A 1074818-nucleotide genomic window follows, 5' to 3' on the forward strand; every position below is an offset into this window, starting at 1 on the left:
CCACCACTGAGAATGCACAGTGTCAGCACTTTTGCATGCTAGAGTTCACAAGAAGGATGTCTCTTAGAGATGCATTTCAGGTAAAATGGAGTACTGGAATCTAGTATGTATGCTGTCTGCTGATACATCTCCTGTCCCTAGTTTTGAAAAAGATCAGGAATGACTGAGCCCAACCCATCTTACCTACTTCGCACTAGGCTATGGTACCTGGATCTTCGAGGCTTGAGCATCTGTCCTCTGATCAGGCTTCCACTTTGGGAAGATATTCTGCCACAGAAGCAGGAAAGGGTAATGCACCCAAGCCTGCACAACCTACACCTCCATGTGTTGTGATTGAATTGTGACCATTGACTGCTTTTGACCTTCTCCTGAAATACTTGATGTCATTCTAGCGGACATGCTTCCTTATACAAAAACTGTTTATGCCAGACTTTAGGATAATTGTGTAGCCTTGTGTAATTCCCATTATACAGACCCATTACAGGCGAAGTTGATAGATTGTTGTTTTTTGTGCAGTTGTTAGGCCAGTAATTGCATTTTCTTAAAGATCTGGTCCATATGTTTTCACCCAGACCTTTTTTGATACCACAGTGGGACCTTAATTTGGTTCTCACTTTTCTTATGTGTATCCCTTTTGAGCTGATGCACAGCTGTCCTTTGCATCTTCTGACTCAAAAAAACAGTCTTTCTCATTACATTGTTTTTAGATAACCATGTGAGAGAGTTACCAGTTTGATCCATTCATCAGCCTTACACTCCCCATTCTCCAAAATTGACTTTTCACTTTCTTTAAAAACATCCCAATTTAAAGATCAGTATAATCTCACATCTGATCAGTTATTAAGCTCTATGTCTAATTACATGAACAGTCAAGAAATAAACTGACATCAGCGCGCAGTGGTGGCGCATATATGTGGCTCAGGTGTTACTTTGTGGGGGAAACCAAGTTGATGCACAGCTGGAAGACATCACCTACTGGAATGCAGGAGGTATGCTGAGAAAAATCTGAGGATCCAGTCTTGAACCTGGGGGTATTCACAAGGAAAGAAATCTGTGCTTAAATACAGTATCCACCAGAAAAGGTGTTACCAAAGGTCAATAACTCGTTCACCAATGCCAGACTAGGTTTGGAAAATAAAACACAATATGGACTTTGAGAACAATCACTATTAACTCCTTAGTCTTAAAATCACATAGAGGATATGGGGACTGTTCCAGGAAGTGGTTCTCATTTTGGAGACGGTGGAAACCTATTTACTTTCACTTTTATAGAGAGTGATTGCCTTTATATTAGTTTTTGTATAGTGTTAACAACAAAGTGTAATATTTGAATTCAAGTTTTTAAGTTCATCTTGTATTCTGCAACATTCTAAATATATATGTATTGCAGGGATTCTGTTTGGAAACCAGGCAACCTGCACCCCAAAAATGGGTGGTTAGAGGACTCATCAACAGGTTCATGTCCACAGGAACCTGCTTTTGCAGAGCCAGGAAAATATCCAGTGCTCATTCGAAGGGGCACCATAGGCAATGAAATGTGGGTTTAACACAGGTAAATCAGATAGGTCAGATTGTCAATGACCAGTCAAGGTTCAGTTCTTGGAGCAGTAAGATTCTAAAGAATCGTTGCATGCCCTTGCGGCATAGATGGACCGGTGGAAGTTCGAGAAGGCTTTCAGATGGAACGTTCATTGCAGAGGAGTAAAAATAAAATCAAAATGCCACAATTGAGGAATAACACCAATAGTATGGCCCCAAAGACACTGGAAAAAAGGGAACAAATAAAAGCCAGTATTACTCCAAAGATTTTCTTGAAGGAACTGACTAGGCCAGAAACAATACCTTTAAAAAAGTGAGCAAGGCCGTCAGTATTAGACGCATTCGAAATGCAATGAAATACTTTGTCGAAATGCAATAGGAGATTGGTGTTTAACAAGGACTGTATTTCACTGGATGCCCTTGCAACTTGCAATTCCAAATTTCCCGAGAAGAAGTTAGTACTACATCTTTTGGAAACAATAGTGCTATGAGTCTGCTTAGCTTGTTAAAGTCTGCTTTCAGAGGTGGAATGGAAGGCCACAACGAACTATCAAAACCGCTGTGAGTGGGAGAGAGGCACACGTGGTTGCAGCAAGTCACTATTTGGGAAACCAATAATATCTCTGGGATTCCAGCGTTCATTCCACAACAATTCTGATCACTTAACGTTTAATAGCTTCTGTTTGAAAGAACTTGAATAAGGGGGAAAATTGAGGGAGCTGTATTCCTTTTAGAAAACAGGCCAAATTAGCTATCGCCAGGTTATATGCGCAATCAATGGTAACGTGTTTACAAATAAGTGAATGTTTGAAAGAATAGCATTCTTTTCAGTAATGAAGACCTCCTTGGCAGCATGCTTACAATGATGGGAGTGACCATAACTCATAAATGAAGCTGTCTCCTAGGGTTTCATATCTACCAACAGGGACATCTACCAATCTGTAAATTGAAAAGTTGAAATTGACAAAGATATTACGGCATGTATTAACAAGACAGCAAAAGGTCTTTCTGCTATTGTGAATGGAAGCTGTTCTAATTTCTCGAGATGTAACACAGTGTATGTGGCATCTTTCTTGGCCATGAGTTATAGTTTACGCGTCCGCTTGATAGGCATGAATAGCTGACTAGATTAAGGGATGCAATCATTTTTAAGGGTTTGAAGTGTCCAGATAAACAGCATGATAGATCTTAGATGACTTTGTCCATGGTACAACGTAGACAAGTCACTTTGCACAATATCAATTGCAGATTACACAATGGTATTCAAATTATAAATGCGAGAAGACAAAGTATTAATACTATTATCAGCAACAGCAAGCACTTTATCCAAATTAACTTGATCAATTTGTCTTAAGTTTCCATTTGTGACAATTTCCAAATTTCATTATATGTGGCATAAATAAATCCTTTAGTACGCAGAGAAATAGTATCCAACAAGAAATCAGAGAGGTTCATAGCCTCTGATAGAAGAGAAAGATGTTGTTTTACTGCAGGCAGTGTGGAATGTTACGACCATTGTTGACAGTTTCTCCACCGAAAAGGTGGTGAAAATACCTGAAATGCTGAGATTTGGAGTAACGGGGGTCAAGTCTGCTTGCCTTAACCCCTGTGTGGAATTCTAAATACGAGCATTGCACTCGGATGTATGACATTACAACGCATGCTTTTACATCGCATGCTTTTACAACGCGAGTTTTACAACGCATACCATTACAACGCATAGTGCTTTGGGGCGCTGGAAGTGAATAGTTTAATTTACTATTCCAACTCCAGTCCCCGTGGATAGTAGGGAAGGTGTTGGACAGTAAATTAAACCTATTCCCTATCCTAGAGCACCCCGCAGCGCGATGCGTTGTAATGGTTTGCGTTGTAAAAGTTGCGTCGTAAAGGCACTGCGTGGTAAAAGTTGCGTTGTAAAGGTTGTTTCCCATTGCACTCATTTGTGTCTACTGGCCACAATAATAAACCGTGAGGACCTGAAAGTGTGTATATGTATACATATGTATAACATGAGCCTGTGGCAACCTAACTATGAGGTCCGCCACTTTAACCCAAAGCATTTTATGCTTGATTTGGTTTCCTTTAGAATCTTTAAATCCATTCTTATGCAAATAATGTAAATTATTATTAAAGGACTGTACTCAAAAATCAGAATTACACATAGTAAGTGTGGAGAATTCAGGATCCGTCTGTTTGAGTGCAAGAATGGAAGCTTTTAGTTCAGGCAACTGTGCAGTGCGACCACTAAGGACTGGGTGCAAGTTTTTTGTGGTTGGTATTTGCCGTACAACATTACACCAACAAGGGTGGCGCAGGCCACCAAAAGTTGCTGTTTAGAGCCTAAAGCAGGTTGGGTTCAACCATCAGTGTAAACAACATATTTATATTGTTCAAGAGGCACAACAAAGGTGGGCATGGGATAAACATGCTCATATTGTAGAAATTCTTGTGTTTGTAAAGATGGGTAAAAGACTAAATCCACATCAACAGTGGTTAAGGTTGTTGCCCACTGTATCCATCTAGGATGGAGCTTTAGCATTACGAATGCAAGCTTTTGTAACAGTCTCTAAGGTTGGCATGGCAGTAAGGTTAATGGCGTGTTTCCCTTGTGCAAGTGGCAACTCTTTAAGAATAGCCACCTGCACAATAGTCCGTATTTTTTCAGTGGTAGCAAAATACATTTCTGCTCAGGAATCTAAATGCAATTTCTATGCAATTGGCACTGTCTAACCTTTGTAAAAGTTATATAGGTGAATCCAATTGCAGCCAGTAAAACACAGATGACTAGGTAACTGGTATATATGTTATGTTTGTTATGTTATGTTACCCAATTTTTAAAGTGCGACATATACCCGGAGGTGTCATGGTGCTGATTCCATGAGCAACGATGAGCAGAGCAAAAGAACCTACTGATTGAAAAGCCATGGTTTCAAGTGTTTCCTAAATTGAAGCAAGGAAGAGACTGACTCTATGCTGAATGGCAGTAGGTTCCAGGATATGGCTGCTCCGATCGTAAAGCTGCTGCCACCCCATTTAGATTTTTTTAATGTTATACAATTTATTCTGAATGTACATGATGATCTTAGGTTTCTAGTTGGGGTGTACCAGCGAAGGACTTTCTTCAGGAAGCTGGGTCCAGAGTCGTGGATGGCTTTATTGGTCAGAGAGAGGGCCTTGAACTTGATTCTGTTTTTGACCTTCAGCCAGTGAAGGTCTTTGAGTGCGGCGGAGACTGAATGGTGCCTGGGCCCTTCTAGCAAAAGTCTGGCTGCAGAGTTCTGAAGAACTTGCAATTTGTTCAGATATTGGGCCTTTGTAATAGTCTATCTTAGATAGCACTAATGTGGAGATCACTGACTTCCAAACGGACATAGACATAAAGATTAGTATTTTTTTAAGTATTCTCAAGGCGTTGTAGGAAAAGGAGACCACTGTGTTAATTTGATTACCTAAAAGTAGGCGATTATCAATGATGACCCCCAGACTTTTGGCTTTTCTGGTAGGGACAGAAAGGGGTCCCATATCTGCAGACCAGCAAGGAGCAGACCAGAAATTGAGGTTATTGCAGAGTATGATCACCTCAGTCTTCTCGGCATTAAGCTTTGGCAGTGCTTGTTCATCCAGCCATTGATATGTTTCATGCAATTATGAATGTGGAGACTGGTGCTGTATTTATCATTAGAGGCCGATAGCACAATTTGCGTGTCATTCGCATACGAAGTGAGAGAAAATCTGAAGGATTGAACTAAAGGAGACAGATCTGCAACATAAAAAGTGAAGAGCCCTGCGGAACACCAAAGAGCTGGCGGAAAGAGTTTGAAGAGAAGGCATCAATATTGATAACATTTTCCCAGTCTGACAGGAAGGAGGAAACTAGTTTCAAGGTGAGATTTTTAATGCCTTTTGCTTCCAAACAGTGGATCAGAGTGGAATGATCTACCGTATTGAATGCCTCAGACAGGTCCATCAAAATGAGAGCAGCTGATCCCCCCACATTCAGGATTAACTTTAGTTCATCAGTAGCCTTGATCAGGGCAGTCTCTGTGCTGTATTCTGATCTAAATCCAAATTGGGTGGGGTCTATTTACACATGTATGTAAGTGAAATGTTGCAAGTAAGTCAAATTGTAAAGATCTGAGTGTGTCTGTGTGTTCTGATGTCCAACATGAAGTGGAGAATCAGGGTGTAATAATACATAGAGATTTTTTATGGGTTGCACATAATCAGGAATGTAAGTTCTGCCAACATTGAGGAATCCTAATAAGGATTGCAGTTTCTTTAAAGTATTTGGAGGTTGAAATTGTGCACACTTCTTTAAAAAGTTTGAGCAAGGCTGTTGTCTTCATATGCAAGTTCATGTTCTAAGAAAAGGACACTTACAAATGTAATATGAAACTTCTTAAAGTTGAATTTATAGCCATATTCAGTGAATACAAAAATTATGTGATCCACTCTGGCCAAGTGTAGTTTTAACTCCTCGTCCGACAGGTAGATATCATCTACATGTGACAATTCGTCAGGGTCAATATCTTTGAGACAATGCGGGAAGCAAACATCCCTGGAGTGTTCTCATATCCCATTGCGAGTCGTGCAAAGCAACGCTGAAAGCCAATGGCCGAGAAGCCTGTTCAATCTCTGACTCTGGGTGCTAAATTTTGACTGAAAAAAACATTGGAAATATCCAAGGTTGTTGTTTTTTTTTTTTTTAAACAAACTTTATTCATCAAGTTGCACAAAACGTGCATGACTCTGCACACCAGAGTCTACTGCAGTATCACATCACATAGTTATATGGCAGCAATTTACCTTTTTAAAAAAAAACAAGACAAGCAATATAATTGAGAAAAACAACCCCCGCACCCCAACTGTTCCCCCCTCACCTCCCAGGTTGCGCAACCACCACCGAGACCCACTCACCCGGGCACACACACGCCCCAACCACCTCCCCCCCCCTGAGCCAGGCCCATCCGCCCCATCCCCTCCCTCAGTCCACCGAGATATCACCTGGTTCGGTCGGCGGCTCCAGCCACAGGCCCCTATAGTCAGCCCACCGCTTCCAAATTTTGTAGTGCTTACGCGGGCACCCCTGCGCCACAAAGATCACCCGCTCCAGGCCCATGTTGAAGTCCAAACCATTTTTCCAGGAAGCCACAGAGGGCACCCGTGCATCCTTCCACATCTGGGCAATATCACGTTTTGCCAATGTGCGGCCCAACTGAAGCAGGTGCCATTTATAAATTTTGCCCCCGATCCCTTCCATTACATGTACTAGAGCAAGCTGAGGCATACGTGGAAGCGACCACCCCAGGACTTCAGAGAGGCAGGCCAAAAACCCTCTCCAGAACTGGTCTAAGGACAAGCATTGCCAGACGGTGTGTAAAAAGGTGCCTTCTGCCCCGCCACACCAGAGGCATTCCGCGGAAGTGATCAGCCCCGCCCGCCACAACCGCTCCAGAGTAAAATAGACCCGGTGAAGATATTTAAATTGGATGAGGTGGAGACGAACTGCTATAGCTGCCCCTCGTGGTGCGGCTAGGGCTTCCCTCCAGTCTTCTTCCTCCAGAGCCCCCACATCCCCATCCCAAGCCTCCCGTAGTTTCCCCAGGTGGGTCGCGCTGTGAGTGACCAAGGTCTGGTAAATTCTTGATATCTTTTTGGTTTCCAGATCACCCCATGAAAACTTTCACTTCCAATGGACTAAACTCGGGAATAGAGTCAAGGCCCTTCTTGAGCCCCGACTTGAGGGAGCCATCGTGCACAACATCCCCGAGGGTGGATACGCCAATGGCGTCCCAACCCCGGAAGCCCTACAGAGCCGCCAAAGCAGGCAGGCCCTCATTATGCCACAGGGGGTCTCCTCCGTGAGAGTGTTGCACCACAACATACGCCTCAGGGCTTGTCGCCAAATTTGGAATACTATATTTGTCGCCAGCGGCAATGCGCCATGCAGCCCAGCGGAATAGAGGATTGTATGGAGAGTGGAGTGCCCCATCATGTGTCGCTCTATACCATAGGCTGGGTCCCCTCTGTCCCCATACTACCACTCATTGAGGACCAACAGGTGTGAGGCTTGATAATAGGAAAGGATATCCGAGGTCGCTAGTCCTCCACAGTATGTAGAGAGAAAGCACGTCCGCAATGCAACATGTATCGCTCGGCCCCAGAGGAACTGCCCCAGGGTCGAGTTGACCAGCCGGAACTATCTGGACGCGATCGGGTACGGGTGATTCTGCAGTTGTTATAGCAGGCGGGGGAGTGCAACCATTTTGAATATGGCAGATCGGCCATAGATCGTCAGTGGCATACGGGACCACATTTTGAGATCTGCCTGAACGCGCTCCCAGACTGGCACCACATTCTGCTCCCATGACACCGCCGGTACATCGGAGAGGAAAACGCCCAGATATTTGAGGCCTCCCACCACCACCTGCAGCGTGGACGCCCATGCACCCACCTCATCTCGCACCCCCAGTACCCTCAAGTGGTTTTTATTTGATTCAGTTCTCTTGCGAGAACAACAAGTACATAAACAATAAAATTTAAAATTTTTGTTAATAAAATTATCACGTTAATATAGTTTTAAAAAAGACATTAAAAAGTTATACATATTAATGCAAACGAATTCATTGGGTGGACTTTTGAAGAGGGAAATCAACATTTGGACCGAATTTATATTACATTTTGTTTTGATCGGAGTGATATATCTGTTTCTGGCTGCTACCACGATCTCATTTGGGCATGCAAATAGAACATGTTCAAGATCTTGCACCCCACCTTTACATAAGTCACATTGATTAGTTCCTCCTTGCTTTGATGCCCACTTAAAGGTGTGTGATTTCAGAGGTAGTATTCCTAGCCGTACTTGAATAATATTTCGCCTTACTCCATGGTTTACATTAAAAAAGATATATGGTTGCATTTTTTTAAAAACGAATGTGGCCGCGTACTGTTTGTACATTGAGAGCCTGGAGCAGTGTTGGATGTCAAGTTCCATGCTTAGCCTTGGTGTTAAGTGCTTCAGGGCAAGTTTCAGCTGGGCTGGTGTCCAAGATTTTAACACTTCTAAGGAAACTGAAGTTAGTTTTAAAGCGTTGCTTAGGTTTTTACTAAATATATACTTTGGAGAGTCTTGCTCCAGTGACTATATTTTTAACAGGGCTCTAAGGGTTCCTGGATCGGCATGAAGCAAATTGTATGCCCATCTTATTATGTTTGTAATCCCTCTGGCGTAGGAACTGGTTAGCGATAGTTCTAACCTAAGAGCTTGGACCGGAACTGCTTGCGGCATCCTGGATAACTTCCGCAGGATTTTTCCTTCTTTAATGTCTATTTGAATCCATTCTATTCTTGGGATATATTCTATTGCATATGATAAAACTGCTGGGATTTTTTAATTATATACCTGGAGCAAAGAGGAGAATTGTCTTCGGGCAGTGGATGAATAGAGTCTTTGAAGGGCCCCTGCGTGGACATCTGCACTTCAACCCACTTTTTGCAGATGAGGCTGTTTGTGCAAAGAGCGAGTAAATGTTCTCCCAAGGTATATGTATTCTTTAACAATTTCCAGTGGTTTTTCTCCTAATAACCAATTATATTTATAGTGAGACTTCTTTCTTGTAAATGGTAGAATTTTAGTTTTAGTGATATTTGGAATTAAATAATTTTCGTCTGTATATCTAGTAAGTGCCGAGAGTTTTCGTTGGAGGCCGAATGGAGTCAAGTCCAGGATTACTACGTCATCGGCATACATCATACAGTGAATTTTAGTGAAAGCGATCTTCGGCGGGAGGTTATTGACCTGATTAGGAATTTCCGGTAGATCACTCAAATATAAGGAAAACAATAAGGGAGCTAAAAGGCACCCTTGGCGCAGCCCGTTTGGAGTTGATATTGGGGAGGTTAGGCCCTTCTCCCTCCCTAGTTGGACTTGACACCAGGTCCCTGAGTATAATGATGTTAATAAATGGAGACGATTTTGTGGTATTCCCATTTTCTGGAGTTTGCTCCAAAGTTTGACTCGGTCGACCCTGTCGAAGGCAGTGGTAAAATCTACAAATACTGCATATACTACCTGCGATCTTTTGATCACATATTTTTCTAGTATGGTTTGGAGTACTGCTATATTGTCTGTAACTGAGTGTTTGGCTCTAAATCCTGCTTGGTAAAGTGGAATGGAGCCGGTTGAGAATGCCCATTCTTTTAGGTGATCTAGAACAGAGGCTGCAAAAATCTTACTGGTTGAATCAAGGAGAGCAATCTGTCGGTAGTTGCCGGGAAGCATTCTGGAGCCTTTTTTATGAATTGGGATCACCCCCAGTACCCACAGCGTAGATTTACAAGGGTTCATGTAGAGCCCGGACGCCTCCCCAAAGATCCGCATGATCTCCAGAATCCGCAGCCCCGACTTATTCAAGGCCGTTAAAAAGAAGAGGATGTCGTCCGCATAGAGGGCGATCCTATCCGAGAGACCAGCAGCTCACTCAAATCCCTTCAGTTGTGCATCAATGCGCACCCAGGCCCAGAGCGGCTCCATAGCCAGGGCAAATAAAGAGGGCAACAGGGGGCACACCTGCCTGGTGCCACGATGAATGGAGAAACCAGATGATACAGCACTGCTACGTGGACCGACGCTGTCAAGTCAGTGTATAGCAGCCTCACATATGACAAAAACCGGGGGCCAAGATCAAGCCAACGAAGAAGGGCGAACAAAGAAATTCAGCTCAGAGAGTTGAACGCTCTGTCCATGTCTGCCAGTAGGAGCGCCGCTTGCACCCCTGTCTGGCGGACTGCTGCCAGGGCCACGTGGGCCCACCGTATGTTGTGCCGCGTCGCCCTCTGGGGCATGAACCTGGCCTGGTCTGGGTGGACCAAATCGGAGATATATGGCAGACGGCGGTTAGCTAGGGCCTTGACCAGAACCTTTGCCTCCACATTAAGGAGAGAAATGGGGCGGTAGGAGGCATGTTGCCCCGGAGGCCGGTCCAGCTTATGAAATACCACAACTGCCGCATGGCGCCAATCTGGGGGGAGACGGACAGTCTCCCTAGCCTCCTCCACCGCTGCCCGATCGGCGGGAAACCAGCTAGGGCCTGGGGCCTTCCCTGCATTGAGTTCTCCCAGGGCCTTGGCCAACTCTTCCTCCGATAGGGGGAGCTCAAGCCACTGGCGCGTATCGTCGGACACCGCTTTAGGCGGGTGATCCGTGATTAACTTGTCGACTGTCTCTTCGGGGAGACACTCCCGCGAAGCATACAGATCAGCGTAGTAGGTGGCGAACCTCTCCGCTATGGCCCTGGGGTCTGTTAACAGCGCTCCATTCTCATGAAGCACCCCTGGAAGGGCCTGTGGATGGAAAACGCCCTGGCAGAGCCGATGTAGCATTTTGCTTGACATATCCAAGGTTGTTTTGCATTTTTTATGGACAATATTTTTAATCAGTGCCGTACTGTGAGATTTTGTATGGCAAAAGTACATGTATTACTATATAAATTGTCTAATACTATGCGATATGAATGATCTGGTTTCAAGACAGAATAAAAGGAATTCTTTATCTAAGAGCTAGAGTGTTTAGTTACTCCCTGATACTCCAATTGAGAGAGTATTTCTCTAACATGTGCTTTAGCATCCTGTTTAATGGTGTATTGTGGCTACACTTGCGGGCAGGACCATATGGGTATTACATGATAAGGAGAGTCCTTATCCCAGCCAACATGATTGCAGTATGAAGCTGGGGCTTGTGGAAGAGCCCATTCTGCTGCAAAAGCTTGTTTGACTGCTTCATTGACAAGAGCAGAAAATAAAGGAAATCCTCACCTTGTGGTGATGTTTGGACAAAAGGTGTGGGCCAATCGACCTCCACAAAAAGGATTTAGTAAGACAAAGGTAAATTCTCTCTGATGTTTCAACTGTAACGAAGTTATCAGTTTCTCTCGCTGCCAAAAAACTCCTGGAGACTCCAGCATATTATAGTGACTTCTGCTGTGCTGTCCAGGAGAGTCACTAGCAAACTCTGGTTCTGGAGGCGGGTTCTCAGTGTTTGCGGTATAGTTTGTGGTTATAGCTGCAACTTTCTTTTCTCTGAAATGTGGGTTTTAAATGAGGCGATTGTTCACCCTTCTTTATCTTCCGGTAAAATGAGCATTGTGAGTCTCTTTTTGGCTTCAAGTACTCTTCTTATCTGTGCTCAGTTCGTCTTCCTTTCTCGTACTGCTTGTCATATCAGTCCTGCAATGAACAAGGAGAACATTTATCAGAAATCTGATAACTGTCTGGAGCATTGAATTTAGTGTGATCACAAATATTGTGAAACAAGAAACAATTCCCAACAGGTGTCAATAGAAGTCAGTTAAACAATGTATGCAGTCAGCATTACAAGAAACAGGAAAATCAAGGAGTCTCAAGGAAGTTTTGTAGAAGCTTATTATTCAGCAATTGTAAAGGGTCTTTCACATGGATAATACAGTTAAACAGCACTGTGTCGAGCAAATCATGTGACAACCAGAGGGCACTTGGTGGGTGGTGATATATACAATAAGTGAAAGTGCAAGTGCTAAAGTGAACAGCGTGAACGACGCATAGTGATAAAGTATATATACAGTGATGGCTCCACAAGTTCAAGTTGCAATTATTTTAGAGCAAAGTTCGATAAATATTTTTTGGAGCACAAAACGTAAAATGCGCCAACAAATATTGCTGCGGTGTCGATGGCGTTTCGATCCCCGTGAGTCGGGATCGTCATCAGGACAAGGTTGTCGATGAGGGCAGTGCTGTAAGGAGAAAGGGCGAGTATGCAAGGGACATGGACATGAACCACGAGGTGAGCAGGGGTGGAGTGGGTGATGGATAGGCAACCAGTCGGTGATGGAATGGAGTGGGGAATGGAGGGGTAAGATGCAAGCAGTGACTGGGGTAGGAGAGGGACTATAGCGCGTGGGTGGTCACTGAATAGGGTAAAGCAGAGGGTTCCATTGAGTATTTACCACGTGAGCTATGGTGTAAGATCGATCACATTGGGAGAGGAGTGAGGGAGGGGGGAGTGAAGCGGATGCGGATGGAATCAAACAAGGTAAGTGGTGCTGCACCTACCAGGACACGCACACAGCGGTTGCGTGAGCAGGCTATATTCCGGGCTGGGTCAACGGAAGAGCAGGCTGTCAGGAGGAGAGGAAGTGTTACAACAGAGACCGGCTAATTAATTAATTTGAACAATAGCCGGTGAACAGTTGAAATGAAGGATTTTACCTGATCGTGTATTCAAATGATCAGCATGGGGGGCGCCTGTGGGAAAGAAAGGAAAACCAGTCTTAATGGGCGGGTCGGGGATAAGAATGTCGTAAGCGCACAGCGATGTGCGAGTATAGGAGATCGACATACCTGCTGAAGTAAGGGCTGGAGAGGGCGATGAGTGCTCTCTTTGGTCGGCAATCTCGCATTGAATGCTGGAGCTGCGAGTGGCCCGCAGCCTCGAAACAGTAGATGAGGATACGAGCAGCAGCGCGGAAGGATAGGGGCGTGGACAATTTACTGTGGGCGTGGCCGGGGGAAGGGGCGGTGTAGGGAAGCGTGTCACCGGGTTACCGTGGCAGCAGGAATCAACAGGAAATGTCGGGGTGGAAGAAGACAGAGGACGTCTGGAATGCGATTGTGGACTGAATAATAGACATAGAAAACTGAGAAATGCAGTTGCAGTATATACGTGTAGAATATAAATGAATAGCAGGCAAACCCTGTGTAGATGGGTCGGAGCAAACAACGCATTCACGTATAAAGCCAGTAAAGGATGGTATACATTTATGTCTGGGAAGTGGTGAATCAGTTAAGTAATTAACACGGTGTCATAATCCGGTGGGCACCTTGTAGGGCTGGAATACAGAGTGATGGTGTCCAGGAGCGTCTATGGTATTAAACCAGTGGGTTAGTGTACAAAAATGATATATAAGGGACACGGGGGAAGGGAGAAGGAAGAGGGAAGAGAGTAAAGGAAGGGAAAAGGGGCGAAGGAAAGGGTGGGTGGGGGGGTTTTGGGGGTTGGGGTTGGAGAGGGGAGGGGACGGTGGGGGGGGAAAGAAAGGAAGGGGAGGGAAGAATGGGGTGGGTAAGGGGTACACTTTACCGAAAGTTTAATAACAGATAACAATTAAACGTATAGTGTAAGCCTATACCATGGGTTGGTATAAATATTGTAGCACTTTTCAGAGGGCTCCGGGGATGGAGAATCTCTGCAAGGTTTACCTTTCTGTATTTGTTTAGATTTATCTTATGACTTTTTTAACAAACCCATGGTTCGGCTTGGCTTCCTTGTCAGTGCTAGGTTTGCCGAGAGGAGATTTACTGGTTTTCACATTATTGCATCCTAAGGATGTATACATGTCAGCAATAATTATTGGTAGCTCATGTTCACAGTCTGCTTGTGCGATCGCTGCGAACCTCAGGCATATATCCTGAGATGCTGCTTTGCCTTTAATGTTAGACAAAATCATTGCGGACACTACCGGAACATTTCCCATTAGTTTCATCCCCAAATCCAGGGCAGCAGCTCTCCTGAGTACGTTCTGTGTTTGTTTTAACACCTGCGGCAAGACTGACATGGATGGAGTGCAATGACTGATGGTATATGCAGCAGCAAAGACTGTGTCCCATGTGTTACAGTCACCTATTGTAGGAACCATTCTGTGAGGTAAGCACATAGTCAATATCCTGTTCTTGTCTTGTGGTCCCATAAGAGGAAACACAGCTTCAATTTGGTCGATTGTGTGGGCAAAAACAAAATGACCACAAAGTGCACAAAACATATTGAGTCAAGCGTCTATATAGTCTACGTAGACCAGTATATAATTGTTGTAGCTGCAAAGCATTAAGATTTGCAAAGTCAGGGTCTGGTGTATAGCCAGCTAATGCCGGCCATGTAGCCCCTTAATTACTAATTGACCTGTGAGTACTAGTGCAAGCACATGTGGGAGGGTGCAACAGAACCAATTAGTATGTTCCCAATTAGATAGAGGTATTTCTATGACCACATATGCTCTGTACTGTGCTGGTGGTGCAGCAATTGTGTATTCAGGATATGTGTTTGAGCATCCACAGCTGGAAAATTGACCCAAGAATGAAAGACTTGAAAGCGGTAGCCATCGTGGGCTTCAACCACACAAAACAAAATCACCACCTGCATTAGTGAGTCCATGGTATATTGCATGTGCATGGACACCACATCTGCAATTCACTGCAAAGAGAATAGATTGTTGCATAGCCATAAGTAAAACAGAAATGGAAACAAAGTGCAAACACAAAAATGGGTTAATCTTTTACATTGTCAAGCTTGAAAAACCACAGAATTTGGTACTTCCTAAATTATGTGGTGGATTAATCCCTGACACCACAGATGTCTCAGGCAGTAGGATTAAGGGATGTTATGGACACACACAAGCACTACTCAGGAGACCTGTGCAATAAGTTCCAGACTAAAACGTTGGTGGCACCATGTTGCAGGGGTTCTGTTTGGAAACAGAACTATGCCTGTGACCACAGGATGTCAGAATGTAGGAACTGAGGCCCACATGCATCAAAGGAAAAACCGGTCGCAAACAGGTATATTCTCAGAATCTGCCCGTTTGCGACCAGTATTTTTGCATTTGAAATACATCATCCCAAATGCAAAAATCGCAATTTAAGAAATCGCAAAATTTCGATTACTTAAATTGCGATTACATTTAAGGAATCTCAAATTGAGATTCCTTAAATGCAATGCATCAAAGTGAAAAAATTAATGATTTCGCCAATAGGGGGAGCAAATTACCATGAGGTTGAACTTCATGGTAATTTGCTAAAACTTTGAAAAATGCACTAAAGTGTATTTTTCAAAGTTCCATTTTACACACACACTTGCCCTTGGGGCATGTGTGTGTGCAAGATGTACTCATATGCAGATTTCAGGGGAGCAACAGGGTGTCCTATTGACACCCTGGCACCCTTGAAATTGCATTCTGTATTTGCGATTCTCTAATTGAGAATCGCAAATTGAGAAGGCCTTCCCATTCATTCCTATGGGCCTCTAGACCCCTAGGAATGAATGGGGATGTATTCCTTACTTGCGAGTCGCAATTTGCGAATCGCAATTAAGGAATGTTTAGAAATCGCCATTTTCTTAGCGATTTCTACATGCGTAGGCTTTTGCGATTCCTTATTTGTGATTCATTAATAATCGCAATTAAGGAATCGCAGAATCCTACCTTGATGCATGTGCCCCTGAGTTACCATACATCAGTACCTTTGAACCCAAATCAGACTAGCTCATAGTGCCTTACCTGCCCTCCTAACCTTCCCATAAAAACAGGTAAATTGACACCCCAAAACAGAACACTCTCGTTCACAGGGGAACTGTGGAAATAGATCATCAACTTTCATTCTCCCACTCATGAATGTCCATAATAAACAACAGAAAGACACAAGGAAAGTTTACAATATTTTTTTAACTATTGTGCTCTATTATGAAGCAAGAGTGCTGCGTTTAGTAAACATATGCAACTGAGCAGAGTAATCAGCATTACGAGTAAACTGTAAACAATTAAATGGACTACCATTGTGAATGATATATCTGCCTAAGTCTATCCTCACTAGGGGAGCACAGTGATGTATCAGAGATCTCTGTGATTAGAACTGCACCCCATACCTGGCATTTGTAGTTAGGTGGTCTGCATCTCAGGCTGAGCAAAGCTAGCCCATCCGTACCGGGATCTTTCCCCTCTGCCAGAATCCTCCTCTCTGTTTTCAAAAGGCAAGTCTCTGTGTATATGATAAGAGGCGCCACAAATGAAAACAGCAGGTGTTCCTCTGTGTTGTGTCTAAATGCCAAGCTATGTTGCTAACCAATCACAGTAAAAGACAGGGCACGGTGTTGTTCGACCTTGTACGAAAAGTTCAGACTGAGTCTCAGAAAAGAGAACTAAATAATAAAAACATGTGCAGTGTACTTCTAAAATAATATTGTGGCACAAAAACAAATGTGAGGTGTGTAACGTGTACAAAGCAAAATGGCCTACAACATGCAGTTAGGCTAAAATAAGGGGAAACTAAGTGGGCCCTAACGGGAACCCAGGACAACCTCATGGGCTTCAATGAAAATAATCATTAAAAAAATCACATTGGTTGCATATTATGAACCACATTTTAGATGACTTGGAGGCTTTGTTCTCTTTAAAAATGGCTTTGTTGGTCTATTCAATCTCTATCATAATAAGAGCAATTTAAACCCCATATTCTGCTCCCGAGACAGCTCAGCTGCTGCAAGGAAAAAGGTGTGTTGGGTTCAGATTTTTAATCACTTATGAGAAATTATTAAAGCTTGTAAAGTGAGAGATATATAGAGGGGGGAGCATCCATAGCGGAATGTATAAAAAGAGTCAAATTCAGGACAGGGCCTTATTCAATCTAGACCTTTATGATGTAAGTAGCAAGTTAGTGAAGCAACTGTCATGCCAAGCTAAAACTCACAAGACTTGGGGAGGGATTTCCGGAATAGAAGACAAAGAAACTGGGCGGAAAATCACAGGCCAGCAGAGAATTAAGGGAAGGATGAGAATTTTGAATATTTTATGAGAACCTTTATAAAAAAAGAAACTAGTGTTCAGGGAGAAATGCAAATAGGTGAAGACTGTACTGGTATATCTGTCAACCAGTTTAAAAGATTATTAGTCCCAGATTGCTCACCGTGTAATTCCTGAAAATAATTGAAGGAAATTCACCCCCAAGATTCAGCGAGTGTCGGTATGTGGTAAGAAAAATGTCATAGCCTGTGATGATCCATAGACCGCTGGCAGTTGAGATAATATTTATATACTAATTCCTACTGGGTTTCATTCTGAACTAAGGGGCCCATTACAATGTTGGGCAGATTGCCTCCGCCAGGCTGGCGGTAGCCACCGCCTGCCTGGCGGAGGCAATCTGCCCAACACTGTTTCCCTAATTCCCCCCCGCCATATTAGTATGGCGGGGGACCGCGGCGGACGGAAAGACCGTATGCCGCTTTTCTGCCCCGGTCGCCTTGCGACCGTGGCAGAAAGGGCATAATATGGTGGCGGTGTCCCATGGACACCGCCAGCCATATTATGATGCGTGCAAATAGGTGCCTTTCCGCGGCGGCGATGCCGCCACGGAAAGGCAGGCGGTTTTGCTTTGGGGGGCCCCTGCGGGCCCCACTGGTGAAGGCCGAGGTGGGGGTGCACAGGGGGGTACCTATGGTACCCCCGTTCATTTGCATGTACAAAGCGGCAGGCACCGCGCGGTGCCTGCCGCTTTGTATATGCAAATGCGTAAATGCATTTTTAGCATTGTGGCGGGCAGTACAGAGTGCACCGCCCGCCACAATGCTAAAAATGAAGGATGTGCCCGCCACAGTGGCGGACACTTCCTAATTCCCCCAACGGGACACCCTCCCTTATGGCGGGCGGTCCAGAATACCGATAGGGTGGCGGGTGGACAAAGTCCGCCCATCATCCTAATGAGGCCCTAAGTATGGGAGAGAGACTAATATTAATGAAGCAACTATTATGCCTTGCCATCATTTTATTGTCATGATATTGTTGCATCATTTCTAGCTTATAAATGTAATAAATAATATGTACAGCATTAACATAATTTGCTAAGATTGTTTGCATAGGAGCACAAAGCCATTTTCTTGTGTCTACCCTTTAATAACCGTGGATTGAGACTCGGGAACATTTTGGATACAGGTAGGCTTCCTACTACTTCCCAATGCTAATTGTCATGTCCGTGGAAGATCCACTGGCAGGGTTACAAAAAATGTGATAGTTCAACCGCAATGGGTCTTTCACTTCAACCTCGATATGAGTCACCATGTAAAATCTTGTTTATATGCCGTCCGTTAGATACAAAACTTTGAGGAACAGGCTCTTTTGAACTAATTAGTTCAAACCTTTTTCCTCAGATAGTTAACGATTAATCGCATTTTTAATGAGTTTTTAAAATAATGTTTGTGAATGACTATAATGGTGTTTCTCCTTTATACTGACTCAGGTATATCTTTGGACAATAATATTTTTTATGAAATTTTACAGTCTATAACTGCATTGTATGTAATTATTTTAACTTTAAAAAGTGTTATTTTAATATTGTTTACTTACGTATAGTAGTAAGCAAAGGTGGTCATTTACATAATTATTGCAAATGTAATTTTTATATGTATTGTTTGTTTATTTTTTTTGTCCTACTAATTTTTTGTTAATTTAAATATTTTTAATGTGTTATGATTTTGTAAGTTTTAAATCATATCTTCTATTTTTTTAATGGTAAATGAATTTTAATTATTTACATTTTTCAATGAGTAGTTGGGTTTGAAAGGGAATAGGGTTTGATGGGATTTAAAATACAATTTAGTAAATAACATAATTTGTTAAATATGTTAAACTCAATCCCACACACATTTAGGAACGTTTTTAATTTTGAGTTCTGTAGATAACTAATGTACTTCTACACTCTGAATCATTAGGGAAATGTTTCATTTTGGGGAGCTCAGATTTACTCTCCTTATTCAACTATTCTTATTCACTTGTGAAAAGTGTTTATTTTCGGGGCATGCAGACTAACTATTTTTTTTTTTTTAAATAAACTACCATTGGTAAAAGTGTTTGCCTTTGGGTAATTTCAAATAGTTTAATCCCAACCCAACTACCTTTGGAGAACATATTTAATTGTAGGGAGGGCAGATTTAATATTATAACTTAAAACACAGAATGATTATGGAATGTGTTTGATTTTGGGGAGTTCAGCTGTACTATTATACCTACAATCCAACTACTACCGGGAAAGTGTTTTATTTAGGGGAGTGCATATTTAATATTCTTTCACATATCAATAGCAGCATAGCATAACCAGCTGCCCTCCATAAATCTCATCTCAACCACTTTTTACAAACTATAATTCAACCTGTTACTAACTCACGCAGTTCATTTCACATCATTACCGTCCTGAGAGCCCTTAAGTGGCTTACTGACGAGGCAAAAATTAACTATAAAGTGGTGTGCTTGGCTCACAAATATCTACACACAAATCAGACAACTATCTGAAGGACAAGCTTTTACCATAATAGGGTCTTAGAAGCAAATCCTGATTTCTCCCAGAAATCCAGATAACCCAAAAAACTAACTTTTGAATGAGACCTTCTCCTGTCAGCTTCTAAACTTTGGAACAATCTTCATGAATATAATATACGTAACCATAACCTGCCATATGCAACAAAAGAAATAAAGACTCATCCAGTCAGATTCCACCTTGAAGTCTAACATGTTTGTTAATTTAAATGTACTGTCTCAATTTTGTAAAGTTGATCTCATCCTTGTAATACATAAAGCATTCCATTGGATGTGACTGTAAATACACTTTAAAATACAATCAAGACAATAATAAATGCATTAATATTCCAACGTGTAATCCTAGGTATGAATAAGGATGTTTTCCTTATCACTTTTGTTTTCGTTTTATGTTGTTGTATGCATACAGGTGATTATTGGGGACAATAGTAGTGAGTTATTACCACTAGCCATATAACAAGTGTTTTTAATGAAAGTCACAAGAGCCAGGTCAGGTCAGTGTCTGGTCTCTGGCACCCATCAGTCACCACTCGGAACCGCCCTTCATCATCTGGGGCTCCGAGGACCAACACAGCACCTGATCTTGTCTTGAGCAAGAAAGGGCTGACCTTCCTGCTGGTCAGGGCGTGGTCACTTTCAGTTGGAAAGATATGTATTAGTGATGTGACTGACGGGGTGAAAAAATGTGCAGTGCAAGAAACAAAGGATAAGGAAAAAGTGAATAAAATTGGTTTAGGAAGCAAAGAAATTTTTAATTGGATATAGCTCCCAATGCCAATATTAAAAAATAGCCAAGACAGGGGAAAATTTATGAACTGTCTAGTGGTGGAACGTGGTCGACATGTTTCAGCAAATAATGGCCATGTGGCCTTGCTTTCTTCAGGACCTTAGAATGACGCTACTGCAAACAACAACAAAAAACCCAAAAGTGTGAAGAGGTTTTTTTTTAAAAGAAATTATCGGAACAACTTAGATACTGTTATATGTGTCACCTGGACCTTCTAGGTGTACATGTTCCGTATCTTCTCACAAATTCAGTATCGCTCTTTCCGTCGGTACTCCAACGCGGCATCTGTGCCGTCTGGGGAGACAGATGCCGCGTTGGAGTACCGACGGAAAGAGCGGTGCTTCACCTATGTCCTGAGCCGCAGCCAGGTGGGGTGAGGTCTCTACTTCTTACAAATCAGTGTACTACTGAATTTGTGAGAAGATACGGAACATGTACACCTAGAAGGTCCAGGTGACACATATAACAGTATCTAAGTTGTTCCGATAATTTCTTTTAAAAAAACACCTCTTCACACTTTTGGGTTTTTTGTTGTTGTTTGCAGTAGCGTCATTCTAAGGTCCTGAAGAAAGCAAGGCCACATGGCCATTATTTGCTGAAACATGTCGACCACGTTCCACCACTAGACAGTTCATAAATGTTCCCCTGTCTTGGCTATTTTTTAATATTGGCATTGGGAGCTATATCCAATTAAAAATGTCTTTGCTTCCTAAACCAATTTTATTCACTTTTTCCTTATCCTTTGTTTCTTGCACTGCACATTTTTTCACCCCGTCAGTCACATCACTAATACATATCTTTCCAACTGAAAGTGACCACGCCCTGACCAGCAGGAAGGTCAGCCCTTTCCTGCTCAAGACAAGATCAGGTGCTGTGTTGGTCCTCGGAGCCCCAGATGATGAAGGGCGGTTCCGAGTGGTGACTGATGGGTGCCAGAGACCAGACACTGACCTGACCTGGCTCTTGTGACTTTCATTAAAAACACTTGTTATATGGCTAGTGGTAATAACTCACTACTATTGTCCCCAATAATCACCTGTATGAATTCTGACCCTCTGATACCCTTTTTGTGATGAGTATTTGATTGGGCATGTACTCAGAGTTGGTCATTAAATTAGCCCTAGGGTCCCCCATAATTATATGTGTTATAAGTTGTATGCATACAGCCTTTAAGAAGGACCCTTGAGCTACAAAACATGTGCTGGCTGTCATAGGACTTAGAAGAGTACATCCGCAATCAAAATGATTTTAAACAAATGCATGTTTATGTACCACAGTGCTTTATTTTCTAATATAAAAATTATCTGATCTAAACCTTTTTGGGACCAGTTCTGCAAAAAACTGTCTTGTTGTAACACATATTCTCTATTCTAACTCGAATGTATTCATAGGTAATGATGTTTAAAAAAAAGCTTTATTATTTCACATCTACGTGTATCCATGGGGGGTCTGGCAATCGGGGATTGAGTTTGTGCTGGGTGACTTGCTTATGTTTATCTAGATATGCCTTTCATTCTTTAAATTACCCTAATTTTAACGTGCTTTTAGAGTTAGGAAAGAAAATGTATAACTCCCCCACCCCCGGATCTCCCTAATTGGACTACCCAGACAATTCACTCTTGGCCACTTCACACACAATGATGTGACAACTGTACATCTAACTTTCTATCCACAGCTATGGATCTTTCATGTGCCTGGCTTAAATGAAGAGTCAGAAAACTCGGACCTCTGACTCACCGTCCAATGGGAACTGCAACAACAACTCCCATAGACTGCCAGACTAGAATGCTAATAGACAAATGAAATCAACTCTTCACTGTCAAATAAACAGATGTTTAAATTGTAAATGAGTGATGTCGCAGATCACTCAAAGATGGTTTGTTGAGACAGATACCAGAATACTTGAGAAAACCACAAAGTGCTTTCCTTTTGTCTGTGAATGCACCAATTTAACATGGGTTTTCCATTCGGTGGCCGGACCCTGTAGAGAATACTGTCATGGGAGTTTTAAATTGCACTCTGTGCTAAGAAAATGTATCAGGAGAATTCTTTGAACAGCAGCGACTTTGGTTTTCTCCCTGCTAAAGGTACCCTGATTATTTGCACTTTGAGGGTGCTTTGCTGCGGGTCTAGTAGTGATAAATGGCTTGCTGGTGTTACACAGAAGAGCAGGGAAGCTCCACAAACGTTTTTAGATTTTGGAATTGTCAGAGGATAATCTGATGAACTAGATTTCATTACGCAGTTCGAATGGTGGGTCTAAGGAAAACAAAAAGTTTTAGGCCCATTTAGTGTTTTGGGATGGGATAAACGTGACGGGGATGTATTACAAGTGCATTATAGTCTATGTCACTTGTAATAGAGCTCTTCTGCCAAACTTTAACTAAAGCCCTGAGGTCCAGATTTACTGATATTTGGTGCAAGGTAGTGCAGCAACTTTGGTTGTTGCTCTGCTTTCCGTCAAAATGAGAGAGAAAAAAATGTGTCATATCAATTAAGACATTGTGCATTTCTCCTCTCCCCCCCGCGATAGTGCACTTTTGGCTTCCATGCGCCAATGCATACACCCTTGTACAATAGTGCAAGGTGTGTGCATTCTTTAGAGCATAGGTTTTGTACTGGAAGGACACTCTTCAAGTTCAAAATCCATCCTTTAATATTGTTCGCACTTAGTATGTGTGCTGTTCAATGCAGCACACATGCAAAAGTGGAAAATTAAGGAGAAATGACAACATTTCTCCTCCTTATGCCTGTCTCAAGGCGTTAGGTGTAAGTTTTGGGGCAAATCACTGTCTATGAATAGTAGTAGATAGGGATATGCATCAAAAGCCATGGGTGGTTGCATGGACATGCCCAAGCACAACCTTTGGAATGCCCCCACCTTGGCACCTAGTACATACCACAACTTTGCGGTACTTTGGGATACTTTCTAACTCAAATCCTGGTTTGCTTGGGATAATAAATCCCATCCCAAAATTCTGTGCTGGTTTGTGTCACAAAAGTGACACAAACCTGGAGGAAAGCGCTAGTAAATCTGGGCCTTAGCGTCTAGAAAAATGGCCTTTCAAAAGGTCGCAGCTGCGACCCCTGGCTTACCCCCTGCTACCCCTGGCCCTGCCTTTGCAACCACTGGCTTTGGAGTAGGAAGGGGCACCGCGCCACAAGGAAATAAAACTTCCAACTCTTTGAAAATTCAAGTTATGAGTACCTGGGTAGCTGCTTGACAGGGTCATCACCGTTTGTATTAAAAGGGGCAGTGTGGTTGCACCAGCTTCTTAAGCAATTTAAGCATTACAGGCAGCCAGGGAGGATCACATTAGACAGGAATCAAATTCACATTAGTGTTGAAAAAGCAAACACCATTAAAGTTGGGCTGTGTCCTTAATTATAGAGGTTAAGGAGTTGCACAAAGTATGAATATTTATTCCTATTTGCATCAGTGACACTTTTTTCCTCTACTCTTGTGCATTATTCAAATCAAGGTCTTTTTTAAGCTCGAGCATTCAAGACCTATTGTAACTTCTTTTGTGGGGTTAAAGCCAACGTACTGCTGGCCGTTTGTTTGTTTCAGTGTCGTTTAAAAATCCTCTCTTTGTCCCTCCTGTTTGTCTTTCTGTTCCTCCCACACAGCAGGGACTAAGTACTGTATTATTACACTTTAGTTGCTTACTTGTAGTTTGGGGGCTTTTTTTCTCCTTTCCTGCTCTTGTTAGTGTGTGCCTGTGTTAAACTTGGCGCCCGTAACTTCTCGCATTTTAATGGAGCTTTCATCTCTCTCATGTGGCTGCATGCCTGTGCCACTGCCCTTGTTTATCCCGCTCGTGCCTTTCTTTGACCAATGCACGCTTTTTGTTAGGCGTCCCTGTCATATTAATGTTTTTTCTTAAGCGCTGCAATGTTGTGCTTTAATTTTAAATATAATTATTTTTTTTAAATATGCCACACGGCGCGGCATAAATCCACTTTCAGTTTCAAAATGCTGTATTTTTTCTCAAAAAGTGGCAAAATGCTGCGTTTTAACTTTAGATGGCTGCCAAAGGTTTGTTTACTTTAGATGATCCTTCATCCTAACCTCTCTCCAAAAGCTTGTTGCTCTTGGAGTGGCTCTTGTTCGAGGGTCTTGTTGACTGCATGCGGGAAACAATAATGAAGTCAGTTTGCATTGGGCCCTGTGGCTGGATTTCCAGATTAATGAAACAATGGGCATTCACTTATTACATTAGTCATTGTTTTCTAGTGAACTGTATATTTTCTATTAAATTGAGCTATTTGTCGAAAATATATCGGTTATGTGTCTAGTGAATGCCTGAAAACTCCTTGCCCATCATCGGCCCTCTTGGGCTAATTATTTATTTCCTGTTTTGCTTGCGGTCAATAGACGCGTCCTTTACAGCACTCAAACACTACTTCACTCAACCGCTTTGGTAAATAACACTGTGCTTAACCTTTTATTGTGGTAATAAGTCAGAGACAATGTGGTATTACTGCTAGGTCAGAAAACGCACCTGCGTTTTCCAAATGCTCTGTTTATATACCCTGTTAAATAGTTCAAATAACGAGCACAGGTCTACTGACTGAAGACAGTTTTGACCGCATATATTGGATGCTGGCAAAATAAATTGGGTGGGTATGGTAGTTTAGCGTTAAGAAATCTTTTATATGCGTTTAAAAAGAAAGGGTATTTTTTAATGAAATATTGTCACTTGCGATATATCCTGCTATTCCTTGTATGTCAGTGGTTTGTACTGTAAAATGGTGGTTTAGTGTACATCTGCTAAATAGCTTCGCCCCCATACATTACATTCTTCACCCTCGGTTCCCTCTCAGTTAGGCCTCCATTTTCTCTTTAGCTCCCAAAATAATCGGCAAGTTCGTCCTGTCCCTATACGTAGGGCCCCTGGAATTATGAGATTTTGTGACATGTTCTGCTTTAATTGTGTACTTGCCGTGTAGTTTTAAATATTATTGTATTTCACTGCGCTGTTGTACCCATTCGATGCAGGTACTATTTCTTCTATCCCTCCTGTTCCCCCTGCCCTTTTGCCAACGCATGCCTATGTGTTTGCATTGCTAAATGCTTCTTATGGTTTTACTAAGTAGAAGTTTAGTAGCGCAAACTATTTTCATAGTCTTAGCCAGTGTATTTTCTCTTTTGTAATTTCATTAGAATATGATCTGACAGTAAAGGACAGCTACCTAATTATCAAAGCCATTATTCACCCCTCCACCATCAGCAAACCTGAACCATTTCATTTAGGGTTTTCGTTTTATAAATTGTAGCATAAACTGTACCAGGAAATGCTTTATTGTATTACATTCATGCCGGTTTTGAGGGATTGTAAAAGGCTATGATTTGCAGCATTCTTTCCTGATTTTATTTCAGAAGCACCTTACTGTATCTATGGTTGCTTCTATTTAGTACCAACATTTTAATAGGTATGTAAAACACACAAACTAGTTCCTCTGAACAATAACACAGAAGGTTTTGTTTTCCGTGTTTTTATTACAATTATAGTCTATAACAAAATCCGACTGTAATCAACTTCTGCAAATGGGGTCATATCAGTAAAATATGCTACAGATACCTTCCTATATGATGTATGTCAGGGCATGAAGTGCATGCCATAATAATTACATAGCGAAATTTCCAGGCCCGGATACACTCCTCTCTCACTTTCTCTCCTTCTAGTAAACAATTCTCCATATATTGATCCCTCTAACTCTGCCATGTCCCTCTTCTTCTCCCAATTTTCACTCATCTCTTTTCCCTACTTTCATCTTCCAGCAGTAGTATCCATTCACAGGAAATGACCCCCCCCCAAGCCCACATTGCAAGTTGCTTTCAAATGAAGCCAAAAAATCCACAAAATAAAAATGTGCCATGTTTTTGTTTAAATTATGGGTTCCCGTGTTTAAAAAAAGATAAATGGTCCATTTCTACATTTATTTTAGTAATAATAAATAGAAAAATATCTTTATAGTGTGCCTCGTAGTCTGCTTGTAATAATTTACACAAAACAATATCAGTAATTTGGCTATTCTTATGAAACAGCTACCAGGGTACAGATTCAAGTGGCACACTTCCTGTTATGTAATTTTCTGTGCTGCTGCCTTGATTAAAGGCATTACTATAAATAAGGAAATACCCTAGTTATCAACCCCAATACAAAATTACAAGGTTTGTGGAAACGCCAAGGGCCTGGCGTGTTTCTCTACGAGATTTTAGCAGCTGGACACAACCGTATTCTACAGGAAAAATGGTAGAGGTAGAGGTAAAGAAGTAAAGAAGTAATTACTGCTAAAATGTCTTGTTTGCGTAATAATTTGCCTCTACAAAGGTCCTTGCATGCAGTCTTATCGCCAAAATTTACCTCACACTGAGTCTCTGCCTGCTCATCTTAAACACCTCTAGAAAACCCCATGCAGCCAGGGGTTTCATGACTTCTCTGCAAAGCCGAACTTCTATAGTGCATTCAGACAGTACCCAATATGCTGGTCTGACAGATCAATGTGTGGGCCAACACATCAATCCCCCTCTCTTCCACAAACCTGTCATCTCTTCTTCACACATCACTGCCCCTCTCATCTCTCCCTCACACTCACACTACCCCTTTCATCTTGCTGTCCCATTACCCCCTCTCATCCCTACCTCACAATCCCTGTCTCCTCTCTATACTGCCTGCTCACAAATGCTACCTTGCTGTACCTTCTCACTCTGTGCACTGCTCCCCCCACTCGTCCCTCTGTCTTTCTCCCTCATACTCATGTGGAGAGGTGTGGTGCAGCGGCCAGATCATATGACTTCGGAGTACAGGGCTCATGGTTCGATCCCTGGCTCCGGCGGCAGATCAGCTCAGCACCATGTGACTCTGGGCAATAGCTCACTTAATTTCCACGATGGCCCCCAGCGCCTTGAGACCCATAAGAGTGAGTAGTTCGCTCTTTACAAATACTGGATTACTCTCACCTCTGTCTGACGCGCTCTGTCTCTGCCTCTCTCATATAATTTACTTAACGTCTTCAAGTACATTTTCTTTCACATGCATTTTCAAGGTTTGTGTCCCTCAAACCCATGGTATCCTCCTCTTGTTAGGGTGTCTTCTGTGTACATAGGTGCTCTCTCTTTATGCGCCTGTACCCTGCTCTCCCATGCTTTCTCTTTCTCCCACACGTTCTGCTCCTCTGTCTTGAGTTCATGCACCACTTTCTAATCAAACTATCCCTCTCTAGCTCCCTTTCGAACTATTCTGTGCGGGTGTCCCCCTATCTATTCACCATACCACATAATTCTATTACACAGATAGACTTCCTCCTCACACAATTCCCCAATGAACAATTCCAATGCAACAAACAAAATTCCACACCACATACATCCACTACACTCCAAATCAAAACGCATAGGTAAAAAGCATTGTCATTTACAATGCAATGGTTCTAACTCTCACAAATGCGATACCTATTGCATTGCAAATGCTTGTTTTACCAGCTACCTGAAAAACACTGCTACAATGTTTCCACATATGAGAAAAAAACACAACAGATGAATGGATAGATACTTTTGTTAGTAGTCAGCCAGTAAAAGACGTTTTTTAAATTTACAAGGTCTGAAAACGAAAATAAATTTTCTCCCATAATTCACAAAACAATCTACTTGAGAACTGCTATACTAAAGAAACATGCAAGAGAGTTCATTTGGCAGCATCCACCTTCCAGGATTCACACTTCCCTTTCTATCTCCAATACTGCTTGAGATTAAGTTGGCTTCTTGTGTGAGATGACTGACAACTAAACCAACTGAAGATTGGTAAAACAATGTAAATCTGTTTGCAGTTTGGCACCACTCATGTGCCATCCATTAACTGACTGAATTGTGATCATTATTACTAAAGTTCTGTAGGTATCAATGCACTTCTAGATAGAGCACACACAGGTGTCTTTCAACTGTCCTGATCAAGGGTTATGTGGGTGGAAAGTTTTACTGGGAGTTGGGATCCATGTTTTTAGTGGTATTTGTATATTTCCAAATATATTAATAGGTTTACATCCATGTCCTTATTGTTAGTTTCAGTGGTTTCAACAGACCAAATGTCACATGGCTTCGCTTCCAGTGGTGTAATCAGGATTAAGGTGAGGTGATTTCACTTCCTGTGATGCCACATGGGGGTCATGTGGCCTATGATGTCACTTCTGCTACCCCTAGTATTCTTGCGAATTGGCGTCCATGTGGCTGTTGTGCCACATTCGTACTGTCGATCTACACCAAAATGGTAATCCGTAGCACACGTCAACAGAGAGATTAAGTCACAAAGCCAGTTGTGGTATGCAAACAGTTTGTATTCTAAAGACCTGGTGGATCCCAAGGGCTGCCCACAACCAGCAGCGGCCCGTGGAGGAAGTTACGGTGGGCCAGGAAGCCGGGGCGGGGGAGGGGCAGGGTGGCGGATTCTGAAAACCGGGATATGGAAAATTGGAGGTAAGTAAACAATTTAATAAATAAAACGAATTTTGTAGCGCGCCCAGCATCACAAAATGCGATGCAGTGCGTGCTACGAAATTCATTTTATTAATTAAATTCGTTACTTACCTCCAATTATCCATATTCCGATTTTTAGCATCACCCACCCTGCCACTCCCCCGCCCGCCTTCCTGCCCCACCGTAACTCCCTCCACGGGCCGCGGCTGCCCACCCACACCCATGCTTATGTCATTGGACTGTAGACGGTCATGAGCAACATACAGAAAGCAAATCATTGAGAAGGTGCACTGCAATGACAGCTCTCAGGGGGTCTAATTTGCTAGGGTAGATCATGAATGGTGAATGCCTTTGCTGAACTGTGAAAAAACCCTCTGACCACTCCCATATCAGTCCAGAGCGGGCTTTAGCGCTGGTGGCGCCCGGTGCAACATTATTTTTGGTGCCACACACACCATGACCGCCTCCTCGGATTCTCTCACTACCACCGGGTAAAAGTACCCCTCATCTATCCAATCATAAATTCTTGCTAAACACATCTCTTCTCCCTGGTTCAATGCCCCCTCCACTGGTCAGCGCCCAGTGCGCCCGCACCGGTTGCACTGCACTAAAGCTGGCCCTGTTCATAACTGTTACACATTATCCATTAAAACTTTGCTTATCGTTGCCTAGGAAATGAAAAAAGAAAGTACAACACATTTATAGAATATTAGTATGTTCACAGGTACATTGCTGGGGGACAGAGTGACCTGATATCCGACATTTTTCTTGGCTCGCTTCTTGAGTGTAACGCATTGCTCTGTCGCACCCATTTATTTTTGTTCACTGTGTCCTGAATCATTCCAGCTTTCTTCATTTTTCGACACTGTAGAGTTCTGTTTTAATTTGCCTAAAATAACGTTCTCTCGGAAATCTATTTCCTCTCCAGTGTCGTCCTGACGTCACATGTGCCTCAGTTGAAAATGCGTCTTTGGCAGCGAGTAGACTGTGTATCTTTCATATCAGGAGAGCAGGTGCTGAGCTGCGTAGGATGCTTTTCTTCATATAATAATTTTTATAGGAAGAAGTCGTCTCTGGGCAATTGAAAAGAGAGCGCGTGCCTCATTAACCCTAAAGCAGAGGCTGAGTAAGGAAAAGGAACATCTGATTATCTGGGCCCACCTGTACTGGCACAGTTACCACTCCAGCTCCTGACACAGCACGCCCCGCACCTGCTGAGGAGTATGATTAAAGCAGCTGACCTACATGAATGTATAAATACAGTGCAAGTACAGCGGGAAACTGTCAAAGAAGAGAAATGTGACAGCTGGAACTAACTATACAAGACGAAAGAGCAACATTTGCACTTGATAAAAGCATGGAATGTAAAAACTAATCAATGAACGTCGGGATATTGATGAACATCACTGGTGACACCATTGGCCTAGATTTTCTAAGGGAGTCCAATGTTCACTAACATCACATATTCATTATCCGTGCCGACAAACTCTTGAGGCAGGATGAATCCAACTTTTCGTTTAAATAAGTAAAGAGATGCTCCAATGACAAGAACTATCACATGGGTCTTCCTGCTAGTCTCACTCAACAAAATTTCGGGTGGGGTGAGGGCGTTGGCCAGGGGCATAACCTCCATTTTAGCTTTGGCTTCCAGGACGGTCATGAACAGCATTTAGTTATGCCAAGCCTAATGTAGCTTCTATGCACTGTGATGGGAGAAGTGAAATTGCTGGGTTTGCGACTGGTTGAGCTGCTAGGAGATGTCTTTTTTTTCTAATGTTCCATCCAAGTGAGTAACACACAAGGGGGCAGATTTATGATGGGAATGCGCCACGTTTGCGTCACGCAACTGCGGCGTAAATGTAGCGCATCCCTACGACCCATTTACAACGTGACGCATCTAGGCAGATGCGTCACATTGTAAAGCCCTGCGCCACTTGTGGGCGTTCTGTCGCAGGGTGGGCGTTCCGGGGCAGGTGCGCCTCGCAAAAGTGGCTGAGTGAAATCTATAAGATTTCACTCAGTCACTTTCAGGCCAATGCTGCGTCAAAACCCTGCGCCTGCTTGAAGCAGGCGTAGGTCTTGACGCAGCATTGTATAGATGGGGCACCCCGATCCTTGCTGGAGCTGCGTCGCGCTTGCGCCGCAACTCCAGCAATGCGCCACTTTTACGGCACAGATGCGTCACGCATCTGTGCCGTTTTTGCCTCATGGTGCGCCGCATTGTAAATGCGGCGCACCATGGGTGGCGGAGCAGCGGCGCAAAATAACTGGCGCATCCCTGGGGATGCGCCAGTTATCATAAATCTGCCCCAAGGTGCCCATGTCATGATTAACGCCTTCAGCTAGCACGGGCAGATTAGCCTCAGAATGTCGAATTCTGGGACTTGTATTTCTAAATTACAATCATAAACATAAACTTAAAGATCCCAGTATGTTAAGTGGTGGCCCTTTCCTGCCTCGAATATATTATGTCTCTCTTATTATTGCAAATCCTCTTCTTCAAACAAAACCTCCTGAAAGGAGCTAAATGCGTCTTTTCAAGATCATGTTGGGCCACTCCAGTCCACATGGGTATAAAGAGCACCTAATCACAAAATTCTTATGTTTCACCTGTCATGTGTCGCCGTTGGCTCAGCCCAATACAAAGCTCCTGCCTCACCCCAAAGGGAAACGACAACTGCAACATCATCAAAGCCACGTTAGAGTTTGCTGCTGTCGGTGATGACACTAAGGGACATATTTAAGAGACTGTCACAGAGTTTAGAACAGAAAGTCACCTTCCTGCACTGAGCTGCACTGCGTGACAGGAAATGGCAGGAATGTGTTATATTTAAGAGAATTGTTTTTATGCAGGAAGTTTTCCCTTCCTGCACAAAACAATTCTGCTTACTATGCAGACAGCCTTGCCCCATGGTGCAAAGGTGTCTGCGTTGGCGCTAGTCAGCCAACTGTATGTCAGCTCAAGAAAAGGACAGGAAAGAGCTGTATATTGTAAAATATGGCACATTCCTGCCTTTTCCCTTCGATGCTGCGAAGCAAGGTGGCTGACTGAATTGCGCTGTGTGAAAGCATGATGAGTATGCCCCCCAATGACTACCATCATAGCTGACACACTCCAATGCAACAGCCATGGTAGATACCGATCTTGCAACTTCCAAATATATATGTCACACACCCATCCATCATCTGCAACCTATACAGAATGGCACAACAGTTATGGCCTCTATAAATAGCCCTGAAAATATCAGGATATGTGTGTAGTTTCTTACTACTTGGTAAAGTCTCCCCACCAATTCTCAAACACATTTGATGGCCTTTTCAGAGCTTTCCTGCTAAATGAAAGGCATCCTTTGGCATCTAACACAGCTATGGCGAGGACACGCTGCATTGTACCTTGGGGCCAGATGTAGGTGGCTAAATACCGAGGGGTAACGCAGAAATTCGGCGAATTTCTGCGTTACAGACCGGTATTTAGCTGAGAGCAATGTAGGTGAGTTTAAACCTACTAGCAAAATAAGGAATCGCTAAATTTGAGATTCCTTATTTTGCTCTTGCAGTTAAGGAATCGCTAATTGCGATTCCTTAAATGCAATGTAGGTAGCGCAAAAGAAAGTGCATTTTAGGCTTAAAGAATCGCTAATTACCACCAACTTCAAGTTGGTGGTAATTAGCGATTTCCTGTAAAAAAGCACTTTTTTGCTTTTTTTAAAGTGCCTTGTGGCACACATTCATGCCCTCAGGGCATGTATGTGCACCACATGTGCACACATGCATATTTCAGGGGTGCAACAGGGTGTCCTTTTGACACCCTGGCACCCTTGAAATATCTCCCGCTATTTGCGATTCTTTAATACCGAATCGCAAATAGTGAATATCTTCCCATTCATTCCTATGGGCTTTCTAGCCCATAGGAATGAATGGGAGGTATTCCTTATTAACGAAACCCATTTTGCGATTCGTTATTAAGGAATTTTAGGGAATCGCTAATATTTTGGCGATTCGTACCTACATTTAATTTAGCGAGTCCTCAATAGCGATTCGGTAAAAATCGTAATTAAGGACTAGCTAAATTGATTTTACCTATATCTGGCCCTTGGTTTCCCCTGGCATTGGCCTCCTTTCAGACCGTGGCAGAACATTAGTGCAACACTCTCATAGAAACTGAACCTCTGGTAAAAAACTACGTCCTTGATCAAATGCCATTTATACATGGCAGAAACCGGTCCCCGGAAGCTTGTTTCCTTCCCAGTATAAGAATTGGCTTGGTAGTTTGGTTTGCCCTGTTCCCATCATGCACTGGGACAGGAACAGACTAATTTGCATATAGCCAAGTTCTGAGCTGGGATGGTGCAGTGAGCTAAAAAACGGTGATGGATCAAGCCCTGATCTTTGGACTGGGTAAGAGTGGTCTGCTTAATTCAGGCACTCTGTTCATCACCACCCCCTTTTCTGAATCATTTATACATGTCAACACCTATGCAGCATATGCTACTTATCAATGTGATCAGGCCTTACACGTGAATGTAAATACATTTAAAAACATAGCCAGTGGGTGTCAGAAATCAAATTATGGACAAACAGTACTAGCTACATGCTGTTGACATGCTAATCACCTTAATCACACTCTATAAAGCTACTAAACAAAAGAAATACTATCAGGGAGTAGGAAGAGCAGTGGCTAGAGACTGCATGAATCACATAGTCATGCTTGTGTTAGGTCTGTGCCAGACTAGTGGAATTGTTTTTACGTTTCCTCTACAAAATAGTATTACATTATTATAAAGCTAAATAAGCAAGAAAGAAATCGGATTATCTTTTATCAAAACAAAGTTGTTGATTGCCAAGTCGTTTTGGTGTTGGTTCTTTTTCAACCTTTCACTACAGGGGTATTTGTGCACCTTTGTGCAAGAGGTTTTTTCAAAATATCGGTGTTAGTTTCTTTCAACTGGTGTTCCTCTTTGGTCTGTTATTTCATTCGTACAAGCTATGTTTCTTTTAGGTACATTCAGGGATATATATGTTGGAGTGCAAACTCCGCATCATTATCTCATTGGAACCTGAAGGTATAATCAGAAGTGTGGAGATACTTTTTTTTTTTTTTAACCAAATTTGCTCAATATTTTGTTCAATTTCTCCAATGATCAAACATAAAATTACACAAATGCTACCTGAAGAAATGTTGCTGTGAATGTCTGGAGTTTAGTAATGCCAAATATGTGTGAGTTTTTCTTCGGGTATGTAATCAAATATATATTACCACAGATAAATAGATTGTGTCAGATTACTGTTTATTGTGCATTGTTCATTTGATGACAAATAGCACATTTAGGACTAAATAGAAAGTATTACAACTGTACATTTCCTAATTCTGTAAGATGTAAGAAATATGTTGCTGCAAACGGCCACCCTTGACATGACTACCTGGCCGGTACAACACACTCACATTTTTAGATGTATTTCCCCAAATTGGCAATTTCTTTCTTTGTGTCACCCTTGTGCAGAAAGAGATCCCTGTCAAGGCTTGACCATCACATGTGTTGTTTTGAATCTCCTGAGTGTGGTGGTACCAATGTTTATGGGTTTTACAGGTTTGTAGGTGAGTGCAACTGATTGTCTGTGGGCAGAGGAAGAGATGAAAACTCTGAACCTAGAGGGTGGGAGCATTTTGCGAGCTCCCGCCTGCTCGAACTGGAGTGTTTGCTTTGTCTTGGAAGGGGCTGTCACAGCTTGAGCCAATCAAAACCCGGTGCATATCAGGAGACCACCCTGCGGGATAGCCTGGACCATTATTGACTCCAGGAGGTCCTCCCCCAATATTTTAGATCAAGTCCCGGGTTGGTGGTGGTAGCAGAGCCTCAAGAGAGCCCATAGAGGGCCTGGGGAGGTGATGGTCTCCAGGGCCCCCTCTTTTTTTAATAACTGCCCTCAGGACTAGGCCAACCCTGGGGCTTCATGAAAAACAAGCGGGGGAGCCCACGCTTGTTTTTTTTTATTTTGCAGCAGATTCGCTGATTCCTATGGCAACCTTTTTTCATTTTAAAGTGCTTTTTGGTCCTGTCATTGTCACAGGGGGCAACCCAGCACCACAGCAAGTGGGACAGGGTAATAATTTTTTTGTGGGACTCCAAAGTCCAAAGATGGCGGCCAACACTTCCTGGTTGGAGTGTTGGCAGCCAATCAGATTTGAGCATGAGAACTGTCAGATCCTCAGAGGATCTGTGTCAATCTATATATACATACTTGTTGCTTTTTCTTATAAATATCTCAAAACCTACTAGATCGATTTACACCAAATAAGAAAAAGGGTTCTTTCTGACCCAAGTGTTAACTTTTTGCCAGTTTGGTGTAATTCCGTTCAGCAGTTCGGGCTGTAGTTGTGTCTAAAAATCACTATGGAAATTAACTTTGGAACTACATTTTTTTTACCCCGCCCTTTTTGTCAGGCCCCACTTGATTGATCGCCACAAGACTTTCCATGCACAACAAGAATCATCGGCCACATTTTTATAGAACATTTTGGGAACATTCGTCAACCCGCACCAAAGATATGGGCAAGTCGAAAATCGCTTTTCCTATGGAAGCATGGTTCTAACTATAACTACCTACTGGCAACCGATATAATAAATATATATACATAAATATATGTATATGTCACCTGCTGGTGGTCACTAGTAGGTAGTTATAGTTATGATGTACTTTCCATTGGAAGAGAGTTTTTGCATTTGCCAATAGTTTTGGCATCGTTTGGTGAATCCTAGCAAAATTTTCTAAATTAGTTTGCCACTCATTTGCCACTCATTTCAGCTGCTGTCTTGAAAGTTTTGGGGTGATCCATCAAGTGAGGAAAAGGGGGGTCCCAAAACACATTTTCCCTATTTTAATTTTGATAGGAACTTTAGATGTGGCTACAGCCCTAACTGCTGAACAGAATTACACCAAATTTGGCAGGAGTTTTACCAAGTTACAGCAAACGCTTTGCTTCCAGCAAGTGAGTGCAGAGAAATGCTCTCGCTTACTTGATGTGGAGCAGAAAATGCTTTCATACACAGGGAGCTGCATGTTTATCAGCTCCCTGTGTCTGAAAGCAATGCTGACTCCCGCAGGAGCCCAGGAGCAGGCAGGGACCACAGGAGCATTCAGGCTTTCCCCGCAGTTCCAGTGGAGATTGGGTGCCATGGGGGCACCCAGATGATATGGCTAGGACCAGGGGGATGGGTCCCCGGGGCCAAAATCAGACCATGGAGGGTAGCTGCCCCCTGGGGGATGGGGTCAACGGGCTGATTACAGCCCGGCGTGGGGGGCCATGTGGCCCTGTTCCCTGATAAAAAATATTAAATATAACAGGCCAGGCCCAAGGGATGGGGTAACCAGGACCAAAATCGGCCTGGGGTGTAGGGCTGCGCGGCCCACTCACCTAATTATTATTTGTTTTAATAAAATGGCAGCCCCCAGGAGAAGTACTTAACTTGAGCCGGTGCTTTCCGGTGCTCAGCACCGGCACTTTATTGGTTTCCGTTGCTCAGCACCAGCACCTAATTGTCAAAACCATACTTAGAACAGTCTATCACATGGTGGCGCTACTCATCGAATTTAGAGATAAGCAGAACAACGGCTGTTTATGAATACAATATACATTAAAATATTGATAATAACTGCCTTCCCAGCCATTCCTTTAGCTTTAGGGACCTGGAATAATCTGAACTGTCGCATTTACATGCAAGAGAGATGGTTAGTAGTTGTTTTGGCAGTGATGACAAGGGCGATGGGTGGTGCAAGCTGCAGTGGCCTCCTGGTCAGAGCCCTGGCACTTAATATTTTACAAATTAAGCACTGCGCAGGAGGCCCCACCCCCTTCCTCAACCACTCTGCAAAGGGGCCCCTTGGCGCACTACAGGTTGGGGATGAAGCCCCCTCTTAAACTGAAGGTCCTTTTGGGGGCAAAAGCCCTTCCTGTTACCTTTAGTAAGTCCCACACAGTGGGATTACTGAGAGCTTGTGGGAGGCTCTACCCCCTTTCACAACCACTCTGCAAACTCACCACCTGGCTACTGGTTAGTGGCTGAAAAAAACAATTCATAGGTTACAGGAATGTTATAATTAGGAAATAAAATTATAAATACCAGAAATTTACTGAAAAAACAAAGCTTACAGGGACGTTATAGTTAGGCTCAGATTTCGCTGGTACAAAACCATTGAAATTCAGCAGTTATAGGTACTTGAGCTAACTATATCTTACGCCCCCGTAATTCACTGCTTATGACCTCACATATTACATCACTCATGACATAATCAGTGACATCACTCATGACATCACTCATGACATCTCAAAAGTCTATACCCCTGCTCTTGTGCTTGGTTCGCTTGAAGTTGACCCAGATACTTGCTTCAGAGGCAGTGACGCATCCGATGATAGCATGAGCAGAAATTAACGGAACGTCCCTGTGGCTGGAGCAAAACTCAGGGTATTGCATCGCAACTGCCACAGCACCTACAGTATCTGACACACTGAACCGCACTTCACCGACGCAGCAACTTGGTGAGATCGAAGCATCCCCTCAACTGCGCAGAGAAATCCGGCATATCGCTTTGGACCAACCTCTCTAGACTTCAATGCTTCATCTATAGAACTGACACATCGCCATCACTGCATTGATAAAATCAATGCATCATCTACAGCAGGATCGACATCGATGCATCACTCGACGGCGCCCCTGCATCTCGCTTTTGCGACCAGGGTAAGGTAGTTTGCTCACAAGGCCTCTGTAGCCAGCCTGAACTCCATTGCAGTGGCCCAAACTATTGACTTTGCCCCGATCAGCGTGACCATATAAGCCCCATTGGTGTTATTGCTTCTAAGAGCTAGAACTCTTTTTATGCTTTAAAAATTCAAATCTCAACTTCTGTTTGGATTTTTGTTGTCTATTTTTCTAAACCAGTGTGGAGTATTTTTGTGGTGTTTTCATTGAGTCAATGTTTGTGGGTGTTTCACAAATACTTCACACATCACCTCTTTAGATAAGCCTAACTTCTCTGAGCCAAGCTACCAGAGGGTGAGCACAGGTTATATTTTAGTGTGTATCTGACTGACCCTAACTAGAGTGGTGGTTCCTACTTGGACAGGGTGCATACCTCTGCCATCTAGAGGTCCCTTTAATAACATTCTCAGAGTAACTATTTGAGTGGTCTCTGGAGCACTCATTTCCTTGGTTAGAGAAGTAGTTTGGAACTGGAACAAAGCAAGCTAGTTTGGGTCCCACCTTTAATGTCATTGTCCAGTCAGTGGATCCACTGTTTAAAGACTTGGGACAGGTTTGCAGGGTTACTTTTCAGCCTTTGTTTTCTAGGGTGATGACGCATACAGGAGATTGTGATGATGCAAAAAATGGACACATTGAAGTTTAAATTCTCTGAACCCGGCAGTCAACAGCCTTCTTGTAGTAGCAATTAAGTACAGGCAATATCACAGGTTCTGTCTAGAAACCCCTTCATCCTTAACAACAGAATCTGATGATTCCCTGCCACATCCACCAAAAGGCAATATTCAGGAAGGACTAATCCTTAAACCTCTTCTAAAAATTCCTCATAGACTTTGTAAGAGCAGCCTGGGTTCCATCCTCCCTCGTTTCAGTGGGTGACCACCCTTTAACTTCAGAAAGCTTAAGGGCAATACACCTAGACTGTCTGGGGAAGCTGTACCCACCCTCCATCTTGTTTCATGCTAAGCTAGGTGCCATCCAAAATGGATCCCATTATTCCTAGTTTCTGATTCTCACAACACACGGAGTCTTGCTACGATACATGTGTCACATATCCACCAGGTATCCAGGCACTCAATGCACACATGGTATATCAGAGCAAGTGGCTGGTGTTATGTCTAAGCAGATCTTTACATGAGTGGAGCCAGTAGGTTGCACTCCCCAGTGAAGCAGGAAAAACGTCTGCTCAGGACTATTAATTCACAAAACTCAGTATAATGCCACCCCAGTGCATGCTTGATGCACCCTTCCACAGAACAGATTATGGACTGGGCTTCACCATGGGCAGACATACTAGATTAGTGTGTTTTCTGGGCCAGTAAAAAGTCACAATGCCAGTTTCACATGAAGTTGGGTCACTGAGGGAAGGAGTATGCAGTGGTATGCCATTGATGGACCAAGGTTCTGCACGTAAAGCGCCTTGCTTGGACTCAACCCTCTCGCAATAAACTGTAATACACTAATAAACATGTTTTGTCTTATTAACAATTCAAAACACGACATTTCTAGTAAGTTGGGGAAGCTTGAATATGTGCTTTTACTAACTGTAACTCGATTAACCTAAAATGGCAACCGCAACGCTGGAACTTTTCTGCGCATGCGTCTGTCACACTCATGTGACTTGACGTACTTACTGCTTTGGTGGGAAAACTCTGCTTCTGCGCACTAGAACTAAAGATGGCTGCTCTATGTTCTCATGCCCTAATGCTTGCATTGCTGCTTTTACTAAGTTGTTCATTCTGCATAATCCCTAATGCTGTGGTTAAAATAAAGTAATGGGAATAGAGTAGAAATAAGTGGTATACAGTGCATTCATTTATAAAAGTTACTAAAAACTGTTTCTCTTTGTCTTTGCTATTAGCTCGTGTTCTGACCAATCGAGTATAATGATGTTCCATCTTGGGTCCTGAAACTGGGCATGCATCAAATTCACCCGAGTCTACAAGCCATGGCATTGAATTCCTGCCAATTCCTGACTTTCTAAAAGATGTTCCTGGGAACTCGACCTCCTGAACCTCCAAGAGGAAGTCAAATTATACTTTGTATTTACTATTGGAACATTCATTGCTGGCTGGAATAAAAGTGCATGGGAAAATAAAATATTGGGTGGGAACATTGATCTGAATATTGAAGAGCATGACCTCATAACTTGTATGGTGTAATGACCTCTCCTCGTCTTTTGACCAATCAAATTGAGGGAATTCACACATTTGCAACATTGGGGGGTGGTACACTGCCCTGGAAAATGGTATATCTAAGGTAGGTTTAGCTAGTTAGATTGTCCGACTTCTCAGAATAGCTGACCTGTCACTGACCCAACGCACTCAATAGGTGATCGAGAGCAGAGGTACTGGCGAAGCACTCTGTCAGAAGATTCGATAACCCAATCAGGGTTCTGTGGGAGAGGAGTTTGATAACCCAATCGGGGTCCGACTGTTAGCTGCAGAGAGGGCTGTGACGCTGGCATTGCTCTTTAGCTGTGGCTCCCGGTCCTGACCTGCGGTGGTTCTGTCCTGATCCAATTTGGTTTGTACTTATCCTGATTCTGGTCTGCACTTGTTCTATCCTGTTGGCACCTGCACTATCGGGGGTCCTGTCCTTTATCCCAGCCCGTGGCCAGGGTTGGTCTTCACACCTTCTAGGTAAATATAAATGTTGTAAGGGTATGTCATTGTGCTGTTTCCCTTTTCTTACCTTTCCTATGTTTCAATGCTTAAAGAACGTTTCATAATATTTTCACAACATTTTGCTTTGATTCTTATTTGATCAAGCTCTGATTAATTTAGTATGGACATTGCCATTTAAAGAAATTATTTAGATAAAGCATTTAAATCTTTCCCGAGTCTGTGGTTATTTTCTGAGTACAAATGATTATCTACCATCTATTTTCTTGCTAACTCCCTTGATCCCTTAGGACTCTAGGTACCGGTGACAAGGATTGGTAAGTCAAGGTATAGGTCCTAAAGTAAATACTACTGGTTTAAAGCATAGGTTTACCTGTTCAAAGTGTGTATGTTTTATGGGCCCAGGTGAGTATGGTAAAATCCTGAGCAGGTGAACCCGCGTTCTATCAGTATTTTTGGAAGCAGTTAGATAGTTAGGGTTTAGTTAAGATAGGTAGTTAGTCTTGTATTGATTATTTTTGAAACTGTATGTTCTTTTATCACTACCCAGTCACCTGGATTCAGGTCATGTGCTGGAGTTCATTGTCTGGCGACAGCGTCTTCCCCAACCTGGTGAGAGAACAACTGTAGTTAAAATAAAGTAATGGGAATAGAGTAGAGATAAGTGGTATACAGTGCTTTCATTTATAAAAGTTACTAAAACTGTTTCTCTTTGACTTTGCTATTAGCTCATGTTCTGACCAATCGAGTATAATGATGTTCCATCTTGGGTCCTGAAACTGGGCATGCGTCGAATTCACCCGAGTCTACAAGCCATGGCATTGAATTCCTGCCAATTCCTGACTTTCTAAAAGATGTTCCTGGGAACTCGACCTCCTGAACCTCCAAGAGGATGTCAAATTATACTTTATATTTACTATTGGAAGATTCATTGCTGGGTGGAATAAAAGTGCATGGGAAAATAAAATATTGGGTGGGAACATTGATCTGAATATTGAAGAGCATGACCTCATAACTGGTATGGTGTAATGACCTCTCCTCGTCTTTTGACCAATCAAATTGAGGGAATTCACACATTTGCAACATTGGGGGGTGGTACACTGCCCTGGAAAATGGTATATCTAAGGTAAGCTTAGCGAGTTAGATTGTCCGACTTGTCCGGATAGCTGACCTGTCACTGACCCAACGCACTCAATAGGCGATCGAGAGCAGAGGTGCTGGCGGAGCACTCTGTCAGAAGATTCGATAACCCAACCGGGGTTCTGTGGGAGAAGAGTTTGATAACCTAATCGGGGTAGAACTGTTAGCCGCAGAGAGGGGTGTGACGCTGGCATTGCACTTTAGTTGTGGGTGCCAGTCCAGACCTGCGGTGGTCCTGTCCTGATCCAATTTGGTCCGTATTTTTCCTGATTCTGGTCTGCACCTGTTCTATCCTGTTGGCACCTGCACTATCGGGGGTCCTGTCCTTTATCCCAGCCCGTGGCCAGGGTTGGTCTTCACACCATTCTAGGTAAATGTAAAAGTTGTAAGGGTATGTCATTGTGCTGTTTCCCTTTTCTTACCTTTCCTATGTTTCAATGCTTAAAGAACGTTTCATAATATTTTCACATCATCTTGCTTTGATTTTATTCTTATTTGATCAAGCTCTGATTAATTTAGTATGGACATTGACATTTAAAGGAATTATTTAGATAAAGCCTTTAAATCTTTCCCGAGTCTGTGGTTATTTTATGAGTGCAAATGAATATTTACTACCTATTTTCTTGCTAACTCCCTTGATCCCTTAGGCCTCTAGATACCGGTGACAAGGATTGGTAATTCAAGGCATAGGTCCTAAAGTAAATACTACTGGTTTAAAGCGTAGGTTTACCTGTTCAAAGTGTGTATGTTTTATGGGCCCAGGTGAGTATGGTAAAAACCTGAGCAGGTGAACCCGCACTCTATCACCATGCAGGGAGCATTCACATCCCATCACAGGGCCAGTATGGAAACATATCACAATTACTTAACATCAACAAATGTTTTTCTTGTAACTTATGTAATTTTGTAACTTTGTGGAGCCTCATGTAAAGCGCTATTATACCTCCGGGTCTAGCCACCGCTATATAAATCTCAAATAAATAAAATTAAAATAAATAAAGTCAGCACAGCGTGAGGTTTCCATTGCTGGATATCAGCCCTCCTTCGTCCTGGTTGGCTCGATGGGATAAAGTGCTGAACATGAATTTTGTCCGATTTTCAGCAAAGTTTCCCCAAACTATGTTAGCTCTATTTAGTCCCACTACCCAGAATTCTGAGAACTCAAATGATGAAAGCCGTACTCCAAATGTGGGAGTGGAAATATTTCATGGGACAGATACATTTCAAAGCATTAGTGTGTGAAAACCTCATTCATTCACATTATACTGGCTTCACCCAGCATTGGCGTGTGACTGTCTGGTACAAAAGATCCACCCACACACGAGAGATATTGCTTTTATCCTTAGATTTCTATGAATGCTGGGAGGTGGAACTTTTGCTGTTCATCACAAATTACAGAGCTGTCCAACACTTAAATATAAGGAAATACTTATTAGTACCAAAGGTTGCCATTTGTGGGGCATTCTGGGGATGAATAAGCACTGACCACATTACACAGGACTCCATAGTGTGTTGTTTCTAAAATGGCAGGGGTTAGTAGTTTATATAAGGCTTTATACAACACCGGGCTCAGATACTGCACCTACCCGCATTTCAAAACTGGCTTAATTCCAATCTTCTTTCCTGTGTTTTTCATGGTGGTGTTCTTAGACCTTTCCTGTCCTGTGTGATCGACCCAAACTTGTGGGGTACCATTGTATCCAAATAAAGTATTACAATGAAAGAAAATATAGCATTTGCTTTTATTGTGAAATAATTCTTCTATTTTTGACTTCCTGAAGTGTGTCCCCAAAATATGTTTTTACAAATAACTTCCACAGAATAACTTGTCATTATGCATAGACCAGAATTCGAAGTAGTTCAAATGAAGCACTCCCCCCTAAATTCAGATTCTTGGGGACATTTAAAAAATCCACAGTTTGCCATTTGGACAAACTCTGAACTATACACATGTTTGACACACAATTCTGTGCTGCAGCAATGAGCCAGATGCCATTTGGATTTTACTTTAGCTGAACAAACAACCTAAACAGGTCTGGCACTTTGCTTTGGCACGTGTGTGCCTTTCAGACCAGAGCTGTGTGGATTTTTAAGATATATAAAAATTAAACACAATCTGGCTTCTTGCTGGAATACCGAGTTATGTGCCTGTACCCTAGAAATTAGCCATATGCTGTTTAGATTTTTTCCTATCCTAAGAAAATATCCAATACGATTCTGACAGCTTTGTGAGACACAGACATGCACATCCTATGAAGTTAAGCTGCATCAATATAAAAGCTCATCAATAACTAGGGGAAGTGATAGTGAGAGACCTAACACAAACCTGTAGACTAATAAATGTCTATGGTGCTGTAGAAGAACGGTAATGTGGAGTCTAAAATTGTATGCCCTACCTTGTCTGCCACTAAGATCCATACATTTATGAGCATTTGGTACTTTAAAAAAATCAAAAAATCTCTGCAATAATATTTATGTAAACATCAGGTGAGATACACCAAACTATAACATCTGGAAAAACAGCAACAATATGGAAAAACAAATGTAAAAAGCAAATAAATATTGTGCTGTCGGATACAAAAAATTAATTAGGGGGGGAATGAACTACTTGTCCTGTGGTCCCAGGGTCTATGGTAACGTGCACGGGGTCATAATAGTAAAAGACCCTCATATGCAAACACAAGCGTCAGGCGGTATATCTTGGTTCTCTGCCATTCAGTGCTGCAACAGCATTATTATTGGGTCTTTTCCTTTGTATGTTATGCTGACCTACACATGGAGGAAGACCAACTGGAATGACAGTAGTGGCCAGGCATAAAAAGAGGGTGTGTTAGTGCTCAAGTGGGTGTGGTATCAAATTCCTTATATCCAGTCTCAAGTGTTTTTATTCTTTATTGATTTCTACCAGTTTCTTTTAATAGACTGAAATATGTACTGTGGTTTTCAGTTTTGCTTCACTCATTTGTATCTTGATTGTGAGGGCTTCTGCTAACTGTGTAGCTGTCTTAATTATCAGTACTAGGTGTTCCCTGTTGCATTTCCATGATATGGATGGCCAGTCTTTCCTAAACAGAAGATCCTTCAGAAAAATGCGTGGAGCATTCTGGACCCATAGGCCTTTGGGGGCCGAATTCGCACCTAGGTATTCCTTCATGATTATACCATGTATTGCTGTCCTCACAGCGATGTTACTATATGATGTGATCACTGTGAAACCTCTCTTCTCCTTTCAGATACAGATACAATTTATCTATCTCCTAACACATTAAGGTGGTGAGTACACCATTCTTTCACTTAAGAGTCAATATATACTTCTATCACCTGGTCCTGACAAAAGCCTCTAGAGATGCCAGGAGGTTGAAACATGTTGACCGCTCTCACTAGTGCGAAAGGCTAGTAACTAGGCCTTAAAACGCACTTCTTTATTTTTAACTTCTTATACCAGTGTTCTACAGAATAAAAACATTTGAGACTGTATATAAGGAATTTTATACCACACCCCCTTGAGCACTAACACGCCCTCTTTTTATTCCTGGCCACTACTGTCATTCCAGTTGGTCTTCCTCCATGTGCAGGTCAGCATAACATTCAAAGGAAAAGACCCAATGATAATGCTGTTGCGGGACTGAATGGCGGAGAACCAAGATATACCGCCTGACGCTTGTGTTCACATATGAGAGTCTTTTACTATTATGACCCCGTGCACGTTACCATAGACCCTGATTTTTTGCTCCAGCCTAAGGAAGCTGAATGAACTACAACCTCTTCTTCCCCCCCCCCCAATGATTTTTTGAGCTGTCGGATACAGTCATCCATGGTCTGCTCGCGATGAAGAAACAATCACAGTGACTAGGCAAAGATGAAAAATACATTCCATGCCAACAACAGTAAGATAAACAGAAATCATACAGCATGAGCGGCGAAAGCAAGTATCAGAATAGTTTGGTTTGTATTTTACCTCGGTGATTGTGCTGTCACCAGGTTCTGAAATGGAATACTTGGGTGGCGGTGGTATTCGAGGCTGAGTAGTATAAACTTGCGATTCCCAGTGTTGTGTGATGTCAGAGCAAATCACCATTGTGGAAATATAAATACATTGTGGCATATTCACAAGCTAATATCGCCACTTTAGCGACACTTTTTTGCCGATAAAGCTGCAATAATATTATCGCAGTATTCACAAGCTGTCAAAAACAGGCATTAGAGATACTTTTCTCGCATTAACAACCGATTTCAACATCGCATAACATGTTAGCGATATTTATCACTAATGATATGCAATGTAGGCGTTCCTTTGCTAAAAGGCACACTAACACCACATCGCCCTATTCACAACAATGGTCCTGACCGGCGATGCAATAAAAAAACTGTTGCTAAGGCACGTTAGCTGCAAGAACTTAAGACCAGAAAAAAGAAAGTCTTAACATGGGTATAAATCAGCTGTATATAAGGGAAACTATCCCAGAGCCTCATTTGAACACCCACTGATGCCATGGAGGTACTAATCATGCAGGTTGAAGTACCAAGTAAGCCACAACAACCACCGCCACTGCCTCTTCCCCCGGACCGCCGACTCAGTGCACAATAAGACAGCGTGTCAATCGCAGACGCATCAGCCTCACAGATCTAACGCCAGAGGATGTCATTGCCCACTACAGGCTCAAAAGGACAGCCATCCTCTGATCCTGATACTGATAGCCCACAGGCTGACTGCACCAACACAGCGTATAACCAACATCCCTCCGCAAGCAAAGCTGCTGGCTGTGCTGCAGCTGTTGACCTCTGGTACATTCCAACCAACAACTGCCAGAGTCCGAGGAGTCTCACAGCCATCCCTATCAAAGTTCCTCACAACTGTATTGTATGGCATTAACAGCCTGCTACCACAACACCTTCACTTTCCCAATACTGCGCAGGAACAGTTGGAGATCAAGAAAGGGTTCTACGCCATAGCTGGCTTCCCGCATGTGTTGGGGGCAATTGACTGCACACATGTTCTACTTGTGCCTCCAGCTGACACTGCACACATATACTGCAACAGAAAGCACCCACATTCCAGCAATGTGCAGGAATCTGGTGGATCACCGGGGCCTGTTCACCAATGTTGTAGCCAAGTTCTTACAGTGTGCATGATTCCTACATATTCTGCCAGTCCATAATCAATCAGTGCTTTGAGGATCGTATATATGGAAATGCACTTCTCATTGGTAAGAACTAACAGAACACACACCTCAATTACACAATCATAATACACATAACTGTGAGAATGCACGTATTCAAAACTAACACACAACATGCCAATTTCTATGCCCACCTAACAGACACTGCAACACAAGTCACAGAGTAAACTGAGGATACCAATGTAGATAACCCATCACCAAAAGCATAGCCCCTCTGCCACACATCAGCAAATGTGGGGTGAGGTGGCAACCAAGTATTTGCAATGTAGGTAATCACCCTTCAAAGAAATAATGTGCACATGGCCGAGTGTGGCAGTGGAGTGATAAATAGTCTAGATTGTGCAGAGCACAGACATGTCCAAGTAGGAATATATTGTGTTTTCGTTGTCTAGCCTGATGACAAAGACAGCGTTGTTGACTGTCCTACCTGACTGGGGTGTGAACCATGAGACTGTTGAAGCATCTGCGTAGACCTGTTTGTACATGAAGAGGGAGGAGTCAAGTACAATGCCTATGTATCTAGAGTTGTTGTAGGTGTGGGTAGCAAAGACGGTGGCCCACCAGGTTTTTCCACATACCGATGTTGTGGCCCGGAGGATGAGGACTAATGTCCCCTCTTTGTAGAGCACCCACCATCTGTTGACCATCCATGTAGCAACTTGCAGCAATAATCCCTGGAACACCAGTCTTGTGTGTGGGGGTGCCTTGATGAGGGAGAGCATGAGCAAGTTTTCCCTGTAGGTGGTGATGTCCAATGTTCACCTTCCTGTAGCTGAAGTTCTACTCCATTCGGCTGCACATGCATCTGTCAACTTTGATGTTGTATGTTAACGATGTGGCATTCATAGCACGCTGTATGTTGGTGTCGCATATTGGGGCAAGTGTTTAAGTGCATTAGTTTATACATACTACAAAAAACTTGACTGCGCTGTTGGTGTTGCCTGCAGCGGTGTGGCTGTTGCTGTTATTGGTGGTGGAAAGTAACTGATCCTTGTTGACTCAGCTCTTGTAAGTCTATATCGCACCTTGTTGTGTTTCGATTTAGATTCCGTATGAATTTCCAGATTCATGCCCTTATATAGGCATAGAAATCCAGCCCTTATTTAGGCATTGCTCATGCTAACCAAATACAGGCATGGCTACTTAAATCCTTTCATCTATGTCACAACAAGTTCTTGGAAAACCAGACTCTTAGGCCGTTAGGACTTTGCCTTGCTTGTATATTGATTTCTCCAAGAACTCATTTATTATGCATGAACATCTATTCCTTAGTTGTTCATTCATGACATTCTTATGCCCGACTTTTACGTCAATGCTGGCATTCCTAAACACCTTCAAGGTATAAATATGCCTTCACTTGCTATGGCAAGGCACAGTGTGGTTCGACTACCTACTTGCACTTGGCTCACCACAGCAAGTCACGAAGGAAGCCAAGTCCCCAACTGATGCACTGACCAGACGCTGTCATCCTCCTTGCCGAGAATCCAGCTCCATTGTTTCTGACTCCCCTTGCGGGGTGTTAAAGATCGAGTCCAGGGAAAGAGATGCCAACATCTCATATTCTAAGGTATGGAGCTAATTAGATCCTAGAGAAACTTTTGGCAACTCTTGGCATAACTAAACCAAACTAAGACAGCACCTACTTCTTCCCTAGTACTAGACTTAGTTTAGATACACTGGGGTAGGATTATTTTAGAAGCACCAGATGAGTATTTTAGCCTGTGTTATTTATGTATGTATTTTAACGAATATATTTCATAGCTACAAGACATGCTATTACAGTATTATTTTATCTTACTGCTAACGCTGTACGTATTATACTTCGCATTCTGTCTTACGATTGTAGCAGTTCATATCTCTTGCATGAGAAAAAAGACTGTTCAATAAACCCTTTTTATTGAAACGCCCACCTCTCTATTTCTATGCAACTCTGAAGAAACGAAGCATTCACAATTGACTGAGTGAAGCGGTTATCTATTGTTTCCACGACTCTGAAGATATTGTTCCGACTCTAAAGGAAACAAAGTTGTCATGTTTATGCGGTTGTCAGAAACTAATCCCTTCTTGTTCTTTTGAGAAGTTTTTAGTGATCTCTGTGTTAACTGGCACAAACACAATGAAGTTTAATGTACTCAATAGAGACATACTGACCTCTTTCCTATGTCAAATCTATAGTGTATATTATTCCAATGCGCAGAGCCTATCAGGGATATATGTAGTGTAGTTACTAAATGACGCCCAACGGTTTGGTAAGGCAATAGTTTAACGCAAGATACTGAAGTGACTCAGTCGTGCTTTTCTCAGAGACCCCCTACTCATAAAACTCCATTAGACCTCTGGAGTGGGTAAGGATAATATCTGCCATAGCTGAGTAGGACAAAAATCCTATGTATTAGCTTTTTGGTTTGTTCAACATTGAAGGATACAGTGTTCCAAAATATTGTGCACCTTATCTTTGTTCCCTTGAATCTTGCTCTGCAACTTTCATTAAACATTGGCCGACGAAGCCAATAACACCGAAACCGGTGGAGCTACAGGCGACAACGCCATACCAGATTTTAATCATACAGGTTTTAATTAAACCAATGATCATTCCTCCAAATTTAAGGAGAGCCATCACTTTTAAACTTTTAAAAAATGGCCTAACACCAAGAGATGGTAGAGCAGTTTTTGTGATAGAGGCACATGAATATCACCAGATAGAGTTATTCTATTTATGGATAGTATTCCTAGAATCAAATCCAGTAACACACGTGTTTCACTTATATAAAGAAGATGAACCACCTGAGGAATATATTCCTTTTGAGGATATCGAAATTCCACTTACATACCAGGAGCATGAGCTCTGGTTTAAAGGCACCCTAAAACATTTAAATCACATTACCAGGTTCGGTCCACTGGGTAGACCAGGAGCAACATGGACGATTTTAGCCGGCTATACACCACATCCTGACATTTAAGACATGTCAGAAGTAGAATTACTCGCTCAACTCAAAGAGTTAATCAGAATTTACAGACAATTGGTTCAATATGTCATGCGGACTCTCACAGTCCTACCACCATTAGTTATTCCACAACAAACCTCTCACCAGGGGAATACACTAAAATCCACACCACAGGTTTTACACGCAATCATGAGTAAACTACCCCCAAACGTGAACACATTCTGTTCCAGATAGCTCAAAAATTACTCAAATCGAAGCCTTTATGAGAAACATAGAATTCTAACAATCTGTTTACCAATTGGGAAAACACCACATCTGGAAGACTATACCACTTGGGGCACAGTCTTTGCTGCTATCGACACTAAAACACATGGTGTTCCATCTATGGCGGTAATACCTGTGGCCTCATTTATGAGGCCTTGCGTCAGTTTTGCGCCGCCGGTGCATCACTTTTTGTGACGCACCAGCGGCGTAAAAAATGTGCCTTGTTGCGCCATATTTAAAAAGTGACGCATCTAGGTAGATGCGTCACTTTTTAAACCCCTGCGCCACATTATACCTGCGTCAGGTATAATGTATGCAGAGGGGGCGTTCCCCCGCAAAAAGCCTCGTAATAGTGACGTAGTGAAATCTATGAGATTTCACTGCGTCACTTTTAGGATACTGTTGCGTCAAAATCTAGCGCCTGCCTCACAGCAGGCGTAAGACTGACGCAAGCCCTTTCACGTGGGGCTTTCCCCATGTGAAAGGACGCATTGCTGGAGTTGCGTCACTTTTGTGACACACTCCAGGAATGCGTCACTTTTGCGCTTACAGATACGTCAGAAATACTGACGTATCTGTAACTCCTTGCGACATGATGCGCCATACATTAAATATGACGCATCATTGGTGTCGCAAGGAGTGCGCAGTGAAAAGTGACGCATCGCTGTTTTCACGCAGCGATGCGTCACTTTTCATAAATAAGGCCCCTGATGTCCTGAAACAGATTCAAAACGAATACGGGCAGAGCCTGCTCTGAATTTAGGTATGAAGTTACTGAAAAATTTCGACCAGGTCTCAACAATAATATTATCTAATATTAAAGGAGAAGCAGCATCAGTGGCAATCCACCAGAAATTAAGGGAATTTGATGTAACAGAACAACCACATGAACTAGCCAGAATAATTGAAAAATCCTATGAAGAATTAGGATGAAACAGTTTGGGTGGAAAACCAGTTAAACCACAACTGTCTGAAAGTCCTGAAAAGGTCTTTACTAAAAACACTCCTACCTCTTCTAAAAAGAAGTGGGAAAATAGCAAACATTCAAAAGAGAAAAATTCTCAATCCCGAGGTAGGTCTCCTCAAAAGGAGCCCTCTGAAAGGAGGTACAACCTCAGGAATAGGGATAATTTGAAAAAACCTGACAGGTATCAAGAATCCTGATACACGTTCCTATCGTACCTTTCAGATATTGTCACAGACATCCGAAAGAAGAGGACGCTCAGATCAAAAAGAAGAACGCATGAAGTCCAAAGATGATCAACACATTCAGAAAAGCAAAAGGAAACCTCAATTCACCAAAAAGAAGGTAGCAGGTCTAAAAATCAGACATGCTGAGGATCTTGACGCAACTGAAGAACAGAGAATGTGCTCAGACAATGTTGGACAGTGCAGCAGAAGTAACAATAGCTCGCCAGAACCTGAAGGGACTTCTGGAGACAGTGGACTTGAATGAAGACATTGAAGTTGAAACTGCAGGCACCAGGGTTAGTTCTCCAGATAGGTTATATGTAATAACACTCCGGATGGAGGAAGACATACCAAGAAAAGTGAAGGCACTCTTTTGGGAGCGACTTTCAAAGGGTTATGACATACTTCTAGCAGAACAGGACTGGCCACCAGAATTTGTCAGGGAGTGCCTACATGGTGAAAACATCATTATGCCAGCCTTCTCTAACCATATTCCAGTAAAATATACTTAAGACAGGAAATAGACAGTCACCCAAGCCCCAGCATTATACAAGAATAATGTAGGATGGGATGAGGACTCACCTCACCACAAAATCCAGTCAGAAAATCAACCAACTGCTCAAAGGCAGTACACATTTAAGAAGCTAAAAACAGGCCAGGGAGATCTTAGATCAACTTGAATACCAAGGGGTGATTGAAACTTGCACCTCATCAATAAACAATCCTTTGTTTCCTGTTTCCAAACCAGACAGAACATATCGTCTAGTTTTGGATTACAGACACTTAAACACATGTTGTAAAACATTTGCAGTGCAAAAAGCACACAGTACAGCATTAATAAATAACATTGTGTGTAAGAAATATGAAACCACATTAGATATTTCAAATGGTTTCTTTGTCAAAACATTGCACCAGAAAGTAGGTATTTGACCGCTTTCTCAATAATGGGGACACAGCGTCAATTCTGTTGTTCACATGCATGTGGATTACAGAGTGCACTGATAGGAGAGGAGACATGTAAGAGGTGTTGCAGATTAGTATCATCAGATATGGAATGCATGTATATCCTTGCGTTAGATGACAGTGCAAGTGTGCATGATCATGCACAAGTAGGCAGTGGTTTGCAGTCCGTGCGTGCTCAGACACAAGTCTACACTGTGATTTGTTAGGTATGCTGCATAACAGCTTTACAGAAGTAACAGTGCAGATCTTTGCCCCAAGCAGATCAATGGTACATTCCCCAAACACCTAGCTAAGAAGACCCTCTGAATCTCATTGCCATGTTTGGCCACTGCAATGGTGTTGTCAAGCTGTCTCCTTGTGGTCATTCCATGTCCGACTCTGGATCAGGTGTACAAGCTCATCTGTCCCAATTTTTTACATTACTCCACATGCATTTATCAGGCATGTTTTAGCTCTGCGATCATTGCAGTGCCATAATATTTTCACATTTCATGCCCCTTGAACACTATCTGTGAGAAAAAATTAAACATAACAACACTATAACCATCATGACTCCAGAGTGCCGTCCCTATGGTCATTGAATTGTAACCGTTTGTGTTTCAAGTGCTAAAGTATTTTGATGTAACACAGTGTGATATTAGCGGATCAAAGACATGCATGAGTGACAATTTGGAGTACAGGATGTTTCACACTTTCAAACATAATTGCGTCACGTCTTGTGAATTAGTGGCGGAGAGAGGAACAGCACCTCATGTTCAAGTCAGTGTTCAGCCACCCAACGTGTTTCCATGTCTGCTGCATAAAGCAGCACACATTTAAGTCCCAAATTGGCATTTTTGGTTTGTACATGTGCAGGAAGGGACACCTGCCTGTGCATAAACATACATCCCTGCTTGCAGACTCCCTTGCACTCTGGTGCAAGGGTGCCTGCATTGTCGCTAAGTTGTGAAATTTAGCACTATCACAAGGGGAAACACAAGGCTATGAATATGGTGCAGTCTTGCGTATACATAGTGGCCGAGAGAGGCATTAAGCCAAGAAGCCTAACGCCTCTATCTGCCACTTCCTAGTTAATATTCCCCTGTCAGTCTAAATTGGTTGTGACAGTACATGTCCCATGCCATGCATTGTTATGTCAGTCTCCCCAGCATGTAGTCAGTGATCCAGGATTCCACTTTTAGTTGTCATGCCAACTCTCTGAATTCATATAGTTACTTTAGAGTGTAGGCACCCATGTTGAAGTGATCTTGTAACATATATTTGAATGGAGAACATTGACATAGTATTAATGACTCACAATTTCACGTTGTTCATATTTTACAGACAACATGACGCCAGCGGAGTTACACTCTTTCCAGTTGAGGAAGGAGCGGTACAAACACATCAAGAAAGTCAGCAAAGGGTACCGCAACACGGCGCGTAGGTACCAGGAGGAATGTGCGGCTGGTACATGGAAAGCGTTATCCGGGGCCATAGCACGTGGCCAACCCAGTGGCACATAGCCCAACCCAGGCCGCTCTGGTGGCAGTGGTGGAGCCCTACCTGTACCGTCTGTGTCCCATCCCCCTACTACTACCACCACACAAGGGACAATTCCACATGCACCAGCGGATCAGGTGATGCCATTTACTCTCCAGGAAAAAAAACTGATCATGGACAATAACGTGATGCTGGCAGAGTTGAGGAGGGAAATGGCAGAGCAGACAAGGCAACTCTCGGACATTAAAAAACACCTGGGAAGATCATAGAGTCTAGCCACGTTGTGCCCCATCCCCCTCTTCTCCCTTCCCCCAAAGTTGTATCTCATAGTTTACTTAGTGTTAGGTAGGTATTGTAAGTGATAGGTAGTGTAGTTTTAGGTCAAGTATAGTTAGTGTTAGATTTTAAGCACATTTTAGATTTTATCATAGTATAGTATTTGGGTATAAGTTTCCATTTCCTTTAGGTGGGGTGTTGATGTTTTTCTACAAAATAAAAATAAAAATCATATACAAAAAAATATATCTTTGTGTAGCTTAAATGTGTAGTTAGTTTATTTATAGCTTAGATGTCTCAAGAGAGGGAGAGGGGTTCATGTATTTGATCTGCCTTGAATGTTTAGGATTAGTTAGGGTAGGTAGTTTATGTAATTTTTCTCGTTAATCTAGTTAGTTTATTTCATCTTAGTAGTAGGTATGATTATATATAGCTTAGTAGAGATGATTTTGTAAATGTTATAATAAATGTTCACTATTTTGCAATTCTGCTTGCACTTATGTCATTGGTGAAAAGGTTGAGTGTTACTTTTGGGATTTTATGCATGTAATCTCATCCCTGGACTCTCCGTTGGATGTGTAAGTGTGGTCATGACATGTTACTTAGCAGGATGGTTTGTGACAGGATACCTTAGATGTGAGCACAATAAACATGCATGGATAAAAGTGGGACAAGTAGGATTTACGGTCTAGTCTAAGGGCAGACGTTTGTGAAGTTCTACATCTTAAGTGTGACTCACAGAGTTGGTCAGCACATTGTTGCCCTTTTACAACACAAGGTAGGGATGTGGCATTGAGAGTAGAATGTAATAGCTACTGTTATCCATCATGGAGATGGATTTATGCACAGGGTACCTCAGAGTGCATCATTGCCCGGCAATCTCACTTGCTCCTTGCACAGAGTCCATCTACATTGCACAGACCTTGGCACACTTGCTGCGTAGTGCAAGTGTTTCTTTTTAGTTAGATGTTCCTGTGCATGGAGGCTGATCCTCAGGGACATGCCAGTATGAGTATTTCCGTGGCTCAATTGTAAATTGCATATGGCAGTACAGTGGCCATGATTCACGTAAGTTATCTGATAGTAATAAATGAGTTTGCGTTTTCAAGTAAACACAACTGGTATCGAGGAGTAATGCAGTTAGATGTACTAATTTAACTTCTCATATATGCCTTTGAGGAATCATAAAAATGATTGTACGTGCACACACTTCTGCTGCACACAGGTGGGGAAATGTTGCTTTGCTCCCTGTAGTGCCAGTGTTATGGCCACTACTTCCAGCTGTTACATTTTGGCATTGGCTCATAGTGATGCCACCCTTGAAAGTTTTGCGCTGCTTCTGACTGTATGCTCAGTGCAGTACAACACACATCCATTGTCACACTACCTTATCGATTCACAGTGGTCACAACAAGTGAGTGTTCAAAAGTCATTAAGCCTTGTACATCCACAGGAAGGGGCTAACAGACACCTTACATTTTGGTGTCCCTAAAGCTAACTCTACTTCACAGAGGCAGATATTGTGGGTCAATTAGTGGTAGATAGACAATTGCCCTTAGGTATCTTCATCAATGTGTATATGGTGTGCATCATCTTGAGATGTGACATGCAATGTGCACCATCACAACAGGCTTCGGCCACCCTGTAGAGTGTGAGCAGGTATGCCAATAGATATTCTATTTGCAATAGTAACGGCGGACACTACTTGTGTCCTGCAACAGACTTTGGAATTATTTACACACATTCCTATTTCCTTCATGGATGTTGGCCTAAGTTGGGAACTTGATATATTGTTGTATTGGAGCAATGAGGACACAGCTAGTTCACACATACCCGTTCATCTCACTGCCCATCTGGATCACAGTGAAAACTGTACTTTTATGTTATTTCCCTGGGTGCACTTTCATTTGGATTTGCTGCTCCTACATTTTGACAGACTGCTGTACTGGATTGGTCATGGAAAACAGACAACTGTGTGACTTCATAATATTTATTGAAATTTCCGTTGACAGGGTTGGAGACTGGACCAGTACTTGGCCATGCAATCCCCACATTACATTGATGCCCAGTGGAGGGCCAGACAGAGTCCTGTAGGGTTGAAAAGTCCAAAGTATGAGGAAGAGTTCAGTAAGCAGGCTAATTGCTGTGTCATTAGTACCCAGAAAATATTATGGCAGTCCATGTTGAGGTCCAAGGTGAGTGTGACAGAGTGTATCGGGGACAGTGGAAGGTGATATTAGGGGGCATGGTGCTGAGCCCAGAACCAAGTTGAAACTGGCCATTTGGCATGGATGATTGATACCGCCTCCTTCTTTGCAGAAAAGCAGAATCAGCCACATCTTCACCCTTTGATGTGTTATGTGCCTCACATGTGGGTGGTGGTATAAAATAGCTGCAGCACTGTGAGGCACTAAGATAACAGGGGGTGAAGATGTAGATGTAGAAGCAGCAGCATCAGCATTCATCTGCGCAAGACCTTGCTGCAGCAACGCAGTGATCATGATCTGCAGGGCAATAAAAATGCCAGCTACATCTCGCTGGTGTGCAGCCGAGGCAGCCATTTGTTCCACCTGCATCCGCTCAATGTTCTCCATTATCCAACGCATGCAGCCTAACTCCTGGCTGCCTTTGCTGGAGCCACTCTGACTAGGCAGGTGTTCCTGTCTCTGAGTCAGGACTCCAGCGATGTTACTCATGGAGTGTTGGAGAGCATTGAGCAGACTGTGGGTGTCTGTGATGTTTTTGAGGTGGTCCTGGATGGGAATCAGACACCCATTCACGGAATCAAGTTTGGGCACAAGGCTGTCAATCCCAACCCCACCTGATGAGCCATCTCCGGCTGGACCTCTAACACACAGCGTTGGAATGCGAGGTGTGGGTTGGGGAGGTCCTGGGACACAGACGTGGTGGTAGGTGCTTGTTGCTGTGTAGTTTGTGCAGGGGGTGTGGTTTGCATGATGCAGCTGGGTCGCCCTGCTCCTGGAGATGGGGTGCTGATGGAGTTTAGCAGCTGTTGGAGGGTGTCCGTGGTGATGGTGGCAAATTCCTCCTCTTCATCAATTAAAAGTGGGACAGGCTGCTGTTCCGGAGGAGCTGTATCTCCCTCTGCAATCTAAAGGGGAGATGCATTTTAACTGTGTGTTTCATGTGTGATCATGCATTGGATGTGTTTACAAGCAGACTGCATGACAATGTACATTGTGACTGTTTGGGAGGAGATGCCTATTTTTTGCAGGTTATACACTTTGTCTACTACATCACAGATTAGAGCTTGTACTTGTACATTGTCATTGAACAATTTACAGCTATGACAAATGTGATTGGCAACTTTACACACACAAGCAGCACCAATTGTGCCCATTGTCAGTTAAGGAAGTGATGCTATTTGTCCCACATTGTAGTCAATGTTGATGGGCTCCGATTTAGATGTGTGTGCACTACATTGTGGGATACTTTTTAATACCCCTTATCCCTTACAGGCAGGGAGCCTTGATGCAGCGGTAATTTCTTCAGGTAATTTCTCAATGCAAAAACCTCATGCGACCTCTATTTACCGCTGAAAAGGTGTTGGGCCCTTGACACCATGTATTACCTTCAGGAGACTTTAAATAAACATGAACAGTAAAAATGCAACTATTATTTAAGCCATTGAAGAGAGTTGTTGAGTATTTTAAAGGGTTTTATTTTCTAAACAAAAGTTAAGTTTGTCTCTGACCCTTTATTCATTAGTAAAATATCAATCAGGTTACAGAATTTTGAAAACAGGATAAATAGCATGAATATAGAACATATTACAGTCTGCATATAAGCATCACATGTAGAAAAGAAAATGTGGCGCAAAATGTCAGTCAAAACTCTTTAAGAGTTTCTAAGAAAAATAGTCTTGCAAGGCTAATCAATAATTAAATAGTTTGCAAAAATCTCCCATTAAGAGAAATAAATGCATAAGATAAATAAATCTTTTCAGACTTAGTTAATTAGTCAAAGCATAAACTTAGAATTTTAGCATCTAAATCTAAAAAGCCTTTCTATCTGTTGCTGCCCTCTGCATCTCTGCCACTCTGATGGTAGCTGCTCCTTGAAAGCACCCCCTCCTTCACCAGACCTAAAAGGAATGTGGCCTGGTGCCAAAAATATGACGTGCAAGGACTCTCTGAAAAAGCTATGAGCAAGGGAACCCCTCTCTTATCAGAAGCAATCTCCAGTACCTAACCCATATGAACGAGGCAGAGCCTAAGCCAAAAGCCAAATGTGCCTGAAAGCACAAATGAGCTAAAAGCCAACCACGCCTCCAAAGAGGTCATTATTTATACTCTATTTCTTGGCAGATTACACAAAAATGTTTCCTGTTCAGGAAAGCTTGTACCTGATTGGTCAGCCAATGATGGCATGATCTCTCACTATCCTAACTCATTCTAAATTCTAGAGCATACCAGTTTTAACAAAAGAAGCGCAAATGATTAATACATTTTATATGTTTAACAACATTTACTAGGAAAAATGTTTCTGTCGGATTTTCCTTCCTGTCATATCGTAGGCTGGACGGATATTTTAACTAACACTGGCACAATCACAAGAATGGACGGTTCAAAGTGGCCTTGACTCCTTCTGTTCTTGAGGCAAGGTGGTGTAATCTGCGCATGCTCTCTTCTCTTTAATGCAAGTCATAGCCTTGATGGATTCACGGCAGCCATGTTATTTTAGGCCCAAAAACAAAACAAACAGAAGAGAGTATTAATTTCATGTAAATCAGCCAGAATGTTTCCCAACTCCATACTAATACACTTGGATTATTTTTAGGTAGCCGAACTATTATTTTAAAGCAGCTTTTATTATTGGTTATGTACAACATGCAAAAAATGTGCAATGTACAACATAGCACTTTTATGCTTTAGTGTAAATTTTAAAGGCACACACAGTTAATAAATACATGCTTTAATGTTCTAGATAGCTTTTCATGCAAAAAAGCGTTTAGCCCCATGTGTAGTGTTGTGTACATTATTAATTCAAACTCATTATAAAAGAGGTGTTATAAACTGATTTTTTTATTTTATTTAAATATGCAACAAACCAAAGTCCTTTAAGATAGGGACAGGCGGTGTACATTATAAGGAAAAAGGCTGGGAAAAGAGAACACATTGTAAGGTTATTCTTCACAACTAAAAAGGCCACTTTTCTCTACACTTGCAAAAACACATGTTAATTCAGCACAAGCATTTCAGACTAACTAGGCCTCACTTTCATATTTTTCATGTGCCATGTTTTTAACTTGCACCAACATGTGCGTGTCAATTTAAATGCTGTCAGTCTGAAGCACAAAAATAAACAATGTCTGGCTCCAGATGGAATCTGCTCCATCAGCATTGACTTCTGTGCATTTACTATGCTGAGATCTAGCAACTTGGGGTATATATGTGTCTTTGACAGAGTTGGGACACTTGTGCATTTATTGCCAGCAGATGTCTTGTTTACATCAGGGGTTGTATGTACACGAGGATGTGTCAGTGTATAACCTGCTCCTTTAAGGATGTGGTCCACAGTCAGCCACCTCAGTGACGTGGCCTGCACTACGTTGAGACGTTTGGGGGCGGGCATGCTATACATCATGCACTGTCACTTGCCTTATAAGTGTGGCTCACAGACCTGCATATTTGTTGGGTAGTGCACATGTGCTAGTAGCGACATTAGTTATGGGTGAGGAGGGCCCCCTTTATGCGCATTAGTTACTAAGGCCTATTTGCTGTTTAAATGTGTACTGCATTATGCTGTCCACATGTGCATCCAGGTCGCATTGGCTATTGTGATTTGTCTTGCATGCATTGCTTACTGCACTCCTGTTGGCTTACCCATTGTGAGTATGGTGCTGCATGAGTTTCTATTGTTGCTGGATGGGTAGATAGTGTCAACACACATTACCCTCAACGGTAACACCACATGCAGTGTGTAAGTGGACCTGTATTTGTCAATGTGCATTTCCTATTACATATTTGTGGTGCTCAGACATTGTAACCACCAGCCTACCAACAGTTGCAAAGGACAGGGTGGTGTGTGTTTGTGTATGTGCCACGCAGCTGTTCACATGGATGATACATGCTGTCCTGGCTCAGATTATTCAATGCATGGCTTTACATGTGGGTGATAACAACCATGACTGCATATTTGTTCACTGACACCGTTGACTTAACAAGCAGATCGGTTTACATGCACATAATGTGGTGATGTGCAACTCCCCCTAGGACTGATGTTGAATGGTGTTTTCTGTATGGCATATGTGTACACTTTAGAGTGTAGTTGTGCAAATCGACCTATGAGGTGAGTGTGCCATTTGGCTAGTTGTCATTATTAGTTGCAACTTTGCTATACCTGCCTGTTGTCATACTTTTTCATACTGCCTGTGCATGGTTGTCCATGCACAGTGGTGTTGTAGGCATTGGCTCCCTGTTCATTGTATTACATCATGTGTTGTGTGTAGTCTGCTGTTTGTGTGCAGTGTGAGATATGCACCTTTGAGACAGTAGGCTGCTTGATCATTTTATCATGACATTGCATTTGTATCTGGTATGCAGACAGAATAGATGGTTTCTCACGTGGTGTACACACAGTGACGGTTCACAGGAGGAGTGCTGCGAGGTGTGGTGCAGCAGTGCAGGTAGGGAGAGTGGCAGGATGGGGTGTAGTGGATTTGGACTTACGAGGGATGGAGTTATGTTAGTGAATAAATGATTTTAACTATTTACCTTGGACTTGCTGCATCGCCGAGTTGGCATTGCAGCAAGCGCAAGGTGATTAGTAAGATATATTTATTGACTTACCTAACTCAAGCCCGTCATGTGTCCAACTCGAGTACCCCTATCTGGACTCTCTCCCACTCCGCACCACCGCCCCACACCACTGCCCGCACGAATGGCCCCCAGCACTCCCACTGCGAGACGTCACTGTGTACACAGGACTGCATCTCATGGACAAGCAGGCAGACACATGTACTAGAGATGTGGCTGGATGTCTACATGGCCCCCTTGCCTCATCAGCACACATATACATATCGTCAGTACAGGGCCACATCTCTCTAAACATGAGGATGCAGTGTGTGTGTGATTGATCATGTGCATGAGTGGGCATGCCACCACCAATGTCTGCAGACATGCAGCATTGTGCATGTGTGTCTGGTTTGTGTGCAAGATTGTGTATGTGCAGTGCATGGTGTTGAGGTGAAATGTCCATTTTAACAGCCTGCTGCATCTCCAATAAATGTGTGCCTTTGCTCCTTCGTGTAGGCCTAATTGTGTGGTGTAAAATGATACTTGGACTATATTTGTTTGACTTTTCAGAGCACATTTCTAGGCCTGTGAGCCCACCAATATGTGTCTTGCAATTTATTGTTTGAATAGGGAGCTATGTGTCTATGCTATCTTGGCCAAGGTGATCTGTGACAAGATCTGCATTCATTGTGGGTTTGCACTGCAATACGTTTAATTGTGCATGGGTGCCATTGGGCCCATATCCCCCTCCTCCAGTCCCTGGTTGGTACTCACCCTGTTGCTGTTGTAACTGGTCCTGTTCAGCAGAGTCCTGTCCTGGAACTCCAACCACCCTCTCCTCGCTGATAACAGCGGACACCTGTTCCTCCAACGGACCCAGCCCCTCATGTGGTGCTGGACTCCCACCACGAGTCTGCATTGCTGCTTTCAGGTTAGCTGCAAGTTTCAACTTGGTTTTACGCTTGACATCATGCCAGCGCTTCTTGCAATCATCCACTGTCCTCCTCACCCCTCCGACGGCATTCACCTTGGACACAATGGACTGCCATATAGAATTTTTGCTGCCCATGACACAGTGGAGGTGACAAAAAGTTGTTGTTGGTGTTCGCTAAACTCCGCAATCAGGACCTGGTTTTGCTGCTGACTAAACCACGTCTTCCTCTTCCTCTTCTCTTTGGCCTTCCCCTGGGTCTCTGGCTGGTCCTCTTGGGTGTTTGTGGGGTTGTTGGTGGCCTGTGCGTGGTCCAACTTCCTCCTAGGCTTCTCTCGGGACTTGCTGCTTTTCTTTGGGGGGGTTGGGCTGCTTAGCGGGTGTTTTAAAGTGATTTTTCCTGTCTACCTTGGAAAATACAAGCCTAGCGCTTATTAGCGATCCGCCCATCGCCACTTTTTTAACGTTAGTGTCAGATTATTTATCCCAGTAATGCTAATCTTATCGCTTGACTTTTGATCCAGTACAGGAAACTATCACCTGCTAGTGTTGTGAATACCCTGCTAATAAGGCGATAATTTCTGGTTTTACATAGCGATAAAAAGTCACGCTAACCGAGCTCAGCGATAATTATCGGAGTTTGTTGTGAACACTCCCCATTGTGCGCTTCTTTTCCCAGACTGTGGCTGAATGGTGAGGCCTCGCAAGGCTATGACAGATGCGGGCTTAACTGTATATCCTAGTCTGCGAGAAATCTGACTTAAAACTTGTACCCAATATTCCGAGACTGCCTTCCATGACCAAAATATATGCTCCTAATCTCCTAATCCATCGCATCTAGGGCATTGATTGTTGGTAGTTCAAAGCATTTTAGTAAGCTTATTTGGAGTGCAATAAAGCATTCAACCATTAACAAACACCACTCTGTGGATAATTAGTAAAAATCCACAGTCATAGTATCTTAGCCAAATATCCCTTTCAATCTCGATCCCTGCACATCACTGCCATTTCATGCCCATATCCTCAGTAGTTTGAGGATTATCCTGGCGAAATTCTGTATGCCAATACCTTGAAGATTCTGTCACTTTATTGGCCCTACACAATTTCTTGACGAACCCAGACGCTTGATATATTTCTGATAAACAAAGGCTATTAAGAACAGAAAAATGTGCCTATGAGAAAAGCTAAAAGAAGCGCTGCACTGTGGATTACTTGAACATATCTCTGCCTCAGATTTAATTCTATTCATAAAAAAAATCCCTGACTTTATAATATCAACATTTTTTCATCTCTTAATGGCAGCGGACATACAACATTCCAGGGGGCGTCTCAGTGTGTGTAACCGGTATTTCATATATTCAGTACAATTCTCGTCTATTGGCCCAAATGGTCAGACAGGGATTTATATCTCCCTTTTTCATTTTTTTATGTTCCTTTATAGCCATCACCAAACTTGCTATGCCATAATTACGTAACATATATAAGATAGTTACATTCTAAGAACCTGTAGTGCAATGAATACTAAATAATAGGACAGAAAACATGGAACGGCTAGCCCTTTATCAGATTTCAACTATTGTAAAATCTTTACGTTATATCTAAGACATTTATTACTCCGTATAAGTGAAGTGAGGCAACTCTCCAGTTTATTAAATAAGCCAGCCTCTAGCCGTTTTGAAAATCGTGGTAAACGATGCCAAATCTCGAAGTTTTTCTGGAGCTTTGCAAGAAACGATCCTGCCATGGAGTGATTTGCTGAATTTGGCCAGAACTTTGCTTTACAAGAGTAACGCAGAGTCACCGACTTCTGCCATTTCCGCGGGCGGAATGCAACATTCCGTACTACCCTAGAAATAATTTGAGGGGCAGAATGGGCATTTTAATTAAAGATATCTACCAGAAAATAGTTATTTTGTATAGTAATGGGACAAAGTTCAACAAAGGCACTACACCCGACGAGACCTCGCACCACATGACTTCCCCCTCACTACCCCCAGAGAGAACAGGACCACCCTAGTGCCCACTAATGGCAATTATCCCTGTCCATCAACTGCTGGCACAGCACACGACATCCCCCTCACCACCCCCATAGACAACAGTAACCCCCCCATGACCATCGTGGGCTCTCACCCCTATCAGTCACCTAGAGGCTCTCATCCTCACCCACAACCTGCCCTCCACTCTCTTCTCCTCGCGTCGAACCACCTGAACACCTGTTCGCCCGAACACACAGGATATACAGCAACCACCCCCTACTAGACCACCACCACCCTACACTCACGGCCTCACCCAGACCCCACGCAGACAACACAGCTACCAATTTACTGAACACCCCGAGTCTCTCCCCCCACAAGCCCAACAAACTTGCACAAGTCCAATCCCGCTCCAACAACGAACTAGTGGTTGATCAACGCATTTCCTCGTTTGGAACACAGAAAACGACCATAATCACTGAAATCCTAGCCAACCTTGCAGTGCCCCAGCAACAGCATCACACCCACTGTTTCATCGCTCAGACGCAACAATATCCATCCACTACCCCTCCCAAGATATGGGTAGCTAACCCCCTCTCCAATCTATCACCGAGACCGAAAAGAACCAGAGACGCTATGTCTGAGAACGACGCGGCGGATCTTGCCTCATCATACGACAATCTTAACGCCTTCACCGACCAATCCAAAATACAGGTGATCACCAGACTAGGCCCCCCAACTCACCGAGACCACCAACCACCTGCACAACCATCCCCACGGCCCTCCTTACGAAGAAACCCAAAACTGAGACGACCCCCACAAACTGCATGCTCATAAACTGCAGATCAGCCACCAAACACGCCACAGAACTAGCAGAATCCATCCTCACTCATGACATTGACATGGCATTCATCACCGAAACCTGGCTTAACCACTCCTCCCTTCTTCTCCTGGACACCCTCGTCCCCCCAGGCTTTACAATCACCAACAAACACAGAAAAGACCATAGAGGTGGAGGCTTAGCGATCATCCACAGAGACAATATGTCTGTGACGGAATCTGTATCATCCAACTACAAAACTTTTGAGTGCTTAACCGTCAAAATCATCACCTGCAACAAAAAAACATAAACCTGCCACCTTATCTACCACCCCCCAGGCAACCCCACCGCTTTCACTGAACACCTATCTGACCCTATTGCCCACTGCTCCATACGAGATGCGAACAACCTTATTCAGGACGACCTCAACCTACACTGGAATGAAAAAAATATTCTGCTTATCCAAAATCTGACCGAGTTACTATGCAATAGGAACCTCATGCAAACCTGTATAGAAACAACTCACAACAAAGGAGCGACCCTAGATGCCATCATAGCCAATCAAGACACAGTGAGGATAAACCACACCCTGCCGATAGATTGGTCCGACCACCGGCTAATCCTTTTCCAACTCACTCAGCCAGCCACCATTCAACTCCCCACCCAAAAACAACCCAAATGGACCAGAAATCTCTCTCGGATCAACATGACTGACTTGGAAGAAAAAGTCACCTCTTTACTCACTCCCTCCTCGGCTGAGCTTTCCACTATAGAACTCACTGACCACTCCAACACTTCCATGTCAACTACTCTCGATCAGATAGCCCCTCTGAAACTAAAAAAAACCCAGTAACATTCCATCCAGATCCTGGTTCAACACGAACATCAATAACGAAAGGAGACAACTTGTAGCCACAGAAAAACTCTGGAGAAACAACCGCTCCGCTAGCCTTCTCGAACAACTCGAAGCAGCTCGGAGAAATTACAAAAAACACATCCACAATGAAAAAATCAACTTCTTCTGCTCCGCCTTGGACAATGCAAAAAGCAGGCTTACAAACTATTTAAAATCATCAAGCTACACACCACTCGGCCCACAACAACTTTCACCCAGGCCTTCTCGGAACTCGGAGAAAACGTCTGCGCCATCTTCTTCGAAAAAAAAAAGTGAACACTTGCTAGACACCAGCAACGATCCCGCCAGCTAAAGCCTGCCCCCAGCTACTACAGTTAATACATGCCTTCACAGCACAACGACATGAAAAGCCTTCGCTCCCATCACGGAAGCCGAGATCATCAAGCTAATCTCAACCTCCAAACCTGCTTCTCACCTCTTAGACCCTATACCAACTCAACTGGCCAAAAATCTCAAACTCTCCATAGCTCCTTTCTGGTGCAGAAACATCAACAGCTCCCTGCAATCCGGCAGTATACCTGATTGCCTCAAAGTTGGCCAAGTCACGACACTACTAAAAAAAACAGGTTTTGACCACATAGACTTGAACAACTTCAGACCCGTCTCCAATCTCTCCCTCCTATCCTAAATCCTGGAGAAATGTGTCCTCTCACAGTTGACTCAACACATGGACAACATCAACCTTCTTGACCCCGACCAATCGGGGTTCAGAAAAGGTTTCAGCACTGAGACGGCGATGCTCAACATCACAGACAACATTCACCAATCACTAGACTCTGGGCAATGCTTCCATCTCATTTTCTTCAACCTATCAGCAGCCTTTGACACAGTAGATCAGCAACTTCTCATCAAGGCCATACAAGAAAGGGTTGGTGCCGATGAAAAGGTCCTCCGATGGTTCACCTCTTTTCTCCAGAATCGCTCGCAAAAGATAAAAATCTAAAACTTTACCTCTGACCTCCACCCTGTCAGCAGAGGTGTACCCCAAGGCTCAGTGCTCTCATCACAACTGTTCAACTTATACATGGAACCGCTCAACACCATTCTTAAAAAGGCGAAGATCCCCTTCCACCTATAGGCTGATGACACCCAGATCTATCTAGAAACCTCCTCCCTAACGACATCCTCAGACTCAACAACACTCTAAAAGAAATTCAAAGCTGGCTATCCCAAAATCACCTCAAACTCAATCAAGAAAAAACTGAAATCCTCCTCTTCTCCAACAAAGAAGAGAACCCGCAAATTGCAGAGTGGCTTAAGGCTTTGGACGCTCTAACCGGTAATCTCACCCTGGCCAAATCCGTAAAATCCCTAGGAATCACTCTAGACCCCAAACTGGAAATGACCAACCACATCAAAAACTCTACAAAGACTGTTTTCCTCAACCTAAAGCTTCTATATAAAATCAAACCATTCATCCCTGCTAAAGACCTCAAACAAGCCACACAATCGCTGGTACTATCCAGGCTCGATTATGGCAACGCAACCCTAACGGGCGCCACAAAATCCAACTTGGCTCCCCTCAAAACAACCCTCAATGCAGCAGCCAGAATAGTCACTGGAATTAGGAAATATGACCACATTTCACCAGCTCTAAGAGAACTTAAATGGCTCCCAGTTGAACAGAGAGCCAATTTCAGAACAGCATGCCTCACACACAAAGCCTTCCACACTGGAAAAACTGGACTATCTAGCCACCAAACTTAAGAGGGCAGGGCAGGGCAGCCAAGAATCCTCAGGAGCTCAAACTCCCTCCTTCTCATCCCCTTGAGAACACGCAAACAAAAAACAGCTGCAAGAACATTTGCCAGAACCGCACCCAAAATTTGGAACTCCATCCCAGCAAACATCAGAACTATCCCTTCCTTCACAAAATTCAAAAAACACCTCAAAACCCTCCTGCTGAACCGCACCCTCCCAAATGGATAGCCACGCTATCCCTGATGCCGGTGTTCTCTGACTATACACTGCTCACATCCACCTCAACCCACCTGAATGACTAACTATGCACAATATTCACGCTGCCTCACAATCTTCGGTCTACCTCAATTCAGCATTCAACAATGCTACCTCAGAACTCTACCACTACCTCCAGAAGACTCAGCACTATTGGACTGTCGAACTTCTTTGGTCTACCGAAATTTAGCATTCAACAAGGCTACCTCTGGACTCTACCACTACCTCTAGAAGCCTCAGCACTCTTGGACTACCAAACTGTTTTGCTGAAGACTGTTCTAATATGTTTAAATTATCTTAAAACAATGTTGTAAAGTTCTCCGATACCCACAGGTCAGGTCACGCTATATAAAACTCCATAAATAAATAATAAAATAAATAAATAAATAAACTGTTAAAAACTAAATTAGAATAAAATACCCCCTGAATACCTTTTAGGATGTTCATTTATAGTTATCCCTCATTTCAGGGGTTAAAACATCTGGATTAGAATTTAATAAGAGTGATTCAGTTTTAGTTTAATTGATTTTATATCCCCCAGCTTAGTGTATCTCTTAATCACTTCAAGGGTTATCTCAATTTTGTCTCTATCGGGAAACAAGTGGGCGGATTTTGCGGATTCGCAATCCGCGAATTTGCGGATTTGCGTATTCGCGGATTGCGAAAATACGCGAAATCCGCGAATTCTCGCGGATTAGCGGATTTTTGGGGGGTGTGTGTGTTCGCACGGGTTTCTGCAAGTTCGCGAGGGTTTTGTACTATTTCGCAAATTGCGAACTTACTTGTCGGGTCGCCAGTTTAGCGAACTTGTTGTTTCTACGTGCCCAGCCTGTTTGCTAAGCTTTCTTCATCACTGCCACCCTCTGTCACCACTGGCACTCTCTTTGGTCACCCATGCCACCCTCTGGCTCACCCATGTCACCCTCTGTGTCATCACATCACCCTCTAGTTCACCAGTGTACATTATTGGGGCAAAGCAAAGCACTGCCATCCTCTGTCAACACTGGCACTCTGGTTCACCCATGCCACCCTCTGGCTGGCACACCCATGCCACCCTCAGTGTCATCACAACACCCTCTGATTGACCACTGAGTGAACAAACACCTGCTAAGTGCTTTAAGTTTTGCAAACAACAACACCTGCCCTGCCCCAACTGACATTAATGAAGGCTGGCACCTGCTTGTCTGCTCCCTTTCCTTTTTGTAGCAAATGCAATGTAAATAATTTTTTTTAACAGGATGCAATGGCATACTTGTAACTATTCTGTGACTGTCAGAGCAGGGTCACACAATAGTTGCAAGTAGGCAACCGGATTCTGGAGGGCCCCTTCAGGAAGCACTACAGGTAAATGGTTACAAATGATGAGCTCGAACTTTTGCACCTGCTCGTTCGTTTTGCTTTTGCAAAACTCGTTTTTCGGTAATTTCGCCCTATTCGCGGGGCGCGTCGTAGTGCGAACTGGCCCGTGGAGGCCGCGAACTCGTGCGAGTTACCTCAAGGTTGAGTATGGGCGCCGCCATTTTGTTTGCGTGACGTATTTCCGTTTCCGCCCGCTAAGTGTAATCTCGCGCGACTCGCGCCTTGCGAATACAAGTTCGCACGAGTTCGCGAGAGAAATCGCGTGCGAACTTACTTACGCGCACGTGATCGGGCCGCCATCTTGTTTTTCATTCATTCCTATGTGTCTGGGTATGGTGTTTCTATCCTCTCTATATCTCTGCCATCCTTTGCTTGTTTTAATATTTTTTTGATCTATTTAACTTATTTTCTATCCCTGTATTTTTCTAGATCTATATTTTTGTGTTTTAAGATACTTTTGTTTACTTTTGAACTACTTTTTTAAACTTTCACTTTCCTTCTTCCCTACTCTTATTCTTTTTCATTTTGTCTCTTCTTTACTGCTCACACCTGCCCAGAACATGGTAAAGACAGCTGTGAAGCTGCCCAAGACGGGCACCGCAGCCCGTGCCCGGCTCCCGTGTGGTCGATTGAGGGCGGAAATGGTGGTGCCCCGGGAGATTTTCAGCCCTGAGGAGGTGGGCGCACTTGTTTTTTACGTGCAGCGCCGTCTCCCCAGGACCATCGCGGCAGGCGGCAGGATTGCTGCTGGTTACACCAACAGCCAGGAGCGACGGAAGCGGTGGGGGCAGGTGTGCCGGGCCCTTTTTAAGATCACGGGGGTCCAGCGCACCTACAATCAGGTCACCCACCGCTGGACCGACATCCTTGACCGAGAGCGTGACCTGCTAGACGTGCTGGGAGTGGAGGTCCCCGGTCTTGGTGAGTAGTAGTAGCAATTTTTTCATTAATATTTCAAAATCTTCTGTGCATTTCAGGTGCACTGTTCTCCTTCTCTGTGCCGGTGCCACTGCTTATTTGTTATCTATTTTGTGTTCATTTAATTGGGCTGAGTATGAGTGTATTTTACAGAACTGCGTAATGCTAGACACAAAGGGGCAGATTTACAAGCCCCTTGTTCCACGTTTACACTGCCTTACCTGACGCACAGCGACGTAAACGTGGCGCTTCCCTGCGAGTCATGTACAACGTGATGCATCTAAGGAGATGCGCCACGTGAATGCCTGGGCCTGCGCCTCAATGGGTGCGTTCCCACGCAGGGGGGGAGTGGGGGGTGGGGGGTGCCGGTCAGGCAGATGTGTGCCTCGCAAAAGTGCCTGCGTGAAATCTACAAGATTTAACGCAGGCACTTCCGCGACGCTGCTATGTCAATTCTTTATGCCTGCTTGCTTGAAGCAGGCGTAAGGACTGATGCGGTATGTAGAGTATTGGGCAGCCCTGAGCACTGCTATAGTTGCATTGCGCCCGCGACGCGACTCTAGAGATGCGCCCCTATTTCGTCACGAGATGCGTCACGCATCTGCCTACCCTTGCGCCAGGGTTTGCCGCATTGTAATAGCGGCGCATCTGCCGTGACGCAAGGTTAGTTTTGCGTTACGTATTTGTTCTGGTGCACATCTGGAGGTGTCCAGCTCAGAACTCGTAAGTATGCCCGTAAGTGTCAGATTAGCAATTACCTGCGCATCCCTGCAAAGTGTGTGGCACGGCAGCACCACCCATGGTGCACCGTATTTACAATGCGGCACACCATGGTCCCAAAACGTCACCGAAGCGTTACGCATCGGTGCCGTAAAGGCGGCTCTTTGATGGAGTTGCGTTGCAACGATGGCGCAGCTCCAGCAATGCTGCGTCAAGCCGTAAGTCTGCTTCATGCAGGCGCAGGGTTTCAGTGACGCATCATTGTCCTAAATGACTGATTGAAATTTTATATATTCCCCATAGCCACTTTTAGCATGCGTTCCTGCGCAGGAACGCCCTCCCTTGCGATGGAATGCTCCCTAATGGCGCAGGGTTTTAGAATGGGATGCATCTCCCATATGCGTCACGTTGTTAATATACGCCACACCATGGCGCCTCTCTTGTGGCGCTGCGTCACAAAATTGACGCAAGAATGGAGCAAAAGAGCTGCAAGGGGCTTGTAAATCTGCCCCTAGAGTAGAGGCTCAGGTGCAGTCCTTCCTTTGTAGCCCTCTTTTTGGATGAAATAGTAGGTTCTTGTTCTTTCTAAATGTTTGATTTGGTTGACAAGGACATCGGCAAGCAGCAATCATCAATGTTTTCTGTTATTTCTTTCATGTTGTACGTCAGGTCCGCCCAGGGGCAAGCGGACCGAAAAATCTGATGCAGCAGTGGCTCCAAAGGAGGAGGATGCAGGCCAGGGCGGCGAGTGCTCCTTTGCTGGCCCCAGTAAGTTTTCATTTAAATATAGAGGACCTATTGTTGTCCAAGCATTCCTAATTTAATTGTTTCGAAATAGGGTTTAGATAGGAGCAAAATCAATAATCCAACTGTTGCAGGGACAATTCTCCACAAACCGAACTATGGACAGCAAAGACCAGAGTAATAATATTTCAGAGTGGCGTGTTTGGCACACTGTATAAATAAACCTGGTAGTGTCAGCAGCACAGACTCCTCCTTGCAAAAATTGCAAAACTTTTCGCTCAGTCACTCTAGTCTGGACTCTCTGGAGGACTAAAAACCACAGAGTCAATTCAAGTTTAAAAGCTTTATTAAAAGTTTAAGTAAACACATATATGAAAATAAAGTTAGTTGGAAATGGAAAAGTGCTTGGTGCTGAGTTGATGAGTACTGGATTGGTACACATTTCTTGTGGTCGAGCCGAGCTTTCACCTGGTTTGAAGTTGATGTTCCTCTTGTCCTTAGAAGTCCAGTTTCTGTCTGTTCAGAGAAAAATAGTGTGTGTTAAAATTAAGCAAGCATTCAACAATTGTGACAAAAAAAATGAAGCAAGACAACAGCTTTCCCTGGAAGGAGGGACATTTTTACTTTAGACTAGAGTAGACAGTCAATTAATTTTTCTGTTGTTTTCACATTTTTTCATTCATAGACCAAATACTAGTGGAGTGGTGTAATCTAACATTCTTAAATCTACTTTGTAGGTGGAACATCTGGTGGCGGGGCCAGCTCAGATGTGGTGGTCATCAGTGACTCGGAGTCCGAGGGTCAATCTGGGGAGGAGGCGGCGCTAGAGGAGTCGGATCAAGAGCAAGAAGTACAGACTGTGAGGAAGGAGACGGTGGCGGTGGCGAGTACAGGTAAGCTGGATCATGGAGGTACTATCTGACTCTTAGATAGGATATGATGTGTATTCAGTGGTGGCCCAGTGACAAATTACAATATGGTAATTACAGCAGGCTGGGACCGACAGACAGATGGAGGCAGAGACAGAGAGAGAGGAAGACAGAAGGAGAGAGAGAGAGGGAGGGAGCCAGAGGGAGGGTGAGGGAGGGAGACAGAGAGAGAGAGACAGCGAGGTAGAGGGAGACAAAGGGAGACAGAAAGAGTGAGACAGAGAGAGAGAGAGAGAGAGAGAGAGAGAGAGAGAGGGAGGGAAACAGACATATCGCCTGGGCCTGGTGCAGATGATACGGTTGCTGGTGTGGTTAACGGCTCAGAGGAAAAATCACTCACTTCTGCCAGATCTCTTTCATATGAAAGAGCACCAAACCAAGGATACAAGTGAGTTGTGGGAAGGGAAATGGTGATTCAAGCGCCCCTCCCTGCGGACGCCCATGATACTGGCCTGAATAGTTTTGTACTGCCCTGGCTAGTTGCTAGTTGTACTGTGACACAACTTCCTGCTGAATCATTTTGTGTTAATCATATTCTTAAAGAGCATTGGTTACAGATTATGTCTTTCTTTCTTCATGTAGTTGGCAATACTAAAACCTCCAAACCAACGAGGAGTATGCTGGCTGTACTGGCCCGGCAACGGAGGCTGGAAGCAACTGTTGCTGAATATCGGCGACTGGTGGAACTAGAGGGGGACGACACGCACTCCAGTGCATCAAACCTAACAACATCTACATCCTCCTCTGTTACCCCACGTTCTACCGGTAAGCACAGTGCTCCAGCAAACCGGAGCCGTGCCGGAAGACGCCACCGCCGAGCAGCAAAAGCTGCACCTCGCAGCACTGTTAAAGGTCGCTTGCGCCGTGCACTCCGCAGAGTGTCCGACCTAGAGGCGGAGGTCCAGAAATGGACCAAATATCAGAATGTGGTGGAGGGCCTCCGCCTAGATCAAGCCATCCTCCAAGAAAAATATGATGCCCTGGCCCTAAAGCATGATGCCCTGGAGGCCAAACTTAACAGCTTGCATCCATAGAGTGTCCCTTGCCCCTGTTTTTGAGACTTTTGGGGGGTGGGAATTGGGAGTTGGGTTTTTTGGGGACTTTTGAGGACTATTTATTTGTTGGGGTTAGGGAGGGTCTTGCGGGAGATTATTTTGTTAGGGATATAAATATACTTTTTCAAACTTTATCTGAGCATATCTGTTTTTTTACTACTTTTGAGCTGGGTGGGTGGTGGTTTTGCAGTAATTTCATTTAACTGAACACTGTCATCGTGTTGGTTCACGTGCAATAGGCCAAATGTTTTCCTAAGTAAATGCCTGTCACAGAGTTTGTTAATTCAAGAGCCCTAGGACTTTGCTGCTAGTACCACTGTCACTCTCTCGCCTCTCCAAATACTCCATTATACTACCTCCCATCCAAACGCTTATCTTACCTGTAATTTGTGTTTGAGGGCTGGCTCCACCTGGAATTCACAGAGTCCTAACGCGTTCTGCAGCAGGGCCACAACTGGAGTTTCCCGGCGTGGATTTTCTGCAAATCAAAAGCAATCAACATTAGAAATGTGGTAGCGGTGCTGACACAACCCTAAAACCTAGAAGCCCCAGAGACAGCACCCCTGAGACAGGCAAGCGAGCAATATAACGCCTACACGTTCACGTGCAATAGGCCAAATGTTTTCCTAAGTAAATGCCTGTCACAGAGTTTGTTAATTCATGAGCCCTAGGACTTTGCTGCTAGTACCACTGTCACTCTCTCGCCTCTCCAAATACTCCATTATACTACCTCCCATCCAAACGCTTATCTTACCTGTAATTTGTGTTTGAGGGCTGGCTCCACCTGGAATTCACAGAGTCCTAACGCGTTCTGCAGCAGGGCCACAACTGGAGTTTCCCGGCGTGGATTTTCTGCAAATCAAAAGCAATCAACATTAGAAATGTGGTAGCGGTGCTGACACAACCCTAAAACCTAGAAGCCCCAGAGACAGCACCCCTGAGACAGGCAAGCAAGCAATATAACGCCTACACGTTCACGTGCAATAGGCCAAATGTTTTCCTAAGTAAATGCCTGTCACAGAGTTTGTTAATTCATGAGCCCTAGGACTTTGCTGCTAGTACCACTGTCACTCTCTCGCCTCTCCAAATACTCCATTATACTACCTCCCATCCAAACGCTTATCTTACCTGTAATTTGTGTTTGAGGGCTGGCTCCACCTGGAATTCACAGAGTCCTAACGCGTTCTGCAGCAGGGCCACAACTGGAGTTTCCCGGCGTGGATTTTCTGCAAATCAAAAGCAATCAACATTAGAAATGTGGTAGCGGTGCTGACACAACCCTAAAACCTAGAAGCCCCAGAGACAGCACCCCTGAGACAGGCAAGCGAGCAATATAACGCCTACACGTTCACGTGCAATAGGCCAAATGTTTTCCTAAGTAAATGCCTGTCACAGAGTTTGTTAATTCAAGAGCCCTAGGACTTTGCTGCTAGTACCACTGTCACTCTCTCGCCTCTCCAAATACTCCATTATACTACCTCCCATCCAAACGCTTATCTTACCTGTAATTTGTGTTTGAGGGCTGGCTCCACCTGGAATTCACAGAGTCCTAACGCGTTCTGCAGCAGGGCCACAACTGGAGTTTCCCGGCGTGGATTTTCTGCAAATCAAAAGCAATCAACATTAGAAATGTGGTAGCGGTGCTGACACAACCCTAAAACCTAGAAGCCCCAGAGACAGCACCCCTGAGACAGGCAAGCGAGCAATATAACGCCTACACGTTCACGTGCAATAGGCCAAATGTTTTCCTAAGTAAATGCCTGTCACAGAGTTTGTTAATTCATGAGCCCTAGGACTTTGCTGCTAGTACCACTGTCACTCTCTCGCCTCTCCAAATACTCCATTATACTACCTCCCATCCAAACGCTTATCTTACCTGTAATTTGTGTTTGAGGGCTGGCTCCACCTGGAATTCACAGTGGGGGACTCGTCAACGTTAAGTAAGTTTCTTCATTGTGCAGAATCCAGGCATCAGCATTATGGGTAATGGATAGGGTGAGTCTGGAGGAGGAGGACTCAGGATAGACGACCAGGACTGAGTTCGTGTCAACTAACTGTTGTGAACCTGAGGAATGCTGCGGCATCAAAATCAAGACAGTTCTGTTGATGGGCTTGTTGTTTTATTGGTTGATTTGATTACAGTTTTGTTGGGAATGTGATGAAGCACTTGCTAAAGAAAGACAGACACACAGGAATAAAAGTGAATAAGGAGGACTATTTACAATTAATGAATGAATGATTGAGTCATTTTCAGAACTCGCTGTCAGGGAAGCAGAACTCGTCCTCATACTCTGCTAAATCATCAGTCGGGGTTACTTCTGGTAACTGAGGAGAACTTTCCTCGGGTAGGGCGGTGTCCTCTTCTTCCTGCGTGCATTCTCGTACTCTGTAATCTGGTGGTATGAAGTGCTGGTTCATCTTTATCAAGGTGAGCCGCTCCACATTTGCGGGCAAGAGGCGGGACCTTTTGGAAGTCACAATGCCACCAGCAGAACTAAAAACACGTTCTGAAGACACGCTTGCGAGTGGGCAAGACAAGTAATTGATAGCCAGGTTGGTGAGCTCTCGCCATATTTTTCTTTTCCCATGCCAATACGCCAATGGGTCCTCTGTAATATTGACCTCTGTTGAGTCATCCAGATAGGCCTGCACCATTGAAAGAATGTCCTCCCGGATTCCTGTACTTTGCACTTCTGTGTCCTTTCTAGGACCAGGAAACCCTAGCTGAGTTAGCCAACTCGCTTCAGACATATCGCATGCGCCTGGTGCAGATGATACGGTTGCTGGTGTGCTTAACGGCTCAGAGGGAAAGTCACTCACTTCTGCCACAGGCACAGATGGTGAAGTGCTTTTTTGGGACGCCTGATCGCCTGCTGATTCACTAGTAGTACTGTCTTCTCCTACAGTTTCCTTCCGCTCTATTTCAAAACGAATGGCTGACTGAGCTAGCCAACCTTTGTACTCTGTAACATCCGATGTTTCAAAAGGAATTATTACTTTGCCAAACAATGGCTTTTTGTAACGTGGATCCAGAATAGTAGCACAAATGTAGTGCTGTTGTTTCTTGATATTTACAAGCCGTTCATTGCTAACTAGGCGTTGTAATAATCTCTGCGCCAACTCATGTGCTTCGTTCTTTCCAACGTCCTTTAATTGTGAAGACACCACCTTGACTTGGTGCTCGAGCTTCAGCAACAGTGGGATAGCTTTGCTCAAAGAACAGTCCTCCCTGCTCACGTCACGCGTGAAGACCTCAAAAGGCCGAAGCATGTCTGTCAGGCTTTTAACTAGCTGCCATTGCTCCACCGCTAGCATCATTCCTGTCGTATCACCACCCAGGTTGTAGAAATACTCATTGACTACTGGAAACAGCTCATGCAGACGCTCAAGCATGTAGAAGGTTGAGTTCCAACGTGTTGCCACCTCCTGGATAAGTGCTTTCACTGGCATTCTACGTTCATTTTGCTTGCGCCTCAGCTCCTTCCGGGCCTTAAAAGAATGGTTGAAATGTGTGCATATTCTTCTGCAGATGGTCAGTGTTTTGTCGACTGCAAGTTCTTTTTTCAAAAAATTTTGCACAACAAGGTTGATACAGTGCGCCAAACACGGCACTCTGAAATAGAAACCGTCCTCCATGGCCTTAACTACATTCCTGCCATTATCTGTAGAAACATAACCAACCTTGCAATGTCTTGGGCGCAGCCATTTCAAGACCTTTTTGTTAAAGTCAGCCAAAATGTTGACTGCAGTATGACTTTTCTCCATGCCAAACATGGCTAATGTTGCATGTTTACGAGCACCCTTAAAAATCTCGACCAAGTCACCACCTGCATTTATCTGTTTAATAACCCCTGAAAAAGAGACCCAGTGTGCAGTGATGCACATGTAATCAAGGGCTTGGCAACTGGTCCACATGTCTGTTGTCAGGTGTATAGTGTGAACAGCACTCTTCTGCAAAGCTGCCCCCACCAACTCAAGCACCTCTTTGTGTAGTGCTGGAACAGCAACCCTGGCAAAATAGTACCGGCTAGGAACCTTCCATTTAGGGGCCAATGTTGCCACGAGTTCAAGGAAACCCACACCTTCGACAAACGAAAAAGGGAGAAGGTCCACCGCTAGCATTTTTGCGAGCTTAGTGTTATAGAGGCGTACAGTTGGGTGGTTGCGTTGAAATTGCGCATCTGAGGAGAACATGGCTGAAATGGTGCGCTGGACACATTTACGGGATGATGCTGATGCCTTCTTGGACCCACTTCTGATCAGTGTTGACATTTTCCGCATTGGTGTGTCTCCCAGACTCTCAGTGTGCCTGCTATGTGTTACGGAGGGTGTGGTGCTGCAAGGGGTACTGGGTGCAACCGGACACATGTCTGACGCTTCTTCTACCTCCCCATCATCTTCAGATGAAACACCTACTATGGGTATATTTTGGCCACTTGCCCTTTGGGATCGCTTTCCCTTGACGTTTGCTAGGTGCGGAAACCATTCGACAGCGTGCTTTCTTTCAAGATGACCTATCTGGCCTCCGGTTCCATAGTTGGTACCAGTCTTACCACGGCTAACGCTAGTCTTACAAATGCAACAAACGGCTATGTTATCATATTTTTCATGGACACTAAAAAAGTTCCAAACTGGGGACTGGAAACTTCTGGTTTTGCCGCACGAGGTGATACTGCTGCCAATGCCAGATGAAGCAGTGGTGGATGAGCCTTGCAGACATCTACTGGGTTGTGCAATTATTGCAGCAACCTTACTTGAGGGAGTCGAGCTGGATGGAGTCCCCCTCTGGGGAGAAAATATGGGAGCTGTAGGTTTTGTTGAACTTGTGGTACTACTTGACTGCGTTGGTGGTGCTACCAGTGGCACGTCGCCAGGGTCACGCTCAGCATGACGTCGGGATAGGGTGTAAATGTCTGTCTGCTGCATGGCCGGTGTGGCTGGACTGACATGTGTGATGACTAGGTCATTGCTGTCATCCTCTTCAACAACATCAGAATGCACCACTTCATCAAGTCCGACGTTCGGATCCATAAGTATGAGCTTTCCGGGGCCCTTCCTTTTACCATGTGATACCTTTCGCAGCTCATGGTGTGCCTCCCTCTCAGACGTCAGAGATGGTTGCCAATCTAGATCCACATCATCATCTGATGGAGCGGGGCTTGAAGAGGAACTTCTACACACCCTCCTTGATCTTTTCCTTGCTGGGGAGCTGGGAGAAAATGAATCATCAGGAGGAGTGGCTTCGTCTTCCTGACATGATACCCCGGCTCCAAAGTCAATTTCCTCCTGTGCCCCTACTTCTGGAAGAACAACCATTGTGGGCACTTGCACCGCTCCATGGCCATCTTCACTGACCTCTACTTGCAAGTCTCCATGGACCTCTCCTTCTCGGCCTTCTCCTTCTCGGCCTTCTCCTTCTCGGCCTTCTCCTTCTCGGCCTTCTCCTTCTCGGACAGCTCCTTCTCGGACAGCTCCTTCTCGGACAGCTCCTTCTCGGACAGCTCCTTCTCGGACAGCTCCTTCTCGGACAGCTCCTTCTTGGACAGCTCCTTGCGCATGTACTTCTGCTTGTACTAGTAGCCCATGCAGTTGTTGTTGCGGCTTTGGTTGTTGAATAGTACTTGTGAGATGAGTTAAAACCTGTGTTGATGGCGTGCTGCTACTTTCTTGCGATGATCCAACATCACTGGTCGTTGGTGATTCAACAACTAAACAGGCTACCTGTGCAGCACTCATGGTGGGCCTTTGTTTTTTTTGTTGTTGTTGCCCAAAAAATGTCTTGGTTGAGCAACCAGTCGCCTTGGTAAGTGGTGCCACTTGCTTCTTCTTCTCCTTAGTAGAGACATCTTTCTTGGAAGAGGACCTACGGGCACCTCTTTTTGGAGCCATCTTCTTCAGATGTCGGAACAACAGGCCGCAGCAGCACTTCTTCCTGGCACTGATGCTCAACGATGATGCGTAGTTTTGTGCACCTAAACGCAAACGAAGACAGAGGAACATCAGTAAATATAAATGTTGCATATGTAGCGCTTGAATAAACAGTTAGCAAGTAGGCATTTATGAATACACACGTGCACACCACACAATATGGAATTTTCAAAATTAGGATTTGCTAAATTTTTGGGAAACAGGAATTTAACATTGATCCAAGAGAGCACACACACAGAGGGTTGTGCTTTCATGTACCCCTGACTCCGCCTGGGCACAATGGGTGAAAGCAAGGCACAATGGGTGCAGGCCTATGTCTCAAAGCTCACTGCCTGCCTTCAAAATGGCCGCTTGACCCCCCCATCCACATGGCCAGGACCATGCCTCAAAATGGCCACCACCAACATAGCCAACACCCAACCCCTACTCCAAAAAGTGAAAACACACAACACAAATCAAATCACCACAATCCAATGCCATCCATCCATTTTCAGAAGGCTTATGCTGCCTGCTGGTGGTTTTCCGGTGCAAAATTGCAGTTTTTACAATTTCGCGAGTGCGAGATTGTTGCTTCACGGCGCGAACGTGGCAAAAACCCGCAAAATCCGCGAACAGACCGATTCTGGGCCCCCCTGGGCATAATGGATGACATCAGAGCACAGTGGGTGCAGGCCTATGGCACAAAGCACACAACTTACAAATGGCCCCTAGACCCCCACCCACACGGGACCAGACAATAAAATGGCCCCCACCCCCATAGCAAGCCCCCAACACCACCCCAAAAAGTCCTAAAACACACAAAAATCAGCACAATCCAATGTCATCCATGCCCTGGCCAGAATCATGTTAACAAAAATAATTTCAACAAAACAGTTGTATCATCCATGCACCCATAAATAAGCCTGGTGGTTTTCAATTCATGTGCAGCAGAATTGTAATTTTTACAATTTCGCGAGTGCGAGATTGTTGCTGCGCGGGACACGAGCAGTGCGAACACAAGCAAAAACATCCTCAGCTCGCGAACTTGCAGATTTTCCCCCCAAAAAAGTCGAAAAAAAAACAACACACACAAAAATCACCACAAACAAACAACATCAACTTACTTCTTTGTGAAATCAAAATTCGAATCCAAAAGTAATCCAAAAGGCCTCAAATCCAAATATCCAGCAGCAACCACAAAAAGTAATCCTTCCCAGTCAAGAATGATCGAAAAGTGGCCAGGAAATGGAGGAGCTTGCTGGACAGGAACAGGAAGTTGGAGACTGGGGCACTTCCTTCACCCCACCCCTATGGGAGGAGCTTGCTGGACAGGAACAGGAAGTTGGAGACTGGGCCACTTCCTTTACTAAGTAATTTTTGTACTTTCGCTAGTGCGAGATTGTTCCTGCCCGCGCCGCGGACCGCGAGCAGCGCGAGCAGTGCGAACACAAACAAAAAATCCGCTTCGCGCGGATTTGCGTATTCTCGCCGCATCCGCGAGAGTTCGCGGATTGCGGATTCCCCGAAAATACGAAAAATCCGCGAGCGTAACGGATTTTACGCCCATGCTTAATAGAGGGGCATCAGCCGCCTATAATTTTATTTTAGTGGCACTTGCCAGAAGGAGGATGTATTCCACTATGAGGGTGAATGCATTGGTCTTAGGGCTCTATAAATAGTTCAAACAAAATGGGTGACAGTGGACACCTTGGTGAGTACCTCTACTAGGAAATATAGTACCTGCACACTGATTATTTATCATAACCTGAGCCGATGTGTTTTCATAAAGTCTGACAATGTACCTTGCAAGCAGCGCTGGAAAATTGAATTTTCTCAATATCACCATCAATATTTTTAAGCTCTAACAACATCAAGGCAGCATAGGATGTTATCTGTCATGACAAGACGGATAAACTCAGCCAGATAATACGAGTTAGTCCTCAGCCATTATCCCTTGGTAAAATCATTTTGATCAGGATGGATCAAATTGTTCATAACGGCGTTGAAGTAATTAGTTAAAATTTTTGAAAAAATCTAATAGTCCATAAAAAGCGTTATAGTACAAGGAAGGTTCAGATTGATCTTTCGTTTTTTTAAAAACTTTATTAATACTCCTTTTTTAAAAGAGAGTGGGATGGGTTCCCCAAGTAAAATGGGATGTAACAGTTTAGAGAGTAAAAACACATAAAATTCTGCCACAAAACTATCTTCCCCGTGGGATTTGGAACCTGGCAATTTCACTCCAGACTAAAGCATAAAAAGCAAAACCCCAATTTCATAAACATCATTCAAAACTTTTTATTAGTCACATATGACAAATCCCCTGTAGCGCAGTCAATTCTAGGGCACATGCATGCTCTGGTACAACTTAGACTCGGGTCAACTACAAGGGTACATATGAAAAGAATGAGCATATGATGCCAAGGGACTCTACAACTTAGGGAAAAAGAGTGCAATAAAAAAATGTAAGTGTCTCACATAAGCAAACACCACGAACCCATTGGCTAATGCTTGCCAACTAACTCATTCCATCATCACTGGCACTTTTCAATTACAGCAGGAGGAACCCAAATAATGTGTATGTCTCTAATTGTACTGGGTGTATGTGATGAACTAACGAAATCTCACCTCTTGCATCAATCTCCTGCAGCCATTTGTCTGAGGGTCCTCGAACTATGAGACTTGGTACCTTCCTCTCACTGCAAAAATATGAAAAATGAGTCCATGTAGCATCCCTCACATTCTTCTCTGTTCTTCTTGTCTTGATTTATAGACACTTTGGTATCCCAAACCACCGAAATCCTCAACTGAAAGAAGTTTCAGGTAAGTGTATCTAATATTTATATTTGTTTATTCATGTGGGGTTAGTTCTTGGTGTTTATCTACCGCTGCTGTCTGGAAAGTGGGGTTTAGTAGGAAAGGAGTAAAGGTGGAGAAATAAATTGAATTACCAGATTAGATAAAACCTGTCCAACTAGAAAAGAAACTATAGCATATTTTGTTGTTCACCTGAGGGTTCTGATAGAAAAAGAAAGTTAAACACAGTTTATGATTATCTTTTAGTAATTCAATAGAAGCGGTGTGTCAATTAAACTAAGTTCGAGGCTGCGCCCGCCTGTTAACATAAAGTACTCTACTTGACTTTCTTCTTTTTTGTATTCTCTTTAATTCCCTTACACTCCAGACCCTCTTTTTTCTATTTAGTATTTGTCCACACACCTGCCTAAGCCACACTCCTCCTGGACTGTGACAGGTGGATCTGTCCTGTCGGCGGAGACTCGTAGATTCTGGACCTCCCAGGCTTATTTCGAGAGATTCCTTGTGTCATTCTCGTCTTGGTCAGCCATCTGACAGATAGGCGGTTCTCCCGTAGTCTGGTCCCTTTCGTGACTATTTTCGGTTTCAAACCTCCCATATGCTGCAAGTTCCACGTCTCAATTTCCACTCGCTCTCCTCTTTGGCATTCCGAAGCTCTGCTACTTGTTATGTTACTCCATGCATGCTTTGTGGCGACCATGTCTCTTGTGTCTCTGACTCACTTCCTGTTTGTCTCCAGTCATCTTCCCCATGCTGCAAGATAAGAGGGGGGTACACATTGTCAGACTATAATTCGGGGTAGGAATCGCTCAAGTCAACGTTTTGTATCTCGTGACATGTGGTTATGATGAACCTCCTTTTTCGGAAATAAATCTTTTAAGGCTTCCTTTTTATCCTGCCACTCATGTAAGTCATGATCTGATTACAGTACCTGAATCTTGTTATGAGCTTCATCTGCAACTTTTTGTAGATTATTTTGTTCATCCTTATCTTTCTTTCTTCGAAGAACAGCAGCTGATATCATAAAATCTCAGGTTATGACTTCAAATGCCTCCAGTACTATTAATATTGCCCGATCCACCTTATTATTGTTGATAAGTAAAAAATGTGTAATCTCCATTGATAGTGACTGAATGTGCTTAGGTCCAACAATGTCCTATCCATAATCATCGTTTAGCTATTCTGGAAAGGAGTAATGAGAACTTTTAAAAAAAACCTGAGTGATCTGAAAAAATACCCTGCAAGATATTTAGAAGCAATTTTAGAGATTGTTAAATGAGTTAAAATGTAATGTATACTTGAAGCTGATCTACATTTCCTTGAAAAACACGAATACTCTCTAATAGTTGGATTTAATTTACTCCATATATCTTGTACATCTACCTGAACACACAGGTAATTAAAAATCTGTTCTGTATATTTCTAACGTTGTGCACAATTTGGATTTGAGGAATCCAGGCTTGGAGAGGAAAGAATATTGCAATCCACCCCAAAAACTGGTATCTCTTGGAGATTACATAACTCCTTTGCAGTGACTGAAGCAGTTTAATGTGGTCTTGAATAGGACCGTAAAAGGAGACAATATTTTATTACACATTATGATACACCAATGGGACTATAACCCAAAGCCCCCTTCGTCCATCACCGGTGGCGGGCAGCTGACCAAGGCTTTCTTAAAAATGTTCACGGCAGTAACTCTATGTATGCTCTTGCTAATGAAATAATCACTGTTTAACTCAAGATTAGTCCAATCTGTTTCCCTCTTTACCATGGATAAAATGTGTCTCTTTCAAAAGAATAATTGAAGGATCATATTGTAGCAAGCTCCAAAGAGAAGCATCCCTTTTGCGTCTAATATTCAAGTCATTTACAATATGGCTTACCATTACTAATTCCACATCACCTCTTTTTTTTTCTGTTTTTCTGAGTGTTTCAAAGATCCCCAACTCTACCTTCCTCTGCTTGAATTTGCTGTATCTAGTGGCTGTACCCAAGCAAACTTTCCACAATGCAGTAACTTCCCCAAACCCCCAACATGCCCCTTCAGCAACCCCCAACCAACACCCACCATCATCATTCTTTTCCTCCTTCTCCACAGCCCGTGCTCCTAACCCCCAGTAGTTAACAGCAGTCAATACTGTGTTCATGTGGTTTTCCTGCACCAATGGTGGCCTGAAGCTGCAATGTCCCACAGGTAGGACTTCCCCCATCTGGGACACTAATTTCTGAGCATCAGCTGGGTTAGCAAGAATATAGACCCCCTACACAAAATGTTCAGCATGGCTGGATATAACAGTTGTGCCTGTGCACTGTTGACTTTAATAAAACTCTTGGACAAATGCTTCAGTTCCCATCGTTTTCTGGAAGATTCATTTGCTCAATCTGGAAAGATTTTGAAGGGGAAATCATTCCCACCTTTACATATTTCAAACCAATAGCTTTTTTGAGGGTCTCCTCTTAATTTCCAAAATATTGAAAAAAGACAAAACAGTCTGTGGCTTTGCACCATCTTTAGGAGAAGTCAAAGGAACCCTATGTGCCCTGGCAATTGAGAGATCGGAGTGCAAAAATGACAAAACATGTTTAGACAAGAGTTTAGTGACTTCTTCAAGTAAGTCCATGTTTTGACCAAAGTTTTCTGGAACCCTTACTAGCCTTAAATTTACTCATCTGGATCTATTTTCTAAGTCCTCTAAAGTGCCTTTTAGTTACTGCATGTCCTTAAGAAGTCGAGATGTAGTTTCAGAGTGTGATTGCTGCACATCCTCCAAATTTGGAATCTTTTGCTCAGCTTCCCTGCATCTAATGCTAAGATTTTGCAAGCCTATTTTTTCACCATTTCCTTGTTTGCCATTTTAATTTCTTGGATCTCCAGCAGCAGCTGCTTGAGCAGGGCATCAAGTGGGACATTGGGTTCCTCTGATGCTCACTCGGGTACCTCTTTCTCTGCTTCTAATTCAATGGTGTTGCCATTTGGCATTTCAGAAGACGTGTTCCTAATAAGTTTATGGGTTCTTTGTTTATCTGTCATCGATGGCATCACATTTTCAGAAACGGGCTCTGCTCTATATTCACTCTCAGCATTGCTAAGTTATGGCAGATGCTTGCCAAAGTGCAGTTTGTTTATTGGTGAATGCCACTACATTGACCTTCTCAAGGGAGCAAACAGATTGGGTTCTCTTGCTTTGCATATCTCAGGGCGAATGACTGACAAAAATTGGATACTGTGGCAAGCCTGTTCAACTTCTGTTTAAGAGGACACCAGATGCGGCTGAGTTCATATGTGTGCCAGAGCAGACTTGAGCCTTCAATAAATTGTTGATGACAATAACCTCACATAAAAGCTCCAAAGCTTACCCAGTATGCTAAGGAGCAGATCTTTCAGTTGCCAGATGTTCAGAAGGCTCAGTTTGATCTTTCACTTTATCAATCGCCCTTTCAAAGGGCCCCTAATCCCCCGTGATGGTGATGGAGGTATGTCACAAGGCTGCTGTGACTTAGCCATTCCTGATGATGTGCGATGTTCCGCAGTCTTTTCTGTCTGCATCTGTGTCTTCTGAGATGTAATAAGCACAGTAGAAGAGTTAGTTCACTCCACCCCTTTGATGTACTCTCTTCACTGCAGTTCCCTGAATCCATTTTTGTCCTTGCTAAGCGAAGTCTTGGCTCCCTCCCGGGTTGTTCTGGTATGTGAACCTGTAAAGATTTTCAAACCATGCAATCCTTTAACTTTTCTTCCAGAATACAGCCTTCTATTTCTATTTCTGAGTCCAAGAAAAGTCCATCCAAACTCTAGAGAGGGCTGTAGGTCTGTAATTCAACAATAACCTAAATAGCTGTGCTTCAAATAAATACTTTAAGAATCCTTTATGAGTTACTCTGAGGAGACTGCTTAAATTGTGAGAGACCCACCCTTCATACTATTCACAGCAGCGCTTAGTTATTATCTTTAATTCAACACAATGATAATGCGCTGTACCATAGTTTCAAGACCACAATCAATAAAGTGAGTCACTCTTTCCTTTGTGAAGCCCGAGAAGATAAAGCAAGGAGAAAAGGTCCCAATGCCCACGCCTCTTGTCCATGTTCACAGTAGCACAATAGAATACCACAGCAGCAGTGAAGCTGCTGAAAGGTTTCTTGGAGCCCTGCTCCACCCCATATCGCCAAAGTGCATTCTTCTCATCTCGTGCACCACTCTCACCTTTCACCCTGTTTCACCTTGCTTTCCTGCACATCTCAGAGAACCTAGGCAACTCCGATCTAAGCTGCCAATGTATCAGTCCCGTCATTCTCCCAGCTCTACTGGCACTGCTTCCATTAATTATTAGCTGCTTGCAGGGGTAGCTTATCCTTTAGTGTCTCTCCTCGGTTAGTTTCAGGCTGCCAAGACAGGTTCAGGCAGTGCACCTGCCATAAAGCTCCTGCATCATGCCCAGATTAATTCTTGACCTCTGCTGCATGGGAAGATTCTGCAGGAGTTCAGTTAAACTTCCATGATATAACTATTGAACTTTATCAGGTTAGTAAAATCAGGTCACTAAATCTGAAGCTCAGACACATCTTTTCCATCTAGACATAATGCCACATAGATAAACTTCAGAGTGTAGCAGGCCTGTCCTTCCAATATGTTGTCAAGATCTAACCACCACCACATTGCTTCCCTTATAGACTAAACCTGAGTAGTTTGCACTGATCAAGCGATGAGGGATAGACACATTTTCATAAACATAGGCCCATTTACATTACCCAAATAATCCCTTTACGCTGGGGTTCAGTTTGATTTTCCTTTTGCTCAAGAATTCTTTCACTTACAGTAAAATAACGAACAGCGCTACTTGACTCTTAATCAAGTTTAAGGAGGTCTTGGTACTCCTCTGGGGATACTAACCAAAGTTTCAGAAGAAGACTTTCCTTTCAGAAAGAGGTCTTGGAACTCCTTTGGGGTATAAGGCCAAAATTTCAGAAGCGGACCTTTCACTATTTCATGCAATCTTCTTTCGATGGAATAGTCCCTGAAATAACATCAACAGCTTTTCACTGTTTGATATTACAACAACAGACAAAGTACTTCTGCAGTGTGATACCTTTTCCACACTTTTCCTCTGACACATAGGCTAAAATAACATCAGCCCGGGATCTTAGGTAACTCCGTACCATACTTCCAGACAACATAAAAGCAAAAGAAACTCAGGGGCCAATTAGGATTGCGGTGAATCCGCATCCTCCGGGCCGGCGGAAGCCACCGCCGGTATGGAGGATGCGGATTCACTGCCTTGGTTAGGGAAAACACCAACCGCCACATTACGATGGCATTGCGATCAGCGGCGGACGGCAAGTCCGTCCACCGCTGATCCGCGGTGGGTGTACGCAAATATGGTGGCGGTGTCTGCAAGACACCGCCAGCCATATTACGATGCAGGCGGAAACATGCTTTTCCACGGTGGCTTTTCCGCCATGGAAAAGCATGTGGTCTTTTGTTTGTGGGGGCCCGTTGTGAGCCCCCAGTGTGTTGGGGGCTGGGGGGTGCACATGGGGGGTACCTATGGTACTCCCCTGCATTTGCATGCACAATGCGGCAGGCACCGCGCGGTGCCTGCCGCTTTCTGCATGCACATGCACAGCATGCATATTTGGCTTTGTGGAGGGTGCTGCTTAAAGCAGCACCCACCGCAATGTCAAATATACGGGATGTGACCGCCAGGGTGGCGGTCACATCCTAATTCCGACAGAGGTACCGCCACTGCCCCTGCGGATGGTCCCACCACCTCGGGGGTGGCAGACGGACGCAGGTCCGTCCGCCATCCTAATAGGCCTCTCACTTTTCATGTTAATAATCAATAAATCAATAATCAATCATTATTGGCAAACTAATTAATAATAACCATCCTCTGCTACCAAAACTGATCCAGCGATCAGGGATCGATAATATTTCATAAATTTAGACCCATTTAAACTACCCAAATAATCCCTTCATGCTGGGGTTGAGTGTGATGTAAGTTTATACCCAACTTAACAAAGTACATTATAGAACCTACATGTCTCCTTTCCTTATGTATATAACTATGGCGATTAATTCTATTAGGTGAGAAGTTGATGGCAACAATTATGTACCTATCAAGAACTATTAAATAATAACACTCAGTATATAATTTTATGAATGTTTATCGTAAATAATGTAAAACAAAATGCTCATCAAGTACAGTTATACGAATGCAAATCATAGATTATCAATGGAGAGAAAACATTAGCAATGTATAGGAACAAACTCATAGCAAATAAACAGTGCATTGAAAGAGTGAATAGGCGAAGAGAGAAAAGTTTCAGAGACAAAACTACATTTGCAAATGATTATGCAAATTCAATAGGTTATCTGTACTAACCCCTATAAGAATCAGGAAAATCTACCCTTTGGACTAAGGGCAGTAGGCTACTCGAGAAGAGTCAAGCAGCAAAGATTAATTCAGGAATCAGGAAACAGGTAGGCCTCTATCTGGTAACAGCAAACCTACGACAGCGACGATCTCCCGCTAGCTAACACCAGCTGCCCTGATGAACCACACTCACAGGGGCACCTCAATTATACCCTAAAACTCAAATGACAACCCACATTTGTTTCAATATGGTACTAAACTCTGTCTCTCATTGGCTAATAATGGGGGGTTTCTGTCACATCACTCTCATCGTGATCACTTTATTCACTGTGTTATTGTCTTAGACTTTCAGCATTACGACAGATCCTTCTCAGGAAACAATTCTGAATAAAATCATAGTACATTTTTCTTTCAGTTACCTTCATGTTTCAAGTTTCTACCCTTCTATTGTTTGCTTCTGCCATTTCGTGAAGGAAGCTGCACGCTTCTACTTGTTTATCAGTATTTCTCTTCCGTAATTTGGAATTTGGAATTTAAAAATTTGGAATTTAAAAACATTTATAGAGCGCTCATATACTAAAGCAGTTTCTTGGCGCTGGGAGCTACAGTGGTAAAAACAAGCAAACGGGGGGCGCAGCTAACCAGTAAATGCTTGCTGGAACAAGAGGGTTTTTAAGGCCCTACGGTATTCCATATAGGATGGTAGGAGTCTTATTGAAAGGGGAAGGGCGTTCCAAAAAGTGGGGGCCAGAACTGAGAATTTCTGACCACCGACTCTTTTCTTCTTAAAGCGGGGTACTACTAGCAGGCCCAAAGAAGAGGAACGAAGGGCTCTCGGCGGGCAATAGTTTGTAACGGCGGAGTTGATAAATGCCGGAGCTGTGCCCGCTCGGGCTTGAAATGTAAGACATCCTAATTTAAACAGTGCCCGTTGCTTAATAGGGAGCCAGTGAAGGTTTTTTAAAAGGGGGGTGGAGTGGTGTGACTTAGCCAGGCCATAAACCAGGCGGGCTGCCTGGTTCTGGACCAGCTGAAGACGGTGAAGGGCATATGCGGGGACACCATTGAAGACGATGTTCCCGTAATCAATTTTTGACAGTACCATGGCCATAACGATCAGTTTGAGTGCTGAAACAGAAAAAAAACGGGAAATTTTCCTAATAGTCCGTAGGGAAAAAAAACAAGAAGAAACAACTGAACTAATATGTGAATGTAAGGTGAGTTGGTGATTAAGAGTAATGCCCAGCGTTTTAACTGAAGGGGAAGGAATGGGAGGGGTGCCTAAGGATGGGGGCCAAAAAAGAGGTGACCATGGATTTGCGACCCCGCCCGTCAGAACCAGCTCCGTTTTGTCCGGATTTAATTTGAGATGGTTTGTATTCATCCAATCACGGATGAATAGCATCACGGACTGGAAGCTGGTTTGACCTGGCGAGGTCGGGGATAAATCAAAAATGAGTTGGAGGTCGTCGGCGTAATTGTACACCGCGACCTCCATATGCTGTAAAGCAAAAATAAGGGGAAAAATATATAAATTAAAGAGTAAAGGGGAAAGGGAAGAGCCCTGAGGGACCCCGCACGTGATTTCACGAGAAGGGGCAGCAAATTCTGCCAGATGGACAGCCTGGGAGCGACCAGACAGGAAGGACTCCAGCCAAACCAAAGGAGGGCCCTCGATGCCCGCCGACCTGACACGGCGTAAGAGGATGGAGTGGTCCACCGTGTCAAAGGCGGCGGACAGGTCTAATAAAACGAGGGCCTGAGGTACGTTGGAGTCCAATCCCTCCCTGAGTCGGTCCAGAACTGAAATGACCACCTTTTCTGTGGAGTGGCGGGGGCGAAAACCCGCTTGGCAGGGAGCAAGATAATTGCTATCCTCAATAAAGGAGCTTAGGACCTGCGTGAGATGGGACTCGGCAATCTTCCCAAGGAAAGGGAGGAGGGAAATTGGACGGTAATTAGCCGGGACGCCAGGGTCCGCCCCAGGTTTCTTCAATATCGGAATGATTGTAGCAGCCTTAAAAGAAGGCGGGACAGCGCCCTGTTCAAATGATTTATTTAGCAGGGTAAGGGCAGGGGAGGGGCAGTCTAGAAAGATCTGGCTTAATATGTAAGCTGGGCAAACATCAGCGGGGGAACCAGATTTCACCCGTCTGAGAAGAGGGGGAAGTGAATCCAAAGTCAGGGGGGGAATATGAGCCAGGGACTGGCTATTGATAGGAATAAAACCCTCACAAAAGGAAGGTGAGGGGGGGGGAATGTTTGCCTTAATGATGGCCACTTTTTCTATAAAAAACTCGTTGAGAGAGTTACATAAAATCCGTGAGGGGGGGGACTTTAGTCTGAGTCCTGTCGGAGGCCGCAAGTTCATGGACCATCGCAAAAATCTCTCGAGGCTGATTCTCTGCCGCCAAGATGCGTCCAGTGTAATAGTCTTTTTTTGCGACTATAATGTCTAGTTTGTATTCAGACAGGACTAAAACATAGCGCTGCCTGGCTAGTGGGCAGTAGGCACGACGCCAGGCGCGTTCGGCTTGTCGCACTATAAGTTTCTTGGCTTTTAGAGCTGGGCCAAACCACTTGTTAGCATTGTGAACACGGTTAATAGTTACCCGTTTGAGGGGGGCTATGTGATCACAAGTTGTAACAAGCCAATCATCTAGTGTGGTAGCATGAGAGTGTAAAGTCAGACCCTCAAAGGTCGGAAGGGAAACGCGGAGTGAGCTGCACAAGGTGGAGATGTCAACTCGACACCAGTTCCGGGTCCAAATGTTTTTAGGTTGGCGTGAAGGGGCTGGGCCGTAGCCTTGGCAGACACACAGCACATCACAAAGGTTGTTTTCATGCCTTTGCATTCTCTCTTTTCATTCAAGGCCCATTTTAATTCATTTAATTTCTTTCAGCAAATATTAACCCCAAACTGGTATGCAGGAAGATAGGCCCATGCTTGCTTTTTCTACAGAAAACAAACATAAACATGTATTATTTTCCTGAAATGTATTTTCCCTGCACACCATTCCAGCATTGCACTATCCCATGCACAACCCAATTATTCGTAACAAAATATTATTAACGTGCACTTAAGCAGCATTAGTTTTTAATTTTCTCAAAGCCAAAAGAAATTGCAGCCTAGTTTTCATGCATTAGTACACACATTAGTTTTACACAATGCAAAAAAGCATTTCCCCTTATTTTAGCATTTATTAATACAAATATTTACAGCACACTGTTTTTGTAGATTACTGAGGGTACAATTCGAGCAGGTTTTATTTAGACAAAACCCTGCTCCATCAATCACCCTTTTGATGGCGTCTTTGAGCCATCATACAAAATACCTAACAAATTACAATTTGCCACTTTTTTAAAATACTGTACTCCTTTCTCGTTTTATCATTCTTTCATCTAAGTCTTTCATGATCTCATAGTAATTTCCTCTCTTATCTTCTAATTCTATCTCTTCTCTCTTCCTTTTTCTATCTCTATGTTTTAGATATGTCTCTTTCATACTACATTTGCAACATTTATAAACCACAATGGTCATTAATATTACTATAACTACTGAAGTAATAGGTATTAATATTTTCCCTAATATGCTATTCCCAGAAGTCGAAAAACAGTTGCCCACTAAGGAAAAACTCTTACCAAGTTTCTCCCATACACCATCCACTTTCAGTTGAGTCAAATCTTCTTGAAGTTCAGTAATATTTTTAATATACCCCTCAAGATTTTTACTTTTGTCAGGGATATAAGTGCAGCATTGTTGTATTTTCAACATGCTACAAACTCAACCCTCTTTTTCCAATAATATATCAATGGCAAGTCGATTTTTCAAAACCATTGATCTAATTGAAACCATTTCAGTATCAATCATCAAGAACCCACCAGCAGTATCTGTTGATAAACGATCAACCACTGTGGATAATTTTCTAATTTTATGTGAATTCAGAATAACTCTAACTGAAGGTTTCAGTGCTCCAAAAATATCCCCTATTATCTCAGAATAACTCGCTCCTTATTACATGTTAGTCCTTGTTTTATTTCGTTAATTTTATTATTCTTTTCTACATGATAGACTTTTGGAAACAGTATGCCTAAATACCAACATCCATACCAACCTGCTGATAACCTATAATAGGCATTTTTACAACACACATGATAAGTTCCCAGAAAAACAGAATCAGTTCTTCCTTTCAATCCCCAATTTCCTTTTACCCAGAAAGTATGCTCACATTCACTAGATGAAGTAACTATTAAGTTTATTCTTATTCTCTAAACACACAAAACTTTCCTCTATGTTGAAAATCTAGAGTCATGGCAGCTTAAGTCTCATCCTTTTTATAATAACCCTCTCTGTATGCCCATGGAGGTACATGAGACTTTTGCTCAGCAGCTTTGTTTTTGAAATCTCGTCTTCTATCTTTGACCATATTCATAAATTCAATTTCCTCATGTTGTAATTTACATGTTAGATTATTTCAATGAGCATCTACTGTATCTATTGGTCTGTTACTAGTGAAACAATCTCTCATATATGCTGCATAAACAGGTCCATAAACGATTGTTTAATCTCTCCTGATAGGTATTTCTGAAAATATTAAATCAAAATTAGAGAAGTTATACTCCAAACATTCCCTCTCATAGAATAGACTAGTTAAGACACTACAAGACACACCATAAGTTAAAGGTAGGTGATGATATGTCACCCCCACTGAAACAGATGATGGTAATTACGTACACACATAACAATCTCTTGCATTCATTGTGTTAACATATTCATACAACAATTTAGTAAAAACATTTAACAAAAAATCATTAATAGATTTATCATGATGATAAACACTATCATCCTCTATCTTTTCCATTTTAGTGTTTAAATGTTCTTTAGTAACAGAATCCACTCTCTCACTTTCAACACTATTAGTATTATTTTTGTGATTAATCACCATTAGAACAGGCACAATAATAATCAGTGTTAACCACACCAATGTTGGTAATAGAACACTACATAAGCAAGCATAAATACATTTATGTTTAAAACTATAATTTTGATATTCAGTCTCTCTTACCTTTGCCATTTTAGACACTATATAAAAAATTTAAAATCTAAGAAAAACCTAAATATTCTAAAAACTTGAAAAAAACGTTTCCAAAAAGCATCTAGAGTTGTTTATCCCTACACTTTAGGCCTTCATCACCTTCTTTTTCTTTTTTTTTCCTTTTTTATATCTTCTTCTTCAAATCTTTGGAAGTTTCAAAATAATCGTCACTGAATTTGTCACACCTTATTTTTCACAGTTCTTTTTAAGGTGGTATCAGTTTGATTTGATCACTCTGATCTGTACCAGCTTCTTCTTCGTTTTGACTTGCATTTTCAATTTCTTCCAACACCACATATGTCCATTCTGGAGCTGTGTATTTCTTATTTGGAATTCTTATTCTTCTTGTTCTCCGTACTAAATCTTCTTCTGAGTGACTTTGTTCAGTTTGACTTGATATTTCATTTATTTGCTCTGGCTTTCTTCTTTTCTACAGTGTATTTCAGGCTTTTCACTCCTTTTGGTCGCTCATCACCTTTTCCTGCTTTCTTAACTTGAACTGCTTCTTCACCTTCGTTGTCTTTTTTTTTTTTTATGAATTTTTTTTGCAAACAAATCAGATTATTTCATTGTACAGTGTAGCTTACAGAATGTTACATCATATCATTTATCAGTTCGTTTCCCGTTGGATCCATTGTTGGATCGGTTCCCAAATTTTCTTCCCTAGCTGTTTCTTTTTCCGTCCTTTTGTTGCATAAATAGCAAGTTCGAGATTAAATTTGGCTAGTAACCGAGCCCTCCACATGAAAAAAGAAGGTGGTTCAGGAGTAATCCATTCCTGGGTGATACATGCACGAAATTCAGACATCATAATAAAAATCAGAGACCGTTGTTCTTTCTCTAAGGAGTCTGATGATAGTCCAAATAAGATCAACTCTGGGGTGAGAATTATTGTTCTCCCTAATGTTATCTGAATGAATTTCTGAATTTCAGATAATATAACGATTAACTTAGTACAGGAAAAAAACATGTGTATTACATCTGCTCCAATCAGAGTGCAACGGTTACAACAAATACCAACAGTAGCCCCCCATTTCATGACTTTAGCTGGTGTATAGTAGAGGTCAAACATAACCATATAATGTTGGGTACGTGATCGCCCAGAAAATAAAATGGAATTAGCTAGGTCAATTGATTCATTGAGCAGGGCGTCATTTACTCCTAATTTCGCAGACCATTTCTGTTGAGTCACAGATAAATCATCTGGAAGATACGTCATAAGAACATTGTAGAAATAGCCTATTTTCCTTTTAGAGTAGAGACTATCTATCAATACCATCTTTTGGAGGCCTTGTCGGTCATTAGAAGATAATGAATTTAAAAAACTATAAAGTTGTAAATATTTAAAATAATCGCTGCTTGTGATTTTAAATTTAGATTGAATTTCAGAGAAGGAAATTATGCGATTATCTAACCATAGATCACCCAGATAGTTTATACCATTATTCTTCCATCTGTTCATCACAGAATCTCTAAATATAGAAGGGAAACAGTGTGGGGAATTTAGAGGAGTATAGCACCACAGTTTCGGAATCCCAACCAGTTTCCTAATAATTTTCCATGCTTTATATGCAGCAGTTATTATCTTGAATTTAGTTTTTTTGTAGTAACTCGGTTCTATTATTTTTAAAAAATATCCTCGAGCTTCAATGCCTAATGCGAATTCATATATTGATGGAGTATGTGCGGGTGAAATCGGGGCTTTACTACCTACAATTAAAGGGGATATAAATTGTAATACAGCTGCTAGAAAATAGAATAAGAAATGTGGAATCGCCCATCCTCCTCTAGAATTTGATAAAATCATTTTTTTATAAGCTCTCCGATTAGCCTTGTATCCCCATAAGAATCTCCCTGACATTTTTTCCAGTTGTTTGAAAAAGTCTAACTGAAATTCGAGTGGCACAGATCTAAATAAGTATAAGAACTTTGGTAGAATTAAAATTTTTAAGACATTATTCCTCCCGTGTAATTATAAATGTAGGTGATCGATTCGCTCAAGAGTGGAGTTAGCTTTTTTCAGGATTGGAATATAGTTAAGTTTGGGAATGTTTGAGATTGGGGTAGTTCATTTGATTCCCAGATAGGTGCTACAGAAACTACCTTAATTCGGGAGGGGGGATTTTGGCCAACAAAAAGTATTTGTGTTTTGGATAAGTTTAATTTGTATCCTGAAAATGACCCAAAGGTCGCTGCCAATTCTTCAATTTTATAGAGTGCTTTTCAATTTCTTTGGTTACCACTACCATGTCGTCTGCATATGCCAGGGCCCTATAACTTACGCCTGCAACCTCTACTGGGATTATATCCTCTTCCTGATTTAATTGATTGAGAAAAATATCAATGTATATAGCAAAGAGAAGTGGAGAGGATGGGCACCCTTGACGCGTTCCTCGCTGGATTGGGAATAAGGCAGATTTATTAGCCCACACTTTAACAGAAGATGTCGGATTTTGATAAAGAGCCTTCAGAGCAGTTATTATACCTGACCCGAATCCCTTCAAGTAAAGTAAATCCCAAATATAAGGCCAGGCCACCCTATCGAATGCCTTTTCGGCATCCAACAGGGTGATCCCGATTGATGTATTAGTGCCTTCTGCCCAATCCATCAAGGCAATAATTCTCCGAATACGGTCAGATGTATCTCTATTTGGAATAAACCCATGTTGCCATCGGGACACAATTGTAGATATCATTTTTGATAATCGAGAGGCTAATATTTTTTAATATACCTTACTATCGTTATTTATTAATGATATTGGTCTATATGATGCAGGGTTTAAAGGATCCTTATCCTTTTTAAGGAATGTCATGATTACAGATTGGCCCCAAGAGGATGGTGGTACCCCTCTCTTTTTTTTTATTTTATTGAAACACGACAAAAACAGATCAAATAATTCATATTGACATATACATATATCACAAGATACACTTAGTAATATATAAGGGCATTTGACAGAAATCAGAAAACTGAATAATATGCCATTAAGCAAAGGAACACATGACTATACACTTAAAATAGCATTTTCTCTTTTATCTTTTCCACCCTTCAAGCCTCGTAGAACTGGTGGTACCCCTCTCTGTGCCTCGAGAAAAGCGGTCAACAGATCTTTTTTTTATAATGTTCCTAAATATTTAATAAAATTCCAACGGGATGCCATCAGGTCCCATAGCCTTCCCTGATGGTAATGACAATAAAGCATTTTCAATTTCCTCCCATGTAATTTCTGATTCTAGAAGTAGCTTTTGAGGTCCAGAGAGAACTGGTAAAAGATTAGATCTACCAAAATTCATAAAACGATCTGAGGAATAAGATACATTATTATATTGATACAGTTTAAGATAAAACTAGCGAAAAACTTCCAAAATTGACTCAGATTTATTATGTATCTGCCCTTTTTCGTCCTGTATTGAGTTTATGGTGTTAAAAACCTCTTTCTGTTTAGTTCTCTTGGCAAGAATTTTTCCTGAGTTTTCACCCATTTCATAAATCTTGGAGCGAAAAGTTGCCATCTGTTCTGCTAGTTTGCACGCAAATGTTTCATACAACTGCGCTTTTTAAATAGCTAGATTGGTTTCGATATCAGTTGTTGCCTGTGTTAAAACAATTGCTATTGCTAATTTCTTCTCCCAATCCAGAACCTTTTTTATAACTTAGATCTATTTTTTGCCGAATGATTTTTTGTTTCTTGATGACATAAGATAATGATTCTCCGCGTATCCCTGCATTAAATGCGTCCCAGACATTCTGAATGGAGGCCGTTCCTCTATTAATTTCGAAAAATTCCTTTATTCATTTTGCCATTAACTCTAAATATTCAGAATCGACTATTAATTTACGATCGAATGTCCAGGTTCTAAATTGGGTTATAAGAGTCGTATCAGTTTTAACTTCGATCATTATTGGGTTATGATCCGAAATTATACGTGGGTAAATCTCAAATCTGGTGTCATCAAGTAATGCCATTTTAATAAAACAGTAATCCAAGCGCACACATTTTCTATGTGGAGAGGAGAAGAATGTAAACCCTGGTGCCAAAGGATCTTTTTCATAAGCTACATCAGATAGACCATAGTCCATTATCATGGAGCGGAGTGCTTTATACGATTTTTTTTTGCCTCCTTGATAAAGTACATTATCACGTATATTCATATTAGGTTCTATATGAAGATTTAAGTCTCCGCATAGTATTAGAGAGGGTGACCAATCGGCTAGTTCTAGGTTTAAAAGATGCAGAATACCTGGATCATCTACATTTGGAGCATATACTGAGCAGATAGTCCATAATTTGTTGTTAATTCTAATCTCAGTAATTACCCATCTGCCATATTGGTCCACCTTACTCCGAATAAGATTTCCTAAGCCTCGCTTTATTAAAATTGCCACTCCTTTTGTAGTTGTCCCTTGACGTGTGCATGCCAATAAATTCATCCCCAAATCTTTATACAGCTGTCTATTGTTCCACGTGATATGTGATTCTTGAATACAAAGAATATCAATCTTCATAGTCTGAATAATTTTTGCAGCAATCCCCCTTTTTTTTAAATTATTTAACCCACAAATATTCCAGGTACATATTCGTAATTTCTCCATCTAATCAATTATTATCTGCATATATATATATGTCTTTTCAGTGCATTTATCATTATACACAAGCTCCATCTTAAGGTCATATAAATCTCTAAATTAACCCAGTGATTGCTATGCATCATATTATACTGCATACAAAAAAAATAGAAAAAAGACAATCAAAATAGTCATGCTAGTACATTTTCTGAATTTGTTTGCACCCCCCATCCAAGCCCACCCCACCCCAAGCTCAACCCAAGCCAGCCCACCCTTCCCCCCTCGACCCCTCCCAAACAGGGCAAAGGGACTTTGGCTGGGTAGGGACGGCTTTTTTGCCTGGGGCAAGATGGCGGACGCGCTGGCGTCCGAGTGAGCAGCGCTGAGACCGGGGCTCGCGTCCGGCTCTATTCTACTCTATAGAAGCCATAACTTATATACCGAACCGCTGAATCGTGCTAACTCAAACGGAAGGAGCTGAGGAGCTGAGAAGGGAACATTTCTTTTTTTTGTTTTGTTTAAAACTTACGGAGAGAGACTGGAGCGTGAATGCTATGCGGCTAGATCTCTGGAAAAGCTATCAGCGTTTGCTTCGCTCTGTGTGGCTACAGCCGACCCTGCCCTTACCTCCATTGAACGCACCTGATGTGAATCGGCAGACTCTGTAATTGGATTGCCGAATGCAACAGGAGCAGCGGGAGCACTCTGAGCAGTCGGAGCGGCAAATTCGAAATTAGCTAGAACAGCAGGACCTGCTACAGCCGGACCCACGTCTCTTACACCATCTACATCGACGAAAGGAGGATTGCTTGGTTACAATGGCTCCAAAAAATCCGACTACTGGTGCGGCATCCAAACCACAAAAATCACAAAAACCGAAGACAAGGGCTGCTACCGCTGCTGCACAAGAATCAGGCCAGATAAAGGGGGTGTCGGCTGAAAATGTGAGTACCATGAAAACGGTGAATTCTGCGAACTCTGTGAATACTCATATAGAAGACGCAGTAAATATCTCTCCTACCCCCTCTGTTTCTCTTGTCACAGTTTCTACTATATCTAACGCTCCAGTTCATGAAAGTGCAATCATGCTAAATTCTGGGGGATGTAGGCTTGGTGCTATTCCTAAGATTCCGGGGATGTTCACTAAAAAAACTCCCGTACCTGACAAAATACCTCCAGCAGCCTCAGAAAATGTGAATAATCAAAGTGCAATGCAGGATAAAAACCTACACATGGTTACATGCCTTAACAATGGGTCAACTACTGTGTTAATAGATCCAAGTGTCGAAATAAACCTTGTTTCTGATAGAATATCTAGAGTTTTAGAACCTTCAATCTCGCTGGCTTCAGTGGAGGATACAGAATCTATTGACTCTGCTGGCAACTTTTATTCAATGACAGACCTGTCTCAAGCCCTTGACTCTGATGGTGTAGACGGTGACAGAGACTTGGACGGTTCTGAAAAGTCTCTTTCTGACCCCGGGCAAGACTATGTTAGTAATGCGGAGTATTCAGAGGCCGAAGAATCCCCAATTAGACCAGAATGGGGGATGAGGAAAATTCAAATATCACTATTCAAGGCGGTAACGGGTGCCCCTCTCCTTCCATATCAGCATTACCTGGAACGTCAAAAGCTGTCTCAGAGGCGTCAGAGACACCTGTAATAACTTTAGATGTCCTATATCAGGTTATGCTCCACCACAGCGAAGAAACAAAAGCAGAAAATCTTCGTACACAGGGCGCAGTACGAAAACTGCAAAACAATCTAAGAAAAGTTGTGCAGGCTTCTAATGAAACTATCGCCAGAGTAACAGAGACAGAAAGTAGGATCTCAGTAATTGAAGATTCTATGGTTCAGCAAAATATCCAATTATTGGCAATGGAAGGACTAAAGGAAGAGGTTAATTGGAAGCCCGTGGATTTGGAGAATAGGTCACGCCGGAACAATCCCTGAATTGTAGGCGTTCCGTAAGGAAACGAGGGGTCAAATATCAGACAATTTGTGACGGAATTATTTACAGAGGCCTTTCCAGAACTAAGCCACTGGAGATGGGAAACAGAAGTACAGAGGGCCCACAGATTTCCATTCCATAAAAATGTAAGACAAGATTTAACTCTTAAACCCTGTGCGATTTTGATTTCCTTAAATAATTTCTTGGCTAGGGAGGCCCTTTATGATCTAGCAAGGCCCAATAGGAAGCGCAAGGGAAAAGGCTTGGAATTTTTTGTGCGCCCAGATTACTGCCACGCCACTGTTCAGTGGCGTTGGCAGCTTCGCCAGTTCATACCTTTATTCCAAGCCAAGGGCGCTCAAGCCTTCCTTTTGAATCCTGCTAAGCTTAAAATAATTCACAAAGAGCGCACCTATTTTGTAACTACTGAGGGAGCAACCAAAGAGTTATTAGCCTCGTTTTGATTGATTACTTTCTAGGTGATTTTTGTAGCGGCTCGAAAGTGTTTAATCGTTCTATGGTTTCTATCTTTAAGAGCAAGGATGTCCTAGTATTATTAGAAAAATTCTTTCTGTTTCTTCTCCGAACTCTTTTTTTATATATATATATATACCAGTACTCTTATCTAATTGATGGGCATTAACATCTTCTTTAACTATGTACTGGAATTAGACAGATAACAAGCAATTGTGGAATAGAGCTATGTGACGTAAGCCACTCAGCGCTTATCATGTCATCACCATCGTTGTCAAGTTCGCAAGTTCTCTTATTTAGTTATTTTCTTGTTGTACTTGCTCTTGATTCTCTTCAGTCACTTTCACCTTGTCCCTCTCAACAGCAGTCTTTTGATGCCCTGTAGTTGGTGCCCACTTTGTTCGACTTGTGCTTGGTTCTTCCTCATCTTCAGCTCTTTCAGAATCTGTAACACTAGATTCTTTAGCTTCATGTCATTTAGCTTCTGTTTCTTTTCTTTTCTTTACCAGTTTTGCTCTTCTCCTTGTCTTTCAAGTGGACTTGGGACTCCTTTTGTATGACTTGCATGTATCCAGTTCGGCAAGTCACCACACTTCACTCCTGTCGTTGTTACCAAAATAATCTGGTATGGTCCATGCCATCTGGGTTCTAAACACGATTTCCTCACATGTTTTTTCACCAGAACCCACTCTCTTGGACACAAATCATGTGCCTGTTCTGGCTGTGTTGTGGTTGCAATTTCTCCAACCTGATGAGACAGAGAATGCCCCAGATCAGCCAATCCTTTGCAATAATCAAGCAGTAGGTCATCAGTAATATTCATCAGTTTGTTTGCTGGTACAATTGCTTGTCTCATTGCTCTCCCCATCAAAACTTCATGAGGACTCAATCCAGTCTTTTAATCAGGAATTCTTCGAAGACTCATCAATACCAGGGGTAAAGCGTCTGGCCATTTCAGTGTTGTAAATGCACACACATTAGATAGTCTGGACTTAATAGTACCGTTCATTTGCTCGACCACACCTGATGCCTCTGGTTGATAGGCACAAAGCAGCTTTTGCTCAATTTGTAATGCTGCACAAATCATCTGAATTATTTCATTATTAAAATGAGTTCCTCTATCTGTTTCCAAAGAGACTGGAAATCCGAATCGAGGAATTATCTGTCTTAAAAGAAATTTAGCAACAGTCAGACGGTCAATTTTTCTTGTTGGATAAGCCTCTACCCAACGAGAAAACAAAGAGACAACCACCAAAACATATTTTAGTCCATTACAAGGGGGAAGTTCTATAAAGTCTAACTCTGACCTGGTTAATGGTCCTCCTGCTTTTCCAATTCGAACCCAACTAACAACTGTCTTTCTACCAGGATTTTGCTGCTGGTACACTATACACCTCTGACATAGACTCTCTGCAATAACTCTGAATTTTGGATTAAACCATGACTGCTTGAAGAGTCTGATCATGGCATCTCTTCCAACACGTGCAATTCCATGGTACATCCTTGTCATTTGAGAGAGTAAACAATCTGGCATTACTGGTATTCCATCTACATACACCCATACTTCATCTTCTGCTCTTTTTATACAACCTGATTTTATCCCCCATAAAATTCTTCCTCATTTGCTTCCTCCTGCAGCTATTTAATCTCTTTCCATGTTTCCATACAAGAAAACATCAAGTGGCAATTTGTATCTTTCCTTTCCAACCCTCTGTTGATTGAAATTGAATTTTGTGCACAGAAACAAGCCACTTGGTCCGCATATCTGTTTACATTTGTCACATAGTCATTTCCTGACTTGTGTGTGGAAACTTTTTACCACAGCAATCTTTTTGTCAATTGTAATGCATTCAATAAATGCTTCACATTCTTACTGTTCCGGATTGGAGATCCTGAAGAAGTCAGAAATCCTTGTTGCAGCCACATCTGACCAAAATCATGTACCACCCCAAAACCATATTGACTATCAGTGAATGTGGTTACTCTCAGATTTTTGCCAAATGTACATTTCCTTGTCAGAGCTATTAGCTCAGAAAATTGAGCAGAATTTATCCCCATCAGATATGATGCTTCAAGAACCATAGCCACTTTACATACTGCATAAGCAGCACTCAATACACCTTTCTCATCTCTCAGACAAGATCCATCCACAAACATTACATTATCTGATTCTTTTAGAGGTGTATCTTTTATGTCAGGTCTGGATTTTGTGCATATTTCTGTCACACCCAAACAATCATGATCTGCTTCATCTTTTACTTCTTCACAATTTTAACTTGGCAACAAAGTTGCTGGATTCAATGTTGTACATCTTGTCACTGTCACATTTTCAGCACCCAAAATCACTCTCTCATATCTAGTCAGCCGACTGTACGTCATATGCTGAGTCCAAGTTCTTATTAACAGGATCTCAACAGATTGTGGCACAAATACTTTTACTGAATGTCCCATAACAATTGCTTCACTCTGCTCAAGACTCACACAAGTAGTGGCCATTGCTTTTAAATAGCCTGGTAACGCTGCGGTCACTGAATACTAAGTAGCGGAAAAATATGCCACTGGACGACGTGCCATTCCATGTTTTTGGGTTAGAACTGAAAGTGCAAACCCATCTCTCTCACAACAGAACAATGCAAAATCTTTTGTGTAATCTGGCATTCCCAATGCAGGTGCTCGGAAAAGACAGTCTCGCAATTCAATAAAAGCTTTCATGCACTCTTCATCCATTTCAATCGGATCAACCACTTCGTTATGAGTAAACCTCTATAAAGGTTTTGCAATAGATGAAAGCCCACTGATCCATTGTCTACAGTATCCAACCATTCCCAAAAACATTCAAACTTCTTTTTGAGTCTTAGGAGGACCCATTTGCAAAATCACATTAATTTGGTCTTGCATTACTTTTCTAACTCCTTTCTCAATTTTGTGTCAAATATTGAACCTCTTTTTGACAACATTTTAATTTTGCTGGTGACACTTTATGCCCACCTTCTGCCAAATGATTTAGTAAGGCAATTGTATATGTCACTTAGGCATCTTGTGTTTTTGGTGCCACTAGGAGGTCATCAATGTACTCCACTAACACTGAATTCTCTGGCATGATCAATGACTCCAAACATTTTTTTCAAAATCTGATTAAAAATGGAAGGACTCTCTGTCCGAACCGGAATGCAAATCAATATTGACTATCCGGATGCAAAGGTATTGAGATAAATTCTTGAGACTGATCAAATACTGTGTATCATTCTGCATCACAGGGTATTTGATAAAGAATCACTGCTGGGTTTGGTACTATTAGACAGCAAGGTACTACTAACGTATTAATTTCACGTAAATCTTGCACTATTCTATATTTTCCGCTTGGTTTCTTAATCCCCATAATAGGTGAGTTACAAGGACTACTTAGTATTTCTTTTAAAATACCTTGCTCAATCATTTGATCAATGTAATCACTCCTGCTGTGATCTCAGGACTCATCCTGTACTGTGGTGTGTTTGGATATGTAGCACCTGGTTTAACTATAACCTTTATAGGATCCCCACCTTTCATAGGAACAATGTATTTTCCTGTAAAATCTCACACATCAGATCTTACTGCATTTCTTAACTCTGCAGGTAAATCTTCTTCTGTAAGCAATGAATACATATCATTCACTTCTGTCCCTTGCTTCACTAACATCATTTTAAAAGCAACAACCTCGTCTGATGTTTGAAAAGCAATACAATCTGGCATACAATAGATGGTGCACTTCATTTTGCACAGCAAGTCCCAACCTACAAGGTTCACTGGACTTGTATCACATACCACAAATGGATGCATGTCTCTGAATTTTCCAATATGAACTTCTATTGGTCTTGTTATTGGAGTCTTAATATATTTATTTGAGACACCCACAACTTGGATAGTTTCTCCTGAGAGGGGTAGGCTTGGAATTTCCGCTGCTCTTACAGTAGAACATGTTGCACCAGTTTCCACAAGTCATGTAATATCATTAACTTCCACTTTCTCATCAAAAAAGGACCCGATTGATCTATCTCTAGACATGCACCAAGCACGCACTCTTCCTCCCCTCTCCAGCACCATCATCGAGATGAGTCTGAGTCACTCTTCGACCATTGCACATTTTGATTCTTACCAACTTGTTCACTCACATGAAATACAGTATTCTCACTGTATCTCTGTTCTTAAGCATTCACATTATTTGGCATAGGAGCTTGAGGCACCTGTACTTGTTGTGTCTGTGGTGTAACTACATGCTGCTGTTGTTGCTGTTGTTGATTCACAACCACCTCATTCTGCATCTGCGGATTGAAATTTAGATTCATTCCAATATTTTCAGTAAAGATCTACACTCATTCCTCCAAACATTCCGCATGCATGACAAGGATATTTCTTTTTCAACTCTTCTCTATTAACTTTACCTCTACCTCTACTTCCATTTGGTATTTGACCATTCTGATTTTGTCCTTTCATCTGAAAATCAGTTCGAGAACCATTGTTTCCATCTTTATGCTCTGCCACTTTCACCTGTGCCCACATTATTTTCTTTTTCAACTTTTTATGCCTTGCCATCACTACAATATTTAGCATATCTCAGAATCTCATTGACTGTTTTACTCTGCCAACAAATCAAATGTTCCTGAATCATGTTACTAATATCAGGTTTCAATCCAAAAACAAACCTATATGCAAAATGTCCCGTATCTTTGTCACCTATACTTTCAAACCCACTGTACTGTTTAAACAGCTGTAACAACCGTTCATAATAGGCATGTACTGACTCTTTAGGCCCCTGTGTAGTCCTATCAATTTTAACCCAATCTGTTTCTTTTGAAGAAATCTTACTTTTCAAGTAAGTAATTACTTGATTATATTTTTCTATCACTTCTTCTGAAGGTGCTCCTGTTTTCACATCTCTGGGATATTCTTCTTTTGGCCAATCACCAGTAATTTTACTCTCAGTACGCAATTTCAAACAAACCATATAAATCTTGCAACAAAACTTTTGAAACCTTTACATACCTCTCTACCTGTTTGTACCACTTGACAGGTTTCTCCATCAACCTAGGAAAATCATTCATAAAGGATACTATATCCTGCCTTGTCCAAGAAACGTGAACATATCCACCACCTAGAACTTCTCTCATTAGACATACCATTTTAGCCTGTCCTGTTTCCCTTAATGGAAATAAAGACGCATTTTTACGTGCAAGTATTTCTTCCTTCTTTTTCGCCCATCTACCTTTCCACCGATCTAAATCACCCCATTTCTTCAAGATATTCATTAATCCTTTTATTTGTAAACGTTTGCCAGACTTATTCAAACTCTCTAAATCTTTGTTAGTAAAATCCAGTCTATAAGTTTTTTACAAAACTAGACTTCTCAATGTCAACTCCATATTCTTGTGCAGCTTCTACCAGCTTCTCATGTAGATTTTTTGCTTTCCATGTAATATTCTTACACAAAAACAACAACTCTTCGTCTCGGTACTTACTCAACCTCTCTGGTCTGATTGGACCACATTTCTTCCAGATCCACTCTCAGTCTACCTACATCTATACTTGATTGAAACTTATTATTTTACATTCCTCTAATCCAGTCATCTAACTCCTCTGGCGAAGGACCCACTGAACTCCCCGACACCGGAGTTTTTCCTCTAACATTCTGCACTATTTTTCTAGGATCCATCTGTACACTTCTCTTGGGTATTTTAGTCACATTTTCACTAACTGGAAGATCAATCAATGAAGCTCCACTTACATTATTAACATTATTCACTGAAATTGTCAATGCATGTACTCTCGATATATTCCGACTCTCACCATACAATGGAACCATAGAACTAATTGTTACTGGTACCGATAATACTTCTGCATTCAGACTCATCTGACTAATTCTCAGGGTTAATTCTTCTCTTGCCTTATTCAACATATCAATGTCACTCTCCTGCAACTCTTGAGTACCTGATGAAACTTGTGAAGCTACCGGAACTTGTGGAACTTGTGAAACTACAGGAATTTGTGGTGATTGTGGAACCTGAGGAAATTGTATTTGAATTAGTGGTGCATTTGGAATTGTTTCCCCTGAACTTTCCTGATATGGTAGAGGTCTTTTCAGTAATATTTCATCCATTAACTCATCATCAACCTCATTCAGGTCTATTTTTAATTCTGAAGACTCTGTGTTATTCTTTTTCCCTTTACATTTGCTTCCTGTCTGATCTTCAGCAACTATTACTGGATATAATCCATCTGCATTCACATCTCTCCTCCATATTTTCTTTTGTTCCTCTCATCTAGCCTCAGATTACCTCAATATTATATTTCTGTATTTTCTCCCATTCCTATCCCTCTATTGTTTGTATACCTCATGTTCCCATTCCTCAAGTGCTTCATACTGCACAGGTCTTGGCTTCGGTTTTAATGAATACATTCTTCCTCTCAAGTTCTCCAAAATCCTTATGTTAAATGTACCATGCTCTGAGGAAGCTAAAACTCCATCATCTTCCGTATAATTTGTCCAATTCTCAAACCATGTACACGTGTGATACCCATGCTCCAACATCATGAAGGAAGCAGGCGTTCTTGGAGGAGGTATAGGAAGTCCCTCTCTAGTAACTATCGGCTTGTCTTTTTAAAAAAAATCTTTTATTCTTTTTTATCATCTTCACTTTACAACACTTTTACACTAAAATATCTCAGCAAACAAAACAAAATCCTTCCATAATTCTACTTATTCTATTTGCGAGTGCTCATCCAAAACCAGTGCGACTCACACCAACCCACCAATCAGGGCTCCCTACGTATCTGCTATTCTAACCAATACCAGCACAGCTCACAGTAATCAACCAATCACGACTCACTACGCACCCACTGTCTGACCAATGCCAGCGTGGCTTTTTGTGCTATCAGTATTACTCCTGCTACTGACCCTCCCTTTACAAAATAATACAGCAATGTATTTCTAGCTTTTTCTCAATTAAATTCTTGTTAGAAACAACATAAAACAATCCCTCTTTGTCTGCTCCACTAGTAAAAGAGAAAGATTTTCCTTTTGCTCAAGAATTCTTTCACTTCCAGTAAAATAACGATCAGCGCTACTGAACTCTCAATCAAGTTAAAGGACATCTTGGTACTCCTCTTGGGATACTAACCAAAGTTTCGGAAGAGGACTTTTCTTTCAGAAAGAGGTCTTGGTACTCCGTTGAGGATGTAAGGCCAAAGTTTCGGAAGCGGACCTTTCACTATTTCATGCAATCTTCGTTGGACCGAATAGTCCCTAAAATAACATCAACAGCCTTTCCCTGTTCGAGATTACGACAACAGACAAAGTACTTCTGCAATGTGATACCTTTTCCACACTACTCCTCTGCCACATAGGCTAAAATAACATCATCCTGAGATCTTAGGTAACTCCGTACCCGTACTTCCAGACAACATAAAACAAAAGACACTAACTTTTCATGTTAATAATCAATAAATCAATAATCAATCATTATTGCCAATTAATCAATAATAACCATCCTCTGCTACCAAAACCGATCCAGCAATCAGTGATTGATAATTTTTCATAAACATAGGCCTATTTACGCTACCTAAAAAATCCCTTCACTCTGGGGTTCAGTGTGAAGTAAGTTTATACCCGATTTACCAAAGTACATTGTAGAACCTATATTTCTCCATTCCTCATGTATATAACTATGTTGATGAATTCTATTAGTTGAGAAGTTGTTGACAATAATGATGTACCTATGAATAACTACTAAATAAAAACAGACTCAGTATATAATTTTATGAATGTTTATCGTAAATAATGTGAAATTAAATGCTCATCAAGTACAGTCATACAAAGGCAAACCATAGATTATCATGGAAAGGAAACATTAGCAATGTATAGGAACAAACTATTAACAAATAAACAGTGCATTGAAGGAGTGGATAAGCGGAAAGAAAAACGTTTCGGAGACAAAAATACATTTGCTAATAGTTATGCAAATTCAGGAGATTATCTATACTAACCCATATAAGAATCAGGGAAATCTACCCTTTGGCCTAAGGGCAGTGGGCCACCGGAGAAGAGTTGAGCGGCAAAGATTAAGTCAGGAATCAGGAAACAGGTAGGCCTCTATTTGGTACCAGCAAACCTACGAGATCGACGATATCCCACTAGCTAACACCAGCCGATCTCACAAACCACATCCACAGGGGCACCTCAATTATACCCTAAATCTCAAATGTCCAATCCACATTTGTTTTAATATGGTACTAAACTCTGACGCTCTTTGGCTAGTAATGGGGGTGTTCTGTCACACCACTCTCATTGTGATCACTTTATTCACTGTTTTATTGTCTTAGACTTTCAGCATTACGACAGATCCTTCGGAGGAAGCAATTCTTTTTATTTTTTTTATTTTTTATAGCCACAAACAGAGATAAAATTGAAACAAGTTACATGGACAGAAAATTTCTTAGACAGTATATCATTATACCAATAATGATCATAAACAACAAAAATAGAAAAAGAAAAAGCAAAGGGGAAAGAGAAAGAAAGAGAGAGAAAAAAAAGAGAAGACCAAAGAGAACAGAGCCAGAGAGCATGTAGAAGTATGCATGGAAAACAGGGACATAGCCACATTGCCATTTACAAAAAATTAAAGATTATACTCTCAATCCCATTGAATGCAAGACCATGTCCTTTCAAATTTACGCCAAGACAGAGGGCCTCTAGCTTTAGCTAATGCCATCTCCATTTTGTAGATATCTCTTAATAGACCCCATGATTCATTAAAACTTGGACTCTTGCTCTGGATCCAAGAGCGAGCTATACAAAGGCGAGCACAAGCTGATACGATAGAAACAAAGGATTTAGTAAGACAGCCTAAGTCTGAGAAAATTCCCAGGGCCAGCTCTTTCTCAGTGACCACTTTATCGTACCCAGCCCAGACTGCGAGAGCAAAGGTGATACCAGCCCAATATTCCTTCAGTTTATGACACGAAAAGAACATATGGCATAGATCCATGGCAAATTACTGACATTTTGGACAGTATAATTATGTGTTGTTTGAGCTAATAGCCCATTTAGATATTCGCTCCAGAGTATAATAGAGCATAAAAGTTAGTCTGATTTGCTGGAGCTTCAGATTGACTGAGGTTACTGCCGAGTCTATTGCTACCAGAGATTCATTCATCTCTTCCTTAGTGGTATTACAGTTAGAAATCCGACTTAATTTAGCCGCTATCAGTGTTCCATCGCCACTAACCCCCCCTATTAGTTTCTGGTAAGTTTTGCCGATGACGTCTCATCTGGCTGCCCCAAAAAATGTAAAAAAAGATCCAGATAGCTCTAGCTCTAACGGACCTTGGCCGTGAATAACATATTCCCTGATTTGTAAGTATTTGAAAAATAATTTTAGTGGCAGGCTGAATTCCTCTTTCAGAGACTGAAAGGATCGAAAACCCTGTCCGTCATAGAGATGACCCAGCCGAGCCACGCCCTTACATTGCCATTCTTTTCCAACATGATCGTGAAAAATAATCGGCAGTAGAGGATTCCCCATAATACAGTATAAAAGTGCAAATCAGTAAATTTGTATGCCTTGGAGATTTTGCGCCATATACTAGCTATGTCCCTTACTATCTTGAATTGCACCCTCTTAAAATAGTTTGGATCGGATTTTTATATAGCAAGTACCCAGAGTCAGATCCACAAGCTAACTGGTATGAAAGCCAGGTGGGACCAACTTCAAGTCCTTTGACTAAACTTTGTATTTGCCCAGTGAATGCAGCCCAAAAGTATAACTTAAAATCTGGGAGTTTAAAACCACCCTGCTTAAATGATAATTTTATGTATCGTAAAGCTCTCCTGGCACGCCGATATCCCCAAATAAAACTACCTCCAGCGCTATCCAAGTACCTAGAAAAAGTTTGGGGCACCTTCAGTGAAATGGTACGAAGAAAATACCAAAATTTCGGGAGGACATTCATTTTGACAACCTTACAGCTCCCATATATACTTGGTGGGAGCCGGTGCCAACACCATAAGTTAACAACTACTTTCCACAACAAAGGTTCGTAGTTCAATGAGATAATGTGAGATAATGAGATAATATCCCTGACTTGACTAATACGAGTGACTTCCAAGTATACTGCATTTTTTGTGAGGCCTAAAGCCGTTGGGAGATGATCAGGTTGGAAATTCTGTAATGTCTGGGTTTTGGTCAGGTTAAGTTTATAGCCGGAAAAAGAGCCAAATCGCTGTGCCACGATGGTTATAGCAGCCAGAGCATTTATCGGCTGACTTGAGAATACCGCAATATCGTGCGCAGATGTGGTTAGTTTGAGTTCTATCCCATTTAAAGTAACCAGGATTATGCCTGCACTAAAGAATAGGTGTTTGATGAATGGCTCAATATAGATAGCAAACAAAAACGGGGATAGCGAACAGCCCTGCCGCGTATCCCTGTGTATTGTAAGACAGACGGATGACTGACCATTAAGTTTAATACTGCTGTTGGGCTCCTGTAAAATGTTTGTACAGACGAGATAAACCTTTGACCGAGGCCCATGGCAGTCATTGTTGTCCACAAAGCTCCCCAGCTTACTCGGTCTAAGGCCTTCTCTGCTTCTACCATCAGCATCCCCAGCGGCTGACCTAACTGCCCGAGATGTCAAATGCTGCAATTGCAGTATTAATATGCTCCGCCGTGTCTCTTCCTGGGACAAAGCTGTGTTGTTGGTCAGAGACCAGAAGATGAATAATGGGGGCCAATTATGTGGCAAGAATTTTAGAAAAAAGTTTTGCATTGGCATTTATCAGTGCAATTGGCCGGTAAGAACTCATTTCATCTATAGGCTTCCCCTTTTTGGGAAAGACAACAATATTCATGCCGTTCCAAGAGAGGGGAACTTCACTGCCTTCCATAATTGAATTACAAAGCTCTAGGTATAATGGGGCTCTTATGCTTTTGAAGAATTTATAATATTCCAGCAGGATCTTATCCTCCCCGGCTGCCTTGCCAGCGGGCAGAGCTGCGATTGCTTACTCAATCTCCCCAAACCTGACGTCTTTTTGCAGAAGCTCAGAATATAAAGAGTCCAAAACCGGCATTGTACACTCCTGTATATAAGCTGAGGCAGCTTGCCAATCAAAGTGACTAGAATCACCATATAGGTCAGCATAAAATAACCGAAATTGTTCTAAAATATCAGTAGATCTTGTATAGATCAAACTGTCTACCCCTTTTATTGATTTGACACATGATTTGGCCCTGCGATGAGTGATTTGATTAGCCAACAAACAACCCACTTTTTTGCCATATTCTTACTGATTTGCTCGAAACTTATGATAACTGTGTGCAACTTTGTCCCTTAACCTTCTCATAATCTTGGCTCTAGCCTCAATAACCTGCTGGGAAATCAATTGTTCAGCGGCACCATTGGAAATGATAGCTGTTGCATGTAAGCGCTCAAGATCTAAACAACGCTTTTGTTCTTGCTCCAGATGGGAAAAATTCTGTCTATTTTGTTTAATGACATATTGCAGCATAGCGTCTCTTGCGCATGCTTTCAGACAGTCCCATACTATTGCAATAGTAGCCGTGCCCCTGTTATTATCTATATACCCCTCAAGTTTAGTTTTTTAAAAATCAAGATATTCCAAGTATTGAGGAGAGGCCTAGGAAAAGTAAATTTCCTAGCAGGTTCCTGGAAATTAAGCTGGAGCTGCATTGTTAGCATGAACGGAGTGTGATCAGATGTGATTTTGGGGCATATCGTAACAAACGCATTCTCTAAACTAGCCCTACCAGAAAATATCATGTCTATCCTTGAATAATGTTTAGGCGGTGCGGAATAGAAAGTAAAACCTGGTACATTTGGAAATAGCCTTCTCCACGAATCCTCCAACTGTAGCAAATAAAGGAGTTCTAAGACTGCGGTCCTGGTTCTGCACATTCTAAAGCGTGCAGTAACATTAGTAGTATCGATCTTTGTATCCAAAATACAATTGATATCTCCCATCACGATCTTTTCACCAGACCACTCGAGGAGCTCGGAGGTTAACTGAAGAATGACGTCCGAGCAATCAATATTCGGACCATATACCATGCATATTGTAAACGTACGCCCAGATATTAACATCTGTGAGATAGCCCATCTCCCCTTATAGTAGGCTATTGATCGGAGGACAACAGCCCCACATCTCTAACATTTCAATAAAGCCATCCCCCGAATAGAAGTAGTTGTGATGTGCACACAATAACATCAAACCTCAGCTGTTTTAACAAAACTCTATCCTTGTATGCAATATGCGTTTCCGCCAGTCCCAATATGTGGGGCTTCAATATGCGTAACTCTTCTGCTACTAACCATCCATTACTAGCTTGATTGAGCCTGGCTACGTTCCAACACAAACATTTAATTTCTGACATTGAATAAAAAATGTAATCCTGGTCCCGTCATCCTCTCCCCAGATACGTGCCCTCCCCTCCAATGCTCTGCCCATGTGAAGTCCAATAAACTGTGGCTTTTTAAATCCCCTCTCCCAACCCCCCCTTCCCTTCCTCTACCCCCTTCCCCTCCCCCACCCCAGTACCTATGAAAATGAATCACCCCCTTCTTTGCTGTCCCATGTTGACAGCATGCTGAAGACAACCTCTCAATCCCCCCTCCACCACCCCCCTGACCACATCGACCCAAGCAACCCAGCCCGCCCCGGCCCACCAATATTGTTTCTTGTCTTGTGTCTGCTAAGACAGCAACCATTTTCGGAGTTACTTGACATCATGAGTCTTAGGTATTATATCAAGGAAGAAAGAGCGAGAAAGAGAGAGAAAAAAAAGAATTTGAGAAAAAAAACAGGAGAGAAAAAAATCCTCTCTCATCTCAGAATCAATCCTTGTCACTTGCTTGCCATCTTGAGAGAGCTTGTTTTGTGTCCTGCTCTTTAAAGAAAAAGTATTATTGTTGTTTGTTTTTTAAAATCTTAAGACGGGCAGGTTCTTTTAGGAACACTTGTGAACATATATTTTTGAAAGGATCCATTAACTGACGGAGCTTCCATCGTTTGTCCATGGTTACCTTGTAAAGATCGGACTGCACAAAAATGGACATTGCGTCCACCCTAACTGGAGATGATGGACGCGCCTCGAAGTATATAGCTTGGCATAGCAAAAAGTTGCCTAGACAGACAAGAATAGGTCTAGCAAAGTTAGGTTTAGCGCGATTTCCTTGGGTAATTGATAATGGTAATCGATGTGCTTGTTGCACTTGCGTGTCCATATCCCAGTCCCCAAGATCCGGGAAGGCCTCCTGTAGAAGTTTGACTATAAAAGTCTGTGGATCACTGCCTTCCCTCCCTTCTGGAATGCCAAAGATCCGTAGATTCTGACGCCTCTGTCTATTTTCGAGGTCCTCGATCTTGGACTGCATTAACAACATTTTGAGAGTCCTGAATCTTTATCTGATTGACTGTTTACGAATTAGATTCCTCCACTGCAGCTACTCGCTGCTGTAGGTCTGTCACTTCAGAGGATAGCAGGCTAACTTTTAATGTTGTCTCTGCCAAAGCTTGCTTAATCTCCCTGCTGTCGTCTTTTGCCTGTTTAAAGTGTGCCTGAGTCTCTGCTCTCTGAGCATGCAAAACTTGCATAATGCTAAACAATGATGGTTCCCCTCCTGTCTGCTCCAAACGGTTAACTGTGGGAACTATAGGACCTGGTCCAGGCACGGCTGACGGTGTTAGAGGCACTACAGAGTTTATTGTTGGGGAGAAGACTGGGGGCACACCACTCTCATCGTGTTCACTTTATTCACTGTTTTATGGTCTTAGACTTTCAGCATTACGACAGATCCTTCTCAGGAAACAATTCTGAATACAATCATAGTAGATTTCTCTTTCAGTTCCCTTCATGTGTCAACTCTCTACACTTCTATTGTTTGCTTCTGGCATCTCATGAAGGAAGTTGCACGCTTCCACTTGTTTATCAGTATTTCTTTTCTGTAGCCTTGGCAGACACACAGCACATCACGAAGGTCGTTTTCATGCCTTTGCGTTCTCTCCTTTTATTCAAAGCCCATTTTAATTCATTTAATTTCTTTAAGCAAATATTAACCCCAAACTGGCATGCAGTAAAGTAGGCCCATGCTTGCTTTTTCTACAGAAAACAAACACAAACATGGATTCTTTTTATGAAATATAATTTCATTGCACACCATTCCAGCTTTGCAATATCCCATGCACAACCCATGCTATTCCTAGCAAAATATTATTAATGTGCACAAAAGCAGCATTAGTTTTTATTTTTCTCAAAGCCAAAACAAATTGCGGCCTAATTTTCATGCATTAGTACACACATTAGTTTTGCACAATGCGCAACAGCATTTCCCCTTATTTTAGCATTTATTTATAAAAATCTTCACAGCACACTGTTAATGTAAATTACTGAGGGTTAAATTCAAGCAGGTGTTATTTACGCAAAACCCTGCTCCATCAATGTGCCAATCTGGATCAGCATTGATACGGGCAACTGGAGGTCAAGTGTGTGGAGTTGAGATAATTAAGCATGATCAAATGTAGGCTGGCATCGTGAGAAAGTAATTTCATCAGTTTAATAGCCCTTTGTAAGTCCTCATCAGTGAGTTCACAACCCACGAGAGTCGTTCATTTTATACAAATATTACCCATATAGTGTCCTCACATATTCAACATTGTGTGGTGTAGTTGTTTTATGGCATTCGTGTTCCCACCCAAATCCAGGACCACTTGAAATACTTAGAGCCAAATTTCCTGATATTGACTCATATTAGCAATGCTTGACATTCTGCTGTATTGCATTGCACAAATGTTAAAAACTCATGCAGAGCCTGATTTACTAAGGGCTGATGATGTCATCAGCCATGCTCACACAAAAAAGGTCTTGTTAGTGTGTCACTAAGGGCCTAATTTTGAGTCTGGTAGTCTGAGGAGCGCTAGAGGTGGCGTAGCAGTGGCAGATCCAGTCCCCGACTCGGACCACCCAGGATCACAGGTTCTGCCAGGAAACTGCCATTCCCTGACATAGGAGTGGCGGTCAGAGGCCGCAATATGTTTGGTGTGACAGCCACAGTCCCGCCAAGCCTCTCAGCCAGGCTTTTCATGGCGGTTCCACTGCCATGAAATCCCTGGCGGAGAAACAAAGTTGCCCCAAACATATGTGGATGCACAAAGGGGGGCTTAGCATGTGCCCCCCTGTGTTGCTTGCTCATAGGTTCCTGCATGGCATGGACTTTTGAGTCCATGCTGTGCAGGAACCTTGCAGTGCAGTCCCATTCTAGTGGCAACGCCACCTTTATAAGTGGCACCACCATGGCAACACCCACCTGCCAGACTACTGAAAAATCTTACTCTGGCAGGCAGATGGCGTGAGCTTTGGTGTAGCTGTGGCATGGCGGTTTGTCCTAAGTGTCGTGCTGCAGTGCCAGGGCGAGCCTGCGATGTCTAACATGAGATTTGCACTTGAGGGACAATCTCCAGTGCAAATTTCTAAGCAATGACAACCAGCAAAAGCTAATATGTGTAAAATATGTAGCTTCACTGAAATTACACTCTGTGTCGGGAAAACCATGAGGGGCCTCATTTATGAGGCCGTGCGTCACTTTTACGCCGCGGGTGCGTCACTTTTTGTGACGCACCAGCAGCGTAAATAATGTGCCTTGTTGCACCATATATACAAAGTGACGCATCTAGGTAGATGTGTCACTTTGTAAACCCCTGTGCCACGTTATACCTGCGCCAAGTATAATGTATGCAAGGGGGCGTATTGACGCAAGGAAGGGTCGTAGAAGTGACGCAGTGAAATCTATGAGATTTCACGGCGTCACTTTTAGGACGCCGTTGCGTCAAAATCTTGCGCCTGCCTCACAGCAGGCGTAAGACTGACGCAGGCCCTTTCACATGGGGCTTGCCTCATGTGAAAGGGCGCATTGCTGGAGTTGCGTCACTTTTGTGACACACTCCAGCAATGCGTCAGTATTGCGCTTACAGATACGTCAGAAATACTGACGTATTTGTAACTCCTTGCGACATGATGCGCCATACATTAAATATGACGCATCATTGGTGTCGCAAGGAGTGCGCAGTGAAAAGTGACGCATCGCTGTTTTCACGGAGCGATGCGTCACTTTTCATAAATGAGGCCCGAGATATTTTGGTTGCCCATTGTTTGCACATGGCTTCATTTGAAATTTGGATTTGATGCAAAGCCTAGTCACTGCTTACTCTGTCAATCTAGTTTGCTTCAAATCCTAGCTAATTGTCACTCCGTTACATCCCTTTTCCATAGATTATTAGGAGGTTCTCTCTAAGCGATAGAAAGAGGTTTAAGGCGCTGTGCTTAAATCAACTTTTGCTGCTGAAACACTATAGCACCAGACAGTTAATATATGCTTTGGTTTGTGCCACTCTGCATTTGGAAGCATCTCTCAAGGTTGTGCATGCACCCGTTAAAAAGAATACTGATTAATTTATCAGCGTGAACATCAGGTTCTACAAATCAACACCCTGACGTCAACTGTGTTGTTTGTGTGAAAGGACAAGCATTGCCTGCTTACTGATGAATAATTCGTCATATTTTATAGCTTTGGGTCACAATTTTCATGTTCCCAGAGTAACTGATGTAAATATTGCCCATTGCTTTTTGCATAGTTATCTTTATCAGCTTCAATTATACGTTACTTTACAACTTAAGAGTTTGCTAAGTAGATCTGTCTTGCTACACAATGTTGCTGGCACATAATAAACAGTACAATTTATATTGTTCTGTAGGCCAGATCTTCATTTTCTAATATGGCTGTGAATAATACAGTTTATTTCATTTTAACTTGCTACTCCAAGCCACGTATCCCCAGCGTATAACACTTCTTATTAACTTTGCATGTCTGTAAATGTGCCCTGTCTAAGATTTTAAAAGTGATTACACATACCACGTTTCTCAGTTTGAACACAGTGTTAATATGAACCAGAGATTTGGTGACTTAGCTAAACATTACATTGATTTTTCCCTGGAAGTTTCCATAACTGAAATACATTTTGCAAGTTCAGACCTGTTTTAGATTTGATTCTAATTTGCCATAGGATGAGCTGTCAAGCCTTAATAGCAGCAGGCTGTACAATTCTTATTATTTTAATGTCAAAAGTAAGAAATCTTTGCATCTCGAGAGGCCTTTAAGAGCAAACATGAAGCAGATTAGCGCCCACCTTGTAAATTACTCCTAGTCGGATGCATAATTTCTCTAAGTACGCGAGGGACGTTTATAAAGAGACGAGAACAGTAACCATTACAATTTGTACGTGACGTCATGCAGTGTGCTCAAGTTCGCAGCAGCCCCTGCTCTGTTCAAAGTGTGCTTTTCCAAACCTTGAAACACAACGCTGCCGATGGTCTTCATCATCCTTGTCATCTTTCAACTAGGTTTTATTTTGATGGAAACCAATGGTTTAAGAAAAAACGAGCCTTTTTGCATCTGGTTCATTATACGGCTCTGTGCTCAAGGACATGCGGCGGCGTCCATTAAACCTGCAGCATTACTTGTCTTCAGTTGCACAGAGGCAGAGTACTTTAATCAGAGCCCAATACTGAAAATTCTGGGGGAATTCTATTGATACAGAGTTTTTTACCCAGTAAGAACAGGAAGGTAGGACGCAGAAGCAAACCAAGGATGATGGGAGCTGGGCCAGCTCTAGGGTGGTGCGAACGGTGCAGCTGCACCTGGCATTGACCTCGGGGCGCCTTGTTTACAAATAGCAGGGGTTTAAAAAGCACCTGCTGCAGAGTTGCTTGTGTACAGTAGTCTTGAGGCAACAGCAACAAATATCAAGCAAATTCTGGTAATTAATGTTCCTGCTGGAGAGAGATTGAAGTTGTGTCTGGTGGCAGCTTTGACTCATTTAAAGTAGTGCGTAGGATTAACATGCCTGCTGCAAAGAAAGTGTACCATGCAAATCACCAAACTATATTTTCTGTGGCTCTCGCAGTAGGTTACTGGTTTTGCCACAAGCATCCTTTTTAGCTCGAAGCCTACCTGACAACACAGCCATTGGATTTGTGGTTTGTAACTCACATTTGCTTGCTTTCTATTTGCTGGCTCTATTTTTTAGGCTGTCCATCAAGAGGGCGTACCCTCACTTGCCCAAACCATACTTACTGTATTCGTCTACCAGTGCTTGATTTCTGTAAACAGGCCTTTAAATCTTGTTCTTATCTTGTTACATTTGCTGTCCATTCAAATTCCAAGGTCAAATGTTAGGCTCTGTCTTCCAGGGAGCATGGTGTTTACTTTTTTTTTCTGACTTCAAAGTGAGAGGATAAATGTGACAATCATGCTGGCTGTGGGGATGTGCTTGAGGAAGGCTGTACAATTTTTTTCCTAGCACACAACATTTAAGTGTCTGTAAATGAACGGTGCAGATATTTCAGAATTAGAAAAGCCCAAATGAAACACATTTTTGGGTAATTCTAAAGTGTAGTGGAAACAAATATTTTAAAACTGCACTCAACTCTGTACCACTGTACTCTACAGCACTTTTCTCAAAACCAATGCACTCAACACCACTGCACTCTATTACAACTACTCTGCACCACTGCACTCCACGTCACTATACTCTGCAACAGTTTATGGCACTGCACTACACACCACTGCACTCTATGCCATTGTACTCTAAGTCACACTATTCTACTCTGCACCATAGTACGCTACACCACTGCTCTCTATGTAACTCTACTCTGCCCAAATCTACTCTGTGCTACTGCACCACTCTACTTTTCACCACTGCATCACTCTACTCTATGCCAGTGCACTCTGTGTCAACACACTCTATGCCACCATACTCTACCTCACTCTAATTTACAGTGCACTGTACTCTATAACATTCCACTCTACGCAACTTCACTTTATGCCTCTCTGCTCAATACCAATGCACTGTACCCCACTCTAATGCTCACCACTGTACTCTTCACTACTGCACTCTACAGCACTCCAGTCTAGGCCACTCTACTCTACTCCAGTGTACGCCACTCTTCTCTACAACACTGCACTGTATGCCACTGCCCTCTATGCCAGTGGACTCTGTGCCACTACTGTATTCCACTGCACTCTAACTAGCACCATTCCAATCTACCATGCACCACTGCACTCAATGCCACTTCACTCTACTCTATGACATTGCACTCTATACCACTGCACTCTATGCCACTCTACTCCACTCTGTCCTGCTACACTCTATTCAGGACTTCTCTACGTCACTGAGATCTATGACAGTACTCTATGACACGGCACTGTATCCTGCACCCCTTCACTCTACCATGTATAACTCCACTCTACACCACTTCACTCTACTATGAAACAATCTACTGTACACCACTGCACTCTACGCCACTACACTGTAAGCCACTGCAATCTACCCTGCACCATCCTTTTCTATGCCACTCTACGTCAAAGCACTCTACGCTAATCTACTCGGCACCAATGTACTTTATGCCACTTCACTCTAGGCCACTCTACTCCACTCTATGATTCTCCACTCTGCAACACTCTACTCCATTAAGCTCTACTCCACTCTATGCCACTCCACTCTACAATATGCTACTCCACCTTACAATGATCTATGTAACTCCCTCTATGCCACTACATAATATTCCACTCCACTCCACTCCACTACTCCACTCTATGCCACTTCACTCCACTCTATGCCACTCCACTCTGCTCTACGCCACATGACTCTAAAACGTTCTACTCCACTCTTTGCCATTCAACTCTCCTACACTACTCCACTCTATGACAATCTACTCCGCTCTATGACTCTTTACTCTACAACACTCTGCTCCACTCAACGAAACACCCTCTACTCAACTGGGCTCTACACCACTCCACAACACTCTATGACACTCCGGTCTATGACACTCTACTCAACTCGGACACTTTACTCCACTCTACGTCCTTCCACTCTATAACACTCAACTCCCTCCACAACACTTTAAACCTCTCCATGACACTCTGGTTCACTCCACGCTACTCAACTCTACTGTACACCACTCCATAACACTCCACTCTACTGCACTTTATGACAATTCACTACACACCACTCTCCTTTACTTAACTAACGTTTAGCCATGCACAACAGCAGCCACACTGGTGTAAAATGTGGCTAAAATGTATTGGCAAAGCTAATAACTCTTGCATACACGAAACCTATTGGCTTTGTGTGGTATATTGCCATTGTGTCCTCGTGCTGCACCCAGCACGAGGGCACATTTCTTACGTATTTATTTAATAGGGTTCTATGTTCTTGTGGCTCCGTTCGATTCCAGTACTCTCGACAACGAAAGTCAGTTGCCTGGAGTCCTGGAGTTGAGCGGCAGCCTTCACCTGTGGGTGTCAACTTTTACCTACAATAAAGAAGATTACTTACAATAATACTTTCTCCGTGAAGTCTTCATCATCTTACTACATTTGGCGAGAGCGGGTCCAGAACCTCCTCAAGACACCCACCTGAAAAATCCTCGGCAAATCCTCATTCTCTGCCGGCTCAACAAACGACAGACAGCCTACTTCCACTTCAGCCTTGGGAGTCGCAAGATACCTGTGAGGTTGTCAGCTGTCCCATTTCTACCGGGTATATTGAATATTTTATAATCGACATCCTCAACGGATCAAGATCGTTCCCAGAATTCCAGGCAGACATCGTCATCCAGGCCGTGAGTACCCCAGCCTGCGCAGCTTAGAACTCTACACGCACGCCATTCCAGCAGCCTGCACAGCCTAGAGCGTTAAACGCACGTCATCAGAGACATAAGTTCAGTGAAACTCACACAGACGTCCACGGTGATTATGATTTCATCACGCATACGTCGGGCGGCCATTTTTTAGGTTGCCTAGTTACACAATTTTACACGGAGACAGCTTTCTTTCAGGTATTTTTCTTCTCGCTTCTTGGAGTAGTTTATATCGACGCTAGAAACACCAATTTTTCTGATTTCTTCAACCATTTCTTCAAGCATAAATCTACAAAGGTATGATTTTATCGGTGACAGGCACACCATTGCCTGTACTTCCTTTTAATAATTAACAATTTATTCAACACATACATGTGATTTCTTCAAAATGTTCATACAGTCTAACATGTTATTGTTGTTACTTTAATCATTTATTTAACAATAGTCTAACATGTTATTGTTGTTACTTTAATCATTTATTTAACAATCATTTTTCAATTTTTCACAAACTGAAGAATCAACTTGATTTCTAATGGCTTCTTCACAACAGTTTGCGCAACCTCCACCTTTTCTTCAGCTTCCTGGCAAACCAGCTATACCATGGCATCAATGGGTTAGAGCCTTTGCTAATCATATTGTTGCAATTGATGCCGTAAAATTTACCCCTGAAAGAAAAGTTGCTATATTATATGGCTGTTTAGGAGTTGCTGCGCAAAATGTTTTTGAAAATCTTCCAAGATCTCCTATTCCCACTGGTGATGCAGGTGATCATTGGGATGAATATAAAGAAGCTTTGTCTCGCCTTGCAAGGCATTATGGTGAAGAACCAAATGAGATGCTTGAAAGACATGATTTCTTTAAAAGGAAACAGCGTGAAGATGAATCCATTGAGGAATATATTGCGCAATTGAGAATTTTGGCTTCAACATGTGAGTTTGAGTCAAATCCTGACATATATATCCGGGATCAATTTGTTTTTTCTTGCTATTCAAAGAAAATTCAGCAATGCTTATTGAGTTGTAAAAAACCAACACTTCAAGAAACCATTGACATTGCAAAGAGCATTGAGAGATCTGTAACAACATCTAACGCCCTTCAGAAGGATCAACCTTGCATTCCTTTTCAATCTGCTTCTCATGATAATTCCAATTCTATTAATGTTGTTAATGTTAACAGATCTTTTAAGCAAATGCCCAGGAGACCTAACCCCTTTTGTTACAGGTGCGGTTCAAAGTCTCATCTTGGTCACAGTCCCACTTGTCCTGCACTTGGCAAAAGATGTGTTTTATGCAAAAAAATAGGACATTTTCAGGGTCTATGTCGATCTGTTAAAAAACCTTTCAGACCTTCTGTTAACAACATCGAATGTCCTGAAATTGATGATTGCATAGATGAATTCCAAGACATGGTTGTTTCTATTCAGTGTAATTATATCCACGCACCAAAATTAGTTAAAGGTCCATTCTGCATTGCACTTTTTGGTAATATAGAAATTCTAGTAATGGCAGATTCTGGATCTCCAATAACTATTTTATCTGACGTGGTGTTTCATGAAAAATGGAACAGCTCCATTTCTTTAATTAAATCTGATGTCACTCCTAAGGCGTTCGGTGAATTTGACATTGACATGCTTGGGTATTTCAACTACAGATTAGAATGCTTGGGGAGATCAATTATTACTAAGATTTATGTCGCTATCAAAGGTCGCAATATAGTTGGGTGGCAAGATCTCGCCAAGATGGGTCTTTATTTGGTGCCTGGAACCCGATAAGAGCTGGTGATCCTCCTGAGGATTATTCTCCTGCTCCATCTTTTGTTTCTGAATGTCTCGTTGTCAATGATCACGAGTCTGATATTAAACAAATTTTAGATAAATTTCCAAAGGTATTTTCTAATCAACCAGGTACTGTAAAAAGTTTTCAACATGAAATCAAATTGAAAGCATGTGCTCAACCCATAGATCATAAAGTTCGTCCAGTCCCTATTAGCACGAGGGAACTTAAATCTGTTCTCACTTCACTTAAAAATGATGGCATCATTGCATCATCAGACTCATCTGAATGGGTTTCGCCCATCGTTATCGTACGAAAAAAAAATGGCGAGGTCAGGTTATGTGCCGATTTACGCACATTAAACAAAAATATTTTAGTTGACTGCCATCCCCTTCCCAACATTCAAGATCTTCTTGCAAATTTGGGTGGTGCAAAATATTTTTCTTTAATTGATTTACGTTCGGCATACCATCAAGTTCCTCTCACCAAAGCCTCCCAAGATCTTACCACATTTATTACCCCATTTGGAGTCTTAAAATACTTAAAACTTCCTTTTGGCCTGGCTTCTGCAGCCAGTGTCTTTCAAAAGATAATGGATCATCTTTTTCAGTCCATGTCTGGTGTGCAGGCCTATCAGGATGACATTTTGGTTTTTTCTCCTGATTGGGAATCTCATTTATCACATCTGACTTCTGTTTTGAGTAAGCTCAACGACTCGGGTATGACAGTCAGAGCTGATAAATGTGAATTTGGTTCTCAATCTTTAGAATACTTAGGTCATACTTTGACTTCTGAAAGCATAAAACCCAAGTCCTCTCTTATTGAGGCTATTTCTCATGCCTCTCCTCCAAAAGACAAAGATGCCCTTCGCTCTTTTCTTGGTTTGGCGGAGTATTATGCCCGTTTTGTGAAAGGCTATGCCCTAATTGTAGAACCACTTCGTTCCCTGTTACGCAAAGGTTCAAAATTTGAATGGTCAGATGAGGTTGAAACATCTTTTGTTCAAATTAAAAACATGATTGTTGAAGCACCTGCTTTACAACCTTTTCAAGATTCTGCAAGATGCTTTTTAATGGTTGATGCTAGTCTGACTGGCTTAGGTGCTGTGTTAGGACAGTGGGTTTCAGGGCGAGAACACACGATTGCTTTTTCTTCCAGGAAACTTAAAGATTCAGAAACACACTATAGCACTATTGAGCGAGAGTCCTTGGCTTGTGTATGGGCCATTGAAAAATTCAAAAACTATATATGGGGACGTGAATTTGATTTATTCACTGACCATAAGCCTCTCACTCAGCTTCTTAATGGAGATGGTCTGGGGAAAGCCTCGTCAAGACTTGTAAGGCTTTTGTCAAAGTTACATGAGTTTTACTTTAATATTAAACACATATCTGGAGGTAAAATTTTTCGAGCTGACTGTTTATCTCGCATGGCACTTAATGATTCATCTGATTTTGAGGAAATTGGTGATGTAGAGTGTGTAGTCGCCACTCTTGATGCTACAAAGTTGTGTCCCTGTATTTCAGAAGAGTCTTGGTCTAAAGCATATGATAACGATAACGTAAAACTAGTAGCACAATATATTTCTAAAGGTTGGCCAGAGAATAGGAAACTGTCTAATGAATTAAAAGCGTTTGCCATGATCTCTTCTGAGCTATCATTGGTAAACAATTTGATAATGAGACATGATGTTTTTGTTCCTCCTTCAGATATCAGGCTTGATATCATTAAATTCGCACATCAAGGTCATCTAGGTATTACAAAAACGTCTCAACTTATCAAATCTCATTACTGGTGGCCTTCCATTGAGTCTCAAGTAAAGTTTTTTATAGATACTTGCAATGAATGTTTACTTTCGGATAAGAAATGGAAACTCATGAATACTCCTCTTCATCCTGTTCCTTTTCCAGATAAACCATGGGAAAAGGTCAGTATAGATTTTTCTGGTCCATTTCGAGTACTTTCTCATGAAATGAAGTATGTCATTTTGTTGATTGACTATCACTCAAAGTGGGTGTATCACATGTTTTGTGACTCACCAACTTCTGCCAATGCTATAAAATTTTTGAAAAATGTGTTTATGATTGAAGGTTGCCCATCTGTTGTAGTTACAGATAATGGTTCTCATTTTATCTCTGAGAAATTTACTTCATTTTTGATTGAACATGATGTCGTAACATGATGTCGTTCCTTTTAAAGTTGCTCTTTACTCACCCACTTCCAATGGTTTGGTAGAGCGTGCTAATAGACTTGTCAAAGGCGCTGTTCAGACAGCTATTTCTTCTCATCGTGACGTTAAAGATTTTCTTGAGGATACGTTTTGGTCATATAATATCTCTCCTCATAGTACCACTGGAGTGTCTCCTTTTTCTTTGTTAAGGAATAGGAATTTTCATACCAAGTTGTGTCCCAAGTGGTTTTCCCAAAAGAATGTCAAAGTTAATTTTAATGGCAGAGTATCAGAAAGTAATAAATGTCACGACATTGATTTGTCAAATAGAATTTTGCAAAAACAGAATGTCATGAGAAAGAAACATGATTTAGGAAAATTTTTCAGTTCAGTTGATTTAAAAATTGGTGATTGGGTTCTTATTAGAAACCCAAAGAGAGTTTCAAAAGGTCTTTCCAAGTTCTCCACTCCTGTTCAAGTTACATCTGTCAGTAAAGCATCCGCTTTACTTGGCAGTAGAGGGTGGTGGAACAAGAGAGCGTTAGTTCACTTGACTAATTCTCAAGCACGCTCTTTGCTAAATTTGTCGAAAGAACAATTTGATCAATGTGAATGGTCTTTTTGGTTAGATGTACCTATTTCTGACAATTCCTCTACATTGTGTTATTTTTCCTATCAGACAGATCCTCAGACAGTTTCTTCTTCACCTTCCATTTCTTCTGAAGTTGGTGAGGAAGTTCTTCATCAAACTACTGGATCATCTGTTCGATGTAGAAAGTTACCTGTCAGATTTAATGATTATGTTTTGGGTTGAAATGTAATTAATTTTCTTGTTGTTTGTTTCCAATTTTATTTTGAATGTCTTATTTCTAAAATATTGTGAAGAGGGAGAAGTTGTGGTATATTGCCATTGTGTCCTCGTGCTGCACCCAGCACGAGGGCACATTTCTTACGTATTTATTTAATAGGGTTCTATGTTCTTGTGGCTCCGTTCGATTCCAGTACTCTCGATAACGAAAGTCAGTTGCCTGGAGTCCTGGAGTTGAGCGGCAGCCTTCACCTGTGGGTGTCTACTTTTACCTACAATAAAGAAGATTACTTACAATAATACTTTCTCCGTGAAGTCTTCATCATCTTACTACACTTTGCCAATGCAGCGCCTGAGTTGCAAGCCTAATACAGCACAGTTAATTATGAGCTATCATCAAAGAGCTACTGCCAAACTGCATGGTTTAGAATAAAAGGTTATGTGTTTCCGCAGTTTTTATTAACCAACTGTTGCTAAAAAAGGGCATCTTTTGGGTAGAAATACATTCTTATTAGTATAGCCAATCACAGTGGAACATTTTAAATCCTGAGTTTGTGCTTCTCTAGACCACACACTCTTAAAATATACTGTCTACTGGCACGGATGAAGTGATTCCTACACCTTGTAACCTTAATTGTTTCACTTAACATGTCCTATACACTGATTTACACACGTGATTTATTGGTTCTGAATAATGTGTGTGTGATGCAAAGTGCTCTGACACCCTACACTGGTATGAGCAGCACTATAAATGAAATGCATGTTAAAGAGGGGCTATGGCTAGATAAGGGGCACTGCTGTGGCAGTGAAGGATTTTGTGGAGAATTAGATTTTTGGTGGGGCAACAACAAAGATTGTTGCACTGGGTGTGACCAGCACTAAAGCTCGCCCTGGGTGGGAATAACTGCATGGGCTTGCCAGTAAAAGGGGTGCTATGGGTGATAAACTGTCTGTTGCATTGCCTTAAAACTTAATACTAATAGGATCCAGACTGGTAATCAGTGCTGGGATATGTGGAAGGAGTAGATTACCTGGCAGACATCTTTCCCTTATCCTTACCCTTAGCTAAACCCTACTTCAACACCATACACAAACTCTGCCACTACTCCAAATCCTAAACCCAACACTGAGCCTTTTGATTACACCCTCTCCCTTTCCTGTTCCCTTACTTTTCTAGTTATAATTTCCTTTTTCATAGAACACTGTGGCCCAGTGGTCCGGAGGGCCACCCACAACATTCCGCAGCAATGTGTAGCCTAGAGGCTAAAGTAAATGCTAGACCAGCTGAGGAAGGGCATTCGCTCAGGGCGCTGTCACAAATGGTTGTTGTGTCATGGTTTAAAGACTGGACTGGAACGACCAGCAACAAAATGGGTATAAATGGGACAGGTTGGAAATAAACAACGTGTTTGGATAACAAGATGTTAATAAAGCTGAGGCCTTTTGCACTATCACCGATATGCGTAATATGTGAGCATGAGCGAAGTGGGTCGAATGGGTGGGGCTGGGGGCTCCAGCGTCTCACCCACTTGTGAGGGGTTATGGCAATGTAATTAAAATATATGAATTATCATTACAATGTGTGTGGGAACCCTTGTTTCTCCCGTATCAAATTACAACAATGCTCTTAATGGTGACTTATTTGGAAAATATTATAAAATACATCGGAATATGTCATGTTAAAATGTGTATTTTCAATTATTTTGAGAATATCGTTATAAGTGGGAGTGTCTATGCAAGTGCTAGTGAAAACAGAACAAACATACCCGTCTATGGATCCTCCATGGATTTTTGCATCCTCACTGCACATGACACGCTCTCCTTCCTGCTGATGATCTGAACTTACATATAAGCAGATAACAATCCTAGAGCTCCTATGTACAAAGCCCTTTTGTGGTTACAAATAATGCTATTCGCGCAATCAGAGTGTTTGTGGCTGCAAACAGGTTTTTTACTGTGCAAAAGCCTTTTTGCGAGTCAAAACATTCTTTGCAACACATAAAACAACTTTGCAGTACTTTCACAATCATAAATAAAATGGTGCGTATAAACAATGCCCCCCCTCCTGTTTGAGATCTGGAATGGGACGTATTAGTGGTTTGGGACTGCAACAGCAATTGCAAACCAAAATCATTGATAAGATACCACATGGCTTAGCCCTGGCGACGCCCGGTGCTAAAGCTCTCTTTTGGCGCTCCACATGACCTCCTTCTTTACAGATTCGCTCACTTCCATCCTCTAACAGTGCCCCTCATTTCTCCAAAGCCCCGTTCTTACATGCATTCCATTGGTTTTATAATTATGCTCATACAGTGTAAGCTGTCATTGCATTTTAAATCACATGTGTGAAAATCAGTCTATAGGAAATGGTACATAAGACAATGAAGATCACAATCAGTCAATCAATCAGTATATTTGTAGCGCGCTACTTGTCACCTGTAAGGGTATTCCGCTACAAGCATGGTCCAGTTTAACCGACTAGCCAGGGCTTTAGGGACTTTTGGAACTCTGGAAGAATAGCTCATTCCATGTAGTCTCTGCTAGGTAGGAGACGGAGCGACCTCCACATTCCCTACTTCGGATGCACGGGTGACGGTTTAAGAAAGGGACACGAAGTTGAGGTGTCTGGTGGGCTAATGGAAGTTCAGGCAGTGGCTCAAGTAGGCAGGTCCACAGTTTTATAGGGCCTTGTATGCATGGGTCAGGAGCTTGAACTGGCATCTTTTCTGTAGTTAGAGCCAGTGGAGATGCCTGAGGTAGGGTGATGTATGTTCATCTAGTTAGATCCAGGACTAGTCTGGCTGTGGTGTTCTGTATGGTCTGCAGTCGTCAGAGGAGGTGAGCTGTGATCCCTATGTAGAGAGTTCTGCCATAGTCCAGCTGGCTGGAGATGAGGGCCTGGGTGATGGGGCATCTTGAGCTTTGGGGTAGGCATTTTAATATCTTATGAAGCATGCAGAGGATGAAGAAGCAGAGGGAGGAGACAGAGTTTACCTGAGTTGTCATGATTAGCTTGTTTTCCAGAATGATGCCTAGGTTACTAGAGTGGTCAGTGGGGGCAGGAGTAGGTCCGAATTCTAAGGGCCACCAGTAAACATCCCAGGGGGAGCTTTTGTTTCCAAAAATAAGTACCTCTGTTTTCTCCTTGTTGAGCTGCAGTCAGGTGCCCTTCATCCAGTTGGTGATGTCTGTTTTGCAGTTGTAGAAATTGGTCTTGCTGTTGGTAGTGTCTTTGGAGAGGGAGAAGATGAGCTGTGTGTCACCAGCATAGGATACAATATTAAGTCAGTGGCTTTTGGAGGTGTTAGCCAGAGGTGTCATTTAAGTTTTGAAGAGGGTTTAGCTGAGCGAGGATCCTTGGGGTACTCAACAGATGATTTCCTTGGATTGGGAGATGAACAGGGGAAGGTGGACTTGTTGAGTTCTTCTGGTGAGGGAAGATGTGATCCATCTGAGAGGAGCTCCTTGGCTGCCTATGTGGTGCAGCCTTGTGATGAGCATGGGGTCGGAGACCATATCAAAGGCAGCCGAGAAGTCTAGAAGGATCAGAGCCCCAGTCTCTCCTTTGTTGAGTAAGCCTCGATGTCATCAGTAGCCACGGTGAGGGCTGCCCCGGTGCTCTGATTGCTGCGGAATCCGGATTGAGAGGAGTCGATTAGAAGGTTCCATTCCAGATATGATGAGAGTTGTTGGTGGATGGCATTTTCTAGTACTTTGGCCGGAAACAGGAGCAGAGAGATTGGCTGATAGTTAATACACTGAGTACTCTCCACAAGGGCTGACCACAGGTGCAGCACATCAATCCCTATCTATGAAATTTAAGAGTCCTGTGCCTATTATTCCGGAACTCGTCGCAGTTGGGTTCCTCTGAAATCCAGAGATGACCAATTTTTTGAAGGTCGAGGCTCGATCGGGCGTACTAGCCTATTATCCAGAAGGAGAGTTTACAGATCATAAAGGCTGGATCTGATATAATTGGACCCTTATTGTGGGGTCTCCTTTTCGTATTATTGTCAGTTGACTTGTTGCTACACTAGAAAAACGTTGGATATTTCCACTTGCTACATATAGCCCTGATGAAGTTCATTCATAGGAACGAAATGCGTTGGTTGATGCCCATGTCTTACTATAATGAGAAATAAAAGAAACTTGATGGACTCATGTATAAGGCTTTGACTCCATTCAAAAGATTGGCTGATAGTTGTTGAGTTTGCTGGGGTCTGCCAATGGTTTCTTTAGTAGGGCATTGACGTCTGCATGTTTCCAGCTCTCTGGGAGGGAGGCCATGGCAATTGAGGTATTGAACAAGGTGGTGAGTGCCTGGCTGGTTCTGGCTTTGCCCAGGTTGAAGATGTGGTGGGGGCATGGGTCAGTTGGGGCCCTTGAGTGGACCGAGTTCATCATGGAGGCGGTGTGCAGTGGGGCATGCTGGCTCCATTCAGTCAGTCGGATGTCTGTTAGGGTAGTGTGGTCGTTGTGTTGCTTGAAGAAGTTGGTGGCCTAGGACTGTGTTTGAAGATTCTGTGGATGTTGGCGATCTGGTCAGGGAAGAAGTTTGCAAGGTTGTCGGAGAGTTCTGTGTGGGGAAAATGTTATTTGTTGCAGCTGAGGGGTTAGATAATTTTCTGACAATGTTGAATAGTTCTTTACAGTTATTGAAGCTTGATTCGATGCACAATGCTAAGGCCTTTTCTTTGATGCTCTCAAATGTCTGTGGTAGAGGCTGAGGGCTGTCTTGAAGGTGGTCTTGTCAGTCATGTCCTTGCTGGTGCACCATCTCCTTTCCAGTTGTTTCCATCATTGCTTAGCAGTTCTGAGGAATTCAGTGTACAAGCTATCCTGCTTGGTGGACCTTCTGTGGGTGTCATTCCTGAAGGTAGCGAAGCTGCTGGTGCAGTTAGTGATCCAATTGTTGAAGTTTCTGACATTCTGGTCTAGGTGTCGGAGGAGATGGGATGGGGGGTGTTGAGGGCATTGATCCATGTGTCCTTTGGGCCTTTGCTCCAGTTGCGGTTGGGGGCATTTGGCAGTCTGGGGTCAGAGATCCGTGAGCTGATCATGTTGAAATGAACAGTGAAGTGGTCGGTCCAGGTGAGTTCGGTGGTGTGGCTGTACCTAATGAGTCCAATGTTGTTCATGCTGTTGAAGAGATTGGTAGTGTGGAAGTCATTGTGGTTGTCGAGATGGAAGTTGAGGTCACTGAGAAAAATGTAGTTGTTGGAGTCTATGGCAAGGGGGGCGATGAAGTGAGCGATGAAGTTGCAGAAGGCTGGATGTGGTCCTGGAGGAAGGTAGGCGAGGGTGCCCCTGATGGTGGTTTTGCTGTGTGGTTGGAGGTGGAAGTTGAGGTGTCCCATGGCTGCGGTGATGCTGTAATTTGTGGTGGTGCATTGGATGGATTCCTTGTGTATGATGGCAATCCCTCCACCAAGCTTTCTGATGTGGTCGCGGTGGGTGATCTTGTTTACCTTCAGGCATTGCAGTGGCCAAGTCTGGCGGTGTAGGAATCACGCCATTCATACTAATAGATAGTATATTTTAAGAGTGCTTAGTCGGGAGAAGCACAAACTCAGAGTTTAAAAATGTAACACAGTGTTTGAGGTTTACTTTATTACTAAAAATATATTTCTACCAAACTAAACTTTTTTAGCAACATTAGGATAATGAAAAACTGGGGGGAAAACATAATGTTCTCACTTATTCCATTTAGTTTGCATGCAGCTCTTTGATGACAGTTCATATGTAACTGTGCTATATTAGGATTGCAACTTATGAACTGCAAGTAACAAAATGATCTCAGCGACAAAAGCAGTAACCCATTGATCAATCCACATAAAATACTGTTCTGTGATCAGTAGGGTGCACATTCTTTTCAGCAGGCATATTAACTCTCTGTGCTATTTTATGATGAGTGAAAAGAGCCACTAGACCAGGGGCATCACCTGCACTAGGGCGAAGTGTCGCCCCACTGCTTTCTCTTAGTGCGAGAAGCAGAAACATAAAATGGTAATAACTTACAGTTATTACCATTTTATGTTTGGTTGCGGGCAGGTGGGCAGGGCTGCTCTGCGAGCAGGGCAGGGGAGGAGTAGTGTGCCCACTCCTGAGTGCGCAAAGACTGTTTGGTCTGGCTTCTGGGGATGCCCAAACCATTCATGAGCACTCTGCCCTTCTCCATGCAGGCTGCAATGCAGCCTGCATGGAGAACATGTCATCCCCATAAGCTACTGGCTTGGTGGCATCCCAACCGGATGTACGTTGTTACAACGCATGCTTTTACCGGGCATGCTTTTACAACGCAGGTTTTTCAACGCAAGTCGTTACAACGACTTGCATTGGGGGGTGCTGGATAGTGAATAGTTTAATTTACTATTCCAACTCCAGTCCCCGTGGATAGTAGGGAAGGTGTTGGATAGTAAATTAAACTATTACCTATCCTAGAGCGCCCCCCAGCGCAATTCGTTGTAATGACTTGCGTTGAAAAACCTGCGGTGTAAAGGCACTGTGTGGTAAAAGTTGCGTCGTAAAGGATGTTTGCCGTCCCAACCTTGTGATTGGCTATGGGGAGGGAGCCTGGCTGCCTACTTCCTGTTCTTGCCGGAGGCAGGAGAGCAGGAGCAGAGAAAACACGGGATCCGGCCGGCGGAAAGGTAAGTTTAATATTTTTATTCTTATTATTAAACTAAGCCCACGCGCGACCTCCCCACCCGCGAGCCATGCTGGCAGCGACTGCTCTGAACAAAACTCCAATCTCTCTCCAGCCGAAGCATTAATCACCAGAGTTATCTTGACATTCTTTTTGCGGCCTGAAAACGTTTGGGTACACAAGGAACTCTGCTGCAGGTGCTTTTATACCCTTGCATTATTTCTAAACACAGAGGAGTACAATTAGCTGGAGATAACGAAAGTAAGAAATGCTTTTAAATGTATGTTGTCTGTCCTTGCCGGTGAGAGTGTGTTTCTGTGAGAGAGAGTGTCTGAATGAGTGAGTGTAAATGCGTAAGCAGTTGTGTGTGAGTCAAAGTGAAGGAACAATGGCGTGTGATTTCACTTCTGCTACGCCTGGCTTTTTGGTGAATTGAGGCCCATGTGTTAGTTCCTGCTGAGTCCAAGACCCCCAGATACACCACTAAAAGATTTCGATCTGTATCAACATCCTTAAAATGAGATCAACTTTTAGGAACGTTTTTTCACTGATCTGTGAGTGAAAAAAATCGTTTTCGAATTGTTTTCAACTTTCCCTGTCCGTCACTGTGCAAAAATCGCCTTTAAACCTTGGAAAATGAGTGCAAGTCGTTAACTGGTAAAATAGAACCATTCAATGTGACTTTACAACCTAATGTTTCTGAAGGCTCGACACTCTTTTCAGATTTATATTTTTTCGCTCAACAAAAATATTCGAACAAGCAGACCTCACATTAACAAAGATGTAAAAAAAACAGGGTGATGAAAAGCACGTCAGGTCTGTCACTCAAGCTCAATTTTTCTTTAAAGGGGTTTTCTCAATGTTTTAGCTATAAGGTTTCCTTCAGAACTTTCGGCATATCTTTGAAGGAAAAACGATTTATCAGCCATGTCTGATTCAGCAACAAGGACCATGTGTCATTCTTTTACAGCAATCAATGTAAAGGGAGTGAAGTGGCAAACATAATCATGTGTACACTCCATACTGAACTGGGCTGAAGGATTCAAATGATTATAAAAATCACAAGCATTTTCAGAATCTCACGAGGATGTAATTCCATTTGAAAACGGATAAATGAGAAATGTACGAGCAGCTACCGCCCTCTGGTGGCTAACGGGAAAAATAGTCATCTGGAAAATCGTATTTTCACCGATAAATCAAATACCTGTCAATTTTACTTAGTTGATTAAACTGTAAATCTGGACGCACTATTTGTTATTCCCCTCGAGCTACTGTCATAGTTGAAATTGAATAAAAATAAAATTTCAAAAAATGTATTATGATGTGAGTGAGGCAGCGGTTTGAATAGACAGTAGCTGTCTTGGTATATCGTGATCGTGTAACTTCACAACTGGATCTGAGCATGCCTGCTCACATAGGCATAGAAGTTTAGGTAAGTTAGTGGGAATTGAGAGAGAATACTTTTAAAGTAAAGTCCGTATGGTCTTCGGAGTAGGCCATGAACATTGTAGAAGTGGGCAGGAGGAGTTTGGGGGTGGGATTATCTAGGATTTGGCGAGAGGGCTCAAAATATACCACTGACAACTTCTTAGTATGGGAAAGGTCGCTTTATTGAAGCAGGTGCACATCACAAAACATTACCGAACTGCCTTACAAAGCTAAACCTCACTATGCATTAAATATCAAATGTCTTCTCCTACCCCCACACCGAAATGTACCCAACACTTCCTCTTGATGTTTACCATATTTACTGCACAACACTTTACAACATGAGCTTGCCTAACCAACTTTGTTTCCTCCAACTCAAAAAACTTCAATTTCCTGCGTCTGAAGGATAAATAACTCACAAACTTTATTGCCTTTTCTATAGAAATAACAATACTTGAACCACATATAATAATGGCAGATAATGGTTATGCGATACAGATAGGGGATAGACAGTTGTAGTAGATGCCAACCACATGGCATGAGATATGTTGTACATATATAAGAAAACAACGTTTACTTAGCTAAAAGAGATTCCTGTGGGGCATATAACCATCGTATCAAAGGAGGTCGTCTATAAGGAAAACTATGATAAGTTACAGCATTGATTTCACTTGAGTAAGTACTCGCTGGGGCCTGACCTCAACTAATAGGGAAGGCGGAAGTTTGGGTTGTTTAGATCTGTTTCTGAATAACAGAAAATGCATTTGCCAGTCACACACGTGTTATAATAGAACCTATAAGTGATTGAATAAGGCATAATAAATGATACCTACTATATTTTTGTCTTGAGTTAATGAAGGCAATGAAAGATTACATCGTTGCCCCGAGTAGGTGGGGGCAATTAAGAGAGAAAAAGGACTGAAGGATATGTGTATTAAATAATTAAAAAAAATATATTGTGGTCACCCATCCCGGTTATATGTTGGCACTGGTGGCTTTTTTGTGTGTATTTGTTTATTTTTTTGTCTTTTATGTAAATCTATCAGATCCAACCAATGTCTTAAAAATGTATGTCACATGGGCATAGACACTTATCTGGGGTCGTTTTTGTATATATCTTTTCAGGAAGAACCAGGTTGTAGAGAACACTGTGTGTTAATCTGGCGGGTCCTGAGGAAGGTGGCTTCTACTGTTATCTACTGCCACGGAAACGCGTCGACCATGTCTTTATAATATCCTACACTTTGTAGTAACCTGGCTTTGGGCCTGTAGACTAGAATCAACAAAACACGACAACTTGCACAGATACTTTGTGGTGTGAATGTGTGTGAAGTATGCATGTATGGTTTGATTGTTAGTTGTTTTCTCATGTTGTCAAACTATGTACATAAGCAATGTCTTTTTGCAGTTTTTAAGAATAATAATGTATGAAAAAAAATTTACCAAAGGAAAAAATAATTCAAATGACAAATAAAAAGAGAATAAAAATAAGCAACAGTTAAATTGTGTTTTGTTATGCTCATGATTAAAAGTAAGAGGTTAGAACCCATAACTAAATAGAGAGGTCATGAGGGAGTGTATGATTTGAGTAGTTGTTACATGTTATTTTCTTCCCCTCTTCTCCCTGTCCTGTGACATAGTACTTTAGAGGGGTCCCATCACTTGTATAGACTGCACAATACTTTACAACATGAGCTTGCCCAACCAACTTTGTTTCCTCCAACTCAAAAACCTTCAATTTCCTGCGTCTGCAGGATAAATAACTCACAAACTTTATTGCCTTTTCTATAGACATAACAATACTTGAACCACATATAATAATGGCATAGAATGGTTATGCAATACAGATAGGGGATAGACAGTTGTAGTAGATGCCAACCACATGGCATGAGATATGTTGTACATATATAAGAAAACAAAATATCAATAAAAGGAAAAGTAGAACAAGTCCCCAACTTCCCCTCCCTCCAGTTAAAAGTCGATGGTCATGGAATAAGTACATTTAAAATCAATGGGGATATGTGTGAATCCATGTGTACTCTCACAAGTATATGCCAAGAGTTGGCTATTCCGCACCATAGTCCCTCATAAAGGGCTGTCTGAAATAGAGAAATAAAGAATAGCCTGAAGGTGAGACTGGGGCACTATTTTCATACATGTTTTGTGTGCCAGTTACAGACCAGGGAGTCCTTGGCAGTGTAGCTATCCGAACAGCAAACTGCCTTCGGGTGGTGACTAGAGTCTCAGACGGTCTTCACCTTTCTCAGGCTTTGCAAGTCTGCTCCTGGAATGTTTCAATTAGTGTGTCCCAATCTAATGATATGGGTTTCTTACGTAAACCGCTATATTATCCCAACCTTAATGCTTCACTTTCTGCCAGGCTTCATTGCATAACTACTTCCCTCCATGTATCTACTCTAGGAGCCTTTGGGGATTTCCAGCGTTTCGCAAGCAATATTTTGGCCAATAGCAGAGAGAAGCCCACAAAGCGCTGAGTCAATTTAGAAATTTTGGGCAAAGGCCATAACCCCAATATGCCGTGCTCTAGTGTGTTCCAATGGTGTAGGCCAGTAAGGTCTATTAGTACTGCTGAGATCCCACCCAAGTACTCAATCAGGGATGGGCAAGTCCAGAGCATATGTATCAATTCAACGTTCGGTGCACAACGGCGTGGGCATGTCGAGGGTGCTACAGGGAACATTGTGTGAATTTTGTGTGGGGTTAAATATGTCCTGTGAAATGTAAAAAATGAAATACATTTGAATCTGGTATTACATGAGATTTTCATAGGGTATTCTAGTTGCCAGGACCACTGTCTATCTGTGAGCTCCCTAGTCAGGTCAGTTTCCCATTTAGCTGTCAGGGTAGAGCGTTGCATCACCAGGTGTTCCGGTAGACCCCGGTAAAGCCATTTTATTAAGTGTCTCCCATGCCCCGTTCTATGTAGTGCTTGAAGAAGTTCATATGTAAGGGGTTCTGATTTATCTGACACCCAATGTTTGCATACATATCGGAGAACATTAGCATGAATCAGAAACCAAGATTCAGGCAGTGCATGAGCTCGAACAAAGACTGCATGGAACATGAAGGTTCCATCTACAAACAGTGAACTGATAGTCGTCACTCCAATCTGTTCCCATGGAGTCAGCCTACTAATGTGCCTGAGGTGATGGGTAAGCTGCAGAGTGGGATAGTCGACATGAATTCCATTTTACAGAAGGCTAAGGCTTTGTGTATTATAAGTGAATCCACGTGCAGTGCAGAGGCATCAGGATATATCAGTCTATATAACCTTCCTTGATGAAGGGGGGGTTGGTTGTGTACCCTATTTCAAACAGGTTGTGCCCTGCCATCCAGTAGGATAACCACTGTAGTTGTCATGCTATACAATAGGCTTTGAAGTGAGGAGCCCACATACTGGACTTCGGTAACAGCTATTTGGGTAGCTGACTGTGCGGCGCTCCTTCCCCATATGAGGTGAATCGACATGGTGTTCACAAGATTAAATGCCAATGCCAGCAGCACCATTGGTAGATTCACAAAGTGGTACGGCAAACGTGTAACATCACCATTTTCGCCAGTGCCTGCCAACCCTATATCGATAGAGGGAGTGTGACCCAAAATGGCACTTGAGATCTCAGTATGCTAATCGTGTGTAAGAGGTTACCCTCCAATAGGTCTTGCATTTCGCGGTATACCTGAGACACAAGGTAGTGATAGATACTAGGATACGTTTGTAGTTGTATATCCCCGAATCGAAGTGTAGGCTCAGCATATGTATTAAAAAAGGAGTAAACACAAAACTTATTTGCATTAATTTGCAGCCCTGACAATTTACCAAACTGAAAGAGCAATTGGGCCAACTCTACTGTGTTATCCCAGAGATCTTTGAGGTACAGAAGCATGTTGTCGGTGTATAGAGACATGGAGGGCACAACATGATCTATTGGGATCCCGCTGTGATCTGCCACTTGATGTATTCGCTGTGTGATTGGCTTTACCACCTGTACGAAAAGGAACGGGGAAAGGGGGCAACCCTGACAAGTACTGCAAGATACCAGGTATGATTCAGAGATTTGAAGACCAGTTCTAGCTCCGGCGATAGGGGATGAATAGAGTAGTTTCCCCTACCAAATATAGGCAGGGGGGATGCAGAATCCAGGAAAGGCCTCAAGCATGCAATCCCATCCTGCAGTATGGAAAGCTTGTCGGACATCTAGGAATAGGCAGCAAGCATATAGGTGATGGTTTCGTGCTGCATCTAGTATTCAATACAGATGTCTTATATTTAGGGATGTGTTGTATTGATGAACAAAAGCAAATTGATCTGTGTGTATCAATCGTGAGAGGAGCAGAAGTAGTCTGCAGGCCAGGATATTACTGATAATTATATATTCGGTATTCAGTAACGACAGTGGCCTATACAAGTCTAATTAAGTAGACAGCTTACCGGGTTTTAAGAAGGACATCACAAGTGCTTCCCTGGTAGAGGGGTGTAGTGCATCCACAGCAAGGGACATATTACATAGTGTTTCCAGGTGTGGCACCAGTTTTGCGGTGTAGGTGGAATAAAATTCTATCAGGAGTCTGTCAGAGCCTGGCATTATATTGTGAGCCAATTACTTGATGGTGCCCCGAATCTCATTATTCATGATGGGAGCCACAAGCCCCTCTCTCTCAGGTACAGGCACCCCAGACAGAGCTGCCTAGTGTAGTAAGTCTGAGAGCAACACAGAGTATGGGGATGGTGGAGTTGTGTATAAATCAGCGTAGTAGTCGTAGAAGGCTGTGTTAATCTCTAATTGCATTACCACCGATCCCCATGTGGGCGTGGTGTTTGATTAGATGGGATAATTAAATGAGCTAGGAGGGTTCATGAACTGTCAGCCTCCGAGTGCGCTCTTTGAGCATAGGCTCTCTGGTCAATCAGTCGCAGATGTTCTAGCAGCTCAGCATGTGTGATTCTGGCTTCCTGCAACTCATCAGCTTTTTCATCATTCTCAATTGCCTCCACTTCTAGGGGGCCCGGTCTATCCTCTAAGCATGTGAGTTCCCTAATGATCTCGTCTAACACCCACCACTGTGCCAATCGAGGCGCCTCGCACTACCACCTTAAAAGCTTCCCACTCCACCAACAGCGAGGATGCAGTACCAGTGTTGTTGGAGAAATATCTATCAAAGGTTGTGGCCAAAGTTTCCAAAAACACAACAGCATCCAGTAGTTGTGGCAGCAGGCACCAGGTTGGTATCGGAGCAGGAATCTGACCCCATGAAAGCATGTTCTCAAGAGGGTTGTGAACTGACATCATCTTGCGGAGACACGCAGCATGTATGATGGAGGGGTGAAGGTGTTGTGGACAGAGGAATCCGTCAAGGCGAGAGTGAAGGGCATCATGGCAAAAGTTAAAGCAGTATTCACGAAAACTTATGTTGCAGTTATGCCATACGTAAGACAAACCCCATCAATCCACCTAGTGCAGCAACTCCTTAGCCTGATGCACTGAATCTGCACCAGGGAGAGGAGGTTTGACCAATCCAGGTTAGTGTCTAATGCCGCATTGAAGTCCCCACCCAGTAGCCAGGGATAATGAGACCAGTCCGCTAATGCGGTTGACAGATGGACAAGGAAGTCGTCCTGGTCCATAATAGGAGCATATATACAACCTTGTACTAACATTTCACTGTCTAGTGCGCCCCTGAGCAAGACCTTGAGAGTCAACTTAGGATTTAAGCACTCCAAACGGGAACCCCGCCCGCAGCCAGACTGCCACACCCCTAGAGAGAGCAGAGTATGTGGTTTGGAATAGTTGTCCTCTCCACTTTTTATGCAGTTTTGAGCTTTTGAGGACGCCAATTGGATTCCTCTCAACATGGATTTCGTGCGGCCCTTAGCACGGAGATGGCTCTTACGGTCGTGGTAAATAATATTAGATCTGAGGTGGACAATGGCCAGACCACTTTGTTGGTCTTGCTGGATTTAACAGCAGCCTTTGATACCCTGTCCCCCTCTATTCTGGTGGACAGACTGAGGGGGATATGGGTCGAAGGTAGTGCCCTGAGTCTCCTGTCCTCTTTTTTGCATCAGAGACAGCAAAAAGTGAAACTCGGCGACTTTATGTCCCCAACCCAGGCGGTGCAATGGGGAGTCCCACAGGTCTCGGCGCTTAGCCCGGTTCTGTTCAATGTATATGTGACCCCCCTTGCCAAAATAATAAGGGCATTTGGATATCAGGTGTTATCCTACGCTGATGATACACAGATCATTGTCTCGACAACTCAGTCGGGGCAAGACTGTGCTGCAAAATTCAAGACCTGTATGGAATCAGTATCATCATGGATGATAAGGAACTTTCTCAAGCTCAACGGTGAGAAGACCGAGGTCCTGGTATTTGGTGGGAATCAAGATCTGTGGAGTGAGGAATGGTGGCCTACCTCCTTGGGTGAATGCCCCCGCCCAGCCAAATCCGCTAAGAATTTAGGCGTAATTATAGACCCCACTCTGTCATTTGACCTACAGGTCAATAAAACGGTTGGCACCTGCTGCACCATCATTCGGACCCTAAAGAAAATAGCCCCTTTCCTATCTCCTGAGGCGCGTAAACAATCTACGGTCGCCCTGGTACTGTCCAGGATCGACTATTGCAACGCTCTTTACCGTGGTATAAATAAGAAAGCGACCCAAAAACTACAGGTAACTCAGAATGCAGCCGCCAGGCTAGTTATAAATTTGCCTAGGCGATCGTCAGCGACGGCGGCCAGAAGAGAACTGCACTGGTTGCCTATTCAGGCGAGAATATCATTTAAGATTCTTTGTTTCGCCCACAATGTGTTCTTTGGATCAGGCCCAGAATGGGTTAAATCCCTATTGACATCCTATACTCCCAGCAGATGCCTTCGATCTGCCTCGAAAAATCTACTTACAGTTCCGAGGGTCAACAAGGCAAGATGGGGCGGTAGAGCATTTTCCTTGTTGGCTCCTAAACTATGGAATTCGCTCCCGCCGGAAATTGCTAGACAACCCTCTCTGACAATTTTTCGCAAACTTATAAAAACATGGCTGTTCTCCTTAGCTTATTAATTTTGATACTCTCAGCGTTTCCACTCTTTCTTTGATATTCTGCCTCAGGTTGTGTCTCTGTCGTCTCCATCTGATAGCACCTTGATGCCCTTTGGGGCTAAGTTCCTTTGCGCGATATAAATAATCACTCAATCAATCAATCAACCAATTGGGTTCTACAGTAGGAATACTATCTGTGCGCTGTGTCTGTGCAACTGAGCTTGTATTCTATGCCTCTTGTGTTCTAACCCCATATCTCTAACATTGCAGGAAATATTTTTATAATCTTTGGCCACAGTTAACATAAGTGATTTGAAAAGTCAATGGTACAGACACTTCCCAATAGCACTTCGGTCCCATCTGTGCAAAATGATTAGATCGTTACATCAAACAATAAGAACATTTCCACAATACTAGGTACAGTTGTTTTTTGTCATTTGACCAAACCTAAAAGAAAACAAGAAAAATGTGAACTATGAAATACCATGTGTATTAGCCATAGGGGCCTATAGCATTCTCCCAGTAAGGGGGTCTAGGTGTACGCAAAGAGTATCACAGGTCAACCGGACCCAGGGCCTCAGTAGATGAGGCATCAAGGCCCTAAACTGCAGCAAAAGGAAGAGTAGAAAGATGGGAAACATACATTGCATATAAATTGTCCACAATACAGAAAGAAAAGTCCTGCGCGGTGTGAGCACCGACTGGCTGAGTCATCGCCCCAGGTACTGCCGGAGTTCATCATAGAGGTATAACCCTATCAATAAGAGTTTCACGAGTGAGCATGTGTGTGCTGAAAGTTCTCAATGTGTTCACCCCAAGAGGTCATTGCTTGCTTGAGTCATGATCGATGGAAACAGGGCCATGCTGCCAGTCGAGTCTGAGTCAGATACATTCATCTGTGAGAAGCTGATGCTTCTGGGCGGCCAGGCGACCTTCCGTGCCAATGCTAAACGGATCACAGCTATTTGACCCCACCAGGGCCTGTTGTGGGGAGGAAGTTCTCCCGCGCTGTCCTGAGTGGTGAGTCCATGACATCCCCGATGAGGTGCACGTTGGGATCATGGAGGAGCTGAGCCTCCGGGGTCGTGCCTAGCGGAGTCTGGGAAATGTTGTTCAAACCATTCCCAAGCACTTTCTGAATTTCCAAAAAAATGGGAATGTTGGTTGTGGATTATTTTAAATTTGGTTGAGAATAAAAGAGCATAAATGAGGCCGGCAGGACCTAGGTATCTTTTTATATCCTGGAAAGATGCACACTTACGCTGCACAGCAATTGTGTAGTCCAGAAATAGGGAGATCCTCAAGTCATTGATGAGAATAGGTGCTTCTTCGCGAGTCGCTTGTAGTAACACATCCTGGTCCCTAAAGTTGAGGATCTTGGCTATGATGTCATGCAGATGTGCTGGAAATGAACTACAAGGAGGGGACTTGGTGTGACCTTTCGACGGTGAACATGTCAGAGAGATCAGTAGGGGATACATCCCTCTGGAGCCAGTCCTCGATGTATTGGGTTGCTCAGGGGCCCTCCATTCCGTCAGGGATCCCCACAATCCGTACATTGTTTAATCGGGAACTTCCTTAGGCATCTTCAGCTCATTCTTGGAGATGTTTTGCCAGTTGGCATAGTTAGATAATCTGTGCATTATGGTCCTTGTTGCTCAGGGATAGACTGGCCTGCATTGACTCATTAGTTTTAAGCCTGTCTTCCAAATTACGGGCGTCATCCTTTAGTAGGCTGATATCTGAGGTAATTATGCCCAATTGCTGTGCAATAGCTGCTCGGGATTCATGAATTTCCTAAAGAAGAACATCCAATTTATCCACAAAAAGTACTGCTGACAGGTTACTATCTCTCAGGGAGTGGGTTTACGAGCATTCAGAGGGAGAGGAGCAGGAGCGAATGCAGGCCAAAGGAACACCATTCTTGGTTTTTGTCTGTCCCATTAGTTCTGCTCGGGTGACAGCTGGGCCAGGCGGTAAAATGGATGACTCTAGTTGGACGTCCGTAGCACTATGATCTATGCAGTGTACAGTTTATGAGCCTGGGCAACAAGATGGTTGGAGCTCAATGTCACTCGCAGTTACCCTTATGGACAGACAGATATTGGCGATGGGCGAAGGCAAAGTGAGGGTGAACTCATGAGGATCGGCAGAGAATACAGCTCTGGGTGAATCAGTAGGACCGCCACTGTCTTCACATCAGGTAGGTCAAAGAGAGGGGATGGTGCATATGAATTAGAAAGGTTCCGCCGCAGAGGACTTGGGCGATATTGCTAGTTTCAACAGGTCAGGTGCTGTCTAGAAAGGGGTCCCCCAGTACACTATACACTTTACAGGTAACGCAGTATGAGGATCACCAACCACACAGCTCAGTGCCACTCCAATTATTGCTGTTCATATCTCTGTGCAGCAGTCTGTTTTAACTCTCCAGTCAGTAGTCATTAGGAGCCTCACCTTACACACTCAGGCAGTAAGTTGGCTTGTTCTCTCATTAATGGCCCGGCGGGGCGCACTTGGGGATACAGGAGGCCTACCCACCCCAACACACAGAGATTATGGGAAATTGGTGGGCTCACTCTCCTCGCCCCACCTCAGGTGTCTACAAAATATTGTGCCTGTTTGAAGAGGGTACCTATCTTTATTGCAGTCCCATGCAGGGGAGGCAAAGGCGTCAGTCAGCCACTCTGGTACAGGGCAGCTAGAGTCTATAAAACTTTCCTCCACCCGAGGTGCTCCAGGGGCTCGCAAACACAGCCTCAAGGTCGCTCCTCACCTGAAGTCGAATGGCAGTTATACAGCTGGGCAGTAAGTAGGCCGCACTGCAGAGGGGACCAGCAACCACACCAGGCCCTCCCGCAGCAGAAGGAATGTACAGCAGGTGGTTGCCCTTGCTGTGCTCACCCACATTGGTTATGCGGCTTCGATGACGAATTTAGCTGTCTGCCCATTGAAACTCACTGGAAAATTTGGGGCCACGACTGATCAACGAGGCAGCACCACCAGTCCCGTCTCCAACAGCTGCCCCAGAGTAACCTCCTGAGTCAGGGTGACATGCTGCAGCCACCGGCCAGCCTACGACAAGCCCTCCAATGCAGGGGGAATGAGGGCAATAGGCGTGCACCATTAGGACACTCCTCGGGCACCCCACTTAGTCCCTCCATCAGTCTGTGCGTTCAGGATCAAGGCCACTCTACCTCTCCGACAGTGCGGAAATCAAGGCAGCTGCGAGGGAAGTAGGTCACAGAGCGTTGATCACACCAGGAGCACCTCTGGCCGTAGAAATGTTCAGCAGATGGCCATATGTGCTGAGCCCAGTCATGTTGGGTATGCGGCCCCGGTAGTGTGCCCTAGCCGGCAGCAGGGGCGATGTGTAGTGGATGTCACCCTGCTCACTCACCCGCCGCCACCTTCCAGCTCACTCAGGCAACTGCCACCTATGCCGCTCCCCCTTACATTCGCCATGTTGTCAGCTCAGCGAGATACTAGAATTTTTTGGTGCTCTGGCCGTCCCACAGCTGCCAAACTCACGCCATCCCAGGACAGGTTGGAATTGTGATGCTACAGATATTTGAGGATTAAAGGAGGATATTGGGGCCTGGGTCTGGGAGTATAGAGCTTATGTAACATCTTGGTCTGCCAACCATACCCCCCAACTCTCCCATTTGTAATCTCTTGTCATCTACCCCTACCCCCAATACACTAAAAACTTCTTGAAATATCAAAAAGTTCCTTTTCAAACCCCCAACAGTACTTGCCCCAAGTGACAAGATATGAAAACAACACAATCCCTGTACATCTGTCTCGGCAATGTAGTCTCCACCTCACCAGGAACTCCCTTAAGTACTACTCCCTCCCCCCCGACCCCCTACCCCAATTCTTCAAGCTCTAATTCGAATAACTGTTTGGCAGGGGAAAAAAATCCTCCCTTTGCCTAGCTGCTAAAAGCCACTGTGTACACCTTAAAAGGGTAGCTGGCAGCCCAAACCAAAACCCCTATATATCAAACACCCCGCCCCCTTCAGCCCAAAGGTAGCCCATGGCAGTTTGTGTCCTTTTTGGACCGAACCACTCGCTCAAATTCCCCCATGGGCATAACTTGTCATACGCCCTCCAAGATCCTATTAAAATACATTTTTCACAGGGTCGCTCTAAGGTACATTTGGAATTTAGTAGCAAGTGGTGCAAACAACATCAGTAATATGTACGAAACTAGTTAGAATAAAAAAAAATAGGTCACAGACTGTGAACCACCCACATTATTGTGGAATTTTTCAGAGAGAAATGTTTTCTTTTTACCACATTTACTGGCTCACATTGGTCACATCTAGCAAGGGTCCAGATAGCACATTATGGAGGATTGAAGGTGAGGATTTTCCATGATATTTATGGATAATTGGATTACATGCACCTCTAAGAAAATCAGGCAAGTAACAATGCTCAAAAACTGGTAGTGGTTAAAAGTTATTTTATGGGGCTTGTGGAGATTTTTGCCTTACGAAATACATGAGGAGTGTACTGACATGGGTACCGTTTTTAGGTCGAGCCTAGCATTGCACATGTGCTGCTCACTCTGCGAGGCATGCTGTAGTTGGGTTAGTTGTTGAAGTGGTGTGGAAGCCTCGCCCACTCTCCGCCCACACTTTTCATTGGCTGGAGGCATTGTCTTTGGTAAATGCTAGCTTCTGATTCAATATGAGGCTTCTTAGCCCCTCCTTGTTACCGCCCTGGCTCCTTTTGTGACCGCCCTTCAGGACTGGATCTTTTACTTGCAGCGTTACACGGTTGGCGTTGAGTAGTCGGTGAGCACTACTTTCTTTCAGGCGCCCACTGCCCAGCAGCGGCGCTGCTTCCCCATCGGGGATGTATGACGTTACAACGCATACTTTTACAACGCCTACCTTTACATCGCAAGTTTTACAACGCATACCTTTACAACGCATAGTGTTTTTAGGCGCTGGATAGTGAATAGTTTAATTTACTATTCCAACTCCAGTCCCCGTGGATAGTAGGGAAGGTGTTGGATAGTACATTAAACCTATTCCCTATCCTAGAGCACCCCCCAGCGCTATGCGTTGTAATAGTTTGCATTGTAAAAGTTGCGTCGTAATGGTAGTGCGTGGTAAAAGTTGCGTTGTAAAGGATGTTCCCCCTTCGGTGGTCGTCTGCGGTGCATGTCGCTCGCTGGGCAGAGGTGCGCTCGCCGTTAGTGTCTGTTCTTGAGGCCTCCACCATGGTCGGTGCCCGGGTTGCGCAAACCTTAAATACGAAGGGGGTGAGGTGAACGCGCCATGCTTTCCCGCCAGCCCCTGCACCTGGGAGGACTCGCCTGCGACCCCCACAGAAGCCAGGAGGGAGCAGCTCACCAGTGGTCCCCATGTGGGCCCCTCTGCATCAGCAAGGAAGTGTGGCTGGCTGGAGAGGACTTGTTGTTGTACGGTTTACTTGGCAAACATTTTCAGGAATCGACTCATAATTGGGCTAGAAAAGCTAAGCAAGACCCTTGTCTCGCCCTAATAATGTATTGGCTCGCCCATCTCTATGTAAATGTCGGTCATCGGCAATCTGAAATTTGACCTTGCCAATGCTTGTCTTGTCTAATTAGAACGTTAGTTGAAGAGCGCATTGATTTGAGCCACACCCCACCGTCCTCCTTGCGCGACCCATGAAAAGCGTGAGGGGACTCTGCCTAGTCGCTGCGCCATTCACACCCTCCGCATTTACAACCACACGCGCATTTGACCCCTGGTGCACATTTTCCTCCCATTCTCAGTTTTTTGGGAGTTGTACTGTCTAGAATCTGAGCTGTGTTTAGCCACGAGAAATGGAGGGAGCGGGGCTGCTGGATGGAAATAATGGGGGGTTTGGTGGCTGCTGCCTCCAGTGTAGCCGCACCTCACACCTGTCTATATATTCTGAATATGAGCACGAGCACTCGTCCACGGAGGTCAGTACCAACTCTCACCCTCTGCGGCTTCGTAGTGGAGCTGCTACTGTGGAACTGAAGCCTATAGTGCTAAGCTGATGACTGGAGTCTCACAGCTGCTCGAGGCCTGGAGAACAGGACTAGTATCTGCATGCATTTAAGGTGATTTGGGGGTCTCAAGTTGGCACAGGTAGGTACTTGTGACAAATAGGGACCCTAGCCTCTAGTCAGGGTAAGGGGGTACACTCCTAAAATAACCCCTGCTCACCCCCTTGGTAGCTTGGCACGAGCAGACAGGATTATCTCAGATATTTTTATTTTTTTATTTTTTTTTGAACAACAGTGGTCCCATGCACAATTAATATAAAAAATAATGAATATAGACACAATGGAAACTATATTTAGTTATGACTTGTCCAGCTGGACAGAGGTCCCAGTATTTTACTTCAAAATGGAATCACACAAGATACCTTCAACAATTCTTCGAAGTAGGGCACAAGCCTGTACCCTAACGTATACAAAATGGCATGGTTAAGAATGAGTCAACAGACAGAGCAAGGTTTTTAGGCAGAAGCTACAGATTTCTGTGGGTGAAACAGTAACAGAAATTCAATTCACACCATTACGCGCTTATCTCATAAAGTATACATTCACAGTATATGGTGCTTAGAACAGTCGACGGCGTTTCGATCCCATTAGAAAATCAGAGGGATCATCATCAGGACAAAATAATGCCTAAACAGTGAAAGCCACAATAGCCAATGCGGCCCGAACACGGATATAGGCCAGGTAGGATTATGAGGGGAAGTCGGGTGACACGGCAACCTGTAATTAGGAAGTATCACGGGCATAAACCGGCAAAAGCTCGGTCCCGTGTAGAATATTGCGGTAATTGGTGCAAGGATCGGACCGTCTGCCCGTAATACGGGAGACTGGGAGTAGCGCGCCGGTGAATTGCTCGGTCGCGTTTTAGGGGGAAGTCAGCCGTGTCAGTGGGCTGGAGTATCTTCCCTGGCGTTCGCTCACAAGAACACTAAGATTACGTAACTTTTTCGAGAATGTATTACCACCACAAACAGTAAAACAGCAAGATCCATTATTGGGATTAAAAACGACGAGTAACTATCAAGCTCCAGTGAGCCACAAAACGTTAGATCTGTTCGAACAACTGGTACGACAAGATATATCTCAAATCAACTACAAAACGACCTCACATAAAAATATCACATAGAAGGACAGAGATAAATTCAAAGCTATAGCCAACAACAAGACTATCAAGTGCACTAAAGCAGATAAAGGAGGAGCATCAGTAGTCATGAACACCACAATGTACAACAGGAAACTCAGAGAACACATTTCAGATAGTACCACATATATGAAACTACCTGGGAATCCCACACAACAATTTGCTACCATTCTTAAAGACATTGTAGAAAAAGCACTGTCTCAAGGCATCATTAATCAGAAAACAAAAACTTTTCTACTAAAACAGAATCCAAGGAGTCTGTGCCAAAAATCCATAAACATCCAACGGATCCACCTATTAGACCCATTGTATCCACACAAGGCAGTATCCATGAACCAGTCGGACAATTCTTAGACAGACATTTACAACCTGTCGTTCAAGCACTGAGAAGTTATATCAAGGACACTACTGACTTCCTACGTAAACTCGAGACAATCAATATCAGTCCTAATGAAAACTTATGGTTATGCACCGCAGATGTCAAATCTCTCTACACATCCATTCCCCATCAAGAGGGCATTGAAGCTATGGAACAAGCCATTCTTAAATTAAATGTGGAAGAACCCATGCAACTATTCCTAATGGAATTAGTAATCTTTACCCTATATCAAAGCTATTTCAAGCATGAGAATGAATGGTACCTTCAGCTCGTAGGTACTTCTATGGGCAACTGTGCAGCCCCAGTTTATGCAAACCTGTTTATGGGTGAATATGAACAAAAAAACATCCTGATGAATCCAGATTGGTCGACCAATATAAAAATGTATGCCCGATACATAGATGACCTCTTCATTGTATGGACCAACACCAAAGAAAGTTTGGAACAAACACTTAATACCTTAAACACAGTGGACCAATGTATTCAATTCACGTGGATAATCGATCCTCAGTCGGTTACTTTTCTAGATGTCTCTGTCAAATTTCATGACAACCAAATTTCCACGGACATTTACCGAAAATCCACTGACCGGAATAATGTGCTACATTATTCCAGTTTTCGCCAAGGGTCATTAAAACGACACCTCCCCAAATCTCAAATGGTAAGAGTGAAACATATGACTTCGGATCCCATGCAAGCAAAGCTACGCATTAATGAAATAGGTGACAGATTTAAAGAAAGAGGATACCCTGAGCAAATTATAGAAACAGCCAAAGCACAAACTAATGACCTCAACCGCAAGTATTTGCTACAGTCTACCACAAAACAACAAAGTGGAAGGACAGTTATTGTGTCCAAGTTTTCCAATGTCAGCACAGACTACAAAAGGTTATATTGAAGCATTGGCCCATGCTTTAATGGAATCTTTAACCATCAACCGATATTTGCCTACACTAGGGGCAAAAACCTTGGGGAAATCCTCAAACAAGAAAAACAAACTGAAATCACTTTTAAAGGAACGAGACCTTGTGCAAATTGTAATAATTGCAACAACATAACACCTGGAAATAAAGTCATGCATCCCATGAAAGGTCAACAAATTGCAGTAAAAGTAAGAGCTCCTTATGACACCACGAATGTTGTGTATCTATTAAAATGCCCTTGTGGCAAAGCATACATAGGAAAGACTGAACGCAAATTAAAAGTACGCCTCAATGAACACAAGTCTAACAAAAGAACAACAAATTTAAAATCATCAGTAGCAGCACACTTCTTAGAGATGAATCATAACATCTCTCAACTTAAATTTATGGTGCTAGAAACTGTACAGAAGACTGAAGGAAGAGACAACAGCAAATATTTGCTTTGTCGTGAAAACCAATGGATTTACAGACTGAACACCATGAAACCTCATGGATTAAATGATCGAATTGAATTTTCTTGTTACTTATAAATTTTGAGCCCAATTTGGGTATTTATGTTCTGTATAATTGACCTGATGATGTTCAGCCCATTTTTTTACATTTTACTGTTCTTTAAGCTCGGTGATCACACCTTTCGAACCTACACTATTCACTTATTTATATATTTTTTCTTCACCATAACTCCACATCTTTTTAATTTCACCGTTATCTTTGTCCTTAGTTTTTGCATTTACTCAGTCTGTTTTTTATGTTTTCGCACGACCGATATTTAGTAGTCCGTTCTTTACCTCCACGTACCATAGTCCCATCACGTGACTAACACGTTGCACGTAAAACCACCCAATAGCCACATAGATATGCCGACCACCAGGAAGCTCCGGTAACTCCGAGCCATAAAACAGAAAACCCGCATTTTCAACTTTTTTCACTTCTCTACTCGTGAGTACTATACTCTAGTAACTTTTGTGTTACATTACGTAGCACACCTATTGTTCGCAACAGCATTGATTTACCCCGGGTTTTTTCCGCATTTAGACATTCCGACCTTCTGACGCGGCGCATTTGCCGAATCAGTAAGTTTTCCTGACCGGAACTTGACATTTTCTTTTATTTCACATTTTTCACTACATGCTTTTTTGCACTTCGTGCATGTTTATACTGCTCTCCACATTTTCACGTCTAGATCACCATTGCAGATATCCTTTTTTACTATGTAGATCGTATGAGCTAATAGACTAAATGAGCTATATTGTTTTCAATTGTAGATATGCTCCCAGACGAAGGGCCATTGCCCGAAATGCATTGGAGCCCATATCAATCGGATGTGTAACAAACATAGATATTGATGAATATATAATGATTATCCAGAATGTGAAGAAATAAAACGAATTCGACCACTTCAATTGAGCATAAGAAACTTTTTTACAACTTATTGAACATTACCTTTAGAGTGCCCTTTGGGATGCAACCAATTTTCAATTCTATGCAATTCTAATGCTTTCTCCTTGATGCAACACGCTTCCTGGTGATGCGGCAGCGTCTGTTGCGACGTCGATCCTCTTCTCCGGCGATGCGAGATGCTTTACACAATGCAAGCCGCGACATGCCCTGCGACACACTTCCCAGTGATTTGGGGGCGTCTGCTGCAACGTCGATCCTCCCTTCTGGCAATGTGAGTTGCTTCCACAACGATGCAAGACACGACAGGCCCTGCGACACTCTTCCTGGTGATGCGTCGGTGTCTGCGGCGACATCGATCCTCTTCTCCGGCGATGAGCCGCGATAGGCCCTGCGACGCGCTTCTTGGAGATGCGGTGGTGTCTGATGTGACGTCGATCCTCTTCTCCTGCAACACGCTTCCCGGTGATGTGGCGGCGTCTGCTGTGACGTCGATCCTCTTCTCCGGTGATACGAGGTGCTTTGTGTTGTGAAGCGGCAGCGGCAGTTCAGCGACACGCTTCTTGTTCTTGAGTCGCCCTCCCGTTTCCTTGCGACACGCAAATACTCAAAAAGTCCATCACAACTGCAGGCACTTCAGGAAAACTCTTGGGGAACTTGTGGGGGAAGTCTGTTGTCCCTGAGACTTCAGCAGGAGGCAAGCTCTGTTCCAAGCCCTTGGCGATACTTACAAGTTGAAATAAAGTACACAAAGTTCCTTCTCCCTCCTTTGGCAGTCAGGCAACCACTGCAGGCCAATCCCCCAAGCAGCAGTTCAGTTCAGCTTAGGGATAGTCTCTCCTCAGTCTCTCTGGTGCCACTCCTCAGAAAAGGTTTCTTCTTGTTGTCAATAGTGATCTAAATTCTTGGGATCAGGGTCCCAATACTTATACCCCAAAATCCTTTGTCCTCTGAGGGCAGAGGGGCCTTTGTCTTGTCCAAACCAGTTCTGGAGCACTCTGTTGGCATGACTCCTTCCTTCCTTTCACAGTGCAAGGCAGAACCATCAGACGCCCCACAGGAGGTGGAGCCAGCATTGTGTAGGGAAGGCACAGCCCTGGAGCACTCTGTTGACATGACTCCTTCTCTCCTTTCACAGTGCAGGGCAGAGACATCAGACACACCACAGGAGGTTGAGCCAGCACGGTGGAGGGAAGGCACAGCCCCATTCAGGTCCCAGGTGCAACTCCTCCCCCCCATCTACACATGCAGATCTCTCTATTCACCACTGGGCTGACTCACCCTGTCTCCTGGAATCCCCCAGACCTTTCACTCACACTCCAGACAAGGAATACACAACCCAGCAGAGGCAGGGTTGGATAGCTAGACAAGAAAAAAATACCCACTTTCTAAAAGTGGTATTTTCAAATACAGAATGTTAAAGCCAACTTCACTAAAAGTTTTTTAGCATTCTGAGTTCAGGCATAATAAACGGATGTATGACATTACAACGCATGCTTTTACATCGCATGCCTTTACAACACAATTATTACAACGCAGTACATTACAACGCATAGTGCTTTGGGGTGCTGGATAGTGAATAGTTTAATTTACTATTCCAACTCCAGTCCCCGTGGATAGTAGGGAAGGTTAGTAAATTAACCTATTCCCTATCCTATAGCACCCCCCAGAGCAATGCGTTTTAATAGTTTGCGTTGTAAAGGCTCTGCAATGTAAAAGTTGCGTTGTAAAGGTTGTTTACCATACTAAACTTGACTTTCTACCATGTTCCCTGGGTCAGTTAATATTATAAGATGTAATAATCTAACTGCCCATTCTGGCCTATAGAGAACAGGTGGCCTTGCAATAGTGAAAAACAAAAATGGCTGTAATTCAATATTAGGACATGCCACACACACCAGGGCATGTATGACCTTATACTTACAATGAACCCTGCCCTTGGGCCTACCATAGGGGTGTCTGATATGAAGAAAAGGCAAGGTTTAGGGACTGGCAAGTGGGTGCACTTACCCAGTCAGCATGGCAGTACCAAACTGCACAGAGGCTCTGCAATGGCTGACCTGAGACACACTTTTACAGGCTGCTTCTGTGGGTGGCACAAACAGTGCTGCAAGCTCACTAGCAGCATTTGGTTTACAAGCCCTGAGCACACTCAGTGCACTGTACTAGGGTCTTACAAGTACACCAAATCAGCCAATCATGGAATCACTAACCCATACATCAATTTACAATAGGGAGAGCATTTGCACTTTAGCACTGATCAGCAGTGGTAAAGTCCCCATAGTCATAAAACCAACAAAAACAGGTCAGAAAAATACAGGAGGAAGACAAAAAGTTCAGGGATGACCCTGCAGAAAGGGCCAAGTCCAACAGGCTCCTATCAGAGCAATGCTTAATAACCAGAGCTGTTGACTTTGGAACTGGGGAACCAGGTTCAAGTCTCGGTGTCGGACCAACGTCCTGTGATTCTGGGCAAATCACTAAATCTCCACATGCCCACCAAAAATAAATGTGCCCTCGTTTCATGTAAATGGAGCTCTTGCGAAGCACTCCAATAACTTCGGGTCGAGTTTGCGCTATATAAAACTGAAAAAAAACTGAGTTTTATCTCCCTTAGTGACACTAAAGGGTAGTATAGTTCTTGTTTAGTTATTTGCTTCCCTCCTCAACTCTCTTCATACTTGGAATTTTTAACTGTTTACTAGCAATTTATTTATTTTGCTCAGATAAGGAATTTATTGACCTTCAAGCGCCTTAATCAATTGCTGATACAGACTTTGTAAATGCTCTTCTGGGTTTTTATATTGCTTGTGTTAGTGCCCTCCACCCAACCTCGCATTTTCCAGAGAAGCACGGTTCTTTGAAACTACTAGTTTACTTGGTCGTTCATAGGAGCCCGATTCTCAAAAAGGACTATATCGGCATACTTTGGTTTACCTCCTGGCTTGGGTGCAGAGCTACAATTTTTGCCCTGCCCAGAACTTTCCTAGGTTATGCAGAACCTGTTGCAATCGCAGTTTTCCAGGCTAAATTCTGGAAACGTTTTACGGTTTAATTTTGGGTACCGAAGCACACGTGTGTATTTTCACATGAGGAATGAAGTGCATAAGAAATTATTTTTGGATTAGAGATTCTCCCCCCCCTTGAGTAATCCCATCACTTACATTCCTAATTAGTTCAGGAGTTCACCTTCCCCTTAGTGCCCTGGAACAACAAGCATTTGCAATGCAATAGGTCTCACATTTCAGAAACTTTGATCTATTGCTATTGTAAAGAACAATGCCTTTTATTTTTGCAAGTTTTTTAAACACATAACAAAAAGGCATTGACATTTACAATGCCAATAGCTAAAATCTCGCAATTGCGAGAATTATTATTATTTTTTTATTTTATTTATTTATTGTGTTTTCCAAGAGGACAAAAGTATGCAATCAGTAAAACAATTCAAAATAAAGGGAAGAACCCCCCCTCCCGCCAATCTAACTTTTGCTGACATCACTGAATTAACAAGTGCATTACTTCCTTCACCCCCGTTTATACACAGCCATTTAGCCAACAACCCAAAATTGGGCAGGCGGCGCTCAGTGGCACACTGCAAAAAAGTACATTAATAGAGGATATTTCGTATAGTACATAATAGCAAAACAAGAACGGATCCCAATGATCCTGCCAGGTCTCCCACCAGGTAGATATCATGTCCCTATGTGTCAGCAGTAGTGCGGGCTTCTGCTTTATTAGCCAGGTAAGTCTGATATAGTCCCCAAAAATATTTAGGTCTGCTAGTGGGAGGTTGGAGCTCGCTATAGTTCTCCTACTGCATACAGCAGTAAAGCATATTGTGTGCCCAAAGCTTTGGGGTGGGCAAAGGGCCTCTCATCCAGCAGCAAGCAACCAGCCTTCAGGCTATGAGCAGGCCCACATCAACCAATCTCCTTATCGCCCTCGGGAGTCGTTTGGAGTATCCCAGTAGGGCTACTAGAGGGTCAGGCGTAACGGCTACCTCCGTCAATTGACTAATATCTGTGAATATTCTTTCCCAGAAGTCTTAGACACCGGGGCACTGCCAGGCGAGGTGGAAAAAGTCTGCATCAGGGGAATGACACCTCTCGCAGGTCGCAGATTCTCTCAGGCCATATCGATATAATCTAGCTGGAGTGTAATATACACGATTGAGGAATTTAAAGTTGACCAGCCTGTGCCGACCATTGAGGGAAATTTTCCTAGTGTTGGAGCAGCCGTATCGCCACATGTCATCATCAATTGCTATAATTGCGAGAATTATTGCATTGTAAATGATTGTTAAATTTACTAGGGCAGTAACACTGGTCAAGCAGATTAGGGTATATAAGACACTGTATTTTACAAGAGGTTTGAAAGTTGCCACTCAAGGAATTTTGGGAGACTGGTCAATGCCTTGTAGTATTTAACAAGCACTTTTTGGTATGGGAGATTTCCAGATTCTCTAAAAACCTGTTGGGGAATGCAGTGACAAATGATGCATTTTAAGCCCTGTGGGACAGAAATACCACGATAGTACTATAATCAGGGAGGCTCATTTTATGCAGTCTCTTATCCTACTGTTTATTTTACAGCCATTGAAAATATCGACAATTGCCATAATCCTTCTCACCTAGGCAGGACGTGTATACATAAAAAACATACAACATCACCCTGTAAATAGGGCAGTCTCCTAAGTACCTTTCTCTTTTCTTGCTGCTGAGATGAGCTTTTTTGACTTGGGGATGTGTTGCATGTACTGAGGCTTGGCGTTTTATGGGAAGAGAGCATGCATTTCATTTCGTGGGACATGATACTGTGTAGCTAGTTTCACTTAGTTTGTGGAGTTGGAGTTGTGCTCGTGTTTCTTTTTTCAGTTTAAGAAAGTTTTTATTTTGGTTAAGAAAGAGTACAGCGTAATATAACAGTATACAAAAAATCTGAACCAATGTGAAAAGACAAGGAGAAGGAGATGAAAAGGAGAGTTGGTTCGGATAACGTGAGAAAAGGAAGAGAGGGGAAGAAGAAAGTAGGAGGAGAAAAGAAAAGAGAAAGAAAGAGAGAGAAAGAAAAGAAGGAACGGTTAGGAAGGGGGGGGGAGATAAGAAGTTAGAGAAAGGAAGCCAAATAAGATCGGATTTAATTTTTAAGGAGACAGAGGAAGAGGAAGCAATTGCAATTCTATGCTCATCACATATGAAATTCCACCATGTATGAACAGACAGTTTAGTATTATCCTTCCAACAAGACAAAATTACTTTAAAAGCAGTTGCAATGAGAAGATCAAATAGTTTAGCATTATATGAATGTAAGTCTAAAATATCAGATTGGGAGCCTAAAAAACATGTATCAAAGAGAATGGGACAGAGAAATGAAAAATACGCATGCAAAAATCCCAAACTGAGTTCCAAAAAGCAAGAACATAGGAGCAATCAAACAGTAGGTGTTTAAGCGTGCCGGGGTGAGAGGAGCAGGACCAACAGAGGGGGGAGGACAAGAGGGAGAATTTTGTTATGCTAACAGGGGTGATAAGAGCTCTATGGTATATAAAAAAAGTGACTGAGTAAGGCGAGCTGAAATCGATGTCTTAAACAATTTGCACCATAAGTGATCCCAAACATCAATGGATAGTGAGATAGAAAGATCAGTTTCCCAGGCAGTTTCAGTAACAGTTTTAGGTCTAAGCGCAATATTAGCTAACAAAAGCTTATAGACTAGAGCAGCTTTGGGGATTTGTTGGGAAAACAAAGGGTATAAAGGAGTGGAAGGAGTAAGGGAAGGGAGGGAATCAAAAGTAGGAAGGGTAGACAAATGAGATATAATAGCGGAAGTGATAATGTCATATTCTTTGCTAAAATGAACAGGTAGGTCAAACATGGTTTGCATTACAGGAAAGGAAATAATGGATGAATCAGAAAAAAATTGGTATACAAATACAATGCCCTTTTCTTTCCAATACTTGAAATAAAAAGATTTACCCTTATACTTAAGATACTTGTTGTACCACACACTTGATGAGAGAAAACATTGCAAGGGGGATAAATCTTTCGAGAATACAGTGTGCAGCAGAGTATGTGAATATTTCAGTACAGGGTGGTTAGTCAGAAATGAACAATTTGACATAAAAAGAGATTGTTGGAAAGTAAAATCTTTTAACAAGGACCGTTCAATGGCGATCCATTTGGGCAGGGGGGTATCATTGAAATTAAAAGCCAAGGAAAAAGATTGCTTTATTAGGAAGGCAGAGTGGTATGATTTAAAATCAGGAAAGCGAACTCCACCTTCAGATTTAGGGCATATAAGCTTATGTAAGGCAATACGGGGTCTGTTATTATTCCACAAAAATTTGGAGCAAATGGAGTTCAGCCGGTTAAAATATAAATTAGGGATCTTCAGGGGGAGCATTGAAACAGTGTACAAAATATGAGGGGAAATCATCATTTTAATGGTATCCAATCGACCCTACCAGGAGAGGAAAAGGGGGGACCAGGATTGAAGGAGGGATTGAATTTTTTGAGTAAGGGAGGCAAAGGTCAATTTAAGGGTTTCACCCAACAATGAGGAAAACCAAATACCCAAGTATTTGATCTTGGAAGGACACCAAGCAAAATCAGTTGAAGCAAACATATATTGGTAACAAGTTGAATTTAAGGGTAAAACCTCAGTTTTGGAGAGATTAAGCTTATAACCAGAGACAGAGGAGTACAAGCGGACTTCTTCCAAAAAGGGAGGGAGGGAAGAGACAGGATTGGCCATGTAAACCAGGATGTCATCAGCGTAGGCCGAAATTTTCGTATCAATCGATGACAATTGAAACCCATTAATTAGGGGGTTTGAACGGATTCTAATCAGGAAGGGTTCAAGGCAGAGAATAAATAATAAAGGGGAAAGAGGGCATCCTTGTCTCGTTCCTCTAGATAAGGGGAAAAATGTAGAAAATTGATTATTGACAAAAACGCTGGCACGAGGAGCTGAGTACAGGAGTTTAACTAAAGAGATAAAAGAGGGGCCAAAACCAAACCATTGTAATGATTTAAACATAAAATTCCAATTAATGCAATCGAAAGCCTTCTCAGCATCCAAGGAGAGAGCGGCTAGGGGGGCCTTAAAGTGTTTACTGTGTGAAATAACATTGGCAAAAACACGGGCATTATCAGCAGCAAGTCTACCCTTCACAAAACCGACTTGATCCGTGCTGATTAAAAGAGGGATAAGGGATTCGAGACGGGCAGCTAGAATTTTGGCAAAGATCTTACAATCATAATTAATCAGGGAAATGGGTCGAAAGTTTTTACATAGAGAATGATCTTTGTCAGGCTTGGGGATTATGATTATCAGGGCGTGCAAAAAGGAGCCAGAAGCCTTAGCGTTCACAATAAAAGAGTTGAAAAGTTGTAAAAGGTGGGGAATAAAAATAGAGTGCAAGGCGGAGTAAAATTCAATAGGGAGACCATCTGGGCCAGGGGCTTTCGATTTTTTTAGAGAAATAATTGCCTTGAGGATTTCCTGAGGTGTAATATCAGTTTCTAATTGGTGGAACTCGGTAGGGAGAGATGGGGGAGGGGGGAGATCTTTAAAAAAATGGGAGAGGTCGTCGTCATCAGGATGAGTGTCATCAGTATAGAGGAGTTTGTAGTAGTTATGAAAGACTTCTGCAATATCCTCATCTGAAGTAACTAGTGTTGGATGCGTCATTGAGAATGGGTCCAATTGATTTTCGTTCAGACCTAATTTTGAGGTAATTTGCCAACATTTTGCCAGCTTTATTTTGACCTCCATGAAATTTGGATTTAATCTTCAACAGGGTGTTACAGGCTTCAACTGTGGAAATTTGATTGAGTTCAGATTTGGCTTTAATAAGTTGGAGGAGAGCGTCAGGATTTTTGGAAGAAAAGTAAGAGTGTTCCAGTGTCTTGATATTGGCGAGTTGGGCAGTGTATTTAGAGCGATTGAGTTTCTTCTTTTTAGATACATAGGAAATTGTGAAGCCACGTAGGGCAGTTTTAAAGGCATCCCAATTGTTCGAAATCGATGTGTCATGAGGTAAGTTAAGGGAGAAGAATTCGGAGATAAAATCCTTGACTTCAGACATAAAAACAGAGTCTGAGAGGAGGAAAGTGTTAAATTTCCATCGGCTAAAACATGAGGAAGTTTGGGCAAGGTCAAAAGTGGCATAAACAGGGGCATGATCCGAAAGAAAAATAGAACCAATTTCGGACTTCTGAATCGCAGGAAGAAGGGACTTGCTGACTAGAATATAGTCGATTCTGGACCGGGTGTGGTGAACATTCGAGTAGAAGGTATACTCCAGGGAATCCGGATTGCATGTTTTCCAAACATCGAAAAGGGGACGGGAGGCAATGGCTGACTGAAAGCCTTTGTGCGTCTTATCAGGTTGGAATTTGCTGGATGATAACCTGTCTGAAAAGGGATCTAACCATTGGTTGAGGTCACCAGCTATGACAATGTTGGGGCAGTCGATGGAAGAGATAAGGACTTTGATGGCAGACCAAAATTTGGGGTCAGGACGAACAGGGCCATATATATTCAAGAGCACCATAGTTTTGTTTTGTATGATAACCGTAGACATAACCCAGCGACCCACATCATCAGCTTGAGAAGAAAGAATTTGAACATTCAAACCTTTACGAAACAATATAGCAATACCACCCTTTTTATCAACAGCAGGAGAAAATACAACTTGACCCACCCAGGCCCTCTTAAGTTTCAACGATTCAACATCTGTACAATGAGTCTCTTGAAGAAAAACAATCTGAGAGTTCAACTTGGATAAATGGGACAGTACCTTTTGACGTTTAACAGGGTTGCCGAGACCACGAACATTCCAGGTTACAAAATTACACATGACGGAAGGCAGGAGAAGGGGGTAACAACTGTGTCCAACACACTGCAGGGAAACAACTACGAGGAAAGACAATGCAAACAAATACATTACAAATGAAAACCGAGTACAATATACAAACAAAAGCAGGGAAGATCAGGTAAACAGAGAGAAACAGTGAACAGGTGAACATACTGAGCATAAAAAGAAGAAAAGAGGAGCAAGGAAAAAAACGATGAGCAACAATAAGCAAGCATGAGGGGCAAACAAGAAAGAGGAGGAAAAACAGAGGAATATGGGAAGAACACGCATGGCCTGTGAAATGAAGGACAAGAAAAGAAAGATAGAGAAAAAGAGAGGAAACAAACAGATCAGGGCAAAGAAGCCAGATCTGAGAGAAAAGAGAATACCAAGACATTAGGAGTATGGAAACGCCGGCAAAGGCGCCAACCCCACAGAGCGAGGGAAACGCGGAAAAAGCTGAATTAGGAGAAAAAAGAAAAGACTTAGGAAAGAATTACATAAGAGAGACCAGGACAAGGCCACAACAGTCGTCAAGACATAAGTTAGGTAAATGCAGGGAGTAAAGAAGAATCATTTTCAGTCATTGGTGTCCATAGAGGAAGCAGAGACACTTTGAAGATATGCTCGAAGTTTCAGAGGATCATCAAATGTACGGGAACGACCGTTGTGAGTTATTTTGCAGAGACATGGGTGCAGAATTCCATATTGAATGTTCAAGTCCCTCATATGAGGGCGAAGATTCAGGAACTCCTTACGACGTGCATTCGTAGCGTTTGATAAATCTTGGGCAATAAAGATGTTATGAACCGACCAAGTGAGGCGACGTTGTAGTCTTGCAGCTTTAAGAACAGTCATCAATTCAGTGAACTCAAGAAATAGCAGGATAATGCCCCTAGGTTTGGTCGGGTTCGAGGTGAGACGACCCAGACGGTGAGCACGTTGGATGTTTAGAGGATTGGATTCTGGTTGGAGTTCCAAAAGATCATAAAGGAATTTGCGAATGAAGGACACCATGTCAGCCCCCTCAAGGGACTCCGGAATGCCATAAATACGTAGGTTATTCCTCCTGTTGCGATTTTCAAGGTCCTCTGTGTGTAGCAATAAAACACACGGGAGGTACTAACAGTCTGAATTCAATGAATCTACTGGAACCTAATAGTGTCCCACATTCATACTGAGACCACAAAGTTGATCCAGAAAAGTAACATTGTTATACCAGAGACAGTGAGAAGGAGAAGATACAGAGTCTGAAGAACTAGAAAAAGTACCCATCAGCCCACTCAAAAGTGGAATCTCGTCATCTGGGTTGTTTTGAGTTAGAAAATGGTGTCCTGTAGGTTACTCCTCAGGGAGAGTCTGAGGTTACCTAATTTAGGACCCAATGGTCAAGCATTCAACCAACAGATGACAGTGTGTGAGCGGAAGGGGCAAAGGTTGCAGTGCTCAAAAGAAGAAAAAGAAGGAAAATGATCCTCGTGATTTAAAAATACCTACTTTGATGTCATAAGAACAAACTTTATTGGGTCTGACCATCAATGTGGTATCATTAAAAGCAGTATAATGATAGCATGCAAGGAATTGCTATCCACCATGAGTGTTATTTGGTCAACATGTTTCAGCCTTTAACGGCTTTCGTCAGGACCTATGATGTATTACTGCAACACTTACTTAATGTGATGTGATACGTGATCTACACCCACTCTTCAATTTCTAAAAGAAAATTGGTGTATCTTCTCCTGTATATACAATGTGGGAAACAAAAACAAGACAGGATTAAAAGTATACACATCTGTCACATGTATCTCCCGTCTCTATGTAAATTACATATTTGATTAAATGATTGTCACTCACCCTAGTTGAAGGGAGAAGAAGCCTCACCTCACCTGGCAACTGCTCAGGGTAAAAGGAGGCCACGCACTAGAAATAAGCGCATAAATCTGAAGTTAACTCCAGAATCAGACTTTTAACAGTCACAAATAATAACATTTCATTAGTGATACAGTGAAGGCAATATGGCAGGCCTAGATTCTGAATACATAAGGATGAAAAAGCGTCTAACTGGAATCCTTAATCTGGCTCAACTGAGCTGCCTCGCATAGTAATTAAAGTAGCGGAGCAACCAGATGTCAGGAACCATGGACGCCTTCTCCTGAGCTGAAAAGTAATTGCTTCCCAGTCTGAGATCTAGTAGTTACAGCACTCAGCTATCTGAACAATCTCATGATATGATCCCAAGTTCCGATCACTCACCTCTCCGTCGTTGCCTCGGGTGAGAAACTGAGCCGAGGGGGAGGTGGTGACGCAGAGTCTTGCATGGGGTTTTGTCCGTGAAAAGCGGACCTTAGAGGGAACTGTCGAAAGGAATGCTATGATTGGCTCGCTGTGTGTAAATGGTTTAGGCCAATGGCAAGACTCTGCGTCACCACCTCCCCCTCGGCTCAGTTTCTCACCCGAGGCAACGACGGAGAGGTGAGTGATCGGAACTTGGGATCATATCATGAGATTGTTCAGATAGCTGAGTGCTGTAACTACTAGATCTCAGACTGGGAAGCAATTACTTTTCAGCTCAGGAGAAGGCGTCCATGGTTCCTGACATCTGGTTGCTCCGCTACTTTATTTACTATGCGAGGCAGCTCAGTTGAGCCAGATTAAGGATTCCAGTTAGACGCTTTTTCATCCTTATGTATTCAGAATCTAGGCCTGCCATATTGCCTTCACTGTATCACTAATGAAATGTTATTATTTGTGACTGTTAAAAGTCTGATTCTGGAGTTAACTTCAGTTTTATGCGCTTATTTCTAGTGCGTGGCCTCCTTTTACCCTGAGCAGTTGCCAGGTGAGGTGAGGCTTCTTCTCACTTCAACTAGGGTGAGTGACAATCATTTAATCAAATATGTAATTTACATAGAGACGGGAGATACATGTGACAGATGTGTATACTTTTAATCCTGTCTTGTTTTTGTTTCCCACATTGTATATACAGGAGAAGATACACCAATTTTCTTTTAGAAATTGAAGAGTGGGTGTAGATCACGTATCACATCACATTAAGTAAGTGTTGCAGTAATACATCATAGGTCCTGACGAAAGCCGTTAAAGGCTGAAACATGTTGACCAAATAACACTCATGGTGGATAGCAATTCCTTGCATGCTATCATTATACTGCTTTTAATGATACCACATTGATGGTCAGACCCAATAAAGTTTGTTCTTATGACATCAAAGTAGGTATTTTTAAATCACGAGGATCATTTTCCTTCTTTTTCTTCTTTTGAGCACTGCAACCTTTGCCCCTTCCGCTCACACACTGTCATCTGTTGGTTGAATGCTTGACCATTGGGTCCTAAATTAGGTAACCTCAGACTCTCCCTGAGGAGGAACCTACAGGACACCATTTTCTAACTCAAAACAACCCAGATGACGAGATTCCACTTTTGAGTGGGCTGATGGGTACTTTTTCTAGTTCTTCAGACTCTGTATCTTCTCCTTCTCACTGTCTCTGGTATAACAATGTTACTTTTCTGGATCAACTTTGTGGTCTCAGTATGAATGTGGGACACTATTAGGTTCCAGTAGATTCATTGAATTCAGACTGTTAGTACCTCCCGTGTGTTTTATTTTCAAGTTGGGGGACTAGGTACTATTTGGTCTATAAAAACAGTTTCCCCTCGGACCCTCCACCACTCCTTTTGTCTTTTTGTCCCTCTGTGTGTAGCTTCAACTGCTGAATTTCCTTTTCAAAAAGGGGAATTTTGGTAGACAAATCCTGGATGTCGCTGATGCGTTGCTCTAGGTCCAAAACCTTGCCCTCCATGACAACCCACCTATCTTCTATCTGCTTGAGCTTCTCATTGGTTGCAGACATAAATAGTTGTAGACCACGAACCTCTTCTAGGATGGAGTCCAATACAGGGTTCGAGGAGGAACGAATTGGAGACGGAGGGTCATTCTTGGGGCGTTTTGGTTTGGTACCAGTGACGGAGGGTTTCGCGTGGCCCACGTCCAGAGACATTGTGCCAACAGAGGGGCACACAAGGAGTAACGCAGGGATGTAAGCCAAACCACAGGAGCCAAAAAGCAAAGACCCTATATGTAGAGCTAGGAGGTGCAATAGAAGGAAGAGGTTACATATGAGGTAAAAAGGAGCAGTGGAGAAGCAATACCTCAAACCCACAGGGCAGGCGTCGAAATGGAGTGAAAATCAGATCAATACGCAGGCAAAAAACCATCCAGTAATGGGGCAACAGAGAAACAGCAAAGCGTCCATAATATATGAGACCCAGGGGGGTCAATTGATATTCCACAGAGGGTTGTAGGCAGGTGAGAGAAAGATGTTGAGCATTGCGCAGGAAAACACCACAAAATGGCCGCCGTTATGATGTAACAATGTAGTCACAAGCTAGAAGGGGAGTTGTGGCGCAAAAAGTCATGAGGGTAGAGCAGAGTAGCATGCTGTGTTCACCCTAGAACATACCTTGTAAAAATGTGCCCACACAATGAAGCAGGAGGAGTACGGGCTGCTGAGGAGGCAGAGACGTGAGGAAAACGGGACCCGAGCTCGGCGGCACAAAATGGCGGCCGCCCGCGTCCCGCAACAGCTGAAGAGGAGAAAGCAGCAAAAATAACAAAAGCGGCAATTAAAAGAGCCGCCGCATCTCGCAACACACGGGGACCATGTTCCGCCGTGCGGGGATGCGTGTAGCAGGTCTCCGGGTCCGGGGAGAGTATCAGGAAAACTTCACGGAGTCCCGCGTCGCCTCGGAGCTCAAGGAGGCAGCGCCATCACCAAACCTAGTCTTGAAACCATACATTCTGTGTGTAACAAATTGTGTTAAAAATAAAACAAGTTTTCCGAGCCAAAGCACTTCAAAATTAAAATGACGATGTACCGGAGTTCATCTCCTAGGTTTGGTCTGACTGTATTTCAAACAAAGCTTGTTTCAATATTTGTTATTCTATTCCAGTGTGATTATATGTTTTAAATGTTTGTTTTTCTTTATTAAATTGAGAAAGAATTGTGGTAATAACCAATATTGGCTGAAGGAGTCCTTCCTTCTAAAGATATATGAAGCCATATGCATTTATATTGCTATAATTGATTTACACTGATATTGTGAAGGTTCAATTCCCTGACTGGAATAATATGAAGGTAATAATGACAGCATGGCTAATGTCAGTAAAGCAGAAGAAGCGATTTCTAAGAAAAATCTCTGCAAATGTCTTGATACATCAGTGTAAAAATCCTTGAAGAATGTTGTGTCATCCTCTTTAGGAATGTGGTCATAGCTATAGGGAATTCAGTGGGCACACGATAATAAGCTCATGGGCACCCTCAGGGGTTAAAAGATTAATTAAAATAAGCAGGTGGTAGTGCTTCATTACATGCTTGAGCATAGAAATTTTGATGGCAGTTCAAATCCGCCGAAGGGTATTGATTAAATACTTTTTGGTATGATTTGGATTCAATTTTGGTTGGCGATCAACATAAAATACATTGTACTGTTTCTGAAGTATGTTTGGAAGATATGCTGGCTATTATGATCAGGAAAGGTAAAGAGTTTTATTGCAAGATTAAAAAATAAGAGGTACAGAGTCAATGGCATGATGGCTCTTAAATGGAGAGTTCTAGAAAATATGTAAAAATCAGAAAATATTCTAGGTCCCAATGGGCAGAAAAATCATGAAAGAATTTTACAGCATTCTTAGTTGAATGGGAAAGACTTGTGGCTCACCCTCAAAATTGATTTATTTTATACACATTTCTTGTATATGAAATCAAAATGTCTGCAGATTCACTGTGGCGTGAGCAAATGTATAAATCAGAGCAAATGACAAATAAACGTTACATTACCTTAACAACTAAGAACTAACTGACTACATGTATTAGTACCATCCGGAGTTGTTCGAACAAAACAAGATAGATTAACAATAACTTGTGTGAATGAATAGGTCTCAGTGAACAAGCTGAGACCTTGCAACATCTTGCAAGTTACAGCTGAGCTGGGGAAGGTTCATTATGAGCAGAGCAAAAATAACTGGAAATAATTTAACATGTATTTGTAAAGTGCACGTTCACCCAGAAGGGTATCTTGGCGCTGAATAACAGATGTTTATTGTTTCCCAATTCAATGGTACTCATTTTATCGTCCTCAGAAGGATGAAAGGCTAAGTGGACTCACCGGGATTTTAACCTGCGACCATGTGCTCAAACACAGGCCACTACAGTGGACAGACTAGTACACTAAGCCACCAGACCCAGTACATTTCAACTTGACTGTGTGCTGTGAAGATTGTAGAGAGAGGATCTGCGCAACAAGGGAGGAAATACAAGATGAGTGACAGAGATGACTTCCATCTTAGTCAAGATGGCGATTTCCACTAGATTATGGCCTAGTCAACATACATGATAAAAACTCACCTTTACACATTATAGAAAACTCATTTTAAGAGCAATCACACCGCATCAGTCCGTATATCTGAAATCAAGCGTGAAATAACATTTTTGCTTATTGTTAATAATGAACAAAAATATAAACCCATGAATACCTCTCACACTACATACCTGAAGGGTATCACAAAAAGCACTTGGCCAACCTTTGTCTGTGTCCAGCTTCGCAGACTTGGAAAACCTCTAATTCGTTTTTCAAACTCGACTCTAGTAAATAAATAAAAAATTATGTTTTGAGGAAAAACTTCCTTTTGGTCACCAAGTAACTGTGATGGTCAAAAATACCAAAATTTGCATTATGTTGATGAGAAAGATAATCACACTGCTCCTCTTTCTGCATTGCATTGAATTTATCAAGACCTTTGTATTATCAAGGCCTGATTGCTGTAACACAGCCTACCCGACGGACCCCAATGAAAGAGAGCGTGAATCTCTCAAGACTGGAACACCATTCAAAGAGCCTCTGCTTCACCCTACAGAAATGATCTCAAATCACATGACCTCTAGAGGCTCCCAGTGGGTAAGAAAATAAAATTCTAACTAGTCTACGCCATTTTCAAAGAAAGCGCGTGCCACAACCTCAAATACGTATAAGCATTTTTTCCTAATCTACACAACCAATTGCAACTTGAGACCTAGCAATGTTAGGTCATATCACCTAAAGGCAGATTAGTCTGGGCACTGAGCAATCAATTCGGATTTTCTCTGTACCCTGAATTTAGAAAATAAATCACAGATTTTATGGGAATAAAATTAAGAAAGCTTATTTATGGAAGTTTTTCAATTTGATCTAAAAACCTCAAAAACCTACAAAAACAATAAAGCCCATTTGAGTACAGTTTGACCTCAACCAAGATTGAGTCATTTCTGCATGAGTTCCATCCCATGGCGACTCTGGAATGCTCCATCACTGAGATAGGCGCTTGGTCTGTCTTATCTGCCACAGCACAATCATCAGTGCTACAAAGAAGCTACTTAATACAAGCCAATACTTCACATAACGTGCGTTTATTAAGCACACACTTTTGGTGCTGAATAACTGTTATCTGTTGTTACCCAACTCATACTCATTTTATTGCCTTTGGAAGGATCATAGGCTGAGGTGTTCTGGCAAGATTTGAAACTGTGACCACTAGGTCAAACAAAAATCTTGGCGGGGAATCCAATAGTTCACTGAGCCACTAGACCATTTGATTAGACAAAAGAATTAAAGAAACACCCTAACAAATCAATAAATAGATAAATAAATGACCTCCTAACAAAGTCCTCATAGAACAAAGAAAGGAGGTGAGTGAGTGATAGAGTGAGTGTCTCGCGTGTTTGCGCGCAAAGAAAGTGGCTGAGTGAGTGAGTGATAGAGTGAGTGTCTTGTATGTTGATGCGGGAAGAAAGTGGCTGAGTGTGCGCGTGTATTCACGATATTATTTTTTACCAAAATCCGTGGTATCGGTAACAAGTACATTAACTACCTGAAATAACGTTATTAATGTTAACCAATATATAAACAAGCTGTTAGAAAAGCAAGGGCACATTTTTGTAAACCAACTCCATTGCTGAATTCCTTTTTTGAAAGAAAAAAACCCCGCTTACAGCAGCTTAAGATGGAATCGACAGTAGTTTAAAGTAAACTATTCCCACTACAGCTGGACAGATCTGAAGTGTTTATTGGCTGAGGAGATTAGAGTTTAAGGGGAAAGAATATTGGATGAAGCAACCCTAATGGTACATAGGGATTAATATGGTTTAAAATCAAATAAATCGCTGCCAAGTAAAACAGGGCCCTAATTATTTTAAATAGTTTTTATTCCCATTATTAGTCAGCATTTAACCCTATAAATCTGAGGCAGCGGAGAGATGTAAAACCAGGGGACCTTTTGAAAATAAACGCAACGAAGGAGAATGAAATTAAATCAGCCTGAGCCAGGCTGGTAACCCTAGACATGTCAAAAACGTCCAAAATGTGGCACCGATGGTAATTTTCTTAGCAACTTAATTCACAAGCAATATATTACGTCAATTATTTGTATAACCTCGGTGGCTGAAGCTTGACCTCGGTCTGTGACTCCAAATGCCTCAACGTTGGCAGATTGTCACACTTATTTTAATTTGCTTCAGCCCCAGAAACAATCTGAGAGGGATGCTGCCAGGGGCCCAGTGAAGCCAGGAACAGAACACGAGGACAGCGAGCGCCGAAACGCTGGGCTCGGTTTCATTTTTCTTTTTTCACGTTTTCGTTATGTTCCTTTTTTACAGTTAATGGCACATATCGAAGAATTCACACCCAGCGTTTGATATCTCAGTTTTACTGTAAATGATAAAAAGACAAGGAAGGCTTCAACAAATAAAAAGTCTGCCTAATCACCAATCATAGTAAAAAAAAAGATAATGTTCTTCTTCCAATCATTGCTGCCTAATTAATTGCATTCATTACAGGTACAACATTTTTTGGAACTGTAAGTTCAGTTGTTAGCTAAATAATTTTACACAATCATCTTACTTTGACCCCGAACTCCGAACCGGCCTCCAAGACGATACATTACTCTGACTTACATACTGTTCTAACGTCTACGCGACTTTCGGGCTCAGTCCTCTTGGGTCGGACACTGTTGTAACAAGCATTGGCAAAGCTAATGGATATCGTCTCTGACGCCGGGATTCAGCATGGTCAGCAACTGGCTGCCGCCCCCCCCCCCCAACTGACCACACCAACCCCCGGACACAGGAACATGAAACATGGTTATCTTTGGAAGGCGGGGGGTCGCAAGACCCCCCGGCCGTATTTATTAAGATATAAAAATCATACATTTTTAATTGCATGGTAAACAATTTATACAAAAATCAGCAGGACATTAGATACAATATTGTCAACAAGTTTGAAGGACTAACTTTAACAGAAACTCTAATACAGATTGTTTCCTAACCGAATCTAATCCTCATCTAGATTTTTGTATACTACATTTCTGGCCATATGGCAAGGTCGCTAACCGGTGTCAGGTCCTACTAGCTGCCCCTTACCTAGAGATGTGCGCATGCGCAGCCGGGCCCGGTAATTACCCGGTCCACGCCATGAACTCCATTTACCCACTAAAGGAGGGCCCTTAATCTGCGCCATCCGGTGACGTCATAAGTATGCGCGCGCGGGGTGGCTACCAGCCTAAGGAAAGCGTGACTACTCCAACCCGCGCCCCTTTGAAGCACCAGTTACCTTGCCCCTGAAGTTCTAGGAGGGGCCAATGGCCCCTCCCCCTGGGCGGGAACCTCCATGGGATGATGCCCGCCCCCTCAGACCTTAAAAATAGCTGCTCACCGGTCATGACCTTACCGCATGCCCCATACCTAATAAATACGACGACCTATGGGAAAAATTCTAATGGACAACTACTCTTAGCTAAATCACATCACGCATCAACGTATAGCTACAAAGGGAAAAAAGTCCTAAACACAATCAGAACAACAAAACATATTTCAGCACATTTCACTAAAGGGGAAAATTCCTAAAGAAAGCATCATCAGCAAAATATACAAACCACATAAAGTTCGCTTACACATGGAAAATTGATAACAATAACCTAGCAAATTACACCTACCAAACTAGTACAGCATCAACCATTTAGTTCCAGGGATGGTGGGAGGGAAAACAAGAAGCCCCGAGCGCGGGGCACGACACGCTGTGGGGGAGCATCCAGGGAACAAGAGGGTCTTCTGGGCGCTCCCTGCTTCTTTATCCATAAGGGGCCCGGTGGGGGTGGCTACGCCCCCCACCCAGCCCCTCCTGCGGCCCGCCCCCCTGACCCGGAAGTCCTACAATGACATCCGGGCCAGGGAGGGCGCCAACCAATCGGTGGTGAGGTGCGCCCGGAAGGGCACGACCCACCACCGAGAGGCACGGAGGGGGAGGCGGTCGCCGCGCCGCCATGCGGGCGGGGGGGCCAAGAGCCCCCCCTTTTCACATGGTCAGCGACTGGCTGCCGCCCCCCCCCCAACTGACCACACCAACCCCCGGACACAGGAACATGAAACATGGTTATCTTTGGAAGGCGGGGGGTCGCAAGACCCCCCGGCCGTATTTAATAAGATATAAAAATCATACATTTTTAATTGCATTGTAAACAATTTATACAAAAATCCGCAGGACATTAGATACAATATTGTCAACAAGTTTGAGAGACTAACTTTAACAGAAACTCTAATACAGATTGTTTCCTAACCGAATCTAACATCCTCATCTAGATTTTTGTATACTACATTTCTGGCCATATGGCAAGGTCGCTAACCGGTGTCAGGTCCTACTAGCTGCGCCTTACCTAGAGATGTGCGCATGCGCAGCTGGGCCCGGTAATTACCCGGTCCACACCGTGAACTCCATTTACCCACTAAAGGAGGGCCCTTACTCTGCGCCATCCGGTGACGTCATAAGTATGCGCGCGCGGGGTGGCTACCAGCCTAAGGAAAGCGTGACTACTCCAACCCGCGCCCCTTTGAAGCACCAGTTACCTTGCCCCTGAAGTTCTAGGAGGGGCCAATGGCCCCTCCCTCTGGGCGGGAACCTCCATGGGATGATGCCCACCCCCTCAGACCTTAAAAATAGCTGCTCACCGGCCATGACCTTACCGCCACAGGCCAGCATTGTTAACCGACGATCTGGCCTCCCCCATTCTAGACCTAACCTGGAGGGTGCTCACCTAGCGAATCCCTCCAACCAGGCCCAGACATTATTAGACCACAGGACGTTCCCTGCCTCCGTCAAGTGTACCCCATCCCCCAGGTAGAATTTCTCGCCCCAGATACACTCATGTGGAATTGTCTGCAACCGGGGGGCTCGAAATAGTTTGTCCAACTGTGTGTTGATCCTCTTTACTGAGTTATTCAACGCCCTGACCGAGTCCCCCCCTCGCCACTGCCACCGAGGGATAAGTTGTGACCAAACTACTGTGCAACCCGGGCAAGTCCTGGCCACCCACCCCGCAGTGGAGATGATCTCATCAATGAGGATGCGCCTCCCCAGTTTGGCCAGATCATTCTCCCCTAGGTGAAGTATCACCACTGACGGGGAGGCGGGCTGCTGAGCTAGGAGTCCCTGGAAGAAGTTCCTAAACTGGCTGAGGCACAGACCCCCTCTCCCGAAGAATGAGATATCAAACCCCTTCAGCGCCGCCCTTCTCTTACGGTCTCCTGAAAGAAAAACACGTTCAGCCCGCCTCACATAAGAGTGGCCCACAATCCAAGTCACCATTGTCCTGCGTCCTTCGTGCTGCTTGTGCTGTGACGGTGTAGATCGTTGACGCCCGGTGGTGAGTTCCTCCCCTGCGTCACAGGTTTGAGAAACTGCAAGAACCAGAAACATACCAAGCGTGAGAATCATCCTGTCACAACATGTCAATTCGTACATATCGTTTATAACACTCAGATGACCATCTCCCAATTCTCTTCACATTCTCAGCCGAGAGACCCCCTAGCGCTGCTTCAGTTGCAGCCCCTATCCTAAAGGAATGAGTGCCAAATTCCTTGGGATCTAAACCTGCCTGTCTGACCGTCAGCTCCAGGACCCGCCTAAACTGGTACCTAGTCAATGGTGTCCCATCGGCATGACACAACAGTGCACCCCCCGCCGTGCCCTCCCGCTGCAGGTGGAAAACCTCCACATGAGAAACCGGGCAGCAAGGGTTGCCCCGGGCCCGGTGGAGCACTATGGTGTGACCCCGAGATTCCTGAATTGTCACCCACATAGTATCCTCTCTGATCCTAACACTAGTCCACTGTAGGCCGCCCAACTTATCCCCTTTTGACCCTGCCACCAATTCACCAATTCTCAGAGCCCCATAGATAGCAAGAGAAAATGCAGCTTTGAACAGAAGTATCTCCCATTCTGAGCTACAGACCTCGTGCAATGCCGGCAATAAGGCTGCCAGCCGCGCCAATCCTATGGGCCTTCTCGTATCCGCAGAGTGGCCCTGTAACCGGCGCCATCCCCTCATAGCCTTGTGCACCATAAAGGTATTGGTGGGGTCTCGCATGCCCTTAGCCTGCGCAAAGAACGAGACCGCCGCCCTATGTCTGCTTGCGGCTGCCACTGAATGCCCTTCCCTGTGCATCCATTCTAAATAGGCCGCAAAGCTGTCCTCCTGTGCCCACCTAACCTCCCATTCCTGCCTCAAGAAAGCGCAGTAAGACAAAAACGCCCCTTCGTAAGCTGTCTTGGTCCTGGGGGCTAAGCTAGCAACCACGAGGTCCTGTAATCTGGGGCACCAATCTGCCAGAGTACTGCCGGGAAGTGCGCTGGCGAGGTGTCTGCTGCAGGAAGATGTTCCCTGAAGACCTGCAATTTAAAGCGAGAAAGGGAGTCAGCTGCATTGTTGAGGATGCCTGGGACATGCTTGGCTCTGAAAAGTACATTCCATTTCAAGCACTGCAACACAATCTCTTTTATCAGGCGCAATATGAACGGACAGTGTGCCCCCTGTTGGTTTATACATTCCACCACTGTCATGTTATCCGACCAGAACACCACTGATTGGTTACATAGATGTTCTGGCCAGACCTTCAATGCCACCCACACTGGGAAAAGTTCCAGGAAGCCGATGTTGGCGGTCAAACCCCATGCTCTCCATTCTTCCGGCCACCGTTGGGCAACCCACTTGGTCCCTAGGATGGCGCCAAAGCCCACACTACCAGAAGCGTCTGTCCATAAACCCAACTCTGCTGATGTAGCGGGAGGACCTGACCACACTACGCTGCCATTAAAATCCTCCAGAAATGCCATCCATATATGAATATCCTGGCGAACCTCAGACGACAGCCTAGTGCGGTGATGCTTCTCCCGTAGTCCTTTCATAGCCTGGGCAATAGAGCGTGAGAATGGGCGCGCCATTGGGATGACCCGCAGTGCAAAGTTCAGTTGCCCCACCACTTCCTGCAGCTGCTGCAAGGAAACCTTGCCTTTACACAGGCATCGACGCAGAGCTGCCCTAAACCTAGACACTTTGTCCGTGGGCAACCTGAAGCATCCCTGTACTGAGTCAATTTCGATACCAAGGAATTCCAGGCAAGTAGCCGGGCCGACCGTCTTCCCCGGCGCCAGCGGAACCCCAAAAGCCCGCATGAGCACGCAAAATTCCTGCAATGCCCAAGCACACTCCTGAGAGTCCGCCGCGCCTAAGAACAGGAAATCATCCAAGTAATGCATGACCTGTTGGTGGCCCGTCGCCTGTCTCATGACCCATTCTAGAAATGAGCTAAATGTCTCAAAGTAGGCACATGGTATGGAACAGCCCATGGGCATGCATTTGTCCATGTAAAACTTGCCCTCGAAAGTGAAACCTAAAAGGTGGTGATCCATCGGGTGCACTGGGAGGAGACAGAAAGCGGATTCTATGTCAGATTTTGCCATCAACGCCCCTGGTCCCAGAGCACGCAATAAGTTAACAGCCTGGTCAAATGAGGCATACTTTACACTACAAATCCCTTCATCAATCGCATTGTTCAAGGATGCTCCTCTTGGCGCGGATAGGTTGTGGATCAGTCTAAATTCGCCTTTCTCTTTCTTGGGTACTACTCCAAGCGGTGAACACACGAAATTAGGGACAGGCACCTCCTGGAAGTGGCCAGCTATCCTGCCTAGGGACAATTCCTTGGTAATCTTAGCGGACACCACAGTTGGATTCTGTTTTACTGACAATTGGTTCCTGCAATTTGCGCTACCTGTGTAACCCACAGCCGGGATCCTAAAACCTTGTGAAAAACCTTCCTGAAGTAGGGTGGTCGCTGTGTGGTCAGGGTATCTATTCAACCATGGGATCAATGCTAACACGTCTATTGGTGTGGGGAGACCCGGCTCGCCTGAATTACTCTGGCTTCCCCCTTCCCCTATGACCGTGGTTGCCTTGTTTGGACCTGCAAGTTGTCTCGGGATGGGATGGGTGTCCACAGACTGCACATGCATGCCTAAATCTACAGGTGCCCTGGGCCCTTGTGCAGGAGCGCTTATTAAAGTCCCAGCATACCCCTTTTCTCTCTGACCCCCCCCCCTATTCTTCCCCGGGACCTCATTCCCCTGGGTTGACCAAAAGGGCTGTTGAGGCCTGGCGGAGAACACCCTGACTGCACTGGTGGCCTAAGATGGGGCTGTGTCACCTGAGAACTGCTTGTGCCAGGACATAGAATCCACCTTGTCCCACGCCAGTGATGCGTCAAATTCCTTGGCCTTCCTGAAATTAACATCATACTCCTTCCACGCATCCCCAGTGTATTGATCGCTCCACCCCACAATCCTGCTCTGGTAGCAAGCCAGTGCTGCCTGTACATTTGGGGGGCGTTCTGCCGTGATAGCGGAAAGGACGGAAAAGGCCCTGATCCAATTCTTCAAAGTCTCCTCTACCCTGAACCTGGAGCACTGTGCCCTCCATTCACTTGGATGCATCCATTCCTTCAGTACCTTGGCCTGCTCCATTTCCCTATTGTCTAGCAACAAAGAAAAAATGTATACATATTTTCCCGCCCAAATGAACTCTTTCACTGCCTGGGACACATGTTGCCCCAAGTTTTCACTCCTGGATGGCACTAAGCCGTCCCCCAAGAGAGGCAGTGACACTTCCTTACCATTTACGGGCACCGGGGCCGGTAGAACACTATCACCATTCGGCTGGGCGGGACTGGAACCTGTAAGGGAAGAAGATGAGGGCACCGCAGTACTGTCCGCCGCCGTTGCAGCCTTAATCTTCTCTACCAACTTTTCCACTTCTGCCACATGATCAGATGAGGCAAGACACACACCCCCCTTTTGCAGCCACGGCAGCAAGGCCGCTATCCGAGATACCAGTTCTGGAGGGACTGAGTCTAGATTACCTGCTGGGACTGCAGGCGCCACTGGGGGCATAACCGGTGGCACAGGTGTAGGAGGCAAGGGGGTGGCCGGTGGCGGCAGGCCCATGACTGTGATCGGTACCACGGGTGAGGGGGCAGGCCCTGCAGGAGGGAGGGCCGGCGTAATGGCAGGAGCCAGTGCCGCGGGAGCTGGAACTACAGGCATAGGTGTAAGAGGGGCCGGGACCGCAGGTACAGGTGTAATAGGTACCGGAACTACCGGCTCAGGCGCGGGGGCAGTGTACCTGGGCTTCTTGGCCTTAAACCTCTTAGGCGGGGTAGCAAAATCCCCCCTTGGCAAGGGGGCCGACCTCTGGCGAACAGGCCTACCAGATGGGCCAGGGGAATCAGCAAACCTCTCATTGATGCGGGCCTCTAATTCATCAACTTTCCCCAACCGTTTGTTAATGTCGCTCATTTCACGCATCATGGCCTGCATCATAACCTCCATCCTGGACCCTCCTTTACCACCCCTTGGCCCTGGCATGTTCAAAAACCACTGCCTACACTCCTAGTGTCACAGTTGAGAGTACGTGTGCTTTGTACCTTCACCAGATGGAGGATGTCCAGGGGGGTGTAAGCACCATGCAACGGCAACCACAACGCCACCGGCTTATCCGCTTTTGTCAGGGGTGAGTAAACCTAGCGTAGACCCACCCGGCGGCTACCAGAAGCAATGAAATGCTAGCCCCCCCGCTCTCCTCTTACCGACCAATCCAGTGTACTCCCAGCCGGTATTGTGTCCGCAACCGCGTCCTACGTCCACCTCCTTGAGTTGACCAATCGAAATGCAGCAATGTTGTCTAAATTGCCTGTAATAGAAAATGTATCAATACCTGGGAGTATGAGGCAGGAGCAGTTGTTAAACAATTATGGAAAGAGGGTTGCAGTACTTGGAAGCTTGAACCCTCTTGTCAATCACCCCCAAGGCTGCCTTCAGCTGTATATCTTAACTAACTAAATATAGTTGAAGCCTTAGTTGAAACAACCCCTGCCTTCTATTTAAAAAAGACACAAAATTGAACAATCACTGCTCTGGGTCTCCCATCCAGGGGCTACCCTTGTCGACCCTGCTTCGCCTCCCCTTGCACGCTATGGACTGTAAAAGAATTTCTGCCCGTATTCTACTGCCTGCGGGAGGCGCTGGAAGCGCAGGAAACAAAGTTAATCGACACACACCAAGCTGCACTATCGGATTGTGGGAAACGATGCAAACATCAACAATATGTTGGCAGTACAATCCTAACTTTCAGCTCCCACACTCGTTCTCTGGAGCCGGAATACGGCTACAAGGCTTCCGGCCCCACCCCCGACCCGACAAATACCTCAAACCTCCGGAAAACTGCGTAATTTACGAAATCGTCGACCACTCCTCTGTGCGCACAGATTCTTGATCCCTAGACACGCCGACACTGCTCCTTGCGGCGCCGGACGACCTCTGCTCCCTCCGGTGCGTTTCTCAATCCGTCGGCCTGCAGAACAAAAAGGAAAGCGCACAGACCCTGCTCCTCGATCCGTGGGACGACCCCCGCTGTGTTCCTTCGAATATCCGATGGCCTGGGGAGTAAAGAAAACAAAAGGTCACTAAAACAAGAAGCCCCGAGCGCGGGGCATGACACGCTGTGGGGGAGCGTCCAGGGAAAAAGAGGGTCTTCTGGGCGCTTCCTGCTTCTTTATCCATAAGGGGCCCGGTGGGTGTAGCTACGCCCCCACCCAGCCCCTCCTGCGGCCCGCCCCCCTGACCCGGAAGTCCTACAATGACATCCGGGCCAGGGAGGGCGCCAACCAATCGGTGGTGAGGTGCGCCCTGAAGGGCATGCCCCACCACCGAGAGGCACGGAGGGGGAGGCGGTCGCCGCGTCGCCATGCGGGCGGGGGGGCCAAGAGCCCCCCCTTTTCATTCTCTTTGCATTGCAAATGTTTTTTTTTCACCCAGATGACTACTGCGGAGGCCAGCTAGCAAGAGTTGTTCATATTAGGAGAAGCATTTTAGGATGGCCGCGGTCGCTGTGCAAGCAGGTTGGAATACATTAGTCAGGGTTGTTAGTCCAAGAAAGGGTTTGAGAGAAGGGGGGGGGGGAGGGCGTGTGTGTGTTTTGTCTAAAGTACTGTTATGGAACAGGTACTCATAAAGACCGTTGATATAACTAGAACGGGGTGAGAAAGGGGGGGGTTACAGTGTAAGATAAACAGTCCCTCGTCCCTGCAAACTGCAATGCCAGTTGTGGAAAGATACAATGAATCCAATTAAAACTCAGTGACACCTAAATGCTCCTTGAGTGGGACAACCACTAACAAATATGAAAGTGTTTAGATCTGGGAACTGAGATAGAAAGGGATCCCATTGTATCATGAAGCAGAACCCAAACCCATTTAAAACATATATTGGATTAGAAAGGTCAAACGTTCTGTTGAAAACAGATAAGGCTTAAAAAGTCAGTCTTTTTTTCACACTAATCCATGTTCATGTGAAATCAATTTGTCAGGTGAATTTGTCAGTGCACATTTCAATTGGATTGATTTTAGCAGAAATTTACATTACATTAAGCATTATTTATTCTTGCCAGGGTTGATTCATGAAATATGTTTTGCTCAATGTTAAGCTTGAAATTGAGGATTATTATAATATTAAATGCCTGTAAATAAATAATATCGGGGTATATTAGCAAGAACCTCGTTAAAATTATTGCGGTTTTAGCGGCAGGAAACTGCCGCTAAAACGGCGATAATGGGCTTACTAATATGCGTTATAGAATTTCAATAGAAGCCCAGGTTAGATGTCCTGCACATCTAACCTGGGCTTCTATTGGAATTCTATAACGCATATTAGCAAGTCCATTATCGCCGTTTTAGCAGCAGTTTCCTGCCGCTAAAACGGCGATAATTTTAACGAGGTTCTTGCTAATTTGCCCCATAAAAATTTAGCTGAAAATAAGTGCTAAGCGTACGTCATAAACACATGCATCACACATTGAGTAATATTTCTGAAATATCCAAAGGACACAAGGTATTCCTCTTTCAGTTTGAGAAGCATCTAAGAACACAGCATGCATACAGCACCTAAAACATAAAAAAAATACACAAATTGTAGGAATAAATCTATCAACATAATAACAAAGAAGTTTCACAAAAAGAGAAACCTTGAAGTTCATAAAAATAAAACTACCAAACTTCTTAAGCCTCTCATCCAAGGGCATATTTATAAATGCGTTGCATCACCCTAGCGCCACGCAAGGGAGGCGCAAGGGTGACGCAACACTAAATAAAGATGTATCAAGCCATGAAAGGCCACACAGTGACTTGATAAATTTAAAGTAACGCAATGCAGCGCAAATTGATGCAATGCGCATCTCTGCCCAGTGAGGTAGTCCATGATTGGAGTGTGGGTTTTCCCACACATCCACCCATGGATTTTGGCGCATTCCCAGATTGCATCAAAATGCTATGCCGGTGAGAAGTAGAGAGGATAAATATCTATATTTCTCCTTATTTTCTCCTATTTCTATGCTTTCTGCAGCTCACATAGAGAAAGGAAATGCCTTGGAGGATTGTTTTTATGCAGGAAGGTGCCCCTTCCTGCACAAAAATAATCCTGCTTACAACGCAGGCACCATTGTGCACGGGTGCCTGTATTGACGCTAGGCAGCCAAGAGTGACCTGTGCATGGAAAGGACAGGAATGTGCCGTATGATGATGAATATGGCGTATTCCTATCCTTTCTCTTTCATGCAGCACAGCCGCAGCAAAGTAGCGTGCTGCAATGCACTGCATGTAAATTTGATAAATGTGCCAACAGTGCTTAATTTAGGACACTGGTTTCGGGGCTCTGCACTGGCACTTAATTGTCAACAACGGCACTTATGACAGTCTGCCAATATGTTGGCAGTGTTTGTCTAATTTACAGACGAGCACAACAACAGTTGTTTATTAATTCAACATATATTATAAGTTTAGAAATGACTAATACCTGCTACCAAAGCCATTTCTTTAGCTTTGGTGGCCTGGAATAGTCTGAAATGTCACATTTGTAGACCTTGGTAATAAGTTTCGTTAGCAGCATTGAAAGGGGCAAGTGGTGATGCAAGCTACAGTGGGCTCCTGATGAGGGCCCTGGCACTTGTTTGTTTTACATATTAAGCACTGCTCTCATCATCTCCCCGTTGTTAATTGCCATAGTCTTCAATGTTTAAAGTTGAGCTCATCAGCACACATTTAGCTCAGAATTGCTCTATTAACACCTTCGACGCGGCGCATATTTCCACTGTGCACTTAACTGCAAACGAAAACCTATGCGTTCATGACGAGCTCAGCTCGTCATGAGCGTAGGAGAGGTGTACCACATGACGAGCGTCGAAGGTGTTAATATACATGACCTCATCATTAATATACATGACCTCATATTTAATATACATGACCTTATCATCAAAAATGATTGCATATGCTTCAAACATGTATCTTTTGCAATGTTTAACAAATGAATTCTACCTAAGTTGAAAATGAATTATAGAAACAGAAAAAATAAAAAGCTATTAGCTTTGGCAAAGTTTTGTAGCATTGCTGTACTACAGTGTGGATGCTTTGCAGTGTGGCTAAAACTAATTTAAGAAAGCGATATAATGCAGTCAGGGCTAAAAACAAATGAGATGTCATCAGTGATGTCACTGACCATGTCATGAGTGATGTAATATGTGACGTCATCAGCAGTGCATTGCGGGGGCGCGAGTTATAGTTAGCTCTACTAACTATAACTGACGAATTTCTTGGTGTTGTATGAGTGAAATGTCCAACTAACTATAACGTCCCTGAAACCTATGGTTTTTTCAGTGAATTTCTAAGGTTTTTTAAATGCTAATTTCTAACTATAACATCCCTGATACCTGTGGTTTTTTCAGTGAATTTATATGGTTTTTAAATGCTAATTTCTAACTATAATGTCCCTGAAACCTATGTTTTTTTTGTGAATTTCAAAGGCTTTTTAAATGCTAATTTCTAATTATAATGTTCATTAAACCTATGGCTTTTTCAGTGATTTTAAATTATCATCCAATTCTCAACCTGGTGAAAACTGCCGATATCGCCAGTTTTCCAGCAATACCTTCTGCAAAAAAATCGCCACAATGAGAGCGACAACTAAAGCTAATGATATGCAGAGTAGGCGTTCCCATGCAAAAATAACATCAAAAACACCACTTCCCATTATTTTCAATGACCAGCCAAATCTGCGATACGATCCAAAAACAGATGAAAACAGAAGTTAGTAGTAAGAATTTAACATCTGACTTTTACTGGTGTAACGCAGGACGGCTATCTACAGTATGAAAGGGAGTCCAGCCAGGAGCCACATCTGAAGACCCACACATGTCATAGAGCTACTGATCATGCAGCTCCAACACCCAAGAAGGCCACAACACCCACCGCCACCACCCCCAGAACCTCACCCCAGGACCACCCCCCCTACTACCACTGAGGCAGCGCAGAACAGGACAGCGGACCTTCACAAAACGGCATGGCCCCTCAGCCACACAATAGCTGAATGTTGGGAGATGTGGCAACCAAGTATGTGTGAACGATGCAAGAAACCCATCAATAACAATACACACAATGCCATGTGTAGCAGTGATGTGCTGGACAGACCTCACTATACAGAGCACAGACCTCTCCAGGTGTACATATACTGCTGGCACTTGTAGTGTGTGGACAGTGAACGCAACCATGTTACCCCAGGCAGTGGGGAAGATCTCGGTCATGTAGCTGTGTCATCCCACCCTGTAAGCAGAAGTGGAAGCGGAGTGGGCCAGTCCAACGTATGCCACACCAGCGTAGGAGTGTGAATAAATAAGCCAGGGCTCTAGGAGTGGTTCATGTCTGGGAAGGCCAATGCGTCTGCCAGAGGTGCGGCCCTCACCCTGCCATGAGGCCACTGCCATGACGCCGGCCTCTTCGACACAGCCCCCCTGCAAACCCAGGGGCACAGCACCACAGAGTTATGTCTGTACAGACTACAGCCTTTGGACACCAGAGCTCACAATTCAGATCGAGTCGCGATTACAGATGACGCAGTCCAGTAGGCAACGGACATTACTCCCAGTGCGGCCCACCCGGAACACGCATCATCGCAGGGTGCGCACACGCTGAGTGCTTCAGGTGCCAAACCTACATAATATCCTTTTAGTATTCTTGCTTCAAGAACTTGTTTTATTTCAGTTATTGCTTTAGTACAATGACCAAATTCATCTTCTAAGTCCAAAGGAACAGTAAATGGCAGTCTACACTGCTGACAGCAGAGCTCACTGTTTTAATTCAGTTTTGATTTATTAATTACAGAGTGAACTTTACTCTATGTCCTCGGATTTTGTCAAGAGGAAGTGACAAAAAGCATCCCTCAATGTCTGCATTAACTACTGCCTTCGATCTACGCAGGGTTCACAATTCAGATCGAGTCGCGATTGCAGATGACATAGTCCAGTAGGCAACAGACATTGCTCCCAGTGCGGCCCGCCCGGACCACGCATCATCGCACGCTGCGCACGCACTGAGTGCTTCAGGTGCCATTAACTCAGTGCACCACAAGTCATCACCACGTAGCCTAATTAAGGCTGAATTCATTAGACAAAAGACATTTCTACCAGTGTGGCCTGCCCTGACCACGCATCATCGCTGGCTGCGCACACGCTGAGTGCTTCAGGTGCCACTAACTCAGGGCACCACAAGTCACCGGCATGTGGCCTTATTGAGGCAGAATGTATTAGGCAAAAGTACACCCAATTCAGGCTATTGTTCGTATGGAGCCTAAAACAGGTAAGCTGCATCCATCAGATTTACAAAGAGGCTTAAAAGGAAGAGTTGTGAATTTACCTTTAGATTTAAAAAAACATCTTGAAACTATTGCTGTAGAGAAAAAGGAAACTGAACCTGTAGTTATTCTCATTAATGGTGTTCCTAGGAAGAGTCGAAAAATATGGCAAGAATTAACAGATCTAAGGGGTTTCAAGTGTTTCCACTTGGTCTCTGCGCACTGTTGCCAAAATCAAAATTAAATCATAATCTAGAAACAAATTTTGATACTATAATTTGTTGCTGTTTCAATAATCTGTATTTGCACAACAAGATATTCATATCATCAAAACTTTACATTTTGGTTTGTTTACATCACAAAACAATTATTTTTGAGCATGAACTACATATATGTCACATTGAAAGCATTTGTTAGCGGAACCACCTAATGCATTTCAGGCCCCATCGGCCCTTCTTCAGGGGCTTAATCTGTAAAAAATGAATGAAACATGCTCGCATATTCATAGAACTCATGTCTCAGTGAAGCAGTCAATTATAATGTACATGAAGCATGATTTAATACATCAGATGTACTCTTTTAATTATGCCCAAAACATAACACAGAAGCATTAAAAAGAATTCTGTATATGGTTAGTGAAAGTGATGGGAAAATAAAAAATAATAAAAAGAACCGAAAATATACCAATGACTTGGAATCACCTAATAAGACTCAATTCTATGATAAGCTCAGTGCTCAAGGGTGCGCCTAGCATTAACTCGAAAAGTGGTGTTTCAAGTGCATATAAAAAGCTAGCTTACTGTAGAATCTCTCCAATGACATATGCAATTCGGTGGTAAAATCTGTAAATAAGACATAAGTAATTCATACTCCACCAATCGCGATTTGGACAAAGTCTTTGTCGCTTTTGCTATCAAAGATCTCTACTATACTTAGATAAACCGCCCCTAGATTCAGGACTCTGCCTGTAGCAATGATCAATGTAACGATCTCTCCCGACCACGACCAGTTCTGAAAATTGTGAAAGAATACTCTTAAGAACTGACATAGAACTTTACAAAACTTTAGGACGGTCAATCAAAGTTTTACTAACCGTTCAAATCAGATGAAACCGAAGCGGTGCTCAACACTCATCAAACCTTTTCTCCCGACTCAGTTCCTTAAACGTGACGCATGCAAATATATATCTCGTCCTGTCGCTATCGGTTGCCAAACATCACAAACATTTTTTTTCCATTATTAAACAGCACCCCCAAACAGGGGAAACAATTAAGGTAAAGCATAATGCTAACTGTAACTCTTCAAATCTGATTTATGGTATGAAATGTCTCATTGGATTAGGCGTCTGAAAACTCAAGATCCCAACGATAAAATAGATATAAGTTGTTTCTTATAGACAGCCTAGATGGAAGGAAGGACAGGTTATTCCCTAACTATACATTTGATTATTACATAGAAATTACTTAGGATTATGACTGTTTCCTGTTTCTATGTTCTCACCACTTATGCTCAGAAATGTAATATAGAGATTTGTAGGTCTTGTAATTATTATGTTTTTACTAATCATTTCTTTTCTATTTTTCTCTTTCCTTTTGAATTTCCACATTAACATCACTTTAACATCAAGGCTCTATGCAAATAGGAGCTTTGTTAGCTAGTTATATTTCGCAGTCATCGCGTAATGGCTCAGATATGCATTTTGACAGGATCAAAAAGAGGCGTACTGCTGTTGACCTTTTCATCGTTTTATCTGGGTAAATCCTTTGATCAGCATAGGAGATGTAGCCAGTTAGAAATGACGGCGATCGTTGATTTCATAGTGTTTGGCAACTGATATTGTCAGGACGAGACATATATGCATGAGCCGCTTTTAAGGAACTGAGTCTGGAGAAAAGGTCTGACGAGAGTTGAGCATCGCTTCGGTTTAATCTGATTTGAACGGTTAGTAAAACTTTGATAGACCGTCCTAATGTTTTGTAAATTCCTACGTCGGTTCTTAAGAGTATTCTTTCAAATTTTCAGAACTGGTCGTGGTCGGGAGAAATCGTTACATTGATCATTGCTACTGGCAGAGTCCTGAATCTAGTGGCGGTTTATCTAAGGTTTGTAGAGATCTTTGATAGTAAAAGCAACACAGACATTGTCAAAATCGCGATTTGTGGAGTATGGATTACTTGTGTCTTATTTACAGATTTTGCCACCGAATTGCATATATCATTGGAGAGATTCTACAGTAAGCTAGCTTTTTATATGCACTTGAAATACCAGTTTTTGAGTTAATTCTAGGCGCACCCTTGAGCACTGGGCTTATCATAGCACTGACTCTTATTAGGTGAATCCTAGTCATTGATATCTTTTTGGATCTTTTTATTATTTTTTTATTTTCCCATCACTTTCACTAACCATATACAGAATTCTTTTTAACGCTTCTGTGTTATGTTTTGGGCATAATTAATAGAGTACAACTGATGTATTACATCATGTTTCATGTATATTATAATTGACTGCTTCACTCAGACATGAGTTCTATGAATATGAGAGCATGTTTCATTCATTTTTTACAGAATATGCCCCTGAAGAAGGGCCGATGGGGCCTGAAATACATTGGGCGGTTCTGCTAACAAATGATTTCAATGTGACATATATGTAATTTATGATGAAAAAGAATTGTTTTGTGATGTAAACAAACCAAAATGTAAAGTTTTGATGATATGAATATCTTGTTGTGAAAATACAGATTATTGAAACAGCGACAAATTGTAGTATCAAAATTTGTTTCTAGATTTTGATTTATTTTTGATTTTGGCAACAGTGCGCAGAGACCAGCTGGAAACACTTGACACCCCTTAGATTAAGCTACAGGCACACAGGGACTGTGTGCATGCCTCGGCAGCTAGCCTGGTAGTTAAGAAGTTGATTCGGATTAATACAAAAGGAAAAAGGAGTGCTCCTTTCCAATCAATTTTCATGAAGAATTAGCAGATGTCAGCAAAGTGCAAAAGGCTACGTTATATCTCACAAAAAACAATGTTTACTAGAAAAAAGTGTATGTGGAAGAAGAAGAATTCAATTGAGTTGATGATAGCGAAATTTCAAGTGGCCAAATTGAAAAAGTGGACATCTTCAAAAGTGAAGAAATTTATGATCATTATAGTGTACATCCTTTACATTCAAAGGAAGTGATTGGAAATACTATTGAATTATTCCAAATGAAGAGAGCAAAGGGAACTCCCACGAGTGTTTGGGAGACGATGTTTGAAAGCTCGTTGTTTTCCACAGCTCCTCCCCACTGGAAAAGGTGGACGATATGACAAACGACCAGTACAAATCCCAGCATCAGAATATCCTACAACAATATTGTACTAAGAAAATTGAATATTTTGACAATGTATTCCATATATATTTCCATCTTTTGTTCCATATACCTACACTGTGGTCAGCAGGGCTCACAATTCAAATTCAGTCTTGATTCTTTTATTGCAGAGTCGCTGCCTGCGCACAAGCTGAGTGCTCAGATGCCACTAACTCTGTGCAGCTCATATGAACGCCACGTGAATATTGCCCCTTGCTGACCGCTGCCTCCGGCCTACACTGTGGTCTGCAGGGCTGGCAATTCAGATAGAGTCGCATTTGCAGATGATGCAGACCAGTAGACAACAGACATTGCTACCAGTGCAGCCCGCACAGACCACGCATCATCACTGGCTGTGAACACGCTGAGTGCTTCAGGCGCCACTAAGTCTCTGCAGCTCGAATCAACGCCACATGACTGTGGGCCTTTCCTGACCGCTGCCACCGGCCTACACTTTGGTCAGACAGCCTCACAATTCAAATTCAGTCTTGATTAATTAATTTCAGAGTCCAGTAGGCAACAAACTATAACGTCCCTGAAACCTCCAAATTTCGACAATATAGTCCATACATATTTCATCTTTTGTTCCATACACATACACTGCGGTCAGCAGAGCTCACAATTTGAATTCAGTCTTGATGTATTGATTGCAGAGAGAATTGTACTATATGTCCTCGGATTTTGTCAAGAGGAAGTGACAAAAAGCATTCCTCGATGTCTGTGCTGACTACTGCCTTCGATCTACACTGCGAACAGCAGGGCTCACAATTCAGATCGAGTTGCGACTGCATATGACGCAGTCCAGAAGGCAACAGACATCGCTACTACTGCGACCCTCCCAGACCACGCATCATCACTGGCTGTGCACAAACTGTATGCTTCTGATTCTCCTACCTCAGTGCACCACAACTCATGCACCCTTTATGACCGTAACTTTTGAGTATGATTTCAGATCTGCTGCTGCTACCTCAGTGCACTGTAGTGTAGTTCCTATATTCCCAATAGGCTCTGCGCATTGGAATAACATAAACGATAGTTTAGACGTAGGACTTAGGTCGACTAGGTCTCTATTAAATATGTTAGACTTAATTATCAATGCCAGCTAGCTCAGAGGTAACTAGAAACTTTCTCGAGTACACAAGAAGGGATTAGTTTCCGACAACCGCATAAACATGACAACTTTGCTCCCTCCAGAATAAGGAGTATTCCTCCAGAGTAGCGGAAACAATAGATAGCTATTTTACTCAGTCAATCGTGCATGCTTAGTTTCACCAGAAGTGCAGAGAAACAGAGAGACAGGCGTTTTCAATAAAAGAGGTTATTTATTGAACAGTCTTCTTTCTCATGCAAGAGAAGTGAATTGCTACAATTGCAATACTTGTCGTAAAGTAAAGTGCGTACAGTAAAAAGAGTATTACAAAGTAATACTGTAAAAGCATGGTATGGTTTCTAAGCCATACGGTGTTTAAAATGGGTACAATACATACAATGATAAAATAAGTACTAAACGTACTCAACTGGTGCTTCTAAGATACGCCTACCTCGGTGTACCTAACCTAAGCCTAGTACATGGGAAGAAGTAAGTGAGATTAAGCATGGGCGGATTTTGCGAATTGGCAATCCGCGAAATTGCGTATTTACGGATTCGCAATCCGCAAAATCCGCGAACTCTCGCGAATTTGCGGATTTTTTATTTTTTTTGTGTTCGCAAGGATTTCTGCCAGTTCGCGAGGATTTTGTACCAGTTCGCAAACGCGAACTTACTTTTCGGGTAGCAACGGTCGCGAACATGTTGTTTCTACATCTGGTTCATCACAGCACCCTCTGTTTCACCACTGCCACCCTCTGTTTCACCACTGCCACCCTCTGGCTCACCCATGCCACCCTCTGGCTCACCCATGCCACCCTCTAGTTCATCACTGTAGATTATGGGTGGAAAAGCACACCTGCCCTGCCTCAACTGACATAAATGAATTAGGGGCTGATTAATGTGTTTCTGAATTTGAACTTCCTGGCTGGAACCTGCTTCCTTATCTGTAATTGCTTTTTCTGAGCCTGCTGTGAGGGTCAGAGCAGGGTCATAGAATAGTTGCAAGTAGGCAACTGAACTCTGAAGGGGCCCCTCAGGAAGCACTACAGGGAATGGTTACTAATGATAAGATTGAACTTTTGCACCTGCTGAGTACTTTCAGTTTTGCAAAAATCCAAATATCCAGCAGCATCCACAAAAATTAATCCTTCCAGGCACTACAGGGAATGGTTACTAATGATAAGATTGAACTTTTGCACCTGCTGAGTGCTTCCAGGTCAAGATCCAAATCAAAGTGACCAGCACATGAAGAAAGCACTGAGAGGAGCCTGCTGGGCAGGAACAGGAAGTTGGAGACTGTGGGGCGCTTCCTTCCTCCCCCCCCCCCAAAATGGACTCCTTGCAAAAAAAAAGTGCAGGCAAATGTCAACCTGAGGAGTTATTCTGATAAAAATCATAATTTTCAAGGTTTATGCTGCCTGTTGGTGGATTTCTTGTGCGAAATTGCAAATTTTGCAATCTCGCAATAGCGAGATTGTCGCTGCCCGCCGCATCTACGTTTTCGCAAGTGTTTACTCCCGCGAAATTGTATAGTATTCTAGTTGGCAAGTGCGACCAAGCAAATAAATCCGCTTCGCACGGATTTACGAATTTTCGGTAAGTTCGCGAGATTTCGCGGATTGCGAATTTACCGAAAATCCGCAAAATCCGCGAGCGGAACGGATTTTACGCCCATGCTTAAGTGAGATATAGTTTGAGTTAAGGTAGTTTCTGCCAAGAATCTAATCAAGAATTCTCTAATGGGCCTAATCAGCTCCGTACCTTGGTTATAGAATGAAGGAGGTCTTGTATCTCTCTCTCAGGACTCGATATCCCAGCAACCCGCAAGGGTGACAGGGAAACACTGGAGCTGGAAAGACGGCGTCTCTCTCAGTGCGTCAATGGGAGGGTCGGCTTCCTTCGGCACTTGCTACAGCAGGGCATCAGGCAAGTAGATAGTCGATCTGCTCCAAACCACTGTGTCTTTTACTAGGGCAGATGCTGGTATATTTATACCTGGAAGGTGCCGAGTTAGACGTAAGGTTGGACATACGACGTCACTAAGAACTCGCAGTTCTTTCAGGACTCCAGGAGTTCTAGGACAAATCAATACAGAAGCAGGGGGAATTTCCGGGCTGCTGGAGGCTTGATTTGTTTAAGAACACGTTGTGCTTTCTAGGAGTCTATGGGAGTAGCCTTGCCATATTTGTACTGCATTGGCTATGACTTAACATGGGTATGATTCATAGGCCTATATAAGGATATTATTTGATATAGCCACATAAGGGCATAAATCGGGAATATTTAATTAGAGTCCTATATTCGTCTACAACACCCACTCCACGTATAATGTCCATCATTACTAATTACTAAGCAATTATAAACATATCTAAGCATATGTTTTCCATCCCACCCCAAAATACATAAAAAATGCTTTTGAAATGGTAAATGCACGTAAATGAGTATTATACTGTTCATTTTTCAAGCAGAGGTATCATTCAAATAATGCATATAATGTACATTGGAATGTTGACTGAATGAATCACGAAATTTACATTTATGAAATGGCTCTTAATACAGAAGAGAAGGTCGAGACCATTTCATCACATATTTATACAAGACTGTACATGTGCTAGAGGCTAAGTCATAATAAAAATCTTGTTCTTTAAGATAGTTCTACTTTAAACAGAGTATCATGTGCCAAAAAGGTAAATATTTTGGGAACGGGAAAAAATAATTTCACTTTCAGGGCAAAAATAGTTCCAAAAGTCGTTTTAGAAGTTCTGTTTATCAAAACTGAAGGTCGAATTCAGAGTTCAGGTAACACTGTGTGCTCGTGTTTTCAAAAATTATTCTCGTTGTTAGGGGAGAACATTAACTCAGAAAGGCTGGCAAAGAATTTGGCTACAACACTAGGTGAAAGTTGAACCATGTCCGAAAAAGTAGAAATAGTGCATATGTGAGATGCATTGCCGTCATCGGTGTCTAGATCAGCAATGGTCACGGAAGATTGTACCTGTGTGCCGCTTTCATCTCGTACCTCACCGCCACCTAGTCGTAATGGTGAGGTCTCAACGAATGCCTTCATCAGAATGGGTAGCCGCTGGGGACAACACATTGCATGGGCCATTACCGAACCAAGCAAAGCATCGACATCCATAGGTACTGCTGATGGGAGTGTGAGAAAGACGTCTAACACGCATTCTTCTCCACAGAGCAGGCATCGTAGAACAGGTAGGATGCAACCTTGCCAGATTGGTCTGAATGAAAGAAACCATGTGGTATTCAGATCTCTTAGCCGAGCCAAGCCAAGCCAAGGACTTTAGTAATCCGGTCTCGGTATCTTATTGCCAGGAACGTTTCTTCCATTGTAGCATGAGTTTTGTCTGTGACTGGACTTGCCATATCGGAGCAGAAGGAACAAAAATATGATTCCTGCTACGAGTCCCAAGATGAGAGCCAGCCCGCCGAACACAGAGTGCACGAAATTCGGAAAGATGCCCAGGACTGCTTCAAAGGGTGCTAACAGTCCCGACAAAATTGTCTTAAATACATGTGTGATGCCACTGGTATCAGACATGTTTAAGATTTGACTTAACATTTCTACGAAATGCACGGGGCAATTTGTTGATAATAATGTATGTATCTCTGCTGCTGTCCTTGCGACTTGCAGATCATACGTTTCTCTAGACGAGTTTAAAGGCACAGTTGTTTGTAAAAGAATAGATTTCATTCTGCTTAAAGTAACAATTCGAATAGAAGAGATATTCAGAGAAGGCCATATTGTTGCCTCCTTGTCTGGTTTGCTGTTTGGATACAATACTTGCATACTACAAGTAACCTTGGATGTAACACTGACAAGATAGGCCCTTCCTGGCATCAGGCCACAACAGCTGCGGTCACTTAACATAACGTAACTGCCGTTGGAAAGTTGTCTGAAAAAATGCTCTATTTGTGTTGCAGGGGTGCCCTGCAGATGGCATAAAAGGTTATTTGACGAACCTTCGCAGGCTCCATTCAAGTTAATACCTTTACACAGAAGTGTACCGCTCAGTGAATTTTTACAGTTGTTACTACTAAGAGATACCTCTTTTTTTCCCCCACTCCATCATTTATGCGTGTAAGGTAAAATCCAGGTTGACTTGATGTACCCTTTACACAACCTTTCATACAGGCCTGCTGGTATGTGCTTTTGGCAATATTGAAACTGAAAAGTCGTTTTCGGAATTGTAATGGTGACATGTATTATCCATTCAATGACAGGTCTTTCGGAGATTGTCAATGGTAATCTCTCGATTTTTTCAATGCTTAGCACCGTATAGTCTGCCCCTCTTTGTGCCAGAGAGATTTGTTTATCTGTAAGGTTAAAGACAAAAAACAATGACGTTGTGTTGATTCGATGCGATGGCACGTAGCCTGAACGGAGATTTTGTAACGTCCAGCCTAACTGTACAATAGAACGTAATTCGGACTGTTCATGTTGTAACATTAGCATATCCTGTTCTAATATATCAATAGCAGATGATACATTGCTGTTCAGTGAATTAATTCTCGAGGACAGAGTCGTTAACCCATTGTCCACTACAGAAAGTGATTTTTCCAAATTAATACGATCAATTTCTCGTATTTTTTCAGCGGTTTCAATTTGCGTTTCTTTCCAAGCTTTGTTGTAAGCAGCATATATACCGGCGAATATGAAACGTTTTTGACGCTGTTTGTGAGGTCCCAATAAGAAATCTCGCAAGTCAGCACCTTCTTTAAGTAAGGTCAAGTGTTGCTTAATTTCAGGTAGTGAGGATTTCTGTAGCCATTCGAGGCATAGTTTTCCTACACTGTATGTTGTTATAATCCCTGGATGTTGTCTCTGGGAATATCTTGGGTCTGGCCTGTTCTGTTTTAACCCCTGTGTTTTATTCAGGAATCTATCTTGACAGTTATTAGTGTCTGTGGGCCAGATCAACCATTTTCTCCAATCAGGATTAGTTTTGTTTTGGTGTAAAATATGGGATACGTCTATCTCCATATCTGTAGTGCTATTACTATCAGGTATGGGCTTTGGTATAGACGGTTTGTTTAAGTCCTTTATCCTGGCAAAGCCAAGACAGGTTGTTTGTTGAATGGTGTCATTCAGGAACACTATTTGTTCTGGGATCATGCAGGCTCTAAATAATGATTCTATACCTTGTACCTGCCAGTCTTTTGTACCCCAGACAGTTTTTGTCTCAATGTTGGGTTTCCAAAATTCAAAACCAAATATAGACAATTGTTCATACAATTTTGCAGAATAAATCAGTTTAGTATTTGTCAACATGTTTTTCATTCCTGTCTTATTCATAATTTTAAAATAAAACGTTTCTGGATCAGTGTTATTAAACCCTGGGAAGTATTGGAATTTCTCATAAAATGTTTTCGAGCTGACATTTGGCGGTGTTGGACAATGTTCCCATTGATTATAAGTGAAAACATTTCTAGGATTAGCAGATTTATGCAAATAGTGGTGTCCATAATGATTAAAGCAATACATTTCTTCATAATCTGATGAACCTTCTAAATAATCATGTTCTGTAAATTTTGCTGACATTTTCAAGTCTGACATCATATTATTAATACTTTCAAAGTCCCAATCATCAGAGAAAGTGCTAGGTGATACAAAGTCACTTAAAGAAACCTTGAACTGATGTGGATATTTCAAGAGTTCAACCGGGCCATAGATGTCATATTCAGTAGCGTCCCATGCTACACCACCAGGTATAGGAATGGCTGTGATGTTTACTGATGATAGTTCTCTTTTTTCAATGTGAGAAGATCGTTGAGGCTTTAGAACCAAGTTGAAGTTCTGACTTGCTGTGTCCATTGTATTGTATTTTCCATCAATCATTCTTCCCAAGCTTAAAACCAAAATGAGCCAGAGTAGGAGGTAAAGTACACCTAACACAATCCACAATTCAATTCATGGTGAAATCAGATATGTTTCTCCAAGTTGATGAAAGAGCTCAGTTATTTTGTCTTTGAAAGTTTTATTTGCTGGCTTTTCTTCATGTTCACTTGGATCCTCAGAAAAGTCATCGAAATTGATGAAGTAGCCAGATGCAATTCTGTCAATTGCTGAATTGCTTCAGGATTCTCATTAATCTTTGCAATTGCTTCATCTTTTGTTGTATTAGTATAGTAAGAGGCTACATCATTGTAGACAGGTGTTTAACGGTGAGCTGTTGCAATTTGGGTTTCAAGAGGCACAAGTTCCATGGCTTTGTTGCATAGTCCTTCTTTATTGACTGTAGGTTTATCAAATGTGATTAGTCTTTCAGTTTGAACCTCTTGAATTGTAGAAAGGTTTGGTCTTCTGCTACGTCTTGGGAGTCCACTGGGCCTACTACTTATTATTGTCCACATGATTGTGGTTATACCAGGTCGATTGATACAACTCTGTTCTCCTTTTTACCAGCAAGGGGCGGTAGTACTACTGATCTTGTTCCGCTGATTGCCAAGACAGGTACTGCTTTTCTGTAAGAAGGCCCAAATTCCTTCTTCACCGCGATCTTTTCTCTGACCAGATCCCCAATCTTTGGAATCCAGACAGGTCTTGCTGGGACAGGTGGTTTTTCTTCAGTGGTCGTTGGCTCTACCTTTGTGTTACTTAGACTTCTTCTTGTTTCATTTAAGTCCTGTAAAACAGCCAAACGATCTTTGATATCAAAGGTTTTTTGTTCCACCACTGAAGTCTGACTATCAAGATCTTGGATGATCATTCTAGTACCAAACAAAAGTTCATATGGAGTGATTCCACCCAGAGAATTTCTTGGCAGATTATTAAGACTGCGTTGGACACTTGTTAGATGTTTAACCCACCCATCACCTGAATCTAATACCCTCGTTGTTATAGATTGCTTTATGTCACGTTTTTTTCTCTCCACTACCGCATTTCCCTCGGGATGGAATGGACTAGAGTACCGCAATGCAATGCCCAGGCTGGCCATGGCCTCCTTGTAAACTCGAGAGCTATACGCAGGACCCTGGTCAGAATGTAGCATGCCAATTGCTTATGTGCCGATGAAGACTCGCAAATCTTTTATAACAGTTCTGGCGTGAGCCGAGCGCTGGGGCCACATCCAAATAAATCTCGTCTTAATATTTATGGGATCGCTTCTTTCCTTTGGGAAGTCTGCGTGTAGATAGCCTAATGCTGTCTAATAAAGGTGTCTGGCCTGGTATCTGGTCCGGTTCACAAATGCGATCTCTGTTGCAGTCCTGACAATCCATTGCAAAGTTATAAATTTGCACGCTCATCCCCGGCCACCAGTATTGTGATTGTAATTCTATTACCGATTTCAAGATCTCTTGGTGCCTCAGACCCATTCCCATGTGTGCTTCTTGAATCAAGTAAGCCCTTGGGTTCGTGTTTGGAATTACTCTGTCCCCCACTCCAGGGATTTGAGCAAAAGGAACGGAGTTCGCATCAATTATGTATATATTGTTGAGTGGATAGTTTAGAGGTAATGCCGTATATTCGCCTATTAATGAGGCTTTTACTGCCAGCATGGTTTCTCCATCTATTTGTTTTTTAGAACGCTTTTTTGTAGCTACGGAAGCCGGTTGACCCGCTGCCGTTGTGGCTCTGTTAGCCAATGAATTCCCTGCAACGCGAACGCCATCACGTTGAAGACTCTGCGTATGTATCACGTGAGTCTTTTGTAGTTCTTTCTGTAAAAGAACTACCTGTTCCCATAGTTTTTTATGCTTTATTGTGACACCTCTCTCATCTTTGTAACCATTTCTAATCCAGGTCTGCATCAAATTATTGTAAGAATGGACGCAGAAATACGAATCGCACACTATTAGTGTGGGTAATTCGCGATCAAGCGTCATTTTTAAAGCTCGCAGTTCAGCTCACTGAGCTGTGCAGTTTCTGAGTGATTCAGTTTTAGTGACCATTGGTCTAAATTTACCTAAGCGCCAGCGACCTTTAACAATCGCGCATGCTGCATTGTAAACTTGTTTATCCACAACGTAGTGTTGTGCAAATCTGTCTGTGTATATAACACAGGTGTACTGTTCAAGAGGCAGAATTTCGATTGACAGAGGACATTCTTGTTCGTATTCTAGATATTCTAGTTTTTTCATTTTGTGGTCAAATGCGTGTATTACGTCTGTTGCAGTAAGAGAATGAACCCTTTATATCCATTTTGGGTCTAATGCCATAGCATTTGGAATGCTTGGTCTTGTTACTGCTTCAAGGGCTGAGACTGTTGTTAAAACAGATATGCTCTTGCCTTGGGCTCTTTGTTTTGCTGCAGCAGTTTGGACCGCAGTCAGAATTTTTTCAGTAGAACTGAATTTCATTTCAGCTTGTTTGTACAAGTGTGATTTATAAGCTATTGGTACCGTTTCTCCCTCATTAGAGGTCAGGTATGTAAATCCGCATCTTCCTGGGATGACTCGGATAACAAGGTTGCGTTCGTTTGCGCGTGTTTGAAGTTTTGTACTGCAAATGTTTTGCAACAAGTGTTTAGGTGTCTGTAATCCAAAACTAGACGATATGAATCATCTGGTTTGTAGACAGGAAACAAAGGATTGTTCATTTGAGAGGTGCATGTTCAATCACCCCCTGGTATTCAAGTTGATCTAAGATCTCCCTGACTTGTTTTTTAGCTTCTTGCTTAACAGGATACTGCCTCTGTGCAGTAGGTTGATTTTTTAACTGAATTTTATGATGAGGAGAATCCTCATCCCATCCTACATGACTTTTATATAATGCAGGAGCTTGGGCCACTGCCCATTTTCTAGCATATGTGTATCTTTTATGAATTGGAATGTGATTTGAGAAGGCAGGCATAATCATTTCTTCACCATGTGGGCACTCCCTGACAAACTCTGGGGGCCAGTCTTTCTCTGCTAGAAGGATATCATAGCCTTTAGATAGATTCTCCTAAAAGAGACCTCTTATTTTCCTAGTTCTGTCCCCTTCTATACGTAGTGTTATTTCATATAATTTATGGGGTACACTAACTCTGGTGTCTGCAGTTTCCACTTGAATGTATTCATATGTGTCCACTGTCTCCAGAAGATTCATCAGGATCTTGCGAGCTATGGTCACTTCTGCTGCGCTGTCTAGCATTGTCTGGGCCCATTCTCCGTTTTTGAGTTGTGTCCTCAGAATCCTCTGCATGTTTTATTTTAATACTAGCTACCTTCTTTTTGGAAAATTGTATTTTTTTACTTTGATGAGCAGGTTCCTTGTCTCTGGACTTGACGCGCTCTTCTTTATGTTCTGACCGTCCTCTTGTTTCCGATTTCTGTGAGGAAGTCTGAAAAGATCGAGAGAGACGTGTATCATTATCTTGATATCTGTCAGGTTTTCTCAAATTATCCCTATTTCTAAGGTTGTACCTTTTTTCAGAGGGCTCCCTTTGTGGAGACATGTCCCCCCGTCCTGGAGATCTATTTCTCCGTTGGGGAGACCTTCCTCTGGACTGAAACTGTTTTTCTCTGGGAGTGGTTTGTTTATTACCCTCCCACTTCTTTTTTTGAGTAATTAGTTTATTTTTAATAAAGCTTTTTACAGGATTTTCAGTTTGTTGTGGTTTTAGTGGTTTCCCACCCAAACCATCTCTACCTAATTATTCATAGCACTTTTCAATTATTCTGGCAAGTTCAAAAGATTGCTCTGTTACTTCTTTTTCTTTTACTTTCTGGCGGATCGCCACAGATGCTGCTTCTCCTTTTATGTTGGCTAATAATATAGCCGAGACTTGCTTAAAGTCTTTCAGTAATTTCATACCTAGATTTAAAGCAGGCTCTGGACCGTATTCATTTTGAATCTGTCTTAGTACGTCTGGTATACCCGCCATAGACGGGACACCATGTGTTTTGTGTATATTGAAGCAAAGACTGTTCCCAAAGTGTCACAGTCCTCCACATGTGGTGCGATCCCCATTGGTAGACAAATTGTCAGAATACTGTGTTTCTCATTAGGTTTAGTATCAGGAAATACTGCCTCTATTTGAGTAATTTTTTAGCTAACCAGAACAGAATTTGTTCCCGTTTTGCTGGTAATTTGCCAAAGACTGATTGTATAGTCTGTGGTGTAATTTTATTTGTGTTCCCCTGCTGAGGGGTGTGCTGTGGAATTTTTATTGCTGGTTGGACTGTTAAAGTCCGCATGACATACTGGACCAATTGTCTGTGTATTTTAATTCATTGTTTTAGCTGAACTAAAAGTTCTCCGTTTGACATTTCTTCAATGTCAGGATGCGGTGTATAGCTGGCTAGAACCGGCCACGTGGCTCCTGGTCTACCTAGTGGACCGAGCCTTGTGATGTGATTTTGATGTTTTAGGGCGCCATTAAACCAGAGCTGATGCTCTTGGTAGGTTAGTGGAATTTCAACGTCCTCGAAAGGAACGTATTCCTCTGGAGGTTCCTCTGCGTTGTAGTAGTGGAAATCGCGTGTCACAGCATTTGCTGCTGGAAAATGTATCCATGAATAGAATACCTCTGTCTGTCGATCTTCATGTGCCTCTACCACAATTATGACTGTACCACCTCTTGATGATACTCCATTATTTATAAGTTTGTAAGTTACACTCTTTCTTACATGACCGGGTCATTCTGTTGGAGTGTTGTGTCTTCTAACAACAGTTGAGCTGCCAAAGCCACTCTTTCGTCTTCAATTTCTGGCATTTTTGCTGACAGAAAGTTTGCAGATCAAGTTTCAAGGAAACAAAGATTAGGTGCACAATATTTCGGAACACTGTATCCTTTAACTTTGACTAAACCAAAAACTAATTCATGGGATTCTCATCCTATTTAGCTGTGGCGGATATTAACCTTTTACCCACTCCAGACGTCTATTGGAGTTTTTACGGGAAAAGGGGTCTGTGTGAAAAGCACGACTGAGTTACTTTAGTATCTAGCGTTAAATTATCGCCTTACCAAACGTTGGGCGCCATGTAGTGTAGTTCCTATATTCCCAATAGGCTCTGCGCATTGGAATAACATAAACGATAGTTTAGACGTAGGACTTAGGTCGACTAGGTCTCTATTGAATATGTTAGACTTAATTATGAATGCCAGCTAGCTCAGAGGTCACTAGAAACTTTCTCGAGTACACAAGAAGGGGTTAGTTTCTGACAACTGCATAAACATGACAACTTTGCTCCCTCCAGAATAAGGAGTATACCTCCAGAGTCGCGGAAACAATAGATAGCTATTTTACTCAGTCAATCGTGCATGCTTAGTTTCACCAGAAGTGCAGAGAAACAGAGAGACGGGCGTTTTCCATAAAAGAGGTTATTTATTGAACAGTCTTCTTTCTCATGCAAGAGAAGTGAATTGCTACAATTGCAATACTTGTCGTAAAGTAAAGTGCGTACAGTAAAAAGAGTATTACAAAGTAATACTGTAAAAGCATGGTATGGTTTCTAAGCCATACGGTGTTTAAAATGGGTACAATACATTCAATGATAAAAATAAGTACTAAACGTACTCAACTGGTGCTTCTAAGATACGCCTACCCCGGTGTACCTAACCTAAGCCTAGTACATGGGAAGGAGTAAGTGAGATATAGTTTGAGTTAAGGTAGTTTCTGCCAAGAATCTAATCAAGAATTCTCTAAGGGTCTAATCAGCTCTGTACCTCTGTACCGTGGTTATAAACTGGAGGAGGTCTTGTATCTCTCTCTCAGGACTCGATATCCCAGCAACCCGCAAGGTTGACAGGGAAACACTGGAGCTGGATTTCTCGGCAGGAGAAAAGACAGTGTCTCTCTCAGTACGTCAATGGGAGGGTCGGCTTCCTTCAGCACTTGCTACAGCAGGGCGTCGGGCAAGTAGATAGTCGATCTGCTCCAAACCACCGTGTCTTTTGCTAGGGCAGATCCTGGTATATTTATACCTGGAAGGTGCCGAGTTTGACGTAAGGTTGGACATAAGACGTCACTAAGAACTCGCAGTTCTTTCAGGACTCCAGGAGTTCTAGGACAAATCAATACAGAAGCAGGGGGAATTTCTGGGCTGCTGGAGGCTTGGTTTGTTTAAAAACACGTTGTGCTTTCTAGGACTCTATGGTAGTAGCCTTGCCGTATTTGGACTGCATTGGCTATGACTTAATATTGGTATGATTCGTATGCCTATATAAGGATATTATTTGATATAACCACATAAGGGCATACATCGAGAATATTTAATTAGAGTCCTAGATTCGTCTACAACAGCACCACAAGTCATGGACCCTTTACAATAGAATATTTTCCGTATTATTTTACATCTGGTGCCCCTACCTTAGTGCAGCACAAGTCATAGACGCTTTATGATTGAATCTCTGTGGGTGAGCCCATAATTACTGCTGTACTTGTTGCTAGCACTAACCATTCCCTGAGGGCTGTCTTAAACTCACCCCACACGCATCCAGCACAGACGTCACTAGACATGTGACCCTGGTAATAAAAAGGGGCCAAGCGCACATATCCGTACCCAGTTCCACTGTCTATCTAAATGTGTCTGTGTGTTCATTATGTATACATGATCCTGCCCCTGGACCCTACCACATTACATTGTGCTGTGGACAGCGCAAGCAACCATGTTACCTCTACCAGTGTGGAAAACTTTGATTATGTAACTTTGTCTGGGTCATTGTATAAGTACATAGGTAGAGCCTGGATCATTAGAGTACTGCAAGAAGAGTGTATTGGTAATTTATAACTACTTGGGGATTGGCGAGTCATTGGATAAGTACATATGTTGGCGGAGCCTAACCCCCGAGCACCAGCTTGGCTTTGATTGGCTGCCCTCCATGTGCCAAAAACTGAAATTTGGGCTTTGCATGGCCCTGTATTGCTACAGCTGCAACACTCCACTAAATGTGCAATAAACATTCATATTCACACAGATTTGTCATGTTCGCGATCTTTCATGTGTGGAAGTATGGATGAATGTAGGGTCAGTGATTCCCCCTACCTTGCATGTTGGCCATGTTGTGGGACTTGGGTCACAGGGTGACACATTGGCAATTGCGCAACACGTGGTGGCATCACTACAACAGAGACACCTGTATCAGTTGTTTCCTCATACAGCCCAGGACGTAACCATGCCCATAGCTCCAGAGTCTTTGTCCACAGCCTCACGCAGGACTGGCATAAGCCAGGCCAGCCCACTCAGCTTACACTTACATGGAGGAACGACAATTCTACATGTCCCAGGTCTTCCCTGTAGTGATCTGCTGATCACAGGTCTAGTTGTCAGCATGCCACAGCCACTCCCTCACAGCTGATTTACACCCACACCACACCCATGCAGCAGAGGCGTCACAGAACATATGACCCTGCCAATAAAAAAGGGCCGGGCGCATGTGCTGGAGGCTATTTCCATTCTCTCCCATGACATGAAGTACACAGAGTTGGCGGCAGCCACGGCACTTTGTCCGCCACAGACCTCCCACCATGTGGCGATGACTTGAGTTCCACTGAGTTAGTGCCACCAGACCTGAGCGGGTGTGCAACCTGCGATGATGTGTGGCCTCGATACACCATCCTGGCAATCAAGACCTGATTTCAATTGTGAGCTCGGCTGGACCGCGTGTACGCCAAAGGCAACTGGCTGTACAGACCTGACTCCTAGGCTTGGTGCAGCAGGATGCGCTGGGGACCTGTGCTGCGGAATCCTGCGACGGCTGAGGGGCACGTGGTGGGCCCTCTTGGACACACGCCGGTGGCAGAAGTGTAGGAAGGGCTGGGCCTTGTTGCGCACATTGTTAAGTTAGCATAGGCTTATTAGAAGTTTAAATGCCATTTTACAATTTTGCCGCTTTTGTACACGACACTGCATATAACTGATGTTGTAAGTTAGGCTGCGTGAAATGCTTCACATGAGAATGGCTTGTTTTCAGCATCCCTAGACTTATATCGTGACTCTAGTCTGCACACTGAGTTCTAAAGGCTCCATGGTCATCATAACAAGGTAGCTGTTGTTTGGGCTGATCGGCTTACGTTTTAGACATAACATAAATGCAGCTGCAGCCAACGTGATTCTGGCGCCTTTAATATCACACTGTAAGCATGATTTCAAACACTTGGAAGAATCCGTTTTTCCAGAGAGCTTTTGCAGATCCTAATGTGATCCATTCCTGCTGATTCTAGAGGTATGGGGTCCCCCGTACAAGCCTAAGAGACCTTCTATATTTGATATAACATCGTTCCTAGCTAGGGAGGGTGATTCACTAAGCGCTATAGGACCCATTTTCACCAACATTGTAATATGATTTCTACCTTTGTGTTTTATGGAATTGTAACAAAGCTGATCATATTATTTCTAATCATATGTCTGCTTATGTTAGCAAAGATACTGCATCTTAGAGCACATCGATAAAATAAATATTTTAACCTTTCCCGTGTCTCTTTTTACTTACGGGACTGGTATGAGAGTATAACGAAAGAGTGTTCTTGCTACCCACCATTCCTGAGTATAACCTAAGTCACATGTTCTGGGTTGTCTAATCATTGGTTCCTTTGCTATAGGACGAAGAGCTAATGTGACACTGAGGCTAGCTGGTGAGGGTTTCTAGGCACTAAGGTGAGTTTTTTGGTACACCACAATTCACCGAGGTCCTGGGTCTCTGTGCACAGTTCTGTCTAGGAGCAGAATCCCTGTGACATGGCGCACCTAACGTTGTGGTCTTATTTTGAGACTCTCTAGTAGTGCTTATATCAGTCCACGACCTCCACACCTTTGTTTTCTGGTTAACAGTGGTGACCGATAAACCTACCTATAGTTAAATAGGTCTTTTCAAGCTTCATATTTCAAACGGTTTCTATTGGATTACTACCCAGTTGTGCTACATTACTTTGTGTTGTACTAATTTCTTTCTGTGTCGTTATGGCTGTCGTTGACATCCCGCAACATAGTAGGGTGGCAGATCTCAATCATTTGCAGGCTTATAACGTCTCCCTGGAAGGCATGGCAGTCGTTTTTGTTGTGAGTGCTGATGCGGCTTACCCATTTGAGCTTTTCTACTCATGGGTTATGACTCCTGCGGTCAATGCTGATACCAATTTGTTTCATACATACACTCACACAGCCGTGCCTATGGAATACACGCCTTATAAGACACAGGAGATTCCTAGTTTTGCTTGGCAGCACCGCATTTGGTTTGATGGCGCCCTCCCCCACTCCTTAACGGCGGTGAGATTAGGTCCTTTGTCCACTCCAGGTGCTTCTTTGCCTGTTTTGGCTGGATTTATACCGCACCCCCGAGCTGGAGTAGCTCCCGTTGGTGAAGTGAGGATCTCATGCAACATGCAGGGTGGGGCCCCTGGTGTTGCAGCGCATCCAGTTGGGCCGAACGGGTTGAAACTTAGTCCCGTTATGGTGAATGAGGTTATGGGCAAGTGTCCTCAGGATAAGGATGAAATGCCTTTTTGGCTTGCCGAGAAATTTGGCCAACAGGAGGCAATAATTCCTAATACAACTCCAGTGTAGAAAGACAGGATCCTTACAATTAGTTCGCGAAAAGACTTAGGGGCCGATTAGGATGGCGGACGGACTTGCGTCCGTCCGCCACCCTTGAGGAGGAGGGAACGTCCGCAGGGGCTGCGGCGTTCCCTCCGTGCTAATTAGGATGTGACCGCCAGGGTGGCGGTCACATCCTCTATATTTAACATTGCGGCGGGTGCAGCTTCAATCTGCACCCGCCGCAATGTTAAAAAAGCATGTTTTACATTTACATGCACAAAGCGGCCGGCACCACACGGTGCCTGCTGCTTTGTGCACGCAAATGCAGGGGGGTACCATAGGTACCCCCCATGTGCACCCCCCACCCCCCATTCACCCAGGGGGCCCGCAACGGGCCCCCAAAGTAAATGTCCGTATGCTTTTCCATGGCGGAAAAGCCGCCGTGGAAAAGCATGTATTCACGAACATCCTAATATGGCGGACGGTGTCTCATAGACACCGCCTGCCATGTTATAGCTTTTCCGCCACGGTCGGAAGCCGACCGCGGCGGAAAAGCGGCGGACGGAATTCCAGACCCACCAGCCATCCTAATTTGGCGGTGGGTCTTTGGAGGCTCCGCAGCGGTTTTTCCGCATCCTCCAGGCCGGCGGACACTTCCGCCGGCCCGGAGGATGCGGAAAAACCGCCATCCTAATCGGCCCCAAAGTACCTGAAGTAACTGACTGTGCCACTTGGGGAATGATTTTTGCGGCAGTCTATACGAGGTGCTTCGGCACACCATCAATGTCTGTCCTACCGTCCGTCATTAAACGTGTTCAAGATGAGACTCGTTGGAGTGTTTGACGTAGTTTCCGATCTCATCCTTGCGAATTTTAAGGGAGATCCGGTAAGCTTCCAGGTGTCTAATGCTTTGCGCGATGTCCCTGATGCAGAGAAACCCCGCCAGTTGCCAAAAATTCTTACGGCGGCATATAAGACCATTGACTGTAATAGTTTGGGTGTTAAGCCTTTTGCCACACAAAAGCAAAAGCAAACTCAGGCGGCGAAGTCTGACAAAGATGATCGCCCCTCTGTTCCAAAACAGAATTGGAATAAGAATAAGAAACTGGGGAAAAAGCAATAGAAACAGGGGTCCCGTCCTGCCTCACCAATACCTGTGTCTACTGAGCGCACTTATGAATTGCGCGACCTCACTACGATTAAGTCACCTGATCGTTTTCAGGTTCTTGATCAACGTTCTCCTCACTCTTTGCAGGACTCATCGGTCTCACCCACCGGTGGAGGAGACGGTGGCAGAGGAAGGGGTGCGAAGCAAGAGCAGCCCCGCAAGGCAGACGTTAAAGGCAAGCAGGACGACTCTCCACGACAGAGGCCCCAGTTTCAGAAGAAGAAAGTTGTTGCTTTCACAGCGAGATATGCCAGGGATAGTGAGAATGCAGCTTCATAATCTGACATGGGCACTGACGCTGTTGGACAGCGCAGCGGAGATTACCATAGTGCAAGAAAGGTGACAGCGACTGACACATTTGTTGTAGTTGAGACTGCTGACACTAGAGTGGCACCCCATGAGAGACTTTTTGAAATTGGCCTTTTAATTGAAGGTGACACACCGCGTACTATAAAAGATGTGTTTTGGGAGAATCTAACTACAATCTATGATATTTTGTTGGCGGAGGTCGACGGGCCCCACCTTTTGTTTTAACAGCTCCGCGAGGGGAGGAGGTAATCCGCCCTAGTTTCGTGCACACAGTGCAGAAGGAGCAGGCTCTGCATTTTGCAGACGATTGGGCTAAGGCACTTGCGCCAGCTTTGTACTGTACTCACTGTGGTTGGGACAAATTTTCCCCCAGACATGAGATACCCTTACGGTCTATGCCACAGCCTCAACCCTAATAGCCCATGCGACGTGAAGCGAATGCTCCCGTGGTGGAAATCCTTGAACAATTGGAATATCAGGGAGTGATTGAAACATGTGTGTCTCCGATGAATAACCCTCTTTTTACTGTGACCAAGTCTAATGGCTCTTACCGTTTGGTAGTGTATTACCGGCACTTAAACTCCCATTGTCGTATGTGGTGGTACAAAACACTCACAGTTCTGCTCTTGTGGATAGTCTCATGCGTAGAAGGTTTAAAACCACACTTGACACATCCAATGGTTTCTTTGCCCACAATCTGTCCTCTATTAGAAGTCAATGGACAGCTTTTACCAGTGGTGGCAAACAAGGCCAATTCCGACGTTTGGCTATGGGCTATAAAAACAGTCCAGGCGTCTTTGCCACTTGCATAGTCTCTCTTTTGGTGGGACTCGACGCAGATGCATGTTCGTATGTGGATGACATTTATCTCACTGACGACTAATTATGGCCGCATATGTGTCGTGTTGACTGCATAATTTGCCGTTTTGCGGATTTTGGCTATAAATTTAACTTTGCGAAAAGCCACATTGCAGAGTACACAGTGTTGTTCCAGGGCTACGAGCTCAACAATGAAGGTCAAGGTTTGGCACCTCACTTCCTGGAGAAATGCGCACAGCTGCGCGCTCCCTCAACACTGAAAAATCTACAGACTTTACTAGGCTTTTTGAATTTCAGGCGTACTTACATTCCTGATTATGCCCAGCGTATCAAGCCTCTTTACGCTTTGGTACAACCTACTTTCTCCAAATCTGGCTGGCTGGCCGCACATTTAGCCATTTTACAATCTTTGCAGGCTGATCTACTTGAATCTTAATTCTTGTTGACTCGTGATAACCACACCAACCTGGTGATAGGAATCAGACCTGGGGCGGTGGGTTACACATACCTGAATTTTAATGAGGGTGACACGGTCCCTATCGCTTACAAATCACACTTGTACACTTCGGCTGAGCTGCAGTTTTCCACTGTGGAAAAAGTTTTGGCAGCAGTGCAAATGGCGATTCTTAAGGAACGTGCGTTGTCGCAAGGAAAACGCACTTTGGTTGTTACTCCGTATCCTGCCTTGGAGGCAGTGACGAAAGCCAGTGTACCTAATTCAAAGGCTTTGCACCCGTGGTGGATTCAATGGGCCACGTCCTTGACATCTTCGGATGTCACGTTAATTTTTGATTCCTCTCTGCAGACTCAGGAGTTTTTGCAGTATGAATTTGTTCATCCTGCTCCACTGACCATGCGGCCACTAGAGGATTTCCATTGTATCATTTACACTGACGGTTCTGCGCAACCGGCTATGTGTTCAAGACACGCCTATTCTTCAGCCTGCGCAATAGTGGTTGGTACTATGGTGAATAGTGAATTCAAGTCTGATGTCATGCATACACAGACATTAGGGGACTGTACCACCCAATTGGCAGGGCTTCGTGCTCTGATGCTTGCATTAGAGTACGCAGCTCCTAGTGTGACTACTCTTGTCGTAAGTGAATCTTACTACTGTGTCAATCATACAATGAAAATTTATTCTTTTAGACTCAAAATGACTATTGTGACTTCAAAGGTCACGCAATAAAACATAAAATGATCTGGGTTCGAGTGGCTGAACTTAAAGAACGGCTCCCACTTGTCTTTGTAATTCATACTCTTGGTCACCAGCGTGTCGAAGTTCACGCTGTTGGCAACAGTCTTGCAGATGAAGCGGCCAAGACAGCAGTTGCAACATATTCAGTAGCAGCAGTTACACGTTCCAAAAGTAAGATTGATGATGACATCTTGGCAGCTGTTGCCGCAACAGAGAAGGGAGGTAATTACTCAAATGGTTTACCTTCTAAATACTCTTATCATTTAAGTCCTGATAAAGTTCCTTATGTGAGAATTAACGACGTTGGTCACAGGTTGATTCCCAACGCGGACCGCAGGCAGTCTTTGATTACAGCGGCTCACAAGGGCATGGCCTCTTTGCATGCCGGTGTGTCGGCCACTGTATCTCTCCTACAACAGCGTTACTGGTGGCAGGATTGTACAAACAGAAGCGTGATTATGTCCTTCATTGTGACATTTGCCAGCAGATTAAACCTTCTACTGCTGCACGCCCGCCCCAGACACAGTTGTACATATCTAACAAACCACTTGGGTGTGTTTACTTAGATCACTGCGGCCCTTTCTCCTCCGATACTGCGTATAAGTACATCTTAGTTTCAGTTGATTCTTGCACGTGCTTTGTGTGGGTGTGGCCCCAAAGGAGGTGGGATTCCAGAACTGTCGTAAGGGATTTGAGTGTCTTTGTGCGAATTTTTGCATGTGGTACCTTCCATTCGTACCAGGGGCTGGCGTTTGCCTCTAAGGCATACAAGGATGCCATGCATTCATTGGGGATCTAAGTCAAATTTTTGTCTCCATATCAGGCTGATGGCAATAGTTGTGGAGCAGATGAACCATGACTTAAAGCAATCCTTGACAGCTAGGGTATTAGGTACAGGCCGAAACTGGCTAGCCCACCTCAATAGTGTTCAGCGTGCACTTAATAATCTCCCCAGAAGGTCTCTGGGTGGGCGGACCCCTTCCGAAATGCTCTTTGGTATCAAAATGTTTGTTCCAGACCTTGAGGGTCTAGACCAGGCGGCGTCTGCCGCTCCCTTTAACGTAGATGAACATTGTGGTGTTTTCCAGAATATGAAAAGACCCGAGACAGTCTTGCAAAGAAACATTTGCTCTCCACATGTGATGCTGTGTTGCAGATTCCGGTAGTTGGCTGGCTACCCCAAGTTGGTGAACTGGTCTGAGAAAAGGTCGCAAACAAGAAGGAGTTTGGCCCCTCATATTGTGCTCCAGTTCCTGTGCTTGGCGTGCAGGGTACACGAAGAGTCATTTTACCTCCACTTCCTGGTCGAAAGGAAAACAGGTACATCTCCATTAACAATGTCAAACTGCACAGAGTGGCTGATTCTTCTTAGCATGACACCTGCGGTCTCTTGTCCAGCTATGCTGCGAAACTCTGTTTTGGTTCCGACACCGGGTGCCGGACCTGATGTTGCCATCGAGATGAATGCAGTTACGAATCCTTTATTGAATCCACCGGCTGGTGATCTTCTTGACGATACTGAGTACACTTATCCCACAGACTTATATATGCCCAATTTAGAGACCTGTGTGGCTAATCAATCACGTTTTTCATTTGACACTGACTCTACCACATCAAAGTCTTCTTCAAAAGTCTGGATTTTTGCTGTTTGGTTTAAAAAAAAAAAATCATTCCCCATGGACTTACATTTGGCTGATGCTTTTTTCAGTTTTTTTATTCATGTCCATAGGATTTGTGGTGTATATTTTCTGGCTCGTGAATGGACACTATGTTAAAGAAAGTACTACAATTAGACTAATTGATGTAACTTTGGCACCCCACTCCTCATCACACAGAATGAAGAGGGACCAGACTTTCGTGAATATCACTGCTTGGCCTGTCTTAGATGGGATTGTATGGGATGCGGCTAAATTTGAAATCCACGGGCCCACAGAGGTTATTAATGTCCCTGATGTACTTCGTGTTTCAATGGGGGATGTGGTTAAACAAAATATTCGCTCTGATGATTGGGTTGTCCAAGCCATGGAGGCTCTGTTTTCTGATTTGAAATATTATGCTGGCTTTTTCATGCGGAAGAATTGTATTTAGACTCTGCGAATTATGGTGATTTGTTCTGTTATCAACACTATGGCAATCACTTTCTGCACAAAACAAACACGTTTAGAAATGTGGTTAATTATACACAGTGGGAACATTGTCCAGCTCATGTTGAAGGCAACTCTTTTGAAAAAGTTTTAATATTTTACCGATTTTAATCAATCCAATCCTGATGCATTTTATTTTAGGATGACCGAGAAGTCCTCTTCCAAGGTTAGACTTACCCACACTAAATTATTGCATTCAAAGTACTTTAAAGACCAATTGGCAATAGGAGGCTATGAACTGTGGAAAGATACCATTGATCTTAAATCGGTTTGGGGCTCTAAGCATTGGCAAGTGCAAGGCACTGAGGCTTTGCATCATGCATGTCTCACCCCGAACCATATGTTGTTTCTTAACTCGACTATTTCACAAACCACCTGCTTTGGATTGGCTACATCTAAAAAATTAATAATAATAATAATATCTTTATTTCGATATAAAATAACATCCTTAAAAGAAGCACCAACAGTAATACACATTGTAAAGGCTAAAACTAACATCAAATAATCAACTTTAAGTAGGTACAGGATTTCCACATTGCATTGTGCGGCTCCCTGTTAAACAGACCGCGTGGCATTAACTAGCTTTAAAAGATAAGGAGGTTGTACCAGTGATTTACAGTATTGGACTTGTAAGCCAACCCACCATTGATGAATAATTACAAATATTAAAAAAAGAGTTCAGATAAAAATAGCAACAACAGTTCGATAACAGCAAGTCATAAAAATACAGAAATAAAAAAAGAACTTTTTTATCAGCTTAAAAATGATACAATTTAATTTAGGCTGTTGCCGATGCGAGGAAAACATGCGTGAAGTTGCGATATGCAAGGCGTATATAGGATGTGAGGCCGATATTTAAAGCTGTGTGTTCTGGGTTTAAGGCCGCGATGATTGCCTGTCTACAGGACCGAATTCCCAACCTGTTCCACTCTGCTTTCAATTTGCGTCTGCGCTGTGACATGAGTGCTGGGCAGAGACAGACCACGTGCTCTAGAGTTTCAGCCGTCCTGCTGCACCCTCTGCACCATAATACGTCTGACGTACGATGCCAGCCTGTCAGATCTTTTAAAAATTGCCAGTCACCGAGTCTAATGACCATAAAACTGAGTTTTAGATCAAGGAGTAGGTGCACGACAGGTAGGTCGCGGGAGCTAAACGCCCGAGTTCATAATAGCCCATGCGTGTCTACGTTTGGCAAGGTGTTTTTTTATCCATAATGAGGGAACTACATCTAAAAAATTAAGTGCACCCTCCTTTCCTGATTTTGGAGGTTACCCCAATTGGAACAATCACACCAGTAGGTCCCTTAATGACTTACCGACTCTGCTACTAAACTCATCCTTTAACATTTCCAGTTTGGATCCCCAAGGTTGGCTGTTATGGCAAAGAAGTGCAGATTCATGCCAGTATAATTTTCTGGGTTTGACCCCTGGCTATGCACAGGTTAGAGTTGATCCCGGTTTTCAGAGTGACCATTCTGTCACTACCTATTCAGTAGGCAAGCTATGTCAGAACTGGCTCAAACACTCAAATTTAGCGTCAGTTAAGCGGCATCTGTCCAAATTGTCTGATGATTTGAATGACTTTGTAAATGGTCCTGCGGCGGTCAGATCCAAAAGATGGATTTATGCTGAATACAATGAATTTTGGAAGTTGTCCCAAATTGAAGCTGCTTCTAGGTTAAGGGCTATTGATCAAGATAATTTAGAGAAAGTGCTTGCAGTTGTAGATAATAGCATTAACACCCTTTCTTTCCGAATGTACACTTAAGATAATATCATTTCTTCTGTTGTTGATGATCAAAATCAATTGCGTTCTATTATGCAGTTTGGATGGACTTTACAAACGTTAAAGGCTGGGAAGGGGCCTTGGGACTATATGAACACGTTTTCACTGTTTTTACCATTTAATCTGACTGTTAAACAACAATTCATGTCAATGAAAGATGCTACATTTCACTTTTGCATAATGAAAAGTTAGAACCCTTACCATTTTCTGTAGCCGAGACAAATTCTGCAGTTTGGCTTATTCGTGGGTTAATAACAATCCCTTTCCCAATGTTTAAATTTGAAGCATGCATGAAACACTATGCCTAGGCAGATATGAACCATTGGGTAGCGCATAACTCCATGAGGTTTGGTCTCTTCCTTTCACCTATAGGTATCTGAGGGAGGGAAAATAAGTTTATTTAAAACGTGAAGATTGTACATCCACACCAGATCACTCATTGGTCTGTAGGAATATACAATTGCACGGTTCTTGAAACCGGGAAGCACCAAATTTAGTGTGCATTTTCAAAGGTACACCACCTCCGGCAATTACACTGACTTTCACGGTGTTAGCAAACGGTAGTTATTTATTATTAAATAATGAAAATTGCTGTGGTATGCGGGTGGGAGTCCCGTACATAATGACTGTTTCCCAATGTGTTGTCTGTTGTAAAAATGTACTGTTTCCTCCACCGCATGGGAAGCTCGATGTATCTGTTACAGTCAAAGTGTGTAATCCCAGTATTGTATAGAATGCGTAGGTAATGTATAGAATGCCTGATGATTTAGAGGCAAACTAATAAATATAAGTTTTTTGTGAAAACGTTACATACTTTTCCTAGGCATTCTATACAATTCCTAGGCATTATACAGAATGACCAGTACCATTTACGCAAAGTGTTAAAAGGGTACACGATGAGAAGCCTTTATTAATTAATACGCATTTGAAACTGAAAGAACAAAACTAAGAAATAAAGCACAGGATATTCTTAGCGGAAAACAATGAAAGCAGAACTGAGATTGAAGTACTTGTTACACTAAGAAAGGCCGGAGTAACACGTGGAATCGTACTCACTTTTATTCTTCACACATACATTTCACGACTTAATGAAGAATGCGAACAGAATATTGTTACCGGTAAAACACAAAGCAGAACTGGCATGACCTACAGAATGCGAACAGAATATTCTTACCGGTAAAACACAAAACAGAACTGGCATGACCTACTTGTTGCAGCACAAAAACACCTTCTATTTTGGCACTTTGATCTTGTATTATATACTTTGCCGGCAGACAATCCGGCAAAGTATACAATGTCTAGGCAATGTATAAAATATCAATCATTTCATACTTTGACATTCGATTTTCAGGCATTCTATACATTACCTAGCCATTCTATAGAATTCCGGATTTCACACATTGCCGGGCGGGAATAAAATGGTGGGATTAGGCGTATTATATACTTTGCCGGCAGACAATCCGCCAAAGTATACAATGCCTAGGCAATGTATAAAATATCAATCATTTCATACTTTGACGTTCGATTTTCAGGCATTTTCAGGCATTCTATACATTACCTAGGTATTCTATAGAATGTGGGATACAAAGGGTCAGCCGCGACTGCTCCAACTTCGTAACTGGATGCTTGAATACTATGGATCGCTACCTCTGGCTACTCTCAGTGTGGCATATGGTTTATCTTTCCGGTTTTCGTAATTTACATGCGTGCATCCACTTTTCCATTGCCTGGATTGCAATTTTGAATGGGCTCTGGGTTTGTGTCTCTGCAATACAGTGTCTCCTAACCCGGATTATGATCTACTAATGAGCCCCTTAGTTGCTCATGAATTAGACTGTTCTAGAGTCGGGATTATGGCCTGGGCAGCGGCTCAAGGGCTCCTGGGCAATTGGAACATATGGACAGCATCCCATGAATTTCTGGCACGCAGTTATCTTGAAGAACACTGAGTTGTCCTCTGATGGTGCTAGAGCCTCCAGCTGTTGAAGAACATGTGTGTTCTTTTCCAGTGTTAAATTGGATGGCTGAAATGTTTACTGACGATAACAACGACTTCCTGTTGGAGGCAGTTGCAACGTACTGTGCCTGTACGCTGTTGGATTAAAGTTAAGATGTTATGCTTCATAGACACGTAATGGACTGAGGAATGTTCTTCCCTTCAATTTTTTTCATTCTACATGTTGCATATGTTTTGACACTATACACCAATGTTGAATTTTGCAATTTTTATGATTTACTAATTCGGATATTACTCCCAATTATTCAGCATGGCAACATTTTGAACTTGGTTCAGTCTCATTCGAACTTGAACTCTGTAGTAGTAAGGGCTGGGTCTTGTTGCACACATTGTTAAGTTAGCATAGGCTTATTAGAAGTTTAAACGCCATTTTACCATTTTGCCGCTTTTGCACACGACACTGCATATAACTGTTGTTGTAAGTTCGGCTGCGTGAAATGCTTCACATGAGAATGGCTTGTTTTCAGCATCCCTAGGCTTACACCGTGACTCTAGTCTGCATACTGAGTTCTAAAGCCTCCAAGGTCATCATGAGAAGGTAGCTGTTGTTCGGGCTGATCGGCTCACATTTCTGGACATAAAATAAATGCAGCTGCAGCCAACACGATTCTGGCGCCCTAATATCACACCGTAAGCATGATTTCAAACACTTGGAAGACTCCCGTTTTTCTAGAGAGACAGAGAGCTTTTGCAAATCCTGATGTGATCCTTTCCTGCTGATTCTAGAGGATGGGGTCCCCGTACAAGCCTAAGAGACATTTTATATTTGATATAACATCGTTCCTAGCTAGGGAGGGTGATTCACTAGGTGCTATAGGACCAATTTTCACATCATTGTGATATGATTTCTCCCTTTTTGTTTTATGGTATTGTGACAATGCTGATCATATTATTTCTAATCATATGTCTGCTTATGTTAGCAAAAATACTGCATCTTAGAGCATGTCCCATGTCTCTTTTTACTCCTGGTGTGGACTGGTATGAGAGTATAACGAAAGAGTGTTCTTGCTTCCGACCATTCCTGAGTATAACCTATGTCGCATGTTCTGGGTTGTCTAATCATTGGTTCCTCTGCTATAGGACGAAGAGCTAATGTGACACTGATGCTAGCTGGTTAAGGGTTCTAGGCATTAAGGTGAGTTTTTTGGTACACCACAATTCACTGAGGTCCTGGTTCTCTATGCACAGTTCTGTGTAGGAGCAGAATCCCTGCGACAGAAGGTGAGCAGAGAGTCTTGTTTGAGCAGTGGCAGGCAGTCATCTCTGGGTGGTGGGAGTGGATGGTATGCAGCAGCCATGGTGAGCAGGAGCGGGCAGACACCTCTGGGTGGTGGGAGTGGATGAGGTGCAGCAGCCTTGGGTGCGCAGAGGCGGTCAGACACCTCTGGGTGGTGTAAGTGGATGGGGTGCAGCAGCCTGGGTACGCAGGGGTGGGACAGCTATTTAGGCGTGTGCAGTGTATGTACTCTGCCATTCCAGATTCTATACTATGTTTCAGATGAGTGAGCTTGAGGGCTGCACTATGTCCTGGCACATGGTTGGATACACACTGGTGGCGGAAAGGTGAGCTGTGTCGGTTTTGACCACAGTGTCGGCACTCGCTCTCACTCTCCATCTCTTCCTTTCTCTCTCTCACACTCTTTCTATCTCTCTTCCTCTCTCACTCTTTCTCTCTCTCTTCCTCTCTCTCACACTGTTTCTCTCTTTCTCTCTCTCTCTTCCTCTCTCTCATTCTCTCTCGCTTCCTCTTTTTCTCACTCTTTCTTTCTTTATCTCTGTCTTCCTCTCTCTCTCTCACTCTTTCTTTCTCTCTCTCACTCTTTCTCTCTCTCTCCTTTAATGGGCGCATGATGCACAATCTTATCTTGCTTCTTGTCTTGCAGGCTGTGATTCATAGATTGTCGACCCCCCCTGACACGGGCCTCCCGCCACGTGGCGATGACTTGAGTTCCACTGAGTTAGAGCCACCAGAGCTGAGCGGGTGTGCAGCCTGCGATGATGCGTGGCCTCGACACACCATCCTGGCAATCAAGACCTGATTTGAATTGTGAGCTCAGCTGGACCGCGTGTACCCCACAGCTGAAGAGCTTACTTCGGTACATGGTGGGTCCTTTTGAACAGACGCCGTTGGAGGAATTTGAGCAGAGAGGCTTGCTTGCACAGCACTGACAGTCACCTCTGGGCAGTGGGAGTGCAATGTGTGCAGCAGCCTGGGTGCGCAGGAGCGGGCAGACACCTCTGGGCGGTGGGAGTGGATGGGGTGCAGCAGCCCGGGTACACAGCGGCGGGCAGACACCTCTGAGCAGTGGGAGTGGATGGGGTGCAGCAGCCTGGGTTCTCAGGGGCAGGACAGCGATTTAAGCATGTGCAGTTGTATGTACGGTGCCATTCTTGATTCTATACTATGTTTCAGATGAGTGAGCTTGAGTTCTGCACTAGGTCCTGGCACGTGGTTGGAGACACACTGGTGGTGGAAAGGTGAGCTGTGAGGGTTTTGTCCACAGTGTCGGCACTCACTCTCCCTCTCCATATCTTCCTTTATCTCTCTCACACTCTTTCTCTCTCTCTTCCTCTCACTCTTATGTTGCTATTTGTCTTGCAGGCTGTGATTCGCATATTGTCAAGGGATGACACACCATGGCTGTACCTACTTTTATTTTGTTCTTTTGTTTAAATAAAATGTTTTATATGTAAATCCATATATGACTGTGATTCTCATTTGTCCAACCTCACATGCATCTTTTTTATTATAATTGTGCAACATCAGCCGATTTGTTACGTTACAGATTTCGGAAGGTTGCTGTCACATTTGTTTGTCGGGGGTCAGGGGAAATGGTGGACAAGGGGCTGGTGGCCGGGGGTGGCAGGGCACTATTGGGTGTCCGAGCTGCATGATCGCTGACTCCATTACATCTGTTCTCATTCAGGTGTTGTTGTGGACTGGGCTCCTTTTCATGTTGAAGGTTTTAGTCCGACTTTACACCAGGTCAGAGCAGGTGTAAACTTCCTGGTGCTAACGCACCTTATCACCTGTTTTGTATTCTCTTTGCAGATCTTGCTGGTGGTTGAGAAAGTTGCTAAGTAGTGTGTTTGCTGCTTTTTGCACGGGAACACCTACTCTGCATCTCATTAGCGATATTTGCTGAGGTCATCTGTGACAATGCTTTTTGAGGCTGCTATCACAGGTAAACTGGTGATATGGGCTGTTTGAACCAGCTTGTGAATGGTGTGTTAAAGATATCACCATTTTGGCTGCGATAGAGTGCTGTTAACTCGGCGACGTGTCCTTGAGAATATGCCCCTCTGTATTTTAAAGACCTGAGAAGTACTTGAGTGCCACATCGAGAGCCGCGCACCTAGCGTGTTCACACTAGGGGGCCGCGCTGAGAGCGGCTCACCCTTTGTATTCACACCAGGGGGCCGCAATGAGAGACGCGCACCCTTCGTGTTTACACCAGGGGGGCGCTCTAGGATCGCGACTCCAAACTTTTTTGAAAAATAAAAAGTGTTCACTTTCATTAATTTACATTCGCCTAGGGGACCCCATCCCTCGAGGCATGCCCACATCTAAATTTTTTTTGTTCAAAGGGGAGAGGGGCTGTGTTTCCCCCCTCGCAGGCCACTTCTGGCCCTGGGGACACCATCCCCCGGGGCATGGCCTCTCTGTTGGGGACTGTGGGGGGAGCCCCAATGCCCCCACGGTCCCGCCTGCTCCTCACCTCCTGCGGGAGCTGGCATTCCTTTTGGGCAACGAGAGCTGCTAACATGCAGATTCCTCTGCCCAAAAGCAATTCTCCTTTCCTTTATTGAAGCAAGAAGAGGTTTTCCTCCTCTCGCTTCAAGGAAGCAAATCAGGGTCTGCTATCACAAGGTGGAAGCAATGCTCCCGCTCTGTTATAGCAAACTGCAATGCCCCCCTCCCTCTATTTTCAAAGCCCCGGGATTGTGGTCTCTGGGGCTGCGGGAGGGCCATGTGCCCTCCCGCAACTAATTTACATAGCCCAGAGGAGGTGGTGGTATGATTGTACAATTGTCCCCGGGACCTGGCCCATGTGGGGAGCCCCTGCTTAATTTTTTTTTTACATTTTTGTCCGGGTTTGCGCACCCAGCGCGCATTTGGACGTCTTAAAAAAAAAATGAGCGAAGTCCTCGTGGGACCCCCTGAGCAGGCCTAGGGGGTCAGGGTGTTTCGACCCTGCCCCCTTTTCTTCATTTTTCACTTTATTTTACTGTTTTCTTGTGACTCGGTTCTACCAAGTGACAAGATGGCTGCCAAGACTTCCTGGTTTGGACTGTTGGCAGCCAATTAGAATGAAGCTTGTGGCCGTGGCAGCCAATTAGAATGAATCACGTGGTTGGGAGGTTTTGCGAACCCACTGCGCCCCTAGATATTGATATTTTTATGTTGGGCTTTTCTCAGCAACTACTGAACGGATTTGCACAATTTTACAAAAGGTTGCTTTCTGAACTAAGAATGACCTTTTTGCCAATGTTGGTGTAATTCCGTTCAGCAGTTCTGGCTGTTGCCTTGGCTAAAGTTTCCTGTGGTAATTAACATGTAGAAAACACATTTTGGGACCCCCCTTTTTTCTCAGCCCCTGCTTGACGAATCACCCCCAAACTTTCAGGATAGAAGCTAACCTGGATAGACCTTTTTTTGGGAGAATGTTGTGAAGATTCGTCAAATGACACTAAAGGTATTAGCAAATCAAAAATTGATTTTCCTCTCCGAAGTTGCTCCTTCTGGAGATTATGGCCTATTGAGGGGTTGTTGTATAGTGTTGTAGGATCCGAGTCAATTTTTCCGATTCATGCTCTTATATAGATACAATTCACACTGCCCTAATAAAGGCATAGAAATCATTCCCTTATTTAGACATAGCCCATGCAGACCAAATACAGGCATGGCTACTTCCACGTGTATCAAAACCTCACAACGATTTCTTCAAAATCGGCTTAAGCAGTCAGGGACCTTCCCTTGCTTGAATATTGATTTGTCCAAGAACTCATGTACTTTACAAAGAACTACTATTCCCTTGGGGTTCTTTCATGAGGTTATTATGCCCAACTTTACATCAAACTAGACACCTTCAAGGTATAAATATGCCTTCACTTGCTCTAGCAAGACACTGTGGTTCGGTGCAGTTACACTATCTACTTGCCCGACGCAGCTCACTACAGCAAGTGCCGAAGGAGGTCGACCCTCCAGCTGACGCAATGATCGAGAGGCTGCATTTCTCTTGGCGAGAATCCAGCTCCAGTGTTTCCAAGCTCCCCTTGCGGGGTGTTGGGAAATCGAGTCCCGAGACAGAGATACCAGACCTCCTTCATTCTAAACTAAGGTTTGGAGCTGATTAGAACCTAGAGAAACCTTGGATAGATTCTTGGCAAAGAAAACTAAACCTATGCTATACCACACTTACTCCTTCCCGTGTACTAGGCTAAGGTTAGGTACATTGGGGTAGGCGTATTTTAGAAGCACTAGTTGAGTACTTTTAGCCCTTGTTATTTATGTATGTATTTATATATGGTTTAGAAACCATACAATGCTCTTACAGTATTATTTTATAATATTGTTCTTGCTGTACGCATTATACTTTGCAGTCTGCATTACGATTGTAGCAGTTCACTTTACTTGCATGAGAAAGAAGGCTGTTCAATAAAACTTTTTATTGAAAACGCCCGTCTCTCTATTTCTCTGCACCTCTGTAGAAACTAAGCATGCAACAGTGACTGAGTGAAATACTTATCTATTGTTTCCGCGACTCTAGAGATATTTTTCTTATTCTTGGGAAACAAAGTTGTCATTTTTTTGCGGTTGTCAGAAACTAATCCCTTCTTGTGAATTCGAGAAAGTTTCTAGTGACCTCTGAGCTAGCTGGCATTCACTAATAAGTTTAATATATTCGATAGAGACCTAGTCGACCTCAGTCCTACGTCTAATCTATAGGATATATTATTCCAATGCGCAGAGCCTATTGGGAATATAGGAACTACACTACAGGGTGGCGCGATGCTGGCGGAGAAAACTGGTAATCAAATTATTACAGGAACGGAATTCCAATTGCGCTCTCAGGTCGCTCACACAACCACTGCAACTCCAAAGTTTGGTAACAAAAAGGGGGTGTATTTCTTCATAAACCCGATGGCCCCCCTGATGCACCCCCAAAAAAGGTAAGAGTGCACATGAGGCGCACACACATACCCTAAGGGCATGTGAGTGTGCCACATGGTACTTAGAAAATGACATTTTGTGCATTTGTCTAAGGATTCACAAATTACCACCAACTTGAAGTTGGTGGTAATTTGTGATTCTTTAAAGCGAAGTCACATTCTGAGAATGCTTTTTGCATTGCATTTAGGGAATCGCAAATTGCGATTCCCTAAATGCATTCACAAAATAGGTAATCCCAAAAGACATTTTACCATTTGCAAATGGGCCGATTCTGGAATCTGGACGTTTGCGACCAGTAAAACCCTTGATACATCTGGCCCCTAGTATTTTATGTATGAATGACATCTTATTCTCAAGGATGTACAGTTCACCTCGGGAAGAAGATCCTGGCACTTGCTCATCAGATACATTTTAGCTGAGCGTAACAAGAGTCTGTCACATAATAGAGTACCATTGACTTTTATTGAGAAGAAGCATACTGGTTCTAAAGTTCTATGTTTTTCAGCTCTATGTTCCAACTGACAGTTTTCTAGCGAGAGCCTTGGTCAGTTAAAATGACAATTGTCTTTGCTGTTTTCCTGTGCTGCCTGCTATTTTGCATTAAATGCGAGTTGGACTTTGGGCTTCCGTATTTTTGTGTTTTAATTTTAACAGTCCTGTGCATCTTTGTTATTAGGTGTGGGTTTACAATGTAATGTTCTTTCCATTTTTGACCAGTGGTATGGAGATGGCTAAATATGGCAATCCAGTGGAAACATTCAATACCAATAAGTGTACAAGGCATTATCAAGCGCTATTTGTGGGTGGATGCTCTGGTAATGTTTGTAGGTATTGTAAAACTGACCTCTGTTTCTTATTGGCTTTGATTTTTAACAGATGGCCATCTCATCAAAACATGTAAAGCTAAGAGGCATGATGAAGTATCCTGGCTGAAATTGACAACGCTCAGAAGACATAATCAACTCCCGAAATGCATCCAACTTTTTTTTACTGCAACCGATGGTTGCGTGTTACTTGCCGTAATAAAAAAATCTTGAACAATTGTTCTGCTCAGCAGGGCTTAACCCTGCACCCATAGTTTTCAATATCTTAATTCCAATATGAATCTCTCATTTAAATTCCAGAGTATCTACCCTCTTCATCTAGGTTTGCCTTTCGCTAAGCATGTAATAATGCTGAGAATATTACACTATTGACTTTTACATCTGTGTAGGCTCATCATGTGCTGTTTGCGAAAAGCTTTGCTGAAAGCAATACAAATTGATTCAGCACATTATCTAAAGCATTTGCAAAATCGAAAAGAAACGCTTGAGTGCCGGTGTTCCCAGCATTGAAAACATCTTTAAAAAGACCGACATAGCCTTGTTGTTTAATCCTCATTGAGTAAAATGCTTTTATATACATTCCCAGCAGTAGCCAATAATTTACCTGACAGGAATATCTTTTTTTAGGGGCCGCCTACTGACTGCTTTAGTGGTCTGGTCAGAGCTAGTCCCATCGCACAACCACACATACACAGAGACACATACAGAAACACATACAGAAGGGTCTGTTTAGCCATCCCCTTTCAGCTATTGGCTACTGTGGTTCAGCTGGCTTCAGTCAATAGCTAATGGGGCTGTCAGCTTTGGACAGGCGCCATGGTATTTCATAAATGTGATCATTCTAAAAGTAGTGTGTAATCAAATGCCTCTGTTTGCATTATCACCCCCAAAGATTTGGACTGATGCTGCTGTTTTGTCGCATGTGAGAGTGCACTGAGGCCTGCTAAGCAAACCTCAGTGTCTATGCTTTGACCCCTAAAAGTGTATGTTTGATTGGCTTATAAACAATTGACATAGGTTGTCTTACTTATAAGTCCCTAGATTTTGGTACCAGAGTTACCTAGGGCCTGTAAATTAAAGTGTGCCTCATTAACTACAGCACTATTCTAATACATGTTGTATTAATAAAAGTACAATTAATATCATACAAATCCATTACTTTAAAAGGTGATCATTAAAACAGTAAAAAAACATGACGTAATAATTAAAATGTGCCCCCAGTCAAACCTGCATAACATGCATAATCATACATCAGACCTATATCGTAGTCAATTACAGCTATTTTCAGAAAGGCACCCAGACAAATTGTTTCATCTACAAGATGAAAAAACAAATGTATTTTTCAAGCATCTGACTCCTCTTTTCTTTGAATAGGGAACCAGAAAATGTTTAGATCACACAAGATAAAAATCCACAGAAGAACTACAGCACTTATTGTTCCACCCTGAGTGTGACAAAGAACATGTCTCCCAGCCTGCCACGGCAGACTGGTAGAGCAGTATTTTGCCAATTAAACTAATATTCCAAACCTCCTCTTTTAATATATATAAGCCAACCTTACAACCGGATATTGTTTCCTACGGCAGAGTGCTGTATATTAAAAAGTTAGACAAGCATTCTAATATGTCCTAACAACAAAAACACCAAATTGTTTTTGCAGTGTAAAGGCTAGTAGCCACATTTGCCAGTATGGGGTTACACGCTGACAACTGAGCTGTGCTGACTCGTGAATGGGACTGTTAAAGTTGGTGCTTTAAGGTATAAAAATACTCATGACATTAAAACCTACTTTATGCCCAAGTCAAATTTAATTTAACTTTTGTGTAAAAGCTACTTTTAGAAAGCTGTACTCAGTTGTCCAAGATTTCCAGTGGCCATTTGCAGATGCTAGCCACAAGATAGCCTTCTGCCCTCCAAGGGAAAAGTGTGACCGACACCCAGGAAAGGAAACAATAGAGGCCTGGCACTGGAAGAGGTGTCACCTCTCTGTGGGAGGAAGCTACAGCAGAGTGTGAGCCCAAAGATAAGCTTCAAACGGGAAAGCACATTTGAAGGGCAAATAGTCTGCACACAAGAAGGGCTGTTTTATAGGTTAAGCCCAGACCGCGATTGCGTTGTCTGGAAAATCTGTTGTATGTACTTTGTGGGCTCTGGAGTATTGACCCAGGAATTGTAAGTTTCTGCTTTTTACTTTCTGATTAGGGCCTTTATTTTTTTTATTTTTCCAGCAACTGCCTCTATTGGACTGTCTTAAGAGAAAACTACCAGCAGAAGTCAGAAAAATACCGTAATTGCTTTAACGTTCCCTAGATTCCAGGCCATAGAACCCTGGTCTATTTAGAAACTGAGAAAAATCTATTTGCTTCTTGTTTACTTTGCACATAACTTTGGCCCAGCCACCTAGGTGTCGTATTCTACTTTCTCACCCACACAAAAAGTCAATAACATATTTCAGATTGATGCTGTGCTTGCTGTTTGTTAAAAAAAATTCCACCACCAGTAGTGCAAATATCAACCACACGGTACAAAAGGGCCCAAATTCATTCAGCGATTTCTGCCACAGAATTAGAAGCATTTGATGTCTTAGGGTTGCATGTATATATTAGTAGGCATGTATTTAGTGCTAACGTAGCTACAGTACAACAGAGTGCTTTACAAAGGTGTTGTTAGAGGGTATGGCTTTAGAGGGAGCGGGAAGGATGGAAGATGGGCAAGGGGATTAGCAACTGGGGCTTATCATCTGGGGCAAAGGAGGTTTACATGTAGATGAAGTGTTGATTGAGGTCCTTCCTGAACAGTAGGAGTGAGGGAGCTTGGTGGCTAATAGTGGGCAGGGTGTTCCAGATCCTTGGAGCAAAGCCTTGGCATCTTGACGTCTCCTTCCTGCAGATGTATGTCTTGAGCTTTATGAGGTTGCAACAGTGGAGTGCTATTTGTCACATTGAAAATCCAATTTTTACTTGCCAGGCACGGTGGCGGTTTCGGTTTACCAGTTTCTACGTGATGGAACAGGCAATGGAAGTGATGTGGACTGATGAAGAGCCCTTTTCACGAAGGTTGATGTAATTTGAGACAGTCATAAGATCCAAGAAAGGACAGATGCACAGTCCTAATTTACACTGGTTCCTCTCCTTAGTAGGTTGTATGCATAACATGGGCACGTAGGAGTTACTGGGTATACCGCGATCAAATTCATAAACCACCTGTCTTAATCCAATACAAATGTTCAAGTCCGCCCCTAAATGCAGAAGGCACAAGTCAGATGATATCATAGCAGCCCACCCAGCTCTAAAAGCACTCTCACCTTTAACCCACTGGTAAAGAGTCGAAGTGAAAAAGAATGTTCAGTCTGGCCTTGAAATTATCATCACCTAGATGCTAGAACAGTTTTATGATGAAAATTAAATACTTTTGCATGGAGCCTGCGACCATTGGTTAGTCTTGTCCCGTGAACTGGGCCACTGTAACCAAGCTGCGCTCTATAGAAGAGGCCCAAATAGGCTTCCGCTGGTCAGACGTTGCTTGTTCCATTTCAGAATGAACCTGGCCTGTCAGTTCGAACCGGACTGTTCCTTTTCTTTGATTTTTAAAAACAAATATTTTTAAATACACATTTTCATAAATACAAAATACACCCTCTCAATTCCCCCACCCCACTCCCGATAGGTGGTAATATCAAGTGAATATATACCCATCTTATACAATAAACAAGATCCCATAAGTATATTAAATACAATTCGTTATAATTAATTCACAACATAGCAAAACCCTTCACGCCAAAGTGCCAGGTGCATTAGCAGCATCATACCTACTCTAAATCTACAGACCTAAGAGCCCCTTTCACCAATAAGCCTATCCACCCACTCAGTCAAGGGAGCTAAAATGCTCAATCGTTTCCTCTGCAAGCTACTACCCTTGCTTGAATATACAGCCTTCTCCAAGTTATGTACCAGCAATAAACGGGCCAGCTATTGTTGAAACGCCGGTGGATTAGGATTCAGCCAGGCTGAAGCAATGCACAAACTCAGGATTGCCATAGAAATGAGGATCAGGGCTTCACCGACTTCTCACCTCTTAATACTCCAAAGGTAATCAGTGCTGAAATTAAGGACACTTTCAATTTGAGTCGGTCAGAAAAGAATCTAGAAATTTCATTTATCAGAATCGAAAGCTCTCCACACAGGTCAAATATTTGTACAATATCTGCTCAATGTAATGAGCAACTAGGGCAACACCTTCCTTTGCCATCTCCCCAATCAGCTGTATGGAGTGTGATAGAGAAAAAACAGGTCTCGTAATAATGCGCTTGTAAATTTGCTGACATTAAAACACATGTGCAGATGAGAAAGATTTGCAGAATGTTGCGTCAGTTATCCCCAACTATTCTTGCCATTTACGGGAATACTTGACTATTTCATCTTTTATTGACATGTTGAGTAAGCTATAGATTGCTCTGATTGGGCATTTCCTTTGCCCAATCAGTCTATCTACTAAATCAACTCTTAGAAAGCCTGCTGGACCCCCTGCCTTTCATAGCACGAAATCTCTAACTTGGAGATATTTGAAGAAGTCCCTCTGACCAACATTAAACTTAGATTTAAGTTAATCAAATTATATTATTCCCATAGGGGAGAAAAGATACCCCACCCTGCATAACCTAATACAGCGCTAATCAAATTGAATACATATTGGCCCCTGAAAATCTCAGGTAAAATCTTATTATTCAAAAAGGGTATATAAAAATTGAATCTACCAATCCCAATCAGTCTATGGACAGGAGTCCAAACCTTAAAAGCCCCTTGAAGGGTCTTGAAGCACACTCTTTTGTAATAGCTTAATTCAGGTTGCCGCCATAAGCAACACAATGCCTATTAAGTACGAAAGGGGCTGGGACACAGTTCCAAATCCCTCCACTAGCTCCTTCTGCAGCAAGACAGCACTGTATAGCAACATAGTAGCTAATCATATAACTTGAGATTTGGTAAGGCCTAACCGCCTCTCTCCTGCAAAGTGGAAGGAATTCTGGGTCTAGAGTAGGCCCATATAAACTGTGAGAATGCATCGGCTAATTTATTAAGCCATTGATTTGAACATGCCAATGGAATAGCCGAGAAAAAATTGAGGATTTTAGGAAAAAAAATCATCTTCACAATATCGCATCGACTAACTAATAATAGATGAAGATTGTTTAACCTACATAGATCCTTTTTAGTCTCACCTATAAGGAGGTCGATATTTTCCTTTATTATATACATCTAAATTCGATGTCATACTGACTCCAAGATATACTTCATTTTTATCTACCCGGTTATCCTCCGGTGGTATCTTATCATTAATAACTATTTGTGTCTTGTCCCTATTTAGCGCATATCCTGTCAATCTCCAAAACGTTATAGCCTCTTCTGCAACCACTTTGAGTGCCACTAAGGGGTCAGGAGTCACAAGAGTGATAATGTTTTTGTGGTAATATCCGGGAATTCCGCAATAAAAACTGTCCCACCAAACCATAAAGCAGGCCCACAAACATTGCCAAAGCTAATAGGTCATACCTATGCAAGATGTATGGGCTTGTAAATGTTTTTAAGTCTGGCGTTAGCCAAGACCTTTTGGGTTTGCTAAAATATTTATAATATACTTGCATATGGGGCTTTCAGCTACCTATTTTAATTCATTTGTCAGTTGTTGTGCCAGTCACATTTTGTGTGTGCCTTCTACAACATATAGCATGGGGCAGTGAGTCAGCCTATGTAAGCCACTGGTTAACTTCACTTTGAGTGACTGTATTTGCATTTTACATCCATACACAGGCTAATTCCCTTCAGTGCCAGTCTATTTAGGTCAAGCCTAAGCAGAGTGCATGCGCTGTCTCTCAACATGCTGTATCTACGTCTGTGAGCTTTCACCACCCCCATTGCATGCCCATCACTTGCATTCGTTCTTTGGCCTGCCTATCAAAATTCCTTTGGTTTCTTCGGCAAATGCTTTACATTTGTCCCACCTTTTGACTGTCTTGATTCCACCAGGAGGCTGACCCTGTTACATGGATCAGTTCACTTCTCAGCATTTAGTTACTTTCGGCATATACTACTTTTTCTTTTGACTGCTCACAGAACTGCTCCCCCACCACCTCCCACCTGTCACTGCATTTCCTGTTTGTGTTGGCACTCATTGCAATTCAGTTATTTTCCCTGAGTGGCGTCGGCCGCCCACCAACCCCCGCTCGCTGTTCTATTTGGTATTTATATGTTTGCGGTGTAATTTAAATTTTTTCACATTTCCTTTAACTGTTTTAGCAACATATTCAAGGCCTTCCATTGTTGTTACACCCTTCAGAATCAACATTCAGTAACAGAATATTTTATCTGTAGCCTAATATCTGTTCTTACAGTTCTATCTGCTGTATAAAACAGAATTTGCACAAGGAGTGAAATGGAGGATCACTTTCCGTACTGCCTCCTTACAAACTCATTCACATATGCATTTCAGTGAGGAACTGCTATAGGAGAACTACTATCTCCATTACCTAAATCTATAATCCTAGGTGGTCAACATATATAAATATATTTGATGAGTTTGTCTCACCCATGAAATATTGCATGCTTAATCATTGGCCACCTCATACCACCCTGGTGAGATGGTACTAACAGGGCAGACTCAATCTTAGGTGTACTGAGGGAGTTCTTAAGATAGACTAATCTTCTGGATAAGACAGATCTTCAGTTAAACTAAAAATACATTTGGAGACCACAGGGTTATTGTTTATTGGTTGGTACCTTAGGTATGATTAAGAAACACTATGGTATATAGTAAGTGGTTGCTTAGGGTTACATGCCCACAGTATCCTTATAGTCTGCCAACACGTTTCTGCCATATTATAGCCATATACTGGTCCTGGGCATGTTCAGGGTTATAGAAGGATCCCTTTTTTTTGCTTTGCGTGAGTTAACACCATTCATCCAGAAATGTGACATCCTACCCTTACTGTACTTAAAAAATTCACCTGAGACATAGAAACAATATTATTGTTATATATACCATTAATCTCTATTGGTAGCATTATGACAAAAGTAAAATATTTGAATACCGGCAATGTGATGCCGGTATTCAAAGCGGTACAAAGAATTTATGTATATCAGTACCAGAGATCCAATTATCAATTCAGCTGGAGCACTCAGGGCAGGTGTCCATGTCTGTCACCATGCACGGCACTTTTCCATTTCAACATGAATATACAAATGTATATATCAAAGGCACACCACTCATATGATCTGGCATTGTAGCAAAGGTCTTTTTTCTACATGGTCAACCCCGATTTTTTTTAACTTTAACTCAACCCTGTATTTGGTGGCTCTAGGACTCTGTGCACTTACCACTGCTAAACCTTAGTAAAGTGCCTTTGTTCCTCTCAAACATGCTGTATTTTGGCACTCCCTGTTTACCCGATTTAACTTCCCTATAAGTCTATTGTAAAATGTGCAAGAAGTGTGCTATTACTTAGTATGTTAAATGGAATTTGTGGAATGCAGGATATGTTTACGTCACCCACATATGTGACCAAAATGTATTTCTGCCAAGTGCACTACTGTGATATGGCTATGCTGCAGTTGAAATGCACTGCAGTGACACATAGCTGGAGAAAATGAATTTGCCATGTAGGAAAAGCTTATTTTTAGATATTCACAAGTTCGCTGCTAAAGTGTGCCTAGTAACCTTACATGGCAGGGTCCTAATATATGAAAATAGGTCACCTGCATATTGGGGTTAGAATACCCTCACCGTGAAATAAAATCCAGAAGCAGTTTCACTGTGTAGGCATGGCCTTTCCAAATAGGCCTAGTAGGGAAAACAATCTTTATGTTCCACCTACACTTAGGAAAGGGCTATAAAAAGTCTTCAAAGTTATTACCTCCTTTGTTTTTAAAATCCGCTTTATGGAGAAATCACATTTTGTTTTATAACTTAGACAGAAAGCTAACTTGGAAAGTATAACTTTGACTGTCTGAGCCAAACTGACTGAAAACCAGTTATGCCACTCATCACATCCCCAGAGATGTAATACACATCCTCAACTGTGAGGTTTAACAACCTCTGTCCAGAAAACAATGGCTTGCCTGCGAGACCAAGAAAGGCCAATAGGCCAAATTAGCTGCATGTAGGGGGGCAGGCAAGCAACTGAAGACATGCCTGCCAGCTGGAATCCTGGTCCTGACATGTTGGAACAGATGATTCTGTGAAGTTTATCAGTAAGCCAAGGAGGAAATGCTGCAAAAAGAGTTTGGGGGATTGCGAGAAAAGAGTTAGGACTGGGTGACAGTTTTTCTCCAAACCCAGGCTACCACACAGGGAAAATCTTACACATTAAGTGCCACCTCTTCAGAACATTCCTGGAGCTGGATAGATTTCATATGTAAAAGAAGGCCATGTTGGATGAAGGATCATGACTTCAGACTCCTCCTGGAAGAATATGACTCGCACAAAGATTCGTTGACTCCCAAATCTTGCTGATATCAATCCGATGGTCATGTGGTTGGCCTCCTGTTTACCTTCTTTAGGGCGTAAAAAGCAGAAGCACTCTTAGCTCTAATAGGGCAAAAATAACTAGAGAGGATTAATACCTGTAGGAGACATGCGTGTCTAGAGACTGGATGCCATGAAGCCTGCTCTGAAGAGCTAGGGGCTGCAGGACTGATCAGAAGAAGGTTTTCCAGTAGTGTGAGACTACATGCGAAGGTGAAACTTATACCAACAATACAATTGGTATATCCAACCTCCACTCCACCAGAGTCGGCCAGAAATTGTGCCTTGGTCCTGGTTCAAATTAAACTGTTGTTTTTCCATAATGCTTGAGGTTTTCTTGGCACTTTTCACCTTAATACCTAAAACATTATTATCTCTGATTTCCCTTAACCTATTTGAGTCTTTTTTGCTCATTATTTCTATGTGTCTAAATTGGTTTGGGAATGTTATTCATCATCATTATCACAAAAAACTTTATTTCGGTTAACATAACCTCAAAAAGTACATCCATAAAACATAGCGATACATTTAAAATTGTGACAGATAAAAATTTCTAGAGAATGCACAGCAAATTGATTTATCATAGGAAAATACAGATTGCTGGGGATTAGCTCATAACAGTATATAGAACTCCATACTCAGGTAGTGCAAATATGCTAAGTAAATAAATAAATTACCTAAAAGCAAGTATTTTACAAAAATACTAAAAAAGAGGATGACTTATACTCTGATGTTCCTCAAACAAAAAACCCAGGAGTCGAAAATACCTGCGCTGGAATCTAGGGCCGATGGCACTAATACATATTTCTGGTATCAGTTGCTGAATAATTATCAAGGACCCCCTGGTTACAACGGATTTTGGATTCCTAGGTCAGGGAAAAACAACTAATCAATAAATAACAACCTAGGCAATCATAATAAAATAGTTCACAATCAATATAAAATATTTAAAAGGAAAAAAGAGCTACTGGTAAATTCAGATTCTGATATTTATTCGCACACGTATAAGGAAATTAAACACAATTTTATATATACATACAAATGAATAGCGAAGCAAAAGGACATAAAAAAGAAGAATTTATAAACATCATACATAAATCACAACTCATTATAATTTTTTTTAAATAAGACAATAAAAATGGCTTGTAGTTCTCGACGCGCGTTTCGGCGACCAGCGCCTTCTTCTGGAGAAGCCAAATATATTCCGGAAAAGCCAGATATGTTCTATAAATACAAAAACATTTTTGAACACAAAACAAATAATTATAAACCAATCATAAAAAAGGCAATATCAACATAATAAAAACACATTTTCAAATAAGTAGCTTCATTTAACCAATTAGACAAGGACATATTACTTCATTTTCCCGTATGTCTCCAAGTGTAACTCGAGTAATAAAATATAAGCATGGCAAAACAAAAGAACTTGACAATTTTATATAATACATGATAAATGCTAGAGTATCTGTTGTTTGATGACAAAAGGGTAGATGGTCACCTTTGTCTTTAAAGATAGGGGGGGGAGAAAAAAGCTATATTTCAGAAGTGTTTATATCTATCTATGAGATTTTACTTCAGGTTAATATAGAGCGACCTTATTTATATACTTACACTTCAGAGCAATATGTCTACGATAGAAGCCGGGATGCCTCAAATAACTTCCGTTGATCTGATAGAAGATATTTAAAAACGAAGCGTAACTAATTGGACGCTGAAAATATGGAGAAATAATCGATAATAGTAGGGTCAGAATTATTAATATTTATCTTAGTAAATACGTGCAATTTCAAGGATGAAAAGACTACGTACATATAATTACCATTGATGTCTATTTCGATTATCAGGATACAGAAGGTAGAAGAAGCACAGGTTCGCTCTGTATATTGAATCTGTGATTTATTATTGGGAGCCGGGTCTCGATAGATTAAAAAAGAGAAGGCCATAAATGAGCCAGAAAGCTGGATAAGTGAATTGTTGTCTTATTTTCCTCTAGTTAGGGTCATTCTATATAAATTTACGAATTGTACCTGATAGAGTGAATAAAACGAATCGCGTTTCTCGCCGTCAACATGGCAAGATGAAGAACCATGAATACGATGTGTTCATTTATAATTCCCTAAAGAGAAGATATAAGGAAAATCTGTAGGATACACTACTATCAAACCAACTGCGTCTTTTCAATTACGAAAAGTGTTCTAATTAGGTAGGTTTAGAAATGTACCTGTATGCGTATCAATCGAACTTTAAATGTGTAACCCCTCCTGATGTGGGAAGGTTCCTTTCTTTTAGTTTCCTGGGGGGGCTGCAAAGAAATGCGCAGCATTAGTTCGTATCGACTTAGAAAACAGTTAATCTGTGAATGCGTCTACAGAATTCAAACAGACTTCTAAGTGGGCTTGAACGGCACGTTACTCTTACCTTCTAGTATAATTTTCAATAACCCTCAAGGATCTGACGGCGAGAAACGAAATCCTGGCGGCTCCAAACGTCAAGTAATGGTGGTTCTGACGCTGGTAGAGGACGCGTTTATATAACGGTCTTGAATAAAATTATCTTTCTCAGCTGTGTGAACATTGTCGTCATTAAATATGCGACATAGTTCTCAAAGGGTAAACAAACAAAACAGAGAACAGACTATTCATCATGTTTAGATTATAGTTAAAATAACATACTACTAGACTACTATAAAGAGATCTTTATGTTATATAATGATCATAATTAGGTAGATCTTATTATTTAGACATTTATCGTGAATGACCGAGAATAGAAAGCGAAAAAAACAGACATCATAGATATCTGTTCTATGGAAAGATTCTAAGATGAATATAGAAAAAAGACTATATTATTGGTTCCATACCTAAAGTATTTATCTGCATGTGAAACCACCACTGGATTTAAACCTCAGAAGTACTTGAGGTGGTGTATACAATATATTGTCAAATAAAAGAGCTTCTCTTTTACCTAGGCATATATTGCGCCTTTTCAGGAAATTACATTAGAGAGACAGTATCGAAGTTATTTTTATGCTGATATACGAAAGGTACTCGCATCTATAAAATGCTGCAGCTAACAGATATCTCTATCTTTCAATGATTACAAATATTAAATGGGAGAAAACTTTAAATCCTCCTAGAAAAACAATATATGGAGTATTGCAGTTTATGGGTGCCTATATATATAATCATCATTATTGTTAACAAATGGCATTCTCCCACGGGATTTCACTGTTAAGACCTCTCCGAAAGGAATCAAAAACAAAAATCCAAAATACCTCTCTCTTTTTTCTTATCGTTGCGCCACCTTGAGAGTCAGGTATTTTGATTTTTTCAAGTATCCACCATTTGATCTCTTTTGAGCCATGGTTGTTTTCTAAAAAATGTTTGACCATGGGGGCAGTAATTTTCTTAGTCTTAATGGCGGAGCGATGCTCAGTTAGACGGGTTTGGATTGTTCTTGAATTTTCTCCTATATCGCTGAGGAGACATGGACACTGTATGAGATAAATCACATTCGAAGTTTTGCATTTCCACATCTCCTGTGCTTTAGTTGTGTGTCCATTATAGGCGAATTCCTCACCTGTGAGGATATTTCTACATGAGCAACAGGAGGAACATGGAAATGTTCCTTTAATTGGATTATTTGTTAGAATTGATCTCTGTACATGGTTCAATTCGGTTTTAGGAGTCTTAAAAAGCGAGTAAATCCTATTTTACAATATCTCACTCATGCTCCTACTAGGATAGGTCATATACAGGATAGGAGATGGCCCAATGCCTCTTCACTCACGCTTTCAGATATTTGCGGCGCGTGTGCCACATAGAATGTAAGAACCCTGTGACTGAGTAAACTATTGGTATGCAGGTATCATATTTCAATATCCTAAGAGCCTCAGTACAGCATCTCGTACCTAGGTTCTTGCATATCTGGACCAACCAACGTTTCCTTGCCTTTTGCTACGCGGTACAGGAAAATAATACATGCGGGATGGTCTCCTCTGTACATTCACACATAGGGCAATTTAGAGATTGCACATCCTCCCATTTGTAGGTGAAGCATCTTAGGGAGATAGTCCCGTATCTAAACTGAAGATATAGCTTCTTGGCCGCTGCCGGTTTGATTTCATCTAGGATTGGTTCAAAACTATATCTATCTTTAATTTCAAGGGAAACTGAAGGAAGTCGGCCAATCGGGTGCAGCTATGAAGTTGGGTTGTTTTATATTCATCGAAGTGTGCTTTCATTATTTTCCTGGAAAGGCTGGGACCAAAAGTATCTGGGAGGTCCCACAGCTCGACCAGTCCAAGCCGGACCAGCCACTATTTGATGTAGGCAAACCAAGGGAGTCTCATTGCCCCCCTTAAATGCATTATTTCCCTTACTTCCTCTCTATATGATGAAAGTTCTGAGGTAGCCCAGAGTCTTCGCCAGTAGAGCAGGGGTTTCAGAGCTATTACATCCGTAATTGCTGTGAGACCTAGATCTAAATGTAAGGGAATAAGTGGGGTGCTCTTTGGGAGTTTTACTAACTGTCTCAGGAAGGAGTTCTCTACCTGGATGAGATTCTCGTGATTTACATGCCCCCAGAGCTCCGCACCATATAGTGCCCCACCCCGTGCTTGCACTTTATAGATTTCAATGGACGGACTCAATAATTTCTGACTAGATTTGCAGAAGACCTTCATTATACCTCCTGAAGATTGAGATAATTTAAGAACTGATTTTTTAACTTGGGCCCCCCAATCCATTGTTTCTGATATTGTTACCCCTAGATAGTCAAAAGAAGTGGCCCTTTCTAGGGGTTTCCCTGCTAGTGTTGGGTTAGATCTTGTGCTTTTGGGACAGTTGAATGCCATACATTTGGTTTTCTGCATGTTTATTTCCAGACCCCTTTGTTTACAGAAAAATTCAAATTTATCAAGAACCCTCTGTATCCCCATAGGGGATTTAGACACCAGCAGGGTGTCGTCTGCAAACATCAATGCAGATATTGGGCAGGATGCAAGTTTAGGGGCAATGAGATCTTTTGCTGTTGCTAGATAATCTATTATGCCGTTAATGTAAAGACTGAACAGCATGGGGGCTAGCACGCAGCCTTGGCATACTCCACGCTTAATTGAGATTGGTGCGGTAAGGTTCCCATCCTTGCCATACCTGATTTGCGCAGTTTTCCTCGTGTAGTAGCTTAATAAAATGAATTGTTTGTGGAGGGGCCCCCATTTCATAGAGACTGACCAGAGTTTGTCCCTAGGGACCAAATCGAAGGCTGACCGGAGGCCGACAAATATTAAATAGAGGCTACCACCCTCCAAGGACACGGTCTTCCAGTGAAGCATCTGGAGCCTAAGGATTTGGTCGATAGTGGACATTTTTTCCCTAAACCCGGCCTGAAGGGGCGTGAGTATGGTCTGCTCCTCCATCCATGACTGGAGTCTAAAAAGCACTACATGGGCAAAAACCTTTTGTGAAATGTCGATCAGGCTAATTGGTCTATAATTATTTGGTAAGAGTGGTGAACCTTTTTTATAGATCAGAATTATTTCAGCTCCAGCCCAGCTCCGTGGTATCTTGATACCCTGCATTATTGCATTAAAAAGCACCTAAAAATATGGCACCCATACAGAGGGTACATTACGAAAAAGGTCCCCAGGGATTTTGTCTAATCCCGGAGCTTTCCCGGGTGCAATTTTAGCTAATGCTCCCTTGATTTCTTTTAAGGTTATAATTGCATTGTATTGGGAGTCATTGTCTGCATTAGTAACTGCCAGGGCAGCAAATGGTCATCAATGATAACGGGTTATCACCTTCTGGGCCATTAGCCACTATGTCTTCTACCTAGTAGAGGGATTGGAAGTGTTCCCTCCAAACTTCCTCTCCTAGATTAGGGTCTACCGACTTCTTTGTACCAGAGCTATCCAAATGTACTACTCTCCAGAATGACCTCATGTCCCTTGCTCCCAGAGCATATTTCAAATCCTCCCATCTTTTTAGTTTCCCACTTTTTCTTTGCTTCTGTAGTCGCCTTTTTATATGTCACCCTTGCTATTTGAATGTTATTAAGTTTTGATCTTTTCATTGAAATTGTACCGCAACCTGCTTACAGAAAAGACTTATGCTTGACTCGAGGGACCTCTCGTAATGTCCTAAAGAGTTGCTGCCTGCTACAGATAGGTCTTGTGTTGTCCTTCAGCGATTTATAGCAGTTAGTTAAGTTACTGTAGCCTGCTACCGCAAAGGCTTGTGCCGGACTGTAAACAATTCTGAAAACAAGAGCGGATTCTTTTAAGTACTCTATACAGAACCATTTCACTTCAAAGCAAAGAAATCCAGCCCTACCCCTTGGTGAAAAGAATAAACACTAGTTACCGTAATGAGCCACTGCCATTAGCTCTGCCTGTTTGGAAATAAGGTATTTTGATGCTTCCTGGTGACTGAAAGAATTATTTCTCTTTTGAAACTTATTGAATTAGGATTGGCTAGATGAGTTGTTCACTGCTGTCTGCTCAGTTGGCCCTGGCAAAAATGTATGGAGCAAACCTTCAGAAGAGAGGATTGTTCATCAATGGCAGTAAATCCATTCTCACATTTGTCTTAGCATTTTAGTAAACTGATACAGAAAAAGACAACATGGAACCTGCTTCAGAGATGACAGGTTCTGCTAATTTTAGATCTATCTTAAGCAACAGATAATTTTTCCATTGAATGGATTAGGCTAATTTTGCAATAAGCGGGAAGCAGATGAACTTTTACTTCAGATTGGTCAAAATATGCATATTAACTGGAAAGGAGGAGCTGCACGTTTCATCTGCTACAACAATAATTTTTGCTACAGGTACAGCCACATCCAGTTTATTGTCTTGGCATGCTGACCAGGTTCTGCTGATACTATACGTTTTGATAGCATTGAAGAGTAACAAGAATAGGTAATTGGATTGTTAAACTTTGCGGGAGAGAGGTAACAGCTCTTAAGTGCGCTTTTACTGAACTACAAAAGAGCTATCTAACTCCTATAAGCTACACTTGTGTGATGAATCTATAGCTACCCCTGGGTAGTTTGGATAAAAAAGCAACACCTTCCTCAGCGAAATGCATATGGTACATGAGCAACAACAAGCCAAAATAAAAATACAGTTATGAAAAAAGAGCTTTACATATTTTTTTTTTATTTGTTTTGAAGTTTTATAAAGCAGGAACTAGATTAAAAGGTATCAGAGCACTTTACATGAGCACCAGTTGCATTAAAGAAAGCACACATTAATTATTTGTTAGGCACGGGGAGATTAAATGATTTGGCCAGAATCACACGATGTTGAGCGGCCCTGCCGAGACTCGAACCCAGCCTCATAGAGGGCAACCATGACAACTTCCAAACCTCTGGCTCACTAATGACATTGTCATAAGAAATGGGGAGGGCATGAATGTTTCCAAGTTCATGTTTAACAATCACTTTCAATAAAATGCTTCTCAATGAGGTGATAGACTATCATATTTTAACATGTTTATTGCTTGATGCCTTTTAACATGAAGGTGTTCTTAAAGATAAGTGGTGCAGGACACGTTCTGGGTATTCTTTTCTGTTACTTCATTTAAACTGCAAACTATTGTGTATCTATTTGTTTAACAGTTAGTCACAGAAGGATGCTGTTCCTCAAACAGAAGGGAGATGAGGAAAGAGAAGCTTTCGGTTGTGAGGGGGCTGATCAACTGGATCAGGGAACCGATTGATCAGAAGCAATAGCCCTCACACATCCAGATGGGTGTCATGCTTCATCATTGGCCATTATGAAAATGAGGTAACTCATACACGGTCCTAGACCTTGGTACAAAGTGGTATGAAAAACAATGGTCCTAGACCTAATTCAAAAATAATCTAAGCACAGACTTTCAATCATCATTTAGGACATTTTTGAGCCTTAAAAATCTGGCTCACCATATTGCTACATTCATTCTTGTTTGTCTGCACAAACCAAGACGGTAGTTTGAATCAGGGTTTTATTCCCAATTTACTCAGGTTCAAAAGAAAGACAATAGTTTGTACATTTTCAAGGTAAAGGGAGACAGTTACTCCTGGAAACGTGCAAAAAGAGAATTGAGTGCTCTGGTGTAGGGGAGTGAAAGAAATTCAAGAGATAGTAGTAAGGATAAATAGTTCAAGAGCGGACTGATCATACATTTTCAGTCCATCACAACTCTGGCCACATAAGTTTACAAATATAATTCCAATTTCATTAGTTTACATCACACAATACAATTCTTGAGTAGCACGTAAGTAGTTGAGGGGAGCATGGTCCAGGTAGGGTGTAGATAAGCGTCGACGTTTTGACCCGACTTAGGGGCTACTGGGTAAGTAGGGGCCTCAGTCTGCGGGTCTTCTTCAGGACGGGTGCGGGGGGGGGGGAGTAACCTGCGCACCAGGGTAGTATCAGATCCAAACCTAGGGATGAAAGATGTAGGGTCACGGTTGTGCACAAAAAACAGTAAGTCAAGGAGTGTAGTTCCTTGCTTACATTAGAAGCTTACCCGTGTGTTAGTCAGGGTAAACGGACAATTTCAAGGTGTTCCAGGTATGTCCTTGTTGGACTACTAATCTAGGGGCTCCTTCAGAGCATGGGGAGCAGAATTATGTCCTCATCTGAAAAGAGAGGGCCTTGTATATTAAATTACAGTTGGCCTACCACTCCTTGCTGGTAGTGAGTGGATACGAGCGGTTTTAACAATTTAAGGGCCTCTGAGAAGAGGATGGGCCGTGTTACACTTACCCAAGGTTGGCGGGTAAGGTGCATCCTCTTTGGGTGAATTATTAATTGAGCTGCTGCTAAGGAATGATAGAAAAGGCGTGATTAGAGCCTTGTACAGTCCGCTATCAGGGCCGAGGAAGGAATAGGCGAGGCAGGCATACGTCTTACCTCATTCGGAGCAGTGATAGAATCACACCCGGCGTCTTGAATCCGCACGGGGAATGGCAGCTGAGTCGCGAGGACGTTAAATAACATACCATGAACGTAAGCATCACACCAGTATGAAGTGAACCGGGAGGAAGAAAGACTCTGAAAGAATGCACCGTTCATTTTGCGTGGCGTGTGCAACTTACGATCTCCATTGTGAGAATCAATAAACGGCCAATGCGAAACTGTCCATAGGGTTTACACAGGATGGGGAGTCTCAAAGTATTTGGACATGAGAGAGTGGCGTGATGACTATTTACAATAAAACGGACACATTTGGAATAATGAATCCGGCAGTTCACATAAACCCAATGTTATAAAAAACAATATTTACAGTAATTACAGCAATCCAGTTACAGTGATATTTACACTATATACAAGTGCATGAGTCAATAGTACTAGTACAGCAAGGTATTACTCCATGTGGTAAGTGCCACGTAGTGGCAGGTCTGGGCACTACAGTGTGCTAGCAAGGAGCCAATTCAAAGGGTTGTCAGTCGGTGGACAATAAAGCAACTTGTTTACATATCTCCTCATATTCGTTCAAGCCATGCAAGATAGTGTCAAACATTTGTATGAATCTGCATTCTCGGGTTAAAGTCACCACCCCTGGGATTAGGTTTCACTTTTTCAATGACCCACCATTCTAGGCTTTCAGGCTTGTGTTCAAAAGTTGTAAAATGTTCTACAAGGGGTGCCCCCTGAGTTTTACACTTAATGAGACTGCAATGCTGTAGAATATGGCATTTAACCTTCTGAATGTTTTGTCCTATATACATGAACCCACAGGGGCAGATGATGGCATAAATGACTCCCGATGTGTTGCAATTACTGTGTTACTGCAGTTCAAATGTTTGATTATTGTGTGTGAATTGTTTGGCGTACCTAACCATCGGGCACGCTTTGCATTGCCCACATTTCACATGGCTTTAACAGGGGAGATACCCCAGAGGGCTGTTTGGTTGATTTTTTTTTTTTTTTTAAATATATCCTTTATTAGTTTCACAGGATGAAAGAAAATATGAATTGCACATTATACAGCATCTCGCATCACGAGGATGTGTGCGATGGTCTCGGAGCTAATCACATAGTACACTGTTACATCACAGTTGGTACAATGGTAGGATTATATCACAATCATATCAGCCACATTAGCATTATGAAAAGGAAAAGTAAAAAAATAAGAAGGTGGGGGGGGTGGGGTTACTAAACTCGGAGGTGTGCGTTGTGTTGTGTGGTGCAGTGGATGCGTGTCGATTCAATTGGTGGCTCGGAGGTGATACCGTAGCCTGCCTGTGGTTACTCTACTACTTCGGGGAGGGTGGTGCATCATCAGCGGTGGGCGTATGTCGTGGGTGGGGCGGGGGGGTGGATCCCACCTTGCCGGTCGGGTGGGAGTGTCATCGGCGGGTCTAGCATTAGCCCTGTCTGATGCTTCGTGTCCATCTTCGTGGTCTCTTCTCCGGGAGGCATCGCTCGTGGGAGCTCCCGGTGTCTGACATTCTCTACGGAAGGAGTTTAGTATCTCGTCCCAGAGTGTCGCGATGGGGAACTGTCGCAGTCCTGCCGTCTCCTCATTGTGAAGGGAAATGCTTTCCGCCTTTGCCCAGTTGTCCAGGGAGGTGTGCCAGTGTTCCATCAGGGGCGGCTCTGCGCGTTTCCAGTGTTTGGTGATTAGTCTCTTGGCTGTAATGAGGCCAAGGTCCCAAAAACGGGAGGGGACTCTATTGTGTTTGGTCCTGTGGTAGAGGCCTAGTAGGCATGCCTCCCATGTGTGCGGTATTGGCATGGCCGTGGTCCGCTCGAGTAACGGCAACACTGACCGCCAGTATGTTTGGATCTGTGGACACTGCCACAGAACGTGTAGGAGGTCCGCTCCCTCCAGTGTGCATCTCGGGCAACCTGCCGCGGCTCCCGGGAAGTATTGGTTGATTTTATCCGGGGAGAGGTATGCCCTGTGTAATATGTAGAACTGGATCTGCTTGAAGCGTGCGTTGCGGGGGATGTTTTTGGGGCTCGCCTGTACCACCGCCCACTCCTTATCCGTCCAGGCTTTCCCTCTGTCAACTGCCCACTTAACTCGCAGTGGTTGCAAGGTATGTTGTGTGTGTGTTAATAGCGCTTGGGTCAACCAGTGCACCACATGCGTGCCATTTCCCATGACATGAAGGCATTGTAGCAGCTGGTGTGTGGGAGGTTCTTCAGTGATGTTTCCCCACCTTTGTGTGAATGCTTTTATTATGGAAGCGTGTTGTAAGAACTGTCCCGCCGGTAGTCCCGTGTCGGTGGCAAGCGTCGCGAAAGGTATCAGGGCGCCATCAGCGTATAAATCCGCCATGGTTTCTACTCCCGAGCGTGTCCAGTGCTCCATTGCTGCTTCTGTGACCACGGTCGTGGCCTTGGGGGTGCCCAGAAGCGGGAGTGCTGGGGCATACGGTTTAATAGCTTTGGTAAGCCGTAGACTCCGAGAATAGCATTTTGTAGCCACTGCTACAAGCAGTTGGGTTTGTTTCCTTGCTTTCGTCAGTGGGTGGAATAATGAGTGTATCTGTAGGGGGGATAGTGTATCCACATCTGTGGCTGTGTCCTCCTGGTTTCTGCCCGAGAGCCAAGCCACTACCCATTGTAGTTGTGCCACCAGGTAATAAAGTTATAGGTTTGGGAATATAAAAAACAAAAAAACAAAACAAAATTTGGTTGATGTTACACACTGGTGGTAGTAAAGACTTAACCAAATGGCTTCTCACATTCTTAGCTTTTTTAAACGCATGCTGGGGTGGAGATGTGTTACCTAGTTCGTCTGCTACTATATGCCAGTGTTAGTTAATAATCTTTTTGATGGTGTTGCTTTTAGTGGAAAAGGTGGTGACACACACTAAGCATTCTTCCAGATACATTGTTACTGAAGGTAAGTAACTTGTACATGTGATAGAGACTACTAGCTGCAGATTCCTTAACGTAGAAGAGATACCCTAGCCATACCCAGAGGGGAGGAGGGTCTGCGAGAGAACCTCACGGCTTGGAAGAACACAGGGCCTCAACCGGGGATGAGTCATGGGGACAGGGAGGACGGCCCAGCCCCCACCAAGCAGAGATAAGCATTAACAAGGAGAAGGGAATGCCAGGATACCACAAGCCTACCGGGAGCAAGGGCATCCGCCAGAAACCCCGGAGGGACCGACGGCACCAAGAGAGTACCAAAGGAAGAAGGAACTACCCTCAAAGTCCAAGAAGCAGAGGTGGAACCGGAGGCAGAGCCGGCTGCAGGAGAACACACGCACAGCGAAGGGTACAGCAGAACTGGCACCAGCCCTGAGGCAGCGCACAAGGCAGGAACGGTCCCACAGCCGAGAAGCGTAGATGTGAGAAGGAAGACCCAGTTGCTCAAAGCCCCAGCAGAGCACAGGACAGGAGCACACAAGCACTCACCGAGTTCTGGTCCACAGAGGTGGACCAAAACGAGCATACATGCGCAGCAGGCAACAGGTACATACTAAGAAGTAGTGTGCCTAGAACAAGCTGAGCGCAATACAAGACAGAGGCTAGAGAACCCTAGAACAAGCCCCAGAAAAGGGCTCTCCCAGTAGCACAACCTGACCCACGAAAAGAAGTGGGACCCGCCAGAAGATAAAGAGAAATATGGAGTACAAGCTAACGCCATCAACCAGAACGCAGGAGAACACCAGGAATATCCCAGCCCCCCCGGAACACAAGGCAGAGGACCAGTCCCGAAGCGCCGGATAACTAGGTGGAAACACCACGATACGACGCCGTAGGTGGCACAACAAGCCGGTCTGGCGCTCCAGAGGCTAAAGAGGGCCCAGTAGCAGACATCCTGCAGGGCAAGGACAAAATGCACGACAGGGAAGCGCTGTAGACGAAGGATAGAAACACCATCAAATACTGAGCAGGACAAGACCTAGAGTAGCGCAAGCTGCACTGAGACGGAAGAAAAAGAACCACACCAAAAGGTATACAGTGATGCCAAGAAAAGCGAGGAACTGAAAGGGTATCCACACCCACCCAGCTTAGTACAGAGCCATACAATAGCCAACAAGTACCTCACCTAGGGTATGACACGCCCCAACAAAACATGGGAACACCTCTTAGGGAAAAAACCCTGCAGAAGAGGACAAGAACATAAAGGACCTGTGGGTAGCACCACAGACGGCTTACCAATCAGCCCAAAAATACACGGATGTTCCAACCTGAGGACCTATATGGCTCCACTAACAGCCAAAAAACACACCCACCACAAAAATCAAAGGGCTGCACCAACGGCCAACAAGACAGATGGGCCAACTTAAGGACCCCAAGCCACACAGAACACACAAACGGACCAACGAAACACTAGGCACAAATAGAAGGTGGGATAAACGCCTTCCATAAGGCACCTAAAGACCGACAAGCCAAAGCTTACGGAGGGGGAGGAGGACAGAACCCCACAAGGAGTCGTTGAATGGCAGAGTCCGCGTGGGTGTTAAATAGAAGAATACCATCAAAAGGTAGGTCAACAAGACACTCCCTAACATTCTCCAGACAGATACCATCCTGCAACCAAGCATGGCGGCGGAGAGCCACAGAACTCGCCATACTGAGGCAGAGAGAATCAGAAACATCCAAGGCCGAACGGATAATAAATGCAGCTAACTCCCATCTATCTATCACATGGTGCCGAAGATCAGTGCAGACACCTCCATGTGGGGGCGAGACAGAAGGGACTCCGCGGAATCCCACAGGGCAGAGGTAGCCCTGGCCAACAAACAAAGAGTGTTGAGCGCGCGCAAAGCAGCATTAGTGGAGGTGAAGATGTTACGCCCCCAGGAGTACAACATCTGGCCCTCACGTAACAGAGGGAGCAATACCGGAGGCAAGGAAGGGAAAGCAGTCTGCAGGACAGCACCCTGGGCAGAAGGGTGGGAAGAAAGGCAGACTGGATCATTTTGAGCAGGGCGAAGGAGGAGCGGCTGTGGCACCGGATCTCGCGTAGCAGGATGCCCCCAGAACAGGGTTGTGAAGCGAAACTTCAAATGGAAGAAGCAGCTCCCCTCCACCAGAGTCCTGGTGGAGAACCTCCAAAAAATCGTTCGTAGGGATTGGAGTGACCGGGCGCCCATGCGCAAAATATCAGCAGCCGTAGAAATGGCCTGGACAAAAGCCACACCCACCTACGTAGGACATCGCTGGGGAGAGAGCAACTCTCTGTGGGCAAAGGCTGCAAACGTAGCCGCCTGTCCCCGTATACAGCTGGAGGAGGGAACGGCCAGCCCCTGTAGGATGGAAGACCCATGGACGAGTGAGGGGCCTGGGGAGTCTCCAGGGAAGGCGGAGAAATTTACGGGGGAACCAGCAAGGTGCAGAAGATAGATTCCGGGGTCTGCTGCCGCAGAGAGGGCGTAGAGCCTGCCCTGGAAGACGTTGGGGAAAAAGCAATGAAGCGGCGACCAGGCTCCAGTGAAGAGGAGACAAGGAGATGACAAACTTCCGGAGAGGAATAGACATCCAGAGACGAGTCGACGACTCGACGTCGGCACTGCGCTGTGGAGTCCTACATGGGCACCTGTGTGTCCTCGATCGGCACCAAGCGGCCCCCAGGGGCGCTGAGTCGACCTCCACCATCACGTACTTCACAGGAGAAAGGGGTGGGGTCAGAGCCTAAGCGGCTAATGAACGGCAACAAAAAAGGTGCCGGCTCGATCTCCGACGAGGCAGTCACCTGCGAAGAGGGCCGAGAGGGACTCAGGGAGGTGCCCCGTGTCCCGGGCTCCACTTAAGGCGCCACAAGGGCCGGGGAGGAAAGGCGCCGGTGCTGGAAAGGCGTTGGCTCAGTCTCTGGATTAGACAGCCGCCTGCCCAGAGGACCGAGAGGGACTCGGGGATGAACCGTGAGTCCCGGCGACCTCCTGCGACACCACAGGAACTCTGCGGGGCTTTGCGACAAGGCAGGGGCGCTGTGGGTTGAAGAGGGGAACCTAGTAGGGACGCACCTCGACAACACCACACCTCCAAGACCTGAAGCCGAACTCGTCGGCGCCGGGACCAAAGCTGCCGGCGAGTCCGCGGATGGCCCCGTGCATGGTGAGGGATCCGTTGACGTCTCAGGAAGAGGAGGGGTCCCAAAGAAGCCTGCAGAGCCGTAGCGTAGGCCTCCATTTAGGCCCTCGTCACCCCAGTGGCAGGAAATGGCGGCTAGAGTGACGACGGGTGAGGGCGCACATCCCGGAAGGAACCTACGCCCTCTGCAGAACGAAGACAAGGCCTCGGTGACAGACTGTAGGACTTACCGGAGGGCGAGCGACGCCCCTGAGGTCTCAGAGAGGGACAATGCCGCAGCCGGAATCGGCGGCTTCTGGACCCTTCCGATGTAGGAGACGGACGCGGGGACGAGACCGATCTGGACAAACGGGCCAAAAGCAATTTCATCTGGCGCTCCAGCCGGAACTTCGGCTTAAGATGGTGACAAGCGTCGCAGTCCGTGGAATCATGGTGCTCGCCCAAACGTCACACACAAATAGGGTGAGGGTCCGTCGCCAACATCTGTTGCATACAAGAAGTACACGTCTTGAAACCCGAAGGCTTTTGCACACTGTTCGCAACGCAAAGCGTTAAAAAAAGGCATGAAACAGGCCAGGGGAACAAAATCCGGATTCGCGTTGCACGCGGAAAAGAAGCAAACTGATGTCAGCAAGCTGGGGTGGGACATATGTGACGTCGCTGACGTCATGTACGAGGACAATGTCAGGGTGGAGTCACGTAGTGCCGTCCCCCGGCGCGCACAGATGCTGTGGCAAAAAAATTCCGGATCCAGTCTCACGCCTGGGGATAATTCTACGTTAAGGAATCTGCGCCTAGTAGTCTCTATCAGATACACATATTATGCCTTAATGTCAAACTAAAAACATACTGAGGGGGAAGTACCGACCACAGTAAATTGTGCAGAAATATGAACAAATGAACAGGGAAGTGACTGCATGTGGAACTATAACACTAAATCTCCACAGGAAACATGGAACTTGGTCCAATGCAGAAAATCTCCTGAGGCCTAACCTCCTTTGCCATCCTGGAAGTAATGAGGCTGAGGGAATGGGTTTATAAAGCATATCTAAATAGTTAGCAGGTGTGTTACATGCTGTTGGAGACAGTCAGCCACTAAACTGGCTCTAGAAATCAGTGACCGCTGTGTTCAGAGGGGCCGAGGGAAGCTCTGGGTGCCCTGTCATCATGGCTGGTCAGCGACTGCCATGTGGTAATGTGGACGATGGTTTAACTTGTTGACACTTTCAGCATAGGAGTATTTGTGTCCCATGAGTATGTCTCAGTGTAGTACAAATGCTTCCTGTTAATCAAATATGGAGCAGTGGGCGTATGTGCCTAAGGAGTTGGCTGATGCGCACCTGCGGGGCTATCTTCGCTAAACAGGATGAGTCTGTGCAAAGTAATAAACATAACGCACAGATGTTCATATTGGGTAGTTACTGTGTTGTGTTACCAAATTACAGCACTACCAAGTACTGAATTCCTTGTAAAAACACATAGTCATAAGGAAGTCTTATTGCATGTGAGCAAGGTAAAAAAGCACAGTAGGGGAGTTACACTGTTGTACATGTTTTGACGTTTGCTTAGTTTTGGTAGTGAAATAAAAGAGCATTGCCTCAATGTGTCAGCTTGTGATATTGTGTAATGTCATAACTGTTACAGTGAGACTATATTGGGTAAACAGTTCATGTATCTGACTGCATAGACATCTGGATGAGCACTTGAGAAGTGCCAGAATATAAAATGGTGCGTCAGGTGCACATCACCTGAAGCTGTAGGGTTGATATAGATACCTCTGTGGGCAGGTAAAAAGGAAGGGGGAGACGGTCGGTATTCCTACATAAATAGTAATAATAGTATCAGTTATAAAGCGGATCCGAGGAATCCACTTACCCAGATGCCTGGCTTGTTCCACAGGATGTTGTCATTTAAGCCAGTAATATGAGTGGCTAGATGAAAGATCCAGTATTGTTCCCATGAGAACAGAATCCATTTTTACAAAAATTGCATGTATCCAAGATGGTCCACTGAAAGTCCTCATGAGTATGGGTGTTGACAAGAAATGTGTGCTCATCTTTGTAGTAATTATTTTGCCCCGTATATTACTGCGCTTTTCTTCGCTGGTCTGGTTGTCATGCCAACGTATCATAGGGTGCAGGGGAAGGTGATCAGATATTTTCAGTTCTTGATGTTGCAATTGGTTTGACCCATCTGTGTCCACTAATGCAAAGCATCTTACCTGATTTATTTTGTCACTTTTGTAAGGTGGCATGGCATATAGGTAGTGTCCTGTGACTGGGGAGGTTCCAAAGGGGATGTTGTGCTATCCTTGGAACCACCCTTGGTCTTGTGTGTATCAGCATATCTCTGGGATTCAGATTGTGTCTAAACACAAAGCGTGGAAGTGGAATATCTAGGGAACCTCAATGCAAGATTGAGCAGTATTTCTGTATAATTTGTTTACATATGGTTGGAATTCGGAGGGAAAGTGGTGATACAAGTGATAATGTTGTCATTAGACCTGGTTTTGGGTACTAAGAGTGCTGTCCAGTGATTATTACTGGCCCACTTGCGTACCTGACTCACGGTCTGGGGGGGGGATAGTTCTGAGTTTTCAGGTTAGTGGTGAGTTCAGTGGGCAGTTGATGTTGCTTCAATTCCGTCTGAGTCGTAGAAATTGCCTGTAAGGGAAGATGTCCCATAGGGCTTTAGGATGGTGGCTGTTGTATAATAGTAGACTATTGCAGTCTTCTTAACTGTAGTAGTCTATAGCATGCCACTGTTGAAGGGAATGGAAGTTCTCTGTCTGAGACTGCTTTGGTGAACCAGAGGTAAGGGTTGATTGAGTTGATCCAGGTGTAGAATACAGGGCAAGTATTGATGTTACCCCACCACAGGATGATGATGTAGTCTATGTAGCGATGCCACAGTAAGATGTTGGTGGTATAGGGGTTGGGGTTGCCACAAATATGGTCCCTCTCAAAGTCAGCCTTACACTGACAGGCTAGCCTTGATGCAAAGGTACTTTCCATGAAAGTACCATGTATCTGGTGGTAAGTTGGTCCGCAAACAGAAATACATTTTCTTTGACTGCGATGGTCGCACACTCGGTGATAAAGCTCACAGGTGTAGATGAGGTCCGGGCTTCGGATAGAAGGCTGTTTTCCACAACCTCGATGGTGGGATCCCGAGGAATGTTGGTATATTGCGCCTTAACATCAAGTGTTACTCTCAAATGTTACTAGGAGGTTGATATCATTGATATGGTTGGATTCTTCTATGAGGTTCAGTATGTTTTTCGTCTTGAGAAAGGATAGAGTTTTCGTCACAAGCAGTTGAAGGAAATTATCACAAAATTTGGATAACCGTTCTAGGAGGGACCTAATGTTAGGAGAAGGACCAGCTTCCACGAGAGCGAAGATGAATCCCTCCACCTCCAGGACACAGAAGCAAGAATGCGATATATATATATAACACACTCCGGTCTACTGTCTCCTAAAAGTATGAGGGAATTTACCCAAGGAGTGTCCACCACTCTCCTCATACGAGGGGCAACGAATAATAGAAGGCGTCTCAGGGGATGGTCCAGGCTAGGAAACAAAACCAAGTTATAAACAGTAACAATCCTCACCGTACTCTGAGTATAAGGAAGAAAGCATTGACATGTGTGATTAACTCAATTATTTTACCCCAACTGTAGGTCGGGCGAGCTTCAACGATGAGTTCAGGAACATGGGACAGCAGGGAGCCCCAGAATGGTCTTGGATAAGTAGAACTCACAAAGGACTCACCACACCTCAGACGTAAATGAAAAGGAGGAAGGGCGTGAGGTGCACCGACCGGCTGAAAGGGGGGCAAACACAGCGGAGCAGTACAACCACACAAACAAACACAACTCAAAGTGTAAGAAGGGAGTGAGGTGCACCGACCGGCTGCAAGGGGGCAAGTACAGCAGAGCAGTACACGCTCAGGAGGGGAGACACCCGGCCCTATGGAGGAACAACGCTCACTCTCTCAGGAGTATCAAAAGAACGAAAAAAGAAAAGGATGAAATTCAGCCACCAGGAGGGAAGCAAAGGAAGGTAATGAGCTGCAGACGCCCGCAAAATGCGTGAGCTTTGGTAGGGGCGTCGCATTCAATAGCTCGCGGAGGAACGAAGAAATGCAGAGGACCGGCAGACATGCATACACACCAAAACGGGGCTGAATTCACACGGGACAAGGGGGCAGCAGCAGGGAAGGAGCGAAGGGAGCCTCTTAGAAACACCAGAGGGTCCACAAAACGCCGACCAACACACAAGCAGGAACCAGGAAGTGGAGAGGGGGCGTGGTCACGAGGAAGTAAGCCAAGCAAAGGCTTCATTCTGCCGCTCCTCCTTATTCACGTTAGGGAACGTCTACAAATGTTCTAGCTCTCACATCAAAGGGGTAGGGAAAAAGTATCAGATCATACAAATCACACAAGTCAAGGCTGCTAAATCCTAACACCTAATCCCGACACTATTGGTGTGCCAGGTTGGGGATTACCCCTTTATGTATTTTGGGTATCATTTAGTATGGTGTCTTAGGGAATGGGTTGATCAGGAACTCTGCCTAATTTTTCGTGACTCACCATTGGGTTTCGTCTGTCATGACCAGTGCCTGAATCTTGCTGGTGAGTTTCTAGGTGGGGTCTGTATTGATCGGGTTGTAATACCTGCTATCCACAAGTTGTCTTAGGCACTCATTGTTGTAGTCAGAGGTGGCCACAATCACGATCTTTGTCTGCTGGCTTTATAGTGATGGTTTATTCATTGCGTAATGACTTCAATATGGTCAATTCTTTGCTTGACATGTTGCAAAAAGGTGTCAGGAGGTTAGTCTCTTCTACCTCCTTGAGCACAGCTTGCTTGAAGGTAAGCATTTCATGGTGTACGGCGGTCATCCCTGCAGCATACTTCTGTGATTAACTGTCACACTTAAGCAGCGTGGTTGCTGTACCTGATAATTAGCTCCTTGTCCCGCCATTTTTGACAGCCTGTTTAACAGTATGAATGTCAATGCTCAGTTAAGTAAACAGCAGCCCGGTGCTGCTGTTCACCATGGAGCCACATGTAAAGATCAGGCAGGGTGCAAGCGGCTACCTGGGTGGTACAAAGAGGGCCTCTGCTATGGACACTAAGTTTATGCCAAAAACAGAACTTTGAGCAGAAAAACTGGCAAGACTTAGCCAATGAGGGTGCATTTATTTCAACCTACTTTGGCAATCTGTCTTGGGCCTCTAGACATGAACTTCTTTTACATCTTTTAGAAATCGTTCTATAAATTCAGTTTCTTGACTCCAAAATATTTCAAATCTTCATGAATAGTTACTTTTTTCTTTTTAAAACATTTTTATTAACATTTCGTTCCTTGTTACAATGACAGTATATTTCACATGGTGCACAGACATAAACAGGATATTGTACACAGATTACTTCTATCATATTGCATAGCAGAGACTCGTCAGCCCAAGCCAGTGATACCAAGCGAACCGTCAGGGTGTATCTAATAAGTTTCATATATTACAGTATATTTATTCACTATAATCTGACTCAGACTCATCCAATGGGGGAGTCTCACAGATATTTCCCGGGTAGGTATTCCAACTCCCCCAAACCTTTGTCCATTTTTTGGGACAACCTCGGTGAACATACACAGACTTTTCTGCCATCATCGCCATATCCCTATCTATGCACCATTGACTAAGAGGAGGGCTAAGTCTGGACTCCAAATGTTGTGCAATATTCTGTTTTGCCACTGTCATACCTAGAGTAACCCAGTCCTGGGCGATAGTGTTTAGAGCCCTAGGATCCCAAATGTTGAGGAGACAGCATCTCAGGTCTGGAAGAATTGTGACATTTGTGACCTGGGAGAGCGTACGCATCACCGCCCTCCAGTAGCGCACTTTCTCTGGGCAGAGCCACATAGTGGGGCAAAACGTACCTGTGTCTCCACAGTTTCTAAGACAAAGCAGCATATTAGCTCAGTGTGTTGTATGTAACGGTGTCCTGGTATAGTACGTGCGATGTAGGATTTTTAATTGCACTAATCTAAGCCTCAATGATATTGCAGCCTCTCTAGGGGACGCCAGCGCCTCCTGCCAGTCTGCCTCGTCTATGTCTCCCATTTCTAGTTCCCACTTGGCCTTCAATGCTGTCATTGGGTCTGAGGGATTATTTACTATTTTCCGATAGGTTTGAGAAATTGCCTTTTTTTGGAGATGGACCGTTAAAAACCTAACTTCCAGCGGGAGGATTCTTCAAGCCGCGTGTCTGGTGGACTGTAGTTCGTGCCTGACCTGCGCGTAGCGAAATAGTTCTCTCTGCGCTAATCCGTAGGTGGCCTGTAGGTGGGCAAATGTGACTACTGCCCCCTTCTTCCACAGATCTCCAACTTTGGATATCCCTATCAAGTCCCAATTATGAAACCCCTTGGTGTTGCGCAGCATACCTAATGTCTTTTTGTCCCATGAAGGCATAGCTTATGTGACTACTCCTTCTCAACCCAGTACTCTCTGTGCCTCAAACCAAACATGTATCGTGTGTGCCGTTGGGCCTGTGAGGTTGTGTCTTTTTCTTTTGTTGTATAGCGCCCCCATGATCCCTAATGGGGCTAGCAGGTGTCTATCCATTCGGTACGCTGGGTCCTCTTGGGGGATATGGAGCCATTGATTAATTGCAACCAACTGGGAAGTCCAATAGTATACTCTTATATTGGGGAGGGCAATACCACTGTCATACCAGCTTCTAGTGAGTTTTTGTATCGCTATACGGGGAGTTTTCCCGTCCAACAGCAATGTTGTCACGTCTGCATTTATCTCTGTGAAGTATGCCGAGGGGACAGGGAACAATGTATTCTGAAGTGCATAGAGAAATCTAGGAAGTGCCATCATTTTGAAGAGGGCAGCCCTACCCAGCAATGTCAATGGTAGCGTGCGCCAGGGCCCAACATCTCTTTTAAATCTGATCAGGGGCTGTGTCAAGTTTTGTGCAGTGAAATGTGTGTGATCATATGTTATGAATATCCCTAGGTACTTAAGGCCATTAATGGCTACCTTCAAAGTGCACACCCGTGGGAGCCGTGGCAGGGAACTGTGTAAAATATAGAGTAGTGACTGCTCCCAGTTGATGGTGTATCCCGATACGCGCCCATATGCCACACATATATCTAAGAGGCAGTTAATGGAGCGTGCTGGGGACTTTAAATATAGTAATACGTCGTCCGCATATAGCGATATACGGCTTCCCAGTCGAGTGCCCATCGTAAACCACATATCACTGGGTCCAGCCTAATCCATGCAGCCAAAGGCTCAAGCACTATTGCGAACAGAAGCGGCGACAATGGATAGCCCTGTCGTGTCCCCCTCCCCAGTGGGAATGTAGTTGATATATGGCCGTTCACCACTACCTGCACCATTGGCCGAGTTTATAATAATTGGATCCACACACAAAATTTGGGCCCGAATTCCAGATGTTTAAGGACTGCGAAAAGGAAGGGCCACTCGAATTAGTCGAATGCCATTCTTGAATCCAGCGACAATATCACTGCGTCCTCTGCTATGGTTAATCTACGCTCCATCACCCCATGTAACCTTTGCAGATTTAGAGCTGTATTAGGGTTGGGCAGGAATCCGGACTGATCCGGATGGATCACTGCGGACAAATGAGGTTGCAGTCTTGTAGCCAGCGTCTTAGCAAGTATTTTTGCTTCCACGTTAATCAGGGAGATCGGCCTGTAGGATGTACACTCCTGTGTTGGTTTGCCCGGTTTATGTATCGCCAGGTCTCTGGACTTTTTCTAAGCTATCTTCGTACATTGCCAATAAATGTGGTACAAGTTGGGGTGCTGCCAACTTGTAGAATTTGACCGGAATCCCTTTGGGAACTGCCGCCGTCCCTGTGTGCAATGCTCTAATTGCCTGTGTGAGTTCCTCCGGTGTGATATCTTCTTCTAGGGCTGCTACTGTGTCTGGAGCTAAAGTGGGCATGCGTATGTCGTGGAGAAATGCAAGATTGTCTTGCCTAGTTGTGGTAGCAATTGGTGTGTATAATGTCTTATAATGTGTCACCAGCGCTTCCATGATTTGCTGCGGTGCGGTCACTAGTCGTCTGTCATCTAATCTAATCTGTGTTACCCAGTTACTCGCTCTTTCCTTCTTTCCTAACCAGGCCAAGTAGCCGACCAGCTTTATCGCCTTGCTCGTAGACCGTATGTTGCGTTTTTGTGAGCGCACTAGCAGCCTCTTCCCTTGTGTAGACTTTATACTCCTGTTGTGCAAGGTGTAGTCTGTGTGTTGTCTCTTCAGTAGTGTCTGCCGCATGTGCAGCCTCCGCCAATGAGACTTCCAGTTCCAACTTATCTATATGGTATTGTCGTTCCCTCTTCTGTCCAAAAATTAAGGAGATTGCGTGCCCATGAAGTACTGTTTTATATGCCTCCCATAAAGTCGTTGGTCAGGGGACTGAGTATTGATTTTCTTCAAAATAGCACTTTGTAGCCTTAATGAGGTCTTTGCGTATTTTACGATTTTTGAGGTACCCTGGGCGAATTGGAAACAGTGTTTGGTTTTGAGGTGCGAAGGTTGCATATGCAATGAGTATCGGTGAGTGGTCTGATATACCCCTGGACAAATGCGCGATCTCTGTCATTCCTAGCATTCCTGTGGCTAAGGTAAAGATTTAGGGCCAGATGTAGGTAGCCAAATACCGGTCGGTAACGGCCGAATTCGGCCGTTACCGACCGGTATTTGGCTACCGAGATGTAGGGGCAGGTAAACTGGGCAAATCGGTAATTTTACCGATTCTGTAAATATACCGGTCGGTAAATTTACCGACCGGTATTTTTACAGAATCGGTAAAATTGATATGTAGGTGGGAGTCCCACAAGGCCTAAGAAATCGGTATTTTACCATCAAATTCAATTTGATGGTGAAATACCGATTCAGGTGTGCATGCACATGTGTGCATGCACACCTGTGCCATATGACAGGCAGACCTGCCCTTAGGGCAGGTATGCCTGCCATATGGCCCCCAAACCTTTTTTGGGGGTGCTAGAGGGTGTCAAAGTGACACCCCCTGCACCCTTGCCAAAAATCGGTATTTACCGATCGGTAAATACCGACCGGTAATGCCCCATTCATTCCTATGGGCTTCAAAGCCCATAGGAATGAATGGGGCATTACCGGTCGGTATTTACCGAATCGGTAAATACCGACTTTTAAAGAATCGGTAAATCCACATCTGGATTTACCCACATCTCGGTACTTCTATTTTACCGATTCATAAATACCGAATCGGTAAAATTCGGTATTTATGAGTCGGTAAAATAGAATTACCTACATCTGGCCCATAGGGCCATATGTATCAAAATCCTCATTTGCGATTCTCAAATAACGATTTTTTGCAAATCGCTATTTGAGAATCGCAAAATGCTATGTATGTAGGATTTGCAATACATTTTGCGAATCCTATATATTCCTTACTTGTGAATCTCAAATTGCGATTCACAATTAAGGAATACCTCCCCATTCATTCCTATGAGCCTAGAGGCCCATAGGAATGAATGGGAAGACATTCTCAATTTGCGATTAGCAATTAGAGAATCACAAATTGTGAATGCAATTTCAGGGGTGCAAGGGTGTCAAAAGGACCCCCTGTTGCACCCTTGAAATAAGTATGGGTGCACATGTGGCGCACATACATGCCCTAAGGGCATGTATGTGCTTCACATTGCACTTTGAAAAATGCAAAAAAAGTGAGTTTTTCAAAGAAATTGCAAATTAACACCAACTTGAAGTTGGTGGTAATTTGCGATTTCTTAAGGCTATATTGAACTTTTTTGGTGCTTCTTACATTTCATTTAAGGAATCGCAAAATTTGTGATTCCTTAAATGCAATCGCAAAATAAGGAATCACAAATTTTGCGATTCCTTATTTTGCACGCAGATTTGCCTCATACATACCACTAAGCAAAATTGCGATCGCAAACACAGAAGTTCTGCGAATTTCGGCATTTGCGATCGCAATTTAGCTTGATACATATGGCCCATAGTCTATTGTAGAGAGGCTATTGTGTACTCTAGAGTGGAATGTGTATTGCCGTCCTGTCGGGTATCTGGTCATTCAGACATCTAATAGGCCCAGCGCGTCTGCAAATTCTATTCATTTGTGGTTGGGTCAGCAAGGGTCTCTAGGGGGCTGCCGGTCTATGGATGCATTCATGGTGGTATTAAAGTCGCCCCCATAATCAGCTCTCCACCGGGGAGTGCGAGTAGGAATATTCCTAGCTCTGGAAATGTAGTCTGATGCAGCGCCGGCGGGATATATACTGATACAATGTTATATATTCTACCGACCCATTGGCATGTTATTGCAGCAAATTTTCCCTGATCATCCTTGTGAGTCCCGGTTACCATCAAAGGAAAATGTCTGTTTATTAGGATCCCTACCCCTCTGGATCAGGAGGTAAAATTGGAGTGGACTATAATTTGGAACCCGCATCTGTCCAGAGCCCTAAAAGTAGTGCCCTGCAGGTGAGATTCCTGGAGGAGTGCCACTGCAGGATTTTTACGTTTAAGGTAGTGTAATACTAAACCTCATTTTATTTTGTCCCCCAAGCCATTAACATTCCATGAAATCACTTTCAATGGTGGGCCGGGCCTTTGGGAGGTCTGTGTCTGGAGAGTGGTGTCACGGTCTTCTAGGTTCCTGCTTGTCATAATTATCATTAATGGTCAGTCTATCTTGGGATGTTTGGAACTTGTCTCCTGCGCTGTCACCTGTGTGGAACCTTGCTGAAGCACCTAACATAAAAATTACAATCATAACTAAGAAAAACTCAATTAACTGAACCCATCCCTCCACCCCCCTCCCTGCCTCCTTGCACAGCATAATCAGAACTACCCGCCTCCCCAACTCAGCAGAGTGCTTTAGTCCCATAACTGTGTACTTGTGTAAGGAGAAGAGTCACTCCGTGTCACCCGCACACTCCCAAATTGTGTACTCATAGTCTGTAGCGTACGATCTGCACCTTACATTCTCCCGATCTGAGCCATAGTATTCAGACAGAGCATCATATGGCCTCTACTGTGTTTGTCTTTCAGTCTATAGGGTTGTATATCACTCTGCCGACCAGGCTTCTTGTCTGCTGGTCATCATTCCCTTGACATGTCGGAAAGTTGTTCCTACGCGTGGCAATGTCACCCCTGGATGATCTCGTTGCTCATAGCACGTCATCGAAAATGGCATTCTGTGTTGCTTCGGACCCCTGCGCCGGTGTTCGCTCCTCTTGAGATTTCTGTCTCTTTGGGTTGGGCCATTTGAGAGAGTTGCTGCCTTTGTTTCACCCCTTGCCTGTTGCATCCTTTGGCTGGACGTCATCCTTCCAACCAATCTTGGGCCTCTTCTGGCGTCGTAAAGAACCAGATTTTTCTTCTGCTTTGACTCTTAGCTTTGCTGGGAAGAGCATTGCATACTTGAGTTCTCTGTTGCGTAGCTCTCATTTGACATCCAAAAAGTTTGGCCGCTGCTTAGTTACCGCCGTAGTATAATCCGGGTATAATATTATGTCACTGTTATCTATCCGTAAGGGGGGGTGCGACTCAGGCCGCCTGCAGAATCGCATCTCGGTCTCTGAACTTTAAAAACTGTTGCCAGAATGGGTCGTGGGGGAGCTCCTGGCTTGGGTCACCCGCCTGGTACTCGGTGGGCTCTTTCCACTGAAAAGAATTTCGAGAGTCCGAGAGGTTGTAGCTGTGTTTGGACCAGTTGTTCCATGTAGAGATCTAGAGCTGGCCCCCTGATGCTCTCCTGCACCCCCACCAAGCGAACATTGTGCGACGCAAGCATACTTCCTGGTCATTCAGTTTCTCTGCCATGTGCTTGGTCACTTGTTCTAGGTGACGTACTTCCCGTTGCAGCGTCGCAGTGTCTGCTGAGAGGGCCGCCATGGTGGTTTCAACCTCCGTCATTCTTGTGCTTATCTTTGATACATCCGCTCGGAGTAGCGTTATGTTGCAAGAAATGGTGCCTATGGAGGTTTGCATTTGCTGAAGGGTGGTCATCACATCTTGTAGGGTGATCTCTTTTTGTTTCTCTGACTGTTTGGCTGTTAGCAGAGCCCTGGGCCATGTCTGGCGCATCCTGTTGCTCCTTAGTAAAGGCGTATTTATCTATACGGTTGCTCTGTAACGATCTCGTTCCTCTTTCTGCCATGGTGCCTTAAGTCTCAGGAGGGTATACTCTTTCCAACTGAAGCGGGGGGGTCAGTGCCCATTATGGTCTACCAACGTTGAGTTAGGATTGGGGGTGGACTGTCAGCTGTTACCCTCTGATAGCTGGCACACTGTTGCTCCTGACAAGGTCAGGTGGTGCGCTGTTGTTGTCCACTTTTGTAAATCCTGGGCCGTCGTTTCCTCCTGTCTGCTAAGGACCAAGTTGCAATAATTTGAAGGGGTTGTAATGCCTAACAGGCAGGTCCGGTCATTTTGGCCTGTTTCAGTGAGCTGTTCCGGTGGCCCCACAGCCGATATTTCACCCAGTGAGTCATCTCTATAGTAATAGGGGTTTGGTGTTGCCACATATATCAGTGCTGGCCTTTGTGTAGGGCCGCCGCAGTCCTCCCACTGTTTCTGTCGCTTCGCTCTGAGGCGATCTAATGCTGCCAGGGCAATCCCTCTATGCCTTTATCCTTCGGCATCTTAATGGCCACCCCTCAGATCCAGCTATCATGTAGTGCGTCTACAGAGTGCTTAGATGACGCTATGGCCGACACTGGTGCCCTAGTGCAGTTTCTCTTAATCTGTGTGGGAAAATATGCATAGGTCGCCCACTGCAGTATCTGTCTCAATGAGCGGCCCCAGCACTCACCTCCTCATGGCCGCCGCCTTGTCCCACATCGACCGGATTCCTCCATGGCCCCTCACGCCCATATTGTTCCCCCTGTCCATTTGCTGCTTGCTCACGCTCCATCCAAGTGCCCCGCAGTGTCGGGCAATCCGGCCTCCACCGGGGGCGGCAATTCAGGGCACGCGAGGTCCCGGCTCAGCCTCAAGGTGCAGGCCTCGGCTCTGCCCCCAGGTCTTTGGCGGCTCCGGTTGCGTTCTTTTTTCCCCCAAACTGCAGCGGCTACTGCACAAGTCTCCACTGTGCCCCCGTCTTCACTTTTAACCAGTGCAGAAGCCGGACTTATGCCAGGATTACGGGGGAATGTCGGGTGTTCACGGATCTTTCTCAGGCTGCAGCCATCTTTGCCGGTTGCTAGACACACCCCTCCCCATGAATAGTTTCTTAGACATTAATCCACAGGTTCAAGCTGTAGGAGAGCTCCTCACAGCTCGGGTTCAGTTCCACAGCTAGATGTCCAATTCTAACTTGTTACTGAGATTTCTCTGCAGAGCACACTTTCATTTGTACACTGGCCTTCAAAACACATTCTTAAAACACCTATTGCCCAAAGGGGAAGTTTCAGAAGAGAAGGCCTGGGAAATGCATAATTGTACCTGATCTGCTTGGCTTGTTCCTGGCTGACCACATCTTTTTCTGTCCCACCACCTACTCTCTTCCAATCCATGTTCACAAGTAAAGAAGTTTCACATGCTGAAATGTTATCCGTTATGATAAGCGAAAACCTAATGTCAGTATCCCATGTGTAGCTTTCTAGTCCCAGATATTCACGATAACAATTCCGATCCCTCTTGCCTAGCATCTGTAAGGCGGTCTGTTGGGATATCTTCAAATCATCAATGGGAATGTCTTCTTTACTGCTGTTACTGTCAGCTCTCAACTGGAGTGCCTCAGACAGAGCATTTTGCAGAGTAAGAAGTAATGCTGATGGCCTTTAAAGTAGTCATGCTAATTTTACGAGGATTTCCCCTTCCTTATTGTGAATGCAACCAAAGTACTGTTCTGGGGATCTGTTGTAGGTATATGTTTTAAGGAAAAAAACAATCCCATAATACCTTTCACCACAGAAAGTGTCTTGTTGGATCTTTGCTTGTGCTCGTCTTTTCTCATCTCCAAACTCGACACTGAATTGAGCAAATTATTCCAGTTATGACTTAAGGAGAGTCACAAGTTCAATAAATCATTTGTTCCACCCCTTGTATGGCTTTGGGCTCACAAATTATACAGTGCTCTGCCGTCTTTTGCTCAGGTTTGCTCTACAGAAATTCCTACCTCGAGCCATTCCGACTCGACCACCATGCACTGTTGCTGTGGATGGTTCCCACCTGTTTCGCATAAATTTTCTTTTAACTTTCTTGTAATTTTTACAATGCTATCACCTTTAGCTTATTTACAACAAATATTGTTCAACACAAAAAAAGCTTCAACTTCAGCTTTATACTTGATTGCAACAGCAGCTTTTTTCAACCATTATAATAACATATAACACTTCATAGCATTTCACATTTGAACACAATATAGTTCACATCACTTTCGACGTTTTTCCTGCTGTCCGTTGTGAGCTCAATGCATTTCGGGCTGTGAACTGGCCCTTCATCAGGTGCCTCAAATCTAAGGAAATCTACAAGATATACATAAACTACATTTAGAAAAATTCTCCGATGTACAATGCTATTCATTAACACACTATGTGAAGCCATCATATCATTGTAAGAAAATACATTGCAATTCATTAGATTGGTGATATAGATCAATTCAATTTTATAACGCTTTTACCTCTCAAATAAACAAAAATGATTGTTGAAAGAAGAACCCATCACCACACCTTTGTGCGTAAAACCAAACCCAACCAACAACTCACTGGTCCAATGGTCCTTGATGAATCTTCCGTTCTAAAGGAACAGAGGTAACAGTCTTACTAACGATAAAAACAACCAGTCACTCCAAACACCGTTTCAGGACTGTAAGCATCTTACCTCCACTAGTACGATTAACCAGATGTTCAATGCTCAATTCGAACAGCACAACCCTACTTTCTAGTCCGTCTAAAAACAAACAATAAGCATCACTCATTTTGGTCTAAAGCCCTAACCATTGTCCATTTTCTAATCCCCGACCGCTGATCCACATACCTTCCAATTTTGCCGATTGCAACTCGTCTTCAACTATGACTCGTGACTGCCGTCTCACTGGATTTTACTCAAACTGACCAGCGCCCAACGCTCTATAACATGTCCTCTCCCCCGGGAACACGTCCAGCCTGATCATCGAAGTTGACGAATACTACCCCTCACATTACTGTGAGCGCCATCTTGGAGAAATATACAGCTTTGGCACTCGCATCCATGTACAAACGATATCTATCGATAACTGCTCAAACCATATAAAAAAATTCGAAAACATTTTGGGGACTCGCTGACACCCAGCTAACCATATAAAAAAATTCAAAAACATTTTTGGGACTCGCTGTCACCCAGCTAACCGAAATAATGTCAACCAACACCAAATGCATGATCAATGTTCACCAACCCACAACGCACCTATAACTTAGGGCGCCATCTTCAAAAACGATCCCCACCTAACTCAATCCTGCCGATATTCAAAACTCAGCTTCAAATATACCACCCGGTGCTGAACTGCAGTGTATGGATCAAAGAGTGAAAAACAAATAAAAATGAAAGGTATACGTGAATTAGTCCTAAATCTAATGTCAAAAACATGAATGATCTTATCAAACATCTAACAAGTGAACAGTTCCACTGAGACTTTGTTATATCACACCTGATAAGGTACAATTATAAAAAGCAGGCATAATCAATTTTTTCATTCAAACACTTAGGCTCCTAAGTTTCTAGTCTCTTTATCCAATATATCTCTCTTTGCAGCAAGGATCTGGTTAGATCAGTGCCTTCTTGTTATTTTACCTGTTCTAACACTGCAAACTGCATCACAGCTATGCTGTGTCTGGCCTCCATCCAATGTTTGGCTAAATTGCTCTTGACATTCTGGTTTCTAATCATACTTTTGTGTTCCGAGATTCGAATTTTCAATTTGCGCTCTGTCTTGCCAACATATAATTTACCGCACAGGCATTTTATATAATAAATCAGGTTCATTGAATTGCAATCCGAATCATGAAAAAGTTTAATTGCTTTGCCTGTGTGTGGATGATGTAAAATTTCTTCAACCTTCACATTATTACAATGTACGCAGTTTGCACATGTTTTCATTCCCTTAAACACATTCTGCTGTTTTTGTTTTGGCGAAGACATTAAAATTTCTTTTACATTTTTTGCTCGAGTAAAAGCAAACAATGGTTTTGATCGAAAAATACCCTGAAAATCTGGCTCATTCTCAAAAAGTTCCCAATGACGATTTATTATGGTTTTAATCTTTTGTGAACTCGTTGAAAAGTTTGACATAAAGATTTGTCTGTCTGTTTTCTTCCTGGGATTTTGTTTTAACAAATTGCCTCGATCAAATGCTGAATTGCGAGTTTTTGCTTTCTCAAGTAGGTCTTGTGGATACCCCTTTTCTACATATTTTTGTTGTTGAAATAGTGGTGCTCAAGATCTTTAGGCTCAGAACAAATTCTTTTCAGTCTCATGAACTGAGAAAACGGGAGGTTGTTTTTCAAATTTTGCAGATGAAAACTTTGAAACAATAAAGCGTTGTTTACATCTGTTTCTTTTCTGAACACTTCTGTGCGGATATTCATTCCTTGCATAGTTATCGCCACATCCAAAAATGAGATCTTAGAGTTGCTAATCGTATGAGTAAATTGAATGTGCTCATCATAGCTATTCAATTGCAACAACTTCTTCTCCAACTTGTTTCTGCTCTCTGTCCAGAGTATGAAAATATTGTCTATAAATCTACAGTATAAAGCTGTATTGTCTATCCACTCCAAATCACTGTAGATAAAATCAAATTCAAATTTAGCCATTATGTATTGGCGTATGCTGGAGCCCCAGCGAACCCCGTAGAAGTGCCCTTTTGTTGCAGAAAAAAAAGATTTTCTCATGCAAAGTAACTGTGATACAAGCAAAAATTGAAAATTTGCAAAATAAAAACATTCTCTGCTCTGATGGGAGGTTGATGCAATAAAGCCCATTCTACAGCCTCAATGCCAGCTTGATGTGGGATAGATGTGTACAGAGATTTGACGTCTACTGTACAAAGAATCATGTTGTCTTTTGGTCTTACTCCTGCGATTTTTAACAAGAAGTCTGTGGTATCCTTAACATACGAGGGCCATTGCTGGACAAATGGTCGGAGAAAATTGTCGATATAATGTCCCAAGGGCTCAAAAATGGTTCCACATCCGGTCACTATAGGTCTCATGGGGGGGGGGGGGTACTGTAAATTTTTGTGTATCTTTGGAAGCATATAGAGATGTGGTCTCCTCGGATATTCAACAGTCAAAAATTGCTTTGTGGAAGATGAAATGAAACCTCTTTCTTGGGCATAATCAAGGATGATTTGTAAAGTCACTGTCAATTCATTTGTTGGATCTTTTTCCAATGATAGGTACGTCATGTCATCGCCAACATGTTCGTTCACTTTGTTCCTGTAGAAGTTTTTCTCCATTACGACGATAGCTCCGCCCTTATCTGCTTTTTGTATGACTAGTTGATCATTGACCTGTAATGTGCGAAGTGTATGTCTGTCTTGATAGGAAATAATTTTATTTGTGGATTTCCGCATATTAATCTTTTTTAAATCCCTTAGCACCGATTTTTCAAACACATCTAAGACTTTATGAGAAACTGGAGCCTGAAATTTAGATATTGGTCAAAACTCTAAGAACTCCGTTTCCTCCTTCTCTGGTTGGCTTGGTAAAACGTTGTTGAAAAAGTGCTTCAGTCTCAGCACTCTCATAAACCTGAAGAATGCAACTTCACTCTCTAACTGATTGGTGTCATATGTTGGAACAAAACCTAATCCATTGTTCAACACTCTTATTTGTTTGGATGTGAGTTCCATTTTAGAAATGTTAATTACTAAGTTTGTCTCTGGCTCCTTGTACGTGCTTTTTCCATGACCTCTCCTGGTTTTCCTCCTAATTTCAAAGGTCCTGGTGGTTGACTTGAATACGTGACCTTGGATAAAAAATCTTTCGATCCAGAGGTTTTTGCTCCATCCTTGCCTGTTGTCTCTACAGGTGTTGGTTCTTCCGTCATCTGAATTTGAGCTGATGGTCTACTCATACTAATATCAGTATCTGATATGCTACTTTCTTCCGATGACGTGGTTGTTTTTTTCTTTGGATACACTCGTCGCCGTGCATACAATTCTGCCCAAGTGTAAACTTCAATTCCTTTATAATCCAGTGTATCCCTTTTATATTTCCGAAGCTTGCCTTCTTGAAGTTCTTTGGTGTATTTGTCTCAACGTGCATTGATGTCCTCAAGTGCTTTGTCCCAATCATCCTTATCCATTTGTTCTTCAAAATTATGTTTGATTTCATCTATCTCGTTGGAAAGTTCATGGATAACTTTCACCAACTCCTCCACCAACAATAAAATAAGGTCTAAGGAGCATTTATTTAAAATGGAGTACCACCTCTCCATGAAGTCCTTGTTGAGATGAAATCTGTATACCATTGGTTTAATGGAAAGTCTCAGACCACGTGGAATCCGTTTAGCTCTGTGGTACTGCACTAGCGTAGATGCATGTAATTTCTGACTCATTTCCCTCCTCGCAAGGAATTCTAGTTGTTTCAGTTGCTGGATAAGCCACAAAGTAAAGGCATCAAACGTACAAAGAAATACGGTTATCCAGCAACTGAAACAACAAGAATTCCTTGTGAGGAGGGAAATGAGTGATTTGATCTACATTGTGTTTAAATGTGAAATGCTATGACGTGTTATATGTTATTATAATGGTCGAAAAAAGCTGTTGCAATCAAGTATAAAGCTGAAGTTGAAGCTTTTTTTGCATTTAACAATATTTGTTGTAAATAAGCTAAAGGAGATAGCATTGTAAAAATTCCAAGAAAATTTATGAGAAACAGGTGGGAACCACCCACAGCAATAGTGCGTGGTGGTCGAGTCGGAATGGCTTGAGGTAGGAAGGTCTAATAAAAGGCACGGTTGAGGCAAACGTGCAAAATATACTTTAAGACAAGACCAATTACGATAAAAATCCACAATACTATACTTAAAAATCTGTAGTTATCAAAATAATTTTCAAACACAGTTCCTTGATATCGATAGCTCTGTCCGCGGCTATCACGGCGTTGTGAACAACAAATCCAACAGTTCTGACTGGTCGCGGGCCAGCTACGGTGTCGGGAAGACCCACAAACAGTACCTGTGAGAAATGCAGGGCGTTGAGGCCCTTGAAGTCACTCGTGTTGCAGGTCGGGCTCCTCTCTGATGAAATCAGGAGCACTGGCAGGCGTCGGGTCCTGCGGTGCAAAGTACAGAGATGCGGCGTCCCCAGGGCGCGGTGCGTGCAGCGGCTCAGTGACAGCTTCAGATGGCGTCGTTGGTGAGACAAGGGTCGCAGTGCGAGATTAAGGCATGCTTGTCACAGTGCAAGCAGCATCATCATCGTCGCTGAAGCACTGTCATCGGCTGACAAACTGGAGTCGATGGCACCAATGTCGGTAGGCCAAGGCTGCGGTACGGGATGAGGGTGTTGCGTTGGTTGACTTACGAGTAGTGCCCTGGAACGACAGTGCAACCAGCTGCATCAATTTTGGCATAGAGAGGCGGCGTCAGGGAGGCCAAGGTGTCCTCGTGAAGCAAGGGGGCGCGAAGTGTGGTGCCCACAGGTCGCAGTGCGAGCAGTGGCTCGGTGGCGGCATTGTCAGTGGGACCATGGTCGCTGTGTGGCATTGCGGCGGTGCCCTCTGCAGTGCCAAGGTGTGTTGTCATGAAGCGAGGCAGTGCGGAGTGCGGTGCCCACAGGTAGCGGTGCGAGCAGCAGCTCATGGCGACGTCAACAGGCGTCGTCGGTGAGACCAAGGTCACAGTGCGACATTGTGGCGGTGTTCTCTGCGGTGCCAAAGCTTCGGCATTAAGCAAGGCGGTGCCGAGTGCGGTGCCCACAGGTCGCTGTGCAAGCAGCAGCTCAGTGGCGGCATCAACAGACATCATCGGTGAGACCAAGGTTGCGGTGCGGCGTTGCGGTGGTGCCCTATGCAGTGCCTTCAGGACACGAAGTTGCTTTTCCTGTTTGCAGCACAAAACTCAGTGCAGGCAGAAGAGCTTGAAGTCTTTGTTGTTCCTGAGACTTTGTGAACAGGGGGCAAGCTCTACCTCAAGCCCTTGGAGAGACTCACAATTTAGGCTGCAGAAAGTCCAGTCCAGGCCTTTCAGTGCCTAAGACAGAAGCAGCCACTGCAGGTCAGCCCAGCAAAGCTCCCAGCAAAGCAGTCGTTCCTTTTCGCAGCTTATCCGGCTTGTCTTCTTGATCCAGCTGAGGTCTACAGTTCAGTGGTCTTGGACCCAGTATTTGTATCTAAAAATCCTGTGATCTTTCAGGCAGAGTGTGTCTGTGCCTGGCCAGAACCAGTTCTGCCTACTCTAGTGTGATTTCCTGGCAGAAGGTGGAGACGGCATTGTCAGAGGCAGACCAGGCCCATTGAGGTGCAAGGAAATCTCCTCCCCCTTCCCCCATCGCAGCCCAGGTCTATTCAGCCCTTTCACGACCTACCTAGACTATCTGGAGCCCCTCCGGCCCCCCAGCCTTCTGTCATCCAAAACCCAGACAGGCAATCCACATTCCAGCAGAGGTACACAGGAGGACTCAGCAAGAAAATACCCACTTTCTAAACGCAGAATGTAAAAAACACCTTCACTAAAAGATGCATCTTTAGATTCTGAGTTCAGGCATAAAGTAAGTAAAGTAAAGTAAAGTCCACATTTGTAAAGCGCACAATCACCCGTAAGGGTCTCTAGGCGCTGGGGGCCGTCGGGAAGATTAAGCGAGCTATTGCCCAGAGTCACATGGTGCTGGGCTAACCAGCCGCCGGAGCCGGGGATCGAACCGTGGTCCCCAGATTCCAGCGTCAGTCGCCCTGGCCGCGGCGCCACACCTGGCATACTAAATGTTATTTTCTTACCTAATTCCTTGGGCCAGTTATGTTTATAAGATGTTACAAACAAACCTCCCATTCTGTCCTATGGGGAACTGGTAGCTTTCTAATAGTGAAAAACGAAATTTGCTGTAATTCACTATTAGGACATGTCACACACACACCAGGGCATGTCCTACCTTTCACATACATTGCACCCTGCCCACATGGGTACCTTGGGCCTACCTGAAGGTTGCATGACATGTAAGAAAAGGGAAGGTTAGGGACTTGCAAGTGTGTGCACTGGCCATGTCGACATGGCAGTTACAAACTGCGCGCAGACTCTGCAATGGCAGATCTGAGTTACCGTTTTTAGGGCTACTCACAGGGGTGGCACAACCAGTGCTGCAGGCCCGAGTAGTATTTGATTAACCGGCCCTGGCACACACAGTGCACTTTACTAGGGGCTAACAGGTAAATCAAATGTCCAAACATGGAAACACTAATCAATACCACAATTTAACCCCTTCGATGCTGATGACAAAGCCAGCTCGTCATCAACATTACCTGCGGTGCGCGGATGACGAGCTGACTTTGTCATGATCAAGCCATTTTTGAAATTCCCGCGTACAGCGGGAAACCGCGGTATCGCGGTAGCGGTTAAACAGAGAGCTTATGCACTTTAGCACTGATTAGCAGTGGTTAAGTGCCCAGAGTCCTAAAACCAACACAAACAGGTCAGGAAAAAATAGGAGGTAAAAGCCAAAAGTTTAGGGATAACCCTGCAAAAAGAGCCATTTCCAACAGTCGTATACGTGATGCGTTCAGAGAAGCTCCAATGTCTATCCATCTTTGGTGGGTAAACCTGCTAGTCGCCAATAATTTGAGATACAGATCTTGGAAGTGAAGAGTGCTGTGGCGGGCCATTCCTGACAATGGATGTGTAATCATGCACATACTGCTTCTGAGTATGAGCAGACTTTAAATACAGTGTCATCCAAATGCTTGTTCCTTATCCTTAGGTAGCTAAAGGGCAGATGTATCAACATCGAGATTTGCGAATCTCAAATAGTGATTTTTTAGAAATCGCTATTTGAGATTTGCAAATTGGTATGTATGTAGAAAATCAATTTTTTTTAAGATTTCTTAAAATTCCTTAATTGCGATTAGCAAATTGCGAATCGCAATTAAGGAATAATTTCCCATTCATTTCTATGGGCCAGGAGGCTCATAGGAATGAATGTGAAGTTATTCTCAATTTGCGATTCGCAATTTGAGAATCGCAATTTGAGAATAATTTCAAGGGTGCAAGAGTGTCATAAGGACACCCTGATGCACCCCTGAAATTCACATGTGTGGGCATATGGCGCACATACATGCCCTAAGGGCATGTATGTGCGCCAAATGGCACCTTCACAAATGCAAAAAAGTGCATTTGTGAAAGAAATCGCAAATTACTACCAACTTCAAGTTGGTGGTAATTTGCGATTTCTTAATGAGAAATCGCACAACTTGGGTGCTTCATACATTGCATTTAAGGAATCGCAAAATTTGTGATTCCTTAAATGCAATCGCAAAATAAGGAATCGCAAATTTGCGATACCCTATTGTGCACTTAAATTTGCTAAATACATACCAGTTAGCGAAAATGAGTTCGCAAACGCCGAAATTCTGCGAATTTCAGCGTTTGCGAACCCATTTGAGCTTCATACATATGGCCCAAAGTGCCTTATGTTCGTACGATGCATTCAGTAAAAGTGGTCGTATTCTGCACATCATCTTTTACCAAATGCATTGTTTTTTAGAACCGGCATAAGTTAAAACATGTTGGTTCAAAAAATTCCAATTACCAGGGAGTCGCAATTTGACCTACCTCAATATGCATGAGATAGGCCGTAAATTGTGACATACTACGAATCGCCGCCATCACATGGATGGTGACATGCAGTCAGCAGATAGCTATGTCTGTGATTGCTTTTAAATAAAGCAGTTTTTTTAAGTGCATCCTGTTTTCCTCAAAGGAAACATTTAAAAAAAGAAAAATGAAAGTTTCTAAAACTTTTTTTTACGAGTAAGCAGTGGTCCAAAGGCTTACTCCTAAAACATGTTTTACAGCACTGACAAAAGGGAAGGAGTCTCTAAGCCACCCCATCTTGTTTGTGAGTGAGTTACCACCTCCTTTAAATTATCGGTTACAAATCAATGATTTTCACATGCAAAACCATTGGTACATACCATAAGGAATCGCAAACTGGAAAGGACGCCCTGAAAAAGCCCCTTTCAATTTGTGAATCGCTTTGTATTTGCAAAGCTATTTTGTGTGAATAAAAATTTGGATTTTGAACGTACCCAAAAGCTATTTTGCAGCTACAAAGGCTTTGATTTTGTGAATCAGAGCCTCTGTGATCGCTAAATAGCTTTGAACATCAGGCCCTTAATCGGTTCCAGGCTATGATGAAGTGCACGGTGTTTCATGGTTTGCTAATGACCAGTGGTGGCTGCTGCCAATTAAAACATGTAGGGCAGGAGGGGCAAGGGGGAGAGTAGAGGTTGGCAAATAAAAATTAAAAAAACACTCACCTACCGCTCCACTTCACTCTGCCTTGTTCCTCCTGCTCCTCGCGTCCCGGAAGCCGGAAGTGGATGGGCCTAAGGGCACAGGCTTTGCATCCAATCCAGATGCTGCTTTCTAGCATGAGAATAGTACCAGGATTGGTCTGAGCGGCCTCGTACACTGCTCAGACGGTGCCTAGAAGCCTGCAAGGTTTGTCCAATGAATCATGTTTATGTCTTACAGACTGGGCCGTTACTGACTTTCTATGCAAAGAGCTCTGCCGAACTATTCGGGTAAGAGGTCCCGCTTCCTTTAGTTTTGAAGATAAGAGAAAGCTGACCAAGTTTATACTCCCCCTCATTATCTTCGTTTTTTCTAAATAGGCAGGGAGATCTTTTAAACAAATTACCAATACCCTGGGACATCTCCTCAAATAAATCCTAAGGTAAGCCCTTCACTAATATATAGAAAAAACGGGAAAAACGACCCATATATATTAACTAGATTTCTAGTGTTAAACATAATGAATGTACTTATACTGGTCACCGTCTTGTTTTTGACAGGGAGATTCTTTTAACCCCTCTACATAGAGCTCTGCCGAATATTTCGGGTAAGATATTATATCTCCTTTGATACCTAAAAATTACTGGAGAATTTAAACCCATCATATGATCCTCATAATGGTCTCAATTTTCCCATTATATCCAATAGGCAGGGAGATCTTTTAAATTATTTATCGTATATCAACGATTCATGAAACCACTGAGGTAAGCGTATTATCTAGAATGGATAGCAATTTAAAAATAGACAAAGAAGGGGAGACAGGAACTAACCTTTTTTTTCTGCAATAAACAAATTATGCCAAACAATCTGATGAATAAACCTTAAACTGATGATAAAATGCCTCCTTTTAGATATTTACAGAATAAAGTGGGCACACGACGTAATTAATTGGTTGGAATAAATAAAATAACCGAATAGGATTATGATGTCTCTCTTCATTTTTGCATAAACAGAATTCGGAGAAATTCAAAACTGAATTAGATTTATCCAAGATTTACATCCGGTTGGCGGGATATACCACGACAAGATATATCAAATAAGGTAATCCAAAAATAGTTACCCACCGGCATCAATATACTTTAGGCAGTTGAGAATGAATAGGTTAATTAAGAGGACTACCATTTTTTCCGAAACCCTTTCTTTCTTTCTTTTTAAGAATTCAGAATACTCTGTTTACCTTGAACCTATTATTTGGACATCAATTATACGTCTGACGAGTTGTTTTGCAAACGTCCTACTTTACTTGTGAGTACCGTATACCTATACGATATCTATTCCAAATCTAGAAATATTAAGCTAGAAAAGATGCATATAATTAAAATATGTGTCCCTCAGTATCAAAATAATAAATTTTGCAAAGAAGCCTTTACACGACTATAATATCAAATTTTGGAAATTTACTCTTGGGCAATTATCACTCTGTTCCTTCAAAAAGATTCAAAATTAAGCAATAGACTCACATGAAGTATGATATCTTATCCAATTATTCACCCTCATAATGATTTTCTAGATAAGTGCAAGGAAATGAAAAGAAAAGGATATGTAGATAATCATGAACTAATGATGTGACAAACTGGCTACGATGTTAAGATATAGGATGTTATATGATTTTCTGTATCTTTAAGGATGTACAATTAATGCACTTTTTTACATGTATCTCTTTTTTAGAATTTGTGTGGCTACTCCAGAAGAAGGCGCTGGTTCGCCGAAACGCGCGTAGAGACCCTAATTTGCCACTTTTAGTCTTTTAATTTGTTCAATATATGTTTAGAATAATTGTTACAAATGTATGAATTCTCTAATTGACTTTATGTGATATATAATTTTATACATGTTCACTGTTTTCTTTTTAACCATGTTACATGTTGTGTCCTTATGGAACTTATAATAAAACATATATTTTCTTAATATTTTGTAGCCATTTGTCCATATGTCTATTACATTGTTTTAGTATAGTTGCCTAGGTTGTTTTTTGTCATAAACCTTTATTCCCTGGCCTTGGAACTATGGTATCCGCACCTTCAGGGGGTCCTTGTTAAATACACGCGAGGTTTGTCCAACTAGACTGTTCAATACAGCCGTGTTGGAGAAACATAATGCGCCTGTGTGTTTGGCCGGCATGAGGCAGCTGGCCAAACACACAAGTGCACAGTACTCCTCCTGCCCCTCCTTTCCGACGTGATTTACTCCGACAAAGATAAATAAAACGACAACAACAACGTGTTATTATCGTATTATTTATTCTGTGCTGGCAGTGGAGCGACCCTCCTCCGCCATTATGGAGGAGCCGCCCCTTCTGTCAACTGTTTATTCTTTGCAAACTTATAGAGGCAAATCACAGAAAACATCAAAGGTGCAGCACCTGCTGTGTTGTCCCGAACTGAGGAACTGACATTAGGTCCCATGGAACTACGCAGGCTTTACAGCTTGGAAAGTAGTATGTATACCGTATGGTCACCATATATGGTGTCTAATGATTTAGCAGATAGCCATTCAGTTTTTATGCTTTTACAGTTTTGTAAGCAAAAATCAAACCACAATATTTACACTTATTTTACAGTTTTTCAACCACTTTACTCTCAACCGGAACACACATATCTACATCGTGAGACACACACCATATTCATCTGCATTTTGAATCTCTAAATTTATGGGAACCTTCAAATAAATGTAAGACCTTTTTGTCGTAAAACTAACTTTATTGTTTAAAACGCAATACGTTTCGCAACAGAAAAGAATTTCTAAAACCGGTTTCTGAAATACACATTTTTTAAACGTGTGTGCTATTAATCCTTTAAAAATATGCCTTTTTAAGTGGTGCTATCAAACGATCGTACAAAATCCGCCCAAAGAAGGCAAGAAAAGGCCACTTCATTTATATTGGGATAGCTTGCATAATCATTGGTTCTCTGAAAGCATAGAAGGCATACCTTTTTAGGAAAGCTCAAACAGCAGAGGCAAGCTTTTGTAGATAAGCCCTTTCACTTTTCTTCCTGTCTGTATCTACAAGTGCGCAATTAGGGGGCATGTCCAAAAGCAGTCTGTAGTTCAACAAACAGAACATTCTGGCTTACTGTACTCCATGGTCTGAAAATCTAGTACTGTAATGGATTGTACTATGATTGCATTCATATAGCACTTACTACCCCCCTGAAGAGACGTTGAAGCGCGTGTACACGCTGACTGTTGAATGGCCACAAGTCCAGCTTCCCGTCGAGGTCACCCGTGTCTTACTTCAATATTTTATAAATAAATAATTAAATATTCAAGTTCTTTCAATCTTTCCAAATATACAGAAATATTATTAAGGCATTGCTTTTCTCCTTCCCTCCCGTTCCCATTAAAAAGATGAGTTCAAAGTGTCGATGCTTTTCAGCAGTTCCACCAAATGCCCGTTAGATGGCAGGATCTCCAAAGAAGTCCCAGCGCATACAACTATCTCAAACTCATCAGGTTCCTTTCAGGTTTTAACTTTGATAAATATCTGCAAAGAACAAGAAAAGAAAAGACGAATTAACTTTACCGTCACATAGACATGGGTATTCTTTTCACATTGATAAACACAAAATTCTTCTGTGGCTGACGTAATTCCATAGAAACCAAAAGCGTCCCATATTTTAAACTTATCGTGGCAATGTAGTACAATTGTAATTCAACATCAATTTAAATTCTTATTAATTATGGTAATTACATCTTAGGAATGTAAATTAACTCATAACAGTGATGGACGCGAAATATTAAAAAATGCATTACACAACACATCCACCGATTTTACACAGGAAACTAAAAGTGCACGCACGAACAACCTTAAAAGCCTACAAATACCACGAACAAAAACAGTTAACTGGGGCGATAGACGCTTCCTTGTGGCAGCTCCCAGATTATGGAATTCCCTGCCAGCTTCCATCAAAGACAGCCCATCCCTGATGCATTTCCGCAGAAAGATAAAGACCAGGCTGTTTGATCAAGAATAGTTACCGGCCTAACCTCGGGAATACATTCAAAGTTTCTAGCGCCGAGACGCCTACGGGCAATTGTACGCGCTGTATAAATCTCAAAAATAAATAAATAAATAAATAAATTAAAATAAAATGGCAGAGCAGTTGGGGCAAGTAAATTAACAGCACAATAAAAGCGTGCTTCAAAGTGTAAGAAAAAGAGAAATTCATTGCTAATCGATTGTAATGCTTATAAATAGGTTTCCATAACAAGATTACTTATGAAAATGATGTTTTATTATTCATTTACTGAAGAAACTAATGATTTTAATAATGTGGCTTAGCATTTCTATTGCTTCTCATTGAAATGCATCATGAGTAGAATATGGTGCAATTATGTGATAAAAATAGCTACAAAGCCGAAATTTACAAATACAATAGTAGAGACCATAATGATCATAGAAAACAAGAAATGATTTTAGCAAAATACTTTTAAGAAATATCTACATGCATGGATGTTGAAAAATTGTGGAAGTAGCCTATAGTTAACATTAATCAATTTTGTGTAATAATACGTTGGTGAAGGAGTATTATTTTTCTCTTATTATGAAATTATGATGCAATGCATTGTATTTGATTCTAATTGAGTGTAAACATTTAAAACTGCCCTTTGAACTTTTAAGTCCTTTGAAACGTCGTCTTTCATAAGCTGTATTCTTCCCTTAACCAAGTACAGTGGTCCTTTGGCATTTCTGCAAATGTTGCCTTATTTGTTCTTTACACGTATCGTCTTATGTTTAACCCCTTTGGTGCTGCGGCCATCCCACTTGATGGTGGGCGTGTGTGGAGGACGTCCAGGGGCCGTCCGAACCCAGCCCACTGATTAGAATGCCTGCACCTCTGCGGAATTTGCGCCGCGGTCAACGGGTTAAAGGACATTCTTTTACAGTTCACTGTGAAATAGACTAGTGGGAAAGTGAACTATAACCCGGATGATAGAGACTGTTAAATTGTATATTTTTACCCGTTGGCAAACCTGTGAGGCCCGAAAAGCCTGTTCTTTCTTATGATCACCATGGGAAAGTATGCAGGAATAACCAAAATGTATTTAGTCATTTCATACGTAAGCTAATCATGAAATGGACTGACTAGTGAAGTGATGCTACATCAATTAAACATCATAAAGACTATAAAAGAAGAAACCCCAAGGGAGGGTCATCACCATTATTTTACTTTCTGTGGAAGGCGTACTCTACACCATGCTTTTTCTTTTCTTTGCGAGCAGACGCTATATTTTCCCATGCGAGGGGACTGAACGCCTTTCCAGTGATTTTATAAACCATCATTTGATCCCTCATTTTGGACTGCATTTTACTGATACCGGTTCCTTAAGCAGTTTTTTCCCCTTTTTGCCCATGCTTATGTACTCACCCTGAGTGGACTTTAATGTAATTCCTTTTACCTCTCTTTTACTTTAGAACCTTTGGATGCTGTTAGAGAAACAACCCATCCTTCTGCCTTTAATGATGGTAGGAATCTGCAACCTTATATCTGATGACTTTTATGAACCATCCTCTTTGGATTGGAATCTGTGACTAAATGTGTAGTCTTGTACTATATGCTGTGATATTCTTGACTGAAATGTTCAAGAGACTGCTTATCTGTATTCATTTCATATCATTAATACAATAACCAAACTGATACTATTGTTGTGTCCTGATGTTCTTTCTTTTCATTGTTATTTTTCATTTCAATTTTAAATGCGTGGTAGGAAAAATCAGCAAAGTTTTGGGAGTATCAAGTTCGGCTTCTTTTATTCTGTGTTGCTGTAGCAGAGGACCTAGCGTGTATGAATCTGGTTAAACGCAACTTCTTTAAGAGGTTGGGTTTTCCCATTCCCACTTTATTTTTATAGCAGGGTGCTAGGAGTGGTGTATTTGTAACTGATCTCGAACTTGTGAGTTAGTCACCAATTAATGGTCCTCAGTTGGTTGCCAAAGTTGTACTTTGGACACCCTCATTCCCACCTCTCCAATCGGCAGAGAGAGATCCATCAGAGGGCCATTTCCCTCTGTGGTAAAGGTACTGATGTGATACGTCTAACTGTAGAGGACACAGTACAGTTAAAGGGATAAATGAGTAAGTAGCAGAAGTAAGAAATACAATTAAACCTATATTAATGCTTCTGCTGGATCAACAGTGATACACTCAAAAGTAGTAAGTAGTAATGTAATGTTATCATAACAAATCCTTTTGCATAAAAACATCTAAAAATGTAAACGCTCTATAGCACGGGTACTCATAGTACGGTCCGCGGGCCGCCACCGGCCCAGCAAGCCTTCCTTGGCAGCCTGCGGACCTTGCAGACACCGTACCTGTGTTTTAAAAACAATTTTATTAAGAGTTTCAGCAAACACCGCTGGTTGCAGCAGCGCGGACTCCGGGAGACTCTGCTCTATGGGGGCCGGGCGATTCCAGCGATAGAATGGAGATGCAGGGGCACTAAGAAGAGGTGAAATACAACAAAGCCTCATTAACATCTAAATGGTCTTCATGAAGACCTGTGAAGTACTCGGGTGCTGCTTTGTGTGTGGGAAGCTGTCTCAGCCTGGTCTGACACACACGCGGGGTGAGGTGACAGAGGGCGACAAAGGACAGCAGGGTGTGATAGCCGGGTGAGGTGAGGGAGGGCAGCAGGGAGTGAGATCTGGGTGAGATGGTCGAGGGTGACAGAGGGCAGCAGGGAGTGAGAGCCGGGTGAGGAGACAGAGGGCAGCAGGGAGTGAGCGCCTGGTGGGGTGACTGAAGGTGACAGAGGGCAGTAAGGAGTGAGATCCGTGTGAGGTGTGCGTTAAGACCCTGTGATGTGATGTTTCTGGCCAGCCTGTAGTCAGAGGGTTGAGCCAAGGCCAGGGAGCTCAGGCCTGGTCTCCACTCTCACAGCACAGTGCCCAAATGCTCGCCGCCAGGATGGCGCTATATATAATTGATGCATGCATACCTACACGGACGGGTGACTGGCGCCAAAGGGCGGCTTTGATCTGACAGCTCGGGGTGAGAGTCAGAATTAAAGCCAGCGACAGGTGTGACCCCAGGCCCAGTGGTGTGATACAAGCCCCGGGAAGCAGCAAATTCAGAGAGAAAACGAAACATTACATTACATTACACAGGGAGAGGGGGAAGTGGGGGGGCTGTCTCTGGGCTGGTGACGGGGACGTGTAGAGACAGTACGTGTGCACTGCCCAAGGCACTGAGACAGATAAAGACAGAAACAGACAGAGACAGATAGAGATAGAGACAAAGATAGACAGAGACAGGAACAGCCTGACAGATAGAGGCAGAGACAGAGACAGGGGCAGACAGAGCTAGATAGAGGCAGAGACAGGGACAGATTGACAGAGGCAGAGACAGATAGAGGTAGAGACAGATAGAGGTAGAGACAGACGGAGACAGACAGTGATAGAGACAGAGACAGAGAGAGAGACAGAGAGAGGGACTGAGAGACAGAGACAGAGATAGAGGCAGGGACAGATAGAGGAAGAGATAGATAGAGGCAGAGACAGACAGAGACAGGCAGAGACAGACAGAGATAGAGACAGAGACAGACAGAGATAGAGACAGACAGAGACAGGGACAGACAGAAACAGAGACAGCGACAGCGACAGGGGCAGGCAGATAGAGGCAGAGACATAGATAGAGAGAGGCAGAGAGACGGAGAGGGAGAGAGAGGGAGGGAGACAGAGGGTGAGAGAGGGAGGGAGACATAGAGAGAGGGAGACAGAAGGAGACAGAGAGGGGGGCAGAGGGAGGGAGACAGAGGGAAGCAGAGGGAGGGAGAGGAGACAGAGAGGGACACAGAGGGAGACAGAGAGAGAGGGAGGCAGAGGGAGGGAGTAAGGGGGAAAGAGAGGGAGGGAGAGAGAGACAAAGAGAGGGAGACAGACAGAGGGAAACAGAGGGAGACAGACAGAGGGAGACAGACAGAGGGAGACAGAGGGATGGAGACAGATAGAGGGAGACAGACAGAGAGGGAGACAGACAGAGGAGACAGACAGACACAGACAGAGAGGGAGACAGAGGGAGACAAAGAGAGAGGAAGACAGTTAGAAGAGACAGACAGAGGGAGACAGTGGGAGAGAGAGGGAAATCCATTTGCATAAAAACATCTAAAAATGTAAACGCTCTATTGCACGGGTACTCATAGTACCCGTGCTATAGTGCTAGTGCTAGTATAGTAATCAGTCACTGTGGAAGGCCCAAATACAACATTCAGGTCTTGCTTAACAGTTCTCATGTTTTTGATGAACATGAATCAGAACATTCTACATCAGCGCTGCCAGTTTGGACAGATAGAACTTTCCAAATTTTTAGCCATTATTACATAAGAGAGCAATATGATCTTCACCAACTAACCCCACTTAATTACCAGGGTTCCTGATCAAGTAAAAACCTCCCCTTCTTACCTTATCATTTCATGATGATGTAAAATTTGCAGATTCTGCTAATTGTTTAATACAACAGAATAGCACACAGAGTATAATCAACTTCTTTTTGAGCAGTGGGCTACCTGTGCTGTAAAACTGTTCTTAGTAAGAGCTAACTTATGTGCCTGCTTCATCTGCCTAACATTCTTCCAAGAAGATAAATCTGTAGATGTAAAACTAGAGTTTCGCATTACCAGACAGAAATCTGAAGCTGTCTTCAATGTCATTTTCTGCTTAACAGTACCACTTAATAATGGGTGACCATGTGTGGAATGCGATAGCCCCATTTGGTTATTGCAACAGCCCTATTTGGTTATTGCAACATATGCTATCAATTGCGGTCTAAGATCCCTAACTCCAGAGGGAGTGCTTGAAATAAAAAGGTCTTACTCAGAAAGAGTCGATTTTTTTTAACATTTTCCTTAAAAAAATTCTATGAAGGATTTACTTCACAAATTAGATTGCACTCTGTCGTATACAGAGCTGACTGGAACTTAGCTTCATAAACTTTATTTAAGAAGGGGAGAGGTTTTTCCAGACATATTATAGAATCACCTAGATTCCAAACAAACAACAACACCCAGTCAACTTATTGGTATATTTGAGGATTGCTAGCTGTATTCTGGGAAACAACAGTTATTACATACGTGTTGTTATTTACTCTGTCGAGTGAAACCTTCCCAACCTCCCAGCTGATGTTCACTGGCCTGGGGTTCCTATTATTATGTTACTTTCAATGTATTTATCTTAATACTATAAATGCTTGATTGAGTATGTGGTTGTTAGAAATTGTTAGAAATTGCATTCCTGGCTGACTGGGGTATGAGCCCTGGTCAAATAGTAACCACAATCCTAGTCAAGGTAAGGCACAATACACCCTAAGTTAACCTGTGCTCACCCTCTGGTAGCTTGGCACAGAGCATACAGGCTTAACTTTAGAGGCAATGTGTAAAGCATGTGTGCAACACTTCAAACAGTAAAACAGTGAAAACACAACACAAAAAGATTCCACACCAGGTTAGAAAAATATATCTTAATTTAATAAATATAACCATAATAAAAAGAACTTGAGATATGAATGTTTTAAATAATAAACTATACAATAGTGCTTACAAGCAAAAAGTGTGATTTGTGATATCTGGTCGCTTCGGACCGAGGCAAAGTCAACAGTTCAGGTTGACTGCAATGGACTCAGTTAGAAAGCCACTGAACAAGAGCACCTTAATCCTGGATGTGGAGCATTTGAGTGGATCCATGTCAGATGCGCAGTGCAGCAGAGGCAATGCATCGATTCCGAGGTGCATTGAGGATGCGGTGTTATGTCCTTTTGCATCGGCATGGAGAATCCTATCAACAGGGCTTGCAATGCTAAGGTTGGTGTCGAGGATGTGAGGCACAATGAAGAAGATGCGTCAGTTCTGATGAGCAGTGGAGCTGGGATGAGGAGATTCGTCGTCGAGGTTACCGTTGAAGAGAGATGCAAGGAGCTTGCACTGGGTAAAGCGTTGTGTAATGGTGGCTCCAAAGGCAATGTGTTAGTCTCAGATGTGGTATGTAGCGGCAATGCAACTCTTTTGTAATGGGTCCAATCCACACAACAGCGGCGATACATCGCTTCAGCTTGAAGAAGCGCTACTCAGCTGAGGAGAGTGTTGATTCTGCTCAGGGATGTGTCACTCGGCAGAGAATATGTTAGTTTAGGTACAGAAGCACTTTACACCAAGAGCCCAGGACTGGGGTGGCACCACTTGGAAGGAAGGCTCACAGATGGCAGACTCTGAGATGCAGAAGCAGGTTGGATAGAGATCTTTTATGTCCCTGAGACTTCAGTTCAGGAGGCCAGCCAGCTAGCCCTTGGAGTCACTCTGCATTTATGTGAGGTAGGTCCAGTCTCCTCACCCAGGTAGGAGGGCATCAGGCTGCAGGTCAGCACAGCAAAGCAGGAGTTCAGCAAAACAGCAGTCCAGCAGAGTGGCAGACCTTTTCAGCAGCACAATAGTTCTTCTTCCTGGCAGTCTTCACAGGTCCAGAAGTGTACTGAAGTGGTTGTGCCAGAGGTCCAGTTCTTCTAACTAGTTGTGCCGTTGAAGTGGAGAACACTTCAAAGACATGCCTAAGAAGTGCACTAAGGTCCGGGGGCGTGGCTAGCCAGCCAGCATGGCGGACGGGAATCCCTAACGCTTAGACCATCATCCCCTGTTAATCCGGCTTATTATCCTGCAAACTTGCCATCCACGTTACCACTGATTGTGACCTGGCAGCGGATGATTTCCTGCACTTGGTGAGACCTGTATTGGGTAATTAGACCCATTGTGACCGCGTTGATGGGAGAGGACAAAGTACGGCACTTACAATGGGGAGCCCGCGTGAAGGAATTTCAAGCTATAAGATGGGCACGCGCAGCTGAGCGCTTCCACGGCGGTGGCAGACTCCCCTCCAGACTGGACCTGGGCAGAGTTCAACAGCGGGAGCACCACTGTGGGCAGAGAGGCAGGCCACGCTGGCCGGGGGTAAGGAGAGTGCTGCATTGACACTGGTGAGCCACCGCGCGGGCATTCGGGGCTACAAGATGGCCGCCCACATCTGAATGCTCCCAAGGTGGTAGAAGACTCCCCTCCAGACCGGCCTCAAGCAGTGCTCAACAGGCGGGAGCACCGCCGTGTGTGGAGAAGCAGAATCGAGCTGCCCCACCCCCTGGATGCCCGATCACTGGGGGACGTAGAGTGCGGAATCATCCACCGAGAGGTCCCTGTGCCACAGACGGGGCGGCGATGGAGGGGGCGGTGGAGCACGAACTGTACCTTAATACCAGTGCTGTGGGAGGCCTGGCTGTAGAGGCGCCACGTTTGTCACGGTCCTGAACTGCCCCACCCACCGAGACTGCACCAGGAGCGGAGACCCCATCCTGAGCCAAGGAACTAAGAGTTCACCAGACATCCCAGCATAGCTCACTGGTGCAAATCCTGATGAACCAGGATCCCCCGGGAGTGACTCACTGAACACGAAAATTACGCGGCTGAGGTGCGGTGGGCTGGCGGGGCGCTGGTGAGACAGGCACCGCAAACGTGAAGAAGAGGATGGAGCGGCCCACGGCTGAGGTAGGCTACTGCGCAAGCAACGTGTAGGAAATAACGCCAGTGGGGGTGCCAAGTTGTGCACTGAGGAGGGAACGAAGGCAGCCACACTCGTGGTACATGATGTGCAGAGCATGAGCAGGAAGATCTGGTGAAGATGTTACAGTGAGACGACGAAGAAGCAAGCCTGCCACTACTAAACGGACATTGACCAGGGGTCCCTATCAACCCTGCTGTGGCACCTGCAGGACACAGAGGGGGAGCGCGGTGGGGGCACTGCATTCGCACAGAACTTGAGCGGAAAGTCACCCCTGGGGAACTTGGCATCAACTGCACCGCCTTGAAATCACGAAGGTTAACATCTTCATACTCAGACACCAGTACAACGCTGTGGCCTAAAGCTTGACTATCACTAAACACCGGTGAGAATCGCCCTAGCAGCGCATAACCGAGGCGGAGTCGGTACACGGACCCCATTGGTTGGTACAAGCGGCCCGCAAGCAGACAGTGGGGAGAAGCGAGGCTACCACAAACCGCCTGCCTGACCAAACCTCCTGTACGGTCTGCACAAAAGCGGAACTCTTTAAAAGTAACATTGCCACTGGGACAACGTTCCTTCTGGCGCCAGTCCGTGAATGATAGCTTCTGATAGCCAGAAACCGGTCCTAGGATGCTTGATTCCAGTCCAGGGAAGACATGGCTTGGCAGTTCGGTCTGGACTGTTCCCATGAGGCACAGGGTCAAGACTAATTTGCATATGGCCATGTCTGAACTGGGGTGGCTTGGTGAGCAACATAACGATGGATTAAACCCAGATCTGTGACTGGGGGTGAATGTTTTGCCATTGTGCAACATTCCGTCCATCATCTTGTGTGTTTTGCTGTTCACCCTATGTGTGATAGGGTATGCCCAGACGTGGGTCCCGTGCTCACTACGCCACTGGAGTTAAGCTATCCTGGCTGAAGACGGCTTATAGCCAGAAACCAGTCCTAGGATGCTTGATTCCGGTCCAGGGAAGACATGGGTTGGCAGTTCGGTCAGCACTGTTCCCAGGAGGCACAGGGTCAAGACTGATTTGCATATGGCCATGTCTGAACTGGGGTGGCTTGGTGAGCAAAATAACGATGGATTAAACCCAGATCTGTGACTGGGGGTGAATGTTTTGCCATTGTGCAACATTCCATCTATCATCTTGTGTGTTTTGCTGTTCACCCTACGTGGGAAGGGTATGCCCAGACGTAGATCCCATGCTCACTACCCCACTCGAGTCAAGCTATCCAGGCTGAAGACGGCTGACAGCCAGAAACCGGTTCTAGGATGCTTGATTCCAGTCCAGGGAAGACATGGCTTGGCAGTTCGGTCTGGACTGTTCCCATGAGGCACAGGGTCAAGACTGATTTGCATATGGCCAGGTCTGAACTGGAGTGGCTTGGTGAGCAAAATAACGATGGATTAAACCCAGATCTGTGACTGGGGGTGAATGTTTTTTGCCATTGTGCAACATTCCGTCCATCATCTTGTGTGTTTTGCGGTTCAAGATACGGCGTGCACAAGACACCAACCTTAACATTGCATTATGGTCGGCTTTGCAAAGTGATCAGCAGTCAGGATACTACAAATACCTGAACCCTTCCAGTAAACAGCTGCACCTTACTAAGCTATAGGGATTGAGTGTATCATATGGAGTCTTCAAAAGGGCAACTAACAAGGTAGTTACATTTAAATAAAGTTATGAAGATTGTTAGACTTGGCCCTTTTTGCAGGTTTATATCTCCAAACTTTTTGCTTTTTGTTTCCTATTTTTCTAACCTGTTTTTGTTGGCTTTAGGACTCTGGGCCATGTCACCTGGCAAGTGCTCCCATTTGTCAGGCCCTAATCTTCTATTTTCCTGCATGTAAGACACCCCTAAGAAAGGCCCAAGGTACCCCATGGGCAGGGTGTAGTATATTTTAAAGGTAGGACATGTACTCTGGTGTTTTACATGTCCTGCATATCGTTTTTCACTATTGCAAGGACTATCTCTCCCATTGGCTATCAATGGAGCTGCCCTGTAACATTTTAACATGTATAACTTTCAGTTGAGAACAGAAAGAGCTTTAAAGTTTAGGCTCTTTGAACTCTGAATTTGATAACACACCTTTTAGTAAAGGTGGTTTTTAAATTATGTGTTTGAAAATGCCACTTAGGTGGTAAGCATTTTCTTGTTCAACCATCCTGTTTGCCTCTGCCTGTTTGTGTATTCACCGTCTTGTTTTGGATTGATGGGAGCTGGGGATGTGCTATCACTCTAGACAGACACGGGGGGGGGATTTGAGGTGGGTCCTGCCTTTCCTGGGTGACTCATAGCCAGGCTGAATAGACCTTTCTGCATTAAGAGTGGTGGGAGGAGTTTTCAGTATCACCTCATTAGGCTGTGTCTGCTCTGCACAATGCTGTCTCCCAGCCACTGCTCATGCAGGGCGTTACACCGGGTGGTGACGTCAAGCAGAGGAGGGGCAGGGTGGGGGGTTGTAAAATGCGGGATATGGATGATGTCAGGTAAGTACCGGAAAAAAAAAACTAATTTCGATACCCGCGCTGCATCGCCAAATGTGAAGCAGCGCGCGCAACGAAATTCGTTTGTTTTTTTTCCGGTACTTACCCGACATCGTCTTTAGCCCGCATTTTACAACCCCCCACCCTGCCCCCCTCTGCCGGACGTCACCGGCCGGTGTAACGCCCTGCAATAGCCATGGCTGCTGTCTCCACCTCCTGCAGTGACGCTAGACCAGGGAGGACATAACTAATTTTTACTGAGCTCAGAGAGCCTTGTAATAAAGACTACAAAGAGAAAATGGGATATAAATATTAGACCTAAAACCCCAGTACTTTAGGTTACTTCTGGAGTCAAGAGGAACCTCTGCCAAGGAAGAATAGCTGGAGAGTTGTGAGGAGGAGTACTGCCCCTTCGCTGTGTGTTGCTTTGTTGGGCTGGCCTGCAAGTTGCTGCTTCTGCTTAGGAGAGGAGAAAGACTGCACTTTGTTTTAAGACCTGCTTGAGAAGATTCTTGAGTGTGCTTGTGTGTGTTTGCCTCCTATTCTGAAGTCTCGGGCCACAAATACTTCACTCACAGCTACCTGGAACTCCCCTGCTGGGAGTTCTGACCTGTCAGGGGGTACCTTTTCCAGTTTCGAGCCTCTGGAGGCCTTCGATGATATAGGAAGTTGCCAAAAACTAAAGTTTTGAAGGAAATCAATGCTTTGACCTCCTTGTGGCTGAATTTTCTGAAGCATAGCCCCATGTGACTAAAAATCAATGCAGTGCCTGCCGGTAGCCCGAGAAACTGCCAAACGCTAAATCCTGTGCACTGATCTCTGATGCCGAAGCCCACCACACCGACTCTGATGCAGGCCCTGCTTGGTGGCAAGAAGAATCTCTGGAGAGGATGTAGCTTGAAGACTAGGGTGGTCAATCTCCAATCTGGGGAACCGTGTTTGATCTAGGCAATGACGCTCAACATCCTGTTATTCTGGGCAAATCACTTGTTCTCCCTGTGCCTAACGAAAATGAACGTGTCATTGTGTAAGCAACTGGTGCTCATGTAAACCGCTCTGATACCCGATAACTTTGGGTCAAGTTCGCGCTATATAAAAGTCCGGGGGAAAAAAAAGAATTGACGCACCGCTGGTCAGCGGCTGAATCAATCGATGCTGCATCTGGTTTGCCATTGCTGCATCGCCTCCAGTGCATTCAGATTTTCCAAGCATCGCACCTCAGTGCCAAATCTACAACACAGGGACTGCAGAAAGAAACTGAATTATCACCTCCCCGCACAGTAAGAAACCAACACATCACCTCCTCTCCAGTAAGGAACCAAAGCATTACCTCCCCTGTTTGGCAGTAAGGAACTGATGCATCACTTCCCCTTGAGCAAGGAAGCGATGCATCACCTTCCCTCTGGCTGTTTTTGCTTGTGATTTTGACGCATCCCAGGTACTTTGTGCTGAAAGTGAGGCAACTATAGTGTCCTTTGGACAGAACTGTTTTTACCTTTTAAAAGTCATAGGGGCATATGTAGGTAGCCGTTTGCGATTCGCAAACGCCGAAATTCGGTGAATTTCGGCGTTTGCGAATCGCAAATGGCGTTTTGATATGTAGGTGCATATTAGCAAAATAAGGAATCGCAAAAATTTCGATTCCTTATTTTGCTCAAGCATTTAAGGAATCGAAATTTTGCGATTCCTTAAATGCTATGTAGGAGTCAACGAAAAAATGCGATTCAGGCTTAAGGAATCGCAAAATACCACCTACTCCAAGTAGAGGGTATTTTGCGATTTCCTTTAAAAATGCATTTTCCTGAAAAGTGCCATGTGGCGCACAGACATGCCGTTAGGGCATGTCTAAGCACCACATGTACTTACAGGCACATTCCAGGGGTGCAACAGGTGTCCTTTGGACACCCTGGCACCCTTGGAATTGCGATTCTCAAATTGCGATTTTCTCATAGAAAATCGCAATTTGAGAATGTATCCCCCTTCATTCCTATGGGCCTCTTGGCCCATAGGAATCAATGGGACACTCATTCCTTAATGGCGATTCGCAATTTGCTAATCGCAATTAAGGAATATTAGGTAATCGCAAAATAATTGCGAATTATTACCTACATTCCATTTTGCGATTCTCAATTAGCGATTCCTTAAAAAATTGCTATTTCAGAATCGCAAAATGGAGATTACCTACATATGCCCCATAGTTTCATATCTGTATGTTGAATTTTTGCCGTTTTGGTCTTGTTTGGTTTAGATAAAGATACTTTATTTTTCTAAACTGTTGTGGTGTCCATTTGTGGTGTTTTCACTGTGTTACTGGGGGCTATATACAAATGCTTTACACATTGTCTCTGTAGTTTAAGCTGACTGCTCTGTGCCAAGCTACCAGAGGGTGAACAAAGGCAAACGTAGGTGTGTACTTTACTCATCCTGATTAGAAGTAAGGGTCCCTACTTGGACAGGGTGTATACCACTGCCAACTAGAGACACCCATTTCTGACAAAGACAAAGTTAAGTTCAGCTCTTGATCGCACACATGGATTGTGATCAATAACTATAAAGAGTTAACTGGCCCCACAGAATGTATGCTGTGCAAGTCAAAAAAGGAGGACCTTGACCATTTGGTCTGCATCTGTCCAAAAATGCATGAGCTTTGTTCATTAAAGAGATGCTTCCATGGGAGAGGCATTCAAACGTGAAGGGAAGCGATAATTGAAAACCAAAGCCTGGAGGACCCAGTGTTAATCAGTAAATTTGAGAGATTTTTGTCTCTGGTCCCTAACTGAGTTAGTCCAGCCCAAGTTCTCACCAATGTAACTGGAGCCACTGGGTGGAGGGCCGGATACCAACAAAGGGACCTGGCCCCCTGGGTTGAATTGCACAGACTGGCCAATGCTGAATTACACAGGCTGACCGATGCTTAATCTAAATTGTACACTTGCACCAGCACAGATCTGAACTGTTATGCAAATATTAAGCTTGGTCTTATATGCTATGGTATTGAAGAAGTTGTTGACCCATATTTAGAAGACTCGACTGCAATGTTCTGTAACTGGTGCTTAATATGACTTGTGTATTTGCACAGACTGGCCAATGTTGAACCGCATGGACCGACTGATGGTTAATCTACATTGTATACTTGCACAAACACAAATCAGCACTGTCATGTAATTATTAGGCTTGGTCTTAGAGGCTATGGTATTGAAGAAATGACTGACCTATGCTTAGAAGGCACAACTGCACTTATCCATAACTGGTGCCTTATATGACTTGTCTGGATTGACCATAAAGGGAGATGCTCGGTGCATACAACAGAGATGCAGGCAGTGGCTCGCAGTTTAGAGGGGGCCTTCATGAGAACGAAGAGTGCTCTGAATTCCCAAGATTTTGCCCCTTTGATCAAATTAATCAATGCAAAATTCCTGCCCACAATCTCCTTTGGCGCAATAATCTTCAAAGACAAAATGAACAACTGCCTAGATAGAGCACAATCATCATGCTATCGCCGGGTCTTCCCATTGCCAAATTCGACTTCTCATGCCCAAATCCGGAAAGAATTTTTCTTATCCTCTATGCGCTGGATTATGGGAGCAAGATACGTCTCAGGGTAGAGGTGTGGCGCCGCGGCCAGGGCGATTGACGCTGGAATCTGGGGACCACGGTTCGATCCCCGGCTCCGGCGGCAGGTTAGCCCAGCACCATGTGACTCTGGGCAATAGCTCGCTTAATCTTCCCGACGGCCCCCAGCGCCTAGAGACCCTTACGGGTGATTGTGCGCTTTACAAATGTGGACTTTACTTTTACGTCTCATACTGTCTGAAAGCGAAACAAGCTAACTCCCACTCGCTGAAGAGCTGCATATGGCTCCTGATTAGCAATCCAACTACATCATGGAATAAGTATCTGACATTCTGCCTCAATTCTCTTGAAGCGGGGAACATATGGTCCTCTCCCTTGCCCGATGAAACGAAAGCAAAGCTTTTAACCAAGCAGGCCAAAACTCTATCAAATCAATCGGACATGCAACAGGTTCTCCAACTTTATCACGGTCCCTGGGCTGCCAAACTATATGTCCCGAAAACATTACCATCTTATCTCGCATCAGCAATGAAGCCGTATATCAAACATCAATTAATGAGATTTCGCTTCGGCTTAATTCCGTTGAAGGCATACAAGTTTGGCCAAGGATACATGAAAGAAGCCTCCTCTCAGTGTCGCTTCTGCAATCAGGGAGAGGAAAGTCTAATCCACATTCTGTGCATTTGCCATTACCTCCGGGCGCAAAGAATATTTTGGCTGAGACCAATTTGGCTTTTTCTAGGCATCAGGACTTGTCAAGAAGCGCTCGAGGCCTGTATGAGGGGAGACTCGCCACAATTGGCGACTCGCTTTGTAAAATTCATCACAGAAATTAACTCCTCGATTCAATTATCCGAGCAAGTTTGAATTTTAGCCTCCCTATGTGCCAGTCCCTTGGCTTTTCTGCTTTCCCTTCCCTTTACCCAACCCATCACTTTTATTGTCTTTTTTATCAGACTTGAATTCTTCTTTTCTATTAAAAATTTCATTCTCTGGATGTGCATATTGCAATGATTTTAAATAATTGTGCAATACATTTTTTTTACTTACTTACTTTACTTGTATATTTGCACATACAAAGATCAGCACTAGTTTTATAATTAATGGAACGGTTTTAAAGGCAATTTTTGGGGAGATGAGATTGTTCTATGATCAGTATGTATTTTTTCGCCGTTTTATCCTCTCATTTATGAAATATTATAGTTGTAATTCTTTCATGGTTTAATAATATCGTTATGGTTTCAATTAACTGAAACAATAAAGAATTATTATTAGTATTATTATTACTAGGGACTAATAAGTAAATGCCAATAGGGGATGAGCCAATATTGCCATGTTTTCGAGAGAGAGCACATGCACTTTAGCACTGGTTAGCAGTGGTAAAGTGTCCAGAGTCCTAATGCCAGAAAAAACGAGGTCAGAAAAAGTGATGGAGGTAGGCAAAAAGTTGGGGGGGGGGGGGGCGGGCAGACCATCCTTAGGCTGTCAGGTCTAATAGGGGTGCATAGAGACCGCAGTGTAGACATAAGAGGAGGAGGTCTATAGAACAATTAGATCATCTGCATAAAGCAGAGTTTGTGAGCCTGAATTGCATAATATGGGAGAAACATCCTCACACCATAAAAAGTTGCTGGAAGATCATGCAAAGAAAGGGATAACAATAGGGGTGCTAAAGTGCACCGGAGTTAGAGCCCAATCATTACTGGCACCAAGTTTTAGTATCTAATCATGTGTGCACTTTTAGCAACACATCACAGAAGGGATATCAAGTTAGGCCAGTTTATGTCACTAAGTTAGACAATGTTCTCAAAAACGATTATATTTCAAAATCGAATTTGCTCCTATGCAACTGCTAGATCCTGGGGCGGCTCACCTAAGGAGCGCCAGGGCGTTGACCTGCTATGTGAGAGCGAGCCGTCACACACGGGTCAAGTATTGTTCTCGGTCTGTTCTGCCTGTCCCTGTGAGATGAAGTGCGCATGTCAGTTTGGCCGTTTCCTTAACCACAGCCAACCAGACATGCGTGCTTCCGCTCTTGCAACTAACACTGCGTCAGTGAGCTCGGTCTCCCTGTGAGCGTTGTCTCTGCCCACTCCAAACAATCGGGTGCTGCTGTTGTACTGTTATTTTACACAAACAGTATGAAAGCAGCATCAGGATTGGTTTAGATGACTGGCTACCTCATCGGCACTTGAATTGTGAAGCGATCCGAAAGTAGTGCAGGGAGAGCAGGCTATGCAGCAGAATCAGTGCTTAATTTGAGCCGGTGCTTTCCGGTGCTCAGCACGGGCACTTAATTAGTTTTAGGTGCTCAGCACGGGCACCTAATTGTCAAAATTATACTTAGAACAGTCTACCACATAGTGGCTCTGCTCATCTAATTTAGAGCTGAGCAGAACAACAGTTGTTTAGGAATACAATAAACATTAAAATTGCTAATATCTGCCTCCCTGGCCATTCCTTTAGCTTTTGGGGGCCTGAAATAATCTGAACTGTCGCATTTACATGCGAGAGAGGTGATTAGTAGTTGTTTTGACAGCTATGACAAGGGTGAAGAGTGGTGCAAGCTGCAGCGGCCTCCTGGTCAAAGCCCTGACACTTACTATTTTACAAATGGGCACAGTTTATTGAAGTGGACCGCAGGCGTAAGGTAAATGAACTAAAACATTGTGCGTAATGCAGTCTGCGCTCCTAGTTGTGATCGTGCATGGAGCGTGAAATCGCTCACCACTTTCAAAACTCACCATCCACCGCTGGCTAAATGGCGAGTCTCTCCTCTCCACCAACACTGTCAATACCGCACACTGATGCGCTCACGTAGCTTGCATCGTGCTGTATTTTCTAGATGAAATAATAGCAAATAACAATCGCTGCATATAATGAACAGTGGAGTAATATTGCCATCATGTGGCCAAGTAGCAAATGTCTTTTTAATATTTTCTGGCGTGCTTAATGCATTTAGAATAGGTAGTCAGTCATTTTCCTACAAACACTTGCAGCAAATATTGCAGTGGTTTAAAATATAAAGCAAACAGTGCAGCTGTCTATCTCTGGCAAGCTTTCAATCTGGCCCTGATAACATTTATGATCATTAAAACTCTGCTTGAAATAGAAGCACAAAATAGAATTCTTCACTGTGAACAGAAAATAGTGACTTGGGGGGAAAAAAACGTAAAAGTAAAAAAAAAAACAACAACCAAGAAACCCATTATTTACTAATCCATGCATATTTACTGTGCCTGCATTAAATCCAAGTCACCCTTATGTAGTGTGTGTTCTCCATTTCGTTTCCCCTGATTTTGGTTCATCATTTAGTTATGCTGCTTCATCTGTGTGTATCAGTTTAAGACCCCCAGTTGACACAGAAATCTTTCTGAAGCAATTGTGGAACACAATTCAAACCTGCATTTGCACTAGAGGACATGCCTATAGGGCTAAATTATGGTTTACTTCCGCTTGTCCTTGCAGTATTTCTATATTCCTCAGTTGAATTACTCTTATGTTTATTGCAAATAACCGTGTCAGATATTCTCAGCACATGTTTTCTTTGGCTCTTTTCTGGCGCAGGGCAGGTCTGTGCCTGTGTATGTATAATGTGTGTTTTAGCCGGTAATGAAATGAGATCTCCCTTTTACACCCGACGTCACTTTTAAACCTGTAGTAATAATACCCGTCCATCGATTATTCATCAATGAGCGCCCTTCCGTCTGCTGAAACAGAGTAGAACAATGCCCGAGCCTCGAGGGGAACAACTCTTTTAGCATAAACAACCTTCATGGAAATGAGTAACTCGTGGCGTATCGTCATAAAAATAGAGGGAAATGCATATCGACCATTGTATTTAAGGTTAGTAAACAAGGTGGTGCAAAAGGCCTTTTTTTCCCTCCACACAACGCCATTTTCTATTAAGAATTCAGAGCGTCAGACAATGCCGTTTTAGAAAGTTTGGTACTGCCCTGACATCAACGGTTTGCCTACCTCTAACCGCATGAATTTATGCTGACAATTCAAGTCGATATAAGATTAGTAGAATTGGATATTTGGGGAACAGCTACGCCTGCGAATGCAATATTTCTATTTGCACACAATTCGTATGCCCCGTAACAAAATAATTTGGCTTTCAGGGCAGCTAGAGTGAATGACATGGTAGCACAGTGAGAAAACAGGGCCAGCTATCCATATGAACCGACGCTTAACAATGAACAGACATGTTTAAAGGGCAACAAGACAGGGAGGTCTTTGGTGCATGTTACCACCTTTTTTGCTTATTGGTGCCATTAGAGAAAGAGATCCACCTTATGCAAATCGGTCTGGGATCCCACACTCTGCCGCAGAGATCCCACCCATGTAAGGTAACACAGACCCCACTACGTCATGGAAGCACATGCTTGAGCCAACACTTTAATCCAGTGATTCTTAACCCTTTGGCTTCTGGGACATCAAATTCATCATTACAACCCGGGGGCCTCCACTGAGTCATTGTTGGAATCTGGGGACCCTCACTCAGTCATTACTAGAAGCAATTTCCAGTAATGGAAGCATTTTCAATCCCAAACAAATAAGCAACAAATACAGAAACAGACATTCATCAAACAAAAATACAAACGGGAAACCATGTTATTTAATTAGCAAATACATCTTTAAAAAGTTTTAATAGGAAGGGTGGAGCTTTTCTAAATTCAATTGAGGTCATCCATCGTCCATGCTCTTTTCAGTTTGAGGCCCTTTGCACTGATCCCTCGAATCAATCTGAGGATACTTTATACATCTGTTAATATTGAATTTTCTAATATTGCTGACTCCCTGAGTAGGCTTTGCAGACCCTCAGGGGTTCCTGGACCAAATGCTATAATCCACAAGGGGTTTTCTAGGTAGAATTCCATCCCATTGCATTTGATCAATTGCATCACTACTGTAAGGCTCTTGTCCAAACATACTATCCCTCTGAATGGAAACCCAACTACGTTATGGCATGTTTCAGTCTTATTGGGCAATATCATTGAGATGAAGCGTGAATCCCTAAAGGTCAGTGAGATCAAGACCCACGTCTCAACATAGCTTGCTCACTTAGGACGGTTCACTGAGGCCGCAATACATTATGAGTCTAAATGTTGGCAGCTATATTCACGGCAAATTCCTCTAGTTAGCAATCTTTTTTTTAACAATGTAATGAAGTTTTTAACACACGTTCACCCCAAGATACATATTCAATATTCGCCATCATATTATATCTGAAAACAATTCTTCCACTGAAAATAGTATTATATACCACCCAGTGCTGTGTCCTTATTTCCTGTGGTTATAGACTCCCATGATTATTCCATTCTACCACCCCTACCTTACCGTATGGGGGGGCCTAATTTCTCTACTCCACTGTTCCGTCATTTGGTACATATTTGGTCAAACTTTCTTGGTTCCCCCCTCTTCTTGTAGACAGTGTTTTCTGCCTGCATACACAAACCCATGTTGTCTTTCTATTTTTCCACACTAGGTGGTGAACACACTCCACAAGCCGTGAAAACCTCACGCCTGGCAACCACCGGTGCCACATTAAACAGAAGCAGCTCGCTCTTTGCTACTATCACATCCCCCAGATCTCCAACATCACCAGAAGTGTGGTACGAGTAATCTGTCCCCCATTACTGCAGTGAGGAAGTGCTGAGTCTGGGTCCAGAACATATGCAATCTTGGCCAAGTCCACAAAGTAGGCATCAAGGATCCAGATTCCCCACATCCCCTCAGGCACCTGTTGGTTGATGCTTTGGTTATGGTGTGCAACCTAGTTCTCGAGAAATAAGCCCAATGGAGAATGTTAAGCTGAACCATCTCAATTCCAGCCCTGACTGCCACTTTCATGGGGTCTTTGCATGCCTCGGTCTAGTCTGCAACCTCTTCTGACTCCCCCAGATCTTGAGACCACTTTGCCCTAAGTGAATTCAGTGGCTTCCGGTAGTTTGCAATCAATGTTTATTTACCACTGAAATTGCGTGCCTGTGGAGTGGCACAACCAGGACCCTATATTCCAGTGGTATAACATCTCCCACATGTACATGTAGGTCAGAATATCTCTTCAGGATCTGTCTCACGTGAAGGTATCTCAGGAATTGGCTGCTAACTAATTCATTTCTGTTCGGTAGTTCTTGCGTAGCCATCTATTTACTCCTGTTTAGTGTGTTTGTTCTGTTACATGCAAAAGTGCAAAGTAAATGGGCTGCGAGAGACCATCAAATGGACTTTCACTTGCCTGGCCAAGCCAAAATGATGCAACTTCATGCATATATTGTATTTGTAGTCACAGATGTTGATGCAAACTCTAATGATCACAGGAAACAAATAGTTTAGGCGTGAAATCAACCTCTGCCAAATAAAAAGTAAGTCATTTGGATAAAAGTTCTTATGCACTCAAGTTAATGCCTTGACTTACCTCACTAATGAGTGCCCATACAGGAGATTCAGAAAGAATAGTCAGACGAATGGCCAAAATATTCCCTATGTGCAGGTCGACTGATCCTTCCGCAAGTCCATTCACAAAGGCACCTGTGAGAAAGCATGAGAAAAGCCGACAACGTTTCCATTTAGACACACTGAAACTAAGAACAGTAAGCAAGTTGCCTTCCCTAGAGGGCAGTTGAGAATAGTTTTGACATTTAAAAAATTAACACTATGTTCTAGGATCATAATTATAATGAACAGAATAGCAGTTTATTTACAAGGATACCATCAATTAATACAAAGTCATCACAACTGGCACCCCTGTCTATCTGGCAAAAATGCTAATTCTCTGTTGGCTCTGGCCACATCTACAGCCAGGACACCAGCAGACTAGAGACGGAGTATGCAAAATTGATAATTCAAGGCAACATGCCTTCTCCATCTATGCAAGCATGTGAGAAAAGTGATTTATTATATCAGTGTGGTTGTGCAACCCCACAGTACAATAAACTCTCAAACCTGTTTTGGATCCAGTCAGGCTTATTTATAAAACCTTTGCTAAACATTAGGTAACTGTGGCTTTGAGCAGTTAAGCTTTAACAAAGGAACAGGCACAAAGCATTCAGAAGTACCAAAACAGTGAAGAAGAAAGAAACACAACACAATGGAAATCCAACACCAATTTATTAAAATAGGTTGTACTTTTATGAATTATTAGATACCAAAACGAACAAAATCCATCCGAGGGTTCTGGAGAGCATATGCATAGAGCAAATCACTGCTTTTCACTAAAAACGCAAACAAGTATTGGCAACTAACACAGTTAGCGGTTACTTTGAAAACTTTTGTAAAGTTCTATCGGCTACTCCGACCCACTTTGGGCAACCAACTTAAGAAGGGTGTGAGTAACAGGGGCCAATAAGGTGCGGCAGAACAGTTACTTTGCAGTCAAAGCAGTTTCCAATCCAGTTCCAAGTTCGATGGCAACATCCATAGACTTCAATAGAGTGGTCCAAGGCAAGGGATACAGGATGTTGAAGGTTGTTGAGGAGGCTAATCCAGGGACGCTGGTCTTCCTAGGCCAATCCCTATGTCTGCGGTCATGGAGGGCTGACTTTGAACCGTGGGGTCGTTGTCTGTCAAAGTTTGTTTGAATTCCAGCCAATAAACTATTGCCACTGTTCTACTGGTCTCCGGTTACAGCGAAACCAGTGGATACTTTTAACTGAGGCTAGTATCCATTTTTGTGCAACAAAATTGCACTCCAGTGCCTCTCCCGGGTCCAGCAGCCTCAGGACAACTTTTATGCATCTAGACTTGGTCTCCCAGGCTGTGCTTTGATGGTCAGTGGCAGTCAAGCAATTGTGGCTACCAACTCGCCAAGGCAGGCTTCTTCAGCTTTTGTGGCCCTGTAGCGGTAACATAAAATCATCCAATTGGCTCTTGAAGTCATCACTTCTTTCTCTGGGGCTCAGGAATGTACTTTTCTTGAGCAGGTCACCACACACACAGTTTTTGCTAGCACAGGGGCAGCAGGTGCACTCCAGTATATTTTGCAACCACTGTATAGCAGGTCAAGGAACAGCAGGGCATTCCCTCTTTGGTTCTCTCTCCAGTGCAGATGCGATCCGAGGTCTGTGTGCCAGGGGTGCCACTTTTATGCCAACAAATTGCTCGTGGGAGATGATGTGACTACTAACCAGTTAGCTACCAGGTCCCCTCCCACCTGATGGTGACTTCCTGCAAAGTGTGACAACTAGCTTTTCTAGAATTCAATTTGATGCCCACTCACAAGATGGCAGAACCCCTCTCTCAGTGTGTGAAAATTGGTAGCCCACCCTAAACGTGTGGTTTCCTGAGGGATACACACCCATGGGAAAACTGGGGTGGCAACTGTTTCCCACTTTCTGTCCCCAATGCCAACCTGTCTACCAGAACAAAAGAGTAACCCCTCTTGTGGGTGTCTACCGTTTGCCCTCAAAATGTGTCTTCCCTGTTGAAGCTCGCCTTTTGCGCTTACAACCTGTTTGGCCTTCCCATCAGGGAGATGTATTAGCTATTCCAATGGCAGGCCCTATTGTGTTCCTCCCTGAGGGTCATTCACACCTTGCCACAGGAGGGCAGAAACCAGTCTCATAGCCAGAAATGTATTCTTGACATTCTTTTAAACGTTACATTAAATTTGACATTGGTATCAATTTATTTATTTATTTATTTATGTGCTTCTATAGCGCCTGAATAGATCCCCGAAGGGATATCTCTGCGCTTAAGATGGAACGAGCGTGCTTAAACCCCGGGACAATCATAAACATAAAGGTAAGACACAAGCTGAATTAAATGGTGGTGAAGAGATGGGTTTTGAGGTTTTTACGAAATGATAGATGGTTAGTGATGAGTTTGAGTTGGAGGGGCAGGGAATTCCAAAGGGTGGGACCTGTGTATGCCAGAGCACGGCCTCCCTGACGGGATTTTTTTATTTTAGGGACCTGTAGAAAGTACAAATTACTCGATCGAAGTGATCGGGCTGGGACGTAAGGTGAAAAAGCTTTTGTCAAGTATTTAGGACCCTTTCCTATCAGAGACCTATGAATGGTACACAGAATTTTAAACCTTGTGCGTTGCCGCACTGGTAGCCAGTGAAGTTTAGCTAGTAGAGGGCGGGAGGGAGTTCTGGATGGAAGGCTGAGAACAAGCCTCGCCGCCGTATTTTGGACTACTTGTAGTTTTTTTAATTGGCCTTCATTGGTTGACAAAAGAAGGCCATTACAGTAGTCCAATCTACTGATCACCAGTGCCTGCACAAGGGTTTTCCTGTGACCATCCGGTATAAGAGGAAACACCCTTTTCAGAAGTCCAATGGCTCCAAAGCAGGTGCCAGCAACTTGGTCGACATGATGTTTAAAAGTCAGGGCTTGATCGAATAACACCCCCAAGTTTTTGACAGTCTGCTTTGGGACCGGAACAGGACCCAATTCTGTGGGCCACCAATCCCCAGACCAAAGTGTTGCTGCCTCCCCAAACAGTAACACCTCTGTTTTGCCCACATTGCATTGCAGGCAATTCTCAGCCATCCAGCATGACACAGCCCTCATGCCCTCCGCGAAGGATTTTTGCAGGGCAGGTGAGAAAATTTTGAATGGGAACATCAGCTGGGTGTCATCAGCGTAGGATATCGGGGTAAACCCATATGGCCTCACTAAGTCGGCCAGGGGGGCCACATACACATTAAATAATGTGGGGCTAAGACATGAGCCCTGTGGCACACCCCTGGTGAGCTCCCTGGAGATGGATTTGTGGGAGCCCAGCCTGACTTCTTGAGATCGGCAGGAAAGAAAGCTTTCCACCCAAGACAGGGCCGTCCCTCCCAACCCTACACCCCTCAGACGACCGAGAAGCACTTCATGGGACACCGTATCGAAAGCAGCAGACAAATCCAACAGCACCAGAATCATAGAGCCCCCACTATCTAGTGTCAACCTGATGTTATTGGTGACCTCCAGTAGGGCTGATTCGGTGCTGTGATTTGGCCTGAACCCAGATTGGGAGGGGTCCAGGCCTTCTACTGCTTCAAGATGGCTCGATAGGTGGGTGTTTACGTGCTTCTCCGTCATCTTTCCGATGTAGGGTAGGAGGGAAATAGGCCGAAGGTTGGACAGATCTGTCCAGGGGGAGGCGGCCTTCTTCCTGATAGGGTTTACCAGGGTTCAGGTTTAATGCAATGATTCTTTTGATACATTGAAGTACCAACTTTAGTAGTCCCATACAGAAGATAGGACAGCTGAGTGGTCAGCATGTAACCCTGCACTTGCCAATGGGGCTACTAGCCTTTTCACAGTAAAAAACAACAATTTGGGGTCTTTACTGTTAGAAATGTTTATCTCCTCCTGCCCACCATCCCCCCCTCCTCCTCCCCGGGTTTGCAGCCTACGTTGTTAAGCACTGAAAAGACTAGAACCTTTGTTCCATAGCCTGAAAGTGCAGGGACCTCTAGGGGTTGGTCCTATAGTTGCATGTTTTTTGGCATAAAGTGGCTTTTATTTATTTATAAGATGTATTATTTATAAGATGTATTGCTGACAGTCGCTTTTAACACATGTTGCAATTCTTTATTGATAATAATGATTACAGATAACACATGATTATTGATGTCAGAGATAAAGGGCTGGTTTATTTAACATGTGATGCCTTGTCTTTTAATGTGGTAAACATGATAAAGCCAATAGGCAAGCTATATTTAAAGTGACATACACCCATAATGCGCTACCTATCATTGGGCAGGGTAGGGTGCTTTTGGGGGGTCATGACACTTTAGGGTTCAAATATAATTTCAAATTTTCACTAAACCTACCTTACGTAAACATTTGCAAGTAACTGTGTGGCAAGTCAGTAGGGTGTGTGTAATATATGTACTTTTCCATTTCGAAAGAAAAATCACCGACTGGACAATGGTTTATTGAGTGTTATTGTTGCGTGCCAGAGAATGGTGATTACTAGTCCATACCACCTCCCCTTTGTCGGTCTTGGACTGCTCTGCTTTGCTACATTGAGACAGCGAAGGGCTACAATGGGATGATTGGTTCTCAGTGAGGGGGTAATTGTGGACCTATTACTTCTGCAGGCCTGACAACCTGCATAAGCCTGGCTTCCTTACAAAGCATGACCTGGAGTAATATTCCCATATGCATCAAGACTGAACTAACCCTGCTCCAAACCAGGAAAGAGCTTAAAGACCACTACATCATCATGCAATAGCTGTCCACATTCTCTCCTAGAAATCATCTCAACGTTTACAGTGCTGCATTACTTTTTGGCTAGGTATGCACTATATGAATCACTCATGCATAAATAATTGCATGCAATATCAATTCATAAGGTTTTCCTTTGGAAAAGAGACTCTTCGGCATCATCATACCATGTTGTGCTGTGCAATTTCGTGTTATATCATGAAATGTCATGCTAAGTTATAGGGCAATTCCAGGATCAAACAACCACTCACAGTGTCTCTGAACTAGAAAGATAATACAGAAACTACTAACTAACATTTTTTAAACAGATGTACGTAAACGGCTAAATGACAATGAGAAATTGTCATTTTTTTCTTAGTTCAGAGCGGTGTGAACTCTACAAGAAGGGGTTAAGGAAAAAAAGAAGTGAACTCGCATTCTAGACTTCTCGAAATGGGCGGGATGTCAGCCAATTGGCTAATAGAATTAAAGCATCCCAAATAAAGCAAAACTATGTAATTCAAAGGCCACCAATTTATACACATAGGTGACATGCATTTACTTAACAGAAGCAGAAATAAACCGAGCTAGTATCTAAACCTAGAATAATATCCAGATATCTGACTAGAATCCCTAGAATGATTGAGTGCTGCAAATCTCAAAATTTAGTCAACCAAAATTCCCAACAGGTAGAACATCTGTACGAGTAAATCATACAATTGTATGTGGGCATAACTATATTTTCTCTGTGGAGAATCCCTTTCCCCATAAAATATGGGGGTTATCTATTCACTTTCTCACAGCTGGAAATGCACTGATACCAGCCTCTCATAATTGCAACATGTGTGTGAATCACATTAAACTTGCAATTTTGTGGATGTTCACCTGCGTCTGGAGAGTTGCTCATCCAGAAAGACCTTTCCCGTCATAATCACAGTCATAAATGTACAATGGTAGAAAAACCGCCATTCTGCTGGACCTTCTGGTATTTTAACTGTGCTTTTAAACCATAACATCCAGAAAAACGTGATCGGCAACTGCTTCTCTTCAGCATGCAGTGCTATATTTGAGGCAGTGGTTGCAAGTGGTGCCCACTGGCCCTTATTTTTCCTCAACTGACCCAGATCAAGAGAGAGAGAAAAGAGGAAACCAGAAGAAAGAGAAACAAGAAAAAATAAAGAAAGAAAGCAGGGATGAAAAACAAGCTGTAAACGTGAAATAAAGAGATAGGGAGTGTCCCGTGTAGATGAAAGAAGCATGCAGTGGAACCAAAAGAACGCCATCTTGGTATACGACACCCATGACATTTGATTGTGCTGGCCGCCAGCTTGTAAACGAAACTTTGGGCACTAGCCCTTTTAAATGTTTTTTTTTTTTACAAATTAAGCACTATCAGCACGTAAATAGTATTTCATGGTATTAACAGTCATAAAAACTAGCGCACCCCTGATTCTCACAGCATTAAGGAATTCAGTTCAGCTTAAACAATTTATAGATACTTTGCTATAAAAAATGTTAATATTTCAAACCTGATTAGATTATATTTTAGAACGAAAAAGAAAAGTTCCAAAATTCATTTTCTATTTTTTGGGCGTGTTATACATCCCAATTAGGTGAAGTTTTGAGAGTTTGAAGTAATGATAAGTAGATGAACTGGTGAGCACTTCCTTTGATCTTAGCAAATTCTACCACCTGCCTAACATATCAATTCTCTTAATATGACCAAATGGAGGAAATGCAACCAAATAACACCACAATATTAATTCGACATAGCATATCTCTTGCCACTTATCTCTATAACAGGCAGGGTGAGTGGAACCAGAAAATTATCAGTGAGCAGTGTTCTTGTGTAACGGATCTCGGGTACAGGCAAGCGGCAAAAGAGAGAGTACTAGATGACTGGTTTCATACCCCTGTTTCTGATCCAAGATCCTACTCACAAAGGCTGTCACTTTCTGCCACCTAATCCTGACTCGGAAGTAATTCCAGCTGGTCAGCAGTGGACAGAAGTGACCACTGCATTAATGGGGCGTTGCCTGGCTTGCAGCATAGTTGGAAGTCATTTATCAGAACCAGAATAATTTCCCTGTTCCCTGGATGGGTAGAGCGCTTCCACAGAGTGTGGACCTTGAGAGAAGGATAACCCGCTCCACCCATAAATAATTTTTAAGATCACTACAATCATTTTTGGGGAATGTGACTTTGGCCCTCATTTATTACATGTCTGATATGTACAGACATTATAATTTATGACGTTAATGCTAACATTCCCTGAACTACTGCACAAGATTCCACATGAGACACACAAACACCAGTATATATTTAAGAAAAACAGAGGCACCTAAAAGATTTGCTAAAGTGATTTGTCCTCCCACAAGCAATCAAGAAGGGCTGCTAGATGGAGAACCAAAAGACGGAAATCTCCTGACATCCTACCTTGTGGATCAGAAGGATCGCAGAGAGTCCTGGAGAATTAAAACCATGCCAGGGAAAACAAACCAGCACATCTGTCCCACATGTAAAGAATCTTCTATAATGATAACATTGCAAGGCTCAGAATCAAAGAAGGAATAATAGAATGTTGCTACTCCTCAACAACGGTTATGTTATGTTATGTTATGTTATGTTATGTTATGCTAATTAAGCTTCTTAAGCACAACGGTTACCCTAGGGTGTCCTGGCGCAGAACACTGCCTGATTGGTTGTTGTAACATAGGGTGACTATGGAGTGAATAACCAAGTTTTCAGTCCCTTCCTAAAGGAAAGGAGCTCGGTTGAGTTTCTGAGGTGAAAAGGTAGATGGTTCCAGGCCTTGGTGGCACATGTAGTAAAGCTTCTACCCCCCAACTTGCTTTTTGCTCCCGTGGACCGAAGGGTCCTTCTGGGAACATACCATTGAAATCTTTTTTTTAAGTAAGCGGGGCCCACTCCCTTGAGTGCCTAAAAGACCGTGCAAAGGGCTTTAAATTGCGCCCTTTGCTTGACTGGGAGTCAGTGTACTTGTTTTATTTCTTTCTTAACCAAGACAAACTTTGGTGTCCCTGTCAACAGTCTGGCCGCTGAATTCTGCACAATTTGAAGTCTATTAAGGTGGTTTTTTTATGTTCAAATAAAGACTGTTACAGTAGTCTAACCGTGACATGATGAGTGCCGTGACCACTGTCCTAAGGCTGTCTTGAGGAAGAAAGAACTTTATTTTCCTTATAATTCTAAGGATAAAGAAACTCGCTGAGACCACCCCACTTATGTGGTCCCCGAAGGTGAGCATATTGTCCACAATAACCCTCAAGTCTTTTGCTTTCTTGGTCGGTACAGGGCAGGTTCCCAATTCTTCCGGCCACCAATCGGGCACCCAGAGGTGCAGATTGTTCCCAAATATGATGACCTCTGTTTTGCCTGAATTAAGTTTAGTTGGGAGGTTTTTGAACTGTTGTCAATGGAGGGGGTTCCTCAATTACAATAATAGTATTGTTTGAATTGCTCATGCTTCGTACCCAACAGAACCACTTGTTTTATTAACCATTAACTACCCAGGTTCTGAGGGACACAGGGTTACCCCGTTTTGTTTAAATATTGAATTAAGTTTCAGGCAATTAGAGGACATCCACCCCGAGATAGCTTTCACACAGTCATGAAATCTTTTTCCTGGTTCGGCCTCTTGCCCATGCCGGAGAGACAGCACTATTTGCGTGTCATCCACATAGGAGGTCAATTGGAAACCAAATGATTTTATCAGGGCCACCAGCGTTGATACATAGACGTTAAAAAGTGTTGGGCTGAGGGACGAGCCCTGTCGCACCCCGCATGGAAGGGAAAAAGGTTTGGAGCTGTTTTTGTCTAAGTCCACTGCTTGGGTTCTGTCTGAGAGGAAGGATTGCAGGAGGTTCCAGGCATGCCCTTGTACCCTGTGCTTCTGATAACCGGTCAATCAAAACTTTATGATGGACCGTTTCAAAGGCAGCCGAGAGATCCGGCATGAGCAGTACAGCGTTGCCTCCTTGGTCCAAGGCCTCTCTAACTTCCTCTGTGGATTTTATCATGGCCAGCTCCATGCTATGTTCAGCTCTGAACCCATACTGTGCTGGGTCGAGTATATTGTTTGTTTGGAGAAAGAAGCTGAGTTGGGCATTCATGGCCTTCTCGATCATTTTTGCCGGTAGCGGGAGGCGCGAGATTAGTCTGTGATTGTTCGGGCCTTTGGGATCGAGGTTCTGTTTTTTTTTTAGCAAAGGAAGAATAGATGCCTTTTTCCATATTCGGCCAGTTTGGCGTATAGTATCTAACGGGGGGTAAGGACTGTCCCTATGACCTCTGGTACTTGTTTGATCGTGGACACTGGACATGGGTCCAAAGGAGAACCTGATTGGATAGAGGTCAGAAGATTAATAGAGTCTTGTGTCTCTAATGATGTAAAATTGTCTAGCATCGGTTTTGCTTTAGATCCACTAGGCACCACCCTAGGAAGCGCCCCTTTTCTGTTTTATGGATGAATGTAAATGAGGAAAAAATGGTTTCTAGCTTTTGCTGAAAGAAGGAGGCCATATTATCACACAGTTCAGAAAGATCTCTTATGCTCCACCATGAAAGTTCAATGGTCCACTCAAAAACATTGTAACCCTGACCCCTTGTCCTAGTTGATAGTCTGGCAAAAGCCTGTAGAGAACCACAGCGGTTGCACAATCAAATCAGGGGCTGTGCACTCAGTCACAGTTTGACTCATGTTCAATGTAAACCAAGTCAATAAGAAAACAATTGGAAAATGCTTCCTGAATTTGGTCAGTCTTTGAAATCAGAACTGTCGAGATCAAGTGAAAATCGAACTGTCATCGTTATCACGAGCAGAGGAGGGTGCGGCCTTTCATTTAAAAAACAAATACGTGCACTTCCTACACTAGCTCCAGTGACATTTGCACGATTGAATGATGTGCGGAATGATAGTCAACGTACCTTTTCCCGGGTTAGGTAGACTACAACCCCCAGAAGCCATCATTCCTGCCACATAGAGATCACCTGTGCTGAGAGACGAGCCGGAGTATTTAAAACACTCCTCTCCAATGAACCAGTGCTTGTCAATCTGCCAAGACACCGTTCGAGAGCTGCCTAAAGCTCCTACCCTATGTTCCCAGTAAGCATTTCCTAGCAGGAGAGGTGCCGGAAATAATCCTGCTTGACACGCTCTCCTGACTCCAGCCATAGCCGTCGATGGCGCCGTGTACCCAGCTGCTTCGTGGGTGGCTAACGCCTTCCAGAAAGCCTCTGCACCCGCTCATCGCCTCCCCCTGTACCGGCTTCTGGAAGAAGCGGTAAGTGTTACATCAGTAGGCGGTAGGAGTTGCTCTCACTCTTGCTTCACGTTCGACCCCAGGGACCGCTCTGGGCCAGAACACGCTTCGTATTCAAACTGGTGTTACCGTTCGCACGCCCGAGTGTTGCGGTGCGAGCGAAGACAACATTGGCCATTTTCACTTGCATGGTATTGTGATGCAAGCTAAAGCCGCCTTTATGGTATTTATTTATTTTGCACATATTGTAACCGCATGGAGTGTGCATTAATAATCTAGCAACTAGCCCTATACCCATAGCGTTAGCACGCATGGAAAGCCGTGCTGCTACACGCATACGGTCTTCAAGAAGGTTTGGAGCAAGAGGAGCGTCAAGGGACAGTACATAAACTTGCCAGCCCTGTTTCATCCGGCTTCTCTCATCTGTGGAGTAAAAGGAGCAGAGATATAACACCATCTATTGCCAGCCCACTTTTGCCAGACCAGTGTTATAGCTTGTTCTCTTTTTAGTTGTGGTACAACATTTCTCTGGAGCAGTTGCTCTTCTTGCCTACAGGAAGTCCGGGCTCCTTGAGAGCTATACCTATTCTGCTGGTATCCCTTCCCTCCTATGCTAGTGAGAGTAGAATATATCTGAGCTATGTATGTGGAATGTACACATTGTGGTTGTTTACTCATAGGCTTATTTCCTGCTAATGCAACCCTTTTTTTCTCTTCACCTGCACAAAGTGTGCTGTATAGCAAGAAGTAGGAATCGGAGAGGTCTTCTCATGGTGTTCCATGAAGATTTATTGTTTTATCCACTTCCCCTTCCCCTGTGGGCAGTCTTGCAGGAGAGTTCTTATATCACCCTTCTGTGAGTCGGCGCAGGTGGGGGGGGGGAGGGAGGGGGAACTTAGCATCGCTTCTGCTGGTTTTGTTCTGGAAGGTTAGTGGCTTGTGCTATCTGCTAACCCGACAAGAACTCAACTAGATTTTCCATCACAATATCTTATTCCTCACAAGAGACTACAACATTCTCGACAGGATCTCATCGCAGAGTCAAACATTTAGCCCAGTCTACCACAAAGACAGCCAGCAGAGAACATCAATGTCAAAGTCGCAGGACAACAATGTTAGCTATTACACACTACTCCTACCTAAGGCTGTGTTTCTCCGGCAGTCGCATACTACCTTCCGCAATGTCTCCATAATGTATACCTGGACCTAAGCTTTATTGTGTGGGAGACCATTTTCATTGCTATGTCGTACTCTGAGGTTCTGTGATTTTGCGTGCTTTTAAAGTGCACGATTTTCTTTTCTAAGCATGGGTTTTTGCCATGCGTCGTGACTGCCATCTGGTGTTGCCTTTTACGTAGGCCTCAGAAGTTAGTCTGCGAGCAAAGCAGTCTGACCTTTTGTGGGTCATGTGTACATTAACTAAGGTTTCCTTCGTGTGCTGGAGTTAATTTCAGAAGCTGGCCTTTCACCTGGAATTGACCCTGCCAAGCCAATTTCCCTGCAAGATCGTTATCCACTTTCCCAATCACCATTCAAGACATTTGTTAACTTTTAAGTTTCTTTACGTTTCTGTTATCTTGCACATTATCTGAAACTACTTTTCTTTACTGTTTCTTCATTTCATGGGTTACGCTTTCAATTAAGGGTTTGTCCGGGCCTTCCAGATTATTATTTAGATATGCCTAAATATTAACTTGTGGGTTGGGACACTGTAAAATGAGCTTTACTATATGATGCTGTGTGATGTCATGTATTTTCTATTGGTTGAATTTTGGTGCAGGGGCGTGCATTTTAAATGTACCTTTTTGTGTATAAATAGGGATGTCTCGCCTTAGTAAAATTGAGCAGTTTCTTGAGTTGTACACCGTGTTGTGTTACTGGGATTTCTGCTACTAGCTGCAGCTAATAAATTTGATCTCTGACGCCACCTAGAAGTATTCCGTGTCTCTGTATACCAAGGCAAGGGAACCCAGAGGACTTTGGGCGTGTCCCTGGCGCTGCTGGGTATTTGAAATCCCAGTTCTTCAGTTGGCACCCAACGTTGGGCGACTTCAGTGGTACCGGTACAAGCCCGAAGATTGCGAGGAGCCGTGAGGAAACTCTGGAGGAGGGCCCCCACTTCATCGACCCCTGCATGTCGACGTGGACCGAAGGTCTTTTCTGCGAGGCTTCCCGCTTTCCAACGGTTGCGAAGGACTGCCTCCCTGACTGTCGCCTTGTCTTGGACCCTCCGATTGATGTTTGTAAAGCGAGACGATAGACGGCCTTCTGGTGGCGTGACAGATATTTGGTTAAGTATAAGTGGGTCGCTCCCACAACTTTGTCTGGTTCCTTGGTTTTGATTTGGTTGCTGCAGTACCCAAAGCCGAAGGGCTTGTATATTTACGAGTGTATCATTTTTTGATTCCCTTTGAAGTTTGAAACCAGACTAGTGAGCAAGATGCCTGGTCTTGGTAAATTTGGTAATTGGTTTGTTTGTGGTAGTAACAGGGATTCCCGATTGGAGGATTCATGTCCGATACCTCCGGTTGGAACTCCGACTTATGAGCTCTATTCTAAACACGGAGTGGGTCCCATTACTTATAATGAAGTATGGGTCCACTACACTAAAAAGGATGGTGTTTTGCAATGGCCCCCACATGGTAGTTTTGAAACAGAGATTTTAGACAATCTAGAAGTTAAGCTATTTAAGAAGAAAGCCCGGCCGGCAATGTTTGACTCTTTCCGCCTTTGGCGTAAGGAAGCCAAACAGAGAGAAATTAAACAAGCAAAGAGAGATAGGAAAGATAAGAATATGTCAGTACTACAAGCTGCTAGACAGTTTAAGGAAGATGGAGAAGAGCGTGCGAGTGAAGTTTTAGATAGACAGCGTTGTATGGCCATAGATGAATGTTATCCGGCCTTGCCGTCTTCTCCTCCAAAAGTGATTGAAGACCTTGAAAAAGATCCTTTGATCTCTCATTTACTGAGATTGCCACCTCCCTATGTGCAGGGTGCTACTGCGCCTCTATTTCCCCCGGTTGTTCCACCCTTTGTTGTTCAACCTCCTGCTGTTGTTCAGCCACCCGGTGCTACACAGATGGTTTTGCCTCCTCCTGCGCAACCCATTCTAGGGTCGCCAGCCTTGCTACCAGCTTTGCCTCAAACTCCTTTGCCTTCTGCTTCTGCATCTTCGATTTCTACTGTTCTTGTCCCTACACCTTCTTTGCCTCAAAATACTTATTCTCCTGTTCTTATGTCCGCTTCTTCTCCTTCTGTTCGAAAACGAAGGACAGAAATGGTTTCTAATTTGTTGTCACCATTGTTTGGGTCACTGATTATGACCCCTGTTTCGGAGCGTAAGCAGAGTCGTAGTCAGCTTCCTGGTTCTGAGGAACGGGCTGTGTTGGATTTGTTGGCTCGTAAATGGATTGTAAATGCCTCAAGGTATAGTTTGCCAGCGGTTATGGGTGTTTTCTTTCAGTGGGAGCCGCCTAAGCAAAGGTATGTTTTTAATGTGATGTGTATGTTTTTGCTTCAGGAATGGGAAGATAATGATTTGGGTTTGATCCCGCAGGAACTACTTGATGTTCAGTCGGATTTTGCTAAAGGGATGATAGTAGAATCTGATATTACAGACGCCGTAGAGACGATACTGGCTTTTAGATCTAGCCTTCCGCCTCAGAGATTGTACGAACCTGATTCTTCTGTTAGAAGAAAAGCGAGACAGTATCCAATGAGAGAAGTTCCCCCAATTTGGAAGGAAGGGGACCCAAACGCTAATCCAGTTATTCTGCCGCATTTTCAACGAATATGGGTACATGTCCCTTGGAAGAGAGCAGAGGTCTTGGCTCTTATGCAGACCTTACCTGACCCTCGTAAGAATCCTGCTGGTCATTACAAAGAGTTGTCCCAGACAGTTGAAGCGTGTATTATGAATTTAGCTGACATCGATATGTTGATGGGTAATGTAGTCCCCCAACCTTTGTGGGCGAAGATCCGTCATGAGAATCATGCTGCTGAATTAGGTGATACCTGGGCGAATATTGTTGCCGCAGTTGGTAGACAGGAGGGAGGTGCTAAACCTGAACCTCTAGTTTCAGAATTACCAGGTAGAAATATTAATCTGATGAAAACGATGATGCCTGCTTTACGAGTAAATTGGGATAAGTTAGCAGCATGTAAGCAGAAGAGAGACGAGAGTGTATCTGATTTCTTCACTAGGTTTGAAGAGACGTTTATTGATCATAGTGGTCAGGATATGAGTACGGAGGGTGGTTAAAGGTTGTTTGTGGATAAATTTGTCTTTAATTTGCTTCCCGAACTTTCTAATAAGTTAAAGGACTCTGAGAGTTCATGGGCTGTCTCTTCGTTGGCCCAGATATTGGCTACTGCACAATATTACGAGAATAGGGATAAAGATGAGAAGGATAAAGTGGAGAAGAAAACTAAAGAGTTAAAGACAAAAGTTCTTTTGCAGCAAGCTTATCCGCCTCGTCAGAATCAACCTCAGTTTCAGCAACCTCCACAATTTCAGAGATTGTTACAGAAGCCTGAGCCTTATGTTCAGCGATTCTTTCCTGGCCCTAATCAGTGTGCTCATTGCAGAGAGGAAGGTCATTACAAGAATAGTTGCCCGGCTTTGTTACAGCGTGCGAATGGTGTATCTGGTCAGAGAGGTCGTGGTAGTTTTCAGCAAGCTCCTAGGGGTAGGGGACGTGGTGTGATCCCTCAGAATGAACGTTCCTCTTCCCTACAGAATTCTGCGAATTATTTTGACAGACAGAATGTTACAAGTGGTCAGTCTGCCCAGTATTATGTTGAGGATTACTATGTCGAAGGTGAGAGTTCTGGTTATAATGATAACTAGGACAGCCAAGGACAAAGAGAGGGAGTAGTGTCAGTTCCAGTAGACCAGAGTGGACCTTATGTTGAAGTGATTACATCAGGTGTGGTAGAACCTTTTCTTTTGGATACTGGTGCGATGAAGAGTTCTATTATGCACTCTAAACTTCCTGGCGCACCTTTGTCTGGCTTGACCAATGTTTCAGTAGGATTTTCAGGCGCCCCAGTTCGTAGTCCTTTGTCCCTTACCATTGGCCCTTGTGAATTGGAAGCTCCACTTATTTTAACGACTGGTTGTGGTGAGAATCTGTTGGGTTTGGACTTGCTGAAAAGATTGTATGCGACATTGCATTGTTCTCCTTCGGGAGTACAACTTACCCTTGGTAAGAAAGTGATTTCTCCAATGTATTTGTCTAAGGATTGTTTGCCACTGGAATTGCGTTCGCTTCCTGATACACTTTGGGCTACAGGTCCAAATGATGTTGGTCTTTTGCAGATTCCACCTTATGTTGTCACCCTTAAGTCAAATGCTAGGCTACCTCGTATTCCCCAATACAAGATTTCGAGTGATGGTGAGAGAGCTCTTTTAGCGATTGTCTATGATCTGGTTGAGAAGGGTGTAGTTGAGGAAACGAGAGGTAATGTGTGTAACAGTCCTGTTTTGCCTGTTCTTAAACGTACTGCTGCTTCTCAGCCACCTGTGTACAGGTTTGTGATCGACCTTTGAGAGGTCAATAAGATAGTAGTGCCACAGTTTCCTGTGGTACCTGATATCACTGCTTTGTTGACTTTGATTCCTGCTTCGGCAGCTTGGTTTTCTGTCATCGATTTGAAGAATGCTTTCTTCAGTATTCCTATTGCTGAGGAGAGTAGGGATATTTTTGGCTTCTCATTAGGAAGCCGAAGCTTCCGGATTAAGAGAGCTCCCCAAGGTTATTGTGAAAGTCCCTCCATCTATAGTCAAGCGTTGAAAACTCAGCTTGACGGTTTTGTGTTATCTGTCGGTGCTACTCTTATTCAGTACGTCGATGATTTGTTGGTTACTGCTGATGATGAAAAGATTTGTAAAGAGGCTACTCCTTCTTTGTTGCGGTATTTGTCTGACCTTCATCATAAAATGTCACCTTCAAAGTTGCAATATTGTCGCCAAGAAGTGACCTACTTAGGTCATCTCTTGTCGAAGGAGGGAAGGAGATTGACCCCAGAACGAATTCAAGCGGTTGCGCAAATGAATGTACCATACACACAGAGAGAAGTGCATGCCATTTTAGGTATTACATCATATTGTAGACAGTGGATCCCCAATTTTTCCTTGCTAGCGAAACCTCTGTTGGCATTGACTCTGAAAGATACTCCGCATCCTCTTCCTTGGTCTGACGAATGTCAGAAAAGTTTTTCTGAACTACGCGATGCATTGTGTTCGGCTCCTGTGTTGGGTACTCCAGACTATAGTAAGCCTTTCACGTTGTACGTGCACGAGAGAGAAGGTTGTGCGTTGTCAGTGTTGACACAACCATTTGGGGACAAGCAGCGCCAATGCGCGTATTTTTCAGCAACGTGAGACCCAGTTGCTAAGGCGTTGCCGAGTTGTCTGAGAGCTACAGCTGCAGCGGCTGTTTCTGTTCGACAGTCTGCTGGTTTGGTATTGGACAATACGTTGATTGTGATGGTCCCACATGCAGTGGATACCTTATTGAACAGGACTAAGACACAGCATCTTACTAGTGCACGTCTGTCAGGTTACGAGTTGACATTGTTGGCTAGTCATTTTCACATTAAACGATGTAATGTGCTGAATCCAGCTACGTTGTTACCGATCTCTACAGAGACGGATCCTCAGGAACAGCATGATTGTTTTCTTCATACAGAGGAAGAAACGAAAGCTAGAGTCGATCTAAGGGATACTCCCCTTACGGATGTTGATGGTACCCTATGGGTAGATGGTTCGTGTTTTAAGCTTCCGAGTGGTGAAACGACTGCAGCATATGCTATTACAACTTTACATACAGTTGTTGAGACATCACGCATACCACAGAATTCTGCCCAAGCAGCAGAGTTGATTGCACTGACTAGAGCGTGCGTGTTGTCAGAAGGAAAGCGAGTGAATGTTTACACCGATAGTCAGTATGCGTTTGGTGTTGCCCATAGTTTTGGGCGTTTGTGGAGCGAGCGTGGGTTCCTTACTTCGCATGGGACAAAAATACAGCATGGGCAGTTGGTGAATGAACTTTTGGAATCTCTCACTCTCCCAAAGCAGATTGCAATTGTGAAGTGTAGTGCGCATAAGAAAGTTGTGGACGATGTTGGTCGAGGGAATGCGTTTGTAGATGAAGTTGCCAAGGAAACGGCGAAATACATGATGAGCCGTATGTATGTTGCAGGCCCAGCTAATTGGGTTATGGCTGATGGAATGTGTGAAGACACAATAGAAAGTGTGAGAACGATTCAGGCTGAAGCGACTGAGAAAGAAGTGAGTGTTTGGAGAGAAACTACGGGTATGTTGGATTCGACAGGTTGTTGGGTTGAGTTGTCAGAACACCAGCGATGGTTGTTGCCTGATGCGTATGTGCTCCCAGTGGTTACAATGGCTCATGGAATGGCTCACATAAGTTCGAAGGGAATATGCAAGTTGTTGGCTCCAGTTTGGCAGAATGCTGGAATTCCGAAATGTGCAGAGAACGTGGTGAAACATTGTATGATTTGTCTGAAGTATAATTCTGGTAAGGGAACTCCAACTCCAGCTGGTCATTTTGCTCCTCCAACGTATCCGTTTAAAGTGATACAGTTAGACTACATTCACATGGAGAGATGCAATAATTTGAAGTATGTCCTTGTGGTTGTTTGTGCCTTTTCCAGGTGGATAGAGGCCTACCCCCTAAAAGATAATACTGCCTTGTCTACAGCCAAGGGTTTGCTGAGAGAGTACTTCCCTAGGTATGGTTTGCCGAGAATTGTATGGTCGGACAATGGGAGTGAATTTGTGGGTCAAATCATGAAGAAAGTGTGTGTTGGATTGGGAATAAATCAAAAGTTCCATGCAGCGAATCACCCCCAGTCTGCTGGACTTGTTGAATGTTACAATGGTACCTTGAAGCTGAAATTAGCTAAGGTACAAGCGAGCACTGGTCTTACATGGCCGGATGCCTTGCCGTTGGCTCTTTTGTCAACAAGGATGACTGTGCATTCTCGAGTGGGACTTAGTCCGTATGAAATTGTGTTTGGTCGTCCTGCGAATGTTTGGGGTGTGCCTCGTCCTAAAGAATACAGCAGTATTGAGTACCCTATGTTGCTGGATTACTTACATGACTTGACTCCACCAACAGGTCTATGACAGTCTACCGACAGCAACTGCGGATCCAGGACACACAATTCAACCCGGCGATTATATTCTCACGAAGAATTTTCAACAAACAAAAAATTTGGAGCCGAGGTGGACTGGACCGCATTTAGTTTTGTTAGTGACTCGAACTGCTGTTAGAGTAGCTGGCAAGAAGAACTGGGTGCATGCCACCCACTGTAAAAAAGTTCCATTGCCCTTACCATATGACAAGTGGGTGAGGGGAGGTATAGCCGATTCTGAACGTGAAAAAACTCTTAGATTTGTTCCATTTAGTGATGCTCACTTGACATGGACACGGTCAGAACGCGAGGATGATGATGTTCTCCAAGCTGCTGTGCTTCCTCATCTAAAGATTGACACCACCAATCCAGAACTTTTATTTAAGGATCCAACTGTACCTAATAAAGAAAGCTACGATCTAAGACCGCAAAAGACTGTACATATGGACAAATAAGGTTGAAACTGGAATTTTTATATAGTGAATTACACCTCGTCAGATCAAGAGACTTTTTTTTTTGCTTTTTCCTTTTTCGAGTCACCATCCGGACTCAGCTGTAAGGTCGCGGTGTAAAGACTTGGGAGTGCAAGCCGAAGACACAAGGTCGAGGTTCTGGTTGGTCTCAGGGCGTTCCATGGACTGACAGACGCATTCCTTAGCACGGAACACCCAACCGCCGCGAACAGCACGGTTAGGGGATGGAGTCTTTTGGGTCTGAGAAAGGTGTTGAGAAAAGTGGTTTCAAAATGAAAATGTGTACATTGGTTCGTAGCAAATGTTTTTTAATAATGTGTTTCCTTATGCTTGTGAATATTACGTTAGCTTGTGTGGGTTGGATTTTCTATGTCACACAATTGCCGCTTACATCTACCTCCCAACCTACTCTTTCTTTTTCTACTGCATCTCCACATGAGTTTCATACGTTACCTGAACATGAACAGACACGAAGATCAGAATTTGTGAATAATTCATTTATACAGATGTTGCATCAGCATCAGCTAGTCATAAATACCACGAATTGTTGGGTGTGTGGTCTTATGCCACATACTACAGACAATATTTGGTTTTGCCTTTTTCACCTAATGGGTCAGTTTGGGCACTCCAATCGATGTTTATCTATGCGACCGAAGCCTCTCCAGTGCGTTTTGTTAACGATAACGTGAGCAAGAATGCTTTGATACGGGGAATAGTCGATATGATTAGAGATATTGACGCATATAATGCTATGCCTAAAGTTGAGGTACGAGCATATGTCAGTTGGAATAAGACGACATATAGTGTTAGCCTGACGGAGAAAGAAAGGCAGCGAAGGTCTCCTCCTATTTGGATTGTACCCCACCGAGGTCATCTTTGTTTGCAAGGTAATGGTCAGAATCCGAGAGCTCAGCTTGGTAAGAGTGTGTGTGTTCACACATACATTTATACGTCCCAGAAATCTCCTCCGTTCGTGCCAGCTAAAGGCACGTATTTTGTCTGTTATGATAGAGCATACACATGGTTGCCATCTGATTTTTCCGGCACATGTTACCTGGCATTTTTGCTTCCCCCTACATACACTGCTGTTTCAGATTACCATAAGACAAGATGAAATAGAGGTGTAATCGATGCAAAAGATACTGTCGCACAAGAAGCTGGAGACTTCTTTAAGGGTTTCCTACCCTTTTGGGGTCCTATGGCTAATAGTAGGAATATTCGTCAGCTTACGAGAGTGGTTGAGGCCACTATAAATGAGACTGCAGGTGCCCTTAGCAATATTACAGCTGAGCTTCAAGCGGATCGCCTTATGACATTACAGAACCGTTTTGTTTTAGATATTATACTTGCAGATAGAGGTGGGGTATGCAAATTGATTAGATCTAGTTACTGCGTTTTCATACCAGATAATGCCCCGACAGTGTACCAAGCCATCTCTAGACTACATAAGATCTCTGAGTCTATTCATGTGGACGAAGGAGACTGGTCGTTGATGGGATGGTTATGAGAATTGTTGTCCAAATGGGGACGGAAGATTCTGATGTTCCTTGGTATGGCCTTAGCTATCCTTTTCTCGTGTTGTTTATGCATCCAGTGTGGTCCCGCCATTTGTAGTCTTTGTGCTACTATCTGTGTGAGAAGACGAGTCCCGAGAGAAGTGAAGGATAATAAGATGATGTTACAGCAACACCTTGATGACCTGATGAGAATAGATATAGACCTAGATTCAGATTGACATGAGTTTAGGCTATTGCCTACGTAATGGCAAAAGGAGGGTCTGAGGTTCTGTGATTTTGCGTGCTTTTAAAGTGCACGATTTTCTTTTCTAAGCATGGGTTTTTGCCATGCGTCGTGACTGCCATCTGGTGTTGCCTTTTACGTAGGCCTCAGAAGTTAGTCTGCGAGCAAAGCAGTCTGACCTTTTGTGGGTCATGTGTACATTAACTAAGGTTTCCTTCGTGCACTGGAGTTAATCTCAGAAGCTGGCCTTTCACCTGGAATAGACCCTGCCAAGCCAATTTCCCTGCAAGATCGTTATCCACTTTCCCAATCACCATTCAAGACATTTGTTAACTTTTAAGTTTCTTTACGTTTCTGTTATCTTGCACATTATCTGAAACTACTTTTCTTTACTGTTTCTTCATTTCATGGTTTACGCTTTCAATTAAGGGTTTGTCCGGGCCTTCCAGATTATTATTTAGATATGCCTAAATATTAACTTGTGGGTTGGGACACTGTAAAATTAGCTTTACTATATGATGCTGTGTGATGTCATGTGTGATGTCATGTATTTTCTATTGGTTGAATTTTGGTGCTGGGGCGTGCATTTTAAATGTACCTTTTTGTGTATAAATAGGAATGTCTCGCCTTAGTAAAATTGAGCAGTTTCTTGAGTTGTACACCGTGTTGTGTTACTGGGATTTCTGCTACTAGCTGCAGCTAATAAATTTGATCTCTGACGCCACCTAGAAGTATTCCGTGTCTCTGTATACCAAGGCAAGGGAACCCAGAGGACTTTGGGCGTGTCCCTGGCGCCGCTGGGTACTTGAAATCCCAGTTCTTCAACTCCACGTATTAACCTCAACAAAGTGTAAAAACTAGAGTTAAAACCAAAACAAACATACAAATGAACGAACAAACAGACAGCCACGTAATACCTACACGGCTGTTTCTTTATTGATTTCACCCTTGGTCCAGACCCACACATCCAAGTTAACACCCAAACTTGATGGGGTGAATCTCGTAGTTATGAACTTTTATGTTTGCATGCACAACTAAAGAGGGATGTACATGTTGCCTTATTGTATACATTGAAACTGAAGGACATTTTGAATGATTTGCAGAGCTTTGGACGCAATTATGCTGGGTTTGGATTTGCGCTGCAATTTGAGAGTATATTCAATAACATCACTGGTGCATTCTGGTACAAGTAGGAGTACTGACTCATGTGACGACCTGGTGGCTTAAAAGTACGTAAATTACTTCAGTGCAGACCGTGTCCACCAGTGAACAGGGCTTATTGTGAAGCCGAAAACCAGAAGGATAAGAAGGACAAGAGAGAGAGCGTGCTGCCACTTAATTTTTGAATAAAAGGCTTGGTGGTTGCTGTAACTGGGTTTCGGCGCTCTGGAGTTTTACATTCATAATTAATGCTTAAGATATTCCGAGCCTCACCTTACTATCTATCATGCATATTTGCCAATGTGTTAACACTTCGTATTAAAAAAACTGTTGTGCAGCTCAACTCAATTTGTCAGTGGAACAATTTGAAACTGAATAGGTTGTCAATTAAATTATTGTTTCTCTTACTATCAGCGCACCATTCCTCCGAGACTGGTGCACAACACCACCCTGGGGCAATGACACAGTAAAACTGTAAACGTTTTCCAACTGTATGGTTCATCGAAATTGCTGTTAAAGACAGGAGCTGAGCTATAAGTAACATCGGCACACAATCCTGCATAATTGGCTAAGCAACAACATCTTAGAATAATAACTTAGTTGCAATTTAATGTAAACAGTTTCACAATGTAAAACATCGTGGAAAGAAAAGTTAATGATGTGGCAGCTATAAATATAACAGTGATGGTTAAATACTAGCTAAAGCAGCAGCTATCATTAACAAGCATTGCAAAGCTAAGAAGTCTTGCCTTTGGAACCCAAAGGCATTGACAATGTTTTTACCAATAGGTTACTGAATATACATTGCATAATTTACGTAAGCAAAGACTTTGAATTTGTTAACACTTCAGTGGAATTTGTCATGTAATTGGAATGTACTAAGTATTAGCACAGCCACGAGGTCTCAGCTCTAAAAGGCTGAGCTATTAAATTTTCCAGTCTGATTTAGGTTCTCTGGTGAGTTCTGGCTGTGGGAGGGTGGTAATAATGGGGCACGATAAAGAGCGGAGGCTGAAGGCAATATGAGTCAAAGGGCCATAACAGTGTTTGGATTACATGCTCATCCAATCCCTGGCCCCTCTCTACAGCACACTCATAGGGAAGGTCACATATATATATTATTTGTTATTACCAATTCTGATAATTTATAACATAATTATTGGTGCTACTCATTTATATCAAACTGCTAACAACCACTCACAAATCCAATAGTTCTGACTTCTTTACCTCATATGTTTGTTGTTGTGTGATATGTATGGATGCAATATCAGGAAATGTATAAAGATGCATCTGTATGCTTGTCCGGCAGCATGCTGTTTAAAGCACAAGACTGCGGTTCACATGTTTTAAGCCATGCCCTTAATTATTTAGGCAACGCCTCTTTTAGAGACCATTCCCCTTTCAGAGACCACCCCTCCTTTTTCATCTCACGTAAACCACTGTGGTCCACAAAAGGCTTTTGCCTGCGGACAGCTAAAAGTTGTCTCCTAGGCAAGAACTAAAAATTGCAATGTTGTAAAACTGTTGAGTCTTTGGAGTGAAATCTAAAACTTATGGACCAGAAAGGAGGAGTGACCACTTTGCTCTTCTGCAGCGCTCACTCTGCAGATTCTCTGGGAGGGGAGAATTTCTTAGACATTGGGGACCCGATTCACAAAAGTAAACTTAGGCCTGAAGTGTAAGTTAGACCTGAAGTCTACATTTGGACCGAACGTTTAACTTTAGACCTGAAATGTAAGTTTAAACCTGAAGTCTAACTTTAGAGCTGAAGTCTAAGTTTAGAGCTGAAGTCTAAGTTTAGAGCTGAAGTGCAAGTTTAGAGCTGAAGTCTAAGTTTAGACCTGAAGTCTAAAATTAGACTTTAGGTCTAAGTTTACCTTTGTGTATCTAGACGGTGGTGTCGCAGCACAACTGATGTAATTTCAGCCACCAAATCCTGACCTGCACACTATTCCACATGGTTAGTGACAGGCAGAATTGACCACAGTATCATAGGAATGCGGCTTGGTGGCTCTGGCACGGATCGTGAGAGCCAGCCTAATTGTACGGACCGCTAGATGGGAATGTGCTTCCATACATAGCACATGAAATATGAACAATCTCACTAAGGACATTGGTAATAAAAATCATCGCTAGACTTAAAGTGCTCCAAAAACAAATACAAAAAATATCAAATAAAATGCGAGGGATGCATAAGGGTGAACAGAATTAATTGGCACATAACCGTACCAATGATCATGCAGGTCATTCATTGTTAACACGGTTTAATCAATTACAGTGAAACTATCAACCCAAGATAATCTTAACCATGCTACAATAATTAAGTTAAAAAAACTGTATTTCTGAACCACAGAGGAGTTGGCTACGAACTTCACTGAATCTGTAGGAAAATATAAGAAGGGTTTGGATACGTAAACTGTATTGGTCCTTAGAAGTGTGGTGGAATCTAGGTCTCAATGGAGGTGTGTTCAATGATTATTGCATTGATCATGGGTGTTCAGATTAAATTTTATTGATGCAGCACGATAAAGCTTCACTTTTAACCGCAATTCACCTAGAAGCATTTGCTATTTACCCGTGGTCTGTGGTGTTGAATTTGGTTTACTCAAAGGATGCATGGCAAGGGAGTTGTACAACCACATCGTGGTGTCCTGATCAGGCCAGACCTTGAGTCCTTATATTATAAAACGATTTGGCGCTGTTCATCATCTAACTCTCCATTTCAACACATTTACCACAGATAGAGCAAAACAGAATCAATGAGTAAAGGTTTATGTTTCCGTGTAGGTGTACCCAGACTTTTACAGAGGGTTTGTGATCCTGCTAATGAGCCACAGTGAAGGGGGTGGGATGTTCACACTGTTGGTCTTGCTGCAGAGGCATCCTTAATCTGCCTTTCCTCAGTGTGGGACCTCTCACAGGCTAGTGCAGTCTGTACATGCACCCCCAAATACTATTCTCGGGGAGTGGCTCATTCGGTGTCACCACCACCTAAATACTCATGTTCTTCCATGGCCTTTCAGCACATTTGCCTACATCTTTAAGGTAGCACACAGTAAATGTCATTCCCTCATCAGAAAGGTGCCTATTGCACATGCACTTTCATTGCATGGGCATGGAATTTACCCCTACAATATTTATTATATGTGTAGATAACAAAGCATGTTCAGTCCCTTCTGAAATACCAAATCGATGTGGAAATACAGAAATAAGTGTACTTCCATACTGTAATGGCAATTACAGTAAACTGGCTCCTCAGGATTTCTTTTGCATATCGATTTTGTATTCTTTAAGACTAGAGAAAGCATAAATAAAGAGGGCAATCTGTAGAATGATTAGAAAGTGCAGACTGTAGTGGAAAGAGAGCTCTTAAATATGGCACTTCCTTCCATATTTTATATGGTGCGTTATTAAAGAAATAATACTTTAGAACTGTTCTCAGTGATTCAAAGATTTTTAAAATTATTCAATTGACAATCATGCTTCTTTGCCTTGTGAAAAAGAACTCCTCTATTCCTGGTCTGCTTAATTAGAGCATGGTCAAACACTGAGAGAGTATCGGAAATGATATGTTGGGTTGTTAGCACTTCAAACATTTATGTATGTATGTATGTATACTTGTATAGCGCGGTCCTGTCACCCCAAGGGCATCCTGGCGCTTGAAATCAACGTTAACACCACATACACTGCTCAGACAACCCTGGGGAAAAGATGGGTTTTCAGGGCTTTTCTAAACGGGAAGAAGTCCCTTTGGCTTCTTAGGGACAGTGGCAGGGAGTTCCAGAGCTTGGCCGCTGCGACACTGAACGAACCGCCACCCATCCTCACTCTCTGGAATCTCGGTACCACAAGCCGATGAGCCGAAGAAGAGCGTAAGGACCGCGGAGGAGAGTACCAAACAAACATATTCTGCAATGGAACCGGGCCTTGTCCATGCACCGCCCTAAACACTAAACATGCAGCCTTGTAACAGACGCGTAGGTGCACAGGCAGCCAGTGTAGATCTCGTAGTGCTGCTGCTGAAGAGCTATGATTAGGGTGGGAAAGAGCCAGCTTGGCGGCCAAGTTCTGCACCCGTTGCAGCTTCCCCAGCAGTGTTTTTGGAGCCTCCAGAAGTAGCGCATTACAATAGTCAAGACGACTCAAGATGGTGCCGCGCACTAATTCAGGCCTGGCCTGCTCGGGGAGAAGTGGCAGAACTTTACGCAGCATACGTAGCAGCATCGTGCACGAGGATGTGGTCTTGTTCACGTACATATCCAGCTGCAAGTTGGGGCCGAAAATCACCCCCAGGTTGCGTGCCGACTCAGCAGCTGACACAATCTCGGGAAAGGTCGGGGGCCAGAAGTTCTCCGGGAGTTCACGAGTCTTTTTTTCATACAGTTGGAAATATCTATGAGTCCTCTACGTTTTCTAGAAGGCAGATCTCCTTTACCAGGGTAACCAGCAAGCTGAGGCTGACTGGCGATTCAACGTCAACAGCTTTGATGATGGTTCCAGTTTGTAATGGGTCTCCAGGCAAAAATTAGCAAAAGTTTTTAAGTCCTAGCTTTTGCAGTTGGGATAACATAAGTACATCCCAGCACTAGTCATGGGCCTAGAACCTGAGGAGCAAAACATGGGGGTTAGAACACACTCCAGCAGAGGCCAGCATTAGTGTCCATGGCAGGTCTAGCTGGAAGTGGTCAGCTAGGCAGTTGCAGGAAGGGAGGCCTCTGAAAGCTTGTTGTGTCCCTATAGCACAACAGGAGGTCGGTGTCTGGTGTCCTGGATTCTGAAGTCTACCTTCAGGTTCTTAGGACAACAGGTCAGTCCTCCTTCTGATCCACACAGGCCCAGGAGTGTGCGGCCTACTTTTTTGCCCAGTGCCAGCATGTGAATGATGGCAAACCTTTATCCACTCCTAAACCAGTTCTGGCACATTCCTTACACCTCACTGACTTTTGTGCCAGCCTGACTAGAGAAACTAAGTGAAGGCAAGCACAGGTGTGAGATGCAACTACCAGAGACAAAGTAGGCTTTTGCTGAAGTAAGGCATGGTCTGGGCACAGGCCCCAGGCTACCCTTTGAAGAGCAAGCAGGGGCTGCTAACAACCCCCAGGCCATCCTTCCTAAGAGATTAATATCATTCTCCATGCCCGAGGGCCTTTGTTCACTTTCAGGGAACAATACACATCTCACCTCAGGAAAGCCATTGGAGTCAGGCCATTTTGAACACTGGCAGAAGGGTATGGTTGGCTAAGGCAGGAAAATGCCAAATTTCTAAGTGTGCAAGAAACAAAAGGAATGTGGCTGCGTTGATTCAAGTCACTTTACTCAAGAACAAGAACAAGTTAATCAATAAACTAGGCCTGTGTATTCATTTCACGGGTCATGTAAACATAGTCACTGTGTTTTAACATGTCATAAAAAGGACCTCAATCAAGTGTACCGCACAAAAAAACACAAAATTATGACAGTGCATTATTACACTTAGTAACAGCAATAGTGCGGTAAACACAGTGCGATTATTGTTTTGCATTCATTCCTAACATAACTGAAAGTGCTCTACGTTTAACAAATAAGTGATAAAAACAGCAAGTGCATTTGGAGACACACATTCAAAGTCAATTGTTTTGACCAGTCCGATACTTTAGTGCAGAGGGTTATATCATTATTACTCTAAAATATCTTGACCCTCTTGGTGCTTTCATTGGGGTTGCAAAGTCATCTAGTATGGATGGGTTCATGATTTCACACCGCCTTTTTCACTGTCCATACTGACGACGGTTAGCAGAAAACCATGATGGCTCTCACCAGCCCGTTTTTTTGAACAAGCAAGCTAAAAAAAGGAGGCCTTATGTTGCGATGGAATCTAAAACCAGTGCAGGGTCCCCACAAATGCGGCAACTGCATAGTGTGTGTCCAGACAATCGAAGGCACAGCATTCAAGAATGGACAGATCCAATGGAAACACAATGAATTTTCAAACTGTAGGACAGAAAAAGGTGGTCTTTGCATTGGTTTTACCAATATAAATCTTGTTGCAAGGGCAAATCAATCAAGAAATCAAGCAACGTATAGTTCAACACATCTCACGTTAAGACAAAAATAACATCTGCGCGATTGGTAAAGCAGTTTAGCGAGATGAAACACTCAGAGAAAGACTTTCGGTGGATACTGCTGAGTGTCGTCCAGCCTAACCCCATAAGAGGCGATGTGAAGGCTAATCTGACAAGAAAAGAAGCATATCTTAACTTGAAATTCAATACAGCGAACCAGGGCTTGAATGAAATGTTAGAAATTAACAAATCATAATGTAACCAAATTCACACTAATGTCAGAAACTCTTAGTATTTACAGGATTAACTACATGGACCAGTACTATGACCCTACAATATATTACTCGGTTCTGCCTATATCTACGGAGCAGAACAAGGCCACCTCCACTAATAGTTCCATGGAGCAAAAGTACCTAAAGTAAGTTTGACGTTTTCACGTACTCGCTAATCGTGTTAAGACCAAAAAGTTATTGATTCAGCTGTGAGGTCCCTTGTTCGAGTCAAGTCCATTTTGAAAGTCGGTAAAAACATTGTATTATCACCAGGAGGAACGAGAAACATGACCGCACTAGGCCACCGCTCAGTTTTTATGCCTCTTTAGCTGCATTCGGCAATAAATGAAATTCCGAGTTCCACAGAAATATGTTCCAATTTTACTATACATTTAGGGTCAATTGTTGAAATATGCAACCGCTTCCACATTGCCCCATCCAAGCCAGTAGCACACATGCTCAAATGACTACCGCCGCCTCGCTCAACTGGATTGGACCACATCTGCAAAACAGTATTTTTCCTTGATCTGCTTCTCACCCTCTGAATCTAAACATTTAAATAGAAATGAAACACTTGTTGTAGCATAGGAAGCAGATTTATGACCAGAAAACACAACTAATGAGGAATTACACTTTCCCCTCTTTTTTCAGACTGAAGATAATCCCTGAATTGAAACAGGATCGAGCAGAATTTTCCAATGTGCATAATGTATCCAAACATGGAACTGTCCTGCCTTTGAAGATATAAGGTTCACACTGGAGTATTGTTGAAACAACGCTGTATACTTTAGAGAGGTTACAGATGGCAGCTAATACAGTGTTATTCACACTTTTTACAGATACACAAGAACACAACCAGCCTTAGTCCTGATGACAAACCCCAGCCACCAAATGTTATAATATTCTTTCTGAATCAACCCCATGGTTTTTAGTAAGGACATGAATTCTAGTTTTAAAGTTTTCTGGTTTTAGACTTTGAAAATGTCATGCCCTTGCCGGTTAGATCCTCGCGAGCCTGGTGTTCCGTGAGATATTCATAGCACCTGATAAATATTGATACACTGTGGGTCATTATATATCAGGTGTGACAAATAACATCAGTTTTTGCCCATAATTGGGAATAACATGCCAATTTTTTAGCTTATCCTATCTTGATCTATGTCAATTCACCAGGGACATAGTTTTATGTGTAATGAAGTGTGTTAATTCAAGTTGCAAAGAAATGAACAGTTTTCTCACATCACCTTACAAATCAAAACGTGGACGGCTTTGCCGGGGTTACAGGCATCTTTAGATATCTAAGTTTTACTGAAATAGAGTAGCGGAATATTAACTGCGAGATGACATTTCTTCATTGAAGTATAGATCATAACAAAAACTATGTAATTCCTTTGAAACAGATCAGTAACTTGATCAAGATGTCAGTAACTTACTGTTAGCATTATTTGTTTCCGTGTTCAACTGCAAAAAGCCTTCAATTTTCAGCCGAAATGTTCCTTAATGGGCATTAATCAGTGTTAAAACTGAAGTATCATCAACTCAAAAAATGATGAATTTCTGAAGCATTTATTATTAAAAAATTTACTATCTTACTAGTGGCTATTCAAACCAATCGGATGCAGAAAATTGGAGAGGTGAGAAACAAATGTTCGTTTGTTTTCCCACTCTCAAATGTGCCAAATATCCTGGGCCAAATTAATCAAACCTAGGCGCAAAACCACACATAGTGACACAAGTCAGTGCAAAGTCTTTGAGTGACACAAATATTGCTTTGCACTAATTTGTGTCAGGGGAGGCTACCATGGAGGGTACCTACACTACCACCCATGAATTTGAAGAACACTACAAGTAAGGAGGCGGTGATCTTGTTTCTTCGTGTGGTCGAATATCATGGGAAGTTTATGAAAGTACATGTTGGAAATCTGTATGCTTGAGGAGATTCGTTGGTATAAAGGCAGTGTTCCAGTGAAATGATACATGTTAGAATTGATCAAATTAATCAAGGAGGATCTGGGAAAGGCTCCAGGTTTACAAGCTTTTGCTCCGGAAGAGTAAAAGATTGTTATCATAGATGGCAGGTTCTAAGGGCTGGGTGTGAGTGAGTAGGGACTGTACAATGGTAATCCAAGTGCCCTCTCACTTCAAAATAATCCAGTTTGAAGCAGGTACTGTACCTTGATTAACCCAGAGAAATTCTGGTAGGACACAACCAGAGTCCTCCAGCAACCAGACGGTGGATTCACCAAAACTGTCTTGGTATCCTTTTTACTCCCCCTCAAGTGTGCCACAAGTGTTATAATTGAGCCCAGCAGACCTGTCAAGCAGGATTAGCCTCTCAAGAAGAATTTGACAGTATAGTATAAAAAAGGGCAATAAATAAATTATATATATATATATATATATATATATATATATATATATATATATATATATATATATATATATATATATATATATATATTACCTACTGGCGGTCGCCAGTAGGTATATATAGTTAGGATTTTTTCTCTATGGGTTTTTTGAAAATTCTATGTCTAATAACTTTGGCGTTTGTGGACGGAATTGGCTGAAAATTTCAGGAAAATGGCACATTTTGTTTCTGAGCAGCCCTTGAAAATTTGGGGGGGGTTTGTCAAGGGGGGGCTGAGAAAAAAGGGGGTCCCAAAACGTGTTTTTAACATTGAGTTTTCCATAGGGCGGTTGGCCTCACTTTTAGCCCGAACGGGTGAATGGATTTGCACGAAACTTGGCAAAATTGTAGGGACTGGTAGCCCGATGTGCCTTTTGTAGGTCTCAATATATGTGCTACAGTGGATTTTGAGAAATTAACGTTTAAAAAAAGATATATATCTGTAACAGCGGACCGGGCAGCGCTCCAGGACGCGTACTTTTCGCGCAACGGAGCTTTGTGAAGCGAAGCTGATTGGTTCTCCGGCGTCTGTCAACATTCCAAACAGTCCGTAGCGGCCGCCATCTTGTCTCTCGGTAGGATCGAGAGACAAGAGGAGGCCAAAGCGAAGGGGCAAATGACCATAAGGGGGAATAGTAGATCCTCGCTGACCCCCTACGTTTGATGTGGAGGTTTTAAAAGGGCCCCGCGGGGCAAAAAAAAAAAAATAATAATAATCGAACGGCTGAATGGATTTGCACGAAACTTGGCAAAATATTAGGGACTGGTAGCCCGATGTGCCTTTGCTAGGTCTCAATATATGTGCTCCAGTGGATTTTGAGAAATTAACGTTCAAAAAAAGATATATATCTGTAACAGCGCTCCGCTTCGCGTACTTTTCGCGTTACGGAGCTTTGCGAAGCTGATTGGTTCTCCGGCGTCTGTCAACATTCCAAACAGTCCGTAGCGGCCGCCATCTTGTCTCTCGGTAGGATTGAGAGACAAGAGGAGGCCAAAGCAAAGGGGGAAATGACCATAAGGGGGCATAGTAGATCCTTCCTGACCTCTTAGGTTTGATGTACCATTTTGCCAAGTTTGGTGTAATTCCGTTCAGCCATTCAGGCTGTAGACGTATGTAAATGTCCTATGGAAAATTGCATGGGGAAAACACATTTGAAAGTGTTGAAATTTAGAACCAATTAAAATGTTACTTTGGTTTTGTATTTGTGTGTGATGAAAGTTAATTGGTTATGTATATATTTCAAATGAGAGGAAACCACAGCCATTTTGTGATACTACTGTCTGAGGTACATTTGTGAGGAATTTTTGGTGGTGAATTTCTGGTGTTTGATTTACACAGTACTAACACTTCTCCTACTTTTAAAAAGGTGAGTTGTTAATTTGTAAGGGGAACTATGTTGTACACTTGAAGATAATTTGAAAAATGTTTTCTGTTATTTATTTGCAGTCCTTCTGTTATACTAAATACTTGATAAAGTTAGTTTTATATTATGTATTACTAAAAACGATAAATGAAAGTGATTATTTTTTTCTGCAATTTACAGCAAGCAATTTCAAAATAAAATGGCTCACAATGAAGAGACCGTGGCAATTTCTTTTGAATTGTCCACTACATTGATTGAAATTGAGAGCACCAATAATGAAATATTGTCACAAGGAGGACATGACTTGTATGATTCCATTAGATTGATTGAAATGGACAGCACCAAGAATGAAATATTGTCACAAGGAGATGACTTGAATGATTCCACTACATTGATTGAAATTGAGAGCACCAATAATGAAATATTGTCACAAGGAGGAGATGACTTGTATGATTCCATTAGATTGATTGAAATGGACAGCACCAATAATGAAATATTGTCACAAGGAGGAGATGACTTGAATGATTCCACTACATTGATTGAAATTGAGAGCACCAATAATGAAATATTGTCACGAGGAGATGACTTGAATGATTCCACTACATTGATTGAAATTGACAGCACCAATAATGAAATATTGTCACAAGGAGGAGATGACTTGAATGATTTTTTTGATCAATCTCTTGATGGCGAATTTATCGAGTGTTTGGAGACCATAGAGTTACAAGAATCATCATTGGAGACTTTTCATGAGGACATTGCTGATGAGGACATGTTACTAGTTCTTTCAAATTTAGAAAATTCTGAAGAATAAATTTATATTTAGAAATCAAAAATTGTTTGAGACATTATTCATTTTTATTTTTAATTTATGAGGTTGTAGCGAAGTGATTGTAGTATAAAATGAGACTTATAGTATAGAGTGCAACATTTTTATGTTACATGGTAAGTTTACTCATATTTACTTCCCTTCTGCCACTATATTATCTCCAATGTGTATTTGACATCTCTTCTTCATCTCCGGCCTCCTTTCTCTCACTGTGTGTCTCCGATGCATCTTATCGCTGCTATTTTGTGTAATTACAGAAGAGAGTAAAATAAAATAGTTCGGAACGTGAAAAGGGGGCAAAGTAGAGTACTCCTCACCCCCTAGGCCTTTTTAGGCGGTCCCAAAAGGATCAGTTTCTGCTTTCCTGAGAGATTATGGTATGAGTTCCATATACCACAATAACTTGCATTACAACATGCAAGATATCTATCTCCTATTACCAACTTTTGGAGATATTCGCGCTAAGCGCGAATATCTCCAAAAAGTAACACCTGCCCTGAGCAGTTCTTAGCCATGTTATCCAATGGGAGGTGGATAACATGGCTAAGAGCATTAGCTCGGTAATGCATGAATATCGCTGAGTTTTTAGCGATATTCATGCATTGCGGCCGTTTATTATCGCATTTGCGATAAACCTTGATAATAGCAAGGTTTATCTTCGATAATTTCTGACGATGCTTAGTGGTAAAAAATTCGTTGGTAAGCATCGTTAGCGATAAATATCGCTTAACTTTGGTAATATGCCCCAACGTCTGTTAACGTTCGATTCGAAGGAAATGAGGAAGTGTTGAAAAACATTGTCTGCGCCATCTTGCCTTTTTTGAAATGCCACACTTTTGTCGTGCACGGCAGCCATTTTAGATGTCTTGACCAGACCCACTCTCTGCACGCTGTCGATTCGTAGCATGGCTCCTCACCCACGCAAGCATCTTCCCTGGCACTAGTCACCACCGCTCTCTGTCTTATGCATGGGCAATAAACCTCCCCCCATCTGCGCTGCTCTTCTCTGAGAATCACACTCTGTGCCCGCCCGACACCTCCCTTTCGCCCTATTCACTACCGCACCCTCTGACACTCCTCTTCCTCTGTGTCCGATTGTCCAGGCTATCAGCTAGCCCTGCAGATGTAGTTTATGGCCCCAGCTGTAAAGAATCACCCCTCTTCAAAGGAGTTATAGTAGATCAAGGCCCACACCCGATGAGATCCGTCACACCACACGTGTTCCTACTATCTGAAAACCATCCTGTATTGTGATTGGGGAGGGGACCGAGCCTGAAGCGGAAGATTCCAGGAATGACTCTTTGTACATCAAAGTTTTTACAATTATGTGTCACATTAAAAATATATAGCACTCCAACAAAGTAGTAGGAATATAAAACTTTAATAACATATAAATATATACAACAAAACAAAAACAGTAAAAACATTTAAACAACGAAGAGACCGTGGCAATTTCTTTTGAATTATCCAATAGATTTATTGAAATTGACAGCACCAATAATGAAATATTCTTGTCAGTAGCGGTCTGTTGTGCGAATAGTTCCAAGGCAGCAGAACGCGCTGAAATCTAGATGGCACGAAGGTGATTTCTAGTAAGTTGCCGCCCAGCAAATAACGGCGTGGGGCGCCGCGGGGGTGAGTGAGTCCAGTAGGCACCACAGCTATTCTTACCGGCATTGCAGAATTACTGCTGGGGACAATGCCTGTGCTGTAGCAGGGTCACAGCAGAAACAAAAAGGATTCTGTTGAAGATGTTGTTGGTTTTCAATTTGAAAACAGTTCTGGTGTCAACTGCTATGCTAATGTAGTGGTTAATGTTTTGTTTTCTCTAGAAAATGTAAAAGAGGGGGAGGCAGTCCAAAGTTCCGTTAAAAGGGCAAAGGAAAGGATCGGTGGTTTGAACTAATAGTCAAAAAGGGGAGGGGGTGCAATAATTTTTCCTACCGGGTCACACTGTGCTTTCACCGGAAGTGAGGTCTGCAGGATTCTAGTAATTCAAAGTGAGGCTGGCGCCAGCATGGGAGCGCCGACGTCCCGCGGATACAGTTTCGTCACTCCACGGGCGATCATGGCAGTCATTCCCCATCGGGGGTCGGAGACTCCCGCGGCTCCTCTAGCATCTTCAAGGTCGTGGAGGACTACGGTGGTGGAGTCAACCAGTGACCGGGCCATTTCTTTATGCTGGGCCCGCTCTTGCCAGGTCGACCGCCATTTTGAGAGTTCGGCAGCTACCGGCGATCGCGGGGTCACATGAGCGGACGGGCTCCACCCTGCCGGGCGAGACGTTGCAGCATGGCCACAGTGGAAGAACCCTTTTCCGGGCGCCTGGAGCGCTGAGGGTGCAGCTGGGAAGCCTCCACCTGGGGAGGCGGGAGAGGCCTGTTCGCACCGTCTCTCCCTCCCAGTGCACCCCACGGCGTCTCGCTTGAGATTTGTTATGGCCGGACCAGGCGATGAGGACGAGGGGGGGGGGGGGTCGGAGGCATGTGCAAGACATCCCCCCCCAGTGTTGTCGCAGCCATTATTCAAGAAAGAAGAAGTGTCCCGTCCGTCTTCGGGCCGGGCTTCCGGTAGATGTCGGCCGGACGCCCCTGGCTCTGGCCCCATGAACGGGTTTCTTGGTTTATCGGCTGCAGCCGGATCCCGTCGGCCTCGGCCCCCCGACCGTTGGTGGCCGGACCGGAAGAGCATGTGGCGGGACTACCTGCAACTCTCAAGGGCCACCGCGGCCGGACTGGGAGAGAGAGGGGAGGGTCGAGGAGACATTCCCCCCCCCTGCAACTGTTCAGCGTTGTAAAGGCAATCCCCTGGCCGGGTCCCGCTGGCCTCGGCCTCTCCTCCGGCTACACCCTACGTTAGGATCTCCTGGCCGAGGCGTGGCAGCAGGACCTGCCTTATATGGGCTGCTCCCGGCTGGGCGTAGCCGGAACCCTGCCCCACCTTGGAAGTTTCCAGAGTGGGGGCGGATGTTCTACTGACTTGCATTTTCCCTAGTCTATCGATTTTTTTGGCGTGGCAGGCGGTGGGACAGCGAGGGGTGATTTGGTTTCTCTTACTGTTTTTCTGGTCTCTCACCACTGGCATATTTTAACGTTTTCTTGTTTCTAGGACATTAATAGGTTTTATCATTACGTTATGTTATTGTTTCTTTGTTCGTTGTTTAATAAAAGTTCATGTTCATCAGTGGCCTACTGATTTTTGTTTTCCTATTCTTTTCTTTCCAGGTTGTTTCATGCTAAAGTTTCTGTTAACAGGATACAGTGATCACTTCGTTATTATTGCATATGTCCTTTTCACTAGGGGTGCTCTCTGGTCGGGCCAGATGACGTATCTCTAGTAAATGGTCCGGGTGAAACAGGTGCATCAATCAGTGGGGAGTAGATAGGCATGACAGATTACAACGGGGGAGAAAGGTCCGCATTACGTACCCTTTCACTACTTGCAAAGATTTTCCTACGTTTATTTGCAAACAGGGAATACCTCCAAAAAGAACTAATTCCCAAACAGTCAATGTTCGGACAATCAATCAATCAATGAGGAATGAAATAGGTACGACGTGTTAAAGGCTTGCGTTACCTACCCTTCACTATCTGCAAAGGGAGAGAGAATATTCCTATTCTTCCTCGTTTGCAGGCAGAGAAGATCCTTAAGAGAATTAACTTCGAACAATTCAATGCTCGATTCAAACAATCAACAAGGGGTACTGTGAGCACAAATGAACGCCGCTTATGTACATACGCATTGCTATTTTCAACAGGTTGTTCCTAATGTTTCTATTTTAGCGAGGTCAAAAAGAGATCCCATTAGTGGCCTACTGATTTTGCTCGATTCCTTTTGTTTTTTTACACGATTTTTCGCTATCTGCAAAGACTAAACAGAGTATTGCGACTCTGTGCTTGTTTGTAAATAGAGAATGAACCAAAGAGAACAATCAATCAAATGGAGCGGGAAGCAGGCACGACGGATTACAAAGGGGGCAAAGGGCTGCGTTAACTACCCTTCACTATCTGCAAAGAGAGAGTACTCCTAATAGAAATGAGGGGTGGGGGGCAGCATTCAAAGCAGATCAGTGTGCATAAACACGAAAATGTTTTTACTTACCACGTACTTGACATTCGACAGCTTATGATATTTGCTATTAAAAAACCATTGAAATTCACTGAAAAAACCATAGGTTATAGACCATATATAGTTAGGAATTAGCATTTACAAAACCTTGAAAATTCACTGAAAAAACCATAGGTTATACACCATATATAGTTAGGAATTAGCATTTACAAAACCTTATTTTACTCACACAAAACCATTGAAATTCCATATATAGTTAGTTGCACTAACTATATATCGCGCACCCGCAATCCACTGCTGATCATGTCACATATTACATCATTCATGACATGGTCAGTGACATCACTGATGACATCACTGATGACATCTCAAATGACATCACTGATGAGATCACTGATGACATCTCATTTGACATCAATGACCACATCACTGATGATATCATTCATGTGACAATACAATGCATCTCCTCACGTTTTAATATAACCTCTGTTTCACCCAGTGTTAAATACAGAGTATAATTTTTGAAACCATTGACACACCAATACTAGTTACTACATACGTACTCACTGATTCCTACGTCTACACACACATTCACTCATTCACCCATACAATCATTCATACATACAATCACTCATCTTTACAACACTATCATATGCACTCATACACCTATACAGACACTTACACTCTGCCACTCATCCATGGAGTTACTCACACACCTAGTCAGTCCTGTAAAGAATCAATCACACTTCCATTTTCTTGTCTATACAGTTAAACATAGAGCACCTTACATTTTCAAACATATACTAACACATACTTACTTTCTTATACAATCATTGATACAAGTACACATTGATCTGCACAGAGTCACACACCTCCCAGCCAGCCACACACACACTCAGTCTCCTATACAAATACTTGGACAATCAATCAATAACCCATATAGTTAATCATATAGCTACTGATCAACACATGCAGCAGTTTACAGAACAACAGACATAATGATGCACAAATTAAGACAGTTTAGTCACTAACCCATGCACTCAGTGAGACACATTTAATCACTCACTCATACATTCAGTCATGCACCTACTAAATCCTTCGTCCAGACACTTATACATCTACTCATTCTTCAATATGTAAAACATATTTAAACTTTACAGAAACACACAGTCACTGGATGATGTCATCAGTGATCTCATCAGTGATGTCATTTGAGATGTCATCAGTGATGTCATCAGTGATGTCACTGACCATGTCATGAATGATGTAATATGTGACATGATCAGCAGTGGATTGCGGGTGCGCGATATATAGTTAGTGCAACTAACTATATATGGAATTTCAATGGTTTTGTGTGAGTAAAATAAGGTTTTTTAAATGCTAATTCCTAACTATATATGGTGTATAACCTATGGTTTTTTCAGTGAATTTTCAAGGTTTTGTAAATGCTAATTCCTAACTATATATGGTCTATAACCTATGGTTTTTTCAGTGAATATATATATATATATATTCAAAATAGCCCTGTATGTGATCAAGGGCTCCAGTAGCCCGAAACGCGTCGTTGCAGGCTGTGTTAAAATAAAGAAACTTCGCCTGAAGAGCTGTGGTGGTCTGATGAGTCTCCTTCTTTGCCGCCGGCATCGCGGGTTGGAAGTGGTTGGAGTTACGCACTGTATATATATAAATATATATTATTCAAAGTAGCCCATATACTATCCCCAAAAACGTTTGTTAAAATTAACTGACTACTAACAACAGTTCTATGGGCTGGCAGTGCATGGAGGATTGCCCTAACCACACTATAGAAGTTGATATATGATGGGAGAAAAGCGTTTCCCCACCATCCAAAAAAAGAATTTTAGAGCAGCCCAGGTTAGCATTGTAAATGAATGGGAAAATGCACCAATGGATGAGCCAGCATGGCCTATTAAATGGGTAAGAAGGGATACATTCATACGCTATATGGAGGGGAGGTGAACTATGAGCTTGCACCGGTTACCATGACAGTAATATCCACGTGGCACAGACTAAATAGGGAAATGGGATGAGAGACTAACCCAACCCCTTTATGGTTGGTTCCAAGACTTGTACAATTGGTAACACTACTCGAGTTCAAAAAATTTGAAAATGTAGGCTTATCTAAAAAGGAAGATGAGTGGGATATGAATAGCATAGTGCCCTTTGACCACCCAAAAGGCAGAATATGAGATGTTGGCATTACAAATGTTCAAATATTTACAACTGATACATGCATTACAATCTTGGATTCCTTGGGGGGACGATACTAAAGAGAACTCACCATTAGAGAAGAGATTACTTGATAGTCACATGATAACTAAAGCTATCTCACATATAGCACACTAATGACATACACACAGATATGTAAATTAAGAAACCACTGGCACAGCGATATAGAAGACCTGGATGACTGACTGACAAGAAACACTTAGGTTTCCAATAGAGGTGGAGATAAAAGCAAGGTCCCGTCTCATCCAGTTGAAACTTCTCCACAGAATATATTACAGTAGAAAACGAATATGTAAAATAGGCAGGACACGGGACGATAGATGCCTACAAAACTGTGGCAAGGAAGAAACATTGACACACATCCTTTGGAAATGTCCAAAAATACAGGCTTATTAGGAGGCAGTAATACAGAGGTTGGAGGATTCCATGGACATTCATATGGAGGTGATTGCGCACCCTGCCCTGCTGGGATTCTGGAAAGATTTGGATGCAATGACCTATAAATTACTATTGCTAAATCAATGATGCAATATGGCAAAGAGAGATAGTACTCAAAGTGGGGCAGTGTTTATATTTCAAGATTGGGAACTGAGGATGGACACATGTATGTCAGTGGAAAAGGTGATCGTCAAGGATGCCTGAAAGAGGCATAGAGGTGTGATGAGCTACTTAGTTGTAATGTACAGATGAAAATAAAGGCTAGAATGACAACGATAAGGCCCTGCCTGCCCATGGCTACTAGCATATTTCTTTGTTTTAACACTTCCAACCAGGGTAGATGGGATGGGATAACATGTATCTACTGTTGTAGTTATTTTGCTAACTTGTTGTTAAATTGGTAAGAAATAAAAAAAAAATGACTGCAAAAAAAAAAAGATGCCCATAGCACCCATCCTGTATATTCTGTTTAGTTCAGAAGAGTCATTGGGGGCTATTCCGGCAAGCCTACTGTTTACTCATGGGAGGCATTTCACACCTTTTCCACACCTATTCAAGGGTAATCATTGACTAGGAGAAGGTGTAGAGCCAATGCAAATTGGCCTCCTGCAACTTTAGGCAGGGAAAAGGTACCTTTTAAAAAAAATATTTATAAAAAAATCCGACTTTACCATTGCATTGGATATTTAATAACTATTAAAAGTAGTTACCGGGCAACAATAATCCATAACTCAACGTTTAGAATATGTCAGCACACACATACATTTTCCATCTGCAAATGTGCTTAAGTGGTACTGTTGTTTCCTTGTTCGTTATTTTGGAGCAAAATGCTAATGACCTTATGCTCCTACTAACTCAACTTGTCCCAACTGACGCGGCCGGACCGAAGAGGTTTGTAGGTGGCTTGCTGTGTATTCCTTCCCCGTCTATAATGCTTTCAAGAATAATGCTTTGCAATGCCGGCCCGTCCAGGGATGTAGGCACCATGCTGTGGTGAATATTTTTTGCCTCTAATAAAGGTTTTTTGAAAATAATTTTTTTTTTTTTAACTATTAAAAATAGTTGTTTAATTAATTTTTTCACTAATCTCATTCCAGAGATACAGTGTTAGTATTTAGTATGGCTTTGTAGTGTTTCTCACTGGACCGGACAATCTTCCAACAGTGAAAATAGCTTTTGGGGTCTAGTCACTGAAAGGACATGCAAACTTTAAATTCTACATGTCCTACTTTTAAATACCATGCACCCTGAGTGTGGGCTACAGGCCTACATAAAGTGCACAGAGTTCTAAAGCCATTACAAATATATAAATCAGCCAAAGGCAATAATCCTTGGGTGACCCCACTAAAAAGTCAGATTTCCTAGAGCAGCATACTGAAGTAAAGATTTAGAATTCCAATGTGTTAATGTGCAGATGGCTAGTCAGTTGGTTTTTAGTTTTATTTCTTCTATGCAACTCTCTGTAATTGGTTGAAGAGTTCCTGAGAAAACTACAAAATGGCATATAATGCCATGAATCCCTCTTCCTTGTGTGTCTACATATTTATAATTTATTTATCGTTAGCATGCCCATGCCTTGCAGCAACTTCATAACACTAACAGAAAAAAACAGTAATGCATACTACATTTTTTTATGATTTATTTTACAATTAGTCTATTTGCAGCCCTCTTTTTTCCCTTTAATTAACCATGAGTAGTGTGATCATTTAAGAAACTAAGCTAGGCTTCAAGCATGGGGTGAATACGCATATGATCTACTATAATTGGCTCACAACGTCTCTCACCAGCAAAGGCAAGAAGAAGGTACTTTAACTGAGGACCCTTTATGTGGGGAGATTTAAAAAGTCAAAATCAACTAAAGTACTGTTGACAACTTAAACAAGCATAGACATACAGTTGCTTCTAGACTAGCAATCAAATGATTTTGATTTATAAAAATGATTTTAAAAAGCATTATGCTGCACACATTGAGCAAAGTCTGCATACTTGTCCTCCATTCATTAATAGCCAACATTTGCCTTAATAACTGTGAAGAGCTTGTATTGCCATGGTGCATGAAAGGCATCCCATGATGTATGTCCTTGTCATTCTCGACTGGCGCCTGTCTCATCAGCTGCGATGTTGAGATGAGCCCCTTTCTTTGACCAGTCATTAATGCAAACTTTATTTCTGTACAAAATGCGACAGATTGATCCAAAATGAGGATTATTAAACAAACAAGGATTAATGGAGGATGACCCAAAGAAGCCAGAGGTTTATCCAAAGTCCATTCACTGTGCATTGTTTGTGAAAAAAAGAATGGCTGAACTTAAAATTAACTGCAAATTTCAGTTTGAATACCATAGTGGAGCAAGTAACATTTAATATCTTCATAACATTTAGATAGGAAGCTCAAACTCCTAAACATGTTTTCAATCATTTTTTAAAATCTCTTTCTACTCTTTCTTATCAATGCCACACAAATTGGTCTAATTACAAATTGTCTCATTGTTTCCACTTTTTCTCTTACAACAAGTAATGTCTAGTGGTTCAGTTGTAAAAAAAAAATGACTTACCTATTCTTAAAAATCCATCTTCTGTCTTTTGATATTTTCCTAGTGCATCATTTATTTTAATTGCCTGTAGATGAAAAAAGAAAGCTCTGCAGTAGGTAGGAAGAAAAGATCACACATAAATAATACAAGCTACACCTTGAAGAGTAACCAGTGCTTACTTGAGCCGGAAGAACTTCCACAGTGGTATTGAAGAGTTTGTCTCCAGGGTGTTCTATGTTCCCACTTCGAAAAAGATACCTGTGATCATAAAAAACAGCTTTAAATAAACTAGAGAAAAGGGCATACAGAAATAGTAAAACCTGAGTTGATCATGAAGTTGCAAAATGTTCCATCAAAAATATATATAAACTTTTTGGGAAAGTTTTGCGAAGATTCATCAAATGGTGCTAAAGTTAGCAAAAAAAGAAAAGGGCTCTTCCTAAGGGAAACCACTGGTTACAGGGACGCTGTAGTTAGGAAATAGAATTTTTTGTAAACCTTAGAAAATCACTGTAAAACACAAAAGTTACAGGGATGTTATAGTTAGGCTCACATTTCACTCTAACAAAATCAGAGAAATTCAGCAGTTATCGATATCTGGCCAACCTGTACCTTATGCCTCCGCAATGCACTGCTTATGACCTCACACATTACATCACTCATGAAATGGTCAGTGACATCACTGATGACATCCAAATGACATCACAAATGACATCACTGATGACATCTGAAATTACATCACTGATGATATCCTCCAATGATTGTGAGTGTTTTCTAAACGTTACTGAGTGCTAAAAATATATACTAAAGTAAGGGGCTGTGGGAGTGCCTGTATGGGTGAGTGAGTGAGTGGGTTTGTCAGTGGTGTATAGAAGAGTGAGTGGGTATGTGAGAGACTGTAGCCATGAGTTAGTGGGTGAGTGAGTATTATGTATGGGTGAGAGAGTGGGTGTGCCAGTGGGTGTTTGAGTGAGTGACTGTGTGAGTATCTGTATCGGTGAGCAAATGGGTGTCCGTGGTTGTGTGGGAGTGAGTATGTGAGATGTTGTATGGGGATGTGATTGGTTCGGTGGATGATGTCATCAGTGATGTCACTGACCATGTCATGAATGATGTAAAATGTGAGTAACTAAGCAGTGCATTGCGGGGGTGTAAGTTATAGTTAGGAACTTTCATGGTCGAAGTGTTGCCAGCCAAGCAGATCTTACCATGAGATCTGTACTTAGGCTCCGCCCAGATATCCTTATTTGCTTTCCTTTAAATTTCTCAACAACTACTGAATGTATTTACACCGGATAGATGAAAGGGTGATCTGCAAACAGAAATCTACCTTCCTGACAAATTTGGAATAATTTCGTCCAGTTCGGGCTGTAGTCGTGTTCAAAGCTCCTATGGGAATTAACATGGTAAATCACATTTTTGCAACACCTTTTTCTCAGCCCCTGCTTGACAGATCATCCCAAAACGTTCCATGCACAACAAGACTCACTATGACTCTTTGTTTGGTAAATTTTGTGAACATTCTTCAAACGGCGCTAAAGATATAGGAAAGTCAAAAAAAGATTTTTCTATAGAAACATTGTACTAACTATAACAACCTACCGACAGCTGCTAGTAGGTAATATATATATATATACATATATATATAGTCCGTGTCCCGTTTCTGAATTGGAGCACAGTGGGATGTTTTTGGAGATATCAACTCTACAGAAAAGTGGCGATTTCTGATAGACGGACCCTTTTGGACTTTGGCCCTTTTTGCAGGGTCATCCCCAAACTTTTTGCCTTCCTCCTGTATTTTGTCTGACCTGTTTTTGTTGGTTTTATGACTCTGGGCACTTTACCACTGTTGATCAGTGCTAAAGTGCATATGCTCCCTGTTATAAACTGATGCATGGATTAGTGATTCCATGATTGGCTTATATGGTTTACTGGGATGTATGACGTTATAACGCATACTTTTACTCCGCAGACCATTACAACGCGACTTTTACTCCGCATACCGTTACAACGCATAGCGCCTTGGGGCGCTGGATAGTGGTAAGTATAATTTACTATTCTAACTCCAGTCCCCGTGGACCCTAGGGAAGGTGTTGGATAGTAAATTATACTTATTCCCTATCCTAGAGCGCCCCCCAGCGCAATGCGTTGTAATGGTATGCGGAGTAATGGTCGCGTTGTAATGGGTCTGCGGAGTAAAAGATCCGTTGTAACGGGTGTATACCGGTTTACTGGTCAGACCCTAGTACAGTGCACTGAGTGTGCCCAAGGCTTGTTAAACAAATGCTGCTAGTGGGCTTGCAGCACTGGTTGTGCCACCCACCGAAGCAGCCTGTTAAAGTGTGTCTCAGGTCAGCCATTGCAGAGCCTGTGTGCAGTCTGATACTGCCATGTTGACTGGGCACATGTACCCACTTGCCAGTCCCTAAACCTTCCCTCTCATATCAGACACCCATATGGTCGGTCCAAGGAAGGGCAGGGTGCATTGTAAGTATAAGGTAGGACAAGCCCTGATGTGTGTGGCATGTCCTAATAGTGAATTACAGCCATTTTCGCTTTTCACTATTGCAAGGCTACCTTATTCCCCATAGGCCAGGATGGGCAGTTTGATTATTACATCTTATAATCCTAACTGACTCAAGGAACTAGGAAGAAATTCGAGTTTAGAATGATAAAATACATCTTTTAGTGAAGTTGGTTTTAACATTCTGTGTTTGAAAATACCACTTTTAGAAAGTAGGTATTTTCATGTCTAACTATCCAAGCCTGCCTCTGCCAGGTTGTGTATTCATTGTCTGGAGTTTGAGTGACAGGGGCTGGGGGATTCCAGGAGACAGGGTGAGTCAGCGCACTGTTGAATAGAGAGATCTGCATATAGATGGGAGGGAGGAGTTGCACCTGGGACCTGAATAGGACGGGGCCTGCCCTCCACAATGCTGGCTCCACCTCCTGTGGTGTGTCTGATGTCTCTGTCCTGCACTGTCAAAGTAAAGAAGGAGTCATGTCAACAGAGTGCTCCAGGACTGAACAGAACTGGTTTGGACTAGGCAAAGGCCTCTCTGCCTTCAGAGAACAAAGAGAAACTGTGTATAAAAGAGGGGACCCAAACCCAAGAGAATTAGATCACTTTGGACAACAAGAAGAAACCTTTGCTGAGGAGTGGGACCAAAGAGACTGAGGCAAGACTATCCTTAAGCTGAAGTGCTGTTTGGGGGATTGGCCTGCAGTGGTTGCCTGACTGCCAAAGAAAGGAGAGAGGAACTTTGTGTTCTTTATTTCAACTTGTGAACGATCTCCAAGGGCTTGAGAAAAGTGAATGCCTCCTGCTGAAGTCTCAGGGACAGCAGACTTCACCCACCAACTCCCAAAGCGTTCATTGGACGTGCCTGCAGTTGTACTGGACTTTCTGAGGAAATGCGTGTCGCAAGGAGCAGGAAGTGAGACTCAAGAACAGGAAGCATGTCGCCAAATTGCCGCTGCCGCTTCACAACATGATTAAAGACAAAAATGGTTCTGTCGGGTGAACAAATTGCTTTTGCGTGAAGGCTAGATTAGCTCATAACAAAATATAATCAATAAAATGAGAAGACCTCTCTGACAACAAATACAGTTCAAAACTTTTTTATGAAAAAGCAAAGTCACATTAAAACACAGGAATTACTTCATTCCATTTCAGTTTCAATTATAAGTGAAAGGTGACTATTAGTGAGCAATGTGAATAGTGCAACAAATATAGTGACATATATTTACAAATTATATACACAATTTATACAAGGGAGAATGGACGGGGGGAAGAGTTTTTGGCGGTCAGAGTTCTAAGTTAGTACTCCAAGGAGACAGATGATGACTATGCCCGTTCCAGGAGGATTCTTGACCAATATTGGGCGTCGACGTTTCGATCCTGATGTGCCCCGATTGGTGGTCACGCGGATCTTTATCAAGACAGGGGGGGGGAGGTATGAGGAAGGGGGGACGGGGTTGTGTAGATTTTCGGATACACAGGAGGCAAATGTCACACACTGTGTGAAGGCCAATAGGTCAATCTAATCACGGAGGAATGCTTTTCAAAAGAGCAGGATACCGGCTTTCATCACTCGCGGTCGCTCAATCCACAACATGAAGCACCTGGCATCGCCGGAGAAGAGGATTGACGTCGCAGAAGACGCCGCTGCATCACCGGGAAGCGTGTCGCAGAAGAATCATTGAGTCATCGTAGGGCCACCGAAGCGCCTCGCATCGCCAGGGGAGAGGATGGACGATGCAGCAGACGCCGCGGCATCACTGTGAAGCGTGTCGCAGGCCTGTCGCGGCTCATCACCGGAGACGAGGATCGACCTCGCATCCGACACCGCCGTATATCCGGAAAGTGTGTTGCAGGGCCTGTCGCGGCTCATCGCCGGAGAAGAGGATCGACGTCACAGCAGATGCCGCCGCATCACCGGAAAAAGTGTTGCAGGGCCTGTCAAGGCTTGCATCATTGTGGAAGCAACTCGCATCGCCAGGGGAGAGGATCGACGTCGCAGCAGACACCGCCGCATTACTGGGAAACGTGTCGCAGGGTCTCTTGTGGCTTGCATTGTGTGAAGCATCTCGCATCGCCGGAGAAGAGGATCGATGTCACAACAGACACCGCCGCATCACAGAGAAGCGTGTCATATCAAGAAGAAAGAGCCATCTTTGTTTCTTTGCACCAGATTTTCAACGCATCACCTTCCTTGCAACACTTTCGTTGTCTTGCATTACGCATCTTAAGAAACATTGAACTCAAAGTGTCACATATACCATCTTAAGAGAACTAAGCTAATTCTACCATTTTAAGTACAGTATTGTGGATATTTGTCGTTTATGTTCTTCTGTTAAATCTATATAAAAGATACTTATTTTTAATATACGACTTGTGTGGTGTCCATCTGTATCGTTGTCACTTGATTACTGTATGTATTCACAAATGCTTTACACACTGCCTCTGAGATAAGCCTGTCTGCTCGTGCCAAGCTACCAAGGGGGTGAGCAGGACTTATTTTAGGAGTGTACCCCCTCACCCTCACTAGAGGCAAGGGTCCCTATTTGTCACAAGTACCTACCTGTGCCAACTAGAGACCCCAAAATCTAACATTGGTGGTCAGCGGTGGGAATTCTGGACTTGCATTTGTGACTCATATACAGTGATTGGTGAACACTACGAGTGAGTGCAGACCAAAATGTGACCACATACTTTTTGGTGGATTGTTTTCCTGGGATTTTCTATTTTTGGAAAGTTTAACTACCATGGAGAAAGCAGTATCCATGGCATCTGTTGATCGTGATTGGGAAGAGGAGAGACTAGATTGCTACACCGTTAACCAGCTCAAGTACTTCTGTAGGCGGTTCAAAGTTTCCATGACCGGTATCTCCAGAAAAGAGGAGTTCCAAAAGGCACCGAGGCCCTGGTTTTAAGCAAGGAGAACCCCATAGCATGTGGTGGGGGCAGAGAATGCAGATGAGCAGTTTGAGGGGCCATTGGGTCCAGGAGGGAGGAGAGCAGTCTCGCCGGCGGGTAGCAATGACTCTGCCAAGAGCCTCTCCCCAGAGGAGCTGGCGGACAGGAAGGAAAACAGGATGCACGAGATGGAGCTTACCAAGCTCAAGCTAAATGGCCAGTTAGAATTTGAGTTGCAAACTAGGAAATTGGCTCTATAGGAAAAGAGGATGCAGTTTGAGCATGATTTGAGAATGAGGGAGCTTGATTTGAGCTTGAGAGGCTTGAGGCCATGAGTGTGTCAGCCCAGAAAAAAGAAAATGTGTGTAGCTCAGGAAGTGAGCTATACTGAGTTGGAGGTGGAATCCAGCTCAGATGGTGGCAGCAAAATTGAATCGTCTAGTGCTGAGAGAGTAGTACACACACCTAGAGACACCTTGACTGGGAGGGGGTTAACATACACCAGGAGGTTCAAGGACATGAGTGCACAGTGTCCCTGAGGAGAATGGGGTAACTGACGCAGAGGTTCATGGTCCTAGTGGTGGGATGGACACTCTACTGACTCTAGATGAGAGGTGCAGGGAGAGGAGTTCCCCCAAGGTTGAAGTCCTGGTATGTGAGTGTGAAGACCGCCCAGAAGACTGTGGGTTGAATGACAGACAGTCAGATACTGTCTTGCCAATCTCAGGAGAGTGGTGTGTAGTACATGTGCGAGGCACTGGATGGTGAGGTGAAGGTTAGCAAATCTAACAGACCCCATTCCCCTTCACTGGCCGAGCAGCTCAGCCGGCTGTTTCTGTCTTCATTTTTCAGAAGGAATATTACTGCGGCAGGCCCCTGTACCCGATTCAACCTTGTCAAGCCTGCTGGGTGAAAGTAACAGTGGAACGCGAGTCGGAGGGCATGCGGAGCTCCTGTGAAATTGCTGGTAAGCCGGATCAAGTTGGGGTAGTTACTGGTAGGGAGTAGTGCTGTCAATGCAAGTAGAGCGGCAACGGCCATACAGTGATTACGAGCAACAGCAAACACATTGGGTGTTTTAATCTCCGCTCTAATGTACGAATAAATATTAACATAATGAAACAACATGGCAGATGAGGTGATGCGAGAGAGGGAAGCAGCAGTGCACGATTTGTTTGATAATCTCCCATCAGCCACAGAGATCAGGCACAATAGAGAAGCAACTAAATCAGCGCTGGATGGCGATGCCAAAGCACTCTTGAAAACACTAGAGAAACACATGAGAAATGAAATGACCAAATTGTGGGAGCAGAAATCTCTGGAGAAATACGTGTAAGCAGGACGAATGCCTAGTGCTTGCGTATATTGATAGCCCCCAGTTTTGAAAACCCCAACCTAGCCACGTTGAAGAAACGGCCTCAATGCATCTTTGCTGTGGTGATTTACTACTATTTGAAGCGTTTTTTTCATACTGTCACCCCTGGCTCTTTTCAGATATACGGCGTCCTCGTCGTGTTTGCTGTAACCATAGTCTCTCACTCTTTCCCTTAAATAATCCACCTTTAAACGCTATTTTTGTATTCTATCTATCGGAGAGTGGGCCCTATCCGTTTGACTCGTTAGTTAACATGCACTTTGTATGGGCACCATTCTTCTCCCGTTACACGCACTGTCTGATTGTCACTAAGCCTTTCACTCATAATTGGCACAGCTTGGTCTCCATGGATTAATCTTCAGCACAATCTTGTTGTTTCCATATCCTGGAGCCATATTATGTTGTTGTATGACTCGAACTACTTCACCATCCGTCTTACACTGAATTTATGAGCATTAAGCATGGTCATGTCTTTACATCCACGGAGTCTAACTCACATATTTGATACACTTAATCATAGACTTTTTGATTGAAGGCCTTCCCGTAAGGATTGCATACATTTGTTTTATTTTTTAGAATATTTCCCTGACGAAGGGCACAGGTGATGCCCGAAATGCATTGGGATGGATACAAATATTGGATGGATGTCAATTTGAATTATTGATGACTTGGTTGTCAAGTTACTAAAGATTATCAAGATGAACTTTATTATGAACATGTATTGACATGAAAAAAGAATGTCAAAGTTATGACAGTTAACAGATGCCAACAAACTGTTGTACAACCTCAAGATTCATAATTTGATTTACAATTCTGAACCTCTTTTTGGTCTCTAGCGCTGTGCACTGAGGGACAGCTCCTCTGCAGGAGCTGCAACACAATTGACTCTTCAATAACACTTGGTGGAACAGAAAGTGAAGCCCTAGTAGCACACCACCTTAAAGATACTAGTTCAATAACGGTTGTGCGTGACCTTTTCATATCGCCTCAATGCGCCTTGCCCATTTTTTAATAAAATATGCATATAGTGATCATGAGAGCATCTTAAAAGAAATAGAAAAGATTAATGGAGGGCTGGTAAAGTCTGAATATAACTAACTGATTACCAAGAGCAGAAATGAGATGACAATACGAATAAAAAAACAAGAAGACATCATCAAAACTATGAAGGCATTCAAATTTGCCCGCAATAAATTAGACTAAGAATCTGGCCCGATATTTACATTTTCACAGAAATACGATTTTATTAAGCGTAAGCACTTCTAACAAATTCATCAATCTAAGGACAATGCCAAGTCAGACAATCTAGGGGAAGAACTTCAAACAGCATCAGCATCTGAAGCCAGCTTGATCCAAAGTGATACTGACTTAGAAGATACAAGCCTAGGGAGAGGTAATGCGGGAGAAGACATGGACACACTAACCTTTGCAGAAGAGTGAGATTGTTTAAGACGGCACAGTTGTGCAATCCTGAAACTGCGGAACCCTCATCAAATACCAGACAAAGACGCAACCGAAGGCAGAGGGCACGAAGGAAGTGCAACAAACGCAAGAGGCAGAAAACAACAAAGCAACAGGTGGAAGAAAAAGTGAATAGTAACATCAATACTGTCATCAACTTGTCCAATGTACAATTAGATCAAGCAGAAACACAGCTGTCGTCATTGGGCCTTTCCTTCTGCCTGGAAAGTAATTTCAAATGCGTGTAGATATCTTTAAATTCATAAGAAAATTGAAGCTCATTAAGTATTTTGCAATCAAAAAATTAAAAGACAAGGAGGAATCCAACACAATGCATATTCCATTCACCAGCTCCAATCCGTTGATCTTGGACATACCAGCACTACAAACCTTAGAAGCCCTGGGAGCTGAGGGCAACAACGCAAGTTTGGTACAAGATACTCAGGAACTCTTCCAGAACGCAGGAATTAATTTGGCATCTGGCAAATCCAGTCCTTTTAAGCCTACATCTACTTCCATTCCGGTCATGCCACGAGATGCCATAGACATTTTTCATGACGTGGTGGTGGAAGAAATAAAAACATTACAGCTGAGAACTCAGCGGGGAAAAAAACGGTATGAAATATCAAGACAAAAAATAGCATGATCTGATTAGGAAGCTTCAGAAACAGAGTGAGGTCATTATTAATAAATCCGACAAAGGAGGCCCAAGGAAGAATGTCTTGCAGAAGCACACAAACATCTAGATGACACATTGTGCTATAAAAAAATCTAACCAGAACCAATTGAAAGTGGTGAAAGAAAACTGCAAACATCCTCTCAATAAATAGAAGAGGGTTTGATTTCGAATGACGAGTTTCTTTTTCTCCATAATGAGTACCCCATAACTCTTGTGTTGTATATTCTACCAAAAATACATTAAAAGATTTCTCCTATTCCAGGACGACCAATAATATCGGCCAAAGTAGGATTACTGGAAAAGCTGTCCCAATACGTGGATTACTTTCAGCAAGATTTAGTTTTTTTTTTACCATCCTACATAAGGGACACTAATGACTTTTTAGATAAAATAGATAAAATAAGAGAAGTAGCCTGGTTGGATGATTGTAACTTAATCACTCTTGATGTTAGTGCCTTGTACACAAGTATTAACCATATGGACCGCTACGAGCAATTAAGTATTATCTTAGGAAGAGATCTATCGATAAATACAGCCATAATGTTATGATTCTAGAAATTATAGAATTTTGTCTGCACAATAACTTCTTTTTATTCGACAGGAATGTTTACCAATAGCTGAGAGGAGTAGCCATGGGAGCCTGCTTCTCCGCTGGCTACGCATTTTAACATGTGGGCTGGTGGGAGGAGCAGGTTCTCAGGAAGGTGTACAGGCAGGACTGGGAACAAATATTTTATGTTGGATGCGTTTCATTGATGACATATTTGTTGTGTGGAAGGGATCGAATGTTGCAGCTACTGAGCTCATTAACAACATCAATGATAATGGACTCAATGAGCAATTTAATGCACTTATTGATAACAAGGCCACGGACTTTTGGGATGTGCATGTAGAGGTGGTCAATAATTCTTTAGAAACAATGTTGCATAGGAAAAGCACTGCTGGGAACTCCACCGTACATGCATCAGCTTTCACCCACACCACTTGATTAATAGTATTCCCTACGGGGAGTTCTTAAGACTGGGGAGGATTTGCAGTACAGAACAGGAATTCCTCATGCACGTAAATGAGGCTAGGGGCAGATTAATAGACAGGGTCTATGGACAGTGCATAATTCAGAAGGCTGTAGATAAAGTCATCATAGTGCCCAGAGAGAGCCTTCTAATTCAGAAAGTTACAGGGACACCAGAAAAGTGGCCATGTAAGGTGGGGGCGGATGGAAATACCACTTGTACCTGCCTCATAATCACCTATTAGTAAACAACACAAATGCTTTAGAGTGATTGTCAATAACAGGTGGCCCACAGTTAAAACAGACATGATACTAGGTGACATATTAACATCTCAAGCCACATTGACTTTCACGAAGGCAAAAACGCCTTGGTCCGCAGCAGTGCCGAGATACCATCTCGCGAGTCAAAACCCAGAGCCACATGGTTAGCACTTAAGAATGGTTTCTATAAATGGAACTTATGCAGGGCGTGTAAGTTTGGCAGCAAAACTACTGAATATACATCTCTGTTTGGGTCTCCCACCAACCCATTAAAGGGAGTTTCCAACTGCTGCACTGGGTTTGCAGTCTATGTGCTAACCTACATGTGCGGCCTAAGATCGGTCGGCAGCATGAAATTGCAAGTGCCATTCAGAATCCTTCAACATCTAAGGGCTATAGTGAATTCGGACTCCACCTATCCTGTTGCCAGACACTTCAAATCAGAACACAATAATGATCTGAGTTGCCTGAAATACTTTATAACAGGTGCAATACCTCAATCGAGAAGAGGAGGCAACAGGGAAAAGTCACTCAGAAAGTTGGAGTCCAAATTCATTTTGGAATTAGACTCCTGTGTGCCGAATGGTCTGAACACAAGAGAGGCTCTATATAATTTCCTCTAATGGTAGAGTGGGCATTTCTGAATCACTGCATATTAATGCTGGTTACATTCTGTTTCTCCACAGCAATGCGACTAATAACAATACATTGAGAGGACAGTCCCCGTACTTTCACACTGTAAATAGGTATTTAATTTCACTGCTGTCAGACTGTGTTTTTAAATTCACTTGAGTAAAGGAAAGGCTACCTACAAGACAAAATTTGGGATCACCGATCGGGGCCATCGGCCCTGTTCAGTAGTGATGTATTGCGATGCTGCCCCTCCCATCCCCTTTAGTTAATGGGGGTTTCAACACTTTAGCACTTTATCACATACTTAGGCACTTTATAGATTTTTTGCACATATTTTAGGCACTTAGAGGCAGGTCTTATTGTAAGAATAGCCTTATACCAACTGAGCTTGTATGAGCATTTTGAAACACGGAAAGCATTCGAGCTGATGAAAGTTACGCATTAAGCACTTTATATCAATTGTAAATTATAATTGTCCGTTTTCCTTCAAATGTGCATTCATTTTGAAGGCTGTCTAACTGAGGAAGGTTGAATTACTTTGCTGCTATATTTAATATTTATGTATTTGAGCCATTAAAGTTTTTCACCTCGTAACAAGTATGCACAGTATTTATGTATTTATATATTTTGGAAATTACAAAATTGATTGTGTAACATGACAGAATCAACACGTTGTAGGGCTATACCCTGCTAATATTTGTATTAGTGGCCAGTGTACCTAGTGATCATTTAAGAATGCACATTTTTTTTAAGATCTATGAATGCACAAAAACGGCTATTTTGAGTAATGATAACAGACTGACATGTTAAGGCATCGATTTCTAATTATTTTTATACATTTTTAACCATTCAAATGTATTTATATCATGTACGGCTAGTTACACGAGTGTAATGTTTACAGCAATATCAATCAGGCATGATGCGAACAGCAATATCGAAAAAACAACCACAACAATGATAAGTCACATAGTTGAAGTCTGTCTTCTATGACGATGCCTCCCTGGTATCACGTGGTGTGTTAGGTTGTATTTCTTAAAATGGTGGTTTCGCGGCACGTCAGTTGATGTGAGCAAGTCTATTGTGGTGGGCGAAATGAGTCATCTGGTCATGTTGGTGAATAAAAGAAACTACATATCAGCACAAAACTTGGAGTCCGTGTCCCGTTTCTGCATTGGAACGCAGTGGGATGTTTGTGTGTGTGTGTGTATATATATATATATTACCTACTGGCGGTCGCCAGTAGGTATATATAGTTAGGATTTTTTCTCTATGGGATTTTTGAAAATTCTATGTCTAATAACTTTGGCGTTTGTGGACGGAATTGGCTGAAATTTTCAGGAAAATGGCACATTTTGTTTCTGAGCAGCCCTTGAAAATTTGGGGGGGGTTCGTCAAGGGGGGGCCGAGAAAAAAGGGGGGTCCCAAAACGTGTTTTTAACATTGAGTTTTCCATAGGGCGGTTGGCCTCACTTTTAGCCCGAACGGCTGAATGGATTTGCATGAAACTTGGCAAAATTGTAGGGACTGGTAGCCCGATGTGCCTTTTGTAGGTCTCAATATATGTGCTACAGTGGATTTTGAGAAATTAACGTTTAAAAAAAGATATATATCTGTAACAGCGGACCGGGCAGCGCTCCAGGACGCGTACTTTTCGCGCAACGGAGCTTTGTGAAGCGAAGCTGATTGGTTCTCCGGCGTCTGTCAACATTCCAAACAGTCCGTAGCGGCCGCCATCTTGTCTCTCGGTAGGATCGCGAGACAAGAGGAGGCGAAAGCGAAGGGGCAAATGACCATAAGGGGGAATAGTAGATCCTCGCTGACCCCCTAGGTTTGATGTGGAGGTTTTAAAAGGGCCCCGCGGGGCAAAAAAAAAAAAAATATAATAATAATCGAACGGCTGAATGGATTTGCACGAAACTTGGTAAAATATTAGGGACTGGTAGCCCGATGTGCCTTTGCTAGGTCTCAATATATGTGCTCCAGTGGATTTTGAGAAATTAACGTTCAAAAAAAGATATATATCTGTAACAGCGCTCCGCTTCGCGTAACGGAGGTTTGCGACGCTGATTGGTCATTCTGTCACTGGGCTATAGTTGGGCTACATCTGGCTGATATTTGGGCTACATTTGTTTTTTTTCGTCTCTGGTGGCCATCTTTGGGCTACATTGGGCTACATTGGGCTTCATTGGGCTTCATTGGGCTACATTGGGCTACATTTGGGTTCCAACATATATATAGGCCAATGTAGCCCAATATATATTTTTCAAAGTTAATTTTCGTAAAAACCACTGGAGCATATATCTTGAGACATAGCAAAGGCACATCGGGCTACCAGTCCCTACAATTTTGCCAAGTTTCGTGCAAATCCATTGAGCCGTTCGAGCTAAAAGTGAGGCCAACCGCCCTATGGAAATGAAGGAAATGAATGGGTAATTTGTAATTAGCAAATAGCTCATCGCAAACTAGGAATGGTAAAGAATCGCTATTTATTCCTTAAAGTTCGCTATTTAGGAAATGCAAAAAACTTTGATGATACATATGGCGGTTCATCTCTAACAAGATAAGAAGCATAGGGATAGATTTATGATGACTGGCGCATCACCAGGGATGTGTTAGTCATTCTGTGCCGCTGTTCCGTCACCTATGGTGTGCTGCATTTACAATGCGGCGCATCATGGGGCAAAAACAGCAGAGATGCGTGATGTATCTGTGCCGTAAAGGTGGCGCATTGCTGGAGTTGTATCGCAAGTGTGATGAAGCTCCAGCAAGGGTCGGGGGTGCCCCTGTCGCAGGGTTTCTGTTCTCATACAGAACTGTGGACAGAGGATTGGAACCTCGGCGAATTAGGGTGTCCCAAAACTCACCTTAGTAATCAAAAACCCCTTAGCAAGCTAGGTACAGTGTCACATTGGATATAACAAACTCTCAATGTTTAGACAATCCAGAATATGAACTTATAGTACCTCAGGATACGTGGAACTCATGAACAGTCGGTCGTTATATATTTCTTAGAAACCAGAACATGGAGTTAAGAAGAACACATGTGTATTTGAAATGTTTATTTACTAATGCCGTCTTCTCAGGCGTAGTATCTTAGATAATACAAGTACACATATTATCAGTAGCAAAATTACCAGCATAGTTACTAGTACATAAAAAGCGAATGGTGACAGTATGTTAACATGCTGTAAATGAATAAGAGTTAGCAACACTTATAAGCAGCCGCGGGCCGTGGAGGGAGTTATGGTGGGGCAGGGAGGCGGGGAGGGGGAGGGGCAGGGTGGAGAGGGCTCCACCCTGCTTCTCCCCCTCCCCGCCTCCCTGCCTCACCGTAACTCCCTCCACGGCCCGCGGCTGCTTATATCTCACCCTCCCTAATACACATATTATATTATTTGCTAAGAAGGTCTCTTTGTGTTGGTTTAGGGCGTGCCCATACTTTAGTGTCTTAGATTTGAAGGAATCACATCAGCATACACCAGCTCTCTCTTCATGTGAACCGCATCAAGTGTTGTGTATGTGTGTTCGGCAAAGCAATATAAAACCCGCCTCATGCCCAGAATTGGCAGAAGTTGCACTTATGTTATGAGTATGAAGTCGTGGAGATCAGACCTGATAACAATTCTGTATCGTGTTGTTCTTGAAACTTTAGCACTCGCTGTACAGATATAGTTTAACAAGCAAAGCAGATAGTAGAGCAATAACATATTATTCTCATGTAAACCACGATGAACTACTAGGTTGAAAGCTAAAGCAACAACTAAGTGTCGTGTGCAGAAGTTGCAAAAAAGGAAAAATGGCGTTTAAACCGGTAATGAGCCCATGCTAACTTAACACGGTGTAAAGATATCCAGGACGTAGATGACACCTCCCAATGATCCGGAAACGAACTGAATAAGATAATAGAAGTGCCATCTCATGAGAGCAGATTGCAAGTTTATATGTGGACGGTCCGCAAGGTAAAGCATTAAAAACTAGGAAAATTTTATGCTAAAGAAAAATAAAACAGCCAAGTACTTTATCGAGTCTTAAGCCAATCGGCAAGGTAAATAATAAAAACTTGACAAATAAGTCAATGAATTGTCAATGAAATGCTAGTACTCAGCATATCAAACATGAAAAAGGTCTATGACATAACTGTGTATGCAAAATAAGCTGCAACAGCCTCCAATAGGAAGTCACCGTCTTCATCCGAAAACAGTTCAGCCATCCAATTTAAAAGCGGAAAAGAACATACGTGCTCTCCCAGCACCGGATCCTCTATCACCATCAGAGGACAGCTCGGTGGGTTTTCAAGAAAGCTCTGTTCCAAGAAAGACTGTGTTGCCGCCAGTAAATTCCAGGGACCAATTAGTCCATGCATCAATGCCACAGCCATAATCCTTTCGCCAGGACAAACCAACTCGTGAGTAATGATAGGAGTCATCAGCTGATTAAAGTCGACGTCAGGAGAAACCGGTCCGCAGAGACACAAATCAATGGCCCAATCGAAATCACAGGTCAGGCAGTGAAATACAGGCTGGACACAGGTGAAGTAGGAGAATCGAAAAGATAATCCATATGCCGTGCTTAATATCGCCAACGGAATTGTGCCATAATATTCTAGCATGCGATTGCGGAACAGTGTCAGCAGCTGCAGGGTGGGAGGTTGCATAGGAGGGACATCCATATTTAAAAATGTAAAAAAGCACAAGAGCGTCCGCTGGTAATGCAAGTAAAAATGGCAATCCACGAAGCAGAGTGGAAAAAATACAATGAAAGAAAGTAGGGATGACTCGAAAGATTTTCTCAAATGAAGTCACGAGACCACTGGTAACAACTTTAAAAAAGTGCGCCAGGGCCTTTGTGGAGGATGCGTTAGAGATAGTCCGAACCATCTTGCTGAAATGGAAAGGCAAATCTGAATTGAAAAGGGTCTGCACCTCTGTACGGGTGTTCGCTATGTGAAGCACGAAAGTTTCACGGGCCGAACTCAAGGCCACCTCTCTCTGAGACAAAAGAGCTCTTATTCTTGCCATGCCGTTGAAATCTGCTCCCAAGGTAGGTATTTGTGGCGAGATTGAAAACTCCCTATGTTCATGTGTGGGAGGAAATAGAACATTTCTGCAGCAAATAACCCGTTCACTTACTGTTACGATAAAAGGAATACTTTTAATTAACCCAGATCAATCTTCATTATTGAGCATCAAATAACTACCATTTTCCAACAACTTGAACGTGGGGATGATAGCAGGAACTGGCGTGCCTTGCAACACGCAAGCCATATTTGGTCGGTGTTTGTTGCATGAACCGTGTAACTGTATGTGCCTACACATTAGTGAATGATCTGGCGTCTCAGTGCATTCCTCTCCATTCAGATAAACTTCTTGATCATCTTTGAAACATCTGTATGTGTATGGAAGCGACCAGACCTCATGAAGAAAAGCACTACCTAAAGGTTCATAACGACCTATTGGTATATATTTCATACAATTTGAAAACTTATATAAAGCAAAAGGCAGCGTTATTAAACCGTGGATAAGGCACGTTGCCAAAAAACCCGCAATCCTCTGCTGATGATGTCACTGAGCATGTCATGAATGATGTAATATGTGACATCATCAGCAGTGGATTACGGGTAATAGTATCTCTAGTTTACTCCCCTATAGCTGTCTTTCTTTTAACATAAGTGTCTGTTTCCTTCCCTTATACTTACTGTTTTTGGTTCGCTTCCGGTTCGCGTACCGGCGAGCGAACTGGGAAGCGAACTAAGAGAAATAGAGGTTGGCACAGTTCCAAATATTGTACCAATTTTTTAATAACGGGGAGGTAGTTCTGAAAAGAACTTTTTTTTTTATTGTTTTTGTTGTTTTATATTTTTTTTATTATTTTTCGGAACATTTTTTTACTTTTTTTGAATTTTTCTGAACAGTTTTATATTTTTTGGGGTTTTTCTTGGAGGGGGCAATGAAAACGATTCATTGTAAAGGGCTCAACAGGAGCAACAAAACAAAAAAAAAGTATTTATTATTTTGGGCGTTTCGTACAAACTTGCATATGATAGTCAATAGCTCTGTTGATCAGAGTGATGCTTCTTTCTCCGTAGCAAATGAATCCATCGCAAAATACGCAGGTGTGTTTTACTTCACCAAATCTCATTTGTATATTTGGCACCATCTCCCTGCCCTCTGGTCCCGTTACTTCCGGTACAACAGATCTTCTGGCCATAATAGGGAGATTATCTAGGTCGTTCCGAAACTGTGCAGCACTGTAGTTGTTAGGATGCCACCTAGTCATATGGCGATGCATTGTGTAGTTTCCGAAACTGTATTTTTTCTCGGTTCCTCTGGACAGTCTATCTTGACATATAAGGCAAGTTACGTATCTTGCATTTACTTTTTTCTCACCTTTGGGAATTTTAAAAAATTGCCAAATGAAGTTTTCTTTCCGGTGAGACGTCCTGGGCTCCTCAGGCAAAAACTGCCTCTCTTCGTGCTCTTCCTCCTGTTCCTCTTCTTCCTCTTCTTGCTGAATTATAACTTCAGCAGGTGGTCCACTCTTCCTTGGATGTGGTGGAGGTGGTGGGGAAGCACCAGCTGAAGCTACTAAAGAAGCCATTGCTCACTGGTAACAAAGGGTCTTTCTCTCACAATGATGAAAGTCAGAGTGAGGAAAGAAGGAGGGATTTTCATCATTTGGGAAAAACAAGAGTTCTCAACCAATGAAAAGTGTTCATTTTAGATTATATGACCTACTCTTACATCATTAGGAAACCAAAAGTGAAATGAACCAATGAAAAGTGTTATTACCAAGTCACATGACCTGCTGTGTTTACGTTAAGCGCTTTGCAGGGCCTCCCGGTTTGCTTCCAGAAACCTGCGCTTTGCGACTCGGTTCGCGTACCAGTTCGCTAACGTAGCACGTCATATGACGTATCACGCGACAACGTGAAACGTCATGCGGACGGGAGGCGTCACGATGTTGTTTTGTAACGCGGCAGTTGCGGTAAAGAAACGTTTACCGGCTCGCGGTCTATTTCGCGGCATCAAGGTCAGCTAACGGGAAGCTTCCCGATTCGCGAAGCGGGAACGAAGAAAAAAAAATATTTAAAAAAAAAATTATTCATAAACATATAAAATATATTTTTGGATTTAAAGAAGAATACATTTTACAGCTACAGATATTAGCTGTTAAAAAACCAATGAAATTCACTGAAAAAACCATAGGTTATAGACCATATATAGTTAGGAATTAGCATTTACAAAACCTTGAAAATTCACTGAAAAAACCATAGGTTATAGACCATATATAGTTAGGAATTAGCATTTACAAAACCTTATTTTACTCACACAAAACCATTGAAATTCCATATATAGTTAGTTGCACTAACTATATATCGCGCACCCGCAATCCACTGCTGATGATGTCACATATTACATCATTCATGACATGGTCAGTGACATCACTGATGACATCACTGATGACAACATCCAGTGATTATGTGTTTCTGTAAAGTTTAAATATGTTTTACATATTGAAGAATGAGTGGATGTATAAGTGTCTGAATGAAGGTTTTAGTAGGTGCGTGATTGACTGTATGAGTGAGTGATTAAATGCGTCTTACTGAATGCACGGGTTAGTGACTAGACTGTCTGAAAGTGTGCATCAGTATGTCTGTTGTTGTGCAAGCTGCTGCATGTGTTGATCAGTAGCTATATAAGTAGCTATATGGGTTATTGATTGGTTGCACAAGTATTTGTATGGGAGACTGAGTGTGTGTATGGCTGGCTGGGAGGTGTGTGACTCTGTGCAGATCAATGTGTACTTGTATCAGTGATTCTATAAGAGAGTAAGTATGTGTTAGTATATGTTTCAAAAATGTAAGGTGTTCTGTGTTTAACTGTATAGATGAGAAAATGGAAGTGTGATTGATTCTTTTCAGGACTGACTAGGTGTGTGAGTAACTCCATGGATGAGTGGCAGAGTGTGAGTGTCTGTATAGGTGTATGAGTGCATATGATAGTGTTGTAAAGATGAGTGATTGTATGTATGAATGATTGTATGAGTGAATGTGTGTGTAGACATAGGAATCAGTGAGTGCGTATGTAGTAACTAGTATTGGTGTGTCAATGGTTTCAAAAATTATACTCTGTATTTAACACTGGGTGAAACAGAGGTTATATTAAAATATGAGGAGATGCATTGTATTGTCACATGAATGATATCATCAGTGATGTGGTCATTGATGTCAAATGAGATGTCATCAGTGATGTCATCAGTGATGTCATTTGAGATGTCATCAGTGATGTCATCAGTGATGTCACTGACCATGTCATGAATGATGTAATATGTGACATCATCAGCAGTGGATTGCGGGTGCGCGATATATAGTTAGTGCAACTAACTATATATGGAATTTCAATGGTTTTGTGTGAGTAAAATAAGGTTTTGTAAATGCTAATTCCTAACTATATATGGTCTATAACCTATGGTTTTTTCAGTGAATTTTCAAGGTTTTGTAAATGCTAATTCCTAACTATATATGGTCTATAACCTATGGTTTTTTCAGTGAATATATATATATATATATATATATATAATATATAATATATATATATATTTTCACTGAAGAAACCATAGGTTTCAGGGGTGTTCTAGTTAGCTAGACATTTCACTCGTACAAAACCATTGAAATTCCTCTGTTATAGTTAATTGTACTAACTATAACTTGCGCGCCCGCAATCCACTGCTGATGATGTCACATATTAGATCATTCACGACATGGTCAGTGGCGCGTTTTAAGTTAGGGGGTTAAGTTCCCTCGAATCATGAGTTCCCCTGGGGGCCAACTAGCCCACCAGGTACCTCCAGTAAGCGCCATGGAGCTGGGTTGCAGAGCGTTGTAACAAGGGGCGTGGCCTCAAAACACCTCTTTGCAACGCAGTCCCCTGGTGCATACTGGAAGTTCCTGGTGGGCTAGTTGGCCCGCAGGGACCACTGGTATTCAAAGGGAATTTGTTCCCCCTCTGCAAATGCTCCAGGGGGCACGTTTGCAGAGTGGTGCAATGAGGGGGCGTGGCCTCCGGCGGGGATCCCGTTTAAAACGTTTTAAAAAGCCCCCCTTCTTTTTCTAATTTTTTGGCCCTGGGGACCCCATCCCCATGGTCTGCCCCCAATTTTTCTTTTAAAAATAAGAAAACTGGGAAGGGGGCCACGTGGCCCCCCTCCTGAGGCCATGTTCTGACCCAGGGGCCTCATTCCCCGGGGCATGGGCCTTTTTAAAAAAATTATTTTAATTTGGATGGGGGCTGCCTTGCCCCTTCCTGTGGCCCATTATGGCCCCGGGGACCCCATACCCCGTGGACGGCCCTTTTTTTTTTCATTACATTTTGGGGAAGGGGGCCGCGGGGCCCCCTCCCGGGCCACTAATAGACCCGGGGCTGGCCCACTCCGCTGGGGACCGTGGGGGGTCCCCAATCCCCCCACCGTCCTGCCGGCTACCCGCGTCCTGTGGGAGCCAGCATTGCTTTTCCACATGGGGAGCAGCTAACATGCTGCATTTGCCCACTCTTTGTTTTCAACTTTTTCACTTCAAATAATCTCTTTCTTTTCTGATCCTCAGTACTATTGGCTGTGTTAGGCGTGATGTTATACTATGGGGTATGTTATTTTTCTGCTGCAATAAATATCACCCATTCTGAGTTTTCCCCCTAAAATACAGAATGCCATGCAGATTTTGGTGTTTATTAAACAAAAATCTGCATGTGCCAATATTCATCGGCACCTTGTATCCCAATAAAGGTCAGTAGATTTTAACTTCTTACATTTTTACCGGAATAATTCTTGTGTCGAACTCGTATTTACTGAGTGTTATAAAATACAGCAAACTCATAATTGTGATAAAAGAAGTGATCTCAAGTATGTCATTTATTGGCCACTAGCAATAGGGCCATTGTCTCTATTTTATTAGTCATATTTCTAGATAAACCTGACCTATCTCCAAAGTATAAATTTCAGTTCAAACTGAATTGAAAATGGTAAGCTTGTCCATTGCTGAGATTTAGGAAATCGGATTCTGTGCTTTATAATTCATATATATTTCTAACACTTTTGCATAAAAAACAAAATGTTGGCACCGGGCGTGATGAATGTCCGCAGAGCATGACCGGGGGCCATCCCTTGCACTCTTGAACTGGCCAAAGGCAGTGACAAAGAGTTCTGATAGTGGGGTATTGGGCCCAGGGCATGACTAAATGCCACACCCAGGCTTGGCACACAGAACCGTGCCCAGTGGGTACTGGGATCAGGCATATGGGGCATGTCAAAAGATACCATTACACAACTAAGTTTAGTTTAAATACAGATGACAGAGAAAAGCATGGTTGAACGCTTTGACCAGTACCTTCCAATAAAAACTAAGTAAATTCACAAAAACATCTACTGCTGAAGATGTTACTTTTAGGATCTGAAAACATGAAAATAACAAAAATGTGTCCGTTATGTTAAACTGAGCAATGATAACTTACCCCCTATATGTCCTGGCCGTGATTATACTGCCACTGCAGCACATATAGGAATACAAAGGGCATCAGTGGTGCCCTCATACATGATGCAGGTGGAAACATTATTTCCAAGTCAAGACTTGAAAGTCTAGATGCTTAATAGCCTATGTAACGTATAATTAAAAACAAACATGAAAAGTGCATGTTTTAATTTCAATGTTTCTTAGTTGATGTAATTGTTCATCTATATTCTGAATCTCAATGTTTTTTTCAAAGAAACAACATACAGTCGGTCGCTGTGTTAAGATGTTTTTGCTATTTTAAAATACGAATAAAAGTGAGTTAATTCAATCAGTAAACACTATTCTTCCGAAGGATATTTAGAAATGGTAATTTGATATTGGAACAATGCATTATCTGTTATTTCCTGCGTATTTGGACTCACTTTTCCATATGTATTGGCTCTGAGAAGCTGATGAGGATGTAATCCCCGGCAACAGGAGCAAAAGCCCAGAAACAGTCCTCCCCTCTGTAGACTTTTGCCAGGGTATACTGCTGGTATTCTTTCATGCTGGTGGATACTTTGGCTGCAGGGTTGGGGTGTGATTTGTGCAGCACCTGTTTTCCAAAGTCTTTATCCTGTGTGGACAGAAACATTAGAGGTATCTATGTAGAATCAATCCATTATAACACTACACATAGCAAAACAAATGTATATACAATTAATGTTTACATAAAGTGGTATCTATACCGAAGGGGTACAGAGAGGTGGATATTTTTTTCCCCACTCTACATCCTGCTCACAGATACTTTATTCCGATCATCGGACATGTGCTTTCTCTAGCTACATCCATTTTAACTTCAGTAGTTGCCATCCTGAAGAAATTCTGCAGCGGCCTTACATTTCTATGTTGTGCCTTGAGGTATTCTCTCAATACAAAAGTCTGAGATCGTTTACTCTTCGGGACTAGGGATGTGCAGCGTCCTTGGACCCCTCGTAGACAGGTCATAGTCAGCATCTCCTTTTCATGGATCCCCGATCTGATAATTTTTCAGAATTATTTTAACAAACTTCACTCATATTTAAGTTATTTCTTAGGAAGTAAAAAATGGAATATTATCAGAAATCGGGAAAAATACACAACGCAGAAGTATAACAATTAGTACTTGGAAAGATAATGGGAACTTGTTTGAGGTGTGTTATATAAAAAATATAAAAATCTATTTTTTTTGACCGTTCACATTGTGGGTAACATTATACCCAATACAATAATAATGGGGAACTGGTAACTGGGGTGGGGGTGGGGGGTTAATAAAAGACTCCAGATCACGAGATTTGGTGGAAATAACGCAGAGTAATCAGTGTTCCAGCACCAATTCCTGCATCTTTTAGCCAGCTATTTTACCTCGTGGTCTCAGCTGCTTACAGCAAAGTCTTGGGTCAAATACCCCATTTTAGTACACCACGCATGCGAGTAGCTACTGGTACTGCATGTATTAGTATTACTAGGCCAAAAAGGCGGTATTGTCTAAAATACACTCAAGCCAAATTTCTGTCCAGCACACGTGACAGTTTCAGACACAATTGCAAATACTGGGCAGTCTTCTGCCCAACACACTTATGTTCTGCCCAACACACATATGCTGGACAGTACTGTTACTAATACCACCTTAGTCACGGCATGTATCAGTTCTTTACGGTATGAACAGGGGGTAGTAGTGGCACAAGGAGTAGCGTGTCATTACAAAGTAAGTTCAATTTGGGTAACGTAGTATTGGTTAAAGTTCTATGACACAAATGTTGGTGCCACTCGAGGTAACAGAACACCCCACTACCTTGGGTGTTAGTGCACGATCATCTAACCAGATCTCCGTGCTAAACTTAATGAAACAATTGAAGCCCGGCACTTCTAATATGTATCCTCTCATTTTTCAAATATATTTGAGACACAAATTCTAAATGCATTTAAGATAGCTCAAATCACAGGAGACGCCAGTTTGTAACGTTGTACTGGAATTGTCTTAAATTAATAGTTTGTACGTTGTTTGGTTAATGTACACTGCTTCACTTTATATAATGTTTCTAATATGACATTGTGTATACATGCGTTTGTTATTATCATTAGACAATCAGATGAAATGCACTTTATCAGTGATAGCCCAATTCCTGTCAATGGAGAAACAACACAGCCTGGTGATGAAGAAACATAGCAGCCGACACGTGTTTCATTACAACCGTAACTTTTTCAAGGCTTAACAAAATGAAGATATGAATCCTCAAAGTAATTCTGAGTGCTGGAGACTCAAACAGACTTAAACTGATATACAGTCATTGCTGTGTTGTGGGGCAAAATCGTAAAGTCTTAATAAGTGCTAGTATCAATGTGGGATAGCTGTAAAGGATCCTCAAACGTAGCAGACCGGTCCCAGGAAAAGCATGTGGCTGGCCGGACAGTAGAAGAATTCATTAATAAGTAATTCTGGGCAGAAACAATGTATCAGTCATGTAAATAGCCAAAGAGACCAGGAAGTCGATTCTTCTTACACCGTGGGATGCCCCTCTCAATAAAGACTGGTGGGCTATGGAATGTCCTTCTTAGTTATGGAGTTAGTGCGGTCTGGGCTATAATATGCCCGTCTCCTTTAGTTGTTGCCCCGATTCTGTAGTCGACTCTGGTCCATGTGAGGAGTCACAGTTCTTGTTAGCCTTTAATTTCCTTTTCATTTCTGTTTTTTACATGTTAATTTTGCCTAATTTTCCAGTCTGTTTGGCTTAAATGGGCAAAATATATCGAATTAGAATTCTTATTTCCACTTAGTTTATTCACAATCCTACATTTCTTTCCTGTTCGCTCTCTGTTCCTCTAACTCAAAATCTATTTTGATCTTCATTTTAGGTACCATGACGTTCCAATCAAATGACAATCAATCAAATAAGAAATAAATCATCATGTGCATTCCAGGGTGGGAAATGGCCATGAGCAATATTACGTATATGGCACATTTTCCTTGTTTGAGCCACGGAGCACCTTTCACCGCATTAAAATGAATACGCTTCCTCCACGGTAGCCATGAATTTGCGCTGCCCTGGGGTAACTTTTTTTGTGTGTGTGTTCCTAGCGGAACCTCCCAAGTATATACACTATGTAACACGCTATTCAAGAGTGTCCAGCAAGCGTTAGCGTCCCGGTATACCTACCACACCCTCCCTAATGTCCCCCCGCACCCCCATGAAACAGAAGGGGTGGCTGCTGTCACCGGCTGCGAAGCCCCCCACGCACCGCCCTGGGCGACTATGGTGCTCAACTTCACTGCATTGTCCACTCCCCTCTCCGCACTCTCCTTTTCACCTTCTTTGCGGAGCCTATAGGCGGTATATAAGCCCCAGAAATGTTTTGGTCTACTCTGTTCGCTGTAGTGTTCCGACTGCGTGCAGCAGTACAACATGTCATGGGACCATTGTTGGAGAGTCGGGACAGGAACCCTCATCCAACACATCGCCAGCCTCCGCTTGGCCACAAGAAATCCCATATCCACCATCCGTCGCAGTGCCTTGGGTAATTTCTTGGAGTATCCTAGCAGCGCCACCATAGGATCAGGCTCGAGTTCCGTTTCCACCACACTCCCCAGCTCTCTGAATATTTTAACCCAATAGTCATATATTCCCGGGCAGTGCCAGGCTAAGTGCAGAAAATTGGCCGTCTGTGCTTGGCATCTCTCACATGACGCATCTGCCCGGAGTCCATACCAGCAAAGTCTCTCTGGCGTATAATAGGTCCTATTGAGGTACTTGAAATGAACGAGCCTGTGCCGACCATGTAGCAAAATCTTTCTAGTATTCATACAACAGTAAGTCCACGTGGCTTCGTCAATCGTACTCTGCAAGTCACACTGCCAAGCAAGTTGGGCAGTGGTGTATCTATTTTCCCTATGCGCAATTGCTAATTTATATATAGCAGTTATCAGTTTGCGAGGAGACTTCATCTTAATCACATAGGACAATTCTTGGACATCAGGGGGCTCAGCCAGTTCTTCCCCCAGCATGTCTCGCAAGGCCCCGCGAAACCTGTGATACTGGAATCTACACAGCAAATTATTTTCGCCAACTGCGCCCTCCACCTGCTTCCATGTCTTAACCACTCAATCTTGAAAAAGATCTCCAGTCTTTGCTATCAACAGAGAGCACAACACCTGTAACACTCCCCAATCTCTACATGGCTCTAGCTAGCGGACCCACTCGATAGGCATTGCCGGGGAATACAGTAAAACTCCATCCTGCTGCTGCAATGTATTGTACCAGGCATGTCTGGTAGAGTTTATAGTGTCTAAAATGCCAGTTCTACGGTCCAAAGGCTCAAATATAGCCGGCAGAGGAAGAGGTTCCGCAAACATTCTCTCCATGCGAAGGAAAGGTACCTCAGCCCCCCGTATATCCAGGAGTGGGCATGGACCACCTGCACTACTCTGTAAAATAATTCGAAATCAGGCGCCCCAAGACCACCCAAGTAGTATGGCAAGGTGAGGACGTTCCACTGTACCCTCGCTTGTTTACCAGCCCAGGCCAGCTTTATCATAGACTGACGAAGTCTTAAAAAGAAGGAGCGAGGTAACACTATAGGTATGTTCGTGAATAAAAATAGCCAATGGCTCTGCCACCAGGGCATAGAGTAGTGGTGACAGAGGACAGCCCTGCCTAGTTGCTCTAGTTATGGGGAAGGGGTCAGTAATCATGTCACCCAACAGGACACGCGCCGAGGGTTTGTAATACAAAATTCCAATCAACTGTAAGAAGACCGTCCCCAATCCCATTCTCGTCAGTACCTGTCTCATGAATGCCCATTCCACCAAATCAAAGGCTTTTTCCATGTCTAAGAAAACCGCAATCACCTTATTTTCCTGTCTCACATGCTGAATTGTGCCGAACACAGTGCAAATGTTATATGTAAGGCTCCTATGAGCCATAAATCCAGCCTGCTCCGGGGCAACCAGGATGTCTGTCATAAATGCAAGTCGATTGGCCAAGACTTTAGCGAATATCTTAGTATCCACATTAAGTAGTGAGAGGGGGTGATATGAGCTGCACTCATCCGGAGGCTTCCCCGGTTTGGGAATGGCAACCAGAATAGCCTCCATCATTGACCGTGGTAGTGTGGCCGTTTCACACATATCCTCGAATAGGTTGGCCAAGTGTGAGAGCAGCATATCTATAAAAGCCTTATAGAAGGAAACCGTGAGTCCATCCATTCCCAGGGCGCTATTAGATCTCATACCCGCCAGGGCCTCTGTGATCTTGTCTATTTCAATAGGATGCTTTAGAAGTTCCCTGTGCGTATCTGGGAAAAACGGTAATTTAATGTGTTCAAGATAATCCAATATTTGCTCCTCGATACCCTCTGATCGGGAGGTATATAGGTCAGAGTAAAATTGTTTAAAGCAATCCGCTATTTCCGACTCCTCCGTCAAAAGCGCCCCAGACTTTGATCTAATCTGCGGAATCTGCATCTTATCCTTCCTCGCCTTCATCAACTGAGTCAAGACCGAACCCGGTCTGTCACTTTCTCCGTAAGATCTGGCCATTGCATATTTGCCCATATGCTTCACTTCGCTGTCTGCAGCATCGTGATAGTCATCTATCAGTGTTTTAATTTCCACCTCCAGCTCCTCACCCCCCCCGTAACCAGTCGTTGCTCCAAGTCCTTTAACTGTAGTTCCCAATCTGCTAATCTTTGCCGTATGGCCTTAAGCACACCCGAGTGCTTGGACATTGCTATGCCTCTAATATATACTTTGAATGTTTCCCAGATTGTCTCAAAATTATCTATCGAGCCAATGTTGGCGTCAAAAAAGGTTTCTATGGCTTCAGAAAGCTCCCCCTTAAACATCGGGTCTAACAAGGAGTAGGGGGGAAAGCGCCACGTGAAAGGAGGCAAAGTCTTTTTTGGAACAGCGAGCACCAATGGAAGCGGAGAGTGATCTGAGAGTGTGTGGGGCAATACAACGCATTGACGCATCTGGTATAGTAGCGTGGAGGAGGCAAGCCAGTAGTCTATGCGTGTGTGGATATTGTGCAATGCCGAGTTGTGTGTGTATCCACCCTTATCCCTGTGGCGAGCCTGCCACACGTTATGCAAGTCCACACTGAACATAACTCCGTCTTACCGTCTCGCTGCCACCGCCGGCTTTCTAGGATTGCCTGCCGACCTGTCTAAATCTGGATTTTGTACTAAATTGAAATCGCCCCCCCCCACAGGACCCTTGCATTTCTATATGGTTTGGTAACGGTAGCTAACTTCTCAAAAAACTCTGGACTGTCATAATTGGGGCCATACACATTAACTATAACCAAATCAAAGCACCGGCCGTGGCAGCTAGATATGACATATCGGCCTTCTGCGTCCGCATGTAACCGCGTGATAATACATGACGTTTTGGGATTAACCCAGGTCAGCACCCCTCTGGCATGGGTTGTGAATCCCGCTGAGTTAATATTACCTAACAGACCCCTACTGCGCAGCATAGGGCTCAGTTGTGGCAGGTGAGTCTCCTGCAGAAACGCAATATCCACATGATGCCTATGTAGGTAACTGAGCACTTTTCGGAGTTTATGGTGGACGTTAAGACCCCTAACGTTCCAGGATACCGCCCGCATGCAGTCTATCGAGTCACCAGAGAATAGTGTGCTATGTGACATCAACACTGTAATCTGATTTCAGCATGTGGTCTATGGCAGGGCCAGTTCACGTGCAATGTACCGTTGACAACACCCCGACACCTCCCGCTCCAAGAGATCTTCCCCCCTACCAACCTCCCACAGCAGACCTCCCCCAACTTGGCCGCATGAAAACCCAAAGAATCCCCCCTACTCCCCCCTCCCATGCTTCCCCCCAATTCACAACAACAGTGCCAGGCACACGTGGTCGGGGGTAGAACCTTGCGCCAGCCTCTAATTCGCAACAACCTACACACTATCCAGTCCAGCCGCGCGAGCGTCTACATTGGTTGTTGTTAGTGTTCACCCATAAGCATATTCCGCCTGTGGGACATTTCACCCCCCTTCCCCCACGGACCACAATAACTACTTTCCAGTACCCACTCTAAGTTTTTGGCACTCAGTCTACCGACCTCCATACCACAATGTCACCCCCTTCAAAATGAGGCCAATTGGGCATCCAACAGGACCATATACCTGGCGCCCCAGACCTGACTTCACATTCTGGCCTCTCAGTCACGCAATACACTCTACTGGAAGCAAGACTATACCCCAAACCCCTCCCTCCGCCCCTCTCCCCCCTCCCAGATACCTTGCACCCTTTGCGGCAGTCTCTTCTCTGCATTAGTCCTGGTCATCAAGCGAGCCACCCGCTGCTTCATCCAGCAGCGGCCTATCCGGGCTCTCGCGCTGTTCCTTTGACCAGGTTTTAATCGCCTGTTGCAGAGCCTTGGGGTCAGTGAAGATGTGAGACCGACCCTGCGTACTGATCCTCAGCTTCGCCGGGTATAGCGTGGCATAGTCAATTCCCAGGTCCCGGAGCTGTCTCTTCAGTGGTGCAAAATGTCTACGGGCTTCCTCCACTCGAGTGGTAAAGTCCGGGAACAATGAAAGTTCAGAACCCTCATACCTCAGAACTTTCTTCTCCCGGGCCACGCGGAGCAGAGGTTGCATCTCCGAGAACGCGCCTCCAAGTCTTCCGTCTTATCCTGTAAGACATGCAAAACCTTGCCAAGTTGTTTATGGTCAGCGTCCAAGGTAGTATGCGCCTCCTCCACCTCAGTGAGCCGCCTCTCCGGCATGTCAAGCCGTTCTGAGTGCTTCTCAAGTCTGTCCACCATCCTGTCCATTCTGTACGTAAGCGCATCCATTTTAGTGCCTAGATCGCTGGCGCCACTTTGCAGTGACCTTTCCATTGATTTAAGGAGACCACGTATATCCATGTCCGAATCGTCGCTGGCTGAAGGCGGCCTCCTAGTTTCATCACTCATGGAGATATCCTGGGACTTCGATCGCTTATGATCAAAGGTGAGCTTGAATTGCGTTTTGTCACCTCTACCCATGGTGCTATAGGGGTTTGTGTGGGTTGTGTATTGTGGACGCGGCAACACAACCACAGCGCACTCTCCAGCTGCCCCATTGCCGTCGCTACTATGCACCCCTGTAAAGGTCTGCCTGTCAGCTAGGGCTTCCTTTCCAGAGGGCCAAATGCAATAGGCCCGAGGCCGGTGTCGTTCTACAGCGTGCCCCCCACCAGGCCGCTGTTTGGATTGAGTCGCGGGAGTGTTGGTTCAAGCACCAGCAGATACCAGGCGAAACTATGCCTCTGGCTGTTGCCCCCTTGCCGCTCACAGCAATAGAAAGTCCCAGGTCACGCTGCCCTGCACAGGAATCGGGAGAACCCCAGCGTGGGGGAGGGGTCCAGCAAGCACCACGGCCTCAGTCCACGTGTGCGCCAAGGGGAGGCTTCCCCAACCCCTCGATGACTTCCCCGGGCTCTCTACAGTGCCCTCACCTTCACACTGTGCCAAATCACCAAGGCTCCGGCGCGCTCCTACCCCAGCAATGTAGGTACACCACTTCAGCTGAGCAGGCTATGAGTTGCCTCCACTACCAGTCCTATAAGGCCACCTCAAATTGTTCCAGGTCTCTTGGGCCAAGGACACTTGCACTCGCCTGGTGAAGGGGGGCTCCACAACCGCTACTGTCACTCCTCGCGGTGGGGCACCTCGCAGGGACGCATCACTCCATCGGGCTGCCCCCAGCGCTGTAGAGCGGTCCTCAAGAATGCGGTCAGCCCGGGGACAGCACGCCTCACTACCCCGTCCGAGCGCAACACTCTACAGGGCTCCGCCACCAGTCCTCTCAATCCACTCTGCCCCCGCCTCAGGCCCTACAACAGTTCGCGGAGCTCCTGGGCCAAGACCCATCCATCGCACCACCCCCGGGCGCGATGGCTCACCACAGCGAGGCACCCCCCGGCGTCAGAGCCAGCCGCAGGTAGAGCTACGCAAGGCAGCCGTCACTCCTACGCCAAGTCGGGGATCGGGGGCCCTCCAGCTTCTGCGCAGTAACTCGACACCAGAGCCCCGGCAGGTGTCCGATATACTTTTAAAGCAGGTCGACAGCTTCCGCACCCTTGCTTGAATCCAGTGGCAAAGTGAGCAAGGGACTCACGTCTGAGCATACCCTGCCACACTTATGGCGGCCAAAGTGGTACAAAAGGGGCTGGTGATGGACGGAGCATCTGAACCAATCAAACACTCACACCCAGTCAAAAGATCTGGGTTTTGGCCGCCATAAGTGTGGCAGGGTATGCTCAGACGTGAGTCCCTTGCTCACTTTGCCACTGGATTCAAGCAAGCCGGGCTGAAGACGGCTGTAATGCCAGAAACCGGTCCTCGGAAGCTTGTTTCCGGTCCAGGGAAGGCATGGCTTTGCAGTTCGGGCTGGACTGTTCCCATGAGGCACAGGGTCAGACTGATTTGCATATAGCCATGTCTGAACTGGGGTGGCAGAGTGGGCTAAAGAACGGTGATGGATCAAACCCAGATCTTTTGACTGGGTGTGAGTGTTTGATTAGTTCAGATGCTCCGTCCATCACCACCCCCTTTTGTACCTCAGATTAAATGGCACACGTCGATGGAGTAAGGCTACAGGCTTTACACATTTGTCAATGTGTAAGATGATAGGTGGAGCTTGCAGGCACCCTAAACCTTGGAACAGTTCTGGGCATTGGCTTAGTAGCTCATCAACTTGGTAGGCTTGCACGTTCCTGGCGAATTACACCAGACCTATGTCTTCTGTAGTTTGACTCTCCAACAGAGTGTCTGCCTCTTTTATCCACCACATGGAATACTGCTAGGAGCTCTTGACCATTTGAGCATACCTGTACTCTCATGGCTCCTTTCAGGGGGAAAGGAGTCTTACTGCCATAGGTGTATATCTTGGTGTGAGAGGAGACTAGAATGGGCATTGGCCGAAAATTATCGAAATTGCAATGTCTATGAGGTCTTTGACCTCTAATCCCGCGATCTCTACTATACATGTAGGTTGTTGCCTTCTGTAACTCCTCAGATCTTCTGCAAATGAGATAATGAATACTTCTTTTTCGTCCTCCCATGTAGACTCATCCTGTTGATATCCACCCCATTGGAAGTGTTTGGAAATGCTTTGAGGTTCCTGGTCATTCAGCGATAGCTGGCTCACTGCTTTCGTAGGACTTTGTCTTCTGCGGGTTCCTTTTCCCCATGGCCCGCCACAAAACACCTTTGCAAACTGGTTGATTTTACAACAGCTTGATAATGTGCACCACTGTGCTGGAGTTCTCCAGTGGATGTTCCTCCCGGTCACAGTATCTGCATTGTGTTCCAGACTGAGATGGTGCAAGCACCATGGGCCTGGTTACTTTTCCTATTGTATACTCCACATCAGTGTGTCCCGTCTTCACATTGGAGGCCTTCGTCTGTCTCATTTGAGTTATTACTAGTTCTAGTTCCGTTACCCTTGCCGACGACAGGCCATGATGCAGGCCATGATGAGGATGTCATCCATGATAATGTTTGGTTGACACAAGATCAGACCCCTGAGAGTCTTGTTCCTGCAGCCCTGGATAATTTGTGCTCTTATTACCTTTGGCAGTTCACCTTCTTTGCATGTGAGGGCCAGTTTGTGTAGGCGGGCATAGAATGTGTCAGTAGACTCCCCTTTGCTCTGACGGGATAGGCGTAGTTTGAATCTCTCAACGTCTGGATTCAGTTGCAGGTCAAAATGTGCATGAGGGCTCTCACCACCTGTCATAATCATGTACTGCGCCTGTGATGGGAAGGTGTTTAAATAACTTATAGAATTCTTCGCTGCATGGTGTAGCATTAGGGAAAGTAGTTGTTCAACCTGCCCACCCATGTTTTCAACCTGGGCACTTCTGTGGCCGTGTCAACAAGTACACCAAATAGTTGGAGCACACCTGCTAGTGTTTGTTGTTGAGGAATGTGTATCTGCCGTATCCCCTGTGGGGGTTGCGCATTAGCCCCCCTGCCATCCTACCTAACACTCCGGGTTATTTTCTCTTTCTGTGAAGCCTTGTATGTGTCTTTACTGCTATGGCCATCTCTTGACTATCTTACACCTAATTTATATTAATATTTATGTCTTGTTTTTTTCTGTTCAGTTGTTGAATGGGAAATTCAAGGCCTCAATGAAAATGTCGCCTTTTTTCTAATAGTTTTAAAAACAAATTCTTGCTTTCGTTGACATTGAACTGCTTTCCAGCAAACTCCCCACTGTGATCGTGTTTAGGCGTATAATGGCAGCCTCACACTCTCCTGGGAGTAAAAAAATACTTTCAGCCAGTGTGCCCCGTGCCAGATAATGCACACAAACTTCCCAGGGCACAGGGGAAAACTCACCACCGCATCCGGAGCGTGACTCTCACTCGGGGTGCAAGCTTCGCTCCTTTCAGCAATTTTGGCTCACAGGGGCTCATATGATATGCAGCCAGTGGCGCTGGCGAGTGCACCAGAGATCCTCGCTCCAGGTCCAAGGTATGAGGCATCCTCTCACTGGGGAGCTCTTGCCAAGCAGGGAGGGTGGGCACCATAAATCCATGCGCACAATGCCATGCGGACTCTTCGCTACAGTCACAGGCAGCTTCATGGACTAGGTGGTTTGAAGTCACACTGCGAGGCAAAAGGGAGCAAAACCAAGGTAAATGCTCCTAAACTGCTCATGCGGCTGTTCGAGTGACTCGGGTGACACCCTTGTTGCCAGTGGTCAAGTGGGTCCCAACCACATGCGCGTTGTACACCGACACCAGGCACTCGATGACACAGTGAACCAAACTCAGCTAGGTGGTACGGGCAAAAGACCATGTGCGGACTTTCACCCCTTTATTTATAGCCTCTGGCGGCGCTCCGCAACAGGATGTTCAGTGATTATTACATCCGATGCAGGGAGCTACCTCAAACCTATGAATTTGCAGTTGATTCAAGAAATCTGTACGGCAAACCTTAAGTGTCAATTTCCAGCTCTCCCCATTCGAGCAGTCCTCTGGCATGCCCGAGGTTCTCTCATTAACATTGCCTTTGCTCATATTTTTCAACTTTTTCATTCACACTTTCTAGATTCCTTCTCAAACACCAGTTCTATCATTTGCTCCAATTATCCTTTATTTCACTTACTTGCTCATTACTTATAGCAGTGTCATTTTCACAAATGTTTTCCATATTACACACTTTTACCTTGCAATCTCAGCATTGTGTCTCATTAACCGAGCTTCCTTTACTCCATTTAAATTTCTCATTTCACCCTGTGTCCTAGTTTGCTAAAAGTACTCTCTTTCCCTAGGATACTCTACTACTCATCATAGTCCTCATTTTGATTTTCCAAATTAAAGGACATTCACAGAGCAACCAGGCAAAAGGAACTGCCCGAAGCTGGTGAGGCAATGCATTCCTCGGAAGGCCAGATGGTTGCTAAAGCAAATCTGCCTTTTCTGCAAGGTCACCCCAGATTTGTCATATTTTTCCGGGATTCTGACTTCTGATCTTTCAAGACTGTGCACTTTACCCCAGCTAAACAGGAGTAAACTGCCTATGCTCCACTTTAAGCATGGTAAAATTGACTTATGTGACGCCCTAAGTGGCAAGAGTATGCCTAGACATGGGTCCCTTGCTCACCGAGCTACTGAAACCAAGCTATTCCTGACAGATGGGCTTTAACCAGGCCAAAACCAGTCTTTGCATTGCTTGTGTTCCAGTTAAGGAAGGACCTAGTCTGGCAGTTTGGGTTGGTTGATCCTAATGGAATAGGGTCAAGACTGATTTGCATTTGGCGGAGTCCAAACTGAGGTGGCATGGTGAGCAAAATAAAGACAGGTTGGGATGCTACTCCGAGGGATTGCCAGTGGTTAGACAAATTGTAAGCACTCCTCCCCTAACCCTTTTTGCACTTTGGATTTGGTTTGAAGGGATCTGTACCAGCACTCAATGCATTATTTGCACTTTGTGGTTGTAACTAAATGCACCATATATGGATAATCTGAGACTTCACGTATCTTGTGACTTCTTTACTCTCAGGTAATTGTCTACCACACTGTAAAGCCTATAGTGTTTTCCTAACCCAATTATGCTAAATAATGAGACCTAGTCTTTTTCATTGTATTTAAATAGGTGACCCCTACATTATGGTATCCAGAAGAGAACCCTATACTTCAACAGTATTTGAAATATCGTCATTCCTTTTTGCGCACAATTTAATGTTCAGTATAAAGACTTGACATTTTGTGATATATTCCAACAATCCATGTGTGCTCAGAAACACATAATTTGAAAGTGTTTTCCAAAATTTGGGATTTTGTATGTTTATATGGCTCCTCATTTTGAGACACAGTGCACAGCCTGTTTGTTCATTCTATATGAATATGTTGTATTTATGCTGTCTTATGATTTGTGTTTTTTGATTTATGGTAAACATTAAAACTTCACTTGGGCTGTAATGTGTCATGTATTTTCAACATTTAGTGTTTGCCAAAATCTTGGTTAGCTCATTAGAAAAGTGTATCTAATGAAATCCAGTTGGACCAATGTTACTTTCATAGTATTGAATCCCAGATTCTGCTTGTTCATGGGCAGCTTTTGTTTTATGTACTATCGGATATTTGAAAGTGGAACATATGGAAAATTGTAGTTCGCATGTTCCTGCAGTGACTAGCCACCAAAAGCTATTTTCACTGGCAGGAGGGCCGTAGATGGATTGTGGAAATTGTCAAAGTGCAGATTATAACCTTTAATCTGTAACTTTTGACAGGAAACAACTATGATTGTCACCCAACGTCTATAGTTCATATTTATTAAAAAAACAAATCATTCGTGAATTATTTTTTTAATAAATAATTAGGAAAAGTAACTTTTAGAAAGTTACTTTTTTCCTATCTGAAGATCCTGAAGGTGCATTTGCATTAGCATGCCAGCAGATGCCCAGCCAATGATTGGCGTTCCTCCCACAGCAGAAGAGTGACTTAGGCCTCGTGATAGAATGGGCTGGGTATGGGACATGTGATCCCCATCAGCCCAGGAAGGACAGTTGGAGTAGGCCCAGGATCTTCCATAACGTCAAAGGGACACACCTGAAGTCTGTCCATTCATAGTTTAATGTAAGAGGAGACATGTGGATGGCAAAGACTTTGTATCCCAGGCCAACACTAGCCAGGCTGGCTCCAAAACCAGTGAGAGGGAAGCTAGCCTTAGAACCAGTTCGGAATGGGCACTGGGAGGAGACTGCTTATTTCCCTGGCCTCACCTCTGGCTGTGTGTTGGGAAGTGGATTATTAGTAGTGGTAAATATATATCTACCACTGGCAATAAGGCCACTAACACAGTCTAGGGCTTAGAATGGGTCCCAGAAAAGTATTCCCATGCTCAACCCTTGGTAGCCTGGCTGAAAGCAGGCAGGCTTAACTTCAGAGACAGTATACAACTCATTTAAAATACCAATCCAGTAAATAATCAAGACACAACACAATAGAAAACAACACCAATTTATAAAAATAGGAAATATTTTTTATCTTTAAAATGACACCAAAATGAAAAAAATCCAATGCAGGGAACCGGAGATATTAATTTTGAAAGATTTTCCTTTATATAGCGCATAGAAACATATAGCGCCTATTGGGACATCTGGTCGCACTAGACCGGGACAAAGTCAATGTTTCAGGCCGACAGCAACAGAGCACTGCAAGGCTGCCCCTCCTGGTTGGCTTCGGTCAAAAAATTTTCCTTCGGACTTAGAAACATTTCTGTAGTTATTTCTCCCGGGGTCCCTCGAAGTTCTCCACTAGTCTGGATTCGGTGAGGGTTCGGCAACTTGCCTTACAACAAGCTCCAGGTCAAACCTTTGGAAGTCAGACCTCTGGAGATTTTCAGCGGCACGAACCAGAGATCCAGGCCCGCTCGCAGTTGAAGTGGGTGGCTCGACTCTCAAGGTTGGTCCCAGTCTCCTCTTCTACAGTCGTCTAAGAAACTTTTACTGAGCTTTTTCTCCTGGGGTCCCTCGATGCTCTTCAGCAGGTCAGATTCGGTGAGGGTTCACCGGCTTGGGTTACGCCCAGCTCCCGGTCAAACTCTGTAAGTTAGACCTCCAGAGCTTTTCAGCCGGACGAACCTGGAGGGCAGGCTGACTCGTGGTTGAGGGTCGCCAGCTTGGCTGGCCTGGTTGAGTTGGTCCACTTATGGAGTTTTTTTTTAAAGATGCTCCAAAGTTCTGGAACTTCTTCTAGAAATGCCTTTGAGGGTCCCAAAGTGTTCAAAATGTACTCCAAGGGTCTGGAAGCTCCAAGATGGTCCTTAAAAGTTTGGGACTTCAATTCCCACAATCCACGTGGGAAAATCCCTTACAAATCCACTGGTAGCACTCCAGGCTGCGGATTCTTGGTGGTGATGGAGCAGGTGAGCTCTGTTAACCTGTAGCTTGCAAGGAGTCCACTCTTTAGTTTTCTTCAAGCAAGTTAGGTTCACTGGGCTGTAGTTACAGATTGTGCAGCAGGCGCAGTCTTACGGAGTGCGTGCCTGGTTGGGGCAAATCAAACTTCCAGCTGGGACCCTTCCTTTGTTTCAAGCACCAGATCTGAGAGGCACTGCCCCACTCAGATACTTATTCAGTGTTTTCTGGAGTCACACAGGAATGCACTCCTGTCCAATGAGGTGCAGGGCAACACCCCAAATCATGATAATTTCCTCTAAAGTGTGGCACAATGGTCTCAGAGAAAGCACTATTTCTCCAAAATTCAATAAGGCAGAAGTCTCAGCAGAGAGGCAAGGGCTGACTAAACAAACCTGCAGGATGGCTCATCCCCATAAGCTCCCTCCCCTGGTATCTTCACATTCCTTCAGTAAGCCTACCAACTGGCTGGGTTCAAAGGGTAGGGGTGTAGGTGGGCCTGGCTTCCTCTGCCTGTTCCCTCTTTACTTTAAAGGTCATAGTTTACGACCCCTCCCCTGGCTCTGGCATTCCTATGCAGCAGAACCCTCTCCTCCCAGATTGGCTCTTCACCCCAGGCGCCACTCATCACATCAACAAAGCAGCCTGGCTAATCCACTTAACCCTGACTAATCAGACAGATCACTGGAAGGCTGAATTTTGGCTTACAGATGAGAAGGTCATATAACATTTTGTCTGTACATTTTGGGATACATTCCACAATAGTATATTGTTGGATTTATCAATACAATTCTAGTGAGTCCTTGAATTATATATTCTGTATTTCCTAGTGGGAGTTATTATTTGAAAACTTCTTACCATGTTGACCGATGCGGCCGGAGATCTGCAATGGGGAAAATAAACTGGGCAATTTCTCCAACACCAGGGCTTAGAAAACATCTTTTATTTGTGCCATGCCTATATCTACATGACCCCCCTATCCCTGGAATGCCTAGGGGAGACTTTAGAGGCTCAGAATATGTATAAATATTGCAGATTCTCACTCTACAGTGCTCCTAGCACAAAAGTTGATTTTAGGAAGCACTTTTCTATAATGGGGCAAGTGAAACGTGCAAATTCACTATCCCGAGGGCACATAAAAACTGATTTTTATAAGGGTCCTCCTTATAAATACCTGACCCCACCCCTGGGACACCTAGAGGAGACCCTGGGGGTATCTAATATGCCAAAACATTTTAGTTTATTAATTTGTAAGTGCCCCAAACACCAAAGTCGAGTTTGGGCCCAATTTACATTTTAAAAGCAGTCCTGCAACACCTTATAAACTGACCTCAAGCTCTCAGCAGTGCACACATGCAAGTGCAGAAAGGGCTGCTGGCCTCTAAACTGCCATGCCCTATTATATACTAAGGATTTAAAGGTAGTTTTAGCCCCCCAGACCATTTGTATTAGGGCCTTATAGGGGAGGTCATGCCAATCAGAGTATCCTTACCCATAGTGTACCCTAGTGTAAGTAGGTATTTTCACTGTATTCTAAGTGTGTTTTCAGCATAGCACTGGCCCTGGGCCTGGCTAGGTAGAGCCCAGGGACAGTCAGAGTCAGTTACCACCAGTCAGAAAAAAGATGGGGTGCCCAGGGCATAAGGATGACTTTGCAACAGTGGGTGTACCTGCTCTATACAAGGGAGTAAGAGTTTCTCCACCTTAAATTTTAAAAATAAGGTACACTTTGGGTCTGTGCATTAGGGAAAACAGCAACCCCTGTGAAAGTGGATAAGGATGCCCCAGGAAACCTTCGTCCCAGTGGTTAAGTAGGAGCCAGGAGTCACCCCACCCACTAGCCTGTGCCAACCATATATGTGGAGACTCTTCAGAACACTTTTGACTTGTGGAAGATCAGAAGAGAACCTGACCTGCTGTTGGTGACCTGAGAGGAGCCCTGAAGGACTGGACCAGCACCCTCTTGTTAGGCACAGTCACATGGCACAGGCACATGTGGTGGGGATACAAAGAAGTTGTGGTTGTCTCTAATGTTTGAAATATTCTGAGGTCGTTCTTGAGAGATATTTAATGAGAAAAATACTATGGAATCGAACAATCAGCCGACACGTGTTTTGTCACAACGCAAAGGCTTGTGACTCTTCAGGGCTGGGGAGGATACAAAATATGGGATGAAGGGAGTTTGGGAAACAATGTGATAACTCTATTGGTTGGAAGAAACAAACCAAACCCATTTGGACATGGGAAGGGGATAACCATAAGTGTGAGTTGAGTGTATGTTGTAAGTGAGGCATGAAAGATATGTGACTTTTGAGTGCGCGTGCCACATTCATGGTGTGGTCTCCATGTTTAAGGTGTGGGAAAAACAAAGTACAAAAGTGATGTGACATGGGAGTAAAAAAAAAACACATGTGGGTGCTCGTGATGTGATGTGACAAGTGAGGCGTCCTGTGTAGATGGCGCACAGGTAATGCAAGTAGGGTTCATAAACAAGCATTCTAAGGTTGGGAGGGAGGTAGAATGAGGGATCCTGAGGCGAGCATCATAATAAATTGGACAGAAGTAAAGATGACTCCCCGGATGATCATAAATGATGTGGTGTCTAGGCAGTCCAGAATGGAGCAAAACAGGAGTGAAACCTCTACTAAATAGGTAATGAGGCTGGCCATGAGGGAAGTGTGGGGAACTTGAAGGTGCGCCGTGTCTAAGGATCATGCTAGTGACAATGATGGACATAATCTTGAATAACAACTTTTTCATGTACGACAATACCTGGTACAAACAGAACAAAGGAGTGGCAATGGGCTCAAAATTCTCATCCTCCTTTGCCACCTGTACATGGGCGTCTTGGGATCCAAATGGATTTGGAACCCCAACGGGGCGCCATGGGTGGATTCAATAATTTACTGGGGACGTTACATTGCCGATTGTCTCTTACTCTGGTCAGGGTCACAAGACAGACTAGACTAATTCTGCAGACATCTCAACTCAAACGACATGAACATGCAATTCACTAGTAACTCAAGCACCTCTAGTATACAGTTTTTGGATGTAGAAATCTACATTAAGTCAGACACCCTACACAGTAGACTTCACAGGAAGGAAACTCCATGCAATGCCATCCTACATGCTGAAAGTTCCCACCCATCTCATCAAATCAAGACAATCCCCTACAGGGGATTTGACATGGCTAGGAGAAATTGCAACAAGGACATCGAGTTTAAAAAATGCTTGACCAACATAAAACACAGATTCAAAGCAAGAGGTTACAACGCTCACACTATTCAAACAGCTGAAAAGAGAATAACCAACATCAATAGGCAGGAAACTCTACACAACCGGAATAGGACAAGTGATCAAAACCAGCCAGTCAAACTCATTACAGACTACAGTGACATGGGCATTGCTATGAGGAAAAACCCTGAATAAACACTGGGGCATCTTACAGGCAGACACTACAACAAGAGAACTTATCACCAACCGACCTCAAATCACCTACAGAAGAGGCAGAACACTCAAAACTAGACTCAGCGCCTGTGTGCCTAGCCCCCTCTCCAACCACACGTGGCTCACCAGCCATACTCTGGGGTTCTTCAAATGTGGGTGCTGCGGAGTATGCATGCTCGCTCAGAACGGGGTTAAAACTGTCACTACAACGAACAAACAGCAACATAGAATCAAGCACAACATTAACTGCAACACAGAGTTCATGGTCTACATCCTCGAGTGCGCCTGCAAACTCTTGTACATCGGCAGCACAAAAAGAGAATTAAAAGAGCGCATCGGGTAGCATCTCAGAACTCTACAAAACCAAGACACCGGATACCCCATGGCAGTGCATGCAGCCACTTGCCGAAACTAAGGCACAAAAAAACGATTCACCTTCTTCGCATTTGATGTGGCACCAGCGAGCACCAGGGGTGGTAACTGAGAACTAAGACTCAGAAGACTGAAAGCAACATGGATCATGCGCTTTCGAACAGTACAACAAGGACTCAACACAGACCATGAACTACATTACTTTCTGGGTGAATGAACGCCTGACAATGAACTGCAAGCATACCATTCTTGACCCATTGGTTCTAAGCACACGTGGGTTACTGTGCCTTAGATGTTCATGATGTGAATACCGGTTGCCAACACAACTCTCATGTGTTCTCTATAACTAATGTTTAATGTATACTGCATGTGACCAACCACAGGGAGAATCGGGTTCCCCCACCCCTCACCCTTCTCAACAACTACCATACAGGCCTGGCTAGGTCATTTTTGCATCCCTTATCAATTCCTATTTCTCTGCACCAGCCGAGGCCGCAGTTCATTGTACCATGGTGGCAGCTATCACCTTAGCCTTACTTATCCCTTAACTGATACTTAGTGGCCCTGGCGCACTAGGTCCACCACTAGGGATTACACTGGCAGTTCATTTGCGTGTCATAGCTGCCCCCTTTTCTCTTTCACTCAGCTCATAGGCTTCCATCCGTTTTTATTTTTATTTTTCACATCTTGCTACCCCTGCGCCAGTTCCCATGGTTATTCTGCCCGCCAACCAGTTTGCTCACATTCCGGCGCACACGGCCATAGTCTGGACCATTGTCTACTCCTCCACACATTTTCTCCCTTTTTCATTTGATATATTTACACATCCACAAGACCTCTCAGGAGTGTACCGAGTACACGCACCTGTGCTTCACTGGACGTCCTAGTTAGTTGTTCCCGTTATATTTTCTTCAGTCCTATCTCTCACACATATTGATCAGGGGTGCCCCTTACACGCAGACTCCCACTGCATATTCTTGACACGCCCCCGGGGCACTGTGAGCACCTCTTACTCTGGTCAGGGTCACAAGACAGACTAGACTAATTCTGCAGACATCTCAACTCAAACGACATGAACATGCAATTCACTAGTAACTCAAGCACCTCTAGTATACAGTTTTTGGATGTAGAAATCTACATTAAGTCAGACACCCTACACAGTAGACTTCACAGGAAGGAAACTCCATGCAATGCCATCCTACATGCTGAAAGTTCCCACCCATCTCATCAAATCAAGACAATCCCCTACAGGGAATTTGACATGGCTAGGAGAAATTGCAACAAGGACATCGAGTTTAAAAAATGCTTGACCAACATAAAACACAGATTCAAAGCAAGAGGTTACAACGCTCACACTATTCAAACAGCTGAAAAGAGAATAACCAACATCAATAGGCAGGAAACTCTACACAACCGGAATAGGACAAGTGATCAAAACCAGCCAGTCAAACTCATTACAGACTACAGTGACATGGGCATTGCTATGAGGAAAAACCCTGAATAAACACTGGGGCATCTTACAGGCAGACACTACAACAAGAGAACTTATCACCAACCGACCTCAAATCACCTACAGAAGAGGCAGAACACTCAAAACTAGACTCAGCGCCTGTGTGCTTAGCCCCCTCTCCAACCACACGTGGCTCACCAGCCATACTCTGGGGTTCTTCAAATGTGGGTGCTGCGGAGTATGCATGCTCGCTCAGAACGGGGTTAAAACTGTCACTACAACGAACAAACAGCAACATAGAATCAAGCACAACTTTAACTGCAACACAGAGTTCATGGTCTACATCCTCGAGTGCGCCTGCAAACTCTTGTACATCGGCAGCACAAAAAGAGAATTAAAAGAGCGCATCGGGTAGCATCTCAGAACTCTACAAAACCAAGACACCGGATACCCCATGGCAGTGCATGCAGCCACTTGCCGAAACTAAGGCACAAAAAAACGATTCACCTTCTTCGCATTTGATGTGGCACCAGCGAGCACCAGGGGTGGTAACTGAGAACTAAGACTCAGAAGACTGAAAGCAACATGGATCATGCGCTTTCGAACAGTACAACAAGGACTCAACACAGACCATGAACTACATTACTTTCTGGGTGAATGAACGCCTGACAATGAACTGCAAGCATACCATTCTTGACCCATTGGTTCTAAGCACACGTGGGTTACTGTGCCTTAGATGTTCATGATGTGATTACCGGTTGCCAACAAAACTCTCATGTGTTCTCTATAACTAATGTTTAATGTATACTGCATGTGACCAACCACAGGGAGAATCGGGTTCCCCCACCCCTCACCCTTCTCAACAACTACCATACAGGCCTGGCTAGGTCATTTTTGCATCCCTTATCAATTCCTATTTCTCTGCACCAGCCGAGGCCGCAGTTCATTGTACCATGGTGGCAGCTATCACCTTAGCCTTACTTATCCCTTAACTGATACTTAGTGGCCCTGGGGCACTAATTCCACCACTAGGGATTACACTGGCAGTTCATTTGCGTGTCATAGCTGCCCCCTTTTCTCTTTCACTCAGCTCATAGGCTTCCATCCGTTTTTATTTTTATTTTTCACATCTTGCTACCCCTGCGCCAGTTCCCATGGTTATTCTGCCCGCCAACCAGTTTGCTCACATTCCGGCGCACACAGCCATAGTCTGGACCATTGTCTACTCCTCCACACATTTTCTCCCTTTTTCATTTGATATATTTACACATCCACAAGACCTCTCAGGAGTGTATCGAGTACACGCACCTGTGCTTCACTGGACGTCCTAGTTAGTTGTTCCCGTTATATTTTCTTCAGTCCTATCTCTCACACATATTGATCAGGGGTGCCCCTTACACGCAGACTCCCACTGCATATTCTTGACACGCCCCCGGGGCACTGTGAGCACCTCGTTACAGTGCGCAGTCTAGTCTCCACAGATCATGCCACTATAACAGAGAGACGCCCATTCCGGACCTCTTCCGTATCCGGAAGCCGTAACCGACCTAGGATCTCCAGACTTCTCCACAGGACGAGCAAATAAGCTCAACTGCCCCCGGTCGTTCTACCTCTGTAGCCAATATCCCACAGTAGTTTATCCTCCGCTCCCCCAATTACTTTCTAACGTCCAATGTGCCTTTCTCTCATTTGTTCCTCACAGACCGGCGCTCCCGCCCTCCAGTCTACACACTGCTTGTAGGCTTGTTATTTAAGGCCAATTAAGGGTAAGATTCCCCTCGCTTGGCGCTTAGTCCACCTCCTCCCACTGTGTATTCCTAGCCTCACTAATCATTCGTTTTTCAGCCATTTCAGACCCTGCAATGCTCCGTTCTTCCAGCCCACCCACCTGGCTATCCCGACTCGGAACACGTCCAAGTGGGTAAGCTGTTCACCATCCCACCCCCCATGTCTACTACTCTGTCCTGTGCTTTGTCCATCACAGTACTTTCCTTGTTTCGCAGGACCCACGTGATCCTTAGACACGGCACACCCGCCTTCTGTTCCTGCACCAAGATCTTCAAGTTCCCCGCACAACTTACTTCACCGAGCTTAGAGGTTGGCTACAGCCCTTCTTAGCTCATCCTATCACCCCAGGCCGGATTGGAAATCTCACCGGCACTGAGGTATGGGTCCGCTAGTTGCTCGGACCCCTTGACCATTGCACCAGACCATCCTACGCCTTTCTGTAGTCACCATCTATCATGCAGGTGGTTTCCTGACATCCCTTTTCTCCTTCCTGTTCATTTCAGGGGCCATATTCAGGGACCATTTAAACAGTATAACAGGTACTTTCCCTTTACGTGCGGACCTTCACAATTTTCCTTACAGGCTTCTTCCCTCACACTGGCCAGCCTCATTACCTATTTAGTAGAGGTTTCTCTCCCGTTTTGCTCCATTCTAGACTGCCCAGACACCACACAATTTATGATCATCCGGGGAGTCATTTTTACTTCTGTCCAATTTAGTTTGGCGCTCGCTTCAGGATCCCTCATTCTACCTCCGACCCAACCTTAGAATGCTTGTTCATGAACCCTACTTGCATTACCTGTGCGCCATCTACACAGGACGCCTCACTTGTCACATCACATCACGAGCACCCACATGTGGTTTTTTTTTACACCCATGTCACATCACTTATGTACTTTGTTTTTCCCACACCTTAAACATGGAGACCACACCATGAAAGTGGCACGCATACTCAAAAGTCACATATCTTTCATGCCTCACTTACAAGATACACTCATCTTACACTTATGGTGATCCCCTTGCCATGTCCAAATGGGGTTTGGTTTGTTTCTTCCAACCAATCGAGTTATCACACTGTTTTCCAAACTCCCTGACCTGAAGAGTCACAAGCCTTTGCGTTGTGACAAAACACGTGTCGGCTGATTGTTTGAATCCATATGATTTTTCTCATTAAATATCTGTCAAGAACACACTGGTGTTGACTTCAGAATATTTCAAACATTAGAGACTACCGCAACTTCTTTGTATCCCCACCACGTGTGCACGGGACTGTGCCTATCAAACTGTTGTGGGTTCCTGACTCACAAAACAACGGGGGTTAATGGGTAGTTCCCCCGACCTGGCGGCACCGTTTATACTGACAGCACATGCAACCCAGAAACGCATACCAGTCTGAGCGCCAATCTTCCTGACCATACCAAAAAAAACAACAGCCCAGTTATTAGCAACCTCTTGTGTCCAAGACACATAAGTGCACTTCAAGGTTAGTTTGCTGACATCTTTTGTGGCTACAGGGATACATCGATGTACCAGAAAGAGTGCATTTTCCTGAAGTGACCAGTTGACTAGTTCCAACTGGACCATGACTGGACCTTACTGGTAGCCTCTGCCGGAGTGAGTCGTGTTCCCTAATAGCAGCCCTGAGGTCCCTGGAGCCTTACATATGTTCCAGCGGAGCTGCTCCAATGCTGGAAAATTGCTCCTTAGAAAATATTTGGACTTCCAAGACCTCCGGAGCTGTCAGTGGGGCCGTGTGGCAAAAGAATCCAATGTTGATGCACCTTCTTCTGGAGATTGAGCTCCATAAAAAAGACAGAAGGAAAAATGTTTGACCGGAACAAACCCACTTGGTGTATCTGACTAGCGCTACATTGCGGTTGGCCTCGTATTGGGGCTTGGTCCCAGTCTACCACATTTATAGACTATCATTATTACTCAGTGCTTTTTTGTGCTATTTTTACTTAAATATCTCAAAATTCCACATATTCGATCTATTGTAATTTTTTATAGATTTTGCTTATTACATTTTACTCTACTTTCTAATTTGACAGTGCAGCTATTTGGTTTGCTAACATCTTGGGGACATTCGGAAATCTTTCCTAGGGAAGCATTCCACCCATTGCCTATCACTGACTTTCTGGTTTGTAACTCACATTTGCTCTTCTTCTATTTGCAGACTATTTATTTTCGACTGTCAAGCTTGATTTGTCTCTTCTGTAGCTCATACCCTATTAATAGTATCCTTCTACCAGTGCTTGATTTCTGTAAACTAGCCTTTAAATCTTGTCCTTATCTTGTCATATTTGCTGTACATTAGGTCAAATGTCAGGCTGTGTCTTCAAAGGGAGCTTGGTGTGTACATTTCTTTCTCTAACTTCAAAGTAAGTGGATTTATATGACAATTGTGCTGGTTACTTGGGGCGTGCTGAACGGAATGTTATTTTTTTCTAGCTCATAACAAAATGTAAATGTCTATAAATGAACTGTGTAGATATTTCAGAATATATCAGAATTAAGGAAGCTCGTTTTTTTAAATTCTGAAGTGTTGTGATAACAAATTTTCTAATACAGTCAAATAAAATCAATACAATAGGTGATGGCATTTCAACACATTATAATGTGTGCGCTGTATATTGTTATCAGTAAAACTGTATGCCCGTGCAAATGTAATGGTCATTACAATTGAAGATGTGCTGCTTGTACTAGAGGTGCACCACCACACCATGCATACTCCACTTTACTCCACTCCAGTCTACTCTGCACCACTCCATGCCTCTGCACTACTCCACACTACACCACTTCACACTGTACCACTCTACTCTAGGCAAATGCACTTTACCCCACTCTACTATGCACTGCTACGCTCTTCGTCACAGCACTACATCAATCCAGTCGAGGCCACTCCACTCTACTCTGCACCAATATATTCTGCAACACTGCACTCTATGACACTGCACTTGATGACAATGCACTCTTCTCTGTACCACTCCAGTCTACGCCAGCGCACTCTATGCCAATCCACTCTACGCCACTCTAATCTACTTGTCACCACTGCAATCAACGCTTCTGCACTCTACCCTGCACCACTCCACTCTACCATACACCATTCCATTCTTCACCACTTCACTACACTCTGAAATATTCTGCTCTGCGCCACTAGACTCTACCCCTCTTTACTCTATGCACCTGCACTTCAATCTACCCACTGCACTCTAGGCCACTGCGGTCCACGCCAATGCACTTTACACCACTTTACTCAAGAACTATGCATTCTACACCACTGCACTCTATACCAATCTACTCTCCACCACTGTACTCTACACCACAATACTCTACTCTGCAACACCCTAGACCACTGCACTCTACCCCACTCTACACCATTGTACTCTTTATCACTGCATTCTATGCCAATCCATTCTACTCTGCACCACTGTACTCTATGCCACGACTCTCTAATCCACTCTACACCACTCTATACCACTGAACTCTATGATACTCCACTCTGCAATACTGCACTCTCTACCACTGAACTCCATGCCACTCTGCGCGACTACACTATACTCTGCACAAGTCTACTGCACTCTATGCCCCTACACTCTATGCCTCTCTACTCTATTCGGTGCCATTCTACTCTATGCCAACACACTCCACCCTACTCTACTATGCACCACTGCACTTTTCTCTAGTCTAGGCCACTCCACTCTATACCACTATATTCTGCAACACTGAACTCTAAGCCAATGCACTCTACTCTGTACCACTCTACGCAACTGCTCCATGCCACTGCACTCTACTCTGCTCACCTCTACTCTGCAAGATTCTTCTCTATACCACTGCACTCTACGTCACTCTACGCTAAACCACAGACCTCTCCACCATTGCACAATACATCACTTTACTCAAAAACCATGCACTCTAAGCTACTGCACTCCAAGTCAAAAACACTGCACTCTACTCCACTATACTCTACAACATTCTACTCCACACCACTGTATGCCTCGCAACACCATTGCACCGTATGCTACTCTATTCTACTTTGCACCACTGTACTCTATGCCATTCCTCTCTACACCACTCTACTCTACACCACACTACTGCACTCTACAACACTATACTCTGCAATACTGCACGCTCCACCACTAAGCTCTATGCCACTCTACTGTGCACCACTCTACTCTACACCACTCAACTCTATACCACTCTATTGCACTCTATGCCCCCGCAAGGGCTGAAAGAACATGGCGGAAAGACTTCAACCCCAATAGCAAGAAGGATTATAGGTTGGCCATTCTCAACTATAAAAAAGCCTTGAAAAATGCCCAAACTGTCTTTTTCCAGGAGAAAATTAATGCGGCATCTTGCTCGTCTAGGGAGACATTCCAAATTGTAAATCTACTTTTGAAAACCCCAGAGCCCACACGTTCAACTGACCCCGTAGATAACCACTGTGATAAGCTGGCCATGTTTTTTGATCAAAAGATTCAAAACATCATCCAGCAACTCCCGCCAACCACCCCTTTGGATTCACCATCTACGCCCCTAGTGCAGGCCCAGAACCTTAACACGAGACTGGAGATATTTACTCCCATAAGTAGGGATACCTTATTCCCCATCTTCCAATCTCTTAAAAGTGGCTCACCGTCTGACCCTGCCCCAGTTAAAATCTTAAAGTTGGCAGCACCCACTATCCTTGGACCTATGGTAAATTTAATCAATTCCTCCTTAGCAGACGGAGTGGTGCCCCCTAGTTGGAAGAAGGCGAAGGTTAGAGCCCTACTTAAAAAACCCAACCTAGACCCCCTTAATCTAGCCAACTTCAGGCCCATATCTCTCCTTCCCTGCATCAGTAAGATTACAGAAAAATTGCGATTCTCCTATTAACATGCCTAGAGAATCTAGATTTCATTAAAGACACGGAGGCTCACATTATGCAATGACTTTTAATTGCAGATCCAAGCCAGTCGCATCACAATATAAAGGTTCCAATAAGAACACTGAGAAGAAGTAATAGGCAGAACATAGCAACAATCAGCCTCTTTTAAATCAGGCGAAGAAAGGAGATGTAGTAGTATCCAGAAACATCGAAGTAGAAGATAAACGAAGAAATCAACCGGACGGACTCCTGGTGATGAAACATCCAACGTAAATTAGGTGGAAGGATTACCTGAAAGAAAGGAGACATTGAAAATTGTATCCTAAAGGGATAATCTTAAATAAACAAATCCTGAAAGAGAATTGAATAGTCATAAACAACATTTAAGTATAAGCATAAATACATCGTATCATATTAAGTCATACTTAGAATAGAATTATATATCCACACCCAAACAGGGAAGGGATGGGTGGGATAATGTGAGCCTCCGTGTCTTTAATGAAATCTAGATTCTCTAGGCATGTTAATAGGAGAATCGCAATTTCATTACAAGAACGGAGGCTACATTATGCATGTTGGTAGCCATGTAAAACTACATTAGACATGTGATCAATAGGTTTACAATAGTGTCTTGCAAAGGTATTAGCATTAGACCAGTCGGCAGCTTTAAGGATATCCTCCAGCTTACCTCCGGACCAAAGGGACTTACTTGCCATGGCGCCTCTAACGGAATGGGCCTGAAATTTAGATATATCAATACCAGCTAGGGACATAGTAGATTTAACCCATCTGGCAATCGAGGTGGAAGAGATAGCCTTATGAGGTTTAATAAAGGAGATGAGGAGCTGACTCTCATTAAGGGGACGAAGGTTAGACATTGTTCTATCATAAGCCTTCATACATTCAACAACACAAAGTTTTGGGGAAGGGTCAAAACTGGGATAGAAAATTGAATCAGACATGGTCTTAGTTCTTCTAAAGATTTCGAATTTAACTCCAAATAAGTTATAAGATCTATTAGAGATCTCTAGAGCCTTAACATCTGAAACTCTACGGCAGGAGATGAGGCAAAGAAGAGTTGCGAGTTTAAAAGAAAGCAGTTTTCTGTTCAAAAGAGAATTTTCCGGCCAGGAAGTGAAAAGGTCTAGAATTAAATTTACATCCCAGAGAGAGTCATATTTTGGTCTTGGGGGTCTTTTAATGCGAATGCTCTTCATCACCCTACAAACAATAACATTTTTGCCGATAGACTTGCCGTTAATGAGGGCATGACCAGCAGAGATCGCCGATCTATAACAGTTTATTGATCTATAACTCAATCCTTTGTCAAAGAGTTCAGCGAGGAAATTCACTATATCAACAATAGGTGCTTGAGTGGGATCCAGGTCCCTCTCCAAGCACCAACGAAACCAGCATTTCCAGATATTGTTGTATCTGTAGTGAGTCCCTGGTGCCCATGACTCTCTGAGGAGAGAAGAAGCTGATGACGAAAGTCCTGAGACTTCGTTAGATCTCCTGACACTCTCCAGGCAAGAAGGTTCAAACTCCCTGACAGGGTCATTAGGTGAGGATCTCCGTTGACGTCCGTAAGGAGGTCTTTCAGGGGAGGAATGAGAAATGGGATTTCGAAGGTCAGTTCCAGAACAGTGGGGAACCACGCCTGTGATGGCCAGAAAGGAGTTACTAGGACTAGGGAACCTCTGTCCTGTCTCACCTTCTGTAGGACTCTCTGGATCATTGCGAATGGGGGAAAGGCATAAGCATTGATCCCTGACCAGGGTTGGAGAAAAGCGTTCACTGCTTGTGCGCCGGGATCCGGCATCCAACTGAAGTAACGCTCTATTTGAAAGGTGAGACGGCTCGCGAATAGGTCTATCTCGAATGGACCCCAGTAGGAATTTAGTGAGTCGAAGACAGCGACGTTCAGTTTCCAATCGCTGTAGTCTGAAAGGAATCTGGAATTCCAGTCGGCAGAAACGTTCGACTTCCCTCGGTAGTATTCCGCTCTGAGAGCGATTTTGTGTTCTAAACAGAACATCCAGAGTTTCCTTGCTAGGTTCGAGAGGTCGGCAGACTTGGTACCTCCCAAGCGATTGATGTAGGCCACTGCTGAAATATTGTCCATTTTCAGGACAACCGAACTCCCTTGAATTGAGTGCTTGAAACTCATAAGGGCGTATAGACCGGCAGTAAGTTCTAGGAAATTGATGTGGTGAGATGACTCCTCCTGAGACCAGATACCACCCGTATTCTGGTCTAGGAAGCAAGCACCCCAGCCATGGAGGGAAGCGTCTGATTCCAGGACAAAATCCGGTTCTGAACCGAAAATTGCCTTCCCATTCCAAGCTTCTAGGTTCTCTAACCACTAGTTCAGTTCTACTTTGGCCTCTAAATCTAAGGAGATTCGGTCTTCGTACCAGAGACCGGATCTCAACGCCCTTCCTTTTATCCTTTGCAGGGCCCGATAGTTCAGGGGACCTGGGAAAATCGCTTGGATGGAGGACGATAAGAGACCTAGAAGTCTCGCCAGTTCCCTTAAAGGGATGTCCTCCTGCCTTAGGACATGACGAATTTCCTTCTTGATCTTCGAGATTTTTGAAGGGGGTAAAAGGAGTAGACACTTGGAAGTATCTAGGGTGAAACCCAAAAACTCCAGAGATTTTAAGGGGGTTAGAATAGACTTCTCTTTGTTGACGATGAAGCCTAGACTTTCTAACAGGTTCATAGTCGTTTCCAGGTCTATAAGAATTTGGGATAGGTCTTGAGACAAAATCAGAATGTCGTCGAGGTAGATGATAAGTCGAATTCCTCGTTCTCTTAGGAAGGAGGCTACTGCTCTCATTACCTTGGTAAAGCACCAAGGGGCGGAGGAAAGTCCGAAGGGGAGGGCCTTGAACTCTTATAGATGATTCTTCCAGAGAAACTGTAAGTAAGGTTGATGTATCTCCGCCATCGGGATAGTGAAGTAGGCATCCTTCAGGTCTAGTTTTACTAGCCAGTCTTCTTTTTGGAGGAGGTCTCTTAGGAGATGTATTCCTTCCATTTTGAAGTGCCTGTAGACCAGGAATTTGTTGAGACCTTTCAAGTTTATAACCGGTCTCCAACCTTTTCCTTTTTTCTCCACGAGGAACAGGGAGCTTACGAAGGTTAGAGAATCTAAGGGGACTTCTATTATAGCCCCTTTCTCCAGCATAGAGTGGATCTCTTCCTCGACTATTTTCTCTTTTTCTAATGAAATAGGAATATCTCTTGGTAGAGAGGTTTGAATAGGAGTTTGAGTGAAGTCTATCATGAAGCCTGTTACTGTGGAAAGGACCCAAGGGTCTTGAGTTATTTCTCCCCATTTTTTTGAAAAAAGGCTGAGTCTCCCTCCCACCTTTGGAGGGGTAGAAGGGGGAGGTGAAAGCTGGAGACTTACTTGGAGGGTTTGACGCGAAGGAAGCTCGTGATCGTGCACCTCTGGCTCTGTTTCCTCTTCCGCGGTAGAAGCCGTTGTTGTAATTATTTTGTTGTCCGCCTCTTCCATAAGGGCGTGATCTCTGATAGGGCCTCTGGTTGAATCGGCCGGAAGAAAGGCCCCTTCTTCCGGCCCTCCCGAAAACATTATTGCTGAACACTCGTTTGATGCTCTATTGTGCCTTGTCAAGTGCAGTAAAGGTCGAGACGTATTTCCCTAGAGATCTTATGAGCTCTTCGCCAAAGAGCAGGCCTTTTGGATTTGAGGATGGCTCTTTGTCGGCCATGTCCGTAAGTTTAGGATCTAGTTTAAAGAGGATTAGTCTACGTCTCTCAGCGTTAATGCTGGAGTTGGCATTACCAAGGAGGATGAGGGCTCTTTGACTCCAACCCCTTATGAGGTCTGTATCAAGTTGGGTGCCTTTGAGGTAACACTCCTCGGCGGAGTCGAGAATCCTGCTTAGTGGACCCAGTACGTCCAGCAGACGATCCTGGCATCCTTTAAAGGCTTTCTCAAGACCCTTCCTGGGGTCGCGCCCTAGTCTAAAGAGATATTTAATTAGCTCAGGATCCATGTTAGGGGCATAGCATGCCTTTTCTTCGATTGAGGGTCTAGAGCACTCGGCTCTTAGGATATTTCTTGTCCCTCTTTCGAGAGGGAAACGGATCCATTTTTTGATAAATTTAGATACGTGTTCCTGTGGAGACCATAGAGTGGAGCGGGGATGTTTTAGGTTTAGGGGGGAGAACATCTCTTCTCCCAGGGGGTTTAGGATAGAGTCTTTAGATGTAGAGGGGAGTTCATCCTCCTCATCGAAAGGGTCAACATCCCCGTCATCAAGGTCCAGGACGTATTCGTCTGGATCCATGTCATCGTCATCATCAGAGCCATCTCGGTAGTACTGAGCACTTTGGGGTAGTGAGCCGCTAAGGGCGTCCAAGGTATTTGGGCCGCAAAGGGCACCCGAAGAAAGTGAGTCATAGAAGACATCTCTATTATTTGAGGTGTAAGGACCTCACAAGGATTTTGTGGTGCCAAGACCACCAACAATATCAGAGGTGCTAGGACCTCCCGTGCTCACCTGCATTCCCGTAGGGGTGTTATTATTTTTCTTTGTGCGTTTTGCACCCGCTTTGAACGTATCAGGTAGTTCTTGGGAATTAAGGGGTCTTTTATAGGGGGCGAGATTGGCAAAGGTCTCCCTTAAACAGGACTTCATCTCTTTTTGGATCATGGATCGAAAATCCTCCCTATTAAAGGAAGGGGTTGTAGCATTATTGCCCTCAGAGTCTGAGTCAGAGGCATTATCCATCTTATTTATTGTAATAACCCCTCTTTTTTTTTTTTTATGTAAAAATGCTATATAGATAGGAGTATAGGTCCAGTGCTTTTAAATGATCTTTATCTGTAATGATGATCTTGTCTGTAATAAGGCTCTAGCGTCCCAGCGCTTATTTTTAAATTATCCTATGTGTAAGAGGCTCTAGGTCGCGATGCCGAGGTGCCTCCAACAGCTGCGAGCTAACTGTCGCTCGGTAGGGTTGAGGAAAGTCCCTCGGCGAGACACTCACGAAGCGTGAGACTCGCCGAGGTACTTTCCTCTAAGGCGCGTCACGCGTCATGTTTGTTTTGGGAAGCGCGCAATGTTAGGGGACGGGCGGCCAGGACGGGTATGCGGCGCTCCTAATATATTCCAGGTGAGTGCTCCTAATATATTCCAGCGTGACTGAAGGGCGCCTCAGCGCCTCAGGCTGTGTCCGCACATCGGGGGCATCGCGGACCCTTCCGCTTTGAACGGCAGGCGCGCGGCCCTCCGACACCGAGGGGAGCGCTGAGTGTCTTGCGTGGTGCGAGCGCCCCTAACAGACAGTACGAGTTACAAATTACTAAACACAAATTACGAGGGGGCGACATCGCGGGGGAGCCCATATGGTGTACAATGAGGCATAATCACGGGGGAGCCCGCTACGAGGGGATAATAAGCCTACCTGTAACCCTAATATTCTTAAGGGTAGCGTGTCAGTGGTGTAGAAGGGATACAAGGAGGGGGTGGATCTCCGTAAATTGCAGATCCGGGGAGGGTGGAGGGTAGGGAGTGTCGTAGGGACACAACCAGTAGTAATAAAAGGCAGGGAAATGTTGGGTAATTAACTTGCCTTAGCTAAAACCTCCCCAAACAATATCTAATATTCAGTTAATAGATAAAAAGTTAATACTAGAGAGAATGAAATGAGCTACTTATCTGCTTGGAGCCGCATTTAAAAGAGGCTGATTGTTGCTATGTTCTGCCTATTACTTCTTCTCAGTGTTCTTATTGGAACCTTTATATTGTGATGCGACTGGCTTGGATCTGCAATTAAAAGTCATTGCATAATGTAGCCTCCGTTCTTGTAATGAAATTTATAAATGCCCAGCTGTCAAATTATCTTGACACTAATGAACTACTCAAACCCTCACAGACAGGTTTTCGCCCTGGCCAGGGCACTGAAACAGCGATGGTGACGGTGGTTGAGGAAGCCAGGAAGATCATCGACGCAGGAGGATCAGTGGCAGTGATCCTCCTGGACCTGAGCGCGGCCTTCGACACGGTCAACCACCAAATTCTGGTCCAGCGACTCAGAGATCTTGGGATCACAGATACCGCCCTGGCCTGGTTGAAATCGTTTCTCCATAACCGTTCATTTCAGGTGATTGAGGGTAGTTGCACATCCAGGGAGACCCCTATACGTTGCGGAGTGCCACAGGGCTCCTCCTTGAGCCCCACACTCTTCAACGTGTACCTGTCTCCTTTGGAAAAAATAGTCACCCCTCATGGCATCAAACTCCTAACGTATGCAGACGACACCCAGCTGGTTGTCTCTCTCTCTCAGGAGGGAAATCCTTCCGTCGATCTTTGCTCCTGCTTGAGAGACATAGTCAGCTGGATGGATAGATCTCACTTGAAGCTCAATAGCGACAAGACGGAGATACTGGTAATGGGGAATCAGTTTCTCTTTCGTCCGAACTCTCTATGGCCCCCATGTATGGGTAAACCCCCAACCCCCAAACCCGAGATTAAAAGCCTCGGATTATGGCTGGACCAAAATCTTACCATGCACACCCTAGCTAGGAAAACGGCCGGAGTCTGCTATGGGCTCCTGCGATGCGGCCGGAAAATTCTACCACTGCTCCCTTTTCCATCAAGGAAACTCCTGATCCAGGGCCTCATTCTGTCACGGCTGGATTATGGAAACGCACTGTTTCTGGGCGCTCCGCAGAAAGTAACCACTAAACTACAGGTGGTGCAGAACGCGGCCGCACGGATCCTTACCATCACCAAAAGTCGGTGCTCGGCCAAACCAGCCATTAGAGCGCTTCACTGGCTGCCCGTGGTGGAAAGAGTGCAATTTAAGGCGCTCTGTCTAACGCACAAAATTCTCAACGGGAAAGCCCCTCCCATCTTCAGAGACCTGGTAACTCCTTACACCACCGCCAGACCTCTCCGATCCTCTAACGCCCATTTAACTGTGCCACCTAAGATCAAGAGAACAAGATCGGGAGGTCGGCGTTTCTCCTACAATGCCTCTAAATTGTGGAACTCTCCCCCCCCCCCAATATGCGTGCACAGCCCAACCTTCTGGCCTTCAGGCATTCCGAAAATGTCTGAAAACCTGGTTGTTCCCATGAGCCCCCCCTTCTGACTCTGCCTGTACTTATTCAGCGCTGGGACGCTCACGGGCAGCCATGCGCTCTAGAAATCTTGTAACATTAACATTAACTCTATGTCACTACACTCTACACAACTCGACTCTGCATCACTCCACTCACTCTAATCTGCTCTGCATCACTGCACTCCACTGCAGTCTACTCTAAGCCACTCTACTCTACACCTCTGCACTCTGTCCCACAGCACGCCACTCTACATCACTTCAGTCTACTCTGAAATGATCTACTCTACACCACCGTACTGCACCCTGTGCCACTGCACTCTACCCCACGGCACTCTGCACCAATGTGCTCTACACCACTTTACTCAAAAAACAATGCACTCTATGTCAATCTACTCTGTACTTTACACCACTGCACTCTAGGAAACTCTACTCCATTCCACTCTACTCAACTCCACTCCATGATACTCCCTCCATCCCTATGATGCTATACTCCATTAAACTTTACTCCACTCTAAACCACTCCACAACACTCTACTCCACTCTATGCCACTATTCCACTCTATAACACTCTCTGCAACTCCCTCTACACCACTCCAAGCCATTTTACTCCACCCAATTCTATGATAGACTACTCCACTCCTCCTCTCTACGCCATTCCACTCTATGGTATTCTATGCCACTCCATTCAATTACACTTTATGCCACTTCGCACCACTCTACAACATTCTACAACAGCCCACTCTATGCCATTCAACTCTACTACACTACGCAACTTCACAATACTCTACCTCACTTTACACCACTCTTCTCTACAACACTCTACTCCACTCTACGCAACACCCTCTATGCTACCTCACTCTACTGTTTGCCACTCCACTCTACTACACTCTACAACACTCTACTCCCCTCTCCATACTTCTAGTCTACGCTACTCTACTCTCTCCACAACACTATGCCACTCTACACCACTCAACTCTACGCTAATCTATGCCACACCACACAACTGTACAACACTCTATAGCATCACACTCTACTCCACGACACGCCACTCCACACCACTCACCTTTATGCTAATTTTAGCCAAGCTGATATACAAAATGACTAAATAATACTGGAAAGGTCAATAGCTCTTGCATAGGTGAGATCTATTGGCTTTGCCAGTGCTTGTTATTGTTTTGTGTTTTGACTTCATCACTGTTTACATACTGCATAAATACTTTACACATTGCCCTAAGTTACGCCTGTCTGCTGTGTTCAATAGCTACCAGGGTTTTGAGCTCAGGTTAATTTAGTGACTTTTGGGGTTCATTCTGACATGTTAGTGCTCTTATTCCATGAAGATGGCAACCCTCCCACCCCAAATAATATTTCACTTTCTTACAGTGGTTTGGAATTTTACGTGGGCAGGTAATGAATGCCACTGATCAAGACCAAGGCTGCAAATTGCCATTTTTTTGGTGGTTCTGTGTATGATTGAAATGTGCTATTGATTTTACTTTTCAGTACAGAGGTTGCTGTCCAAGGAGTATTATTTTACCCTTTGAATATATATAGGGCAGTGCTCTATTTTTGTGTTAGAGCGATTTGAAGATAAGCCGAGAATTCATGAGTAACGAGTGGGTGCGGTAACCTGTGTTCTAAATACTCTTTCATTCTTTTCCCACAGGCCATTCTCACATCACGACCAGTTCTTATATTTTCCATTACCTGTTCAGAGGTCTGGATTTTCTTCCTCCCACTTATCGGCAGGCGTGTTACACAGCAGGTCTGGTACGTCTTTATCTACACTCAGCTGCCAGTGTCAGACAATGCTGAGATTTGACAGTAGCCATCAAACTCTAAATTTAATTTAATTTAATTTAATTTAATTTAATTGTGGGTTTATATATATATAGCGCCATCAAACTCTAAACCCTCAACAATACGCATGCAGTAAGAAGTGTAAAGGTAAACACAGCTAATGTCAGCACATGGGAAATGAGGACATGTGATATACACCAGTAGGCTGGCCGCTCACCTGTCCTGTGGCAAATTGGTGTCGTAGAACATGTATTTAGTGAGATGTTGAGGCCAAGCCTTTAGGGTGGAGTGGGGTGGAAGTACCATAATGAGCAACAAAGCTGTGCTTTAGGGCAACACGTCTTTAGTGACAATGACTGACGTCGTCAGAAAGAACAAACCATTCTTATTCCAAATAGAAGCAAAACATTTATACCCTTGGCGTTTCTCTATACTTACACTGCTAAACCTACTCCATCCACAATTACGAATACTACGAACTCACATGCGCAAGCAACTTGAGGTTCTTACAGGCCCCATCACTTATTCCAATGCTCTGTCAAACATGTATTAAATTTGCACCACCTCAAGATATAATATATGTATCAAGCACAATAATGTACAGTCCATCCAATAAATGTAATTCCTCCTTTTCTGGTTTTTTTATGTAGTCTTTTTATTATTTGATCAGTCACAGCCAACGCGTTTTGTTCTGAAACCAGAACTTCTTCAGTGCATGTAATATTCACTACTGCATGCACGATCATGCAGTTCGATTTACTTCCTCTTCAGAGCACAAATTGGATCCTATATTTCATGCAGTCCCTTTCATTATATTCTGACAGGTTGAATCCAAATCTATCTTTCTTCAAAAAAACACATACAACAATCCTCTTCGTAAGTATAAATTCCAGAGTAGTAGTCAGGAAATAGTATATATTCACACCCAGGCCCAGCGTATATATAGTGCCTTAAGCGTGGCCAGTGTATCCCACGGAGACTCCCGTATTTTTGGGAAAAAATGCCAAAAAAACACCTCCCGTGGGTGGCTGCGAGAGGTGTTTTTTGATTGCCTCACAGTCGCCCACGGGAGGTGTTTTTTGATTGCATCGCAGCCGTATCTGGGCTATACTGGGTGATTGTCCCACCACTACTTGCCCAGCTTATCCTGGTGAGGTCTTAGACTTGGTTCAGTTAAGGTGCTATTACACCTTGGACTATCCTTCCCTCCTCTAGAGAAGTGTTTATCTTCACTATATGCACTCCTGTGGTTACGAGCTTTACATAAATTTGATCTGTGCAGTCTTCTACTGTGCCCTGGATAAAACGTGTCAGCTGTGTTGTGCTTTTTTTTTCAAAAAGAATAATCAGAATAAAGGAAGAAACTTTAAGAAAAACACTATGGACATGGACCAGTGATTTCTTGTCTTGTTGTCAAGTGGTGCACCTTTGCATCTTTGTTTGAAAGTATTATAATCCTGTATTGGATTGCACCGAGGCAGTGGCTGCATAAACACCATGCACACATACTCTAAGGGAAATCCCCATTTGATATATAATAGTTAGGAATAGTGGGTCAGGTACTAGGACCTTACAGGGTACACTGTCAGTTGTTTCTTTTTACATCAGCAATGGTTAAAGCAATGCTCTGGGTTGAGGCTGTCCGTTGGATCTAGACGCCGGTGGGGCAACCAGACACAGGCAAGAATTTCTAAACGTGTATCTCATATTTTTTAGTTGCAAAGATGACCATTTTCCAGTTCAGAGTAGTCCTTTTCATCCAAGAGGGTCCTTTTTCTTCTTGTCGTCAGTGTGAAATTCAACAAAAGTAGGGAACTCGGTTGTAGCTGTATCCAATTGAAGGTTTATTCTTGGAAAGAAGTTACAGGTGTAGATACAGGATAAACAGCATAATAATTAGGTAGAATCAGTATAGTTAGCCCCACCGGGAGCAGCATCACTGCTGCTCAGCCTATATACAGCAACTGACAGATACACTCAAACATACACAAAAGGAATATTCCCTGACATCACTGAGATTGGCTGAGCAGCAGAGTACAGGACACAAAGAAAGAACAGAGTAGAGAAGAAAGCAAGATACTACAACTGACCAATTGACTATTTTGCCAGGTTGATTTGGCAGTTCTAAAGCTGCCATGCTAGGTTGCTACGGCAGACCTAGAGTCATGTTTTACATGGTCATATTAGTTGTGGCACAAGTGCTTCCGTACACTAGTGCCATTTAACTTACAGGTCCTGGGTGCACAAGGTATCATATGCTAGGGATTTATAGTAAGTTAAATGTGCCAATCAGGATTTTAACCAATCTGGCAGGTTTTTATGGGTCAGAAAACAGGACGCACTAGGGCCTGGTTAGGATGGCCACAGTGTACAGAGTCCAAAAACTATCAACAGCAAGCACAAAAAAAAAAATCGGCTGATCATGAAAAAAGAGGCTTTTCTTACAATGGCGATTCTTCATAATTGACAAATGTGGTCTTGGTATAAAGGGGGGCCTTTGTGAGCATCCTTGATGGGATGTTGGACCGGGCATAATGAAGCTTCTCTATGAAATATTTTGGGCGTTCATGGGATCAATCGGAGTATCACAGGCATAAGGGGGTAGAAATATGTGCCATATGTTGGTAGCACTTCTGGTACAAGTAGCAGAATGCTAAATAGTATGGGCTCCTGGTAGGTGTCTTGAAAATCTCACATCAGACACAGTTAGAAAGGGGCATGGTAATTATGATTCAGACAGCAATCCTGCCAGTGCTGCCATGTGGCAAAGTACCATGTGATGTTTCCATCCAGTCCTGGTTTTGAGCCAAACAACACCATGTGAGTCTTGTGATCTGTAAAGCACTGGCTTGAATCCAAAGTGACTCATGTAGTCATCCGTAGGTTTTGGAGTTATGCATTTTTGTGGTTCATAGCTTCTGGGCAGAGAGTGACAGAGTATTTAAGGGCATGTGTACTGAATGTGAATGAGGTCGGTCTACGCCTTCTTTCTATCAGCATTTCACAATTGAGAGGCAGGCCTGTGTAAATTCGTGCCTGTCTCAATTTTTCCAAGTTCAAATCCATCACATGGGCAAAATGTTGCACACTTATTTGTAATCACAGTAAAAAAGGTGCAGAATCTGAACCTCAGTTACCAGGTGCTTGATGGTGGGCAGGTCAAGGAAGCCTGCCTTTAAGGGAGTATGTTCTTAGAGTATTGTGGGGTGTCCCACCACTCTAATAAATGCATATTCATATCGAGAGTAGGGTCCTGGGTCTGTCGGGTTGTACATGTGTAAGAAAGTGGCTCTATATATACTGGACCAAAGTCAGGTACAGTGTGTATAGAGTCCCCAATCCCCAGAGGTATAACTGAGGTTAAAGTCAGATCTGACCTTACTCTCTAAAGTGGTAGCTTGGTCAAGCAGTGTGGCAGTAACAGAGGACAGTGTAAAGCATTTGTTGTACACACTCAGTCAGCAAAAGGTTTCACACACTCAAGAACTGAACTCTAGGCCAATTGTTTTTATATCCAAGGATATTGCTGTTTTATTTTAGAACCAATAGGTACCAAAATATACTTTTCTCAATATGAGTGACTTTAGGTAATTACTTTGCAGAATGGCTATAGACTTGGTAAATTCAATAGTCTAAACACAATTTAACATTGAGCTCAATGGGTTTTTCTACATAAATGCAGTTGATTACTTTCAGGATTACTTTTCTAACCAGAGGACTAGATCCTGGATTCAGTCCCGGGACCTAAGCTGTAAACAGTTAAGTAAAAGCGTTTTGGTTACAGTTGTAATTTTTAAAGGATATAAATGTATTTTCAAAGTTGACACTAACTTTTCAGAAAAAAACTAGCAATGTTATCCTATGGAAGGAAATTCAAGTCACAGGTAAAGTAGGTTCTCGTTACTTTTGTAATCCAGTACTGGACTCCTAGGTTCAGCACTGAGACCTCTACGTAAGACAGGTAAGTAATCACGTTTCAGTAGTTGGTACGATTTTTAAAGAATATTTGTAGTTTGCAAAAATCGACACTTAAGAAGAAATTTCTGAGAAAATCAGTCAATGGTTTCCTATGGAAGAAAATACAGGTAACTGGTAAGTACGATTAAGATTACTTTTGCGGATCAATACTAAAGTAGAAAGTTCAGCACTGGCTTCTCTCCTGATCCCAGTTGAGTATTTTGGAAATCGCTAATCGGCTGATTTTAGAGAAAAATGTTTAAGTTTCAAAAATCGACACTTAGAAGAAATTAAAGTGAAAACCTAGCCTATGGAAGGAAAGTGAGTTATCGGCATTCAGGTGAGTACTCGACTAGTGAGGTTAAGGTTCTGGGCATAGACGCAGGGGTCACCCAGGGTCGGAAAGGTACAGTTGTTACACCCTCAGCGCCACATGGGCAGCCGGGTGCAGAGAGAGTAGGCCCAATGCAATCCAATGGAGGGTAGGGGGCCTTTGGTTGGTGGCTGCAAGCAGGCAGGCCACGCGGCTGTGGGAGCTGAGCTCCTGGTCACTTACTCTGGGCAAGTGGGGAAGTAGAGTAGGGTAGTAGTTGCACTTCCAGCGCCACTCGGGCGGCTGGGTGCAGGGTGCTTTTGAGCAGTTGGGCGCTCAATGTTATCCAAAGGGAAAGTTACAAGGTAAACAAAGGCTGAAGGCTCGGACGTAGATTCTTCAGGTGTGACCACCACTTCGAGAGGTAAGTTGGGTTCTTGGAGAAGAGATGAGTACCCCAAAGGAGGGCACCGGGGGCCGGTTGGCGCCAGGTGCAGGGATGTCTTTGGGTGTTGGGAAATCTTACCCTCGGCTGGTCGTGGTTGGAGGGGTCCCTGGTTCTGAGGCTGCAGGCGTCGTCTGGGTCATTGAGGAGGGTCTTTGGGCACAGTACTTTGGGTCCCAGTCACCGGGGGGATGTCCTCGTGGTCTTGGGTCACTCGGGCACGGTGTTAAAAGTTAGGCTGCAAACGTCAACATTATCGGCGCCATCTTGCTCTTCTTGAACCCATTCGTGCACGTAAGCGGCAGCCATTTTGAGCACCATGGCCTCCCTGCCCCTCGCTGATAGCCAGCGCGTCTCTCTCTCTCCCTCAACCTCGCCGGCATCCCCCCCCGCGCGCTGACAAACCCCCCCCCCACCCCCCGCTCTCAAATGCCTTGAGTCGTAAACCCCTCTTCAGCGCAGCTCTGTCCCGGAATCCCATCCTGTTCCCAGCGCGACACCTCCCTTCACTCCTTTCATGGTCCCAGGCCCTTTGATACAAACCCCCTTTCCTGCTGCCCGTTTGTCTTCCTCGTTCCCAGGCCACCACCTGGCCCTGCGGATACTGTTTATTGCCCCCCCGTACAGTAGGAAGCTTCCCCCATTAAAGGGCCCTCGAATTGATCAAAGCCCCCACCCTATGATATCCGATCAACCCCACACATTCCGTGAATCGGCGGAATGTCCAGCTGCGCGATAATCATCACCTATTGTGACCGGGGTGGGGACTTCAACTGTAAATGTGTGTGGGAACAGGCCTGAAGGGGAGATTCCGAGGATGTCCTTTCATACTTCAAAGCATTGCAAGAATGTGTTACCTGTAATAAAATTCATAAACCTGTGTATAAGAGGCCAGGCCTCAGAGATGCGGTTAGAGCACCTCGTGACGATACTTGCTGTCCGAACTGATGTGTTCTCCTCCGGAGAGAATAAACCCTTGTTTCCTGCCTTCCAGTCTCCAGCGCCTGCCTCTTCATTGATTAATATCTTGTGGGTTAAAGAGGCGACACCGCCGGGCAATACTTAAGGATCTTTTTCTGGTTGGTTGCTTGACCTTTTTACAATTGGCGTCCCAAACGTGGGGCCCATCAGTGACTCGTGGATCCAGTGGGAGAGGTCCTGACGACAGAGTGAATGACTGCAACGATCGGGAGTGCACCTGTCCGATAGACCCTCGTCTGACAGCCGATCATCCGAACTTCACCGGTTCAGAAACAGACCTCTCTCGAGTGATCTACGGTCCTGACTGGGAACCATCAGGAGTGCCGCGAGGATTACGAAGAAAAGAGGACGATCTGGCGCTGGATTCGGAAGACAAGAAACTGTCCATGCGGTCCGGGTAAGGTCGTTTAAACACGACGAATTGCGAAATGGTTGTTTGAGTGCTTAGAAAATACTAGTATTACTCTTTGTTGATTTATTTGGAGATTCGCTGTCTGCAAACGGAGAAACAACAGGCTCTCTCTTTGCAAGCAGTGAAGGATAGGTAACGCAGCCGTCGTGCCTATCTTTCTCCCCCACTGATTAATTATTTGAACCTGAACTATTGTTCCCAGACTGTTTTCTGGAGATTCTCTGTCTGCAAACAGGAAAGAGCCCCCCCCCCCTTTTTACAGATAGTGAAAGGGTAGGTAACGCAGACCTTTGCGGGCCTACTTATTCTCCCCACTGAATTGTTTGATTGACCGAACGTTGACTATTCGATATTGGTTCATGAGGTATTCACTGCCTGCAAACAACGTAGAATAGAAATATTCTGTCTAGTCTTTGCACGCAGTGATAAGATAGGCAGTGCTGACTTTTGTCCCCGTTGTGATCCGTCATGTCTGTCTTCTCCCCACTGATTGGTAGCCTGTTTAGCCCGGACCGCTTATTAGAGATGAACCATCCGGCTCCACTGGAAGGCACCCCTAATAAGGACATGTTCATGAAGCATGGATTGATCGCTATAGCCTATAACCAGCTGTGGCATAAATATACGAAAAAGGATCGAGAAAGTCAGTGGCCACTGATAGGATCCTTCGATGATGACAAAATAAACGCGCTAGAAGCAGCCCTTGGTAAAAACAAGACAACGCCCACTATGCTTGATAGTTTCGGCATGTGGCGCAAAGAAACTGAACAACGTAAAAAGAAAACTGAGAGTAGGTTGGGAAAAGAGCTGCGAAAAGCAGCCCACCTAGCTGCTCAGAAACTAGAAGGAGAGATAAAGGAAAGAGAGAAAGCCAAACAGAAACTAGAAATGGAAACATCAAGCCAGTGTCCGGTTAGAACGTCCTCCATGCTCTACCCTGATTTACCCTCAAGACAGCGAGCCAACGATGATCTGCTGTTAGGTCCTCCGATCATCTACATGCCCCCTCCATATGCCCCTTCCCAACCCTTAGCACAGCACTCACCACCCCCAGGTACAAACGAGGGTAGCGCCACAGCTTCAGCCCCCATGGCCTCTGTGCCGGCCGAACCCCTTGTATTAAATACTACGCAAACGACAATGTTAGGCGACCCTGAGACCCGAAGGGCTGGTTCTGCAAGAACAAGCAGACTAAGCAAAGATGAGCGAGCAGGGATCGACAAGATAGCAAGGACACTGGTGGAAAGGAAGGAAGATGGAGAGTACATCACGGATATGTTTAACTCGTATACAGGGAGCCACAGACGACATTTTACCGTACGACTGTGTTACCATGTCTTGAACGCATACGAGGACCGATATCGAGACAAAGGTCCCGAGAGCCTAACGACTCTGTACCGGAAGGTTGATATCGGGGATGAGGGCGAGTGTGATGTGACGGACCTCCTTACGCGTACGCTTGAGGTTTTCCGCCACCTCACTGAACGAGAATCGGGAGCTAAACCCACGACATCCGTAGCGACCGAACCACAAACTGAGCAATCTAACACCATGATGCCGATACGAGAGGCTGCCCCTTACTGGGTTCCTCCACGAGGTGCAGGGACTAACGATGATGCAAACCACCAAGATGCAAAAGGAAGGGTAGTGTACAACTGGGTCTACCAGCCCTGGGACCGGCAAGAGATTCTGACATTCCGGAAATCTCTGCCTGACCTACGTAAAAACCCCACTGCCTTCTATACTGAACTGGGTACAGCCCTAGGTTCAACGATTATGACCCTGGCTGACATTGACTTGTTTTTCGGGTTATGTCTACCAGCTGATGTGTGGAAGCAAATCCGGAAAGTCGACCACCTCGAGCTGTTTGGACATACCTGGTCACAACTCGATGGCATTGATAAACAACGAGGACCTGGACAAAAGCCTCTGAAATCCATTCTAGACCTTCCAGATAAAATCGTACAGAAATTAAAAACCCTGATTCCAGAAAAGAAAGTGGACTGGTCGATAGTAACGGCCTGTCGCCAGAAACCCCAGGAGGATGTATCAGAATACTTCTCCCGGTTTGAAACGGTGTTCTCCGATTACAGCGGCCAGGACATGACCACTGCAACCGGCCACCATCTGTTTGTCCAGAATTATGTTAAGGGTCTGTCACCGGAGGTCTCCCAGAAACTGCAGGCTAGCGAGAGTAGTTGGGCAGCCTCCAAACCTACGGCTATCCTCCAGATGGCCCAATATTATGAACATCAGAAAAATGAAAACGATAGAGTAACAGAGAAAAAGAAGAAGGACTTGAAAGAGAGGGTGATGATTGCCCAACTGCAAGGGGTGACTATAGGACGAGACCAATACCGGGGAAACTATCAGACGAACGTCCCTAAGACTGCATTTCCCCAGGACCGCACTTTGACTCCCCACAGTGGACGTACAGACCTTAGAGAGGACCAGTGTGCTTTCTGCAAAGGAACTGGCCATTGGAAATCCCAGTGCCCAGTTCTTCTGGAAATAATCAGAAACAAAGACCCCAAGGATATAGCAAGTGGACCGAGAAATAAGGGACAACAGCGAGGGCCCCCAAATGACACGACTAACGACAGATCGGGCAGACCAAATACATTTGATCGACCCAGACAGAACCAATACCAGCAATCTGACTACGATGACGCCCACAACTTTGCATAGGACTGCCAAGGGCAAGGGAGGGATCCAGTCGAGCTCTATGTTGACCAGCAAGGCCCTTACGTCACTGCTAAGGTCCTGGGTACAAAGTCTCCATTTCTGGTAGACACTGGCGCAACACGTAGTGCGTTATCTAAACGACTGATTCCAAGGGCACCCTTGTCTGGCTCACTTATAACATCGACAGGTTTCGATGGAACGCCCTCCACTAACCCTTTGTCCGCCCCGATCCTCTTCGACTTAGAAAACAACACCACTGACACCACGTTTTTGCTTTCCTCCAATAGCCCTGACGCCATTATGGGACTTGACTTATTGAAACACTTCCGAGCGACAATCAGATGTTCTCAAGACGGAGTTCGAGTTTTCCTTTACGACAACCCCGTTCTGCTTAGACATTGCCCTCCCCGACGCATGTTTTCCATCACCGACGCTGACACATCCCTGCTTGACACACTGCCTCCGTATCTGTGGGCCAAGGCGGATTCGGACGTAGGGCGCATGTTGATTGACCCAGTGCACATTACTGTCCGACCAGACGCAACACTCCCAAAACTTCCACAATATCGGGTATCGCCCGAGGGCGAGAAGGCATTGGTAAAGATTATTCAGTCACTGATAGACGCAGGAGTGGTAGAGGAAGTGGTTAGCAACGTTTGCAACAGCCCTATCTTGCCCATCATCAAGAAACAGGGAGAGGGAGATGAGAAAGCATACCGTTTTATCATTGACCTTCGAGAGATCAACAAAGTGGTGGTACCCCAGTACCCCGTGATCTCAGACATCACCACCATCCTGACTCTGATTCCTTCTACTGCCACCACCTTCACTGTCATTGACCTCAAAAACGCATTCTTTTCCATCCCCATCCACCCAGACAGCCGATATCTCTTCGGCTTCACCCTAAAAGCCCGCTCATATAGGTTCTGCCGAGCACCTCAGGGCTACACAGAAAGCCCTAGCATCTACAGCCAAGCCCTCAAGAGACAACTGGATCAAGTCCAGTTACCCAATGGAGTGGTGCTAGTGCAATATGTCGATGACATCCTTTTGGCAGCCGACACCACTCCATTAGCAGTCACAGCCACCATTCAACTCCTGCACTTCCTTGCGGAAAATGGCCACAAGGTCTCCAAGAAGAAGTTGCAATTCTGCCAACCCCAGGTCACTTACCTAGGCCACCTTTTGTCCAAAGAAGGAAGGAAACTCACTCCCGACCGGATCCAAACCATTCTCGAAACTCCTGTCCCTAAGACCCAAAAACAGGTTCGCTCCCTACTAGGCCTCACCTCCTTCTGCCGACAGTGGTTACCAAACTTTAGCCTCATTGTGAAACCGCTGCTTTCTCTGCTATGTAAAGACGTCCCCTTCCCACTCCCTTGGACCCCTGAGTGTCAAACCTCCTTCACGGAACTACGAGATGCCCTTTGTTCGGCCCCTGTCCTAGGTACCCCTGATTACAAAAAACCCTTCTCCCTTTACACTCACGAAAGGGAGGGGTGCGCTTTATCTGTCCTGACCCAGGCCATTGGCCCAAAGCAACGACTGTGCGCTTACTTCTCTGCCACTCTTGACCCTGTAGCCAGGGCCTTGCCTGCCTGCCTTCGAGCTGTAGCTGCTGCTGCAATCTCTATCCGACAGAGTGAGGGGATCGTACTCTCGAATTCCCTCACGGTACTGGTACCCCATGCAGTTGACACCCTCCTGAACCAAACCAAGACGCAACACCTGACGAGTGCACGACTGACTGGATACGAACTGACTTTGCTTGCACCCCATATCGCCCTGAAAAGATGCACCACACTGAACCCGGCAACTCTGTTACCCTTACCAGAGAACGATCCCAATGTGCACCCTGTACATGACTGCGTGACTCTTACGGACGAACAGACTAGAAGTAGGGTTGACCTCAGAGACACGGCTTTCCCTGACCCTGACGGAGAGCTGTGGGTGGACGGTTCTTGCACCAAACTCCCCGATGGCACCACTTCCGCTGCATATGCAGTCACCACGGCTCGAACTGTAGTCGAGACAGCCCGCATCACGCAACGATCTGCCCAGGCAGCGGAACTGATTGCCCTGACACGAGCCTGCATTCTGGCAGCAGGAACCACAGCGAACATTTACACCGACAGCCAGTATGCCTTCGGGGTGGTTCACCATTTTGGGCTCCTTTGGAGGGAAAGGGGATTCTTGACCTCACACGGCACCCCCATTTTGCACGGGGATCTAGTCTCCGCCTTGATCGAAGCTGTCCTTCTCCCCAAAAAGCTTGCAGTCGTCAAATGCCAGGCACACAAAAAGGTGACAGACATCATTGGGCAGGGAAATGCGCTAGCCGACATCACTGCCCGAACGACCGCTGAAAATAGGACGACAACACGTATGTACGTGACCAGGTCACAAGCAGAAAAATGGACTAACGCTAGGGACACTATTAAAGACATTCAAACGGCTAGCACACAGCACGAACTGACTGAATGGACACGGGTGGGATTAAAAGATGACGAAGGCTGCTGGCGGACAAGAGACACAAACAAATGGTTGCTACCTGACTCATACCTGATTCCCATACTGACTATGGCACACTCCCCTGCCCACATAGGATCAGCCCCCATGATTGAACTTGTCTCCAGAGTTTGGCACAATGATAGAATCACAGACTCCGCCAAACGTCTGGTCCAACAATGCTTGATATGCCTACAACACAACCCCGGGAAAGGAACTGTAGTACCCCGGGGAGGATTTGGGGTCCCAAATCACCCGTTTGAAGTCCTGCAGATGGACTACATCCAGCTAGACAGGTGCCAAGGCCTGAAATATGTACTTGTTGTGGTGTGCGCATTTAGCAAATGGGTGGAAGCATACCCAACCCGTGACAACACTGCTATGGCCACTGCAAAAGTACTGTTAAAGGAGTTTTTCCCCCGTTACGGCCTTTGTCGTATTTTATGGAGCGATAATGGCCCCCACTTCATAGCCGAAGTCATCCAGCTCATCTTAAAGGGGTTGGGCATCAAGCAGAAATTCCACGCAGTCTTCCACCCCCAGTCTGCTGGACTTGTTGAGCGGCACAATGCCACACTAAAACTTAAACTGGCCAAGATAATGGCTACCACGGGTCTGAAATGGCCAGACGCCCTCCCACTGGCATTGCTATCGATGCGTTCCACCCCCACCAGACATCACTTAACACCTTATGAAGTTGTTTTCGGTCGACCCATGAGTGTCTGGTCCGCACCGAAACCAACTTCCATTCATGACGTCCCGGACGTCCTAATGTCTGATTATCTGTATAAATTGACTGAAACTCTGTCTGTCATTCATCAGCAGGTGCAGCAGGCCATCCCCGATGCTTCCAGGGGTCCGGGTCACGCCATCCAACCTGGAGATTTCGTGCTGATCCGGAACTTTCAGCGGTCGAAGAGTTTGGAACCCCGGTGGACGGGCCCCTGGCAAGTGTTAATCACCACCCGGACGGCTCTTCGTGTGGAGGGGAAACGGCACTGGCTGCACGCACACCGCTGTAAGAAGGTCTCCTCGACCCTGGCCACGACAGAAAACATCGGCAACCAAGAAGAGCTCCTGAACAAGGACCGACCGTCGCTAACCTGCTATCCTGATACCGAAGCACTTGAACTTTCAAAATTCTCTGATCCCACTGTGCCATCCAGAGAAGGGTATTTCCTGCGTCGAAAGGAGGGAGTTTCGGCTAAGTAGACCACGAACTAAGTTAAATCTCAGAACGGTGACCCAAAGCAACCAAGGGTTAACTGGAGAGAAGCTAAACTAAGTCTGTGGTTCTGCCCACTACCGAGCACCTTGAAGATGAAGATGATGGAAGCGCCAGATAAGAAGATGATGGAAGCGCCAAATGAGAAGATGATGAAGGCAACAGGAAATACCCACTACAGAGACCCAAGAACAGACAGACTCCACAGCTCAAAGACAATTGCACTCTTCATCACAATCCTTTTCTGCTTTCTCCTCATGACCACACTCTGGATTGTGGAAGAAAATGCACCTGCTCACGAAACATTCCTGACCACTGCTCAGCCTACCACCATGAAGGAACATTATCTGATTTCGCTCTCTCCTCAACTCAGAGAGAGGCGAAAGGAGTTTTGGAATAACTCTTTCGTACAGCTACTTCACCAGCACAATCTCGCCACCAATGCCACCAACTGTTGGATCTGTGGGTTGCTACCCCACGCCACTGGACACTCGATACCATTCATCCCTTCACCCTTCTCAGTTCACGGCTCCTGCCTTGCTTGGCTGATCCTCCTGCAAGAAAGCTATAAGGACAATGCCACCTCCAGCAAAACCGTAACGCATTTCTTCCACGGGGTCTGGCGAAACAAAACAAAAGCACACTTCTGCCCGCAGACCTCCAACGACTCAATCCACATGGACATCCCTGCTAAAGAACGAATTGAAATGCAGGTGTTCAACAATCCAACCAGACCCACCTTCTCCTACCTGCGGAAACGAACGGCTGCCACTCTTACTGTGGCCCTGTCAGTCATCAACGTCACAGGCCACATGTGCATAGAAGGACGTGGGACACAGCTGGTGGGCCGCAGTGCTTGCCGTTTTACCAAAACTTTGGACTCCATGGATCCACCTTCCTTTGTGTCGTCCCCAAACATGTATTTCGTCTGCGGCACAAAGGCCTACACCTGGCTCCCCAAAGGCTGGGGGGGCACTTGTTTCATCTCCTTCATCCTTCCTCCGACTTATGTGGCCCCAGCGAATCATCATAGACAAAAACGAGCCAAGGACATTGAGCAAGCCGACTCAACAGGAGCACAGTTCCTCGATGCTATGAAGGGACTTGTTCCCCTCTGGGGCCTGATGGCAAACAGCCGTGCCATCCGACATCTGACTCAGGCAGTTGAGACAACAATGAACATCACAGCTGGTATCTTTGCTAACAACACCGCCGAGCTTCAAGCGGTCCGCTTGGTGGCCCTCCAGAACCGCCTTGTCCTAGATGTGGTCCTTGCGGACCGTGGTGGAGCATGCCGCATTATTGGGTCCAGCTGCTGTACATACATACCGGACAACTCACCCTCAGTGTACAAAGCCATCGAACATCTTCACAGACTCTCTTCAGAAGTCCACCAGGATCAGGAAGAATGGTCGCTTGGTGGTTGGTTCTGGAACACCGTTAAGAACTGGGGCTGGAGACTGTTCACCATTATCCTGATTCCTGTAGTTGTAATATGCGGTCTATGCTTAGGAATTCAATGTCTGCCACCTCTGTGTTCACTATGTACAAATTGTATTTGCCCTAAGACTGTGGACTTTGGAAACGAACGCATGGGAGCATTATATGATACCGAGGTTAGAAATTTGATGAAGATTGACATTGAGTAGGCAAGTTGGCTAGATATGTTGAAAAGGGAGGACTGTTAAAAGTTAGGCTGCAAACGTCAACATTATCGGCGCCATCTTGCTCTTCTTGAACCCATTCGTGCACGTAAGCGGCAGCCATTTTGAGCACCATGGCCTCCCTGCCCCTCGCTGATAGCCAGCGCGTCTCTCTCTCTCCCTCAACCTCGCCGGCATCCCCCCCGCACGCTGACAAACCCCCCCCCCCCGCTCTCACATGCCTTGAGTCGTAAACCCCTCTTCAGCGCAGCTCTGTCCCGGAATCCCATCCTGTTCCCAGCGCGACACCTCCCTTCACTCCTTTCATGGTCCCAGGCCCTTTGATACAAACCCCCTTTCCTGCGTGCCCGTTTGTCTTCCTCGTTCCCAGGCCACCACCTGGCCCTGCGGATACTGTTTATTGCCCCCCCGTACAGTAGGAAGCTTCCCCCATTAAAGGGCCCTCGAATTGATCAAAGCCCCCACCCTATGATATCCGATCAACCCCACACATTCCGTGAATCGGCGGAATGTCCAGCTGCGCGATAATCATCACCTATTGTGACCGGGGTGGGGACTTCAACTGTAAATGTGTGTGGGAACGGGCCTGAAGGGGAGATTCCGAGGATGTCCTTTCATACTTCAAAGCATTGCAAGAATGTGTTACCTGTAATAAAATTCATAAACCTGTGTATAAGAGGCCAGGCCTCAGAGATGCGGTTAGAGCACCTTGTGACGATACTTGCTGTCCGAACTGATGTGTTCTCCTCCGGAGAGAATAAACCCTTGTTTCCTGCCTTCCAGTCTCCAGCGCCTGCCTCTTCATTGATTAATATCTTGTGGGTTAAAGAGGCGACACCGCCGGGCAATACTTAAGGATCTTTTTCTGGTTGGTTGCTTGACCTTTTTACAATGGGTCGGGCTCGGAGGGTGCAGAGTGGGCTGGATTCGCAGTTCCTGGCTGGCACCAGGGGTATGGTTGTTGGAGCAGAGCCTCTGCTCAAGAGAGTCCCAGTCTTTGAGAGGGTCAAGGCAGGCATGTCCTCTGGGTTTTCCAAGGTTGCTGTCTGCCGGAGTCGCCTGGATTTAGCAGGGGCAGGTTCCAGGGTCGACAGGCCGGTAGGGCTGGGGCCAAGTCAGTTGGTGTTGTTCTGTAGTTAGCAGTTGCACGGCGGGTCTTCTTTTTCTTAATCTTCTTTATTATTTTCTTATCGGAATCTGAGGAAGGAAGGTTCAGGGTGCCCCTAAATACTGAATTTAGGGACGTTACAGGTAGGGCAAGGGCAGGGACCAATAGGTCCCTGTCCTGGGGTGGGTACACCCCTTAATCTGCTCCTCTCCTGTGGGAGGGGGGCAGGGACCTAGCTGTGATTGGACAGGGCTTCCCATCTTCAAGATGGCCGGAGCCCGGGGTCGTGCCACACCCTGCCTCTCCTACCTGAGGGGTGGGGTTGGCACAGGCTGGCACCCCCCTTCCTGACGTAGGGTTTCCCGCCAGTCTTCCCGCCAGAGTGGGAGTGAGAACTGGTGGGGGCCAATTGCTGAGTACAGCAAGTGGTCTGGAGAAGCTCACAAAGGCGCCAGGCCTTTGAAGCTTCCCCCAGCGCATCCTGGGGGAAGGAGATTCAGCACCTCGCCCAGGATGTGCATTGTTGCAGGCCCAGCGGAGCGGGGGGCTCTCCACCCACGGGTCCAACAACATGTCTGCTGTGTGGCAGCCTAGGCAGCCTCTCAGACCAGATGTCGATTGTAGGTTAGGTTTTCAGGGGGCATCTCTAAGATGCCCTCTGGTGCATTTTATATTAAATACCAGACTGGCATCAGTACGGGTTTAATGTGCTGAGAAGTTTGATATCAAAATTGTCAGTCTTCAGTGTAGCCATTATGGTGCTGTGGAGTTCGTAATGACGACCACCCAGCACCATTTACTCTTAATGGCATCACTGCACTCACAGTGCCCAGGAATTGCCCTGGGTACTGTAGGGGCACAGGGCTAGTGCACCTGTGCCCACACAACTGGCATAGGGCACCCAGCTAGAGGGGTGACGGAGGTATGCCAGGGCAGTGGGTCTTTGTGGGCATGGCACACAGGGATGTGTGCCATGTCGACTCTTTGTTTATTACTGTACTTAGACACTCAGCTTGCAAATGCAGTGTGTGCGTGTCAGGGTACAGGGCCCCTAAGGGTGGCACAATAAGTGCTGCAGCCCTTAGGGGTCTTCTCTGGTCACCATGCCCTGGGAACCTAGGGTACCATCTACGAGCGGCTGACAGGTGGCCAGAGATGCCAATTGGGTTTTAGTTTCAACACAGTTTTAGGGAAGGAACACAGGCCCTGGGCACCTGGTTGGCAGGAACTCAGGGCACACTCAGTCAAAGCACATCAGCAGTTCAGCAAAAAGTGGGGGCATACCAATGCAAGAAAAATGGCACTTTCTCACAGCATGCCAAGAGACAAGTCTGAATGAAGTTAGACATTTAGAGACCCCGTAGCCAGAATAGAAGAAGCATGGTAAAGCAGCAAGAGCTTTGAATTCTGTGAGGGGAGGGAGGTCAAAAGAGTTCAGCCTTGGGGATGGCAATAAGTAAGTTAGTGATATAACATGTAGAGAGGGCCTAGAGGCCAGTTTACTGCCAGGAAGTGGCTTTCTTTTAGCAAACTGCAGTTGATTCGTTTCAGAAACCATGCAACATGATTGACATCCATATCATTATGCCCCACATATGGGCTTAATAGGTTATTAAAAGTGAAAAATGTTTAAGTTCTGTGCTTCCCCAATGTTGGCTAAGGATACTGTAAACTTGCTACATGGTTCTACCTCCTATAAGTCACAAAAGCTTGTTGTCATGAGGTGGCTGAATCCATAATGTCTTCTCTGTGTGCAGAACAGATATAATGCTGTTACACAAGAGAACCTGTGAAGTTAGGAGCTCTCCCTAGAGTGGCTAATGCACCATTTGTGCTGTGGTGCTCGTCTGCTCCACCCTTGCACCTGTGGGATTATACGGTCCCAGTCCTTCTCAGCCTTTTGAGTCTTTAAGGAGGGAGACATTATATTGCTTCTAGGGGTGAACGCATTGAACCCAATGGAGATGTCACTGTAATTTGGATAGTGAGACAGTGTTAATGGGAAGGTCATAACACTGGTGTACAGTAGGGATTTTGCTTCTCTGGGGGGTAAAGAGGACTAGATGGAGTGTTGACAATCTACAAATGAGGGTGTGTTTCGAGGTACTGTGTATTCTCTGGGAGAGCTGGTGCACTTACTGATAAAGCTATCTTATTGGCATTGGAACCTGGAACCTGCAGACTATATAAAGACCACTGCAGCGAACACTTAACTTCTTCAGCTATCTCACTGAGAGTGGTGCACGTAACTTGAAGGTGACACAGTATGAATGTCATGTATTCTACACATTAACCTATTTATTGACAGCTTTCCTCAAGTTCATTTTATACAACAGACAGATACCTCATTGCTTTGATACATGTGATCGTTTAAGAATATTGCTTTTCTTTAAGAATATTATCCAATATTCCACTGGAATCTCCAAGACCTCCCCTCAGGGATGTCTCTTTTGGAAAACCCTCTTCACTCATAAAAAAGGCTCGATCCAGCAAACCCCTCCCTCACTGTACTATCTTTTTAGTTGGGTACCGCTACAGTGTTTGTTGGGAAATCTCACTCACACACCCTGAATCTCAGTGACTAACTAATCCCCTGCTTGCACTGCTGTGCAAGGTTTTGCTTTCCTAGGCTTTCTACATGAACACCTTACAAACAGTGACGGCCAGCAAAGGTAAGCGCGGTAGGGCGGTCGTGGTAGGGGTGGAAGCTGACATGACTGAATAAGTGATATTTATTTATTTAATTATACCTATTCCGTCATCTGTTGACTTCCCTCTGTTCCCACACCACACCACACCACCCCGCCCCGCCGCAATTACCTGTGCTGGCCTTCGCTGCTTACACAAGTGTTTAGAAATGAATCACTTTACTACGTCTTACAAAACAGTTGCCCCGAGAAACGGATATCGAACAGAAAGGAGAATGGCCTAAGCACAGAAGGTGTGCCTTGCCCACATGAGATTTCTGATAGGATAGTTTAGTTGGCTGAGCACCTGCTTCAGAGAGCTTGTGAAAGGGATTCCCTTGGGGCATCGTCTGTGCCTTTTGGGTCAAAACATTAAGCACCACAGTGTTAGAGAACAAGACCACCTTTTTAATTGACTAAGTCAGTTTGAGGTGTGGGCTGCACAGTTATTGGGGAGCAAAATTACTATTAAACATGTCAACACCAAACATGCACTGTAAGGTAGAGAAGAAAGAAACCATTTGCAGTAAGGAAGAGTGAAATAGTGTACATATGCGCCTATCTGCTGTTCAAAGCATCCGATTTTCAAACTATTTATCACCAAATGTTTAGAATCAATATGCAGCCCACAGGAGATGGAAATCTAGAACACCAATTGCTTTTATAGTTTATCCAAGAAGGGTTTATGTGATTTGATACCTCCTTTTCCAACTTGGTGATGTGTCTCCCGACTGTTGTTCACAATATGCAACAATAGCGCAGTTAACCAATGCTCTGCCGTCTCCATTTCAGCCTTTAAGCAGAGTCAGCCGCAGCACCTATTCTCTATGCCTGTCCCATAACACCATTTAAAACCACATAGCTGTGTTCTTCAAGTAGGAAGCAAAACAAAAACCATGCACTGTTAAAGCGAATAGATCTCTCCTTTGGGACCTATTGTCTATGCCAATGCAAGACCTATTTCCTTTTGTCAATGTCAATGTAAGACTTATTGCCTTTGCCAATGCTTTTTGGTAATGCTGTGCAGCACCAGACAAAGTTGTGCAGCATAGTAAAAAAGAAACAAAGTAAGTAAAAAGGCATGATGACAAGGCCTCAGTGATCCTCACATTTTTTAGGCACATGCATGTATGAGAAGTATGTTGATGGATGTGCCATTCTGCATGTGTGCCGGAAAATGAAGTGGCGGTACAAAAGGGGGTGGTGATGGACGGAGCATCTGAACCAATCAAACACTCACACCCAGTCAAAAGATCTGGGTTTAATCCATCACCGTTCTTTAGCCCACTCTGCCACCCCAGGTCAGACATGGCTATATGCAAATCTGTCATACCCTGTGCCTCATGGGAACAGTCCAGCCCGAACTGCCAAGCCATGCCTTCCCTGGACCGGAAACTAACCCTGGGCGTAGTGTGCGGAGTGGGGCTCCGCGGAGCTACGCGAAGTGGGCACAAAACTACGCCCACCCGCGCACTCCGCGTAGCCCCACTACGCGCCACCCGCCTCCCTCCCGCCCTCCCTAAATACTTAAATAAAAGGATAGAAAGCTTTTAAAAACACTTACCTTGTCCGCCGCGTCCCCGGGGCTCCCTCTCGCCGTCCCAGGATTCGCGCCGCCACCGATTCAGATACTAATGCGCATGCGCGGGCGCCCGCGCATGCGCATTTCTCATGAGAAATGCGCATGCGCGGCCGCCCGCGCATGCGCATTAGTATCCGAAATGGCGGCGCGAATCCAGGGACGGCGAGAGGGAGCCCCGGGGATGCGGTGGACAAGGTAAGTGTTTTTAAAAGCTTTCTATCCTTTTATTTAAGTATTTAGGGAGGGCGGGAGGGAGGCGGGTGGCGGCCGGCTACGCACCGTCTGCGGAGCGCGCGTAGTGCCGCCTGGCTACGCCCGCTACGCAAAATGCGTAGGAGACGGCACTACGCGCACTCCGTGCACGGAGCGTAGCTGGCCGCCCACCCTTACCGGAAACAAGCTTCCGAGGACCGGTTTCTGGCATTCCAGCCGTCTTCAGCCCGGCTTGCCTGAATCCAGTGGCAAAGTGAGCAAGGGACTCACGTCTGAGCATACCCTGCCACACTTATGGCGGCCAAAAGCGGTACAAAAGAAAATGAAGTGGCGGCATTTTCTCTTTAGGTTCCGATCCAAAATGGATAGGTAAATTTAAAACAAAATTAAAAACATGAAAGCACTTTATTTTTTTTAAAGGAAGAGGGGGCTACAGCAATTTTATGTCTATTCTTCTCCCCAAAAATGTAGTAAATAAAAATAATTTTAAAAAAGATGGTGCCCATGGGGGCAACAGAGGAGCGGGTGATAGAAGGGGAAAAGCAGCACAAAAGGGAAAGCAACACAGCGGTGAAAAGCAGGGAGTTTCACAGGCGAGAAGCACACAAGAGAAAGCTTACAACAGTGTGGGGCAGAATCACAGAGTTGATGGGGAGAGGCACACGAATGAGTGCTGGAAAACACATGCATTCTTATGAAAGATGCTAAAAGATGGTTAAGAGCATAAGCTCTGTGTGAAGCACAAACACCGACGATAATGGGCTTTATCCTCATGTTAATCGGAAGAACTGCCTGCTGCCAATATATTTGGACAATCTGCGCAGAGCACTCAACGGATACTTGATGGCCTTAAAGTGAGGCTAACAATCCCCTGATCCTCTAAGGATGGAATCACAAGGCCTTTGATGCGTTTAATAATTCAGGTACCTCTGTTCCACTGCTGCACACCACCTCTTTCATAAATTGAACAATTGAACTGTCTCAAAGATGTCAAACAATTATCTGATATTAAAAAAGGCTTCTGAATTTTTAACCCTGTACAAGTGTCGAGTAGTTTACATTGGCCATTTGATTGGTTAAAGAGGGTAAGAGGAAGTTCAATATCTTGACCGGCATAGACTTTGGGCCCTTGATGGGAGGCTGGTTAGAGGGACCCTACCCTGTCAACCCTGCCCTAGCACAATGAAATGCTGTTCTGCTGGGATGTGGACCGTTCTGTTTCATTTTCAAGTTTTCACAGCTGATAATATTTAGTTTTGGCGCATCCTGCACACGGTCCAAGAAGGTTTGAATTATCAGACACAGTTTAGATGCATTTGGAAGTATTTTCTTGGTAGCAGTTTTTGCCTAAATTCATTATTTGAATTGTTGTTTAGCTGTTAAAGTCAGACCGGGTTTGCAGGACATTTAGGGTTGGTTTATTAGCTCACTTTTGGATCAGTGTCTGGTGTTTGTAGGTTATGTTTTTCAGTTTATGTATTTATACATTTTAAACCGAGAGAGGTTGTGGCATCTAAAGGGGCACACATGGGGCATGTGTGTCCTGTGTACATCAAGTCATGGCATTCAGCACTCGGTTTATAACACTGTGCCCAAAAGTTCCTGTCATTTCCATCTTTGACCTTACCAGAAATGATGAAGTACTGATCAATTTGTTCATGGACGTGAGTGGTTGAGGTCTGAACCCAGTCACAAACTGTTAAAATAGGTTTTTCGTACCTTCTAGCATGCAATAAAAATGGGTGAAAACTCCCTAGATACTGTCACAGGTCCTGTCGGCTTGACTCACTTCTACCCTGCGGCCTCCGCAGGGCAAGGAATAAGGAGTGTAGGGGGCAGCAGTGTTGAGATGTTCTTATTTTTTAGCCTCAATAACAAGGTGCCGATTGTATTTCTACACTTGATTACATATGTGCAAATTGATATAGTACAGTTGTCTTTGAAATACATTCTCTATGATGAATAGAAATGCGTGGCTTGAACGCCATCTGGTCCAAGATAGATGTTACTCTTGCCACACTTATGTCCACCCCCAACATCTCACTGCCTGCATTTGTGCAGCACAGAGCCAAGTACGCTATTATTTGTGTATTTCCATTGTCATGTTCACTCTTCTTAGAGGAACTTTCTTCAGTTCAGTCAAAAAACTCCAACTCTTTCTTCAAGATCCTTCCAGAAGATTACTGCACCCTATTCATTCATATAATACACTGTTGTTTATGTATCTAGTTTGTTCTAGCGTTTTCGGATGATATTATCTTAGACGAGACAGAATAATTAAACATGTAGTGGTATAGTGTTTAGGTGTTATGGCAATATGACATTTACTCTTACTGTACTCTGATTTGCTGATGAAAAGACACATTTGCTCAAACTACAGTGATTCTGCAGTTCTGTTAATTTCAAATGCCCCAAAAAAAATTATAAAATCCCTCGATTTTGGGAGGTGAACCAGAGACGTTCCTGTGCTATTAGGGATGCTGTCCGTTACTCTCTCGATTCTGCTGCCCACTTGGGAATTTTTTCTGTATTGCCCTATTTACTTACAGACTTTATGGCACTGACTCTGGATTGACTAATTTTTTAATTTTGTAATTAAATTCTTTAACAACTTCACTGATCTAGACCTCAGTTATTGATTGGGCCCATGTACATAGCTGACAGTAGTTCTGCTATTTTGATGTATTGAGAAGTGTCTTAGCTCGGGGACATATTGCCTCATGAAACTGAGGTTTAACCCATCTTCAATCCAGTGAATTGTGGGCATTCTGATTGAAGTACACTTTGGGGTGTCTAACGGGGTGTCTAACGTTTTGGGGTTCCTTGAGCCCACACCAGGAAGAATGGAATATCTGGAGCTGGCCTTTGAGCAGGAGTGAAATCAAGTAGCTGGTTGCAGTTAGGAGCCTGAATGAAGTCTGTGTGTAAAGCAGCAGACCACATATTCAAATCATGCAGGCCTGACACAGCCTTTCATGTTGTCAACTACAAAGAATGCAGAAGCTTATCTGGTGTTGCGGGGGGAAAAATGTAATACTCTCCCTCTACAAAATCTATCAAAACCCTTTTATTGAGACAATCTTTCAGCTAAAGATCAAGCTTGTTCAAACTCGTGTACCACAAATGTCCGTAGCACCTATGAACTGGGCCAGAGTAAAGTGAGCTATATTTGAATTGACTGTAAAACTTAGGTTTAAGGAAATATTGCCGTCTTGTGGAGGGTGTTGTTGACACATCTCTTTTGAGTCTATATCCATCCAAATTAGTACTGTGCAAGGACAGCTCGTATTGTGAAGGAAAGACTTTGTAGCCCTACCCACGTTACATTAATACCACCTGCATTCCTTCTTCTGCATGACCACAATTCCTAGGCTCATTTAAACATTGAAACCACTAATAGTGACTTTTAGGGGCAAAGATTTGGAATTTGTGCGATTGCGCATAATGAAAGACGCGTTCTACATCAATTAACGCTGCTACAATAAACTACCATCATGATGGATGCGCAACTTTTCCCTGATTTGAGGATAATAAAATCCCTCAAAGTCTCTTCTCTTTAACATGAACTGTGATTTTAGTCAAAGAAAATGAAACGTTTGGATCTTGTTACCACAAAAACTGAATTTTCCTTTAAGACAAAAATCCATGTCCAAGATGCCAGAAAAATGCTTCGTCGTTTTAAAAGATAAAACAGAACTTACTTGTTCTACAAACTAGAAATATTCTTACTTTTAAATTCTGTATCTTCCCAGACAGTGAAGAATGTGTCCCCATATGCTGAAAGAGAGATGGCCGGTATCGGATTCTCAGATTCGCCTTTTGCCTGTCACAGTGTTTCTGTAAATCAAATAAAAACAACATATCAAAATCCTTTCTAAAGGCATGGTATTTTACAAGGAAATTGCAAAATGTTCACTTTAAAAAATAAAGTGCATCCATTTGTGAGGGTTCTGCAACAAAATAATTCTATGGCAAAACACATTTACTGCATCCATACTAATAGGCTCTATTCAAACGTGAGACTCAATTTTTGAAGCAAACAATTGCGTTAACTTGCCTGTCTCCTGCCCGAAATTCCTTCCGTTTCTGTAGAAGTTAATGGGGAAATACATTCTCCCGAATATGTTTTTTAAAATCTCCCATTTTCTTCTTCGAAAATCTTGGCACATATGTTACTGGGTACAGATAACTCAAGAATTGCTTCAGTGGAACCAGACGATGGTTCATGAATTGCGCAATCCGGAGCTGCCGTGCAAACCAAACTGTAATCAGCAATACACCTGAAGGGTATCAGCCGCACCTCTGCCGGGATCATGGGTACCGTTCAAGCAGACACCAGTGTACTTTAAAACAAATGTAGTTGACATAAACAACAGCTTTTCATATAATTGTTTTTCTTGCTTATTATTTAGGGCCTCATTTAACCTCCCACTTCCGTTTAGGTTGCTCTGATAGTCAATAAGATGTCATAATATGACAGATGTTTGGAATAATGTATTAACTGATTGTATAAACAAAATTGTTTAATTTTTAATTGATTATTTTGTGCGGATTATTAATTATGTTTTTCATTTAGGAACCCGAGAGTTTTGTTTGTCTTGAAGAAGGCGCTGGTCGCCGAAACGCGCGTCGACCCAATACTTATCTATGTTTGACTCAGGAACTAATTTTATGTCTTTATGAAACTGTGATTGTTATAGTTTCATTTTTATTTTGTATTTCATTCTATTGTTTGTATGTATTGCATGTCTCCACATGCTTGCTTTTAATTAAAAAAACATTTTTGTCATTGCTTTTTAATGAACTTTGTTTAAATAAAAGAAACTACACTAATTTACGGAGGTGGGTTGGTCTACTGTGTCCTATCACTATTTATGTGGGCAAGAATTGTTTATTGCCGCCTGGGTTGATACCCTCACAATAAACAACAGCTTCAACAGTTCCAGCACTCCAAAAAGGGGTGCTATTCTGCCATCTTGGAATAGTGTTATACAGTATTATTTATACAGCAGAAACACATGCTTAAATATTACAGACACAAAATAGTGCTCAGCGCTTGATAAAATACGTGTTTTTTTCACTATGGCTCAATGATGTAGTACTCCCAATAACAAAAGCACTTCAAGCATAAACATTCTCAATTGAGAAAATTATGAATAAAATACCAATAATTCCCATAGGTGCGGAGACCAACAAGACAGTACTCTGCAAATGTGAGTATGCAAAACCTACTGAATTATAGTTGGTGTACCAGAACCAGAGTTAAAACTGAATCCAACGTCAATGGCCTTGCCCTGTATACAATCATGTGTATTGGAAAATCAAGCACAAGCCACTAAATTACTCAATCAAATTAAAGTTGATGAATTTTATGGCATAATTAGTAGGCCAACCTCCTGTTCACCCACGATGAGCACCAGCTGCTCATCGTGCTCATGCTGTTGTTCTGTTCCTCTTTGGAGGGACCTTCAGCTAGCATGAAGACCCCCTGACATGATGGAAAATATGGCTTTGCTAGAGGTGGGAAAGCCTGCAAGTTCATAGACAGCTGAGCCATAGCCGTAAAAGCTCTGGCATCAGTCAAAACATCAAATGATTTAGTACGTAAATCATGAAAAATATCATAGTGGGCCCTTAAAATTCATATAGGGCTATTTTCTTCAACATTTGGAAGTGTTTCTCTTTAATACATTCGATTAGATCACTGGTGTGACATTCATTCAAAGTAATAGTTCCTAAAAATGAGCTTTGAAACGTTCAAGAAAACCGTTATGTCCTAGCGACGTTGTCATAAGTTAACAAATAGGTTTTTATGCGCCTTGTATACATGTCCAAATTGTTTTAGTTTGTAAAGCAACATTATTGCCTAATAACCCAATATAATATTGTACAGCTCACTGCCTGCACAAAATGTTATTAGTGTTCTCAAATTGGTCATCCAATGAAAATGAGGGATTGTAAAGAGATTTGTCTAAGATGTGCATGACGGGAGCACAAGTTATAGTTTGTATAACTGGTATACTCCAGTGGTTTTTGGGTGCTTTAACAATAGCTCTGGTCTCATTCCTATAACATATCTGTAACCATTATACAGTGTGTATATACATAACTTTATGAACATAAATTAATATTGTATTATGTTACTATCACTGCCTTTGTCTGACTGAAGAACAACATACTCATTTCAACACCTCAATGATGGCAGTTTGAATACAATTTGTCTTTTCCTTGTACAGCAGTCCAAACGTTTAAAATATACAGTTGTTTCATAAGTATACTGCCATTTTCTTCTGTAACTGAGCTTTGACCAATCTTTGATTAGTTATTATTTTTTTATTTTTCAACCACAAGACACAGTGATACAATAGACATACAGGTAGGTAATCTGCAGGCAACATGGAGCTGATTCGTTGTTATGCATGAAGTCAGGGTCATTTCAGAATACTGTGAACAGAAAGAGAGGCAGCTGTTGGGAATGGAAAAGTCTTCAGCACAGCAGTCTCAGGGTGAGCAGGGGAGGAGGAGGAGGGTTGTGTTGCTTCTGAGAAGTAATACCCAATGTGGTCTAAATTACAACCTTCGCATATTCCAAACCTCGCATATTCTTGAGGGAAAAATGCAGACTTCTCTTATTCTACCTTACTTCTATTCTACAGGGAACTCTTTAGCCTTTACCCTTTTGTACCGCTTTGGCCGCCATAAGTGTGGCAGGGTATGCTCAGACGTCAGTCCCTTGCTCACTTTGCCACTGGATTCAAGCAAGCCGGGCTGAAGACGGCTGTAATGCCAGAAACCGGTCCTCGGAAGCTTGTTTCCGGTCCAGGGAAGGCATGGCTTGGTAGTTCGGGCTGGACTGTTCCCATGAGGCACAGGGTCAGACTGATTTGTATATAGCCATGTCTGAACTGGGGTGGCAGAGTGGGCTGAAGAACGGTGATGGATCAAACCCAGATCTTTTGACTGGGTGTGAGTGTTTGATTGGTTCAGATGCTCCGTCCATCACCACCCCCTTTTGTACCTCTTTAGCCTTTACCAGCACTCTGTTCTACACAGAAAACAATGCAGTCTCTCAATTTCCCGCCTTTCTGTTCAATGGGGAATAATGCAACCTGCGAAGCCCTTCTGGGCCACGGACAACAAAGTAGACTTTCCCAACTCCACATTCTCCTGCTTTAGAAAGAAAAATTAAGCCTTTCACTTTTTAACTCTTCTTCTTTATGGGGAATAACACAGCATCTCCTTATTTCACACTTTTCAGCAACACTTTAGCCGTTCTCCCATAGAAAAGATGTTGCTTGTATTGATGAAAGAAAATGACCTTATTTAACAGAATAGGCTACTGCAGCTTCTGCTCACATTTCCAAGCATTCCTTTCTACTCTACTCACCTACAACAACACACTTACAGTATGCATCATTGTTATTTGAAATCTTTTTATTGGTTTTCAAAGGTATAACAACACGCATTTCGATGCCAGCTTGATACTATTCCAGTATCAGAAAGGCTCATACAGGTGTCCCTACTGGCCTTGTGTATTCATATGTGTATGAAGGAGGGAAGTTGGATACAAAATAGGAGAGTAAACTATGTGGAAAAATGTGGGATATAAGGGACAGAGCAATATCTGCGAAATCAAAAGGGGGCTCTGGGTTCATGGGAATGAAATATGATTACCCACCGACAGGCGTGATTATTAATAGTGGCAGCTATTGTGAGGTGGAGTGGAATTGGGGTGCTTGCTTATAAGGAAATGCGTAGCCACACTGGGTGTGGCAATCCCCCATCGACCAATGTCTGCGCCCTTACAGGAGGTTTCAATATCTGACTATCATGTATGTGTCACCTTCAACCAATCAGTCAAAGAGCTGTAGCATTCTAAGTCGTTGTGGTTGCCATCATGCATCATTTTTAACTCCCCTGCTTTAAAGCTATTTTAAAATTATTTGTACGAGAGCCCAAAATATTTTCTTGTCACACTCCACGCATCATACCAGACAACCAAGTCATGCCAGCCATCATGTCAAGCCATATTGTCTGAGTCAAAAAATTACTCACCTGATTAAATGATGCCAGGACCATCATGAAGAGTGAACTATGGGGGGGGCGTGGCTTAGCGCTCATCGGAGATGGCGGCGCTGGGGTGAGGCTCCGTGGCAGCTTTGGGAACTATACTGCTTTATGCCTACCTTCTCCTGCTTAAGCGGCATGATTGAGCACCGGACCGCTTCTGGATATCGCGGCGCTGCTCCGAAGCCCTTTTAGTGAATCCACGACGGGAATTTCTTCAGACGCTCGCCTCAGGATCCCGGCCGATGTTACGGCCGCCATTTTGTCTGCCCGCCGATGCGCTTTTAGCGCTTCTCCCTACTGCCGGTATTTGGATACCTTGCCGGTAATATGCCTCATTTACAAAGCGCATTTTCCCGCTTTTTCTCGTGACTGTTTTTCATACAAATAGGAGCATTTTTTTTTTTTTTTTTTTTTTTACTCGTGCTTGCTTCAAGTTGCTCACTTTATGCCACCTCATGTATATTGTTTGCCGCCATTTTGTGAAGCTGCTCGCCCTTCCTTTAGCTTTTTGGGCAGAATTTCGTGGATATTGATATGTGGGCCACCTCATTGTCCGCTCTGTCACAACTGGCACAGCCTATGCTCCTATCACAAATAAACAGCGCTGCATTTCATTTCATTTGAAGCAGAGGGCTCAGCTTTACGCTCATCTGGTCATCCTTCTATTCTCCTCATTCGAGCCGGTTGCTGTTGTTCCTATCCCAGGACCTCATCTGTCTCCCGCCTTGCTGCAATTGTCTTCTGCGCTTGTATATTCTGCAACTGCGCTCAGGCTTTTGTGTTCGCCTTTGCTGGGCCCAGGATTACAACGTCACCTTACTGTGAAGTATTTTGGCAGCTCTAGTCCTCTCTTCCTCAGTGGGTAAGCGTATGCATGTGCCAGGCACTTTTTCTAGCGAGCCGCTTTTAACAATACGTGGACTTCACTCTCCATGAAGCTTTTTTAGTGTCTATTTGGCACCTATTTTTCCTTGATGATTGTAACGCTTTGTTGTCCCCTTTATGGGCAGGCTTAAGTCCTCACTACGCATGCCCTCCACATCTAAGGTTGCTTTTGTGAAAAACTCTAAGGTTTTGCAGCCTTCTCCAAATTAGAGGATTCTACTGCCTCCTCTGGCTCTGACATAGCAATGGAGTCTTCACAATCTTCACAGCCAGCCCCGGCGAAGACCAACGTTAAAAGGCTAAAAAAGGATCCCCCTTCACCACCTAAACGATCCTCTGGTGTTTCCATGGAACTTTTATTGGATGAGATAAGATGTTTCCGGCCTTTCTTGGAAGAAATTAGAACTTTGCGTCCCTTTAGGGAAGAGACCAATGTCAAACTCCAGGCGCATACTGATAATTGGTCACAGATTGACACAAGGGTCTCTTCTGTTGAGCGTTCTGTTACATCTCTCCAGGAAACTTGCTCCACAGTAACGAATCTGAACTCTCAAGTATCCAACCTTCAGAGACAGGTGGAGGAGTTGGAAAACAGAAATCGACGCAATAACCTTCGCATTTACGGCCTGGCGGAGGGACTTGAAGGTTCTGATCCAATCACCTTCTTCACTTCCTTTCTTCCTAAAGTGCTTCGTCTTCCAGAAGGAACAACCCTCAATTTACAACGTGCTCATCGGCTAGGGCGCTTGCCCTTGACGGCTTCCTCCTCACAAAGACCAAGGGGAGTCATTCTTTACTTCCTGGAATATACAGATCTTTTGAAGGTTTTGACGGCTGCCAAAGCGGCTCCCAAGTTGTCATGGTCCGGCTCCACCTTATTTTTTGCCCAGGATTACGCAAAGGCTACAGCAAATTGCCGAAAGGCATTCTTGAACTTGAGAGATGACCTACGCTCAATGGGAGCAAGATATGGCCTCTATCACCCTTGTTTGTTTAAAGTCACCTATAATAACAAGACCACTACTTATGAGGATCCAGTACGCCTGCAAAGCTTTATTAATGCCCACAAGACATCTGCCATGGATGCTTCTGGGTCCTCTTCCTCTGCTCCTGGTTGAATTGTTTTCTCATTGATTGACCTCTCACATGTTTTCTTCTTTCGTCTTACGGTTGCATGATGTTTAATCTTCACTTTGACTAGTTTTTGTTCTCGTTCTGTTTCCGTTCCAAATTGCACTGTTGTTACTACTGTTTTTCTTTTAGGTTCTTATCTTTGTTTATGGTTCCTCTTATCGCTCTCTCCTTTTTTACCATGCAGGATGTTCTTTGCCTTATTCCAAGATGTTTCCCTGCCTTCCCGCTGAGTTAACCCTGGATGTGTCCCCTCATCCGTGTGGCCCTGACCCTCCCCGATTCCTTCTTGTTTTCTTTTTTTGTAGGTATGTTACTTGCATGCTTCTTCCCTCCGTTTTTTGTTCTGACTTGTCTTTTTTCCCTTGTATCTTTTTTCCTCTGTGTGTCCATGACTGATATTTCTCATTGCACGATTTTTGTTCCCTTTCTCCCTTGCTTCCTCCTTTGTTTCTTCCTTCTCTTTATGATTATGTATATCCTATTCCTCTCGACCCTCTTATTCTGTTTTTTCAGAATCTTCCTCAACTTTATGCATTACTCTTTCCTTCCGCATCTTCTTTCACTCTCGTTTATCCCTTCCTCCACTATCTTTTCTTACTTCTTATTCAGTATTTCTCATCTCTCTCCTTCTTCTTATTCATGGGTTGTTACTCTTGCTCTATTTACATTTTATTTACTGATTTAATGTATATGTCAAGTCCTTAAATATAATTTCATGGAATGTTAAGGGTATAAATTCCCCAATCAAACGTCAACGTATTTTGTCGCACCTTGCCAAATTGAATATCGATATTGCTTTTCTTCAAGAGACTCATCTTTCTGATGTAGAGTCAGCTAAGCTTAAGAGGGGATGGGTGGGTGAAGCCTTTTATTCGCAAGGTAATGGTAGACGAAATGGTGTTGCAATTCTATGCTGCAGATCTCTTCCTTTTACAGTCCTTTCCCAAGAATCTGATACTAATGGCAGATGGACCCATGTCAGACTATCTCTTAGAGGTGTTCCAATCTCGCTCCTTAATGTCTATGGACCCACCACGGGCGAACCCCTTTTTTGGGCTGACTTTTCTCCACGTATCACCCAATTTATGGATGATAATTTTATTCTCGCTGGAGATTGCAATCAATCCCTGGACCCGTTTATAGATAGGAACTCTACCGCTACCTATATCCCCACTAAATCACATAAGCTTTTCGCCCAAGCAATATCTCAACATAAACTTGTCGACTCCTGGAGAATTTGTAACCCGACCCTAAAGGAGTTTACCTTTTACTCTCCACTACATCGATCCCAATCACGATTAGACTACATATTCGTTTCACACAACCTTGCCCAAACGCTTACTGCAGCTGAAATTGGTCCCATTTTACTTTCGGACCATGCCCCTGTTGTAGTTAGCTTGGATGTACTCCCTAAGGTTGATGGACCTAGGAGATGGCGTTTTAATAATGCCCTTCTTTTGGATCCTAAATTTTCCACCTCCTTCATTGCCTTCTTTGATGAATTTTTCTTTTAAATGAAGTCCCACCCATTTCCAAACAAATAGTTTGGGACGCTTTTAAGGCAGCTGCGCGTGATTTTATTATTGGCTTTGTCGCAAAAAAACGTAGAGCTGCTCGCCAACTCACTAAAAGTCTCCTTGATGACATTAAACGATTGGAACACGCCTATTTCACTTCTCATTCCTAAGATAGTCTGACAGCTTTAGTTTCTGCTAAAATGAAATACAATACCAAGTCCACGGAAGATGCTTCCCTTTATTTGCTTAAATCAAGTGCCAAGTTCTATGGGGGTAGGAATAGAGCTGGGAAAATCCTTGCTAATTATTTAAAGGTAAAACATAATAAAGTGAATATCGAATCTGTTTTTGACACTGACGCTCATTTGCAACACAAGGATGCCGATATCCTTGCTACATTCTCCAGCTTTTATGAAACTTTATACACCTCTGATACCCAACCTTCCCTTCAATCTCTTACACATTTTTTCTCGAATATCCAAAAGCCTGCACACTTTCCTCTTGATCTTTCCTCTTTAGAGGCTGACTTTTCACAGACAGAATTGTTTACTGCGCTCCGGCGTCTCAAACTCAACAAAGCCCCTGGCCCTGACGGCTTTACCGTTGAGTTCTACCTCCATTTCTCTAAGATATTGATTCCCAAATTACATTCCCTTCTGAACACTTTTGCTGCACTTGGCGCCTCATCAGGGACCTTTTCCGACGCACATATTTGTTTAATACCTAAACCCGGGAAAGATGTGCAACACTGCAAAAATTACAGGCCCATTTCCCTCGTAAACATTGATTACAAACTCTTTGCTAAGTCATTGGCGATCAGGCTAGATCATTTACTTCCTGATCTTTTAGGCGAAGAACAATCTGGTTTTGTTAAAGGCCGTTATATATCACTGACAATACCAGACTTTTATTTAACATTTTATCGAAATCTTCCCATTTCCAACACTCCCTTGCAGCGATAGCCTTGGATGCCGAGAAGGCATTTGATAGGGTCGAATGGCCTTATCTCTTCCACTCTCTCGATTGGTTTGGTTTTGGCCCCAAATTTGTTTCTTTAGTCTCCTTGTTATATTCTCACCCTCGAGCCGCTGTTTATGCGAACGGCCACATTTCTCCCTACTTTGACCTAGGTAGAGGAGTTCGCCAAGGATGTCCCCTTTCCCCATTTCTTTTCAATCTTGCCCTAGAACCTTTCCTATCCAAACTTCGCCAAAACCCCAATATTCACGGATATCAGACTGCGGAGTCTTCTATTAAATGCAAAATTCTGCCCCTGACGAAGTTTACTTTTAAACCTGATTTCACCGCATCTAATTTTACTTGGAGTCCCTCTCACATTAAGTATTTAGGTTTGCACATTACCCCTTCCATCCCTGAAACTGTCTCTTTATGTTTGACTAAATGCACTCAGAAGATCTCTGATCTTACAACCAGGTGGCATCCCCTCTACCTGTCCTGGTCCTGTCCTGGTGGGGCCGTTTAGACACTATTAAGATGATGTTGTCCCCCATTATTCTTTATACAATTTCTAATATCCCTGTCCCTATCCCAGCCACATTTTTTAAGAAGATTAATTCTATCCTTTCCTCCTTTTTATGGCAAAACAAGAGATCTAGAATGTCTCTTGCTAGACTTATTCGCCCTGCTTCAGAAGGTGGGGTTAATTTTCCTGATTTCCCAGCTTATCAGAAGGCATTTTTGCTACGTCAAGCCTCCCTTTGGTTGCAGGACCCTATTTCACCCTGCCCCTTATGGACTAAGGTTGAGCGCCTCTTCCTCTCCCCCTTCTCCTTTGCTGAGTACATTTCTTTCTCCCGCAAACCCTCCTCGATTCCTACTCCCATTCATAAATTCACTGTCAAACTCCTCCTATCTTCTTGTCCTCCACCTCCTACGACTGTTGCTGCCTTTCTCTCAACCACTATCTGGCATAATTAATATCTTTTGATTCATGGTAAACCCTTTTATTGGAAATCCTGGAGGTCCAAAGGTTTGATTTGGATTTCACAACTCTTTTCTCATTCCACCTTTTTACCTTTTCATACCTTATGCTCTACCTTTGCTTTACCCTTGTCTTTTGCTCCTAAATATCTTTTACTCAAAGCGGCAGTCATGGAGGTCTACACAACACTTACGCAGGCGCCATCTCCATTTTCCCCTACTCCTCCTGATCCCTCACTTCAATTCCACTCCGCCTTGCGAGCTTGTTCTACAGCCTCTGCTTTATACAAACATCTTCATGCACATACCATTCCCAGGCCCAAGTCTAAAGTGGAGGAGCAATGGGAACATGATCTCTCCATATCTTGGCCGGTTTCTTTTTGGGACAAGATCTGGACAAAGGTTCGTAAAACCTCCAGGGCAGCGTCTTTAACGCAATCAATGTTTTTCATTTATAATCGAATGCTCCATACCCCTTCTACCCTCAACAAAGGATTCTCTTCTACTCCAGATTTCTGCTGGTCTTGCTCTCTGCCCAAAGCCACCCTGTTCCATACGTTATTTCTCTGCAAGGATGTCCTTGCCTTTTGGTTGCAGGTGTGGGCTCAAATTAATGTTATTTTTCACACCTCTATTCACTTGTCTCCCACTCATCTCTTTTTGGAAGCCTTTCCCCTTGCTGGGACGGCACTGCTCTTAATGTCCGTATTGTTGATTTGTTATTGGCTGTTGCTTTCCAACAGATTACTATCAACTGGAAGTCTGCATATACTATTTCTTTCAAAGCATGGTGGAATAATGTGTGCCACAATCACAGGCTGGATACTGCTTTTGTCTTTTCTGCTCAGATGGCAGCTAAACGTGTAGACTAATGGCTTCCTGTTATACTGTTTTTGGATACATGTGCAACTCGTTCCTTTTCTCCACAGCCTGCTCAGCAGGAGGTTTCTAAACCTCTTTGATGCCCTTGTCATTCCTTTTCCTTTGTTTAACACTACTACCTGCATACCCATACTTGCATTTGCTTTCATGTATAATTACTTTGTTCCTTCTTTTTGCTTATTATTGCCCATGATAAGTTTGTTGTATTTCCATCGAGTATATTATGTCTTCGGATGTTTCTTTCTTTCCTTTCCCCTTATTCCCCACCCATCCCCATAACTCTTTTGCTGTAGCATGTAATGATACCTTTTGTATTTTGCTTAAGAAACTTTTATTGAACTCAAAAGAATGACCTATGGGGAATTTACTATATTTGGCACCATTAGGTAGTTGTGTATATTATTTTTCTGGAGCGAATTCTTTTTTTCTTATCACATTAAGCCTGTTGCAATACACATAACCATATGTGTAACAAGATATGGCTGATTAGCCAATGGCATTAAGTAGAAGTGAGGGGAGAGGTGTAGTTATCAATGGTGCAGCAGCTGCAGTGGCCCCGGTACCCAGAGACCTGGAGGACCCACTGAACCCAGATTCTTTCAGTTTTGTACTAACCAACAAGTACTCAGGAGGCTTAATTTCCTTATTTGCACTTGGGCCCTTGGCATTCTTGCTGGGCAACTGAGTATTGGGCATAAAAGCTTGCACAACATGCATCCTACTATTCCTTGGAATAGTGGGAAGCATCAAAGAGTCAGTTCTTTGGACCCTGCGTAGCACCTGCTGCTGGCAGATGCATGGAAGGCTAAAAACAGCCAACCTCAACACTGCACTGATTTATTGAAAGTAAAAATAGGAAATCTGAAAAGGCTAATATACACACCATATACCATATACAAAGTCCAAGACATGATGCACATTTCCCATCTCTGCATACTTGCAGTCAGTGGAATGTGAGGACCTCGACAATAAGAGGAAGAACAAATAACTACTAGGTGAGCCTCAAACAATAGGAGAAGGGAACACACAGTAGAAAATTGGCAAATGCTCTCACAATCTAGACCACAGTAAAACAAAAGGTGTTGAAAGATCTTGAGAAATAATCCACCGCAGCTGTGTTCTCATGTTAGTTTCAACCACTGCTATCCAAACAGCACCATGGGAACATTGCTAATGGGGACAGTTGTGCTTTAAAAAATATTATGGTAAGACACAATAGCAAACCCATGAACCTTGTTTTTTGCTTGAGATAGATTTACAACGTTCTCAAACATCACTGTGGTAGATACAACCATGAGCGGCCATAAGCTGCAAGTCAATACCCGGACACCTCATCCAATCATTTTCAATGTGGGAAGCATCACTGTAAGCTAACAAGATTTCTATTTTGCTATGAGATCTTGAAGTGCCTTTAATAAACCTTTCTCCTAAAATCTGGAAATAAACCTGAACTGTTGATATTTGGGATCAGCTGACAACAGATATCGGTGGAGTAATAGTCCATGCTTCTGAAGCAGAGTTCACAGATTCTGGGAGTTAGGGATCTGACCTGTACAATAGATAAGTATTCGAAGAGGCCCCCTGGAACCCACAGAGGTTACTGAATCTCTAGTCCCAATTTATGAAAAAACAAATCCAGCAATGAAGGAACAGTTTCTCAAACTGATTAGAGTAACAGTAAAATTGCTGTTCAGAGATTTAGGTCCTTGCACACTTTTCCGTGCTGTGGCCACCAAAAAACTGTCAAAAATGTGGGTACATGGATTAAAGCAGTGACAAAAACAATAGGTCAAGCCTTCTGCTGCTGATCAGCACGCCAATGAGTGCCAGAACAGACTACAAACTTTGGTACACAGAGAAGATACAAGTCAAGAAATGCCCTTGGACAAGCGCTTTGCTGCATTTTACTGGTATTGGTATTACAAAAGGTGGTCAGCCATTCATGACTATGTGGTGAAGCAGACATTCACTGCATAGTTACATATACATAAAAAGTTGTTGCAGCGGTCTTATCAGCCAATATTACAAAAAGTGATGGCGGCAATGCTTGAATTCATCTCAGGCACTCCTAATTAATCGAGCTGCATTCCAGTCCATACTTTTGGGGTTTTAGGGAAGACTAGAAGAACTTACGGAAAATAAACAGGATTTACAGAGCCCTGTTTGCTTCCAGATGCCGCCTTGCCGACTTCTTAGCCCAGGGTAAAGTAAGCAGCTCCAGGGCAAGTCAGGTGTAGCTTTAGTTAACACTAATCAAGGTCTATAATTGATGGGTATGCTGCTTCCTATGGGTGGTAACAAGTCCTGATAGGCACACTAAACTTATCTCATTCTGGCCACTACATGTTTGTACGTTTTGCAGTAAGTGACCGTTTGCAACAAGTAGGACTTAATAAAGCGCAAACAAGATTTTGTGCTAATTGTATCTTCCATTTCTAATTTTATTATTTTATGTACACCCTAAAGGCAACCTGATCTTAATTGGTCACTGCGCCTGTTGTGAACACAAAAAAGCAGAAGGTACTCACCGCGTCCTTTTCGGGATTGCACACTTTGACCCACAGTATATGGTCCAGAAGCCAGTCTATCGGCTTATCTTTATAGAACATCAAAAAGAACTCTACGATCAAAGGCAAGTCTTTGGATTTGAAAAGCTTTCCTGTGAACATAAATAGAAAAAAAACAAAATGAGCTTCTAAAATCAACTCTAGGCCTCACATCGCACAGTAATTAGCATAAGATCAAAGCCAGTTCTCTCCGTTGGCCGCTTTTCCCATGTGAAGTCCCATTTGAGCACATATTGTTCATGTATGTGTAAGGATACACCAATCAAGTCAATCTAGACAGTTTAAACTATTTACTTGCCTCTTGGTTTATAATGGTGTGGCAGTGCGCTATTAAGCCAAACAAAAGCTTCAAGGTCACAGTGAAATCTGGGGTCACCCCATAGCCTGATAGAGCCAGTTCAAGGTCAGGCTACGGATATAGTGTTTCCCTATCTGCAGCTCACTATTCTTATAGACCATTTGCACCACAATGGGCTAAAATACAATAAACGGTCACTTCTGAAAGGAAGTTTGTATCTGATGTCCAGTGCTTTCATAGTGGATGTATTTGTTTTTAAACCACCAGCAACTGAAAGAGAAGCTCGTTCTTTCTGCAGTTGGGTACAAGCAGAATTCCTGTGGTTACTGGTACAGAAAAAAAAAATGTAAAGATGCCCGTACTAGGATGGACGCCTCCCTCCATTTTACCTGTGCAGTATGATAAATTGTGCTACTTCAGAGGACTCCTTTCCAGTCTGTCAGTAGAAAGCAAGCGAGTTGCCATATATAGCAGATATATAAAGATAGACTATAGATGGCAAATAGTGTATTTAGGGCCATATGAATCAACAACCTGATTTGCAATTTGCAAATAGCGATTTTTTTAGAAATCGCTATTTGAGAATCGCAAATAGGGATGTATGTACAAAATCGCAATTTTTTAGCGATTGCTTAGTATTCCTTAATTAGCATTCACAAATTGCGAATCGCAATTAAGGAATACTATCCCATTCATTTCTATGGGCCAGGAGGCCCATAGGAATGAATTGGAAGTTATTCTCAATTTGCGATTCGCAGTTTGAGAATCGCAAATTGAGAATAACTTCAAGGGTGCAGGGGTGTCCAAAGGACACCCTGTTGCACCCCTGAAATAAGCATGGGTGCACATTTGGCGCACATACATGCCCTAAGGGCATGTATGTGCTTCACATTGCACCTTGAAAAATGCAAAAAAGTGAATTTTTCAAGTAATTCGCAATTTGCGATTCCGTAAGGCCAATTTGCATTTTTTTTATGCTTCTTACATTGCATTTAAGGAATCGCAAAATGTGCGATTCCTTAAATGCAATCTCAAAATAAGGAATCGCAAATTTTGCGATTCCATATTTTGCACGCAGATTTCTTTGATACATACCATTTAGCACTAATGCGTTTGCAAACGCCGAAATTCTATGAATTTCGGCGTTTGCAAACGCATTAGTGCGTGACACATACGGCCCTTAGAGGTCTAACGTTCATATGTGGAAATCACTGTACAGGAAACGAAAGTGGCGATGGAGGATGCTGAAGCACAGTGTTCTTAAAGTGGGCCTTATTTCCCCTGGTCGTGCAAGATAGTCAGAACCGATCTAACTGGTTAAAGCATCTATGTACCAATAGCTCCTGTGTTTAAGCTAGCCCCTTTATGGAATTGGCCAACACAAGCAAAGAGGCTAGAAAACATTTGCAACCTCTGTGCGGGAAGATCCAAGGAAATACACATTTCATCCAAGAGCCTACAGAAAGTTGAGAATAATACATGGTCCTACAGAAACCTATCAATATAGATTCTCAGCATTATCACTGCACTGGTTCCTAAAACCCACCTCCACCATATTGGCATGTATCATTTATGGAGCAAGGTTCTACTCAGGGTGCCATGCAGAACCAAAGCTAAGAGGTCTCCTAGCGGCACAGGGCTTACACTACAGATTTCAAACCGAATTACATTGGCTCCTACTACACTTTCAGCATTGACATTCCTTGATCATGAGCAAATGACTATGTTCCTGTGTCTCAGCTTGCAGCATGAACGTTTGGAAATTTGCCATTAGCATTTAGGGTGGTGTAAATTATGTTACGTAAATTTCCATCTATGTGGACACAGTCATTTATTTTATGGAACTATTTTGTATTAACTGTATTGAATAGTACTATTTTGTATTTATTGAGATTAGCTATCCTAACATAAGAGCAGTACATAGCACTGAGGCAGTTCAAAATGACAGATGCGGTTTAAACATAAACAAGAGTTCATGGTATGTGAAGCTTGCGTGGTGATTACAAGAGCATTTTACAAACAATAAATATGAATATTTACACAAATTTACATATATAGAGTGTAGTGCTATATAGGGAAGGTTGGGTGTAGGTGAGGGCATGCGGGTCAAAGTAGCAGATGGAATACATGTTCCTGTGCCTGGGGCTTGGAGTGTGAAATTATGCATTTTTTACATTTCACAATAGGTGGCTATCCTATGGAATTGTGAGTCCTACAGAGCTTTACAAGGTCCCTCCTCGAGATTGCGTTGTGCAGCGGTGGTTCAGGTGGAGCAGCGAGTCTGCAATGTAGAATCCTGCGTCGTCATCGAGGATTTCATTGACGAGGGGCTTGCGATTTGAAGTCCTGTGTCGAAGATGCATCGTGCAATGGTGGTTCTCAATACGTTGCGGTGCTGCGATGCAAAATCCTGCATTGTCATCAAGAATGCCATCACCAAGGGGCATGCGATGAAAAGGCCTGCGTCCAGGATGCATCATACAGCGTTGGCTCTGAGGAGACTGCAGGCTGCGATGTGAGGTTCAGCCTTAGGGCTGTGTTGAGCTGCGGCAATTCCGAAGCAAAGATGTGAAGAGATGTATCAAGCTGCATCGGTTCTGCTCATAGTACCACTTCTGGTGTAGATAATGAAGAAAGTGTGTATGTTTCAATACAAACCTTAGCGTGAAAACGTGTACAAATGTAAGTAGTGAAAGACCAATACAGGCCTAGCCTGGCTACAATAGCAGAATGAAAAGCAGCAAAAATAGTGTTAAGATTTGAAGGGAGAAAAGCAAATGCATGTTTTCGTAGACTAGAGAAATATATTTAGGCAGCTACCATAGCTGTGAAGGTTACAGGCCGTGTTTGTAGGTAAAACATGTTTGATAAAATATGTTGATAAGAATAGAATAGACGTGCAAGTCAGCTAGGATGTTACGCTTCACAGAACCCCAGACATGTAGGAGTAGTGCCTCATGCTTCAGAACCAGACAAGCAAAGGACACCAAGCTAGCATAGAAATGTATCATACCCCAGGTGCAGACTTTTATAATCACATGACTAGTTATTTTTGTAGAACAGTATTCTCTTTGGTTACTAGTGTCACCTGCTGGAAGTTTATCTCAATAATTATGCATGTGACGTATTCACCTTTGAAATGAAACAGTATACATTTCACTTCGTGCTCATGTACCATGGGCAGTTTTAGGTCACAGCTGTGCAGAGGTGTCTATGCTTCCCCCTCGATCGAGTAAATAAACTCTGTGCTTTGCTGAAAAATTAAAGTCATGTTTTCTTTTCTTTCATCCTAAGAACATTGGGCTGTCAGAGCAAATTCAGGCCAACTTCCAAGGGTCTAGGACAGGGTTGAAACCGTTTGGGGAGGGGGGTGGGGGGGTGTAAGACTCACAGCAGACAGAGTCCAGGTTCTAGGCGGTTGGAGCCTTTTCTGTCCCTGAGGCTCTGATTAGGAGCCCATCCAACTAGCCCTTGGAGTCTCTCTACTGGACCTGGGTTTAAGATGCAGGTCCAGTACTTTTACTCAGGCAGCAGAGCAGCAAGCAGCAGGGCAATAGAGAAGCCATCGGTAACAAGCTTCATGTGAAAGACTGCAGGACTCGCAGTGTAGATGTCAGTATTTATTCTCCACAGAAAGGTCTCATCAAGTCACAGTGGTCAACAAACAGCTCTCACTAACTGCCTCACTGGCCTCCCACATTCCATTACATCATCACCCATCACATTTTAATGAGATGACAGTTGCAGCTGTCACAGACAGCTTCATCTAACTTTGTATGCACATTTCACACCATCCTTCTTGCAGAGCAGCACTGCAGTCTTTTGGAGCCTTCCACAGGCCCAGAGGTGTACTGAAGAGTTGGGTCTGAGTATCTAATATTTATTAATATTCATACCTGGTGCCAAATTTGAAGTAGGAGAAGTGTCTGGAGGTTTAGACCCCAGAGGTGCTTTGAAATTCCTACCCCCTGTCCTGGCCGGATTGTCTGGGGTCACAATAGATGAGCACCAAACCCTTTGTGAGTGTGCTCAGGCAGATCTTGTGAGATGTGCAAGTGTGGTAGTTGACAGCTCCTTCCTCTCATCAAGTCAGAAAGGACCCATCCTGCCAATAACTATGGTCCTTTGTCTCACTGTCTGAGAGCAACATACAAAGACCAACTGCCAGTTACTCCTAGTCATCTGACCTAGGAAAGAGGCTGCAGGCACCAAATGGTTAGGTAAAAAAAAGGCCAACTTTCCAAATGTTCTTTAGAAAACAAGGGCAGCCATTACTCAACAAGAACCAGGGCACAAAGCATTTTCAGCAAACAATGGTTCTAATTAGAGATGCAGTTAGTTCAAGCATACACAATGCAACAATGGCCGTATATAGGCGTATTGTTCACAACATAAATTATGAAAGAGTTGTCAATAGGAATATATATCAACTAATATTCTTTATATTCTTCATTGTGCATAGTGTCCCATGTGAAAAAGGGGAACCAAACAAAACAACGATAATATTAAATAGAACAGCCAAATGACAAGAAAACAAAATAGACATGAGTTCCTTAGTTCAACAAACAGCCATATATGTATACATCCACATAGTCCAAGAAATCCAAACCCTTCTACTTATTAAGGGTATCTCTAGTTTGTTTGCATTTTTAAGGCATTTCGACCCAGTTGCAGATATTGGGTCTCATCAGGAGCAACAAATAAAGGGACACCTAAAAAATGAATAAAACAACAAGCATTGAAAATGCAATAGGTCTCGCAATAGAAGAGTTTGACATTTTTCGTTTTGCAAATGGATGAGTGACACCTATAGCATTTGGAATGCAACATGTTTTGTATTTACGTGACTTATATGGCAGCTCTGGTCGTTATGCTACATCTCTAGATAGTTTTATCTTTTGCAAATGTGACACCTATTGTAACACAATATGTGTTGTGAGGGTGAGTGAGGGTGAGGGGTTGAGGGTGAGGGTTGAGGGTGAGGGGTTGAGGGTGAGTGAGTGTGAGGGTGAGTGAGGCTGAGGGGTTGAGGGTGAGGTGTTGAGGGTGAGTGAGGGTGAGGTGTTGAGGGTGAGTGAGGGTGAGGGGTTGAGGGTGAGTGAGGGTGAGGGTGAGTGAGTGTGAGGGGTTGAGGGTGAGTGAGGGTGAGGGTGAGTGAGGGTGAGGGGTTGAGGGTGAGTGAGGGTGAGGGGTGAGGGTGAGGCTGAGGGGTTGAGGGTGAGTGAGGGTGAGTGAGAGTGAGGGTGAGTGAGGGGTTGAGGGTGAAGGGCTGAGGGTGGGTGAGGGTGAGGGTTGAGGGTGAGTGAGGGTGAGGGGTTGAGGGTGAGTGTGGGTGAGGGTGAGTGAGGGTGAGGTGTTGAGGGTGAGTGAGGGTGAGGGGTTGAGGGTGAGTGAGGGTGAGGGTGAGTGAGTGTGAGGGGTTGAGGGTGAGTGAGGGTGAGGGTGAGTGAGGGTGAGGGGTTGAGGGTGAGTGAGGGTGAGGGTGAGGCTGAGGGGTTGAGGGTGAGTGAGGGTGAGTGAGAGTGAGGGTGAGTGAGAGGTTGAGGGTGAAGGGTTGAGGGTGGGTGAGGGTGAGGGGTTGAGGGTGAGTGAGGGTGAGGGGTTGAGGGGTTGAGGGTGAGTGAGGGTGAGGCGTTGAGGGTGGGTGAGGGTGAGTGTGGGTGAGGGTGAGTGAGGGTGAGGGTGAGTGAGGGTGAGGGTGAGTGAGGGTGGGTGAGGGGTTGAGGGTGAGTGAGGGTGAGTGAGGGTGAGTGAGGGTGAGTGAGGGTGAGGGTGAGTGAGGGTGAGGGTGAGTGAGGGTGAGTGAGGGTGAGGGTGAGTGAGGGTGAGGGTGAGTGAGGGTGAGTGAGGGTGGGTGAGGGTGAGTGAGGGTGAGTGAGGGTGAGTGAGGGTGAGGGGTTGAGGGTGAGTGAGGGTGAGGGTGAGTGAGGGTGAGGGGTTGAGGGTGAGGGGTGAGGGTGAGTGAGGGTGAGGGGTTGAGGGTGAGGGTGAGTGAGGGTGAGGGGTTGAGGGTGAGTGAGGGTGAGTGAGGGTGAGGGGTTGAGGGTAAGTGAGGGTGAGTGAGGGTGAGGGTGAGTGAGGGTGAGGGAGTGAGGGTGAGGGGTTGAGGGTGAGTGAGGGTGAGGGGTTGAGGGTGAGGGGTTGAGGGTGAGGGGTTGAGGGTGAGTGAGGGTGAGTGAGGGTGAGTGAGGGTGAGGGGTTGAGGGTGAGTGAGGGTGAGTGAGGGTGAGTGAGGGTGAGTGAGGGTGAGGGGTTGAGGGTGAGTGAGGGTGAGGGGTTGAGGGTGAGTGAGGGTGAGTGAGGGTAAGTGAGGGTGAGTGAGGGTGAGTGAGGGTGAGTGAGGGTGAGTGAGGGTGAGTGAGGGTGAGTGAAGGTGAGGGTGAGTGAGGGTGAGGGGTTGAGGGTGAGGGGTTGAGGGTGAGGGGTTGAGGGTGAGGGGTTGAGGGTGAGTGAGGGTGAGTGAGGGTGAGTGAGGGTGAGTGAGGGTGAGGGGTTGAGGGTGAGTGAGGGTGAGGGTGAGTGAGGGTGAGGGGTTGAGGGTGAGTGAGGGTGAGGGTGAGTCAGGGTGAGTGAGGGGTTGAGGGTGAGTGAGGGTGAGTGAGGGGTTGAGGGTGAGTGAGGGGTTGAGGGTGAGTGAGGGTGAGTGAGGGTGAGGGTGAGTGAGGGTGAGGGTGAGTGAGGGTGAGTGTGAGTGAGGGTGAGGGTGAGTGAGGGTGAGGGTGAGTGAGGGTGGGTGAGTGAGGGTGAGGGTGGGTGAGTGAGGGTGAGTGAGGGTGAGTGAGGGTGAGGGGTTGAGGGTGAGTGAGGGTGAGTGAGGGTGAGTGAGGGTGAGGGGTTGAGGGTGAGTGAGGGTGAGGGGTTGAGGGTGAGTGAGGGTGAGTGAGGGTGAGTGAGGGTAAGTGAGGGTGAGTTAGGGTAAGTGAGGGTGAGTGAGGGTGAGTGAGGGTGAGTGAGGGTGAGTGAGGGTGAGTGAGGGTGAGTGAGGGTGAGGGTGAGTGAGGGTGAGGGGTTGAGGGTGAGTGAGGGCGAGGGTGAGTGAGGGTGAGGGGTTGAGGGTGAGTGAGGGTGAGTCAGGGTGAGTGAGGGGTTGAGGGTGAGTGAGGGTGAGGGTGAGTGAGGGTGAGTGAGGGTGAGGGTGAGTGAGGGTGAGGGTGAGTGAGGGTGAGTGTGAGTGAGGGTGAGGGTGAGTGAGGGTGAGGGTGAGTGAGGGTGGGTGAGTGAGGGTGAGGGTGGGTGAGTGAGGGTGAGTGAGGGTGAGGGGTTGAGGGTGAGTGAGGGTGAGTGAGGGTGAGTGAGGGTGAGTGAGGGTGAGGGGTTGAGGGTGAGTGAGGGTGAGGGGTTGAGGGTGAGTGAGGGTGAGTGAGGGTGAGTGAGGGTAAGTGAGGGTGAGTTAGGGTAAGTGAGGGTGAGTGAGGGTGAGTGAGGGTGAGTGAGGGTGAGTGAGGGTGAGTGAGGGTGAGTGAGGGTGAGGGTGAGTGAGGGTGAGGGGTTGAGGGTGAGTGAGGGCGAGGGTGAGTGAGGGTGAGGGGTTGAGGGTGAGTGAGGGTGAGTCAGGGTGAGTGAGGGGTTGAGGGTGAGTGAGGGTGAGGGTGAGTGAGGGTGAGGGTGAGTGAGGGTGAGTGTGAGTGAGGGTGAGGGTGAGTGAGGGTGAGGGTGAGTGAGGGTGGGTGAGGGTGAGTGAGGGTGGGTGAGGGTGAGTGAGGGTGAGGGTGGGTGAGGGTGAGTGAGGGTGAGGGTGAGTGAGGGTGAGTGAGGGTGAGTGAGGGTGAGGGGTTGAGGGTGAGTGAGGGTGAGTGAGGGTGAGGGGTTGAGGGTGAGTGAGGGTGAGTGAGGGTGAGGGGTTGAGGGTGAGTGAGGGTGAGTCAGGGTGAGTGAGGGGTTGAGGGTGAGTCAGGGTGAGTGAGGGGTTGAGGGTGAGTGAGGGGTTGAGGGTGAGTGAGGGTGAGTGAGGGTGAGTGAGGGTGAGTGAGGGTGAGGGGTTGAGGGTGAGTGAGGGTGAGTGAGGGTGAGTGAGGGTGAGGGGTTGAGGGTGAGTGAGGGTGAGGGGTTGAGGGTGAGTGAGGGTGAGTGAGGGTGAGTGAGGGTAAGTGAGGGTTAGTGAGGGTAAGTGAGGGTGAGTGAGGGTGAGTGAGGGTGAGTGAGGGTGAGTGAGGGTGAGTGAGGGTGAGTGAGGGTGAGTGAGGGTGAGGGTGAGTGAGGGTGAGGGGTTGAGGGTGAGGGGTTGAGGGTGAGGGGTTGAGGGTGAGGGGTTGAGGGTGAGTGAGGGTGAGTGAGGGTGAGGGGTTGAGGGTGAGTGAGGGTGAGGGTGAGTGAGGGTGAGGGGTTGAGGGTGAGTGAGGGTGAGGGTGAGTCAGGGTGAGTGAGGGGCTGAGGGTGAGTCAGGGTGAGTGAGGGGTTGAGGGTGAGTGAGGGGTTGAGGGTGAGTGAGGGTGAGGGTGAGTGAGGGTGAGGGTGAGTGAGGGTGAGGGTGAGTGAGGGTGAGTGAGGGTGAGGGTGAGTGAGGGTGGGTGAGGGTGAGTGAGGGTGAAGGTGGGTGAGGGTGAGTGAGGGTGAGTGAGGGTGAGGGTGAGTGAGGGTGAGTGAGGGTGAGTGAGGGTGAGTGAGGGTGAGTGAGGGTGGGTGAGGGTGGGTGAGGGTGAGGGTGAGTGAGGGTGAGTGAGGGTGAGTGAGGGTGAGGGTGGGTGAGGGTGAGTGAGGGTGAGTGAGGGTGAGTGAGGGTGAGTGAGGGTGAGTGAGGGTGAGGGTGAGTGAGGGTGGGTGAGGGTGAGTGAGGGTGAGTGAGGGTGAGTGAGCGGGAGTGAGGGTGAGTGAGGGTGAGGGGTTGAGGGGTTGAGGGTGAGTGAGTGTGAGGGTGAGTGAGGGTGAGGGGTTGAGGGTGAGGGGTTGAGGGTGAGTGAGGGTGAGTGAGGGTGAGTGAGGGTGAGGGGTTGAGGGTGAGGGGTTGAGGGTGAGTGAGGGTGAGTGAGGGTGAGGGGTTGAGGGTAAGTGAGGGTGAGGGTGAGTGAGGGTGAGTGGTTGAGGGTGGGTGAGGGTGAGTGAGGGTGAGGGGTTGAGGGTGAGTGAGGGTGAGGGTGAGTGAGGGTGAGGGTGAGTGAGGGTGAGGGGTTGAGGGTGAGTGAGGGTGAGGGGTTGAGGGTGAGTGAGGGTGAGGGGTTGAGGGTGAGGGGTTGAGGGTGAGGCATCCTGATTGTGATACAAAAAAACCATAGTGATGTACTAGTGAACGCCACGCACCTGAGTGCACAATGAAACCAGACTGATGTACTAGTGAGAATAATAGGACATGACGGGATGCTGGTAGCGGGCCACATTGAGTTAAGATGGCACTGACCCATGACCAGGTTTTAAGATGGCGGATGAGGGCCCCTTGTTCGGTTCTGCAGGGGTGACGAGTTTAAAACTCCCCACTTCCCTGTTGCTCCAAGGGAGACCTGGTTCACTAAATTCAAAATTGTACCACTATATTACGAGGAAGTTGACAAAAATAACACAAAGAAATATACAAACAGCGTCTTTCAGTGATATCACAGGACAGTCAGACGGCCTGACCTCTGACCCGCGCCCTCCCGGACACGTGGCTCTTGGCTTCACGTTCGTAGCCCGCGGCCGATAAAGAGTTAAAAAAAAAATCAAAATATATATATATGGGCAACACATTGTGTCCAAATGGGTGCCAATGAGTTCCAGATGTGAGAAGCTGCGCTCCCAACCCCTGGCTGCTCCTAAATAAAGGAAAGTATTCCTGCAATTCAGCTGCAGCCGCCGCTGCCAAGAACAACTCCCAGATAGGGTGGGGAGAGTGTTAGGGAACACGGGGGGGGGCTGCAGAGACGCGTCTGTGAGTGGAGACAGAGAGAGAACGAGACAGCGGGCAGAATGAGAGTGGAGATAGGTAGAGCATGGGGGGGGGCGAGGGGTGAGGTTAAAAAGCACGTGAGATGTGTGAACCCGTGAAGGGGCTAGGGTAGAAGGGTGTTCTGGGGATATCGGGGTTGGGGGCGGGGGAATCTCGCGGGTGCAAAGTTGAAACTGCATAGCTGTGTGTGTGCAGGGGGAGGCTGAAGTATGGAGTAAGGGTGAGGGGGGGGTGGGGGTGGGGGGTGTCAGATCCATGGGATAGCGGAGAAGGGAGCGTGAGAACAGGAGCATAGAGGAAAAGGGGTGAAAAGCATTGCTGGTGAGAAGTTATGGGAAAACACAGGCGGGGGAGGGAAGTGAATGGCAGGGCCCGAGAGTGCAGGAGGGGTCACACAAGTGTGAGAAACAAAGGAACGCAGCTAAAGCTAGAGGCGATCCTGTGTGTGAGAGGAGCGGGTTGTAGTGAATCGTTGACCAACGAGAAGCGGAAAGGAGAGAGAAAAGGAGAGAGAGAAACAGATGGTCGAGAGGAGAGAGAGAACCCGAAGGGAGATGAACTCTACACACAAGGGAGAAGCTTAAGAGAGAGAAATCATTGCAAGATTGGAGGAGGAGAGGGAAACAGGAGACGAGGGAACCTATAGCGGCGCCACTGGCATGCGCTGACATCAATTCTCTTTTTTTCCTCACCACTAGACATGGATCCAAATATCCCTCTTATCCCTTTGAGACTCCGATTACCTCTTCAAATTGTAAAACAGACGGAGGGCATTGCTGTGGGGAGGGGGTGTAGGAGAAATGCACACGGCGGGCAGGGGAGGGGGCGGAGCGGGGAGAGCGGCATGTGGGTGTGAAGAAGCCGGGGCCTTTGAAGTGAAGCTAAGCTTCACTTCAAAAGGTGTCGGAGGAATGCGGCTGAGGGAACAGACGGCGATTGCGGCTGAGGGAACTGATGTGCACGCGCTTTTAAGCTCAATGCACATGCGCATTGAGCTTAAAAGTCACGGGCACTGCAAGGAATCGCCACGATTCCTTGCTTGTTAGTTAAAGAGTGGTTAAGCCGCAATAGTCTCGCAAGCTCGATGCGCATGCGCATCGACAGGCGAGACCTAAAAATGACTACTCTATACACGTAGAAGAATTGGTGCCATACTAATTAATAATTTACAGTCTACTGTGATCCGGCTTGTACCTCACCGGTTAAACTGCGCGTTTGTAGTACAACATAAACGTCAGGATTGTGCAAGACTGATTACGTGCACACCCTCAGGATATGTTGGCCTATCGTCCTGCTAGCCAACAGTGCACCATCCGCAGCCCCAAACCTTATAGGGTGACAAATGTGTGTGCAACCTCAGAACATGACAACACTGACTCCCCAAGGAAATGCTGGTAACTGGTCTCAAACCTTTTCACTTGAACTCTCATGCACACCCAAAGAAAACACACACGAAATACTCAGCAAGGCATTTCAATATTTATTGAAGCCATGCGATTCTTGTATAAAATAAGTGTGCTGCAATTATTAGTAGACTAAAACAGATTAGCATAATTAGCAATATAAGAAGAGTGGAAAGGATGAGCAATTCCAGCATTGTGCTAAGACGTGAATACATATACATGATGTGAATAGTGTACCTCTACCTAGCGCTCCTTAACCTGGTCTTGCCTAAGGTAGGTTATCTATCAAACCACTCCCGATGGACTAACTCCTCATTATTTGCAGTTAAGTGTCATCATTCTGTCCGTATTGGTTTAGAGCAGGACATCCCTCATGTCGGCAAACCGGAATGAGCTGAGCTGGAATTCCGGCATGTGGTGACCTCACAGTGTGAGATGAGTACTACTCTCCCCAAACAAGGAAGTGGTTCTGTTTAAATAACAAAGAGCACCCATGCGGCCATGTCGCAACCTCTGTTCGGGCAAAATTATTTATACCAATTGGATAGCATTGTCGTCTATCGGTCAATAACTACATTTCCGCAGGTAACTTTATATCTTGTACTGAATGTTCAAGGTGTCGTGATAGTGTGCCTACGAAGTAGAAATGTAAGCAATGCCAATTCTGAGAATGTTATCCTGCATTATCATGTATGCAAATGTATCTCAAAGGTCATTGTGTGTACAGAGAAGGAAACTTAAGAAACATGAGCACGTAAATGATGGTGTTCATTACCGGTCCTATCCTGACCATGTGACACTACCTTAATCGTTTCCTTCTGGACTGCGAATTGGATTTAGAAAGTGCTCAAAAAGGAAACTAAAAAGTTACTTACTCGGGGTATCCAGTATGAGTAAATTTTAAAAAAAAAGAGAAAAGCATGAATGTGCCAGAATTAATATCAGCCATACAGGGAAAAACGCCACAATCAATTGGTAAAGATGTACCCTTGAGAGATTAGACACGGACTGCCCACAATCAGGAATGGGGAAGTATTGAAGCTGATAGAGGAGTGACAGTTTCGATAATTCAATCAACCAGTCATTTTTAAAGCGCAGCACAGTCCCCCCTAAGGGTATTTGGGCACTGAGGGTGTCGTTTCTCAGTCAAAAAGTCAGGTCTTGAGTAACTTCCTAAAGTCCGCCAGGGAGGGTGCTGTCGTAAGGTGGGGGGAGCAGGTTGTTCCAGGTCTTGGCGGCAATGTAGGAGAAAGAGCAGCCACCGCACTGGCTTTGTCGGATGCAGGGGGTGTGAGGAAGGGGAATGGGGCAAGCTATTTGAGGGCTGATGGAAGTTCAGTCAGTGGTTGATGTAGGATGGTCCTTGGTCGTGCAGAACTTTGTAGGCATGAGTGAGGATCCTGAACTGGCATCTCATCTGAATGGGGAGTGAGTGGAGGTTTCTGAGGTGTGGAGTCATGTGAGTCCGTTTGAGGAGGTCCTTAATGAGTCTGGCTGTGGCATTTTGTATGGTCTAGAGTCTTTTGGAGGAGCTGGGTGGGGATTCCAGCATAGAAAGCATTGCCATAGTCGATGCGGCTGGTGACGAGGGCCTATGTGACAGATTTTTTGGCATTGATTGGGACCTATCTGAATATTGTGCTGAGCATGCGGAGGATGTTGAAGCAGAAGCAGGCGACTGTGCTGACTTGTCGTTTCATGGTCAGCTGGATAAGCTGTTTCCCGTATTGTAAAGTAATCAGAATAGGAACTCTTCAAAGCGGATAAATTATTGCAGCTTTTGTATGACCTGAAGTGTGATGAATAGTGGTTCTGCAGGAGGTCTGAACCAGAAGGGTGATCGCTAAAGCTGGAGGCAATGCCTGCTCCACACGTGGCAATCCAAGAGGGACCGCAAGCATCAGCCTCGCATTGCAGTCAGTATCTGAATGAAGAGGCGGAATCGCTCTTCCTTAAAACACCAACGGTGCCTAAAGCGGGATTGAAACGCATGCATTCCAGGGGTACGAGAAGGGTCAAGCACACACAGTATATAACATTTTTTGTACCTCCTATTGCCCTTCCTTTCCTTTTTTTGATGTTGAAAACAAGCCTTATTTTGATGTTTATGTCATGCAATTGCTTATAGGTTTGTGCTTCTATGGCATTATGTCAGTGGCATCTTTAATAAAAACCACAATTACTTTTTTTTAAACTTTATGCGTTGCAGTGGTGAAAAACTAATTTAAGTCTTTTTCACTCCCAGGACATGTAAACTTAAAGACACTTGCCCACCTTTTTTAAATACACTGCTCCCTGCCCTCTGGGCTGCTTAGGGCCTAATCTAGAGGCGGTTTCCATGTAACAGAAATTAAGGTTTAAACCTGGCAAAAGTTTTATCTTGCCAAGTAAAAATGGCAGTTTAAAACTGAACACACAGGCTGCAATGGCAGACCTGCGAAATGTTTTCAAGGCTACTTATGTGGGTGGCACAATTATTACTGTAAGCCTACTAGTAGTATTTAGTTTGCAGGCCCTGGATGCCTGAAATACACATTAGGGACGTGTACGTAAATAGCTGTGCCAACTAGATGTTAGCCAATGTTACCCCTTTAAAGACATAAGCACAAGCACTTTAGCACTGGTTTGTAGTGGTAAAAAGTGTAGAGTCCTAAAACCAGCAAAAACTAAGACAGCAAAAACAGGAGGCTTGAAAGAAAAAAACTGGGGAAAAACACGCCAATGATAACAGGTCAAATAAATGGGTTAGCCACTAATTTTGACAAAGGTCTGCATTTACCACACTCTAGCCAACACCTAAAAGAAACAACACAACCACCAAGAAGGGACTGATTGACTTGGCATTCTCCCATGGGACTACCAATTGGATCGATACTGCAATTCAGCAAGTTGTGAATAACTGCGGCAGCTCTTTCTCTCCTTGCAAAATACAAAGTGCTAAAGGGCCTCCTTGCATTAGGAGAATATTAACGTTTCTAAATTAAAGCACCTGTCACGCTGATCAAAATGAAGAGAATACTTATCAAGCATAAGGATTTTCTTTTAGATGTAAATGAATCCAAAGAACAAAATAATACCATATAACAATACATTAATAAACAGGAACGAATTTTAGCTTACCTATAAAACCGAGCTGCGAAAATTCTAGAAAAAGCCACTCGTCAGACGGCTGCTGCAGAGCAAAGGTTTTTATTGACTGGAAATACTGAGGTTTGGCTACAATGTCGTCTTCTAGCTGTAAAGTGGAGACACGTGATATGAGCAAAAACGAAAAAAGACAGTACCTAGTAATGCAAAACATTTCCTAGAGTGCTTTGCTTTACATTTTAAAAAGCAGGCTACAAATTATTGAGAATGTAAGAATATTTGCAAATCCTTAAAACGCCTCGTACCCAAAAGAGGGAGGAAAATAGAACCGGAGAATATGTATGATCACGAGTGGTGCACTAGATAATGAAATGGGGTGGAGGGAGCATGGGCTTCTTTTCAAACCTGCCCTTCTACATTAGAACCAGTTGGAGCAATTCACCTCTTGCTTTATGAAAAAAAAAGTGGTTTCGAAGCTTCCTGTACGGACAATAGTAAGACCTCAAGCATAACCCTGGCTGCACCTTCCTTTTGTGCAGCTCCTTTTGCTTACACACATATTGAACTTTACTTTCATATAGGTTGACAAAAAAACTATAGAAAAAAAATCCAACATTTACACAAATTAATGAGAAACTAAAGTTTTGTTATCAATGCATATCCAAAGGGACAAATGCTAAAATCAGCAATGGCAAATTACCTCAGGTAAGAAAACATTTCGATGCCAGAATAATGGTACAATTCAATATGGTGCCATGCCAGGTAGTTCTCATTTGCTAAATAAAGGTTAATATTGTTATTCCACATTATGAAAGTTAAGAAGCTTATTACATGCAAGCATGAGGACACGCATATTTGCTACAGTGCTTTTATAGGTTCCTCACATGTGCCTCAGGTAGGTACACCTTGCCATGACAGTATCATAATACCCATTAGGTCGATATTTCCATGGCAGTATTACAATGCCCCTGTTAGGTGCACTTCCATGCCATATTCTTCACATTTCCGTCTGCTAGGTGCACATTTCCATTCCAAAAGTGTTGCCTCCAGAATAACAGTGGTGTGGGAGCAGGAGGTAGATGTCCCATTTTCCTTTGGTCCTCTCCATTTCTATAGCCTTGCGTTGTATCTTCATCTTTGCCATGCATTCTCCTCTTAGTATTATGTCCCCTGCTGTACAGCCATAGTGACTGTGACGTAATTAGCATGCTGGTGTGTACATGGTTTGAGAGAGTGTCAGTTGAATGTGTGAACTGAGCAGCAAGGATGCTGATCCCGGTGGGACTTCCTTCATATCTACTTTACCTGTAACCTGTGACTCCTACCTCAAGAATAAACCTGACCCTATGATCACCCTATTACTGGCTACCCTGCATCTTCATTTACCACAATGGCAATGAGCGGAGAAAGGATCTAGAGTGAAGACTTCAGCGCTACTGCAGGAACAAGAGAGAAGATATTGTAACTAAAGGGCAATTGAACCAATACAAGAAACTAAGAGAAACTAATAATGAAGAGGTCATGGAAAATGTGCCTGTAGCCCCACCGGTGTCTATTTCTATCATGCAGTCCACAGACCAGGTCATTTAAACAAGGGTACAGCTGACTGAAGGTGCGGCTACTGAGTTACCATCACTTTTGCGCCTACAGAACATCTTTAAAGCCCGCCCCTTCCATGGAACTCTGTCATTCTCTTAATAACTATTTCATTCAGAAAATAGCCACTATCAAGGCCAATATCCCCCCCTCCCCAACTTTTGTGGACCCCCAGTGCCCCCCTCCCAAGGGACTACTCACCACCCTCCCCCCTCTGACCAAGGAATCTCTCACCTCCATAATACCCCTTGTCAAATCTGGCTCCCCATTAGATCCCTGTCCTGCTCATATTCTCCGTCATATTTTTACCACTTGTCCAGACCCCCCCCTTCACTTCCTCAACAGTTCTCTTTCCCAAGGCGTGGCACCTAACCCACTCAAATCAGCGGTAATTGTACCTTTTTTGAAAAAGCCGGGCGCGGACCCCTCTACCCCTGCCAATTTCCGTCCCATCTCCCTCCTGCCATTTCTGGCAAAGGTGCTCGAGCGCCATGTCACCTGCGCTCTGAGCTCCTTTGTAGAGAAGCACGGAGCACTCGCCCCCCGCCAAGCCGGATTCTGCCCCGCACACTCCACGGAGTCCGTAGTCCTCTCGGTCCTGGACAACCTCAGGGAGGGAATGGACACCAACCAGCCCCAGGCTTTGGTCCTCCTCGATCTCTCAGCCGCTTTTGACACGGTGGATCATACCATCTTACTTTCCCGTGTCGAGGCGGCGGGGATCGGGGGCACCGCACTGGTCTGGTTATCCTCCTTCCTGAGGGACCGCACCCAGGCAGTTCGCCTGGGTGACTTTACTGCGGACGTTCGGAAAGTTCAGTGCGAGGTCCCCCAAGGCTCTTCCCTTTCCCCTCTTTTGTTTAACCTTTATATTGCCCCTCTTATTTTCTCACTGCAACAAATGGAGGTCGCCGTGTTTAATTATGCGGACGACCTCCAGCTTCTCTTTAATCTGTCTTCTTCTCCTTCTTCTGTTCTTAATTTCCAATCTATTATGATTCACATCCGGGACTGGATGAACCACAACCATCTGAAACTCAACCCAGACAAGACTGAGCTGGTGTTGACGGGTGGTTCATCCAGCCCCTGGTCTTCTTCATTTTGGCCCCCCTCCCTAGGTTCTCCTCCTACCCCCCCTACCTCAGTCAAAACATTAGGCATTAAACTTAATTCTCAACTCACCCTTTACTCCCAGGTTAGCTCTGTAGTTTCTTCGTCTTTCCTTGCACTGCGTACTATACGCAGGGTGTCCCGTTTCTTTACTTTCGCTGCCCTCAAATTAATCACCCTGGCTATGGTTGTCTCCCGCCTGGATTACGGCAACGCCCTATATGCAGGTATACCTGCATATAGCCTACGGCTTCTGCAGCAAATCCAAAACCAGGCGGCGCGCCTGGTGTTCAAACTCCCGAAGTCCCACCACACCACTCCCCTCCTAAAGTCTCTCCATTGGCTCCCTGTTCGTGCCCGTGTCCAGTTTAAGCTTGCCTCCATTGTCTTTCAAGCTCGACTGGGCACGGCACCGGCTTTCATCTCATCTGAGATCACCCCTTACGTTCCCACCAGGGAACTACGTTCATCCACCCTGTCCCTTCTTACAGTCCCTCGGTTCCGGAGAAAGAAATGGGGAGGTTCGAAATTTGCGACCCTTGCCCCCCTCCTCTGGAACTCCCTGCCTCTTGAGCTTAGAGCCTTAAACCTATACCCACAATTCCGAAAGCAGCTCAAGGCTCATCTTTTCACAAAGTCCTTCAACTGATCCACTAGCAGTTTGTCTCTCCTTCCCCCCAGATCTTCTGTTACTTGTAGCGCCATGAAACCGCTGGTGTACGTGCGCTTTATAAATAATTTTAAATTCAAATTCAAATACAAAGACTTGCACTATCTGTCCTGCTAAGGAAAAGTGCAGGGAACATTTCAAGCTAAACTTACAGCTCCTGGCAACATTCACATGTCCTGTCTGCGTTTATCTGAAACGTATTATTGACTTTTGTGGATTCCTACGTCTTTCAGATTCATTTGCCAAATGGACTCTGTATTCATCTATGTCTGCATGGACAGCAGTGATGCAACAATTGAATAGCTGAAAAAAAGTAGGCGATTTGTGATCCAATGTGCCATGGAGATGGGGGGGTCAGTGAGTGGAGGGGCGCGGTCAAAGATGTGGCTAAAAAGAGTAAAATGTTCTGCAGCTATTTCATTATTTTCCTTGTAACGTTAATGAAAATTAAATGTAAGTTAACTAATCTGTAGAAAATGTACTCTTTAGGGTTCTGAAACCTCTGTTGGCTAATTTTTTTATTTTTTATTTATTTAAGAGGTTTTATATAGCGCTGGCTGGACCCAGGAGTATCAGAGCGCTTTACAAGGTGTTTCCATACAGGTACAGTGTGTATAAGCACAGACAATGGAATAATAAAAGAGCAAGTCCACATAGGATACATGACATCTAGATAAAAAAGTAAAAACAATTGCTAGACACTATGAGTCATACAAAATAGCGATCACAGTTTGGCGGGAAGCCTCACTTAGGTATACAAAAAAACATGCAAGAGAACTGACGGTCATGAGGAGGGGAGGTAAGGTGATCAGATAGAAGGAAAGGGAGTTGGCCAGGCGGGTGGTCACAAGTCATATGCAGAGCAGATAGGTGGGGTGATGCAGAGGGGCGAGGCTACCAGGGAGGGATTAGAAACCCCAGTATTTATTAAGGAGAAGAAGTTTGAGTTCTTTTTTGAAGCTGGGGTAGGACTGGTTACAGCGGAGGTCTTTAGGGAGGGCATTCCAAATAAGTGGGGCATTGCCTGAAAAGGAGCGTGACTGAGTGGAATTCTTTTTCTGAAGGGGGGGGATAAGTAGGAGGGTGTTGGAGCTTCTCAGTGATTGCGTGCAGCCTGCTTTGGTCAGTTTATTGGAGAGGTATGTCGGTGTGTTTTGGTGGAGGATTTTGTGCGTAATGCAGGCGGTTTTATATGTGGATCTACCTTCAATGGGGAGCCATTTAAGGGATTTAAGGGCGGGAGAGATGTGGTCAAATCGTTTACAGTCCGTGATAAGCCTAGCCGCGAGGTTGAGCACAGATTTAAGAGGTGCCAGGTGGGTTTTGGAATTCCGGTGAGGATGGCATTGCCGTAATCAATGCGCGATATAGCAAGCGATTGGACTGCCAGTTTAAAGTCATCAATTGGGATGAAGGGCTTAATTTTCTAAAGGTTACAGAGGGTAAGGAGGGCTCCTTTGGCAGAGTTGTTGATGTGAACGTTGAGTGTTAGGCGGTTGTCAAGGGAGATGCCCAAGGATTTGACTGAGGTGGCTAGGGACAGGGAGCAGTTGAGGGCGTTAAGGTCTGTGATCCACTTTTGAATGGGGAGCTGGTTGTTTTTTGGGGAGAAAAGAATAATTTCAGTTTTTTTGGGGTTAAGTTTGAGATGGTTCGAGTGGAACCAGGCTTGAATTTTGATGAGGGTGTTGTTGAGGTGGAGGATGTCAGCATGGGTTTTTATCTTATGGTAGAGTTGTGTATCGTCAGCGTAGAGGTGATAGTTAATCCCTGCTTGTTTGAGAATGAGGGTGAGAGGTTCCATGAAGAGGTTAAAGAGAGAGGGAGATAGTATGGATCCTTGTGGAACTCCTAGAGAGATGGGGGAGGGGTTCGAAAGGCAATTGTGGATTTTAATTTGCTGAGCGCGGTGCTGCAGGTATGAGACAAACCAATTATGAGTCATGCCATTAAGGTCGAATCGTTCTTTAAGGACTTTGAGAAGAACAGAGTGGTTAACGGTATCGAACGCTGCGGAGAGATCGAGGAGGATCAGTAGGCTAGATTCGCCATTGTCGAGGGAGTGGTGAATGTCATCTATAATGTTAAGCATGGCGGTTTCGGTGCTGCAGCCTTTCCTGAAGCCAGATTGAAGAGGGTCAAGTAAGTTAAAAAGTTCAATGTGTCTGTCAAGCTGAAAAAGGACACATTTTTCAAGGGCTTTCGAGAGGAGGGGCAAGTTGGAGATAGGACGGAGGTTGTTGAGGTCATTAGGGCCAGCCATAGGGTTTTTAAGAATGGGGGTGATTTGTCCCAGTTGAAGGGAGGTGGGGACACAGCCGGTGGCTAGGGAGGTGTTAATGATCGAGGTCCAGGCAGGTGTGATGATATGTTTGAGGTTTTGGACAAGTTTAGAAGGGAGGGGGTCTTTAGTGTGGGAGGAGGGTTTAAGTTTTGCAATGATGTCAAAGACATCTCTTTCAGTGACTGGCTGGAAATTATGCCAAGCGGCGTTATTTTTAGGGTGAGTGTTGGGGGGATTAGAATCTTGGAGAGTGGAGGGAAACGGGGGGAGTGAGATCAGTATTATGGAGGGTCGTGGAGGGGGCCGGTGGGAGTGGGCAGGAAGCAGGTGCGGTAGGGGGGATGTGTAGTATGGAGGTAGGGGTCAGAGTCGGCAGGAAGGATTGCTCTATTTTTGTAATTTTTTCAGAGAAAAAGAGGGCTATTTCTTCGCATCTGGTCGTCGAGGCCATAAGTACAGGCGGAGCAGCTGAGGTTTGATTGCGAACAATGTTGAACAGTTCTATGGGTCTGTTTTTGGCTTGGTCAAGTTGTGTTCTGAAAAAGGATGCTTTTAGTTTAAGGATGTGTTTTTTGTAAGAGGATCTTGCAAGTCTGAGGCGAGCTAGGTGCAAGGGGGAAGGGTGCAGTCTCCATGTTCTTTCAGTCTGTCTCAGTGAGCGTCTTTCATTGTTAAGCTCCGTATTAAACCATGATTTGGAAGGGACGGTTCTTTGGTTTTTGAGCTTAAGCGGGGCCAGGAGGTCTAGGATTTCAGTAATTTGATGTTTCTAATGTGATCGATCACTGCTGATATCTATGTGTGACAACAGAATTGAATCCTAGATGGCGCAGTGAGAAATAGTTGCCTTTGTATTTATAGCGCTAAGAGGTTGCAGCCAGCAAGAAAGCGCTATAAATATGCAAGCCAATATTTATATCTATATATTTTATGTTGAGTAGAGCCACTGGTGGAATTGTGCGATTCTGTGACAGCTGCATTTTTCACATAATTGTGGATTTCCAACATTTTTCACCTCGTCCATCATCTGCTACATAATCTGCAGATGATAAACAAAATTATTTCTAGTTCAAACAGATCAAAAGTTACGAAAAACGTTGTGACACACGTTCCTAATGCAGTGGAATGCTATTGTCTCTAAAGTTGACTGATTATTTTCAGTTGCCTACTTCTGTATTTGGTTATTAAACTGGAAAAGTTAAGGTAAAATCTTTCCCCATATAGTGTTACCATAACCACCCCCCAAAAAATAATAATAATACTTTCACAGAATATGGTGAACTATACCAAATAATTAGCTTTTTGCAACGTTATTTAGTTAACTCTAATGCATACATTTGTCCTCCCCTGCCGGATAAATCCTGTGGCACTGGTAATACGTAATCAGACTATGCGTAGAAAATATTTTGAAAGAGTGTATTAAAAGGACATGCTCCAGATCCCAGCTCAGTTCGAAACACCCTCACACTACTTCTCAAGAATTGTAAATCTTAGTCCAGCGGTGGCTCCTCCGCAGTGGTGGAGGAGAGTCACCTTCCCTGCTGGCCAGCTGAGAGAAAAACCAAATAAAATGATGATAACAGTATTATTATAATTTTATTTTTCCTCTAGAATGTCTAGATGGAGCCAAGTCTTTTGGGGCGGGCCATGCCAGGCACGAAAGGGGAGTGCTGGGCTGTCTTAGGAAAGCCAAACTGTCATGCGCATTGACATCTCCCAGACCCCAGTTGCATTGCTGGGTGAAGAGAAAAGCAGGCGTAGGCTCCAAGTCCCCTTTGGAGTGGAAAACAAGCTCGCTCAGGCCAATACCAACGCTTCTCTCATGCTGGCATGAAAGAAGCAATGGGATTGGCTGTAGTCTTTGGAGCCTTAGCACGTATACAGCAGAAACAAAAAGAGCAGCAGGGTGGATATTGGTGAGGAGCATGTAAGTTATTTTCTTTTTTTTGTTTATTTTGTTATCCACCCACCCCCCCACTCCATACCCCTCCCCCGCTTCGCCATTCTGCTGCGAGACCAGCCGCTACTGTCTGATGACATTAGGTTTTGTGCTAGATCTTCCCACTTTGGGCTCTTTTGAAGGCTAACCTCATTCCTGCACTTTGAATACAGCCTTGATAATTTACTCTACTCCCGCAGTACTCAATACACTTGCATGATGTCAAGCAAAGTTGCAAGCAAAATTAACCTACAATTAATTATGGGCGAGCTTCAGTTTCACAAAGATAATGCAGTAAATTCACTAAGGCATACAAGGCAGCAACAGTTCTGATTGCCATCCCCTACTGGGGCTGGACCTACAAAGATACATTTTCTATTGCATGCTGCAGTGGCCAAAACTTTAGTTGTAGAAAGTCACTTTAGATGCTGCTGCCTAAACCTCAATGTTAGTATGCCAATCAGCACCATACCAAGTCTGGCATCTGCATTTGCGTACTGCAACCGCTGACTACCGAATCTGCGTAGAGATCGTTCAGGGAAAATGTTGTGGGTATCCTTGGGACACTAAATCTTTCTTAAATGTTACTGCCCAATCACCCCCCTAATGTGGTTAGAAATGAGGTAATGCACATTTACAGATTAGATTACGAATCGACTTTAAATAGCTGTCAATGAACTGATATTCAACTAATGAGAACTCCTTCCTATTTTGCTATTAATGTGAATGTGGGATGGATGTCTATGGGCATAGATGTACAAGAGGTTGCAAACCAAATACACAAACAACAGCAACATAGCTCAGCAGGTTTTCTGGTCACTATGGCCCCCGTTACATAGAAATACTGCCTGCCCGTGCAGGCAGCAGGCAGAATGTTTATTTCACCAAGGAAAAAGAAGCTAGGCATTACTAAAGAGGATGGTTCTTGCTTGCGATACGGGGAGAAAGGCCGAGCTATCAGATCTCCTCACTGCGAGGTGTGCTCCAAGCACGCCCTTTGATTGTGAAGAAATGCTTCGTCTCCATGTTGCTTTCTTTGTACAGCATGTTATGAATGGCTCTAAAAGAACACCTAGATCATTCTGTGAAATCAACAAAGTTGGAATGATAGGAAGCGATGAATTACCCAACAGGTGATGTTTATTTTCTGAAGTACAGCAAAAGACCCCAGCCAGAGCTGTCGTCCTGAACGCTCTGACGAACAATCCACACAAGGAGCTTCACATAGAATCCTGAGCGCAGTAACATTCCAAAGCCTCTCAAATGAGCACAAACCATTATCACAAGCAAGGGAGGGGTGAGAGGGATAAACAGAATAACTCTACATCGGGAGATACCCCACATCCCCCACCTTTACCCATTAAAAAGGAAACAACAGTGCAAATGGGGGAGGGTGAATGATGGCTACATTTATTTTTCAACATAGTGTTCCAAATACTTTGGGTGGCAAACCTTCCTGCAACTTGCCTTGGGAATGGAGTAGGCCTGCCTGGAACATCCCGGATCTGGTGACCTAACACTACTTTGGACTCTGCTCTCATTTTTTAAAGGGTTGTTGGTGTCCGCTGTGGGAGCATTGTACTTCACCACCCTCCTCAGGTTCCAAATCTTCCCTTCTTGTGTTTTCACGGCATTCCTGAACAACTTTACAATTTTGGTAGGCTCAGAAAATTCAGACCAATGTGCCCTACCCGAGGGTGCTTTAACTTTAATCAGATCCCCCACCTGGAATCCCTTGTCTTTGACTACATGTAATCTATAAAATCTGGTTTTCCTATCCATCATGGCCTTACGTTCTCTGTCCCGCCACTGTGACTCTTTAGAGTTACCAGTCCAACCTTTGTACCACTTCATCCACCCTGGTACTAGCCTTGAGTTGGGTTTTCTTGCTTTGCGTAATTCGAAATGTGTCATGCCTGTGGTTTGATGAGGGGTTAGTCTTCTAATCGTTTCCATACCTAGTCCTTCCAGCACAACCCACTTGCCCTCGCTAGTTGGATACCCTCCTTGATGGTCTTGTTGAATCGTTCGACCATCCCATCCTCGTCACCAGTGTGAAATCAACAAAGTTGGAATGACAGGAAGCGATGAATTACAAAACAGGTGATGTTTATTTTCTGAAGTACAGCAAAAGACCCCAGCCACAGCTGTCGGCCTGAACGCTCTGATGAACACTCCACACAGGGAGCTTCACATAGAATCCTGAGTGCAGTAACATTCCAAAGCCTCTCAAAAGAGCTCAAACCATTATCACAAGCAGGATGATACCACACATTCTTTATTTCGTTACACTGAGTGCACATGTTCCCCTTCTGCCAGAACGTCTAAATACCATAGTTCTACACCACCAATTTGTCATAAAATGTTTACATTAAAAGAAACTTTAGAGCCGACTCAATTGGCAGATGGTAAAGGTTACTCTACGACTGCTTAGTCTTTGACTTACAAGCGGTCCCATTTAGTCTCTTCTGTAATACTGAGTGAAATCTTGCTTTTGCTGCAACCACAGGTTCAAAAGTTGGTAACTTCTTACTTGCTTGGGAAAGAGGCCTCATACCACCAACCAGGGAGTCCCATTTGTCAGAATACGTTCTCCACATAAAACCTGGATGACACAGAGAATGTCTGCCTCGAGGAAGGCAGAAGATATTGAATGAACATACCAAAGGTACACTTTGGTGATTATGTCTAGACTAAAACGTTTTTTGTGACCAAAGGGTTCCGTCAAACATTTCACAAGAGGAAAGGGTTGTTTCGTGTTAATTAGCAACAGAAATTGCAAACAAAAGTAAAATGTTAAAATTTTAAAGTGTGAAAAAACTCCCGGTATGCAAAGAAATTCAGGAGAGTTTCAGTCTGTGTTGCCTGAATATTTAAACTTTAATTTTTTGGTCTAGTCTTCATTAGTTTTACTAAATAAAATTGTTTTTCGATGTGTAGGTTCAAGAAGCAAAACATTTAATTTTGTATTCATTTAGTATTTTTTCTAGGCTGTGGACCCTATTCTTTAACATACTTTTACATGCGTGGATTGGCAACCCGCATTCAACTGTGGTGCGAAGAGTGCGCCCTCTCAGCACTGTGTATTCAGGGCCTACGGGCAGTTTACAGCCTTGCAGCGTGTAATTGGCAGAGGGATGTATTTCTCATACACGCGCTGTAAAGTAAGCGATTACATGATCGTCTGTTATTCAGCTAGATGGATCCGAATATGGCTGAAGGCGGAGGCATTATTTCTAGGTCTGTGCCCTGTTTGCTTTGTATGACTAGCTTCCAGTGTTAAGCACACCTCGTGGTATTCCAGTGGTTTCCCCTCTACTGTAAAAGATTCTTTGAAGAGACCGGTCTCCATGTATCTGACAGTGAGCGTTCCTTATACAGCTTTGACATCCTGGTACTCTTTGCTTATTTTGAATGCCGTTTCTTTTGTTTGATGCTGCTCAGAGTGCTGTTGCCATGTACTTTACTTTTTTCGTGCACTTCCATAACATAGCAATTCATTTCCAACTAGGCTACACTTATCAACAGTGACGTTCTATGTATGGCATTTTGAGATTGTATGTAATAGCCATGTTAGCATAGTTTGGAGTGCTATTTTTGATTTAATAAATAATTAATTATGCTATCTGCATGAGTGTGAAAGTCCATGTTAGCATATTTATTTTGCTAGGCTAAAGTGCTGCCTGCATGTGTGGGTAATAAAAGGTTAGCATATTTTTTAGTACTATTTTTGATTCATATGGTATAGGGTGTGAGTGTGGCACCTTGTGCAAATGATACTGTAACTTATTTTGGGGGTTATGTTTTTCGCCTGTACTTTCACTTGAGCTGGGTCATGTTTAGTACATTCAATCAATTTGTATTCTTTTGGTGATGGGCAGTGATCTTGCAACCCAAACCGTACTTACGTTTACGATTCATGGGCATTTGCATTACGCTCAAACCCTTCTTACATTTAACTGTTGTGGGGTAAATTGTTTATAACTCCAAGCCATACTTACATTCATGTTTCATGGTGGTGGGCATCTGCATTACGCTCAAAGCATTCTTACAGAGTCATTTTTTGGGGTGTTCCACCCGCAGGGGCATATGTTTTGCACTTTAATATTGGGCAAGTGTATGGCACCCGTAGGGGTACATTTATTGCACCCTTGTGTATGGGGCATAAGTCTAGCACCCGCAGGGCCATACATTTTGCACTTTAATATTGGGCAAATTTATTGCACCCATGTACTATGCTTTGGATTCAGTGACTCGATTATTAGGTGTCACTTTTGTTGCTCCTCCATTATTTATTGTCTGTGAAAGGGGGGAGAATGTGGGTGTTTCTCCCGAGTGATGTTTATATTTGTTAGACTTATCCTTGTATCATTGTTCTCTTCTCTGGTCCTTTTGTTTTTATGTATTGTGTGATTGAATTTGTACTTCCTTTCTAAGTTTTCATTTTTATGGATGAGGCGTATTACTGTCTTATCTGCATTTGTATTGTCCTTTATACACTCTTTATTGATTGGTTTCGAACAGTAAAACATGACAATAATAGATGTTAAAAAAGGTGGGTTTTAAATTACTAAAAAGTTAAGGGGATCATTATGGGCTAATAATGTTCTTCTGGGGGACCTCGCTCTGGTTTTCTGATAATGCAGTCTCTACTTCGATTGTCGGGCCTTTTAACTTGGCCACCATGCTAAGATGAAGAGAGATTGGTTGTGGAAGTGGCTTCCAGTAGTCTTGATGTTTTGTGGATGAATTTCGTAAGCCCAATGTTTAGCTTGGTGTTGTTAGGATTTAGTGCGGCGATTATTGCTTGGCGACAAGATCGAACTTCCAATTTGATCCATTGGCCTTCTCTCTTGTTCCTGCAGTAGCGCTGAAGTCTTCACGCTAGATCCTTTCTTCGCTCATTGCCATTGTGGTAAATGAAGATGCAGGGTAGCCAGTAAAAAGGTGATCATAGGGTCAGGTTTATTCTTAAGGTAGCAGTCACAGGTTACAGGCAAAGTAGATATGGCCGTGAGCAATGCAGGGCATGCACAAACGATGTGTTCCATTATTTCAGAATGATAGCCGCACAACCTGCATTCAATACTGCTACATGGCGGGCGCCATTCAGGAAGGTTCTTCAGAAAGGGCCAGTCATCCATCCTCAGGACTAAAACTTTTGTTTTCAATAAAGTGTTTATGTGCTTGATAGATAGTGCGGCTGAACACCCAGTTTAAAATTGGAGATTACTGCCCAAGCGTGTTTTCTTTCAGACAGTATTGCCCTGTCTGAGTGAAAGGACCACAGTCTAACAGTTTTTTTTAATGGCGATATTTAACACCGGGTGGGTGGGGTTTGTTTCCCAGAGGTCGTTTGCTCCTAATAACTGTAAACTGGAATCCAGGAGTTGCTGATACTTTTGGCTGGAGTAATTTTTCATAATTCCTGCCATAGTCGAGCCTCCAGGGAACGATCCCGAGCACGGCGCAGTCTATGGCACAGTTTTATGTATGCGCCTGCTTCTACTCCATGGTGATCTTGTACTCCCAGTTTATATTGTCTTTTCTTCCATAAAGAATGGAGGTGTGTTCTATCTTCATCTTTAATGGTAATTGGGGTAGTGAGGAGCACTCCGAATTTAAACGAATACTTTAAGTTCCTCCAACGGTGCTATGATTAATCAGGAGAGTCACTCCTGAACACTTTGATGAATGGTTATGGTGGGTTTTAGCTCACCTAATCATGCAATGTTATTTTCAATATTCATAACAATTTCCCTAAACATTTGTAAATACATTTGCATCAAAAATTATATACAAGACATCATTTTACAGACATTTGTAAATAGGTCCACATTTGTAAATAGGCCCAATGCATTTCGGCACCCAAAGTTGTGCCTTCGTCAGGGGCAGTTCTGATGTCAACTGAGATTCAATAGTTGGTATACTTGGGTCTATTTACAAATGTGGACCTATTTACAAATGTCTGTAAAATGATGTCTTGTATATAATTTTTGATGCAAATGTATTTACAAATGTTTAAGGAAATTGTTATGAATATTGAAAATAACATCAGTAAACAACACAGAAGAAGAGTAAAATAAATGCACAAACAAGTGTAATATGGTTAAACATTTTATTTTTTAAGGTGCGGAGCACCAAGTGAACAGTGCATGATTAGGTGAGCTAAAACCCACCATAACCATCTATCTTCATCTTTGCCATGCATTCTCTTCTTAGTATTATGTCCCCTGCTGCACAGCCATAGTGACTGTGACATAATTAGCATGCTGGTGTGTACATGGTTTGAGAGAGTGTCAGTTGAATGTGTGGGCTGAGCAGCAAGGATGCTGATCCCGGTGGGGCTTCCTTCATACCTACTTTACCTGTAACCTGTGACTCTTACCTTAAGAATAAACCTGATCCTGTTACCACCTTACTACTGGGTATCCTGCATTTTCATTTACCCCACCTCCCTCCAGTTCTGTATCCAGGTATCAATGAGACAGATAGAGAGAGCAGGATTAAGAGGAGCAAAGACCCTGGGCCAGCCAGCTCCACATCTCGCCTCATCCCTGGACCGGTCTGTATTTATCCCTGGCAGGAGGGTCTGTCTGGGAAGCACATCCATGGAAGCGGTCTCCAAATACATTTTTGCTAACAACCCTGACTTTGGCGGTAGGCTATAGCTTTTTATGTGAAGTTCGGTTACAGATTTCACAATGGAGGGCTGCATTCTTTGCAAGGCTTTTCTGTATGCCATGAACAACACCGCATAGCTTCCAGGAGCCCTCATATGTGCCATGCTTGAAAACTATACAAAGCATTTGGCCAGATTGAGGCTCGCGGTTGAGCTGACAGACTATGTGCCGTAGGCATCCAGCTGCCAGCTTCAACTCAATAAGGGCCTGTTGGAAAGTGGTGCCACTGAGCAGGATGAAGGACTCCAGCACTGATGGCAAGGCTCAAGAGCAGCATGTCTCTTTCTCACTAGGCATGAACTGGGCTCTTCACTATGCCTAGGAGCCACAGATGGTGCTTAATTTGTGCCAGCGGTTGCAGGGGGGGCCTGCCGACACCTATGTTGAGGACCAGAATTAACTTTTCCTCATCAGACTTTGACCTAAGCAAAAGACAGAGATAAAACCACAAAAAGAGGAAGGAGAGAAAGACGAAAAAACAGTGACATATTTTAAAAAGCAATGGCACAGCCAATAGGTCTCACCTTTTGGACCTTATAAGTTTAGCCATGCAGTAAATTATCCCCTAATAACATGCCCACATCCTCAACATTTGCGAATAATCTTACACTTTTTATTTAAAGTTGATATGAAATGAGCCAGGATGTGTTGGAGATGAATGGGCAGCATGCCTGGAGTATGGGTGCCAAGGCAGGACGTGGCAGTTGTAATGGTGACGAGCACAAACGTGTGACTATTGACCTTGGCAGCATTATTATGATATATTGAGAGGGTGACTGTACAAAAGGAGGGCATGCTGTATTAATGCTGTTGCAGCGTGGAAACAGGTTTGTTTTATTTGCTGGTGCGGGGAGAGGACTAGAGCTAGGTAGAGACCAACATTAGTAGAATTGCGGACAGCCATGATAATATAAGCATTGTGTTTTATAGTGTAAAAGAGACAAAATGTACAATTGACAGAGTTATAGAATAAAAAGAAAATGCACACAAGACCACTAAGAACAAACAGATGAAAAAAGCCTGTTGTGTTTTTTTTAAAACTTGAATAGAAATGTGTATTTCTTCTAAAAATAGATATAAATACGCCCATGGTTATGTTTCGAGGCCGATAAAATTGCAGTACAAATTTAGCCTTGGAGATGATACAAATGTTAATGTGTTACAAAAAGAGATTTGCCCAGAAATACACAATGTTTACCAAACGCTTACACAAAATAACAAGGATCCTCTTGCGAGCTGCCGGGCTCTCGGTAAGCAGAAAAACAAGTTTGCTTTTCAAACTTGCAATGTGGTGCAGCTTACGGAGCTGCCGACCTGTCTGACAACTATTTCATTTAGACCTCTGTGGTCTGGTACTTCAATCAGTTTAGTATAATTGAAGTAAATCAAAACTACAGCTCCCAGCATGCAATAGATGTTAAAATGAAACCGCAATACTGCAAGGTTTCACTACTGATAGGGATAAACCTACTTCCAGATAAAGTTACCTTATTTGTACAACCAGGAAGTGACATTAAATCCAAAGTAACATATTAAAAACAAGTAGATAGTAACCTGACCCACGAGGAATGCAGCTGCCACCCTGCGCACCGCTGCTCGCTCCCGCAGGCAAAACGCAGTGGGAGTGAACATTACAAAAGAGGTGGGACATGCACCCACCGTTAGCCATTTGTGTGCTTTCAATATTGAAAGACATACGCAAAAGCCAACCCAATGCGTGGGGGGAGTCAGACCCACACAGAGCAGTTCCAAGAAGATGCGCAGAGCTGCGCGTGCGCACTGCGCTAGGCTCGACCTAAAACGTCTGGGACGAAAAAGAACATGCAAGAGTTAACTAAAGGAAAACCAAAGGGGATGATGGACGGAGAGTTGAACATTGCAAGCACCCACCCCCAGTCAACTGATCAGGGTTTAATTCATCATCATTCTTTAGCTCACTCCGCCACCCCAGTTCAGACATGGCCATATGCAAATCAGTCTGACCCTGTGCCTCATGGGAACAGTCCAGCCCGAACTGCCAAGCCATGTCTTCCCTGGACCGGAAACAAGCATCCTGGGACCGGTTTCTGGCTAATCAGCCATCATCAGGCAGGCTAGCTTGAATCCAGTGGCAAACTGAGCAAGGGACCCACGTATGGGCATACCCTTGCCAACTTAGGGCGAACAAAGCAAAACCAAAGGGGATGATGGACGGAGTGTTGAACATTGCAAGCACTCACCCCCAGTCAACTGATCTGGGTTTAATCCATCATCATTCTTTAGCTCACTCCGCCACCTAGAGTTGACTAAAGGGGCAGGAAGACTATGGTGATGGAAGAAAGAGGCATGAGGTGCAATACAGGCTGTGCATCCTGGATATTCGGCAGTCCCAACATTCATCAGTGCGGACTTCTGAGAAAAACTTTGGGCACCCGCATTCTTAGTTTCTAAATTAAGCACTGGCCAATCACTGGGGAGAACCTCAAACCATTCTAAGATGGTATTTCAAAAGAAGTACACTGTGATGTTCCCAGCAGACCACCCAGTCGACATATTGAGTGGCCAGAGACTGAAGCAACACAGGGTGACAGCAATGGTGGGAAGAGTTTACTATAATTTAACTAATCCAAATCCAGTAGCCCTTTACTTTAGCCAATCCCAGCTATCATAAAAAGACACAGGGCCAGATGTACTAACATTAGGAATACTAATTCCTTTATTGTGATTCTTTCTGAATTACAATTAGGAAATTGGTATTCCTAATGTATGAAACTCTTAGGTTTTATGCGATTCCTAGTGGGTCGCAAATAGACCTACCTTGTGCATATTAATAATATAGGTTGCAATTTGTGAACCATTAGGAGTCACAGCCATGAAAAGGCTGGTGGCCTGCTGGGGTCGGCAGACCACCATGTCTGTGATTGCTTTTTAATAAAGCAAACTTTTTTGTTTTGTTTGTTTAATGCAGCCCATTTTCCCGGGATGCATTTAAAAAGAAAAAATGAAATCTTTGCAGTTTAATTTTTTAAGTGTGGGTAGTGGTCTTTGTTTTCCATTCTCGAAGGGGAATGGGTTACCACCTCCTCCAAGGAGTCAGTAAAATATGAATGTTTTGCGACTATAATTCGTTTGTAAAGTATTCACACATCCTATTAAGATTCGGTATTTGGAAGGGATGCCCTAAACACGCCCATTCCAAACACAGAATCGAAAACACAAATTGTGGGTCGGTGACATGTTACCGAAACACAATTTGTGTTTTGCGCATTTCTAAAAGCATTTTTATAGTCGGAACCAGCACGGTCGGACATTTTTGACCACACAAATGCTTTGTACATGTGGTCAAGAGTGTCTTACTATAATTTATGCTAGTCATTACAGTAAGAAATAAAGCACAGCTTCTGCCTCTTGCAGCTGGTTTATGTGCAGTTTCATAGTGTCCAGAAATCTGTATGACTGAAATCACATCAGATCAGGGTCTTTAGAGAACCTAGAGCATGGAACTTGCCTGTGCTGTTGGGCAAATCATGGGGAGTGAGCAATCAACAAAGTAAAGGATGGTTTGCTGCCTTTGGATAAAGCTCAGGAAGTGAGGTGAAATTTATAGAAAACTGTGAATCCTGTATGTTACAGGTCCCAACAAAAGTAGGAAAAACTCAGCCCTTCATCCAAATGAGGCTAAAAAAAATTATACAGCTGAAAACACCAAACTGGGGAGATTTGGAGAGAGAACATCAATCTATGAGAGGAAATCTGATGGATGAGAGAGAAAGCTTAAGGTGAGATGATCCTGTGGTAAATCAGGCGAGGAAGGAGAACTTCGTGTAATGTTCACTGGGAGGCTGAAGTAACCGAATGAGAGTGTGCCTTAAGAAAATGGACCAAAAGCAAGAGGAGAGTGACAAGAAACAAGGGTAGATGAAAAAAAAGGTTAACAGTAAGTGGGGCAGGATCGGACTGGCCTATTGGCCAGCGCCTGACTGGCTGGTCTGATAGTTCAGTGTGTGGGCCAGTTTTTTGTGGGCCGCCTTTATAGCCTGGTGAGCTGGTTTTTACTGTACTTTTTCCTGTATTCCCACAAAGCTTGTCTGCAGCAAGCACAAATGCATGCGGTCTCCCATAACTTGCAAAACACCTATCGAATATGTCTTCCCAAGTTAAGAACTGCATCGATTTGCAGAATGTGGGTCACTTTTTAGTTTTCTGATTTACTAATCCGGGCCACTTTTATTTTAGTGTCTCGACTATTTCCTGTTCCAGCCTGACCATGGGTGGGGGAGTTAGGAAGGGGCTCTTGTGAACAGCATGTAACAGGAGAGACAAGGAGGAAAGGGAGAAACGGGAGACTGCCTGCTCAACATAAAGTGATATTATTTCCTAGGAGGCCATCTTTATTTCAAATATAATTTTACTGAAAACTCTACCTCTTTATGGTGACAATGTGTGTAATTGTGAAAATGGATTAAGGCCGGAGGGTGAAGGAGCCAGAGGCTCCCTTCCTCAGCCCCCACACTCTTTCAGCTGGCAAGGGCCTTTGGAGGACGATGGAAAGGGAAGAAGGAAACAGTTGAAGACAGTTGTGCCCCCTGCAAGTCTGAGTAATCCAATTCCCCCGAAGAGACTGCGAATCATGGTTGTCCAGTCCGGGGCAGGTAACTGCAAAAGGGAAAGGAAACGGTGATTAACACAGAAGGCCAGACACCCGGCACTTCTCTGCTCTGCCTGGGCTCGGTAGAAACAGGGAGATGTGAAAAATGCGAAGACCTCTACAGGCTAGACACTGAACTCATTCTCCTCACCCCAGCCTGCAGTAGACTAAAATGGGGAAAAGCATGCTTGGTTGTCTTTAGGAGCAAAAGGTGTTTGTGGCAGAAAAATGTTCTATGACAGAACTTTGCCTTAAATGGGCTAGCTTCTAGATGGGTATTCCAGGTGACCCTGAAAGCAGCCGTATCCATCAGACTATGGTGCAGCCTCAGACATGGGCAAGCATAGGTACTCACCCACCAAAATGCCAGCAGCACTGCTGCCACAGGGAAAATAAGAAAATGAACAATCAGCAGGATATTCAGCCATTCCACCACCCCATGTCAATAGCTTTCTGGGTCAGTTCAAAGTCACCAGCTTCTCTCTCTAGACTAATCGAATAAGTTCCCCCTTACAGAATGGCTATAAGCACCTGGGCACTGCATGTTCTACCGTGCTCACCATAATCAATATTAGGGCAACATACACTTATTAAAAGACTCATTTACACCCTAAGGAATGACACTATAACTTACAATGCATATACAGTAAGACAATAAAAAAAAAATACATATACTTTTATGGGAAACAATAGAAAAAATATCATGCAAACAATGACATTTGTTCATACAATTTGGGAACACCTATAATGTTTGAAAATTTGCTTGCAAAAGCATTCAATTAAATTGTGTGTGAATGGATGTTGGTGAATTATTTAAGGAAAATATTTGTTTTAAGGTGGCTATTTAACTGGGAGTAGAGCAGTCAATCACTGTGAGGCACAATCAGTCTGCATGCAGGAGTATTAAGGTGCCCTGTGTGCCCATCGACAAAGAATCATGATGAGCTCTTTAAATTTAGCGCAATATGAGATCCATACTATCTCCATATACCACTCTATACACACTTTCAATACATATCTCTCTACTGCCACTAAGTCACCACAGTGCCAAAATGTCATGACCTAATCAAGTTCTGCCTCCTTAGAGAAACGTCGTAGTAGAGAAGCGCTTCTGGACATCTTGAATTTTAAGGCTCGCTACTAGAAGCTGGCAACCCCAGCCCTAGAAAGTTTTTGCAATTTGAACCCGAAAACAATACACAAAAAAGCAAAAACGAGTATACATCAAACAGAGACACAAATTATGAAATATGTTATTTATTTCACAGTAAAAAATATATACAAAAGTAAAAACTTTTCAAAATGTGTTTTAATTTAAAAATAACTAAGTGAGCTTTTTTTCATTCTAGCATATGATTTCATTTTGTTTTTGTTTCTAGTACATGATCTTTTTCGTCAGGACAATCTAGTGCTTCAGTCGAGGTCACCAATCATCCATACTGGATTCTGTTAACTATACATGTGCTGCTCCATAAAATAATCTAGGAGTTTAAACTTATTTTTTAACCTTCCGTATCAGATTCTTGCATATTTACAGAGGGTCTTAGTTTTTTTTAATTTTCCGTGTTGCTTTGTTATGTATCTATTAGTCTACTCATATATTTCATTGTCTAAGTAGTTGCGAACACCCTTAATAAGCATTGTGGATCCCCCTCCCCCGACCTCCACCCCTGCAGCTTATGAACCTCTGAGCAAGAGACTTCCAGAATCCATTCGTTCAAACTGAACACCACTCTTAGAAAGGTATAAAAGAACAGTGCCACGTTGCTTCAACACATAATGCGATTATCTGAGGGTTGGAATCTAAGTCAATAATTTGCAGAACAAGTACACAAACGAAGTATGTCAGGAGGTGTCTTATGTGTACACAAGGTGATGAAATGGACTTAATGCATTCTTGTCTGCAGACTATTTGCATTGCACATATTTACCAGCTTAGACCATGCAGTCTGTGATTACAAAGCATAAATCACCAAACAATGCACTGAGATTATAATGTAATTGTCAGGCTTAGAGGAAGAACTAACAGCACAATATTTCTAGGAGAACGAAGGGTTGTATCATGATGGGCTTGGCTGTCTCAGTGCATGGCCAAGCGACTGTTTTATGTATCTGCATAGTGTATAGTGAATTTCTTGAGTTAGTGCTTTATTTTCATATATTACAGCTAGGAATCCCTTAGCAAAGTTTGCCTCTTTTTGTTTCTGAGCTGACCTGTCTGAAAATAGCGGACTATCTTAGGGAAATATCAGGGAAAATATATTGACTTTATGCACAACAGGCACATAAATCAAGCGCTCAACAACAAAATAAACTACAGGCGCTCAACAGCAAAATTATAATGCGGAGGTGTATTTATTTGCATTATCATAGTAAAAAAAAAACAACGTCGACGGACGGTTTCCCAGAGGTAAAACAGACTCGGTTTATTTTTGCCCTCTGCTGGGATTAACACCAGAGTTAATTACAGGGCCGAGAACAAATTAGTTAGATAACAGGCCAGGTTCTTGCTACGAGAAAAGGACAACACTTCAAACAAGCAGCTGCATTCTCGACATCTTTTCCAAATAGGGATGTTAAAAGCTACTGTCACAGCTAATATTTTTAGGCCGGATCCCCTTTTTTTGTCCAGGGAGGGCCGCCAATCAAAGGCTGCACCCGATGCCTCCAGCTTTAGAAATACATAATTATCAGAGGCAAAAAGGCCCAAATGGAAACTGCAAATAATTGCAGCCATTTTCTCATACAGTGGGATTAGGTTGCTTGCCTGAAGGCCTTCATAGCCACGTCCTAGTAACGCCAGCCAGCAGTTCCCTTGGCAAGAGGCTCCTGGGAGTGAGTTTAACACAGCGACTGTGACTACTGGAACCAGGAAGCAAACGCTCCCGCCAAAGAGCTTTTCAATTCCTTATTGATCAGGAAAGGTTTCTCATGGACGAGACAAAGAAAGGGAAGTGGCATACTCTTATAGCTTGATCGAATAAAGAGGTTGTCTGCTAGTTTTTTTTCCCTCAAATGATTTAAGTTTCTCACAAAAATCTATAATAAATACATTTCTCTCACATCCGACTATTGGTACAGCTGAGTGCTGCCAATTCCTTCTGGAGAAAGGCAATTGTCTCATCATCAGCCATTGTCTTCAAGGATGAGTACGTTGTAATTCTCCTAATCTATATTTAAATGGGTCAGTGAAGTGATATTGATCCTACCATTCGCCTAAAAAATACCGTATACATTTTTGGGGTTAAGGGGAGAACAGACTTTTGCTCGTACGAAAAAGTGGAGATTTTCCATCTCTTCAAAACGGTTCAGAGTCATAAGGTACATACAAGCCCCCCTACCCCAAATCTCAGAACCCCTCCTAAAGCCCTCCTAAAATTGTGTCTGCCTGACCACCTCACACACGTACAAAGACCCTGGTAGAGGTTGAGCCATCTGAGCAGCTGCCTATATAATGCCACGAATCCTAATAAATAGTCTCTTTCAGATGGCTGAATTCCTAAAAGGCTCCTCTCCCTGCTATATATGACAAGTGCACGTGCAAAGCAAGTACAGGTGCCAATGCTGTTAGCAAGAGAAGAGCCTTTGTTTGAAGGTTTCACAGTTTTTTCTTGTAATGAAGTACAAATCAAAGCATCACTAACAGAATATTAACCAGAGTCCACCATTTTGATCTTTAGCATAACGAATCAATCAAGAACATGTTTGAAGCTTTTTCCCACACAAGTCTAATTTCAGTAGGTACAAATGTTACATCAGGACCCATATTCCTTAAAGGGCGCATTTTCCCTGATTGCACCATGGTGCACCTTTAACCCCTTGGCTGTGGGGCACATTCCCCTGCTGTGCTGGGGGGCGTGCACAGCGCCCCGATGCTCATGACGAGCTCAGCTCGTCATGAGCCACGGTTCTCGTGTGCTCATGACGAACTGAGCTCATCACGACCATGCCCGTTTAATGGAACGCTCAGCACAGCAGGGGAATTAGCCCCGCGTGTGAGCGTTCCAGCTGAGCTCATCATGAGCATGGGAGGGGTTAAACAAGTATGTGGGCTGCAAACAGGGAAAACGTGCCCTATTGTGATGAATGTGGTGCACTGGCGGAAGCACATTCAAGTGAAATACAGAGTAACTCTTTAAAAGTTGCTCCATAATTCACAGTGCAAGTGGCAACCCATCTGCACTTTCAACAGGAATTACAAATCCCCTTGCAGGCGGATGCAGTGAGAGATTACACCCATCCGCAGGGGAAATGTCAGAAGGTCCAAGGGTCCCCATTTTACCCTTTGAGTGGGCTACCCTTAGGGCGCCTCCTTCAGGCAAGTTTGCCTCTGCGCCCGCATTGGCAATATGGTATGGGCACAGTCAAAGTGATTTCCCCATGCAAATGACGGAACATCTTCTCACAATAGCACCGGCGCTACATGTGCAACAGCATTATCAGTATTACAGAAGCAGCAGCACAAGCATTTGTGCCCCCTTTTGTAATACCAAAGTGCCCCAGGGGGTGCACAAAGGGGCGCACATGCCCATTGTGCCTGCTGGACACTTTTTGTAATATGGCCCCAGGGCAGATGTGCCTGTACACATCTGCAATTTGTCAGGCAGTTGTCACAAAGCCACATTACAGAAGCTATATTTAAAAAAAGTGGATCACTTACAACAACGACAAGTGGAAAAGAGGAACATTGTCACTTGAGATGAATGCATGAAACTATAGAGTCAAACATGGATTAAAAACATCAAGATCTAGAGTATGCTACCAAGAAATAAACACCAAGGGCTACAGGTGGCAGTGATGCATTGTGTAGTGTGTGCCTTTTGTAGAATGTCTGAGGGAAAAAAACGGTACCATTATTTAGGTTTGTTTTCAGGAAAAGCTCTGCTTTACTTTCCACTTTGGTGTGGTAAAAGAGTGCATCGGAGTCGTACACAGTTCATTTACAGATTCATATTCATTGGAGAACTGGCATACTTTAGTTATGAGCAGGTGCTTTATGGCAGGTGTGAATTGCATACATCTTTCGGGTTGCCTGGCACAGAGTCCATGCAAACTGCATGGTTTCATTCTCCTATTCACTCACCACAACCACTGATTATCATGATTGTATAATTTCATTCAAAGCAAACAATGGAAGCAGGGCATGGCCACAACCTTCATCCCATATTTGTACCCCAGGACGCAAAGCCTTGGGTCATGTGGAGCAGCCACTGGGCTTTAAACACTCTTTAACCTACAATGTCCTGCTAAAGTAAACCGCTGCACAAGGATTTCAGACACCTAGAATGACACCGGAATTGCTGCCTCAATCCCAACTAGCACACTACATGAGGCCATGGTAGTTATGAGGTGGGGTAGCCCATTTTTATTGGTTTGGTATAAGCCAAGACATTTTGATTTTTATTAAAATTATATGTATAACATATTTACTTAAAGGGACTTTCAGTCACCTACCTTCATCCATTGGTCTGTTGTTGTGTCTTTCACATTTTGCTTCCTCCCACTACAGCATACGGCATGGGACAATGGGTCAGCCTATTTAAGCCAATAGTTAACTTTACTTTGAGTGGCTGCATTTTGCTCTTTCACAGGGAACACATCCGCACAAAAGATAAGATAGTTCCCTTCGGTGCCAGAGCTTCTGCTTTTTACTTTATAATTACTTTAGTGTTGTCTTTATGTTTGGAACCCGACGTGATCGCAGGACACTTTTGATGGGAGCAAAGAATACATTACAGCTTTACCAGATCCCATCTCCTGCTAATACTGTTGTGAATTCATTACCAAGTGGTCTTGTTTATCTGATTACTGCTATTTCCCATCAGCTCACATGAACTCTGAATATTGGCTAATCAATATTCTCTATGAGTCTGACAAACCCTGTCTTTCTTTCTCTTTCATTATTTCTCTTTTGCCTTCTCTCTTTCAATATTTCTTTCTTCCCTTCTTCATTTCCTTCTTAACAGCTTTCTTTTCTTCATTCCTTTTTCTTTCATTTATCTTGCCTTCCTTCCTTCTTCCTTTTTTCTTTCTTTCCGTTCTTCCCCTCTCCCTTTCCCCTTCCTTCCCTCCTTTCTTGTCTCCTTTCTTACTTGCCTTATTTTCTTGAATTTTTTTCTTTCTTTTCTGCCTTCTTTCTCTCTTGCATTCTTACGCAAAGAAAATCAATCAGGAATTTGTAGAGCGCACTACTCACCCGTGAGGGTCTGAATGCGCTAGGAGGGGGCGGGGGATGCTGCTATTACTCGCACAGCCAGGTCTTGAGTAGCCTCCTGGAGGTAAGTAGGTCTTGGGTCTGCCGTAGGAGGATGGTGAGGGTGTTCCAGGTCTTGGCGGCGAGGTAGGAGAATGATCTGCCGCCGGAGTTTGCTCTTTGGATGCGGGGGAAGGTGGCGAGGGCGCGGTAGGCAGAGCGGAGCTGACGGTTCGGGGTGTAGAAGGTGAGTCGTCTATTGAGGTATGCTGGTCCGGTGTCATGGAGTGCCTTGTGTGCGTGGGTGAGGAGCTTGAAGGTGATCCTCTTGTTGACGGGCAGCCAGTGCAGGTCTCTCAGGTGGGGTGTGAAATGGCTGTGTCGTGGGATGTTGTGGATCAGGCAGTCGTTTCAGTAGTTTGGCCAGGTCTCCCACGTAGAGGGCATTTCCGTTGTCCAGCCTGCTGCTGACGAGGGCCAGGGTAACCGTTTTTCTTGTGTCAGTGGGAATCCATCTGTAGATCTTGCGGAGAATGCAGAGGGTGTTGAAGCAGGAGGATGAGATGGCGGTGACTTGCTTGGTCAAAGAGAGTGTTGAGTCGAGGACAAACCCAGGTTGTGTGCGTGGTCGGTGGGCGTTGGAGCTGTTCCCAGGGTGTTCGGCCACCAGGAGTCCTCCCAGGCTGAGGGGGTGGAGCCGAGCATGAAGACCTCTGTCTTGTCCGAGTTCAGCGTCAGACGGCTGTTCTTCATCCATTCGGCGACGGCTTTCATTCCTTCGTGGAGGTTGGTCTTGGCGGTGAGGGGATCCTTGGTGAGAGAGAGGATCAGCTGAGTGTCATCGGCATTGGAGATAATGTTGAGGTTGTGCAGTCTGACGACGTTGGTGAGCAGGGCCATGTAGATGTTGAACAATGTCGGGCTGAGGGGTGATACCTGGGGTACGGCAAATATTATCTTGGAAGCTTCGGGACGGAAAGGGGGGAGGCAGACGCTCTGGGTTCTGCCGGTGAGGAAGGAGGTGGTCCATTCCAGGGCCTTGTCTTGGATGCCTGCGTTGTGGAGGCGTGTGCGTAGGGTGCGGTGGCAGACCGTGACGAAGGGGGCTGAAAGGTCCAGAAGGATGAGGGCCGCGGTTTCGCCGCTGTCTAGCAGGCCCCTGAGGTCATCCGTGGCGGCGATGTGGGCAGTTTCAGTGCTGTGGTTGCTGCGGTACCAGGACTGGGACGGGTCCAGGATGTTGTTTTCCTCGAGGTAGCGGGTCAGCTGTTTGTCAACGGTTTTCTCGATGACCTTTGCCGGTAACGGGAGCAGGGAGATGGTCCGGATGTTCTTAAGGTCCCTCTGATCTGCCTTGGGTTTCTTGAGCAGGGTGATGATCTCGGCGTGCTTCTAGCTTTCTGGGAAGGTCACGGTCTGGAAGGAGATGTTGATGGCCTTGCGGAGATAGGGTGCGATGGTGGCGCTGGCTTTGTTGAAGATGTGGTGTGGGCACAGGTCTGACGGGAAGCCAGAGTGGATGGTGTTCATGACTTTGATGGTGTTGTCATTGTTGATGTTCGTCCAAGTGAGAAGGTGGTCGTTGTGGGTGGTGCTCGTGGGATCTGAGGTGTCGTTGGCTGTCCTGGTGATCTGGTCGTCGAAGCTGTCGTACATGTCTGTGATCTGGCGATGGAAGAAGGTGGCCAGGGAGTTGCACAGGTCTTGCGATGGTGGGATGTCGTTGGTGTTGAAGATGGGGTTGGAGAGTTCCTTCACGATGTTGAAGAGCTCTTTGCTGTTGTGTGTGTTGTTGTCGAGGCGGTCCTTGAAGGAGGTCCTTTTGGCGGATCTGATGAGGTGGTGGTGGTGTTGGCGCATGGCGTTCTTGAGGGCTGCATGGTTCTCCGGTGTCTGTTCGCGGTGCCATTTCTTCTCTAGTCTTCAGCAGGTTTGTTTGGATGTCTGGAGGCCCGCGGAGAACCAGCTGGCGTTCTTGTTGGTGTGTCTGTTAGTGGGTTTCTTGATTGGGTGAGGGTGTTGGTGCAGTCGTTGATCCAGCGCTTGAGGTTGCTGGTGGCGGCATCTGGGTCGGTGGGGTCAGCGGGTGGGCTTCGGGCGAGGGCGTTGTTTAGCTGGTCTTCTGTGACTTTGCTCCAGCAGTGGTGGGGGATCTGTTGGGTGCGGTGGTGCGTGGTGGGTTTCTGGAAGGTGAAGTGGATGCAGTGATGGTCGGTCCAGTGGAGTTCGATGGTGTGGCTGAAGGAGACGTGGGAGCTTGCGGAGAAGATGGGGTCAAGTGTGTGGCTGGCAGAGTGGGTGAGCGTTGAGACGAGCTGTCATAGTCCGAGGTTGGCCAGGTTGTCGATCAGGGTGGTGGAGTTGGTGTTGTTGTTCTCGAGGTGGAAGTTCAGGTCTCCGAGGAGGATGTAGTCCGTGGAAGCAAGGGCGTGCCTGCTGATTAAGTCGGCGATGGAGTCGCCAACTGATGTCGGGATCCCGGGGCCTGTAGATCAGAGTTCCTCTGAGGGTGGTGTTGGGATTGGTGTGGATCTGGAAGTGCAGGTATTCAGCAGAGCTGAGGGTGTCATCTGTGCTGGTCAAGACCTTGAGGGTGGACTTGTGGATGATGGCGATTCCTCCTCCTATTCCGTTGGCGTGGTCTCTGCAGGTGATCTTGTTGCCGTCCAGGATGGCTATGGCGATGTCCGGGGCCGAGGAGTCGTTTATCCAGGTCTCTGTCAGGAAGGCGACATCCGGGGAGGATGTGTCGAGCAGGTCTCAGAGTTCGATGGGGTGTTTGTGTGCGGAGCGGGTGTTCAGGAGTATGCATCTGAAGTGGTTTTGTCTTGTTCTGGCAGGTGGATTGGCGGGTCGGATGCTGGTGAAGCTGCAGTTCCGGCAGGAGAAGGGTCCTTGGGTGTGTTTCGGGGCGCCAGGAAGCAGTTGTGTGATCGTCCGGCATTGAGTGTGTGGAGGGTGCTGGCATCGTAGCAGAGGTGGGCGTCGTGGCGTTCGTGGGGGCCAGGGGGTCTGGGTCCAGGTGCGGGTGGGTGCAGACGTGCTTGCCTTAGGCGTACCTTCGGTGCGCCAGCGGCGCAGCCTCCATATAAGGGAAGGTGGGAGGGAGGAGCAGCTGGGAGGCGGGAGCGGGCGGTGAATGGGTGAGCATGGGGGCAGGACGCAGCGGCGGGAAGAAAAGGGTGAGGGACGGTGGGGGGAACAGAGGCAAAACAGGGCACGGAAAATTAGCAGGAGGGAAAGAAAAGGGAATTAGGCAATGCAAAACAAGACCAGTACAGCCAAAAACAATACAGTAGCGTGTGGAGCGACCTGCCTGGGAGCAGGGTCAAAGAAAAGAGTCTTGAGTCAACGCCAGACCAATTGGCTTTTTTTTATATGTGTTGGCCAAGGCCTTTTGATTTTGCTAAAATCATGTGTACAACATACATATTATGGGGGTTTTCAGATAGAGTTCATACATCAGTTTATGTTTACGTCAATCAGATTTTTTGTTCCACCCACTCCTAAATGCACCAAAGAGCAATGTGTCATCCTACTTCAGCAATTTGCTAACTTCACCATGACTCATGGCATGCTGCCCTTACACAAGAAGCACACCCGCACACAAAGTGTTTCCCTTCAGTGTCATGGAGTTCTATAGTAAATTCTGCTTTTTCGAGACCAAAAACATTTTTGCATTTAGTAAATCTTTTTTTTAGATTGATGAGGACCCAGCAGCTTCTTGAACAGTAACGTTTAACCAAATCTATGACCAAACAAAACAAGAACTTCTAAAATCATGGCGGCCATGGCCAGACCTATTGGCTTTGCCAATGCTTGTTTTAAATTGTATGCTCTGCAAAGCTATCTTCCACATCCTTACGAGAGACCCTTAGAGTCACAGCATGCAATCTGAGCATTGGTAAAACAGAACAAACAAGCTTCGCTGCACTGTAAATATGCTCAACATGATAAAGGTTTCAGGGAAATAAATCTGCCTTTATTATGCTATCAGTCCGACTGAACGGAGCCACAACTGATTTAGATCTCTCACAGAAGCACAGAAGGCAGCCCAGCACATGCCGCTGGAAACAGCTCATTACCTGTCCTCTTGGTGAACCGGGCGCTGAGACTGTCTGCAGATAAGTTCATCTAAAGGAATATATGGGCAGCCAAACAAATAGTGGCAGCTTATTGGAGAAAGGACCAGATGCCAGGCTTAAGGAACTGGTTGCTAAGGATGTGGAAAATACTCGTCTGTAAAACTGTCTCCTATGCTGCTCAGGATAGACATGAACTCTTCGTTGGATAGTGAGTGTAGCTTTCAAAAGTGCAGTGTGTGCAGTAGAACATGAATCTTTGGGCCTGAGGAGGCTCTCTGCACAACAGATATGTTTGCATTTACTACTCAAATGGAGTTATAGGAGCTGATTGTCCTATTGGCATTAGGGCCTGTACCACCCTTGCTAAAGCACTGAATTGTGGCTGCCATTTTTGTAATGTGTTCAAAAGAGCAACACAATATATATCTGCTCTACTAGTCTCAGAGTGAGCGGGGTCTTCGATTGGTGCGAAAGACAAAGTTCATCTCATGTCATGTTATGTGTTGCATAGCTAATTCAAACTAACAGGGCAGGCTTTAGAGCTGGTGGTGCCTGGTGCGATCATCTTTGTTGTTGCCCCCCGGCAACGACCTCCTTCTCAACAGATTCCCTCACTAACATCCTCCTACACTGCCCCTCATCTCTCGATAGCCCATCTCTCATATGTATTTAACTGCTTTTACAGCATTACTCATACCTAAGTAGGAAGTCAGAGCGATGTACATTATACACATGTGTACATATTATGCCGGGGTAATGACTCATATAAGTGTGTAAATCAATGTATAGAAAATATTACATTAGACAATGAGGATTACGAGGTGTATGAATCATATGCAATCTATACAGGTAGGCATTGTATGTTAAGACTGCTTGGTCTGGAGAAACAAAAACTAAGGATGTAACTCTAACAAGGTGGTTGGAATTGCCTTTACTAATAACAATGTATTACTATCCAAAGGAATTATTTTTAGCAACCTTAGAATAATGAAGGATTGGGGAAACAAAACAAACGGCTAAACCCATGCCTTGCAGTTTGCATGCTGCTATTTGATTCTGGTTCAGAGCTCACTGTGCTATAATATAATTATTATGAGTGGGCGAGTGGTTGAAAAGTTTCAGTGCTCCGTCCATCATCTTGTTGTGCTTGCTATGTTCGCCCTAAGTGGACGAGGGTATGCCTAGACATGGGTCACTTGCTGCCTGTGCCACTGGATTCAAGCTAGCCTGGCTGATGAGAGGTGATACCCTGAAACCGGTCCCAGGATGTTTGTTTCTGATTCAAGGAGAACCTTGCTTAGCACTTCAGGCTGGATTGTTCCCATAAGGACCAGGGTCAAGACTGATTTCCATATTGCTGGGTCCAAACTGGAGTGGCATGGTGAGCAAAAGAACAATGGATTCAAGCCAGATCTGTTGCCTGGGTGTGAGTGGTTGAAAAATGCCAGCGCTTCGTCCGTCATCTTGTTGTGCTTGCTATGTTCACCCTAAGTGGGCGAGGGTATACAGAGACATGGGTCCCTTGCTCACTGTGCCACTGGATTCAAGCTAGCCGTTGAGAGGTGATATCCTGAAACCGGTCCCAGCATGCTTGTTTCTTGTCCAGGGAGAACTTCTCCTGGCAGTTCGGGCTGGATTGTTTCCATGAGGAACAGGGTCATGACTGATTTGCATATGGCTGGGTCCAAACTGGGGTGGCATAGTGAGCAAAAGAATGATGGATTCAACCCAGATCTCTTGGCTGGGGGTGAGTGGTTGAAAGTTTCAGCACTCCGTCCATCATCTTATTGTGTTTGCTATTATAGAATTACACCTTACGGACTGAAAGTAACAAAAGGATCTCTGTGACAAAAGCAGTAACTCACAAAGCAATCTAGATAAAATACAATTCTGTGATCTGCATTTTACATGTTGTGCTTTGCAGCAGGAACATTATCCCACTGCGCTATTTTATGATGAGTCAAAAGAATGACTATACAAAACCAAGATCTCTCCAACAAGTATAATAAATACCAGATTTATCTTGACATGCTATCCTCTAAAAACTGATTGCTGGCAAAATAGGAACTCTGCAGCACGTGCCATTAACCCCATAAGAAGTTTGAAAATGCACCACCCTCCGTGCTTGGCGCTACGTGCGGTGGCACCATTAGCACTACCCTAAAACCAGCACTGTAAAACCCCCTGAAAGGACGAATATGGTACATTTGCTTGGTAGTAATAAAATTACGTTGTTGTCACACTCCTGCTACTGGACGTCGGAGTTTCGGAGCAGTTAATGCTTGGGAGGAGCTCTAACATATTAAGAGCTATAAGAAAACCAACATATTAATGAAGTGTGTAGTGAGGCCCGGTGAGCACAGTATTTATCCCTGGACGTTGCTGTATGTTGAAACTATTAGAATAAAATCAAACATTTTAAAAAACTTTTTTTCTTGACCCTATCCATAACTATCAAAACTGAATAACTGTCTAAAAGAAAACTAAGTCCTGTGGATTTCGTTACTTCGTTTTCTGATCCTGTTCTTTACAAACTCAACCAAATGCCTATAACCCAGCAGATTATTCAATCTGGGATTTAAAGTCACTGTGTCTAATAGTCTGACACATTTACAGGGTTCGGGCCAGAAGTACATTAAGTCTCACAATAGCATCTACCTCACTCCTTGTACCATGTCATACCCTTTGTCTTTGGATGAATAACTAAATTGACACAGGTATTGTATCACTAGTTCACCGCTTGGCGTCAAGGTGGTACCTTTCTATTAGAAGACAACATTTGACTACCCTTAAAAGTAGTGAATGACGGAGAAAGTTACACATCAGATTTGATATTAGTGAATAGGCAGTAATATTTCTTACAGCGACGGGAGCTTTAATAACACTCTAGTGATCTATGCACATGTTACATTTGCCTCCTCTTTAAAAGGGTAACAGAGAAGAAACACTCACGGTTTGCAGTAAGAGGGTATACTGTTTTGCGGGGGGTTGCCTACACGATCCAATCAGTTGCAGAAGAACATACTTAATCATTTCTGAATCAATGGTATTGTGATCCATCTACATTATGAGAGCTGCAATGGCCTTGGTGGGCTACCAGAGGTGCTATGAAGTACCACAGTCTGTGCAAGCGTGCTCTCTGCGTGATAGAACTGAATGGAAACCACTGAGGACCATAGACATTACGTATCAGGACATTTCCACAATATCCGGAGAAGGGGTCAAATCCTTCGATACATCAGGCCCTCTATGTCTTCAGAGACATGAGCCTGAAATTAGTAAGTGGAGCTGTAGCACTGATTTCCCGATCTGCTGTCATTACTGGAGCCAGCCCAATCCACATCAGACATACCTTCTTGCCTGATTGTGACCTTAAAGGATCTGTCACTGTCAGGGCCCGCCATCGATTAGAATATTGTTGCGATTGTCAATGCACTCCAAGGAACTGATCGCACTAGAGTAGATGTAGCAATGCTATACATTATTAAAGCTAGGAAACACTCTCCTCAGCAATCTTCGTAGTAGCTTTATATAAGCAGTATCTTCATATACAACTTTATATAAAATATAAAAAATTAGAAGTTGATCCCTAGGTTCTACAAGTCAAGATTACGGTGCTACCGTAAGAGACTCTTCCAAAGTCTGGCAGCCATATAAGCATGCCTAAGAGACCTTAAAATATTCAAAAATTGACCTGAAAATCTGCAGCGCTCAATCAAGGGAGTGCAGAGTGCCAAGTACAGAAGACTGTCACAGTCAGTAAATATTCAGTGAGAAACAGGAAGAACAGCATACATTGATAGACATTTTCATTGCGTAAAAAGAGGAAATTAAGAAAGCAGAATGGCAAATTACTTTGGGTCCTTCTGGGCTGAGCTTGGTAGCATAGTGGTAGCATTTAAAGTGTTAAACATTTTAATGGGGCTGAGGCCGTCCCAATAACAGCAAGGAAAAATATCATGCAAACAAAATTACCATCAAATATGAAAAATTCCACCATCCTAAAACACATTATGGAGTTTCGTTTTTGGGTTGCTAGTTTTTCAATAATTTAATTTAGCATTTCTAACCAGCCCCTATAAGTCCAGGATGCTCCTTAACAAGGAGTGTGCTTTTCATATCACTTTCAAGAACTTACCTGCACATAGAAAACACCCTTGGGCTGGGCATAAAGCATCAGTAGGCTATAGTCGAGATTCTGTTTCGTTCTCCACCTGAATCAAAACGAGAAGAATTTAGATGAGCATTGTTCAAAATTAGACATTGAAATATGACATAAATTTCCTCTTTCCTGCACTCAAAACGCTGCAAGAGGCAATCAAATTATCACGTTTAATTTTCCCTCACAACCTAAGTCTACACAAGAGTATGCAACCAAGGAATTAATGCACATCGCTACTTTGACTTATACCCAAAGAAGCACCATAACAAAGCGATGTATTGTCTGGCCCATAACAATTAGAGGCCAGATTCAAAAACAGATTATTGCTCTCTAGATGAATAAACGCGTGCCATGGCATTAAGCATGTTCGAGAAAGTTCTAAGCCACGGGTTCCTGACCTGTGAATTTCGAAACGTATGTGCAAGCATGTAGACACATTTCATGTATGTACATTTTTTCCAGACCCTTCAAAAACGGAATTCTGGAACTGTGAAAAATCGATTGGGAAATGTGTGATCTTTTATAAAATAAATGTTCAAGTTTCATTGAAACTGCTACTTCGGTCATGTATGAATCTAACTTAAGCGGGGATGTGGAATTTTAATTCATGAACTGAACATCATCTGCGCCATCTTGCCCATTCCTCAGACTCACGTATGAACATACACGACAGCCATTTTAGGTACCATGGTCTCCCTGTTCACGATCGATCATCAGCGCACTTCCCTGACCCTGCAAGCATCCCCCATGCACCCTGGCTGCCCCCGCTCTCACATGCATAAGTCATGAACCCTCCCCTTCCGCATGACTCTGTCTCTGGGAATCACACCCCGCGCCTGACCAACACCTCCTTTCCTTCCATGAATACCCTCTTTTAATGACCCCTTCCTCTGAGCCCGATTGTCTGCACGGACCGCTGGTCATCCCTTAGCCTGAGGATACAGTTTACTGCCCACTACTGTATGCACTCGCCCCTCTTCAAAGGAGCTACTATTGATCATGACCTCTCCACCCCCTGAGATTCGATCAGGCGCATACATTCCAAAGGAATTGGCGGAACACTCAGCTGCGTGATAGCCCCCTCCTATTGTATGGGGGGTGAGGACCTCTACTGTAGCCACGTGTTGGAATGAGCCGGAACTGGGGGGTACCGGGGATGCCTTTTTTCATTACTTCACAATGTCTTTATTGTAATAAAGAGCGGTCACATGTCGTAAACCAGTGTATAAAAGGCCAGGCCTCAGAGAGGCTGTTAGAGAGCACCTCGAGACGATACCTTGTTGTCCGATCTGATGTGTTCTGCTCCGTCGGAATAAAACTTGTTTCCTGTCTTCCTGTCTCCAGCGCCTGCCTCTTTATTTGATAAACTTCGCATGGTATTAGAGGCGTTTAACGCCGGGCAAAATTACTTAAGAAACATCGACTAAATCGCCTGACCATTTTTCTGACTTTCCTCAGGGAAAGAATTTGTAAAATAGGACCCAGGTATGGAAAGATAGCTTCTGTAATGCCGTGCTTCCCAAAACTGAAATGGAAAGTAACTTTACGCTTGATCTACAAATGATGAGGCTCAAACATCATGCTTGTAATCAGAACTAAATTGCTCATTTTGCATTTGTAAATGTTTGAAGTTTGCATCTGATTTATTTCTGTCATATACGTAATTTTCTCAAATGTTAAATACCAGAGCATTACAGCTATCACAAGAGAGCCATATAGCAGGCGTGTAATTATATTACTTGATTTCTAAATAATTCACAAAGTGCATCATCATATCAGTCACGATTGATGACAACAAAGTTAATGTTCACTTCCTCAGCTCTTGTGTCAAGCAATATAGTGAACTGAAATGTGACAAGTTAAGTGCCTTCCATCTACCATAAGGTACGGAAATCATCACAAATGCATACTATTATGTCTGCCATGGTGGTTCAACACCGGTGTAAAGAGTTACTACACAAACATTTATGATGGGTTTGCGACCCCTCTTCATTTATCAGGGTTTAAAAGTGACCACTGTGAACATACTCTGATTATTAAGCATGGCATCATAAATATTGCTCACAACATTCATATCAATTTAGGACATGCATTCCATCCATTTAGTTAAATGAAGACTGGGGCCTCATGTGTTTCAAGAGGAATTGCTGGCTTTGTGATTGGATGCGATAGCTTGAGTGAGAGAAAAATGCTAGTGCTGTTCTCCAAGAATTGAGTTTTTCTTCTCCCCACATTAACAATATCATATGTAATGTTGGCACCTATCGCACTGTTAGAAAGAATACCAATCTTCATGAAAAAGCATTCACAAAAATTCACTTTTGGAATAACAACATGTGTACTTTTTCAGTATACGTGCACTGTAGTGCCTAAACAGTCACACTAATTCCTTATTACCCATTACAACAAGTTATTGCATCACACCCACAGTGACATTTTTTACAACCCGTCAGCCATGGAAAAGCCATGTTTCAATGGCCAATACATTTCCACTTTTTTTCCGTACCACACACTTGCTTGTGAGCTGCCTTATTGAATTTGTGAAACAGTATATGCAGTGATAGGTACATTCTCTGCATCTGTAAACGTATATGTCAGGGTCTGTGTGCATGGGGACATGTACAATTGTTTGTGTGCATGGATGACTGAATGTTTGTTGGTATGTGTGTTCCAGCGTTTGTAAGTGCGTACGTCTGTATATGCATGAATGTTGTGGAGTTGAACGTCTCTGTCTCGATCGCCATGCATCACTGTGCTCCTCATTTCATCACCTAGCTGCCATGGTGAGTTTTCCTGGGCACAATATTCATGTCACTAGTCCATTACAGGTGCTGTAATTGATTTTTATGTTGATACCCACAACTATTCTAGAGTGATTTGCAATGTAAGGCTCCGCACAAAGAGTTACTTCTTTTTTCATTGACGACCAGCACTGACACGACAAAACCATGACCCAACTTTGCTGGTGGAAGTTGATGTATAATTGTGAGGTAGGGGCAATTTTCCCTGCACTACAAGTGTATAAGAGAACTTAAAGGTGGTAAAATCAGTCATAGCTCTACATTCACCTTGAGTGCATAGTACACCCTGAAAGTATGTAGTCCCGGGGTTGCACAGTGCTTTGTAAGATTTGTTGTAGACAAAGTAATTACTGGAATGATCCTCAGAACATCTCTCTCACTACTCTTTCCTTCATAAAACACTGCAGTCAAGAGCTGTGTGTCTGGTTTGAAATTACATCAACTTCAGTGGAGCAAGAAGGATTTTTTGCATCCACCTTCCCTGGTTTTAAACTTATCACCACGCCTCAATAATCTCCAATTGGTTCCAAGGCCAGAAAGATGTAAGTTCAAGCTACTCACCCACGCCTACAAAGCTCTCCACAACACCGGTCCAACTTTTCTCAACCACCACCTCAATTTCTATAGAAACAATACTAAAGTAGATAAAAGTCTATTTGGATTACCACCAAGCTGTGATAGGTTAGCAGTGCAACCATAATATGCCAAAGGCAAAGCAATCATAAGCTAAGGGAAGAAACATCACAGACCAACAGTATAGTCACCACATACCTAGATACAATCGTCGTACTACCAAGAACAGCCAAAAATCCATGAAACACAATCTCCTTATGCTCAGGCAGAGCCATCGCATGCCCAGGTACAGCCATCTAAGAGCACTTCAATTAATTAGAGGCTAACCTGGGTGCTGTCTGTGCAGGCGTTCCCTGATATTAATACAAATATTATCTGCATCTGCAACAAAAATGCAGGGCGATCTCACATATCTTGCAAAATACTCCTACAGTGTGTCCTTTAAAAGTTCAAAATTGGCCTACTTTGCAAATGTAGACCACTTTTTTAGCTATCTGGTTAACTAATGAAGGCCGATTTTATTTTGGTGCCCAAGCCTATTTTTATCCCAGTCCCACCCTGCATCTCCTTTCTTCTTTCCGATGTTTGGTTCTCTAGATTGAGTCATGAACTCCTACGTATTACCTACCCAGCCTTTACATGTACACCTGCCATAACATGCATGCTGTAGTTATAAACTGTCTCCATATCCGTTGCCCTGGGAGAAGTTCCAACCTTCAGCACGCTCTGTTTTCCACATATTACTACACATGACAAAATACCTCAATCCTCTGATAACCTTGTAAATATGAGTACTGTTAGACGGGGGACCTGGAGGGTCGGCCGAGCACAGTGATCGCACAGACAGGTAACTTCCCCCCCACAGATGGACACCACACAAAGATCAGGGTAACACCTTTTATAGGCACTTCTGGTAGTAGAGTGGTACGATACAAGGCGATCAGGACACGATGATCCTCTCAATTCTAGTCTCTAGTAAGGGAAGGGGGTAGCGGGACAGTCTTGGTACCCACGGGTACGGAGGTGTAACGGTGATAGCTCACAATCCTCGAGCTCGGTGTTCGGATGGGTCAGACCGCGGCAGCGCCGGCAGGTCCCGACGAGGTCGTAGGTGGCAACGGGCCGCGGCAGCGCCAGCAGGTCCCAACGAGGATGAAGGTTACAACGGGCCGCGGCAGCGCCAGCAGGTCCCACGAGAATGCAGGTTGCAACGGGCCGCGGCAGCGCCAGCAGGTCCCACGAGGATGAAGGTTACAACGGGCCGCGGCAGCACCAGCAGGTCCCACGAGGATGAAGGTTACAACGGGCCGCGGCAGCGCCAGCAGGTCCCACGAGGATGAAGTTTGCAGAGGGCCGCGGCAGCGCCAGCAGGCAGGACAATGGTTCACAAGGCAGGGCTGTGGCAGCGCCAGCAGTCCGTCAAGGATGAGTTCGTCGCGGTGTCTCTCGACTCCAGGATACAACTGCCTTCCTGTCCTGGGGCGGCCTCAGTTATAGGTCTGGCGCCCTTTGATGTCCGGACCCTCGCTCTTGGAGGTCGGGAGGTCTGGGATGAGGGAGTCCAGACACCCAGCAGGGGGGTGGAGCCAGCGCCCGAGGAGGCTGGGGGTGCTCGGCACCTGGCGGGGGAGAGCCATCGACACTTCTTACTCCCATTGACCTGCCAAGTGGTCCGTTCACCTCCTGGGTGGAGGGTGGTGCCGGGATGTCGGGCCTGGCCAGGCCCAGGGTTGGGGTCGGGCTGAGGCCGCGCGGCCGCGTGGTGCTGTGTCCAAGATGGCGGCTGGGCCGGGCAATGGTGCTGACGGTGGCCCGGGCCCTGTCCTGCGGGGAGGGAGCGAGCCCTTCATGTGGCCTGTCCAACATGCGTCCCCCCCAGCTGAAGGCGGGGAGAGTCACCCATCTTCTTGGGGACTTTCCTCGTCGAGGCGGAAAAAGCGGGACAGGCCGTCAGCGTTGGCGTGGTCTTGGCCAGGGCGATGCTCCACAGTGAAGTCCATCCCCTGCAGGGAGATGGACCATCGCAATAGTTTGGGGTTCTCCCCCCGCATCTGCATGAGCCATTGCAGGGGCCGATGATCTGTCTGTACCCGGAAATGGGTTCCGAAGAGGTACGGCCGGAGCTTCTTGAGGGCCCATACCACTGCGAAGGCCTCTCGCTCAATGGTGCTCCAGCGCTGTTCTCGGGGCAGTAGGCGTCTGCTGATGAAGGCCACGGGTTGGTCCACTCCTTCGGGGTTCAGTTGGGAGAGGACGGCCCCAATACCATGGTCGGAGGCATCGGTCTGCACGATGAACTCGCGGCTGTAGTCGGGGGCCTGGAGCACCGGAGCGGTGCACATGGCGGCCTTCAGCGTCTCGAAGGCCGTGTGACAGTCGGGAGTCCAGTTGACTCGTTTTGGGTTGTTCTTAGACGTGAGTTCCGTGAGGGGCCCCACAATGCTGCCATAGTCCCTCACAAACCGCCGGTAGTATCCGGTGAGCCCCAGGAAGGCTCGGACCTCTGTTTGTGTTTCGGGGGGTTGCCAGGACTGGATGGCAGCTACCTTGAGTTGGAGGGGGGCCACCAGACCGCTCCCCACTTGGTGTCCGAGGTAGGTCACGGACCCCTGGCCGATTTGGCACTTGCTGGCCTTTATGGTGAGGCCGGCCTGTTGGAGGGCCTGCAGGACCGCTCTGAGGTGGTGGAGGTGGTCGGCCCAGTGGCGGCTGTATACCGCGATGTCGTCCAGGTAGGCGGCGCTGAATTCTTCGAGGCCCGCCAATACCTGGTTCACCAGTCTTTGAAAGGTGGCTGGAGCGTTCTTCATGCCGAAGGGCATCACTCTGAAATGGTAGTGCCCGTCCGGGGTGGAGAAAGCGGAACGTTCTTGGGCCCTGGGGGTGAGGCCGATCTGCCAGTAGCCCGCTGTCAGGTCAAAGATGCTTAGGTAGCGGGCTGCCCCCATGCGGTCGACTAGTTCATCTGCTCGGGGGATAGGGTGAGCATCGGTTCGGGTGACCGCGTTCAGCCCCCGATAGTCGATGCAGAATCGGAGCTCCGGCGTGGTGCCCGGTGCCGCGGCCTTGGGGACCAGGACGACCGGGCTGGCCCAGGGACTGTCCGAAGGCTCGATGACCCCGAGGGCGAGCATCTTGGAGACTTCTTCTTGGATGCATGTACGTACCCGATCCGGAACTCGGTACGCCCGGTGTCGGACAGGAGGACTATCCCCCGTGTCCACGTCGTGCAGGCACCAGGAGGTGACTCCGGGTGCGAGGGAGAACAGGTTTGCGAACGGCAGCAGGAGGGCCCGACAATCTTGACGCTGCTCTGGGGTCAGGGCCTCGGAGAGTCGGACCCGTCCACCGAGCCATCTCTTTCCCGAGTCCTCAGTAGGTCAGGGAGGGGCTCGGAGTCTCCTTCTGTGCCACTGTCGGTCGCCATCAGCAGGCTGAGCTCTGAGCGCATGAAGTGGGGTTTGAGCCTGTTGGCGTGGAGGACCCGGAGGGGGTTCCGGGGGGACTCCAGGTCGATGAGATAGGTGACGGGACTCCTGCGCTCGATCACCTTGAAGGGCCCCGTCCATTTGTCTTGCAAGGCACACGGTTCGATGGGGGACATCACCCATACCTGCTGACCCGGTTCAAACTCGATGGAGGAGGCATGTTGGTCGTACCACTTCTTCATGTCCTCCTGACTGGCCTCCAGATTGGCTTTAGCGATCTCCCTGAATTTCCGGGTCTGATTTCGGAGGGTCAGGAGGTATTTGTAGACGTCCGGAGGGGTCTTTAGGGGGGCCATTTCCCATTCCTCCTTCACTAGGCTGAGAGGCCCGCGAACGGGGTGTCCGTACAGGAGTTCGAAGGGACTGAAGCCGAGGGACTTCTGGGGGACTTCTCGGTAGGCGAAGAGGAGGCACGGTAGTAGCACGTCCCACTGGCGGCGTAGGGGTTCTTCCAGCCCCATGATCATCCCCTTGAGGGTGCGGTTGAACCGCTCGACCAGTCCGTTCCCCTGGGGGTGATAGGGGGTGGTGAAGCGGTAAGTGACTCCGCACTGCTGCCAGAGGGATTTCATATACTTTGAAATAAAGTTTGTACCCCTGTCGCTGACGACTTCCCGGGGGAAGCCCACTCGAGAGAAGATCCCCATCAAGGCTCGACCCACTACTGGGGCCGTTATAGTACGGAGGGGGACCGCCTCAGGATAGCGGGTGGCGTGGTCCACCAGGACCAGGATGAAGCGATGTCCCTGTGCTGTTCGGGGGTCCAGGGGCCCCACAATGTCTATTCCCACCCTTTCGAACGGGGTGGTCACCACGGGGAATGGTTGTAGGGGTGCCTTGAGTTTGCGGCCGCTCTTCCCGCTGGCCTGGCAGGTCGGGCAGGACCGGCAATGGTTGGAGACGTCATTTCTCATTTTGGGCCAAAAAAAATGAGTCACCAGGCGGTGGTAGGTCTTGTCTTGGCCCAGGTGCCCGGCCAGGGGGACATCATGGGCTAGGTTCAACAGGAAGTCTCTGAAGTGGAGGGGCACCACCAGCACTCGCCCGGCCCCCAGTTCTGCGATTTTCTGCTCGCTGTACAAGAGATCATTGTCCCAATAAACCCAGTGGGCCCCGGTGGTGTCTCCTTGGCTCTGGGCGAGCGCTTGCTGTCGCAATCCTTCGAGGGAGGGGCAGGTCTTTTGCTCCTGCCGGAATTGTTCCTGGGTGGGCCCCCCTTCTTGACGCCACTGAGCCAGGTCGGGAAGCTCGGGGGGCTGTGTGGACCCCTCTGTGGTGGGGTCCGGGTGGTCGGTCTGGAGGAAGTCTTCTTCTGGAGTGATCGAGGGCAGAGGTGCTGCCCATTCTGGTTCTTCTGGTCTAGGGATGGTGCGGGTGGCCATGGACCGGGTGGTTACGCACGCCCAGTCCGGGAGACCCAACATCCCCAGATGCTCTCTTCTTTCTACAGCGGCCCACGGGGAGCTCTCGAGATCGTTCCCCAGGAGGCAGTCCACGGGGGCATCGTCGCGGACAGTTACTTTCAGCATGCCGGACACTCCTCCCCATTCGAAGGGGACGCAGGCCATCCGACACAGGCTCTCCGAGTTATCTGCCGATCGGACGGGGCAAAGTACGTTTGGTAGGATTTGTTCTGGGGTCACCAGGTGACAACGGACGGCCGTCACACTGGCCCCGGTGTCACGCAGGGCCTCGGCCTTGCGCCCATTGATGCTCACCCATTGGCTGTACTTCCGAGTGTTGGCGGGCAGGGGAGTCCGCGGGACCATGTCTCTTCCTCCCAGGCATGCCAGGGTCATGGCGTCGGGTTCCCACTCGAACTGCTCCGACTCATAGGTCTCCGTGTCTTCGGAGACTTGTTCTTCTCCCAGGGCGGCGGCCGCCATCTGGCGGGGCCCGGGGACCTGGTTCTTCGGGCAGGTCGGGTCACTGGCATAGTGGCCGACTCGCTGGCATCGATGACACGTCACGTTAGCTCGGAACCCCGGGCGCATCGGGGGGTTTCCCCGGCCTGCTGGGGCCGGGGTGGCGTTAGTGGGCGCGGCCGGGGCGGCGTCTCTGCCCCGGCCCGGGCCTCCTCCTCCTCCTCGGGGACGATGATGACCTTGGTTGGTTCTGTTCAGCTCATTCGGCCCACTCCGGGCCACTCGGGTGCTCTCCCACCGGTCAGCCTCGGTGGCGAGCTGCCGGGGTTCAGTCAATTTACTGTCGAGGAGGTGCTGCCTGAGCTCGACGAAGCAGTTGTTGGAGAGGTGCTCCCACACAATGAGATTGAAGAGTTGTTCGTAAGTGGTTACGTTGTTACCCTTGATCCACCCCTCGAAGGCTCGGCTGAAATAGTTCACGTATTCCAACCACGTTGTACCTGGGATCCGGGTGCAGTTGCGGAACCTCTGGCGGTACATTTCGGGTGTAAGCCCATATCGACTGAGGAGGGCGGCCTTCATGTGGTCATAGGACGTCATTTGATGGTCCGGAAGCTGCAGCAGGGCATCACGACCCTCGTTGACGAATCTCCCCCATAGACCGGCTCCCCAGTCACTTCGAGCGACCCGGTGGGCGGTCATGGCAATCTCATAGGCCTTGAACCACTGCTGTATGTCGTCGTTCCGGTGATATTCTCGGACCACATCCTTGGGGATGTGGACCTTCTGCTCGGTAGGACCCGGGGAGTGCGGTTGCTCGGGCACCCCTAGGTTTTTGTTCAGTTTGCGTATTTCTATCTCCGCTAGTTTGCACTCGTGCTCGTATGCCAGTCTTTTTTCTTCGAGGTCTCTCTGTCTCTGTTTTTCCTCTCTCTCTTCTCTGAGCCGTAAGTGTTCTAAGTTTATTTTTTGTTCCGCCAGTTTCAATTCTCCGTCTAATCTGAGTCGTGCCAAGTCTAACTCGTGTAATCTATTTTTTTCCCGCTCTTGGATCTCTTCACGGGAAGGGCCTGTTCTCCGTTCCTCCGTCCGGGTGGTGTTGACTTCCGGGGCTGCGGGGTCCCGGGGGGTTGCGGTATTTGTCTCTGTCCAGGCCTCTAGGGCGTTTTTGAAGTCTTCCTTTGTGCTTAGCCCGGTGGTAGCAATGCCTAAGTCCATGCAAAATTATTTTAGCTCTCGGTGGCTGTATTCCTCCAGCTTTTCCATCTGGAACTTCTCTGCTGATCCGCTCTCTTTGGTCGTCATTGTGGTTTAGTCGTAGGGTGAGTTACTGTCTGTACGGTACGCGTTGGTTCGGATCCCGCCGCTGCCACCAATGTTAGACGGGGGACCTGGAGGGTCGGCCGAGCACAGTGATCGCACAGACAGGTAACTTCCCCCCCACAGATGGACACCACACAAAGATCAGGGTAACACCTTTTATAGGCACTTCTGGTAGTAGAGTGGTACGATACAAGGCGATCAGGACACAATGATCCTCTCAATTCTAGTCTCTAGTAAGGGAAGGGGGTAGCGGGACAGTCTTGGTACCCACGGGTACGGAGGTGTAACGGTGATAGCTCACAATCCTCGAGCTCAGTGTTCGGATGGGTCAGACCGCGGCAGCGCCGGCAGGTCCCGAAGAGGTCGTAGGTGGCAACGGGCCGCGGCAGCGCCAGCAGGTCCCAACGAGGATGAAGGTTACAACGGGCCGCGGCAGCGCCAGCAGGTCCCACGAGAATGCAGGTTGCAACGGGCCGCGGCAGCGCCAGCAGGTCCCACGAGGATGAAGGTTACAACGGGCCGCGGCAGCGCCAGCAGGTCCCACGAGGATGAAGGTTACAACGGGCCGCGGCAGCGCCAGCAGGTCCCACGAGGATGAAGGTTGCAGAGGGCCGCGGCAGCGCCAGCAGGCAGGACAATGGTTCACAAGGCAGGGCTGTGGCAGCGCCAGCAGTCCGTCAAGGATGAGTTTGTCGCGGTGTCTCTCGACTCCAGGATACAACTGCCTTCCTGTCCTGGGGCGGCCTCAGTTATAGGTCTGGCGCCCTTTGATGTCCGGACCCTCGCTCTTGGAGGTCGGGAGGTCTGGGATGAGGGAGTCCAGACACCCAGCAGGGGGGTGGAGCCAGCGCCCGAGGAGGCTGGGGGTGCTCGGCACCTGGCGGGGGAGAGCCATCGACACTTCTTACTCCCATTGACCTGCCAAGTGGTCCGTTCACCTCCTGGGTGGAGGGTGGTGCCGGGATGTCGGGGCCTGGCCAGGCCCAGGGTTGGGGTCGGGCTGAGGCCGCGCGGCCGCGTGGTGCTGTGTCCAAGATGGCGGCTGGGCCGGGCAATGGTGCTGACGGTGGCCCGGGCCCTGTCCTGCGGGGAGGGAGCGAGCCCTTCATGTGGCCTGTTTCACCAGCTACACAGTTCTAGAAATGTAAACAACAATGAGGTACATGGGAAGCATGACTGGTGATAGGACGGGCATTGTCTGACTCCGTTTCATCAAAATATATAGATTGGGACATTGGTCCGCCACACATGCAGAGAGAGTTACATTTGTATTTGAGATAATAAAGTGCATGAGTACCCAGAGATAATTAAGTTCATAAGAAGGAATTTAAATCAAATTTAAAATAATTATGTGTGCTTTAGGAAAGAAATTACACCACGTTTCTTTGAAGAAATTGAAGCAAGCAAAGTTAATTATCTCAGCTTGTTTCGTCCTCATGTTATGCCAGGTTTAACATATATCAAGAGGATATAGAAAAAGATGTTTGTAATCTATACATGTGTAAATCTCTCCACGGTCGGACTGGCCTATAGGGCAAGCAGGCAGTGCCCGATGGGCTAATCAGATAGTTCAGGGTGTGGGTCAGTTTCTTAGCAGTTTGTAGGCCGTTTTTATGGCAAGGTGGGCTGCTTTTTACTGTTGATTTCCCTGATATTAATACAAATATTATCTGCATCTGCAACAAAAATGCAGGGCGATCTCACATATCTTGCAAAATACTCCTACAGTGTGTCCTTTAAAAGTTCAAAATTGGCCTACTTTGCAAATGTAGACCACTTTTTTAGCTATCTGGTTAACTAATGAAGGCCGATTTTATTTTGGTGCCCAAGCCTATTTTTATCCCAGTCCCACCCTGCATCTCCTTTCTTCTTTCCGATGTTTGGTTCTCTAGATTGAGTCATGAACTCCTACGTATTACCTACCCAGCCTTTACATGTACACCTGCCATAACATGCATGCAGTAGTTATAAACTGTCTCCATATCCGTTGCCCTGGGAGAAGTTCCAACCTTCAGCACGCTCTGTTTTCCACATATTACTACACATGACAAAATACCTCAATCCTCTGATAACCTTGTAAATATGAGTACAGATAACACAGCTCTGTATTGTGAGCTTATGATGTGATGTTAAACTACTCTTGCATCTTACTATGAGTAAGCAGCGCCTGCATGGAATGTTGGCAGTCTTTTGGTGGGATAGTTTTAGTGGGGGCAGTTGGAACCTGGGAGATGTGCTGGGCTACTGACCGTGTTAGTAGAGCTGTGCTTATGGAATAAACTTCTTAGAAACTTCAACAAGTGTGGTATCTTTACACTGGAGATGCTTGATTGGAGGCAATATTTGGGAAGAGAAATTTGCAAGTGTGGAAGCAGAGTTACTTTCCCCAGACATTCACTGTCAGTTACAGTGGTATGCTAATTGATGTACTGGGTTATGTGGTTAAGATACATTGGGTTCAAAGGCAGAGAAACTATTGGCAAGGTTTATGTGGCAAACAAAGGTAACAACGTGTTGGGATGTAGACACCAAAGGGATATTGAGACTACTCTCAACCCGAATGCTTCTAACAAGGTAATGTTGATTGATAATTGAGGTGTAAGTGAATCCTTTTGTATGGAGTTTCCCGAGGTGTTCAGAGATGATCTTGGCCTTCTTACGAATTTTGAACACTGTATTGTTCTTGGAAAAGGGTCATAACCATGTGTCCACAAGGTGCGCAAGGTTCCTAATTTGATACTTTGGCCACTTAAGAAAAAATTGACCAAGTTACACCTCTGTGGGCTTAGAGATTTGTAAGGTTGTCAATTGGTTTAGCTTCTAGGGCAGCTTGCTTACAGAGGATTATGAAAATGGCTTTGGGGGATGTGCCAAATGTCTTGTTTTTTCAATATGCCATTTTTATTTATGGGAGGAATGCTTTGGAGCAGGGGTCCCCAACCTTTTAGGTAATAAGAGCTACTTATGTTCAATGGAAATCATCTTGATCCACTATTTCTGTTAGTGTTGTTATTAGTAACTACATCAGATAATGATAAATTAGTGTTCAACATATGCAAGGTTAGCAGCAGTGACCACATCAATGCAGGGTTGCCAGCAGTAATGTAAAAAAGGATTTGTCAATTTGAAGTGCCTCTACATGGATAATGCATAACAGCCATAGCTGAAATGCCACTGGCACCAATAAAATATTTATAACAAATAGTCTCCAGTGTTGTATAATTCATCAAACAAATATTAGATTTTAGTATAATTTGGATATTATGAGTTCGACAAAAATGGACACATTTTCATCTCAAAAACACCCTTTTCAAACAGACGTTGATATAAAAACACCCTTTTCTATTTTTATATACATATATTAATTGAGCCAAGAAAAAGCTTCAAATTTAGCAGGCTGCACTGCATACAGGAGAGCTACTCTCAAGTAGTTGGAAAGCTACCAGTAGCTCACAAGCTACTGGTTGCAGAAGCCTGCTTTGGAGCATGATGATACTTTGAGTCAAGTGTTGAGGAAACAAGCAAAGAGTGGATTGACTGTAAAGAAACAGAAGTGTGAATTGGGGATAACATCTGTGACTTACTTGAGTCATGTGATACCAGGAGAAGGTATTCAGCCTAATTCACCCCTCATGTCGGCTGACAAAGGAGCAAGGGCGATCCTTCTTAGGCCTGGTTTTGTTCAATTGAATCTGAACAACCAGAGAGGTTGGTATAATGATTATATTCCGGTTGCGAGAACCTTTAAATATGGTAATAGCATTCTGCCTATTGATTATGTGTTGGTTCCAATGTACCAGTTTCCTAGGGTGAAAACATTTAGAGTTCTTGGAATGGGGCCTACTGACCATCCTGCCCTCAGTTTGGAGTTTAACGATGCTTTCCTGACTGGTCCAAATGCCTCTCTGCCCTTAGAGGTAGTCTATCATAAGAGAGAACACATGTTTTGATCACAGAAGATGCACTGCTGGCTCTTTTTCTAATTGATTTTGAGCATTTAGACCTAGACGTCGGTCGAGATTTGTTGCATTGGTTTGACAGGCAAATAAGGCAACTATTAGCCCATTCTAATCGAGCAATGTGGGGTCCTCATTTAACAAGTGGTACAATAGATAAAGGGTCCAATTGGTTCGATGATGATTGCCAGGAGAATAGAAGAGTTCTAAACAGGAGTGGTCGACGATTTAAGTTAAATCCAGTTGTCACCAGCCCAAGAACAACTATGGTGGCCTCGAAAATTGCTTACCAACACTTATGTGCCCATAAAAAGAGAGAGTTTTATAGAGTAAATTAGGAGTTACACTAACTGTCATTGCAGATAATATTAGTAAGCATTTCTGGCGACTAATGAACTCTGTAACCCTCTCATGTTCATTGTCCCTTGAGGCCCAGATAAGCGAAGAAGACTGCTATACTTTTATCTAACCTCCATACAGTGGGGGAAACTCTGAGAATTTGTTAGCGGTTCGGGCCAGCTCTGAAACGGAGGCAGGAGTGATTGCAATCACTCAGATGGGAGAAATGCTGTCTGAAACAATTAGTAATATGAAAGTCTCTAGGGCTGGTGGTCTGGATGGGCTAACATCGGTAATATTCAAGAAAGAACCCAGCAAACGGGGATTAAGTTTGAGTGGGTTTTTCCAGTGTGTAACTTGTACAGGAATCCTCCTAGATTCATGGAAAGGAGCCATAGTGAAGCCCTTTCATAAAAAAGGCAAAAAGGATCAGCATGCTAATTATGTCTGATTTTCCTTCTTGATATTCCTTTTTAACTCTTTGCACAGACATTATTAAAACATCTGACTGCCTGGGCTTTTAAAACTGGACTGATCCTTGTTGAGCGAGGAGGCTTCAGACGAAAGCATTCAACGATGGACCACTATTTGACGCTCGGGGAATTGCAAGGAAGTCAATGGAGTCGGTAGGTGGCCTTTGCTGCTGCTTTGTTGACTTATGAGCGGCTTTCAAGAGGGTGGACAGTGGTACACTTTGGTGCAAACTTCAACAGTGGAATATATCTGGAGCCCTGTTAGAGCTTCTGATGAAGCTTCACAGTGATAAATGGGCCCAAGTCTACCTGGACGGGCAAGCCAGCCTTTCGAGGAAAACAACACCCCTGCTGTTTAGTTTGTTCATTACAGATCTCCCATTGACATTAAGTTGCATACATGATTATTCTCCAAAGGTAAGGGGTAGGCATATTAGTTGTCTTATGTATGCCGTTGATTAAGTAGTAATGGACCTTACGCCTATAGGACTTCATCGGAAAATAAATTCCCTGAATTTTTAGGCTCTTGAAAACAAATTAACAATAAATGTTGACAAGACAAAGACATTATTTTTCGCTAGAAAGAAAAATAAATTCACTTGGTTTTTAGGTGATGTACGACTGGAGCAGGTCAGAGAGTATACGTATCTGGGCATGATCTTCTTTGATGACTTGAGATGGGATAAGCATATGGCTTCCCAAAGACGTGAACTAATCAATAGAAGTGGATAGCCTGGAATAATTTGATTGTAAATATGGCAGCTACAACTTTGAACCATTATGTAAAGTTAATCAAGGCAAATTAATTCCCCAGGCTCTGTATGGAACAGAGGTCCTGGCAATGGATACCATAGTCTGATGGGAAGGCTTAGAGGGTAGTGCTTTGAAATTGCAAATTGATGTATCTAAAAATTTGATTATTGAAGCCGTAAGGCGAGAGTTAAGATCCACAGCCTGGAGTGCATTGGGAGATGCCAGAGCCTTACGTTTTTATTTTTTGAGTAAAAATGGGGCTCCAGGTGACAAGCTGTCAGTACTAATCTCACCTGAGATATTGTGAGTTCTCTACAGAACAAATAACCATGTGACAATGTTTTAAGCGACTGGGAATCCCTGGCATGCAAGCTGTGCCCCTCAATCAAATAAAGGGCACCCTTAGGCAATGTGCTATTGAAACCAGTTGGTGGGAGGAATTTCAGTATCTCAGGGGTAAGATTTCAGTCATTCCTTTCCTAGCCTTGCAGGAGAGTATGAACCTTTTTTCAGTGGACCAAAATTTTGAAGTTTGAGCAAGTGGTACTACTGGGAATGGCTTACAGTCTAAAGAGTTCAACAGATCTAGGAAGCTAGCTTCTCAGTTCAATTATTATGTAATGCATGAATGTCTCCATAAATAGTTAGTAGTGTTTCTATTAATATTTGTTAGCTCTACCCTTTCAATTTTACTTTGTTGTTTAGTGGGGGGTGTGTTGTGGGCTCAGACATGATGTTAAACTATTGTTCCTTCCTGCTATGATTAAGTAGCGCATGTATGGAATGTTGGCAGCCTTTGGGTGGAAGAGTTCTAGTGGGGGCAGTTGGAGGCTGGGAGCTGTGCCGGGCTGCTGACAGGGTTAGTGGTGCTGTGTTTATGGAATAAACTTCAACAAATGAGGGATCTTAGCAATCTGCTAATTCGCCTCCGTTTTGACGTTCACTATCCTGTTTTCACACATTAGTATAGAGAACCAAGCATTGCCAATATTTCTCAGTTATGACATTCAGGAGCCTCTACTTTTGCACATCGGTGTAAAGAACCAAGGTACCTCTATTCCAACTCTCACTAGCCTGATTTCTACACCGTACAGGTTACACAACTCCCCAAGGAACTCAGTCGTGATCTAAAGTGCTCCTGTTTCTCCACACCTAGACAGACTTCTGTCAGCATGCTTCATAGCTGGCCTTCAGGGTCTGAGGCAAATGTATACAAAAACTAAACCCACAAATATAATGCTCCTATATAAGAATTGCATAGGCTGATTTCAAGAAACCTACCACAAATGTATTTTGTTGAATGAAGCTTCTTATCTTTCAGTTGTACACTATGGCATATGGAATCTGAGTGGGGCGCCCGGTGAAATGTGCTGAAGCCCCACCTCCGACATCCAGACACCCATTCTGGGCGAAGATGACCAGTGACTGAGGAGGTCCCCCCAGGTCCAAGAATCCTGTGCCCCCTTTCAATGCGAAGGATGGGGGTCCTGTGTTATCTCCTTGTTAGTACAACAGAATAGTTTATTTGCATAGAACTACAGAGAGCCACATTGGCTGCTGCATGAACAAAGTTGACTGCTGTAACAGTATTAAAATTTGAATTACTGTATGTTCTATGTGTGTATATTGTACAACCCTGAGACTGGTACATGTGCTTCAGTTTCTGCTAGTATACTAAGGAATTTCTTCGGCAGGCCAACATGTTTCAGCCCTTAGGCCAGTCTTTGCACTGAGGAATGCCTAAACGTTGAGTATATTCTTCAGCACTAAGTGCTGACTAAACAATGAAGAATGACTGTGCACCCGGCGCGGCATATAACTAACTTCAAGTGCATGATCTGCATGCACACTGTGGATTTATGGTAGCGTGCCGCACTTCCAGATCACTACATGCCAGCAGGAGATTCTATCCAGTCCTGAAACATTTTTTTGTATTGAAGTGTAAGGTGAAAGCCCAGGGTTAGAAAAGTGGTGTCCTGCCAACATGAAGTGATGTTGGCCTGTGAAAACCCTATTGGCTTGCCCGCTTCTACCACTAGTACAAGTGCATCTAGGAATCACAGAGGTTAGATTACCAGGTGATTCTATGTTAGCAATGACACAAAGCTGCAGGCCTAAGCTCTACTTTGATATATTGTAGCCTGTTAGTTTATTACAATGTCATTCTTTTACATCAAGAATACAGCTACAAGAATTCACAAGGCTGTTATTTCAAATCCCTAGCCAGCAATACCCCATCCGTGATTATATGGGGTAATGTGATATATTTACCATGTCGGTGGTATATGATCTGTACGGGGGAAACCCTGAGGACACACTAACATACTACATTCTGAGACAGCAGAATCTCTGGAGACTGTGTTACATGTCGCTCCTCCCAAATGCTAGCAGTGGCATCATGGAAAATGATGATGCTCTCTGCAAAGGGTATTGAGGAACCCATGTATGATCCAGCTAACAATTTTCAGCAGTTAAATAGGCAGACTGGATGCACCTGACCATTAGAACATGGGTTGGTCCACTAAATGTTTTACAGCAAAAAAAGTTATCCCAACCTAGTAGAAGATATAGTTCACTTTTTCTTTTAATTTTGCTACAGGTATAGGCATGTCAGATGTGCCACTAGGCCTAACTCGTGGTAGTATTACTGAATAGTGAAAAGACGTGTGCCAATTAAAGTTTTGCCTTCTCTACTCACTATTCAAAACGTGTTAGTTTTAGCTGATACCTGGGTGGAAAGAGAAATACAAGACATCAAATACTGTGTATTCTCAAGCTGCATTCTTGAATTGTGTAGTCATGGCTTTGATGCTCATCTGCACCGTGTATCACATTGCTGGTCACATGTTGTGCGCAATCGATCAGTCATCATACATGCTAGTTGAAAATGTATTCTCTGCAAGTGTATAACAATAGGGGGTATGTTGCGTCAAGATATGTTTAGACATGTGGTTATTATTGCGATATCCTGAACGATTATTTCTCATTTTAGTATGTGAACGATCTTTTATTTTAATTTGGCAGCTTTATATAGCAGGGAAGTCGCTCAAGGGCAGTAATGAGCGATGTCCATGAGAATCAGAATAAACACCTTTTTGTTTCTTAGTTTTTGGTTACAGGGGTTTTGACTGATTTGCCCAGATTCTAGTTTGTTGAAACAAGGCCGGGATTTGAAACTTCGATTCTCAGTTCCAAAGTCGGCAGCTCTAGCGGCATGGACACAACTCCTTATTGACAACACGTGGCCGATCATAAGTATGTGGTGCATACCTGAATTTTCTTTGTCCTTTCCTCTTCTTTAAATACTTCAATGTCTATTACAAATAAATTCAGTATGTGATTGTTATGTTCATGTGTATTCCTCGGATGTATAAAACCATTAGGACTGTAATATTATTCCGAATCTCTATTTCTGTTTGGTTTTGTTACATCTACAAACTCTTCAAAAGTTACATAATATTTTAGTATACCTGCTCTTTGGAGCTATTCTCTTTCTCATTTTGAGATAGGACTAGAACTCGTTTGATATCTTTAAAAGAGTTGTGCCAAGCCACCTTGCAATTAGATTAATTCATGGCTCGTAGTAATTGCCTGTTCTTAAATTAAAGAAGAATGTTGACCATAAAAAACGCATTGCAACGCCTTTGCTTCTGCTAATTAAAAAAACAAAAAACATTAGAGTGGAAAAAATTGACAGCCATTTGGTATATCATCGCAGTAAAGCAACCTCCACTTATAATGGCAATCAGACAGGAGTAGACGTGTATATTTTGCTGACATCTGCACTGCATCTGTAAGGGAAAGAGCTGAGTGTGACGTCAGGTGAATGCGTAGGACGTAATGGACTGTATCCTGGGTCGTGACCCCTGTTGTACCTGCGGCGCCTCATCCTCTTCACGCTCCTAGTAGCATTTACATGGTCGTGCCCGGCTGTGCCAGGTGGTAAGGTGGTACAGTCCTCCAGAAACCATGTAAAGCTGTGACTTAAGGCGGGGAAATGGCAACACAATCTTAGTGCAACTGCACTCAGTCCACACAGACAGATGATCTGTAATTCGGGGCATGATGTCATCAATTTTCAGTTTAAGTGTGTTAAATAAACAGCTGGTGCGTTAGGCAGGACACAAACCATTAGCTGGGATGAGTAATGCCCTGAGCTAATAAAATGCTACCGCAGAGCAAAGATAACACTGCACACAAGGCAAAGGGCGGACGCATCCATTTAACATCCATTTGTTACAGCTGCGCATGGCAGGCCGGCCTACCGCACTCTCTCCTTCGAGTCTCCAAAGGTTTCCTTGATTGTAGAGAAGTCCGGGTAGTAGCCGGCAGGAGGGGAGATGACCTCAAGCAGTCCAGACTGGATTTCATTAGGAAATCTGTAATTAGCAAATGAATATTTAATGTGTCAGCAGCAGATGGGTCACTAGATAAACACATAATTGCAGAGAGCGCACATTAAAGCCGCTTCCTGTGTGCGCTGGGCCATGCCAGCTTCAGAAATCTGGACTATCAAACACAGCTAATATGGCAAGCGCCATCCCTTTCAGCTTAGAAGATTAATAAGCAAATATTGTATTATCCGGTGTATAACCTTGCCCCAACCACAGACACGTCTAAACCATCCTTGCTAGTATTAACACCTCGGATAGTTGTATTTTTGCAGACTGGAAAGTTGGTGCTCAAACCACATATTACTTTATCTCCTAATGCATTACAAATAAAAAACAGCATGCATTATATGTTGTGGTAATGTGGAGATCTGTGACCTATGGCAACAAACCTAAATTGCCAATCTAAGGTAAGGGCATTTTTATTAGACAATATGTTAGCCAGGAGAAACTGCTTAGTTGTGCCACACTTCATGCTCCATCAGCCCCCTCCCCCCAGCAATGCAACATGCCCTTCTGCCAGGTTGTGAAAGCATGTTTCAGCCACATTAAATTATTCAATTACAAACAATGACAATTTAATTAGCTTGAAATTTGGGTAAAATGTAGTAAATAAGAATAGCACACTCCATAAAAACAGCAAATAGGATAATATGCTCGTTATGCTGGAATATGATCTACACAAATAGCACTCTCCTAGATTTAGTTACCAAAAATATATTTATTAAGTCACTGAACACCAATGTTAACACACATAGGCACGTTTATTTTTTACATGACAATTGTAACCAAAGATGATGAAAAGCTGTATTGGCTCCAATAAACTATGAACCTGTGACTTTCGAGTTGCCTAGAGATTTCCACAGCTGGACATTAACCTACCAAGCTATCGGTCCAATAATCTACCTATTTTTAACTTTTACATTTAAATTTAAATAGATTCGGTGTGAATGATTATTGCCTGCCATTTACTCAACTCTTAGATGACGCTTCATGATTTGTGAATAGAATTTTTTTTATTGTCGGAGGCATATTACAGCATCATAGTGTTGTCCAGTTCCTAAAACATCTCTCAACTTCTGCCAGACGAGGCACTTAGCAATCCAAAATTAAACTGACATAGGGTGTTCAATGTATGCCATCAGGCCACGATTACAGAATGCCATCTCGCTCATCCTTTGGTATTTACACCACTGTAAAATCCAGGTAGGGCACACTATCAATGTTTTTGGTACAAGGAATGTACAAATAAACAATCTGCAATTTTTCTAACGTCCCCCACGTTAATTAGTGGTCTTCGAGACATTTTTCCACTTCAAAATTCAGGTAATGCTTTTACTATCTCTGACTTTCAAGTGATATAATTGGAAAATTGGTAGCTTCCTGGCAGATTTTTCAAGAAGAATTAATATTTTTCATTATGCAAATGTTTTAGAAATGTGAGCCTGGGTATAGCCAGGATGGGCTAATTGTCTCCAAAAGGCAAGGGTTATGGGAAGACTACTGCCCGGTGGTAGCATCTCAACTTTTTGTTTCCCTTTCATCTGACAGGAATAGGGGTGTATACATGTCATTCTACTTGTGAAGTTCAAGATACTTCGCTTTAGTGAATGTTGTGAGGCTTCCGGCTTACCTTTGCCTTCACAATATTATATTCCAGATTGCAACATCACTATCACTGCATAGAAAGTTTATTTCCCTCGAATTAAATACATATGAACTGGAAAATGCGTACAGATTTTTTGTACAGGTTTGCCTTTCACACACTTTCTGGTCACAGTGGCAAATATTTGCATGTTTTAAACATTTTAATCTGTAGGCTTATATTTCGCATATCATTGTGAGGGAAACAATCAATTTTTGTCTTATGCACACCATTTTGTTAGTTTTCGGTAAGTATATGTGCAACATAAATTGGTGCAAACGTCACTCCTTTCACTCAAAGGTGGCAATGATTTTCAAACACTTTGCGAAGGTTGCATAAAATAACACTTGCAAATTCACATTCTCCTAGTGAGGAACAGCCACGCTTTCACTATGCATTAGCAAGAATTCATGGTTCATGTATATTTAAAAAGGGGAGCAGCTGCATCTTATTCCACTTGAATGGGGCATTTCTCCTTTCTGAGAAAGTGATGTCTTTCTTAGCAGCTGCACTCCTCTGACCACCGATGTTCAGAACGAGCACTTAATTCAGCTGTAAAGCCGAGAGCAGACATCTATCAATGGAGAGAGGCATCAATGTATGCATAATTCATAGACCAAGCAACATTTCAGGGCCTTGTGAACAGAATCGCACACTGAAAACATACCTGCAAATCTGCATTCCAGCATGACAGAGAAAGCTAATCTCATTGAATCTGCCTACACAATTTTATATACATAATAAATAGTATGGTAGATACTGTCCCACAGACCTTATAATTTTAACTAAGAAAAGAGGAGAGTGGTCCTTTTATTTTTCTCAATCTCCCTGCTCGAACAAGAAAAAGATGTTCCGCTGGCATTAACTATAATATTTCTTGCTAGATTATTTCTGGGGAAATAGACATTCTTCTGGTAAGGTGAGAAGAGCTGACCTGTTTTTCATGTACATATGGGCTCCATTCAAGTCATCAGCTCCTTTCTGGGCAAAGCCATTTTTACCACCTTGTGTGACTATCTCTGTGATTTACCCTTGCTTTTCAGAGCTGGCTCATTTAAATACCTTCTTGTAACAACTCAAATAGAAATCACATACCTGATACCATTCTGATTGAATATTTTGTATCTGAGTGCAACTTCTGAGGCGTGCGTTGTATAAAACCACAAAAAAATAAAATCACAAATTCACTACTGCACTTCCAAAGAGAACCGCAATGACGAATTTTTAACATTATTTTTTATATCAGACATAGATGTGTTGTACACTAAAATATCTGTGCAAATGTCGGTTTTGATGCTTTACATTCCATCCTTTTGGGGACTTTTAGAAAAGTATGGATCAAAACTGATAGTGGATCAGCCAACAGCTCGATTGCTAAATATTTTTACATAGCAATTACTTTTCAAGAGCCAATAAGTTCAATAGATTAGAAAATGAAGTGCAACAGTATCAAACAATTTAGCTTCACACAATCTGAGTAGGATCGAACATGTGTTGGAGCAATTCCACTTAGAATCAGGACTCAAAATCAACTGGGACAAGTGGTGTGTCTTTCCCTTGTGTTGGGGTACTGTCCCAAGGATGCTCTATGCGGATTTGAGTGCCCTGAGGTGGGCCCTGGATTTTTGAAAATGATCTCAGAGTAAAGATATACCACTTTAAGTGGATACTGTTAGAAATGGGATTTCTGGTTGGCTATGTGTAAAGCATTTGCGCACGCATACAGCAAAAACATCCCAGGCACACTACAAAAGGAACTCCACACAAGGTTATATAAAAAATAGCCTTTGTATTCTCATAACACATTTAGAATAGTAATCACACAATATACACTGTGCCATCTGGCACTGGGCCATATTCACAAGGGATTATATACACATGACAGGGCCATATGTACCACTGTCAGAACCATCACAAAGCGAACTTGGTAAACATAAAACAGATCATAAACGTACAATCAGTAAACACTGGTAATCACTGTACTTAGCATCAGCCTGTAACATAAACTACATTATGCACAGTATTACATCAGGCGCGAATTACATTCAACGCCAACCTCACCAGCATAAGCACATTATGCAATCCTCTCACAAGTCTAATCGCATTAGACCCTAACCTCCTAAGTATAACTCACATTAGGGGCGTAAATCACACAGTGAAACATAATCTCACTAGCATAAACTGTAATAAGCAAAACAACCTCATAATCATAAAAACACATTTAGAGGTATCAAACAGGGTGCGTAAAACATACTACACATACTACACACAATACATTTCCTCACACCACATAACATGAGGACCTGGTGCACTACAAACCTAATAGTCCCCCTGGCCAACTGTCCATCTCAAAAGGGGGCTCAAATGCCCTGTGTCCCAAAAGTCAGGGCGCGCTGCCAAAGCAGCGAAAGTCAAGGGTGCGCAATCTGCGCAGGCCTAAACGTTGCAGCTGGCACTAAGTGCTGCGCAGCTGTGAGTGTCAGGGGGAAAGGAGTGCTCACGGGAGCCCTGCGAGGCATTCTCTTGGGCATTGCGCAGGGATCCCACCAGCATACTGGAGCCCTGCGGGGCAGGCTGACACTTCCTCCTCGCGCCCCCTTCCGCTTCCGGCAAGTGTCTCCGCCCAGAGTCAGGCAGCTCGCCTGGCCTCCGGGTCGCGCAGCTCCGGCCGGAGGCTACAGTTTTCTCCCCCGGGCCGTGGCAGTGATTTCTCGCCGGCAGCGCGGGGTGGGCATCCGCTATTTGCATAACGATAGAAGCGGGCTGGGCACCCGCAAACAAGACAGCCATAAGCGGGTTGGGCACCCGCAAACAAGACATCCATAAGCGGGTTGGGCACCCGTTCTTTGCATAACTGTGCACGGGGAGTTCCCTACGCTGGGGATTCCCTTGCACTGAAGGACAGCTCAGCGTGGCACAGCCCACGCTCTTCCTCAGCAATAAAGAGCAAAGTCATTCATAAAAGAAAAACGAAGCAAAGCACTCCCTGGGCGCAAGGAGCTCCAAGAAAGTACTCAGTCATCAAAAAGGAATGAGTCCCAGCCAAAAGATCTCCAGAGAGAATGAGGGCAATGCAGGGCCCAGGGAGGCAAGCCCTCGTGGCAGCCCCCCCGGGGCCCCAACAGTGGCACGCCCATCAGGAACAGCACACACCAAGAACTGAACAATTTCATCGGGTCACAGCCCCTATATTTATACAGGCAAATCATTTGTAGGCAATGGGAGAACCAGATACAACTGGTTCAGGGGAGCTGTTGAGCACTTTGTTTTGCTCAGCTCCTCTCTCCCTTTCACAGGACTGGCTAGAGACATCAGATGCACCACAAGGTGTGGAGCCAGCATTGTGGAAGGAAGGCACAGCCCTATTCATGTCCCAGGTGCAACTCCTCCCTCCCATCTACATGCAGATCTCCCTATTCACCACCGGGCAGATCCATCCTGGCTCCTGGAGTCACCCACATCATCCAGCACCTGTCAATCACAAGCCAGACATGCAATTCACACCAGGCAGGCAGACACACTGCACACCAAAATGTCAACTTCTAAAAGTGGCACTTCTCCACCAGTCACAATAAATCTGCGCACACCATTGCGCAGCATTTATTCTCAGGAGTTCGCCCCTGCACTCCTCTCATACCAGGAACTACCAGGGAAACACACATCCCCCATGCATTCTTCTGGAAGGGCAGACCTATCTCACCACACATACACAGAGAGCGCACGCACTCTACACTGGACCACAGTGCTAAAGTGCGCAGAGGCCTAAAATCACCAACACCAGGTTACAGAAAAAGGATAGGAGAACGCAAAAAGTTTTGGGGTGAACCTGCCAAAAGGGCCAAGTTCAACAGATACAATATAGGGCAATATGGGTGGTGCTGTGCGCTTGCTGACAGCACGGATAACATTTTGGAGCACGCCCACCTGTCGGTGGCAGGATGAGCTGCGATAGCCAAGAGGGTTATGCTGCCTATACATTTATATTACTTTGGCAGTCTACTTGTAGTTTTAGCACGATCCTCCTTTAAAAGGTTGGATCTGTTTTTAGGGGATCTACTCTGGGGTGCAGGGAGAAGAAGAGTGAAAATCTTAAAACTGAGATTTCCTGCTGACAGACGTGGGCTGGGTGTCCCAGATTTTGAGAAATGTAGCAGCTCAATTACAACGTCTCTGGGGTGCTTCTGGCACTCTTGTTTCCCAACTCCCACCAAACAATGCAGTCCTCAAGACAGGTAAGCGTAGTTATCTCTGTGCTGAACCGTAATCTACTGCTGACCAGACAACAAGTGCCTTATGACCTAGCCTAGCCATTGACCGGTCTCTTCCTGCACACTGGCTGGCTCTCTTCTAAGGCATTGACCCAATGGTCCGCCATACGCATCAACCAGGTAGGGGAGATGTTCCAGGATGGAAATCTGATGGCTTCCCAGGATCGGACAGAGCAATATGATATCCATAGAGGGCAATTCATAACACACAGAAGTATTACAGCAGTGTTATATACACACTGGTGCACAATACCGCAAAAACTCCATGTTCATGAACTCTTCCAGACTATGCACACTTTTGGTGATGGAGGTAAACTGGTCTGATGGCTCTACAGGGCACAGCTGCAGCCCTCTAACACCGAAGTGTCATTGCTTAGAGATCAATGGGAGACTGATATTTGGAGAACATTTAACAATAAGAAATGGTGTAGAAACAGAGTTTCATGCAATTCTAGATTTAAATTGATACAACTTTAGATACTACATGGAGTAAACTTTATCACAGGTAAAATACCCACGGTATTCCCAAATGTTCCCTCGCACTGCCCAAGATGATGTTCTTTGGAAGCTGGCTTTAAACATGTTATTGGCGTATCCTGCATTTTAGAGATATTTAGATAACATTACAAAACTTCTCATACACAGCAATGGGTTGCCCAACTTACACTCTGCAGAAGTTGCCTATCAGGAGTTTTTAAAAAGCTGAAGTCTGATAGGGCAGTAGCGAGGTTTGTGGATCTGGCCCATTTTACTTGCGAGACGCAGCATCAATATATCATGGAAAAGTATTACACCTCCCACTGTCGCCAAATGACACAAAACCTTCTCACTCTGGACTACGGCAGAAAGTTACTCATTTCTTAGAGAGGAATTTAGGGGATTAAAAACATTTCCCATAGTGTATAGATGGGAGGAATTAACTGAGCAACTACAAATATGTGTTAAAATGAAAATAAGCCTTTCTAACCCTTGCCTTTCTTTGCTGGAGTTGGAACATTGGCCTGTTTCACTTCTGTGTGTGTTCCAGGCATTCCGCCTGTATGTTCTCTGTTTTCGTTAGAAACTCTGTCCTGTGAGACATGTAGTTAGTCAGGCATAGGGACAATGGCTTGTGGGCTCTCCTTATTGAGACACTTTAGAATGTCCACTTTTGATTGTCACATATTTAAAGGCAATGTCTGCGTGTGGTGGTTGTTTGAGCTGAATCCTTTCCCTTGTCCCCTGGCATTTGCCAAAGGATCACTCTGGCACATAAGTTGTAAAACGTTCTACCGTTCGCATACTACCTTGTGCCAAAGATTTATGGTTGGTGGGGGCTATTCGGGGGGTCTGACAGTTCGCTGGGCATATCTTACAAGAAATGTCTATGTAATGGTACTTGTATAAAACAGAAGGGTTGATATTCTGGTATATGCGTATCTGTTTTATGCTTCTCCATGCTGCATTAACTGTGCCAGATGCCAATAAAAAACAATTAAGTAAATACAGCACCACAAAATTATTGCATGTAATGTTATGTTATGTTATGGGTTTGTTGAGCGCGACAGCTGCCCCAGCAACGGGGCGTCCCGGCGCTAAGAACCAAGGCATAACCTACTAGAGGGAATGGGGGGGAAGAAGCTTACATTAACGGAAACAGGTGAGTTTTGACTGCTTTGCGAAAGGCGGACAAGTTATCAAGGCAGCGGATGTGAAGGGGGAGGGAGTTCCAGAGTTTGGCTCCCCGAAGTCTGAAGGAGCGGCCTCCAACACGACAGAATTTCGTGCGGGGGACCACTACTAAGTGTTGACCCTGGGAGCGAAGATTGCGTGAAGGGGTATAGGGTGTGAGAAGCGGACGAAGGAGTTCGGGGCCATCCGTTTTGAGGATTTTAAAAGCAGTAATGAGAGCCTTAAATTGGATGCGGGCTTCCACAGGGAGCCAGTGGAGCCTATGAATTGTGGCTCTAGCAGAGCATTTTCTAGGTAGGCCAACTATTGCCCTAGCCGCTGAATTCTGGATTCGCTGAAGCCTAGCTGTCTCAGCTTTATTCGCGCCTAGCAGCAAGACGCTTGCATAGTCCAACCGGGAAAGGATGGTAGATTGGACTATGAGCTGTCGAGTTTTAGGGTCGAAGAACCCTAGAATGGGATTAAGGCTTCTCAGCAGCCCAATACATGTAGCTGCTACTCTTTTAGTATGGGTTTGGTAGTTCAGCGCAGAGTCCAACCATACTCCTAGATTCTTAACCAGAGATTTAAGAGGAGGAGTGGGGCCTAACAGGGGGGCCACCACTGGTCATTCTAACAGCTGGGGTTCTTACCCAGGAACAGCACCTCGGTCTTCCCCGCATTCAGTTGCAGGTAGTTAGCCGTCATCCACTGGGCAACGGCGGCCAGTCCGTCCCTAAATCTTGTGGCAGGTGTTGAGGGGGCCTCAGTGAGGGTGATTACCAGCTGTGTGTCGTCTGCGTACGACACCAGCGTGAGGTCCCATTCTTTAGCAATAGCTGCAAGAGGCTGCATATACAGGTTGAAGAGGGAAGGACTTAGGGCAGAGCCCTGTGGAACTCCTTGGCCGATAGAGTGGGCTTGGGAGGTGAAGGGGGGTGCTGAGACACGGAAGGATCTATTCATCAAGAATGAACGGAACCATCTTATAGTTGTTGAAAGATTCTGATGTATCTTGGCACAGTAGACTTAGGTTAGTAGTCGCTACTGCAATGTACTTCCTGGGCTTCAAAGCCTGTGATAAGGGACTGTTCTGCCCGTTGGTCTTATTTAGTTCCCATGTCCTCCTCCAAATTCTTCCCTTCTCCTAGTTTTACCTTCCTGTTAGCTACTCCCTTTACTGCCACTAACTCAGTAATCCCTTCTCTTGACAGTGTTTTCTTTGATCCTGAACACCAGGGAGGTGTGTGTGTTTCATGCTTTTCCCTCAGAGCAGGCTAGTTGGTGTGCTGCTTGCAGCCCAGGGCATCCAGGTATGCTGGTATGGTGGAGAAAATTCACCACTTGCGGGCACACTGCAATGATGCTTTAATCCCAGAGCAGGGACGTGGACTGTAGGTCAACCTACATGTCAAATGGTATAATTTTCTTTTTGAATATATTTGTAATCAAGTTTGGTCACAATCTGGATGTAATTTAATGTCAGTTTAATGTGAATTCGTTGGATTTAGGGCAAAGTATGGGTAATATTTAAGGGATGCAGAGGATAAAATCTTGTTCAAAAAAGACTCCTGCGTCCCTACCCTTCATATGACATTTTAGAAGTTTTTTTTAATCTGCAATATTTCCAGGGGCCACATAGTGACACTTTACTCGAGGTTCCTGCTTTCAGGTACCACCCCTAGATCATGTGAAGTTGTATGGTTCTGTTTAAGGATGTGCAACGTTTGTACTTGTTCCACATAATCACGTGAAATTTGGAATCTTCATCCTGCAAAAGTTTGGAATCTTCATCTCGCCAAAGATTTCTTTGCTTTATTCACGACAAAGTGAAACTCACTGGACCCCACTAGAAGATGGAGATCCTGACATAGGATGTCCCATGACCATGAAATATTGCATCAGGAAATTAGTGGCGGCCTGGCAGCAAACCATCCTTGTGTAGGGAGAGGTGAGCGGCAGCAGAAGGTAGACTGGGGCTGTTGAATAGCTTGGTCCTGCTTGGGTTCAGATGTAGGGGACAAGGGCTGCACAAGTCAGGCAGCCTATGAAACAAAGGGGCACAACCAGTAATCCTCAGGAAGCTGGACAATCAAAGAATTGACAAAACAATGATTCCTTCGGAAGATTTTAAATATACTTTATGATTGCAGGAGAGTGCTGGAAAACTCCCCTCCTGTGTGTTTCTAATGTGCGTCTGCTACTTTTGCAAGGCATTAATTTTATAATCAGGTGGACAAAACCTCAACGATCTTATAGCTGTTGAAAGATTCTGATTCATAGGCCGGTGTTGCACACAAACTTCTTGGTACCATAAGCTCAGACTATACAAGTAAACTCAACATTTCTAAGACAGATAGGGGTTGGCTGTGGACTGCAGTGACGGTGAAGCACACCATGTCCCATTATTCCTGAAACCATACCACACGTTACCATATTGTTGAAGTGTTATCAGGTACGGATACAGTTGTCAATTGTTGGATGCAACTGTTGAGTCTTATTCTCGTGTCAAATTGATAGAGATATGAGTGACTACTTCCTGTAGCCACTCTGTGGCCAAGAAGTATAAATAAAATATGAGGGCAACGCATGTGTCTCTTACTAAAGTATAACAGATCGGAGGAAAAAATGGTTGACATAAAAAACAAGCATTTGCAATGCAATAGGTCGCGCATTAGGAAAGTGTGAGCTATTGGCATTGTAAATGACAATTTTTTTTAATATGTGTTGGCTTTGAAAATATAAAAATGAGTAGAATTGTTATTCACAAAGCCGATAGCTTACACTTTCCTAATGCAAGTCCTATTGGCTATGGCAATGCTTATTGGTAGCAAGCAAGGACAGTGATGTTGTGGTGCTGAGTGATGATGTGGTTGGGCTGAGTGATGTGGTGGTGTATTAGAGTGATGTGGTGGTGTATTAGTGTGATGTGGTGGTGTCCGCGAGTGATGTGGTGGTGTCCCCGAGTGATGTGGTGGTGTCCCTGAGTGATGTGGTGGTGTCCCTGAATGATGTGGTGGTGTCCCTGAGTGGTGCCCCTGAGTGATGTGGTGGTGCCCCTGAGTGATGTGCGGTGGTGCCCCTGAGTGATGTGTGGTGGTGTCCCCGAGTGATGTGTGGTGGTGTCCCCGAGTGATGTGGTGGTGTCCCCGAGTGATGTGGTGGTGCCCCTGAGTGATGTGGTGGTGTCCCTGAGTGATGTGGTGGTGCCCTGAGTGATGTGGTGGTGTCCCTGAGTGATGTGGTGGTGCCCCTGAGTGATGTGGTGGTATCCCGGAGTGATGTGGTGGTGCCCCTGAGTGATGTGGTGGTGTCCCGGAGTGATGTGGTGGTGCCCCTCAGTGATGTGGTGGTGTCCCCGAGTGATGTGGTGGTGCCCGAGTGGTGCCCCTGAGTGGTGCCACTGAGTGATGTGGTGGTGTCCCTGAGTGATGTGGTGGTGTTCCTGAGTGAAACGGTGGTGCCCCTGAGTGATGTGATGGTGCCCCTGAGTGATGTGGTGGTGTCCCTGAGTGATGTGGTGGTGCCCCTGAGTGATGTGGTGGTGTTCTTGAGAGATGTGGTGGTGTTCCTGAAAGATGTGGTGGTGTTCCTGAGTGATGTGGTGGTGTCCCTGGGTGATGTAGTGGTGTCCCTGAGTGGTGCCCCTGAGTGATGTGGTGGTGCCCCTGAGTGATGTGTGGTGGTGTCCCCGAGTGATGTGATGGTGTCTCCGAGTGAAGTGGTGGTGTCCCCGAGTGATGCAGTTTTGTGCCTGGTATCGTTTGCTTTGATTAATTTATTAATTTGTGCTCAGTGCCCCTGCATAGCGGTAACATCATTTATTAATTTACGCGTGTACTGTATTTAGGCATTTAGAAGGACGACTGTGCCCCTGCTTTGGCTCGCGCTACCCTACCGCCATTTTGCTGTTGTTGTTGCTGTTTACCTTGTCCCCGTGTCTCCTCCCCGCTCCCGCCTCCCAGCTGACCCTCCCACGCTCCGCCCCCCCCACTTTCCATTTATGGACAGATGGACCTACGCGCAGCGTCCACGTGCTGCGGCCGCGCCGAAGGTGCCCCAAAGGTAAGCCAGTCTACGCCTGTCCGCGCCTGGACCGCGCACAGCGCCAGACCCCCTGGTCCCCGCCGCTCCCAACCCTCTAGAGTGACATATGTTGCCGCTACTCTCCTCGCCCTCAACCCCGGACGTACTCCACTATGCTGCAAAGCCACACCAGGACGTACCCCTGGTCTATTCGCCTGCCTCTCCTGCAAGTTCAACTGCTTCAGGACCCTCACCAAACCCACGTCCTCCAAAGACAACTCCGACTCTAACCGCCTAAATTGCATCCTGCTCAACACCCGCTCCGTCCACAGACACGCAACAGAACTATGGGACCTAATCGACACTGCGTCACCTGACATCACCTTCCTTACTGAAACATGGATGAACTGCTCCCGACATCGCCATAGCCATACCTGACGCTTACAAAATTTTCCGAAAAGACCGCACCAATCAAACAGGAGGAGGCATCGCCATCGTCCACAGAAACACCATCAAAATCACAACCAGCTCCGACGACAATCTTGCAACCGCCGAACATCTCCACTTTCAGATCCACACCGACCCCAGGACCACACTTAGAGGCACCCTCATTTACAGACCTCCAGGTACCTGCACTCAATTCAATGATGACATCACGGACTTCTCCAGCCCACACGCCCTCGCCTCCGAGAACTACATTCTTCTAGGAGACCTCAACTACCACCTTGAAAACAAACACGACAACAACACCACCACCCTTCTGGACAACCTGGCCAATCTCGGACTCAAACAACTTGTCGACACCCCCACTCACACAGCCGGACACACGCTCGACCCTATCTTCACCTCCAGCAAGCACATCTCCTTCGACCGCACTACAGCTCTCCACTGGACGGATCACAGTTGTGTTCACTTCAGCTACAAAACCACCCTGATCCACAACCGTCCACAACCTATTCCTCGGAGAAACTGGAACAAAATCACCACCGACCAACTCCTCACATCACTCAGCCAAATCTCTCCCACCCTCTCTATGGACCCAGACCAAGCGGCCACCAACCTCAGGCATTGGATTACCCTCAGTGCGGACGAATTAGCACCCCTGAAAAAGCACCAGATGAAATCAGCCAGCAAAAAAGCTCCCTGGTTCAATGACGAACTTAAAAAATCGAAGAAGCTATGCCGCACAATAGAGAAGAATTGGAGAAAAAACCCAACCTCAGACAACATGGCCTCCCTCAAGACAGCCACCCGCAAACACCACCAACTAATTCGATCCGCCAAGAAATCAGCAATCAAGGATCGTCTTGACAACAACACTCATAACAGCAAGGAACTCTTCAATATCGTCAAAGAATTCACCAACCCCACCGCAGCAACTAACAACATCACCCCCTCCCAAGACCTCTGCAACGCGCTATCCTCCTTCTTCTACAACAAAATTGCCGACATCCACAACAGCTTCAAGAACTCTCCCAGCGATCAACCCGCCCCACCCCCTTCAGATCCTACTCCCCCAACTAACAACCTCAGCGCCTGGAACCCAATCACCACTGAAGAAACCATTCACCTCATGAACTCAATCCATTCTGGCTCGCCTTCTGACCCCTGTCCCCACCACATCTTCAACAAAGCTGACTCCATCATCGCACCCCAACTCCGCAATGTCATCAACTGCTCTTTCAACTCTGCCACCTTTCCAGAAAGCTGGAAACACGCCGAACTCAGCGCCCTTCTGAAGAAACCCACAGCGGACCCCTCAGAACTGAAAAACTACCGACCCATATCCCTCCTCCCTTTCCCAGCCAAAGTCATCGAGAAAGCCGTCAACAGCCAGCTCGCCACCTTCCTTGAATCCAACAACTCCCTTGATCTATCTCAAACCGGGTTTCGAGCCAAACACAGCACCGAAACCGCCCTCATTGCAGCGACCGACGACATCCGAGCACTCCTGGACAACGGAGAAACAGTGGCCCTCTTCCTACTCGACCTTTCCGCCGCTTTCGACACCGTCTGCCAACAGCACCCTTATACATCGACTCAGCAACATCGGCATACAAGGAAAAGCCTTGGACTGGATCATCTCATTCCTCGCTGGAAGAACTCAAAGAGTCCGACTTCCCCCATTCTACTCAGAGGCCACCGAAGTCATCTGCGGCATACCTCAAGGATCCTCACTCAGTCCCACCCTCTTCAACGTCTACATGAGTCCTTTCGCCTCCATCGCGCGTCAACACAACCTCAACATCATCTCTTACGCCGACGACACCCAGCTAATCCTTTCCCTCACCAAAGACCCTAACACCGCCAAAACCAATCTTCACGAAGGCATGAAAGAAGTAGCCGAATGGATGAAACAGAGCCGCCTAAAACTCAACTCAGACAAAACGGAGGTGCTCATCCTAGGATCTTCCCCCTCAGCTTGGGACGACTCTTGGTGGCCTTCAGCTCTGGGCACAGCACCCACACCCACAGACCATGCACGTAACCTTGGCTTCATCCTAGACTCCTCTCTCTCGATGTCCAGACAAGTCTCGTCCTCCTGCTTCAACGTACTTCGCATCCTCAAAAAGATCTTCCGCTGGATCCCCCTCGAGACAAGAAAGACTGTCACCCACGCACTGGTCACGAGTCGACTGGATTATGGTAACACACTTTACACCGGAATCACAACAAAATTACAGAAAAAACTCCAGCGCATCCAAAACGCGTCAGTGAAACTCATATTAGACATCCCGTGCCAAGATCACATCTCCGGACATCTAAAAGACCTCCACTGGCTTCCCGTCAACAAAAGAATTACTTTCCGCCTTATCACCCACGCACACAAGGCCCTCTACAATCTAGGACCCGAATGCCTCAACACTCGACTATCCTTCTACAAACCCACCCGCCAACTAAGATCGTCCAATCAAGCCCTCGCCGCTGTCCCGCGCATCCGGAAATCCACCCTGGGTGGCAGATCCTTCTCCTTCCTGGCTGCCAAGACTTGGAACTCACTCCCCACCCACCTCTGCCTTAATCAGAACCACATCTCCTTCAGAAAAGAATTGAAAACCTGGCTATTCGACAAATAATTGAACCCCTTCCCCTAGCGCCTTGAGACCCTCTGGGTGAGTAGTGCGCTATACAAATGCATGAACTTGAACTTGAACTTGAACTTGCCCGAGTGATGTGGTGGTGCCCCTGAGTGATGTGGTGGTGTCCCCGAGTGATGTAGTGGTGTCCCTGAGTGATGTGGTGGTGTCCCTGAGTGATGTGGTGGTGCCCCTGAGTGATGTGGTGGTGTGGTGTGGTGGTGTCCCCGAGTGATGTGGTGGTGCCCCTGAGTGGTGCCCCTGAGTGATGTGGTGGTGCCCCTGAGTGATGTGGTGGTGTCCCTGAGTGATGTGGTGGTGCCACTGAGTGATGTGGTGGTGTTCCTGAGAGATGTGGTGGTGTTCCTGAGAGATGTGGTGGTGTTCCTGAGTGATGTGGTGGTGCCTCTGAGTAATGCCCCTGAGTGATGTGGTGGTGTCCCTGAGTGATGTGGTGGTGCCCCTGAGTGATGTGGTGGTGTCCCAGAGTGATGTGGTGATGCCCCTGAGTGATGTGGTGGTGTCTCTGAGTGATGTGGTGGTGCCCCTGTGTGGTGCCCCTGAGTGATGTGGTGGTGTTCCTGAGTGATGTGGTGGTGTTCCTGAGTGATGTGGTGGTGTTCCTGAGTGATGTGGTGGTGCCCCTGAGTGATGTGGTGGTGCCCCTGAGTGATGTGGTGGTGCCTGCTAGTGATGTGATGGTGTCCCCGAGTGATGTGGTGGTGTCCCTGAGTGATGTGGTGGTGCCCCTGAGTGATGTGGTGGTGTGGTGGTGTCCCCGAGTGATGTAGTGGTGTCCCCGAGTGATGTGGTGGTGTCCCCGAGTGATGTGGTGGTGTCCCTGAGTGATGTGGTGGTGTCCCCGAGTGATGTGCGGGTGTCCCCGAGTTAAGTGGTGGTGCCCCCCAGTGATGTGGTGGTGCCCCCGAGAGATGTGGTGGTGTCCCCGAGTGATGTGGTGGTGTCCCCGAGTGATGTGGTGGTGTCCCCGAGAGATGTAGTGGTGTTCCTGAGTGATGTGGTGGTGCCCCTGAGTGATGTGATGGTGTCCCTGAGTGATGTGGTGGTGTCCCCGAGTGATGTGGTGGTGCCCTCGAGTGATGTGGTGGTGTCCCCGAGTGATGTGGTGGTGTCCCTGAGTGATGTGGTGGTATCCCTGAGTGATGTGGTGGTGTCCCTGAGAGATGTGGTGGTGTCCCCGAGTGATGTGGTGGTGTCCCTGAGTGATGTGGTGGTGTCCCTGAGTGGTGTGGTGGTGCCCCTGAGTGATGTGGTGGTGTCCCTGAGCGATGTGGTGGTGTCCCTGAGTGATGTGGTGGTGCCCCTGAGTGGTGCCCCTGAGTTATGTGGTGGTGCCCCTGAGTGATGTGGTTGTGTCCCTGAGTGATGTGGTTGTGTCCCTGAGTGATGTGGTGGTGCCCCTGAGCGATGTGGTGGTGCCTCTGAGTGGTGCCCCTGAGTGATGTGGTGATGCCCCTGAGTGATGTGGTGGTGTCCCTGAGTGTTGTGGTGGTGCCCCTGAGTGATGTGGTGGTGCCCCGGAGTGATGTGGTGGTGTCCCGGAGTGATGTGGTGGTGCCCCTGAGTGATGTGGTGGTGTCCCTGAGTGATGTGGTGCTGTCCCTGAGTGAGGTGGTGGTGCCCCTGCATGTTGGTGTTCCTGAGTGAGTGGTGGTGTTCGTGAGTGATGTGGTGGTATTCCTGAGTGATGTGGTGGTGTCCCTGAGTGATGTGGTGGTGTCCCTAAATGATGTGGTGGTCTCCCTGAGAGATGTGGTGGTGTCCCTGAGTGATGTGGTGGTGCCCCTGAGTGATGTGGTGGTGCCCCTGAGTGATGTGGTGGTGCCCCTGAGTGATGTGGTGGTGTCCCTGAGTGATGTGGTGGTGTCCCTGAGTGATGTGGTTGTGTCCCTGAGTGGTGTCCCGGAGTGATGTGGTGCTGCCCCCGAGTGATGTGGTGGTGTCCCCGAGTGATGTGGTGGTGTCCCTGAGTGATGTGGTGGTGTCCCTGAGTGATGTGGTTGTGTCCCTGAGTGATGTGGTAGTGCCCCTGAGTGATGTGATGGTGTCCCTGAGTTATGTGGTGGTGTTTGTGAGTGATGTGGTGGTGCCCCTGAGTGACGTGGTGGTGTCCCTGAGTGATGTGGTGGTGCCTCTGAGTGGTGCCCCTGAGTGATGTGGTGGTTTCCCTGAGTGATGTGGTGGTGCCCCTGAGTGATGTGGTGGTGTCCCTGAGTGATGTGGTGGTGCCCCTGAGTGATGTGGTGGTGTTCCTGAGTGATGTGGTGGTGTCCCTGAGTGATGTGTTGGTGCCCCTGAATGATGTGGTGGTGCCCCCGAGTGATGTGGTGGTGCCCTCGAGTGATGTGGTGGTGTCCACGAGTGATGTGGTGGTGTCCCTGAGTGATGTGGTGGTATCCCTGAGTGATGTGGTGGTATACCTGAGAGATGTGGTGGTGTCCCCGAGTGATGTGGTGGTGTCCCTGAGTGATGTGGTGGTGTCCCTGAGTGGTGTGGTGGTGTCCCTGAGTGATGTGGTGGTGCCCCTGAGTGGTGCCCCTGAGTGATGTGGTGGTGCCCCTGAGTGATGTGGTTGTGTCCCTGAGTGATGTGGTTGTGCCCCTGAGTGATGTGGTGGTGTTCCTGAGCGATGTGGTGGTGTTCCTTAGTGATGTGGTGGTGCCCCTGAGTGATGTGGTGGTGCCTCTGAGTGGTGCCCCTGAGTGATGTGGTGGTGTCCCCGAGTGATGTGGTGGTGTCCCTGAGTGATGTGGTGGTGTCCCTGAGTGAGGTGGTGGTGCCCCTGCATGGTGGTGTTCCTGAATGAGTGGTGGTGTTCGTGAGTGATGTGGTGGTGTTCCTGAGTGATGTGGTGGTGTCCCTGAGTGATGTGGTGGTGTCCCTAAATGATGTGGTGGTCTCCCTGAGAGATGTGGTGGTGTCCCTGAGTGATGTGGTGGTGCCTGAGGTGTGCCCCTGAGTGATGTGGTGGTGCCCCTGAGTGATGTGGTGGTGTCCCTGAGTGATGTGGTGGTGTTCCTGAGTGATGTGGTGGTGTCCCTGAGTGATGTGGTGGTGTCCCTGAGTGGTGTCCCTGAGTGATGTGGTGCTGCCCCCGAGTGATGTGGTGGTGTCCCCGAGTGATGTGGTGGTGTCCCCGAGTGATGTGGTTGTGTCCCTGAGTGAAGTGGTGGTGCCCCTGAGTGATGTGGTGGTGTCCCTGAGTTATGTAGTGGTGTTTGTGAGTGATGTGGTGGTGCCCCTCAGTGATGTGGTGATGTCCCTTAGTGATGTAACAACCTCGAAGCCCACGAGACCGGAAACGGAACTGTTGCCTCAGAGAAGGTGATGAAAGGCGGGTGCTGGGAGGAACGCATGACCACCCTCATACCCGGACTCGGTGTTGAGGCTCGTGTCCACCTGCACACAGGCAGGTAACAGCCCGAGGTGTTGGGAGAGGGCTGAGGTGTGACTGTCTCACCTGTGCCTCGGTGGAAACATCTCTGGCAGCTGTGCCCAGCTGTCGGCGGTGCCCAGGACGGGAAACGGAGGAAAGAAAGGGGAGAAAGAGCAGTGAGATGGGAAACAAGGATTCTAGTATTTGTAATTCCTTCAGATTGGACTGGTGATAGGGGAGAAAAGGCGTAATATCTGTGGGTACATAGAAGGGGTGCATACAGAGAGGTCAGGGGAACAGAGAGACTGAAGAATAAATATAAAAGTGGTATGAAGCGCAATGAAGAAGGTGTACGGAAATCAAGACGGGAAGACGGACAAGTGCATGTATCTTCTATACTTTAACTGTATGATAATGCACACACCGGGACAGGTCTCATGGAATTCCTTTTTTTTTTAAAGAGTTTTATATAGCGCAAACTTGACCCAAGGGTATCAGAGCTCTTAACACAAGTGTGAAGGTGCTCATTCATTGATACTGTATCTTTAATGTACCAAGCTCATTCATTGTTACTATGTCTTTAAAGTGCCAAGAACCTTGACTGTAGTAGTTCTAGAATCCTGCCTTGTGTGTATTCCCTGATGTTCAGTTACTAGGCTGTCTTCTGTGGATGAGGTTTAATAAATACCTCTTGGCTTACTCTACTGGTTCCTGTACTTTCTTCCATATAAAGGACACCACATTTTATGGCGACGATCGGGTGAACCCACATCACCTTTCACCTCAACACAGAGACTAAAAGAAGATAATTTCCCCTTCTCCTCCAGCGGCAGTTTTGTAAAAGAAAAGGAAGCGGAGTCTTCCCAGCGGCAGTTCCGACTAAAAACGGTGAGGAATAAGGTGGGAGGCTTCTCGAGGAGATTATTTAAATTAAGGGAAAAGACTGTCTTTATTTGAGAAGTAAAGACGAACGATTCTTACGTTGAACAGGCCTCGCTGAACAGGCCTCGTGCTTAAATTGCTCGCGCTGATGAACTGACATCAGAAAGGGTACACGCGCTTTGATTCTTTCCTCGCGCTAATCTATTAGCTCGCGTTCAAGAAATAAACATCACGAACTACAAGCGCATGGATTATTTTGCTCGCGCTACTCCGCCATTGTGATACAACAGCGCCACCTACTGCCTGCTAACACGTGACATTGCGCAATCAGTTCACATTGTGTGTCATCAAAAGAATCTTCTCGAGTAAAAGAAAGGAAGACAGAACATTCTAATTTAACCATTATTGAAGGATTCCAATCTTCATAAAATTAACAATTGTTTAGCCTAGAGAGAAAAGAATACAGCAAGAGAAAGAAAGATTCTATTGTGAGCATTAAAAGAAAAGGGAACTTAATATAAATTAAAACTTTAAAAGAGGATATTTGAAATGCAAAATGTAACTCAACCCGCATTTTTTTTAAATACTCCAGGAGAACCTAATATAAAGTGGAAAAAATGGAAAAAGATTTTTGCCAACTACGCAAGAGTTTGTGGAACTAACCTAAGTGCAGAAAGAAAACTAGCCCTCCTTTTACATTGTTTAGGAGGAGAAGGACAAGATGTCCTAGAACACCTCCCTGATTTATCTGCTGGAGAACAACGCAATTTAAATGAATACGAAATTGCGATTGCACAACTAGATAAACACTATCTTCCAAGGATTAGTACCATCATGGAACGCTATCACTTCGGCTTAAGGGAACAGAAGAGAGATGAAACTGTAGAAGACTATATTTCTTCATTAAGGAAACTAGCTTCCTCTTGCAACTTTGGCTTAACACTCGATGAAAGGATTAGGGATCAATTTGTCCTCAGATGTGCCCATGACGAAATAAGAAAGGAACTTTGGTTAAAAGACGAACCACCCCTTGAAGAAGTTTTAACAATAGCTAAACAAGTAGAACACATGACGAAGTGCGTGGGAGAATTGAGAAAAGAAAAAGACAAAACATCTTTTGTTGAAAAGAAAGAAGATACAAAAATTGAAGAAATAATTTGTCAAGTCAAGAAACAAGACAAGAATGAAACTCAGTCTGCCTCAGGAAGAGATGATTTTTCTACAAATCCTGGTTTACAAAACAATTTTCCAGGACAAAGTAATAAATTTACATGTTTTAGATGTGGCCAAGTAGGACATTTGGCTAACTCTCCAATATGTCCTGCATTAAGAATTATATGTAATGTTTGTGGCAAAAAGGGACATTATGGTAAATGTTGTAGATCAAAAATGTTTAGACCTGACATGTCTAGAAAACGTTGGAATCAGTCACACCCACAAGTCAGAACTGTTACATTTGAGATAAAATGTGAAGAGGGAGATCATCCCATTCATCCCGTAAAAATAGGAAATGTAATAATAGATTTTAAATTCGATTCATGTTCTCGCATCACCCTAATTGATGAAGAATTATTTAATAAGCACTTTGCTGGAAAAGTAAGACTTATGAGATCAGATATTAGGCCCCTTGGGTACTCAGACAACCCAATTAAAATGGTTGGATGTTTCATGACGGAGAGAACTTGGGTCTAGAATTATTGTAGGGAAAATATATGTGGCAAAGAAGGGTGATATCTTGTTAGGCTGGATACATCAAGGTCAACTTGGTGTAACTTTAAATCCCAATGCAGATCCGCAGGTACAAATTCATCAAGTAGATATTCTGGAAAGAAATGAGTCTGATAAGGAATTGGGAGAGAATCTAGCTAGTAGATTTCCAAAAGTATTTAAGGAAAATTTAGGTTGTTTACAAGGTTATAAACATCACATCAGATTAAGAGAAAATGCTGTTCCTGTCATAGCGAAAGTTAGAAGAATACCATTGATGGAACAGGATAAGGTAAAAGAGGAAATAGACAAATTGTTAAAGAATGATGTCATTGAACAAGTTGAAGCTACTGAGTGGTTAGCTCCCGTTGTCATAGTTAAGAAATCTACAGGTGAGATTAGGCTCTGTGTTGATTTAAGGGCATTAAATAAGGAAATAGTTGTGGACAAGTTTCCCCTTCCCAATATTGATGAAATGGTTAGCACCCTTGAAGGAGCCAGATATTTCACCACACTTGATCTTGCCTCAGCCTATCATCAGGTTGTATTAGATGAACATTCACAAGACCTAACTGCCTTTATCACCCCCATGGGTACTTTTAGATATAAAAGGATGCCGTTTGGTCTTGTATCAGCGGCTTCCGTTTTTCAAAGGATTATGGCAAGAATTTTAGAAGGAATATCTGGTGTAAGATGTTACCAAGATGACCTACTTATTTATGGGAATAGCTCAAAAGAACATTTTGGTCGTGTCTGTTCTGTACTCAAACGTTTGGAAGATGCAGGTATGACACTTAAGAAAAGCAAATGTAAATTTGGTGTAAAGGAAGTTAATTACTTAGGCCATAGAATAACCGATATGGGCATCTTTCCAAAAAAAGAGTTAGTTGACACCATCAACAAAATAAAAGATCCAGAGAATAAGGAAGAGTTAATTTCCTTCCTGGGTATGGTAGAGTTCTATGGGAAGTTTATTCCTAATTTTGCGGACAAAACCCAGTTTATGAGAAAGTTGACATCGAGGAATGTGGAGTATGTGTGGTCAGATGTATGCAAATCTGAATTCATAGGGATTAAATCTGAATTGAACAAAGCTCCCTCTCTACAGGCATTTACACCAGGTCTTCCCACAATTTTATTCACTGATGCAAGTGAAAAAGGACTTGGTGCTGTCCTAATACAAAAAAGAAATGGGAGAGACAATTTGATTTGCTGCTCCTCAAGATGTCTAAGGGGCTCGGAACTAAATTATTCCGTCATAGAAAAAGAATCTCTTGCCATCTATTGGGCCCTGAGAAAATTAAGAAACCTAGTTTGGGGTACCAAGATTCTAGTTTATTCAGATCATAAACCTTTAAAAGAAATTTTTGATAAGAAGGGATTAGATTCAATCTCTTCAAGAATTAGAAAATGGATTGTTTCATTACAAGAGTTTGATTTCTCTGTTGAATATATCCCAGGTGTCACAAACAAGTCTGCTGATTGTCTCTCGAGAATGGTTGGTCAAGAGAATTTTGATGATGATGATGCTGTAGGTTGTTGTGATGAATCTATAAATGTGTGTGAAATTACAGAAGGAGCAATTGAGGAAAAGGAGTGGAGAGATGAGCTTGAAAAAGATGAGGAATTAAAAAGAGTTATGCTGTCCTTGAGCAATAACTCTCGTTTAGAGAAACCCTGGATCTTAGTTTCCGATGAACTCTCTATACACTCCGGTTTTTTAACTAGGGGAACAAAAATGGTTCCTCCACTGGGTATTAGAAAAAAACTTTTATCTCATGCTCACTCTGGACATCTTGGAATTGTAAAAACCAAAGAAATATTACGAATGCAATTTTGGTGGCCAGGGATGGATTTGGAAATAGAAAGATTAGTGAGGGATTGTCCAGAATGTTCTGCAAGTGATAAAATACTTAAAACTAGACAGATGCCAATGGTTAAGCGGTCCCTCCCAAGACATCCTTGGGATGAACTAGCCATAGATATAGTTGGTCCGTTGTCAGGCGTAAGTGATACTCCTTACCTTTTAGTACTTATGGATCTTTATTCCAGATGGATTGAAGTGAGCGCTGTAAGGGAAATCACTTCTGAAGAAGTAATAAAATTTCTAGAGGCCATTTTTAAAAAAGAAAGTTTCCCTAATAGTCTCCTGTCAGATAATGGTCCACAATTCTGTTCAAGGGTTTTTGAAGAGTATATGGAAAAATCAGGTATCGTACATAAGAAGTGTTCTTTATACCATCCAGAAACCAACGGAGCTGTTGAGAGAGTTAATAAAACCCTGAAGGAAGCTATACAGTTAGCAAGATCATCTGGCTTAAATTGGAAATCTGTCCTACAAGACAGAATAAATGCTTACCGCTATGCTCCCCACACAACCACTGGTAGATCCCCCTTTGTTTTGTTTAAAGGAAGGGCTCCCAACACCTATCTGTGTCCTGCTTGGATGGATCTTAATAAAGGTCTGGTTGATAATGGAATAGGTGAGTGGCGAAGGAGGGAGGAGAGGAAACAAAATGAGAGAAAGATTTATTTTGATAAAAGAAAGTGTGTTAATGATCAAAAAGTCCTTGTTGGTGATTTGGTTCGCATCAAAGCTCCTGTTGGTTGCAGAAATTGGTCCAAATTCTCAGATGTAAAAGCTGTTGTAAAAATATTTAAGAATGCCATTAAAACTGAGGATGGTAGAATTTGGAATAAAAGCAGAGTTGTTGTTGTTAAGTCAAGAATACCTATACCTGTTTCCTATTATGATAGACAAGGTTCATCTCATATGTTTTCCAATTCTGCCAATAACTCTAATCTACCCATGCTTCCCTCTAGAGGTCAGAGAATACGTAGACCACCCTCCTATTTGAGAGATTATGCATTATGACCTTTTCAATCCCTTTCTCACTTGAATTTTGTTTTATCAGTTTTACTCGTTGTTCTTCTTTCTTTGTTGGGGGGAGATGTGTGAAGGTGCTCATTCATTGATACTGTATCTTTAATGTACCAAGCTCATTCATTGTTACTATGTCTTTAAAGTGCCAAGAACCTTGACTGTAGTAGTTCTAGAATCCTGCCTTGTGTGTATTCCCTGATGTTCAGTTACTAGGCTGTCTTCTGTGGATGAGGTTTAATAAATACCTCTTGGCTTACTCTACTGGTTCCTGTACTTTCTTCCATATAAAGGACACCACAACAAGCACAAGCAACGTTAAATGAGGCACATACATTTTTATTAGGCACAGGGAGATTAAGCGATTTGCCCAGAATCACAGGATGTTGCGCGTCCTTGCAGAGATGTGTTAATTCCTGCTGTGTGTAATTGAGCGGGTGGTTACAATGATCAATATTCTGTAAACACGGCTCATTCTGTGAGCCTGAGGCTGCAGCAGAGCAGTCTGGATTAGTTGATCGCGCCAAAATGCACACAGGAATGAACAGATGAGCCCTTGGATTAACAGACACACCGCCGGCACAAGCTAGATCCTCAAAGAGATTAACACACACACAGATGAAGACAGGTAATCAGTGTGAAGGTGCGACTCACGGAAGCAGACACAATAAACAGACAATTTCCTAGACGTGAAAAGGAAACAAAGAGGCACATGGAGACACGCTCAACACATGGGCAAACAGCTATGTGTAAGTGTGAGTGACAGAGTGACCTACACACTCTAGAAGGCAATATTTGAAAGAAGGTTCTAACTAGAGAGTTATTGAGCCATGCACTCTTGTTTAGCAAATGCTAAACCACGTTTCGGTTAACAAGAAAGAACTAAAGACAAACGAACTAAAGACAAACCAAGAAGAATCCATAATCCTAGAAAGACAGGGAAAATACATATATCATGGTGCAAAAACAGTAACAAGGGGAAAACCTGCCACCATAATTACTTGGGCATTTGCGCTGCGTGGTACCGGCAGTGCCAGCATCCTTTATTGTGAAAAACAGGACGCAAGTTCAAAGAAGAAACAGAAAGTGAGAACAGATCTGCATCCACAGGTGATAGCAGCTGTATTGGAGATCGGGGTCATTCATATTTGTCATTTTTACCTAAATTGTTACTAATCATGAGCTAGACATTTTCACTCATTTTCTTAGCTTCACTAGGTCCCGTTCTCGGTGAATGTACAGCAGTAACCTATTCCATAACTTGGTCACTGCACAGAAAAAGTCCTCTAGTTGAGTTTAAATGCAGCTTGATACTCTCAAGAGAACATGAAGACCTTCAATAACTTTCAAACCATTGTTTTAGCTCTTTTGAGGCACTTTGCTTTGATAGCTGGAGTTTTGGGGAGAGTACTGTGGCTCAAATGTGAGTAACATAATTAATATGTACCACACAACATTGGATTGTGCCCACTTTCAAGAAGAGTTTATGGTTTTCTTCTGGTGCTCTCATTGAATGCCAATCAGGAAACTAAAATTACTAATCTGCATCAAAAGTAACCTTGAATCACTGGCAACGTTTTTTTACTAGTCATATGGTGGTTTGTGTTCATTTTGCAGGATATTCTGCTGCATTTAAAAAAGTACAGGTTTCATCCTGTGATGCACAATAATACAGAATTATAATTGTGTATGATATCACTACCTGCAGAGGATATCCAAGAATAATAAGCTTGAATCCCGCTGTGCAAACGGGTATGACGTTTACATCTTAGCATTGGGTATGTATACAGCTACAGAGAAGTCTCGATCACATGATTCAGGAAAAAATGACACGAAGCAAAGGCAGTCCACATTTCGTAGGCCACCCCAGCACTGCCAATTTACTATAAAGGGATGTTAGTAAGCGGTTGTAGTATCATCAGCCTACCTCCTTTGTCAAGCGATATGAGCAGGCTTGCCCTTGAGAGTTAACACTTCTATTGTCACCTCAGAGCTAATCACTTGCAGAGAATGTGGCAGTTAATTCAGCATGTTTAACAACATTTATTTTCACAGTCAGAGCAATAGTTGTAAACATTCATTTTTACCACTGCGATTTTTTGGGGAAGTTGCAATAGTGCCTGATGCTTACAGAATGATACAATTCTGGCTCTGTGTTTCAGACATTGTAAATCCTACATATTGCCACACCTCAGCAGCCACAAAAATATGGTTAAGTCATAGAAAAGAGAAAGACGCCAATGCAGGACAAGCCTTGGCAAAGCCAATGGGTCTGGCTAGTTTGTATTTGAAAATGCTTCTTAAAGAATTGGCCAGTTTGTGTTTGCAATTGAATGGATAGTTGAGTGATTGAATATAAGAATGAGTAAATGGCAGATTTAATTGTGCATCAGGCATTCCATGGCATCGACCATACATTCATAACCTCCAGGCTTACACATTACCCAAACAGCCATAAGCCTCTGCCAGACTCCCCAACATCCACGCTGTGCATCGAGCCCCAAAATGAAGCAATTCTTTCTTTTTTCTTATCAGCCATATTATTGAACTACCATCTGCATTTAGAGCAAAAATGACTACCACAGTTTCAGAAAAGCATTTAAGACATACATGCTAATTGGCAATACATGACATGCCTCCTGCTACCCTACAGTTACATCTTGAGTCAATGTTGTCATAATAGCACAATACATAATATTTATATACTTTTTTGCGATTTTTTATAGCAGCTGTAAGTGTATATACAATATAAATGACTGAACATAGTGTGTATAGAACTATGGTGGATGTGAAGTAAAACGTTGCAATAATATGGGGAATTATGCAACAGTAGAGTTATAAATTCTGTATCTGACAACTGGGGTAAAGGGTGGTAGGGAGACAGTTGGAAGGTGCTACATTTGTCATTGCCTCTGTTATTGTAGTTGATCCGGATGAGCACCTCTGATTACACATAAAGTATTGAAAAAGTACATCATGTCAATAGCGCTATCAGGTTTATGAGCCACACCACCTCGTTTACCCAGACAGACATGTACTTCTCATCTGAGAACATTGTGCATCTCCTAGCAGGAAATTGATCCACGGCACGGAGCACACACATTTATGTATATATAGTTTTTCATCAATGATTACCTCAATTACCACCAGCACAAGAGCACTTAAACTGTCATTCAACTGAGATTTGTAAAGCAGAAGGAAGGATTCCTTGGACTAACCATTTCAGGGCAAGCCAACTTTGTTGCATATGCTGCATTCAATACCTCTTCCAAAAGCTTCAGCTGTGGCGACAACTCGGGAAACATGCAGGCCTAGTCAGTGAATGTTAAGCGGTCATGACATGCTATGAAGAATGTATGCAAACACCTTCAGCATGCCCCAGTTATCCTGCCCTAGATTAGCCCTAGCATCAGTCTTTCGGCTCCAACACATAACTTGGCCATCTTGCTGCCACAACCAACTGGTTCCCAATCTATCCTAGAACTACCAGACAACCTACATTTAGCAATACTATATTTACCTATCTTTATATTAGGGAGAGCAGGGAGGGTAGTGCCCTGGTATGGCTGAGGGTGTGTATTCAGATGGGACCCAGACTCTGGCTACCGTCACACATTTGGCTCATATATGATATTTACATTATGATATATTGCTACATATAATTTTCTACTTGTCCTTACACACAGGGCTGATCATCACTGTGTGCAAATTGGATAACTGTTTCTAGTCAAGCCGTCTAGCGCCAGAAGCATAGTGTTCATTACACAGGGAGTGATTTCCTAAACTCCCTTTATACATGGCGGTCTAAGTAATTCTAGAATCAACAACATTTATGTAGTCCCTATTACATACACTCACTTCAAAGGGAAAGCTGCATTGAAATCTCAGCTGGCTTGTGCGGGTTTACATCCTCCCCATATCTACTACCTGCATCGTAAATGCTCCCCATGGCAAGGCTTACCACTGCTCGTGTGGTGCTGCCGTCAACAGCAGCATACTGTAAAATTATGGTCCCAAATGGTTGGTTAAGTCCCCCACGCTCACTACTCATCTTGTAGAGGTCCGTTTACATCACCTACTGTAAATACTGTAAATGCTTCCCTTATTTCTAAAAGTGCCCCGACCTCATTTGTAGAAGATCAGCCTGAAGCTGTCTACAGACAGCTCTGGTGCATCTGAACCTATGAGAACTTTGCCGTGTGTAGGCATATTCCTCAATCCCTGATCCAGGCTTTAAGCCATGACCCAGTCGAAAAGTCACTAGTAATTGTAAAGTGTGATTACAAATCAGCGAAAAAGTAGTTTAACATCAACTCTAACCTCAATAGCCATTTTAACGTGGAGTTTCTTCTATGGCAGGCACCAACTAAACAGAGCTTTCAAAAAAGCTTTTTTTCATCTTAAAATGTAAATGAAAGAGAGACTTTTTTTGTAATGGATTTTAAAAATATTTTTGTTGGTGGGAAAAAAACTCTGAGGTGAGACACATTAATATGAAAATGGCCAGCTAGAAAACTGTAAGTAGAATCCTAATATATGCAATGGTCGTATGTGACACTGCGGCCACCTTAAGGAAGGAGATTCCAATGGGTGATCGGTGCTGACTCGTTCATGATTATTGATCTTATGCTCTTACATTGCCAATTTGTTTGCATCTTACAGATGCCCTACTCTGAGTATATTATCCCATGGGCTGGTCCAAAACGTAAAGAAATAGCACTCTAACAAACAGTAGCCAACAAACACTCCCATAGATAATGATGTCGAGAAAGAATCCATGTAAGCCTGTTCACTAAGTTACATGACTACTGATCAATCCAATACTGAATCATGGTGTGTAAAAATGCAAAATGTTTCCCTTGAAATTTCTCAAGATTCCATAAGAATTTCATTAAATAACATTTTTGTAGCAAAATTTGCTGGTGTATTCAGTAACTGTAGTGATCTTCCTTGTATGACACACACTACTTTGGAGTCACTTTTTTTGCATAAGTAAACACATAGAAAAATCTTGTGAGATACCAGTGGGGGACATCCCCAAAGAGATATTTTGTCTGCGAATTAGTCTCTCATTGGACCATGATCCACAAAATTAGTGTGCAAAAAAGAACTCTATCTACTTGTGCCGAATATGTTATCACAAGCATTCTAGTCTTAAAACATGTAAGAAATAAATAAGGTGCAGTGGCATTCCTCAACTATTCAATTCTAGCAAATATTTGTAGACTGCAGACAAACGCTTTAAGGCACCCGCGGAGAAGAAGAGCAGGGCCAGACGAGGGCATAGGTGAAAGAGAGTTAAAGAGGAGCGAGACATAAGCAGAAAGAGCTAACAATGAAGAACCCGGCATGCTGGAAATAACATAGGGACTGAGTAAGTATACTCCTGACTGCAGAACCTCTTACACCAAATCTTCTACCGCTGGCAGAAGGGCTCAGAAAAAGTGAGGTTCAATGACGTTCTTGGTCACTGGATCTGACTATCTTGCTGCAAATCGAAAAGAAGAGGTCAAAGATGCATTTGGAAACTTTGTGGCTCAATACAGGGACCTGTCATTGACATCTTCATTTACCTGGTAACCAGTGTAGGGATTTCAAGACTAGTCTCTGTGTCTTGTGTTGAATATGAGTAAAGCTGTAGAGTTATGCAGGACCAAGAAGTTTCTGAGTCAATACGAGTATACGAGTATATGGGTTTCATGAGGGAGCTGTAGTAAGCAAAGTTTTTGTAGTTGTCCGGTAGACGGCTATATAGCTAGATTTCATGAGCATAAATTAGAAAGCAGAACTAAATGTACTGGAGTCTTCTCTCAGAGATTGTCTGTAGAATTTAAATTGCAATGATGATAAAATACAACCCTGGGGAAATAATGGGGGAGATTATGGCTTGACAGTCTTGAATAAATGATGTTCAGAAGAATAGACAAAAGGGCCACAAACTCCATATGGTTTAAAATAATGTTGTGTATTAGTGTCAAATTCAGCTGAAAGGTCCAGATTTATCAACAGGGCATAGCCCTTAGGCTCTATCATAAAAATAAGGTTGTTACTGACGTATAACTGCTTCGCTGCGGCTGGAATTCCCCTGCGGTGCTAAAGAATTTGAAGCGTGCGCAGTTCGGACAGCCCCAGCCATCCTCCACACTCACCCACCATAATCTCAGACGGCCGGGGGGGCGTCCGACGCAGGGAAGAGGTAATGGTGGCTGTTTTGGTGTTGTCAAGAGACAAAATGAGAGATGGACTTGAGGTTATCGAATATTTGGAGTTGTAAGAATACAATGGATTTCAGGACTTTTACAAGGACAGTGGGATGATGTTTATTGGGTGTAATATACTCAGCCACTTCCATAAACATAGTGAATCTTCAAAAGTTGTTTATTCTGGCTCTTTTCTAATCATCAGTAAGGATTCAAATGTATTGTTGATTTGCAGTGGTGGTTTTAGCTCCTCTGTAGCTACTGTTAACTATGTTAGTCCATAGAAAAATAAACGCTTTTCAAATTACTTTGGAGCGGTTTCATTTATCTTCCCAATTTTGTTTTTTAAAAACACATTTGACTTTTAGTCCAGCCTTAAACGTTCCATAAAGATTATTCGGGGTGAAAAGTTAAATGAGAAACCCAAAGTTTGGTTTCTCCATGTTAGTTGCCGATCACGGTTTTGAACGCTACTCGATTTGATAGTAACTTTGGCATGCATGCAGGGACCATTTTCTTCTGTATGCCTTTCCAAGTTAATTTTTAGTGCTGTTAAATTAGCTGAGTTATGTGGTGATATTTATGAAACTAAGGGCCTTATTCACAATGGTAAGCTTCCACTTTTGGTGTAAGTTTACTTTTTTTTTGCTATTTACAAACCAGGAAGTGCCGTTTTACGTGTAGTATTTTTACGACTGCAGACGTTGTCCTATCTTTTTATGTGTGGAGTTCTCTGCAGTCATAAAAATAGTACACATAAAACTACACATGTAGTTTGTGGATAGCAAAAAAGTAGTATACGTACACCTAAAGTGTAAGTTTACCTTTGTGAATAAGGCCCTAAGATCTTTGTAAACACAAGTAGACGATGGACGGAGCACTGAAACTTTTCAGACACTCACCCCAGTCACAGATCTGGGTTGAATCCATAATCATTCTTTAGCTCACTTTGCCACCCCAGTTCAGACCCTGCAGTATGCAAATCAGTCTTGACTCTGTCCCTCATGGGAACAGTCCAGACCGAACTGTCAAGACAGATCTTCCCTGGACCGGAAACAATCATCCTGGGACCGGTTTTGTGGTAACACCCCTCATCAGCCAGGCTAGCTTGAATCCAGCGGCAAGGTGAGCAAGGGGCCCACGTCTGGGCATACCCTTCCAAATTAGGGTGAGCAAGAGCAAACACAAGGAAATGATGGACGGAGCGCTGAAACTTTTCAGCCACCCACTCCCAGTCACAGATCTGGTTGAATCCATCATCGTTCTTTAGCTCACTTCGCCACCCCAGTTTGGACCCAGCCATATGCAAATCAGTCTTGATCTTGACCCTCATGGGAACAGTCCAGCCCAAACTGCCAAGCCAGATCTTCCCTGGACCGGAAGCATGTATCCTTGGACCGGTTTTGGGGTAACACCCCTCATCAGCAGGGCTAGCTTGAATCCAGTGGCAAAGTGAGCAAGTGACCCACATCTGGGCATACCCTGCCAATTTAGGGCTATGGATTTAACCCAGATTAGTGACGGGGGTGAGTGTCTGAAAAGTTTCAGCGCTCCGTCCATCATCTTGTGTTTGCTTTGTTTGCCCTAAGTTGGCAGGGTTACCCCATAACCAGTCCCAGGATGCTTGTTTCTGGTTTAGGGAAGATCTGGCTTGGCAGTTCAGGCTGGACTGTTCCCATAAGGAACAGGGTGAAGACTGTTTCGCATATAGCTGGGGCTGAACTGGGATGGCAAAGTGAGCTAAAGAAGGATGATGGATTCAACCTAGATCTGTGACTGGGGCTGAATGTTCGAAAAGTTTCAGCGCTCCGTCCATCTTCTCCTTGTGTTTGTCACGTTTCAAGTTGTTACTTTTCTGCATAATTGACAGGTGTATGAAACAAACTGCAAATTTAAAAAGATCCAAGTGGCCGGCACATTTACAGCTACATACTTCTAATGATGCTCTGGACTTTGCCATTTAATACATCATACCAGCAAAATATAGCTGTTCCTTCTGGGGTAAATGGTTAAGATCTAATCCTAAATATGATAACTTTGATTAACAGACCTAACAGATTCCTGTTTAAAGAGGCTTTCCAGTAAATGATGTCATAACAGTCCTAAAAGACCAAGCAGACTTCATCAGATAAAAGGAAGATTCCAAAATGCCTATTTTGGGGATACTTATAGATGTAGGGTTGGGTAAAGAGAACAGTCTTTTTCTCAATGTTGAAATATCCCTTTAGAGCCTAACCCTTCTAGCATCACACAGACTCAAAGCTACCCCAACCAGAGTGTCAGAGAACCGAAAATCAAAGTCTACAAAAACTATATTGGATGATGACATTCAAGTAAAAGTAGGGACTTGACGGATAAGCAGATGTTAAATCCATATGCTCCCATATCACTTTTATGTTAGTATCACACACTACTCACAATATCCCATTGCACTACTGACTGGTCAGCTCTGACCTTACTTTGAGATGATTCATGAATCAGAAACAACAAATATGGGCCAGATGCTTTGCCAAACCAGGTCTTTGTAACCATAACTTCACCCACTGAGTTACTTAGGATGGTTTGGAAAATCTCTAATTTATGGCTCATTACAAGCTGTGTGCTCACTCTTAACTTAGCATGACTGGTAGAACAACCAGCTTATGCTTTCCGGGGGCTTCTCCGCTTATGGGATTTCAGAAGGTCCATTGTTCCATGGGCATTGGAAGGGCCGATTAGGTGAGGGGTAGAGTTTTCTGCTTTCATCACCCTTTAGACAGCGGGTGGGGTCCAGGTGCAGCAGCTTCCTGCAGCCCTGAAGTTCCACTCCATGGTCTGGGTTCAGTGTCTCCGGGCCCAGATTGGCCCACATTCAGCTTTCACTTGAAGATGTGAATAAATAAACTTGAGAGAAAAGAATATTGCACTCTGACTCTCATTTTTATGATTCCAGATTTATCAGGTCCAGAGTTTGTGAACAATGTAATGCCAGGTCCAGAGGCGCCAGGAGACTTGGACTGGCCAAAGAGGTGACCACGCTAAGGATACCACTCCGGGCCACTCTTAATGAGGGACCTGATGTATACTCTTCATTTATTCTTTAGGATATGAATAGTGATTAAAGCCAAACATACTAAAATCATGCTATAAAGCAGATTTGAGATCAAGGAGCAGCTATCATTACTCTTACAGCTGTGAAATATATTGCATTACATTATAATTATGTGACGTCACTGAGACAGGTACCATTCATTTGACTGATTTAAGGCACCACTGTTGTTACAACAGAATTTCATCCAAACCTCGCTTAAAGCCTGGCGGTTTACGACAGAAACCACATTGCTGCATTTCGTGCTAATTATACCGAAGCTCTACTTTGAACCAGTAGGAGTTTAAACAGAGTGCAATGCTTTGTGCAGGAGCAGAGAAGAGGAACGGCCAGGTCACGCAAGCTCTACTTCAGGCCTTCTCCAGTGTCTCCTCTAGGAGAAACCCCTTTAAATGCTTGTAATCCAACCTTGAGCCTTTGTGTTGTGTTTACAGGCTGCCACATGTGTTGGTCTACCTCTTTGCTGCGATGGCGCACTCCTTTCAATTCTAGAATAGACCGTCTTTTCAGATTAAGAAAACAAGGACGACTGTCTAGATTAATTCAATTTCAGACATTATGCTTCTATTCAGTCTTACACCTGGCTTACTAGAAAACATAGCAGCAAAAGAAAAAAAAACACTGCAGAAAATATGGTATAATTGAAATACTATTCTAAGAATATCTTTTGACCGGTTACATCTCTGCTAAGTACAGGAACATCTCAGAAAGATTCCAAGATCCGGCTATCAGTTTATGCAGTGAAGCCATAGCAATTGTTCTTGCACGTCATTTGTCTAATTTCGTGCACGGCCTCATTGTCATTTTGCCTCAATATTGTGACTATAATTTTTGTTTTAGTGCGTAATAAAATAGAATAATCATCATGTAATCTGTGTTAGATTAATTGTACATTTCTCGCGCATATTCCCACTTGCATTAATTACCAATGTAAAATGTTCTTCATTGGCAGGTTTCCTTCTCTCTGTTTGAGCTTTCATACAAAGAACCTTGATTGAAACTATTGATACTGTTTTAATAATAGCAGCGAGTGCTGATATGCGCACATGAAGTGGCTGATTTATGAAAACATGTACTTTGCATATTATTGCTCACTCCCTGTAACATTCACATTTCTCTCTTTACATGTCCTCTTTGCATAAAATTATCTGGGGGGTGGGGGGGTCGGACACCAATTAGGGTATATATATTTTGGCACTGAGCATATGGCATATTCATTTAACCAGTGTTGGCTGGTGAAATTTGAATGTGGTGAGTGTAAAAGTATGACTTATGTATTGAGCGAAGCGGGCAAGCTTAATGGACAAACGTAGGGTCCAGGTTGGATCCTCCTCCAGAGCAAAAATTTGAGAAAAAGTTTGGCATATGGTGTATTTTAAATCAAATTAATTTAATGGTAAAGCAAGGTGTATTAAGGAGTAGGAAAGTATTGTTTTGAAATAAAAAACTCATTAAAAAACTGCCCTATATCTTACTTCAGTAATATGTTTAACAGTTACCGTAATTTGCAAACACGACAACTCAGACCTTTAAAAGTGTGTGCTTGACCAGTGTCTTGCACTGCATGAGGCATCAACTTTGAAAGAAAATGCTCTAACCAGGCTCTGGGAAGAACCGACAGCTGCTGATTGCAATCAGTCATATAGAAATATGTGAAGACAGGTCTTTAAGTAGAATAAAAAATGTGTTTACTTTCTAAAAGGGAACAAGTAAAATAAATTTATTTGATTCTCATAGTATTCTACCCAACCAGTATTTTGGTTTCTCTCTGAGATGTAATTGCATACAGATATAACACAACAACTGACCTACACCTAAAACTTGTCAGTATGATTTTCTTTGTCAATGGTTGTTAGTTGTTTAACATAAATGAGTAAAAACAAGGATTTGTTATAAATAATTAACCTTCAAAATGTTTTAATTCTGAAATTTCAATAGTATTGAGGCCTGTGAAAGGAGTTTTGGATTTCAGTTATGTGTGCTTTAAAGTTAGATATATACATCCTTTTTCTCTGCACATCCAGTCCATCTGCATATCTTCAACCACCCACTTTTCACTCTTCCCCGAATGCATTTCCTTGCATCTCCCTCATTTCACCACTTCCAAACATACTGTAAATATTTTGCCTTTTGAGCACCTCCTTCACACACATTTTCACAAAAATGCAACTACAACTGGAATAAATGACTACTGTTCTGTGTTCTCTGCAGAGGCCAACCCACTGACAGGCACATTACTTTGGCTTCAGAGTTCTCAATCAAAGCCACTCATAAACACCTGCACAGCTCAAAGAATGAATGGAAAATAATACAGAAAGAAACACAACATGATCAGCGGCAGCCCTCCCCATTAGGGCAGAGGAGCATCGCCCCCGAGCTACCAGTGCAAATAAAACAGTAATAAAATGAACTATCAGGTTTTTTTTGCTCTCAGCCCGAGCAGTGTTTGTGGGCGGCGCTGCTGCTGACTGGCACTTTACACTGCCCAACTCACTTTGGACGGCTGTCTTGCAAGGGTTAGCCTGATTTGCGCAGTTTAAACGTGTCCACCTAGCTGTCTCAGACAGCTGGGCCGAGAGCAGGCACAGGCCTCCGGTGCCTGCTGGAGCCTCAGGCAGCCCACTCCAGCCAGTCCTGTCACTGCTCTCATGCTGCTCATCTGCAGCATGAGAGCAGCGTTGGGATTTGCAGAAGGGGTTGCCTGAAGCTCCATGAGGTGCCTTCGAACTGACAACAGAAGAAAGAAGAAAATGCAGAGCGAAATGCGGGTAAGTCCTTCCAGGTCTCCAGTGTCCTCCAGTGTTGAACTTCACAGCACGCCACGGAACATAATTAAATAATTAACTCTCAGGGTGGTAAGATTAAGTGAAACTTGAAATACAGTGGCGTCTGGAGCTGCATTTCACCGGGGTGGTTAGCGGGTGTAAAAAAAAGTAATAAATATGTAACCTCTCGTCGATTCCTCGCCGTGACTCTTCGCCGTAGTCCCTCGCTCCGGCCGGAACAGGAAGCAACCCAGGCTCTCCATGGCCAATCACAATACTGCAATGGAGCATTGTGATTGGTCTGAGTACCGTGCTTCGGCACTCAGCCAGGAAATGGGAACTTGGGCACGTTCACCACCCAGGCTTCAATACAGCCTCGGTGGAGAACATGCAGAATGCGCTTGAATGTTTGGCCGGCCTGAGAAAGCCGGCCAAACATTCATGTGCACTTACAAAGTTTGCTCACCACTTCCCCTGTCGACAGTCCTGTCCCACAATGCAAAGGTTCCACAGAAGAAACTAATAAAATAATAATAACGCTGAGTCACTATTCTTTTATTTTTCCTTTATTTCACTGCTAAAAAGCAGTGAGATGATGCTCCTCGGCTTTAGAAGAGGAGCCGCAACTGTTGAAATAAGAGAGGTACTAAATAGCTGACATGAATTGCTTTAGCGTTTTTAACACTCATTGTTCGTAAATCAATCCATGTTTTTGGCATTAATGTTGGTACAGGCATGTCACTGGCGTGCAAGACTGTGGTAATGCGGGCTGGAGGGCAATGGTTTGGGCTACTATGATCGCCAATGTCCACCTTAATCTTGTAAATCAATTAAAAAAACTACACACAATGCTTTTCTTTTCAGAGTATTATTTCATCAAACCTTGAGAACATAAAACTGTGTCATTAATACTATGTTATTGTAAAAGTCTGCACAGTATGCTCTGGGTCTGGAGACTAAGCAACATGGCCATGCAGCTGCAGAGGAGAAGTACTTGTAGTGAGGTATGCAGCTGATTAAAAGACACGTTGCCAGCAGGCCGCATTAGGACAGCAATGCATTTATATCAAATGAGCCAACATAGCTCAGCTGGACTGGAGAGACTTTAAGGCGCACAGCATGTACTTGCTGCAGGACTCAGTACTCAAGGCCAGTTTTAATGCAATACATCAGATAAATGTCTACTGTAAGCACATTTCTTTCACTTTGTGTTTGACTCGGATATTGGTATCAACTTCACATGGGAACAAGAACCATGGCCAATCATCTAATGAAGACTGTGTTTCGGTCGAAACGCGCGTCGAGTTAGACTTGTACCCGTTTCCCAAAAAAAAGTTCATCAATCCATCTATATAGATTGTATATCATTAATTTTTGCACATTTTGTCATATTTTTGTCATTATCTATGTATGAATTGAGTTTTATGTGGGATAGTATGAATGTAGTATGTATGCTGTGCGCTTGTAAAAGTCTCTATTATTATTGTGTGGTTATTGTGATTGTCTTTGCATGTAAATTCATTGTGTTTTACAAATTTATAATCATAATATCATATGAATAAAGTAAATGTATTTTTCTAAAATATTAGTATTTTTGTTAATGTTTTCCTTTAATTAATTGTTAAGGAGTGTTTTGAGTTGAAGTAGCCCTAGAAAGTTTACATTACTAATCATCTTTTGGATCCATTATATTGAGAAAGAAATGCAGCAGCTCCACTTCCAACGGGGCCAGCAACATACAGCTGGGGCCTGTAGTTTCACAATACGGTAGGTTAGGGTGGCGAGGATTCTCAGAACAATATACATAACAGAAGATTGGCATTCAAACACTTACAAATACAGTGGACAAGACACTAAAACACAGGTGCTTGAATCCACTCTTACGTGCAACGCATAGGAAAGGGTGGCATCTATGCCTGTGAATGACAGACGTCTGCCCTCATACTGGGATGCAGAAAGCCTCAGTGGCCTATAGTGGATACTGCCATAGAATAGAATGGCATTGACTCATTTAGAACAGTAAGCCCTGCATCCTGCGTCACAGTTCAGAAAGTTCATTTACTGCCTGGCTTCCATTTCCTGCTTCAGAGTGAGGCAGGCGGCCTGGGACAAGCAAGCCCATACTTAAAAATATCAATCTGTGGGTTATTAGTAGTGGCAAATGTATATCTGCCACTGGAAATAAGGGAATTAACACAATATAAGGCTCCGTACCGGTCATAGAAAGTTATTCCCATCCTCAACCCTTGGTAGCTTGACTGCGAGCTGACAGACTAAGCTTCAAAGACCAGTATGTAAAGCATTTAAAAACACCAATTCAGTAAATAATTAAGACACAACACTCAATATAAATCCAACACTAATTTATGAAAATAGGAACTATTTTTATCTTTAAAATGACACCAAAACGAAAAAATACAATGTAGGGAACCCAAGATATGAATTTTGAAATATGTAGCACTATATAGCAAATAGAAACGTATAGTGCCTATTTGGACATCTAGTAGCGCTAGACCGTTTCAAAGTCAAAGTTTCAGGCTGACCATGATGGAGCTCTGCGCGGCTACCCCTTGCAGTAGATCTCGGTCTAACTTTTTACCTTCTGACTTAGAAACTTTTCTGCCCTGGGTCCCTCGAAGCTCACAGCTAGTCCAGATTCAGTGAGGGTTTGCCAGCTTGCCTTCTGACGAGCTCCGGGTGGAAGTCCGACCTTTGGCACTTTCCAGCGGGACGAACCAGGGATGCAGGCCGGCTTGTGGTTAAGGCTGGGCGGCTTGGCTCTCGAGGTTCGTTCCGGTCACCTTTACTACATTCGGACTTTGAAACCTTTACGGAGCACTTTCTTGTGGGGTCCCTCAATGCTCTTCACCAGGCCAGATTCGGTGAGGGTTCACTAGCTTGGGTTTCAGCTTACTCATGTTCAAACTTTGGAAGTTGGACATCTGTAGTTTTTCAACAGGACAAACCTGGAGAGCAGGCCGGCTCGCAGTTGAGGCTCACTGGCTTAGCTGGCCAGGTCAAATCGGTCCACTTCTGGAGCTTTTTTTCAAAGCTGCTCCGAACTTCTGGAACTTCTTCCTAAGTTCCCCAAAGGATCCAAAAGTGTCCATAAACTTACTACAAGGGTCTGGATGCGCCAAAACGATCCTTGAAAGTTTGGGACTTTGGTTCCCACAAACCACTTGGACAAAACCCTTACAAATCCACTGGTAGTACTCCAGGCTGGGCATTCTTGGTGTTGATGTTCCAGGTGAGCTATGTTAACCTGTAGCTTACTGGGAGTCCACTCTTTAGTCCTTTTGAACAAGTTGGGTCCACATGGCTGTGGTTCAGGTTGTGCAGCAGGCGCACTCTTCAGAGTGCAGGGCCTGGTTAGTGCCAATCAAACTCCTCAGCATGGACCCTTCTTTCTCTTAAGTTTGAAGCAGCAGATCTGAGAGGCTCTGCTCCTCTCATATATTTATTCAATTTTTTCTGGGTCAAGCAGGAGGGCACTCATATCTAATGAGGTGCAGGGTAACACCCCATGGTATGACCACATCCTCCAAAGTGTGGTACTATTTTCTCCCAGAAAGCACCATTTATCTAAAATTCATAATGGCTGATTTTCCAGCAGGAAGAGAAGAGTTGGCAAAACACCCCCCTCCCCCACTCCCAATGGGTAATCTCCATAGTCTCTCCCACTTACCTTTGCTCATTCCTTCTTTAATCCCACCATCTGACTGGGACAAAGAGGCGAGGTGTAAATCGAAACTGACTTTTTCTGCCTGGATCATCCTTCTATTGAAGAAAACGGTATACAACCCCTCCCCCTGCTCTGGCATTTCTATGCAGCAGAACCCTGCCCTACCGGAAGAGCTGTCCAACCCCAGAGGCTATTTATCATCTCATCAAAGGAGCCTGGCTAATCCACTTAACTCTGACTAATCAGGACAGACCACTGGAAGGCCTTATTTTGGCATACAGACGAAAAAAGTCTTATCAGTTCTTGTCTGTACACTTTAGGAGAAATTCAACTATACCATATTGTTAGATTTATCAATACCATTCTAGGAAGTCTCTGAATGGAATTTTAATAATTTTCCTAGCGGGAATTATTAGTTAATAGCTTCCTGCCATGTTAACCTACGTGGCTGGGGATTTGCAATGGGAAAAGTGACGTGGGCCATTTTTCCATTACCAGGGCTTATCAAAACATATTTTATAAGGACCCTGCCTAGATCAACAGGACCCCACACCCCGGTGATACCTAGGGGAGACTTTACGGGTTTTAATATGTACAAATATTGCAGATCCTCACTCCACAGAGCTCCTAGCACAAACATCAATTTTGGGAAGCACTTTACAACAATGTGGGGAGTGAAATGTATAATTTCACTAAACCAAGGGCATATTAATCTCATTTTATAAGGGTCTTCCTTATAAATATCTGACCACCTACCCCTGGGACACCTAGGAGAGACACTGAGGGTACCTAATATGCCTTTATCAATTTATAAGAGCCACAAACACCAAATACGAATTTGGGCACAATTTAAATGTTCACAGGAGTCCTGCAACACAGGGACACTTTTTAACTGACCCCAAGCTTCAGCAGTGCACACATGCAAGTGCAGAAAGGGCTGCTGACCTAAAATTGCCATGCCCTATTATATACTAGCGACTTATAGGTAGTTTCAACTCCCCTGGCATATTATGTACGAGTCGAGAAAAAGGACAAGGAAACCCAACTCACTAAGGAACCTGGGTGGGTAAATTATTGTCAATCAACGTAGATAATAAGTTGCACAATCGCAATGGAAGAGTTAAAATTATGTCAGAGGGCAAAGAAACAACATACACCTATGGTTTTAGTTTGATACACTCATATTTTATATTTTACAAACAAAATTCTATATACAATGAAGAAGAAAAATGTGCATAGTGTCTCCATTGAGAAACAGGAACGTAAAACATTGATTACATAATTGTGACAGTGTTTTACAAGGTTTCCAAGGTATTAAAAAAAGTCGACCATTTATCAACTCAATACATAATATAAAGCAGCTATATACAATAATACACGCTGTTAATGGTTCGCTTTCTTTTGTCGTCGACAACGTTTTGACCCTATACGTGATCTAGGGTCTCATTAGGACGTATGGATTTAGGGACATCCAGGAAAATAAAAAATAATAAAATAAGCATATGGCCCATGTACCGGCACAATGTGACCAATTGGATAAATGGTCATAAAATCAAAAAGTACCTGACGGGTAGAATGTGCAGCTGCATTAGGTGTACGTGCCAACAGTGGGAAAAGGAAAACAAGATACTCACAAGGACACCCATCCGGGTGCTGATTATGTGAGAAGAAAAACAAAGAGAATAATATTAAGTATAGGGACGGCGGGCAAGATGGTAGAGTTGCTGTAGAGGCTATCTGTACTAATGATAATAAATAATGAGGAAACCTTACCCCAAGTGAGAGTGAAGGCTGGCACTTTATGGGTAGCTGAGCACTGTTACTGTGTTGATGATACACAGAGACGTTTATGAATACAGTGATGCGGAACTCTGTTAATAATGGAAACAATTAGGGCCTGCGCACTTAAGGTGTGGTTCTATAAAGCGAGTACCTCTGGGGAGTGATTTTACCTGGAGTTGGTGTTAATCACAAGCGGTGCTGTCGCCCTGACCTGTGAATCACGAATGTTCAATATGGTGGTCTGTACCTGAGAATAGCAGGTAACCCTTAGTGTACCATAGTGTATATAGGTGTTTTCATCTGTATTCTAAGTGTCTCTTTCAGTATAGCACTGGCCCTGGTTTGGCATCATCCAGGGTCAGCCAGAGTCAGATACCACCAGTACCTGTCAGAAAAAAAGTAGGGGGTGCCCAGGGCACAGGATGACTTTTCAACAGTACAGCAATGTGAAGGAAATATTTAAGGGGGGACAGCCCCACAGCCTTAGTGAAGAATTGACTCCTCTATTCAACACCGAGTGCATGATGTTCCTTTTTATATATTCTAGACAAACACTTAAAAATAATGACCATAAATCATGTGTATCTGGCATGGTTTTGCAGATGATTCTGACATTTTCACTAGTGTCTCAAGCTGGCTCCATTCAGCTGACACCAGAATATAAAAGCTGTTTGTTCACTGATCTCTCTTAACAAAGTAGTCATTCAAGCATTCCGGCAACAACAAATTCTGTAAAGTAGGACAGACAAAACAAAATTGAAGATGGAGAGATTCCAAATATTGCTCTCGCAACCACTTCTTCAGAACAGTATTATTTATCGGAACAGTTTGGAGGAGGTGGAAATACTCAGTAGGAAAATAAGTGCATTGAAAAGAGAAATCATTTGAAGCATATTCTTTCCTCTACATTAGTGAATAACATACATGTTTTTGAGGCTCATGTTGTACCTTAGCACTCAACAAATATTTTAAACAAAATGGAATTCACACTGAATGCCTTCCGAGATACAAGGAAACAATAATACATACAAGTAAAGGAACCTATTGATAACCACTAACCAAGAACTCCTAAAAAACCTTTCACACTCGAACAAGTGAAGAAAATGTTGTTGCCTGGTGGATTTCAGGATGTTCTTCAAAAAGGAGCCAGACCTAGGAATTCTATACATTTCATCACAACTAAACTAGGTGAGAGATGCTGGAAGGATGCCATTCTCAACAAATTTAACAGATGTGGCTAAAGGCAGAGCTGCAAACGTAGGAACTGGGAAACCAGGTTTGAATCAACCAGAAACCGGGATAGAAATATACCAGGATTCAATAAGGGTTTAGCCGCAGCCAAAGCTCATTCACCTTAAGGAGGACACATGTCTTGGGCCATACTGGCTTTCTTTGTTGCTTTTTCTCATTCTTAATTTGTCCCTGATTGCACATATAAATACTATTATTGATGGAATGGAGCTACTTTTGTTGTATTTCTTTCAGAAAAACCTCTGATCTCAATAGATTATTTGTTTCTTGGGCAGTTTCAGATAGAAGGTCTCTAATTTCATCGCTATGTGACCAAAGTCTCCTACATTGCATGTTGATTTGGATTTCTGCTGATCTAGTGATTTACTTTCTTATGGAGGTCTATGTGTAATTTGCAAAAGTTGAGTAAGTTGTGCAGGTCATGCGCACTTTGCATCCATTATAGCATTTGAGAAACTTCATTTAATGGGACTACTTCCTTCCCTGTTATGTAAATTAATTTTAAAATGCTCATCTCCCATGTGAGCTTTGCTGTCCGGTTATATCTTGTTTTCAGTAAAGCCTTAGTCCTGAATCGCAAAACACACCCACTCAGTGAGCAGTAGACTTTCATCTACAGTTGCTACTTTTAGTGGTTCCGAAAATGCAATATGAGTACGCAGACACATCTATGTAAGTCACATAGTTTCAGGTATACTCCATATTCACCATGTATACTTCATTAAATTGTGTATATGCCAAATCCACTGAGGCACGCTTGAAGAAAACGTATTAAAGCACACTATTTCTTTGTTTACATTGAGAAACACTTTCCTTTATAGGTCCCTGAAGGATGTAAGTCGTGCCATTTCCTTTACCAGACCAGATCTGCATGTAATCCCACCTATTATAGTAATACATTTGTATGTCTCTCACAAATGTATCACATTCTGCATGGTACACTCCTTTCCCAACATACCCATTGTGTTCTTGCTAATAGTTCATACTATATAAAACACTTTCACAAGTATATTACTAAAGCATTGTGAGGTAGCACCCTCTCTTTTCTTTTTTCTTCTTTTCCCGGAGTTATATAGAGCACAAACTTGACCCGAAGGTATCAGAGCGCTTTACATGAGCACCAGTTGCGTTACAGACATGCAAGGGGCAAGGTGTATGTGCTCAAGAATGGGAGATCACTTCTGAGTTGGAAAGAACAGCTTTCCTTGGGCATAGTTCCGAATCACCTGAAAAAGGTTTTGTTAACCCAGGATGGCTAACAGTGGGTCAATCAATTTTCCCAATTTGTTTAGCAAAAAGCTTGTTTGTTCTAAAAAAAACACAATTTCTTTTTTTAAATGCCACAACCAAGGTGCATAAGGTGCAGATTGTGCCGTTGACTTTGAGAAGTGCTCTAAAGGAAGAATTGCAAAGTTTGTGCAATAGCAGTATTATAGAACCCATTGAAGCTTCAAAGTGGCTTAGTCCCATAGTTATCCCCAGGAAACCCAATGGCAGTATCCGCGTGTGTGTGGACTGAGAGACCTGAACAAATGTACATGGTAGATCGGCACTCCCTATAAATGAAATGTTGGCAAGCATGCCTGGGGTAGGTACTTCACCACTATGGACTTATTAAATGCTTACCACCAAGATATTGGGAATTGGTCTACCACAACAGCCTCAGAGAGAGTGATTGTTTATTGCTAACTGGGGCTTTTTTAACAGTTAAACCTTGGCCAAGTCTGGAACAATACTGTGACTTTATATCTAAACCCTTCGATCAGAAGTTGTACTTTCAATTCAGAGTGAGAACTTTGCCTTTAAGTGGGCCAAATCAGGCAATAGTAAGTGTCCTTTTTGAAATGCACTATGCTCACATCCTGTTTGTCTGCCCAGCCTATTCTGGTCCTCGCAAAGCATGGCTGACACCAATTGTTAAGAACTTGGGTACTAGAATGAGTAGCATTGCTTTAAGAATATTGTGTACCTGCACATTGCTGTGTATTACAATAGCAGTAGCCAAGGGCCATATGTATCAACAAACTATTTTGCGATTCCTAAATAGCGATTTTTAAGGAATCGCTATTTAGGAATTGCAAAATGGTATGTATGAAGAAAATCGCTATTTTTCAGCGATTCCTTAATCTTCCTTATTTGCGAATTCGCATTTTGCGAATTCGCAAATAAGGAATAATTTATAATTTATAAAAAATAAAAAGGAATAATTTCCAATGCATTCCTATGGGCCAGGAGGCCCATAGGAATAATTGCGAAATAATTCTCAAATTGCGAATTCGCAATTTTCTAATTGCAATTTGAGAATTATTTCAAGGGTGCAGGGGTGTCTCAAAGACACCCTGCTGCACCCATGAAATGTACATGTGTGTGCATATGGCGCACATACATGCCCTATGGGCATGTGTGTGCATCACATGCCACATTCAAAAATGCCAAATTGTGCATTTTTTGAAGAATTCACAAGTTACCATCAACTACAAGTTGGTGGTAATTTGCGAATTCTTAATCATCATTCACAACCCAAAAATGGTACATACATAGCATTTAAGGAATCGCAAAATTGCGATTCCTTAAATGCTATGGCAAAATAAGGAATCGCAAATCTTTGCTATTCCTTATTTTGCGAATGTTACATACATACCAAAACATGCAAAAAGGCCGTTTGCGATTCGCAAACGGCTTGATACATATGGCCCCAAGTTCCTAAGCTGGATGTGGATAATCAGATCCCGTACTATAAATGTCATATGAATATCCACAAATCCTATCTGATTATGCTTTCCATCTATATTTCCGTGGCAATGTTTGAAATTAGTTCCACCTGCTATTTTTTACTTATTATGGCTCTTAATTCCAATACGATAAGCACTCTTTTTTAATCCGATACTGCTTTTAACTCGGATCATGTTTGTTGTATGGAAAATTAACGTTTTACTCTATGAATTTATTGTATTTTTAATGTTGAAAATTCATTGTTGTTTTATCTGTGACCTGCTTTTATGACATAAACTGTTGAATAAAGCTTTTTGGATTGCATTGATTGGCTTACCACCAAGTGCGATTGCATGCGGAGTCAAGACATTTAACATGTTTCATCACACCAGAAGGGGCATTTCAGTTTATCCGTATGCACTTCAGCCTGGCGTCTGCATCCGCTGTGTTCCAGAGGGCCATGCAGAGCAGAGTAGGAAACATGATCAATGTCTTAGTGTGTCAACAATATCCAAGTATGGGCAAAAGACATTATGGAGCATAATATGATCCTTAAAAATGTGTTGAGCAGATTAGAGAAAGCTGGAGTTACAATTGGTTTGGACAAATGAATGTTTAGTAAAACGGAAGTAGAATACCCGGGCCACACGTTAACATATGATGGAGTCAAACCTAAACGCAATTCGGTGGAGGCCATAGAAAGAGCTGCCTTTCCACGAGATAAAGTCCAACTCAGATCTTTTTTGGGATTGGCAGAATATTATGCCAAATTTGTGCATCATTTTGCGGAGAAGGTGCACTTTCTACGTAAATTGATGACAAGGGGTGTTGAGTATATTTGGACGGATGAATGTCAAAAGGCTTTTGACGTTATGAAAAAGGCAGTTGTAAAAGCTGTGGCCCTCAAACCGTTCGATCCTGCGGATAAAACTAGTGTTGTTACTGATGCCAGTGGTTATGGGCTCGGAGTAGTCTAGATGCATGAACATGAAGGGAAGGAAAGAGTGGTGGCATTCACATCACAGATCCTAAGAGGTGCCGAAAAGACATATTCACTCATAGAAAAGGAAGCTTTGGCCTGTTGGTGGAGAGTGCAACGCTTCCGTATTTTTGTATGGGATACTGAATTCAGCTTCAGACTGATCATAAACTTTTAGTTGATCTTTTCTCCACTACAGGTGCGACAAAAGATACACCACGCATGGCAAAGTGGTTACATCGGTTGCAAGAGTATGTTTTGTTCAGCTGAATATGTTCCAGGCATAAGGAATATAAATGCAGACTGCATGTCTAGATTACTGTTGGATGATGGGTGTGTTTAAGAAGAAGGTGAATGGACTGTTGCAGAAATATCTGATGTGTGTCAGGCTATTGATGAAGCTGAATAGAAGGATGCCATAGCAACTGATCGAATGTTGATAAAGTTGAGGAACAAATTACCCAAAGTTTTTGGGTGGAAGTTAGATAATGATTTAATTGTGTACAATAATGTTTGGGAAGAGCTGTATGATGTAAATGGGATAGTGAGAAGAAGAGACCAATTCATGGTGCTGAAAGGTTTATGGGGTAGATTATTGAAACGGATGCATGAGGAACATGGTGGGATTTCTGCCCTGAAGAGAAAAGTCAGGATGGATTTCTGGTGGCCAGGGATGGACAGACAACTTGAAAGGTATGTTAGAAGTTGTATTTCATGTATGTACAGCGACAAACCACACACATTACAGGAAACCATGATTAATCCTGTGGAATTGCCCAGTCGGGCATGAGAAGAGGTGGTGATGGACATTTGTTGTCCATTTGATTGTTTAGGAGTGAATGAGAGGTTTCCTATAGTTCTCATGGACTAATATTCTAAGTGGCCAGAGATGGCATTTGTGTGGGAGGTGAAGATTGTGAATATATTCACTTTTTGTGAAGATATTTTCTGAAGAGAAGGTTGTCCTGTGGAAATTCAGATGGACAACAGTAAGCAATTTGTGTCAGACCAGTTTGTGAGTTTTCTCAAGAATTGGAGAATGAACCAGTGCAGGACACCTGTTTATTATCCAAGGGTAAATGTTTTGATTAATTGCTTCAATCATGTGTTGGTGGAAAGTGTGCAATTGGCTGTTTCATACAATATATGTTGGAGAAAGCAAGTGAAATAAATGCTGTTGAACGACAGGTCAACACCCCATTCTTTAACTGGGGAGATGCCCTTTTGTTTGCTGAAAGGAAGAGTACCCTGTACTGTGGCTGTTCCTGCATGGATGGAGATGTATGGTCAAAAATGATACACATATCAATCACATTAGAGAAGGAGACACAATGAAAAAGTGAACAAAGTAGACAAAACATGTGAGGAAGGTATGCTTGTTTGAGTATGCACAGGTAATTAGTCAAAAAGGGAAGTTCCATGTTATCGATCCCTAGAGGGTGATGAAGGTACAAGGAAATGTGTTGTTATTGGCTGATGGAAAGTGGTGAAACGCTAGAAGAATTGTTATATGTTCTGAGTTGGAGGAGAGCAAGGTGGAAGAGGGTGCTTGTAGGTGAGAGCCAAGAGCGCGTTGCCGGGAGAAACCATTTTAACCAAATGATTATAAAAGTACTTAACAATTTTTTGGTGCTTTGATTTTATTTGTTTTGTTAAGGGGATATGTGTATTCTTATAGTTTTATTGTATGCTAAGGTTACCTGGTTACTGTTTCTCTGTTCTGATGCAGATTGTGGCTTCCACTTCTGGAGTGGAGAGACCCAGTTGCAGGAGGACTCTTCAGCTGACCAGAGGCCATTCCTGGATGCTTAATAAAGAACACCATCCTGTGTGCTGTCTTCCCAAAACTAAAGTCCCCATTATATGGGAGGGGGAGATGTTAACATTTTGATGAGTAGCAAATTAGATAGATCTAGCCCCCACAAAGGAGTTTGTTCTCCTAAAGACTGGCAGTTTGAAGTTTATGTTGAAGAATTTAGGATTGAGATACATCTGGAGGGAAATAAATGGGTGCTCAAAGGGTTTATTTCTTCTATGGCTCAACATGTAGTCACAGCTCAAAACTAGGGTATTGTCATATATTTAACCTCTTCGATGCTCATGACGAGTCCAGCTCGTCATGAGTCACAATGGAGCTGTGTTCATGACAAGCTGGGCTCGTTAAAACGGCTGCGTGCCACCCACGAGCAATTGATTCCCCGCCTGTGCAAGAGAATTAATCAGTGGGCGCGGACGTCACGAGACTAGCTCGTCATGAGCACAGCTCCACCATGACTCATGACGAGCTGGTCTCGTCACGAGCACCGCCCCGCCCGCACCATGGGGGAATTACCCCCGCAGGGACGGGGATAAGGGGAAAGTGAGGCAGATTAAATACCTTCCCACTGCAATTTTGGATCATAATATAGTCTGGTTGGAGCTGGAGAAGGAGAAAACTGGACAAGTACCCGATTGGGGAGGTGGGCGATGGAAAGAGGGTGTCTTGGCTACACAGAATTCACACAATCCCTACTACTGAACACCAAGGAGTTTTGGGAAATAAATACAGCTAGCTGTGAGAAAATGATAGTGTGGGACGCTTATAAAACTAAAATAGGGGAATGATCATTAAATAGGCAACAGATTATAGAAGAGAAGGATGAAAGTTTAATGATGCTTTGCAGATAGAGATACAGCAAGTAGAAAATCTGATAAGTGACCCGGTTAGGTGCAGTCAATATGAACAGCTGAAAAAGGAAGTAACTATTTGCAAACAAGAATATAGGAGACTTGTGGAATATAAACAATAAGAGAAATGAAAAGCAGGAAAGATAGAGCAGTTTGAATATGGGGAAATGATTGGTATGATGTTGGCATGGCGTGCAAGAACAGAGACCACCTGCAATATTATCAAATGTATGTCAGTGAATTCTACGGCACCTGGTGGGAAAGAGTGGGAGTTAGTATAGAGAGAGGACAACCAACATGCCTTTCAGAGATTTTATAAAGAATTATACACGGACAATATGCTGACTGGCTCTCAAACAATTAGAAAGTGGTTAGATTGAATGCAAATGCCATTTCTTCAGATGAGAGCAGAGCAGAGTTAAGGAAGGAGATAACCAAAGAAGAGATCAGGGAAACTAATAAAAGAACTAGCAAGGGGAAGGCGGTGGGCAGGATGCGATACCTGGGGAACTCTACAAATTCATGAGTAAACAGATGTGTTCCTTATTAAAATCACTATTTAATTGAATAATTTTCTCTGGACACCAGCCACTGCAGTCCTACTATGAGGCTGCCATTACAGTAATTCTTAAACCCCTAAAAAAAAATGTGTCTTAACCACCTATATCATTAATAAATACAGATTATAAAATCTTGGCGGGTATAATGGCAAAGAGGTTGGGTGGTAGTAAATGAAGTTATCCATCAATATCAACAAGGTTTCATGAAAGAACAACAAATGCACTACTTCACTCGTTTGTTAATAGGTACCATTGATGTGATCAACACCGATGAACTTCCCTGGCAATACTAACATTTGATGCGGTCAAAGATTCTGACTGGGTGCTTTGGGCTTATTTGTGAATTTGTGAATTTGTCTAGAATAAATGTGTATTCCAACCTCATATTTAGACTCACTAATACCTATAAAGCTAGAGTATTGTTTAATGCTGGTTTAACATATAGTTTGTTCTATTTAGAGGTACTCGGTAGGGCTGCCCCTTATCCCCTCTATTGTTTAACTTATAACTTATATATTGAACGATAAGCACAAAAGGTGAGGGAGGACCTTTTAAAATGCATGGATACCCCCAAAAAGATTTGCCACTATGCAGATTATTAAGTACTATATTTGTTTGATGCCAAACAGTTTTGTGAATGTTTGAAAATCTAGCTAGAGAGTTTGGGGCAATCTCAGGATATGCAATCAACCAAGACAAGACAAAGATAATGGTTTGGAACTCTGTGATGCAGCATAACTTAGTAAAATGACTAGAGCTATCTAGGTATTTTGATCAACTGCAAGGTTGTCTCGATTACAGAGGTTAATCTGAAAAAGTTTCAGCTGAGTTAAACAAGACCCTCGAAAGGTGTCAGAATCTATTCCTGATGAGATACAGCAGAGTCAATCTGGTTAAAATTAGTATTCTCCTGAAACTCAATTTCTTGTTTAATTGTATTTCTATCCCATTAACATTCTCGAAGAAACTAATTCAAAAGATACGGGGAAACATTAACAGTATTATCTGGGCATCGAGAGGGGCGAGAATATCATGGAAGAAGTTGAGACAAGAGCTTTGGAATGGAGGCTTACAGTCACCAGACATTCAATTGCTTTATGGCTTTCCACGCTAAATCTTACAAGGCTCTTCTAAATACAGTGGTAGACTAAGTCAATGGGGATACAAATATGATGTTTTGAGCAATGGTTCAAACTGGGGTGGCATGGTGGGCAAAATAACAATGGATTGGATGTGGCTGCAAGCGATTTCCAGTGGCTGAGATTAATTCATGTTTAGCATCCATCACCTTGTTTTTGCCGCCTTAAGTGCACCGGCTATGCCCAGACGTAGGTCCCAGGATGCTTGTTTTTGGTCCAGGGTGAACCTGTCCTAGGAGTTTGGGCTAGTCTGTTCCTATGGGGAGCAGGGTCAAGACTGATTTGCATATGGCTGGGACCAAAACTGGGCTAGCAAGGTCGGCAAAAAAATTACAGATGGGGATGCCGCCCCAAGCGACTGCCAGTGGCTGAGATTAATTCAAGTCTTCCATCCATCACCTTGTTGTTTATTCATTTGCAGTCCTAACTGCGCTGCGTACGCCCAGAAGTGGGCCTTGGGCTCACCGTGCCACTGGATTCAAGCTAGCCTGGCTGATGACGAGTGATACCCTGAAACCAGTCCTAGGGTGCTTGTTTCCAGTCCAGGGTGGACCAAGCCTGGAAGTTCAGGCTGGAATGCTCCCCAGCATTAAGAATGATTTCCATGTGGCTGGGTCTAAACTGAGCTGGCATGGTGGGAAAAAACAACAGATTGGGATGTGGTCCCAAGCAACTGCCAGTGGCTGAGATTAATTCAAGCTTCCACCCATCACCTTGTTGTTTGTGCATTTGCCATCCTAATTGTTATGCCCAGATGTGGGTCTTGAGCTAACTGTGCCACTGGATACAAGCTAACCTGGCTGATGAGGAGTGATGCCCTGAAACCGATCCCAGAATGCTTGTTTATGGTCCAAGGAGGACCTGACCTGGCAGATCAGGCTGGTCTGTTCCAATATCCCATGTATTCTGTGACTTGTCCATATTTTTATTTCCAAGTGTGTTATGTCTTGCTGTTCTTGCTACACCATACCACCTCCTGTAGGCAACCTGTAACTATCAGAAATGGCCCGAAAGCAAAAAAAGCCACTCATCTTTTGGCCAAAATCAGAGGTACTAATCTCCTCACCAGCTTAGGGACTTCTGTTATATAGCCCGTAAAACCACCAGTAGTGTAGTTTGAGTTTGCAATGTATGATCATGGAAATCACTGGCAATATCCATGGATGAATGCACAATACCAACTGAAGTAGATGAAGTCAGCATGTGGTGCCCTATATCTATGGCAGGTATTACCTCGGTTTAAATATAATTTCTACAGTAATATATGAAACAATAGTCCATTTATCCTCCATAAACTAGATTTCAACATCTGCTTCTCAGCAGGGCATGAGAGGAAGCCCAGTGTTCATCCATGTTTTATTGGCCATTTTATAACATTTGGCTATCTATTCCCCAGTTGAAACCCTACTCATGCAGCAACCACAATCCTTGTCAAGGTGGAGTCACAAGCAAACTTCAAATTAACTTGTACTTAACGCTCTGGTAGCTTAGAGGCAATATATAAAGTATTTATGAAGCACTTCAAACAGTAATAAAGTGAGAACACTGCACAAGAAAAATCCTAACCCAATGTAGGGAAGTACAGGAAAATGTAATAAATAATTTAAGACCCAAATGACAAAAATCCAATCCGTAAAACCGGAGATATACAAATTTAAACATTTAAGTGAAAAAAGTACCTAAAAGCTCAAAGACCCAACTGTGGTTATCTGTTATCTGTTATAGTAGGACAGGAACAAAATCATAAATTTAGGAGGAATACGATGGAGCATGGGTCAGAAACAGGGATCAAGTTAGGCCTGCTAAGCAAAGTCCCTTAAATCTAGGTTGTGGAGCATTGCGAAATCCTGCATGGAGGACATGTTGCACAGCAGAAGTTTCGAAGGGGTGCGAGCAGTGATGTGAGGTACTTCATCTAGGATGCATTGCGCAGCAGCGATTCCAGGGAGCTAAGGGGCTAAGATGCAAGGTTATGCATTTGAGAAGGCACTGCACCACATAGTTCCAAAGACCTGCGTGGTCCTGCGTTAGGCATTCTTCACAAAGTGGCAGTTAGTTCTGAAACAGAGCTGCGATGCGTCTCTCTGCATTGGTTCTGCTTGGACCACAGCTGGACTGGGAGAGCACCTTTAGGCCCACTTCCAATTGTGCAGGACTGGGGTGTCATCACTTGGGGTCAAGACTCATAGCTGACAGAGCCCAGTTGCTGAGATCAAAGTGGTTGGAGCCTTTTCTGTCCCCGAGGCTCTGATCAGGTGGCCAGCCAACTAGACCTTAGAGTCAATCTGATGTTACTTGGTCCAAGATGCAGGTCCAGTCCTTTTCACTCAGGCAGCAGAGTAGTAGGCCTTCTTGCAGCAGAGCAGTGCAGCATTCAACTTTTGAGTCTTTCACAAGTTCAGAGGTGTACTGAAGAGTTTGGTCTGAATGTGCAATATTTTACCAGGTGCCAGCTTTGAAGTAGGAAAACGTTTGTAGAGGCTTCTACACCCTGAGGTGTCTGAAGTTTCCTCCCTCCCTGTGCTGGCCTCAGCTTGTCTAGGACACAAAAGACTTATCTAGGACACAAAAGACTAGTGTCAGATCCTTTGTGAATGTGTTCAGGCAGGGTGTTTGTGGTGTGCAAGAGTGGTAGGTAGGAGCTCTACCCCCTATCTAGTCAGAGATGACTTCTCCTGCCAAAACCTATTCTCCCTTTGTTTCACTGTTTGGGAGGAATACACAGAGGCCAGCTGCCAGCTACACCTAGTCATATGACCCAGGATAAGGCTGCAGGCACCAAAAAGTAGAAAATTCAGAATTGGGACTTAAAATCTGACTCTACCATTTAAGAGGGTTTAAATTACAATTCTTTAGACACCAAACTCGACATCCCTGCTTGTTCTCAATTGAGAGTTACCACTTATTAAATGTAATACAGTAACCCAATGTTATCCTACGAAGAGGCAGACCTTGCAGTAGTGAGAAACAAATGTAAGAATTGTTATCTATCGGAACATGTAGAACTTAAAAATACACTGCACCCTTTCCTATGGGATTATTTTAGTGCCTACCCTAGGTCTGGCTTAGTTATAGGTATTAAAAAGAAAGGTTTTGGCCTGGCAACAGGTTTATTTTGCTAGGTTGAAATGGCAGTTTAAAGCTGCATACACAGGCTGCAATAGCAGGCCTGAGATATGTTTAAAGGGCTGCTTAAGTGGGTGGCACAATAAGTGTTGCAATCCCACTAGTAGCATTTCGTTTACAGGTACTAGTTATATTAAGGACCACTTTACTAGTGACTTACAAGTAAATTAAATGCACCAAGTGGGTTTAAGACAATTCCAACATGTTTAAATGAGAGAGCACAAGCACTTTAGCACTGGTTAGCAGAGGTAAAGTGTGCAGAGTCTCAAGGCCAGCAAAAACAAAGTCATCAAAAGCAAGATGGATGAAGGCAAAAAGTTGGAGGAAACCAAGGATGTCTGCTCAAACACAACAGCATTAATGTTTGAATGCTATCAGACCTGTCTTGCATATAAAATACATTATCCTCACACAAGCCCACTGCCACACATAACAATATTCCAGCCTGATCAGTTGTAAGCATGCAACATTTACATTTTATGGATTTATGTATAATGATGGTTACTATGCATAAACATGAAGTGAAGGACGTGAAGAATGTATTACTTCCCCAGTTATCAGAAAGATGTGTAGGCTTAACTGGTAATATATCTAATAGATATGACTTCCCCAGTTTAAAAAATAATTATTAATGAATCCTCTCCTATTCCAAGACAGGATGGTGATTTGTTTCCTGTTATGAATAGTCTGCATAGATGTCAATCCTGAATTGCCTATTTGTTTCGTTATTGTATTCAACTGTAGATGACAAGTGTTCGCCTAGATTATGTCTGTGTCATATAACGCCAAACAACCTCCCACACTGACCTTACAATCAATCAGTTCATCTAACAATGAAAAGTACACCAACCCCCATGACACTTACAATTCTGAAGAGAAGTAATACAATTCACTGAGCGAAGTATGGAACCATTCAAATCCTACAGCCTATAACATAGCTTCAAATGCATAAACTGCATCGCTGTTCTCCTGGAAGAGTGCATGCACTGAGAATATAGCATACGACTGAGATTATGCCTGAAACGATCAGGATGGAAACATGATGGAAAATGGAATGTAGGAGTAAAAATTATGTTATATAAATTTTGAAACAGATAAGCCAAATACAGCAGGCATGTCAAGATGTTTTGAACTACCTGTGAGACCATTAACAATTTTACACAGTTGTTAAAACACTGGTGGAAAGTCCCAGTTAACACCATTAGTTACGCTTTCTATGGGGTTGGAGGAGCTTTACCTTCAAAATAGGGTGTGATTTCATTGGCACAACTTTAAATTAAATAAATATGTATATGAGTGTACCTACACAATGTATACATTTATGTACACAATTATTTCTGCCTCCTGGATGTTGTTCGTGTTGGAGGCCAATGGACCTTCTTCCATTGCCCGCTCCTGCTCCTGATCAGTCAATCCCAAACTTGATTGTGTATATAACAGGGAGAGCTGGGTTCTGTTTATGGTGAAATTTACATCGCAGAAGAGGGAATTGCCCATGAAAGGCAGGACACAATCTAATTATTGTGTAGAGGTCAAGGACTACAAAACCCTTCATTATAAAGGTAATCATGCCCCTTAATCCTACTGAGAGAGGATAAACTTCTTACAACTGGAAGCGGCCTTAAACGCTCATAATCTTTTCTTGACAAAGCCAAAGCCAAGCTCGCATGTTGGTCGTCATACACCTACTTTTAGTTGGCGTTAATACCGCCGAGAGAAATACCTATAATCCCGTCTTGCCCCCCCCCCATCCGAGGTCCATGAAGTGATAAGAGGGAAAATGCAATAATACAGCACTTTTTCATCTTTTTTTCCTACCTGCTAAATTCAGAATCTTGTGCTTTGGAGCCCTACAAATGGAACCTGTCTGAAAGGTACTACCACCGGTTGTTTGCACTAACTGGAAACCCATATTTAGGCAAAAGGTTTGTGCGCACCTTAATTCAGTAATTCTGAGGGCACTGGGAATTAAGGTACTTCTACATATTTTCAGGTGGAGATGCTGCCCCTCGGACATGGCACTGATGGACACACACCAGTCTTTAAATTGATGTAACAAGTTCATGCTTAATTCATTTACTCACTAGGAACTTTCTAATGGAAAACTAATCTGACAAAATAATAGTTATTAAGCAAGGAAAAGAAAATGTAAATTCAGAAAAAAATCTGAATTCAAATACAACTGCATCACAACCTGTTTTCACAGCACTTTCCAATTCAGTTGTCTTCTGGTGTAATGGATGACCAAGGAAAGGTGATGTCTAAAAACAAACTTTAACAGTGAGGGAGCATGGGTGCTACGGGTCCTAATGAAAGTATATTAAGTGGTGCTCCATTCACCTGATGGTTAGACGAACGTCTATCAGTTGGGTTCAGAGTGCTCATCGCACCCTCAATGGCAGCCGTCACTGATAGGGGGTGGCGGCGCAGCGGCAACTTGGGGGTGAGTAAAAAACATAAAATAAAATAACAACTCACTTAATCCCCGCCGCGTCGCTTGTCTGCGTTAGGACTCCGCTGGTACTGAACAGGAACCAGGGAGCACCCAGGCTCCCCTTACCAATCACAATGCTGCAATACAGTATTTTGATTAGTAAGCACCCAGGGCTCACCTGACCAATCACAACGCTGCTTTATGATTCATCTGAGCGCCATGGATCAGCACTCAGCCAAGGAATATGGGCCAGGGCACGGTCCCCATGCAGGCTCTAATGCAGTCTGTATGGATTACATGCAAAGTGGGCATGACTGTTCTGGCCAGCCCCAGAGGGACAATCAAACAGTCATTGTGCACTTGGAATGGGCAAACCACTCCTCCCCTGCCTTGAGAGCAGAGCAGCCTTGACCGCATAGTAGCACGGAACCTTAAAATTATAGTAAATTTGTTATTATGAGTTAGTTTCCTTTATTTACACTGCTTAAAAGCAGTGAGGCGACGTTCCTCTGCCTTAGCGGAGGAGCTGCCACTGTGCACCCTTAGGGTCTGCTATCACCTGACCTGCTCTATCATTGATAGGCTTAGTGATGCCAAAAAGGAGGAGGGTGGGGTGTCTATGCACTGTTTAAAGTGTGCATGTCTTCTTGGCCCGCTGTCTTGTGACGGCCAGCCACACATGTGCAATTTAAACATCTCTAACCCAGCTATCTTAAGACAGCTAGGTTAGAGCAAGTGCAGGCCTTCAGAGCAGGTAGCGCACCAAGGGAAGCCGCTACTTCCAATCAGGGCACTGCTCTTACGCTGCATTAGAGCAGTGCCAGGATTGATCAAGGGAGTTTCAGCATCCAGTTCCTGGAAGAAAAGGTCCGGAGCAGAGGACGTCGAGTTCCTCTTCAGGTAAGTGCTAATGTTTTTAAAAAAATATTATTTTCACGCGTGTGCCCTCCCTCTCCCCGTAGATGCCAGCCATCCCTGGTCAGGGCACGTACCTGGGTGACAACTCAGACTTTGGCGCACCCACGGCAGACAATGCTGATCCCTCTGTACTGTCCGGGTATGTGGTCGAGCCACCTCCGCCCAAACTCCCCTGCTCGCTCCACCACCAGTGGGTCCCCTTAACAGTTATGGACGGTTCTCCCCTACGCAGTAATCCATCTATGACACTGGAGTGAGTGTGTCTGCCGGATGTTTGTCTGGGAGTCTTGTTCCCAAGCCTCCACCTGGGACCTTTTATAAATTGTTTTGCCTTTCACACTAATGTCGAGATGATACAGGAAAACATGCTACTGCACTGTTTTGGTATTGTGTATAATATATTGAAAAATGAATACAAAGTTTTTTTTTAATAAAAATGATATGATGCTGTGCAGTAAAAAAGGAGGGCTCTGGCTGTCAATGCCGAGTGACAAAGAGCAGCCTGAAAACGTGTGGCAAAGGTGCAACACCAGTAAAACCAACCGCAGTGTATACACTTTCTATTAATCTTTATTTAATTTCTTTGTGCCTCTACTCTTTGCCTCATCAGTATTTCCCCTGGAGGTGGCAGCTCTCCAGCATTACATCCTGTGTAAAAAAAATCTACATAAATATCCATGGATGAACATGTATAATGTCATAATTTTTAAAACTATATGTAATAAATAAACAACATGATACTTTGTACCATTGAGCATCTGTATAACTAAATATAACTCCCTATAGCCCAACATTCATTGTTTGTAATAACCAGTGGGAATTCACGACAAAAAATGTATTTAGCTATCCATTTGTAGGCTTTTGATTCGCATAATACGCTAAAGTAAGATCATTCCCAATACTTTAAACGAAAACTGCACTGGTAGCATTTAAACTTCCCACTGGCAATAGTTATCACGCGCTTACAAATTGGAGATAGACCCAAATTCTTAAGATTTCTCCCTTTCCATAAGTAAATGCTCTAGACTGTAGTCCTCGGCTTTTTAGAGGCTTTCTATCCTGTAACAGTTGTGTGTTTGGCGACATATAAATTACATCCTACAACATGAATGTAGTTCACATTTTATCGTCTCATTGGAACCAATCACGAAGAATTTTTTTTTCTCTTCAATATCGATCACGTAAAGTTAGAAAAACAGTGAGTAACACAGTTTTATAATATCATCAATACAGATGGCCACTCATTTTGGATCAAAGTGAACATTTCAGTAAAAATTTAAGCTCAGGACTTAATTATAGAACTCTGCCAGAAAAAATTGAATTAATCCCAACTGCATGCAGTCGTCCTGATTATAACATACTCACTCACTTAATCGGTTTTCTACTGATTTTGCCTTACAATAACATTTGTAATGCGTTTATCCTCTTATATACACAGGTACCTTCACCATGCCATAGGCATCTACTTACTGCCAGCTTGGCAGTTTCTCTGTGGTACCCTTTAGCGTGTCCAGCCTCTAAATAAGTGGCCTTCGATCTCTTATCCCACTTCAGTAACAATAAGGGATTTGGCCAAGAGCATCAAGAGTATTTAATGTAATAAGCCACAGGGTGGGGGGCTTCCTCACAAATTGAGGAAGAAGGCCCCAAGAAATATCAGAATGGTAGATTTCCTCTCCTCAGTAACACCATAATCTGCATCTTCTCCTTAATCTGCCATCTCTCATTTAACCTCCCAGACATCTCTCTGTTTCTTCAAAGACTGAGTTAGCATGAAACACCTACAATCACTTCACATCATCCGCTCAAAATAAGTCACATAAGCAACAACCCTTGAATTATGACCATTAATTACATAATGGTGTACCTACACAACAAACTAACTCCATATATATTGCAGCAAAACTGACCATGAGAATATGCAGGACAGCTGAACTTGAGTAATGTAAAGTGTCAAACAGCCAATAGATCCCCTCGGGATGATTTGTGCGCCTAACAAATATAATATTACTATACAGGGAAATAATTGAGCAGGCAAAGTTGCTATAGCGGCTCAAACAATAATTAAACACAGACTAATGAAAATATTGCATGCGCTACACTGTGGGCTTTTCACAGCATAGTCAGTCAGTCAGTCAGTCAGTCAGTCAAAATTAACTTTATTTGGTTTGTCACAACCATAAAGTATACATATACAAATTACAATTAATAAAAAAAAAGATAAAATTCTTTTTCTTAAAATAAATATCTGTTTTTTCGGTTCTTAAAAAGTAAAACATTATTTTACTGTCCCCACTCTTAAGTTAATTCTGCCTTATAAAGCAAAGTCTCTACTTTCTTCATAAATTTCACCCCCGCGGCATATTAAAATGTTCAAGCCTGCACCCATCCAGCTGGCGACAGCCTGCCTGCAGCTACGGATCTGAAGGGCATTTAGAACTGGTTTCAGCAAAGTTCTTCTCTCCTCTTTTGTAGACTCACACGACACAATAGATGGCATAAGGTTTCCGTGTGGTATCCGCATAATCTACATCTTATTTTTGTTTGTGTGTTTTTCCAAGATGGAATCAGATCTTTACAAGAGTGGTCGCCCAGTCTAAAAGCCATACATTTCATTTTTAAAGATAGCCGGAAATGTGCCACGAGGTAAGGTTGCGGTTTTAATCGTTTAATGAATTTAATACGGTCCATGCATGTCGATGTTTGGCCAAAGTCTTTTTGTCTTCTACCAGAGATAGAGCTTTTGCGTTTAATTTGCAGATCTTTTTAAAGGACGCTTCTTCCAGGTGGCTGTTCCATATTTCCACTATTTTAAGGGTTTCCAAGGTTGTTCGCAAATCATTACCCCAAGAGTTTGGTTCATATTGATCATATTGTTTCTTAATTTCCAGCCAGCATAGGTTATTTAGTGATCCTGGTTCTGCTGATCTAAGCTTCCAGCACCATTTCGCTAAGACTGCTTTCCTTTGGTATGTTTGATGTTGCAGGCCAAATTCCAGTCTTATTTGTGCTGGAGCTGATCCTTTATAAAGATTGAACACCGATTTATATATTTTTGTCTGGAGTTTATTTAAAATGTCGATTTCTTTCCCGTGCCATATTTCTAGCCCATAGGACAAAGATGGTAATACTTGGGCTGCCATTACTTTCAGAAGATGTTCATATGACGGGCATTGAAGTTTCCTTTGGAGAGTTCTATAGGCGAAACGTAGTGATTGGGCTCTAGCATTGATGTTTCTTTTTTGGTGAAATATAGACATGTTTTTACTTAGTGTAACCCCTAAGTGTTTATATGATGTTGTTTCCTCAATGTGTTTGTACTTTGTATACCATTTGAATGATCGTCTGCTTGAGCCCGCCAATCTTACAACTTTCGTTTTTTTGATGTTTAATTCCAGACCTTTGAAGTCAAAGTACTCAGTTAATTTAGTTATCACACTTTGGAGGCCTATCGGTGTTTGACTTAAAACCACGATGTCGTCTGCATATTGTAAGAACTGGATGAATTCGTTAGCCAATTTTGGTGGGTGTCCGTTCACGTTCTGCAGATGGCTTTATAAATCTGCCAGGTATATGTTGAAGAGGCTTGGAGAGAGCACACAGCCCTGTTTGATGCCATTTCTTGTTGTTAATTCTGCGGATATTCGTCTCCCATCACCTAGCTTGACTATTGCCCACGTTCCGCTATATAAAGCTATTATAATGTCAGTTAATTTCTGAGGGAGACCCCATGTTTCGAGTTTTTTCCACAGGCGGTCTCTTGGAACTCGGTCAAAAGCGGATTTCAAATCTATATAACACGCTAGTAGTCCGGTCTTCTTTTTTCCTGCTCCTTCGATTAGCAGCGCCAGTGCTGAGAGATTAGTTGTACAACCCGTGCCTTCCATAAAGCCCGTTTGGAATTTTGGTACTATTTTGTTTTTATTTATCCATTGTCGAAGTTGAATCAATATACAGGATGTGAAGAGCTTTGCCTCGACGTCAATTAGGGCTATCAATCTATAGTTCCCGGGTTCCATTCTGCACCCGTTTTTATATATTGGGTGAAAGATGTTACCCTGCCAGGACTGCGGTATCTTTTTTTCCATGTATAGTTGATTGAATAATGGTGTAAGGTACTCTGCCCAAAAATCGGGATCGTATTTGAATAGAGCATTTGGGAGCCCATTGGGGCCTGCTGCTCCTTCTGCTTTCATTTTTTTTTATCATGGTGGTGGTTTGTTTTACTGTTGTCAGCAAAGTTAGATCTTCTAGATCTCCATTGAAAGAATTTTCATACTGATCATCCTTTCCTTGTCCAGTTGCTACTTCTTTCTGAACCATTCCTTTTATAGAATCTTTATTTATTTCTTTGTGGGGTTGATACCTGTGTGTGTTATACAGGCTTTCGATATAATATAGCCATGTGGTTTCGCAGATTCCAATGTTGTGCTGTCCGCCAGTTCCTTTTGATAATTTATTTATTATATTCCAGAATTCACTGCTTTTAGGTAATTTGCTCGTCCGTAGCAGATCTTCCCAAATTTTCTCCGTGTGCAATCTTTTTGCTTTTCTACATTCCTCTTTGTATTCTTTTCTCATTTTCTGTATTTCGTTATTGTCTATTTCTTTTCCCAACCTCTTGTCCGCAGCTTTTATTCTTAGTTTATTAGCGATTTCCCTTTTTTTATCTCTTAATTTGGCAGTGTACCATGGCTCTTTATTAGAATCCTGTCCATATTTTATTACTGTTTTTACCGGAAATTTTCCTAGCACAAGCTTATGTAAGTTCTCCCATTTTTCTTCGAGCGATTGGTTTCCTATGGCCTCCATTGTTTTTACTTGTTCGAACACCATTTCCATTATCTCTTTTTTTATGGGACCCCTCCATTTGAGTTTCTTCAGGTTGTATATTTCCGGAATAAAAGCTAATGATGCTATCTTCGTTTTTTCTTCGATGTTTATGCTCAGTATTGTCTCTTGTGGGAAGTGATCACTTTCCGGTTGGGTTATTATTTCAAAATGATTGACCATCTTTAGTAGATCTTTACTAATTAGCGTAAAGTCTATATGGAGTTTTTCTTTCCACTCGAGAAGGTGATTCTTGCAGGTTGATCTCCCTGCATATTTTCATTTAAAATCGTTAGTCCTAGTAATTCCAACTTATTCCATATTTTTTGTATATTGTTTTTGTCATGCGTAACTCTTGTTAAATTACTATTAAAGTCGCCTGAGATAAGCATCCCATGGAATTGGTGAGTTTTTTTGTAGGGTTTTTATCAAATTTAATAGCGTTAGTAGTTTTTTAACTTTTGTAGCCTTGTTAGGATGGATGTATATATTTATGATCAATAACCTCCATCCTAAACTGTCTTTACATGCTTTGTTTTCTAATTTGATGACTTGTATCCAATTCACCCCTGAATCGGGTGATTCTGTTTTCCAGTTTAGGTCGTTTGTTATAAAAGTAGATAATCCTCCCCTTGGGTGTCCGTATTTAGCAAGTTTCTCCGCCATTACATGATGTTCCTCATATCCCATGATTTGTCTCGGGATTTCATTCCATGTTTCCTGTAGAAGTATAATTTCGAATTTGCTCAGGAAGGCTATTGTCTCTTGATCTTGAATCATTTCTTTAAAACCGTGAACGTTCCACGAGCAAATTTTTATTGTCCTCTCTGGTTTCTGGCCTACCTTGATATTTTGCTTTTGCTTCTTTCAGACAGAGTTACTTCCATCAGGATCGATGCGAGTTTAGGGTTAATGCTACCCAAGACCAATCTTCCTCTTCCTTCGACCCATGGTTCACTTGTGTTATTTTTATGCTGTTCGACTGTTGTTGCGTGATTGTTTTGTTTCTTGCCCCCTTTAAGATTGAGTACATTTTTTCGATTGTGTTCTTAGATTGGGAAGCCGTGTTGTTTAGTAAAGGGAATGGGTACTTTATTGGCGTTGGGAGCTCTAATGTTATTCCCCATTCTGAAAAGTAAGATCTTGTCGAAAAAATTAGCTTTGCTATATCTTTTGATGCCCACGTAGTGCTGCTTATTTCTTCTTCTTTCTCTTTATGTATTTGGACGAATTCTACTGATATGAGGTCACTTGTTGTTATTCCCCTTAATTTGGGTATCTCTCCAAACAATCTCAGTATGTTCCCCCGATTCAACGTGTCCAGTTTTCCTCTTGTTTGGAATTCCGGCCTAAATAGTAGTTTGCAGCCTGTTTCTGTAGATGCTGTTTGGGAATTCTGATTTTGGTAGACTTCTCCTTTTCCCTCTGTTTGATCTAGTCGGATATATGGTATATGTCGATTTTGTCGTTCCATTGTGGTTGTTTCTGGTCGGCTGGGCCCCGGTAATGTCACCACTTTTTGGAGTTCCATTAAATCTCGCTCTACTGGTGCATTGCTTGTGTTTTGCTCCACCTTATCTTTTGGTGGAGTTCCATATGCAGCATTACATGTTCTTCCTTTTTTTCCTACCATTATAGTTAGGCGTGTGTTTGTCTCCCTGACTTGATCTACTTGTATTTTTTGGCTCTGTTCTTTTTCCATTATGTTCCGACTGTATAACTCATTTTCCCCTATTGGCCATTTTGAACAGTTTTGAGCCAATTGTTCATACTCGGGTTTTTGTATTAATGCATTTACCTGTACTTTTTGTTGTTCTGTGGCCTGACCGTGCTCTATTTTTACTATCTCGTCAGCTTTACATGTTATTTTATTCAGTGTGATTATATCAGCTTTTTCCTCGTCCTTTGGTTTTCCCTGTGAGATTGATGTTATTTCATTCTGCCTTGGACATTTTGAATGATCTTCAACCTCTTCTATTTTTATCTCTTGGTTACTAGCTTCTTTAGCAACCTTTTCTTTAACCAGTTCACTTGGGATCTCTTTCTTTTTTTCGTTCGAAGATGGCAAAGATTTGTTTTTCTTGTTTGGGTTTGAGGGCATTTTTCCTTGCCTTCCTTGCCGGTTTATGTTGTCTTTTGGTTAGGGGTTCCACTATGCCCGATGACCCCGGTGCCCCCGGTGCTTTACTTTCATCTAGTCCTTTCTCAGTTGATTCATTCTCTTCTGATCCATTTAGGGTTTTTTCCGTTTCGACGGGGGAAAGTGTTCTGTTTTGTTTTCCAATTTTTATAACCTCGTCATTAGAGTTTTCACCTTGGGTATTTTTTAAATGAGTTACAGCTAGTATTTCTCTCAAAATGTCTGGTAATGATTCCAATTTGTCTATTATTTCCCCGCAGACGCAATTTTGTTCCATTAACTTAGCTTTCCATTGTTTTTCTTCCTCCTTTTCTTTTGTGAGATACACCGAGATTTTATCCACTTTGGAGTTTATTCCCACTATGTGTGTTGTAATTAGGTTCATCAAATCACCTGAACATCAAGTTTATTTGATTGAAAATTTAAAGCGTTTATCGCTTGTTGTAAGCTTTTTAATAGAGCGTCACCCCAGAGCGCGGACTGTGCTTTGGTTTGTTGCGTCCGGGCCCTTGCGGTTGAGTTAAAACTGCCTGTGGAAGAAATGGTTATTGGTGAAACTTCTTTTATCCCCTCTTTTACTTCATCAGGCTCCTGAATTTTAGAGTGCGACTGTCTGATGGGGCTTGATGTAAAAAAAAATTGAGCAAATGTGGTTGCCTGTTTTTCTCCGTCTTCATTTTTTTTCTCCAAATTTTCGGATTCTTTCACCTCTACATTACTACATCGCTCTAATTCTGTTTCCTTATGTGTATTGTCTTCGAGCATTTTCCGAAGTTCTGCTTCTTCAAAGATTGAAAAAGATTTAGACCAGTCTATTTTTTGTAAACTTCTCTGTGATTTTATTTGGGACCCTATATGACTTTGGTCAATAACTATTAGACTTTTTTCATTGCCCTCGGTGGGTATTTTGTTTGATGTAGACATCGCTTGGCAAATAGGTACATGAATTTGTGCCGTAGTTTTTACCAGCCAGTTTTTTATTGTTGATTTTTCTTTAGACTGGGTGCCCAAACTTAATTCTAATTCATTTCTCTTTTTACGTTCTTTGCTTGATGAGGTTAAATTTAGTGGTTTTATTGGGCTTTGTAGGGTTTTTGCTTCTTCACTTATGGTGTGAATTGCTGCCATTTGATCTTTTAAGAAGTGAAATTTGTGTTTAAGTTTTTCCTTCCCAAACCTGAAAGGCTCTGCCATGGGGACTGGTATCGGGTCTGTTTGGACTTCGATGAGCAATTCGTCTGGCCTAATTTTGTTTCCTTGTTTGTTTCTTTCCTTTGCCGCCAACCTTCTTTTTATTTTCTGTATTGGTGTTTGTCGGATTTTTCCCGACCGCATATCCTATTTCTGCTGTTCTGTCCTGTGGTCTGTTTTGAGGGGTATCTTAGACCTTACTTTATTTTTCGTGGTATGTGTGTTTCTGGTTATCCCTTGGTTTTTAGACTGTTTCTGTTCCCTTTCCTACAGTGTGAATTTTCATTCCAACTCTTAATCTTTTCAGTCCTGATCTTGGTTGTTGATTTACTGATTTTACTGATTAGCAAACAGCGTAATGCGGTTTACCCCTGCAGGCTTACCTAGGTTCCTTGGGTTCAGACTCACTCATTACGTAGGGTGATATGATCCCCTGGTCATGCCACACGACTACTTGCCGCTTGTAATCACCCTCACATTTGCCCTCACACTTACACTAGCACTCCCAAACCTCCCAAGCCTGTCTGCCCCTTAGGTGTGGTACAGCTGCCGTCAGGGAGAGAGTGGGAGTGGAAAGGTAGGTACTGGGCAGTATGTCTGTTGCAGTGCTGGTCTTGATGGAGAAGAGTAGGTATGGGTAAGACGAGGTCAAACTGTGTCCGAGGCTGTATCTGAGGCTGCTTTTTCCAAAGCGCTACAGCTCTAGTTTTTCCTGATGTAGGGTTCTGTATAGTAAAGTGAGTTTGTGGCTATTCATACCCTCTTCTCTAGATCTTCTCACCGTGGAAACTGCCAGAGTTTATCTCTTGTGAAGGTCAGGGTTAAATGATTATTCAGGGTATGAAGGAGAAATGAACACCCTGAAACTTTCCCTTTGGATGGGGTGTGGTGGAAAAAAAAAATCGAAGCCAAAAAAATGCGTTCTATTTTTCCAAATGCGGAATTGTTCTATGCATACAATTCCACATTGGGGAAATGGCAATAGAAAAAAATGGGTTCATGTATTACCAAACGATTATTCTGGAAAGGAGAGATGGTATAATGTGAAACGATTTGTGACTCCTAGAAATATGGTAAACTATGCCCATATAAGATAGAAAATCTCTAGATGTAGTTTAATACATGTCTCTGTCAAACTGACCCTCTGTCTTTAAGCTTCAGTCCTGGATTATCAACTTGCTTCCTTATGTTGGTGGCAGGAGGGCTCAGAGAACTGGCTTAAAATGAATGCTGAGAAGACAGAATGGGGTCTTTGGTGCAGGATAGTTGGTTTGGATAAACCTGTGGTGGCCTGAGACATGCTGTCAGTTAGCCCTACTGGTGGCCTCCGCTATAAATCTGGATGTGATATTCGATAATACTCTGACATTCTACTCACAGGTCAATAAAACGGCGAGCTTCTGTTTTTGGAACATCAAGAGTTTGAAGAAGGTCTTTCCCTTTCTACCCAGGCAATTAAAAGCTTCGGTGGTCATTGTGCTTATTTTCCTGCACTGATATGTCTCATTGTGTAATGCCCTCTATTTAAATACCAACCAGCACTCGATCAATAAGCAGCAGGTCATCCAAAATGCAGCTGCTTGGTTGATTCTTGGCGTTCGAAAACATCTCTTTGTGAGGGAGGGATTGTGTTCACTCCATTGGCTACCAGTGAGGAAGCAGGTCATTTTCAAGGCTCTCTCGTTTCCAAGGCTCTTCATGAGCCGGGCTCTAGCGTTCTGGGAAATGCCTTAAATTGGTACTTTCCTAATAGGCAGCTAAGGTCGACAGGAAGGAGGAAAGTGACTGTCCTTACAGCTCCGGAAGGCCAGACGGGTTGAACGAGCATTTCCGGTGGCAGCGGGCAGGTTATGGAACACTCTCCCTGAACATATTGCGAGTATTAAGTCTTATTCCGTGTTTCGCTGGCATGTGCAAACCTGGTTATTTTCGCAACAGCTAATGCTTCTGCTTGCTTCCCTCGTTTGCTCTCGTCAGTGATAGCGCTTTGATGCCTTTTTTGGTGTAATGCACTTTATACATTTAAAATTCTATTCAATTCAACTGAACATGCTTCGAGGTGAAGTGAAGGCCACGAGTTAGAGGCCAAGAAAGACTGACTCATTCTTCCATGTGTGCATAGGGCATTACATTGCCATATATATAGACTAATAGTATTCTGTTTACATCACTTAGAAATGACAAAGTGTCTGTCTGACTTTTTCAGCTCTGTGAGGGTGAAGCTGATGAAGTTTACAAACAAAAAAAGGGTAGGCAGGAAAAAAGGTCGCTTTTAGGATCCAAGCCATTCCCTTCTGACTACTGGACACTGGGACAGCTGCTGAGCTTGGCTATTGGGTTTTCCCAATGTAGCCCCAGGTTAAGGTAGACCTGAGTGACACTGTGTACAAATATTGCATGAAGTTCTTGTAATGCTGAGCAGAGCTTCTACAAAGACGAAGTTTCCTGACTTTGCTATACTACAAATACGATTTATTGGACTTCACACACTCCTAGCCATCACTTTTCTTTTTACAATTATAAACTTTGTTGAACAGAATGCAGAAAAAAAACAACCTGGACCTCTCATTTAGAGAGCTTCAATAAGGCCGTAGTAATGGTACACATGTGCAGTAATTGGGCTACCACTCATATTTACTTTCGCCATTGGTTTAAAACATTTTCTCTAGCAGATTACAGAAATCTGCCACTGATTACCGTCAGCAAAAGGCTGAAAACAAGAGGAAAACGTGGAATAAATCGGCACTAACTTTCTTGCCACTAATTTTTTCCAATCTCTTCCTGCTACATTTAGTGGTAACAATATATTGTAACGTAATTACCGCTGGTGGTACTACCAAGGAACTTATGCAAAATACAAAAAAAGGGTTTTAAAGTCAGATTATGCATCACAGAAGGATTTTGCTTTAATTAATGTCTGATAAACCCCAGCACTCCAGAGGGCTCCCCTTTATTATTTTCTTGCACTGATATGTCTCATTGTGAACAGATTTTCACATGGACACCCTTTACATGCTTGTAAATTGACAGTTGATGTCATCAGCTTGCTTTCATTTCAAAGGTATGATGTGGGAGGGGCAAGTGAGTAGGCACCGTTCAACAGAAAAGGTCAAAGTGTTCATTTTGCTCTAATTTGGAAGGAAATGACATGACAGAATATCTTCTTGCCAGCAGAAAGATTAACTTTTTTTTTTTTGTTAACTTGGTAGTAAGTATAATTGAGGTTGTGTTCACATTCAGTAAAAAGGGTGGCGGGCAGGGGGGGGGAGCATGGTTTGTGCCCTAGAGCCATGGGTACCTGAACTGAAGGCTCCGTGCTCCATCCACCCGCTTCATTTGTACATGGGGAATGAACTGTGTAGGCAACCGCTCCCACCTTATCTTACTCTCCCCATGACCAACTGGGAAAGATCACTGTTATTCTGCCTAAGGGCAGGCTCTGTGAAATTCTTATTGGGCTTTCCTTTGGGTTATCACCACACAGCACATTATACCCCATGCCCGTGTGATGGGATAAGCACACAGAATGATTTGCACTTCCTATTTTTCTATAAATTTTATTTAAAGTATATTAACTGTTTTTTAACTCCATATTTTAGAAAACGTAGACCCCTTTCTTTAGGGGAGTCTTATTTAATGTTGCTTTCTTTGGATACCGATGAATTCACTTTTCGAACTAGCACTTTCTTGAGACTGATAATTTGTGTACGCAAAATGATGGAAAACCCCTGAAAAACTAGATTCATGAGAGCTGTAATAAATGTTAAGGATTATGATTACTGTAAATAGATCTGCATAGAGAATGGGACTGTTTTTATTGTATGTACTTTTATGAATTTTATGAAATTCGAATAAAGGTCTTTTGAATTTAATTGAATTGATAAAAAATATGTTATATACAGAATAATAAAATGCAAAGGTTTTTGATATATATATGAGTGCATAGTCATTGTTCTATCTTAATATGGTGGGTTGCCTGTTTTAAACCTTTTTTCACTTCAGAGATATATATTGTTTAATGTTTTGTTGAATTTATGTCTAGCTAAGACTCTTTCCTTATCAGTCATCAAAGGAATACCAACCCAAGCAAATCAAATATGCATATCAAACAAAAGGTTACGAACAAAAGGGACAACAAAGGGAAATATAATAATTGAACCATAGATAACTAGTAGGGGAGCAAGTGACTAGAAAAGCAGAATAATACCATAAGCAGGATTTAGGGTGTAAGTCCAGAGCATTAGAGCAGAAGATCCGAGACCCTTTTAAGGTACCTGTGATGGTCATATTATACCAAGCCAAGAAATATTCTAGAGATGGACACCATAGCTCCAGAAATGGCCATATCGTGCCAGGTATGCCCCAAAAAATGTGAGTGACATTCTTGTATGCCAGGAAGAGCATGTGTATGCTGTACCCATCTTTAGCTGGTCCGATCACCTCAGATGTGTAAATAATCCAGGCGTGGCCCCATCTTGCGACGGAGGCCTCCAGGATGCTGGGACAGGCCAAAAGATCACATAGGTTGGCTACAACCAAACACAACATAATCACACAGGTCACGGAAAAAAGAGAGAACTTTAAATTACACCCTGGAAAGGAAACTGCAATGCATAGTGTCCATACATGAAGTAGGGCTAAACCTGATAGGCCTTTATTTATTTTTTCTTTACATTTATAGCTGGGTCAAAGAGAGTCAGCCAAACAAGTCTGCATTCCACTCAGTGCATTGCCAATAAACTCCTTGGGTAATAACCCCATCCGTGTTTTCTCTCCTTTGGAGGGCACAGGATGCAGAAAGATGCGTCAGTACTCTATTCAACAAAACCAATAACCGAGGTTGTGCTCCAGTTTAGTGGAGACGTGGTCCTGCAGTTTGGTTTGGACTTCTTCTATGACCAATGTGTCTGACCAAAAGGCACAATAGTCTGCGATCTAAATGTGTCCGTAGTGGCGCACTGAGCAAAAGCAAAATAGTCTGGTCCCAAAGTGTGTCCCCAGTGGTGGACTGAACAAAAGGCACAATATTCTGGGCCAGAAATGTGTTGCAGTGGCGCATTGAGCAAGAGGCACAATAGTGTGGGCTCCTCCAATGGGAAGAATAATGCAAGCCTTTTATCAATCACTTCTTTTGTTTCTAAGTGAGGCACCTGCAATGCTACGGATATAACCCAGATATGGGGCATGTACCTGATGGCTCATGCGTCGGTGCCACTGCTTCCGGGGCATGGCATAAACTGCACTTACAAGAGAAAACCTGTTTAGATTTGTTTGCGTTCCCTGCAGACGGGGTGAGGTCTACGTTTGGGCTGAATTGTCCCTTGGTTGGGGCCATGGTTCATTTGCACCTGTTTGGGTCAGTGGGCACAAAGCAACAAAAAGATGGACTGGAATGTGAGGCAGATCGAATCCCTCTCCCTCACCTTCCCTCCCTCTCCCTCTGTCACCCTCCCTTTCCCTCCCTCCCTCTCTCTCTGTCTCCCTCCCTCTACCTTCCTCTGTCACCCTCTGTCATCTCACCCTGCCTGTATATCAGCCCCTGAGACAGCTTCCGGGCACACACACACACACACACACACACACACACAGCCGCACCCGAGCACTTCACAGGTCTTTAAACTACCATTCGCATATTAATGAGGCAGTGTTGTATTTCACCTCTTAGCGCCCCTGCGGCTCCACTCTGACTGTGGCTGGAATCGCCCGGCCCCCACAGAGCAGCAGAGTCTCTGAGTCGTGCTGCTGCAACTGGCAGTGTTTGCAGACAGTCTTTAAAAAAAAAGAAATTAAACACGGGTACGATGTCTGCAAGGTCCGTGGGCCGCCAAGTAAGGCTTGCCGGGCCGCTTACTTTGAGTACCCGTGCTCTAGGGTGACCAACTGGCATGGACGCACATTCAGGACAGTGAGGGTAAAAATTCAGGACAGTGAGTGTAAAATTCAGGACAAAGTGTCAAAATTCAGGACAAAAACACGGGACAAAAGGTACATTTTACAGACACATCAAAGGAGGTCAGCAATATATTTATAAGTAAATAGACAACCAATACAAGCACAAGTCAAAATAAATGTATATTAGATTGAGAGAAACTTGCACTGCATCTGTTGTATGCCTGAGTGAAACTTAAATACCTGCGTTTGCATATTGGATGTACCTGGGTAACATGCGCCAGTTTGAAACCTCCTCACACCCCAGAGCTTGGCCCCTGGTGAGGTGACAGGAACTCATAAACAAAAGCACTTTACTCTGCCCTGGGCTCTGGCAGGAGGAGGCGCAGCAAATGCGCAGTAAATGCTGTCACTGGCCCATTATCATTCTGTGTGTCATAATTAGGCCGACACACCTAATGATAATGGGCCGATAGCAGCCTGTGCAAGGTCGGGGAAGGGCTGTTGCAGGCCACTGATCACAGCAGGAGCGCAAGCTGGCCACTGCAGTGAGAGTTAAAAGACTCTCAGGCTGTTTGCAGGGGGCATCTCGCTCTAAAGTCCCAAACTACAGACAAAAGGATCCGTGAAAGATTTGTTCATGGACAATTGACGAGGCCCAAATTACAGGCAGTCCGTGACATTTACGGACAGATTGGTCACTCTTCTACTCTCCCAATTCCTGCGAACAAGGGGCTGCTGCATCGGCCACGTTGGGCCTGCTTAATCCACAATGTCCATGGTGCCCGATTGTGGGGCCTGCTGTGTGGCCCTCAAACTCTGAAGCCTGTCACACAAGTGCTGAGCGCACAGCACCTGCCTCCCTGCCCACAGCGGAGATCGTGCTGCCACATCGGCCACATGGGGGATCATTAGAGGCCTACACAACAGCTGCTACCATGATGCCCTGCTCGCTGGACCTACTATGCGGCCCGTGAATCCTCTCATGTGACCTTTAATCTCCTGACATCTGCCAGATTGTCAAAAAGGGCCATGCACTATGCCTCCAAATTCCAACTGAGTTTGTGCTGCAACATTGGCAAAGTGGAACATTATGGGCCTGCTCAAATGCTGATCACTGGGCCTTCATTGCTGCCCATGAACCCCCTGAAGCCCGCTAATCGCTAACAGCTATAGTAGCAGCGTTCCTGTCCCTTTCAGACCTTTTGTTCAGGCTCTTGTAGCACATCACCCGATGCCTGACCTCAAAACAGCGGCCACACAGTGATGCTCCATAGCTCGGCATGTGCCCAGGCTGCAATCTCAGGTTATCCTGGTCATCTCTGCCTCTAGGCCAGTAGATCTGTTTCAGATTTAACCAACTGCAAGATCTCTCCAGCCCCCATACTCGATCTCAACCTCACCTGTGCATGGATTTCTGTCAAGAGGCTGGAACTGTATTCTCTCCAACAGACATAGAGACATTGGGTAATCAAATATTTTGTCAAGTGCCTGGTAACAATTCTACACCAACAGACACAGAGTCATTGACATTTCTTCCAAGTGGCTGTTTGGTACCTGTGAGGTAGCGGTCACGGGACTGTTGGGTGGCTGCAAACTGTGCCCACACCATTAAACATAGAGACTTTTTGTCAGGAAATCAGCACTAATTGACAGGAGTCCAGCGCAATTAACGAAAGTCCGGTTGGTGCAGCTTCCCATGCACTGAACAAACGTGCCTCAGACAAAACCAGCAAATAATAAGAAAAACAAGAATTGACAACAAGCAGTGTTTAACGGGGGACTACTCCAGCTATTGTGTGCTTACCCAAAGGCTTTTAATTGTCTCGTAGCCCTCTGCAGTCCTCCCACTGAGACAGTTGTCTCATCTACCTGCCAGCTGCCTCATACCTCAACCCACAGTCTGCTTCCTTTCCATGGTGGCTGACCACAAAAGGAAAGAATATAAAGAGTTCAAAGAGCATAGGGAGAACTTTGCACCTCACCTGATTCCTCAATCCCGGACTCTCCAATTTAATCAAAAGGAGATATTTCTACCAACACTGAAGTCATTCAGCGCATGCATGTTCTCTATGTCTTAGCCCATGATATTAAATCCAGTACCGACCCCATGCGACAGGATATCCAGGCTCTTCGAGATGACATGAGGAGTCTTTCCAGCAGACTCACCGAGGCTGAGTCTAGAATTTGCTCCATGGAAGATTCCAACACCTCAACTGTAACTGTTTGGATCACTCATACAGCTCAATGAAACATTGGCAGGAGGATTTGAAGACCACAACAGGAGAGGAAATGTAGGTATCTTTGGTCTACCTGAGAATGCTGAAAAGGTGAAGGTTAATGGCATCCTGCTGTCAGTATTCCCGATTGAGAGGGGGATCCGACAGGGATGGCCACTGTCCCCTCTCTTATTTGTTTTCACAAAAGAGCCAGTTGCCTGCTATGTCCCTGCACACCATACCATACGAGTATTCAAGGTAGTTGACCCTAGCACAGATGTGGAAAGGGTCTCACTGTATGTGGACAAAGGCCTTCTTTATATTACCGCGCCCACAACAACAATCCCAGTCACCTAGCAGACCTTTGAGGCATATGGCAGTTACTCAGGGTATAACATAAACTTTTCGAGTCAGTGTTATTCCAGCCATATGGCTCTTTTGACCTGACTGCCCTCCTTCGGAGACTACAGGTTGAGACAGAGGGTTTTAAATATCTTGGAACCAATGTGACTCCGATTAGCAATAGTGTCTGTCTAGGAACCTGAGGCAGGTAATTCAGAATTTTCAGCGAGACGTGAAGCGCTGGCATTGGCTACACTGAACGATTGTGGAGAGGGTGGCCATCTGCAAAAGGATCACACTTCCCAAATTACTCTACGCCCTTTAGAACATGTATCATAAAATCTCAGAGGAGATGTTTACCAAGAAAGATGGGGAGTTGAGACCTCTTTCATGGAATTATGGACTAGCCAGAGTAGCACTGAAGACACTGCAGTGTACCCCTTATAATGGGGGGATTGTCCTCCCGGAAGTGAGGACCTACTATTGGACCATGCATCTGATAGCAATAAACAACTGGATATTCGCAGCCGAGGATCACTCGACATACAAGTTAGAAAGAGCTCAGTTCCTGCCGTGACTGCATTTGCACTGTATGTATCAGAGGAAGGGTATCCGACTACGGCTGCCGGCGACACAGGTGGCGCTGGAGGCTTGGACTAATGCCACCAAATATATAGGATGGGTGAACAAAGTGACCAAAGAAACATGTTTTTCGGAAAGGGCGGGGAATAATGTGGGAACTAGGGAAGCTGAGATGTTTTGAGGCCTGTGACACAATAGGAATTTCCAAGGTCAGTGGCCTCTTGGAAGACAGATACCTTATGCCCCTCCCCTCCCTTCAGAGGGGTTACAATCTCCTTCTGAATAAATACCAAAACTATGCGCAGCTACGCCACATGTGGCAGATTAAGAGGCTGGAAGAAATAGACATACAAGAATATGCTATGCTAGAGGGGAGGTTACTTATGGGAGAGCTTGAGAAAGGGTCAGTTTCCTCGAATATAAAACTCTCAACAATAACATGCCCAACACATTAAGTAGGCTGCGAGAGAGGTGGGCGGGAGATGTGGGACAGATGGATGCCTTGGATTGGGAACTGGCCCTGATGCCTCCAATGGTGGTAGCTATAAAGTCCAGATTACGACTGATACAGTTTAAGATACTGAACTGGGTCTAATATGACAGCAATTGACGACATAAGATGGGAAGAGCGGTGTCCCATATTGCGTGAGATGTAATGGGGCATGGGGAACTTTTATGAACACACTCTTGGGTTGCCCTATCATTCAAGTCTGCTAGACCAAAGTAATACGGGAACTCTGTACCATCCTGGGAGTTGACGTACCGATTGAGCCAAAGTACATTCTCCTTGGTATTCAAAATAATGTGGATGACCCATGGTCAAACTCCTCTTTAGTAATCTGGGTCTGTTGGTGGCAAAGAGCGATGTAGCCAAATTCCAGGGGTTGCCGGGGGTCCCGACACAACAAGAGTGAAGGACTGGGATGGACATGTATATAGCGGAGGAGAAGGTGACCTATAAAAGTAGGGGGGGTCTCCACAACATTTGTAAAGTCTGGGGGTACTGGATAACAATTTGGACTCCACTGATGGTGAGGTCAGGCCCCCAGAAGGACCAGCTCAACGTTCTGAACCTATGTCAGCTGTAAGTCTGCTTTTGTACTTAATGTGTTGCAGAAAACCCTGCAATGTATGTGCCTATGGTAATAATGAATTATCTCACCATCCCCTGATGTTTACTGCTATTATGGGTAACGGCGCATGCTCAACTTTGTGGTTCATACTTATAAACCAAATAAACATCTTTAAAAAAAAAAAAAATAGAATGTCAAGAGATTTCGAACAGATTTCCAACAGGAAAAGGTTTATAATTCATTCAGGTTCTTGAAACATGGGTAAAGACTTCCAGTGAATGTCTTTCATATGCAAAACTTCCAATGCAATGAGCGGAATGAATGAACAAGGCGGTGCAGTTCTAGACATTTCAAAACCATCCACACTGTTAAAGTTTTAAAATACAACACTAACCACTGGAAACACCAATTGGGAAGATGTCCAGTCCTTCATATGTACACAACTGGAGCCATTAAAACATTTTCACTTGTGCTTAATTAAAAGCTCTCATGGCATATTCCTAGCTTGTATTTCACACAAGGAGATAAACTGTAATATAATTTACATTTTTCATAATTACATTAGATGTTGCCTGAGTTTGCGCCTTGATAGAAAATAATACACAAGTTTACTAACCAGCCAAACTTTACTCTAAAGGGTGCATATGTCTCTACCACCTTCCCCTACACCCATCACCTCCTTGGAGCATTTGGAAATAATACTGGTACTCTGGTTTCTTGGTGGACACATTTTGTAGCTGGATAACAAAATGCTGAATCAATCTCAAATGATCAACGAGTATAGGACTTGTTTTAGTATAAACCTGTACGTTCTGTACAAGTAAATGAATTTGTGATGACAACGTTATTACTGGTGTTTTTGTGGATTATGTTAGTCATATCCATAGGAAGTATAAAAATGCAATAAACTAAGCCACCCAGATTACCTGATCCTCATTCAGCTTGAGTGCTGGACGTATTTACCAAGTTGGCTAGATCTAGGACAGCATTAGAGGCATTTGTGATGTCATCTGAGATTGCTCTCTTAAAACGCATTAGGGTAATACCTTCATAGCCACTTTGATGATTATGGACCAAGAGCCAGGGGAGGTGGCAAGAAACATGGAAGTGATTTTCAACAACGGTGCCATTCATTCATCAAACTAAACACTTTGGTGAAAGCACTGGACACCATCTCCGACTGATGAAACACTTACTATATTTATTTATCCTACCAAAAATCTTGCTTGTTCTAGGTTCATACTTAGATCAATGCAAGTTGTGTTCACTTGAACTTCTGATGAAGATTGAACACCCAACAAAAGGTGAGGAATCATTTTGCCAAAGTGGTAATGGTGATGAAATATGTGGAAACTATCTTGCCAGTTCTAACCGCATTAAAAATACAGTTTAAGGTTCTCTTCAATTTCTTGGAAACTGAGGGCAGTCTCTAAAAAAGTCATCCAACAGCTCAAACATTAACAGCCTACAGGAACCATGCTATCCCAAATTCAAAGAAAATGGTTTAAGAGGGGGCTTAGCTTATTTGAATACGCACAAGGATAGGATGCAGTCACTCTTTCATTTCCACCAGCTCATCCCAATCGAAAAATCTGTGATAAACTCACAACCAACACTCTTTCAGGAAAGGGTGGAAAACTGCTGTATTCTGACAAGCACGCCAATAAGGCACTAATGCCCTTGGTTTGAGCTCCAATGATCTTTGAATCATAAAGCATCGTAACGCTCACATCTAGTAGCGAAGAGAGACATGATTCAAGCATCAGTATTGTTTAAATTGCAGTTATTATACTAAATAACCACAGAAAGATTTTTTATAGAACTGACAGAACAATGAAATTAAACATACCTCTCCTTAATGCTGTCAGCAATGGCATTCACATATTGAGGGTCAATCTGAAAAAAAACAAGCATTTGTAAATGCATTAGGTTTCGCATATGTGATTAATAATAAGCTGTACATTGTTGTAAGTTGTAGCTTGGTTAATAGTTGTGCAATATAACTTACTGAACGTCTGTTCAAGTGTTTGTGTTGACGTCAAGGCTATGTATATTTGATCGTGCAAAATTCATATCACAGGAAACTGACCTAATTTCCATTCACTAACTTTGAGCCATGTGTGGTTTTTGTATTTCTGTAGAGTTTTTTTTGCAGAAATACTGTGAGCAAATTACATCATCTTTGCAAAAGAATGAGGGATGTGCTTGAAAAAGTAGCATTGTTGAAGATGAATACTAGATGCTCTGGTCAATGTGGTGGGTGAAGTAGATATGGGCGGGATGTAAATGAGGATCGATCTGCAAATGCGGTCATCCTTTCTGAGAGAAAGTAGGTGCTGATGCGATCTTTTAGTGTAGTTGAAGAATAACACAAGTTTTGACAGTATTTGTTAGTTAAAATGAATGGAGGAAAAGCTAAAATGTTCCACCAAATGGAATATTGATGTGCCGATTAACTAAACACCTGAAATGTTGCAAAAATAATCTGTACACGCGAACATTTAGTGATTATGTAATACCCATGAGAATTTTTTTGGGGGGACAAATTGAAGTTATATATTTGGGAAGTAAAATGTGTTATAAGCCAAGAGTCCTGTTTTTTTCTGTTAAATATTTTGTATGCAGTGCTGGAAGTATGTTCATGTGGGAAGTGTACCAGTTCATGCGCTTAAAAAGAAGCTATTGATATAAGGAAAAGATTATTTACAAGGCGTTAGATAATGTCCAAAAAGTAGTTTTAGATGAATATAGTGTGCCTCCAATTTGTGTTAGTTGACCATATAGAGTACACAAGTATGCAATACTATGCATCCATATAGAGAAATGCCTGACTTGTGGGAGTCCAAGGGCAAGATTGAGTGTATCCGTGCAGCGATGGTGATATAATGTAAAGAGCGAACAACATAAATAAATAGAATAGTATGTAGCTGTAAAGAATCTTGTGCAACATCTGTGAGTTTGAGGCGTACCCTACAGTAAAAGCGGGTTGTCATTATTGTAAGCAACTTGAAATTAAGAAGTTGTTTGCAAACATAAACCATACCGTTAAAACATAAATGTAGTAAGGCACACCTTGCGAGATAATGTAAAGAGCCTACTATTTTTAAGAATGAAATAAAGGTGAGAACGTTTATGCAACCATATTATAACCCTTTAATCCATGTTAGCATAGTGTACGCAAACATATCGAAACATGTGATGCGTCCAAGAGTTAAGCCTGCAAAATATTGTAAATGTATGTTGGCCCGATATTCTGCATCTATAAAATATGTGTTGCACTGATGTTATACAGTCCTCAAATTAAACAATACTATCTGTCGTCCATAAGAATGTTTTTAATAATAAAGTAAATGTGTGCAGATAGTAGAAAGATAGAGAAAAGGGAGAGTATAAAGCAAAATAAATTCACCCAGCAAACAAGCTGTAAATGAGAGGCAATACGAGAAAATAATTTTGAAGTTGTGGGAGATGAAATAAGAAAATCTTTTTAAATGCGTCAGAGGATCTCTAAAAATAATTTAGTTGGTAACAACGCTTGGAATGTGTGGTGACAGAAGGGGACAAAGAAAGAACATGCAGCTAACAAACGTGTAAAATGCATGCTAGCAAAAGAAGAGTTTGCAAACTGTGTCTGAAAAATACAATGTGGCGGGTTAAAGTGAATATTTGTAAGGTGAAAATAGTAATAGGAGCGTCCTGGGTTCAAGTCCCTATTCGGGCATCCAAACTTTTTTCTACATATTTTATAACTATTGTTATCATTTAGCCAATATAAAAAGGTTTTTGTCAATTTGCACCTACCTAAAAAATAAATTTAAAAAAACACGCCTCTCCAAAGCTATAACCCCCGCACTCTGCCCCACTCCCACATACATGTTATTTACCCCCATACTGTATTCTTTAGCATAGCAAGAAAAGCCAACGTACACGTTTATCTTGTGCGCTCTGATCCTGGTGCTGCTCCCCCGCCCCGTGAAGATAGGAGCTTGCCTGGCGAAGCAGCGCTTATATTTCCCCCCACTCGCCTTCTACCTCAGGTAGGCCCCCTTTCCATTGGGGGGTTCATATCCCGCCCTGGCCCCCATTGGCCGGGTGTGTCGGTGCCACTTCGGCCGCCGCCGCAGGGAGGCGGGGGGGGGGGGGGGCGGGGGCTATTTTGGCTTGGCTATTTGTCCTTCTGCGTGCCAAAACCGGCCCCCATTTGTTTGTCTGGGGGGGCACAGCACTGGTTATGGCACCGGCTCTCGAGCCCCCTTCGGGAGCAGCCTCTGCGATTATGTACTTTTTATGCACATACACGTGTTTAATTGTTTCTTCGGTTCAGACACAAACACAGTGCAGCCTCACATCACAAGGTAGTGCTGCAGTTCAAACAAGTAAATCACTGAGCTACACTGAGTGGTGTGTTACTTAAGCTGCCAAGAATTTATGTAGTCAAATAAAAGTGCGAAACATGTAACAAATAAGAAAAATATGAGTGATACATCTGCAAAAGCATGGTTTCAATGTGTGCAGCCAGGGAAAGTCAACAAACAAGCGCAGTGCAAGCGCTGTGCAGGCAAAACCTAAAAAATGTGATAGTATCACAGTTTAGGCATGTGCAGTAGAATTTAATTCACACTGTCTACCAGAGACAGCTTGGTCTATCTCAGAGTGCATACAATCTTATCAGAGAAGAGCGCTGAACACAGCCACCCCATGCCTTTTGGTTATTTATTGTATGCTTCATGCATCACTTTCATCTGTCGTTGGTTAATAATTCATGATGCATGGAGCTTTGTCACAAAACTAAGTCATATGGGTATTGCATTGGTGCAGTACTGGGTTGAGTAGTTTGTTTTCTTTGTTTTGTTTAGCTTTCTTGAGGAAAGAGTAGCATTATCAGCATATGACACGGCAACTTAATAGAACAGCGCAGGTTTATTATGATTGCTCTTGATTTGGTTGCCACCCAAAGCACACTCATCATTTCACCTGCTTACTCAGTGATTAGTTGCTTTGTGTAAAGTTCAATAGTGACCCAGTCAATATTTGAAATGCACATTCACTAAGGGCTAGATGTATCAACATACCCTTTTGCGATTTCCAAATAGCGATTTTTAAGGAATCGCTATTTGGGAATTGCAAAATGGTATGTATGTAGAAATTCGCGATTTCTTAAAATTCCTTATTTGCGATTAGCAAATTGCTAATCGCAAATAAGGAATAATTTCCCATTCATTTCTATGGGCCAGGAGGCCCATAGGAATGAATGTGAAATTATTCTCAATTTGCGATTCGCAATTTGCTAATCGCAAATTGAGAATAATTTCAAGGGTGCAGGGGTGCCTCAAGGACACCCTGCTGCACCCCTGCAAATGACATGTGTGTTCATATGGCGCACATACATGCCCTAAGGGCATGTATGAGCGTCACATGGCACCTTTACAAATTGCATAAAGTGCATTTGTAAAAGAATTCACAAATTACCACCAACTACAAGTTGGTGGTAATTTGCGCTTTGTTAGCCAAAATTAGTTAAAATGGAATGTTTCATACATAGCATTTAAGAAATCGCAATTTGCGATTTCTTAAATGCATGCGCAATGTTAAGGAATCACAAAATTTGCGATTCCTTAATATTGCAAACTTTTTGCATGATACAGCTCATTTCCTGTTTTTCTTGTCGCAAACACTGCTATTTTGCGAATCGCAGCGTTTGCGACAAGAAAAAAGCTTGATACATCTACCCCTAAGAGTTTTGCAATGGTATTTAGCTAAGCATTTTATGCATCAGTCTAATGAGATGTGAATCAATAAACATGCATTTTTATGGCATTTTATTTTTTTCATAATCTGTAGTAGTAAACAATGCCACACTTTTCTTTCGAGGCTAGACTACTCACTGTCAGTTGAAGGATGTAATTTACTCTAACACAGGAGGTTCAACCAGCGCGAATTAACAGGACCTGCAGACTCGAGTTACTTCAAAAAATATTTTTTTTTTCATATCACCTGCATTATAACAACTCAAAAGTGCTCTTAGAATTGTATTGCTACCTCAACTGTTTTGTAATAAGAAAGTATTCTATTTGCAAAGCTTAGGGTTGCATAATTGTGCTTATAATAATCTTCTTAACAGAGATGTTATTGTAGCATATTGTAAAGCGTAGTATAATCTGACAAATATTGTGTCCTAAATAACATCCCCAAAACATATTGTTGCGTTGGGTGTCAATAAGTGATAAAAGCATTGGGAGTCGCGTTTGTAGATACACAGACCTGCATTCACAAATCTGAGGTTCCCTTTGGCGTGTGCATGGTTCATTTACGATACAGGTGCTTTCATCAGTCCTCAGAATAAATACTGCATAAAATGGATAACCTTATTTTAATATGCATAGTTTATCAGGAGAGGAAAACAGCAACATTATGCAATATTTTCACAGGCCTTTACCATGTTTCTCATGTCTATATTGCTTTAATTTATGTATAGTGTGGTTGCACACTTCAGTGGTGGAGCTAATGGGGAGCGAATGTGACCATGCCACTTCTGGTGTGCTCTTCTGTTTCCGAGGTGCACCAGCTTGGCGCCAGATAAATTCAAGAAAACTACTTACATTTTACAACTAATTTGCAAGCATTTTATTTGCTTAATCAGCACACCGTGAAATGTCCCATCGGCACACACCCCACAGACGCTTTCTCTGGCCCTTCTGGGGTAGAAATTGAGCTGGGGGCCATGTAGTGTGGGGACTACTTTAGAGGGAAGTACTCTCCTTTGCATAGACGTGTGGCCCAATGCAAAACAAAACAAAAAAGTGTGGCCCAATGCAAATAAGGGAAACACATCCTCTCCACTCATGCCTTATTATAGGTGAAGAGTCAAAGAGGCTGCCAGGAAGCGCACTGATTGTGCACCACAAACGGTGGCACACAATCAGTGGTAGAAGTGGGCGGGATCGGAAGGGCACGGCGTGCCCCTACTTTTTTAATTTAACCAAGTCCGTTCCCCTACTTCTTTATTTTAAAAATGCGTCGCAGGACGGCAGGAATTGTCCGAATTTTAAAAATATTAGAGCCCTGCTTGGTGCACATTGAGGACGGCCTCTTCAGCTGCGGGACCTCCTCCCCCTTCCTCTCTGTTTCGCGGGAAGGGGCCTGCCCAGGAACACTGCAGGAGCCGTTTTGCACTGTAGCAGCATGCAAAAGTGGCTTCCAATGATGCCCCTGCTGCTGCAATGATTTACATCTAATTTAGATTATGTTACCTGGCTGCACCCCACTGTGAGTAATACAATTTGCCACCTCAGGATGCATTGGCGGCCCCGCCCTCACCAAGACTGACGACGCCACAAGAAAAGGAAGAGGACTCCAGTGTGGAATTTGTTACAGACGGTTCCCTAACCTGGGTGCTTAAAAAACAAGTACTGAGCGCTTGCACCACATGAAACCCCCTGGTTCGACCATGCCCATGGTCACCCAAAGGGGTGCGCCCAAGCTTTCTGGACTATGGGTGTGAGTGGCGTTTAGATTGTGAAAGGCAACAATGATCGAAATATGTCCCCCTTCAGCTTGTTCATTAGCCATGTAAGCGTCATGGTGTCCAGAAAAGGAGCATAGACAAACCTTAAAATGTGTCCTCTCCATGATGGTGGCTTGCCCAGTGGACATTGTAGTGTCCTAGCATGGACACGTTCTAGTGTTCAAGTGTCTGTATTACACTTTGCACCCACCCACCACAGACGTCATGGTGTCACATGACGCTGGCAATAAAAGGGGCCGAGCGCACGTGCTCGTGGCCATTCCCACTACCCTCATCTGGTGTCTGCGTCCGTCATTGCTGCGCCTAACATGCGGGCCTAGGGCCCTCCACTGCAAACCCTACAATGGCGACGAGGCCGGTAGTGCAGCCCATGCGTGCCACTACCCACTGCTAAATCTACAAGAAATAGGGGAAGAGAGCTGCCCGCCTAGAGGGCATCCCCGGTGGCGAGGCGCAGCGCGCCGAGAAGCCGGTGGGCACGTCGGCGCCCCACAGCAAGCCGACCGGAGCCCACCCGCGTCGACCGCCACCACCGAGTGCCACCAAGCAACAGCGGACCGCCCAGTGCCCACCTGCGACGGCCGCGTGGCTGAAAAACCCCACCGGAGAGGTACACGGGCCGGGCGGAGCCCACCCGCCGCGACCGCGACGGAGCATCTGGCCCGCCGGCCGAAGGTGAGCCCCACGGGCGAAGTGCCCGCCATGAACTGTGCCCAGCAATAAGCAGCGCCAGCGGAGCCCACCCGCGGCCTGCCCGAGTCATCCCCTGCCCCCGCCGCGTGTGTGCATCGAAGCGGTGGGGCCCAGTGACTGGAGACAGCGCGAAAGAAAGTGCGGCCGGACCCGCAACTAACTGAATCAACGAGGGGGAGGGAGCGGAGTAGCTAACCGCCTCCCGACCCCCCTCGCAATGTGATCCGGGCCAGCGGAGCCCACCCGTGGCCCGCCGGTAGCGACACCCCAAAGGAGGACTCTGCAGCGCCAGCGGAGCCCACCCGCGGCCTGCCGGCGGCACCCCCAGTGACGAAGAACACTGCAGAGCCAGCGGAGCCCACCCGCGGCCTGCGAGAAGCAAGGTAGGTCTCCGCCGCGCAGCGTGTGCGTGTAGAAGCTGCTGCGGCGGGAGACCGGCGAAAGTGAAGCCAGCGGACCTTGAACATCCCAAAAGACAGAGCCGGCGGAGCCCACCCGCGGCCTGCCTCGAGCGCCCCCGCCGAGGGAGGAGTGACGGGAGCGACGCGCTTCCCCGCCGTAGCACAACACCTTCACCCCCGCCCGCGTGAGTACTGCCGAGGCGGCTGCGGACGGGGAGAGGACGCAAGGGAGAAGCAAGCGTCTGCAGGCGGCCAGCGCCGCCAAGATCAGAAGGTGCCCCCCCCCCCCCTCCTCGTGTGCTCCGTGTGAGGAGCAGAGTGCAGGGGAGCAGGGGTGAAGAGAGCGTCTGCACGCGGCCAGCGCCGCCGTCATCAAAGAGCCCCCCTCCTTGTGTGCTCCGTGAGGGGCAGAGTGCTAGCAAGGCGGTCAACACCGCCCAAAAGCTTACAGAAGCCCCACAGGGACACGGAAATAATGGAAGTGCCGGTGCACCCGGCAAGAACAGAGCATTAACCCCATGTGCACAGGAATGTAAGAATGCTCACCCACACGGAAAGGCTATCCGGAATGTAAGAATGCTCACCCACACGGAAAGGCTATCCTGCCTCCCAGGAACAAGGACAATCAACTCACACTAGAGCCTGTGCCTTTCCGCCCACAAAAGTAGACAAAAGCAAAGAAAAGCGACTCACCAGCTCCCAGCAGCAGCAGCTCCAGCCCCCTGTGCACTGTGACAATAGAGTGCACATCAGGGGAAGACAAGACAGGCTGCTAACAAATCCAGCAACACTGCCACCCAGTGGCCAAATGCAAAAGTGCACCTACCTCCACAAGAACCAAAAACAAGCATTGCACAACGCAAGAAAACTCACGCAGCAAGCAAGTTCTCCACAGCGCGAGAGACAGCGAAAGCGTCTAAACTCCCGCAGCAAGGAAGCATCCAACCTCACGCAGCAAGTAACTGCGCAACAGCGCCAGTGACACCCACACACACCAGCAAGGAGTCGGCGGCTGCCACTTCCAACGCGACGTGGGAAAAGGCACCAATGCCTCTCAAAGCATCCAAGCACTGACGTCTGGAGGAAACGACTGCCAACCACTAAAAGAACGTCCAGGGAAACTACTGCCGCGATCAAAAGACGGAGAGAGCAGCGACGCCTTGTGGCCACAGGCGCTCACCGCAGCATCACCTACTCCCGCCAACGGTCCACAGCATCAAGTACCTGACGACAGCCAAGGCAGCAAGTACCCAACGTCACGCAACAGGCGCCCCAGAACCCTGAACAGTAAGTGCGCAAACAACGCGCCACGTGGCGACGCACAGCCACCGCAAGCAGAAAGAAGAATGCATGCAACGCCATCGTGCAGAACAATCTTCGCGAGCGATCGCCCATCAAGTGCCGACCCGCGACAGATCCATGGCGCCTCCCAGGAGCCGATCCCCAGAATGATCGCCCATCAAGTGCTGACCCACAACGGGTCCCCCAGGAACTGTTGTAGCGCAAAGTCCGACAGGACGACCGAAAGCAACCTGCCAGGCATCGGCAGAAGTGGACCACCAACCGGTCCAGGACGTTCAACCATGAACAGGTCTACCAACATGGACCCCCGAACGTCACCAACAACCATCAAGAAAAGAAAGCATCAAGAAAAGAAGGTTCGCGACACCAACTCTGGCTGCTGAGGAAGAAGGAGAAAGTGTCCCCGACGAGGACAAGACCAGGGGTACACATGCAGGGTGCGCGCACTGCATGGAGGACCCAGGTCAGAAGAGAAGACACAAGATCGGTCCAAGTGATGTCGCGATGCAGAAGAAAGGAGAGATCTGAGTGGCACGTTTGCCACCGTGAAAAGGAAGGAAGAAAAGGAGAGATCTGAGTGGCACGTTTGCCACCGTGAAAAGGAAGGAAGAAAAGGAAAGATCTGAGTGGCACGTTTGCCACCGTGAAAAGGAAGGAAGCATATCCATGTGGCCTGTTGCCACAATTAAGAGTAGAAGGAGAAGTCAGTGCGAAGCAACGTCCTCACAGGGAAACAACTAAGGAAAGACAGAGAGGAGTGCAGGAAGACGAAGACCGCTCACTCCCGAAGAGAAGTAAGGTGACAAGTGCCAGGACAACGGTGAGAGGAACACGAGGCCGGAAGAACACCAGTGGCAAAGAAGACCAGCTGACAGATGATGTTTCCGCACACCCAGGATCTGCGGAGAGGAGCAAGCGAGACCGTTAGTGACATCCACCTTTGGGGTCACACGGACACTGGACACATGCCAGCCGTGGTGACCCAGGGGCAGAGGCCTCCGGGACGCAGTCCCCGCGACGAGAGACGGTTCTCCGACGCCCATCCGAAAGGTCCGGGGAGGGCGAAGACATCGCAAGCAAAGACAGAAACCAACAGCTACCTTGGGACGAGGCTGCGGAATCTGAGGTGAGACACATCGTCTCTTCCATACCCCTACTGACGGCGGCGCAGGAACAACTGATGTGGACACATCCAGCCCAGCGCGAATCCGAGAAGAGGACCTCAAGGATATCCCGTGGCAGGGGAACACCGACGAGAGGGGTCATCCTAGTGAGAGGGATGCCTTGCAATGGATCTGCCTTTTGCCAAGTAGGACACAGACTACAAATAAAGCTAAGGCCAAGGCCGGAAATTGTGCATCATTCCCCGGCGAACCACAAGAACTCTAACTGCACCCATCGCCGTGGAAGTGAGCAAAAGAAGGACTGTGAGGACAATTTGGTCGCAGAGTCATCAACAGACTGTTTCCATCGAGCACCACAAACCGGTGCCACTGTGAACTGATGTTACCCGCAACAGGTTGAACACCATCGGTGATTCCAAGCAGCGGCGGATTGAAAGACACTGCGGAAGCTGAACACTTTACTGCATCCTGATACATGTTATTTTTCCCACAGGGTGATTTCTGAATGTGGGTCTTTGCAATTAAAAAATGGGAGGGATGTAGTGTCCTAGCATGGACACGTTCTAGTGTTCAAGTGTCTGTATTACACTTTGCACCCACCCACCACAGACGTCATGGTGTCACATGACGCTGGCAATAAAAGGGGCCGAGCGCACGTGCTCGTGGCCATTCCCACTACCCTCATCTGGTGTCTGCGTCCGTCATTGCTGCGCCTAACATGCGGGCCTAGGGCCCTCCACTGCAAACCCTACAGACATTAGCCGAGGGTACCAATTCAAGAAAAGGCAGAATATATATTCCAACCATGTCCGTTTCCATTAGTACCACATGGAATGAGGCACTTTAGAAATCAAGGGTAGATCACAACACATTTGTTGGAGTGTTTTTTTTTGTGTCACGAGCATCACCCCTTCAATACCTTTTTCGTCCCTGAATTTTTCTCCTTGAATTTAGAACTCTCTACAAAATGCCTCTTCTCAATGCCAGAAAAGTAACAGGGGAGCCCAAGGGGGGGGGGGCTGACCGGAACGCGACTGCAAGTCCAGAAAGTGCGCTGGTTAAAGTGCTGGAATTCAATCGAAATTAGGCTCGGTTGGCAGAAAGCCATTTAGTTAATTGTTACTTGTTGATTCTGTGAACAGTTTTTGTTGCCACCTGGAGTTTTTTTTTTTTTTATATATATTTTTATTGATTCACGACAAAAAAGAACAGAAAAAACAATGATAAAATAGTTCATATTGACATATATAAGGGCATTTAACAGAAACAGGAAAATTAAATAATATATCATTAAACGAAACCACCTGGAGTTTTTAATGTAATGAATACAACAGGCCCGAAATGCATAATTGGAAGAACAGCCTATAACTGAGAGAATTACCAAAGGACATTAACAGCCTCGTGGCTGAACCCCGAGCTGACCTCATCCTGCTGGGAGGGGGCTGTGCGAGGAGCTGTGAGAGGGGCTCTGTGAGGGGCTGTGTGAGGTGCTGTCCGAGGAGCTGTCTGAGGGGCTGTGTGAGGAGGTGTGTGAGGGGCTGTGTGAGGAGCTGTGAGAGGGGCTCAGTGAGGGGCTGTGTGAGGGACTGTGTGAGGAGCTGTGAGAGGCTCTGTGAGGGGCTCTGTGAGGGTCTGTGTGAGGAGCTGTCTGAGGAGCTGTCTGAGGAGCTGTCTGAGGGGCTGTGTGAGGAGGTGTGTGAGGGGCTGTATGAGGAGCTGTCTGAGGAGCTGTCTGAGGGGCTGTGTGAGGAGGTGTGTGAGGGGCTGTATGAGGAGCTGTGAGAGGGGCTCTGTGAGGGGCTGTGTGAGGAGCTGTGAGAGGGACTCTGTGAGGGGCTGTGTTAGGAGCTGTCTGAGGAGCTGTCTGAGGGGCTGTGTGAGGAGGTGTGTGAGGAGCTGTGTGAGGAGCTGTGTGAGGAAGTGTGTGAGGGGCTGTGTGAGGGGCTGTGTGAGGAGCTGTGAGAGGGTCTCTGTGAGGGGCTGTGTGAGGAGCTGTGTGAGGAGCTGTGTGAGGGGCTGTGTGAGGAGCTGTGAGAGGGGCTGTGTGAGGGGCTCTGTGTGAGGGGCTGTGTGAGGAGCTGTGTGAGGGGCTGTGTGAGGGGCTGTGTGAGGAGCTGTGTGAGGAGCTGTGTGAGGGGCTGTGTGAGGAGCTGTGTGAGGAGTTGTGTGAGGAGCTGTGTGAGGGGCTGTGTGAGGAGTTGTGTGAGGAGCTGTGTGAGGAGCTGTGTGAGGGGCTGTGTGAGGGGCTGTGTGAGGGGCTGTGTGAGGAGCTGTGTGAGGGTCTGTGTGAGGGGCTGTGTGATGGAGCTGTGTGATGGAGCTGTGTGAGGGGCCAACCCCACCCCTCAGGTGGGGGAGGCAAGGTGAAGCCCACTCTTCAGTGTGTGAGGGGCTGTGTGAGGAGCTGTGTGAGGAGCTGTGTGAGGGGCTCTGTGTGAGGGGCTCTGTGTGAGGGGCTGTGTGAGGGGCTGTGTGAGGGGCTGTGTGAGGGGTTGTTAGAGGGGCTGTGTGAGGGGCTGTGTGAGGGGTTGTTAGAGGGGCTGTGTGAGGGGCTGTGTGAGGAGCTGTGTGAGGAGCTGTGTGAGGAGCTGTGTGAGGAGCTGTGAGAGTGGCTGTGTGGGGAGCTGTGTGAGGGGCTGTGTGAGGGGCTGTGTGAGGGGCTGTGTGAGGAGCTGTGTGAGGAGCTGTGTGAGGGGCTGTGTGAGGGGCTTTGTGAGGGTCTGTGTGAGGAGCTGTGTGAGGAGCTGTGTGAGGGTCTGTGTGAGCGGCTGTGTGAGAAGCTGTGTGAAGGGGCTGTGTGAGAGGCTGTGTGAGGGGCTGTGTGAGGGGCTGTGTGAGGAGCTGTGTGAGGGTCTGTGTGAGGGGCTTTGTGATAGAGCTGTGTGATGGAGCTGTGTGAGGGGCCAACCCCACCCCTCAGGTGGGGGAGGCAAGGCGAAGCCCTCTCTTCAGTGCTTGCCTTCTTGCAGATGATAGGCCCTCTCCAATCAGGGTTAGGGATTGTGCCCACTCCCCCACGTGGGATAAGCACACCAAGGGTGCAGTCACCCTAAGGTCAGTAGCCTATTGGTTACTAGTCTGAGGCCCCTAAAACGCCCCCTGAATACTGTGATTTGGAGGCTGCCCGGGACCCAGAAGGAAGATTCCCACAACCTACGAAGAAGGACGGAAGAAGATGCACAACAGAGGAGAACTGACTTGGCCCCAGCCCTACCAGCCCATCTGCAGTTTCCAGAGGTCCTGCGCCAGAAGTCATCTTGTCCTGCAGCCAGAGACTATCAGAACCCCTGAGAGGACTGACTGCCTTCAACAAAGGATAATCTGTGAACAGCAACTCTGTTAAAAAGAATTCCTAAAGAAAGAATCTGAGCCTGCTGAAGACAAAGAAACCCGATGACTGGAACCACCACTCCACCCGTCGCCTATGGCCCAAGTCCAAGTGGCCCACCAGTCCCAGCGAGGTCCCCCAGCACTCCATAGTCTAAATCCTCCATGGGTTGACCCCCCCAGGACTCCCTGACATTGCCTGAAGCCTCTGTATGAAGAACTCCCCAACCTTGAGTGGACTGGTAAGGTGAAATCCAACCTCAAAAGGTACCCCTGCATCCGGCCGCCCTGCACCCTGGAGAAGAGGACCTGAGGCGGACCTATGTCTCTGAGCCCTCAAACTTACCTTCCCAATTGTTGGTTCCTCCTGGAAGACTTCTTGGACCGAGCCTGCAACTAAAAAACAAAACAGGCAATCTCCATAGGATTGCATTGGGCTCCCGACCCCTCCTAAGCACTCTATACTCGGCCGCCCCGGCACCACTCGTGTTGTGGACTTGGGACCCCCTTAGCCCTGACCTTAACACCAGGAGCTTGGCTCCCAAGACCGAGTAGCCTGCCCGTGAGCAGCCACCAACCAAAGGCCCCCCCCATCCCAATAGGCTAACATTGGGCATCAGCACTCTGCATCCAGCTGCCCTCGTGCAGTTGAGGGTGCTTTTTGAGTTCATTCTTGACCCTGGGGGATTCCTTCTTCTAGCCTCTGAAACTCAACCCTTAAGACCGATTACTTACCTGCCAACCGATAACCACATTTTACTCCATAGAATTGCATAGACTGTTTTTCTCTGAAAAACTGTGTTCAGTTGTGTTTGTATGGAAACCTAAGTAACTGTGTTTTTAATGTAAAAGCACTTTACTTACCTTTGTCTAGGAAAGGTCCTAGTGTGATATCTACGCATATCACACTAGGTAGAAAAAGTAACCTCAAAAGTAATCACAAAGTAATCCAAAAGTAAGTACAACTGTTTTTAAGCATTGTACCAACCTGTAACAAAGTCAAATTCATTCAGCTTGCATTTTCTTACCAACCTGTCTGTGAAATTACAATTTAACTTCCATTACCAAGTCCTGCTTGGTTCTAAAAATAAAATACAATAAAAGAAGTGTTTTTATGCAAACAATTGGTCTGAGTTCCTTCTTTGAGTGTGTGCTATCATTTCTTGCCTGAGTGTGCACAATAAATGCTCACCACTACCCTCCAATAAAGCATTACTGCTCACCTACACTACCAAAAATAGAGTGTAAGGTAGTATCTACTTTGACCTTTTTAAGCCTTTAGGGATCCACTGGACTCTGCATATACTATACCAAATTAAGGTATAGTGTACACAGAGCCAGCTTCCTACACTGATAATTCTAGAGTTGATACATTTGCAATTCTCAATGCTAACTACCATGAGTAGTAATTACACAAACTACTAATATAATAGTTGTATCTCATTCATCTAATACTGCTTAAAGCATCTGCAAAACCAAGATGTCTGGGTTGTGTTAGGTGTATATATTCACTTTTGTGTGCTATGTCTAGATACAATAACAGGAAATAAGAGGTATCTAATGCTGGCTTCATGACATGTTGCGTGAAGCACATAAAAACTGTAGGACTAAAATTTTGCATTGACCGTGAGGCACGGAATCATATAATCAATAGTGCTCCCCAAAACGTGGGGTCTTCTGTCATAGAATTTAAACCCAAGTCTTATGCTAAGAAATGGTTTGCAAAAGGGAGAAGTGCTGATGAAAGAAACTGCATGGCTCGGAGACAAATGGCTTATGTTTTCACTTGAAAGCGTATTTGGGACATTCTGTGATTGAAAAAATATGCCACATTGTAAATGTATTTTAATGGCAATAACTCATATATCAAACCTCAAATAAAGGTGTATCTATTGGATGCATTAAATAACGTTCTAAGCTGTAACTGCTCAGTGAAATACCAAACATACTAAAAATTGGTATGTTTTGCTCTTTCTAGCCACACCTCTGACTCCACCCACTGACCCAATCCTCTGGTTATTCCCGCCCCCTGATGCTCCGCCCACAGTTCACCTACTTTTTTTTCCCCACTTCGACCACTGCACACAATCAGTGCGCCCCCTAAAGGAACTCCTCTGGAGAAAGGCTGGGGATCCCACGAAGCACTCCCCCCCTCCTTGTCGCCCTGCAGGAAGGTGAAGCCATTCTCTGCAACCCCCAGCCGAGGGATCTCTAGCCCCCTTGGAAGTACAGGGCAATTGCCACATGCTGGTTATAAGGACAGGCAGCTTAAACCAGCATGTCCGTCTTTCACAAATGTACTGTCCCCGCAGCAGCGTGAGTTTGTGGCTCTCCATGGGCCAGTGCATTATCCGTAATGGCACATATTATCTTTGTATGCGCCCAGCTCACCTAGTTCCAGGTGTGCACTGCACACACAGGCATTGTGCCCTTACTGCAATGCAGCCCCAGGTGCCCAATTTGCCGAATGACTTCCTTGCATTTTAGAAATAGAATACATCACAATCCCTGTTGCCTGACTTGACTGATGGGGTCCAGGGTGGGTGTAATATCTAGGACACATGAATAAAGAACCACTCTTATGTCAATTCTGTACAACTAGAAACTGTTTTTAATGGGAAAATGTTTTCGGCTCTGCCTAAAAGAGAAGTGCTTTCCAAGTTAAATCACAATATAAAAGACAGGCATTGTCAGCTTCTTCTAAACGCAGAGTCGAGACACGAACTTAAGCTGTATTTTATATTTTTAAAGTGCTAGTGCAAGTAATGTAAAACTCAGAGCACAATTAATACAGTTTCACTATTTTTAAAGATGAAAGGCTTTATCTTAAACACACCACACTTCCCTGTACTGTGTCCTGTAATGTGCAGTCACATTATTGATGTGTGTATGTCTACAGTACCAAGTAGAGTATTATTTTTAAAATTGCCTTTCTGTAGTTGTGACCGCCTCTATATTGTATGTCTTGTTGTAGTACCATGTTCCACTGTCCAGTACTTAGTACAGGTACAGTACTTAAAAAATACAGTTCATGAGAAGCAGCTCTGTTTAAAAGCAAGCGCCCCTTACTTTATTTTAAGTGAACACTCCCCTACTCCTAGTTGAACTCTGCAGTGATTTGAGTCACACTGCAGGATACCATGCTGTGCATATGTAGAGTGTTGATAAACAAGCATTCAATAAAAATGACAGTTCTACACAAGGCCAGCCCTCCTGTGTGCACCGGATGTCCAAGTGCTTCACCTACAACAAATCATGGTACTGAACTATCCACTTTCTTTAATAGTCTCTGGTGCAGAAATCCTTTACATATACAACAAGCAATTGCAATGCAATAGGTCTAGCATTACTGAAAGTTTGAGCTATTGGCGTTGCCAATAATAATGCAACGCCGATAGCTCAGACCTTCAGTAATGTGAGAGCTATTGCACTGCAAAAGTTGTTTTTCTATTTATTGATTTTTGGACCAATCGCGGCACCCCCGATTAAGATGTTTAAAGATAAAGTGCGGGTGCCACAATTCTAAGAAAAGTAAAATTCATGCCCGTATTCTGAATACAGCGTGTCTCGAAGAGACAGCACAATCGCTGCCTTGGCGAGACCTAAAAATGATCTAAAAAGTCTACTTCTCCCCTCTTGACCCAGACTGCTCGAAAAATTTTAGGCCCATTTCCCTGTTACCCTTCCCGGCTAAGATCGTCGAGCGTTTGGTTAGTAACACCCTGTCTAAACACCTGGAATGTCAACAACTACTGGACAAGGATCAATTCAGCTTCCGGCCTGCTCACGGTACCGAAACAGCTTTAATCACCGCTATGGACGAGCTTAAAAGGCGGGCAGACAGAAGGCAGGCAGCGTTTTTGATCCTGCTTGATACGTCTGCCGCCTTTGATACGGTGAATCATAAGATCCTGCTTAGGCGGCTGTCCGAGGCAGGAGTGAGAGGAACAGCGCTGCAGTGGTTCCACTAATTCGTGCAGGATAGGCAGCAGGCAGTATCCTTGCCCCCTTTTTAGTCAGCCTTTTCATTAATATCACATGGGGTACCTCAGGGCTCGGCAATTAGCCCGATTCTTTTTAATCTGTATCTTAGACCGTTGATCTCTCTGATTAAAAGTTTTAATATCAGGATTGTCAACTATGCTGACGACACGCAGCTGATCCTCTCCTTAGAAGGGGAGGAATCTACATCTGTGGAGATGTTCCATAACTGCCTGCGTGTCACGTCTCGGTGGCTAAAGGACAACTCCCTCCAATTTAATGCAGGGAAGACGGAGGTGCTCTTTAGCGCCGGAACTAAGATCTCCCGGCCATTTCCAGACAACTTTTGGCCCCCGGAAAGTGGGTCCATAGTATGACCGGTGAAATCAGTCCGCAATCTTGGGGTCATGATGGATCAAAGGCTCAGGATGGAGACGCACGTGCAAAAGACGTCCGCCTGCTGCTTTGCCATTCTTCGTTCCTTGAGGAAAGTCTTGCCTCTCATTCCTATCCATGCCCGTGCCCAAGTGGTTAGGTGTACCATCCTCAGCAGGTTGGACTATTGCAATGCCCTTCTGCTTGGCTCTCCTGGGTTCTTGCTGGACAGGCTCCAGAGAGTCCTATCTGCGGCGGCCAAGTTGGCCTTAGGGCTTCCGAGAAGATCTCATGGACCGTCTGCCCTGGGCAAACTTCACTGGCTGCCGATCAAACAGAGGATACAATTCAAGGCCCTCTGCATAGTTTTCAGGGCTCTCCATGGATCTGGCCCAGCCCCTTTGCAATCAAAGTTTGCCTGGTATTCTCCAACCAGACGACTTCGATCCTCAGATGCTAAGCTGGTAGTGGTCCCCAGATTCAGGAAGGTCCAAGCTGGAGGTAGATCCTTTGAAGTGGCAGCCGCCATACTTTGGAATACTCTCCCGGTTGAGATTAGACACATCACTGAACTCCTTCCTTTTAGAAAAATGATTAAAACCTGGTTATTCCCCAAGGTAACTGCCTGAAGCTCGCACTCCTTGTGTTCCTCTTTCCGCCTCATCAGACCTTATCAGCGCCAGGATGCCTGCAATGGTGACAGCTGCGCTTTATACGTTTGTTAAATAAAAATAAAATAAATTGATGTCCATTCTGCTATATTGGGGCCTAAGCTGTGCACATGTGCCAAATGTACTAAATAACTCCCAGTTACACTGACACTCACACAGCCTCACATAGGCACTGATTTGTTTCAACCACACATGGCCATTACAGGCATTTATGCACTCACATAATCTGAGTGCAGTTCACAGCTGCTGCCAGCCACACCCAGCAAGGCTAATGCAAGTCACCTTCATCCTGTCTCTTAGCCCCTTAAAGTGGCTCACTGTTTTTCACACCCTTTGAACATTTCTCATACCACTCACCAAAAGGGCTGACTCACGCAGCCACTACATGATTCTAAAAGGTGTCAACTGACAATGGCTACAACACAGCACTAACTCAGTTGCATTGACCTCCACCCTAACTCATTTTCCCTCACAGATATCAACTGCAACTGAGGGCTTATCACAGAATCTAACAGCAGTCACAGCATCATACAGGCAGCAATTGAATGAATATTGACACTTACATGACACTTACATGGTGTACGGAATTACCTTTATTGACTCTAGTTGCTGACTGGCCTCCACCTACTCTCGCATATATTTGCTACTCTTCACTTATTCTCACAGCCACTTACTTATCACTCTGGTAAATGTTAATTCACAAAGTAGTATTGAATAACAATCACAGGCATTGATGGTTACCGGCAACCTCCAACCAGCTGCAATTCCCTGACTCTCACAGAATTACTTAGGCACTGACTACTTTTGGCTATGTGGCAGTAATACAGAGAACTTCTGCACCCCACAGACTACAACAGCCACTTGCAGCATAAAAACTAACTGACATGGGATGCCTGTCACATGTACTAAAGACTTTTCAATGACCTGACAAACAATACCTGCCTGACAAGTATGCATTCTCACAGTCTCTTCTAACTGACTTTCAGAGACATGGGCTGCCTCTCACATCCACTGGCTAATTCACTGCATTTGGGTTTTTAGCAATTTAAATGAAAATTGGTTTGCAAAAAGCACTACATGGCTTACTTTTTTTATTTTGTGCTATTTGGCTTGGTGAAGAACCATATGAATCCTGCTTAAGGATGGCAGGCTTGCTCCCTTTGCTTGCTGCAGGCTAACCAAGGGCATTGTCAGTGGCGTAACACAGGAGGCCCCCTCAGCCCAACACTATGGCCGGAGAGCTCCTGATAGAGTCCCTCAATTTACATTACACCTCTGGGCATTGTCCCTTTAGGCAGCAGGTGGTAATTATGCAAAGAATTGGTTGATTACATGGGGAAAGTGGGTGGCACAAGTGGTGGAAGTGGGCAACTAGCTCCTGAGAAAAAATGTGGGAACCTCCACCCACTTGTTTTACAAATGTATCACTGTGCAATATGTATGTGAGATGCAAGCAGTGTTGGCAGGAAGATGTCCTGAGAGACCTGGAGCAGCCATCGTAGCAGTACAGGCAGGCTGTTGTTAGATTAATTCAAGGTTTATATATGTGGGATTATATTTAGATAGCTTGAAGACTACTAGTGTTTGATGATGTGGTTTCAGTAGTGTAGTTGGCGTGTCAGCATTTTTTAAGGTATTTCTTTTTGGTGAGGTAAATAACCGTCAAGTTCCCTGGTTGGTAACACTTGGAGGATGCCCACCACCACCGGCCCCATTAGAAGCAGCAAGGCATTCGTGCCACAGCTTGTCTCCAGCCCACAGGCGGATGCTCGAAGGGAGCACTCTCTTTGACCCCCAGCATGTTCATCTCTCTTCCCAACACTGTTCACTGATACAGCCAGAGCGGAGGCTTCCGGGAAGCACTAGGGAGCTGTGTGATTTGGTGGTGCGTGTTTTACATGAAGCAGCAGTTTAAGTGAGGCAGCAGGGAGGTCAGTTGGTGCTGGTCGTTATAGGGCGGTTTCATGCCAGAGGGTTTGGCAACAGCCGGCTTGAATGCCCTAGTGCCTCTTGTGGTGTGGGCTACTCTACGCTATCTGTCAATGGCCCAAATCCGGAGCACAAAGGATTCAAACCACCCAAGGTCATTCATTGGAACTGCAGCAACCAAAATTAAGCCATCGTCTTCTCAGGCGCTGGTTAAAATAGATGGCCCTGTCAATGCAGCTGATAGGGATCCTTTAGGTCCCATATTTTAAACACAGATGAGAGAGCGCAAACTGACCTAAATGTATGAGTGCATCACACTTACCTGTAGTAAGCACAAATCATGAGGAGAAATGCCATGAGTGCTAATAGTATCTGCAATTATATTCTGAATGTATAGCTAATGTAGAGATTTAAGTAGAAGTGGAACTAATACAGAAATGTGTGACACTATATGATATTATTAGATGTGATTATTCCTGAATCCATGTCGTGTAGCTGTTAAAATGTAAGATGGCATGTAGTTAAACGCAGAATGTGGTAGGCCTCAGGGCCAGAGCTAGAAGGTGTTTCTTTTCACGACATAGATTGAACTAATGTTTTGGCTATTGCATTAATGGGCCATGATTTATAGATGTGTTTACTGAATAATAGAATAAGAGTATTAACATGCTTTAATTAATGAAGAAGTTGAATGCTATAATCATTATGAGAAATGCTGTAGGCCTGAAATGTTTTAACATTGATTTACACGTACATGTCTGGGCCGAGAAATGTTGCGAACCTTTTTGGAAGTCTATGAGAGTTGGGTTCTTGGCTGCAGATGTCTGTCTGCAAGAGAAAGGGAGGATCTGATTATAAATAATATGAATAGAGGTCTGTTCAGTAGACGGCCCAGACATGGAGGAGGGTTCCGGAATGTTTTAAGGGGTATCAGCGGGCCGGAGAAGAGTCTGAGAAGCAAGGTCAACTCCAACGTATGAGGCCCAATACAAAGCAGCATGGAAAAAGCCAGAAGCTACACCACGTGAGGGGCGTCTCATGAGGGGCGTCTCAAATGTTGTTGACTGTTTTGTATTAGGGACAGCACCCCTGGGTGGAGTTAGAGCAGATACCTGAGGACCCTTTAGAGAGCGGATGGGTAGGCAGAGAGGGGTCATGACTGGAGAACTATAGGTTTTCACCAAGAGACTAAGAGTGAGTGACTTCCCTTGGGGGTCATTCACTGCTGACACCTTTGTTAGGTTGGGATTTGGTTAAGTAGGGATACCATCTAGAGCAGGGTAGGGACAGCCTAACCTGTGTGTTTTCCTCCAACTTAAATGAAGGAGAGATATGCGTCAATGCTGATAGCTTTATTATTCTTAGAACTTGTGTTAGTAATTTCCGTTGCTCGTCTGAGGGCTTTCAGAGAGCACATGTATGTAGTTGGACCTGTGTATCTCGTGAATCTCATTCTGAGATGTCTGTATTTGCAGCTTATCCTATCCTTACAATAAACTTTTGAAAGCTAGAAGTTGTTTGTGATCTTTTGGAGCGGGGTCCTTTATTGGGTGAACTAGTTTGGTAACAGAGGCACTTTCTTCCTCAAAGACAGGCAACAAAGGTTCAGTCGACCAGATCGGGGTTTAGATCAATAGTGATAAGGTATCGATCAAAATCTCGCCCTTCCAGTTGGTAGCTATAGAGGATGGTTGCCTTCTTGAGGACGGTGACCTAGGCCAGGTTAGCTTACCCCAAGGCCCCTAGAAATCGATGATCGGAAGAACCGCCCGCTGAAGAAGATCCGGATGACGTGAGACAGAAAAAGCAGCAGTATCGGTCGAGAGTGAGTATAAAGGGTCATGCGTGTTAGATTGCGGTGTTTTTGTATTGTATCTATGTTGTAATGTCTGGCGGAGTTGAATGTCTGTAGAGTGACTGTGGAACAGGTTGTGAGCGCGCGCAACCGGTGGAAATCTTAAGTTCAAGGAGAGCTTAAGTGGTTCGGGTGTATCGGACACCCAGAGTAATTGTCAAATAGTGTGAAGGGGGTCATGAGGTACCATTGATCACCCGAAAGACCGAGATAGGGGGAACGTAAGAGTGAGTGCGTGAGTAACGGACGCTGGTCGGAGGTTACTGTGTGTGTAAGCAACCTATCAGAGAGACGATAGACATTTCGTCAGTTGTGTTGACAATTACATATAGACTGTGGACGTACAGTCGAGGGAAGTGACCGCTTGGTCGGAAGTAGTCATTTTTCGGTGTATGAATGGGACGCATGCATGACCGGGAGACGAGTTGAGAAAGGAGGGGTGCTGCTGCGAAGCGGAGAAAAGTGACGTCAGGAAGTGTCGCGACGTGATTGGCCGACAGGAGAAAGACCGCGCTGTGATAGGCCAGCTAGCAAAGACGTCAGAAAGTGTCGCGACGTGATTGGCCGACCGGAGAAAGACCGCGCTGCGATAGGCCAAGTTAGCAAAGCCGCGACAGGATTGGTGGATTGTCATCAGGAAGTAAACAGAGTAGCGAGGCTGGATATTGTGCGCATAATTATGAAGTGTTTTAAATGGCTGAGAGCGGCGTTTAAAAAAGAGAAGCGGGGATCGGATGAAGGGGAAGAAGCCCCGCCGGAGGGTACGCCAGCTCGTTACATGGCAGTGAATGTTGGGTTGCATACGATCCTTTGGATATCAGAGTGGAGTAAGATTACGGAAGGAAATGAGGAACTGACGTTCCCGAAGTACGGGACGTTCAGATTAGAGGTGTTACATCGATTAAAATCAGTCATGACCTCAATGAGACCCTTGCCTAGACCGACCCAGTTTGAAGCTCTTGATGCATGGATTAGGGCAGCGCATGAAAAGAATATGAACAGACGACAAGAAAGGGTGAAACGATCGGTAAGGGCAGTGCAGGATGCCAGGTGGGATGCGGATGCTAAAAGATGGAGAGTGCATAACATGGAAGTAAATAAACTGTACCCAGTGTTAGAGGTGCCTGGAAATAAAAGCCCCCTAGAAGAAGATGATGAGAGCGAAACAGAGGACAGCCTGATAAACAGATTATTGACAGACAGGCCACCCCCGTATAATAGAGCAGGGGGAGAGGTCGAGCATAGTGAAGGAGAAAAGGGGGGCAATGCAGGAGAGCATAGACCGCTTCCCAGTTCAGAGTGGGATCCTGAGGCAAAGAAAGAGCTATCCCAGCCTAGTCAGGTGCAACAGGTAGTCGGGAGGTTTGTGGTACAAAGAGCGCCGGAAACGGAGTGCGCCACATCCTACGGATTACCAGCTGCACTACAGGTACCTGTTACCATAGGTCCTATAGTATCGATATATGACCCAGAGAGAGCAAGAGGGGAAGAACGGGTACGGAAGGACAGAGAAAGAGCAGGGACGGCAAGGAGGAACGATACGATCAATTCCCCAAGTCAGATGCCGATACCGAGAGAGTGGAGCACCCCGATGCACACAGCAGGGGATCCAGGAGGGGACCCTGGGGGCCCTAGATGGCCAGTGGATCTGAGGGGATCTGGACGAAAATCCTTTCAAGAGCTAAATGAGTACATGAAGAAGTGGGATGAGGCAGTGGAGGCTCACAAGAGCATCATAGCTGCAGAAGCTGAAAGGGAAAGTCAGGACAGCAGAGCTCGGACTCACTGCGGGGCTGGGGAGAGCAGCCCGGAGTGGGACTGTAGAGAGAGAGATAGTAGGGGAGTCACCCATTGGGCCCGGAGTGGAGGTAGAACAGACCTGGAAAACGGGGGCCCCGGGAATGGGAGGGTGGCGCGCCCAATACTCAGTGAAGAGGAGAGGAGAGCGCAAGAGTACAGAAACAGCTTTAAGTGTCCACACTGTGTGCCCGGCACCAGAGAACAGAATGGGAGTTGTGAGAGGTCGCACCATAGTCCCTGTGATGACGGAAATGAGCGCAGCCCAGGGAATATGGGGAACCAGGAAGGATCGTATCGGATACTGAGCGATACTAGGCAAAGGGAGAGTAGCGACCAGAGGGAAAATAACAGAGAGGCGTACGGTGAAAGGAGAGAAGAAGAAGAGAGTGGGCAGAGCAAGAGTGGGGGTAACAGGCCCGTGTTCCATCACCTTCCAAGATCGGATGGCCGAGCATGGGACCTGGAGAGATGGGAGCAAGGGAGAGCACTCATTAACTCTCCCGAGCCCAAACGTAGAGCTCGGAGTTGGGATGGTAGGGAGACCAGTGAGCCCCCTTCGAAAGACATATTGCGAGCTGAGATAAAAGCTAAGAGACTCGATGTCGCCAGCTTAAGGTCAGACCTGGATGACATGATAGATGGTACCCTGCCTTTAGAAAGAATGGAAATGTATGAGCAGGATGAAATACTGTATATGGCAAAGGACATCACTCGAAAGGCGAGAGCAATCCATGAGAAGTTAGTCGAACTAGCAGGCAAATATATGGTGGACCTGTCAAGAACCAAAGCATTACAGGGTAACCACAGGCTACATTACACAGATCGAGACCTAGATGAGAGGAGAACGATTGGGCTGAAAACGCACATAAGGGAACTGATCACTGGAATAAGGACATGGAGGGCACTAGATAAGTGGGAAGAGAGGTGGTCCAAGAAAGGGACCGTCAGGAGAAGCACGCTTGGGGTGACACCAGGAAGGCTGCAGGGAATAGAAGCATACCCTTTGCGTGAAGTCGCCAATGGGAACTATGTGCATGTCCCTTGGAGTAGGGGAGATTTAGCTGCTTTTACCACCTCCTTCCCCAAATTGCGGGAAAACCCAGTGGAGTGGTACAAGCAAGTCGAGAGATTTGTAAAAATCTCAAAGGTCCTATGGATAGATCTGAACACGCTGTTCGACATTGTAGTACCAGGAGATCTGTGGACAGCATGCAAGGTTAGCGCTGAGTGGCCCACAACGGAGCCAGAGAGAGATGCTAAGACTAATGGGCCGTCCGAGATTGTGATGGCAAAATTCGAGAGAGTGATGACTTGGCTGAAAGAGAAAGTGCCAATGCAAGACATAGATTGGGTCAGAATAGACCGAACCAGACAGGAACCCAAAGAGACCGTCCACGAATATTACGAGAGATTGCTGAAGGCGTTTAAACAGTATAGCGGCCTGGATGTAATGGATCCAAAAGACATAGGGCAATTCGTGTCCAAGTTCGTCCTGGGACTGAGACCGGATATTAGTTTAATGATTCAGCAACACTCGATTTGTTGGCAAAGTAAACCCCTAGACGAAATACTGAGGTATGCCAGGTACTGCTGTGATGAGATAGACTCCAAGGCTAAGAAACTAAAAGAAAAGTTGATGGTGGTACAGATGCAGGCAGCAGGGAAGGGGGGACAGCAGCAACAGCAGCAAGGAACAGGTACAGGAGGAAAGAAGCAGTACAGTCAGAACAAGGGCAATGAGGAGAGTTCCACCTTTAGACCCAGAATAGACATAGCTGCCTTGAAGAAAACGACTAGGTGCCACCAGTGTAACGAGGTGGGGCATTGGAAACGCGAGTGTCCTTACAATGTAGAGATAGGAGAACAAGAGATAGAGGAGGAAGAGGTCCAGAGCGCGCCTACAAGAGGGGTGACGCCATACCAGGGAAAGGTGCTCAAAGGGGGGGGGGCTCCTCCCCGAGCCCAGTTCCCGCAACCTCCTCGAGTAGGGACTATGGGTAAGACCTATAGACAGATGCCCCTGTTTGTAGAAGGAGAAGAGTGCTATTACGTGGACCCATTAACCGGACAGAGAGTGGAAAGAGAAGACTGCACCCTCGGGGCAGCCTTGGAGGTGGACCAGAGGGGACCCTATGTCGAAGCAGAAGTAGCAGGGTGCCCCACGACATTTCTGGTGGACACAGGAGCCACTAGATCCACGATCAGATCAGCTGCAGTTCCAGACCTGCCCATGTCTGGAGAGACCATACAAGTGGTGGGGGTCGCAAACAGGAGAATAACCAGCCAATTGACAGAACCGGTACAGGTGAAAATAGGGAAGTACAGCGATGAGCACCAGTTTGTGGTTTGCGATTCAAGTCCTGTGTGTCTGCTAGGGAGAGACCTGTTGTGTAAATTGAATTGTACAATATACTGTACACCTCAGGGAGTGGAGGTATTGACCAATGATGATGACGCAGATTTCAAAGTTGCAAACTCAAGAATATGCGTGGAGCTGTACCCTACTTTGACAGTAGATGAGCTCCCCTGGGACTTGAGAGAGACAGTGGCACCAGAAGTATGGGACTTCACTGGGGAAGAGATTGGATTGGTCAAAGGGGTGGACCCAGTGAAAATTGTAGTGAAACCGCATGCTGAGTTCCCAAGAACACCCCAATATAAATTGACTCCAGAAACGATTGCAGGCATAAAACCCGTGATCGAGTCCATGATTAAACAGGGAATACTGAAAGAAATCGTGGGTAGTCCATGCAACTCCCCGATTATGGGTCTGCAGAAACCAAATGGGAAATTTCGGATAGTACAGGACCTTCGAAAGATTAATAACATAGTCGTTTCGTGTTGTCCAGTGGTACCGAATCCATCAGTGATACTGTTTCAGATTCCATTCCAAGCTGAGTGGTTCACTGTGATCGATCTTTGTCAGGCTTTCTTTTCGATCCCTCTGGACGAAGAAAGCCATTTTCTTTTCGCATTTAAGCTGGAAGGTCGCGTCCTAACATGGTGTCGTATTCCTCAGGGGTATACAGAGAGCCCATCGATCTTTAACCAGCTTTTGAAGAAAAATCTTGAAAGTCTAGTGCTGCCCCAGAAGTCAGTTCTGGTCCAGTACATAGACGACCTCCTCGTGGCGTCAGAAACAGAAGAAGCTTGCAGGGAGGACTCCATTGCTTTGTTAAATCACCTAGCTGCCAATGGGCACAAGGTGTCCCCGGGAAAGTTGCAGTACTGCCTGACAGAAGTGCAGTACTTGGGACACAGAATAGAGAAAGGCAAACGAAAGGTTTCACCAGACAGGATAGAGGCGATCATGAAAATGAATGCGCCTAAGACACAGAGAGAGGTCAGGATGTTCCTAGGGATGGTGGGTTATTGCCGACAGTGGATCGCGAACTTTTCACTGAAAGCAAAGCCCTTGCAAAAACTGACGCATAAGGAGGTGAGCGATCCGGTACCATGGGACAAGGACTGTTTGATGGCATTCTTACAGCTGCGAGAGGACCTGTGTCGTGCTCCGGCATTGGGAATGCCTGATTACAATAAACCATTTTTGCTTTACTGTTGTGAGAGAGAAGGTTGCGCGTTGTCTGTGTTAGTCCAAATCCATGGGAATGCCCGTAGACCAGTTGCTTATTTCTCGGCTACTTTAGACCCAGTAGCCGCAGCGTTGCCCGGATGTCTCAAATCCGTTGCTGCAACGGGTGTCAGCATTGAAAGATGTGAAAATATCGTCATGGGGCACCCGTTAGAGGTGTGCGTGCCCCATTCTGTTGAACTGTTGATGACCAGGACCAAAACACAGCATCTGACCAACAGCAGGCTCACGCGCTATGAGCAAGTTATTCTTGCTGCAGAGAATGTGACCCTCAAGAGATGCTCTGTTTTGAACCCTGCCACCTTGATGCCACTCCCAAATGATATCGAGGATGATGATGAATGTACAGACCATGACTGCCTCGATGTGACTGAACTATGCACCAAACCCAGACCCGACATCGTAGATGAGCCACTGACCGACCCAGATGAAATTTTCTTTGTCGATGGCTCATGTGTAAGAGACGAAGTTGGGCAGTTGAGAGCAGCTTACGCTGTTTGTACAATTACTGGAGTTGTAGAAGCTGGATGCCTGGAAGGAGTACACTCCGCTCAGGTAGCCGAGATTATTGCCTTGACACGTGCTTGCTTGGCAAGTAATCAAATTCGAGTCACCATATACACCGACAGCCAATATGGTTATGGGGTGGTTCATGATTACGGGCAGTTATGGTCTCAAAGAGGGTTCATGACCTCTTCAGGCTCTCCCATTCGCAATGGAGAGTTTGTGCGCCTGTTGTTAGAGGCGTTGCAATGCCCAGCAGGTATCGCAGTTGTAAAGTGCACCGCACATACCAGAAATGAGGACTTCGTTTCGAAAGGCAATAGATATGCTGATGAAGTTGCGCGGTATTGCGCGGAGCAAGGGTACTCTTTCACAGAGGTGGAAGTGGGTGGAATAAATGTAAGGACTGAATTAGCCATGATATTGGAAACTGTTGATACTTGGGATGAACTGTCAAACATGCAAGAAAATGCTCCTGATTTTGAAAAAGAAACATGGGAAAAGGCAGGATGTGTAATGGGGGAGTCCCATTTTTGGGTCTCAGCAGATGGCAGAGCAGTGTTGCCCAATGAGATGGTGAGTCCAATGGCCAGACTCATACATGGTCCCGTACACCTAGGGAGAGACGCTATGCTGAGAGTGTTTAGACAGACTTGGTACAATCCTAAGTTTAGAATAGCAGCAGAAGCAGTGTGCCAGCGTTGTGTGACCTGTCAGCAGCTGAACGTAGGGAAAAGAACACCAGTTGCACTGAGTCACATAGGAAGGTCTGGAGGTCCATTCAATCGAATGCAGATAGATTTCATTGAAATGCCGAGGTGCAACCGCCTCCGCTATGTCCTGGTGGTTGTTTGTGTGTTCTCCAGATGGGTTGAGGCATACCCTACACGTAGGTGCGACACCCTCACAGTGGCCAAGTTACTGCTTAGGGAACTCATTCCGCGCTTCGGGGTGCCGGCCTCTTTGGAATCAGATAGGGGAACGCATTTCAACAGCGAGCTTGTGAAGATGATTTGTGCAGCTCTGAATATCGATCAGAAGTTGCATTGTAGTTACCGACCAGAAGCCTCAGGAATTGTGGAGCAGATCAATGGCACGATCAAAGCCCGAATTGCAAAAGTGTGCTCCTCAACGACCCTGAGTTGGCCTGACGCCCTGCCATTGGTCCTCATGAGCCTTCGTAGTACCCCAGACAGAAGAACGGGGTTGTCACCACATGAGGTGTTAATGGGGAGAGCAATGAGGCTGCCATCTGTCCCAACTACTGCACTGTTAAATATCACAGATGATATGATCCTGGACTATTGTAAGGGGCTGTCTGACGCCATTCATTCTGTGTCCCTTCAGGTGCAGGCTGCCGAGGTTCCATCGTGCCAGGGCCCGTGTCATGACCTGTATCCTGGGGACTGGGTCCTGGTGAAAAAACATGTGAGAAGAAGCTGCCTGGATGTTCGTTGGCGTGGGCCCTTCCAGATCATCCTGATCACGAACACGGCTGTGAAGGTGGGAGGCCTGCCCAATTGGATCCACGCGTCACATACGCGAAGGGTTCCAGCACCTCGGGAAGAAACAGCTCCTCTCTCGGATAGACGTCCAGCAGAGGACCGAGAAGCCATAGAGGGGGCTAGCCAAGCTGAAGAGGTGCCAGCGGAAGCAGGGAACGAGTCTGACCAAGCTGAGGACGGTCAGTACAACAGCGAAACAGACGACGCTACAGAAGGAGAAAGTAGCTGGGAGTACGAGTCAGACACTGACAGGTCTGACAGAGAGCGAGAACAGACAAGAAGGAGAAGGAGTAGAAGGGCACGTGGAGAAGCTAATTGGCCGCAAAGAAGGAGCTCTAGCTTGAGGTCAACTCCAGAGATAACCCTTCCTCCGATATCAGAAGACTCAGACCCGGAAGAAGGTGCTCAGGGCGCTGAAGCACCGGACCGAAGAAGGTCAAGAAGAGTGCGTGTGCCTAACAGAAGATACTCCACCCCTGAGTGGACATATCTGGCGACAAATGTCTGTGAAACAGGAGACAGGGAGGATCCGAGCGGTGGTGGTGTCCAGTTCTGAGCCCATCGTCACCGTGGAAATACGACTGTTGGTACCCGGAGTCGAACAAGAAGGGTCACTAACATTCATGCTCCCCAGACCTCCCCGCCTCAGCAAGTTAAAACATATGTTTCTTTCAGAATTGCAATTCCCCGACTTTGGTACAACGATAACAGCCCATGAAGAGCACAATCTTCGTTTGGAAATACTGAACTTTGCTATCGAAGCTGCAGGCACAAACTTGATAGTAGATGCTTAAAGGACTTTGTAAATAAAGCGAGCAGAAAAAGAAGATTACCTAGCGCCCAGGAAGCAGAGAATATTAGGGAACTTCCCTTGAGTTGATGGAGAAGGGCTAGGGTTGTCTTTATTGAACTGTTAAAGGACTTTTGCGAAGAAGGTTGTCAGCTTCCAGTTGTGTGGATTCTAAAGACAAAAAGAGTAAAAAGAGACTGTAAAGGAACGAGAAGAAAGGAACTTTGTGCCAAGATAAGAGAGAGCCATATTGTCTGACGAAATGGAAGCCGGCACCCAGAACCGCAGAGCTAAATGTATAATAGGTACACTAATAGTAGGAGTGATAATATTATTAGCTTTAGTGGTAACAATTTCTTATGTAAAGGGACATGAGGAAGAGGCGAAGGTAACTGATGTGAAATCTGTAGAAACGCTTACACCCACTGTTGCTGGTGAGAAAAGGGAAAACACTCAAGAGAAAGCGTTATTAGCTGCAGAAGCCCGCAGGTTACACGTAGATGAGTCCCAAGGAGACTTTAGGTCAAATGCTTATGCTAAACTCTTATATGAATACGTGGATGCCATGGAGGTTAAGGACTGTTACGTCTGCATGCAGTTGCCGGCGTCTGTAGATGAAGGCATTAGATATCATCACCTCCCGCTGACATATGGCATTACATGTAGCTTATTGCTTAGTATATTTTATGAGAGAGATAGTTTTGAATACTATTTCTCCAACTATGATTCAGTGTTGCCAGAAGTCCCAAATTATAAGCAGATGAACAAATGGGACTACTGGAAGAGTGAAGACAGATTGGCTAAGTTCTTCATTCCTTGGATTACCTTAGATACTTCACATGCCCGTAGAAATAACCTGACATGCAAGGTGTCAGAAGTCGAGAAGAAGTTCATAGGGCAGGTGGATGATCGTTACAGGAGACAAAAGATTTTGAAAAAATCAGGACAATGGAAAACAGATTGGACCGAGGAAGAGAAGGCTCACAAGAGAAAGGGTAGTAGTGGTCCAATAGCTTTAGATAAGACGCAGAGAGGAAAGCTATGTCTTCACCGAGCCAAAACGTATTATGAAAATGTATACGTGGGAGAAGTCGACTGTGAACATGCTTTCAATATAGAGTACTATACTAAGGATTTCCTGAAGGGAATGCAAGTGATTCCAAATGTGTATTTTGTATGTGGAAGAAATGCCTACGTGAGACTACCTGACAACTGGTATGGATCATGTTACCTAGCAATTGTCTTCCCCAAAATATATCATGCACAAGACTTAGTGATCATCGAGGGCAAGACATCATCGAGGGGAAGGAGAGATATAGGTGATGCAGAAATGGTTGGAGATGTCTTTGGAGCTATGTTCCCTCTTTTGGGAGTAATCCTTAATGATGTTAAAATTAGACGACTGGCAACAGTCGTCGACAGGTTGTCTGCCAGCACTGCTCAGTCCTTAATGCTGGTAGAAGGAGAGATGCAATCGATAAGGGCTATGGTTCTTCAGAACCGTCTTGCGTTAGACGTCCTACTAGCAAAAGAGGGCGGAGTCTGTAAGGCTTTGAAGGTCCAGGAATGTTGTACTTACATTCCAGACAATTCGAAGCCCCTTGAGAAAGTTATTAGGAACATAACTGATATTCACAAGGAGATCGAAGACTTGAGTAGAGAAAATGTCTGGGAAAAGGTGGGCCACGGAATGAGTGAAGTTGGAGGGTGGATCTCCACCTTAGGCAAAAGCTTTGTGTGGTATATACTAAAACCTATCATCATAATATTGATCTGTGGGATCGTATTGTGGGGGTTGGTGAGGGTATTCAAATGGTACAGAGCAAGAAGGTCAGAAAGGGCCCAAAGAGAGCAGCTGCAGAGATTGGCTGCCATACAAGATAATCAGTACAGGAGTCTGAGGGCTCTGGAAACGCAGAGACAAGTTATGCTAGCAATAACTGCAGTTTAAATGTTAGTGATGACCCCGAGAGGTCATCAAAGGGGGGAACTGAGAGAGCGCAAACTGACCTAAATGTATGAGTGCATCACACTTACCTGTAGTAAGCACAAATCATGAGGAGAAATGCCATGAGTGCTAATAGTATCTGCAATTATATTCTGAATGTATAGCTAATGTAGAGATTTAAGTAGAAGTGGAACTAATACAGAAATGTGTGACACTATATGATATTATTAGATGTGATTATTCCTGAATCCATGTCGTGTAGCTGTTAAAATGTAAGATGGCATGTAGTTAAACGCAGAATGTGGTAGGCCTCAGGGCCAGAGCTAGAAGGTGTTTCTTTTCACGACATAGATTGAACTAATGTTTTGGCTATTGCATTAATGGGCCATGATTTATAGATGTGTTTACTGAATAATAGAATAAGAGTATTAACATGCTTTAATTAATGAAGAAGTTGAATGCTATAATCATTATGAGAAATGCTGTAGGCCTGAAATGTTTTAACATTGATTTACACGTACATGTCTGGGCCGAGAAATGTTGCGAACCTTTTTGGAAGTCTATGAGAGTTGGGTTCTTGGCTGCAGATGTCTGTCTGCAAGAGAAAGGGAGGATCTGATTATAAATAATATGAATAGAGGTCTGTTCAGTAGACGGCCCAGACATGGAGGAGGGTTCCGGAATGTTTTAAGGGGTATCAGCGGGCCGGAGAAGAGTCTGAGAAGCAAGGTCAACTCCAACGTATGAGGCCCAATACAAAGCAGCATGGAAAAAGCCAGAAGCTACACCACGTGAGGGGCGTCTCATGAGGGGCGTCTCAAATGTTGTTGACTGTTTTGTATTAGGGACAGCACCCCTGGGTGGAGTTAGAGCAGATACCTGAGGACCCTTTAGAGAGCGGATGGGTAGGCAGAGAGGGGTCATGACTGGAGAACTATAGGTTTTCACCAAGAGACTAAGAGTGAGTGACTTCCCTTGGGGGTCATTCACTGCTGACACCTTTGTTAGGTTGGGATTTGGTTAAGTAGGGATACCATCTAGAGCAGGGTAGGGACAGCCTAACCTGTGTGTTTTCCTCCAACTTAAATGAAGGAGAGATATGCGTCAATGCTGATAGCTTTATTATTCTTAGAACTTGTGTTAGTAATTTCCGTTGCTCGTCTGAGGGCTTTCAGAGAGCACATGTATGTAGTTGGACCTGTGTATCTCGTGAATCTCATTCTGAGATGTCTGTATTTGCAGCTTATCCTATCCTTACAATAAACTTTTGAAAGCTAGAAGTTGTTTGTGATCTTTTGGAGCGGGGTCCTTTATTGGGTGAACTAGTTTGGTAACAGAGGCACTTTCTTCCTCAAAGACAGGCAACAAAGGTTCAGTCGACCAGATCGGGGTTTAGATCAATAGTGATAAGGTATCGATCAAAATCTCGCCCTTCCACAGACTTTTGGCTGGTAATAAAGACTCGAAACACTTGACTATGAGGAACCCCTGAATTCAGCCAACTTTTCAGGATAAACAGAATGAAATAACAATAGTCACTTGGTCATCGCATGATAAAGCAGTCCTTGTGCTCTCAAAAGGCCAAGACTTTGCAGACTGGTGCATTGTGGTAGCCCAGCCAGAAAAGGAGAGATTCCCATCAGTGTTATTTGTAAATATAAAAGCTCAAGGAGGAACAAAGTTGCCGTCCAGAGCTCCACCTTGATTCTTAAATATATGTAACGTGTGCTGGAGGAAATAACATAAGTTTACCTAGGGAATCAATAGCTGTATCCTTGAACAAGTTGAAAGGGTGCAGTTGCAAACTGACCACAACACCAAATGGTCATTCATCATCACTTTATTTCGATCACAAAGGATCATAAAAGTACACAGCACATACACCATACAAAACAGGGTCAAAGCAGTAAGATATAAATAAAATCAAGTCAATAAAAGTTAATATAAAACCACGTAGGTTAAAAAAAGAAAAAAACGTGCATCATAAAGTGCTTTTTGTGCGCTTGATTCAAGATGAATGTCAACAGCTGAAAAATTCAAATAGCATCACCATGGTAATGAATTAAATAGCATGTTAATTTACAAAATTATGGGACAACAAAGTGCATTTAGGTTGTTTTATCCACAGTGCATGCCAACACTTACACAGGCCAAAGACCACTATTCTACTTGTATCAGGAAACAAAATTGTTAACACTTCTAGGTAGTGACCTGGGCCAACTAATTTACACAATGGTATTATCCATATTGTCCTAAGAGATTTGTAGATAAGGCAAAAGAATAACAAGCGCACAATAGATTCAGGGCTTGCATTACAAGCAGGACAAGAGTCATCAATAGGGACATCCTTACACCAATATTTACTCAAATGTTTCGTTGGTATGGTCTTATAACGAAACTGAAAGAATAGTTTACGGGCAAGAGGGAGGACGATTTCATCCAATATATCCTCAAAATAGGGGGCAGATTTAAAATCAAGATATTCCGTTTACAAGCAACCCTCAGCTTTTACCAGAATTTGTGATGATGTTACTTCCCAAAACCTTTCTTTCAGCCTCGATCTAGATATTGTTGGCAGACTGTCTGGGTCAGACCAAAACCCCTCCATCCCAAGCCTCCCTAGTTGGCCTTTTAGTGTGATATACGAGGGAATTGAGATTATCGACTGAGACTTTAGTAGCCCAAAAAGAGGCTCCCGGTAAGGCAGAAGTTCGTCCACAACCTGTGCCAGAACATAAGAAGTTTACAGCTTAAATTGTGTGTTAACTGCCTTTGCGCGAGATCCAAGTATAAGGGTACCAGCGAGGTGCTAACAGGTAAATCTACCAAGGATCTAAGGAAGCGATTTTCAATTGTGGGGAGACAATTTGTCATTCGAATGCCCCAAAAATTGGATCCATAGTGGGCCCCATCTAATACCTTTGTATTATAGATTTCCAGAGCAGGTGCACACTGTCTTGACAATGTTTTTCTGTGTATGTCTGGCAGTCTGATGTATGAGTTGCATCTTTACTTTCTAAATATGTGCCACTGATTAATTTTTGGTGTCAGAGGTATGCCTAGGTAATCAAAGGCATCAACTCGCTCCAAATTACTGTTACCAGCTAACACAGGTCTTTTACTTGGCTTTGCCACTCCTTTTCTAAAGATCATATATTTGGTTTTTGATTAATTTAGCACCAGCCCTCGCTCGTCACAGAATGTAATAAAATCATTTAAAAGCTGCTGGAGTCCATGCAGCGATTTTGAGATTAAAAGAGTATCATCAACAAAAAGAAGAGCAGGCAGTCATTTTCCGCCGACTTTTGGGGCATCACACCCATTACTGTCAAACAATTTGACAATATCATTGATAAAAAGAATAATACGTGTGGGGGCTAAGACACAGACCTGCCTTAATCCACACAGGACAGGGAAGGGATCTGTGACTTGGTTGTTCTCTCCCCACATGACCTGTGCTGTGTTTGATGAATGCAATCTGATTAAAACATCTAAAATGTTCATTGGTATGTTCTGCTCCTTAAAAACCCTCCAGAGATTTGCACGTGGAACTAGGTCAACGGCAGAGCGTAGGTCTACAAAAGCCACGTACAGCTTTTGTCCTTTGACTTGCACTGTCTTCTCCTCCCATCTCCTCTTCTTAGCGTGGTTACGTTGGTTGGGGGTAGCCTCAGGCGCTGGTGGGAAAGAACTAAGAAGATGGCGACTATCTACAGTAGCTGAAGCCCCAATACAACCCCAGGCAGCACAAAGCTCCAGGGAACCTTTACTGGTGCAGAGGAATGGTCCAGCGAAGCTGGAGATAGCCATCAACATGAAAGGTGAAGACTCGGAGGACATTTTGGTGGCATAATGAGTAGGAGCACGCAAAGGTGAGTAGGCATTTCATCTCTACTCCGACTTGCACACAAAGGTATTCCTTGATGCGGAGAGACACGCTGGGACGCTGAGACACACCCGGATTTAAAAATCACCCGTCCTTCTGAAAAAAGAAGAGCATCTCCTTCCTCCAGCTGGGGACAGCTATTGCTCTGACTCTGAGCACAGCCTGAGCTGCAGCCTCGCTGTAGCCTGTAATCGCCCTTACTCACCTCTGAGTAATCCGGTCCCCTCTTGGTGCCGCTGCTAGGCAGGGCTCCCATACCAGAAAGCGAGAAATAAAGAGCCGCTCATAGCCCACCTTAAATTACTTTATTTTTGTGTGTGTGTGCGCACCTCTATAAAGAACTGTCATGAAAAAAGAACCCAGCAAGATACACCGGCCACTCCACGTACTCGCGGAATTTAGCTGAGTTTTCCACTTACTCCCGGAATTCTGCAGAATGAAACACTGCAGATTCCACCCATCCCTAGTTAGTGCTTTTACCAATAAAACAAATATAAATACATATATAGATACACACATACATATATCTTCTGCTACTGTTTAGCTTAAAAGAACCGGTACATTATGTCTGATGCTGAAAGTGATGCCCTTAATCATAATATTAATGAAGAATTACTTTTAAAAATAATATAACAGGAGATGCGCACCTCTATGCTCAAAACCTTGGAACAAGTCATGTCTAATAAGAGGTCCCTAACTTCTGATTAGGATTGAGACTTGGAAACCTCCTCATAGGGAGAGTCTGATTGCGGTATGAAAGGGAGCAAAAGACAAAGAAAAGTTAATGATGTTGAAGGGGCAGCTTCCATGAGCATACTGGGAGGTCCAAGCACCTCAATTCATACTTGAGGTCTAAGCACTTCAACACATAATAGAGGTCTAAGCACCTCAATGCATAATGAAGGTCTAAGCACCTCAACGCATAATGGAGGTCTAAGCACCTCAACACATAATGGAGGTCTAAGCAGCTCAAACAGATCAGGAGTTCAAAGCACCTCAAAAGTCTTGGGTGTCCTATGTGGCACAACTCATAAATGTGTCCGAAGGGGCACACATATCTTGAGTGCTCAGAGTACGGCAGAAGATATTGCCATGGAGGATAAAGGGCATCAGAGTGAAGAATTACTCAATGAATACATCCTTGACCTGGATCAGGATGATAAGGACATTGAAGACCTCTTCACAGAGGAGGAATATCCATCATCCTATAAGGAGACAATAATGGATCTCCTTGGTCAGGAAATGTTTTCCCCACGTAACATCAGGCATCCAAGAAGTATTGAATGGTGGCCTCAAGATCATGTGGGAAGATTTATTAGTAGGTGGATGAGAAATCCCATAGAAAAAGAGGCACATTACATCTTGAGAGCCGAATGCTCTGGATCTGCATCTGCTACTCTGCTGCCCTGCGGCAGCAGAGTAGCAGTCCTTCTTGCCGAGCAGCTTGGCAGTCTTTCTGAGTCTTCTACAGGTCCAGAGGTGTACTGAGGAGTTGGGTCTGAGGGTCCATTATTAATAACTGCTGCCCACTCTGAAGTAGGAGAAGGTTCCAGGGGGTTTCCACAGATGGTGTTTGGAATTTCCTGTCTCCCTGCCCTGGCCCCAGCGTGTCCGAAGTCACAAAAGGCTAGTGTCAAACCCTTTGTTAGTATGTTTAGGCACAGCCTTTGTGATGTGCAAGTGTGGTTGGTGACAGCTCCTCCCCTCATCAAGTCAGAGATGGCCCATCCTGCCAACACCTCCTTCCCCTTTATCTCACTGTCTAGGACCAATACACAAAGCTCAACTGCCAGCTACACCTAGTCATGTGACCCAGTGTACAGGCTGCAGGTACCAAATGGTTAGGAGAAGAAAATACCAACTTTCTAAAAGTGGCATTTTCAGAATTGTGACCTAAAATCCGACTTTACCATTAAAGAGGGCTTTTAATTATAATTCTTTAACAACACACTCAACATTCCTGTCTGCTACCAATTGAAAGTTATCACTTATTAAATGCAAAAATGTAACCTAATGTTATTCTAACTTAGAGGTAGGTCTTGCAGTAGTGAAAAACAAATTAGTTTTTCACTACCAGCACATGAAATAGTTTAAAGTATATGTCAGTTTTAAATACACTGCACCCTGTCATATGGGCTATTTAGGGCCAACTCTGCGTGTAACTTATATATATTAAAAAGGGAGGTTTAGGCCTGGCAAAAGGTTTATTTTCCCAGGTTGAAAAGGCAGTTTAAGCTGCATAGACAGGCTGATGGCAGGCCTGAGACATGTTTAAAGGGCTACTTAAGTTGGAGGCACAATGAGTTCTGCTGGTCCACTAGTGACATTTAATTAACAGGCTTTGGGTGTATGTAGTGCCACTTTACTAGGGACTTCCAACAAATATAGATCAGAACTAATGGAGGAGTAAGGCAAAACATTTGGGGGAAGACCACCTTAAGGTTGCAAGGTCTAACACCTATTCTTTTAAATGTCTTTCTTCTTCCATTGGGTGCTACTAATTCGCTAAATAAGGTTTCACCCTTGTACTTTTTGTAACTTTATTTTGATTGAAAGTCATGGTAATTACAGTGGAAACTCAATATGCAAAGGCGATCAGCATCCAGGGTGCCAAGTATCAAATTGGGATAACTCAGACAGTAAGCAAATGCACATGAATATCATCATAACACAAATACATCAACATCCTACTAATAGTCCTCTATTCAAGCACATGTTTCAGGGACAGGCAGGATTAGTAGTGCATTTTCCATAAAGGCCCCCACACCCTTGAACTAGAGAGACATCCACGAAAGCTGACCTGAGGCCGTGGCCATGATAATTAATATAGCAGTTGGAGGAGTAAACAAAGGCTAAGGGAGACGGGAGTAATTCAATTCAGTGAGAAAGTAGGGGGACCAAAAAGTGGATTACCTTTAGTATTCTGCCTTAACCAAGCCTGTAGGATAGCGGAACCTATGAGAGGTATTGGGGATGTAGGCTCTGAGTAAAGAGGAGCAAAAACAGAGATCTGAGAACAGAAAATGTAGAAAGTGAGGAGATGTGATTGACAGATTAGTTTGGCCAATTAGATAACCATGAAAGTCCTTCAGCTGATCGAATCACACACCACTATTTTACTAATCTGTTTGACCATTGTATAGTTAAATTGATGATACAATTCCATTGAGTTAATGAGAAATTCTTTCTCTGAGATGTTCCCATAAGTTGTAGACGTCTATTTTCCTGCCTTTCATTTTTCCATGGGACCTTCTCTCTTCTTCAATACAGAATCCTCAACTCAAAAACCTGTAAGAAAACTGGAAGATAACTAGTATCTATTTTCATGGACACTTTACAGAACATGTAAAAAATATAATATTAGAGAATGTGAATCACTTCTAATATTCAGCTCTGTCTCACCTCCATTCGCAAGCACATTCTGTTGGTACCCAGATTTAATTTAATTTAATTTAATTTAAAAAGTATTTGTTAAGCGCAACGTTCACCATGCGGTTTCTTGGCGCTATGGAGGCAAACTTTAGCAGTGACACAAACAAGACTAGAGAATAACAGGGAGGGGAAGGAATTACATTGGGAAAGCTTGGGTAAAAAGAAAAGTCTTGAGCTCTTTTCGAAAGGCAGGGTAGTGAGTAGCCGAACGTAAATGGTCAGGGAGGGAGTTCCAAAAGGAGGGTGCCAAAACAGAAAAATTGGATCCACCCCATTTCTTACGTCTGTATCTGGGGACTTGTAGGAGTGATTGGGTAGATGACCGCAGCTCGCGAACAGGGGTGTATTCTTTGAGTAAAGAAGAAATGAAGGCCGGAGCAGTCCCTTGGCGTGCCTGGAAGACCATGCAGCCAGTCTTAACCCCTTCAGTGCTAATGACAAGGGTAACTCGTCATGGAGTTTCCATTGATTTCAATGGAAAGTCAATGGGAAGAGGTGGATGTACCTTAGCATCCAAGTGGTTAAATAAGGTTCGCTCCTTTACAGGCAGCCAGTGCAGTGCTTTCAGCAGGGGGGTGGAATGATGGAAACGAGAAAGTCCGTGGATCAATCTGGCCGCCTGGTTTGGAACCAGCTGGAGCTTCTGGAGACTATAAGCCGGGATGCCGTTGTAAAGGGCATTGGCGTAGTCCAGCCGGGAAACAACCAGGGCGGACATGATTAACCTGAGGGCAGAAGGAGAAAAGAAACGGGAAACAGAGCGGATGGTGCGGAGAACAAGAAAGCAAGAAGATACAACAGAACTGATTTGTGAATGGAGGTTGAGATGGTTATTGAGTTTGATACCCAAGGTTTTAACTGAGGAAGAGGGTGTGGGAGGGGGTCCCAAAGAGGAGGGCCAGAAGAGGGAGTTCCAGGGACTGGATGAACCACCTGTAAGGACCAACTCTGTTTTATCAGGGTTCAACTTCAGATGATTGTGGTTCATCCAGTCCCTGATAAAAATCATAATAGACTGAAAGTTAGAGATAGAATGAGGAGAAGAGGAAAGGTTGAAGATAAGCTGGAGGTCATCTGCGTAGTTAAACACAGTGACCTCCAGCTGTTGAAGGGCAAAAATCAAAGGATAGATATAGAGATTGAATAGGAGGGGAGAAAGGGAAGAGCCCTGAGGGACACCACAAGTGAGTTGAAGTTGAGTGGCCGAGAAATCCCCCAGCCGAACCGCCTGGGTACGGTCCCTCAGGAAGGACGCTAACCACACCAGGGCTGGGCCCTCGACCCCCGCCGCTCCGACACGGGACAGTAGGATGGTATGATCAACCGTGTCGAAGGCGGCGGAGAGGTCGAGGAGCACCAAGGCCTGGTTGTTGTCATGGTCCATGCCCTCCCTGAGATGGTTCAGGACCGACACCACGACGGACTCGGTGGAGTGCCTAGGCCGAAAGCCCGCCTGGCTGGACGCAAGGCCACCATTTGCTTCCACATGGGCACTGAGGACTGATGTAACGTGTCGCTCTAGTACCTTGCCCAGATAGGGCAGGAGGGAAATGGGGCGGTAGTTGGCTGGGATAGAAGGGTCCAGCCCAGGCTTCTTAAGAATAGGGACTACGGTCCTCTGCCAAACAACCTAATGTTCAGAGCTACCTTCATAATGCAGTTTCAGACATCACAGAAACCACAGTGAGAGAACTGAACAATGGTTCAATAGCCCTAAACTCTCTCAACCAATGCAACTCAACTGGACAAACCATGCATGCAGTATTTGCTTCTCCTGGACTCATCACAGTAATAGGAAAATGCAGTGTAAATTGAAGTGATTTCCATTGCATTTCCTTTATTACAGTTTTATTGAGAGGAGAACATGGAATCTGCTCATAATAACACAATGTTGAAATGAGGCTGTGATTCAGATATGGTTCTCAAGTCCCAATGTTAGCAGCTCTAGATGCTAGGCCACATATTTCCCTTTGTTGTAAAACTCACAGGAAGAACAAATACTACAGCAACAGTGATAAACAAGTCTACCTACTGACATTAAAATATACACAATTTTAAAGCTCTCAGCTCCTAAATCACCATAACCTCACTCTCCCCAACCAATTACAGAAATAGAATCACTCTACAACTGGAAATCTTAAGGCTTTGAAAAACTCTTGAAGATGCCCAACCATAGACCAACAACACTATGATTTAATACAAAATAAAAGTACCAAAGACAGATGTCAGTGCACCATAAAGTCAATGGAAGATAAAACAAACAAAATGGCAAAATCTTCCTTCGGAGCTCAACCAAGCTTTACAAATGATTCACAAAGAAGGCAGAGAAACTTCACAGATCTCCTAGGTAGGTCAAATACTGTGGATCCTCAGAGAATATTTCAACTAAGTGTGTGTGTCCATCAAAAGGCTGTGCTCCCAAGCCTTCTGTGATGCCATCACAGATGAACTCATCTCCAAAGCAAATAGCTTTAAACAGTACCTCAGGAGAAAGGTGCCTAACAACCAGCCTTTTCAGACAAGAATTAGGAAGAGGAATTGCACAGCCAAAGATCAGTACACGGGCACAATCAAATATTTGTTGAAATCCCAAATAAAAAATAAAAAAATTGGCCTCCGGTGAGATCTCTGTGTTCTTTGACTCCTGCAAAGGAAAAGACTTCAAGGGCATCCTACTCCCAGCAAAGTCTGCCCCACAAGCAAGAGCCATTCTCAACAATTCACTCATGCTGAATTACCTCCAATAGCCTGTTATGAGGAGAAAGTCTTGGGAGAGTGACTTCCATCAACCTCCTATTTCATGGAAGGAAAAAACATACTATATAAATCACTCAATTTGTAGTGATTTCCATCTGGGATGGCATATAAACAAAGGTAGACAGAAATGGATTGGCTGCACTACTTCTGCTGGAGCCCTTTTCTGCCATCTACACCGTCCGTCAGCATACCTTTCTATAGAAGCTAGATAAACATGTCTTAGAAGGAATCACACAATAACTTACCTTTTGCCATTCAAAGCACCACATACAAATATTTTCCTAAGTGAGTTATTCTCTTAATATACTGACAAAAAATATTTGTATTCAAGTTCAATTAGAATATGGAAATAGTGTATAATTTGACCTCGTGAAGCACATGCTGTCTCATCTGTAGAGTGTTAAAATTCCACCAAAATGTGTAATTTACCTACACAATAGAACTATAATACTTTAGTGTGGACACGCTGAGCTGCTTTCAATGGTAAAACGAGTCTCTCTTTAAGCCACAAGCACAAAGTAATTTAGAAGTCTGCACTTTTGAATGATGTACATGCCTCTTAATTTCTTCAACAAACAGCAAAGTGATTGAAAGAATGACTTAGCTGATGCCTTAGGTAATCGCAGTCACTGACACCAGTGGCTGTAAATATTTCAAGCATTACTTCCACAACTGTTATTGCTATTATTGTTGCAATTGGTGCCCTAAGGATGTTTCAAAGCGTCGGTCCCATGCTCACTGTGCCACAATACTCAAGCGATAACTTATATGTCTACAGGGGAATAGTGTGCGAAAAGTAAAGGCCTGGAAAGCAGCTTCATGTGATCATAAGTGTCTAAGATTAAGTTAAGCTTCCCTTCAACCAAGAAATCGCAAGTGTCAGTGATTATATTAAACATTCATTCCATCAGTTTGTTGTTTATCTCGATCTGTACATTCACGGTGCTTAAGCACAGTGAAAGTTCCTAAAACAAGCATTGGAAAAGTATAAGAGATGGCTTTCAGAGTGGCAAGTCCCTGCATCTCACTATTGTTTAAACTCCAAGCCTTTCAGAGCCTCCTAAACTTTAGGAAAATAATGAAAACCTAACTGCTAGACCACAAACAATGTTATCAGTCAGCTGGCCCTTCAGATTTGCATATGAGCTTTTCTATTAACAGCATAAAGAAACCTTTGAGCACTAAACAAAAAAAATGGTTTGGGTTGAATTAAGATTTTCTCCTAATCACCTTAATTCACATCAGTATCTGGAAACCCTACATTTTGCACAGTAGGCCGCATTTCCCCCCTTACATGTTGCTCTACTTTTGAGGTCTTGGGTCACCCAAGATCTTTAATTTTTTTAAACACTATGTAAATATGGTAGACCTATTTAAAGAGACTTTCAGCCAGCTGTCTTCATCCATTGGTCTGATGGTGTGTCATTGACACTTTACATACAGCATGGGGCAAGGGGTCTGCCCACTTCAGTCACTAGATAACTTCCTTTGAGTGACTCCATTTTGCCCTTTCACAAGGAACATATTTCCACACAAGGTAGTTATCTTCAGTGCCAGTGATTTATTTTTACCTTATTGCGTTGGTGTTTCCTTTGTGTTTACAGTTTAATGTGATAGCAGCCTGCTTTATACCAGCATGTTCAAGACGGTCCACAATTGACTACACATTCTGCTCTCGCCATATGTTCACAAAAGTAAAAAACTATTGCATTGTAAGCGTAGATTTCAGCGACCACTTACCCCAAGAAATCACGATAGAAGATCAATCATTATACAAATTACCCCCTGCAAACATAATCTGCTCAGAATACACCAACAACGAAAGAAGAGTAAAATGTAGAACCAATGACCCCGAGAGACTCCTTTCCTTAGCAAAACAAATCTGGGAAGAAGGGAAAGCAGCCAACCCCGATATAATTGTAGGCTGGGAGGCATTTACAAACGCCCTACTAAGGAGATCTAAAGGGCTATTCTCGAAACAGGAGAAAAAAGTACTACCAATACGAACGGCCAGGCCCCATGCTACGTAATACCGTCAAACTAAAACAACTAAAAGTTCAGATAAACCACACACTGCGGAGGCTGAAGACCGATCACTCAGCACTGCAGGAACTGCGGCAGCTTAAAGTTACCCGGAAAAAACTCATATGGCAAGACAAAAGGGAAGCTGAAGAATCTCTTTGGGCTACTCTTCTGCACGATATCAAAAGCAACAATAGTGCACAGTTCTGGAAAAAGATTAATGCCCTATCTAACTCGCAAGGCAGGTACATTGGCTCCAATACCACAGAAGAGGTTTGGATCAGTTACCTCGTATCTCACTTTAATAAAGAACAGACTCCTGAAATTGGCTTAAACAACAACGTGCCCAGCACGGAAATCAAACTGCATCAGCGAAACCTCATGAAGAATATGGTCAGAACTTGATGATCACAAAAAAACAAGTTTACAGGAGAATTTTGAAGGGCAGGCAAGAGGGAGCTCCGGGCCCAAACGGGATCCCACCTATACTATTTAAACAAGATCCTGAATTTTGGGCCATAGCCCTAAAACCGTTTTTTGATAAAATCGTACAAACATCAATAATACCATCATCGTGGAGGGGCTCAATAATATCACCCATCTATAAAAAAGGTAACAGGAGTGACCCAAAGAGCTACCGGCTAGTAGCCCTTCTAGACAATGAGGCTAAATACTATGCCGGGGTACTCTTACAGGAATTAACCCCATGGGCCACAGAAATTAAAGCAATACCCTATAATCAAACTGGATTCTGTAGAGAGATGGGCACTGCTACTAACATCTCCGCCCTCTCATTATTGATTGATACCGCACTTGTAAACAAACAGCCTCTATACATCTGCTGCATCGACTACAGTTCAGCATTTGATCATATAGACAGAAACATTCTGTGGTCAAAACTATAAACGTTAGGTATTCCACCATTACTCCTGAGACAACTAATCCTTCTGCATAGTAACACCTGGGTAAAAGTAAAGCTGGGGGCTGGAGACTACTCAATACAACCTCTGGACTAAAACAAGGGTGCGTACTTTCCCCAACACTTTTTAATCTATTTATGGCTGAGCTTTCAATCCAACTTAATGGAATTAATGCGCATGCCCCAAAGCTAGGAGGCCGCCAGCTATCTAACATTCTATACGCAGATGACTTAGTACTCATCAGCAGGACACCCATAGGACTACAACACCTGCTGGACACTACATCTCAATACTCAGACATTAATAGACTAAGTATTAACCAAGATAAAACAAAAGTCATGTGTGTAAATCAACGGAAAACAAAAACAAAGTACAGCTGGCACCTGGCAAAAGTTAAGCTTGAAGTTGTACACAAATATAAATACTTGGGGGTCATGATATATAGCAAAGGCAACTACAAAGCGCAATGTGAGGCAATAAAAAAGAGGGGATTAACAACAGCGATTGCACTAAGGAACTTGAAAAGCATAACCGCTGGGCCAAGCTTTCTCCCTCTGACTAAGGTGATACAGGCCAAACTTATCCCATCAATCACATATGGAAGTGAAGCCATGCGAGGGAGGGACGCGGAAACATTGAATGGCATTATCGCTAGGGCGCTGAGAATAATATATGGGTTGCCCGGATATACATCTCCTGTGCAAATGCGGCTTGAATTTGGGATACAAAGACAGGAGCTAGCTAGAAAAGGAGCTTTTGTTAAAACCTGGTTCAAGATTAAAAAAGGGCAGCCAGAAACATTAAACTTCTACTTGTGGAGAGAAGTAGAAACCACAGAAACCTGCCCAGCATGACACTTCTTGGACACTGCACTGGACCAGCTGGGGTTACGGCAACTCTGGGCAACGTCGGCGACCATGGCAAGCTTCAAAAATTTTTTTTACAACATTGTCAAAAAAGAGTCCATTATTCAGGATAAAGCGGCCTTGACTGAACGTTCACATGGTTGGCTTACTATTCAATCTTACAGTAGAGCATCTCCTCAAGCTTATCTACTCGCTAACTTCTCTAAAGCCACCAAAGAGAAGTTTTTGAAAATCAGGTTAGGTTTATTGCCAACAGCATATCATCTGCCACCTTGGCTGCGCCCGCCAAAGCCAGCAACTTGCCGCCTCTGCGGGGAAGGAGAGGAGGATATAGTTCATATCATAGCCATCTGCCCAGAGTTGAAGCGGGAACGCCGGTGACTACTTAGACCAACTTTTAATAAAAAACAAATACGGTCATGCTGACAAGCAGTACTTGCAAGCTTCTCTGGCGAAGATATTCAATTAAGCTGCTACTTGGTCAAATTTTTAACTGCAGCGGACCTTCGACTAAAACAGACATCTTCGGTTCATCGATGAAGCTGCACTGGAACAGAGATCGCGACGACAAGAAAATCCCATGCGCTCACTTCTATAACCGCGGTTTTAAGCATACAATTTGAAGCACTTTGTGCACATATAAGCTTCAAATGAAATGATTAGTAGCCTATTCTTGTATAAACTAATGAATGTTGAGAAGGGACTGCGCACCATAAACATGCTTTTCAGCATGTCTTTACTTTGTAGCCAAGACTCTTATTAGCGGGACAATCCTGTCTCATGAACAGCCGCTAACCTCAAATGATAAAAACAAAGAAACAATACTACGGATTATCAGGGTTGGGGGAGTGGATCCATTCCGTGATCTCAAAGTGTGCTTTTTTTTTAACTGTGGTCATAAATATATTTTAAACTGACGTTTTATTGTTTAAAAATGATATTTTATCTTTTTTTAATGGTTTTAATTAACTGTACAATAAATATATTACTTACTTATGTTCAGCCATGGGCACAATCCAGCTTCAGCAGTTCTTATCCTCTGCTAATGATGTTGTAAATTCCTTTTATCTGGCCTGTGTTTGCCTGGCTGCTGCTAACTCACAATATACCAATTGTGCCAATTTCAAACCGTTCTTCATTAAATTGTCATTTTTTAAGTCGAAGCATAACAGACAGCGCACCTGTCTGATTGTAAGACGCATTTGGGACCAGATGAAAGCTTACATAGGAATTCATTCTGGCCATTGCTTACCATTGGCTTTCTGTTTTTTCACTCTCAGTTTCTTGCTTTCTGTTTATATTAGCCTGTCTAGCATGTCTTTGTCCCTCCAATACAGCATAGCCTATTTGACACCTCTCTGATTGGCTTCTTCTGCTCTTCCACGATGGCTTGCTTTCAGCAACTCTTTTTTCTGAAGCACACCATGCCAGAGTTTGTTTTATTTAGCTGTCTCTATTGTAAGCACCTCTGTGTCACTTCCAAGCCCAGTGTGCTTCTGTGCAATCCCCACTCTCTACATTAGTGTTTCACCCGTGTGTTTCTAATTACTGTTGACAAGATGAAGAGTGTTTTTAAAGTCATTTTGATACCTGGTCGAAAGGCATATGGAGCAGGGAACACAAGGCCGAAACTGGTTGGATGGCCTCAGAGAAGACAACCTAAACCCACCAACGCCCCCGCTGGAGGGGCAGGTCACCCAACGCTGTTCCCAAACCAGGATAAGCATAGACCCAACACTTCTTGCACACTAACTCTCCTCTTCTCTACTCTCTTTCTATACTTTTCTATCCTTATTCTAACCTCGTCAACAATACAGTAGGCTCCAGATGGACGAGCTTAAAATAGGGCAATTTGCACGGTTGTTATCAACGAATAAGACACTATGTAACTATTGCTCTTGTGTGCTTCTCTATGATAAGAAATGTAATGCCAATTGGAACGCTCAACTGCAATTCAAATGTACTTGTGTTTGTAAAAATTAAAAAAAATAAAAAGGAAATTAAAAAAAGAAATTCAGAAATTGGTTTGGACTGCAAAAAGTTAATTTTTACAGAAAATTGAGGCCACTCATCTCTTTTGAAGCTTCGCTAGAAATTCACCTGCTCACCAAGTTACCGCATTCAGAGTACCCTTACCACATATCGTTAAGACAGTTATAAACAATAAAAAAACATAAAAATAAAAGGCAATTGACCACATAGTAAATGCTGATTTGAGTCTCATGAATCATAATATTCAAAAAGAAGATTGTCAGATTTGAATTCAGTTGCAAGTTCTTGTTGATTTGTAATACATTTATTGAATACATGGGAAAAGGTCAGGCTGAGCTGGATTCGGTCTCACCTCATGCACAGTCTGCCTCACAATTTAGATGACATAAACACTCCATACAAATTTCGTGAGGGATAGTCAGCCTCCATCCTTATTACATAAACAGTCCACAAGAAGCCTAAAATGTGATATTTCTACATTTTGTAGATGTTGTCTGTTACACCTGGCATCATTGGCGTGGGTTTCCCCTGAATTTTTGCCATTTCCTCCTGGGTTTTGATGCATGTTGGACTTCGTTTTTTGGTGGTCTAGATGCTTTGGGCACTCTGCCACTGCTATTTAGTGCCAAAGTGCAAATGCCCCCTCTGTAAATTGTTGTTTTGGATTGGTGATTCCATGATTGGCATGTCTGGTTAATTGTTAAACCCCTAGTATAGTGCACTGTGTGTGCCCAGGGCCTGAAAACTAAATGCTGCTAGAGGGCTTGCAGCAGTGATTGTGCCAGCCACAGAAGCAGCTTTTCAAAGGTAAGTCAGACTTGTCACTTCAGTGTCTGTGTGCAGTCTAGTACTGCCATGCCCGCCTGGCAAGTGCACCCTTTTACCAGGCCCTAACATTCCCTCTTCTTACATGTGAGTCACCCCTAAGGTACCCCTGTGGGCAGGGCACAGTGTAGGTGAAAGGCAGGACATGCCCTGATGTGTGTGACCTGTCCTAATAGTGAAATACTGCCAATTTCGTTTTTCACTATTGAAAGGCAATCTGTCCCATTGGATAGAATGGGGAGTTTACTTATAACAGCTTATAAGTATAACTGCCCATGGGAACAAGACAAGAAAATAGAGTTTAGTATGCCCGAACTCAAAATGTAAAGATGCATCTTTTAGTAAAGATGATTTTGCATTCTGAGTTTGAAAATACCTCTTTTAGAATGTAGGTATTCTCTTGCTTAGCCATCCAGTGGGCCTTTGCTAGGTTTGTGAATTAATTTTCTGGCTTGGGAGTAACAGGGGCTGGGGATGTGCATTCTGTTCAGCCACTTGGAGGTGAGGGGTGTCCTGCCTTTCCAGGGTGAGTTAGGGCTCGGCTGACTAGACCTTGGCTGCATTTAGAGTAGGGGGAGGAGATTCCTTTCACACCTGAATGGGCCTGGTCTGCTTTGGACAATACTATCTCCACCCCATGCCAGGAAGCTGCAGCAGAGAGAACAGAACTCGTTTTGGCTGGGCACAGAGCTTCTCTGGCTCCAGAGAACAAAGCGAAATGCTGTATAAATATTGAGGCTCAGACCCCAGAACTTTAGATCACTTTTGGACTTCAAGAGGAACCTCTGCTAAGGAGAAGAGCTGGAAGAAACTGGAGGAGGAGTACTGCCCCTTTGCAGTGTGCTGTCTAGGGTTGGCCTGCAGTAGCTGTTTCTGCCAAGGAGAGGAACTGTGTGTGTATCCTGCTTGAGAAAGTATCTCCAAGGCCTTAGAAGTGGAGCTTGCTCCCGCTTCAAGAGGTCTCAGGAACAGCAAAGACTCCCCATCCTTCTGAGCACCGTCTCTGGAACGCTGGTTTCAGTCACTGCAGAAGAAAGGAGCAGCCAACTCTGCCACAGAGTCAGTCGCCCGTTTCCGTGTCGTGAAGGCACTACAGAAGGCCCCGCCGCTCTTCGCACTGCATCCTTGGTCTCACTGATGTCATCTGGACAATCATCACCGAGCCGCTGCTTGCACCATGTCCTGTAGGCACCGCACTACGCACCGTCTTGCCTCACACTGCCTGGACGTAACCGACACCAGCTGCATGAGCTGAATATCGACCATCGCCGGCACCGAAGCCTGCCAGCACTGCATTGAGCACTCTCACCGTAAGCCTTGGTCTCACCAATGCCGTCTAGAAGATCGTCAACGAAGCAGCTGTCTGCACCGCACCGTGAGGGCAGTACACCCTGCACCGTTTTCATTTTCGCAGAGCAACAGTACCCCCGACTGACTCGCACGCAAAGACTTAAAAGACATTTAGAGGTATAACTATGGCAGGTGAAACCGCTGAACGTTGGAATGGAATGGAAGAGAATGGAACTGATCAAGACTGTAAAGGATTGAAACTATTTCATGGTCAAGAGGATCGTCTGCCAAGGAAGAAACAGCCGAAGAGACTGAATTAAAGGACTGACCCTTGCTGTGTGTTCTGGGGCTGGCCTGCAGTTTGCTGATTTAACCAAGGAGAGACTAAAGGGACTTTGCCGTGGGCTGGGTCCTGAAGTAACTTATCCCCAAGGGCCCGAGGAGAGCTGGCTCCCTGTTGTGGAAACTCAGTAACACCAAAGTTTCCAGGTGTGTTAAGCGACATTGTGTGCATGTGCTTTTTGCAGCCTGAGACCCTCGTAAGAATTCCCCTGTGATCGTGGGCACCTGGAGTCCAAGTGAGTCTCAGCGACACTGTGTGCGTGTGCTTTGTGCAGCCTGAGACCTTTTTGAGGATTGTCCTGTGATCATGTGCACCCGGAATCCAAGTGAGTCTCAGCGACGCTGGGTGCGTGTGCTTTGTGCAGCCTGAGACCTTCGTGAAGATTGTCCTGTGATCGTGTGCACTCGGAATCCAAGTGAGTGTTAGCGACGCTGGGTGCGTGTGCTTTGTGCAGCCTGAGACCTTTGTGAGGATTGCCCTGTGGCCGTGCACAACCGGAGCTCAAGTGAGTCTCAGCGACGCTGGGTGCTTGTGCTTCGTGCAGCCTGAGACCTTCGTGAGGATTGCCCTGTGACTGTGCACACCCAGAGCTCAAGTGAGTCTCAGCGATGCTGTGTGTGTGTTCTCTGTTGCAGTCTGAGACCTTCGTCCTTGCCATCGGCCCGGACCGGCATTCCCAGAGGGGCTGTGCCGCCAACCTGAGCCTGCCTTTGCCCTGGAGGGAACTCGAACCATACCTGTTGGGGGGGGGCGAGTTTCACTGCCCAAAATCAATCAAGTTGCAACGGAGGGCCAAGTCGAGAGGAGAGGAGAGCGAGGTCGCACCCCCCAGGTAACGTTCAGCGAACATGCTTGTGTCGCCGTCTGGGGCGGGGTGTGTGCTCAGAGAGAAACGCTCTCGGTATTTCCCATTTTCACAGCGCAAGCCTCCGCTCAACCTCGTATTGCGGCCGTACTTGCCGAGGAGTGGCAGTACCAGGCCGGAGTGTGGAGCTGCACTTTGTTTTCCACCATACCCGTGTTGGGGGCATATTTTGGCAGTAGCTAACCGCGAGTCAGTAAGAGTGGCATAGAGACCGTCCAGAGCACTGTGATCGGTGCCAGAGTACATTATTGTTGCATTACGCATTGCATTATTTTTTGCATTACGAACTGCCTGATTGTTGGATTATTTTTGCATTACAAACTGCCTGATTGTTGCATTACGCATTGCCTTCCTTTTTTTGCATTACGAACTCCCTGATTGTTGCATTATGCATTGCATTATTTTTGCATTGCGATCTGCCTGATATTTGCATTACGCATTGCATTATTTTTGCATAACGAACTGCCTGATTGTTGCTTTACGCATTGCATTATTTTTGCATTACCAACTGCCTGATTGTTGCATTGCGAATTGCATTATTTTGGCATTAAGAACTGCCGGATTGTTGCATAAAAAAAGGGCAGAAACACCACAGCACAACGCCGCAGATGGCATGCCAAAGCTGGTCCAGCGATGCAGCGGATACTAAAATGACAGAACCTGGAGCAGCGCAAGCTACGCCCGACAAAGATCAAAGAAACCGCACCAGCGGTATACAGCGACACCAGGAAAGCCGAGGAACCCGCAAATGGAAGTCCACACCCTCCCAGTGTAAGACAGAGCTATACAATAGCTACAAGTACCCCACTTAGGGTAAGACACGTCCCAAAGAAAGCATGGGAACCTCTCTTAGGGAAAAAATCCCGCATCAGAGGCCAAGAACAAAAGGACCTGCGGTTAGAACCACAGATGGCTTATCAATCAGCCAAAAAATACACACTTGCCAAAAGGGCTGAACCAGAAGCCAACAGAAGAGAGGGGCCAACCAAGGTACCCCGAAGACACATCAAACCACACAGAATCTATGAATGTGCCACTCAAAACACCAGATTCCAGGAAGCAGGTGGGATAACGCCTCCCATCAAGCCCCGGAGGGTCAACAAGGCCACCTACGGAGGGGGAGGAGGACGAAGCCCCACAAGGAGAAGCTGAATGGTGGAGTCTGCATGTGTGTTAAACAAAAGGACCCCATCAAAGGGCAGGTCAACCAGACACTCCCTAATATTCTCAGGAAAACAAGATCCCTCAGCCAAGCATGGCGATGGAGAGCCACAGAACTGGCCATAGCACGTCCGAGAGCATCAGCAACATCCAAGGCCGCACGGAGAATGAACGCGGCCAACTCTCGACCATCCAACACATGGTGTCGTAGATCAGCGCGGGCACTTCCATGGGAGACATGAGAAAACAGGGACTCCACAGAATCCCACAGGACTGGAGGTAGCCCTGGCCAACACACAAAGTGTGTTGAGCGCACGCAAAGCAGCACTGGATGAAGTGAAGATGTTACGCCCCCATGAATCCAACCACCGGGCCTCCCGAGACGGAAGACACAACACAGGCAAGGACAGTAAAGCAGTCCACAGAAGAGAGCCCTGAGTGGAAGGGTGGAAGGAAAGGCATACGGGGTCATGCGGAGCAGGACGGTGGCGATGCAGGAGCAGCTGAGGCACCGGATCACCCGTGGCAAGACGCACCCAAGCCGCCAGAAGAGAGTTGTGGAGCGACACTTCGAAAGGAAGGAACAACTCCCATCCACCAGAGCCCTGGTGGAGAACTTCAAAGAGATTATCCGTAGGGAATGGGATGACGGGGTCACCCTGTCGCAAAATGCCAGCGGCCGTGGAAATAGCCCGAACAAAGGCAACACTGGCCTCCATAGGGCGCCATGGGGGAGAAAGCAATTCCTCCGTGGGCGACGGCTACAAACTGAGCCGTCCGTCCCCAAGTCAAGCTAGAGAGGGAAGCGGCCAGCCCCTGAATGGTGGGGGATCCACGGATGAGTGGGGAACCTGAGGGACCCCCGGTGAAGGCAGAGAAGCCGGTGGAGGAACCAACCACAACTTGCAGAAAAGAGGGTCCGAGGATCGAGGCTGCGCGGACGTCGAGGAGCCCTCCCTGGAATACGCCGGTGAAAAAGCAACGATGCGGCGTCCTGTCTCCGGAGAGGAAGAGACCAGGAGATGACAAACCTCCGGAGAGGAACGAACCTCTGGAGACGAATCAAGGACCCGACACCGGCACGGCGCCGCTGAGTGGACATTGGCGGCGCAGATCCGACCTCCACCACCACTTGCTCCCTAGGAGAATGGGGCGGGGTCGGAGCCAGTTTGGCTAAGGAATAGTGCCAAAAAGGCACCGGCTCGACCTCGCATGGGGCAGCCGCCCACGTAGAGGACCGAGAGGGACTCAGGAAAGCACCCCAGGCCCTGGCCGCCACCGGCAGCACCGCCAGGGCCAGGGAGGAAAGCCTTCGGCACCGAAACGGCGCCGGCTCGGCCTCTGGCGAGGCAGCCGCCTGCTCAGAGGGCAGAGGGGAAGTCAGGGACAAGCCCTGAGTCCTGGCGACCTCCTGCGATGCCACAGGGAGCCACATAGGGATTTGCAGCGAGGCAGGGACGCCATGTGCCGAAGAGGGGAGCCCCGAAGGACTACACCTAGATGACACCACCCTCCTACAACCTGAAGCTGAATCCTTCGGCGCCGGGGCCGAAGCCGCACGCGACTCAGCGGAAGGCCCTGTGCGAGGCAAAGGATCCGCGGACGTCTCAGGAGGTGGAGGAGGTGCTAAAGAAGCCTGCAGAGCCGCAGAGTAGGTTGTCATTTAGCCCTAGTCGCCAAATGGCGGGTAGGGTGGCGACAGGCGAGGGCGCACGTCCAGAGAGGAACCCGTGCCCTCCGCCAAACGAGGACAGGGCCTCGGAGGCAAGCTGCTGGACCTACCAGTCGGCGAGCAACACCCTTGGAGCCGTGGCGAAGGGTGATGTCGCAGTCAGAATCGGCGGCTCCTGGCTTCCAAGGTAGGGGGCGGACGCTGGAATGACACTGACCTGGACAAGGGGGCCGACAGCAATTTCATACGGTGCTCCCGCCGTGACTTCGGTTTGAGGTGCTGACAGGCTTCGCAGTCCGTCGAGTTATGGTGCTCACCCAAACACCACATACAAATCGGGTGAGGGTCCGTCGCCAACATCTGACTTGCACAAGAGGTACACGTCTTGAAGCCCGAAGGCATTCGCACACTGTTCCTCAACACAAAGCGTGAAAAAGAAGGCCTGAAAACAGGCCAGGACACGATCCGGATCCGCGGCGCGCCAGGGTGGGGCTTATGTGACCTTACTGACGTCACGCCCACAGACGAAGTCTGGGCGAAATGACGTGGTACCGCCCCACCGGCACGCTGAGATGCTGTGGCAAAGAAAATTTTCCGAATTCAGTCTTACGCCGGGGGATAATTCTACCTTAAGGAATCTGCGGCTAGTAGTCTCTATCAGATATATGTTTTAAAAAGAGTTATGACAAGGTCAATGCTGGTCACGTAATAGTGCTTTTTTTTCTTGACTTTAAGATATGCTATGCTGCACTGCAGCTCGCGATTCTGTGCAACATGTCTTCAAAACATTGACATAGCCAATAGATCTTGCACAGACAATCCCCATTGGTCTTTCCAATGCTTGTTTCAACAGTGATAATAAATCAAAGAAACAACATTTTGCTTTGAGACTGGTTGCTCGATACACACGTTTAGGGAAATTGTGACTGCATTAATCAACCCACAAGCAATTAATTCTCAATTCATCAACGTTAGAGTTCAAACTACAAGCATTTTCCAGGAACGTGTTACTATAGAGAACGCAGGTACTATGTAAGCAGTCGGACGTCGGAAAACAGAATTAATTTCCAATAGATTCTGAAAGGTTCCTTCCTGTAATTGAAACAGCCTTTTAAGAACATCTAGATATTTACAGATTCAAAGTTTTTTTAACCTACTAAGTGCTGTGCAAAGGCTGTTAGATTGCAAACAATCTCAAAGGAAACTTAACATAAATGTTCCAAAGTAAACAAACCTTGACAAGGCAAACACAGCAGGTCATCCGGCAGCCAGCCAACAAACATGTGCAGACTCTCTAAAGTACATGCAAAAAGGACTGACTTTTAGTATTCATTTGACATTCATGACCACGTGTTTGCCTCATTGATTTGGTAGTTCATCCAGGTGAAATCCTGCCACAGTATGCATTGAATTTCTTGAACATATTTAAGAAAGGTCTTGCATCGTCCAGCTGGAGGAAGGCGGATCTGCGAACTGATTCACAAAGACCTGTCTGAAGAAGTCTGAGACCTATCCCTTTAGGTTTTCTCTACTCTCTTCGTAGATTACCAGCTTTTTGGGTTACACAAAGCCTCCCCGATGCACTCATGGAAATCTGACCTTCTAGCACATATCCTGGGGAACTCCATGTTTCCCGGATTTACTGGAGCAGATTTTCTACGAGGAAGAATTTTGCAAGGATAAAGCATATAGAATACTGAATTTGCACATTAAATGTTTGCACCCTAGTCAAAGAAATGTTCTCAAATCCCATATCCGTTCACCGGATCTGCGTGAAATATGGGGATGCTCAAGTCCCTGTGCTAGCCTTAAATAGACCTTAATCCTGTCTTTAACAGAAGTTCTGCATGACATTTCAAGATTGGAAACTTTAAAATAATTGTGAATATCCACAAACTGGATCTTCAATGTATTTTACCTGAACGTTCCCTTTCCCACCAGAATACTACAGATTATACAACTATTTCAGGTGCACTTTGCAAACTGCACTAATCCTGATTCTGTAAAGTTGTTAAATGTTGACTCTTAAACTGCCTTTTGAGCACTTAAGTGGCACTTTTTATGAAAAAATACAAAAAATACATGTACAAGTCAGACAGAAAGTCATCTTTGATGTCCGTTAATTTTCATGGCTCAATTTACACATTATTTTTCTGAAAAAGTACAATATAACAGATGGTCCAGAAATACGTTGTGCTCTCTAGCTTCCAAAAGCAACACGCAACTGTAAAGCCAATAGGTTTGATGCTTGTACTTGATTAGTGACGAAAGCAAGCACCATGACATGCCAAAGCTAACAATGCCCCTTCCTCATGCAGTTACAACACAACTGAATCATACACACCTTTTTAAAAAAAGGTGACCTTCTTTCAAAGTGTGTAAAAAGAAACATCAGTTTTATATGAACTGGCAAGAAAAAACAACTGTCATCAAGAGAGATTTAATAAGTCAAGTAAATAAATAAACACCTAGCTACGTTTCCCACATTTTTTAGAACCAGAACTCACTCTTTAGAAAGACAAACTTCACAACCCACCTATTTTTAATGGGAATAAGGCAGTGTGATTTTTTTATGTAACTAAACCATCGTGCGATAGCACATTGTCATTTACACACTTCATATTATCCATTGAAATGGCCACTAACTTTGCACAGACATGTTTTATTGATAAAACGGCATGGCATTCGAACGATAATGTATGGAAATCGGGCTCCTGTGAATATTTATCTCTTGTGCCTCACCAAGCAAAGTGTTTTGATTTGTTTCCAGCACACTTCAGAATTATTTTGAGGAATAGACTCCTTTTTTGCTTTCCTAACTGCTGAATGAATATCGTTATTTACAGGTATTTAAATGTTGTGCGCTGCAAGAGGAATAAATCCTACTGCCTCTCCTTTCACACTTGCTGAACTCCAGCAAGACTGTCACATAATTCACTTTAAAATCTTCTCTCACTTTACAGTCAGGGAAAGAAAAATACACACCAATCTTCATGTTAAAATATGCAGCAATTGTTCAGAAGACATAGCCTGACATTTAATTTCTTTCTTTGAACCATGGCAAATGTTACATTATTAAAACAGAATTTAACAGCATCTTTAGTTGTTATTGAGACTTTCCCAATCCACCAAAAGTTTGCTCAACCCACCCACAGCTTGGGAAAATCTGACCTAGCTATATATAGGATAGACATTGTCTACAAGTACAGTATTTTGGGCCACTTCCAGAAGACATACGTCTTAACAACTAAGTAAGTAGAGCACCTGTTTACCAGCATTTTCTCTCAACATTGAGCAATGGACTGCTCATCACTAATTGTAGCTATCACAATTGAATACAAGGGGGCCACAATAAGTCTAACACGCATCATTGGAGTGACTTTCCCCTGTATTTTTTGCTGTGTGTTGGACTTCGTTTTTGTTCAGGGCCAAAGTGCAAGTGCTCCCTGTGATTTGTGTTTATGGTTTGGGGATTCAATGATTGGCATATCTGATTTACTAGATAGTCCCTAGTACAGTGAACCATGTGTGCCCAGGGCCTGTAAGTCAAAGGCTGCTAGTGGGCCTGCAGCACTGATTGTGCCACCCACATAACCAGCCTGTAAATGTAACTCAGATCTGCCACTGCAGTGTCTGTGCGCAGTTTGGAACTGCCATATTGACCTGGCAAGTGCACCCACTTGCCAGGCCCTAACCTTCCCTTTCCTTATATGTGAGTCACCCCTAATGTAGGTCCAAGGTTCCCCTGTGGACAGGGTGCAGTGTATGTGAACGGTCGGACATGCCCTGATGTGTGTGGCATGTCCTGATATTGAAATACTGCCACTTTTGTATTTCACTATTGAAAGGCTATCTGTCCCATAGGAGTTGATTCATAACATCTTATAAATATAACTTCCGAATGGGACGAGATCGGAAGATAACGTTTAGTATGCCTGAACTCAGAATGTAAAGTTGCATCTTTTAGTGAGGATGATTGTTACATTCTGTGTTTGAAAATACTATTTTTAGAAAGTAGGTATTTTCTTGCTTAGCCATTCGGTGGGCCTCTCCTAGATTTGTGTATTGACTGTAGGGTTTTGGAGTGGCAGGGGCTGGGGATCTGTATTCTGTTCAGACAGCCACTTGGAGGGGTGGGGGAGTGAGTTGTGTCCTGCCTTTCCAGGGTGAGTCGGGCTGGGCTGAATAGACCGGAGCTGCACACCATCTTTGGTATTTTTGCGCTTTATAAATATCCTTAACATTAACTTAGAGTAGGGGGAGGAGATTTCTTTCACATCTGAATGGACCTGGTCTGCCATGGACACTGCTGTCTACACCTCCTGCCGGGCAGCTACACCAGAGAGGGCAGAACTTCTTTTGACTAAGCACAGAGCCTCTCTGACACCAGAGAACAAAGAGAAATGGACTATAAATGTTGGGGCCCAGACCCCTGAATTTTGTATCACTAATGGACTTCAAGACGAACCTCTGCCAAGGAGAAGAGCTGGAAAAAACTAGAGGAGGAGCACTGCCTCTTTGCTGTGTGCTGTCTCGGGTTGGCCTGCACTAGCCGTTTCTGCTAAGGAGAGGCGCTGTGTGCGTATCCTACTTGGGATAGTACTGTGTGCATATCCTACTTGAGAGAGTATATCCAAGTCCTTGGCAGTGAAGCTTGCCCCCCTGTTAAAAAGGTCTCAGGAACAGCAAAGACCTCACCATCCTTGTGGACACCATCTCTGGAACCACTGGTTCAGTCGCCCCAGAAGAAAAGGGCAACCAACTCTGTCACCGAGTCCGTCGCAGGATTCCGTGTCTTGAACACCCCGCAGAAGGATCCGCTACACTTCGCACCCCGTCCGTGGTCTCACCGATGCCGTCTTGATGATCGTCACAGAGCCGTTGCTTGCACCATGTCCTGTGGGCACCACATTCCGCACCACCTTGTTTAAGCCCTGTCTGGACGTCACCACCACCATTGCTGCAGACCGGAACATCGACCGGCTCCGTCGCTCGCACCACAACCTGCCAGCACCACATCGAGCACCGCCTCACCCTGCACCGTAAGCCTTGTCCTCACTGGCGCCGTCTAGACGATCGTCACAGAGCTGTTGCCTGCACTGCATCGTGAGGGCATCGCACTGCTTCCATTTTTGCAACACAACCGAGACGGCTGCCCCGACAGGCTCGTACCTTTGTGTTAGCCACAATGAGAAAGGTATTGTTTATAAGTCTGTCTTGGCTTTAGCTGACCCGCACAGGTGCGGTCGACTGGAATTGTTAGACAATGTCGTTTCCAGCATTGCAATAGACCTGAAAGGAGCTATCAACTCAGAAAACTGTGCTTTTCATCTATTTCTGCAATTTAAAGGTTATCTTGCATAGTAACTATTTTTACAGTATTGTATTGTGAATTTTTTGTTGTTTTTGGTCTTGTTTGGTTTAGATAAAGTTTTACTTATTTTTCTAAACTGGAGTGGTGTCCATTTGTAGTGTTTTCACTGTGTTACTGTATGCATGCACAAATTCTTTACACACTGCCTCCGAGATAAGCCTGTCTGCACATGCCAAGCTACCAAGGGGGTGAGCAGAGGTTATTTTAGAAGTGTATCCCCCTTACCCTTATCTAGGAAGAAGGGTCCTTACTTGGACAACGGTGAAAACCATTGCCAACTAGAGACCCCCATTTCTAACACACATCCTTTATTTATGGCTAATATAGCCTCAAAGCCCGTTGCCGAGTGCTATGCCAGTTGTTAAAGGCCCTGAATCAGAATTATAGGCCCGAGCCGCATGCAAGGGCCTTTAACAACCGGTATGGGCCTCAAGGCTTTTAGGATATTCCACTAAGGGTAGAATGTTCTAAATTTAAACAAAGGAGAAACATGCAGACAAACATTGGAATGTTGGAGCTCCAGATTTATACCAGCTGTTGTAAGCCAGGAGCCACTCCATTGTCTTCAATGGAGCTCTCAACATTGCAGTATAGCTGTAGACCTCGGTATTAAAGGTCCGCTCTAGCATTAAAAGTCAGAGCCGAAGGCAAGGGCCTTTAACAAGGGAACAGGCTTTTAACAAGGGAGCAGGCCTTTAACGGCCAGTAGAGCCCACTACAGAGGTCCCTCAGGCTATTAGAACATTCCACCCCTAGATTGCAAGATGTTCTAATTTGTATTAAAAAAGGCCTCATGAAGCACAAGGGGATTTAAATCCCCTAGGGCTTCATGAGGTCTTTTGTTCACAGCACAAATACTGGAATGTTGGAACAATGGGCTTCTACCATTCATTAGAAGCCTGGAGCACTCTATTGTTTTCAAGGGAGCTTCAAATGTTTCAATGTTCTAAATGCTCTTAACACTGTGTTGATTTGCAGTCAGGCATGAGCAGTTAAAGCTACTCTTCCTCAACAATGGGTATCTGAGCCAAACTAGAACTGCCTGAGGAAGGGACTTATTAGGCTTTCAAAGTCTACAACAAAAGCAGAATCGCATATTCATTTTTAGTTGACTACCATGGTATTCTGCCTACTCAAATAACAAAGCTAAAATATAACGAAAAAGTTAGTAAAAGTCCCAAAACTAATTTATGATCCATTTGTGAGAGTTCAAACTGTGGGCAATTTTCCATTTGTGCATGCTGAAAACAGTTTATTAGTAATAAGGGTGTACAAAATTGATGTGATTTGATTTCACTTATTTAATCAAAATTTTGGGAAAAGTAAGCAACGTTATGCAAAATGCAAATTTTTCATTTAGTGCACCATTTTGCGTGAAATGCATCCTCATGTCAATTTCTGAAGCAAGGACGCGTATCGTTCTAAAAAACTGAGGTGAACAACATAATTGTCGTGAGCAAAAGCTGTTGTAAGACCTCTACAGAAAGTACATCACCGTCCTTCTTGTACCTACTCATTTGTTGAAATATTTATCCAGTTTAGATTAAAAGGCTCAACACTGCAGAATACTGTAGAATCAGAGAGGTGGGTATTTATCTCACTCCTATGCAAATAGTTTCAATAATAGCATGTTGTCAAGAAACCTTTTGGTAAAATCAATATAGATACTTTGCACAATGCCAGTGCTGTAAGCTTTCGTGAAAAAAACGAGTCCTATTTAAAGAAACAATTTCACCCAATCTACTTAATTCTGAATGTGGTGAATTAAATGCTTTCCTCAACGTGCCACTGTTGACAGATATGACTGCAATTGTGTGGCAAATGCGTGAGTAAATCATAACAATAATATGTTAAAAGGAGGCCTAGAATAAATCGATAAACGCCTATCTATATTTTCAATACAGTTTATTAGTGGCATCACTTGTACTAAGAAAACTGCACTGCTACTCTCCTGTAATACGTTGTTAGTGTATATAAACTACATAGTGCTTCATGAGTGTTTGTCTTCAATACATATAGTTCACATGCATACTATATTTCAACAACCATACCATACCTTTGATGTAAATAATCACAACAATATAAGAGGTTTGATGAAAGTGTGATCAGGAGGTATAATTAATTAAATGCCCTCTACTCAATGTTACAAGGATATTGCAAGTCACCTCGAAGGTTTGGTCAAGGTCCTCTCTACAGTTGCAGTGTTCTTCAGTGACAAAGTACCCTTGTAAAGTACAGTAGGAAGTGTTTTACCTAAAATATACCACAACGCCATGTGGATGGTATAAGGCAGGGGTACTCATAGTACGGCCCGCGGGCCGGTGGCGGCCCGGCAAGCCTTCCCTGGCGGCAGCGGAGCTTGCAGACATCGTACCCGAGTTTTTAAAAAAACCCAATTTTTTAAGAGTGTCTGCAACCAGAGCGCAACTCAGACTCTGCTGCTCTGTGGGGGCCGGGCGATTCCCGCCATAGTCAGAGTGGGGCTACAGGGGCGCTGAGAGGTGAACAAAGCCTCATTAACATTCCAATGGTCTTTTAAAGACATGTGAAGTGCTTGGGTGTGGCTGTGTGTGTGTGCGCCTGGAAGCTGTCACAGCCCGGGCACACACAGGTAGGGTGAGGAGGGAGAGCGAGGGAGGGAGAGAGAGCAAGCGAGGGAGCGAGGGAGGGAGAGGGAGTGAGGGAGAGTGAGGAATGGAGAGGGAGGGAGGGAGAGCAAGCGACAGAGGGAGGGAGGGAGAGCAAGCGAGGGTGGGAGGGAGAGCAAGCGAGGGAGAGCGAGGGAGGGAGAGCGAGGGAGGGAGAGTGAGGGAGGGAGAGCGAGGGAGGGTAAGCGAGCGAGGGAGGGAGAGCAAGCGAGGGAGCGAGGGAGGGAGAGCGAGCGAGGGAGGGAGTGAGAGCAAGCGAGGGAGGGAGAGCGAGGGAGGGAGAGCGAGTGAGGGAGGGAGAGCAAGCGAGGGAGAGCGAGGGAGGGAGAGCGAGGGAGGGAGGGAGAGCAAGTGAGGGAGAGCGAGGGAGAGTGAGGGAGGAAGGGAGAGCAAGCGAGGGAGGGAAAGCGAGGGAGGGAGAGGGAGAGCGAGGGAGAGGGAGAGCAAGGGAGGGTGAGCGAGGGAGTGAGAGGGAGGGAAGGAGAGCAAGGCAGACAGAGCAAGGGAGACAGAGCGAGGATGACGGAGGGAGGGAGACAAAAGGAGAGAGAGGGAGACCTCAGAGAGAGGGAGACCTCGGAGTGAGGGGGAGGGAACGAGAGAGAGGGAGACCTCAGAGTAAGGGAGACAGAGGGAAGGAGAGAGAGGGAGACCTCAGAGGGAGGGAGACAGAGGGAGGGAGACAGAGGGAGGGAGACCTCAGAGTGAGGGAGAGGGAAGGAGAGAGAGGGAGACCTCAGAGAGAGGGAGAGCTCAGAGTGAGGGGGAGGGAAGGAGAGAGAGGGAGATCTCAGAGTGAGGGAGACCTCAGAGTGAGAGAGACCTCAGAGTGAGGGAGAGGGAAGGAGAGAGAGAGAGGCAGAGGGAAGGAGAGCGAGGGAGACAGAGGGAAGGAGGGAGAGGGAGAGGGAAAGAGAGTGAGGGAGAAGGAAACAGAGAGAGAGGGAGACAGAGGGAATGAGGGAGAGGGAAGTAGAGAGAATGAGACAGAGGGAAGGAGGGAGAGGGAAGGAGAGAGAGGGAAATAGAGTGAGGGAGAGGGAAATCGAGTGAGGGAGAGGGATATAGAGTGAGGGAGAGGGAAATAGAGTGAGGGAGAGGGAAACAGAGAGAGAGGGAGACAGAGAGAGAGAGACTGAGACAGTCAGGGTGAGTGAGACAGAGGAAGAGAGGGAGTGAGACAGTCAGAGTGAATGAGACAGAGGGAGAGATGGAGAGAGGGGGTGAGAGAGTCAGAGTGAGTGAGACAGAGAGACAGAGGGAGAGAGGGAGGGGGAGAGAGAGGGAGAGAGAGGGAGGGAGAGAGAGGGAGGGAGAGGGAGAAAGAGAGGGAGGGAGACAGAGAGAGAGAGAGAGAGAGATGTGTGTATGCCGGGTCTGGTGGCTCAGTGGACAAAGGCGTCCGCTGCAGGGACCTGTGATCAACCTCATGGTCACAGTTTTTTTTTGCTCTAGCCCCGACCCCTTCCCCACTGACCCCACCCCCACTGGTGCGGCCCTAGGACACAAACCACACTGTAAATTTGGCCCCCGAGAGAAAGTTTGTGAGTACCCATGGTATAAGGCATTCCGTAAAGAGAGCATGGTTCCAGTTCACAAGCATTTCTGCCGCACCCTATAATAAGGTGTGTGCCCATAAAAGGCAGTTACTATCCTATATTCACTAACTCGATTTACATAATATGGAAGAATAGAATTATCGAATGGTAAAGCGTGCTGTTGAAGTAGAAAAATCATCCAGAGTGGAGGATTTTGAACTATCATAAACGTATTGTTACGGGCGAGAAGGTGTCGGGTATGCCAGTGCACAATGCTTTAACACGCACATTTGTGTAGTTGTGAGTTACTCACAAACATTTTGCTGGGCCATTCGTAACCTGGATATACTCAAAGTCACTCCACAAATGCATCTGTATATTTTACCTGTAATCTGATTTTAGCACGTTTACTTGTATTCCCTCAGTTTAAGTATTTATTTAGTTGCACTGTGGATGACTCTGGTCGCTCCCAGCCCTTAGACTTTGATTCGTGGAGGGAGTTTAGAGCATTTGCAAGTACCTACACGCTTTTTCAGATTAACACTGATGAGCTGCCATCTTTAAAGACCCTCTTTAATGTGCCACCTCTCTCCCACCATTTTGGGTAAGTGCGTTCTAGTCCTTGAATGTGTAAGAATTTACATAACTGCCTAAACAAAAAATGCAGAGCCGACTGACTAGGAATGTTGGCGATGATGTTATCTTGTGACAAAAAGTTCTATTGTTTAAGTTAAGTGCATTACCAAAGATCTCTTGCTGCCTTTTATGACTGCTATACTTTATTTCCTTAATTTAATTGAATGCTCCTCGTTTTTGTCATGTTTACTTTTATTATCACCTCAGTTTAAGTATTTACTTAGTTGCACTGCATGTGATTTAGTTCCGTTACAAAGTCCAAGCGCTTTTAATTTGTGGGCAGAGTTTAGAGCATTTACTAGAAACTATACACTAGTTTGCATTAGAATTGATGAGCCACCAACTTCAAAGGCACCTTTTAGTAAGCAATCTTGATCTGCCATTTTGGGAGAGTGGGTGTTGCTAGCCCTGGGAAGGCTATGTGTAAAAAAATGCGGAAAGGTTTGCATACCTGTTTAAACACACATGCTACATGGATGTGAAGTGAATGGCTGCAGCAGGTGTGCCACTGATGCACAAAAGTGCTACGCAAACATATGATGGACGGAATGCTGAATAAATCATACATTCACCCCCAATCAAGAAATCTTGGTTAAATCCATCGTTCTTTTGCTCACCATGCCACCCCAGTTTAGACGCAGCCATATGCAAATCAGTCTTGACCCTATGCTTCATGGGAACAATCCAGACCGAACTGCCAAGACCGGTCCTCCCTGGAGCGGAAACAAGCATCCTGGGACCAGTTTCTGGGTATTACCCTTCATCAGCCAGGCTAGCTGGAATCCAGTGGCATAGTGAGCAAGGGACCCACGTCTGGGCATACCCATCCCACTTAGGGTGAAAAGTGCTACGCACTGAGTCCAAACTGGAATGGCATGGTGAGTAAAAAAACGATGGATTTAAGCCCAGATCTCTGTATTGGGGTGAATGTGTGACATTTTTCTGCATTATGTCCATCAATTTTCATATATCTCCCCATTGTTACAAGGTAGGAACAGCTATTGTGGAAGGGACATTACCTTATTATACTCAGTTTCCTGCTTCCTGCTCCCCACCCAAAGTCTCCTAATCCACATGTATTAAAAGTTCCGGTCAAGCCTATTTATGGCATCTGCACTGCTGCCTTGGGCAGCGATAGCTCCTACCACTTAACTGTGCACATTGCCAGCACACAGCAAATAAATATTTGAGCTTCTCCAGCAGTATACATGGGACTTATTTTTCATAACTGAAAACTGGCTAAATAATAAGACATAGCCTAACTGAGCCAATACAACTCCTAAAAAGTATATCAAAGAGGAGGAAGTGTTGCAATTGTTTATAAAAGTTGAAGTCTCACAATCAATTTTAATGATTTAGCTCAAGCCTACTAGCGATAATCAGTAATTTTTAAAACTTTATTAATGTACATACAACAAATTCAAACTACCTTGACGTACAGCAATGTGGTGTGCGTGTCAGCAGGGACAGAGAAACAACCCTCAAGCTTGCTGTGGTGGAGATCAGTTCGATCATATACCAAGGTGATTCTGATGCAATTATTTTCCTTTGCCTCTCTTCTGTTTTTAATGTGGTGTGTCAGCCAGGCTTATGTGCCGTTTCATTGGAAGAACATTCTTCAATTGTTTTTCCTCCTTTCTCACTGATTGCTTCTAAACTGTTGCACTGCCTCCCTCTCGTTCTTGGCCTTTATCAATCAGCTGTGCACTCTTACAGGTATTATCAGTTTCTGCCATGTTGTTCAAGGTTTATGTTTAACTTCGTGTGAAACTGATTAAATCGTTTGGCTGCAAAGCAGTCATCATGCCCATGACAACCAGCTGATTGTTCAGTTAGCTCATTCACTATGTCTTCTCTCTTCAAATCAGACCACTTGTCACTGACGGCATTTACCTTTCTTAAGTTGAATGCCAGTGAATCAGAAATCTTTATAGTAGGCAACAGCAGTGGAAATCTGATTCAATCTGCTTGGCCACCTTTGATGGGTGTGGCTCCCTCTACTGCAAAGAAGGCCCAAGAAGTCTCTGCATGTATTTGTCAAGAATTGTCTACTGTATTATCCCTTATCCAGGACTGCCCGATGGTCTGATAAGTAAATTGCAGAAAATTCAAAACGTTGTCACGCAATTAGTATGTAAGATAAATATTGTGAGTGTGCAAACAAGGCTTGGATGAAATTAGATTGGCTACCAAATTGTTCAGTGTAAGAGACTTTATCTTATAAACAGAATTATTCGCAAAGAAGAAAATTCTCCACTTTCATCATATTTCACTTTATAGTCTAATGGAATACACTTATGTTTGAATACTCAAATTCTGTTCACTAGCCCTAAATTCGTGCTGTTGAGACTTTGGTCTACCATTGGCCCATGGCTTTAGAACAATCTTCCCTTCCAAATTAAGAGTATTTTGTCTCATCTAAGGTTTTGGAGTGCTTTAAAAAAACATTAATTTTTCTACCCACCGAACACATATGTATCCTGTTTTCTAGTGCCAAAATGACTATGTAGGTGTACATTCTCTCAACAAGTAAATAAATAAATAACAAATAACAAAACAAAACCAAATATTATACAAATGGTCTTGTTCTGAACGGTTTGCAGTTTCATCACAAGGACCTAAATAATATTTCACTGTATTCAAATCAGGAGTATGCAAATCTAGAAAAATCAACGCCTGGATTAACAAAGTTCTGATGACATCATTTATAAAATGACCAATGTATTAGAACACCAATTATATAAATTTATAAAAACACCAATGTATGTAGAGCTATTGGCTTAGCCACTGGGTTTAAGCTAGGTTGTAGAGCAACTAGTTTGAGCCAAATGTTACCCTTTGAAACAAAATAGAATGAGAGCCAAATAAAACACTTGAAAATGAACGAGAGGAACGCAATAACTATATTTAAACTTAATTATCACAGCTATCTAATTAGTGCACACAATGTCTTGTACCTATGATAGAAGGAAATACTTTACCAAGAACCAAGCATGGCCACCAAAAAGCCAGCTGTGCTCACCAACAAGTACTTGAAATCATGCGTGCACGTACCTGCGGGGCAACGGAGGTCTGACTTTAATAGTTACAGGGAGTTCTGTAATACGACAGCTCTCTAATCGTGTAAGGCCTGAATTTTAATTAACATACACACTCAGGTATCTGTACTCACCATTGCGGGCTGTCTCACTTTTCAACTCGCAGATAGTCGACTACGCGAGGCTGGATCAGGCTGCGAAAGAGCATGCCAATTTGAGCAAGAGAGTTTTGTGCTTGTGTCTTAATCATTAACGTCGAAACTTACTGGGATAATATAGTGGTTAAATAAGGCAAAATAACTTCACTATCAGGTTTAAAAGATTTCAGAGGCTCGAGAATACAAACAAGCATATCTGACAGAGTGACAAACTTCATCAGCAAAGTGAAGACAAGTGCGTGCGCCTCGCGCTAAAAGTAAAAAAAAAAACAAGTCACGGCGAAAGTGAAAGTGTTTCCCTTGCGGGAGCGAGCAGCAACAGAAGCAATAATTGCTAACACATGGCGCCAAAGCTCGCTACCGCAAGGGAATCGCCAAACGTGCATGCGTTGCCATTGAAAGCAATGGAACGCGTGCACGGTTTGGGGACAAAAGCGGATCAATTCCAAGAGGTCCCCCTTATGCAGTGCATGCGCGCTGTGAAGACGAGATCTAAAAAATATGGTGTGGACGAGGGGGAGCAATGCCATTTTGAAGCAAACTCTAGCAGTGTGTGGAGTAATGGACAAGAGAATTCAAGCTATCTCCTCTTACTATCAGTGGAGAAAGCAGGCCAAATAGACATAACAGTGGTGCAGAGAAACTCGAGACACCAAGTGACACAAGCATGCCTTAAAAAACGCTGAAGCAATGACAGCTAGTAAGGCCTGCATCGTACAGTAATAAAGCAGCACTAATTGTTAGATAAAATTGGGCTTCCAGTACAAAATACTATGCGCAGATTCTCTTTAATAATTTTCCCACTTTGTATGTGTGCTGTAAACTGCAGCACACATGCAAAGTCAGAAAAAGGAAGGAGTATTGAAAGCCTTTCTCCTTCCTTCAGCCTACTTCAAAAGGGCGCAATTTTCTCATGCTAAACCCAATCCACTTTATTTAGTAAATTGGGTTCAGCATGACAAATCTGGGGTGGTTGCTTGGGAAAGCTCATGCACCACCCTTGGTATGCCCCCATGGTGCAAAGTAATGAGAAACAGCGCTATGCGCTGCTTCACATTTCTTTTCCGTTAATTCGGAAAGTAAATTGGGGGAAAAAGACTGCACCGATTTGCGTCACTTTTGGGATGCAAACATGTCGCAAAATCTTTTTAAATCTCCCCCATTGTCTCATAAACAGACTAAGGGACACCCAGAGTACAATGCAGGCACATTCTTGCAGAACAGTTCACAGGCTCTTTTGTCCGGACCAGCATTGAAAACCACTTCTGTACGATTGGAGCAGCAAAGAAACAGTCTTCTTCACATTGCTTTCTTTGGGAATGTGGAAGAGTGTCTCAATCTGTTAAAATGTAGCATTGTATTTTAGTTGTAAAACCTAGAACAACATCACAATTACAGAATGAGACAGTACTACTCATATACATGTAACTCTGACAGAGTGGCAGTCACCTCCCTACTCTTACCATGTCTCCCACTAAAATAATTTCAGCTCACCCATCACACAGCCCCTAAATACAATAGAAGGAATTATGCAAATGGCATCTTCTAATTAGTTTGCGAGATGATCCGTTTCAGGTCCCTCCATTTTGAAGAATTCTCAACTTACCAACCATGCACCATCCCTCTACTCTTTTGACCAACCCCTTCCCTCCACTGAGGGAGGACTGACCCACACTACAGCTACAGGCGCCTTTTCCGGAGAGAAAAAGAGTCAAATAGTGTTGATGGTGACTCAGCCTAACCTGTCCATTCAGACATCTCTAAGGCTAATATTTGGCTAGCTGCAAATCTTAATGTAGTGTACAGCAAAGCCGCTCCCAGGGTTGTGAATGGCTTGTTAGGTACAAACCTGAATAATACAGCCCTGCTACAAAACTGAGGTTGTAATGACGAATTTGGAGTATTGAAGGTGAGACTGCATGTGTTTTGTATTCACCCAGATACTGAGTCTGAGATGGAGAACTGAGCTTCCAAAGTGTCCTTGATTCGCTGGTCAACTCTAATTGAGAAGTTAGGGGTAGCTCATGGGAGACTGAGTGATGGTGGAGAGGAGGTAAAGGTTAGCATCATAATTATTGAATTATTTCGACAGAAAAAAAAATGTCAAGCCAGGGTTTGTTTGAAAAAGGATGCAGCTTTGTTAAGACTTTAGCATTGTCACACAATAGAAAGTAAAATAAAGCATGGAAACGATGCTCTCATGCAAAAACAGGATGTGAAGAAAACATCTGTCAATAAATCTTTAGAGAAGTGTTACAGAAATATCAACGTTCCTAAGGTCAGGCTATTTCCTTCACAATCTTGACTAGAAAGAAGGAGAGGAGATAAAAAAATACGCGCCACATAATATTCCATAACATAACAGGTCCTCAATGTGATGAGCAGTATGGCCCGTTTGCTCATCGCATGTTTGTGAGAGAGCGCCATTTACAGTGAAATTTGTAGGGGTGCAGCATATGTACAAGTAGTCAGCACCCGCATATATAGAGGCCTATTAATCATAGTTAGATGCAAGGTATGAAAAGTGCTAAAGTGAATTGGTATCAGAATATGTGCAGAGCCAACGTTACAAAGTGCAATCTATGCTTGCTGACATATATAGATGCTGTTAAAATGAAACCTTCTCCTAAAGCAACGTGTGTTTAACAATGCAATAGAACTTGAGATCTGCTTTATCTGAAACGTAACGAATTACATATATATATATATATATGATTTGCTTAAAGTAGAAGATGCATTTACTGTTTAAGGTTTGATGCCTAGTGAACTAAGAGAACAAGTTAATGTAAAACGTTGGGCCTATAAAACAAGCAGAGGCCTAGTTAATGGAAACGGTACAGGCCTGTTGAGAAATGTCTTGCTTAAACATTGAGCTGTAGACAGGATTGATAGATGTGACCTTTAGAAATGTTGCAATAATCATAGACTGCGAGTTATTTGCGTGTATTCCTTTGCAGGCGCCTCATCGAGCAGATAGTGTAGTAGAAGGGCCCATTGTGTGTGTATGTTAGGATTCTAGACCTAGACATGGAGGAGTAGACCCAGAATTCAAGGAGGCAACTTGAAAGGATGAAGAGCCTGAGACCCAAGGACGGCTGAACAGACAAAGATGGATCCTCGCCATGTGGAATTTTACAGAACTCAACACCTTCTAGAGGGGCGTACCTATAGGCGTGTCGACAACATTGTGGGGTTTCGTATTAGGGACAGTACCCCGAGGGTGGAGGCAGAGCAGATGGCTGAGGAGCTAGAGAGAGCGGTCGCATGGGCAAGGAGCTTAGCAGCAGTGATGGAAATTTTAGTCTAAGAGAGAAGGTGGCGAACTTCTTAGGAAGTCTCCACGGCTGACACCTTTGGTTAGGTTGGGCTATTGTAGAGTAGGGATGTCATCTAGCATAGAGTAGGGACAGACTAATCTGAATTTATGTCTTTTATCCTGATGAGCACCAGAACACAAGTTATAGCTATCCTGTTTAGTTTAATGGTTCTGGAATTGATTCTCGTTCTTTTCATTAGTCGGTTAAGACTTTTCCGTAGGATTATGTTTGTATTAGTACCTGTTTATCTTCTGAACCTCTTGTTGAGGTGCCTGTATCTTCAGTTATTTTTGGTTATGTAATAAACCCTTTTAAATTCAGTCTTTAGTCAGTGGTTCTTTGGGGAAAGTATTGGTGGTTAAAGATTGAACTGTTTAGTTGTGATTAGATTACCTAAATTTACTCTATGGCAGGTAAAAAGGTCCAGTCGACCTGTGACGGGATTCTGGAGAATGGTAAGCAGACTCAAGAAGTGAAATCCCGCCTTTTCAGTTGGTAGCAGTTTAGGATGGTTTCTCTTCTGGAGTAAGGGTAATCTAGAGGTAGGTTGAGATTTCCCCGAGGCCCATAGAGAAGAACATGAAGAGTGTCCAGAGAGCCACGGACGGAGGATGGCGTTCCATGGAATCTGACGGAGAGTAACAGTGCGGCGGAAAGCAGCAGGTCGGAGGAGAGTGAGTATGAAAATAGTCATGCGTTGCTAGATTGCGGTGTTATGTTGTGTCATTGTGTTGTAATGTCTTGCGGAGTTGAATGCCTGTAGTGTGAAAGGAGATCAGGTTGTGAGCGCGCGCAACCGGTGAAAATCTTAAGCTCAAGGAGAGTTTAAGTGGTTTGGGTGTATCGAACATCCAAAGTAATTGTCGACTGTTGTGAAAGGGGGTCATGAGGTACCATTGATCGCCCGAAGGAGTGTGTGGGTAACGGACGCTGGTCGGAAGTTACCGGAATGCGGAACAGTTGAGGTGATTGTCTGTTTGCTCGCGGACAGGCATTTGCCGGGAAAGGTGACAATTACAGTTAGACTGTCGCTGTACAGTCAGGGAGGTGGTTGCTTGTTCGGAAGTAATCATTTCTAGTGTATGATTGGGACGCATGCGTGACCGGCGAGACATCGGAGAAAGGAGGGGAACTGCTGCGAAACGGAGGCGAGTGACGTCAGAAGGAGCCGTGCTGTGATAGGGCGGTTGGTGTGAAGCCGCGCTGTGATAGGGCGGTTAGTGTGAAGCCGCGCTGAGATTGGTGGATTGTCATCAGGAAGTAAACGAGGGTTGTAAACAAGGAAACGTTGTGGTTTTCATCATGAAATGTTTTAAAGTATTGCGGAAATGTTTCAAAGGAGAAAACAAGATAGAACCTCGGGGCGGGGAGGAGGCTCCACCCGAGGATACTCCAGCTTATTACATGGCAACGAATGTTGGGTTGCATACCATATTGTGGCTTGATAATTGGTGTAAGATGACAGATGGAAATGAGGAATTTACTTTTCCTAAATATGGAACGTTTAGACTAGAAGTGTTATACCAGTTGAAAGCAATTATGGCTGCATTGCGACCTTTGCCCAGACCAACACAGGTTGAAGCGCTCAATGCATGGATCAGGGCAGCCCACGACAGGAACAGAGACAGGAGACAGGAAAGAGTGAAGCGATCGGTAAGGGCGGTTCAGGAAGCGAGATGGGATGCCATGGAAAAGAGATGGAGGGTACAGACCATTACAGTAGATAAGTTGTATCCGTTACTGGAAAGTACAGGGGATGGGCAGAAAAAGAGTACAGAGGATGAAGACAGTGAGACAGAAGACAGCCTGATAGAGAGGCTGTTGTCAGAAAGGCCACCCCCATACAATCCAGAGCTAGAGGGAACGCAACAATCGAGAAAGCACTGGGAGGCCCCAACAGGGGAAGGTGGAGTTCCAATGGGGAACGGATGGGACACCTCAGGGGACAAGTTTACCCCAGATAAGGGAGAAAAGGCACCTCCACCCTCACCGGTAACGAGAGTAGTGGGAAAATTTACAGTACAGAAGGTACGGGTGGAAGAGGGTGTCCATTCTCAGAAACTGCCAGACGGTACCGGTTACCATAGGTCCCATAGTATCAGTGTACAATCCAGAACAGACACATAATGAGAATTCACCCCAGATGGGGAGTGAGAGAAGTGCAAGCGATGGTAGAACTCATGTGGCAGATGGGTGGAAGACATTACCTCGACCTGTAGAACGGAGCACCCCTTTGGTAACATCGGCAGACCCTTCGGAAGACAGAGGGGGTTGGAGGGGATCGATGGATCTGAGAGGACCAAGGCCGAAGTCGATGAGGGAGTTAAGGCCAGATTTGAGAACTTGGGAAACAGTTGTAGATACCCAGAGCGACAGGTCGAGGAATGTGTTTGGGTCGGAGAACGAGGAGAATAGGATGGTTTCTCACTGTGCAGCTAGCGAAAGCAGACAAGAATGGGAACGCGGAGGTGTGGGAAGCAGGGGGACGTCCCACCACACCTCTGGAAACAGCAGGCAGGAGTGGGACTGCGAGACCTGTGAGGATAGAAGGGTTCCTCCTAACACACCTGAAGAGAACAGAAGAGAGAGTCAGAACGGCAGCGGGAGGGACTCTAAGGAAACTTCTAGCCAAGGCACATTGAGAGCGGCAATAAAGGCAAGAAGGTTAGACGTGCTGAGACTAAAGTCAGAAGTAGAGGAGATTGTGGAAGGTACACTGCCTCTAGAAAGGATTGAATTATACGAACCAGATGAGCTATTGTTCGTGGCAAAGGATGTCACTCGGAAGGCTAGGACAGCTCATGAGAAACTCTCAGAATTAGCGAACAAGTATGAAGTGGATTTGACAAAAACGAAAGCCCTACAAGGGGGCAATAGGTTACAGTACTCAGATCAAGACCTGGAAGAAAAGAGGGTGATCGGGTTAAAGACCCATATCAGGGAGCTGATCATGGGAATCCGAACATGGTCCAACTTGGAGAGATGGGAGGAAAGGTGGTCAAAGAAAAAGACTGTTAGGCGGAGTGTTATTGGGACACCCCCGGGAGGAGGGTTAATGCATACCGAAGCGTACCCCTTGCGGGAGGTGGCCCATGGGGGATATGTACATGTACCCTGGAGCAGGGGAGACCTGGCTGCCTTTACTAACACTTTCCCAAAGTTGCGAGAGAGCCCAGTGGAATGGTACAAGCAGGTAGAGAGGTTCGTTAAAATCTCAAAGGTGCTGTGGATTGATTTAAACACACTGTTTGACATTGTGGTTCCAAGTGATATGTGGATAGCGTGCAAAGTCAGTGTCGAATGGCCCACAGCGGAGCCAGAGCGAGATACAGCCACAAACGGGCCGTCACCTAGGGTAATGGCAAAGTACGAGCAGGCGATCACGTGGCTGAAGACTAAGGTACCACCACAGGCCATAGACTGGGTAAAAATAGATCGGACTAGGCAGGAACCAAAAGAGACGGTGCATGAGTACTATGAGAGGCTATTGCTGATTTTTAAACAGTACAGTGGATTAGATGTGATGGATCCGAAGGACATGGGACAGTTTGTATCCAAGTTTGTGCTGGGATTGAGGCCTGATATCTGCCTCATGATACAGCAACATTTGATCTGTTGGCAAAACAAGCCTTTAGACAAGATTTTGAGGTATGCAAGGTACTGCAGTGATGAGATAGATTCGAAAACGAAGAAGCTTAAGGACAAACTGATGCTAGTCCAGATGCAAGCAGGAGGACAGGGCCAATCAGGAAATGGCACATTGGGAAGGAAGTCAGGGGGACAGAAAAGAGACAATGAGGAAGGTCCGAGACCTAGGATAGATATAGCGACCCTGAAAAAGACGACCAAGTGCCATCAGTGTCACGAGGTCGGGCATTGGAAACGCGAGTGCCCCCATAATCCGGACAACCAGGTGCAGGAGGAGGAGGAGGAAGTCGAGGAAGTCGAAGCCCCTCCGAGGCGGAAGGTGACAGTGACTAAGCCCCAAATGACAAAGGGGGGGACATCGGCCCCTAGGGCTCCGGTTCCTCAACCACCTAAGATTTCAGCAGGGAATAAGGTCTACAAGCAGATGCCCTTCATAGTCGAGGGGGATGAGCACTATTACTTTGATCCAGTGTCAGGACGGTGCCTGAATGGGGAGGAAGACTGTACCCTTGGAGCAGTACTAGAGGTAGATCAGAGGGGACCCTTTGTAGAGGCTGACGTAGATGGACACCCCACCACCTTCTTGGTAGATACTGGGGATGTATGACGTTACAACGCATACTTTTACAACGCCTACCATTACCACGCAATTTTTACAACGCAGGATCCATTACAACGAAGTACCATTACAACGCATGTATTTACAACGCAGGTACCTTTACAACGCATACCATTACAACGTAAGTATTGGTACATTTATAATATTTTTTAAATGTAAATGTAATTAAAATTAATATTATTTAATTTAATTTAATTAATTTTATTTAATTTAATTAAATTAATTTAATTTAATTTAATTTAATTTCATTTAATCAATTTAATTTAATGTTATTTAAATTTAATTATATTTAATTTTTACCCTTTATCCCTTTACCCAAAAACCCAATATTGACCCTGAACCCTAAAAATACCCCTTTACCCCAAAACTCAAAACTGACCCTGAACCCTAAAAATACCCCTTTACCCAAAAACCCAAAACTGACCCTGAACCCTAAAAATACCCCTTTACCCAAAAACCCCAAACTGACCCTGAACCCTAAAAATACCCCTTTACCCAAAAACCCAAAACTGACCCTGAACCCTAAAAATACCCCTTTACCCAAAAACCCAAAACTGACCCTGAACCCTAAAAATAACCCCTTTACCCAAAAACCAAAAACTGACCCTGAACACTAAAAATACCCCTTTACCCAAAAACCCAAAACTGACCCTGAACCCTAAAAATACCCCTTTACCCAAAAACCCAAAACTGACCCTGAACCCTAAAAATACCCCTTTACCCAAAAACCCAAAACTGACCCTGAACCCTAAAAATACCCCTTTACCCAAACATCCAAAACTGACCCTGAACCCTAAAAATACCCCTTTACCCAAAACCCCAAAACTGACCCTGAACCCTAAAAATACCCCTTTACCCAAAAACCCAAAACTGGCCCTGAACCCTAAAAATACCCCTTTACCCAAAAACCCAAAACTGACCCTGAACCCTAAAAATACCCCTTTACCCAAAAATCCCAAACTGACCCTGAACCCTAAAAATACCCCTTTATCCAAAAACCCAAAACTGACCCTGAACCCTAAAAATACCCCTTTACCCAAAAACCCAACCTTATAATATTTTTAATAAAATTATATACTTACCAATACTTACGTTGTAATGGTATGCGTTGTAAAAGTACTTGCGTTGTAAATACATGCGTTGTAATGGTACTTCGTTGTAATGGATCCTGCGTTGTAAAAATTGCGTGGTAATGGTAGGTCGTTGTAAAAGTTGCGTTGTAAAGGTTGTATACCAGATACTGGTGCTTCCAGGTCTACTGTGCGGTCCGCAGTGGTCCCTAATTTGCCCCTTTCAGGACAGACTATTCAAGTGGTGGGGGTTGCAAACAGAAGAATGACAAATCCCCTGACTGAGCCAGTTCCGGTAAAGATCGGAAGTTTCAGAGATAGACAACAGTTTGTGGTGTGTGATTCTAGCCCCGTATGTCTGCTAGGAAGAGACCTTTTGTGTAAGCTGAATTGTAACATCTATTGTACCCCCAAGGGAGTAGAGTTGCAGACTAATGATGATGATGCCGATTTTAAGGTTGCAAATTCGCATGTGTGCATTGAACTGTACCCTGCCATAACTGTGGAAGAACTTCCCTGGGATTTGAGAGACTCAGTCGCACCGGAAGTGTGGGACTTTACGGGGGAAGAGATCGGACTGATCAAAGGAGTAGAGCCTGTTAGAATACAGATAAAGCCCAACGCTGACTTCCCTAGAACACCACAGTACAAGCTGACCCCAGAGACACTTGAAGGTATAAAACCCGTGATTGAGTCCATGATTAGACAAGGGATCCTGAAGGAGGTTATGGGCAGCCCCTGTAACTCTCCGATAATGGGCTTGCAGAAGCCAAGTGGGAAGTACAGGATAGTTCAGGACCTACGAAAAATTAACAACATAGTTGTCCCATGTTGTCCAGTGGTACCGAATCCAGCAGTAATACTGTTTCAGATACCGTTCCAAGCTGAGTGGTTTTCTGTGATTGATTTGTGTCAAGCTTTCTTTTCCATCCCACTGCATGAGGAAAGCCAATTTATTTTTGCGTTCAAAATAGAGAGTCGCGTATTAACATGGTGCCGTATCCCACAAGGGTATACAGAGAGCCCATCGATCTTTAATCAGTTGCTGAAAAGGAATTTGGAGAGTCTAGTACTGCCACAGAACTCAGTTCTCGTACAGTACATAGACGACCTCCTTGTTGCGTCAGACTCCGAAGACGCTTGTAGGATTGACACCATAGCCTTGTTGAACCATTTGGGAGAGAATGGGCACAAGGTATCACCTAGCAAGTTACAGTACTGCCTGTAAGAAGTGCAGTATCTGGGTCACAGAATAGAGCAGGGAAAGCGGAAAGTGTCGCCTGACAGAATAGAAACGATCATGAGAATGACTGTACCCTCGACCCAGAGAGAGGTTAGAATGTTCCTGGGCATGGTTGGCTACTGCCGACAATGGATTGCAAACTTTTCACTGAAAGCGAAACCCCTGCAGAAACTGACGCACAAGGATGTAATTGATCCGGTACCATGGGACACATACTGTATGATGGCTTTTCTCGAGCTGCGAGAGGACTTGTGTCGTGCTCCGGCTCTGGGAATGCCAGATTACCACAAATCATTTGCATTATTCTGCTGCGAAAGGGAAGGATGTGCTTTAGCGGTTTTAGTGCAGGATCATGGAGGAGTCCGTAGACCAGTTGCCTACTTTTCGGCTACCTTAGACCCAGTAGCCGCAGCGTTGCCCGGATGTCTCAAATCCGTTGCTGCAACAGGTGTCAGCATTGAAAGATGTGAAAGCATTGTAATGGGATATCCACTGACAGTGCATGTACCTCATTCTCTGGAATTGTTGATGACCAGGACCAGGACGCAGCACTTAACCAACAACAGGCTCACACGCTACGAGCAGGTTATACTTGCTGCAGAGAATGTGACTCTCAGGAGGTGCTCTGTCTTGAATCCTGCTACCTTGTTGCCATTACCAAACAATATAGAAGATGATTGGGAAGACCATGATTGTCTTGATGTAACTGAACTGTGCACAAAGCCTAGGCCGGATATTGTTGATGTGCCGTTGACCGACCCTGATGAAATTTACTTTGTCGACGGCTCATGCATAAGAGACAATACTGGTCAGTTGAGAGCAGCCTTTGCTGTCTGTACTATCTCTGGAATAATTGAAGCAGCTTGCCTGGAAGGAGTACACTCCGCGCAGGTGGCTGAGATCATTGCGTTGACGCGTGCCTGTTTGGCAGCCAACGGAATTCGGATTACCATCTTCACCGACAGCCAATATGGGTTTGGGGTGGGTCATGACTTCGGTCAGTTGTGGTCTCAGCGGGGTTACATGACGTCATGTGGCTCCCCAATCAGGAATGGCGAATTTGTCAGGTTATTGCTGGAGGCCTTGCAGGGTCCTGCAGCGATAGCAGTGGTTAAATGTACAGCTCACACCAAAGGCACGGACTTCGTGACTATGGGGAATCGTTATGCTGATGAAGTTGCACGTTACTGTGCAGAGCAGGGATATTCATATACTGAACAGACGATCGAGGGGCCAAAGGAGAGAACTGAGCTAAGCATGATGCTTGAGGTGGCAGATACCTGGGAAGAATTGAGAGACATGCAAGGACAGACGTCAGATTATGAGAAAAAGGTGTGGGAATCGGCTGGTTGTGTCAAGGGAGATCTGGACATGTGGGTTTCAGCAGATGGAAGAGCTGTGTTGCCGAATGAGTTGGTGAGTGCGATGGCACGATAGATACATGGTCCTGTGCATCTGGGAAGGGATGCGATGTTGCGTGTGTTCAGACAGACATGGTATAATCCCAAATTTAGACAGGCTGCGGAAGCAGTATGTCAGAGATGTGTGACATGTCAACAGATAAATGTTGGGAAAAGAACACCAGTTACACTGAGTCACATTGGAAGGTCTGGCGGACCTTTTTACAGGATGCAAATAGATTTCATTGAAATGCCGAGGTGTAATAGCCTTAGGTATGTCTTGGTGATGGTGTGTGTGTTCTCTAGATGGGTTGAGGCATACCCTACTCGCAGGTGCGATACACTCACTGTGGCTAAACTATTGTTGAGGGAATTGGTGCCACGATTTGGGGTTCCGGCCTCTCTGGAATCGGACCGAGGAAAACATTTTAATAGCGAAGTTGTGAAGATGCTCTGCTCTGAACATTGATCAAAGACTGCATTGTAGCTACCGTCCAGAGGCTTCTGGCATAGTAGAGCAGATCAATGGGACCCTGAAGGCCCGAATGGCAAAAGTGTGCTCATCCACGTCCCTGAAATGGCCCGATGCACTGCCGTTGGTATTAATGAGTATGCGTAGTACCCCGGATAGGAGGACAGGGCTCTCACCTCACGAAATCCTGATGGGGAGGGCTATGAGACTGCCGTCTATTCCTACAACTGCCTTGCTGAATATCACAGATGACCTGATTCTTGATTATTGCAGGGGACTATCTGATGTCATCCGTTCTGTGTCCCTTCAGGTGCAGGCTGCTGAAGTTCCGGCTGCTAGCGACCTCTGTCACGACCTGTGCCCGGGTGACTGGGTATTTGTGAGAAAGCACGTGAGGAAGAGCTGCTTGGATGTATGCTGGAGAGGACCTGTCCAGGTGATACTCGTGACCACTACTGCTGTGAAGTGTGGCGGATTGCCGAATTGGGTCCATGCTTCTCACACCCGACGAGCTCCAGCACCTAAAGAAGGAACAGCTCCTCTCGTGGATGAGAACAATAACGACGAAGAGGATCCGAAAGAGGGGACAAGTCAAGCTGTGGGGGCGCCGGTAGAAGTTGGGAACTCCCCTGATCAAGCTGTGTACAGACACTGAATCCGCCCCAGAAGAAGGAAGTGGCGGAGAAGGTGATCTGAGTGCAGAAGAGGCTGACAGTGAGGACGAACAGGGTGCGCAAACGAGAGGCCGGCGAGCAAGAGGTGCAGAAGCTCATTGGCCCGAAAGGCGGAGGCGAATGAATGTGAGATTGGCTTCCGAGAGAGAACTCGCCCCTGTGTCCGAAGAATCCGATCTGGAAGGGGAAAACGAAGGAGCGGCGCAGAGTGGTCCGAGAAGGTCAAGGAGGGTGCGAGTGCCGTGCCAAAGATATGCCACTCCAGAGTGGACCTATCCTTTCACAAATGTTAGGATTACCAATGCCAGGGGTACTGAGGTCCGGGAGGGTAAGGTCAGTGGAAGTGACCAGCACAATCCCCAATGTTAAGCTGCAAGTGGTGCTGTTGATACCTGGACTCAAAATTGAAGGTATCCTGACACTCACCATTCCTAATCCCCCTCTCCTAAACAAGATACGTGATTTACTACCTTCGTTCCGGACATGCCAGCCTATGATGTAGTTGTGCTTCGCATGGAACTTTTGGATTATGTGTTGCAGGCAATCGGATCAAGTATAATCATAGACTATTAAGAGCCGTAAAATTGAACTTTGAACTCTTTGAAAAGAACTTTGAACTTTACAATGTGCGTTGAAAGACTTTGAAAAGACTGTTGTGAATAAACTGTTAAAACTAACCTAGGGCCGAGTGGAAGAAGAACAAAGTTAGGGACTTTCCACAGAGGACGGAGAAGGGTTAGGGCTGTCTGTTGATTGAAGAAAAAGAAGAACTGAAACAGAATATTCAAGTTGCCAGGTGTGGTTCAAGAGACTCAAATAGAAAATAGAAAAAAAAAAGAGACTTGGGTGGTTTCCGAGCACGAACTGCTTGAGCCGAAACCATGGCACCTGGAAACCCGAATCGTAGAGCCAAGTGCACAGTAGGCACCCTTTTAGCAGGAGTGATTCTCCTTATAGTTCTAGTAGTTTCAGTTTCATATTTTGCACCACACGAACAAGTAGAGAAGGCTGAGGGGACACCGACACCTAATACCCCTAGCCAGAAGGAAGAAAGAGAAAGAAGAGAGAAGGCCTTACTGGCTGCAGAAAGTCGTAGGTTGCATACTGACCTGTCTAAAGGAAATTTTGGACAGAACGCTTATGCAAAACTGTTGTATGAATACATTGATGCGATGGATGCGAAAGACTGTTACGTGTGTATGTAATTGCCAGCCTCAGTAGATGAGGGTATTAGATACCATCACCTTCCGTTGACATATGGAATTTCCTGCAGTTTATTGATTAGCATATTGTATGGTAGAAATCATTTTGAATATTATTTTTCAAATTATGATGCTGTGTTACCAGAAGTCCCAAATTACAAGCATTTGAATAAGTGGGACTATTATACATCGGAAGACAGACTGGGATATTTTTTCATTCCCACACAAGAACTAGACACACCGTATGCACACCGACACAATTTGACTTGCTCATTGTCAGAGGTGGAAAAGAAGTTTATTGAGCAGGTGGAAGATAGGTACACGAAGCAAAAACAGTTGCGAGATTCAGGACAAGGAAAGGTAGATTGGACCGAAGAAGAGAAGAAGCACAAGTCGAGAGGGAGTTACGGTCCAATAGCTTTAGATGAAGTACAGATAGGGAAGCTGTGCCTTCATCGACCACAGACTTATTATGAGAATGTGTATGTGGGTCATACCACGTGCGAACACACCTTTACATTAGAGTACTACACGAAGGACTTCTTGAAGAGCGTGGTGCAGGTGATCCCTACTGTATACTTTGTCTGTGGAAAGAATGCGTACGTGAGATTGACAGAGAAGTGGTATGGAACGTGTTATCTAGCAATTATCTTTCCCAAGATTTACCATACTGAGGATTTTGCTCTCTTGGAGGGAGGGTCCCAGAGGAGGGTAAAGCGGGGGGAGAGTGCTGGAGCAGTGATTGAAGATGTGTTTGGAGCAGCGATACCTATGTTAGGAGTCATTTTGAATGACATCAAGATAAGACGGTTAGCAACTGTAGTGGATGAACTGTCAATGAATACAGCCAAGTCATTAGTGTTGGTTGAGGGTGAGATGTTGTCGATAAGGACAATGGTTTTACAGAACCTTCTTGCCCTAGACGTCCTCCTAGCAAAAGAAGGCGGAGTCTGTAAACGTTTGAAGATTCAGGAATGCTGCACTTATATACCAGACAACTCTAAGGATCTGGAGACATATATAAGCAACATTACTGCGATCCATTATGAGATCGAGGATTTGACCCAAGAGAATGCATGGGAGACTGTTGGCAAGGGATTTGGAAAGGCTGGAAACTGGTTTGCCAACCTAGGAAAGGGTTTCCTTGGTTTTGTACTGAAACCCCTTATCATAGCAGTGGCATGTGTGATCGCCTTGTGGGGTTTAGTGAGGTTGTGCAAGTGGTACAAAGCGAATAGATTGGCGAGTTCAATGAGAGTGCAAGAGATGCGAATGGAAAGACTGCAAGATAATCAATACCGCAGTTTGAGGGCATTGGAGATGCTCAAGAGGGGAAAATGGCAACAAGCTCTGTTTAGTTCAGTTCTTACCCTGAGGATGATGTGACAGTGGTGATGACACGGGTCATCAAAGGGGGGAACTGAGAGAGCGCCATTTACAGTGAAATTTGTAGGGGTGCAGCATATGTACAAGTAGTCAGCACCCGCATATATAGAGGCCTATTAATCATAGTTAGATGCAAGGTATGAAAAGTGCTAAAGTGAATTGGTATCAGAATATGTGCAGAGCCAACGTTACAAAGTGCAATCTATGCTTGCTGACATATATAGATGCTGTTAAAATGAAACCTTCACCTAATGCAACGTGTGTTTAACAATGCAATAGAACTTGAGATCTGCTTTATCTGAAACGTAACGAATTAGATATATATATATATGTGATTTGCTTAAAGTAGAAGATGCATTTACTGTTTAAGGTTTGATGCCTAGTGAACTAAGAGAACAAGTTAATGTAAAACGCTGGGCCTATAAAACAAGCAGAGGCCTAGTTAATGGAAACGGTGCAGGCCTGTTGAGAAATGTCTTGCTTAAACATTGAGCTGTAGACAGGATTGATAGATGTGACCTTTAGAAATGTTGCAATAATCATAGACTGCGAGTTATTTGCGTGTATTCCTTTGCAGGCGCCTCATCGAGCAGATAGTGTAGTAGAAGGGCCCATTGTGTGTGTATGTTAGGATTCTAGACCTAGACATGGAGGAGTAGACCCGGAATTCAAGGAGGCAACTTGAAAGGATGAAGAGCCTGAGACCCAAGGACGGCTGAACAGACAAAGATGGATCCTCGCCATGTGGAATTTTACAGAACTCAACACCTTCTAGAGGGGCGTACCTATAGGCGTGTCGACAACATTGTGGGGTTTCGTATTAGGGACAGTACCCCGAGGGAGGAGGCAGAGCAGATGGCTGAGGAGCTAGAGAGAGCGGTCGCATGGGCAAGGAGCTTAGCAGCAGTGATGGAAATTTTAGTCTAAGAGAGAAGGTGGCGAACTTCTTAGGAAGTCTCCACGGCTGACACCTTTGGTTAGGTTGGGCTATTGTAGAGTAGGGATGTCATCTAGCATAGAGTAGGGACAGACTAATCTGAATTTATGTCTTTTATCCTGATGAGCACCAGAACACAAGTTATAGCTATCCTGTTTAGTTTAATGGTTCTGGAATTGATTCTCGTTCTTTTCATTAGTCGGTTAAGACTTTTCCGTAGGATTATGTTTGTATTAGTACCTGTTTATCTTCTGAACCTCTTGTTGAGGTGCCTGTATCTTCAGTTATTTTTGGTTATGTAATAAACCCTTTTAAATTCAGTCTTTAGTCAGTGGTTCTTTGGGGAAAGTATTGGTGGTTAAAGATTGAACTGTTTAGTTGTGATTAGATTACCTAAATTTACTCTATGGCAGGTAAAAAGGTCCAGTCGACCTGTGACGGGATTCTGGAGAATGGTAAGCAGACTCAAGAAGTGAAATCCCGCCTTTTCATTTGGAACAAGGGCTGCTTCATACACTTGAGAACTTCTTAGTCGAAAGAGTGCTACCCTGTAAAGTAGCACCTAATCTGCCTTCAGAGCACCGAAAACATGTGCCAGTGATGTCCTTCTCACGAGTCAAAAGCAGCAGACGGCGACAGAGCGCAAAACAAACACTGCTTCCACCACTGCTGAACAAAAGCTTTTTCCCCCCACACACGTACATGTACTCTTGCCTCATAGACCCAATCATCAGAAAAAGATATGCACGTGGCACGGGGCACGTGCTTGGGTCAGTATGTGGTGATGGACAGAGCATCTGAACCAATCAAACACTCACATCCAGTCAACAGATCTGGGTTTAATCCATCACCGTTCTTTAGCCCACTCTGCCACCCCATTGCAGACATGGCCATATGCAAATCAGTCTGACCCTGTGCCTCATAGGAACAGTCCAGCCCGAACTGCCAAGCCATGCCTTTCCTGGTCCGGAAACAAGCTTCCTAGGACCGGTTTCTGGCATTTCAGCCGTCTTCAGCCAGGCTTGCTTGAATCCAGTGGCAAAGTGAGCAAGGGACTCACGTCTGAGAATACCCTGCCAACTTATGACGAACAAAGTAGGTGGGCTCATAGAAGGTAAGCCACAATTTATGAGGACTACCTTAAAACGCGGTTCCCAAAGGAGGTCACATTATATTACATGTGTGTTTCTTTACCTAATAAACATTTTAAGTTAAGATATTAGGGTGCCATGATGTGTGTTAAGCTATGGCACTCCTATGGCACATAGTTAAGCGGAATGGACTTGTGTTCAGAGAATCCCAACTGCCCACTAAAAAGGAGAGATTCTTTTTTTTGTGGGGCCTGCTGTTCCCCCATGTGGGCACTATTCAGACCACCACACCCAAATATATTCTGATGAGGAGTCAGCGTGAGGTCTTCCAGCACTCTTAGTTTGTGAATAAAGCGCAGAAGTTTTGGAGTTGTTTATTCAGGAAAATGACATGCTTCTGATTACCACGATACATCAAAGGCCTCTGGCAATCATCCTCTCAGGTACACCTGGCCAAGAGTGTGACATTACCAACACATGAATAATGCAGACACGCAATAAGGGGACGGTCCTGTCTTTAAAGTACAGCCTGCACTTACAAGCATTTGCAATGCAATAGTTCTCGCATTTGCGAGAGTTTGAGCTATTAGCGTTATAAATGACAGTGCCTTTTATTTATGTTTTAAAAAACCAAACTTAAATAAAAGGCATTGTCATTTACAATGCCAATAGCTCAAACTCGTATAAATGTGAGACCTATTGCATTGCAAATGCTTGTTTATTGTGTGGAGCACCAGAGAGTTTTCCCATTAGCTCTGAGCAGTCCACATCAGTGCTTTTTAAAAAGCTTTCACAACAATAAACAAGCATTGGCATAGCCAATAGGTCTCGCCTTTAGGACCTTATAAGTGTTTAATCATGCAGCACATTATACTTGGTGCTACACCATCTACTGTTCTTTAACATGGAAGCTTTGACAATAATAAGTACATAAAGAAGTACTTAACTTCTTATTTTTGTACAACTGGTAGTCTGAATTTACATATCTGAAAGTACTTTCATATGCAATACAGAAGAAAAAAAGATTTTTTAGTGAAATAAATAATTAGCTTGATAACACAATTTAAGCAAGGGAGCCACGATGTGTCCAGGTTTTCTGGTTTAACTTTGTACAAATCAGCTAATAAATCGGTAAGAATGTGTCTTAACAGCTGAATCCTGGCTCTCAAAGTGAGTGAAGTTGGCTCTGATCTGCGGTTCTACAAATACAGTCTGAACTCTTGCTCACTGAAAAGATAGCTTTAAATACGTGCCAGTGGGAGCTCCAGGGTGGTAAGTGCACCAATTGCCATGGGTGTTCCAGTTTTGCCGGTTGCTGGTGGTTCTCCGAGGTAGCTCCTGCTCCAGAGTGTGAAGTTGCTTCAGGGTGCACTGCTTCTTCAAGGGGCTAGGATTCTGGGATTTGTATTTCCTTCATGTTGGGTGGGTGATAGGGGACGAAGAGGCATAACTTCTGCAAGTATATAGAGTGGGTGCAAACAGAGGGACACATAGAGAGGGTCAGGGGAGCGAAGGCAGACCGAAGGATAGAAATACAGGGGGCATAAAGAAAGACAAACAAAGTGGTGTGGAAATCAAGAAAGGGAGACAAACGAGAGCAAAAAACGTTACAGACAGTGGTACGGAGGGAGGCCACAAAATCAAGATCTAAGGAAAGAGACAAACCTCGTCACAGTCAAATAAAGGAACAAAGAGAAGAAAGTAGAGGTTCAGAGAAAGGTGGAAGGAAAGGGTTCCACCGAGCCAGAAGGTTAAAAAGAGAAATACGCTCTAAGCCAAAGTGGGGCAGACAGGCAGAAGTTGAGGGTGCCACAGAGATAGAAGCACAGGCAGGAAGGGGCTGGGAGAAAAACAGGGGCATATATAGCCAGAGGGACAGGACAGGGATAACACAGAAGGATAGACCCAGAGAGTGGAACAGGCAAAAAGATGGTAGAGGGCCATAGATATAATATGGTCCTGTGAAAAAATGTTTAACATGGCTGCGGGAAACAACCAACCTTTTTTATGGTGATCCGTGTGATATGTCATATCTTCACTGTGAGTCATTTCCATTCAACCTAAACGTATGTTAGTGAACAGACTGACAATGAGCGATAACGTAATATTATTAACGGGGGTTCAGCCTCTGCAACTGGAAGTCGCAGCTAACAAAGATGGCTTGGGCTTCCCTCGCCAGCAATGCTTCCTTTTAATTTATTATTAATATTTTGGCGTGATGCATAATTGTGCAGAGTCAAAAAAATTCTGAAATATTACCAGACAGGAGAGACCATACATTAATTAAAAAGAAGACTTTGGAAAATTCGAATATAGGAATTCATTGACATTTTCTCAACAATGAGGATGTAGTCTGCTTAATTCCTTACATTACTTCCAGTCCCCTAATTATTCCTGTAAAAAATAGAAGTTAGAAAGTGAGAAGGGCATTTTCAACTCAAGGAGAGACCACAAACTGGCAGTGAAAATGGAAGATACTCTGAAGTGAGACAAGAAGAAAAATCACTGACAAAAGTAGAAGGAAGACCGAGCTTACTGGACTGAGAGAGGGGCACATAATAACGCGGAGCTACAGAAAAGGGTGAGCATTGCGGGCGCATTTGCTGCAGGGAGGGAGAGGGCAGTGACACACTAGCCGATAAGTGGAATGTCAGAGTCAGAAAATAGGAACAACTGATATGGAATAAATGGAGTATAAACCACTGGTGAGGATAGTGCAGAAACGAAGCTACACCATCGTTCTTGGCTAAAATTAAATACTATTGGCACCCCACCACCTTTTACCAAGACATTTTGTTTGACATAGATACCAACTTTGTTTACAAGCAGGACGCCTCTCCACTCTGTGGCCATTTAAGACTGCTACAAGAGCGCGCAGAATCTACCTCAAGGCTGCAAGCCTAGCGTTAGTTCGGCACTATACATATAAATAAATCAGCTGAAAAGTATTTTCTGTCTCCTGTGTGTCTTGCGGCACATAAAGTAGCTTGCTATGAAGAACTAAACAGGGCTAAATGTTTACACTAATTATAAAAGTACTTTCGCCATGAAGAAAAATAAACACTTCTCTGTTTATGGCTGTTGCAGATTTCACTGTAGGCATTCTCTGTGCACAATTGGATTGTCACCAATGTCTGCTATTGCGGTAATTATTGGGCCAACTTTTGCTTGCAGGAATTGCGGTTTGCTATGGAACTCCGTGATTAATGCAGGCTAAAGTTGCTCTTTATTACATTCTCTCTATCACTCTAGTGGCAACTGTACTGTGGATTTCCTTAATGTTTTTTCCTTTCAGCCCCAATAAAAGGTTTAATATAGTCACTCAATAAGCCAGGTGAGGGTTAGAGAATGCGGCTGGCTAATATGGATATTTCCCAGACACCAGAGGTGCCCAATGTATCATGTTACAAAGACTCGAAGAGTGTGGGGGTGGCGATGAGAACTGGTCCTTTGTGTGTGAGCAGCATTTCCAGAAAGCGTGAACAAACAAGCTTTGAAACAGGGCAACTACAATCATGGCAGGAGGGAAGGCATCAGTAAGCAATGGAGAGGTACAGGAGGGATGGAGGTAACATGAGGAAAAACAAGGTTTTTGCCCCACAGAAATGATCCATGGGAGATCCGTGTGGTGTGCCAGCAAACTTCGCCTCCCCAATTAAAAACTAGCTCTGCAATCTTATCAAAGGGGAGTCCTTCTATTCTGTCTATTAGGTCAGAAGCCCTTTTGGCAGACGTTAAACTGCCCGACTTGGAGTCACGTTTTTCTGCAAAGGCACCGCGCCCGCCTCTTTATGACACCATGTATGAATATGTAGAAGCACCGTAGAGCGGGAGCCTTGTGATTTTTTTATTTTATTCTCCTGATCAAATATTCATAAAACCATTGCACAGCAGTGTGGAGGTTGAGCCGTACATGGATGGCAATGGGCAAGGGGTGAAGATGCTGGGGATGCGGACACAGAACCCCGTGACGGAGGCTGTGCTGCAGGACATCCATGGAGTGAGAGTCAGGAAATATTGGGAATGGGCTCAAGCCGGGAAGCCCACTCTAGAGACTTCACAGTCTTTGCTGTGTCGATGACCAGTTGTGGGGTGCCTTGCTGATAATCAAAGGTGAGATGGTGAAACATGAAAGCGGTGCCATGATGATAATACCAGCTCTGGTTTTAAGAGCTCAAACACACAGTATAATTCTAAACAACCTCAAAAGAAAAAACACGAGCAATGGTATTAATCTTTTTACAAACACAAAGCAAGCGCGCGAGCGCCTCGCGCAAGTAGGGGGTGGGGGCGAGTGCGGCTGAGAGCAGGCAGCGTTTACCTTGCGGGAGCGAGCGTAATAACTGCTAACACATGGCGCTACTCGCTCCCGCAAGGGAATCGCCAAAAGGGCACGTGTTGCCATTCAAAGCAATGCAACGCGTGCACGTTTTTGCCTGCAAAACTGGATCAATTTCTAAAGGTCTTTTTCCTATGCAGCGCATGCGCGCTGCGTAGGCGATACCTAAAAACAAATACAGAAACACAAGGGAGGAATGTTGGGTAGTAAAGCAGGATAGAGGGTAGGGTGGGGTGGCAAGGGGTGGGAAAGCAAGCAGAAACAGCTGGGAGGAGGCAGGAGGGAGGAGGGGAACCAACACATGACACGGAACTTAGTTGCTGATAAAGTAACACATAGGGGCTGGAATAGGGTGACCCCTTTCAGAAATCCAACTAGGTTAACCAAGGGCGGCAGCTACTGGAAAGGCCATAAATTTCATTAGCAGATAACAACCAAAAGCGAAGCGAAAGCACGTGACCAACTAGGAATGCAGCAATTAAGCCCCTGTATGGAGAGAGTGGCACACTGCACAAATGCCCTATAGCATACCATATATATTAGCTGCAGTTTTTTATGTTTTAATATGTTTTGTTCATTAGGATACCAGGAAACACCGTGTGAAAATAAGCCCCTGTATGGAGAGAGCAGCGCACTGCACAACTGCCCTATAGCATACCGATATTTTAAGTGTACTGTAATGCATAATATATAGCACAGTTAAGAGGAAAGGAGCAAAATTGCATGCACTGTTACTGTTGTGACATTTTTCCACATAAAATTACTAACAGGGTAGGATTACTAGCACAATAATTGGTGTCCCATGTTTACAGACATGTTCACATATGATGGGGCACTATTTCTTCCTCAGACACTTTCTGAAGCAGCTGACGGCATGCACAGTAACTGATGGGGCACGATTACTGGCACACTAGCTCACAGTGCATGATTACTGTCACAATAACAGTTGATCTTTGTGCTCAGGATAACATTTTTATTACTGCTGTTGTAAAACGTGGCACACAGCTCTGCTGTGTATTATTATCTAATAAACGTGGACAAAAACTGTGATGAAAAAGGTCCTTTGGGGTCTGCTTTCAATTTAAAAAAAAGTTGAGAAACCAAAAGCGAAAACACGTGACCGAGGAGGAATGCAGCTATTAAGCCCCTGTGTGGAGAGAGTGGCGTGCTGCATAAATGCCCTATAGCATATCATACATCTTAGCCGTTTAAAAAACATATTTTAATATGTTTTTGTCTTGAGCGTATCGGCAAACACCGGGTGAAATTAAGCCCCTGAATAAAGAGAGTGGCACACCTCACAACTGCCCTATAGCATACCACGACCACCTTCTGTTGAAACAACTTTGAGAGGGAAGTATGAGGCATTCTTTGAGTTCATTTTTGTGCTCAGGACAACATTTTCATTACTGCTGTTGTAAAACGTGGCACACAGCTCTACTGTGTATTATTATTTAATAAACTTGGACAAAAAAAAGTGACGAAAAAGGTTATTTGGGGACTGCTTTCAATTACAACAAGCATTTCAAAGAAAAGCTGGGCGGAAATCAATTAGTAACAGGATACTAGGTTAACCAAGGGCAGCAGCATCTGGAAAGGCCATACATTTTATTAGCAGATAACAACCAAAAGCAAAGCGAAAGCACGTGACCAACAAGGAATGCAGCTATTAAGCCCCTGTATGGAGAGAGCACCACGCTGCACAAATGCCCTGTAGCATACCATATTTATTAGCCACATTTTTTTACATTTTAATATCTTTCAGTCATAAGCGTACGGGCAGACACAGGTGAAAAGAAGCCCCTGTATGGAGAGAGAGGCACGTTGCACAACTGCCCTATAGCAAAAAAACAGTGACATCAAAGGTCCTAGCTTGCATTGCAGACACACAAGTAGTGCTCTGCTGAGGTATATAGTGACAGCACTTTTATCAGCTTACACCTCAAACACATAGCAAGTAGCACTCTGCATGGCCGTGTACTAACAATCCCTTTTCTGCAGGACCATGTACTGACAGCCCCTTTACCTGCTTGCGCTGTAGGCACACAACACGTATGATGCTCTGGGCTCAAAGACACATATTTTCTTAATGTAATTCTAATTATCTTTCTATAGCGCCTACTACCCTTGACGAGCTATAATATGTCCTAGAAGAAAATCAGGCTTCACGCCTTCAAAGCCAGTAGTTTCACCAGCAGGCTGTGCACACTGGTGTGGAGACTACCGGGTGAAATAAAGCCCCTGTAGAAATGCCCTATAGCATAGCGGGTTGCTTATAATGAAATACCTCTAGTACCATTCATTTGTAATTTTGTTTCAACAGCAGGGCCTGACTGTTCCCTACCTATAAGGTTCAATTAATGAACCAAATTATTTATAGTTTTTTTGTCACTTGGGTCAGTAAGCAAATGTACAGTCCATCTGTTTACAACAATATTTAATATATACTCAAAACCTTCATTTAGAAAAATATTTTTACTTCATGATTATTTCTTTTTTCTTTTTTTGTCTCAGTATGTAGTCTACAAACATAATACACACATTTATCTTTTGTATGCTAATACATCAATATACATTGGTGAAATGATTTATGTACAGTGCATAACTCAAAAAACGTTAACACAATTACATAACATTTACTATAGCATAGCGGGAGCACATTGTGTTCAAACATTTGCGACAGAGAAGTTTTGGCCCTAAATATGTTTTATACATCAATAAAACACAGTGATGCCCGGTAGCACGCCAGTAGCTACGGCTATGGTGACGGAGTAATGAGACAGGTCCCACAGTGTGGTATAACGGACAAACAGGCCTGACAAGCATAAACACCCAGCAGCAGACAGCTTCTTCGACAAGCATTTGAGAGAAAAGCAGGACGGAAATAAATTTGAAACAGGATACTAGGTTAATTAAACAAGGGTGGCAGAGTCTGGAAAGGCCATAAAATGCATTATCAGATAACAAGCAAAAGCGAAGGAAAAGCACGTAACCAACCAGGAGGGGCAAAGCAGGCAGCACAACAGGGCTAGCAATGGGTGAGGTGGGATTTAAACACAAATGGGGTACATCAACTGGGGGAGATTTGCCACGCACAGAAACTTGGCTGTGTTTACTTGTCAGAGGAGTAGAGGATAAGTGACTTATACCAGCCAAACAAAACCACATTGTGGCAGCTAAGGATGCTGTTCACATGGAAAATGGGAGAATGCTATACCAAGTTGTGCAGCAGTGCTCTAAACGAGACTTCGGGACTACAACGTCTTTCACATAAAAGCAAAGCATAGCATAGCAGCATACCAAAGCCTACTGTGTTCTTCCCAAATATAGAATGAGCACTATTAGTAAATCTCAGACACCCTTTATGAAAATGACTTAAAAGTAGTCATGCGGTCCTTATATCAAGACACGTAGACTGTATTTTTTTATGCAGGTTTTACGCAAACCACTTAACAAGAGTGCTAACTGGAAGGACTCCCTTTTCAAAGAACTCATTGCAGACACAGAGATCAAAGGCGAAATCCATCACAGCGTCATACAGACAATTGCATAAAGATCAAATAAATCCAACAGAGACAGGTTGACACAGTATAAAAACAAGATATATATATTAAAACAAGCATTTGCCACGCCTCCGTGAAAGTGACGTGGCCGCGCGGCCGTCAAAGTGACAGTGATCGCAATCGCGGGCTTTAAGGGTGCCCGCGAGCGATGCACTTAATGAGCCTTGACAAGAGAGGAAAGTCAGATGGCGCCTCTGCTCGTAACTGTGCACGTAACCGCACGCCCTAGGCCACACAAAAAGCTGTGGTCGGCTTTTTAAAGCCCACTCACTAAATATCTTGCCAGAGCAGCGTATGCGCTGGCTCAGGCGAGACCTAAAAAAATGCATTGCAGTCAAACCTCTTGGAGAAGCACAGGTTTTCACCAGTGCGCCGCCAGCCATTTAAAAGAACAAAAGGACAGAGCAAAGCAGGAATGGTGGAAAATGAGGAAGTCATGTTTGTAATGCCGTGCTATGTGCAGGCACGAAGGAAACCACACAAGCTGGACTTACCTCACATGTGCAATACTAAACTCAGCAGACTGTCAAAACGCAGTTTAAGTTCATACAAGGTCCACCAGGACATCACAGTATAATTCAGTTATGCTCCTCAAATGTAATGCAAATTAAAAACCGATTTCAGTTGCATGAAACGGTTTCATGTTGCTTTTCCGATACACTGTTTATCTGTGAAATTATTAAGCACATTTGTAAACAATGTAAGAATTCTATACTATATGCAATTTCAACACACAAATAATGGCTGTGATGAACACACGCACCAAGCTCGCATTTTCATGCTTTCTATAATGAGGCTAACTTCCTAAAGCAGACCAAGACCCCAAAAGATAATGTAATTACGCTTCTTTAAGTGAGCAGTACATCACTAATCTGAATCTATCAACCTTGTAAAAAATGCCTCTCTGAGGCCTGTCAGGGGTAGACTGGTGTGTCAAAAACTGAAGGCATGCACAAGAGCAAACACATACGACGTAGGTAGGTGTAGTGTTGGCCCTGTGATGCAACAGGTGTGACTCGGGACTACCCACTGTCCGAGGGGAGTTTTGGTTGGACCCCCTGGGTTTTGTCATGCAGTGCTGTGGTCCTGTGACCACATGATCTTAATAATATAAGAAAGCCCGGCGGATGTGACGAACAAAGGCCGGAGCTCCGAAAGCACACACGGAGTCTGTGTCTATTGCTGTGGCGCAGTGCAGCCTTACATTGCGGCGTGTACATGGAGAATCCCGCAGGTGTCCAGCGCAGGATTCGAGCTAAGGACACAACATTGGCGATGAGGGTGTGGGAGCAATATCACTCTTGCCACTCCGTGGTGGCCGTGAGTGTGACGGCGTCGCGCGCAGTGCACGTGCCAAGAAGTGAATCAGAAGGCAAAAAAGACTTTGCATCACATGTTCGGCCCGGATACCCTTTTCCAGCAAGCCCTGGGAGTGCGATGGGAGGTATAGCCCCAGCATTCTCCCTGCACATTTGCCACCTCAATGACAACATCGAGTGAATACACCCACACCAAGAACAGGTCAGTGGTGTGCGAGACCCGGCAGCCTTAAGCTCCACCAGCACATGAGAGCTCACCCGTGCCACAGCGCTACTTTGTGCCTCAGCCTCTGCAAATGCGACGCCCAGGCAGGGGGTGTCGGTAAATCACAGGAGGTATCTTGAACGGCAAGTGAGAGTGCTAACTTCTGGCTGCCCACAGTATAGTAACACATGCCCAGCTGTGAACTGCCAGGAGGAATGCAAGGTGCAACGAAAGATCAGGATGGCCACAATATCCCCAATAGATCCATTCCTGAGTGGCCGCCTACTGCTTAGGCTCCAAGATAGAAGGAATGGGTAGAGCGACTAATCTTATTCTTTGAAGCTACCAAAGTGAGTAACAAACAGAAGAGAGCTATGCTGTTGCATCTAGGAGGGAAATACATCTACAGGATTGCCAAGTTGTTAAATGAACGAGCCTCCAAAACACAGCTCACGCTAATTGCCGTCCTTTCAGTGCACTTTGAGCCCATGGCGAACCAAGATTACGAACGTTTTGTTTTCCGCCAAGCGTGCCAACAAGCGGACGAGTCCATTGACACATTCCATGCTTGCCTGAAAGACTTAGCAAGCACGTGTGCATTTCACAATGACGGTGAGGAGATAAGGCGTCAAATTTTAAGAAAGAATACTAGAAGAGTCGGGGAAACCCTTAGCTGACATCCTAACCTTGGGCCAAACAAAAGAATTGTCACGGGCCAGAGCAGCCCACATGGAGGCAGCAATATAAATTCCAGTAAAGGTGGAGCCGGTCAACGCGGTGGTCCCCCGCCCAATTGCCAACCAAGCAGGAAGGTCAACGTGAACCCCCGGAGATGTGGATATGTGGCAGAGACCCTCATGGACCGGCAGAAAGAGTGCGTGGAAAGAGGTGTACAGGGTACGGTAAAATGAATCATTTTGAGCGGGTGTGCCTGTCCCGCAAGACTCGAGGGTCCAGGCCCACTGTCAACTTGATCCCCGAAGCACGGAGCGGGAATAGTGACATGGATGAAGATGAAGAGAAGGGCACACTGTTCATTTAGCATACATGATTGGAGCAGCCTCCCAGGCCTCACGCAGACTTCCACAGTGCCAGGTACGAGTCGGAGACAACAGTACAAGACACTGGAACGGGCCCCATCACTGAATGCCTCGACCATTAAAGTTTTTGCGTATGGACAAGATCAGCCGCTGACCATGAGAGGAAAATTCAAAACAACCATTTTGTACGGTTCTAACTCCATCAGGTCGCAAATATACATTGCCGAGGATGGGCATGGCATGCTGCTGGGGTGCCGAACAGCGGAAGATTTGGAGATTGTCACTTTCTCTTTCGGAATTCACTACGAAACGGTCCAGCAAATTCTAGCCGAGTTCCCAGCTGTCTTTGAGGGGATCAGGCGGCTAAAAGGGAAAGAAATACATCTGCACCTCAACCACACAGTCAAGCCAGTAGCTCTACGCCATAGACGTATCGCATTCCATCTCCAGCTGCTGGTCGAAAATGAACTGGTGAAACTAGAGCCTGTCACAATTATTGAGAAGGTAAAGGGACCCACATCGTTGTCACACGCAAGCCGAAGCAGCCGGGAGAAGTGCAGGTTTGCGTCGACATGAAGCTGCCCAACGCAGCTATAAAGAGGGAACGACACCTCACTCCAATAATTGACAACCTCATTGGAGAGCTCAGCGGAGCGTGCTGGTTCTCGAAGCTTGATCTCAGGTCCACATACCATCAGCTAGTGCTAGATGAGGAGTTGTCATACATCACTACATTCTCAACCCATGTAGGCCCATAGGAGATACACCCGCCTCAGCTTTGGGGTGTCGAGCTCGGCTGAGGTGTTTCAGAATGTGATCCAGGAACTTCTGACGGACCTGCTCGAAGTAGTAAATGTCAGCGATGACATTATCATCTACGCCAAAATGATCTCAAAGAATAACATGAGGTTGACCCGGGTACTACAGAGAATCCAGGAATCCGGCATCCCCTTGCAGCGCAACAAATGTGGGTTCCTTAAACGCAACTACAATTCTTTGGATATGTATTCTCAGCCTCGGGTGTTACCCCGGACCACGACAAGGCATGTGGCATCAAGATGGCACATATGCTCCCACTACCGTCATCGAGGTGAGGAGTTTCCTCGGCATGGTAAACTAGTGTGGCCGATTTATCAGGGAGCTAACTACCCTCACACAGCCTCTCCGGGAGCTCATTAAGGGGTCAGTTCCCTGGACCTGGGGTCCGGAACCAAAAACAGCGTTTCAGGCAATCAAAGACACTCTTTCTTCCAACACCACTTTGGGGTACTTTATCAGCCAAGTTGACCATGATTACGGTTGATGCCGGTCGTAAGGGGCTAGGAGCTGTTCTGTCGCTGAAAAGCCAGATGGAAAAAGATTGGAGCCCTGTAGAGTTTGGCAGTCGTTCTCTGACAGACACTGAACAGAGATACTCACAAATTGAAAAAGAGGCAATGGCCATCCACTGGGGGTGTTGCCACTTCCATTTATACGTGTATGGACATTTGTTTGCCGTTTGTCATGGCAACTGATCATAAGCCTCTTCTTCCCTTGTTTACCGGAACCGCCTCCAAACCACCTCCTAGTATCAAAAAATTGATGTTTCAGTTGCAGGAATACAACTGTGGTGTGGGGCATCCAGGGGCACTGAATTCAGCGGACTATCTATTGTGTCACCCGCGATCGGCCACTCCGGAGGTGGAAGCCGACGCCAGAGACAAGGAGGAATACGTCCGGTGCATAACAGCCAGGTAATGCCCCATTCCCTTGTCTATGGAGGTACTGGGAGAAGAAACCTGTTGAGATGAGTGTCTCCAATGGGCAATACACATTCTGAAGCATGGTCAGTGGCAGGCTGCCAAACAGGAGTGGAAGGCACTCACAGAGGAGGCCAGACGGACTATGGCGAGTCTATACCACATTTGCCCGGAGCTGAATGAAGAATTTGCGTGGTTCCTTCTCCGCGGTAATCGGTTGGTCATCCCCATGGCTCTGACAAATTGAGTGATACAACTGGCACATGCTGGGCATCAGGGGATGGTGAAAACTAAGAGCTGGCTGAGAACAAAAGTGTGGTTCCCCCTGATGGACCAAAAGGTAGAGAAGGCGGTCAGATCCTGTCAATGGTGCTAAACCACAGGGGAAGTTAGTCAACCAGCTCCGATAATCACCGAGCCTCGACCAGGCCATCCATGGTCTAGTGTCAGTTTGGATTTTGGAAGTCTCCCGGATGGGAGGCACACCTTTGTTTTGATCGACGATCACTTAAAATACCCAGAGGTGGAAGTAATACTGTCATTGAGTGCCAGTGAAGTTATTCCCAAACTAGAGAAAGTGATGACCACTCATGGACTGATCCGAGAGCTGAAGACTGACAAAGGACCTCGGTTCCAAGGGCAAGAGATAGCGAACTATCTGTCCTCTCTAGGCATTACCCATAAGAATGTTACCCCAAGGTGGCCTCTAGCGAATAGTGAGACTGTGAGGTTCATGCGTACTCTGAAGAAAGGCATAGATGCATCAAGCGAAATTGCGATCGCAATCGCTGCGAAACAGCGATTACGATTACAATTTCCGCTCCCGCAATGCATCAAGTACAAAAGCAGCAAATAGCGAATTCGCAAAACAAAGAATCGCAAAACCATTTGGTAACCCCCATTGCGATTCCTTAACAGCGATTACCCACATTTTTTGCGAAATCAATAGCGAATTCGCAATCAGCTTCCAGGGGATAGTCGCAGTTGCAGGGGGTATATCACAGAGCACAATGTCACGCTGCCTACAGAGTTTCCTGGACGCCATGCTGAGCCGGACACACCACTATATCGCCTTCCCAACAACCCAACAGGACTTAATGCAAACAAAACTGGACTTTTATCACACTGCCCATTTCCCCCATTTAATTGGCTGCATCGACTGCACTCACATTCACATCTGTCCACCCGCAGAGACCGAATACATGTACCAGAACCGCAAGTCATACCACTCCCTCAACATCCAGATGGTCTGCAATGCGAAGGCTATCATCACAGACATTGTGGCCCAATACCCGGGGAGCACGCATGATTAATTCATCTTCCGGCACAGCGGCATACACACCTGCTTGGCCTGGGGTGAATTTGGCAAGGGACATCTCCTAGGTAAGTACACATGCCCACATACAGTATGTTAAGACCATGTTACTGCGCATAACAGGCACTGACCCTCTGCTCCTACCTTCAGGTGACAGCGCCTACGGCCTCCGTGAATACCTCCTCACCCCATACCTCAACCCTGCTACACCACAGAAACGGCGGTACAATGCTGCGCATATACACACCAAAAATGTGATAGAGCGGACATTTGGCATGTTAAAGAGTCGATTCTGCATCCTGCACAAGACTGGCGGGGCCTTCAAATACTGGCCTGAGGTAGGCTGCCGCATCGTGGCCGTGTGTGCCATACTCCACAATATTGCCACAAAGCGGAGGATACCTGTGGAGGTGTCTGGTAGTGAGTCGGAGGGGGACAACCTGCCACCTGCACATGGGCATCATGCACACGGGGATAATCCTGCTGAAGGACACAGGCACCGTACCAACATCACACTGAACTATTTCTAGTGCACCCATACCCCTCACACAACACTGCACTCATGCATGCCACATGAATGAATGACACGAGGAAGATTTGTGTTCAAAATAAATCTTTTGTTTAGTTAACAAGCTCTCGATGTGCTTTAAATCCGCCTTCATATGTGTACTGTATTGAGTCATACAGGCTCCTGAGCAGGCGTGCGTGGTTACCTCACCATGGCACTGCCGGAAATATATAGTCACTGGCGACTCCTGCCGGACGCAACCTGTTGCCTCTCAACCTCCACATTGGGAGTGCCATGCCGTGATGCAGCGTTGGGCCGGGAACTGCGGCACCTTTCAGGTTGCACCGGCACAGACAGGCTGCAGAGGCTAGATGTACCCTCACTGGCATCATCCCCCCTTGCATGGCCATGGCCGGACGCCTGTTGGTTCTCCACAGAGGTGGTGACCTGCTCCAGGGCCCTTGCAACATCTTGGCAGCATTGTACCATCTGTATCTTCATGGTCAGTGACCTGCACGACAGCTGGGAAGTGGCGTTCCCAATAAGGTGGTTTGAGCGGGTGTAGGCAGATAGCCGTGTCAGCAGCTGGCGGTGGCGTCTGCATGTGATGTCCTGCTGTGCCACTATCAGTTGGTTGCTCTCCTTGACAGCTGCGGTTAGCTCCTGCACACTCTCAGTGAGTTAATTAATGGTGCGTGCAGTTTTGTAGAGCTGCAGCTGCATTGCTGCCATGTGCTGTGCCTGCTTGCGGTGCACAGCAAGCATCCAAGCCTCAATACCAAGGCCTAGGTTATGTGTCTGTTTCTCCATGTCTGCTAGGGTGGCCACAGAGCGCTGCTGCCTCAACCTGCTGCTTGCCTGGGACCACACAGTGGCTGTGTGTCGTGTCTGCCTCCTGGGTGGTGGTAGGATCTGCTCCACTGCCGTGCGTGACGACTGGTGAGGTTGTGCTCCTCCTATGGCTGCAGGGGTTTGGGAAGGTGCTGGTGCAGGTGCTGGTGCATGTGCTGGTCCATGTGCTGGTTGGCTCTCTCCCTCCATCTCATCAGGAGTCTCCACAATGTGGAGTGTCTCGCTATCAGACGTCTCAGCATCTGCAGCACCTGTGATGTGAATGAGTGCATGATTATTGATATGATTCAGGCACCTGGGATGTAGTAACATGCATGCAGGCTAGCATTCCCTGACTGGCTTTAGGGGTGTGTTTCACTTGACTATTCTGACTGTGTGTGGCTATCAGGGCACATTGTCACACTACAGGTCCCACAACGCAATTGGGCATTTGGGAGGGGCAGGGACTGTAGTGTAATGTAATGTAAGGGCACATTTCTATAGCGCGGCTATCACTCCATGGAGCATCTTGGCGCTGTGGACTGTAGCCAGATGGACTTGGCCGGCAGACTGCTGGAAAATCAGAAGGCCAGCACATTTATACTAAAGCTTTACAGGCGGTGTCCGTAAGATTATAAATCCAAGTTTTCAGGGATTTCCTAAACTGGCTCTCCACGGGGATTTGCCGGAGATGAAAAGGGAGCTGGTTCCACGCTCTAGATCCAATCACTGCAAGGGATTTCCCTCCCTTGGTGATAAGCTTAAATTTAGGGCTCGCCAATAGATTCATATTTGAGGACCTAGGATTCCGTGATGGCACATACCGTCTGAAGCCATTCGAGAGGTATTTGGGTCCCCGCAGATGGAAGGCTCTGAATGTGATGACCAATATTTTAAACAGGATGCGCTTGTGTATTGGCAACCAATGAAGGGCGTTAAGCGCAGCCGAAGCGGACGACTTCCTCGGCCATCCAAGAACTGAACGGGCGGCTGCATGTTGGACCATCTGCAGCCTGGGTAGAACCGATTTATTCGCTCCGGCATACAGGCTGTTACAGTAATCCAACCTAGATGATATAAGTGCCACCGCAACCGTTTGCCTGGCTGCCAATGGAAGAAAGTCAAAAAATTTCCTGAGACCTCTGATGATATTAAAACAGGTGCCAACCACCGTCACCGCCTGTTGTTTAAATGACAGGGAGTCATCGAACTTAATGCCCAGATTACGGGCAGTAACAATGGTGTTAGGAGGGACTTCGGCATCCTCCGGCCACCATTGTTTAGGTGAAAAAAAGTTTTGCTGTCCAAATGGCAGAATTTCGGTTTTGCCCGAGTTACACTTGAGGTGATTATTCCTCATCCAATCGAAGGTGGCTGCGAGGCAGTTTTTAAGATTTTCTTCTGCTCCAGGTACCTCGCTATCCAGCACTAGGATTAGCTGAGTATCATCAGCAAACGATATTGTGCTAATCTGGAAGAATGAGATTAGTTCGATCAGGGGGACATATACAGGTTGAAAAGTACAGGGCTCAAGCTAGAGCCCTGCGGCACCCCTGTCTCCAAGGCTTTCTCTTCAGAGCAAAACTCTCCTAGAACGGTGACTTGCCGCCTTTGATTAAGAAAGTTTTTCAGCCACTCCAGCACCACTCCTGCTATCCCCGATGTTACCAGGCGGTCCATCAATATGGATTGCGAGACCATATCGAAAGCCGATGATACATTACTGGGGTTACAAATATGGCTTGCTCTGGGGGCATGGGCATTGTTAGGGGACGGGGTCGCAGTTGCATGGCTCTGACCTTGTGATTGGTGTGTGGCACGGGAGGTGTCCAGTTGAGTGACCCCCACGCAGGCTGCAGGGTTGATGGTGTCCTCCACTAAGTCCTGCATTGGTGTGTTCGCAGGGACTGTAGAGTCTTCTCCTCCCGTGGCCAGTCTCTCCGAAATGCGCTCCTTGGCACAGCCTCTGAGGTCGAACCACCCCTTTTTGAGGTCATCGATTGACCGGTGCGTGACTCCAACGGCGTTGACCTTGGCTCGCAGCCAGATGCGCCTTTTGGTTGCCTCGGGCACCTTCTGGGACAGCTTCCCAAACAGCTGGTCATGGTCCCTGCTGACTCCCTCTATCAAGTACTCAAGTTCTTTTTCAGATAACTTGTTTTTGCGCTTCCTGGCTGTTTCACTGGGTCCTGCAGCTTCCTGGGACATTCTGGAATCAATGTGTATCCTGTATTGGAACTGCCGGGTGTGTCTCTTGGAGCTCAGTGCTCTGCCTCCTCCTCTATCCAGCTCTGTAATCTAAATGAAGCATGGAGCAGGCTACTTCCTGGTAGTGATGTCATTATTGTGCTCAAAAAGTGACTTCGCGTTTTTGCGATCTCGCAATCTGCGAGATCTCTATTTGCGATTTCGGTATTTGCGAAATCGCAATTTGGGGTTGGGAAACAGCCGAAAGTGTGATTTTATAGAGATTTTGGCAAATTCGCATATGGCGATTGCGGCCAGTTGTGAATCGCAGTTATTTAGTGATTTTGGTGATGCATCCCATTCTGCGAATTGTGGATAGCGAATCGGTATTTTTCACTATTTAGAATTCGCAGAGTGGGTGCTTCATGCATCTGGGGGAAAAGTTATTTGCATTGCCCAAGAACACCACCAATCTTTGGAGCTAACCATCTTTTTATTTCTTCGAGCTTACTGCCAGACGGAGACAGCTCTGGAACATCTGTCCATGGGCAGGTGGTAGCGGATTCCATCCCGCATCACCCTAGGTGGCGGCCAAAGCCCCTGCAAGAGGCCACGATTCAGGCTTGTCGGCAATCTCGAAATGATCAAGTCAGTCGAAGAAGGGGAGCCTGTCTCTCTGATCTTAAGGAAGGCGGCTTGGTACTTCTACAGAATTGCACCCAGGCTAGTAAGTTCAGACTCCCGAATTAAACAGCACCCTGGGTCATCACCCACTAGAAAGGCACGCGGATTACGGCGCAGCGAGGATTGGAGACTGTCACCAAGAATGTGTTCTTCAAGGATTTTCACACTCCACAGGAAGGGTCTTTGGAATCAGCAGTGACTGGACCTGCCAGGGAAGATGTCCCAGACGCGGAGGAGTGGGGAGGCTCAGAATCCAACCCCCTTCTGACTCTTACTCCGGTTCCAGATGTGGCTATGAGCAGTCAACCCTTCCCAGAAAACTACCCTGTGTTGCCTCCTATTGGCATACCTGGACGTCAGGGGTGTACACGTTACAGTCTGAGAAGCAACCCAGAGCCTTCCAGCCGACTTAGGGATCACTTCATGTAAGACTGTTCCATTTATATTATTGAAATGTATGTGCCATTTGCCGGTTCCAGTTTGGTATATGCCTTCCTAGTCTTTAGGTATGTTATGCCAGGCAGTGGAGACGTTTTGGCCATTGTTGGTAACAGTTAGAATATTGTTGATATACGTAAAATCTGTTTGAGTAGGAATGTAGTGTCAACCCTGTGACGCAACAGGTGCGACACCGGACCACCCACTGTCCGAGTGGAGTTTGTGTTGGACCCCTGGGTATTGGCATGCATTGCCGTGGTCCAGTGACAACGAGATGTTAATAAAAGGGAGTTCAGCGGATGTGACGTCAGGTGAGGCCCAGAGGCAGGAGCTCCGAAAGCACACACAGAATCTATGTCTATTGCTTTGGCGCAGCGCAGCCTTACATTGCGGCGAGCGCTCGGAGAGCCCTGCAGGTGTCCAGCGCGGGAGTCACGCTAAGGACCACCTAGGATGCTTGTTTAAAACTCAACAACATGTAAATACCAAAATAATTGAAATGGAAAGCGGATATGCAGTCAAAGTTCCCATAAGGATGAGCCGTCAATGGTGGCCAGATTGTGATTGGCTGCAAGTATTTCTGTAAAGCGATGCATCATAACAAACAGAGCTGCCGACTTTGGGCTTGGGGAGCGGGGTTTGAGTCCCGGCATCTGCTTTATAAAAAACAAATGCAGATAGTAACAATTAAGTCTAAATACATTTACTACCAAATAAACAAACTTCTGGAGCAAAAGAAAACCAGAGGGAGGGGGAAGTGCATCGAGTAGGCGCCCTCATACCACTCTGATCAAAGAAATGCAAATGCTGCTCAAAAGCCAAAACGGAGGGTGGATGTGTGGATACACGGAGCAGGACTCTGAGACCTAAGCATAACAGCACGCGTCAGAGGAGCAGCCCTCGAGGTTACAAAAGAAACGAGCACTGGTCAATGCAAGAAAAAAAAGCTACAGCCAATAGAACTGGAGGAAATGTAAGTGGCCCACACAGGAACCATTGAAAAGCCAGGAAAGAGGGGAGGAGGGATGCAGACCCTTTGCAGGCCATACCTAAAAAACAAGCCAAATCCCCCTTAAAAGGAAGCATAAACCAAGCTAATATACTACTAGAAAAAGCCCAACTGACGGTGGAGATAGAAAAGTGCAAGAAACCTAATCTATATATATAAAAACGAATATATGTCTGTCTGTTTGTCCTTTATATATTACTACACCATTCATCCGATCGCCATGAAACTTTGGGAAGTTGTTGAGTACACGCCCGCGAAGGTTTCTGGCATAAACATTTTTTAAAGATCGGCCCCCCAGGGCCCTCATAATCTTTTGAATACTGAATTTGCAACCACGACTTTGCAACGGTACAAGACTTTCGGTGAAAAAGATGATGAACAATGTCATCGAAGCAACAATTTTGAAAGGGGAATTCAAGGGGGAAGATGTACTGTTGCCACGTATTCCAATGATCCCAACAGATATGCCATATGAATTCAAATGTTTACAATTTTCGGTGCGACTTGCTTTTGCAATGACCATCAAAAAAGCACAAGGACAATCGCTGCAAGTGTGTGGACTACATTTGGAGAATCCGTGCTTCTCACATGGACAACTGTATGTGGCCAGCTCACGCGTAGGAAAACCTTCTGATTTATTCGTGTACGCACCAGATGGAAAAACAAAAAATATTGTGTATCCACAAGCACTCGAATAAATAAATAGAATTAAAACGACACTTTGAAGTGTTTTCGATATTAAAATGAATATGTTTCAATAAAAATGACACAATGTAAATTGAAGTTTATCATAACGAGTTTACTTGAATTTCCTTTATTCTAAGATCGCAGCGACGGGTAAGCTAGTATAAAAAATAAAAACAATGGAGTGGGGGCCATTGTGGGGGAGGCAGCAGTATCACAGCTTTGGCATTAAGAGGTGGTGGGAGGAAGAACGCTATATTTGAAGTTAATCAGCAAGGGCACTGAAGCTAAACACAGACAAACAGTAACAGTTAAGGTAACCAAGTAAAAAATAGTCTCCCAGAAAACAAATATAGAATCATAGTGGAATGAGACAGTACTAAGTCCCTGCTCTGTGGGAGGACCAGAAGAGAGAAAGAAGGGACAAAGAGGCAGGACTGACCACTAACAAGTGAGGATTTATAAAGCACACTGACATAATCAGATTAAAAGCAATGGCCAAAAGGGGAATAGACTAGAAGCCCACATACTGATTACAGCAGGTCTCAAAGAGACAGCGCATACTCTGTCTGGCTCGACCTAAAAACAAACTAAGAGCTTGAATCTTTTAAATGGGGCAAGGCACTTTTTCCCTCTGCTCCCTGGTGGTATTTTTTTAAACCTTATCTTTAGTGTGTTCATTTTCTAGACTGCGCTGTTGTGTTCTTGCATCTTCAAACATCTCAGACAGCATGCTCACGTTTACAATTTTCAGAGACAGAGGATTCTCACCTTCCGTGATTTAGACCATGCCCTTAGTTACATAGGCCACAACCATTGCAAAGGATTCCAGGTCAGGCCTCTTTGGCCATGCCTCATTTAGAGACCCCCCACACTTGTTTTATCCCACCTAAAGTCCTGTGCAACACATTAAAAAAGACATGATGAGTAAGGTTTGTGATCATGTGGTTTCCTGACTAGGAGATTTATATACGAAAACAGCAAACAAATACTATTGCAAAAAGGAATGTGAAAATAATTTTTAAGGTATGATTTGTACTTTTTGTAAAATTACATGCATGTTAATACATATGAAGAGGGGACCTGATCTTACATTTAGAAACTGCCATCGACAACATGTGTATGGTCACTTTTTAATGATTAATATCTTGGTTATTGTGTGTTTGTTTCCTGCTTGCATTTGTAATTAGACTCAAAGCACAAAAGAGCCTTTTTCGATAGTCGGAATTATTCTAAACATGCTAAGCAATTAAAGAGTTAATGGTGGGCACTTCCTTCTGCGGAAAGAAATTGAAAACAAACCTCTCTTTAGTCCCTTCTCATTGATAGAGGGCATGCTGCTAGTAGGGGTGGAGGGGGCGCGGTGGAATGCAGAACACACTTTGTTGCATGTGTGATAGCCTACAATTACTGTTTGTACAAATATCTGCAGGTAGGGTGGCATATGGTGAGGTCATGAGTCAGATCACAATAAAAGGGACTTTTCTCTTGGAGTTAAGGTAGATTGCCTCCCATCACTAAGATTGTTTTATCCACCTTCTGCGTTGAATTGTATGATTACCATCTGAGCAGCACTGAAAACCAAACATGTTGCAGGTGTTGAGAGTTTTTTTTAATGTGCAATTTGGGTGACAATTTTGAATTTTAATGAGTTTTATGATGGATTTTAGTCATAATTGATTAATTAATAACATTATACTTAAAACGATTTAAATCAGATGTTTGGAAGTGCCTATTAATGTATTTAAGTTGTGCCACATTTTCACAAACTCACGATTTTTATTAACATAGAAGCTGTTCTGATGGACTGCACAAACTGGTCCTGCTCATTCACCCACCCAATCAATGTCCCTTGCATATCGTCTCCTCTCTTAGGGCCAGATGTAGGTAATTCTATTTTACCGATTCATAAATACCGAATTTTACCAATTCGGTATTTATGAATCGGTAAAATAGAAGTGGGGAGATTTAGGTAAATTCGGTAACTGAATTACCGAATCTGTAAAAATCGGTATTTACCGAATCGGTAAATACCGATTCGGTAATGCCCATTGATTCCTATGGGCCTTGAAGCCCATAGGAATCAATGGGCAATACCGAATCGGTATTTACCGATTCTGTAAATACCGATTTTTGCAAGGGTGCAGGGGGTGTCACTTTGACACCCTCTAGCACCCCGAATACAGGCATGTGTGCCATGTGGCACACAGACATGCCCTAAGGAATTGAATTGGGTGGTAAAATACCGAATCTGTAAGGCATCTGGGACTCAGAAGAGTCCCACCTACATTTGGATTTACCGAATCGGTAAAATTACCGATATGGTATTTTACAGAATCGGTAAATTTACCGATTCGGTAAATTTACCGATTCTGTAAAATAAATGCACCTACATGCCAATTCTTAAATACCGGTCGGTAACGGCCGAAATCGGCCGTTACCGACCAGTATTTAGGCTCCTACATCTGGCCCTTAGTCTTTCCAGAGCAGAGGGCAATGATGTGGCTAGTTATTTTCCTTAGAGTGCGTGAATTATGAATAGAGCTTTCTTCATGTCCCAAATGTTGTTGAGTGTCCATGGGCACTTCTGATGTAGTTCAGCTGTGTGCCTGACAGAATTCACTTATGTGGGTATCAAGTGTTTTAAAAATGTTTCATTAGGTTCTGCATCTCCAGACAGCAACACTTTAGACACTGTTAGAGGTCATACATAGAAAGTTTTTTTTAGAATTGATTACTTTTTAATTAGTAATTGGTTAATGTTGTGCTATTTGTTAAAATGCCATGCTGAGGCAGCCTTTTTTCATTAATCTATATGCTTCAAATGTATATAAAAAATGCTGATTTTGGGGGTGAGTCAGAAAATTTCCTTTTCCATCGGAGAGATTGTTGGTTTTCTTTGTCATACTATTATAACTTTTATGACTTTTATTTCGGCCCGTGTTTATGTCTATTTCTCTATTGATTTTGCTGTTTTCTTGGGATTTAGAAAAATTCTGATTTCTCGATATGTTTTCTGAATTTACTTCTTCATGGCATTTAACTTTCATTTAACTTTATTCTGTATAACAAAATTTTTGAGATTTTGTAATAAACCCCCTTTTACTTTACCCCCTGACTTAGAATTCAGTTATTGAGTGGTCCCAGTTACTAATTACTCTGCTAACTTTACGATGAGCCTGATGTTAAGCAGTGTGTCCCATCGCAATTTCAAGGGTGTAGAAGCAGAACCACCTGAGGCAGATTTTTGGGTGATGAGATACTGAAAATTATCAAAATGCTGGGGTGCATTGGAATTTGAGGTTCGGGGTTCTGCTTCCCCAAATTGGTAGCAGAGGATGGTTTTGTGATACCACCTCCTCTTTTAAGAGATATTCCTAGGCCCCTAGAAATAATTCTCAATGTTTCACAGCCTTTAATGCTTTCTCTGAGGGTAGAAAGATTTTTTGGGATCTTTTCCAAAACGTCTGAAGTTAGAGACACCCAAAAAATTCATAGAAAGTCAGTGCGCTTAGAATCCCTGAATGATTTGGAGTGTAAATATTAATAGGGTGAAATAATTTTGTTGGTGTGCATTGAAGTATGTGTTGATATGGCTTTTTGTTGGCTGTGTGAGTTGTTTTAATATGTTATGCTTGTTATTGCTTTACTTAGTTGATTGATTACTGTTTTGTTGATATATTATTCATATTTGTAAACACATTTGAAGTTTTATTGATTCTGTTTGGTTGGTTTGGGTATCTGATTTGTCAAAATTCCAGATCTCAACATAAATTGGCTTTACTCTAATTGTCATGTGTCATGCGAGGCGCCACATGCACATTGATAGGGATTCTAAATGAACAAGCTTTCTTTTTCCAGTTGTGTACCTCATTTGGGTTGGTGCATCTTGCTCCTGAATCTGCTGGACTGAGCGCACTAAGGGGTCGATTAGGATGGCGGACGGACAAAGTCCGTTCACCATCCTGTCGTGGCAAGGGACCATCCGCCATAATGGCGGAGGTCCCGTGCGCCGAATTAGGATGCACCCGCCACAGTGGCGGGTGCATCCCGCATTTTTAACATTGCGGCGGACGGTGCTGAAAGCACCATCCGCCGCAATGCTAAATAGGCATGTTGTGCGGTTCAAAGCACAACATGACAGGCAGAGCGCGGTGCCTGCCATGTTGTACTTTGAAACGCAGGGGGGTACCATAGGTACCCCCATTTGCACCCCCATCCCCCCTCCATCACCCTGGGGGCCTGCAATGGGCCCCCAAAGCAAACACCGTATGCCTTTCCGTGGCGGCATTGTCGCCACGGAAAGGCATTCCCCAAAGCCCATCCTAATATGGCTGGCGGTGTCTGATAGACACCGCCACCATATTAGAGCTGGCGGACGGTGTTTCTGTCCGCCGCGGAAATTGGTGGCGGACGGGCATGGATGGCGGACGGATCGCCACCGCCTGCATGGCGGCGGCGATCTGTCCGCCATCCTAATCGGCCCCAAAGTACGGTGGACTGCAGCTCGATGATAGTATATCTAGTGTGAACTGTGATTTACCAGGGCTTTCCGATTCTAGTACTAGACTTGAAATTATTGTTTTCTTTGTTTCTGAAGTTTCATGGTTTGCGAATGAATTGTCTTATTTGATTTATTGATTTTATTTCCTTTCCAGGGTAAACAGACAAGGGTCTATTTAGTTATTAAGTGAAAGATGTTTTGCAATAGTTTTTTTGTTCACAGAGAAGTTGTGATGTTATTGGTAAGGCATCTATGGAGCCACACTTGGATTGGCCAGACATCCCCACAAAGCTGTGCTCTGATTGATTGGCTGCTGACAAAGCCGGGTTGTTATAGGTTGACCTTTGACAGAGTTGCGCTGTCGCTGGTTGTTGTTCACTAGCTTGTTTATTGTGATTCTAAGCTTGAGTTTGTTTTGAGTGAAAATAATGGGAAGTTTGTTTATAACGTCTAAGGTTACTGTAGTACCAAAGGATGGTCATAAACTATCAGCGTGATACCAAAAAAGGGTCTGGCTCGTAAGCAGCAAGGCTGAGCACACTAGAACAACTACCAAAAACAATTGCCAATGCTGCTGCTGTTTGATTAACTTAATCCAAAAAGATATAAGAACTGCTCATCACTATATCCTTGAGCTCATGAATTGCTTTTTATTTTTTCGCTTAATTTCACTTTTTGAAAAAGCTTTGTCAATTTTTTATATATACAAAATACTACATAACAACTCACAGATTAACTGTACAAAATACCACAAGCTACAACACAATCACATCCACCATTCTTCTCCAAACATACTGCATTCATACTCATACCCAATAGTCCTTCATATGCAATAAACCAAACAGAAAATTACAAATACAGAATAACTTTTTCCCACAATATGGAAAAATATACATTTATATACATTTCTAGCATTCAAATGGACTTTGTCAAGTTTGCACTAATCCTTCTGTTGAATAAAGCTAGTCCTTTTTAAACAAAAAATTGGGTTTAGTTTATCCTAAGGTCTACGCGTTTCAAACCCCTCTATTTCAGGGGGTTCTCATCAGGACCATGCGCATTTGATTGTTCCGGTTTGTGCGGTCCACGGTGAGACGACCCGGTATTGTGCAACACTTGGGCGTTGCCCCGCGGAGATTCAGCAACGGTGACGAGAGTTAAGAGGATCCATCCTGACCTCCAGAAACGGCGCCATAAATATCTGACTACATTAGTACCATTACAGCCGCCTGACCCGGCACTTTTGCAAATTTGTGTCACCAGTGAAAACACTGTGTGTTTATTTCACGTAGAGTGAATGTTTGGTCCTGATGAGAACCCCCTGAAATAGAGGGGTTTGAAGGAAAATTGACAAAGCTTTTTCAAAAAATGAAATAAAGCGAAAAAATAAAAAGCAATTCATGAGCTCAAGGATATAGTGATGAGCAGTTCTTATATCTTTTTGGATTAAGTTCATCAAACAGCAGCAGCATTGGCAATACTGCCTTGTTCCTTTTTTTGAAAATTCAAAAGAAAGTTGTTTAAAAAAAATCATTTGAAAACTCGTATGTTAAGAAAAAGACATTACAACAAGAGCAGCATCAGCTAAAAGTGTCAAAGAGACACGGAGAAATGGAAAACAATGTGCTCCCACCCCTTTTTTTCTGGAGGGAGTTTTGTGGGATTAGCAGAGGCCACCGCCAGACAACTGCCAGAGGGCCCGGAAATCCTAATTTGGACCGCTGCACCCAACAATAAGGTAGCACACCAAGGTGAGCATGAACACCTGGCCAATAAGTGGCCAGGTGATGTTTTGAACCGCCCAATGGGGGGTTGCAGCTAAGGGCTGTAGGACACTATGGGGGAGTTATATGAAACGCGCTGCCCCTGCACAAATAATTTTTTTGAGAGCAGGGACAGCACGCAAATCGACATCGGAAGACACAACCACACAGAGCAGGACTAGACAGTGATTGAGACAGACAAAAAAGGGTACATTTGTTGGATAAGGGGGCACACCAGCAGGACGTTGTGCTGGAGGAAGGTCACTTACCTGGGGATGCCTCATGGCAGGGCAAGTAGACCAAAAGGGGGGTAAACAGAGCATTGCACTCACAGCCCAGAACCCCAAGATGGCATAACACAAAATGGACGGACAGGGTAGCGAGTTGGGGCCTAACTACAGTAAGAGGCTAACCCCTCCCCCCATGCTATCGGAAGGAACGAACAAAGAACTTTAAGAAGCCATAAAAGGCATGTATGAGGTCCTGAACAATCTAAAAGGTGTCACAAATATGACTAGTAGATAGCAGGACTTGATTGTGATGTGATGAATTGATTTATGACTTGTCATGCATTGTTGATTATGGCCTGTCACTCACATGATTTATGAGCCTATCGGAAATTATTATTACCTGACATGGGATTGATTCTTGGTGCCGCTCGAGGCTAAAGACTTTGGTGAAACCCTTTCCGGACGCTTCCTGCAAGTTACAGCCTGCTGCCTCTCACCTGGACAAACGCAGAGTTGGGGCTTCGTCCTTCTCCACTGCGGGACTGCGAGGACCAGGTTGCTCTGCGCCTCATTTATTTTTATTTATTTATTTATTTATTTATGCATTTTTATATAGCGCGGACTTTACCCGAAGGCGTCAGAGCGCTTCACATTAGGAACAGAAATGAAACATAATGAGAAACATTACAAAAGAACAGATTGCAAAAACATACGTTACTTACATAAGGTAATAGTGACAATTGTGAGCAAACAAAATACATGAGGTAGTAAAAATTGTGAGCAACCAAAAATACATGAGGTAGTAAAGGTAATAGTGACAATTGTGAGCAAACAAAATACTTGAGGTAGTAAAAATTGTGAGCAACCAAAAATACATGAGGTAGTTAAAAGTGCACAAGAGGAAAAGTGACAAGTGTACAGTTATAAGAGAAAACAGAGTATAATTAGAGGTATAGTACTGCAATAAGTGCTAGACACTCAGGCACAAGAACAAGCGTTACGTAGGCAAGATGGCACTTGTGCAAGTATCAAAGGTAAAAACATGTGAGAGGTAGCAACTGTGTGTTACAAGGGCAGAGTGGTCTGAGCATGTTACAAAAGGGCACCGAACACCAGTACATGGAAAATACTGCAAAAAGGCAGACACTCCAACCACAGGAATACACTGGGAAGGCACTTCCATGGTCATGGAAAGTAGAAATTATCAGTAGTGGGAAGTCTTCCACACAAATAGCAGGAGGACGTGAATTACTTTTGGAGGTGTCTCTGGAGGAGGAGAACTTTGAGGTCCCTTTTGAAAGCCTGGGAGGAGGCGGTGGTCCGGAGCTGGGGCGGAAAGGAGTTCCAGATTCTCACTGCGTTGCCTGAAAAGGATTGGGCCATTGTTCTTTCCTTCTTGAAAGTGGGAGGTTAAAGCAGTAGATTCTCCGCATTGCGTGAAGGTCTAGAGCCTCCAGAGAGTTTCAGTTTATTAGCCAGGTAGCGGGGAGAGGAGGAGTGCAAGGCTTTGTGGGTGATACAAGCGGTCTTGTAGATAGCTCTAGCCTCGAAGGGAAGCCAGCGGAGGGTGGATAACATCGGTGTGATGTGATCGCTTCTTTTGGCCTCAGACACCGGCCGCACCTGGGTCCTCTTCCCGCCCCGCCCCCCAACACTTCATAGCGCCTCGCGGCCCCGGCTCCGCGGGAGCCGCTCGAGGCTAAAGACTTTGGTGAAACCCTTTCCGGACGCTTCCTGCAAGTTACCGCCTGCTGCCTCTCACCTGGACAAACGCCGAGTTGGGCTTCGTCCTTCTCCACTGCGGGACTGCGAGGACCAGGTTGCTCTGCGCCTCAGACACCGGCCGCACCTGGGTCCTCTTCCCGCCCCGCCCCCCAGCACTACATAGCGCCTCGCGGCCCCGGCTCCGCGGGAGCCGCTCGAGGCTAAAGACTTTGGTGAAACCCTTTCCGGACGCTTCCTGCAAGTTACAGCCTGCTGCCTCTCACCTGGACAAACACCGAGTTGGGCTTCGTCCTTCTCCACTGCAGGACTGCGAGGACCAGGTTGCTCTGCGCCTCAGACACCGGCCGCACCTGGGTCCTCTTCCCGCCCTGCCCCCCAGCACTACATAGCGCCTCGCAGCCCCCGCTCCGCGGGAGCCGCTCGAGGCTAAAGACTTTGGTGAAACCCTTTCCGGACGCTTCCTGCAAGTTACAGCCTGCTGCCTCTCACCTGGACAAACGCCGAGTTGGGGCTTCGTCCTTCTCCACGGCGGGACTGCGAGGACCAGGTTGCTCTGCGCCTCAGACACCGGCCGCACCTGGGTCCTCTTGGCCTGGGTGCCCCCCAGCACTCCCTATTTAGGAATCATCTACATACGCGCACGCGGGACGCGCGCGGGCGAAGCCCGGGCAAAGGGCGGGCCCTCTTAGGCCCTCAGAGGCCTGAGAAGTCTGGTCTGGGCCATACCCCTTGATTCCACCAACAGATCGCCGCCTAAGGTAAAACCTACTCATTTGCCTACCCGATTGTGAACAAACTGTGTCCCTTGCAAAAGAACCTATAAATACACCTACCTTAATCATGGTTAAAAAGACACCAATGTCCACTCGTTCAACATCAAGGAAATTAGCACAGGCAACAACCCCACTTCCAACTCTAACTGCCATCGACAAAATGTTGCAACAAACCATTGGGGTTGTTGTCACAGCTATAGAAAATACTGAAAGACGCCTGTCGTTACCACCGAGTCTATGCCTAATAAACCAGCCTACGCAAGGATCCAATATACCTGTTGATATAACTACAATTACGTCTATATCACAGGATTCAATCCTATTAGGCTCCTATGTGGATCTACCAGGGAATGGCACGAACTATGTGGACACTCAACAACAGTCACCTTCCGAGTGTCCAACCCGGGAAAATAGACTGTCATTAACTCCCATTCTACAGCCCAGTGAGACTTTTTCTCCTCCCACAATTATTGAGGTGTCCAATGCTAGAGTGGACGTAGATGATTGTGCAACCAATGATATTAATTTGTCAGATGGAACAGTGAATATGAGTCCATCATACAGTATGAGTGACCATGAAACTGGCCGTTCCATTCGTCGAACAGTACCTAAAAGGAAGTTGGTAACTTCAAACAGACTTAGGAGGGGATATAAAAGTAGAAAGAGGAAGGCAACCAACACAACCCAGTTACAATGGGGGGCAGGAAATGGTTTACAACAGAGTGGTAATCTGCAACTGATTGAAAACCAAAGCACCGTTCAACCAAATTTATTATCACAGCTCGAGCAGCTAGTAAAATCACATATTACACCAGTGACTGAAAGGTTGAGCGCCTTAAGCAATAAGGTGGAGACCCTAGAAAAGTTAGGAATAGCTAATTTAGACCTGCTAGAACAACTGAGAGAACAACTGAGCATGCACATCAAGCATCCCACAACTAGTGCCCAAAAGGCTAAGCCCACCAACATTTCGGCGGTCAGTCGAACAAAAACAGTTAGTCACCCTACTGTGGTTAATGTCGTTCCAACTTTGGCAACGCCATCTATCCCCAATGTAACAATGGGGCGGAAACCTGTTTTTGTACAAATGGATAAAGGTAGTACATGATTTAATAAAATGGACAGGGTAGCGCCTAAACGTAACATCACCGGTAATATAATTCCTGCGGTGATAAATTTGCCACCTGAAAGCAGTGCATATGTAGCTATCCTCGCCAATGTACCAAAGCTTAAGCCCACCCAGTTTGAAAATCAGCAAACTATCAAGAATAAAACACTGCATTGGCTCACTCATAATTGTAGATTTCCAATGTGTGGGGCAAATCAGTTCATTTCTACACAGAGAGTAGGATGGGTGGGGCCTAGTAAAAAGGAAATAAATGATGATTGCATAGTGATAAAATTTAAAACCCCTGACTGGGCCAGAGATTCGATCCTTAATGCACCTGTGCCTTCCAAACATGAGTATAATACAACACTGCTCCCCTTAGATTACTTCTATAGAGGCCAGTCAGGGAAATATGCTACACTTCAGATTGCTGACTTTCAGAGAGATACCTACCATAACCCATACAACGCAGCTTATGTCTCTGCCCCATTTCATAATATATGGGAACATTTTGCAATCCCGACTTACAATAGATTTGAGGTGTTTGGCTCATTAGATGAAAACGACTGACTGAAGGACCAAATTATACCGCCCCATTCTGAAGTAGTCGTATCTAGGGGAATTGCTGATGATGTTGAAAATGATCTGGGGTCACGGGTTATAGAAATGGAAGAAGGGGATAACATAGTAGGGGACAACATAGTAGGGTCAATAAGCAATGAACAGCATGAAACTGATAAAATTAACTATCCTGATGTAACCCCGGCTATAGACACAAATTTGGGGGAGAGTCTAGAAATACCTGACATGGGGGAGCCAGATGACATCACCCATGCTAATACTGCTGAAGGCTTAATGTTTATAACCTGGAATATTGCAGGAATTGCTGCTAAAATCGGTACGCCCTTTTGGAACAGTTTCATCACATATGGCCATGATATAATCTGCCTCCAGGAGACATGGCACAAAACCCAAATACAAGCTGAGGGGTACACATCATAATCATAATCGGGGCATGATTGTACGGGATATAGAGCAGGCAGTAGAGGGAGTATTAGATTTATCAAGTAACTCCCCTGTAATAATTTGGCCAGGAGATTTTAATATTCAAGCATGTAGCCATGCACAGAAGGGGATCTGTGGTCATCAAGGGGAGTATTGTAGGGGAGGTAGTGTCATCTTTAACCATTTCCCACACACTAATTATGGTAGTGCTTTGAATAACCTAGTAGCTAAATTAGATTTAGAACTACTAGATTGCACTAAGAATAAAAATAATGAAATTTGTCCATCGTTCAGAGGGCGGGACGCCCATTCTAATACTGATCACATCTTGATGTCTAATGACTCAGTTTACACCAATGTCTGGATAGATGTGCAACCAGTGAGTGACCACAATAGTATATCACTGGTACTATTTGGATGGGGGCCAAAAACTCATGCCTATGGGAGACCTATCCAAGGAATCTCAGCTGAAAGACCAAACGGCATGAGAATAAAGTGGATTAGAATTGACCCCGCTAAATTTATGATGGATGTACTTTCAAAATGTAGGAGGGAAGTAGGTTATTGTTTGGCACCTAAAGTGTCAACAGGAAATCTAATTGTGAATTTTCAGAATATAACTAAAGCAATTGATGCCTCACGTACTGCCCGGAGTAGAAAACTAAATAAAATAAAAGTGGTATGGTTTGACAAGCATTGCGCCTTGTCATTAAACAAACTTAAAATTGCTCTTGACACTAGGCCTAGAGACACAGTTAAAATTAAAGAGGAGCGCCATAACTACAAAACTGCCCTGGCCACGAGAAAACTAGAACTTCAAAACGAAGCTTGGTCCACCCTGGATATGGCAGCAGAAACTATTCTGGGAAACTGTAAACGGCCCATTATTAAAAAATGATAACATTCCTGAAATCACTTCGCACGTAAGCTGCCGCGCTTGGATTACCCATTTTACAGGGATTTTTAATTCTGATTTTAATCTAGATGGGCAAATTTTAACCATAGATGTTGTGCCTAGTACGAATTGGGGAAAAATGCAGTTAATTGTGACCCTATCCGAAGTTATTGAATCGATAAAAAATAGTAAAGGTGGCAAAGCCCCGGGTCCGGACGGGGTGCCCATGGATTTTTATAAACATGAAATACACCTATGGGCACCAATACTTACACGATATTTCAATGCTGCTATAGAAGATAGACTCCCATCAACATAAGGTCAATCTGTTATTGTACCCCTCTACAAGAAAGGTTCCAGATCAGAGGCACGTAATTACCGCCCCATCTCGCTCCTAGACTCATCAATTAAACTCCTTAGTCGAGTCCTCCTTCAAAGGTTGGAAGCCTGGGTTGAGGAAAAAAACATCTTATCCCCAGTGCAGTATGGGTTCAGGAGGGGGTTGGGAACGATGGAGCAGTGTGTGAACCTGGAACTCATAGTCAGCAAGTACACAAGGGTTAAAGGGGGTAACCTATTTTTGTGCTTTGCTGATTTGAGTTCGCCATTCGATCTGGTGGAACACTCGCTCCTATGGCCGGTTTTGTTAGAAATGGGTGCCCCGATTGAAATTGTCCACCTGCTGGCCAGACTGTATGAAAATGTGTCCTGTAAAGTTAGATTTGGGCCAGCGGGAGAATGTACACCTTTGTTCAAAATTAATAGAGGCATTCGACAAGGATGTGTTCTTGCCCCACTTTTATTTTCCTTATTTATTAATCAGATAGATCAAATTCTGAGAACCGTCCAAGCAGATGCCCCTATCATAAATGGTAACCCCATTCCAATTCTTTTATACGCGGATGACGCGGCCCTTCTCTCCCGGACACAAAATGGCCTGCAAAGCCTAATAAATAAGTTCCATACTTTCACTGAGAGTAGAAAGTTGATAATCAATAAAGAAAAAACTGTTGTAATGACCTGTGGCAAGAAGACAAGAGAGAGCAGGACCTTTTATTTAGATGGGGAGAAGTTGGAATCTGTAAAGAAATTTTGTTATCTGGGCATTACATTCTCAGGAGACGGGAGGTGGGTTAATGAACAAGAGAGTGTACGTTTTAAAATGGTTAGAAATATTAATGGTGTTTTTAGATTTGCAGCAACATTAGGGGGCCGTAGAATTCAAGCAATGGTGTCCATATATAATTCTAGGTGTATATCATCAGCCCTGTATGGGGCTGGGATTTGGGGATATCATACACAGAGTGGCAACCAAATACAGCAAGAAGAAAATGCCTTCCTGAAACGGTTACTTTGTACCCCGACTGCGGCTTCAAATGAATTAATACATAGGGAAGTAGGATTAGAATATGTCAAGGATTTAATAGACCTGCGTCCCTTGGCCCTATGGCGATCAATCTGGTCCAAAGACGAAACAAAATTCACACAGGATGTGATTAATGATTGTTTGAAACTCGACCACTGTTCTAATATACCATGGTTGTGTCACATCCGATGTTGGTATAAGACTCTCTTTGAATATGATATCTTTGAATAACCTATAATGGGGATAAGCTTATCAAAAAAAGAGCTTAAAATGTCTTTCTTAAAATACACCAAAAGTACCAGAATGACTAAATATGTAAAACAAAGCACGTTTAACTTTTATCTAGATCATAATGTTAACGAAGGTTTTCAACTGTATTTAAGTGTAGTTACTAAAAATTCCCACCGCTTTGTATTATCCCGCTTACGCCTAGGAATTGTGCACCATCTTGTGGCATTTCCACTAATCATGAAACCTGGGACATGCCCATACCCCTGTGATGGAAGCTCCAAGCAGAGTAGCTGCCATTTTATGCTGTTTTGTAAATTTTATACTTCCTATAGAAAATTTTATCTAAAACCCATCTTTTTAAAATATAACATGCGTAATACTAAGGCAGCAATGTTATTGGTGTTTAATTTAGAGAACCCAGATATATGTTTCTATGTGGCTACATATATTTTAAAATGTATTTCTGCAAGAAAGTCAATCATTGTATGAATTTATAAAATGGCCCTGATTCTGAAGCACTTTAGTTCTGCAAGTTTGCACATGCATAATTAAATCGAACGTACCAATATGCACTTTAGTTTTGCTAGTTTGCACATGTATAATTAGCTGATTGTACTAACGGGCACTTTCATATTGCTAGTTTGCACATGTCCAACTGAATGAGTGCACTATAAATGCACCTTATCATTGCAAAATTTGCACACGTGCTGGAAATTAGTTTTAATTGGTATATGTCATTACAGAGCCTGATGTAATTCAACGACGTATATGTATTTTTATGAACTGTTGCTATATGGTTATATATATATACCGAATAAAGCACTTTCAAACTGAAACTGAAACTGAGTCTTGACCTGTCACACTTTTGATTTAGGACTTACCCAAAATTGATTTATGACCCAATGACATTGATTAATGACCATGTCATATTGGGTCTATGACTTTATGATGTGATGCATATAAAAAGTAAGGTGCATATAATTTCATATATGTGAACTGAATAAACTGCGGCCAAAGTTTACCACAAGCATGAGACACATGTCTGGCAAACTTTCTTCCAAATGTATGCAAGTCATGATATGCAGGTACAAGTTGGAGTAGGCCTAGTGTGGGATTGTTAGGTGGTGTCTTCATCACCACAGTGATGCGCCTTGCCTTGTTCAGCTACAGCACATGCTGTCTCGCGAAGTCAAAACAAGCAGCGCTAATGAAAATACACGCTGCAATTGACATGTGGTCTTTTTTCAGAAACTACTCCGAGAAGTCTTGCAAAGGTTATGCAACATACTGTGAAAAGTGAATCATGGCACAGAGAATTTCTGAGACAAAGAAGGCATCAGTGAGGCTCTGCAGTAGCAATCGATTCAACAGTATCAGTAGCCCATGGTGAGGTGTGACTTAACTTTGCCATCTTTAGATCAGCTTCCTCAAATGAAACAATATCCTCCTGCAGCCTTTGTACTGAATTTTATGTTATTTTGTATCTTTCAGCCGGATTTATGTTTCCCTGAAATAAGGAGTGGGAGTTTTATTTCTAGTCTAAAAAGGCAAGTGTTAAACACTCATGCTCTAATGTAAGATCAGAAAGGCTCTCACACTGTGTGAATAAGGACACTTCAGGACAGCTCCTGTGAGAGTCTGTATTTGTCAGCATTATACTTGATCATGCACACAATACACACAACACAGGAAAGAATTACTCCAAAAAGAATGGCGTTAAATGAGAGCGGAGGGCCCACTGCATTTTATTTCCCAACCTGAAGGAAGTGGGGGCATTTTCTTGGCTTACATTAGGGCCTCTGCAACTCCACTGGCTAAAGAAGCCTAATTTCAGACAGCAGCACGTTTATATGTTTTTTTTTATTCCAACTTTCAAGCCTCACAATTTTGATTTCCCAATTCATTACTCAGGATCACTTTGTTCTGCCGATCACTAGAAGCCGATTAATTTCTGTACAATGTACCCCATCAGCCATAGCTTTTCAGTCTCATGCATTTACTCTGTGTTCTCTGACATTGTAGCTTGATCCATCTAACTAGCACATGCTCAATAAATATATATTTACATTGATAAGTTGTGATTCTTGTAAATTGTTGTGCACCCAAGGGCTCTGAGGGGAATGGCAGTGAAGAAGCCACGGGCACGGCAAAACACACAAACTGTGGGCGCTGACACATCTGCCCTTGGAACTCAACACACATTTTCGCACACCTTCACTTACTGGCAAACGCATTTTAAGTTTGAGAAATCATACGTTTAAACAAGCATTGGCAAAGCCAATAATTTCGCCTATGCATAATCTATTTCCTTTGTCAATTACTTTTTTTACATGTAGCACAGGAGCGCAAACTGTTGCACAACATAGCTTAAGGTAAAAAGACAGCACTATGACACAGCCAGCATTGACTAACAACAACAACAACAAGCGAGAGGGGGAAGTACAAGGGGGTAGCTGGCAAATAATAGCCAGCAGGAGGAGAGGGGGTTGTTCAGAAACAACTGCCAGCAGGAAGAATGGAGGGGTGGAACACTATGGCAGGGTTTAAGAAAAAGCACTACAGAGAAATGCACATAATAAGAGAGCATCACAAAACGTAACAAAAGAGTATGTGTAGGATCTGCAGCCAGTGAAAGGTTAGCCACAGACAGGAAGCTGAATTTGGTCCATGCTCCACTGCAGGGAGGAAATCTCAGACCCAGGAGGAAGGAAGACGCAAGGAGGGGGTGCTGTCCAATGGGAAGCAAAGAAACAAGAGTGATCTGGGAGCCAACCAATGGTAAGTAAAGGTAAGTTATGGGCAGGCTCTAAGCCCCTTTTAAGATTTTTTTCTTATTTACAAGAGTTTTCACAAGTACAGCACCAGTGCTGTTCAGAAAAAAAAATCAAGTCCTAATACTGTGTCTAGCTTATCAGCAATTTGACATTTCCCAGAAAGGCTAACTAAGAGAACAGCCACGCTGCAAAATAATGTCTTTATGTGTGCATCTATAAATCATACAGGAGTCACTGAAGCCATTTGTAAACACAGCCACCTTTGACTGAGGGTGAAAAGTTCACAGCTTTTCTGTATAACAGAGTAACGTTAAGCCCACAAGAACGCTTCAAACTCCTTCCAAATGGAGCCATGTGAGTATGTTCAGAAATCTTGGTGAATCAGAGAGCGTCTGATGTGTTGCAGCTCAGCATGGGGATCAGTCAGAGGAGCCCCCCGAGCTTATGTTTCGGTGAGATGTGGCTGCCTGTTCACTTCATTTTTCACAGGAGGATGCAGACTAGGCTCTAGATGCCAGAGTATTAAAGAGTGTACCAGTATGCAGCAGGTCAAGCAAGCCCAGTTGAGGTAAAGCACCATGAACCGTGTCAATGCAAGCAGCAGGTGAGAATAATAGGCAGAAGCTATGCACACGAGTCAGCACAAGCAACTAAATGTGGTGAGTATAGGTCTTGTGAGAGGATTTGGTGTTACAGCTAGAGCTGCCAACTTTGGAACTATGGAAAGAGGTTCAAGTATCGTTGTTGGCTCAATCCTCCTATTTTGCGCAAATGAAGTAATCTCCCCTTTCCTAACAAAAAAGTAATCTGACCTTCTCCAATGTAACTGGCGCTCATGTATAGCACTCGAATGCCCTTCGGCCGGGTATGCACTATATAAAACGGCAACAAACAATCCTTTAGCCACCGCAGTAAATAAATGAGTAACGATCTAGGGACGGATGTTTTTCTCATGATTCACTAGTTTGGTTGAGCAAACTATAGGGAAAACGACGATATTAATAGCCTCTAAAAACTGCTCTTGCATGATCGTACCATGCACCTCAAATCATCTTATTTTTTAAATGTAGTAAAGTATAACTGAATGAAACAAGTGTTTAAGTAATGTTCTGTATCCTATTGGATCTAGTTCATGCTACATAAAACTGCAAAATAAATACATTTTTTGCAATGGTGTAAGAAGCAGTACAAGAGCTGTAATGCAAGCAAGGAAAATTTCCCCTGGTAAGGTATCAAAGACAGCCATAATTGATGTAGCATGGTTCCTTCCAAAAATTGATCCCTGTGCTAATGCTGTGGTAATTACAGCTTTGCCTTCAATGGTTGACACTTTGTGTTCCCAGCTGTTTGAAATACTGATATTTCTTTCAATTTCAGAAACCTTCTATCTCCACTATGTTCATGTATGCATGTCTGTAAGCATAGTCTTTAAGTCTTAATGTACAGCAGGTACATCACACTGGTTTCTCATTACTAGAACCTGCTCCTGGGTTAGGACATTCTCCCCTTCCTGTTTGCTTTAGAATCAAACTATATATACATGTATAGATTCCCAGTGCTTTCGCTTTTGATATTAGTTTCTAATCTCTCACTCATGTTCTTGCTGATGTTAGTTTCCAAAAGATCACTATCTTCTGTGCAAGCATTCTAGTGTATTTTATGCTACATAAAATTACATAAACAAATAAATAAATAAATACGGTTGGGGAGTCATCATAGCTGCTGCTATAGGGAACTTAATTATGTGACCCCTTTTCAAAAAGCTTGACAGGCTTGGGTAGATACAGGTCGAGATCAGGCCAGTCCTCCTTCCACCCTGTGACTAATCAAGGCCTCTTCTTCCAAAGCCTCAACTCTTTGGCAATTATGGGAGAGGGGTGGGGTGGTGGTGTGGTGTGTGTGTGTTACCCAGGACTTCTTTATTCAGCCTGCCAAAACCTATGGGACTGGAGCCTTCATTGTGAACTGTTCGCCTGTTCCTTGCATTACCGAATTGTGATTTTGCCCATGGTTGTTAGTGGATGTTAGTCTCGGGTTAGGCTTACCCTCTTTCCTTCAGTTTCTCCTCTTTTCATCAGAGATCTGCTTTAATGTCTCTTTGGGGTTGCTCCCATTCACCATCTCTTCATCTGCTTGAGTGCTGCTGGGCCCTGTGGCCCTGGCTTCTGGATCTTCTTTCCTAGATGCATGAGCTTGGCTTTCTATTACATCAATTGTGACCTATTTAAGTATCTTTAATAATGTTTAAGTTTCATACCTCCTGGATCTTTCGTGGTCTAGGGATCTCCTGTACTTATCTTCCTATATTCAAATAGGAATAGCGAGTGCAGCTGATTCTTTGCCTTTTTCAATCACGCGCTATTTCTACCTCATCTCCACTTTTATTTCCCTCTTTTCATCCAGGTTCCTGTTCTTTTTTTCATTGCTTTCTTTGAATAACCATCAAGCTGAAGCTCTTCTTTTTTCAGTGAATATAATTGTGGTGTAACCCACAAAAAATATTCCAGTTAAATGCTCCTCCAACTCAGATTACATATATCTTAACATTAAAAATGTTGTTCTAACTCCAAACATGTATGTTTTTCCTGGGCTGCACAACTCTCAATAGTTGATGTTGTAGATTTCAATAGTTTTGTTCTTCAGTTGTTCAACAAAAGTATTCATCCCATCGGCTACTATGAGCCTCCCCTCAGAACCGAATTCCTCAATTTGCAGCTAAAATATGTTTGTTTACTTATTCAGTTACCAGCTGAAACCTATCTTCGTTATTGCCTTTGGGCCTGCAGCAGGCTGGCTCTGAGACAAGAACGACTGCTCTCTTCCCATCAGGTGTTTAGTGTCTACAAATAAGCCTTCTACGTTTCAAAGAAACTCTGTTTCATAGTCAGCTTTCAAATGTTCTCATAATGTTTGTGTACAGTGGCAAGCGTTAGAGAACAGTTTAACAAGGCAGAATTCACACAGATATTTGCACGTGTTTTTAGGGCCCTGAACATTTTGCCTTAATACTTCCATCACTTAATGCTTACAGAACCTTTCAAATAGAACTTCAAATATATGAATGTCAGACTGTTCCCTTACTGGTATGCAAATATAGTAGGATTCAGTAAGTTGGTGGTGGGTACCTGATGTTGCTCCTCGGGACAAAAAAGAACCCATAAGCCTTAAAACTGTGCAAAAGTGTTTTATAGGAATATCCAAAGATTCTTGCAATGTCTGAGGACTCAAAATACTTCTGTCCTTTTACATATGAATGGAAGGAAAGGCCAGAGAAGCCTATAAATTATCCAACCAGTATTTAAACTATTAAACAGAAGATGATCCCTCCTTTTAATAAGAAGAGGAAGCATGCAATCGAAAAAAGCACTAGTGGGCCGTGCAGAGGGAGAGAATGTGGCCTAACGGTCAGAGCTACCAACTTCAGAGCTGGGGATCCAGGTTCGGGTCTCAGCATCAGCTCAACATCCTGTGACTCTGTGCAAATCCCTTAATCTCACCGCAGCTATGGACAGTGCCTGGATACCCTCACCGGTGATAAGCTGCGTTGTACAAATCCGTATTTCATTCATTTCATTTCAAAGGAAGCCCTAACAGCTGCAAGGAGATCTTCTCGATTGCCAAGGATGTCACCTCACCTTCACCTTCAGCCACTGTCAACAACATGCTGCCTCCCAACAACTTTGCGATAGACTATCCAACTTATTTCGCATCAAAATCACAAAGATCTACAGCAAGTTTGCACACCAACCCAAACTCAGAACTCATTGCTAACCTACCCATCACCAACCAAGGTAGCTACCTGACCGAATGGAGAACCCTCACTAGAAACAACACAGCAGCAATCATGCAGACCTTACTCTCAAGGGCCCCAATGGATCCAATCCCCCCATCACATTAACAACTGGGTAACATCACTAAATAGCACCAACCTGACCCACAATAACACCTCAATCATGTCCTTCACTTTAAAAAAAAAATGCCCTCCTCTGGAAGTCCACAGCTGACCCAAATCAACTGAGCAACTTCTGGCCCATCTCACTGCTACCCTATCCAGCCAAAATGATTGAGAAGACCACTAACAATCAACTCACAACCAACCCGGAACTTCACCTTTTTTTGTCAACACACAATCAGGATTCGGAAAGAACCACCGCACGAAAGCAGCACTCAATGCAGCCACCAATGACATTTGAAACATACTGGACTGAGGAGAAACAGCAGTCCTCATTCTGCTTGACCTCTCTGCAGCCTTCTACACTGTCTCCCACAACACCTTCATCAGAAGACTCCATGAGATTGCCATAAAAAGATCCGCTCTAAAATTGATATTTTTCTTCCTCACAAGAAGAACTCAACGGATCAGGCTGCCATCCTTCACATCTGAGACCAAGAAACTGATGTGCGGTGTCCCACAGGGATCATCCCTCAGCCCCACCCTTTTCAACATCTACATGACACCACTCGCCAACATTATCTGATCACAAGACATCACCATCATCTCATCTTCCGATGACACCCAACTCATCCTCTCTCTGACAGACAAGACAAAAATCCCCAGACCAACTTCTCCAACTGCATCAATCAATCAAACAGGTTTTATAAAGCTTGGGTAATCACCCATGAGGGTATCTAGGCGCTGCATGACCAATACGGACATACTGGTCTTTGGCAACAAGACCTCACCATGGGATTCCACTTGGACTCGTCAAAGCTGGGACCAACTCACCCCTCCGCAGACCATGCAAGACATCTAAGGATAATTCTTGATGACAAGCTCAACATAACGGCTCAAGTCAACAAAGTGTGCACTTCCTATTTCCACATCCTATGCATGCTGTGAAAGATCTTTAGATGTTTGCCTCAGAACATCAGACAAGCACTCAACACCAGCAGGCTGAACTATGGCAACACTCTCTACACCGGAATCTACAAGCAACTCCTACAAAGACTCCAGGCCATGCAGAACGCAGTCACAAGACTCATACTTTACCTCCCACGCCACATTAAATTGCACCTCAGGAATGGTCACTGGCTCCCCATTGAAATGCTCAGCCAATTCATCCTACTCACGGACACACAAAAAACCCTACACAACATAGGATACGAATGCCTGAACAGCTGCACACTGTGACCAACCCATCACACACCGACGTTCTCACAAAATCTCACAAGATTGATTTCCAAATATGCAGAAAATCAACTGCTTTAAGAACAAAGCATAATGTGAATATGCACTGGAATTCTCAGGGCCCAATTCACAAAGAAATGTGCATGATTACATGCCGAAATTTTCTCTGCTGCTTGAACTTAATTGTACACTTGTTTGTAATCCAAATTAATGTTCATGGAACGTAATACCAAGTTCCCAGGAATACTACTGTTAACGTCTTGTAACATTTTTAGGACTTACCCTGTCGCCAATGTAAAACTGTATATTCTGTTCAATTAAGCACTCTTGAAAGGTAGACCTCTGTGTAAAGGCACGTTTTTGTTCATTTTTCCCTTAACCCTCATTAAGTCTGCTGTGAGCATTTCTGTTTCCTATATTGTAAATGTAGTTACTGGAGAAAAAATGTGTCAACCATAATGGAAAATGGTCAAATAGGAGTTTGTGAATGCCAACAAACTTACTCCCCGCCTCTTGTGTGGTGTTTCCTACAGAGTATTTGCTATTTCTGAATAGCTTTCAGGAGTAAATGGACTCATTTTCAACCATAGACCTGTACAGACGGCTCTGTGAATCGGCCTTCAGTACTGAAATGCAGTAACCAACCAGTGGCCACACAAAAGAACGGCGAAGGGAACCTTAAGAGACCAAAATCTGTTTCCTCTTCCTGCCACTCTTTACATAAAGCAGGAAAGTTCCATTTATGTTAGACGGGGGTGTTAGGTAGAGGGAAAAAAATGGTATTTCTTCTCCAAGGGTCCAGGATGGATGCCACTGTAATACTGTACATTCCTCCTTAGCCAAGCCAGAATAATTTCTCGAAAAAAGTGGACATTGTCTCTGTAACTAGTAGAATATTTTGTGAATTTTAGACACCCTCTTTCTAAGGCCGGAAAGAAAGAAACAGCATTATTATCACTGCAACAAAACAGAAAAGGAAACTGGTACCTGTTTGGCAAGGTAGGCAAAAGATTCATATTCCTTACAAATAAAGTTTTCATGTCATCCAAACAAGGAGACGCGCAAGAATGGAAGGGGAATTTCAGTTTTCAATACTGAGAAGTTATCTACGCTGCATTGGCACAATGTTGTTAAAAGATTGCAAGATGAATGTATTCAAGAAAAAGCACTAGTCTTCAAACAGGGCCTACTCATCTCAAACGACAACAATTCACATAAACAACAAACCTGAAACCTATCTATAAAGGTGTCTAGTAAGACTGTGGTATCGAGGAGAAGTAGTAAAAGATACACTTTTTGAAACGAGTTTCACTTGTTCGCTAAATCGTTTGTGAACTGGGCCCTACGTTTATGTTCTGCAGGACTAATGTTTTCCGTGTGATTTATTGCTTAGTGCAGAGTCAGGCACATTTTCCACTCATAGGCATTTTACATTACATTTGTTTCCACAATGCGCCATGAAGTCATGCACCTGTAAGGGTATTATAATTACACGCCTAGTGTTTATTATAGTCACCAAATACCAGACCATGCCCGTCACTTAGCAATATATGTTTTTGTTCTGTGTTGTGTAATTATACCACGCTTTCTTGTTTCTTGTGAGAGACACGAGCAGAGACTCTACAGCAACTTAACAGGAGCAGTAATCAGCTATCGTCTAGGTTTATTGTTCTCAGCATGTTCAGCACCCGTGGGTCCAGCATGCTCCATTCAAATAAAAGAACTTCCTATATATGCACTCACCTCTGCTATGAAGACAATAATCACACAGTCCTTCTTCTCCTCTTCAGACAACTCATAGAAAAGAGAACTTAGTGTGTCCATCAGATAACTTTTCTTCTCCCGTTTCACAGTGGGTATTCCCATCACCAGTGAAACTGCAATACAAGAAAATGAATTAGTAAACAGCATAAGGGATTAACCAACAACAAGTAGCTAAATTTCAAGAAAATACAAAGTGAAAAACACCCTCTTGGTTATCTTAATTTGAATAGGCCTCCATTTTGGAAAATGATCAATATCAAGGAAATACTTTACCATGGAGAAATTCAACAAAACAAGTATTGGTCTTTGCACGTTTGTGCAATTGTTTTCAAGTACATACCACAAGAATGTAATACAAGTGTGTTATTCTTGGACCCAAGAAACATCACTAAAGTTCAGTGACATGAAGACATAGTTTAAAGACAAAGAACTGATTACATTCAAGAAGCCAATGGCTGGAGTGGGCTGCCCTATTGCCCTACTGCCTCATTTTGCATTGTTGTAACGAGGGGGGAGGGGGAGCAAATTAGGTTTATACTTGAACAGACCAATGGATGAAGACGATATCTCAATACTCAACTCTATTCTCAACTCTATTCAAAACTGGATGTTAGCTCATTAACTCATTCTGAATACTTCCAAAACTGAATTCCTCCTCCTCTCTACCTCACTCTCTCCTCCTCCTGTTTAATCTTGGATGGATCAGCTGAATTTATTCAACAACAAACCTATTGTTGTCGACAGTGCAAAATCCCTTGGTGTCATACTTGAAAAAAGGCTCAATCTACTCTCTCACATCAATTCCATTGCAAAGAATGCAGAATACTAACTGCGCCTTCTCTGGGGGATTCCACGTTTCTTTCCGGAGCAAGACCTAAAAACCTTGGTCCAATTTCTGGTTCTCTCTAGATTGGACTATTGCAAGTCTCTTCTTGCTGGCCTCCCCAAATCCCACCTTTCCCCTCTCGAATCAGTTCTCCATTCAGCAGCTCGTTTTATATTTGGGGCCAAAAGAAGTGACCACATCACACCCATTTTGTCTTCTCTTCGATGACTCCCCATCAAGGCTAGATCAATCAACAAGACTGCCTGCATCACCCACAAATCCTTGCACACCCCCTCCCCTCGATACCTGGCGAATAAACTGAAAATCTCTGGTGGCTCTAGACCGTCTTGTAATGCGGAAAAGTTACTGCGTGAGCCCCCCACCTTCAAAATGGAATGATCAATGGCTCAATCTTTCTCTGGCAATCCGGTGAGAATCTGGAATTTGCTTCTTCCACTACTCCATACCACCACCTCTACCCAGACCTTCAAAACTGACCTCAATTCTCTTCTTTTCCAAAGACACTTCCAGAACTAATACACCACTTTTCATATCCAGCAAGGAAGTTCTTTCATTATTGTAAATTAGTAATCTATGTCTGTACAATCTTCATACTATTATGTTTTTGTGTGACTGCCATATATTGTTCTATTTCACCTGTTCTTGTATCTAGTTTGCGCTCTGACATATTTGTGTAAATTCTGCACTAAATAAAAATGTATTAAATAATTAAAAAACATTAAAAAGAGAGAGTTGTACCAAAGACCTCCCATGTATGAAAATATACATGTATTTTTCCTTTATGAACTCTTTATTTCTAAAGTTGTAGGCCAGACCTAAAACCACCAGAAGGGGACATAAGTGTTAAGAAAACAAATACATTGAAAAAGGGGTAGGATAAATAGAAGGGAGGAGAGAGGTGACTGTTGGGATAGTTATGAGTTGAAGAACTAGTAAAGAGATAGGTGCAGGGGTGCTAGATCATAACTAATTCTAAAGCGACTACAGTTTAGGCAGGGGTAGAGGAGTGAAGGTACATTTAGAGAAAGAGGTAAAAAAGAAATAATTAGGGCAAAGGTTCTTGGTGAAAAGGCAAGGGAAAAAGTGTTTTATCATAGAAATGGGTTTAGAAACTAGTGTATAGGTAGAGGCATTTGGATAGGAGTAAAAGCACCATATGTAGGTGGAGGTTGAGATAGACAGGGCTATATATAACACAGTTTTGGCAGGAATTAGACGGGCTTGGGAATTGGTATGAGAAGAAGCACAGTAGTGTAGAGGTATAGATGGCTCTATAGATACTATATGATAGGCAGGTGTACTTAAATAAAGTAGGGTTAGTGGCTTTAGGGTGCATGTAGGATAGAGGTAAAAGGACATAGGCAGGAGTAAAAGTGGTAGGGTCTCTGCTCAGATTGAGGGAATATACTACAGGTTCATGTAGAGGTATTAGGAGAAATAGAGCACTACTGTAACTACGATAAAGTCAGAGTTAGATGTGCTTACGTATAAGTGGAGGTACAAGTAAAAAGGCATGGGTAAATACACTATGGTATAAGTAGGGGTGAAGGTGATAGGGCACAGGCACTGGCAGAGGTACCATAGTGAAAGCAGTGGTTGCAGAGGCACTGGACTAAAGATAGGGTGGAGGCAGGAGGGTATGGGTAGGGGTAAAGATGGAAGGGTAAAACAGATTATTCATAAACTATGGCACAGGATTGGCTAGAGGCATCTAGGAACAGCTAAGGTAAGACATGCTACGGTATGGGGAGGGTTGGGAAGTAATAGGCAGTGGCAGCAGTGAAAGGGCATAGTTAGGGGATAATATGGTAAAGACATCATATAGACACAGGCTAAGATGCTGTGGTATAGTCAGTAGTAGAGGTACTATGGTACACACAGGGGTACATGTGCTGGAACAGAGGTAGAAGTATGAGGGCGTAGGCAAGAGGAACATGGATGAAGGTATGGGTAAAGGCCGATGGATATAGGCAGCGGAGTAGAAAAATAGTCTGTTAGGTGTATACGTTCTCTGGCATATGGCACAAGTAGAAGACCGGCATGAGGTAAAGAAACATAGTTCAGTTTCCCTCTTCATTGCTCTTCCTATACACCACTATGTTCTCCGGGCCGGGGTTGAAGCGGGGCAATGATGAGAGGAACAAAGGAAAGAGTAAACAGAGAGTTGGGATGAGGGAAGACATGCAGTTTATGAGACACAAGGATAAAACAGATTACGAGCACAATTTTAACATGAAGGGCGTTCAATAGGATTGATACGACATTGTGGCAATAGCATTTAATTAAAACAATTGAAGAAACAGGCTCTGTGAAAAAGTTTCGCTACAAGCTTCCTTAAATGTTTTTTCTCCAAAATCACATGCAACTGCTAACAATGCTTGGAAGTCTGATAGAAGAAACCCAGAATGTGGAGAATGAGGGTAAAAGGCAGCAATGTTACAGATGCGGTAGTACTAAACATATGGCAGTGTCCGCATCATGCTCTGCCATAAAGGCACGATGTTTCAAATGAAAGAACCACGGACATTTTTCAAGGGTATCTAAGATGGTGGAACAGAAACACAGTGTAAATGGTGTGAATGAACCATTCTGCACGTTGACAACTATTTTACTATTTTTACATTTCTCCTTCCTTCATAGGGTATTTTGCATTATGTTTACGCTTTCTTTGTCACCACATTTGTTCTTTTTACTACGTTTTCCAGTGTTTAGTTCTTTAACACATCGCGAAGTATTCTTCGTGCACCCAGCAATACTTATGGCTTTATCTAAAGAGGGATCCCTTTATCAGAACAACTTCTTCTAAATTCTTATATTGCTTCTCCTGTTAATTGGTCTCTAATAATGTCTTCATGAACATCTTTAAAATGTGCATGTCTACGTTCCATGGATTCACTTATAATTATGTGCAGGGAAAATGTGTGCCTTTCAACCAGCATGCTAATTATCTTGCAAAGTTCTCATCTGAAGCTATAATGACATTCCTAAACTCATCATGAGATCTTTTGCTCACTGCTGATGCCACAGTATTTTCTCTAACATGCCTTGATGAAATGGTCAAAGTGTTCAAAATTATCCTTCTACCTCCAATCTTTTAGGAACAAACACAGTACCACTCACTGCTTCTAAGTGCGTTTTGAATGACTCCCTCTGATACTCCCATACCATTGGTGTTGCCCCAGAATGTTGGAGAAACTACCTGCATAGACATGGTAGCTAATTTACCTTTAAATAAAGAATCCAAACTAAAACAACTAAAACAACAAACATAGACATATCCAATATTAATATAATTTATATAATATATAAAATATTAAAAGTGGTTGTTGGAACAATCCTTCTTGTATGTACTGCTGCAAAAGTGAGACGTGGAGGCAAACTATTCAGCAGATTTTTCCACATATATGTGTTTGGTTCCTCAACAATTCACTAATACCTCTTTTACTGTGGATGTAAATCAGTAAAAGTTATCTTTCCTTAGAAAATGGTGGTCCTTTTATAGTATTTGCTGAAGTTCAATTAATGTAATCCTAGTTGTTTTTCATTCACCAGCCAAGGATAATGTGAATGAGATTCCAGAGGTTCGTGGGGCACAAAGACTAATGATGAGGTGGGTTGATACTTTCTCTTCAGCATCAGATGTTCTCATAAGAATTAGGTTTAGATTTTTAATTTGCTACGGATAAGCTCTGCATATAGTTGTAGTAGTTGTGGGTGGTCTCTTGGTATATAATTGTCTGGCACATTTACCACGTTCAAGGACTGTTAGCATTTGTGCTTTGAGTTCCGGGGAATTTTTACTGCAGAAGTAGTGGGTGAATGTTTGTGGAGCTACTACACCAATCTTGGATGACATTACCAAAAATTACCTTTTAGTTTCTAACAACCAGATAGCATTTAAAAATACACCTTTGCTTTAACAAATGGATCTACGACTTCCACTAAAGGTTGAGAAGGGAGCCTGACTATTATTAAAGAAAGTCTTCAATTCAGAATAGGCCAGTTTATTTAATTTGTAACTGCTTGTGACTTTTATAAAACGTTTATGACTTTTTTATTGTAAGACGACAACAAAGTAGCAAGTAAATGATGTAATTTTCAAAACTTTCTTGAACCACAAACTGCTCTATACAAGCCAGGTGTTTGAATGCTTTCTCAAAGAAGTGACGCATTTCGGTGGTATTGTGTTGTTCACCACCTTCTTCAGGCTAACAAATGCTTATTACAAATCTCCCAAATCATTCATCATATGCTGAATAGACTGGAGGATGGTATATCTCTTCTTTCTCAGTAACGTTTTCCTTCCAGGTTAAAACCTCACTATTGCCACTCAATGTGGGGGTGCAAAACGTCCTCCCTTGGCAGCCTTTCTTGTAATGTCACTTGATTCTTTAGGCCGACGAAAATAAAACGATAACCAGAGTTCGCAGCCTCATAGGTTGAACTGTATCTCAGGTCCAAACATTTATGGCCACCGGAGCTATGGTCCTCAGCTGTCCAGATATTTCAAAAAAGTAGATATAGTTTGCACCTCATTCAATATGCTTCAAAGGCCCGCCGGGACTAACAAGTCTCCAAGCCTGCTCCTGTTTCCTTCTCGCAAAGCGATGTATATGTGTACATCTGTTAGGATCTAACCATTGGGATACAACTATCGATAGACACCTGGGACAGTCTGTACACTCCATCAGGGTTCATTTATTTTTAGCTCCTTGTTTCAAGACTACCCTAGTTTCACGAATAGGGAATAATGCCAATATACTATGGGTAGTACAAGCTGTATAAATGACAGATGCACCATTATTGTTCTTTCCTCCAGAGCGGTGCCCACATCCTGAGCTGTTGCCAGGTTGAGGTGGAGTTCCTTACCCAGTAATAGCGGGTAAGAGTTTTCTTGTTTCTCTTTTTTCAATTGATAATTCATATAAGCCACTAGTTATACCACTCTCCTACAGGTTGCACAATCTGATTGAATGGTTCTGTTTCCATTAGGTAAAGTCACCTTCCGGAGCAGACGGACCATGAATGTTTCTGGTTCCCGTATCCTTTTTTTTGTTTAACCACTTGAGCACTGAAGCAGCAGCATCCGTATAGGTCCTGACGAAAGCCTCACCCGATTGAGGGGCATCTAGGCTGAAACATGATGACCACTACCTTCCACCATACCATTGCAACTTAAATCCATGTCGCTGGTGCACTGTTTTTAATTCTGGCAGTGGGTGTTCCTGAATAAATCTTACATTCTGCACCCGCTAGCTAGTTTTATCTTAACTTTCCTCACATTCTACATTTTCTTTGCGCTGCGCCCTCGCTCACACTATTTTGTTAATCACATGTGGATTTAGAATATCCTAATAGAGTAGAAATTTAAAACAACCCTGAGCTCCTCCCTCTCAGAGAGGGGGTTGTAGCCCTCAAAGGAACTAGGTTTTTCCTTTGAGAGGAGAATCCCATATGATGAAGCATATCACCTTTAGTGAGTGAGGGATTTTGTCCTAAAAAGGGAAATTCCCACAGCTAGGTCGGTGTGTTATATTTTGTGGCTTCTTTACAGTCCTTTACTCACTAATATCCTTTTTTTGCTTTTCTGCACAAATTAGACCAAGGATTTTACACTTGTTTTTGTCTAATAAAAAACACTCCAGCTCCAGTAGTGCCCTGGCTTCACCTCCTGGTTCAGGACGTGCTGTGTATGGCAGGCATGGAGGGACGGTGGTACAATCTCACCTGCAGCTCTGGCCTCGTACAGTGCTCCTGCTAATACTAGTGAGTGAGAGGCACTGAGGTGGTGGTATTGGTACTGGTGGGGGTGGTAGTGGTATTGGTATAGGTGGTGGTGGTGGTGCTGGTATTGGTAGTATTGGTGGTGGTGGGGAGGGTACTGGTGGTGGCATTGGTGGTGGTGGTATTGGTGGAGGTGGTAGTATTGATGGTGGCGATATAGGTGGTATTGGTGGTGGTTGTAATGGGGGTGGTATTAGTATTGTTGGTGGGTGTGTTACTGGTATTGGTGGTAGTACAGGTATTGGTGGTGGTGGTATTGGTGGTGGCGGTATTGGTGGTGGTATTTGTATTGGTGGTGGCAGTACTGGTATTAGTGGTGGTGGTATTGGTGTTATTGGTGGTGGTGATTGTGGTGGTATCAGTGGTGTTGGTGGTATTGGTGCTGGTGGTGGTGGTATTGGTGCTGGTGGTATTTGTGGTAGTGGTATTTGTGGTGGTGATATTTGTGGTGGTGGTATTGATGGTGGTGGTGGTATTGGTGGTAGTGGTATTGGTGGTATTAGTGGTGGTATTAGTGGTGGTGGTATTAGTGGTGGTGTTATTGGTGGTGATGGTGGAGGTATTGGTGGTGGTGGTATTGGTCATCATGGTATTGGTGGTATTAGTGGTGGTGGTATTGGTTGTGGTGGTATTGATGGTGTTGGTATTGGTGCTGGTATTGGTGGTGGTGGTATTGGTGGTGGTGGTGGTGGTGGTATTGGTGGTGGGGGGTGGTAGTGGTGGTATTGGTGGTAGTGTTGATGGTGGTAGTATTGATGGTGGTATTGGCAGTGGTGGTGGTATCAGCGGTGGTGGTGTTGTTAATAAAACAGGCTTTTGAAAGAAACCAGTCAGGTGGCTTTAATAATGATGACATGTAACACAGATGTGCTGTTGTCAGCTTCAGCCCATTAGCATAGGATTATGTGCTACCAGGAATTCACATGACTTAATTCGCTTATCATTTCTAAATCCATTTTACTTGGTGTGGGCGAGGGGGATTGAAACAGACACAAGATAATGCTGGGTTAAAGTGATTGAAAGCAGGCACCCTTGTTAGGGGGGCAGCCATGCTTCTTAAAAAAACAATAGCTGTTTCAGTTGAAGCAGCGCATGTCCGGCCTGCAGTAAGATAAACTCAATAAAGTAATGAGTGCTTACAGACTAAATAACAGATCCTATGTAACAGCCTAAGTAAAAGGGCCAGTCGCCATGGGAAGGTACAAATGAAGACAATGCCATACTTAGGAGGGACTAACAAGTCTATTAGGGAACCCGAAGGCAGCATTTACAAAAGACAATGACACAAGTCAATGAAAAATATGGGAGGAGAGTGGGTGCAGCTTCTCTCCCATACTCTACTACAGCAGTCTCGCAGAGCGAGCAGCGAATGCGTTCTGCCGTTAGGCTCAACCTAAAAAGGCAATCTACTGTAACCGGGGGTGTGAAGCTGGACGTGTGATGAGGGAGTAAGGGGAAGGAAGTGCTTGCAGACACAAAGGAACTGATTAGCCAACACTCCATGCTCAAGTAAAAAAGTAAACTAAAAATACAGTCAACAGGAAAGTCTTGTTCCTACCATTTCCTTTAGAAAATGAAAAAGCAGACGTTATGTTTAAGGACTCTGAAAGGCTCGAACTGAAACTAAAGATTCAGTTCGGAAATAACCGTGCGTTTCGCTAACGTGGCACAAATCAGCTGGAGTGTTTGGTTGGCTATAGTAGGCGGGGTTGTTTGTCAACCTAGACATGCCACAGGCACTGCATATAAATAATTTAGTAATGACTGACTCAAATTTTAACGATGTTATCATGCATCCCAAATAGCCCTAAAAAGAGTAAACTTATTTTGTCTCTAAGCCTCCAAATCTTACACATGGAAATGTTTTACTTTCTCTTCTAGTTATTGAATACCACAAACAAAAAAGTTGAAATCAACATGCTCCAGGCCTTTTTCAGGTGCAAATTCAGTTTGCTCCATTTGCTATTAGACAACCCAAAAAATGGTACCAATGGATTTTCCTTGTATTTGGTTTTTCTTTTTATACGAGAGCAACATTTCTGTAATATGGGCCCAATAAGTCATATTCAAATAGCCACCCGTCATAGCGCTTTTTATGTTTTTTGAAAAGTTCAAGCTATGCTATTTCAATATTGATAAGGTTCAGTTATGATCTAGCAAGCATATTGGATTCCAGTGCAGTAAAATACACATGGATCAGCTGGTTGACATTCAGACCTGCGAATGATATTTCCTCCATTGCTGCCATTTTATTTGCGTCATTTCCTCATTTGGCTCCTCCTATGACATATGCAGGAAAACAGAGCAGTTACAGCCCAGCCAGAATTACCAATATAAAGCGGTCCTGTGATTAAGAGATAAGGAAATTACTGGTTCGGTATTGCATTGTAACAAATTTAATAGTGGCATGTGTTGTTAATGCGCCAATTTCCATAGGTGTTCACATTTTCTGTTTTCTGTGGATTGTTGTTCAGACAAGTTGCTTATAACAGGAGAAATGTGCCCAGGTAAAACGCCAAATATGCAGATTTTATCGAGTACAGTTGTGACATGATATCTGGCATGTAATTCATTGTCAGTCGAAGTTCTTAGATATATTTATTTTGCGACCACAACAACATTATAATAACTAATTTATGGCATTTCTTTGTTGAAAAAGTGCATGTTTGAATCCTTTAGCCTCCCTTAAAGAGACAGTACTATTCTCTAGCAGCCATTGCACATTCATGTTTTAATCTTCTGTTGGCTATAGAGTTTTAGTTCATAAATTAAAGCTATGTGCCCACATGTTTCCTTAAATAGCCAACGAGAAAACTGCCCCTTTGTGAAAAGTATCTAATATTCGATATTTTGCTTTGATTACCTTTTAAATTCACCACTTACCCCATACACTTCATCTCCTTACTACTTTTCATAACACCTTTGTTTGAGGGTGCATGCAGTTTGTTCAGAAAAAGGGGCTCTAATTACAACTTCCGTGTTGTCACTCAAGATGTTGCTTCATTATGGGAATATTTAGGACTGCTGGGGTCAACACAAAGTTATCACCAACATTTCCCCTAACAAAACACCTCCCTTGCTTTCAGAATAATGTGTGTTATTTTACACCAATCCCAATCCTGAGATCTTAGTGTCCACTTTGCGGCATAGAGTTCTGTCCTCCTTTTCCAATGAACCTGACAGAGTATTAAAATGAAAAAATAGGCTCAAAAGTTCAATCTGCCACATGTGTTCCGAGATTGAAAGAGCAGAAGCACTCCTCACACAAACATTATATATTAAATGAAGGTACCCCATCATCATTTGGGGAGCAGTACACCAATAACTCATGCAAGAGCCCACTATAGATCTAGCAATAGTGGCTTAGCTAATTTCTGAAGGGAAAGGCTTCAATGTACCCACATGTTGTATGTGAAACCCCACTGGTCCTTGTCATTTAGACCCCTATTGGATGTTCATCAAAAATGGCCATCAGAAATTTCACTTAGTAGGAGACACTTTTCTAAACATCCCCTAATTTACATATATTTTTGGTCGCTGCAAATTCTCTAACCATGGGTGTGAAACTATCAAGCTTAGCGCAATTTTAATGGCATTCAGAGCCAACTAACGTACATCAACCACCCGTTTATGTTCTTCATTAAATCAGGGACAGACACTGTGCCTGATTACAATCTCCAGGATTGGCGTCATAAATTCAGAAGTGCCCGGTAATGGGAGTCACCAGGCCAATCAGATCTTTATGAAACATGCAGGAATTACAAGGAAACAAGATCCCCACATGTTTTTACCCACATCATGCAATCCCAGTTATCTTCCCCTTCTGTGAATTATCAGGAACAGCGGTAACAATAATCTGAGGGTTGGGAAAGACAGGAGATTTTACCAGGCCGCTTGTTATGGGGGCATACCATTCACATCCAGGTCACTAGTGTAATTCTTAGTTAAGGACCACCCACGTAAATATGAAAATGTACTCCCATATCGTCCTGTGTAAAGATTTCATATGAATGTTGAACAACCCAATAGGTAGAGTGAAAACCAGTGGCACACAGTATTAGAGCATCTCAGCTGGTGTCTATCACCTGGAGGTGAAATTCAATAAAAGCAAAATGCACGCTTATGTAACCTATTTAAATTTACTTTGTTGAACCCAAAAAAGAGTGTGAAAAGTTGTGAGGAAGTCCTTGACCTGAATTTAAGCAGAAGAAATCCATTATACCTTCCAGTGGGATATTCTCTAGTAAAGAACATTTTGCAATCTGGAGCAGCTTCAACCATGCACACCTGATTCAAAGAAGAAATATCATGCTGGCAAAACATAGCTCTAAGGCAGGGATTAAGAAGATACACCAAGTGTCCATCTCTAGTAAAAACAGAAAGTTAATTTACATCCTGCAAATACATCAGTTTAACACAGATGAATGGGCTATGGTACAGCAAGTAACGTTGCTTTAATTTTTAGATAGAAGCACAGCCAGACTTTATTTTGTGGTCACAGACTACATGTACTATGCATTCAAAACTGTGGTTTGGCAACATGGTTTAGGTAGAGTCGCTCAATTTCAATGTGTATTGTACATACAGGCAATACAAAGCACAGGTAAATGTTAAAAGTGTAGAGGGCACCAGACTGCAGTTGTTGATCAAAAAAGAAGAAAGCTAGCTTTGGCAAAGGATGCGTGCAGACTCATGGTACTTTAAAATGGCATGGTTGGGGCATGACTAGCTGGGTTCCAGAATGGTCACCATCATCTGAAGCGCCGACAAAGCAACATTGTTGGGTCTCTGTTCTGGGATGGTGAGTAAGGTGTGGATGTGAAGGGCATGTCCTTAGGAAAGGCTGCACAGTGCTCTTTTAGGAGACCCCAAATCTTATATGTGGTAACAGCATCCCACATATTGAGGTGGTGTTATTTATTCTCAGGGGTACCAAGACAGTACCACCCAACGTGAACAGCCAAGTTATGTGGGGCTGACAGTGCACAGGTAGGATCACTGTGGTAAACCTTCCTGAGGAACCTGGGAGGACAAGGTGAGCTTCAGGTGAATCCTTTGCCCGGACTTCATCATCTGCCATGGTTGTGGCATAAGTGATGAGGACAGCAGAGTAACCAAGGGAGCAGGGGAGAGGTGTGGCAGGAAGGACCTGATACTGCTTCACCAGGTGATGCCTGGCCTGTACTTCTGACTGGGGCATGTGAAAAAGACTCTTCTAACTAACCCAAAGACAGCTAAGGAATAGGGCCAAAAGTGAAGAAGATACAGAGATTTTTTGCATTAAGATAATCCACTTTGGACACAAAACTCAGATGGCAGTGACACAATGAACACTGACACAGGTAGGGGCCTTCATTATGAGTAGACTTACAAAGATGATGTGCAATACAAAGAGCATTAAAGACAAAATGCACTTAATATAAGGAATTCCCGGGCATCTACAGTCCATATTTCCAAAACAGAGCAGGATTTTGGACAACTGGATGACAGCAAATTTGACTTGGAACATGCATGAAAAGGATCTGAGGTGAAAACCAACTGATTCAATAATTTACCAATGAGCAGTCACTACCATTTCCCTCTTGGAAACAAAAGTGGAACATCGTGAAAATAATTCAAGTGCTGTAAAAAGTGTATGGACCTGTTAACCTTGTCAGTTGGTGAGAGCATAAAGACTTATGGCCTGATTTAGATCTTGGCAGGACTCCTGTTGTCTCTCCGTGGCAGCGGCTACAAGTACTCCGTTGAGCTGGCAGAGTCCCACCCGCCATCTTTAGATGAGGAATGGCCAAACCCCTAATCCTACACTGAAAACACAAGCATTCCTGCAGTATGAACAAGAACACCCCCCCCCGAATGAAATCTGGCCTCTCAAAAAATACATAATTTATACTAATGATTTTGCTTAGCCTTCCTTCGGAAGTAAACAACAGTATAGCGCAGCATGTGCTATAGTGAAGGGACGTATGCAGGAAGGTAAATCCCATGCCAGCAATACAACTTCACAATTTCTAGGAGATTGTACAGCACAGCTGGCAGATCTAAAAGCCCTGATACTAGCACTAAAATATACGGATCTGGAATTCCACACATTGATAGTGTGCGATTAGTTCTACCGCGTGCAGTCTTATAATCAATATCTTCATGACTGGGGCCAGAATGGGTTTAGAGATTCCAAAGGTTGCACAATTAAGCATAAATTGTTATGGGAACAAGTGGCAAAGCTGAAGGAATGCCTGCCACGGGTTAAAGTTATTCACACATTGAATCATTAGCGTGTTGGCGTACTTGTTGAAGGTAATTCACTGGCTAATATGTTATGTTATGTTATGTTAAAACAGGTCTTTTATAGCGCACGGCTACTCCAGGGAGTGTCCCGGCGCTTTGGCAAAAACCCGAAAAAGAGACCAGGGCAAAGTGCAGGGCAAGAAACAGAGGGACTTACTGAGTAAAAAGCCATGTCTTCAGCTCTTTCCTGAAAACCAACAAATTGCTGATTTTCCTAAGCGAGACAGGCAGAGAGTTCCAACATCGCGGTGCCAGGCATCGAAAGGAGCGTCTTCCAATTCTCGCCCGCCTGATGGAAGGGACAGAAGCCATGGCCAAGCAGGACGATCTCAGACTTCTAGAAGGGACATAGAATGTCAGACGCCTCCTTATATATCTGGCCCCAACCTGTTGAAGCGCTTTAAAAGCAAGGGTAAGAGCCTTAAAAGTAATCCTTCTTTCGACAGGTAGCCAGTGGAGTTTTTTAAGCAACTCCGATGCGCTCACTCTTCGCTGGAGGCCATAGATGGCCCTAGCAGCGGAGTTTTGCACCATCTGGAGGCGTGACACCAAAAATTGCTAATTGCTAACTGCTAAGGCGACAGTGCAAACTGCTGCCATTGCAGCAATCACTCGTTCTAGCACAAAGACAGACGGAGACATCCTGATAGCTGTCAAAGCCTCAAAAAACGGCTCTGTCATGCCAAAGGGCTTTCCACTCAAATATTCCTATAAATTAGATGTGCAAAATACAGCATATGCTCAAATTCCAGGAGTGGGGAATAGAATTATACCAAACATAAATCGCAGATTAGGTTTAATTCTAGCTGCACACAAGGGTCTGGGCTCAGCACACGCAGGAGTCCTGCTACAATTTTATTGTTGGTACTCCTCCCCCTACCATCCCAAGGGAAATTCAGTGGTGGAGAGGAAAAACCGTGACCTAAAGCAATCCTTAAAAGCAAAGAGTATTAGGTGCGAGCAGTAGTTGGGTCAATCACCTAAATGGGGTCCAGAGGTCACTTAAAAACATGCGAAGAAAATCCTTGGGAGTACATAACCCCTATGAGATCCTGTTTGGGACAAGAATATGGGTACCTGACCTCAATTGTGCCAGCACAGTGGCGATGTAAAACCATTTGAATTCAATGATCGTTTGGCTGTTTTACATGAACACAATGAATCCTGGGCATTAAAAGGCAAAACCTCAGTCAAACGCACCACCACTGGGGAAGTGAAACCTGTACCGGCAAGACCTGTCTGGGTCCCGAAGATTGGGGACCAGATGGAGTTTGGGCCATCTTACAGAGCACCCGTACCAGTCCTGCCAGTCGAAGGAACAAGAACAGTACTCCTTCAGCCTTTTGCCGGCAAAAAAGAAAGAACATTCATCTCCATTGAGCTGGTCCATCCACATTATGTGGCAAATTCTGAACAGTAGGCCGCGTGGAATTCTGAGTAGCCGCAGATCTCCTCTCGCTACTATACAGAAAGTTAGATGGAAAGAATAATAATGTTTCAAGACTCCCCTGCGCAAAATGCAGGTGTATCAAATAACGGAGTACAAATTACACCAGTTGAAACTGAACAACATCCAAATACGAGTGAAACGCAAATTGCAATTCGGCCCAATAATGACTTCTACATTAATGTGCCTTCACATGAAACACCTGCCAGTTCTACAACCTCTGCAGAGCTACCAAAGATAGATCGAACTGCGTCTGGCTACTTCATCAACTTCGATGACTTTTCTTCAGATTCAATTGAACCTGAGCAAACGCCACCCATTTCCAAAAAGGAGAAATTTTGACAATTCTATCTCTGGCTGTAAAAGACTTTCTTTATGTTCCCTTGGTTGCATCTTTGGTTTGCATTGGCAATCCATTTCCTGTTAAATTTGGATTGGTATAGTAACTGTCTTTTTCCTACTACTAAATGGACATTAACTCCCACATCACTTTGCAGTACAATTTGTGAACTTTGTCCTGAAACCACATACGTCATTACACCATGAACAGAGAGACCTGTCCATAGTGAACATTACAGCAGTTACAGTAACTGATTATATAGTTTGGGATAGGGTTTAATATGATGTATTTGGTCCTACTGAACATTTAAAAATTGAACATGTATTTCAATTTCACTGATTGATTTCACTACCCCGAGTACACTTTCTGTTGATTGGGACATTGAAACTGTAAATACTATTCTCTCAGACTTAGAACAATCTGCTGCATTTTCTTACAGAGAATTGTATGAAGATACACCTTGTTTTTGATACCATGTATTGTTACCAGCATTATGGTTATCACTTTGTGCACAGAGCTAGTGTCCCACACATTGTTCACACTTACAAACAATGGGAACATTGCCCGACACCGCCAAAAGGTAGTTCTGCCACATTTGCACAGACATTTGCATACTTTTTAGGGTTTAATACATCAGACCAAATGTCATACTACTATAAGCTTGCACAGACGAACGCAACCGAGAAGAAAATGATGCTGACTAACACCAAGCTTATATATTGAGCACCTTTTATCTCCCAACTGTCTATACAAGGTTTCGGATATGAAGGGACACAATAGACACAAAATCCATCTGGGGGACAAAAGAATGGCAGGTTCAGGATCTGAGGCTTTATTTAGAGCTTGCCTCATACCATTACAGATAATCTTTATGAAAATAACTGTCTAACAAACTACCTGCTACGGGTTTGCAAAAATAAAAGACCCGAAAACACCTTGCATCCCCTCGCCAACTCCTATTGAAGGTATATCGGATATACACTGATAAGTGAGGAGGTACTGGGTACAATGATTCAGAATGGTACATACAATTCATCAGCTCCCAATTGGAAGGGATGGTTGGTTTGGCCGATCGACACAAATAGGTGTCAATCAAGATTCAGGGGTACCACCAGAGAGTTTACTATCCATAGGCCTGACCCACGCTATGTACACACAGACGACCAGGGGTAGTGACTTGTTATAGTGATTTCTTATAGTGTTGGGAAGTTATGCCTAGAATGGCTAAAAGCCTCAACACTATTAAAGGTGAAACAACACGTGTCCCTTCTGTCTGATAACATGGATCTTAGGGATTTCTTGCTAGGTCCCAAGAAACAGTGTTAAAAAAAGCTTATTGTAAGCCATCGACAATGAACTGTGGAAAGTCTCCCAACAGGAAACTGCTGAGAGATTACGTACGATTGACCTAGAAAAGGCCTTCGCTGTGGTAGATAATGGAATGACCACACACTCGTCACATGTTTATTCACTGGGAAACATTGTGTCCTCAGCAATTGACATTATGGAACAAGATTTGTCTATTCTACAACATGGGCAATCTCAATTGCGCTCCATTATGCTTTTAAGCTGAAAGCTACAATCATTGCGTTCTGGCCATGTGCCAGGGTGGTGTATTAATGGCACAAATGTGTTTTCGACGTATAATCTGGCCGACAGACAATTGACCATGGCATGCAGAGATGCAAAGTACACCATGCTGCTCATTGAAAAATTAGAGACATTACCTTTTACAGTAGCGGAGTCATCATCTACGGAATAATTAATTCATGGCTATATCACGCTGCCAATCACAACATTTCAGTTCTAATACTGCCTTAGATACCATCAGGTAGGTAGGTATGATGAGTTGGGTGAAGGGTATACACAGGAAACCTGGAAGTTACCATACAGATATGGATGCAGAAATAAGAACACTGAACATTTCTTAAGTGGTACAGACGGTGAGAAGGATTTAAGTGAATCTTTAGTGTGCAAGGAGGTCTTGCTTCGCGGAGTGTGTAATGCTTCAATAGCAAACTTATCTTGCTACTTGAAAAAGGCTCCCCAGCTGCAGTGATTAATCCTGTTTTTGAGTTACTCTAGAAGAAGAGTTATTTAGTACTGATCAATGTATTTGCGGGATCGCGACAGGCATCGCATATCTAGTCAGAGTAAACTTCAGGTTGTTTGCTATATGCAGCTGGAGTTTGATGTATTGCCACAGGTGAAAAAACATGGGTGAACAAAGGGAATCGTCATGAACGGACCCAGAAGAGTTTTGAAAATACAAAGTTCTTCTGATGCAAGAGGCCAAACTGAATGCAGGCGAAAAAAGGCCTCGAAAGTTCAGCACAAACCCTTCACAGGTACAGGGAAAAGAGGGCATGGGCAGTATGGGACTAGTGAGACTAGGCAGCAGGAAAATACATGCAGGGGGAAGAGCAACACAAACAATGTCCAGCAGCAAAGGGAGGACAGGCAAATTGAAATTAAGTGCCTAGATCAAGTGGGGTACTGAGCATCCAGCTCAACCACAAGAGTGGGTATTGTAAAGGGCAGGGGAAGGTGGGTATGGATGTTTTCAGTTGTGAAGGGAATGTCTCTTGCTTGGTGTACTCCTGCACAGTCACGTTCCCTGCCGTGCGTGCCCAACTGGGAGTATCTGGTATCCTGGATTTTAGCCCAAGCCTTAACTTAATATAGTGAGTGCATGTAGGCCTAGGCATGCCCTTTGAGTAGAGTCCAGTACTGCACCTATCCTGGACCTGGATGAGGGAGCACCAAGCATGCTCTCAATAGTAGCAAAGAACTACTGTCTCCGACATGGGTCCACAATGTAGCACAGTGGTGGCAGCATACAGTGTATTTGGAATTTATAATGTGACCATAACCTTTACCCGTGTCACCGTAGAGGAGGTCTACTGGCCCAGCCATATAAAGTTTTCCATGACAGATGACCCAAAATCCTCACACTAAGATCCCTAGCACATGTAATACATACATACCTGATACATAAGTGAGTTTCTGAGAGAACCAGAGTGATACAGGCTTGCTGGTTCTATTTAGGAAATCCCTGGCCTATTCCTGTGCACAACATAGAGGTGACATCCCTTTCCCAGACACTGATGGTGGAAATGCATTGCTGGCATTCCTAAGACTGGAGGGAGGAACCTAGACAGTGAAAATGGGGAAGGAGGCAGACCTCCCCTTGGAAATTTAATTTGGTCGTTTTGATTCAGAGGACTGCTGAATAGTCTTCTGAAAGTTGCCATTTGGTGGATGGTTGGGGTGAAGGGTGGGACTTCAGTTCCTGCAGTCAGGGCATGGAATGTCCTTTCGAAGTTGGTCAGCCTGTAGTCTCTTTTCCTTGTCACTGTCAGGTGTGGCTGTTGTGTCTCTGTTGAGGATGAGTCAGCCTGGAAATGACTTTGCTGTCAGGAGCATTACTCTGGACAGCAGGTGAATCTGGAAGATGGCCTGGGAAGAACACATGAAAAAAAACCAACCCAAACAGGTTTTGAAAATGCAGACAGAGAATTCACAACCCCCCGTCTGCTTTTATTGCATAAAAGTGGGCACTGTTGGCCCACTTTTTGTTCTAGTTCCCATTTCTCTTGAACCAAGGAGGGAGTGCTCCTCATAGAATCCAGAGGTCCACTGCACAACCAGAGCTGTTGTTTGCCTGACAATAAGCTTCCCAGACGTGAGGGGACATGATCTGGAGTCTGATCTGGAGGAATAGCTGATTTCATCTCCTGGAACACCTGCCTATTAGAAGGGGAAGGAAGAATCCATTGCTGCAAGAGCATCAGACAACTGGCATGGGCACGAACATTGGTGGTGTGGCTCCATCCAGCACAGACACTTCAAGAGCATGACAGGTGTGCTCCTGGCAACGAGACTGTCACTCTTGCCAACAGTGGTGGATTAGCAACACTACCAAAGTGTATCTAAGTAGGTCTCAACATCAACCCTCCTGTTGCAGCCATATCATGTGCTGAGTGTACTCGAGAGGTTTGCACTACTGAAAATCCCTGTAAAGCTGTGGCACTTTCACCAAGTATGGCCGAAAGGATTGATATTGTGTCCAACCCAGGCACTTGCCAAACTTGTACCTTACGGACCACGCCACTGGAAGTAAAGCAGTTACATTGAGGAACTTGTCAACATTTGACAAGCACCTGAGTAGTTGCCTGTGGCACTCTCCAAGCAGTGCACCCAATTGAACTAGTTGCTACTGCCCCACCGCTCTCAAAGCAACTCACCTGCTAACCCCTCGACCAGTGCCTGGAGAACAGCTGCATCAATGCCTCAACCAAGGAAGGGCTGAGTGGCCAAACCAAAAACTCACCCATTCATGATGAGGGAGGTCTGATGGCAATCAGCCACCCTTCCCCTGCCTGCCGACGTTGGTTGCCATAAGAGGGTCGTTGCCTGAAGAGAGCCAGCTGTCATTTTTAGGTCAGAAAACAGTCATACAACCCATGTCCACCCACCTGGGAGTAGAGCAGCCAACGGGCTGACCAAGTCCACAGCTGGTGATCCTCCACCCCCAACAAGGGAGGAACATGGGCTGAAGTGCAGGATGCCGGTGTGAGGTCAATTACAGTACCAAACTGAGTATGAGAAACTGAGTACAGCATTGCACCTGGTCTGAGACTCACACCAGAGTGTCCTTGGAGTAAGGGAGGTGGAATAGGAGGGCACCAATTCCTAAAAGTAATAGTCTAGCCCCCGTACGTCAGGTACCTAATACATTTGGTGATGGTGTGTAGAATTGAGGGTTACTATGCAAAAACATACTTTTCTTTGAAAAGATAAGCACTGAGCTAGACAATTACGTTATCGTTTTCTTGGTATCTACTGAGTGCTGAACCTGTTGTACCATCAACTAACCTCCCGGAGAAGCTTGTGACTGCTCTCCATTGCCACCACTGAGTTAATCTACCACATCGGCTGTGCCCCAGTACCCCTGCTTGCACTCTGGTCCCCGAACAGGGTCCAACATTTGCCAATGAAAAAAAATATAATACATAAAAGAAATGAGTACAAAGTGAATTGTTTGAGGAGTTATACTAAGAACAGATCTCGGTTCAATGTGATTCTTTCGAAGATCTGACATATCTGAAAAAGGCAACCAAAGTGCAGGAATCCAACATGTGTATGGCAATATTTATGTAATACGGGAACCATTTAGTGGCAAAAACCCCAGCACATCATTATCAAAGTGATGGGCTTGTACATTATTATCATGGATATAACAATCAAAGTCAGAAATCATCACTGTTCTAACCCTGTGACCTCTCCAATTCATTACTCACCAGTGGAGTGGGGTAAACCTTCTTTGTCCCACAAAACCTCATATAGGTTACTTCCTACCTAAAACTAGGTTATCCCACAGTGATTTTCAAGCCAATGAAAGGCTCCAGGTTTCTTGTGTTAGAATCAAGCAAGACAAACAGGCCAGAACTGCAAACAGTCTCTATAAATTGGCCTCCAGATGTGAACATTAATGGTTCAATACAGTGATCTTTTTCATCTAGTTCCTTTTCGACATGCTAGTTCTTCTTTGTACTTGGGGTGGACCAGATAACTTTTCTTTAGCCCACTTTCTTTTCCCATCATTTTAGGTAATGCCTAGCGTTTTCCTCTAGTTGTGGTTTTCTGAATTTGCACCTCTGCTGCTATTTCCACTAGCATCTTCTATCCCTCTCCCAGAGACAGTTGATCTTCTAAAAATCATAACCCCTTGTCTCATGTTTGAGCTAGAAATTATCATATGAATAAAATACCAGTCAATGACTTTTTTATTACTGCTTTTTGTGAGCAGATGTTTTCTAGTATTTGTAATCACTGCTTAAAATAACTAGTCGTGTTTTCAGGTTCCAGAAGGAGAAGAAGGGCATGTTCTTATTGACTTGAGAGAAGTTGAGTAAACTTTTGCTCTTTGACTGTGGTTATCAGATATGTAATATTTGGAAATTGTATTTTCTCTCTTCATGACATCATACCGCTTGATCCTTGAAATGTAACCTGTGCCGAGAGGCTAAAAGAAGATGAATTAGAAAAAGGACTTCACACAAAGACTTGGCTGTGGCTATGAAACTGCATGCCTGAAGTGCATTTCTGCCTGCTGTAAGTTGGAAACCAGCAATCCTTATCCTCTTTGAATTTTTCAGAATAGTATACCAAGACACAGTTAACGTTCCCTTTTAATATTAACAAACACATTTCAGTACAATTCTTAAGAATCACCATTTGGTGAAAAGGTGTGGGTGGTTTATGGTTACTTTTGTGTATGTAGTGGATCCAAGTGGTCTAGTATACATCCTTAACTAGTGTTTTATTGTTCATCGTCCGAAAGTTAAAGAACACGATGTTTACAGGAGCAAAATGCATATTTTTTGTTCTCACCTCCGCCTCTTCCTTGTCCATAGAGAATATTGGGGTGCAGGCTGTCTTCGTGCTCCAGGAGGTGAGGCAGGTAATAATAGAGGTTGACAAACTGCATAGAAACCTTGGTAGTTAAATTTAACTCTTTCCATCTGGCGTCATCTGCGGACAAAAAAAAGGAATTACTATCCCCAAAAGGACTTCTTGTTATCGTGATACCAATAACCATGGCCTGCAGATTTTCCCCCAAAACTCATTTGACAAAACATTTACGTCCAAAAAATGTAGAATGAAATGAAAGATAAGGGATTATTTCACATATGCAACGTTTAACTCTGTACTTATTTCACATGAAAGCTTTTTGTCAACAATTACAAACTACTGTTTAATTCACTTTTGGCAGAAAATCTAAAAAAAATGCCTGAATGTTTAGTTTGGTACAGACCTCACTTCACCTATAAAGGTCATCTGCAGAAAGGAAGGTAGTGCACCTCAATCCTGCTATAGGTGAAATGCCTTGGCCATTGTTGCGTAAAAGGTATCCGATCATACTCCACTTAAGTTTTGGATCAGGGTTCTTCATTAAATTGTAGAAATTGGGGGTTGGCTGATACGTCTTTCCCTGGCTAGTCAGCGTTTCAGGTGAGAGGAACCACATTACCTGAGCGCATTAATAAGGAATTACCAGGGAAATAGGGCACAATGTAACCAAATGCTGGGCTTATTTGCCATTTCTCCCCAATATTACACCATGGCATTTTGGCTGCAGTTTGATGGCCCTGTTGACTTCAATTAGCAGTCTCAGTCAGAAGACGTAAACACAGCTTATATATCTAAGAGGATCACAACACCTACACTACCAAAAACTGACATATTCCTAAGGCCCTGTTACAGAGTCAAGAACAGACTGTATCCATGGAGATGGGCACAATGCACACTGAAAATGATCCAATAAACAATGTGTTCTCAACATGTCTCCTACATGGCCACTGACTGCAGATTCAAACACATTTGCAGGGCAAGTAACACTGGAGATTGTGTGGAGGTTGCTGGATCCAATGTAGGATTTTCATTTGACAAATGTGTTTGTTTGTAAGCTTATTGGACAACCTGCAATGGCAAGGAGTAGTCCTTGTGTATTTGTAAATTTCTTGGTTAGGCGAACCTGAACACCGCATAGTGAGCAGTGCCATTGCCTGGCACTAGTCTCACAGCATGGCTGCGCTCCTGCCTGAAAGGGAATGTGTAGTAGGAACAACTCTCTTAGGAATCCGCTGGATTGCAAAGATCTCCGCCAAAGAGGGTTTGAGATAGTTATAGTTTTACTGGAAAAGAAAGCCCTTGTGAGCTCAGTAGACACCAGAGGCGGGCTGTTTATGAATTAATTCCATGGGTTTGCAGATTACATTCCGCATGCAAATCGATTTGTTAGAGATGATTAGAGCATGCTGAGATTCAACCTAAAGAGTATTTCATTCTATTTATCCGAACTAGGGACTTGCACAAATATGATTGTCATGATTCATCAGCAAAGCAGTGTGCATATTAATGTCGAGCAGATTATGCATGGTGGCTTGCCCAAAAAAGATGAGTCGGTAACTTCTACCCCAAACCGTGTAAGAGGATTTCCAAGCAAGAGTTTTAAGACAGATCCTACTGGGGAGGGAATTGTGCGCACACATTATTCGGAGGTTATCACACTAAAAAATGGAAGGAAGGATCGTTGAATAAAAAGAAATGTCGAAGTGCTCCTGAAACTGATGTGCGACCAAAAAGTACAGATTAAGCGAGATTGTCACTGTTAGATCTGGGGGTCTCTAGTTGGCAGAGGTAGGTACCACTGTCCAAATAGGGACCCTTGCTTCTAGTCAGGGCAAGGAGATAACCCTCTGTGATAACCCCTGCTCACCCTCTAGGTAGCTTGGCACGAGCAGTCTAGGCTAACCAGAGGCAATGCGTAAAGTATTTGTACCAACACTCACAGTAACACAGTGAAAACACCACAAACTGACTCCACAACAGTTTAGAAAAATAAAGGTATTTTAATCTAAACTACACAAGACCAAAATGACAAAAATCCAACATACACAGTTCAAGAATATGGTTTCAAAAAGAGTTCTTAAGGTTGCGTTAAAGTTCTTCAAGTTGCGGTAAAATAAACCACAGATGCGTGAAAAGTTCACAGTTGCGTCACGTTTGCTCACAGTACCTTTAGTTGCAACAAAGTTCCAAAAGCAGAAGCTGGTGCGGTGGAAAACATGCGATGCGTTGCTCCTGAGACCCTGGGGAGGCGATGCGACAGCCCCGCTGCAGCAGCGGGCGTGTTGCGACGAATCCGGTCTGTATGGGGAGGAAGGCCACTTGTATGGATTCCGGTGCGTAGGTTCCGTAGCAAGTCTGTTCTCGCAAAGGCACGATGCGACGATCTCTTAGGGGCTGCGACGATCTCCGGGGCGACGATGCGCGGTCCAGCGGGGATCCTCTCTCTCGCAGCTCCTCGATGCGTTGATTCTGCGACGATGCTCGCAGCGACGTGATGCGACCCGCAAGCAAGCGGTGTGGCGTTCTCACCCAGCGACGACAGGCTCTGCGACGATACTCGCAGCGATGTTCGATTCTCCCGCACCGGTCTGGTGCGTCCCGCAAACGAAGGATGCGACGTCTCTGGCAGCGGCGTCAGGCGCTGCGACGATCTCGACCTCCGTAGCGGCGGGAAACTTCTCGCACTGTCGGGGATGCGCTCCGCAAGCTTGCGATGCGACACTTTTCAAGTTCAAAAGTCACTCAAGCTCAGTTTCAAGCTTCCCAGCTCAGGTACAACTTCCAGAGGCCCCACAACTGGATCAAGCACTCTAGGAAGGACAGAACTCTCTCAGCAGAGTTCAGGGAAGCTGGGGGTGAAGTCCTTTTGTTCCTGGGACTTCAAATCAGGGAGCCAGCTCTTCTCAGGCCCTTGGAGATTCCTTCAAGACAGGGGACACAGCTCAGCAGAAAAGTCCTTCCCCTCTCCTTGGCAGCAGAGCAACAGGTCAGTCCAGCAGAGCAACAGCAGGACAATCTTCCTTCTTCAGTTTCAGCTTTCTCCTTGGCAGAGGTTCCTTCTTGATTTCCAGGATGATCTAATTTTCTGTTGTCAGGGGTCCTGTACTTATACCCCTAAAGTCTTTGTTCTCTTGGTGCATGTGGGCCCTGAGCCCGTTCTAAACCAGTTCTGGGTGGATCCTGAGCACTTTGTTTTGCTGGCTGCATCTTTCCTTTCAGAGTGAGGGGCAGGGTCCTCAGCCGCCCAGCAGGGGGGTGGAGCCAGCATTGTGGAAGGCAGGCACAGCCCTATTCAGCCCAGGTGCTAACTCCTCCCACCACTCCAGTTGCAACTGCAGTCATTCAGCCTAGTGCTGACTCATCCATCCTGCTGGGGAATTCCCCAGCCCCTGTCACTCACAAACCAGACAGTCAATACACAAACAGCCCAAGGCACACAGAAGGGTTAGACACGAGAACAGCAACTTTCTAAAAGTGCTGTTCTCAAACACAGGATCTAAAAACAATCTTTCCTAAAAGATGTGTTATTAAATTCTGAGTTCAGGGATACTAGATACTTATGTCCTATCTTGTTCCTATGAGAAGAAATGCTGTTAACCACTGTAGCCAGCATCCCCCATGTTAATCTATGGAGCAAGATAACCTTACAATAGTGAAAAACTAAAATGGCTGTAATTCACTACCAGAACATGTTACCTGCACCAGTACATGCTCTACCTTTCACATACACTGCACCCTGCCCAGGGGGGTACCTTGGGCCTTCCATAGGGGTGGCTGATGTGCACGAAAAGGGAAGGGTTAGGCCTGGTCAGTGGGGACACTGACCAGGAGGACATGGCAGTTCTAAACCGCCCATAGGCACTGCAGTGGCAGGCCTGAGACACCATTTTAGAGCTACTCCTGTGGGTGGCACAATCAGTGCTGCAGGCCCACTTGTAGCATTTGTCATCACCAGCCCTGGCACACCCAGTGCACTTTACTAGGGACTTCATGGTGATACAAATATGCCAAACATGTATATCCAATCAGAATAACAATTTACACAGAGAGCACTTACACTCTGGCACTGATCAGCAGTGGCAGAGTGTCCAAAGCATCTAAACCAGCAAAAACGAAATCCAGCACAGCATAAAAAATACAGGAGGTAGAGGCAAAAAGATAGGGGGAAACCACGCCAAAGATGCCAGGTCTAACACGTGTCCCCTCCAGCTGAAAGTGGGGAGAACTACCCACCCTCTTGGGAGTTCTCTTCACTAAGGCGGAAAAACCTGGACAGACCATCAGCGTTGGCGTGTTCTGTACCAGGGCGGTGTTCCACCGTAAAGTCCATTCCCTGTAGGGAGATGGACCACCTCAACAGCTTTGGATTCTCACCCCTCATCTGCATTAACCATCTGAGGGGCCTGTGGTCGGTCTGAACACGGAAGTGAGTCCGAAACAGGTAGGGCCTCAACTTTTTCAGAGCCCAGACCACAGCAAATGCTTCTCTCTCAATCGCACTCCACCTCTGTTCCCTAGGGAGTAGTCTCCTGCTTAATGAAGGCTACCGGCTGGTCTCCTCCCTCCTCAGTGATTTGTGAGAGTACTGCTCCCACACCATGTTCTGAAGCGTCTGTCTGAACTATGAACTCACTGGAAAAGTCAGGTGCCTTGAGCACCGGCGCTGTGCACATAGCAGTTTTCAGGGTTTCAAAAGCAGTTTGGCAGGCGTCAGTCCAGTCAACTCTTTTGGGTAACTTCTTGGAAGTGAGTTCTGTCAAGGGGGCGACAATGGTGCCATATCCCTTGACAAACCGTCGGTAATACCCGGTGAGTCCTAAAAAGGCCCTCACCTCTGTCTGGGTCTTGGGGGGCTCCCAAGCCAGAATGGTATCAATCTTGGCCTGTAGGGGCGCCACCTGGCCGCTCCCCACCTGGTGTCCCAAATACACCACAGATCCCTGCCCTATCTGGCACTTGCTGGCCTTGATAGTGAGGCCTGCCCTTTGCAGAGCCTTCAACACTTCGCAGAGGTGTTGCAGGTGTTCCTCCCACGTGGAGCTGAACACAGCAATGTCATCCAGGTATGCGGCGCTGAATTCTTCCAGCCCGGTCAGTACCTTGTTAACCAGCCTCTGGAATGTGGCAGGGGCATTCTTCAACCCAAAGGGCATGACACGGAACTGGAAGTGCCCCCCTGGCGTTGAAAATGCAGACCTCTCTTTGGCCCCATCAGTTAAGGCAATCTGCCAGTACCCCGAAGTCAAATCAAATGTACTGAGGTACTGGGCAGCTCCCAACCGATCCACGAGCTCATCAGCTCTGGGGATGGGGTGTGCGTCAATCTTCGTGACCGCATTGAGCCCACGGTAGTCCACGCAAAACCGGAGTTCAGGAGGGCCACCGGGGGTAGCAGCTTTCTTGGGTACCAAGACCACTGGGCTAGCCCAGGGGCTGCTGGAGGGCTCAATCACCCCTAGCGCCAACATCTTGGAAACCTCTTCCTTGATGCTGGCCCTGACCTTGTCAGCTACCCTGTAAAATTTCTGTTTCACAGGCAGACTGTCTCCAGTGTCCACATCATGGACGCACCAGTTGGTGACTCCTGGGGTTAGGGAGAACAGGGAGGAGAACTGACCCAACACTTGGCGACAGTCACTCTGCTGTTCTGGGGTCAGGGTGGGCGAGAGGACCACACCATCCACTGACCCATCTTGCTCCTTAACTGCCAGGAGGTCAGGGAGAGGATCACTATCCTCTTCCGTTCCTGCATCTGTAGCCAGGAGCATGGTTACTTCAGACCTCTTAAAGTGCGGTTTGAGGCGGTTCACATGCAAGACTCTCAGGGGCTGCCTGGGAGTCTATAGGTTAACCAGGTAGGTTACCTCACTCTTCCTTTCCACCACCTCATATGGCCCAGTCCACTTGTCTTGGAGCGCACAAGGCTCCACTGGCGCCATCACCCACACTTCCTGCCCAGGTTGAAATTCGACCAGAGTGGTATTCTGGTCATACCATCTTTTAATTTCTTCCTGGCTTGCTTCCAGGTTCGCCTGAGCGAGCTTCCTGAAGCGTTGTGTCTGGTTGCGGATGGCCAGCACATAGCTGAACACATCCTGGGGGGTTTTCCCACGGGACTTTTCCCAACCCTCCTTCACCAGGGAGAGAGGTCCTCTAACAGGGTGGCCATACAGGAGTTCAAAGGGACTGAACCCTAAGGACTTCTGAGGCACCTCCCTGTAGGCAAACAACAGGCATGGTAATAAGACGTCCCACTTGCGTCTCATGGGTTCCGCTAGGCCCATAATCATACCTTTCAGGGTCCGGTTGAACCTTTCAACCAACCCATTTCCTTGAGGGTGGTAAGGAGTGGTGAACTTATAAGTTACCCCACACTCCTCCCACAGAGACTTCATGTACTTAGAGATGAAGTTGGTACCCCGGTCGGAGACCACCTCTCTGGGGAACCCCACACGGGAAAAGATCCCCATCAATGCACGGCCCACCACGGGTGCTGTGATTGTCCTGAGAGGGACTGCCTCCGGGTACCGAGTGGCATGGTCCACCAAGACCAGGATGAACCTGTTGCCTAAGGCCGTCTTGGGGTCCAGGGGCCCTACGATGTCTATGCCCACCCGCTCGAAAGGGGTGCTCACCACTGGGAAGGGCTGAAGGGGGGCCTTCAGCTTCATTCCAGTCTTGCCACTGGCTTGACAGGTTTGGCAAGATCTGCAAAAGGAACCAACGTGCTTTCTCATCTGGGGCCAGTGAAAGTGGGTGACAAGCCGGTTTAGGGTCTTGTCTTGCCCCAGATGTCCTGCAAGAGGCACGTCATGAGCCAGACCCATTAGGAAGTTTCTGAAGCGCTCGGGTACCACCAGCACACGGGCTGCACCGGGCTCAGCAAACTTAGGCTCACTATACAACAAGTCATCTTCCCAGTAGATAAAGTGATCTCTGGCTGCTCCACCTGCTGCCTGGTCTACAGCCTGTTGCCGCAGACCCTCGAGGGAAGGGCATTCTTTCTGCGCCTGGCAGAATTCCTCCCTGGAGGGACCACCTTCTTGCTGCCAATGGGTCAGCTCAGGCAATTCTCCCAGTTCGGCTACCTGTTCCCCTGTAGGTTCCAGGGCATCCCCCTCGGGTTCTGCTCCTTCCTGGACCGTGGGAACGGCTGGGGCTGGTTTCCCGCGCCCTCTGCCTCTTCCTCTCCTGGCAGGTCTCTGGGCCACTGTTTCAGGCTCCAGTTCTGCTGACTCCCCCCTACTGGCTGTCATAGCACGTGTGGACACACAGATCCACGCAGGCAAACCCAACATCTCCAAGTGAGTTCTGTGTTCTACATCCTTCCATGGAGAACTCTCCAGGTCGTTACCTAACAGACAGTCTACAGGAAAGGCATCACTGACAACTACCTCCAAAAGACCAGAGACTCCCCCCCATTCAAAGGGAACACGCGCCAGCTTGCTGAAGCGCACTGAACTGTCAGCTGCCACTACAGGGCGGAGTACACCAGGGATGATTTGCTCTTCAGACACCCACTGACACCTCACGGATGTCACGCTGGCTCCTGTGTCTCTCAGAGCCTCAATCTCCCTCCCATTGATGGTCACCTTCTGCCCATATTTCTTAGTGTTAGGGGGCAGCAAGGTTTCCTGGACCATCTCTTGGTCTCCTAGAGAGACAAGGGTCATAACTGCTAGCTCCCCCCAATCACTGGAAACCAAATCCCCTCCCAAAGCTACACTAGCTAACGCTGGGGCGGGGGCACCAGTGGGTGCTTGCTTCTTCTTGGGACATTTTGGAGCTATGTGGCCCACCTCATTGCAGTGATAGCAGGTAGGTGGGCCCCTGTTGTCTTTATTGTCCCGCCTGCCCTTAGAGGGCCATGGCTGTTTGGGTTTGGGGGGTTGGGATTCCTTTCTCTGGGAACTATTTTGGGGCCCTTCTGAGAACTCCTTTTGATTACCCTTGTCCCCCCCACTCTTCTGCTGGGGACCCTGCCCACCTTTGGCTGTGGTACCCACAATTCCTCTGTGGACCCTGGTACTGGTCCAGCGGTCCGCCTCCTTAGCAAGCTCAATGGGGTCTGTCAGCTTGCTGTCTAAAAGATGCTGGCGCAGCTCTGGAACACAAAGACTACTCAAGTGCTCCCAACTGATTAAATGCAACAACCTCTTAAAATCATTTACTTTACTGCCCTTCATCCAACCTTCCAGTGCACGCAAGTACAAATTCACACACTCCATCCAAGTCTCAGACTCTCTCTTCTTGGAGTTCCTAAACTGCAGTCTGTACTGCTCTGGGGTAAGGCCATACCTGAGACATAAGGCCTCCTTCATATTGGGGTAGGTCATGGCACCTGCTAATTCAAAGGGCTCTAGAGCACTCCTCCCAGAAGCCTCAAAATGTTTCCACAGGCCCGCCCCCCAATGCTGATCAGGCACACCATTCATCTTCAATGCAATTTCATACGAAGTGAACCAGGCATAAATATCCTCACCCCTATGGTAATTCTGTACCAGGTCCTTGGGAATATATACTTTACCCCCATGCACTGGCTGCGCGCTGCCACCATTAGAACTGGCATCCACCTCCTTGGCTTTAAGATCCAGTTCTTTCATGCTCAACTCATGAGCCAAAAGCAATTTCTTTTCCTCTAGGGCACGAGCCTCTCTCTTGTCTTCCGCTGCCCTTTCTTTCTCCAATTCCAATTGCCTCAGTTTCATTTTCATGACTTCCAAGTCATACTCTCTTACTCTCTGATTTTCTTGTAACTCTTCTGGGGAGAGGCCCCTACCGGAGTGGTTGCTGCCAGCTCCTGAGCCTACTCTGCCCACTGGCAACTCTGTGCTTTGAAAACCATTTTCTACATCCACATCATCTCCTTCTTGTGCCTCCCAATGGGCTTTCAAGATTCTCTGCAGCTCCTCCTTTCTGTAGGCGCTTTTTATGGGGCACTCAAACTCAAGGCAGAATTTCCTTAGTTGCTCAACTTTGTATGAACACAAATCCTCAATGCAAAACTCTAATTCTGCTTCTGCCTCCTCACTGAGTGCCTTTCCTTTCGCAGACATGATGCTTTGAAGAGTTACTCAAAAATAGAAAAATTAAAACCAAAAACCAGTAGTATGCGGTGGCGTAGTGGTCTGCACTCACTAGTGATGTACACCAATTACTGTGGGTCAAGTACAAATACAAGTTCAAATCCCACCGCTGCCACCAATGTTAGATCTGGGGGTCTCTAGTTGGCAGAGGTAGGTACCACTGTCCAAATAGGGACCCTTGCTTCTAGTCAGGGCAAGGAGATAACCCTCTGTGATAACCCCTGCTCACCCTCTAGGTAGCTTGGCACGAGCAGTCTAGGCTAACCAGAGGCAATGCGTAAAGTATTTGTACCAACACTCACAGTAACACAGTGAAAACACCACAAACTGACTCCACAACAGTTTAGAAAAATAAAGGTATTTTAATCTAAACTACACAAGACCAAAACGACAAAAATCCAACATACACAGTTCAAGAATATGGTTTCAAAAAGAGTTCTTAAGGTTGCGTTAAAGTTCTTCAAGTTGCGGTAAAATAAACCACAGATGCGTGAAAAGTTCACAGTTGCGTCACGTTTGCTCACAGTACCTTTAGTTGCAACAAAGTTCCAAAAGCAGAAGCTGGTGCGGTGGAAAACAAGCGATGCGTTGCTCCTGAGACCCTGGGGAGGCGATGCGACAGCCCCGCTGCAGCAGCGGGCGTGTTGCGACGAATCCGGTCTGTATGGGGAGGAAGGCCACTTGTATGGATTCCGGTGCGTAGGTTCCGTAGGAAGTCTGTTCTCGCAAAGGCACGATGCGACGATCTCGTAGGGGCTGCGACGATCTCCGGGGCGACGATGCGCGGTCCAGCGGGGATCCTCTCTCTCGCAGCTCCTCGATGCGTTGATTCTGCGATGATGCTCGCAGCGACGTGATGCGACCCGCAAGCAAGCGGTGCGGCGTTCTCACCCAACGACGACAGGCTCTGCGACGATACTCGCAGCGATGTTCGATTCTCCCGCACCGGTCTGGTGCGTCCCGCAAACGAAGGATGCGACGTCTCTGGCAGCGGCGTGAGGCGCTGCGACGATCTCGACCTCCGTAGCGGCGGGAAACTTCTCGCACTGTCGGGGATGCGCTCCGCAAGCTAGCGATGCGACACTTTTCAAGTTCAAAAGTCACTCAAGCTCAGTTTCAAGCTTCCCAGCTCAGGTACAACTTCCAGAGGCCCCACAACTGGATCAAGCACTCTAGGAAGGACAGAACTCTCTCAGCAGAGTTCAGGGAAGCTGGGGGTGAAGTCCTTTTGTTCCTGGGACTTCAAAACAGGGAGCCAGCTCTTCTCAGGCCCTTGGAGATTCCTTCAAGACAGGGGACACAGCTCAGCAGCAAAGTCCTTCCCCTCTCCTTGGCAGCAAAGCAACAGGTCAGTCCAGCAGAGCAACAGCAGGACAATCTTCCTTCTTCAGTTTCAGCTTTCTCCTTGGCAGAGGTTCCTTCTTGATTTCCAGGATGATCTAATTTTCCGTTGTCAGGGGTCCTGTACTTATACCCCTAAAGTCTTTGTTCTCTTGGTGCATGTGGGCCCTGAGCCCGGTCTAAACCAGTTCTGGGTGGATCCTGAGCACTTTGTTTTGCTGGCTGCATCTTTCCTTTCAGAGTGAGGGGCAGGGTCCTCAGCCGCCCAGCAGGGGGGTGGAGCAAGCATTGTGGAAGGCAGGCACAGCCCTATTCTGCCCAGGTGCTAACTCCTCCCACCACTCCAGTTGCAACTGCAGTCATTCAGCCTAGTGCTGACTCATCCATCCTGCTGGGGAATTCCCCAGCCCCTGTCACTCACAAACCAGACAGTCAATACACAAACAGCCCAAGGCACACAGAAGGGTTAGACAAGAGAACAGCAACTTTCTAAAAGTGCTGTTCTCAAACACAGGATCTAAAAACAATCTTTCCTAAAAGATGTGTTATTAAATTCTGAGTTCAGGGATACTAGATACTTATGTCCTATCTTGTTCCTATGAGAAGAAATGCTGTTAACCACTGTAGCCAGCATCCCCCATGTTAATCTATGGAGCAAGATAACCTTACAATAGTGAAAAACGAAAATGGCTGTAATTCACTACCAGAACATGTTACCTGCACCAGTACATGCTCTACCTTTCACATACACTGCACCCTGCCCAGGGGGGTACCTTGGGCCTTCCATAGGGGTGGCTGATGTGCACGAAAAGGGAAGGGTTAGGCCTGGTCAGTGGGGACACTGACCAGGAGGACATGGCAGTTCTAAACCGCCCATAGGCACTGCAGTGGCAGGCCTGAGACACCATTTTAGAGCTACTCCTGTGGGTGGCACAATCAGTGCTGCAGGCCCACTGGTAGCATTTGTCATCACCAGCCCTGGCACACCCAGTGCACTTTACTAGGGACTTCATGGTGATACAAATATGCCAAACATGTATATCCAATCAGAATAACAATTTACACAGAGAGCACTTACACTCTGGCACTGATCAGCAGTGGCAGAGTGTCCAAAGCATCTAAACCAGCAAAAACGAAATCCAGCACAGCATCAAAAATACAGGAGGTAGAGGCAAAAAGATAGGGGGAAACCACGCCAAAGATGCCAGGTCTAACAGTCACCAACTCCAGAAGACCCAAAGAAAGGGCTTACTTTTTGGTTAGATCAGAAAGACAGGTTTGAAAACGAAGGGAGGAAATTGTCTTTTGTTTAAGTGAATTTAAAAATTGATGGCACGCTGATTTGACTCCTAAATAATTTAACTTGGAAATAAATCAATTAAATCACAAAAATAAAATAGTTACGATCCAATACTTTGTTTTCTATCAAAATGCGAGCCTCAGTTGCACTTGCCACATCACCATCGCCCTTTGGACACCTATTCATTTTATGTCACGCCTTTGCTAAAGTGTCTATTTATCATGTTTTTACGATTATTGATACCAGCTAAGACACTGCTCTGAAAGCAAAAATATGATTGCAAGTTATACATCGCACATTATAAATCCTACACGGACCAATGCCAATGAAAAGTGCGAGGCAAAGTATGTTTTGTGACAGAAGCCTAGTTTTGTTAACAAGTATTTGTTTACCAACTGAGAGCGCAGGCTGGACAGCCGAGGGAGGGTGCTACTCTGACATTTCCCATGTAAGGTGCAAACTCAAGTGTTATTTCCAAATCTAGACGAGCCGGTATCGTCCCCATGTGGCAGCCCCGAGGGCACCTTTCACTGTAAGGGCTCCTGCAGAGTGCGCCCGTTTAAATATTTTTGCCAGCTCTGATTTTGTTTTCGAATCCTAACCTGCCTGTGTCACGATGCCATGGTCAGGTTTCGAAGCGCTGTGACTGGCGGTGGTGGTGTTTCTCCCATTGCAAGAAAAGCAGATAAGAGTAAAAAAGAATAAATACCCTTGCTGAAAGGAGGCCCCGGAATAGTGTAAACACCCTTTAATATGCTCTTATTAAATCCCGCATCCTTCCCCAGTTTAATGTTTAATGTCACAGTGTTTGCTTATGTTATGTGTTGGGGCGTTTTTAGGAGTACGCAAATAACATCACATATAATAATGGTAATATGACTGTCTTGTATCGCTGGCCTATAATCTGTGTGAGAACCAGCGTTTTCTTGTTATCACTGAGGATTGTCGTTTGTTTACATTCTTGCTTTAATTAACGGTTAAGGCGAAAGATGGTTCGTATAATTGTTAATGACCTTGAAGCATATCTCTCCAAGGGCTTCAGTATAAGCAAGGGTGACGTCCATTCACCAAAAAGCCTCTGGTAGAGGACGTGACATCAAATGCCCTTTGGCTCTGTGACATCGAGTTTGAGACATCACATGATCATTAGTGCTGATGACGTCACAGAAATCGGCACGAGTCCTTGTGATTCATCCTTTTTTGATGCAGCTAGTGCGGCCACGTTGCAAATATTTTACCAAAATGCCATTGGTACTTTTTCCACTATGAAATGTAAACAGACAATACAAAAGGAATTCGATTCAAAGCATTTTAGAGGTTTCTAAACTAACACAATTTGATTTGATTAATATGGTAAACCGAAGTAGAGTAGCCCTGTTATAAAAATATATTAAGGATTAAGTGTTGCTAAGCAAAACCTGACTTGATGGGACAACTTGAAACACATATGTTTCAGGTGTGTACCTTACCAACCCGAAGCAACTTCTGTTTTACAGATAGAAAATTCCAAAGTTGGCTTTTGCAACCTGAGACCATGGGTCACAAAGGCAAGCAAAGTAGCAGGGAACTAGCCAGGGGTCGCAGCTGTGACCCCTGGAGACTAAAAAATGGCATCCCTGGGGTAGTCCTTCCACTCGGAGTTACTGATTCCAGGGGATTGCTATCTCCAGGGATAGAGATATAGAAGAATGCAAGTGAGGGTCCCCTTAAAATTGGGAATTACTTGGCAAAATACATTTCCAGACCGGATTCCCCCAGAAATTCCTCACTTTCCCTTGGTAATTCACCAAGGGACTGCTTTGTCAGGTGAAGTCTCTGAGGGAAATACCACATATTCGCAGAGCTACTGTAGGCCTATTAATTCCAATTACGTGGTAACTCCTATTAAAAACCAAACCCGAATTACCAAGGACCTTCATATAAACCCCTAAAAGTCTTTGTAGGCACTGCAATAAGAAACTGGGCGACAATAAAGCAAAGCCTGCTCTAACTGTAATGCCAGAGACTGCGTTTAAAATAGCCCAGAGCCTACATACCCACAAAGTATGGGTGATTAATAATATTTAGCATTGCTTGATAAAAAAAAATATATAACAACTTTATTGAAGTTTCTAGATTTATTTTCAAAATTAAAGGTATGAGAATATAGCGACCCTTTCCCTGCTCCGCTCCCAAAGAGCGTTAGCCCCTCTGCCCGAAAGACCCTGTGGATTCCTGACAGGAGCACTCACACCACAGGAAATCACTCAGACAGCCCGGGGAGGGGTGGATTCATGGCTGTTCTAGCATTTCCTAACTCCTTCAAAAGGATCTCTTTGACAATTACATTTCTGTAAATGTCCTTTCAAAATGAACGGCTTGACAGTCTATTACTAGACTGAGCATTCAAAATCAGCCAATAAAAATAAAATTGCATTCGAAGAATAATCAGCCACAAAAGGAAATGGAAAACGCTTCCTGGCCAAAGACACTCAAAGTACAAAAGCGGCTCTGTCCAAAAGGGCACCTTATTGGCATGGAGATCCAGAGGCAAGGCAACCAATACGTGAGGGAGACTCGAAGATGGTGAAGTTCATAAAACAAACATTGGCAAAGCCAACAGGTCGGGTGTTAATGGCTTAATAGGTGGAGCCCATTAAATTGAGACAAACTGGGGACCAGTAGGAGTGAGAAGAAATGGCTAAGAGTGTAAAGCAGACCCTCATGTGGTTTAATGGAAGCACTTGCGTGGAGGTGGAAGGCTATACTAAAACAAACAATAGCATTAGGAGGGCAATTAACAATCCACTGTGCCGAGCCAAGGCATGATTGACAAAGTCTCAATTCAAAGGCAGAAAGGGGTGCATTTTCTTAGCAATATGTCAGTATGAAAGCTGCTCTTTGAAACCACACCTAAAAAAGCAGATGGTGACTGCCAGGGTAAGGAAACAGAAGAAGTGAGTGGTTGTACCTCGTAACTTTGCCCTGATCTTCCAACAATACTGATCTTGTATGATTATAGAATAATTAATTCCTATTGCAACATTATTATTTGATAAGAGGCACTATGCAGTGCTATGAAACTTGTTTGGTGGAGATCGTTCTGTATAAAGGAACTCTAAACTGAATATATAATAGGGAATCAAATCAAATCAAATCAAATGTCTTTATTTAGATATAACACAGATATCTTTAAAAGAAGAATACAAAATTCACATTATAATCCAAATGTTAAAAAAGAACAAAGATGCGATCGATTATTTAACAGTCGTATAAAAATAGAGCTCATCCACAACTTGATCCTTCTTATTCAATGACATTATAAAATAAGCGCAACCAGTGGTATCTTACGTATAAAAACAACCCAATACTCTTGCAGATACATTTTATAATCATTTCATTTTTGCTTCCTTAGAAGTTAATAAATATTGTAAAGTATATTAAGTGGTTAAAGGGATCAGGGCAAGGCTTAATGGGGTTTCATTTGTTTAAAATTGCGATATGCTTGCTGAATAAAATTGGCTAGCCTTATATTTACAACTGTGTTTTCTGGGTTCAAGGCCACGATCATGGCTTGCCTACAGGTCCGGGCACCCAACCTGTTCCATTCAGCTTTTAGTTTGCACCTACCTTGAGAATTATAAAAAGGGCAAAGGCAGACCACATGCAGCAAAGTTTCCCCCATTTTGCCACACCCTCTACAGGTTGTATCTTCCGCCATACGTTGCCAGGAGGGCCGGTCTTGCAAGAAACGCCAGTCACCCATTCTAATAGCTATAAGGCTACGTTTAAGATACAATGAGTATGTAAAAGACAGGTAAGTAGCGGGGGTTAGCCGTCTGTATGAGTTTATGAGTGCCCAAGAATGGCTACGTTTTGCAAAAAGTGCTTTATCCATGTTTAGCGATCTCATTCTCACGCATTTTTTAATGGCCATTTTAAAAGCTGTCTGACTGGGATTCAGGACCCATAGGTCACTCGCTGACATTTGATCAATGGCGTCCTTAAAAAGGCGACCAAACGTTCCACCTGGGTTATTCTGGATGATTTCTAGCCAGACTAAGGATTCTAGTGTGCCTGGGTCCGCCTGTCTTAATTTATGGCAGAGCTTTAGGTAAGTGCCCACGTTTGAAGCCTCATAGTTAAAAAGCCCCATCTCTAGTCTTATCTGCACTGGGGATGCAGACTTTGGCAGCCGGAGAACTCTTTTATATATTCTGGTTGTGTGCTGGTTTAAAGCAGTGTTCAGTTTCCCCCTAAGTATCTCAATGCCGTATGAAAGGGTGGGGCCGATTTTGGCTCTCATGACTTCCAAGAGAGGTGCAAGTGTTGGGACTGATAGATTTTTGGAAAGCTTGCTTAGTGACACCGCCAGGGACGTGGCTTTAACTGCGATCTCATTGCGCTATTTTATTGGTTACCTCTGGAGTCTAAGTGGACACCTAGATATTTGTATGACTGACCTCCAGCGAGACTTGTTTTGTCAAATAGCCACATACGACCGGCGTATTGTTTTTTCCCAAAAGTGACCACTTGCGTTTTCTTAAGGTTAACCTCTAATTGGTTCGTAATTGTGTAGCTAAGCAGTTTGTCGAGTAGTCTTTGCAGCCCGACCCTGGTGAGGCTAAAAAGAACCAGGTCATCGGCGTACAATAGGTTATTTATAGCCATGCCTCCCACCTTTGGGGGGTGACTGTTTGTATCGTCCAGGGTGCTTGACAGATCTGATATAAACAGGTTAAAAAGAAGAGGGGCCAGCACACATCCCTGCTTCACGCCTCTGTTTGTCATAATTTTCCGCGAGAGGTGTGTGCCGGACCCCAACTTCACCCGAACCCAAGTGCGGGAGTGGAGTTGGATGATTGCTTCCAAGAGTTTATCAGGGATCTCCCACTTTCTTAGTTTTTCCCATAGATCTGCCCTAGGGACCCTGTCAAATGCTGCTTTGAAGTCGACAAAGCAACAAAACACTGGCCTAGATGTTAAAAGTGCTTTGTTGATAATGATTGAGACAGCTAATAGATTATTCATGGTCGCTGAGTTGGCCACAAACCCTGTCTGGTTCAACTGGATCAATTTACATTCTGTTGCCCATAACCTCAGGTCCTCCAAGAGGAGGCCTGCGTAATGCTTGGCCTCAATGTCCAATAGGGCAATGAGTCTGTAATTGTTCGGCGAAGAGCGGGATCCCGATTTATAAATTAGGTGGATTATGGCGTCCCGCCACGAGTCGGGGATTGTTGCAGTGTTCAAGGCATAGTTGAAGAGGTTTGTTAAAGTTCCTGACCAGAAGGCTGGGTCAGATTTGAACAGGCTCTGTGGCAGGCCATTTGACCCCAGTGCTCCGTCTGATCTTGCTTTTGTCACTGCTGTAACAACCTTTTCTTGTGTCACCTCAAAGTCCTCGTTGACAGAGTGTAATCCATTAATCTCTCTTGGAGGGTTGGATCCTGTTGGTCCTGGATGTTCAGAGGGTCTGAAGTGGTCGGTGAGAAATGTTGCCCAGTCCGAATCTTGAATGTTTGCTGTTCCGAAGCTCTGATTGATATTGTTAATTAGGGCCCACCATTTTCTTGAGTTTTTACTCTTACTCTCCCACACCAATTTACACCAAAATTGAGTTTCATGCAACTGTTTATCTTTAGTCATCGCCAGCCTAAAAGTCTTCTGAGCAGCTTGATAGTGGTTTAGACAGTCACTGTTCCCTGGAGAGTTTGCGAGTGACCGCAAGGCATTGTTTCTAGCTTTCTTAAATGACTTTGTCTGAGATGACATTGTGAACTTGCGGTACTGGATTGGCCTTTGGGCCTGTTGTTTGGCTGGAAAAAGGTTAATCAGATGAGAGCAGAGCATCGACCATGTCGCGATCGGCGAGGCTTCTTGATTGGTTCCGCGTCTTATTGCGTTCATGCTTTCTTGCAGGATATTCTGGCTGAGGTCTTCACTCCACTTGAGGCGCTTTAGGTTCTCTGTATATATTCCTCGGCAAGTTGAAGAGGCAGGTTTATGAGTTACTGGTTTTATATTAAAGGATATGACCTGAGGTCTGTGGTCACTTTCAATTCGTGGATGGATGTGGAAGCTTGCCAGACAATGAAGCAGGAATGAATTACAGATAGTGTAGTCCAAATAGGAACACTTGCTACCATTTGTCCAAGACCAATTAGGGGGGATGTCTCCCTCCGATCTTCAGTTGATTACCAGGTAACCTGCACTATAGAATCGCATCACGCAGAGTTCTCCCAGTCCGCAATAAGCTTGGTTGGGCGGTATTGTTTGTGTAACAGGCTCATTGATCGAAGGTAAGAAAGGCTCTTCGTTGTCCACTAGATTGCCTTGGAATAAGTTGGTGTTAAAATCACCTGTGACGATACAGTCTGAGGTGGGGTGTTCCGCGGCTATGTCGCTCATAATTTCAGTTAAGCGGGCCAGATGATCTTTTTTTGTACGCGTGCTTGGGTTAATATACACGTTTAAAAGGAAAAGTGAGCGCTGATTCCGCCAAGAGTTGATTTTGACCCCGAGTAGCCATTCTTCATCGATGGGTAATCGTGAGTGTGGGCCTTTTAATTTATTTGATATGTATATTGACAGGCCCCCTTTAGAGTGACCAAAGCGGATATCTCTGAGTGCTGGTTTCCATACTTCTGTGTAACCAATAACGGGGCATCCTTGTTGTGGCTAAGTTTCCTGTATAACTATTACAGCATGCTCACGTAGAAAGGAGAGTATTTCAGAGTTCGTAATTTTCTGGTAAAGGCCACTTATGTTCCAAGAACATATTGAGAAGGTGGAGTCTGCTTGTAGGTTAGGCACAGTTGCTGGTGAGGTTACTAGGGGTATTGACTTTGCCGAAGTTTTTGGCTTGGGGCCCCTGCACTCTACTTCGGACGGTCATACTGTACTTTTGGTTGACAGAATAGTTGGAAGTCACTCCCAGTCTTGGCTTGTGTGGCATGGGAGACCAGTGTTGGAGGGATTTTATATTGTTCGTCTGGTCCCGATGCGTTTTTTAAAATTGAGTAGGGTCTTGGGAGTTCCTCCAGTCTGATGGATCCGGCTTTCCGAGAAGTAATTGGCTGATTTAATAAGGCGGGGGGGGGTAACCTGGGGTGGAGTAAAGATACACTTGAATGCCCCAATCCCGCAGGGTGTCCTTATCATCCAGGAATGCTCCGACCAAGCTGGCCGATTTAAAAAACACCAAGGTAACCTCAGAAGGTTGGGCGCCTCTTGGTGGGAGGAATTCGATAGCTTCAATGTCATCTGATACCAGACCTGCGAGCCCCGGGATACCATCCGCTAACTTTATTATATTCGACCTGTTGAGAATGTCTTGCCGTCCCTTTGATTTATATTCCGGTACCAGTAAGATGTGGGAATGTGATGAGTCGTTGTTGTTCTCCTTATTATTTTCACTTGAAGCCGTCTTATTGAGTGTATTCAAAAACCGGCCTGCGTGCAAATCTTGCTCCTGTTGTGATGGCCGACGGGGGGCCTTCGATGGAGGCTGATTATTTTTAGGTAAGGTTATTTTTTGATTATGAATTGTTTTTGTGAGGTTCATTCTTGTTGTTTTTGGGTCTACCCAAGGCAGAGTCGAGACTGTTGCTGATTTAGATTTTTCTTGGGTCACTATGGGCTCGGGTAAGATTGGCTCATCGGTTGTCATCCTTCGCTGTTCTGTCACTGTGCTGGACTTGTCTATTGCTGTTCTCGCAGCTGATTTGATTGGGTCGTGAGCGCTCCCCACAGGTAGTTGAATGGTGGCTTCTAGTGGAACTGCTTTTACATTGTTGACACTAGGGTTTACTGGGGGTGATGGTGTAGCTGTCTCATTTAGAGCTTTTTTGTTAGCCGCCGTATTGAAAAGGGGAAAGAATTTCGAGTGGGCGCCTGTTGCTTTTGCCCTTATTTTGTTTCTCAGTTTACGCAAACGTTTACACTCTCTCTTGCTGCAGGGTGGTAGAGGGGCTGATGGTCCTTCCACTTTGGTCAAATCTGAAGTCGTTAAACTGGCCGTTGGCCCTGTCACTTGGTGGTCCGGACGGGTAGTGCACCCACTTGGGGCCCCGGCGTTTTCCGTCGTCATTTGGGTCAGGGCAGGCCCCGTTGGTGTTGCGTAAGGTTTGCCGGTTTTTAGCTGTTCACTCAGCAGGATTGGCCTGAGAGCGATTCCCCCTCTTGACTTAATGCCTTTGTTTGCAGTAGTCCATGGGTTAGCTAGATCCTGGGGAGGGTCTTGTATTCTTTGTGTTGTTGACAGGGAGTTATGTGTGGATTGCCTCCCTTCAGCAGCTTAACTTCTTTTATACACTGGTTAGGAAGCCTGGAAGTGATGAAAGTGAATCAATAATTGGGGAGCAGCAAAAGACTGACTGCATAAGCTTTGTTGAGGCTTGCGCTCCTAATATTAGATTGTTCAGTTTGTCAAGTTTGCTATCGATCCCCGCCGTGAACAATGCGAGGGTGTTCGGAAGATCGACCTGCACATCCAGTTTGTCCGAATGGTAGTTGAGCGCTTTGACTGTTTGTTGAAGCGTCTGAAGAAGTTGCTGCCAAACCCCTATTGCTGTAGACTCTTCTTGGTTAGGCTTTGGGTTTGGCGTGTGATTGGTTGGGTTTTGGTTGTTTTTAAAGAAGAATGAGAGGTCAGCTAAAAGCTGATCGTTTGGATCAGGGATTTTAGGCGATTTCTGTGGGGGGATCGTTGAGGATACCGGTGATGAAAAAGCTGTGTGCTGGGGACTCGACGCAACAAGGTGCTCCTTGGGTGTGCTTATAGTTGGAGATGAGTGGGACGGTTGTAGAATATTGTTATGCACGTACGAGTTTTGCGCATGTATTTGTGCTAGGGTTAGTTGACGATGGGGAACCATTGTGGTTTCCTTTACCACATCAAGATCTTGTTGGGTAGAGGTTATTATTGGTTCTGGTTTCTGAGTATGATTTGTCAAAAGACCTGGATGATGTTGTAGGCTCCCCGGAGGGGGTGCAGCGGGGAATCAATACAGTAGGCGCAAGAGGTTGTGAGGACAGAAAATGCAATAGACAAGGGAGAGGGCAAATGAGACCGGCACTCTGGTTAGGAATGCCAGGTACAGGCAGCTTCTCCTGAGATACGACGGAAACATATCTGTCCCCTGCACCGGCTTGCATTAGTTCAGGATTGAAGAGGGCAAACAGCTGGTGTGAAAGCTACTAAGTTCAGTGTATGCCTCTGGTAATAATTGATGGACATATATCTTTGCCCGTCTCTCCCCTTAATTACCTGTGAGGCAATAAGTATATAATGATAAATGTTGTATTCAATACAATTCTTTCTTAGAGCACATTTGGCACACATGCAGATAGATCTGTTCAGAGAAATGTCCCTAGCGCAATACTAGTAAGGAGGACAAAAAAAAACCCCAGACTAGCTCCGCTCATTTCCTGATCTCGTTCTCCTTTTTTCTTTAATCTCACTCTTCCCCTATCTCTCCTAAAGCCCCCTCTGTGTCAGCTGGAGAAAGTAGCATAGGTGCCAGCAGCAGCCCCCTACCTTCAAAAGCAAAGCCTCCTTTGACTACAGCCCACTATGGAAATGCCTGATGGAATAAATGGGCAGTCCAGCCCTGTACTGTAATTGTCAGCATTCCAGGCTTAATGAAAGTGCTTGTTGGAAAGTGGGTTATTAGTAGTGGTAAATATATATCTACCACTAGCAATAAGGCCACTAACACAGTTTGAGCTCAGTATAGGTCTTAGCAAATGATTCCTATGCTCAACCCTTAGTAGCTTGGTTGCAAGCTGACAGGCTTAACTTCAAAGACAGGTATGTAAATCATTTAAAACACCAAGTCAGTAAATAATTAAGACACAATAAAAATACAACACCAATTTATAAAAATAGGAAATATGTGTATCTTTAATATGACTCCAAAACGAAAAATATCCAATGCAGGGAACAAGAGATATGAATTTGTAAAGATTTAGCACTATAACGCACATAGAACATTATTGTGCCTCTTGGGCCATCTAGTCGCACTAGAACGGGAAAGTCAAAATTTCAGCCCGATTGCGATGGAGCCCTGCACGGCTACCCCTTACTGCAAGCTAGCTTACGGTTGAAGGTGGGCACCTTGACTCTTGTGGTTGGTCCGGTCACTTCTCCTACGTTCAGAGTTATAAACTTTGACAGAGATTTTTCTTCAGGGGTCCCTCGCTGCTCTTCACCAGGCTGGCTTCAGTGAGGGTTCTCTGGCTTGGGTTGCAGCCAACTCACAGTTAAACTCTGAGCAAACTCTGGAAGTCGGACATCCAGAGCTTTTCAGCAGGACAAACCTGGACAGCAGGCTGGCACACATTGAAGGTCGCTGGCTTGGCTGGCCAGGACGAGTCAGTCCACTTATGGAGCTTTTTTCCAAAGTTGCTCCAAACTTCTGAAACTTCTTTCTGAAGTTCCTTTGAGGGTCCCAAAGTGTCCAAAACTTACTCCAAGGGTCTAAAAGCTCCTAGATGGTCCTTGAAAGTTTGGGAGTTCATTTCCCACAATCCACTTGGATAAAACCCTTACAAATCCACAAGTAGTACTCCAGCCTGGGGATTCTTGGTGGTGATGGTACAGGTGAGCTCTGTTAACTTGTAGCTTGCAGGCAATCCACTCTTTAGTCCTTTTGAAGCAGGTTCGATCTATATGGCTGTAGTTCCATATTGGGCAGCAGGTGCAGTCAGTCAGAGTGCAGGGCCTGGTTGGTGCAAATCAAGCTTCCAGCACGGACCCTTCTTCTTCCTTAAGTTTCAAGCAGCAGATTTGAGATGTTCTGCCCCTCAGATACTTATTCCAAGTTCCCTGGGTCAAGCAGGAGTGCACTCCTGTCCAATGAAGTGCAAGGCAACTCGACAGGGCAAAACTATATTCTCCAAAGAATGGCACTGCAGTCTCTCAGAGAGCACCATTTCTCCAAAATTCAACATGGCTGATTTTCCAGCAGAGAGAGAAGAGATGGCTAAACACATATCCAGGATGGTTAATTTCCCTAGTCTCTCCCCCATGCATTTGTTCATCCCTTCCTTAATCCTACCATCTGGCTGGGTTCAAAGAGTAGGGGGTAAATGAAACTGGCCTCTCCTGCCTGTCTCTTCCTTCTATTGAAGAATATTCTTTACGACCCCTCCCCTTGCTCTGGCATTCCTATGTAGCACAACCCTGGCCTTCTAGAAGGGCTTTCAAACCCCAGTGGCTACTAATCATCTAATCAAAGGAGCCTGGCTATTCCACTTAACTCTAGCCAATCAGGGCAGACCACTGGAAGGCGGAATTTTGGCTTACAGACAAGAAAGTCCTAGAACTTCTTGTCTGTACATTTTGGGATAAATTAAACAATAGCATATTGTTGGATTTATCAATACCATTCTAGGAAGTCCCTGAATAATATTTTTATCACCTCCTTGACTTAAGTTATTATGTAATAACTTCCTGCCATGTTAACCTATGTGACTGGGGATCGGCAATGGGGAAATGAACTGGGCAATTTCTCCAACATCAGGGCTTATAAAACATATTTTATTAGGACCCTGCCTATATCTACAGGACCCCCTACCACTGGAACATCTAGGGGAGACTTTATGTGTTCTGAATATGTACAAATATTGCAGATACTCAATCCACAGTGCTCCTAGCACATAATCTGATTTTGGGAAGCTCTTCACTACTATGTGGGGTGTGAAATGTGCAATTTCACTAAACCTAGAGCATATACAACTCATTTTATAACCGCCCTCCTTATAAATACCTGACCCCCCCGCACACATGGACAACTAGGGGAGACCTTGGGGGTACCTAATATGCCCACACATTTTAGTTTATTCATTTTTAAGTGCCCCAAACACCAAAGTCGAGTTTGGCCACAATTTGCATTTTAAAAGTAGTCTTGCAACACAGGGCTGCTTTTAAACTGACCGCAGGCCTCAGAAGTGCACACATGCAAGTGCAGAAAGGGCTGCTGGCCTCTAAACTGCCATGCCCTATTATATACTAGGGACTTAAATGTAGTTTAGACCCCCTCCCCTATTATGCACTATGGCCTTATAGGGTAGGTCATGCCAATCATAGGGGTACCCTAAGCCATAGTGTAACCTATTGTATGTAGGTGTTTTCACTGTATTCTAAGTATCTTTTCAGGAAAGCACTAGCTAGGAGCCTGGTTAGGCTAAATGGGGGTGCCCAGGGCACAAGGATGACTTTGCAACAGTGCTTTAGGGAGATTAAATTCACCACAAACGTCTAGAAAATATACTTTACAACACCAGTTACTTATAACTAATCCTTTTAATGGGATGAAATTTGAGGGGACTCGAAGAATCTCAAAACAACATCTCCTTGTGTGCAAAGCCTAAAGTCCCAGCTATGTGTTAGGAAAGTTTAGTTTGCCGGCATTGAGCGCATGGCAGAACTAAATTGCTTTTAGGCATGGACACATAAAATGGAATATTTAAGCACCAAAAAGCCGGCCATACAACTGTAAAAACAGTTGCACATTATAACAAAATAAGAGAGGCAGTGAAAGATATGTATTATGTATGCCAAGGCGATGTAAAATAGGTTAATTACACTGTGGATGGCGAGGGACTGAGGGAGAAGCTTGCAAAATGTTTGGAACAGAGAAGCAGTCAAAATCCTAACTGCAGAAGTGATTGTTCCAGAGGCACAAGTTGCTATAGAGAACTGCTAGGTACTACTGCATTTGCGTCCGGTGTTGTGGATGACCAGACACGTTTTCTACCTTGTTCTGCTACTTCATTTAGCTTGCCGGGAGGCTCCCACTTGCGAATGCAGGCTTATGTCAGCATCCCACATCAATTTCAGGACAAGCACGCTCATTTTGAAGGGTAATGTTCGCCAAAGAAGGATGGAGGTGTTCATATGGTGCATGTTGTTTTGAGAGGTGCACTGGACCTAGCTCCAGAAGTACTGTATTTAGCCCTTCACCTTTTAGGTTAGTGTGTATCATGCAGTCAAATATTGTATCTATCTGGCTCTGGTCACTTGTTAGTTTTCACATTGGCGTGATAGTTGAGGAGGTGGGATCAGAGCAGGTCCATTGGGCACTCCCCACGTGACTTTATGTGCAGAGGAGGGCCGTTGTCCCAGTCTCATTCACTGAAAGCATTCTATCTAGGAAGGATTTGAACCATCTGTTAACCTTGTTTGACATGTTGACCACAGCTCAGAGCAGCTATCGAGTAGGGAGTTGTAGTGTGTTGTGTCAAGTACAGCAGATAAGACATGTAGTGTTTGCATGAAGAGACCCCTCATCCCCTCATCCACGGTTTCAAGTAGATCGTTCCACACATGTAACTAGTTTTGTGTTTGGGCTTAAAGTGGGACTGGTGTTTATCAAGTGTTTCTCTTTGATCTAACATCATTTTGTAGTTGGTTTTTGACAATTTTTGGAGTATTTTTTCTAGGAGTAGTAGACCCATGTGGGATCTAGGATGAACATTCTTAAGGGCGGGTTAGGGGTTAGGGGTGAAAGAATGCCTAAGGGAGTTACAAACATTACCATCTGCAAGTCCACCATGTATGATGCTGGTCATTTGTTAAGCTATAGATTCTGCTACAGTGGGTGCTGTAGATGCATAAAGGAAGCACCAATGTCTTTTACAGGCCTTTAAGGAGGAGTATTAAGTTGCTTTGTCTCAGTTGAGTGACATTGAACGAGCCATGTTTTGTGCGTTCGCAAACGGGTTTAAAACCCATTTGCGCCCGCAAAAAACGATAGTACATCTAGCCCCAAGTATCACAGAAGGACAATCCACTGAATTTAGCGCTGGTACGATAACTCAAGGGGCCGGAAAACCATTTCATTACAACCTGGAAGCTGACGGTTCACTTACAAATGTGGAAATATGGGGGTGGGGTCAGAATTACTGCATACCACTGGTACTTCTTGGCAATACTTTCGCCTGAAGAATTTGGCATTTTTGGGCAGCCAGAGACCTAGGGGAATTGTCCAGACCTGTGATTTTAGCATTACTCGTAATCTCACTGTGCCTGTTAACTATTGATTGGAGATGATAAACAACTCTTAATGGGCCCTAAATGTCTGCATGGGAGGAAAATTAAGCCTGCTAAATTTAGATTACACAGACTACAACGTATAGTAAAAATTGTCAAATTACTTCATACACAATAAGAACAATATTCTAGTCCTCACCTTTTATTTAGCAATGTACCTTATTCTGGGAGTTGCAATCTTTCCTGTGAAGTGAGTTCATTGAATTTGATAATTTCCTAAAATGTAGGCCAGGACTTCGGACTTGTTTTTAATCTTACTTGCAAGGAGACTGATTTGTTGTTACACGTTGTATTTTTCTATACACCACACCCATTTGATATCTATGATGTTGACAATTTCATGTATGTAAACTTTATAGGAACTTTTCGCACTGTACAGGTCGCAAAAGCAAATACTATTGCTCTATAAACAACATTTTAGTCACAGACCCAAAGCAACACTATCTGGATGGCTTAGCTGGAAGTATTAGAGACACGCCAATAGTGTTTCTGGTGTACATTGAAAGGATGCTTTTATTGGTAATTAAAAAATATCACTGCCCCCATGTACAGTGGAGTCACAAACAACACAAAGTGTGCCTAATCTTATGCAGAATCTAAAAACCGCACTACTCCCATTGTATATTTGCATATTTCATTTTTCTCTGGCATTTACCATCAGCATGATGCACCTTGGCGAAAAGTAGGCCAGACATGGATTAAAACACTTGAAAAAACAAAAGTATAAAACGCAATTTACCTAGGTGAAAGTGTTGCTCAATTCCACTGAAAGGTGTTCAAAGAAACGTTCTAATTCCCAAACAAAAGAATGTATGTTCACATCACTGTGATAGTATGAAGAACTAAAATTCAAATCTGAAGGACATATTCTGCCAAGGTGCAGCACGACATAAGCCTCATTAAAACTTACAGCATAAAGCTAACACACCTGTATGATTGCTTGAGTTATTTCTCCTGTCTGCCAGTGCCTTCTTGATGTCCTCCAGGACATTGTTCAAGTAATGGGATTTTTTATGATTTTCTCTTTCTGCCGCTAATAGTCTCTGCCGAAGTTCAAGGAAGTCCTTTTGATACTCATCTATTCCATTTCCTAAAACAGAAGAGAACCTTTTTTAATGGTTTGTTTGTGACAATATTATGTGTGTGCTCCTGCAGGTTCAACCAGTGACGTTCAAACTTCTTATACATGAGTTGCCTGCAACAGTTATGCATACTGCTGCACTGTGCACCAACCTTGCAATGTAATTGGCACTACAGTCGAACACTCTCTGTACCCTGTACATGACGGTAAACAAACATGAGGATTCCATGACTCATATTTTACAGTACATAACTTATCCCTCTAGCTACATGTTACAGTCAGCCGCTGCAGGTAAGAGTGGTAGGGCCGGGAGGGGATTTCGACAGATGACCATGAGGGAAAATAATTAAAAAAGGTTTACTCGTAATGAGCTGGGATCTTCTCCTACACTCCCCAATATTGGACTTACATGGTCAACTTAAATAGGAGCTCATGTCAAAGCAACAAGACCATGATGTTGAGAAGCACACATTCATTTTACATTTTATCTCAAATGCAATATTCTTTACTACTGTCCAATTTCAGCTGTAACTTGGTGAAGTGATTCCTAACATAACAGTCTATATCTGCCTATATTTAATGCCTCTGGTTTAGTGGCTAAAGCTATTTACAATGTTTCACCAGCTGCAAAATTGCAAGCTTTTGTGAAATGGAGGGCATTGAGTTTTGTTATATATTTTTTAAAAAAGCATAACATATTTCAAATACATTGCTTTGAGTATTAGGATCACACATTAGTTACATTTTTGTATCTAATTATTCAGTCAAAAACACACAATTGCAAAACATATCAATCATTATGCAGGTATGTCTGATCTTGTCCCATACGGTTGGAAAGGTGGGAAAGAAAAAGAAAACAAGACAGAAAGAGGATCATTTGGGATTGGTTAAACTGTGCATCTGGGTGCACAATTCTGCCATACCTCTTGCGCCCTTCTCTATTTAGAATGGGAAACTTCTAGGTTTCCACTGACTCCATCTTAGCCAGCATTGCCAGTGGAAAGCATGATCAGTTGGTCCGTCCACCATAGGACCACCAGGTCTTAGTAGCAATCCACCCACCCTATTTAAGATAGGGTGGCCACCACTCATCTTCCCCATTCAAGACTGCCATAGAAGACATGGCTCCAGAGGGCAGTAAATTACACAGTGGTCCTCATACACAGAAAGACGACTACCTGCTTGTCTTGTGGGTTATTATTCAGCAACAAAAGGGCAAACTCCTGCTTTCGGAGTTTGTTCTTGTTGAACAAAACACTTTCTGGAGGAGGTGCATCAATCATGGTGATTGCTCTGGAAAATATTAGTGCCTTCAATAAAGATACTGCAGGAACAGCTCCACAGTAGGAACAGAAATACCACAAGACAGGTGGAGATCTCTAAATCTGGTTTGAAGTCCTCCACCAGAGGAGCAGGGTCTATTTTTCCACTGATCTGACCAGCAGGTGGTCTGCCCACTAGAATCTAAATGAGGCCTATAGTTTCCATCTTCTAAATGTAGCTCACAAAGTTAACAGACTCTTTCAAAATGTACGATACAGAAAAGGGGGTGGTGATGAACAGAGTGTCTGAATTAAGCAGACCACTCTTACCCAGTCCAAAGATCAGGGCTTGATCCATCACCGTTATTTATCTCACTGCCCCATCCCAGCTCAGAACCTGGCTATATGCAAATTAGTCTGTCCCTGGCCCAGTGCATCATGGGAACAGGGCAGACCAAACTACCAAGCCAATTCTTCACCAGAAAGGAGACAAGCTACCGGGGACCGGTTTCTGGCATTTCAGCCTCTTCGGCCCGGCTTGCTTGAATCCTGATGGAGCAGTGAGAAAGGGACTCATGTCTGAGTATACCCTGCCACACCTATAGTGGCCAAAAACGATACAGAAAAGGGGGTGGTGATGAACAGAGTGTCTGAATTAAGCAGACCACTCTTACCCAGTCCAAAGATCAGGGCTTGATCCATCACCGTTATTTATCTCACTGCCCCATCCCAGCTCAGAACCTGGCTATATGCAAATTAGTCTGTCCCTGGCCCAGTGCATCATGGGAACAGGGCAGACCAAACTACCAAGCCAATTCTTCACCAGAAAGGAGACAAGCTACCGGGGACCGGTTTCTGGCATTTCAGCCTCTTCGGCCCGGCTTGCTTGAATCCTGATGGAGCAGTGAGAAAGGGACTCATGTCTGAGTATACCCTGCCACACCTATAGTGGCCAAAAACGATACAGAAAAGGGGGTGGTGATGAACAGAGTGTCTGAATTAAGCAGACCACTCTTACCCAGTCCAAAGATCAGGGCTTGATCCATCACCGTTATTTATCTCACTGCCCCATCCCAGCTCAGAACCTGGCTATATGCAAATTAGTCTGTCCCTGGCCCAGTGCATCATGGGAACAGGGCAGACCAAACTACCAAGCCAATTCTTCACCAGAAAGGAGACAAGCTACCGGGGACCGGTTTCTGGCATTTCAGCCTCTTCGGCCCGGCTTGCTTGAATCCTGATGGAGCAGTGAGAAAGGGACTCATGTCTGAGTATACCCTGCCACACCTATAGTGGCCAAAAACGATACAGAAAAGGGGGTGGTGATGAACAGAGTGTCTGAATTAAGCAGACCACTCTTACCCAGTCCAAAGATCAGGGCTTGATCCATCACCGTTATTTATCTCACTGCCCCATCCCAGCTCAGAACCTGGCTATATGCAAATTAGTCTGTCCCTGGCCCAGTGCATCATGGGAACAGGGCAGACCAAACTACCAAGCCAATTCTTCACCAGAAAGGAGACAAGCTACCGGGGACCGGTTTCTGGCATTTCAGCCTCTTCGGCCCGGCTTGCTTGAATCCTGATGGAGCAGTGAGAAAGGGACTCATGTCTGAGTATACCCTGCCACACCTATAGTGGCCAAAAACGATACAGAAAAGGGGGTGGTGATGAACAGAGTGTCTGAATTAAGCAGACCACTCTTACCCAGTCCAAAGATCAGGGCTTGATCCATCACCGTTATTTATCTCACTGCCCCATCCCAGCTCAGAACCTGGCTATATGCAAATTAGTCTGTCCCTGGCCCAGTGCATCATGGGAACAGGGCAGACCAAACTACCAAGCCAATTCTTCACCAGAAAGGAGACAAGCTACCGGGGACCGGTTTCTGGCATTTCAGCCTCTTCGGCCCGGCTTGCTTGAATCCTGATGGAGCAGTGAGAAAGGGACTCATGTCTGAGTATACCCTGCCACACCTATAGTGGCCAAAAACGATACAGAAAAGGGGGTGGTGATGAACAGAGTGTCTGAATTAAGCAGACCACTCTTACCCAGTCCAAAGATCAGGGCTTGATCCATCACCGTTATTTATCTCACTGCCCCATCCCAGCTCAGAACCTGGCTATATGCAAATTAGTCTGTCCCTGGCCCAGTGCATCATGGGAACAGGGCAGACCAAACTACCAAGCCAATTCTTCACCAGAAAGGAGACAAGCTACCGGGGACCGGTTTCTGGCATTTCAGCCTCTTCGGCCCGGCTTGCTTGAATCCTGATGGAGCAGTGAGAAAGGGACTCATGTCTGAGTATACCCTGCCACACCTATAGTGGCCAAAAACGATACAGAAAAGGGGGTGGTGATGAACAGAGTGTCTGAATTAAGCAGACCACTCTTACCCAGTCCAAAGATCAGGGCTTGATCCATCACCGTTATTTATCTCACTGCCCCATCCCAGCTCAGAACCTGGCTATATGCAAATTAGTCTGTCCCTGGCCCAGTGCATCATGGGAACAGGGCAGACCAAACTACCAAGCCAATTCTTCACCAGAAAGGAGACAAGCTACCGGGGACCGGTTTCTGGCATTTCAGCCTCTTCGGCCCGGCTTGCTTGAATCCTGATGGAGCAGTGAGAAAGGGACTCATGTCTGAGTATACCCTGCCACACCTATAGTGGCCAAAAACGATACAGAAAAGGGGGTGGTGATGAACAGAGTGTCTGAATTAAGCAGACCACTCTTACCCAGTCCAAAGATCAGGGCTTGATCCATCACCGTTATTTATCTCACTGCCCCATCCCAGCTCAGAACCTGGCTATATGCAAATTAGTCTGTCCCTGGCCCAGTGCATCATGGGAACAGGGCAGACCAAACTACCAAGCCAATTCTTCACCAGAAAGGAGACAAGCTACCGGGGACCGGTTTCTGGCATTTCAGCCTCTTCGGCCCGGCTTGCTTGAATCCTGATGGAGCAGTGAGAAAGGGACTCATGTCTGAGTATACCCTGCCACACCTATAGTGGCCAAAAACGATACAGAAAAGGGGGTGGTGATGAACAGAGTGTCTGAATTAAGCAGACCACTCTTACCCAGTCCAAAGATCAGGGCTTGATCCATCACCGTTATTTATCTCACTGCCCCATCCCAGCTCAGAACCTGGCTATATGCAAATTAGTCTGTCCCTGGCCCAGTGCATCATGGGAACAGGGCAGACCAAACTACCAAGCCAATTCTTCACCAGAAAGGAGACAAGCTACCGGGGACCGGTTTCTGGCATTTCAGCCTCTTCGGCCCGGCTTGCTTGAATCCTGATGGAGCAGTGAGAAAGGGACTCATGTCTGAGTATACCCTGCCACACCTATAGTGGCCAAAAACGATACAGAAAAGGGGGTGGTGATGAACAGAGTGTCTGAATTAAGCAGACCACTCTTACCCAGTCCAAAGATCAGGGCTTGATCCATCACCGTTATTTATCTCACTGCCCCATCCCAGCTCAGAACCTGGCTATATGCAAATTAGTCTGTCCCTGGCCCAGTGCATCATGGGAACAGGGCAGACCAAACTACCAAGCCAATTCTTCACCAGAAAGGAGACAAGCTACCGGGGACCGGTTTCTGGCATTTTAGCCTCTTCGGCCCGGCTTGCTTGAATCCTGATGGAGCAGTGAGAAAGGGACTCATGTCTGAGTATACCCTGCCACACCTATAGTGGCCAAAAACGATACAGAAAAGGGGGTGGTGATGAACAGAGTGTCTGAATTAAGCAGACCACTCTTACCCAGTCCAAAGATCAGGGCTTGATCCATCACCGTTATTTATCTCACTGCCCCATCCCAGCTCAGAACCTGGCTATATGCAAATTAGTCTGTCCCTGGCCCAGTGCATCATGGGAACAGGGCAGACCAAACTACCAAGCCAATTCTTCACCAGAAAGGAGACAAGCTACCGGGGACCGGTTTCTGGCATTTCAGCCTCTTCGGCCCGGCTTGCTTGAATCCTGATGGAGCAGTGAGAAAGGGACTCATGTCTGAGTATACCCTGCCACACCTATAGTGGCCAAAAACGATACAGAAAAGGGGGTGGTGATGAACAGAGTGTCTGAATTAAGCAGACCACTCTTACCCAGTCCAAAGATCAGGGCTTGATCCATCACCGTTATTTATCTCACTGCCCCATCCCAGCTCAGAACCTGGCTATATGCAAATTAGTCTGTCCCTGGCCCAGTGCATCATGGGAACAGGGCAGACCAAACTACCAAGCCAATTCTTCACCAGAAAGGAGACAAGCTACCGGGGACCGGTTTCTGGCATTTCAGCCTCTTCGGCCCGGCTTGCTTGAATCCTGATGGAGCAGTGAGAAAGGGACTCATGTCTGAGTATACCCTGCCACACCTATAGTGGCCAAAAACGATACAGAAAAGGGGGTGGTGATGAACAGAGTGTCTGAATTAAGCAGACCACTCTTACCCAGTCCAAAGATCAGGGCTTGATCCATCACCGTTATTTATCTCACTGCCCCATCCCAGCTCAGAACCTGGCTATATGCAAATTAGTCTGTCCCTGGCCCAGTGCATCATGGGAACAGGGCAGACCAAACTACCAAGCCAATTCTTCACCAGAAAGGAGACAAGCTACCGGGGACCGGTTTCTGGCATTTCAGCCTCTTCGGCCCGGCTTGCTTGAATCCTGATGGAGCAGTGAGAAAGGGACTCATGTCTGAGTATACCCTGCCACACCTATAGTGGCCAAAAACGATACAGAAAAGGGGGTGGTGATGAACAGAGTGTCTGAATTAAGCAGACCACTCTTACCCAGTCCAAAGATCAGGGCTTGATCCATCACCGTTATTTATCTCACTGCCCCATCCCAGCTCAGAACCTGGCTATATGCAAATTAGTCTGTCCCTGGCCCAGTGCATCATGGGAACAGGGCAGACCAAACTACCAAGCCAATTCTTCACCAGAAAGGAGACAAGCTACCGGGGACCGGTTTCTGGCATTTCAGCCTCTTCGGCCCGGCTTGCTTGAATCCTGATGGAGCAGTGAGAAAGGGACTCATGTCTGAGTATACCCTGCCACACCTATAGTGGCCAAAAACGATACAGAAAAGGGGGTGGTGATGAACAGAGTGTCTGAATTAAGCAGACCACTCTTACCCAGTCCAAAGATCAGGGCTTGATCCATCACCGTTATTTATCTCACTGCCCCATCCCAGCTCAGAACCTGGCTATATGCAAATTAGTCTGTCCCTGGCCCAGTGCATCATGGGAACAGGGCAGACCAAACTACCAAGCCAATTCTTCACCAGAAAGGAGACAAGCTACCGGGGACCGGTTTCTGGCATTTCAGCCTCTTCGGCCCGGCTTGCTTGAATCCTGATGGAGCAGTGAGAAAGGGACTCATGTCTGAGTATACCCTGCCACACCTATAGTGGCCAAAAACGATACAGAAAAGGGGGTGGTGATGAACAGAGTGTCTGAATTAAGCAGACCACTCTTACCCAGTCCAAAGATCAGGGCTTGATCCATCACCGTTATTTATCTCACTGCCCCATCCCAGCTCAGAACCTGGCTATATGCAAATTAGTCTGTCCCTGGCCCAGTGCATCATGGGAACAGGGCAGACCAAACTACCAAGCCAATTCTTCACCAGAAAGGAGACAAGCTACCGGGGACCGGTTTCTGGCATTTCAGCCTCTTCGGCCCGGCTTGCTTGAATCCTGATGGAGCAGTGAGAAAGGGACTCATGTCTGAGTATACCCTGCCACACCTATAGTGGCCAAAAACGATACAGAAAAGGGGGTGGTGATGAACAGAGTGTCTGAATTAAGCAGACCACTCTTACCCAGTCCAAAGATCAGGGCTTGATCCATCACCGTTATTTATCTCACTGCCCCATCCCAGCTCAGAACCTGGCTATATGCAAATTAGTCTGTCCCTGGCCCAGTGCATCATGGGAACAGGGCAGACCAAACTACCAAGCCAATTCTTCACCAGAAAGGAGACAAGCTACCGGGGACCGGTTTCTGGCATTTCAGCCTCTTCGGCCCGGCTTGCTTGAATCCTGATGGAGCAGTGAGAAAGGGACTCATGTCTGAGTATACCCTGCCACACCTATAGTGGCCAAAAACGATACAGAAAAGGGGGTGGTGATGAACAGAGTGTCTGAATTAAGCAGACCACTCTTACCCAGTCCAAAGATCAGGGCTTGATCCATCACCGTTATTTATCTCACTGCCCCATCCCAGCTCAGAACCTGGCTATATGCAAATTAGTCTGTCCCTGGTCTGCTTAATTCAGGCACTCTGTTCATCACCACCCCCTTTTCTGAATCATTTTGTCCACCATAAGCGTGGAAGGGTATACTCAGATGTGAGTCCCTTGCTCATTGCACCATCAGGATTCAAGCAAGCCGGGCCGACGACGCCTGAAATGGCAGAAACCGGTCCCCGGAAGCTTGTTTCCTTCCCAGTATAAGATTTGGCTTGGTAGTTTGGTTTGCCCTGTTCCCATCATGCACTGGGACAGGAACAGACTAATTTGCATATAGCCAAGTTCTGAGCTGGGATGGTGCAGTGAGCTAAAAAACGGTGATGGATCAAGCCCTGATCTTTGGACTGGGTAAGAGTGGTCTGCTTAATTCAGGCACTCTGTTCATCACCACCCCCTTTTCTGAATCATTTTGTCCACCATAAGCGTGGAAGGGTATACTCAGATGTGAGTCCCTTGCTCATTGCACCATCAGGATTCAAGCAAGCCGGGCCGACGACGCCTGAAATGGCAGAAACCGGTCCCCGGAAGCTTGTTTCCTTCCCAGTATAAGATTTGGCTTGGTAGTTTGGTTTGCCCTGTTCCCATCATGCACTGGGACAGGAACAGACTAATTTGCATATAGCCAAGTTCTGAGCTGGGATGGTGCAGTGAGCTAAAAAACGGTGATGGATCAAGCCCTGATCTTTGGACTGGGTAAGAGTGGTCTGCTTAATTCAGGCACTCTGTTCATCACCACCCCCTTTTCTGAATCATTTTGTCCACCATAAGCGTGGAAGGGTATACTCAGATGTGAGTCCCTTGCTCATTGCACCATCAGGATTCAAGCAAGCCGGGCCGACGACGCCTGAAATGGCAGAAACCGGTCCCCGGAAGCTTGTTTCCTTCCCAGTATAAGATTTGGCTTGGTAGTTTGGTTTGCCCTGTTCCCATCATGCACTGGGACAGGAACAGACTAATTTGCATATAGCCAAGTTCTGAGCTGGGATGGTGCAGTGAGCTAAAAAACGGTGATGGATCAAGCCCTGATCTTTGGACTGGGTAAGAGTGGTCTGCTTAATTCAGGCACTCTGTTCATCACCACCCCCTTTTCTGAATCATTTTGTCCACCATAAGCGTGGAAGGGTATACTCAGATGTGAGTCCCTTGCTCATTGCACCATCAGGATTCAAGCAAGCCGGGCCGACGACGCCTGAAATGGCAGAAACCGGTCCCCGGAAGCTTGTTTCCTTCCCAGTATAAGATTTGGCTTGGTAGTTTGGTTTGCCCTGTTCCCATCATGCACTGGGACAGGAACAGACTAATTTGCATATAGCCAAGTTCTGAGCTGGGATGGTGCAGTGAGCTAAAAAACGGTGATGGATCAAGCCCTGATCTTTGGACTGGGTAAGAGTGGTCTGCTTAATTCAGGCACTCTGTTCATCACCACCCCCTTTTCTGAATCATTTTGTCCACCATAAGCGTGGAAGGGTATACTCAGATGTGAGTCCCTTGCTCATTGCACCATCAGGATTCAAGCAAGCCGGGCCGACGACGCCTGAAATGGCAGAAACCGGTCCCCGGAAGCTTGTTTCCTTCCCAGTATAAGATTTGGCTTGGTAGTTTGGTTTGCCCTGTTCCCATCATGCACTGGGACAGGAACAGACTAATTTGCATATAGCCAAGTTCTGAGCTGGGATGGTGCAGTGAGCTAAAAAACGGTGATGGATCAAGCCCTGATCTTTGGACTGGGTAAGAGTGGTCTGCTTAATTCAGGCACTCTGTTCATCACCACCCCCTTTTCTGAATCATTTTGTCCACCATAAGCGTGGAAGGGTATACTCAGATGTGAGTCCCTTGCTCATTGCACCATCAGGATTCAAGCAAGCCGGGCCGACGACGCCTGAAATGGCAGAAACCGGTCCCCGGAAGCTTGTTTCCTTCCCAGTATAAGATTTGGCTTGGTAGTTTGGTTTGCCCTGTTCCCATCATGCACTGGGACAGGAACAGACTAATTTGCATATAGCCAAGTTCTGAGCTGGGATGGTGCAGTGAGCTAAAAAACGGTGATGGATCAAGCCCTGATCTTTGGACTGGGTAAGAGTGGTCTGCTTAATTCAGGCACTCTGTTCATCACCACCCCCTTTTCTGAATCATTTTGTCCACCATAAGCGTGGAAGGGTATACTCAGATGTGAGTCCCTTGCTCATTGCACCATCAGGATTCAAGCAAGCCGGGCCGACGACGCCTGAAATGGCAGAAACCGGTCCCCGGAAGCTTGTTTCCTTCCCAGTATAAGATTTGGCTTGGTAGTTTGGTTTGCCCTGTTCCCATCATGCACTGGGACAGGAACAGACTAATTTGCATATAGCCAAGTTCTGAGCTGGGATGGTGCAGTGAGCTAAAAAACGGTGATGGATCAAGCCCTGATCTTTGGACTGGGTAAGAGTGGTCTGCTTAATTCAGGCACTCTGTTCATCACCACCCCCTTTTCTGAATCATTTTGTCCACCATAAGCGTGGAAGGGTATACTCAGATGTGAGTCCCTTGCTCATTGCACCATCAGGATTCAAGCAAGCCGGGCCGACGACGCCTGAAATGGCAGAAACCGGTCCCCGGAAGCTTGTTTCCTTCCCAGTATAAGATTTGGCTTGGTAGTTTGGTTTGCCCTGTTCCCATCATGCACTGGGACAGGAACAGACTAATTTGCATATAGCCAAGTTCTGAGCTGGGATGGTGCAGTGAGCTAAAAAACGGTGATGGATCAAGCCCTGATCTTTGGACTGGGTAAGAGTGGTCTGCTTAATTCAGGCACTCTGTTCATCACCACCCCCTTTTCTGAATCATTTTGTCCACCATAAGCGTGGAAGGGTATACTCAGATGTGAGTCCCTTGCTCATTGCACCATCAGGATTCAAGCAAGCCGGGCCGACGACGCCTGAAATGGCAGAAACCGGTCCCCGGAAGCTTGTTTCCTTCCCAGTATAAGATTTGGCTTGGTAGTTTGGTTTGCCCTGTTCCCATCATGCACTGGGACAGGAACAGACTAATTTGCATATAGCCAAGTTCTGAGCTGGGATGGTGCAGTGAGCTAAAAAACGGTGATGGATCAAGCCCTGATCTTTGGACTGGGTAAGAGTGGTCTGCTTAATTCAGGCACTCTGTTCATCACCACCCCCTTTTCTGAATCATTTTGTCCACCATAAGCGTGGAAGGGTATACTCAGATGTGAGTCCCTTGCTCATTGCACCATCAGGATTCAAGCAAGCCGGGCCGACGACGCCTGAAATGGCAGAAACCGGTCCCCGGAAGCTTGTTTCCTTCCCAGTATAAGATTTGGCTTGGTAGTTTGGTTTGCCCTGTTCCCATCATGCACTGGGACAGGAACAGACTAATTTGCATATAGCCAAGTTCTGAGCTGGGATGGTGCAGTGAGCTAAAAAACGGTGATGGATCAAGCCCTGATCTTTGGACTGGGTAAGAGTGGTCTGCTTAATTCAGGCACTCTGTTCATCACCACCCCCTTTTCTGAATCATTTTGTCCACCATAAGCGTGGAAGGGTATACTCAGATGTGAGTCCCTTGCTCATTGCACCATCAGGATTCAAGCAAGCCGGGCCGACGACGCCTGAAATGGCAGAAACCGGTCCCCGGAAGCTTGTTTCCTTCCCAGTATAAGATTTGGCTTGGTAGTTTGGTTTGCCCTGTTCCCATCATGCACTGGGACAGGAACAGACTAATTTGCATATAGCCAAGTTCTGAGCTGGGATGGTGCAGTGAGCTAAAAAACGGTGATGGATCAAGCCCTGATCTTTGGACTGGGTAAGAGTGGTCTGCTTAATTCAGGCACTCTGTTCATCACCACCCCCTTTTCTGAATCATTTTGTCCACCATAAGCGTGGAAGGGTATACTCAGATGTGAGTCCCTTGCTCATTGCACCATCAGGATTCAAGCAAGCCGGGCCGACGACGCCTGAAATGGCAGAAACCGGTCCCCGGAAGCTTGTTTCCTTCCCAGTATAAGATTTGGCTTGGTAGTTTGGTTTGCCCTGTTCCCATCATGCACTGGGACAGGAACAGACTAATTTGCATATAGCCAAGTTCTGAGCTGGGATGGTGCAGTGAGCTAAAAAACGGTGATGGATCAAGCCCTGATCTTTGGACTGGGTAAGAGTGGTCTGCTTAATTCAGGCACTCTGTTCATCACCACCCCCTTTTCTGAATCATTTTGTCCACCATAAGCGTGGAAGGGTATACTCAGATGTGAGTCCCTTGCTCATTGCACCATCAGGATTCAAGCAAGCCGGGCCGACGACGCCTGAAATGGCAGAAACCGGTCCCCGGAAGCTTGTTTCCTTCCCAGTATAAGATTTGGCTTGGTAGTTTGGTTTGCCCTGTTCCCATCATGCACTGGGACAGGAACAGACTAATTTGCATATAGCCAAGTTCTGAGCTGGGATGGTGCAGTGAGCTAAAAAACGGTGATGGATCAAGCCCTGATCTTTGGACTGGGTAAGAGTGGTCTGCTTAATTCAGGCACTCTGTTCATCACCACCCCCTTTTCTGAATCATTTTGTCCACCATAAGCGTGGAAGGGTATACTCAGATGTGAGTCCCTTGCTCATTGCACCATCAGGATTCAAGCAAGCCGGGCCGACGACGCCTGAAATGGCAGAAACCGGTCCCCGGAAGCTTGTTTCCTTCCCAGTATAAGATTTGGCTTGGTAGTTTGGTTTGCCCTGTTCCCATCATGCACTGGGACAGGAACAGACTAATTTGCATATAGCCAAGTTCTGAGCTGGGATGGTGCAGTGAGCTAAAAAACGGTGATGGATCAAGCCCTGATCTTTGGACTGGGTAAGAGTGGTCTGCTTAATTCAGGCACTCTGTTCATCACCACCCCCTTTTCTGAATCATTTTGTCCACCATAAGCGTGGAAGGGTATACTCAGATGTGAGTCCCTTGCTCATTGCACCATCAGGATTCAAGCAAGCCGGGCCGACGACGCCTGAAATGGCAGAAACCGGTCCCCGGAAGCTTGTTTCCTTCCCAGTATAAGATTTGGCTTGGTAGTTTGGTTTGCCCTGTTCCCATCATGCACTGGGACAGGAACAGACTAATTTGCATATAGCCAAGTTCTGAGCTGGGATGGTGCAGTGAGCTAAAAAACGGTGATGGATCAAGCCCTGATCTTTGGACTGGGTAAGAGTGGTCTGCTTAATTCAGGCACTCTGTTCATCACCACCCCCTTTTCTGAATCATTTTGTCCACCATAAGCGTGGAAGGGTATACTCAGATGTGAGTCCCTTGCTCATTGCACCATCAGGATTCAAGCAAGCCGGGCCGACGACGCCTGAAATGGCAGAAACCGGTCCCCGGAAGCTTGTTTCCTTCCCAGTATAAGATTTGGCTTGGTAGTTTGGTTTGCCCTGTTCCCATCATGCACTGGGACAGGAACAGACTAATTTGCATATAGCCAAGTTCTGAGCTGGGATGGTGCAGTGAGCTAAAAAACGGTGATGGATCAAGCCCTGATCTTTGGACTGGGTAAGAGTGGTCTGCTTAATTCAGGCACTCTGTTCATCACCACCCCCTTTTCTGAATCTCTTTCAAAATGTAGGACGATCTATTAGAGACACTCTACAATGCAGACTAGAAGGTGTCAAAATCTAAAAAAATAAAATCTCTTCTATAGTTATAAGAGGGATCTCTAAACCGAAGCTCTGATAACCGGGAACACTGATATTGACTAAAAAGCCCAAATGATTTTACTTTGAAGATAATATTCCTTCCAATACCCTAGAGCTGAGTCTCTGAAAAGCTTTAATAAATTGCCCTCTTACAAATAAGAGGGTAATATGGTTGATCAGGCTGAATAAGCCATTGAAAAACACATCAGACTACTCCTCCATTTCAGCCTTAGAAAAATACGCACAGTGACACATACGTGAACAAATAAGTGTGAGGCACAAACTGGCTGTTTTTCTGCACTTGTTTTGAAAACCTCCCACCTTTAAGTACCTGAGGCAATGGATTTTTTAACAGGCATCTTTTATGTTTTTTTCCAATCAGTACAATTATGTACATCTAAATAGCTCACTTTAAATGAATTTAAAGGCCTCACAAGCTGCTATTGCTTCACGCATCTTTATATCATAGTCACACCATCGTTTTTCTCTGATACAGTGTGATGGAATGGTTACCAATGCGCATATTCTCCTTTGCTACTAATTTCCAGAAAGCTGCCAATTTTTTCTATAAAAACGTATTTAATCCCCGTCTTCCTTTGCAATTTCCTATAGATTTAAACGTCAGCAAATTCCCATACTGAAGTTCTGTCATCCTTGTCATAAATGGTAACAACTCTAGGGAGATAGAGAATCCGTTTTAGATTACTCACAAGCCAATGCCTAAAGGTTTTTATGTCTTTCTTTAACCCCGTAAAAATGTGTTTCACTACAATTGAGGACAGGTATGTTGGTTACATGCCCTACAGTTACAGCACACAGAGCTTACAGATACAAAAAGTATACATTCATAATCTTATAATCACCCACAGTGTTTCACAAATGGCTAATTATGGTCAGCAGTGACCACAACTCCATGTAGGCCAATGTGTAATAAACTATATCCGTAGACTTAATAACTTTGTTATTATATTTATTTTAAAATCATTGCATTATATTCTTTAAACTTTCAGCCGATGTACATTTCTTCCAGGTATGAGAATGCACGAGTGAGAAACTATGTCTCGATTCACTGGCCTGACGCTGAGTAGATCTACGATCTGGTGAACAGAAAGCAAAGGCAGCACCTCTACTGGTTCATAACGGGAGTTTCAGTGCCTACCCTGAGGCTCAAGAGAAGACGAGCATTGTGGCCAAATGTGAGAAGCAATACACTAATGGATGGTTCTCAACTCATAGTCTATTGCTGCGGTCCTATTTGGTGCTGAGGAGGTAAGCAAATTGCACTTGTGAAAGCTACAAACTGTAAGAAGGCTTTGCAAGACAGATTTAATTAATGTTCCTGCATCTTCCCTATCCATTCTGAGTTCAGAGGTAGCCAGGGCAGTGCAGAAGTGTCAACGGATAAGCCAAGGGAAGCATTAGCTACCCCTTGCTACCTCCAATCAGCATTCATCATTTTCCTTATGTTTCGTTTCTTGATAAAAACGTGCATTGAGGGACAGAGCAAATATTTTGACTCGCATTAGAGTGGAAGACGGTTAGCAAAGCTAATTAAAATGAAGAAAAACAAATCTACAAGTAGTAATAGGTAAGTATTGTTTTACCTGATCCCTGTGTCAGATGGGCTTGTAAATAAATATACTGTACTAATACGAGCAATGGAGGTGTAAGAAAATTATATGAAATTTGTCACATCACAAATGCTCCCCAATCAATTGGTAATTCCGATTGAATGCCCCAAAAACTCGCTGCCTGATTCAATTTCCCTCCAATAACAAATCAATAGGTAAGGCAGTCCTTACATTCACTCCCTACTAACCCTAAATTGTGATGTCGGTAAAACAGCCTCAGCACTTGTCACCTGGCTCCCATGACAAGTGATTAGGCAACAAGTGTTTCTACTCACCTCCTGGCCATTCAGACCCAGAATGAACTGCTGATCACCACATTAGAGATTTTATTGGTATGTTGTTCTTGTCAAAGCACAATGCCTTGATACTGTTCAACTATGATTTGTGGTGTACAATTATGTACTTTGGGGTACAATTGTGGTACTATGATGCACAATATATTTTATACACTGAACAGTAGTCTCTCTTGCGGGCCAGAGCTCTATCAGGAACTAATAAGGCAAAAACCAATTATACTGGAAAGGAAAATAGTGAACAAATGATTTGCAAAAAAGGAAGCCTTCTACATTACCAACACCCGATAGCAACATCTGAACTCTTAAAGATATTTAATATTTAATAAAATTAGTATTGTGCAAAATCCACCCCATTCAAAACACATCATTCCTGCTGTCCATGCTGACTTTGACAGCGCTCATTCACTAAGTTGATTGGAAGTCATCACAAAAAGGAACATCAAACTCTCTTCAGCTCAGATGCACCCCCTGGCAATCAGTGTGTGAAGGATAAAATTATCAGGCATGAAAGGAACCATTATCTGACATACTTAAAGAGTTTCCGAGAGCCCTTTGCCAGAACTAGCCAGCAGCCCCAGTACACACTCAATCACTCTAGTCTTTTCGGACAGTTCTATACGTTCATAAACAGCACAGAGAGAGCATTGGCATGAATTTCTCCAACAAAATCACAATCCACATATAGCACTTCAATAGCTCCAGAAGAGCCCAATGGGTCCATCAAGGTTATTCCCTGTACCTGCAGTGCTCACTTGCTCCCTTTGGCCAAAGCTATTGATCAATATGCTATTCCAAACCTCCATAGACGTAACATATATCATGTTCCCCTTACATAGAAATCTAGCAAATTCCTTAGAGATTACGACCTGCTTTAACAATACTTAGTGGTATAAAACAAAAATCCCTTTGATGAAAAAACACAAACACAGGAGTTACAAAATGAGTACAATGAATGGGAAACACACCAACCCCACCCCATGCAGTTAGGAATTTTAGCACAATGTTCATATCGACACACACACGTTATTAGGCGCCACATGTCAGGACACACTTGACCTCAGCCGGCTCAGGAGCACTCCACTTCCGGATTCATGGTAGGGGTAGATTCACAGAGGATTTCCTGGCTTCGGCAAGTAAGTGGCTCTCTCGGGTGAAAAAACTATTCTTTTTTCCTTTGCGCAAACCGTACCCTTTAACTTTGATGGTAACTACCTTAAATCTCTTCCCTCAGATGCTTATCAAGAAACATCCAGCATCCACGCTAACCCAAAGGGCGAGTTTCACAATGGCTTCAGGCAAGCCATATTGGTAGGTTCTAAAACCTGAAAATATATAAAATCACGGTGTATGCATGGTGTATTACAAGTTTTGGGTATGAAAGCACAGAGCATGCACATGTATGAGTACTTGATGAGTACTTGATGGGCACACCTTTGATGATGATCATCATAGAACTGGAAAAACAAATGGTTGATATACCAGAAAATGTTGTTACCATTTGCGGTGTTTATTAATATTTTGTTTGTTTCTGGTATATCTTTACAGGCCACAACTTTATTCTTTTATTATAAGGCAGCCGACTGTGGGTAAATGTAACTTTTTGATGCAAATGCATAGATTATATTCCCTAATTAGATGACACTTTGCTAAATATGACACAGTGTGAGCACCACCAAAACAGCATAGGAGCCTCACCTATAGATGATTAGGAATTTTTCATGACCTTGATGAATTGCTACTGATCCCAGGCAGGGACACGTAGGAAAGAAATGTGTTGAGCTCACATTAAAATGGAACTCAAGTTACATTATCTACTTCTGAGTTCATCTCTTTGTTTTTAACCTCAACAGGGACTTCTCTGGAAAAGAATGTTATTTTTTCAATGTCTTTAGTTAACTTTAATACTTTGTCACTTGCCCCTCAATCTACTTTCTAACTTGGCAGGAAGAATCCTGTTGGGCTGATATCAGATTACTTAGGATCTTCAGACACACAGATGGCTACTAAAAAAAAGTACCCCTCATGGGGCCTGTTGGACATTGCAGCGCTGGCCCAACGATGGGCACGGCTCATTGATGAAGCATGCCACCTTGGTGGGTGAGAGCTTGTGCATCCTAAAGGGGATGCTCTGTGGTCTATGAATAAACCATTGCCCTAATTGGGCTCATTCAATAGTCTCATCTGTTTTTGGAACTGCACAATAAGTTTTGTTTGACAATGTCTAGAACATCAAGCACAAACATAGTTCTCCCAGAGAAAACCCTAAAAGAACTGCAGCTGGTTCAAACCGAGCCACACATACTAACCCTTAGCCTGTTGAGATCAGAGCATGAAACCCTGTTGCTCTGGACTTTACACTGGCTGATAACAGAATAATGCATACTCTTCAAGCTGTTCCGCCCTGCTCAGGATCCATACTAGACTCTTGGAACTGCATTGCTAAACCTGAATAAAATGATGTCAGCCATATTTCAACCCATAACCTTAGGTTGTAATTGTATAGTAGGATCACCCCTGTGCCCTACAATGGGTAAAATGCTAGAGATAAAACTCTGAGAACACAATTTGTTATGACTTGCAACAAACAGAACGTTGCCGAGTTAACAGAAGGGACATTACAAGTTTTAGAGGGAGCAAAGCGAAAACCCAAAAGAAGACTGCTACCCTGTAAAAATGGCAAACTAGAGCATCAAAAGGTGAACCATGGCTGACATGCTCAGTGTTGCATCAGGAGGGGGCAAAATAACATTGTGAATCCTGAACAATGGGCAGAGATTGGAATGTGGCAATTTTGGTGATGTAAAATAAACATAAAAGAGTTTTCCTACGTTCTTCTTTATTTATCAAGTGTGCTTCCACTCTCAACTATGCCTTGACTTCTGCTGTCCTGGTACATGGAGCTCCCTACTCGTGGGACCTAACATATCTTTAATAAGTGGATAAACAATGCAGTAAAGTAGTGTTTCGTGGTTTTGGGCCAATTCTCCTCTAAGGTGCTTTTTAGGGATTTTCTTGTGTTGAGGAAAGTTATGGGGTGTCAAACTGCAACTAATGTCGTATAAATGGTTTGTGCTGTATGTTAAAGTTGGATGCCACCGTGGCCAGGTGACTGCAAGTTAAAAGCTTGCTGCCGACATCTATGATATGCAGGTCTCAAGCTTCAATGCTGGCAAAGCTAACTCAGCCTGCCATCCTTGTAAGGTGGTTACATCATTAAATTAGTAATTGTAGCAGCTGTTATTTACAGAGCCTAGCTGTGGCAGTGTTGTAGTTATTATTACTGTTGTTACTGCTGCTACTGTGATATTTACTATGTACCTTAACACAACAAGATGATAGATAGAGTGCTGAAACTTTTTAACCAAACACCCCCAGTCAAGAGAAATGGATTGAATTCAGTTTGGACCCAGTCATATGCAAATCAGTCTTGACCCTGCTCCTTATGGGAACAGTGCAGCCCTGGCAGTTCGGGTTGGACTGTTCTCAAGAGGATCACGGTCAAGACTGATTTGCATATGGCTGGGTGCAAACTGGGGCAGCATGGTGAGCAAAAGAATGATGGCTTTAATCCAGATCTGTTATTGGGGGTGAGAGTTTGAAAAGTTTCAGGACTACGTCCATCATCTTTTTGGGTTGCTATGCTGGTCCTAGGTGGCCAGGGTATGCCCAGACGTGGGTCCCTTGCTCACGGTGTCACTGGATTCAAGCTAGCCTGGCTGATGAGGGGTGATACCCCAAAACCAGTCCGAGGATGTTTGTTTCCGGTACATGGAGGAACTTTCCTGTCAGTTCGGGGTGAACTATTCCCAGGAGGTAGCGGTTCGCAACTTGACCACTGCCTACTCTTAAAAAAAAATCTGTTACATTTTCTTTGGATCCCTTCCCTTTTGCAAATGTATTATCACCTTCCTTGAGGTGTCAGTAAAATTTCAATGATTGGCGACCAGATTTTGGTCAAAAAGCATTGATACATGGGATACTTATTGAGTTTTCGACAGGACGCCTATTACACTCCCCTTCCACATACCATAACAGTGTCTATTTTGAATCCCATTTTATGAGTCCGAAAGATCAGATTCCTAAAACGTGATTAGTATGTAGAAAAAGCATTTTAACTGTTTCAAACACAGAAATGGAGCGTTTGTAACAGCTAAAATTAAAATGCTCAGTACATTTGCCCCAAAGCTGGGAGTCATATACGCTGACGTTTTTGTTTCCCTATCCTGCATTTTTTTTCTCATACACAACTCTTCGCCATACCCGAAGAGTTTTGCTATTGGCAAACATACTAAATATACTTAAATTGTGCAGATTTTTATTAGAGTCAAATTTATTAGCTATAAAAAATAAAAAAATATAAAGAGAATTTGCTATGATTCCCATTTCTATGCTTTTCCTTTGGTAGTTTGACTTCTTTACTCAGTGAACATGTTGCCATGTTTGTACTGGAATTAGTGATTTGGAAGTCATTTTCCTAAGCTTGACAAGAAAAACGAGGGTCTCTTTATCCAAAATCTAAACTGATAATTGGGAGAACATTTTATGTATAATATATATCATCAGACAATATGGCTTCCCAATAATATCTTACGCGGATGACACCCAAATCGTGGTGTCAATTTCAAGCAGCCATGAAGATACAGCCGATAGCTTTAAACAATGTATGTACCACATAAACCAATGGATGGGGTCAAACTGTTTGAAGCTTAACGGTACCAAAACAGAGGTCCTCTTACTGGGATCAGATACCTCTTTTTGGTCACAGAACTGGTGGCCCTCTATTATGGGTGCGTACCCCAGCCCAGTCCAAAAAGTGAGAAATTTGGGCATCATCTTTGATGACAAAATGTCCTTTCAACATCAGGTCAACAGAGTTGAATCAATGATATTTTTGATTTTAAAATCTATCCACAAAATACGCTCTTTCATCCCCCTGAAGCAGTAAAAACTCAAGTTACAGTTCTGGCCTTAGCCAGACTGGATTACGGAAATGCCCTATACTTAGGCCTCCAAAAACAGCACATGGCCAAACTTCAGTGGGCACAAAACGCTGCAAACAGAACAATAGTGAACTTACCCAAATTCCAGTCCATATCAGAAGGCCTGAAAAATCTCCACTGGCTCCCCATGAAAAAAAGAATAGACAAGGCACTTTGTCTAGCATACAAAGGATTACATGGAAATGGACCAGCATTTCTGAAACAGCATCTCACCTGGTACCATCCACCAAGACACCTTCGCTTATCACAGAGCAAACTCCTCCAGACCCTAAAATTTAGAAAAGTCAATTGGGGTGGAAGAAGCCTTGTACTGGGCACAGCGAAACTATGGAACTCGCTCCCAATAAACATCAAACGCTGTACAACGCTGCTCGGATTCAGAAAGCTTATAAAGGAATGGCTTTTTTCGAATATACTGAACTCAAATCACCCACAGATGGAACATAGGCACTTGCCTCGGCTATGAGCGCCTAGATGCCCAGGGGCATTAGTGATCTATATAAATCTTTCTCACATCACATCACACATAGCTCCTTTGTATTTCCTTTTACATTATACATATTCAACACAATGGATTCACAAAGATGTACAAAAAGTCCAAGAGATCATTAGTTTGTGGAGTGAAACATACCTCACATTACACAGTTTGAGATCACAACCAACACGTTTCGTGGAACTCTACGTTTTCTCCAGGCTATGGAGTCATAATCTGTTTTCAGCTATCCAATATGGGCACGGATTAACAGTCACATAACTTAATTTGCCTTACGAGAAACATGAAACAAGATTAAACTGACAACAAATAGTACATACTACTTCAAAGAGCTACTTAAAAAAAGAGCATTTACTAATACTTGAAATATACTTGAGGCGCTGTGATGAGTAATGACCCTGAACTCATATTGAATGTACGCTCAGTTGATTGTAATTTGCGAAGCCTTGATAAAGCAGAGAATTCTTCAAAAGACGCATTGGCTGTAACCTCAAACTCATGTTATAAACTACAAAGACCCATTTCTTGGCCTTTCGGCACGTCTTTTTGAACTTACTGTGTTGACTATAGGTGTAATGGAAAAGAAAATGAGAAGCTACGTATAAAATGTTATAGTTGCTCCCCGCAACCAATTTAAATTTCCTTTTAAGTAGTGTGTCAGGAGGGTACTTAACATTTGACGGGTAGGTATACCGCAGAACCAGTAATCTCAAACAAACCTCTAGTATTTTTTTTTCCCCACCAGAACTTTCTTCTCTCATTCTGCCACCTATTCTTTTTAAACCCTCTGACATTACATTCTCTTCATCTGCCCGTAATATTGGCGTTATATTTAAATTGAGGTTCAGGCCTGTTTCCGTTAGTTCAGCATACATAAACCTAAACCTTTTATTCCCTCTACTGCTGTTAAGTTACTACTCCAAACACTTGTCCTATCTCTCTTCGACTGCTATTTGTCGCTGTGTATCAGCACTCTGAAATATCTGACCACCCTACTTCAAACCATCCAGAATACATGAATTGTCTTCTCATTTCCCTTCCTTTGCATTCCTATAACTCTCCATATCTCCATCAACTTTGTTGTCCGCCTTTTTCTTTTCAACCGAAATTGAACTTTTTGTGAATTTTGTTTTTATTCCCTGGCCATGGCATATGTCTGTTCCCTTATTTTGCTCCACACTCCTGTCCACTCGTTATGTTCTGCCCCTTATGTTTAACAATGTACCTTGACCCCATCACAAATCATCCGCTTCCCAGTCTTTGTTGCTTTTGTCTCCCAAATTACTGAATGAGCATTCTTTTTTATCAGAGATCAGCATCTAATCTAGGTGTCTCTAACCTCTTCATTAATCAGAGCTACATATGTGCAATTAAAATCATCCAATGCTACCAATATGATTAGTGATGCAACAGTGACCACATTAGACAAGATTACATTAGTGGCTACCATGGCAAGATACCAACACTGATCACCTCAGTGCAGGGTTGCCAGCATTAATGTAAAAAAGGATTTGTCAATTTGAATGCCTCTACATGGGCAATGCATAGAGTCATAACTACAATGCCCCTGACACCTAGGTCATAATATTAGTAATAATTCCCTCCAATGACAAATGATCTGTCACTCGAATATCAGTTTTTAATATAACTTAGTAATTATGATATCTGAAAATACAAAGATTTTCATCTTGAATACACACTTTTCAATTGTGTTATCTAAAAATTAATTCAAAAAACAAAAGCTTATGATTTAGTAGGCTGGGCTACACACAAGAGTGCTACAGTTGGCTGGAAAGCTACCATGTAACTCAGGAGCTACTTGTTGGAGAAGCTTAGTCAGATTATCAGGATTCAGTCTCTCCTGCTGCCAAGTTTTGTATTGTCCTTTCTTTTCTTTCTGCTGTATTTCTGTGCAATGCTGTGACTAGAAGCACTATAAAATCAAATAAACAAATGCATAATCAATAATACATTAAAGGCCAGGATGGTGGAGACACTGGCATCTCACTTTCCATTATAAAGCTTCTCTAAACAAGAAGCAGGGGGATTGCCACAAATCAGGCTGCCTAACACTACCCGCATGCATATGGTGCTGGAACAAGGGCATTCATTTTTTTTCTATTTCGTATATGGTTCTGGAGTAAGGGCATTCATATTTTTTGAGGACCGAGGACAACAGACAAACAAATAAAAAAAAAAGGACCTGTCGCATGCCAGTCTTCCTCTCCTCTTGGGCTCCAGTACACTGCAGGCACAGGCTCCCAGACACCCCAGCAGCCAATCCTAACGCTCCTTTCATGCTACTGGCAGCATGACAGCAGCGTCAGGACTGGCCAATTTGCGTTCACAGTGAGACTGGGAGACTGTGCTTGCTGTCTCCAACTCGGCAGCGCAGCTCGGGTTGGAAACAGCTTCAGTGCATGTAAGTCTGGCGGTCCTGAGACGTGTGTTCAACCACCTCCCTCAGGCTTGTCATCCTCCCTGGCTCCGCCCCCAAAGACTCGGCCGGGAGACAAAGTTATTGTTTTATTTTTATATCTAGGCTGCTGGCAGAGAGGGTGACGCTCCTTCCCAAAAGTGGAGGAGCCGCCGCTGTTATTGTCCTCATATAGGGCCAGATGTAGGTAATCCCCGATTACCGATTCTTAAATACTGAATCATACCGATTCGGTATTTAAAAACTGGCAATCGGGATGTAGGTATATTTACCAAATCAATTACCAAATCGGTAAGATTCGGTAATTGCCGAATCGGTATTTACCGAATCGGTAATTGCCTTTGATTCCTATGGGTCTTGAGGCCCATAGGAATCAATGTCAATTACAGAATTGGTAAATACCGATTCTGTAAAATTACCGAATTTACAAGGGGGACAGGGTGTCACTTTGACACCCTGTTGTACCCCTGATTCTGGCTTGTGTGCAATGTGACACACATACATGCCCTTAGGGCATGTATGTGTGCCACATGGCACAGGTGTACATGCACAGATGTGCATGTACACAAGAATTCGTTATTTACCATGAGATAGTATTTCATGGTAAATAACGAATTCTTAAGGGCCTGTGGCACTATTTTAAGTGCCACCTATATCTGGAATTACCGATTCAGTAAATATACTGAGTCGATATTTTACCGAATCTGTAAATTTACCGATTCCCTACATCTCCAAAACCAATTGCCGGTCGGTAACGGCCGAAATCGGCCGTTACCGACCGGTAATTGGTGACCTACATCTGGCCCAAGATCTCTGGGCGATGAATTCTCTTAAGGAAAATGAAATAAAGGGGACATGATAGAAACTGAATTTATGTCAATAAGAAGGACATAAAGTGTAGATTGCCAAACCCTCTATGCAACAGGCTGACTACTGCTTCGGTTGCTGGAGAGGAAGAACCATTGTATCTGCTGAAACAGGGTTTTTTGCGTAAAAGTGATGAGGCTACACATAAAGAGCCCTGAGGAACCCGTCATTAGATATGTCTAAAAGAGACTATTTTTCATGATGCCTGGAAAGAATGGAAACGGATTCCTACTATAGGTCATTTCTAAGAGTCTATACTACAGATTCCCTGAGAAAAGAAACAATGACTTTATAAGCTGCTCAAAACCGTGACAGAGAGCGCGCAGTCACAGTGCCATTCTTTGGTTATTTCTATTTTATTCACTTATTCAGTTTTTCAATTTCAGAACTAATGCCACGATTTCAAGAGCATAATAGGCCAAGTAAATAGCTGGGATGTGGAGACATATTCAGCCAATCATAAGGGGTTATTGCCAGAAAGAAAGTGGTGGAACAGAATATTTTCATGGTGCAGGAACTATTTCGAGCATGTATAAGTATAAAGTACAAGGAGCTGGACATTTAAGTTGTTTTGCCATGAAATATCACGGATAAATATCAATTAAAATTGTGTAATACTGCTGATTTTCAGTATGTTTGCAAGGTATGCATGGATGTAACTAAACATTCAATCTTACACTCATAAATGATACATTTTTAAAGAACACTTAAATAATTATAAAGATTCTATGCTCATATGTGTAGGAGAGTGGGGTCTGCAATCCTATGGTCACCCCAGATTTTTGCTTTTTGCTTCACTGGGTTACGCCTTTCCCCGGCTGTGGTCCTGCTAATCAGACCCACAGCCTAGCTATTCTCTCTCTAAAATTGACATCCATGTACTTTAGGTGCATTTACCAATTGGTATTGGGACACCTTATCAGCCCCTGTACAGTGTACCTTAGGTACCCAGGGCATAGGTGAACCCAAGGACTACCAGGGGCTGCAGCATGTATTATGCCACCCCTGGCTGGCCATCTAAACAGACACAACGGGCTGGTAAAACAGCTGGGGCAAGGTGGTGTAAACACCCTTTGCTATAGATATAGTATACCTATATCTAACCCTAAAATGGACACATATATTCCTATCAGTCACTCCTATGGCAGGCCTAATCAATCCTGAAGGCAGAGTGCTTGGAATTATGTGAGATGGTGCTCTGGCATGAGCTAAGCCTGTCTGCAGCTTGCGGAACCAATTCATTATAACTGTTCCATGATAACGCTATACCATATACTCTTAAGTGCATTATAATCCTCGCGGTTAAATGCTAACTTTGGTATAGCATTATCAAAACATGTCGAGTAAGGTGCCATACGAATTGGAATACTACCCCCTCGCCAATTCTGGCGACGGGGGTAGCATGTCACCCTTCTAGAGGGACACGACATGTATGTAACTGTGAACCCCTGTTAAAGTTAACTCGAGCCTCAGCATCACAAAATGGATGCTGCCACCACAGACACAAGTCTGACCTCCTGCTGCTGGGAGTCCTTCCAGCGAGGGAGGCCTGGACAAAGGGTTTCCTGCCTTGGGAGGTGCTAGCACCACCCAGACAGGATTTTGTGTATCGAGGTAGGGAGGCCTGAAAGGAATGAGACATGCCTGGGGCACACAAGGTGCCCTGTGCATACACCGGTTCAAAACAGTTGCTGGGGCACTCCAGCCTCAGCTCTGGTGTGAAACCGGACAAAGGATAGGGGGTGTAACCACCCCCCTTCCTGGTCCCACCCATGGGAGGGACCTAGTCACCAGTACAGCCCCCTTTAGGAGAATAAAGGTAGGAGCTGGTCCCATTCCAAATTAGATTAATCCTGACTTGAAACTTTATAAGAAGAAACTCTGGACTTCGACGTTCTGCTCCACAGAAGACTGAAGAAATCTCCCTTGTGGGCAAGGAGTGTCCACCCTGCATGAGCAGGCACCATCAAGCGTCCAGCGGCTTCACTTTGTCGTCTTCCCTTGAGGATCCAGACTTCAGAGCCCAACGAGACCCGGATTCCCAGACCTCTCCGACCTCAACTCACATCTGCAGCACAGCTGAGATCCGTGGGTGCGACAAGACACGTGGAAACGGCCATCTTGGAGAAACTGCACTTCGCTTCCAGCACAACTTCTGAGGTAACGTCGGCAAAGTGCTTTGGGGATTGAGAAGCCCCAGCCCCGAGCAGCTCCTGCACCGAAGATCAGCCCTCCAGCATCCACGAGATCTGCGTGGGGCCCTTCTGCCTGTTTGCTGCTCAACGCGTTGTCTGGTCACTTGCCGGCTGGCTAGTGGCCCCCCTAGACATTGATCTGTGAAAACTACACTGTTGGTCTGGTTGCTCCAGACTGGCCCTTGCTTCCTTCCAAAAGAGAAGTACCCCAGACCCTCCTGGTCCGCACCAGACGCCTTTTCCACTCACCGCGTGAGTTGCCTTTGCCAAGGCCTGTTGACGCCGAATCCGGAAACAACACCGCCGACAGCGAGAACCTGCGTGGGACAGCTTGTGCCTCCATCCTGGTCGTCCAAGACACCTCCTGGTCCACGTGGCTGCAGAGTCAAGCGTCCACTCTTCAGCTGATCGCAACAACAGCATCTGGTTCCTTCCTGGCCTGGCTAGTGACTTTGAACATTGTCCCCTCTGCTTTCAGGTCTTCAGCATTCCTGATCCCCCCTTGGATCACACCGGACATCTTCCTCCTGGTCGCCTGCAGCATCTTTTCTTTCAGGCTCCATAGACTTCAACGCAGAAACCCGACACGACTTCGCACCTATGCACCCGCAGCCCGTGGGTGAGGTAACAAGAGCATTTCGGTGCTCCAGGGTAGATTGACTCTCCTAGTGTCCAGATTCACAGTTGTTTTAGTCCTAACTAGTCAGGATTGTCCGTACTCACCTTTTTCTTGAACTGTACTGTCCATAGACGTTGTTACGCATCCTGTGTGTGAGTTCACACTCTGCACCCGCATTCCGTGGGCCTCCTATTACTTACCTAAAGTTAGGGTAGTGTAGTCCCAGCGATCCTATAGCCTCTGGACAGCTCCATTCCTTCTATCGATTTCCTTATACCATTTACTTAGTATATGGTTTGCCGTGCCCCTAGGGCACCATTGTAATTTTGTGCAACTTATTGTATTTTTCTTAAGAGATTGTCATGTGCTTAGCCCTCTGATCTCATAAAGAGTTCAGCGGTGTTTGTTAGTAATAAATATATTGTTTATTTTCATGACAACCTGTGTGGTGTCCTTTCATCTGGTATTCAAGGGGTTATATGTGGTAAAACAGCTGGCTTCACATGCCAAAAGAGTTTAGCCTAAGACTGCTTTGTCCATGCTACCATTAGGATAGCTGGTCTATAAGGTTGACTTACAACCAATCGCCATAAGGGTTGTTTGGACTGATACAAGGTGATCACTAGAACTAGTGAGCATCATATATCATGCCAACTTCTCACATTGGTGTGCAGCGGTTGGGATTTGAGCTTGCTGTTGTTTTTACCAAATATAATCTTGAAATATCATTTGAAAGATCACATAAGGTAACATAGGTACATATAACAAGCTTAGAAATAATCTGAGTTGTACTGAACCAGCTGTTGTAGTAGAAAGGGCCTAGCACACCCTGACTACAACTCTTAGCAAGGGTTCAGTAGGAAAACCCATAGTGTAGGTAAGTGCACCACTTACACCTCACTAGAAAGCATGTCTACCACAGGAGAGATCTCAGTAGCTCCCCTTGTGGTTAGTGACCCTCCACAGGTCCTTTCCAGATATGCAGCCCTCAGCTTCCAGGAGATGAGACAATTGTGTACCTCCAGGAAGCTGAAACAGGGTTCTAACCCTACCACTCCCTTTCTGTTGGGTCTCTAAGAGACATATGATGCCAGAAGGGCTGTCAATGCAGGCCCCTCTAATCCAGATGGGAGCATGCCCCCCTTAGAAGGTGATCCAGGTGATCCAGACTCTAACCTCCCTGAAACAGAGAATGTAGAGGGTAGGGAAGAGGGAAACTTATCTGAGGATGAGGCAGAAAATGGCCAACCTTTAGTCAGTAGACTTACCAGGGCCAACTTAGACCTACATGGGGAAGTAACTGGGAGAGCCCCAGTGCCATCCACTAGCAGGCCTAACTTTGGGGTCAGGAGAGCTAGATCTCCTTCTAGGGACTCCAACAGATCTGTTCACTCCCATGCCTCTCATGCATCTGCTCATAGGAGGATGACTTCCCCTCAGAGGAGAGAGCATGAGGCAAAGATGAAGGAAGTTAATCTGAGGATTCAAAGGGAAGAACTTGCCCTTGCCAAGGAGAAACTTGCCTTTGCTAGAGAGCAACAGTTGAGTGGGTTAGCACCCACTGGTGGCAGCAATATCCCTAGGGATAAAGACAGGAGTTTTGATAATAGACACCTGGGTAAAATAGTGCCCTCCTATGAGACAGGAGATGATATCCACAAGTGGATAACTGCTCTGGAGAGGGCCTGCAAAGTACAGCAGGTACCCCAGAGTCAGTGGGCAGCAATATTGTGGCTCTCCTTTGAAGGTAAATGTAGAGATAAGCTCCTCACTGTTAGAGATGAGGATGCTAATGATTACCAAGTCCTGAAAACTGCACTGATTGATGGGTTTGGCTTAACAACTGAACAGTACAGGTTGATGTTCAGGGACACCCAGAAAACTCAGGCTCAAGATTGGACTGACTTTGTTGATTGTGCCACTAAGGCTTTGGAAGGCCGGTTACTGGGAAGTAAAGTTACTGATTACACAGGATTGTATAATCTAATTATGAGAGAGCAAATCTTAAATAATTGTCAGAACCAGTTGTTGCATCAGCACCTGATTGACTCAGATCTGACCTCTCCCCAAGAATTGGGAAAGGAGGCAGACAGATGGGTCAGAACCAGGGTCAAGCAGCAGAACCAGAACCAGGGTGGTGGCCAAAAGAAAGCAGACCAGAAGGGTAATAATGAGAATAAGCAAAATGACCAGAAGTCTTCAACAGGGCCCCAACAATCTAAGGAGGGTGAGTCCCAGAATCCCCAAAAGAAAAAGAATGATGGTCCAAAGAAACCATGGTGCCAATACTGTAAAAGTAAGACTCACTGGTTTAGTGAGTGCACCAAGAAAGGCCAAACTCCTACCACTACTGTCCCTAAGACACCTGCACCCCCTAGTACAGTTAGTAGTGGTAGTGTACCCCTTTCCTTCAGATACTGCGGGCAGTTTCCATTTAAGGCCCGATAGGCCATTGTCATAGCCTTAAATATGATTCTTTTTTCCACTGGAAGCCTGTGGAGTTTATATAAATGCGGAGAGACATGTTGTTGGATATGGCCCCTACTGTAAGTCCTAGTACTCTGGGCAAATACAGGCAAACGCCTTTAATCAATGGAAAAATGGCTCAGGCCTACAGGGACACATGTGCCAGTGTCACTATGGTGACACCAACATTTGTGGACCCTGATCAGATCATGCTAGGTTCAGACTACCTAGTAACCAATACTAGCAACGTCACTACCAATCACAGTATGGCAGTTGTTAACTTCTCCTGGGGAGGGGTAACTGGCCTCAAAAAGGTTGTAGTTAGTTCAGACCTGCCAGTAGATTGTCTTTTGGGCAATGATTTGGAATCCTCACTGTGGTCAGATGTGGAGTACAGGACTCAAGTAGAAATGTTAGGTCTCTCCTCACATGTCCTTGCTGTGACCAGGTCACAGGCCAAGAAATGCCCAGCTGAACAAGTGCTGGATCCTGGAAAAATGGACCAGATACTACCCAAGAGGAAGAGCAGTAGGGTTAAGGCAGAGCCTTCCCCCCTGCCACAGGTTGAGGATCAGCCCTCTCAGGAGGCTGACCCAAAGACCCCAGAAGGAGCTGTCCTAGAAGAGCTTGAACCTGAACAGGTTGAGTTTCTTGGGACCGGGGGACCTTTCAGGGCAGACTTGAGGCAGGCACAGTTAGACTGTTCCTCCCTTGAACCCCTCAGACAGCAGGCTGCTGCTGAAGCTGCAGGGAATGCTACAGGTGCCCACAAGGTATACTGGGATGAAGGACTCCTACACTCTGAGGCAAGAGACCCCAAGCCTGGTGCTACCAGGAGGCTAGTCATCCCCTTGTCTCTTAGAGGTTTCCTTCTCACCTTAGCCCATGAAATTCCCCTTGCAGGTCACTTAGGCCAGAACAAGACTTGGGACAGGCTTGCCCCACACTTTCACTGGCCTCACATGTCTGAAGACACCAAAGAGTTTTGTCGCTCATGTGTCACCTGTCAAGCCAGTGGCAAATCAGGTGGCACAACAAAGGCCCCCCTTATACCACTACCTGTGGTGGGGGTGCCCTTTGAAAGAGTGGGGATAGACATTGTTGGCCAATGGACCCCCCCAACAGCATCTGGGCACAGATTTATACTGGTGGTAGTGGATCATGCCACCAGGTATCCAGAAGCTATTCCCTTTAGGACCACTACAGCTCCTGTTGTGGCCTGGGCCCTGCTTGGAGTTTTCTCCAGAGTGGGGTTTCCTAAGGAGGTTGTCTCTGACAGAGGTGCCAACTTCATGTCAGGATACTTGACTGCAATGTGGAAGGAGTGTGGTGTAAATTACAAATTTACCACACCCTATCACCCACAGTGCAATGGGCTTGTGGAGAGATTCAACAAGACCCTAAAAGGGATGATAAAAGGGTTACCTGAAAAGCTTAGGCGAAGATGGGACATCCGTTTACCCTGCCTCCTGTTTGCTTACAGAGAGGTCCCACAGATAGGGGTTGGCTACAGCCCTTTTGAGCTTCTGTTTGGGCATCCTGTAAGAGGACCCCTATGTCTTGTAAAGGAAGGATGGGAGTTACCTCTCAAAAAGCCTAAACTTGACATAGTGGACTATGTACTTGGTCTCCGCTCCAGGATGGCAGATTACATGGAGAAGGCATCCAAAAACCTTGAGGCCAGCCAAGAACTTCAAAAAGCTTGGCATGACCAAAAGGCTGTCCTAACTGTTTATCATGCAGGACAGAAGGTGTGGGTGTTGGAGCCAGTGGCCCCAGCAACTCTCCAAGACAAACGGTCTGGATCCCATACCATCATTGAGCAAAAGGGAGAGGTCACCTACCTGGTGGACCTTGGAACTCCCAGGAGCCCCCAAAGGGTGCTTCATGTAAACAGGCTCAAGGCATTTGTCGACAGGGAGAACATGGGCTTGCTCATGGCCACAGATGAGGGACAGGAGGAAGAGAGTGACCCTCTCCGAGACCTGCTCCCTCAGAACCCTGATGATGGGTCAGTTGATGGTGTAGTCTTTTCTGACAGCCTCTCTGAGCATCAACAAGAGGATTGCAAACAAGTTCTTCAATCCTTTAGACACATGTTCTCATTGACACCCAGTCAGACAAACTGGTGCACCCATGAGGTGGACACTGGTGACAGTCTGCCTGTCAAGAGTAAAATCTACAGGCAACCTGACCACGTCAGGGACTGCATAAAGAAAGAAGTACAAAAGATGTTTGAATTGGGAGTCATTGAACCCTCAGAGAGCCCAGGGCTAGTCCTGTAGTTCTAGTGCCAAAACCTCACACCCAGGATGGTAAGAGAGAGATGAGGTTTTGTGTAGACTACAGGGTCTCAATGCTGCCACTAAGACAGATGCAAATCCAATACCTAGGGCAGATGAACTCATAGACAAGTTGGCTTCTGCAACCTTCTTGAGTACATTTGACCTAACAGCTGGTTATTGGCAGATCAGGTTAGCTGAGGATGCCATGGCCAAAACAGCATTTTCTACCCCAGGAGGTCATTGCCAATTAGTGGTGATGGCCTTTGGTTTGAAAAATGCACCTGCCACTTTTCAAAGGTTGCTGAACCAAGTCCTCACTGGGTTGGATGACTTTTGTGCAGCATATCTAGATGATATTGCTGTCTTCAGCTCCACCTGGGAGGATCACCTGATCCACCTGAGGAAAGTTTTGGAGGCCCTGCAAAAGGCAGGCCTCACTATCAAGGCCACCAATTGCCAGATAGGGCAGAGTCAGGTTGTGTACCTGGGCCACCTTGTAGGTGGAGGCCAGGTTCAACCCTTGGAGAGCAAGATACAGGCCATAAAGGACTGGGCTCCTCCAACCACCCAGACACAGGTCAGAGCTTTCTTGGGCCTGTCTGGTTACTATAGGAAGTTTGTCAAAAATTATGGGTCCATTGTGACACCACTTAATGACTTGACAAGCAAGAAAATGCCAAAGAAAGTTCAGTGGACAGTTAGCTGTCAGAAGGCATTCGATGACCTGAAGCAGGCCATGTGTACTGCACATATTCTCAAGAGTCCTGACTACTCCAAAACCTTCATTGTCCAAACAGATGCATCTGAGTTGGGTGTGGGAGCTGTTCTATCTCAACTGAATATTGATGGTCATGACCAGCCCATTGCTTTTATAAGTAGAAGGCTGACCCCTAGAGAGAAACGTTGGTCAGCTATTGAGAGGGAGGCCTTTGCCATTGTTTTGGCCCTGAAGAAGTTGAGGCCATACTTGTTTGGAACTCACTTCAAGATTCAGACCGACCATAAGCCCCTCTTGTGGCTAAATCAAATGAAGGGTGAAAACCCCAAACTTCTTAGGTGGTCCATTTCCCTACAGGGGATGGACTTTACAGTTGAGCACAGACCAGGGACTGACCATGGCAATGCAGATGGTCTCTCCAGGTATTTCCACTTAGAACAGGAAGACTCACCTGGTCAAGGTTAGTTTAATGTCCCTAAGTTTGGGGGGGGGGGGGTTATGTAGGAGAATGGGGTCTGCAATCCCATGGTCACCCCAGATTTTTGCTTTTTGCTTCACTGGTTTACGACTTTCCCTGGCTGTGGGCCTGCTAATCATACCCACAGCCTAGCTGTTCTCTCTCTAAAATTGACATCCATGTACTTTAGGTGCATTTACCAATTGGTATTGGGACACCTTATCAGCCCCTGTACAGTGTACATTAGGTACCCAGGGCATAGGTGAACCCAAGGCCTACCAGGGGCTGCATCATGTATTATGCCACACCTGGCTGGCCATCTAAACAGACACAACTGGCTGGTAAAACAGCTGGGGCAAGGTGGTGTAAACACCCTTTGCTATAGATATAGTATACCTATATCTAACCCTAAAATGGGCACATATATTCCTATCAGTCACTCCTATGGCAGGCCTTATCAATCCTGAAGGCAGAGTGCTTGGAATTATGTGAGATGGTGCTCTGGCATGAGCTGAGCCTGTCTGCAGCTTGCGGAACCAAGTCCTTATAGCTATTCCATGATAACGCTATACCATACACTCTTAAGTGCATTATAATCCTCGCGGTTAAATGCTAACTTTGGTATAGCATTATCAAAACATGTCGAGTAAGGTGTCATACGAATTGGAATACTACCCCCTCGCCAATTCTGGCGACGGGGGTAGCATTCCACCCTTCTAGAGGGACACGACATGTATGTAAATGTGAACCCCTGTTAAAGTTAACTCGAGCCTCAGCATCACAAAATGGATGCTGCCACCACAGACACAAGTCTGACCTCCTGCTGCTGGGAGTCCTTCCAGCGAGGGAGGCCTGGACAAAGGGTTTCCTGCCTTGGGAGGTGCTAGCACCACCCCAGACAGGATTTTGTGTATTGAGGTAGGGAGGCCTGAAAGGAATGAGACATGCCTGGGGCACACAAGGTGCCCTGTGCATACACCGGTTCAAACCAGTTGCTGGGGCACTCCAGCCCCAGCTCTGGCATGAAATCGGACAAAGGATAGGGGGTGTAACCACCCTCCTTCCTGATCCGACCCATGGGAGGGACCTAGTCACCAGTACAGCCCCCTTTAGGAGAATAAAGGTAGGAGCTGGTCCCATTCCAAATTAGATTAATCCTGACTTGAAACTTTACAAGAAGAAACTCTGGACTTCGACGTTCTGCTCCACAGAAGACTGAAGAAATCTCCCTTGTGGGCAAGGAGTGTCCACCCTGCACCAGCAGGCACCATCAAGCGTCCAGCGGCTTCACTTTGTCGTCTTCCCTCGAGGATCCAGACTTCAGAGCCCGACGAGACCCGGATTCCCAGACCTCTCCGACCTCAACTCACATCTGCAGCACAGCTGAGATCCGTGGGTGCGACGAGACACGTGGGACCGGCCATCTTGGAGAAACTGCACTTCGCTTCCAGCACAACTTCTGAGGTAACCTCAACAAAGTGCTTTGGGAATTGAGAAGCCCCAGCCCCGTGCAGCTCCTGCACCGAAGATCAGCCCTCCAGCATCCACGAGATCTGCGTGGGGCCCTTCTGCCTGTTTGCTGCTCGACGCGTTGTCTGGTCACTTGCCGGCTGGCTAGTGGCCCCCCTAGACGACGATCCGTGAAAAATAAACTGCTGGTCTGGTTGCCCCAGACTGGCCCTTGCTTCCTTCATAAAGAGAAGTACCCCGGACCCTCCTGGTCCGCACCAGACGCCTTTTCCACTCACCGCGTGGGTTGCCTTTGCCAAGGCCTGTTGACGCCGAATCCGGAACCAACACCGTCGCCAGCGAGAACCTGCGTGGGACAGCTCGTGCCTCCATCCTGGTTGTCCAAGACACCTCCTGGTCCACGTGGCTGCAGAGTCAAGCGTCCGCTCTTCACCTGATCGCAACGACAGCATCTGGTTCCTTCCTGGTTCCACTCCAGTCACTGGCTAGTGACTTTGAACATTGTCCCCTCTGCTTTCAGGTCTTCAGCATTCCTGATCCACCCTTGGATCACACCGGACATCTTCCTCCTGGTCGCCTGCAGCATCTTTACTTTCAGGCTCCATAGACTTCAACACAGAAACCCGACACGACTTCGCACCTATGCACCCGCAGCCCGTGGGTGAGGTAACAAGAGCATTTCGGTGCTCCAGGGTAGATTGACTCTCCTAGTGTCCAGATTCACAGTCGTTTTAGTCCTAACTAGTCAGGATTGTCCGTACTCACCTTTTTCTTGAACTGTACTGTCCATAGACGTTGTTACGCATCCCGCGTGTGAGTTCACACTCTGCACCCGCTTTCCGTGGGCCTCCTATTACTTACCTAAAGTTAAGGTAGTGTAGTTCCAGCGATCCTACAGCCTCTGGACAGCTCCATTCCTTCTATCGATTTCCTTATACCATTTACTTAGTATATGGTTTGCCGTGCCCCTAGGGCACCATTGTAATTTTTTGCAACTTATCGTATTTTTCTTAAGAGATTGTCATGTGCTTAGCCCTCTGATCTCATAAAGAGTTCAGAGGTGTTTGTTAGTAATAAATATATTGTTTATTTTCATAACAACCTGTGTGGTGTCCTTTCATCTGGTATTCAAGGGGTTATATGTGGTAAAACAGCTGGCTTCACATGCCAAAAGAGTTTAGCCTAAGACTGCTTTGTCCATGCTACCATTTGAAAGATTGTAGTGCTTCTTTAAAACTGAGAATTCGAACTGGAAAAAAACTCCCTCTCGTCTTTTTATACATTATTGTACAAACATCGTAGCAGTTCCAATTTCATGTCCAATTGATTTTGGTCTTTTGACATAGGTTAATAATTTAACAGAACAAACTGTCCTATGCAAACGAAAATGTCACAACCCTAAGTACACCTGAATATATCAACATTTATTTTACAATAACCATGAAGCTGAATTACGTAGAACCTTTTTTTCGGCACAAACTCCAGCTTAGCTGTCCGACATGCCTCAATGGAAATAGCCTCGAGAGGACTAAGGTCTATGCAGACGCCCATCCAATGTTGGCCTTCCTTGTGCTTCCTTGCCCTCACCTTTTTCCCCTTACTCCTCCAGTGTTTTTACCATATGCCTAGATTCCTCACACCTCAACCAACACTTAAACCACATTCCTCAACCAACACTCCTCACTGCATACTCTTTCTTTGTAGGCTTCTTCTGTAAAAGTGACAAAACAAGATCTCCAATGGCCACTAGGTGGACTAGGCATGTGGGTATGATGAAAAAGGGGATGTGAAGGAAGGCTACTAAAATTGATGATATAGAGCAACGCAAAAAGGTCATGAAACATAAAGTAGACTCTTACTGGTGTCTGACCTGAAACAATATCTGAAAAGATGGACACCCACCAAGCTCTCTGAGTCAATCAGGCCTTAGATACAGGCTGCATCTTGCAGGAGAACGGGACTTTTTGAGGACTACAGCCTCCAACGATGACCCTCAATGCAGTTGATATTCTGCCTTAAGGAAGAATGACAAGGAATACTGTGATGAGGAAAAGGCTGAAGCATCTTTTCTGCCATTTGCTTCATCAAGTTATTTGGATAGTGCCCAAAGAGCTTTTACCAAAAGATATTGGGCCCCAGGTAAGGAAGGATGAGGCAAGTCTCCTAGCTAGTCTCCAATTTTGAAGTAGCTATCCATAGATGCCACCTGGAATCTATGATAGCCCTCACAGGTGTTGCCACCGGTCACAGCCCATCCAAAGTTACATCGGACTGGACCATACTCACGAGAAGGTTAGCTGAAAATGCAGTCTTTACCCTCGTGCGCACTGTCATATAATCCTTCAAGAGCACCTGAATGGCATACATGGCATAAGAACCCACTCTCAATGAAAGGTTCATACCAAATTAGGATTACTTTAGTCAAGCTTTTGTTGTGTGATGAAAGGATTCTGTTATAGCTTCCTTAGAAGCAATGTGCATGCTTCAGCCAGAGAGAGAATTCATCAAGTTTGTAGGCAGAAACTGTTCTTCTAAGTCTTCCAAGGGGTAACTCTTTGAAAGGAAGTGAGAGAATCTAGACCTGTCCACGTTTTTCACTTAGTAATGGAAGCTAGTAATCTAGGAGCAGAGCTGGTACTGGCCTGTTAATCATAGACTGAAGTTCTGTCTTAGCATGAGACGAGAATCATCCGGCTCAGAGCTGAGCTCACTCTTTATATGGTGCCTGTTATCCCACCACTTGGGACGTGACACTACAAATACAGTTACCAGCACAAAACCATCACCCGTAAGGTAAAATAGGTCCATGGCTCAATCTTGGGGCAAGAATTAACATTTTAGTGGCTTGCAGAACACACCAAACTCTTTACTCTAGTTTACTGACCTGCACAATGGCAAACAGCAGACTACAGAAAAGAAATAGACCAAAAACTGCACATTCTGTATACTACTGGAAATAAAAATAAAAAATAAAGTAAGACTCAAGACTACACCTGCTCTTGTCTTACTCTACCAGGATTTAGGAACAGGAAATTGGAATTATATCACAAAACACATCGGGCTCAACTGTAACCAATTACGTTTCTGAAAATGTTTGAAGACTTACCTCTGGAGAATACACATCATAGGCTAATGAGCTTAATTCTTTTCACTATTCTCCCCACTCCAACATCTAGCTAAATGGAGTTCAGGAATGTCTCACCTGTCTTACAAAATAAAAAATATTAGTCCTCTAATTGCTCATTCATTTTTTCATTTTCAATCTTTATTTCGACCATTCGGTCATAAAAGATACACAGTACAAATAAAATCACGTGTAACTCTGCCATAAACAGATAAAACGTTAAGTGCTTATGTTAAAAATAATCTATACAGAAACTTCTTAAAAAGGAAAAACATTTCTAGATACTACCCAGCATTTTTTAAAAAGCGATTACGCGTATACCAAACATTAATAAAAAATTTGGAAAGTGCAAAAACAGTTGGGCCGGAAACATCGGATTTTAAAATCCTATACATTGGTGCATATTCCCTGCCACCCAAATTCTTTATCAAGGGGAGGAGCCAGTATTTCCTAGCTGCCTTGTAAGCTGGGCAGAAAAACACCACATGCAAGTCGTTTTCCTCTTTGTCAACACAGACAGGACAGTACTTTGTGGAGGGGACCAATGACCAAGAACTTGTGAAGGCCCGAAGGGGCAATGTGCCATACCTCCATTGGAGGAACAACTTCCTAGCGAGTGTGGGATATATAGGGTCCAGTGCCTTCTCAAATCTATAGAGATCCTTGCTTTGCAGGAATACAGTTGTTAAGGACCCCTCTGGCTGGGTAGTTTGGGCCCTTGCCCTTTTGTGTTCGTGATACAAATTCGCCAGGGACCTCTTGGAGATGTTTGGTGCAGCATCCGCCGGCTTAGTCCACAAATCGGGGAGCCCCAATTCCACACAGGTAGCTTGAATGTTTTTGACCCAGGGAATGGTAAGCGCCTTGGGGTGATTCAGTAGTTCGACCAGTTCCGCCCTGTAGTCGGCGAGATTATTGCTGCTCCAAAGCCTACGCCAGAAGGCAATGGGTCTCAAGCTTATCTCATCAGCGAGTGGTCGTAGCCCTAGATCAAGCCTCAAGGGGAGGAGCGGAGTGCTGGGGGGAAGTGCGGCTATCTGTCTTATAAACTTATTTTCTGTTAGGGACAGATTCCGACATGGCATATGGCCCCACAATTCAGCCCCGTACATAATCGCCCCCCTAGCCTGTGCCCTATATATCTGGATTAAAGCCCCCAAAGGGCGGTAGGACGAGCCGGTCATCATCCGGCAGATACCCCCAGTAGTTTGTATTAGTTTGAGGTTTGCCCTACTCTGGTGGGGTCCCCAGGTCATGGTTTCGTTAAGGGTCACGCCAAGATATTCAAAGGTGGCTACTCTTTCCAGCCGGACGGCTCCCAGTTGTGGGTTCGGGCGCTGTTTCTGGCTCGGGTTCAAAACCATGAATTTGGTTTTTTTAGCATTGATTTCTAGCCCTCTAACAAGGCAGAAAGCCACAAAGGAGTCAAGTATCCTTTGTATACCCATGGGGGTTTTAGATAGCAGCAGTGTATCATCCGCAAACATAATCGCGGACACCCTGCTGCCATTTAGTTTTGGGGCGTCAGTATAATCGGTGGCATTGAGGTGGGCGATTACCCCGTTGACGAAGAGGCAAAACAGGGTCGGCGCCAGCACGCAGCCCTGTCTTACCCCTCTGCCAACGGGGAATCTGTCAGTCAGTTCCCCCGCTCTCCCACACCTCACACGGGCGTAATTATTGTGGTGTAGCCTCTGCAAGATCAGTAGGATGTCTGGGGGTACACCCATCTCTGCCAGGACGCTCCAAAGTTTCCCCCTGGGAACCAAGTCGAAGGCGGCCCGTAGGTCTACAAAAATTGTGTACAAACTGCCGCCCTCGTACTTTGCTGTCCTCCAGTAAATCAGATTCAGTCTAAAAACTTGGTCCACTGTGGATACCCCCTTCCTAAACCCCGCCTGATAGGGACTAAGGGCACCCACCTCCTCCATCCAATCCTGAAGCCTGTTCAACAGAACCCTGCCGAACAGCTTCTGTGATACGTCTATCAGACTAATCGGTCTGTAGTTGACGGGGAGGAGGGGCGAGCCCTTTTTAAAAATAGGGACCACCTCAGCCCCCAACCAGGTACTAGGGATTTCCATCCCGCCGAGAATACTGTTGAAGAGGGCAGCAAGATAGGGCGCCCAGACGGTGGGCTCCTGTTTAAACAGGTCCCCTGGTAGCCCGTCCAAACCCGGCGCCTTCCCCGAAGCCAGCCCTGAAATAGCAGCAGTAACCTCACCTAATGTTATTGGATCCCCATGGCAGCCTGGCCAATCCACCTCCATAAGAGCGGGGAGTTCTCCCGGCTCAGAGCTGTATAGGGACTGAAAATGGGCCTGCCACACTCCAGGTGCTATATTGGGCTCTACTGCCGAATGTAGACTCCCTGAACCCCCGTTCACGGTCCTCCAGAACAGGCGTTGATCTTGAATTGCTTGAATCGCTAGGGCCTTGGTGAGTTCTTCCCACTGATTTTCTTCCCATTCTACTTTAGCCTGGGCAAGAAGCTTTTTATAGTCTCGCCTACTTTGTTTAAGGCGGTCCCCTCCTAAACCCTCCTTAATTACTCCAAGAAGTTCTGTTTTGGCCCTCATTAGAACCTGTGGTGACGCAGCAGTTGATTACTAGGGAGTTAACTGACAGACTGCTGCTATCCATGAAAGTATATTTCAGTCTGCATGTTAGTAAAATGGTTGAGGAAGATATTTGAGAACTGATGAGAAATGTGTTCTAATTTTAACTTTCTAGAGCACTTAACGCAATCTCTCTCATAAATGTTGTAGTTTTTTCAGGTTATTGTTTCTACAACTATCAAGAGCGTTGTGATAATGTACTATTGAATGTGAATGTAGTTAATTCCTTGGTCATATTAACATATTTAAATGTATAAGAATATCTAATTAAACAAAAACAGTCTCTGTGGTCACCTGTCCTATGCATTCTGATCATTGAATATTTCCAGTCTTGTCAGGTGGGAACACTAAAACAAATCCTCTGGGCCTAGATATGGTGGAACATTGTTTTCAAAGTCAAATACCTAATATGACTTATTTTGTGTCCCCTGTCTGCTTGTTGGTTGTTCATCATGCATCCTACATTACCACCTTCATCACATTATGGTTCTCACATGAGTTAGTAATATGTTTACAAATGCTCATAGGCTCTGTTTCTTACTCAAGATTTTAACATTTAAGACACAACAGAAGACTTTTTTCAGGGCCCCCCTTATCAAAGGTTTTTAAATTCAGTGGAAATAATATCTTTGCATGTTATTCACTTAAGAAGGTGTAGATGAGCAAGCACATTAATTGGTTCTAATTCTTCTCTTAATATGAAGCTAAGAATGTTTCTTCCGGACATTAATCTCTCTAGGTTTAGGCCACAAAGGCTAAAAAGGCTATTTCCTTTGGTAAACCCTACATGGGGGGCGTGAGGAAAGAGGAGGCACCACTTCCCTGCTCTGCCTGGGGTGGCTATCAGGGAGCTAGGATGAGGGGATATCTGACATTAGTTTTCTTACGTTGCTTCTCCCCTGTAATTGAAATTATCTTCTAGTCTATGCAAGCTCTAAAATGCAGAAAACTGGGGGTATTTTCTGGGAACTTTCAGTTTTAGTTGCTGAACTTCTGAAGCCAAATTGAGAATGTGTGAGCTGGAGGAAAGCGTAACTGTGTATCACTTTTTAAGGCACTTCTCTGTCTAATATGCATAGACTTAACTAGGAAATTCTCCATGTTAATGCATGAACTGCAAACAGCATAATTCAGAAACAGAGCAGTCATTGCCTATCCACAGCTATGATCTGCCATTACGGGGATGTGGCCCAAACGGCTAGAGCGGTCGACCTCAGACTGGGAACCGGGTTCGAGTCTCGGCAGTGGCGCTGGGGAACCAGGTTCGAAACTGGGCAGGGACACTCAACATCCTGTGATTCTGGGCAAATCACTTAATCTCCCCGTGCATAACAAAAACGAATGTGTCCATCTGTAACGCAACTGGTGCTCATGTAAAGCGCTCTGATACCTTTGGGCCCAGTTTGCGCTATATAAAAGTCCCCAAAGAAAATGCACCCATTCATGATGAGGTCACACCATTCTTGCCACATTTTATCAGATCTGGTCATATACAGTGTATATAGTTTGTACAATAAAAAGCACAGCGAGATGGTGGGTTTTGGGTCAGCCCCTTCAGCCACTTGCTTTCATGCATTTTTCAAGGTTAGTCATCACTTGGATGGGCTGTTCAATAAGGCTATGTGAATTGGAGGATTTTTATGTGCCGCCTTTGAATTTCCTGAGTGAAAACTAATTTACCCTCCGCCAAACTGTAGTTAGGCAATAAATAGCAACTCAGAAGTTCTCCAGTCAATCAGTCTGGCACTAAACTAAAAAGAAAAAAATACACTAAGGTGCAAAAGCATTGTTTATGGATCTTAGTTAAAATAGAAAGTTTGGCACCTAAGAACGCAAAATTCAGGCGGATATAAATACTCAAGATGCAATGCAGCTTTAAGCACATCTTAGGACAAAAATGTTAACTCCATTTTCTCCTAACCTGCTCTTTGAAACAACCTGGTCGCACACAACATACAAAAACTCATTTAAAATAACAAGCTCTTTGAAGAGCACTGAGAATTTTCTCGACTGAAACTTGGCGTGGGTGCTTTTCTGCAATGGAAACCTTTGAATAAACATTTCTCAGAAACAAAAATTGTGGTTAATGTCAGGCAGTCCTTATCGCCACACAAATTAGGCTTTATGTACTTGGCTGTCAAACATCAGGAAACCACAGAGAAGGAAGGCGGTAGCTACAGCACTTTGCATAAAGCAGCTCGGAAAGCTTTCGGTTGCTGACCGACGCTTCACACTCATCACCGAGGAATTTAAAGTGAGCCACATGGGTGCTCCTAAAGTGCTCTAGTCCAAAGTGCCATTAAAACACAGTGCGAAGACATATTATATTTGCTGGGAGGGGCAAACGCTCGTCAAAGAGTGCTGTATCATGTCGTTCGTATGCGCAGTAGACACAATATAATTACAGTATTTTTAGGGTGTTGGGCATGTCATTTTCTGTAATATTTGTGTTTGCTGCACTTTCAAGTTATGAGCGTTTTTATACCAAAACTGGTGTCATGGATTAATAATTAATTGCGAATCAATTAATCTCCACGGTAACGGTATGGCAAGGGGAGGCTAAAAAAAAGGTGGTTAAAAGTGTGTAAACCGTTCCCACTAATCGCCTTTATACATTTTTAGGTCGAGCCTGGGCGTGACGCACATGTACCGGTCTGCATATGTCCTTGTCATTTTATTTAGCATTTAGAAGTGCAAGTCAAATTGGGCTCAATTTTTATGAAGGTTATTCAGGAGTAGTAAGCGCTATATAAATACAATTACAATACAATACAATACATGATGCTGCACCTTGAACTTTCCATTAAAATCTATTTAATTGGATGAATATTTTGTACGCGCAGTGTTATGAGGCTCAAGTCCTCCAAATAAGATCCACTTGCCATTAGCGCTATAAAATATTGTCCACAGGTGCATGTTTTTTTCTCGCTAAATGTTAGACCAAGCATCAGAGGCGTGAGCCTCCCTTCCATTTTTGATGGATTGCCTCCTCTGTTTTGATATGTTTTTGCTGGTTATATGCTTTGGGCACTGTGCCACTGCTATTCAGTGCCACAGTGCAAGTGCTCCCTATGTTAAATTGATGTACTAATTGGTGATTCCATGATTGGGTTATTTGATTTACCTGTCAGCCCCTAGTACAGTGCACCTTGTGGGCCCTGGGCTTGTAAATCAAATGCTGCTGGTGGGCTTGCAGCACTGGTTGTGCCACCCACAGAAGCAGTTTGTAAAGTGTGTCTCAGGCCTGCCATTCCACGCCCTGTGTGCAGTCTAGTACTGCCATGTCGACTTGGCAAGTGCACCCACTTGCCAGGCCCTAAACCTTCCCTTTGCTTCATATTAAACACCCCTATGGTATGCCCAAGGGCATGATGCATTGTAAGTATAAGGAAGACATGCTCTGGTGTGTGTAGCATGTCCTAATAGTGAATTAAAGCCATTTTCGTTTTTCACTATTGAAGGCTACCTGTTCTCCATAGGCTAGAATGGGCAGTTAGATTATTACATTCTTATAATCCTAACTGACTCAGGGAACATGGTAGGAATTCGAATTTAGTATGCCTGAACTCAGAATAATAAGATACACCTTTTAGTAAAGTTGGTTTTAATATTCTGTGTTTGAAAATACCACTTTTAGAAAGTAGGTATTTTCTTGCCTAACTGTCCAGGCCTGCCTCTGCTAGGTTGTGTATTCATTGTCTGGGTTTGTGAGTGACAGGGCTGGGTGATTCCAGGAGACAGACTGGGGCAACCCAGTGGTGAGTAGAGAGATCTGCATCTAGATGGGGGGGAGGAGTTGCACCTGGGACCTGAATAGGGCTGGGCCTTCCCTCTACAATGCTGGCTCCACCTCCTGTGGCTTGTTTGATGTCTCTGCCCTGCACTGTGAAAGGAGAGAAGGAATCTTTTCAACAAAGTGCTTCAGAGCTGTACCTCCCCTCCCCTGTGCTGGCTCCACCTCCTGTGGGGCGGCTGATATCTCTGCCCTGCACAGTAAAAGGAAGAAGAGAGTCATGTAAACAAAGTGCTCAGGAACTGGTTTGGACTAGGCAGAGGCCTCTCTGCCTTCAGAGAACAAAGGATTTTGGGGTATAAATATTGGGAACCTGTCCCAAGAACTTTAGATCACTTCTGGAACAAGAAACCTTTTGCCAAGGAGAAGAACCAAGGAAGCTGCAGGAGTTTGACTACCCCTCTGCAAGTGTGCTGTTTGCTGGGTTGGCCTGCAGTGGTTGCTTCATTACCAAAGAAAGGAGAAGGAACTTTTTAAGGACTTTCATCATCTACAGAATATTCTCCAAGGACTTGAACATTGCTTGCCTCCTGCTGATGTCTCAGGGACAAAAGACTTCATCTCCAGCTCCCCACTGAATTTCCTTGCTGGTAATTCTATCTACAGACTTTTGTGTGTCGCTGGGAGCTGGAAGCGCAATGCATCGAGAAGAAGCGTGTCGCCGCCGCAGCTGAAATCGTCGCATTGCTGGAGAAGCGAGCTTTCGCTGTATCTCCCTGGAAGCGTGTGTTCATCGAAGCTGCCTGCTGTCGCATCACCGAAGAAGCGTGACACCATCGAGAGAGTCGCCATCGCATCACCGCGTTAAGCGCCTGCAGAGGGCTCAGAATGCTGCCACTCGCATGTTGCGGCTCTCCCCTATACCTGTTCAGTTTCCCCTGTCTTGCAGAGGCTCCACTGGTTGCCAATAGCAAAGCGTATTCAATTTAAGACGCTTTGCTTAGCGCATAAGATCTTATCACCACAGGCTCCGGCTGGTCTGAGAGGATTGCTACAGTCCTATGCTCCCCGTCATCCTCTAAGATCTGCCACCGCTGCACTGGTATGCACCCCGCGTGTCCGGAGAGCCAGAGCTGGTGGTCGTTCTTTCCGCTGTCTGGCCGCGCAACTTTGGAACTCTCTCCCTGGGTCAATTAGAATAATCCAAAACCATCTTGCGTTCCGGAAAGCCATTAAGACCTGGCTTTTTCCGGCTTAAGGCTGTTTGTTGCGGTTAATGTACAGGAGTTGTTGGTGCGCTGGGACGCCCCGTTGCTGGGGCAGCAATGCGCGGTATAAATCTAACAAATAAAATAAATAAATCACCGGAAAAGCGTGTCGCAGGGCCTGTCGCCGCTCCAAAGTACAGAGATGTCGCAAGGCTGCCAGGGCGCCTACGCATCATCATCGCATCGTCGCATCAAGGGCGCCATCTTCTTGCATCGCAACCGGATCATCGCATCACATCAAGGTGCCATCTTACGCACCGCAACGGGCCCGCAGGCTGAGAATCTACGCATCACCTCCGCACCAGTAAGGATCACGACGCATCCTCTACTCTGCGTAAGCAATGAGGCATGACGCATCCTCTCACCCGGATCACGGAACCGACGCATCTCCCCTTTTGCAAGCCTTTTGTTTGCTTTGCGTTACGCATCCAGGTACTTTGTTGAGAACTTTGTCGCAGTTATCATCAACTTGAACTAGGCAACTTTAATAATCTTTAAGTCAACTTTAAGTATAGTATTGTGGATTTTTCTCGTTTGTGGTCTTGTGTCTATATAAAGAATACTTATTTTTATAAAACCTGTGTTGTGTCATCTGTAGTGTTTTCACTGTATTACTGGGTATATTCACAAATACTTGACACACTGCCTCTGAGATGAGCCTGTCTGCTCATGCAAAGCTACCAAGAGGGTGAGCAGGGGTTATTAAGGAGTGTAATCCCCTTATCCTGACTTAGAAGTAAGGGTCCCTATTTGGACAAAGGTGATCCAACACTACACAGTTGTTTTTCTTTTCTTGAAATCAAACTGCATTGCCAACAGCCTGAAGAAAGAAAACAGCCCCTAACATTCATTACTGCATTGCCCCCTGGGGACGTGACCTAGTACATAAGTGCCAGGTGTGACACTAAATCATTATATGAGATCGTGGATAAACCACTTTATCTTCCAGTGCTGTTGGGAGTGTCTATTGGCGATTTTCCGTGTGTGTATGTGTGTGAATCGCAGCCATTCACTCAGGATACTAATTGGTCATAGACTTCCTACTCTACAGATATTTGTTCATCAAAAAGTACATAATACCACTCAATGGCCTAACCATTCTTCCAACTCACTCTGATCCAACATTACCAAATCCACTACCACCCCATTCCTCAGGCACCTACCTCTGAAAGGCAAGAATGGGCTGTTATCCTTGTCCATCAGCCTGGGGGATTAGTTTGGATTTTCCTTATGAGGTTAAACACTTATGTTTATTTACTTGCTAGATATAGGTACATTCTGAGACAGGAATATGTTTTTAATTAGATAAATTAATACCTTCTTGCCTACTATGATTTATTACAAGTCAGTAGTAATCTCATAGTGACTTCTTCCCTGCCACCAAGGGGGGTTTCAAGGGTTCTGCTCTATGGCTTCACCCACAGGTAGAGATGGACCTAGGTGGTCCTAGGGACTTGATGTGAGTGGCTTCTCTCTCCTATCTCTGCCATATCCCAAAGAAAGTAGAAGCCCAACACAGCCCCACACCTCAATTTCTTCATGGGCAAGTCTAACGTTACCTTTTTTCATGAATAAGGAAGGACTTAAACATGGGGCACAAAGTTGGACAAACCATAGTTTCATAGGGCACAATTCTGCCGTTGTAGAAGGAGGGACCAACATGTGTCCCAAACTAAAGCCCTGGTGTGGATATTTCACCCCCAGGAAGAAAAAGGAAACAGAGTCCAAATGGCTAGTTATCTGCTCCCGATTCCCTAACATCAAGCCATGGTCAACAGAACACCTCAGAATCTGATGGCTACAAGTATGCAATATTAAAGATGTGATGGGGATGGAGCAAAACAGGAGATAAAAGGGGGTAGGTCATATGGGAAAAAGTTCAGCTCAGAAGTTTATCATTCCACATCCACCTGGCAACAAACTACAAAACAAGCATTTACAATGCAATGGTCTCGGTATTATTAAAGGTAGAGCTATTGGCATTGCTCATGACATCATTTTTTTTTTTTAATCATAAATAAATGGCATTGTCATTTACATTGCCAATAGCTTAATCGTTTGCATATGCGAGACCTATTGCATTAGCACCCACACACAGGGGGCAGGAGAGCAAGCACAACTAACGAGGGGGCAGGGTAGCAAGCACTGCGAAGGGTTAGGGGAGCAGGCACAGCGAGGGGGCAGTGGCAGGAGAGCAAGCCCAAGCAACGAGGGGCAGGAGAGCAAGCCCAAGCAACCAGGGGGCAGGGGCAGGAGAGCAAGCACAAGCAACCAGGGGGCAGGGGCAGGAGAGCTAGCACAAGCAACCAGGGGGCAGCAGAGCAAGCACAGCCAGGGGGCAGAAGAGCAGGCACAACCAGGGGGCAGGAGAGCAAGCACAGCCGTGTGTTTGGGGGTCCGGGGCTCTTCCGGCACATCTCCTGAGATGGAGAGACCCCAACAAATACGACCATGCCACAGTTGGTGAGATGGCGGGGCAGGTATACGCTGACAGGGTTCAGTTTTCATCACTGAGAATGAATCCAAAACTCACCCAGCTCTATAACCTAAACCATGTGTAAAGCACATACCAGTTGTTTAATTGGCACTTTAAGTATGCATCATTAATCGACTAATTTCCTAAATCGGAAAAGGGTGATACACTGAGTCAGCCAGGCCGTGTTTTTCACGTTACAAGCAGTTCTAGGCAGCAAGGACCCAACCCACTGAGCTGTCTTTGCCCCAGTGCAGGCAGCTGAGATCCAGTGTAACTTAGAGCGCTCGAAGGCCGAGGGGTCTTTGTCAAGTCCATTGAGTTATACCCTTGCCTCTCTCCCAACCTGTTTTAATTTTACCATGTAACCATTAACCTGCTAACCCCGGGGAACTGACAGCAAGATAAACCGCGCATGCGCAAGATCGGTCTGCGGGTCGCTCATTTAATAGCCAATTAAGAGACCTGGGATTTCTCCATTCTAATACTCCGTGTCACGCTCAACCATCTTTCCTAAACTTTTGACCCGATTTACAGTCTTTTTTGGCACACAAGGGGAACACGTGCAATAAAAGCTTTTTTGCAAGTATAATTCCACCTCGTTGCTCACAGAATGAGCACTGGTCGAATATTATGTATTTAAGGTGCGGTAACTTGTATGGCGGAGGAAATGCAGAGCTCGCATGTTTAGCGTTAAAAGTAGGATCAAGGGCTGTTTGGTGGGGCACCCTGCATAAGTAAATGAAATCCCCCGCTCGTGCGAGATACGTTTCAGAAGCAGGGTGAACATGCTTACACTTTGTAGTTTCTGGATATTTACTTGCCTCGTGCATAAAGTCCCCAACCCTGGAAACACACAGATTTGCCCCTGTACTTTTCCATTAATCACCCCCATATTTAATGGGGTCAGTGACGCGGGTTCCCAGAAAATAAATATATCACCATGGCGAAAAAAATAAGAATTTACCAGTATTCATTACCATTTTTTGGGGCAGTATTATGTAGCACGAACTCGACCCAAATCTATTGGAGCGCTTTGCATGAGCACCAGTTACATTACACCAGACACAATCATTTTTGGGTGATTTGCCAAGAATCACAGAATGTTGAGCCGACGCCGAGACTCGAGCCTGGTTCCCCAGCTCCAGAGTCGGCAGTTAATAATGAATGACAAGCTGTTCCCCAAAACCTGCTGCACTGGGCCTACTGTTGTGTAGGCCTGCTCCCTCACTGTCTGCTTATTCACAGGTAGTGACCAGGAGCCAGTAAACCCAGGGGACTCACTGCTTCTCCATTTTACCAGTTGGTCAAATTTCCTCACCCCACCCAGTAATTAGCTGCAGAAAGATAAAACTCAAATACTGTAGGTACCCAGTGCAATCTGATCACAGCTTTCAATGTGAAAACGGCTGGACCAGTCTTTCATCCTCTCGATGTCGATAAAAGGAGAACAAAAGTGACGTCAAGAACGATACCGAAAGTGTTAAATTGCAACTCTAAACAGAGGTGTGAACTGCACAAGGAGCCGGTGATAGCCTTCACAAATGCAGCCTAAGTCCTGCTATAAGCAGTGGAGGGTCCTTGGGACGGGACAGTCTGATCACTCGGACATTATTTGTTTTTCTGCTTGTTTAAGATGCCCAGAAGCTGTTTTTCTTCAGCAGGGGATGGTGGCTCATCAAAGGCAGCAGCCGTACCATCAGGGCTTTGGAGGGCAACCCGGCCCAGGGGGTGGGTCATTTGGCTCCTCGAAGTCAGCAGACTAATTACTGCCCACTTCAAAGAAACGACTAGCAGTCCCTCCCTGTTACCCCCCCCCAAAAAGCGATTTGGGTAATATCAGCCAGCAGCCGAGCTCAGATACAATCACTTTTACTAACAGTGGATAAAAAAACCATGCAGCACCGTTTTTTTCTGCAGAATGTAAAGGGTCCCCAATAGAAGAAAAGAAACAAACTTATTTTTTTTAAAGTCCTGCCACTTTACCTAAGGAACCGCGAAATGACATGGAATTTGCCCCGCTCTTCCACGTCTAGCTCTGGCTATAAATAACGGCAACACGTTTTTGAATTGTGCAGTGTCCTTTGTGCTCTCTTGCTGCTCACGCCAGAAGCACGGTGCGCCACGCACTATAAACACAACCTTCTCATCAATGTGCAGGATTCCTAAGGATGGGGAAGGCACAAAGCCCGCCTCACCCAGGAGCCGAGTAAAAATACAGACCCTTGAAAGCTTCACTAGTAAAATATAAACATGCAACGATTTCGCACGATCCTGGTGAGAACGCTGCCTGTACAAAAATATACACGGGAACGCACAAACTACTGAAGGCACACATTAACCCAACTGTTTGTGATTATACCCTCAGCTCCAGAGACTTCAGCGAGCTAACAGAGGCTGGTTGGGTATATTTATTTTAGCAAGTCGTTCTAGTGCATTCATGTTATCAACGCATTAAGTGGTCAAAGGGAAAAAGCATTGGTGGTGGGGACAAGGTAGGAGAAATGTTGCATCCTCTGCCATCCTGCACTCACATGGCAACATCGGAGAGACTTCGAGGGACTGGGACCTCGGCGAGAGGGAGGGTAACGCCCACCACTAGAAAAGGGGCGGGGCTTAAAAAAGAGAGAAGAAAATGCCCCCGAATCGCATCAAGGCGGGCCCTGAACTGAGTGACGCTCCTCTCCTCCAATGGCTGGCCAGCATTTACGAGGCCAGCCAATGGAGAAGAGGGGCGTGTTCAGGCCCCCATACTACAGACATAACATTTCGGCTCCACCCACTGCTTACGCAGTGCGACGGTAGCCTCAACCTAAAAAAGAGAAGAACTTTAGGTGCAGGGGTTATGCCATCTCTCTGACCAATTGTTGGAGGATGATGACCCCACAACAACAAAAATCAATGTGTTTGGGGAAGACTAAGTAATAGGAGACACACAAAGTTATTAATCATGCCTTACAGTCAGTGCACTTAGTAGAGATAGACGAACTACATAGCTCCTTGTCCAGGATAGAGAATTTTGGCATTTACAACCAATGTGTAATAAAGAATTTGGTACCCCACACTGTTAAAACGAATTTTGAATGGTACCTCATTGAGTCGGAAATTGGAGTGTGGGGTGGGTGTAACCATCACCATATTACTAGATGGCAATATTGGGCAAAAATCCTCAGGTAACCAATCTTTCCTTTTCAAGACTTTCCCCATGCTTAAATCTGTAAAAGTGTAACTTCTCTGAATTATCAAAAGTAGTTCCTGAGAGAAACTGCATGCCCCAGCCTATTTAGGTTGAGCCTCGAAAGCGATTGCCCTGTCTGTAAAACCTGCTGTATCCTCTTCTATGGGCTCTGGCACAACTGCCAATTGCCACTGGTTGTTATCTGTGGCATTCAGAAAATGCTGGCTTGTTATTGATGTAGTTCTGTAAATATCCCTGCTTTGTGTGTTTAGATTTCTTTCCGGGAATTTCACTCAGAGAACATTTTGGTTGGCCATCGCACTGTACAGCGTGTGATGTCCCTTTCTCCCTCCTCCCGTCTGGCTATTGCAGGGACAAACCGCACTCCTATTAAAAGACACAGCAGAAGAAAGGGTTAGGCCAAAATCTTCACTGCCAATTACCCCACACAGATTATGCTGCCAAAAAGTATGCCTATCTGGTGTTTATCATTAAAAGGGTGTTTGTAGCATATTCCAAAGGGACTATATATATATATATATATATAGAGAGAGAGAGCTTTCCGATGCGATACCAAGGTCAAGTATAAGATTACCCAGAGCATGTGTAGCTCCTGTGTGTATTTGCTCAACGACGTACCTATGACAAACCCATTTTTCTGAAAAATTCTAGGGGCTTGAGTGGGACCAACCCTTAATTTGAATTTGAATTTAAAATTATTTATTAAGCGCACGGTCACCGGCGGTTTCATGGCGCTATAACTGGCAAATCGCATGGTGGGAGAGATGAAAACTAGATTAAAGAAGACTAATTAAAAACTTTGGTAAATAGGTAGGCTTTTAACTGTTTCCTGAATTGCAGATAAAGAGTGGAGGCTCTAAGTTCTGGGGGTAGGGAGTTCCAAAGGAGTGGGGCGAGAGTCGCAAATTTCGATCCTCCCCATTTCTTCCTCCGGAACCGTGGGACTGTAAGCAGGGATTTGGTGGAAGAACGTAGCCTTCCACGTCTTGACGGGCCCCCCCAAGGTGGACTTAAAAAGACAGCTAATTGATTTCAACAGAGCTCTGCATTCACCCAGAACATATATCCTCACTATGTACTGAAGTAATTTTAAAATGATAATTTACAAGCGTCTATTAAATGGAATATTGTTCCAGACCAGCCACTGGACCGATTCACTATACCCTGTCGGACCAACAGCTTGGGTGTGACTGTGGTCTGCACACTATTTCTAAGAGTTCTTAATATGTACTTTTGGAAATAAAAAGTTGATGTGGCAGTTCAGGACCAGGATATTAAAAAAGACAAGGCCAGTAATAGCCCATATTTTGTGATTAAGTGGTATGGTGCAGCATTATCTAGCATTTAGATATTCCACAGTTTGATAGAAAAGGAATCCTAAAGCTATAGAAAGTTTTGATAAAATGTTTCTTTTGTTTGTCTAGGTGCCATTGAGTTAGATTGCCAATCTCCCTTTTCCGGGAGGTCCACTGTTTGAAATGGCCCTTTTTGCAGGGCTATCCCCAAACGTTTTGCTTCTTCCTCCCTTGTTTTTCCTGACCTGTGGTTGTTGGGAATAGGGCTCTGGGCACTTTACCACTGCTGATCAGTGCTAAAGTGCATATCCTCTCTGTCTAAATTATTATTGTGATTGGTTATCCATGATTGCCATATTTGTTTTACCTGGAAATCCCTAGTAAAGTGCATTGAGTGTGCCAGGGCTGGTGATTCAAATGCTACTAGTGGGCCTGCAGCACTGATTGTGCCACCCACATGAGTATCCCTAAAATGGTGTCTCAGGCCTGCCACCACAGTGCCTGTCTGCAGTTGCTAACTACCACGCTGACCTGACCAGTGTCCACACTGGCCAGGCCGAACCCTTCCCTTTCTGTACACATTGGACACCCCAATGGAAGGCCCAAGGTACCTCCCTGGGCAGGGTGCAGTGTATGTGAAAGGTAGAGCATGTACTAGTGTGGGTGACATGCTCTGGTAGTGAATTACAGCCATTTTAGTTTTTTACTATTGAAAGGCTATCTTGCCCATAGGCTATCATGGTGAATGCTGTGTACAGTGGTTACCTGCATATCTTCCCATAGGAGCAAGATAGGACATAAAAGTCTGGTATCCCTGAACTCAGAATTTAAAAACACATCTTTTAGGGAAGGTGGTTTTTAAATCCTGAGTTTGAGAACAGCACTTTTTAGAAAGTGGCTGTTCTGTGGTCTGACCTTCCTATGTACCTTAGCCTTTTTGTGAATTGACTGTCTGGTTTGTGAGTGGGAGGGCTGGGGGATTCTAGGAGGCAGAATGAGTCCGCCCAGTGGTGAATAGAGAGATCTGCATCTAGATTGGAGGGAGGAGTTGCACCTGGGACCTGAATAGGACTATGCCTGCCCCCCACAGTGCTGACTCCACCCCCTGGGGTGCTTCTGATGTCCCTGCCCTGCACTGTGAAAGGAGAGAAGGAATCATGTCAACAAAGTGCTCCAGGGCTGTGCTTTCCCTCCACAATGCTGGCTCTACCTCCTGTGGGGCATCTGATGTTTCTGCTCTGCACTGTGAAGAAGGAGTCATGTAAACAGAGTGCTTCAGAACTGGTTTGGACCGTGCTTAGAGCCCCCCTGCACAAAGGAAACAAAGACTTTTGGGAGTATAAGTACAGGACCCCAGACCACTGAACTTTAGATCATCCTGGAATCAAGAAGGAACCTCTGCCAAGGAGAAAGCTGGAAGACTGAAGAAGGAAGACTGTCCTGCTGTTTCTTTGCTGGACTGACCTGCAGTTGCTTTGCTGCCAAGGAGAGGGAAAGGAATATGCTTTGTTCTGTGTCCCCTTGCTTGAAGGAATCTCCAAGGGCCTGAGAAGAGCTGGCTCCCTGTTAAGAAGTCCCAGGAACAAAAGGACTTCACCCCTAACTTCCCTGAACTCTGCTGAGAGAGTTCTGTCCTTCCTAGAGTGCTTGGGCCAGTTGTGGTGCCTCTGGAAGTTGTACCTGTGTTGGGAAGCTGGAACCCAAGATTTTAAAGACTTTCTACAAGTTTTAATGCATCGTTCCCTTGCGGAGCGCATCCCCGCTACGAAGGCTGAGATCGTCGCAGCGCCTGTTGCCGCTGCCAGAGTCGTCGCATCCTTCGCTTGCGGGACGCACCAGTCCGGTGCAGAAAGATTACCATCGCTGCGAGTATCGTCGCAGAGCCTGTCGTCATTGGGTGAGATTGTCGCACGGCTTGCTTGCGGACCGCATCACGTCGTTGCGAGAGTCGTCGCAGAGTCATCTCATCGAGGGGGCGCGAGAGGAGAAGATAGATGCTGAGCTGCGCATCATCGCCGCACCAGAGATCGTCGCCGCCCCGAAGATTGTCGCAACATACCTTTTGCGAGCCCCTTCCACCGAAACCTGCGCACCAGAATCCATGCAAGGTATCGCATCCCTCCCCATACAGACCGGAGTTATCACAACACGCCAGCGGGGTTGTCGCATGGCCTCCCCAGGGTCTCAGGAGTGACGCATCGCTTGCTTTTCCACGCTGCAGCTTTCACTTGGAACTTTTCCACGCTGCAGCTTTCACTTGGAACTTTTGTCGCATCTAAAGGTACTGTTGGCTAAAACGTGACGCAACTGTGGATTATTTTAACGCAACCTTAAGAACTCATTTGAAACCACATTCTTGAAATGTGTATGTTGGATTTTTGTCGCTTTGGTCTTGTGTAGTTTAGATTAAAGTATCTTTATTTTTCTAAACTGTTGTGGAGTCAGTTTGGGGTGTTTTCACTGTGTTACTGTGAGTGTTGGTACAAATACTTAGCACATTGCCTTTGATAAGCCTGACTGCTCATGCCAAGCTACCAAGGGGGTGAGCAAGGGTTATCTAAAGAGTGCATCCTTCTTACTCTGACTAGAAGCAAGGGTAGATTTGTGTCATTTATTTTCCACCTCACCTCGGCGAGTAGCACACTACTTCGGCACCCATAAAGGATTAGTGTTGAATTAGTATAGTGAAATATGAAAGTAATTAAAATGGTGGATAGGTTAGTCAGTTATTTGGATTTGGAGGCATAGCAGAAGGATAGAAGAGGAAAAGAGGTTTATATTCATATAGCGCTTGTTACCCATGATGGGGTGTTGAAGTGCCTTTTTTTTTTAGGCAGTAGCACGTTACTCCGGAAACCCATAAAGGATTAGTGGTGAATTAGTATAGTGAAATATGAAAGTAATTTGAGTGGTGAGTATTAGTCAGTTATTTGGAGTGAGAAGGATAGCGGAGGGGGCATGACCAGGCGCCCGTGGAGGATGTTCGCATCTCCATAGGGCTCCCGGCACCGGAGCGGAGAGGACCTGTCCCACGGCATTTATTTACCAAGCGGTTCACGGGGAAACAACGCCGCTTTGATACTGCTTCAGGGGTAAAGACGTCCCCATGTATTTAAAGCAAAAACAAGCATTTTTTTTAAGGTAAAGGCATAACTGAGCGTTTTCTCAGCACCGCGGCCGCCATTTTGAATTTCCTAACGCGAGTGTTGCATGCCTTTCTGCTTCACTCGCTAAACACTGTATACACTCATATGCCCCACAACTTAACTTCTAACTTTGGACTTTATTGCCATTGTTTTCAATACATTTTCAGCAACAATTATTTTCAATGCTCTGTCAGCCCCCAGCTGCTGAAGGATATGTGCCTTGGCCGCCATTTTTAATAATTTTTTCTCTCACATAAAGTTTATGACACATTTTCCGGCCTCCAGATAAACTATCTTCACTTTTATTCATGTATTTAACTGGAAACTGATCATTTTTCACCCAATTATTTGGTTCAGCTTGATGGTCTTCGTGCAGCAGTTTTGAGAGAGGACGCAGGCAGTCTGAGGCAACACAATTTGAGCGTTCATGAGTTTCGCAGAGTCCACTCGATAACCTACATAATATATCAATTTATCTGATCGCATATCTTTTATTATTATACGATTTGTGTGCCCAAAGCTGAAGTTCCCCTCTTTCTACACCCGCAAGTTTTACATTACATTACATTAATTCTTCTGGCTCTAACTCCAGACCTTGTTTATGGATTTTTTCTCAGTACATGGGCAGAATTAAAGGCTCTCTGCATAGTGTAACTACACCAAAGCGCTCTTTTATTAAAAACTCTACACTTTTCTCACAGTTATCTAAGCTGGAGGATTCACAGTTGTTAGAGCTGGATAACGCAAACCTAACAATGGATTCTACACCTATGGCATCAGGCAAGTCAAATGTTAAAAGACTAAAAAAAGACCCTCCTTCGCTCCCTAAACTGGCCTCCCCAGTTTCAATGGAACTGTTGTTGCAGGAGTTTAGAGCACTTCGGCCTTTCATGGAGGAAACAAATTCCAAACTGCAAGCTCTCTCAGATAACTGGATGCAACTGGACACTAGACTTACCGTAGTAGAGCACAATGTTTCTTCTCTTAGCGACACTACTAAGAGTGTCCCGTTTCTGCAATTCCAAGTCACCCCCTCCAGAAGCAGGTCGAAGACCTTGAAAATCGCAACAAGGAGGAACAAACTAAGTATTTATGGACTGGAAGAGGGGGCGAAAGGCACAGACTCCATTGCATTTTCAAATCTTTCCTTCCTAAAACTTTGCATATGCCAGATGACATTATGCTGAACATACAACGCACCCATAGATTGGGGCGAGCCCCCACCATTGTTTCACCTTCACCGAGACCAAGAGGAGTCATCCTTTACTTTCTAGAATATACGGACTTGCTAAAGGTATTGTCAGCAACTAAAACTATTCAACGCATCACATGGTCTGGTTCCGCATTTTTCTTTGCGCAAGACTACTCTAAAGCCACAGCCGCCAGACGTAAAGCTTTTCTCAACTTAAGACCTGAGTTACGTTCATGGGTGCTAGATATGGCCTTTTCCACTCATGTCTCTTCAAGGTCACCTACAACAACAGAACAACGACTTACGAAGATCCAGTTCGTTTGCAGAGTTTCATCAATTCGCATAGGATGGATTCTACGACTTCTACAGGATGACCTGTATACTCAATGAACTATTGATGAATACATTTGCGTTATTGTTGATATTTTAATTGTAGTTCTTATGCAACTAGTTTTGGGTTATGTTGATGACCTATCTTTAATAGTGCTTTAGTGTACTTAGCTCCTTCTGCACTGTGTAGTTGGTTTAAATTCAAGGTGTCATATTTATTTATGGTGTTTCCAAGTCGTGTTCTTATTGTTTTTACTTTCTTAAATTTTTCTAACCCGCTAAGTTATATTTCTTGTTTCCTGTTTCATAGTTACGCCCATCTTCGTTATACGGTCTTTTCCGTATCCTGCTGGACCCTCCCTAGATGCGTGTCTGCTCCATGTGGCTCCACACATCTCCCTATCCACATTATCCTTTTGTAGGTATGATTTTTGTTTTGTCCCTTGTTATCTGTGTAGTTCTGTTTTTGCTTTTTCACTATGTTTTGAACTTTACAGTCAAATGTTTACTTGGTGCCTTTTTTTACTCTTGCATGTGTCTGATAATACTTTTATATTCATTGCTGCAATTTTGATTGTCATTATTTCATTCCTCTCTCTTTTCGTACTTATTTTATTTATCATCTTTTTTTCTGATAGGATATATTCACTTTTCTGGTTTCACCTTCTTTTCTGGTTCTGTTTACCTGACTCCTACGCTTTTTCTTCTTATGGTTCTGAGTACCACTTTAATTTCTTTTCTCTCTTCTTTTAATTTTTATATAGCTCTCACAATGAATTGGACCGTTGTTGTACAGGAATTTATATAGTGCAAATCACCAAGCGGTTTCTAGCGCTTGCTTAGGGAACCCGTCCTGGTATTCCCCTGTGAGATAACCCCGGCAGGGTATCCGCAAGGTGAAAGCCAGGCATCCCGCCGCGAGGGGACGTTGTGGAGATTAAGCAAGCTATTGCCCAGAGTAGCAGAGTGTGAACCCGTGAATCGAGTAGGCACCGGAGCGAGAATTGTCGAGTCCATGGACATTTTAGGACTCAAGACCCCGCCGAGCCGGGAATTGAACCCTGGTCCCGGGCTGACCTCTGCTTCCAGGTCTGCCTCCTCTAACCAGTGAGCCACACTTCTCCTAGATCAATTTCTTTCTAATAAGCTATGTCATTAAAACTGATTACTTGGAACGTTAGGGGATTGCACTCTCCCATTAAGAGACAGAGAGTCCTGACCCACTTAGCCAAACGAAATGTAGATATTGCATTTTTGAAAGAGACCCATCTCTCGGATGCTGAAGCATTAAAATGAAAAAAGGGTTAGGTGGGGGAAGTCTTCTCTTCTCCAGGTGATGGTAAACCAAATGGAGTGATGATACTGTGTCGTAAATCTCTTTCGCACACACTTAGACCTCAAGAATCTGATGCTGCTGGTAGATAGCTGAATGTTAAATTGTCTTTGAAGGGTGTTCCGGTCTCTCTCTTAAACGTTTATGCTCCCATTTGTGGCGACTCTTCTTTTTGGCCTACATTGGCCAAGCAAATCACTCATTGCATGGAGGATCATTTTATTCTAACAGGGGATTGTTATCAAATTTTTGACCCTTTTATCGATCGAAATTCTAAAGTCCCCTTTGTTCCTAATAAACCTCATAAATCCTTTGTTTCCACTATCACTCAACATAAACTCCTTGATGCCTGGCGTCTCCGCAATCCAACTACTAGAGAGTACACCTTTTACTCCCCTACCCATCATTCTCAATCAAGACTTGATTATATATTTGTCTCTCATACTATTTCACAAACTCTCACAAATGCAGAGATTGGACCATTTTTTTATCAGACCATGCTCCTGTCTCCATTAGTGTTGACATCTTACCCAAAAGTACAGGCCCTAGACAATGGCATTTCAACAATGCCCTCCTTTTAGATCCAAAACGTATTGCCTCCTTTACTAGCCGTTTTAATGAGTTTTTTTAAACAAATCAATCTCATTCCATGCCTTTCTCCACCCTTTGGGATGCATTTAAAGCCACAGCGAGAGATTTTATAATTGGTTTTGTTGCCAATAAACGCAAGATTGCACGTAAAGCAACTAATGATCTCCTCCAGGATATCAAGAGACTGGAACACTCTTATTATACTTCAAATTTGAAGGATTGTTTAACGACTCTCATTAATGCCAAATTGCAATTCAATAAGAAATCAACGGAAGATGCTTCATTGTACTTGTTAAAATCTAGTGCAAAATTCTATGCGGGGGAAAATAAAGCAGGGAAAATATTGGCCAATTACTTAAAAGTTAGACATAATAAAATGAATATTGAATCTATACACGATACACAATCAAACCTAAAATTCAAAGAGGCTGATATTTTGAATGAATTATCTCTATTTTATAAGTCTTTATATGCTTCTGAAACACCCCCCACTGATCATTCCCTATTACACTTGTTTTCCAATATCCAAAAACCTCAACACACTCTTCCAGATTTATAGTCCCTGGAGTTGGATCTTACACAGCAAGAACTATTTAGAGCCCTTCAAGTCCTTAAAAAAGACCAGGCCCCGGGGCCTGAAGGCTTCCCTGTCGAGTTTTATTTCCAATTCTCCAAACTTGTAATGCCCAAATTGTACTCCCTAATTAATTCCTTCAGTATTTTAGGTGGCTGTTCTGGTTCCTTCTTAGAAGCTCACATTTGTCTTATTCCCAAGGAAGGTAAAGACTCTCAATATTGCAAAAATGATAGACCTATATCCTTGGTCAATATTGACTATAAAATCTTTTCCAAAGCATTAGCCATACGAGTAGACTCCTACTTACCGGACCTGTTAGGCAAAGAACAATCCGGATTTGTCAAAGGTCGTTTCATAACTGATAATACAAGACTCCTTTTCAATGTTTTACCTGAATCTTCTCACTTAACGCATTCCCTCGTAGCGATAGCACTAAATGCCGAAAAGGTGTTCGATAGAGTTGAATGGACTTACTTGTTTCATACCCTCAAATGGTTTGGTTTTGGCCCTAAATTTACATCTTTAGTTTTCTTCTCTACTATAGTCCACGCGCAGCTGTTCGTACCAATGGTTTGATCTCCTCATATTTTGATCTAGGGAAAGGGGTGCGTCAAGGTTGTCCTCTCTCCCCATTCCTTTTTTAATTTGGCTTTAGAACCTTTTCTAATCCAAGTTGCGCCAAAATTCAAATATACATGGTTTTCAAACACTAAATTCCCATATTAAACTTGCAGCGTATGCTGATGACATTTTGCTATTCATGTCCTAACCAGACGACTCAATTCCTGCTTTTTTAGCGGAAGTGCAAGCTTACTCCAATATTTCTGGTTATAAATTGAACAATGATAAATGCGAGATTCTGCCCTTAACTAAGTATACTTTTAAATCGGATTTTTGTGCTTCGAACTTCACATGGAGCCCTAATCATATTAAGTATTTAGGTTTATATATTACTCCTTCAATTGCCTTCAGTATCTTTATTCATGAATAAATGTATACAAAAGATTTCAGATCTAGCTACTAAATGGCACCCTCTTTATCTGTCCTGATGGGGCAGTCTGGACACTATAAAAATTATGCTCACGCCTATAATTTCATACACTATTTCTAATATCCCTGTCCCTATCCCATAACATGTTTTCAAGAAGATTAATTCTGTCCTTTCCTCTTTCCTATGGCACAATAAGAAATCCCGAATGTCTTTACTCCGGCTAATTAAACCCAAAGCAGAAGGTGGAGTTCATTTTCCCGACTTCCTGGCGTATCAAAAGGCATTCCTTTTACGTCAGGCTGCTTTTTGGTTGCGTTACCCCATAGAGGATTGTCCTTTATGGACTACAATTGGGCGACTTTTTCTGTCCCCCTACTCTTTTGAAGAATATCTCTCCTTTTCACGTAAACCACAGGTCTTATCTACTCCCATAATCAAAATGACTTCTAAACTCCTGGTATCCACCTCCCTCACTGCTTTTAGCACTATAGACTCCTTCATTAACTCAACAATTTGGCACAATAAAAATCTGCTTATTCGAAACAAACCATTCTATTGGAAGGCTTGACATCAGCGAGGATTAAAATGGATCCATCAGTTAATCTCACAATCAGATTTCATACCTTTTCCCCCACTTAGTCAATCTTTTAACCTACCAACCTATTTTTTTCATAAATATAATCCACTTAAGACAGCTGTGATGGACACATATACCCAACTATCTAATACACACATTGTTCCCACCTCTCCTGATCCTCCTTCACGAATTCACGCTCTATTACAAACTATGCCCAAAGCTTCCTCCATATCTAGGTATTTACACAGCATTGACACGGTTAGACCGAAATCCAAAATAGAAGAAGCATGGGAACGAGATTTTGAGTTATCTTGGCCAGTCTCTTTATGGGACACCTTATGGACTAAGATATGTAAATCATCCAGTGCAGCTAGTATAATGCAAACGCTGTTTTTCGTTTATAACAGACTGTTTTTAACACCAATTGCCTTAAGTAAAAAGTTTACGACTGTACCAGATGTTTGTTGGACATGCTCCTCCCCAAACACTGATTTACTTCATATATTATTCTCATGTCCCACTGTTCACAATTTTTGGAAACAAGTATGGTCTCAAATTAACCTAATTTTTGGAACTCCATTTTCTTTCTCTCCCACTCATGTTTTCTTCGGAAGTATCTCACCTTGCTGGGAGCTTGTTAACTTTAATGTTAAAATTATTGACTTGCTTTTAGCGGTTGCTTTTCAGCAAATCACTGCAAACTGGAAAGATTTTACGAAAATTTATTTTAAGGCATGGTGGTATGCTGTTTGCCATAATCAAAGGTTGGACACTTCTTTTGTATATCCCATACATATGGCAGTACGCCTCAATTTATGGTCCCCAGTTACATTATACCTTGATGCAAGTGCCAGACGTTCTTTCGAGCCACAACCACTCCAACAAAGGTTCCAAAACCTCCTTAATCTCCAGATGTTCCTAAAATATTTGTTACTTCAATGATGTTCAAATATTTCTCTTATTGTTTATTATGCTATTTTTGTCCTTGAGTCTGCTTCAAGTAAATGTATTGCAGCTAATTCTCTTTTACTGATATGCATTTAATAATATGTACTGTATTTTGATATCCCTATTCTTTCAATAAAAAAATGTCTGAACTTAAAAAAAAAAAGAAGGATAGCGGAGGGATAGAAAAGGGAGAAAGGTTTGCATTCATATAGCGCTTGTTTGCCCTGAAGGGGTGTTGAAGTGCTTTTCTGGCGCGTAGCACGCTACTCCGGAACCCATAAAAGGATTAGTGTAGAAAATTAGTATAGTGAAATATGAAGTACTTTGAGTGGTGGATATGTTATTCAGTTATTTGGATAGAGAAGTGTAGCGGCAGGATAGAAGAGGGAAAGAGGTTTGCATTAATATAGCGCTTGCTACCCCCGATGGGGTTTGAAGCGCTATTTTGTGTGAGTAGCACGCTACTGTGGAACCCATAAGGGGCCCTAGGTGTAAATAATGATCGAGAACCTACACTTGGCCTTCACTATAATGAGGTTGTCTTGTCCTCTCATTTCCATGTAAACCTTTTCACTAAGTGCTTTCACTTTTACCAGAAACTCTAAATGGGTAATAAGTTATATTGCAATTAACTTCAGGGTAGACTACTGCACTATATTCCATGTATGATAACAAGGTGATTGATGTTTGGATTTTAAACCCAGTACTATTTGGGCAATTACAAGAGATAAACATTTATTACATGGAACTATTCATAGATTGTTTGTAAAGCAGAAACCACAAAGTAACTCCCCTGTTACAGAAAAACAAGACGAATAGAGAAATGTAAAGTTACGCAAAGGTAATAATTTAAAATCTTATAGTATTTTGTAATAAGGAAAATTGGCATATAAATTCTCAGTGTGGCTGTTTCATTTTTAATGTACCTGAGGAAAGGACACTCGCACGATCAGAAATTAGCTATGTAGTCAAAGCGATTTCGATTAAAGTGGACTGAAATATTACACTGAACAGTATATTCCCTCCTGGGGTGGAAGGCAGGATCCAGGTGGCCAGCAAGCCAATGTATTGACAGTTGTTGCATAGGAGAATGAGGGCTTGGACTTTAATTATATGGCATGTACAGTTGTTTAGAATGGCTTTAAACTTGTCAGCGAGATGTTTTATTCTGGACGTTATCAATAGATTCTCCTTCCCTTGGCTAGTTATTTATTTACTAAAGTTAATAAAGTGCTTTTTCTCCTTGCAAAGCAAAAGGCAGCCTGGGTAAAAAGGGAAATTAAGCTCAGGGAAACAATACTTGAAAACCTGAGATCACTTTTAGTACTGCATCTCGATCACACAGAAAATAGATTCTGGAAAATACTAAAACTAACAGACACACATCAAGCCCTGTGCTAAGGCCCATTTTGCCAAAATATCCACTCCCAGTCTTGTGCTCGAGCTCCATTTTGTGAAATATCCTCCTCACGTGATGTAAATTAATGGGCATGATTCTTGCAACAGAATTCTTGATGTGTTATTAGGTTAGTGACGTTGAAGGCGGCAATAAGAGTTGAAACTCTGTTGGAACAGCTTTCATAATCCGTACTAGCTCTGCCTTGGGCGGGGTGTGTAAAAAGACCTTCGTTCATACCCTGCAACTTCCAGGATAAATGTTTATTCAACTTTATTTGTCCTGGCAACTGAATAGAGCAGTTACGCCAGCCGAGCAGAGCTGTCGCCCCTGTAAAAGTAACGTTTATATGCTGCGTCACAGCTTTATCTGAAAATCCCTCAACTGTACTCCTGAGACCGGTTGCTCATGAAGTGGAAACACTTGTCAAACTTGTCAGCCCTCTCCCATTTGACATTTCTGAAGCCGTTTCGGCAACCTCAGAATATTACCCTAAAAAGACTTTAAGTATTTGAATTAGAGCAAAAGGGTGGTACCACAGTGAACTACGGTGGGCTTGACACACACTGTGTGCAGGGGAGGCAGCTAAGGGGATGTCAGTGTGGGTGGCTGTGCTTCCACTATGTGTGCAGTGACTTCCGCTGTCTGATAAGAGGCGTAGTTCACACCTCCTTACTCCAACAAGTCCAAGTTGCTCATTCTAACAGAGTAAACAGGGCTGTCTGCAGACGGTGACTAGACCTGATGTACCGGTTACCTGAATGAATGTGATTGGTTGTGTTGGCCTTTTGAAGTCATGAACCCTGCCATGACCCCTGACTCCTGTCCCTTCAGACTTTATTCAGGTACATGTTTTGACTGTCAAAAGCAAACCACTACCATACGCACTTCATGAGAGGTGAATACATACAAATAATGAGCGTCTTAAAGGTGCCCTAGGACAGAGTGGACTGCGATGTCATACGTGTGCCCGAATAAGTGCAAAGCTCCAAATAACATTTATAATATTAACAGCACGTATGATGATTGCCAATTTATTTTAAAAAAAAAGATCTATGAGTCTTAACCAATTCTGCCTTTGCAAAACAGGAGCCTTGCAGTAAATTCTGCGGATAACAGATTAAGTAAGAAATATATTTACTGTAGGAAGCAGGTTACAGATTACACAGTAGAATACCCCACCAGGTGCCGCAGCAGCACACTGTCGGCTGGGCCCACACTCTTTCCAACAGTCTTCCCAGATCAGGCTTATCCAACGAGTGGCTCATGAGATACTGCTAGCTCTCCAGTTACCTGTAAGAAGACTCGTGCAGCCCAGCCTACTAAATTTAGAAGCTTTTCCTTGGTTGAGTGTTTATTTGAGACAAACATGTGCTCATTTTCAGAACTCATTCCTGAAAATGGCGGAATTTCCCTAAAATATTGAAAGCGGATATTTAAATGATAAATCATATGGCATTTGGGATACTTTCTACAAATGTTATAACCTTGGTGCCAGAGGTAATGCTGCTGTGCCTGTTATGTACTACAGAAAAGGTTGGAGATCCGGAACCCAGACATATGGTGACTCTAAACATTGTCTGACCTCATGAGCTTGGCTAAGCAGAGCAGATAAGGCATGACAATGACTTAAGATTACAATGCGCATTGTTTCCTAAATGAAAGTATAAGACACCTATACAGATAAGCTTCACAAATTATAAACACAGCCATTGCATCCAAATCCATCACCACAAAACCAAAAACATACCCTTACCAATGTTCCCTCAAAATGTTTTCCTCTGTGTGCGCCAATAAAGGTGCTCCGTGAACTGCAGCTAAGGCTGGGTACACTGAATACAAGCAACAACTTTATATGCAAGCATGTGCGGTATGCAAGCTGCGAAAATCTGTGGCTTAGTAAGGGTGCTCTAGTCCCTAATGCAAATGAGAAAAAAATGCCCCTCTTACCTCTGGGTTGGTATTAAAAGGCACCCATTACAGGGTCGCAGTTGACTCCTTGCTCCCCTGGCCACGGGGGCCACTGCATCTTGTGCCCTAATTGTACTACCCACAATTCCTCTCAATTTGATCTCTACATGCCATTTTTATCTCCTCCTTGCACCTTTTCTTACTTCTGTCCACTGCCACTCAAACTCTCTCACTTGTCCTTATCTACTTCATCCCTTTTTTTAATTGTTTCTTCTCGCCTTGCGCCTCCTTACCCTGTCCACTTTTCTTTCTCTATTTCTGCTCTACTCCACTTCTCCCTCGTCCTGTCTCCTCTCTTCAACCTACGTCCTCCCCTTCTCTCCCCCATAGGCTCCCTCTAATCTACCTGTTCTCTCTCATTCCATCTTTACTCTGTGAAATCTATATCTTGAATATGCTTCCCTCTCACCCACCTCATTCCTCTTCATGTCTCTGACCTCGTCATTTGTCACCTCTTGGTCTACCTATCCCCCCTTTTTTTTGTTTAAATCTGTTTTATTGATTTTGGTTTTAAATATACATGAAAGGGAACTAGCTTTGATGAGAGCCATGTATACATTGGATCATCTACCAATCATTTATGAAACATTGCCGTCAGTTGGGTATTGAGCATAACATGTATATCTATGACATCAATCGTTCAGGGACAAGTATACCCCCAAGTGTAGTTCAATTCCCAAATAGTAGAGGTTATATTACAAGAACTTCATGGGTCTATCCATGTGTTGTACAGAGTCTTTTCAGGTCGTTTAACATTGGCTTATGAACAGATGCAATAATCAAGAACAAACAAACTCAAACCAATAACAGCAGCTTGACCATTAATTATGTGATTAACTCTCCAACAGCCGTCCTCCCCCGTCTCATTGCTCGATGTCAACCTTACAGTGGCCTTGACTCACTGACTGCGGCTATGTCCCCCCTAAGCGTCAGGTGGTATATGTGCATTTAGTGGTCTACTGGTGGGTTCCTCGTCCCTCACTGTAGGTCCATGTCTCTCTCCCTCGGGCTGTCCCCCCATCAGTATCCTCTGTCTGTTGTAAGGTCCGAAGTCGTCCCTCCCACTGGGTTGCTATGGGCTCTTTCCCTATCCTCAATATTTCTTCCCGTAGGATGGCTATGCCCTCTGCTTTGGCCCATGCTAAGAGAGAATGCCTCCATGCACTTATATGTGGCGGATCCTGTACCTTCCACACTTAGTCAGAAGCCACTTGGCAACCACTAGCCTAAAGTCTAGGAACCGAGATGTTACCTTTGTAGTCGGGGCCCTACGGAATAGGTGTAATATGTACACAGTCCATTCAAAGGGTATGTTAGGGCCTGTGCATGTGTGTAGTAGCTCACTGACTGCGTGCCAATATGCATATAGTGTATGGCTGTTCCACAGCATGTGTATCAGATCAGCCCCTGGTTCAGCACAGCAGGGACATGCTGCGTCCGTACGATGGATGTACCTGTTAATCAACTCGGGTGTAAGAAACGCTCTGTGGACTATGAACATGAGAGAGCACGAGTTTGAAAAAAATGTATAAGTACACCATATTTACAAGCACGTAGTTAGTTTAAACATGTTTTGCACACGAGTATTTTATATCCAGGAGTGAAATATACAGAGTGGTTTATATTCAGTAGTGAAACGTATAGAATGTTAAGTAGAGTAACTATAATTATAACGGTGTGAGATTAATGTAGAAATGTTGGAGTATATGTGAAAACCTCATGTTCTCATGTTAAAAAGAGTCATGTCCAAATTAAATGTAACTTTGAAAATCCAGTATTATGTGTAGGCCTTAGGGCAATTCACAGCAAACCTGAACGTGCTGCTAAACTAATGTGAGATAAAGTTGACATGGTTCTTTCAAAATGTACTATTGAACTTAGGGTTAAAAGTATATGCTTTATAGATGTGTTATTTTAGAAACGTATGCTAGTTAAGAATGTTTGCTGTTTAAATCAAGTTAACGTTTTAAGAGTGCAGGAACCTGCTGCATGTAAATCAAGTAGGCCAGAACAGATAATGTCATGTAGTTTAAATTGCCATGTGCTCGTTAGAGGAGAGGTCGTGAGGTGTCCAGTATGGAGCTCTGAGAGTGTTTTATGACCTAAGATATGGTGAAGTCTGGAATTTGAGGCCCACTGCAGGACGAGCTGTATGCAGGTGCGAGGGTCCTAATCAGCTCGAATGAAAGGGACTTTGTTCAGTGGCGCCTTGCGCAGGCCTGTAGGAGTTTCCAGGAATTTCAGGGGGTATCAGCGCACGGAAGAAGGAGCCTGGGAACCAAGGTCAACTATAACGAGGGTCTTCAAGAGTACCATCATGGAGTTTACCGCGCAAAGATGTACCACGTGAGGGGCGTCCCAAGGGGCGTTTCTATTGGAAATGTGATTTGGTATTAGGGAAAGAGACCCGGGAGGAGAGCAGAGCAGATGATTTTGGGAGCCTAAGGAAGCGGATGGGGAGGCAGATAGGCTGATCAGGAGAGACCCATTATCAGAGAAGAGACAAAGAGAAGTGTGTGATCTTCTTAGGAAGTCACCACGGCTGACACCTAGAGGGTTAAGATCTTGCTAAGTAGGGATGTCACTTAGTATAGTGTAGGGACAGACTAACCTTAATTTTCTTTTCTGTAATGACTTTGAAGTTGCAACTTGTATTCATTTTGGCAACGCTCATGTTATTGGAAGTTGTACTTATTATTTTGTTCTTCAGACTCAGACTATTCAAAAAGTTCATGTTCATAGTGATACCGATTTATCTTCTTAATCTCATTTTGAGAAGTTTGTATCTTCAGTTATCTTTGACTTTATATTAAATCTTTAAAACTTAATTTTGGTCAGTGGTCATTTAGGGCCAGATGTAGGTAGGCTTTTACCGGGTGGTAACGGCCGAATTCGGCCGTTACCACCCGGTAAAAGCAATTTGACATGTAGGGCCCTGTAATTTACAGACTCGGTAAATTTACCGGTAGGTAAATTTACCGAGTATGTAAAATACCGAGTCGGTATCATTACTGATTCCGGACAATTGGTATGTAGGTGGGACTCTTCTGAGTCCCACAAGCAGTACCACATCGGTATTTTACCATCAAATACTACTTGATGGTAAAATACCGTTTCTGGTGTGCATGCACATGTGTGCATGCACACCTATGCCATATGACAGGCAGACCTGCCCTTAGGGCAGGTATGCCTGCCACATGGCACCCGAGCCTCTTTTGGGGGTGCCAGAGGGTGTCAAAGTGACACCCCCTGCACCCTTGTGACAGTCGGTATTTTCCGATGTGGTAAATACCGACCGGTATATGCCCAATCAATCCTATGGGCTTCAAAGCCCATAGGAATGCATGGGCATTAACTGGTCGGTATTTACCACATCGGAAATTACCGACTGTTTCCGATTCGGTAATTGCACATCTGCAATTACCTACATCTCGGTATTTTTATTTTCCGACCTCTTAAATACCGAGTCGGTGTGACTCGGTATTTAAGAGGTCGGTAAATAAAAATTACCTACATCTGGCCCTTAGAGTGGTGTAAGTTCTTAAATTGATTGCTTTATTGCGAGATTACCTTTTACTCAAGACAGGTACCAACGATTCAGTCGACAGGAAATGGGATTTGGTAAGATAATTAGTAACCAGTAATCCCGCGTTAGCAGTTGGTAGCAGAGTGAGGATGGTTATCTTCTTGAGGAAGGTAATCTAGAGAGGTTAGTTTACCCCAAGGCCCGAGACGCCGAGAGACGAGCAGCGGAAGAATCGTGTGCCGAAAGGTGCAGACGGTGCGAGAAAAGCAGCAGTATCGGAGAGTGAGTATAAAAAGGGTCATGCGTGAATAGATTGCGGTGTTTTGTGTTGTATTTGTATTGTAATGTCTTGCGGAGTTGAATGCCTGTAGTGTGAATGAGAGACGGTTGTGAGCGCGCGCAACCTGGTAAACTGGTAACCTGGTAAACGGGTGTACTGGTGAAATCTTAAGTTCAGGCCAGAGCTTAAGTGGTTTTGGGTGTATCGAACATCCAGGGTAGTTGTCGACCATAGTACGGAGGTCACGAGGTACCATTGACCGCCGTGGATCCAAGATAGGGGGAGTGTAAGAGTGAGTGTATGAGTAACGGACGCTGGTCGAAAGTTACTGCGTGTGAGTAACCTATCGGAGAAGGCGATTGTCTGGAAGTAAACGGAAAGACATTTCGCCAAGTTAGGGTGACAACTACAGAAAGACTGTGGGCGTACAGTCAAAGAAAGGTGATCGCTTGGACGGAAGTAATCATTTTTCAGAGTATGAATGGGATGCGTGCATGACCGAGGAGACGAGCTGAGAAAGGAGGGGAACTGCTGCGAAGGGGGACGGGTGACGTCGGCTAGAGCCGCGCTGTGATTGAGCGGTTGGTGTGACGTTAGCTAGAGCCGCGCTCTGGTTGGGCGGCTAGAGTGACGTCGGAGGAAAGTCGCGTACGGATAGGCCAGTTAGTGAGAACGGCGCCGAGATTGGTGGAATATCATCAGGAAGTAAACGAACGCGGAGAAAAGAGAAATCATGAAGTGTTTTAAGTGTCTGAAAGGGATTTTTAAACGTAAACGAAGTGAACATTATTACGGGGAAGAGGCTCCCCCAGAGGGTACGCCAGCTCATTATATGGCAACGAATGTTGGGCTGCATACGATATTGTGGATTGGGGCTTGGAATAAGCTTACGGAAGGGAATGAGGAAATGCAGTTCCCGAAGTACGGGACGTTTAAATTAGAAGTGTTACATCGGCTAAAAGCAACCATGTCCTCATTGAAACCCTCACCTAGACCAACACAGTTTGAGGCACTTAATGCATGGATTAAGGCTGCACACGACCGAAATTTGAACAGGCGTCAACAAAGGCTGACGCGATCGGTAAGGGCAGTGCGAGATTCCAAATGGGATGAGGAGGAAAAGCGTTGGAGGGTCCAGACTATTGAGGTGGAGAAAATGTATCCGATGAGGGAGGTGTCAGGAGGAGGAAACCTCATGGAAGAAGACGAGGAAAGCGAGTCGGAGGACAATCTGATAAACAGATTGTTAATGGATAGACCACCTCCGAGAGTGGGATTGATAGAAGATAGAGGGCTCGCAAGGGAAGATGGGAATGAGATAGAGGGATATACACCACTCCCTATATCGGAATGGACACCTAGCAAAGGCGGAGAAACACCTCCAAACAACACTGTACAGAGTGTAGTGGGAAGGTTTGTGGTGCAGAAAACGCCAACCACAGAAAGGGTTGAGTCTGTGGGATTGCCAGACGCTCTTCAAGTGCCTGTTACCATAGGACCCATAGTTTCGATCTATAATTCTGAGAGAGATAGAGGGGAACAACAAAGGCAATTGGATAGGGAAAGGATTGAGATGGAAAGGAGGAATAATGTGACGAATGCATGGAAACAATTACCAGGTTCGGTAACGTGGAACACCCCATTAGACACAACTGTCGGTCCCAATTCAGAACAGGGAGGTCCGAGAGGACCAATGGATCTAAGGGGACCGCGGCCAAGATCTTTTTCAGAGTTAAGAGCTGATTTGAGGGAATGGGACGGGTCCATAGTATCTCCGAGTAACAGGACAAGAACGGAACCAGAGTGGGAAAGCAGGGGTAACGGGACAGTATCTCATTGTGGGGCCAGCGAGAGTAGTCAGGGCCGGGAAGGCCAAAGTCAAGAGAATAGAGGGGATGCATGTCCTACAAATCAGAGAGAACAGCCGGAACAAAATACTAGGATTGTAGAATGTGAGGAAATGTCCCGTCTCTGGGGGAACGGAGGAGATGAGGCGGTACGGGCTTTTCAGAATAGGTTTAGGTGCCTTCATCATACACTTGGGGAAGACGTTCAACATTGGAGAAAGGAGAACAGCGATAGGTCCCGCCACGCCTCGAATAATCAGGAATCACAGGGAAGTAGGGAAGAAAGAGGGAGTAAGGGAACATCTTACCCTGCATCCCGTGAAACTAGCCCGGAGGGGGAGAGAGGGGCTATGAGGCATGAAGGAGTGTTTCACCACCCACCCCGAGAAGACGGAAAGGCATGGGATCTAGAGAGATGGGAACAGGGGAGGACTCCTTATAATTCACCCATACCTAAACGTAGATCTCGGAGCTGGGATGGGAGAGATGCGGATGGAGGAGCTAAATTGAGTGTCTTGAAAGCTGAAATTAAGGCAAAAAGGCTTGATGTTACCAGTTTAAAATCAGATGTTGATGAGATAATAGATGGAACATTGCCTTTGGAAAGGATAGAATTGTACGAACAGGATGAGTTATTGTTCATGGCAAAGGATATTACTAGGAAAGCTAGAGCGTTTCATGAAAAACTGACTGATTTGGCAGACAAGTATGCCGTGGATTTGTCTAGGACAAGGGCATTGCAGAGCAACCACAGATTACAGTACGCAGACCAAGATCTAGATGAGAAGAGAACTACTGGATTAAAAACACACATAAGAGAGCTGGTAACAGGGATAAGAGTGTGGAGAGAACTGGATAAATGGGAAGAAAGGTGGTCGAAAAAGGGCACAGTTAGGCGAAGTACAAATGTGATGACCCCTGAGGGAAGGGTAATGCAGATGGAGGCATTCCCTTTGCGAGAAATATCAAATGGAAATTATGTACATGTGCCCTGGAGTAGAGGAGACTTAGCCGCATTTACCAACTCATTTCCGAAGTTGTGGGACAATCCAGTCGAATGGTATAAGCAGGTAGAGAGGTTCGTTAAAATCTCGAAAGTACTGTGGATAGATTTGAACACGTTGTTTGACATCGTGGTCCCATCTGATCTGTGGACCCCTTGTAAGACTAGTGTCGAATGGCCAAATGCTGAACCATTGAGGGATGCTCGAACAAATGGACCATCTGAGATGGTCATGCGAAAGTATGAAAGGGTAATAGCATGGCTGAAAGATAAGGTACCACCACAGGATATAGATTGGGTAAAAATAGACCGAACAAGGCAGGAACCCAAGGAGACAGTTCACGAGTTTTATGAAAGATTGTTGAAAACATTCAAGCAATACAGTGGACTAGATGTAATGGATCCCAAAGACATAGGGCAGTTCGTGTCAAAGTTTGTCTTGGGGTTGAGACCTGATATTTGTTTGATGATACAGCAACATTTAATCTGTTGGCAGAACAAACCACTAGATGAGATTTTACGATATGCGAGGTACTGCAGTGACGAGATAGATTCTAAAGCCAAGAATCTAAAGGAGAAATTGATGGTGGTGCAAATGCAGTCCGCTGGGAAGGGTGGCCAGCAGAAGCAGGGGATGGGACGAAAACCAAATGGTCAGAATAAAGATAATGAAGAAGGGCAGAGACCTAGGATAGACTTTGCCACTTTAAAGAAAACGACAAAGTGTCATCTGTGTCATCAGGTGGGGCATTGGCGACGCGAGTGTCCCTTTAACCCTGAAAATGGGGAGCTAGAAGTAGAAGAACAGGTCCAAGAAGACCCAGTGCAAAAGGTGACAGTCCCAAGTAATAAGGTGGCCAAAGGGGGGACTTCGGCTCCACGGGCCCAATTCCCACAGCCACCGAAGATAACAGCTGGAGGAAAGGTCTTTAAACAAATGCCTCTGTTTATTGAGGAAGAAAAATGTTATTACATTGATCCATTGACAGGACAACGGGTGAGCAGTGAAGAGGACTGTACCCTCGGGGCAGTTCTAGAAGTGGATCGGAGAGGGCCATTTGTTGAGGCAGAAGTGGCAGGGTGTCCCACTACGTTCTTAGTGGATACTGGGGCTACTCGTTCGACTCTGAGATCAGCGGTGGTTCCAGACTTGCCGATGTCAGGGGAAACAATTCAGGTGGTTGGAGTCGCAAATAAGAGAATGACTAGTCCGTTGACAGAACCAGTATCTGTGAAAATAGGCAATCATATGAACGAACATCAGTTTGTGGTTTGTGACTCGAGTCCGGTATGTCTGTTAGGAAGGGATTTGTTGTGCAAATTGAACTGCACCATATACTGCACCCCGCAAGGAGTGGAGGTACAGACTACCGACGATGATGCTACCTTTAAGGTGGGCAATTCAAAATTCTGTGTAGAACTATATCCTACTCTGACTGTAGAAGATCTTCCACAAGACTTAAGAGATGCAGTGGCGTCAGAGGTGTGGGATTTCACAGGAGAAGATATAGGATTGATTAAAGGGGTAGAACCGGTAAAAATTCTGGTAAAACCAAATGTTGAGTTTCCAAGAACGCCTCAATACAAATTGTCCCAGGAAACGATTGCGGGAATAAAGCCTGTGATCGAGTCAATGATTCAACAGGGAATACTGAAAGAAATCGTGGGCAGTCCTTGTAACTCCCCGATTATGGGTTTGCAGAAACCTAGTGGGAAGTTTAGGATAGTTCAGGATTTACGAAAGATTAACAACATAGTCGTTTCATGTTGTCCCGTGGTACCGAATCCATCAGTGATATTGTTTCAAATACCATGTCAAGCAGAATGGTTCACAGTGATAGATCTTTGTCAGGCTTTCTTTTCAATCCCATTGGATGAAGAGAGCAGGTACCTTTTCGCGTTTAAAATGGAAGATCGCGTTTTAACATGGTGTCGAATCCCACAAGGATTCACAGACAGTCCATCCATCTTTAATCAGTTGTTGAAGAAGAATCTTGAGAATCTAGTACTGCCACAGAACTCGGTTCTGGTACAGTACATAGATGACCTACTTGTTGCGTCAGAAACAGAGGAAGCTTGTAAAGCAGATTCAATTGCCTTACTGAATCATTTAGCTGAAAATGGACATAAGGTATCTCCGAGCAAGTTACAGTATTGTTTGACAGAAGTACAGTATCTAGGGCACAGGTTAGAAAAAGGGAAACGTAAGGTGTCCCCAGAGAGGATAGAGGCGATAATGAAAATGAATGCGCCTACAACACAGAGAGAAGTTAGAATGTTCTTAGGAATGGTGGGTTACTGCCGACAGTGGATAGTTAACTTTTCACTGAAAGCAAAGCCCTTACAGAAACTGACGCACAAGGAGGTGAGTGATCCGGTACCATGGGATGAAGAATGTCTGGTGGCGTTTTTACAGCTGAGAGACGATTTATGTCGTGCTCCGGCTCTGGGAATGCCAGATTATGAAAAGTCGTTTTCACTCTATTGCTGTGAGAGAGAGGGATGTGCTTTGTCAGTCTTGGCACAGACCCACGGTAATGCCCGTAGACCAGTTGCATACTTTTCGGCTACATTAGATCCAGTAGCCGCAGCGTTGCCCGGATGTCTCAAATCCGTTGCTGCAACGGGTGTCAGCATTGAAAGGAGCGAAAGTATTGTGATGGGACATCCAGTAGTGGTATATGTACCACATTCAGTTGAATTGTTAATGACCAGGACGAAGACGCAGCATCTGACCAATAGTAGGCTCACGCGCTACGAGCAAGTTATACTTGCCGCAGAAAACGTGACTCTCAGGAGATGCTCTGTCTTGAATCCTGCTACTTTGATGCCATTACCTACCGTAATAGAAGGCGAAGGATGTGAAGACCACGATTGCCTTGATGTGACTGAACTATGCACGAAACCCAGACCAGATATTGTGGATGAGCCATTGTCTGACCCCGATGAAATTTATTTTGTTGATGGCTCATGTTTAAGAGACGATACTGGTCGGTTGAGAGCAGCTTATGCTGTTTGTACCATTACTGGAGTTGTGGAAGCCGCTTGCCTGGAAGGAGTACATTCCGCACAGGTAGCAGAGATTATTGCCCTAACTCGTGCCTGCATAGCAGGAAACGGAAAGAGAGTCACCATCTACACGGACAGCCAATATGGTTTCGGTGTGGTTCATGATTTCGGGCAGTTGTGGTCTCAGAGGGGTTACATGACCTCCTCTGGTTCGCCCATTCGAAATGGAGAATTTGTGCGATTGCTGATAGAAGCATTACAAGGTCCTGTTGACATCGCAGTAGTAAAGTGTGTAGCACATACTAAGAATACAGATTTTGTGTCACAAGGTAATAGATATGCTGATGAAGTCGCACGCTATTGTGCGGAACAAAGTTATTCTTTCTCAAAGGTGGAAATAGAAGGTGCAGAAGAAAAGACTGAATTAAGTATGATGTTAGAAACTGTAGACACTTGGGAGGATTTAAGAATAATGCAGGAGAACGCACCTGAAACAGAGAAAAAGGCATGGGAAATAGCAGGTTGTGTGCGAAGTGAAATGGATTTTTGGGTTTCAGCAGATGGGAGAGCTGTGTTACCTGAAGAATTAGCTAATCCCATGGCGAGAGAAATACATGGTCCAGTACATCTAGGAAGGGATGCTATGATGAGAGTGTTTAGGCAAACTTGGTATTGCCCTAAATTTAGAATAGCAGCAGAATCAGTCTGTAAACGATGTGTTACTTGCCAACAGCTGAACGTAGGCAAACGAACCCCAGTCACACTGAGTCACATTGGGAGGTCGGGGGGGCCTTTCAATAGAATGCAACTAGATTTCATCGAGATGCCAAGAGTCAATCGCCTTCGGTATGTGTTGGTGATTGTATGCGTATTTTCCAGATGGGTTGAAGCGTACCCTACACGTAGGTGCGATACACTCACAGTGGCTAAATTGTTGCTCAGGGAGTTGATACCGCGCTTCGGGGTGCCTGCCTCTTTGGAATCGGACAGAGGAAAACATTTTAACAGCGAAATAGTGAAGATGTTGTGCTCCACACTGAATATCGATCAAAAGCTGCATTGTAGTTATCGACCAGAAGCTTCAGGAATTGTGGAACAAGTGAATGGCACTTTGAAGAATAGATTGGCTAAAGTAGTGGCATCCACATCTTTGAGTTGGCCAGATGCTCTTCCTTTAGTGCTCATGAGCATGCGCAGCACGCCTGATAGGAGGACAGGTCTCTCTCCCCACGAGATCCTGATGGGGAGGGCCATGAGACTTCCTACAGTTCCAACTACTGCTCTATTGAATATTACAGATGATCTGATCTTGGATTATTGTAAAGGACTGTCTGACGCCATCCATTCTGTGTCCCTTCAGGTGCATGCGGCTGAAGTTCCAGCAGCGAGGAACCTGTGTCATGACCTGAACCCAGGGGACTGGGTCCTGGTTAAAAAGCACGTCCGGAAGAACTGCCTAGATGTTCGCTGGCGTGGGCCCTTTCAGGTAATCCTGATAACGAACACCGCGGTGAAGTGCGGGGGGCTGCCAAATTGGATCCATGCATCCCATACTAGAAGAGTTCCAGCACCTCTAGAAGGAACAGCTCCCATCCCAGACGAAAGCCCGGAAGTGGAAGAAGAGTCGCAAGAAGGGATTGAGGCAGCTGAGGAGGTGTCGGAAGAAGTTGGGAACGCATCGGATTCAGAAGAAGAGCGAAGGCAGGACGGCAGTGAGACAGAAGACGCAACTGAAGGAGAGAGCAGAAGTGAATACGACTCAGACTCAGATCCGTATCGGAGCGATCAAGAACCAAGTGGGAGGACAAGGAATAGGAGAATAAGGCTTGGAGCTGCCACTTGGCCAACAAGGAGAAGAAGGCTAAGTTTGAGGTCGGCCCAGGAAGAAACGCTTACTCCTATATCCGAAGACTCAGATCCAGAAGAAGATATCCAGGATCAAGCCGAGGAGGGTCTTAGAAGATCAAGTAGGGTGCGAGTGCCTAGCAGAAGATACTCTACTCCCGATTGGACCTACCTCGTTGCAGATGTCTGGGAGACACAGAACAGGGAGGATCAGGGAAGTGGAACTGATCAGAACTGACCCGATCATCACAGTGCAAATAAAGTTTCTACTGCCAGGAGCGGAGACCGAAAGGTTGCTGACACTCAACATCGTTCATCCTGCTCTCCTGAGTGGAATAAGAAAGTTGATTTTAGAAACAGTTGAGTTTCCAGTTTGCTGTTCACGATATCCAATATTGGAGGGAACTCTTCTTCGTTTGGAAATGCTTGAGCGAGTAGTAGAAATGCTAGGAGCATTTATTGTTGTGGACTAATATCATATTGCGAATGTCTTCAAGGGGGTGCAGATCTGGAAAAGTGAAGAAAGTGATCTTGATTAGAACGGACCCCTTTGTAATTGTGGATATAGAACTGATAGTACCAGGATTGGAAATTGAAAAAACGCTAACTCTCAATTTTGTCCGTCCACTTGTCTTGAGCGAAATAAGGAGAATAATCCTAGAAAAAGTTGACTTTCCATGGTGTGGTACGAACTGTCCAGAACCTGAGGGAATGATACTTCGGATGGACATTTATGAAGAAGTAGTGTCACTCCTTGAGTCATACATAACTTCAGACGAAAATAAGACTTTTGAAAAGAAATTGTAAATTTGTTGCAAGATAACCTAGCGCCGAGTGGAAGAAGAAAAAATGGTAGGGGTTTCATTTTAGTGGATGGAGAAGGGCTAGGGTTGTCTATTTCTACTGGACTTTGAACTGTTTTGCGGAAACAAATTGTCAAGCTTCCAAGTGTTCAAAGAAAGACATTGCAAGAGAGAAAGACTTTGTTTGAAAAGGAGAGGAAGTGAATGCTGGAAGAAAGTCGAAAACTACACTGTTTGAGAACATGGAGGCTGGCAACCCGAACCGCAGGGCAAAATGTATAGCTGTTATATTTTTAGGAGTAGTGGTTTCTCTTGTAATTTTAGTGGTAACTGTTTCATTCCTAGCGGGACACGAAGGGGATGAAACCGCAGTTAAGGAGGATAAGGGAGTGTCAACACCGAGAACTACCGTTATTAAAGAGAAGGGAAACATCAATGAAAAAGACAAAGCATTGTTAGATGCAGAAGTAAAAAGGTTACACATGGATGAGTCACAGGGGAATTACAAGTCAAATGCTTATGCTAAATTGCTTTATGAATATGTTGATGCCATGGAAGTAAAGGATTGTTATGTCTGTATGCAATTACCAGCTTCAGTGGAGGAGGGTATCAGATACCATCATCTTCCGTTAACATATGGAATAACGTGCAGTTTATTGTTAAGTATGTTTTATGGACAAGACGGATTTGAGTATTACTTCTCGAATTTCGACTCGACATTGCCAGAGGTTCCGAATTTCAAGCATTTGAACAAATGGGACTACTACAAAAGCGAAGACAGATTACACAAATGGTTTATTCCATGGAGAACGTTAGATACTTCACATGCTCGAATCAACAATCTGACTTGTCAAATATCAGAAGTTGAGAAAAAGTTTATAGCTCAGGTAGATACTAGATACAGGAGGCAGAAGATATTGAAGGCATCAGGACAAGGGGAAACAGATTGGACCAAGGAGGAAAGGGCACAACAACGAAAAGGTAGTATTGGTCCAATTGCTTTGGATAAGGAGAAACGGGGGAAACTGTGCATTCACAGGAGTTACTCCTATTATGAAAACGTTTATGTAGGACAAGTCAATTGTGAACATGCCTTTCAATTGGAGTATTACTCTAAGAACTTCATGAAAGGGATGCAAGCAATACCAAATGTATATTTTGTATGTGGAAAATATGCCTATGTGAAGTTACCAGATAATTGGTACGGATCATGCTATCTGGCTGTTGTCTTCCCTAAAATATATCATGTTGAGAATTTAGATACGCCTAAGAAAGAAATATCAACTAGATGGAAGCGAGGGCTGGGTGCAGCAGAAGTAGTTGGAGATGTAATAGGTGCTGCATTCCCGTTCCTAGGATTGATAATGAATGACATTAAGATCAGGAGGTTAGCTACAGTCGTAGATAGGCTATCTGCCAGTACTGCAAGATCCTTGATGCTGATAGAAGGGGAGATGCAATCGATTAGGGCAATGGTTCTTCAGAACCGACTTGCTTTAGATGTTCTGTTAGCAAAAGAGGGAGGAGTCTGTAGGGCCTTGAAGGTCCAGGAATGCTGTACTTACATTCCAGACAATTCAAAGCCTCTAGAGAAGTATATACAAAACATCACTGCCATACACTACGAAATTGAGGACCTGGCAAAGGTAAATGTGTGGGAAAAAGTAGGCCATGGAATGGGTAAAGTTGGAAGTTGGTTTGCCAACTTAGGAAAGGGTATCGTTTGGTACATATTGAAACCCATCATCATAGTAGTGATTTGTGTAATCACTTTGTGGGGATTGGTGCGTTTGTATCAATGTTATAGAGCAAATAGGTTGCAGAGAACTATGAAGAAACAGGAAGAAGAGTTGACAGCGATGCAGGACACTCAATATAAAAGTCTGAAAGCATTAGAGAGTATGAAAAGAAGTGGTACTGTCCTGACTTCACTTTAAAAGGTTCTACATTTTTAGTGTCATGGTGATGATGACCCCTGAAGGTCATCAAAGGGGGGACTGAGAGAGCACGAGTTTGAAAAAAATGTATAAGTACACCATATTTACAAGCACGTAGTTAGTTTAAACATGTTTTGCACACGAGTATTTTATATCCAGGAGTGAAATATACAGAGTGGTTTATATTCAGTAGTGAAACGTATAGAATGTTAAGTAGAGTAACTATAATTATAACGGTGTGAGATTAATGTAGAAATGTTGGAGTATATGTGAAAACCTCATGTTCTCATGTTAAAAAGAGTCATGTCCAAATTAAATGTAACTTTGAAAATCCAGTATTATGTGTAGGCCTTAGGGCAATTCACAGCAAACCTGAACGTGCTGCTAAACTAATGTGAGATAAAGTTGACATGGTTCTTTCAAAATGTACTATTGAACTTAGGGTTAAAAGTATATGCTTTATAGATGTGTTATTTTAGAAACGTATGCTAGTTAAGAATGTTTGCTGTTTAAATCAAGTTAACGTTTTAAGAGTGCAGGAACCTGCTGCATGTAAATCAAGTAGGCCAGAACAGATAATGTCATGTAGTTTAAATTGCCATGTGCTCGTTAGAGGAGAGGTCGTGAGGTGTCCAGTATGGAGCTCTGAGAGTGTTTTATGACCTAAGATATGGTGAAGTCTGGAATTTGAGGCCCACTGCAGGACGAGCTGTATGCAGGTGCGAGGGTCCTAATCAGCTCGAATGAAAGGGACTTTGTTCAGTGGCGCCTTGCGCAGGCCTGTAGGAGTTTCCAGGAATTTCAGGGGGTATCAGCGCACGGAAGAAGGAGCCTGGGAACCAAGGTCAACTATAACGAGGGTCTTCAAGAGTACCATCATGGAGTTTACCGCGCAAAGATGTACCACGTGAGGGGCGTCCCAAGGGGCGTTTCTATTGGAAATGTGATTTGGTATTAGGGAAAGAGACCCGGGAGGAGAGCAGAGCAGATGATTTTGGGAGCCTAAGGAAGCGGATGGGTAGGCAGATAGGCTGATCAGGAGAGACCCATTATCAGAGAAGAGACAAAGAGAAGTGTGTGATCTTCTTAGGAAGTCACCACGGCTGACACCTAGAGGGTTAAGATCTTGCTAAGTAGGGATGTCACTTAGTATAGTGTAGGGACAGACTAACCTTAATTTTCTTTTCTGTAATGACTTTGAAGTTGCAACTTGTATTCATTTTGGCAACGCTCATGTTATTGGAAGTTGTACTTATTATTTTGTTCTTCAGACTCAGACTATTCAAAAAGTTCATGTTCATAGTGATACCGATTTATCTTCTTAATCTCATTTTGAGAAGTTTGTATCTTCAGTTATCTTTGACTTTATATTAAATCTTTAAAACTTAATTTTGGTCAGTGGTCATTTAGAGTGGTGTAAGTTCTTAAATTGATTGCTTTATTGCGAGATTACCTTTTACTCAAGACAGGTACCAACGATTCAGTCGACAGGAAATGGGATTTGGTAAGATAATTAGTAACCAGTAATCCCGCGTTAGCAAACATTTGGGTTTGTCAAAACCTCATGTTTCTGGGTATACATACTGGGCTCTTTATGATCTTTTCCCATTCACTGTTCACTAGTTGTCGCCCTGAATCCGTTTCCCATTTGCGGCGAAGTGGATCCAGAGTAACCGCTGTGTGCGTTCGGAGTAACGCCACGAACCAACAAACCAAGTGTCTGCCTCGCCCCATGACGTGAAGGTATTATACAGTGAGGTGTGGGCTCGTCTCAGTGGTTATTTCCCTCTTAATCTAGCTGTGAGTGTCTCAACCAGCGAGCGGTGTTGCAGGAACTGCCCCGGTGGCAGCCCCATGTCTTCTACGAGGGATTCGAATGGCATGAGCGTACCATCCTGGTATAGGTAATGTCAGTATGTCAGCCTCCCGCCATTCGTGAGTGCATAAGTTGTGAGTACCCCAGGTCCACTTGAGGAGCCTTCCAGTGGTATTGCCGGTGCATAGGGGATTAGACCTCTGGTGAGATATAGAGTTTGGCGGTAACTTTTGTGCGCCACTGCTAGGAGGAGCGGCGCCGGGGTTTCAGCTTTAGTGGCTGGATGGAAGAATCTGGTGAGTTGCTCCAAGGAGTACGGAGGTAGTGTGGTTGCAGTGTCTTCGCAGCCCTTACCCACCAGCCAACGGGCTATCCACTGTAGCTGTACGGCCAAGTAGTAGTGCTCAAAGCAAGGCGCAGCAAGACCCCCCTGGTAGGTAGGTAGGTACCGCTTAGTTAGTGCTAGCCTATGTCGATCCTTCCCCTCAAATAAAATCCATGAGTAGTTTAGTCAGTGTGCTAAAAAAAAAGTTGCCTGAACATATACGGGTAGGAGACGGGGAAGTATCACCATCTTGGATAGTGCTAGCCTGCCAGTGACCGTTAACGGGAGCATGCTCCAAGATCGTACATGTGATTTGATTGCTGTTAAGGCCCTTCCTAGGTTGCCATCAAAGAGGTCTGGCGGCTGGTGGTATATCTGGATTCCCAGGTATCAGAAGGTGTCCTCCCTCATTGCACCCTTGTGCCGTTCAGAGTATAGCCCGGGTCTCGGCCTCCCTCTCCGAACGTGTAAATACAGGACTTTCTACCGTTCACTCTGAGCCCCGAGATAACAGCGAAGTCACACAGTATATGCTCTAGTTGGGGTGGTATATTTTCTATGTCTCTCACATAGACCAGTAGATCGTCTGCATATGACACCTGGTGCAACCCATCCCACAGGCGTAGTCCATCTCCCAGTGTTGCATGTAGTGTCGCCACTAGGGGCTCTATCGCCAGTGTGAACAGGAGGGGTGACAGCGGGCACCCCTGCCTGGTGCCCCTGCGTATCGGTACAGCGGCGGACATGTGTGGTCCCAGCCGTATCCTAATTGTGGGATTTTTGTATAACAGGTCAACCATCTGCCTTTAGGCCCATAGGAATGAATGGGACAGCCATTCCTTATTTGCGATTCGCAATTAGTGAATCGCAAATAAGGAAGCAGTAGAAATCGCAAAAAATATTGCGATTTCTACATGCATCCTGTTTTGCGAGTCTTTAATAGCGATTCCTTAAAAATCGCTATTAAGGACTCGCAAAACAGGACTTTGATGAATCTGGGGGATAGATCCTTAGACAGACCTTTCAGACCCTATAAAAATGAACTGACACATGCAATGTAATTTCACTGCACTCAAGACCAAGAGAATAGTGCCTTCACCCTTCTGCTTACAATAACAGAAACATGTAATCCACCTATATCCTCCACTACATTCCCTACAAGGACCAGGACGCCATGGCCTTACCCTTAACCTATAGGTTGCACTCTGGCAGGCTCAGGAACATATGCTAAGCTCTCACCATGTTCAGCACTTATACTTAGGAGCAGACACATATACAAATATCTCACTCTCTACTGAATCCACTCATAGGACCAGAGATCTGCTCTCTACTACACACTCTTGCAGGACTGGGGACATATACAACGATTTCACGACTTACTCTTACCACTTGGAAAACCAATGACATACTAATTTCTTACCCTCTATTTGGGAGCTTGTTGTGCCGCAGCAGGTGCGTCCACCAGGCTTAGTGGGGCTACGCCCCTACGCCCCAATAGACGCACCGCTGTTGCAGAACTGTAATCTGACACTGCACCCACTCTCTTCTTTGCATTCACACAAGACCAGGGACATATGCTAAAAATGTACTCTCTGCTGCACATTGTCCGAGGACCCGAGACAAGTAGTCATATTTACTGTCTCTGCTAACCCACTGTCTCAGACTGCCAAACCAGCAACACAGTGACTCTCAAACATCACTTCATGAGTTTAGCTAAGCAGAGGAGGTAAGGCATCACAAAGGTAGATTATTACACTAAGATATTCACATTTTATGTGATGGGTTTGGTTTCTGTCATTAGTGACTATAGGTGAACATATATATGTGTGTGTGTATGTGCGCATATACACGTGCTTGTGCATGCACGTCTTGTAAAACAAATGCATAAATAAAGCATTAGATTACTACTTAAAAATGACGGATTTTCAATGTACATAACAGCTTTATAATTCATTTGGGAGCTACACATGGCTTCAAATATGAAACTGGGTCACTTGCATGTTTGAGCTCTGGAATTCTGTGCTCTTGTTTAACATTCACTTATACCAGGAGGAAAGGTTTAATTTTTCAGTGATGCATTAAGCACCTGCTACTCACACTGCAAGTTTAAGACTGCAAAGTGCCAGCAATTATTTTGTTGAATGGCAGTTGTTCTTGTTCATGAGTGTCATAGGTTGTGTGAAGGCTTAGTTTCTCTTCAGATCAGTGGGGGGTGCGCTTTGTGATCTTCCATTGTCTTGGACATTTTTCTTGTTCATTTTGCCTCTGTTCGAGGTAACATATTTTGTTTGGAGTGGGGGTGCTGCTCTGTCCAAGGTATTAGGTGGTTTGATTATGGCTCATGGGAGATGTGGTTTTGGAAGCATACAAAGATGTAACATTGTTAAATTAGTTGGTAGCCTTCGCTTTCATGGAATTAGATAAGGCCAAGGTGCTTGAATCATTTATGTTTAGTTGGAAAGTGAATATGAAAGTTGATGAATGAGTCTGTTCCGTTATGTGGCTGGTAAAGGACAGTTTTTTAAGTTAGTGTCATAATCAAGCAAGATTCTGGTAGTAATATTTTCAGAGTTTGGTAAAAAAAAAAGTGAGCTGAAAGGTACAGGAGACTATCTTTCAGCCTACTGTAGAGGTTGACGGATGGGATATTCCACCAGAAACGTGGGGGTTATCCTGTCCACTGTATTACATGTGCATGATATCCTACGGCACTAGTAATAAAACGGACGGAATATCTGTCACATTTGTGAGGTATTATCCTGCTTGTCAATCTCCAAATCAGACCGTTTATATTACCAAGCAATTCCTTAGGCAACTATTTTGGTGTCTGCTAGCTTGTAGAATGATTGAAATATATATATATACATATATATATATATATATATATATATATATATATATATATATATATATATATATATATATATATATATATATATATATATATATATATATATATATATTTATAATTCTTTTTATTAACATACATTGGCATCAGATATACAGTACAGAGGAATCAACAAAATTATGAATGGTGAAGACAATATGTGAGAGCTAATTACAACATTACATCATAAGGGTAGGTTACGGGGTGAGGAGATCATCCTGCTCAATCCTACGTGGCTGCTGGCATATCTCCCCTCGGTATGTATTCCACGGGCTCCATAGGCGGGACCAATTTTTGGGGCAGCACCTGGCCACATAGACCGCCTTTTCCCTATGCATGCACCAATCAAGGTCTTTTTTCCAGGCCTCTATCGTGGGTGCATGAGCTGCACTCCACAGCTGTGCGATATTCCTTTTTGCAAGCATTAATCCCAGTGTGACCCATTGTCTCTGGTGAGCGTTCAGGTCCGTAGGTTGCCGTACATTCACGAGGCACCTCCGTGCCTCCGGGTGAAGGTGGACGGCGAGCACTACATTGATTCTATCGTGTATTTTCCGCCTGAAGGAACTTATGTGGTCGCACTCCCATAAGATGTGTATGAATGTTTCTAGGTGGCCCATTGTCTCCTACACTCCCCCCAGTCAGCACTCCCCATTTGTACCAAACGGGGTCGTGTGATATATACCCTGTGGAGGATTTTGAGTTGCACAAGCCTAAGACGCACTGGAATTGCAACCACTCTCGGGGAAGATATTGCCTCCTGCCATTCTCCATCATCCATTTCGATGCCAACCCTTGTCCATTTCTCCCGTAATGATTGAAGGGGATCTACCATGTTATTTATCAATTTCTTGTATATTAAGGAAATCGTTTTTTCGGGTAAGTGGCCATTTAGTATTCTTTCTTCCAAAGGCAAAGATTCGGGAGGAGTGGAACCCCTCGGTAAAAGGGACCATAGGGCATGGTGGGCTTGTCTGTATCTAAAACACTCAGTGTTGGCCAGCTCATATTGCTTTTGCAGTGTGGTAAAGGACTTCACCTCGCTCTTTGATACTTGAGATCCCGGTGAGTTCCCACTTGTCGAATCCCTTTGATCTCCATAGGTTACCCAGCTTCTCAAAATCCCACAATGGAGCCGCTAAAGTCAGCTTATGTCCCCATCCAAGGAATTTAGGGGCAACATGCCATATGTGGAGTGAGTGTTTGGTAGGGCCTGTCAATATATATTGCTCAGGTTTAGAGTAGAACGCCCTATTATAGTTCCTCCTGGGAAGGAGCCACCTATCCATGTTATAGCCAGGGTTGTCGGGGCGACCGTAGATGCCATGGTTGATGGCTGTTAAATGTGTCGCCCAATAGTATTTTTTCATGTCGGGGAGGCTAATGCCCATGTCGTGCCAGTTTAATGTAAGCTTATTCAGGGTGATGGGCATTTTTTTGTCCCATAGCAAGTCCCTCTGGAGGTCCTCGATTTCTCTAAAATACGTAATCGGGACAGGGTCCAAGGAGTTCTGCAGGACATAAAGGAAATGGGGCAAGGACCTCATTTTAAAAAGGGCCGCTTTGCCTAATAGTGAGAGGGGAAGTGACTTCCAGATGGGTATGTCTCGTCTGAGCCTGTGCAGTGGCGGGAGGAGATTGCGGGTGTATCCGAGTGAGGGGTTTGGGGGGATAAATATTCCTAAGTACTCAAAGCCCACTGTATTAATTTGTATTAGACAGTCTCTCAGCGGAGCGGGCGGGTCCCCCTGAAGGCGTACAAAAGGGACTTGCTCCAGTTGACGGAGAATCCAGAATATAAACGGAATATTACCAGGGTATCCAAAATAGCCATCAAAGATTTCCTGGGGGAGGCAAGATAAAGTAGTATGTCGTCCGCATAGAGTGACATGTGATCCTCCCAATATGTGGACCAACGTAGTCCTCGTATAATTGGATCCCTCCGGATCCATGCTGCCAATGGCTCTAGGGCTAGGGCAAACAGGAGAGGCGAAAACGGACAGCCCTGGCATGTCCCACGACTGAGTGTGAACGTGGCTGACTTTTTGTGTTTGACCACCACTTGTGCCATGGACGTACCCATTGGATATAGTTTGGGCCAAATCCCATCTTCGCTAATACTGCCCAGAGATAAGGCCATTCAATAGTATCGAATGCCATGGTTGTGTCCAAGCATATAATCAGAGCTGGCTCTTGGATCGTGTTTTCTCTACCTAGCACTCCATGGACTCTGTGCAGATTCAAAGCAGTATTCCGGTGTGGCATAAAGCCAGATTGGTCTAGGTGAACTAGGCCCCCAAGTAACTTTTTTGATTTCAAGTTATTTTATTATTTTTCACAGAAAAGGTACATTTGCTTTACAGTTAGGAATTGCAGGTGGACTTACATGTCCTTGCAAAAAGAAGTTACATATGAGCTTAGTTGGTGTTACAAACAGTGCAGTTGCTGTTTTAAGCTAGTCCCTCTGGAGCCCTCTATGTTGTCCATCTAGGGTAAGGTCGGGATAGGGTGGTATAGAAAGAAAATAGAAGAAAAGAGAGTTAGTGTGCAAAAAGTGATGTTTCGCTATAAGCCTAGTCTGGGTTGGTGCCGGCGTCTGGGTGGTTGTTCCGCCGGAGGGAGCCCTGATAGATTCAGGGTGAGTCATATGCTTTGAGGAAGATGTCAAGTGATTTTCACATCCCTCTAGATGGAGGTTTCCAGGGCGAGTTTTGCAGGGTAGTACTATCTGCTCCTCTAAGGTATGTCACCCAGTTAAACCAGCACCTATATGATGTTTTAGCGGTATCTTTCCAGTTGGCAAGGACCAGCTTGACTGCTGCGGTCAGAAGGAGGTCTAGGAGGTCTCGGTCTTGCTGTGTGGGGAGTTGTGTGGTTATGAAAGCTGTGGTTGACCAGGCGATTGTCCAAGAGTTTGGCCAGAATTTTGGGTTCAGTGTTCAGAAGAGATATCGGCCTGTACGAGGCACAATCAGTTTTGGTTTTACCTTCTTTATGTATGGTGACTATGGTGGCAATCCTCTGATCTCTAGGTAGTGTCCCCTCCTCCCAGCATTCATCGAACATAGATTTTAAATATGGCACGAGTTTATCAGGTCTCAGTTTGTACAACTCGATGGGGATTCCATTGGGACCAAGGGATTTCCCTGAGTTTAAAGATCGGATTGCCTTGATATTTCGTCTGTCGTCAAGGCACTCTCCATAAAATGAAGATCTTCTAACGAGAGCTTGGGGAGTCTAATGTCTCGTGGTAACTCATGAGAGTCTTCTTCAATGTACGGTGCTGCGGCTGTGTAAACAGCACTGAAATGACTAGCAAACTTGTCTGCAATATCCTGTGGATCTGTAAAGGGAACGTCGCCCTCATCTCTGTGCTCAGGAACCAGTCTGGTCGCCCACTCTTTTTTATCGAGCCAAGCTATTAGTTTCCCTGCTTTATCTCCCAAGTCCTATATATTCTGCCCAGATTTTCCCTCCCCAGAGTTTTGGCCCTGTCAGTCACTAGCACCCTATACTCATATTGTTGGTGCCTTAGTGAGTGGAGTTTCTCTGGTGTGACTCCAGTTCCCTTTCCAACCAGTAGATCTCAGCCTCAATGTCCGAGATCTCTTTTTGATTATCATTCTTCATTCTGGAGATTAATGACAAGGCTTGACCCCAGATCACTATATTAAAAGCTTCCCATAATGTCTGGGAAGAGACCACAGACCCCTCATTTTCTAAAAAATAATTGTCTATGGCTTTGATGAGATCTTTACGGATTTTCGGATCCCGGAGATACCAGGGTTAATTCGGGCAAGTCTCCCCACTCTTATCTGGTTGAGAACTATGTGAACCCATAATGGAGAGTGGTCGATAATGCCCCTGGCTAAGTGTATGATTTCGTGGATGTGGGTAACTTGTGAGGCGGGACCAGGCAATAGTCTATATAGGAAAGACGGTGATGTACCCAGACTGCAAAGTGTGCTGTATCCTCTCCGGGTGATATGTTCTCCACCCATCTGCTAACCCCATGGCATCAAGAAAATCCGGCAGCCAAAGAGAAGATGGTCCCACCTCCCGCGGGGGGTGTCAGTCCAGTGTACCCGAGACTACCGAGTTGAAGTCGCCCCCAAGGACTAACAGGCCATCTGGTATAGAGAGTAAATTAGCGCCTAGATCCTTAAATGTGGTGCTTTTCAGGCCTGGTGGTATGTAGACTGACATAAGTGTTATTGACCACCCTCCCATGTGCCCGTTACTCCTATGTATCTGCCCTGATCGTCTGTCCATGTGGCACTCACAGCGAGGGGGAATGAATTTTTTATCATGATACCCAAACCCCATGAGATGGATGTGAACCCCGCATGAGCTACCATTTTGTATCCCCATCCCTGCATCGCCTTACAGGAGTTTCCGACCAGGTGTGTTTCCTAAAGCATGACAATATCAGGGGCTTGTCTTTTAATATACTGGAAGACCACGCTGCGTTTGATCTTATCCCCAAGCCCGTTAGCATTCCAGCTCAATATTTTAACACTTTTGTCCCACTGTGCACTCATTGGATACTGAATAAGTCTTTGCGCCCTCTGCGATAGATTCAAGACATGTTGCTGATGTTAGAACCAGCACAACACAAAAATATAAACCCCCAACCCAACAACCCCCCACCCTGCTGCCCTGCACTCTGGGCATACAATTGCCCATTTAAAAACTTGCAGAGTGCCTGTAGCCCTATTGATGAACTAAAAGTAGAGAAATTAGGGGCACAGCATACCGTTCCCCTGTCTCCCTCCCAAACTGGAAACATGTAGTCCCCAAAGAGAGTCAAGCACCACAGTTCTGGGTATCAACAATTGGGAGGAGACCCCCTGGAGATCAGCAACAGCGTGGCCCGTTACCTGTCTCGGCACATCCCGGGATCCTCCTAAGTGTCTTAATAACAATATCAACTTTTAGAATTAGTGCTTGCAGTTACACTTGGGTCCTTCTCATCCTTTCATTCAGGGTAGTGGTTTGCAGATCACCCCAATCTCCATCACAAATCCCTCTAAAGCTGCACTCATATATACAACCTTAAGAAAGCCTCAGACAGATAGACCTAAATCCAAACTTGAACTCCTATGGGAATTCAAATTACAATCGAGTTGGCCCATTACTTTATGGGATGAAATATGGGAGAAGATTAATTCTACTGCTCGTCCAGCCAACCTAACCCAAACCCTATATTATTTTTACAATTGACTTTTTTAGATGCTAGCACGCATTTTTAAACTAAAACTTATCAAATGAGATGTCTGTTGGAAATGCAACACCAATTCTGGTACCTATACTCATCTGTTCTTTTTTTGCTCTCAGTTATCTGAATTGTAGGTACATTTCTGGACGAGATTTGAAGTTATTACTGGATGTGTACACCATTCTCAATGGCTCCTTTATTCCTGGGTGGTTTACACACTCCCTGGTCTCATAATATAATGTTCGGAAAATTGGTGGATCTTTTAATCGCGATTGGTTTGCAGGTAATTACCTCCAATTGGAAATCTACAGACAATATGACTCGCCAACAGCAGTGGAACTTAGTCTGTCATTATCATCAACTGGACCGGTATAATTTACATTCTTACCTTTTATCTGTCAAAGCTGATATATCATGAGCACCACTCACCAGATATTTGTCTTTGTTTGTAATTGATAATGCTTTATTGATTTTTAAGGTATAGCATGTTGTTCCTAATTTATTTGTTTTCATATTTATTTAGTTTTGATGTTTTAATGACTTCTTTATCATAGATGCATTCAAATACTGTTATAGGAAGTTTATCTTGTTGGATACTTTCTTCCCTCTATTCTCCTCTATATCCTTCTACTTTCTCTATCTTCCTTCCAACTTTCCTCACAACTTATTCATATTACTCCCCTTCCATTGAGATGCATCTAGAGATAAGCTTACTTATTTTTTCATTTACTGTTAACCATATTTGATGACTTATTCTCTTTCCTTTTTAATATTTTTTTTTTTTATTTATTTAAACTTTATTTCGGCCGTTTTGGCCATAAAAGTCGTATACATACATAAAAAGTCATCATTAATATAACAGTATTTTAAAAAAAGTGCTATACGGGCAAGGAATAGTTTTCACAGTTCATTTTTACATGGGAAATCACGCATTAAATTTCATTTCAAAAATTAAAAGAAGAAAAAGTTTAGCTAAAAGAATATCACAAATACAAGGGTTAGGTAAACATATACACTTTTCCAACTCAAAGGCAGTATCCTTGTTTTTTGCGGATTATATAAACAGAATATAGAAATTTACTTAGGCTAAATACGATAAACTGGGTTGAGTTGCTTTTCATGATCCTAAAGGCTAATGAACAGGACCTGGTCCCTAGAAGGTTACACATTGGTTTCAACCATTTCTTTCTCGGTTTCGCGTATGCGCTACAAACAAAGAGCATGTGAACCTCATTCTCGGAACAGTCAATGGAGCACATAGGACAACTATTGATTTTAGCAGACAAGGCCCCCAGTTTTTTTTGTGCCCATCTTTCAGTATTGTAATTCAGCATAAGTATCCCATATCTAAACTTTAGGAAAAGGGTTTTTGCAACTGGTGGCTCTATCTCGTCCAGGAATGGTTCAAAGTAAAGCTCATCTTTAAATAGTAGAAAAGCCTGGACTGCAGAACCAGCACTAACTCCATCCACTAGCTTCACACTTATATGATTCCAGAATGCTCGCTTAACTATTAATTTAGAAGAAGTATGCATTTTATCTGGAGTCTCCCACATTGAGTGTAGGCCCAAGAGTATAAGCCATTTTTTAATGTGCACTAGCCAGTGCAGGGAGTTAAAGGAATCAAGCATCATCAGTTCTTGCAAGCCATGCCTATAATCTATTAATTCTGGCGTAGACCAAAGCCTAACCCAAAAGAGTAATGGCCTTAGGATAGTTAGATGATCCGTTCTCCTAAAGTTTAGGTCAAGTTGGAGTGGCAAAAGAGGTGTACTAATAGGAACCCTAACGGAGGCCCGCATGAATTTATTATCCATAACTTGGAAACTATTCTTTGCCCATGGGCCCCATATTTCTGCTCCATATAATACAGCAGATTGTATTTTAAATTTAAAAAGTTCTAAAACCGGGGTTACACTTTTGCTTGTACTAGAATTCATTTTGCTTAGAATTGGTTTGACATTTTGGGCATATGTTATTTTGCTTTTCTCAATTTGGGGTTTCCAGTTTTGCTTGGAATCGAGTACAACACCCAAATAAGAAAAGTTCTCCACAGTATCTAGTTTTTGGCTATTCAGAAACAAAAAACCTCTATCTGGTATACTGGGATTTAGTGACATGCATTTCGTTTTATTTGCATTAATTTCCAAGCCCTTTGTCTGGCAATAGCAGCTAAAGGAGTTAAGGAGTGCCTGGAGACCCTTTTTTGTTTGGGATATAAGTATGGTGTCATCTGCAAAAAGCAGCGCAGGCACCCTTACACCATTAAGCTGCGGCGAATCATTGACACAAGCATTTAAATAGTCAGGGACATCATTAATGAACAAGGAAAATAAAGTAGGGGCCAGGACACACCCCTGGCGAACCCCCCGTTCAATAGGAATATTGCGAGTCAGCTCACCATTAGCGCCCCACCTGATGTTTGCAAAATTATCAACATGCAGCTCAACTATTTGGGCTAGGAGACGTCCCGGCAACCCAAGGTCTTGCAGGGTTTTCCATAGTAAGCTGCGTGGGACTAAGTCAAATGCAGCCCTCAGATCAACGAAGGCTACATACAGATGACCTTTTTTGAGCTGGACATATTTCCAAATCAAACAACAGAAGCGAAAAATTTGGTCTGTTGTGCTAGTCTTACTCCGGAAGCCTGCCTGAAATTTGGAGATTATATTCGTATCTTCAAGCCAATCGTTGATTCTGAATAGGAGATGTTTGGCATATAGTTTTTGAAGTGTGTCCATCAGACTAATTGGTCTGTAGTTGGAGGGTGTCATTCTATCCCCCTTTTTGAATATTAACACGACCTCCGCTGCCCGCCAGCTGTCAGGAAAGTTACAATTTGAGGATAGGACGTTAAACAAACGATTCAGATAGGGGGCCCAAACGTCAGCTTCATGTTTATAAAGATCCCCCGGTATTCTATCCGGACCAGGGGCTTTAGAATTCTTAAGATCATTGATCGCCCTTACTGTCTCTTCCAGTGTGAAATTGAGCGGTTCAATCAAAGGAGGGGACCTTAAGCTCCATTGGATATCACTGTCATATTGTTTGTAAAGGTTTGTAAAGTGAGATACCCAGGTCATCTCATCCAGGAATACATCTTTCACGACTCTCCCAGCATGACCCCCATTGGCCACTAGTCTCCAGAAACCAACATTGTCATTGGTTTTTGCAGCAGATAACATTTCAGCCCAAATTGATTCCTCCCAAAGTTTTTTAGATGTTTCCAATGTACGTTTGTATTCCAATCTTGCAAATTTTACTTCTTCTTTGGTCTTGTTTTTAATGGCAAACAATAGATTTGATTTAGCAGTTCTACACGAGTGGTCATACCATAACTTTCCGTGGTTGGCCACTCTTTGATTTTGCTGCTTCTTTCTTGGCATTTTTGATAAAAGCACTTTTAATTCAGAAAAGAAGGTTTTGTGTAGATCAATAAAATGGTCAAAGTGTTCCGGTAGGAAGGCATAGTCAGCTACGTGTGTAAATGTTTGTTCGAAAAGAGAATAAACCAGTGCTAAGGCATTGCCATCTGCCAGAACACGTGGCCATCTCACTGCACGCCTGTTGTTACTTATGTGGACATCCTCACATGGGGTGACTTCGGTGGATTCAGTGATATCACTAACCATGCTCTTGTTGATGTAAAGTTCCAAAGGATAGTGATCACTTTCCCCCCTACTTACTACTTTCAGATCTATCATACAATGCCAGATACTAAGAGAAACAAGTACAAAGTCTAAATTACTTTTAGCTTTAGAGAAGGTTGGTTGTTTTTGCAGATCAGATGGGAGTCGGCCATTGCCTGCTCTAAGGCCGTGATCTGCAGAAAGTCTCAGGAGTTGGCTGGCCAGTGTTGAATATTTAACAAATTTGGAGGTTTCGAGCTGGGGGATATTGTAGGCTGAGTCCTCTTCCTCGAACACTTCAGAAATGCCCAGAACAGGTTCAAAGTTACAGTTTAAGTCTGCTCCTAGGATAACCGGGATATCTCCAATTACGTTTTTAAACAGGAGCTCCAGGGCCTCAAGTGTTGTAGATACCTTCGAGTGACTGGTCGGTCTATTATAAACATTGACAATATACCATTCTTTGCCACACGATGGGGTGACCCTTAGGGCTAAAATATCCAGAGAACCTGTATCCACAATTTCAGCCTGCATGGCTAAGGTGATTTTTAGCCAGATTAATAGACCCCCTGATGGTCTTCCTCTGTCAGACTGAACTGCCTTAGTGCCATAGGTTTTATAACCTACCCGGTGTGGAACTTCTAAGGCCCAAGTTTCTTGTAGTAGACAAATATCACAAGTGTCAATGTAATTTGCCCACTCAGGGTCTTTTAAATTTTTATAAACACCTGCAATGTTCCACGATAGGATAAGTAAGCAAGGGTCAGTACTCTGAGTGGCAGGGTGGGAATTGACTACGCACTGATTACTCTGAATGCCGACTTGCAGTTTTGCTATGTCTTTCTCAGCAACCTTTATTTTCTCTCTAACTGCAGGAGTTACCCTCCCATCCCGTCCACCCTCAGCTGTGCAACAGCATATATTTCCAGCCCCATAAAGTGGTCCCGTTTTCTGTGGAGCTGGATTAGACCTGTGCAACATATTCCTATTAGGCTGGTTATCATCATGGAAGTGTGCGACATTTCTAAGTTTGGGATAGGCTTTATTCACCCTACAAAAACCATCATATAATTCGTGGATGCAGTCAGGCATAGTGGCAAGTCAATCCACAGCATCTAGGCAACTAAATCTATTAAAGGTGGAAATGCCGGACCACATATTGTAATCGCCATGTCCAGCCAGGTTTGGAGCACCAGACCACATATTATGATCTCCATACCTAGCCAAGTTTGGAGCACTGTCAAAATACTGGTTGACAGGATTCCAATTGGGGCCGTGATGGATAGGTCTTGGTGGAGGATAAAAGAATGATAGAGGTTTTGCTACAATAGGGGGATTCACACCATACGATTTCCAATTGCAGATTTGTTCAGCACTCTGGGGTTCCTCAAAGGATATGACAATACAATCGCCCGTGATTGATTTTGCAGTTGGCCCTACCCATGGTACCCTCCTAACCATAAGGATCTTACTTTTCAAGTGGTTGGGGATGGGTTTGTATTTATTTAGCCAAAAAATCACTTTATTTTTTAGCGATTGGAAATTTTCTTCGTATTGGCTATCCAGTTCTGGCACCCCTGTGAGAACAACTACAAATGTACTAGCGTCTGGTGGCAAATCTATGTACCCTCCTCTAAAATTATTGCGAGTGCGGTTGGACTGGTAATTTGACTTATGGGAGGCATTTGCAAAGATTTTCTCAGGCATGGATTGAATGCCTGCATCATAGGGGTAGGCAGGAATATTAGATTGAGATTTATTTAAAATTAATGTGCTCTGATTAGAAAAATGGGAAGAAGGGGGAATTTGAGATGAGTGAAAGTTAGCATGTGCCTGTTTTTTCTGTATTGGTTTGCTAATAGTATTATCAGCTGCCGTTATAGAAGTTGAAGGGATTGGGTTTGATTGTGTTTTGATATTAGTTAATTGAGTAATATTTGTGTCATTTGCTACCCCCATCTTTTCTTGCTGCACATCCAATGGACTAATATATGAATCTTTTGATGTAGTCGGAACAAGGACCGGTAATTGCTGGGTGACTCTAGGCGCTTCAGTACAGTTGAGACTTATACTGGAAAGAGTGATAACACTTTTCTCAACCTCGAGAAGCTGGTTCTCAATTCCAGTTAACCTGGTTTCCAGTGGTTTAAGTAATCTCTTAAGTGTCTCCCATACTATTTTTAAGAATTCTTCTCTTCCACCATCTGGTTCTGCCATGACACAGGAGACTCTTTGCCCCTCGCTACCTAAGTGATCAGATTTATCAAGGGAAATATGTTCATCTGTACTATTGTTAATGTTGTTAGCATTTACTAATGCTGGATCATGTACAGAGATCTCGGATGTTACAACAGGCCTGTTAGAACTTCCACCCCTGATGTTATGACTAAGTACAATTTTTGCTTTTTTCTTAGCAAAAGCGGTAAGATGTTTACGCTTTCTTTTGTACTTTGATGGTACTTTAGCTGGTGATTTGATTTTAAAAGACTCTGTTTCACCTGGCAACTGACTGGTAGAAAATGGGCTTGTATTTGGTATCGACCCACCTAGTGACTTACAGGGCACCCCATCTGGGGGGACCTCAACATTCTCCTTTGAGAGTATCAGCTGTGATGAGCTTCCTAGCTCGGCCCTAGCTGAAGGCCCATGGGGTTCGTGGTTGGTAGGAGGAGTTGATTCCTCTGCTACCGAGTGCACCTCAGCTACGGCTATGATGGATTTTGGACCAGAAGTGCGCTCGGGGGTTTTAGATGTGGCAATGCTGCCTAGGGAAGATTTTTTTCTAAGCGCAAGTTCAATTGACAGCCTCCTAGCACATTCAAGTTCAGTTGATACTCTATGCTGAAGTTTGGTAATTTCATTATCAATGGAGAGGCTGGTCCTGGTGATAAAGTCGTCTAGGGTACCTGTGGCTTTTTTAGGGATCTTGGTTGCCTTGCTCCTAGTTTCACGTGAGGACATTGTGGGGAAGGAAAGTTGAATTACAATAAATATATAAAATGGTCCAAGTATACTACTGAAAATCAAAGGAATAGAACCAAGGGAAATGGCCCGGTCCGGTCTTAAACGGTCTCTAACGGCCTAAAACGGCCCTGTCTTTGCCCAGTCTTAGCCCGGGCTGCGTCCCGCGCTGCGGGAGTGATGTGTTGTTTTGAAGCCTCAGGAGGGCGGGGGGCGGGCCAGCAGGGAGAGCGGACCGGAAGTTCACACTCGGTCTAGCAGGGACTTCTGGGAATTGAAGTCCCCGCACGCTCGCAGCCCCGCTGCAGCCACACGCCCGGTTCCGCTCCCTCCTTACCGCTTCTGTGCTCCTCTCAACGGCAGGTGTATTTCCCTCCTCGATGCAGGCGATGGGGCACCCGCGAAGCGGGTGCGCCGAGAGGTGAAGGTGCGCTTGGTTGAAGGCAGGTGAGCCGCTATGACACTCTGGCAATGCGTTCCTCCGTTCGCTGTGCAAATAAGATTAAAAATGTCCCACTCGTTTTGGGCTGTAACTGCTGTTTTGAAGCCTCAGGAGGGCGGGGGGCGGGCCAGCAGGGAGAGCGGACCGGAAGTTCACACTCGGTCTAGCAGGGACTTCTGGGAATTGAAGTCCCCGCACGCTCGCAGCCCCGCTGCAGCCACACGCCCGGTTCCGCTCCCTCCTTACCGCTTCTGTGCTCCTCTCAACGGCAGGTGTATTTCCCTCCTCGATGCAGGCGATGGGGCACCCGCGAAGCGGGTGCGCCGAGAGGTGAAGGTGCGCTTGGTTGAAGGCAGGTGAGCCGCTATGACACTCTGGCAATGCGTTCCTCCGTTCGCTGTGCAAATAAGATTAAAAATGTCCCACTCGTTTTGGGCTGTAACTGCTGTTTTGAAGCCTCAGGAGGGCGGGGGGCGGGCCAGCAGGGAGAGCGGACCGGAAGTTCACACTCGGTCTAGCAGGGACTTCTGGGAATTGAAGTCCCCGCACGCTCGCAGCCCCGCTGCAGCCACACGCCCGGTTCCGCTCCCTCCTTACCGCTTCTGTGCTCCTCTCAACGGCAGGTGTATTTCCCTCCTCGATGCAGGCGATGGGGCACCCGCGAAGCGGGTGCGCCGAGAGGTGAAGGTGCGCTTGGTGCGCTTGGTTGAAGGCAGGTGAGCCGCTATGACACTCTGGCAATGCGTTCCTCCGTTCGCTGTGCAAATAAGATTAAAAATGTTTTAATATTGTGCTAATGGAATTGTATGTTTGTTCTTATGTATACTCTATTCTCACTTTAATAAACATATTAAAATAAAAACAGAGTTATGTGACTGTGACTGTTACACTGTTTACACTGTTAAGCCAGACCAAAAAATCCATGTAGGTTAATGACTGCCTTCCCCATCTCTGCTGCTGCCAGAGAAAAACACCATAAATGATCTAGTTATTTAAGGCACTTTAATAGCATTCCTATGTTATGCATGTGCCCCTGAAAGTTCAGTCTCAGGCTGTTAGATAAATAAACTAAATGATCACAGTTCTACCATCTTGTTGGACTCAAGATGAATGGTTTGCACATTTCTTGTGTCTAATACAATACCTTTGAAGAAAACTCTCCATCTCCCTGGACACCAACTGCACCCCATTGTCTGTTAACAACGTTTCAGGAAAACCCTCCCTTGCAATTTGGTCTTTTAACCCCTTCGGGGCTGATGACGAGCTCAGCTCGTCATGAGCGTAACCTGCCGTGCGCTCATGACGAGCTGAGCAAGTCATGTAACGCGGTAATTTCAAAATTACCGCGTACAGCGGGAAAAGCCGCCGCATTGATGCGGTTAAGAAATTATTGACATGCCATGTCACAATGCACTGGGAAAAACATACCTCTGACCGCACGGAAAATAAATCCATCACTACAATAACATATCTTTTATGACCTTACCTGTGGATGAGCCCCTAGAATCTCCAGGAATATGTATTTACACAGACAGCTAGGGCACATTCTGTTCAACATCAGTTGCACCCTCGGCTTCATGGCCGTCTCAATCAAAGTACACTGCATGCATTCTCTTACCAAGCGTTCAATATGAAGATCCTTTCCAGGCCAACAGTATGATAAACTTAACCTTTCTTTGGTTTTGGAGATGCCTATTTGATATTTATGTGCTTGATCTAACCCCACTTCTCCTAACATGACAGGAGGAACAACAGACCATTGTTAGAAGTCATTTGGTCCTATACCCACCAGAAATCTTTACAGTGCACACCACCATGTTCTTTATGGTTCCAGCTTGTACATATAAGTTTCCTCACCTTTTGTAACACCTCACCCCTTTTCACCACATCTTGCCATCTTTCTTTAAAAAATATTTCATAATGAACTTCACAGACAAACTCAGTGAGATCACCTGTGGTTGATTCGTCATTATGTGTTTAGAAAAAGGGGACCCCTATATAGTACTTTTTCACTTGCTATACATAGGGAGAAACTGGGTTTAGAAAAGGTCTATAGCCAAGTGACAGAATTATCAAACATTTTGATATTTGGTTATAATCAATTAGTGACCATCATAAACATGTAAAGTCCAACTGTATTGAAAAACCTCAAACGATAAATACTTAAAGATTTGATTTTATTGATATTTGATATATGTATTCAGTGTTTACTTATATTTTTTTCTCCTTTTTTTAATTATCTTTTCTAGTGATTGTTATTGCACATGAAATGCAGACGGAAGCGACCGAAGCGAACGTTCTCAACATTATTTTCGTCTTTCTGCATTTCAACAGATTTCAAGAAACCTCCATCTGCGACTGCTCCCCCTCTCTTCCCCCCTGTTTTTTATCTATGCCATTTATCAGGTCTGGGTTCAACTTTATTACTAGCAATAGACGGTCACCCGAAGAAGGCTCAAGAGCCGAAACGCGCGTAGTGTTATCTACCGCTTTGCCTTCAACAAATTTGTACAGTTTTAAGTCTATTGATGATGCACTTTTTCTAATATGTTTTTAAATTTAATGTTATAAAAAAGTAAATACTATTTTCATGTGCAATAACAATCCCTAGAAAAGATAATCAATAAAAAGGAGAAAAAAATATAAGTAAACACTCAACCCCTTGAGACTGGCTTTAGTGGAGATTAACGAGCCTTCATTAAGATCAACATTTTTCAGCTTAGGGGCCTATGCTAGTCTACGTTTTAGATCAATATATTCCCTCTCACAATCAGAGCTCCACACAAAGCTAGCTCCTTTACTCAATACATTTTCATGCTGGAGCGGACATCAGTAAAATGTTTAATGAACGTATTATAATATTCTGTCATTCCTGGAAAATCCATAAGATCTTCCTTGGTAGTAGGAGAAGCCATGTTCTGGATGGTTGTTGACAAGCTCCACTTTTGGAATCACCACTTCACATGTTATGGTGTGATCCTGGTAGCCAATGGTCTTGGTACCAAACCTGCAATTTTCTAACTTGATGGTAAGATTGTGATCACATCGCTTAAGCAATACATGTCTAATACATGCATTATGCTCAGTCTCCTCTTTTCCATTTATAAGTAATCTTGGTATACACGAACACCATGTAAAATCTTCTCCATTTCTCGTTGGAAGACTGACGTTACTGATACAAGACCAAAAGACAGTCTGACATTCATGAATGTTTCGAACAGAGTCACACATGCAGTGAGGTCCTTTGATGTCTCATCTAATTGTATTTGATGATAGGTCAAAGTAAGGTATCTAGGGCTAAAGACCTTCGTCCCTCCCATCATCACCAAAAATTCAGAAATATTGGCAAGGGAATATTTGTCAACTAGCACACATTTGTTGAACTGTCTGAGACCTACACACAACCGCAGGCCCCCATTTGGTTTTCTAGCTGCGACAACAGGAGCAAGTCATGCAGTCCCTTCTACCTCCTCAATTTATTCCTTGAGTTTCTAGTTTCTCCAACTCAGCCCGCATCTCTTCTCTTACAGTCATAGAAACACCACACAACTTGCTGCAACTAGGCAGCAAACCCGGAATCAGTCTAATTTTATGACAATAGCCCTCCTTACAGTCCACACTTTCTCTGAAAACACAGGGAAACTCTTTCTTCAAAACACCTTGTAAAATAGAGTCAGAGAGCTTCAAGGCATCTACCTTATTGACATCATGATGTTTTTTAATGATAGGAGGAGTACTATTTAGATCCAGCATGACACCCTACTCCCTTTGATGTATCTGGCTTATTATGCTATCTCCTCTCTTAGAGACATGTATTTTGCCTTAGGTATAGCGATGATCATACACGATCTACCCCACAAAACAACCATATAATCCAATGCCCCCCCCATAAGCACAATGCTTCATGTCAGGTTTCAATAGTGTTACTTACCCCACCACTTTGTTTTTATATAATTTACATTAACACTCCACCATAGTAATCTTACCCCCAGGTTCAAGAAAAACTCTAGTTCCTTTGCCTTCAACCTCAATGTAGTCAAGGTAATCACCTTTGCTCTTGACCTGTAAAACTGTCTGTCCCCATTAAAAATACAAGCTTTCTGTTCTCACTGACACTGGCGTCCACTTCATTTGCTTTCTGTTTTAAGTTCTTCATCCTGCAGACCGAAGCAAAGTGCCCCTTTTTCTTACAATGAAGGCAAACTGCTGTAAGAGCAGTTCTATCATTAGAAAGATGACCTGCCCTATCACACCTGAAACATCTCCTCTCCACATCAGTTTGTTTACTTGTACCCCCAGTGTTTTTATACTCCTTCTTTATGTCTCCCTGAACTCTTTTTCCTACTCCCACATCCAACAGCATGCACCTCCTTAGTGGAGTCTTTCTACATCACCGCCACACATTTCCTGGAATGTTTAATTTTCTTCGCAATGAGCCACTCCTCATCAAGGGGGGAGGGGGTTCAACTCTGAACCACAGTTCATCCTGCACTTTCTCGATGTAACACCCTAACATGAACTGATCCCTGATTCTTTCATCCAAAAAAGAACCAAAATTATAGAAGGACGCTAAGCTCCTAAGTTCCGTTACATAATTTTCTATTGACTCACCCTCTTTTTGCACCCTTTTTCCAAAATAATAACGTGCCAGGATGGTGCTTACTTTTGGCAAACAATGCAAGTCCAGTTTATGTTTGCAAGTTTCGTACTCATTAAGATCGACAGCCCCACTATCTGGCACATCTGGGAAGTTCTCAAATACCTCCTGTCCTTCCGAACCAAGACAGTGAAACAGAAGTGCTGTTCTCCTCTCAGCGATCAAAAAAGTTCCCCAAACCCTTGCATAGAACGCAAACACTTTTTTCCATTTAGCCCATTTAATGGGTGGATTTCCAGGACTGGACAAGAAAAATAAAGGCACAGTGACATTCTGCAAAATACCAAAAGGGGTAAATCTCTTACCAACCCTATGCCCCTTAAATGTTGTTAATACAGTATTACAGTTAAAAAAAATAGGCATAAGCTATGTTACATGAAAAGCAAGCACATCACAGGACCCACATCACAAGGGCCACAACATACTTTGTAGATGGGAGTCAGAGCAAGAACACACTTTGTAGATGAGAATCAGAAAAAGGTGTATACACAAGGGCCCCAAGGCATGGGAAACTTGTTCATGCGAGTAGTATTTTTATATATGGGCAAAAATTTACCTTTTGATGAGAAGGGGAGAGGTGTGCCTATCTGAGTATATACATAGACACTATACTATAGATTCTGTAAAGCGCATGGAGAAATGAAGGCATCCCAGCGCTAGGTTTCGAGAAGATGCACCATACAGGAAAGAACGCCATCTGAAAATGGAAACTATTCAAAAAGGCAAGTTTTAAGGACTTTTTGAAATCATAGTTCTTTATGTGTCGCTCGAATAGCTAGCGGAAGGGAGTTCAAGAGCTTAGCTGTGTTGAGGCTGAAAGCTCATCCTCCATATCTGTCTCTTTTGACACTGGGTGTTTTAACAACCGTAATGGTCTCTTGGGTATGTAGAGGGAAACAAATTGGCATGGAATAGGTGGACCTTGTCCTTGCACTGCAACTTAAATTCTATTTTCTGCGTAATGAGGACCCAGTGAAGGTCTGATTGATTGCACTCTATGGATCTCAAGTACCATTCATGCAGCTGGATTTTGCATGACCTGCAATTTGTGTGTCACTCGTTTAGGAGACCCCAACTACCGTCAGTTGTCATAATCTAGACACAATAGAACAAGGGCTTGTCTAGTGTTTTGTGGAAGCAGAGGCAAGATCTTACGTAACACACTTAACCGTCTAAACCAGCTTGAGGAAATTTTAATAGCCTGGGCTTCCAACATTAAGGTGTTTTCAACCCACATGCCTAAACATTTTATAGTTGTCTTAGGGACTGGGGGGAGTGGGGAGGGGGAGGGGGTAGAGACCAGGCTAGAAGGGCAACCTGGAACTTGTTGAGTAAAGATTTTGTTTCCCAGTATCCTTAGTTCTGTCTCAGTTCCATAAAGCTTAACGCAGGACTTATTCATACAGGTGGCCACTGTTCCGGGCATGGTCCAAGTGTCTCTGCAAAGAGAAGTTTAGGCATTCAATCGCTTTATTCACAGTGTAAGGCACACAATAACTCCCAAAGCCAGAAGCGTAGAAATTTCAGCAATAAATAATTATTGATGGCTGCCAAGGGAGGCCCTTTTATGGCGTGCCTATCGCCGTGAATATTGCAAGTTCCAATCAATAACATCAGGTGCTGGGAGAGGCACAAATCGTGATGTGCCTTTCGCCACGCTGGTCATTGTAGCCACCAGGTAAATCAATGGGGTTGAACCCAACCCTTTAAAATTGCTGCTTTGATATCCATCTGTGTAGCTACCTGCAGGAAGTAGATCTCGGTCCTGCTTGTGGCCTCACCTCGTGTGCGCACGTCACAGAAGGCTGAGCTTGTTCCAGCTTACGGTCCTGCCTCACATGTACGCACATCACAGTCAGGCACTGAAGCACCATGCAGCACGCAGCTTAAGCTCCGTCACACAATTCCTTCTGCTGACCCAGTCTCTTGCCTCTCAGTGTTACGATTGCTCCTGTCTCATGGCCTGCAAGACTGGTGCCAATGATGAGACTTGTGCAGATGTCACAGTGTATTTCATGCACGTTGACAACCGCTGTCAAGCGCCATTCAAAATCTCACTGCAAGCAAGTAAGTACACACATGTAAAGATTACTCTGGAGTCAGCTTGATATAGTAAGTTATTTATTAAGTTAACTACAACACACCTTCAGCAGGAGTGTACAGTAGGCTAGTCATATGGATAATAATCAACTGTCAGATGCAACTGACTTCAACTGTAAAGAGAGAACGTCCAGCTGTTAAAGTTCCAGCTGATGACATCACACCCTCATGCAGGGAATAGATAGCGTGAGGCAGAAGAATGTGAAGGGAGGGGGGAGTAGAAGAGGGAAAGAAGGAACACAGCACATCTCCTCCCTTCCGGACCGTAAGGAGGAAACCCAAACTTTAGAAGAACAATATAATGCCCAGGTCCCCTAGTCGCAAATGAAGTCTTTGTATTTGCTTGGTTTAACCACACTATGACCAAACCTGCTAGTGCTGGCCTCTTCTTCCATAGTGTCCCTTACTGCCATACGTTCAGGTTCAGACGAAGGGCTACCACCTAAACTTGAAGAGCTACCTGTCTCTCTGGCAATGAGATATCCCTTCTCTTTTGTGAGTTCACAAGCACCCTGATCTTCCACGGATGTGGCAAAGCTACCGGCCTCCAGTGATACTTCTGAGGCATCGCTGCTGAGATCTCTGTATTCACCAATAGACTCAATACGTTTACAGTCCTGATCATCACTGGTTTCATCATTGCCAACATAAGCATCTGTGCTATTTCCTTCCTCCTCCGATTCATATGCTTCTTGGCGCAACCATCCATACATGTCCCGTGCTGCCTTATCTTCCCCTTCGTCCATGGAATTTGGTTCAATGGTGTCTTGTACGATGGCATCCAATTTTTAACAAACTGAGATAGCGGAGGCATGCCACAAGTTTTCGTCGCTGAGGAGAGCTGAGTTACAAAAACTTTTTCCACAATTAACGGTGCTGTAAATCGATTCTGTCCCTTGACAATGTGTCCACTCCTTTTTATCCTGACTCTATCTCCTTCTTTGATGTTGATTTCTTTTTGCAGTACGGTTTTCTGTCAAATTTCTCTTTGCACACAGCTTGTGCCTCTTGGATTCTTTTTCTGATCGTTTCCGCCGACCATTCACTTTTTCTAGCTGTTTTGAACCATCCAATATTGTCCTTGGCAATTGGTGTCCTGCCTCTCATGATTTCGAAAGGGCTTACAAAAGTTTTCTCTCCTGGTGTTATTCTAAACCCCCAAATAATTTTGTTTACTTCCTTTCTCTAACACTTACCATTATTGTTAACTAATTGAATGGTTCATTTTATTACCCTATTAAACCTTTCCACAGCCCCATTTCCAGCCGGGTGGTAAACCAAAGTAGTTTTGTGGGTAATACCATTTCTGTTAATGAATTTCTTAAAAATGTCCGACGTGAATTGACTGCCATTATCACTTACAACTGTTTTAGGTATACCTTCTCTAGTGAATACACCATCCATGAAAGTGACAAGGTCAGTCGCATCCACTTTCTTGTTAACCATTATTTCTGGCCACTTTGAGAAGTGATCTATTAAGACCAGTATGTACACCTGCTCTTCCTGCCATTTTATGGGTCCCATTATATCAATTTCTACTCTCTCCCATGGCATGTTGGGGCATTGCAACAGTTGCAGTGGGGGGTATGTGAGTTGTTTGAGTCTTATCCGAATTCTCACATTGTATGCAGTTACTTACTGCTCTTTCTACTTCAATATCACAACCTGGCCACCAATACCAATTCTTTATTCTCTGTTTAGTTTTGTTAATGCCTAAGTGTCCCTCATGGCAAATGTTGACTATCCTTTGTCTCAAGGTAACTGGTGGTATCACCTTTCCCTGCCTTAAGATGAGATTGTCCTCCACCGACAATTCACTCCTTAGTTCCCAGTTAACTCATTTTTCAGACATTTCTCCCTAGGCCATCCTTCTACTATTAGTCTTCTAACTTCTTGTGAAGTTTCATCTTTAAGATACTCTTTTTTCCAATCATCTTTCTGTATGCTAGGGAATTTCTCGCTGATACTTGCTACGCAGAGTTCTTCTTCCTTTTCCACGTTCTCTCCAGTTTGTAATGGTAGGCTGCTAGGAAAATCTGCGACCACATTTTTTACACCTGGCAAGCATTGTACCTCAGAGTTGTAATCCAAAAGTCTTACCGATAAGCGTGCCGAACTAGGTGATGCGTTGTACAATCCTTTCACTGTAAGTACTTTGGTCAGAGGTTTGTGATCACACCGCAAAACGATCCTTTTGCCCCAAATGTACTGGCAAAAATGCTCTAGTCCCCACACGCATGCTAAGGCTTTCCTCTCAATAAGTGAGTATCTTTCCTCAGTGCCAGTTAAAGAGCGAGATGCAAACGCGATGATGACTTCTTTACCATCGCTTTCAATTTGTGTGAGGACTGCTCCAATGCCATTCCGCTTGCATCAGTAGTGACTACACATTCCAGGTTGGTATCAAACCCTTGCAGTGGTGGAGCATCACAAATTTCTTTTTTTTAGTCCCTTAAACTTACTTCACAATCTTGTGACCATTCAAATTTGCTTTTATTTTTCAATAGTAACCTTATGTTGTAGGTTGTAGTTGAAAAGTTCCTAACAAATTTTGAGTAGTACTCCACGAGTCCTATAAATACTCTAAGTTCCTCCTTGTTTTGTGGAACTGGAGCATCCTTAATTGCTTTGATCAGTTCTTTTTTTGGTTTTATGCCTTCATGTGTTATTTCATGTCCAAGGTAGGTGACAGTCTTATTACTGAACCTGCATTTCTTGTACTCCGCTGTCATTCCACATTTTTCTAAACTGTTAAGCACCTGCATTAGTCTGTTGTCATGGTACATCTGATCTTTTCCCATCACAAGAATGTCATCCTGAAAGATGAGTATCTTTTTGACCCCTTTAAAAATGTCATGCATACGTCTTTGGAATACCGCCGCTGCTAACGCTAGACTAAAAGGTACTCTCTTGAATCTGAAACACCCAAATGGTGAAATAAAGGTGGTGAGGTGTTTGCTTTCAGGATGCAAGGGTAACTGGTGGTAGCTGCAGCTAGGTCAATGGTCGAGAATACGGTCATGTCTTTTGTGAGGGATAGCATCTTGTTGATTTTGGGATGTGGGTATTGATCTATTATGATATTTTTATTAGGGTCGCGCAAGTCCATGCATAACCTCAATTTTCCATTAGGTTTTCTTGCGACCACAAGTGGTGCGACCCATTCAGACGATTCTGTTGGTTCTGTTATGTCTCCATCAAGTAGTTTGTCAATCTCTGTTTTTACCTCCTCTCTGAGTGTTAACAGAATGTGTCTTACTTTGTGTCAGCAGGAAACGGTGTCATCTTTAAGTTTGATTTTATGTTGAAAGCCTTTCAAATTTCCTATTTTGCCATTAAATACCTTTGGGAAAGTCTCACTCCAGTTGCTACATTGCATCCCGTCCTGTTGCATAACAAGTACAGGTTCTGAGCCGTTGGGGTTAAGAGTAATGCCTAGTTTACCTTGGTCCTTCCATCCAAGCACAGAAGGGCCCGTGGCAGTGACATACAATTTACTGCAAGTTTCTCTTTCTTTAAATGTAAAAGTTAGTTCCCTGAAACCCACAAGTTCAATAGGTTCGCCTGTGAATTTTTTCAGTGTGATATCTGGTTTTTCCATTCGCTTCCCCAACTTTTGTTGGAATTTATCCCTCCACACCTCACGGTTGATTATGGTGCATAGAGAACCAGAGTCTGCCACTATCTCAATATTCAACCCTCCTATTTCCACTATGCACATCGGTTTCTTTTTTTTGTCTTTCTCGTTTCCCTCACAACTTGTATCAGCAGTAACATTCAGCACACACAAGTTGTAGTCTGAATCATCAGATGATTTTTGCTCATCCTCTTCCTCATACTCTACATATTTTACCTTTGCTCTAACTTTCCTTTTGCAAGCTTTGTGAAAGTGCCCTTTAAGTCCACACGGTGTGCATTTGTTATTTCTTGCCGGGCATTTCCAGTCGTTTGCCAAATGTTTATTGCTATCACAGCTGTAACACTTTAATTGTTCATATGTTTTCACTTTTCCTTTGAACCACTGCTCTTCCTTCTCTTTTTTCTTGTAAGCCATACCCTTATTCTTGGTTCCACTTTTTTTTGCTACTATACTTTCTCCCTCAGTTTTACTTTTATTCTCACTGATGACCTCCTTAGCGCATCGGCCTGTCAATTCCGCTTTCTTAACAATATCAATAACTTGTTGAAGGGGTTTCTCTCACTTTGCCCAAAGAGAGTCCTGTATGTTTTGATTGGCAGCACACATTACTATCTGGTCCCTAATGAAATCATCATGCATGTTTTCAAATTTGCATGTTAGCGCAAGGTTCTTTAAAGCTGACACATAATCTTCTATACTTTCCTCCTTACCTTGTTTCCTTCTGTAAAATGTATATCTGTGTACAGCAACACATACAGTAGGTTTAAAATACCCATCTAAATCTTCCATGGCTTCATTAAAAACATTTCTTTCTGCTCCTTCTCTCTCTTTTTTCGTGATATTGTTGTACACCTTTAAACCACCTGCTCCCAAACAGTGTAACAATATTTTGTTCTTTTCCTCTGGCTTAAGTGGTTCGTCTTCCTTATCAAATGTAAAAATGTAGTTACAAAAATACTCCTTCCATTCTTCCCATTTTACCAGTGGTACACCTGCACCTTTAAAAATGCTTCTAGAGGCTGAGAATTGTACATATTCCCTGAAGCCATGCTTATAAATACACTTTCCAACCAATTTGAAGTTATTTTCAAAGGCTTCTCAGTATGTTATCAATGCTGTAGTCATAAAGTACCTTTCGTTATTATATTTCTTTAATTTTCCAAGTCATAGTGAATTTATGTCCATTCAATGTATGAATCACTCCTCATGTGTAATAATTTCTTATTAACAGTGGTAAAATTTTAAGTTCCTAAAAGTATTTTCTTTCCCAAAAATTATGCTTCGATTTTTTGAATCACACTCCTCACCTGTGTGTGTTTCATAAACCTAACATTTCTTCTGCTCTTCTTTATTCATAACTTGTTCCTCCTGGAAAGTTTCCACTGCTCGAAATACTTTCTGCTTCTCTCCGATATGCTTGTAGTTTGTTTCTAGAGTTTGTTTACCTTTCTCAAAATGGCGGCACGCACGTTTCCTGTGCGTGATCAAATAAACTAGAAAGTCAACATTTAACCACTCAAAATGGTGTTGCAGCTTCGGACGTCATATACGCACCCTTGTGAATGCGCCACACTCCTGAGGAGATTTCTTAGTGATGTAAACGCGATCCCCAACCAGGTCTCTTCTCCATAAAAAAAAAATCCACTACCTCATATAAAATTAAACTCGCCGCGGGCTGCCCAGCATCTGCCCAGACTCTGATCCTGCGGAATTCTTCAACTTCCTCACAAAGCTTCTCTGCACTAGCACGACCTTCCTCTGCTGAACGCTCACACTCGTCGTGATGTGCTCGTCTGGAGATTTCTCCGTGAAGGCAGTGAGTCAATTAAAACGGATTAGCTCACACTTAACCTATCCAGTCTTTGGTTCACTTTATCTCCTGATTACGCTTCTTCATTACACTTCCGCAGATCCTTCAACCTTCTTTTAAGCATTTCACGATCATCTCCACATACACACGACTTGCCTTTGGATATTTCTTTTTTTTTTTTTGAGTATGATGTGTTCAGAATCAGATGATTTCCTCCTTCTCCTCAATCCATTTTTTTTTCCTGCGAAGGTCTGCGTAGACTTCACTTATTCTCTCAATTAACTTCTTATTTTAGTTCCTTAAATTTCCTCGTGGGTTCTTCGGTGTGTTGTCAATGTAACTCGTCGCCATAAATGTAAAGATTACTCCGGAGTCAGCTTGATGGAGTAAGTTATTTATTAAGTTAACGACAACACACCTTTAGCAGTAGTGTACAGTAAGCTAGTCATATGGATAATAATCAACTGTCAGATGCAACTGACCTCAACTGTAAAGAGAGAACGTCCAGCTGTTAACGTTCCAGCTGGTGACATCACACCCTTGTGCAGGGAATAGATAGCCTGAGGCAGAAGAATGTGAAGGGGGGAGGAGAAGAGGGAAAGAAGGAACACAACAACACAGTACCTTTTAATAGATGTTATAAGTATTGCACAGTCCAGCGGCCAGATCACCGCAGTGTGCGTCTCACAAGTCACGAATAAAAACATACAACAAAGAAGTTGAGATGAATGTTGATGTTGAGAGGTCCTTTCCTCTTCTCTCTTTCAATCCTGTCACCAGTATTAAAGCTGCATAATCATGGGTCAGGAGCCTGTGATGGAGGTGGAAGGTTTACTATGTTTCTCAATACAGGAAAGACATCTCACCCATCCTCCTCAGGGTAGGCCACAGGTTCATTACTTCAAACACTACCATTTCACACAGAATCCAACTATGACAATCCATGACATGGTGAACCTACATTCTAAATGAGCTGGTGCCAGCCCTAGTTACCACACTAATTTAATGGTAGCCAACTTACTGGCCTGGGAATTATGAAAGACTGACTTTGACTCACCGGGACTCCAACACAACCTTTAGATCACTGCAGATGTCAACATCTAGAATTAACTGACTGCACCATCTTGACAACTTTATTTTCATGCTGGTCCCAGTGACTCTATATTATCCCCAGGGAAAGTGGAGTAGGATGGCTGTGCTACCACATCATGTAATCACCAACAATCATGGCACTTGTCTTAATTGTGAATCTTCTTCGAAGCCTGCCTGCTGTAAACTTCAAATGTTTCTTCCTGTCACCCTGCTCCTATCAAACACTGCATCCATTCCAGAGCAGGCAGGGTTGTCATACTCTGGTGCCTCCTTTATCGGTTTCTATTTTCTCTACACCGTAGTTTATCTCAATAGCCTGTAGCTATTCTTCTCTTCTATTTCACGCATCCACTAAGCATTTAAAAGGCTGTGCTGTGATTCAATAAATCACCCTGAAGGACCCCAAAGTTCTGGGGGACACCCCCTCCCAAAAAAGACCCAGCATCTATATGAATTGCCTTCGGAGCAGTTGCTCCAGAAATGCGATGACAGACACATAAATAAATGGAAAAAGTGGCTTGCACAAATGTTTTCGAGGCCGCTTTGGTCTGTTTCAGAATTGTTTCTGTATGAAACAAATACAGATGTTTTGAGACGGTCATCTGAAAATCCTTGGATTAGCCATTCATATTTCATTTCATTCAGTTTCTTTTTAAGTTAAATTATTCAGCTGATGGTTTTGTTCTGGTCTATCTAATATTACTTAACATGTTTAAATAAAAGTTAGGTAAATGTTTAAGTCGAGCATTTGAGACCTCTTATATATACTTTAGTATATACTTATACATGTATGTACTTTGTGGGCACTGGAGATCAGCCCTAGGACTTGTCTGATTTGGCTTAGGGACTTTTTTTCTGCTCAACTGCCTCTATTGATAGAAAACGACCAGTAGAGGTCAGTAAACTACCAGAATTGCTTTCAGCTGAGGGACTTTTTTTTTAAATTGTTCTGGCAACTGCCTCTATTTAACTTTCTTGATAGAAAACGACCAGCAGAGGTCAGTAAAATACCAGAATCTTTTTAGCATTCTCTAGATTCCAGTCCATAGAAATTGTCTTCCTCAACCACCTGTAGACGAGAATATTTTTTTCAAATCTTGTATTTTCAGTGATATGACCACCAAAGGCCCTGTTTTGATGTCAAAAACGGAGCTTTGGACAATACCATTTCCCGCTGAAAGGCAATATTTCTCCTCATGTATTACCATAACTGGCGTGTAACGCAGTTAGGTGCTTACTTTCCCTCCATGTTAAAGAACAGTAGATGCTTCAGCACCCAGGCTAATGTGCTGCATAGCTAAAGACGTATAAGGACACAAAGGCGAGACCACTTGCATTGCAAATGCTTGTTAAAATTATTCTTGATTTTGATCAAATGTGCTACTATTCATTTTAGATGTTCTTCTTATTCCCAGGCACAGTGAAGATTTTTGTTTACCCAAGCAATGAAGATTCTTTTAGCTTTGTATAGCGCAAACTAGACCCAAAGATATTGGGTATCAGAGCGCTTTACGTAGCACCAGTTTAGTTACATGAGGACACACTCCTTTTTGCTAGGCAAGGGGAGATTAAGTGATTTGCCCTGAATCAGAGAATGTTGAGCGTCATAGCAGAGACTCGAACCCGGTCCCCCAGCTTCAATGTCGACCGCTCTAGCCGTAATTCTTCATCCTTACATTGTTTCTGTTAGTTTAACATACTATTATACTAAAACCTGAAGAAAAATTGAACCAGCCCATGAGATTCGAAATCAAAATGAAGAATATACAAACCAACAGAAATGCTATAAACAGATGCGCCACGCTTTCAATGGAGGTTCTAACATGGGTCCCTCGGATCTGGTTAGTAAATTAGTATTAAACGTTTAAAATAACTGAACGTTTAAAATAATTGGGGTACAAAGGGCCCAAGAGAGCCCTGGGGTAAGGTGTCAATGTTTCTGAAGCACCCATGAGAGGTACGCCCTTATGCCAGACACTAAAGAAACCAGGATCCCCTCTGACAAGATTTTTTAAGCGTTGAGAGTGTTTTTGCTGTCTGGTCAGATGTGGACTGGAAATGGGTGGCCAGGATTATGGCTTCCTGAAATGAAGCGTGCTGATGCGCTTTGAATGGAATGTTGTCTTTCCAGTACAGCTGCCGCCCTTACGCTTTCAACATTGAGATAATGCACAGGGTCTCCAAACATCTCACACAGCACACAAAACCTGAGGTTTGACCATATTTGCTTAAACCACAAACACCAGAAATTACTCATTGAATAAAGAACATAAATGAAAGTTAATTGAGTGTGACCCAAGGTGTTACTAGGCAAACAAAAAGGGAAAGTCTTCGGCTAATGATTACACAGACCATTCAGTCAAACAGCCAGCGAAAATAAAAACAGACATATGCAAAAACCGTGCAGGTTTCATAACCAGTCATTCATTTTAGTACCAGAGGACTTTTAGGCCGATATAAATGGTATCTATTACCACTGTTGAGTGAGAGGAGGGACCATGACACCGAAAGGCAACGCTATAAGTGAGCCATGATGCCCCTGCCCTCCTTCAGCATTGGCAATCAATAACATACTACATGCTGCTGCACATCTGCATATATGGTTTAAACCATGTGTTTTTTTCATGTGTACATGCTTTAACAAAAAGCATTTAACCAAAAACGGTTACATTTCAGCTGTAAGGTAAAATCACATTGAGGAGGCTTGCGACTTTTAGTCTGTAAAGTCAATCTGTGAGGAAGTACATAGTGTTTTTCTCAGTGCAAGTTCACTCTGTCCCGGCAATAAACTTTAATTTGGGAGTGAATATATCACCAATGATCAGGTATAGATAGAACTAGGTTTCCATAGGAAATGCATTTTTTGGTTTGCTAATATCGTTGGCTCTGTTTGATGAATCTTCACAAAACGTTCCCAAAAACATACACATCGGCTTCTTCCTGGAAAGTTTCAGGGTATTCAGTCTAGTGGAGGTTGAGAAGAAGGAGGCATTCCAAAATTAATTTCCCCCAACAGCGAAACTGAAAAAATGGCTTAAAGGAATTACACTAAATGAAGCAGAAAGCTAGATCTTCATCCATTAGGCGTGCTTGTTTAAAAATTTGGTATAACTTGTTGCGTAGTCTTTGAGAAATTAAGGTTTAAAATATATGTACATTATCAGGTAGTAGAGGATCAATGGACCCAACAGATGTAAAAATGAGATCTGATTTGCTGCCCCAACATCAAAAAAGATTTTGCTGCAGCCATTTTAGCACTTTTGCTACTCTGTCCTATTTTCTGTAAAAAGAAATATATTTTTTTAAATATGGTCGGGGGTAGGAATACTTTGACCCGGTAGGCCTGGTTGGTGCGGTGGCGCCTAGGCCAAAACCAAATTATTTTCCAAATGGTTCCACAGGTCAGCTTAGTATCCACACTAAAAAAAAATGTAAATGCAGTTGTCGCGCCCTTTTTAAATAAACATCCCCAAAGGTTGGCTAGGGCCTGGAGGAGGGGGACTGGTCAGTGTAGTTATTAAAATTGAGGACAGGGCATGTGGACCCCCTTGCTGAGTCACTGAAAGGCTCCGGGGACCTCATCTCCAAGGGCTGAATTCATTTTGATGGCACTCCCCCTAACTGTGGCTACACCTTTAAGGGGACAGGAGTAGGGCCCCTGTCCCCAAGCCATCCACTTACCTTGAGGACAAAATTTCAGGGCCAAAGTAATTTTGATTGGGAGGGAGAGCATGGCCGCCCTCCCGAGCCTCATTCAAGGTGATTTGTTTTTTTATGGTGATGTGGGTGCAGGCCCTCCCTGAACCATCCAGTGTCCTGGGAACCTCATCCATTGAGACACTGTCTTGTTTCCTGCCCAGGAGAGTGCGGCCAGTAAATATAAACTTAACTCAGCTTTGCTCCTGCCCATTGGGAGCAGATAAAAAAGCTGCTCCCGATTGGTTGGGAGCAAAGCAACAGAGCCAGCTGATGCTAGCACCCAGGGTGGGTGCTAGCTTTGGAGCCAGCAGAAGTCACAGGGCCTTGGGACTGCCTCTCAGCCACCATCGATGTGTATGTTGTGGGTGTACCAGGCAGCACCCACTGTAAAAAATGGACGGCTCCTGACAGCACCCAGGTTGGGTGCTCGCTGGGGAACAGGCAGGGGCTAGGTAGGCCTTGGAGCTCCCACTGCAGCCTCCAACATTTATCAAAGGTGTGGGTACCCCGGAGGGCACCAGGGCACTCCCCCGCAGTCCCAAAGTGAATATAAAGTGTGGGTGTCCCAAGTGGGACAAGTACATGTAAAAAAATTTACAAAGTAAAGGAATAATAAATGAGTTGCAGGTGCTACTCTGTTATTCACTGCTCCAGGCAAGGAGCGCCCCATAATGCCATGCAAGGGCTTTCTTATTATATTTTTTATCCTGGTCCGAGCAGGGGCACCATCAAGTATTTTTTAATGTTGTGGAGGGCTGCAGGGAGTATTATATGTGTAATATGATATTGGGGATTTGGTGGAGACAGAATCGGAAATCTGAGGCAATTGGAACCTCGCTATGGTATTGAAATAAAAACCAAACAACCAATGGGTTTGAACAATGAGGAAGAGCTCCATGTACATTTATAGAAATCAGCAGGGATTGTGTGGATTACAGGAATCAACTGTTGCTAATCTAACATTTTATACTGCAGGACAAACTCGTAATTGGGTCATTGAGACCAATATTAGGATTCCCAATATCATATTACATATATTGGTGGCAAGATTTATATACATGAACCAATCTAGACAGGACACTGAGGCCGATATGATGGACTGCAACACATCTAATTGATAAAACTGATTTTTGTAATAAAAATGTACAGATTGTTTTGATAATGTGCTATCATGACTTATAAAGCAATAAACAATTGAAATCAGTCATTGCGAACTACAATTCCCAGAATGCTGTAACATGGAATTGAGTATATAAATGAACAGGGATGAAGGGCTCACCAACCGTGTTAGAGACCATCAGGTCGAAACGCGTCAGTGTTGCTATTGAAGCTGCAATAAATGACTTTCAAGTCATCTTCCTCGAGTGTAGCAACATTCTTCATACCAAAACTAACATCACAGTGCTAATTTACTTCAGTATGAGCCTATGGAAAGACTTTAAACTCAACAGCTGTTATTCCATCAAAATGACTCTCAGGAGTGCCACACTTACCTTCAATACAAAAATGTAGCACTGTCTTTGTCCATTAGAACTCTATGATGAAGATGCAATTTATTACTAGGGATTTAACTGGCAGACCGATACTGGTTTTGGAAGTATGTGTTTCACTCTGTATGTCAGAAAGTTTTACTGAAATGGACTAGAAAGTTATCTGACAGCTCATAAAAAATGTGTCCTCTATTAAGCTTTCTGGAGCACTAACCATCATTTCTATAATAAAAAGAGCCCCTCATTTTGTTCATTTACTGTAGAATTCTCTGTAGGGAATTCCTTTGAGTTTTACAGCTTTGGTTCCATCAAGATGGCATTTAGGTGTGCTGCATTCTAGTTGTTCCTTAGACCTCTGAGGTGAGAGTGCAATTGATCACTAGGGTGCTAACTGACATACTGTTGCTGCTGTTTAAAGTAGATGTTTCAGTATGCATGTCAGAGTGTTTTACTGACATGGATGAGAAATATATTTGAGAACTTCGTATAAAATCTGTCTTCATTTTAGCTTTCTAGAGCACTAACCATAATTGCTATGACAAAATGAACCTCCTTGTTTCATTAATATCTTCTTTTTGATCTCAATTCTATGTCAGGACCGGAGGAGAGGATTATGGTCTAATTCTCTCTTCGTTTTATTCATATTTTATCCACAGCAGCTTAATATAAAACCAACAACAACTACACTTCCCATAACACTCGGGAAAAGAAAAACCACAGTCTCTATCAAGTCCTTCTTCAATCTCCATGAAAGGTCTTCCCATAAATCACTCTGCCACTTCCTGCACTTCCTCTTTCTTTGCTGCTCAGCAGCTAGAGATAAGTGCATTTGGTTTCTCTTACGATTAATGGTTGTGGGGAATGTTTTTTTGCTGTGCGTGTTCTTGATTGGGGGGGGTTTTCCCTTCCAGATTCCCTACACGCCGCGGGAATGCTAGTGCGCTCCTTACACGGCTGCCCATTTGCCTTGTGCGCGGTGCGGACAGATTTACTAAGGAGAAGCTGACGCGCTCCGGTCACCCTTCTATGTCTGCGCCCGGCCCACCTGAAAATCACCCAGTTCGTTTGGGTCTGTATTCTTGCTTGGCCCTTTGTTGAACGCCCGCTCGGCGGGTCGGTAGTGGTGCGGGCACTGGGGATCTGATCCCAATCACGCCAGAGGTCGGGTAGGTACAGTAGGAGGGGGACACCTTGCATAGGCCCCTCGGACACCCTGTCAGGCGGCGGATTATCGTTGAATTGAGGGAGTGTGGGTGTCCTTGGGCTGACAAGCCCGCGAATTCGAGCCTTTGGCCGCCTTGCATTCCTGAGAGACCCTCATCTCACATAGTTCACTGCGTGAAGCGAGAAGAGAGCTCCTTGCTGTGTGACAGCCGGTCGGAAGTGTGTACACGGTGCCCAGGGCTGTGCAGGCAGGTGCTTGGAATTTGTTAGCTATGGAGCATGAGTATTACGAAGAAGAAGACTCCCTAGCCTATTTACAATGGGACGATGATTTTTATGCCAAGGTGGATGATTCCATTCACAAAGCGGTGTCCTATCTCATGACTCCGATGGAGCAGCGTTTAGCTGACAAAATTGAGCAACTCTGCGCGAAGGTGGGTCAACCTCTCCCTGCAGCTCCAGGAACATCGGGTGGTTCTGGTCAAGCCTCAGACGGTCAAGGTCCCCCACCTCCTAAGAAAAAGTGAGTCGGTGAGGTGAACACGGATGCTTTTGAACACCTCAAGCAGGCGTTTCTGGAGCATATTGCCCCCATTGTTCTTCCCCAGGCTCCTGCCCCCGGGGTGGACGACCCCGCGCCGGTGTCTCCCAAGACGCAACAAGGGGATTCCCCGGATTCTTCGGACGAGGAAGCTGATTTGTCGCGCTTGTGAAGGCCTTCGGGCACCACGGACCCTCCCAAGGCGACGATTGCTGATATGTTAGACCCGGATGACATTGTTCATGTGGAGTGGGTCCCGGCAGAGAGAGCGGCCTTGTATTTGGCCTCCCGCCTTAGAAAGCCGTTGGAAAATGAGGCACGGAGCAGACTGAGGAATGAGTGCCCACGGCCAACTTTAGAGGGAAAATGTGTCAACTACCCCAGACATAGAGAGCAAGATGGCGACTTTCCTAGCCAAGTTCATTAAGGATCCCAAGAAGGGGATAGATCGCTCCTGGCGTGCGTGTCAGGACAAGTTGCTTGACATAACGTCCCCACGCCAAGATACTGGAGATGGCGGAGGAGGCCCGCGTCTCTGGTTCCCTGATTGATCCCAAAGTCTTGTCAGCCTGGGCTCAGCGAGCAATATGTTTCGTAGGTAATGCCAACTGCGCCCTCTCAACGGAGAGGCGCAGGTCCTTATTGATTAAGGTCGACCCGAAGCTTGGGGACTTTACAGGTTCCGAAGCAGGAGCCTCAGCGCAAGGAGGGCTGTTTGGAGAGCTGTTTATAAAAGAACTTGGGAAGTTCGTGGCTACGTTCACGTCCCTTTTACAAGGTGCAAGCCAACATTAAACAAGTCTTTACTCCGCGGGTTTTCCGCGGGGCCGGGCAGGGTCAGAGCCGCTTGCCCGGCCGTGGCCAAAACCAGCAGCCCCATGGTAGGGGGCAAGGCTCCGGGCGCGGACAACACCAATCTGAGCAGCTATTCACCAACTTCTACCCCACTAGGGGTCAACGGTTCCGGGGCCGCGGCTACAGAGGAAACGAGAACACTGCCAATGGTGAGTGTTTTACCGGCTGCGCGACTGCAGGTTGGGGGCAGGCTAGCGAGTTTCTTTCCCGCTTGGGAAGCGCTCACGGGCGATGCTTGGGTGCTTCAGACGGTCAGGGGCTTTCAGATAGAATTTTACAGTTCCACTCGGCAAGAGCGTCTCCCTCGCCCGATAGTTTTCTGCGCGTCAGACGCGGGTTTGATCGACGAGGAGTTGCTCCGCAAAGGAGCGGTGTGTCGCACGGAAATTCACCCATCCGGGTTCGTCCGCAATATTTTCCTGATGGCAAGACCGACGGGGGTCGGAGGCCTGTGATCAACCTCCGGGAATTCAACGAGTGGCTTGTGTACAGGCATTTCAAGATGGAGGGTATTAATTTGCTCAGGGATGTTCTCCAGCCACTCGATTGGATAGTACGTTTGGATCTGAAAGACGCGTACCTGGTGGTTCCGATTTTTCCCCCTCACAGGCGTTTCCTTCAGTTCCTCTGGCGAGGACAGGCTTACGAATTCCGTTGTCTCCCCTTCGGTCTCTCCTCTGCCCCATGGTGCTTCACCAAGGTTCTCAAGCCTGGGGTGGAGTACTTGCGGACTCGCGGAGTCCGCTTGATCGTCTACTTGGACTATATGCTTCTCTTGAGTCAGAGTCCATCGCAGTTGCGAGACCATCTGCAGCTAGCGGTTTCACTTCTCCAGTCGCTGGGGTTCATTATCAACGAGAAGAAGTCCCTCTTTTTTGATCCCCACTCAGAAAGCCACCTTTCTGGGGTTTGTGATAGACTCCACCTCAGCCACACTCACTTTACCTTTCTGGAAGGTAGCCCAAATCAGGCACGAGATCCGGCAGACCTTGGCCAAACAGGCCTCGATCCAGGCGACCTTCCCGGGGCCGCTACACTACCGTGCCCTGCAGTGTCTGAAGGCGCACCACCTGCGGAAGGGTCCCACTTATTCACAAGTGGTCCCTCTGACGGAAGAGGTACACGAGGAGCTAGAATGGTGGCTTTCCCACATGGAGGCATGGAACGGGAGAGCAATTTTCGGCTCGGCACCAGACTTGGTGATAGAGTCGGACGCCAGCCGGGCAGGTTGGATTGCGCGGTGTGGAGAGTTTTCCACCGGCAGCAGTTGGTCTCCACAGGAACAACTGCTTCACATCAACTGCCTGGAACTTCTGGCCGGCCCCTTTGTGGTTCGGTGCTGGACCAAAGACCGGGTTCATGCCTCAGTCCTGTTGAAGATGGACAATGTGTCGGCCGTACGATACATATACCACCTAGGAGGCACACGATCCAAGGCTTTGGCGATCATGGCAAAACAGTTTTGGGAATTCTGCCTACCGCATCAGATATCGGTGACGGCGGAGTATCTTCCAGGAAAGGAGAATCTTGTGGCGGACTGGCACTCCCATTACCTTAGAGATTTCAGTGTTTGGAAGCTGGATCCGGAGATTTTCCGCCACCTGCACGAGAGATGGGATTCCTTCTCAGTCGACCTCTTTGCGTGCCGCCTCAATCGGCAGCTTCCCCGGTTCTTCAGTTGGAGGCCGGATCCTCTGGCGGCAGCGTGCGATGCGTTCAGTCAGGATTGGAGCAGGGAGAGGGGGTATGCTTTCCCCCCGTTTTCCATGATCACCAGGGTGACGGCCCAGGTTCGCCGACAGTTGCGTCTGTGGTCCTGATAACCCAGTGTTGGAGGTCTCAAGTTGGGTTTCCGGTTCTTCTGGGACTTTCTTGGGATTTTCCAATCCGACTCCTCCCAACTCCCCATCTCCTGTTGAGTCCGGAAGGGACTCCCCACAGTCTGGTGGAGGACGGCTCCCTGCAGCTCATAGCATGGCGGATTACAGGCAACGTTGGCGACTGCCGGGCCTTTTGGGACATGCTGAACTCTTGCTGTCCCGGGTTTGGGCAGACAGCACATCTAAACGATATAAATCGGCATGGACAAAATGGGTATGCTGGTGTTTATGACAGGAAGTGGATCCCGTGGTCGTAGATTTAACCCATGTTCTGAATTATGTGGCAGAATTAGCTCAGAAGGGCTTGGCGTATAGGTCCGTGAACGCGGTTCGTTCTGCAATTTCAGCGGGCCACGCTCCAGTGGACGGGGCTCCCTTGGGGGAGCACCCTTTCGGGTGCAAACTCTTGCGGGGCATCAGGTTGTCATTACCGCCAGAGCCCCATTATTCGGTTCTTTGGGATGTGCACCTGGTTCTGAATATATTTTTGTCTTGTCAGCCTAACCGTTTTCTCTCCCGGAAAGAATTGTCAGCTAAGTTGGCCATGTTATTATGTTTGGTGTCTTTCCGGAGAGTATCGGATGTTCGGGCTCTAGATATCACAGCCAGGAATTTTTCCCTGGATGTGGTCACTTTTACGGTGAGTAAACGCACGAAATCGAACACGCGCACAATTTCTTACCCAGCGTTCGATGAATCTCCAAAACTTTATGTGTTACATTGCTTAAAAGCTTATGAGGAAGCTACGGAGGAAGTTCGTCCCCCAGGCGAACGACAACTCCTTATAGCCCTCAAGAAGCCTTTCAAGGCGGTGTCTTCTCCCACTATAGCCCGCTGGGGGCGGTGGGTCATGCAGGAAGCAGGTATTAATTCCAGAAAGTTTGGTGCACACTCCGCTTGGGGTGAGATGGCTTCCAAGGCATTTAACCTTGGTGTACCTTTGGAGGGTCTTATGAGAGCAGGGATTGGTAGTCAGACTCGACCTTCAAGAGATTTTATTTTCAACCGCTGCTGAATGTGGCCCAGATGATGGTCAGTAAGCTTTGAAGGAGCATAATCCTCGCCGCCGGTCCTGACATAGAATAGAAATTTGCCTAGCCTACGAGAAGGTAAGTTTCAATTCTATTAAGGACGCGGAGGCGAGGATTATCCCGCCCAGCAAGCGCGTTGGTTGCTATCCCTCACCGTAATGGTCGTAAGTAAATGCTTTTCAATTTGAGTTGAAGTGTGAAGTATTTTCTGCTTTTGTTCATTGCAGTGTTATGCACAATGTTCATTGTTTTGCTGGCTTTGATTGTTCAATTTGGTTCTGGACGTTATGGCTGATTGATGTAATTTCTTTCAGGGAATGACCAGACTAAACAGAGTGCCTAACCATGGGAGAGTTCCTCCAGCGAAGAAAGATGAAGTGCAGGAAGTTGCAGAGTGATTTATGGGTCGACCTTTCATGGAGATTGAAGAAGGACTTGATAGAGACTGTGGTTTTTTTTTTCCGAGTGTTATGGGAAGTGTAGTTGTTGTTGGTTTTATAAGAAGCTGCTGTGGATAAAATATGAATAAAGCGAAGAGAGAATTAGAGCATAATCCTTGCCTCTGCGTCCTTCATAGAATTGAAACTTACCTTCTCGTAGGCTAGGCAAATTTCTATTCTTTATTAATCCCTGTAAAGGTACATGTTACAGATGTCATAAATCAAATTGAATGGTTTCAGAATAGTACAAGTATTGTGCACTGCAATTGAAACAAAAATATTAAAAACACCAATCTCCACCACCCCTTCACTGTCATGTGTTCACAGAGATTTCACATAATTCCATCGCTCATGTCCATACAATCCATCACGGCCAAAAGGATATAACCATACAAAAATAATAAGTAATAATAAAGATAAACATATGTGCCAGTTCTATATCCATCATTCTGCATTTAGAACCTAGGACAACCACAAAGAAGGGAGATTAATTCCTCCTGTAACCTCATCTCCACAGTCCCATCTCTGAGGTCACTATTGCTAGGGGCTTCTGGACTCCAACAAGCAGGTTTAGTGCAGTGAATTGGAAGACAGCGAAATTAGATACAGGGTGGCTGAGAATGGGATGAAGGATTGTCCCTCCTATGAGATGGGGAGAAGATGGGTGGTAGGGGGGTGATCAGAGGATAATGGTGCTACAGCCAAATCATACCGAGCTCGCTGTAATATGTATGGAGGAATAATATGTAACATGTAACATGTGACATTAACATGACATTCCTAGACTTGGTCCGAAATTGCAGACACCCTAGTAATGGATAGACTTCCTATCCACGAATGCCTAGGTTAATCTCAGGGAAGAATTAGGAATCTTCCCCTAATTGCTTCTCTCTTGTCCAGTTTGTCATTTAGGCTGTTTATTATCTGCTCACACTGTGCTGTAGTATACATCTACCTCAGCCAGGAATCGAGATTTGGGATGCAGGACATTCTTCATTATCTAGGGATTCCAAATTTGCCCATAGCTAGAGCGGTGGCAAACCCCCAGGCTCTTTAGTGCATTCTATCAGGGAAGTCTGTGTAGTAATGTAGGAGAATTGCCTTACTGTGGGATGTCCAAGAGTGTCTAGCGTGATCTTCATTATGTCCCACACTCCTTTCAAGGATGATGTCAAACTGGGGCATTTCCATAGAAGATGGACTTTCGCAATCCGGGTAATCGCATATCCAGCAATTTGTGTTCCGTATTATACGCACATCCTTCAGACGTTTGGGCACCTGTGAAGAAACTTAAAGTAGCTTAGCTGCAGTAGGGATTCATGAAGAGGTTTATCAGGAGTGCTTAGAATCGCTGTCCACCTCTCCTGTGAACTGTACCTTAAGTCTGTTCTACCACAAGTCTTTCAGGCATTTTACTACTGGGGGCAGAGAAAACATGATTTATAAGAATCTGGTAGTGACACGGCATTGTGCCCGTAGATGTTTCCCAAGCGTGAAGATATTTGAGTATGATAGAGTCACCCAAAGCTATTGGGTTGCCCATGAATCTTGCGTGTAGGCAGGGGATTATTTAGTAAAATCCCCAAAAAGTTGATTCCAGGGCATGAAATTCCCACTGTGCCACCACAAATGTTTTCACCTTTGTGTCCACCACCAAGTCGTCTATCATTGTAAGGCTCCATGATCGTATTCATGTCCCTGAAGGTTCTACGCTTCCAAATTTCAGGCAGGCATTATGCCAAAGCAGGGCTTCCTTATGTAAAAGGATGCTTACACCCACTCAGGTGTGCGTCCATAGCTCGGATAATAGGATTAGAGGGGGTTGGTTTCTCAGTGTTGGTTGTGTACCTTATTTGCAGGGGTTCAACCATATTCAGGAATTAACGTTCACAGGGTACCCACATTGGGGTGATTATAGTGTTGTGAATCAGGTGTTCAATTGGGGCAAGCTCAAATGTCAGCCAGAAGGACTCTATGCGGGGCAACAGTACCCGCTGTTCTCTGTTGCAGCATGAAGCTTCCACAGTTTTAGTCATGGCTTGTGCCCCTCCACACAGTTTTCATCATGTTTATACATTCTTTGACCACACAGAATGATGTCCGCAGTGGTATCAATGTAAATATTTAGCTCAGGTGAGGCATCACATTCATTTTGAAAACTTGAACTTTCCCCCACATAGAGAGATGGAGCTGAGACCATCTGGAAAGCTCCATTTTGAGACGTAAGATCATCAGGTGTATGTTATTGTTCAATGTTCAGGGAAACCCTGTGGTCAGATATATCCCTAAGTATTTGAGCTTTGTCTGTTGCCACTTGAAGTGGTGGACACCAATTGCGGTTATGGTTGTGGTATAGATATGGAGCCCCAATTAATTTTGTGGCCGGAAAACACAGGGAACTGCAATATCATCATGATTAAGCTATGGAGCAAAGTGGTCAGTTTGGACCATGTAATTACTATGTCATCTGTGTATAAGAGAGCTTTAAGGTGTCGTACCTGTGTGAATTTAGAACAGAGTGGAGGTATCGTGGTTAGGAGCCCACTATTGCCTTCAGGGTAGTATATAGCCATCAGATTCTGGTGATAAACGTCTCACTGAGCCCATGCCTCTCTAGAACCCTCAACAAGTATAGCCATTAACCCTATCAAAGGCTTTTTTGAAATCTAAATAAAGAGCAACCTTTTAGTCTTCATCATCTTTTACCTGCATTTCAAAGGGAAATTCCTTTCTGTGTTCAAGATGGCACTCAGACTGCCACAGTTTTGTCATGAAAACTAAATGTTAGCACTCTAGTTGTTCATTACTGTATTGTGTGAGGCTGCAGTTGAACACTAGGGAATAAATTGAAAGGTTTCTGCTGCTGTTGGAAGTAAATGATTTACACAGAATATAAAACTGTATCCTCACATGACTGAAAAAGGTAGTGTAAACTTGTAGAAAATGTGCTCTCATTTTAGCTTTTAAGGCACCTCCATAACATCCATCAGAAAATATTGAAGGAAAACAGTTCTCTCTCAAACATGGCTCATCAAATCCAAGCAAAGGGTCAACTTTTTTCACCGCGTAAAATCATCTGAGAACGCAACAGAATTCCCAATACTAGTATAACACCTCCAACAAATGATTTATCTTGTGACTAAATCCTGTTTTTGTTTTTAAAAAATGTATTGCGAGTTTTACTTTTCATGGTACATCTTTATACCTTTTTATTAATACTTGATGACAGGTGTATACAGGCAGTCAGATAATATCAGTGCAGTATGGAACAACCATCCCATCATATAAGGTATAGCACAAGTAAGAAACAGCAAAAATTAAATGGATATTACATCTCCAGTGGACTAGTGCGAGTATTGGTAGGCTGACTAGTGCCTGGTGCCTGTATATGTGGGTTTCCGCGAGGGCGTGGGTTGATATTCAGTCCCCCACTCTATCCCTGTACACCTCTTTGGTTAATGGCCATGTTTGTGTTCCCAATATATACGAGCCGATTGTGGGGGTGTCGGGTGGTAAACGTAGAACAGTTAACTGAGGGGGGATGGGAGGGGGTCGGGAACCTACTAATTGTATTGTGGTAGGCATCTGTGACTAAATCCTGTTATCACCCTTCATATGTGTTCCTTTCAATACAATGAGTTTCAAAGAGGGCCATGACCCCGAGTTAAGGAATGGCTGCAACAATATGCTCTCCATGTTGTGGCCAGCCAATCGAAAGGGGTTCCCCTGCCCCTCCCATGCACCTGGGTCAGAGTTTGATCTAACTGACCCATTAAAGTTCTTTTTTTTCATTCATAATTCAGGACACAGAGACTATTTCCCCAAGTCCAGCCCTGTAATGTTTACCACAATATATTATTCATGTGGTGGTCAGCCAATAAGAACAGGCTGCCCCCTTTTAAACTGGCCAATATGATGAATAACGGTACAATCCAATATTTCACGTCAGAGATCAAGGCCAAGAATATCTGGACTCCCTGGACAAATAAAGAAGTCGCACTATCTAGGGATGAAAATATAGAGCATGTGAATTTTGGGGGCAGCTCGAGCTCCCTCATGTTTTTCTTTTTTGAACAGAAGGAGGCGGGGTTGAGTGGTATGAGTGGTATGAGAAACTAGTAATATAATTGTTACTATGCTTGAATACCACAGTCGAGGGGTGGAGTGGGGGGATTCGGAACTGCATCAGGTGTGATTTGTGAGGGGTGTTCACCTTGGGTTAGGTATGATAATGTTTTTCTTTTTTTTGATGATCTAAGGGTTATGATAGGATTAGATATACACGCTGAGGTAACCACTGCCCACTCTCACAGGTTCATCACATGCACAGACTATTGTCTGAGCGTGCTAGAGGGGTGGAAGGGTATCTCATGTTAGGGAGGGGGTCTGGGGGGTGGGAGGGTCGGAGGGGGGTTGGGAAGCTCTCTAAAGGGAAGGAAAAAGATTACCTGGTACTATGGTTTATATTTGTTGACCACTATGCTTTATGTGTCACTATCATATTGTTTTAAAAGGAGACAGCTGTTAGGCAGTTCTATACAAAGAAGCAATGGGAGGCTTAAGATATGCTCCGTTAATGTAGGAGGTCTGAATGATTGGTCTAAGAGGCAAAGATTGGGGTATTTTGCAAGAGAAAACCAGCTAGATATAATCTGCCTACAGGAGACCCACCTATCGTGGGAAAATAACACCTATTAAATATTAAAGGTATTGATTTGTTGGCATGTTCCTCCCGGACATCTACTATAAGAGGGGTGGCAATCCTGGGGAAACCATGTCTGGGAGGCATCGGCTGCTCCCTAGTAGATCCTTGGCGATGGGCAATTGTTGAACTTAAGATGGGGCCTACGATGAGTGTAATTTATGGATCCAACCAGGATGACTCGGAGGTGTTCGACAAGTTAGAAATAGAACTGGCAAATTGGAAATCTCCCATTATCTGTTGCGGGGACCTTAATATCGCTGCTGATTTTAGCGTTAGGACGGGACCAGTGTTTATAAGGGAAGTAAACCGAGGGTCTATAAAGCTGTGTGCTCTTTTATTGGTTCATATAGTCTATTTGATGTTTGGGGGCTTAAAGTGCAACATAACCCAGGGTTTACATATTTCTCACACCTGCACAAGAAATACAATAAATTAGATTTTTTTTTATTTCATCATCAGAATTGTCTAGGGTCGGGATCAAAAAGCTTCCAAAAATTATTTTGGATCATAATCCTCTGGTTTTATTTTACGAAGTAGAAAACACCCCGAAGGTTGGTTCCAGATGGACATTTGAGAGGATGCTTCTGGCTAATACTAAATTTAAGAGACCACTTAAGAAAGTGGGTTGAAGAGTTTTTTGATGCAAATGGATTTAGTGCCTCCCGCAATTGCGTCTGGGATACTTTCAAAGCAGGTTTAAGGGGTGAGACGTTTAGTTTCTCTGCTATGCAGAGGAAAGCAGACCAGAAAGAACATGAGGATTTGGTTGGACTACTTATGAAGACAGAGGCCCTACATCAGAGTGATATTATAGCGGGAAAGGATTCAGATCAAAACCTTCAAAAAATTGTGTCCATTAAGGCTGACCTTAATAAATGGATAGTACAGGAAAATGCTGATGAATATCAGATGCACAGCGGTGAAATGTACGAAACGGGTGAGCAGGCCGGGAAGCTTTTGGCATTGAAAATCAAGCAGCAAAGCAGTAGGAATTTTATCTTAAAAATCCGTGAAGAAGATCAGGAGTTTGTAGAGCCAGCAGATATCCATAGGGTGTTTAAAAACTTCTATCAAAATCTGTATAGCGACGAGGATAAGGCAACACCGATTGGACGGGCAGGTCTGGAGCAGGGTAATCTAGGTCATAAGATATCAGATCAGGACAAATTAATGCTCGAGGCCGACATGAAGATAAGTGAAGTGGAAGAGGCACTGCAAGATCTGGTGGCGGGGAAGGCTACAGGGCATGATAATATCCCCATTGAGGTATACAAGTGCCTGCAGGATGTGCTGGCCCCATTCATGCTGGATTTATTTCATGGTGTAATGAGTAGTTCCTGTCTCTTGGAAGAGCACCAATGTCGTTGTGTTTCATAAGTAGGGTAAGGACAAGGAAGATCCAGGCTCCTACCGCCCAATATCCCTCATAAATGCCGACACCAACATTTATGTGAAGGTCTTGGCCAAGAGGCTGGGAGGGATCATTGGGGGTCTAGTCTCACCATGGCAGCACGGGTTTGTACCGGGTCATGACACCGCGGATCACATCAGGCAGGCGATCACACTATTCGATGCTCAGGCTGCTGTGGGGGGTCGGATTGCCAAGATCTTTCTGGATGCGGAAATGGCCTTCGACCGTGTCACCTGGAGCTATTTATGGGGGGATATTGGAGCGGAGGGGCCTTGGCCCTAATGTCTTGAGGGCTATCAAAGCCATGTATGTCGAGCCAGTAGCAAAAGTCCAACTAATGGGTGATAGCTCTGAGGAAATCAACATATCGCGAGGGACCCGGCAGGGGTGCCCCTGCTCGCCAATTCTATTTGCACTATACATTGATCCTCTGGTCAGAAAGATCTTAGACTGTGTCATGTCATGTCAAAAGTAGTTTATTGAGACCATAGTCTTTAAACAGGTGCAAAGGACATTATCACAAGATTAAAAGATTCACATATAGACGATAAGACATTATAAAATTGTTCCAGTATTGGTTAAAAACTCTTACATACACTTATACATGTACAAGCGCCAATAAAATTGCATTAAAAAGTGAAACTTAGCATTTACAGTTAAAATCTATTCATTTCCCTTATTTAAGAATAGTTTCATTAATTTAAAATTCATACAGTCCCACAGATTATTCCTGGTTTCTTAAATCATTCAGTACCACTTTTATGTATTTCCCAAGTGCGATTGCAATATCAATGGAGGGAAGTTCAGTTAATAGGACCACTGCCTGCGCCGTGGTTTCTATATCATATTTTAGGAACACGGGGCGCAACCACCATTTCCGCTGTTCTAGTAGTGTCAAGCAATCCAGTAGGATATGTACCAGGTCTCCTTTCCCTCCCAGGTTACACCTGCAACACCCTTTCTGGTCTAACATTTTCACTTTCAGGTCTTTATTTGTTAACCATGGGTTAATTCCAATCCTCAGCCTTAGTATCTCCTGCCTAAAGCCGCGGTTGGGCAGGGTGTCTAGGTAAGGAAACCAATTTTCATTTTCCCAAGCGCTCAACATGTATGTTACAGATTTCTTTTTTGCTAAATATCCCATATCAATCAATGCAGATGTTTCCTTCCCCTTAAATTTCAGCCCACTTCTAGTACATTGTACTTGTTGCGATTCCTGGGTCACCTCTACCTTTAGCCTTTTACAGATTTGGGTCAATCTTTCCCTACATGTTTTTGCCCACTTTAGCTCACTCTTTTGAATTTCATTTCTGCACCATTGTGCTACTTTTTGCCCGTCTGGGTCTTCAAGACGTTTCCAAAGTCTTATTATTGCCATTTGTATTTGTATCTCCCAGGACTTTGTGCCTATTTCTCTCCTTATGGCTTGTACCATAGATGATTGTGGGAGAGAGAGGAGACCTTTGAGGCATTTCCCCTCCACCAGGTCCCAGGCTCCCTTACCGCTCAAATAAAGGATTTCTGCTCCATACAGGACCTGTGGGGGGATCATTGCCTCAAAGGCTCTTAGCATTGGGCGATGTGACATCTCTCCGTAGTCACTATTGAACATTTTTAAGCCACATATTGAAGAGTGTGCTTTTGCTTTTTGTGTTTCCATATGCGTGTACCAGTTTAGTCTCTTGTCAAACCATATACCTAGATAGCGATACTCATTAACCGTCTCCAGTTTAAGCTCGCCTAGGTACCAAATAAAATTACTTGTTTTTTTCCCAAAACATAGGATTTTTGTTTTGTCTAGGTTGACAGTTAGAAATTTGCTAGCACAGTATGCGTTAAAGGCATTTAGCTTTCTTTGGAGACCTCTCTCGGTCTGGTCCACTATTACCAGGTCGTCAGCATATAGTAAGCAGGGCACCTTATTTCCATCCATTTTAGGGCTTGCACTCCCCTCAACTTCTAAAGAGGCCGGGAGATCTGACAGGAATATTGAGAATAGTTGTGGTGCTAAAACGCATCCCTGTCTTAGGCCGTTATCTATGGGGATTTTTTACGTCAATGAACCCACCGTATCCTTGATGACTTGCGCCCAGTTTCCCCTATGTAGTTCCATTATTATAGTTAGAAGTTCACTGGGGATATTTGACATCGATAGTCTTTCCCATAGGCATGCACGGTCGACTGAATCGAACGCTGCTCGGAAGTCAACGAAACAACAGCATAACTTGCCATTTTGTTCAGTTGACTTCTTTGCCATAGCTCACAATGCAAGTCCATGGTCTATTGTAGAGTGACCCTCTCTAAATCCTCCCTGTTCTATGGGGACAATTTGGAACTCTTTTACCCATGCGTTAAGTTGGTTCAATACTATTTTTGAGAAGACTTTTTCTCCTACGTCTAGGAGGTTAATCAGACGGTAGTTCTGTGGTGCCTCCATGCTTCCTTTCTTATGGATTGGCCTGATTATTGCGCCCTTCCAATTAGGTGGCATATTGCCTTCTTTTAGTATAATATGGAACATCTGTGCAAAGAATCTTGCCCACCACTTTACTTCTGATTTCAGTATTATTGCAGGAAGGTTGTCGGGTCCTGCCGCACGGGTTAATTTCAGTTCACTTATTGTGTGTTCTACATGTTTTGCATTAAATTTAGCTTTGAACTCTTCTGATATTACTTACCATTTTTGGGTCTCTACCTGCTCGGTCGGGACTCTTGCCCCGTACAGTTCCCTTATGTACTTCTCCCATGTTGCCTCACTAACTACACATTTTAGTTCGCCGTCTGTTGGACCAATTGCTGCCTTTACCAGTTTCCAAAATTTTCTAAGGTTTTTCTCTTCAATTGCTTCCAACAGATTTGACCAACATTTCTCTTTAAATGACCTTTTAGCGTCATTTACCATTTTTTTATAGTCTCTTTTTAACTTGGTTATGTGATTCTGTCTCTCATGGGTGAAGTTCTTTTTTTGTCTTCTTTGTGCAGCCCGTAGCTCCCTTTTTTTTTGATTGGCACTCGACAGAAAACCATTTTACTCGACTAGAAGGTTTCCCACTGATGTTTTTGTCCCTTTTTAGTTCTATTCTTAAACACCTAACTATTTCCTCTAGTTTTTCTATGAACCATTTCAGATTTTTGTTCTCTAGGTTTTCCGGCTCCATTTTAATTTGCATAGCTGTCAGTTTTGCCTGATATTCCTCCGTGAGTCGAGTTGTCAGTCGTTTGGGATACTCGACCTCCTGGGGGATCACTTTTTTTCTGGGCATAATTCTTCCCCCAAATATTGATAAGTATAGTAGGTTATGGTCACTGACCTCTTTCTGTTCTAACTTAAAGTCCCGTACTAGGGGGAAGTTCCAGGCTTGTATAAACATGTAGTCAATCGGGCAATACTGAGAGCCTATTTTAAAGGTCTTCCCTGCTGGACAATCTGTTTTCACTCTACCATTCAGGCATTGGAAGCCCCTACCTCCTAAGAAGTGTACCAGTTCTGATTCCTGTTTCGATATCTCCCCTACCGGGAAGCTAGCAGGATTAATTCCATACACCTCTAACAGTTCTCTGTTCCAGAGGTCAGCCTTTTTTGGGTTTAGTTTATGGTTAAAATCCCCCATTATTATCACAGTATCCAATGCATATTTTTCTAGTATTATGTCCACATCCTCTTTAAAGGACCTCATCTCATTCTCATACTCTACACCATTATCCCACTGCATGTATACATTCATTACAGTCCACATTTTGTATTTCTTTTCCACTGTCAATAGTTCTAATCTACTGGATTGCACCCATTTACAATTCATTCTTAACGATGTTGCTTCTCTAAGCACTTTTGTTGAAACCAGTGTCATTAGACCTCCCGACGGGCGGCCGTAGTTATTTTTCATGGCCGGTCGACTTAGTTGTAGGTATCCCTCGATGATTGGGGTTTCGTCGCATGTCCAGGTCTCTTGTAGGCAGGCAATGTCCGCTTTCTTTACAATGTCCTTTATGCTTTCTCGTTTTTCCTCATTGCCTAGTCCATTCACATTCCAAGTTATGAGACCTAGACTTTGCGGCACCCCCTCATCCTATTCTACCTCACTCATGCCACCCTCTTCTATCTCTACCTCTGTGTCATTCTCATTTGGGTCACCCCTCGGGCTGTTACATTGGGACCAGTTATCCCATAATGCTTCGTTTCCTGAGTTATCTATAACTATATTCAGGCAGCTATGGGTTCCTTCCTCATCTCTATAGAGATGTACTTGTCTCTTGCCCAGTCCTGCGTGGTATTTTAGGAAGGTATTATCTATTGGGGCTTTTACTTCCGTCTCTGGGATTATCCTTATTCCCAGCTGATTTATCTCACTGGTGGCCTTCAGGATTGCCATTTTTACCAGGTCTGAGTGGAGTGACACTTTTGTTATTTCTTTCCCATTTCTGTTCTCTACAAAGCCAATTTGCCGAAGATCATATGTACTGATCCCACACAGGCTACTACATTTGGCGAAAGCGGTCAGAATCTGTGCCCTATTTAGGGGTTTAATTTTTCTAGTCATATTTTCCCTTTTCCCCACCAACATGTGATCCAGGTATACCCATTTATTGTTATCTGTCTTTTGTACTTTCTTTGGAGTTTCATATCTTTGCTGTCTATTCTTTGGTCTCTCTATCTGCACCCCTTTACTTCCGGTACCAGATATTACCTGGGCTTGTGGGCATTCCGCTCTATGGACTCTATTTCGTTGTCCTGAAGCTATCCTTACTTGCTGCTTCACAATACGAGATGTTATTGGTTTCTCTTTTATATCCTTAGTTCTCCAATTTTTCCTTTGGTCTATCGGGGACTTTGTTAGATTAAGCTCCGGGTGCCTTGGTCTGTTTGGTACATAGATCGGGGCTGATGCGTTTGATCCTAACTGTGCCTCCCTTTCTGGATCCTTCCCTTTTCTCTTGGCTGTTAGATTTTGGACTCGCTTTTTTCCTACCTTATTCTTGGAGGTGGCCACTGTATACAACCCACGCCTTTTTACCAGCATTGGGCATCTTGAGATATATACATTATCTAGTACCTCGACTGATTTATTTGTTATGCTTTGATCTATCGGTTGTGGGGACCCTGCTGGGTTTCCAACAGGTGCCTCTACCGATTCGATCTCTACACTTTCATCAATGGTTTGTGTGGTAACTATTGGGTTTAACATTTTTGGCATTTGGATCTTTATCCCCGCTAGTTCCTCTTTGATCTTTTTTAGGTACAGTTTCTGGGCTTTCATCTCTTCATTATTTGAAAGTGTTACTTCTAGGATTCCTTGTAGTGTCTTCTGTAGCATCAGTATTAATTCCACCAAAGATGAAGTTGGCGATACGGAGAGCTCCAAATCCTGTGTGTGGTTTCTGTCTGGGTTTATATGGTGGCCGGTTCTTGTAGGGTCTTGCTGCGGTTGAGATTTTTGGGCGGCTTGTTGATGGGGTGATTGGTCTGGTGCGCCTCCCCAGATGAGGCTCTGGCTCAGCCTTTCATTGCCCCTTTGCCCTTTGTTTCCCGATGATTGTAACGAGAACATTTTGGGAGATGATGAGAGGCGAGGTGCTGGCATATGGAGATTTTGGCTCAGGAGCGTCAGGTTTATTGTTATGAGGTCCTCCCTTCCTGCCTCAGTATCGGCAGGCTCTTCTTCGAGGTGTTCTCCTATTTCATTCCTTTCCTGATTTCCGGCTGTCGCTCCTGCCTTTTCTCCTTCCTCTACGCCGTGTTCCTCCACATCTTCCTCGTGGTCCTGACCTGTTACTGGCTCTGTGGATTTGTAGTGTTTCCCAACAAAGTCCTTTATGGATTTGGACGCTGCCAATGTATCTTTCTGTTTGGACGAGATTTGAATGCAGTCCCTTTTAGCATGCTGGACGTTTTTGGTTGCCCTTTTGGTTTTTATTTTCTTACATCGCCCCTTGTTATTGTCCATGATTGAAGCCTGGCTTTCCTGGCTCTCTTCCAATGATATTGAGCCCTCCAATGATTTGCTTTTCACTGGGCTATCTTCTTTATGCTGTTTTAGCCCTCTTTTCGGTGCCATTTCTTGATTTATGTCGCCTTTATCTGTGGTACTGCTGTTGTTCAGTTCTTGTGCACTTTTATTTTTTATTTATTTAAAAAATATATATATATATATTTCGTGGTTTCTTACACTTACCTCTGTTGCGCATGTGCTCCCCAGCCTGCCTTTGCCACACTTGTTCACCTCTTTTACAATGTCTTCTGAGCTTTTTCCTCAGCGTGCTACTGAAGACACACCTTCTATTCTTGGCTCCTTTCTTATTCTGGTGCCTCAGGTGTTCTCTTATTTTAGACTGGTTCCCTTTCTATGGAGGGTTATAGGTTCCTCTATGCTCCTTCCCTGCTGTGGTCTTTACTGTTGATATGCCTCCGCAGTTCGCTGATTAAGCCGCTTTCCCTGCAGGCACCCCTTCTTAATATGCTTCAATTGGGGAGGGGAGCCTGGTGGAAGCGAAATACCGTCTTTATCTTTATCCAGCCGGCAGACGCGCGCTCTGCAATCTGCACGTTCCACAGGGCTGGGCAGTGGCTCGAGACTTATAGGAGCCCCGTCCTGTGTCCCGCTGCAATCCGCCGACCGGCAGCCCCACGGGGCCCCCCTACGCCACCCGCCGGCGTTTCCACTGCCTCACTCACCATGCTTCGCGGGGGGGGGTCTCGGGGTCTCGGGGTCTTGGGGGGAGACTCACCGGGTCTCACAGATGTCCGCCGTCATCCGGCCGCCGTCGGAGTCCTGGGCGACCTCGGCAGCCCGTCAGACCGGTGATCCTGGCGTTCCTCGCTCCGATGCGTGATCTGCACTCGTCTGCTCAGTCTGGCGAGGCGGGGCAAGGCAAGGCAAGGTTAGGCGACAACAGAGGCTCAAAGCAGAATTCCGACTCTGATGTGTTGACATCTCCTCTCACATCTCCTTAGACTGTGAGAATATCAATCCTGTGGTGTGCAATGGTTATGAAACTAAATTACTGGCGTATGCAGATGACTTGGCTATAATACACCAAACCCGGAGCAGGCTATGGCGGCCCTTATAGAAATTACTTGGGAATTTGGACAATATTCAGGATACCATCTTAATGAATCAAAAACCCAGATAATTTGTTCAAATAATATTCTAAAGCGGGATGATAGATATTTGGAATCAGCAGCATATCTGGGGGTTAAGATTAACTCTAACGCAGACTTAATTGTCGAGGAAAATTTTGCACCCGTCCTTAAGACAATTACTGCAGATTTGAAAAGCATTGACTGTTTACATCTATCTACAATAGGTAGAGTTAATGTTATTAAAATGTCCATGTTTCCCAAGATACTTTACCTCTTTTGTACTATCCCTTTGGTGGTCGGGGAGGAAGTGTTAAAACATATAGAGGCAGCCTTTGCCAACTTAATCTGGCAATATGGGAAAATTAGACGCCCTATGAAGTATCTCTCACTCTCATTAGATAAGGGGGGGTTAACGGCTCCTAATGTAAGATTTTACATGTTGAGCTGTCTCTATAGCCAGATGGCAATCTTATTAGAAGGCATTTCCAATAGATCTGACTCCTCTCTAGGGTTAAAATAACCCCCATCTATTTTAGAGCTTCTGCTAGGTAAAGAAACTACCGGTGTTTTGCTTCATAAAACGGACAAGCGCTATTATTATAAAAAACGATACAAGATTTTGGAAAGTGCTTGGAAGGTATGGAAATCTATTCAGAGGCATTTGGGTATTCCGAAAATTACTCACTACACCCTACTTTGGAATTCAAGCCTGTTTCCTTATCTTAGTATGGATAGGCTTTGGAGAATGTGGGAGGGTCATAGAATCAGAACAATTGGGAGATATGTTCGGTGGGAACAGGTTAATGAGTTTTAATGAGTTTTAATGAGATTCAAAGAAAATATCGAATCCCCGAATCGCACGGTTTTAAATTCTTGCAGATACATCAAACACTATTAAGGTTTGATTACCTAGTTCTGCAGGGGATAAAAACAATGTGGTGGATTGTGTGTTGTCGGGGGGTGTTAAAATTAATCCAATTTACAAAGTGTTAATTTCAACTCTCCAGGATGATGTGAAAAAAATGGAAACAGCATGGATGGCAAAATTAGGGGATCCCGATGTTGATTTAGATAAGACCCTCGAATTAGCTGGGAAATGGTTTCGCTCTACAAACTTGAGAACCCAACATTATAAGACAGTATTCAATCTCTATTACACCCCGGCTAAGCTATTTGGGTGGGGTAAGAGGGAAGACGATAAGTGTCCTAGATGCTCAGAGATTCTTAATAATATCCAGAAATTTTGGGAGGGGCTGCTAGGTCTTAAGATCATCCTATCCCCTACCCTAATAATTCTAGGGCATGATAGTAAATTGAATTTAAAAAAAAAGGAAAAAGGGATTGTGTTCATATCCATGGTCATCTGGAGGTCTTACACGATCTTATGGCTTTTACCTCTGATTAAGATGAACTGTGTGACTCTTTTTTTATATGTATCCCTTGGCTGATGAACTCATTTATATTTATATCTGTCTCGATCTTAACTTCAACTTTTTATAACTATGTGATATATGTATAGTGGTTTTATTGTTATTGTAATTGTATTATTCCTAATGGTTTTACCAGGTAATCAATAAAAATAAAATTAATTTAAAAAAAAAAACTGGCCCATATCAGCATATCTGGAAATCAAAGGGCCAGATAAACCTAACTTTTTAACCCCTTCATGCCCAAACCGAGACCCTCTTAAAAACAAATTTCTGAAAAACAGTTGTACGAATATAAACTAAATCACAAAAAGCACGCTTTCTGTGTACATTTCTAACTTTTTACAAAATTTTGTGTAATTCCATTCAGCCATTTTTTTCAGTATTGGGAAGTAAAATGACCTATGGGAAATAGCAGGTTTTTTGGGTCCCTTTTGATGGATCAACTGGAAACATTCTATGAAGGACTCTAGGTGGATAAATAATTTTTGGGGTTAGTGTTGTGCAGAGTCATGAAATGTTGCCAAAGTTATTAGAGAAACAAAATCTACTTCTACCTCTGAAAACTCTGATCTAACTGTAACTACGCAGTGGAGACTGCAATGGAGATAGATAGATAGATAGATAGACAGACAGACAGACAGACAGACAGACAGACAGACAGACAGACAGACAGATAGATAGATAGATAGATATTCCAGTATAAGAAATGTGTTTTTGTTTCACTGGTTAGTATTTCTCTTTATTTACATTGTACCTTTCTTAATTGTGGTTCAGGTACCAAATAAGAAGTGAGTATTCAACTTTCTCCTAAATTGGGGCAGCGTTTTGGCAGTCCTGATGGATACCGGGATGTTTTTCCAGATTCTGGGTCCATAGATGGGAAAGCGGTGCTCTCTTGTGTTTTTCTTTTTTACATTTCTTAGTCTCCAGTCTGATGGTTTCATGGCTATGGGCGAGCTGAAAAAACCCTGAGAAGGTTAGCTTTTCTGCAACATAAGCAGGGGTGCAGTGATGGCTAGGTTCCATGCGACATGTAATTATATGCTATGCGGGATCTTTTAAATAGAGAAAGCTTCGAGTGCCTAGCAATTGGTGTTCAAGACAGCGGGACTCCAATAGACAGTGAGCCTCACCGTAAGTCTCTTTGAGTCTGTCAGTGGACGTGGAGACACACACATATACACACTAAAAGTTTCTATTGGAAGATCACTCCCGGTGCTGCTGAATACCAAAAGTGCTTCTTTTTAATTCCAAGAGTTGTTATCTGTGATTAAGTGGTAGATGTCGATGGCATGCACTGATGAGGAGCACATTTGAAGCAAGCCTGCTACTGATGAATAGGGCTTAGTTTGTACCCATGGGATCGTGTACACAAAATTATGGGGGGACAGCAAATTACATGTGAACAGTTGTGAGCCAGTGTTGCTCAAAAGATGAATTTGTAAAGCGCAAACTAATCACCTCTAATGGTCTCAAGGTGCTGGGACCGTCGGGAAGATTAAGCGAGCTGTTGCCCAGAGTCACATGGTGCTGGGCTAACCTGCCGCCGGGGATCGAACCGTGAGCCCGAGTTCCGCAGTTAGCCACCCTAGCCGCTGCGCCAAACCTCTTCCCTGAGTTAGAATAATGGACAACAATGTTCTTTATTGGAATAAGGCAGAGGAGAAATAGAAAATGTGCACTTGTTTTGTTCTGAATGCGAAGGGGGAGCGTTCCTTGTATCAGGTCCTCATGGCCATGGGCTGCCCCGGATGTGCACAGATGGGCTGATCTTTGGCATGTCGCCAGTATGCGCACAGTAGATCAGCGCTCACAGCGGATTTAAATGAGAGGTCGAAGTGCATAAAGAAACGTATGGGAACTATGAACTGAGTACAATGAGGGCAGGATTAGCGAGTGTGGGGTCGAGGTCAGAAACGTGGCTGACCAAAACCAAATAATTTGCAACCATTTTGTTGACCTTGTACCTACATACAACTGCATATCAAATACAATGCAAACACCTTAAATGAAAAATAAATGCACCTTAAATGTATCCATGCGAAAAACATTTTTCTACTGGGAAGCTAGGTTCATATACCTGTGAGTGTAACTGGACAGTCACTAATTTGAACTGTGGTTGGTTTACTGAGCAAATATTAATATCGATTTATATGATAAGAGGTCCAATCCTTTGACAGAAAGCACTGAATATGCTTCCTACTGTAAGTCATTTAATTTAAAACATATTACGCACAATATAAATAGGCTGCTGCTTAATTATTGTATTCTTATGTTTACAGTTCTTTCAACTGTTATATTTTTAGTAATACACTGACTGGAGTACTACACATATTTTTATTGGTTTCCATTAAAAGGACTAATTCCAGATCCAATCATGTAAAGCCTACCCAGGCTCCTGGGTAGCCTACATATTTGCATATTAAGGGGACATTTTTACATTGCTTTAAAGGAGCAGAGACTCTGGACAGTAGGTCCAAAACAGCTCAAAGTAAAGACAATTAATAGATACTGTGGTGCATATACTCTGGACTGTCAACAACAGATAACCAGTGCCAGCATCCTGAACCACCAACAAGGACAGTCATGGTTTCCTTAGACAAACATGCATTTGTCAACTTCTGGATTATGAACTCTTTGTGTTCCCTGTGTTTCTGGCACCATAATTGAAACATTAGCAGCAGCAGCATGCTTGACGTGGCATTTGGAGAGCACCCGTTTTTGTTGTAGAAGAAGGTGCTCAATCATCTTCAAGAAAGTTGCCAACAGACCTCTGTAGGTGACAAAACTGTTCATTAGATAAGAACTATAGGCCCGCATGATCAAATACATTAAATAACAAACCAAGATTGTGTAGCCCTGATTCCTCATTCTGTTCTCCTTCTGTGATTTTTTTTCTCTCTTTCTCTGGCTATATGTTTATTGAGGAAAAAAAAGTGCGGTCCCCAAAAAGGAGTAGCGGTGAGATCCACCTGCAAACACCGGCTCAAATTATGCACTGCCCATAATCTATTTTATTATAAATGTTCATGCAGGGTAAAGACAGTGCTACTTCCTTGCATCAACCCATAGACTATAAAGAAGGGTTGCCCTGGTAGGACAGACCCAAACTTACTTCATTTCGAAGTTATAAAGATAAAACAAAAATGTAAAAAAGAAAACCATTTAGTTGTGTAGGGCTGCCGATCGTATAATTACTTAATACAATTCAGTTTGTTTTGTAGGAGGTACAGTTTTTAACAAATTATCATCGTTGCTCAAGGTTCGGGCCAGGTATTTTGCGCAGTTTCTCATAATAGTTGATCTAATCGTTTTTGATAATTTTTGCTATTTGCTTAAAAGGAATGTCAGCAATATGGATGTGTCCTAGTACATACTGTATAACGTTACCTACATCAGAAAAAACTTAGAGCTATTGAAAAATGGTCCAAAGCAGGAGCCAAAATAAGTTTGCCCACTACTTTTTATGACAACAGCACAAATAGAGTTAAAAGAAGAGTATGGGGGGCAGTTGACTGGAGGGAAGTCTGCCCCTGTGCAGATTGGTAGGGTGGTGCAGTTCAGCGGCTGCCATTTTGTATTGGGCTATAGATATAGCCCAAAAGTAGCCCACTTTATATTTAGGGAGTCAGGTTGGGCTACCAACCACCATTATAGGTTCAGGTGATCTGGTGGCTGGTGGCGTGAGCTTAGCTCAACAAATGTTCCCCTCCCGCACCTTTATCCGGGGTTTCCAGCGGTGCAATTTACTGGGGGGTATTTGGTTGGAGCTCCTTTGTTGAGCCACGTGAGCAGGGGTACGGTATGTGTATTCTGTCACTGGAACAGGTGCTCCAAGGGCATAAAAAGTTTGACAGTAGTTGGTTGTTGGACCACCATGTGCAATGGGAGGGTCGACAGGTAGTTCAAGGTTCAGTTTAGGACATGTGGTTACTTTCAGGTCCATACAGATGCTCATAGGATGTTGGAGGAAAAGTACGTTGGAAATGCTGCAATGCAATACAGTTAAATGAGTTATCTGCAGCATGGGAATGTTGGGGGGCCCGTAGGGTTGGTCTAGGGGATAGCGAGGTTTTAGTTTTGGCAGGAAATATTATGATGTGCACATATTTCAATAAAGCGCCCTTTTTAACACACAAAAATTAGTCATTGTCTGTACTGCACCTCTACCTCCCAAGCAGTTTGTTCTTTGTTCCTGCTCCTTCTTCGAGCAGGATGATGGGACTATGAACAACATGGAAGAATGTAACACTTGTGATGTTTATTTATAATACTGAATAAGTACCAAGTATTGGCCCACTAGAGCCATAACTAAGGTTAAAAGCGGATAGCAAACCATTGGATCTTGGGCTCCTAATGTATGACTTTGACCATTTTACACTAACGCGAATATTGTAAACCCAGATGGGCGGTCGCTTGAATGACGAGGAAATGCAATATGAGTTTGACAATTACAGTAACTAACTTGTTAATGTTAATTTGAAGTATTTATATGCTCTAAATAATAGACTCATGTGCAAGAGTATTTTAAAACTTAGGGCCTGATTCAGATTTCGGCGGACGAGTTACTCCATCACAACAGTGACAGATATCATGTCCACTGAAATATAAATTCCATAGGATATTATGGGATTCATATATCAGCGTACAGGATATCCGTCACCATTGTGACAGAGTATCCGGTCCGCCGAAATCTAAATTAGGCCTTTAGTTGATGGTTGCACACTTTTTCTTAAGCAGATCGAGGTTTGATGGAGATAATTATTTTGAGATCGATCGAGGTCATTGCTCATTTCTTGGGAAAGTTTCCGTGATGGATTTGTTTCACAGTCCATTTTTAGTTTTGTAAATACACTAATTGGTGGGAGAGGTATCATGCGATCAGACCTTCCTATATCAAAACGTGTCATGTCTTCCTGTTTGGGGGCATAAAGAAGCAAATAATCTAACAGCAACAAAGGAGTAGCCGAGGGGCGTGGCTTGCAGCTGAGCAGAATGGCGGCTTGCTAGCGAGGATCCGATCCCTCGCCAACAATCCTGCAGTAATACGGATGCCTAAGTGGCATACCTTCAGTTCTGAAGCGGTTCACTGGCCCCTGATTTCATCGGCGTCAGCAGCGATGTGACAGCGGCCCGAAAATCGACACTACGGGGCGAAATTGGTCAGCAGTGGCAGACTGATCATCGGAGGGGATTCTGGGACCCGTGTGGAGACTCACTGACTTACCCTGCCCTCTGGAGGAGTGAAGATGTCGCGAGCGGGCAGAGGAGCGACCCGTGATCCAGCTCTTGGGCGCTCCGGTAACTTGGCAGCGGACCAGCAGAGGCGCGAGAGGGGGCGCGAGCGATGGGCTACGCAGGGTCGAAATCGAGACCCCGGCACCAGAGGCCTACAGGGCCCTCAACGCAGACACTCTTCACTCTATCACAGGAATCGTTGATCCTCACTTGGTGGGCCAGGCGCCCGTTTCTGGCCCCGGCGGGGACACTTGACACTGCATCCTGGGACTGCACACAACGGTCTGCAGAGGCTGCAATCTGGAAGGGGCCCCTCTGAGGAGACAGCAGGGCCTAGTGGAGCATAAACAGAGCTGAGAACTGGTGGGCACGGTGAGGAGGGTCTCCTGCATGAAGCGCCGGCTGCATCCTGGGGACTGACTTAGCACCTGGGGGAACGTTAGAGCCGGAATAGCAGCCCATTGGCCAGGGGGAAATCCAGCCAAGAGTGCAAGAAAGGAAATACCCTGCTGGGCCTCAGTTCCCCGGGAATAAAGGTTGCAGATTTACCCCACTGCGTCTGACACTAGCCACGGGGCAGCTGCGAGACCCCGAGTGTCCACCGGGGAGAATCTGTTTTGCGAGAGACAGCAAGGAGGACGAGAAGTGGCCAGGGGGCCTGGGACCGGAACAAGGGAATCCCGACAGGCCGCTAGTGGGACAGACATCCCTGCTGGGCAGGCGGCGGGGAATCCCGGGACTGATCTTGTGAGGCCTGCGCGACTCGCCGCAACATTGCCAGGACATGGCGAGCGGAAAAGGGCCTAAAACGTCGGCCCAAAATAAACTATCAAAATTTGCCTGGAATAAAACTGGGGAGGGGCAGGAGACAACACAATAGGAAGCCCCAAACACACAAAACAACCCCCAACCACAACAGGACCTCGCACTCCAGGACAGAATGGAAGCAATCACCGGGGTGCATACTTTCTTGGAGACCCGCATTTAGTCGGTGAACATTGAAGTGTCCCTCATCCGGGCAGATCTTAGTAAAATGGACGCCAAGGTGAAAAACCTGGAAGAAACCACGACCGAATTGCAGAAAGACACTTCCAAGCTCCAACAACATGTGTGCAAACTTCAGGAACAACACACTGCGATGGGGAGGCAACTGGATGAGTATGAAGGCAGGGCATGTAGGAACAACATATGCATTCTTGGGGTACCAGAACGAGCGGAAGGTCCTGCGGCGGACCTCTTTGTGGAAGAACTGGTCCTGAAGCACCTGCAGCCTAAACAACTTTGGAGGTATTTCTCCACGGAGAGGGACCATGGAGTCCCGGGAGGGCGACCAAAACCGGGAGTCCCCCCACGGCCACTGATCGCATGTGTCTTCTACTACAGGGATCGGGACACTATACTTCAAACGGCACAGGCTAATCCTCTGATTAAAGTGGAAAACAGTGTGGTTACATTCTTCCCTGATTTCACGGCCAAGGTTCAGGCCCAGCGCCACAGCTTTCAAGCGGTGAAAAAGGAGCTGCGAGATAGAGAGGTGAAGTACGCCATGCTCTTCCCAGCAAAACTTCATATAGAATAGGGTGGCAACACATGGTTCTTCTCAACTCCGGATGATGCTTGGGACTGGTTGGAAGGATGGCGCAGAGTTGAAAGACCATGAAGAGACCGTAATAACAGTCACAGATCAAGTAGATCCACCCGGGGATCTGAGCTAAGCAAAGATTTGTCCAAGATGGGGTTGGGAGAGATGACACGCAGCTGATCAGAAGAATTCTGAGCTGGAACAATGATATACGGTCGCAGATAAGTGAACTAGAACTGGCTGAGTGGACAAAGGGGCCTCCGGGACATTCTCTTGCCTAAGGGGGTTGCTCACTTAAGACTTGGGGTATTTACTGTCCGCCTCAAGGGCCAAGTGCAATAAAAGGGTTAAGCCCTATTATTCAGAGAGCCGGGTGTGACACAATAGACATAACAATATAACCTATACGGTTAGCTTAAGGTGGGGGGGGGATGGGCTGACTACCAGCACCATCTAGTAGCTTGGCCAGAGCGGGGGCTAAGGCTGCACCCACGTTCCCTCATCTATTATGGGTGGGGAGACAGGATCTGCCTTGTTGGGGAGTGGGTAGTTGTAGATCCACTGACAGGGTGAAGGGAGGGGGGTGGTTTGGTAGGATTCCGCACTTAGTGTACAGGGGAGGAGGGAGGTGTGGAAAATTAGTACGGTTTGGTAAACATTATCTGCGCCATCTTGCCTTTTCCCCTGATGCCACACTTTTTGTCGTGCGCACCCGCCATTTTAGGTGCCTCGATCAGAACCACCCTCTGCACGCCACTGACCCCCAGCACAGCTCTTCGCCCTCACAAGCCCCCCCCCCCCCACGCACTGGCCAGCCCCGCTCTCACATGCCCTGGGTCATAAACCCCTCTTCAGCGCAGCTCTGCCTCGGAATCCCATCTTGTTCCCAGCGCGACACCCCCCTTCATTCCTTTCATGGTCCCAGGTCCTTTGATACAAACCCCCCCCCTTTTCCTGTGTGCCCGTTTGTCTTCCTCGTTCCCAGGCCGCCACCTGGCCCTGCGGATACTGTTTATTGCCCCCCCCCGTACAGTAGGAAGCCTCCCCCATTAAAGGACCCTCGAATTGATCAAAGCCCCCACCCTATGAGATCCGATCAACCCCACACATCCCGTGAATCGGCAGAATGTCCAGCTGCGCGATAATCATCACCTGTTGTGACCGGGGTGGGGACTTCAACTGTAAATGTGTGTGGGAACGGGCCTGAAGGGGAGATTCCGAGGATGTCCTTTCATACTTCAAAGCATTGCAAGAATGTGTTACCTGCAATAAAGATCATAAACCTGTGTATAAGAGGCCAGGCCTCAGAGATGCGGTTAGAGCACCTCGTGACGATACTTGCTGTCCGAACTGATGTGTTCTCCTCCGGAGAGAATAAACCCTTGTTTCCTGCCTTCCAGTCTCCAGCGCCTGCCTCTTCATTGATTAAATATTTTGTGGGTTAAAGAGGCGATACTGCCGGGCAATACTTAAGGATCTTTGTTTATTGGTTGTCCCTGACCCTTTTTTTTACAGAGGGGGGTTGTTGGGATTGGGGTCCACAGTTCCTAAATGTTGTATTTGTTGCACCATTACCAAGACAGGGTCTGGGCTCACTGGCAATAAGGACAAGCCTCACAATCCAATAGCTATAAACCAAAACGAGCACCACTATTGCCACACTACTTAGACTTGGATCATGGATGATCGCTCGAATTACTGAACCAAACAGTAACTCTCAGGAGATATTTTATCCGGAGTTAATCCAACGAATTTTATTAATTTTGCATCACAAATGTCAAATAAATGAACAATTTTTCTTGTTTAAATACAAACAACACTTATTTGGCTCCACGTCACATATAAAAGGACAATTATTTGCAAACAAAGAGACAATTTTAAACAAACTCACAGCTTTCATTCAAACACTCATACACAACAGCACATTGATATATACACACATATAAAAATTACACAACAATATTTACAATTTCGTAATTTAGAAAAACTAGCATTGGAAAAAGCAAATGAGAAGTTTTGAAATGCTTGATAATCAATAGAATATTCCTAATGCTGGGTAGAGGGGGTCTACGCGTTTCGATAACCCCTTGTTGTGGGGAAATCTCATCAGGACCATGTGCCTGTGAATGGAGAACAAGAATGAATCAACCGGGGGTTGGAAAAACCATGCCTCTGACACTACAGTGGGGGGTTGGGAAACTAATCCTACCTCTTAGGTGCTCGGTTTTCTCTTGCTTGGAGAAACTGCAACAAAAATAGAGCCTCTTTAGTCTCTGATTGGAGGAGGGCAATTACACTCTCTTCATTCACACACTCATACGTGAATACTCACATAATTTTAACGCATGCTGCGATTTAGTCGAAATCCAAGTTTTTTCGAAATTGGTGGAAGTGGAGATCTAAAAGGATAGAGGGGCTTGTCAGAGCACGGTGACATTTTATGCTCGCTCTTGCCGCTGCTATGGGTGGAGAGGGGACGACTTACTTGTTTACAGCGTGTGCGTCGGTCGGGTGGTGTTTCCCGGGTATGACGAAGAATCTTCTCGTTTTAGTGTTCTTAAAAGAAAGGGGAGACTTAGGTCAGGTCTCTGTCTATTGGGCTCTTCGCCTCGCGGTTTCGGTCTCTCACGGCGCTAAAGTTACCTGAATGATTCTCTTGCACTGAATTCAGTGCAAGAGAATCATTCAGGTAACCCGACCGACGCACACGCTGTAAACAAGTCCATGCGTTAAAATTATGTGAGTATTCACGTATGAGTGTGTGAATGAAGAGAGTGTAATTGCCCTCCTCCAATCAGAGACTAAAGAGGCTCTATTTTTGTTGCAGTTTCTCCAAGCAAGAGAAAACCGAGCACCTAAGAGGTAGGATTAGTTTCCCAACCCCCCACTGTAGTGTCAGAGGCATGGTTTTTCTACCCCCCGGTTGATTCATTCTTGTTCTCCATTCACAGGCACATGGTCCTGATGAGATTTCCCCACAACAAGGGGTTATCGAAACGCGTAGACCCCCTCTACCCAGCATTAGGAATATTCTATTGATTATCAAGCATTTCAAAACTTCTCATTTGCTTTTTCCAATGCTAGTTTTTCTAAATTACGAAATTGTAAATATTGTTGTGTAATTTTTATATGTGTGTATATATCAATGTGCTGTTGTGTATGAGTGTTTGAATGAAAGCTGTGAGTTTGTCTAAAATTGTCTCTTTGTTTGCAAATAATTGTCCTTTTATATGTGACGTGGAGCCAAATAAGTGTTGTTTGTATTTAAACAAGAAAAATTGTTCATTTATTTGACATTTGTGATGCAAAATTAATAAAATTCGTTGGATTAACTCCGGATAAAATATCTCCTGAGAGTTACTGTTTGGTTCAGTAATTCGAGCGATCATCCATGATCCAAGTCTAAGTAGTGTGGCAATAGTGGTGCTCGTTTTGGTTTATAGTATTTGTTGCACCGGCATGACAGTCAGACATATATGCAGAGGAAGCGAAAAAGGTATGCAGAGTCAAATGGGTACACATTGGGACAAACGTGTTAAAATCCAGAGTTGGAATGTCAACGGGCTCAGGGATAAAGTCAAGCGCAGCGTCATCCTACAGTATGTCAAATGGCAAACCCCCGATATCATTCTTCTCCAAGAAACACACTTGGTGGGTAACTCTGCTAAGGCTTTAAATAGATGGGGCTACAAACTAATAACACATGCCCGCTTCACAAGCAGCTCGAGGGGGTTGGTATCATGGCGAGAAACTCCTTTCCGCTTTATGCAGAGTCCACATGGACAGACAATCGGGACAGATATATTGGGGTCACGGGTTTATGGGAGGGGACCACACTGACGCTCATATCGGTGTATGTGCCATCTGGTGTCCAGAGCGAAACATTTAAAGATCTGGGCTGCCTCCTCCTCTCAATCCCTGAAGGTCTACTGGTAGTGGGGGGCGACTTTAACGCAGTAGCCTCGGGCACCCTCGACCGCCGCCCTCCCCGCGAGATGGGACCTTCTTATTGATGGCTGCCTGACTTCATGTAGGCGCTAGAGTTGGTAGATGGGTGGCGAACATACAACCCAGACAGAATCCAACATACCTTTCACTCCGGGGCCCACCATAGTCTTTCCCGTATAGATTATATTCTAGTTCTGGCCTCTCAAATGACGACTATCCTAGAAATTATACACTTAGCAAGAGGTGATCATCCCCCGGTATGGACGCAGATAGTTCTCAGCCAGATAAGGGTGGGGAGAAATCATACGGAATACTGGGGTCCGCAAGGCCTTACTGGAATCTATAGACAATTATTTCCAGGAAAACGAAGGGTCAGTGGATTCCCCTCACACCCTAAGGGAGGCATTTAAACAGTCAGGAATTGTCACAAATTGCTGGGACGAAAAAATGAAAACCAGAAAGAACTTGTAGAAGCAGAGAATGACATCCTCCATATGGAGGAAGAGCTAGAAGCTGATGTAACGCACGAAAAACTCCCCATTCCGCAACTTAAGCAAGACGACTAAAAAGCATTGGCTACGGACAGGGCTAAAAGTCTAGGGAGGGAAAAGCTGGGCAGAATATACGACCTGGGAGACAAAGCAGGTAAATTAATTGCGTTGCTCGACAAGAAGGAATGAGGTATGGCGCTGCGGCCAGGGCGACTGACACCAGACGCTAGGGCTCACGGTTCAATCCCCAGCACCGGTGGCAGGTCAGCCCAGCACCATGTGACTCTGGGCAATAGCTCGCTTAATCTTCCTGACGTCCCCCAGCGCCGGGATGCCTCAGGGTAGCTGTGCGCTTTACAAATACTGGATATACATTTACAATGTGCTAGTAGGCTGGCACCGGAGCTCAGAGACGCTGAAGGTAAATCCCTGACTGAACCACAAGATATTGTAAATCACTTCACAACTCAGTACAGCGCTGTATACTGCAGCATTGCACCATTCCCTGAGGAGGACTCCCAGTCTCTATTACAAGATATAACGATTTCTTCCCTGTCAGAGGACGATTGTCACTTTCTGGAAGGGGAACTGACGAACAAAGAAATAGCACAAGCCATTAGGTCCTTGCACTCAGGAAAAGCCCTTGGCCCCAATGGCATCCCCATTGAGCTGTAGAAACTTAAGCCTGACAAGCTAGCCTCATATTTGCGGGTCATGTTCGAAGAAAGTAGGGACCAGGGTATCCTGCCAATGGATCAAAGGGTTGCCACATTAATGACTATTCATAAGGAGGCAAACCGAAGACTGACTGTGCCTCTTAAAGGCCGATTTCCCTACTCAACGCAGAGCCCAAAATCCTCGCCAAGCTCCTCGCAAATCGCCTGGTCAAGGTGATAGGCGGCTTGGTCCGCCCTGATCAGTCATGGTTCATGCCGCACCGAAATACCATCTTGAACTTGCGCAGGGTACATGGGGTGTTGGGGAGAGCAACCACGATACTGGAAGCAGCAATAATTGTATCGTCGGATGCGACCATGGCATTCAATACTATCGAATGGCCGTATCTCCTTGCAGTCCTTGCAAAACTGGGATTTGGCCCAGGCTTCCCTGGACCCGCCAGGGATGCCCTCTCTCCCCTCTTCTATTCGCCCTTGCACTGGAGTCGCTTGCGGAGTGGATGAGCAAAGACCCAGTGATACGAGGTCTGCACTGGTCCCCCGAATGGGAGGACCGTATTTATCTGTACACAGACGATATACTGCTGTACTTGGCCTCCCCGAAAGCATCCCTTATTGCCGCTCTAGACATCCTGGTGATATGTGGGAGATTCTCTGGGTTTTCCATTAACTGTAATAAGTCCCTCCGATGTGTCCTCAAAGGCAAATCACCTGTCCCGCCACGGGGCTGCCCCATCCAAATCAGCACAATAGGCTTTACTTACCTGGGTATTTTTATTTCCCTGGATCAGACACTCCATTTCAATCACAACCTTCTCCCACCACTGCAAAGGTTGAAACGCGACTTTGCCAGCTGGAAAACACTACTGCTCTCACTTGTCGGTAAAGAAACCCTCTTTAAAATGATGTCCCCGCCACGGTTTCTATACGCACTTCGATACTCCCCGGACCCTGTTACGGCATTGTACATCAAAGAAATTGAGGGCTTGCAACGGGACCTATTACGGGACGGGAAGCCCCGGATAGCCTTAGCCAAACTCACGCTGAACAACAGGGGAATCAGTCTTCCTGATATAAAAAAACACTATTGGGCAGCTCACCTTGCGGCTGTTAACCATGGCACTTATGGCCGCCCAGATGATCCGGGATATACCATGGACAGGTGGCTCCTACCAGGAGGGAACTACAATAGGGCACTCTACTCGAAACCCACATGTGGCTCCCTCACTGAGCCAACCAAACATTTGGTCCAAGTGTGGCATACTGCGAAAAAATCGCTGGGGTGGGACCAAACACTCACGCTGGCCACCCCCCTAGGGGACTCGGAGAAATTGGGCAACTTGTGGAGGACAAAAGGGGTTGATAAATGGGTCTGCATTGGGATTTCACAGATCAAACATATCTGGGTGAAAGGCGAAGTGATAACGTTCGCCTCCTTGCAACAACAGCATGACCTAGCAGACTCGGAATGCTTTAGATACACACAGATTCGCCACTCCCTTCGATCACATATCCCGACAGGCTCCTCCCCCCGCAATCCTCACCACTTGAAGATCAACTACTAGATGGTCACCTGCCCCCAAAAAACTATTTCCTTAACTTACAAAAAACTAATCAATAATATGGCTGATTCTCTCCGGCCGCTTCGAGAAAAATGGGTGAGGGATGGCGTCGAGCCAGATGATGAGGAGTGGCAAGAGGCGGTGTCCTCCCCGAGGGTGATGGCGATCTTGGCTAGACTCCCATTAGTACAACTCAAAATTCTCCAAAGAGTGTATATCACAGGACCTGGTTTGGTGCGTATGGGTAGAGCTGAGAGAGGAGACTGTAAACAACAATACGGTCAGGTGAGCACATTTATGCACATAATATGGGAATGTGACCGCATACAAACATATTACCGTGAAATACATGACATCCCCAATAAAGTGCTCACGTCTGTCCTCCATCCGGAGGCATGGAGGTGCCTTCTCAACGTATGGGAACCTACAGACCTCAACAACTATGCAAAACAATGGGTCACTCTGGGACTAATGCAAGCAAAAAGGAATATTGCGCAATTGTGGGGACCCCCGCATCCACCTAGAGTAGAGGCATGGGAAGCAGACCTAGACTGGTGTATTGTTAGAGAAAAGACTGTATATGTGTCACGAGGCTGCCCTACAAAAAGTGGTAACGGGTATGGAACCCCTGGAATGCCTACTGCGGGAATATCTGCAACCCACCGCATAGTATTGATCAGGACGAGCATCCAACGCCATAAAATGTTTTCCCAAAGTACTCTCATGCAATGTTATTTGATAATATCTTTGCTATCCGAAAGGTGTCATTTGTGTCCTCTGTACTGTATATTTTATGCCGGTGAATGTTTGCTTAATAAAAACAAATATAAAAAAACAAACAAAGGAGAAGCCTACTGGTGATTCATTGTTGCAATGCAATGCCAAGATCCCTGCATGAGTAAGTAAAAACCAAAGGATAAAGCTTAGAGTTAGGAAAACGTTTTTTCCCTATATAAACCAAACTTTGACTACACAAACTTTAAAAATTATAAAGTTATAGTTCTAACTTTCATTTGCAAAGCCCTACACAACACAGGACTAGAATACCTGAACAGCTGCATACACTTTCCCCAACCCACCAGACACCTACGCTCTTCCTTACTCTCACACATTCCCCACATCCGCAAGAAAAAACAGAAGGTCGCTCATTCTCCTACATTGCACTATAGACATGGAATTACCTCCCTCAAAACTTCAGAGCCTCTTCCTCATTTCAATACTGAAGACAGAAGGTAGAGACAAAATACCAGTTCACTTTTCTGCCATCTCTATGAGAGCCAATTGTCTCAATAATGCAGAAGAACTGCCCTCTCCTTAGACTGATCAGACTGTCATTGTTCATATGGATGCAGGAAACCAGACCATTGTCAGTAATAGTGACTGTGGAATTACACCCTAACTCTTTAGCACCATATCCAACAAACTTTTAGTTGTCCTTGAAGTCTTTCTAAGACAGATGATATATCTCAGTGCCTGCAGTAGCCCTACTGTGCTGGCAGTGATCAATGTTATTGCGCAGTATGGTATCCAGGTGATTGAATGGCTTCAGAGATACCAGATTCGTGCCTTTCCTTTTACAAATCATTGTTTTCAGGTGTTTTTGTCGATTTGAGTGAGCTGAAAATAACCTCGACTATCACTCCCAGAATGGATTAGGTTATTGAAGGGAATCCCAGGACTAGAAAAAGTGCCCCCAGTGTTATGCGGTTTTCTGGTCACCTTACTCTGCTGATTTCTGCTAGATTTGCCAACCTGACTCGACCTTTAGCCCTTAGTGGTGGGGTGGTTTTATTGAGCTTCCTAGTGCAAGGCCTATTCACCACCACCAGCTCCGACAGGTGTAAGAGCTGCTTATGCCAGAAATAAGGGCTACTGGTATCACTAATTATCAGCAACCATGCCGGGGCCCATAAATAATTTTGCACATAAAGTCACCAATCAGACCAGCATATCAATCACACTAGCAAGGAATTAGTGCAACCACTGAAATGCTTAGACCAATATGCTTCAATGCAGCTACAACGATGAATCCTCCATATTAACATTATTTACTGTATTAACATTCTATTATGACTCCTTAGTAAGAGACCTCAGACACTTGATGCACAGTCTTATCTGGCACAGAAGACGTTGTACACAATATATACCTTTCCAGTAACTGTCTCATAAGAATTCTTTCACCTTGAATTACGGAAACTTAAATTACTTTATTTTCAATGCATTATGCTATGGCATTAGCAAACATTCTTAAGATATTCAACATAACACTCATTTTTCATTTATTGTCATTGTTTGAAAAGTTGCTTTATCCCAAAATATCTACTTGTGTGCTCCTAAAAAGACACTAAATACATTGCAGATGGTGCAGAATTCAGCAGCCCGAATTCTTCTCAATGTCCCTAGACACCGCTCTGATTACCAAAGCCTCAAGACCCTTCATTGGCTCCCTGTGGCAAAGCCGATCAAATTCAAATCACTCTGCATTGCCCATAGAGCACTCTCGAAAACAGGGCCCATGATCTCCCGATAACTGAGCCACCATACATCCCTGGGGAACCCTGTGCTCTTCCATTGCTTTCCTGGCCAAGATCCCTCCAACCAGAAAAACTAGATAGGGAGGCCGGTCCTTCCGCTACAATGTGGCTAGACTGTGGAACACCCTCCTCACCTCTTTAAGATGGACTACGAATGAACTAGCTTTCTGGAAATTACTTAAAACGTGGCTCTTCCAGAACAACCCCATCTGATGCATCAAAACATTAGCTCCACACTAGTAGAGCTGGGATGCCTCCGGGTAGCTATGCGATATATAAGTGCTTATAGATAGAATATCTCTCAAAACATGAACATAACATTGATAAACATAATATGCAAGGGGTACTCAGTGCTTGAAATGGAAATAAAAAAGTGCGGCTACTCCTTGTTCCATAGTACCGGTTGGCTGCAGAGAAAGGTCAGTACTGTCCATTTTAATGCATTGGAGCAGTGCTGAGAAGTGCCGGTACTATCCTATCCAAATGTAAGAACTGCAAGTACCGAGTGCCTGATAGTACCTGCCATTTAAAACACTGACACACTTAAGCAAGCATGCATGTAACGCAAATTGCTGTATTTCTGTAGCCGGTTATGGTTTTATTAAGTATCAATGCATAGTGCCAGAGGCATCCTTGTTAAGGTCGTGGGAAGTGCTTTATTCTGACACTCTTTGGAAGTCACAATGCTTTTGTAGTTCCTCAAATTCAGTTCACGGTGCTTGGGGCTCAAAAGCATTCTCAAAGATCAAAGAATAAAATATCAACAATTAATCGTCAGGACAAGTATCCTTCTACTCAGTTTATACTAGAAATGTTACATGTGTAATAGTTATAGGGAAACATATCACGAGTGCACGGTTTCTCAGTTATGGTAAACTTTGCACTGTGTAACAAGACTATGAAATATATGAAACAAGGTAATACATGGCACTTTGTGCATGAAAGAACAATAACAAAAGACTTAATTTGAGTTAAGTAGGTCGACGCGCTCAGATGCATCAAGGACAAACAAGGGCCGGGCCAATTATACATTTTTTTTTTTAAAAAACAGGCCTACTTATTTTATTGTTTGCAAACCCTCTTTGTGAGATGTGTAATGGGCACTGTAATCAGATTACAAACAGCTATACCACACCTATACTTCCACCTCTTGTTCACAGGCTCTCGGGTTCAAGTGTCAAATATCCTTCTTAAACAGACCTGGTAATCCAATACTTCTTTAGAAAACGGAAGACACCAAGAACCATACCATCTTCTGCACAAGATGAATACGTTTATGATTATCCTTTGTAGAATTTCACTGCCTTGCAAATGAGGCCACAGATTCAAGCCAGCTTCTCCCACCACCACCACTTCTAACCTGTCAGTCTTCCAGACTCCCCGAAATGGGACGCATACAATTTATTGGTTATCTCCATCAATTTGTTCACTGGGAATTACAGAAACCCTCCCTCCTTTTTATGGCATTGAGAAAAACAAATTGGGATCAATATTGAGCTTTTTTTTTTAAAGATCGCTTTGTTTACGAAGACATTTCCACATATTCAATCAGTATTTTAGGGACTTCAGGTGGCACAAAAACAATTGCTGTAGGGGCAAAGAGCAGTACCTAATGAAAATACATTGCCTCAACATTAAATGTAAATAAACTGCCTCCTCACCACAGGAAACTAAATACTTTGGAAAAGGAACAGTGATAATTTTGTACAAGGAAACAGAACATGGAAGTTAATTACTGCTGCATAAAAACAGTGCTCAGCACCACAAAATGAAATGGAGCAAAATAGCGCCCACTTTAAAATGTGTAGTATAATGAATAGTGCTCGATCCAAACTCACACCGTTTGGGCAGGTTGGACAATCTGGCCAGGAGACTCTGTAACCATTTGCATGTGTTCCTTTTCAGACCCATGATATACTCTTGAATTATTCGCATACATTTAAACATCAATACATATATGATGCTTTGCTTAAAATGTGAAAAACAAATGTCATTTTGTTTCGCAACACTGCATTTTAACGCATGTAACTAATTTAATGTATGGCATGTTATATTTTTGTGTACAAATCATATTTTAATCTATGTTTTACACCTCGATATCACGGATTAGTAACCAGTTTCCTTGATTTCACATAAATCTCCAAAATGTACCATTTTGAAAGGAGCTCTGGGTTTAAAATAGCTGCTGAAACTCCTCAGTTATATACTTGAATTAAAGAAATGTTTGATACTATAAATGAGCTTCATTGTAATAACTTGGCAGCAGAACTGTAGCCTCTTTCTCTGTAAGTTTTCACGTGACTACATCTGAAGCAGCAGATTTAAAAATATCACAAAATATCCGAGAATTAGTCGGCTCTGCTTCCTGCTTCCATTGTTCTATTGGGCCCTCCGCAGAGATACCATATTTCCATATCCTGCAAAGGACTGGGATTCCGAATACAGAAATGCAAAAAAATAAAAGAAACCTTCACACACATTGAACGGTGAGCAAAACAACCCTAAATGTTGGTGAATAAAGAGAAGTGCCGTGCAGCAACTGGTCAAATATTTGCTGAAGAGAAAAAAGTCTACTGTGACTGATAACTTCCACTGCAGAATTGTACATTACAATGTGAGCCGCAAGTAACAACTGTTTATTAATCGCTGGACAACTGAGTAGCTACATCACTTGTGTGCACACTGTAGAGCATGCCCCAGTAGAGATGAATGCACAATGATGCAGAGTTACTTCAGCACTCTTATCACCACCTTGTCCTTCACATTATCTAACACATTCTCTTTGCTAGTGTGTCTTTCACAACACGCTTTACTAATGTTGACACTTTCATCACCCTATTTCACAGCGTGCACATAACTGGAGTGTCATTACTTTGTTATCCACTGTCCTTTATTCTTACCTTCAGCTCAAATATAACTACAATCCGTACTTCTGATGCTCATTTTAACCACTTCCCACCCGAACATGCATTTCAACATTACCGCATTCAATGTAACTACAAAATGTATGCAACACAAATGCCAAAAACATTCAACTTCGCCTGATCCCTAAAAAGAGAACAAAATGATGTTTTCACTGAAATTTGCTAGACCTATTTTCTCTGGTTGGTTTTCCAGTTTCAGAGAAGGCAAAATGTGATCTTGGGTTTGTGTTACACATTGTGATAGGAGAGAGGTCAAGAATACATAAATTATACATTTCACCCATTTCGGTTTTTATGAATCACTGCATAGCACATTACTGAGAGAAACACATCAAATTGCATCCTTGTGCTTTGTCTCTGGTGGTGAAGAGCTACTCTGAGATATGTATAAGTGTAGATTCAGTACTGTGGAAAGGAGGAAGCCAGATTGGAAGCCAGTCAACAGATTATACTTCTTGAGGTGGAAGAATAGTTGAGCTGGCATGACTAATTCCAGAGACTGGCTTAGTGTTAGTATTTCAGAAACAGTATTAGTTTTTTTTGGGGGGGATCGGGATGATAAAGATATGTGTTGCCTGTATAATACAACATGTTAATATGCTTGGTCATGCTAGGTTCCAAGATGGGGAGGTCTAGGTTCACCACTGCTAGGTTACAAATGTAAATTAAATAGACATTTAGAAGGGTTATAGAATTTACTGGCTTGCAGATAAGAATGATGGGAGGCTGGAGTTCAGTGGAGCTGCAGGTGGTCACAAAGGATGCGTGCCTGGCAATACTTGTTCAGCTGGTGTCAGTTTTGTTACTGAAGAGGTAATTTGGAAGTGATTATTGATACTGTGAAGGGTTAGTGATACCAAATCCCTATAGATCCTGAAATGTTTATGTCTGGAGATAGTTTTTGACTCTGGGGTAACATGTTACTGCAGAAATGGTTTCAGCTGCTGCTGCAGTCTGTAGGCAGTGGTCCTTTATTTCAATGCTATCCAAGAGCTCTACTCCAGAGTTTCTTAAATTGTTGTTCATCATTAAGACATATTTTATCCTTATTGATACTGCTCTTGATTTACCTGCCTTTAGATGTGTCAGATGAGTTGTGATGACAAAAGAATTGATAAAGGATTTGGGTTGGATGAGTTGTTAGATGGAATACTCAGCGGTTATAGATTTTAAAATCTTGTGTGTAAATGTTTCTCCTTAGTCTCAATATGAACCAAGCTTACTAACTGGCTCACCTTTGTTAAAGAAATCAAACTATCTTATGCAGATGTTTGTAGCGGATTACAACCATTTCTTTGGTCAAGTAGTGCTTTAAGCAAGAAGTCACACAACCAGTTAAGGATGTATTCAGATTATTATATGTGAAGATGTGTGTATTAGAGGGCTTTGCAATTGGTTTTTCCTGCTCTTGTGCATGATTTTCCATTGTTAATTTGGGTTTAACAAGTAATTTTAGAACCTGTTTTAGTGAAGAGATCTAGAGCCAAACCATTAAAATACATGAGCAGTTGTAAAAAAGCTGTCAATTCTTTTAGAGTGACTGTGCCTATTAGGGAACTCACTAACATATACAAAGCTAAGTGCTGTGCTGTTGCTTCCAATGGAACCGGGGTGTGGTGTATTAGTGAACAGGGGGGCTTGGAGTCAACAGAGAGTGGTTTTATCAGAGGCTATTCTGTTCTAAAGACTGCCAGCTCTTTCATTTGCCATTTAGAGGCTGGTATTGGGTACATTAGTGACCTCATTTAATTCTGGCCATACCTCTTATGGCTCAGAATCTGGACAAAGAGCCAGACCTCATTCAACAGGGCTGCCCTTGCTGATTGCCTGAAATTAGACCGATGCCGGAATATTCCCAGGCTAAGGTACATTCGAAAAATCTGCCTGAGTATGGAGGATTTGCACACCTCTTCTAGTGGTGTGTCAGCTAGTGTTCTCACCACAGTGATGAATACCTTTCCAACTGGGTGCCTGGAGAAGAGAATGAAGAGGGCTGTAAACAAACCAATGAACCAGGCTTATATGGGGAATTTGCACTAGTAGTAGCATTGAACTATATTTAACATGGGTGAGCCACCAGCATCACACATTTTTACTAATCAGTATGGGATTATGCCCTGTGCATTTTCTTGTTGCCTTTCCTGTTCAGGGGCCTGGGCTTCCACTGCTCTTATTTGCCAGTGTGTCCTTGTGATGTCCGCTCAGCATAGACCTCGATACATTTCATGTGTTTTTGTAAATGTTATTAATTTTTGAGAAAACAATATCTGTTACTCATTTTAAGAGGCTAATATACGCTACTGTTGAGGGGCCTTCACATTTTTGCAAACTTTGCCCTCTACCAAGATTTTCTTTTCAACTGCTCTTAACAATGAACGGGCCATCAAGCAAAGGCTATTGATTTTATGTGACATTTTAATCCTCCTTTTAGAACTGTTTTTACTGTTTTTATATTTTTCTTGACCCTTTATTTTTGCGGTTCACAGTTTTCAAATGCTGTAACATTGTTGTTTGAGGATTCGTGTCTAACTGATGTTCTGTGTAATGATTTTACACGTGCATGGTCTAATTAGACCGAATAAAGTTTATTGAATTGAATTAATTGACTGTTAGATTGCCCTGATGTGCAAGTTGGCCCCAATAAAAATGTTTGCCTCAAGGCCATTGGAATGTATTAAGCCAAATCAGGAAGGTCAGTCTGAAGGAGATAATGCCATTTTCATAGAGTGCTAGACTAATATGGAAACAAAAAGGATGTACTGGTGATGCACTTGACCAGCAACCTTTCAAGTAATTCAAATGACAGCACAGAATGCTGTGTAAACCTTGTACAGTTTTGGTAGCGGAGGATTACTTTATACCACCGTACCTCAAATTTTGTTCATACATTAGATGTATTGACATTCAGTGGTGAAGTGAAATCTGTGATAAAAGACAAGCACCTGCAATTGAATCGATGCTACATGAAAGCCAGTAAAAGTGGTGTTCCACCAGGCATCAAGTTGTAGATGTAGATAGGCATTTTTATGGCTTTCGTTGATGAGCCCTCCTACCAATGAGTTTGGAAGGGGAGTGTCAAATCATTATTATTCTCTAGGCTGGTTGATGTGGATGTAGGTAGAGTAAATAAAGTTGAAGGGTGGGAAACAGGTGGCCAAATGGGTTGTAAAACTGCAGGTGATGTTTTGGAATGAGAAAATGTTCACACCTGCTTTGAGGTGGTGAAGACTTTGGTTGGCACAACTGGTAGGACCTTCTATTCAATGAAGAGAGGAGTTCTTCTTAACACAATTGGTGCTATTAAACACACTGATTCGAAGTTGGTCCAGGTAGGTCTTTGGTAAACAGAGATTAGGTAACAGAATCAAATTGTGTCCTGCCATTTTTTTTAAATAGTGACCTTCTTGATGTCTCTGAAGTTAAGTTAAGATAATTTCAGATGCTCACATTATATTTGTAGCATTATTTTATCATCGTATATATTATATTCATGTTTAGGGAGATATGATGTTTATAAGACGAATCTCTGAGTTTGGAACAACGTGTATAGCTGCGATAACCTGTGTTTAGTTAAGTATGTTGGTTTGAGAACTTTGAAACATATAAGCAGCACATGTATAGAATTATTTGTCCATAGTTATCTTGTCATTTTTGGAGCAGTAGTAAAAATCTGAAACAATCTGAGGGCAATGTAGGAGGAGATCAATATTTGACATGTTCCCTACACGTTTGATTAACAAAAACGATTCATCAATTTTATGGCTGGCACGGCCATTTCCAATAAGTTGACTGGCCAGAGGAATTAGATTTGCAGGAAGGGTCATGGAGGTTAGAGTGGTAAATTAGCGTGGATGACACAGGATTGGATTTACAGAAGAATGTGGAGTCTATGTGTAATTGATATGAATACATGATAGGGTAGTGTCTTCATTGCCCTTAAACAAGGAATGCCATGATAGACATGAGGACTGTAATTGCTCACAAGATGGTGGCACCAAGACTACTGTTCTGAATTTAGGATATAATAAGAAATCGAATAAGGCAATAGGGATTTTAAAATGTGTTCCGGACATACTAGGGGAATGAGGTGAAGAGAATATTCATTTGAAGCTTGAATTGTGCAAGGTTGAGAGTATGAGAAAATATCCATGTGACAAGAAACAAACAAATCACTCCAATTGAAGTAGGTATTTATTTAATTTATTTGAAGGGGTTCGTTAGCTTGAAGGGATCTGAAAAGTTCAAAGGAGGATAGAGCAAGACTGAACCCTGTTACCTGGTGTCAAGCCACAATTTACCTAAGACATAGAGAGGCCGGGAAAAGGCAGTATATGCAATTGGGTAGTACACTTTGTGAGGATGAATGTCTTCCTGCCTTGTTTGCAGGGCTACCAGAGGTATTTTCTTAAGCTATAACTTAAAATGCACAGTGAGAATAGTTTCAAGCAATAGGAAGTATCTATATTTGTCCCTACAGCAAACTCTTTACAGGTGGTGACCTGTATAGAGTCAGCAAAGGTCTATCCCTTTCCAAAGGCGGGCGCACATGTCTGACTGAAATGCTGGTGTCGGTAGTCCAAAGATACCAGCACAATTGCCTCAGGTCATCCCACACTTGTGAAAGGAACACAGGCCTGCCTGTACATACATTGGCAGTCTCTTGGCACAGGAAACATGCAAGTGTTGGATTTTGTATCCCAATTCACTTGTCTCATAACACAGGCTAGCGTCTCACATTAACAGGACTGAGCAAGTAGGTTTCCTGCAAGCACAGCTTAGCCTAGCCCATCATTCTTATTGTTTGCAATTCACACACAATATATTGGTATGTGTTCCAATTAGGGGTAATCCAAAGCAAGAGCAGTGGAGTAGGAAGATAATGCTAGAGTCTATAACGAGAGGAAGGGAGTTGAAGCTACGCTTTGGCGCAAGACACTCCCATTGCTCAATTTCTTGCTTTTTACTTCATGCTGGTAAATGAGTGGAAAGGTTGAAGGTGTTTCTTGACTTTTCCATATCTCCACAACTGATTAAGTTCAGATGTTTCCTGCAATTGAGTCTTACAGATACTATATTCTGATGTTTGGAAACATTCCTAGATGGTGGTTAGGCTCTTAGAAATCATAATGGCAGATCACTGACAAAATATTGGAATCAACAATATCGTGTAACAAAAATATTGTGGTAAGAATATAATTTACAAAAATACGGTTTCCCGATCCTTATGATGGTAAGTACAGAAATATTGTAATCAAATTATCCTTTTCACACTGTGAGAGCAAACTGCTTCTTCCGGTCCCAGACGCTGCGATCGTGCCCGTGGACCAGCATACTCACTTGGTCAGTCTCGCTAGTCCTCTGACTGCATTGACAATATTCTGATTACTCATTAAGGACCTAATTTGTGCCCGAAACCACCAGGTTGACTACATCCTTGTGACCTCACTGTTTTGGAAGTGATTTTTGAATTCACACCTTGGAACCCTTATCCGATTTTCTTCACTTTACTCCACCTCATTGCCAGCCGGGACGGAAGTACAACCGGCAGAGAGATAGTAGATCTTCATTACTTGCCTAAAGCCATTACGAAGTCTAGGGTTATACACCCAGACGAAACACATGTTGGCTGGGCAATCTCTCAAGAATAAAAGAAGAACAAAATGTAAATGTTGAACGCTTATTGTGTGGCATAAATGTATATATGTTCTTTATAAGTGTTGTTTGACCCTAATAGACAGAGTACTTACTCTTCTTTAAATATTTAAGACGTGTGCACAAGTTCGCTCTCACAGTTACAAGACCTCTGGTCTTTATCTAGGGGTTCAGGGTTAACCCCTTCCTGTACGTACAGTCCCACTATATATGAAACAGTGATGAGCATTTCACTCTGGGCAGGCGCCACCTTCCTACCTACCCACCCAAACACTGCGTTTGTTTTATCATTTTCACACTATCGTTAAAAAAGGTAGCAAAGTATTGTTTCTTAATACATTTATCTATATAATATATACATATATATATAAATATAATATATTTTTGTATGAAAGAACAGTCTTTGCGGAAAATCTCAAAGAAAACAGAGGCACACCTGAGGACACACAAATAACGACGTGTTTCGACGAAGCCTTTATCAAGTGAAAAATCTGAATACCATCCCCTATAGAAATACAGAACTGGGTTCATGGAAAGTGAAGACATACTTCAATTAGAATCAGGCTCTGCTGCGGGATTGTGGAAGTTAGTCAATAAATAAAATTTGAGCATTCAAAACTCAATATCAATCAACACAACTTTTCGTACGGTAGGATAAATACAAAAGGCTTTGCAATGAAATTGCTTTAAATAATTATATCAGTCCATTGTAGTTCATGATCATAAACAAAATACTCAGCCATCATAATGTTACAAAATGCCATAGTTCATTGGTAATAATAGACACAATGTCCGAAACTGATAATCCCAAATTGTACTCGATTAGCAATATGAGAACAAGAGTTAGTGATTAGTGGTATCTCCAAGTGAAGACTCCCAAATTTCATCTATATGGAGTGTAACTTGCTAGTATCAGTACTGGCATGCTAGTAGTAAATTAAATTGTCGTACATGTGAATGTCATGGCCACTGCAACCAGATGACAATACCGATAAAAAGCAATGTTTGGTGAATGCCCAAAATCCTACCTCAACAATCTAAGGTAATGAACCTCTTAGTGACCAGGTACCTCCAGTAAACGTTACAGAGTTGCGTTGCAGAGAGGTGTAAAAAGGGGCGTGGCCTCGGACCACCTCTCTGCACCGCAGCTCTGTGGCACTTAGTGGAGGGACCTGGTGGGCTAGTTGGCCCCCAGGGACCCCCAGGATTCAAACACGCCACTGGGCGCGTTTGCACACTTGTCTCATCAGGCCCGCCCCCTCCCTGCACCACTGTGCAAGCATGCCCTCTGGCACGTTTTAAGTTGTGGGATTAATTCCCCTTCAATCCTGAGGGTCCCTGGGGGCCAACCAACCCACCAGGTACCTCCAGTAAGCGCCATAGAGCTACATTGCAGAGCGGTGTTCCGAGGCCACGTCTCTGTTTACATCACTCTGCAAACAGCTTCTGGTGCACTGCTGGTGGGGCGATGAGGTCCTCTTGAGTCCTGAGGGTCTCAGGACACAAGTGGACTTTATCCTCCGAGTAGCAGTGCTCCAGAAGCTGTGTTTGCAGCGTGGTATAAAAAGGGGCATGGCCTCGGCACACCTCTCTGCAACGCAGCTCTGTGCCGCTTACTGGAGGTACCTGGTGGATAGTTGGCCCCAGGGAACCTCAGGATTCAAGGGGACTTAATCCCTCAAATAACAACGCGCCAGGGGCGTGTTTGCACAGTAGTGCAGGGAGGGGGCGGGCCTGATATAACATGTTGGCTATCCTGCTGCGTGCGACTTACCGGAGGTAACAAAAGGGGTATTTGGCCCCCAAGGTTGACCTTGGGGGCTGACTACCCCTCCTGTCACCTCCAGTAAATTCCACACAGTGGGATTGCTAAATGGTGTTTGGAGGCCACGCTCACCTTTCTTCACCACTCAGCAAATGTGACTGCTATGTTATAGTTAGAAAGTAGCATTTAAAAAACGTTTGAAATTCACTGAAAAAATCATAGGTTTCAAGGACGTTATAGTTAGTTGGACATTTCACTCGTACAAAACCAGAGGAATGGTATCGAGAATGGTAGTCTGTATTTTAGAGTGGGTGTATCAAAGATTCTAGGTCAGGACCGGAGGCAAGGATTATGCTATCGTTTCTTCACTTTATTGAATAGCAGCCATTTATAGTCAAGCAAAACAAACCACTATTCCCATGAACCATAGGGAAATAGGGAAACAGCGAACAATAGAGAGTCCATGTCTAGAATGTCCCATAATCTCTACACCAATCACAGGCTCCAAAGGCGCTGGTAGCCCCTTGTTTCTGTTACTCCTCCTCTTTCTTCGCTGCTTGCAGCAAAGATAAGTTCCATTTTGTCTTCTCTCTCAGTTTTTGTGCTTAATGGTGTTTACAGTACTTCATGGTGCTTTATTGCATTGTATATTTTGTTCTTGTGTATCGCGCTACTGTCAGGCAGTGTTTGCGCGAATCATCTGGTCTTTTGACGGTTCGGTCTCTTTAAGCGCATTGCGCTGTATTGCCAGTCTGCCGTTTCCTCAGTCAGGGCGGTACGCACGTTCATCGCACGCCCGCCTGCCTGTCTTTCTGTGTGCGGTGTTTAGTTTTGATTCTTCATTTCCTTTTCAGGTTGTGGCGAGCTCGCTGCTACATGGCAGCTCGTGTTGGGCCGTGAGAGCATCTGAGCTCCCTAGCGGCCGGCTGTTTGGGTGCCGAGACTCGCGGTGATGGCGCTGCCTCATTAGAGGACGCCTGGGTCTCACGCATGACGAGGTGTGCGTGCTTCGCCTTCCGCGCATTCTTCAGCGATTGGAACAACGGAGCACCACTGCCGTGCGAGCCTGGTCAGATCTTTGCCCGCAGCTTACGCCCCTGATCAGGGTCAGTACGTTCTGTTTGGGGAATTATCCCCGCTTACTTTCAATAGTGCTTACGCCCCCTGAACGCCCATGTTGCGGGTCTGTATCTGCCGTTAGGCAGCTGCCAGCAGTGATTTACTGCCTGGGGTGTCCGTACATTTTAGGCCAATAACGCTCCCAGTTTGGGGAAGTCAGTAACTCAGGCGAGTTCTGCTTGGACCCTTTTTCTTGCTGGGGGCTGCCCTATTAGGTTTTGGCACCAGGGCTGTGTGGGTCCAGGGCTTTGTCCCCTCATATTGCGTGCATTGCCGCCCTTATTTGGCTGATACCCAGCCTCTGTTATAGCTTGAGGTACGCCACCTCATTGTTGTTGTCCACTGCCACTTCGCGTTTCTGACAGGTTCACTATGGAGGGGTTCCATGATGATGGCTACCAGGATGATCAATGGGAGCAAGAGCCCCTCACGGCCCTCCAATGGGACGATGATTTTTATGATGCAGTGGACGCGTCCATCCACAAGGCGGTGGAGCAGGCCATGTCACCCCTTGAACAGCCGTTAGCACGTAAGATAGATCAGGCCTGCGAGAGGCTGGCCAGGGCGGCTCAAGGTTTGTCCGCCGACCCTTCTTCTACTGGCCCTTCGGCGGATTTGTTGCCCCCGGCAAAGTGTGCTAAGCCTGATGGCCCGGCCACGGTCGCATTTGATCGCCTAAAACAGGTGTTTCTTGCTAGCACTGCCCCCCAACCTGCCCCTCCCTCTACTCCCCCGGTGCCCCCGGCTGGGCATGTTGTCCAAGGGGGTGATGTCTAAGGGGATGACGATGATGACGCCGCTGGCCCATCTCGCCCTTGGCGTCCTTCACGTCCCGTCCCCTCTCCTGACCACCAAAATCTCTGCACGGACATGTTGGACCTAGATGACGTCCTTCACCCGTGGTTCCCTCATATCGCCAGAACATCTGTCCTCGTGGGCTCAGCGAGTGGTGGTGTTCCTTGGGAATGCCAATTGGCAATATCCACAGAACGGTGCAGGTCTTTGTTGATAAAAGTGGACCCGAAGTTGGGGGATCTGGCCGATTTTGAGGCGAGGCCAGTGGCGCAGGGCAGCCTCTTCGGCGAAACCTTTATAAAGGAGTTGGGGAGGTTCATGAATACTTTTACCTCCCTGGACCCGGTGCAGTCCTCCATTAGGAAGGTGTTTTGGCCACGGGTTTTCCGAGGGGCCGGACGAGGCAGGGGCCGCTCGTCCGACCGCCCAAATCATCACAGGGGACAAGGCTCCGGTAACGTGCAATATCAAGACCAGGCCCGCTTTGGCAACTTTTACCCCACTGAGGCCGGCGAGGGAAAAACAGAGAAGAAAGAGGGGGTGGCATCTCCAGTTCTTCCAGTGAGTGTTCTCCCTTCATCCCTTCTAAAGGTGGGTGGCCGTCTGGCGCATTTTTTTCCAACTTGGACTTCCATAACGGGGCATGCCTGGGTTCTGCAAACGGTGCGGGGTTTTCACATAGAGTTTCTAGGGACTCCTTCTCAGCCCGTGCCTCCCCGTCCCCTTTGTTTTTCCGAGGCAGACTCTGCTCTGGTAGACTAGGAGGTGCTCTCTCTGGTGGAAAAGGGGGCTATTCCCGTAACCAGTCCTCACCCCAATGGTTTCCTCAGCTACCTCTTTTTAGTGGACAAGCCTGACGGGGTAAAACACCCAGTTATAAACCTGCGCGAGTTCAACGAGGGGTTGGTCTATCGCCACTTCAAGATGGAAGGGATCCATCTTCTTCGAGATCTTCTTCGGCCAAACGACTGGATGGCATGTCTCGATCTAAAGGACGCCTATCTGGTGATCCCTATCTTTCCACCGCACCAGCGGTTTATACAGTTTTCATGGCAGGGCCAAACGTACAAATTTACCACTCTCCCCTTCAGTCTGTCCTCTTCCCCTTGGTGCTTCACCAAGGTTCTTCGATCGGTGGTCGAGCGTCTGCAATCCTCGGGCATGCAGCTCATTGTCTACCTGGACGACATCCTGTTGATGGCTCAGGATCAAGGGACGCTCTCACGTCACATTCAGGTGGCGGTCAACCTCCTTCAGAGTCTTGGTTTTGTGATCAACGAGACCAAGTCTACCCTGGTCCCGTCTCAGATGGTTCTTTTTCTTGGTTGTACTATAGATTCGGTGCCGTCCCCCCTCAGCCTGCCCTCTCGCAAGATGGCAAAAAGTTGTCACGAAATCCAGAGGTCTCTAACGCAGTCACAAATTCCTCTCAGGCAGTTGGCGTGCATTATAGGCCTTCTTTCGGCCTCCAATCAGGCGATTTTTCCGGGCCCGCTCTATTACAGTGCCCTCCAGCGTCTCAAGGCGACCCACTTACGCAAGGGCCTTTTCTACACCACAAGCGGATGTATGACGGTACAACGTGTGCTTTCACAATTCGTACCGTTCCCATGCAGGTTTTACAACGCAAGTCGTTACAATGACTTGCGTTGGGGGGCGCTGGATAGTGAATAGTTTCATTTACAATTCCAACTCCAGTCCCCGTGGATAGTAGGGAAGGTGTTGGATAGTAAATTAAACTATTCCCTATCCTACAGCGCTCTCCAGCGCAAGTCATTTTAATCGACTTGCGTTGTAAAACCTGCGTGGTAATGGTACCGCGTTGTGAATGTTTCGTTCTAAAGGATGTTTCCCCCCCAAGCTGACCCTTTCGGCGGAAGTCAGGGAGGAGCTCCATTGGTGGCTCTCGCACATGGAGTCTTGGAATGGGCGAGCCATTTTCGGTTCCGCGCTCGATTTTGTTATAGAGTCCGACGCAAGCAGGTCCGGCTGGGGCGCGAGGTGTGGTGACTTTGCCACGGGAGGTGTGTGGTCTCCTTCGGAGCAGGAGATACACATCAATTGTCTGGAGCTTTTAGCAGGCTCGTCCGCAATCCAGTGCTGTACCAAGGACTCGATTCGGTCCTGCGTCCTTCTCAAGATGGACAATGTGTCAGCGGTCCGGTACATCAACCATCTCGGGGGCACGCGTTCCAAAGCTCTCTCAGACTTGGCGGAAATTTTTTAGCAGTACTGTCATGGACAAATGCATTCCGGGTCAGGACAACCAGGTTGCGGATTTCCAATCTCGCCACTTCCGCGATGTGAGTCTCTGGAAGCTGCATCCAGGAGTGTTCCCGGATCTCCAGAGCCAGTGGGGTCCCTTCTCGGTAGACCTCTTTGCTTCCCGTCTGGATCACCAGCTTCCCTGGTTCTTCAGTTGGAGACCGGATCCCCTTGCGGAAAAGGCGGACCAGTTTCTTCAGAATTGGAGGGACGAAGAGGGCTATGCCTTTCCCCCAATTGCTATGATCACGCGAGTGATGGCCCAGGTGCGGCGTCAACAGGCGAATGTGGTGCTCTTCTCGCCGATTTGAAGGTCGCAAGTCTGGTTTCCAGTTCTACTGGAACTTTCTTGGGATTTTCCAATCTCACTTCCCCTGTTTCCGACTCTCCTCCTCGATCCCTCCGGGAATCCTCACCCTCTGATCGAGCAGGGGTCTCTGAAGTTAATGGCGTGGCGGATTACAGGGGACGTTGGGCGGTCCCGGGCCTTTAGGAGTCGGCTGCGCCTTTCATGGACAGAGCCTGGGCTGACAGTACCGTTAAAAGATACCGGTCCTCTTGGGAAGGGTGGTGTTGTTGGTATTTGCAGTTTTTGTGATAGAGGCACATGAATATCACCAAACAGAGCTATTCTTTTCTTGGATAGTCTTCCCAGAATCAATTCCAGTAACACATGTGTTTCACTTCTACAAAGAAGATGAACCACCAGAGGATTATATTCCTTTCGAGGATATTGAAATTCCACTCACATACCAGGAGCATGAGCTCTGGTCTAAAGGCGCCCTAAAACATTTAAATCACATTACCAGGCTCAGTCCACTAGGCAGACCAGGAGCAACATGGCCGATTTTAGCCGGCTATACACCACATCCTGACATTGAAGAAATGTCAGATGCGAAGTTACTAACTCAACTTAAAGAGTTAATCAAAATCTAAAGACAATTGATTCAATATGTCATGCGGACTCTCAGAGTCCAACCTGCAATAGTGATTCCACAACATACATCTCACCAGGGGAAGACACAAAAAATTACACCACAGACTTTACACTCAGTCCTTGGTAGCTTACCTGCAAAAAGGAAACAAATTCCATTCTGGATAGCTAAAAAAATTACTCAAATCGAAGAAGTATTTCCTAACACTAACCCTCGTGAGAAAAACAGAATTTTAACAATCTGTTTACCAATGGGGATCACACCACATCTGGAGGACTGCAACACTTGGGGTACAGTCTTCGCTACTATCTATACTAAAACACATGGTGTGCCGTTTATGGCGGTAATACCTGATGTCCTGAAACAGATCCAAAACGAATATGGGGCAGAGCCTGCTATAAATTTGGGTAAGAAACTACTGAAAGATTTCAAACAGGTCTCAGCAATAGTACTAGCTAATATTAAAGGCAAAGCAGCATCAGTGGCGAGCGGCCAAAAATTAAGGGAATTTGATGTAATTGAGCAACCACAAGAACTGGCCAGAATAATTGAAAAATCCTATGAAGAATTAGGCAGAGACAGTCTGGGTGGGAAACCAGTGAAACCACAACTGTCTGAAAGTCCTGAAAAGCACTTCACTAAAAACACTCCTTCCTCTTCTAAAAAGAAGTGGGAAAATAGCAAACAAACTTCCAAAGAGAAACGTTCTCAATCCAGAGGTAGGTCTCCTCAAAAGGAGCCTTCTGAAAAGAGGTATTACCTCAGTAACAGGGATAATTTGAGAAAACCTGATAGATATCAAGACACTGATACACGTTTCTCTCGTACATTTCAGTCTTTGTCACAGAAATCCAAAAGAAGAGGACGGTCAGAAAATAAAGAAGAACGTGTGAAGTCCAAAGATGATGAACACGTTCAGAAAAACAAGAAACCTCAATTCACCAAAAAGAAGGTAGCAGGTCTAAAAATCAGACATGCCGAGGATATTGAGGACGGGAAACATCCTTTACAATGAAACTTTTACAACGCAGTGCTATTACAACGCAGGTTTTACAATGAAAACCATTACAACGCATTGCACTGGGGGGCGCTCTAGGATAGGGACTAGATTTAATTTACTATCCAACACCTTCTCCACTATCCACGGGGACTGGAGTTGGAATAGTAAATTAAACTATTCACTATCCAGCACCCCAAAGCGCTATGCGTTGTAACAGCATGCGTTGTAAAAACTGCGTTGTAACAGCATGCATGGTAAAAGCATGCGTTGTGGTGTCATACATCCATTGAGGACACAACTCAAGAACGGAGAATGGGCTCAGACAATGTTGGACAGCGTAGTAGAACTGACAATAGCTCGCCAGATCCTGAAGGATCATCTGGAGACAGTGTACTTGAATGAATTCATTCAAGTTGAAACTGCAGATACCAGGGTTAGTTCTCCACATAGGTTATATGAAATTACACTCCGGATGGAGGGAGACATACCAAGAAAAGTGAGAGCATTCTTTTGGGAGCGACTTTCTAAGGGTTATGAGATTCTTCTAGCTGAACAAGACTGGCCACCACAATTTGACAGGGAGTGCCCATATGGCGAGGACATCATTATGCCAGCCTTCTCTAACCACATTCCAATTCATTTAAAATATACTTATGCCAGGAAATGGGCAGTCGCCCAAGCTCCTGCATTATACAAAAATCATGTAGGATGGGATGAGGACTCGCCTCACCATAAAATCCAACCAAAAAATCAACCAACTGCACAAAGGCAGTACCCAGTTAAGCAAGAAGCTAAAAAACAGGTCATGGAGATCTTAGATCAACTTGAATACTAAGGGGTGATTGAAACATGTACCTCGTCAATGAACAATCCTTTGTTTCCTGTCTCCAAACCACACAATACGTATCGCTTAGTATTGGATTACAGACATCTAAATTATTGTTGCAAAGCATTTGCAGTGAAAAATGCACACAGCACAGCATTAATGAATAACATTGTGCGTAAAAAATATAAAACCACATTAGATATTTCTAACGGTTTCTTTTGTCCAAATATTGCACCTGAAAGCAGGTATTTGACCGCTTTCTCAATTATGGGGACACAGCGTCGCTTCAGTGGTCTCCCCTAGGGATTCAAGAATAGTCCTGGTTTATTTTCAGCAAGGGTAACAGAGTTACTACAAACTTATGATGATGAAGCATTATCATATATGGATGACATCTATCTGACAGATGAGGACTTGAATAGGCTGAATAAAATTTTACCTGGATTGGCCTCTGAGGGTTACAAATGCAATTTTAAAAAAATCAAGAATTCCTCATTTAAACGTCCTATTTTTAGGATATGAACTTTCAAGTGAAGGCAAAAGCCTGGCAGCAAACTTTCTAGAGAAATGTGTGCTGCTCCAACCTCCAACAAGGTTGAAAACTCTACAGTCAATTCTAGGATTCTTAAATTTCGGAAGAACTTACATTCTAAACTACGCAGAAAGGGTTAAACCTCTCTACAAACTAATCAAACCCGATTTTAAAACAGTAAATTGGACACAAAAACACACAGAAATTTTACATTCACTCAAAATAGACATGTTAGAAACTAAACATTTGCAAACACGCGTAAACATACACAACTTAGTGATCCAAATCATTCCAGGACAATGCGGATTCACATACTTAACTTTTAACGAAGGTGAAAAAGTACCAATAACTTACAAATCACACTTGTACACACAAGCAGAAATGAAATTCACTTCTACAGAAAAAATTCTGACAGCTGTTCAAACCGCTGTAGCAAAAGAAAGAGCCCTCGCACAGGGGAAACTCATTATGGTCGTAACTCCTGTACCTGTACCTGCCTTAGAGGCAGTGACAAAAGCGAGCATTCTAAATACTAAAGCTTTACATCCGAGATGGATACAATGGGTTAATTCTCTTACTGCAACAGCTGTTGAATACATTTTTGATCCATATTTAAAAACACAAGCATTTCTACAATACAAACATGAATGTCCTCTACCTACTGAAATTCTGCCTCTTGACCAGTATGAATGTATAATTTATACTGACGGATCAGCTCAACCCGTTACAGGGGGTAACCATGCCTATAGTGTGGCGTGCGTGATCATTAAAGGTCACTGGCGCGATGGCAAATTCCGACCAAAGGTCACAAAAACTCAATCTCTAGGAGATTGTACAGCAACTACAAGCGTTCATGTTGCAGGGAATTCATTGGCAGCTGTGCAAACGGCTTCTGTAGCTGCAATCACTCGTTCAAAAACGAAAATAGACAGTGAAATAATGCTAGCTGTAAATGCTTCAAGCAAAGACAGTGGTAAAACTTTACCGAAAGGGTTTCCACTCAAATACTCATATATAACTGATGTGAACAATGTTCCGTTTGCTCGAATCCCTGGAGTGGGGGATAGGGTAATTCCAAACATGGAACATAGATTAGGAATAATTTTAGCAGCACATGAAGGGCTTGCCTCTGCACATGCAGGTGTTTCCGCCACAGTGTCATTATTAAAACAGAGATACTGGGGCCGCGCATGAGGAAACAAACCAGAAACTATGTTTTGGAATGTGAAATATGCCAAAAGATGAAAGTCTCTACTGTGAAACTTCCTGCGCAGACGCCGCTGTTAATTTCAGATAAACCATTAGCTTGTGTGTACCTGGATCACTGCGGACCCTTACAGAGGGATGGTAATTACAAATATATCATGGTTGCAGTGAATTCATGCTCAAGGTTCATTTGGATGTGGCCTCAGCGCTCGGCTGATGCTCGAACTGTTATAAAAGATTTGCGAATCTTTATCGGCACATACGCAGTCAGCACGCTACATTCTGACCAGGGTCCTGCGTTTAGCTCTCGAGCTTACAAGAAGGCCATGGCCAGTTTGGGCGTTGCATTGCGGTATTCTAGTCCATTCCATCCTGAGGGAATTTCGGTTGAGAGAAAAAAACGGGACATAAAGCAATCTATGACAGCTGGGTATTAGGCTCGGGTGACGGGTGGGTCAAACATCTAATAAGTGTCCAACGTAGCCCTAACAATTTGCCAAGAAGTTCTCTAGGGGATATCACTACATATGAAGTCCTTTTTAGGACCAGAATGCTAATAGAGGACCTCGATTGTCAGACGTCAGTTGTAGAACAAAAAATATTTGACATCAAAGACCGTTTGGCTGTTTTACAGGACTTAAATGAAATAAGAACGAAACAAAGCAATGTGTTCCTGAAGCCAACCACCACTGAAGAAAAACCGACTGTCCCAGCAAGGCCTGTCTGGATCCCAAAGCTGGGTGATCTACTCAGAGAAAAGATCGCGGACAAGAAGGAATTTGGGCCTTCTTACAGACAACCAGTACCTGTCCTAGCAATCCACGGATCGAGAACAGTTTTACTGCCACCCCTTGCTGGTAAAAAGGAGAACAGGTTTGTGTCCATCGACCTGATCAAACCACACTATGTGGCTGATTCTAAACAGTAGGCCAAGTGGACTCCGCCAATGAAGCAGACGCCCAAATCTAGGTACTATTCAAGAGGTTCAAACTGAGAGACTCATCACCATTGAAGAATCTGCAGTGCGAAATGAGGGACTAAGCAACAAAGCTATGAAACTTGAACCTCTTGAAACCCAAATAACAATTTGTAAAGAAACACCTGTCTACAATGAAGTAACAAGTGATCAAGTGGTTCCAGCGATTTCAACGAATCCTGATGCAATCCCAACAACTGACAGAACTGCCTCTATTTCATTAACTTTGATACGTTTTCTGAGGATCCAGCGAACCTTAAACGACGCCAGCAAAAAGAACTTTCAAGGAACAAGTAACAGACCTTTTTCATCACCTGGAAAAGACTTATCTGGTTTCCCCATGGACTGAACTTTGGATTATGCTGGGTGTGCTTTTTCTTCTACTTTGGCTGACTCTGGTAATAACATTGGGAATGCTGATAAATGGAAGATATGTCAAAATGGACACAGCAAGTAAGAACATCAACTTACTACTCAAGCCACACACATCATCTCATTGTGAACAAAGAGACTTGTCATCAGTGAACATCACAGCCGTTCCTATACCTGGGGGTATAGCTTGGGACAGAACTGATTATGAAATTTTGGGCCCATCGGAGTTGTTGAGGATTTCACACCAATTCAATATTTCATTAAGAGACTTTGTTTCATCTAGTACCTTTTCTGATGATTGGGACTTCGAGACTGTTAATAATATGATGTCAGGGGGCGTGGCTTGCAGCCACCGAAGATGGCCACGCACTGACAGAGCTGCGCTAACAGTCAGCCTACACACACCCGAAATCCGGCATTATCCTCCACAAACGCGGTGATTAACGGCATCGAAAGCCATCAGGAGGCGGCGAGACCCGCAAGAGAACCGAGGCGACGCCCGAGAGCACTTGAACGCTCGCTTCAGGCGGCCGGCCGGTCCGACCCTGAAGACAAAATGGCGCCCGCCAGGCAGTGACTCGGTGATTGCAGGACCCGCGATCACCAGAGACAGTGGATCGCACAGCAGACGTCCCCTCAATACCCCGGGGGGTCGAAGACAGCGGTGAAAGACAGAGGTACGTGCGATCTTGGCAGCGCGGAATCTATCGGTGCCAGGCAGAGAGCAGAGCACTGAGCTATGTGGAGGCTCCCCCGCTGGTGCGGCAGCGGCGAGGTGGATCCCTGTGTGCACACGAGTGAGTGAGCATCCTCCCTGAAGAACATTGCCCTACTCGCACATCGGGCCCTGGGGCTGCAAGATAACTGAGCTGCCCGCACCCTGGGCACTATTCAAGACCGGAGGCCCTGGTGAGACAGCACGCGCCAGTGCAGGAACTCAGGGCATAAGGAGTACGGCGGCGGGGGTAATGGCGGATGCCGCCCGGAGCCTGAACCCCGGGCATTAACTGAGGGTGGAGGCCCTAGCGTGATGGCACATGCCTGGTGAGTCATTGAAGGAAGAGAGCAGCAGTGGCCAGGCACACACCAGGGCAGTAACACAGTCTACAAGGCAGGAGTAACGGTGCTGGTCACCAGCAGATCCAAGGAGGCGGAGGAGAGCATTGCCACAGCGCGCGGCCACTAGCGGACAAGGGCCAGTTTCATAGGCACACGGGAAGAGCGTTGGGGGCACCTACTGCCGCGCATCAGAGCGGCCCGCCTGCCCAAATGTGGGCCGTAACAGAGTACCAGGACACGGCCAGCCCAACCATATTGGCAAGTAAACGGTGGCCATGGGCAGGGAGGAGGAAACTACTGGGGGTGGCCAACTGGGGGACCCAGTGGACAACGACCCACACCCATCGCTGAGGGACATCATGGGCGCGAACAGAGACCTGCGGGGCACCTTTTAGCCCAAACTGGACTCTGTAACGGAGGAGGTCAACCTCCTACGGGCCGACTTCCGCAAGATGTCTGAAAAGGTTGCAGTGGCAGAGACGAGAATTTGTAGTCTCCAATCCAAAACAAAGAGACTGGAAGAACAAGTGGCCACCCTGACGAGAAACCAGTTCGGTATTCAGGCCCGACTGGATGACCAGGAAGGTCGGGCGCGGCGCAATAATATCCGCATAGTGGGGGTTCTGGAAGGACTGGAAGGGCAATCCACCGACTGGTTCGTGGAAGACTTAATCCTTAATCACCTGAAATCGAAATGCCTCTCCAATTTCTTCTCTGTTGAACGAGCCCACCAAGCACTGGGGGGAGGCCTAAGCCAGGGGCCCAACCGGGCACAATAATCGCTCGGATCCTGAACTATAGGGACCGGGATGCCATCCTACAGGCATCAAGAGTGACTGGAGATCTTCAGCTTAAGAACGCCACCATCCGCTTCTTCCCTGACTTCGCGCCCCACGTTCAGCATCTACGCAGGTCCTTTGAAGGAGAGAAGAGAGCTCTTCGTGAACAAGGCGTGAAGTACATGATGCTCTTCCCTGCTCACCTTAAGGTACTGGATGGCAGTAGGTCCTACTTTTTCCAGTCGCCAGAGGAGGCCAGCGACTGGCTGGATGGATGGCGGACAGTGGGCAAGTGCGGGGGTAGGGGCGGACCTGAACAGAGCTCGCCACAACGAGATGCACCGAAAAGGGGCACCCACGCTACAGAAATTCAAGACAAGGCTCAGGTAATGGGCAAGTTGAAGTGATGTAAGGTAACTCCTGCCCTGGGCGATTTGTGGGTTTCCGGGGGCCCTGGAGCCCAAGAAGCGGTTAGTGGGAGCCGCCGCAAGTCATGGGAGGACGAATTTCCTTGGCCCCATTGGGAGATGCCTAGCGCATTGGACACACATGCTTGGAACATATACTCACTATGGCCTGAAGGGGAAAGGTGGGGACCCGGGGAGTTGACATGGGGTTGCTAGAAATGGTTTACCATGTAGGCTGTAACGTCCGTCAATACTGTATAACCTTTTTTGCTGACTGCAAGCTCACGTTTCCTTTTCAGATTTTGTTATGGGAAGGAAGGGACGACAGGCACTCAGCACGTTTGGTTGGTGGGAGGTTGGGTACCCACCTAGCAGGGAGGCAGGGAGGGGAGAGTTGGTAAGGGGGAGTTTTTGCAACAGGGGTATGTTACGCTCGATATCAATGCAGTGTTTCTGCATGTGAAAATTGCTGGATCGGGGCACAGTGGGACATTCATGTTTAGATAAGTGGGAGGCCAGATGTCAACGATGGGTGACCAGACACTCATTAAAGTTTGGAAGTGGAACGTCAATGGTTTGGGAAACAAAATTAAGCGGACGCTAGTGCTCCAGTACCAGAAAAGACACTCACCGGATGTGGTCCTGCTTTAGGAGACGCACCTGCGAGGTAACAGATGCAAGGCCCTTGACAGATTTGGGTACAAAATGGTGGCCCACTCGGGGTTCACGTCCGGGGCCAGAGGGGTAGGCATTTTAATCCGCAACACCCTGCCACTAATAGTGTCAGGTACCTGGACAGACGACTCAGGATGCTTGGTCGCAGTGGCTGGCAGATGGGAGGGTCAAACCATAGTCTTACAATCACAGAAAGCATTGCCCATTTAACGGCAAGTAGAACATTGTACTGAGCTTGCTTTAGGCACAATAGGACAGGGCACGTTTTTTCTATAAGAAGTCCTTTAGCACAACAACAAAACAAGACACATGAATCAATGATTTTATCAGACTTCAACAAATGGAGAGAAGCATACAACAAGAATTAACAAAAGACGTTGGTCATACTGGCTTCATCCACATGGTAAACCCCATGGTAAAGTGTCCCCAAAATGCAGTTCTCCACAAATTGCTATACATGTTTGCCCAGACAAGGATGTAAATGTAAATGTACAGGAATGTATATAGCGCAAATCACCAAGCGGTTTCTAAGCGCTTGCTTAGGGAACCCGTCCTGGTATTCCCCTGTGAGATAACCCCGGCAGGGTATCCGCAAGGTGAAAGCCAGGCATCCCGCCGCGAGGGGCCGTTGCGGAGATTAAGCAAGGTATTGCCCAGAGTCGCAGAGTGTGAACCCGTGAATCGAGTAGGCACCGGAGCGAGAATTGTCGAGTCCATGGACATTTTTTAGGACTCAAGACCCCGCCAAGCCGGGAATTGAACCCTGGTCCCGGGCTGACCTCTGCTTCCAGGTCTGCCTCCTCTAACCAGTGAGCCACACTTCTCCACTCACTCACTAATCATTCTTGATAGTTCAAACATAAAATGCTTCTCGTCCCCTGAAGCAAGGTGCTGCCTGAACCCACCCATCTCATGAAATAAAAATAAGCTTAAACATAGACAATTTTTGACTAAACAGTGTGACAAAACACAGAGATTGTGGAGGCCTTTAATCCCAACAACTAAGAAAAAGAAAAGAAAGCGAAATGACTATAAATGGTACAAACCGAAAAGGGGTGGATTAATTAAAAATAACAATGCCTCTTATCCAAGAGTCATGTATGCAAGCTACTGTATAGCATGAACACTGGTCAAATAATATATTTATTGATTGACTGATCGAAGGAAATGCTTTACAAAGTGTGGACTAAATAATCTGTAATAATCTTGAAATATAGTCTCTCAGAACACAGAAACGCAGTGAAGCCCTAATGATTTATGTAGTAATCTTGAAAAATAGTCCCTCAGAACACAGCAACGCGGTGAAGCCCTGATGATTTCTGTGAGACAAATACATACAGTGAATGTTAACAAGGCCATGTCTATAACCCTGAACATTTTGAATCCCACCCCTTTAGGCCTGCCTTCCGACAATCAGCCTCAAAGTCCCTAATTCGCATAAACATAGATGGCAGAGCTTTCCTAGTTTCATGCATGGGTAGCTCATTCAGTCCAGGTTAGACTTATGTATTTTGGGTCCTGTAGTCCTGCATTTTAAATGGCTTTCTCAGGACGGCAAACCACTGGCTTCATGAGCTACTCGAGCATGCAGCGGAAACACGCGAGAGCTCTGATGAGATTACAGGTCATTTCGTTTTTTGCTTTTTTATGACAAGATTGTTTTGCTTTACATTCGAGCTGCTGAAACATCTGATAAACCGCCCTTTCACACTGCATAACTGCACTATGCTCAAATGTGAGCTGAGAAGAACTCCTTAAGAAAGGAAACAATCATATCTAATCTCACCTGGCAAACACCATGTTGGTTTTGTTTGAACTGCTTATCATCCGAAAAGTTTTGAAGGACAAGCTTTTATCAAAGACATTAATAACCAGCACTGGCAAAACCAACAGCTCTGTCGTTGGCAGCGGCTGACAGCCTTTTTCCTCAATTTAAGAATCCCCCAAAAAATGTTGTATTTGCAAACAAGTGATTAGGCCTCGAAAAGCAGGCATGGCCTTAATAGCACCCAGAGGGGATATGGTTGAAAGGGTAGAGTGGCTGAAGGAAACTGACCCACAGGCCCTTGCTGAATGCTGTGGGGCGCAGGACGAAAATGTAAATTACAACAGATCAATTGAAGAACAGAGCTGGCTGAAAGACTCTATAAGTACGTATATTATACACAGAATGTTAGTAAAATCAAAAGGTCTAGGCTAACGCCAGACCTAAGAAAGGCAGAGTGCTAGAGTGGATGCAAGCAGTTTAGGACCAAGCAAGATTGGGCCCTAATGCAAGCAAGTAAACTGCCACCCGCCCCATCCCCTGGTGTGGTAATAAAAAACAGTCACTGATTGGAAAATAATGGGCAATTCACACACTTGTGCCACACTGTCAATGCACCTGCTCGACTATTGATATATTTACGCACCCACTGCGAGGGTACCCGCATGGTATTTTCTTAGCACATTTATGTTTGCTTTGTAGTTCCACGAGCACTGGGTCCCGTTCTCTCGGAAAACTATTAAATAATTAAGAAGCCAAAACCAACGGTTAGGAAGGATAATGGCCTTTCACCCTTCTTTTAAACTACTGTGGTGGTGTGGACTCCATCTCCAGCTGGTGTAGAGACCGTTCTCACAAACTTACAACCCCTTCGCGCCACACGTGCTGCAGGGCCACCAATGCATGGTGTGGTACAAGCAGAATATATAGATAGAGCCCTTTCCTTCTAAAAATAGCTCTCCAGGTTAAATGTTTAACCTTCATTGCACGGAGGCGGCGAGTAAAGGAAACATTCAGTTGCGAAAATTTTGAAACGTACGTACATACCCCCCCCCCCCCCCCCCAGGCTGTTCTTAATAGTTTTTTTCCAAGTTTCCATTTAGAAGCCGTGCTCGTAATGGAAAGGGAGCGTCGGTTCCGCCCTTCCAAATCGTCTCACAGACTCTGCATCCTGCGGCTGTTTACATCTCCCAGGGCACAGCGCGTGGGCAACAAGCGTGTGAGGTGTTTTGAACTGCACAAAATCGATTACATGGAGGGTCTGAGGAAGGTGTGATGTTTCGAGCTCACAAAGAGAGTCAAACTCATTATGTGTCCTCCGGGCCATTGAATGTTTCCTTAAAAAAAACTGACATGCTGCGTCATGCGTGTTCATTTTCAGGTGGGTTCAGTGAGTTCAGATACTCATTCAATCTATGACGCCTCAGTCCAGGCACATTGTTTCCAGCGTTTCTTAATTACGAGGAAATTGCAACACTAGGACTGTCCAACTTGTCAGCAGTTGTTATTGGGAGGGTGAATACATGTTACAATTATGTTATGGTTCAGCCATCTTGTTCCACATACTGAGCAATTCTATACGAGGTGATGTGAACATCCTTAGCTGTAGTGAAGTTGATGAACTTGATGAACAACACACACACACTTATTAACGTGGCCTCTGCTCCAGGTCATAATGCATTCCTTCCTAACTCTGTCATGCTAGCAGCAAATAGTTTGACAATTTCCTGATGATTTGATCAATGCCACGAAATCTTAAGAATGAGGTCTTGATAATATTCAAAGTTTGTTAAAAACGGGATCTCTGGTTGGCTAAGGCTTGCGCCAAAGCCAGGCAGAGTCCACCAATCTAGTCAGGGCAAGGGAGTTACACGCCAAAGATAACCCCTGCTCACCCCCTTGGTAGCTTGGCACGAGCAGTCGGGCTTATCCCGGAGGCCATGTGTAAAGCACGCACACAGCAACAACATCCCAGGCACACTACAAAAGGAACTCCACACAAGGTTATATACAAAAATAGCCTTTGTATTCTCATAACACATTAGAATAGTAAACACATAATATACATGGTGCCAGCTGGGACTAGGTCATATTTACAAGTAATTATATACACCTGACAGGGCCCTCTGGACCACTGTCAGAACCATCACAAAGCGAACTTAGTAAAAGTAAAACAGGGCATAAAAGTACCACCAGTAACCACTGGTAATCACTGTACTCAGCATCAGCCGGTAACATAAACTACATTATGCACAGTATCACATCAGGCGCGAATTACATTTTGCGCCAACCTCGCCAGCATAAACACATTATGCAATCCTCTCATAAGTCTAAATGCATTAGACCCTAACCTCCTAAGCATAACTCACATTAGGGGCATAAATCACACCATGGAATATAATCTCACTAGCATAAACCATGCTGTGCGAACCAACCTCATAATCATAAAACTAAATTTAGAGGTATCAAAACAGGGTACGTAAAACATACTACATGAATCACATTTAGCACATAGTCTCCTAAGAAAGGCCATAGTAGAGATAAATCACATTAGGGCCGGGCGCCCTGCAAATCTCCCAGTCCCCCTGGCCAACTGGCCATCTCAAAAGGGGCTCAAACGCCCTGTGTCCAGAATGTCAGGGCTGCTGCCTAGCCGCGGAATCCAATTGCACCATTGCGCAAACCTAAACGGTGCAGCTGGCACTAAGTGCTGCGCTGTGAAGATATGGGGAAAAGGAGTGCATCTCACTCGTAACTCAGACATGTCCCCCAAAGAAAAGAATGGCCTAAACATTGCAGCTGGCACTAAGTGCTGCGCAGCTGTGAAGGGATGGGGTACAGGAGTGCATCTCACTCCTAACTTCAAAAAGACATGCCCCCCAAAGCACTGAGGCCTAAACGATGCAGCTGCCCACTACTTGCTGGGCAGCTGGGAATATGAAAATGAGGACTGGCACCACTGTGGCTTCTGCAACAATTGTGCGCAAAACGTTGCAGCTGCCCTTTGTCCGGTGGCGCAGCTGTGAATACACAAATAGGCCCTGGAACAGCGGTGCCCTCGGGGCCTCACTGGGGCTCTGCGCACAAATCTCCCTCGGTGCAGCTGCCCTCTGCAAACGGGGCAGCTGGGGTAAATGAATTGAAGGGGCCCTGGCACATCTTAGGGCTTCTCCCTAAAAGGACAAGGAGGCGTCCTGTATTCCGGGCTGCTGTGTTATAGACCCCCGGCCAATGCTCTGTCAGCCGTGCCTGAGCTGGTAGATCTGATTTACGATCTTTCCAACACCCATGCCAGGACTATGGTTCTGGGAGGAGACTTTATTCTGTGGCCGGATGGACCTACAGACCCAGCTTATAAAGATCTGGTCCAGGCCTGTTGCAATATCCATCTGCAGCAGCTGGTACTCGCCCAGACTCATTCAAAGGGTCACGCCCTGGACTTCATCTTTGCGGATGCTAGCCAGGTGACTGTACGGAACATCATTCCTCAATGCTGGACGGACCATGCTCTTATCCACTTCTCTCTTCTACTCCCTGTCGATATATCGAAGAGTGGCAGTACAGGAGCTACTACCAAGTTTGGTAGGCAATGGTCAAGGCTCCTGAAACAGTCGAGCCTGCCAACTCTGCTTTCAGAGGGTTTTACCTTAGGAGGCAGTGTGGAGGAGAGTTACGAGATCCTTAGCCAGCAAATTTCTGACTCATTGGCTGAACTGGCCCCTGTGCGGAAAACCAGGGACAGGGCCTAACATGCCATGCCTTGGTTTTCTAAGGAGCTTCTCCAGCTGAAACTCCAGTGTAAACAGGCGAAGCGTGCCTGGAGGAAACAGTATCTTGAGTCAGATAAAGCTCTCTTTAAACAGGCATTGACGGTCTATAAAGCGCAGATTAAGTGTGCCAAGGCCAGATTTCTCGAGGAGACGCTATTACTGGCTGTGAACAAATTTTAGGCCTTGTTCAGGATCGTTAAGGATCTTTCTCGTCCTGCCTGTGCTACTAATGACATTCCACCTTCTCAATCGTTATGCGACTCTCTGGCTAAGGTCTTCGAGGACAAGATTGCTTCCATCTTGAGCAATCTGGGCACTTCGTCCATCTCTGATCCCCAGTCTACGCCTAATTCTGTACTGGTAACCACCCCCAGGACCCTGGAGGTGGATGGAAGGCAAGCTCGGCTCAACAGTTTCCCCCTCCCGTCCTTTGAGGATTTTTGCTCATTGGCCAACGGGGTCTCTTCGGGCTCTCCCTTTGACCCGTTACCACATACATTTTGGAAACTGTTCCAGGAGGAGCTCTTCCCCCCCTTCATGCCATCTGTTGTAAGTCCCTCAGTACCGCTCGGGTTCCAGACTGTTGGAAGTTGGCCGTGGTATCGCCGCTTTTGAAGAAGGATACGCTGGATCCTACTTGTCCAGCGAACTACAGGCCCATCTCATTGCTTCCTTTCCCAATTAAGATCTTGGAGAAGCTGGCCACTAAACATCTGTCCAGCTTCATAGAGACCAACATCTGCCTGGATGTGGCTCAGTTTGGCTTTAGGCCAGCCCACGGTACTGAGTCCGCACTGGTGACCGTTTTGGATGACCTTCGTTCGCGTGTCGACCTTGGCCGAGCAGCCTTTCTAGTGCTGCTCGACATGTCGGCCGCGTTCGATACGGTCAGCCATGCCATTCTGGTCAGGAGACTGGAGGAAATTGGGGTGTCTGGCCTGGCTCTGGACTGGTTGGTCTCTTATCTCGGTAATAGATGCCAGGTGGTAGCCTTGCCGCCCTATCGATCTGACATCAAAAAAGTGGGGCAGGGCGTACCCCAAGGGTTGGCCATTAGCCCCATTCTATTTAATCTATACCTCCGTCCCCTGGTCAGGCTTATTAAGTCCTTCGGCATTGCGGTCATCAACTACGCCGATGACACGCAACTTATCTTCTCTTTTGAAGGTAGGGATGCTGTGTCTCAGGAGACCTTCCACTGCTGTATGACAGCTACCGCGGATTGGTTGAGTCAAAAGTCCTTGCAATTTAACAGCTCAAAAACTGAGGTACTGCACTGTTTGATGGATCACACCCCTCGGCCTCTGCAGCTGGATTTCTGGCCTTCTTCCTCCCAGGGCACTGTTTTGGCGGCAGACTCTGTTCGAAATCTGGGTGTGATGTTTGGATCTAACCTACAGTTAGACACGTTTGTGAACAAAACTGTGGCTACTTGTATGATGCTGCTCCGCACATTGCGGAAGATCCTTCCCTTGCTCCCGGCTCATGCCTGACCAGAGGTAGTGCGTAGTATCATCTTAAGCAGGCTTGATTACTGCAACGCGCTACTTCTGGGTGCGCCAGTTACCCTGGTGGGTAAACTGCAGCGAGTACAGAACATGGCTTGCTAAGCTGGCTCTTTCTCGACGGCGTTCTGATTCCTCTTCCTTGGCGCTCATGGACCTTCACTGGTTGCCAATCCTCCAGCGCATTGATTTTAAAGCATTATGTCTAGTATTTAGGGCCCTTCATGGTCAGGGGCCGTCTTCGCTGCAGGCGATGTTTTCCTGGTATACGCCTACCAGATCTCTTCGTTCCTCGTCAGCCTGTCTGGTGGTAATCCCTAAATCTTTGCGGACTCGGATGGGCGGACGCTCCTTTAGATTTGCCGCAGCTAAACTGTGGAATTCTTTACCCCTGCCTCTGAGAAATATGGGGGATCTTTCCTCCTTTAAAAAAGGATTAAAAACATACCTCTTTCCTAATATAGTGTAAAGACTGTAGTAGTGTAACATCGCGTATGGTTGGTCAAAAGTCAAAAGCGCCAGGATACCCCTTGGGCAACAGTTTCTGCGCTATATAAATATGCCTTACAATAAAATACTACAATCTGTGCCCTCGGGGCCCCACTGGGCTTTTCCATTAAATTATCCCCCCCCCACGTTGGAGCGACCAGCAACGGCGGGTCCGCTCAACAATTAAACAAATAGGGATAACATTGAGCCCTCTCTTACCGGGCTCTCTGCGCATGTCCTCTCACGGCGGCTCAGTAGGATGCGGGGCTCTCTCTCTGCTCAGAGAGTCCTGCCGATCAGCACCAGTACTTCCTCTCCACGTGCTGGAGTCAAGGCGCCGTCCGCTCCCATTGCTGTCCTGCGGAGCTCCCAATTGCACACGGGGGCCCTGCTTTTCAAGGAGACCCAGCGGCTTCTGAGTTGCCTTCCCCCTTTCTCCAGCTACCGGGGAAAGGCAGAAATGGAGCCTGCGAGGCTCCGCTCCACGTCAGGCAGCCTTGCCTGACTTCTGGGTCGCGTCAAGAGTGGCCTGGAGAACAATCCTTGAGCTGCTCGGGCCATGGCAGTGAAACGCGGGGTGGGCACCCGCAGTTAAAAATAAAGATGAAGCGGACAATGAGGGGTAGGCTCCCTCTCAAAATTAAAATATAGAGCGGGGTGGGCTCCCGCCAGAATAATGAAACCATAAGCGGGGTGGGCTCCCACGAGATACATAAAATTGTGGTGTGGGCACCCGCTGTTGAGGCATCACGGGGTAATCTCTACTAGGGGGTTTCCCTCTCCAAAGGGGGCTGCAGCACAGCGCTGCGCAGCCCACACTTCTCCCTTTCAGGGGAATTTAAAGTAAAGCGCTCCTCAGCAACAGAGCCAGGTGCTTCCCAAAGTAAAGCCAAGCGCTCCTTCCTCCTGGAAGAAATGCAATTAAAGCCCTTTTCAGATTCCGGAGCCACAGCTATACAGCAAAAGTCCAGGAGAGGTTCAGGGGCATAGCGGGTCCCTCCTGGGCCCCAGCAACAGCAGGCCCCCCCTCCAGTCAAGTGAACAACACACACATCCCCTATATTTATATGCCCTCTTCCTTTGTGTCACAGTACAGGGCTTGGGGATACTATTCAGAACTGGTTCAGGGGTGCTTTGGGGCACTTTGTTTTGCTCAGCTCCTCTCTCCTTTGTCAGGTGGGGGCTCCTGGATCAGACGCACCACAGGGGGCGGAGCCAGCATTGTGGAGGGAAGGCACAGCCCTATTCAGGTCCCAGGAGCAACTCATCCCTCCCATCTGCATGCAGTTCTCTCTATTCACCACTGGGCTGACTCATCCTGTCCCCTGTCAATCACAAGCCAGACATGCAATTCACATCAGGCAGGCAGACACATAGTACACAGAAATTCCAACTTCTAAAAGTGGCATTTCTCCACCAGTGACCATAAATCTGCACACACCATTGCGCAGAATTTATTCTCACGAGTCCATACATACTAAACTTGCCCCTGCACTCCTCTCGTACAAGGAATTACCATGGACACACATATCCCCCATGCATTCCTATGGGAGGGCAGGCCAATCTCACCACACACACTCAGAGGGCGCACGCACTTTACACTGAGCCACAGTGCTAAAGTGCGCAGAGGCCAAAAATCCCTACTCAAGTCCAACAAAGTTGTATCGCATGTCCACTCTACCATTCTACTTGCACACTAATTCCTCATCCGCTATCCATTCTTTCTCAAAATAGCTCTACTTTTGGAGCACTTGTATACCCAATGGTCTTCCCTTTTGATATTCTTTTTATAACATGGAGGAAAACAAAAAGGAGATGTTTGACAACCTTTTTTTTATATATATATTTTTAGTATTTGAAGAAAAACAAGAGAGTGAGCACATACATCAGGTACCGTACAACAGAGCACATTGCGGAGGTGAACAGGCAAATAGACTAAAGGGGTACATATCAATTAAACGATGACTGAGACGTCAACACTAGCAAATACGTAGCAGGAGTAAGGACATAACAATCCACAACCCGGCTAGGCTGAAACCTTCAGGGCCCGTCCACCCGCAAAATCAGGATAATTATAGCCAGAACACATGACACCCGAACATGAGAAACAGAGCAGTTCAGGTTAATCCACCCACATCTCGTAGAAGAAAAAAAGAAAAGAAGAGAAGGCCATAGAAACAAAATAAAGACAAAACAAAAAAAAACATCCCCCCACCCTGCACCCCTGCAGATGGCTACAGCCCAACCCACTAGCAGCGTGCCTGTCGCCCCAGCTAACTAAGCCCTAAAAGAAGGAAGAAACGGAGGAGGGCATCGTCTATCATATCCCCGGCCCCCCTCCCCCCACCCGAAACAAGAATCCCCTGAAGTAAATCAAAAAACGTAGTAAGCTGTAAATTCGTGGCGTAACAGGGGAAACTTCAAATACCGCCCTGCCTTCCATAGATAGTACCATCACAAACCCCGTGTACAGCGAGACTCGATGTGAAACTCAGTCTCTCAATCTCAACCTTGTCCCCTTCGAGCAGACACCCGAACCCCTTCCGGACGAATAGCCGCTTCAGCAGGATAGTCAAAACATAAAAAGATCGGAACAGAGTCAAAGCCAGGATGTAGCACCGGGTGGAGAGTGCCGATAACTCCACCAGGGTCCGAGACTCCCCTAACCCTCATGGATGCACAGCGTTGTTGCGGCCGCCATCTTAGCGGCCTAGACACACAGGGGAGTAACGCAGGCCCAGGCCGACAACAGTTCCCAGCGTTGGGTTCCAGAAGGGGAGCAGCAGGTAGTCCATCCATAATCAGCAGTAGTCTTAGGCCACACGATCCAGTCACCACTTCGTGTTCTCTCTGTTCACACACAACACCGTTCAAAGGCTCCGACACCTCCCACAGCACAGGGTATGGATCCCCCGTCGAAGTGGCCATGAAGGGCATCTCAAGTAGTTCCGCTTCCCGCAGTGGAACAGGGTCCGGTCCGGTCCGCTCAATTCCAGTCAAGCAAGTTATCATTGTGCGTAGGTCTGCAGCAATACACTCATGGAATGACCCTATGGCCGCCAACACAGTTAGTAGTGACGGGACACTACCGGTTCCTTCCACAACACTACATTCGGTCTCAATCATATTGTCGGCTCCGGAGAGCCCGGTCCCTCGGAGGGGAAAACAAGTGGATGCGGAACGGAAGACTGCAGAGGGGGACACTCCGTTGGCAACAATGATAATCCGGACGCAGCTACCGCAGGCGGAGATCCCCACCCGGCGAGCACCGGCCGCTCCCAAAACCGGGCCACCGGGCCAGGAACCCCGGTCCGCTGCTGCAATTATGTGTTGTCACCCCTCTTTCAATGTATACCAAGCACACCAATCGCCCTCCGTAGCGGGTCAAAAGAAAACTTGCCACCTCTGCTGACCGGACCCTGTCACACAACCACGGGCGATGTTGTTCAACTTCAGCCCGGCTGGGCCAGTACTCGAGACCCTGGCTTTCAAGCTGGTGTAGGCCGCAAAGTGCCACACGACGTATCGTTTTCCACCGGAATGGCAGAAATCTCAGGATTGCACCATTTCGATCCAGACCAGTTCAGACACAAGAAGGCAGGGCGCAAATTCAGGATATATGACAGGATCTACTGGCAGGAGACGGAGGTCGGCGGAGCCGGGAACTCACGCGGCCATCTTGGTTGCTATCGTAGCTCCTCATGTTTGACAATCTTGAATTAGTTTCACCCCTTGGTAATTACCGTGGGCCACATCATATGCCTGCACACTGTACTACGCCATACTAGACCCACCTATGTGCAAATCAAGCATGAATCTCCAGCAATAGGATATGTGCAGTCCAAAATACTCAGACTCGCCCCTTGGGAAAGGAAACTAGCAACCTCAAACAAGTATTACCATATTTGGCTAACAAGGTGCAACTTGATGTCTAGGGCACTGTGGGCACAGGACTCAAGTCTGGGCATACCCGTCATCCTAAGGGTGTTGCATTAGAAAACAAAAAGTTGACGGGTAGAATGCTTGAATTAATTTCAGCCACTGGTTCTTATTTTGAACTGCATCCCCATCCATCTTTTTATGTCCACTGTGCCTTTCCAGACAAGAACTACCCTCATGTAAATAAGGTTTGGTCTTGTTTTCTTACAACATTCTTTCTGAAGCACTATTTGGTTTTCCATTCTTTCCTTCTAGAGAACCACTCCTCACCACTAAATTTCTAAGTGTATCATATTTAAACTCAAGCTCTATTTCATCGTATTGTAGCAATATATATGTAGCCATGACATACTGAAGGCTAACCTGTGAGTGAATGAAGAATTATGAGTGTTTGTTTTCTGTTGTATACGATCTATAGGGCAAATATTTTGCACTTTAAGCCTCTAGGTTGGAGTTCTGCTAAACTGGTAAACCAAGGGAATCAGCTGTGATCTTCTATGCACCTTTCGTGCCTGTGCAGACAGTCTGTGAGGTAGACTGTGATATCTCTACGATGACTAGTGAGATCATCTGCAACGGCTGAACATGTGCATGATCCACCATTACCCTTCTGAGCTCTCCCATGCTACACGTCTTTTATATACCCGTAAGAGATTAGCTCCCTGTAGCATTTCCATTGAAAATAACTGACTGACACTGGCTGAGGCTGGAATTCCTCGTATTGCTCAGAAATAATGCTAAGCTGCATTTGAGTAGATGGGGGTAGCTAATGCCAAAACACATTAAATAGTGGACGATAAGGGGCAGCTTTTACAACACTTATTATCCAGTGGGTTCCAACATTCCTCAATCTGAAAACACAGAAAAAGCTCCTTCCAGACTGGCCTTCTTTAATAACAATAGCTTCCGATACCAAGCTGTTGCCCAACCATTCAAACCGTAGCGTCAAAACCTAGCAAACATACGGTTAGCTTTTTCTGGAAAAAAGCTCCAAAACATTGTGGCTACACTGGTTTAATCTAATGCGGTAATTACCGTTCTCACACTTTACACTTCACAAGTGTGTTTATTTGTACCAGGAAGTTTCACTCAGCTAGAAATATGCTGCATGTAGTTACCAGAATATTCAATGCCATTAGCCAGAAAAACCTGATTTAAAGTGAATTTTAACAGGCTGCATGTCCATCTACATTTTAGCTCAATATTGTTACATCTGGCAAGAAATCTCTATATCTAGCTTGTGCTACACAAATCTATCCAAGCAATCACTAATGCTACCTCTTTGGCCTAAGTGTATGAAGTGTTTTGTGTGAAAGAAAAGACAGTGAGTATTGGGTAGCCTAACATCTCTCTGAAATATAAATACAGGAAGCGGAGGGTGCAAAAGAGAGACAGTGTTTTGTATCCTCGCATCTCACTGAAGCAGAAGTAGAGGACGTGTGAGGTGCAAAATGAAGCACTTTTGTGTGTGGCCTCAGTCCTCTTTAAAGCAGAAGTACCAGACGTATTTGGTGCGGAAAAAGAGGGCTGTGTAGGCACTGCCCCCTTTAAAGCAGAGGTATAGGAGGTGTGTGATGTAGAAAAAGTAGCAGCGTTTGGTTGCCTCGCATCTCTCTAAAGCAGGCGCACAGGAAGTGTTTTGTTGCAGAAGAGAAACGGTACCGGTTTAAGGCAGAACAGTTACTGTAATTAGCAGCTGTTGGTCAGCTTTAGTAATTCTGCTCTGATAAGCGCAGAGACATTGTGAAATGAACTCTTTATGCCACTTGTGAATGCCTGCAACCTCTGCTCCCGATTGTTTTGCAGAATAATGAAAGTATGTACAGCCGTTGTCTAGGTTGTTTACCACGTGGCCACTAGAATTTCACAATGTTTTAACACTTCCGCAAAACTCCTACTCAGAATGTTGTTCAGGCTGCCTCTCAGCTAGTTTTTGTGCACATGACAGATGACGATTTGAATTACATCCACTGATGACCTGGCAACCAAAATTTAAAACATGGCCATATCAGCTAGACAGGGAACCCAGTGCCAGAGTGTAGTGAGCGTGCACCACCCTGTCCAGAGTAAATGGGGTGTAGGAAAGCTATATAAACCAATAACATGTTTGAAAGAGCATAGGAAAAACTTATAGGTTTCGCCTTAGAAAACTGATGTGATTGTTATTTTTTTTTTAAAAAATGTATAGCAAGGATATGCCACAAAAATAAAACAGCAGAATAAAATAAAGCCCTCCATCATTTCACTCCCTAAACTCATTTTAAGATGATCCATGATCAATGCGCTGCTGGTGCAACAGTTGAGGTGTGATAATAAGTAATGCAGTCTGGTCATAAATAGTCTTACAATTTTTTTCTGATACATAACTAACATTTCAGTTCCCAGCTTTCCATTAATGGGGCCATGGGTATTCGAAACACTGAATGAAATGACATATAGTTTCCCTCTAACAGTTGAATTTACCCTAAAATATGTCCTACCAATTAAATTTGTACCTTCAGACTTGCCACAATCTTTTTTATGTAGTGCGAGCTTTGCGCGAGGCATTAGAGATCTTTACAGCACAACCAGAAAAACGTACTTGTGCATTATGCTCAGGCCCACAACTCCTACCAATTTGGGGATGCAGCAAGAAAGTCATATTTAACTTCACAAGACAATCTCAATGCCACAAATGAACCACAAAACAGTATTTTTGTTCACGGTGGTTGCAATCTAATATTAAAGTGATGTCTAAGTGGTAAGCTTTGTCCTTACTAGAAACACGCACTGCCAATGCCAACCGTTTTGCTTTTTGCATGGTGAAACGTTTTTGTAGCTGCTCCTCTGATACAATTTAAAATTATGGGGTTTAAATAAGCCACTGATTGTTTTAGGACATACATGATGAGGGTTTTGGGACACCTGTGATAAGGGATTTTGGGCCACAAGTGATAGGAGTTGTAGGAGACCTATCATGATGGTAATCCACAACCACCTTTGTTGGAGCTTTAAGAACAGATCCAATGGTGGTGTTGAGAGATCACATAAGTGTTTTTGTGACACATTTGATGGTGGATCTAGAATATCCTGCATGTTGTTTACAGATGCATGTGATAGTGGAGTTAGGACACGTTCAATTGTGGAGTTTAGCATACTCATGATGGTAATTGTAGGATATTCATGATGATGATTTCATAATATCTGTATTGATGGTTTTATAGCAGGTGAAGGCTGTTTTGGAACAACTGAGATGAAAGGTTTTGGTGTTCTTGGTGTCATATGGTTAGGATAGGCCTGGTATGGAACACAACCATTTACATGCTTATGTTACTTATGTTGCCTTCTCGTCACACAAGATGACTTTTGACATTCATTTGCATACTTGACAATGCAGGATAACATTCTCTGAATTGGCATTGCTTACCTTTCTACTTCGTAGGCACACTATCACAAAACCTTGAACATTCAGGACAAGAGATAAAGTTTACTGTGCAAATGTCATTATTGCTATTGACCATTAGGCGACAACACTATTCAACTAGAATAAAGAATTGCGGCCTGACAAGAGTAGCGACATGGCCACATGGGTGCTGTATATTATATATACTGTACCAATTTTACTGCTTAGGGAAGGCACTCAGCTGACAATGTGAGGTCACTGCATGCCAGAATTCCAGCTCAGCTGATGCCAGTTTACCAGTACAAGGAATGTCCAGCTCTACACCTCGATAGCCTGATTACACTTTCCCGCGGGTAATGGAAGGTTAGTCCACCTGGCAGAGATTTGGCAGATCACCTACCCTAGGCAAGACTAGGTTAGGGAGCGCTAGGTAGGAGTACAATATACTCAGTACATATATGCACCAATATAGACACTGTCTCAGCACAATGGTGGAATTGTTCTTCCTTTTCACTGTTCTTGTATTGCTAATAACGAAATCTGTTTCCTTCTACTACTTATCACAGAGCACAGTTTTTAAACAAAAAAAATCACAATGCTTCAATACATATTGAAACGCCTTGCTGAGTATTTCTTCTGTATTTCTTTGGGTATGGATGAGATTCCAAACAAAAATTTCTAGATCTGTTACCACGATTTCAATGAGGTTTCAGCGTTGTCATGTTCTAGGGTTGCACACACGTTTGTTACCCTGTGAGGATAGGGGTATGGATGGTGCACTGTGAGATAGCAGGACTACAGGCCAACATATCCTGAGGGTGTACATGGAATTAATCTGGTACAATCCCCAATGCTCATATTGTCCGGCAAACGCACAGTTTATACCGGAAGGGTATAAGCTGTATATCTCAATGGTTGACCCAGATACAATACACACATATCTAAACCAATTACAACTGTGACAGCTCACAGTCGCACTAACCCCAACTTTAAATGAAACAACCAGGCTGGATGAAATGAAAGCAGCTGTAAACGCAATGGCCTGGCAAGACCCCAGGCAGTAACGGTGTGACATATGAATTCTACACTACATACAGTGGCATACTTGCCCCAATGTTGTGTTATCTCATCCAGCTCGCCAAAGCAATGGGTCATTTTCAAATACCGTAGGTAAGTGATATTAATTGCCCTGCTTAATACACACCAAGGCCCTCTGAAGGTGTCACCCTACCACCCTCTTTTCATATTGAACAATGATTGTTAACTGTTGATGAAAACTCTGGCAAGAGCTCACTCATCTGTGACATTTTGAAATAACCTTCCCCAATCGTCAATGCGAAGAATAGCCAGTGCCAAGCTAGTTCTCGTAACATGTTTTCTTTGGCTGGTTGCCACCATACTTTTATACCCACCTATGTGCTTAACAGTAATAAACGTGGTATTGGTGGACTTGATATGGCAAGCCCAAAGACGCCGATTATCCCTCACCAAACTACAACGGCACTTAACTGAGGCAGACCTGGATGCACCCAAAATAAAAATCTAGTATACAGCTGCATGACTGCAGTCGATTGCACACTCTGCTAACAAACCATCCTCTCCAGAAGCGTTCCAAACTCAAACTGGTGCAATCGATCAGCATTTTTTCGAATCCACCATAAAGAGAGTGATGATGTCACAGCCCTGATGGTCTCTAACTGCTGCTGGCATAGAGTTTTATATTAAAGTAAAACAAAGTAGGCCTATGGCACTCTATTGTCTTTATGGAGTACCCCCAGAAGCCCCTAGGACTGCAGACAAACACATGCATGATAAATATAGGCAGTCTAGACAACTACACATATTTCATACATTATTACAGGAATAACCCAACCAGGCAAGTCAATTCATATACTTCAATGACCTGATCAGAATATTTTTTTGTTTTTATAAAACACAAGCCCACGTCTCAAAACTCAGTAGCCCTCATGACCTACACCATACTGGAAACCGTGCTGGAAATGGGCCACATGAGAAAAGTTTTAACCAGATTGATGGAATTACTTAAAATGACAAAAAAAAATTACGATAGATAAGAGATACATGTGCGACTGATGTTGAGGAGAATAATACTTACCAGGATTCAACACAAATCATTTGCACTCAAACTCTGTGCTGAAAAGTGTAAGATTCAAAGGAATGTACCACAATCTATTCTTTACACCAGACATGTATAATTCAACGCAGAATGCATAAAATATACAATTCCACAGAAAACAAAGTGTAAGTTAGGTAAGGTAATATGATGTTACTTTATATTTAGAAACCAGAAATTTACTGAAAAAAACAATGGAATTACTTAAAATGACAAAAAAAAATACGATAGATAAGAGATACATGTGCGACTGATGTTGAGGAGAATAATACTTACCAGGATTCAACACAAATCATTTGCACTCAAACTCTGCTGAAAAGTGTAAGATTCAAATGAATGTACCACAATCTATTCTTTACACCAGACATGTATAATTCAACGCAGAAAATATACAATTCCACAGAAAACAAAGTGTAAGTTAGGTAAGGTAATATGATGTTACTTTATATTTAGAAACCAGAAATTTACTGAAAAAAACAAAGGTTGAAGAGATATTCTAGTTAGATGTTAAAATAGTACAAAATTAACGATTAAAAAACAAAAAAACCCAGAACTAGTTATAGTAAATGTAAATGTAAATGTAGTATACTTGTAAAGCGCACAGCTGCCCCAGCAACGGGGCGTCCCGGCGCTGTATAACTCTGGGGAACCCGTCCTGGCTTTCCCTGTGGGATGGTCCCTTGCTGGGAGTCCCCAAGGTGGAGCCAGGCATCCCCGGAATTGGTGGGGCCGTTGTGGAGATTAGGCAAGCTAATGCCCAGAGTTGCCTCCCTGATTAGAGTAAGCACCGAAGCGAGAATTATCAAGTCCGCCGACCAAGGTCCACGACCCTGCCGCGTGGGGAATTGAACCCTGGTCCCGGGCTGACTTCTGCTCTCAGGCCTGCCGCCTCTAACCAGTGAGCCACACTACTCCCTAGTTAAATAAGCTAGTAAAAATGCAATGCTTAAGGCCTCGTACATTACATCAGTCATGACAGGGTAGGTGACATCATGGATGGCATTTCAAATAACATAACTGATTACATCACTGATAACATCAGTTCTTACACCATTATAGAGTTACTGAGTGTACTCGTGTTGGTTGATAACATGGAGATTTCGTAAGACCTGGATACAAGTTTAAATGAGCTTTATAAAATATGATGCACAGTTTACAAATCTCTAAGTATAGGGTGGAATAAATGTTCCATGTTGAACAAGGTTAGGTGCAACTGATGTTGGTTGCAGAGGTATGATTCAAAGTAGGTTGTGGCTTAAAGCCCAAGTGTCTGAACTAAAAAGGTCAGTGAGAAAGGCCAAAGGCCAGACTGGCAATACATTAAGAACCAGTGGATCCCAAGGTACTTTCCCACATTAAATAGTTGTAACCCTATGGTGCAGACACATTCTATAAGCTGTGCAAGTTTATTTCTAGAACTTCCCTAAAACCTTTAAGGCACTGCAGATTACTGAATAATGCGAGAAGGTAGGGGTGCCTCACTTAGAGGTAGTTTATCTAATACTGATGCTAGGAGCAGGACTCTAATGCTGTATACTATTGTGCCCATCTCAGAAATGTGTAATTTACTAAACTACAAATCGCTTTCTTAAGGCCTGACAGAAAGTATCATCACGGTGGCAAATGTACACCTGTCAACCTCTTGACCTAAACTTGCGGGTCATGTGAAGTCTTTAAGAGGGTAATCTCATTGGTGAGTGAAAATATGTCCACTGGTGCAGTGCGTTCAATGACTTCAAGTCCACAAGTCCTGCAGGATGGAGTCACAACGAGTATACGATGATCAGTGATGTAATCAATGATTGCATCACTGATTACATTGTAGTTGACATCAATGATGTTATTTAACATGTCATGAGTGATGTAATATGGGAGGTCCTAGGCAGTGCATGACAGGGGTGCAACCTTTATTTATCTCAGTAAACTATAACTGGTATATTTCTGTGTTTTATTTATTCTTTGTAAACATTTCAACAACTCACTATAACGTCACTTTAACCTTTTCATTTTTTTAGCGAATTTCTGGGATTTTTTTATCACATTAGCTTTTGGCTGTGCATAGCTGTAGATTGGCCACAGTAACTGACTTCTGGCTAGGACCTACCCCCAATTACCTGCAACTGCCCAACCCCATGTGGGCCCCAACCCCCTGCCCAGCTCCAGGGTGGCTGTAGTAAGCAGCTTGAGGTGAAATCCTCCATCACACCTGCAGCGGGTGCCAAACCCCTGCCGTGTACCAAAGGCCATTAATGGTGTTAGGTTGGCCAAGAGGCCTGCCCACCCCCCATGGATTATCAATTTCCTGCAGATCTCCATCCCACATTTTTCCATCTATTTTTTTTAAATTATATTTTCAGTACCATAGAACTCCCTGTAGACAAGCATCACTCCCATGGTACTGCTGGACCATGCAACACAATCCCGTGCTGGGTTTGTGGAACTTAATAAAAATATCTACTTGTTAATGGGAAAGAATGCTCTATAAATCTACTTGTCCTGTAACAAAATCCATGTATCCCTTTGGTGCCACGTAATGCGGTGACAAATTATGGCAGCAATCTTATTATAGAAGAGCTCTGAGGCTGTGGAGTGAGCAGCATTGCTCTGAGCTCTGACTGGCTGAGCCCTATCTAGTGACATCTTGACTATATGAAGCAAGCCCGTGGACCCCAAAAGTGTGCCTGCTGCTAACGGCTTGCGGGGGGTTTCAGCGCTGCTGTCCCTTGGCGGTGGGCGAGCCGGCCCGGGGTCTGCTCTAGCCGTGGATGTGTGGCAAGGCTGCTGCCCAAATGGCGGTGGTCGCAATCCCGACTAAATAACCTATAGTGCTGCACTGCTCCTGCTGCTGGGGCCCTGATTTCGTGGTACCAAGATTCAAGAGAGCAAACTGGGGCGGAAGAAGTTTCCTGGTACACACAGCAAGAACCTGGAACCTACTACCGCTAGATATAAAAAACAGTCCATCATTAAAATCATTCAGAAAGGAAGTTAAAACGTGGCTTTTCTCAGCATATCCCTAATTAACATCTTCATGAGTCAGAGGTAAATCACAGCGCCAAGACGCCCTTGGGCATTCGCGCGCTCTACAAATGGATAAATCAAATTAAATCAATTTAATGGAGTGGGTGAACTACAGCTGATGGAGGTGCTGGATGCTCCAGAACCACCTGCCCCTTGCAGCGACATCGCCCTGACCCCTGCTTGAGCTGCACTAGAGAGGAAAGACAATGCCTGGTGTTGAAGAAGGGGGCGCGGGGCCTCGGAGGCAGTGCCCACCCCGAGATCCTTTGATCCGATCATCGAGAGAGCAGTGCCTTGGATGCCGCAGCAATGAGGGGAGCGGAGCGAGGTGAGCCTGTGATCGCGGGGGAGGGGGGTGCCTGTGGTGCTCTCCTCCCGCGGCCGGTGTGGGCTGAGCCTGGCATTGACATTGGGGCCATAGCACGGCCTCTGAGCCCAACTGTGTGGCGTGCTCTGCTTATGGAGAGGCCTGGATGTGTGTGTCGAGATGACACACATATAGGTGCGGAGGGCCGCCTAACTACTCCCAAACTGAGGATCAGGTGTAAAGGCCTGAGAGAAAGGGTGTCTGCCGACATGCCCCCTGATGCCCTCCCCACTAAACGTTTGGGAATTTGTAAAGTTGCTTCCTGCTCCTGGGGTGCCATGGAGGAGATTCCAGTCTGCTCCGCAAACTCTAGACCATAAAGAACACCGCAGCCATACTCGTCCTCTGCATCCCTAGACACTAACATATCACTCGCGACCTGCGTAACCTCCACTGGCTTCCCGTTAAGAAGAGAGTAACTTTCAAGATACTCACCCACATCTACAAATGCCTCCACAACACAGGGCCCCAATATCTTAACAATAGAATCTCCTTCAACGTACCCAAGAGGACCTCTCCCTCGCCAACCCCCCGGGCAACCGCAGAGCAAGAACAGGTGGCAGAACCTATTCCTACATCGCGACCAAGACCTGGAACGAGCTCCCGATTGACATCCTACGCACCCCCAACCTGTACATCTTCAAGAAGACCCTCAAGACCTGGCTCTTCGACTGACCAGAGCAGCTCCCCCCTCCCCAGTGCCTTGAGAACCTCACAGGTGAGTAGCATGCTTATAGAATCCATGATTGATGGATTGACTGCCTTGAATGATTGATCAAAGCTCCTATATATCCATGCCCTCAAGCCTAATGATGGCTAAAATCACCCCTAGGTCATCCGGATGATAGAATATATCATGTTAGCCACATTACTGCATGACTAGGCGATTGACGATATGAGCCTATGCTTATTGGGGATCTGTGTACACTCTCTTCTTGCTATCATGGCTGTCCCCTCTTAGACACCAGCAGGGAATCTCCTGTGCTTACTCAGTTATAGTATAGTTGTTTGGATGGGGGGTGGAGGCATACTTGTCCTGGGGAGTTGGGGTTTTTGTTTTTGGTTTACCAGTTGGGGATTCTTGAGTCATACTAGGATAATCAGTGGTCTGAATTGCATTTGTGGAAGGGGGACTGACAGACGGGGGGGATGGAGGGGAGAACTGCATGTTCTCACACACCTGCCCCGTTTCATAGATGGCGACCCCATTAATGTATAAATGCCTCTCCTAGAACATCTGGGGAATGCACACTATGTCCAAGCACTATAAAGTGGTTTCTTATCTGACTAGGAGGGGTATCCAGTTAGCATTATTACAAGAGATGCACCTAGCGGCCAAGGAGGGAGAAGCACTTCGACGCCAATGCAGGGGCCAGGTGTACCACACCACTTATTCAGCTTATGCGACAGGGTTCCTCATATGGATTTTGGCTGGAGTACCCTTCCATTTTACAGACATTCTGATAGACCAGGAGGGACGATATGTAGTGGTGTGGGGTCGCCTAGAGGATAGGGATGCAGCAATGGTGAATGTTTATGCCACAAACTCAGACCAGAGTGCCTACTTGGAAGGCCTTTCACGACTTCTGGCACCACACCTTACCAAATCGACCATCATGAGGAGGGGGAGGGGTTTAACTGCGTGGCGGACACCCAACTAAATGCGTCGCACCCCCCCACAGGACTCTCAAGCAAACCGAAAGGTTTGAGCATTCCAAGCATGGCAACAACACTGGGGACTTATCGGTTTCTGGCGGGAGCCATCCCCCCCGCCCCCTGAGTGCAAGACTATTCCTTTTTCTCTAGCAACCATGAAGTCCATGTTTGACTTGAAACGTGCCTATGCACTCCAAATATACATGGTGCTCTGCACTCGGTCGAATACTTAGCCCGCACAATATCTGACCACAATCCTATATTATTATATCTTAAATGTGCTCATGCATGTCATTCCCTCCCTACATGGCGATTAAAACTTGAATCCCTTGAGGATCAGGTCTTTAGGGAAACGAAACGATTACGATAGACTGACCAAATATTTTGATGACCATCCTCTCCCACAAGTGGAGCGGGATACTTTTAAAGCAGTCATCTGGGGTCATTGTATAGCATATTCAAAGGTGATCAGACAATCCATAATGCGGAACGTGCTGTGGCGGAGGAGTGCCTGAGGGAGGCAGAGAAGCATAGGCTGGGACATCCAGAGCTGCAGCCCGACCTCCTAAAGGCCAAGAAGGCTGTAGCAGCCCAGACCGAAAGGCTCTGGGGCTTTGACTACCGGCAGTACACCGACAGGACATGCGGAGCGTGACAAGACTGGATCCCTCCTGGCGTGGCTGGCTAACCCAGCCAAGCGGGGCTCTCCCATAGTGGAAATTGATGCAGAAGGGAGAAATAAAGTGTACTCCCCAGAGGGTATAAATGCCCACTTTTCTCAATAATACTCGGCTCTATACCAAAGTATCGCAGCTCACTATAGCTTAGCGTCGCAGGCCTACTTAGGAGACCAGCATCTCCCACATCTTGAGGAACACAAAGCAGACGACTTGGGAGGGGATGTAACTCCACAGTAGTGGTTTAAGAGTGCAATTAAAAACATGTTGCGGAATAAGACTCCCGGAACAGGTGAGTTGCCAGCGAAGTTCTATGCTGCCTACTCTGAGGAATTGATGCCCAGATTGGCCGTTTATACTGCAGCCGGAGACTCGATGTGCGTACCGGATACAACCTGTGAAGCCCTCATTGTTTTCATTCTGAAACCCGGAAAACCTGCGTCTGACCACAGGGCTTCATAGAGGCTTTCAATGCTGCACATAGACTATAAGATCCTTAGTAGTATAGTAGCAGCTAGATTGAGACTATTCATGACAAAACTTATACAACCAGACCAGGCAGGGTTTGTACCTGGGTGCAACGCAGCTACCAATATCAGAAGGCTATTGGCCATACTGGAAGCCAAGGATTATAATCGAGCGTGCAGCAATATTTGCTGTAGACATAGAGAAAGCTTTTGACAGCTTGGAATGCCACTTCTTATATGCAGTGATGCTGCGTATGGGGCTATTTCAATATTGATTTATTAATTTTTGTGAATGTTATACATTCTTGTTGCTTGAACTTTTTGTTAGAATCAGATGCGCATGGGGCTGGGCAGGAAATTCTTGGCCTGGACTAAATTGCTGTACACAAATTCGACTGCTAGAGTCCGCACCGGAAAGATCACATCAGAGAGGAACTTGGTGAGGTAGGGTACCAGACAGTGCTATTCCTTGTCCCCCCTGCTTGTTGTAGCCAGATATGCAAGAGGGGGCCATGCATTTTGCGGACTGTCCATTCAGCATCACCATAACCGCATCGTGTTCTATGCGTATGACCTATTAATCTTTCTCCACCACACTGTGGAGGACTTAAAGGGTGCCAGGATCATGCTGGACTTTTTTTGGCTCCTGTCTGGGCTATGGGTGAACTGGCAAAAAGCTAAGCTTTTACCTGTGGTGCCCCCAAGGTTCTGGATCATATCCAAAGGGAACCCCATTGTCTGACCTACCTGGGGGTCAAGACCATGATCGCCAGGATCCCTTGGAAGATAATGTGCGGCAGGATGTCTGCTCCCTTTGGTCCCACATGTACTTTTGGAAGACGCTGCAGTTTTCAGTGGCAGGCTGAATAACTTTGAGAAAGATGGTGGAACTGCCTTGCCTCGTCTACTTTTTTAAACAATTCATGTTTGGATCTCAAGGCCTCTGTTCTTAGATCTCGAATCCTCACTAATCACTTTAATTCGGAGGTCGAGTCGCCAACGAGTGGCATTGGCAACGATGCATCGCTCATCGACGGACGGAGGGTTGGCGGTCCCCAACTTTGAGGTGTATTATCTCACAGCGTAGTTACAATGGATGGCAAGTAAAAGAGACCCACTAAGCCCCAAAACCTGTTCACGCCGAACCGAACCGCTTTCACTATGGTGTTCCTCAGGGTGTGACTCTCCACTACAGAGGATAAGCAGTTTTGAGTGATTACTAAATGCTTGAACCGATGTTTGTAGAAAATACTGACAAAGGTGTCATACTCACCTGATCTCCCCCTTGATATGCTGAGAGAGCTGCCCCTTGGGCGTTGCTGGAGGGGTCTTGATGCGTGGATGGAGGCTGGAGTGTCAAGGGTGGGTGACTTATGCATAGACTCTGAATTGCTTCTGTTCGAGGACCTCTACAAGGAATTTGGCCTACCAAGAGGCCATTTTCTGCTCCACAGAGGGTTGATGGCGATGCTGTTTTGAACTTGGACCCTGTTGCTGCATATCTTTGGTCCGGGCCCGTAATTGGAGCTTTCAGTGAGAAAATCTTCCAAACTGTTGCAGCTGTTATTGAAAGGGAGATCCCTATATTCCAGGCCACTGCCCATTAGGATGGTTCCCTCAAAGAAGAGAGTCTCCAGTAAATTCCAGGACCTGTTGCTCATACTGGCCAAGCAAGAAACCATGAGAATTTGGAAGGCGCCGGGCGGGGTCGGGGGGTGGGGGTGTGGAGCCAGTGGGGGGTTGGGTGGGCCCTGACTCGGGACCCTGACTGGCTACATGGAGAAGGGAGATGAGAAGTGGGCGAGCTGCGAGGGGAGAGTACTGCAAAGGTGGGGTGGGCATTCTGGATACAGCCGGGCACGGAATACACTCGTAGACAGCTTTATATCTCCTGACTCTAATACACCTGCACCCTCTCCCACGGGAACACCGCCATAACCCTCTGCTGCGACTCGCCTTGTGACAACCTATATTTACTCTAGTTCACAGGGGGGAAGGAACTCCTTTGGTGACCAACTGTGACCCACCCCCGCCCTGTGGCCCCTAGTGCTGAGGCATTTAGACAACATGACTTTTTGAAATATGAATGTGCCGGTACTGACTCACAGGGGAGGGTGGGGGGCAACTTATTCGATGTTAGACAAAGATGTTGCCATCACTATGCTACCAGAAAGCTATTCCAAGCCTAATTGTATTATTGCACTGTCTGGCGTAATTTATAAAACCTCAATAAATCGTTTTTTTTTTTTAAATTATGGAAGGGCTCCAACAATAGGCTTTCCTGAAAAGGCCAGAGTAGAGTTTCAATACTAGCAATTCCCTTATTTTGCCACCTTTCCGTAGGTCTTCATACTGGGGCTGGAGGTAGCAGTAAACATCAGTTCCCCATGGTCGCAATGCCCTTTTGAATCTCTGCACACCTATTCACTTGCATATTTTATGGATTTTCATTAGATCATTTCTAATATTTTGGAAATGTAGGACATTTTCTCCTGACAAGGGTAGAAGTAAAACTTCTTCCAGAGTTGGGGAAAAGAGTGGTTGGTGGGAATGTGAACTTGTTACCGCTCAACAGATTTTCGCATGAGCAAATCTACACATGCATATTTGCTCGTGTTAAAAAGCAGTTCACAAATATTTTCTAGGAGTACGATTTCTTGACCTACTTCTGTAAATTCTTGTCAATTCAATAAAGCCATACATCTGCACCAATGCAAGAACATATAACATGGGTGCACTTTTGTGGCTTTAAGAATTGGGCCCCTATTTAGATCTGGCATCAACCAAGACCTTATGTTTTTATTAAAATTCTATCTCTCTCTCTCTGTCTTCATTGTGAGTGGCAGCAATCTGCTCTTTCATAAGGAGCATATCAGCAAGCAAAGTAGTTTTGTTGAGTGCCAGAAACTACTCCGGCAATTTATGGTTTTTGAGACCTAAATTATTTTAACTTTTGCAAATGTTTGTTAAAATAATGAGGGCCAGGCAGCTCCCACAACGATAAAGTTTTACAAAAACCATGTCAAAACAAGACACTCATTTACAAAACCAAAGGGATGACCACCAATGTCATACCTATTTGTATTGCCAATGTTTGTTTATTTTCATGTTTCCAATAATTTTTTTGAAACCGCGTACGTTGATTTTTCCATTATATATATTTTTGGCAAATACTACCATGCATCAACACATTTTACTAAAGGAGGCTTCAAACGCTTGTACTCAAATTTTCACAGTAGTTCAATAAAACATTTCGTTCCTAGTTTCATGCTCTTTATGAACATTTTATTTTAAAAGCAAAGACTTATGTTATTGCTTTCACAATTTTGCATATATTTTCATATAATCAGAGAGCAACCTGGAAGCATTGTATGTAACCTCATATTGTTAAACTTTGCAAACGTGTCTACATATTTTTAAAATGGAACCACTGTCCGTAGTGCAGTCTGAACGTACAACATTCCTTAGAGCGCTTACCCTAATAATAAAGGTTTTATATAATGAAACATGAATACAACTTCAAACAGCATAAACATATGGACACAAACATTACCATAAACCTCAGACAATGCCCTTTCCTGATCCATTATGTGGTACTGTAATCTGTCAGCCAAAGTAATTGTGTTACAGGGAGTTGGGTCTTCTTGCCCCAAGGACAAAGCCAGTGGCGTAACGAAACTTGAGGGGGGCCCTCTTCCCAGACCACCACCTACACCTTTTGCTAAGGGGGGCCCCATGGAGTTTGGGGGCTCGCACCCCAGGGGCTTATGTTACACTACTGGACAGAATAAACATGAAAACTTGTCCTTGACACCAAACAATATGTCCTAGGTGTCCGGGTATAGGAGCGCCACAACTATTCTGCACCTTTGCATGTATTTGTTACGGAACTTCATGACAAAGGGTGTGAGTCCCCAAATTTGGAGGTTGGGTTTGGCCCCAGAGTCTGGAATGAATCTATGCCCAGTGGCTCACCCCCGCTACGCACACTCTTTGGCTGTGCATGGCGTCGGATTGGCCACAGTGTCTAGTCTGTGGCCAAGCACTCCACTCAACAACTTGTGGCTGCTCATGCCCCCACTTACCCCACCCTACATTAATCAGATTTTTAAAACTTCTTTTTCGGTACTCCTGTGGTACTACAACAAAGTGTCACTCCCTGTGGTACCACAGAACGGTGCAAGCTTCAACGAGTGTAGCTTTCATAAACCCACAATTTGCTCTTGGAAGAATACACTAGTATTTACACAAGAGGGCCAAGCTGGGTCCGAGGAGAGTACCTTGGTAACCCCATGCTCAATTTTGTTTCTTACATTTTGGCCTCTAGAAGGGTTCCTCTGGTTCCCCATATAAGGGCCAGTGGGTCATGGTGTCCCTTCCCTGTCCCCTTACATATGTTTTTTCTTGTCTTCTGGAAACAGAGACTGAATTCCGGAGTCTTAAAAGGGTGGCCACAACATTTCTGTTGAAGTTGTGGAGAGCTAGTCAGATTACTTGGTACCGCGGAACCAAAATGGCAGATGGAACAAAATGCACACACAACCAATCAGATTTCTCCATGTTCAGTACTGTGAGAACTTTGCGGGACCAACCACCAAGAAATAACACTTTTTGGTAACTAGTTCAAGGCCACTCCAAACACCTATTTAAATGGAAATGTCTTCAAATGGATTTATACTACCTAATGAAAAGCACGCTTTCTGAGTAAAGTTCTAACTTTCTACCAAATTTGGTGCAATTCAGTTCAGCCTTTTTTTCTGTTTGACTTCCCAAAATTTCCTGTGGGAATTAACATAGGAAAACAATACGAACGACCTCCATGAACTAATGACATATTACCCATAGACACCCATGGCAAACTAATAGATGGCATCATGAATGTCCCACCCTTATTATCCATTACAGAATGTTTCTACCTTAGTGGCACTCCCACACGCCGCCTGATGCCCGCCCACTCCCTGAACACAACCGCCCACCTAGCCTACCTCCAGTGAACCTGTCACCTCTCTCTCTCCCCTCCTGTGGCACACAGGGCTGAAACCAGACCTACAAACATGGTATCCCTTCTCATTCTCATATATACATGCAGTAACAATGTACCGGCTCCTGTCTTGACTAACAAAAACAAAACAAAAAAATATGCGTGATGTCTCTGTATCCTACCATCTGTCTCCTAATGACAACAGAGCTCTCAAATTGACAACTTGATTACCGTTTCTTGTTTGATTGTTTTTTTGAGCTCTCAAATTGACAACTTGATTACCGTTTCTTTTTTGATTGTTTTTTTTCTTTCCTTTTTTCCTCTCTTCTTCTCTTTTTTTCTCTTTACATAGTTGAAGACCACACAGCCAATCCTGTCATTACTACCACAAACTGTTCAATGTGTTAAACATATCTAATGCAACACAATAGCCCCAATGTCATAATGTATGCATGGATGTATATGATGGAAGCTTGATAAACATTTGTTGTAACGTGATAGCTGTGTTCTCAATAAAAAGATTTAATTTAAAAAAAACACGGAAAAGCATTGACTTGGAACCCACTTTTTCTCGCCCCTGGTTGATGGATCACCCCAAAACTTTCCAGAAAGGAGAAGAGGTGAAGAAAACGTTATTAGCAAAACAAAAATGCTTTTCATAGGAAAACTCTGACCTTACCATAACTACACAGTGGCCATTGTGTAATATAAGAGGGAATGGAAATGGAAAGAGAAAGAGAGTTTCCTAAGAGATTCTAGCAAAAATGATTACAGTGCAAATCTTCTACCCAAAAGGTTTGTCAAACAGGCAAATCAATAACAAAATGCTTTCCTACAAAAGTAATATGCCACATTTCATGTAACAAAATGAATAAACAGCGGAATAACAAATCCACCCTTAAAGACTCATTGTTTTAAGCATATTATTTTCTTTATAAATAATGCAGAACTACAGCTTTCGACAAAACTTTTCATAATCAACAGATCAGACCTATGACATTTGAAATATCTTTTCCCAATGAACTAATCAGGCTAAAAGGCGAGCCACCATAACCAACTCAGAACTATAGCACTGAAATGAAATGAAATGAATGAAAAAAGATTTATAAAGCGCATGGCTTCCCGGGGGCGCCCCAGCGCTACAGAGTGTGCTAGCGGGAGCAATGGTGTTTAGGGGAAAAGCCAGGTTTTCAATAGTTTGCGGAAGGATAGAAGGTTGGAATCGCTGCAGATGGCAAGGGGCAGGGAATTCCAAAGCTTGGGGGAGTTGTACGAGAAGAGACGACTCCCTGTGCGTGCCTTCTTAATTCTGGGCTTGAAAGCTAAATGTAGGAGTTCAGACCGTAGCTTTCTGTTGGCTTTGTATGATCTGACCATTGTCTTTTAGGATAGGGGGACCCTTGCCATGAAGGATCTTGTGAGTAGTGCACAGGGTTTTCAAATGGATCCTCTCCTGTATTGGGACGGGAGCCAGTGGAGCGATCTTACGGTGGGCTTCGCTGAGCCCCAATTTTTTGTGCCTGTGAGGAGCCTGGCTGCCAAGTTCTGAACGACCTGGAGTTTAGCAATTACTGTTTTGGGAACACCCAGGTACAAGGCATTACCATAATCCAGTCTGGATAGGATACGCCCCTGGATAAGGAGTTTCCTGGAGTGTGGAGGTAGGAGGGGAAGGATTTTGCGGGTTTTCCGGAGAAGGCCAAAACAGACTCCCGTGGTTTTCCTAGCTTGGGTATTAAACGTGAGGTTCTGATCAAGCCACATTCCCAGGCTTTTTATGTCTTCTTTTGGGATAGGTGCTGGTCCCATGCAAGATGGCCACAAAGTCTCAGGTGAAAAATTAGATTGGTTGCCCAATACCAGGATCTCTGTTTTTTCACTGTCCAGTTTCAGGTGGGAGCTATTCATCCAGCAGGTAATATCTTTGAGACGGGAACATAGGTCTTCAGGGGAACGATCCAGCTGATTCAGTGATACAATGAGCTGGGTATCATCTGCGTAGGTGACTAGTTTAATACCATGAGGGGTAACTATTTTCTCCAGGGGGGACATGTACACGTTGAAGAGTGTAGAGCTCAGGGATGAGCCCTGGGGAACTCCACAGTGCAGAGGAATAGGTTGAGATTTAATGTTACTCTCAAGGACTTGGAAGGTTCTGTTATGTAGGAAGGATTTCAGCCAGGACAGGGCCGACCCGGTGACTCCCACTCCCTTGAGCCGTTGCACCAAAGTGTGGTGGTTCACCGTGTCAAAGGCTGCACTCAGATCCAGGAGGATTACTGCTACGGATCCCCCTGAGTCGAGGATCTTTCTCGCCTCTTCCACTACTGCTACCAGAGCAGTTTCAGTGCCCTGACCAGGGAGGAAGCCCGTCTGGGAGGAGTGTAGTAATCCACCGGATTTGAGGAAGGCGAGGAGCTGGCGGTTGACAAATTTTTCTGCCACCGTGCTGATTCCAGGCTGTAAGGAGATGGGGCGGTAATTGCTCAGCTCAGTTGGATCCAGGTGGGGCTTTTTTAAAAGTGCCTTTACTATGGCCTTTTCCAGTTCAGGGGGTCAGTGCCCTGTAATGAGGAGGCGTTGATCAAAGTAATAATAGGGGGAATGATAGTGGGTGAGACTAATTTTAGGATATTTAGCGGAGCGGGATCAAGTGGGGAGCCGCTTTTGATTGATTCTAGAATGGGAAGAAGTGTTTCCTCAGTGATTGGGGAAAAGGATTATAAGCTAAGGTCCTTGTGCTGGGGTGCAAATGGTGGGGGTTCTGGTGGGAGATTAGAATTGTTGGGAGGGAGGAATTTGAGGATACTTAGAATTTTGTTAGCGAAGAATTCTGCCAATTCATTGCAGCGGTGACCGGAGAGGTCGAGAGGAGGGGGAAGGTTGGGAATTTTCAAGAGTTTTTTTTACAATGCGGAATGTTTCCCTGGAAGAGCTGGTGGAAGATCTGATTTTTTCTTCGAAAAAAGCAGCCTAAGTTGTTTTGAGGGCCATTTTGTAGACTGAGATAGATTGTCTATATTTTGTTTTTGTATAGGTAGTATAATCTTTCCTCCGTGCTCTATCTGATTTTTTACATTGTTTTTTTAGGAGGCGTAGTTCATTGGTAAACCAAGGGGATTTGGTCTTTCCGCCTTGTTTTGGAGCAACTTTTTTAGGGAGAACAATGTACAGTGAGTTCTCAATCCATGTGGAGAACTTCATATCTGCTATTGAAGGATCAGGGTCGTGTGGAGGCGAGGAGAGTTCCAGTTGCTGCCTCCACTCTTCAATAGCTAGTTTCGACCAGGGCCGTTCGAGGGTGATGGGAGCTTGTCTTGGAAGGGGGTTGATAGGGATGTGCCAGCTGAGCGGGACAAAAAGATGATCTGACCAGAGCACAGGTACAGGCTCCAACACTTTTAGTTCAGAGAGATTAGAGAAAATAGGGTCTAGGAGGTGGCCTTTCGTCTGTGTGGGTTGACGGTTCATAAGGTGAAGCCGGTACACAGCAATGTCAAGTGCTAATTCGCTAGCCACTTTGTCCCCAGGATTGTCAAAGTGGAGATTCAAGTCTCTTAGGATTGTAAAGTTGGGTAGGGTGCTGCCCAGGGAGAGGGAGGTTTCAAGAAGTGTACTGCAGAATTGCCCTAGTACTCCTGGAGGCGGTATATGAGGATCTCTGATAGTGACTTCAGGGGGGAAAATTGAATAGTGAAATGCACGTTTTCACAATCTGAAGTGGGGCTGTCAAAAATTACGACAGGTAAGGTATTTTTTATATATCATTTCTATTCCTCCCACCTTGCCACTAGATCTGTCGAGACGTTGGATCAGGTTGCCCAGGAGTAGAGCCTGGACAACGTCTGGGTCGGCCTCTGGGGAGAGACAGGTTTCTGTCAAGAACAGAACCTCAAGTCGGCAGTCTTGTAGGAGCATGGAGATCTCCAGAGCATGTTTGGGACCTGCAATTCAGCAGGGCCATGCTGATTTGATGCCCTGTTGGATGATGAGAATCTAATGTGAGAAGCTTGTAAGAGCAGTGGGGGCAGTGACTTTGTAGTTCCCTAATAGAGACTGAATGAGCACAGTGAGGCTGTGGAACCTGTCGGAGTTGAAAATGTGTTTCCCTGGGTTGTATAAGGGGGCCATGGGGATAGGGACAGAGGTTCCTAGTCCGGGGCCCGGTCGGGCGCAGACGGGCGCAGACGGGCTTACCCTTGGCGCACCTTCGGCACGCCAACGGCGCGCCCGCTGTGCGTTAGTTTCAAGCTGATTAAGTACTGCTCCGCCTGCCGCCTAGCCATAGCGTCAGACGTGCCAGGGGGAGTGTCAGGCCGTGTGTGTCCGCACTCCACTCAAGCAGTGTCAGCTGTGGTGGACCGGGGTCGGAGCACACGAGCCTGGGACAAGTGCTTAGTGCGATCTGGTCAAATTAAATACAATCAAATTTTAAAGCAAGAGGCAGCGTTAGTTTAAAAAAGGTATTTTGTTAAAACAAACGTTCGCTCTAGCTGCACTTACATGAAACACTGAACATGAGCTTTCTCATAAGGTAACCATCATTTAAATTGTAATTAAATGACAAATATATACACATACACCATAGCAATACAATATAAATTCCCTCCTAAGAGTGCCTAAAAAGGATTATTATAATGTAAATAATCTATCACCAAGATTGGGTCAAGTGGGTCAACAAAGTGTATGGCCTACTACAGTAACCAGTAAGATTTCATGTAACAAAACACTTTGACCCTTTCATAATAAATAGATTAACCCTAGTGCATCTTCTATAACTTTTCCCAATGGCCTAATAAGGCCTATAGCCTTATAAATTGGCTTTACATAATAACCAACACAGGCCTAGTGAAGTGCACATGAGTCATAAAGCATCATGAAGAGAGTAATAAAATTAAAAATATATACGGAATTACAGTTATAAAACAATATATCTCAGAAGGGCCCAAGAAAATCTATCCCAAAGCCAATCTTCTACCTGCAGAGTTTGCAAAAGGTGGTGATTAACAACAAAATCCTTGCCTACTACAGTAATGTGTAAGACAAAATACCTGTCTACTGCATGTAACACAATGCTGTAACAATCCACAGTTAAAAGTCTATTAGCTTTAAAAATGTTTTCACAATAAATAAGCCAGGTATAATGCTGTTGCCATAACTTTCCATGATAAACAGATCACACTTATTACATTGGACATAACTTCAGGTGACCCAATCAAGCCTAAGGCCTGTATCATTGACTTGTAACTATAACCAACTCAGACTTACATTCAGTATTCAGTGTAAGCTTTCATACAAGACAACTGTAAAGCATCCATTCACAAAATAATGCATACAACATAACAGATGACAAAGGAAAATACTCTCTCTCCTAATAGGGCCAAACATTGATTTTTGCAGTGCAAATCTTCTATCACCACGGTTTGTCGGAGGGGATACCCACCATCAAATCCCTTGCCTACTATGGCAATCTGTGCACATGAGGCGTGTCTGTTGAGATGTGAGACTGAAGGATGATTTAAAAGCATGGGCATATCTAATGCCTAATGCACCCTAAGAGTCTAACCAATGTTTGATGTTTCCAATGTATAACTTGTTAACTTGACTGTTAACTACTTGAATAAAAACGTTTTAAGTGGCTCATGACTTGCATGCACGCATTTTCCCAGTTTCTATTACTTTCTCAAATGTTGGGAAACATTGTTCCCTTAACGTTTGGTTTGCTATTCATGTCTTGTTCTGTGAGTGACACTTTTTTGTAGTGCTGGGGAGGGTGGGGTAAAGAGCAGCGAAGCCACAGCGAGAGTGACATGGAGACACTACTTAACCAAGTTATCCAACCACCATGACAATGGAGTTGACCACACTAAGTTGGAACATTAAAGGCCTCAATTCCTCAGCCAAAAGACAAAAACTATGGAAAGACCTTATTGATAAGTGTTATGATATAATGGCACCACAAGAAACCCATCTTAAACACAGCGTTGAAAGTAGACTTCGCCATAAGGCCTACTCAGTTATCTGTTGGTCCTCAGCCACCACTAAACGTAACAGAGTAGCCCTCCTCTTCCATTCCTCTCTAAATTCACACACTCTTGGCCATGGGTACTCGCAAACATTTCCCTGGGGGCAACAACGTACTGTCTGTGGCATGCCCGAGGTCCACACTGATGCCAGACGGGCAAGGGACAGGGTGAAGAAAGGTGAGCATAGGGGGACATGATACAGATGCATGGTGTGGACAACAAACCTAGGCTTCATGTGAATTTTCTCTGCCACGGACGCTCTATTCTCATGCACAAAGAATTAAAGACAAAACATTAACTTCTAATCTAAAATGTGAGAGGGAAAGAGATGCTCATCTGCTGGCTGAATTGCAAAATGTGAAGCCAGAAAACCTGGCATCAGTCCTGGCTTCTCCATTTGACCAAACTGTGTAATCCTAGATATTTGGTTAATTTCACTTTGCCTCCTTTTTCTTCATTACCACATATGAGAGCACCTTTAAATTCACGAGTTCAGGGTGTGTGTTATACAAAACCTTATCTTGTATTTCATTTGATAAGCTATTATGTTATTCCAATTATATAACAACCAAGTCTACACACAAGGTGCAATTGACAAATGACTTGCCTCTTTGTTCACTAATTCCACTGTTTTCAGAATGGATGTGGCATGAATGTTTGTAAGATCATGATGGAAAACTATCACTTTTAATACATACCTCAATGCAGTAATATAATCTGATCTAGTAAGATAAAATGCTCATGTATGTTAATGGAATACCCTTTTTGAAGTTTGCAGAGAGTTTATAAAGTGTATTACATGTTTAGTGCAAGATGTCTTTAAAACTAAAGGTGTTCCTAAAGATAAGTTTTCTATGCCACTTTGTTAATGTGCAAATAAATTATGCCAATTTCACAGCTTTCTGACTATACCTGCTCTGTCAAGTTAAAAGCAACCCAGTGCTGCTGTTCACCAGGGGGCTCCAATTAATGTTCAGGAGGGACGATTGGCCACCGGGCCCTACTTTGAGTATCCTGTCTCTAGACAAAGACGGTCAGATGGCTGAATACTGATAGTGAAGGGGACAATATTTTGTAGGCTGTGTACAATAGCCTCAATTTACGCCCCAAACTCTGCACAAGCCACTTTCCTCCATTCCCTTCTCACACTTTTGGGCAGAGGAAGACATCATACTAATGGGTGCATTTAATCGTACTCGGGATCCACAGTTGGACAGCACACAACGTAACACACAAGCACAAGCAGCTTTACAAAAGCACTCCAACAATCACTTCAGTCTCTAGGCTTGGAGGGCGCGTGGCGGACGACACCCCCCCAAATTTGAAGGACTATACTTATACTATTTTTCCCCACTCTCACTGATCTTACTCACGACTGGATTATGTATTCATAAGCCAATCTTTACAAAAGGCCATTTTAGTGGTGGACTTCCATCCTATTGTCCTATCTGATCATGCTCCAGTCGAGCCAACTCTGGATTGGGAGGCACCCACACCTAAATTACGTCAATATGTTTTTTCCTGGTCCCTCTCTAGAGACTGCCTTTCTGGAATGGAATACGCAAAACTACCCAAGAATTTTTTCAACTAAATAAACCCCAGAACACCAACCTCTCAACTATAAGGGATACCTTTAAAGCAGTGATTAGAGGGAAATGTATTGCCCTTTTATAAGCAATAACTAAGCAAAAAACACAAGATAGGTTAGCTCTCGAGACTTAACTTTAGAAGTCGGAGAGAGCCCATAAAGAGTCAGCCACTCTCACACTGCAAAGAAAGGTTACAGCCCTGAAGGAGATGCGAAATGCCATATGCACAAATAGAGCGGAATTCAATCTATTACGCCTCAAACACACAATAAACATTTGGCACGCCAGCTCTGTATAAAGCATGAGGAAGATTATATTAGACTAATCAAAAAAGATACATGGGAGATGGCTACCTGCGAGTATGATAAAGCTCAAGCCTTCCATGATTTCTACAAAACCATATATACCTCTGACCCATTCTGCGGAGCAACTCAAAGGGAATACCTATAGGAGGTGAAGCTACCCCAAGTGTCAGCGGACCAGAATGAGGAGCTTGGCAGTCCAATCAAAGAAGATGAGGTTAGAATGGCCATCACTGGCCTCAAGGCACATACATTCCTGTACCCAATGTGTTTACAGCACAATTTTACAAAACCATTAGCACTGAACTCATACCCCACCTTGCAATTCTATTTAACCAGATGGCAGCTGCTAAAATGGTTGCCCCCTGAATGAGTGAAGCATTCATTTCAGTTATACCTAATTTGGGTAAAGACCAGCATGGTTGTGCCTCTTATAGGCCCATAGCACTGCTTAAAAGATTCTAGCCATAACATTAGAAAATATTCTGCCCGACTTAATTCACCCCGACGAATCAGGCTTCGTCCGAGGGAGAAAGACACATGATCACTTGAGGAGGATAGTCCACCTGCTTTAAAAGGCCTCCAAAAAAACAATACCAGCCATTTTTTTAGCATTAGATGCAGAAAAGGCTTTCAACCATGTGGATTGGGCCTTTCTCTATCATAGCCTCCATAAATTTGGCTTTCACGACCGATGTATTAATATTGTTCAAGCGAATAATGCAGACCCTCTCTCAAAAGGTGCGATCAATGGGGTGGGCTCAGACTATTTTCATCTAAGTCAAGGTACCCAATAGGGGTGTTCACTTTCCCCACTCTTATTTGCACTTCGTATAGAACCCCTAGCTGTTAAAAATCAGAACTGCGCCAGACATTCGGCTCAGTGGACCATAAAATCTTCCTCTTTGCAGATGATGTGCTGCTCTCGCTCACCTCCCCTTCCACTTCCGTGAGAGCCACAATTGACGTGCCGCAGGGAGTTTTTCACAAAGGTCTGCTCCCTAGTGATACACTTCATCTGGTAGGATGGCAGAGCCCAACTCGCCTATAAACAATTAAAGCTACCAGAGGAGGCTGGGGGCCTAGCCTTACCTGACTTCCACTTGTACTATAAAGCTACGCAATTAAGATTCATTTGTGAGCGGGCCAGAGAGAATCAGAAACATTGGCTCCACATGGACAGAGCAGTAGTGGGCCAATATGTGTTGGATGTGCTTTGAAAGACGATATCTGATCGACCCCATGCATATTTGAGCATGCCTACACAAACAACTCTAAAAGTGTGGGATACAGTTACTCTTTTCCCTCCCCATATACCCCTATTCACTTCAACCCTGCCTTCCCGCTGGCACTTGCACCAGGACCCTTCGCTCTCTGGAGAGAAGGTGGATCCCTTGTCGTCTCTGATCTTTTTTCACTGGTGGTACATTCTTACCTTTAAACATTGTTAGCGCAACTTAGAGTTACCTAACTCCGAAAGATATCATTACACTCAATTGAAACATTGGGTCCTACAGCCTGAAATGCATTTAGCAGCCGCTACGGACCTTTCCTCATTCGAAAAATGAGTACACAAAGGTAGCGCTGCAGAGGGCTCCATCTCTTTCCTTTATGCCCACCTGCTTAACACCTTCCCTGTGACCACACCACGACATATTTATAGTTCTAAACTTAGAACCTCGGTGACCCAATATCTGAGAAACAGTGGCAGATATAATCATTCTATGGGACGTCGAGAAGCCCATTATAAAATTCTGTTTTAACCCTAACCCACTAAATTGAAAGTGATCTTCCTTAACACATATGATCTTTGTTGGAGAGGTTGCAGCTTACCCTGGGACTTTAGACATATCTGGTACTGCCCGGTCATTCAACCATTCTAAACTGAAATTTTAGGAAAAATTGAAACTATACTGGGCTATCACATTCCATACCTTAAAAAACCCAGCCTCAAGTGAACCCTCCATTATGTGGCTCTGCCTAGGAGCCGCTAAGGCGACCCGGGCAGCCGCATGGAAGAAACCCACTGCATGCTTTGGCGCACACTCACAATGGAAAGGACGGCAGACACCTTTCATACATACAAGAATTTTGAATACCACTGGTGGGCAATTAGTTACCTATCTCTAAAAAAGACTACCACAGCTTGCCCGACTCGAACAAGACCGTTAAATCTTTCAAATTTGATCCTCTCAGAAACCCTGGGGACCGCTTTCTTGGAGACCTGGGTTTGCTCCTGTGACCCTGGCCCTAACAAAGTCCCTTAAACATGGCACACTATATGAGCTTCTTATTGTCACTGATGGATTATTGTTTAATGTTCATTGGGGTAGATGGAATATTGGGCACTGGAATTGCTCTTATATTGCTACTCAGATGACACTGCTACATTGGATTATATATATTTTATTGGCAATAGCCATGTTTAGAGAACCTATGTACGTAATTTTTCATTTTGACATGATGCTCATTGACTTCCTTCAACGTTATGTTATCTGTATGATACTGCCCCCGTGATCAACAGAAAAAATGAATAAATAGACTTCGACAAAAAAAAAAGAATCTCGTTGGAAGAACATTGGTTTGAGACATTTTTGGATCTCCTAGAAATGCCCTTGGCATATGCACACAATTGGATCGATTCACAATGCCAATGCCCCAAAACATCTAAAACGGGAATATTTGTGTTATATTCATATGCAATTATTACAAATAGAGAGAAATGTTTCCTAGGAACAGTTAGACAGCTGTTTCAAGGTCAATTCACGAAGGCATGCAAGAAAACATGATAGAGTAGTCCTTTGTTACTACTTTCCATGCTCGTAAATTATTTTTTGTAAATCAAGCCCAGCCCAGTAATTACATGAGATTCCTTCAATGTTTGACATATCTGGTATTTATCGTCTTTGCAACTATTGGATTCCCAAGATGTACTGTACTCCCAAAATGGGATCAGTAGAAATCTAAGTCTAAAGAATTTGTGTCAATGTATTATATATTGGCACAAGATACTGCGGTCGTTGCTCGATAAAAACATCTTTTCTACTTTTTTAGAACAGAACTTATTATAGTCAGATATCTTTGACATACCAGAGACACTTCCTTTTTTACCAGAGATTTTAAGCTGGCGAATTCCCACTAGTAATGGAATTTTAGTTCATCTAAAGCATCCATAAAAGAAACCTGGACCATGGATTTGGATTTGACCTATCCAAAACAGTGATTGGCAACTAGAGGGGCACTTTAATATAAACAAGAGTTGCAAATCTTAACCTATTACAACACTAAAACAATAGCTACAGGTGGATTAAAATTGGCTGTGCAGAGACCAGTACTAATGAAGGGCTAGCAGGCCAAACTTGTAATTTTGTACAGGAACTGGTAAAGATACATTTTGTATAAAATGTGATACTATTAGGTACAAAACAGATTCCATGCGTGGATGGGGACTAAAAACAGAAGTGATATCCTGTGGTACTCACTATCAAAATGCAAACTTCAAACAACATCACTATCAGTACTGATCCTATGAGAAAACATGAATTGGCAAACCCTCAAAACCATCCATAGCGTTTCTGGTACTGTAGCAGATCTTGGCAGTCAAAGAACTGCTATACACTGAGTTAACATGATCCCACCAGTAGATCACTGAAGCTAAAACAATAACAAAAAGTTCAACAGATCAATATACTTGGAATTTGTAAAAAATACTCATACCATGGAGGAAGTAGAAATGTAATGAGTAGAGATGTTATACAGGCATATTAGAAACATAAGAAAAGGTACAAAAGGCTACAAAAATTAGGAGGAAGAAAAACAACTTCATAAATGGGCCCCGGTGATTAGATGCTTGAGACAAAATTCACGCATCCCACACATTCTCAAAGAATGCCAAGAGTATCATTAAAATCCTATGACAATCATAATTTTCCAAGTGTATTTACGTACATCAATGTCCATATTCTGAAATACAATCACGTAGAATATTATGCATAGGCATACATCTGGTGCAAATTAAACTTTACACAATATGTTTTATTTTCTCCTAGGAGAAAAAAATATCACCTGTGGAAAATCCCTACCCCTGTGCACCTGTTACATTTCGTGGTTTTGCTATTCATTCACGTCTTTGAAATGCATTGACTTCTGCCCTTGACAAAGAAGTCAAATGTGGAAGTGTTCCCAAAGTGAGAAACTACTGACAAGTGGTAATGACACACCAGTAAAGATTCAGGAACAGGCTGTGTTATTTTTGATAATGAAAAACATGCATCAAACTATTGTTTCGTGCTATAGAGTTCTAGACAATATCTAGAATAGCCTTCAGCACTCAAGGGAGTATTTTACTGAACAAACACCATCCACACTGCAATATTTATTACATGCATAGTATATGCGCGTTTTAATGCCACGGAGCATGTACTGTAGGCAATTTCATACAGGAAGAATACAGCAACTTTACAAGTGTTGACAGTTCTCTGGGGCACTAATACATTTAGGATAATGCAAGCATATTGAATTTCATTACTGATTTGAGCGTGTGGTGTGCTATTGAGCACACGGACTGGTTGTAGAAATGTGCTGTATGGCTGTCAGCGACTGGAATCTATGATAAAGTAGCCTAGCAACAATGCAATTCAGATAAGTTACGCAATAAAGGAAACACACACACAAGACAGTAACTGGTTGTGTAATCAACAGCTACAATGATGAACATATATTTATTGTTGTTAATAAATGTAATTAAGACTGTGCCCCACATGTGGAAACAAGACCGGACACCTAGGTGTCTGCAGCGGAGGTTTTTGAGAACATCAGACAAACAAACAACCTTGGGCACTTTCAATCACATGAACGCTCGCTCCAGTGTTTTATAGTAAGACATTAACGTTAGGGCTAATAATTTACAGATACATTCCAGTCAGAGAGTTGTGTGGCTTGCGTAAATGACAATTTGTCCTGAAGTAAGAGTTACTAAACTACAATTTCAGCAAAAACATTTCATTTTTCAAAAACGGTATCCATAAACGGGTGTTTTTCCACAAAAAGAACGACAAACGTGACAATGAGGGTCCAAAGCTCCAATGGCAGCCCACCTTGCAAAATATGCACAGCACTCAAGTGTTCCACGTCATTTCTGACACCTGCATCTAGTCCTTTTTTGTTTAATCAAACCGCTTGCATTTTGGGACTTGTAGTTTTAGTTTTGCCATTGAATTAATAATACACCGTCTTCAAAATTCCAGCCTGGAATGAGCACTTGGTTGTAAAACCAATTCTGGTTGACAATGGGCCCCTTTGGCTGCTGTCAATGTCTTTAGGAACCGCTGGAATGCATAACATACAAGGTGCAATTACCATTTCTGGGAACTATGTAAGCGCTGCTCACAGATAAACGGGGCCCCGACTACACTGAGATGTAAGGGCACGCGGTACGCCCCTTGCAAGGGTCATCATTTCTTCAACCCACCGAGATTTGAATGAATTTTCTGTATACAATTGATGACGACGCCTCAATAATTTAAACAAATCGTGTGATTTACTTGCGCAAATTCTCGGATTTTCTTTAATTGTGATTCTCTTGAGGGTCAGTCGGGAGTTATGCTTCAATTACTTACCGGTAATTGCATTACTCTGAGTCCTACTCCCTCGCTTTCCTTACTTACGAAATTGAGGCATCCCTGCCTCACCAGACACCCGTACCCACGTGATTTGTCACGTGGGGACTATATATAGCCCCCAGCCCCCTCATACCTCCTGTAATACCACACAGATCGAAACCATACCAAAAGGTTGGCCTGGACCATCAGGGAGGGAGGGAGGGATGTAAGTAAGGGAAGCGAGGGAGTAGGACTCAGAGTAATGCAATTACCGGTAAGTAATTGAAGCATTACCTCATCGTCCCTCCCTCGCTTCCCTTCCTTACGAAATTGAGATGTACAAAGCCAAACAGGACAACCAAAGAAGGTATGCAAAAAACAGGTTTATTAAAAAACACAGAAGACCAGGGGAAAAACCACTATTCAGGAATCATAGTGGAAAGAACCCTGTGTCCAAACACATCCGCACAGTCAACCTCCTGGCCAATCCTGTAATGAGAGGCAAAGGTCAGCGGGGAAGCCCAGGTGGCAGCCCGGCAGATCTCCGAAATGGAAGCCCCTTGGACCTCCGCACAGGAAGCAGCCATGGAGCGAGTGGAACAACCCTGAACCCCCAAAGGAGAAAGGTGCCCCCCCTCTTTGTACGCCAAAGAAATCAGAGAACGAACCCAACGACTCAAGGAAGGAGTAGAAGGACGCAAACCCCTATTCACAGGACCAAAATTAACAAAAAGGGAATCTGAGAGACGGAAAGGAGCGACCCGCTCCAAATAGACCAGGAGAGCCCTCCTAACATCCAAAGAGTGAAGCCGCACCTCAGACTCCGAGGACGGGGAACCAAAAAAGGAAGGAAGAACCAACTCCTGATCCCTGTGGAATTGAGAGTCCACCTTAGGACGAAAGGAAAGAATAGGTCGCAACACGATTCGGTCATCAAAAACCCGACAAAAAGGGTGTTTGGAAGAAAGAGCACCCAGTTCACACAGGCGGCGAGCAGATGTAATGGCCACCAAAAAGAAAGTCTTGAAGGACAACAGGCGCAGATCCACAGAAACCAACGGCTCAAAGGGAGACGACATCAAGGCGTCCAAGACCAGAGAAAGATCCCAGGATGGAAAATGCCGCCGAGGGGCAGGAAGAACGTTATTCAAACCCTTAAAAAGGCGACTGACCAACCCCTCAGAATCCGAGAGATTGCCCCAAGAGCTCCTAAACGCCCGAATCGCAGCCCACTGCAAACGAAGGGAAGACACCTTCAAGCCCAAGGAAGCACCCTCCTGAAGAAACAGCATCACCTCAAACAAAGAAGAGGAAGAGGGGTCCAAACCCTTGACAAGACACCACCGACTGAAAGAACGCCAGTGCCGTAGGTAAGACTTGTTGGTCGAAGCGCGTCTAGCCGCCTGCAGAGTAGAGGTCAAACCAGCCGGAACCCCTCGTCGCAGAAGACCTAGGCGTTCAACCTCCAAGCCGCCAAGCGCATCCGGCCCAGAACATCCTGTTGAAACGCCGGGAAGACCAAAGGGGGAGGAGACAGAGGCAGCAACCACTCCACCTCCGACCTCAACTCCACCAGGAGAGGAAACCAGGAGGCACGAGGCCACGCCGGAGCCACCAGAATCACAGAAGCCCCCGAGGACCGGACCCTCAGCAGGAAGCGGAGAAGAAGGGGGAAAGGAGGAAACGCATACAGAAGCCCGCGGGGCCAAGGGCAAGAGAGAGCATCCACCGCCCAGGCCGACCCCTCCCGACAGCCGGAGACAAACCGGGACACTAAGGCATTTCCCACATCCGCAAAGAGGTCCACCACCGGAACACCCCAACGCAACGTCAGAGCCACAAACAACTCCCGACGAAGGCAGAAATCCACAGACGACGGAATGGCCCTGCTGAGGGCATCCGCCCGGGAATTGGACACCCCCCGAATATGGATCGCCGAGAGAGCCAACAGATGAGATTCCGCCCAAACAAACAACCGCCCTGCCACTAGGGCCAGAGAAGAGGACCTCGTCCCCCCCTGCCTGTTGACGTAAGCCATGGCCGTGATGTTGTCCGTCCTGACCAGGACCACGGAACCCTGCAGAAACTGGGAGAAGGCCAACAGAGCCAAACGGACAGCCTCCAACTCCCTCCAGTTCGATGACATCCTGCTCTGAGCGGGAGACCAGAAGCCCCTGGACTGATGAACCCCCAGCCATGCCCCCCAACCCGAGAGGCTGGCATCGGTCGTCACCACAACCGGAGCCGGAGGAGAGAGAGAGACACCCTTCAGCAAATGACCCCGAACCAGCCACCAACCCAGAGAAGATCTGATCTGAGGGGAAACCGGGATTGGAGAAGAGAGGGGAAGGCAATGGGGAGACCAATGCGCCAGAACATGAGCCAACAGCGTGTGTAAATGAAATCTGGCCCAAGGAACCAGAAACACCGTGGCAGCCATATCCCCCTGAACCTGCAGCCAACGCGCCGCCACCTGTACTGGACCTGACAGCAGAGACAGGATGTGAGACTGAATCTTGACCACCCGAGGGTCGGGCAGAGTGACCACTCCCAAATCTGTCCGAAACCTGGCCCCAATGAAGAGACGATCCTGGGAAGGAACAAGGAACGACTTGCCCAGATTGACAAGAAAGCCGTGCCCCCTCAAAACGGCCAGCACCAAGTCTGTGTGATCGACAGTCAACTGGAAAGAGGGAGCATGAACCAGCCAGTCGTCCAGATAAGGATGTAAAAATATCCCCTGACAGTGGACCAGGGCCACCAAGGGGGCCAAGAGCTTGGTGAAGACCCGAGGGGCGGACTTCAGCCCGAATGGCAAAACCGCAAACTGGAAGTGGAAGCCGCCAACCGCAAAGCGAAGAAACTGCTGATGAGTCCGAGCCACAGGAACGTGAAGGTAGGCGTCCTGCAAATCGATAGACGTCATGAAGTCCCGGACCCCCACCAACGGAATGATGGACTGCAAAGTCACCATCTTGAAGTGAACGGTCCGAACCCAACCATTCACCCTCTTCAGGTCCAGAACCGGCCGGAATCCCCCTGACACCTTCTGGACCAGAAACAAAATGGAATAACATCCCAGACCTCGCTGCGCCAGCGGGACCGGAACGATCGCCCTCTTTGACAGAAGATCCCGAACCCCTTCCAGTAGAGCCTCCCGCTTGGACGGAGACTTGGGGATAGGAGTAAGGATGGTGCCCCAGCCGGGCGGAACGGCGACAAAGTCGATAAGATAGCCTCTCCTGACAATAGTCAATGCCCAGCGATCCCTCACATCCAGCAGCCAAGCGTCCAGGAAAGACATCAGCCTCCCGCCCACAGGACCTGAGGGCGAAACACAGTCGACGTCAGGACTTCCTCTTGAAGGTATCCGCCGGAAGCTTGGGACCAGGCAAGGCCGAAGATTTCCTGGGCCTGAAATGGCGTTGACGAGCAGAAAAGTTCCTGGAGGACTGGCGGGAAGACTGAAAAGATGCAGAGGAGGAAGGAGCAGGATTCCAAAAACGGCGAGAACCAGAGGCAGACGCCTTGCCCTTGTAAGGCAGAGCATGCTTACGGTCCTTGAATGCCTTAGTGACCATACTATCCAGCTGGTCACCAAAGAGCAATTTGCCATCAAAGGGAATCTTAAGGAGTGAGGACTTCTCCGAAGAATCAGCCTTCCAGTCACGCATCCACAAGTTCCGACGAGCCAAAACCAAGGAGCCAGAGGCCATGGCCGCAGAGCGAAGAACATCCGAAGAGACGTCAGCCAAGAGCTTAGCCTGCTGCTCCATGTGGACAAGCAAGCCAGAGCAGTCCGACTCCTCCTGAACAGCCGTGGCCAGCTTGCCAAAGTCAGACACCAAAGACTGCGCCGCATACGCAGAGTAGATGCCAGCACGTAAAGACAAATTCCCAGCGGAAAAGGCCTTCTTCAGCGCACCATCCACCTTCTTATCCGTGGCATCCGAAGGCGAACAATCCTCAGGATTAATAGAAGTGCGCCCAATAAGAGTGGCCAACATGGCATCCACCTTCACAGAGTGAGGAAGAGAGACCTCCCCCTCCTCCAGGGAATAAAGCTTTTGTAAAAAGCGAGGAACAGAGGAGCGCTCAAGGTCCCGCCATTCCCCCGAAATCAAGTCTTTGATGCGGCCATGAAAGGGCATAGCGAGTTCAGGAGGCTTAACATATTGGGGAAAAATGTCCTCGGACCCCATGGGAGCAGAAAAAGGAGAAAACCCCAAGTTCTCCCTGATGTGCTGGAGAATAGCAGGCACCTCCTCCCTACGCACAAACTTCCCCGAAGATGTAGAAGGCATGGCAGAGTCCGAAGAAGAAGACGAGTCCTCAGAGGGAGAGTCCACCGGACCCCCCGCAACACGAGAAGACCTGCGTCGTGGCTTAGCACCCCTCGCCTCCAAAGCACGAGACACAGCAGCCTCAATCATGGACTGCACCTCAGAAGCAGACAGGAGGGCAGAAGAATCCACCGGACCCTGGGACCTGGTCCTACGAGCCGGGACAGGCACCTCATCATCCTCATCAGAGGAGGACAAAACCCTCAAGCGCTTCGAAGTCCGTTTAGCCATAGTGAAACTGACAGGGCAGAAAGCCGAGGCAAGCCCTTAAATAAAGTGTAACACAGCCCCAGCCGGGAGAAAACCAATAGAAACAAAGGCGAGGCAACCAATAAAGAAGCCTCGCAGACAATGAAACCAATCATCAAAAACATGAAAATGTATAAAAAACGACCCCAAACGAGGCCCCTACCGCATGGGAGCATCGGAAACAGCCAGCCGAGAAGCTACAGCACATCCGCCAGCTGCCGCCTCCATTCCGGTCATCCGAACCGGAACCACAGCCCCAGCCACTCAGGGCCGGTGACTCCGTCACCCGGAACCTGACCGCCCAGCCGCCGAGAAGTGCACCGCAAAAACATCAACGCGGTGGGGAAGGCTCGCATACACCAGGACGGCGCCGCCAGACCCAGGAAGGCGATAGCAAGTGAGGGAGAAGCCCTCAAGAAAGAGAAAATGACCGCAGCTCCGCAGAACGGCCAGCGCGTGGGACGCGCGTCTCACAGTGGTGAGACAGAAAAAAACAGGAGGTATGAGGGGGCTGGGGGCTATATATAGTCCCCACGTGACAAATCACGTGGGTACGGGTGTCTGGTGAGGCAGGGATGCCTCAATTTCGTAAGTAAGGGAAGCGAGGGAGGGACGATGAGGTAATGTGTGTTTGCTGCTAAATTTGCGAATTTTGCACAGTAATTTTTAAACTTGTTAAGACTGTTGTTATCCTGCCAACAGTTTTTCCTTTTATACTTGCACCTCATTTTAACTTCCCGCTATCCCGTTTACGGCACAGGTGGTCCGGCAGCGGGAACATGGGTCTGCCACCTTAAGTGTGGCGAGGGGTCAGCGGGCTTTGCTTTTTGGTCCCTAACGACATTTAAACGGTGTCTGGCGCGAGTGCGCAGCGGGTGCGTCGATGGTGCGTCGATGGTGCGCCAAAGGCAAGCCCATCTGCGCCCGTCCGCGATCCGATCCGACCGCGCTCAGCGCCAGCCCCGCTGTTCAGGGGAGCACAGGTAATCAGCTAAAAATGCGTTATGATGGTCTTTCTTTAAAGAACATCAATGTAAATACCAATACACATTCATGTCCTTTAATCAGCCTTGATTCTCAGCCCCAGGAGCTCCATAAAGCTTGTCCAGGGTGTGGGATCATAATTCCAAAGCTACTGTTTCACACCTTAGAGATGGCTAGAAATCACACTGTAAAGTCGGGGAATGACACAGGTACTACTACCTGGAATTGGGCCCTGATTAATGTTAGATCACTGATTAAACACAGCACAGAGAGTGCTTTATTCATAGAAGATGAAAACATTAAGATCGCTTTTATTACAGAATCCTGGTAGAACAATGCCTCCGGCCCGGACCTGGTCAAGGCGACTCCTCCCAACTTTGTATGCTACACTTTGAACCGGCGGCGAGTCGGTGTGCACAAAATGGAGCGCATCGTGAAGATAGTGCCCCACTGACAGCTCATGTGGCACATGTGATTTTCATGTGATATTCTGGCTCCTGGTGATTTCTGGTAGTAAACATTACGGGTAAAACCGCAAGTTAAAAGGAATACGTTTTTTACATTTGTGTCCTCACGGAGTGGACGCGCCTTAGTGCACGCGGACCCCCCAGGGGATATCATGCATTGATCCTGATGAAAGCTGAGCATAATATTGCATAGAATAGCAGAAACATGTTGACCTTTTTGACCTGGACACTGTGGTTCTAATATAAACCACTATGTTGTCCGCGCTTGTTTTTAACGTGAACAGCTGGCCCATTAATAAACCTTTTTTTAGGCGCAGCTGGGATCTTTTAATCCTGCACTCACATCACTAAGCACACAGACAAAAAAACTTTCCAAAAAACCCAGCTCCGCTGCAATTGCAGGCGTCGCAGTACACAGAGGGGACATTCGGTCTCCCCTGTGGGAACCCCATGATGAAGCATGTCACCACTAGGGTGAGGGAGGGTTCTTTTAAGAAATAAGGTTTCTTTTTCAGTTCCTTTTCCATATGATATTTTTTCTTCCTCATTTTGAACACTGTGTAGATCGCTAGGTAGGGATAAATTGTCACGTATGGTTTCACAGGTATAGTCAATCTTTTGTTGTTGTATTAATATTTCACATAGCGCCAGGACACCCACGGGTAAGTGCCCTTAACAAATGTTATAATAATAATAAGAATTAATAGTTTGAAAGAATACACTAGGGTACCTTTTCCAGCATGTGTACTCCAGGATGTATGTCCCTTGGAGACGGCAATTGGAGACCTTCATACGCACAACTATATGCACATGACCCAGCGCCATCCAAGCCCTTTGTGCATGAATTTTACTTACATATTAAAACAACAGGTCCAACTAGGTGTCATTCAATATTCAAATTGGAAATGTAAATTAAATAAAAAAGTCTAATTTAAGACTCAATCAATATATGCAACAATAATAATTTTAAAAAGTTCAAAGCAAAATGAAAGCATGAGAAGTAGGCACTAAAAAGATGTACACATGTTCAAAAGTGAAGTTGATAACACAGTCCTAGCGTAGAAGAGCTTATTGCCTGAATAAAGTGATCAAGTGAGAACAACAGCTGTAGACATGTAAGTAAAACAAGTTTACAGAGCATCCTGTAATAATTTGGTCAAGTCATAATTCATGTGATTTTTAGAGAAGATTTAATTTTGGAAAATGGCTTTGCGTCCATCAGTGTTGATGGCATTTCATCACCTGAAAGAATCAATGGGTCATCATCAGGCAAAACAAAGGGGAAGCGCATTGTTGGACCTGGCCCTTTTTGCAGGGTTGCCCCAAACCTTTTGCCTTCCTTCTCCTATTTTCTGACCCTCTGTTTGTTGGCTGTAGGACTCTGGGCACTTCACCATTGCTAATCAGTGCTAAAGTGCGTGTGCTCTCCTCTAGTTAAAACATGGTATAATTAGTTTATACCTGTTTAGCATATTTAATTTACTTATAAGTCATTTGTAAAGTGGTATACCATATACCCAGGGCCTGTAAATTAAATGCTAGTAGTGGGCCTGCAGCACTGGTTGTGCCACGCCCCACCCCTCAAGTAGCCTTTCAAACATCTCTCAGGCCTGTTATTACAAGGCCTGTGTGTGCAGTTTACTGCCACTGAGACTTGGCATCTAAAACCTCTTGCCAAGCCTTAAACTCCTGTTTTACTTACACCTACATCACCCCTAGGTGACCCAGGAGCAGGGTGCTATGTAAATAAAAGGCAGGACATGTACTTTCAAGTTTTAGATATCTTGGCAGTGACAAACAGCTAAATTCGTTTTTTACTGTAGTGAGGCCTACTCCTTCCATAGGCTAGCATTGGGCATTCCCTTACATACTTTTAAGTGGCAATTCTTGATCAGAAAAAGAGTATCTCTGTCATGTTTGGTATGGTTGGAATGGTAACGATAAATCCTCTTTAATGATAAAGCTGGATCTATCACTACTATTTTAGAATTGACACTTTTAGAAAGTGGATGTTTCTCTGCTGTTAAATTTCTCTGTGTGCCTGCAGACTGTCTCCAATGCACGTCTGGCAGGGTGACAACTACACTTCTATGCATACTCTCTAGACTGCCACAAATACAGGAATGGTTGGGTGACAGGTGACACATATGCATACTGAGAGCCTTTCTGGGCTAGGAAAGGGAGAGGTGATTCACACCTGCATCTAAATAGGCTGTGTCCTGCTCTCACACAAAGGGTTATCAGAAAATTGATCCTTGCAGATATCAGAGCGCTTTACAAATACATTGGATAAGAAAAACAAGTGAGTGATTAACAAAGGTTTTGTGCACATAGGAGCAGAAGGTAGTGGAGAGCAAAGTAAGGTAAGGTAACAGGGTACATTCCAAGATTAGTCTCCTCTCGTTCTCAACTAATCTTTCACTAATCAAAAAGTTATTTCTTCTCGTCAATGGACCATTAGTTGAACTAGTTGATGGTGAAATGACTTAAAATAATGTTCTAATATGATGAAATAACCACAGACTAATGGACTAATGGCCCATTGACCAGAGGAAATAACTTTTTGATTAGTGAAAGATTAGTTCAGAACAAGAGGAGACTAATCATGGAATGATAAATCATAAACTTAGATTCCAGCGGTTATTGCCAGGTTGTGTAGGTGTGTTTATGGGTCTAGGTGAGTATATGGTATTGGAGTACCTGTTGCAGGTTCGCCGCTAGATCTTTTTTCTACCCTCCAACAGTAGTCTGGAGCCAGGACTGGACTGAAAGGGACCCTTGCGCACTTCTGAAGGCCCCTTGAAGACACCCCTACATGAAAGGTATTTTGGGATATAAGTATGAGGGTTCTGGCCCTAGCAAATGAGTACACTACTGGACCTACAAGTCGTTCTGCTGGAGTAAAGGCTGCTGCACTAGGATTGCCATTCTACTGTGACTGACTGTTCCCAGGAACTGCTGCCCTACTGCCTGCTGACCTTTGCCCTGCAAAAGGAAACCTAAGATTTCCTCCAGATTGACTCCAAGGACTTGCTGGCTTGCCCATGCTCATCACCTGCTTTATAGAACAGCAAAGACCTTGTAAGCAGCTTGGTTGCAGCCTCCCCGCCCTGTTCTACTCTTCAGCATTTTACCTCGTGAGAAGGTGCTGGGTAACAGCAGGCGCTGCTGAACCATGAGCACTGGGTGTTATTCACTGGGGCCTATTCACGCTGTTTAATGCCTCATTATCACCAATTGCGGCTCTAAGCACCGAGTCCTTCCTGACCGCCGCCGTCCTCTTTCAATGCCCCACCACAAAATCACCATGCAGTTCGTCCCCCCTTGTGGAGCAAGCTGCGGACATCTTCACTGCCACACCTATATAATCCCCCTTCAGCACGGCCCTCGTGCACCCAATCTCAGTGGACCGGACTCCGCTTTTTCGCCCCAGCAGAGAGGTTGAGGACGGACACTGTGTTCTGGGGCCAGGGAAGACCACCGACAGTGTCCATCCAGCAAGGTAACCCTGTAAGCCATCTTGTCACCCACACTGCTAAAAACATAATATAAGTGTTCCCCACCATGCTGCTCCCCAGTGCTTGTGTTTGCCGACCATAGCATCCAAGAGATCGCATTGTGCCCCACCCAGTGACCAGGGGATATTGCTAAATATTTACACTCCAAAGGGGTCAGGCCACAATCCCTGCAGCAACAGTGCTTACTAGTGTGGTATTCGTGTCACCCAGGCAGTCTGAAGGATTTCACTGCGCCCCTTGCTGCCGAGTTTAATTTTGCATTGCTTGTGACTAAAACCGGACTAGAGTAGCTCTGATATTGTTTTAGGGCGCTCATTGTAGTCAGAGGACACATACTGTTCATAAAACTCTAGAGAATTACCGTATGGGCTCTAGAACAAGACCTGCTGATTTTTTAGCGCTGCTTGATTCCATCACAACTGAACTGTTTTGATATATATACCAGGGTACACCTCTTGACCTGCTAACTGGATATTTGGTCTCAGTCTAACAATATAAATAACCTTTGTTTTTGTACAGCTGTGTGGAATCTTTTTGTGGTGTGTCTGTGATTTGCTATGTGGGTTTTGCACAAATACTTTGCACATCGGCTCTTAAGTTAAGCCTGTCTGCTCTGTGCCAAACTACCAGAGGGTGAACAGGTAAATTTAGGGTGTATATCTGACCTACCCTGACTAGAGTGATAAGTTCTGCCTGGCTTAGCTGCATACCCTAGCCAAACAGAAATCCTATTTCTAACAACCACTGTATCGGTCTATGTCACTAACTGCAAGTAGGGTTCAGTATGCGGACCTTGTCGTAAACAGCCACTCCACCTATGAAAGGAAAGAGTCTAGATCGCAGCAGCTTGCTAGGTGTTGCTCTGGAGGGACTCCGGTAACGAAGAATCAATGATTGCTGGTTTTACAAAGTTAACTCTGCATCAAGGCAGCTAAGTTAACCCTGAAGCTGCCAGAGTGAAGGGCTCAATTTAATTTGGTGACTGTTCATCAAAAGCTAGTCCCCAAATTAATAAATGTCAATAAGGTATTGCATCCAGAGTAAAGATGGATTCAAAGCTTGCAGCTTGAGGGGCAGCTACGTTAATCATGGACTGCCTCAAAACATGAGGCCAACAGAAGACCAGGTACAGACAGGTACGGTTTCTCAAAAGCAAGAGGCAGTAAATCTTTGTTACTACAGTCCCTTGAAAGCAACGCATATAAACTCCTGGGCTGCAAACTTGTTCCCACCTGGTTCTTTATGACTAGTCCAGCTTACTGTGCCCTACTTGCAATTAGTGACATAGGAGCAATAGAGGGCTCTTATCCTTTGTTTGTCCTGATGATGACTATGTGACTCTTTCAAGGGTCAAAACACCGCTGACACCTACGGTGCAAAAAACATTTTCCAAAATGCACTTTTTCCTAAGGATTATATTGATTTCTACAAGATCAAATTATTACAGGCTGCTCTGTTAACTTATATTTTTGCTTACATATTCTGTCTACCGCTGTTGTTCTCACTCAATCACTTTATTCAGGAAATACTTTCTTTTTCACTAGCACCCTGTGATCAGCCTCCCTTTTCAGTACTTTTACGTTTTCATGTTGAATGTTGCCAGTTTTCATGCTTTCATTTTGCTATTCGTAAAAAAAATACAGTAACTATTGTTGCATATATGGACTCCTTTTAAACCTATGCTTGATATATTGATTGAATCAAAGATATATTTTTTTACTGTCTTGCATTTCCAATTCGGATATTTAATGGCACCTGGTTGGACCCTGTTGCTTTAATACACTGTGCACCTGTCCAACTGTGTTCTATGGGTAGCTCCTGTTGTTTTCCAAATAAATGTAATCTACAGGCACTTATTCTGGGAAAGCTGACTAACTCTTTAAGGTTATTTACCTTTCCTCTTGGAGTTTGCGTTGCTGTCAAAGTGCTCACAGGTCTTAAGACCTCCTTTAAGTTCAGTGCTCAAATTTGTCTTTGCAAAACGGGTAATGCGATACAGCGGGGCTGACCTGAGGGTGGCAGTGGTCCGCACTTGCCATCAACTCACCCATCCATTTCGCAATGTCAATATTCACTGCTCACTGCCACCGATCAGTTGCTGTTCACGAAGGGTTTGACACGTCAGTTCTCACCTGAGTTAACCCTATGCTAAGAGGGGGGACACAAACTGTATTATCTATGAAACTTAAAGCTAATGAGAAATCATATGGCCACTGCTTGGGGCCCGGGTTGAAGGCGTACAGCAAGGTGAAAGGAGCTGGAAGGATGACATCAACGTGTCCACCCTGCTCAGGGAGTTGGGTGCTTGATTCTGACATCTGATTTGACCAGCAGGAAACAAGGCTGAAAACAGGCGAACTCGACCTCTCAAAATACTAGGGGTCAATCCATTCAGTAACATCAAACAGGTGGTATTCATTCCTCTTACATTGTGCACGTAAAAACAGCAAAACTGCAGCCTTGAACTTTATTTATTCTAAAGTATTATTACTCTAATTGGCGACCCATTTGAAAGCTCCGCCACACAACCATATTGTGCACAGGTGTAAACACCTATCCTATGGTAGGTGGTGTAAACGTGATGCAACTAGAGTCGGACTGGGGCAAGAAATATGCCTGGGCACCAAAATAAAAGTGCTCATTTAGCAAAGCATATCGAAAAAAGTAGCCCACATCTGCAAATCGACGCAGTATTTAACTTATAAAGACATGCTGTATAGTATTTGCAAAGATTGCATGCATTATTTGGGCTTGCTGCAGGTAACTCGTGTCAGGATAATCATCGCTGAAAGCCGCCCACCATACCATAAAAGAAGACCGCAAACTGTCAAAAACCAGTCAGGTCAGTCTCTGTGGCGCTGTCAGACTGCCCTCTACGTCGTTCGAGCCTGGCTGGCTGAGCTAGTTCTCCAGTGACCAAACTGGAAAGCAGGTTCGGACTGGGACAGAAAATATGCCCGGGCACCAAAATAAAAAGTGACCCATTACATTAGTAAAATAGAAAGCTAAAAAGTGGTCCAGTTTTGCAAAGTGGCAGTTTTGAACTCGCTGTTTTAAAAACATATGTCAAGATGGCATGGATTTGATCTTGCTTTGTTTTAAACATCATAATAATCAACAGTAAAAACTGACCACAAACTACTAAATAAAACACTGGCCCACGCACTGACTTGTGAGATCGGCTCACCGGGCACTAATTAGACCCTGTGGACAAGCACGAGGATGTGCGCACACCTGCTATCCGTTAAACACGCTCTGCTCAGAGAGCCTTGCCGGTGCGCTGAACAGAACGGGCGGCGGCTTTGCATTCTAGTAACCTGCCTTACCTCGCTGTTTGAACCAGGCGGTGGTGATCCACGAGACGGACACGAAGGTGGCCAGGCACAGGAGTGTTAGCGCACTGCCATTCCGCAACCTCATCGCATAGGTTTCCACGGCGCCTTTGCGAGAGTCCTCCGCCGAGACCGGGAACAGCCAGGCAGCTCGAAGGCGGTTATGCCCGCGCGCCGTCTCTCTGCTGCCTGCACACCTGCGCCTGCTCCCTGCGGTGAGACTGCTCCTCTGGCCCCCGGGAGGCGGCGGGAGCAGCCTGCCTTTCCCCTCTCGCCCTCTCAGTGGTTGATGCCCTTATGTCTCTCGGTTGGCAGCATTCCCACGTTGCTTTCCGCCTCTACTGGCTGGTCTACCGCTTTCACTCACACTGCGACTTCCTCCCTTAGCAGCGAGGGCACTGGTCGCAAGCGGGGAGAGCAGCCCGCCCCGCTTCCTCCCTCTGTCTCTGAGGGTGCCGCTTTCCTGGAACCGTGGTTACTAGTCGCATTCAGAACTGTTCCCGTGCGGCATGCAGTTATCATATTGTGCACCTCTCAGGGCACCCATGCGCGTACTTCCGCATTCCCCACCGCCTGTTACTAAATGCAAACCTAACCCCTCCGGCCCCCCCCCGCGGACATTTGCATCTGGCAATTGTGTCGTCATATTAGCCCTTGCACAACTACCTCCGCACATTTATTTACCTTACTCACAGCTCACAATAATCACGTGCCTCGCCAAAAGCAGTAGTAAGTGGGGTGACGGTGAGTCTCGCCACCTCACGTACTGCTGCTTTTCACTTCGTCCTCTTCCAAGCCCTGGCACAGTGCTGGTCCTTTTCCCTCCAGTCATGATGCTTGCACCCCTCCCTGCATCCTGGTTATGTTTCTGTTTCTTCAGATCCGGATCCAGGTCATCCTAGCACTGTTTCATCAGGGCCTGGTCCCCCTCTCACTGGCCTTCCTCCTCGTCCTGGTCCTTCTACTCCTAGTCCTCCAGATTCTCCTCCCAGTCATCCTGATTTGCCTACTGGTCCTCTCCCTGCTGGTCTTCCCCTTCATGGTCCTGAATTGGCTGTTCTGGTCCTGGTCTTGCTCCTGGTCCTAGTTCTCTTGGATCTGGCGCCTATGATGCTGGTACTTTAGCTTCTTACATTCCTGGTAGCCATGGTGCCTCATCACAGCCATCACAAGGGGCATGGGCATTAGGTGCATTATGCCCCAGGCCCTGCACACTCCAGGGCTCCACTCTCATTCAGAAATATTTATTTGTAGATTTTTAATTCCAAGCAAGATAGCCCTCTTTATTAACCACTTCCCTGCTGCCGTCGGCCATTGGCCGTCGCGAGCACTACCTTCGTAGTGCTGCGCACTTCCAACGGCCGATGCGGCCCCGCCCGCGCAAGAAAACGCCCGCACCGCAGCGGAATTACCGCCGCGGTTAGCGAGTTAACAATGAGCCATCATATGTTGCCCGACTGCTAGATGGAGATAGACTCCGTGATTTCTCTTTCCCTAAAGTATATATTTTTTATACTTTGAAACCAGAGCTGCTTATCGCACCTGTCAAGGCAAAAACTGATGAAGCCTCCATTAAGTTTTGAACCCAAACTTTCTACTGGCTTCTAACAACCCTTCATCTGGTCTTTGCCCTGCTGGTCTTCATTCTCTTCAACTTTTTCGATCAGATCCTCTGGATCTTGACCCTCTTTTGATGTTCTCCTGGTCCTGGTCAAATTCAATCTCTCCTGGCCAAGAACCTCACTCACCCTCCCCAATAAAAAACGTGTCCTCCTAAGCTTAGTCCTGTTTCTGCTTCTCTTGTTTCTGTTGATCCTTTTTGTTGTAATCTTCCTTGTAATGGACCTGCTGGTGCACGTCTCTATGATCCTCCTTCTCACAACCCTGTCCTTTTGATCCTTTTCCTACCTGCACTGGTCAACCTGACCCAGGTCCCCCTGATCCTTCTGGTGTCGTTGTTCTCCTGGTTCTTTCCATATTCCTAGTTTTGATTCGCAAGGCCTTGGCCTTCCTGGTCCTGCTTATCATCTTTTTTCCTGATCATCCAAGTTCAGGTCCTTCTGGTCTTCTTGGTCATGTTCATTTCAGTCTTCATGGTCCTGGTGTTTAGGGTTTAGACCTCCTTCAGATCCTGGTACTACTGTTGGTCCATATCATCTTGCTGCTGGCCTTCCTTGTCCTGTTCGTCCTGACACTGGGGCCCATAGTCCTGACCCTCATTTTCCAGGTCCCCATTGTTTGGCCTCCCTGGTTCTCCAGACCATGTTCCTCCTAGCCCTGGTTCTCATGGCCCTGTCATCCTTATACTCTGGTGTTGGGCCGGCTGATCTTGATCATGGTGTTTCTGTTCGCGGGCCTCCTTTTTCTGGTCCTGTTCGCAGATGTTTGTATGGCCCCTTCTGTAATACTGAAAGCACTGGCACACATGTAGAGCCTTTGCTTTCTCACAAGGGCATTCCGTCATTTTCATGGGGGCGTGGCCCCAAGCAAATGAGGGAATGCAGTAATATAGACGCGGGCGCTGAGGCAAAGAAGCTGTCAGGAGGCGTACTGACAGTGCACCACCTGAAACGTGGCACACTGGCAGTGCTCCTACTGATGGCAACCATCTGGAGGATACATCCCCTGCAGGCAGGTGCAGTTACTTACTGCACCCACCTGCAAGAGGATCTCATATCCCTCGTTAAACACAAGGCAGCTGTTAAACAGCTGCTCCCTATTTATCTTAAATGCACTGCCCTTGGGGCAGCGTGAGTTCACGGCTGCCCCGAAAGCAGTGCATTCTATATGATAGGGCTCACTTTTTCTGTTTGCACCCGCGCACCTGCTTAAAGGTGCACCGTGGCACAAACAGGAAACGTGCACCCTATCTGTAGTAGGGCCCAAGATCTTCCTTGTCCTGCCCCCTCATCCTCCTAGTATATTTCTCCTCTTGGTCATTTTGGTGTTCCTGGTTTTGATTTTCCTGGAACTCCTGACTCTACTCCTCCTGGTTCATCTTATCCTGATCCCCAACCTGGTCCTGATTCTCTTAGATCCTGTACTCCTGGTCTTCCTGGTGATGTTGGTCCTCCAGGTGATCCTGTGCTTCCTCCTCTTCCCTCTTGTCCGCCCCACCAGAACAGCCAGGTATTGCCTGAAAGCTTGTCTCCCAGGTTTTTGCAATTTCTTTTTCATAGCTTCTTCCAGACTTTCAAGCAGAGGGTAGGCAGAGGACAGAAAAAGTGAGCTCCTTAGGAACTAGTTGCAGCACTTTGCCAGTGAGCCGAAGACCCGGTCCACTGAATACACAGGAGAAAATACATCTTCTGCTGAGATCTATCAGTATCCAGAAGAGTTAATGGTACAATAGTGGCAAGTTAACTCTTATAGCTAATGCATGCACTTGATGTAGTGATATTCATGACTTCTCTGGTCAGCGTCTTGACACCTCATAAAATAGTACAGAGGGGTAATAGGACTGCTTCAGATCATAGGGTGTAAACTCTAGGCCACTGACTTTGATTTTATGTAAGATACCTTAGTAGGTTAATGAGTTTGTGTTGGAAATTGGGTTTTATGTTGAGGGTGTGTGTGTAGGAAAGTAGGATCTTTCTGGCATAGATACCCCCACTTTTTGCCTGGTGTCAGTGTGTTGTGATAGTAGTTCGCTGGGATACTGCTCACCAGGACCAAAGTGGCAATGCTCTCTCCTCTAAATTTGATTGGAAGTCTTTTGTACACCCCACAATCGGCATACTGGGGTAACTTTGTAAATCCCTATGGTACGGATGGGCATTGGCACACCAGTGGTCTTCCATGGGCTGCAGTATGTATTATACCACCCCTGGGAGTCCATGCAAACCCCCTACAAATCCCAGACTCCATTCGCTGGGCTTTGTAAGTGCAGGACAGCCATTTTAAGGTATGCAGAGGGCACTGGCAATTTGAGATGTCCAACTACATAATGGCGTTCCTAAACCTGGTCATGTTTGGCAGAAAGAATGTTGCAATCATGCAACTACACCAATGCCAGTGCCAGTTGCATGACACAATGTACTGGGGGGCTCCTTAGAGAACCCCCTGTTGGAAAGTGGGTTATTGGTAGGGGCAAATGTAGGTCTGCCACTGGCAATAAGGCCACTAACGCATAATAGGACTCAGCATAGGTCTAACAAAATTATTCCTATGCTCAACCATTGGTAACGTGGCTGCGAGCAGACAGGCTTAACTTCAAAGACGGGTATGTAAAGCATTAAAAAACACAATTTCAGTAAACAATTAAGACACAACACAGAATAAAAATCCAACACCAATTTATAAAAATAGGTAATATTTGTATCTTTTAAATGACACCAATATGAAAAAAATCCACTGTAGGGATACATCTACTTTTTGGAGGGCGGTAAATGCCCCCTTCCTTTATGATAATACCAAAGCCCGCATGGAAATTGCGATTAATGAAGATGACTGGGTCGCACATTTCTCCACTCTCTACATGTGCCATGGGGAAACTCCTGAAATAGGACCCAACCTAATGCACGAGAAATGGGACGATGCACAAAAACTGGTGGTAACTTTGCCCGAAGTTTTAATGAGTCTGAAAGCTACAAAGGGTGGAAAGGCGGCAGGTCCAGATGGGATCCCAGCATATCTGTATAAAGCCAATATTGACATCTGGGGCCCCATGCTGGTACAGCTTTTTAACACAGCATTAGTGAGGGGTCTGAGTCCATCATGGTTTACATCGATCATTGTTCCTATCTACAAGAAGGGAGATAGGCAAAATTGTGCATGTTATAGGCCAATATCCCTACTCGACTCGTCTATAAAGATCCTTGGTAGAGTTATTTTAACTAAATTACAAAACTGGGCAGAGGATAATGGGGTAATAAGTGATCTACAATTCGGATTCCAAAAGGGCATAGGAACCATTGAGCAGGGCCTAAATGTATTTATTGTTCAGCAGAAGTACATAACGATAAAAAGGGAGCGTTTATATTTCACGTTTGTCAATCTCACATCGGCTTTTGATTGTGTGTCTCACAATAAATTATGGGAACTGCTGCTAAGGCTGGGCGTGGAAGAACCGATCATTCGCTTCCTGAGGGAATTGTATTCAGGGGCCACTGCTACTGTTCGGTATGGAAAAGGGGGGGAATGTAGCAGATCATTTGGCATAGGGCGTGGTGTACGCCAGGGGTGCGTCCTGGCGCCTTTTTTTATTCCTGATCTATATAAATGGCCTGGAGCCTCGTCTCCTACAAGAGTGCAGGGATATGACCATAGTTGGTAAAAGATCTATCCCTGCACTCTTGTATGCAAACGACGCTGTTTTAATGGCTCGTGCCCCCATGGCCCTGCAAAACCTGATTACATCCTTTAATAAGTTCATGCTCAGTTTGGATTTAAAAATCAACTGTAGCAAAACCTTTTCCATGAACTGTGGATCACGAACAAAGAAGCAAATGAAAACGATGTTCATAAATAACGCTTCCTTAGAAAATACGTCCACCTTTCCGTATCTAGGCATCCTGTTTCATGAGACTGGTTCCTGGACAAGTGCGGTAAAGGCAAGAACTCTTTTGTTCTCGAAGACAACAATGGCCTTAAAGAGTTTCATAAAAAAACTGGGAAAGAAACCGATAAGGGAAATTTTAACTATTTATAATGCAATGTGTTTATCGGTGGCTTTGAATGGATCGGGACTCTGGGGGTATGCCAACATAAAATCAATTCAACTAGTTGAAAACAAGTTTATGCGGTATATTCTGTCCATGCCCGAAAGTATTGCGACCCTTATCTGTCACGCGGAGTTGGGGCAGCCGTATATGTCAGATATAATTAGAACCCAGCCCATTCTCCTGTGGCTTAGGGTATGGACTATAAATGAGTATGTAGTAAATCGTGCCATCCTCCAGGATGTGTTAAAACTTGAAAATGTTAATGGTCTTAAGTGGTTAAATTATGTTTAAACTTTTTTGACAGAAATTGACTGTCTACAATACTATGAGGACCCACCTACAATGGTACACATATCCAGAAAATTGCTGAAAAAACTGTGTATGGAACACCTGAGGGAAAAAAGATTGTTAGAGGAAACAAAGAAAAAGACGGTTTGCTCACATCAGCTGATATTAACCGGAGATAAATTACAGCCATACCTAAGCCTTCCTATGTCCAATTATGATAGATTTCTCCTTACACGTTTTAGACTTAATATTGTTTTTAGGTTACTGACCTTCCCAGAAATGAACTCTTGGTCGAATGAATTGTGTATATGCCCATGTGATGAATTATCCCTGCAATCCGATATTCATGTTTTATTTTTTTGTAAATTTTACACTTTGCCTCGTAGGACATTTATTGTCCCTATCCTCAAAGAGATGAATTTAAATAGATGTTGCCCAGCGTTTTTTGAATTACAAAGAATGGACACTGTTTTTATTGTTGCATCACTATCATAATTTTTTAAACATGTTTTTAAACTACGAAAATCGATCTGTATGGATGAATTTTAATTGTTCTTTTAGGGAAAAATTGTGTCTCCTTCTCCTTAGACAAAAACTGTTTTATTATTCACTGTAAATGGAATCTTAATTGTTGCTTTTATGGTTATTGTATTTTTAACCGAATAAAGTACTTTTTGAACTTTGAAATCCCTATGGTATGGATGGGCATTGGTACACCAGTGGTCTTCCATGGGCTGCAGTATGTATTATACCACCCCTGGGAGTCCATGCAAACTGTGCCTGCAGAACTGCTATCGTAGTCTGCGTGAAATGGGACATGCACCGTTAAACCTATAGGTAACCCCTAAGGTGGGCCCTTCAGTCCAAGGGCAGAGTGCATGGTTCTAAGTGAGTGGGGACCCCTGCAAGAGTAGAGGTACCCCTACAAATCCCAGACTCCATTCGCTGGGCTTTGTAAGTGCAGGACAGCCATTTTAAGGTATGTAGAGGGCACTGGCAATTTGAGATGTCCAACTACATAATGGCTTTCCTAAACCTGGTCATGTTTGGCAGAAAGAATGTTGCAATCATGCAACTACACCAATGCCAGTGCCAGTTGCATGACACCATGTACTGGGGGGCTCCTTAGAGAACCCCCTGTTGGAAAGTGGGTTATTGGTAGGGGCAAATGTAGGTCTGCCACCGGCAATAAGGCCACTAACGCATAATAGGACTCAGCATAGGTCTAAGAAAATTATTCCTATGCTCAACCATTGGTAACGTGGCTGCGAGCAGACAGGCTTAACTTCAAAGACGGGTATGTGAAGCATTAAAAAACACAATTTCAGTAAATAATTAAGACACAACACAGAATAAAAATCCAACACCAATTTATAAAAATAGGTAATATTTGTATCTTTTAAATGACACCAAAATGAAACAAGCATTTACAATGCAATGGTTTCGCCTTTGGAAAAATTAGAGCTATTGGCATTGTAAATGACAACATTTGTATTTATGTGTTGGTTTTGAAAACAGATAAATAAATGGCATTGTCATTTACATTGCCATTAGCTTAATCTCTCGCAAATGTGAGACCTATTGCATTTGCACCCACACATACACACAGAGCCACATACACACACACAAAGGCACACACACACACACAGCCAGCCGCACACACCACACACACAGCCAGCCGCACACGCACACACACACAGCCAGCCGCACACACACACACACACACACACACACACACACACACGCACACACACACAGAGCCAGCCGCACACAACACACAGAGCCACCCGCACACACAGAGCCAGACGCACACACAGAGCCAGACGCACACACACACACACACAGAGCCAGCCGCACACACACACACAGCCAGCCGCACACACACACACAGCCAGCCGCACACACACACACAGAGCCAGCCAAGCGTGCAAATAAGATAAAAAGTAACTGGGTATACGGTGGTTAGCTAGCCATGTTTAATGCTAGTTTAAAGCTAGCTTACCATGGTTGGTTTGTAGCATGGCCACCTGTTTGAATGATAGATTTACCATTTGCATTATGCTTCTATTCCTATGTTTATATTTTTCCAACTTTTCTCTTTTGAAAGTTTGGCCTAAGCCATTCTTAAGCTTTTCACTGTGACAGTGTGCCCTAGCTGATGTATCTGTTCTGGGTCAAGCAGATTCCCTTCTCTCAGTTTTAGGAACTAGACATGCCCAAACCATCACTGAAGTTCAGCTTTCTTGAGTGATCCCGCTAGAGAGGAGAGCTGACAGCCTATGTGCATCACTTGTTGTTTCTGGCTATTCTTGAACACCCTTTTTTGTATCAAGCGTTTTATACGTTGCAGTCTGGTTTGGTATTAATATACCTATATAAAGCCTCACTTGTAATTCATATGTGGTATGAAAACGAAATAAAGAAAATAATGGAAACAATTTTAGTGTCTTAAAACGTGTGCCAAATATCACTAAAATCGCTTTGTTCTGTAATTTCTTTAACATTTGGTTACAACTCTGCATTCCAGTGCTAACTTACTTTGTTAAAAAACATAAATAAGTGCCAGGGCCCTGTCAGGAGGCCACTGCAGCTTACACCACCCACTCCTGCAGCCAATGACAATAACAACACAACTACTGACCATCACATACTTACAAGCATGACAATAAAGATGTTTGAGGTCCCCAAGGCTATATGAATAGCTTGACAGCATGTATTACTTGCTTTAATGAATAAACAACTGCTGTATTGTCGCCACTACATTACACAAACAGCGCCATCATATGGCAGCTGTCATAAGTGCAGGTGTTAACAATTAAGTGCTGGTGCTGACAATTAAGTGCCGGTGCCGAGCACTGGACAACCAGCTCAAATGAATCACTGGTATTAACAATAAATCTTATAGTCATACACTTCACTTCAAAGGATGTACATTAAAATTAAAAGTTGGTATCCTAGCAACGAGGCATGCAGACAGGTCCCACGCTTGCCATGAAACAGAAGGTCAGTACTCTAGTTGTACTTTAGCACTCTGTCGGTGTGAAGCGATGGTAGAATGCTGTAGAATCACCAGCAGACTGCTCGTGAACATTTACGCTTCGTTAACATATCAATCATGTCAGAAGGTTTTCTCACACGGATGGGAATATTTCTGGGAAAGCCAACTAGGACAAGGACAGCAGAGGGGGTGAGGCCGAGCACATGTGGGTAGGCGTGAGCCGTGGAATAGGCGAGCCCTCGGGACCGGTGCCAGTGAGGGGCGCGCGGGAGGAGCGCCTGCATGTAAGCGTTGGGAGCAGGAGGTGGCTTGGCCGGGCAGGGGAGTTGGGTGTTCGGTGGGGGGCGGGCGGGGGCCTGTGGGCAGCTTAACAGCTCCTCTCCGTCACACATTGAAACCCTGGCTGGTTATTAAGCAGTAAGCACCCGACAAAAACAGTCTGTCTTTGCAGACTGCGGAGACACCCCTTCCACAGAGCCCCAGCCTCTCCCAGTGACCGCTGCGCGCCCTGTGGGTCACGGATGGATTTATTCCTCTGACTCACAAGACCAAGCAGGAAGGCGAGTCCTCGAGCCCACTTAGGTCCTGGGATCAACTTTCCAGCTGTGCGCCGGGCCAGGCATGCGTGTGTTTAGAGTCCCTGCACACGGATCATGTTTTCAGCTCTGGAGAACGCGGGCCTCTGCCCCTTGCGCAGACAGTGGCCCTCGACAATAAGGGGAAGGAAATAATGAACGGCGCGGAGGGTTCGTTGTGTGGGGGGGGGGGCAGGAGTAGGAGTGTGCTCTGTCACGGGGCGGGTGGGTACGGTTGCTCCCGGGGCTGGAGCGCAAGGACAAGAAAGGGGTGTGTCATGTCCAGCAGAGGTAGTAGCATGAAAGCCTCCTGCTTCTAGCCAACGAGGTGCCACCGACCCAACAAGCCCAGCTGGGTAAAGCGGACACATGTAGTACAGGCCAGAGTTGTATTTTTGCCCAATCAGGAATCCAGCAGGGGCGCGGCTTCAAACACTTGAATTAGGCTACCAAAGTCATCCACGAATCACCTTCTCCAATGTATATGGAAAACCCCAGGCAACATTACTCCGAAAGTTAAAGTAGCACCATACTTGAAAGATTGAATCCATGTGCTAGCGAACGCATCCGTCTACATAGAAAGTGTTTTATAAGTGACAAATATGATCAAAACATAAATTACGAATAGGTCTGAATTAATATTAGTAACACATACTGCATACATATATTGTATTGTGAATATTTGGTTGAAATGAAGCTTGCTGTAATACTAAGATAAAGGATTAAGGTCACCGTAAAGAATTCTGACCGTACTACCGTGAATACCCTGGGTCCATTCCAAGATGGCGACCTAATTGTGCATTTCCGTGGTTCTCAGTAAGTCTGGATGTGCCGATCCAGCGCGCAAGTGCAGGATCCGAATCTGCTCCACTGTGCATTACTTAACTGGAAGACGTCAATGGAGCACACTGAAAGAGATGCTGCGGCAGGTATGAAGCATTATTTTGGGTAAAAAGCTTTAGAGAGTAAGGTGTCCCAATGCATATGAATATAATGCAAAGATATAAAGTGATAGTCGGTGGGACGAAGAGTTCACAGGTATTCATATGTTGTTGCCGTGAGATGCGCGGCGCCTTCAGTAAAACACTTCGGTCAGTGCAAAATGACCGCTTTTTAACCGTCGCTTCAAAAACTGGAGATTATTTTTTAGCTGTCCCCAAACGGAGGTGTCAGATGTGCAGACTGCCTACAACAAGTCAGGTCCCGGGCCGCGCTGTGATTGGCTGACGTCACGGGGGTGTCCCGGGCGGCAGCCAATCACAGCGCGGCCCGGGAATGACGTCACGGGGGTGTCCCGGGCCGGCAGCCAATCGCAGCGCGGCCCGGGACAAAGGGGCGGGGCTTAAAAAAAGCACCAGAAACGCCCCCGAATCGCGTTTTCGAGTGAAAGCGCGATTGACAGCCTCTGCCTCCCAATGGCTAGCCTCCATTTATGGAGCTAGCCAATGAGAGGCAGAGGCTGTTCTAACATCACTACTGAAAACAAAAGATTTCGAGCTGGGAGGGGCTTCGCCCCTCGCCAAGTCGAAACCTAAAAACCCACTGTAGGGAACCTGAGATATGAATTTTTAAAGATTAGCCACTTTCTAGTGCTTAGAAACCAACAGAGCCCCTTTTAGTCATTTCGTTTTCTCTGTCAGGGACACACCTTTATAAATTGTTCTGAAGACTTTTCTCACCACTGTGGTGGGCCGCCTTCTTCAGCAAGCGGGGTCCAGTTAGAACACCTTCCTGGAGTTCTGCTTTCAGGTCCCAAAGTATCCAACACACAATCCAAGGATCTGGAATCTCCAAGAGGGTCCTTGAAAGTATGAAACTTCAATTCCGCAATCCACTTGAACAAAACCCTTACAAATCCACTAGTACTCCAGGCTTTGAATTCTTTGTGGGGCTGTCCAGGAAGTCCACTGAGTCCTGTTGCAGCAAGGTAATCCACAGGGCTGCAGTTTCACTTGGTGCAGTCTTCAGAGGTCAGGCCTTAGAGTTCCTTGCACCGCAACATCTTTTCAGCAGGGCACTTCTTGCTTCATTCAGTTTCAAGCAGCAGATCTGGAGGGCTGTGCCCCTCTCAGATACGTATTCAAAATTCTCTGGGTCAAGCACCAGGTCACTGCTGACCATTGAGAGCAGGGCAACTCCTCATAGTTAATACCACATCCTGTAGAGTGTGGCATTAGTTTGTCCCAGAGTGCATCATTCTTCCAAATCCATAATGGCTGATTTTCCAGCAAGGAGGTAAGAGCTGGCTAAGCACACCCCCTGGGATGGCTTATTTTCATGGACTCTCCCCTACCATCTGCACATACCTTCCTTAAGCCTAGCCCTGACTCTGCCTTTGAAGAGCATAGTTTATGATGCCACCTCTTGGCCTGGCATTCCTATAGACCAGCACACTGCCCTCCCAGCAGCCTGGCTAATCCACTTAACTCTGACCAATCAGGGCAGCCCACTGAAAGGCTGAATTTGGACTTACAAACAAGAACGTCTCATAACTTCTTGTATGTACACTTTAGGAAAAATTCAACAATATATTATTGTTGGATTTACTACTACCATTCTGGGAAGTCTTTGAAGGGTCTGGCTAGTCCTCTCCTATCAATATGTATTGATCAATAACTTCATACCATGTTAACCTATGGGCCATGGGGTTTGCAATGGGGAAAATGACTTGGGCCACTCTTCTAGCACCAGGGCTTATAAAACTATATTTTATAAGTATTTCCCTAATTTCTACAGGACCCCCACCCCCTTGGCAACTAGGGGAGACTTCAGGGGTTCTGAATCTGGAGAAATATTGAAGATCTTCCATACCCAGTTCTTCTAACATCAAAGTCGAATTTGAGCAGCTCTTTAAAACAATGTGGGGAGTGAAATGTAAAATTTCACTTTACCCACGCATATTAAAACTCATTTTATAAGGACGTACCTTATAGATAACTGACCCCCCACCCCTGGGATACCTAGGGATACCTAATATGCAAAAACATGGTAGATCTTGTATTTTTAAGAGCCCCTACCCCCAAAGTCGAGTTTGGGCACAATTTAAGGTTTAAAAGCTGTCCTGGCAACCAGTGCTGCTTTTAACCTGACCTCAAGCTTCAGCACTGCACACATGCTGGTGCAGAGAATCTGCTGGCCTCTAAATTGCCATGCCCCAGGATACTGGAGAGTTCTAGGTAGTTTCAATCCCCTGTCCTATTACATACTAGGGGCTTATGGGGTAGGTCATGCCAATTACAGGGGTACCCCACCATACCATAGTGTACCCTAGTGTATGTTGGGTGTCTTACTGTATTCTAATGTGTTCCTTTTAGCTTGGCACTGGCCCTGGGCCTGGTTAAACAGTGCCCAGAGTCAGTCAAGTCAGTTACCACCAGTTCCAGTCAGCAAAAAGTTGGGAGGGTGCCCAGGGCACTGAATGACGTTGCAACACCCCCCAATACCTAACTGTGTGGCCCTACAGGGCCTGGCTGCCAGTCCGCACTGCTGACAACCCCAGACATTGTTCTGCCCCTGCTGATGAAAGTAACTGTTATGTCATGTTAATGAGAATGTATAGAGCGCACGTGCACCAAAAGGTTTCTTGGCGCTGGGAAATACCTTACTTCATCCTTGGAGACATCACGCACAAAGTCAGGTCTTCTTGTAAGCTTGCAAGAAAATCCAGGTATTCAGTTTTTCCTGAAACACAGATGGTCCGTTTCTAATCTCAATGACAAGGGCAGGGCATTCCAGAACTTGGGTACCTGAAAGGAAATGCGCTCTGCTCCCAGGCATTAATGTCTTGAACCCGGAACCACCGTAAGATTCTTGAGCATGAATCTTAGCGTGCGCGTGGGATAGTATCTATGAATTTTTGAGGCAATAAACCCCGGGCCAGTGCCATGAATGGCTTTGAACAGTATACAGCCTGTTTTAAACATGGAGTGATGCTCCACAGGGAGCCAATGCAGTTCCCTCAGCAGCTGCTTGATATGGCAACGTCTGCCTTGTTGATAGCTGATTCTTGCTGTCTGGTTTTGTATCAGCTGTATGCGATGTAACTGATTGTGCTGGAGGCCTAGGTATATTGCATTAGCATAATCAATTTTTGAAAGGATCAAGGCGATGATGATTTGGATGCTGGCTTCCCTGCTGATAAACCTTCTGATTTTTGCAGTTTCCTAAGTTGGAAGAAGCATGCAGAGGTGCGCGCCTGATCTGTGAGTTCAAAGTGAGTTCAGAGTCTATATGAATACGTAGGCTCTTTGATCGAGGTCTTAGGGATGAGTGCCGGTCCCATTTCATTAGGCCAATGAGTAGGGGTCCAGTGCTAAAGTTTATTGTTTGGGATAATGATTTCAGTTTTATCCAAATTAAGTTTTAGCTGATTTTTATTCATCCAGTTCCTGATGAAAAGCATGGTACTCTTAAGAAACTCCTTGGATTGTATGGAGTCACCTATAGAGAAAATCAGCTACATATCATCCGCATAGTTATAAATCTGTACCCCCATCTGATGGAGCGTGGTTATGAGGGGTCGAATATATACATTGAAAAGATGCAGCAACAGTGAAGAACCCTGCCGAATGCCACAATTGAGGTTGCAAGTGTTGGATTTATAAGGCAATAGCCACACTGGCGGGGATAGGTGAATAAAGGATTACCTGCGAAGGAGAGGTGTGACCACCTCTCCTTTAGATTTAGGTAGGGTGTGGCAGCTTCTGAGCACCACCAGATTGCATTGAAGGGCACCAAATGCATGAACCAATGGCCCAGTTAAGGAGCCCTTGGCACACTCTGGGGCAAAACTACACAAAGGGCAGGTGAGTGTCCACACACCTGTCCAGCTCCCCTCTAGGGAGGTGCCCAGAGTTCCTCCAGGTGGCCACTTGATTCTGCCATGTTGAATCTTGGACCCTGGAAGCATCTGGCTGTCTAGGCCAGCTTGTGAGAAGTTAGCCTGGTATATGATGTCCACTATTCTAGTGGGCACCTTGCACCAGTCTAAGCGACCCTTATTGATGGTAGGTTATAAAGTCAACTTTATAGAAAGCTATCCTTAGTGGTAGCTGTGGAGAGCAGCATTCAGGCTAAGACTTGGAGACGAGTTAAGCAAGTTGTTTTACCATTTATAATCCCTTGAGTACCAAATGAAAGTACACCACACAAGGTATATGTCACATATATATATGTATTTATTCTAAACACAACCCCTCTGGACCCTTTATGAGGTCAGAGGTAAAAGTACCATACAAGGAACTTAATGAGCATACAATAAGTTGCACAGTATACTTTTTGCCCTAGGGGCGTCACACACCATATACTAAAATAGTGGTATAAAAACCACTTGAGAAATAGAAAGCAGGCTTGGGGCCTGTAGAATCGCTGGGGCTATTCAGGACAACCAAAGGTTAGATGTAGGAGGCCCACGGAAGACGCGTGCAGTGTCTAAACAAAGCCGCGGGTTACCATTGACTTTCCATGGGGAACAAACAAGTTACAATTGTAAAGAAAAAGAATACAAGGAGGTGAACTGCGATGGAACCCTTTTAGACTAGGACACTTGGAGAGTCAATACCCACGGGAGCACTGGAGTACTCGTGTTACCTCACCCAGGGAAGCCGGTGTGGACTTTTCGTGTCGGGTTTCGTCGTTGAATCCAATTGAGAGCTGTGAAGAAGAGCTGGAGGCGACCAGAGGAAAAGTGTCCGGGTGGATCCAAGGGTGGATCGGAGATGTGAAGAACCACTAGCCAGTGACCAGGGCGGTGATAGGAAGATGCCACCAGTTGTCGGGTGATTTCAGTTGAAAAGGTGAAGTTTGTCTCTGAAGCCAAGAGAACCCGAGGCGTCGACGATGACCAGGAGCTGGATTCAAGCTGTCCCACAAAGGATCTAGTTGACTGCAGTGTTGGTATCCGGATTGGACCCAACAAGCCTTGGCACACGCAACTCTCGCAGGATGTCGAGATTGGCTTTGGTGCAGACCAGCAAGGTCAGTAGAACTTCTCTTTTGCAGGGAAGTCAGAGCAAGCATGGAGCAACCAGGAAAGCAAGTTGAAACAAAGAATTGTCTTCTTGGGGGCTCACTAGCCAACGGACTAGGAACCGCAAAGATGCGTCAAGCGGAAATGCACAAAGCGGGCTCACGGGACACTCGTGGAGTGAGGGTCTCTGAGCTTCAGTGCAAAAGGTGCTCGGGTCTGGGGCTTCAAGCATTCCAATGCACAACTTCGGAATACCTCGGGAAGTTGATGCAAATAGCAAATTGCAGGGTGTCCTGGAATTCCAGTCCCACGTCTCTCGTTTCTGCCATGGGTGTCAGCTTTGTTGTGAGCGAAGGTCCGGTCAGAGATGTCTGGAAGTCTGTGTCTTGTGTCGCAGATTCTTCAGGGTCCGGCGGGAGCCTTGAAAATGCAGACTGGCAAAGATGCTTTTGGTGCCTGTTTGAACAGGGTGGTCACTCCTTGACCACAAGGGAGATTTCTTCCATCTTCCAGTCAAAATGGAATGTCAAAGGTCCAAGATATATGTTTCAGAGTTTCATCCAGGATAATCTAAAGTCCTAGGGACTGGGGTTCTATACTTATAGTAAGTTTAGGGTTTGGACTAATTCTAAGGTCCCTCCTATGGGTGGAACTGGGGTGGGGGTGGTTACATCACTTCCCCCTTGTCCAATTACGGGCCAGAGATGGGGCTGAGTGCCCCAGCAACCGGTTTGAACTGGGAAATGCATGGAGCACCTAGTGTACCCCAGGCAGAGTCTGAAAAGCTTTCACTGACTGCAGCCCTCCTTGCCCCAATGCACTAAAGAATGCCTGGGGAGGTGCCAACACCTCCCTGGGCAGGAAACCTATTGTCCAAGCATCCCCTGCCGGAGTTTCGTCCAGCAGCAGGAGGGCAGACTTGTGTCTGTGGCAGCAGCATCCATTTTGTGATACTGGGGCTCTGTTTAACTTTAACCGGGAAAACCAGTAACTACATGTCTTCTCCCTCTAGAAGGGTGAAATGCTACCCCCACCACCAGGACTGGCGGGGGGGGGGGGGGTTGTAGTATTCCAAAGTGTTTGACACCTTACACAACATGTTTTGCTAAAGCCAAACCAAAGTTAGCATTAACCGCGAGGATTATAATGCACTTAAGAGTATATGGTATGGCTATATCATAGAACAGCTATAAGGAGATGGTTCCGAAACCTGCAGAGGGGCTCAGCTCATGCTAGGGCACCCTCTCACACAAAACAAAGCACTCTACCTCCAGGATTGTCGAGGTCTGTCTTAGGAGTGGCTTACAGGTGTATATGTGTCTATATAGGTATATAGATATAGGTATACTATATCTAAGTAAGGGGTGATTACACCACCTTACCCAGGCTGTATGAACAGACCTGTGGTGTCAGTTTGGAAGGCAAACCAGGGGTGAGACAATACATGCTGCAGCCCCTGGTAGGCCTAGGGTGCACCTATGCCCTGGGTACCTACGGTACACTATACAGGGGCTCAAAAGGGTGACCCAGTAACCAATCTGGTATGTACCTAAAGTACATGGTATCAATTTAGAGAGAGAACAGCTGGGCTGTGGGCCTGACTAGCAGGTCCACAGCCACACTAAAGTAAAAAAACAGAGAATCACAGCAAAAAGTGGGGGTAACCATAGGAAGCAGACCCTACTCTCCTACACTGCTGAGTAGCATCCATGACCTCCCTTGATAGGTCGTTCACTGTAGACCCTTTTAGGGTTACTTAAGGGCTCCCCTGAGGGGGGGTCGTTAGATTCGTCCTGGACTTCATCAAAACCTGTCTGAAATCATTTCTGTTGTTGGATACTGGAACTCTGCTGCTGGACCAAGCCACAACTGAAGACAAGAGGGCTCATGGTGGGAAGATTCCTGCTGCAAACTTCGTTTCCATGATCTTCCAAGTTTCTGCAACTCTGTGGCAGCGCATCCTCCGAGTCAGCAAGGACTCTCCATGCATCCAAGCAAGAAGGAATCTCTCTTGAAGTGTGGGAGTCACTTCTCTGCATCCGTAGGTACCTCTACATCAAAAACCAGTTTGCTCATCCTATTCTCCCACAAACATCTCCCTGGTATTCATCACAGGTGGTTGTTTGTTGGTTTCCCAAAGGACTGACCAGACTTTCCTGCAACTTGGGTGACTGTAATCCCTCTCCAGATCACCTGAACCGCCTCCCTGTGCGCCCTGTTGGTCTGCCGTTGCCAAGGCTTGTTGACTCTTTTCACAGAAGATCTTCAAGCTCCAAGAGCCCCGCCTCTAGCATCGCACAGCTCCAAGGAAGACGTCCTGCCTGCATCCTCTGCACCGTGGGCTACTGAGGCTTCCCTACGACTCCCTGGGCCTACTGCCAGTGGATCCTAGATAGAGCATCAACGATTCCTGCTAACTCTCCTGCATGCTGAGGGCTGGCTCTGACTTACCCTTGCAGGGCAAGTCTCTGTTAGACCTGGCATCTTTTGACTTGTTTCCCCAGTCTTTTTGCTTTTTGACCTCACAGTTTTGACTCTGTTGTTGCTGTTTTAGTGTCCCTGCGCACTTTCTCACTGCTGTTCAGTGTTAAAGTGCTACTGTTGTCAATTGTATTATGGATTGGTGTTACCATGTTTGGCATATTTGATTTACTAGTAAGCCCCTAGTAAAGTTCACTGAGAGTGCAAGAGGCAGGTAAATCAAATGCTGCTAGTGAGCCTGCAGCACTGACTGTGCCACCCACACAAGTAGCCCTGAAAAGGGTTCTCAGACCTGCTACTGCAGTGTCTGTGTGCAGTTTATAACTGCCAGGTTGACCTGGCCAATGCACCCACTTGCCAGGCCCTATTCTTCCCTTTTCTTACATATAACTCACCCCAAGGATAGGCCCAAGGTACCCCTGTGGCAGGGTGCTGTGTAAGTTAAAGGTAGGACATGTACTGGTGTCCGTGACATGTCCTGACAGTGAATTACAGTGTATTTTGTTTTTCACTATGGATAGGCTATCTGTCCTATAGGGTAGAATGGGAGGTTACTTATAACATCTTATTAGCATAAATTCCCATTGGGACAAGATATGAAAATGGAGTTTAGTATGTCTGTACTCAGAATGTAAAGAGGCACCTTTTAGTAAAGATGATTTTTAGGTCTCGCGTCAGCGAAAGACCTTATGTCGCCCGTTTTCGGGAATGTGGACAGGAGAGGGTGCACGAGCGCAGAGCTGCTCAGTTTTGACCTCGTGAGCGCGCACGGCGCCGTGCCCCTCTCCTGTCCACATTCCCTTGCGCAAACACTCACTCACGCATGCGCACATACACACACTGCATACACACGCGCACACGCGCACACGCACTTACACTCACACACCCCCCAACACTCACACACCCCCCACCACATACACTTACCGACCCCCCAAACTCACCGTGCTCTTCGGGTCAGTCTCGGCAGCAGGCAGACTCGGAGCTCTGCATGACTTCGGTAGGCGGATCCTCAGCCTCCGTGCACGCTTACGGCGACTGCGTCACCGCACTGTGCGATCCTCAGCTCGTTCTAGAGTGCTAATACAGAGCCTCCCTTTGGAGAGTTAGACTGAGGTTGGAGAGGCCCCCGGGCCGAGACATTGCGGCTTTAATATTATTGCAGTGGCCTTCACGAGTCCTTGTTAGCGGAACCGTCACTCCCCCGGCTCACAGCGGGAGTAGGCGAGGCAAGAAGGCCGAAGTGAATGCGAGCCGGCCCGCCCGGCCTGACTCAGCAAGAAGTGGGGAATAAGCGCGCGATTCTCCGGCTCGCGCCGAGGCTGACTGGCAGCGCGATGCTGCAGCCGCTGCCACGGCAACCGAGGAGCCCTGCGGAGAGCCTTGCATTCATGCTTCAGTTGGCGCGCGCTCGGGCGGGCCCCATGCGTGAATGACTTCCATGTAAGTCAAGCGCATCTCCTTTTCTTCAGCCCCGTCCGACCGTATTAACATCATTCGGATGGGCGTGAGCCGACACAAACCCGACCGGAAACAGCCATTACGAGGCAGGCTGTTAAGTAAAGCTCCAGGCGAATGAATTCAAGAGTGCTTTATTTGTAGTGTAATGACACATTGGTAAATTAAGCAGCGCTCCGGTCACCAGCCCTCAACATGGACAGACCAACTCTCACCGCCACTCTCAAACTGGCACAACTGTCATCGGACAAGCCATCTGACGCAACATTTGCAAATTAGGTAAGTCGCGCGGCAGGGACGGGGGTACACAGGGGACAATGCGCGATATGAAAACTGTTAGAGAAAACTGTCAACGTAACACATCTCCTTCTCTAAGAAGAAGAAAACACGAACTGAAGTAAAACACGAAGTCCATGTACTTCATGAACCTGACCACCAGACGCCCATATCAACCGTGCGACTTGTTTTCTTTGAGTTTTTACAAACGCAGGTTTTACTTTTGCGCACTTCAGAGGGCGCGAGGCTGTGTTGCGTGTGATGGATTCGAGCTCGTGACCTGCAGATGTCGGAGGCTGTTTTTAACGCACTGACCATTCTTGCTGGCGTACATGAAAGGTTTGAGTTCACTCTTGAAGTCATGGCCGTTTCATTTCCAGCACCACTCTTCGTTCTGCGTGCAGATTGCCACCCAGATCTTTTTACATTACTCGAGTTTGTATCCGAGGCCTTTTTGCTTTTCCCCTGACGCTGTACTCCATGGCCAGTACGCATTAGGAAATCTAATCTGTCCCAGAGAAGTGTGTTGACTTTGTCCCTGCTTGTTAAATTCGTCATGCACTGACTGATACCTGCCATTTAGAGCTGCGAAGTTTGGACACTGAAAACCGAAAATACATTGTTGGCAATCGTGATCTCCCCATAGTGTTGCACAGGAAGCTTTTTTGGTTGTGCAGTTTCCTCCATGTAGATTTTTTTACGTTATTGGACAACTGTGGTTGTAATCTTTACTTCGAGAAATTTTGTTTTTTGTGTTTATATAAATATTGTACTGTTTATACGGAACGACTGTCTGCCCAAAAACTTTGACGGGTGTGCTTGTGGGAGCATGATTAGAGGTGGCATTGCAAATGTGGTAAAAAAATCCACAACTCTGTAATTATAGTTTTGAAAACGGCCATGATATTAATGGTAAAATAATCCAGAGCACCTGTAGCCTGCTCTTATGAAGAGTGCTGTCACATTGATAACCTTAGCAAATTGCTGGCAAATTAAATTTGTCCGAACCCAGCCATAGTATGGTGTATGCTTCCCCCAGGTACTATCTCCATCTCTCCCTTTTATGTTCTTTGAAGCCCAAACTCGACATTTGCGTTCCTTGTTATATTTATTCCTGTATTGTTTTTGGAAACACTGAAGTTTGTGCAGAAATGAGTAATACAGAATACTGCGATATATTATTATAGCTTCTGGGCTTCCAAATGGAGGAGAGTTGTAATGGGAAGTTTTGATAAGTCGGAAATGGATGGCCCAGGAAAAGTGTTCTTGCTGTTTGTTCCTTGGTAACACCAGCCAGTCGTCTCGCAATCAGGCGTGCATAGAAGGCGGCTTTAAACCAGCAGATGTCCATGCTGACAGGCCACCTGGGGAGGTTAATGCACCTGTTGCCCAGACCCGCATAAAACCAGTAGGCCGAGGGTTTCATTCCTGTTAGAAAGCTCAGTAGGCTGCTGTGTCTGCTGCAAACGCTGTGTCTAACTTGTGCTCCGAACGCTTGAATCTTAGTAACATAGCTCAGGGGGTTGAGTTATTACTACAGAGATCTTTTGCTAACTCGCTGGTCACCGGTCAGTATTTAACAACAATAGTGTTAACACAAAAAATGTAAACGCTGCGGGACACTTTGGCATATGATGGCGCTTGCTTTATAATTGAGCAGTACAACATATTATTATTTTACTATTCTAAGTAGAATAGAATTAGATAGCTGTTGCATTTATTCATATAAAAAAATGATTTGACCGAAAGCAGCTCACATTTATTTTATATAAATAACACAAGTTATTTTTTTCAGGGAAATACAGGGCTTAGGCCATAAAGCTAAGTGCACATCTCTAAGACTTGCCCAGGAATTCCTTTTGCCAGTTCCTTTTTGGTTGCACCATTTTAGTATGAAAAAGTGCATTTCTGTGTGGTCATTAAGACAACTGCACACTTGAAAAATGATAACAATATTATGCCCACGAAGAGCGCACGCAACCTCTCATACTTTTTCGGTAATGTATTGTCCCATACAGTGAAAAAAGATAATTGTACTAAATACTGTAGCCCTCAAATAAATATTTTCCTAGTTTTCGTATCTAGTTGGACTGTGAATGGTATGTTTGTGCTGAGTGCACTTTGTCGCATGTAGAAACCAGTGCGTGTTTTTTATTTTATGTGTACAGTTTTTTTTTATGTAACGCAAACTCAGCCCGAAGGTATCTGAGCACTTCACACAAGCACCCGTTACATTACAGAAGGATGTATTAATTTTTTGTAGGCACGGGGAGATTAAGCGATTTGCCCGAAATCACAGGGTGTTGAGTCGACGCCGAGATTATTCAGTCCTTGCTGACCCACAGGTTCTCCAGTGATCCACCTCCTCCTACTCGGGAAGCAGAACAGGCAGATTTAGGCAGGCATCCTATTGGCTTCAGTGGGACGTGCAGGCGATGAAATCCATTTATTGGTTCATATAGCTACTAATAGTTTCTTCAAAAGGGGTTTTGTTGCAACATATTTCTTTTTCATTTGGCATATTGTAGTGTTTGTATTCCCTTGCCCTCTTCAGCTCTCAAAGAGAAAGCAGAGTGTTTTTCCCCGAGAAAAATAAAAAGGTTTAAACCTAGAACAAAGATGGGAATTAACATCTATCTATCTATCTATCTATCTATCTATCTATCTATCTATCTATCTATCTATCTATCTATCTATCTATCTATCTATCTATCTATCTATCTATCTATCTATCTATCTATCTCCCTCACTCTATCTATCTATCGCCCTCTATCTATCTATCTATCGCCCTCTATCTGTCTGTCTATCTATCTATCTATCACCCTCACTTTATCTATCGCCCTCACTCTATTTGTCTATGTATCGCTCTCACTCTATCGCCATCCCTCTATCTATCGATCACCCTCACTCTATCTATCTAAATATCTATCTATCTATCTATCTATCTATCTATCTATCTATCTATCTATCTATCTATCTATCTATCTATCTATCTATCTATCTATCTATCTCCCTCACTCTATCTGTCTATCTATCGCACTCACTCTATCGCCATCCCTCTATCTATCTATCGCCCTCACTCTATCTATCGATCGCCCTCACTCTATCTATCTATCTCCCTCACTCTATCTATTGCCCACCCTCTATCTATCACCCTCCCTATATCTATCGCACTCACTCTATCTATCTATCGCATCACCACAGCATCACTCAGCATCACCACAGAATCACTCAGGGGCACCACAACATCACTGAGCTCCACCATAGCATCACTCATCACCACCACAGCATCACTCAGCACCACCACAGCATCACTCAGCACCACCACAGCATCACTCAGCACCACCACAGCATCAATCTGTGCAACCATTCAACAACAACTGGTTCAAATATGTTCTCTCAATGTTTCACGCTTTATTACAAATGTCACAAAAATATGTTAATATTTCACTTCTTTTCTTGGATTTTCGTCACAATAAAATACACTGAACATAATCTTCACAAAAGTTAATTACAAAAGTTTAAGCTATTGCCATTATAAATTACAATAACTTTTATTTAGGTATTAATTATAAAAAAAATTAAAAGCCATTGTTATTTGTAATATCAATACATCTAAGTCACGTAAATACAACACATATTGCATTACAAATGCTATAGTTGTCACATTTGCGAAAGTTAAAACTATTGGCATTGTAAATTACAAAGCTATTCATTTCGCAATTTTCAAAACCAACACATAAATAAAAAATGTGTCATTTACAATACCAATAGCTCAAACTTTCCTAATGCGAGACCTATTGCATTGCAAATGCTTGTTATGTCTGTGTTTGAAAATACCACTACCACTTTTGTGTGACTGCTGGGTTTGTGGATTGACTGTCTGGCTTTGGAGTGACCGGGACTGGGGAAGTGCATTCTCTTCAGTCAGTCACTGAGGGGCGAGGGGTGGGTCAAGGTGTGTCCTGCCTTTCCTGGATGAGTTAGGTTCTGGGCTTAATAGATCCAGGCTGCATTTAGAGTAGTGGGAGGCCTGTTCCTTGCACCTAAAAGGGTTTGGTCTGCCTTGGACAATGCAGTCTCCACCCCCAGCTGGGAAGCTGGGCCAGAGAGAACTGTTTTTTGCTGAGCACAGACACTCTCTTCCACAAGAGAACACAGGGATGTTGAGTATAAATATAGGGGCCCAGACTCCAGAACTTTAGAACTCTTTTGGGGCAAAGAAGACTGTCAAGAAGAAGAGCTGGAGAAGCTGTGAGAACAAACTACCACTTTGCTGTGTTGGTCTGCAGTGGCTGCTTCTGTCTTGGGCAGTGGAAGGACTGGACTGAACTTTCTACAACTTTTTGTGTGAGTTTCCCCAAGGGCTTGAGGTAGAGCTTGCCCCCAGTTCAAGAAGTCTCAGGAACAGCAACGACTTCAAGGTAATCTGTTGCCAGCACTGGGCACTGTGTGTTTTGTGCTTCAACAGAAGGAAAAGCAAACCGATAATGTCAACAAAGCTGCTGCCGACTCTGTGTCCTGAAGGCACCTCAGAGGGCACATCCACACATTACACTGCAACCCTGGTCTCACCGACAACGCCACCCAATGCGACCACCGAGCCACTGCTTGCACTGCGACCTGTGGCCACCGCACTCCATGCTGCCTTGCTTCATGCCGCCATCCTGGTATCACCGATGCCGCTACTCCACTCCAGCACCGACTCCACTGCTCGTACCGTGGTTCAAGGACACCGCTCATAAGTTACATAATGCACCGTGTTCATACTGCACTGCAGCCTTGGCCTACCAATGCCGGCACCATTGAATCCAGTTCGTCAGCCAACGACATCACTTCAGCAACGATGATGATACTGCTTGAACCTTGACCTGCCAGCACTGCGATGAGCACTGCATCACTTTGGACGTCAGCCCTGGCCTCACCAATGCCCCTGGATACCTGTCACCAAGCCACTGCCTGCCCCGTGACCTGAGGGCACAGCACGCTGCTGCACTTCGCACTGCAGCCCCAATGCCTGCTGACGCTGGCACTCCCAACTTCAACCCTAATGAGTTTGATCTGCTACTCATGTGACTTCAAGGTCCTGACGACGCCTGCACCAACCTCTGGAATGGACGCCTGCAGATGCCGGCTCTTTGGGGCTCAACGAGGGGTCGCCAATATCCTGCATTTCTAAAAGGTACTGTTTTGAGGGTCTTTCCAACACCGTAGCTGGCCCGTGACACCGCAGTTAGCCAGAACGCGCTGGATTTGTTGTTCGCAATGCTGTGATAGCAGATGGAGCTACTGACTTCAAGGAACTGTATTTTAAGCATTTTAAGCCTATGTTTGATTATTAAGATTTTTGAGAACTGTATTGTGGATTTATTTAGTTTTTGCTCTTGTTTGCACAGATACAATATTGTTTTTTTTCTCTAAAACTGATGTGGTGTCCTTTTATAGTGTTTTTAGTGTTTTACTGTTGGTTATGTGCAAATGCTTTACACACTGCCTCTGAGATAAGCCTGACTGTTTGTGCCAGGCATCCAAGGGGGTGAGCAGGGGTTATTTTACGAGTGCTACTTCCTTATTTTGACTAGGAAGAAGGGTCCCTACTTGGACAAAGGTGCAAACTGTTGCCAACTAGAAACACCCATTTCTTACATTGGTTGTCATCGGTGAGGATAGGACTTGTGTTTGCACTTGACTTACAGTGATTGGTGGGCACTAGTACCATATCACAGACCATTACGTACTACATTCTTTTTTTATTTTGGTCAATTTTTTTTATACTATCGTTTTGGAACTTAAACTTTCTACTGCATCATGCCTGGTACAGTATCAGCATCAATTGCATGTGGCCTTTGAGGAGGAAATGTTGGAAACCTACAATGTGAAGGAGTTGAAGGCTATTTGTAAAAACCTAAAGTCCAAGGTATCACCAAGAAGGATGAGCTACAATAGGTGCTGAGGGCCGGGTAGCAGCCAGACATGCCAGTGGGTAGTCTGAAGCTCTTAGTCTGGAGGCAGAAGAGCCTATTCCTAGGGCGGATGTGCTGTTGGGGTCCCTCCAGGCCAGGGGCAGTGGTTTGTCCCCAGAGGAGTTGGAGGACAGAAAGGAAGCTAGGAGGCATAAGATGGAGCTTGAGAGGGTGAAGATGGAGTCAAAAAAATGGTTCTAGACCATGCGTGTGGGCTCAAGGAGCTGAAGAGCAAATTCAGCACTGATGGTGGCAGCAACTATTTATTGCAGACAGATAGAACTGTGCACATTCCCAAAAATGTAGGTAAAGAATTCAGGAAGGGGGATGACATACAAAGGTGGTTTCAGGGGTATAAGTCGCCTATTCACATGAATGGGGTCACTGAAAGGAATTGGGGGGGGCAGGGTTGTGGCCTCTCTTTCCAGAGGACGCAAGGGATACTCCAATAGTTTTGAGTAAGATGCAGAACCTCATCTATGCTGACATGAAGGATGCTCTCCTCACCCGGTATGGACTCACTCCTGACAAGTACAGGGATCAGAGTTAGGCCTAGGGGGAGGTCCTAATAATTGGTGCAGTTATACGATTTGTACACTCTTGTCTTCAGATGTGGTCCCAAGGATGTATCAGCTGTTTCATTTTTATGTTTGACTGCTTTTCTGGAATAAGAATTAAAATGGCACATCATGCTCAGAAAAAGTCTTTGGATTTTTGGAATTATTATCCAGAACATCACTATTGAATATTAGGCACAGACCTAAATCTAGGCCTAAATCTTTTCCCTAAAACCAGTGGCTCTTGGGTGTAGCCATTTGGGAGGCATGTGCCAACTGCAACATTTGGGTCCTGACCCCTTTAGCGTGAACCCTAGCACCATCCACCCATTGCTTAGAAAATAAGTACAGGGATCAGTTTAGGTCCAGTAGGAACACTGATGTAAACACTTGGTTGGAATGTGTGGATTCTTTGTGCATGCCACTGGATGGCTTGGTGAAGGGCAGAAATGTGACAGATTTTCAGGGGCTCTACAATTTGATTGCATTGGAGCACTTGTCAAGTCTCTATTTTGCAGAGCTGCACCAATACTTGGTTGATAGTAAGCTGACTGACCCCAGGAAGCTTCCTATGGAGGCAGACCGCTGGGTGAGTACTAGAGTCCACAAGAAGGTGTACGGGGTAGAGTCAACCAAAGGTGGACAGGGTCCCCAGCAGAAGAGTGGGGAGAGGATAAAGCACAAGAGTTCTCTAAATGCCCCCAAACTACAACCCAGGGTAAAAGTTCCTATCCCCCAGGAGATAAGAAACGAGGGGTCTCTTCAGGGAGGCCTGCAGAGACTGGCCCGGATGTGCTTTGGCTGTAAGCTGGTGGGTCCCCATCCCACCGGTGGGCAGACCAAGGCGTTGTCTAGTGTAAGACTTGGGGAGGAGGGGTGCCCACAGGAGATTGGGGATCCAGCAGACATGACCTTTGTCTCACTAGGGGACAGTGAGATTGTCTCAGGAAATCAGGTGCCTGTTAACACTAAAAAATAGAGCACCTGGGTGACCATCAATGAAAAAAGGGTAGAGGCTCTCAGAGCCAGTGTGACCTCAGTCCGATGTCACCTGGTCTCTGGGAAACAGGTAGTCCACGGGGCATTTCACATAGTAGTTGCTGTGGACAACTCAGAGCGGCAGTGCATGGTGGCACAGGTTTCCTTTGAATGGGGGTGTCTCAGGAAGGGCAGGGGATGTGGGAAACCAGCCCCTGAGGTTCCCATGGTCTGGGAGGAGGCTGATCTTGAGGAGGATGCCCCAGTACCTACAGGGGAGCAGGTAGCTGAACTGGGGGACTTATCTGAGTTGACCCATTAGCAACAAGAGGGTGGTCCCACCAGGGAAGACTTCTGCAGAGAGCAAAAGGAATGCCTTTCTCTAGAAGGTTTGCGACAACAGGCTGCAAACCAGGCAGCTGGTGATCAGTCTGGATCACACTGGATTTACTGGAAGAATGGTCTCCTGTACAGCAAGCCTAAGGTCGCTGAGCCTGAGTCAGCCTGTGTGCTGGTGTTACCCCAGCGCTTCATGACCTTCCTACTGGGTCTGGCTCACAACGTGTCTTTGGCAGGCTATTAGGGGCAGGACAAGACCTGTGATAGGATTGTCACCCACTTCTTTTTGCCCCAAATGTGAAGGCAGTCAGATGCACATTGCAGGCCTTGTCAAACTTGCCAGGTAAGTGATAAGAGTGGGTGGAAGTGTAGGGCTCCTCTCCATCCTTTTTCAGTTGTTGGACCCCCTTTTGAAAGGGTTGGGATGGACATTGTGGGGCCACCGGTTCCCAAGACAGCCATGGGCAACGGGTACATCCTGGCCTTGGTGGACCATGCCACCTGGTACCCGGAAGCAATCCCTTTCTGGAAAACAACGGTACCAGTGGTGGGCTAGTCATTAATGGGATTCTTTTCCCTCTTGGGTTTCCCCAAAGAGGTGATTTCTGATCATGGAACCAATTTCATATTGAAGTATATGACATCCCTGTGAGAGGAGTGTGATGTAACCTACAAGTTCACTACTCCTTACCACCCACAAGGTAATGTTCGGTGGAGATATTCAACCAAACCTTTAAAGGCATGACCAAGGGTCTAATGGAACCCATGAGCCGTAAGTGGGATGTCCTCTTACCTTGCCTTCTCTTTGCATACAGGGAGATACCACAGAAATCCTTGGGCTTCAGTACCTTTAGCTCCTGTATGGGAACCCTGTGAAAAGACCTCTCAGTTTGGTGAATGAAGGCTGGGAAAGCTCCCAGGAAAACTCCCCAGGATGTATATAGCTACATGCTGGCCTTTAAAAATTAAACTGCCCATTTCAGGAAACTCGCTCATGTGAACCTGGAAGCAAGCCAGGAGGAGATGAAACGCTGGTACTACCAGCATGCCACTCTGGTAGAGTTTCAGCCTGGCCAGAACGTGTGGGTCATGGCCCCATTTGAACAATATGCCTTGCAGGACAAGTGGACTGGGCTTTTTGCGGTGGTGGAGCGCAAGACAAAGATCACCTACCTGGTGAATTTCCGGACTCCCATGAACCCTTTGAGGCTCATCCACGTGAACCTCCTCAAGCTTCACTTTGAGAGAGGTCCTAAGTGAGCATGCAATTGGCGATAGATGATGGGGTGGAAGAGGAGAGTGAACCACTCCCTGACCTCCTGTCCAACAAGAAGCACGATGGGTCAGTGGGAGGTGTGATCCTCTCCCCTACACTGACCCCCGAGCAGCAGAGTGACTATCACCATTTGTTGAGGCAGTTTGCCACACTGTTCTCCCTGACCCCAGGTGTTAGTCACTGATGTACCCAGGACATGGACACTGGTGACAGCTTTCCTGTAAAGCACAAGATTTACAGATTGACTGACTGGGTCAGAACCAGCATCAAAGAGGAGGTCTCTAAGATGCTGGCATTAGGGGTGATCGAGCCCTCCAACAGTCCTTGGGCCAGCCCAGTAGTATTGGTCCCAAAGGCTGTTGCACCTGGTGGCACTCCAGAACTGCAGTACTGTGTGGACTACTGTGGGCTCAATGCCATCACCAAGACTGACACCCCCCCCCCATCCCCAGAGCAGATGAGCTCTTTGATCGGTTGGGAGCTGCCAAGTTCCTCAGCACATTTGATTTGACGTCTGGGTACTGGCAGATTGCCTTAACCGAGGGGGGCAAGGAGAGGTCAGCATTTTCAACCTCAGAGGGGCACTACCAGTTTCGGTTGATGCCTTTTAGGTTGAAGAATGCCACTGCCACCTTTCAGAGGTTGGTCAACCAGGTGTTGGCTGGACTTGAAGATTTCAGTGCTGCCTACCTGGATGACATTGCAGTGCCCAGTTCCAGCTGGGAAGAACACTTGCAGCACTTCAGGGAAGTGTTGAAGGCTCTGCAGAAATCAGGCCTCACGGGCAAGGCCAGTAATTGTCAGATCAGGCAGGGTTATGTGGTGTACTTGGTACACAAGGTAAGAAGGGGCCAGGTGCCCCCCCCCTACTGCCCAAGATTGACACCATTCCGGCTTGGGAGTCCACCAAGACCCTGACAGAGGTGAGAGCCTTTTTAGATCTCACTGGTTACTGTAGGAGATTTGTTAAGGGGCTATGGCACTATTGTTGCCCTCTTAACTGAGTTCCAGGGAACAGCTCAGAAAGGTGATCTGGACTAATGCCTGCCAGAAAGCTTTTGCTGCCTTGAAGGCAGCCATGTGCACGGCGCCTGTTCTCAAGGCACCTGACTTCTCCAGGAATTTGTAGTGCCGACTGCCGCTTCAGACCATGGTGTGGGAGCGGTGCTCTCACAACTGAACGAAGAGGGCCTAGACCAGCCTGTAGTCTTCCTTAGTAATAGACTACTCCCCAGGGAACAGAGGTGGAGTGTCATAGAAAGGTAGTTTTTGCTGTGGTCTGGGCACTGGAGAAGCTAAGACCCTACCTGTTTGGGATTTACTTCCAAGTTCAGGCAGACCACAGGCCCCTCAGATGGTTGATGCAAATGAGGGATGGGAACACAAAACTGTTGAGGTGGTCCATCTCCCTACAGGGAATGGACTTTGAGGTGGAACATCGCTCTGGCACAGAACACGCCAGCACAGATGGTCTGTCCAGGTTCTTCCACCTTAGTGACGAGAACTCCAAGGACGTTGGGTAGTTCTCCCTTCTTTCAGCTGGAGAGGACATGCGTTAGACCTGGCATCTTTTGGCATGTTTCCTGTCTCTTTGCTTTCTGACCTCCTGGTTTTGACTCTGTTTTGCTGGGTTAGTGTCTCTACGCATTTTCTCACTGCTGTTCAGTTTTAAAGGGCAAGTTCTCCTGAGGTAAATATTATTATGGTTTGGTGTGTCCATGTTTGGCATATTTAGTTTACTAGTGTATTATGGATTGGTGTTTCCATGTTTGGCATATTTAATTTACTAGTAAGCCTCTAGTAAAGTGCACTGAGAGTGCCAGGGCAGGTAAATCAAATGCTGCTAGTGGGCCTGCAGCACTGATTGTGCCACCCACACAAGCAGCCCTAAAAGGATTCTCAGACCTGCCACTGCAGTGTCTTCATGCAGTTTGTAACTGCCAGGTCGACCTGGCCAATGCACCCACTTGCCAGGCCCTATTCTTCCCTTTTCTTACATATAACTCACCCCTAGGATAGGCCCAAGGTACCCCTGTGGGCTGGGTGCGATGTAAGTTAAAGGTAGGACATGTATTGGTGTGTGTGGGCAGGGTGCGATGTAAGTTAAAGGTAGGACATGTATTGGTGTGTGTGACATGTCCTGGTAGTGAACTACAGTGTATTTTGTTTTTCACTATAGATAGGCTACCTGTCCCATAGGATCAAATGGGAGTTTACTTATAACATCTTATGAGGATACCTTCCCATTGGGGCAAGATAGGAAAATATAGTTTATTATGCTTATACTCAGAATGTAAACATGCACCTTTTAGTAAAGATGATTTTTATGTTCTGTTATGAAAATATTACTTTTAGAAAGTAGGCATTTTCATGCTCAGCCATCCTGTGTGCCTCTGCTGAGTTTGTGGATTGACTGGCTTTGGAGTGACAAGGGCGGGGGATGTGCATTCTCTTCAGACAGCCACTGGAGGGGGGGGTTGAGCTATGTCCTGCCTTTCCTGGATGAGTCAGGACTGGGCTGAATAGATCTGGGCTGCATTTAGAGTAGAGGGAGGAGATTTCCTTGCACCTGAATGGGCCTGGTCTGCCTCGGACAATGCTGTCTCCATCCTCTGCAGGGAAGCTGGACCAGAAAGAACAGCAGTTGTTTTTGCTCAGCTCAGACACTCTCTGCCAGAAGAGAACAAAGGGATTGTGAGTATAAATACTGGGGCCCATACCCCAGAACTTTAGAACTCTTTTGGGACCAAGAAGACTGTCTAGAAGAAGAGCTGGAGAATCTGTGAGGAGGAACTACCACTTTGCTGCGTGCTGAACTTTCTACAACTTTTTTGTGTGAGTTTCTCCAAGGGCTTGAGGTAGAGCTTGCCCCCTGTTCAAGAAATCTCAGGAACAGCAAAGACGTCAAGTTCATCTGTTACCAGCACTAGGGACTGTGTGTTTTCTGCTACAACAGAAAATAAGCAACCGGATGCCGTCAATGACGCTGCTTCCTACTCCGTGTCCTGAAGGCATCGCAGAGGGCACCACCACACTTTTCACTGCAACTCTGATCTCACCGATGCTTAACCCGATGTCCCCATCGAGCCACTGCTTTCACCGCTACCGGTGGGCACCTCACTCCACACCACCTTGCTTCAGCACGCCGTCCTGAAATCACAGACGATGACGCTACATGCCAATATCGACGCCGCTGTTTGCACCTTGGTTCGAGGGCACCGCTCATAAGTTACACGAAGCACCATCCTCATCCCGCACATCAACCTTGTCCTACTAATGCCAGCGCCTTGAACTCCAACTTGTTAGCCAACAACAGCGCTACAGCAATGACCACGCTGCTTACACCATGACCTTCCAGTACCGCAACGAGCACTGTATCACTTCGCACCGCAGCCCTGATCTCACTGACATCGCTGAATGACCGTCACCGAGCTGCTGTCTGCACCCTGACCTGAGGACATCGCACTCCGTACTGCTGCACTTCGCACCGCAGCCCCTACACCTGCCGACGCCTGCACTCCTGACTTCAACCGTGTGTGACTTCGATCCTGTTAGGAAATGTGCTTTAAACATGGCCTGCACCCATATTATACATTGAACCATTACTCATATTATATACAGAGTTTGACCACTAGGTGGAGTTATTGTGTATTTTATGGTGCCATGAACACATTTTATAATTAGTCCTTCACATGTGTCAAAACGTCTTTGTAGCACTTATTTATATCTGTGTTTATGCCTAAAATACTTTAAAAAACACTTTTATTGCATGCCTTTGTTTTAACGTGGTTTACAGGCTCAGCATGTTCTAAACATTGTTTTCCTTTCCTTAAATTGCCTGTCATTAACTGACTTAGTTTTGATAATTGGCAATGTGCACACATGTAAACCCCTTGTGTGCCCCACCCATACGAGAGCCGTAAAAGAGGAACAGGAACAACATGACGCGCTTGCTCTCGTCATTCTGTTCCTGCTTACCTGAAGCACAACGAAGCTCTGAAGACATTCAATATTCCGCACTCCACTGCCTCAAGGCAACGGAAGGGACTCCTGATTCTGCCAGGACTTCCACCGCTCTGAAAGTAGAAAGAAGAACATCAAGTAAGGCATTTCGATAGCCTGCGCTTCATGCAGAAAGACTACAGGTATTTCAGGTAGTCTGGTTTTAGTTTATTTAAAGAAACTCTCTTTGACATTTAAAGAAACTCTCTTGGACGCTGAACGCTAAAAACAAAAGGACTTTTCTTTTGTTGGTGGAAAAGAACACTTGATTAAGTGAATGTGCAAAGACATTGTGTAATATTTTCTGCGTTCTGCATTTTGTATTGAACTAATTGATCCTAACATGACTTTACATAGGTGCCTAAGTACCTAGTGTTATACATATCGTTTTCTGCATCCCACACTGAAGGTATGTAGGGGAAAGAAGTATTTCTCTAGTAAGGAAGTCTTCTAAATTGATCTGAACATATACTAAAGTCAAGTGTACAGTGATTGGATTTGTAATCAATGTTGTTTATTTTACTGCAGACAACTGAGACATAGGTCTGCTTGCTTAGAGCATACATCAGAAGATAAGTGAAAAGTAACTTCCTTTAAGTAAAGGCTGCTCCATAGAGGGAAAGGTATAATGTTCAATAGTATAATGTATAACAAGTGTATTCACATTTGAGCACGGGTGAATCTTCTAGCACTCTGTTGTTTGTTGTATTTAGATATTCAAATTCAAGAATCCCTTTGACCAGTAACACAGAGAGGCTGTTCACGGTGTCACCGACATCCTCTGAGCAAGAAGAAGACAGCAGTGTTTTATTTCTTTTTTTATTTGATCTCTTTTTCCCCCTTCCGCTGGAGGTCTTTTTCTGTCTTGGTGTTTTTGAGTGCATCTGGGCAGGCCCAGGCTTTTTGGGGAGTAGGGACCAGTTGTCACATCTCTCAAATCGAATAACCTGGTTTTCAGGTGAGTGATTATAATTAGTATATAAATACTTTTATTTTATCTGTTAAAATCATAAAAAGAGTGGAACATACCACCATAATGAAAACGTCATCATTCAGATACAGATAATTACATTAAAACATTTTTAGTTATCGGGACCCTCGTGTGGGAGAGCAGCGGATTATCATTAACAGCGATGTAAACATGTCCATGCTTTCTGTTGATATTAAAATGTTAATGCCAGCGGAAAATGGAGAGGGAGCAAATTTCAGGTGAGTGGTAACTTGACAGATCCAGCGCCAATCAGGGATCGATAATGAATAACCTCATGACAGCAGCATCCAACGGGCCCATAACAAAAAACTCACCCCACAGCATAAAAGATCCTCTGATTGGCACTGTAAATTTAGTTCCAAGACTAGATAAATTAGTGTTTCATTATACAGGCTCGGATCTAACACTCTAAATAACTAACTGAGCCTGCATGTCAACTTCTTTCCCCTGGTCGATGGACCTAAAGTTGAAAAGTTGATGTTAATAATAATATCTATCTATCTATCTATCTATCTATCTATCTATCTATCTATCTATCTATCTATCTATCTATCTATCTATCTATCTATCTATCTATCTATCTATCTATCTATCTATCTATCTATCTATCTATCTATCATTATCTCAGTAACCACAAACTCAGTGTAAAGTTAATTCTGTTTATCACCAAATAATGTAAGAATAAAAGCTCGTACATGTACAGAAAACACAAGACAAGCAATGTATTATTCACGAGGAGAGGGAGAAAACATATCAATGTATACAGTATCAAACTCATTTCAAAATGAATAAATGCACATGAAGAAGTGGATAGGTGAGGAGGCAAAAGTTTCAGAGACAAAATACATTTTCAAATGATTATGCAAAGTACAAATAATTTACCTAATACTTACCCAAAGAAATAAGAAATACCACCCCTTGGCCTCACGGGTAGTAGTGGGTCGTTTGAGATAGATTTTCAAGGCACAAAGGTCATCAGAGTATTTGGCAATACGATACGAAAACAGTCAATCAATCAATCAATCAAAGACATTTATAGAGCGCACTACTCACCCGGAGGGTCTCAAGGCGCTAGGGGGGGGGTTGCTGCTACTGCTCGAACAGCCAGGTCTTGAGCTTCTTCCTGAAGGAGAGGTGGTCCTGGGTCAGGCGGAGGTGGGTCGGAAGGGAGTTCCAGGTCTTGGCGGCCAGGTAGGAGAAGGACCTTCCTCCTGTTGTCGCTCTTCGGATGCGGGGGACGGCGGCGAGGGCGTGGTTGGTCGATCGGAGGTGGCGTTTGGGAGCGTAGAAGTTGAGGCGGCTGTTGAGGTATCCTGGGCCTTGGTTGAGTAGGGCTTTGTGTGCGTGGGTGAGGAGCCGGAAGGTGATTCTTTTGTTGATCGGGAGCCAGTGCAGGTCTCTCAGGTGTCTGGAGATGTGGCTTCGTCTGGGGACGTCGAGGATGAGTCTCGCCGAGGCGTTCTGGATACGCTGGAGTCTCTTCTGGAGCTTGGCGGTGGTTCCGGCGTAGAGGGCGTTGCCGTAGTCCAGACGGCTGGTGACGAGGGCCTGGGTGACCATCTTCCTGGTTTCGGTGGGGATCCACCGGAAGATCTTACGTAGCATGCGCAGGATGTTGAAACAGGACGAGGAGACGGCGTTGACTTGTCTGGTCATGGAGAGGGAGGAGTCCAGGATGAAGCCCAGGTTGCGTGCGTGGTCTGTCGGTTTGGGTGCGGTGCCCAGGGCGGGGGGCCACCAGGAGTCGTCCCAGGCGGAGGGCGAGGAGCCCAGGATGAGGACTTCCGTCTTGTCTGAGTTCAGTTTCAGGCGGATGGTTGTCATCCACTCGGCTACGTCTTTCATCCCTTCGTGAAGGTTGGCTCTGGCGGTGGTGGGGTCGTTGGTGAGGGAGAGAATCAGCTGGGTGTCGTCGGCGTAGGAGATGATGTTGAGGTTGTGTTGGCGTGCGATGGCCGCGAGGGGGCTCATGTAGACGTTGAAGAGAGTGGGGCTCAGCGAGGATCCTTGAGGGACGCCGCAGATGACTCCGGTGGCCTCTGACTTGTACGGTGGTAGACGGACTCTCTGTGTTCTTCCGTCGAGGAAGGAGATGATCCATTCCAGTGCCTTCTCGTGGATTCCGACGTTGCTGAGGCGCTGCACTAGGGTGCGGTGGCAGACAGTGTCGAAAGCCGCGGAGAGGTCTAGGAGGATGAGGGCCACTGTTTCTCCTTTGTCCATCAGGGCTCGGATGTCATCAGTGGCAGCGATGAGGGCGGTCTCGGTGCTGTGGTTGGCTCGGAAGCCAGACTGTGAGGGGTCGAGGGATCCATTTGTCTCGAGGAAGGTGGCCAGCTGTTTGTTGACGATCTTCTCAATGACTTTGGCTGGAAACGGGAGGAGCGAGATGGGGCGGTAATTCTTGAGTTCGGTGGGGTCCGCTGTAGGTTTCTTGAGTAGGGCGCTGAGTTCGGCGTGCTTCCAGCTCTCCGGGAAGGTGGCGGTGTCGAATGAGGTGTTGATGATGTCCCGCAGGTGGGGTGCGATGACAGCGTCGGCCTTGTTGAAGACGTGGTGAGGGCAGGGGTCGGTTGGAGATCCGGAGTGGATGGAGTTCATCATGCGGACGGTGTCTTCGGTGCTGATCGGCGTCCAGGCGCGGAGGGTGGTGGTGGGGGGCGGTGGTTCGGTCGTGGCGTGCGTCGGTTGAGTGCTGAAGCTGTTGTGTATGTCCGCGATCTTGTTGTGGAAGTAGGAGGCGAGGGAATTGCAGAGGTCTTGCGAAGGGGTGATGTCGTTGTTTCCGGCGTTGGGGTTGGAGAGCTCTTTCACGATGTTGAAGAGTTCCTTGCATTTGTGTGCGTTGTTGTCCAGTCGGTCCTTGAATGCAGTTTTCTTGATGGCGCGGATCAGTTGGTGGTGCTTCCGGGTGGCAAGCTTGAGGGTGGTCATGTTGTCCGGAGTTGGTTCCCTTCTCCAGTCTTTCTCGAGGGCTCGGCAGTTCTTCTTGGAACTCATGAGTTCGTCGGTGAACCATGGGGCCTTCTTGCTGCCGGGTCTGTTGGGCGGGGTCCTCAGTGGGGCGAGTTCATCCGCGCAGTTGCTAATCCACTTCGTGAGGTTGTCGGCGGCCTGGCTGGGGTTCGCTGAGCTGGCGGGAGGGTGCTGGCTCAGGGAAGCGGCGAGCTGGTCGGCTGTGATCTTGTTCCAGCTTCTTCGAGCAACCTGTTGCTGGTGGTGGTGGATCGTCGTTCTTCTGAAGGTGAAGTGGACGCAGCTGTGGTCCGTCCAGTGGAGTCCGGTGGTGTGGCTGAAGGTGATGTCTTTGCTGGATGAGAAGACGGCGTCGAGTGTGTGTCTGGCGAGGTGGGTGGGGGTGGACACCAGCTGCTTGAGACCGAGGTTGGCGAGGTTGTCGAGCAGGGTGGTGGTGTTGCGGTCGTTGTTGTTCTCCAGGTGGAAGTTGATGTCCCCCAGGAGGATGTAGTCGGCGGAGGGGAGGGCGTGCGGGCTGATGAAGTCGGCGATGTCCTCGCTGAATTGTGTGCGTGGTCCCGGGGGTCGGTAGATCAGGGTGCCTCTGAGGGTGGTTTTGGGGTCCGTGTGGATCTGGAAGTGCAGGTGTTCAGCGGTTGTCAGGGTGTCGTCGGTGTTGGTCTTGATGCGGATGGTGTCCCTGTAGATGATGGCGAGGCCTCCTCCAGTCTGGTTGTCGCGGTCTCTTCGGGTGATCTTGTAACCCTCTGGGATGGCGATGTCGGGCGCTGAGGAGTCGTTCATCCAGGTTTCCGTGAGGAAGGCGACGTCTGGGTCTGTGGTGTCGAGCAGGTTCCAGAGCTCGACGGCGTGTCTGTGGACGGAGCGGGTGTTGATCAGGATGCACTTCAGGTGGGTGGTGCTGGTGTTCGGCTTGGTGGGTGCTGGTGTGGCGTGGGTCCGGTTGCAGATGAACTTACAGGAGTGGCAGCTGAAGGATCCGTGGGTGCGTCTCGGTGTGGCTCGGTAGCAGCCCGGGGTTCGGCCGGTGTTGAGTGCGTTGAGTTCGGTGGCGTCGTAGGTCCGGCGGGTCGGCTTCCGACGGTGGGGGCCAGGGGTCCTGGCACTGGGCGCGGTCCAGGCGCGGAGGGGTGCAGACGGGCTTACCTTTGGCGCACCTTCGGCGCTCATTCGGTGCTCCCGCTGCGCGCGTCCGCTGCGCGGTTGCTCCGGGGGCGTCATAAGAAGGGAGCCGGTAGGGAGGGTCTGCGGGGAGGCGGGAGCGGGCCGACCAATCGGCTGGCGGGGGGGCGGGGCCGCGGGCTCGCAGCGGCGGGAAAACGGGAGGCCGAGGCTCGGAGGGCGGCCCTGCAGCGGCTGGGGCAGCGTCCGCGGCGAGGATCAGGAGCAGCAGGTAAGCAGGTAGGCAGAGGGGGCGACCAGGCCAGAGGCGCAGTGGTCGCTCCCTTGGCAGGGTCTGGGTCCCCTTAAGAAGGGAGCCGGTAGGGAGGGTCTGCGGGGAGGCGGGAGCGGGCCAACCAATCGGCTGGCGGGGGGCGGGGCCGCGGGCTCGCAGCGGCGGGAAAACGGGAGGCCGAGGCTCGGAGGGCGGCCCTGCGGCGGCTGGGGCAGCGTCAGCGGCGAGGATCAGGAGCAGCAGGTAAGCAGGTAGGCAGAGGGGGCGACCAGGCCAGAGGCGCAGTGGTCGCTCCCTTGGCAGGGTCTGGGTCCCCTTAAGAAGGGAGCCGGTAGGGAGGGTCTGCGGGGAGGCGGGAGCGGGCCAACCAATCGGCTGGCGGGGGGCGGGGCCGCGGGCTCGCAGCGGCGGGAAAACGGGAGGCCGAGGCTCGGAGGGCAGCCCTGCGGCGGCTGGGGCAGCGTCAGCGGCGAGGATCAGGAGCAGCAGGTAAGCAGGTAGGCAGAGGGGGCGACCAGGCCAGAGGCGCAGGTAGGCCTCAGCAAACTGACAGACAGCAACGATCTCCCTCTAAGCCTCTCCCAACGCCGACCTCTCTAGCCACTCCCCAGTTATACCCTAAAACCTACATGTCCAACCCACAGTATTTGAAACATGTTCTAGACTTCGGTCTCTCATTGGTTGATTCAGGGGGTGTTCTGTCACACCACCATAGTCACGATCACTTTTTCTAATATCCTCTTTGTTGTCTATTCATTCTCATTACACAATTCACACATTTCCTCAAGTCCGTGAAATGTATCTGTTTTTCAAATTTTTTTATTCAGAAACTGCCGCTTTCGACAGAAGAAGTTTGAACATTTCCTTTCTTTCCCAAGCCATCTTTTCTGCTTCTTCGAAGACACACTACATTCTTTAGCGAAGGTCAGCTACTGCCTTTCTCTCCACTCTCTGTCAGTGCTTGATTTTCAGTGAATTATTTTGTTCCGTTCATCAAATTAACCCTTTAGCATTTACGCAGAATTATAGGCCCGTATGTTTTTAAAGTAAACAGAACACAAATATTATTAATTTCACAAATATACTTTTAACTGTTAAGCTCCCACCTTTTGTACTAATCCCAATGTTATTTACCCTAGCAAGAGCATTAATGTGCAAAAGCAGCATTATTTTTGTTAGTCTTTAAAAGCAAAATGAAAATGTGGCCTTGTCTTTCATGCATTAGTCATAGCATTAGTGCACGCATGCGCAAAGCGTTTTCCCCTTGTATTTGTGTTGGTGCACATTAGTCACACTTCACACTATTAATACGTGTTACTGGGGCGTTAATTCGAGCAGGTTTTGTACTTAAAACCCTGCTCCATCAACTTCATGGGCCTGACAACTCCTGCACGGACCTTCGGAACTGACGCCTGCGGACGCCCGCTCTTCGGGGCTCAACGAGAGGTTGCTGACGCCCGCATGTCTAAAATTTACTTTTTTGCTGGTCTTTCTGTCACCGTAGCTGGACCGCAATACAGCGGTCAACCAAAACTGGTTGGATTCGTTGTTCACGATGTTGTGATAGCCCCAGAGAGAGATATGAACATCGTGGCACTATATTTTAAGCCTATTTTTGATTATTAAGATGTCTGAGAACTGTGTGGTGGATTTGTATCATGTTTGCACAGATAATTAATATTTTTCTAAAACTTGTGTGGTGTCCTTTTGTAGTGTTTTTACTGTGTTCCTGTTGGTTATGTGCAAATGCTTTACATACTGCCTCTGAGATTAGCCTGACTGCTCATGCCAAGCTACCAAGGGGGGTAGAAGGGGTTATTTTAGGAGTGTAACTCCCTTACCCTGACTAGGAAAAAGACTCCCTACTTGGACAAAGGTGCAAACCATTGCCAACTAGAGACCTCCTTTTCTAACAGTCCCATATACCTTGCTGGTCTGCATCCAAGCGTATTTTCCTTTGACCAACTGTTGCAGTTAACAAGGCTTGTTGGTCGTCCTGCCACCCACTGACCTTCCTCCATTCTTCATGTCATGGGACAGCTAGTGGACAGCTCCTGAGCTCCAGCATTGCAGCCTTGGCTCCACAGCTGCTTCATCAAGACTGTCGGGCTACAGCAAGTGCCTCTGACAAGGGGTGACATTGTGCTCCTGCAGAACCCCTCCGGGAGGTTAGGATTCTGTCCCTTCTGCTTTCAGGCACTTCACATCCAGAATCCACGTTTGGGTTCCACCGTCCTGGTCCATGAGTAGCAGTACTTCCAAGATCCTATATTGGCTTCCACAAGTGGTTCCGACACCAATTTGCCCCTATGCACCTGGGCTTGCGGGTATAGGTATCCTGGTTCCCTGGATCTCCATGGGTGGGGTGGTCTCCAACCTCCCTTGAATCAATTGGTGTCCTCTGGGTATTTTGGGAAGGGTCCTGAAGCGAGAAAATACCAACAGTGACTTACCCTGTGCAATCCTATTGATGTTTGACCCGGTGTAACTATTCTGTACCTGGGTGCCTTGGGATCCCTGGCTACTCACCTTTGGTGCTTCTTTGCTTTCCCAGGGCTGTTCAATCTGGGTATCAGTCTCATTTTGGTACTTACCTCTTATACCACTTTCTTAGTATATGGTTTAACCCCCTCCACTGTACCCCATGTATCAGTCTCATTTCGGTACTTACCTCTTATACCACTTTCTTAGTATATGGTTTGACCCCCTCCCCCAGTACCCCATGTGTTTTTCTATGCTACTTACCTATTATTCAAATAATTCTGATGTGTATGAGATATCTCCGGGTAGGAGACATATCAAGTTAGTTCCTAGTGTTGTGTAATAAATACTACAGTATTTTCTATAAACTCTTGTGTGGTTCTTTCTTGTATGAAAGCTTCTGACTATATGATAAATACACTGCTTTACACCCTCCTGAATAAGCCTTAGCTGCTCTCCACAGCTACTAGTTGAGAGATCTGTTTTTCAGGGACCTAAACGCTATATGTAAGAGGCTGGCCTGGTATATGATGCACACTTATTCAAGTGTAGCACCCTGCACCAATCCAGACAATCATTCTGGTGTTTGTAGTGGTTTAGACAACCTTAGAAAGTTCTCCAAGTGGTCTCTGTGGAAAGCACTCTTCAGGTTAGTCTAGGAGGAGTGTAAAGCAGCTTGTTTCACCAGTATCTAATCTAATAGTGCAGATTAAGTGAAAAATACCCACACATTGTAGTTATAAACATAGTTATTTATTACAGACACTCACTAACTCATTGCAATATCTCCTACTCAGAGATATAATTACAATACAAAAAATACTTTGGTAATATGACAGGTAAGTAGCACAAAAATGCAGTGGGCTCTCAGGGGGGGAGACCAAATCCTATACAAAGATAGTGGAATATTACTATCGACCAAAGTCAGGAGTTGAACCAGAAGACTTAGAAGTGCTGGGTGACCAAGGAATCACCCAAGGTAAGGACCCAGGAACCCCACGGAGGCCGTGTGCTACATGAATAAACAACCCCATGCTCAAGGTAATTCAATTGGGCAAGTCACGGTTATAGTTTTTAGGGAAACGGACCCTTCCCAGTGTAAGATGGACAGTTCAAGAGTCTCCCTATCCATGGATACTCAGGAGACTAGGTTACCTGCCCCAGGGGAGCCGGGTGCATAGGTATGAAGTGGTGTCTGGAACCGTCGTAGACCCCAATGGAGGACTTCAAGTAGATGCTGCTGGCGAAGAAGCTGGAAGAGTCTGTTGAAATCCAAGAGTGGATTCAAGAAGAAGAATACCTGTAAGCAGATGGAACAGAGTCTAAGTCACTCAGGGGTGAAAAGGGGCACGGGAGTCTAGTGCCCACCAATGTCGGCTGTTACCGGAGAGTTGACAATAGCCTTGTCCCTGCAGCGCTTTTGAACAGGTACAGCTGAGGACGACCAGGAACGGTGTCGCGTGTCGAATGTCACTATCCAGGGGATTGGTGTAATGCAAGAGCACCAACAGGCCTTGGCAACGACAACACGTGGAAGTTGACAAAAAGGGACTGCGTCGAGATGAGCAATGTCAAAGAGACTCACAACATTCAAGTAAGTCAGAGTAGGCCCCAAGTAAGCAGGGAAGCCTACTGAAATCAAAAGTAGACCCGGAGGGTCCGGAGATCACTGGAGATGAGTCGCCCAACCTTAGCAACGGCCAGCTGACGCAATGCACAGAGACTCAGTTCCGGCAGTGTTAACGATGAATCTTGAAGACAGTGCAAAACTCAGTTCAGTTCAGTTCAAAAGCTTTATTCGATTTGTAAAACAAACCATACAAGCAGAACAAATTTACATATGTAACATACATTTCTAAAATTGCATTAAAATCACTAAGTCTAAAACTATCTAAAAACCATCGTAGACATAGTTTATATTATTCTAAAAACACAATTTGACCAGGAAAGTTAGGGTTTGGACGATACACATTCTGTTGCCTGATAAGACTAAATTCATTTATAATACATACAAATATACAGACAAATATACAGACAGGAAGCCAAAGTTAAAACAAAACTCGGTCAGATATATCAAATGACTATGGCTTTCCTGGCAGCTGTACATTTTAGTATATATGACGCTACGAAAAAACAGTTGTGGAAAATTAGTACGGTTTGGTAAACATTATCTGCGCCATCTTGCCTTTTCCCCTGATGCCACACTTTTTGTCGTGCGCGCCCGCCATTTTAGGTGCCTCGATCAGGACCATCCCTTTTGCATGCCACTGGCCCCCCAGCATAGCCCTTCGCCCTCACCAAGCCTGCACGCTGACCAACCCCCTCGCTCGCACATGCTTTGGGTCATAAACCCCTCTTCAGCGCAGCCCCGACTCAGAACCCCATCCTGTTCCCAGCGCGACACCTCCCTTCATTCCTTTCATGGTCCCAGATCCTTTGATGCAAAACCCCCTTTTTTCCTGTGCCCGTTTGTCTTCCTCGTTCCCAGGCCGACACCTAGCTCTGCCGATACTGTTTATTGCCCCTCCCCGTACAGTAGAAGGCTTCCCTCATCAAAGGACCCCCGAGCTGATCAAAGCCCCCACCCTATAGAGATCCGATCAAACCCCCACATTCCGTGAATCGGCGGAATGTCCAGCTGCGCGATAATCATCACCTGTTGTGACCGGGGTGGGGACTTCAACTGTAAATGTGTGTGGGAACGGGCCTGAAGGGGAAATTCAGAGGATGTCCTTTTATACTTCAAAGCGTCTCAAGAATGTGTTACCTACAATAAAGATCATGAAAATGTGTATAAGAGGCCAGGCCTCAGAGATGCGGTTAGAGCACCTCATGACGATACCTGCTGTCTGATTTGTCGTGTTCTCCTCCGGAGAGAATAAACCTTGTTTCCTGCCTTCCAGTCTCCAGCGCCTGCCTCTTCATTGATTAATAATTCGTGGGTTAAAGAGGCGATACCGCCGGGCAAATATCGATTGTCCCCGACCTTAGTTTCTACAATTGGCGTCCCAAGCGTGGGGCCCATCAGCGACTCGTGGATCCAGTGGGAGAGGTCCTGACGACAGAGTGAACGACTGCAACGATCGGGAGAGCTCGTGCCCAATAGACCCTCGTCTGGCAGCCGATCATCCGAACTTCACTAGTTCCGAACAGACCTCTCTCGAGTGATCCACGGTCCTGACTGGGAACCATTAGGAGTGCTGCGAGAAATACGAGAAAAAGAGGACGATCGGGCGCTGGATTCGGAAGACAAGAAACTGTCCATACGGTCCGGGTAAGGTCGTGTAAACACGACAAACTGCAAAATAATTGTATTGGTTGTTCAGAAAATACTAGTATTACTCTTTATTGACTTATTTGGAGATTCACTGTCTGCACACGGAGAAACAGTAGGCTCTTTCCCTTGTGCAAACAGTGAAGGATAGGTAACGCAGCCGTCGTGCCTATTTTTCTCCCCCACTGATTCTATTATTTATTAACGGTTTTCGGGAGATTCCCTCTCCCACACTGATTAACTGGGTTCTTTGACCCCGAACTACTGTTCACGGATTGTTTTCTGGAGATTCGCTGTCTGCAAACAGGAAATAACAGATTCCTCTTTACGGATAGTGAAAGGGTAGAGGACGCAGACTTTTGCGCCCCTACTTATTCTCCCCACTGATTTTATTTTATTTTATTTTATTTTTATTGGTTGTTCTTTGTTATTGGTTCATGAGGTATTCACTGCCTGCAAACAACGTAGAATAGAAATATTCTGTCTAGTCTTTGCGCACAGTGATAAGATAGGCAGTGCTGACTTTTTGTCCCTCGTTGCGAGCCGTCATGTCTGTCTTCTCCCCACTGATTGATAGCTGGTTCAGCCCGGACCGTTTATTAGAGGTGGATCATCTAGCTCCGCTGGAAGGCACCCCTAATAAAGACATGTTCATAAACTATGGATTAGTTACCATAGCCTATAATAAATTGTGGCACAGGTATACCAAAGAAAGTCAAGACAAACAGTGGCCACTGGTAGGATCCTTCGATCTTGATAAAATAGAAACGTTAGAAATAGCCCTTCGTAATAATAAGACAACGCCTATTATGCTCGACAGTCTCGGTATGTGGCGCAAAGAGGCAATGCAACGAAAGAAAAGAGACGAGGACAGAGCAGGTAGAGGGATATATCATCAGGACAACCCCTGGACACCACGACCCGAAAGTTATCCCCCGACACTACGCACAGGACGGCCAGACTTAGGGCAAGACCAATGTGCTTTTTGTAAATGTGTCGGACACTGGAAAGCACAATGCCCGACTTTACTGAGCGAGAGTAGGAACAGAGGACCGACAGGAATAGCAGTCCGGAAGAAAGGGAAAAAGCGCCAGACAAAGAAGAATCAGACTGACATGGCCAGGCCAGATAGAACCACCACGCTTGATTATGCCCGATGGCACAGATTTCGCCAGACCGATTTCAGCGACATGTTCGAGTTTTCATAGATCGGACCATGTTGAGACAGGAACCCAGTCTAGCTCTAAATTAACAGACGGAAAAAGATAATTATGGCCAATAACTGTTTTATATTTGTCTTGGGTCTTTGTATGTCGTACCTGTACTGTCTCCCGTCTGAGTTTGTGTGTACGTGAGGCATGAATCTACGTCATCCCTCTGCATGTGTTTCCGTGTTACTTAACCTCTGTTAACAGAAACTTTAGCATGAAACAACCTGGAAAGAAAGAAATGGGAAAACAAAATCCGTAGGCCACTGATGAACTTGAACTTTTATTTAACATAACGAACAAGAAATAAATAACAATACGTAATAATAAACACCTATTAATACCCTAACAACAGAAAACGTTTGAAACAAGAACGGTAAAACCTAGAAAATGAAAGTCAACGGAACATTCGCCCCCCCCACACTCTGGAACCTTCCAAAGTAGGTCAGGGTTATGGCTACGCCCAACCGGCAGCAACCCATATAAGGCGGGCCCTGCTGCCAACAATCGGTCAGGAAATCATAACATAGGGTGGAGCCGGAGGAGAGGCAGGGGCCAGCGGAGTCCGGCCGCAGCGGCCCTGGATAGCTGCAGGCAGTCCCGCCACATGCCTTCCCGGCCCGGCCACGGTGGCGCATGGGAGTTTCAGGTAGTCCCGCCACATGTCCTCCCGGTCCGGCCACCAATGGCCAGGGACCGGGGCCAACTGGATCCGGCTGCAGCCGATAACCTAAGGAAGCCCGGCCCAGAGAAGGACGAGACACCTCTTTCCTTTTCCCCTCCGTGATAGCCGCAGCAACACGCCAGGCGCCACTTCTGTCATGAACAATGGCCGCGACAACTCTGGTCGGCGGGATGTCCTGTTCATACCTCCACGAAAATTAGTCCAAGTTGGGCTGGGAGGGAGAGGCGACGCGGACGAGCCTCTCCCACCTCCATGGATAGGAGGTCTCCCAGCCCCCGGCCCTGCGCCGAACTCCCCCAGCCAGGCGGTGGTGCCAATACCTGCGTAGCACCGAACATACCATGGTGGCGCCCCAGTACTTGCGCAGCACCGAACATGCAACGGTGCCCATATTTTCGGAGCACCGAATATGCAATGACTGCACCGATACTTGCGCAGCACCGAATGTGCGCCGCAGGTGGCCATACTTCCGCAGCACTGGGCATGGGCCTTGTGGAGCACAGGGTGTGGAGAGACCATCGTGCATGCCCATGAAAGAGAGCGGCCTGGAGTGCACCGGGAGAAGGAGACGGCGCGAACGAGTCTCCCTCGCCCCCCAAGTGGGGGCATCACAGCTGCACCCTAGCCGAACGTCCCGCTTCCACAACACAGAGTTCCATTCCCTATTTGTCCTCAGAAAGGTCTCTTCCACTCTTGCAGACTCGACGAGAGGGGACTGCTGCAGGGCCTCAAAATGGCGCCTGGGCCCGCTGGAAGGCGGGTCTCGGCCGCTAGAGTAACTTTGAACAGCAATGTAACTCGGTCGCTCGCCCACCGGAGCACGAGCCCCCACCTCCGACAGCATCTCCACAGCCTTGAAGAGTCTACGAAGGTCCCCGGCGGAGCCCTCGGCCCCTGCAGGCTTCCGGTAAGGGACGACTGCCTTGATCACTAACGAAACAAGCATGACATTGCCACTCTTTCTGTTAGCAGGAATTCTAGAACTGCCGAAAAGGACTCTGGTCCAACTGCCGGTTGTAGGAAACATTTTTCCCTGATGCTACTTCCGGACTAACCCGGCCCCGCCCAAAATGGCGCCGGTATCAATAGGAACTTACGAACACCTCGTGGTGTTCCTTTTTACTAATACAAAACTTGATGTTCTGAGACATATATGATCCTTTGTACACTTGACAAGAAAGAAGGAGAGCTCACTCGACGAACATGTAAAAGGATCCCGTTAAAAATGTTGATTACAAATGTACGATGTATTATATTTTTTTATATAGCTGATGTATAACCTCGCTTATGACGCACGCACACGGTATGCATATAGGAAATCTGATTGCAACTATTCTGACTATGCTTCTAAATTATGAAATAAATGCCCCCGATCCCCCAACCAATTGATAGACGTTTTAGTTTCCTACGGATGAATGAATAAACCTTTCTAACGTTTTTATTGCTGCAAAATAACACCCCCACTGTACGCACTTTAGCCATTGCCGTGTCCGGCCAAATACGACTGCACCCTCATAATCTACGTACTGAAATGACTTTGCAAAAATAAAGGTTTTCGAAACTATGAACGGGTATTGCATGCTTTATTTAAAAATGTGGGATCGGCGGGAGAATTCTTTTCTGTGCACCCTACTCTGCTCTCTCTTTAAGGTTAATAGAAGATGGTTGCCCAGCCCCGGATGGAGGATCGAATCTTAGACACGACACCCTACCGTCAAATATGCGACTGACTCAGGGACTCGCACATGGAGAAAGACCTCGATTTCCGGGGATGGGTAAAAGCGAAATGGTGTGAAAAATGGAATATAAAGGATGGGTAAAGTGAAACGATGTAAATGATAGAATGTTATAAAGATACGACACTCAAAGGTACTAGGGAACAGAGTTGACCGAAGAGCTGATAAACCTTAAAACATCACAGCGTTGAAAGAGACTTAAGGACCCCGATAGTTAAATACACCCACCAACTAGAAACTTCGCGCTAAGTACTTCTGATTCTCTAACGTTTTCCTACTCGCAGCCTATAAGGACACACTGCCCCCCCCCCCCTGGCTCCAGAAACCACAACCTCAGGGATTCTATCCCGAGGAGATAAGACGGGTATGAGGTAAGTAAAGGACTCTTGAATCCATGTATTTGATATGCGCGAATGTTGTCCCCCTCCCTTCCCCTCTTTTTCCTCCCTCTGCAGGTTACATCAGAGATCACAACCGAGGTGTGGCGAAGATCTGAAGCCTTGCCATGTCTGATACGCGAAGCAGACTAGCGCCGCAAGGTGGCACCTAAGCACACCCACCAACTGCTCATGTAACAAACGAGCCACTAAATAGTATGACTTGATAAGAAATGATCACCCTTAATCCAGGTTGCGCGAGTGGACACATGCCACGTATGTCTGAAACTATGAAAGAATGTTTGTGCGTGACTGAAGCGTCGACTCAACTGGTCAAAGGACCAAGAATGCAAGGAGTACGACACAATAGTGCCCTTTTCCTTTTTGTCAATGCATGTCCCCCGTACCCGACCTAATGCTCGTCCGTCCTAAACCGCATGCTTTCAAAATATTAACACAGACCTGCGATGTCTTGTATCGAGTAATGCGCTGAATAATCTATCTTAAATACACGGCCGCTCCCTATGTTGCACGTGTACTATCTAGCCTATTGTTACACATCTCTCTCTCTCTCTCTCTCTCTCTTTCTCTCTCTCTCTCTCTCTCTCTCTCTCTCTCTCTCTCTCTCCTCCACACTCTCACTCTTCCGAACGACTAGCACCTAAATTGGCAAACCGCCACCCCTAGCACACCACCCAATTGGCTTCAAATACCGCCAGTATTTGCACAAAACTTGTCTTTAATACAATCACCCTGAGACCGTGTCATTGCCTCTCCTTTCTGCTAAATTAACGAAACCGAGAGTTGGCGATGAGGGAAAGGACAGGTAAGACGACTGAGGTTCCCTAATCTGACCCGTAATAAGGGAACTACATGTCAGCGGCTCCTATGATGGAATAAAATGCCTCAGAATACGCGACCTTCCCCGTCCCGAATTGTCGCAATACCCAAACAGTAAAAATGATCGAAACATCCTCATATTCCAGGAACGCCCCCTGTTTCGTATCAGCTGCCCCAGACGAGAGTTATAAAACTGTCCCTCACCCCCGGTCATAAGAGATGGGTCTACTTACGCCCTTACCACAGTTTTCTATGTCCCTAGTTGTTTCCCATAAGACCCCTGTCTTTTCTAATTTAGTAATCAGGCCATAAGAGGCTACATAGGAACCAGAATGATGTCTTACAAAGTTAAAGGATTAGACCGAAGCGAAGAAAATCATTGCAATAAACACTGTTGAAAGCGAAAATGTTTAGTTGAAAGGCAAGATGCATTGATAGAATGAAAAATGTTTAGCCTATGTTCGTCCCTCAGCAAGATACCTATTAGTACCATGTTGATAGCTCACAGCACCCTTTATAAATATAAAGCCCTAGAGAACGGTATAGCTTTTTCAGGCTCGTCTTACGAAGGTGGGTCTCCATCAGATGAACTGTCGTAACTGTAATAAATAGTTGTGAAGGAAAGTCATAGTAAATCCAACAGGCCCATCATCGGTCATTTATATGTTAGTTGTGAACCCTAATATAGCGGACGTTTTCATTTTGTGCCTGGAGCTGGGAGAGAAATAGACTTATGTGATTACCTTCCTCTACCAATTCTCTAAAGACTGTCTTTTCAAACTCATTTTAAGGGTACGACTGTCGGAGGAAAGAAGGACCGGATGTGGGAGCACGTGGCCTGACTACAGACTATGGAACATCTGCGACATTGGCCAAGGCGAGACCGCGACAGAAAAGAGCTGCAGGACGAGGCACTGTTTTCGACAAAATGAGAAGAAAGGGCTGACCTGATGCCCCTGCTCGATGTCCAGTGCATGCCGACAAGTCCCCGCTCTCTGAACTCGGTCATGAGCCCGCCTATCTGAAATTTTCCGTCCCCCTAGTCTGTTCCCGATCTGGCCCTGCTCCATCCCCCCTTTTTCTCCGACCTACCCTAAAGGACTGCTCATATGCACATTTCTTCCATCTGAACCTTTTTGACAGTCAACTCAGAGGACACAGGGCGAAAAGGACCTTTTCGACCAGAAACGCGAGGAAAAGGTCGTGCCCTGCAACGCGGGACCTAGAATAGAGCTGGACCCTTAGCTCCACCGCCGGTGCTCCACAGCGCCAACAAAAGACGACAAAGAATACTGAGAACTCATTAACTTCGAACATTGACACCCTCAATCATCGTTTCTGCTACGTCTCATTTCTCTCCCAGCCACCATTGTATTGATTATGCTCCAACCAAATATATACGGAGCCTGTATATATAATAACCTGTCAGTTCACATTATGAAATGTACTCACTGCTCGCACTACAGAATCGTTTTTGTATTGCATTACTATGACTTTACTGCTAACAAGTTTATCAAAGTTTATCAATAGGCCCGCCTCCTAAAACAAGAGATCCCACCATAATAGACCTGAATAGGAAATAGACCAGCAAGATGTCTTGAATATGTTAAAGGGAGGACTGTGGAAAATTAGTACGGTTTGGTAAACATTATCTGCGCCATCTTGCCTTTTCCCCTGATGCCACACTTTTTGTCGTGCGCGCCCGCCATTTTAGGTGCCTCGATCAGGACCATCCCTTTTGCATGCCACTGGCCCCCCAGCATAGCCCTTCGCCCTCACCAAGCCTGCACGCTGACCAACCCCCTCGCTCGCACATGCTTTGGGTCATAAACCCCTCTTCAGCGCAGCCCCGACTCAGAACCCCATCCTGTTCCCAGCGCGACACCTCCCTTCATTCCTTTCATGGTCCCAGATCCTTTGATGCAAAACCCCCTTTTTTCCTGTGCCCGTTTGTCTTCCTCATTCCCAGGCCGACACCTAGCTCTGCCGATACTGTTTATTGCCCCTCCCCGTACAGTAGAAGGCTTCCCTCATCAAAGGACCCCCGAGCTGATCAAAGCCCCCACCCTATAGAGATCCGATCAAACCCCCACATTCCGTGAATCAGCGGAATGTCCAGCTGCGCGATAATCATCACCTGTTGTGACCGGGGTGGGGACTTCAACTGTAAATGTGTGTGGGAACGGGCCTGAAGGGGAAATTCAGAGGATGTTCTTTCATACTTCAAAGCGTCTCAAGAATGTGTTACCTACAATAAAGATCATGAAAATGTGTATAAGAGGCCAGGCCTCAGAGATGCGGTTAGAGCACCTCATGACGATACCTGCTGTCTGATTTGTCGTGTTCTCCTCCGGAGAGAATAAACCTTGTTTCCTGCCTTCCAGTCTCCAGTGCCTGCCTCTTCATTGATTAATAATTCGTGGGTTAAAGAGGCGATACCGCCAGGCAAATATCGATTGTCCCCGACCTTAGTTTCTACACAGTGCAGAACTCAACGATGTTGTAGAACCATCTCGTATGTTACTGAACCTGTTGGAGTCCGTGGGAGCCCAGGATCAGCGATTAGGTCAGCTGTGTTGGGGTGCCTGCAGATGCAGGGGAGTGACTCCTTCACTCTAATGTCTTTGGATGTCCGCAGGCCCCGGATAGAACCTGTATGGAGCAGGAACACTGATAGTGCAGCAATTTGCAGAATGAAGAGGTCCAAAGCAGACCGAGTCCTCCCGGTTGCAGTTTCGGTTCCTGAAGCGAAGTTCGATGCGTTCAGTCGGACTCAGTCAGCACAACTCGGTCGGGATGTCCAGATGGTTTGAGGAGGATGTGGAGTTAGATCTGAATCAAATCCCACGATGAATCTAGGAGCCCACCCACAGGTAAGCCCTTATGTACCCTAAGTTGAGGGTTGTGATGATTTAGAGGTTACTCCCAGAGGAGGGGCTGGACTGTGGGGAGGATACTCCCATGTCCTTTGTCCAGTTTTGCACCAGAGCTGGAGCTAACTGCTGGCTGAGCTGGTTTGAACTGGAGTATACAAGGAGGGCACCAAATGTTCCCTTCCATCAGACTATGTGGCGCTGGGAAGAGCCCCCACCCGGCCTAATACACTAAATCCTGTCTGGGAGGTGGTCGCATCTCCCTGTGACAGGAAACCTATTGTCCTACTTTCCCCTGCTCTGGCGTGGCCCAGTAGCAGGAGAGCAGAATAGTGTATGGGGTCCGCAGCAACCCTAGGTTGCCGTCAGGCTCTTTAAGATCAGTCCCAGGAGCATGGAGGGCTTCCCAGAGGGGCCCTACCATGGATGGAATCATACCTCCAACACCGGATACAGTGTTGGAGTATGATCCCAACATGTTTGATACCAAATACACAAAAGTTCCTTCCAGCCAGTTTAGAGATGATCATCTTGAAATGACGCAGGGCCACTCTGTCTCGTGATGGCTGATTCACTTACAAAGCCTGGAGAATGGACTCTGGGGTTTGTAGGTGTGGTCTGCTCATGCATGCCCACCCTCACACTCGGAATTAAGCACCCTGCCTTTGGGACTAAAAGACCTGCTAGAGGGCTCACCTATAGGTTTCAATAGCAGTGATGTTAGATATAAGGAGACATATCTTTTGTGAGAGGTGCATGCATTGGCAGACCTGTTGTCAGAGTTTGTAGGGTCCCTTATGGGTGGCATAACACATGCTGCAGCCCATGGGGGACCCCAGGTATACCTTGGCTCTAGGTACCTTAGTACCCTATACTAGGGACTTACTAGGATACACCAGAAGCCAATTAGGAACATACCAAGGTACTCACCATAGCCAATTTAGGGAGGAAGCACAGTGAATGGGGTCCTGATTAGCAGGATCCCAGTCAGACTAGTTAAAAAAATATTATGATACCAGCACAAAGTGGGGGTAACCATGAAGGCAGATCATACTTTCTTACACTTCCCCCCCAAACGAAAGGAGATGACATTAACCTTGCCCAGCTGAGTCTTCATTTTCTAAGTGGAAATATCTGGAGAGTCCATCTGCGTTGGCATGGTTACTACCAGGCCTATGTTCCACTGTATTGTCCATCCCCTGTAGGGAAATGGACCACCTCAAAAGTTTGGAGTTTTCACCCTTCATCTGTTTAAGCCACAGGAGAGGTTTGTGGTCTGTCTGAACAATGAAGTGAGTGCCAAACAGGTATGGCCTCAACCTCTTCAGGGTCCAGACCACAGCAAAGGCCTCCCTCTCTATAGCTGACCAATGATTCTCCCTGGGGGTCAACCTTCTGCTTCTAAAAGCTACCAGTTGGTCCTGGCCTTCTGCTTTAAGTTGTGATAACAAAGTCCCTACCCCTATCTCAGATGCATCACGGACAATGTAAGTTTTAGACTAGTCAGGACTTTGCAGAATGGGAGCAGTGCACATGGCCTGCTACAGGTCATCAAATGTCTTTTGACTGCTGACTGTCCACTTAACATTCTTTGGCATTTTCTTGGATGGAAGATCATTCAGGGGAGTCACAATGGACCCATATTCCTTGACAAATCTTCTGTAGTACAGAGTCAGGCCCAAGAAAGCTCTGACCTGAGTCTTGGTAGCGGGAGCAATCCAGTCCACAATGGTCTGGATTTTGCTCTCCAGTGTTTGAACCTGGCCTCCACTTACTAGGTGACTCAAGTACACAACCTTGCTCTACCCTATCTGGCACTAGGTGGCCTTGAAACTGAGGCCTGCCTTTTAGAGGGCCTGCATCACATTCCTGAGGTAGACCAGGTGATCCTCCCAGGTGGAGCGAAAGACAGCAATATCATGTAGATGTGCTGTACTATAGGATTCCAGACCAGTTAGGTCTTTGTTCACCAACCTCTGAAATGTGGAGGTGCATTTTTCAGACCAAAGGGCATTAGCACATTAATAATGCCCACTAGGGGTTGGAAATGCTGTTTTTGGCTTGGCATCCTAAGCTAGTCTGATTTGCCAGTAGCCAGCTGCCAGGTCAAATGCACTCACAAACTTGGCTGAGACTAGAGTATCTATAAGCTCATCTGCACTTTGAATAGGATGGGCATCAGTCCTAGTGACTGCATTGAGGCCTCTGTATTCCACGCACAACTTCATTTCTCTTTTTCCACCCTTGGTGTGAGGTTTTGGTACCAGGACTACTGGGCAAGCCCAGGGGCTATCTGAAGGCTCAATGACTCCTAATTCCAGCATCTTTTGGAACTCTGTCCTGATACAGTCCCTGACATGGTCAGGCTGTCTGTACACTTTACTCTTGACAGGCACACTGTCACCTGTGTCCACTTCATGGGTATACCAGGTGGTCTGACTGGGTGTCAGGGAGAACATATGGAGATACAGATTGAGATCTTGCCTACAATCAGCTTTCTGCTGGTCAGTGAGGCTGCCTGCCAAGGCTATTCCATCCACTGACCCATCATCAAGGTTCTGAGAGAGGAGATCAGGGAGAAGGTCACTCTCTTCCTCCTGTTCCTAATCCATTGCCATGAGTATACCCATGTCAGCCATGTCCACAAAAGGTTTCAGCCGATTCACATGAAGTACCCTGTGGGGACTTCTTGGAGTATCTAGGTCCACCAAGTAGGTGACCTCTCCTTTTTGTTCAAGGATGGTGTGTGCGCCACTCCACTTGTTTTAGAGAGCTGCTAGTGCCACCGGCTCCAATACCCACACTTTCTGGCCTGGCTGTTAAATGGTCAAGACAGCCTTTTGGTCATGCCAAGCTTTTTGGAGTTCTTGGCTGGCCTCCAAGTTTTTGCTGGCCTTCTTCGTGTACTATGTGAACACAGGCCAAGGACATAGTCCACAATATCCTGTTTAGGAGGTTTGAGAGGTTGCTCCCGGCCTTCCTTAACTAAATACAATGGACCGCTAACTGGATGTCCAAACAGAAGTTCAAATGGGCTGTAGCCAACCCCCTTCCGAGGAACCTCTCTGTGGGAAAAGAGAAGGCATGGTAGTAAGACATCCCATTTTCACCTGAGCTTTTCCGGGGTTCTCATGATCATACCCTTTAGGGTCTTGTTGAATCTTTCAACAAGCCCATTGCACTATGGATGGTTAGGTGTGGTAAACTTGTAGTTCACTCCACACTTTCACATTGCAGTGATGTAAATTGACCTGAAGTTGGTACCTCTGTCACTTGGGGAAGCCCACCCTGGAAAAGATACCCAGTAGGGCCATAGCCACCACAGGAGCTGTGGTAGTCCTAAGCGAAATAGCTTCTGAATATCTAGTGGCATGGTCCACCGCCACTGGTATGTAACTATGCCGAGATGCTGTTGGAGGGTTCAAGGGACCGACAATGTCAATTTCAATGTTTTCAGTTTTTACATTTATTTATTTATTTTGATATGGAACTCCGACGGAGGTCCACAAAAATACAGCAATAGAATAAAAAAGAGATACTTTATATAGAATACAAAATTCGTCAGTAAGTACCCCAGTAGAGTAAATACATTAGAAAAAGAAAAAAACATACTTTATATACAATACAAAATTTGTTCAGAATCCAACCATCAGATATTATAGCATACAAAATAGAGTTGAAAATGATCTAATAAATAGGCCAAATTTTTTAAAAAAATTGGAATATCCTATAGCAAACCATTTCATTTGGTGGGGACAAAACAAATATACGGGCCTCCTGACCAGAGCGGATATTACATTTGATAAATGATAATCTTAAAAACATAAACATGGCCCGTTTTAGTTCCGGTCACAGAAATAACACATGATTAAGATCTTGGATTTGTGAAGAGCACATTTCAAAGATTCTCTCCTCTGTTGGTATTTTGTCCCATCTACCAGTAACTTCTCTTAGGGGCAACAAGTTGGTTCTCAATAGGAGTATCAGCCTTCTAATCCCTTGAGGGAGATTCCAGGTTAAATAAAGCTGTGGTCTATTCCCCAATGCACTCCCACAGACCCCCTCATTACGGAACTTGGACTGACTTAAAGCAATATCTCTAACCATACTGATAGAGGTAACAGAAGTCTTTATTAGGAGCTTCAAGGCATGCTTCGGCATAGGAAATCAACATTTAAGCTAATCCCAAATGAATCTTTTGCTTGTGCAAAGGACCTAAAGAATATTGATTTTACTTTCAATTTATCAAAGATTTCCATTCTCAGGGCGGCCCTGAGAGTGCCCTCAACCCCCCAACAGAGGGAGTTACCGCTGCCAAGGTTATAATATATGAAGAAACTAGACCAAATTCCAGGCGAAGTACATGTGAAGCAGTCAAAGAGTTTAAATTGCAGATTTGGCGTAAAATTCGGCCTTCAGACTTATCGAAATCGAGCCAATAATTCATGTCCAGTACTTCAGCGGGGTATGTTAATGAGGGGGGAATTTTAACCATAAATACTGAAAAGACGTGACTAAAGTGGCATCTCCCACAAGTGTTATAAAATCTATTTAGAGCTCCAGCCTGTGAAACAGCCTTAACTACACAAATCTTAATATGCTCTAGATCTCGCCCAGTTTTTGAGAAAACCTTCCCCAGGTATAAGTACGAATCAACCAGCTCCATTTCTTCGAACCCCAACAACCACTAAAATCCTCTCTTTATTCTTAGCCATTTCTTACGAAAGACCAAGATTTTGCTTTTAGCAATATTAATTTTCAAAAAGCATCCAGACAACGTTGCGAACCAATGAGTGTTAAATCGAAAATTGCAACGCCATCCACGTATAATAACAACGGACATTGTACCAATTCTGGATGCATCCCCCCCTCACTGAGTTCAAAGCGCCGGGGAGATCAGATATATACAAAGAGAACAATAAAGGGGCTAGCAGGCAACACTGTTTAACCCCATAATATGTTTCAATCTTACATGATAAACCCAGCGAACCTCCTATCAGAACTTGGCACCAGGTGTCTGTATGTAATTCTACGATGATACCCAAAAGATGGAGTGTTATGCCAAGATGGGAGAGCTTTCTCCACAGTGTTTGGCGATCTACTTTGTCAGTTTTAAACTGGCATACTTATTGAAGAACATATTTCTCTACAATGGTCTGGACAACCGCAATATTGTCCAAGGTACCATGGTTTTTTCTAGAACTGGATTGTTCTGGTGGTAAAATATTCTGGTCATTAGCCCATTGCTGCAGTTGACATAATAAACTTTTTGCAAATAATTTGCCCAAAGCATCCAACAGTGTGATCTGTCTAAAGCTAGTTGGTAAAGTTTTCAGGCCCTTTTTATACTAAGGGACCACAATACTCCCCTTCCAAGAGGGGGGAATAATACTCGTTTGAAAACAGAAATAAAACAGTGGCGCTAAAACAGCTCCCCAAGCAGCTGACTACTTTTTGATGAACACAATCAGGATTCCATCCGGCCCTTGTGCGCCAGAGGTTCTGGCATTCTTTATAAACCCTTCTACTTCATCCTCTGACGGGGGACCATATTCAAGAAAAGAAGACTCCTCTACGCCAAGCGTCACAGAAACTACTGGGCTGTTGTTTTTATATACTAATGAAATATAATCCACCCACTCCTTTTCTTGAATCGATATAGGTAGAGCTCTCTGCCTTGAATCACAGTATTCCTCGATCAAGTGGCAATACTTTCTTGAATTTTTGGCCCTTGCAGCGCCCCACAAACCAATCCACTTAGAGTCAAACTCCCTTCTCTTTTCGCTAAGTTTACGACGGCTTCTTACGTGCTTAAGGTGATTAATATCCTACTGCTGACCCATAGAGACCAGTATATGTTGTTTTCGAACTAGTCAATTAATTTCTTGATTTAGTGTTTTCAGTGAAGAGTTACCCTGTTTAGGCAAATGGGGACCGGCATATTTAGAGCTTAAATTGCGTATCTCTTCCAATTGGGCCTCAAAAACTGTTTAATATTAGCGTAAGCATAACCCTGCTGTTCTACAAGAGCCTTCTTCAATATTGAACCTACTTCGACAATTTTTTTTAACATCCAGAACGAGCAGCTATTTGCTTTATTAAAAACCGCCATGCCCTGATCCGAGTTCCCTGGATCCAGTACAGGTAGATCAATTGCCAGTGTCATACCTACTACACAATGGTCACTCCATACTGATGGAAGGACATATAGATTTTCACAGGCCTCAAACATTTGAGAAGAGGCTGCCACATAATCTAAAAGGCTCTGTGTGTGATGGGAGTAAAAAGTAAATTGTGCTATTTTATCAACAGGCACCTTCCCATTTAAAATAATCAAATCTGTACTTATAATGCTATCGAGGAGGGAAAACCCTGTTTTTACGTTTTTTTTTTCAGCAGTAAAGAATCTGGAATGTACCAGATTCCCTCTTTATCCATATTGGCATAGATCTCCAGAGCAGAATTTGATATTTTTGCATTTGAATCTCCCACTAATACAACTAATTGACATTCTTCCGTGGTAGCACTTTCATGAATGCATGAGAAGAGTATACTCAGCAGATAATAAATGTTTCTCTCAGGAGGGAAATGTAGATTTGCCACAAGAAAAAAAGTAAATCTTCCAGAATCACCCAGACATGCCAGCTTCAAACATGTACAAAGATTTGAAGTATGGCAAAAGACCTTCTAGTTCCAGTTGACCGAATTCTTAAGCAGAATAGAACCCTCCCCCCACTAGCATGACAGGAAAATAAAAACTAGCCATCACAATCAAATTCTTTGCAAGACCAAGTTTCTTGCAAACAAATGATTAAAGGGTTCATAGGTTTCAGAAAATATTCCAAGACAAAGTAGCCTCCCCAGGCAACTTCAAAGGAACCCTCCTTTCTGCTACAGGACAGGTGTTATTCAGAGATCTTGCAACACAGCACCACTGGGCCGATTTATCTTCCACATTTGGGGCCTGGGAAGCAACTGCCACATCTGACACCAGATTATTTAAACAACTCCTTTAATCCAAGGAGACCACAATATTTTTGCCATTGCCCAATGAATACTCAAAATCGGGGCCATCGCATCTAGTGACACAGAATTAATGGCCCTAGAGGCTTTCGAGCACTGAATTGTTGGACACATAATAGGATATTCCTCAAATTCTAGAACAGGTTATATATCAAGCCCTCGTTTGAGAAAATGTTCACAATTCTGCAAAACCAGATTTGCGACAATCAAAGAGCAAATGGTAACTCTGGAGTAGGAAAGAGTATCATATAGGTTAATCTTCACATTTTATATATCCCTACTTGCTATCAGTTTTAATGCTTCTATTTCAGAAAAAAACTTAAGAATGAATCCTCTATTTACCAAAGGGATTAATTTTTGAATAGCCAAGTAAAATCCACAGTGGAAGATGGAACATTCTGTACCACACTAACTTTCTTTGTAACATCTCTTGAGGGAATCCCTAAGAGAACACTATCACTACGACTAGCAACTTGTGGCCTACCGTTAGGCTTAATATTTGAAAACGACGCAATGGTGGTGATTGGGACCTCTAAATTTCTATTAGACTGAGATGTAGTCCCTATACGAGTTCTATTCAACCCCATCTGTGTAATACTCATTGTTTGGTGCCCCGCCTCTAGTTTGCCATCCACCCTAGCCCCAGAAACCCCAGGTCATGACTGGAGCGTAGGAACCCCACCTCACTTTTGCGGTTCCCTTCCTGAAGGATCTACCGGATCATTGATCAGAAGAAGGTGAGCTACTTGAGAGGACTGCAACATCAAGTTTGATGAATAAACTACTATAACGGGAACCCCGAAGACTCCCGGCCGATATCATATCCGCTGGGAGGGTTTCCCTAGGAGCACCCTCATCAGATGGGGGTTTAGGACCCCCTCCTCTATTATGATTTGAGCGTCACACTGGCTTTCGGGGATCCGTGAAAATTCATATTTTGATGCTTTTCGTTTAGAGAATCATTTAGTCTTAGTTTTTCATATTTCCCCCCTCTGGATTTCTTAAGGGGCTTTCCCTCTTCCCTACTTTCAACCCTCCTTTCTCTGACAAATCAGGGGGTTGGGCCTGTAAGGTAGGCCTCCCCTTCCCCCCTCCCATGCTTACCCACCCAACGTGACCCCTAGATTTCTTAATTTCTCTACTGCCCCCTTTTTTTATCATTGTTGAACAAAGGGAAAGATTTCAGTATAGGTTTTCCCAAGAGGGAACCCTATTCGGTCTCCCCAAATTGTGTACTTAAACAAAGCTCTTCCTTTTCAAGATTACAGAGAGGTTCAGTGGGAGGCAATGAATAAAGAGGTATTCTGGCTTGAACGGAGATGTCCCACGATTCTCCCAGGGGGACAGGTGAAAGTGGCCAATCATTTGCCAGTTCTTCCCTATGGGAATGTAACGTGGGTATAGGTTTGATAGTGTCAGACTTTGTTACCTTTTGTACTTCAAACAACATTACAGAAATCATTTCCAATATGTGATCAGAACTTGATACAGATTTCTCTAATAAAGACAGAATAGAATTTAAAAACAATTCCATACAAACAAGATATTCCGAAGACACACCCTCCCTCTTATTTCCCAACTTTGGTTGTGTACAATGCAGGAATACATCATGGACAGACTCCAAAGAAGTTACTGTTAAATGACTTGTGCTACAATATTGAAGAGGCAAAGAGAAACACATAGGATAAGAGCTTACAATTGGAGTGTTTTTCTCCGAGTCTACTCATTGAATGATCATCCTTATTGGTATGATCATGTGGGACCCCTCAACCCCTTATTAGGGGTTCTAAATCAATATCAGGGAGTGTAAATTCTTCCCCTGGGTTTGACTTTTCACATGCCATTGCTTTCTCAACCATAGTGAGACATCTCCCCGGGGAACATCCATAGCACCAATATCACTTCTTCCCTTATCAATATCCACCTGAGCTAGTGAAACAGCGGATATAACCACAATCATACAATCTGACTTTAACCTGTTTGAGGAAATATGTTGCTGACTCTGTTGATTAACAGGGGATTTTGAGGGCAAATTTGCACGTAAGGCTGCATCAGATGTAACAGATGTAACATCGGTTATACAGTCTGGTTTCAATCCATTCAAGAGAATATGTTGCTGACTCTGTTGGTTCTGTTGGTTAACACAAGAGTCGGGACCCAGATTTGCACATAAGAAAGCTTGAGATGACTGCCCACTTAAACCATCCTCAACACCCACAGATACATTTTTCTGGGCCCGGACTCATTCACAGAGCTGAGTCTGACGCCCCACAGACCTACAAAAGTCTCCCTGCAATTCCACAGCAGACAGGGGAGAAGGCATTCCTGAATGGCAGTTAAAGCCAGGACCTTCTTGAGCCAGTATTGCCACCTCAGGTACAGTCCGGTGTATCTTTCTTAAAAAAAACAGTAATGGCTGGGTGGGATTTATAGCAGAGTTGCTGTAGATGTCTAGTATTCTCCTTAATTTATAGGTGACGAAGACAGCACAAACCTGAGCGTAATTTTTTAGAAGTCATCTCACTTTTACTTGTCTACCTACGTTGCTCCCGCTCCCACCTCCACCCCCACTCTCTTTATTCACAATAGAGTTTGCAAAATAGTTATTCAATGGTAGTTATTCAGTGGTAGTGAATGATAGTTCCGTGAATCAATAATGCGGTTTTCCAGCCTCACCAAGCCTTTCAAAGTTTTAAGGGCTCAAAGCTTCGAGCTGGTTAAGCCGACTGACACAATTGCTGTAGCCAGGCGCTATTTCCAAGCCAGGGGCTGTTTCCCAGGCCAACCATCAATGGTCTGGTAGAAGTCACAGTAAATTACAGTAAGTAAGTGCCAAGTGGAAGTGGCTAGATAGAACCTACAGCACACTACAGCACTTTAGCCCAGGACTGAAGGAACAGTGAAGGAACAGTGCCTGACCGGCGATTTGATGACAGTGCCATTATTAACATGTTAAGGTGTTAAAAAACCAGTGAGCGGGTCCCTAAAGGCAGACGCAGGCCGCACCCACGCTACCCAGGCAGCCTCCTCCCTCGCCTGACGCACACTCTTCACAGCCACCATCTGATGGGGCTGCGCTCACTGCACTGCACTCACCCGCACAGGGGGCATACATGTGGTCCCACTTTAAGCTTGGGTCCTTGAGGCAGTCCACAGTCCTTAAGGCTCGTCCTCGGGCTCTACGACTCATCGAAGTCTCTGGAGCCTATCGACAATCGGTGGATGATTTCAGGCCAGGTGCACAGTGTAGAGGAGAGCCACAAACCGGAGGCCCTGCCCCTGCCGGATATTTTCAGCAAAGCGTGCGGTGGGTGGTAAGCGGCGGGCAGTCGTAACAAAGTCTGTAATTTTAAAAATGAAAAGACAGGAAAAACCGGAACAGCCTTGAGCTCAGGCTCGTAACTCATAACTCTGCACCAATGCCGGCTCCTCGCTACCGGTCGGCACCTCACTGCTCCTCGCTCCTTCTCGCTGCCGCATCATACATTATGCGCTATAACTCAACCCTCAGTGCCCCAGTGACCAACAATGTCTATCTCTACACTTTCAAAGGGAACCCCAACCACTGAGAATTGCATTAAGGGGCCTTTGTAGTGCCACCTGACTTCCCACTGGCTTGGCAAGTGACACAGGACAAAACTCCTTGGTAGCTTCAGACATATGGGGCCAGTGAAAATGAGGGACAAACCTGTCCCAAGTCTTGCTTTGCCCTAAGTGTCCTGCAAGAGGAATATCATGGCTAAGGAGAGGAGGAAACCTCTGACTCTCTGGGGTATTGCCAACCTCCTGGTGGTACCAGGCTTGGGATCTCTACCTTCAGAGTACAGAAGCCCATGTTCCCAATAGATCCCATGGGACCCAGTGATATCCCCTGCTTACTCTCCAGTAGCTTTCTGTCTGAGGGGTTAAAGAGAGGAGCAGGTCTGCTGTTCCAAAATCAAGTCTTCCCTGGAAGGGCCCCCTGCCCCCAAGAACACTGCCTGGTAACGCCCAAGTTCTTCTGGGACAGTACCTTCACAGGGGCTGAGGTAGTTTCCCTCAGGAGGCTGATCTTCACTGGGAGTTTGATAGGAGCCTAAAGCCTTACCCTTCCTGCTTCTTCTCTTGGGAGGCACCTGGTCCATTTTCCAGGATTTTGGGCCTTTTCAGTGCTGATATGTTTGGCCTGAGCCCTGGTGACAGTAAAGACACTGGCAGAGATGCCCATCAAATCTGCAAGAGTCCAGAACTCTACTTCAGCCCAAACTTAAGTTTCCAGATTATTGACCAACAGACAATCCACAGGTATATCTGGAGATACCAGAACCCTCTTAGGTCCAGTCCCCAGATGAGGTTCACAGCTGCCAAGGAATGGTCCGTCCTCCTGACATTGCTAATGTTGGTGACTTGGTGCATTTGTCCAAGAATGATCTTTTATGGGGACACATGTTTCTCTTTAACCTCTGTGCCACTGTGTCCCTGTAATCCATTGCTTCCTTTCCATTGATCGAAGGATGTTGTCTGTACTTGCCCAGGTTAGTGGGGCTTACCATTAAGGTGGCAATGTCTATGCCACCATCACAGACTAGAAACGCCTGAGCTGGAGTTCTGACCAGAACCCATCTCAGAACCCAAGGTTAAGCCCACTAATCACTTGGTTGCTGTACTACCACTTGTACTACCACTTGTACTGGTGCTTGGGGAAGCAGGTGCCTTAACGGTAGTGGTAGTAGGAGTTTCCTTGGCCTTTTGGAAAATCAGCATCCCTGGTACAATGGGTCTTTACCGTACAAATGTAGCACCAAAGTTTCTTTTTGCCTTTCTTGGAATTTTGGGACTCACACACAGATACACGTTTTTGGGCCCTTGTGAAGACTCTTTTTTATCTTTCCCCTTTTCCCCACCCTTATCCTGAGATTTAGAAGAATCTTGCTGCTCCATTACCATGGTTTTTCTGCTTAACCCCTTCGCTGCTAAGCCTTCCCCCCCTGTGCTAAGCCTTTTTTCGGCTATTTGGGGGAGTTTGTGCTTAGGCCCCTGTAGCGTTTTGATCACATAAGGTATCCACGCCAAATTTGCGTCCTTTTCTTCCAATATAATGGGGATTCTAAAGGAAACCAGGGTTTGTGGATTCCCCTGGAGGGGACCCAGGAATTAGAAGAAATACAGAAAAGTTTTTTTTGGGGGGGAATGGGAAAAAATGCTGCAAATGAAAGCGTCTGGTTTTTCCCTGCAAATGGTATCAGAAAAGGGATTGTGGGTTCTGAAATCACCATTTTCCAAGCTTTTAGGTAATTAAAAACTTTTGTCAGAAAACCAAACATTTCTACACAGTTTTGGCATTTTCGGTTACATAGCCTATTTTTGCTATTTTTGTGTTTTTAACCTCCTTCCAGTTAATTGTAGAAATGGGTATAAAAGCAATAATGGATCCTAAAAAACTATACATTTTTAAAAATAGATGAAATTCTGAATTCAGCAAGGGGTCAGTTGTGTAGATCCTTTAAGGTTTCTTTATAGAAGCTAACAGTTAAATATAGGAAAAATTGAAAATTAGTTGAAAAAAACAGCCTTATGTATCAACGTTTTCACCTGTAACTGCTTCTAATTATGACAACTCTTTGAAAGCAATATACCGTTACATCCGCTGGACCTTACTGGTTGTGGAGATATATAGGAATTGTAGGTTCCTCAAGAACCCGACGAACCCAGAGCCAAACACTAAGCAGCAACTTGCAATGTTTTTTTTATTATGTACCGGGTATATAGCAATTATTCTGGGAAAATTTATACATGGAAAAATTGATATGAAAGACACCTATGTATTTTTGAAATGAGAACAAAATATAGAGTTTAGAAACAGTAGATATTTGCGTGTTTCCAAAATTGGGAATACTCATACTAGCATGAGAATTATCGGTCATTTTTCAAAATGACTTCTTTGGAAGGCAGAAATGCATCAAAACTCAATAGGTAATAAAATTTGCTTTACAAATATGGATTACCCTAAGTCTCTCAATAAATATGATACCTCACTTGTGTGGGTAGGCATAGAGCCCACGAAAGGAAACTGCTGAAAACGCAACGTGAACACCACAATTTCACAATAAAAAATTACCCTATTTTTGCAAAGTTCCTAGCTGTTGTTTTTTAACCCTAGCTCTGCTGGCACCTAAGGAAACCTAGCAAACCTATATATTTTTAAAAACTAGACGCTCAGGGGAATACAGGATAGGGTGACTTGACTTGCTCTCACCAGGTTCTGTTACCCAGAATCCCTTGCAAACCTAAATAATTGTCCAAAAAAACACATTTTCCTCACATTTCTGTGGTGAAAAGTTCTAGAATCTGCGTGGATTCACAAATTTCTACTCACCCCGTGTTTCCCTAAGTCTTCCGAGAAAAATGGTAACTCACTTGCGTGGGTGGGTCAAGGACCCGTGACAGGCAAGGGCCCAAAACCTATTGAGGCGACATCAAAATTACCTATCACAAAACAACCTGGTTTTGCAAGGGGGTACCATGAGTTTTTGGCCCCAGGCTTGGCGGTCATCTAGGGAAACCTACCAAACCCATACATTTCGAAAAACTAGACACCTGGGGGAGTCCATAGAGGTATGGCTTACATGGGTCCCCTAACGTTTTCCTACCCAGAATCCCCTGCAAACCTCAAATTTGGCTGAAAAAAATCAAATTTTTCTAAAATTTCTGTGTGGGAAAGTTCTGGAATCTATGTGGATCCACAAATGTAATCCCACCCAGCGTTACCCCCGGTCTCCCAATAAAAATGATACCTCACTCGCGTGGGTGGGTCAAGTACCAGCGACAGGCAAGGGCCCAAAACCTATTGAGGCGACTTCAAAATTACCTATCACAAAACAACCTGGTTTTGCAAGGGGGGGTCCCATGAGTGTTTGGCCCCGGGCTCGGCCTTTGCCTGTTTGTGTACTCACCTTCTGATTTTTTAGTGACAGGAACTGGGGATGTGCATTCACTCTAGACAGTCACAAGGGGGGGTTGAGGTGTGTCCTGCCTTTCCTGGGTAACTCATTGCTAGGCTGAATAGACCTTTCTGCATTTAGAGTGGTGGTAGGAGTTTTCACTAGCACCCGAGTAGGTTGTGTCTGCGCAGCACAATGCTGTCTCCACCTCCTGTAGTGAAGGAGGCCAGGGAGGACAGAACTGTTTTTTACTGAGTTCAGAGACTCTTGCAACAAAGACCACAAAGAGAAAATGGGGTATAAATATTACACCTAACAACCCAGCACTTTAGATTACTGATGGAATAAAAAGGAACCTCTGCCAAGGAAGAAGAGCTGAAGAGCTGTAAGGAAGAGACTGCCTCTTTGCTGTGTGTTGTTTTGCTGGGTTAGTCTGCAGTTGCTGCTTCTGCCAAGCAGAGGATTGGAACTTTGCTGTGAACCGGCTTGTGAAGAATCTCTAAGGGCTTCTGTGTGCTTGCATCCTGTTCTGATGTCTCAGGGACACAAATACTTCACCACCAGCTTCCTTGAACTCCACTACTGGGAGCTCTGACCTGCCAGGAGGGGCCTGTTCTATTTTTGGGCCTCTGCAGGTTGTTCCTGTTGGTGGGAGCTGAAAAAGCTTGAAGAAACCAAGAAAATTGAAGCATTGCCCTTCCAGCACCTGTTTTTCCAACGCACCACTGCAGAGCGGGAGAAATTTCCACGCTCCACTGCCGTGCAGCTGAAGAATCGATACAGCACCTGTCAGCGGCTGAAAAATCTGCTGCACGCCAAGTCCAGTGCACCAACTTCCAAAGTCTGAGATCACCGCATTGACTCTGACGCAGGCCCTGCTGTGAGGCTGAAGAAATCGACGCATCATGGGAACGCGGCTGAAAAAATAGGTGCAGCGCTTGTTTGCCGCCTCCACATAGACCTCCAGCGTGTCCTGGATTTTCATGCATCACACCTGTGCAGCAAGTTTTCCAACGCATCACTCGCATACCAGAACCATCTGGAATCGACGCATCACTTCCCCCTACAGTACAGATTTGATCCATCACTTCTCCTGCGTGCAGCAGAACTGCTGCATCCTCTCCCCAAGGACTCAGGATCTTACGCATCACTGTGTTTTCTGATGCTTCCCTTCTCTGCTGCTGTTTTGATTTGTGGATTTTGACACATTTGAGGTACTCTGTGTAAAAGTCACTCATCCATAATTTTCTATGGACAGAATTGCAAAAGTAATGTTTGGAATTGTGTATTTTCAATTTATGTAATTTTGGTCTTGTTTGGTTTACATAAAGATACTTTATTTCTTTAAACTGGTGTGGCGTCCATTTGTAGTGTTTTCACTGTTTTACTGTGTGTCTGGGTGCAAATACTTTGAACATTGCCTTTGGGATAAGCCTGCCCCGTGGTTGCAAGCTACCAAGGAGATGAGTAGGGGTTATCTAAAGTGTGTAACTCTGACTAGAAGGAAGGGTCCCTACTTGGACAAGGTACATACCTCTGCCAACTAAACCGTGCCCAACAAAAAAATTATGAATGGGTCCTCATGTAATGCAACTGGTGCTATTTAAAGCACTCTGATACCCAATTCGGGTCAAGTTTGCGCTATATAAAACTTTGGAGATAACTAGAGACCCACATTTCTAACAGTTTGTTAAACCGGAACATTCTGCATTTCGGACGAATATTTCCAGGCATGTTACATTATTGTCAGGTCTCTAAATTCCATTGTGCACATTTAAGCATTTTCAAGTTCACTTCTAACTAAGGAAAAACGTATATTTAAGCGTTTCTGTGGCCTAGATTAGTAATTATGTCTGCATAGTGCCGTCTGCACATTTAAAATGCATGATTTTATCTTAAGAACTTACGTTAATTATTGCACATGTGGCTTTATTCTAAATAATTTGCAGCTTAATTAGTTAGCGTCTTCAAAACTGAACAAAGGCTGTAATGATAGGCATGATGCATGTTTAAAGGGCTACTTAAGGGGGTGTCACAATGTGTGCTGCAGGCCCACTTCCCCAGCGCGGCTATCTGATCGCGATCAGCTCCCGCATTTGTTGCCAGACGCTGTCCTTCGCGAGCATTGCCCCGACGTCCTGATTCACTCAGACGCTGACCACCCCTGCTGCCTCAAACTCTCCAAATCGCTATCCAGCATTGGACCCTACTCACCAGCCCCTCCATCCGCACGACTTTGCCTTGGGCGGAGATCTAACACTGTTCCCTCGACAACCCAGTCCTGATGACGATCCCGACTGACGGGGATCGAAACGCCGTCGACCACACAGCCTAATTTAATGGCGCCCTACTTGTTTTGTACTCCTGAAAATTGACTCATTCTGGAGCCATTACTTGTATATATTTTTTCACCTATTGTCACTACGCGCCGACCACGCTGTTTCACCCCAGCACTTGGACTACCACCACTATTCACTGCATATATTGATGTATATATCACCTTCACCAAGTGCCACCGGGTTGTCACACCAATTGAATTGTACAGTGCTGTTTAACTGTATAACTTTGCAACAGACCCGCCTTGCTCTTAAAAGTGGTGAATAATACCCGCCTTTTTTCTAAAATTGCAGTGACTCCTTGTTTCTTCCTTTTGTAATGCATATTGCATACACCTGTTGAAATTGTCTTCCAATTGACACCTGTTGGGAATTGTTCTTATTTACAGCATACACCCATCCCAACTCGGTCTATGGGTTTCCTCCTGTCTATCCTACACACGCAGGCCCACTAGTAGCATTTATTGTACAGGCCCTGGGTACACATAGTACCAATTTACTGGGGACGTACAAGTAAACTAAATAAGGCAACTGGGCGCATGCTAATGTTACCATCTTTAAAGGAGAGAGCACAAGCACTTTAGCCCTGGTTAGCATGGGGTAAAGTGGGCAGAGTCGTTAAGCCAGGAAAAACAAAGTCTGTAAAAACAAGAGGCTGGAAGGCAAAATACTGGGGGAAATCTAATTTCCAATTGTACAAATGCCTTTTCCAACATTTTCTAAATCTCTAAGTGTTTCTAACTCTTCTAATTCAGGTTTCAGTTCTGCGAAATTCTTTGCAATTTCCTCTATTTTCTTACTCTCATAAGGTGTGTATGAAGTGGGTTAATTTAAGCATCTTGCAGACTAAGCCTTTTTCTACGAGTAAAATGTCTAATGCTAAGCGATTCTGTAAAACCAGGGTTTACTACTAATAGAGCTCCAGAAGTTTTGGTTGCCAGCTTGTCTTCAACAGTGACGGAATTCTATTCTTTTAATCATTTTTTATGACTCCTACAAGTGATATGATTGCACAAAACATGTCTCCTACTGATTGAACTCCACTTTCTGTACTACACATGTGTCTGTGTGCTGGTGTCATGGTTAATGTATCTATTCTATACACATGGTACATTTTAAGAAGCAATACAGCTAAATAGCAAATACCCTCCCAATCAGCAAGTAACAAAAATATGCTTTCTGTCAACAAACAAAATAAACCCCAGGAATTTCAAATTCTGCTCTGTTGAAAGTGGGGGTCCTTATAGCTTACTGCCGCCACCAAATGCTGGAGACGGGAGTCCCCGACCCCTTGCTTCAACGTTAGGCTAAGTAAGGACACTGTCTGCGATAGCCCTACTCACTCCTTTAGTAGCTTGGCACAAGCAGACAGGCTTATCTCCAAGGCACGAGTGTACAGTATGTGCACCCACGCTGACAGCAATCCAATGATATCACCACAAATAGACTCCACATGAGTTTTTCATAAAATGAGTATAAACTTTATATAAGAGGATATACGATATGACCACACGTTTCAAAATCAACATAAAAGAACGGGTAGTATTCTTTCCAGTGGGTTGGTAGAATCTAATCCCAAACTCTGCTTCGAACCAACAGTTAATATCACTTCTAACCATTTCCAAAAGGTTAGGCCAGTCGTATTGCTAGAATCACACACGTTGCTAAAGAAAACAAATATTTCAATGCGTAACAATATTCTATTGTACTGTGCAACTGAGAACAATGCCATACGTAGCGACACAGTCATGTACTTTGCAATAGAAGGAATAATGCAATGCGTATCTTGACCAGCATGCCCTGTACCAGGAAGAAACAAAGTAATGCGTCACTTTACAATCCTGTACTGTGCAATGAAAAAATAACGCACTGCGCCATGTTATAATCAGATACTGTGCAATGAAGAATTAATGCACTGGAAGGAGAAGAAATCTCCCTACAATTAGCATGCCCACAACTAGCAGCAGGTTTGAGTGATAAATGCCCGAACTCCAAATTCTACCCACAACTGCCACCGGGAAACAAGGTGGATCTCTTTCAAGAGGCAGTAATCCAGGATCTTTACAACCTGAAAAAATCAAATTACAGGGATAATTTAAAAAATCTAGCGATGGACAAACAAATAGAAATCGCGGACAAAGGCGGTAACGTATTAATTTGGGGGAGAGAGGCATACATTACTGAGGCACACAGACAACTGGAGGATGCATTTTATTATCGACAATTACAAGCTAATCCTTCAACATCTATTAAGAGAGAGATTGATTCAAAACTACAAGAATGGAAAGCTAACAACTTAATTGACGAGGAGGAAAGAAAATATTTAACAGTCGACCATCCTGTGATGGCCACGATATATTTTCTCCTGAAACTCCATGAGAGTGCAGATAATCCACCAGGGCGACCAATTCTGTCTGCTAAAGGTTCATTCTTGGAACCCATAGCAAACTACATTGACTACTTTTTAAAACCATTTGTGGAGCAACTGAGTTCTTATATAAAGGACACCTGTCATGTATTGAGAATATTGCAAAAAATGGATTGGAAAGATACATACCAAATGATAACAATGGATGTTATCTCACTTTAAACGACCATAGTAAATGATTTGGGCCTAATGGCAAGTAATTATTTCCTGAGTGAAAGGAGCATTCACTTGAAAAATCACAATGTAATGCTAACAGAAATGATGAAATTCTGTCTAACAAAAAACATTTTCCTCTTGGGAGAAGACATTTTTCGACAAAGAAACGGTACGGCCATGGAATTTTCTTTCAGTCCAAAATATGCATGCTTATTAATGGGATGGTGGGAACAAGAAGTGGCCTGGAATCCCCAACACCAAAGATTTGTGAAAAAAATTGTGAGTTGGACGAGATTCATAGATGATTTGCTAATCATCTGGAATTGTACACGTGTGGAGTTCTGATATTACTTCAATATCTTGAATAAAAGCATAAATAATCTGAAATTTACCTTCGAATTGAGCAACCTGAGGCTAGTTTTCTTGGACACAGAGATTTATGTCAGTGAAAACAAAATACATTCTACACTCCACCAAAAGAGCTCAGCCACAGATGCCACATTACAAGCAAATAGCTTCCACCAACCCTCACTTATAACAAGCATACCTTGTGGAGAATTCCTTCGAATACTGAGGATTTGTAGTGAAGAACCAGAATGGATACAACATAGCAGGATTGCTAAGGGGAGATTTAAGAATAGAAAGTACAACATGAACATCATCAATAAAGGTTGGAATCGTGCTAATGACAAATCCAGAGAAGAATGCCTGGTACCGAAAGCTCATCTGAAGGAAGAAAATAATGAACAGAGAAACATCAGACTAATTACTGATTTTACACAGGATTCAAAAGCAGTCATGACAATATTCAGAAAGAATTGGAAGATCTTGCAATTGGACAGCACGATAGGCATAATTATAGGGAATCATCCAATCTAAACCTATTGCACCGCCAAAAATCTAAAGGACCATCTTATACATATCCATTTCAAAGGAAAAGATCAGAAAGAATCTTGGCTACAAACAAAAGGCTTTATAAAATGTTTTAACTGCAAGGTCTGCCAAATTGCAAAACCTGTGACGGAATTTCAAAAGGCAAATAAAAAAAGTTGGAAGATCCAGGAATTATTCACGTGCAGGAGCAAATATACAATTTATGTGATTGAGTGCCCATGTGAACTCAAGTATGTTGAGAACACCACGTGCGAATTAAAGAAAAGAATCCTGGAACATGTACGTGCAACAACAAATAAAGACAGAAGTAACGCAGTGGCCAAACACTTGGAGATTGTCCATAAAGTGATTGGAAAACTCTCAAATTTTATGGAATTGAAACAGTACCGCTCAACAGAAGAGGAGGAAACAGGGAGAAAATCCTCCGTAAAAAGAGTCGAGACACATCCTTAACATGAGAAGTATGATGCCTTTTGGACTGAACCAATCAGAGGAGCTATACATACATCTATAAAGACTCTCAATAATTGCTGCTAAAATGGACACATGAAATGAATAATAAAAAAATGGGCCCAACATGAGAATCTACATTGAAGGACGCGGAAGATAAAATAAAATAAAATGTTTAAAACTAACTATAAAGAATAAGTGAATCCAGATGGATATGAGGCGTTAATTCTTGAACTGTTTGTTCTTTTTTCTTTTAACAAACTAATAGGTCCTTGTATATATTATCAAATGGTGTACCATAGCGGGAGTAATATGTCCTAATCTTTACAGCGATTATTGTATAGAATAGTGATTCCCATGCTGCTAGTAAATTACAATCCAGTTCATGTTTTTCCAAGCCTAGTTGTAAGATAGGAGAAACATTGTTAGAAATTTAGTTCCCAGAAAGCTATGGGGCATTAATGACGAATAGGAATAGGAAATTATGTAATTATTTTTTCAAACCTTAAAAAACGAGAATTAAGTGCAAAAAATATACTGTAATCAAGGCATTTGCTATGCTGAAACACGTAGGAATTTTGTCGTCTGTAAAATCCTAACGAATACATTTTGATGAAAAACGCAAAAGAATAAACAGCAAGCATTGGCATAGCCAATAGGTCCGCCTTTGGAAACGTATAAGTGTTTAGCCAGAGATGTTTACTTTACCTATGTCTTCAAGCTGAGGAAAGATGCTGCAGATCCCGGTGGGCTCTGCACCGGTTGCGGTGAGTGGGGGGCGGCGCACTCTTCACCGGGGACTGTGGAGGCGGGACCGGTGGGGGCCTGGCCTGCGCCCTGCGAGCTGTGGCTGGGTGTTTGAGAGTGAGGGGAGAGTGGAAGAGAGTGCTGGCTTGGGCCTGGAGCCTGGATGACGGTGGTGCAGACAAACTGTTTGGTATTACAACAAACATCGGTGGCTGAGATCAATTACAGAAAATTGGGTTGCGACAGTGCTGGGGATTCACTGGTATGCCTTTGTGACTGTTGGTGTTATACAAACTTTATCGTGCTTGAGGGGTGTAGTTACATTCCCCCTGTTCCTCGTTGCAAGGACATTACTACCTTTTGATTTGGGATCTATATGGGCACTGCTATTCCTGGGGTGGCTTACCGCTCCACTGTATAGACTACATTATAGCTGTGCTTTCAGTGCCTATCTGCCCACACTACAGTCCGCTATGGGCCACTTTATCTTCATCCTGAATGTCCTGGAGAACTTATGCCTGCTCCCTCCAACATACGTGTCCTCTACCGAGAACCCTAAAATGACGGCCGCAACAAACCCTCCTGCGTCTCTCCTGTCCTCATCTCTCTCCTCCCCCTACCCCACCCCACTCTACTCTTCTCCACCTTCCTGCTACTGACCTTTGCCCCCACTTGTCCTGGCCCTTAGTCCCCACCCTGTTTTATCTGTCAACTTTCCCTCGTCAAGTGAGATCTATCTATTTTGTCTGATGCCCGATGGAGCTACCAGGTTTAGCTATAGGGGAGACAGGTCGGGGATTCCCTCCTTGGTCGTCACCTACCCAGTCGGTCCTTAGACAGACTTCTTTTCGTCTCTCCTTATTGTCTCTTCCCTTATCCTCACTTTCTCACCTTCCCTACCCCCCACTACTTTTCTCTCTCCTTTCTCTCCTCTCCTAATATTTTGCTGATTGTTTGATGCAAAGTGTAATTGTTGATCTTTTTCTGTTATATTGTTGAACCACATTGTTGCACTTCCTTTCGTCTCTCCTGTCGTCTCCTCCAGCATCCTCCCTCTATTTATGTCTCTCCTTCTTTCCTCTCTCAATGTATTGAGACTGAACTATTTTGTCTGATGCCCGATGGAGCTACCTGATTTAGCTATAGGGGAGATGGGCTGTGGATTCCCTCCTTGGTCGTCACCTACCCAGTCGGTCTTTAGACAGACTTCCTTTCGTCTCTCCTGTCGTCTCCTCCCACATCCTCCTGCATCCTCCCTCTATTTATGTCTCTCCTTCTCTCCTCTCTCAATGTATTGAGACTGAACTATTTTGTCTGTCTGATGCCCGATGGAGCTACCTAGTTTAGCTATAGGGGAGATGGGCTGTGGATTCCCTCCTTGCTCGTCACCTACCCAGTCGGTCTGTAGACAGACTTCTTTTCATCTCTCCTTATTGTCTCTTCCCTTATCCTCCCTTTCTCACCTCCCCTGCCACCTCCACTTCTTCTCTCTCTCCTTTCTCTCCTCTCCTAATTGTATTGCCATTTTTTGATGTTTTGTGTAATTGTTGAACTTTTTCTGTTACATTGTTGATTCTCATGTAAAGCACTCTGATACCTTCGGGTCTAGCCAGCGCTATATAAAACTCTTTAAATAAATAAAAGATTTTAAGCACCATGATTAAGATAATAATTTTACAAAAACGTAATGCACACTATTACTGAGTACCGATCAGATGTATTGTGAAATGAGCAGACACCCCCCATTGCCACCTCTAGGACTGAACAATAGAGCAAGCTAGAACTCCAATACCAGGAAAGCCCTGATTGCCCCCAAAACGTAGCAAATAGCATCTCTGTGCTGAAAGAAACCGTGACATAATAGCCTTATGGCTACTGCATCAAAATGCTTTCTCTAGTTTAGGGCTTTTTACCCTTTTGCCTTAGTTGGTACATCTGAAGTGGCTGCACAGTGTAATCTGCTGGCGGAAGAGGCTGTGCGGTGCATTACAATGTCTGTGTGCTTAACAACAGATACACACAGTGTTGCGGTTCTGCCAGCATGGAAACGAGAAGAACGAACACTAGGCCGTTCTGCTGCTCTGACATCCCCCCAGTAGGCGGCAGGCTGGTTGCTGATTTCAGAGGATGATAGACTGCCATGACTCAACTTTTCAAGTTGCAGATGTTGGTTTCAACTCTGGCCCTGCATCTAGGGATTTCATAATAGAGTTGGTCAGCTTGGGGATTTAGCAGCCCTTTCGGCACAATGGCAAAGTCAGCGCAATGGCGACAGAGTCATTAATAGTGATTGGACCTTTTTGGTGTAATCATAAAAGAGAGTACAGAAAGGAATGACTCTTAAAAGGGACTGCAAAAACAGTGAGAGGAAGGGAAGCATTAATGGGCACTTTATTCAATATTGTTGCAGTTCATTTGGAGCTTGAAGAGATGGTATCTTGCTAATGTGGAAGAGGTCTGATATCCAAAGCAGAGAAGATCACTGGTTGATTCATGGAGGGAGTAAATAAATGTGTAGGTTGTTCGAGATGAGTGTGCTTTTTGATTCAGTAATGAGACACACTAGGCCTTTCGCTCCCTTCAGCTTTCCAGTGTTTTGGCTGGTGTGCACAGAAAAGGGAAAATAAACGCAGTAGTAGAACAGAGACCACTGGCATCCACCCAGGTGTGCACAGCCTGTCCCACAATTTTGAGCTGCTCCCATCTGATCTTTGTTTATCAGACTGAGCTGGTGCTCCCCAAAGGGTGAACTGCGTGTGAGTCTATCATCATCTTTCCTGTGTAGGTGAGCCCCTCACAAATCGTCTAGAGTCTGAAGTGTTGGTGGTTTCCTGGAGAGACAGATATGTGTTTAATGGGAAACTATGACCAACCAATAAATGTTGCCTACGATAGTGGGATTAAATCAATTTTAAAAAACAGCCCTGCCCTTAAACTACCCCAGACCCAGCAGCAGACTGAGTGATTGTGGATCGATTGGTAGAGGGTTGTATTGGATCTGCTTTTGACAAAAAAGGACAATTCTTAGCCACACTACTCCCTGAGGCAGAGGCAAAACCCAGCACTCCCCCAAGGCGAGATAATAATACCAATCCAAACATATGCAATATAACACATATGACTTTATTCATACACTACTCCAACAAGGGCAGGCCGAATGCATTAGTCATGGCAGACTCCCAAGTAACAATAGGATAATTGCAATAAACGGTCAAAATTAAGTGCAATATGTATATGCAATAATGAATAAAAGGAATAAGGAATAACAGAAAGAAAGACAGCAAAATATAGAAAGCGTAGAAATAAAATAGCAAAGAGTTTGGTTAGGAACACCTCACCGACTGATTCCTCCACACCATCTCGCCAACTAAGCTGAGGGGAGTCCGGTACTGCAGCCAGGCGAGAGTTCAGTCAGGACACAAAGTTCCCACCAGCCCACAGCAATACATCTATTATGTCATGAACCTCCGTCTAGCCCACGGAGACCCCTTGCTTTAACACTATTTCAAACATAAAACGAACCTTATAGAAAGCCTCGCCCCTTCTCATCGGAGTAAACCGGGCTGGCTCATACCAGTCCGCGTCAAGGTCAACACAGTGGCTGGCCAAGCCCCTGTGTTTTGGCTTTGAGGTGGAGTTTGTACATTCCTTTGATAACATCCAGTTCACTCTGGTCTGTGAGGTGCGAAAAACAAGTGAGGATCAAAACATGCCCTTCCCACCTTGTGAAGCTCAGAAAATGGCGACAGTCATGAAAATGGAGTCACTCATGCATGCGCTATCATGCACATAAAGAAGCTAAAGCAGAGCAAAATTAATAAGCAACGTGACATGAGATCATGTCAAAGCCAATAGCAAGCACTGCCGTAAAGCAAGAACGAGCTTGACAGACTGTGTCAAAGTCGATAGTAAAGACTCAAGAGGAAGGGACACTGCCCTACTTCATAAATATTCTCACTACAGGCACATGTAATATCATTCTTCATTATAGCTGGAATAAAATAACACGCTAAAGGCAATATAAGATGGTGATAGTTGACGGTAATCATGGGGTACTCGACCACACGAGTCGCCCATTTAGTACAAGGGCCTCGAGAGAAACTTAAATACTGAGATGGAAAGTTTGGATACTCACACAGTTGGTACCCAGTGAGAGGGCTTCTCTATCCAGCTCCCCATTCCTTCACCAAGCTCAATTCACTGCGAGTTCCATCTTCTGATATGAGCTTAATGTCTCCAGGGTCATACATCATGATCAGGTTGAGGGATCAGAGGTACAAGGCTGACCGTTCCTGCGAGCAACAGTGGGCTTGGGGGGATAAGGGGGTGTAAAAAAAGAGAAAAAGATCTTACCTCCTCTCTGCATCTCTATTCCGTTGTCCCTCAATTGTCTTTTCCGACCAAAATGGAACAGAAAGCACCCATGCTCCCCTAAGCCAATCACAATTCTGCAATGCAGCATTCTGTTTGGTCTGAGTGCCGTGGTTCAGTGCTCAGACAGGCAGTGGGAGCATGGACAGGTTCTCCACCCAGGTTGTGATACAGACTGCTGGCCAAACAGTCAATCACACTTACAGTGTTTCACCACTCCTCCCCCTGCTCCTCGGTCATCAAATGAGCCCCGCCTGCCCGCAAAGCTGCAGCAGCAGCAGCAAAAAATAAAATGATAATAACCGTGGGTTATTATCATTTTATTTTTCCTTTATTTCACTGTTGCAAAGCAGTGGTGTGACGCTCCTTCACCTGGAGCCGCCACTGGGGAGCAAGTGTCATTCAGGTCAGTAGCTGTTGAAGGGAACTCTTTTCAGTCTTCCAGCTCTCGTCCAGTTCTTGTGAAAACGGACTTTTTTGCACTGAAGCATACAGAATGTCAATCGGACTTTTTCTCTCAGATCACGCTGCAGTTTTTTCGCCACCTCACAGACTTTTCTCATCTTTCAACTTTCTTTCACTGTAACATCAAAGCTGTAAACTGTGATTGTTCTGGCTATATGTATTAGCACAACACTATTCTTGCTTTTTAAACTTTACACTTTTCGAGTGGATTGTACTTTCTATTTTGCCTTATGAGCATCATGCCTTTCCAAAATGTTCTCCTTCTTTTCACTTTTACAGATTTTTGCCACCTCACTCTTGTCATCTTAAGGATTTTTAAGGTCCTGGGCAGGATATATTTTAAGGCCCATTGTGCGTAAAAGAATTAATTTATTAGCAATAATATGTAGTTTTCAATGTTCAAAGTTCTTCATTTCATGCTTTGAAACTCCTAGGAGGTCCATATAAAACAAAGACATACAATTATAAAACACATAAAAAATAATTCTCAGGGACAGATTGAGTTGCTACCCACAAAACAATCAAATTAACGGGCGTGGATGCCGGAGATTCGTGTTAAAATGTTCAGCACAAATTTAAAACAGATTTTTAAAAGTTAAAAACTTGATAACAAAGCATTTTATTAGGAGGATTATATAGTAATTGGAGAGCCTCTGCTGTGGTTCGTACGCAATACTGCAAAAAAAGGAGATCTCAAGAACTTTCATCGACATAACAACAAAGCAGGACAAACAAACAAAATATGTTTCAAATCCTGGATTCCATTTTGGCATTGATTATAAACATCTGAGGTACCATACCATTTAGAAGTTTAACAGAAGCATGTCCAAACTTAACAAAATGAAAAAACACCTAACCCCATATTCCATGGCAGATATGCTGGCGGCCTTTTTATAATAGCAGATTTTACTAAAACCTCATATCTCTTTTTTGACTTCAGGAAGCAGTAGCCAGACGATGGCTTAGGTTTATCGAAACATGGTTTAGACATGCTTTTAGTTGAGTTGGCTATAAAAAAGATATAACATTTTGGTCTAACTTCAGTTGTTCTAGAGCATATTTAAAATTTCTAAAAAATAGAGACTTCTCTCACCCCAGTTCAAAAATCTCCTTCTATATAAAGTGTCTTAGTGAGGAAGTGCCGCTTCACATTAAGCAAGAAGCCCATTGTATCACTCCTACCAAGCCTTGTACAAAAGAGCTTTTTATCCCTAGCTCTAGTCTTAGAGCGGCAGTTGTTGTATTACAGGAGGTCAGTCGTCTTAAATTTGACCTTCGGTCTTATTCAGAAAACCCCAAGCTGCCACATCTATGAGCTCCATTGCATTCAATATGGTGAAAGGTATCTTGTCCTGATATATGGCGACAAGATGGAAAAATGTCTCCTACCTACCGCATTAAAAAATGCACCTAACCCTTTAGCTTGAGACAGAGCTTTACCCACATTGTTTGATATATGATGTAAGTCACTGAGGCAGCTAGACATCAATTTTCTTAGAAAACGTTATGATGTAACCCTCTCTAGATTTTAGGAGCCCAGATGCCATGAGAAGTTAATATTTGTGCATGCTTTTTTTGCCTGGAAGCATATTATTTGACTTTTCGATGAGTTTATCTTCAAGTAATGTAGGTCTGCACATTGTTTGAGAGCCGCCAAGCGGCTGTTTAGGCTTTTTGGAGTAAGATCAAAGATTCCAATATCATCTGCGTAAAGGTTAAAGAGCAACCTCTAATACTTGGTGAAAAGTCAGCACCTTTCGATATGAAGCTGGGAAGATGTGTATATATATAACATGTATATATAACAAAAATAACAAAGGAGCAAGTAAACATCCCTGCTTCAGAACGTTTTTTTCAATGGAAATCCATGGAGAGGCCCCGATCACGTCCCATCAGAACTTTACACCAGGTTGGGGGGTGCATCGCTATAATTAAATGGAGCAAAGTTTCTGGAATGCCGAGCTTAAATAGCTTTTTCCACAATGTTGGACGATCTACCTCATCAAGGACTGTGGAGAAGTCTATAAATGTGGCATAGACTGAGGAGCTCCTGATCCTTACACATTTCTCATTTATGAGCTGCAAAGCAGCAATGTTATCTAGCATGCCGAGGCCTTTCCTGAAACCAGTTTGTTCCAACGGGGTAGTCATGCTGCTCTCTACCCAGGTATTAAGGTGAACTAATAGGCACTTGGTAAATACCTTGCCAACTGCATCTAACAGGGCAATATGACTGTAATTAGCAGGTGAGTTTCTATCCCCTTTTTTATATAATGGGATAATGACCCTTCCAAACCACGAAGAGGGGACTGTACCCTTAAGATAACAATGAGCAAACACTGGTTGAAGAATCACTGTCCAGAGGGTGGCCTCTTGTTTGATAACTTGGATTGGGACCTCATTAGGGCCCATTGTGCCTGAGAATCGCAGTGCTCTGATTGAGGTCTCAATTTCACTCACGGAAGGGGGTCCATAACTAACACTTACTGTCTTAAGGTCAGCAGATGTATCTTTAAGTTGAAATTTAATCTCTGGGTTTTCTGCGTATAAAGAAAGAATAAAACCTTTCCTAATGCCCTTAGGAATGGGAGATGGATAAGACCTCACTTTAGTACCGCAACAATCGGCAACGATCGCCCAAAATTAACTAGCATTTTTCATAGAAGCCGCTTCTCTCAGGTTGACTCACCTACGCTCGGCATTCTGCCTTCTAGGAACAACCTTCAGACGCCTCCTTCTTGACTTTATTAGGGAAATAAGTCTACCTCAGTCCTTTGAAAAAGAAATAAACTGCATTCGAGTCAACCTGTTGATTTCCCTGTTCAGTGAAAGCAATGGCTGACATAACACTTTACGAGAGGACTTGGGGTATATTGAACATCCATCCTTTACAATCTGTTTCATATATTGAGAAAACGAACTTAAAGTGTCTGCATTCCAAAGGTCTAAATCAAGGATTGCCCCCTCAAGTAGCCCTTTCAAATTAGAGATTTTAGACGGGGGCCACTGCGTCCTACCCGAGTTCTTAACAAATTGGGCGCTGATTCTATCAAATTTCCATGTCCCTACTGGGGACAGGTTGAATTCTAGAGAAAAAACAAGTAATCTGTGGTCACTGAGTGGGAAATCTACAACTTTCAAATCGCTCAAAAATTGAGCTGTAGTTTAGGAAGCAATAATATAATCAATGATAGAGGTTCCCTGGGGTGCTTTATGAGTGAATTGAGCCCGGGAATCCTAGATAAATCTACCATTTAAAATCAAATCACATAACCATTCTTTCTTAGATGGCTAAGGAATGAAGGCCCTCTTTTATTTGTTCTCAGGTTCGATGAAAAAAGTAATGGCAGGATATTAAATGCAACTTCTTTCTCTATGTCAGAGAACAAATTAATGGAATGGTTGAATACTTTACAGTTTAGTTTTCCGACCAACAGAACTTGATGTTCACCCTCAATGTTCCCAATTTTTGATAAAAAGGAGAATATATCAAAACGCATGTTATTAAAGGTTTTATCTGGAGAATGTAGGCATTCATCACTATTAGTGGGGCTCTCACACCTCCATCTACAGCTGGAGCAATCTTTATAGCCTGGAAGATATTAGAGGGGTCTTTAAAGACATTATATTACGAGTTTAACTCATTACTCAACAGGATAGCTATTCTTCCTTTGCATGTTCTTTTTCAGAAGGGAGGGCATTACAACTTAAGACAAAATAGCCATCACACAAAAAATCCAAGCACTCCAGGTTTCTTGGATGCAGACCACATTTGCTTTCAAGTTGTTTATAGTTAAATTTTCTTTGGAATATTCATTAGACCAGCTGCAGTCCAGGAAACCCCTTTAATGTTATTGCTAATGAGGGGGCTTTGGTTTGTGACCCGATGCTTCAGTATCATTAAGTGCACCGGCTAACCAATTCCATTTCATGTACTCATCCTCTACTGGGGTGGGAGAGATACCGGGGACACTAGACCCAAGATGTCCTACTAATCTTCTTCCATTCACTATAGTTGCAGACAAGCTTTTTAAATTATCGGTAGTTAACTCATTTAAAGGTTGCACATGGTAATCAGACATTATTGAATTTGAGGTAACATGGTGTAATTAGAGATTACATTTTCCCAGAAAATGGGGATTAGAGCAATACATCTAATTAGAGCAAATCACTGTTTTGAAGAATCAGATTTACTATTTTTTTAAATAGAACTAAACCCTTGTTTTCTGCACTCCAGGGGAGTGCAATAAATACACAAGAGAGATGTCACTTCTTGTTGTCATCTTCAGGTTTTCAATCTGTGCAAAAAAAATAATAAAAAGTACATTCATAGTTAAATCAGAGTCAAATAAACCACAACATCTAACCTAAAGATGTCTGTAGAAACATGAGAGGCTACATAGGAGGATGTAGGTGTACTTCCACTCAATCCTTTGGAGTTCGAGGTTCCCTTTGGCACAGCAAAGAAAAATCAGCCCTGGGATTCAGTTATGAAGACACCTGATCTGTAGAAACTTGATCAGCTGTGGGAGGTTCAGCCTCTCTACTAACTATAGCATTTATCATTGTACAGTAGTCCGTCTTTTACCGGGGGCACCAGTTTCTCCCAATTCTTGGAAGCAAAGTTTTCTTGAATTTTTCATAGATATCCTCTGTTTGTTCTTTTTTTGAAAACTCTGCTTCTTTGCTTCTTTGCTTTAGCTTTTCCATTAGGAGTAGCAGGAACCGAGCTAGTTATGAGGGCTGAAGATCAGCCGCGGCCGGTAGTGGGAGTACCGGCCGGGCGGTGACGTGGGGAGGGGGAGGGGAAGGGTGGGGGTAGTAATGTATGGATTATGGACTTTAAAAGGTGAGTAAACATAAAAATAAATAAAACAAATTTCGTTGCACACACTGCATCACCAAATGCACGTGGCCGGGCTTCCTCAGGATACACACCTATGATTTTATGATTATATATATATATATATAAAAAATTCACTAAAAAAACAAATGTTACAGGGACGTTATGACTCATAAATAACCATAGAAATTCAGCAGTTATAGTTACCTGACTATAACTAACTATAACTTACACCCCTGCAATGCACTGCTTATGACCTCACATACATCACTCATGTCATGGTCAGTGACATCACTCATTTATGACATTTCAAATGGGCAAATGGGTTCCTCTCCTACTTTAAGATCTTATTTTGGCCCTGGGGTCCATGCAGCCCCCCACAAGTTATTTAATGTATTGCCCCAGGTAGCGGGTGGCGCCCTGGGACTTTTAATAATCCCAGGATTGGGGCCCGTGCGGCCCCCCTCCTTTATTAAAAGGAAAGCCCCAGGAAGATGGTTGTACCCATGGCTTCTGGGAAGCCCAGGAGGGGGGCACGCTGGCCCCTAAATATTTTAAAATAAAGCCCTGCTAACATTGTGGTCCCAGCCTCAGGAGGCAGGTCCTGTGCGTCCTCTCCGTTCTTCATAAAATGCCCCAGGGACCTTGCCCACCCGGGGGACCTTTTCAAAATGAGAGCAGGAGCCTGTGCTTATTTTAAAAAAAAACATTTCACTGGAATAACAGATCTGCTGTCATTTTAAGAAGTGTTTTTTTAAAAAGTGCTTTTTTTTGCCCTAGCGGAGTCCCTCTGGGACCCCAGGACCAGATCAAAGAGGTAAAATTATTCCTACCCTGCTACCTTTTATTTTACTTTTTTTTTCAGGGATTAGGCTGAAGTCAGGTCCCAAGATGGCTGGCAATACTTCCTGGTCGAAGTGTTGACAGCCAATCAGATCTTAGCACGAGATTAGAAGGGTTTGCCGAGCCTTTGCGTCCCTATAAATACAAATTATTTTTTTCTTTAATATCTTTCAATTTACTGCACGGATTTACACCAATTCACAACAGGTCACTTTCTGGACCAAGAGCTACTTTTTTGCAAAACTTGGTGTAATTCCATTAATGGGTTCGGGCTGTAGTCGTGTCTAAAATCCTTACGGAATTTGCATAGGAATACCACATTTTGGGTCCCCCCTTTTTCTCGGCCCTGGCTTGATGATTCACCCTGGAACTTTCAAGACAGCAGCTGAACTAACTGTTGTAGTAATTTAAAAAAATGTCATGAGGATTCGTCAAACAGCACCAAAGTTATTGGCAAAACAATAAAACCCTTTTCCTGGCTGTAGGTAAGAAATATACATATAGCCAGTAGGTAGTAATAGTTAGGACCATCTTTCCATAAAAAAAGCATTGTTTGACTTGCCTATATCTTTGGGCCCGCTTGATGAATCTTCACAGAACTTCCACAAAACAAATTCATAGTGATTCTTGTTGTTCATGGAAAGTTTCAGAGTGATCCATAAAGAGGGGTTTGAGAAAAATGGGTGTAAAAAAAGTGCTTTTCCCCATGTTAATTTCTGTGGAACAAGGAACGCAGAGTTGCTGAATTCCACAAACTCTGTGAGCCGAGCCGAATATCATGCCCAGGCCCTAGATACCATTCACAGACACACTCAGAGACTCATGCATCAACTCAGAAATCTACTCAGAGACTCACACACCATTGCCAGACCCACTCAGACACGTTTGGCCCCACTCAGAGACCCACTCTGAGATTCACACAAACATTCACAGACCCACTCAGACATTCGAAAACCCACTCACTCACCCACTCAGAAACTCATACACCTACTAACCTTTATATACAGCCACTCATACACCCACTCTCAAAGGTAACAGTTAGGAAATAAAATTTAAAAAGTCAAAATTAGCTGAAAAAACAAAGGTTACAGGATCGATATAGTTCGGAAATAGAATTCGAAAAGCCATAGAAATTAAATGCAACACCAAACGTTGCAGGGATGTTATAGTTAGGAATTAGAATAAAAATAAAAACTAGAAAGTCACAGAAAAAAAACAAAGGTCACAGGGACATTATAGTTAGGCTTACATTTCACTCGTACAAAACCAGAGAAATTCAGCAGTTATAGTTAGCTGTGCTAACTATAACTTTTGCCCCGCAATACACTGCTTATGACCTTACTTAAGAAATCACTCATGATATGGTCAGTGTCATCTTGATGACGTCACTGATGACTTCTCAATTGACATAATTGATGACATCAACCACACAGCCAGTCACACACCCATTCATATCCCTACACAGCTTCTCACATACCCATTCACAGACCCACACAACCACTCACATACCCAACCACAGACCCATGCAAGTACTCACACAACCACTTACTCACCCACATAGCTACTCTTACAACCGGTCACTCACCTATACAGCTACTCACACAGCCACACATTCACCCATACGACTACTTACAGACCTGCTTGTTCACCTATACAGCCCCTCACACACCCACTCACTCACTCACCCATACAGCCTCTCAGCACATCCACTCACTCACCAATACAAGCAGTCAGACACACTCACTCACACATCCATACAACCAACATACCCATTCGCACATCCATACAAGCACACCCACATCTGCTCACTCAGCCATACAGCCATTCACACAGAAATGCACTCTCCAATACAGTCACTCACACACCAACTCACTTAACCAAACACCCACTCAAACAGCCACTCTAATCCATACAGCCAATTAATCGCCCTGTCACTCACTCATATGCCATGCAGACACCCATTCACCTCTACATTCACTTACACAATCACTCACTCCTACAGCCCCTGACACACTCACTCACTCACGAATACAGCCACTCACACACCCACACAGCTACTTACACACCCACGTATATACACATAAAGCTACAAACACACCTATACAGCCACTCAAGACACCCACTGACAGATGGATACACACAGCCACTCACATAATATATTCTAAAAATAGTATCACTCATTAGTTGTAGACCTAGTATACTAATGTAACTTTTGTTGTAGGTTATATATGTTTAACAAATATAAACTCTTAGAAATAACTTACACTCACTATATGATGTCATCAGTGATGTCACTGACCATGTCATGAGTGTTGTAATATATGAGGTTATAAGCAGTGCATTGCAGGGGCGTAAGCTATATTTAGCCCAGGTAAATATAACTGCTGTATTTCTCTGGTTTGGTATGAGTGAAATGTGAGCCTAACTATAACATCCCTATAATATATACACATATATACAAGGTACTCACACTTCAGGAGATGTGTCTTCAGGCTATTCTATTTCATTAGATTTCAGCCATTACCATCACCACCAAATAACCAAAGCGTTTGGACCTGAACGGTCTTGATCACAGTTAGTTTCAGTCCTTCTACAATTTCTATTTATACATGAGTGCCAACTAAGCCCATAATGAGGCATTGTGGGATATGTAGTCCGTTGTATAAAAATGTATAAAAAATGTCCACGCTGTTCAATGTCAAAAGTTCTTACTATATCACTCATGTTCCCATTACTCTTTTAGATTGAACTTTTAAACCAAAATGAATTACAATAAGATTACTTTGAGGTTCAGGCATTTGAGAACTCCTTCTTACATGTTCCCAAGAACATTCTCCTACCTTCTTGACCCTCTAATGATGGTTCCTTTAAATGACTAAATATATATATTGTAATAATACTTAGTGGTTTTTTCTGCACATTTATTTTCACAATTTACAGATGTTTCGGAGCTGATTGATGTACGCTCAAATAAGTTGATAATCTGTTAATATGACTCTTCCTTGAATAATTGGTCCAGGACCCTTGTTTCTTTATAATAAGATACATTGGCAGCACCACATGTCAATTAAAGAAAAGAATCTTAGAACATATTTGTGTAAAACAGAACAATGATACCAACTATGCCATGACAAAACATATACGTACACATCAGGAATACAACTGGCAACAAATTAAATATTGCGGCATTGCATCAGTACCCGCCAGTGAGCGCGGTAGGGAAAGAACAACAAAACTGAGATGCATGATAATTTGTTTCCGTACCAAGCAACCATACAGATTGAACGGGGACAAAGAACTACATGTTCACTTCTAATCAGGAGTAAGACCAAACATTTTCCGGAATTGAAATAGAGGAATTGCAAAAACTGAAATACAAAATCATATACTAAAATCCACCCAAACAGTGAGGGCACTCTGACAGAACAACAACTGAGAACTATTCGCTGGTAATCAGAGAAGATGAGTCTCACAGATCTCAAAAATCCCATAAAGAAAACGTATGTCACTTAGCCTAACATATTTATCGAGCAGTGGCAGAACGTTTTAGTGGCGTTTTGGGACCCATGGAATATTAAAACGGGGGAAACGTGCCAATGATTCTCATTGAAGACTTCTTTAAGTTCTTAATAGGCACTCTTTGTAAGCTTCAATTTAGTATTAATGAAAAGTGTGTGTAAACAGTAAATGTTTCTAGGTTCAATTTGGTGAACATGGCATTGCCTGGGTTAGATTGAAAAATCCGATTTGTTATCCTCATGAGATTTGTACCTTATAGACACAAAGGGGTCGTAGGAAGAGAGAAAGTGGAAATAGAAAAAGGCTACGCTGCAGATTTCAAGAAATAAACTGATTGCAATGGATCACAGTCATGAGAAATATGCACTGGCAAAGTCAATACGTCTTGCATGTAATAGATGAGTGTGTACAATACATTTCATGTGACGCCTTTGGAAATCTGAAGCATAGCGTGTGCGTGCCTCAGTCTGAGCCTTAACTAAGACAATACCGGCTCAAGTGTTGAAGCAAGTGTTGATTACTTCACCATTTTGCAAGCTCTTCAATCGCTTATTCATTGGCAAATTACTAAATTCTGTGGCAAATACTCTGTGACAAGTATAATGTGTGCATGTTATGCAATGCTTCAAATTCTGAGATAATTTGACACTTGTATAACGCGCCAAGGAGGAAAGTAAGCACTGGTGCAATCTGGAGTAATCATTTTAATTGATCTTTTATTGTCACTTTAACAGGGGCAACAAGGAGTCCTAGGTTAACTCTTCTTCTGTGATACATGACTTCCTATCTTCTATGGTAGGTATTGCTTTGAACCAAGAGTATGTGATTTGAGAAAATTATGCTTTCACGTTATGAGAAAATGGGGAATAACACCCACACATACTGGTATTTCTGTTTTAGTGCTGCATCATTAAGAGATTACTGGCACTGGAATTACTTAGAGACAATATACCATAAGCATAAAGTCTTAGCCTTTACTTTTCAAGTGAAGTGTATGGTTAATGGGACACATATGTATACTTTACAAGGTGCAAATTAAGAACACTGATGTTTTCTCTTTCTCTTTAGGTCTTCTTCCCAAGTCTTCTCTTCCCCTCTCCCTTCCCCTCGCTTGATGACCTCAAAATTTAGTGCTACTCAGGCTTCAGGAATTGAGGCTATTGAGAGCATCAAACTGATGCTGAGGATTCGTCTGACTGATCAGGGACATCTTAAGGATTTTGGGGGCCATGGGCCAAACGTATTTTGGGGGCCCCTGTTCAGAACATTTTTGAATTTATGATCCAATGTGAGCCCCTGTCTCCCACGCCATTTCCGCTTCCTTAGCTGCGGTAGCAATCCAGTTTGCATCATAGGCATTAGCCTATATATTCCTGTTATAAATGGATGTGCTCACCTGACAGCGGTAGGATTTAGTGTTTGCTGCCATGCTACTAGGTTTTTAATACTTTTTAAATTGTATATGTGTGGCTGAATTACTCAGTGCTTTTTAACAATTTCTCCTACCTAAGCGCAGTTGCACTTTACTTGATTCTGTTTGCCTACACCTCCTTAGCTGCTCTGATTCACATCTCGCTTTTCCTCCAGTCCTGACCCGCTGAGGCTGATATGCCGATTGTGCGAAGGGCTGGGGCTTCTATAGGGCTCCCCACTTATGCCCACGCAGTTTCCGCTTCCTCAGCTGCGTTAGCGATCCAGTTCGCATCATAGGCATTAGCCTATATATTCCCGATGCAAATGGACGCGCGCAGCTGACAGCTGTAGGATTTAGTGTTTCCTGCCCTGCCACTAGGTTTTTAATACTTTTGAAATTGTCTATGTGTGGCTGAATTAGTCTGTGCTTTTTAACAATTTCTCCAACCTACGCGCACTTGCATTTTACTTGATTCTGCTTACCTACACCTCCTTAGCTGCTCCGATTCGCATCTCATTTTTCCTCCAGTACTGGTCCACGGTGGCTGATACACTGATTGTGCAGAGGACTGGGGCTACTATCGGGCTCCTCACTTCTGCCCACTCAGTTTCCGCTTCCTCAGCTGTGTTAGCGATCCATTTTGCATCATAGGCATTAGCCTATACCTTCTCGATGCAAATGGATGCACGCAGCGGGTGCACCGCTGGCACGTCAAAGGCAAGCTCGTCTGCGCCCATCAGCGTCCTGGAGGGATCTGGCGCCAGCCATGCTGCCCAGTTCCCCTCAAGTGAGTTTCTTCCACTATATTACAATAGTAAAAAACTGCTCACCCTTAGGCGTCTTCCATTATGTCAGTGTACAGCGGCTGATCTGAGCTTGGAGGTATACTTTCGATGCAATAAGCCTCTCCTCCAACACAGGAAACTCACACCACTAAGGTCCTCCCACGCAACAATAAGTGTAAAATCAATAAGATAACAGAGGACTTTAAGGCTGCCCTTTTAAATTGTAACTCTATGCAAAAGCATGAACCACACATTTATGACCTACTTTTAGATGTACAGCCTGATCTTTTATTTCTCACTGAGACCTGGCTGTCGGAAGCCTCCAACCCTACTAACACCTCGGCCATCGCTAAGGGTTATAAAATCCTTAGGAGGGGCCGACGGAGTGGGAACGGGGGCGGTGTTTTACAATCAAAAACTAGACTGCTTCCCCATCCCGATGGAAAATATCGAGGGCGCTGAGTCATTAGGCTTCCGCTGTACCTTATCCCCCCATCATACCATAGCTGGTTTTCTTATTTACAGACCTCCCAGTGCAATTGGAAATTATATTACTACCCTTAATACAGCCACCACCTCCGAGGACTTAAAATACAACAACTACCTTATTCTGGGAGATTTAAATATATATATGGACAATGGAAAAGACTCTCAAACAATTTCCTTGTTGGAGACGCTGCAGGCCTGCAACATGTTTCCATCTATTTCTTCGGCCACCCATAAGAAGGACCAAATCTTTCACAACTTTAACATATTAGTAAGCCTACCTCTTCCCATTACCTGGTCTGACCACCTCTTATTAAAATTCATAATTTCAAACTCTGCCACCGCCCCTTGAGCTGACACGGGGCAGAGACACGGGGCAGAGGGTCAGAGGGTCCCTAATTACAGGACGTTCCATAAAATATCCATCCCGATGTTAGTAGACGCCCTCGATCGTTCCTCACCTGAGCGGTTTGGCTGCCCGACTTGGACGCCCGACTTGGACGCCCTCTCAATAGATTCATGGCTCCAAACCAACATTGGTGCAGCGGTACAGGTTGTTTCCCGCTCCTCAAAGAGGCCAGCCCCACCAGATCCATGGTTTAAGGATTCCCTCAGATCCAGCAAAAGAAATTGTAGAAAAATGGAATGGAAATGGTGTACATCCTATCTACCTGAGGACAGGAAGGTGTATAAAGACACCTTAAAAGCTAATTACAGTCTCATGAAGGCAGCCAAGAAAAATGTAAGAGTAAGGAAATCTTTAGCATGGTTAAATCCTTTACCTCCCCGAAAGCCGGCACAAAGGAAGGGCCATGCACGGAAGAATTGCCTAAGCAAATAGCTCAATTCTTTCACAAAAAGAACTCCGTGATTCAACAAGCCTTCACTAACATCTCAGAGGAAGAACTGACCTTCTTCCTTAGTTCTAATAGCAAATTTCACCTCTTAGATCCTCCATCTTTACTAGCTTTCCCCGAATTTCCGCTTGAAGAGTCACTTACCCTTCTCCAAAGCATTAAGTCTGGCTCTCATGCCGATCCATGTCTAGGGAATATCCTGAACCTATTAGCTCCCACCATAAACCCCACGGTAAACCAGCTATTTAATGCTTCCCTCTCCACAGGCAACATGCTGAAATTATTGAAGGATGCTAAGATTCTTTCACTGAAAAAAGGCTAATGCCAAACCGACAGCCCCTGCCAACTACAGGCCAATCTCCCTTCTTCCGGCCCTCTCCAAAGTATTAGAGAAGCATATAAACAAGACCCTCCAAAACACATTGAAGATGTGAAGCTCCTTTATGAGTCCCAATCTGGTTTTAGGGCTAACTACAGTACGGAGTCCGCTCTGCTGGAAGTGACTGAATTTCTCAAGGGTAAGCTGGACCAGGGAGGCAAGGCTGTTATGATACTGCTCGATCTGTCGGTGGCCTTCAGTACGGTCCCACAGGAGAGGCTCCTGGAGAGACTTGCTAACATCGGCCTCGGGGACCGCCATAACAGGGATGTCATCCTTCTTGGCAAATAGATCTCAGGACATCTGAGCCCCCGTTTCTCATCCCCGGTTCCGGCCATGGATGTAGGTGTCCCGCAAGGCTCCATTCTCAGTCCTACCCTTTTTAATATATATTTATCCCCCTTGCTTTTCTGGTAGAGGAAGAGGGTGCCAAAATTGTTTCCTATGCTGATGACAGTCAGCTGATTTTTACATGTGAAAAAGGAACTGACTTTGACGGGGCAATGATTAGGTCTTGCCTCGCAAAGATTTTTAACTGGCTTAAGATCAATCAGCTGAAATGCAATCCTGACAAAACTGAAGTTGTTTTCTTTGGTAATCCAGAAGCACATGACTGCACCTCATGGTGGCCAAAACATCTGCTGCCCGTGGAAAAGTGGAAAGTCAAAAACGTAGGAATTGTCATAGACAAGACACTCTCCATGCGCTTTCAAATTCAAAATCTAACTGGCGCCTGCTTTGACATACTCCGGATGCAAAAAAAAAAAACTGCCAATGTTACCGCTTGAGAGCAGAAAGATCGTGGTGAAGGGTCTGGTGACATCAAAGCTTGACTATGTCAACAGCTCGTACCTCGGTCTTTCCAAATCCCGTATCCAGCGCCTACAAGTGGTACAAAACACGATGGCCTGAGCCTTTCTGAGACCTAAACCCAGATCTAGTATGACCCCTATTCTTAAGTCTCTACACTGGCTCCTCATAAAAGAATGGATGGACTTCAAAGCGATGACCATCTTATTTAAAGCTTTCTATGGCTTAGGAGCCGGCTACCTAAATAAACATATTAATCGTTAATCGCTACACAACATCTAGCCCCCTAAGATCTTCCAATTCCAACCTGGCCATCGTGCCTAAAATATGCCGTCCCCACAATGGAGGCAGATCCCTCAGCTTTCTAGGTGCAAAATTGTGGAATAGACTCCCTGAGTCTCTGAGACTAACTATAGACCTACTCTCTTTCAGGAAGAACTTAAAAACCTGGCTTTTTAATAACCAATGGGTATTTTAAGCACGTTTTTCTGCCGCGGTCACGCGCCAGGACACTCTAGTCTGAGTAGCTGCGAGCTTTATTAAAAACACTATTTCATTTCAATTCATTAGGTCCCTGACAGTGCAAAGGAACACTCGTCCAAATTCTAGGGGCCTTATTTATGAGGCCTTGCTTCCCTTTTATACTGCCGGTGCGTCACGTTTTGTGATGCAACAGCAGCATAAAAAATGTGCCATGTTGCGCCCTATTTACAAAGTAGTGCATCTATGCAGATGCGTCAATTTGTGAACCCCTGCACCAGGTATAATGTATGCAGGGTGGGTGTTACCCCGCAAATAGCCTCATAGAAGTTGTGCATTAAAATTATGAGAGCTCAGTGCGCCACTTTTAGGACGCCATTGCGCCAATATCTTACACCTGCCTCACAGCAGGCGTCAGACTGATGCCGGCCCTTTCACACATTGCTGGAGTTGCGTCTATTTTCAGACACACCCCAGCAATGCATCACTTTTGCGCCTACAGATACGTCATCTGTAACTCCTTGCGACATGATGGGGCCCTGGGCCAGAGCCCACTTTGCCCATGCATTAAAGCTTCTCAGAAAATTATATCAGAAAATTAAAGCGTTTTTCCAGAAAGGCCAAAACGTCCCCACAAGGCACTCTTGTAATTCTTAGTTTAAATAAATCAATTCATCCAAAGGTAATTAGTTTGCAATTGTTCTTTATTCACATTCTTTATCGTTGTTTCTAAAAATGTAATGTTCCGATTCACACTACATTATTAGGGTTATTTCAACGTATTCATATATTGGGGAACCCAATGAATTTCAGGCTAGGCCCTTCATCAGGGGTTGGTTCCTGACATTCAGCATAGGATCGTGTACATGCGCTTACGAGGCAGCATGTACACAATCCTATGCTGAATGTCAGGAACATCCCCTGATGAAGGGCCTAGCCTGAAACGCATTGGCTTCCCCAATACTGCGTGCGAGCAAGACACCTGCTTGGCATCATAGGGTATGTAATCTTAACACACTGCAATGGGAAATAACAAGTGTTGCAGTGCATCAAGTCACCGAATTGCATACATTGTTCTCAAAAGTGCATCATTATTGTTATATTTGACATACGGTCTACGCTGCACTACCATGCATCTAACCATTAATACTTGAATCCATAAGAAGCTATATCATAAGCATGGGCTTCAGATATATCCTGTATTTTATGATTCTCCTGCTTTGAGTGTCTCCTAATCCTGGTTACTGGCTGCGCTGCCTGTACAATGCTGGTAGCGTTCACTGCTCTGACTTTCTTTACTTGCTTGCTAAGAGTGACAGCATAACCCTCAGATTGCGTGGCACAAAAGCAGTCAGGCTTAATTTAGAGGCAATGTGTATAGTATACGTGCAGCACTTAAACAAAAAGAAAGTGAAAACACAGCACCAGAAAAATCCCACATCAATTTAGAAAATTAGATTAAATGTTTGTAAAGTATTTGATACTAAAACAACAAATATCCAATCATTAAAACCAGAAACACACAATTTCAAAGATTTAAAATAAGTATTGTGCCGAAAGGTTTTGTGCGAGACTGGGTAAAAGTCACAAGTTAAGGTAGACTGCAATGGATCCCATGCCTGATTCAGGGACCAGGTTAGGCGCACTGACAAAGTTAACTTCTAGATTCTGGTGTGAAAAGTTCTGGTCGTAGCGGAGGAGGCCATGAGGACCAGGGAGAGCATTGCAGATGGTCGTTCCTGTATTGTGAAGAGCAAAGAGGGTGTTGTAGATGGGCATCCCTGTAGAGCGTAGATACTATTGGGCATATGGATGGACATTGCTGGAGATTGACTTTGGTCGTCCCCGATGCTGTAGCTCAACTGCAGATATAGCGTTGCTGTCAGTCACTGTAGCGTGAAGAGTCAGGTTCACAAGAGCTTTGCGTTGGCGGTCAGTGGTGGTGGCGAGATCTTGGTCTGAACCATCCTGTTCATGGTCACAAAGAACCCAAAACTACAGGATTTCTCCAGAAGAGGCCAGCAGGCCTCAGGCAGTTTCAGTTGCCATCCCAGGCAACAGGTCAGCTGGGCAGAGGCAAGGAGGCCTCTGGAACTTGTTATGTCTCTGTAGTTCAGAACACAAGGTCAGTTAGCTGACCCTTGGGGTGACTTCAGCCTGAGACGAAGGGTGAAGTTCCAGTCTTCCTTGTCAGCAAAGAGGGCAGGCCTCAAGCAGCAGGACAGCAGTGAACTCTCTTCTGTAGTATCCACAGCGCCAGGAGTCTACTGAAGAGTTGAGTCTGAGGGTCCATTATTTATACCTGGTGCCAGCATTGAAGTAGGAAATGTTTCTAGAGGGTTCCACCGCTAGAGGAGTTTGGAATTTATTTCCTCCCTGCTCTTACCCCAGCATATCAGGGGTACAATAGACTGAAGGGTAACTCTTGGTGAGTGTGTCAGGCAGAGCCTTTATGATGTACAAGTGAGGTAGGTGACTGCTCCTCCCACACATCAAGTGAGAGATGGCTCACCCTTCCACCACCTATTCCCTCTTTAGAGACAAACTCAATATTTCTACTTGCTCTCAATTGAAATGTATCACTTATTTAATTTAATAAGGGATTCCAATGTTATCCTATGGGAGAGATATGCCTCACAATAGTGAAAAACAAATTTGGGAGTTTTTCAATACCAGGACATGTAAACCTTGAAAGTACTTGCTCAACTTTCTAAATACACTGCACCCTGTTTTATTAGGATGTTTAGGGCCGCCTCTAGAAGTGACTTGTATGTAATAAAAAAGGTGGTTTAGGCCAGGCAAAAGGTTTATTTTGCTATGTTGAAATTGCATTTTAAAAAAGCACACACAGGCTGCAATGGTAGGACTGTGACTTGTTTAAAGGGCTACTTAAGTGGGAGGCATAATAAGTGATGCAGGCCCATTGTGGCATTTAATTTACAGGCCCTGAGTACATGTAATATTACTTTACTAGGGCCTTCCAAGTAAATTACCTATGCCAATTGAGGGTAAGCCAATGTTACCATGTTTAAAGGAGAGCACACCAGTTCCTTAGCACTGGCTACCAGTGGTAAAGTGCACAGATTCCTAAATTCCCAAAAAAGAATTATTTGAAAACAAGAGGAGTAAATAAAACATTTTGGGGGAAGACCACCCCAAGGCTAACGTGTCTAACATGAGGGCTGTGTGGAGGAGAGTGCTTTGTGGGCAGACCTAGCATCGGTGGTTGCTTGGCTAATGGAAGTTGTCAGCAGGGATTTAGGAGGAATACTGCTATCTGATCATGAAGCAACCTTCTTTTAAGCTTTGTCTGTGGGCCAATTTCTGCTCCTCCTCCTCTCTTTGGTGTACTGTACTAGCCATAGATATTGATGCATGGAGGAGAATCTGATTCTCTATTTGGATTGCCACTGTGCTCCATTTGTAGATGCTTCAGCTTCATTGTTCAGCTCTATGTTCCCAGTGATTGAAAGAAGATTTCACCAGATTAAATACATCACATTCAGTTGTTTTTTTCCAAATGTTTCAACACTTTGCTTTAAGAAACTTTGTTCTGCGAATAAAGAATAAACCTAGTCCCATGTTATGTTCCTACATGGCACCACATTAGTGTTATCCTGAAGTGGTAGCTGGTGAGGTTGCATGGTGGAGCGGGCGTCCTTCTTGAGGGGGCTGAGATGGACAATTGGTCCTTCATGAAGAGATTTAACCAGCTAAATCATGCAGAACTTCTACTTCATCTGCCTCCTCTCATCTTGTCATTTTTTCTTAATGTTCGCCATGGTCCGGACTTCCTCACCCAGGTCAAAGAATGATTCAGCCACCTCTTGCTATAAGGCAGCCTTCGGGTTTCCACTAAGGGAATAAGGAGGCAGCCCATGTACTTGCTTGTAGCTTGTAACCACAAATGTAACCACGAGGGCTGTCTCCTCCACAGTTACATTTCTCAGACTCTTCAACACAGGCAGCTCAGTGGCTTCTCAGAGATGCAAGATCCCAAAGTTGAAGAGGAAAGAAACTTAGCCGATGGTGTTGGTAGTGTTTGTAGGAATATGTGGCAGGTGCGTCTGATTTATTACAGGTGCATATCATTTTCCTATTAACTGCTATGCAGAGCTTTGCTATTCACTGCCATGCAGATGTGTCCCTTCCCTGTGAGCAGAGATTACACCCTTTATGTGGCAATCTCCTGTTCACAACCATGCATTATCTCTGCAGTTAAGGCACATGTCCTGCAACATATAAAATTGTCAGGTACTCAGTGTGAGATACAACTAACCTGAGTCTAGCGACCAGCAGGGGTAATGTAGGAGGCTAATTAACCTTTTCCCCCTAATGGTGTCTCCTGCAACTGACCGGTGCACAGCTCGTACAAAAGACAACATGTAGGGGAAGGGAAGAAAGGGATAACATATTAAAGGAAGTTACTGCTGTGGGGCTGTTGGCCAATGTCATCCGCTGAACGAAGGATGACACCATCCTCTACTCTCTGGGACAGGTAGCCTGCATTCTGCATTAAGACAAAAAGATAGAAACACATGTATCTGTACGGTGTGCTTTCAACCCATGATTTTCAGTCTGTGCTGATTAACAATACATACTTACTACTTACATACTTAGGGTATTATCCTCCTGTGAATACCTTTGCTTAGTCATCACTAGTAATAACAAACCAAAATGCTCACTACACACATTCTACCAACCAGAAAGGTGATAACCTCACCTTCATCGAATACCTCATGGATATTCTTGCTACAAATGTCGGTCTTCAAAATATTCAAATATTCCTTGGTGACTTCAATCTCCATTGGGATGACCTGGACAACCCAGGGGTCAATAGCATCAAAGCTTTCCTCTCTGTCCTAAACCTTACCCAAATCTGCAACAGCCCCACACATGATAAAGGCGCAACCCTTGATCTAGTAATTTCCAAAGCTGACTCCACTCAGCTAGAATCGATCCTCCCATGTGACTGGTCTGACCACCACATCATTACATTCCACATCTATTAATCAGCTAAATTACTCTCTGCAAAACCCACGAGAACAAAAATGTGGAAGACGGGGATTTTATCCTTCCAATGCAGCTGTGGGTGGAGTGCTTGCCCGGCGTCAGTACAGAAGATATATGGCAAGTATCTTTTGATTTATTATATTCTACAGTCCAAGCTGCCAATTTAAGGAGGAATCATCTTTTTTCTCTTCACAGAGTATATTGGTCTCCTCTAAAATCATCAAAGTTTGCAAAAGGTACCATTCCATGCTGTCCAAAATGCCGGAAGGATGAAGCTAAAGATGAGCATATGTCCATAAGCTGCCCTAGCTTAAAACAATTTTGGGGTCTGGTAGTAAAAGGTATGGAAGATATATTTGAGTTTGATATTCAGGTGAGCATTTCCTTAATATTTTTTGGCATTTTTCAGAATTATAATGTGCTACCATTAGACATTAATAAGTTATGTTTTTATCTCATCCTATTAGCGCGTAGAGAAATTTGTAAATGTTGAATTAAATGTACCCCTCGACTTATCTAGATTGGCTTAACTCTATAAAATATGTAATGAAATTGGATATAGCCACAAGTAAGGAAAATAATAGGAAGAGGGCTTTTTGGACACCATGTATAGAATGGATGGATAAGCTTTGAATTAGGGGTATGTTTTGTCCAATGATTATGCCTCTACATGGAATTACTTCACCACTCGGGTCTGTTCCGGGGTGCACAGATAGAAGAAGAGAACGGACAAGGAACGAGAGGTTCTGTGTAAAGTGCAATCCATTAAAATGAAAACTCCCATGCTGGTCCCATCTGACAGGGGGGACAGCTGAGGCAATCAAGCTGCTCAGGCAAGATTTAATGGCGTATGAGGACAAAAAAATTGAAAAAAAATGTGGAAGAAGCATCTGAAAAATATCGGTTCCGACATACTCTCAACCTCCAATCCTAACAACCTGCTTCCCCCTGAAGGTTTATCCGATGTACATAGTCTGACTAACCACTATTTCCACTCCATGAACATGGTACTAGACAAACTAGCACCCTCACAATTGAAAAAAGTCACCACAAAAGACTCAAAACCATGGTATGAGGGTAGGTTAAATGAAGACAGAATACCCCTAAGATTAATCGAACGACAGTGGAGATCTGTTATTAAGAACCACGAGAAATTCCTTTTAAAGAAAGATCAGACAATCAAAAGCTGACTTCTTTAGTAATCAATTAGACCAAGTGAAGTGAAAGAGCCGCTCTTGCGATTTGGCACCCTATGATGACCTTCAACTACCACCATTTTAACTGACTTTAGTGTCTTATTTTACCCTAGCCCTAATGTAGGACGGTCCTGTATATGCCTGCTACTCTTCTGTCTTGTAATCTTGCTGTCTTTTAGTGGGAGCTGTCATGAAGTAGAACAGTACATTTATATTATGAGTTCTTACTATTGGCTTTCTCGGGCTTTGCCATTTTCTGTGCTCGCACGTAGCTGCAAAGTGGAGAGGGCATGATTTCTCTCCTCACTTGTTTTTCGCACCTCACCGACCTGAGTGAACTGAAATATGTTGTGGGAAGTGTCTGTGGAATGTACAACTCTGCCTCGGAGTAAAAATACAGGAGCTTGGCCAGCCTCCGTCTTGGCCTTGACGCAGACTGGTACCAGCCAGCTCGTTTTTTTTTTCAATGATAAGGGGGCGAGGTTTTCTAGAAGCTTTGCTTCACGTTGAGTAATGGTATTAAAGCTGGGAGCTTTCGAGGGCCAGATCAAAGTTCATCACAGAATAGACTTATTGCTGTGGAGGTGACGGAACTTGAGTCCTGACTGAACTCCTTCCTGGGCTGTTGAACAAACTTTCCAAACTAGAGTTGGCAAGGATGTTGCAGAATCAGTCGTAAGGTGTTCCTAATTATTTCTGTACATATTTTCTATTCCTTTCTACTTATATAAATATATTGCTTTCTATTTCAATTGTTCATTTAATCCTTCATTTGACATTTGGGAATCTGCATTTACTGATATATTTGGCTTACCTTTCTGAACATTGCATTAGTAAACTTGTGTGTGTATCCTGGCGAGGAATGCACTTGTGCAGGCTCCTGCGCATGCGTAGTTTCAAAGAAGAAGGCGCGATAGACAGGAAGAGATGTCCCCGCGATAAGGTAAGTGTTTTAAATCCTATTCCAGCTTTAATATTTTTAATATTGCCCCTGAGTGTGTGGAAATTTGCCCCGTTTATCCGCCTTCTTTGCGGAAGGCGGAAAGGGCAAATTTCCGCACATTTGTTGGGCGGAATGGAAATGTCCGCCCACCCCTAATGTTGACATAGAAATTCATTGGAAGCATCGTAATGTTCAGAAAGCCCGAGCCCTAGTAGATACCAGAGCGGAGGCCACTTTGATATATGGAAACCCCAGAAAGTTTAAAGGACAGTATTTCACAATTGCAGGCTTAGGCGGTAAAGAGACACCAGCAGTGCAGACAAAGGTCCAAATGCAAATAGGGAGAATACTAAAAAGAGAGTACACTGTATTGATTGTGCCCCTATCTGAATATATTATTGGAATTGATATCTTGAAGGGAATGACTCTGTATTTAGAGGATGGGTACTATCAATTTGGATCAAAGAAATACATTTCAGTTGGTGCTGTAGGGTGGGTCACTTGAAGATTCCCCAAGTGAAAGTGCCCCAGGCTACCAAGGTAATTCATTTGAAACAGTACAGAATTCCAGGAGGGCATGAGGAGATCAGTGCAACCATACAGGACTTGATAGAGGCAGGGGTGGTGACCCCAACACTACTGCTTGGAATAACCCAGTGTGGCCTGTGCGCAAAAGTGACAATACTTGGTGCATAACAGTTGATTATCGTGAATTGAATAAGCATACACCTCCTTTGACTGCTGCTGTTCCAGACACTGTTACTTTAATTGAGAAATAAAGAAGCACCCTGGGACTTGGTATGCTACTGTTGACACTGCCAATGCTTTCTTTCCAATATCAATTGCCCCTGAATGTCAAGAGCAGTTCAGTTTCTCATGGGATGGTAGAGAAATAACATTTAAACATGTACCAGAAGGGTACTTGCATAGTCCCACATCTGTCACCGGCTAGTGGCAGAGCATTTAGATGAGGTGTCAGTTATTCCTGGAGTACAGCTTTGTCATTACATTGATGACGTGATGATACAGGGAGAGACACAAGAACAAGTGCAGACTCAGTTAGACAGGATTGTGGAGCATTTGCAGAGCAAGGGATGGGAGATAAATCCTGCCAAATTACAAGGACCCTCTCAAAGTGTAAAGTTTTGGGGTATTTGGTGGCATTGGGGACACAGTGAGGTGGTGCCCAAAGTGAAACAAAAGATCAGAGAATGTGCAGTGCCTCAAAACAGAAAGGAAGCCCAGAGGTTCATTGACTTATTTGGTTTTTGGAGACAGCACATCCCTCACTTGAGTCAGATTTTGGCCCCTTTGTACAAAGTTTACGCAAAAGAAAAATGCATTTGAATGGGAGAGCAACAGCAGATTGCATTTGGATTAGCAAAAGAGGCTATACAGCATGAATTGGATTTGTGGCCAGTACGAGAGGGGGATGTTGAGCTGAATGTGACAGTACAAGAACCATATGCCAATTGGAGTTTGTGGCAGAAGCAGGGAAGAACGAAAGTACCTTTAGAGTTTTGGACAAAGAAATTGCCAGACGCTGGAGAGAGATACACAACCCC

At 44.4% G+C, this 1074818-nt stretch overlaps 1 protein-coding gene across 1 annotated transcript; it reads right to left on the reverse strand.

Moving 5' to 3' along the window:
- Positions 1–267488: 267488 nt before the first annotated feature.
- MGAT4D (MGAT4 family member D) lies at positions 267489–974823 on the reverse strand. The gene is made up of 15 exons (XM_078676855.1): positions 974231–974823; positions 744765–744926; positions 718051–718191; positions 696928–697061; positions 569864–569910; positions 492784–492897; positions 472924–472999; positions 439632–439746; positions 424916–425046; positions 411688–411795; positions 352363–352556; positions 330776–330854; positions 330618–330681; positions 288840–288952; positions 267489–268294 (listed from the first exon to the last, which is right to left on the reverse strand). Exons 1-15 carry the CDS (start codon positions 974322–974324, stop codon positions 268271–268273), a joined length of 1596 nt encoding a protein of 531 aa, XP_078532981.1. The 5' UTR covers positions 974325–974823; the 3' UTR covers positions 267489–268270.
- Between the last annotated feature and the right edge of the window lie 99995 nt (positions 974824–1074818).

The sequence above is a fragment of the Lissotriton helveticus genome, chromosome 2_1, assembly GCF_964261635.1.
Source record: "Lissotriton helveticus chromosome 2_1, aLisHel1.1, whole genome shotgun sequence".
NCBI lineage: Eukaryota > Metazoa > Chordata > Amphibia > Caudata > Salamandridae > Lissotriton > Lissotriton helveticus.

Bases quoted from the DNA above. Each gene is read 5' to 3' on its own strand.
- MGAT4D (XM_078676855.1), bottom strand. From the start codon at position 974,324: ATGAGGTTGCGGAATGGCAGTGCGCTAACACTCCTGTGCCTGGCCACC. The intron at 425,047-439,631 runs GTAAGCTAAAAT...TTATGTTCACAG, and splicing joins TTCGCAGCTCGGTTTTATAG to GAAAGCTTTTCAAATCCAAA. The intron at 330,855-352,362 runs GTGAGTCCAAAT...TTATGATCACAG, and splicing joins GAGCCAATACATATGGAAAA to GTATCTTTTTCGAAGTGGGA.